The sequence below is a fragment of the Lonchura striata genome, chromosome 7 (assembly GCF_046129695.1).
Source record: "Lonchura striata isolate bLonStr1 chromosome 7, bLonStr1.mat, whole genome shotgun sequence".
In the NCBI taxonomy this organism is placed as follows: domain Eukaryota; kingdom Metazoa; phylum Chordata; class Aves; order Passeriformes; family Estrildidae; genus Lonchura; species Lonchura striata.
This window is the reverse complement of record NC_134609.1, coordinates 5,007,028-5,871,725: the sequence shown is the minus strand read 5'-3', so window position 1 is coordinate 5,871,725 and position 864,698 is coordinate 5,007,028. Positions and strand designations below refer to the sequence as shown.

The 864,698-nt window shown below is 39.4% G+C and overlaps 2 protein-coding genes and 2 long non-coding RNA genes across 7 annotated transcripts; 1 reads left to right on the top strand and 3 right to left on the bottom strand.

Annotated features, from left to right (window-relative positions):
* Nucleotides 1-58,813: 58,813 nt before the first annotated feature.
* LOC116183784 (uncharacterized) lies at nucleotides 58,814-62,223 on the bottom strand. The gene is made up of 2 exons (XR_004148477.2): nucleotides 62,120-62,223; nucleotides 58,814-59,069 (listed from the first exon to the last, which is right to left on the bottom strand). It is a non-coding gene; the product is annotated as an uncharacterized LOC116183784 (long non-coding RNA).
* Nucleotides 62,224-66,565: 4,342 nt separating this feature from the next.
* LOC110473544 (uncharacterized) lies at nucleotides 66,566-68,008 on the bottom strand. The gene is made up of 2 exons (XR_002465900.2): nucleotides 67,718-68,008; nucleotides 66,566-67,468 (listed from the first exon to the last, which is right to left on the bottom strand). It is a non-coding gene; the product is annotated as an uncharacterized LOC110473544 (long non-coding RNA).
* Nucleotides 68,009-68,107: 99 nt separating this feature from the next.
* Nucleotides 68,108-555,057, top strand: GRID1 (glutamate ionotropic receptor delta type subunit 1). 4 transcript variants are annotated; one of them, XM_077784532.1, is made up of 18 exons: nucleotides 68,108-68,502; nucleotides 70,630-70,785; nucleotides 260,463-260,747; nucleotides 333,887-334,092; nucleotides 435,131-435,184; nucleotides 447,175-447,348; nucleotides 458,082-458,243; nucleotides 459,490-459,609; nucleotides 501,008-501,109; nucleotides 502,460-502,657; nucleotides 504,547-504,871; nucleotides 506,256-506,394; nucleotides 524,073-524,268; nucleotides 531,423-531,589; nucleotides 532,928-533,168; nucleotides 533,431-533,517; nucleotides 541,912-541,947; nucleotides 549,956-555,057. In XM_077784532.1, exons 1-18 carry the CDS (start codon nucleotides 68,424-68,426, stop codon nucleotides 550,382-550,384), a joined length of 3,156 nt encoding a protein of 1,051 aa, XP_077640658.1. In that variant the 5' UTR covers nucleotides 68,108-68,423; the 3' UTR covers nucleotides 550,385-555,057. The 4 variants fall into 4 exon arrangements, with proteins under 4 accessions (XP_077640658.1, XP_077640656.1, XP_077640657.1 ...); XM_077784530.1 differs by lacking the exon at nucleotides 533,431-533,517; XM_077784531.1 differs by lacking the exon at nucleotides 541,912-541,947.
* Nucleotides 555,058-651,288: 96,231 nt separating this feature from the next.
* On the bottom strand, nucleotides 651,289-857,513 carry LOC110473331 (uncharacterized). The gene is made up of 4 exons (XM_077784499.1): nucleotides 857,447-857,513; nucleotides 774,167-774,246; nucleotides 756,155-756,340; nucleotides 651,289-651,405 (listed from the first exon to the last, which is right to left on the bottom strand). The coding sequence occupies exons 1-4, from the start codon at nucleotides 857,472-857,474 to the stop codon at nucleotides 651,289-651,291; spliced, it is 411 nt and encodes a 136-aa protein (XP_077640625.1). The 5' UTR covers nucleotides 857,475-857,513.
* Between the last annotated feature and the right edge of the window lie 7,185 nt (nucleotides 857,514-864,698).

Below are 864,698 nucleotides of genomic sequence, written 5' to 3'. Positions count from 1 at the left end.
GATTATTTCCATGGATTTTTTCTTGATTGGTACAACTAGCTATGGGTACAATATGCAATAATTTGTGAGCTGTAATGTGAGTTGAATGTGATGTCATCTCACTGCCACTTCGAACAAGCAGCAGCATAATGTAACATCTTCTGTGCTGTGAGGGAATGGTACTGGAGTTTGAAACATGGAACAGTGTGTTATTAGTGTGTAGTACTGTAAAAGCCAAATGCAGCTTTATGTAAGCAAATGCTTTTAAAAAATCTGGTAAGAGTATTTCCTCTTTTGTTGGTGGTTACGTAATGGAAGCATTGTGTGTGAATGCTTAGGCGTGACATCAGCATTTTCAGATTAACTGGATAATTGTGATGCTTCTACAGAAGATTTAGGAATCTTTCTCATAAATTATTTCCCTTTTAATCTGTTTTGAAATGCTTGATTTGCCTAGGAGGAAGTGATGTGGTCTGGTGTCTATGTTTTATCTCATATTTCCTTTCTGGGCATCACTAAGCAGAAGCCAGAGTATACTTGATTAGCTGGGGCTATAACCAGGCAAGCCTGCGTGGCATTTCTAGTAAAGTTTCTTTTCATGAATGTGGTACTTTTCTTGTTTAAAAGGCATGGGAAACTAAAAACATGAATTTGAGTTCAAAAGATGAAGAGGATTTAGGTTACTGCCATTCTTCTGCATCAATCCTGCCCTTATTGGATGGCCTGTTAATTGGGTTTTTGAAGATAATGAAATAGGAATTTACCCTGAATTCCAGTAGCCAAGTGTTTTCAAAACCAGGCTACTGTAGTTTTTGATACTGCTGCTTCTCTTCCTCTGTGTGATATATTAATTTGTCTTTGGAAAAAGGACACTATTGGGTTCTCTCAGCTGTGTGGAACAGACGTCTTTCATACATACTCTTTTTTACTTGCTCTAAAGGTCCCCTATTTAAGGGATTGTAATTTGTTAAGACATTTGCAGAATTAGTGGGCTCAGATAGTCTTACTGTAAATAAAAATGAAACCATTATAAACAATGCAACAGCTAGAATACCTTACCCAAGGGTAGATTGGTTTGCTAATGCCACAGGATCTTTATTCCAGCTGTGCAAACTGAACTGAATTTGCAGCTGTAGGTTGTGGCCCAGGTAGCCACGCTTGGTACGATACATCTGTGTGTGACAGCAGTGCTCTGGTGATGCACAGGGGGCTGTCAGGAGCCCTGGGGGCTGTAAGGAGCCCTGGGGACAGCAGCCTTGCTGGGAGTAAAGGGAGCTGCTCTGGAGGGAGCCTGACATCTGAGAGGCAGACGTGTCACATCTATCACCTGCTGTCTTCAGATTTATCTCCACATCTCCTAACCTGCAACTTGATCTGCAGTTCATCACTTCGGAGAAGCAAATGCCAAAGACTTTCTCTCCATGTGTGGAAAGTCACATTGGTAAATAATGAGGAGTTGTGCAGGTAGTCGTACCTATTTCCAGAATCCCGGTCTGTCTTTGGTGGAACAAAGTTACTTAAAGGAAGGTTCATGGAACTTCTGCAGAGTAAAATCAGGTGGTATCTAAATGGGGACTCTGCTTAGAGTAAAAGAAAGAATAACACAAATTGTGTTACATACACTGCTTAGTGTAGGAATCCTTTAAATTCCCTGTATTATAACAGAAGATTCAGTTGTGTCTCTGCATTTAGTTTTTTAAAAGTGAGGAGGAAGAGCATTAACCTGGTGTGTGAAGTGGCTGAAATGTCATTCCAGCTGACCCTATGATTATGTTCTAGAAGGACAGTTATTTTGTTTCTTGTGTTTCCAGTACACAAGGCATGAAAACCAAGATGAAAGGCATTACTGCAGAAGTTTGAAGTGAGAAAGGGAAGGAAGGCGTTGATTTTGTTAAATGATACCATTCAGGAGCCTTGCACACACCTTACCTGTGGGAATGATGTCAAAGGTGTGGAACTGTGGGGTTTTATTCATGCATGTTTTGTTGGCCTCTTACTGCAAACGTGTGTCTCTTGAAAACATTTCTGGGGCAAGAAGTTTTAAAATATCCAGGTGGAGTTGTTTTCTGATCCACTGTTAAATTTATAGTCTGAATTGAAGTACAAACCATAAGGAAGTCTTGGACTAAGATCACTTTGTGCCACAGCTCTGTGTAGAGGCATGAATTTGGGTTCAAAAGCTTGATATTCAGGTTACTGAGCCTTAAAAATGAGTTCAGTAATCTGTTATATAAAACGTGTGTAACATCTGGTGTCATTTTGCTGGCTCATATTTTAAATTTTTGTCTTCATTTGACAATTTTAAAGCAAAGCTATCTTACCCAAATTAAAAATATCTAGGCTGAAGTGCTATAATGAAATTATACTTTAGCAGCAGAAATGGAGCATTGTGAATTAATTGTTTGTAGTCTCTTCTGCCCTAACTGTTTTTAAAACCTAGCTATAAATTTTTAATAAGGAAATTATTTCTGGTAGCGGAAAAATCTGATTGTAGTTTGTGTGCTGAGTATATTAATGGATCTGAAACATCCAGTTTCAGAATGGAGCTTTGTGTTGCAAAACAGTGGTATTTTGCGATACCTTAGATTACAGTGAGAACCTTACTGAGGCTTTTGTGAGAAAAAATTTGTAGCTATTTTAGGCCAGATAATCATACAAGTTCCCTCTTATTTAATATAGGTTCTAATGGTTTTTCAAGTGTAATTTCAAATGTGAGACAAAAGCAAACACACAGGACTTCAAGTCATTTAAGTATCCCTGTAGAATATAAATTGAAACTACTGGAGAAAACCAGTAATCTAGAATGATTTTTTAGTCTATTATACATCCAATATAGGACTGTAAAAAAAAAAAAAAACCAAAACTTAAAATCATTCTGTTGAGAGAACTAAATTTTTATGCTCCTCACAAGAAGAGACAAATTACATCTGTCCAGGTGTGGTTATACAAAGATGAACTGTATGTTAATTTTATGTAATAGTTGTGATTAGCCTTCAGAAGTTCTCAGGAGAACTGGTTTTTGCTCCTTGATACATGATACAGCTTCAGCTTTTTTTAAATCTGAAAATACCATAGGATCAGTGTCCTTTGGTTTCTGAACTTTGCTACCTGAGGACCAAGCGATCAGCTCTTGAACCACAGGTGTCTGCACAATCCCATCCTTCTCTGCAGATTTTACCTGGTCACCATTTTCAAAATGCTCAGTTCAAAGCCTGCTAAGCTCAGTCAGTCCTGCGCTGTGGTGATGGTCTTTAGAGCTGAGCTCAGTTTTCTGTGAGAAAACCTCAGCAGTGCTGAGTTCTCAGCAGGACCCAAAGGGCTCCTGCGTCAGCGAGACCCAGGGAGCAGGGGCCCGGTGCCAAACCCGTGGCAAGGGGCTGGCGTGTGTGCGAGGGCTTTGCTCGGGTCACTGGAGCGCCGCCTCGGGCTCCGGCTGTTCACAAGCAGCTCGGGCTGTTCACAGGAGCCTGAACTGGAACGGGGGGAGGGCACCTGCTCAGGCTGTTTCAGCACCAGATCTTGCTGGTACCAGAACTCCCCCATGTTTCCCAGGCTGATTTCAAGACCCATGTGGGTGCTGAGCCATCGTGAGCCTCATTCCAGTGAGAGCAGCACATGGCACCGCTGCAAGTAGGTGCTTTGCAGATGCCATACACTGCTGAACCAGAGGGAACTTCTTGCAGCATTGAGAACTTGGCAGGATAAGCTGAGGTCTGTGTTCTGCTCGAGGTTTGGCAGTATACTGTGTAACATCTACAAACTTTATTTCTCGTAAAGTTGTGCAGATCAACAGTGGCATGTTGCTGCCAGGTGCCTTCCTTGGAAGCTGCTTTGCTTTCTTCATTGAATGCAAATGAAAATTGTACATACCCATGAAATTTCTTTACATCATTCTCTATTCATCTTCCCCTCTCTCATTTCAATCTCACTGCTGAAATAAGATTTTGTAAGAGGAGTTCTTTGCAGGAGTACCTGAGAGTTGTTGTTTAGCACCACAAAGAAACTGATTGTAGAATTTCTCTTCTACTCTGGGAGCTGGTGGGGAGAGAGGAAGGGATGTGACCTGTCCTGGTCTAAAATGGCTCTTAAATTGCTACTGTTTCAGAATGCTGAGGTCTGCTTCCATCAGCCTAAGGTCCAGGCTGCATCATGGCACTTGGTTTATTGCCCACCTTTGTAGTGCCAATTTCACAGAAACACTGAAGTTTGGAATCCTGAATTTTCACACCACAATAAGAATCAGCACTAACTAATGCACTATGCAGAAGTAGGAGAAAATAGATTACTTGGGAGTAAACTCACCTGCCATGATGTCCAGTTATAAGCACAGATACTAGAGTAGAACTGGTTATTTGAGATGCTGTGAAAGATGTGAAACTCACAGTCTTCTGATGTCAGTATTTCAGAACAAGCATCATAAGCATCAAACTGCAAGGAACAAAAGGAAGATTACAGGTATTTTGCTCTTTCTACTTTCATGAGGAGCGAGCCAGGAGCTACATAAACCTTAACAACACAGCTTCAAATCTGTCTTGCCAAAACAAACTCAAGATCCTGAGCTCAAGAGTGACACGTACTCCATTAGCAGGTTTCATGCTGATTCCTTCAACTTTGTAGAAACACAGTAGCTGCTGAAGGCTTGTTTTGCCCCTGCTTCTTCTGATCAGCCCTGCAGCTGGCAATAGCCTCCAGGAATTATCTTGTGGAATTTCTGTGGCTCTCAAAACACTTGAAGGGTTGTTCTGGAGTCCTGTCTCTGTGATGCTCTGCCTGTGGCAGTGGGGGAGAGCTGAGCTCTGCCTGCTGTGCATGTGTGGGCAGAGGAGGTGAGTGTGTGTCTGTGCTGGGCTCCAGAGTGCTTTGTTTATGCAAGGAGCTCTGTAAATGCACCTGGAGCCTTTCAAGGGGGATGCAGCACAGGCAGAGCAGAGTTCCCTGCCACTCTGAAGCTGCAGTATTGGTTTATGCTGTCCTGGTCACACTGGCTGGGAATTGCTTGTGTTACTGTTTAGCAGGTACCACTCTGGTCAGACTGCAAGAGTGTTCAAAGGAGATCTTCTGAACATACGGACTGGTGGTAATAAATGTGGGATTTGGGATGGCAGTGTGAGGCTCTATGAAAGGTAAGTGATAAGGTGTTAAATTGTGTCCTGCATGGGGTAAATGGATTATCAAACATGAGAAATGCCACCACACCTGCTAGAGTAAACAAGTGACTTTATAAAAGAGATGATACATGAATGTAGGATACATGTAGGATACAGCTTCCTTGCAGCTCTTCTGCTTAAACACAGGATTTACTAAGGAGACATCCCCACCAGTGTCTACCAGAAAAACAGAGCTCTGCTCTTACTGTTTGTCACTGTTTGCAGAGGATCTCAAGACAGAGAGCACACTGATTAAAAATATCCTTCTTGGAAGTTTGATGGAGGGAGAAGTGTCATGAAGGTGTCCTGTCAAAGCAAGGACTGTGTAGGTATCAAAAGAGCTATCAATCACTATCAGGGCCAACTGGTATGGACCAAAAGCCCTGAAGGAACACAGTGAGTGACTGTTTTATAACATGTCACTTGCAGTAGGAACTAGAGAAAGGACTGTGGCTTTTGAAACAGCTTCAGCAATAGTCCTAACGAGGAGGCTAGCAAGTTTAACCTCCTTCCAAAAGAAATTGCTGCAAGTTACATGCTAACAAAACATAGGCAGCTGGTGAGGTACTTGGCTAAATATTGGGGGGAACAAGAAGAAACTATAAGGATTGCTCTTAAAACTCCAGAGGAGCTTATAAGTAAGTAGGCAGGTGTGACAAAGTTAATATAAAACCATGCAAATGTTTGTTGGGAGAAACTCTGGAGATCATCTAGTCCAAACCTGTGCTTGAAGCTAGTTCAGGTCAGCCCTGGCCGTGCCCTGCAAAGTCTTGAAAACATCTAATAGTGGAGATTGCATAGCCTCTCTTGGTAATCCACACCAGGGCTATGTTTTTCTCCTAAAGAGAAAAAAAAAAAAAAAATAAATAAAAAAGTAGGATGTACTTGTCAAGAAAAGAAAATAAAAGAAAAAAGAAAAGGCCTACAAACAAATAAAAAACTAAACCCAGCAAAAGAACCAGAGTTTTCACGAAAGCTTCCTCAAGCCCCTAATCTGTGGAGACAGAAGAAAGACTTCTGTTTGACTGACACACTTCCTTCAAGGGTTTAAAAGCAAAAGAGCTGAGCAGAAATAGCAGTCTCATCCCTGCAGGATAGGAGGACTCTGCTGAGTTACCAGGGCCGTGCCGCGCTGATGCTTGGGCTCAAGACTGTCAGGACAAGAGGAGGGGCTGGATGGGAGGGGTGGGAAATGCACCCTCAGCACTCTGCGGTTTTGGGTGTTTGTGGTCAGATACAAATCTGAGTGCCCAGAGCTGCTCGGGTGTAGGCAATGACGGCCTGATTGGAAGCCGTCACAATGAACTTGTCACTGGTAAGTAATGCACGGGAGGAAAAATAACTCTAGTACAGCAGGTTAAACTGCAAATTAACTGTTGCCTGCGGGGGTGAGTTTAGCTATTCAACTCCAACAGAGGGCAGAACGACATTTGTAACATTAGGTGTAATTAGGAAACAAATAGAAAAAGAAAACAAGAACCATCTTTGTATCACAGGATGCATCCCTGATATTGCCTTGTTCAGAAATCAGCATGGATTTTAGGCAGTAGCAAGGGGCAGATACTTTATCTTCTTTTTCCCTGCTTTATACCCTGATTCATCGGTAATGTGGAATAGCCAGAAGAGGTTAAATAGTCCAAAATTCTTAAGCTTGAAGAAGTAATGACTGGAGATATATGACTGGCAACAGTAACAACAAAAAAAATCAAGATGTGGAAAACATGAATAGAAATTGACTGCTTCTCCCAGTGCTCTCCTTTGTTCTTGTAGCAGGGAGCCCAGTGCAATTACCAGGTAACAGAATTTGAAATAAGCAAAAGGAAGTACACTTCAACACTGCACAGAATTAAACTGTGGGACTTGCTGCCCCACAATCCTGGGAACAGTTCGCTTGGAATGTTCTGCTGCTGAACAGCAGCCTTTGCATGCCAGGCAGCTCAAGTGCACAGCAATGCATGAAGGAGCAGAGTCAGCTCTGGTTTCTGCAAGAGCTCGTCTCTCCTTTCAAATATTGCCCCAGGCACCCCTGGCCGTTCCTTGGTGGCAGTGCCATGTGTGTTCTGCAGTGTGCACATGCAGCACAAGCAGCTTTATTGCAGCTTAATTCCTCAGTTGCCCGGCAGTGTCCCAGACACTGCCTCAGGATTAGCTGGGTTTATAGAGTCATGTCCCTGGCTGGCAATCCTGGAGAGGCTGACTGGCCAGGCCCTGGCTCCTTCCATGGGGCAGGGAGAGAATTTCCACCCCACTGCTTGGGTGCTAGCATGGGTCTTTTCCTATTTCTTCCATACTTTTGGCATGTATTTTCCCAAGCTCACCATATGCCTGCTTATCCCTTTCCTGCTTCTTTTCTAGCTCTGATTTCCCTTCACCTGTCTGCCTTCTCCCAGCCTCCACATGCCTACTACTCCTTGTATAAATAATTTGTATTCTTTTCAAAAACAATCCAAGTCCCCTCTGAAGAATCTGGTACACTCATATTGTGTTTCCAAAAATACTAAACCAACGCCACAGCCAGACATGCCTTGGCAGCAAACCTTGCTCCCCCTTTGACCCTGGCTGGGGATGGCCTCAGTGCCGTGGTCAGGTGTATCCCCTAGAGCAGTGCAGGTGTCCCGAATGCAGGCTGGTGAGGACCGTCCTTAGCCAGCCCTATTGCTGCCCCCCGGGTGCACCACGCGTGCCTTTCGGAAGCTCAGCTCTTTCCTCGGGGCTGCCGCGGTGACAGGGGATGTGAGGTGGATGTGCAGCCCCGGGGCAGCCGCAGGAGCCGGGCTCAGGGCCCTCCGAATGCTGACAACAGCCCTTCACATCCCCAAATGTGCCACCTCTGAGCTCAACCCCTGCACTGCCACACGCCGGTGTTGATGTGGGAGGGCTCTGGCAGGGTTAGGAAAGCCAGGCTTCTTAATTGCACATGGAAGTGACCCAAATTCAAGGAGCTGCTGACAGAAATGTATACTGCTGTGCTCCACGGCCAGCTCTGGGTTAATTATTAAGGAGTGCTATTTTTAGTAAGTGTTTGCAATAGATTCTGTGTGTCTGAAACCTTGTTCCCATGGAAGATCATCACAATATCATGTATTTCATTAATTTTAACCTTTATTCTATGCAATTAGTAGAAATGTTTCTAAAAACCTCTGCTTTTTTTTTCCCTGCTCTCTTCCCACTGGGAAGGCTAAACAATGGTATGAGTCCTAGGCATGCTTTCTAACATCACAGAAATGCAAGTTTGGCTAGGATATAAATATAAATCCTTAGAAGGCAGGAGGCAGGAAGAGTTAGTTTACAACAAGATGGAGACTCTCTCAAAGTATAAATGTCTAAAGTTAAATTCAACAAATAATCTGCTATTCTGCCAATAAGAAATACACACTTTTAAAAACCAATTTAAAAAAATAATTGCAATGCTTGCAATCTTTCCTACAAAAGAGAGAAAAATCCTTAAGCAGCTCTTAGTATAATTTGCCTAAATTAATACACTGATTTACATGTAAAAATACATTGCCATGGCAACTTTTAAATCTTGCTAAATTCTAACTACTTACTAAATTCTTACTACTACTATTTTTTTTTCTTGCTCTACTTTCTACAGTGACCTGTAGCTGGGATCTCCTCCACACACAAGGACCTTAAATCCTGCATCTGGAACTCTGAGTGCATTTTGAATACTACTGTTACAACAGAGTAGTTTTAAAGCTTGTTAATCAAGAAACAGAAAACATATTGTATGTATATACACAAAGCCAAGAATTTATTGTTAGTATGGCTGAAATCTTAATTTTAAGAATCATTATTAGTCTAGACCTAATTATTACAGAAAAAAAAATACTTCTATACAGAAAGAATTGCAATAACAATAATAATAACAACAATAGAGCTAAGTCTCTTATACTCACAGTTCCAACTTCTTGCCTCTTTCCTGGTGTTGCACTCACCCTTCAACTTCTCAGGGTCCTCATGTTGCTGCCTGCAGTGTGGTGGTAGAGGTGCTAAGGCAGGTCAACAGCACACAAGGTCTTTTGGCTGGGAGGGATGTGGTGATGCCTCCATCTTTCTCACTCCAGGATCCACTTGGGGTCTTTTTATTTTTGCCAACAAACCTTCACACCTTGCTGCTTCATCACTGGTTTGCAACCCACATGATATCCAAATTTGCTGACGTATCTTGCATATGGTGGAAATTTGTTCTTTGTTCTGTTAATGCATGAAAAGGTGGTTTTGTCTAACTCTAGGTCTGTGTTTTTAATGATAAAAAATGGTTGGTTTGTTTGTAGCTATGGGGCTTCCAGGGGCAAGCCCATGCCTTATCCTTTGTCATCTTATTCCTGCACTCCTCCCCACTGCATCCTGTGCCTCCTCCTCTCAAGGCCTCTGTTACCACTCCAGGCCTGTGTTTTCTCCACGTGACATAATTTATATTGGTTGTATCTTCTTCTGCACAGAACAGTGACATGTCAGTCCTGCCTGTGCACAACTACAGCGATACCATACAAGGATAAGCAAAAGTAAAACCAAGTCATCCATGACCATGGGATCAGAGGAAAAAATGCTGTTACAGCTAAGCCAAAAGAAAACTTGCAGGTAGGTCAGCAAATGTTCTGCCAAAGCAGGCAGGGCGTGACTCTGTGCTGAGGCCTCAGGGCAAAGCACGTGGGCTGTCCCCAGCAGAGGCAGAACCTGACAGAAAGCTACAGGACACCAGCAGGCCACTGTCACATCAGCAGGATGCACCAAGTGCTGCTGCAATTCTGCTGTGTCACATTCCAGCTCCAGCTGCACCAGTGCTGAACAAAAATAAGGTACAGGTGTGGAGCAGCAACATCTGGGATCTTAATTACTGCTCCTACAATAAAAGAGCCCAGCCTGGCATTTTGGTCTTGCTCCAAGCTGTCTGGGCAGATGCTTGAGTGGAAAAATAGCTTGCTGGTGAGATCAGCCTGTTCAATCCAGGCAAGTGAGAAGAGCACACATTATTAAAATAGAAGGCAACATGAGGCAATTCCTCTGCCTGTCAAATATCTGGGTAAAACTTCTCAAAGTCTTTGCTCTATGTGCTTTTTAAGATTTGGTTATCTCTGTCCTATGAAAGTAAAATATTCTTGGCAGTGGAAATGCTGCTCTCACAAGTACCAAGTGCCAAGCTTTTAAAAATTAGTACAATGTAGAGAACATGCTTTGTTTTTTTATAAAAAAGTTGTTGAGACATCCTAAGTTTCAGACAGACTTAAAAAAAACCTTTGTCTATTTTCAGGAGCTATGCCTGTTTTTCACTGGAAGCACCATAAGGCTGGGAATGTCTCTGCAGCTACAGCTGTACTCTTTCTCTGCATCCAAGGGTGGGGAGCAGTATTCCTGGTGTGCCTCCAGCCAGGAGGGGCTGAGGCACAGCTTGGCATGCAGAGCATCATGGTTTGTGCTTGGCCAGAGGCCTCTTGAATGATTTGGACCAAGCGTCCTTTCACGTTCCCCACCCTGGGCCACTCCAGAAAATCTGTCCAAGTTAATGAAAGGCAGGCTGCACAAGCTGAATCTTCATTAAACCTGCAGCATGGCTGCTAAACCCATGCTTTAGTTTAATTCACAAATGGGATTAAGTGTTTACCAGCTCTTCCTGACCCCAATCCCCAAAGGCTTGCTGTGTTTGAGCTCTGAGCTTAAACATCTCTGCAATCCTGCTTCTAGGCCAGGCTAGAAAATGAGGACACTCATGTTTCCCTGTGGCAATGGCCAGACATCTACATGAGGTTAGAGCTCACGGCTGGCCTGTGCCCTGCTTTCAGCTGGGGTGGAGTTAATTTATTCTTTCTGGCTGTTACAGTGCTGTGTTTTGGATTTGAAATGAGAATGGTGTTGATAACACACTGATGTTTTAAGTTTTGCTAAGCTGTGTTTATCTTAAGTCGGTGAATTTTTACTTTTTTTTTATTTTATTTTATTTTTTTTTTTTTTTTTTTGGTGCCATGATCTACCAGTAAGAAGGTGCACAAAAAGCACAGGAAGGGAGCCTGGTTTGGGAAGGGGGGGTCCTAGCATTGGTCAGTGGGTGGTGAGCAGTTGAATTGTGCATCACTTGCTTGTTTCCTTTTTATTATCACAATTGCAATAATTCCTTGTCATTTCTGTATTTCAGGTTGTTCTCGACTATTAAACTGTTCTTATCACAACCTAGAGTTTTTCTTTGATTCTCCCCCTCCCAGCAGGGTGCAGGGGGGTGAGCGGCTGCCCGGTGCTTTATTTCCAGCCGGGTTTAACGCGGGGCAGCCCCTGGCCAGGAGCCCCCCTCGCTCCCCTCACACGGCGGGCAGCTCCTCGGGGAGGGATGGAGCCCAGGACCTGTCAGGGAGACACTCAAGGGAACGTGTCAAACATAGAATTTAGGCTGGTTTGTGGCTGCCCCTCCCCTGGGAGTTCGGGAGGTGTTACCCCCAGCTCTGAGCTGCTGGCCGAGCCCTGGGGGACCTCACCTGGTGATGCCACCCCTGCTCACGGAATCCATCCTGGACGGCTCCCCTGGGGTTTCTCCAGGATTCCAGGCTCCGAGCGTGGACGTGGGGCTGGGCAGCTCCTGAGGGGAGCGCAGGGCTGAGGGGGAGGCTGTGCCCGGCGGGCGGGGCCGGCCCAGCGCCAGGTGCCGCCCGCAGCCCTCAGGCTCGGGCTCGCTGCGGCGCCAGGCGGCTTCCAGAAGGTTCCGCAGGCAGGTGAGTGGGGGCTGAGCGCTTCCAGAAGGTTCTGCAGGCACCTGAGCGGGGGCTGAGCGCTTCCAGAAGGTTCCGCAGGCACCTGGGCGGGGGCTGAGCGCTTCCAGAAGGTTCCTCAAGCACCTGAGCGGGGGCTGAGCGCTTCCAGAAGGTTCCTGAGGAAGGTGAGCGGGGGCTGAGCGCTTCCAGAAGGTTCCGCAGGCACCTGGGCGGGGGCTGAGCGCTTCCAGAAGGTTCCTCAGGCTCCTGAGCGGGGGCTGAGCGCTTCCAGAAGGTTCCTCAGGCACCTGAGCGGGGGCTGAGCGCTTCCAGAAGGTTCCTCAGGCTCCTGAGCGGGGGCTGAGCGCTTCCAGAAGGTTCCGCAGGCACCTGGGCGGGGGCTGAGCGCTTCCAGAAGGTTCCGCAGGCAGGTGAGCGGGGGCTGAGCGCTTCCAGAAGGTTCCTCAGGCAGGTGAGCGGCGCCCGGGGATTTCCAGAAGGTTCCTCAGGCAGGTGTGCTGAGTCTGGTGCCTCAGGTAAGTGGGCTGGGCTCTCGCCGCCTTGTGGTGCTTACAGCCCTGGCCATTGTATTTCCCCTGGTTTTTGGGGACAGGTGGCGGCCCCGTGTTTTGGGCACAGGTGGTGGCCCCGTGTTTTGGGCACAGGTGGCGGCCCCTCGCCTGTACAAGGGAAGGAGGGCGCTGGGCACCCCTGAGGAACCTCATCCTGAGTGACCCCAAAAGGCTCAAGCACGGCCAGGTGTTTCACTGCTTATGTTTGTTTTTGGGAACCACCAGGGGGTGACATGCTGAAACTTTAATTTCTGAACTGCAGAAGTGAGGCATCACGTTCTTTAAAGGTCAGAGCTCAGTATAAAACTCTGCAGGTAGAGAAGACATTTTCTTTTGCGAGCTAAACATGAGCTCATCTGCTGCTCTTTTCAGCTGTGTTTGGGGCATACTAGATAAACCTAGTTGTGAATTTCCTGTGGAAAATTTCCTTCAACAAAAAAAACCAGTGATCTATTAGAGCTGAAACTGTGGAAAAATAGTTGTGAATTCTGGGGTTTCCTGATGTGAAGAAAAAAAATCGTTTGTATATAGTTGGAGTATCCGGTTTCACTAATATTTACAGAAATATGTTTATTTCACTATTCTGTTTGGAAATTTACATTCTCCTTGACAAAATGAGTAAAACATGTTTCTGCATGGTGACATTCACACTGTGGTTTGTTGCCTCTGTCCCAGAGTAGGACTGTGGCCCTCCATATTTCTGTAGAGATTAGGAGAGATTATTTTGGGCATTATTGGATACCCATAGTAGAGACCTAGGAAGGTTACTCAGTGTCACACGTTCCTTGGGAGCTTGCCAACAAGCAAATCCATGCCTAATTACATGGTCCATTCAGCTGCAGCTACTTCAATACCAAACACTGTTGTTCCAGTAAATGTGAATTTCATGTGAAAGGATGTAAACATCAAACTGCAAACTAAACATGGCATAGACCCTGGGCCCAGGGATGCACCAGGGCTGAGGAAGGCAAGCTCCTGACCTCTGTGAAAAAGAAACAAAAAAAATCAAGGTTGGAATATTACTTTTGAGCCTCTAAAAAGATTCTTCATTGCACATGTGCAAATAAAATGATAGAGTACTCAGAAAAACCCCAGTTAGTTGCTTTGCATAATGATCAGCAGGCTTACATCATTAAAGATCTTTGCATGAAACAGAAAATGGCCTAATTTAACACAGCAGGAAGTAAGGAGAGGGTGATGGTTGGAGCTTCAGCAATTAATAATTAAGAAGTAGGAGACAGAAGATAATACCCGTGAAGAAAGCAGGCTGTGTAATGTAGAAGTGACTGCTGTGGTGCACCCCTGGGGAAGATGGGGCTCAAACACCGTTTCTGTGCAACACTTTGTAAAAATGCAGTTGCATGGCAGATGTAAGACTCCAGTGGAAATATGTAAATTGGTAGAAAAGATCACCCTTTCCACTGTTCTCTTTACTCAGTTTTGGAAGACTAGGAGGTTTTTGACTCTCAAGGAGTTTCGCTGCTGGAAGCTCTTTGCAATTTTTGTGGTTAGGCAACAACTTAGATGGAATAAACACCTTGTTTTGTGGGGTTTTTATTCCTGTCCCTGTCCTTTACACAAGGAAAGAAAAGGGCTCCCTGCTAAAACCCAGGCATGCAGTTTCTGTTTTAAACCTCAAGTGTTTGTTTTTTGTGCTGCAATACCGCTGACTTTGCTATAGTTATACATAGTTCCTTGCCCTCTGTCCAAGACATTTTAACTCCCCTTTTCTGTTTTAAACAGAACTGAATTGGAGAAAAAACATGCTTCTAATTCAGTCTTCTATTTAACTTCAGCAGAGATGAAAATTGAAGTTGCTCTTGAGGGGAGAGTAGTAGATGGACCAGAACTACTTAATATCAGATTCATAATTCATACTGCTCATATCTCATCTTAGGAGTACAAACTGTACTGTTCTTGAAATGTCAGTGCTTTTTTTCCCCCTATTTAAAATAGGCATTCGATCTCTTCATCTTAGAAAAATAACTTGGTGTCTTCATTGATTTCACAATACAAAATATTCATGCAAAGCCTGACTTCTCAAAGTACCGTGAGGCAAACGTTAGCACCATAGCAATAATTTAAATCAGGGGTTTTATCTCTGCCTAGCCACTTCGTTTTTTATCCTGTCTGTTTTTAGATAGTAAAGGACTTTGTTACGAACTTTTTTTATGCACTTACAAGCATAGGAAACGTTGTGAGTAGGCTGCATTTGGGATATTTAGTTGCAGCTGTGCCAAGTTCCTAATAAAAACAATTTAACTGTTACAATCATGGACTCATCTCAGTTGCTGTGTGAACTTTAGATAGACCCCTCAATATCCTACTGAATTCAGCGGGAGTTTCTCTTCTAGTGAAAATTACAAAGGTTTAAAAAGGAGTTCATCCTCTTGTGGATCCATGTGTGCTAATTGTACTTCTTCCAATTGCTCGTCATTGCTCCCTGGCTATACTTTCTTGCCTTCACAACTTGTTTTCCAGCTGAGCAGTCCCTGTACAGCTCTAGTTCTGCTTCAGAAGAAAATATATTAGATTCAGTGTAAACTCAACAAGGAGTGATTTCATCAGCTCTGTCATAGCTACAATGCTGTAGCTGTGCTCTTCTCCATTTTTAACTGACATAATTGTGCTGTCAAAATGTTGTTGTGTAAATCAAGCTGCAGTGTGTTTGCAACATCAGTGCTAATGTGGCTGGTCTGACACTTCCTTCTAATTGCAATTTGCATATTTGCAACAGTTGGCTGAGCTGCAGGAGGTGGTGAGATGGGGGAGTCATGTCAGGGGGGCTGGGAAGGAGCTGGAGAGCTGCTCCAAACACAGTCTGCAGTGGACCCACAGCCTGACAGATCCAAACTTTCCTGCTGGCACACACAGGAAAGAGGGAGAGAGGGAGGAAGAGAGGCCAGTGGTGCAGGAGAATGAAAGCTTGCACCAGCAAGGACAAGGCCTGGCTCAGCTACCTAGAACATGGGATTCTGCTTGGAATCCTGGTCTCCTGGGGGCAGATGGGCTCCATCTGTCAGACGAGGGGAAGAGCATCATCAGCCAATGGCTTGCCAAGCTGGCAGGCAGGGCTTTAAAGTTTCCATGGGAAAGGACCTTCAGCCCATCCCACTTCCACCAATTGAATGCCAGGCCAGCAGGAGATGCCCAGAGCCTGGAGAGGGTCACATGTCAGCAGGAGAGCCCCTAAAGAGCAGCTCAAAGGAGATCCAGCTAGGCCCAAGTTTCAGTGAGGGCTAGATTGAAATGCAAAATGCTAGGTTTAGATGCAAATGCATGTAGCATTAGGAGTAATTAAAAGGAGTTAGAAGTGTGTAGACATCTGCAGGGCTGTGGAATCCTGGACATGTGTGGGATGGATCCTATGACCAGAGTACTGGAGTGAAAGGATTCAGGTACTTCAGCAAGGACAAGCAAGGGAGACAAGGAAGAGCTGTTACCTTCTATGTTAATGTCCAGCTGGAGTGCATGGAGCTCTGCCTGGGCACGCATGTGGAGCTGGCTGAGAGCTTTTGGGCCAGGCTGAGAGGAGGGCATAGTGCTAACCAGGAAGACTGAGTGGAAGAGGCAGCCTGGTTTTCGTGTATTCTTTCAACCACCTCAATATCTGTTGGAGGGACATCACAGCAGAGTATAGGTAGTCCAGGGGGTTCCTGGAATACACTGATGGGAACTTCTTTCTCCAAGTGACAGAGGAGCCAACGAGGAGAGGTGCCATGCTGGATCTTGTTCTCACCAGCAAGGAAGGGCTGGTGGGGAATGTGAAGCTCCAGGGCAGCCTTGGCTGGAGTGACCAGGACATGGTGGAATGTTGTGGTGTAAGGACAGTGAAAAGGGTGCACAGCAAAGTCACTGCCCCAGACTTGAGGAGGGCAGACTTTGGCCTCTTCAGGGATCTACTTGGTACAGAGCCGTGGGATAAGGTCCTGGAGGCAAGAGGGTTCCAAGAAAGATGGTCAGTATTCAAAGATCACCTCCTCCCAGCTGAGTTGACCCTATGTGGAATCCTGTGACAGAGGCAGTACAGTTTCTTAGCTGCTTTCTCACTTGGCCACAGAGATTTTGCAGAATACTAAAAAGGCCTCTAGGACAGATTATATTGATGATGGGGTTCTGAGATCTGTACTACAATGCTTCCTGAATATTTGATGTGGTACATATCAATATATGAGGCAAACACTTTATCAGGATTATAGCAGTCCTCAAAGAGATTCATTGGGAGTGGCAGGGTTGGGAAGAGGTAAATACTTGCCCGGACTTTGGAACAGTTGAAACTTGCAACAGTGTCTTTTGTCACATGTGGTACAGAGCAGAAAGAGGAACCAGACATCTGATAACTACAGATTCTGAAATGAGAAACAGCAGGCATGGAAATTCAGCCAATAAAAGATGGTATATCAGGGCTGCTGTGGAGAGCTTTTAAACCTTTCAGACCCGTGTCTTCATAACTGAAGTATTATCATGCATAGGTGTTGTTTAGCAAAAATGTAACAAAAATAATTTTTACTTTGATTACTGAGACTGATGTTTTGCTACAGAGAATGCTGGAATAGGGAGCACAGGCTGATTCCTTTCTGCTTAGCTCAAAAATCTCCAAAAACTCTACCTTTTTAAATGACTCTCTAAATGGCAAACATCTATTACTATTAGGTTCAAAACCAGACTATTTTCTCCTTTGCTAAACCCCTCTGAATCTCCAGCATACATTTTTTCTACATTCTAGGCTGAGATCTTTATCAAAGCTTAGTTGAGGAACATGGTACATGACCATTAACTGCACCCCTCAAAGCAGTTGTTCTGTTGAAATGAAATGCCTCAGTTCCTCCACTCTGCACACCTCTCAACCCCAATATCCAGCTTTTATGGTTAATATAAATTACAATGTCCTTCAGAATGAAGTTGCTGAGAAGTATCTGCAAACACACATTTCCTTTAGCATTAAATACTGTGTGGCCTACAGGTCACAGACCAGTGGCAGCTCCCTTTGGACAGCTCCTCTTGGCTCATTTTGCTTCTCCCCTTCCTTGTGTACACCTGCTCCTGGGGAATTCAGGCAGATGTTCCCTAAGGAGATCTTTTGGAATAAGAATGGGGGTGGTGCAGATTTTTTGTGTCTGTCCCTCTCCTAACTTTCACCTCCTGTGTCTGAATGGCCAGTTCCAGAGCATAAAAACAAGTGAAAAGGGGATACAGAAATGCTAAATGAGCATTTAGCAGTTCATTTATCATTGGTAACCTGTTTGTTTGGGGCAGACATTGCAAGATTAATTGGAAAAGAAGCATGAAGCAGAACTGGCTGTCAGGGAGCCCCATAGTGCCCAGCACTATGGCTCTTTCTGCCTTGCTTGGAAGAAAACATGGTAACTCACATCCACAGCCTTGAAATTAATCCTATTAGACACTCTTTTGAAAAAAAAAAAAAAACCCAAGAGGCATGCAGCTTTCCACTTGGATTAATTCAGTGTGAATCTATTGTAAAGACAGCCCCTCCCATCATGCCTTGTATTTCCACATGAGCTCGAATGAAAATGAGCTTGGGACTGTTGCAAGTTTCAACTGTTCCAAAAATCTAGGAAGACAGGGAGAGGATGTGACAGCTTGGCCTGTTTTGCTTATTCAATTAACAGACCATCCAGGGAATAGAAGATTTATGAGGAGCTGTCACTGTTCTTGATGATTCCTGATGGGTTTCAGGTTTTCATAAGAACAAATCATCCACTCCTGTGGTGAGGGAAAAATCCTTTTCCATAACTGAAACACACACAGCAACACTTTGTCCAGGCCTGTCTTCTTTCTCAGACCCACTTTAAGGCAGGTGGATATTCATGGGGATCTCTTCTCAGGTACAGATGTGTTATTACCACTCTTCAGGATGGACACCAGTCTTGCAGTGATTTACTTTTCTTCTCTGCAATAAAACAGAACAGTGAGGGGTTAAGAAAAAACTTTGGTGCCACTCAGTGGACTGGGAAGGAGAATACCACAAGTGAAACAAGCATCTTTGAAACACACTCCTAAGTTTGAATAAGTCCTGCAACAGGAAGAAAATACTAAAGAGAAAGAGAAGAATAATGAGATCAGGAGGGGAAATGTTGCTTTGGTATTACTGCACTGAATATCAGTAGTGAGGCTTGCAGAACCTAATTACAGCAAACTCAAGCACAAACTCTACATTTGCAAGCAAGTAAAAAAGGAATTATTTCAGGTCAAGGAAAAGGATCCCAGACCTTGCTATATCTGGCAGATTTACTGGCAGCAGAAAGATGGTGATTCTTTTACCTTATGTATGCACAGAAGTGTTAAGAAGTGGGTGTATCTGCTGGATGTCACTCCATCCTCATTAGCTCTGCTCCCTTTACAGTCCCAGAAATGTAGGCCTTGGGAAGAGGCAGCGTTTGTGTTTCCTAATGCCCTCTGCAGGGTCTCAGAGGTAAAACACCTGCTTAAAATACTGAAACGTGTTGTATTTAACATTATGTAACAGTGGTTTGCCCACTCTAAGGAAGAAAGCTGAAATATGTTAATAACCAATACTCTGCTGAACAATACACTGCTACCTTTCTATGGCTAAGCTGGAAAATTGCACATCTAAGTAACTTATTGATTAAAAGAGCCTTTAAATAACAACAAAACTGCACAGTGATCCCTTCTACTTTCTGTTATCAGTGGATGTGTTGCAAGCCCAGCAATAGTCTGCATTTTGTGAGGCTGAAACAGGCTCAGATTGCTATTCTGATTTTTTTTTTTTTTTTTTTTTTTTTTTTTTTTTTTTTTAACAATGCCATTTGATACTACACAGTTTTTGGAAAATCAACATATTCCTACCTGTTAAACAGTACTTTTTAAGTGTGAATTTGGCTCCACTTCTGAAGAGCCAATAACATTTGAATGCATTCCAGTTTGCATTGTAACTCATGCTTGGAAGTTTGGCCAGGCTGGAAGCTTACAGAATAGCTTGGGTTGCATGAAAACAAACATTGCAGAGCTGAACACGAGGCCCTTAAAATCAATGGGAGGCTTTTTCTCTTGACTGCCCTGGGTCTTGAGGCCGACCATGGTTTTCTCTCTCCTTGGCCAAAAGGTTTCAGTTTGCACATTCCTGTTTGTGTTGTGCTCACCGAGTCTCTGCTGGGCAGTCACAGGGACAGGGCATGGCTCAGCTCTGCCTCAGCATTCTCACAGGCTGCATCCTTTCTCTCCAGTATAGGTAGGGCTGCTATTACTCAGTATTACACCAATTTCTGTTGCAAGAGCATCTCTTTAGTGGTTTATAGCTCAAATGAAACATTTGGTCTGAATTTTTTTATACTGATATTTTTTTTCTGATATAAAAATATATATAGGTTTTCAAAATTATTATGTGTTTGGGTAGTATCCCCTTATTTTGGAACAGAAACTTATTATATAGTAAGAATGATGCTTCATATCAAGGAAAGCTTTTTTACTCTGTAGTCAAATTCAAATGAATTTTCAGTTATCAAAAAATAAATGGGACGGTCTAAGCAGTTTGATGAAATGCAATCTGTCTGTGGGCACAAAGCATTAGCACAGGATTTATTGCTAGACCCTGCTATAACATCAGAAGAGTGTTGAAAATGCACATTGGATCTGATGTCTACCTGTATGTTCTCTTACGTTTTGGGCTTGAATAATGTCTGAGCATTTTCAAAAGGAAAATTGGTTGGTTGGTGTTTTTTTTAAGGCAGATGTTTCCTTTCTCACATAGATGAGTAATTAACTTGTTTTTAAATCTCTCATAGCAACTTTATAATACTTCTGTGTTTTTGGCAAAAGCTGCTCTTGGCATATGGGCAAAAGGAATAATACCCTTCTAAGTAACTGTATCTATCGTGTTGCATCATTAAGAGAATAGGCTGAAAAAATGTGATGCTCTTAGACAGTTATGTAAATGAATTGCTTTTCCAGTAATCCATTGCTTCCAGTAATCCATCCTTCTTTTAGGAAAATGGGTAGGTGCAATTTCTCTCTCAAGAAAGATTTGATGCCACAAGAGGCAGGGAAAATATGAACATGTCTGTTGCTCTTTATTCCCTGGTCATTTTCAATTCTTTGGCCACTCTATATTGGCTTCATTATCCTTTTACTGCCAGATATTTATCATAGGATTTATTTTTCCATTGCACTCTTCATGATACTGTGATAAAGAGCTTATTTTACTATCTTAAAGTCTTTAGAACACACAAGATTAGAGCTTGCAGGTATTTAGTTTAGGATAATTTCAGAAGAACAATTAAATTTGCAACTGTACTTTGTTGTACAGGATCATTGTGTATATTTTTCTTGTACTGTAATACGTAAATGTGCCACAAACCTTCCTTTCCATGACATAACTCTCTTGAGAGTGGTATTGGAGATAGCATTTAAATCAAAGCAGGCTGTAATGCTCGAGTTTCAAAGCTTAGATGTCAGCTATGATGTCAAACTCCTACTGACTTTGAGCGAGCTGTAGATAAATTAACCTGTAGGTTGAATTCCTGAATCTGCCCCAATTTGAGTATTTTGCTATTTTTTATATGCTTCTTTTGCCTATAATGATAAAACTATCTTCTAAACCATTTTCTATGGAATAAGTGGCTCTGCAAGTTCTAGTACATTTTGCTCCTTTTATTGATACACTACTTAACTGAAGATAGCATGTAGTGAGAGCCAGATTCAGCTCCTGTCCTCATCTGCAATCAGGAAGATAATAAGATGCCTTTAAATGCTTTTCTTTCTTTACCCCTCTTCAAGATAAAAGTGTATCAACAGAGAATTCTATAGTAAGCTGAGCTGGTTTTGTAATTGTAATAGCTGCCAATTGAATCAGGTAAAATTATTTCACTCCAATTGCTTCTCTATTGTGGTTATTTTTAAAGGATTTTGCTTCACAAAATGTGTCTTCACATGAATACATTTTAAAGGAAGTATCACAAAGCATTTTGTAGTGTAAAATGGGTTTCTTTGGTGTGTGGGTGACAGCTGAATGCCACAGCAGACCACTGAATAATTGCTTATAACTGGGGGAACCCTGGTGGTCCCATTGGGGTCAGTTACAGAGCTCAGGTCATTTGCAGATGAGTGGCTGAGTAAGTGATTAATCAGGCATGGCCACTGATAATGGGGGACCTCTGTGTCTTAAAGGAGACTCAGGGCATGCAGTGGGCCCTGTCCCACTTGAATAGTTCTTCAATGAACTGACTGGACTAACAATTAGACTTCCCTAAGCTTGTTTCCCCTTACATCAATATCAGTTGTGTTTCCCTTGTCTTTCAGTGACCTTGCAATCCATGTATTCTCTGTTAGATCATGACTGGCTGGCCAGGGCCAGGGGGGCAGCTCACTGCAGTTGATAATAATTTCCTTAGATTCATTGTTACTAATGTAATGGATTGTTTCCATTCAGTATTTTATTTTGGGAGATCAGAAGCAGAGTTGAATGCCAGATTTTACCAGTAATTAGGAAAATAGATGGAAAAAAAGAAAATTCAAGTTGATCTCAGATGTAGGATGTAAGATAGAAACTGTGGCCCTAAAGTAAGAAGTGTTTGTTTTTATTAAAAAAACCCAAAACAAACTTAACAGCACAAGTTGGCATTTCAGACTTTGTATTATTTTTGGTGCTGCCAGACGAATTTTTTTCCCAGATTACTCAGAGGTGCTGAGTTCTATTTAGCCTACAAAAAATCTGGATTTTAAGAGAAAGTTACTAATCTTGTCACCCAGTCATTCACTCCAGAAGGCAGGTAATGATGGAAGTATTCACTGTGTATTTGTGGTGATTCAGTTTGTGATTATAACCTCCTTAGACTGAAATATTTTTTTTACCTGCAGCCTTTTCTCACCTTTGCTTCTTTCACCTACTCTGTATACAATTTTAACTGACATAGGGCACAATTCTTGAATAAAAACTTTTAAAAAATTTTCTCTTGAAAGATTCTAGCTTTGCATATTATTCTATTGCCTAAAACATTATGGGTGAGGGTCAATGGGAATCATTTGCAATTGCTGTGCAACTTTCTGAGTCATGATTTTCTAGGCTCAAATGACTGTTCCTTCAGCAGATCTGTTTCTGTAATCCTTTTTTTTTTTAAGATTTTAACCCTGTTGAGTTAAACTTGTGATTTCAACTCTTCATTCTATATTTTTCTAATAGGGGACTTCCAAATATTCACACATGTACAGACTGTGCTAAAGGTGTTACTTTTGGTGAAAAACTCAGCTATGTCTCAGGAGGGGAAAAATTTTAACCTTTATAGACCTAGTCATGAATCTGGATATGGCAGTCAGGCTGAGTTCAGTGAGTCTGGGCTGGGCTCTGCCAATCCGTTTTTAAAATTGAGACACAAAGAAATGAAAGGCATCTTCACGTTCTACACTGGGCATGCTGCGTGGATGATTCCATGTGAGATCTTCCAGGTTTTTCAGCCCCACACCCCAACCTGGCCACCATTTCACTCTGTGCACTGACACCACAGCTGTTCTTGGTGAGCTCTGCCATGTGGGAAACCTGACTGGTGAATGGTTTGACCTCTTCTGATCTCTTATGATTCACCTCACCTGCCTCCTCTCTATTATTAATCTGAAATGCTCAGTGCAGTTGAGGAATTCAGTAAGTTCAGCAGGGTGAATATGATCCAAAATGCTGCTCTGCTGTGTGATAGGGAGTACATTGAAGGGGGCTGATATTCTATTCCAGACAGTTCCCTCTGATTTATGTGTGGAGATTTAAAACTATCCAATGAAACATTTCTCACTCTTGGCTTCTGTTGATCTTTCAGTCAGTTTCCTAAGTTCTTCTGTCCTTACCTACATCTGAGCTGGACAGCATAAGACACATGAACATTCTGTTGTTGATGCTTATGATTATCTTGCAGAAGACAGAATTTTATGTGTATTCTCCAGGATTTCTTAAAATGTGCTGATCAGCAGATATGCATGCCTGTAAGCCAGCTCAGTAGAACAACTGTGAAATAAAAACACAGTAGTACACTAAGCAGACTTATTGTAGGTCTGAGGGTTTACAGTTTTTAAAAGCCTTCAGAGAATTCTGGGAAACAAATCCTATTGAGAGTCAAAAAGATTTACATGGTTAAATCCTTCAGCCATTTTAGAAAAACTCCCAAAGAAAGAAAACAAGTCCAGGAAAACCACAGATTTCAGATGACATCAGGCAAGACAACCTGAAAAAGCTATAGATTATATAAGAAAATAAAAGTACTCCAAATATAATTTTAAATTTATTTTACAATACATATTTTTGGTGTTTGGATTTTTTTAGCGTACTTATGCAAACCAATGCCTAAATTTGGATTGAACCTAAGTGTAACTGCTGTGACTTCAGGGGTTCAAATTTTGCTCCTGAAGTTCTAGGGAAATGGATTTGGAGCTGTCTGGAATATGTAATTCTCCACTACTCCACAGTGGATGTTGCCTTAGTCACTGCTGCCTCTCATTTGAAGCCTCTGTGTTCTATCAGCACCAGCACATAAATCGCTGCTTGGGAAGGTGATGCTGGCAGAGGCTGGCTCTTGCCTGCAGTCTGTCAAGCAGAGCCTCACTCAGCTCATCTGCAGTCTGATACCCCTGTACCCCAAATCCAAGAGCTCTTGAGTCTGATGGCAATTGCACCAGCTCTGCTTCTCAGAATTCTTTCTGTTGAGGTTCTGCTTCTGTTGCTCAGTGATGGAGAGCTGGTGTGCTCATCACTCAGTTCAGATGCTGATGGTCACCCCTCCTTTTATGTTGTTACCACAGCACTGGGTGTCCTTCCACAGCTCAGATGGCTAAACCAAGGGAACTATATGTGTATGTTCCTGGATAATTTTTAAAAGAAAACATCTGTTTTTATTGTTTGTATTCTGAAGAAAACCCAAGATTTACATATATATCTTAGCTTCTCTTCCCATGCTTTCTGAACATGTGCAATGAAGTTGCTTTGTATGTTTAAATTTTGTCTCAATTACTAGAGGTTTAATTTAATTTTAAACAAAGGTCTAGGTTTCTAATGGATAAGGATGTGAGAAGAAAACTAGAGAACAGAGAACATATCTATGGATAAGGATGCAAGAGAACAAAACCTTGGTACCTTCTCAATCCTTTACTGTTGAGGAAGCTATTCACCACCTCTTTTGAATTTTAAGACAGGATACCTGGCTGTAAAATATGAAATAAAATAGGATAACTGCTATCAGAATCCAACTGTAATAACTGAAAGAAAAGAAATCTTAGAGGAAAAAAAATGAAAGAAAAAGGGAAAGGTGCTTTTAACTCTTAAAATAGGGGAATTAATATAAGGCAGTGAAGTTCTTTAAGACAAGTTGTACTTACATCAGCCTGGAGCTGAGATGTTCTGAGGCCTGGAGTTTGTAGAGGGTCTATAGGAATTGCAGGCAACAAGAAGAATGGAGCAAAAAAGCAAAGCTGTAAATGCATCATGTTGCCTCTCTGAAGCTGAGAAAAGAATGGTTTGAATGAGACTTCTGCTAGGACTGCAGAAGGATGTTTCAGTCTCTAGCTCAAGGACTAATTTCACTCTGAGTGAGGGAGTGAAGGACCAGAGGGAGGATGTGGTGTTTGAGAGATTTGTAATGAACTTTCAGAAAGTGAGGGAACAACAGGAACAGAAATAGTCATTGGGAAAAGATAGCATCTCTTTTGAAGGTCTACATGTTTCCCTTGTGACTAGAGGAAAGAATATAGTATTTTCTGTGCTAAGTCAGAATAGATGGAATTGGCAATTTGGGAAAAATGAGAACTGGTCAGTAATTAAAGCCACAAAACGGAGCCAGTTTAGTGTCACAGTGGCTCAGAAGTGCCTCTGTTCTGTATGTGTTCCACAATCTTTGTTCTATCTGAATATTCACTATGCAAGCAAAAGTTTCTTTAGGACCTGTGCAGATATATGTCTGTAAGTCCCACTTTCCTGTACTGAGACAATTACCACAAGCAAAGACATCAAGGGAAATCAATGGTTTTTACATAGCTGGGTACAGACCTGGTTACAGAGCAGAATTCTACATATGGCTGCCTAACTCCATTGTAGGACAAATTTAGACTATAAGTTTACACTGAGTAGATGGAGAACTTTGAATTTGTGAGAGGAAGAGGCTTACAAATGTATTCTGGACAATTAATTTGGTGAATGTACCATGAAAGGAGCTGTTTATCTATGTGATAGAGACAGCAGAGGCATTTCCAGTACAAAGTACCCTGCCTGCCTACACCAGTTTGCCCTTGTATGGCTGTAGGAAGTGAGAGCCTCTCTGGAGGCATGACAGCTGAAGGTTTTCGGTTTCCTCTGCCATTGGCAGCATCTGAGGCTGACAGAATGTTCCCAGCTAATGCCAGCTGATAGTCCAGAGAGGCTCTTCAGATTAGGCACCCTACAGCCAGCATAAAGGGACTGCTTTATTTTCACAGTAGTAGGTCTCAATGTATTTTCATTCATGCAGAGGGGGTAAAATACAAAGAAAAAAGAGGCAAGGAGTTATTTATCTAAAATTCAAATGGAGGATTAGCTGCATTACCATCTGATAATGGAGGCACACAGAATTAAAGACAAAGGTACATGCCTGTGTATGTCAGACCTTTGGCTGTCTAATCCTGCCCAATTGCTGCAGTCAGGATCATAGAGATTATTTTTGTGAGCTATTGCTCAGCAAAAGCAAAACAGATAAACCGTAGTTTGTAGAATTAGATCAGCCCTGACCTGAGGCATTCAGCACAAAACACAAAGCTTCTGGCAAAAAATAGAGAGAAATATAACCAGCTTGTCCTCCTTAAAATCTAAGTGAGGAAAATGCATCTGGTGTAGCCATAAAATCAGAGGTGACTTGTTTTAGAAGGAAGGAAAGCATCAATTTGTCATTGTGTAGCTGTTTTTTGCTGAACAGAATTGCTGTAGGGATCACAGCAGTCAGTGGTAGAGAAAGACTATTAAATGAGTCCCCTCCCCTGCACTCATGGACGTAATCCCTTGATGCAAATACATAGTTTATTAAGGTTGCAGTGTACTGGCTGTGGGAGTCAGATCTCTAATAACATCATCCCTGGAGCTCTGGGGGAATAATGCTGCTTCTCTTTAGAGGTGAGCTGTGGGTGGTTGTGCACCACTGCTGGACACTGCTAAAAGGGAACTCTCCTTGCTGCTAAGAAAGGCCATTTGAAAGGAACTCTGAATGTTCAGGTTAGCTGTAGGCATTACATGCATTTCAGATACGTTCACTTGAGACAGGCTTAAATTCTCACAGCAAAATGTTGAATTTCAGATTCCATTCTAGTAAAATTCAGTCTGGAGAGGAAAGTTCCATTGGATGACGTAGGAAGGCTGAAGAAGATTTAAAAATTCTGGTGCTGTTGGAATATCCATCCATTAGCTAAATAAAAAACCAAAAGAAGAGTTCTAACAAACCAGACTGAATGCAGGGAAGATACTTAGAGAGCCAGGTAGCTTTGTATTTATTACAGATCTTATTTCAGTGAAGACTTTTGTCAAATTCTCTGTTCTCCTTGGGATGTAGTGACCAACGACCGCGTTGGAAACACAGCCATGTCCTACAGGTGTCTGTGGTTGTGTCTGGGCCAGAATTTCCTTCCTGCTCCCCCTACACCAGGCTTTTGCAGCTGCTGTGACTCCCATCCATACTAAAGGCACAATGGTAGGAGCACCAGGATCCATAAACTGCTGGGTTTGTGTGATGCAGTGCACATTGAGGGCCTAAGCTCTGAAACCTGGAGACAACACAATTGCATCAATGTCTAACTAGCATCACAGGAGTGAGCTTGCACTACACATCACATTTTCAACTGAGCTGATGTTTTTGTTATCACAAGAGACTCAGTTCATCACAATAAAAGTAACTCATCCTTCACTTGCCTGTCAGATCCTTGGGCCCGCTTCATCTTTTTTCTGTTGTAGGAGATGATGTCTTTGCAAAGGCAAATGAAATGCAGCTGAGAATGTAATTTTTTTCACTACCTGTACTTTACAAACTCGATGTAGCATAGGACAATACAGAAGAGAAGCCCTGAAATTGGGACTATTGTTTTTCCCTGTATTTTTGTTGAGTTTCTGAAAGTTGTACTTCACTCCAAGTTTTTCAGTTTGACTTGCTGCCAGGATCCATAAAGCCCCAACCCTCAGAAAACAGCTCCTGGTGAGGATGCTGAATCGGTTATTCAAAAATCAAGACAATTGCTAACTGTTTTTTAAAAAATCAGTCTTATTATAAAGCCTGTTGCTAATTGTCCACCTGTGTACATATACACAGTGTTAGAAATTTTGTCTCTGAGATAGTATCATTTAAAAGCTTTGATGTTCACCTTTTAGAAAATTAGTTACAGTAATTTTTCCCCTTCCAAAAATAAATGTGAGAGGAAACATCAAATTAATCATAGGTACAAAGGCTGCCTGTAGTGAGGTAGCTCATTAAGCTTCCTTTTCCTGAGCTCCACATTTCTTTCAGAATTTTAATCTCCATAGATTTTCTTGTGTTGGAGTGTGTGTAGTATTCTGCAACAATGAAATGTTTTGCTGGGTCATTTATCATCCTTTGAAAGGTCTATACAATTACCTTTGTGTTTGTGTTACACACTAAAGTTTTATAATCTGGGCTTCCGGAATTTGTGCAGTGGAAGATACACGTTAGAGAAGGTGCATCATTGCTTCTGAAAGCCCTTCCTTGGAAGTTATGTAATTACATCCCTTTACACAAAGTAAACTGTTTATTTTTTCTGGTGCTGTTCTCAGGCGTACAGAACTCCCTACAAGTTACTTCCAAGCTGCAGTTGCAGGCTGGTGTCCTCCCGTGTTTGTGCAACCCCTGCCATGATGTGGCTGTAGGTGGCCACCCTTCTGCAGCCCCATGACAGCTCCAAGGACTTCAGCCCTTGCAGCTGGCTGCTGGTAAGGATACTGTCTTGACTTTGTTCTGGGAGCCACTGAACTTTGCTCAGTTTCCACATCCCATTTATTCCTCAGCTCTGGATTTTAATTAATGAGGGAGGAGGAGTCATGGAAGGGAGCCTTTGTTGGCACTAGGGGTGGACCATATGCCAAAACTTGGTAAACCAGTCTGAAAGGCAGTAATCAAGTCCAAAGAGAGTCACTATGGCAAACAAAAGCAGCTTTATTGTTTCATCAGGTGGAGAATCACACCAAATCATTTGGGGTTTTTGGATAATTTTAGAATTGCTCTATCTCAATTTTACAAGTTTAATTACTCAGGTTTTGTGAGAGTGAAATCAGTCACACTCTGGCAGTAGGATAATTGAGCTGCACACGCCAAATATTATTGAATCATTGCAGTAGCTATAATGACTTTGGTGGAGTTTTTTCTTCCCTATCTCAGTGTACAATATTACTCTCATACTTTCTTGGCACTATGTGCAGTTCAGAAGATGTTTATCTGTAGCTCTCCTGTCAGTTAATCCCTCTTCTTAGTCCACCTGGTAAGTTTTACTGTGGTGGAAAATGTAATGCTACACTTTATTCTTCCATTTCTTCTAAAAAAAGTATGTTATTCATGCTCACAAAAAGAAAGGGCACTTAGCAGTATGGATACACTACAGCTCTTGGAACAGTTCACACACTGCTATTGCAATACCAAATGAAGTCTGCATTCATACGGGGTTCTTCTTGCTGTTGTTAAGCAGAAGAGGGAGATTATTATGTTCCATTTGAGGAAAATTTTGTTTAAATTGAAAAACTTTCAATATGACTTCAATGCAAAACTAGCACATTCCCTTAGTCAAAACTATGTTAATGAATTTATCTAGATTGAATTTTAGTTATGGCTTGTTTGATGTACCTTCATCTAAAGCTTCTTCCACAGTACCTTTGAGGCAATCCCATTCAATATCTCAGACATGAACACAGACAAGAACTTCCTGACAAAGTGACTGACTCCTGCCGGTAAACTTTAAAAACTATATTGTTGAGCTGCAATTCTCCAGCCAATGTTATTTTATTTTTCCTTCACTCCCTTCATTTTTTTAGTTGTCAAATAGATTTGCATGGAGATGAGATTCAGTATTTCAGAATTCAGAGGCCATGGGTATGGCACAAGAATGTGGTTTCAGGTGAGGAGAATAAGCAGCAGGAAGAGAAGAAATGTCAAGCAATTATACAGATTTTGTATTGCCTACCATAATAATACAACGAAAACCCAACATTCTGAGTCTCAGCAAAGAGTCAAAATTGTTTCTAAACTGAGAATAACTCAGGTTTTGCATAGCATGTCAGGTGCTCTCTTGGATTCTGTTAATTTGACAACCAGATTATGAACTTGTAGAAAAGAAAGATTTGTTTTAGTAGTGTGCATTGCAGGCTTTTATTGAACTTTTTTATTATATGTTGCATGTAAGAGAAACATAGATTTTTTGTAATATAGTAGCAGATGACAGGTCCAGTCCAATAATTTTAGCAAAACCTGTTACCTGAGGTAAGTGCTTTAGATGTCTGTGGGAACAGCTGTAATAATTACTTAGTTGTTTACCTTGCTGTCATGCAGAAAAGAGGGAAGGCCAGATGATAGCAGATGTGGAAGCTTTAATTACAAGGAAATCAAACAAGGGCATCAATTTTGGGTTTAAGATACTGGCAAAGCTTTCTACAGAGGCTCTGCTGAGTCAGTCACATTTCAGAGGAAGTTTTGTGCTGTCCTCTACACATTACAGTTTGAACAAAGCATGTTTTTCTGGCAAGACTCTCTTTCCCCCTGTCCTTAATGATTTCAAGGAGAGCAACGGAAGCACTGCTCTGAGGCCTCATTTGCTCACCACCTTCTCTTCTCAATTAGCAAATATCCTGTGTCACTGATTACAAGAATTAGTGTGACAATAGTTCTCTAGCTAATTGCAGCCTACTGACTCCATCTTGAAGAGTATTCATTTCCAGCTATCAGGGTATAATATATGGAAATGCTAACAAGGATTTGCTTGCATTCTGATACAACTGCTCTTTAAATGAGGATGCATTGTTGCAGATCTGCACTGTAGGTCTGCGATGTTGCAGATCTTGTCCCACTGTTCCCACCTTATCACTGACATTGATATATTCCTGTTGCTTAAACTGAATCACTGCATGTGCACCTTGAATGGGCATTGTGCTCCATTAGGGTCCTTGAGTAGGTTCCCTAGTGTGGGTTTGGGTGCATAGACATAATTAGAGCAGCTGGAAGCCTTTGTCTGCAGGTTAAGGAATTAACCTGTATCCCAACTCAAGCCACCGAGCACCTCTGTCCCCTTCAGGGGCTAATTTACTCTGGTGTCTCAGTTTTCCCTCTGCAGGACAAGGAAGAATAAATCCACCTGTAAGATGTGAGAAGTGCAAGGATAATAAATGCTTCAGCAGACAGGAGCAGTGATCCCAGTTTCACAGCCCCCATAAGTACACTGGGAGGACTCAGCCTTTTTGTTTGATGCAGCAGCATATGATGGGAAATGCCATTGATTTAGTGATCCTGTACCTGTAGTACAAGCTCTTCAGGTCTGGTGCTTTCATCCCTACCATTGCACTGACACTGGATGGTGGTCTGTGTTCAGCTGTAGCAATATAAGTTTCATAAGGTTGCAGTTAATATAAGAATTATTATCTTCCTAGAACAGATGAAATATCTTGGGTATTGGGGGCAAGAAAAGTTGTACCATAACTTAATTTTATTCCTTAATAAGGAGAAAGTGAAATAGAATGATCTCAGGGCCGAGCTCCCTTAAAGCCTATGGGATTACTGCATTTGAAACAGAGAAATTATTTTAATTTTGTTAATTCTTGATTTCTGATTTTATTCAAGCATTTGAAAAACCAGGGAGTTTTTTTAGGTATTCAGTATCTTCACTTTGCTTTACAGGAAATATATATTCCCATTTTTGGTTTTTTAGTTTTTTCCCCCCTGGTTTACACAGGTTATCTACAAAAAGTGGGATTAAAATATCTATATGAGAGTCATCTTCCTTCATGTATTGGTGCCTTTTATTTCCCTGGGATTATGGACTTTTAAATTTATTTGTGTTACCTTTTTATTCTATACCTCAGCTGCTTTAATTTCTTAACATTGCTTTAAAGTCACACCTTTAATCATATCTGAATGCATTTACCCCTCCAATGGTGAAATCACCCACTTAATTAACTCCATACAAAAACTTCAAAACTACAGATAAAAATTTCTGGCTTCAAATATATTTAAACAAACAAACCAACCTACCTATGGAGAGCTTATGAGAAGTCTCGTACTGCTTGCTTTCCTGCAGAGAGCAATGTGGCTTGAAAAGTAATGTGTGTTTTACTGTTTCTACTCTGCAGAGCACTTGTGGGATACAGGCAGAATCTGAGAATCACTGAACATATTCACAGCCCTCTGTACACAGGAAATATGCAATCAGACTGTCCATCATCATGTCATCAGGTTCTCCTTTATGCTCACAGCTGACTCCAATGGATAGGAAGTGCTGGCTTCACAGATGACTTCTCAATCACAAAAATACTGCTGTCCTTGCATCTAACTGTTCTCACACAATGCAGGCTCCCTCCTCCCAAAACTCAATTTCACTGCCACTGAACCAGTGATAAAGCACTGACAGATGAACAGCTGGCATTCTTGAAGGTAAACAAGGAACCTTATCACTTGGCTGCTGCAGATTGTGATAGGGAGATGAGTGCTGGGTAGTGACTATTCAAGATGAGAGAGTGCAACAAAGGGGGAAATAAAAGTCTCGGTACTGATAATGAAACTACTTAATAGTTCTGACTTATACAGGACTTTGAACTAGAAATCGCCCTAACAAATTGTCACGATTATTTACATTTCTTAGCTGCTCAAACAACAGAAAAACTAACACTATTTTTCATTTTTACCTTATATTAGCTTGGATATTTTTACCTAATTGATATAACTACAGAGAATTCGACAAGGATATGGAAGAATTCTAAATTATACTGTATGAAGGGCTTGTATTTAACTCTTCCAGCTGTTTCCTTTGCTCAGCAGATCACAGGTGTTAAAACTTTAGCATTTGAGTGCAAGTTACCTTGCTTTCTAATGAGGTTGGCCTATCCTTTGTCTCTCAGTTTTTGTTCATGATTTCTCCAGCCCTAGAGAATATATAATATTGTTGGTCAGATCTGAGGCACACTGGCAGTGCTAGCTATAATATTAGGTATTTTTTCTCTTTACCAATATGCTGTGGTTTAGCCTGTCCAGGTACTTCTGTTTGTGCTCTCCACAGAGTTAATTTTGTTAAGTGCAAATTCACTCCTGTGCAAATCAGTTTGTAGTTTCATATTTGACTAATATGATTCCTCATTTCCCTCAACTAAAAAATCTGCGCTTAGCTGTTGCTTAATCCTCTCCCTGTTTGTGTTTTGGTGCCATTTGCAGCTCTGAGGAAAAAAGATAAGAGTAGGTGTGAATCCCTCCCGAGTGCACTGGGAGTTCAAAATCTATTTAGCTGGCAAAGGCCCCTCAAATACTTACTGGTACAGGATTAATGTCCTGCCCAGTGACAGGGAATAGAGATCACAGCTCTCTCCTGCTAGGGCTGCCACTCCCTAGGGAACCTGCTGTGAGTAACTCCATTAAAGAAGGTTTCAGAATTGTGCCATGCCTTCTAGAATTTGCATTATGAAGCTATTTGTCATGGAGAACATTATTTCTTGGCCAAGGAAGGACCAGGTGGATAAATTATATGATGCATATCCAGAGCTTAAACATTTCTCTGTGAAATTGAAAAAAGATAGAGATACTTCTCATGAGGGAAGGGAAAGAGTGTTAATTGCATTTACAGCTATCACTTCAGGAGTGGAAGTTGTTGGTAAGATGCTGATAGTTAAGATAAACTGCATTCTCATGTTGCATTCTTGCTGCATGTCCCTGAAGCAGGATTCCATTTCTGAGCTGCTGTTTATCTGAAAAAAAGCTAAGGGACAGTACAACATTAAAGCTGTGCTGTCCATTTTAATAAAATGCCAACCTTCTGTTGGAGGACACTTGTGTCATTAGCACAGGCTGTTTCCTAAACTTGCTTTGCCATTGCTTGAACCTTCTGATGCCAGGATGAGCTGCACGGGACTCTTTAGAACAGAATTGGTGTAGTTGAGCCCATCACTGGATATACCCAAAGACTTCAGTGTTCCTTTGAAATGGATCAGTACTGTCTTTACTGCGATTGGCTGCTGCTAATTAACTTGGTTTAAACCTCCTTGTCTGGCAAATAGAGCAGTGTGAAGAGGGCTGGCTGCAGGAACTGGTAGGTAAAGCACTTCTGGTTTGTTGCTACTATTAGAGGGGAAAGGGACTTCCGACCTGTTCCCTTGAGAAAATAAATAGTTTGCTAAGCCTGGAGTTACAGAGGCTTATTTAGTGTTTGCCTTAAAGCTATGCCAGCCTCTGGCATAGAGGGGCCTGGACATTACTTAGAGAAACATTTTACCTTGTAAAGACAGTCCAGCATTAACTTCAGGTGGGTTTCAATTACAAACTTTTGTTCATTGTATTTGGTCTGTAAAGACAGGACAGTTGGCATTGCTAGCCAGGGCTGAAAATTCCTTTAATGTTTTGGGGGAAATCCCATCCTTGAATGGGACCCAATACATGTAGAAGCTGTTTGCTACTTTAATTATATTCTTAAAAATCTTGATTATATTGGTAAAGGTATTTTTGAGGTAATAGCAGGCCAATTCATGTCAGGAATATTGAGGCCTCTCTCTTTCTGTTCTTTATGTCTCCTTTATTAAAAAAAGCACTGTTCTACTAATGTGAAATGAACTTTGTGCTGTGTGGATTACAAGGTGCTAATTGGGTTGTCTAATTCTGCCCTTTTGAATGTCCTTTAGGGTAGTCCTCAGGTTCATAATTATATTATATTAAATAAGTCTTTGTTTGCTTGTTTAAAAGAATTATGCTTTTATGTAGAGAGTGGATCATCAGACCAGACAACGAAAAATAATGGACTGTTTTCATGTTCAGCTCTCTTTCTCATGGGGTATTTCTGAGCCTATGTGTACAAGCTTAATATTGCCTTAACCTAGTTTTTGCATTCACTATGAAATAAGGTTCACAGAGGCTTATGACTGTAACCTTTATTTTGAATCAAGGGGGAGGAGAAAATACACCTTGAACATACTGCTTTGAGATAGTCAGATGCTACATTCTCTTAAGTTACATGGTCAAACCCTGTCTAACTCTTGGCAGTGTGTATGACTATTCCAGCAAATTTAAGGATACAAAACAATCACTATTTCAGATGCCTGACCAGGTCAAGATACACTGTCACATTGTGAGCTGCTTGAAATGTTACCTGAGTACAGTAAGGAAAAGAGACCTGGATTACAAGCAGAATTAAAAATTCTCAGGTTGGTGTTCATTCCTGTGCTGGAGCTTTCTCAGTGAAGTGATTGCTGCAGCACTGAGTAATGGTGGTGAGTTCTGTCCCGTTGAGAATGTGCACTTGCCTCCTGGGATGATACCAGATTTTGAGGTCTTATCTCCTAGGACAGTAAATCCTATGTCTTATTTCACCTAGGATGTCTCTTCTGGGATGTTTCAGTGCAAGAAATAAAAGCCAGCTGGGAGAACTATGTATTTATGTGGACCCTAAGTGGGATTACCTGTGATTGGCCTGTCATCGTGGGGAATATTCCCAGATGATAGACAAGCAATGTTGTCCTAGGTAGCACAGAACAATCCTACTTCACTTGGCTGTTTCTAGACCATCTTTTTTGCTTTCATTCTTCCCTTTTTTGATTTGAAAATGAGATGGGGATGACGGCCAATAGGGCTTTCCTCACTTTGTTATGGGCTTCTTCTCCTCTGACTGCATTCTTAAACTACTTCTGCATCCATACCCTGAATGATAGTAAAAATTAAGTTAAAATAGCTACTTGATCTCCAGCTGTTATGAACAGAAGTGTTTGAAAAAAATTCTTTCATATGCATGGGAATTTTGTTCCACCTAAATTTCTTTCTGCCTCTCCAGAAAGGGGTAAATAAATTTGAAAAGAATCTTTTATGTTTTGCTAAATGGGAATTCAGCTTTTACACTCACTCTCCAGTTAGTTAACACCTATGCCATTCTCACTAATGGATTGTTTATTTTGAATCATTCTGGAAGACACTCTGTCATTCTTGGATAGAAATGTTCTGCATGGCAGTACATTTAGTGTGAAATACTTGACATTTTAAAATTTGTTTGAAAAGGGAAATTGATTAAAAAGTTAATTTGTTACAGTGTATCTGTTACAGAAGTTCTTGGGTTCCCATTTTCTGGTCAGGAGAGATTTTAACTTTTACAAATCAAAATAAAAGGGATAGCTACATAATGCATGAATGATGTATAATTTCAAAGGAAACTTTCCGAGAGGAAAGTTTTTGTTGTCCTTTCCTAACTTTTATTTACTGGAGGGGATGGGAGATAAAGGAATAGGCACACGGGGATGAACGAAGGATTAATAAAACAGTAGAGAGATTTCACAGCAGATCATCAGTTTGAATCCAGCAGAACCTGTCAGTACTGAGCAGCTGCTTGGTCCACTTTTGGTCATGACCAGCTCTCTTTACCAAGAGGATGATGACACTGCAGTAAACATCAACTTGAGTTTGAGAGAAATTGAATAAACTGGTCAGTTTATGAAAATTCTTCATCTGAAGGCCTAGTGAGTTTGTGATGTTATCTGGGGAGAGAAATACCTTTTTGGACTGAAGTGAGTGCTGAATTTCAGCAGCTGTAGAATACAATCCTTCCAATAAACTGGGGCTATTTTAGGTCAAGTTAGGCTGGATCTTTGACCCCTTTGCTCCTTGCAAGGCTGCTCTAGATTTCTCTAATGGCCTTCTTTCCCATCTGCTCCGGGCTGACTTCCCTGCTCTAGACCCAGGAGCATCTCTGTCCTGCAGGACAGACTTGGGATACATCACAAAAGTTTGCACACCATTTGAGTAGAGCAGTCCAGTGCCAGTAGCAAATGCTCTTGTCACTGAAAGACATTGAACAGACTCTTGATCCTCTGTGATTAAAAATAATCTATAAGTGGCTCCAATACTTGGAGTTCCCTCCTGCTTTAGAAAAGCAGAAGGAAAAAAATGCATGTGTTTTGTTTTCTTTTAAAAACATCAAGGAATTTGTTTTGAGTTGTTTGACCTCAAAATGAATTTACATTTTTAAATTTGAAATTAGAGTCTGGACATTTCTCAAAACAAAACCACCCAACAAAGAAAACCTTCAAGAAATCAGGAACCATTTAAGAAATCATTTGGTGGGTTTTAAATTTGATTTTTCTGCTTTGACAACTATTGTGTTAGGGATCATTTCAACTCTGTTTAGAAGCAGCTCAGTTCTAAAGGATAGTTGTAAGATAGCATTGTGTTTCCCAGGGGTTGGGAATCATGCATGTAATTTTTCAAATTAATGACAAGACTTGGATGGAGTGTGTACTCTTGGAACAAAACTGTCTTGTTAAAAAGCACTGTGTTTAGACAGCTTGCAGCAACAGGAGATTAAATTGCTGGATTTGTCTTTTATATAGCTTGATTGATGAGAAAACTCTGCTGCAGTATTCATTGTTTATCAAATGCCACTCAGCTAGCGGCACTAACAAAAACAAATATTTATTGGGTGCAAGATTAAAAAATGATATTGCAGAAATATGTGACTAGTTTCTGTAAAGATTTCTATACCTCTGTAGGGGGCAGAAAGTTAAGATGTGCTGAAAGGCACTGTGCAGTGTAACCAGGGAGACATTGGGCACTGCCACTGTCACAGAAAAGACGTTGGTGATCTCTTACTGAAGGACATTGCTAGAATAACCTGCATGTGTTTATAAAATCAAATGCTTTCCCGAAGTGCCCTCTCTCCCCTCCTACTCCTTTTAAAAATAAAACAACCCTGCCTTTGATGGGTGTTCTGTTACTGTCACTCTTCACATGTGGCTTGGTTTGTGAGGCGTTGCAACTGTGCATTACCATTGATACCCACCCAGATGCAGACTTTTATCCGCAAGAAGCAGTGGAAGCTTATCCATGCAATTATCTGGTTGAGGCACTTGAATGTGTTGTTTTGGTTAGGGTAGTTCTGTGGGCTGTGTTATCGTAATGAGTGGGAGCCTGAAGGTGAATTATCACAGTGGAAACCATTTGGGAAAACCAGTTCTCGTATGGTGACAAGCAAATTGTGGACATATTTGATATGCTGTCTATACCTTGTATGTATAGAAGAGGATTGGCTTTTAGAGTTTTGTGTATGTACATAAGAACAGATTTGGGATTCAATTTCCTCTGTAATTCCACACCATGAATAATTAACAGTTATTACCTGCTTATTTGCAGGGGATCTTAGGTGTGTCTGTAGTTTTCTTTTTCTTTTTTTGAACTTGCTTATCTAAATACGGTGTTTGTAAAAATGAGTTTCACCTTAGCTGTAGGTTAATGCAATGGGAAATACATGCTGAACAAACATCCCCTAGCTATTCTGGAAAGATCTGTGAAGTGTTATCTTGGCTAGTTCACATAATTTCCCAGGGAGTCAGTTTGAACTGGTTTTTTATTGGTTTATTATTTTTTGGAATGTAATTCTCTATACATTTGTATTCACGGCAATGGACAGTAAGTAATTTAACACCCACTATCTACAATCTCTGTCTGTAAATGGCCTTCTCCTGGTGGGATTTATAGTTACTTCATGGTTTCAAAGGCGGAGAATTCAAATTCTGTTTGCTGTGCTGTAAGCAGAGTTATGTTATTTATTTTCTTTCCCTCTGCCTTTCAGTCTGATCTTAAACTAACACTGCTTCTTTTATTCCAAAACAGAGAGAAAACCTGAACCTTGGAGGGGGTTACAATTATTTTATCCTGTCAAGTTGTTTTTCCTCTCTAAAATAGGAAAAGGTGGGAATGTGGGGAAGAAAACTAAGCAAACATTACCCTAGTTCCACCTTACTTACAGTGAATATTTTGTAGGTTAATTGTCTTAGTCTCTGCATTGGGTTCTCCTGTTATTTTTGAGGAGGAGTTTGTCTGGGGCAAAACTGAGGTGTGAAGATGTAATCCCCAGAGGTAAGGACTGTATATATACGTCTGCACAGCTCCTGTTGGGAAATCTGACTTAGGGTCTTTCTTTTGCATTGCATTTCTGTTCTGTTACAACTTCTACTTTTAGGTTCATTCAAAAAGTGTAAAGAAAGTATAAAAGGAGAGGGGAGAAGTAGTTGTTTTCTTGGTTTTGAGTTTTGTTTGCTTGTTTTTTTTTGGTTTTTTTTTTTTTTTTTTTTGGTGTGTTTTTATGAGATACAGGTAGATCTCTTAGAGCTTTCATTTGAAAAAGTGAATGAAGCATTTGTAACTGATTTGTTTTGTTGTTTGGGTTTTTTTCACCCTGTATTTTTGTAGTACACTCTGTAGAAAGAGAGTGTATGTTATGAGAAGCTCACAAGCTGCCTAAGGATGAGCTTGTGGACAGTGTCTGGGTGGAACACTGACCACACAGGAGGATTGCAATAAGTAGGATGTTTCACACAGGAGCTGTGGGTAACTTAGAGCCTGTGGAGGATAGCTGGTTCTGCAGGAGACAGCCTGCAGCCTCACAGAAGCAGGTGAATGGAGCAGCTGAGGTGATGGGACTGAGCTGGGGAGTCAGGTCATGCAATGTTGTCAGGCCAAGTGGAAAAGAAGAGTTTAAAAGACCTCAGAGAACTGCATTTCAGAGACACCATGCATTCCATGAGTACAATAGAAAAGCTTGGTTTGGATGATGGAGTCCCCCATCCCTTTCAACTGTGATCCTTTGGCAAGGTAGGCCATGTCAGGGAGGTAAGTGTTAGTTGTGTCCAGAGGAAGGTTGTTCCACAAACACGAAAGAACACTGATTTGGGAGCATGTCAGTCTGGCACTGCAGTGCACAAAATCACATCTCTGAAAGATAAAACCAAACCAACTCCAAACAAATTATTGGGTGGTGTATAAAATAAAGCCCCAGCTCTGCTTTACCTTTGCAGAAGCAAATACAGTTTATGGTTGCTTGAGTAGGGGCTTTCTATTACAATATGTTGAATCTTGCAATTTCTCAGCCTTCCTGCTCAGCATTTGTGAGTCTTATTAGCAGAATTGTTGCTTGGAAACGAAATTGTCTTTTTGCATTTACTGCTAGAAAAGAGTTTTCAATTCCAGTAACTTGATTATCATGACTTGTACATAGATCTGAAACATCTTAGCAAAGGCAATTTCTTTACTGGCAGGATAAATACTGAAGATACACAAGAGGGGCTTAACAGTGTTTTCAGCGGGGGTAAAGCTTTTCCAGTTTGTATTGATGTTGAGATATAAAATAAGTTGCATGGAAATTAAAGTATTGTATATGTGCCATTTCAACTTCTTTTTTTTCTTGTGGAGTAGAAAACTGCCTCTGAGAGTACAGGTTCCCATCACCTGACTACAGGCTTCTTTGAGAAGTGTATTATGTACAGTTATTCACAGCTTGGCAAGGAGTTTTTTATGGGGATTTTTGGTGTGAATGGAACACTTAATGAGTTGGGTTTCTTAGGGATTCTTAATTCTGAGGGTTTGAAGGGAGTAAGATGGAAATAGCAATCATTGCCTCATTTTCTGCATTGCTTTCCCCCCACTCCTCTGTTGCCTGAAGTAACATGAATTTCACAAACCTTGCAGGATCAATACTTAAGCTGCATACTAATGTGTTTTGGAGAACTACAGAGAAGATGGGGATCATAGAATGACTTTTTTTGTTCAGAGTGTGGTTTGAGAGAAACATAACAGCTGCAGTTGCCACTTTCAGTTGTGCTCAGGAACATCAGCATCTGAAGGTGGCTCTACCAAAATGAAGAGAGCTTACGAGGGCTTTTGATCTTATTGCCACGTTTAAATATTGGATCTTAGGCTGTGTGCTCTAAAGCCATTACAGAGTTATTTTTCACTCAGTTTCCAGGAGTTATTGCAAGGACCGAAAACTGAGGTAAATGCCAGAGTAGGCTGCATGAAGTGTTAGATCAATACTTGAAATTGGCACATGGAATAGCAGCTTTGAAACTGATGCGCATGTGAGCGGGATGGATAAGCGCATTGAGAGCCTTTTAAGAGAAGTTTGGGGATTCATTTGGTTTAAAATGGAAGGAAAACGGTGACAATACAACACTGTATACTACTCTTTATGGTAAGCGGTGCAAATGAAGGCTTCAAAGAGTATTTAAGTGCTTTATGCTATTTTTTATCCTCAAGAGTAGTATTAAAATCAGCATTCTAGGTTACAGAGCTTATGGAATATGTTTTCCCTTAGGACAGAGAGGGATGGTAGACTTTGTGGTTTGGCTGGTGCTTGGATTCTTTTTTCCCCCTATCTGTGGGTATTTTCATTAGCAATTAAATGTATCTGGACTTAAGAAACATCAGTTTAACATGACATGAACATAGGATTTCTTACATTTGTAACTTTTAAGGTCTGGGTATGCACTAGAAAGTCGCCATCAAATTTCTTGTAAAGTTTAGTGACTTTGACTTTATTCTGTGGACCATGGAGTGGTCTGAAAGTATGGGATGATATCAAGTATTTAATTATCCCAGCTGTGCCAGTGCAGTCAGCAGCCAGGCTGTTTGCACTCCTGAGGAAGTGATTTGGCAGTGAACTGGGATTGTAAACAGTAAAAGCAGAACAGTGTGCTGCTTCAGTACTTTGCCATAAAGGGCTGTTCTTTCCTTGAAGAATGTAACCACTGAAAAAGAATTACAGCTCCCCAGTTAGAGTCAGCTCCTAGTTGAGGGCTAGGTTATTGTGCTCTGGTTGTGGCTTGGATGTTTCCAGGCAAGAAGGAAGAAGAGAGCAATGTCCTTTCCTCCTTTTAAAATGTTTTCCTTTATTTTGAGGATCTGAGATCTTCAATATTGGACCCTTAGGCTCTTTTACTACCATCTGAAGTTATTTTTTATCAGGTAGGAGGGAGGACAGCAGTTCTTGCAGAATATTCTTGCTTGGCTTTTTTTTCTGAAAACTGACCGGCTGGAGAAGATTTCTTAAGGGCATGTGCTCCTGAGTTCTTTCCTATATGAAAACTGTTGCTCTAACTGGACACTTGGAAATTAATTTTTATGATTCAGGGTTATGCATGTTGCTCTTTTAATACTCACTTAAGTAGTGGGCTGAAATTTTGCTTTGGTGTTATGCAAAAATGAAGATGACCTACCCTTTTCTGATGCACTTACTGCTGAAATCATTAATCCAGGTGTGGTTTTAATGGCCCCTGTTGTTTGCATCTGCTTAGCAGGCTGACCTAATGTCTGAGCATGGAGCTATGATTAAATTTTACTTAATGAGGTTAACTGGAAAGAAGGGAGCTGTTGTTGGCATGAAAGGTAGTCTACAGAGAGGTTGAAAGTAAAACTCCAGCTTGCTGAGAAGTTCAACCATCAAACTGTGAAGTACATTAATTAAATGCTAGTAGTGAGTAGGTGGGAAGCCTATGTTTAAAACGGCTGGGACTTGTATGGCATTTTAAAGAAAATCTAAGTAAGATTTTAGGAAATAAATGACTTCTTTTTTTCTTTGAATCTTTGTTCCTTTGCCTTGTTGTAATAAAATAAAAAGAAAAATTAAAACAATATTAAGATATCTCCTCCAGCCCAGAGAGCTTTTATGCTCATCTAGAGTTTCGTCAATCTGAAGCAGTCCCAGACTCTTGTTGTTGGCATAAGATGAGGAATGACAGTGCCACTGGCCACAGCAGAAGGGATATGCTTGGAGCCCTGGCTGAGACAGTGTAAGTACAGCTGTAACTCTATGCTAGTATCTATAATGATACAAAAAGAGGCTTCTTGCAAACTTGATGATTTTCAGGATCTGTAAGTATTTCCAGTTGGGGCTGACAGATGCTGAACTTGAAACACTGTGACATTAAAGATAAACAAAAATCTTTGGATGCCAGTTGGGGAGGATTTTTTATTTTTTTCTACCTTTGTTATACTACACCTTTATGTCTAGAAATGTGCAGTTAAATCCTTTACCTTTCATGCAAAGTCTGAAAGATCCTGTGTTTACATGAGAATAATGTGACTGCTGTGAGGGGGCTGGTGTTTGGTGTTTGAATCTAAATTGACTTATTTTGTGATGCAGTTTTAAATATTCTGTAATTTTTCTGGTAGCAGAGAGTAGGATTTTTTTTTTTTTAAATTAAAAAAAAAATCTTTTTATTAATCCTTCTAGTAGATTCTGCAGTAAGAGCTCCCTATTTCCTGAAGAGTAATCTGTTGCTGCTAGCATGATACAAGTATTTTAAAGATGAAACATAGAGAGGCACATGCCATACTCACAGGATATTTTTCTCTTCCATCATGCTAGCTTTATCTTGCCATCTTTTGAAGGTGAAGCTCTCTGCCAGGAAGATTGCTTTAGCTTTGAAGGAAATCACACTCTTTGAGAAGTGGCTTGAAGTAGACCTTCTTCTACCCAGTGCAAAAATAACAGTATCTTACCCAGAACCAAGAGACTGAAAATGAATTGCCCATATAAAATTTGTATGAGTGGTTCCTTAGGAAATACTTTTCTTCACTTTTCAAATAGCAGCAATAAATATATAGCAAGGAATCTGCTGGAAGATATTCTGCATTTTACCTTTTCTGCTGGAAGATGTTCTGCATTTTACTTTCTCTTCTTAACATTTCTCCAGTTTGCTAAGGTGATGGAGTTCTTTAGAATATTTCTTTTAGTGTTGTCATATATATTAATTTTACGCCAAAAGCAACCAAAGAAGAATTTTCATTATCCTGGTTCCAAATGTCCCTTTTTTACCACCCCAGTTGTATGGGGTTCTATTCCTATGGAGTAGAAAGAAAATAAGCTTCTTTGGAAAGAGTTGTTTCTAAGAATGTTAATTGGACTGCAATAAAGTCCTTCCATGCCTTTGCTAGGGTAATTTTTTTAGGCACACCACAACTCACAATACTGAACTAAGAAAGGTTGCATCTCCATGTAGGCCTTAGTTTTATGTTGTCTTCAGTGAAGATGGTGCTTAGGCTGCTTATGGTCAGAGCTTAAAAAGACCTATAGATTGTAAGGTGTCAATAGTGGTGTCTCCTCTGTTTAATACCCACCAAGTAGGAATAGTCTATAAGCAACACCACACGAAGAGGAAAGTCTCAGAACTAACCAGGTAATTCTGTTCAACTGGTGGAAATAATTTGGTGTCGCTTAGATCCAGGACATATTTTGGGTTTAATAATGTTCTTCAGTTTTATCCTGGAGCTGGGGCTGTGTAAGTTAATTTTCCCTATGTTGATGGCAAAATCTATGTATTTTCTTAGCATAAATTAAGCAAGACTTCCTATAAATTCGGTGTAGGTGTAGAGGATGTCAGGAGCATGGCATGAGGAAATGCCTCTTGGTACTTTGGTCAAATAGTCAAATACTGACTATTTCTTCCTAGCATAACTCTGCACCTAAACAGAGAGAGAGCTTAATAATAGCACAGTATCTCTTCAAAGGCAGAACATAATTGCTTCAAAGAATAGATATAATTTCTCTAGTAAAATGTGCATTTTTAACAGCACCACCTGGTGACTCCCATAGCAATATTTCCTCATTAAGTTATAACTGACGAACTTATTTCTTTGGGATAGGTCACATAGCTAATGCTCAGCCATATCAGCTTGTCTGTAGTTGGGTTTTTTTTGCTTATGTGATACTGGTCATTGATTTATCTTTATTTGTGTAGGTTGATCTTGTCTTGTGGTCTGCGACTTTTGACTAAGCCACTTGCTGCTGTGAGCTTTCACAATAGTTAAAAAACCTAGTTGTTAGCCCCACATAGTTAAATCAAGGTAATTGCAAAATACTTCAGAAGAAAGAGATCATATCAGTTTTCAAAATCCATATGTCCAGATATGTCTAAGATGAAGTTAACTACTTTGTCTAAATGACAATCTGTTAACTTCAGAGGTTAGATTTTATTTTGTTTTCTGTGTTGTGTCCTGTGCCCCCTGATTTATTTTGTGAAGTCTATAACAAGTTCGTTTTTATTATAATAACCTGTTCACAACAAAGTGGAAGCTGACTTGCTTAGTAGAAGTTCAGATATTAGATAGCTATCAGATTCTGCTTCTAATATAGATAGGATTCTAATAAAATATTTCAGGCTTATGAAAATAAGAAATAAAATATTTCAGGCATGTGTCTGTCACTTTTATCTTATCCCCATGGAGTCACTTTATGAGCTTTGAGCTAATACTAGCTGCAGATTGGAACAGGAACATTAATAGTAAGCAGAACCTGTCCATGCAGGGTGATTATCTAGAAAATAATTTTAATACAAGAACCCATAACCACAAGGAAGAAAGCTGAGGGCTCTTGAAAATGTTCTTGGGACAGCAGTGAATAAAGGGTAAGACTTTTTTTCTTCTTTTCCTTGTAGGCTTTTCTTCTGTTGTCCTGAAAAGGCCATGTGTGACCTGGCTTGGCAGGGATGACCAGGTCCCAGTGAAGTCCTATCACTGGTTCCTAGAAGAAGGCACAATGTGGGTGTAGAAAAAAACAAGGTAGAAGGTCACTGACAATTTAATGATCCCAATGAAGCAAGGGGATCACAGGACAGCCACATAAAAACTGCAATATCTGCAGTTAGGTTGCAGTAGCAGTTTCCCAAGAGACCAATTATAAGAGGCAATACTTTGGACTTCAGTGATTTAAAAGGCTCTAATTCCCTGGACCTATTCAGTCAGAGTCACCATAATAAAGTTGATATGAGAAAGCACAACAAATCAATTTACAGCTGTTTTAAAGATGGGTTTGAACTGTGATTGAAACAGGGTAATCAGGGCAAACCTCTGATGTTCGTGATTTAACTTTTCTTTAAAGTAATCTTCTTGTAGCCTGTAGGAGAGGATCGATAGCAGGTGAGAGATAAAGGCTTCCCCCTGGTTAGAAGGAAGGCCTGCTCTTGGTCTACAGGACTGATTAAGCTCTATTCTGTAAGAAGAGATTGGAGTAGATTGAACAAATTGCTCTGGCTTTACTTGCACTTAACTGAGAGATGTTTAAGAAATTGGGACTAATGTTGCAATACATTAGTTGAGTGGCATGGGAATTTTTTGTTTGTTGGGAATTTTTTCTTAAGCCTTCAGAGAAGATCACACTTGCAGACAGGAACTTAAGTTGTTCCTAATGTTAGCAAAGAATGATTAGCTTAAATTTTTCCTGCTAAATGCAGAGAATTGGTGACTGTAACTATTGACACAGTCAGCTTGTAGCTTAATTTCAGTTTCTTCTTCTTGATCTGATACCATGGACATGATGAAAGTTAGCATCTAGAAGAGACAAAAAAAAGAAGGGTTCAGAGTAAATGTGTCTTGCACATACTTTTAGTCCCTGCAAGCCCCCACAGCCCCATAAATGAAAAATGCTAATTGGATACACAACAGCATCCAAAATTCTGTGGAGAAATATGTTTGGGCATACCTCTGCCCACTTACTCCCAGACATCTTTGGACCCCTTCTTTGTGTTGCAATATTTCATTCTAATGCAGGTTTTAAACTCTTGATGTTGAGCTGTGGGGTGTTAGAGCTGGTGTAGTGCCTGGGTAGACATTTGGTAAGACATGCTTCCACTAGAAACAGAAGTGGACATGCAACAGTGGAATAGATGAACAGGTTTTCTTTAGGGATGTCTAGAAGTGTGTGGGAATTTCCTCCTTTTTGCTTACTACAAAAAAATGCAAAATGCTTTCCCTCCCCCAGACTGCATGCTGGATAATATGAAAACTGAGTTTCAATGTATAATTTCTGGAATGCTTTGCAATTTATTTTGACACCAAGTCGATGGCACTAGCTAGAAAGAAGCCTAGCTTGTAGGGAGGAATTCCCAAGAAGCACGTGGCACTTATGCTGCTGCTCTTGGGTTCCCTTCCATGTCCGTAGCAGGCACAGGTGGAGCCTTTCCGTCCTCGGCTTTTCTGAGAGAGAGACAATGACTTTGGCTGACAGGCGATGGCACTGTTGCACTGTTGCTTCTCAGCCTTCCTTCCAAAATGTCTCTATTTATAAAAAGGGCTTGGTATTTACCAGGAAGGGAGCAGATAAACCAGATGCATTGCTGCAAGATTTTCTTGAAATAATTCTTTATAAAAGAACAGATTTGAGTTTCTGAGAAGTTTATATGTTGCTAAAACTCCCAGAAGAATGTGTTAACATGCATCTAAATTGAACGTTAGCAGCGGACACAGTTTAAGGCATTCTTATTTATTTTAGATTTAAAATGCAACTAGCAAGTATTTAGACTCATTTCTACCTTTCTTTTAATCTGGAAAATGCAAACTTCATTTGCCATAAGTCTTAATGCATTGTTGTTTTCTGCAATTCACCCAGAAATTCCTTAGGGCAACAGGCTAGTTCTGAATGATGCCTGGTCCACAGACACCTGTGGTGGTTGTGGAAGCAGTGTTCAACCTGCTTGTCTTGGCTCACCACAGTTGTAGGAACATGGCAGATGGACTAAAATAATTTCTTTGGAGTGATGGGCTTTTGCTATGTAAGGCAGCACAGATCTTGATCAGCACCTTCAACTTCAGCTGCTAGATGAGCTCAGTCAGAGCTGTCACTTGTGCACTGACATCAGCACATGGCAGTGAAGTATCTAACCCTGCTTCAGTCATGCCACGCTCCTCAGATGGAATCCCATCTGGGATGTGTTGGTAACAACCTCAGCCTCGAGGTGATGAAAGTGTAGGTAACAACGGGAAAGTCTGCATTCAAAATACAGATGGTAAGAAAAGCTGAGCAGGCTGTTGCTGAAATTAACAACTCGGTCCCTTTTCTTGGAGGAGCACAGCCACCTCTCTCTTCTAGCAGTGCTCTGTGACTCCCTTAGTTTTACCTGAAAGGTGCCTGTCTCCTGTTCACCTGCATCTTTGTTCCAGCAAGGCCTGGGCTGTAGTCTGAAGGTAAGCCATGCAGTTTGGATGAGGTATAGCTGTGAAGCTGGTATATGTCAGTACACAAGAAACACTGGCATCCATGTTTCCTCCCCAGGCCCCGTCACTGACCAGCTTCTTCAAACTGGCAGTGTGAAATCTCTAGTGGACAAAAAAAAAAGGGCCGAGTTCATGATAATCGGCAGGAACATCATCTGAAGTGAAAATATGAAACCTCTGAAAGCTAAATTGAATCAAAGTCTTTATCTTTCACTCTGTTTTTACAATTTGTTTTTGATTCTCACCCTGATCATTTAACTGAATCTGTGTGATGAGACATCATGGAGTATTTTTGAGAGGGGAGAGGGAAAAGATACAGATAAATCTAGTCAGATAATTTCACTGGCACTGCATTAAAAAAAAATTTCAACGTGACATTTGGTTTCAAAAGTAAATGCGTTTACTATGCTTAGTTTTGGACAAGAAAAATCTTATTCAGCTTGTACCCACTTCTCTTCAACCTTTCTGCCAGCTGTGGGAAGAACTGAGAGAGTGAGATGCTTTACTGGAGCTTGATTCCTCACTTGAAGGACAGGCCCTATTGCTGCCTGATGAGGTGTGTAGGTGACTCAGCTCTGAGACCTTCCTACTCTAAGGAAGTCAATTTATTTTCTGGACAAGATAAATCAGATTAGGGATAACCTGCATGCTTTTGTGAGAGTATCAAAGGCAGACAATCAACCTAATAATAGCAGCATTATTACAAGACATCTGATTCTCATCCATCACTAGAAAGAGATAATTAGCTAAAATGTCTCTTGGATTATTCTAAATCCATACCTAGAATACAACAGTCAGGTGCAGGGAAGGCATATATATGTTAAGAGCAGTTTCACCATCTGCCTTGAGAGAGGAGATGGTTGGTTAACTTGGCTGGTTATTTTGCTGTATTCTGGTGGTGGCTTGTGAAGTGTACTCTTTTCAAAACTGTATTCAGCTGGTCTTTCCTGAGGTGCTGATGGCCTCTGCTGGCCAGGAGTTTGATATTGTCCTCAGGACTCCTTTAGAAAGATACTACATAGATTCAAAGGGAAAGGTGCTAAACTTCTGGTCTTTCCCCCCTAGGTCTCCCTGAATTTTAGTGAGTCAGTAACAGGAACAGGCTCAAGGCCAGCAGAGCAGCCAGGGCACTGTCTCAGCTTTATCACCTGCCTGCTGGCCATGCAGGGCCACTACAATCGTGTTCATCATGTGTTAGCCTGGTAATAGCATGAATAGAAATGCACTAAAAGAGTTCCAACTTTGTTTCATGTTGGGGCTTTTATACAAAAAGTAGTATTCTTTCAGGTACTGTGTTGGACAGAGTCATCTTTGTTCTATTTGTTTTGGTTTGGTTTTTGAACTTTGAGGAATGTTCCTCAAAAATTATGTTGGAACAAAGTGGATTTTTTTTGTCTTTAAACTTCACCTGATCATGCAAGATGTGTCTGTGTGTGTAGTTAAGTGATGACTTCTTGGGAATAGGGAATGGAAAAAAAAGACCTTTAAAGATAGAAGCACTATTGGAAAATTATTTCAGTTGAGGCTAATGGATTGTCATCAATGATGGTGATTTAACTTGAAACAGGTAAAGCTAGCCTGGAAAAATAATTAAAATTATATTGTAAATCTAGTAACCATGAAGTAATATAGGAGTAAAGTGAAAGAATGTAAAGGAAAAATAGTTATCTGTGTTTTGAATGCAGGCAATTTTAAATAGGAATTAACATTGTTAGAACTAGAGGTATCATCATTTCCATTTCAGAAGGGGGGGAAAGAATGCACAGATGCTGAAAGACTTCAAATTCACTCACTATTGCATTAGTGTTAATGCCAGACCTCCTAAAAATATTAGAACGCAGTATTACCTAGGAGTTAAAGGAGTTAAACTTTATTACTTAAAAAAGTTACTAACTCAGCCTAGGATTTCACACTCACCATGTGTGTTAGGAAGTGTCCTATGGAATGTCAGGCAAAACTCCAAGTGTTCTGCATTAGGAACAGACCAAGGTACACGACCATAGTGTTCCTCCTGCACCTCAGTTTTTTCTTTCTCCTGACAGCACTGACGTCTCTCTGGAACGTCCTGCCTGAGCCCCTGGTGTTTCCAGTGAGGTTCTGCCTGTCATTCATGATGAGGAATCTCCATGTGAAACTAATCTAGGCTATGTGGCACTTATGCATTAAGTGCTGCTGAAATTGAGCTGAGTCAAAATGTTGATGACCTACCCTGCACTGAAATGAGGCTGATGATGCGTAGTGGTGAAATGCTTATTTCAATACTTAGCTGATGATGCGCTATTTATTTTAAGGCTATTGAACTGTGGGGTTCTGGTAAGGTTTTGAAAGGCAGCTATGAAATGTCCTGATTGTATATCTGCCACCACCAGAGATGAATCAGAACTCTGGAGGCAAACACTGCTGGATTCCAGGTGTTTAACATCTAAAGTTGTACCTTAGATATGCATGTCTCTATATGGAAACATACCTGATTATATGGAATATTAAATTTCAAAGGATCCTAGATTGGCCTTCAAGGTGTAAACTCTGTCAAGGCTCTGTTTGGATAGAGATTTTCAACATAAACCTCATAAAGTCACTGTTAAAGAATTAATTCTGCCTTATTTATTCCTTTACAGAGAAAGTACTCACACCAGCAAGATTAGGTTGAGGATTTATGGATAAATACTCAAAATTTTCCTTCCAAACATCCTAGTGTTAGTGTTGCCTCTAAATGTTGCATTTAAACTACAAGGCTGAAATACTATTTTTTTTTCTTCCTCTGGAGGTAAATTCCTTTAAATTACATAGTATTTTTATGAAAGAAAACAAAATAAGGGACAATTTATTGGAAGACACTGGGTTTCTAATATTTGGGTCTGTGACTATACAACTTTTTTCTAGTTAGTCTAGGACTCCACAGATTTCCTAGTACAGAATTAATTCCCCTGGGAATACAAGGCTTTGCTGATGGGCTTCCTTGAACATGTCCATTCTAACTTTCTGCCTAGAAGGTAGTCCAGCACATGGCACACGTGGGTAGAGTCATGCCTTTTTTTTAAAGCATGCATCTGCCACACATGCCAGAAGCCTGAAGATTTTTAAAAAAATTATATTCATTGAATAACAGAGTTTAAACTGAACTTGCTAAAGAGTTTAAAAAAGGCAAATGAAAATCTGCTGGAACTAAGTGCATAAGAAACTGAGCCATTTTTGGATATGCTACATGACTAGCAATGGTTATTTGAGAATATAATATACTTTTATCTTACTATTGGGAAACTCAGTTGCCCTTTTTTTTTACACTAGGAGAGTTTTTTGCATTTTCTTCTGAAAGTTTTTTTGCACCAGCTGTATAATATGAAATTGGGGAATTAGTTTAGAAATTCTCTGATGTGCTTTGTGCACTGTCTCACAGTGAAGCCTGGTGTGGCAATAAGCCTACTTATGGTGTCGAGATCCAAGAGCTGTATAAAAGATGCTCTCTGTTTTGTAGGATCTGTAGGACCACTGTTATGGAAATTGTGCTTCATAACCTGTTGAACAATTTGTGTTGATACCTAAAGTAACTAACAGCAGGGTGTATTTTGGTTGTTAAACTGTGTATTGCAAATAAAAGGTCTGCTTCAAGGAACTGGGTAAGTGATCCAGTTTCCCCCTCCCATTTGGTGGATTGGGTTGCTGTGCTGTCTGAAGGTATCAGTAGAAACAAATGTCTCCCAATGCAACTGTGATTTAAACTTGTGAAAATAAAGTGTGAGCGATGGCCACATTAGGACTGGTTTTCAGGATGGCATTTTTTTTTGTAAAACTCTTACAACTTTCAAATAAATAAGGGCTTTCTTTAAGCCACTTTAATATGACCACTCATAATTTGAAAATAAAATACGCTTTTTCCCTTTCTTAGGATTGGAAATAAGTGCTTAAATTACCTTTTCATCCACCTGAGAGTGTTTGATCACCAATTAATACTGCTTGCCTGAAAAGAAGGACTTGAGTTGTGTACTAAAGGTCATTGAGTTGTGGACACCCATAATGAAACTGTCTTTGGGAATGATTAAAGATGCCAAACAATAGTGGCTGTCAGCACTGCCTGGGCTGTTGGATCCCTGCATCCTTTCTCTTTAGAGCAACTGATCAAAGGCAAAATTGACAGCAAAGTCACGTTTTTTGAGACGAGAGGTCTAAGGGATGTCAGGTTCGAAAGTGTAATGTGCAGGGGCTGAGGGAAAAGGATGTGTGGGAAGGAAGTGTGTTAACCAGATGGCTCCACTTTGCTGTTTTTGGGAGCCCTTGAAGAGAGTGAGGGGGAGATCAAGGCAGCAAGTTTATGCCTGAGCAGGATTTTCAGCCAAAGGGAGCTCTGTGTGTGCTCTTCGCCTCACTGGTTCAACTTGACAAGGCTCAAGGCACACCCTCTAAATAAACTCCCTGGTACTTCACTTCTCATATTTGGAGCATGCTGCTCTTGGGTTGGACATTGTATGGTGCTAATATGCATCCTCTTTCTTTCTGGAAATGTACGAGCTCCTATTTTCTCTTTTCTTCAGATCAATTAACAAAAAATCCAACTTTCTTAGCCGTTTAATTTCAGGGCTTCTGAAAGTTGATTAGAACTTCCAGTTCCATGGGAACCACTCAGTATTGGCTAATTGATATCTGTGTGCACCTTGGTGACCTTTAGAACAATCTAATTAAAGGGATGCAGAATTCCTCTGGAGACCCATCTCTGCAGGCTCACAGTGGATATCATCATCCTTTGGGCTCCATTTAGGGGTGATCCTGTGTCTTTTTAAAGACAAAGTAAATAGGGATTCTGGGCTACTGCAAAAGAACAAAGTGATATGTAGGGATGAAAAAGTGTTGCATAGCCTGTAACATTGCTCTAACAACCTTACCAGTAGTTACTGCTAAAATACTCTATGGTAAATGATATGCAAGCAGCCTTTAACCTAACAAATGAGAGGAGGGGGGAAAAAGATATTATTAGCAAGCATAAGATGAATCATGACTATATATTCCCCAAAGTGGTGAAAACAATATCTATTTGTGTTCTACTTGAAAGAGATTTCAGCATGTGGGTACATTGGTTATTTATTTGCTGCAACTTGAGATAACCACTGTTAATTTATATGAGTGCGAACAAACTTTGAGTAGTGCCCTTTAAGTTAATTGCAGGGAATATTTTTAAATTTTCATTTTAGAATTATTTGTGCCATTTCAGTTTCACATCTCAACTATTTTTGATATTATTCATTATTCCTCATCTTGTTACTGAATTACATTTCGTGAACTAAGTGAGATTGCTGTGATTTGTGATGACATATGGTTTACTGAATTGCCATGATCTCCTGCTAAACTTGTCTGCCATTAGTTTAAGACTCTTGGACATTTATAAGAATACTTCAATGACAGCGGGTTGACTAGAAAAACTGTATATTGCCTTTATATGACACAAATAGGAACTCCTCCATGCTCAGCCCAAAATCCACAGTCTATTTGCATTTAATCTTGATCTTCTAGACAAATTCCAGTGCTTACTGTATGCTGTGTCTCTGAAAAAAAGGAGAACACCAGTTTGCTTTTTGGGTGCATCACTGAAAAGAAAGGCATAGACAGTTGTTTCAGTGACCTTTCAAACACCTTTTTTTTCGTTGTTTTTTTGTGTTTTTTTGTTTGTTGATACTTTTTGTGTGTTTGTTTTGTTGCAGTTCTTGATGGCCTTTCTTAGCCTGATGTTTTGTTGCAGTTCTTGATGGCCTTTCTTAGCCTGAATGAGTCCAGGCTATAAACAGCACATGTTGTTCTTGGTGTCTGAAAAAATCACATGCAAAATTTTTGTCAAAATTTTTCAATTTTCCTCAAATATTTATATCAACTTATCTTAAGCTTAACACAGTGACCTCATTTTTGGTAGCAAGGCAGGGATTTCTACCATTTCTCTGGCCTCTGAGGGAGAAGCAAATCCTGTGTTCTGGGATGGAAGGCATTATAATCCTGTTGGTTCAGACATCAAACTGCTTTGTCAAAGTGCTGTAGAGAAATACAAAGATGACAGTTCCTGTCCTGGGCAGCTGTTGCTCCCAGTTATCTGACAGACTCTGATGGAGAAACACAATGAGGAGCAGTGGCAAGGCAGGGGTGAAGGCAGAAGCAATAGCAGACACTGCAGAGGTGAAAACAATTGAAAGTGGGAACAGAAATTGTAGGTTGATCTCCCTAAGAAACTGCCAAGGTATAAATTGTTCCTGACAGTGCTTATCTATTTCTTCTTGTGTTTGCTTGCCCTGTGAACAGCTGAGTGTTTATAGGTTCTGTTGGAGGCAGAAGTCCTAATTATACCAGTGATATAAACCCCTCCAACTTCAGTCTGATATGAATACACAGTGACCTACTTCAAAAAAATCAATTGCTATTGCATTAATTGCATTGAAACCAGAATCTTATGCTCTAAGGGAACCTAAGATCTGGATATTGGGCCATTTGATGACTTAATTAGGAATAGAAGTCAATGACAGTCAAACTTACTAGAGCTGATACACTCTAATATTGACCTTTATTATGAATGCTTCATTTTCATGGTTAATATGTAAGAAAAATTCATCCTTTAGGTACTGACAAATTTAATGCAGATATGTCTGATTCAAATGCTCTCTGTTCTAAGAGAGACTTTTTTGTTTTTTTGCTTTTTGCCTGTGATTTTAAAACTTTTTTAGAAAAAAAATTGCTATTTTTCATGAAGTAGTTATAGATCTCTTGGAGCTTTTCTCATGAGACATCTTCTCTTGTGGAGATCAAAATCACTTCTGTCACATTTGTGGATCATTGCAATATATAATTTTGTGTGTGTTGTGCTATTTAAATGACTGATCGAAATCAATTACATGAAAGTATAAATTGTGCTTCAAGTAGATTAGAATAATAAGATAGGAGTTCCATTATTCAGGATGTATACTCAACCTGCTTCTTGATGTTTAATGGCTCAAATTCTCATAACCAAAGGCATTAGTATTATGTGTTGTAGCACTATCAACACTGCTGAACTGCAGCTCCTGGAGTCAGAAATCCTATACATTAAAAAGAAACCAACAGATGGCATTTTATAAGCCTCATGCTTCATTGTCCTATAAATAGAGGTTATCAAATGCATAATGAACATCCAGCAAGAATAATATTCCTTCTCTTTTAACTACTTTATTAATCATAAGAAAGCAACTAATACCCTTTTTGCCTCTTGCTGGTAGTTCTCTATGCAATATATCTGATGTTGCTATCATTAGACTGTGCTCATCTGTGAGTTAACATTTCAAGTGGGGCAGAGAGAACACAAGTAGCACCCACTTTTTTTTTTGGTCTTCTGCTATTCATGTTCCTGTAATGTGCATATACTGGTATTATGATGACATTGTCATTTTCATTAAGGATGGATTTCAAATGTTAAGAACCAGGATTTTCTTTTGCTAAAGGGAGGGTGGTAACTGGCAATTAGGTATAGCACAAACCTTAGTTGAAATGAAGTGAAAGAAATTGCTTTTAAAATAATAATAATGCCAGGTAGACAGAGATTGCTTATGGATAGTGTAACCAGTTTTACAGGAGAAATGTCAAAAGATGGTTATGGGAGCATTTGGAATGTAAAAAAAAATCAATCTGAAAGGGTGTTACATAAAAACTGTGCCTTCTATCATGATGGTGCCTTAAGACTATTATCCTGTATACTGTGATTATGAGGTTCTTTCTGTGGTAAAATCACTCTACCTTCTCTCATATAACTCCCTTAATGTTATTTATTGTCTTTTGTAAAAGGAAAGCAATGTGCTGCTTTTAGTAATGTAAGAAGTAATGAACTAAACCATCTTGTTAAAAGAAAATAGATCAGCAAATCAAAAATGTGCTTTAGAGCAGAAAAGGTATTACACAGGAAAAAACCCTCTTTATTTCATACATCTCCTTCCAGTGCACATTCAGAGCCCTTCCAGCTTATTTAAGGCCTGTTGGTTCTACATCTATGAAGAGGTTTTGGTTTTGCATCAGCAGTTCCTTGTGATTCCTTGGCAAAGGTTAATCTCTCCCCAGATTACAGGTCATCTGAGACTTCCTCAGCTCTCAAGAAGAGACTTGCTTCTTACCAGCATTTATTCTGGGGTTGATATGTACACATAGAGAGCCATCCTTATTTTGAATATTTCTTTATTTTATTCTAGAAAATATATGGTTTTTTGTGAGGAAATTTCTTGCAAACATAAAACCATGCAATTACTTTTCTTTCAATTAATTGTTTTGTGGTTTTTGTCAGCAGATGATGTCATGAAAGGAACAAAACTGCCTCTTTGTCTCGATGAGGAGTGAGACCAGTAGCCTGATAATAGTTTTATTAATGACTGTTCATCTGTTAGTCAAAAGGCATCAAGAATGGCCACAGAGCTGTGATTTGGACCTGTGGCCATGAATGGCTTTTTAAGGGTGGAACGTGAACTTACACTGCAGTTTTTTTGGTGCAGGCACTCTGCTGCCCTGAGAGCTGAGTTGGCTCCTCCAGGTCCCTCCTTTGAGCCAGCTGTGCTGTGGCTGTGGAGGACTGTGTAAATCCAAGCAGGGCCCTGGGGCTGGAAAGGGAGTCCAAAGCCTGGGCTACCCCCGGGATGAGCCCACGCAATCAGTTCTTGTGCAGCCAACCAGTTTGCTGCCCTTGTCTATGAGTGTGAGCATTAAATCATAAACAAAGGATTGATTTTGATATTCCTGGTGTCTTTTTAGAACAAGGAAATAAAGCTGGATTCTGTTCCAACTTATATACCCTTATCAAAGTACTAGAGGCAGCCATACTTTTTGCAAGGATGTTTTTGATAAATTTTATACTGGTGGGGAAAATGAAAAAGCACTGGCAAGGTGAAAATCTGAGCTACTTAGACTGAAGTCAGACCCATTCTTGGCCATTTGGCTTTGTTTCCTCACCTGTGCTTTATTGTCTCTTGAAATTTGAAACAGCATCCTGAGCTGCTGCTTGCCAGGATAGTTTGTGAACTGCAGAGAAGTTAGTGCTGCCTTGTGCTGAAATGGAGTTCACTCTCCCTTTAAACCCTCCTTCTCTAGCATTAATCCAAAGCAATTAATTCTTTTTCCTGTTAGCTAGAAAGCTTTTTCTTCTTGCCAACTGATTTGGTTATCAGTAACTCTATTAATTTAGTGATCTGATTCTTTGAACCTATTGCTTTAATTGTAACTGTTCATTCAATTTTTTTCATTGCATTATTCCATCTTTAATTTAGTAAAACTGTACAGTCAATAAGGTTAGAACAACTATAGTTATTTAAATGTTTTTTTCTTGTTCAGCCTTGAAATCAAATCCATAATTGCACAGTTCAGGTTTATAGCACTACATTGCAGCAAGATGAGCTCAAGGTTAGAGAAACCAACAGATGAGAAATTTGCTTGCATCTTGTTTTTGTTTCGCCACCAGTGTTCAAGAGTCCCTTTTACACTCTGTCAGTATTCTGAATTTGTTTCTCCTCTATAAGCAATATAAAGTCTGATTGTGTGCTAATGGAAAATCGTTTGAGCTGCTGTGTTGCCACCTTCATCAACAGAAGGGTGTTTTCATCCTGTGCACACAAATTCAAATGATTCACTCCTAACTGCACAGAGTGAGAACTTCCGTTCCAGCATTAAGAAGTCTAAGTAGAAGAAATCATTCACTCTTCTTTTAAAATGTATCCTCTGAGGCCGTATTAGTTAAAGCACAATCAAATACAGAGACCAAGTCTGATGGAATTGAACAGGCTGTTGCCACCAGGGGACAGAGGTGCTGCCAACCTGTGCCTGTGTACCTGGTTAGCCGGGGCATGCAGGAACCACTCTCTTAAGCTCAGTAGGGAACAGGGTGGGTTCCAGTTTCTGCCTACCTAACATGGTTAGACAAATCCAGGGGTCGTTCTCCATCTAGTGGCAGTTGGCCCTGTGGTTGGCCTACAGAGCCAGGGTCTGGAGCCTGGAAACTTCTGAACTTGTGGTTTTTGTTAGTAGCAATCTAGAGAAATATGAGTGCGTGATTGGTGACTGTGACTTGGAAGGACCTGAGAGATTCTTATCACTGCTCCTGTGGTTTTGTAATCAGGCAATGATATGGCTGGGTGGGCAAAAAGAAAAGGAATGATGTTGCTCATGGAGGGCTTTGGCTTCTGGGGCCAGAAATGCTTCTGCTGAAAACAACACTGAGCCGAGATTATATCACAAAATTCATCTCAGATTATGACACAAAATCCATGCATCGGTATCAACTTTCATTTTGAACAGAGAAAAGGAAAATTCTACATTATTAACATATATCAGGCATTGCAAAAATTTTGTTGAATTGAGTGTCTTGAGCATGTTGGACTGAAAAGAAAAACATGAGTAGGAAAAGATATCTTTTGAGTCAAGTATTGCACCTAGCAATTACATGTGCTTGTCAGGTTAGGAAAACAGAGTTATGAAGTTTGTATTCTTAAATGGAGGAGAGGATAGATAACTGTGAATGGATAAAGTGCATAAAGAAGCAGGGTTTTTCAAGGATATGTCTTGTTATAATTGTTCCTTTCTTTAATAGCTCTTCATTGTGGAATTAGAGGGAGGTAAAGTTCACTAAGTGGTGTCTGTAATGTATTTATTAAGAGACTTTTTTTATGTGTGTAAGGCAAAGGTGATCAGTAGCTAGTTTGCAGCTAGTCCAAACTTTCTAAGGAAATGAAAATAGGTGCCAAGAGTGGCAGGGGTAGAGGAGTGATCGAAGCAAAACTGTCCAGCTGCTCTCCATAGTGTAGCAGTGCTGAGAGCAGCTGCATTCTGCTGGGTGGGGTAAGGACCCTTGGCAGTGAAACAAGGAACCTGTGCAGAAGTGACAATTTTACTGTGGTGATGCCAGGCCATTCTGGTTTTCTTCTCTTGTTGCATGGAAATTTTGATTTTGGCTAATGCTGGGCGGGTGCTGGGGATGGAAGTAATTCTATTGTATGGACTGTCCTAAATCAAAAGCAAAAGATTTTTGGGGTTCATGAGGACTATTGCATTTGCTGCTGATTCTCCTGAGCCCTTTTCTGTAAGTCTGGTTAATTCAGTTGGCACAGAAGGTTGTAGAGCAGTTTGGCTTTTATTAATTTATTTTGACTGGTTTGCACTTAATTAAGGGACATCCATAAATGCAAGCTGGAAAGAGAGGTTTTGAGTAAACAATAGGATGGCAAGTACTGCTATGCCACCTGTTTCTCCTAAATTATGTGAACTATGTGAAATCATTGAATAATGGATGCATCTTCACTTAGTATTTCTACTGGATTTCTTTAGATCCTTACTGTAAATCTGCTGCTTGAGAGGGAAACCTATATCTTAAATAAGCCCAAGCAGGTGGTGAGGTCAAAGATTTCTGATCAAAACAGGGAGAAGGATAAAATATAATTTATCCATAATGGTAAGTCCATCAAAAGGTTAAATGGCTAGCAAAAATTTTGAGATAGTGTTCCAAACAAGGCTCAGAAACAGAATCTTGCTTTATTGTAACACATGACACAAAGATCACTCTGGAGCTGTGATTTTTGTATTTCGGTGCTTGTAAGTCCCGAGTGAAACAAGGAGCTTTGTGGTATGAAGAGGAAAGATGGATGACTCTTGTGTTTTCACCATGTACTGTGTGAGGAAAAGGATGTTTAGCTACTTGGGCAACAGGTTTTGTAGAGATCTGCAGGTAGACCAGCACAGGTGGTGGCATTGATGCACTTCCCAGTATTCCTGCAGGAGAAAGGCAGAAGTGGAAATGTATGGTCCTTGTGCATTGTTATGAACAACCCACTTTGCAAACTGTGATTAAGCTGGCAAAACAGCAAGATAGATAGGAGGTTTTTAACAACTTGGGTAAACAAAAGCACAATCTGCAAAGAAATTTTGGAGAGGTATTTTAAAGGTTATGTTTGGAATAGGGCAGGAACTACCCCATGGAAACTGGTCAAGCAATGATATGGTCTTGATAAATCTGGAGGGCTGCTTGGGAGCCTGAAAACTCTGTAATGATTGCATACCCTCAAGTATGTAATTTAAAATGTAGGTGTAAGGATATATTTTGGGTTTGAAGTTGGTTCTTTTCTTTTTCCTTTCCCCCCCCACCCTGCATAATTTATTTAATGTTAAGTGTTCTTCCAAGAGCATTTTGCTTACATGCTTGTGGACTATTGCATGACTCAGAGTAGTACATGAAGAATCTTTCTATATTTCCAGGGAACAGAAATCCCTACCTTACTATGCTCTGAAAGGTCAAATTCAATTTAATAAGTTTATCTCTCTGGAAAACAGGCATCTTTTTTTAGCTAGTGAAGAGAAAAAAGGAGATTTTATATTTTGAAAACAATAATATAAAGCATATTATAGTGTGTAAGTGTGAAGTACTAAAAGCTTCTACTACCGATACCATACTGGTGTAAATCCTCAGCACATGTTGAAGCCAGTAACATTATTTGTACTTCTATTATATAGTCTCTGTAAAAAAAGGAGAGCTGCTGGGAAATGCAATTCAAATTGGGTCTTAAAGTGCTTATCTAAGGGCGGTATCCTGCCAGCATTTTAAAAATAAGAGTTGTAATCAATGCCATTGCTTAAGAATCAATGTTGCCTGGTCTAGTCATGTGTGATAATACAGCACTGCAGCAAACAAAGCTATTTCCACTGCAGACTTGCATTCAGCTGGGTAGCATGTAGCTGTAGTAAAATATATTGCTGTATAGTGCAGCACAGTTTGAACTGGGAGCAAGGTAAAAGCGTATTTAGTGATATTATGAAGACATTGAGAACATGGGAACTTCAGAAATTGTTGGGCAGTAAGGTTTCATTAGGGTGCAGTGATAGGGACTGTAATTCATGCAGTGCTGGATGCTTAAAGTGGTGCCTGTTTTTTATCCTCTCTGCCCTTTTCATAAACCCTTTACTGCAATATCTCCAAGTTTTCAGAAGACTGGAAAAAATGTTTGGGCTTTTTTATAGTCTTTCTCAGAACTGTTAAGTAAACGGAGTAATAGCTTTAAGTTCACTTTGAATAAGAATCAGTAAAGAGAGGTCATTGTTTCCAGTGTTGTCAAGTGTTGGGTACTGGCAAACCAAAGTGTTCTGGACCTCTTCAACTAATCTGTACTTCTTCTGAAGCTTAAAGTTCTACACTGTGGTGATAACACCCCAATGGTTCTACGTGGAATGCTGCAAAGTCAGGTGGTCCTGGGCTGCCTATTTCCACTGGCCACACTATAGAGTCCTGCAAACAGATCTGTGATACACCTAGGTTTTCAGCCGAGGCTGTGTGAATGGCAAGGGAGAGGTGTTGAAGGGAGGAGGCGCCAATAAGATGTAGCTTATGTGACTCAAACCATTGCAAGGGTTGTGAATGCCTGGGTGTGCTCATAGAAATAGTTTCTTTTCCAGGAGCAGCATAAAATGTCAACAGAAAATCAACCTGATATAAACAAACTTCTTGACATGGGAAACCTGGGTTAGAAAGCTGTTCTTGCACACAAACACCTTCTACAGCCAAAAGTAGAAAGGAAGCAGTGTGCTTTTCGTTTTTTCTTTTCTTCTCTCCCTCCTTCTCACCAGGCCATATGGAAATATTTCAAGGTGTTTTTTACTTTTTTTTTCTTTCTCAAAAGAGGTGTATGTTCTTCTGCTGCTTCTTTTCCAACACCTAGTCATCAGGACACCCCTTTCTCATGTGGGAGACCTAGTTCAAGCGCTTACTCTAGCAGAATAGATTACTTGAATGTAACTTAGATGGGAGTATAATCAGCTTGTAGCTCTGGGTGGATTTGTCTCTAGAACTTTTCTTCTCCATTTCAATATAAGGTATTGTCCCTATTTCACGTAACCTTCCACACCATGGTTAAAAAAGTGAAAAGAAACCACTAGACATCTGAAGTCCTGTCATCTCAGGTCAGCAATGGAGCTTGGATACTGAAAATTTGCATCCAGACTCAGTTGAGTGGAATGGGTTAATCTCAAGTACCATAAAGAGCATTTTCTGTTTGAAATTATTTAAAATAAGACAATTTCCCCCCCTAATCTCTAGGATCTACAAATTTGAAGTTACTTAAAAGTACTTGTTTGACCTGCCAAAAATAAACCTGTGTTTCCCCTATACCTCCTAGAGAAGTGGACAGCTGACTGAGTGCAGGAACTGAGGAAAGGAACTTGATGTTCTTGTTCACCCTTAAATTAAGAACTGAATACAATGTTCATGCAACAGTCCACTCAATTAGTCATGAAATGAATAGGTGAATCGGCAGTGGGAATGAAGCCCAGTGTTCATGGCTCCTCTGCTCCTGTGGCTGTGCTCTGCCTTTAAAGAAGTATCCTCTTCTTTGAGTAGGAAATTGAAGATATAACATGTCACTTTGCCCTACTCTTTGGCTTGATTTTTTTCTTTCCTCTAAGGGACAAAAATTACAACAAGCAAAGGCTTTGGTAAAATATTTTTTTAAGTCAAGCATACAACAAGAAGCTGTTTCTGAAAAAGAAAAATCTTCATTTCAACCCTTCCTGGAAACATGAGTATGAATTATGAACTCCATTACAGGGAGTCTTTTCCTGAAGAGCACACAGATCCTTTGGAAAATACATTCTGTGTGTGACTGCCATTAATGACAATGAAGTCACTGAGAATGTTAATTCTGCACCTCATTTCTACTAATGGTTTCAGAAACACACCAGGAAACAAACAAATAAACAAACCCCACCCCAAACAAAAAAAAACCCAAGCCACAAACTCCATGACACAGCATTGCAAGACAAAAGAGAGGCCTTACCTGCTGGTAGAAATGGTCCATTGTGAGACAGTCACTAAACATAATATGGTTTAGAATGGACTGCTGAGAAAGACCAGGGATTTTTTTCAGGTAAAATTACTTTTCCCTTAGAGTACTTTCCATTGTGAGGCTTTCAGGGGACTCTGCACGCACAAACTGCATCAGTATTTAGTGACGGCAAAGGATTGAATTAGTGCAGTTGAAAAGGTCCCTATTCTTTGCCTGAGATGTAGAAAGGGCAGCGTTCAAGTTTCTGGCTTGTAGCAAAATATTTCTGCTTACATCACTTCTCGGTGGAGGTTGCAGTGAAGCAGGAACAAACACGAGATCAGTTACTGGGTCTTGGCTGGAGGGCAGAACTTTTTAAATGTACATTTTCAGACTTTTCTGGTTCTCTGCTTCACCATGCAGCAGCATCTGCTTTGCTGGTTTTGTTACTGTCTAGATGGGTAAAGTGCAAAGTAGCAGGAATGTGACTTCTACAGAGTCTTCACACAGCTGAGGTGAACTGCAGGTTAAATTCTAGTGGCTTCCTTTTTCCTTTGTCTGGCATAACCACTCTGCAGCTTCAATTGGCTCTAACAAAACAAGGATGTATTTTTATGGTCAGGTGTTGGGAAGTTTTATAATGGTGGAAGTACTAGGATATGTATTCACAGTGAAGTACCTGCAAAATATAAGTGTCATTCTTGGCCTATTACTACCTGTGAGATTGGTCAGTATGTATTTATGGAGGCTGCACAAGAAATGACATCTGGGGCTTTTCCTGTTGTGATTTTCCCTTTGGGATGTGTCTGTCTCTTTGGGTTGCTGTGATGGCAGAGGACAGCTGTCCTAGCAATGTCTCATTATCTGAAATAGGCAGCTCATTGAACAGCTCATGAGACTGGACTGTGTGTACTATGTGGATGGATCAGTGAGGTATGCAAGATGTTTTTGAATGGAGTTCCCCTGGAGATGGTTTTATATTGGAGAATCTTGTAAATTGTTTTTTTTCCCTCAGATGAATGCCAGTGAAGTTAGTTTGGAGATTATATTGATATGACTACTATTAAATTAAGACTAATTAATGAACACTTTTACTTGGAGAGCCTGCATTCTTACGCAACTGTACTGTAACAAAGGTGGCAGCCATACCTACCTTGCTTCCTTTTTATTTTAGAAAAAAAAGGAAGGATCTCTGCTCAGGAAAACAAACTTACAGAGTTTAGCCTTTTCCAGTTAGTGTGCAGTGGGTATAGTAACAAGGTGCTTCATTAGAAATGAAGGAGAAAGGTGTTTTCTTTTAACTATATACACTCCCATCCCTTACAAGTAATAACAAGAATTCTTCGGTCACTTGAGTGTTAGAGTTCTCGTGAAACACATATCGGTGATATTAAAATGTTGTGAATAAAGAAATTCCTTTTCTTCTGAATCAAAGTATTAACTAAATGCAAATGCCAAGATAGAGATTATTTTTACCAACATAAACATATGTTGGTATACAATACAATACATACAATTTGCCTTGCACTACATTAGGAGAGCATTTACGCAACTATAAAAATGTGGGAGGCTGGAAAGGCCTATCAAGACCCTTGTCCATTGTAAAAAGATGCCCATTAAAGAAAAATAGGGTGTGAAAAGTCACAATTGAAAGAGAGAAGCAGGGAAGTATATAGGTGTCTTATAAAGATGCAACAGATATAGCAGTGATGAAATTAACCAAACATAAGTACAAATTAAATCACATCTAGGCTGTGTGTACTCTGCTGAATTAAATCAGGTAAAAAATAAGGAAATAACAGTGCTTTGCCTTCTTTATGGCATCTTAAAAGACATGGCAATCCAGATAAAATGTTGACTGTGGCAAAATTTCAGCCTGTAGACACACAACAAGTTAATCAAGAATGTTACCTGTCCTGCAAAGAACTCTATAATTCAGCAGCCACTTCTTGTAGACTCTAGTCCATTTACTCCTGCAAGATTATCATACTATGCTATCAACCATGAAGAGAGAAAAGGTGGTTTCAATAAGCTAAAGGAAGCTTCAATAAAGCAACTGCAACCTCGGGCTGTCACCACAGGAGAATGACAAAATGCATTTTTTAACATAAGCATCCACAGACTTTGGAATTAAGTTAAGCTTGAGGTTTTGCATTGCTGTTTTTGAAGAGAAGCACAGCTGTTGAATGGCATTTTAGGGTAAGAAATGTTACTTTTTTGTGGGTGTGTTAACAGTAGAGGTCTTGGCTATTGGGGAAGGAAGGGAGATGGTTACCGTGTGTATTAGGATATTTTTTGGGTTTTTTGTTTTTATTCTTCCAACTCCATAGACTGAGCAGCTAAAAACTGGAAGTATAAGTGGCATATTTGCACCTGTTTAACTGATACAGAGGAGCAGTTCCATTTGCTTTCAGAAGGAAAAAATCATTGCTACATGTACACAGATAGATATATACAAGATTTTATGTGGGGAAGCCTAAGTTTAGCTATAGTAAATGGGTGAAACTTGGGAGAAGACTTAAAAAATGATGAATCTTAAAGCCCTCCATTTTTTTCTGAAAACAGGCTACGATAAAAGTCTCAATGTTATGATCTTGCAGAGCTCCTGCTTATGAAGCAATTCTGTAACTGTGAGGTGCTTTCCAGATCCAGGCATATCCTGCAGCCATGGTTCTGATGTCTTTCAAAATGTGCCTCTTTCTTGTTATGGCAGCATAGAGGGACAGAGCCCTGGGCACAAGGCTCTGAGTGTGGCACTGCACAAACCTTTCAGTTCACCTCTCTAGGATGTTCTAAATTTCTAACTGAAATGCAGTTTTTGGAGAATTACTCCAGCTGTCCTCTTGTCGTAGCAAAACCCATTTGGTACAGGTTTGATATTATGTTCATTCAGACAACAGAAATGAGCACAGCAATAACTTGGGATAGGTCAGCTCAAAATCACCACAGTGGTTTGCAAAGGTGGTAAGAGCTGTCTGAGACGTGCACAGAATCACATCTGTTGCCAGAGAGTAGAACTGCAACTACATGGCTGTCGCTTGAGTTGGGTTTATACCTCACATTTTGCTGTTGAGATGCCATTCTTCTGTGGGCACTGTAAATCCAGTGGCACCTTGTGGAATACAAGTGGCACCTACAAAATAATGATGGAATATCACAGCAGCTTGGACCACTCTTAATATGCAGAATATTGGCAAAGGGATTGGCCTTTTAGTGCTGATTGCTGCATCTAAACAATGTAGACAGTGCAAAGTGTTAGCGCTCCCTCAGTTGCAAATGAGGAATGGCAGGGTTGAAAGGAGTGCTCTCATTTGTACTGGGCTTAGAAATGTAGCATTGATAGCTCGTTTGGAGGGAGGGGAAATCATAGGAGAAGTAATTGTTACAAAAAACATAATCCAAGCCAGAGTTGTTGGGATCTTTTTTGTTTAGAAAAAAAAAAGGGAGAGGAGAAAGGAAGAAAAATGCAGAAATTGTGAAAGAAAAGGTAATGCAACCTGAATTAAAACCAGACGCAATAAAGTTTTCATGTGGCAACTTTTCATCTTGCAGAGATGCTACTGAAGTTGCAATTCTCTTTGCTGTGGTGGATCCATTTAGGTCTTACTGGACTTTGCATGTTACATATCAGATTTTACAGTATTTGAGATTTATTCTGTGCATTTTTCTGGTTTGTTTTTGTTTTTTGACTGTGTCCTTCTGTCTGTTTTTGGGGCCTATTTCATTTGGTCTGTTTTATTGTATTCTGGTGTCTTGTCTTTTCCCCTCTCCCTCTCTTGGCTGGGACTGGATTCTTTTCTGCACTCAGAGCATTTGCTCTTGGATTTCACAGGAAATTCTGTAACTTGTCCAATTCATTTGGTTTAGAGTTTTAGTATTTTATATTACTACTTTTCTATTACTAAAATAGTATCTAGAGGCATCCTAGCTGAGGTCAAGACCTCTCTGTACAAACTAAAGTAGGAGGCGAGCCTGCTCCCAAGTGCTTGGAATACAGCTGACTGGTGTTTGGGTGCCTGCATAAATTGTGGGATTAATAGCTGCATATTTCTATAGGTTTTAGGCTGGGATGCCAAAGCACTTCTCAAACAGAAATAAATTTAGCCTCCTTTCCTCTATGAAAGTCAGAGACTTGGTTCTGCAGTAACACTTTCCCCCTCTCTAATTCCCACACATGTACTTGTTACTGACATATATATGACTCTGGTCAATATAGGTGCTTAACTTTTTAAAGAGCCTGTGTAAGTCACTAAGTGCATATTGATTTGAAGCAAATGTAAATTAGAATTAATTTTGACTTGCTAACGTAGTCAAATAAGGAACATTTCTATTGATCTCTGTCCCAGAAGCCAATTATCTGGATTAAGTGTTTTTATTACGTGAAATGCAGAGTATAGTATATATCATTCTGCATTGATCAGTGTGAAATTGCATATTTAAGACAAGGACTGTAAGTAAGAGTAGTTAACAAGTGATTTATTTTTAAAAAGCATATATTGTTTTATTTACCCCCTGCTCTTCCCTGTTCAAATGCTGTGCTTGTAACTACCGCTGAATAGGAGGCTGTTGATGCATGTGGATCAACAGGGATTCTTGTTCATATCATTTCCATTGCAGCTTCCTTCCCTTTCACTCTGCTCCATCTATACTGTGTGTTCCCTCTCCCTTCTGCCTTCCCAGCCCCCTTATCTACTCCTTGGTGTTGATCAGTTCTTTCCGTACTGTGCTCTGCATGAAAAAAATGCTTTCTACATTGCATAAATACATTGCAGCGATCGCTCCTGCAAGCAAGCACTGCTCAGCATCAGGAGCATTTACTAGCGCACTTACAGGTGATGGTTATAAAAAGTGTGCTGAATACACTTGCCAGGGATGCTGTAGGCAGTGCCAGGGGTACGAGCGCCTCCGGCCCCTTTGCGGCCACTCTGCCGGGGCTCCGCAGGCGGCGGGGGCCGCTTCTTCCCCGCCGAGCCCCGGCTCGCCGGTGCCATCTCGGGAGCAGGATGCGGCCACGGCGCGCTGTCACCAGGCTTGCGCTTGCAAGACGGCGACCTCCAGGAATCGCTCTTCCTCCCGTTATCCAAAGACTGACATTATCTGTATGTATCGCTATAGCGGTCCGTGCCTCAGCCCCGCAGCAACTTAATAATCTTGGTAACATTCTGCTCTCAACTCATTTGCTTGGCAGTAGTTTTAATTACGTTTCGGGCTCCTGAATGAATTTGTTTTCTCTGGATCCTCGGTGTATTGAGACGCTTGTCACGTTTGGGTGACTGCAATCACTGATGCGTTTGTTTTAGGGGATGAATTAGTCTTCTGAGCCTGAGCATGTCCAATTTATGAATTAGATTTCATTGAAAGCTAGAACAAAACAAAACAAGAAAACGTTCTGCTGTACCACTTTTCTTCTCCACCACCTCTTCCCCTGCGCGGGGATAAAACCCTCACATTTCCATTTCTCTCCTCAAACACGGATCATGTCCCGAGCTCGAGCGTGTGGAAGGAGGAAGGGGCATTCCCTCCACCTCCCGCTTCGGCGCGTTGCCCCCGCGCCACCCGCCGCCGCTGAAGTTAGAGGAGCCGGCAGCGGGCGCAGCCCCGCGCCCTTACCTGCGGGGGCGTCCCGCGGTGCCGGGCCGGCCGGGAGCTGCGGGAGGCCACGCAGCGCTGGGCACTCTCCGAGCAGCGGCTGCGGCCCCGCGGAACAGCCTGCGCCCGGCAACCGGGAGCTGCCCACCCGCCTCGCATCCCTGCGCTCGGAGCATCCTTCCCCTACCCCTCTCCTCGGGGCGGCATACATTACACATAAAGATACATAGATATATAGATTCTGGCAGTATGTGAATCTGTTCCATCGCGGGCAGCGGCCCGAGCGCCCCGCCGCCCGCCCGCCGCGCCGTGCCCCGGCGGCACCGAGCGCCGAGGCTCCGCAGTCACGTGGCGCGGGGGGCGGGCGGCGGCGGCGGGGGGGCCGCTCCGCAGTTCGCGGTCTGCCGGCGCCCCGGCACACACCGAGCGCTGGAGGCTCCGCCGCGCCGCCTGCCAACCCGGGATCTACCTCCGGGATTTTCTAGCCCCGGCTTTATTTTTTGGTTTTTTTTTTTTTTTTTTTTTTTTCTTCCCCATCACCCGTTTTCCTCAATCTTGGATAATTCTTGGGGTGCTGGGTATTTTGGGATTTTTTTTCTAAGAGGGGGGTGTCTGGGCATCTCCCCCCCGCGCCCGCTGCCTTGCTCCACCTGCCCTTGCGCCTTTTTTTTCTTTCCCCCTGTCTCTCCACCAAACCCGGGCTGATGTGCTGTGCGAGAGGCTGGAAATGGAAGTGTTGATGCTCTGGCTTTTCCCCTGGATATTTCAGTGCGTTTTGGTACGGGCGGACTCCATCATCCACATTGGTAAGAGAGGGAGCGGGGTGGTGGGGGGGGCGGGAGTGTTGAAGAGGGACGCGGTAGATAATAAATATATAAGGGAAGCGTCTCTTTTAGCCGCGATAATGTCAGGGGCAGCGGTGGAACCCAACTCCGCGGAGAGACAGGAGGACAGATGGGAGGAAGGCAGCTGTATTCTGCCCCTGGTTGTAAAGTTAGGGCCGAAATGCCGCCTGTGCGCCGGGCAAGGGAGCCGCCGCTGCGGTCTCCCATGTGGCTGGGGAGTCTGTGCTTGGACCTGTTTGCGTGGAAAGGCTTTCTTCCCCCCCACCCCCCGCCTCCTCGCCACCAAAAACAAACAACCGCCCCCATCACCCGAGCAGGAGAGAGGCATAATCTGAACGTGCTCGCAGGGAAAACTTTCGGGGAGATAATCCCCTGGTTTCCATCCCCTGCCGTAGCAGGTGTCAGCCAAGCCGGAATGCGCGGGGCGGAGGGGGGAATTTGGCTGGGAAAGGGTTAGAAATGAGAGCTTTGCAGCGGCTCTGTGTGAGTGTGTGCGTGTGTGTGTCTATGCGCGCAACTGTTGTGGTTTGAATAAGATCTCATTAAAACCCCTGGGCAGCAAGAAGGCTGGATCAGTGGGAGGAAGAGAGGGATGAATAAGAGGCAAAGGAAAGGCTGATGTGAACTTTTATGGCTTCTGGGAGCAAGGCACGGTGATGTCCGCGGGAAGCCTGGCAAGAAAAAGCGAGGCTCTGCAGTCACCTTTTGGCTGGTGTTGAAAGGTACCAGCAGGAACGAAAATGAGGATGTTTAGGGGCGGAGAGGGGGGAGAGAATCACTTGTGGAGGATGATAAAAGAGGAAACGGGAGTACGTCCGGGAAATGAAAAGCCGTAATTCACACCAGCCTTTCGGGGAGGATGGGAGATCAGAAAAAGGAGGGGGCCGGCGTAGGAGCCATCCTGGCGAAGGGAGGCTCCACGGATACGGGAAGAAAGTCCCGTGTCGACCCGAGGCAGGGAAGGGGAGAAAGGGACCAACCCTATAACAAGTTTCCCGGTACGGACAGCTCCGGGGCCGTGGGAAGGAGGCTCCGGCCGTCGCCGCTCGCCTCCGGAGCCTGGGGGCGCAGCCAAGGCAGACAGCATTGCGGAGCCATTAAGGAGACGGGGTCAGCCCTGACCGCAGCGGGGGACTCCGGCCCAGGGGCAGTCCCCAGGGCAGGGCAGACCCTCGCGGCGCCGGGGCCAGCCCCGCGGGGAGGAAGGGAGGCGGCGGGGCCGCCTTGGGGAAGGGCCGGGGTAGAAGAGTGGTGAAGGAGCTTCCGCGGGTCTCGCTCTCGGCCCCGCTTCTCTTGCGCGTGGACCGTGTCACCTCGGCTTCTCCCCGCACGAACTTCAGCCCGAGCGCTGTTTGCTAAGTGCTGGCAGAAAGAGCGGTCCGCTGGCCAGGAGCGGGGAGCTGCTGTGTGCAGAGCTGTGATGCACACGGGCACTGCACGGAGGCTCAAGCCACAGGCACGCACGGTGTGAATCAGCAGGACTTTTCCAGGCTGGGGAATAGTGCTTTTTGCTTGTTTTGTTGCCAGCTCTAAAGATCTCCCAGCGCCGTGTAGAGCAGGGCAGTAAGCCTGGCGTGGGCACACACACGCTCCGCGGAGAGGGATTTTATGTAACACATATCGCCAGATGTTTTCACGTTAACTGCATAAACAGGACAGTGAATTTTAAAGCTTCCAGGTTACTGGACACAAATCCCGGCTTCACGTTCGTGTGTGCCTCTAAGCCTCAATAAAACCGCGCCCCGAAAGGCAGCATCCCAGGGAGAGGCGAGCAGCGAGCAAAAAGTTGGTGGAGTTTCCAAAGCTGCTCCCTTTCCCGTCACTGGCGAAGCAAGTCCATCACCCCGCCGTGCCTCTGGTTCAGGGCTCCGTAAGTGCGGGTGGAGCAAGAAGTGACCGGGAGGAACGCTGCGCTGCCCCGTGCCCGGGACCAGGCTGCCCACGGGCGTGGCCCGGCCCCACAGGCGCCCGTGCCCCCGGGGCTGCCCCACCGGTGCCGTGCGAACCGGCTTGAGCCCTGCACGGCCCAGAGGGGAGCGGGGGTCCTGGCCGAGCCCTCCTCACCCTCTGCCGCCTTCCTCCCCTCAGGTGCCATTTTCGAAGGCAATGCTGCCAAGGACGACGAGGTGTTCAAGCAGGCGGTGTCGGATCTGAACCTCAATGACGACATCCTCCAGAGCGAGAAAATCACTTACTCCATCAAGCTCATAGAGGCCAACAACCCCTTCCATGCGGTGCAGGAAGGTGAGCGGCACCCACGGCACGGGGGGTTGGCTACGTGGAGGGGACGGGGCTGAGGGAGGATCGTCCCGTCCCATCGGCGGGGAACGGGCGCCGGTGACAGCCCGGACCTGTCCTGGCGCTCGGCTGGAAACTTTTCTTCGGTCGGGGGTTGGCGCTGTCTTACAAGGAAAGGGGAGGGACGGCGCGGTGCGGCGGCGGCGGCGCCGTGCCCAGCGCAGCGCAGCGCAGAGCTGCCCGGGCCGGGGCGCTGCGCTGGGACCGCCGGACAGGGCAGGGCTGCGGAGGGCATGGGGGCTCCACAGCGCTCCTGGCTCCGCCGGTGCGGAGGGCAGGCCGGGCCACGCGTGGGGACAGGGCACGGGAAGGGTCCCGCCCGCAGAGGGAGGCGGTGGTGCGGCACCGAGGGCCGGGCAGAGGGGTGACTGTGGCCGGAGCGGCCGCGGAAGGTGCGGCACAAGCCGGTTCCTCTCCCCGAGCATCCGCGGAGGCAGGGCCGGGGCGGCAACGCGAGCGTGGAGTTCCCTCGGGGGGCCGGGCAGGGGGCGAGGGAGCCGGCTGAAAGCCTTCCAGAGTTTGCGAGATCTGAAAAGCAGCTACGTTGGTAAACCATTCCAATTAGATTTTTTTTTTTTTTTTTTTTTTGCAAAAGGGAAACGTTTAAATTAATCAGCTTGCCTTTACAAATAAGACTTTAAAAAGATTATTTGTGATTTAATGAAGCGAAGGTTAATTATGGCCTAGGTTATTTAAGAGGCTGTGTTTTTCAGTAGTAATTATTCTAGAAACAGAAATCTATTTATATACCCAGACTAGAATATTTAAAAAAATGATTCATCACCAGCCTTACCCTTAGTTTTACAGAGCACAGTGGATCTTTCCCGGTATGAAAATTTGCATTAATCCATATGTATTTATGTCTAAGTTGTGTACATGTAAATTAGGGCTACAAAATTATACCAAATGTTAATTTTCATGAACTCTGAACAATTTATTCTCCTCGCTCTTTTCCTCAGAATAGGTGCTAGTTAATATTATCAGGAGAAACAGCAATATAGATATTTTCAAGGGCCTCATCCCATTGACAGTAAGATTGCTTCAGCTGCTCTGAAAACTTAGCAAGGTGATATGAAAAAAAATCTTTATGAAAATGGGAAGAAGGGGACTTGAAAACAAAACTCCACCCACATATTCAGACACCAGAGGAAACCAAAGATCTCTAAATACTGATGGGTTGATTTATTGGCAAAGAATAACTGAACAATTGGATCTTCTTACATTTGCAAAAACTCAGTGTCCTATATTGGAGCTTATTCATATTCATGGAAGTGACAGTAGTTGGCTGGCTGAACAATAGCTTTCTACAGTGTCTCTTCTCAGAAGTAAAACTGCATGAAACCATTTTGAATACCCAGTGAACTGAGCTGGCAGTCCGGTGGATGGGGTCCCTTTGCTTAATTTTGTTAAAAGCAGGAAAGCATGACCTAGTGGAGGATCCTTCTTGGTCTAGTAATACCTTTTTAAAATTGAGTTATTTGCTAAAATTGAAGATTGGGGTTGCATTTATGAAAACTACTATAAAAATTCTCTCTGTTGAATTTCTATGTTGAATCCACATAAAAGAGCTTGGTCAAATTTTCAGCCCTTTTGTTACAGGAGCTTTGTGCTACCTGAATATGTGTAAATAAAGATATTTTCTACTGTCCCTTCCAAAATGCTCTTTCAGAGCTCATTGATGTTCCTTCCTTTTTCACTGCCCATTGCAGTTTGAATTGCTCTTTGATGAACTGATACCATGCTGGAGAATTAAGGAAGTGGTTGATGATTATTCACAATTCCAAAAAGAACGTGTTCTCTATCGCTGCTTCATTAAGGCACATCTAGGTGTTTTCTTTTGGGAGGACTGTGGAATTATCCTTTCTGCAAATAAAAGCTTACCATAATGGGAGGCCTAAGAAAAGTGTCTGATTTTGCTCAATTTCCTGGCTTGCTTTGTTAGTTCAGGTCAGATTTCTTTTTTAATTTAAGATTTAGGTCAGATTTTTTTAGAATTTAAGATTTAATTTCCTACATTTGAAACTGTCATCCATGTGGACAGAATAATCTGTGGGGTGTACAAATTGCTGGTCTGTTCCTACTGACCAGTGTCTCATTGCCCAATGTTACTTGATCTGTTCCGACTATTCAAAATCTCATTGTATCTCACTGTATGGATGTCCTGCTCATTTTGGTAAAATACTGCATGTAGTAGTCAGAACAACCTCGAGCAAATCCACTGCCCAGACTGCTCACAGAATCTTGCTGCCACTACATAAAACACCCTGGCATCCACATTACTCTTCTGCAGCATCTTTCCAAGCAGTAGCATGGAAATCAATGTTGCAAGCCTTAGCTTCACAGGAATGGAACTTTTTTATGAGTGAAAACCAATTTGGAATAAAAAAAATAGACCATTGTCTATCACCACCAGAATAGTTCATGCAAGGAAACCAATCAAATACTGTTTTTATTTGAAGTGTCTTTTGCACAGTCTTGTAAGATGGCATTGTAAATTATCCTTAAGTCCTTTTAAAAGAGAGCTTCAAAGAGGGACCTTTATTTCAATGATACTGTGCTGGTAGAATTACAGAAAGTCATCATTCCACGTAACAATGTCTACTACACAATGATGAAACTTTAATTACTGACAGAGGTAGTTCTAGCATGTGTTTGTCTTGGCATTTACTGCGCAGTTAGAGAACATCTGCATGGGTAGGAAGCACAGAAGAGTAGACCAGCAGGATTTTCTTGGAGGAGCAATGCATTCACAGAACTAAAGGCCAAACAAAGATACCTTGCTTTTCATTCAGAGTAGTTTTCAGTGCTGGGATGTGCTGAGAAGTATTGCTAGATTTTGGGGGGAAAATAAAAAGAACTCTAGGGACTTCATATAGTGAGATAAGGGAGCTATAGTGATAGTCTCTGGTGACTGAAATAATTAAATAAAATTCAGAGATACTTTTTCTCCAAAGATTTGGTGGACACTCATGTTAATGGTTGTGACAGGTACCAGAGAACTGCAATTAACAAAAAGTATAAATTTTGTTTCCTTCTTTGTCTTTCATTTGTCTTTCATATTGCATAAACAAGATCCTGTTGTGCCAATAAGTAATGAGATTTTTTTGTCTCATCAAACTCATTCTATAACAAAGTGCAACAAATGGGTGCAAGGACCTCCGGTAGCAAGGGATGAAACAATAAAGAATGAACAGACCCTGGCACGTGCAAAAATAGGCCTGTTTTGTCTAGCCTTGCAAGCAGTCATTGTATTTGATATAATACTGTTTTTATGTATGTGGCAATTACTTGAAGGAGAAATTGTTTTCTCACTGACTGTTATGGGAGGAAATATACATGGGGAATCATTGTTCTTTTCATATGATTTAGAGAAATAAGCTCAAATCACAAACGTGAAGTTAAACTAGATTGTTGCTTCCCAAAGAGTTATGTGCTCAGTTTCAGTTAAGTGATTGCAGTGTGAGCTTGTTTTTGTGTGGTGTGTATTTAAACTAGTACTGTAGTAACCTTTTTGTGATTCAAGCATTCAAATAATCTCAAAGCTACTTTTTAAGCTTTCAGTTCAAATTGAGATTCCTGAGCCTGTCATTGGTGCTCAGAAGGAACTGCATGCAGGAGGTATGCGTGGCAAGCAGTTTTGTGCATGGGCTTGAAAATGTGATGGCATCTTTAAACAAAAAAAAAACAAATAAAACTGACCTGTAAGTTTTTAATATGTTGCTTTCAAACGGGTCATAATTAGCTGTAGGTCAAAACTAGGACATGAGAAAGCTAATACTTGCTGTTTGTTGTGCCCTTAGGAGAAAGGATCCAAAGGAGCCTGTTACTCAGAAACTGCAAAACTTTAAACTCCTTTTTCTCAGTGGATGATGCTTACACATCAGTGAAGCTTTCCTGGAGCTGAAACTTGCTGTTCTCTCTGCATAGCAATTTCAAATGAATTGTTTCTAATTTGAGAGGCCTTGTATGTGTGCTTATTGATGTTAAAATGCTGTCAGTTCTGGAAACCAGAACAAATTTGGAAAATCAGAATGTTATTTGAGAGCAAGAATGTTGTTCCATAAATGGGTTTATTGTGAAGTCCCATACACACTGCTGTGGTTTCAGAGCAACTGGGGTGTCTGTGCTGTATACCATTGAGTGAATGTGATCTGTTATCATAGTCTGTAGCACTCGGTAATGAGATGTGCTTGACATAAAATAGAATAGACAGAATAGACTACTGGAAGTGACCTACAACAATATCTCGTCCAGCTGCCTGAATAATTCAGGGCTGACCAAAAGTTCAACCGTGTTGTTAAGAGCAATGTCCAAATGCCTCAACCATTGACAGACTTGTGGCATCAAGCACCTCTGTGGAAAGGCTGTTCCAGTGTCTGGCCACCCTTGCAGTAAGAAAATGCTTCCTCATGTCCAGTTTAAACCTCCTGTGGCACAGCTTTGAGCAATTCCCACACATCTCGCCAGTGGATCTCCGGGAGATAGATTAGCACATGCTCTTGATCTATCTTGTCTCAGCACATATATTTAATGTTACAACCACAATTTCTTTCTGCAGTTTTATTTGTTGAGAAGGTGTAAGCTGATCAAAAAAGATGAAATACAGATCTGGAGAACCAGACTCAGCAGCTCCATTGCTATTTTCATTTATTCATGCAATATTGCATGTACAAATTACTAGAGCTTTTTATTCTTCTTCTTCTTCTTAATTTTAAAATAAAAAAAAAAATTGTTAAAGAAAATAACCCCAAAAACCAAAACTTTATTGATTTGACTGCACTGGCTTGGGGAACTGGGTCCATAGATAGAACCTATATGCTGTACCTAGACTTTTTAAGTAAAGCATTAAAAAAAGTCTCATCCACCAAAATTGCAAAGGATTGGTTTATATCGATGTACTGTCAGTTTTTCTCTTGAGTCTTTCACTGTCAAATAACTTTACCTTTATCTGCTCTTCTTCCATGCTTGAACACAGATTTCACACTGTTTTCATTGAGGTGCAAGGTCTTGTTTGGAAGTTTTGACAGGTGCACTCCTAATTCTCTGGAAAGCACATAATGTTACATACTTTTTTTCCCTCAGTTTAATACCAACTTTCAACAGTTTTTAAAAGCCAACCAAAAAAAGTGTAGGTAGGGGTTCCCACCAGTGGTCAGAGACGCCTTGTTGTGCAAGGACATGTTTTTTTCTGCTGGTTCTCTGCATTTAAAAGCTGTTGCTCAGCGGGGTGAATGGGTTTAACAGTTTTACCTCCCTAGGCCCTCTGAGGTCAGAGCATGACTTGTTAAGGACTGCCACAGTGAAGACATCTGTGACACTGTCATCTCATTGTGCTTGTGTTTTTGTGCTCTACAGTTGTGTGTCTTGGTATAATATAAACAGGAGTGTTTTCAGAGCTGATAAAAAAGCAAATTAAAGTGTCCATCTCCTGATATTCTTCTGCTTTTGCTATGTTGAAAGCAGGGGTGTGCAGTAGGAAGGAAAGCAGCTGATTGCCCATGAGGGAGTCCCTTTGGTGCTGAGGTTGAAGGCAGGCTACAGTCTATGGGCCAATATCTATATCCCCTTTGTTCTGTTGGTTCATCCCTCTTGCTGTTTGTTGCTTGGTAGCCAACAGCTGTCCTGTTCTGATCACAGTTTAACTGCAGGTGCAGAATATTTGGTACTTCTGGGAGGCAGTGCCACTCCAGCACACCTGGTGTGTTTGGGTGTTTTTACAGGCTGTACCAGGGTTAGTTCCAGCCCAGCCACGTGCTTTGCCTTTGCAGAGGCTCCTGTTGGTCCAGGCTGGGGCTGGGCTGCCCGGAGCTTGGTGTGACACTGTCACACATCGGTGCTGCAGGCACGCAGGGGAGCAAGGACGTGTCGCAGCTGAGCATCCCAAGGGAGCAAGAAGCTTTCTGTGGAGATGGGACCTGATTGGAGCACCTGGTCCTGCCCCAGCTTGGTGGAATCTAGGGGTGGAGAGGAGCCATGAGAGTCACCTCAGTCCCTGCTTGCTGTAGGATGAGAGGGTATGCCTTATTATTTTCTTGCTTTGCAGTTAAAAGACTTAGTTTGAAAGGGGTTTTTTTTACTTCCTCCATATGCATAGCAGGTTAAGTGCATTTCTTCTTTCTTCTAATTGCAGATTTGCTAATACTTTTTTTTCCATGTAAGGTGTGGGTGACCCACCTACTTTGAGGGTCTCATACAGAAAATTAGCTGCAGGTTAGGCTACAGTTCTTTTTCAGTGTGTAATGGTCTTTCCCACTGATCCTGCTGCTGATATTGCTCATTTACCAAGGACTTGCAGTTGGGTTTCTTATACTAGGATTTCATTATGGACAATATGCTACTCATTAACTGGTATGCTAGAAATTATTCTGAAAGATCAGAAATAAGCAGGGTTCATAAAAATGTTAGGGAACATGTTTCAGGGTTAAAGATTTTCTTTGTGTTTCACTTATTTATTATTTTTTACAGAAAATAATTTTCTGAGCGCTTTGTTTGTCTGTGGCAGCTGTTCTCAGTCATTAATGTGGAGGAGGATCTGTAAAAGTGAAATGAGTACACAAAACCTCCTCAGCCTGATCTAGTTAAAATAATGGCTCAAGAACAAGATCCTGAGCTGTGAAATACAGTCTGGATATATGCATATACATGCTTGCCCATACATTCTGTACAAATAATTTAATTGCTAGACTTACTGTAATGTGTCCAGCAGGGAATATGCCTTGAGCCTTTCTGTGTTCAGAATCTTACAGCTACAGATGATTAGGGGATTGACTATCTAAGTATTACATTTTAAATTACATCTTTATACTTGCTGAATGAGATGAATTTAATATTTTGATGTGATTTTTCATGCTGAGCTTGAGCAGTACAGTGAAAGTAGTTAAAGCTGTACATTCTTTGAATAGAGAGGATGTCATGTTTATTAAAACTGTTTGTGGCTTACCACAGTTGTTTACTGGAAGGAAAACAAAACAAAGCCTCAAAGCCAAGTTATGCAGCTATAATAGTGCCTTACTGTAGGACTACAGCACACCAAGAGTGTAGCTGAAACAGTTACTTCAGATTTCACTTTTTGTCATTTCCAGAGCAGCCAAAGTCTTTTTTTAGGTAAAAATCAAAATGTTTCTCATACTTTTATTCATAATAAATTTCCTCTGAGGAGAATTCCTGCTGTGTCTTTATTTGTCTCTGTCATCTTGTGCTTGGAGGTGTTTTTTCAACTTGCCCCTCAGAAAAAAAAAACATTACTTAGATTGTTGAAATCATGCTGCTGTGTGAGTCTTGTAATTGCAGGAAATTTAAGTTTTATTTTTAAAACCTGCAAATGTCTGTGTTTTTCTGAAAGCGACTTGCTAGAACGAAATTGATCCACAGAGCTCTTTTTTTTTTTTTCTTGGAAGGAGATTTTTCCATAATTTTCAGTTATTTGAGTTGATGATTTTGAAAAATGCTTTACATGTTCAATTTCACATTTTTGCACTTCTTTTATTTTGATGTAATAGTACTCACCGTGATTTTTCTTACAGAAATGCTGTGGCTCATTTCCATTTGGAAACCTGTTGAAAGTGGTCAGGTTTCAGACTGAGGAATATGTTTTATGCACAGGGCACATATGAATCCTGCAGATTTCCTTACATAGAACTGTTGGCTCTGAGGTTGAAATCCTTGGTGTCATCCTGAGAATCCTTTCTATTTCACTCTTCACTGAGGAAGGGGAGCAGCTGATGCTGATCCTTAGTGCAGCTCTTTTCATATTAGGAATCTTGTCAAGTAAATAGAAGTGAGATTGTTAAGTAGTATAGAACATTTTGAGATACTCATTTTATATCATAGATAGGTCTGTAATAATTTCAAAAGCAGATAATAATGATATGCTAATATGCCAGGTTTTCTTTCATTTACATAACTTTCAGGCAATAAATATCTGAAATGAGAACTGTGTTGAAAGGCTTTCTTTTATGTTTTTCCTAATAGCTTGCATTTAATTATAATTTGGAGACTTGATTGCTGTGTTTGAAAAAGGGTTCAGGTTTGTGGGTTTGGAATGCTTTTTCTAGCCTGGAAGGTTTACCTTATTAGGAAGAGGCTATCTGCACTAGCACAGCTTTTGTGAAGTTCCTTATTCTGACCCTGTTGTGCCTGTCCATTTTCTCTCTTCTGCCTATTACATATTCATGTATGCAGTAAGAATAGTGGAAAGCACTAATAGCCAGTCCTTAAAGGTAGAAAGAACCAAGAGGCATTAATTTCAAGTGTTGTTTGGCTGCATTAAAACACACAGCAGGGTTTCTGCTGCTTGACCTTACTGAGAACTATTCCCTTAGCAACCTTTCATAGAGGGAGTAAAAGGACAGTAAGAAAACAATTTCTCCCCATATAGTCAACAGAATCATAGAAACATAGAATCATATAGTCAACAGAATCTAAGAAATTAATTTCTTGCATATAAACACATGAATCTCAAGCCAAAATCTCCCAGTGGCACCAGGGATTTATTAAGTATTCTATTCCTCTGTTTAGTCATTTTATCCTCTGCATTTTAATTTACTTATCTGAGTCGTAGAGATTTTAACTAGTAACATTGCTGATGGAATACTTTCAACATCCTCAAAATCTTATTGACAATCTGATTTGTTCATATTCAGAAATTGAATAAAAGGATTTTCCATAGAGCGGAATGTTTGTAAAGTTAATGAAAATTGTCTTTTTCAGTGGGTAAATGACCCTATTTATGCCATTAGATGATATTTAGGAAACACCAATTATTTGCTGCCTGATAATAATTTCAATAGAGAAGCTGTGTAATGATCTAGAACATTTCCATAACCCTTTGTCATCTTAACCTCCCTGCTCCTAAATAAAGGTAAAACTTGGGATGGTGGAAGGAGGAGTTTGCTTACAGGAGACAGTCTCTCAGTTTCTTGTGCATTTGCAAATCCTTTTTTTTTTTTTTTTAATAATTTGTTTAAACTTAATTTTACATTGATTTAAAAATGCTTCATAACTCCAAAGTAAACTCTGATTAAATTGAGCATTGTCTTGTGTGAAATATTAGCTGCATTCTAATTGAAATGACTGATGATTTGCCCATTTTCTATCCTACTTGAAAATATTTTTGGAATGAGAAAAGTTATCTGAAAAGTTTAGAGAAAAGGATTAGGATGTGATGTCTGCAAGGGTCAAACCGGAGAGGAGGCTAGGATGTTGAAGTGCACAAAAAATAAAAGGGGGTAACCCATTCATCTGCTTTAAGTTTGGTGGTTTTTTTTTTTTTTTTTTTTTTTTTTTTTTTTTTTTAGTGAAACTTCCTTTTTTTTCCCCTTTTCTTTCAGCTTGCTTTTGTCCTGAAGTTCATCAGTTACTGTGGAAGTAACAGTGGTTTTGACATAGGTAGGACTTAGTGACCCAAACAGAAAACGCTTGTTCCTCCTCTGGTCTGAGCAAGGTGTTTGCACAGTATGGGTCTGGTTTTTAAAGCAGCTGGAGAAGGGCAGGGATGCCACATCTTAGACCAGTAATCATTTTGCAAATAATCAGCCTGTGCAAGGCATTTCACTTTCCAAGAGGAGAAAAGGAATTTTTACTCACAGGATGAGACGGGGAACTGCTCACAGTGTAGCAGAAGTTGAGGCTGACAAACCTCAGCTTGTAGAAAGCCACTTGCCCAGGACAGCTTGACAGGAGCATGCCCATATCTGGGCTGAAGCACATGAAAAGTAATGTCATGTTTCAGCATTACCCAGCATTTTTTTTTTTTTAAATTTAAAAAACTCTTTCTAAAGTTTTAACACTTTGTTATGTGTTAAGTCCAGTTTACATTTTTGTGACCATGGTGTGTCCTCTTTGCTTTTACACTGCTGTTTTGAAATATAATGTAATGTCAGATGAAACTGAGAATCATCTGGCCAATGTAATTAGTAATATGTGATTCTTTTAGAATAAAATCTGCAAGCCTAGCTCTCAAAAGTGTTTTTCAGTAGACTTACTACTGTCTTTACAGTCTTTGAGTAGACTTTTTTTCAGTAACTCAGTGTTTTTCTCATGAAGTGTTTCTCTCTGTTGTCCATTTGGTTTGTTCTTAGTGTTTTATTGCCAAGTCAGGGACTGTAGAGTTGTAGCTGGTATCTTTATGCCTGGGGTTCTTAACTAAAACCCCAGTTTCTCAAAAGCATCTAGTTGAGGACACTTTCCTGTCTGTGGCTGTGCTTTCCAGAGCCACTTCATCATTTCTAGTCATGCCCCATTTTGTATGAACAGCAGTCCATCATTCTACCTCCTGGTGAGGCATGTAAATGTAAATCTTCTCTTCAAATTCTGATGTCTGTTTTACCTGTCTTCTGTTGTTTGGCAGCATGGTGTTCCCCCCATACTTTCCTCTTCCCTGCCACTCTTCAATGCAATAGATTTTATGAACACACTTTTCATGATTTACTGGATTATTTTATTTCCACTACATTTTAATCATGACATCTGTTGGCAGCAGTACACAGATGCTTTGTCAGGGTATATTTTAAGGTTTGTAAATGCTTACTATGCTTACATGGCAGAACTAAGGTTTTGTCTTTTTCATTTACATTACAAGAAGTGGGATTGCATTATGGAAATTAAAAGTGTCTCTGGAAGACTCACTGCCTTTCAGTGACCAACAGGTGAAACCTCTAAGTTTCATGTAGCTTTCTCTGTGTTACCTGCTGCAGTGAGCCTTGCACTACAGAATTAAGCCTCTCATCCTGCTTTCACTGATATGAAGGGTAATCTTCCTCTCTTTTTAATTTTTTTTTTATTTTGGATTTTAACCTTTAAAGCTGTCTATCACTGCCATTATAAGGAAATGGAGAACACACAGGGACAAGATGCCAGAGCTACTTCTTCAAGGCATCTCTATAGCTCTAAAGAATGGCAAAATATCAGGAACACAAAAAAGAAATTACAGCAGTTGTCAGGTGTATTTGCTATAGGACATTCTGGCAATGCTAGTACCTAAATGTAGTCAGACTAAAATGGTAATTTGGTCAAAAAGCACTTCCTAAAACTTTTGTGAACTTGAGGTATATTATTCACAGTCATAATTTCAAGGTGTTTGTGTTTTCTTTCTTGTGTTAATTATGTTCAAAGAGGTGTTGACTTTGTGCAGCTCAACATGAAAAAAGTACTTGGTGGTATGCAAGAAAGAGCTTGTTGATCAAAGATGGGAGTCCATGCCCTGCATTCATGGTGGCACTGGGGCTCTAAACTAGATTTTAGTAATGTTGATAACTGGTCTTCCTTGTTGTTGGCCTGCAGGGAGACTGTTTGTAATCTGGAGTTTTGTCTCTTGCCTTGAGAAGTAGTGGGTGGTTGTGTTGAGTCAGTAGAAGTGGTACATCTAAAGGATGCTGTAAGAGAAAGGCTTGGAGCAGGATGTGTGTCATGTTTTGGTTCTGAAATTTTCTCATAAGAATAAATGAATAACCTGTGACATGCGGTAATTAATAGGGAAGCAAATTCTCTTAGATCTCTTTGGTTTGTAAAAAGATAAAATGTGCTTTAAAATGATGCATTCTTTTGGGCTTTTAGGGGAGAAATGTTTACATTCTGTAACTCATGACAGACTTACAATGTAGAAAGTTGTGTTTCTTTATTTATTTTTTTTTTCTTCTTCCAGAAATAGCATTGCTAAATTGCTCAGGGGTGTAGTTTACCTCTGTATAAAACCTGTGCATGGAGTGTAAGTTAACTGTAAAATTCATACACTGTGAAATGCAGCAGAGGAGCCCAGAAAACTACTGAACAAGGCCCTGGAGAAAAATATGTATCTTACATACACACAACACTTTATGTGACAGCTTAAACTCTGTCACAAGAGGATCAAGGGACAGGCAGAAATAGGTGTTAGCTTGGATTGCTCAGTTCACTTTCTGGGACAGTTAGGGGAACTAATAAGGTAAAATTGCTCTGTCTGAGGTTGAAGAAGAAATAGAAGGAGTTTCTCTGAGTGCAGAGCAGCACAGCAACAGTTGGAAAGGCTCTGCTGGTTCCTGAGTGCCCCTGAGAATTCCCTTAAGGCAAATTGAAGGCTCTGATCTGTTTGCCACTTAAATCTGTACCCAGCTACTTTGTTGGTGAGGTGAACCAGACCTAGGAAATACAAATAAATATATAGATGTAGAAAGTTCTGTCATATCTTCATCTCTTCAGGGCTAGTTTGAATATATAATTTGCAAATATCTTGTCAGATTATCTGGGAAATAGTTATATATCCTAGGGCCTTTGGAAAATGCACTTTGAAGCTGAGAATTTTAAGAGGTATTTTCAAGATTTAGCGTGTTATTACAATGTTAATAAGTAGCTTGAGAACTGAAGAAAAACTTATGATAGTGTTGATAAGATGGAAACTATCTGAGGAAGGTGGGCTACAGCTCAGATAGACATGCATGAGGGAAAATGAAATTGCTCCTCAAAAAAGGTCAGTATATATGTAAACTTGGCATTTTATAAAATATTTCTGGTGATGTTACATATATTAAAAAAAGAGATTTTTTTCTAGCTTTTGGTCAGAAAGTTTTCTACCAGGTATTACAAAATCATTTTTCTTATGAAACTGTTCCAAGAGACAAATGAAGATGTGGTTTGGTCTTGGTCTCATAAATTCCAATTTTACAAAGCTCTGTGAATTTCTTGATGATAGGTTGTTAATATGAAGTGTGCCTGTGAACTTTCCAAAAGATTACTAATTACCTTTGTACCCATATTTGCAAATAATGGTTCATGTGGGAAAAGTGTGGCCATCAATGTAGTAGAGTGTTCACACTGCTTTAGAAAATTGTGCCTACAATGCAGTCATCTGACATAATACTGAGATTTAAGTTAATGGTGGGAAATATTTCCTGACAGGGCTGGCTTCAAGGCATTCTTTTTCCTTCCTAAAAGCTGATAAAATTCATTGAAATGTTCTGAAGTATATTGATGGTTGTCTCAAAATGGTTTAAAAAAGTATTGTGTCATTCTCCTCATAATTATATTCTCTTTTGATCAGATTTTACAGGAAACTAATTTTATCTCTTTTTCTATAGGAAAGTATTTCTATAGAAAGTAAACTTATTGAGACTATTGGCTGTCTTGATACAGTGAAAGGTCAATTGATTTTCTGGATGCTGATCCTGGATTAAATTTTAAATTGTGAAATTTTAACTCTAACTTTGGTTGCTGGTGTATGAAAATAATCAAGTGAGGAGAAATGGGAGTCCTAATAATTTTCCCAGGCTCTCATCTGTACAACACAGTTAGGAAGACAGAACTTTGTGTCCTCTGTGTGTGTCTTTGGGATTGGAGTTCCTCTTCCCAGTGCTCAGAAAGAGTTATCAGATACTTCATGCCTGCTCCCAACACAAGAGGGGCCCAAAAAGGATCTTCCTCCTGAAAGATAGCTTAAGGTGCTTGGTAAACTTTAGCTTCATTCCTTATTTTCTTTCCCTGCGTTCTCACTCCTTGGCATCCTTTGATCACTGAAGTACCAGAGGAAGTGATGAGATATTTGGTAAATTAGCCTGGTGCACCTCTTGTTTAATTGTGGGTTAAACAAGATGTGGACTTGTGAAGAAATTTTTCTCTTTGGTGAGAGAAGTGGGGAACAGCTACTTACTTAATTTTCACTCCCTCTGCTCTGCTGGATGTGATCCATTTCTCAGAGTTTTCTGAGCTGTTTGGCATACAGCAGTCCAAATTTCATCTGCTCTGCTCTTGAGTTGTGTTGTGGTTCTGGCCTTTGGCCTCTTACTGTAGATTTTGACCTGGCTGCAGGCCAGTTGTTTTGAAGCTTTTTCCATTTCTGTACCTCTAGAAAAGTTTCTGAGTGCATTGATCATTTAAGTCTACTGAAACTTGGTGAAGTTGTTGGTTTTTATTTTTTATTTTCTTTAATTGTCTAGATTGGTCTGTGACCCACAGGTGGAAACCAGTTGTAGAAAATTTAGGAAATAGTCCTTGGTGTTCACAGGACCCATGTGTTACTGACTCATTTACTGTATTTTCCTGGGATTGCAGAGAATTGCAATTAGTGATCCAAATGGTTTTTCCAGCTTTGTCCCCCTGGCATGGAACATAAGTACAGAATTGTAGAAGGATTTAGGTTGGAAAAGACCTTGAAGGTTATTGAGTCCTACCATAAAATGACAGTCTGCTTTATGTCACTGACTTAATGCTTGTGTTTATTTTCCTTAAAATAAATAATAATTTTTTTTTTTTTTTGGTGGTACTGAGGTTTTCTCTTATCATTAGCTGACTACAAAGACTAGAAAAATTGACTGGTGTTCTTGAATGATAAGCCTTTATCTAGGAGCTGACAAGCAGAGGAATAACCCCTCTGAGTCTGCCAGTCTTGTTTTCTATGGGGTAATACAATGTGAAGGAGGAAAACCCTCTGTCTTTGGAGGTATAAGCCTGAGATATATAAAATGAAGATAAGAATTCAGGATGTCTGACAAGCATAAGCTCAGATATTGGCCAGTTTGCCAAGCATGACTGTTCCACTGTCATAATGCAGACTAAAATTCTTTAATAGCTGCACTTCAGTGCTTGTAAACTAGTGAGTGATTATTTCATCTTCTGTTTGTATCATTCATCAAAGCAGTCTGGGCTGACAAGGCCTGGAAAACTCTCAAGGATATGCTGCTGTTAATGCAGTGTGCTACAGTGGGACCTTTCTTGTACAACAATGTTGTTGCTGAGTACTTCTAATACCACAGTCTCTATTGTCACTGACTCACTAAATCATAGGAGTTGCATGCTCCTCCCCATCTGCCTCGTTTGAACCGATTGCAGCAAATTCCCTCTGTATCTTGCATGTGAACATTTGAAGTTGATCATATTTGTTGCCATTAATAGCAAACAGTGGTTGTTTGCTGCTTTTGGAAAAACTCAGACCATTTGCTTCAAATAGAAAATAGAAAATAGAATTAGTTCTGTGAGTATTTTGATGAACTTAGCTGTTTCCAGAAGTATAAATAAATCACTGCAATTGAGAATACTTTACTGCTCTAATTTATTAAATTAGATGCTTCTTCAGCTTTCTTCAGTTCATACAAGTTTAGTCTAAGAACCACAACTTGCTTTCTTTTTGTTCACAGAGATTTGAAAGAATAACTTTATAGCCATCAATAACCATGTGAACTTTCACCTGATTTGCTCTAATAATATGGTTTGATTCTCAGCCATATTAGAGCTTAGGTTTTAGACCACACACAAGCTCATGGCAACTCTTTGTTTCTAAATAGTGCAAATCACTGTTACTTTTTACAAGCAGGCTCAGAATTTGTGCACAAAAGGGCTTTCCAGGCCCATGTGTATTTAGACCTGATCTGTGACTGAGACAGTGTGAGTACAGTGAGCATGAACCGTGTCCAGCCCTAGGGTTACTTCTACCCTGCCTGCAGCAGAGCTTGACTCAGCCATGGGAATCTCCTTTGGGATGCATTTCTTCTTTCTTTCCAGGTTAGCTTGGCTCTTCAAACAACTCAGCTGGTTTGTTGCTTATGCTTATTGCAGTCACTTGCAGTCTTTTGCAGGTATTTCAGAAAAGTTACACCCCTTTAACTCAGACCCAAGTGATCATCTCACAAGTCACAGTGTGCCCAGCTGTGCTGGCTGAAGACAGCCAGGGCTCTGTCACTGGACTAACTGCTTCCAGTTGAATCATGAGCCTCGTCAGGTTTGATTGATCTGTAAAGACTTGAAGTGCTTCATTCTAGGAGAAAGAACTGCAGTCTGATATGTGCTGTTCAATATAGGCACAAAATAAAGACTATAGTGGGGGAAGTTATTTGTTGAAAATTGCTCAGTCAGCTCTACAAGAAATAGGCAATAAATCTCCCTGTCTTCATTAAACCCCAAAACATCTGTTGCAACACTTTTTGTGGTTACTGAAGTAGGTATTATGTCTGACTGTAAAAGTTATAGATAACATATCTTTAAAAATTTATTGCCTGTTTTACTAGTCATTGACAAATAATTTCTGAAACGAGGTTTTGCAAGGCCTGATCTGTGGAGTTCAGAGATTTGGGGTTGAGAGTATCTAGGTCTTTCAAGGAGAGTCTATTTGAAGGTTTGCTATCAGATGATCTTCCAAGCTCATAGCCAACTATTGCTAAGAAATGAGGAAGAGCTAGCCAAGTATAGACAACGGGAGAAGGAAAACAGAAAAGTCCCTACAGGGATCTCCCAGGCCCTAATGTCAGCCATGCAGGTGAAACTTGGTGTCCCATCTTAAATATATCTTTAAACTGTAACAAGAGAAAGGCTCTACTTACCCCAAATCGCTACACTGCATTTAATAATTTATTGTAGCTTCAGGAAGTGAATCTGGAAACAAATCTGTCAGGAGATAGGGCAGAGCTGGAGCTGCTGTTACTCCACAGTGCAAGTCATACAGAAGAGTTCTGAGCCTACTTCTTTTTAATACGCAGAAATGTTACATGTAGCACAGAACATATTCCACAGTGGATTAGAGATCCATCATTAGTTTTTGAGCACTTTCAGGGGCAAAATGTAACAAAAGTTCTTTGAAAAGGCATGTAAGCAACTTTGCTCCTTTATCATACTTCTGAGAAAAATGTAAAACAGAAAATGCAAACAAAATTAACCCCTCGGTTTATAAATAATTCATTCAATGAGACTTGTGAAAGAGGGGTTGGAAAACTCCTTTATTTCATCTTTTGTATTTTCAAAGCTGAATAGAGTGCAGCTTTTCTGTTACAGGTGACTTACTAAAAATTATTCCTGTCTCAGAATGTATACTTTTTGGTGAGGGTGATGTTTTCTGTTACCTCTGCTTATTCTTCTGAGCAAAATCCAAGGAAGCTCTTGCTGTCAGTATTGATTCTTCTTGTGGTAAGGAATATTTTTGGTCTGAAAACTAGGTAGTTAAGAAGTCTTGGTCAGTGTCAATAGTTACACAGAACCACTGCCTTCCGTAATTTCTTTTGTTTCATATAATGACAATATTTTGGAGAAACCCCTACATTTCCAGGGAACAGTTAATTATTTTTGTGTACTTGGATATCTGGCAACAAAGCTTTAGAGTAATTTAGAAGACTTCAAAGCTAATGGAATGACTTCAACCTGAGAGCTTTGGTGCGCTTTGCCATTGCCGCTGTTGATGGTTGCTGGTGCCAGGGCTCACTGAGGCACACCCAGAGCTGTCCCAGGGCTCACTGAGGCACACCCAGAGCTGTCCCAGGGCTCACTGAGGCACACCCAGAGCTGTCCCAGGGCTCACTGAGGCACACCCAGAGCTGTCCCAGGGCTCACTGAGGCACACACCTAGAGCTGTCCCAGTGCTGCTGATCTGGCTTCTGTGCAGTCACCCTGGCAGGGAGAAGGGAAGGGAGGCAGTAGAGGAGTGGTGTGGCTGGATCTGCTGCCCATGCAGCTGCAGGGGCTGCTGAGCCTTGCACACAGAAAACCATGGGTGATATCTGCTCTGACTCTGGCCCAGTTGCAGAAGGAACCTCTGAACAAACTGTTATTGGGACTCCTTGGGCTAATGAGGGAGGAGGATATGTTGGATTGCTCACGACTGATCATCTGGTCTCTGTCAAAACTTGTTACTGAAGTCTGTGTGTGTGGGCAAAATTCCCTTTTAACTTCAGTGAGAAAGCTACAAACTGAGACAAGCTAGTCCCAACATCTGGAATTCGAACCAATTAGTTGGTCTGTATTTTCCCCACTTTTCATATATATATATGTGTGTGTATGTCTAAAATAACTGCTCACCATTAGAAAGATTATGTGCATATTTTCTATAAGATACATTTTGTTTTATGCCAAACCCAGTCCTTGTAGGAGGGAAATCCTTGCAGTTAGTCTGATTGCAGGCCCCCAGGACCTTGAACAGTAGTTTCTTGAGTGCTCTGGTATCTCTCTTGCAGGCCCAGCCTCTGCCAGTCTGGTTTTTGATAAGGCGACCCAGCCATCAGCTGCTGAGGCACAAGGTTGCTGCAGCTCTTGCTGCACTTAACCTTGTATTTGCATTGCACTGAAACTCTTCAACCAGGTACTTACATGACTGCCTCAGTGTCCTCATTTCCCACAGAACATTGAACCCTCAATTTCTACTTTCACTCTACCCAAGCTTTAACACTACTTGAATCCCAGTAAGAAGTTCTGTGATGCCTAACAACATGTGTCTGGTAACTTGCTGTAAACTTGCTGTAAACCTCCTGTATTTTGCTGTAACAGAAAGAAGGCATATTTCCATTGAAAGTACTTTTGTTATTTGCATTTGTTCTGAAGCCAAATGCCTCAGAAATAGCTCTAGTGGTTGGGTTTACCTCTGAAAATCTGAGTTTTTTGATACTGAGCAATTTCTGTTCAGGAATTACTAATTAGCTGGAGGCTCATGATAAAACAAGGAGGTGTCAAATATGGTAAGAGTCTCTAGGGAGGTTGCTGTGCACCTGCCCTGTGTGTTTGATTAGGGAACACTTCTAAAACATAGGAAAGAGAGAAGCTGTCATTCTTGCCTCTAATGGGAGGCCTCAGAGATGGAACTGTTAACTGCTCTAGAGACAGCACTGTGGATTTCCCTTTTGAAAGTGTCTTGAGAGATAATTTTCCTTCCCCAGATCCCTGGTGACATGAAGGGCTCAAAAGCATGTGTCTGACTTACAGCCCCTCAAAGTCTTCTTATCCAGAGGAAATCTTCCCTGGAGTCTCCATAAAGATACTTGAAAAGAAAAGGAGATCACTGCTTGCACAGGGCCATAAGATCTCATAAAAAGGAAAAGCCTTGCACAGTAGAGGATTTTTCTTTTTTTCATATACCCCCTAATGACTGAAATCAGTAAAAAATAACCCAACTGTAGCCCATCACACAGTGATAGAGAGGACTTGAGTTAGACAAAGTTTTTAGCTTTATATAAACCTTTGTGTTTTATATAATAGCTGTGTGTCTCTGTGAAGGACTCTAAAATGGCTTTCATCAAGAAGGATTTACATGAACACTGAAAGACAAGGTGATACTAGTACTGACTTGTTTCTCATATAATCTTTGTCATTTTAGCAGTGTCAAAATTTCTTACAGCCTAGATGTTTCAAAAAGGCAGATAGGTAGACGTAAATGGTTCTTCTTTATTAGTTTTGGGCTTATAAATTTGGGTTAGAAGTCAGTCTTTATCTGAAAAAAATTAGTCACTTTCCATTAAATCTTTATTTTTTTAAACATAAACATTTTAGCCATTCTAAATGTTTAGACTATTTTATTACCTGTCATTGTATGGATTCTGATATGGCTGCTCTCTAATAATATAATCTTTTTGCTCTCCTTACTTGTAACAAGCATTGTGAGAATTAATTAACAAGTCCCAATTAGAATATTCAGCACGCTCTTAAGCATTTTATTCCAAGAAATCTTGCCTTGAAGTGCTTTTCTTTTCCCCATATGTATTAGGATGAAAGGTCAGGAAACAAAGTTGCAGTGTGTGACACCAGAGATGTGTGTTCAGATGGTGGGGTGAGGGTTGGCTGCCACACCACTTGCAAGTCTCTGAAATTGCTGTTTTTATTGCCTTTTGATGGCTTTGCACCGAAAGTTTTCTGAGCATAGCTGTCCCTTCTCTACTGGTGTCAGACTTCGAAGCTGAAAGAGAAGTTAACAGCATGATTTGTGAAAAAACTGGCAAGGTTCTGTCAAATCTACAACCACCTGGTTGCATAGTAGTACCTGTTTTGAGAATATTTTAATCTTTGTGGTTTTCTGCAGAGCAAACAATAATACTTAATTAGTTGGTTAATTACAAAAAAATAGCAGGACATCACTTCATACTTTTATTTAAAATAACTCTTGGCTTTCATAGGAATCATCCTTGGTCTTACCATTATTTTTTTCTGGCTTTTCTTCAGTTACCAGGGATCAGCTACAGGCCCTTCTTTGGTAAACTTATAAAATGACCTAGGTGCAGGCTCTTGCATGGAAGGGATTGATATGATATTGATAAAAGGCTATTATTTTGTATGTCTTGAGAGTGCCAGTATACTGTAATTTGATGAAAACTCCCTGACCAAGTCCATCAAGCCTTTCAATTCTTTTGTGTGACCTTTCCCAGTCCTTGCTCTTGTCCTTTTGGTTTACATTTGTCCTCAGAGAGCTATGCTGAAGTAGGGTTTGGCCTTAGTATCTCTCTGTAATTTTCTAAAGGAAAATAAATGACTGCACCATTTCTGTTTACCTTTTAGACTGATCTTCATTGCTAGATATCTTTGATATCTGCCAGAATGCATTTCCAGCTTCCTCGATGGTTGAGTTTATCTCCCATCAGTTCTCATTATGTTCTGCAGCTTTACTGCCCTAGGAAGCAAATATATGTATTTCTTCATCATGTTATTGTTTCTTGCTCTTTTACAAATATAATCTCTTCTATTTTTGTCCATTTCTGAACGTGTGGGTAGCAGCAGTTTCCCAGAGCTCTTGCTTTGTATTCTGTAAATGCATCGCAAACAAATTCCCTTTTTGGCTGTACTGATGTCTCTTTTGCCCCTCATTGTCTTGTCATCACACATTTATGCATCATGAAGTGCTTTCTTTAGGCTCATCTCTTTCCTTCCCTACCACTCCAGACTTTACTGATGTTTTTTCTCATCTATCCCTTTCTTTTTTTCTTGTCTGCCTTTACTTTTGGACCTCCAATCTCTTCAATTTCTCCTACCAGGACAGCTGCAGTCATCAGATCTGTGTGATGCAGGATGTCTGTTGCCTTAGTACTTTCAGAAGGCTTATGTGAAAAGGAAAAGGACACAAACCCTCACATTGCTTAGTAATGAGGGGAGTCAATGTGCAAGGGATCCTTACACCAGAAGAAAATCCTTCTCTTCCTCACTCAGAAGAAATCTGAGGACTTCACCAGGAGGAAGACACGTTCCCCTTTGTATTTCCTTTGTATGCATGTTCCTCTCAGACTGGATGCACATGAATGTGCTTATGTGGCAAGTCAAAGCAGGAGTCATATAAATGGATTCAGACCACCCAGATCTCAAAGTCACTGCATGTGCATCTTTATTATAGCAATCATGCTTTCAGATTTTATATACCTGCTAGCCACATTTTCTCTCTATCTAGGCTGTATTTCCTACTTAAAGTGAAAGCATTGATGCATCTCATCTTTAAGATTTTTTTTTCCCCATCTGTGCATTAGCACAGCTGTAACTCTAAAGGCTACACTTCAAATGAGTGCTGAATTCTTACATTGTTTGCAGCAACAAGCACTGCAGTCATAAAAATACTTCCATCATGGGCTGTAGCTTGGCTCTTGCCTCCCACTGGGCATCCCTTTCATCTCCGCTGTTCATCTTTAAACAGCGTATCTTGTCTGCGGACAAAATGGAGAGACAAGCTCTTCAGAAATGTATGCAATAATAATCATCCTTTCTGCAGGCTTTTCAGAGTGGAGAGTACCTTGGGATCTGTCCTTCTGTAGCAAAATAGTGGCATTTCAAATGAACTTTATTTTAGAGAAGTAAGGTGAGGCAGTGTCCAGGCAGTGAGGGAAGTATTTCATATGAACTTGGCTATATGAATTTCATAGGTAAACATGAAATGCTCAATTTTTCCCTGGATCGAGGTGACAAGACTATGATGTTGAATCAGAAAGAATGATGAGTGTTACCTTTTACCCTGGGTCTGCAGTGGTGAGTAGCAAACCAGCAGAGTGTCAGTCTCCAGTTTGCTCATGAACATGGCACTTGAGCAGGGTAGAGAGAGATGGACTTTTGGATCTTCCTGATGTGAGGTTCCCTCTTAGCGAGGGTGAGGGTTTCCTGCACATTTTCAGTACATTCATCAATAAGTGAAAGGAACTTCTGTTGTAGGGAAAGGAAGAAAGCTTTAGTTTACTTTTTGTTTGCAACCTTTCTCTGTGATTATTTTGTTAATTAGGATGAGTTTCCTTAGGTGGGAAGCCAAAGTAGGCACAAATGCTCTGTTCTTAATTGTGTACTTGGTAATTGCTTGTTGATGAATTAACTCAGCAGTTTGGACATTCAGAGTAGGCTATGGTTCAACTTACTTAACCCAAATGCATTGGTTCTCTGCATGTGTGTAATAAGTGTGAAGTTTTAGGTATGTCAGTGGCTTCAAGACCGCTAATTTGGAGTGTCTGTTAGTCAGAATGCATATTTGAAAGCATCGTGCATCTGCAGACTGTTTTTAGCTTAGTTGAGGCCCTGGAGTGAGTTTGTCACCATTAAATGAGGATTATTTGCAAGGTCTGAAAAATAACAACTCCAGATCCATGCAGCCATTGTCATGTAGCTGCATTATGTGAAATTTATGCTGTGTCTTCCAGTTCTCTGAAGATTTGTGTTGTTTCTGCAGGGAACAGATTATAGAATCCAGTAGCTATAAAAGATCTATGGGAAATTAAAGTTACTGGGAAAGTATTTTCACCCTCTTTCTCTGGTTTGTTTCTCCCTAGTTTTCTATCTATGATGAAAAATGTGTACTACATTGCCATTACTCTAAAATAATTCCTGCTGCTAAGCAGTGCAAGTTTGATGTGACACAGTCAGTGTTGGGAGCATTATGATCTGTATCATACTATCCCTGAGTGTGCTTCTTTGTATGTCTGTCTTGTCTGGGTTATTTTATAAACTTTTAGTGTCTTCTGTTTCTGGTTTTTGTATTAAAAAAAGAGTAAAAAAAAATTCTTTTGCTTTTTTATGAAGGTGGAGACAGGGATATAGTGAAAGTTTATTTTCAAATACTTTTACTAGGGAGTAACCTCTAAACATTTTTTTTTATAATTTAACTAAAATTTAGGATTTTGGAAATAATATTTAAAAAAATCTTCATGACAGTAGCAGTAAGAAGGATTATCAAATAGGCATCTCCCATAATCCAGGCTAGTCTATTGAGTACCTCCTTTAGGTTTCCATCACAGGGTTAAGATTTGGGTTTTAGAGACCAAAACACAGTGACAGCTTCTGGCATTATAACTTTTGGAAATATGTGCTTTACATGTGCTTTCACTGTTTTTGTTCTGTAGGGTATGTAGAAGATCCAACCTTGAACTTACCTACTAAAGTTAATTTTCTTCCATTGTTATAATTAGAAATATGGAAATGCATACAAATTTCACGTAATGTACAAGGATATCAAAAACCATCTTGTGCTATTGACGTGAACTCTTAGATACTGGCAGATTTTACACTTGCCAAAAGCTGAGGTTTTGAGGTGGGAGGAGAAAATGGATAAATTTAGAGTGAAATGCAAGAAATTTTTCACAGAAAGGAATGGAAATAAAAATGGACTGCTACACTTCTGGCAGCATCTTCACATAAAATATTTTGACTTTTTGCTTTTGAAAGTGATGTAGTTCAGGGATGAACCCTAACAGTTGTTTATGTAAAATTGTTTCTGGGGAAGTTTTTATACCTTTGCCAACTTTCCCATATCTCCAGCAACAACCAACAATTCTACCCCAGTTTTTGGCTTGAAGAATTCTCTAAACTAAAAGGAAATATTGTTGAAAAAATAAAATATCAAATAGAATTTGACATTTGCATTAAATATTTAGTATTTAAGAAAAAAATGCTTTAAAGAAACATTCATTTTTTTCCTCAGTATTTTTGCTCCTGTAGTGGATTTTAAGTTTTTAAAATATTTTGCTAAGCCTAGCTCCAGCTATAATTCTAGGAGGTTTAACTGGTAAATAATCACAGGTAAATGAAATACCTCCACATATTTCTGTATGTGCAGACACCTGGCATTATGATATTCTCTTCAGGGAGGGAATACGTTGTGAAAAATCGAGTCTGCAAATTATCTGTCATAAAAATGCTTTACTTCTGGCAAAGCTACAAATGGGGTGTCTGTGTTGATGCATGCCCATAGTGTCATTAACCATGTTCCTTAATAACTATTAATTAGCTTCACTGGAGCTCGTGTAGTCCAGATTAATTACAGTGGAGGGCCAAGGAGAACTAAGAAGCTCCTTTATTTCACTGCTGCTGAGAGTTGAGTGCACTTAGGGAGTGGAGGCTGCCTTTGGTTATTCTGTAGCTCTCTGAGTGATGTTGGTTTCACTGGATCTTTTTACCTGTCATGCCTGAAATATCACCTATTAACGGTGTCCAAATGATGACTGGGAAGAAGGGCACGCTCCTCTTCCTTTGCATGCCAGTATGCAGCTTCCAGGGCTGCACACAGATGCAGTGCAGATACTGGTACGAGATCTTCCTTCATCTCTATTTTGACGTCCAGTGCCCTTTGTTGCAAACCTTGTAAACAAAATGAGGGCAGAAAAGCAATGAGCTATTGGGGAATGCCCTAGTAGACACAAACGGGAATTGTAACAGGACAGGTGAGAAGAGCCTCTTCACAAAGTTTGTTTTCCCACGAATCATACAGGAACCTCCCATTACACATGAATCTGCTGAAGGATGACTCTTTTAGTATATTCTGGGGTGGAATCCTCTTTATCAGTTTTAAGAACTAGAAACTTGTGAGTTTTTTAAATAGCTCTTCAATAACTATCGCAGGATCAGCTCTGTTGACCCAACTCAAAGAAATATGCCAGATGGATTAGCTGTAATTACTGTTCATATGCAGCTTTGCATGGAAAATTTCAGTATTTTCTCAACGTTCTTCTATTTCCAGTTATTATCAAACAGTTTCTCCATAAGGAATTAGCCATGTTGAAAGTTAAGTAATATTTTAAAGTTACTGCTGAAGAGCAGTTGTTTTTCTCTCATTTTGGAGTATTTTATAATTTTATCCCTTTCTGAATGGGTATTTCTGGTATCTTTGTTCTCCAAATTCCTCCTAGTAGTAGTAGTGGTAGAGAAGGCTTGCCTCTTGTTGTGCAGTCACTGATGTCTCCAGTATAAATGGTGTGAGTGGCTTGAAGAGGATATTGCAGCATCTCACCAGAAGAGAAAAACTGGCCTGTGATCCCTTGCTTGTCTACTGTATTTTCCAAATACATTTTTGATACTTATATTGGAGTTGGACTTTGGATAAAATTCAATTTTCTTTTTTGGATAAAACACAATTTCTCTTTTGCTTCTTTTCCCTGTGAACTTGCATCCTTACTCTGAATGAGCATTTCCATGACTGTTGGTTCTTCATCAGACATTCCATGGTTGATACACTGATGTGTTTTAAACAGACATTTACTGTTTAAATACAAACAGTAATTACTGCTTGTTTTCTTAATTCTCATTCTGTTTTTCTCTGATTTGTTGAGAACACAAGGGTCATCGCTTGTTTATTAATTTTGCAATGTTGGAGTTCTTGTACTATTTTTAATCCTAAATTCCACATAAACGTCACTTTATTGGAAATGTATTCTGAAGCGTGATGCTCTGTGTTGCTACAGGTTTTGGGTTTTGGTTTTGGTGTTGTTTTTTTTTTTTTTAAAGGAAAGGGATAAAGCAGAAGTGTTTGATGTGATTGTCTTGTAATTTATGCTGTAATAGTGAAACTCAGTTAATAATATAAGCCTAAAACTGGAAGGTACATTGGTTTAGATAAACAAAGCTGTTACCATTTTATCTTGGGCTACTGTAAGTAAGAAGGAAACAGTCTCATTCACACACTCTTTCTAATTAGGAGGGAGGCTAGTAGGACCTGGAGAGAATCCTGCAATTCTCATTTTATAATGTAAGACTCAGGCTTCAAACTTCATTTGTATGTGACTTTCTCTTCCTGGATTTCAGTGATGAAGAATAGAACAGTCTTTGATGTTTTGCTTTTATTATAAGGAATTTGTTTTTGCTCTTATTTCAAGTTTTATGTATTTTTTCCTTGATACTTGAAAGAGCAGCATATTAATTCTTTTAATATCAATCTAATTATGTAATAAATGCAGGATTGGTCCAGTCTTCCAGCTGGATTTTTTAAACCAGTGAGGAGCGAATGGTCTTTGTTGCAACTGCCTCCTCTCTGTCTATGTGGACCTGAATCCAACTTAAAATTTGTCTTCTGAATAGTTACTCTTAGTGATTTAAAAGTCAGCATTGAAAACAGCATTTTTTGTGAAAAAATATGAAGATATCTGTTTAATCAATGTATTCAGAGTGACTAATCCTTGTGTGACGTTAAATAAAGCAAAAAGAAAAACTTCAATTTTCCATTATTTACAAGGAAGAGTTATTGCAGTGTCTTAGTAGGAAATTCTTTACATTGTAGATTCAGCGCCATTCCACTGTACCTTTTAATTCAGATAGGATAAGACCTATTTTGTTCTCATTAGACTTATAATCCCAGAATTACTTTCAGCACAGATTGCTTAATGGAACAAAATTATGCCGACATCAGATAATAGTTGATTTTTACAAAATTGAAGATGTGAATATGACCAAACTTGAATATATATCACTTAGAGCCTTTTAAATTGTCTATTAACTCTTGGCTTCAGTAACATAAAATGGATATTAAAATGCAGTTTAGTGATTAATCCTTGAGCTTTTCCATGTTCTTATACAAGGTTTTTTAGTAAAGTTGCAGTCCTAATTCTTCGTACAAAAACATTGTACATCTGTTGCTCAGAGTAGGCATGATGTTGAGCTACCAAACAGATAAATTTCTCCAGCCTTCTGATATAAACTTAAATGTTTTTTGTTCATAAAGTGTGGGTATTATTTACCATCTTTTTAAGGAGATATTCCTTAATGCAATACAATTTTATTAAATAGATAGAAAATTGGGAACTGAAAAGGGGAACTCGGTCTTGGATGACATTTCCAACTACAACGATATTTTAGAGGACAGTTTCTACATGCAGGTTTGTGGTTCTGAGCCTGTGTCTCTGTCACTGTTTTTACTGTGGCAGATCAGTGTTAAAAAGGGGAAAGGGGCAAAGGTGAAAATTCTCTTCTACCATGGCAGTACATGAAGAAGAAGAGTGGTGGCCTTGTCTTGTTCTGTATGTTATTCTGTGCAACTATTATGAAGGCAGGTTAGTATGCTAATATGGAAGTAATATAGATTTTGCTCCAATAGCACATACTGTCTCTAGGATGTCATTTAATCCCAACTGTTCTCAGTCTGTAATTGAGTTGTAGCCATGACTGGTGCAGAAAAAGCTACTTGGCATACTGTGGTCTTACTGGGCAGCAAAAATATACAACCGATTGAAAGGACAGCTTGCAGATGTATTGCTGTAAGAAAACAGAATTGCTTCATGACAGAAAAAAAGTAGAAAAAATGTAAGTCTATTTGGGTTGTTTTTCAGTGTGGTGCATGAAACCATGTTACTTTGTCACTTGGACGCTGATTCTCAGTGAGAGAACAGATGAAATTCAATATGTGCTGGCTTTTAACCAAATTTTAAAATATGATAGGAGGTTGTAATTTTAACATTTCATTATACTTAATGTTGGAGGAAAACTGAGTCTTTGAAGTCTTGCTGGTTCACTGATGTGTGTTGAGTAGCTGTTGTGAATTTGAACATGAGGTGAGCCAATGAAATCTACAGAGGTCTTAAAACATCTAATCTGGTCCTCACAGTCATGTGTAACCTAATGCTTAACACTGGTGGTGAGGTAATGGGTTTTGTTCATAGTGATGGACTTGATATAGATTTTCTTATCCTAGGATATGAGTTTTTTATCTGACCTAGGGCACTACTGCAAGATACAGTGTGAATTTTGTGATGAGATTCATTCATAACCTGCTATTTACTATTATATTTAGGGTTGCTTATATGTTATAAGACCACTGACAGAACACCTGAGTTTTGTGATTTTGTAAATGTGTGCAAGCCCACAGGTGTAATTTCACAAACAGGTTCCTCTACACTGGGACCATGTATGCTGTGCTCAAACTGTACATGTCCTTGTTGAACCAAAGTGGTATTCATAGTGGTTTTTTTTTTTTTTTTTTCACCAAAATTATATGGTTGTAGAGATTTTTTAAATGGGAATCAACATTCTGGGATCTTTCTCATTTTGCTTTCTTTGTATGAAACATTTGACATCTTCCTTGAATTATTTTCATTGGTGAAAACTGTCACAACCTGAAGGAAGCAGCCAGATAAGGAGTGAGAGTTGCTGGCACTGTTCAGATTCTGGGAGGTCTGTGATATTACTCTTTTTAGACTTGTCATAGGCCAAACTGTTTTGTCTGGCACTGTTTAGATATGTCCAGATTCCTCTGCAGAATGCATTATCTGAAGAATATTTAACCTTTGTTCTTTCATACTGCTCATAGGAGTAAGCCTCCTGGAAGATCTCACATGAATGTAATGAAAGGCTTTATGATTGTACTTCTACTGTGATTATTTTATAAAAGAGGAATTATAAGCCTCTAAGTTCTGCTGAATTCCCTTGTTAACAGCCCCCATATAGTAGAAAACTTATTATTTCCTAAGGGAAAAACTAATATACATGATATTGTAATATGCCATTAACAAGAAGGTGACAGTTTTACTTGCACTATTAGTTTCAGGTTACTAATCATAGAGAATGAAATATTTCATATGCACTTGACTATAATTAACCCCTTATGCTTTTCCCCAGTAGTCATGTCATTTAACAAAGCTTCATTTGCAGTGTCTCAGTAACACAGCATGTGCTCCTACACATGCAAAGACCACTTCTGTGACTCCCTTCTGCTAAAGGCTGCTCATACTGCAGGGCAACTTGCAGGATTAATTAGTCCCTCTCTGATTTTCTTACTGCTAATGCAAATTTTAAACACTAGACAGTAGGCAATTCTGCATTTCCAGAGTCTGTTACTACCTTGGTCTTTTAATTCTGTTTTTCTGTTAATTGCTCTTTGCTTGGTTTGATTGCTATAACATAGGCATATATAGGACACTGTTTTTCAGGAGAAAACAGAATGCAGGTAAAATTGGATGAAACTGAGCATTAATCATGTTGTAGAGTTTGTGGCCTGCTTCTATTTTACATCTGTAGCACTTGGCTGTATCATCACACTGTGTCCTGCTGTTGTCTAAAGCTGAGAAGGAGGAAATGCCCCTTAGTCCTTTACTCAACTGCAGCACTCGTGCTGCTGATGGGCTACAAAAAGTCAACCCTGCAAGGTGGGCCTGGCAGGACCAGGGTGTAAAAGAGCCTGTGCTTGGGTGCTTTGCTGAGTTCCGCAAGGCTGAGTTTTTTGATGATGTAGAACAAAGATCCAGGCAGGACTTAACATGCCATTCACTTGTTCCTGTTAGCCAAAGAGCCTGAAGTCTAGTATTGTAACTATTCTAGAGAAAGGGAGAAGAAAGGTGCATGACTCAGCACCCCGCAGCTTATGTTGCTGGATGTGAAATTGCTTGAATGATCTTTTAACTGCAGATCAGTTGCTCAGCTCAAGTGATGCCTACCTGTCTGGTGTCTGTTTAGTATTGTCAAGTGTGTTTTAAGTGTATTGTCATGTGCAGTGGTAAAGTACTTCCCTGAATGCTCCATTTGCATATTTTCCTTGTATGCGGGGTACCATTCTCTAGGTTAGATATGTAAATAGTTCTTTACTTTATGACTGGTATTTGCTGTAAACTTGTAAATCCATATTTGCTCAATTGGATCTCTAGTAGAGTCTATTGATTAATGAACAGTAGACTTCAAAAGCAACACAGAAGCCACAATGATGTTTTGAGAAATGTGTGTTTTTTCCAGTGTTAGAGACTTGTATTTACACTGGAAAGTTTTAACTACTGCTGCATGGTCGAATTAAAAGTAAGCGAATACTAAAAATTACTTATATTTAAAAATTTTTAGATTAATTCTGTTTAAGAAACTGTATGCAGCATGAAAACTAGTTTCATCTACATGTGTTTTTTCCTATTGATTTTTATATTAATTTAGAGAAAACTTTGGTCAATTTTTAAATTACAGGAAATTGCCAAAATAAACAACTATTCACAGAATGGAGGATAACAGAGAGTTGGTAAAGTATATCTGTGCACTGGAACCGTATTCTCTTGTTAACTGTTCAGATTCTCCTGGTCAGGAGGGTCCAGATAAAAATCTAAAACTATGTTGTGACTGGTTTGTCTAGACCAAATGAGATACTAACACTCCCTTCTGCAGCAGCAGCAGTATGATGAACGTGTGTGGGATGTGCCAAGACTTGCAGTCTTTGTTCAGTCTAAAAGATTGAATCTTGTGTGGGGAATGGAGTACTTTATTTAAGGAGCAATTACTTAAGCTTCTTCCATCTACTTTAGTCAAAAGGAATAATTGATTCCTTTTCTCTTGCTGTGAATCTTGCTATTCAGAATGACATTTTGAAAATTTTCATAATGCAAATTCTGTATTTCTTCATCGTTAAGCTGAAAGGATAACTGCATCTCAGTTGTCTAAGAAAGGTCACAGCTAGCCAGATCACAGATTTCTTTTTTGTTTCTCTTCCTCAGTCATTTTACAAACCCATATCCTGCCCAACAGAGCACTGAGTAAGGCAGCAGCAGGTGCCCTTGCTGCAGTGAGAGGAATTCAGGCTTTCAGTCATTTCCACCCTGGAGGGTGATTACATCCCATAAACACTGAAGACATGTAAACACTATGCACCAATGACTTACTCAGGCCTTGTATGTCTTCTTTCCTGTGCAGTATTTATTCATGAGAATAGATTAGCCTTTTAAAAAACAATTGCTAATGCTGTGTGACCTGTGAATTGGAGTAAACATTTAAAAGCACATTAAAAATCAGGGCAAAACCAACTTGTGAAATAGAGGTTCTTTCTGTATGTATTAAAATAGTGGTTGATGATGTTGTAAGAAGATAGTGATGTGAGATGGATGTTCCTTGTTTTTCTGGTGATGTGACCTTATGCATTACATAGCTGAATTTTTATTGTGTTCATGCCCCTATTTTACTTTAAGAAGTATGATGGTCACTTTTCTCAAGTTCTATGAAAAAAAAAATTAGGCAGATGCTCTTAGAATAAATTTTAAAGATAGATACTATGAAATTAAAATTAGAATTAATATCTTGCAAGTTTGTGCAGGAAAGGAGTGATGAAAATATATTTCTCTCTTGATGGTCACTTTAAATATAGAGGAGTTTGTAATAAAACGAAACTAAATTCCTGTTAGATGAAAATTAACATTTCTGCACGTTTTCAATGACACAAGGGCTTTTTAAAAAGTTATTGAAAATCTATTTACCTTCAGAAAGGTACACAATGGGCATCACAATACCAGTAGAAATCCATAAATTCTACTGCATGGTCAAAGCTACTGACTTCGCTGAAGCCTCTGGAGCAATTTGTAGAAAACAAGCTTTTCTTGTGAAAGAAAGGATATCTATCTTATTGGGAGATGTTCTTCTGAATTTACCTGGAAATTTACACTGCCAATTTCTGGCTGCCCTCTGTCGACACAGCAGGTTAGGAAGGTTCGAACCCTGTTCATAAGTAAACTTCAATGGGAATTAAGTTCTTTCATTAAGATCTGAAAGATTATAGTAGGGAAATGCCTCTCTTTATCATAACTCAAATAGAATGCAATGGTATTTTGCAAGATAAGATTTAGGGTATAATCTATTCAGATGATGAAAGCATGAAACTGAAGGATTACTTTGGTCACCCTCCAAGATACACAGCATGTTGGAAGAATCCAAGAAGCCTGGTATGTTCATGAAACATGTAACAGGATTTTTGTACTCCTTGGCTAACGAGTGTGACAGGTGCAGTATGTTCTAATTGCTCAGAATTACACTGTTTGAGTTTCTCTTTCTTGTTTTATTACTATCAGATGCCAATCCTCTAAATGCCTTCACACTTCTAGTGACAATAAAACATGAAATTGTCAGTGTTTGTTTTTTACGTGTATCCACACGTGTGAATGAATATGTATTATGTGCATCATATTAGCTTTGACTGCAGTATAACTTCAGTCTTCTTATTGGGAACTGGCTGCATTGTGCAATGTAACAACATTACATATGTGCAAAACATTTTTTGCTGACTTTATGTTTACTGTGGAAATTTGAAACATTCCTTTCCCTTTCTTTTCCAACTTTTTTTTTTTTTATAATCTAAAATTAAATCATTGCAGGGCTTATTTTAAGTTTTACAGATTCTGAAACATTATTAAGTACATTTAAGTAACTGATTCAGATTTAATTTCTGCTAAGCTAATAGCTTTTCATTAGTAGTCTCCATTTTCTTCGGAACAGAGGGGTATCTGGATTACAGAAGAATTATTGAGCACTGCTATAAAAATGGGAAGGGCTGACTGTAACAACACCAGGTGCTCTAAAGAAAAGCAGACAGTGTTTTACTGACATCTGATTGTTTAGTTACAATAATAGCTTTCATGTCTGCAGCAGTACAGTGCCAAGTCTTGTAGAACGTTGTAGAACATATACATTGAGAGTGGTTTTATGAGAGATGAAATAAACTCAGAATCTGTACTCCATAAGGCTGGATTCCATTAAATGAAATCTGCAGTTTATTCGACTAACAACTTTCTTTGTGCTTTGGAGAGGCTGAAAACAAGAAGAAAATCTGGTAAGATTGCCAGTGTTCACTGACATGGGAGTTGAGTGAGTCCCTCCAAATGAGCCCAAAGTTCTTTGGAACAGCATGTTGTTAATGATCAAAATTATGTAAGATTATGCCTGCAAAAGATTGGCTTTATGTAATAAAAAGGTGTCAAGCCACTTAGCTGGAGCTAAGAGAATTAAATTAATGAAAGGCAGTGAAATCAGGTCTCCAGTGAGTACGGCATCCACTGATGGATGCAGCGCGTTAGTGAGTGCTGGAGAGGGACCTGTTGGGAATGCTGATGGCGAGCAGCCCTCTGCAAACAGCCACCACCAGCTGGGGAGCTGCTCCTGTGTCCTCATGTGCCCCCTGCAGCCCGGGGCCACCCAGCCAAGAGGGCTGGCTGAGCCTCTCCTGCCTGCTGCTGCCTGCGTGCAGGGAATGGCACAGAGGTGGTGATGAGAAGTGGGTTGCTGGCTCAGAGTTTGTGATTTCAGTAAGGCCCTTTTCCAAGTGGAGAATGCCTCTGTCTAAATGAGATATTGAGGATATTACTCTATGGTCTCAGCCAGATGTAAGGGGCAATTGGCTTGAGTGGTCAGCAATTGCTGCTGGCCCAAGGAACCGAGGCTTCTACCAGGACTTCTACAGTTTCACATTTAATTTGCAAAATCTTTCAGGTACAATTTACTAAAAAAAAGACTATCTGAAGCCTCATAGCCTGTGTGCCATAAGGAAATATGTATGACAGTTGAATTTTGCAGCTCAAAATTTTCTCCTGTTTTCAGACAGTGAAGTAGAATCTGATTATTAAACTGCTAATGCAAAATGCTGCTGCAACTAAGCAGTCCTATTATAGTCCTATATAGCAGTGACTATTGCAGTGACAATTGTGAAAGGATTTCCCAGTTGTGAAGAGAATCAGAGCTCTTGAAAGGGTCATGGAGTAAATGAAGGGAATGATCTTTTAGAAAGTTCATGCCTTAAAAAAGCTGTCATAGCCATGCCATGTGTCTTGCACCAAGTTTGTCAGCCATATTACAGAAGTCTAAAATTAGAGACAGCAGTGTTAACAATGAAAGTTATAGACAGCAAGAGTTAGATAGTTTTTTTACTATCTATGTAAAAAAAAAAAGGCTTAGAGGTTTCAGTATCACACAAAGCTTCAATGCCAATTAGCTGCTCAATTATATTTATTATATGTAAATTAAGAAATAAGATTACAATGGAAGTGATGATACACCTGAAAGTTCTAGCAGAAATAAGCAGAAGGAAGATCTTGTATTTGTGTAGTTTTTTGGTGTAGGAGTAACTGGAAGGTTATTTTTCATTTTTGCCCAAGGTGGGTTGGGAGGAGGAACAAGATTTTTTTGCCTGGGTGATGACAGTTCTGGTTTGTAAAGAGCCTGAGGTTCACACTGGAGCTTGTCAGTTCAATTGTTCTGAAAAATATGAATAAAAGAATTATCTGCACTATATTTTTATTGCTGTTGTAGCTAGAGATCAGTACAATAGTGTCTCTTACTTTTTGATCAGTCATCTGTATAAAATGCTGCGTGTTTTAAATTGTTCAAGTTCAGGAACTCTTCAGAAGTGTGCAGATACTAGTTATCAAACTGTTTCAACATTTTTCATTTTGTACTTTCATGTGAAGCTATTTTTAAAAAATTTGGCAATGTCTTTGCAGGGAGCAATAATAAAAATAATAGTGAAGAATTATGATTTATCATTCAAATGCAGGTCTGGGAGGCAGAAACTTGTGACATTTAATCTCAGTACTAAAAGTAATCTTTCTATGGCATTTTCTTCTCCTAAGATTCTCCTAATTTTATTAATACAAGAATTATTTTTATTGGTATTGGTCAGGCAGCAATCCATAGGTTTTAACAGTTGATCCTTGTTCCTCATTGGAGCCATTAGACAGGAAGGGTTTTAATCTTCACTCCATAAAGAACATGCTGTGATTACTGGGGCTTGGATTCTAGAAAAATCCTGAATTCTTTGGTCCATTGTGCTTCTGACTTCAGCTATACATGTGCACACACTACCTGTATCTGTGTGCATAAGTTTTGGAAGGATTATTTGGGAGCAGAATGGAAAAGATTGAATCCAACTTGGATGTCAGTGTCAACCAAATGCTAGTCCCAAGAAGTATCTTCAACAAATAGTAATCAACAGTAATCAAAAAAGACTTACCCCAGATTTATTCTTTTAAAACTATCTGTGAGGTTAAACAATTAATTGGTTCAAGAGACTGATTGCCTTTATCTGACTATTCCTTAGGAATGGACTGTTGAGATAAATGCTGTTAATTAAATACAAATCCTTTTCTTCATTGTGCAGAAACAGCCTTGCCACTGGTCCTTCTCCTAATCTTGTTGTAACAGTCCCCTGATAGGTCTCATTAGATTGTCTTGTTAGCTGATACAGAGTATTTTCTACAGCAGAACAGACATAAAAGTTAATGAGTTATAATGTGTCTCGAACACTAATGTTTTCTTTTATTTATTCACTTTTGTTCGCTGTCATCATCTACTTCCTTTTGTTCTGTTGCCCAAACAAAAGCCATGTGTGAAAACAGTAATTTATTTACTTTGATTAGTTTTTATTTAATCTGTCATGGTTTATTGGATTTAATTACTTTTAAATCATTAACTTAAACTGAACGATGTGATTGGGAGAGAAAAGCCCTGAGTGTCTTGTACGGTGGTAATGGGACATGCCATGGCCTAGTTCCTGGTTTGCTTTGATGGAGAATACCATCTATTTTGTCAGGAGAATTTATAGAAATATTGCTACCTTTAATTGCATGTGTGGCATCTTCTCAGTTTCTCTCTGTGACTTTCTCAGAAAATCAGCTTCAGAGCAGCCTTTGTTACTTGAGAGGCTCAGAAGACAAAGTCCTCTTGAAAAATGACCATTTGCAAAAAGGAACAGGTATAAGTAATTCCAGTATTTGGAGTTGTCCATGATTGTGCTAATTGAGTTCACTAGATGGCCTGTGGAAGGTGTGTTTAAGTAAAAGTAGCATGATTGGTGTGGTAGTTAACAAGAGATTTATGAATTGCTAACAATCAATAACTTAGTTAATGACTCTGGTACCTATCAAACTCTTTTGTTGCTGAACTGTTGCTTAGATAGTGCTGGTAGTGTGTGATGTTTCTTTAAAAATTTCTGGCTGGCCTCTGAGACTTTAAATTAGTGCTCAATATGTGGTGCATTATTGCTATAATTGAAGCGTTATTGCAAATGTTCACCTTCAGTTTTTGTGTAGGACATCTGGTATATTCTCTGCTTAACTGGAGACCAAGAAATTTTTGACTTTGCAGAATGATTCCAGCACCCTTCAGAAGATAAGGAACTCACATTCTCCCGTTTCTCAAAAATCACAGTAGCAGACCTACCTGACATTGCTGAGCTCTTTTTTGCCTGGTACTCACTCTCTACTTTTCCTTCTTCCAAGGTATCCTTTTGCTTTTGAGCCTTGGTTAAAAATTCTGAGGAGTCAGAGTCTGGGGATTTTCCTCTTTCTTCTTAGAAATCTTTTGATGAAATGAATGTATCCTAAGAAAGTGATGTCAGCTAAGGTGATACTTTCCACTGAAGACAGATAACAATGTTAGGTGTACAATCAAGTGCATAACTCATCCATCCTAGCCTCCAAATCATCTTCTTTTTTCAAATGTAATTTTATTCTCCTTTCTTGCTCCATATTATGCACATGATAAATCCCCAGCTAGAGTTGGCTCTCTGAGGAGGAATATGGGTAGCAAAAATGATGGCACTCTTTAGGCAACACTGCATGTTCCCATTTATTTTTCACTTTTCCATGGACATAGTTTTATTCAATTTAGAGCTGCTGCTCTGAGCTTTCTACTACAGCATTTGTAAATATGCCCATGCCACTGGCTCAGTGCTCAGAGGGAAGGGTGAGCATGTCCTCGGAGAACAGGGTTGGGAGTCTTTGCCAAAGAGCTGTAAGATTTTAGAAGCGACGGCTGGTTGCTTGGCAGATGAAAAGTGGGTGGGCTGATTCAAGTGTGGGTGCTGGCACGAAAGAAGAAATAAAGCTGAGAATAAGTATAGGAAACAAGTGTGCAGGTAGGAGGAACAGGGGAACTGTTTACTCAGCAACCTAATAGCTCTTTCAGCTCAGGCAGAGCAGAATCACAGTGGTCTTGGTGGTTTTTGCTTAACTGGTCAAGTTCTACAAGTTTACTGCCCAAGCATTTTTAAATATAAAATGTGTATGGGTTTGATTGGGTGGATTTTAGCATGAATTATTATGTATGGTTTAATTTTAAATAAGACTATTCATACAAGCTTTTTATGGGTATGACTAAGTGGTCAACTGTTCTTATTTGTATTAAATCTGAGTTCAGATCAGGCCTTAAATATCACCTGGCTTCTGGAATGTGTGGTTAGGTTTTTATCTTCTAACAATTTGGGGTTTTTTTTCTGAAAAAAGATTTTATTTTTTTATTTGTTCTGACTTTGTGCATGAGTACAAGGAATGGTAAAGTCTTCACTGAGGAAAGTACATAATCCCTTTAGTATATACAGAGATCCAAGTTCAGCATTATATTGTGCAAAAGAGCACTTGATAAAATGTGCTTGAAACACAAAGAGCTGGTAAAGCTGCTTCTTTTGTGTAGTATAATAAGAAAAAAAGCCATGATTGATTACTTATATTTTGTCCTGAAAGACAAAAAGTCTGTCAAAGACATCAAGATACACTTGAACAACAGCCATTCCAGGTTCTGCCTTCTATGATATGCTGATGGGCCTGCAGTATGAAAATGGTTCCCATTTCCTTGGTGAGCAGAGCCCTGTGGGTATTCTGTCTATGAACATATGATGAATTATTCTATGGGAAATAACAAATGTTTTCTTTCAGCCCATATTGGATTTTTAACATGCATCTGCTACTTTACAAACAGCCTCCCATATGCTGCCACAAAATCATAACTTGCACATTCTGGTCTTGGAAGCAAATGTTACCTATAGGCCTTGGCTTCTGCCTCAGAGTCCCCAAGAACAGTTATAAAATGTTTGTGTAATTAATTTTTTTTATGGCATACAGCTTTTGTTTATTTAAAAGATACGGAATGTAATAATATCCAGGTGTCTGAAACTTCTACCAATGTTAACAGCAGAGAGTTCACAAGTACTATGAGCTGAATCTTCCAGGAAAGACTGCAGGACCAGTCATCTGCAGGAATATGGTGAGCAGCCCCTGCTGCTACTGAAGATACTGCATGAAGTCTGGGCATCTGACCACCTGCAATTCCTGAGAGCTGGAGAGTATTTGGCATCTCCTGTAGATGCAGACAGGAAAAAATCCTTCATCTCACCTTGGAAAAGTTCAGCCATTAAATCAAATGGTACTTTCACAGTTAGCTAAGCCCCCATAAAATGTGAATGGCTAAGCTTTTAAAAAACAGTTCTTACAGTTTTTAAGAGCTGGAAGTTAGGAACGGAATAGAGCCATATGTTTATCGAGAGTTACTGAGAGTTACTCGAATTTCAAATGAGCAACACTTCAGAATCTATCCCCACTTTGCTTGCTTGCTTAAGTAGCGGGTTCTGCACCTCACCCTGGCAATAGAACTGACAATGTCAGTAATGAGATATAGAACCTGTTCATGCTTTCCAGTCACTGCCAAGAAGAGACATTGAAGAGCAACCCCAAATTTCTTTTGCAAGCCTCTGATTACAGTGGTAAAGCACTAAATGACCCAGTGCAGAGCCAGCACATTCCCGTGGGTTCTAGGCCAGATTCTCTGAGCCTGGCCAAACTCTATCTGGGTACAGTGGAGTGTCTCCTAATGCCCCCTAATTTTGCCAGAATTTTCTGTATGATTTACCTCAGAAGTATTATTGCCACTTACAGCCAGAACCTGAATGATTATAGTAAATATAGAAGACTGGGTGTACAAACTGCAGTGCAGTAAAAGAGGATGAAGTGCAATGGCTTAAGGAGAAGTGTGTTGGTTCTTCAGATATCAGTGATGAACAAGTCCAGGGACCTTTACTGCCTGGTTAATAAAAGTGCTTCTGTTTGGGAAAAGAGGGGGATTCATACTCTAAGTGCTTTTAATCCAAGGGCTAACAAGATGTTTGATCTGGTCCTATTCTTGCAAGCATTTTAAGAAGTAAAGTAAAAACTGATACTAAATAAAATGTAATTACAAAGAGGGGTAAAAAGAGATATTTGCATTAGTGGACAGGTTTTTTTACTTTTTCAGTTTCCTTTTTGAGTTTATTACCTCATGGATTTGTTCAATTTCTTTTTTCCTTGTGATTTTATTTTTTCTATGTCGGTTTTCAGTATATTTAATTTATAGTGTTTACATAATAAGCATAATTGCACCTAATTATGTCATCTTTCCACTGAAACCTGTAATTACAGTTATGATGTATAATGACATTCATGTTAAATTTAGTGGGGGAAAATATAAAGGAAGACCATACCAAATTAATATAAAAATGAAATTATATAATAATACAATCCCCCTCCCCCAAACAGGGGTAATTGAATTAAACCAGTTGAATTGTTACTGATCAGACAAGTCTTGTCTAAACAGTATTCACTTCCCTTTTTTTTTTTTTTTTTAACATGAAATAATCGCATTCAGTTTCTTTCTCAGATCACATTTTTGCTTTCTCAGATTCTGAGACTAAATTTTAGGGTTTTTCCCTAGCCAATAGTTATGCAAAGTTTTGTCTAAGCATTTCACTTATGATGTGCAATTAGGTTAAACCAGAGAATTAAAAATCTGTACATTGTGTGAGAAGTACAAAAATAGATACAGATTAAAGGAGATCTTTTGTATCTTAAAATCTTCTAAATTTTAAGAAGAAGGGCTTTATCAGTAGTAAATATTTAATCAACAACCCCAAACTTCACTTAAAATCCAGAAATCACTGCCTTTATTATCCAGATGGAAGAAAGCTGTAAACAAAGGCACAGACTGTAATTGTAGAAGTTGATTTTTAATGTTGCAAATTTTATAACTGAGAACCCACTTAAAGTTTAAAATTTTTCTAGTCCTGCTAAAGATGGACCAGCAGATAGGTAGACAGATGTGTAGCAGCTGTGGGCCTCAACAGACATTTTTGAATGTAATTCTTTGTTTCTGGGCACTGTGTGATTGCCTTCTCAAGAAGGTGAAGGACAGAAGTGAGCGAGTCACTGAGTTTGTGCTGCAGGCTGAATGTGTCAATGAAATGAGCATCCCTGGGCAGGTTCACAGACTCTTGGGCATCACATGGGCTGCTGAAGTACTTGTGGAGCAGCTGAGTACTTGTGTAGTAGCCTCCTCCTTCAGGAGGCCAGAGTGCAAAACTTTTCACCTCTGTCTGTGGAGTCTCCAGAAGATAAAATGCTTCAGGTCATGGTGCAAGACTTCAAATAAACTTGGGAAAGGAGCTCTGGAATTTCTGGTTAGCATCCTGTGAAGAGGAATGACATAGTGTTTCCAATTCATCTTGGGCATGCTCTGAATACTGAAAGGGTGATCCCTTAATTATTCTGATGACTCATATTTAAATTGTTCTAAGTGATTTATTCTTGGTATGAGATACAGACCTTTTTCTAATAGAAAAAAATTAGAGTGGGCTTTCCTGAGGTCTTGAGCAGAAAGTGCATAGGCAAGAGATGGGAAAATCCTGACTTTTGTCACATCAGGGTGAGACCCCCAAAAGGTTCTAACTGTCCTATATTGGTAGCTAATCCTTTCAGAAAGCAGCAGCAGTTGCTTGCAGTCTTCAAAAGGAAGCTGATCTGGCCCAGTGCCATCTTCAAACAACTTCTCTTCTATTGCCTACCGAGAGCCTCTTTTGCCTCATCGGTGCAAGTTATCTTGGGACAGATAATTCTGTTCACAGTCCCTTCTTTTTTCAATACAGCCTTGTCAATAGCCTGCTCTCTGAAAAAATGCTTCCAGCGATTCATTTTGCAATCGCCACCCCATTTATAAATAGGCTTTTTCAGGCAGATGATGGCTGAGCTAAATTCTACACAGTGAAGGCACATCACTTGTAACATAAAAGGGACTTTCCTCGATAGGCTGGATTTCTGGAATTGTTTATTAAAACACAAGAATTAAAATGCTGTACTCCAGTTCCACTCACAAGTTCCTTATGCCTGCTGCTCCTCTCCATTTCAGTCATTGTAGCAGACTCTTTTGCGTAACTGCCAGCAGCACACGTTTTCCAGCTGTACAAATGAAATGGAAACCACTGAGCACAGCTGAATCAGAGGCATGATTAAATATATTGAAAACTACCAGGAATAGGAGGAATATGCCATGAAGGCGTAGTATGTCAGGCAGTGTACGTGGGGGGGAAAGAATCTGTCAGCTTATTGTGTTAGTGCCGTGGTAAATTGGCACTTACCTACATGTGTGCATGTGTAGAGCTTTGTAAATACATGGAAGAAAAGTTAAATGCCTGTGAAGACCTCTCAAGCTATTGCTCTGAAGTTAGCAAATTAATTGGCTCAAAGTATCTTTCTTGCAAATGAAGTCTGAAAGCTGTTTATGTTTGACTGAAATACCATAATGGAGAACAAATGAATGACACACTTAATTACATCTGTGGAATTCAATAAAACATGCTGCTAGAACATATGCATAAGGGTTGCAACAGAGTTTTATTTTCTGAGAAATTGTTTTATTTTTTATTCATGAGAACACAAAAAATGGTACTTGGTGTTTCAGTTATTTTTTGTCTATAGCTTATTTTTATTTTCTCTGAAACAAGATTTCTTGAAAGGACTTTTTTCCATTGATGTTTTCAGGATATAGTTTCTGAGCAGCCCCTAGGTATTTGATATGGCTCTTAGTTTTCTACTTTTTTAGGATCTGCCACCAAGTTCCTGTACATCCAGTTAAAACATCCACTTGTCCATTATATGGAAGGGACTTGGGATTGATTTCCTTAGCTCCATCTCAAAACACTGAGCAGGAGTATGACAGGAAAGCTAAAGTAGCAAGACAGGAATTTATTATTTGTGATGTTTGGTCTCTGCAGTGAATGTGCAGCAATCCTGAGCCTAAGCAGCTTAAGTAGTTGGGTCAGTTTGGTTCTCTGGGACGCAAGTGAGTGAGGAGTGAAAGGGACATTTGGGATTTCCTCTTGCCAGCTGTTCCTTTCTGTACTCCATGTGGTGATAGACTGTTTTCCAGAACTGTCTCCATACTCTTTCTTTGCAGAGGACTTGACTCATCCCAGTGTAGGCAACAATATAAAGCTGTGTTGTTTACACTCAGTGATGAGTAGGTGGGCATCAGGCTATGCTGTTGGCACACATTACATAAATCTAGGTGGGCTGTTAATTGACAAACAGTAAATTGAACATGATGAAGTTCTAATCACAAAGTAGTTAAAGGTAAATCTCTTAAAAAGCAGGAAGAAGGACCAACATCATGGCCTCAGTGAAAGGAAGCAGGCAAGTCTCTCTGGAAAAATAGAAAGGAGGATGAAGTTGCAGCAAATTGTACTTCTGGAATGTAGCTGCATGAAGAGCTCAGGCGATGGCTGAGAGCCACAGACATCCAAGCAGACTTGGAGAAGGCTGTGAGGGATGTAGCAGAGTAGAAGAAAAGCCTTAAGGCCATTGTAAAACACTTTGCTGTCATTCTTGCCAAACCCTGGGCTCCCCAGGAGGGTGCAGTGCCGACCTTCTGCTTCCCTCTCACAGTAGGAGCTATCATAGTGAACTGTGGTCTTGGAAAGTCCCAAGGAAGGATTCGTGTTGACCGTGAGGTTACAAATAATGTTTTCTGTTCTTTTACTTCTAAAGCTGCAAATCTGAGGAAGGAGGAAAGCACCAAGGCTGATTCCTTTCTCCTGTCTTCTCTTTCTCTCTCTTCCTGTTACTCACTGTATCTTAGCAGCCAGACTGCTGGTGAAAGGGCTCCAGAGGGAGCAGTAAGATGTGACCATTTAAATACCAGGGATGTGTTCTGGTTAATTCAGTGGTAGAAACATTATAAGAAGGTAAGTTCTGTGTGATTTGGTGTTATCCATCACTGCCAGTTGCTTAATTTCTCCATATTGTCTGTTATAGGACAATGCATCTCAGCCCGTGTCTTCAAGAAGGAAAAACAAAAAAAATACTTTTCAACCTGTGCTGTCAGTTCCATTATGAACTCCCAAATAATAGTAATAAAGTTTTTATTTTATAATTCTCAGTAATAAAGTTGAATTTTCCATGTAATATTTTTACTTTATAGTAAAATAAAAGTTTTTTTACAAACTCTTATCATGATGAAGATTTCTCAGATGGCTACAGAAATATTTGACATGTTAAGCTCAAAATGGTGTTGATACTATCTAGGAGAAAATCCAAAGTACTTTGAAGGTGATGATGGAATTTTCAATATGCTCACTGACTGCTAGGACCCTGACAGATATGCTTTCTTTGAGTGAGTTTCAGAAATAGTTAATTAATGTCATTAATGCAATTTGATGTTACATGTGCTGCCTTTGAATGAAAGCTGATCTGAAATTTGACAGAAATTAAATACCTCGAGATAGCTACAGAAAGACCAGGAACCAGTACAAATTGAATGTCAGGTACGTAGTTCATGTGTTGAGTAAAAGGCAATTACCAAATCTATGGACAGCCAAGAAATTGGAAATGCAAGTTGAAATAGGAGGAGTGGACAGAAAAATCAGTGAAACCACATGGAAATTCTTCATGCTCCTCTGTGTATTTAAAGGAGGTATGAATGTTTTTGCAATAAAATCTTATGATTTCTGCTAGACTTGCACAAAATGTGACAATTTAAATCTTAAGTCTGGAGCAAGGGAATGTCTTCTTTGTCCACTATATGACCACAGCTACCTGTTGCCAGTTTTTAATGACAACTTCGTGCAAAAAGGGTAATTTTTTCCCATGGTTATTTTGTCAGAGAATGATTATTTATGTGGAAGCAAACTAGGGGACATTTTCGATTCTTGAAGTAAAAGTCACTAAGTACATATGATCCATTTAAAAAATCAATTTTATTTCATTCCAGGTTTCTTGTACTCTAGACAATTGCTTTTTTTGTCATGATAGCTCAGGGTGACTTCAGGCTGACAAATCTTTCAATGTGACAGGATGCACTTAGTGCTCTGAGGACATAAAAATGGGTTCTGTTTATCAGAGTCTTTAGAGAATTATATATATGGTGGAAGGCATGTCAGAATTTATCTCAGTCAAAGCTAATATTAAAATCACTGTCAGTTTCCAGGTGCCTCTCCTATCTTGGAAAGTGTTGCAATTGGTTAACATAGCCATGTTTATTGATGTCAACTTTTGATGGATTGTGTGAATAAAAGAAGGAAGAAAAATATTTAGTATCCATTGTACCAAACATCCATATTTCAGTGAACTATGGAAAAGTGTCTATGGGCAAAGTGTGGTATCTTTTACAGTGTTGCTTGTTACAGCACTGTATATGAAATATAAATGTTCCTTTTTACACCGTAATTCTTGAGGTGAATTTCCTTGGAGGAAAAGATAACTGTTTAGCCATAAACTAGAAAATAGTTTTCTTGATAGATGTACTGAGTTCCATTTGGTAACAAAGACAAGAGCAGATGTGAGTAGCAGCAAACTTTCCTGATTCACACATATTCCAGCATAAATTTGCTGTAGCCACAGTTGTCAGAGAAGTCACCTCATGTGTTAACTCATTTAACCTTTGTGGAATGAGGCCCCCTGAAATCAGTTCCAGTACTGACTTGTACGCTGATGGGGTTAGAGCCAAAGAAGGGAGGAAGAACTTGGGCTTGGAGGAAGTTTACAAGGGACACAGTGAGAATCAGAGGTCTGTTTCTTGAAAACACGAAGTTGCTTCTCAGCTTGTTATGGGGAGTGAACAAATTTCATATTCCAGTGTGCACAAAAAAGCAGTTTCAGCATGGGAATATCTTACACATGCACAAGCATTGGTCTGAGAGCTCACGCATCAGTGTGATTATGGGTGTAATACCTGCATTTGCATTTCTTTGTTCATGCAATTCTTGCTTATGTCAATAGGCTAAATCTGGTACATGCAGTCAAGGAAGAAACTTATTTCTATTATCATATATAGTGCATTGTTTTGAAGAGGTCCCTTTTTTGTGTACATTAAAATGAATTAAACTCATCTAGAAGTTAGAATTCATATTCACAGCAATTAAATTCTCAACATCAATTGCTTCTATCAACACTAAAGTAGGTTCAATTGGGGAAGAAATAGATTTCCAGCAATACCTGAAACCCATTTTAGGAAATACATATTGGAGAAGCATGTTGCATTTGGAAGGTGTGATTTGATTTCAGCATAGAAGACAACTGAAGGGGCAATGAGTCAGTAAGGATGTGTTTTTACTGTGAAAAGGTTTCACTGCATCCATGCCCAGAGACTTTATAGGGGTGCCCATACAGCACTGGTAGAAAGAATGTCTTAGGTTGTTGTGACTGTTGGAGAACAAACTGTTAGCTTTTCAACAAAGAGGAATCTGTGAAACTCAGTAACTACGAGAGCTGGGAATGGCACAGCAAATTCCCAGCATCCTCATAAAAAGCAGAGAACAGCATTCACTGTGGTGAAGAGAGCAAGGGAGCTGTACCAATGAGATGCTCCAAAATAGGTCTGGTCACCACACAGGAGCACAGGCCCACACCTAGGTACAGTCATACTTCAAAGATTTTGAGAAATAGCAAACAATATACAGATGAAGAATTTTTTCTGTGTTGAGATGAATTTTGAGCAAAACTGGGTAAGTGATGAGCATGTGAATAGCAGTGCTGCATTTTGTGGCAAGGATACATAAGCTTTCTGAGAGTTCCTTTCTGTGCTGAAGTTAAGTTCAATTTAACATATCTTCTATAAAAAGCTATCATAATCCAATTTGTATAATGAGTTCATTGTTAAATGCTAATAATTATTAGTATATAAAATAAAATAATCCAACAGTTACCCTGTAGTAAGAACTCTGTACATAGAGCAGAATTCCCATTCTGGTTTATATGCATCATTCACTTGTTGAACTTGGAAAAAATGGCCTTCTCTTTCAAGGGAGAAGTGTCCTCTCTTTTTCTTGGGAAGGTATGTTAGCATAATCTATCATAAAGATAGACACCTTCAGGAGACCTGTGTAGTTTTGTTGCTTTATAAACACAAGTTCTCAAATATTGAAACATATATTGCCTTAAATTGGTGGGAAATTGATCCAGTCTTAGAATGGGTAAGGAAGAAAAAAAATGAGCCCAGAAATATATCACCAGTGAACTCTGCAGTCTTAATTGGTAAACAATAGAGCTGTAACTATTTTGTTTTGATTATATTCACTAACGGAGTAATTATCATTTTAATTGATATGTATGAACAGGTGCTTACACTGAAAGCAGTTTCAAACTGGGATGCGTTATGCTTGAAAAGTAGCTTGGGTGATTGTTCTCATTAGCCAAACAGATGGCTGGACGTTTGCTTGCCATTTTATGGAGAGAGAATTATAATCTGACAATATTTTACATAGTATGAAATATTTATAAATCAATAAAAGATGAAATTTATGCTCAGTATTAGTGTAGAGTAAACGCAACTCACATGCTGGGGAATGGCATCTCCATGATAAATACCAAGCTGCTGTTCTAATTACCTCCTCTGGAGGGTTTACTTTCAAGTGCAATGAAGCTGGAGCATTGGCATGCTCATGAGTCTGTGGAAGCAGATCTTATTTTAAATGATGGATTTTACTGCCCTTCTCTGGACACCCTACATCTATCTGCTTCGTTCTCATCTGTTGCCTGGTTTTAAAAAACCTTAGGGCTTCTTAGGAGAAGTCTTGCTTTGCATCTCTGAATGTTAATTGGGTACACTCTATGCTGGCTTCTATATTTTAGCCTTGTAAATGAGGTTGTGTGGGGATTTAAACATATTTAATGTGAATTTACTTTTATATTTGAGAATCCTCTTCAATTATACTCAGTACACTTTAAGTTAGTGCTCTACTATGTGGAATAGTTGTGATGGATATATGTCTCTCTTGTCTGGATAGCAATGTGGTTTGATAGTTCACTCCAGCATAATTTGAACTTCCTCTCAATTTGTTACTGTTCTTGGCAAAAATTTTTGATTTTTAAAACTTCTATTTTACGTCAAAATGAATGTGGGAATTTTGCTTCCAAAAAATTGCGAAAGAAGACATAATCTGTAAAAAAAGTGAAGGCAGTCACTTCCAGTTTTGGAGTGACAGAACAGAAACATAAGCGTTGTTTTCCCATATTGCCTGAGATCCATAGACACTGGGCTAATAACTGTCCTTTGGTGTACATGTTTTCTAATCTTGGTTCTGAATCCAAAAGTTCTTTTCCAGTGAGACTGATTGAACTTTGTACTCTTCTGAGAAGTCTGGCTTCCAACCAAAACCAGTCAACACCTAAAATAATATATCTCAGAAATATGCATGTTAATATGCAGAGTTTGCTTGCTACTTTATAGTTTTAACATGGTATTTTAGCTACAGCTGGTTGGTGGTGGCCAAGCACCTGTTGAGGCTTTCAGGTATGATCTCCTGCTATGCAACACTGCACCAGAATGAATCTTCTTTATTTGGCACTGTAATACTTTCCAGAATGTTGATTGCAGTATCTGAAAGAGAAACAGATGACTAGCTTGAGGGATCAGCAATAGCACTTCACAAACTTCAGAGTTCTTGATGATTGCGTTGCTTTAATATAATGTTCCTGTTAATAAATGTCAAAGACAACAGAATTATGATACTGTGGCATAAATAGCAGACTAAGAAAAAGTAATTCATATTGCACAAAATATTTGGAAGTCCTGGTTAGCAATTTCTTTTAACATTCAAATGACATAAAAGCTCACATATTAAATATGCAATTATGGCTGCAAACCTAGAAACGCATTTGAGGGAGGTAGGAGGGCTTTTGCTTATCACTGGCACCCAAACAAAGCTGTAACCACCTCTCCTTTTTAACTCTTCCCCCTTTTCATACCTCCATGGCCACATGATGACCTTTTTTGCTTTAGACTTTATTTCAGGTATGGGATCCAGATGCAACTGCAGCCCCACAGAAGGCCATGGTGGCATAAAAGCTCAGAGTGTCATGGACTAGGTGGAATGTTTGGGACTAGAGGAAAGCAGGACTTCTCTTGATAACAGCAATTGCTTTTGCTGCCTTAAAATATTTAAACTCCTGCTGTTCCTGGAGTCCTTTGAGTACCAGGCTTGGTACTGTCCCAGTTGGGGGACACAGTACCCAGCAGCACACAGTACCCAGTCAGATGTACTGCAGTGTGCTGTCCCTGTGCACCAGGTGTTACTCTGTTAAGGAAGCAGCTGTAAATTTCAGATGCTGCTTAGTTGAATAAAAAATATTTTTAGCCTTCTTTGTTTTCTCCCCTGCATGGGATAATGTCCTGAGCGTAGAGCTTCCAGTTATTATCTGTAGATGAACTTGTGCACTCTGCATTCTGGCTGAACACTTGAAGCCAAGATGCAGATTCTTTACTGCAGACAGACTGTAATGCACAGTGCATCTGAAACTGCTTTCCCCTTGGTCCTGTGGGGCCAAGTGATAAGGCATTTCATGCTAACCAGTGAAGACACTTTTGGTGCTGAACAGCATTCCTCTTTGTTTGCTAGTGTCAGAGGCTTCAGAACAGTTAATAACATCAACAGATTTTTCTCATGTTTTAGCCATATTGTTCTGTAAGCCAAAGACAAGGCAAAAGGCAAAACTAAAAATGAGTTGTTTCAGTGAAAATATGATGAACAGCACACTTCTCTGAAACTAAGTTACAAATCATTCTGTCAACAAACTGAAATCAGTTGGCTTTCCAAAGGGGGTGGTCACCATGGCAACAAAGGATCCCAGACACTTCATTTTCCCCAAACCTTCATTTATGTCATAAATGGAGTGGAAGCCCATCCTTCTTTTACTGAGGGAACAGGAGAAATATTTTCGTTGGTGCTTGTTATCTGCCAAAAAATCCTCACAAAGTTTCACATCACTGGGTGGTGTTTGCTGGAACAGGTGCTCCTGCAATCCAGTAGGCAGAGACTTCACTTGACTACGAGTCAAGACCCAACTGTGTAAAGCACTGAAATGGTCCATAAAGGCTGATGAATTGCCAGGGGAAGTGAGAGGAGGAGAGAGGGAGAAGGGAAGGTTTGGTACTGCTGGCATATAAGTGCTGGAAGATAAAAGCAAACTTTCTCCAAGGCTAGTTTTCTTTATTTCCCACGGTGAATTTATCATATTTCAAGGGCCCGGAGCTCATAAACACACACCTGGCTCTTGAGTTGCAATTTGTGTATTGAAGCCTCTTGTTGTGAGGTTCCTGTTCTGGAATAAGCAAAGTTGTTTTACTATTATTGTACACACAGTCAGTTCGTTCTTAATTTAATTTTATAAGCATCACCATTAATTTTGTCTGCAGCTCTGGTTGGCCATCTGGAGCAGTCGTTTCCCTTCTTTTACCTTTATTAATTTCACACGCAATAGTAGCCTCCTCTTCATAATTCAATTATATTAGAGAATGCAATGAACCACATGAGTCAGTTCAGACTGAAAAGGGATCTTGAACAAAGTTCCACACTCAAGACCGTACCTCAGGAAAAAGAACTGGTCTGAGCACTGATGTTGATTGAAATACATCAGCAGTCTTTCACTGCAGTAGGGCACAAAGCTGGAATAAAAAATAGATTAAAAAATCAGTCGCCTCTTTTCTCCCCTTCCATTTATCCTCCATTATTGTTTTCTCTTACTGCTTTATGAAGAAGATCCTTATCTCAGGTCTGTTTTGCAGAGTTGTTCTCTGCTTGGCCCCAAGCAATGCCTGGAGACAGTTCCTGATGGCCTAACTTTATCATGCTATGTGTATGTATTTTTGGGAATCACTATTGTGATGCCAGAAGACTTTGCTTAAGAAAACAAGATTTCTCAAAGCACCCAGCTGAATTTCACTCTTGGCTTGGCCTTTCACTACCTATTGCTTTTATGGAGAGAGTCTATTGTTTAGACTCAGAAATGGGCACAAACAACTATTTTAATTCCTAGATCCAGAAATAGTTTTGAAAACCAGTATAATTTCAAAGTTCATTTTAGAACTTTTTTTTCCCTAAATCCATTCTATATACAATATTTTACTAAAACCAATTGATTTACTATGAAGATTAACTTAAGTTCCATTATTATAATGTGATCTTCATATGCATCCTGTCTTTGTTTTTCATAGTGTGATGTAATTTTTTCTTTCTGTTCTTTTTGCTCTTTTTTACATTATTCTATGATGAAACATTGATCTTGAGGTTTCTTGTTTGCAGTCCTTAATTACAATGTACACTTTAAATCGAGAGTATGGTATTTCAGCTTAAAAAGAAGCATTAAAGTGTAGATACATAATAACCTGTAAATTGTTACCTCTTTTAAGAAGAGAAACTAAACATTAACCAGGAGAACCTTCTATCCACCTGAAGGAAAACTGGCATAAGAAAGTCCATCACTTAAAATAGAAGGTTGGATAATTCCATTCCAATATCTGCCTGAATCACAAAACTCAAAAGTTTGGAGTGTATTAGAAGGGGAAATGCCACAACTCTTGTCTATAATTTCTGGGCTTTGCCATCCCTACTGATTGCTCCTTTCACTTTGGAGCTGCTCATTTGTGATGCTGCTCAGGTCATTTAGGATGCTTTCAACTCTTTGCTTTAGTCCTGTAGTCTCTTTTGCATATGCAACAAGTAGACCCTGGTGACAATATTCAGAATTGTAAAAAAGACTCAGTGTTGGCCACATACATCAGTGATAATGAGAACAGCTTTTATATCCTTAATCTTTAAACTTCTCAGAGTGCACTGGAATGGTTCCTGCATGCATGTAAATATCCATATCTAGTGAAGACACCCTTTAGAACTATCTCCTGGATTAATTTCACTCTAATTTTTTGTTTCTAGGTAGTATAAATACAGATACAGCATCCTCAAACTTATTAATTATTTGAACAATCAGGTAAACTTCCTGGAGAATGTTGTTTCCTGTCTGTATTCTTAAATGGTTCTGTCATGATTATTTTCACTTGAAAAAATGTTTTCTGCTAATGACATAATATTTCTAGTGGGATTGCTGTTCTAATTTATTAAGATCCCAACTAATTGCTTTCTTTCATATGCTATTCTAGTAGGTCGCATTTTGTGGAAAATATACAATGAAATTTGGATATGTCCAAACAGATTATTTTTTTTTCTAATATACATAAAATTACTGGCCAGATAGGCTGGGTAGGTCTATGGGTGAGAAATACTGGCACATGATATGGAGCATTTGAATAAAGAGGTTTCAGTGTTTAATATATGCTGACTGGCTTAGGGTAAAGACTTTAAATGGAGCTTAAAGGAGAACATGAGTAAAATGCCCACAACCTGAGCCTGAAAAACTGTATAAATGTCAAAAACCGTAATGGGAAAGCCAGAAGGAGAAAATTTTTGCGTTTTGGTAATTTACAAAAGATCACGAAATCAGGAGTCTGGTGAGATGTTGTTATTAAACAGATTTATATTGATGCAGAATTTGAGATCAGGTAGATTGTGAAATTTAAATAAGGAGGCAAAAATTTGTGAATGCTCAGGAAAGTCTTAAAATTCACCAGGTTTGGTAACTGACAGGTACTTGTTTATTGACGGGGACAGTGCAAAAATGAAAATAATTCAAACAGCCTTCAGTCTGATCCAAAACCATCCAATGCTGAGGAAGTTAAGTTGGGTGAGAACTGCTAGAGGAACGGAGAAACAAGGGCTTTTAAGAAGGCACACATATAAAACTTCAAAATCTCCTGGGGGGACAGTTTAGGGAAAGTAGAAAGTGAGTTGACCTGCTTTCAAACAGATGACATTAACAGCATAATTCAAAATTATCCATGTGTGGAAGAAGGATAGCAAAGGAAGATTATTAAAGACTAACTTGACTGAATCATGAACTCCCCTCTGGTTTTATGTAGAAAAGAAAATTAGTTAGTTTACTAAGAACAGCTATAAAAAAGTAACACAGATTTATAGAGAAGTACTTAGAAAACCAAGGCACAAAATTGGATGTGTTTAGCAAGAAACATTAAGGATGTCAAGAACTACTTCTATAATCACACTAGCAGCAAAAGGAAAATCTTTGGTCTTCTGTATCAACAGAAAAGGGATTTCTCAGGAGATGGTGTTAAGAAGGCCATTATTCTTAAGGTCTTTTGAAAGAGATCAAATATAAATAAGAACAAAATTACTGCTTACAGTGAAAGGAAACTATAAGTTCCAGCTTGGGAAAGAACTTTGAATTTAGCACTTTGATTTTTAAAAATGTTTTCACATGGGGCCATGTCCAAGATACTGTGTTTAAAACATCTTTGCATGAACCTCAGGGCCAGGAGGAGCTGTCCTGTAGAAGTCTGTGGAGGGTGGGTAGCACTGAAAGAAGACACAGGTTTCTTTATCTTTAAAAGAGGCCATGGAGAACAAGGGGAATAGTGTTATTAATCTGGGCAATTCAATTCCTACATACATTTCTGAAGTAAAAAAGTAAAAGTAAATTGGATGTACTGACTTCACAGATTGGGGCAGGACTGCCTATTGGGGTATTTCCTCTTAGAGTGTGAGTAATTGAGGTATAGTGGGTACTTTCATTGTGGTACCACTCCTCAAAAATGTGTAACTTGATAGGAAAACTTATGTTTTGTATCACACTTCAGATAACCTTGTTCCTTTTGCATATATTGAGGTTCTGTCTTTATCTTTTGGTCTATTGCTGGAAATAATTGGCAACAAGCAAGCAATAAAACCCCCTATTTATAAAGAAGACCCAGAAAGCCTTTTGCTCTGTTTATGTTCTTGTTTGCCATATAATGTAGGACCAGTAAAAAAATTTGTCAGCAGCCTTAAGGAATACTTCAGCTCAATAGAAGAGGTAAAAAATACTAACTCTGTCTGTGAGGTTTTGGGGGTTTCTGTTTCTTTTGGTTGGTTGGATTTTTTAAACACCTTAGCACAGAGTCCTTAAAATAGAGGTTAGTTTTCTTCTAGAAGTCAGAAGAAATCATTGGTTTGATGGAATAAAAAAGGACTGCTGACTGAAGTAAAGGTCACCGTTTTACGTTGAGAAGTTAGCAAGGGTAAAACAGCAAGAAATAGAGGTCTCAAAATGGGCCTTACAAAATCTGATGACAACTGAGAACTTGATTGGTTAAGATACTTGTGGATTGGTTAATAATATTTTTGTTTAGTTTTTGTTCTCCAGTTCCTGTGAAAATGTGGAGAAATGATCTTGAAACCCTTAAAAATTACTTTTCTGTGAAATAAGTGCAAAGTTATGTTACAGCTGTGCTTCACGTGCACAGAGAAATAAGACGTGCAATGAGAAAGGACACTAGTGAATTTTTGATAGTCAAAGTGGGTGTAACAGCTTCAATTGATAGCAAATGTCTGTTGACTGGTACTATAAGCTAGAGAAAGCCCTGGTCAGAGATCCTGTCTGGGAAAATTAGGAAGAATAAAATCTCCTGTCTTGGTAGATGTCATTTTTTAATGGTAATTTCTGTAGAATTCAGCAGTTGGAACTAAAATGCTGCCAGATTTATGGTTTGTTGACTTGCATTTAGATGGCTGTGCCAAGTAATTTTGTTAAATTTTTAAATTTCATGGTTGCACCCTAATTTTTCCATAGAACCCATATTCTGTTCTGTGTTCAATGAGATATGTAGAAAGTTGATTGACAGCAACATTTGATCTTAGATAATTCCGTTTTAGAAAATTGAAAAGTCAAGTACAAATATTTTAAACATAAGAAAGGTGTTTGTCAATGTTAACTTTTTAATAATGACAATACCTGGAGTGAACACCACTAAACTCTACTGTATAAATATGTAGAACTAGGTATTTAATATGAACTTAATAGTAACTTGCAAAAGAAATCAAATATATTCTTGATATATATTAACCATTGCATAAGACTAAATGCTTTTAGTTGTTTCATGTGTTTAATATTTATCTGTCATTAACATACTGTGATTAACATACTGTTAAATCCTGAAGGATAACAAATTGAACTAGTTAAGCTGCGCTTCCTTTCTTCCTCTTCATTACTGCAGCCCTCCACTGTAACTGGTTAGCATTCATTATTTATGCAAGAGATGGTTTTAGCCTTTTTTCCTCATATAGTGTTTCTGCTTTTTCCTCTCTGTGGCCTTGTTTTTCACTCCAGATACATGGTTAGGGTACAAAGAGCAGTTTTGCAAATGTCTGTCCAATGTTGTTCCCTTGTGCAAACTGTTCCTGCTCATTACTGATTGTATGCATCACACATTTGCAGTTTTGTGCTGGCCTTTTCTGTAAGTCAGACATAGTGACTTCCCAGGCTGGAGCAGAATTACCAGTTGAGGTATAACTTAGATGATGTGCAACTGAAAGTGTGGTGGGGGATAAAAAAGGAAAAGACAGGGGGAGATTAACCAATAAGGCTTTATTTTTTAGATCAATGGGATCTCAGAATCTTTCTATTTGAGAGGTGAGAGCCCTGTGACAGAAGCTAATTGGCTTTATCTTACTGCAGTAAAAGGTAACATTCCCTGTCCCTGTTAACTCAGGAGCTCAGGGGAGGCTGAGAGCCCAATGTGGCTATCTCAGCCAGCTCTGTCAGGGTGAGGCACAGCTACATGAGCACTGTGACCCTGCTGATGTGACAGGTAGAGCAGGACATGTGTCAGCTGCTTCTTCTCTGACACCTCCAGGTCAGTGTGGGGCCTCTGCTGCCTTGTGCTTCTCGCTTGTGCTTCCCACTAATACCCTGGCAGGGCAGTGGCAGTGGCAGTGAGTGGGGCACTCTGAGAGCAGCAGTGACAGCCACAGGGCTCTGAGGAACAGGCCATATGCTGTGCTGGGGGCTGCAGTCCCAGCTGCCTGCAGGGGCTGTGTCACTCACCCAGTGACAGCCACCCTGGAAGGGACTGCTGTACATTGTTCCAAAGTGTGAGAACACAGAGCTCAGGGAGAGCTGGGAGCATCCCCCGTGCTGCGTGGCCACTTGAAGGCAGGAGTTTGTTTGTAGGCAGAGCCCAGGTTAGGAAAAGAAGGAATTAGGAACATGTCAAGACAGTGATGACTGATGCCAGGAGAAATTGCCTGCTCCAGATGGCAACCTGGGAGCTTAGCAGAATGGAGAGGTGAAGCCTTCAGTTACATAAGGAAGGAAACGAGAGCATGAGGAGGAGGATAGTGAGACCTTTGTCTCAAGGAGGTGAGCAGAACAGAACCTGGTTACTCCTGGGTGCCCATGGCTGCTCTGTCTGTGTCCCAGGGATGAGCCCTGCACGTCGCCCCACCTGTGTTGTAATGTATAATATACCTGGAGGACATGGGGTCTTGTCCCTTCCATCATCACCATCTTTGCAGAGTGTGGATATTTGGTGTATTTTTCCTGCCTGCTATTACCCCTGCAACATCAATATATAATTTTGTTTCTCTAATGACTCAGCTGTGTGACACAGTTTTATTTCTTCTCTGCCTTTCCTTCTGTCATCATCCAGCTACAAGCAATCTATATCCTTTTCCTCTTTTTTTCTTTGCATTCTTTCATGAAAACAAATTGATCTTAGCAGATTTGCAAAATTATATACTGCACATATTTAGCTTTTCTGTGTTTAGTATCACCAGCCAATAAAATGGGCTAGTGACAATATTCTCTAGTAGTCATACTACTGTTGGAAGTGTGATTGATTTCATTATTACATTTGTAATTTTAGATCACCACATTTGTCACATCACTGAGGAAGCTACTTACCTGTTCATGGGTTATAGTAACATTAATAATAACTGCTGTGCTTTGCATTAGGCTGAAGAGAAAAGGTTCTTTCTATTCTTCTGCCATGGCCAGATAGCTTCTGACCCACTGGCTTGTCACATTAGCTTAGTTTTCATCATGTGCAGTAGCACTGCTTTTTCCTGTTTTATGGGGTACCCAAAAATGGGTATTCTAAGGGTGTGAGAAATTAATTTTTATTGTGAATACTGTAGTCTAAGAGATACAATAAGCATTTAACTTCCTGTTATGCTTTTGGCAGGTAAATCTGTTGCTGTTATTAAGGTGTTTTTCTAAGTGGTTTTGTCCAACTGAAGAAATGGTAATTTCATACCATTTTGTATTTAAAAATTGATAAAATAAGTCATGTAAAATGTAAAAGAGTAAAATGTAAAGTTTGAGCTACACTGAAAGGAAAATCAAGTGCCTTGTTTTTTAGTTTCATTTTACCAACAACAAAATTTTTATGTTCTTTTAAAATACAGAACTCTTGGCATGAAAAAACTACACAAACAGGCATTTATTAACTCAGCATAGGGTTGGCTTTGCACTTTTGTCTTTGATTTCTGAAACTGTTGGCTGTCAGTTTTTCTTATCCTAGGACATTTTTCTGTTTAACAGTAGTGAATGTTTTTGTTGTCTCAGAATCAGAAACTTGTGTATGCTGGATTAGTACCACCAACAGAATGAATGTGTTTAAGACATGGAACTTTAAATTTCTTTGGAGAGAGAGACAGAGCTCCAGCATGTTTTATAGTATATTGCAAGTTGATAGTAAAGCAGTAGCAGAAGACCTGTAGCCAGGAATGGCGTATGGCACAGTGACTCAAGTTGACTCAAATCTGGCTTAGCTCTTGCCAGAATCTTAGGTAATTCCTCTCTGTAGATAGGTGAGAGCAGTATTTACAGAGGCAGAGGAATGACATCTGTTTTAGAGATGCTGGAATAAATATGCCACAGAGGATTAAAACAGTCTTTGCCCAAGGTCATGAAATAATTTAGTGAAACAAGTTATGTGTAAATATGATATCTACTACTCATGTGTTGAAATGTGACAAACCATTCCCTATTTTCTTACATTCATTATTATTAGGCCTTTCTCCTGTCACTTCAAATTCTTTCTCTATTTTTGCACTTTTTTCCTTTAGGCAATTTCTCTTACAACAATTTTATGTCCACTTTTTTCCATATACGTTTGTTGCCATGGTGTCAACAAACATCAAAAATACAGATAAATAGAGCTAATTCAGAAAAGCACAAAAAGAAAACCTAATACTTTTTAAATTCTAGGAGTTCAGTTAAGATTAATTTTGAAAATAAAAAAGTATTAATACTCTTTAAGAAAATTAATATACTTACCAGAATTATTTGCTGTCACTTAAAAGCATGTATAATAAACTGTCAGTAAAATTATTAAAATTAACCTTCCCATTTAGACACTAGAAACTGGTTGTTTGATAAAGACTTTGGATTTTAAGAGCTCGACAGTCTCAGATGAAAAATTACTGACAAATTTGAAGAACATAATCTGTGTTTCTCCTTGCTCCTTCCTTGAGGCTTTGCTCGTTCACAGCAAAAGTGCCAAAGCAGGGGAGGGAGAGGCCTGTCCTTCAGGGGAGTAAAGGTTGTTGGACCTTTGGTGTGGAACAGATAGTAAAAGGTTCCTGTCAAGGGGGCCTCTGTTCCTGCTCTTTCTATTTTCACTTTCTTTAATAAAGCATTATCTTTGAGAGCCTGAGAGAAATAAATTTCTTTTCTTTTGTACCCTTTTATGCAGAGTTCTGTTGTATCACTTTTTCCTTCATTATGCTCTCTGCATCGCCAATCCTATTTTTGTTCTGTGACTTGTCTACCTGCATTTTTTTTTGTTGTTTACTGGGTATTTTTGGGAAATCTGTTGAAGGCATTGCATTTGTCCTTGTACTGGGATAGTTTTCTGGGACAAGAACACTGTTTGCATATGACATACAATTTTTTCTTGGCAGCATCTTTTGATGATGTGGCCATCCAGAGATTGTGTTGACTTCTGTGCTTTACAAAGGCTGTAGTTTGTTTTATTTCAAGCTAGATTTACAATGTAGAAGATAAATTTTTTGTTAATTCACTGTCTGATGTGTCCTTAGTTCTGGGGATTTTTTTATTTGTTTAGGGTTTTTGTGCGTTTTTTTGTTTGCTTTATTTATTTTTATTCAAGAGTGTGGTAGTCAAGTGTTATTTTTGTAATGAAATGCTAAAGATTTATTTTTTTAGTTTTGATGTTAGTTTTTTCCTTTTTTTATCCATGTGGAAGAAATATTTCAGACAACAATATTCATTTATTGAAAGATCGGTCTGCAAATTAGATGAGTAATTCTCTTGGGTATGATCTTAAAATTTAATTTAATGTATTTGTACTTAAAACAACATAAAAATGGAGTTTTCAATTTCTACTGCATGCCTGGACTGTATTTTGGCATATCTCAAGTGTCTGTAGATGAGATGATCCTTGTTATACCTTCAGCACTGAGATTACTAAGTTTGGGAATTTTTTTCTTGGTTTGTTTTTGTGAACTTGCTCAGAGGCTCTTTGGAAAATATGCAGCCGGGGCCAGCGTCTTAATGTTCTGTGTGTTTTTGCTCTGCAGTAATTAATTCCAAATTTATGTAACAAGTTGCTCTAGAGCTACCTAAGACTGCCAGGGAAGGCACTTCAGGTGAGCTGCCTATGAGACTGGGTGTTCATGAACAGGTCAGAACACTCCTGATACTCTGAGCAGAGCTCCATTTACCAGTGTTTTTCCTTTGGAGATTTACCAGGTGAAAAAAATTGCTTTCAAGGAAGTGGATGTTACTGAAAGGTAGCAATTAGTAGTGAGTCCTTCAAGCAACTACAACATGATGTCTGCATGGGGCTGGTTTCCCCTTTGTGCACAGATTAACTCACATTTCCATTAATGAGAATTACCTGCAGGTGTCAAGGGGAGGACAAACCCCTCTGTAAACCCTGGAATGAGCCTTCTTTTTTCTACACTGGAGTGGAAAGATTTACTCTCTGTTTTACTGGGGACTCTTGCACCAAACTGCAATTCCACGTTGGCAATACATAAGTCAGTTTTATAGCAGAATATCACATGTGCTGATAGAGGTTTAGGCATCTTCTTGCCATTAAATTCCTGGTGAAATATAAGGGAGCAGGCTGTCTCCCAGATCCTGGAAATAGGTGATCACTTCTCTTTGCAACTCTCCTTCGTATCCCTTCGGTCAGAGTTGTGGTGGCTCATTGCAGTCATTGCCTCCTGTCTCATCCTTGTACCACTGCTATGCTGAAGTGTCAGCATCCACAACAGCTCTGCTTTCTATTGGAACAGCTGTGTGACACTGACAAAATCATGGCATTGTGCTCTAAACCCATATAATCATCTGGAAAGTTGGGAGGTTTGACACAAACTCAAAAATTGTAATCCTTTTCCAGCAAAATACACTTTTTCCTTATGCACTTCAGGAAGAGTTCCAGTGATGCTAAAAAGAGTTCCAGAGGTGCTAAAACACCTGTGAGCTTTTAGGTGATAGTGAGAATACAGCAAGACAAGCAAGGATTTAGTGCTACTAAATTTGCTGGCTTCTTGTGACACTGAATGGCCTCTCACAGCTTAATAACCACAAAGCAGCAACAGGAGTCTGCAGTTTGGCAAGGGATGCCTCTCTGTCATGGTAATTTTTTTTTGAAAGTAGATGAGGAGAGAAAATGTAGTGGAGAAAATATATTTTGGTTTTATTTGCTAATAGAGCCAAGTGGATGGCAACCAAATGATGTTGATCTCTGGGTTGCAGCTCCAGTGGGTAGAAATAATGTGTGGGAGGTGAACTTATGGCCACAGATATCAGCCAAAAGGCCTGCTTGCTGCTTTATTGGTTAGAAGGACATTTCAATAGTACTGCTGCATTACAGCTGGATAAGTTGCATTCTGGTGTGCTGATTTTGGTGAACCCAAAGAACATATTTATGCTCTGAAAAGTAATTTAATATTTATGACAGATGCAGGGGTTGTGTAGTAGTTTACTTTATGGTCCTTTAGAGAAGACTTCTTTTCAGAGATGTTTATTCCTTCTATCTTCTCTTAAGTTTCTTTGTAGCTAGAAGTTCTCAAAGATGTGTGCAGGACACAAAACCTCAGACATCAGAGTAGAGTATTGAATAAACATGTCTATAAATACTGATTTGAGAAGTATTTGTAGTGAAGCCAAAACATTTATTTCTTTTATTTCCTTGTGCACTTGAAATTCTGCTTGGCATTAATTGTCTCCAAAAAGAATAAAAATTTATTTTTAATGAAATACCTGAAGAGCTAAACAGTAGCAAGGATAGTCCACCTCTTTTCCCCTTCTCAGCTGCTTGCCTTTGGCTTAAATTACAGGGATTAGTTTAACACTGTACTTAAAGCAGTATTTGAAGAGAACGTAGGAGTCCTGTAAAAAATTGTGAAATATGCTTTCAGTTTTCTCTCTCCATACCACTCCTGCCACGTTGAGTAGCCTTATGCTTTGAACTTTGCCATTGGAAAAATGTAACAAAGACATTTTGTGCCATGATATACTGCCTGTCTTTGCAGCTAATGTGAAAGCTCTCCATGGCGTGACATGAAAATTTTTATGTTGACTGATTGCTCTTTTGAAGTATTGTGTACTTCTGTAACCTGGAAAATAATGATGTGGGGATGACAGCTGTGAAGACAGGCGGGACTGCTTGTGTTGCTCACTCATGAGGGATGCATTACTAGAAGCCGGTTTTGGTAGAATTGTGTTGTGTGGTGTCTGCCACAACTGCAGGATCACTGTTTCTCAAAAAAATGAGATGTTTAGTTTCCAGCAAATCAATAAATGGTCAGGCAAATGTAGCAGGAGATGTGTCCCTGACAGACCATTGGTATTCAGGTAATAGTTTCTGGCTGTCTTGCTCTCTATCTTGGTCATTATGCAGAGCAGCTTTGCCCAGTGTTGCTGTGCTGGGCCAGTTCTGCTCTGGGATGGGAGCCCTTCAGGAGCAACCTTTGTGCTGGAGAGGAGTCTGATGATTCTGCAGCATTACCTGGACTTGTGTTGTTCCAGTTCTGCAATGCCTGTCTGGAGGTGCTCTTTTATGGGTAGTAAAAAAAGTTAGGACAGTTACTTTACAGTATTAAAAATCTCATAGCACAGAGTGAGAACTCCAGTGGTTGCCACTTACTTTTAGTGCAGTTTCCCCATTTGCAAGGCAATTCCACTGTCTTGCAGCATTTTCATTATAAGGAAAGAGTTAGAATACAATTATCCAAGGGGTTTTTTTAATGGTTATGATAGGTGTCCTCATTTCCTGTCCTAAAATTGCAGTAATTAAATAGCTTATCCTCATCTCAGAACTGGCTGAAAATCAGAGGGTGGGGATGTGCTTGCCAGTCTTTACATGTCAGCATGTGACAGCACTTTGAGGTGCCAGTGACCTTGGGCTGTCCACAGTTAAGTATAGACACTGCCTAATTCTTCTGCTGTAAAGCAGAACCTTATATTCAGCTAACAAAACTGAACCTATTAAATACTCTGCTGTTACAATTTTCTCACTGGCCTGAGAGGCAAGAAGAGTTTTAAGGTCACAAAACTACTGCTCAGTTATTTTGCAACATCAGTTCCTGCACAGGTGGTTGTACTTCAGTGTTACTTCTTTCTAAAAATGCACAGAGAAAGGAAAAGTAGAATAAAGTGATTGTTCTGTCAAGGCTAACAATCTTCATTAAAATCTAATGTTTTTAGTGGCTATTTCCCATTTTTTAAAAAACTCCTAGAAATTGGATTATCAACAATATGTTATTCAAGTTTTTCATTAATGCCATTAGCTTGACTATTTCTTCATCTTTTGACTGACTAGTGCTATTTTTCAGTGGAAAGCCATATAGTTTGCAGAAACTCCAGTTCCCTGCATTGCCTTGAAACCACTGTTTTTAGGATGATCAGTCAAGTTTCTTTATTTGGTCTGATTAATGTGTGGTTTGATGGTGAGAGTTTGGAATTCCTTTGTTCTAATGTAGATGAGTTTATTCTGAATGAAGAAACCATGCAGTCAAACTTGAGACAATGTAATATAAGATGCAATCCATGTTATGGTAATCCCAACCAAACTAATTTATTGAAACATTAATCTGATTCCTTTTGTCACACTTGACCCTCCTCGATAGGGTTAATATGCAGAAAGTCCCAGAGAAAAAGATCTTAGTAAAGCAATAGAAGCAGATGAGTTTGCAGTGTGAAAGGAACTATGAGAATGTAAAATGCTGAACAAACTCCTTGATTTCAAAGATATTGAAGAACACCACTCTCAGTAGTTGAAAAGTTCTAGTGCTGACTTGAAAACACACTTGATTTTAAGTAAAGAAGGACATATACTTTATCTACCAAAAAAATGAATCAACAAAATATTAGTGCAAAAATAATTGCTCTTCGATGTCTTTGTTGTTGCATAGTTAGCACTGTTGAGAAATCCTCCCCAGTTCTTCAGCTGTTCTGCTATTCATCCCTTTTAGCTTCCCTCCTGGAGATGAAGTGGGTAATTTCTGCAGTTTCATGTAGGTCATTTGTTGCAGTAGAGAGATGAAACAGTTTTTGGAAGTTACAGAAAATTGAGTAAACAAGCGCAACCCTTTTCTAAGGTGTATTCCTACTTAAGAATTAGCAATCCTGGTGATCCTGTGGTTTTTGTTCAAAGCCTCCTGGAAGTACAGAGGTGGTGAGGATAATCAGGGGTTTTCACTTCCAACTCCTCATTTTGGTGCATGGATGCTCCGAGTCCACCATCTCTTTTGTTGTCACCATGTCTTTGTAAAACCAAAACAATAGAGAAATAATATACAGGACTTTTCACAGGGACTTTCAGGGAAAGTTCCTATTCCAGTTTATTGCTTCTTCAGTTAATAAAAGTTGAAAAATGAGGTTTGTTTTGGAGAATGGTTAAATAGATGTTTTATTTGAACATGAAGTCCCTCCTTTAAATTCAAATAAAAATGGAATTTCAGTCTTGATCAAGTTTGGAACATCCAATAGTTTTTAACATATTATTCTACTTTCTAAATATAGAACTCTGATAATAAATTTTGGTCAGATAGATGCTCATGCTCTGCAGAGATCCTCTTACAATGCAAGGCTGTACAGATGCTTGATTAACATTTAGCATCCTTTCTGCTAAGTGTGGGTTTGTTTTTTCAGTAATTGAGGGTTTTATAATCATGTCTGCAGCTCTCTGTGTTTATCAGGCTCTCAAATTCCTTCTCAGATCCATTGCTGCTCTCTGCCATCCTCTTCCAGCTCTGGGCTCTTTCCTGACCCCTCTCTGCCTTTCTCAGTGTGCTGCAGTCCAAAGCACATAGCTGTACCTATTTCCTCAAGTGTGCAGCTCCCTCTGTCCAGGACAATCCCAGCTGAGGTGGCTGTCCTGTGCCATCTGGATAATTCTTCTCAATAATAATCTTGGCTCCAGAGATATTTTCTACACCTGGAAGATATGATAAGTGAATATACAACCTTATCTCCTAGTGCGAGAACCTGAAGTGTTAAGATATATTTACTGTTTTGTGGCCACCTGTAAATTATTTCTGTTCATTTAGGTATAATTAATGTACTTTTGACCTATTAGGGCATCCATAGCTGCAGAGCTAATTAACTAGGAAATTATTTTTGTATGCATACAGGTGCACTCATTTAAATGTCACTGATTTAATTTAATAACACGCTGTGAGTTTGGACACGCTGCCAATTTGATGGAGTTGTTTGTTTCTTCTTTAATTTATTCTTAGTAAGTTTCTTTGTCTTTTTTTTTTTTTTTTTTAGTCTCTGAAGAGTTTGGATGATAATTTTCTTTATGAATAAAGTGACGCTTTGTTTTAGTTTTGTTTTTTTTTTTTTGTTTGTTTTTAGTTAGTGATTAGATGTTTAAAATTAGTAGCTATTGTTTGGGAAAAATAAGTTTAGGAAAAAATTAGTTTCAATATTTGGACACGAAGAGAAAGAGAACTGCATCTTTCTTAGGATCAGCACTTAACAGAGAAAATGTTTGCTTTTCAGAATTCTTAATAAAGAGTGAATAGGTACTGGTGAGTTAATATTTATTAGAAGCATCTATTTAATTACTTATATATGGAAGGAATATTTTTTTCCTATTTTTTGAGAAGGAGACATCAATTGTACTGATGGGAAAATGACATTGCAGCATGTTATATATGTAGACATATCACCTAGAACCTGGTCTTGAGGCCAAGTATTCCCTGCCAGTCTTTCCCTGTCCCAGCACAGTTCCCCAAGTCAGGCATAGTCAGAAAAATTGCCTGACAAGCTGTGTAAAATAATGATGAGTAGAATGAATCCCACTGGATGTGCTGCAGGGCTCAAGGACCCGGAGGCTGTGTTTCATTCGTGTCTTAAAAGAAATCAAACCTCACTCAGGAAGGAAAGAAAAATGATGTTTTATGTGCATAAGAATAGATATTAAAAAAATATCAACCATCTCTGAGCTAAAATTTTAAGTCAAAAGTATAGCCAGTGTGCTTCATGTTTACATATTGTTATTTATCAGTATTGTTGGTAGCTTTCTTAGAAGTCGGTTCTGGAGGGTTTAGGGCTTTTAAATTGTTCAGAGGATTAATGCAATGCTCTTAACATCTGAACTAAACACAGTTCAGCTAAGCCAGTAATTTGTACAGAAAGATAAAGTGCTTTTCCTTCCAATCAAATTGCACTGAGCTGAATTTCCAGTTGTCTTTCTTAGCAAAGGATTTTTTTGCCTCCTCTCTTCACAAGAGAGCGCAATCTCTGTTTGAGCATGATCTTTGCTGTCTTAAATTTCAAAGCTTACACACTGTAAGACCTATCAGCCAGTGCAATTCATATGAGGGAACAGTCTTTGACATTATCAGGGAAGAAAATCTAGGATGTGGAGGAAAGAAAGTCTTGCCAAAGACCTTTCTCACATTGACAGAAAATGGAGCTTTTTCAAAAAACACTTTTACAATGCTGTACAAGAATCAAAGCACCTTTTTTCCCATCTTGAGAGGTATTTAAAGTGCAAATCAGCATAAAACATGTTCAGTCTTGTAGTTCAAATATGCTGTTTTTACAATGTTGTCCTGAAAGAAGTCTCTCAGTTTTTCAGTATCTGCTTGGTCAAATCTGTATCTGAAGAATCTACTGAAAACAGGCAGGAGTTATTCAGCTAAGGCACCAATCTTGTCTCTTGTACAGAGCCTGGGTGCCCAAGAGGTGCTAATGCAACTTAAAAGGGCCTGGCAGGAGGAAGGCTCCAAGTGGAAATTCCTGCCTTGCTCTGGACTGCCAATGACATTTCAGCTCCTTCCTACTGAGGGCTCAAACATCTGAACAGCACCAACTCTCATGATTCTCACCAGAAGGGAGCAGCCACCTGATGAAGTCACCAACCCAAAACTATCCCCAGATGGATGGTTTATTCCTAATTCCATTGACATTTTCTACTATCATAGTGCTTGTCAAGCTCAGAGCTGCTTTGTTTCTTCCCAGTAATCCTTAGACTCTCTCTAAGGTTTTTTTAATCCAGTCATATCAAATCTTAAGTGACAAGATCGAAAGCAAGTTCTTTTATAATACCAATGCTTTTCTCCCTAGTGCTCATTTCTTGGCATATTTTGAATTTTTTTCATCAATGTCTTTCATTAATTTTTAACAGAAATAAGAAAAGTTCCCCTCACTAAGAAGGTATTTATGTAAATGTGTAACTAAGATCAGAGTCAGGATTCTTCCTGAACAAGACCTTTTACTAAAAAGCAGAACTGTAGGAGAAAATTTGTTGAATTATGGCTGTCAAATTAGGCATATTTTTTGTTCTTTTTATCCTAGCACATATGAGATACTGCATGATCCTACTTTATGACCACCTGCTAGTCATCAATTTCAGTCTCATTGTAATCTCAGCTGAAACTTTTTATTAGTACTTGTTCTATTCTTTTAACTATAATGACAATACAGGTTACCTTTATTTCACATTCTGAACATTTACTCAACATTTTTCCTGCTTTTAAAACTTATATAATATTTTTGTCATTACTTAGACTACTAACAGGAGTCCCAAAATAATGAATTTTCTTTTATACATGCTGTAAACCCCTTAAGATATAGCCATTCAATTTATAAGCATTAATACTTTCAAAGAACTTCTTAGAAGCTGTTCATCAATGACTATTGCTAGACTGTTTGTAATAAAGCTAAATTGTCATTTTTTCATTATCTCAGGAATGTGGAAGGTTATAAAATTATATGTGTAGATACTAACTGTGAATTTTCACATAGTTTAGTATTATAAAGTTCTGATGAACTTAAGGAATGAAAAATGAGTTTGCAGAACATTTTACTAAATTATTTCATAGCTTATGATTTCTATAATTCAATATTCATAGTAATTGTAAATACTATCCATAAAACTTTTCTTTCTCACTTTTTTGCATTTTAGATTTATACATACCATGTTTATGTTAGAAATAACTAATTTAATACATGAAAGCCTTGTGTTGCTGAGCTCTGGAGGTGGGATTATATATTTGCACATACCTCTGTTGGGTTATTCAAGGCTTTAGAGGAGGTGTCTCAGCTCTTATTGATGGAAACAGTCTCTCAGGAAAACAAAGTGAAATCTACCTTCACATGAGTAATATGTGAAAGCTCAAAATCAACTCTTGTTACACTTAAACATATGTTGCCCTATCAAAAATGCTCACTGCTGAGTTTTTGGACAACTCTAAGGCAATTCTCATCTGATGTTCTCTGGAGTCCTCAGAATTCCTTTACCCTTTTCAGACTGGCTAAGGCGTCCCTCCATATGTGAAATGCTATTTAAGATTTCATGTTCTCACTGATTCCTTCTGGTTAATGAATTACTGACAGGTGTCTGTATTGATTATTTAAACCTGTTAGCAGTCTGCAATATGACTGACCATTCAGGAATATTTGGGATATTTTTAGGACCTCATAAATATTTGGGCTCATTCTTGAGTAGCTCCATCTCTTTTTTCTTTCATCAAGGAAGAATTCCTAAGTGTGGTGCTAAACAGATGTATTACTGATGGGGAGCTTTGTGGTCTCAAGTTCCACAGGCATATGCCATCACTGTTCTTGCTCAGATCCATTTGTGTTTGCCATCACCAGAGACATCCATAGAATATTTTGGGGAGCACTGACATAAGGAAGTAGATTATGTGCTCTTCCTCACTCTCTCCATGCCATGAGACCTGAAACAGACTGTTTGTCATCCAGTGTGCACTACAATGTTTGCCTAATCACAGAGTTTTACACAGAAGAAATAATTGTGATTGGTGCTATGTGCTTTGAAACTTTAAAGGGTTTGAAATGAAACTTTGTTCTATAGTGATAGTTCTAAGGCAGTGGGCTCTGGCATGTTCTTTATGTAAGAAAATGTGTTCAGAGGTAAACTGTATAAATAGCTTTTTAAAATGAGGCATTGCATGACCGAAATATTTTCTCTAAACTTTGTGTTGGTGACTTCAGTATTTGAAAGCAAAGGTCTTTCTCCCTATACCTGTCCTTTGCTGATGGTTATCCTTAACCAATTACAGTGGAACAGTATTTTTTCCTTTATGTCAGGAATTCAGTACCACAGGAGTGTAATTGAGCTGTTTCAAAAGAAGTCAGTGTCTGAGCTTACTTTCTGTAATGCTAGTGTCCAAATTCCCCCTTGGTTCAAAATGGGCCACTTGAGCTATTGGTGTTGACAGTTAGTGAAAGGGACCATGGTATATTTTCATCATGTTGGGGCTATAAAAGCTTGTTCTGTGATTTCTGAAAACCTCCAAGGCTGTGGTTGGATTCCTAGCCTTTTGTGCTTCTTGTAACACAAATTCATTGATGATGCACGCTTGAAGAAAAGGTTGTGATTCTTTAACCATTAGGTAGTATGGTAGCCACTTGCTTATCTACAAAAATCCATTGCATTTTTTGCTGAGGAATCATCAACACTGGCTCAGTTGCTGGGCACATTTCAGACGATGCTCTGTGTAACTTCCTCCAAGTTTTGCTCACACGTCTCAGGCTTGTGAACAGTGCTGGCAGCTATTCTGCATGGGACCAAGGCTGCAGCAGAAACTGCATGGTGTCACATCAGGCAATGGGATTGTGAAAGGCCATTCAGTCGTTTCAGAGGCTGGATTTATTCCCCAGGGAATAAAAATCCCTCAGTACCTCACTGCACCAACTGAGATGCTGAATGAGTCTGCACAGTTGTTACCAAACTCTGCTAGTCTGCTTCAGAAGCCATGTAGTTTATTGAAAGCTTCACCTCTGGCTAGTTGAACATGCTTTCCCCTGGAGTACTCAAAACAAATTAGAAATAACTTCAAAAGGGTAAATGCTAATAATGAGTCACTTTAATTCAATAGTCCGTGCTGTCAGAAAATTACAAAAGTGTTTTAATTCTTTGCGTAGTCAGGGTGCTTTAGTGGAGTCATGAGTTTGTATCCAAGGGCAAGCTCTGGGAACATTTTTAGAAAGATTTCTTAAGCATTTCATGCCCACCACAACTAATTTTAATTATCTTGTTTTAAAGAAATAGTTTAGCTTGCAATAAATGCTGTGCACATGTGAATACTAATGGTTTATAATTCAGGTCATAAAATGTAGTACAGAATACAGATAAGACACACAGGCTGAGGGCTTGACAAGGCCAGTTCTGTTCTAAGATTACTTACTCTTCTTTTCTGTCTTCCTCTTCTTGTCCCCTTCTCCTGCCTCAAAAATTGAACTAAAGAAACTACCTTTATTTGGAAGTGGACAACTGAGTTTATGTGCCATAGAAAGTAAAGATATTCCTCTGAAGGCCTGGGGGCACTTGGATAGAGCCAGTCCTTGTTCTATCCATGGATACACCTGTTCTGCTGTATTCTGAACAATCCTGATGTGCTGTTCTGGAAAGCCATGTACCATGCAATAAAGTTGTAGAGCTGACCACGTTCTCTGGTGTGTTTGATTTATTGAAATTTATTCACATTATATGGTACATTTTTATTTTATTTATTTAAAATAAATCCTAACCACTAATTATTGTAAGCCATTTAATATATACACCATGTGGTTAACACAAGCTGTGACTCTCCCTTTGCTTTTATGAGCTTGGTGCTAATGCAGTGCTATTTCTGACTCTGGGTGACATGCAGTTCTATAAATGGAGATAATTTGTTTTGCCTATTGAGACACTAAGTTGTCTGAGCCAGGACTGTTCCCTACTATAAACAGTACTTAAAATGAGGTGATTGTAACATCAGCTAGTGTTTCTGGGGACTGTTGCATATTAATGCATGCTATACACATCAGCTGCCAAAAATGAAGGATTTTCTTATACTTTAAGGTCCCTTGCTGTCTAATTTTCTCTCCTTTGCCTTTGTATATTCCTAAGATATTTGTCATTTCACCTCCTTTCTTCAAGTGATTTTGAAAGTTCAAGCCTAATATATTCAGTAGTAAAAAGCCCAAGGCACCAGTGTTGCTTAGGCAATCTAATATTCATACTCTTTTCAAATATTTATTTGTATAGTGCTAATAAATTAGAAGACAGGAATGTGACCTTTCCCTTCCTCCCCTCCCTGTGAGTGAGGGCAGCTATCTGAAATAGCAGCAGCTAAAACAGGTCTTAAAAATGTAATTTTATGAATCTAACACTGCTACTAATTCCTTTCTTGGTGGTCATTCTGGTAGAGGGCTCTGGTTTTCAAACCAGACTTGTGTATCAAGGTTTAGGTGTGAGGATTTTGAGAATTTGAGTTTTAGGTGAGCTTCAAACTTTAATAGACAATGCATTATGAGTTTTAAAATTCAGGAATTACATTTTTTCTTTGCATGTGCATTTTCATCTTGGATCTTGTCAAAAGATACTTTTTCATGTCTAAATCTCTCCTGTTAGAAATGCTGTTATTGCTTGCTCAATTTCTCGAGGCAACAACTGATGTGATAATTTAGGGTTGCTTGTAGTCATGGGCATATCTGCTGTGAAGTAAGGTTTGGATATGTAAAATATCTTGGCTCAAAGAGAAAAAGGAGAATTTTCTTTTGAAATCTTTGAAGTACGTATTGCCAGGTGGAGCTGTTAAGGTGACTACAGACCTCAGGGACTTTAGATGGAGATTCATTCATGAGGCGAAGGCAGGATGCTGGGGTTGGAATCTATCATGGTCGTGGAGATTTAATAAATGTATGCTTTGTGCTGAATATAAAGCACAACAAGGTTACCTCTTGTTCTCCATGGAATATTTGTATGCTGTCATAGTTCTTGCAAACAGATTATTCCAAACAGTATTGAAATTGATGGAAAGACACTGTATTACAAATGGCTTTTCCAAGGAACTTCAGTAATGCAAAAATACCTATGAACAAAATCAAGTTAGTGTAAGGAGGGCAAGCAAACATCCTCCCCTCCAAAAAACCAAATCAATTGAGCCTTCCTTGTTACCCAAAGAGTTCATTACACTCGTAATTTCAGGTACATGTAAAGTTAATGAAATGTGGCTGTAGAAATAGACTCAATTCCTGGATTCAGATGATTCAGGTTGTTTGCTTATTTCTTAAACATATTGTGCTTAGTTGTTTGTTGTATTTATGTTCCACTTCCAAATAAGAAAAGTGGGAATTTGAATTTGATTCTCTTAGGAGGTGTGGGTGTATACATGAATGTCTCCCTAAGCATACACTATAACCTTAAGGACCTTAATTTCTTTTCAAGTTATTATTTTTTATTTCATCGAGGACTTGTGTTTAATGAGCCCTTATTGATATTGCAGAAATTACAGAATTATGCAAGAATGGAGCAAGTATTCAGTTATCTTTCAGTGCTTTTTCTAAAACGAGTAAGTTTATACAGCCACAGATTGTAATCATTCTAACAATGTATTCATTACTTAGAAGCTGAGTCTAAAAACTTGCATTAATGCAAAAATAATATTTGGAGTTTTGTGAATTTTTGGAAGCACAGATTTGAAGCTAAATGGGGATTGAGTTCTGCTCTGTCTTCCTTGATGAAATCTTTTTGTCTGCAAAATTGAAACGGGCATACATGGGGCACAAAATGGGGTATACATGCAATAAACCTTTCCTTCCTCCTCTGCCCTATTGATTGAGGGGAGAATTTTGTTGTCAAGGTTTTGGAGAATGTTGTCAGATTTTGTAGAGGTGGTTTGTATGCACCAGCCCCCTGCCCAGTGAGATAGGTGGGCACTGATAGGTGCTCTTCCACTGAGTTTTGGTGTCACTGCTATTTTCCTATAAAAGGTTCTGATTCAGTTAAATTAACTTTTCATAAAAAAGTTTTCAGTTTGGTCACTTGCATCTCCTCCTGCCTTTGTTTGCCTGGCTTATTTTCTGAGCACCAGTGTATCAGGCAGGCATGTTTCCAGAGCAGCTTTTCACAATTGACTTATGCTTTCGTTTTTCATTCCAATGCCCCTTACTGTGGCTGAAACTTCAGGGTTCTGTCAAGGCTGGTTCAGAAGCACAGCAGTGTTGGTGAACAAACCTTGAGGCAACCCTGCCAAATACAATTTGCATTGCTGCAGTCTCTGTATGTTTACAAAGTGCTATTGTTTTGACACTGTCTTAGAGGATATGTTTTTGTTATAAGGATTATGACCAGGTAGCCCCAATTTACCTCCAGATGGTCATATGTCTGCCCTCCATATGACATTCCTATTTACATATGCATTTTCCTGTGTGTCTTCAGGTAAAGGATAAATGTCTGTTTGCCTAACTCATCAAAGACACTATTTGTAGAGCAATATGCAATTCACAGTAAGGTCATTAAAGTACCTCTAAATATTATTTGAGTTACATTCACCTCTTTGAATTTATCAAATGTATCTAACAAATAATTTGCCTTTAGAATGTAGATAGTATATTCATGCTGTTTGAACACAAAAAAATTATTTGGATATAATTTTTCCAGACCTCCTTGAAAAGGATTTAGTGTAACTTGATCGGAAATATTCTTGTGCATGTGGTATTGTTACTTGTATTTTTTTGTGTGTGTGTTTTTTTTAAAGCACATTTTATTGTTTCATAACAATACCATGACTTTTTTCTCTTTCTCTCAAGTGTGTCATTGATATCTTATAGAATGAAGCATTTTATGTAAACTAGAAAAATGCAAGTAATCTCAAAGCTTTAAAAACCCAAAGTAACAACAGCTTTTTTTTGAGTAGAGACAAGTTCCCATTTCTTCAGGATTACTGAGGGGTGCAATATCCATATGCTTATGGCAAAAAATCAGACTTGCTGGTTGAATGGTAAAATCCTCCTAAAAACTACACTTTGTACACAGCACATAGTCCTTTCTGTTTGCCAGCTACCAGCAGTTTCATGGGCTGTTACTCTTCATCTGTTCCTCATCCCATTCTGTGAACATTGCCTTTTTTTACCTTTATTTTTTTTTCCTTAATAAAGAAGAGACAAATGTTGAATCTCCAATAAAAGATGGATTTTCAGGTGCTGTGGTGTGTATTTTTTCTCCTGACTGGAGCAGCCATGGCTCTGTGCTGTGACCAGTGCTGCCCTGCAGAGAGCCTGGCCCGCATGGACAGAGCTGCTCTGGGGGCACAGTGCTGCAGCTCCTGGCATCTGCCATGCTTTCATACCTAAAGTCCTAACTGACCTACTTTTTTGGTTTCGATTTAAATCTATTCCTTTCCCCAACAACTCTTTTTCTTTTATCAGTAGCTACTATAAATTCATCTGGCAAATCACAGCAGATGTAATCCCAACTCTTTATCTTTCTTTGGATTGCATCTGTGTTTTACTGAATCTGGTAATTTGCACTGAAATCTAAGCTTTATTTGCAGTTATTATAACATTTTATTTCCTTTGCTTCTGAAGAAGTGTTAGAAAAGAAAAAACAACAACAAAAGAACTAAAATTGATATAATGTGTCAGAAAACAATAGAACTTTTAGAAAGAGTAAGTATAAGTATAATAAGAGTAAGTATAGTTATGCTGTTAATGTCATGCGTGCATGCTCTAAAACAAGATGCTTGGTTTTGTCTAGAATGTGCAGATTAAAAATATTTTTTAGAGAAAGTGTAGGATTCTGAAGAAAATTTCATATTCCTCTTTCAAGATGATTGTCCAAGCCCTTATTTATTTTTCCTCGGTGAAGTTTTTATGAGACAAGCTCACCCCTGATCATGCTGGCCGTCAGTAATCAGACAGCACCCTTGGAAATGGCACTCAGACCAAAAAGTGGATTTGATTTATGTGTGTGTGTGAATGTGCCCTGAGAAAATGGAGGAGGCTGCAGAGCTACCCATGACCCAGCAAAGTCCTCCAGTCATTAGGACAAAAAACATCTGTTTCTAGGCATCTCAAAAACTTTCTCAATCACCAAAATTTTTTTTCGAGACAAAGGTATTAAATGAGTTTCCCAATTTCATTTTCGGTTTTTGTTTGTTTCTTGTTTTTTTGCTTTCCTCCCAGAAGGTTATTCCAACAAACCCACAGGAGACAGATCTTCCAACCTCCTAAATTTAATATCTATCATTCACAGACATGTACATATACAAAACCGTAGTTTCAGAAAACAAGTTTCTGGTGAATAATTTATATCTACAGCATTGCAAGGATGCTATTTCCTAGTGTTTTTAAGTTGGGAAAGCTTTGTCATTGTTGTATTTGTTACTAAATTTTATGAGCAAGATGTTCAAACTTAACACGGTCAAAATGCTGTTCTGTCATAAAAAGAAAACACTGTATCTTTGTTTATATTTACTTAATTCAAATGCTGAGTCAGTTTATGCTTGAGAATCTTATATTTAAAATTAATTTTTATGCTAATATATAATTTTTTCTTTATATTTTAATATACAGTAATGAAAATAATTCAGTATCTTGTCACTACTGATCAAGTTGGTCTTAGGAATTTCATTGTCATTTCCAGTGACACTGTACCTAAACCATAGTAGCAGAAGCTTTGCTCCATTGAGTCCATGCTAATTTAGTTTTGAAAAAGCAGATTGTATGATGATGGTAGTAAGGAAAGAAACAGATCCGAGTTTGACAGATCAGCCTGGGCTGTGTTTCTGATGTTCAGTTTGCCAGGAGGGACGTGCCTCCCTTCCCGCAGGGCTCCTTTGGCCTGAGCATGTCCCGGTCCTCCCCAGAGCTGCACCGCAGAGATCCTGTCAGCTGCACACAGCAGCTCTGGGCAGGGCCTCAGCTTCACATCCTTACAGGGGATGAGACTGAGATGTTGCAAACTGCACACACACTGAAGAGACTTTGATTTATAGGCTTGTTGTTCTTGCAGAAGAGACACGAATGCTTCATTCTGAGTTCTGTTTCACATTATGCAAATTGGGAGGGAGATAGGTGGTTTAAGAGATGAGGCATTGAAGTTTTTAATCTCCAGGCTTCCATTTCAGGTTCTGCATGAGTCAGAGCAGTTGTGAAACCTTGTTGTTTGGCCAGCAGTCCAGTCTCCCCTGGGTTTTTTATCCATATTACTGGCTTGTCTCTATCAATTAATATGCAGCTTAGCAATTTCAGCAATGACAAAAGTCAGTGTCAATATGAAATCTACTTTTTCAAAAATAAGGGTACCATTCTAAGCTGACAGCAGTGCAAAACTGACACTGCATGAAGCTTGTGCTTCTGCTGCCTTTTGAGGACAAGAATTTGTTATCCAGAGCGTTTGGCTGGAATCTTCTGTTGGTTTCTTGAAATAAATAATTAGTGAAATCTGGAGTATGGGAAATTGGATGTATTTATGTTAAAGTCTCTCTGTTTCTATTTTCTTCAATACTTTAAAACCATTTGTCTTGATCCCCTGTATTTCTCAAAGGGATACATGATTGTATTCTACTTCTCAGAGCTGAAGAACATTTGAATTGACTTATAGCAAAGCCTATATAAAAAGCCCTTTCATGGCCGTGGGAACGGGCCAACTCTGAATGCTCTGGCTTCCTGTAAAGTGACCATGTTTGGTTTTGTGTGTAGAAAAGATGAAAAGAAAGATGTTTCAGAGAGTGAGATGCTTTCTTGCTAAAGATGTCCCTTTAGAAGTTTCTGTCATGGTAACATGAGGTGTGGAGACACAGCAAGTCCAGGCTGTACCAGATGGAGCACTTTGCTAATTGGTTAATTCTGCTTTAGTGCCTGGCCACCACTTGGCACTGTGGCACAGAGAATTTTACATAGATCCAGCAGGGAAGCTTCTCCTTTTTATTACTCTGAAATATGGAATTGGCTTTGATGAAATAAACTGTTTTAGTGAGATTTTCTTAAATTTTAGCATGTTCTGAGATCCCCCTCTTTAACCGTGCATATGTATCACCTTTTTGAAATTGAAATTAAAACTGGGTCTTATTTTCTTCAGTAGGCTTCAGTGTTCTTTCAGTAGTTTTAACATCATGGCTACTGATTCTGCAAGTGAAAAACTGCATTTTCAGTAAATGTGCTAATAATAGATTTTGCTTATGGCCTGTCATATCTACTGACTAATGGATCTTTGGACAGGATGAGTGCACTCAATTCTCCTAATTCAAAAGGAAGCACCCTTCTGGATAGTGGCACAAATTTATTCTTGGAATTATTCCATACACTTAAATGCACTTACAGCTGAGCTGAATTTGCACCCTAAGGTCTTATTTGAAGAAAAATGTTCATAATTTCTTCAGTTAGATTCACAAAGAAGAGAGGCATATTTTAATTTTTATTATCATATTTGATGACACTGAGAAGTTCATGGCAACGTAGTAATTTCAAGCCCTGCAGATCCTGCAATGGGAACTGGATAGTGGGAAAGAAGGGGGCATCCTCTTTCTTCAGATGCTAATTTGCAGCACACAGTTTTTGGTGCAGATGAGAGATGCTTAACTAGTTGTTTCCTTAATATGTTCGTTCCTTCTGAGCTTTGAGAACATATATTTTCATTATTTAAAATGAAGACACACGCTTCCCAAAGGCTTTATTAGTAAACATGTGGTATTGAGAATGAACAAGTTTAGAAGATAAATTTCCTGTAAGAGCAGTGTATTTGTCAGCTACTCAGCATATCAACATGTCTTCTGTGTTACACTTCAAGGAGTATTGCTAGAAAATAAAAATAATTAGGGAATGGAAAATGTAAGACTATAGTAACACAGGCCAGGTTAGCTTTGTCTGGAACATGGGTTTTTGTGATTTGGATTGTATAAATCCTCTACTTCAGTGCCATTGACAATGCTGCATTCAACAGTTACAGAACCAGAAACCAGTTTGGGCTGGGAGGGACCTCTGAACTCATCTAGCCCAACCTCCCTGCAGTGGGCAGGGACAATGGAGATGACAGATCTATCTCTCCAGCAAGTTTTACTGTCTGGAGGGCTAATGGGGGCTTAAAAAAGGATCTCAGAGAAATTTTAACATGCCCAAGTAAATAGTGTTTTGGAGGTAATTTTAAAAGGAGTAGATGCAAGCATCAAATATTCATATGCTTTTTCTAGACAAACATTTATTATATCTTGCATTAGGTGCTTGTTTTCCCTCTCAGACATGCAATTTCCATGCTAGTAGATGATTCCACTTACAGTGTGTTTATATTTTCTAAAGGCACTTACATTCTTGATCTCTTGCAAATATTTTTCTTTTTTGGTGGTGGGGGAAGGAAGAAAAGATTCTATGGTGAAGGTAGTTTAAAGATGTGACTAGCAATTTCAAAACAGAAATGAGACACTTAGAGCAACCTTTCACCAAGAATTCCTTTCTGCAGGAAGAGGTATTTGTTTATGTGTAGCCATATAGATGAACACATCTATACCTTATTTATATTACAGGGTGCATATAAAGGAAAGCATATATCAACTCTTAAGAGCTGACCTAATATTGTCTTTCCAGAAATTTTGAAGTGCTCCATACCACCATGCTAGCCTAGCCAAATTTTCTCTTTGCTTATTGTTGCCTGATCACTGGCTGAGAGTGTTATTTTTTCTCTAGCATTTGGGAGTCCTCTAGCCAAAGTGGGAACTATAATGCTCACTGGAAATAGGTCATCAAGCAGGTTATTAAGATAACATGCCTAATGCTTTTTGCCTAATACAAATCTAGTTCTAATCAGGAAGTAAACAAAATTCATTTTCCCACCTCATTGTGCCAATTTATCTAGTGGAGAGTTGTGCTCATGTTATCTAGAAATATTTATTTTTCAGTTTTGTTTTTTCAGATGGTGAAATAAAACGGGCATGTTGTCTTCTCTCCATGACACCAGCACTTTTTGAATCCAATTGCAAATAATTTGAAGGAGTTTCTTCAGAAAAGAGACAGCTGTAGAAGAATATGATAGAGATCTATAAAACCTTGACTGAGATGGATTATCTGCTCACTGTTTCTTCTAATGCAGGCACATTCACCAGCTGAAAGTAGTAGGTGATAAATTTGAAACACATGAGAGAATGTGGCTGTTCTTGCTCCAGATTGCTGTGGAGGTAAGGTTTTACATTGCTACAGGCATGTCTTGCAAAGTTAATGAGAGAAAAAAGTACTGGGAGTAATTAAATGCACAGAAACCATATCCAGGTCCTGAAAACTCTGGCTTCCTGAGCTGAGAGTAGGAGGTTGAAGCCAGGAACAAGTTCACCCTGTTCTGCTCTCTTCTGTAGCATGACCCCTGGTGTGGAGAAGCAGACAGGTGAGATAGTAAGAGTATGGGGAGCAGAAAATCTACCTGGGAGAATGATCAGCTTGTTAATGAACAAACTGGTGATTAAAAAAAAGCAGATTTATTGCCAACATTATTTGGAAGATATGTTTAGCACATCAAGAATTTAAAATATTTCTCAGATAATAGTGAATCCAAAAGTAAAAAAAAAAAAAATCAGTTGTCTGTAACTTGTAATCTCCTAATTTTTTTTTTTAAAGTTTTGCAGCTCTTGGGCATAATATACTCATATTTTTTTTCATCCAGGATACAAAGCATGCTTTTGCCAAGCAGTTACTTAATGCTTTGCTATCTATACCTTCTATAACTGTTGTCATGGGAAAAAGGAATGGTAGGTTGAATTAGCTGAAAAATGTCACAAAGCAAATGGTGTTCTAAACTGTATAGGCCAAAATATTGCCAGACTGGAGGAGGATTTTGGTTTAATGGTGTTGCTGAGACAGTGAACATCTGAGTGGTTCAGAAAAGAGCTGTAGAATGGATTGAGTGTTGGAGTATGAGTGAGGATGCATATTTGGCTCATCATTTGGATTTCCAAGCGTGTATTTCAACAGCTGAAACATATAGCAGTGTTTAAGAAAAATGCAGTAAAGAACATGGTTCTGTCTATTTTTATTGTATATCTTGGTTTCAAGTATTATCTCAATGTGAAGGAGAGCATGAATACAAGCAGAAAATTTACATTTGTATTTCACCAGCTGTAGCACTGTAGCCTTTTGAAATGATGTCCTGAGCCTCCCACCTATACAGTTACTTTTTATATTGTCACCAAATTTGCAAAAATGTGTTATCCCATTCACATATTTTTTTAAGTTTTTCTTCCCTTTGTAACTTAAGGAATCTTAAGATACATCTGGAGGGCTCTACCATACTCAAGAAGGAACAAGGAAAGGCTTTGCTGCAAGAAATTCACTTATTGGTGCAGAAAATAATTGAATACCACAAGGTGCTGTGCAGAGCCTGAAGAAGGAATATAAACCAAACATGCCCTGAATAAGATTGTGTCAAAGTGCTTGTCTCCTGTGAGGTTGTGCAAGAATTGAAATACCAGAGGGAAGAAAGCTGTGAGGAGTAGCTGTTTGTCACACATGCTTCTGCTTGCTCCTATTTAGAGCTGCTTGCAGCTAGTCTCCTCCGTTGGAGCCATCCAAGACACACAGAGAGGCAGATTGCTTACAGGCTGGGAGAATAAAGCTTTTTTTAGCACAGAGAGCACTGTATTATCTCCCTTTTAATGCTGTGCATGTCAGTACCTTGCCCAGCTAATACTGCCAACATGTTTTCCCTGGAAAGCTTTAAACAATATGAAAAAGCACTTTGGGAAAGCTTGTAAAATTCAGTCAATTTGTCACGATGTTTTATAGTTTTATCACCTTAGTCAGTGGAGACTGCGTGTTGCATAGCAAACCAAAAAGAAACAAGCTGGAACCATCCCTGCTTTTCCATGTTCTAAATAGTCTGACATTCAAGTGCCATGTTGAAGAGCTGCCTGGTATTGACTGTGATAATAGATTTATCAAAGGCTACACAGCAGATAGGCCAGTTGGGCAGCAAAATAAGTCTCTGGAGGTGATTATTCTTATTTTCCCTTGTTTTTGTCATCTGAGATAATTATTGCTTTGCTGAATCTCTCTAACTTCTTTTAACAGTGAGCAAAAGAAGCAAAGTAGAACAAAACTTGTTATGGATTCCTTTAAATGCATGCAAAATCAAGGGGAGATAATGTAACACCAGCAAACTATTTGGATAACATTAAAATTGTTTAAGATTGGTGCTTTTTGTTTTAATAGTAGCTATTGGCAGACAGATTCTTGTAAATAAGAAGGATGTGGAATATGGAGCTGTAGAGCTTCTAGGACATTTTTTAAAAGATGAGTGTAATATATAGGTATTTTAATGAAATCAGTATCACTTTGATAGCCTAACAAAGCTACAGAAATGTTTGTAGGTGCCAGATAATTCTTATCTAGAAGAAACAGTATCAAGGGATATTTTTTCCTATTCTGAAACCCACTTTTCAAGGAGTATTTGGTTTTATCTGAGTCTCAAGTGGGCTCCTCCTTGTGCTTCAGAGTCCCATAAGACCCAAGTGGGAAGTGACTTACTGAATGTCAAGAAGATAAAAAAGGTATTATTTTCTGACTTGATTTGGATGAAACAGCAATGCCCAGGGGAACCCTGAGTGTGTAGCAGACTGATCCAAGGATAAGTTTCACAAACCAGTATCTTTTTTTGAAACGATCATGCTTCTTCTGTCTTAGCTGTTCAGAAAACACCCCAAACAACTTTTCCATTCTTTTTCCCCAAGAGTGCTAATTTTAAATTAATGTATTGCATCAGATAGTCACAGGATGTTGCATTTTAATTTTGCTGCAGCTGTGGAGCAGCCAGTCTCCTACAGCTCTCTCCCTATGTTCTGCTATCCTCTTGGTGTACTTGTTCCAGCAGATCTGGGGCTTCATACCTTTCTTTCTTTGTTTTCATGCAGGCACCTGTTGCAAGATACTCTGCAGGAGTGGGATGTGCAGAGCCTCCCTGGCCCTGACACGGTGCCAGTCCCAGTGTTCAGGCAGTGCTGGGGCTGCTGCCCTGCTCTGCCATGGCTGCAGCTCCACTTGCTGCTGCAGCACTTGGTCCCCTCCCCTGTGGCTTTTCAGAGAGAGAGACACACCTCTCTATTTTCAACATCTTCTAATCCTTTGTGTTTCCACACAGAAACTCAACTTCTATCCCAAGGCATGAAATGTGTGAAAAAAGGTTGGGCAGGGTCCAGGGAAGATCATGGCCTCAGAGCAGCCCTGAGTAGCCCTGACCAGGTTCAGGGCCACAGGAGCTGTATGAAATACGACTGTCAGTCAGTTATGGATTGCCTGATTAATGCTTTTACAAATGACAGGACACGTGCTTTTGTTATTTTTGTTACAGTGTAGTTGCTAACCTTATCTAGAAGTCAAAGTGGGATTCAGCACAGAAATGAGAAATCCTGAGGGTGGGGAAGGATGGAGCAGCTACAGAAATTTAATATGAATTGCAGAGGCGGCAGGGTTTCACTTCAAACGTTGCTTGTACTTTGTGCTGAATTTATTGTCTGTGTAGCAATTGATGGAAAGAAGAAAATAGAACGGAGAGATAATGGTTATCAGGGTTTTCATAGTTTTTTTCTCTGTGTGATTATTGATGTTTACAGCACAAAAATTAACAACTCTAAAAGAAATAATTGATAGGAGCTGTCAGTATAATGATATTATTGTTGGAAGCTTGGTGTGGAATAAGTATGACTTGAAATGAATCAGGGATTAAATATGTCAGTGGAAGAAAAAAAATTATAACTGAATGCTATTCACTAAGTTAAATATTTGTTAGCACTTTATTCCACATGCAGAATAAAAATGCAAGGGTACCAAATCTGAGCACTTGCCACATTTCAGCATGTTCAAAGTAGAATGATTACTGTAGTTATTTAGCATAATGATTAAAATAGTTGCCCAAAGTACTTTATTTATAGCAACATTTCTAATTAGGTGCTTGAATATTTGTTATTTCAAATAGAAATGTCCTGTAGAGCTAAACCATGTAAAATGAATTCTCCAATTAGTGAATTTACATATCATCCTTTTTCTATAAAAACTAAAATAATTTTCTTATTTTTGGCAATTTTTGTTACTATTATTTTGGGTTTTTTTAAAGGAAACAGTATAACATAACTCCTTGTCATATTTAGTTCTTAAACTCAGCTATTGTATCCTCAGTGAACAAATATCACAATTATTTTCCAGCTGGAACTCCCCAGATGTTATTATTTCATGGGGAATTCTTGACATACTTATGATCATGAAGATTCTTTTTATTCTTGTATCTTTCCCCTTTCTTCCTCCTCCATAAAGAGGAAATCCCAATACCTAGCATAAAAAAAGGAGTGTGAAATATTTCTCAAGGTGAATCAAGTTCATTCTTTGCAAATTAAATATTACCAAGTGCTTTAGTAAGTTTCCTCTTTATTTTAAAATTATCTTCAAATTAATTTCAATGAGAGATTAAAATTAAAGATAATTGTGCCTTGTGCACAAGACACATTATGATGAAGCCTAGAGGCTGGTAAAGGTGTTCAGGGGACATAAAGGCTGTGCCTAAAACCTTGATTTAAGGAAAATTCCTTTGCCATAATTTTGAGTACCAAGCATAAGAAGTGAGTTTAATATTTAGGTACCAACAAGATTCTCATGACCTCTACTGCAGTAGTTTCTAACTCCATAGAGGGATGAAGGTTTTGTATACCAAGTTCCTCCCAGTCCAGATTTCTGCCACTATTAATGAATGAGACACTGAGATAAGGGGAGACCTGATAAAATGCAGGTTCCTCCTCCTGCTTTGGATCAGAGTGCTGAACTCGAGGTCCCTGATCCTGAGACCTGTTGTGGTCATTGATCCATTCAGTTACAAGGGAACATTTCTAGCATCCTTTCTTCTCTGCTGTGTGACCCAGCTGAGATGCTTTGTAGACTCAGTTTGTACCTGGAATCTCTAGAAGGTTCATGCTCTTGTGATTTGTATTTGTGGGTACTCAAGCTCCTCTTGCCAGCCTGAGGAGTCTGGGTGTTGATCAGGGGGCTCTCGGTTGGGGAAGGGACAAGTTTGACACTCTGGCTGTGTCCCTGGGGTAAGATTTCTCCATTCTGGTAGGAAGGCTTGGTTCACCCATGGTACAACAGGATATCTGATTTAAAAACTGTGTACTCTGATATGTGATAAATGTCTTGCTGTTTTGAATGTAGTTTACTACTTTTTTCAGATGAGGCTAACTGACAAGGAGGAACACCACTATTTCTGGCTTTCCTTTCAAGCTCCCAATATACTTCAAGAGAAATAGGGATGTTGTGAAACCAACTTCTTCCAAAAGTGAAGGAATACAGAATTTGTCATATGGGACATGAGGAGCAATTGTGATTCTGGGATGTGATCTGTTGGACTGGCTGCTGCTTTAAGCTAGTGGGACTGGTAGTGTTCTACTTTTAATAGACTAGGTTTAATAGATAGTAGATTTTTAGTAATAATGGTAACAATGCTCAGCATCCTTCATATCAGTTTTCATTCCTTTATTGAAGGATGGTGTTGACCCAAGCCAAATTAGGAAAGAAGATAGTATCTGGATAAGCTCAGGTATTAAGTATTCACAACTCTGAAAACATAATTCATGCCCCTTAGCACTGATGCTTCAGTACAAAGAGGTGTGTTTGACCTTCTGTTTTCTTAACTGTCAAATACTGTTAGGTACTAACTTATGTTCCTGTTTCCAAAGATGCTTTATTCCTTTTTAAGAAATTCTTGTCGCTCTTATTTTTTCTGAAAAAGCAGAAGAGGTGGTTTCCTACAGAAGTTCACACTTTGCTGGGAAGCACGTAAATGTATGTTTTCTGTTAAAGTAGCTCAAGTGTTTTTATAGCCCCTTAAAAACATGAGTAAAAGAATTCCTTTTGATCTGAAAAAGCCAATTTGTTGAAATGGTGCCATCAGAAATGGTACCTAGGCCCATAACAGAATTTCTTTAGAAGGAGACTGATTCTGATATTCAGCCTGATAGTTCTGTCCAACTGTCAGTGGCACTTAAGATTGCTTTGCTGTTTTACTGAATGTGGGATTTGAGGTCCGGCTGTTTAAGGCTGTATATTTATTTTCCTTTGGGCAGAGCATTTGCTGGGGTAGGAGACTCTGGTATTCAAAATTGATCCAAATAATGCTAATGTGTAGGTAGGATCAGAATCCTGTGGTCAGCAGGCTACTGGCTGATCTCTGCACGCCTCTCTCTGGCTTTCCTCCTAAGGAACCATATTGCAGAAGTGCTCGGGATGGAGGGTGCAGGTCTCTTATCCTAACTTATAAATGTGTGAAAGGATAAAGGCCTATGACTGTGTCTTCGTGATGGTCTCTCACTTTTGGATCTGTCGCTGATGCCAGATGCAGAGTCATGGTAAGGGGAATAGGAAAAGAATTTCATCTTGGCCTATATGTCCTGATGGTCCATTTAGAAGAATTTAAAGCCCTCCTTTTTAAAATATTTTTTAAAGCTATATCTTAGAAAGTTATTTTAAAGGCTGTATCTTATAGAAGCAACACTATATCCATAATGGAATGTTTTAGTAGACATTTAAAATACAAAGTGTGAATTCTGTGAAATATTCTTATATATTGCAGAATGAATTTTTTTTTTAAATGGACTATTTAAATTCAATTTCTTTTTATTTTCCATCCTTTTCCTGTGTGCTTCTAATGTACCTGAAAGTTAATCTAGAACATAGTCATATTTCTAAGAAAATACTTTTTATTAAAAATTATTTCACATTTCTCAGAAATGTCACTTTGTTTTAGAGTACAGCTTAACACAGCACGATCACTTTTGAAACATTATAACACAACACAAATGTGGTTCCAGCCACATGAGTAATTCAACACAGCCTGATGTGTAATTAATGTAGTACTTCACAATGTGAATGCTTTTTAGAAGGAATAAAAATGCAAGTGCAATTTTGCAAGATAATTGACAAGTAAAATGACCTGAAAGGGATGTGATTTGACTTAGACTGGAGCAAACACTGGCTGTTCAATGGTTGGTAATATGTACCTCAAATGCTTACAGATTATGCAGTGGGTACTTTGGGCAAAGGTAGTGAAGGAATTGATGGCAAAACTGAAAAAAAGGAATGATAGATTTCTTTAGTTTGGAAAAGACAATTGGGCATTGTTTGAAGATAACAAAAGAAAAAAAAAAAAGGTTTGCAAGAGTTGGTTATTTATAGCTAAGCAGCTCCAGTATGTTGAGATTTATTTGGAATGTCAGGTAAATAGAAACCCATTTATGCTTTTACCCTGTCCTTAGCATATGATTTTGAGAATTATTTTGTAAAAAGATATAAGAAAGCCTTGAGTTTTTTACAAGAAGAAGGAATCCATCTTCAGAATACAATGTCTTGTTATCTATTGTTAATTGGCCAGTCTTTCGTAAACGTGATTATTATATTAATTCTCAACAGTATCAGAGTTCACTTCAAAAAATCCCAAACGAAAAAAAAATCTTCTGAAATTAAACTTCTCCGAAAGGGATGAAGGTCAGAGCAGCCCAGGAGAAAAGCTGAGTTGTGAGTAGAGTCTGGGGAGAGGAGTCATGGATGGTTCTTGGGCATGGCAAAACTCCTGCTCAGATTGGATTTTCTTGGCTTTTACCTCATAGTTATGTACCATGTTAAAACACGGATGAGACCTGGGGAGACCTCTGGAAGGGAAAGTCTTTCTCAAGCCCTGCAAACCTTGCCTGGAAGGAGCTGCCCAGCTCCTTGCAGAATTGCTGATGTGGTGGACTCTTGTGTGAGGCTGCTGTGGGAAGGAACGAATCAGGGCTGAGCACCCCACTAATATAGGAATAACACTGTACACTTTAGTGCAGGCTTGAGAACTGTTTTTATGCTAAACCTTGAAACAAATGTTCTTCTCAGTAGTTTCCTAGTACCAGAAAGCAGCTACTTTCAGGGCAGGCTTTTGTTCTCGTGGATTGCTTCTTCAAATATTGGTAAACACTAGTGTCATGTGCAGCTTTGAAAAGCTGGTGTGTCACAGTATACATCAAAGAAGTGTTTAGAAGCAGAACACCTACCAAGTAAAGGTGTCTTTTGTACATCTAACAGCCTAAAAATGCACTTAAATAACTTTCCTTGTATGAGTGCCAGGAGAGTGCTTTTAAATGCTCAGGGGAATTCTCAAGGAAAGGTTATCTTGTCTGTTTGAAACACAAACATCCCAAGTGTGGGAGAACATTGGGTAATCCCTAGAATGACACAAATGCTAGCAAATTTGAAAATGGAGAGTACACAGCAGGTAATTGTGCTAATATAGTAAAGCAAGGGCTGTTCTCACCATGGCTGACTCAAAGCCTATGACCAGCTAATTAGTATTTAGTAATTTGTTATTCAGATCAAAAATGCTGGATTCCAGGGACAACGCAGGATTATAGTGGCTCTGCAAATTCATCAAAAGAGATGTAAACTAGTCAAGAAATAAATGCAAATATATTTTTATATTTCTGGTTTCAGTTCCCCTAAATGCATGCTGGGAAGTAGGGATTCTGCTTCCTTTCCCAAGGAGTCTTGTCTTGTTTCTGTTTGGCAGTCAAGCAGTCACTAGCAAACAAATTTCTCCTCTGCTTCAGGGCTGAGGTCAACAGAGCCCAGAGTTCAGCTCATTAGGAAGGCTTTAGGATAGGAAGAAGTGAAATGTTCCCCTGACTGTTTTGCTGACTATGGTGCATTTTAATCCTTTGCATTTTCTGTCTGCCACGTTCCTGGTTTATGCTCTCCACACCAGTGTGTTCTTTTGTTTGTTTCTCTGAGTGCACCTATGCCCCTGGAAGGGTTCTGCTGTGCTCATCTCACTCCTGTTGTCCTGCTGCAAGGGAGAATGGACTGGGAATATGGTGGGCTCTTGTTACAGGTGCCAAAGCTGCTTATTTTACTCTGCAGCTGGCCAAATACACAAGTGTTTGGGAAGCCAGGAGTGTGTGGCCATGTAATAGCACTTGGCTGGACAGCAGCTGCATAAATAGGAACATGAAAGGAGGGTTCATAGGCTGAGCCTCTTCAAGGCTGTGTGGTCCTGCATCTCACCAAGGGTTCTCCTTGTCATCCAGCCCCAGGTGCTTTCCAGCTGAGGAAGTGCATATGGTTGTTGTCTGCTCTTTGTTCTGTGAATAAATTAACGATCACAGTTACTTACATGCTTATTCTGGCAACTTTGATACATGAATAGGCTGAGGCTTTGTGTGTGCATATGTAGACAGAAGAAAAGTACCTCTAAAGTGAGGTTATTTTGGTGGAACATCTGCATTACTGTATTGGCATTTACTGACTAGCAAACCTTAGAAAACCACTTAACTAACTTTAACTGTATTTTCATAGTTAGCAAAGGGTATGACATCTGAATTTTGCTTTATGCTATTCATCCCTTCTGTGTAGAATTGAAATGCACCTCACTCTCAGTTATTTTCTGGAATGTCTTAATTTAATTCCCAGTTGTTCTCCCCCATGGCCTTCAACAAAAAGAAAATAGGTGTGGCTGACAAATTGGAAGGTAGGAAAATACTCTGTGTCAGCTTTTTTGATTGTGTCAGGTGCACTGCAGAAAAAATAATCTACTTCATTATCTCCTCCTTCAAGTGGAATACTAATCAATATCAAGGACTGAAAGAACGGTGTTTGACAAATGCAGGATGCTACTGAGGGTTCACTTTTTAAAGTGATCATTCTTTTTTAACAGCAACTTACAATTAACTATTCTAAATATTTTTTAAAATGTTTAAGTTTTATAAAGCATTGCATTACTACTTAAGCGCTTGAAAAGGAGATGCCATTGAGCCATCCTTTAACTGTCTTCCACTCCACCTCAAAAAATAAAGAAGATGTTATATCATCTTTTCAGGATAAACAGAGCAAGCGGAGAAAATGTATCATGTAATTTGTTAATTTAGAGAGCAGTCATAAGTTCCGTTAGTTTAACAGCTCTTCTTCCTTATGCTGCATTTTCCTTTCTGCAACACATTTTTCCTCTGTTTACATTCATTAGTACATGGGATGTAGAGAATGTGTTAGTATTAAAACAATTTACTTTGGATGGTTAGGGCAACTTTAAAACCAAAGAAGTGCAAATGTATATAGGAGTATTACCTGCCTAAGATAGTGTTTTGCCCTGTGAAGAGCATTTACTGCTCGCTCAGGCCTAGAATCAGTAGAAATCCCCATCTCTAGAAAAAAACCCATAAAAGTAACCACCTTCATTCTGTTTTAATATATTCTGAGATAAATGTGAGCTTGAGAGATCTGTCCTTCCCATTTTCTCTTCTGTTTTCAGCAGCAAGGTGATAATAGGAGTAGCCGTGGTTGGATCAGGATATTTAGGCAGGTGACAATCCACCTTCTTAAGCAGGTTCTAATTGTAAATTTGCTCTCTTACTTTCAGTACACAAAGATGAGGACTCATGACATCTCACATTCCCCTTTAAGGCACATTACTGACAATCAGCATTTTCAGAGAGCTTAGTATCAGATTATTAGCGTTGAAATTCTGTTGTTTTGTGGTTTTTTTCTGTTGTTTCTTTTTTATTACTCCAAAACTGCCTTGTTTAATACAGTATTAGGAAAGAACACTTGAACCCAATTAAAAAAATGCTGATCACATTATTTCTGTAGCTCCTCCTGTGGAGGTTGAATGGAACACCTGTAAATTTTTTGTGGGCCAGAGGCATGTAACTGAATTTTGTAGGTTAATATGCTTTCTGTGATGGACTGTGACTGTCTCTGAAGAGTTTCTCTGGCCAGCAAACAGACCAAAAGACATGCAGTTCTAGACACAGCATATCAGATGTCATCTTGCTGCTCAGAATGAAAGCATTTGTCTTTTTGTGTGGAGGTTTGCATCCCTCCCTAGCTGGCACACCTACAAAGGCCATCAGGAGGTAGCTGTAGGGTTTGGTCTTGCCCTCCCTTTATGGATCATTGCTTGGCTGTAGATGATGTGTGCTCCAGGATAACTTCAGACATGAAGATGAGGTTTGAGCAGTGCCCCTGCTGTGTCACTGTGCCTGTCTGTGCCTGCTTGAAACTTAACAGAGTGGGCAGGCAGCTGCTGATGCCCAGTCCATAATGCTCTGGTGGGGACTTAGCAGTGCCCCAGGGACCAGGCTGCAGTGTTCATTGCTCTACAGATGATGATGATGATAAGGAAGTTACTTTATTTCATAATGCCCCTGGTTTTGGGCTGAGATCCCATTCTCCCTATTATTTTAAAGTGGCCTAAACTTTATACTTCACATCTTGTCTAGTACAAGGTAGCAGCCATGAAGGTAAAACTCTCTGGGTCTCCTGAGCATTTGAAGAACTCTCTTTACAAGAACACTCTTGAAGAAACAAGTATTTCTTTCTTAAGAAATATTGTTGCCCATATCTTCCCTAGAAGAAGATTCTACATATTTGTTCTCAAAGTATACTTTGCCACGGTAAGAGGTGTTTATTTTCTCTGCTTTCTCTACTTTAATACCAGCTTCACATGGCTTAATTGTTCCTTAATGACTGCAGCTTGGCCCTGTGCCATGAATCCACCTATGTTTGTATACTTCAACCCTCCCTCCACCCACCAAAAAAAAACCCCAAACAAAATAAAAATCTGTGAAGAATATTGGAAATCTAGCCAGAAAGACCCTCTTTAACTTCCTTGGCAGAGAGCCTGGAAAGAAAGAGAGAACACAGAATCAAAATAAATTACAGGATTCAGAAGTGCATTAAATTAGCCCTAAGAAATTGCTTTCTCTTGGTATTAGTGACTAGTGGTAATTTGAAACACTTCAGCCCTGGTCACTTTGTTATTTTAAAAGAAATGAAAATAGAGATGTAAGAAAAGAAACCTTGAGTAATAAGGCCTATGGTTGCATTTTCAAGTGGTACCTTAAAGTGTAATGCTTTGGTTGAGACAACCAAGTGAAGAGTTAATTCTAACAGGTATAAAAGAAATCAGAAGATAATTTAGTCTTGAAGGAATTTCTGGAAATTCTTCTTGTCAATCCCCTTACTCAGAGCAGGGCCAGTGAAGATAAGATTGCTCAAGACCTTGTCAAATTAAATTTTGAGTATTTTAAGGGCTGCAGATTTCACAGTCTGTGGGAATTTTAGAGGGTGACATGCTCATTTTTCAGCATAGATCAGAGAGAGGAGAGATTTGAACCACACAGTTGAATCACACTTTATATTTGTCTTCCTCATAGAGTTTTGGGACAGGACTGCATTTTTGTTTTGCTTCAGTTATGTTTTGCCCAAGGTAATATATAATACAACCTGTCTCTATGAAAACAGAGAAGTTCATGTTGCAGATGTTCATTGGTTAAATCAATATTGTCTGGCCATTTTTCAAAGGGTCCTGCCATGCTATTTGTCTTCTCTAAGGGTTAGGAATCCCCCCAAAGATGCTGTGTAGGTTCAATATAATGCAATCACTAGTAGTCAGTGCATGTGGACTGACTCAGCCAGGCAAACCTGATCAGGTTATTTCGCTCCTGTGCTCATCAACTTCAAAAATAATTCCTGCCAGGAGTTTGAAGCTCCCCCAGTACAAGCATGAGAGCTGTTACAGAGCTCTTCTGGCTGCAGAGATATTTCCATCAAGTTAGGTTGCAACTTCATTTTTTTTTTTTCTAAAAATTGACCATAACTAGAGAAAAAAATTCAGAAAGGACAGTAATTGCTGTCATTTTTTCCATGCCTCAATGGGAAAAAAGACTGTATTAACAATAAAATGTCATTTATGGAGAGTGCAGCACAAAGATTATCTCCTCATTTCCTGTAGGTGAACATAATCCTATATTTATTGTGCAAATATGTAATCCCAAGGGTGAGGATTTGCTGCAGAATGGGAAATATTCACTTCAATGCAATAATAAGGAATGAAAGGATACAGAAATTAAATAATGAAAAATGACAGAACCTTCACTCCTCCCAGTTTTTATATAGTCATTAATCCTGGATTCATTCAAATATACCAGCATCAAATTCTTCCTGCTTGTGCCTTTCTTATCATTAAATACTTAAATGAAGAGCATTTCTAAGGATGTACCATAAAGGCTTTATGAATATTTATAAATATTAAGTCTTTTATCCCCCAGGTAAAGTCCAGGGGGTACAGATTTGAAAAGGACATTCTTTGGTACCATATTGAGTTTCTGAGTTACTCTTTATTTACTTGTTAATTTATTGATTGATTTATTAATTGTGCCCAGTATATATTTCACTGGCTGTGATAACAGAGGCGCCTTTCAGGATTTGTTTTCCAGTATCTATCTCTTTGATGGCTTTGTCCTCCTTGATGGCTTTATTATAAGGGCTAGAAGAGACAGCCTATTTTTCCAAAAGTTGTCTGGCTCAGCATCCTGTTGTCTTGGAATTTGGAGATGTGCTGCATAATGAATGCAGTGACACAGTGGAAGAGACACATAGTGGAGGTTATAATTTTTTGAGCAGAAAAGAATAGTGCAGACATCCCTGTGAGTACTGGGAGAGAGAAATGACTCTCCAGAGGGTAATTCAAAGGAAGTCTTTGAAAAGGAAGGGTGGCACATTCCGCTGTAGTTCATAGAAACCAGAGAGCTAATCAGTGCTCTGTCACATCAGAGAGGGCGAGTAAATGTCGAGACCTTACTTGAGGAAGGCCACAGGTTGAGGGATCTCTAGTTATTTATCAAGAGTATCACTTCAGTGCATGAATTAGTGTATGAATTAGAATAGTACTTATTACAGGACAGTTGTTCTGCTCTTTATACGAAAGGTGTTCTACTCTTTATTCTCTTTTTTATACCAAAAAAAGATTTTTTTTTCATATAAAACATCCTATAGTTTCTTTTGGTTTGCTTTTTGGGACTTGTTTTACACAGAATGTTGCTGGCAATTTTGTCAGGGTGGCTAACTTTGTAATTAGGAAGTAGTATCATATGCCAATGTAACCTACAAATACATAACTTGAGGGAAAGAAGAACTTCAAGTTTGTTTATATGAAAAATAAATGAGAGATTATTCGCAAAGAGAGATACAACATAAGTTTAATTGAATATATTTACATTTAGAATGCAGAAAATTAAAAACAGTAAATGTAAAGACTTAATGTGCAGTGGTAAGTTGTCTTTCACTGAGGAGAATGAGTTGGAGAAATTTGTGGTAAAAACAAAGTAGTATTTCTCTGGAATGCTCACAATGCTTCCTGAACTTTTATGATGTATTTCAATTTCCTTCTGAGGCAGAAAAATCCTATCCTTAGCAAATGTATCCTTATTTTAAAGCTGGGGGACTGAAACACAAGGTAGATTCTGGCTTTCCAAAGGTGCAGGAAGATTTGTGATACAGAGCAGAAAGTGGCAACTTGTTTTCCCCCGTCCCAGGCTGGAAGGCTACTCCCAGGTTTATTTGAGATTACAGTAGAACCTGCTTGGTTGGGTTTAAACAAATTGTCTGAGACATTGAAAGCAATTTCTATGGCAGAATGAATTTCAGTGCAGTCCAGACTGCTCTGCCTCTCATCTCTGTAGGTTATATTGAAGAGTACAGAGCTGTATGGGAAGGTGGTTTCATATTCCCAGTCTAACTAACATAAGGGTAGTTTTAGGGTTACCCACCGCACTTGATGGTTCAGCCAGAATCTCCCAGTTCTGCCACTGGTCAGGATTCTGATTCTCTGGGCCCAGCAGTTCTCCTGCTGTAGACTGAAGGCAATGTTTCCTTGCCCTGGACAGCACCACAATTCATGTCTGTTCAGTGCCCTGAGCCATGGGGAAGACAGTCATAAAAATACACCTCTAAGTACCCTAGAGCATTAAGGATTTGCAGCCTTGAAATAGCTCCACTGCTTTATTGCTATTGAATAGGGAATGAATATTTTGCAGTGGCTAAATCCTGTCGTATCTAGAAATGCAGCTCTGGGAGAGAGCAGGGATGGATGAAAGCTTGATACTTCCCTTGTTTATTGTTTTGAAACATAAAAATAAGTTTGTTATTATTACTTTAAAAACAATCTCAATTACTGATTTCTAGAGAAAGTGTGCATTATGCCTGTCACTGATGTGATTTTGCTGAAGTTCAGAATAGTGTTGTCAAATAAATATATTGACGAGTTTTCTACCTTTCCATTAAATACTGATTGTTAAACTTTGTTGCCTAAAATTATCTGTTTCTTCTACCACCATACCAGAAACCATAAAAGTTTTGAAAGTGTGTAATTAATAACCTTCATGTGACCCAGCTCCATGTGGGCTGGCCAGAAGGCTCCATGTGCTCAGACACAGACACACAAATTTCAAGGAGCAAAATGTTAATAAAGGGGTACTCTGGAGCCAGGAATTAAAGTTATACAACATTTAGTGCCTCTTTGACTTGATATAACTTAGAACTGGAACTTATTTTGAATCCTTCTCTCCTAAACTTGGTTTGCTAAAGGCTCCAGGAAACAGTATTTGCAGACCACCTTGTTTTAGAACAGAGTAAACAATTATTTTAAAGGATTAGAGAATGGACAAATTTTCTTCCACTTACATCTAGTTATGGATAATCTTTCTGGAGCTCAAAACCCTATAAAGTGATAGAAAAATGATCTGTGACTGTATGGCTGGCATGATTGATGAGAGTATAAGATATTTCATATTCCTGTCATTTTTTAATCCAGACCATGTAAAATGGTTAAGGTGTGACTGTTGCTCAGCAGTTTGTGCAAAATAAAGCAATGCATGTTTTACAAAACATAAAACTTTTGTGAAAAGTTTACTTATGTTTTAGAACTATTTAGCAATTTAAATACTTATTTACTTGTTACTTGGTAACACCAGTGAAAGAGAGAACTTCTTAAAAACAGACTTATAGAACCAAAAAATATTAGTCTGAAATTAGAAAGGAACTACTAGTGGATAGATTATGAAAAAAAAGACTTAGACAATCTCTAACAACAAAAACTTAATAAAATAAAGATCTTGGAGAAGAGTTAAAAATAAGACAGACCCTCTGATGTTGTATGAAGAAGTATTTTCTTGCTCTCCCAAGAGAGTGAGTTAGTTTATTCATGAAGCTTTTTCATGCTCCATCAACAGATCTGTGACATTCATTTTGTTATCAGCTTTCTGCTTTTCTGCATTCCAGTGACAATGTTACGTCTGAAAACTCCTCATCTTGTATTAGAATTTTTGTGCATTATCCTATGTAAGACATTCATTAACACATAATGCAACATGCAAGTTAAGAAAATTAGCCCATCACAGAGCAGAAAAATAACAGATCTGTCTCATAAGCCTGTTTGTCAAGTCTGCCAGCATAGGCACTTAGATCAGGCTTCTGTGCTGAGAGTTGCCATGAATTTCCAAGTAGGTGTGTAATTAAGCAGAGTCAGCAGTAAAGTTTTGATCATGCTTTGTTTGCTTTTTTATTTTTTAATGACTAAAGTCAGACTAAAAAAAAAAAAGCTTGTGAGTGAATGTGATATGCTTTGCCCTATAGCAATTCTTTAAAATTACATATTGTTTGCCTTTTTCACATGTTTCTTTCCCAACCAAGAGTATCATGGACTTAGTTTAGGATGCTTCCTCAGAAACTCACCCTGAAGTGATCTGGCTTTTTCTTGTCTCTTGACTGATATTGGGAACTTAAAATCTTGGACTGTTATTAATTGATAAAAAACATATTTTGCATTTCTACATCTCTTGCTAGATGTAAATGTTTGAAAGAAAGAAAAACTCTTTTAGATGAATCGTTTTGAGAATAAAAAATGCCACAAACCAGATCTCTGAACTGGAGTTGAAAGCCTTCTAATTACCCGGGCAAGAGCAGAAATTATGTTTCATGAATCATTCAGAACAAGCATGCTTTTAATCCTCTTCCTGATTATATTTTTTAGTTGGTATGCTGGAAACACCCTCCTTCCTCAGTTCATTTTCTTGGTGATGAGTTTCTGTCTGAGAACCAGAGCTGAGCTGCTCCTTCTTCTCTGGCTCTGAAATGTTCATATTTTTTCATTTGATTCTTTAATCATGACAAATCTGCAGTTTTTTAATGGAAAGGAAACATGTCATCTTCAATGTTAAAGAGATGCATGATTATATCACTATTGATTTTCAGCGAGAAAACCCTTTAATTTAGCATATTTATATTTGTATGAAGTGCAGTTGAACTTTTGCCGTACTTAATTTGGTGGTAGCCTAATTATACAGTTTAATGCAATCTAATAATCCAGGCTGAAGTATAGGACAGTAGAAGATTTTTCTTTGTGATTTAGCTGGCAGCAGACACTAATCTTTGTGGTTGTTATCAGAGAAAGACATCTGAATCTATAGCAGTATTTGTCTTTTCCTGGCACTCGATTCCTGCCTTCCCTGTGTGTCAGGGTTTTATCATTTCCGTTTCTCCTGGGCTCCAGACATTCATCTTCATTTCTGTGGTTTTTCCTTTCTCTCTGTGACTCACGGCAATAACTTATTTTCCTTTTAGGTTGGTAAACAACACACTGATGTGTATTCTGGATGTGATGTGGGACGTTGCTGTTAGATCAGAAGCAGTGACTCAGCTTTCTTTAGCCAGCAAGTGGCCACTTGCTGATTCACTTTGACAAATGTCTGGTTTATAGTGAACAGTGACAAATCTGACAGTATTTAAGGAACTCCTGAATTAAATCACATTTCCTTTTATAGTCTTTAAAGTCTGATACAAGCACAACTAGAGGGAGAAAAAATCTGTTTAAAGAGTGACCTTGATCATTTAAAAAAATACAAAAGAAATTTGGATGCTATTCCAGTGTGAGAAGTTACCTAATAAACTGACTTCATTCTTGGCATAGCTACTGAGTAGTTAAATCAGTAATGCAATTATCTCTCCTTGCTTTATTACTGTACTTCATATATTTATATATAAAGTTACAGAAAAATTTCTTGCTTGTTTTGTATGTGTGCATATTTTCTTGATTTGTGGTACTGAGTGCTCTTTTAGACTGCATAAAAACAGCCTTTACTAATGAACCTGGATCTCTAATTACTACAGTACAATTTCCCCCCATTCCTCCTCCTTTCTTTGTCTAATGACTAAAAGGTGATGAATCCAAGTCATCAGTCATCGCTAGCATCAGCCTGTTCCTGTAGCAGTTTATATTTCTATTCTGCTCTTTCTGCTGATATGCTTTAGATGAAAGCTTTAGTAACAGTAGAAATTAAAACAAGGGGAGTCACAGTGACTTGTAAAGACAGACAATGTTAATTTAGTCCATGATTCCCCCTCACTTGCTTTCTGAAACAGGAAGACAATAATCCTTCCTTAGCAGGATAGAATCTTGCCTGTCACTGATATCTAGAGAGGCTGGTCCTAAAGCCCTGTATGTTTGAAGATTACAAATAGGATAATGCTGTAAGCATACAACCTTAATACATGAAGATGGGCAGGACTAATCAGATAAGAAAGAATGGGGTTTTATGCTTTTAAAATTACCATTTACTGTTCGGTGCCTTTTTTTTACTGCAGGTAAATGCTACTATCAACTTAGTGTGGTTGTACTTAGACTTTCTATAAAGGAAATATGCTGCTCGTGAAAAACAAATGTAAATGGAAGAAGGACTATTTTTTCATTAAAAATAGGGTTTTTATTAAATAAGAATTGTTTGTTATGCATGGATTCAGGAAATGAGAAATGGTAGAGCGAATGCAGGCCAAAGTTGTGCCATGAGCCTTTTTCCTCATCCTTTTTTTCTTCTCTATTAAACAAAGTAACATTTCCTAAAGTCAAAATGTAAATTTATACTTGGATGTGTTTCTGAATCTCTGGCTAGATTACTTGGTTTGCTATACCAAGTCTGGCTCTTTCGTTCCTTGCAGATGGATATTGGAAAGGAAGTTTCATCACCTAATGTTGGATATTCAGTAGTCTTTATTGATACCTGCTCTTGGAGAAGCTTCTTGTTCATAGGCAAGAAGGTTATCTGAGCCCATCCTTTCAAGACTGTGTTGAAAAGCACCTTGGGAAAACTTTGGTATATCTCACCATTTCTGAAGCCTTGTAGCCTTTCTGAATTGCTATTTGTTGCTGAAAAGATTTTCACAGTTTTGCCATAGTGATGTGCTTCACAGACATTTACCTTGCTAGCTTAATAACTGTTAATTTTCATACCTCTACAATGACACCACTACTGGACAAAATTGAAAAGAAATGAAAAACTGGAAAAAAAATATGTAAAAGAAAATGTGAAGTGATGAAGCACATCTGTTTTAGTGAGTAAGTACAGCAAAGAATCACCCAGTAAACTACGGAGTACCTTCAGAGCAGTTGAACTGTCAAGGAGCATCTTTAGGATGTCCTTTTGTGAAGTATTTATCTATGGAACAACAACAATAGAAGACTATCAGAGAGTATAAGATGTATTCTGTTGCAGTGAGATTCTGCTCATTGCACTACTATAAACATAGCAGTGTCCTGGTGAATTGCAGAAATCCTAAATTTTTAGATTTGGATTTTCAGAGCTACCTCTAACTTTTCCGACTACACATTTTATTTATTCTTAATCCCCTAAAGTGAATTAATATGTAAAATAAACCAGCATTGCATGACTGAATACATGTATTTTGGGGAATTTAAAAAGCAGTGAACAATTTTGTTCAAAATAGTTTCATGGTTTGTCATTTAACTGTGGGTTTCCTGCTGGCTTCTTGTTTGTTGGTCTCCATCTTGTCTTTCTTGTATTTCATTGGCTTTTACACCTGGTGAATTATCTTTACTTGGGAAATGTAATTTGTTTTATGTCTGTACAGGACCTGGCACAAATAGGGCCTAACCTTGTCAAACCTCTGGTTGCAAACAGCAGTATTAATAATTAAAAATGGCACAGGAAAATTGGTTTGAGACTGGAGTTTATATGAAATGTAATAGTCAATGTAATAAAAGACAGTCTTTAACATATAAATGTGTTTGAGGAGATACAGCATAATCAAATTCAACTGCATATTTTAGTACTTTTCATGTCATGTCTCCCAGGGTGCTTTACAGCACAATAATCATAATTAACTCTGGATCTAATCAGTGAACTAGTGCAGTAATCCACAAAGTGGGACAGTGAGTTACAAGAGGCTGATGCTGGTGAGGACCCCAGCGACTGTGCTATAATTCATGAGGAGATGTCCGTGAAACCCATCAAGGCTGGGTGTGGCAGAGCACATGGTGAGGCAATTCCATGTTCCAGGGAAGCAGTTGGAACAAAGTCCATTTCTTTGAGAGCAAAGTAATCTGAAGATGGGAGGGTTGGGATGTGTGCTTTGTTTTAGGGTGATACTGAGAAATCATAAGAGGAATTTATATCACAATTTCTGGTTTGCTTCAGTTTTGCTTTTGTAAATGTTTCTGAGTGCAAATATCTCTCAAACATGAACTCTGTGAATTGCAAGTACTGGTTTCTTGGCAACAACATCAGGACTTTGCTATTTGCAGCTAGAAAGGAGGGTGCATTTTAAAACAGTCTTCAAATTTAGAGGTTTGATGGCATTCATGGTAACCAAGCTCTTAGGCTTGTTCTTAGTCCTCGGACCCCTAAGGGCACTATGCCTTTGATGTAGTGAGTGCCAAAGTAAACTTGAATTACCTAAGGTTCTCCTGCCTATTAGAAGACAGTGCTATTAAGGATGTTTCAGACCAGATGTGCTCAATGAACTGCTTGTATAAAGTGTTTCAGATGGATAATGATGGGCACTTTCCATGTCATCTGGAGATGATGACAGGAGCTGAGGAGTGTTCCTGTGAACACCTCTTGGGAGAGGAGAAAGAGGTTGTTCAGGTACAGAATGGATCAGCGTGGGAGGGGTAAAGGGCATTTGATGCAGTGGTATGACCCATACAATTTCAAGTGTAGTTTTCCTCTTCTTTCTACCTCCCTCCTTCATATTACTGCCTCAAATCCAGGGAATGTATTTGCTGTCTTGGATCTCTGTGGAGCACAGATACTGATGAATATCAGGCAGAGAAGGCAATATTCCAGTTGCTAGGGTCCAGATGCCAGATATGCAAGCAGTACAATTTCAAGTCTTAAATATGTTTTTCTTTGCCATTGTATGTGATTTACATAAATTGTTCTTAAAAAGTAACAGTGTCTGTGAAGAATTCATTTCAAGTATTTATTATGTGAACAATTAGAATGATTTATGTTAAGATGTTATTGCTGTCTGAGCAATGAAATTTGTGGTTATGAGAACTGTCTCTGAATTTACAAGATGCTGATTTTGCTGAAGTTCAGGTGAAGAAAAGTGAAATGTCAGTGAAAGAAGGAAAGTAAGATATTTTCATTCTCTTTTTGTGGATGCTGGTGCAGGCTCTAGAATGCATGTTCTAAATGTGTGTTGGATCAACGTTTTAGACTGTGAGCTTGTAGGATCAGAGAGAGTTTTTTTAATTATACTGTGAGGGATTTATACCCTACTTTGAATAAATGTTGAATAGTAGTAATAAAACAACATAGTTGTCATGACTGCATCAAAGATTCTAAAAAAGCTCTTTATTTGTGGCACTGCAATATAAATACCCCAGCACATTTAACAAATGTAAATTAATTGACCTTCTTGTACCTTTGGAGAACATATAATTTTCCTACAGATAAGGAACCCCCAACAGACGTTTCTAAAGGAGTCAGTCCAGTCACAGTGGGGTCACATCTGGGAACCAGGTTTCATTCTTCATTGCTGTGACTAACCTTTCCTCACTCTACCCCTCTTTGCTCCTCTTTAGCCCATGTTTTGGAGTTAAGCTCCTTTGAAGCCATGCCTTTTTTTTTTAATATTTTTCCTAGTTTAATGCAATTTTCTTTCTATGAAATGGGGAAAGCAGTGCTTACATAGCTCTTGGGTTTAGTAGTGTTGTCTGGTTCAAAGATGCAGAACTTCTTGAGCCAGAGAACTGTGACTACATACATATCTACACAGTGATGAAGAAATTACACTCCCTTCATACCTGGAACTTCTAATGTCTCCCTAGACTGCTGATGGATGCAGCAACTGCATAATTTCTTTCTCGAGCTCCCTCTGCATGAAGCAAACTTCTACCCATATATTTATTATTTATTAAATAAAACATTTATTATTTTTTCTTATTATTTTCAGAATCTCTTGACACAATTACTAAATTATGTATGCTTATGGGTATGTTAGCTTGTGCAGATAAGAAGACAGAACAGTAGACGTTTCAATTTTCAGAGTTAGAATAAAATCTAGCTACATATCTCAAATAGCATACCTAGATGAAGTATCTATTGTGCTAAAGCAAATAGTGTTACTTTTTACTACTCCCTCCTGGGAAAGGACCATGTTTTTGAGATGAAATCCAGCATTGCAAATGAATTTTTTATATAACTTGATGTAGCAGGATTCATTTTCTCCATCATCTAATGGATCATGTTTATTGAAACAGACAAACTCGAGAATCTGAGCTTTCAGATGTGGAGGGCAAAAAATTGCCTGTGTTTGTTTGGCATCATTGATTTATCAAGACTTTCATCTTGTGCAGTTACTAATAGATTGAGTTTCTATCCCTTTGTGAAAGTTCCATTATCTTAAATCTTTAAAACCTAGTATTGAGGAAAAAAATGATGTTTAGGAAAACCACTGGAAATATTTTACAGAATTTTTATAGAACTGCTATAAAGTAAATGAGTGGCTATTGTGTTTCTGTACATTATTTTGATTCAGTAACTAAGGAGAATATGACTTTTTGAAGGGAAAAATAGCTTTGATCAAGCTTTCGCAAGGTGAGTAACAAAACTTCTGCAGTTCTGCCTCTCTTAAAGATGCGGATACTCAGCTCTTTGAGCTAAAGAAAGATCTTTCTTCTGTTGAGAGATTTTTGCATTGACAGCAGTCCTGGTTTAACTGTCTGTCTGGTAGTGTGAAGACTGATTGCTCCCATCACTGTAGGACAGAACCCTGCCTATTTTCTCCTGACACTTTCCTTTGTGAGCACTGTGGAATATTGCAGCTCCCCAGCAGGAAAATTGACCTTGTTGCACTGAAATCAGCTGGGAGAGTTACCAATGACTGCAGCAGCAGCCAGGTCAAGCCCAGGGTTAAATTCTTTTTGCCCATGCCTTGAATCCAGCAGTGTTGTGTTACAGGATTTCTGGCAGCTTTGCCCGTGCCATAGGTAGTCCTGGGAGGGAGGGAATTTGGGGGCTGGCAGAGAACTCCACATGCACAGCAGGTGTGGGCTCATCAGGCAGCAACGAGAGGCAGCTGGGAGGATCCTGGGGCAGGGAATGAATGGGCAACACCTGGGGCAGGGAATGGGAAACACCTGGGGAAAGGAATTGGCAACACCTGGGGCAGGGAATTAATTTGCAACACCTGTGGGGAAGGTGCTCTTGCTGTAGCAGAACACTGAGGGTGCTGCAGGAAGGTGGTTGTCTGCTGGAGGTCTGCCTGCTTTTCTTTCTTCAAAAAACAGCTCTCAGGTCAGATTTCTGTGTTTTAGGGTTTGGTGATATAGCTTGTCTCTGTGGGTAACACATAAGGCTTACTTATTTGCCTCTATTTTGGGCCACTTTTGCTTTTTGTGAGCATACTTTTTTGTATATGTTATAAGATTTGATTTGTGTTTGTGAGTAAGGTAAGGCATAAATCCTTTCCAGGACTGCCTCAGAGTGAGAAGATCAAGTTTAGAAAGTATCTGGAGTTAAGCTGGAGTTAGAAGGCTGACGAAAACTTAATCCATGTTTCAGACCTAGAGTCCTTTGAGCAGGGGGTTGTTACTTACCTGGTATTTAAATGTGTTGGCTGTTTGTCTGGAAACTATGGACGAGAAGCTGTTGTGCCTCCAAGAAGGCAATTCTATTGCATGTCCAATAATTACATGTAATATTTTAAAGTAAAATCTACTAGCTTTCATATTGATTAATGCAGCTTGGTTTTTGCATTGGCTCTTAATTGTTAGTAAACTATACTGAGATCAAGATTTTTTTTGTGTTTTATGGAATACTAGTGGATGAGACAGATTTTGAATGATGTATACTAGAAAATCACTTTGGATTTATCTGTTTTTATGCTGGGTGACAGATATTACACCCAGTACTCTATGGATTCATTCTCTCCTGCTTGTTTAATGTATCTGTGAAAAGTGGATGTAAAAGATAGGGAGCAAAGTCTAACTCTTAATTGTGCTATGTATGTAAGAAACAAATAAAAATTGGAAGTGAGCACATTGATATTAATGGTTCTCCTTCTGCAACAATATCCCCTTTAGAAAACTAGAGCATATATAGTTAGGAAGTTGGTTGGACAAGCTTGTCTGGGCATCTGCTAGACTCTAGTATTAGGAAACTAAGACCAAATACTTTTTTTAAGCACCAGCTGAATCTTATTGTGGTTTGTAATTAGGCACAACTCTCTCACATTTTAACAGATACTTTGTTTTTATTCTGCCTCTTCTAGAGACATTTTTCATACAAATTACAAGGATTTGAAATGAAACAAGGTGTATGTTCTGGGGCTTTAATTGCTAGCTGTTAGTAAACAGAAGTTTCTTTGCATTGACCTATTGCAGAGGCTTCTTGAATAACTGTTCAGGAGTATAGTTTGCATTTTATTTGGAGGAACTATTTCACCTGTTGTGAATGCTAATGGTACGTTTTGAATTACAAGGATTTATTTTAGAGGCTGTAAAAACCGTGAGATATCTATCAGCTGAAATGCAGCTCGGTGTTCCTGAACTACCAATGTGTAAATGAACTCTTAGACTGTGTTTTCTGAGCTCTGTGAAGTGCTGTAGGGTGCACATGTCCAGCTGTGAAGGATTACTGTTGATCCCACTAGCTCATCTAGAGAGAGGTTTTTATTTTAGCTCACACTTTGAATGAGTGATTCCTCTTGATGGGGTGCACACATAATTGTAATCCATTGATTACTTTATTTCGTACTATTCACATGCAATATTGATTTATCAACCATAAGCTTTCATCACTGTCATCTTTGAAAGTTCTTATCTGGAGTGCCACTCATAATGAGAGAGTTTATACTGCTGTTACCTGTCTCTGCTGTGGTAGAAATGGTTGCTTTGCCTCCCAAAAACACATCTCTCCTGAAAGGTGGAAGGAGTGATGTGTGCAATTGTCAGGGGGGGTGGGGTACTGTAGCTGCCTGTTACGAAGTATTTTTTTCCTATTAGACAAGTTTGCTGCCATTGAAATCCAACCTTAAGTAGCTCTGGAAAAGGAAAAAAGAATAATTAAATCAATGGTGAGTGGTCTGCAGACTGCCCTTGGGAACTCTAGCCAAGCCTTCAGCTCATAATAAAAAAAAACATTTCTACTTCACACCCACAGCAGGAATTGAGGTATCTCCTCTAGCCCTAAAATAAGGAGAAACAAACTCAGCTAACTGAAATCCAGTCTGAGCTAGGGATTTTTTCTTACTGCCCTGAAGCAAGGATGTGGGGAGGATGTAATTGTTCAAACATTACAAGGTGTGTTAGAGATTTTTTCTTTCTCTCTTCAATTCTCCACTTTTCATTTTCATGAGTTAACAAATTCCCTGGTGGATTTATGCAAAATTTCAGGCATCAGGTGTCACCCAGGCATTCAACAGTATAGGGCAGTATATTAACAATAGATTTCTGGGTATGCTTCAGCAGAAGAGGTTTAAGTTACCAGAATCTGTGTCTTGTCCTGAAGCTGAGGTATAACATGCTTGAATAAACAAGTGTTGTGTTTTTCCTACATGCTGTGCCAAGTAAATTTGAAATTTATATTTTAAAATTAAAATTCAAAGTTAAATATTATTTTTTAAGTAATTTCATCAGACCTTTTCTTCTTACACTTAATGAGTCAGCCATATATATCTATGTTGATAGAGAAGGTCTTGTTAATTTTTTTTTAAGGTTTACCCGTAACAGTCTTAGTACTTTTAAGATTATATTCTCTAGTTTTAAGCTGAAGATGGAAGCTTATTGTTTTAGTCTTCTAGCAAAAAACCAATTTTTTTCTCAAATCAAGTTGAGATTGGTTATGACTTTTTGTACAGATCTTAAAAGCTGAGGCCTACATGGAAGATGATGCTTATGATGCAAAGACTGATAGCAATATACCTCCAAAGAAGTTTGAGCTCTTGACATAATAGCTTTTTGCAAGTTCATCTTGGGCTGATTTTATGCTTTGGGAGGTGAGAAATGGATCATGCAGTGGAGAGCCAGGTGCAGTGTGTGAGGGATGTGAAAGCAGCCCCTGTGTTGTAACTGGACAGCCTCTCCTTTGTACTTCTCAGCACAGGTGAAAGCTGTGTTTTATTTCTTGTACTAATGCAGGTGGACATTCTCTGCACATTTTCTTGGGGAACCTTAAAAAAAAAAAATCATGGCAGGGAGACTTAAGTGTATGAGTGTATAGATGTGAGTTTAAATCACTAGGTTAATTTTTAAATCAGTCTCTGCTCCAGTTAGTACCTTTTGGTTTGTGTCATGAAGCAATTTCAGAGTTCACAAACCAGGCTTTTTCAAATTAAATTGAACAGGAAGATGCTCTCCAGGAGCACTCCCAAAGCTGATAAGGGGCAGTTAGCCCACAGCACTGGATCAGTGCTATCCCAAGTAAAGCCCTTGTAATCCTATTCTGGGAGCACTTGGTGATCAGCACCAGCTGGTTCAGTGCTCAGAGTGCAAGATCTCCTCACTGTCTTAAATTTATTGCTGGTATAGATAAAACATGGGAATTAATTAATATTTTTTTTAAAGGATGCTGGTTTTTTTTGACTGAAGTTGAGGGATGGAGGATAAGTGTGAAGTATCTATTGAGATGAATTTAAAGGATTAGAAATGTCTCTCATTTGAATAAACTATTTATACTTTGATTTTTATTATTCTAATAAGGCTAGATGAAAATCTTGCCTTCCTCACTGTTCACAAAAGACAAGGGATGATTATGGCAGCACTACTCTATCAGACAGTAGTCAGTGAAACATGTAGGGTACTTCCCTGATATGGGAGAAAGATATTTTAATCTCTTTTTGATAAAACTTAAACATCTTTCAACTCTTTCAGGAAGAAGGTAAATGCCATCTGTATGTGATGGGAGGGGAGGTGATGGTGGTTGTTTTGCATTTGTCATTTCCCACGGAGAGCTTCTACTTTGCACACAAACATTTGTATGCTTTGTACATTGAGAAAGTGAAGGAGAATGACCCTTCCCCCTGATAATGAGCCCCCAGGCCCCAACCTGTGCTCCAGTGCAAAATGGGGCAGCTTTAGGAATTTGCATTGCACATGTCATGTTCTTAATACTGACAAGCTGAGTACCACTTCTAGGGCTGTGTCTAAAAGAATGTTTAAGAAAGTGATAGTTTGAATTCCACAAGATTAAGCAAATGCAGATGGGGGTGGGGGGAGGGTGAGGCAAGCCCTGAACTCAGTAATTAAGGTTATGTGAATGTATTGCTTTCATCTTCACTTCTGCTGTTCCAATTTTACTCTTCATCACATTCTATGGATTCTTTTTCATCTGTCTCCTGGGCGATAGTTTTTTTTTTTTTTTTTCCTGAGAGCTTGTTGTGCCATTGTGACTGTGGGGGATAGTGTGCCATTTCTCCTTTCCTGCTGTTATTTATTCAAAAAGATGAATTGACATTTTTGTGTGCTGTTTCTAGTTTGAGAGCATGCCAAAGCTTCTTAGGGTTGGACATGCCTGGTGTCCTTTTGCTCTGGGGCTGGACTATACCTTTTGCAGTAGGGGGAACAGGAATCTGGCATACAGGAGAAATCACATATACCCATGATATTAGCAGTTTTTGCAGGTCTTTTGTACCTTAAAATAGCATGAAAACTGTGAAAGGAGTACTAGATGAAAGTACTGTCAATTGAAATACAAAACTGTATCCTCACCAGAAGTTACAATCAAGTCTTGTCATAAATGATGCATTTTTTATGAAGAAGTAATTTTTTTCTGTTGTCTCATAGCATAGGATGCTATGAGTTATTAAGGAAGCAAACCAGACAGTAGTGATTCCTGGGCACCTTTATTCAATCTGAATTAATTTATTTAAAAGGGTTATTTTTGTATTTAATTTTTTTTAATGAAAACATTTTCTTTCATGAGACAACTGGATAACTCAGTGTTTTCAGGCTTATATTTTTTCAGAGGTTAAATAATGTTGAGTATCCAAAAAGGGGGAATGGTAGAACTCATTCTAGTTTTTATATGTGCATATAATCAGGGATCTTTATGTTTAAGCATACATATATAATTATATATAAAAATGTGAAGTTTAAGATGACTTTGAGAACTTTTAGCATACACAACATGGCACAATTATAAAACGGAAACACATACTGTGATTTATGCTAATTCTAGCTAACAAAAACTTTTCATATTACTTTAAAAATTGCATCTTGTTTTCCAAGGAAAATTTGTTTGTGCTTACATGTGTATTTTCTCTTCTTCTGTAGTCTAGTTTAATTTCAGCTGAACTTGACAGGAGAGCAAAATGGAAGAAGAGAGGGCTGTTTTGGGGAGATCCTAGATAGGATTCCTTGCTGTGAAGGAGGCTCTGTTCTTGGAGCAGGTGCTTCCCTGTTTTTACCACAACACAATTTCTACAGCTGGTGAAGTCTTTGCTTCTTGGCCATGGAATCCCATGCATTTCCTGAACTAGCTTACGCTTTAGATTCCATAATTGGGTTCTGTTAGGACACAAATCCATTGGATATTACTCTAGTTTTCCTACTTATAGAACTACTTGTACTCCACCCTCATTTATTCCCCCTCACCTTGCCTGTTGAAACCACCAGAGCACTGACGAGCTACTCTTGCTCTCAGAAAAAGAAATTTTGGAAAGTGTCTTTTATTAAAGTTGTGGATGGATCACAACATCTGATTCATATAGAGAGAATAACTTCAGTTAATCAAAGGTTTTGTTTGATCATCTTGCTAAATTAATTTCAGCAATACTTGAAGAAATTTGAGCAATACTTGAAGAAATAAAAGCTTTAAAAGTTTTTTCTAGGTTACTTCAAAGTTTGGTAGTGTTAGTACCAACTTTTTACAGGTCTTCTCTGTTTAAGATGTGTGTCAGCTTGCATGGAACTGGATGGAGGGGGAGAATCCTTTTGTGGCATTTGACGTTGAATGACAAGAGGAAGGAACTTCTTTATGTTAAGGGTGGTGGAGCACTGGGACAGCTGCCCAGGGGGGCGTGGAGTTCTGCAATTCTATGGTATTAGTTAAACCATGAGCAAAACAATTTTGTTCTTTGGAAGGGAAATGTAGCTGGGAAAATAGTCTGCATTTATAATAAAGATGATTTACTGCTTATTTTGTAGCAGACTGGGTTTGAGGAGAAGGAGGTTTTTAACTTTTTTGGAAGCAACTCGAGTAGTAGTGATGTATTATTCAAGGGAAAGAAAGGCTAACCTCGTAAAGCAGTGGGAGAGATATTGAGCTCTTTACTGTTTCATGGAACAATACAGGAGGCAGATTACAAATGTTTTTTTGGGGCTGGAATCTTGGATGCTGGATTGTTTGATAAAGCACTCATGAGCTGAGCAGAGCTGAATGTAAAACACCCAGCTGCTCCATGCTGTGAACTGATGTGTTCCAAGTGCTTGCAACTGTACTTAGAGTTGGTGCTTTACAGATTTTCAGCTGTGGCAGATCTCTGACAGGAATTGTGCAAGGGAGCCAACCCAGTACAAAAGTTTGCTGGTTGATCTGGGTTTCTGGGTACCACCAGAATTATGTTTATGTGGTCTGTCAGAGGTTGCTGTGGAAGACCCTGGCTTTGCAAAACATATGCACTTAGGCTAAAGTTCTGAAAAATGTTTATCATGCTTCAAACAGAACATGCTGATATCTAACTATGTGGTTATTACAATTGTACTCATGTCTTTCAATATGGCAGTGAATAACCTCTGAAATGTGATTGTCATCTTTAGTCAAGGAATGTAAACAATAGAAATTTGGCCTTTTGGTAATGATTTTACAGTTTTATGTGCTTAAATCCTACTTCATCTCCTTAAACTGAATGAGACATTTTGGTACATTAAAATCCTTATGCACAATGCCTTCCAGTATAGTCCATGTGGTATTTGTCCAGCTATTGAGCAGGCATATAAGACATGACCTTGTGTGAAATCAAGAGGAGCCACATGTCTCTGAACTTAATGTTTGTCTCTAAGAATCCTTGTGAAGCTTTCCGAGAAGAGACGGGTATAAAGAAGGGTGGGGAAATGAGCAAGTACTACTGGGCTTTTGCAGGCAGAACTGAAATTCTGAATTTTGCCAAACTCAACTCAAAAGTACTCTCTTACTCCCCCTTTTCTCCCTTGGATCTCCTGGTAACACAAATTCAAGAGGGAAGAGGCAGCTCTTCTTTTTTTTGAGCCAAAAGGTGTGAAGATTGGCTTAAGCTACCTTTGCCAGGCTACTTTGGTTGACCCATGGATTAATGAAACTGAGACACACACTTGTTTGGAAATGAACCCTTGAATTTCTAAAGGAAATTGTCACTTCATCTGTTCTATATCTGCTCTTTACTGCCTAATTTCTATGTGAGTAGAAAGCTGTGTTTGACTACCTTGTAATATTTGTGCTTTGCTCATTACTGTTTTCAGCATGCTTGTTGCTTACCCTGGGTATGTCAGGACTTCTGTGTGCTTTCTTTTTTATATGAGGTATTTTAAATTTGTTTTTAATTTTGTTTTGTTTGATGTTTTTGTAAACAGTGTTTATCAGACACTTGGCTTCTGTTCTACTTATTTTTTTTTTTTTACTTAAATATATCACTCTAAATTTGAAACAGTTTCTTCAAAATATTGTGTTATAGGAAGTGACTGCTCTTCTAGCAACATGTTTGCTTGCATGAGAAAGTTGGTTCAGCTTTGTGCTCTTGCATTTGCCACAAAACTCCATGCATGTGAATGTTAATGGCTGATCTTTGAAATTAAGAATGCAATGGAATTTATATGTAGTGTAGCATTTTTTTCAAATGCTGAGTATTTTCTCCTGTTGGGAAAATGTATCCTTTAAAACTTGATTAGGGTATATGATGTGGGTTAAGCTATTCAATTTAATTTGAATAGATACCTTCTGACAATTGTTTGCATCTTACTGAAAAATGGTTCTGATGTTCTTTTTTCTTGAAAGATAAATATAATAGTATAGTTTTTTGTAGAAAAGTGTAATAACTATACTAAGTGCTATTTCACCTATCTAAAAACAAGGTATTTTTATTTTCCTTACACTTGTTCAGCTGGTCTTTTAAAAGATAGAGATGAATGCTGTACAAAACAGAAGTGAATACCTTGTTGAAAAAAAGGTAGATAAGATTTTAAAAAACAAGGAAGTTAATATGATAAAAGCATAATTTTGAACTACAAAGATTCGTTCTTCAAGATAAGTATCTTAAAATGATCTGGAGAATACGTGTTGTTAATAGTGAAATATTTAAAATATTCTAAAGCCATCTGAGGAAAATGTATGATTAAGTCCTAGATCCTAATCTATCTGCATAGCTTAGAGCTGGTTTGATCAAAGTTGAATCTCTGTAGTTGCACTTTATGCTCAAGAAGCAGTATAAATTCTATTTATTTGATGTTCTTCATTGGTATTTGTCCTCTCTTCCCTGTAAATAACCTTATCCTCTTAGTTCAAGTATTTTAAATAAAGAAAGAGGAGAATTAGAGAGAAACCATTCTAAATATTGGAAGAAAGCAATAAAAACTCGCCACACAAACCTAGAATACCTAAGTTAAAATATTCTTCTGCATGATGGCAGAAGTGAGTAGTAATTTATGGCATTAATTTTTATGATGCTTTAGGCTTGACTTTTTTGTGAAATTTCTAATTCTTCCTAAGCTTTTTCTTACCAATTAAAACCTATTTAGAAAAAACATTTTATTTTTTAAAGTTGTTCTTTTAGTACTATATACTTAAATAAATTATAATGTTAATGTTATATTCTGTAACATAGGCTATAAATGGATTCAGAAATGTCCAAATATATCTTAAATGATTAAGCACTGTCCTGCCCAACTAGTTTATTCCCCATTCTTTTATGGAATGGAGGAGTTAAAATATTCTATGGTTTTTTTATTCTGTTTGTTTTCTAATCTGATAATTTCTTTCTTCCCTTCTACCTATAAAGCCTCTCCTCTCTAATAACTGGACTCCAAGGGAGTGGAAAATGAAAACTTATAAATTTTAAAACATCTCATAAAAGCAATGTAAACCAAAATTATGATCTATAAAAATGTTATGGACTGTAAATCATCTATCTGGGGACCTTCCAAAGACAGATGCAAGCATTGCTGCTTATTGGGCAGTCCCCATCTCTAATTGCATGGGGGTTTAGAATGCTAAAGCTGTAACCTGTAAATGGAACAATACTGGATGTGGTCTGTTTTTTTTTTTTTTTTTTTCCCCTCCCCATTGGAGCTGAGAATAGTATTTATGTTTTTTAAAATCTGGGGTTGGAGCAGTAGACTAGAATGAAGCATTGTGGTGAACAAGCCTAGTAAAAATCTGTGTATCTTTTCAGGGATTAGGGTTGTTAGGGATGTTAGGGTGAATATAGCCTCTATTGGATGTCATATATTAAAAAATATTAGCAGTATATTAACAGAATATTAAATATTTCAACTCCATCAAATTTGGGATTATTGCCTTTTGCACGCTTCTGTTGGTTTAATAGAAATTCTTGTTGTCACTTGCAGAAACAAAGTCTGATGTGTTCTTGACAATTTTTAGGTCCACTACTCCTATTTTGAGGTCCACTAGCAGCTCTATTTGCTTTTCCTTAGAACGTGTTACTTGTTAATTTTTTGCTTTGTTAGTTTTTATTGCCATGTGTAAAAAGGTCTTGATTAACTGAAGGGAAAATTGTAACCTGTGAGTCCAGCTGCAGGTTGTAATCTCCAAGTTTTGTCCATGAGCTGCCTCAGTCCTCGAGCCATTGCTGCAGGAGAGATGAGGTCACTTGCTTGCTGAGGTCTTTAGCTTCTCTGTGGAGAGGTATAAAGGTGACAGGTCTAATGAGGGTGTTTCTGTGTTTTTCTGTGGGCTTGTGCTCATGCTCAGAGCAGCTAAATGCAATCACTCCTTCCAGACACATCAGTGTAGACCCCAGAGAGTGAAGCTGGTGAGATTCAGCTGTCAGAGTTGAGATCGTTTAGCACCTCAAGGTCAGGCATCTGATAACAACCTCTATGTGGTGGTGGCTTGGACAGAATTCAAACGATTCACCTATAGAAGAAAACAAAAAAAGTGCCTTCTTTTTTTTTTTAGTAGAATTTGTGCTGCCAAGGTCCTCTTTAAAGCTTGGCAGTCTTGCTGTCACTAGCAGTCTTTGCACTGCAGGCACAGCACTGATCTTCCCCTTGTGTGTGATGCAGGAAGGGAGCGAGGCGTGTGAGATGAGTGGCTGTGCTCTCCAGGAGAGCATCATTGTCTCGTTTTGTACAGAGAAACTAAAGCTTGAGATGACTAGAGACTATGTGCAACTCAAATCAGTCAAGTCTTTGTTAGTTTGAAAAGCTCTTGTATTTTTCTGAAGTCTTTATCTGTGTAAATTGGTAGAGATTCCTGATCATTCATCAGTGGAGATTATATGGTGATGGAGAAAAAATTTTCATTTGACAGGCTTTCATATGACAGATTGAAAAAGATTGTCACTTTGGGGTGTGGTGGGGGAAGTGGGTGGGAATAAAAGAGGATGGAGTCTGGATGTATGTGAAATTCTATGGTCTTCATCACTGCACACGCTTCACAATGTCATTGTTATCTAAGATAAAAAGGATACTAAAGAAAAAAGGGTTCTTCTCTGTTGTGAACTCTGAAAACACCCATAGGAGGTTCTACTTCCCTCTCAGTACAATAGGAGTAGAGTTTAAAATAAGTTAGATAAGTGAGTTTCAGTTCTGTTAGAAAAATTTTAGTCCTTGCTTGTTAGAGGAATGGCAGGCTGTTCACAGGTGCCTCTTTGACTTTCTTTTCCAAGAAAACTGCTTCTGGGCTAGGAAGTTCTTGATCTTAGCCTACAACTTCTAATTATTCTAACCAACTTTGCTGTCTTATTTCTGTGGCTGAATGTCCAAGAGGACATTTGTCCAGCTGTGGTTGTGCCTCCCCAACCCACATACTGAAGATGACAATAACTGAAGCTGAGAATTTCTTTGGCTATTGGTATGGAGCAGGGGGGTTGTGCAGTAGATTTTGCTCTCAGAACAGTAATGTGACATGAGAAATGTGTTGCTATTCCTTCTTTCTTGTATTTTTAGTTAGAACAAGCATTGGCCTTTCTATTGAACTGAGTCTTCTGTTGATGTCATGGCAAAACAACATGCCGTGTCTCCTAACAACAAAGTTAGTAGACCAGAGGATTATATAGTAGGACTGCATCTCCATATTATGCTCAGAAAAATGCACTGTTTTGTTGGGTTTTTTTGTTTTGTTTTTCCTCATCCTTCTATGATTTAGTGAAAACTTACTTTTCATTGCAAGCCTGTTCCTGAATAAGTCTTTATTGCATTTCCACCCAAAACTCTCTTTTAGTGATCTAATCTACTCCTGCAGTCAGTCAGCCAGTTATGACTGATTTTGAGTTTAAAAAATCAGGTAGGTATTAGTGGGATAAGAAGCTGAGTTCCCCATTGCCAAACATGCTGTTACCTCATATAGAGGATATTGGTTCAGAGATGGCTATCACAGAACACTTTTCAATGATACACACCTGTACCAGTTACTGAAATGTAACAAAAAAGCTTTTCCTTTAATGGATATTTCATTTTTAGTGGTTTTTGCCTTTTGGAAATAATCTCTATTCTCACCTGCGTGCTGGTGATGGCTCAGATGGAGGAATATACCTTATTGTCATCTCATAGAGAATGCTGGGCTGATGAAAGTACCAGTACCTGGATCAGATATTTTCTCATTGATGTGACAAAACTGCATGCCAGGTTGCAAGCACAGGGAGACAGATGAGCCAGAAAGGTTAATTACTTCTCATTTTCTTACCCTTATGTTTATTTCAAATGCTCATCTCTTTCAGTGCCTGAAGGTGGCCAATTAATCTTCTGTGCTTTTGTTTCTACCCAAAAGAATGGCTGTGGTTTTTCTGGCTGTTCCTGACAAAGGTGTGAAGAGTTCTGGAGTGAGGAGGAATACCAAAAATAATAGAAAACCATTTTGCTTTCCAAGTCTTTCTGAGGGTTTGTTTAAAGCTAAAACTTGTAGTGATCGTAGCATGAAAGTTCTTCCACCAGGAAGATTGTGGGTTTTGCTTGAAGAGAACCATGGTCTCTACCTTTCTTCAAAATAGAGTAATTTCATTCCTTGCAAGCTGTATTCAGAAGGAAGGCTTTCAAATAGAGCCCGGCCCCAGGGAGCCCAGTCACCTCCCTGAGTACATTGTCGGTACTTCTCAGCTTCTCTGCTGTTAAATGATTTGCATCTCAGTGGTTTGTCACTGCGAGCTCTGACTCTCCCTAGCTCTATGGAACAGGTGATGGAGCTCTGCTTCTTTTACTATTTGTCTTCATAGCTCCATGAAAATAAGATAAATCAGTGCAAGTTTCTCCTGTGGTGCTCTTCCATCTAAACTAAGACATGTTTGTATGGTTATTTTTCTTTTATGCTTATTGCTCTCTATTTCATTTTCTATCATCGGAAAATACTTTCTTTGAGAACCTGTGCAGAGAATGACATTGTCTAACAGCAGTTCTTCATGACTTCTGCACTTGTGGTTAACTGGTTTTTCCACATCTGCTACACCAGAAACAAAAATAACTTATTAAAACTTACGTAAGAGAACTGTTTAATTTTTTTTCTTTTTAAATTTCTTGTCCTTTTTAAAAATAAATTCCATTCTGCAGAGTGGTGTATGTTGCTCAATATTCAGTTTCACTGTCAGAAAATTGCCTCTTAGCTGGCAAAGAATCAATAATTTATCAGAACATTTATGTCAAAACCATGTCAGCATGAAGTCACAATGAAGAATGTAGAATGAGAAGTCCAGGAAGTTTAATTATTAGAAATGATGTCTGGCAAATAAAGGCAAAATACTTTTTTTTTTTTTGTAAATAGATGCCCTCTTTATTCCTGTTCCATATTTTCCTTTTCAGTTAAGAAGTATAATTCAGAGCAATCAATGATAGGCCCTTTATGACATATCCATGTCCTGAAAAGCATAATTGTACTAATAGTTAACAGTGCTGTGCCAGTGGTGTGGTGTTGAAAAGAAAAAAGGAAGAGAAGCAAAATAGTAAAATTTGTTTTTGATGCAGCTACATTGTCCTTAATGGGAATTCTAAGCAGTCATCTCAATGTAGCTCATAGTTTATCTTAAATTCATTGAAGCAACTCTCCAACTAGTTGGTCACTCAGAGAAAGTGGTTTTGGTTAACCAATATGATGAGATTCTGTGAAAATGGATGTTCTGTGAAGCTCTGAATGATTCTAGTGAAGCTTCCCTGGATTGATAGACCTGTTCCTAAATCTGACAGTTTACATTGTGTTGTTTACTTTCGTACAGGGCAGAAGTGATTTCAGGTGAGGGAATGCTGAATTGCTAACATGCAAGTACCTGGAAAACTTGGCTTGCTCTTCTTTGGGTAAGATGGAAGGCTATATCTCCAAAATTGAGAAACATTACTGTATGGCTACTCACCTCATGAGATGAGGCTATGCTTTGTAGGTGTTGTCATGTTTATCCTGGAGGAAGGACACGCTGATGGAATGACTGCATTGAGCACAGGTGGTTTCAGTAGTATTCAAATGAGCAGCATGCTGGTAGGTTAGGGGCTGTGGAAAGGTTGTTGTGAGATATTTATTTTCAAGATATGACCTGCAAAAATGTGGCATTATTTCCAAGTAAAGTTTTACTTTGCCTTTGCTTCTTGCCTCACTTGTGGAAGGCATTCATTCATGTCATGCTGTGATGCAGAATATCATGCAACCAGAGAGATGGGAGAGAGGCTGTCCTCTATAGGATTTGGTTTCATATTAATTCGTTTTTGTTGCGCTCTGAAAGTTTAATCTGTTGAGGCTTTCCATTAATAAATACCATTTTATCAGAGTTACAATGTTGAGGTAGTGGGAAGTGGTTGGGTAGTTTAGCAGATAGAATGCTGGGCATGGATTAGGGAGAGTTCTTCAGCTTTGTCTCTGCTTTTTTGACTCTTTGGGGCATGAGATGTCCAGTATACTTTGTCATTATTAAGTCCCTTCTGCTTCAGAACAGGGTTATTACTGTTTTTTTACTGTTTCGAGATCTGTTTGAATGTCTCACACAAGGAGGTACAACCCCTCTTCAAGCTGCAGTTCAATGGGCCTTTCTATTGTTGCCTTGTAAAAAAAAAAAAATATTGCAATTGTCAGCACTTTTTTGATTGCTTTCCCATTCCACCCAGGTCATTTCCCTGGACTTGAATTTGATTCATAGCTGTGAAGAAACCTGAATTTTTTTACTTGTTCTCATTCTGTGGTAGAAGTTAAGGTTTGAAAAGCAAGACTTCTCATACCCTTTTACCTGCAGGCCTTTGATTGTTGAAGTACAGGGCTGTCTTTACTGGACAGGATTTAGAACGGACATAATGAAGCTCTTGGGGAGTGGTGAAAGATTTCTGTCCAAAGCAGGAAAAAGGAGTGGCAAGAGCACTGATGTGATTTAGGGTCTCATCAGCCTCACTGGTAAAGGAGACTGCTAATCAAATGAATGAAGAATAGGAGTTACTTCGGGTCTGGCAAATGAATAAAAGAGGATTGATAGTTTATTGAAGGCCTCTGAGGCTGAAAATGGACATGCTTTTATTTTCAGCCTGTTATAATCTTGCAGTTAATCGAGTTAGCATGCAGAAGTCAGTACTTATTTATTTTAATGTTCTTCAACTTCAGTGCTTTTTAGATTGCTGTTTAACACACAATAACTGTTGTATCCAGTTTTAATTAAACATACAGTCATGGACACTAGAGACATGATTTACCCATTTTTCAGTGTAATGATTCCAAAGTTATTTTTCTGGGCATTTCAAATGTTCATTGAAAGTAAGATTTAGTGTAATTGTTTGGCTTTTCATAAGAACTGCTTTAACTCTATGTGCCTATGACTTTGCTCGGTCTTCCCTACCACACACTAAGATTTTTAATCTGAAAAACTGGGGTTGAATTGTTATGTTCTACTACTTTGAAACCCTGCCAGCCTGTACTCAGTAATCTCAGAAGAATTAAGAAAATAGTGGATGGACTCTGTCACATTCATTCACATCAGCATAGCTTGTCATTTGGTCACAGTCTAAATGAATGATTGCATAACTGCTACAGCAGAGACACAGGCATTGTCACTAAGGAACTGTGAACCAAACACGCTGTTCAAATATGCTTGTGTGCAGCCCTTGGGACGATGCTAATCACTGACATCTCTGTATGCTGAAGGTCTTAAACTGAACACTGAAGTCACCATGAAGCCACATTTTTCAAATTCTACTTTAATGGAATCAGAAGGAAAATCCTTAGATATAAATATTGATGTGGAACTCTTCAGTGACACTATATATAGGTGAAAAAATTGCTTTGCAGTAAGGAGGCAGTGCTATAGTCCTGCTGGAGACACTCTTGCCATGTCTGTACATATTGTACACTTCCAAGTACACTGACCAAGACCTGAGCTTCCATCTTCATCTGGGAGAGCTCAGCAAGGTATGTAGTTGCTTTTGATGGTTAATTTGGATTTCTGTACCTTCTCTGTACCTGTCCATGCTAATGAGCAGACAAGAAGTCGCTCAGTGCAGTGTTGTGAGTTATGTGCTCAAGTAAGATAGGCTGTATGCTCCTAATGGGGTGGCTGAGCTGGAAGTTCTAGGGGAAAAAATGCTCCAAAATCTTTGGACTGCTTGTTGTCAGGGGCGACATTGCTTGTTGCATTTGTTCACGAGTTTTTGGGTGTCTGGATGAATTACAAGAAACAAAATTGTGGAGAAAGGGGAAGGATTCTCCTTGCAATCCTGAACTCTAATTATCTGCATCTATGCTACTGTGAACTTCCATATGGCATGATGCTCTGTTATTTTTCCAGTGCAGTGCACCCTTTGGGGAATTTTCCTGAGGAACAATTAAACATATTTGAATTTGCATTCTATCCTAGTACCCTGAGAATGCCTTGTAAGCAAGACTCCCTTGTCTGGCAAAAAGCATCTGTGAATTAAGAGCAACTTGGGTTAGGAGTCCACCTGCCAAATTAACTTAGTTTTGTTCAGCAGCCCCAACAGATTTTATTTAGCAGGCAGTCTGTTCCACATTTGGATGATCTGCTGACATCATGTGCTTTCTTCCTCTAAATCATCCCAGATGAAAAATGGGGTTTTATGATGCATTGAACACAGACACATTCTCTCTCTCTAACCTGCTAATGCAAGATGGATCTTGCTGATTTTAGGTAAGCCAGCTCTTATCATATGTACACATAAGTGCTCATTGTAAACACTTTCCTTGAAGAGTCTAAGACCTAGAACACACACCAGCATTCATATTTACAAATTTTCAGGCTCTTACTGCAAAATGCTATGTTATGGAACAAGTATCTGACTATTTCAAAAATTTGCACCTGTGGTTTCTTAGTTTAAAGTTCCATTCCCTCACCTTTCTTCTTGCTTTAATTTTTATTTTGATTAAGCTTTCCATATGCTTTTTGTGCTTATTTTTCCCTATAAAGACCTACTCTGTTCTATGTGATATTATAGGTGACATGGAAACTGCAGCTAACAGTGATCTTGTAAATAGAATTTTAATTTCTTTTTAATATAAAAATGAAAAACTAGAATTTTTAGTAACAAATGGAATGAGCTGCCCAGAGGTTGTGGTGTCACCATCACCATCTTTAAAGAAAGACTGGATGTGGTACTTAATGCTGCAGTCTAGTTGACATGGTGGTGTTTGGTCATAGGTTGGACTTGATCTCAGAGGTCTTTGCCAACCGAATTGCTTCTGTTATTCTGTAAAATAGCCTGTTTTCATTTGTTATACATTAAAAGTAAGGGGCAGGATGTGGGTAGTAGTGGGAGGACTTAGCAATAGGCATCTCTCCATCTTGCTTTTTGGTTTATGATTTGAAATCAGTGTCTCTAAGAATTTTCATCCCAGGAAAGCTAAACATGCAAATCTACACTCTTGTTTATCTCCAGGTTCAGCTGGTTGCTCTGCTGTGCTAGAGTTTGTTCCCCAGTCAGAGTTTTTTCTTTTGAACAAAGGCAGCTCAGATGGATATAGGTGCGCATGCTCCAACTTTCTCTGATGTGCTCTCCTCTCTGCTTTCATACTTGATTGAAAAATTGAGGGAATAATGTATTGCACACCAGCATAGCTTTGAGTTTCCTTTCCTGGAGCTGGTTCCCAGCTTCAAAAGGTCTCAGAGATCAATATGTTTATTTCATAGCAATACTTGAAGAAGAAAATTCAGTCTTTGTGAGAGAGGATTTACAGCTCATGTAGTGCCTGGGCAGTGGAATTGCAAAATTGAAACTATTGTCTGACTAGCAAAGGGATAAGCCCAATTTAAAATAGAGGATTTATGCTTGTCCAGCTGTGCATCTGCTTTAGGGCTACTAGTACCCTGTCAAGACTTCTTAATGATTTGAAAGATGTTTTTATAGTAGGAATTGCACTGTAACTGCCCTATTTTTCAATATGTACAAACAGCTTATACAAATTTTATTTCCACATTTAAAACAAATGCTCCATTACTTTTCAAAGTGAAGTTTAGTCATGATGATGCAAATCCCTCTGTTGGTGTGAAGTTACCTGGAATGGTGGTGGAATAGAATTGTAATAATATAAGAATTCTTGCTTTTACTCAAAATCCCCTTGAGCTTTTACAGGCCTACAATGTCCTTAAAAATCAGCCCAGCCCCAAGTAGTTCAGGAACTTATTTATTTTGGGTGATAGAACTTACTAAAGCAGAATCTAATGCTCATATATTATTTGAATCATGTATGCTGTAATGTAGGAACTGTAGGTGAGAGGCTGAAGATCAGATCTGTTTACAAATAAAAATGCAAGAACTTTTTCTTCATTCCTGTGGTGGTAAGGAGCAGGAAAAAAAAATAAACTGTATGGGCAGCAGGTGAGAGTGTGAAACATCCTCATTTAATGTTCAGATGGATTTAGTCTGCCAGTGGGGATGTGTAATAAAATTCCTGCATGCAGGATGCAGTACATAAAGAAAGATTAATTTTTTTTTTCTGGTAGTGTCTGTGCAGAAATATACTTGGTAGCAGGAAAAAAGATCAAATTCTGTCTCATCTTCCTCTTTTTTTATGCAGAAAATCTAAACAACCATACATTTGGTAAAGGACTAATGTTTCAAGACTTTTACTCAGTTTTAGAGGCCAGCCTGTGGGATATTTGGGAATGTGGCTTTATTTATCATACCTAGGTCTGTTCTATGGATCTGATCTCCATTAGGGAAGGAACAGTAAAGTCCTCAGTCCACTTCAGCTCAAGAAGTTGAAACTGTGTGGTAGCTGATGCTTTATACAAGAACTAGCCTTTAAAAGAAGGGACAAATGTTTTCTGTACCTGTTTCCACCACCTATTCCTTCCTTCTCCCTTGTGTCCACCCCTTACCACCTACCTTGTTTGTTTTGCTGCCAGAGGCACTTTACCTGTGGCTTGATGCCAGTGAGTAATGAAGAAAATGAAAACCCTCAAATGTGTTCGCAAATATGCATGAAAGTTGGCTAATTTTGTGCTCTCTGTGATGTTTACTGGTGCCTGTGAGATTTGATCTGGTTAGGTGCCTATTTTGAAGTGGTTTTGTGACCAACTCCGGAACATTAATTGAAAGGAAACTTTATAACTGGCAATGCAAACTAGGACTGTTTTCCAAAGGTGTAGTTGAAATAGTGAATGAATGAGTAGAATTAATATCTTCTGCCAAAAGGATTGTCTTACTGGATTGTTAAGCGCTAAATTTAGGGAAAGCCTCTTGCCCAGCCTCACTGGATTAACTGCGCAGAGTTGCTATGGGTGTGGCTGGGTGTCAGTCCTGGGTAGACACAGCAGCAGTTCCTGTCCTCACTGGGGGAGTCAGGAGCAGTGAGGGCTTCCCCTGGTTATCAGCAATCCCAGCAGAACACTGTAAAGAAGGCATTTTGTGTCTGATCCCTTCATACCTGACATCTGTGCTTTTCCCATGTGTAACTTTTGTATGAGGTCATGTGCCAGTGTTGGGGATAAACATTGCTGGTTTTGAGGTGCTCTGTGGGCATGAGTACACTGCAGTTTTCATTTGCTGTAGATGATAGGAACCAGACTTGCAGGTGTGTTTCCAGACTTCAGGAACAATGCAGCAGGTACTTCCCAGTGTCTGCATTCTATAGACTCTCTCTGTCTGCAAAGCACCAAGGGCACCTGTGGCACTGCATGCAGAACAACTGCGGCATAGAAACCGCTTTGTAAATGAGATTCCACTCCTCACACAGTTGCTTGTACTGAGGAAGAACCAAGGATAGCTAACTAGGAAAGAAAAATTGTTCCTTGTTATACTTGTATGCCCTGCCAAGCAGGGTTCTGCATATAAACAAGCATTACTGCATAATTACACGATGCGTGGAAACGTTGAAAATATATAATGCTGTTCTTTATTGCATCAAAGTATTAGCAGGTTTTTTTTACTGTTGCAATCTTTCACATAGAACATTTCAATTAATTTTTTTAAAAGTTTTATGTATAGTCCAGGGAAGAAGACTGCTTAAGAACTGGCTGCAGTTACCAATACTCACCCATTTTATTTTGCCTGTGGTGACTAATGCTTTTGCTTACTTGCCTATACAGTGCTTGAGCAAAGGCCAGGGTTTAATTAAGATTCTAAGTCTTATCTTAATATGCATAATTCAGTAATTATTAAAATTATTTCCTTCCTGCCTCATCTATTTGTTATTGTAATTCACACTTAATAATTTGAGAGGTTGAGAGCTGTTGGCAGAAATTCAGTGTTTACATGGGTTAATTTACTGGTTTAATATTGGTCTGTGAATTGCAGCTGTCAGTTTTGCCCTTTCTATCAGGAATTTATAATCAAAATATAAAAATTAATACCAAATTACAGGCGTAGATATTAAAAAAAGTCAATGAGATGATACAACATAAATAGTAGTATTAGGTTACCAAGCGACTGGATAAGCCAACTAGAATTAAATAAAAGTATTGTGGGAAAGGATGTTGAAGTAGTAAGCTAAGTCATTACAAAACACGTTATTTTGTATCGAAAGAGGTGGATATTTTTTAAGCATTATTTGTTGTTTGAGCCTGTACCTTCTGCTTTTGTTGGCCATGGGAGTGGGAGGATATAGTGGCTCAAACCTATCAAACACTACACAATCATTCCTCCCCCTTTTAATTTCCAGCTGCAGCATCCTTGTTGAGCTGTGTGGATGAGGTGGTCTTTGGGTCTTTGCCCTAGGAGGCAGGGTGATGAAATAACTGTGTGCTGAACGCCTGGATCATAAAGTATGAACAGACTGTCCCTTTGAAAATTGGGAGCAGCCTTCAGTGATCTGTAGAGCTCATGTGATGTTTTTCCATTACTGTTGCTATGCTCCAATGTGCCTGCAAAAAAAAACCATAATTGAGACCAGCAGAATGCCTTGCCTACAGGTGCAGAAAAAATAGCCCTGGGTACAACTAAAAAAAGCCAAAACACCCCCCTGGCATCTTCCCTCCTTCTCCCCTACTCTAAACCACAAGCCAACCTCCTCAGGTTTGACTTGGAAGTAATAGAGCTCCATCTGGCAGCAGAGGTCATGTGAAGAACCTGGTGTCAGAGCAGGTTGAATCCTTTAATTTGGAAACTACAACCTAAAAGTACCTAAAAAGAAAAACAAAATACAAATGATGAACTATTGTTGTCATCCTGGGTTGTAAATGGCACAACAAGCCTTTTGGACATTGTATAATCTACCCAGAATCTGTTACTGTGGTTATTATTTTGGAGGTTTCTTAAAAAACATTGGAAGGTCAAGAGTTAGAAGTCTTAGGATCCTGCTTGTGAGTCCAGAATGTAACACTTCCAGTAGTTGTGTGGATCCAAAACAGGATACAACTCTGGGATACAATGAGACTTGTGTTAAGCAGGTAGTGTGAGGAGATAATTTTTTCCAACTGTTTAGAATTATTTGATCTTAAAATCCCTGTGTTGTAGGTATTCCCCAGTCACAAGTTCCCCAGTCATTCTGATTATGAGGTGCAAATAATTTAAACCTTATCTTGTGAAAATTGTTATGGTTTTTTGCGTTTTTTTTTTTCCAATTTTGGGTCCTGATTAAGTACTTGGGCTTGGAGTTTCTAATGTACATAGTAAAAATTAGATAGCTCAAACCATTTAAGAAACCACAGATTTAGTTAAAAATTTTTGAAGAGACAAAGTGGCATTTGTAGCTTATTTTGACTAAACTTCTACTTGTTTTACAGAATAATGTAGTATAAGACAGCAATAATGATGTATATACATGGTCAGATGCTACATTAAAGAATTAGATAACTTTCATGGTATTACTCTAAGCACAACAAGGTGATAGATCTATTATAATTCAAGAGGAGAAATTGTACAAAGCCCACTAAATATCTCAAAACTTCTGGATTCAGGTGAAATTGGGAGAAACCAGAGTAGGACTATTATGGGCTTTCCAAATCTCTGAAGAAATGTTGATGGGTTGGTGAGACTTTTGTACTAGGGCAGGACACAGAACAATGTTCACTTAAAAATGGTTGAAGTTTGTCGTTTTCCAAGGGATACAACTACAGTGTAGAGATGACCTGCAGGAAGGCAGTGTGTTGACAACCTTGAATGAGCTCCATATTTCCTCAAACGATGAAACTTGTATTTGTTTGTGATAATGGCAGCCTGAAAATGCTACTTGCTGCTCTTAAAATGTGTTAGAAATTCAGTTGTGTTTTCTGAAGCCAGCCTAAAGGGTTAGAGAGAAGAAACCTATTTATGTTCTGTTAATGAGAAGCTCAAGAATAGTAGTCAATATTTCATTGAAGTCTGAATTTTAGGATTATTTATAAAAGCTATAGCGAATTAGTCAAGACTCAAGCAGGTATTCTTCCAGGCATAATATTCCCCTAGGATTTCTGTAGAATACATGAATTTGGGTTAGTTTTTCAGATTGTTGTGACTTGTTGACATTTGATTGTTGGGCTATTTTTGGAGAGTGGGCAAGGGACATGTCGTCATGCTTTTGCTGTAAGGACTTTTTTGTTGTTATTTAAGTAGCGCTAAGTAAAGCTCTTCTATTTCCAACCACATTTTCAAAACCAGACTGTGAAATGTGCTTTAAGCATCTATATTTTAAAAGGAGTCTCCTGGGTAAAAAAAAAAAAAAAAAGAATAAAAGCAGTTTGGTTGCCGTAGAGATTGTCGTGCTCAGTTTGCTCCATACCCTGAGGTGTGTGGAACTTGGGACTGAGCTACTTTTGCAGAGCAACAGGTCTTGGTTCCTTTTGTGCTTGCTGTCCTCAGAATGCAGCAGTAATCCAATTGTTCTGAGGGAGCTTTTCTACTCCTTCCTCCCATCCCTAGTGCACATCCATTATGTCCAGGGACTGTTGCTTCAGGCTAAAGAACTGAGGTGGAGTGCTGCTGTGGCAATAGGAAAGGCAGCTGGAATGTGGAGAAGGGGCTCCGTGTTGAAACAGGAGTCAGCGCGGTTAAGTGGAACCTTGGCTGGTTCTTGCAAACAAGGCACAGGAAGGGAAGAATCTTTGTGATAGAAGGAAAAGTCACGGCATGGTCTTGTCTTTCTGCCTTTGTCACGCTCTTTAACAGCCGGTGTGACGCCAGTGCCTTTACCAATGGCAATTTTAAGATCAACTCTGGGAAGGAAGTTTGCCTGAAGATGACCCTGTATGTTTCTTGTTTATTTAGAGAACAATCGTTTGCTGCTTTAGGCCTGTGACTCACTCAGAACATTATCGAGGTATGGAATGAGAAATAGGTTTCCATGAAATCTGTAATGATATGAGTCTGGTCTTTGAATTCTGCTGCTCTGTAGGAGTTAATCTAAAACACAATGAGCTGAGGAGCCTGTAAGCTTTGCTACTACCAGTCCTCCTACAGACACTGCATGATGATTTGTTCCTGTCTTGGCTCCTTTATTGCTTACTGTCTTCTTTAAAAAGCAAAACGATGACAAAAACCAGCTTGCCAAACCCCAGAGAATACGTTGGCTGGTTATGTCCATTCTTACATTAGGCAGTAGGGTCCATAGGCAAGAAGAAAGCAGTTTCAACCAGTTCAGGTGTTGATGACAGATGCTGAAGAGAGCATCAGAGAAAAACTTGAGCAAAATCTGTCACGTCACGGCAAACTTACCTGGCAAGCTTTTAGAATGACAGATTCACACTGTACTGTGTGGTATGTCTCATATCTCTCTTGAATAGACCCCTTGCACCCAAAAAATGTTCACTGAAGAGTTACCAATTTTTTTTATTTCTTTGATAGTTTACTTTAATTGCTTTTCTGTAGTTCATTCTAATTTCAGGTTAATTGTGTACAATTTGATGACAGTGTACTATCTACCAAATGCAAATTCTCCAAAGGCTTCAAGAGGCATTTCATTTTAATGAAAATGCCATTTGGAAGGGAGATATGTGGCTTTAAAGCAGAGGTCAATTTTGGCAGCTAATGAGTTGGTATAAATGAAAAGAACTATCTTCCTGAAGGACTTTTTTAGAATAGAAAACCATGAGACTTTTTTCCCCAGTCAGGCCTTGCAGTGACTTAGGAAGGCAAGATTTTTTTTCCTATAGAAAAAAGAGAGAGCCTACTTTGGCAAAGCTTCGTAAGCCTGCCCTCTTTTTGCTGCAGATGATAAATGCCCATTTTGTCATGGCCAGAGAAAAGTGTCTCATTGGCCAGAACCATGTATAGAGGGGTGGGGGCATGGAAGGAGCAGAGTAAGCAGAAAGCAAGTTTATGTGAGTACTTTGAATAATCCATGGAGACTGAGTAATTATGTATGACTTTTAATGAGATGATGATGTTGATGGTAGGTAATGGGATTTTTCTGAAGCAAGAAGAAAACTGATGCTCAAAAAATGAAGAAAATGTAATGTGCAACTGCAGTTCTATGCTAGCTTTTAAAAAAAATATAGTGTCAAGTTGAAAACATTGAAGACTTATTCACTTGTCAAGGAAAAATAGTATCAACTGAAAGGGTGATGATTTCCAATTTGTCTGTGGGAAATGACCTTGCTGCATGCTTTCTCCTCTTTAAAGGGAAGATAAATCCTTTTTATTCTACATGGTCCTTTTATCCTGTCCTGTTCATTTGTTATTTGCCAGGAAGCAGATAGGATTTGAACATTGCCTCAGCCTGGACATAGGGAAAAGTGGTTTTTAATTACCCAAATGGAGTGGAAAAGTTTGTATCCCATTAGCAATCCTCAAAGACTAAAGCACCATAAAGTGTAATCACTTAAGAATGTGTGTCTATAGTATTAAGCACATTTGAATGAATGCCAATGAATGAGATCTGAGTGGAGCCAGTTATGAAAGTCGTTGGGTGTATCTAAAGTGTTTGGTTTAAATCCCAGAAACAAACATCAAACAAAACCCAGCAAAAACTGGGTTGTTATAGCTAGTCTGTTCTCTCAGTTGGAAAGTAATTTCCTCCTTTGAAGGAAGTATTGTACCATAAGCAGTATATTTGGTGAATATCAATGACATTTAACTGGTGGGCTTGTTCAGGAAGATTTTTATTTTGGTGAAAAATTCTTCTCTAACAATATTTGGTCTCATGACTTTTCCTCTAAGTTGCAACTGTGGAATGTGAGCAACAAAATACAGATTTTTCTCTGAAAGACAACTTCTGGCAAATGATTGAGCTGTGACAGGGAGGTGCCAAATGGGAATTAGGTGCCCAGCTCTCACCGCCTTTGAGCATCTTAACTGCCATTTGTGCTTTTGTTAATCTCTCTTTTTGATCCGAAGTAATTGGCTTCTGCCTGTGTATCTTTATCTCCTTCTGTGAGGCGTGTGTGAAGGGGAATGTGTTGTAGGGAGATTCGGACTGCGTGTGGAAAAGAGCATCGGCTGGGTGCAGGCAGCGCGCTGGGTGTGCCAGCATGCTGAATGTGGCTTGTGGACCTGCGGAGTGGGAGAGCAGCAGAGCAGGAGTCTCCTTCTGGTGACCTTACTATGCCAGCAGCCAAAAGGAGTGGCTCAAATATGTGATACTCAGGTAGGGGCTGGATTCCATGGATTCAGTGCATGCTCTGTATTGGCTGCCAAGGCATGGTTGCTCTGGCTGATAACCTTGGATGCTATCGCTCTCCTGGTATCTACATGCTTCTTGACTTAGATCCAAGATAAGATATCTCAATTTTGTTGCTCTTTCAAAGCTTAAAAGAGCTCTCAGCTGCTTCAGAATAGAGAAAAAATAACACAGAAAAATCAGCTATTTCCTTCCAAAGAGGAGAAAACCCAGAAAGACAACAGAGAAAAAAAACCTTAACAAAATGACAATTGGAAAACTAAGAAACTAAAAAAACCCCGCAAACTAGAAGAAACCCAACCCTGAACAATTAACATCAAATATCTTTGAGGAGCCCTTGAATTTGAATGGGGGAATGATTTATATATTGAAGTTCCAAAAGGACAAAACTCTTTGTGAAGCCTTTTTTGTGATTTTTTAGGAAAACTCCAAAATGCTAAGCAAATTCCCTAAGCCAAACTTTCTATAGGTTGGTAACTTCATCTGACTTTGTCATGATGCCTTTTGCTTTGCAAAACTCGTGCTTATCAACAGATGTGAGAAATATGGCTGGGACCTAAGCCAGGCTATTCTTTAGGTAATACTGCGGATCCAATTCTGGGCTGATTTCACTGGTGTTAAATGTTTTTTTCAATGTTCTGTATGCTTGTATGGTCACCATCCCCTGTGCAGAACTGGTGCAATGAGTGACATAATTTTATTAAGCATGAAAACACCTAGAAAACCCAACAGCATAGAAAATTTCTGGTAAACATCTGTTTTGGAAGGTAAAACTGGAAAAGAAAAAAAAGACATAGAAAATATTTTTCTTATTTAGTTTTATTAGTGAGTTCCACTTCTCCTCAGTGCCTTGGATGGCATGGGAAGGCTTGTAGAGGGGAAGTGGGATCATAGAATTAATGATTATATAACAATGCAAGCAAGACTGAGCCAAGCCTGGTTAGGCCATCTGTGCTGTGTAAGTAAGTTTTTTTTGCAGGGGTGTTTGTGGAGATGTGTGTAAAGCAAAAACAGTAGGTAGCTTATAAACATTAATTAAACCATGTGGTGGTTTTGTAAGTGAATATTGTTCAATAACTAGGAGTCAATTACACATTTTTTCCAAAGGGCATTTAGTGCCACAAGGTAAGCTACTACATGGAGAAATTCCCTCCGTTCTTGACTCATAGCTGTAACTCCAAATAGTTACCAAGTGGTCTTCTGTTTTAGGTGATGCAGGAGATTTCCCTGCAGTTTCTAGGTAAATGTGGTTTGACTGTTGTATTTTATAGTTTTCTATAATATATTTGTGCAATAAACCTAATGCATGTATTTCAAGAGATAATATTAAACTGTACAAGTTTTGTAATACTTTATGTACTTTTAAATTTTATATTATTATATGAAGTGCTAAGCTCAAAATGCTTTGTTTTACAAGTTTAAATTTTATTTCTTGATGTCATTGATGATAACAAACAAGATAGGGTGCTCAGAGATGTGTAGGCATATCTCAGGATGTAAATGAATACATTTACCAGCTTGTTTTGTCACCTGTGATTTTGGCTTCTCTCAAGCATAGTAAAAGACTGGGAGGTATTTATGTACAAACAAAATCTCCAACCACACATTGCATTAGGAGGCTGGAAAGTCTGTGTAGAAGTCTTTTTCAGAAGCTTATTGGTACACAGAATACATTAATGTTGCACTTCTTTTAAAATTAATTTTCTAACTTCAGCAATTCTTAAAATGGAGGAAGAAAACATGCATTGGCAAAACATGAAATAATATTCATTTAATGATTTTAAACAGCAGAAAAAAGTCTTTAGGGTTGAGTGAAGGCCTTACTTGTCCAAGTAATAGTTTCGTGATATTGATGTATTAAATCTATGTCAACAGATGTAATGCATTGTAAATGGAACTTTTATTGCATTAAAATCAGTGAAATGTAGGACTTCAAATCGATAAAAGGGTTAAAAAGAATCAATGTAAAGGACTGAAAACTAATTAAAAGTTGAAATGCTTTGCTAGAAGCATCAGCAATACTTTGCCCTAAAAAATCTGCAGCCCATTTGATTTTTATGACGGCAAATCTTAAAAACTTCATTTACCACCAGGTTACCAAATCCTGCTGTTTCTCCTATGTTCTTTTTGTTTTCTGAGTTGAGAGGAAGGCCTGAACTGACAGATCTCACCCAGCCTCAACTTCGTGTCCTCTTGAAGTAGGCAGCTCTTGCGGGGGGAAGAAAAAAAGAAAGCTGTTTTGTGTCTTAAAAGTTGTGGAGAATTGACTTTTGTCTTTGATAAAAGCATTTGAGGGTTGGCTGGCCCTTGGCAGCTACATAAGTGTGCACAGCAGCCTTTCCCCTTCAGCTGCTCGTGCTCGATTTCACTGTGTGGAAGTGGAAGCTGTTTTCAGGTTGTGCCTTACCCCACTTCACAGCTCGATCCTGTTTGGCTGCCGCAGGTGTGGAGAGGCTGAGAGTGGGATAACAGAGGGAGAAGCAGGTTAGGGCTGACCTGAGGCACAGGGAAGGCAGCTCAGAGCCTGCCCAGGAGCTTGGCACAAATACCCCGCTGCTTGCTCGGGGTTTGGAACTGTCCTTTGACTGTCTCCTTCTGCAAATCAGAAAATCCTGCAGCTGCTGGTCTCCCAAGGTGCTGTATGATCTAACGAGTTATGTACTGTGCCCAAGAAGTAACTGGCTCATAAAGTGTATCTCTGTTTTTGGAAGCACTGAAAAACTGATGGTGGATAAAGTGTCCTGTATTGCCAAGAGGATAGTTGTGATTTAGGAAGAAAGTAAAACATGCACTAGAATGAAGTACCTGACTCCACGGCATAAATGAGACTTTGGAGCTTCTGAGTTTCTTGTCTACGGGCTCTGTTTGGTGTCTGAAGTGCTGCAGTGGCTGAAAGTCAACTCCTACAAAGTGGCATAAATCCTGTCAAAATGCAGCTCCCCCTGCCAAGATCTAGGACAGGAAGCTCCTGCTGCGCAGAGCTACAATGAGCAGAGCTGTTGCTGCTGATGAGAAAGGAACCCACTTAACTCAGATTGAGGAATTACCGCTCTGCTGAACTGGATCCAGGCAACAGTCTTTGTACCTATGAATTACTTAAAGGCTTTTAAATTTCTGAGGGGGAAAACCCCTTTGGTGTGGGCTTGGTATTGGGAATAGGATGTGCTTCTGTGATGCTACAGAAATAGCCTGCAAGTCTCAGTCTAAAGTATTCTGATGATTTTTTTTGTGAGTTAATGTCTTTCTTGCTCCAGAGTTGTCTGCCATTCCCCCTAGCGACCCTTACATCTGAGACAAATGCAACAGAATAGTACTCACTTGTGAAGGGCATTAGGTGTTATGAAAGATGGGATAAAAAAACTGCTTTGATGGTTTATCTTCAGCTTCAAACCTTTGGTTAATAAGTACTTCAGGGTGGGGAGGAGACAGGGAGGAAGAAATTATCTTGTAATGGGGAATAATTTAGGACTGCTGTAAAAGCTCAGTAACTCTGTGTTCTCTTGACCACTTGTAAATCAGGCACCTGATCCTAAAGCCACTGATGCTAGTGAGTAAATTTACTCTATTTCAGGAAGGGTATAGATAAAGTTTATGCAAGTAAATGTTTTCCAAGTCTAGACCCATACTGTGTGGCTCCTGCCTGCTCAAAAATTTAAACCTTTCAAACTACTTGCATATTTTATCAGTACTAAAATTGGTGAAGTAGAAATCTTGCATAGGAACTCAGTGAACTTTATATTAATTTTCCCTCTAATTTTCAAAAAGTAGTTGGGACAACGTGTAAAACATCCCTGCATCTCCCATCATCTCTCATGGGATCCTGCTGACAGACCAGGATGGTCCCCGAGTGCTCTGAGACCTGCCACAACTCTGCTCCTGTGTTCCCGAAGCCAGCTCAGTGAGCTGTGCGTGTCATCGCTGATGGGTTATTGGCTTGTGGCAAAGGGTGACTCTGTGGCCAGTTTCCCAGTGTCCCTGTCCTAATCTGAGCCTTATAATATCATATTAACAGATAAATATGACTCCTGACCTATTTATTTTCAGAACTGTTTGGGAAGTGCTGTGGGTTGCGTGATGTACAAATCTAAGATTTAGAGGATTACTGGGGAATATTAAATTGTTGTGGCTGGATCACATTTAGTCTATGAATAAAGATTTTTTTTCCTGAAAGTTGATACATAATGTAATTTTGTTTTAGTCATTGCAAGCTTATCTTTTTTGTATTTTTTTTTTTTTTAATATTTGGCTTCTTTGTAGAAGCCAATGAGCTACTGAAAATTTCAGCCTCCAAATCAAAGGTCCAAGGGTTCATTAAAATCTTAACTCCTACTGAAGACCAAAACTTTGGCTCCTGATCTGGTGAGCACTATCAGATTGTGCATCATTCAAACTGAGAGAGGTGCATAGGAATTGCCTCTTAACGTGGCTATTTCTTCCACTGTGTGGAAGAAAAATTGCTTCTTAATGTGGCTAATTCTTCCACATTAGGCCACAGGAGAAGGGGGCAAATACCCATTATTTTAATGCAAGTAGCAGCTGGAGGCCTAGTTATGCAGGAAGCTTACCTCTGAGTAACTACTGAGCTTAATCATGTTAGTAAAGTAAACATTCACCCAGCATGGAGGGCATCTGTGTCTTTTAAGTGAGGAAGGTTTGATGCATAGTGGATAACAAAGCCATCCAAAAAATTCCTCCCTTTCTAGGTCAGTGCTTTCTTCAGTGTGCACTTGTGCTTTGAGAGGCAGCGGCTGTGAAGTCTGTTGGGCTCTGCATTACGTTAGTGTCACGTTTTCACTTTTTCTGTATGTTAGAGTGTTGTGGATGATGTTGTATCTGCAAAAGCTGTGCTACCAAAGTTGTCAAGCTTCAGCTAACAAAGTGTGTACTCTTCCCTCAGGAGATATCACTCTAATTTTAGACATTTGAAAACAGGGTATAACAGAAGTGGAGATGGGGAAAGAAGGTGAGAACTGGATGTATTAGATCAGTAAACACTCTGAATTTACTCAGGAAAAGTGGAGCACATAGAAGGAAAAGTAAATCAAGGAATGAATGACCTTTGTTAGCTCATCATTACAGCTGTCAGCAGAAAAACAGATCTGGAGATGTGAATCAGGAGAGCAGAGCAGATGGGTATGTTGAGGGTAGCTGAAGAGTGAAACTGAGGACAAGTGGAGGGCTTTTTATGGGAGAAGCCGGTGCTCTGTGGAGTCTGATGTGCCAGATCCCAAGTCCCTGAATATTTGATCATGTTTAACTATGGATCTGGATGAAAGAGTGAAAAGGCACTGAAATGTACAGTGAAGTCAAGGAGGTTAAGGCTAAAAAGCTGAACATCATGTATGATGAAAAGAGAATTAGTGCAGAGACTTAGATTTGGGAAGCATAGAGTAATAGAAGTAATACAACTCTTAGTAGTTGTATTTTTCTTTTTTCCTGGGAGGGGGGTGAGAGTGTGTCTATCTGTCTTGAGTGGACAAAATGAGAAGATTTTGCTAGTCAAATATCTGTGTGATGGGGGCCTGGATAAGAGTTTAGACTCTCAGAGCTGAAAGAAAAGGTCACTCCCCAGACACTGTGGTCTTTGTCCTTTTAGTTTTGCTCTTAGGAAAAGCTCTAAATGAGGTAGCACAGGATGAATATGTGGCCCATGAAGGGTTTACAGTGAAGAAAAAACTGTATTAAATTAAAATATGCATAAAAACTAAATTAGACTAGCTTATAAAGTGAAGTTGAAGCCAATTATGGAAATTAAGCATGATGTAATAGTTAATGAAACCAGTGTAGCAAGCACAGTGAAGCTCTGCTGATTGCCAAGAACATCTTGCTTTTACAGTACTTATGTAACCATCAGGAAAGGCCTCTGAGTGTTTTTAATAACAATAAGCCTTTTTAATAACACTTCCCTGCTTCTTTTCTCCACTTTTTTTTTCCTGTGATATATTGTGCTGCAGGTAGGAGTGTATGTGTTTAAAAAAAAATTAATTTGCAATTTTCCCAAGCAGTATTCCAGGTTATATATGTATTTTTATTGTCATTGTGCACTTCTGTGAATGCATGTGTGTACTTCATTAACAAGGAAGTTCCTGGCTCCTGAGGATTTTTATTGCCCTTCGTAGCTGAATGGAAGATTTGTGTGGTTGTTTGTCTTGATTTGCTTCCGTAGTCAGCAGTCCAAATTTAATTTAATTAGAGGAATGAAATGCCCAGCAAAACCACAAAGCAATGTAAGGTTGTTCTGGTTCTGTGAGAGTAGCTTTTTTAAAAACCTTTGTGTTATTAAAAAAAGGCCTAGTGTGAATTACAGAACTTGATCTGTCAGTTCTCAGAACATCTCAGCCTTATTGCTTCAACAGAAAATCTAGATTTCTCTTCACAAATATTTGTCTGACTGAAGCAACAATAAAGTAAGTCTCATGAACAGGAATCGTCATTCTAAAATAGAGATTTAGTATAGGCTGATAATGAAGTTTACCCACTACAGATGGCCTTTTCTTCAGGTTCTAAATTTCCTCTGTGCTGTGCAGATGTATGGTAAAGAGTAAACATATGACAGACTTGATGAATTGGAAGTTGAGAGATCATTTCTACATGAGCTGCTTATAAGATCTTAGGTAATTCAGGTGACATATACCAGATAAATATTAAAATCGGAAATTAAGAGATTTAAAAATGCTTCTGAATTATCTAAGCCAGTTCCTTGTAGAAATAACAGGATTTGCCAAAATTTTAGCTGAGCAATACTAAAGTAGGACATACTCTCATGCACAGGAAGGTGAAGTGCTGGGCTCTGGTGTGCCTTATGCTCAATACTGGCATCAGCAGGGGCTTTACTGGAGAGCTGCTCTTTCCTCTGGGAATTAGAGAAACTGAGAGCCTTAACCTGAGAAGTTTGATTCAAAGCTGCTATCGGTGAACTTCCAGTGATTTTCTGAGAAATACGTGATGGATTAAGTAATTTTTTTTTTCTAAGTCCAATTTGTTAATTTGCAGAATATAATCTCTTAGTTGGAAGCTGATGTGAAATGTAGAAACGCTAATATTTTAGGAGAAACGCTAATATTTTAGGAGAAACGCTAATATTTTAGGAGAGACGCTAATATTTTAGGAGAACATGATCCTTGGAGTTGGTTATCCTGACAACTCCAGCAAGCTCCAAGTACAGATTCATTTATACTTGCATCTGTACTTGCTCAGACATGTATTACTTCATGTTGTGGAGAAGAATGTCTAAAGAGGGCTGCTAACAGTTTTGCATCGTTAACCAGGCTGTAATCTAAATTTGTGTTAATATCATGCAATAAGGAGAAACTGTTACTAAGTCCTTAGAAATTCTTGTCTCTGAGTTACTATGCACAGGATAGCAAGATACACCAACTAACTTGTATTTCTGTCGTACTTAGCTAAAAATATCTTGAACTAGAATCAAAGCCTGGTTTTGGGTTACTAGAGTTTAAGTGAAGCAGTGTAAGTGAAAAATAACCAAAAGCAGAATGGATAAGGCTATGCTCTAAAGATGTCAAAGATGCTCACTTAGAAAAGTGAATTTGTATTCAATTCTCAGTCAGAACTGGAGTTCTGTGGTAGGTTTTTGATAATGTGTCTGTGATCCTAGGCTAACTTTAATGAATTTTTAGAAATGAATTACATGATTTTCTTTGTTTTAGGCTCCCTCAGCTTAGGTTGTTGCCAAAACAAGTTTTTTTTGCAAATAATTTGTGAGAGCACTGACTCTATTGCACATGAAATAGTGGAAACAATACAACAGCTCATTTTGTTTCGTGTCTTTTTCCCTCGTCATCTATTCTGCCTCATAAAGTAAACATCCCAAACAAAGGATTAAATAAAAAAGTATAAAAGGAAAGGGGAGTAGGAAGAATATGAGAGGAAGCATAAAGCAGTTTCATATTTTTCTTTTATTTCAGAGAAAATTGATTATAAATGAGACACAAACAGGTTTCTAAAACACTCTCTTTCCTGTACTGGCTAAACACAATAGCATTTTGTATCTGTGCAGAATGATCAGAAACAAAGAACTGTTGTGTTGGATGTTTTTATAGTTAAGGTAAATATAATTACTAAAGAATATAATTTCCAGATTTCATTGTAACGTTAAGTAATGACTTTTTTTTTTGGGCTGGCTGGGACAAAAGGCTCATTTTGATTTCAACACAAGTTATTTTCCATCTTAGTTAAGTACTCTGTTGTAAGACTTCTCTTCTAAGCCTTGGGTTCTGTGAGTGTATTACAAATGTTATTGGCATTTATTTTCTGTAAGGGAGATAAAATATTGTGTGTATCTGTCAATTTTTTTCTATTTGTTGTGTACCACTGTAAATTCAGTGTGAAATCACTGCAGAGATAATTCATACCATTCTCCAATAACTTGCATTAAACCAGAGACACTCCAGAGACCACATCATCATCTCAGGGATTACAAACTATGCAAATACAGACTTGTCATGCAGGAGTAAGCTAGACCATGTAATTTTTGAAACAACAAAAGAGAAAACAGGTAAAGTGTGCTTATTTCTTGCTCATTACAGCCAGGTTTTCAGCTACTGCCTCATAATTATTCTGTGGCAGGAAGGAGACTTTTCTCTTTTAGGAAAGGTTCTTGATGAAAAGTGATAAAATGTAAAACACAATTTAGGCTGAGCAAACTTCTTAGTTGTGGAGTATGAGGTGTGTAAGGGATATACATGAAGGAGTTTTTTTCTGAACTGATGAAGGATGTGGTAGCACAACATAAATAATATAATTTATCACAGAAAAGTGAAAATTAGCCTAGAAAATTGTACAAGCATGATTGGTTTCTCAAAAGACCTCTGGTATATTTTAACAGCACTAAAATCAAGAAAGTAACTTTTGCCCTTCATGACTACACACGGGCTCAAGTTATCACCATGTCAGAGATTTCAAAATAATGGGTAAATTAACATTTTAACTTTTTGGACTGAAGCAAACACTAGACTGAGAAATGACCTGCTTTAAGGATGTCTTTTCCATTTGTCCTTACTTTAATGTCTTTGATTATACACTGTATGTCGCTTACAATTTGAATAGATCCAAAAAGTAATAAAAACTCATTGCTAGTCTATGGAAAGTTTTCTGGAACACCAAATGCTTAGAGAGGAGGAGAAACAATGAAGTAAAAAGTTTATGCAGGCTGCCATTTTGTCCCTTCAGAAGAACCACCTGATCTTAGTGAACTTGTTTTTTTGTGTCCATGAAATGCATCTCCAAATATTTGATTTATATGTATGTGTACAAAGATATATTTTTAAAAATCCCCTTTATATGTGGCTAGATGTGTTTTTGGTGTGTGCACATCTGTTTGGTTTTTCATACAGGAAATCAAATACAAATGAGTTTTAGTCTAGCATGGACTTATTGGTGACTGTCTTGAATGCATTTTCTGGTTCTGTATATTGCTTACAATTTTAATAGATACAAAAAGCAATACAAACTCATTGCTAGTTTTCAGAATGAATTTTCTGGTTCTGGTGAGTTGGTTCAAGACCGACTTCCTCTTGTGAATTAAACTGCTTACAAAGACACACAGCTTTGTCAGCTTGGTAGTTGAAATTTTAGTTTTTTATCTCCATATCAGTACTTACACTTGTCAGATATTTGCCATTTTTGTTGCAGTTGTCATTTGACAGATTTGGAAACATCATGTGTGAAATTACTGGGGCAGTATGGAGCATGGTCTGCACTATTTGAAATGAATGGAGGGACAGTGTCAGTGAATTGCATGGACTGACCACAGCCACTTTGCCATATGCTGAATTGTATTGTAGCCAATAGTCACAAGACCTGCATCCCATATGTTATGAAGCTGGAAAACAGGACATTTTGACATTCCAGGACAGTTTGACATGCAGAACATGAATGTGTTCATGTGAATGTGGCTTAGCAGTTCCCTGTCAATTTACTTTTTTTCTATAGCTGGCAGCTAGCTAACATGAGAGCAGCTATGCCAGCAAAGTTCCTGATGCTGACTTTGTGCTTTGCCCTAACATAGATAAGAGCTGCTATGTGACCATCTCATTCATGGTTGGGAAGAGCAAGAAAATTAAAGGCTTGAAGCAATCAATGACCAGTGATTTCTTGAGTTTTGTTTGCAGTTCTTGGAGCATCAAAAGGCGTATAAGCAAGCTGACAGATTGTTAATTCCTTTTCTTACACATAGCACCCGTTATAAATATAGAAAAGGAAGAAGGAGGTTTGGGCTTATTCCAGGCAGGATCCCAGTTCCCTCCATTTGGTACATGGGTGGTGTTTCCTCTTCTGGCACTTGGGGATTTGATTGTTTACACAGGTTTGCTTAGCGAGTGCACAATTTAAAAAATGATTTGACAGGAAAGCAGACTTGCCTGCGTGTGTGCACAGGAACATGGGGATTTATATGTTCTGTATGGATGCAGGGCATTGATAAGGAGCCCAGCTGCTGCACTCAAGAGGAATGTGATGGGAACCTCTTGCCCCATGCTCAGCCCTTCTCCTGCAGCTCCCTCGTGTGTGGCTCACTCCCTGCCTTCTGCTGTTTGCTGGGGTGAGCAGCATGTGGCTGCGAGATGAAGCTATTCTTCAGGACAGGCCAGAATTATTAATTCTTGCTGTAGTACTTGCTGTTTGGGGTACTGAAGGCCTGCTGGGGGTAAAAAAGGAAGACAAAGCTGAGTGGGCTTCAGTGTCTTGCTGCAGCTTGCTTAGCTCCATTATATATGTGAAATAAATCATGCATTTATTTTACACGGTAGCAATAGTGATTTGTGTATGTGGGGCATCCGTATTGGACAGCTTTACTTGCTGTGGTTTTATTGTTGATTGTGATGTAGATTGTATAGAAAACACTTACAAATATGCAATGCAGAGCTAAAATATTTGGATATCTATTGTGTGCTTAAGAGGTTATTTAATGAAGTTCATCAGGAGACTCAATATTGCCCTTACATGCTGATGAAGATCTGTCATCTCTTCAGGTTTTGTTGAATACTTAAACTATACTATTTGCCTCTTTTGCATTGTTTTAATGACAGTTCTTCTAAGTAAAATGTGAAAAGAGAGAAGCTGAATTTGTCTTATATTCATGTAGTTAATCTTATGGTTGCTTAGCTTGTGCTTCCTTCTTCACAATAAAGCACTTTAAAAGCCAGTTCAAATTTTTCATTTCAATATTGAGACATAGTGCAGGAAGAGAAGTGAGTACAGCATAAGAGTTGTAAATGGAAGAAGCCTTTTTGAAGCCTTCAAAAAGTCTAATGTCATTAATAATACCACTCAAAACCAGGTTGTAAAATCTTTGGGTGTCACCTGTGCTGGTGTTTTAAACTCCACTGGTTGTCCTGTGCAGTTCTCCTGTTGCATTACATTAGCTGTAGACCAGGTGAAAGAAAGATATTTCAGTGTTTTGTGACAGCTGCTTCAGTGATTTCAAATCAATCAGGTGAGATTAATTTCATTTGTCTTTTTCTCAATTCTCATTATGCCTTGGCAACACCAATAAAGAAGAATATAAACGGTAAATTAAAGGTGAACTGACAATAGTACAAAAAATGAGAACAACTTTTTCTTTTGGCTCCTGTGGGTGTCAATATTATGCTTATATAATTTAGTGTTAGGTGGATGTGGTAACCAGATTAAGGAAAAGTAGTGGAGGTTTTATCAGCACTGGGGAAGCAGGGATGTCTCCAGAGATGAACATTGCACCTCCTGCAATTTGAATTCTGTTTCAATAAAGCTGGGCCAGACACTTGCTCATTCTCATACCCTCTATGCTTTCTTTAACTTTGCCGGCCATGCATTTCCTACATGGGTGCTTTCCATACTTTTCTCTTGCATTTCCTGGATTTCTTTCCTTATTTGTGCCATTCTGCCCCTCACTTACTGCTAATAATTAGCGCTCTTCTGGAAGCGAGTGTTGGAATTAAATTGATCTGTGTTGATTGTGCAGCCAACAAACAATGGCAGAGCCAGGGCTGTTCCCCAGCCCCATGCCAGCATTGCCTGGCAATGTTGCGGCAGCCAAGAAATGGCTGGTTACACTGGAATGGTTTTCTCTTAATTTTTTTGAAGAACTGCAAGATACCGCTATGTAACCTGAAAAAGTATGTGGTTTTTTTTGTGTGGTTTTTTTTTTTTCTTTTGCTGTGGTTTTTTGATAAAGTTGAATCAGTAGAACTTTCTCTAAGACTAATAAGAGCAATGTAATTAGATTGCAATTACATGATCTGATGTAACTTCTGCAAAATAACCTTTCAACTGACAAAAAAGCCTTGAAATAATTCTGTTTCAGTGCATCAAATAAAAGGATACATCTTGGGCAAAGTTCTTTCAGATTCCTGAGACAGGCAAAAGACTGTTTTATACAAGGGTGTCATTTTTGTGTTGTAGGAATGACAAATGACAACCAGTGATTAGGAAATAGTTTAGAAGAGTTGGTAGAGCGACATTTAATAAGGGAATTAGTTTAAAAAATGCCAGGCTACACTGAGGGTATGGTTTTAGAAGGGATGATGGCTTTTTGTGTGACCAGTAACCAGGATAATGCTGAGAATTGACTTGAAATGCAAAGGATGGGATGGGCCAAATAACCTGGATGTAGAGTATCTGGAAAAATTTCTCACTTATTATGAATGGAAAAGTGATGATAATTGATGAGAGAAGAAAAATTATATCCTGATATTAAATTAGGTGATGCATTTCTTTTTCTGGAATAGATTTATGTCATGGAGGCAGTTTGGTCCAGCTGAGTAAGACTGGCTTCCAAATCATAGCCATTTCCTGAGTTGGCGGCTCAATAATGCTTTCACCAAGCTGTGCTCCCTGTTATTGCTGGCCCTTCTCCTGGAAGCTATGCTTCCTGTACTTAATTAGATGAGAAAAGGATGAGCTGTTCCCCTCTCCCTCACTTCAGGTTCATGTCTAGATTGTCCCAATTCCAGTGTTCAGTAGTAGAGTTCATTGAGCTGGCTGCTAACCTGAGAAGCTTTCCTTCAGTGAGAGGATCTGTTTTGCCTTCTTAGTTTGAGAAGAGAGTAAATTCCAGCTAAAATTGCTCCTGTGCTAGCATCAAACCCAGTGTGACTGTGGTTTGGGGAAAGAGAAAGTGTAGTGCTCTCAGTGCCTTGATCATGTTGGATATTTTCATAGCTTGGATTTAAAATCTTTTTTCCTCTCTGAGTTACATCAACATGCAGGAAAAGATATCATGTTCTCTAATTAACAGTGGAATGAGTCCTGGCAAATGCAGTCCTCCAAGTACCAAGCAGCCAGAAATGGTTTAAAGGTTCCAGTACCAGGCAATGTCAAGCTTGCATGGAAAAGCCAGCTCTAAGAGGAGCTAAGCTGGATTGGCTGAGTGCTTGGCTTTTCTAAAATGGTCTGCAAAGATCATTAATTAGTAGCATACCAGCAGGCTGACATTAGAGAACCTTCAGTAAAACTTCAGTGATGATTTGGTCAATAACTGTAACACCATCTTGTCATTGACGATTCAGGTAAGTGAGGGTCAGAGGACAGAGGTTGTAGAGTAGGTGGTGTTAAATGGGTCAGTTGCATTTGGTACCTTCCACCCCACACAGCTGGGAGATAGCAAGAGAAAGCAAAAACAGTTGCTATGGCCACTGCCTTTTTTTTGTTTGTTTGTGTAGTTTTTCCTTTTACATTGTAACAGAATGATCTCATATTAAAAGGGTGTCAAAATGTACACACATGAACAATTTGCAGCAGTAAATAATAATTCAACTTTGTTTAGGAAAATATATATGTAAGGGTTCCTCATCTTTCTAAGGAGGATGCATGGAACGGATCATTGCAGGCAGCCAACACAGGACCATGTATTTTTTACACATTGCTTTTCAATTTAAAATTCTAAGGGAGAGTGGGAGGGAATCAGCCTCCTTTGTTAGAGTATTTGCAACCTTTAGGTGTTCTTGGGTGGTTGCAGGCAGTCCTCGATAAGGGGACTGGGACAAGGTTCCCTCCTTCCAGTGTGGGGAAGGTTACATGGTAGAATCCAGAAACATTCACCTTGTGTGCCAAATGCAGGCTTTCTGAAAATAGCCATATGCCAGTTTGTTATGGTGATGTGCACATGCTTGAGCTAGTATGTTGCTGCTGATGCCAAGTGTCTGTCTCAATGAGATGAGTAAAGCAGAGTGGCAGTGCAGTGAGTGAAATCCATTCTAATATTAGAACGTGGGGCTGGATCCTGCTGACCCAGCTCAGGCTGCTCAGGACCTCTGTACTCTGTGCTAACAGCTTTCCCATTATTTTATTTCTTTTACTAGGAAATATAAGTAAAGGACAGCTAGCTAATCCCCTCATAAAATACAGCTGCAGTATGGTCTAGTGGACAAGTACTATGATTTTTTGTTTATCTCTATTAATGCACTTCTAGCTTGACATACAACCCTATCCATTGTCATCCTATGTGGAAGGAAGTTTGCAAGTGATGAAGATAAATACTATTAAAAACCAAAGAATACCCCACCCCCCAACCCCCCAGACTTATCTGGCGATGTCTGAATTTGAATACCAAGGTTAAGGACCTGAAGATGAAGTTGTACAAGGAAGTAGCATGAGATGTTGGGGGATAGGTGGCTATGTGAGAAGTGTTACTTCTCAGTCTCTAGCTTGCTGTGTTTTAGGAAGGGAGTTTGCCTGCATAAATTGACAGTCAGATATCTCTATCCCACCTAGAACTTTAGGAAAATCCAGCTCAGAGCACTTTGTTGACTTTGAAACAGCAAACTGGGAAGGACTGACAGAAGATCTGTTCAGAGCTGATGCTGCCACCTTTGGGCCAGCTGGAAATATCTCCCCATGGAGTCACATATGTCTTTCAAACCACCAGTTGCAAATAAAATTGCAAATTTTCCTAACCTTTAGAGATTTTGAACACCAATCTAGTCCAAAACTCCTCTTCAGTGCAGGCCTGCCTATTGGACTTGTACTTAAAACCTCAATTACACCTATGTCATAATAAGTATTGGTAATAATTTACGGCTTGATATTGTAGAGTATGAGTGCTCATTTCAGTCCATATTAAAATCTACTCTCTTGCCTATGTTTCATTTCACTTGATACTTCTAGTAAACAGATCAGTGTTGATGCTCAATTCAGTAATGTATTTGCTTAATATTCACTTGCTAGAATATTACAATAATAAAAAAATCTTTTCTTTGCAACCTCTCTCTACTCAGCACTTTGCACCTGTCAAGTCTTGTCTTTTTAAATGCTTTTTATGCTTTGGTCAGTTATAAAAGCATTAGGGCAGGACAAAGATATTTCTAAATATAATGGAAAAACAAAGATACAGTACCAAAAATGTTTGGTGCTGTCTCTGACTATGGTACTTATAGGAAACTCATCACCATAGTAACTAAGCCTCTGCTAAATAATTACTAAGAGATTTGTTCTTTTTTGTCTTCAATGTCTAGCCTTGGCTATAATTTTAAATATAAGAATGGTATATACATACATGTTAGCACACTGCATTTGGATGATAAGCCAAAGGACTTGCCATATAGGATCCTAATTCTTGACGAAGTGATTTCTAGGTGTTCATGGCTGCTGTTTTGTCACAAATGAAATAATGGTGCAGAGCAGTTTTAAAAAAGGCTATCTTAGTGCAACAGCTATCATGGAAAGCCAGACCTCAGGGAAAAAGCAAACTTTTTCTACAAAGCTAAGGCAATTTCTTAAAAGACATTAGATTTGTGTTTAATAAACAGCTATTTGAAATAGCAGAGCAAAATTCCCTGTCTTGGCTACTCCTAATACTCCTTCAGCAGCACTTGGGCATCACCTTGCTTTCAGTATATCAGTGGTGTTGCATTTAATCTTTTTTTTTGCTTTTTTTTTTTTTTTTTTTTTTCCCTGTGGTATTGTGCAAAGCAAATGTTCTAATTTGGTTTGCAGAATTTGCTGCCCTGTAGGCTGTGTAACCTGGATGAACAATGAGCAGAGGAGCCAGCTGCAGACTTAGGGGCTTTCAGCATCTCCATTTACTTTCCTGAGCTGCTGCTGCTCCTTTCTCTGAACTCTTCTCATGCAGAGTGACCTCGCATTTGCTTCAGGAGCATTTTGGAGAACACTCAAGTCTTTTACAAAACCTGTTGCTGCTTATGGGGGAAATGGCCTGCTTCTCCTTTGTTTTATTGCCTAGAAATGCTATTTCATGAGCGTATCCCATTTTTAATCCCATTCTTTTGGGAGGAATTTGCTAGCTTTTCATGCTACTCTTAGCTGTGAGATAAACTTGTCAAAATGTGCTTGGCTTGAACAGTCGGAAGAGCTCTAGTGAAGTGGACACACCTTGAATACGTTCTTGCAAGGCAGTGCATTTGGGCTGAATATTGACATATGTAGTCTTTGTGCTTCTGGCTGAGCTGAGTTTCATCCTGTTTGTTGGGAGAGCAAGTGGGGTTTTTTTCTGTAGTGGCTAATGCAGCTTGGTGCTTCAACGAGCTGGCAACCAAATGATCTCTGACTTGTAGGTTTTTTTTTTTTTCCTTTTTTTTATGGTTTAAGAGCTGTTGCTTGCATTAAACAGGCCATGAACCATTTAGGACCAGAATTCTGAGGTATGTGTTGCCTGTGCTCACAGCAACTAACTGAGGTGAGGCACAGATAAATCCAAGCTTATAAATTGATTTTTTACCTTAATTTATTTGTGTCAAAACTGATGTCTTTCTCTCCTGGTGAGGAGCAGCATCCAGATGTCTGACCAAGGTAAGCATGCACCTTTTTTATTTTTCTTTTTAAAATTTATTTTTTAATGTTTTAAAATTAGTTTTTGTCATGGGGGAAGAGTAAAAAATATGGCAGAGATTGTTCTTGACTTTTCTTGTGAAATTCTGACATGAATCCTACAGGTTGTAGAGGTTGGTTTTTTTTGTTGTGTTTAGGTTTTGGGATTTTTTTTTAAACAAAAAAACCCCAATAACTGTGAACTGGAGCTAGCCTTTAGCACATGAAATATTCATCTGTTTGAGGTCTGTCACACTAGTAGCTGCACTGTATGGTCTTGAGCAGAATGTGGGTTACCCTAGAAACAGTAACAGGAGCAAGACCCACACCACGCAGGAGCCTGTCGGGGTGTTTGAGACCACCACGTGTAACAGCAGTACCTTGGGAACTGTGCTGTGAGAGTAATTTGTTGCCATAAAACGTGCATTTAAGATTGGATTCTTCTAAATATACCCTATAATTGTTGAAATGGATGTGTGGTCTGTGTTAGGAGATGCAAAGGAATTCAGAGCAGTTTCTGTATAGATGTATAGTTTTCAAGTTGAACTGAATCAGTGAGGTGAACATTATGAAAAAAATTCAGACTGTTCTCCATGGAATCAAACTTGAAATTTTCAGCACAACCATTCCTCAGAAATCTACAAACTTAAATATGTTCTTCAGCTGGAAGTAGAACATCTCTGTAAATAAGAAGGTAGAGCCACTCAATGTGTTATGAAATTTGTTAAAATTTGGTTCAGCGGGGCATAAAATATACATGTAGATTTCATTAGCTCAACCCATGTTATTGATAAGCACTATCTCAATCCGTTATCTAACAATCTTCTAAATGGCAGTATGTTTAAATTCCAAATATCTTTGCTAGTGCAATAAGTGAAAAGAACTTTTCCTCTCTGAAGATGATTCATTTGGGAAAATGTCCTTGAAAAAATCTCCTTGTATCCTAGTGAAGGATATGCATATTAAGTCTAATCTGCAGTTTTAAATTCTGCCAAAGATGAAGATTTATGATCGAGGTTAGATTAAACCATGGCAATATTGTCTTGGTTAGTATAACAGCAAAGTAGCTAAGTGAATTTTAGGGTACAGAAAGTACAATTTCTTGTTCATAGTATCTATCTCATTTAATCTGTATTGAAGAAGTCATGGGTGTAACATCTCGATCACTATTACTCTTAGCAGACAATTACTCTTCTACTGACTCATGTCCCCTGACATATGGTTTGCTGCTTCTCAAGCCACTTTGAGACTATTAAATAGCCACATGACCCTTTTGAGCTAAGCCTGTGGACCTTCAATTGTAGCTCGTATTTATGCAGCTGACTTTTTATCCATGTCTCTCATTCCTTGTTGCCTTGCATATTCAAATTACTTTTCTTTTAAAATGTGAATGGATTTTTAATTTTAATTGTTTAAATTAAAATTGATTATTACAATCAATCAATTTGCTACTGCTTGCTGGGAAATACTGAGCTATATTTCCAAGAGGTAAATCCTGCCCAACCAGAGTTCTGCATGTTAGTAGTCACCAAATAGCAGTAAGAAGCTTCACAATTTTTTTTCCAGTTTCATCTTAAATGTTTTGGTTTTGGGTGTTTACTTGGTAATTTGATTTTATATAACATAATTTGGATAGTCTGGAACATGGATAAAATCATGTGATGTAATCCTGTCTGTGGTAACTGAGGGATTTTCATCTAGTTGTGCTTCAGTTTCCAGTATCAACACCATTCTTTCCATGTATGCTCCACCAAGAGGGAAAACAGTGCACAGTGTTTCAGCTGACTCTTTGACCTCTGCACAGTGTAAAACATGAGGTACATAAGGATTAACGGGGTCTGGCGTGCTTTGAAAATGGAATTGTGTTAAATGATTAAGAAAACCTGATCTCTCTGGATTTTATCAATAGGTTGTGTAACAATCTGTGTGAGCGGACAGCTACTGAGAAATGTACTTTTTAATAAAAATGTTGTGTTGGTTTTGTATAATATCTAACAAGGAGAGTCTGAGAATTTAGTGGGAATGAAAGCAGCAGCACAGTACAGAATTTCCTCTGAAAAGTCTCCGGAGTTAAATCAAGTGTTTGGTTTTTTCCCCCCAAAAAAATTTGGGATCCTGTATCCGGAGGAGTGACTCTCACAGATTTTCTACTTTAATGGTCCTGAGCAACCTGCAGTTGCTGATCCTCTTGAGTGTGTGTGGGTGGACTTCCAGCCTCAGCTGCTGTGTTGCTCTCAGGAATTAACTGGAATTTGCCCTAAAGGATAACTTGAGAGGATTGGATTTTGCCCATAATCTCTTTCTTTCACAGTTCAAAGAGGTGAATTGATCTGCCTTCTGTTTAGGGTGGCCATGAAATTTTGTGGAGCCAAAATTTGTCTCTTGATTAACAACATGAATTAAATAGAGGCAACTGTTTGCTTCTGTGCTTTAAATTAGCATTAGAGGAGTCTTGAGAGTAGGTACCAGGGAACTCTTAAATGAATGACATGATTTCTTTAATGCTGGATTTAATAGTGGTTAAAAAATTGTACATGAAAACAAAAATCAATGTGGTTAGCTGAATTCAGTAATCTTTTTGCATGATTTAAGGTTTGTAGAAAATGCTTTTTGAATTGTTAAAATCAGTCTGCATAATGCAAAGATTTCTAGAAGATTTTTAAAGAGAAGATTGTAGAAAAATAGCTAAAACTTTTCTCTGTAATTATTAGGATCTTTATTAAATTTTAAAAATGGAGGTGGGTTTGCCATTGAACCCTGACAGTCTTAAGGGACCTTTATGCTTTCAGATTAACAGCCCTTTATTGTAACAGCCTTTATCATTATAAGCAACTGATCAAAAGTTTTAAAAACCATCTTTTGTTTGTGAGCTTGTAGCAAATTCTAAAATTTCCCCATATTTGCATGAAAACAGTAGGATTCATTATGTCTCAAATTTTGTTACTTGCTGCCTGACTAAAATCATGTGTCTCCATCAAGGTGATCTATGTGCTTATTCTCTGTCAGCTATTCCCCACAAAACCACTGAAATGTTTTCTTGGTTTAAATTATGGAGAGGTAAATTTCATGGCAGAACACAACACCCCTTTGTTACCAGGTGAAGCTCATTCTGAATCTAGATCTAAATCTGAATTCTGACTTCCATTATATGCTTATTAAAATCATGAAGTTGTCTCATTTATCTGAAGCTCTTATTCAAAGTGTTCATTTTTCCTTCTCCCCTTCACCTTGTTTTGTATAAATCCTTTTTCCTGTATCTGTATTATTTTTATTTTCAAGAGGTACACAAAAGCAATGTGCTTTCTTGTTGAAATAGATAACATGAAAAAAGATTTTGCAACTAATGCCATGGGTATTTCCAAGGGCAGAACAGTGCTAATGTAACAATGAACAAATAATAAAATCCACCACAGAGGGATTTCAAGTCTATAAAACAAATAACTTGTATGAATATGATAATAGACCGAATGGTTTTAGAAGTGATTTGCATTGGTACGGCTACAGGTCTGTTTTGAAAAATGTAGCTGGATGTGAATTTGAATATTTTTATGATCTGAAAACATCACTGTCAACTTCTTTCTTTATTCAGAAATTCTTATGCAGGAACTGTAAGAAAGCTGTGCTTGTACAGATATATTAGAAATGAAGACAGTGTGAACCAGGCTATGTAGCTGAATATAAACATCTGGAAGGTGGAAAGTAAATTATTATTTTTCATTTTAATATTCAGAAATTTTAATAGCAGAATTTTATGCTCAATAGCAAGATGTGTCTTTCCTTCAAGACTTGTACTGGGCCCTGTGTAAGCTTAACTTTAGTAAAAGACAGATGGGTGTAAGGCTTGAGCCCTTGGAACTGTGAGGTTTAACCATGCTGTTGTGTGAAGTGGGTTTCAAAGCACGAGTGAAATTCTTCTTAGCCCTGTGAGATTGTCACTGATTTTTGGGGTGACAGCCTCCTCTCTCTCTCCCTCTGTGGCTAGATCAGCTTACCTGCCTGCAGAGTTTCTCCTTAGAGCTGAGTGCTTTTTCTGCATGTGTAGTCACCCAGTAAAGGCATGTGATGTGCAAATATATTAAATTAAACTTATTACATGATTTTTCAACTTGGTTAAAGTGAGCACAAAATAATTAAACTTGTTTTTCAGGGGTGAATTCAGACTATACTAGAACAAATACAACAAAAGCAATGGGGAAATATTAATAAGAGTAATCATTCAAAAGGGGGAAAAAAACAATTCAGGCTTTGAAGTCAGCCTGAATCATGCCTGCTTTAAAACTAATACTTGAAACAAAGAAAATAATTAGTCTTCAATTTTAATTATTTTGTAGCTTGGAAACAAATCTGTATCCTAAAGATAGAGGCTCAGTTTTTGGTTGCATACTTGTTTCTGTAGAGTCTTAAGGTAATTTCTTAATCTATAATTTACAGGTTTTATTCAGTAAAATACCTTGACAATATACTTTGCTTTTACTTTGTGTGTCGTGCTTGCTGTTAGGTACAGCTGCTTTGAAATATAGTAATTTGTACATATTTCAGGTTAACTGAATTCTTACTCCCTAAGAATTAGCCCATTATGAAATTCAATTACTTCAAAAAATAAATTTCTATCATATGGAACAATTCAGCAATGGAGTTAACACCTCATTCACACCTTAAAGAATTTAATCGCTGACTTAAGGGAATTAAATACTGAATTTAAAAGTAATCTTCAAGCACCATGTGTTTGGAAACTTGTAGATAAAAGATCAGTTAAATAGAATTGTGGTGCCTCTTGTCTCATACCTAGCAGAGCACAGATGTAGATCACAGTATCTGTTCCATGTGATTCAGCTGTGCAAAACCACAAAGGACAGACAAAGTGGAAAAAACACCTTTTGAGGGACTAGAGCAGCAGCATGTGCAAAATGAGATCTGAAAGGTAACTGAGAAGGTCACTTATTACACCATTCCAGGAGTATGATATCAATGTAAAGTATCTGGAAGGTGCCTTTATCATGAATGTTGTAGATGTGTCTGATCTGACTGATCTGTGTGTGGAGTCAGGGAGCTTCTGGCAAAAAAAAAAGATGAGAGAAGTTTAAAAACATACTAGTAAGTATTTTATTGACTTTGTGTTGCAATGTCGCTGTACTCTGACACAGGTGACTTTTACAGCACTTTTGCTTCTGATGCTAAAACTGTATTTGATGTCCAAAGTTTTACAAGTCTTCTGGGGGAAAAATAGTATAGTAGCATAAACTTAAGTCTCTGAATTTAGAAGGCAGAAGTTTACAAATTGGTAGTGACCCCAGTCTCACACCTGGGTGTTTACACAGTTGGGGTTAGTCTGCCTGGCCTGATCTAAGCATGGGACAAATCTTCTGGGTATGTGTGGTATTGTTTGCTTTTAATGAGGTATTTGATACAGAATCTGGTCACAACTGCTCATATGTAGCAGACTATAAATCGAAACCCTCTTTGCCTTGTTAAGAGTCATAGCTGGCTGCAGACCAGTGATCAAATCCCCAGGCAGGCAAAGGAGCACAGACTGCTCCTGAAGAAAGAAGACATTGCTGTCTGTGGCTGTGCAAGCCTGACAGAGCAGCTAAAGAGAGCTTGGAGCTGCAGCTGATGAAAATAAAGACAAAGTAAGCCTGGTTCTCCCAGGGCAGTTTTGGCAGTGGAGTATAGGTTGGGAATGATAAGCTGGGAAAGCAGCTCCTCTTTTTAAGAATACTGGTTGAGGAACTGAACATTTTGAGACCATTGTTGGCAGTTCAGATACTTAGAAGGATGTAAAGGAAATTTACTTTAATTAAAAGTTCATGCTGGCAAGGGAAAAGGTTGAAACAACTTCTTTTCCAAGGTATCAGAGAAAATCCTTGAAGATTGCCTCCCTGAATGTAGTCATCTGATCAGGCTTATATCAAGAGAATTCCCTAAATGCCTTGTTTTTGTGAGAGGTATGTGGACTGAGATTACTTTTTGGCCAATCAGTTGTTTAATTCCAGCTCCAGGATAGTCTGTCAGAGCAAATGACACAAGACAGTGTCTGTCCTGGGTATATTGATTGTGCCTTACCATAAACCATGGGTGAATTCTGGCACGTTCCCAGGACTTGTTCGGAAGCCTTTGAAAAAATGTCAGCTCCCACATGGTGAGTTTGTTTACTTCTAGGTATAAACAGCACAGGTGCCAGTGTTACCTGTGTGCAGGGCAGCAGAGGAAAATGACCTGCCCCATGGAATGCAGCATGGAGGGCAGGGAAGCTGTAAGGAGGAGTGCAGGTGTCACAGCTACCAGCCAGGGCTGGCAGGCTCAGCATCTTCCCTTTCTAGTTTACAGGTGCTAACCTAGTGAGCACTACATGAGGCACTGGTGGGGTTGGTTGTCTAGTTTTTGAGGTCCCCAAAGTGCCCTAAAGCTCTGTCCATAATGAAAAGCATTGCACTGCTCATGACAAATCCCAGCAGCTATTAGAGGGTTAGCAATAGCTAAAGCTATGGCTAATGGTATCATTTTATGGAAGGAGGCTGTGTTGGCTAGTACATAATGATTAACTCCTGCTATATGTTTTAAGAGTCCTAGAGTCCTTAATTTCTCTTTAAAAGTCTCTAGAGGTAAGCAAAAAAACCTTGTGAGTACTTACCTGAAAGGCAGCACTTCTAATCTGTGCAACTTCCCCATGCTGTGTAGTGCACCAGCAGGAGGACTTTAAGTGCAGGTTTTTGTCAGGATTTCCACATATTATTGCCTTCTAGTTCAGCCAGACTTCTGAATCCTCTGAGTTGATGTTGTTGATTAAGTGCTTAATACATTCTGTACCCACACTGCTGGTGCTGCTGGGTTCCTAAACTTGAAGAGCTGGGCTTGAAAGACACTCTTCCTCTGTTAAACTTCTTTCTATCACACACACGGTTTTTTGGATAATGGTACTTGCAGGCTTGGCTTACAGTCCAGTCTGCCAACTCAGTGCTCAGAATATGGCACTGAATGATGTTCAGTCTGCATTAGTGACAGCAAACCACCAAAATCTTTAAATGAGAGAAATGACAGCATACTGATGAGGTTTAAACCCTGTTGGTTTGGCACAAGGACAGTTTAAGGCAGAGGTGTGTGCTCAGAACACAAAGGGTTGAATATTGAAAGACCAAACTTTGCTTTTAAAAATGCTATGTTGGGGGGGGGTGGGGGGGTGGTGTGCCCCCACTTATTAGAGATTTGCTTTTTGTAGTAGGTTCAAGCACCTGATTTAGTAAAGCTGCACTGCTTTGAATGGAGATATGTTTTATATTACAGACAACTGCTGCCAACTTTGCATAGGCCTGACAATGACTTGGTTGCTTCTGAAAGCAAAGATTGAAAACAACTGGGCTCAGTGCTCTTGAATATCACGTTAGTAATGGTTTGATGATGTTGCTGTCTTCTGGCTTCCTAGGCCCTTCAAGGTGAAAAAATTTTCACTATTAACTCAGTGTATCACTAAATCTTCCTGAAAACTGGTTAAATGGGTGGTGTTAAAAGAAATTGGCTTGTGGTCAATAATTACTGATTACTTTATCAATTTCTTTAGTGGTTGTATGTATTTACCTGTTAGTCTCACTCTCCAATCATACTTTCCACCTTAAAGAGAACCTGGAGCCTTGTGTTAGTGTTAATATTAGAAAGAATTTTCTTCTGGCAACAGTGGGTGTCGGACCCTGATTTTAGGTGTAAATACTGGAAGAAAGATGTATCACTGAAGGTGATTTTGTGTTCAAATATTAGAGGCTTATGTTCTGAGAAGATGTGTTAGGATTCTGAAGCTCTAGTCTACTTAGGACCTGTGCTTTGCTGGATCAATATGTTCTGAGAAATAGTACCTAAGTGATTTTTCTTTTTAAAAGAAAAAAAAAATCTTTTAATGAAAAACCTTTTAGTAGCAACTCTAGCAATAAAAGCTGTTCACATATACTGTTAAACTGTCTATAAAAGAGAACTTGCAAAGCAGCAGCAAGCAGTAACCACAGAGCTCCATACTTGAACAGGAAAATGAAACTTCCGACCTACTAATGTGCTCTTTGCCCCGCTCAGTGGGTCCTTGTTAGCTCAGTGGTGCCTGAAATTTATGGTAAAGGTAGCCTTCTTTTCTTTATTGTGAGCCATGCAGTTTGTGAGCTCTCCTGAATGCGTTGCTGCCTTTCATACAGCAAAACTCAAAGGATGAAATGGTATCCTGCTATTGGCATGCTGGGCAGCTGGTAGTGGGCTTGGCAGAGTTGTGTACAATGAGCCTAAACAGGAAACAGTTGTGTAAAGTGAGAGAAAGCTGTAATTTTTAGGAGTTTAGAGAATCATGATCTTGCTAGTAACTACAGTCTGATCTCCTATATTGCAGAAACCTGCTAACTCAGTTTGGACGAGTTAGAAAGTGAATTAGAAGATTTTTATGGCTTTTCTTAAGCTGTAAACAAATGTACTCTATTTTTGAGAAAAGGAATATGCAAAGGGGTGTGGTTTTTTCAAGTCACTTTTGAGCCTTTTTGCACTGGCCAGACATGAGCACAATACAAATGTTTTTTGCCAAGAAATTTCCACATATGCAAATGCTTCTTAATGTGATGTGAAGAAAATAGTTTCATTTAACTTAATATTTAGCGTTAGACTTGTTGCTTTGCCATTGCTCATACATTTTTAGCTGCCAGTTTTCAGTCCAGGGAAAAAGCACATGGAGGATTTGGGAGGACCTGCACTAACATACTTTGCTCCAGTGACTCTTAAAGGCAAATGTTGGACTCTGCTCCCCTTGAGCTATTGTGTAAGGCAGAACCCAAATCCTGGCTTCATTTAACCTTAGGATTTTCCAAAAGGAAAAAGGTGAGATTTCAGTATCACTGAATTCTAGTGGCTGTCAAAGACAGGCAAGTCCTTGGTACTTGATTCTTCACTCTGGAAAAATCCCTATGGAAAGAAGCAGAGGATAAGAAAGGAGAATTTAAGGAGTAAGGTCTGCATGTACAAAAAAATACAAGGATGACATGTAAAACTTAGGAGGGTAGTAGGGTATTTTTTACTTTTGAGAGGAAGTGATAAGAACTTTCCAGAGCAAGTAGAGCTGTGCTGCGGTGTTCTCAATTCTCTTCTGCAGTTCTGAAAGCATAGCAATGTAACAAGATAATGTTTCAGGCCATTTCAGTAGTGGAGACAAGAAGGAATTAAAGCCTAGAAGAGGCTTCTGGAAGAAGCTGGGAGAAGGTAGAGATGAATTTTGCCGACTATTCCACGGTTGCTCTTTCAGCAGTAATGGTTATTCATGCTTGGCACCTTTTTTTTTTTTTTTTTTTTTTTTTGCTGGGAAGTACCTCCTGATGGGCTGAATGACCCTGTTCCCCTCAGAGAGTGAACATGGGTGCTGCATTTGCTGACTGGGGGACTTCTGTGACTCTGGTTTGCATTTCTCCTGGCTGGAGCAGGGGGAAGGCTCCCCTCATTATTGCACGCCAATAGTGCAATACTTTGCCAACAGAGGTCTTGTCAAACCCTTTCTTTGAAGTCTAATAAACTTGGGGTGTTGTGGAATGGGGGAATATGGCTGGTAGAAGGTCATGTCCCTGGGCCTTGACTGTACTTATATCAAAGGATACTTTTACAGTTGTTGATAATTTGTCAGGCAGCATGATGAGATGCAGAGTAAACCAGAATCTCTTTGATTTCTTCACTGGTGAGGCTATCTGTATGCATGTTGGTCTTGTTTTTCTGTTCTTAGCCTTGGGCTTTATACAGCTATTGATTTTTTTTTTTTTTTTTCCTTCTGGTTGTTACAACATTAATGCTTATTCAGGTAAAGATATTTGTTATTTTCCCAAGAGAGCCTCACCATTCATTAAGAATGTGATGGGCTTCTGTGTGTTGGTAATGACTGCTTTAATTCCAGCAGACAGAATACCTTACAAACAGCAGGTTAGATATTCACAGCTAGTTCTGTGGTCCATTACAGCAATTCCTTTTCTTCTTCACTGCAGCTAGCATTAGTATTCAAAAGCCGAAAGCATGTTGGTCGAAAGCTACCTAAATATTTATGGACTATTGCTAGGGTCAGAGTAACAAGGGCAGCAAATGAAATTAAAGATTTACACCATGAAACAAAGTGACTTATGAATCACTCTTTGCCAAGTTGCTCCTGCTTTTTAAAGAAGTTGTTTTCTTAGGAGATTGTTTCCAAAAATGAACTTCAGCATGAGATTTTGATCTGTAGTTTCACTTTAATGTCTGTATTATTTCTTTCAACAAGATGAGCTAGTGGAGAAGACCTTGCATGACCATCAGATCTGGCTGGTGCATAGCTTGATTCCCTGAGAACAGTACTCAGTGTCTTTTATCTGGGTATATCAAAGCCTCTGTTCAACTTCTGGTCATAAATACCCCTGAGTGAGCGAGGAAATAAATGAGAGGAGAAACTGAGATGCAGAAACTTAAAAAAAAAACTTCCTATGCTAAGTCAGACTTAAGAATAGAAACCAGGATTTTTGGAGGCTTTACATTTAAATTTTGCAGTCAAACCACAGGCTGGACACGGAATCTGGCTGTGCTGAGCAGTGGGCAAGCTGAGATGGTTTTATGTTTTTCTGGAGGAATGTAAGAACCTCAATGACCTGGCATGTGCTTTAAATGAGAAATGACACTTTATTGTTTTGTGAAAGCATGGCAGAACATATATTTGAAATGGAAATTGCCTTGCTTATTCAAATGAAAACCTCTGAGCACAGAAGCCCTGCTTTCATTATTTTGATTAGAAGCTAAGTATTTTGCAATAGCAAGCAAGCAGGAAAAAAGCCAAATTTGAGAGAAGAAAATACTTTCTATTCCTTCAATTTTTAATATTTTTTTTTGTGCTTTGGCATGTGTATATTTAAAAAAAACAAAGTAAACTACAAATTTTTATTTTTATTTCATTTTGAGGTAAATTTAAGTGATTATCTAGCAAGGTCTCTATGATGTGACAGCACAATGTGAACAAATAAAAGGAAAATTAACTGAACAGTAAATGGCTTTAATAAACAGCAAGCCATCTTTTTCTTTTGGATTTTAGCTAGGGATTGCATAAAACAGGGCCCCAGGACCTGACTTAACACTAATTCATTTTCTAGTTTTCTTTCAAAGTTGCGTCCAATGCTTGAAGAAAATAAGTTTGCATATTTTGTTACAATATAATAATGATAAACTAAAAAAATTACATTTATGTAAGAAGTACATAGACATGTTCAGAATATCTTTTTTCTGGGAAAATTCTAAAGTAGATCAAAACCTGTAAGAACAAGCGTATAATATTTCCAGTTAAATATTGAAATAGCATTTATTTGTCCAAATTCAGCTACATGTGTAGCGGGTGGCAGTTTGGAATCAGCATTTGTGTTTTGCAAATGCAACTGGTCTCTTTTGATGACTTACTCCAGAGAAGTTGTGTTGCTAATCACCCAAAAGGGATTTTGGATGCGCTTGGAGAAGATCCTTGTTTGTTCCTGTGGACTGCCTGAATGGTTAGCATTTGCAAATATTTTGGTTTGCAGTAATTGGTGGTTCTTTTTCTTTCCAGGGAAATAAGACCTTAATGAAGGTGAAAGAAAAAAGAAACCTGAGAAATACATAAATGCTTTTCATTCTTTGTATATCAAGCCAAAGATTCACTGAGAAGATCTGAAATTTATTGTTTCTAGATGAGGTTATTGTGTGTCCTCTCCTGTCATCCCCCTGCCCTGAGAAGCAGAATATCTGTAACTTCACTGAAATCCTCAACAGTGTTTTAGGCTCAGCATCTCACAAAAAAATCACATGCAGGAAGGTAAATTTGTGAATTTTCCAGCATTGCTAATGGCACTATGATTTAAATGGTAATATTTTGCTTAGAATAACAGCAGCTGAGATCCTGGCTGTACCAATCACAGTATGCCCTTTGGGTCATCAAAAACCCAAAGAAACAACAAAGAACTTGATATCTTTAGAAATTCAAATTTTGCTGATTCTTAGCCTGAAAAGAATTGTGGCTTGAAGACCAATTCTATGCTGAATCATTAAAGAAATCTCTGACACATGGGCACTCCAGTCTTCTTATTCTGGCTCATTAATATTGGGCTGATGTTCTGCTGTATGGCCAGTGTGGAAATTCCAAGAACTTCACCAGCTTCAGAGCATCCCCATACTTAGCATTCACAGACATGCCTGTCTAAACACAGAGTCTCTTTTGTGTTTTAACCGTATAATCTTTTCCCCAGTGGGGAGGAAGGTGCACACAGCCACAGATGCCTGAGTGAAATTCCTCTTGCTGTCCTGTGAAAAAATCCTGAAAAGTCCCTATCAGTTAAGAATTTTAGATGAAGATATTTACCACTAAGGATCATCAATAATAAATGTTCATGATTTTTTTATTAAAGACTGAACTTATGACATTTCCCCAACTTTTGAACCTTGTGCAATACCTAATTGAATATGTCTTTATTTCTCCCACTCAGGATGAAAGGCATCTAACATTTCACATCTTTTTATCTCTGTTGGAGGAATCAGTTTATTTTTCCTGTGAAATTGATGCTTCCACCAGCACTTGTCTTTCCCTCACTCTTCATTTACTGGCTGTGGTGCTGCATGTCTCTCTCAGCCAAGGTGATGCTGACAGCATCTGGGAAATATTTCAGTGCAAAGACCAAGTTAACCAACAGCTTTAACAAGGTCTGAATGGCTGCAGGGAGTCAGACACTGAATTCCCTCAGGCCTCTGGCCACCCTGAGAGATCTTAAGGCACACTGCAGAAAGTTGAGGGTTTATGCATTCAGGTATTTCATGCAGGACCCTAATTATAGAATATTGGTTTAAAAATAATTCCTGATGGTGATAGGGTAGTTAGGCATGTTGTAGCTCTACAGAAGAGGATACTGACTCTGAGTATTAATCATTCTGGTAAGACATGGGTGTGGAGTAGATTTTCCTTGCTTCATTTTTAAAATTCAAACAATAAATGCATACTAGAACACAGTGCTTTGTGTATTTTAAAGTGTATGTATACCCTGTGCTTGGCTCTTTCCCATGGTGTGGACTGTAGGATGGGCTGTACCTTTCTCAGTCTGGTCATTCAGCTTGGACACACTTGGAGAAAGACTCTTGAGCATTTTTCCTGCTACAGTACAGAGTTAAGTCTTTTATATAATGTTTGAAGTCAAAGATGAGTCCTTAACAGTGGATTCCCAGTATTGGGAATAATATTTACTTACATACTGATATTTGAGTTAGCTGTTGTTAGACACTTCCCTAAGATATACATAACAGATATTCTCTGTGTGGATGCTGTATTTATTTCTAATTTCTTTTTAAACCTGCTTTGGAAGAACTGTGGTTCGTTCCACATGTGATAGGCTAAACACAATTAGGTTTCATTTATTATGAAAACATGTCTGACTTTCCTGAGCTGGTAGATTTGAGGGCGAGAGAAAATGAACATATATGGAATGTCCTGGTATGGTACTTAGAAGCACACAGTATTTCTGTGCCAGTGTGATTCCAATTTCCATATTTTGTCTCCATTTTTCTTGGTTTCTCCATAGAGAGGCAGTCAGTGACTGGAGAGAAGGCTTTTTGATGGGAGTGCCATTCTGGCACGGTGCTGTCTCTTCAGAGGGTAGTTTTAATTAGCAGGTGCACCAAGAGCTGTCTGCTCTTTTCTCTGTGTAAAATAGCTCTCCTAACTTCCCAGCACTGGTGGGAGCTGCGATGTGGACAAGGCTTTGGAGTAGAGACTTTTTTCCTTGCAGCAGAAGGCAGTGGAACGTGTGAGATCAGCCTAGCTCGGTGTTTGCCAGCAGTGCAGCCTGTCAGGGCAGCACAGAGATGGCCAGCTTGCTGCATGCCAACAGGAGCCTGTCTGGAAGCAGTGATTCCAGGAACTCTGCAGGAGCTGCCCCTTGCAGTGGCATTTGGGCAGCTCAGCCCCAGGGGCTGCACAGTTGCCCCGCTCTCTGTGCTCTTTAGCTGCTGTAGTTGATTTCCACGCTTACTAAAAGAGAAGCAGCTAGAAGCATTATCTCCTGGGGATGTGATTTGCATTCTGTGTTTAATTAACGCATGACAGTTTATGCCAGAGGATTTTAAAATGGGAAATGGAATGCTTTTTGCCAAATACTGGGATTTTATAGAAGCTTGGAAACTCCTTAGTGGAGAATTTTATAAGTTGCAGCCTGTTTTGCAGGGCCCATTGAGTCTGGCTTTGTTTTCCTCTGGGTTTTTCCCTCACTGAGCTATTTCAGCATCACATAATATTGGTGCAAATACCCTACTCAGTGACAAAACTGTTTGAGCAACAGGGCACCGACCAAATTGTTTTTCTGGTAAGGAGCTGTGCCTGGGGACTGTTAATGAGAGTGAGAACCTCCTCTGCACTAGGTCAGAGGTTTCAATTTGATCACATCAGGCAAATTTTAACCTCCCTATAAAGCTGTTAGGTGGCTTGTAAAAAAGTGGTTTGTGTTTCATTCTGCTTGTTAGTTTTTACAGGACATCTGTAAAAACCCTGTGACCCTGACAGCTTCAGTGGTAGTCTCAGAAGAGAAGTCAAGTATTAAATAGAACAACCATGTGGATAACTGTGAGGAAATACTGTGTACAGTAGGTCAGCAATTTATAACGAGGCACAAATATTTATCACCTCACTTTGTGAATGAGGTCACAAACTTATAATTTTGAATTCAGCTGTTTGCAAATGAATTCACCCAAAATGTGTTAGTTTGGATTAAGCATAAGAAGAATATTCTATTTACAAATATAATTTGTATAATTGTGCAAATGTAAATTGTATAATTTTGTAGAATTTCAGGTGACCTGAAATTTAATCTTACTGTGTTTTTTTACAAGGGTTCACCATGAGTAAACCTGATAGAATTCACCCTTCTCTTAATTTTCAGACAAGGTTTCAAAGCTGAGGGTCACTTTGTCCTTTTTGCTGGTTTTGCTGTAAGATACAGCTCCCCACATTTCAGCAGGGCACTGCAGAGCTGCTCTTTGGAGACAGGCCCGTGAGTCATTCATGTGTAGATTTAGAGTGGTTAGAATTATTCAAAATCCTGTTCTTCCATCAAAAATGGAGCTGTAAACCATGGAAAGAAGAGATTTTCATGTGCATGAATTCAACATCTTTACAAGTTGGTTATTTGATGTTGTCAAATAATCTGCAGAAAGCCAGAGAAAGCAACAGATTCACTCTTGGGGGTGAGGAAACTGTTGATATGGATCAGAGATTGGGAAACTATTGGTGAAATGTTTGTGTGATGGACTTTTCTCAAAATTATCCCCATGTATCTAAAACTTTACTAGATTTGCAAAGGTTTGTGTTTTTTTGCAGATAACTCTCAATAGTGTTTGTAATTAATACTGCTCTCTTCTGCCTACCCAATGATGTTGAGGGTTTCCCCTGCATCCAGAGAAGGGAAACAAGTCCCCATTCTGCAGAGTGTTTGGATTAGAGCAATTTAGAGTCCATGCAATCCTGACAAGGCATGGAATGCTGGAAGTTAGAGCAGCCTGGACCATATTAAGTTCCTGTTTGGTTTCAGATAATTAGCAGTGGATTCATTGTGAGATTGAGCCTTTTGAGCTGTTGAACCAAGAAGTGTGAGTGAACAATCCCTAGTGTCCATTATGATCTTGTTTTACTCTGTGTGTACTTAGAATTAACAGTTTTCAGTCTTTTTCGGTTTAATGTTAAATTGTGCCTGTTGAGGCTTGTTTTGCTGCACCAGAAATAAGGCCTTCTAAAGATGCCCTTCAAGGTGGCATTTCTCTGGAGTGCTGGGAGAAGCTGAATTGACCCTGCTCACAGAGCAGAGGGCAAGGCCAGAGTGGGGAAGGCTGCTGATGGTAACTTGTTCCCTTGTAGCTTTTCTATAGCTGTAAATACAGAGGAATTTTACAGTAAATGATGCATTTTAAGTGGATGTTTTCAGTGGTGTCTGCCACATCTCCCTGATGCTTCAGCAGCATGTGGGTTCAGGTCTAAGTGCTGGCTGCAGTATTCATCTTCCTCTGGAGCAAGGCACTGGTTCTGCACTTCAGGAGGATTTGTAACTCTGTGCTTTGGCAACTTTTCCGTATATATGTAGCTTCTGTTTGAAGATTGTGACTTCAGGCAGCCTTGGGAAATAATAGATACAGCAAAGGGCAGGGTTTTCCTTTGTTACCACTCCTTGTTGCAAGGGCTCATTCATTGTCATAGATAGTCTCCTACAAATCTCAGCAGAGCCCAGGGGAAGCCCCTTTCCACTCCCTCTGGCTGGGCTATTCCCATCCTGCAGCACCACTGGGAGTTTGCTAAACTGAGGCAAGGACTGCAAAGCACATGGTTAAAACCTAATTCCTAGTGACTGTTTTCATGCAAAAAGGCCAAAATAGAATTTGCAGATGCTTTAACAGAAAGCTAAGATGGCCCATCATGGAGAATCATCTTAAATACAGATGATTAATATTAAATTCGTTATGGAATTGTTAATTTTTTGACCTACGGCCTGAAATGAGGACAATTATGGCTTTACCTACCGTAAGCAGCAAATACTCATGCTTTTAAGTGAATTTCAGTTTGTACCAAAGTAATTTCCCTTGTAATTAATGACGCCAATATAGTTGATTTCTTACTTCTTTCCCATACTAGAATTGTCATCCAGTAAATTATATACCTGTGATTTCCTGTTGATGCTGAAATATTGTCATTTAATGGCCTACTATGCTCATTCATGGATATACAGAAATAAATAAATCAAAGGAAACAGTCTGTTAAAATGCACTTTCAGCATAATTACTAACACTGGATATGAACTACTCTTTGTGCTGTTTCTTGTATTCAGAAGATATAAAAGATGAGGATTTTAATCAGTTTCTGTGAGAGAGGCTTATTAAAAAAGAGCTTCAGGGATTAAAGAAGCAGAGCAGAAGAGATTATAGTTGTGTTAGTGAAACATCTTTTAAGACATTTCTGTGTATTTTTGTCAAATGTATTGTAACCTATGAAACATGATGAGAGAACAAACATCAGCCAGAGAATATCTTTTGCACTACTGGAAACTGATAAGAGCTCTTTTTTCCTTTGTATCTGATTATATTTCATATTACTGTTATATCACAGCCTATTATGTAACCCAATGCCCCAACAGTGAAAAAGGGAGTGGGGGACTGAGCACAAGTGTCAGTAATGTAGCAGAAATATAACTGAAAGAATTGAGCAGCACACAAATGGTCAGAAAGCCAGGCAGATATAGCAGCCTTTGCAGCTGCAGTACTAGAAATTTTCAATGAGAGAGAAGAATTGCAAATGAGATATATAGAAATCTGTTGTATGGGCTTTTTAATAGACAATACTCATAGCATCTATTCATCCAAATTTGAATATAGAAAATAAAATTAGATTCAGAATGTCGTTAGTATTTTTCTGAAATTAGATTTTGAAACCATGGATTCTGTACTGCAGATGGTTTTTTTTTTCCAGAATCAGTGGAATTTCTAATAATAATATAAATTGTTCTAAATTGCCCTTTTAAAATAATGTAGTCTTGTACTTGTGGTTCATAATTTAAAACCTGGCTGCCATATTTAAATGGTTAGGTGAGGACAGCTTTTTTTCTGCTCACAGAAGTCCTGGGTGGTCTTATCCTGTAGATTGCCAGCACATGTACTCTGGATCTCCAGTGGAAAAGCATCACTGCCGTGAGACAGATTGCTGGGATCAGAGCTCTGACCTGGTCAAGGACAGCTTGCCATGCCAAAAATTGGTCTTTGTGGTTACAGGGTTTGTGCTTGCTGCTTTGTTGTGCCATACAGCTGACAGTAGTTCAGCATGAACTAATACTAAACAAATGGCACTTAGTGTTAATTGCTGTATTAAAAAATTATGTTTGAGTGTGGGCTGGCCATGGCCACTACCATCACTGAAATAGTTTCCATTATCAATGAGTTATAAAATAAGTTATAAAACTTTCTTTTAATCTTTTATGAAATCTCTACTCTGGTAGCACCCCATTCATGCCAGCATGTGATGTTGAATTGAAATTCAGAGAATCGGTGCTGGGGCATGCAGAGCCCTGCTGGGTGAGGTGTGTGGTGCAAAGGTCTGACTTGGCTGGGGTGAAGGACTCTTGTCTTCCATGTGCAGTGACTCTAGTGCTGTGGGTGCATTAGAGTACCCTGAAAGCTGCACAGACCCACAAAGCTTTTCAAAATGGTGCAGTGCCTTTTGGCCTGCAAGACTGGGCTGGGAGATAAATACAGCTTTACTAAAAGTCCATAGTGGGAATGTTTATATTGTGATGAAATGAATCTTTATATTTTGGTTCTGACAATAACATTATTATGATTTATGCTACATTGTATTGCTTATTTTTATTATGCTGTGTGTTTTTGAAAGTAATGTAGCTAATATTTCATGTTTGAGATCTTGTTTTACTATTTTACTTTACCATTGCGTAATGCTGTGAAATGAATATAATTTAGCAGTCTTAGACCTTTAGTCTTTTGTGCTGATTAAGAAAAAATGATCTGAAATGTCAGGATTTCATATAGAATGAAAAATATATTTTCAGTCTTCTTCTTTCCAATTTACTTGTACCTGCAAAACAGAGGAGGACTTTTTAACATAATGTGAAAGAGAAATGGAATTCCAGTGAAAGACAATCTGTCTTGAATTTTTCAAAAACTTAAGTTGAGCTTTTATTTAAATTTTGAGTGATTATTAATTGCTTTGAGCTGTGCATATCTGAGAAAAAGGAACATTTCAGATTATTCCAGGGGAAGGTGTGGAGCAAAATAACCTTTTTGAGGAGAGAAAATAGTAAGAATCCAGCCAAGAGGAGGAGAGGACAAAGTGAGAATCTGGCCAAGGGGAATGAGAAAATACTGAAGGACAGGGCAGGTGAAAAAAAGATGACCAAAACTCCAGGTTGCAGAGGTGATGACAGAGGACAGTGATGGGGAAGAGGAGTGAGAATGTCTTGGATGGGAGGATTGCCCATTGTGCTCTGGGAGGACCTGCTGCTTGGTTTTTAACCCCCTTCCCAGCTGAGCTGGTACCAGTCTCCGTGGTGAATGCCCAGTCCTGAGCAGGGCTCAGCTGTGGGTAAATCTCTGCGTGAGCTGTGCAGAGCTTTCTGCAGAGGTCAGTGCCCCCGTGTGCCCTGGGGAGATGGGCACTGCCTGCCCTGGTGCTGTCAGTGGTGAGTGTGTCACCGTGCTGTGGGACACTGGCAGTGGTGAGTGTGTCACCGTGCTGTGGGACTGTGGCAGTGGTGTGTCACCGTGCAGTGGTGATTGTGTCACCATGCTGTGTCACCGTGCAGTGGTGATTGTGTCACCATGCTGTGGGACACTGGCAGTGGTGAGTGTGTCACTGTGCAGTGGTGGTTGTGTCATCGTGCAGTGGTGAGTGTGTCACCGTGCTGTGGGACACTGGCAGTGGCGAGTGTGTCCTTGGGGTTGTTGGGAAGGTGCTGGGGGCACGGGGGCTGCGCTGGGAGCAGGGAGCTGCCTGTGGAAGAGCTCAGTGCTGTTGGGCTGTGCCTGGGCTGGAGAGGGCCATGGAATGAGCACTGAGGAGCTCTGCTGTGGGAAGCCAGGTGTGATAATTCAGATGTCTGAACAAGGTCTGGAACATTGCAGTCGGTATGAAAGGTAGTGTGCAGAGACAACTGATTGTGTCATTTCTGCTTCTGGAACAGAATACATGCCAGCTTCTTAATTTCTTGCTGTTTATTGTCTCATTAACTTTTGTCTCAAGGCTGTGTAATATTTTATTACCTGCTTTTCCGATACTTGTTATAAACACCTACTGAAGCTTCATATTAAAGTAATCTCACTCTTGGCATTCTAGGCTGGAGTTCTCAATTCAGATTTGCCATAAAATGCAGCCTGTGAGATAATGATGTTAGAGAGAACTGCAGTCTACAAAATGCTTTAAAAGCTGGAGTATAATTAATTGTAAAGTGACCTCTTAAAGAGAGTAGATTTATTTCTTTAGCATGAATTAATTTCCTGATAGAGATTTTGGATTGCCATCAAAACAGAATTGAATCTGTCAGTGTCCGTTACTATTACCCCATCTAGCAGTATTTACCAACTTTGATGTGATGGGAACTCTTCTGGGGGAAAAAGGGCTGCTTGGGGCCCAGAGCTTTCCAACCCTTAACTTCCTTTCAGAATGTCACAGTAGTGCTGATAGCTATTGATGTGTCTACTATAATTTACTAGAAACTGTAATGAGATCAACAGCTCCATTCACAGAAGTGGCCGTGTGCCAGTGAGGAGGTGTAAGGCTGGCTCAGTCCGACTTGTACCAAACTGTGATTAAGACTGAAATGATGGAGGTGTGTACTTTGCTACTGCTCTGCTGGGCACCACAGCATTGATCAGCATCCCGTTGTTTTTGTCTTTTTAACTATCTGTGCTGTATCTCTGCAGGAAATGAGAGCTTTTCAATGGATAAACCTTGTTTTTCCTTGTTTTGTTTTTTAAAATACAGCTTTTGTGTATAAGTTAGCTAGACAGCAGTTCATTTTGGATATAGCCTGTTTCTCTCTATAGCCACTGATGGTTCTGACTTAAGCTACATTCAACTTGTCCTTGATTGAATACTGAACCTTTCAAAAGTGCTTGGTGATTGCTAGCTGTTGTGGATTGCCCTATGCAGCTGCTGAGGCTAAAGCTTTTAAAAATGATTTTTTGAGTACACATTTAATAGGGGTTCTCATTGTTATTTCAATTGTATTAGTGGTAAGACCTTTAATTGTAATATTACTAATCTGGCTGAATACATCCAGTACATAATTTTAAAATGTTTTCATTTTTGTGACTGACAGTATGTTTACAAAGATGTTTTTGCTGCTAGATCAACCTCTCTAGTCAATCTGCATGCCAATGCCAAGTATGTGAAATACATTTATTTTCTTCCATAATCACCTATACTTCGAAAACATAGATGTATTGTTGATGAGTGTTTTAAAAGCAGAGAAATGGAATTTTATCCTTGAGACAGATGTCAGTGTTTGAAAAGATTAAGCTGAAGTAGCCAATGAAAGGCCCTTCTGAGTGCCAGGAACCTGATGCTGCACCCCATGAGCACTGCAGAGTTCATGTGCTGTGTTGGAGCTGTCAGAGAAAAAGGCTGGTGGTGATGTAAAGTTTAGCCTGCTGCTGGTGAGGATGAATGAAGCCAAGCATCCTGCTTTGGATCCTGGTCCCTCTGCTGAAGTGGGACAGGATCTGAGTGCAGGAATGTCTGCTGCAGCGAGTGGAGTGTGCTGCCCAGGAGGCCTCAATGGTGGAGTTGGTGGCACTTGCACGAGGCTCTGGCCCAGCCACACAGCCCAGGGTGCCCCATGGAGCTCACCTCTCTCTGTGGCAGTGTAGTAGTGGCTCTTCAGAGAGGACAAGTGACTCCCACCACGCAGCGTGGCTGGGGAAATTTCCAAAGGATTTACAGCAGTAAAGGCAAAAGAAAATGCTGTAGTAGGTCATTGTCTTGGTTTGGTTGTGTTGTGGTTGGGCAAGGCTTGTTGTTTGTGGTTTAGGAGTAACCTGTTTTAAAGGCCAGTGAGAACGTTCTTTTTACTCTTGTGCAAATCTGACTGTGCTGCAGGGGGGAGCTGACACATCACAAAGTGCTTTGCATTTCTTTGAGCATGAACTTCTCATGAGGGAATGATGTCCCACCGGTGGATCTGAGATGATTCTCTCGCCAAGGGCATCTGAATATAAAGATCAAAAACAAAGCAGCTAGGGCAGAATGAGACGGAGATCCCAGATGCTTTGGACAAGGGTTACTGTATTCTCATATAAAATGTTGCTTTTTAAATTTTTATTGGCACAAAGAGTCAGTAATGTGTACCTTGTAATCTAACTATCTAGAGATCCATTTCACTTGGAGCCCAGTTTGGTTTTCTTCTATAGAAAGCTGGTTGCTGTCAGGAAACAATTATCTCTGGCTTGTGTTCTTTATGCAGCTACTCTTTAATTTTTTAAAATAAGGTGGTCCCTACTGGTGGGATTGAGAAGGAATGTGGGGGATATACTGATGAAAGCCCTGCATAGCAGCAGCCAGCCTGTGCCTCTGCCCAGTTGCTGTTGCCTGTTGTTTGTACAGCAAAATGCATGTTGAAAAGTAATTGTATGTACTTCTATATTTGAATGGCTGCAGGAGCCTCCATGTGCAAGCTGAGTGAGGGGGATTCCCTAGCCATTGTAACATGCATTTCAGAGCCAAGAATGAGGGAAGGGAGCAGATGAGAGCAGCCATCCATAATTTGTCTCGCTTCTACAGTTTTCACAGCTTGACCTCGGAAGCAGCCATCATGCCTGGCTTTGGAAGGAAAACCCCCTAAATTCTGTGTGTTTGTTGATTTAAGGATGTGTTTGTTGTCTAGAATTAACAGGACGCAGAGCCAAGTGGGTATTGATGCTGATTGCATACAACTCTGATTTGGATTATGGAGCTATATGTAATTGCACAATTTGTATCAAAGGCAACTTAATTGCCCTACGTTTATTTGTGTTTGTGCTGAATCATAATGAGAGGTCAGTTTTCTTACACAGGAGATAAGATTTAAACAAATTCAGCCTCTGCTCACATGGTAAAGTTTGCTCCACCTCTACCACCTCTAAACCCACAAAACTATTTTTTTCAGCTTTGAGCATGTGGTGATTGTGTATTTTGCAAGTACAGTGTTAATGAATGTGTTTTAGCTAGAAAATGGGAAAGTTAAAAGTATGAAAGGCATATCAGACTTGATTACCTTTCTGATAGATTTTCGAATCTGGTGAGTGATAGGAACTCAAGAAATGTAATGGATTTGGACTTAAGTAAAGCATTAATAATACTTCATGATAATCTGCTTCATGAAATCTTACTTGAAAATATTGATTCCAATTTACTGTGATTGAGATACTGCCATATGATATAAGAGTTGGCAGGGCAAGTGTAAACGAAGAATAATCTTAAATGGATGAGGCTGGAGCTTTTGAAAAAGCCTCTGAAAAAGGCTGGGGAATAATGCTATATGTATTCTAATGTTTAATATCTTTGTTAGTAGCACAGAAAATGAAGTACATAAAGTAAATTCTATGGAGGTACTGAACCACGAATATCTCCAATATAGAGGAAAATAGTTAGATAATGCAAAAGATTATTGAGCATTATTAGAAATGAGGATGAAAAATAGGAAGATGACTGTTGAAAAACATAATCTGAGTCATAGCTGAAGGGAAGAATAATGCATAACAAAGTTCAGAACAAAACAGTCAACCTCAGGAAATAGGTTTTTCCTTTTCTAGTTAACTCAGATTAATTGAAGGCTGAAAGAGCTTTTCTTTTGGGCTTCTCTTTGTTAGGTAAAAAGGCAATTAACTCCCACAAAAAACCACACCCAGCATCACTAAAATACACTGCCTAAGAGAGGTGTAGTTAAACTCTCCATAAGGTCTGTTCAAGAGTTCTTGCAGGATTTATCACCTAGCAGACTGCTGTTTGGAAGGAAGTAATGCTATCCATTAAAGTGTGGCCTCAAAGACTAAAATGCTATTTGGAAAACTTATTTTTTAAAATTCTCTTAACCAGTTTGTCGCTATGAAGCATTTGAGTGGGAAAAAAACCAAACCAGAAGACCGTTAATAAAACAAAACATAACCCCCTTATCAATAACTCAAGTTCATTTTGAAATTTTTTGTCTGAGCAGATGCATCTTGAGATTAAAACTTTTTTTACAAGAGCTGTTTGACAAAAGTAGGTATGAATAAAATGCAACCCAGAAGTCTTCCTCTGGCAGCGTGCATGTAATCACATCAGAGGAAATGGCAAGGTCACTGTGTATTAATTCTCTGGGTGTTTTATGAAGTTGACCTTTTCCAGTGTTGTATCCTAATTAGTGCAGGCAGACCTGCTGAGCAGTGATTCGAGGAACATGTGACCTCACCTCTGAGGTTTTGGAGGTCTTTGATCATCCTGTGGATTAGAATTTCTATTCACGTCCCTTCTGAACTATGGGCAAACTGAGCTTGGCATTTCTCTCTTACATGGCTCCCCTCTAACTGATGGCTGCTGCTGTTACTGTAAGGTGAAGGAAATCAGTATTTGAAGGCTGGATATGCATAAATTGAGACACAGACTGGGAAAATGGTGACTTAGGTTCAGGCAGGTATCTGAATTATTGAAACTCTAACATCCTGCTTAGTTGTTTTGTTTCCTGAGGGTATCAACCTACTGTACTTTCTATGAACATGAATAATTTTTAATATCTCTGTAAAGAGGAGGAGGAGCAACCTTAAGGAATAACTAAATCAATTTCCAGGTAAATTGTAGACATAAATTGGTTTTCCATGTAGACATGGAAAATGTCTACAAATGTGCTAACTAAAGATTTATAATTTGAGCTGATATTTAATTATTTGCTGTTATTGCAAAGAGCATTTCTGTCTTGTAGTTATATTAAGTGCTGGGAACTCATATCTCTAAGAATGCAGTGTATGTATCATACTCACATATCACAGAGGTGTATTTTCACTTAGTAAACAATGAGTCATTATATTCTGCACCTTATGAACACAAGCTTTTAAGGATTTGTGGCAGATATGAGTGCAGAATATTGATTAATAGCAGTAGTACCACTGTTAGAGTAAGCAGTCTTAAAATACAGCTTTTCTCAGTTGTGTGGGCTTTATGGAGGATATGAGAAAGTCACTGTGCTGAGAACTGCAAGGCTGGTCTGACATCTGTGTCTGGTGCTCTAAGAACTTAAAAAAGGTTTGCCTGGTTCAGAAAAAGAAAGTTTGATGTTCTTTCTGTAATGACTTTGGGACAATGTTTCTGGTAGTAAATTGTTCCATACTCATGTAGAAAAAGCTTTTACAAAATAGAGAAACTGAAATTGGGAAAAACTGAAGCTGGAATGAATCAACACATTCTGAAACAGTTATGGTGATAAAATGTTGGATCACTGAAGCTGGGCATGTGGCGAGTTGAAGAAGCTCTAGACTTGATGTGAGGGTCGTTTGATAAAATTTCATGGCAATATGGCACAGATCCTCAGACTTAATGGCTATAATGAAATCTACCGGCCTTAAAAATATGCAACTTTATATTTATTCTTGTGATTTCTAGCTAGTGAAATGAAGATGTCAGATATTTAGAGGGTGAAGTATTAACATTCTTTTTGTATGATTGTCTCTGTTAGGTTTTTCTAAGTGATCAGTGACACATGCCATATTGACATGGTGGTAAATTTAATGTAGCTTATTTTGACATATACAGATATTATGGAGTTCAAGATTACTATTGTGGAGTCTGGAAGGCCATGCTATGATAATCTTGTAATAATATCAACAGTGTCTCACTGGCCATCTCCACTGACCAGCCAGAGATTCACACCTCCCACCCAACTGTAATTTAAAGAAAATTTCTGCTGTGTGTTTTAAAGGCTGAGCACAATAGCATGTGCCCTTTCCCCAGATCTGCTCAAACTGCTGGTGGCTGTTATCACAGCTAAAATTTACATTTTTGGTTGGAGCAGAGGTGGGCTGAAGTGTGCCATCACTGTGGAGAGCACAGAAGTGGGGCTGTGCTTGTGCCAGCTCTGCACTGCTAGCAGAATAACCCTGGGCTGGCACGTGGGGCTCTGGGACAGCTGCTGCTGTCCCCTCTGGGGACGTTTGGGAGCTGCAGTGAGCTGGGAATTCTCCAGAGGCTTTTAGTGCACCTGCCCCTTAGGCTGCTGCTTTAAGGCATTGTGTGCAAAAATCTCATTTTAAAAACATGCACATGACCTCCTGCCTGAATATCACCTGCTTTTTATAGTGGATCTAATTGCACACCTAAAGCTACAAATTTCAGGAAATGTTGCTGTAAATTTTTATTTGCACAGGTATACATTTTATGGATTTGATCATAAGATTATTTCTGCTCTTCAGTAGGCAGTGGAGTCTTGCAGTTGGAATGACTGAGAATCAAGAAGAGTGATTCCTCAAGATTATTGCATCCTCATTTCAGTTTTTTTGATCTTAAGTATGCCCAGTAACAGAAGGATAATGGATTTTCTTGGGGGGAAAAGCCTAACATCCCCAATTTTATTATATATATCTTAAAATAGTAATTTAAAGTATGCAGTATGTAAGAATTATCAAATATTGTTCATTATATGTAATCATGAAAAATTATGGGAATATATTTTAAATATTATTCATGCATGATATTATGCTTCTTTCAGATATTAAAAACTTTCAGATAATTAAATGAGATTTTTCAAGCCAAACTAATTTAATCTGGTTTTAAAAGTGTTTCTTGTAATATCATTCTAATTCATTCCATGATTTCACTCCTGTTCACTGTAGATTACTTAACGGTGCGTTCATCTGGTAATTGTTGCTGTCACTTCCATACCATTTCTGTGAATTAAGAAAAAAAATCTTGCGTGACTGATTTTTAGTCAACTGTCCCTGGAACTCTCAAGGGCTGCTCAGCCTTTTAGAGGAGGTGGAGAAAGGAGATGGGGACCTTGCTGTGCTGCCATCTGTGGAATTCCCAGACTCCCATCCTTCCACTGGAAAGCCTTCTTGCAAAGATAAAAAACCACTGACTAGGATTAACAACATCAGGATTTAAAAATGAATGATTTTATGAATAAATTTTCTAAATATTTATATGAGACAGATTGGTACATGTGTCCAAAGAGCCACAATTAGTTAAAATGTAGCTGTGTGTTTTCTCGAGCTGTGTTGTGAGGGTGTTTTATTGCACAGCATCTGGAACCTGTGTGACCCCTGCGTCCTTTGGGCATCACCAGAGCAGCCTTCATCCCTCCCTGCACAGGAGCCATAATTCAGCCTGTCTCTATTACCTGCTGCTCCTCCAGCTCCTGCTGTCCTTTCTCCTGCACTTCCTTCTGCTGTAACCCTCTGGGCAGGTGTCTCCTGTGAGCAATAGAGCAATAAACCTCAGCCTGTTGTCAATAGGGTATCTGTGACAAATGAAACCCCCTGAAAGACAAAGGCTGCTCTCATTCTGCTTGCCATCTTACCCTGATTGAAAGAGCATTGAAGTAAGTACAGGGATAGCATCAGTTTGTGATACAAATCAGGCTGACCCTGGGCAACAAGTGGGCTGAGCCAAGTGCTCTGGAGAAAGCTATTTCAATAGGGAAAAATAAGCATAAATATAGATCATGGTGCTCAGAGGGAGAGTTTAGCTTTCCTAAACTCTTTATAGTGGAGCAATTCAGGTTTCTTAAATGAAGTATTTCAGTAAGTAAAGTATTTTAAACTCCTCCAAACAAGGGTGCTATGCAAGTAAGGTTAAAATACTGGCCGGGGATAGTAAAGTGGGTAAGATGTGCCAAAGAGATATAGGCAAGTGTAGGAAATTAATGTTATGGAAAAACCCTGAATTTTTCTGTTTGTGAATTAAAGCTGCCTTTTCTATTATCTGTTTACAGCAGCAGACACAGATCTGATAGTATCTTCTTTGAGGATTAAATTAACTTCTTGGCATTTTTTTGAATTAGGGAGCATATAAAGGCTATTTAATAGGAGTGCTTCATTTGATGAGCAGAAATTGAAGACAACAAGATTACATATAGCCCATTCTGCAGATCCTGTTAGGAATTGTGCATCTTTGTGATGTTACCTATTCTTATCTGCTGTTGCAGTTTAATTTTTCACTTATTTGAAACAACATGAAGTGCTTCTATTACTATTCTTTCCTCTCCTTTAAATTAACTGTGGGTAATGGAGGATTTATGCTGCATGTACAGATCATAAAATAATTTAAGGAAATATTTTTCCAAGATGAGTAGAATTAAGATAAGCTATCTTGGTTTCCTGTGCCTTGTAAAATGAATATCACTTTTGCTACTGGGTAGTTCTCCTTGAACACTTGAGTTCAGTTGTTCTGGTTTGTGCTTGTGCCATTCTTTTCCACCATCTACTCCAGCATGACCAAATGCTTTGCTGAAGCAAGTCTGGAGCAGGGCAAAAAAGCTTTCCACTCTCCATTTGTGCAAATAGTTTGCAGTGGCAACTTGATAAAATTGAATAAAGTAGCCAAACGGGATGATATATGCTAGAAGATGGAATTACCAACTGGAAAACAAAACAGTCATTGCAGCAGATGAGCAGGCCAGAACAAAGGAGCTGGTGATGTAGCAGTGCTCAGTTGGGTGCAAATGAAAAAACACACAGACAATCAGAAAACACAAATAGAAAACTGGCAAGAAAATCCTATCTGGTGCTTCAAAATATGCTCTTTGATTTCACTGAGGCAGGTAAAGATGTTCTCAATATTTTCTGAAAAATATGAATTTACATAGCACAGAAAGACTTTTCTGAAGGAGCACAGTTATATTTATTTGCAGTTAGAGATGAGAGAATTTAACTGTTCTGTGTTTCTAGAGGATCTGTTTTTCTTTCCTAACAAATGCAGTATTCATGCCTGCTCTCTGTGGTGTATCTGTCTAGTGGTTGTTATTAGATGTGTTCATCCCTGTTGTCCTGTGTGCTGCAGTTTTCTTCCTGGTCCAGTGGATGTATGAAAGGTGCATGTGAAGATGGCAGAGCAGAATCCTGCAGGCAGGGGAGTGTGGATGTGCACACCCACACATTGCCCTGCAGGGCTGCCCAGGTCTGTGTGACAGCCCACACCCAGCTGCTCCCACCCTGCCCCAGAGCTGCCTCAAGGTCAAAATCTCTTGTGCTACACGGCCACTTCCAGTGGGCTTGGGGTAGCCTGGATCAGGCTGGGCATTATCCCTGCAGCCCCTGTGCTGGGCAGGCTTCATCAGCGGGCAGAGCACCTTCCTGCCCCGGAGCTGAGGGGCTGTGTCTGTCTGAGAGCAGTGGCAGAGTCCTGGCTGTGTGACAAGCCCCTGCAACACGAGTTGTGTGCTGGAGGAGCGTGTGATGGTGATCTGTGTGATGGTGATCTGTGTGTTAGCTGGTGAGGACATACCTGTGCTTGACTTCCGTTTGGATGCTGGCCAAATAGCAAATGTGCATCCTCCTGTTTTTCAGGCTGTCTGCTTTATAAATAATAATTTTTGGGGAAGTGGACATAGGGGTGGGAAGATGAATATAGTTCAATAATTATTTTGATCTGGTGTGACAGATTGTTGTTGTTGATTTTTTTTTTTTTTCTCTCCTGGATATTTTGTCGTCTTAGCATTTTGGGGCTGTCAAGAAACATTTTATGCTGCAATATGCTATGTGTGTGTTTCCACACAGACTATATATGTGTTCACATACACAGCAGTAAATTTGAAAACTGTTACTACCATTCAGGAAAGAGATATTTTATCTATTGTGGATATTTCTAAAAACCACTACTTGAATTCTTAGTGACAGTAAGAAATGGCAAATAAAACTTAAGGATTTTTAGGAAAGGAATGGTGAACAAATCAACCTCATTTTTCAAGTGTACTTCTTTATCTCAGTTTCTGTGTGCAGATCTGATGATCCTGTCTCTTAAAGGTCACAGTAAAACTGATAAAATCTAGAAGAAAGAGTAGAAGGATGGTTAAAGGTGTGGAGCTGCCTGTAGAGGAGGAGAAACACAATAGATTAGGATTGCTGCACGAAAAGATATGATAATAGTAGAATGCAAAAATGAGGACGGGAGACAAAGAATATAGGAAGTGAGAATTATCTGCTTGTTGTAATATGGGATCTAGGGAGTGTCTGACAAAAATAGATGTTTTAAAGCAAGTCCTTTTTCATGGAAAGCTCAATTAAATTGCAGAGCTTGCTACCACACAATATGAAGGACAACAAATTGTATGGGACTTAAAATTCAAGAATTTCATAAAAAAATAATTATTTTGTAGGCTACATCCAATCCAAAGAGTGGATTAGAAACCAGCTCTAACTCAGGTTAGTTCTGTTAAGCTGCTGAAACTGCTGTCAGTGACAGGCAGGAGGGTCACACAATACATGCTCTGCTTCATGTTGTTAATTTACTAAGGGAAGGAAAAGGGAAGGTAGTATTGGGATAGGTGCCTTCTTATTTCCTTTTTCCTTAGTGATTTCTGTATTCAGTGATTGTGGCTCTTTGGTAGTGCAGGTCTCTTTGTTTTTGGCTGTAAGCCTTAAGAGGCAGATAGTGTTTTTATTTTTATAATTTTAAAAAAGTAAAAGTGGTACCATTTAGCCATGGTATTTCCTCTGGGATTAGCAAGGTTTGTTTGAGTCACTTTAGTTTGTTTGTAATTGTTGACAGTGCCGTTTCTCTTGAATATTCATAGCTGGATTGTGGCTGAGTGCACAGCCCACAAGGTGTAAGTCAATTATTAGGGGGGTCACAGAAGAGCATTATGCAAATCAGTTGCCTTGAAAATGTACACATATGTGCAAACATACATATACATGTATTTTAATACCGAGTGCTGTTTTTATTCCAGTCTGGTGTCTCTTATTCCACCTCTGGACAGTAGACCTGTCTCCACTGCTGTAAGATAAATTGAGTTTGAATTTGTGCTCTGTGCTCTCAGAGGTTCCAAAGTGGAGAGTGCATTATGACAGTCCAGCAAAGATAATGCAAACAGAAGAGTGTGTTGTCAGGGGTAAGTGAATACTTTTGTGCAAGCTAGTATGTGGTAGATCAAACAGAGAGGAATCAGCACTGTAAACTCTGAGACTCTTCTTCAAAGCAACACTTGATGCAGTAGCAAGGCTCTCTATCCATTATTTGCTTGTTATTTTACCTGATGATGCCAGCCCAGCGATTTTAATTGATTCTTGTGGAGGCAGTAAATGAAAACTCTGACCATGATTCTGCTTTCTGCTTTTTGGTTCAGAAAAAACTTTTTTGGTTTTAATCTCCTGGAAGTTTATTCTTAAAAGTGCAGTTTAATGGGTTAGTGTTCTTCAGTAGTGTATTGGGGTAGAATACGAAGGTGTGTGACATGCAAATATGTGCACATGTTTAACTGAACTACAACAAATACTCCAAATTGAAAATTGGCTACAGTCATGATCCAAGTGACATATAAGATAAAGCTTCCTCTAAAACCAGTAACAGCACTGTAAATATTCATGGTGGTGTAATAAAGCATTCACCTTGTTAAAAGGGTTATCTGTACATCCTTAAAATTTTGTTTTCATTTAAATGTCTTAAAGGACAAAGAAATGAGTCATAAGGATTCTGCTGTCGACAATAAACAGCACATGGTAATTTCCTGCACCTCAGACATGAGAAGGAACCTTCATTTCCACTTCTAAGTAGTAAATCCTGGGCGATTTGCATAAAGAAAATTTGTACTAGAGTGAATAATATTGCCTTTCTTCTCAGCCATATCATGGGGTGAAAGCCTTGTTGAAAATTTGTGTACAGGATTTGGAAATGCTTTGGAGGAATTTTTAGTGCATGTCTTTAGCTTGTGAATTCTAGAGCAAGGGTAAGCTCAAACTAGATCCAATTCAGCGCTAAATAATTACTTTTTTTGTGGTATCATTTCCTTAGGAAATGGTGTAGGTTTCTAGGATGGGTTCTGCATCCCTGTTGAATCTTGAATTCAATCATATTTTGCAAAATTTTTTTTTGATGGAGGAAAACACTGTAGTATAACTGTGCTGAGCATGTCAGAAACACGTGGGACTAACCCAGACCGTCAGACCTTCTGCCCTGCTTTGCATTTGGGAGATGTGCCACTTATGGGCTTGTCTGCACTGCTCAGTGCACTGTAGCACAGAAAAACCTTCTGTGTGACTTCAGAATGACCTACCTCATGTACCAGTAGCTCGTGCAGCTGTGAAGTGCACAGTGTAGACAAAATGTAAAGTCCATTTGTAGGTTACATTGGTTTGGCTTTTCATGTCTTTCAGAGACAGCAAGATTTAGTACTACTAAATCTAAAAAAAAAGCAGGAGTAGCTTATAATCAGTTTGTTTATTATCCCTTCAAAGGACTGGAATGAGATGTATGAGATGTTTTGCTGCAACACTGCAAGTGCAATTTCATTAAAATAGGACAGTTACAATACCTTTGAGATCCTATGAGACAGCTTGTGGCTTTTGCTGAAGCTGCAACACGATTTCCCAAAGCAATACCCAATTATACATGGAGTTATAAGACAATGTGATCTTCACCAGAGATGGAAACACTTGCTCCAAGGTATAATTTTTTTTTTTTTTTCAAAATGTTCAGAAAAAAACTATTATAGGTCAATGGGTTATCATGTGGAAAAGTAATGCTCTGGTAAATGCTTGCAGAAGGCAGCAGAATATCTAAGCGGTTCTGGAGAGAGTGGAGTGGGGAAGCTGTTGTAGTTCAAAAGCTCTATAAGGATAGGTGAACACAAATGGTTAGAACAGGAAAAATGTACAAGTTCTATCCTAGAAATAGTGTTTAATGTTCTCATCCCTAATCTGGGTTTGAGAAGAACAATTGCACGTGGGTGACCCCCATCCAGGCTAGGGAAGGCAGTAACTCAGTGACTCCCAACAGGAGTAGGTCAGTGGGCTCTGTAATGGCAGCTGAAACTCCTGCTGAGGCTGGCAAAGGTGTGCTCGTGGGAAAATAAGGAATTTCACAGCTGTGTTGGGGTTTATGGAAGAAAGGGCAAAGTGTCACTGGAGAGAGATGAGTGGGAATATGTTAGGAATGCCATGGTTTCCCTTTTTCCTTTCTGGTGACTGTGTTTTGTGAAGATATGTGACACATGCTTAGGTATTCACAATGAATCAAAAGCTTATTAAAGATGTGGAAAAGAGCAGAGACTTGGAGCTGTTAAAAAAAAAATCATAATTGGGAAGGGGAAATGGTGATGCAAAGAGCAAGAGGGACTTTATTTCAGCTCCATAGGAGGAAGCGTCAAGGCTTAAAACCAGCAAGAACTTTGTGAACTCAGAGTTAATGTATTGAGTGCTTAGAATCTTAGGAGAATTTTTTTATTTCTCTTTTTTTTTTTTTTTTTTTTTTTTTTTGGTAAGGATTAGGCTCTATGCAGATAATTAGAAAATGCACAAGTATATTTGATAGGGTTAAGAAATTATAAAGAATTTAAATCCTCATGCTTCAGCACAAAAGCCAATGAATATGACAATATTCTGGAGAATGTTCTTTTATAGGAATTTGGTTTTGTGTATGTCTGCAAAAGATTTTAAAAGCTTTAGAGAGATTGGTGTGGTGTCAGTGACAGATATGGAAAAGACACTGGCCTAAGCAAGCCAAGCTAGCTGATATGGTAGATTCAATACTCTATTTACCTTCAGTGAATGTGTTGCTTACACAAATAAAACACTGAACTCTTGACAGAGGAACAACTGCAGGATAACAAGTCTTCACAAAATTACCCCAAAATTTTGTCTCAAAAAACCTTCACCCTTAGCCTTTCAGTGGAACTGTGACCTATAGCTGCAGATCCATATTGTACTGTGTTTTGTAACTGAAGAGAGCTAATCCTGGACTGCACAAGGGAAACATGGACAGTTATCTGCATTAAAAATGGCTTATAGGAATTAAGATTTCTGGTCTTTTGCTTTTTACAGCACCTGCCCTGTTTTGATTTTAGTAGCCAAAAATAATTTAACTTGTGATTCTGCGGTGTAGGGCCTGAAATGACATGACAAGTATGTATTTCTCTATGCTGTGTTAACCACTCCAACAGAATGCAATTGCATGCTTCACGCAAATACTTCAGGAAAAACACAAATAAAAGAAATAAGCAAATGACTGCACAAATGAAATTAGACCTTGCTATCATTAATTAATCTGTATAAATTATCCATGTGACTCCTTGCCTTCTGTCAAAAGTGCAGAGATCAGAAACTGAGTTTCCCAGCTAAATCCAATTGATCCTGAAGATAAAAGGTTACTCTCTCCTGATTTGTCTAAGTGGCATAAAGCATTGTGCTTATTGTGGCACTTGTCCACTCTAAACAAACACTGGCATTCCTGGTGAAGGAGAAACCTATTGCTCTTGGTTAGGGCTTCTGAGTGATGGAAACTGGGGACTGTGCTCGACAGATTCAGTCTCCATCTCAGCTGGCAGGCACCCAAGGTGTACAGGAGAGCTTTATGCTGGAGGCTTTGTGTGTGACTTGCCCTTGAGAGCTCAGACTTCTCACAGCAAAGAGCTGAAACAAGAAGTTGCCAGCTGGTGCTCACCCCAAGTGGAGCTTATAGAGGCCAATCAGTAGCCAAATTGTTTTGCCTTTCAGACCCTTGGGAAATGTGACTGGTTTGTGGGGTGAAGTTGCACATGGGCATAGGAGGTGTCAGGTGAGGGCACTGGTTATTTAACTGCACCTGAGAGTTGGCATCTCCTGCTCAGGGTGATGCTAAGTGTGGGTCAGAACCTGAGGGCTCAACCCGAGTCCTGCCATGAGGGAAGCGAGGAGGCAGGAATGGGAGATGGTGGTGGTGACAGGAATGCCTGGTGCATTGGACTTCAGCTGCTTTTCAATTTTTGTATTAAAAAATGCATTTTTGTTTCTTTTCCCCCACCTCCCCCAAGTGTTTAGATTGTAAAATTTAAAAAAAAGCATTCCTTCAATTGACATGTAAAGGTTTAATTGTTTAACCTTTGTTTATAAAAAGTTTAGTATGTTCTTCATATGGAACTTTTTGTGGTTGATCTTTTGCTTTGTAGAGCTTTATATTTAAATTACTTCAGCAAGGGTCAGTGGGCAAGAAACTTGTCACTTCAAAATACCTGCCCTTTTTGGATCACATTTGCTTCCTCATGTATCAGCACATTGTGGGGTGAAAGCACAAAGAGGTGCTTTAGCTGCTTGCCTCGTGGGACTCTGTGTGCACTCAGGTCCCTGATTAGGAGTCTGTCAGCTCCTGGGCCTTGGTGGAGTTCAGCTGGTTGGATGCTGAATATTAGAAAGGGTATGTTCACAAAATGTGAAAGTTGTCTTCCAGTTAATGCAAAACAGAGATAAGTGTCTTGAGAGCATTGGTAGAAACACTGCCTTTCTTTTCATTGTGCATTTCTATGTGTTCAAAAATTAGTCTACAAATTGAGCAGCATTACCTACCTTTCTATTTTTCAGTCTTTCTGACAGTTTAGCTGATGTATTTGGTCATTGCTCACAAAACCCATTTCATTCAGTTTTGACATTCAAAGACACTGAAGTCTGTGAGTTAGCTGATTAGCTATGATCAGTGCAGTTAATCAAATGTATCATTAAACTGGGGGAAAATGATAGGCACTTTTGCTATTTAGAACCCCCTTTTGCTCACATAAGCAAGTGTACTGGGCACTCTCCTGCATGCACACAGGACCAAAGAAATGGAGAAAGTCCTAAGTGAGATGTTGCCATTTGTTACACTGCACAGAAATGTCTTTTAGACTGGAAAGGGACTTGGAGTGGAAGTGAGAAAAATGTTTTTCTCTGACAGCCCAGGTTCTGTGTGGTGGGGGCCTAAATGTCCAGAGCAATGTGTCCTGCCCAGCAGGGTCTGGTCCTGCAGCTCACTTTAACACCTTGCTGTGCTTGGCTGTTGCTCAGGGAACAGAGGAAGCATTTTTTTCCTGCAGAGGATGCTGGCCGTGGTCTCCAGGGTGTCCAGCCTGTGTCTGGTACATGTAGTCACCTTGCTCTAGGAGAGGGCTGTGAGGAAGGAGCATCTGATATATGTCTTTGTTACACCTGGATCTAGTTCTGTAAAGTGTACAAGACGGAGCCAGACTTCCCCCAAACTTTAACCCTGCTTTAGTCTTGGGCTTCATTAACACCTTCTGTTGGTACTGTGGCCAAAGATAACATATTGTGCCTTGGGCTCTACATCTAAGGAAGCCTGCTATTGTAAAAAAACCCCGGCACTTTTCTCTTGTAGAACTGAGAAATGGTTGTCAGTCTAAATATATATATATGAGTGGTCTCCATGGAGTTTCTGAGACTAGTAAATGTGCAAGGTCGTTGTCTGCCAGACTGACAGCTTCAAGATGTAGATTTGGACTACATCAAAATATTCTTACCATGTGCAAATGAAGAGCCTCTGTGGCAAAAGCCCCCCTGAGAACCCAGCTGACATGTCTATCCAGGAGGTAGTTCTTCTGGTTGCACAAAGTAGTTTCAGCCTGTGAGGAAATAAATTAATTGGATTTCATAGTAGTTAGTTTACTGAGATGAATCAGGTCCTAAATACAAGTGGTTCATAGTACTGCATGCATGATTAATGCTGTAGAAAATGCTTAAGAGCTGTGTAGAACTCAGGTGATGTGGGGAAGGGCAAGGTGTTTTCTACATCTGTGGTATGTATTTAGACAAAGGTCCTTTAGTGAACAAATGTGTTCTGGCCTAATGCTCATGAAATTGGATCTTTGGGAAATAGCTGTTTGAAGTAAATTGGGAAGGTTGGATAGCTAACAGGAGCCATTGAGTCTGCAGAATCAGGCACTAGAGCTCTCGGGGGCTGTACCTCCATGGTGTGTCTAGGGATTTAACTTCAGAAGGCAATGCCTCACTTTTGGAGAGATTAGGGGAACTTTAAAAGCCCACAGTGTCAATTGTGCAGGTTATCATCAGTCAGACAAGAGGGTAATGTCCTGCCAGGCCTGGGTAGTAATTCCCTGCAGTCCTGTACCTTACAGTCTGGTTGCTCTAAGAAAACAATTCAGTGATTATGAGAAAAGAATTGATGCTGTGAAGAATGTGAGAATTCAGCTGGTGTATATAGGAAATGTTGTGGGCGAGACAGTGATTTTATAAAGATGATGTGCAGTAAAAAGAGAAGACATCAGAGTATAGCAGTCATACAATGACAACTGAAGAGAGCCCACCAGAGCCCTGCAGGGAATACCATGGTTCTTGTCAGGATGTCCAGGCTCTCAAGCTGACACTGTGCTATTTGTAGTATCTTGTTGTAACTTGAGTTTTTATCAGTTTAGGATTTGAGTGTTTCTTGCAGTAAAATTCCCTAATGCTTGGGGAACAGTGTGAGGATAGCAAGAAGGCTCTAGATGTTGTGACTTTATAAGATTTGTATTTTTTTCTACTTATGACTTGAGCATACAATCGTATCGTCTCAGAAAATCTGTATAATACAATAATAAATACCATTAGTGAGAAGCTGGTGACCTATGAACAAACAAACAAAAATCCCTCACTTGTACTGGTTTCTCTCATTAGAAATTCACTTTTCTAATAAGTCACATAATTTTTTTACCTGGTAAAAACATTGATGTTTGAAAGCAAGAACCTTCTCTGACCTACTCTTCCTTGTTTCAAGATTCGAGGTGCATCTTTTCCTTTCCTCAAACCAATCCCAGCTTGAAATTAGCTACTAGCTTCTTTGTTATGAGGTTTATCTTGTTAGCTGAAGCATTTTTCTTCCATCTGTGTTTAACTCTCTGCACGAGCACTGGTTATTGGTGTTACAAAGCCCTGTGGAAACAGACTCAGGAAGGTGTAATATTGAATTCCTTACTTGTCCCCATGTGATAATGCTTTAATAACTGTGCGTTTTGACCACAGTGCAGTGGTAACTCTCTTGGTCTTCTGTAGAATACGTTCAAATGTGCTGGTTAGAGGACAGGGACAAAATTATTTTGGTTTTAGTCTGTGACTAAAGACAGCTACCTGAAGGTGTTATATAATGGGATTATATGAGCACAAACATAAAACATAATAGCCATTTAAGCATTCTTAGTAATAAAGCCTAAGCAGCACCTTATAAGAAATTTAATTTGATATTTCTGTATAGATCATGCCACAGGGCTTGAGTTATCCTGTATTATCTATCCACTCTGACAATATATATTATGTGTATATAACATAGTTAGTAGCTACTGACATCAGATGCAGTTGAAGGAATTGTACAACAGCTGAAAGTAGAGCCTTTAAGGGAAGTAGTATATTCCTGTAGAATGTGAAGTGTTTTAAAAGCACATCTTTTCTATGTGGCTCCCTCTAGATGAGTCTGAATTTGTCTACCATAGAGTGACTTTCATGTGGAGAAAAATCTTAGGTGCAAGTTGTAATCAGGCTGATTTTTAAACAATTTCTAATAATATAATACCAAGTATTCTGCATTTCTGTTGGTTTGAGGTAAGCCTAGGGGATAATCCATTGTAATACCCGTTTATTCCCAGAGACAGAGGGTGACATAGTTTAAAAAAAATAAAAGGGTTGAAAATGGAAAAAACTTTCAAGAGGTCAGGTCTCATTTAAACATCAAAATAAAGAGGCCTGGTTTTGCAGAAGCCTCTGGTAAGGAACCATGTAAATGCTGAGACTTTTTGAAAATCTGCCCTCAGGTTCACAGTGGGAATTACCAGGTGTTAAACACATTTGAACAACTGGCTAATTTCATGTATTCAGATGAGAACTCCTGACAATTTGTGAATTTTTATGTTTTCCCCTGATTTGTCTCATGCAGAGCTGAAGGGGAGAGAGAAATTCAGAGTAATGCTCCAATAATTTTAAGTAGCTTTAGTAGGTGTTAAAAAAGTTGTGTGTGGTGTCTGAAGTTATTCAGTGGCAACTGCTAAAAGGTAAACTGGAGAATGCAGATTTGCAGTGTTTTAATGCTACCCAGTTTATAGCACTGGACAGCCATGGGAGATTTGAGATCTCCAAGCAAAGTGGTTTTTATATCACAAATAATAGTGGTGAGTGAGGACAGGAACCTTTCCTTGGTAATGAGTAAAAATAATTTTGGCATTTGTTATGTCTTTCATGAGTGAGGAAAGGAGAAAGTGTTCCTTTTAAAGTTGATTTTAGAAAATGACATAGCAGCTTTAGACTGTTGCTAGGCTTGGCATATTTGCATAATCTTTGAATGCAGTTGTAAGTATGTGATACATTGCAGAGATCTTTCAATAGATCAACCCCTAAAGCTTGTCGATAAATATAGGCTATAAATACATCCTGAGTCACAAGCAGATTCATAAACACTACGAGTCTTTCAGCAGTTGGCATAAATAAGTGAATGCTGTTTAGATAAGTGGGCTCCTTCAGCACGGCTGTGCTTCCCTGGCTATGTGAAGATTCCTGGTGTCTCCTCTGCCTTATGTAATATTGCTGTCCCCTTTGCTGGTAGAAGTAACAGCTGTGGGAGGGGAAAATCATAGATGGGACCATAAGGATAAGTTTTAGGGCTGTGCATTTCTGGAGCTGCTTGTTGGAGTATGGAACTCGCTGTCTGTGCATGAGACAATGGTGTAGCCTCATATCATTTTCCTTCTGGTAATGCAGCAGCCCTGACAGCATTGTGTGTGCCCCAGAATCTCCCTTAAAGTCTGAGGATGCAAAGTGCCACTTTGGAGCAATGTCTGGGGTTATTTGACTGCTGTTTTCAAGCAGACACTTTAGTGAGCCCAGTGGTGGATTGGGAAGTAGATCATGCGTCATTGTTTTGGTTTGCTTAAAATGTCGACGTGAGTGGGAGTGTGCAGTGCCTGGCACGTGCTCCTAATGTGCTGGGGAAACAACAGGAGAATCTTTTGTAGGTAGGGCAGAAGCAGTGTTGAGGAGGCTTAGGCTGATGCTCATCCCTCCTGATTCAGCTTAAGGTGTGATGCAAAGGGGGCGAGTTGAAGCCTCTCCCCAAAGGGAAGCTTCTCGTGGCCCTATTTGTGCATGGGTCTCTTTAGATAGGAGGTAGGGCTGACAGGTTCCTTGGCTGTCAGTGCTGCTCCATGTCCAAATGTGCCCCTCGGTACCCAAAAATGGGAGGTTTTGTCAGCTTGTCTGGAATCACCATGTTTGATAGCTTTTTGTAGATGGAAGAGGAGCGTTTTCCTTTAGTGCATGCTCCGAGCCTGAGTCACATTGACATTGAAATAATACTCAGTGTGTACAAGTAAAATAGTCCCAAAGGAGGCAACAAAGTCAGGCATCCCTGCAGAATGCTAACGAGGATGTAAAAAATACTCTTGTGTCATTGATTTGTCATGAAAGGCAGGTGAAAAAAGCAGAGGGTGAGAGTGCAGCTCATTCTGTGTTGAAGGGCAAAAGAAAACATAATTATTGAAGAACTTACAAAGAACAGAGATCAAATATGCAGTGCTCAGAAAAGCAGTTATGTTCTGTGAATAATTGAGATGGTTTGCAGTTAATTCTACCTCAGAACTAGTGCTGAAAGGGAAAAAGAAAAAAGAAAGTCAAAGCTGATTCAGTTCCACCTAGTGCCTTAAAATAGTATTTTGATGCCATTGTGATTAATGTGTAGTTCTGTAGAACCATGCACTATTCAAAATTACCAGAAACGCTTATTCACATTTTTAATCACGGCAAACTACAATTCCAGGAGCAAATCTTCAGTAATGGAGTTACATTTTGTTGAGAAAACAGAAGCGCAGTTATTCTATACTATTGAATTTCAATTTTAGCTGCTTATGGCTCTCTTTATTATTAAGAAACCTAGAAAAGGCTTAAATTCTGGGTTATTGCACATCCTTAACCACTCACAATGCTAAATTGTTTTAATACCTACATTATACAGACTTTTCTGGTGCGGTCTTCTAGATCCACCCATCTGCAAAACCAATAGCAAAAATCAACTCTAAAGCAGTTAGAAGGCTTTTGTGCTCTCAGAGACACTTACTTTCTTAGGAGGAGCTAGAGAGAAGTGTCAGAGCTGTCTTTTGGAAAAACAAGGCCATCTCTTATCTGTCACCAGTGCTCTCAATTGATGCCCTTTTATCAGTGGAGTGTGCTTTTTGCTGATTTCATGGCAGCAGCTTCTCCACACAAAATGCAGTGTATTCAATGAAGATTAACCCAAAAACCTTACTTGGAAAACAACTGGTGTATTTGTTGACCACTTGATGGCATCACTCAGTTGTGCAGAAACGAAACTGCGTTGTCAGTAGAGCAGGGTTACTTGTGCTTGGTGTTTTATATTGACCATCAAAAAATGGAGTTATTAATACACTCCCATAAATTAAATGAAAGACACAACTCTAGTTTTGATCATTGTTTTTATTCTCTGTTGTATATTACTTACCATTTTGGAGTAATTTTTTTGTCTGCATAAATGCAAACAGAAGAGTGGTCTAGACTGCTCCTCTTTGTGCTCGTGGTTCATTTTTCAAGGATGGCAGTTAGTGGTTTAGTGGGTTAGTACTGACACAAAGAATGTTGTCCTGCACAGAAATGGCTTTTTGGTTTGTCTTTCCGGTGGTAGTTCTTTAAATCTCCAGTAGCTGCAGTTATGCGAATGCCAGGGAAAGGATTTATGCAGCTGTGGTGTTCATCACAGGTCCTATGAAATGAAAGCATTTTGCAGCCTTCATACCAAAAGCTGTCTGTGTGTGTGCCAGCCAACACTGAGAATGTACTGAAAATGCTGAGCCAAGGGGCTAATGGAGCAAGCAAGGCACAGTGGCAATTATTTAGATATAAAGGACACTTCTGGTAGTGCCAGGGGAGCTCTGAGAGTTTGTACATGCTGAGAATTGGCCCCCAAGACATCAGGTTGTAAAACGTAGAGTGAAAGGAAGCTGAAGATGTAAAAACTGCTTCTCTTGAGCAGTTGTCACTGAGCAGGGACAAGGCCCCTGTTAATGCCCTGAGCCTGGAGGGATGGAGCCAGCTGCTGACCCCAGCACCTTATTCCCTTACCCATCCTCCTTGAATAATGGAAAAACAGTACAAAGACTGCCCAAGAACTGGGAGATGACCTTTAGAAGCAATTTTGCCAATTTTTTTGGTAAACATTTTAAAATCTTCATTCTTTCCTTGCTTTTGAGATGTTTTTCAGATGCTCCTTTGTCAGAGATATTGTGGCATAATGTTTATTTCATTCTTACATGCACAGCCTAATGTATGAATGTACTGGTACATCTGTCCTGCCCTTTCTCAGATAGCAAAGAGGAAGGAGGGAATATTTATTGTTCTCAAACATCTTATCCAAAAAATGGACACACCTAAGATAAGGTACTTTGGGGTTTTGGTTGGCTTGATTTTTTATTTTTTTAACTAAACCACAGAGGAGAAATCATGAATTTTCTTTCTAGTTCAAAGATGTATTTTGTTTTGATAATGGAGTAGGAAATATCCATATTCACTATATATAAGGTGATACTACAATAAAAGTGCTACCTAAAAGGTTTTTGCTGCCTACCTTTGTTGTCTTTTCTCTATATTATCAGTCATTATGTGACAAGTAACCATAGCTTCATGTAGATTTCCTAATAAAAATAATAAACTATTTGTTATTTGTAGAAAAGTAGTACAAGTATAGAACATTATGGTAAGTAAAAGTCTACAGAAATGTAACAAAAAAATAAGTTTATTGCTGAGTATCCAAAGGGAGAACAACTGCATAGCATGTCATTAAATGCAAGTTATGCAGGTTCATTATGAATTGCCATTCTCAGTTAAGGAAAGAAGCTGAAGAATAAGAAACATCATAAAATGTGAAGCATGAAACAAATTACTCTTCAGAAAACCCCATTTAGTGAAGCATGAGGTTCAGTGAGTTCTTAGATAACCAATTTTAATGTTGTTTTTCATACAACAATAATAGGAGTGAATCTTTGTATAAATCAATATTTGTAATAGAAGCATTCTCAGTGATATAGATGAGATTATTCTATAATATTTTTCTGCCTGATCAGCTAGTTTTCCACAAAAGCAATAAATTTTAAAGGCGCTTGGAGGCCTAAAGAGGAGTAAGATGTAGATAGCTAATAGTCTTTTGCCCTTTTTCTGGGTGGCTGAATTAGCTGTGGGCAGTGCTCCAACTTCACTGAAGTTTCTCATGTACTACAGCAGAAACATTCAGGTTTTGCTTAGATATGTATGAAAACCCTTCTGTGTTTTGTGTTATTTTGGCTTTTCCTGGAAGAATTGTATCATTAGCCACTTGAAATATTTCTTGGTGGATGCAGTCTTTCTCCTTGCATCGTTGTCTGTTACATTTCAGTGCTCCAAGAAACCTCCTAGAAGGACTTTTTCCATTTCATTTGAGAATATCTCTGTGGGTATGTTTCCCACAAACCTTACATCTTGATTCAAGACACAATTTTACAAGCTGATACATTTTTATCTCCTAACTCTTGGCTGTTTTAGTGCTTCACCCCAAAATTTTACATGTATCTCTGATTATCTTGAAATTGGCTAATGAACCAAATTGATATTTAGATTTTATCCCCATAATAATACAATAGTTCATTTGTATATAGCACATGACATTCTGCATCTGCTTGCTAGTTCAGTTTGGATCTGCTACCTATGCATTTTCAGCAGATATTACAGGCCTTGATATTCTCATTTAATATTAGGATTTAGGGTCCCAAAACCAGGGTTTTTCCCCAGAATCTGCTGTATTTTTCAGACTTTCAAAGATAAATAAGGTGAAAATTGAGTTTTCTGTGAGATTGACTGAGGAAGTAGTACTGAGGCAAGCATGAAGTCCCTTGTCTCAGCAGGAAGGTGGCTTTTAAAGCTAATCACAGACACTTAAGTGCCAACTTAATCACTTCATTGCGAATTAATACAGCATGTCTGAAGTTATCTTCCTTCCTTTGAAAAGCTTTCCAAGCAGAAAGGCAACAGCCTCTCAATTTTCAGTGTTTTTTTTTTTTTAAATGCAAGTTGTGATTTGGGTGACTCTTCTTTTGCAGTGCAGTAAAAACTTCCTAAGGGCTAGTCAAACTGAAAAAGAAAAATATTCAACTGAAAGCTTGAAGAGGATTTATTAAATATGAGAGGGCGTCCAGAGTGGGCAGGATAGTGATGCCCAGAAGTGAGAGACAGAGAGACATGGAAGTTTGAAGAGGCAGTGTGAAGCCAGTAGGTGGATATATATTGTTAGAGCTGAAATTACACTGGCAGCTGCTCTGTCGATAATGGAGGAAACAAAGGAAGAAGTGTCTACCCTTTTCTGATAATAGGAAATCTCTGAAGGGAGACTGAGAGATGGTCATGTTGTCACATTGCCAGGAGCAAGAGAACAGTTTCTTTTGGAGTATTTTAATCCCCATTGGTTTGGGGAGAGAGGGATTTAATTACAGAGATCTGAGATAAAGCTCTTAATGCAAATATCCCCATGAAGATAGTGTCAAATCAGGATTTTGCCATCTGCACCTGTCTTCAGAATTAGGAAGTACAGGAAGCAGTGGTGCAAGACCTGAAGGATGATTGCAGCACAGCAGAAGTCTTGCATTGTCCCATGTGCCATGAGGAGTTCCACTGATGAGAAAGGTGGTGTGGATAAGGCAAAGTCTGAAAATTAATAGCTTCCTTTTCAGGCTTAAATGTGTTCTTAATGGAGTTAGAGATGTGGTCTGGAGTTCGAGATGTGGGTAACAGAATGGGAGAGTTTTGTATATATTACTATGACGTGAGAATAAAATTAGAGGCAATAGATGGAGAAGAAAGCAGTGTTTTGTGAAACACTGTGATGGGAATAACAGATAAAAATGTTAGTGATAAAGAGATGTGTAAAAGTGGGTCTCTGAAAACAGACTTCGAAAGAATAGCTTAGGAGAGCTACTTCACCAAAAGAATGAAAAGCAAGATTAATCAATAGTTTGGGAAACTTCAATGAAATCCAAGAATAAGCTTGAGAGATGGTCTGTTGATAGAGGCCAACACTGAAAAAGCACCATGACATGATTTATTTGGCTCAAGTACATTAATGAAGATTTATTTTTTTAGGTATGATGATGATCATGTTTTCATTATGTTAGACTGCACATTTCTTACTGTATGGTTTGTATGATGTTGGTATCTTCTTAAAATGAAGTCTTATGGTTATAAGTAACTCTCAGCACACTAAACTAGTATCTATTTCTGTTTAAATAGCAGTCAAATCTGGGGCAGGATTACTAGAACATTTCTGTCCTTTCATCAGGAACAAATAAAGGCCTTGTTTTATAAAACCTATCTAAGTAAAGGTATCTGCAACATAAATAAATATGGAAGCATTTTAGTTAGAAGACTATTAAATGTATATTACCATAACTATAGTAGTTGAAGATGACTGAAGTTCTCAAGGTGTTTTGATTCCCCTTTCCCTTATGTTGGTAGTTTGATGTGGACCAAAGCATTTCAGATCAAATATATTCAGCTTGTAAGAATGTCAAGATCAGGGTTATGAATTTTTTATGCAAAAATCACAAGTTCTTTTGAATGCTCATGAAACTGCAACTGGTAGACAGAATTAGCCAGTCTCTCAGTCACAGAGTCAAGGATATTTGATTGTTGCTGCAAATACATAGCTATTGCGAAATTAAGCAGAAAACTGCATCTCTTTTCTGTGCAAGAAATTGTAGCAATGTGGGGGAAATACCAAAAAAATGAAGTGGTCCACCAGAGTTTTCTCCCAGGATTGTGTAATCCTCTAATGTTCCCTTGCTAAGGAGTTTGGAGTTACCTTAAGAGCTGCTGAGTTTTTTAATGGAGTCTGTTATGTTGTTGTTCCCCATTGTGTTACTCACGTAAAAAGTAATACTTTCCTTCTCACCCTTCAGTACAATAATTGTTGAGAAGCTGAACTTCTTGGAATCCATTGTATTTTTGTATAATGAAAGTCTTCTATTAGGAATGACATGTTCTTGTTTCACATTCTGTAATTTGACTAAAGAAAGCAATTCAGAAAACACGAAACATTTTTTTTTTTCTTTAGTCATTCCAGTTTTCATTGCCTGCTATCTCAAAACAGAGGCAACTGGAGCACGCACGTACTAAATAGCATATGCTTTCAGGCAGAACATAATCAATGGACAAAAAAATATCAGAATGTGAAGCATATTGACTAATTCTTCAGTCTAACCCATGGACACAAACTACAAAACACTGGGAAAATGCCTCAGCTGAAATGGTCTTTGAGATAATTCAGCTATGTTTGGTGGGCTGTGCTGGGAGATAAGGGGGCCCATTTGCTGTGATCTGTTGCCTCTCTGGTCTTTCTGCTGTAATAAGTAGTAGCTTTTGGTTAGTGTCAGCCACTGAATGAAGGTTTTTCTTGTTACACAACTGGTGATCAGCTCTGAATTGCACAAATAAATGACTCTCTGAATGCATCCTCCCATCAGAAAGGGCTTTGTTTTTGTCTCCTTCTGTCTGGTTTGCAAGTAAATTGTTCCTGCTACAGCCCCGTGTGGCTTGCTGCTCTCGCCCTTAGTGACAGCAAAGCTTGCTGGCTGGTGATCTCTGCAGGGGTTTATGGCTCAGCTCTGCTGTTCTCTCCCTCTGTTCTCACTTCTCTGTTCCCTCCCCTACTGTGACTAAATAAATTACCTGTATGACATGTTCGGTTTTCTCTGGCAAGAAACCTGGGAAATCAAATCTGTTCCTGAACCTGGGTCTCCCATTTGGCAAATATAATGCCTCCCTGCTGTTAAATCAGGTCAGCTCTCAGGAAAAACAAAGAACAATTTCATATAGCTATAATCAACACAGAGTAAATTTAGATAATGCAGCTGACATATGTTTATTGTAAAGACCATCAAGGAAATAATTTTAAAAGCTCTTCATCTTTGTTGCATCAGGATACATGGTGAACATTCTGTGCACAGAGAAGATTAAACATTTTCTTTTTGTTATCCCATATCAAAGTGAAATAGATCTATTTTCTGTCTGGTCTAAGAAGATTTTTGGTGGAGTGGTTCACTGGTTGTGTGAGAAACAGTTATGTATTTAATTATGGAGACTTTATGTAATTAATATTAATTGATAATTAACTATTAATTTCTATTAATTACTCATAATCTACTTCCTTTGACTTTCTGACCTCTGAAAGTGGAAATATACTTAAGTGTTTGGAGGAGGATAAATAAATACTTTTTAATATATTGTGTTCTCTTTCCTGCCTTTCCACTGGTGATGAGGCTGCAGGTCACCTGTGGCAGTGTGGCTGCAGTCCCACAGCCTGTGCAGTCTCCTTGCAGAGGGAAGCACCACCACGGGCAACCTCCTCTCTCCAGCTGGCAGCTGAATTTCCTGCTCAGCTCTCTGGGTGTCCAGGGGGCTCTGAATTGCACCCCAGAGTCTATTTATTCATACACTGTTAATGAGCTTGTGCTCCACTGCCCAGGGCTGTGGACCATCTCCAGACCCCTCCTGTCCAGCTTTGCTGTGCTGGGGCAGCAGAGCAAGGATTTCCTGTGGGCAGGCTGTGCTTGTGCTTGTTGGGCTCTGAAACAACTGCTGAACACCTGAGCTTGCCCCCAGCCCTCTTCAAAGGTGGAGCAGACATCTCCTAGTGCCACTGGGGCACCCTCAGCGCTGGTGTCAGGCTAATCTTAGAGGGTCTCCTGTGCTGAGCTCCCAGGGCCCACTTTGCTGCCATTTATTCACTAGAGTTAGCAAAAACCAGCATCCCTGGCTGCCCTATGGTCCTACACAGTCTTCTCACCACTGACTGAATAGGTGCTGAGGGCCCTGGCTGGAAATATTTTCTAACTGCAGCTGAGTATCAGGTTGCCTGATCTGGAGAAGTCCTGCAAGAACACGACACATGTGGTGCCCTGAGCAGCAGAGCAGACTGCCCAGGCCCCCACATGGTCTGTGTTTCAAACTCAGCATGAGAATAATGCTGCATTCTCAAAAATGGATGGGGTCAAATGTATATGCTGTGTTTTTAAATGATACGTGGCTTTCCAGGTCTTTTTAATGACAGCTACGGAGTTGCTGATAATTGTTTAGTCATTCATGAGTTGTCCTGGTTCTAAACAATGCCTTTGTTGTTTCTTCAGTGCTCTGAGACACACAGTGAATGCTTTATATCAATTTAAAAATTCCCTAAAATCTCTACTGCATGAGGCAAGTCCTTGGAATGGAAATTGCTCTTTATTGTCCAAAATCTTCATCCACTGTTATCCAACAAGGATTAAGAGGTTAAAGCAGTGAAATGAGTTTTAAAAAATGGGAATTCAGTTCCTGCATGCGCCAGGACTGACCTCTGAAGCAAGGGCCGTAATCTCCATCCACATCAGCTACCGTCTCAGGGACTGATAGCAGTTGTTATCTGTCCTCAACTTTGGCATACCAGGACAGATTGCAGATACCATCCCCTACTGTGAAGGTACAGGACCTCACTCTGAAAGGCTTCAGCTGATAGCATAATAGAAATAATTTCAGCTCTGTGTTGATGGCAAGGGAAAAACCTTCCTCATTCCCTTCTTAGCATGGAGGTTGGCCAAAGGAATTGCTGAGCTCGTTCAAACGCGGCTTTACCTCTTGTCTTCTCCAGCCTGCGACCTGATGACCCTGGGGATCCTGGCGCTGGTGACATCGACGGGCTGCGCGTCGGCCAGCGCGCTGCAGTCGCTGACGGATGCCATGCACATCCCGCACCTGTTCGTGCAGCGCAGCACGGGCGGCTCCCCGCGCACGGCCTGCCAGCTCAACCCCAGCCCCGACGACGAGGAGTACACGCTGGCCGCGCGCCCGCCCGTGCGCCTCAACGATGTCATGCTCAAGCTGGTCACCGAGCTGCGCTGGCAGAAGTTCATCGTCTTCTACGACAGCGACTACGGTAAGGGAAGGACAGCGCTTCGGGCGCCCTTCTGTTCGTTCCTTCTCGACTGGGAGGTGGGGAGGGAAAGGCAAAGGGAAGGGTGGAATACGGCATGCTGGGTTTTTCACTGACATAGGAGAAAGCGTTTCGAGTGGATGCAGGTCTTTGTCTTGAAGGAAAAGTTGCTGTGAAGACTAGTTCTCGGAGAAGGAGCAAAGTTGCTTAGCAACACCTACCCAGACAGACAAAGTTTGAATCTCCTCACACTTTTTCAGTGAAATATTAATCAAGTGTTGACATGGATCAGCAGGGGTCACATAGATGTGCAAGGAAGTTCAGCATGGTCTCTACCTGTTCCAGAAAATGCTTTCTATCAAAGCTGAGTACCTTTCTCTTTACAAGTAAACTTTCACAATGACTATTACTTTTTTTGCATGCTTCCACACACTATTCTGTATCTAGACTACATTCACAGTGATATTCCTGGCATTAAACTGAAAAGTACAGTTAGTGTTTTCTCTAAATCTCATGCATTTCCTTCAGCAAAATTCTTACTTTGAGCTCAAATTTGAGGAAAAGGAGTCTCTGCCCAGGTACCTTATGATAGGCATGAAGAATAATAAAACCCCAAGTCTCTCATGCTGGGCTCTCAGAGGGAAAGGCAACTGTATATATGTTTTTTATATTCCCTCCACCCCTGCTCAACTGATACGAACACTGTTCCATATGTTTAACTCATGGTACATTCAGCACCCGTGTCTTAACATATAGGATCTGTAATGGGGAAAATAATCTCCTATGGTACATTGTAAAACCCTGCTAATACTTTTGCTTTAAACTGTTGTGCGTAATCTTTTAACGTGGTGATTTACCACGAACAGAATATAAAAAAAGCAAACTTAAGGTTAAATCACAGTAGGGAAAAATAATCTTATGTATATCTATGCATATAGACATGTCTATGCATGTTTAGTTTACATTTTATACATCTTCCATCATTACAAAATAAATCTTTATTTGGATTCTCCCTATATATTATCAGATTTTCAGTGGCAAGTCAGAGAGAAATAGCATCTTTGGTTTTGAAGTTTAGTTAGTCCTGGTTTAAAAATCCCCAAAATCCAAGAAGCAAACAAAGGAACTACCAACAACTGAGTTTAAAAGGGTTCTAAAAGTCTTGGGTGCAGGTTTCTCTTCTCAGTTGCTAGATAGCTATTTGCTATTTCTTTAACAGGAACATTGAGGATGATAAGGATGGTTTTAAGTAGCAAATCAGCTAAGACTGTAACATCTTTTTAATGACATGAAATTGTTTTAGTCATGAGAAGACTTCCATGATGCTTGTAGAGCTAATCTGTAGGTTTAAAATCTAGAAACCCAGCAAATAAACTGTCCTGTAATTACTGTCCTCTGTAATGCTTGAACAGTGAATGCTTTGAAAGCAGAAGTGCTTTTGGTGGCCTTGTGGTAGTGATAAAAATGCTGCTCTTTAGCAGAGGATTGGGTTTAAAGAGTCTAAATTATTCTAAGTTATCTCAAGAATGAAAGGGGAAGAAATAACCTTATTAGGATGTCTTAAAAACACCCCAGATGTTTGATGTGCAAATTGCTATTGCCTATTTTCCCTACTAGCCCATCTGCTTACTGAACTATGGTATACCTTATTCCAGTGATGCATCTATGTTTCTTTGTCTTTTTTTCCTTTTTTTTCTTGCAAAGACTTAACACATGTCAGTAGCAAATCCTGAAACCCTTAATTCACATACCTCTAAATTCAGTTTCCATCAAATTTATCTTTTCCATTTGGCACAGACTGTTTCAGTAAGACGTTAATGTTATAGAAGATTGCCAGAGGCATTCTGCTCCTTCCAGTGGGGAGTGTGGTGTGCATTACAGCTCCTCTTTCCTTCTCCTCATGGATGTGACATCCATATTCCACTGGAAAAAATTTTTTCATAAGAATTTGGTGGGAGGGGTTTCCATAAAAAAGTCAACAGAACCTTGCCAGATCTGGGCATGGGTTGGTGAATGGAGGATAAATAACCCACTCCCCAGGATATTGCATGCTGATCTCCAAAACAGATGCCTGGCTCCTGGGGCACTGAGCTCCCACAGAGCCCTGCTCCTGCTTCTCCAGCAGCACCTCCCTGCCCAATGGGCAGGAGTTCTTGCTGGCCGTGATGAGAGGGGTGATGCATTTGTGACTACAGTGAGTTTCCAGTACTAGGCTTTGATGGTTTTCTATAAGTGGTCCTTCTCTACTTGTTCTCTGAAAGTTCCTCTGAGTAGTGTTTTAATTTAAAGGTCCTTGGTGTCCTCCTTGTGGAATCTGGCAGATTTTCTGAAGACTAAATAGCATTGCCTAATTTAAAGAACCTCCCATGCTGTGTTACGTTGAAGCTGAAAATTATTTATTAGAGTTATTACTTGTCTCTTCTTTGGCATACATTTTGAATTCTAATTTATGTGGAAAAGTAATGGACTTGGCTGTTAGAAACATGGAGTAGTTTCTCAACAGCCTAACAAGCCCCTAATATTCTTGTAGTTACAGTAAAATATTTTTTTTTTTTTCACACTGAAATGACAGATAAAAATGTACGCACAACTTCAGTGAAAGGATATAGTCCTTTATATAAAGTACCTTGAAGTCTTCAACAAGAAATCAAGAGATTCTGACTGAGTTTGTACCAACAGGGGAAAGATTGGTTGATGATTATCCATTCAGTTCCTCTGCATTTATACAAGAAAAGATAGAAGTTAATACAGATGTTGTATCTTTATGATTTAGCCCTTGTTTTTGCACTTCTCTCATTTATGGTTTGTGTGAGGTTTCAGAAGGTGCACAGAAACCTGTTCCTCATTGATCACACTTGAAGGTTGCTGTTGCTGAGACTGACATTCATTTTTTGGTGAAAAAAACCAGCTGTCCCTAAGTTTGCCAGTGGCTTTCAGATGGTGCTCTGTGGAGCCAGTTCTACTCAGCTGTAAAAGAACTTGCAGCAGAATTCTGATCTATTGTGTCATCCTAAGAAGATTCAGCTGTGCTGATGTATTTTGAATTATGCTTTCCTCTACAAGAGCATCTTCTGCGCCTCTACATATATTGCAACAATGTGTACAGGCCTGCTGGGAAGTTTAATATTTTATTCTGCTGACCTTCTGGATGTAGAAGCATCAGCAGTCAAACTTTCTGACAGAAAAATTGGTAGTGATTGGTAGAATCTTACCAAGCTGTAAAATGACTATCAGTTTAAAGCACTGGGTACCACCCACCAGAAGATGAGGTTGGGAATTAAACAGTTGAAACTGTGCTTCTAGGGTGAGCAAATAAACAGATCTGTGGTTAGAGGATGGATTTGAGAATGGTTTTGGAGCCTGGATGTGAAAATGAAAACAATGAGGCATATTAAATCATATTTCTGAAGAGAAATGTGAGTAATAGCTATGTTTTCAATAGATTAACCTTACTACTGAAAAACACTTTTTATCTCTATAGTTAGATTAGGTCTCTGCTTTCTTTCATACACGTCTGAATATCTATATTACAAAATGTAAGATAAAATAGGAGTATTTTATGAGTCCATTTTGTCAATGAAAATGGTACTAGACCTGTGAAAAGTAGCTGTAATAGTTCTTAAGTTTTGGTGTCAATAAGTGAGTGTTGTCTGCTGAAGAAAAGTCTTGTATAAAGGTTTTACAGAAGAAACTTCTGAAGAACATTTGACCTTCCAAACTGAGCCATGAAGCTTGGTTTCTACAGGAGAAAAACCCCAAGGCTACAGATTATTTGTGGAGTTGTGTTATTGCGTGTTTTATTATCATTTCACAATGTAATGGTTCGTTCCCGTGTACCCCCACATTCAGCTTGGTTTGTCCCTGTTTTCCCGCCTTACCTGGGTGTCAATCCTCCCCCGAGTGTCAGTCATTCCCTTGGCCCCTCCCAGGCTCCCTGTCCGTCACTCGGTGTCCCCGCCCACACATCCAGAACCTTCCATCCTGGCTGCCTGGTGATTGGACAGGGGCCTGGGGCCCCGCCCATATCCATCCCTCATTGGTTCCCTTATGTGTCTGTCTATACAAGAGCCACTCCCCTTGTGCTCCCATTGGCTGATCAATTCCCCCCTCTCAGTATATAAGGTGTTGCAAGCGCCCTGCTGGGCCTCTTGTTAGCTGGCGTTGTTCAGGTGTTGTTGGGCCCTGCTGGGCTACAATAACCTTTGGATTCAGCCCCTAACAAGAGACTCTCTTCTTTGCCACGCCGTGGGATTCAGCTGTGCCCGTCAGACCCACAGAGCACTCTCCAAAGCCCTGCTGGGCTCAGCGGAGGATGCTTCCATTTGCCCTTCTCGCCCCATCGGAGAGCTAGCCGGGGCAGAAAAGGGATCCAGAACTGAGACTGGGGTGGGAGCGCGGCAATTATTGATTTCTAATTTTTTTCCCCCAAGGTTGGAGGTCTATTATTTTTCATTGGTGCTGCATTAACTTTGAATGCCACTTGATCAATCTTGCTATGTGGAAGGAACTTAATTTTCAATATGACTGGTTTTGTGGGAAGTTGTGTTTCCCACAGCAATTATGTGACAGTTTCATTTCTGAGTCCTGCCTGTTAAGAGCCTCAGCCACGATTGTAAATTACAGGAATTGTGCTATTAATTTTACAACAAGATATTGGTCCTGGAATGGTCTGTCTTTTGTCAAGATCCCTTTGTGCAGGCTGCTACCCTTGCATTTATTTAATTTGCGGAGGAATATTGTAATGAAAATTGAGAAATTCATGCATTTGTACAGTCCACATGGAGCACTGCGAATCACTTGTAATGTGAAACATTGACTGTCACAACAAAAAAAGAAGCAATGCAGAGGATTTGCACATGAGTTATTTTCACCTTACCTGCTTTAAGTTTTCTTTTATCTTTGTCTGTTTATAACATAAATTATCTTCTGCTTTCTGTGTCATGATTTCAGCTGCCAGACAACCACTTCTGCATCACTGGGGCTGCCATATTTCCAGTGAGCACACCTTGATTAATGTAAATGCAGGCAATCTGACACCTGAGGTGTTGAGCCACATGCACATGTATTGGTAGGTGCCTGTTCAGCAAATCTGACATTATCAGGAAGTGTCTGACTTGTCCTGCATGAGCTGTGTTGATAAGAGTTTGCCTGTGTTATTAAAAAACCTGTTTTTTTCCCAGCTTGTTGATGCATCCCAGCTGGAACTGTTGTGGAGAAGCTTGAATTGAGATTGCTGTTTTAATAGTAAGATATGTAGATTTTAAGCAGGCAGCTGCAGAGAAATGTAACTTTTTTATGCTCATCAGTCTGAAACAGCAATCACTTAGGGAGGGAATCCTCAGCCATCTCTGCATTGATGCTGCTGTATGAGGTAGTAAAGGGGAGGGATGGACTGGGGCTAAGCACCTTTTCACCGAACGAGGAGTATTTATTCTACACAATTTCTGCAGTACCTCGTTATTCAGGCATAACTGCACACTAGATGTCTAGTTCCCAGACTAATATAAAATCTACCTGGAAAAAATGAAGACTTTCCTGTAAAAAATTTGTGACTTTTAATGTATGATCATCATTGCAGCCTCAGAGAATGCCAGGAAAGAAAGAATTAAGCCAAGTTCTCCAGGTCCAACAGGGAATTTGTGATGCCATGGGGTAAAGAAAAAAAATTGACCTTTTGACTCTTACATTGAATTTGATCTGGAAGCTATTGAAGAAATGGAATAGTGTTATCCTTGAATCACTTTTCTGACTGTAGCAGCACTTAAAGTAATTGGTCTGCTTAAATTAAGCATGGTTTTTTGTCATTTGTGATGGTATTTCTTTTTATTTAGCAATGCATCACAGTATGTAACACCAAATGTAATTAAAGGAAGTCAATTTCACTTCCAATTATTACTTATACATTACTTTTAGTACTTTGATTTTTAAGATATGTGAGTATGTGTGCTAATAGCAGCAGTGAGGTTTCCCCTTCTCTAATCCCCATAATTCCTAGCAAGGTGTGGGAGCATAGGCAGCAGTTGTTTCCCATAAAACATATTAAATGCTTCCAGGACAATGCCTGATGTGATATACAAATGATCTTGAAGTTATGGTACAGCTTTTATTCTCAGTGTTTACTATCACAGTTTACCTGTAAACTTCAGTGGTTGCAAAAACCAGTCAGAGATCTCTGGACCAAGAGTTTGGGCAGTTTCAGGCATCTCGTGTCACTCAAAAATTCAAGACAAATTCAGGAAATAATTCTGAGCTTTCAAATAGTTTGAAAAATGTTTTGCAAAGATATGATGCGAGTTCTTTTAAAAAATTCAAAACGCCCTGGACTAACACTTTCAGAACAGGTTTGCATTCTCTATTCAAAAGAGATACTTTTGAAATCACTTGGTATCTTAAAAGACTTCAGAATTCTCTATCTGAGTGTATGCTCATGAGAAAGGGAAATGAAAGCTGTTAGAAGCAGTTTTTTTGACCAGTTTATCAGGTCAGTCATCTGGTCAAAAGGGATTATTACTCTAGTCCTGAAAGCTCTCATTGATCATTCTTTACTGTCTCTTTTTTAACTTGTTTCATTTTAGTGACCAGTCTTCAGGATCAACTTTGTAGAATCTAGGGGCTATTGGTGGTGTTGTTTTCCTCCCTTTATATTCTGAAACAGAATAATACAGCACACACTGTCTAGAGAAAGGGCAACTTCAGCAGCCTGGAACCGGAGGATGCAAATAAATTCATTTTGGACAGAGAGGTCTTTGAAAAGTGTAGATGTCATCTGTAGAAGACCTAAGTTCTTGGCTTTCTTTCCCTGACTGATAGTAGATAGAATCTCTTGAGTTTAGACCTATGGTATGAAGCTAAACTGTTTGTTCAGGTGTGTGAAAAAGGGAGAAATGTAAGGATGATTTGGTGTACTTGAGCAGGGCATCTGAGGACCCCATTCCAGAAGGGAATGTTCATATTATGGGAATGTTCAATGTTCTTTAGTTCATATTTGTTAGGGACTGAATGCTTACACATCCACTTAGAAATTGTTGGATTAAAGCATAGCTGGAAATTGAACAGAAAGGCTGAAGTTAGTCCTGGAGGATGTATGCAAGGCTTCAAGCAGTGACATCATTCTGAGAAAACATATTCAGATATCTCAATTTGCAATGAGCTTTGAATAAGTTCCCAATCCCTGCTGGCTTTCATGAAAGCAGTAGGGGAGAGGATTCATCTGTGTGTATACATATATATGCAAACACACACATATGTATGGATAGATTTAGATAAAGAAATGTCTATAGTTAGATGTTTATGTAATAATTTAAAGAGAAATAGTAAAGGAGTGTGTCTATTTATATATATGGATGTGTATATAGACTTGTGTGTAAATGTGTACATGAGTCCATATACAGAATCAAACATATTTCCTCTGCTCCTTTTGTGCCTTTGCCCAGTCCCCCAGTAATCTTTCTGGTGCCACTATGGGCAGGACTTCTTTGGGTTCCTCCCTGTTTGGAGACTGTTTCTCATTTATTTTACCCAGTTAAGAGTTGATGGGACTTCCCACCACTTCTTTCTGTTTTCCTTATTGAGGCAGAAATCCTCTTTCTTCTCCTTCTCACATTTTTGTGTTTTATTTATTTTTCTTATGGCTAAACCTTTGTGTGAGTTTGCTGGCTTTCTTCAGCACCCTGTCCAAATTGTTTTTGATGTCTAGCTAGCTGTCCACAGCTGTACAAATTTCACCTCCCAGCCAGATGCATGCAAAGGGGGGGGGGGGGGTAGAGTTTTGCTCTTCATTGAATTGTGCTGTGTGTGCCTTTTATACATTCTGTATTTACCTTCTCATGTATTTAATGTTTGGATCTGGTGCTCTGGGAGTTATTTTAAGAGTGATTTCAATGATTTTAGGAGAAAAGGCATCATTAGATTGAAAAATCCTAACTTCGAAGCATTTTTTCCTCTGCTATTTAATTTTTACAGAGTCAGAGCCCATTAAAAATGTATTCTGAATGTCTGAGTTCTGTTGGAGAGTGATTTAATATTAATCATCTTATTACAGCATTTAAGTGGAAATAATGCATTGTTTTTTTGTGTACAAATTGAGTAAATAGGATTAGTCTCACTACTGGGGAACATTGAGTCTTACAGAAATTATTTTTTAATACTGGATATTTTGTTTTAGCGTCTCTTGGTTTAGTAACCAAGACTCAAATAGACTGTTTCTTACAAAGCCATATGGGAGAGTTATAGAGGACTTAAAGAAAGAGACAAAAATTGAGCTGGGACATCCCTTGCAAAAATTTAATTCATTTTTCCCTGTGATGGGAGAGCACTAAATGGCAGCAGCTACTGTCGCACTGTTTGGAGACAGTAGTTGACTTCATCAATTTGGAATGTCTTATGGGGTCAGGAATTATTGGCAGTCCCCACTTCATTGAAGCATTTAGATTAGAAGAAGACCTTTAAGATCATAAAGTCCAAATATTATCCATGTCCCTAAGTGTCATGTCTACAGGTCTTTTAAATGCCTCCAGGGATGGTGACTCCACCAACTCCACTGCATCCCTGGGCGGCCTGTTCCAGGGCTTGGCAACCCTTTCAGTGAGGAGGTTTTTCTTGATATCCAGTCTGAACCTCTCCTCATGCAACTTGAGGCCATTTCTCATTGACCTCTCACTTGTTACCTGGTGGAAGAGATGGACCCTGCCTGGCTGCAACCTCCGTTTAGGTATTTGCAGAGACAGAAGAGGTCTCCTGTGAGACTCCTTTTCTCCAGGCTAGACACAGCTCCCTCAGGTGCTCCTGTAACCCTTGGCTCCAGATGTGTCACCAGCTGTGCAGTCCTGTAAGCATTGCATGATGTCACCCTAGATCTCCTGCTCCATGGCCTTGCCTGGCACCTTCCCAGCACCCCACCTCATCCATCAGCAACAATCAAACCCTGGGGTGGATAAATCTTCAGCTGTTGCATAGCAGATGAGGAAGGGAATTCAGGACTGTGATTTAGTGTTGGTGTGTGTTATGGCTGGCTTGAACTTAATTTCCAAAGTCAGAGTGATTTCCTCTGCTCTCCTTCTGGCCACTGTTTGCTTATGCAACAGCCAAGTGTCTTCTAGCAAAGCATGCATGGGGAGTCAGGCAAATACAGAAACTGTGCAAGAGAATTGTTATGTTTATACCAAAAGACTAAGCAACATCCAATGTCTGAATTACAAAATGCCTTCCTTGCATAACGAGCCATAACCCAGTGATCTCACTTGTCCTAATGCAATTCCTAATAATTCTCAAAGTCATTTTGCTTTGGCCCACTTGCATTAATATTTGACATTGCCATTAACAGGAATTAAGACATATCTCATCTTCCAAAAGCCATATAATAATGTTGAGGGAACTTTGTTAAGAAAGGAATAATCCATTAACTAGGACCAACATTTCTCTGCAGTCACCTTTCTCCTTCAAATGACAGAATCTTTACAGGAAGGAACTGTCATTTATTTTTTCATATGGATAATAATCCCTCGTGCTGTGGAAGAATAATTAAAGGTCAAATTCTGGCATTGTATTCATGAGTCAGCACAGCCTGGGCACCAACACCTAACTAGACACCCCACCAGGCCCTTGTGGTGCAGTAGAAGTCTTGGCTGAAGGAACAGTGGTGTGCTTTTATTTTCAGTGAAAATTTTCTCTGTTGCTTTGCATTAAGGATGCTTTGTAATGATTGCCTTATGTATGGAAGCATATATGAGTGCATCAAATTATTTAAAGGTAGTTTGGACCACCCAAAGTGCGCTCTGCCTATTTAGCAAGGAGCATTTGGTGACATACTGTGGCTTTGCTGTATAAAGACCTATCTGCAGGAGTCTTTGTGGTGCTGTATATCTTTTATTCTCTCCCATCTTGTGCAGCCATATAAATTTGGACAAGCTGTAATTAAGTGAAACAATATTTTATGGTATTAAAATAGAAATAACAAGGGCAGCCTTGCAATGGGAAGGGTGGGAGGTGAGCAAAGAGGAACATTTAAAATGCTGAATTATTGGCCAATTAGTGGGTTTGATTGAGTACTCATGACAGGTGTATTTAAGTTTTCTTTCCCTCAAATCCTAATTAAGTTATTGGAAAGAAAGAAAATTCCAAATCGTGGCAGAAGAACCTGCAAACCCAGAGACAAGTGAGTTTGGCAAGTTCAGCAACACGCAGTAACCACACAGTGGCTTCAGGGAGATGTGGCATTGGTGTAATGGCAGTGATGACACTAGGGGCTGGAAGTGCTTGTGGAGGGAATCCCAGACCACCCTCTTCCTGTTCAGATTCCCATTATTTAGCCAGTTCCCTCTGGATGTAAGAGAAGTCTTGAATATTTTTTGGTTATGCCAGAGAACAGTAAAATATTTTAGGGTCTCTTCAGACAGATCCCTCAGGTGTTTGGTGGTTTATAATGTACTGTGCTTGAATAAAAAAAAAAACAACCAACCAGTTAGTAAAGTGGAAAGATAGAAAACTACAAAGTTAACAATGAAATTTGTCTGTTTCCTTTTGTGGGCTTAGCTACAACAAGGATGGTATGGTGGCTTAATTTCACTAACTCAGCACCACCACTGCACTTTATTTAAAAGAAAAAATATCAGTGTAAAAATTAGCTATAACCTTCAGTTTTGGGGGGAAGGAGCGAAGGAAATTTGTTGTTAAGACTGAGATTTTCTTGGTCAAGTTAAAGAATCTGGACTGAACCAATTTAAATAATAGATCTGAAAGATTTATTACTTTTTTTTTCTCAAATTATGTGTGAAAAGAGCTGATATGACACCAACCTGAAAAATGAGAAAGTCTTCTTGAAATCCAGATGTTTTTCTAAATTCCGTATGTTTAGGAAATAGAGGTGATCAAGGCAAGAGAGAGCTCCAAACTCCTGCTGTGCAAGAGGCTGCACTGTGAACTTGATTGCAGACTCTCAGATGGCAAAGAATCAACCCAGCAGCAGCAGGTGCTCGCTGTGGTTTGACACCAGGGCTTTCCAGAAGAAAAGGGTCTTGCAGAGTATCCAAGGGTACTAAAAGCTTTAATCAGACGTTGTTAAACATGAGGTAGTCTTAACATCAGACACAAAGTCACAGAACTAGTGAGTGCTGCTGCTCAAGAAAGGGTTTGTTCCCAGTGTTCCAGTGTTTAATACCTTTTGTAGGCTAATTAACCTGTGTTTCACCTTCCTCAGCAGATGTCAGGAAGATGGATTCGTTGTTCTTCTTTTGTATCGTGGATTGGAATGGAGTAAACCATCTCTACTAGAGTTCTAAAACCCTGAGTCTACAGTAGTTATTGTGATGGTTTAGATCTGCTAAAAATATTTGGATTTAATTATGGTTAATGCAAGATCTAACTTTCTCTTGTTCACATTTTTAAATTGCTCTGAAGACGGACTTTTCCCTTGCTTGAGACTTCATAAAATTTATTAATCACTTTATAATAAAACCAAACAAATTTAAGACCCTTCTGCTGCAGAGGGGTTGGCAGTGCCACCTGAGGGAAAGGGGCATCCTTAAAAAACTAATAATCACCTCAGGCAGGGGGGAGTATTTGAGGAGCTCTTACCCTTTGCAGGAGAGAATTGCATTTTCATACTAGATTTTTAATATTAATATATGAAGAAGGATTGCCCTTGCTGTCTAGTAAAACAACAGCTAATGAGATACTTGGTTTTTAATAATGATGAACGTTAGTGTTAGACAATCATTTGGGGATTCGGAATGATTGTTTAGAAAACAAAAAGCCTAGTTGAATTTCCTCCTAGTTGTGATCAATGCTGCTTTTCAAGTATTGCTTCAGCAGAAATCTGTAGAGACGTGTTTTTTGTCCTGGATTGATTATAAAATGAGGAGGTAAGAATACCTACGGTTTTTGCATGTGAGCGAGAGTGATTTTGGAGATGTTTAGATCAACATGCTCCTGAATATTCTTATTTGTGTTACCAATCTAACTCAGGAAAAGAAATTGATTAAAAATATTGATTTGAGTATTCTCTTTAGCTGAACACGCTAACCAAAATGTTTTTTCTCTTAATAATGGTTTAAAGACTGGAAATTGGCAAGCAAATGGAGACCTGTGGGGATATATGCAAATAGCTTTGTTTTCCCATATGTCTTGGGTGGGAGGATGGTTGCTTTCTATTTAGCTAATTCTTTATGTGCTAAAGAGCTGTGGCGCTAGGGGAAAATATCTTTATTTATTTATTTAAAGGAAAAAGAAAGACTGATAATGATCTGAAAGAAGTCTTTAAACATTTAATGTTTATTGCTGTTAATTACTGTGGTAATTGTATAGAAGTGGTAATGTGTGATAGTAATTGCTAGTTTATTTTTTTGAAACATGTTAATGCATCCACAAGTGAGTTTTCCATTAGAAAATCTTGTGTAGGATGTAGCCATGTTGTCAGACACCAGACTCTGCCCACAGCCTCTCTCATGGTGGGGAGTGTCTTACAGAACTTGACTGACTTATGTGAAATATCATATGTTTGCAATAAAGTTAAGCCCAAATAGTCATTAAACTTAAAGATCACAGAAGGTGGCAAGATGCTTCATCTCTCTGCTTTCAACTTTCAATTGCCAAGGAGAAGTAGTTGGAGTTTCAGTGTCAGGGAGATGACCAATTTTTTATTGGCTTTTAAAGCAATCTCAGAGCTTCATCTACAGATTGTTTTGCCTTTTGAATACATTTTTACCAAGACCTTTTTTAAAAATGTGACAAGACTTAATTTTACTGACATTTCAGGGACTCTTCCATGCATCAGTATGGATGACCTGTCAGTCAGGTTTACACTTGTGGCCCACAACCTTCCAGTTACCACATGGTTTGCAGCAGCAAGCAGTGCTCACATCCTTGTGGCTTTCCCACAGCTTTTCTGTTCAAAATGTTCAGGTCACATGTTGTGTGTGCAGTTTAGATTTGTATGTTTTTTTTAAAAGTGTTTTTTTTTAAAGTTTTTTAACACCTCTTTTAGCACAAATGAGGTTAATTGCTGTGGTGAGGATTGAGCTGAAGTCCCACCCCTTCATGTTTCTTACAAAAATGTCAGTAAGAGAAGCTAAGCCAAAATGTAGTTGTTCACACTTTTCATGTGACTGCTTTCAAAGAATAGGTGGTGTGCCCCACTTTGTCATCAGTTTTGAAAAGAAACTCTGAGTATTGATTCATAATAGGGGTTGTATTTGTTAGCATTCCTGTTGGAGAAGGCACTTCCTCCTCTCTTCAACACCTTGACCAGAGATTATTGACTCAATGGGGATTTTTTTCTGAACTACAAGCTTCAGGAGGGGCCTCACTGTACTCACAGGCTGTTTTGTTCTCCTTGTATTGAGGGTGAGGAAGTGAGATAGTATTTATTAAGTCTGAAGTGGCTTCTGTGTTCATTTGTGGTTCATCTGACAGCCATGCACTTTGCAGTTAGTGTTTCTATTTAAGGTACAGGCTTTGCCTCTCTCCTTGCTTCATACAGCAATGGGGAAATGGAACCATACCTATTAGAGGTAATTGGTAAAAAGCCATAACTACTGCCACACTATGCACTGAGGTTTATATCTCACTTTACTTGCTGAGGCTGCAAGTCAGAGCTTGGAAATTATTTGCCTTCCTCCCTTTGTAATCATATGCTGCTTCTGAGGCTTCACTGGAATGCAGGTTGTGAGGATTGGGTTATTATTCTGTCCTTTGCTTGTGAGCTTTCCTTCACATTGGGAAGAACTGTAGAGTCATTTGGGCATCATTAATTGGGGACTAATCAGGAGCTGGTTTCTTCCTTCCCCTGCAGCCTGCACAACAGACTGCACGGTGGCAGGGCAGTTAATAAAGCAGAGCCAGCTTTTTGGGAGAGCTCTGTTGATTTGGCATGTCTGTCCTTACAGCTGCCCACCCACTGCTGAGACTGACTGGTGATGTAAAGGGTAGGAGAAAAACACACATGAACATATGTACTGAGACTATTTCAGGGGCGATTTTTGTGCTTGCCCTCATCTTGACACAAGAGTTGTCACTGCTCTACATATGTGTGTAAATATATGTACAAATATGTATGTCTGTGTGCAAATGAGGAGCAAAGACAGTTCATGCTTGTCTTGATCATTGTCACTTACCTGGAAACTGTAAGTAGAAATTGAGCTTTAAATACAGAGGTAGCATAAATACAAAAAAAGCCCCATGTGGAAACAGTAGTTGAGTTTAGTACATTTAGACACATGAAAAAAAGGTGTTTTTTTCTAGGAAAAAATTTACAAATTTCTTGTGATTTTTTTGTGGTTTTTGTGGTGTGTGGTTTGGGTTTTTTTTGTGGTTTTTCTTTGTTTGTTTTTGGTGTTTTTTTTCCCCAATCAACATCTAGCTTTTCAGGCTCCCAGGCACATCAGTTTTATGGTTGGAGGGCAGGAACTAATGCATAGCACTCAGTCTTTGTAGGAACATACTTTAATTGAAACTGCACAATTCCTTGTGCTACTTCCCCTGTGTGCACACAGCACAAAAGTGAGGTGTGTGTACCAACATGGGACCCACTGGTAATGAGTCCTGCATGCGCTTGTTAGAGCTATAAAGGTTTTGAAGCTGCAGCTTTGTTTCCAGGTAATCCTGTTACCTTTGTTTATCATTTTACTTTTCAGATTTAATTTGTTGTGATTGGTCTGTCCTGAAGAGTGAGTGCTTTGGGTAAGGTCAGGTTTTGTAGGTAACGTGATGTTGATTTGTGAGCACCCAAGTATGTAGCAAACCCAACAGGGTTTGTGTGTTTGAGTGCTGGGAGCTGAGTGCCTCTTAGTATTTTCTTCTCTTGCTTTTCCTTCTCTTGCTCTGGTATTTGAGATGGAAAGTGTAAGATTTCCATCACACCACACAGTGTGCCAGGCAGTCTGTTGTCAGGGGCTTCCTGAGGTAATGCTGCCTTCCCCATATGCTGGATGCATGAAGTGTCTTGTCCCTGCCACCTCCCTGTTCAGTCAACACTGTTATTAATGGATGATCAAACTGGGAGGTGCAAGGAAATCCGTGTTACTTACCCGAGGTAGCATTTGTGCTTAGGCTCTGCTGAGAGCTTCTGAGAACTGAGTCTGATAGATGTGGTGCTGGGAGTTAGCTCCATTAGCTCCATGCACATTATAATTAAAGTCAGGCAAGCTGATAAATATTGGAGATGGTTGGCTGTAAATCCTGATGATAGTCAAGGTAAAATATGTTCTAACTTACATGATACTGAAGTAAAATTACCTGAAGGACTTGCCTCAAGGACAAATTCAACTTTAAGGATTAACATATCTCCTAGGTTAAATTAAAAGATAAAAATTAGATGTGATATTAAGGTGTTTGAAATTGTGAGAACATAGAATATTTTAGTATGAATTTCATTGCCTTTTGTAGGATTTCAGCCTGAATGTCCATATGTTAGAAGAATGAGAGCTCAGTAGACCATGGAAGGACATTTGCTTTGCTGCACTGGTCTTCCTGCTTGAACACTCTTGTTTACTGTTGGAAGCTTAAAATGGTTGATAATAAAGCTCTCCACAATTTTATTTCTGTCATATGTAGTGTTTGATATCGCTATTAAGGCAAGTGACAAAAGGTATACAGGCTTGAAGAGATGTAAATGTAATACAGCAGTGAGGCTTTCTATGCTAGTACCCACTCCCTGAGACATTTTGATAATTGAGAGCTTGTTTCTGCTTTCCAGTGTGTATTAAAAAGGTAATAATTGCATCATCTCGGTCCTATCATGCCATATTAATTTTGAGTTCCCATTGTATTGGTCTCTGTTTCATTGTACCCAGATGCTTATATGGCAAACATTATGACTGGGAAGTAATTCTGCCTTAGGTAATGCTCTTTTTCTCCAATGTCCTTGTATACTGATGATTGAAAGTTTAATATGTTTGCACCTAGAGGATTCCTGAATGAAAATGGTTGTTGTCTTTTGAGAGTGGGATATGTGTACATAGCAAGTGTTTAATTAATCTTCCTCTTTTCTTCTCATGATTAAAGATTTTTTGTTTTTTAGTGAAGATGTCTCTTAGTGAAAGGGAGGTATAAGGGACAGCAGGGTTCTTATTTTTATGCCCGTTGATTTTAAGAGTGTATTGGTGTTGGAATTGTTTCATAGCACTATGGAGGATGGTGTTTTGAACAGCATTATCCCTGGACAGTGGGGGATGCTTTGGTTCCCTGGGAGTGAAAGGTGGGATGCCACTGCTGACAGCACTCTGCTTCACGTGGCAGTGCTGGGGAAAGGGATTGGCACTGGCACAGGTTTGGCTTTGGGCAGTGTTGGAAGGCTCCAGAAGGAGTGCTGGGAGACCCAAATGGCAGGGACCGTGTGGAAAAATGGCTTTAGATCTTGGGTGAAAAATGGTCCCTTTCCCATAGCTCTTCTGTCCCGTGTCACGGATTGTTATGAGTAACTTGGATTCACAAGTGGGTGTGTTCAGCTCTCCAGTGTCACTGTGGTACCCTGGGCTTGGGGTTTGTACAGGACAGCTCTCCACATCCAGTAATATTTCCTACAAGCCGGGGCTGCTGAGAACACAGCTACAAAGTATTGCAGAATGATTGAGATCTGGGTCGTTTCTATCCTGCAAAATTTCTATGTTGCAAGTCTTGAAACTTGTTAATATTTTTCTTTCACAAAAGTGAGAAATAGTTTTTCATAGCAATTCCTGTCTGTGAGAAATGCAGGGACACTGGTATCTTCAGATATTAGCAAGGAGATGAAACTCCAGAAATGCTGGTTTTATTGGCACAGTATCGACCTGCTATTGACTTGGCCTAGTTGGGCCTATTTGGTCTATGAAGAAAAAAGTTTAATAACTTGATCATGAGCTCAAAATATAAAAATGCTTGTATTTTACTTAATTTTTGATTTATTTTGGGACATTTTGAGGTGTATGCAACAAAGTTTCAATAGATGCAGTTTTCATCTTTAGAGGTAAACATTATTTCTTGTGCATGCTCTCTTTCTGAAAACAGTAGGGAAAAAAGGCCAAAAAAAATAATATGCAGATGCTTTTTGCCTTTTTTTTTGGTTGTTGACCTTCCCAGAACAGCAGTAATGATTAGTGGTGTTTTGAAGGCAGACATCTCACTTTATCTCTAGAGTTTTTCTGTATTCTTGAAATGTTAAATTGAAACTTAAATGGAAAATGTTTACTTTTATCTCGGTAACTATTTCTATGTAGTTTTCTGTTTGTTGACAGGCAGCACTTTGTGTTTCAGCACTGCACAGCTCCCGTTAGCACATGGATCTTTATAGTCACTTTGTGCACACTTTACCAACATTTTGACATCATTTTCCTTCCTTGTTTCCTTTTAACCTTGCACTTTATTGAATAACCATTTCCATATATCAAACCCTTATTATCTTTACTAATAAAACGGGGATAATCTCCAGCCTTAGAAAAACAACACTGTCTGGGGACCTGGTTCAGCTAGACTTCTAGATCAGGAGCTCATTTTTTTAATGAGAACTCTATTTTTAATAAGAAAGTCATTCTTCAGATTGTTATACAGGAGTTGAATGTGAAGTATTTATGAAAGACAAGACATTAAACCTTGGCATGCTTCCCTTTCTACAGGCTTGTCAGTGTATTTCTGCCCAGTCTGGAATATTTGCTACTTCAAAAAATCAAGAAAACTAAACAAACCCAGAAGAAAATGTGGGTTTTTTTTGTACGAGTTCAAATTTTTGTTTCCAGTTTAGACATTCCAGTTTGAATTGTTTTAATTGCTAATTAGAATTGACGAAACCTAAACAGAAAGCATTGACTTCAGATGATTATTTATTTTTATGCCTTTTGTTTTCCAATTATTAAAAAGCACATAAAAATTGGTTTTGTTAAGGAATACTCCCAGTTTTTCCATACCTTTAGAGGACCACTTCCTTTGATTTTTCACTTTTTCAGTTATTTTAAATTTGGTTGAAATTAGGTAGCCACATGTAAAGTATGTTTGAGGAAGTTTTTGATAATTTATGTGAACCTGCATATACATGTGAAAGTATTTATAAGTGATATGATTTTATGTGTTTATTAATCTCTTTCTCATACTTCTATGTTTTTCAGAAACTATAAATTTTTATTAGGAAAATCTAGGGTGGCACCTGATTTTTTTTTTTTTGTAGATGTTAAGTTTGGTATGTAGAAACCAATAATTACTGTGCATAAAAGTAGATTGAAAGGTATTTGTTTATTTTCAATAGAGAATCCAAAGTTGTGGTCTGAGCCTGACTCGTGTGCTTCTGCCTGTAGCAGAGCACTTTATTGAGGCTGTTTAACACCTGCCCATCAGCCTGTGCTGTAACCTGTTGTCGATGAGGCCATTCCGTGGTGAATTCCTTGGCAGTTCTCAAATTACAGGGTAAAGAGACAAAATGTATTGTCAAACAATGAAAGATCACCTAATATTTTCTTTCTCAAGGGGGTCACTTCCAGAGGGCTGGAGCGCTCTGCCTCTTCCTTGAGAAACCTCTGTGTTTCATGTCTGTAGCTGGTGTGCCACGTCAGCTCAGAGCAGATTGGCATGGTTGTTTTTCAGCTTCTGGATTTGCTGACTTTGCCCTTGTAACCCTGAGAAGCCGATCAAGTATTGGTTACTTGTTTATTAAGATTATTAGACTTGATTAAGACTATTAAGATTTGATTATTAAGACTATTAAGATATGAGACTGCAATAGTGCCCAGTTTCTTTCATGTGATCGCCTCAGTGTTAGAAACAAGCAAAACCCCCAGACAGGGTAAACATAAAGTAGTAGGATAAGTGTGTGTTGAAAAGGGTGTCCCAAAGGGCTGCCTGTGGATGTTTTCTGCACTATGAAATGAAATTATCATTGCCATATCAATGGGGCTGTGTCCTTTAAAGAATCTAATTCCTTAAAACTGTTTGGAACTAGGTTATCTGCTAATTACTAGTTAGCAGAGGGAAGCCTTTGATAAAAAATGAAAATAGATAACACAAAAGAGAGAACTTAGTTTGTAGAATATAATGTTAGAAGAATCCTTGTAAATTGATTGCGTTTTGGCTCTGACGCCTCTTGTTTTGTCTTCTACAATTTGCCTATATTATCTGTTTCAGAGTATTAACATTCACAGTCAAAACTAGTCTGCTGATACTGTAAAAATGAGTCAAATCAGTGTTGATATTTCTAGCAATAATGCAGTACAAATACTTTTAATAGTTCTGTGAAGCTTCTGTATGTGTTGTGATTTCTGCACTGAGGCAGTGAGGTGCTTTGTGAGTCACACTGAGAGAAGCCTCAGGAAATCCCAAGATCCCACTCTATGTGTATAAATGTATTTTCAAATATTTTTAAGTCTGGACCTGAATACTGAGGTACAATGCTGAAGTGGTGGTGTGGTGGTTTTTTTTTTGGTTTTTTTTTTTTTTTTTTTTTTTTTTTCACACCTCCATACTCCATATCAGTAGATTTTGAGAGAACACATGGAGTTGCAGCATGGTTTGGGTTGGAAGAGGACCTCATAAAACACAGGTTCCAACCCACCTGCCATGGGCAGGGACGCCTTTCCTCAGAACCTCATCCAACCTGTCCTTGAACACTGCCTGGGATGGGGGGCACCCATAACTTCTCTGAGCAATTTGTTCCAGAGTCTCACATCCTCACAGTAAAGAATTATTTCCTAATATCTTCCCTAAACCTGCTCTCAGTGTGAAGCCATTTCCCCTTTCCTGTCACTATATGATCTTGTGAATACTCTGCATGCTGAAGAATTTACAGTTAGGAAACCAAGGGCAATCATTTTTTATGAAGAATATTTTCACTCATTTTCTTCTAGGAAAGATGTAATTTCTTATTTACAGTCTGAGGGAACTTGATGGTACACAAACACCTTGACCTTCCAGAGCAGAGCACGGAGAGAGGGGTAGAAAGGGGGAAAGCTCCTCATAATTAGGGTAAAGATATAGTGAAAGAAAATATAAAAACAAATTTGTCCCTCTTTTCCACTCAGAGTACAGAAAGAAATGGAGTAAGCTTGGGGTTTTATGCAAAGTTAGCTTTTGGACAGCCTATATACAAAAATTATTTCATTGGAAAAAGTATGTTTTAACAAGGTAATTACTAGTCATTTCCTGAGACTGATTGTACTGTAAAGGAGCAGTTTAAAGGCCCAAGGAGAAATAAATTACTCAGAAGGAAAAAGTTGTCATCCACCCATGCAATCACCAGAAATAGAGAAAACTTTTACACAATAACAGGTACAATTGTGGGTTAAGGAGCCAGGAGCCAAGGAGCTGTCAGCCTGGAAGAAAGCAGAGGAGAACCTGCTGTAAGGAGCTACTCCCGACAAATCCCTCTCTGCCTCCGTTCCAGAAATGAGACAGCATTAAAATCGGTTAATGCTCAGGTGATTCTAATTATTGTATATATATTTTAAGATCCAATATGCATTGTATATATATTCTAAGTCTAGATGGACTTGTTTGATGTGGTAAGTTAGTTGTAATGCATTTTTTTTTTTTTTTGAATGGCTGGGAAAGGCTCTATGTTTCTAGAAATGCTTTTTGAAGTAGGATTTTTAGTACCACAGCTTTTGAAGGCACATGAAATATTTTATGTGATTAGCTGAGATACCAAGAACAGCACAACCCTTATGAGGACTCAGTGCCCTGATTCTTTAGCATGATTTTCTCTAACTGGTTTGTCTTGATCACAGCATAATTCATATTAGAGTTTTTCACTTGGAAACTGGCTCACATATGATTGAGAGCTACAGCCACACCTGTAACTGCAATGGAAGCAAAAAAAATATGATCACTACAGATCCAGCTGGTGTCACAAGCATTCCTGTGGGGGTAAATTAGACCTGCCAGGTTTGTTCTCACCACTTTCCATCTCCCTGAATTGCTCTCTGTCACTTGCTTTACTTGTGAGAGAAAGAAGCTTCCCAACAGTGTTCTCAATGACTCACTTTAGGAGTTCCAACCAACACCCAGAAAATGCTTGAAATGTGAAAGAGGTAAGTTGGTCCCATGCAGCTTGAATATGTATTTATTTGTGAAAGCAGAGTTCAAGGCACAGAAGTTTCTCATACTAGGACATAGTTCTCAGACTTGGAATCTCAAAGCTGCTAGGTAAGATGAAGACTTCTCTAATGGACAAGTCTGGGGGGAGATGAGCGGTACCATGATCATCTCCTCAATGAATGACATTCATCTCTCCATGATTTAGAAAATGAGTGGAGCCTTAAAGGCTTCAGTAGGAAATATTATTCCCGAAGTTAATGTATAAGTTTTTCTTAATGCTTGATAGATGAATTTTGTTCCAGTTGGCACCATTGAGTAAAAGAAGCCATTTAAGTCAATTGTTGACCTGCCTCCCCTTCGACCCCAGTTCACAAATAGAATTTAAATTCCTGTGTTTGTGAGACTTAATCCCAGTGTATGTGAGAAAAGCAGCTTTTTACCTAAGTCACTTCAAGAAATGATAGGGAAAAAACCATCAGTATATGCATTAATATGTACCTATAATTCTTAAAAGTTGGTTTGAGGTTGAGTATGGCAGTTTTGAGTAGCCATCAGCTAAGACAAGTGATACAACTGACTAAATTCTACTTTCATAGATTAAATTGATTCCCAATAGCAGCAAAAGTGTCAGGATAGAATGGAAGTATTTTCTCTTTCTCAAACTCTGATTGTTAATTTTTAAAATTTTAATTCCTAAACTTGGATAGTTAAGGAGAATGGCTTTTGCTGCAGGACCTTCAGGCATTTTTGAAACAGTCAGGAATGTACAGATCCTGTGACTGGAGTAGGTAAGGGAGAAATGTCATGCACTTGGTGTGTCTACAGGGGTTAGATATGCTCCAGGACAGCAACAGGCCAGACTTGGAACCTCTGCTCTTGACTCTGTGGATTGTGTGCACTAAAAATTATTAAAAATGCTTTCACAGACAGGGAAGGGGAGGGAGTCAAAGAATCAAATGTTAAAAGGAAAACTGTTAGCTGATCCAAGGATGGTGTTCCACCAGTGTGGAAATTAATGCTCAGGAATGAACATTGGCACCCCTTTTTTCTTTTGATTAAGCTTTTCTCTCTCTGTTGAGCTGGAGGAAGAGATACTCTCTTTCCTTTTGCTCTCTGCAGGAGAAGGACAACAATATGCCTTGCTCAGCAGCCTAAGTTTGAGATATGTCTGGGCTTTGGTTCTTTGTTTCATCCTGGTTGTCCATTCAGTTTCCATGTGGGTGCTCCCTCATGTTTGAAAGTGCAGAAGTGTGAGTTTTCTTTTTGGAAGCAGAGGAGTGCAGGAGCACTTATCAGAAGAAAAATAGATTGTGATCTTGGAACATTCTGTTACAATGGTTTGAACAAGGTTGAAAGTCTGGATTGGTCTGGGTCTGTATGGTTCTTTGTTTTGTTTTGGTTTTGATTGCTTGCACAAGGCAGGAATGAGAGCCCCTTGAGCCCCTTTTAATGTAACATATGTCTGGCTGGTGAAGACTTGCAAAAAGTAGTCCTGTAATGTTTTCTGGTTTTAGTTTTCCAAAGAACTGTGAATAAAATGTATGTTTGGCCATAGCCTCTTAAGCTAAACCTTGTAATGCCATAAGCCTAATGAACCTTCAATTGTGAAGGTTAAAAAGTCTGAATTTTTACCTCAGCTATGTTCTGTGTTTTCGTATTAACTGTCACATTAAGAAAAAAGATGATTGGCTACATTTATTGCACACTTTAATCTGCAGACATTTAGGTCTGTATTTTCAACTTCAAAGGTTAGGTGTCAGGTTTTACAGTTGGGATAACTTGGACAGAATGCTAATCAGCAGCTCTAGAAGATCTCTGAAGAGTTCTTATAGTCCATGGGAGGAGTAGTGGACTGGATGTCATATTTCCCTCTGTGTTCTTTTCTCATGCAGTTCTCCCTCTTTGTTTTCCAAAACACGTTTAGCTGTAGTTTGCCCTCACTGCCTGTTTTGGTTCATGTGCTGTGTGAATGTATGTGATACTAAATATCCATGGAACATGTTATTTTACTTGCCCACTCTGTTCATGCCTTTCTGTATTCATCCAGGTGGAGCTGCTTTGCAGGTGAATCTGGAAATGTAGTGGATTAGTGTGGATGTTGCTGACCTGCAATCTCTTGAGCTACAGAGTACTTTTCTTAAAAAGAAAAAAAAGTCATTCTGATCAATCCTTTGATAATCCCTATCATTCTCTCTATGGAAGACTATTCTTATTTTCCTTTAAAAATATAGGATGCACAACAAGAGTAATTCTGATTTTAATTATTGATAACTTCTGGAGCCATTGGCAATTTAATCAAAACACAATAAGAGAGTTAAACTGTGGAGAAACTTGATGAAGTAACTTTTGGTGCAGTGCATGAAAAAAAATAATGAATGTTAACTTTGATACCTACACTAAAAGCTCTGGGGACTCCTTAATATGACTAGGATAGACACACACACGCCCAACCCCAAAAGCCTGGCTATTCCATTGTCTTCAGAATTCTCCGGGACTGTTAACCAGTTTAAAAAGAAGCTGCAAAGACTAAGTTCTCTGGTTTATTTATGTGTTTCTTAAGTGACTGGTGGTTATCTCAGATAACCACCTTGAAGTGTCCTTGGGAAGATTAACATTGACTTACCACGGAATGAATAATTATCCTACAGTAGCACCTCTGAATTCATATATAGTGGGTGGGCTTTTGGGAGTGTGTCAAAGAGCCAGTGTAACAGCTTCAGGCAGGATGCTTTGTGATGGAATGCAAGAGTTCAAATGTACTGAGGACCATTAATATGCCTCAAACTTCTCTGCTGCCTCTCCTGAGTAAGTAATGAAGTGAAAATGAAGAGAGATCATTCTGAACAGCCAATTGCTAAACTATCTTTGTTTATTGAAGATGTTTTTTCAACTGTTGCTTGTTTTCTTTTCTCTTCTGTTTGTTTAGTTTGGTTTGTTTCATATGATGGAGAATGTAATCTTCTAAGAGTGACTTCTCTCTTTGCCCATCTGTTCTTCCTTTCTTTATTTGTTGGTGACATTTGAATTTGGTTGGTTCTTTTCTTTATTTGTAGGGAGATGCTTTTGATATCAAGGGGTTTTAGGAGCCGTCTCTGACAGAAAGACTTACAAGAAGCTATGCAGGTAGAAGATGAAATCCCAATTAGATTGCTGTAAAATGGGAATGTCTTGCACAGGTGGACACATATAGCTGATGTCACACTGCTTCTGCCCACAGGGAGACAGGCACAGTGTTTTGGTCCAAGTGTACTGAGAGAAAGGGGCAGGCTGAGTGAAGCAGGACAGAATGTGCAGAGCAGCTGGCTCAATTAATTCCAAAGGTGGTGGGGAAGTTTTTCAGTGTCTTCATAATAAAAAAAATGGTTTTGTGCTGTGACTTTTAGAGCAAAGCAAGTTTTAATGCTGTTTTGCTTCTCAAGAGTGCTAGAGCGGATACTCAGATGCTTGAGAGTATTCTGGTGCTTTTAATTCCAGCTGGGAATACAGTGATGGTGTTCTAATGGGGTTTGACATCTCTGACCCTCCTCCTACAGGTGATAGTTTATGAAAAGGAGCAGTACTGGACTTGTAGGCGAAGAAAACCTGCACTGATTTGACATATAAAGAACCCCATGCCAAAAGCACGAAGAGATTTTTCTGGGCAGTTATGTCAGGTGCCTGCATTGGTGTTTTTTCTCCCACAATTTATAAATCTTATCTTCTAAACACACCTCCAGCAAAGAGTCAGGTCTGTTATCTCCTGGTGAGAGGGTATACAGCAAGCTAACAAGCTGATTCTACTCTGCCACTGTCAGGAAGCAAAACTCCTACTGACTTAATTTAAAATAAAAACAAGCCACAAACCCAGAACAACCACAAATGGTTATCTCACAATGCTCCTTTCTTTCTTTGTCTCTTAAGACCCTTTGGCACTGTTTTACTGTTTTTCTTCTGAAGAAAGTGTCTTCATCTCAGCTTTTGTTGTTACTTTCCCTTAGAAATAAAAGGAAGGAAGATAGGCAGTAAATTTCCTATTTGCTGGTGATAACCTGTTCTGCATGTATTCTGCCATAAATGTGCTGAAATGATGTCATACTGATGAACTCAGCATCTTGGTCTCTTCACCATTCAGAAGTTTTTGTCACAAGGGGTTAGGTAAAATTTCTCACTATTTATCAAAGGGCTTTTTTTTATTATGAAATTGTTTAACTTTAGCTCTGCTGGTTTTTGGTTCCATGTACAAAGCAAGTATTTTCCTTTGACAGAGATAAAGCAAGATGTACATATTTTTAGAGCTTATTAACATATTTTTAAGCTAGAATTAAAAAATTTTAGTTTAGGGACTCTTGGTCTTCAGGAAAGAATAGAACTGCTGTCTTCCAAACCCCTTAAAGCACTCTGAAAAGAAGTCTGTAGCCCTGTAAAATTTAGAAATAAATTTTAAAAAGTTTTCCTTTGCTGTTGTTTAAATATGAAGACCAATTTGAAGGAGTGCTATTGGAAGACAAATTAAGCAGCACAGCAGAGGTGTTGTGCAAAGAAAGAAAGGTCTTGTCAATAAAAGACTGTGCAGTGAATAAGTCTTTGGTTCCTTTTTGGTGCATACCTTGGCAAGTCCTAAAGGAGCATGATAGAGAAACTTGCAAATATATACTGAGATCAGCTTTCATGGGAGTGGGATTAACCTTTAAAAATTGTTTATATCTAAAGGCTTTTTTTTGTAAAAAAAATTTTATCATAAAATGAAGTAGTGCTTCAATCTTACTAGAATAAGACTTACTTATTTCTTTAGTGTTTGGGGTATTTACCTTGGAAATGAACTTTGAATTTAGGATTCTTTTTCAGAAGTTAAAACGTTAAGTTGTTTTTTTTTTTTTAGGGATATGGATGATAAATATCTATTGTCCCTGAGATTAAGGTGATGGACAAGAGCCAATAAATATCTTTCATTGATAAGTTTTGCCCTAGGATCTCAGTGCCTAAACCAGTTATTATGCCAGTTTTCTTTCTGCTTTTTACAGTGGTTAATTACCCATATTTTACTTTTTTGCAAGCTTATATGATGGGGTTGATGGGGAAGACAGACTCTCAGACTGCACAAAAACATAAAAAAGCAGTTTATGGATTAATTATTTTTTTTTTTTTTTTTTAAGCCAGTGGTTAATCTAACTATTGTCCAAAACTGAGGATATGGTGGCTCAAACAATCAGAAAATAAAGGTAAATAACTAGAGCAGGAAGGCATATCCAGGGTTGTCAGTGTCTCGTTTAAAAAACTATTTGACAATCAACTCTGGGGCCAAAAGATGGAAGCTTACCTTCTGTCTTGCAAGATATGTTGCCACAAATAGAAGAGCAGGCTTGGGTGTCATCAGCATAACTGTGATATGATTACAATTATATATTACAGAAATACAAAATCACTGAGAAATGCCAAGGAGTTTGTTTTCTTCTCTTAGTGACTGTAATTTTTTTTTCAGCCTCAGTGATTAGTAACATAAGATTACAATATAATATAATTTGAAAACTTTTGCACATTTGCAAAATGTGTTAACATTGAAACTAATGTTTATTGAAGTTAGAAACTAGTTATTGAAGTTTTTTTTTTTATCTAGAACCAGCTTATCTAATATATTAACATTAGGATTCTTTGAAGACAAGAAGCAGAGTACTTTATATACATGGAAACAGAGAACAGGTGAAACCCAGCCTGTTCCTTTCTACCTCTGATATAAGAGTTTGCATCAGTTCCTTTGAGGGTGGGGTGGCTGCAGCCTGGAGCTGCCAAAGTGATCTGGAATTTTGCTTCCAGGCAGGGCTGAGTCCCCAGTCACTGAGCTCTCCACAGCAGCTGGATCTTTCAGGCTACAGATATTCGAGGGACTGTGAATAATGAGTTGTAATCCCATGTGTTAATTATTTGAGTAGGGTAGCTAATGCCATGGGCCAGGAAACAAATACCAAACCTGCATTCTCTGTTCATTCCTGCATCCAGGAGTGAGCCCAAGCTGCTGCTGCTGCCACTCTTGCAGCTCCTCAGGCAGAGCTGTCACCAAGGCTTCCCCCTTCACCCTCTTCAGCACTTCCCTCCTCTTCCATACCTGGCTAGCAAAGGCACTTCAAGACAAACCTTGAAGGGTGGTGTGTACAAATGAATATAATGTCCTTTCATGCCTGGATTTGCAAACATGGTGCTGAAAATCTTTGTGGGATTTTTTTCCCCCCCTCTGCTCTTCCACTGTGATTAACCACAATTTAAGAAAAATCCTGCACGTCAGGCATATTTTTCTCTTTGATTAGAAAAGAAACTAGATTTAATGCTTTGTAGTACTGTGTTAATAAAAGACACCAGGTTAAAAAGATTTTGCTGGAAGTAAAAGTAATTTAGTAAAGCAATGGTTTGGGTTTTATTCTTGGGTCATCTGTTGGCTTGTTGTTAACCTTTTTGTCTTGTCGTGCTTTTACATGCCAGTATTGGGCTGAGATACTTCAAATACAAGTAGCAGTGCTAGGATGTGGAATAACAACACCCATGGCTGTCTTGGGAGTTCTGTGTGTTGAAATGAACTCAAATGATGCAGTGGTGTTTCTAAAATATATTATTTTTTCTGTCTGAAAGCTGGGACTTTATTTTTCTTTCAGGTATTCTGAGGTCTGTTGAGTAGGAGCTTTATGTCGGTGTTTGGGAAATACCAAACTTTTGTAGTCAGTTAATTTGCATTTCATGTTTGAGATCTGTGTTACTTTCATGTTATTTATTTAAAAAGAAAATTACTATACAAATTGAAAGCAGATCAAATACTTCAATATTCAGCTCCTGCCTTTTTTGTCTGGCTTGCTCATGTGAAAGAAATTCTGATTTTCAGGATGGGTGTCTTGCTTAAGTGTGGAAATAATAGCTTTTTTGTATTTAATTTGAATGCACATGATTTAGATACCTGGGCTTTAGTGGCAGTAGCAGCTTGAAATCCAGATAATTTGCCACCTATATTGAGATTGACTACAACAAAGTCTGTTGCTCCAGCAAGGCTGAATTCTGATCCAGATTGCACAATTCCTTTGTGAATATAGCGCTGCAGATGAATCACTTGTAAATTAAACAAAAGCAAAACCAAAAGCAGGCAAATAAAATCAACCTTTCCTCCAAATCTCACTGGTATTTTTATTGTTGTCAGGAAAGTGGTTGAGTAAATATAATCAGTATTTCTCTACACTGAACTGCCATCATCAGATGGTGTAGATAAAGTAGAAGTTCATTTTCTAAGGCATCATACTTCTCTTAGATGTTTATAACTTCCTTAAATAAGATTTCAGGGAACATATTACTCATAATGATAATATGAAACTATATCAATTTGAATAAAGGGTGGTTTTTTCCTACATAAACGTGAAAATACTTCTGAAGTGCTGCAGTAAACCTCTACCCCTCTCATTATTAAATTAAGGATAAAACAATTATGTGTGCTGAAGGTATAAATTTGCTCTTATGCATGCAGAAATATTGAGCAAAGGATATGTCCTTGTGGGTTCATTTTTTCAATAAACTAGCATGACAATATCAAGCCTTGCTCAGCTCAGCACAGAAAGTGTGAAGCTGGAAATTAGAGATGATTTTCAGCATACACAAATTTCAGTGTCTTCCAGTGTGCCCTTAAAACTGTTGCATGTATTAAGTGTACCACTTTAGCTTTTCATATTTTCAGCTTGATCTTGCAATTTGTGAAGGGCACTCAACATTTTGCTGACTGTGTAGATGTCTTCAGTATCTGCTATGTTTGTTGGGTGAACTTTAAAATACTATACTGTTTATTTCTGGGCCCTTGAGCTGGGTGTTGAAGAGTTTTAGAAAAGCCATATTCCTAGGTGTTTTTTTCTCTTTTTTTACTGTGTGTGAAAAAGGAGCACAGCTCCTTCAAGGACTGAGACTAAAATCTTAGGGTGAAGTTACTGTCTTGGTAGGAGTACTTGTTGGGCTTTTAATCATTTTATCAGCATTCATTTTTTGTAAGTCTACTTAGCTTCACTTCCCACAATTCCTTTGTGCATGTTTGCTTAACCTTTTTTCCTATGTGTTCAAGTAAATGATTTTTCTCTGGCAATATGAGATGAATAGTAGGTACTGATAGATTGAAAGGAGTATCTTAGCAGTGAAAAGAGGAGACAAAAGAATAGCATGCTCAGGTAGCTGTGTCTGAACACTGCATGGAGGAAATTTAAAGATTATATGCTGGCATCAAATTCCCCATGAGATTTGTTGGCAATTTATTTTGAAGATGCAAATTAAATTAATGATTTTTTTCTAGTTTGGTCGATGCAGCAGAGAGCTGAGCTACCCCAAGCAGAAAGCAAAGTGCCCTAGGTTTGAGGCTTTTGTCTCAAAGTGAGTATTTCTCAGTGAAATCTGACATGGGGATATTTTGGCATGCTCAGATGGGAACTGATCTGGTAAGCATTTCACCAAATACATTTACACCAAATAAGGCAATATATTCAGGTTTTGAATTTAATTAATTCAGTTTTTAATTCATGCGGTGCTGCTGCAATGACATGACCTTATTCAGAGCACTCACTTGCCCAGTCAGTCTCTTCAATAGTGAGGCCTTCAATAAAGTGGGAAGAACATTATTAGTTAGGTAATAATTTAAACATTCTGTGAGGGACCAAGAAAGCAGTTAGAAAATCTTAAAAGTTCTTTCCATCATCACTGCTTTCTCTGGCAATCTGCTCCCATTAACCCTTAGAGCAGTTTGGCTCCTTCCTTGCTGGTGTTGGGAAGTGCGGGCAGGCAGATTTTGGGCAGCTGTTGACACCTGGGAGGTGGCAGAAGTTGGCTGGCTGCAGCCTGCCTTGAGGCACTCGCCCATCTTCCCGGGCGCCCTATGGAAATTGCAATTCACAGCTCACAGGCCTGGAGAGCATCAAGCTGCTTTCTCAGCAGTTCTCACCTTTAGGATGGCACTGGGGAAAGGTCTGGTACAGAGCAGCGCTCTGAGAACACAGGCATGTAATTCCATGTATTCATGTAATTCCAAATGTATTATTTATCGAGCTAATGCTTTCCTTGTATGCTGCTCTTGTCATTATGGTAAATTATTTAGAAAATGATTGGATTTCAGTTTGGAGCTGCTTGCTTCACCATCATTTGTTCTGTGCCGACATAATGACTTTGAGAGGAAATGCACTTATATTGGGGTTTTGCTTTATTGGACATGCTTTCCTAGACTCCAGGTAATACTTTCCTTAAATTCTTTGCTAAGCCTTTCAACAATTTAAGTAATACATTTAAAGAATTTCTATCACACTGTGGCCATAATATTTAACAAAGAAAAGTCCTTTTTATGAATAAGGAGATTTGAACATTAAAATGTAGTTTCATTGCTTACTGCCTAATTTTCAGCATGCCAGCACTGGACTGAGATGCTTCAAATACAAGTAGCAGTGCCTAGCATGTGGAATAACAACACCCATGGCTGTCTTGGGAGTTCTGTGTGTTGGAATTAACTCAAATGATGCAGTTGTGCTTCTAAAATATAAGAATATTATTGTGTGCCAACTTCTTTATTCTAATGTTTTGATCTTTCTTATGTGTAACAGGCTGTTGCACATCTAACTAAATGTGCAGTTCTTCAAGTCTCAGTTGCAAGTTCAGTATTTGTAGGTTTCTACCAGTGCATCTTTTTTCCAGCTTTGTTTTGTTGCTTTACTTTGTTAGCAAAACATCTCACAAGGAGGTTCAGTGTATAAGAATGGTAGAAAAATTAACATTGACTCATACAGTAGCTGTAGTGTAACTTTACAAGAGCTAGCTATTCAAGCATAAATTTAAACTCACATTAACTGTGAAACATTAAATGTTCTGAGGCAACTTTCAGTGCTAGTAATAGCTACTTTATTGCTATTTTGTGTGCTTGAAGTTTCTGCCACTGGGTTATGTCTTTTTATATTAAATATAAATTTTCTGTCATGAAAATTGTAATCGTATGTGCAATGGATTTGTAGGCAAAATAGCTGTGTAATTGCAAACTTGCACTGGAAAAAATCCACTGTCCTAAAAATACCTGTTAATTTTGAAAATACGAAGGCCTGAATCTGTTTTATGAGAACTTGTGTTTGTTCAGAGTTGTTTGTCCTCTCTATAGAATAATTATCTTGAGCTTTAGGAAGTGATTAATTGTAAATAGAAAATATTTGGCAAATTTTGAAACTTTTCAGGTACTATTTAATATCTTCCTTGAAAGAAAAATTGTCAGGGTGTCATGGGAAACTGCATTTTTATTTGATTTTTTAGCTATAATAATTGAGTTATTGGTATTTGAGGTCTTGGGAAGAGAATAATATTGGAGAATACAGATATATATTAAAACTAGAAATTAAAATTCCTATTATGGTTGTGCATTTGTTTTGAAGCTTGAAAACAGTGAGAATTTATTTTTTACTCATTTTGAAATATATTACATATTTTATATTACATGTTCTGTAAGTTTTTCCTTTCCTGTTCTGTAACCTCTGCTCACTTCCTTCCTTACCTGAGCTTTTTATAAATTCACATATTTTAAGGCCAGGGAGGATTATCTGATTTGATCTATCTTGAGTATCACTTAGGTAGCAGACTGATTGAGTTTTAGCAGATTGCTTGGAGAGTTAGTCACCTTAAACAAAGGGTCTCAAATGAAGGAGAAGCTGCCTTTTGCCTCGGGGAGATGGTTCTCATGGTGTCATTAGTCTGATTCTCACTTCCTTTTCCTGCTTTTTTTTGTCTTGCCTTTTCAGGCTTTGCACTTGGTTCTCTCCTCAAACCAAACCAATGATGTCTTCTTTCTCTCCTATTTAATTCCTTCTTTCTGCCTTTTTCTGTTAACCCCTCTACACAACTCTTATCTTTACTTGAATGCATCTTTTATCTTCCTTGTTCCAGTAAGGAAGAAGAATTGATAAATATTCCTGCTTTTTGGACTTTTCCTTTCTGCTCTGCTGTTGTTCTTTGATGTTAGGTTCCATGTGTTGGCCAATGCAGGGCAGCTTCAATCCTTTTAAAGTTTCCTGGAAGGTATTGTTAAAAAATGGTGATTTCATTGAATTGTTTCGGTGTTCATCTGTTTTCATCTGAATCTGGGAGCATGGCACAAGGAGAAACAGGCTGCTGTGTGGCAGGATCTTGTAGCTTTAATGAAAGGAAAGGGACACTGGCAGAAACATTGTCATAAAATTCATCACAAAGTAAGAGGCTTCAAAGAAAGACTTTGGAAATCTTTTACAAGAGCCACTGATTGTGGTTCTTTTACTGCATGTAAAAGCAAATGAATCATGCAAAGGTCACAAAAGAACATTTTTGGTTCTTAAGTTTTTGCCAACATTATTGCTGAAAATCTGCAAAGTGGTCTTCATCCTGGTCTTTGGAATTTGTGCACTATCATGAATCATTCTGCTCAGGTGACTGTCCTATGGTCCTTTCATGGCCCTTTTACAGTGACAGAAGTTCTTTTATGAAACAAAGGAAATATCCTTTTCTGGGTTGCATGATCTATACTGAGAAGTCATCTGGTACACAAAGATTTATTAGCAGAGTCTCTTAACTGATGTTGTACCTTTGTTGTAGTCAAGAAAATTACTTTTGTGGAGAAAGAAGAACAAAAGCAATGTGTCAGGAAAGGGTGTAGGGTGGCTGAATTACTATTGATAAATGTTTAGCAAATTTTCAGTAAAGTTGCACTAGAGATCCAAGATTAAAATGTATAAAATATAATTTGTATATGTAAACAGTGTGTTAGTGTAGAACCTGTCATGCCAAAATTAAGTGACTTACTGCATGGGAAGAAAATATGGTGAGATTTTTCTCTTGTGGCTTTTTTTTTTTTTTTGTTACCTTTTTTTTGGTTGTTATTTTCTTGATTTCACTGTTTTCCTGCATCAGGTCAGGTACAGCAGCTGCTGAGGAATTGCAGCAGAAGTGACCGTTGTGTACACAAGTGCTGTACTGTAGGACTTGCTCCAGCTTGTCTGCAGCTGGCTTCCTAGAGAAAGTGCTTTTTTCTCTCAATATTGCTTCTTCTCATGCTGTACATCCTTGCTGGTCTTCCAAAGCATTGTGTGTGGAAGGCTGGTCATCAGGAGATCTGGTGCTTTTATGTGTGCTGCTGCATTGCTGTTTGAGAACAAAGCTGCAGTCAGGATACCAGAAGTTTCTTTTTCCCTAAGCACATCCTTTTTTCAAGGTGTCTTGGTCTAGACAGACCTTAAAATGCTCACTGCAATGCCAGAGTGGACTCTCATCCCAGCTGATTGCTGCATTAGATCTGCTGTGATAGAGTTTTCCTGTGGCAGCATTTCACTTGGTAGCAGTAATGCTCCTAGTGTTTGGCAAATGGTATTTTATGTTCTAGGACTGCCTCCAAATTATTTGATTTCAGCTTTGAAAGTCTTCCTAGCTTGCTACGAGCAGTACAGGTAGAGAAATGATGCTATTTCTGTCTGCATGCTGGAAAATGCAAGTGGAGTTGAGAATGTGTGGGATAAATTGTGAGCACCTCTGTGAAATATGATCATCATGTAGATGCCTGATAACTGTCAGTGTTGATCTCCTGGGCTGCTGATGTACTGATCTGGCTGAGATCAAGGTAAGTGTTGTACTTGTGAGTTATGTTGCTGTGCACTGAACTGCACAGAATGAAGGAACTGTGCTTTTGAAAGGATAAATGGCTATTACTTTTTTTCCAAGTATCTTATCACTTATATCTGCACAGAGTAAAGTATGAGTCAAGAATGGTTTGGTTGGATATTAAACATTCCCCTGCCATGTCCATATTACTGCTTTTTCAGAAAGTGTTTCTTGATTTTGCAAAATAGTGAGTATGGATTAGATTATTGTTTTTCACTTGTAGCTTTGAATACAGATTTATGCGGGTATGATTAATTGCTTGCTTAATTATTTCAGAGTAATTTCATGCAGATTTCATAACTCAGGGCAGTAGAAAAACTACATAAACACATGTTTAGAAGTAAATAATATAGAAGTTACAATAGAAGCACTGAGTTTATTCTGATAGCAGGAGGAAGGGGAGAGTGTTGTCTTCCTTATATTTTAGAATCATCCGACTTGGCAGGTGACACTTGAACACTCTAAAAACACTCTGATACTATTTGTTGAGTCTTTTGTAAAATACTATAATATCCCCTATAACATATTTCTTTAAAGCCTAATTTAATAAGCAGCATTAATAGAAAGTGTAGATTTGTTTTGAAAGCATTTTGCTACACAGCCTGATAGAAAGAAGTAAGTCTCTGATTTTTTCTCAAGGACAGCAGAGAGGAAACATTAAGTCCTGTATTTCAATCTCTTTTTATACATGATTGCATATAATCAAAGTATCAAGGAAAGAAATGAAAACTGGCTTTGACCATGTGTTGATTCAGCAAAAAACTTTTTTTGAAGTAATGCTGGAAGTGTCACTGGCAAAGTTTACTGGGAGGAAATTGAAGCCTGAGGTTTCCTGTTCAAGTGCACAAACTGAGGTGGTCCCTGTGCTGAGCATCCTTGGGCAGCCTGTAGTGCTAACTGTGTTAGTCCCTGGTGCAGGCTGCTGGTGACCAGAGTCCCAGAGGAGCAGCAGCTGCACCATCCCGAGAATAGCATCACTATTTCTGGCCTGGCCAGCTGAAGCCCAGGGCACAGATTGAACTGGTGATTGGCCCTGAGCCCAGAGCTTACACAATGTGTTCCAGTCACCAATCTCCTCCCCAAGTTTTCTCTGATCTTCCTATTTTCTTAATATAAAGAAAGACACGATCTTGTTCTCCTGGCTGTTCATATTTGTCACTTAGCCATATCAAGATCCAGCAGGTAGAAAGTTTGGATCTCTGAGGTCCACTCAAATTGAAAGACCTTAGTCACAAGCGCATGGTGTGTTTTATCCTGAGAAAGATGACATTACTTACATGTGCACTAGGACAACAAAATCTTCATATTTTCTTCAGGCAATAGTAAATATATTACGAAAGAATTAAGCAAAAAAAGAAGCTTGGACACCAAGTGAAAATAAACATAATAACTGAAGGTGTAATTCTGAGAAAGTAAAGGAGGTAATTCTCAAATGCTGCTGTACTTAACACGGAGGAAATATGAGAATTCTTTTAGGAAACAATACACACACACATTAACCTGGATGAATAATTGCTTTATAAATCTCTGTGGTGGAAGGGCAGAGGGGAGAGAGAAATAGTAATCCAGAGAAGGACAGACTTTATTAGTCTACATCAAAAAGAGTGTTAGAATTTGGAGGAGGGGGAGAGTTATTTTAAACGGTTTTACATACATTGTTACGTATGGAAAAAAAAATTGCATGAAAACAGATCACATGTCTGAAGGCAAGGTGTACTAAACTAACTTGAGATCTTTCCTTGGTAACCCCACTAATTGCTTAGGTGCAAGAAATGCAGTGGTTCTTACATGCCTGTATGTTGGCAAAGTTCTCTGTGTGATGTGGAAAATTGTGGGTTTCCAAGAGGGCTGATGTAGGAATGGCATCAGTGGCTCAAGAGCAAGGGGTAACCTGTTGTGCTGAAAGTGATATGTGTAGGTCAGAGAGCTGAGGGTTCTTTCTGGAACCAGTCAAATTTTCTTTACTCTCATGACTCTGTCATGAAGGGTAGCATGGTGTGTTTGTGTGATGCAGAATGACGTGAGTTAGTGGGTATCTGAACAGCCCTCACTGTGTGCAGTGCCCATTGCTGCCTCAAAAACCAGGCTGAAGCACCTGCCCAGCCTCTGAAACGGGCAGCTGGCCTCCCTCTAGGGCCTCCTGAGCTTCCTCCTGCTCTGAGTCACTGGTGATTTACTGTGACCTTTGCCACTGCTCTCTACAGAAGAGCTGAAAGGGAGCCAAGATGGAAAATGTGGAACTGACATATTTCTAACAAAAGTACCTGGGAAGATCCTGATGAACATTTTCCATCACCTGTTTTGTGAAATGTCTAGAAACAGACCTTCCATTTCTTCCTGTGTTAGGATATATGTATTATAGAGTAAGGGAGTAAGTACTCCAATACATTTTGAAAACAGGACTATTAATCTCTAATCTTCCTTAAAGGGATGTGTAACAGCTGGTATGCCGATGACAATGGAAAGATAAAAATAAACCAGCTTCATGACAAAAAAAAAAAAAAAAAAAAAAAAAAAAAAAAGCTGACTGATTTCTTTTGTGGGGTTGAATGTAACAACTTTTTCTTTTCCACATGGGAGAGTTGTTGCAGGTTCTGCTTGCACAAAACCTGATAGCTATTATTAGAGTAAAAGAGTACTTTCAAGTGTAGAGTTCATAAAGAATGTAGATTGATGACATCTTTCTCTCAGGAAATTTATAATCAAAAGTGTAATCCCAACCCACGGGATTTTTCCCTCTCTGTACTGCTGATAAACTCTGGTCTTGAAGATGTTATCATGGGAGATTTAGATGACTGCTCTGTGCTTTAGAAGTACAGGAATGGGCAGCAAGGCATTATTACAATAAATTTTAATGCATTTTAAAAGCAACCATTTGGGATGGAGTGTTGAGGATTCAGTAAAATTCAGGTTGTTATCATCAGAGGAATTGTTTTGGTCTTTTCAAAGTCCCCTGTCTTGTCAGCAGTGTATTGTCAAGCTCTGTGAATTCATCAAGGGTATTGTGTTATTTGGCTCCTTCTCTTCCCATTCCAACTTCAGGAGTTATAACAGAATGTGATTGCTGTAACTCTTATTTCGTTGTTTATTTAACATAAGTATGTCCTGTGAGAGATGATTTTCAGGGAGGTGAAAAACTTCAATGCTAGAAAATCTATCTGTGAGATAAGCTAAAGGTAGAAATAATTTTGCATATCTCCCACAACCATATGTGTTTTTCCAGTAAGCACTTCAGGTTTTGGAGTCCTTTTTCTTGGATGGTTGAGACTAGAAATACAGACTGCACAAAGTCATAAAGCTAAAAAGTCATAAAACAAAATACTGATATTAGGAAACACAAAAACACTTGGAGATCTCCCCTGCCAGTAAGTAACCAGAGGGTGGTGTGACTGCATCCATGGTTAAAAACAGTGAGGCAGGGTCATGCTAGAGAACCAGGGACTTCTCAGATAGCTGTGCAGTCTTTCCTTAGGTCTCTACATTTTTATTAGGTGTATGCTTGGAGGAGCATTCCTCAAAGTGAATATTGGCTGCAGCATTTCTGCTGTCAGCACCCCATCTACTCTGGCTCTGTAAAACCCATTGGGCAGCTCTGCAGCCACTTCCTTTTGAGAAGCTCTGCACCACAGGTGCTGGTGGAGGCCACATCACAAATGTGTTCATAGGTGTGTGGGAAGAGCTCACACAGCCTTCACCTGGCCATCACTTAGCCTGTTGCTGTCAGCTCCTGCTTTCCTGATGAATGTGAAAACCTCCCCGTGCTTCCTCGGGGTAACTGGTGCTCACGCTTTGTTTATGGCTCACGGTAGCCCAGCCTGTAACCTGCAGGTAAAGCCCCACTGTACTAGGCAGGTGTTCATACCTTGCTTAGGGAAGTGCACATCAGAGCCCAGGCTCCTTTCAGCAGCATCCAGGTGGGCTGGAGCTGAGATGCTGGCTGGGGGAAAGAGGCAGCAAAGCACTGAGATGCCCGTATGCCTTCGCAGATTCCTTCAAGAAAGTCAGCTGTACAGGAAGCTGCTGCTTGCTGAGGCTGACAGGTATTTTGCCTGTAATACTCAGTGGGGTTGCACGTAATTAACCCATCCCTCCCTTCCCAGTTTCTGTGGAGAGGTTCAGCAATGGTTACTCACTATTACACCAAAGTGATTTTGTCAGTTCCAGGGATTCTCAGCTATTAATTTTACGGTTCTGTTAATAATCTGAGCAATTGAAGCCATTGATTGGCACTGAAATGGAGTGATCTCTGAGATGACTGTGAGATGTGGAATAAACTTAGAAATACCTGAAATTTTTCAGGAGCACTCGGCTCTGAGGGCTGAATATGAGCTGATTGTGTGTAGACAATTTTGAAGTGGTATACTTGGGATAAATTGTTGTCAAAACAGTCTGGACCGTGACTACCTTGCTGGTGATTTTGAAGCAGATATTAAGAACTTGAAACAAGTGATGTATCTATTCTCCTGGAGGTTTATTTTTTTCTTCCCGTTTTTACAGTAGAGAAATAAATTGTAGCAATTGTGCATTAGTGAATGATGGTGATACAGGCATAGGCAGTCCAGATGTTGTCTAGAAATAACTGTAATGTGGTTTAAGTCTAAGATATATAAAAGGTTTTAAAAAGCCACAGACAGCATTTTTATGTTCTCTTGTAGAGAGGAAGATAGTCTACTTTAAAAGGTCTTTTTATGTTGAAGATACAGAAGAAAGGTCATGGCAATAATGGTGTGGTATATTTAAAAATATTTTCCTACATCAATTTACTAATAGGCTCACCCTCTTTTTTTTAATAGGAAAAGCAGCATAACCAAGCAAAAAGAAGGTTCTCTTTGCTTGGTGATGATTATTTTCCTGTATGGGAGACTAATGCTACAGCAGTTGCTCCTTTATTTCTTTTTGTGGAATGGTTGCAATGTAGGTTACAGCATAGCTGGAGTTGTTTTTTAGCTTTAGGGGACTCAGATACTAGAATGTGAGTGGACCTGAGCACCCCATCAGTATAAACAAGCCTGAGCAGTTTGTGTGGACAAGCTGTAATTGCCACCTGTATTTTCAGTTCACATGTCACAGCCCATGCTAATGTCCCAAAAAGCACACCTAAGCCACCATGACAGAGGAGGGACTGCATGCCGTGTGCGAGCCCAGATTAGGTGAGTTTGTGATGAAAATGCAGGATTTAACTCTACTCTGGTGCAACCTCAAGCAGGCATTTCCAGTGATAAGAGGCTTGTGAGTGCCCGGAGGCAGATGAGAGCCTGCTGCACCTACTGTGATCATTTGATTTCTTGCTTGCTTGGGCTCTGGGAGTCTGTAGGCATTTCATCAGTAACAGTAAAACTGCTGAATTCATTAAGAATAAGATGAGAGTTCTCCTCATGTAACAATGAAATTAAATGTAGAAAAGGGTGTTTAAAAAGTGATAATAAATTTAAACAGACCCATAATTTGGTAGAAGGCTCAGAACCATGACACTATCACACAGCAAGATCGTGGACTTTTGTTGTATGTTCAGATCATTCCTGTGCTTAGTGCAATTGGGTTTCCTTCATGCTTCATTTGCTTCAAGGAGCTGTATGTTTGTGGAAGTGAACATTAATAGTTGTGAAATTTCATGGAGCAGACATTCCTGATCACAGTGCACTATAGACTACTTTTCCCAGAAGTGTCCTTCCTTATTTCTTGACTGTTGTGCTTCTAATAAGCTTCACAGCACTCACAGGTTTCCTTTTCAAACCAGCTTAAAAAAAAAGGTAGGTGGGTATATTTTTCTTGCAAGCTCACTTTGTTTTTTCCTTCATGCCTGGCTTAAGCCCTTAGCTAGCCTGTTTCTGCACATTATGTATTTTTCGTTTTCCCCCTCTGCTTAATTAAGTATGTCTTGATTGAAAAAGCAGCTGCTCCAACTGAACACCCTGTACAACCTCTCTGCCTTCTCCAGGAAGGACTGACATCATTCATAAAGCTCCGGTTAAGCTCATAACCGAGCCAATGAAGCACATAAATAAGGTTCCAGCCTGAACTTCCAGGGGTTTTTGAATATTTTTAAAGCCTGAGTAGAAATCTCTTGATTGGATGGAGTCAACAGGGCAGAATAGCTGCTGTACCAGGAATACACACTGAAAACTCCCAATGTTTTCACCAGTTTGCCAGGCACAAAATGTTCCCCTCTAGCACATGCCCAGAATGTCCCTGTCTTCATAGAACTGGGCATTTGTGCCCATCTCAGCTTAGGTTTATTTTGGGATCCCAAGCTAGTGCTTTCTGAGAGGCACAGCCTTGCTGGCAGTGCCAGCAGTGCTGTGCCTTTGGCACTGCATTGGTCCCCATTGCCCAAAGGAGCAGGGCTCACCTGTGGCTGCAGACCTGGGGCTGGTGGCACGCCCTGGCCAAGAGGAAACCGAGCAGGCTTTGTGCTCGAAATCACTTGTCCCTTTTTTTAAACTAGAGCTTTGCCTCCTGATGGGTTAAAATGACTGTTTGTGCTTTGTCTCTTTGGATCGATGTATCCTGCCTCTTTTCACTGCAGTGGAACAGCCTTGGCAGAGGGGATGGGGAGGGGGTGGACCCAAAGCAATAAAAATGAAGCTTGACAGGGGTGCAAGCAGGCTGAGAAGTTGCTTCCCTCCTGCTGAGATGTGTAGATGTTTCAGTGACTGTACAGTGAATAGGCAAACTTATTATTTCTGTAAAACCCTTTGCAGAAAGCACACCAAGAATAGGGCTTGTGCTCAAGAATATACTTACTTAAAGGCCTAATCTGAGAGCTGTTGAGGGAAATAAGAAATTTCGAGGTCAATACATGGCAGGAGAGAGATCTCATGGCTTCATCCATGTTATGTTCTAATGATGCGGGCTACAGGAATGGAATTGCACACGTTAAATTTAGATGCATGCAGAAAATGTTAACACCTTTTAGCTTGTCTGACTGGTGGCAATGTGAGATTCAGTACCTTTTAGTGTTTGTCTCAGGAAAAATGAAATGCTGGTGCCTTCCCTTGCTGCTGCATCCTGGTGGGAATGGTGTGCTGTGTGCAGGTACCAGGGCACCAAAGAGAGGGCACTGTCTACCACGTTCATAATTTATTATTTCCATGGCAACTAGCAACCAGTGTCAGTCTCAGAGTATTTCCCCAGTATAAACTTTGTGTCTCATATAGCACCTGAATCAGACTAAGGGAGGGGAAATTGTCTGTCAAAGAAATATAGTTGGGTTCTTATTAGACTGTGATATATCATGTTGAAATCAGTCAAAGGTTTTCTCCAGACTGTGCATGGATTACTGGGTTCAGTTATTTTATCTGACAGTGACATTTATACTGCAAAGGTCAGCAAAAAAAGAAATCAATACATTTTAAAGGATAAAAATCAGTGGTAAAATAACCCCACCAACCTGAAACTCATGCTTTAAGAAGCAGATACTGCTGTTAGTGCATTTGCTGAAAGGCATCTACCAGTTTTTAAGGACAGAGTTGTTTGTTTTTTTTTAAATTATAATTAAGGGAATTTCTCTAATGAAGTATATGGAGAGAAAACTTGGTTGTATTGACTTCGGAGGCAAACAAGTGGAACAGGGTTGTAAATTTTAACATCACTAGAAAATATACTACCATTATTAATAATGCTTTAGTCTGTGTGATTTGATTTGTGATAATACATTTTTATATACTCACAATATATACATTTTGTATTGCAAATTGGCGAGGGGTTTCCTTTATGTACTCATTTCTGTTCATGATGAAATGCAGTCATAGTAATTTACCTGTTGCTGGAAAAATGAAAGACATGTGAATGGAAAGTTAACTTTCCGGTGGACAGCTGTCTGTCCAGCCATTATCATGAAAACTCCGAGTCAGGTTGTCTAGGATTTGGAAGAGATGGGTTAATGTTAATTACTCTCACTTTGCCTTTTTCAGTGTAGGTAGGGCAGTGTGTCTTCTACATCCACTAACATGTTGAGTTAAAATCTGCTGGGCTATTTACATAGTAGCTAATACCTCCCAAATCCTGGTTTAGAGAAACCCAGTATGGGGCATTAGAGGGAACTAATCTTTTGTCCCAGAAATAAGCTTATCTGACCAAACGAGACAGTTTCCATGCTGTTCCAGCTTCAGTTGCCCTGCCAGTGTCCCCTGCAGGTCTGCTGTAAAACGTTGACATCATTGTCAATCAAACATCTTTCATCTCTCCCAAACTGGCTTAAAAGTCTTCACAAATTTGCGTGAAAGTCAACCCAAGAGAATTAGGAGCCTGACATGGCAGAATTGTTGAGGTCAGAATTCGAGTGTTTTGGCAATGTTATAGTGTTATAGAACGCTTTATGCTGTAAAAGACCCTTTAGATGAGCCAGCCCAGCTGTGAGGGGCTCCCTTCAATGTGCTGCCCTTTAGACTGTTCTGACACCGCTGCACAGGGTGGCTCCGCCTTCAGCCTGGCAGCAATTTATCCCCTATTACCCACAGATTCTCTGAGCTGACACATGGCTTGTCTTGTGGAAGGAATATAGAGAATTGTGTAGTTCTTATTCTGAAAATGATTTCAGAAGACAAAGTTTAGCTAATTAGATTATAGAAGTGACCCAGCTGAAAATAGTAAAACATGAATAATGCCAAAATCTTGCTGTATTTGAATTACTTTCAAGTATCTGCTCAGACTATCAAAAAGTTTGGTGGGGAGAGTACTTCTTTTTTTTGGCGGTTATTTTGCTTTCTGATCAGCAGATTTAAACCTCCACACTCAGGGCTGGACATTTCTGCCCTCATGTTGTGCAGATGAAGAGGCTACAGTTATCTTTCTGTCAGAAGCAGGTACCTCAGAGGTACCAGAAAAAAGTAAGCAGAATGACAGTTGTTCTTTTAGAATCAGATTTGATTCATTAAGTGAGTAGTCATCATCAGATTTGATTCATTAAGTGAGTAGTTATCAAAGTATACAAATGAAAAATTACTTTGCTGGAGGGGAAACCAATTTTTGGTACAAGAGGCTTTTTCAATGAAATGAAATGATTAGCAGAGGACTGCAAATAGTGATGGATTAGGTTCTGAATGTTCACACTGTGGGGGTTCAGAAGGTGTGCATAGCTTCAAGACAATCTGGTATTTTGTTTTCTTTCTGTTAGCTGGATAACCAGCTGGTCTAGAATGCACTCCTTTCCTCTTCACTGAACAAAACTGTGCTCCTTCTTTAGAAAGAAATTAGTTCTTTAGGTCTGCTTCATATAGGGAAAAAATGAGAGGGGAGATGCATCTGTAGAGGTGGAAACCATGTATTATGTGGTAGTTACTGTACTTGGACTTGTTTTCTGATTTTTTTCTTCTTCACCTTCCAGTACATTTTCTGCTGTTAAAGAGCAATGAATCATAAAATGGCTACTTTGCTGCACATCCCTCTGTCATAAGAGAATTTTTTCTGCTTCAGAATCTGATGAAACCCTGAAAGTTTGAACATTTGACAAATTCGGTCTTTCCCAGTGAGGCAGTGAGTGGGGATTGACTCTTTGTAACTTACAAATTTTGCATAAAGTCAGTTTGTTTTGAGACTAAAATAAGTAAATTCATACATTCCAAATAATTTATTTTCTAAGTATAGAAAAATATTATGTTATTCTGAAAGTAAACTGGAGAGCATTAATTATCCTTTACTTTACATTATTAAGGACAATGTTTTTCCATCACCATCTAATTTGGATTTCTATGGACCCTTAGAGAGTGCTTGGAGTGTATGATTAATACCACTGTTTAATCAAGCTGTGACACGTAGACTAGAGTTTTGTCATATATGGCTCTGTGAACAGAGGTTCTCCTGAATTAGTTTTGTATAACCTGTGAAAATATGGGGGTAGGAACTCCATATACTTAAAAATAGCTGGTTTTAGATGTCTGGGGTGTCTACAGTGGCCACCTACACCATCTTCCCTTAGGGCCCCACAAAACAGGCAGGGGTCACTTGCAGACCCCATGTTTTATCTCAAATGTCATGAGACACCTATTTGTAGATGTTTGAATTGCTCCTAAAGGGTCTGACAATCAAAAGCTTCAGTTAAAGATTCAAAACAGATGGGGATAGTTAATTAGCCTTTGTCTTACTGTTGCCTTTTTTTTTTTGGTTGGTTGTTTTGATTTTTCTTTTGTGTGGAAATTAATTTTAGAGACTACAGAAAATACTGAATATGTTTCATAAGTAAAATTGCCAAATAATAAGAGTATTTGCTTCTTAGCTGTGATTTGACTGCATAATTTCTTTGTTCTTTGAGGTGCTCTGTATTTTTCCATAACATATGAATGAACATCCAAGTATCTTCATAATATGGTTTGAACTTTGGCCTCTGAGCAGCCCCAGGCTTTTTTGTCATTACTCCTGATAAAGTTGGTAGTAATGTCTCAAAGAAGGTGCAAGCCATGAGTGTTTCTGTGCCTCTTCTGGTGATGGCTGTGCAAGTGGAAATAGGGCAATCCTAAATAAAAAGTCCTGACATTGTGTGCAATACCATTCAACTTGGGCAGCATAATGTGGTGCTGACCTCTGTCCACAGAAGTTCTTGTGGCTCTGTGCACCCTTGGTAGGCAGGGAAGGCCATGGAGTTTGTGTAAGTCCTGCCACTGCACTGGAGCATGTGGAACAGCTGAAGGCCACAAGTGAAAGGAAATTCTTGCAGTTCTCAGAGTAACTTCCACTGGAAATTTAATTGCAACACAGAATTTAAGAAGATTCTCTCAAACAAGGGACAAATGTCAAATATTTCCAGCTTTAGAATGTTAAATAGTGAGTGGTTTATTATAGCCATTCAAGTTAGAAAATGGAAAATGTGTCACACCTAACATTAGCTTTTTTCTTTTCTTTTGTCTTGCTCTCCTGTTATTCAGGGGAATGCTACATCCTTGCTCTGATGTGTGTTCTGTTCAGAACACAGTGCACAAGGATGCTGCTTGCCTCACTACTTTGTTCCATCTCAGGGAAAGAAATACAAAGAAAACATCCTTCCAAACCTGACATGCTCATCATGCCAAAAAGGAAAGATATGTTTTGAAATAACAAGTTAAACTAGGAAGGAATACAAAAGAGGGTGTTGGCATTTGAAACTTCTCCAACTTAATCATACTGCTACAAAGTCATTTTATAGATCACTTGCACACCACAACCCATTTAAATCAAAGTGTTGTCCAGCTACTAGAAACAGAAGAATTAATCTAGATCATCAGCTGTTGTGCATTCACTTGTGTGATTTTGATGGAGGCTGAATAGGTATCTTGTAAAAATCTGGAGGGGAATAAAAGTCAGGGTAAATGCTTAGCCTCAGGCAAGGACACTTTATTGGAAGATTTTTATAATACAGTCCAATAAAATTTTATTTTTATTTGGAATTCTTATTGTAAACAACATTGTGAGGTATTAAAGGAAGAAGAGGTAACCTACTCAAACACTGTTTTCTAATAACCACAATAGAAGGAGAACCTGTGGAGGTAAGAAGGCATGCTGCTAGAGACACACTGGGGAAAAACAAACAAAAAACCCCAAGCCAACAATACTTTGATTGTCTGTTAAATTAAAAGGAGGGTGAGATGTACTCTATTGGTTTTGTGTAGAAATACATGGTTGGCATTATTCTGTGCATCTCTTAATAGTGAGGGTAGACTATGTTAGAGCTTTCTGCTGTCACCATTACATGAGTGGTAACGTGGACATGAATAAAAATAATTGCATTGAAAAGTGGCATATGCTTGCCTGCTTGGCAAGATGAGAGACACTTTTGTTCTTTGCAAGGTGTTCATTTTCTGAGGTGAGGAGATACTGGAAGCAAAGGCCTTTGGAGAGGTGTTTGCTGCACATCTGTGTCCGAGGAAGGCTGGGAGCTGCCCTGCCCGTGGTAAGGCAGGCAGGTGTGTGAGTGTGCTGTGCATTTCCTGCACTGCAGCTCAGTCTTCACTGCTTGACTTGGGGAAGAGCCTTAAGCCAAACCACACCCACTGTTTTCCCGAGTTCTGGGGTGCCTTCAGGTAACTTGGCAGTTTCTAGAGCAAGGAGTGTTGGTGTTAGGGTGAGTGAGATCTGTGTCTGTTCCCAGCCTTGGATGCTGAATGGATTATAGGCCACCCATGAATGCTTCCAAAGGCAGGTACCACATGAAGACAGTGTTTCCTGCCAGACCCTGGTCATTAGTAAAAGGTATTTTAAAAATCTTAGTGCACCTGTTAAAACAGAGGTCCAAGTCTGACACCTCTAAAGAACAGAGAAGTGGCTATTCCTCTAGCTTTTGAGTCTGACCACAATTTGCATGACTCCATCACAATTTTATCATTAGGAACTTTTGTGACTGAAAAACTGGAATTCTGAGTTACAGGGTAGGGATGTGGATGTCCTACCTCAATGAGCCACTGCCACCTTTGGAACACTGCAAGCAACTAAACTGTAGCAACTAAACAGGTAAAGTGTGTTGTGGGACAAGGTTAGTTTGTTAAAATTGCATTTAGTTTTATGTACATATCTCACTAAGGAGATCTTCACACTGTCAGTCCTGTCACTGTCTCAGTGCTTGCTGTTTCCTCAGCAGTATGAAGGCTGGTGCAGGCAGCTGTCTAGCTCTGACATCTGTCTTGTTTGCCTGAAAGGCACCGAGCACACCTGGGGTATGAGCTGAGTAATAAATAATGGTAATAACTGTGATTAGAAGCAGTTGTCACGAAATCACAAACCTACTGAATATTGCACAAACTTCCATTTAGGCATTTGCATATACATGTGCAGAAATATGTGTGAGCAAACACAAGCAATCTGGATGATGTATAATTGGTAGGGTGTGGAGAGGAACACATTGGCTTGAATAAAGCAAACCAAAATTTATGACCAGTATTGTTTCTAAAAGCTCTCTAAACACATTCAACAAAATTTGAGTTGTATGTTTTTCAAATGTGCTAAATGTTTATATACTGCTTTCCTAAGTACTGAAACATGGAGTCAGACAGACTGTGTAGAGATCTAATTTGATGTGAAATGTATGCATCTACCAAGGAAGGTGTTGTTTCATTTTATGAGGTAGTTCCAAACATAGAAGGTAATTTTATTTGGTTTTGTTCACTTCTTTACTTGTTTAGCTCTGGATTTAGCCCTCAGAGGCAAACTGAAATTTTCATCACTGGTTTGACTTTGAAGCAATTAAACTAAAAAAATCAGTAACATATAGAGATCTACTCCATGAGACAGTGCTGTGTGAGTAATGCAATAAGGCCTTATTATATTTTGTTGGTGTCTGAGAAGTTAAGATCCTTTCAATTTACTTTCAGCTCTGTTTTGGGTTTCGTATTAAAAACACTTCAGGGTCTGTAAATACATACAGTTGCCTTTGAGATTTTCCTGCTGAAGTTTTCTAAGGTTTTTTTTTCTATTTCTTTTTCTTCCTTTTCCTGTTTTCTTTGAGGTCATTCATATTCAATTTGTTGATAAATAGTGGTTTACTACCCTATGAAAACCTTGTGTTAAGCATGTATCAATCTTTGATTCATCCAAATACTATACAGGAATCTTCTGGTAATTAAGCCAGTTTGTAACAGCTCATAAAGATTTTTATAGCACTTTTTACTACTGAGGTGGATTGCTGGCTCGGCCAACTCTGAGTACTTTAAACAACTGGTATTCTTCAAATGTCTATGTGTTTGGTCTGAATAGTTCAGTTATTTTAGAAATATGACAAAAACTCTTTGATGTAGGAATGCTTTTACATTTTCATTTGCAGCACTGACCATTCTGCTATGACCTGGATAACTTCTTGTCCTTACAAGGCAGTGATAAACAATAATGTTTGATGTGACACAGGTTTAATCGTCCATGTGAGTTTTGCTTTTAGTAAAAAACTCATAGTAGAAATTAACCGGAGACGAAATATATGTTGAACCCTTAACTGAGCTGAAAAAATGAACTTAGTAAAAAAGATCCTTGTGGATCAAAACTGAGGCATGGAGCAGCTTGCATTAGAGCATTTTATGCTGTTTTTATTCAGGGAGTAAGTGGAAATTTTTAATCTTTGAATGCTATTGTTTTGGATTTTCCTAGATGAGATTTGAGGAGCGCTGATCAAAGTCATGACTTTTAAAAGAGTCACTTGAAACTCGGTAGTTTCCTCAAATCTTGGGCTGCACAATGCAACAGTTGCAGTTTGACATGGTGGGTTAATGTGAAACTCAGGCTCAAGATGGAGACTAAGTGGGTTGAAGCATTAAAATAAGTTGAAATGTGGGGAAAAAAAATTCTTCTCACCCTTTTCCAAAGTTTTGTGCTGCTGTAATGAGTGGCTGCTGTTATAAATTCCTCACCTGAAGTCGTAGCTGTCACTTAGTGGCATCATTGGCTAGAGCTAAAATAATGAGTGTGTCAAAATACAGGAATGTAACTACAGGGGAGGGAATCAGAAGCAGCAGATTGCAGCTTGCCTCTTAAATCAGATACAATTGTTTTGGAAATGTCCTTTGCAATATTAATGATTTAAGAGCCAAACTGGTTAAATGCTTGGGGAATGCTAGAACCCTTAAATGTCCTTTTTGGTGAAATTGTTTGTTATTTATGTTTCCCTTGAACTGTCAGTAGTTTCTAATATATGCGTTCTGGTTTGTATCCCAACCTGCCAAGCAGAAGAGGCATTTTGAAAAACTCAGTGAAGCTTTGGTATTTTGGAGGAGGATGCTGTATAATGAAATTAATGGATTTTGTCTTTGGAGGGGAGAGTTTTGGCTGCTTCATGCTGCAGCCTTCGGAGTGGACAGGGTAGACAGTCAAATGCCATCTCCTGTTGCACATCTGATCATTCATGGCCCACCCAGCCTCTGAGCTGGAGATCTGCTCCTGCTAACAGAGACTCCCATTTTGTGCAGTGCAAAAAGGATTTTTTTTTTTTTTTTTTTTTTTTTTTTTTTATTAAATTCAGGTGCACGTTGAAGCACACTTCGTGTGCTCTGGAAGGTGAGTGCCTTATAGGCAACATAATTTGAATCCAGCTGTGAAGATGTTTTGCAAAAGACAACATAGACACACAGTCTTGGGCAAACAGAGGAACTTCTCTGATTGCCTCAGGTGTATTATTCTTCTTCTAATGGGGGCTGCCTGCTAACTGCAAAGCAGAATTGGTCCACATGCATGAAATCAGATCAGGGCAGAGCTTATGTCTATCATTTCTAGCTGTCAAATGGTATGTGCTTGTCTTCTCCTTCTGTTTGAAGTCAGCATTGTTCTTGTGTCTGCCCTGCCCAAAATCTGAATGTTGGCAGAGAATCATAGAATATGATCTATCATGCTAACACAAGCAGTTTTTCATTGAGAAGCATGTTTTTCTTACACAGAGATAATGGTGCCAATTTTAGTTCTGTATTTTGGCTTTGGAGTCTCAGTGTGCTGTGGGCAGGGTGCTTTGGGGCCTGAATGAGAGTTAAAATACAGATAGAGCAGGACCAGGAGGTAAGGTGGGAGGCCAGGAAGCTCTGGAAGGACAGGGATCATGGTAAGGATGAGATTCAGTAAAAAGAGAGGGGCTATGCTGGTGGGGGCTGGAGAAGGCTCCAGAAACTGGAATCCATGAGGTGAAATGGTGTTTGTCTCCATTGCTCAATCTTTATCCTCAGATTTCTGTGCTGGTTCACTACTGAAAAGAAAAAACTTAACCCTTACTTTTGTAGCCAACCCCCCTGCCCCAAGACAGGAAGATATGAGCACCTGTGAGACAACTGCAAAATTGCAAGTACAGTTCTTGGTGCTTTGGTGCATCTGTTCTCTGAGAGGTCACCCTCATTGTTCTCTATTGACATTTTGATCTGTCCCAGTTTGTTCAGAAGTTGACCCCTGAGTCTCTGACCCAAACTGTTCTGTGTGGAAGGAAGAAAACAGTTCTTCCCCCTGGAACCTTTCCAGCCTGGGAAGATCCACCACAAGGTGTGTTCCTTCTAGCACTGAGGAAATGAGAAAATACAGATGGGGATTTTTTTTTGCCCCTTTCCCAGCACATTTTTCTAGCTTTTCTTCTGTGAGTTCTTTGTGCTACAAGACCCATTGGATGCTATTGAAGCTAGTGTTTAACCTTAGGAATAACTGGTTTGGATATTGGGGCACCACAGTAAACTGCATTTAAGCAAACTAGAAAACTGGAAAGGTTGTTGTGTATCTGGAGACAAGCTCCTCAAATCAAGTTTATTTCCAACAGAAAATATTATGCAAATATAATCTGTAATTTTTTTTTTTTTTTTTTTTTTTTAATTTGCATCTTGTCTCTTACCTGGAGTGGCTGGATCCTCAGCTGCAAAGTTGCATTCTGCACTTATGTGTGCATTCTCTGCTATTGTATTTGGAAGAGAATGATCTGGAAGGAAGTGTTAGGCAGACTTTAGAAGCAGAGGTCAGACTGACCTTTCCCTGTGTCTGAGCTATCCTTGCTCCAATGTACTGTTAGAGCAGTAATTTAATGGATCTCACAGTGAATAATAGGAAGTGAATCATGCTTTAAAAATTTTTTTTAAACTCTCCATCAGCCTGAAAAGAAATTAATCTTGCAGAAATTACACATATTGCTTTTTTTTCTCTTTCTCCTGAGTTCCTGCCTTCCATGATTACCATGACAGAGCATAAAAATATGAAAGAGGAAGGAATCCTTCTGAGCTCCTGTTGTGCATGCTGCACGTTGGGAGTGTGGCAGTCCCACACGGGGAAGAGGAGTGGGTGTGAGCAGTTAGGTGCACAGCCCTGCTTCCCTGCTCTTCAAATGCTATTGGCCTGTCTGAGGCACTGCATAGCTCAGGACTGTAGAGAAAAATGGGTATTTTTCTGTTAAGTCTGACCTCATTTTGGGGAAAGGGACAAGGAGAAAAGGGAGATTGATTTAGTCTCTGTATGTGCCATATGCTGAGGGAGCATTAGTCTGCACCTGTGAGGTGGCAGAGGTTGAAGGATGTGAAGCCTGAGTTGGCGGAGTGATGGGGGGAAGGGATAGAGGCTGTAAAACAATTTGTTCAGGAAGTCCATGCAACATGTTGCACTGAGGGGTTAATCTAATTTTATCTGTTACTTGTTTACTAAATCATTTGGTGTGGTCCTATTTATCTTTGGGATAATGCATTATAGAGGGTTTTTTTCTAGCACTACTGAAAAGTGGTTACACGCTCAGAGGCTGTTTCACAGCCAGTAGTAAAACCTGATGTGCTGAGACAGGTGATATTAGCCTCACATTTTCCAACCTCTGCCTTCATTTTTAAATGTACAAATCAGTGGAAACTGTAGAGCTAAGTGTTTGTGAGCTAGTGTTGAAATCTTCAGGATTATATGTTTAAGCCAGCAAAAGGAATTTTCTTCATGAATGCTGGACCAGCATGCTTGAAAATAAGCAAACGGGAAGGAATCATCAAATAAATGATTGGCATGTGCTGGATGCCATGGTGACAAGGATGGCATAAATGTTTCAGTTCAAATCACTAGTTAGTTGCAGAATTCCTGGAGTGTGCAAGGATTTTCCAAAGGAATAAGACTTTTAAGGAGAAACAGTTTAAAAAGCAACTGTTCAGGGGCCTTGTTAAAAAGGGTCCAATCAGTGATGAGCTCTGTATATTAACTCATAGATTTGTTCTTAAATGTATAAAGGTAACATGGGGCAACCTTCCTGGGCCAGGATTGCTGATTGATTAAAATCTGATGCTGAAGGAAGGGAGTTTGTTACTTGGAGAGGCTGAGGATGTGGTGGCCTGTGGCTGCCTACAGAGTAACCCAAGAAACAGCAGCTCAGTGTTGGTTATGTCACTGGGGCTGCTGCTTCTGGGGGTAATATTTCCTTCCAGGAGTTTGTCAGTGCAGGGCTATTTTTGGGAACAATCCACTAGAAATTGCACACTGAGCCAAAGTCAGTAAGGTAATAAGCAGATAATAGGTCCTTCAAGTGGTCCAGTTTACCCTTTACTTTTCCTGTTCAATCTAAAATAGAGAAAACAGTGAATGAATGATGGTATCTGATTGAGGGGAGATTAAAGGCCTTGAGAGTTTTTATCCTTAGCAGAGAGGTATCTTTTTGATTCTGTACAATGTGGTTTTCAAAATAAGGACTTTATTGCTCATATTGCTACGTTATTTTTCAAAGTGGGAGTTTATAACTTTTGAAAAGCTGGGATCTCACAAAATCCCTTCATTTGGTGAATTTAATGCAACTTTGATTAGTCAAACAAGCTTTGTGCTACCTTTCTACAAACTTCTCGGAGTTGTAGAATTGGGTGCTCTCTTGGGGGCATCTTTACTGAGTTTTCACCTTGCTGAGGACAGGTCTAAACACCATGGTGCAAAACTGTTGTGGGCTTTGCACTGCAAGAATGGCAAAAGCTGAAGGGTGTGCACTGGGCCACCTCCCAGACAGTTCAGGTGCCTTTCAGTTCAGTGCTACAGTGCCATGAAGTGGTGCCCACTGATAACAGTTGAAATCTCACTCATTCTGAAATTGGGGGTGGCAGTAGCTCTTGTTTGTCTCAAATTGCTGCTGAATTCCCCAGCATTAAATAATTGCTACCAGACTTCCTTTTGAACTTCTTAAAGTAACACAAAAATGTTGTGAGAGAATGCTTGTGTGTGTATACATGTGAATAAATGAAATACATGTGAGTGTATTAATTTTCTTGTTTCCTGTGCATCTGCATCTGTAATTAATGGTGATATTTCTCAGAGTTTTCTGGCTTTTCTGTAAGGAAGACTCATGTCAGGCAAGTGTTGTAGTCCAAGAGGATAAAATTCTAGTTCTAGAAATTTCTAATTTTAGAAGTTCCTGAAAGTGCAGCAAAAGGTACAGGTGGGTAGATACCAGGAACTTGCACACTGGCAGATGAAATAGGTGGTTTTGGTGTAGCACATTCAGGGTAGCACTGAAAAAGAGCAGAATGGAAAATGGAGAGGGAACAGCATGAGGAAGGACACTGCTCCAAGCTTGAACTAACAGACTATCACTTGTGCTGCTGAAATTTTTCCTCACAGGGGTAATACAGTCTATCAGGAAAATAACCAGCATTTTTTGTGGACTGGAAAAAGTGCAGTGGCTGTAAGAAAATCTCCAAAGGGTACATATTCAACATCAGAAGTAGGAGAATAAATCACAGTGTTGACAGGGTGCAGTAAAAATATTACCAAGAAGGGAGCAGCTACTTTTTGGCTGACCCAATGTACAGACATTAAAGTCTTCAGGAGAGAGGATGGAGAAACTCTTCTGCAGTTCAGCCAGAGAGAAGGGAATGAAAGAAATACCACAAGGGAAGAGGACTGGAAGATGAGTTAGCATTTGAGCAGGTCAGAAATGTTAAGGATTGTCTGCAAAAAAAATTTCTTCTTAGAACATGCAAATTTGCTGAAATTTATGGGCCTGTATCACTTTGGATAGCAAGTTCTCTTAAACTCTTATTCTAGTCAGAATGAAAAGCAGAATTTTCCAAGGCAGGCCTTCCAAAGATGATGGGAGTTTCATGCTCAGGTTGCTGTTTGGTTGGATTCCCTAAACTCCTATTAATATTTATGCTTATTGTGTGCAGTAATTGGAGACAGAGTTGAAATGGCATTTAGCCCTCTTATTATGTTTAAATTGTGTATTTTGTCTGTTCTCAAATGTCTCATTTTGAATTAGAAAAGGAAGAGGTAAGATGACCTTTATGCAGACAGAGGGTTTGCAGTTTCTTCCTACCTTAAAATATAGTGGTACTCCTCACTGATATTTATACTTGGAATTTGAAGAAAGAAAATGTAGAAGAACTAGGTTGGCACCATAATTATCACTGATGTATAGTTTATGAGGGAAAGCAGCAAAGCTGAAATTGGAATTTTAGAACTATTAAGGACTTTGGTGCCTTACTCTGGTGAGCTACTGCCAAATAAATATGCAATGGAATCTTATTTTTTATTCTAGATTACAAGATTTGAAGTGAAATAATCATATTTCACTCCTAACTGAATTTTAGTGCTACTTCTGAAGGGAAGGATTAATTGTAAATGCTTTCTTGGATATTCATTTCCTTTAAACTGGAAATTGCTTTAATTAAGGTGAAAACTCTTGACATTGAATTTAAATGTTTGTCTTCTGTATCCCACCATAACTTTTTTTAATAGACATATACAGTTTACTGGAGAAAAGCCATTCTAATTCCTCACAGGAAATGATAGCAATTCTTCTATTAAAAGTTCAGCCTCTGTGGTGAGTGGAGGTTAGACTACTTGGAAACAGTGCTTCATGATTTGCTTCTCACAATTTATTGCATGGAAGTGGAAGACTTCAACTAGATTGCCTGAATTATTTGAGCGCACCCTGAAGATGATTGATTCCAATTATTGAATTTAGATGTACTTTTTTAAAGTGCAAGTATAAAATCATTTATCTTGCTAGTCTTTGCATCAGGTATTTGTCTAAAGCACCTTGTCGAGGGTGGTTCTTCAACACAGCAACCAAGACTGTCAAAATGCCTTCTAGTAGCAAGATACATACATAGTTGTAGACATAAAGATGCTGGTTAAAAAGTCTCTAGAATAGCTTGGCAGATTATTTAACTTGATGTTACTTGTGGATTTTTTTGGACATAGTGAGATTTTATTTTTTTTTTTCTTTTGCTATAGGCTTACTTTATAGGTCGAACTGGGCCTGATTTTTTAAATTAAATTCTTGTTTGTAAGTATGAGTAGCCTGAAATGGACCTTTCTCAAGCTGAAAAATGGACAAATAACTTGGTTCCTGTATAAAATCCATTCCCAAAACCTTCACTTTCTGAGGCTCCTGCAAAACAGCCAACAATTATATTCTGGTAATTGGTCATTTTTTCTAGCTGAATAACTCTTTCACAGCTAGAACTTCTTCCAAGGTCATTTGCTTCCTCTGATAGAGTGGTATATAACATCTCTTTTGTGTAAGCTTTTTAAATTCCCAGTGTCTAAACCATTGTGCTCCCATACACCTTAGGCTACGCAGCTTCGCTTCAGCTGCATCTCTGTGCTGCTTTTCTGTCTTTTTCAGTTTGTTTCCTGTAATTAGTTATTGTGGAAGGTTTTATTAGTCCTGTGTGTTCTCTCTCAGCTTTTTGCTTGCCATTTACTAACACAGCCTTCATCATGAATAATCTGAAATGCATGTACTGGACATGGCAGCACCATTTGCTCCCAAAAGATTGATTGTAACCATTGAATCATAGCTTTGATTTATTGTAGGTCTGGGCAGTGACTGTGGGTGATGGATCATGATGCTCATGGTATTTCAGAAGTAAAGTTCAAATTATATTTTAAAAGAATTTTCCCCTCCTTTGAAGCATCACGTTTGTAATCTCATAGAGTTTATGGCAGCAGATGATTATAGTGATTGATTCTTCCAGGATCCTATTAGACCAGCTTTATTTTGCCAATATACCTTTTAATTAGTGGATTTTTTTATATTTTCAGCAAGAATTGATTTTTGAAAACAATCACTGGTAATATTTCTAATAAGTCACTCTAAAGCCTTCATGCTGGCAGTAAAAATGTAAGCAAATAGATTTTGTCACAGGGTGCAAATGGTTTTAATCTCTCTGTGGATGTTAAAGATTTTTATGTTCTTTACTTTTGTCTTAATAACTGAAACCTAGCTACTGTTTGATTTTAAAATTTAGTTGATGGTGGTGTTTTGATTGTCTCTTAGTACTGCAGGGTTGAAAAATCATTCTTTTGGTTAAATTGTGGGGTGTTCTAAGGCAGGACAAGGAGTGGAACAGCAACAAATGTTGCCAAAAGCAAAATGCAGTGTGTGACTTGTATAGAAGTCTGGCTGGGATGGAGTCAGCTTTCTTCAGTTCACACACTGCTCTATAGTAGCTTATGGCAACAGTTACTGATGTTTAGGGGGGATTTGAAGTAGGGAAATCGTGGTAGGAGAAAAATACTTCTTTCACCTAATTTTGAAATATCCGAGTACAGCACATTGCCCTGGTCCAGGACTAGCTGCCGAAATATTTTTGTAAAATGCATATAGTACAAAAGGAGAAGCCATATTCAGCTTTTAACTGGGCTGTACAGAGATACAGTTGGTGGACAAAGCAGAGAAGACAAAACTGGTGATGTGTAAAAACTTTCCTCTAATGTGGATGGCTTTGAATGGAATCATTAAAGTTGGAAAAGATCTCCAAGATCATCGAGTTCAACCATTAACCAAACACTGCCAGGTCCACATATGCTTGGATGCTAATGAAGATAAAATGCAAGGGACTTCTGAGCTTTTGGTTATGTTTCTTAATGGTCTATTTAAATTAAGTGAATATTGCTGCTGTTAATGTAGAATCTGGGTAATTTACTCACTTTAAAGCATTTTGTCCTTCCAATAACCATGTAAAATAATGCTCTAAATGATTTAGATGGGGAGTGGAGGCAGAGACATCCAGAATTAAATTTTAGGGTTTTGCTTAAAATAGTGTTAAAAGCATTCAGGAACATAGTTTTATTGGGGAATAGACTGGAAAGTTCTGAAATTGTCACAAGTGTCACCTCTTTACAACATCAGACCTCTAAGTATGTCAATGAATATGATCCTGAAGGACTTGCCAGAAGCCAGAGATGAATAGTTTAAGTGCAGGAAGCCTCTAAGGTCTCCTCTGGTTTACTTCTAATACAGTTCTAAAGACTAAATAATTTCACTCTAATTTTTTCTTTCCTCTCTTTTCCTTTTTGTTTGGATACGTAATTCCTCTGAGAATGAATCCTCTCTCATGAAGTGCTGACAGGACCTATCACTGGGTGGATGACATGCAAGTTAGGCTGACACAAAGAAAATTAATGATAACTTGATAATGAAAAAAAACTCAATGAGGAGCATTGGAAAGTTATTTATTCAAATGTGTGTTTGATATTATGATTTTTTTTCCAAGATAAAACTAAATGCTAGAATGTTGGAAATATTTACTTTTCTCCCAGTTGTAGTTGGGAATTACATATATAAAATCACAGTTACGGATGCCTTTGCATCATTTAGGCATTTTTAAGAGTGAAAATGGAGTCTGGAACTGTTCCCTCTTGTTTTCTGGCTCATGGCCTTCAGGATTTTTTTAAAAAAATAATAATCACATGTAATAAACATACAGAATTTAGCTATGTAATGTTAAAGTTATCAAAACTGATGAAGACTAATTACTGTCACTGGTATAAATCACATTTTAATCACAAGGTAAATTTTTGCACTTCCAGACATGCTGTTCCCAGTGGTCAGAATGCTCAGCTTTCTCTACCTATACCCTGTATGTGATGAAAAGACTGAGTGTTCTTATCACTTAAATCATAGCTCTATTCACTTGACAGCATTTTCAAATCTTTTTATTTCTTTTACTACATCTTTTTTTTATTTCTTTGACCATAGCCCAAGCACTTGGTTAAGGTTAATATCAGAATGTGACTATTTGTATGCATTATAATACAATTCCTTAGCTGAATAATAAAACCGTGTGTATTCATCCACTCTATCAGATTTAATAAGCATTATCATGATCAAAGTCTGCTAGTACCAAAAGGTTCCCTGCCATTGCTTCCCTAATATTATTGCCTGTGCAAAATAGTTGGATGATGGTTTCTGGGATGGCCACCTGCAGGGAAGGGCATGTCAGCCTGACGAGCACGGGCTGATGAACACAGTTAGCTACAGATTATTCAGGATCAAAGCAGCAGGGAGCCATGAAAAAAAAATCATCTGCTCCTGTATGGAGAGCTGGCATTTTCTCTCTGTGAGCTGGCCATCCCACCTCTATCCAAATGGACTGGCTTTGCCTGCTTCTTTCTCCATCTGGAAATGTCAGAGCAATCTGTCTTTTCTGATCTTAGCCTCTGTCAGGCAAACGGAGAGGAAGCAGAAGGGACACTGAGCTAAGAACTTGCACACACTGAGCCTCAGAGTCCACGTGAAAGGCAGGGTACCATGCCACCCAGAGTGATGGGGGATTTGGAGATGTGCTATGGAGTCTTGCCTTCCGAAATCTGCAGCAGTATATAAAAAAACAAAGTACTGCTAAACCTGGAAGAGCACCTCTTCTGAATGCACTTGTTCTTGTAGGGAATAATCCTGGCCTGATTATTGTGAGTTATTAACCTCTTGCATGAGCTGGGTGCTGCTGAAGTGGAACCCTGGGCCCTCAGGAGCTGATTGTTTGTGTTCCAAGTCCCAGCCAGGTCCCATCCTACCAGGCAGTGGTTCTCCAGTTCAGGGGATGCCTTTGCAGAATAGCCCCCCCTGCTTCCTCTCCTTCCCTGCTCCCACAGCCCTCTTTCCTTCTCCCCACCCTGCCATCCCTGCTGCAGCAGCCCTGGGAGGTGTGGGAGGGACTGCAGAGACCTTCAGGCACCCAGGGTGGGGTTCTGGCAGCACTGGGGTGATGCTGTCGAGGCAGCAGGGCCCTTCTGGGGTGAGGTCTGCAGGAGAGACCTGTGAATTAGGCAGGGCTTCAGGGGCTCTCCTGCTCCCTGCCTGGCACGGTCAGTGGCCGTCCTGGCTGGCCTGTGGTGCTCAGGACAGCTCTGCCCGCTGCTCCACTGAACCCCTAAGGGCGCCATGCTCTGCCCAGATACACCTTAAAGGGTGCAGCAGAGTCTTTTTTGGGAGGGAGGGGAGAAGGTGGTAGACCATTAACGATTCCATGGAGGGAATGACTGAATTGTGAGTGAGGAACAAGAGTGAGGGTGCTCTGGGGGTGGAGATGAGTAGATGGGGGCAGTTGAATCCAGAGAGCTGCACCAAAAGAATGATGTTAAAATTTAATAACTGCTGCTGTGAAGAAAAATAAACTCTAATTTTATTAAGTTGACATTAGTTATATGTGCCCACTGAAAACAAAATTATGAAATTACTCCTTTCCATGTAGCATAATTTTAAAAAAATTGTATCTCAACCATTTAATAAACCTACAGGATATAATAACTTTGATTTTAACATCACTTTCAGTAGAACCTAAAAGAAACAAGGCAACTTTAAGAGGAGCTTGACCCTTATGTTTGTAACGGTAATCAGATTATATGAAATCTATAATTAGAGCACTAATATGAGACATTCAAATTAGTTGAAGTGCAGGCTGTAACAAAAATAGACATCAGACATCTGATGAGTCTGAGGTATCAGACATTTGAATGTCTATGCAGACCTTTGGAAAGTCTTTAACAAGGAGAAAGCAGTAGTATCTGTCTGAAAACAGAATGATATTCAACCTGAAGTTTTAAGTCTCCTTAGTATAACCTGTTCTTTTGACTATCCAGTCATATTATTTATATAGAAAATGCAAGAAACAGCCGCTTGTGTCTTTAAAGCCTGTACTTTCAGCTTATTTTAATCTTTCCACTGACAGTGTCACACTAAAATTGTAAATACAATTAGAAATTGAAGAAAAAGAAAGTTCAAACCCTTGTTTTAAATAACTTACATTATGAAAGATGAACTTTCATTTTGTTTTTATTATTTTTTAATGTGTATATATATATATATATATATATATATATATATATATATATATATATATATATATATATATAATCCTGCTCAGTTGGCTGAGGGAAATTGAAAATCAAAGTGACTGTTTATTGCAATGGGAATAAAGAATAAGTTGGATAAAAAAAGGAAGAATAGAAATTAAGATATAAAGCATCAAAGGCAATGTCGGGTAAATATCACAAAAAATATTTTGCAGAGAAGTGAAATATAGAATCAGAAAAAATAAAAAGTTTATTTTGATTTTTCTCAAGTCCTTTTTGGTTTGTGGGTGGTTTTGGATTTTGTTTGTTCATTTGTTTTCTTTCTTCAAAACCAGGTCAAAATTGTAAATGAAGTAGCAGGTTTGAGGATACACTTCACTTTGTGTTGGTTCTTTCCTTTCTGTTCTTTATAGTTGCTGGAAGAATTTGCCTCAATATTCCCATGGCACTCTTCAGTGTCCAGTTCTTTCATTTTCACCATCAACCTTGCTATCTCTCTTCACATCTCTTTAGCCCATGGGACTATGCACTTCAGTAAATCCACAGTGAATTTCACATGATTCAGTTTCTTCTTTTCTAAGTAGGCTTTTTTACTCACTGTCTCTTCAAATTGTCATCAGCATACTGCAAAGTTCAAGAAAGCTCTTTTTTTCCTGGTATGTTTATCCTCAATTAACTAGTCTATATTCATCCTAATATTCCTCCTTTAGCTTCTGCACTTACACTGTACCATGGTTGCTCAAGGGAAATCCTTTTATTGCTTGCTATTTATTGCTATAGCAGTGGAACCCTATTACCCCCTCCTGCCACTTGTGCTACAGAGATTTAAACAGATTTTCATGGTTTTGGTCAAATTTATCTTTGTGGGGCTGGGAAAGAGTCCTTGGATATATATACACATGCATATATATACACAGACACACATATGTATATGTATGTATATATACATTAAGTGTGTATATGTATACACACACGTTCTGTTATACTTATATATGTTCTGTGTAAGTAAATCTCTCAGCCTTGTGGAATCAATAAATCTATCATAGATCACTTCATCTAGAGATAAGTGGGGTCTCTGTAAGAGGAGAATAGGGCTTATTTCACTCATTAAAAGGTCAGTTAAAACTGTGTTTCAATCATTGAACTATAAATCAGAAAAATTATTAAATGCAGAAAGCACAGGAACATGTCTGTTTGTTTTTACTTGGAAGACTCAGTGATAGAGGGTGACAGAAAGCATAAATCAGGATACTATTATAATATAACCAGAAACTGATAAGCTGATATTTTTAATATTAGACTCTTTCTACATTAAAAAAAAAAAAAAAAAAGAAAAAGAAAAAAATAGTCCTGCTGTCTAAAGAATGCAATCAGTGACCTTCTAAATCTCAAGAGCTCAACTTCCAGCTCTCTTTTTCCGGTGTTAAAGCACATTTTGCTGATCAGTCATTCCACTCTTTTGAGCAAAAGACCTCTGTTCATACAAACACTGAGCACTTGTTTTCAGGGGAAAAAAAAAAATGTTTCTTTTTCACGGGAACAGTAGCTAGTGTAGGAAAGCCTCGGAGGTGGCTGGGGCGTGTGGTTTCCAGTACTGTCACTGGATAGGCACAGCGGTGTTTCTGGGGACATGTCAAAAGAAATGAAGTGTGAAAGTGTATCTGCAACCTCTTGCTAGAAGGTTTTGAAATCAGGGTGTTTCCAGCATGGCTCTCTCAGTCCCTGAAGTTTACAGCTAGTTTGTCTCTGCTGCTGTGGAAGGCAGCGCAGTGCCGTGGCAGGAAATGCATCTAAACCAACCACAGAGTATTCAGAGCTGGAAGGGACCCACAAGCAGCTTAAGTGGATGGCCAATATGGGGATGTTTTGGGTGAGGAGGAAGACGGTGCCGATGAAATCTGTTCGTGTACTCCGTGACCAAGAACACCTCTTGATGGTGAGAAAAATGAATATATGCGTGAAGAGATCTCGACAAAGACCTGAACTGAATTAATCTCATTTTTGCTCAAAGAAGGAAATTATGAGGATAAAATTGCAAGGAAATCTAAGAAAACAACCCCAAAAACAACAAACAAACAAACAAAAAAAAAACCACCCCAAAAAAACAACCAAAAAAACCCATTAAGTGTTATTTTGCCTTCTAAAGATTTCCAGCTGGCATTCTTAAGTTGTCTTTCAGAGACCTGGGCCACATTCTCCTGATAAGAAACCTGCCTCTAACCCTGCTTCCCCCTGCCCCAAGTTATTAATTATTGTAACCAAATATATTTCAGATGCAGAAGTGCTTGAACATATTATGTAGGAACATATGATGACTGCCATGATCAATAAACTGAAACCCTAAGACAACTGCAAGAGGCCTTACCTATACTTGGAGCATAAATGAGCCAGTAGAATGAGAACTCTTAGTTCTCATCTGCTCCTTTTATTATTAATTAAAGGATGTGGAAGCTATCCTAAAGCTGTGTGCCGTGTTGTTGTGTTGCGTCCCCAGAATAAAAACCTGAGATTTATTCTGTTCTTCACTCCAGGCAGAATCAAAGATAAAAATGTTGTATGGTTCATCTAGAGTTCAAATAGACTTTCCACATCTTTATAAAACATCACATAGTTGAATTGTTCCTGTGAACTCAGCAGATTTAGATTTTTTTCCCCTCAGAAAAGGGAATGTGTGAAAGTAATGTGAATTTATTAGTTATAGTTTTAGTATTATTTGTTTTCCCTTCACTGCATTGTAGGAATTGCAATCTTTTCTTGAGGAGGGGTTTCGGTTTTCCCCTTTCCAGCTTCTCTGCGAGAATAGAAAAAAGAGAAGTCAGTAATTACATTAGTCTTGTCTGTACCTGATTTATAGACATTGAGCTGTCTGGCACATATTATTCTATCCTTTCTGGCACAACATCTTGTCCTTTTCCAAGCCATTGCTTTATTTAAAGTAACTGAAATTAGCACAGTCTCTACTTCTGTGAGCTCTGTTCAGATGTGTGGATTTGCCAGCACCCACCAAAGATAGCAGCACCTGCATTCTGTTGCTCAGCCAGAGATGTCCTTCACATCCCTTACTAATGATGACATTTCCTCTGGTGACTTTTGGAGTTGCCTGACTCCTTTCCAGTAAATTAGAAGCCATTAGCTAAGGAATGAAGTTAATTAGGGGGAAAAATGTAAGACCTCTTGAAATATTAACCTTAGGGTGTATTGGACTTCCTAAATGGCCTTCAGATTAATGGCTCTGATAAGTGGATAAAATCTTGTAAGATTTTGGGGGAGTTGCTTAATCTCTGAATCTTACAATCAAATTTAAATTTACTGAGGCAGATAGATCTCTCAATTAATTTATTCATATATACACATAAAGGAAATGCTATAGGAAGCCCCAGTTTCATAAGCACTCAGACAGACCTCCCCTGCTGCTCCCCTACTCAGAAGTAGACTGAGAACACATAATATTTTCTTGCTTTTGGATGTGAAGAGTTGACTCCTAAGGTATCTGTTCACCATTATCCTCTTCTACAGCTGAATATTTAATGAGGAGACACTGTTGTCCTAAACTTGTAAATATTTCTCTTTGCTGTTGCTCTATAGAAATAAAGATAAAAAAGAATAAAAAATTTACAGTGCCTTCACAAAGGCCACATATTCCATCATGAACATAAGCTGTTAAACTATCAGGATTGTAGCTTGGACAGAAGAGTAGCATGAGAGCAGTGATAAAAAGGGCTGAGAAGCTTTTTTTGCTTGTGTATTTTATTGCTGTTTTGGGAAAGAATGCCTTCACATCCAGAAAGGTGTGTGTGTCCTGTGCATTTAAAGTGCTTGACCTGGTAATCATCATCAAAGGAATAAATTGCAGTGTGCAGTCACTATGCACTGTATTTGTATGTTGAGAGATCTTGTATGTGGGAGGGGACTTGGCATTGAGTTTCCTCACACAGAGCAAAATACAGACTTGAATGTTTGTGAGGCTAAGGCCTGCAACATCTCATTTTTCAGTTTGTAAAAATGTGCTTATTTTGTTTGCAATCTGAGGAGTGGAGAGCCTTCTGACAGTAATCCTGCTGCAGTGTTCCACCTCAGAGTGACCAGTTGTCTTTTCAGTAATCGTTACTCTTTTTGTTCCTAAAGCATGGAGCTAAGAGAGGGATGCCTGAGGAGGTTTTAGCTGATGAACAAAACCAAGATGATCTATGTTTTTTTTTTTTCTCTAGCATGTTGGTAATGTGTTTTTTTCCCTCCACTCTGGGTTCACAGTTCTGTTGTTAGAGAATGGAGTGCTTGTATTTGCCATTGTACTACAGTAACTACAGCAGTTGTCATAATGCAAATGAATAATTGGCAATTGATTTTTTCCATTTGTTTGTTACTGGCAGATTCCTATAAGAGGGAGTAATTGGTGGTCATTATATGTGACATGAACTTAGTTTTTATTTTCAACTCCCTCTTTCTTCTGCCAAGAGATTTGTTATCTCAGTAGGGATCCTTCTCATCTTGCTTTTGTCAGAAAACTCTGGAGAAAAGAGGAGTCCACAATTGTTTTTTTTTATCCCTTTGCATTTTTCTGCAGTTTTATGGAAGCTATATTGCAAAAATGGGCTTTTTAAAAAGTAGGAAATTAAAGAAGGATGCGTATTTTTTTCTCAGTTTCCAAATTCAATGTCTGTATAAAAATGCTCTTTGTGAGTCAAACATGTATCCAAGGAAATCAAACTAACAATATTACCCTACTCAATTACAGCCTGATGGACATCATGTAAATGAAACAGAGATTGTCCAAAGGGTCCATCTTCCCTGTTTCTGAGCTAAAAATATGCCCACGGTTGTCCTTGCCTTGGCAGCACGTGAGCAAATGTTGGCCAGGTTGAGGATGGGCTTGGCAGGGCAGGGAGCTCTGTGCAGCTCCCGGTGAGCCGGTGTCCATCTGCTGCCTGTGCTGTGGTGACAGAGCCTGAGCCATAACTGCTGCCACCCAGGCAGGGAGGGCTCCTGGGGACCAGGCTCAGTGCCCCAGAGCCACCCGGTGCTGAATGCTCTGCAAAGTGAACATTGGAATCCAACTGAGGCACCTGCCCAAGAGGCAGCGCAGGAAATTTGAGATAGTACAAAATTAACAGCATTAAAGAGTTCGTTATAGCAAGTCTGAGACTGGTAGAGAAATAAAAAGCCTTACAGAGAATGTTTCTCGGACTCCATCCCTGGAGGGTGCCAACAGCATTAGAGCTGTCAGCTCTGACGGCCTCTCTGCTCTTTGTGTGCCCAAACACACAATTTTTAACTTGAACCCACAAAAATGAGACAAAGTTTCTCCAAGCACAGAATTACAGAATAAGCTGAGTTGAAAGGGACCCACAAGGATCATCAAGTCCTGGCCCTGCCCAGCATCATCTCCAAGAGTCCCATCTTGTGCCTGAGAGGATTGTCCACATGCTGCTTGAGCTCTGTCAGCCTTGGGGCTCTGACCACTGTCCTGGGGAGCTGTTCCACTGCCCAACCACACTCTGGATGAAGAACTTTTTCCTGATATCCAACCCCAACCTGCCCTGACACAGCTCCAGGCCGTTCCCTTGGCTCCTGTCAGTGCCAGCACAGAGCAGAGATCGGTGCCTGCCCCTCCTCTTCCCTCAGGAGGAAGCTGTGACTGCAGCGAGGTCTCCCCTCAGTTCCTCCTCTCCAGCTGAACTGACCAAGGCACCTCGGCCTCTCCTCACACAGCTTTTTTCCTCTCAAGGCCCTTTCCCATCCTCGTGGCCTCCCTTGGACATTCTCTAATAGCTTTATATTTTGGACAAAACTGCCAACAATATTCAAAGCAAGGCCATACCAATAAAAAGTTGAATTATTATTTGCTGACTTGGAGTTAAGTAGACAAGGGCAGCTAGCTCCTGTGACATGTATTTGTACTTTTTCATACTTCCAGGTGTTTATAGAGTACATTGGGATCATTAGCTGAGAGGTGTTGTATGAACACACACAATAATTACTGTCACACGTGTGAAAGAATAAGGTCTTCTGCCAGTAGCCTTTCCTCAAGGGACAAGTTCATTTCTTTATCTGCAGCAATTTCACTGCTGTTTCTCTTGAGATCAGAACGTGCAGTATTTAAAGCTGACTCAAACAAGAGACATACTCACCCTGCAATCCATTAAATCCAAAGGGATGGGCTTCTGACTTCTCTGCTGGACGCTTAGCTATGCACACACAGAATGAATCTCTCAGATCCTCAGGTGACTTCTGATTTTCTCCTAATGAGAAGAGAGAACCTTTGTCTCTCTGTTTCAGGTATGACCTTGGTACATTTTGTTTATTTTGGGATGCTTTTACTTGCATTTGCTTTTCCCTAGTTCAGGGTTACTGGTCTTATTTCTGAAGGGTGTTCTTCAAATGTCAAATACAATAACCAAAGTTACCATACAGTAACAGCTGCATTTTTGTGAAAGCTGACAGGCTTACATTCCTAACATCTTAAATGGGTACTATTAATTCAGGTACTCATGTAAAATGATATGGCTTCAGAAAGCTCCATCTCAGCCCTTCAAGAGAAATAAGAGGTGCTTTCTTAAGGTACTGGTAGATCAGTGTTTAGCTCTCTGGTACTCAGTCATAGCAAATATTAAACTCAGAAATTTAATGCAATGATTAAAATTAGTTTTTTTTTGAAAAATATTTCATTTCAACTGAGGCTATACATCAGCAAAAGCATACTTTCTGCCAATGCAGCTATTTTTGGTCTCACAAGAAGATACAGTAGTTGCACTGGGTAGTGTTTTGAAAGGTATTTTAAACAGTAGTAGTGATGTGAGAAGCTATTATAGCTTATTTCAGTGGTTTACCATTGGGCAAACAGTTGGCAGTTATTGCACTTGGAAGAATCAAATGTATGATTTGAATAGAAATTCTGATTCTTCAGTGAATTCCCTTTTTACATCAGTTGTAGCATATGTCCACATTTTTTCCAACAGTAATGACTTTCCTGAGGTGCTTTCCCTTGTGCTTTTGAATGCTAAGTGTTAAAATCCAGCAGGGGAGACCTGCAGGTGACCTTTCATGCTAAATGTGAAAGGGCTGTTGTAGCCTTTAAAAGGCCTTTGTGCTTCTGGGCCTCCTGAGAAACTCCAGTTATCTTCAGATTGGATCAGCTGTTTCAGGTGTGAAACATCAGTTGTGCAGAGTAAATTACATATTTTTAACCTTTTATGATGAGTCTGGAAGCATCTGTTTATGCATGCAACACATCTGGCTTTCTGGTGCATTCTATGCCTTTTCCATCTGTTTGGGAGTGAAAATAACCTGTGATTTCACTCTATTCAAAGTAGTTTTTATTTTTGAAGGTCTGAAAATAATATTGATGTGGGCAGTATCGAAAATTTCTGCAGCCATTATAGAAATTTCAACCTTTGATATTACAAGGAGTTCAGAGTAGAAGTTTGCATCTGGTTAATCCTGATGCTTGGATCAAAACATACATGGTAGGACTTTCTGTTTCTATGGAGAAGTGGTCAAATGTCAGTCTGTGATCTTGACTTAAATGGAGAATCAATATTCTATGCGTTTTTCAAAGTTTAAATTTCTGATAGCCTGCTGCGATTTTTCCCCCCTGAAATGTCTCATTTCTTGCTTTTCTCTCGTGTCTTAGAGAAGGAACTATGCAGCTTGTAGATCTGTTTGGTCAGGCAGTGCAGGTGCTAGTATGTTGCTTTTTGTTTGATCCCTGTTAGTAGGACTGTCCAGGAGAGAAAGGTAAAATTGGGAAATAGGAGATCCAGTGGGATTCTGAAATTCCCAAGTTTTTATGCTGGTTGTCAGCTGATCTGGATGCTCAGTTTGCATTTGCTTAAAGGAAGCTGAGCTGTTGTATGGAGGAGAAAGCTTTGGAGGGTTACATGGACCATTAGTGCACAGAAATACAGAGAAACCACACCTGCCTGAGGAATTCCTTGCACTGCAAACTGAATTTTTGGGAGAATATTCAAGGGAAATATCCACTCTTCCTCCTGGTTTACACTCTGTGTATCAGAGACAGGTCGCGGGGCGCAGCAGAACTTCTTGTCCGGTCTCATTTGGTCTGACTTTTCTTAGCTGAATAATAAAAAGTATCCAATCTAATTAATGGATTTATTGTACTTGATATTGTATCTACTTGCTACAATAATGACTCCTTAGTTACTGACTTCATTTCTTTATTAAAAAAAAGGCATAGAAATTTGGATATAATTGCAGAGGTGTTACTGTGAACTCTGGCATATCTAAAAGCATGTAAATAGCCAAGGAAATTTTTTTTTAGTAGAAATTCTTGAACTAAAACTTAATTAGGAGTGATGCAACTAAATTAGACACAGTTTGAAATTGTGATTTCTGATGTTTGTTGAAAAAAATTATATTAGCACCGAGTGTGGGAATATGGCAGGCAAAGACACTTAAGGAAATATGATGTAGGTGAAGTGAGAAATAAAGCTTGGGACAACATCGTATGAACAGAGAAAAAAAGTAGAAAATATATTGTATTAATATAATTTCACAATTGTACTTGGCCCCAATAAGTATTTATGTTCTAATATGCATGCAGTCATATCTATTGTAACAGACTATGTTATAGTTTCTGGTCCCATCACTCTATTTGAGTAGTTAATCTGTGAGCATTTTAGATTGAAAGTTTTGCTCACTCAAAATCTGATTTTTCTAGATTATTGGGACAAAATAATTCCCTTTCAGAAACATTTATAGTAGACTTTCTAGTATTTGGTGAAATAAAATATTTTTTATTGACTGAATAATAAAAGCTACTTTTGATGTACATCCACTTCCAGTTTTCTAAGATTCTAGAATATATTCAAATCCTTCAAGTAGGTTATTTATCTGCAGCAAGGACACAAAGATGGTATTGAAAATAATTTATTCAGAAAGCTGACAATGCAGCAGGAGACTAATCATCAGGATGTGTGTCTCTCTTTCTAACGCCAGGCATATTATCCCTTATTTCTAATGTAAACAATTGGCAGTTTTGAGAACTAGGGAGAACAGCCGGTGGAAGATAAAAAGAATGAAACCCACGAAACTGAAGTGGTTTAGGAAACACATTTTGTGTGTTAACTTTCAAATCGATGAATCCTAGAGATGTGTGTTTTATTCTGTTCCAAGAAATGAAATAATTGTCCAATTTGAAGAGAATCAAAATGACAATAAAGTGTATCTTTGAATGAGAGAAGAAGCAGTATTCTATTTTCCTCTTGGAATTTAAGTATAAAGAACAATGCCTTGAATAGCCATCCTCGATTCTTGGAAAAGGCAAAATTATTTATAAGTGTATAAATGCTAGAATAATGAAACTATCCAAGCCTCTCTGATACACTTTTCACTGCTTTAAGTATCATCAAAACAACACTCAAATAAAACTTACACTAGGGAAAAAAAAAGTGTGAAGTGTAGAGCCGACAATCTGCAAATGAGAAAACTCCAAACCTCACCATCTCCTGCCTGATCTCATTGTTTTTCACACTTATTTATTTTTCCCTTTTACAAATGCACCGGGGAAAGGATTTGCGTAGTTTATTTGAAAACAGAACTCGGTGACGACACTTGTCCTCCCCGAATCTGCTTGGATGAGAATGACAGGGTGTGAAATTATATCCTGCTGCTTCTTCAGCTGTGCTTTCAGCTCCAGCTTGGGACTTCAGTTTGCTTCCAGCTGTTTTTCACCCAAAGTAAAATGTTTCTTTGTGCAGCCATGTGCTGCCTCTGCTTCTGTCAAGTGGGGTTAGGAACTGGTGTTGAAAAGACGATATAGTGCTCTTTACCTCCTGGAAATTCTTTTCTGCAATGAGCCATCCTAAAAGGCCAGCTGTGCCCAGCCACACAGCTGTTTCACACAGAAATAATAGCTTCAAGCTCTTTTGTCAAGGCCAAGAATCAGATCCTGTAAATTCATGGAAGATGAATGCTACAGTAACCTCTAGGAACTTTTTTGTATAAAAAAAGATTATAAATAATGTAATAAAAATGAAGTGCTTTGTAGGTGACAATAGGCTTTATAGGTAGCTAATGCCATGTTTAGTACTATTCTTTTATGTTTGTGTTCAAGTTAGTCAGCACAGTACCCAACCTAACCTCCAGCAGGAAATTATATATTCCATTATTCCTTATAGTACAATAAAGCCCTTTATTTATAGCAAGCATTAGTTTTGTTGTCACAGAGACAGAATTCACATCTCAGCAGTGTATCAAAACTTTCCTTCTCTCCTTGTAATGGTTATCCCTAAAGTTGTCCTGTCCTCCTGTTGTCACACCTACACATGTGGTTTATCTGTCAGCATTGGGAAGAAGGCTTTCGGGCACAGATTCTCTTCTCTCTCTGGTCACCTCTATCAGATGAGGGACAAAGTTCATAAGAAATTTGCCTTTCTTTTTTTCTTTTTTCCTTCTTTTTTTTTTTCCTAGTTCCAGTTCCAACCTGCTGATTCCATGATAGTGATTGACACTAGAATATTGTAAATATGCCCAATTATTTTATAGTGTAATGGATCCCTTTTATGAGAAGTGCATTTTCTCTAGCACAGTTTCCTTCTAAAGTGTTTCATCCTCTTCAAGAAACTGATGTGGTCTAAGAGGAAATGTTCAAATATTGCCTCTGAAAGGCCTCATGCTGAGCATGCACAAACCAGAGAGGGGATTAGAAAATTAAAATATGTTTATGTGATTTCAAAGGCCAAGTGTAGGCCACAACCTAAGAAAAGCAAGTAATTGTAAGACTGAAGGCAGAGGTAGCTGTAGGTTGTGTACCTACAGCAAACTAGTCTGTCCTTTGTTCTAGACTGAATTGAGAATTTGGATTACTACACTTTGCCTACGAAGTGTGAAATGGATGGGCACAAGGAGTTATTTCATTAGCAATGGTCCAGGACAACTCTCTAACATTAGAATCCAAACTTTTAAATAAGAAAATCACTGTTAAAACTACAAGAGACAGGAAACAATCATATTTTAACAGAAAAAAAGTCTTTATAGAACCTTTCTTTTAATCAAATTTTATGTGAACTGTATCAAACTCATTTTAGTGTTGAAGAAAATGAATGATTAACAGTCCTAGATTGAGAAGTGGAAACAAATTCGTTACTGCACCTGTGAATATTTCAGTTTCAGCTGCTGTGGAGCAAGGCTCGGTTTTTCTTTAATGTTGCATGGACTTGTGATCTTCTAAATCAGGGAAAAAAAAAGAAAATGAGGGCACTCGCTTCCTTGTGTGATGTCAGATAAAATAAGACTGAGCCTAATTTATTATGTCTTATAAACAGATGCTCCTGCATATGGGCATGTTTGTCTATTTGTGTACTGATACATTTTAAGAAATGATTGCCCTCTTGGTAATTGTTGTGAATAATTATTTGTGAAAAGAGATTCCATTATATAGGAACCTAAAGTTGTTAGTCACCTCTTCTAACAATTCTCTTCAGTTTCCACTTCCACCTTTGAATTCCCACAAAGCCTCCTCCTTTTTCCCAGTATCAAGTAGGAGCAGGCATGTCAGCATTCAGAAAGGTATCACACAGTTCTTTCTAATTGCCAACACTGAATAAATTCACATTCACTTATATCTGTGAAAAACTCACAGATTGTGCTTGCACAGTTGAGCTTGGACAATCTCATCCATCTCAGATTTTGCTTTTTCACCTAGCTGGAAAAACTCAACCCTTTCCATTTCTCAAATTGGAAAATAGTCCATTTTCCCTGGGGAAAGGTTTGTAAGGGAATATACAATGCCCTTCCAAGTCTAGATAGTCTTGCCAAGTGCATCAAGTATTTTGCACTTGTCTACAAGAACATTTCTAACTGGTAGTTCATCAAGTCAGCTGCAAACACGAGGCATAAACCCCCCAGAGCAATATCAGCACAGTTAATCTTTTGTAAACAGCTTGCCTTTGGTGGCTTGTACAAAAAGACAAGTCATTACTAAACCATGAGAAAGGGAATTTTCTTACTGCTTGTTAAACACTGCAGTAATTTTGAAGGACTAAACAACACTGAAAGAAAAAAGTCTTTGTGTTTTGTACCACACATATCCATAGTTTGCATAGGCACAATAGTGAATGCTATCTAGTGAATGCAAATTCACAAAATCCAAACTGACTTTGACAACTTTTGTGAAATGCTTTAACCTGTAAATGATAGTTATTTTTCACTGTCATTATTTCAGACCAGCTGCAATATTTAGCAGTTATACACATGCTGAAGGTCTCTGTTGCTTTCAAGAGATGCCTGCATAACAATAAACCCCATCCTGGGGTTCAATTCCCCCCCTGACTGGGGATTTAGGATGGTGAGCAAGTCTGAGGTTTATGACACTGGGACAAAGCTGCTATAGACTTGTCTGAGCTGAGCAGCTAAAAATCAGCACAGCCTCTATGACTGCACCTTTCCTGGTGGTGTGGCTGGCTGGCTGGATGATCATGTCAACTAAACCAGGATTAAAAACTCTGTCCACTGTGATTGGCACAACCCAAGTTTAGTTTCTATTATTTCTGAGGTTTCTCTGCAATTCAGGTGATTTTTGAAGCCAAATTAATCATATTAACAAGTATTCTCATGTTTAGTTACAGGTGTGAAGCTACTCAAGGCAGCTTGTTTTTGTCTTGGATCTGACATTTGCTGGTGGACCCTAATATATTGCACTTGTACATGAGCTAAACTGGTGCATCCTCACAGGATGTTGCTTTTATTGGGTTTCATGGGCCACTTTTTAAGGGGGATGGAAAGGACTTCATGTGTGTATTTTGTGGCTATCAAAGACCATGTTTAGGGGTGGTCTAAGAGCCCACTCAGGTGTGGCAGCAGGGAGTGCTGTTGGCTTCAGCTGGACTGGCTTCCATCCTCTGACTTGAGCAGTGTCAAAACGTAGTTACTTCAGCTTTTAAAAAACCCCAAACTATCCAACAGCTGGTACAATGTAGGTTGTAGAGATTGTTAGCTACTGTGACATTTTCTGAAGAGGAGGTTTCACTTTGGGTTCAGTAAATGTGCTCTAATTTCCACCATTCAGCTTCACCCACAAGCTGAAATTTAATGACAAAAATGTGAGAAATGAATGTGAGAGGCTTTAATACTTTCTTATTCATGACAAATTAGACATTTTTTCCCATAAAATTAAGGGTTTCTAAGGACATGGTACAGCTGTGATCGAGTCACTGCTAATTTTGAGAGCAACCTGGTTCAATATAAGCTTTGACATTTTTCTTGTTCTAAATTTCACTACAAAATAAAACCTCAGACATTTATTACAGACAAATGCTGAGAGTATGAATGAAGATTGAGTACAGTTTGAACTAGAAGATTTCAGCATGATCGTATGAAATGTATTCCTTCATGTTAATGCCCAGAAATGTGGTTAATAAAAATATATTTTTTCAAATCATCCTGACTTTGAGGCATAGAGCTCAAAGGACAATGTTTTAAAAGAACTTGTTTGCATGATTTCTCTTCTTTGAACCAATTTGTTTTGGTTTTAAACACTAAAATATATTGTATTTACACTGGGGCTTTGTGCTTCTTTTATGAGTTTATGGATAAATGGTAAACCTCTGGTTAGGCAGGTTATTTCCAGGACAGGAGAGAAGGGCAAGTCAAAAGGAAGGCTGTGTGTTCTGGATCTTGTATTTTTTCCTTGGGAAAAGCAGCTGTGTGAGGTTATAGGAAGTGAGAATTTAGGTGTGAGTGATTTATCCCATATTTATTTATCTGCTCCTAGATTTCTGCATTTGACCTGTGGTGCTGCTGGGGTGGGACTTTGTTTGGGCAGTGTTAAACCCCATAGCCTTGAGCCTCTGGGGAGGCTTGCAGAGCCACCCAAATGCATGAACTGGCTCTTCCTAGGAGCTGTTCTCAGACTGCAGGGAAAGGCAGTTGATGGAGTTTCCCTGTTGGCACTCATGATGAAAAATGGCTGTGTGGAATACTCTTCTTCAGAGAGCATTACAGGAAAAAAAGTTAAAAAAAGCCTTTTCCATATAATTAGTGCTTCTTGAATAACTGGAAGGAGGTTCATGGCTTTTTTTTCTTTTCTCTTATTTATTTAACTTATTTCCCCACCCTCTCTTCCTGTGTTACAGATATACGTGGACTGCAGGGATTTCTCGATCAGGCCTCCAGGCTGGGACTTGATGTGTCATTACAAAAAGTGGACAGGAACATCAGCAGAGTGTTTTCCAACCTTTTTACCACCATGAAAACGGAAGAGCTGAACCGCTACCGGGACACGCTGCGAAGGGCCATCCTGCTCCTGAGCCCACGGGGAGCCCAGACTTTCATTAATGAGGTACGTGCACAGATTTTTTATCTTCAGCACTTCAGAAACATGATTATGACCCATGTTTTGCCCTTTTGACAGTGCTGGTTGTTTAATGTCAAATAAGATTGTCAGCCCCAAGTGCCAGGGAATTGAAATGTCTCATGCTCCATGGAATGCTTGCTTTGGGGTTAATGCAAATGAGGCAACATGGGCCAGATACTATATAATATAATATACTCCTCTGTGGGGGGGCAGTTATTTTTGTCTTCTTGTCTTCTGTATCAATACTTTTGTCCTGGATTTCAACCACTGTTAACAAGTGACCAGAAAATCTGCAATGATCTATTAGAAATTAAATATAATGTGCCTGAGGTGGCTGTCTTTGCTGTGGAGATCTCCAAATTTATATTGAAGGGGCACAACACTGATGGTTGAAAGTTGAATTACAGAGTTTTTTATGAAATATAAAGTAGGAATTATATGTTTGTCTTATTTTCTTAGTGGCTTCTTGAAATCAGCGATGCTAATTAGGACAGGGAGGCAGCTGTTGGGCAAACTTTTAATTAATGTGCTGTGGGCTAACTTTTAGCATTAATGAGTTTTATCCAGCTTTCTTAATATTAAATAATGAATTATTTTACAGTGCTTTCTATGTCAGGGTTGAGAATGAGAATTTGAGCCCCAGTTTAAGTTTGTGTATTCATTAGCTAACATTTTGGCAATAAAGTAGGGGTTTGAATTTTTTTTAACTAGCCAGGGATATGACTGAACCAAGAAATTAAAATGTGGATGGGACATGTTTCCAATTACCAGTTTTTCTCCATCAAAGCTTGTTAAATTAAAACAAATCAACTCAAATTAGCTCATAAGGGGTTTTTATACCATAACCGCCTTAGTAAATTATCCACATTTGTGTTCATCAGTGATTTTTTTTTAAACAGCAAGGTAAATTTTATCCTAAATAAATGAGGCAAGTAGGTAGTTTGGAAAAGACTAGGCACAGGGATGAATTCTCCTCAGGTTTGTGCACACACAGGTATTTGCAGTGGAAGAATGAGGGAGTTAGCTGCCCTCCGAGTGCGTGCAGCTCTCCACAGCTCAGTCAGCTGTTTTCATAGGAGGCCTCCAGCAGAAATGCAAATTGCCAGGGAGTCCTAACAAAGGATCCACACCAGGTTAAAAGAAAATAGTTTACTGAGACCCCAGCTGGATGTCCCAGGGGGGACACAGAGCTCTGGGGTTGTTTGGTGAGCCAGGTGGGTGTCCTGTCAGAAACCTGGGGTGTCTCCAGGGTAGGGGCCAGTATTAAACTGTATTAAACTCTTTCACTACTCACTTCACCTTAAAGCACTGTGTATTATAGGCATTAAGACTAATGAGCCTGATATATTTCCATCTCCCTGCAGGAGTTTAACAGTGGGCAGAAATGAAGAGTAATTTATTTAGCAATCTTCCTGTATGGAATATTGATTGATTCAGAAAAGCTTTATAAGAGAAAATTTAAATCTTGGAAAGGAATTCTCAAAAGGCTTGAAGATATGAGGTGTAGAGGAGAATCTTTCTCTGACAGAGGCTGAACTTATATTTTGTGGAGAGTTACAATGACTGCAGTTCTTCAGTATCTCAGTCAATAAGTGCAACTAATTATCTACAGCACATTTTCAGGGAGTCTAGAATAACAACCTGCAGCTTAAATGAAATATGCATTTTTATGTATTTCACTGAAATGCATCATTCACAGTGTGTGGCAGTAAATTCCTTCAATAGCTTGAAGGAACTTATTCAATTCCACAGTAGGTATTTTTTACTATAGGTACCATATTGCTCTATACTGACTGCTGTTGTTATAAATCTCCCTCTACACCTTGGAAATTGTTTAAGGCTTTTATTCAGTTTTGGGAGGAAAAAAGCCCTCTGAAAAAAATCTAAGTAGCAATGCTAGAAGAAAATGTAAGGATATTTTTAGATTTTGCACGTATTTTTTTTCTCTTTTCTTTAACTCCAGTTAGAAAAAGAAATTGGAGAACAAAGATGTTTTAAATCTGGAAATGGAAAATTTAATGTGAAAAAGAGGTTCCTTATTAAGATTTTTAGCTTTGCTGAGTTGATGTTTTGTAGTGGGGAAAAAATGTCTGACAAATTTCAACCAGATTTTTGTTAAAATGTGTTGACTAATGCTGGCTAATAATAAGCATAAAGATACGTTTATCTTCATGAAAACCAGGTGTTGAACACCAACCCTCTGGTGAAATGCAGAAGAAAAATAAAAATGGTGTTTGGGTTATGAAACCTGAAATAAACAGATTTAACAGATTTTTCTTAGCACAAGTCATAGATATCAGCCATTGGAAGCTGGTACAAGATCTATTTTGCCTTGTTTGAAACTGCAAGTGATATATTTTTCTTCCTAAAAATACAGATCTGGGTTTCAGCCTCATCATCTCTTGGGTGGGCCAGAGAGCTCTCATCTGATTTTGGATGTACAAAGTTAGGGGACTCTGCTATCTCATGTGTGAAAAAATTTTGAATTGTGAAATAATTAAATTTCACTAATTTTTATTTAGGGATGGTTCTCATTTAACTGTCTTAACATCTCAGTGCCTGGTTCTGTCATATGTCAAAATTACTGTAGTAGAAATTTTTGACCTTTCATAAGTTTTCAAGATTTAGTATTTTGCTATGAAATAGTTTTGACTGTAAGAACACAGAGGAAAAGGAAAAAATATTTTTTCAATGGTATTGCTATAAACCTGGAATCAGCCTTTGTTTAGAACAGGGATGGTAAACTAATTTATAAAATGTCAACTATCTTAGGCTATGCATTAAAAGGGCATTTAGGGACTGATGCACACCTAAAGAGTCTTCCTCCTTAAACAGTTGAGAAAAATGTTCCTTTCTCCATCTGCAGAAATCCCAGATATATTTGTCTCAATTGTAACAGGTGTATGTTTGCCAGGAAAACAATTTTATATTTTGAAAAATGTGTGATCCTATTGTAAGGAGATAAGAAAAACTAATAATTCAGAAATGGGAAGACTTAGCACTTTGACCTTTTCTGTGAGTTTCTTTGGCCCAGACACAGGAATCTGAGACTCTGAAGGCTCCCTCCTTGAGACGCTGAGGATTCACCTGCCTCTTAGCAATGGATATGTTTTTTCAATTGCAAGTAGAAGTATTATTTGTATGGATTGCTTTTATCATTAGGGCTGTACAGTGAAATGAATAAATGGAAAAAAGTTCAAAGAGGTGACAAAAATGCTGAAAGGATGGGAGAGCATGCCCTCTGAGGAGAGGCTCAGGAACTCGCTATACACAGCCTGCCTGAGGGAGCAGAGCTGCAGGGCACTCCAGAGGAAACATGAGCGGAGGAGGAGGAGGAGGAATTACTTAAGGTGATCATGGGATGTCTAACAGGAAGCAATGACCCGTAGCTAAACAGGGAATGCTTTCTAACAGGGAAGCCAGTGGGACAATGGGAGTGCTGGGCAGGAGAGTTCAGGGGGGCATCGTTCTGCAGGGCGTTCAAGAGTTCACTAGATAAAACACTCTGGTAAATCAGGCTAGCACTTTGTCCTGAACTGGTGTGCAGGATGTTCTAGGTGACCCAGGAGCCCTTCTGAAGATCTGCCAGGAAACATTTGTTGTGTGAATAAGTTCAGACTTTGTACTTTTTTATATACAGCCTATCTGAAGAGGAGAAGAAGATCTTGTAGTTCAGCACTTCTCAAGGTTCCTGTGGCAGGTGTGCCACAGTTCCTGACCTCTGTGGAGGGTTTGGCCTCTTAATTCTTTGAGAACACACGGTTTATTTGGGATATGTATTTTAATAGGATTTGTCTTTATAAATGTAGGTGATATCAATTGCTTCATAGGCTTGACTCTTCCTTTGCAGTATTTATATACAACTTTGCTTTTGAACACCAGTGAAATGGAGGATGTAACCCAGTTGCATGTAGTTATTGACTTGAATATAGAAGGCATTATCAACTTTACAAAACCTTTAACTCAGCAATACTTGTATTTTTTGGCAGCTTCACTGGAGTGAAAAATGTTTTTGTTGAGATGGATCTCTGAAGATGCTGTAGTTCTTTGTGAGCTTGCCTTGCCTGTGAGCTGGCTGCAGGAAGGTTGTATGCATATCCCTGCAGCACAGCAGCCTAAAGCAGAACTCTCTGCATGCCTAGGATAGTAAGCAAGTTTTTTTTAAAAAAGAAGACTATAATAAAAGAGAGCAGATGAATTTTTAAAAATTAATACAGAACTGCTTTATCAATGCGGCTGGGTTACGTGAATCACAGCAATTCCAATTTGAGCTGAAGCTAAAAATATCCAGTATAACACTGTGTTAAACAGCTGTAATTTATCTCTGCCCTGTTTATATCATCACCTCAGTGTCCTCATTGGAAAGCAAAGTCTTCTCTGTTTTTCTTTCACCCTAGTTCCTGCTAAGTGTTTTGACTGATTCTTTATAGCTATCCTGCTTTTTGTGTTTTTGGGGTCATTTCACAGTGATTTGTGGCCTTCCTTCAATCCTGGCCACTGAAGATGCTGATCTCCTTCTTCCCAGAGCACTCTCAGTTGGCACCTGTTAGAGAACCGTGCTCCAGCCTTCTCTTCCCTTCTGCAGCTGGTGGCATGCTATTACTTGACTGGAACTGAATGAAGTATTTATGGCATCTTGAACAATTTGCACCCACAAGCAATTGTATGAAATAGTTTTCCAGGAACATTCACTTCTCCAAATTTAACAGGAAAAAAGTTCAATATTAATTTTCTGGCACTTAGCACTTCATCTCTCTCTCTCTCTCTCTCTCTCTCTCTTTTTTCTATTTATGTTACAAACACCCAACATATTAGTCCATATCTCTGTTTTATATGCAGTATATAAACATCTAAAATATTGTTGAATAATTTTGGGAAAAAATATTACGCCTTCTCTATTTTAGAAGGCAGTTTCTATATTTAAAGAGCTGCTAGTGATTTGTGAGTGCTGGTAACGGAACTGTAGAAATAATACATTCTTCTTTCAATAGTTCAAGTTAAATTATACCCACCTTATTTCTTCTACATCCTCCCCTGGTATTCTATTTCTTCCTTAGAGCTAAAATCTTGTCTGCTATTGTTGACATTTTCGATATGCTAAGACTCTTTGTGTTTAAAGAGAATAATAATTATAATTAAAGCCCAAGCAAACCTCATTGAATTGCTAAACTTAAGTGTAAACAAAGCCCTCCCATTCTGGGATAAATTGGCTTTGAAGCAAGTTTCTTTCCACTGGGCCAAAAAACCTCCCAAAACACAAACCCTCCTACATTTTTCTTCACAATGGCTAATCCAAGGGATGGGATTATTCTCTCAGGGATCCCAATCAAATGTGTTTGGAACACTCAATTACATGGATTTGTAGACACTGTGAAGAGAGGGAAAAATTATTGAACAAATGACTTTATGAATTGCTTACATAGCTTCATTTAAATGGCATTCTTTTTACTACTGCAGGTAGAAGTGACAATTTAAATTTTTTTATTTTTTTACTCTACTAGAATATTGCATGAGAGTTTGAACCTGAATGTCGAAATCATGAGAGGCAGGAGGCTTGCATCCAGTTTTGTATATCTAACAATAACTGATAGCAGTTTTGTGAGGTCAATTGAGCAAAAAAATACGGAAATTGGATGCACTGGCTGGAAGTACAAAGCCCTTTTGAGTCTAAATACTGCTTTACTGGCAGTTTTACCAAGTTTCTCTGTGTCAGCAATGATGTCTGCTGTGAAAGAACCTGATTTCTCTGCTCATATTCTGAATCTGATGACTGGGTGCATATACATAGAGGATCATGAATTTTTAAATGTCATTAAATCTGTATGTACAGGAACCAGGCTTTCCTCCTGCTCCAAATGCTTCGTCCTCAGTGCACTTTTGGGTCCTCATTTCATTGCAGGTGTTTAGCTGCCAGAATATGAGTCATTTCAAAATTTTGCTGCTGTCCACATGTAAGGATGTCAAGTCCAAAGAAAACTGTGCCAAACATCTAGATGAAAAATTGTTAAATAAGTCTTGAATTAACATTCATTTGTGTTGTGGGCTTCACAAATTTTTTTAACAAACCATTTTTTCAACATTTTTTGTTACTTTTTTATTTGCTGATCTAGAACTCTGAAGAGCTTTAACCTCAAGATAGGGAAAATTCTATCTGTCAGAAGAGGCTGCATTTATGTTTGGGGTTTTTGGAAGGAACAGGAACTAGTAATGATTTAGAAACAGATGTGTTGTACTGGGACAGTCAACCCACTTTCTTTAGTATGTCCTCTAAAGCACTCAGTGCTGGCTTTTGTAAGAGCTGAGACAGGAAAAATCTACTGGGCACTATAAAAAAAACAAGGCTATCAAAAAATAACTCTTTCTCCAGCTACTCCTTTTAATAATTTGTTTTCCAAATTATTTCACTCCAGGATGTTTGGATGACCTCTTGAATACTGTGCAATTTAAGAATAAAGTTCCCATTTTAGTGTTTTTAGTATAATGCAAAGTGGAATTGAATGCTTTGACATATCTGTGGTCATTATAATACATAAATATATGCGAAAAGTTTCTCTGAAATACTGCAAAGCTGTACATGACTTTATTGTTCTCAGCAAGGATAATTTTCTGCAATTTAGGTATAATTTGCAAGAAAGGAGATATTACTAATTAATTATGGATGATTAATTTTAAAATAGAGTCCCGCAGTTGCATTTCATCACTATATCAGCGTTTGCCATTGTAAGGCACTGGCAGAAACAGCGCAGGTACCTGAGGAAAATGTTTGCCTTACAAAAATCAGAAAAAGTAATGGCAATAAAAAAGCTATTTACCATCTTCCAGTTTTACTTTTTCTTATAAATTTAGTGACTTGCTTAGCTGACTGTTTTGGGGAAGCTTGGCTTTGAGGATTAGAAAATACATACTGTAATATTCAGTATTAAAATTTTGAACTTACAACACCAGTGTGTACACACCATAGGTACAGGTTGACTTTTTCCAAGTTTCTAAGCACAGGGACTGACTTGGGAGTACAGGACTCTGCACAATCATCTCCCCCCTAAAATGCACTTCTAGACCTGTTGTGCTGGATTGAGAAAATCACTGATCCATTTTGTTTGCTGTCCCAGAGGTCACAGAAGAAGGTCATTATCCTTGGAAGGGATGAGTAATAATTGCTGATAATAATTTACACCTGCTTGGCATCTTTTCACAGGAGGTTTTTAGCAACTTTGAGCCCATGAAATAAAATTATATTTACCCAAGACTTATTTTTATTTTCAAACTAATTAAAAAATCAATTTAAGCCTTTACTAATTGCTGGCAGCATGCAGTTTAGTGCTCTGTAGGAGAGAAGAGCTCAGATGAGATTTGCGTGGGTTTAAGATTAATCCCAAGGAAGGCATTTTAGGACTGGTGCTGTGTTCTTCTCCAGTTCTGAGCCAGGCAGGCAGCCCCCAGTGTTGGTGTGAGGGTGCTGGGGCTCTGGCCCCTGTGTAGGAAACACCTCTGAGTGTCATGTCTGATCCTTCACAGTTCAAAGGGTTGAGTTCCTAGAAAATCCAAACTAGAGGCTCGAGGGAGCGCCCTGCAAGTGCGAGGGGAGGAATGTTTGGGAGCCTCGTTCATCAAGGACAAGCAGTTAGAGCTGATTAATAAAGGTTATAACATGAGACAGTGTGGTCACTGTGCAAGGAGATTGTCTTTTCCTGAGGCAAGGAGTGTTCTGTGCCAGAGGAACAGCGCCGAGTGTCGTCAGCTCCCAGTGCCAGGTGTCACTTCATTACCTTGGGACCTTGGAGGGTGGAAAACACCAAAAAACTAGCAAGGCTTTAAGAGCTGTTTTGGAAAGGGAGTGGAGTCTTATGCTAATAATTACATTTCCTGGTGCTATTATAACTGGTGTGCTTGTGCTTGCTGTACTTGACTGGCTTGTTATGAACAGAGGTGTTGTTTTACTGGATGCTGTATGAATTTGTGTCCCTAAAGAATTTGCAGTGTGCAAGAAATTACAGCGGTATCTGTGGAGTAAAAAGGATCTATGATAAATATTGTTATGTGACACAAATAGTGTCCTCATTCCATGATCTTAGAAATTAGCATTTTGAAAATTAAAAAAAAATTAAATTGAACTAAATTAAATGAAGAATTTTAAAATAGTTGTGGAAATGTTTTTATAAATAGGGGTAGGTGAAGGACATTGAAACTAAGGCCAGAATCTTCATGATGAGTTAGAGATAACCTGAAAGATTGGAATAAAAAGTTTGTGGTGTATTGGAAGTGAAGATTGTTAGCATATCTTTGATGTGACAGGTAACAAGGGAGCTGTTGAAGCAAAATGAAGAGTTGGGTGAAATGATCAAAGAAAGGAGTTAGAGATCCTCTTTGCAGCAGAAGTTTCATTGAGATATGAGAGGAGCTTGATTCTTAAGGTCAGGAAGATGAACTTGGAAATAATCAATACTTAATATCAGAGCTGGGAAAGGAACTTCTGCATTACAGATGGGCTAAAAAACCTGTTTATTAGAAAGATTATGTCTAGAGAATCTCTGAGATTTTGGGTTTATCCTGGATGAGAAGCAAGAGTCAAAGATGACACTTGCGTTGTAGTCCAAGTTGGCAGGTCTGATATTCTGGCTGTCCATTTTGACTGAAAAAAAAGGATTTTCTTTGCCTTTTGAAGGGAGAGTGTTGAGAAATCTCCTTATCCCCATAAAGCTTGTAGGGATATCCTGAAAGCAGTCAGTTTAGACTGACCAGAATATGAAAAATGTCTCACAGAGAAGTAGATCAAGACTCATCAGCATATGAATGACAGGGGATCTTTTTTTGCTAGTTTGCTTGCTGGATGAAGTTAATGTAAAGAAAGAAGATTACAGAGTGGATGGGTATAGGACCCTCCATGGGAACTTGGAGAATTTCACAGCAAGTATTCCCTGGAGAAACTGTGCTGGAGTGTCATAAGAGGAAAACAGGAGAGAGGTGCTGGGAAGAGAAGGTTTATCAACAAGAAATGTCATCAACTCTATTAAAAGCATCTGGCAAGTCCAGGAGGAGACAGTAACAAGTTCAGAGTGTGGCTAAAAAAGTGAATGTCCGTAGGAAGAGTTTCAGGTGAACCACGTGTTTAAGGGTCTGCGGTGGAAGGGAGAGGAGGAATGGGGTGATAGGATGGGGATTGAAGAGAGGGAGAAAGGACAGGTCTGAAACAGTTCCTGGTCTTGGGGGAGGGAAACAGGGCAAGAAGAAACTACTTTAAAGGTATGTGGTGAGAACTTCTAATTGTTATGAGGGCAGCCATGTGGAAGATGCCTGGTTCCAAAGGCTGGAAGGCATTGGACATGTGGAATGAAGGGGCAGACTGGCAGTGGGAGCACTTTGTGTGGGCTGGGGTTTACACCACCTTTTTAAATGGGCGCTGTGTGAGCTCCAGGGTGACAAATTAGGAGTGAGCTCTGTTTGTCTTTGCAGTTCTTATCAGATGTGCAGCTGCTTTGTGTGCTGTCCTCCAGTCAAAGCTGTATATTGGTAGACAGTAGAAATGACGTGCTTTTGTTGCTGGTTTTTTGGCTGTGTCTGAAATTTCTTGAGAGAGAAAAGTTTTTCAGGTCTTGGAGCTTCTCCTTTGCAGTGTAAGGGCTAAGGGAATAAAAGCAGCTCTGACAATATCCTCTGTGGGGAAGAACTTTGTGTCCTAAGGATAATGTCTGATAGTTTTCATTTTTAGTAATACCTTTTTACTGAATAAGTAATTTCTTGCTGCAATTTGCAGAGAAAGAAGTATTAATCAGGTTTCTGTACAGAGATTTTCTGTTATTGCCACTGTTTTTGTTCACTGCTTGTTCAGGGTTTTGTTAAGATACGTTTTCATAGCTTTTATTCAAAGATCAATTTCCAAGGTTGATCTCTTTCTGTTGAGACAGGTACCTAATGATTGTTGTTACAGAACGTTAAATGTAGAGGAGGTAGAGGATCATTAGTTCTTTTTTTACCAGCTGGGGCATGGGGTTGCAGAGAAAGTAGGCAATTTACTGACTTCACCTGAAACAGGGATTGAAGTTCTAAATGTCAAACAAAGAACTTGCCCAAAAGGTCATTCTTTCATTTGATGCTGCCAGGTATATCTTTGCCACCATTGACCCCAGGTTGTTTCATTTGAGAGAACTGATTGTCCTGTCAGTCGAGTGATCCTTTTTTCACACCGGCGGCCTTTAACCCTGATATGCTGTGTCAAATATTAAAACTCTTTGAATAGTTTGTGTTGGCTTTAGTTTCAGGTAAACAATGAAGCTTGCACATACAGTCCTAGAGAGCATTTAAAGGGGTGCTCAGGTAACTTTAAAAGTCTGTATTTTATTTGTTGAACGGAGTCCTTTCATTGTTATGGAGTTGCAGTTCGCTATAGACTGTGCACTGTGAAAGGGATCAATTTGTCTGGCACTGACCCATCCATTTAACTTGAAGCAATCAGATTTAAAGCTTTGCACTTTATTAATGTGTGTGCAAATAGCAACTGGGTTCCAAGGACACTCTTTAGGAAAGCACCTTGAGTGATTGGTCTTGATATATAATTCATATTTTGCTTCCAGCTTTCCAAAGGGAAAAAAATCACATTAAAATTATTTTTAGATAATACAGTAAAGGGAAAAGATTTAAGCATTGGCATATGACAATGACTTTATGTGTTTAGTGGAAGTATATTGACTTGAAAATGTTACAAGTTCCCTAACAAGTTTTTCCATAATTTTATTAAAGAGTAAAGAGATTATTTTGAGATGTACATCAACATGTTGAAAAGTCCTCCAAACAAAACTCATTGCACCACAGTGTTCCTTTCCTAAACTGTAGTAGCATTCAAGGTATTTTAAAAATCAATGTCAGTTCTGAATGCATCTTGATTGAGAGTAAGAACCACCTAGCAAATAGAACATTTCAGCCTGGGTACAGTTATGAATTCTTAAAAAAAGTGTGCAGTTCAAGACAGACTGCACAGCCCTGATGGCTCCCATAAACACCCTAACACTGGAAATGCCCCTGTGTAAATAAGGTGGTTACAGCATCCAGGGCAAATAACAGTCAAAGTGTCCAATTGGAAAAAAACCTGTGGCATGCACAAGTAATAAAAATAATACCAGGGAGACAAAATAGTAATAAAAGGAGAACCCTAAAACCCCATAAAATGAATTAATAATACTTCATAGAGCAAATTAACAGCTACTGTATTTAGTGCTGAGCATATTTGAGTAAAATATATGTGCTTATGTAATATAATTAGAAAAATATATATGTACTGAATGTAGTTTTTATATATATACACACATGTACATCTTGTAGATTATACCATTCCCAGGTTAGTCACTTAAGGAAATTGTATGTCTGAAAATACAGAAAAACAGAGAGTAAATATTTGTGTTTTGTGCAGCTGAAAAAGAGAATGAAGATATTGGAGGAGAAATGAACCTAAGAGTGCAAGCTCTTCAGGGTTTTTCTGTTTCAGCTCATTAAGATCATTCACATTTCTGATGTGCCCTACTGATAATTGCAAATATTGTTGGTGCCTTTCAGCATAAACTGAGTAAAGAACTGTGTCTTTGAAAGCCTTTTGGAACTGGGCATTATTCATGCAGGGGACTTGCAATGCTGACCAAATGGAACAGGAACAGTGTAGAAAAACTGCCTCACTGAGGCTCATCAGCCCTGAGTTTTCTGAAATGATGAAGACACAAAAAGTAAAATAAAAAAAAGGTAAAACCCTTACTATGAGTGAGCAGGGAAAAGCTGTGTCCTGGCAGAGCACAGAGATCTCTTAGGGAACATGAGGAATGGTTTAGTGTTAGTAATAACATCAGCCAGGCTTTGGTCCCAGAACTCTCTGCAGTTTAATGGTGACTTGAGCAGAAACTGCTATTTGTGATTTCCAAATGAAATTTGGAGAATGCTGCAGTCCCAGATGATAAGGAAAGCAATCCTGAATGAAATGATGCGGTGGCAGTGTTAAAGCACCAACAAATTTGTGAATAACCTGAGGCTGAATAGTCAATTTTGGCATTTGAAGGCTGGTCCTCCTGGCATCTGCAGAGGAAAGCCCTGGCTGGCTACATGGAATTAGAAGTTACTGAGAAGGTAAAAGGGAGAGTTGAGCTCTATAGTGTTTTCAATAGGAAATCTATGGATGTGTTTAAATTAACCTGGCTGTACTGGTGCTCCTGTTGCTGATAGCAGCTGCCTCATATGTCAGGGGTAGAGCAGTCACACTGATGTGGCCACAGTGTGGTGTGCATAATCCTTATCTCTGGTCTGGTTTTTGCTACTCTGAAAAATGAAATTCAACAGAAATGAAATTCAACTTTGCTAGCTAGAGAATTAATGTCTTTCTCTTGTTTCTTTTATTTCACCCTTTCCAGAGTTTCCCTTTGTGATAGATTTGACTCGTGTCTTATGGTAAATAAGAGTTTCAAAGTTCCTTACAGTAAATAATAGTGCTGCTGATGTTAAAATGATCTACATAGACATTTAATGAGCTGTGTTTGCAGTGTTGTAATTGGTAATCTAAAGTTACAAGTAAGAGTATATATAAATCTTTACAGAGAGGTAATGACCCAGTTATGCTGTGTCCAGGAGCTTTGCTTATGGAAAGCTCAAGTAAATTATTGTTATTTTAACCAAAAGTTTATTGAAAAGAAACCTCTCCAAAACCACAAAACCCCACAAGATCTTGCTAAACCACTGAAGCTTTCATGCTGGTTGCTGTAATTAAAAGTGAACACAGTGAATGTGTTTTACCACATCACTGGAGCTGTGAACACCCTCTGTGGCTGTGGGCAAACAGTTAAATCAAGAGACCAATGGTTCTAGAGCATAATGGCACCTCTCAATTTCCCACTCGGGCATTGATTTGCAAGTGACTATGACTGTTGCAATCACTATTACTTCAGCAAAGTATTCCAGCCAAGATGCAGCAACTTTCCAAGGGCTCTGGATTTTATTGTCACTGTCAGTTGTGTGTGTAAGGATCAGGAGACCTAGCAATGGAGACTTGGAGTAAGGAGAAAACGACCCACCAAAGAACAAAAATTTGTGAGCTAGAAAATTACTTTGGTACTTGAGTTCTTAAAAAGACTAAATAAATTTTAAAGAATAAGAATACAGAAATGTTTCAATTGCTTTAATAAGGACAAAGTAGTATGGGAAATCAGAGCATGTGTGCCACTACTTTTGCTAATGCTCATTATTTACTTGTCATTATTTATAAGCAGTCCTAAAACAGTTGCTAATCTTCTAGAACAAGACTTGGGATATGGAGAATCTGTTTGCAGTAGATATATAATTATGTGACTATTTCAGGGATAACTTCTGCCTATCACAGCAAAAGTATGAGGATAAAATCCAGTGATGTTCCTGAGAAATCAGAGCAAAGTAACGAGAACAAGGCAAGCTAAGTGGATGGGGTAGTTTAGATGACTGGGCAAGTCAGATGTTTGTGTCAGTGTCTTGAGCTTGAATTATCCATATAATGAGTGTTTGCAAAAACTTTGAAAACCCTTTTTGTAAATCAAGAAATTCTTCATTCGCCTAGAATAACCGGTGTCCATACAGTATGTCAATGTTAGGAAGAAATTTAGTGATTCTGACGCACTGCCCTTCTCCTGCACCTGCCTGTTTGTTGTTGTGCACATTGTCCCTCAGTCTTGTGCTGCTCTCTCTTGCTCCTCCACAAGAGTGAAGGCGAGGGAATGGGGTTTGTCTTTTAAAAAGCTGGGTAAACTACCATCATCAGCATGTGAGGCAGGAGTAAGAGAGGATGGAATAGCAGAGTGCTGCATGTGTCTTGCCCTCATTCAAGCAGGGAATTTCCACTCATCAGCTGAATCTCCTGAAGAATGTCAAAATGTTATTGAAGAAAATCCCACGCAAACTCCTTTCAGTTCTTTGTTGCTCTTGACAAAAGTACATGAAGTTCTCTAATGTGCGAGGGAACTGTGTCAAAATGGCTGGTTTGTGCATTTCCTGCTGCTGTTTGTTGGCAGTATGGCTTCTGGAAAGGTTAAAGTAGAGCCTATTCATCCAGAATTCTGGCAGCAAAGGTAGCCAGAATTTTGCTGCCAGTCCCTTCATTGGAGTTTGACCTTGCTTTCCTCTTGGTGCTCGCTGTAAAACTTCTCTCTTCCAACACTTAAAATGTTCTTGGTTTGAGAGGTTTCCAAACCTCGTGATAAACCAGACACTTCCCTTCTGCCCTGTGTCCCTGCCCAGTCACTTAAGCTCCACCAGGGCATGTCACCAGGCTGCTGATGTCAAGGACCACAGTTAAGCTGAACGAGGTGTAGAATGGCAGGGAATTTCTCAGTGGATCTGTTGAAAGTGCAAATTGCCACTTTTGCACCTGGTCTGTACTGGGCTTTTGAAGTGCTCTCCATTTCTCTCTCTTCTGAAGGCAGCCCTTTTATTTGATGCTAAAACAAGAGTTCTACCCACACAGGTGAGGACCATCTGTCTGTTCTGTCCCAAATTAGGAGTGTCTTGTCAAAGGAGACTCTTGGGTATCTATGTGAATAGCCTTCTGCTTGTGTATTTATTGCAGTTTTCTTCAAAACAAGAACGGATTTTTTCTGAGAGCAAGAAAGGAGATTTTTTTTCTCTTGATCCCTTGAAAGTCTTCTAAATCATTTGGGAAAAAATATTTGGAAAAAACTGACTGTGCATCAAAGACAAAGTTAAACATCATGGGGCAGTAGCAAAACAGAAAGCATAAAGATGAGATTTCAGAAGGTGATGCTAAGGGCTCTTGATGGTGCTTAAAAATCAAGTTCATAACAGGTTTAAGAGTATCAAGAGGGGCTGCAGAGTCACAGAATTTTGATAGAATTAGGGGAAATGTCATCTACAGATTCATAATGTTAATATTACCATGATATCTCATTTCTTGAGTAGGTCAGCAGGATTAAGTGGAGGCTGTCTAAACAAGGATGAATTTTACCTTTAAGCCCTCAGAGATCAATAGAAATCTGAAACTGCAGAGACTGAAAATTGAGGGCTACTTATTTGGTGTAGAAGACATTAACACTAATAGAGAGACATGAATATTTGGAGACACCCGTTGATGGTTGTGAACAAGGGTGTCATGGAGGGAAGGAGTTCAGAAAACATCTTGAATCTTCTGCTTCTCATTATTTGAATATTGCTGGAACTGTTTTTCTGCTATTTTATCTGTATTTCTGTTATATAACTCTACAAAATTGATAAGGCAAACTTATGATGGAAAGCAAATGATAAATTTGGAGAGAGCATGCAGAGACTTGTATTTGTATTTTGGGAGTGTTTTTGGTTTGCCTTGCAAGAATCCTGTTTGTATTTAATTTAAATATTTATAAGCAAATAGTGAATTTTAAATGTAATTCAATGAGAAGGGTTTGAGTTAGCTGCTAGTTCACCAATAAATAGTAAATTCCCTTCAAGATTAGCAAATGAAGTATGATATAAGCTATTAGAAATACTGCCAATAGAAATCTGGTTATTAGCTATGTTGATAAGGTTACAAATAAATTTCTTCAAATTGGCAAGCAAATTTTATATACATGTTTCTGTAGAACAGAACTTCTGGTTTTGTGTATTTGCTATCCCTAGATATAATAAAAGTAATGCATACTGGCTTTGATTGTAGTTAAATAGTATGAGTATGAATTTATATGCATAGACTATAAAAAAGACTGTAAGAAAATCTTTTAATTTAGAGGTTTGATAGAGAAGTCAAATGCAGCCAGTAAAGTCCTCTGTCCAATAAAATGTATGAGTTTTGGTGAGGGCAAATTCTATTTTCCTCTGAAATTTGGGTTCTGCTTTACCTTGTTTGGTCTACAATTATTCCCTCTCTGAAGTGATCCTAGTGTTAGTCCTTGTTTCCCAGACTTTGCAGTTCTCCATAGTTGGTTTGGAATAATACATTAGCAAAGTATAACAGAAACTTCCACTCTTTCTTTGTCTAACTGGATCTCAAAATTGGATGGATGATCGCTATTTATATGATCAAACCCCTTTTTAGCCATGAAAATGCTCATTTTGAGAAAATTAGATGATTGAAAAATGCTAGGAGTTCTACTTAATGGCATGCCTCTTTCAGTGAAAATTAATATGGATTTGATATTAATTTATGAATTATTTAAGTCATACTTAGGATCAGATCACAATTTCTGCCTTAAGATGTCAAATAAACCAAGCAGCCAACACAACCTTGTCAGATCTGTATTGAGCAACCTACAGAATGTGGGCACAGAGTGCCAAAGTCATTGGACAGATTTTATTTTAGTCTCTTACTTCACTGTTTTACCACAATGATTTTTCCTAATGAGAAAGTTGATACCTAGGTTATACTAAACTGAGCTAATCTCTGATTTGACCTCATGGTTTGTTATTTCAACTTGTTCCATGACCCTTTGGTTGTCCTGTCTGCCCACAGTAGCTGGGCTGGGTGGCAGGAGAAGCAGCTCAGCAGGGAATACTTGGATGCAGGGTATGTACGGGTGCAGCTGTCTCACACACGTGCAGTTTGGAACATTCTTTCAGGACTTTCTCTCACTTCATTTGTAATGGAGCTATCATTATTTCATGTTCTTTCAACAATAAACTGCAATTCAGGTGCTTTATCTCTTTGTCAGTGAATGTCACAGGCTTTGATTTGTTTGGTTTTTTTGTTGATTCTAAGAAATCAAGGAGCTGGACTGTTGACTTAAGCCAGCTTAGCAACGAGTTTGTTTTGTGATGCTGAGCCATGTGGTTATTGTGTAAGAGAAATTAGGTGAAATGGAGCCCTCTATTAATAAAGCATAACATTCTAATTTCATTGGTAAGTGTTCCTGAGCTATTTGACTGGACTGAGCCTTGTTTTCAGTTCCCAGGTTACTTTGTTGTGATCACTTGTTTTTTAGTGCATTATAGCAAAAGCTGAGGTCATATATCGATTGGAAAATTGGTTAAATCTGACTCCCTGACAATTAAAATCAACTCAGTTTGTCAATCAAAGATTAATGTAGTTGGAAAAATATCCCGAAGTAATCTTAGAGGAGGGAAAATTTAGATGAGATGATTTAGGGCCTTACATAGCAGAGCTACATCACAAAGATCTTCTTTCTGTTGTGTATAGAACAAAATTAATGGTTCTGAGACTGAATGGATGAACTCCTAGAGCAGAACATGTCCTTAGGTAATAGTCCCAATTTCTGTGAGCAGGTTTTTCCTGTACTGACAGCAATGCATCCAGGGCTGTGGGTTCTAAAAATGCATATTCAGAAAGGGCCCAGGTGAATTGTCAGTGCCACTTTACTCTTCTGTGCCGACTGCAGGCTCAGAGAAGCGCTGTTGCACCTCTTACCCATGTGTCACATACTAAAAGACTGGGGGTTTTGTCACAACTGGTAGAAATAAAAATGTACAGTAACACAGGGATGGATTCCCTTTATCCCTCAGACCCTGGACATTTAAAGACTTAGGAGTTTCTGCTTCTATCAGGCCATAGGAAATTCTGCTCCTTTGGTCTTAGGTCTGTATGTTGACATCTGCATTAGCTGTAATCTGAGATAGACTCCATACGGTTTTGCTAGGCCAGATTGTATTCATTTTCCAGGGCCAAGTTTTCATTCCTAAAAATGGAGTTCAAATTAGAGGCCTTGAAAACCCTCCTCTTAACTCTTCTTCTCATGACTGTTCCCAGGCTTCCTTGCTGGTGGTCTCAGTTCCCTCAGAAAGCAAATTCCCAGCAGTGGTGTAGTGGGGACAGTGTTCCTTCCCCAACAATGGGCAAATAAAGGAATCACTTCCTATCAGTGTCCTGTTTCTAAGCAAACACTTGCCAGACTGCAGCAAATAAGCTGGTATTGACCAAGAGTAATTACCTCCTGAGAGATATCAGTGTGGCAGGCTGCTCATACATCTGAAATTACCCCTGCATTCCCTGGAGTGCATAGAGCAATTGCTGAGGTGTAAGAAATGAATCATTGTGATCTCAGTTCTCCCCTCCTGATGGTCTCGTGTATCCTGGGATGGGTGAATTGGTGCTTGGTGCTCTCAAGTCCTTGCAGTATAGCCACAGCCTGGCCACAGCAGAACTCAGAGATGTTCCAGCTGGGAAATGAAAGGAAATCAAACTTTGATGATGCCCAGCACCACAAGGACCAATGGAAATCAGAAGTCTGGAGGTAAACCCAAGTGCCAAAGTTGTTGGTACTCTTTGAGATAGAACCTGCAACATTAGATTTGCAATCACTTCTAAAATATTTATTATAATTAATTTTTAAAATTCTGCATTTTGTCTGAGTTAGTGTCAGTTATTTTTCTTTTAAAGCTCACTAAATTCTTGATCTTGATGATTTCGGTAATAAAATTTTACCTAATGTCACGTGAGAAAAACGTTCTATTATTGTGCCATGAGGCCAAAAAAAAACAGTTTAAAGGCTGCTGTCTCTAGATTCTTTGTTGCTCAGTGTTACATCTCCTTTTATCAATCATGCTGAATACAATTCCATCATTTAAGTTCTTCTCTTTAATATTTTTCCTGGGCTTTTGAGAATTCCTCTCACTTGGAGTTGAAATTCTTTTACGTAGTGTAGAAGTCCTGTGGCTTTGTCTGTGATGTTCTGCAAACTGACCCCATTGGTGACCTCCAGAAAAGACATTTCTTTTTAAAATATACCAAGTAATTGAATAAAGGGAGGTTTATCCTTATCTAATCAAGGTGATGAAGCAAAGTGGGCAACAATGCAGAAGAGTATTATTGGATGGAAAGGACCAGAAAGAAAGTGGTGTAGCACAGAAACGACCTCAGGTAACTTACTTAAACTTTCATCTGATTTGAACTGGGAACAGCATGCATTAACCAGCCAAAGACAAATTCAACCTTTCATTAAATACTGTGACTCTGTTTTAAATAACTCTGTAAAGACTGATGGACTCATTCAGATGTACTATTTGTCTTTTGGGCTTCTATCAATAAATCAATGTCCTTTATTTGACTGGCTGACACATATTTAATTTGGTGTAATATATGATACATGGAAAATGCCTTTCAGTTTGAAACATTAATGACTGATAGTTGCCATCATTCAAGTTCTGCCTGTTACAATTTAGTTTCTTTCTATACTCATCAAGTTTACTAATAATGATTAAAGATTTTCTTAGTTACATTGTCTTTGACAACAGTGATGATTAAAGACATGGGCAACTCGTGGTATGGAACAGTTCACTTCTGTCCATCATTGATCTTCCTTTCCAAATTATCTGCCTGTTAGACCTAAACAGAAGTATGGAAGAGCAAGGTTATTCAGCACATTTGAATGAGTAATTGATGAGCAGACATCAGTTAACCCAATAAAATATATATTTTAAAATCTGTAATCAAGGGAAGGATATTTCATGCTTATGGGAATATTGGCATTGCATTGGAAATTAGATACTACAATTAAGATGAATAATGTATTACATTGTAATAGTGCAATGGTAGTACATAGGTTTCAAATATTTAAAACTGACGCTTCATTTGCAGTTTAGGACTTTTTTTTTTTGTGAATTCTCTATCTGTTTACATAGAGATCCCTCCTTTTTCTATATTTTTGAAGAGGGTGGGAAGAAATACTTCTGTTTCTGAAATATAGAGACTTGAAAATTAAATTAGTACATAAAAAAACCTACAAATTTTGAACAGGGCATACATAACCAATCTGGAGTATTATTTCAGCACTGTGTGTCTTTGGTAAGTGTTTCTGAGCTGTTTGGCACTAGACTGGACTGAGCTCTGTTTTCATTTCCCAGCTCTGTGGCTTGCCTGCTGGCTGACTCTGGACCCAGGCAGGCCACCACTGTGCCCTGTGTCTTAGTTTCCCCATTGTAAGAATCACCTGATGATACTGACTGGCTCCTTAAAATGTATTGAAATCAAACATGTTCCTATGGACAACCATAAGCAATGGCTGGTCTTTGAACCTCTGTTTAAAAGAGACCATACAATTCATCTTCACAGCAGAAGTTTTGTGGTCGGTCACTGACACAGAAACAGAGCCTTGTGTCCCAGGCTGTGGCAGGAGGTCTAACTTCAGGAAATTACTTTATCTTGCTTTTATTTCTTCTGTTCCCATCTGCCAAAATAGGGATCATCACCTGCTTTTTAAAGTGGTTTTGAACCTATTTAAAAAAATGCTCTACAAGAGATACAATTTATTTGTGCTCTGTTTTCAGCTTTGTGTCCTAAATGGCCTAAAGCTGTCAATATCTGGGGAGGCTTCACTGAGGGTTTCATTTGTGCTGGAGTAATGTACAAATATTAAGTCTTAGTGTATAAATGAGCTTCTATACCATGTTTCTCTTTTTCTTTTGCTAGTTTGTAATGGTAAGTTTCAAAATTCACCATCAATTATACTTCTAAGCCATCATTAATACTTCTGGTTGAATGGTTTCAGACTGAGAAAAGGGTAGCTGTCTGGATAATGATTTATATTCAGTTTCATGGTTTAAAACCCTATCTTATTTTTGTAAATATGCTTTTTAGCAAAATTGAAAAATAAATCAGAATAGTTTAAGGGTTGTTTATCTGAAGTAATAATGTGCTTAATGCATTTGGATGTCATTAATCATTTTCTTACAGATATTTGAGCGCTACTTTTGATATATGCACAAACTGTGATATATGTATGAAAGAATACTTTAAAATGTATTATGTTCTTAGATGTAGTGTTTTCATAATAAATAGACATCATGCATATATTAAACATTTTAGGGTACATATACTTAAATATTGTGTATTTTTCTATATATTTTTTCTGAATTAAATAAGAAAATGCATTTAGAAGAGCCTTAACCACACAGGCTTTATATTCTTGAGAAGAAAATAGGTAAAGATTAGCAAATACATCTGGATAGAACTGCTTTAGGCATACTGATATTTTTGTCTTTGTTCCTTCTCTTTATGTTGACTGCGAGTGAGCTCTTAAGTCATAACACAAAGTTGTGGGTGCATTCTGTGTATGAATGTATTTATTAGACAAGAGTTCTAGATGAGGATGTAGACATATTCCCTTTGCCTTGAGTCGATTTTCAGGCTTGAAAATCTATTTCTGACATCTTCCCAGAAGTTCACCAGACCTTCCTATATAGTCAGGTAGAGAACATGATGAAGGTTTCATTTGCTGTCATTGTTACCTGGTTCCTTGACATTGTGTATGTGGCTCAGTCACAAAAGGCTGAATTCAAACTGGTGTGTTGACAGAACATTCGTCCCTCGAGCAGTGGGGTGCTAGGCTGCTTCTTGCACTTGCCTACTTCAGCTGCAGTTCTGGCCTTGACTGTGTAGTACTTTGTGTGATATTTAGATATTTCATCTGTTTTCTTAACCCATGGAATTATGTCTGATTTAAAACTTGCTTCTTGCCATATGTTTGCAATGCAGTGTCTCCAAATCCTATATTATTCTTCCTTTAGTTTTCTTTTAGCTTCAGTCCTGCACAGTTTGTCATAGGCTGGACACTCGGGTAGAAGAGTTCTGCTTTAGCAGCAAGCATGGTCTTACAGGGAGGAGGTAAAATGGCTCATATCAGATAAGACAGAACAACAAAATGAATCTAAACTGTTTGCTATTAAAAAAAGGAAGGTATTTTGGAGACTACAACTGAGAAGGAAAGCCAGAGCTAGTGATCAAATTGGAATAAAATAGATGAGCTCAAAAATGTGTTTTCAGAGAAATAAAAATTATTATAACTTAAATTCCTTACTGGGTTATGCCAACATCTCCAGCATTCTGTCTGTGATAGTGGCAGGAGGTGTTAGGGGACAATAGGTAAGCCTCCCACCCTCCCACATCTCAGCATAAGAATACAAAGCCCCTAAGGGTAAGAAAGGTTATGTTAAAAGTGCATGGGTGTATGATCTTAGCTGTCTGATGGGCCAAATGACCCCGGGCAGAAGGACCTCAGTCTGGTTTTGAACACAAACAAAATAGAAATATTAAAGTTGGTGTCAGCCTGCAGGGTCGAAGTTGTCTGGGTTTTAGGAATAAGAGGATTCAGGAAGTGAAGAATAAAACCCCAGTACAAGTTAATGATGTGGACATAGAATGGATTTCAGCAGTTTTCTGCCAAATATTGAATAAGGGCATGTTCAGCAGAGAAAATTTAAATGAATTTGCCTATGATTTGGAATAAATTTCACTCTGTGCTTCATGAAGATTACATGCTCCTGTTCATTTGAGCTCAGCTACCACTTTTAAAAGTTTGTGACTAACTCGAGGAAAGGTAAAGAGGCTTCGCCCAGGAAAGGGCTTGGCCTTGGGGATTCTGGTATCTGTGGGAAGATTTTGAAATGCCACCTATTTTTCATGAATGAACCTACAGGTGGTTATCCCCATTTAGAACAATTAACAAAACTCTTTCAGAAAATAGTGTCCCACCTTTGATCACTAGTTATCTGGTCAACCTCAAAACAACTTTTTCATTGATTTATAGGATGCAAGTGTATTTCTCGGAATAAGTCTAAGCTTTCATTTAGCTTTGTGTGGTTTTTTAAAAGACAATTTTTAGGATGGAGAGGTTTGCAGTGTGCAGCTCTTCTGTAATAGTGCAAAGGTAAATATCCTTATATTAGAGCTCAGCCTCCTGCCAGGAGTAAACTGTAGGGCATTCCTGCTTTAATCCTTGATTTGTTTTTCCTAACCTTTTCATGGTGGTCCTTCTGTGTAGTTTAGTTCTTTGTGGTTTCTAATTTTTTTGGTTGCTGATGCTTTTGAGGCCTGTCATTCTTGTAAAATGGGACGATGCATATGAGTTAATTAGGCTAGCAAAACCTAGAGAAGAAAATATGGAGAACAACAGGAGTATACCTGGAGACTCCTTTGATTGCTATTAGCAGGCTTTGAGGAAAACAGATGTTCATTTGAAGATTTTAGAAGAAAGCTACAAATGTTCTTAATTCAGCTTTAATTTAGAAGTAATACTTGACCAAATTAATGTGAAGCAATAAAGAACAAATTTATCTTTTGAAATTAGGGCAATAATTTGATTATATTAAAATGCACCTCCCTACACTAGCAAGGCATTTAAATAATTTGTTCTAATTGCCATTCCTTCTCATATCTGAGGTCTAGAATTAAGAAATGTGGTTGTTTTGGTTTTTTTTCTAATATCATGCTTTCTCCCTCCAAATTTGGAAATGGCAAACAATGAGGCCAACAGTGGGTGATAACTTTCTCACTTTTTGCAGATAAACACATTACAGGATTGGGATCTGACTGCTCCCAGCTGTGTTTCAGCTATAGCTGCTTGTCTGCCAGTGTTTAACTCGTTGGACTGTAAAGTGTTTTTACATAACTAAAGTAAGTCTGCCTGCAAGGAAAAGAAAAAACTTCCATATGTCTATCCTCTGTCGAAATAATGGACAAAATATTTATTCTATTGGGCTATTTCTAAGTGCTGTGGGGTAGTAAAGATGAGGTAAAGAGGTACGATTATATCCTGTAGTAGTTAAATGGAATTAAGTGCTTTCTTCTATTCCCCTGGTTATTCTGTGAGACATTCTTCTGAAAATATATCACACTGATGGTATCCCCTGTCTAGAGCCCTTCCAAATGTACAAGCTTATTCCTTATTTTAGCTTTTTGTAGAATAAATGTGGTTGTAAAGGGACTGATCATTCACTGAAGTACTGCAGTGGGTTAATTTGTTGTACAGACACAACAATGGGGTGCTCTGTCAATAAGGGGCATTGTTTAGGTGTTCATCCACAGCAGCAGTGAAACAAAAAGATACATTATTTTTCAGGCCATAAATGTCCTTATTGGTATTTCTGTATTTCAGTTGCAGGCTCTGCACTACACAAAAGGACCACTTGGGCTTCTGTTGCATCCCAAGTCTCATAGAAAACTGAAAACTGCACAGTTACAGGGGAGAATGCAGTACACAAAATACAGTTGTTGTGTTTTGAGTCTTATCAAGGCATTTCAAATCTGGGTTTGTAGCACTGACATAGCAAAGCTGGGGTTCAGTTCAGCTGCTTATAGATGGGCTGCCTGGGGTGCAGCTGGTGGCCAAGTTGCCAGCACTGGTTTTAACTGGGCCTGCAAAATGCTCAGCCAAGTTTGCTTTTTTTGAGGGTGGGGGGGATAAAAGATTTTATTTACAGAATTACAGAATGCCATGTATACAGATAAAAATACATATATATAATACATATATATCTGTATGCTGATATTTTAGGCAATCATGACCAATGTTTCCTTCTTGCTTATGCCTTCTTTTGGAAGAGTGTTTGATGTCAACAGCTTCACAATGACCATGTTCTAGTTTTCAAAGCTTTTTGTTCCCTTGGTGATGTGTTTCTGCTCCAGAATGGAAGTTTTACTTTGGAAGGATGTGAGGACAAAGGCTGTTCAAAAACCACAGGAACTCACAGGCAGACACAGGCATGTTTCTCAAACTGCCACAATTGGCTTTACTCCCTTGATCCCAGCAAAAGAAGAGAGCACATGGAGTTGCCCAGGACTCTTTGCTAGACCAGTGGCAGTCCCAGAATCGGCTCTCAGCTGTTTCATCTCTGCCCAAAGCAGTAACTCCTAGATTTCCTTGCCTTCTGAAAGAAACCTTTGCTAATTATATTAGAGCTCTTGGCAGACTTCAAGGACTTGACAAAAAGGATTTGTTGACTCTTTCCTAGAAGTGGTTTCCATGGCTTTCAGTGGGTATGTTTCTTTTCCTGACAGATCATGAAAGCTGCTACTGAGATAGTATTCTGCAGGCACCAATGTGTATTCTTTTAAGTCCTGTTTTTGATGCTGATAACTGAATAATCATCTCTGTTATAACCATCCTCTGTAAAACTATCTGGTTCCCACGGCGCTCTTGTCAATGGAATTCTAAATTTTCCTGTTGCAAGGGATACGAAACATGCATGCAGGAGTTACAAATATGGAAACCTAAAAATGTTAAATACCTCTATCATTTCAGATCATTTAAAATTGAAGTTTGTATGCTAGAGGAGCACTGCCGTAGTGTAATACCATCCTTTCCTACAGGTATAGGGGCTTCTGTGATGTTTGACTGTGACAGGGCACTGTCTTACTGTGCAATGGATGTGTGGGTGTCCTCATTATGGAAACTCACTCAGTTGTTTATGTTCCCTTTTGGCTTTATTGAAAAGCTTTAACTGCCTTGGAGTTTGCTGCAAGACTGAACTGAGTAAATGTGGAAAATAATGAATAAAGTTCAGTTTTTGCAATGTAAAATTTCTCCAGGGACTCAGCTGAATGCCCTTTACTCCAACAAAATATGATGAGTCGGTCCTGGTTTTTTGCATCAATTATTTGTTTAATGCACACTGAGCTTTTGAGAGACTGTCTTTGATGTTCAGCAGTAGCTGTGTCTTGTGTGACCCTTGATGCTTCTTCATGGATGGAAAAAATTTGGTTGTTAAAAGATGGACAAAATCTCATTTAAGGTCATTATGTTTCTATTGAATTGTATGTTGTACTTCTGCATGTGGTCATTAGTCTTATAAAACAACCACACAAGAAAGCTGAACATATTTGCATTTCTTTCTTCCTTCCATGAACTCTTGACTCTTCCACCTTGCTTTAGTCTCTTCTTTACAAGTAGCAGCAGCTTTATAGGGCTTCATCAACCAACATTAATAAACTGTCTTGAAAGGTTTGGGGACATCACAGATTTTAAGAATTGATTTTTGTATCATTGAAGTGAATTTGCATTTTGTATTGACCTCAGTAGACCAATATTCCTAGCTGAAGACAGCCGTGTTTGTGACATGGCATAAAGCCCTGCAAGAGGAAATGGAAACTAGTTTCCATCCATCTGAATTGCTAATAGATTAATATTTTTAAATGAAGCCATAAATGAAACATTTACCACAATTAAAGTTTTCTGGGTAATAAATCTGTGTTCAAGCATGTTGAGCAATGCTGACAGTGGTGCTGTGTGTTGTACAAAGACAGCATTACAAATAGTTGCAATTTCAGCCACGTAATGAGGTAGCCACAAGCAGCAAAAACCCTCCCTCCTCTCCCCGCAAATACTCATTCCATTTCAATGTGTCCTTGTAAAAATTATTTTCCCATAATAAAGACCAAACTGCCAACTTTCAAAGCTCAGGATGAGTGTAATTGAAAAGGATACCTAGTTTAATAAATGTACCTGTAATTGCCTCCCGCCTTTCAGACAATACTGGGAGAAATAAAATTAGCTGCAAATAACACATCCTGAGAATTGGAATGGGAAACAAAAAGATAATAAGCAGTTTCATGGCATTTAATTTATATCATGGATTTGTAAGCAGAAAAGCAGAAACCAGTGGACAACAGGGTATGAATCCCCTGTTATATTTAAAGATTGACAGCCCTGTCTTGTAGCACTCATGAGTTGTATTTTAGAAAGTTGAAAATAGAGATAAACAACACAGCTTCAGATCTGGACATCTTTAGGAGCTCAGACAGTACCTGATTGAGTCTGTCAGGAACAAGACATTGGATGAACAGCTGTCGAGTTCGCTTAAAACCTCCCTGCAGTTGAGTTTAGTGCTATTTGCCAGCTGGTATGTGTACTGCCCATCATTGCAAAGATTGGTTTGCAGCAGAGTTTAGGTCAAGATACATTTTTTTCAGTGGCCAATTTGTTATTCTCAGTTTTTAAATTACATGTTTCTTTAAAGTGCACCTTTCATCTTAACAAATTATTTTCTTCCTGTTACGTTCAGATGAGGTTATGATGATGCAGTAAAATCGTTTTGATGCTACAGCCACATCAGTCACAAGCAGTGATGTGGAAACTGACTGGCTCCACTGCTCAAGTTGTATTTTAATGAGGAATTAGTCTGTAGACAACCCTTACACACTGAATTTGGATATTTATTTGGAAGGAACTTCACTGGGGAGAACTCAGATTCTGTCAGGTAGCTGTATTCAACTGGGACTGAAAGACCTGCTGCACTGGCATGTCTGCTAGATTATGTGAGATTTCCTAGGTGGCATTTCCTACAAATGTTAAGACTTCAAGCATAGATGCATTGGCTAAATTCCAGTCAGAAACCCTTCAGCCTTAGCACTAACACTTTTACAGAGTTAATTCAAATTTGTTTTTATCAGGCTTCTCTCTTCAGCGGTTATTCCGTTCTGTGAAGATCTCCTGGAATACAAAAGCTCCAGAGAACATGAATTCCTCTGTCAGGGGAATGATTTGTTAATCTGATCTCTGTAAATGCCCCTGTCCCAGAGAGGGGCTGTCACAGTGTCCTGTAGTGCTGCAGCAGCCAGTTGTACCTGGGCTGGCCCTTGTGTGCCCCAGAGAGGGGCAGGGGATGTAGCCTCAATATTGCATGGCCTGGCATAGCTGAGGTGCCCAAAGGGGCAAATGTCTTCATAAAGAGAGATTCATATCCAAGGTATAGCTCTCTGCTCCTGTGTCCTCAAAATTTTTTGGAATTTTTTTGGTCAATTTCAAAGTTAACACTTGAAAAATAATCAGCTTGGGGTAGTGGTCCTGTTGCTGAGCAAGCTCAGGGGATGGATATCCAGTGGATTTGGATAGATTTCCAAAGAAACACTAATTTCCTTGATTGTCTGGAATTGTTTTTATCTTCCCTTGTGAGAAACAATTGAGTGTACTGCTAAGTTTTTTTGTTTTTTTTTTTTGTAAAATCACAGAGTGCATGTGGGCTACACAGATGACATTTTTATCTTGGGATACAGCAGTAGGAATACACAAGTGGTGGCAGGAAGCAATTTTAAGTACAGTCTGAACAATGAGCTAAAACAAACACCCCACCACCCTCACAAAGCAAAACGTAAATGAAAGGTGGATGCATCTTAAACTGAGAGAAAATGTAGAGGAAGGAGAAGCCACCTGTAAAATACTTTTCCAAGAGACAAAGAAGGGGCGTATTGCAACTGTGAATTGTCAGGAGAAATTAGGCTAAACTGCCTGCTTAGTCCATGTAGTTGAACAGGAGATAGGAATCTCAACAAAGGATCTGAAAATCTGAAGGATTCAAAAACATCCTTCTTTTTTTACTGGCTCAGCTAGTTTAGATTTCTTTTCTTGGGTACAGACGAGTATCTGCACTGAGAATATGCCTGAATTTGATATCTTCCAGCACATGCACAGCTAGTTCTGGGACAGAATTATCTCTGTGTATAATAAATATCTCCACAGACGTTTTAAGGTTTTCCATCCTCATTTTGGGAATCAGGTGTAGGCTAAGATCTCGACCAGAAGACTGAAATTAGTAAGGAGAAAAAAAGACAAAAAGTGTGATGCCTTGAAAAGGCAGTAAATGCTTCCAGAGCAATGCCCTGGCATGCAGGGAGGTCCTCAGGTGGAGGGAAGTGCAGGGCTTAGTACCTGTTGGCTGTTATTAAATGTGAGTCTCTCTGAAGAACATTTCCTTACTGCTCTTTCTGAAGAGCTCATGCCATGTTTATAATAATCACAGAAGGGTGAAAAGGTTACATGGACTTTGTTATACAACTGACTTTGCATTCACTGCACTGGATTTGAATATGTGGAAAAGTGTGTGTTTATATTTGTACTTGAAGCTTACCTAGGACACAACCTTTATGGAAAACAAAACATCCCTAAAATGACATTTGTTTCCTCACATTAATTGGAGAGAAAGTTGTGTATAACACGATGGCAGATGCTTGCTACCATCACAAATCACTCTAGAAATAAAAAAATGCAGGCATAATTATCTAAGGAAATAATGAAGCTAGAAGTTTGGGGGAGTAATTTGTCAGGTAAATGAATCTCAACATGAACTGTATGAGCATGGGCTGATACCTTATTTGTCAGAAAGCTTTTACCTATTGAGGAGGACAACTGCTTCATTGCTGTTTTTCTTTACTTCTCCTCCTGGCTTTCCCTTATGCTCTTCCTTACCCAAAACACCCATCTTGAAGTAGACAGCAAAACCAAATATCCATAGTGGCAGGTGTGAAAACTGGATGCCACTTAAATAAACACTGATGGAAAAGGAAACTCAAGCCCTTCCAGCATTAAAAAGATACTGCTTATAACTGTTGAAGAGAATAACACAGCTAAAGCATGCTGCTTCTATTTTCTTATTCTTGCTGAAATATTACTCATAAGTAGATTTGTAAAAATGCCAAACTTCACCTAAACCCCAGCTGTTTACAGCTTTATTTCAAGTTCAATACACAGTTGACCATCTGACAGGGGACAGGGGAATTCTTGATCTGTAGCCTGAAAATCAGATACAGAATCACTTCAAATTGAATCAAATAATCTTATTTTAAATTTCCTTAAAAAGAAAGAAAAAACCGGCAGTCCAAATACATAATTGTGTTTTGTCCAAAATAAAATGTTTTAATCTAACATAATTCCTCACTTCTATTTATCCTTTTAAACAGTATCCCCTCCCCAGCCACACAAACACACACTTTTTAATATGCTAAACAATCAGAAGGAAACAAGACTATGTAATGAAGGCATGTGGGACTTGTCAGTCTAGAAATTTGAACTTGTTGACCTATTTTAGCCAGATTTGAGGTAGAAGCAGAAACATAAGAGTTGCTACTTTCCAACATGCCTTCTGGGAGGCACCAGGGGCACAGCAGCATTTCTAGACCTGGCCCTTCACCTCCAAAGTTAAAGCCAGAGCATGTGTATCACTTTGAAAGATAGTATTTGCCTTTTAGAAGAAATGAACAAATCAATCCAGGGTTGAGGCTACAGTAACATAATGCACTTCCCCTAAGTAGAGAATAAATACAATTAATCAAAATCTTTATCTCAGATGAATCAAATTACATTGGCTTAAAAATGTAAATTGTTCATTTGTGTCAGCCTCCTGTTTCCAGGAATTCAGACTGGGAATAGCAACAACATGTCAGTTAAGCTGCTCAGAAACAGACATATTTGAGTTTTAAGTGACTTCCTGACATTTGCCTCTTATGTAACTTATTATGTAAATAGAAAAAGGTTATTTTAATGTACTCATGGAGTACACTGTGTATGAGCCACATTTCTCAGTCCAGCTTCCTTGAATGCGTGTTTTGGCACTTATTGTGGAAGGGTGCTGCTGCTCCTAAGATCTTGCTGGGCTTTTCACACTGGTGTGCTGCAGCTTCTTAGTGTATAATGACATGTGGTATCCCAAGTAATTTCTTTTAACCAAAGCAAAGGCTGCCCTTGTTGGGCTCTTAATTGTGGATGCTGCTGCTGCTCTGCTTGTAAACAGTAGTTGCATTTTCCCCTGATTTCCTTAATAATAGAATAAATATGTGTGTGTGGACATACTTTTGCAAGGAGAAAATAAAAGCTCAAAAATGAATATTTAGAACTGTGGGTTCAAATATTTTTTAATTAAAAAGGGTAAATACACCATTTCTCACTTTCACAAACCTCAGAAGTCAATGGAGCAATTCTTAGGAAGCAGATGTAGCAGATGTGAACAAAAATGCTACAGAAATGGTGTGTGTAGAGAGGAGTACAGCACCAATTCTTTTGGAGATTGCAAAGAAAAGAAGATTTTTGCAGAATAGAAAAATGCAATTTTGAGAAATAAGAGTATAATGGAAGGTATTTTGTATTATATGGTACCCATTTCTGGAAGCAAAGTTTCCAGTTTTACATAGGCTTATTTGTTAGGATCGAGTGGCAGTATTAAACAACAACTAGAGCAAAATGATGAATGCAGTTGTATTTCTAGGGCAATATTAATCACCTGTTAAATGTAATACTGATGGTAAGTTATTCTTAGTTACTGATGTCATGACACATGATGTTATGTGTAACTTCTTTTGATGGTGTGCAGACAGTCATCATTGAGAAAAAAATGAGTCAGGGAAGAATCATAATTTGGAAAAGAGAACAAAAGTTTTTGGAATTATTTTGGTAATTAGCTCTACTAGAAATAGGATGGGGAAGGAGGACAGAATCCACTTTAAAAAAAGGATGAAGCTGTTGCAAAAAAAAGAAAAGTTGGGATGAACTCACCTGGGATCCAAATATTTTGAAACTTAAAAGGATTTCTTTTCTTTTGAGGTTCACTCAAAACAGTCTCTGGTGCATTTTAAAACCACGTTGCTAATTGTTTCTCCCACAATGCCTGACAGTCAGTCAGACTTTTAAATACTCTTTCCAATTACTGCCACAAACTCCTTTGTATTCTATCAGTACAATAAAGCAGTTTTACTGCACCTTGCTCTGATGTAGCAAATGAGCTTTCCTGCACTTCTCCTGCCCTGTGTCCTCAGTCAGTGACTGCAGGGATGTTCCAGAGAACCTGCCTGCAGGTCAGTGCAGACACAGTCCTGTGGGGGCTCTGGGACCTTAGCAGTGAAACCGATTTTTGGGATCACTTGGGAATGAGGGGGAAAAGGATTGACACATCTTTATGTACTCTCCTTCTGTTCTCCCCTCCTGTGGAGGCATGAGTATTTCAGGCACAATGTAGGTCTGACTGTAATCCATCACAGCTGCTGTCATCACACTGGCTCTCTTCAAAGCGAATCTTTGCTGTTAAAATATTTTGGGAAATGTCTGTTGTGGCATTCCTGGGGGAGCTCCCCACCATGTGGTGGGTGAATGCTGCAGGGTGCAATGAGGGGAGCAAGGGCCCACCAGGGCAAGCACAGTCAAAAGGCATAAACCAATTCCTATTTCACATCTTAATTTGGTGTTGTGACAATGTGATTAAGACCTGAAAATTGTACAAAAAAATTAATGATGGTATAGGAAAATAATTAAGCCTAATTTCTTTGTGTATTCCCAGGAGGGGATCATGAAGCTACTGGTCAACAGTGAAATCTAATCATTGCTCTCTTCAAAAATTAAGAAGTCTAATTATGTTCTTCATCCTCTGATGTGTTCAGAGAAGTTTAGGAATAAGTGTTCATGTAGAATATTGATTAGATTTTGATTCAGCTTTCTCTTTTCACTTCAGTAAAGGTTAAGGAGGACAAGAGCAGCTGTCAGTTCAAACTTCCTATCTGATTTTAACATCAGTTTGTTGCAAAGACATCTGACACTTGGCTGTATATATTTTATTGTATATTGTGAGAAATTATTCAAATACAGAATTAAGTGTGTTGCAGGGCACTTTGGACTGGAGGCTTTGGATTTTAGAGGCTCTCGTGAGTTGGTGTAAAAAAGCAGTTGGTGTATCTTTTGTGCTTACCAAGAAAGGTGTGAGGGAAAAATGACCATTCTGGGCCTAAAAATGTATGTGAATATGAAAAATATGAAATGCCCAAGATGATACAGTATGCTCTAAATAGTTCTAAAAATATCAGAAGCTGGTTCCTTGAACATACAGACCATCCTGCCTCACGTTATATTAGTAAGTACTATTTTTATCTGATAAAAATATAATCCAATCAAATAATGTGCAAAATATCAGGCAAGGGGTATCTGTTGTTGCCTAGTATGTGCTAACATCTGTTTATCCCATATGGGAAGTTTTACAGCAGTCTATATAGAAACGATTTTGGTAACTGAACATATTTTGTTTCTCCTGACTCATTATTTATTTTAAGAATTCCCGCTTGATATAGCAGCTCTTTCTTTCTCAAGATCTTCTTTCCTTATTATAATTAATATTTATCTATATTTTGGTTTCGTTTGTGAGCTATTCTCGTTCCTACAAAAGTTTTGCTGTGATGTGCTGCAGAATGGCAGCTTCAGGTGAGGAGCAGGCAATGGGGGAATAGTTGAAGGTGGGATGGTGTGAATGGCTAACAGCATGGGGCCATTCCAAGGTAGGCATTGGAGGCAGACCGTGCAGGGGATATAGAAAAGCTTTGTTTACTCTGTGTCACTTATCTCAGCACTTTGGCTGTGATGGCAATGAGGATGTTATCACACGTGTTCAGTACTGCTGGACCTTGCACAGGAGGAATTTTCACCCCTGAGAAGGCCTGTTTCCAGCAGCACAGCAGCAGAGGGATGGCAGCACAGAGCAGATCTCATTCCAAGCCTGACTGTGTTTTGTGTTAGGCACTTGCCTGAGTTAAGAGGAAACAGAAAAAAGCCTAACAAGAGACAGAGGAGGGACAAGGCTGCCAGGAGACAGGAGGGGAGTCCCTGGCAGACCTGTGGCACTCGGCTCAGGCGGGTGGCCCCAGGTTTGCTGTGTCTCAGGACGTGCTCACCGCCAGCCATGGCCATGGCAAGGGCACCCAGGGCTCCTGGCAGCCTGGCACAGCTGTGCCAGCGTGCTGCAGCTCCTGGGACTCTGTCCCAGCGGGGACCCTGCTTGTGCCACCGCTGCTGTGCTGCTGGGCAGGTGGCTCGTGAGTAGCGTCTCCTCCTTTGCTTTTTCTGCCATGTTTCTGCTCATGCATGGGCACGTGGAGCCCATCAGCCCTCTGTAGGAACCTTCCATGCACTCATCTGGCTGAAGGCTCAAATTTATCATGCGTACATGCTTTTACGAGATCTTTTTACTTGTACATTTTCATTCAGGAGCAAGCTCTGCAACAAGAAATTCTATGGCTCTGTTGAACATCTGATCAATTTATTTAAAGAAAAGTGACAATATATATCTTTTTTTGAAAAGTCAACTTTTATCCCCTGTTGCCTCTCCATTATAACATAGAGCTTCAACTTACATACAGATGATTCCCTTGTAAGCTCTGATCATTTTGCTTAAGTATTAGAAAACTGAAGCTGACCTTGAAGTGGTGAGTGCCGTATTTATAAATGGAAAATGATTGCTTTTATAAAAGTTTTGAAAATATTTTTTTGTGATGTTAGTCTTAAGAAAACAACAAAATTACCCTACCAATACTCCATAAAAATGCAAATAATGTTCTTTCAAGGCTTGTTAAAGGAATAAATTAATTTGCATTATTAAAAAACATAACTGGAACAAAATATATAAAGCATACCAGGTAAAAGGTAGGTGCTCTATAATGAATGCTTTATTACCTGTTTAGTTTATTGTTTATATTTTAATTACATTGCTTCCTAACAGACTATCCCTTTTGTATGAACAATTTAATATATCAACAATCATATCTCAAACCTTTGGCTGAGTAATTATATACCTTTTAATTTTAGCTCTGGGGAAGTTTTAGGCCTGCTCTTTGGCAAAGACTTTCTTTGTTAATTGCTGACTGGAAATGTTATTATGTCAACCCAAAAACAATAGAAGACTAAAGTAAAAAAGAAATGCCAGCTCTTCAGAAAAAGGACTTTTTAATTGAGGTGAGCCTTTATCAATTCTATGTAATATAAATGGTAATAACTTTTTTAATGAGTGGGAAGATACTGCAAAGGATGAATAGGAAAGTTGTAGTTTTGTATAACTTGAGCTGAGGAATGAACTTCAGGAGAACATTTGTAACAGAGGTGCACACTAGAGAGTCAAAGTATTTAGAATCATTTTTATTATTCTGCTTTTAGCAAATAATCAGGAGGCTCTAAAGATTTCTCTACACAGTATGGGCCCAAAATTTGAAATTTCTGCCTAGTGCTTGCTGTGTTAGTCATGGTGTATGTAGTTTACCTTTTGGACTTCATTGAAGTTTTTCAAGTCTTGTTTATCAAATGTTTGTGGCATGATTTCTTGAAGGCCCTTCTCTTTACTGGAGAGATAGACTTCAGTAGGATTTTAGTAAAATTTAGATCAGTGTCGATAATTTTAGTAGAACACTCTTTTCATTCTAATATTTGTCCCTCAGCTTGTCAGCTAAGCTTCAGTTCTAGTAAGGATTGTGCCATCTATCTGATATTGTCCCCCAATGAAAAGCATCATTTAGAAAAGCTGAGGGCTAAAATGCACTTGCCTCAATGTTATAAGTATGGAGGTAATGGCTCACTGCCCATCTCTGCATTCTTTTCTTCCATAATTTCGTCTGTGAGCTTGCTCTCTTTGTCTGAAAACCTCCTGCAGGACCTAATTTATCTGTCTATAACTGCTACCCTTGAAGGCTGCACTGATCATTTCTATAATACGAGAGGATGTTAGCACCTCTGACAGAGTATTTTGCTTTGGGAAAACACCAGAACATCAACCCAGGGAAATCAGGTATCCCACCTTAAAGCAGAGTTTGAACATACTGACATTTGTTAGGGTTTTTGTGGCCGCAAGTAATGTCTTTCAGTACTTCTGCTTTATTTCATGCCATAAGTGGGAGCCAGAAGAAGTGGAACAAATGTACAGTGCAGGTCTGCCTTCGGGGAGATGCCTGGTGCAGGTTTGGCCTGGGCATGGAGCCCTTCGTGGGGCAGCAGGGTGGGCACAGCTCTGCCTGGGCCACAGTGCATGGGGGTGGCTGTAGTGTGGCAGGGAGTGCACAGAAGAGAAAGGAAGAAGAGAAGTGATCATAGAATATTCTGGGTTGGATGGGACCCACAAGGATCACTGAGTTCAACTCCTGACCCCACACAGGACCACCCCAAGGCTCACTCCGTGTACCTGAGAGGATTGTCAAACACTTGCACTCAGCCTTGGGGATGTGCCTGCTGCCCTGGGGAGCCTGTTCCAGTGCCCAACCACCCTCTGGATGAGGAACCTTTTCCAAATACCCAGCCTTAACCTGCCCTGACACAGCTCCAGGCCATTCCCTTGGCTCCTGTCAGTGCCAGCACAGAGCAGAGATCGGTGCCTGCCCCTCCTCTTCCCTCAGGAGGAAGCTGTGACTGCAGCGAGGTCTCCCCTCAGTTCCTCCTCTCCAGCTGAACTGACCAAGGCACCTCAGCCTCTCCTCATATAGTCTTCCCTCTAGACCCTTCATCATTTTTGTTGCCCTCCTTTGGACACTCTCTAAAAAGTTTGTATCTCTTTTACATTTTGGTGCCCCAAACTCCCCCAGGACTGGAGGTGAGACCACCCCAGTGCAGAGCAGAGCAGAACCATCCCTCCCTTGCCCAGCTGGAGTGTTGGGCCCAGGACAGGGTTGGCCCTCCTGGCTGCCAGGGCACACTGAGATACGCTTCTCATCTACAAGGTTTGGGAGGGAAGGGGTGGCACAAGAAAGATATGCACACATGTAAAAACTCCTCGAAGGGAGAGCTCAGCATCATTAAATGATTTAGGAGGGAGAATCTCAAGCACGCATAGGATCCTGTACAATTGAGAGAAAGGGGCACAGTAGGTCCTGCTGAGGGATGTTTAAAGAAATATGAAAGAGGGTTGGCTGATAGCAGTGGGAAGTGAAGCATCAGTGTAGAGTCAGTGATTAAAGGGAGAATGAGAAATGGAGATCACATAACAGTCTGAACATTCACTCTACAGGATGTTGAAGGGGCATCCCTGTCAGAAAAAGGGTAGGGAGATGTTGCAGGGGTCAGTGGTGTGGGATCTCTGATTTGTAACAGATCTGGTCTGTGATGCAGCGTGTGGCTTCCTGTTTCTTTGTTGTGTTTCCCCTCTTATCTTGTTTCATGCCTCTCTCCATATTTTCTAATAATTTCTCTGTCCTGCAGGGTTCACCTTGAGCATTTGGCTGCTCGTGGCTTTCTTGTCCCTGTCCCTAGAAGATCCCTTGCTCTCATGTCTTTTTGTAAATTGTGCACACCCATCACAGGGCAGCACAGCAGAGACTGCCCCAGAAGGCCAGTGTTAAATAGTGTCTCTGAAAAAACCATAGGTAGGTGAGGTAGCTGCACTTTCTTCCTCTTTCTGTTTGGCTTCAGACACTTGCTATCTAATTACTGAGCACCTTGTGCACCAAACCATACAACTGGCCTTTTCAGTGAGCTTGTAATTCAGTCACTGAGTCATGCTGACCCTCCTTTTTATCCTCTTTCTGATGTATTTATAAACTTGCTACCTGTGCTTGAGACAGCAAAAATTATTGTATAATCTAGACTTCAAAGATGGTGAGAAAATTCAATTCTCAATGATTTTTCTTGTGTTCTCTGCAAAAGTAAAGCTCATCTCAACTTTCTTTGTTTTGCTCCATTACAATAGTATTGCATAAGAACTGAGGCCCAAACCTGTTTAATGGTCTGATTTAAAACAGAGCTGAACTTTCAAATTTGCTATTTATGTGAAGATATGAGAAAATGTACAATGCAGGGAAGTGGTGCAGCAGAGCAGCAGCTGTCAGCATTTATCTCGCAGGGGTACGTGCCAGCTCTCTGTGTCACGTGCTGGGTGAGATCCGTGAGCTCAGCGCTGCTGGTGCTGAACCCCATAAAATGCTTGGTTTAGAACACTGCCTTCAGTATAAACACGAGACATCCCATCATTGTGGGTGCTGCACAGGAGTGGTTTCTCCCTGTGTGTTAAACTTTGGGAGTGTTCATCACTGATTGCCCTTTTCTGGCTCTTTGCTGGCTGCTGAGAAACTCCATGGGCAATTGGAAAGTTCTGTGCTTTTCCAAGTGCAGGACTTGGAAATGCAAATGGAAGTCTTTTCCATCCTCTTAGAAACACAAATGTATCTATGTATGTATTATAAAAACCTCCAGTATTGTCAGCCTTAGGTTTTTAGTTACAGAGAAACAGGTTAAAACAAAGACTTGGAAGTTTTCTGGTCAATTGTGGTACATACTCTAAGTATTCCTTCTATTTCAGATCTCACAAAATATCCTTAGGGTGAGGGAGGAATCCTCTAAGAAGGCTACTTCTATTAACAAATATTTTGTAAATGCAAAATTGTATCTTTGGGAAAATGTTAACAAATGTGTAGAAATAGCTGTGAGTCCAAAATACGCCCCTGATTCATTAATTTATGATTATTATTTTCCTTCTAACAGTGGTTTTCCCCCATAATTTGTATTTCCTTCTCTATTCCTACTATTAGCCTGTGATTAAATTGATTGTATTTTTCTTTCTTGAGCTCTGAAAAAAATTATCTCAACAAAGTATTCAGCAGTGCAAATCTGGGCACTTCATTATATTGTCTGTATCAGCTGATCAGAAGGTATTGTTTGCCTTTTTTTTTAAGTAAAATGAAGAACTTCAAAGGTTTAAAAGTGCATGTACTCAAACATGAAATGCATAATGATATTGTACTAATGGCATCTGCTGTGGGATGGACCCTTCAGGAGAAAAATGAGACAAAGTCACTTGCAATCCCACATCAAGTGATGCTCTCTATCCTTTTGACAGCATCCATCCTTTCTCCTGTAGGCATCTGCTGCTCTTGTTGGGGACAGGCCCAGCAGTTTGTTCTGGCCTGGGAGATACACAGTGCTGTGTGTTCCTGCTTCAGGTGTCAGGACCTGCCTGTGCTTAGAAAACCTTCATTTTCCTTGGCTGTGTTGAGCATTCCTGCATGGCACCTTTCTCTGTATAAAGACATCCTCTAAAGATGGTGCTCAGCAGTGATCCTTCTCCCTTCCTGATTTTAATGGAATCTCATTTGTCTCCTGGTGACCTGAGAGCTTTCTGTGATACATATTCAGGCCTTTGGGGATCAATGTGTGCCTCAGTCCACACTGCCAGCACTGCTGTTTGTCATGGACTGGAGGCTGTCTGTCATGGGATGCAAGGAAAGGGTTTGTTGGTGTCAGCTATAAACTGTGAGGCCTGTAGTTTTTTCTAGCTTACAATGATAATTTGAGAATCTCTCTGGGACAGGGAGTCAGAATACTGTCATTAAGGACACCTTTTCCAGAGCAGAGAGGCATGATGATGGTATCTGTTTGCCCTTCTGATTTTTGGATATAAAGTCGGGACCCAAGATGTTACCTACTTTTTTGGTGCATTTCTAGGCTGCTGGGGGCTTCAAAGGCATGACTGGCAAGGGACACAGGTTGGGTTGGGGAGCTGCTGGGGACACAGGCTGGGTTGGGAAGCTGCTGGGGACCCAAGGCTGGGTTGGGGAGCTGCTGCAGTAGCCACTGTCAGGGCTGGGGTTTGCAGGCTGGAAAAAAGGGGTTTGCAAGGAAGCTGAGCTGCATTTTTATAAAGCAACATCTAGGTCTTCATGGCCCTCTCTGGCTTTTGCATTTGTCATTCCATTCATTCTTGTACCTCCTTTGACAGCTTTTTATGGCAGAATTGAGGGGGTTTCTGTCTCAGGTTCTGCCATTTTCCTGTGCAATATGTTGAGCCCAATACAAACACCTGGAGGCAGCTGTTTGGTAGTCAGGTGCAGCAGCAATACCCAAAGAGCAGAGGGAACAGGGGGTCCTGGCTCACATGAGGACACGACAGAGGCTGTGCTAGAGCCCACCAGAGGCTTACAGGGACGAACTGTAACTGTAAGCCTCTGCTCACCAACTGCTGGCAGCAAACGGGAGGAATTACCTAAGAGCAGGAGAGGAGCTGGGCTCTGAACACATCCACACACCTCTGGGGCTGTGTGAAGATGTTTGTGAGCATGGAGAGTCCATCATTTTAATTCCTGGTGGTCACCAGTTGCCTGCCTTGGTTTGATGGGGTGTACCAAAAGGAATGAGGTGTTTTAGCATTGCAATGAAGACTGAGTGAGGCTGGATTTGACCCGCTCTCCCTACAGTAATTTTGCTGACAGAGGTATATCAAAACTTTTCTTTATAAAATATTCTGTAAAATATAAGGGAAATAAGTAGAATGCGTTGAAGGCATAATATAGTTTTTTATTTCCAAGGTTTATGCTATGAATCACTCCCTTGATTTGCATCCCAATAATCTGATTTATACCCGTTTGTTGTTTACTTCTGTTTATGTATAATCTGTTGTCTGATCCTTGTTATCTTCTTTTAGGGCTAAGAGAGGATAATAAAGTTGGGATGCAAAACAACAAAAATGCTTAATTCTTGAAAGTCACCATTTTTCATGCCTTGCCATGGGTATTATAGATTAAAATAATGCAATAAATTATGGAAGCCAAAATGCTTGTAATTCTTCACTTTTTATTTAACTATAAAAATCACAATACTCTTAGTTTATTTAGTAGTTGTTATTAAAATAGAGATTTCCCCCATGAAGCAGTACTGGACTCTTTAGAAAGGAGCCACTAATAATCCTCTTTAAGCGATCAATTAATAATATTCACACTCTAGGATTTTAAAATCACTTATTCCTCACACTTCTGGGTGGTGTGTGGCTAGATATATTAAGTTTCGTAATTACTATAAGAGACCATTAACTGGAGCTAAATAAGTGAAAAAAAAAAAAGATTTGATTTTCTAGTAATTGTTTTAGCTTATAAAAGACAAAATTTTAAAGCATACTTTGTGTAAGGAGATTTTAAAAAATAATATATTCAACAAAACATATCCTTCAGTCCCAGCCACAGTTTTCAAACTAAATTTTAAGCAAAGCAATTATTTCAGTTTGTTTCACGCAATCAGACTTTGTACAAGGTACTGAGGATCATTTGCTTGAGAAATTACAATATCATGACTTTGACTTCTGAAAGAGCCGTCAAATTAATTAATCTTTATAATCCAATACATTTTCCATGTATGCTCACAATTTTGTTGGAATTTCTTAGTCCTGGGAATAGTATATACCAAATATTTTCCGAATTCCATCTTTCTACATGTACAGTTTCTCCCTTTTTTCTTTTTTTTTTTTTTTAAACCAGAAAAACTGATTAAGCAAATCTTCGGCACAACTTTGAAAAAAATGTTCTAATGGCCTGCATGCAATTCATGGCATGGCAATGTCTGATTTGTTGCACAGTATTACTGTTAGGGTGTGGGTTTTCTTCTGTTTCTGTGACTTCAGGATTTTTTTTAAGCTGAAACTGTTGAGAAAGGCTTGTGACAGGATGTAGAGAGGAGCTAAACCATATAAGCAGTAATTAATAGGATTACAGGAATAGGAAGGAGCCTTTGAGAACCCTTTTACCTTACAGTCACTTCAGTTCCTGCAGCAGGAGGCTTCCCGTGTAACATCAGAGCAGTAGGTGCAGCCTCAGACTCACACAGGTGAGCTGATGCTCCTCCTCTGCTCCCTGTGGTCCCTTTGCCATGGGGAGGATCCTTCCTCAGTGACAGCTTCAGCAGAAAGCCTGAGTGAGGAACTGCCCATCATCCCAAATTACCTTCACCATTGTGGAAGAAAACTGAGCAGGAAGGAAACAGGGAAGTAGGAGAGGGGAAAGTGAGAGGAGACATTTTGTATTGGTGGTATCATTTGAAGGTATTGAGGGTTCTTTCATTTACAGTGCCTTTACAAATACTAAATTCACTCTAAATTGTGTGAGTATTCCCTCACTGAGCCTTTATATGCTGAGTCTCTGCCCAGAGCAGATTTTTACGATTGTTCTAAGTCCTTAATGAAAAAGCTTCTGCAAGAAATGTCAGAGATTTAACTAGAACATCATGAATAAAGTTGAGGAGGAAAGCATGTTGAATAGAAAACTAATGGTATGAAGCTTAGATTGCATGGAGTAATTCTCCCAATATTCCTAAAGCAATAAAAAAAAAAAAATCAATGCCTCTTAAAAAAGGGGTGGGGGCTCAGGGCATGTGGTCTACTGGACAGCTGTGTTTGTGCTCCTGCTATTCTGCTCAGCACCCACATTGTTCATAAGCTTTAACAACAGCCTTGTCCTGCTTAGGATTCAGTTCCCATTCCTCTGCCACATTCTGCAGCCATCACATCACCTACAGAGGCTGGAGCCTCGAGTAGTACCAGGGTGGAGCAGCCCAGTGACTGAGGTAACATCTGCTTGCTGAAATAATTGAAAGATGCTTACAGCCCCCCAAGAGGTATTGGCAAATCTGTCCCCTTCTACAGGAAATTGTCATTGCAAATCTAGAAGAGATAAAAGTGTGGGGAGTTGGTGTATTCCTGCATTCTTTGGAATAAAGGATAAGTGAATGTGCTCCTTGTGTCCCAGAAGTGTAACAAGCAACATTTTTCTACATAAGGATGGCATAAAGGGTTTTACTCAGATTCAGCCACACAGCTGACCATTGCTAACTCTTTTTCACTATTAACACAGGATGACTACTGTGGCAATTATTAATGCTGTGTCTGATTTCCTAAGTTCCACTTTATTGATTTTATTTTGAATGGAGTAAGACTGATTGCTACCTTGGAAAACAAAGTTGTCCTTGAATTACACTATTTAAGTATTACATTCCCCTAAACATTCATTAAGACTCATGCTTTAATTAAACCTAAGTATTACCAGTAAGTGTTGGAGGTGCTAGAATTGGGGCAGCAGTAACTGCACATACCTAAGGACTCTCTCACTAGAAAATGTCTAAATTGCTGTGGAAAAAGACCAAACCACCTAGGGAGGGTTTTGAGTTTTGGGGGTTTTTTTGTTTCTTTTCTTCTTTTCTTCGCTTTTTTTTTTTTTTTTTTTTTTTTTTTTTGTGTGCAGGGTGGTATTTTTGGTTGGGCTTTTTGTTGGGTTTTTTTTTTTTTTTTTGAGAGATAGATCAGCTATAATAAAATATGGCTTTTATAACCTGCTCAGGAAACACTTTTTATCACTTACAGGGAAAAACTGTTTTATATATGTGTACATGGCTTTTGATTTTGTGTTTCTGAAAGCTAATGAGCTTTTGAGCAAAGAAGAAATGCAGTCTGGTAGGCTCTCATTCTAGATCCATAAGGTCTAGGCTCTGTTTCTCTTACTTACCTGTTACATGATGTTGGAAATATAATCTTTTCTTTCTTGCATTTCCTCTCCAATCCTAGGGCTTTTGTTTAATGGGAACCTAGCTAAGTTTGCTGAAGTCTGCTTATTATTGTTTTCTTCCTTGCTGATTTACAGGCCACTGCATTTGTTTTTCGTGACATTTGTGTTAACTTCTCTAATAGTTTTGGCATGTCCCACATACCTCTGTCAGTCACTGCAATGCCACTTCTCACTCATCAGTGAAGATCCGCTTCCCTTGGCTCTGCCACGCTGCTGTCACCCAGCATTCCACTCATGTGCAGAAAGAGCTAAAAATACCTTTTATTTTGTATAGAACTTTTTAATCTGTAGATCTAGAGTCATTTAACAGTTCCCATTTCTGTCTCAGTGTCATTACAGCAGTGCTGACTTCCCAGGGTCACACAGCCAAATTAACAGCAGAATAAAATGCTGGAAACTGTCACCTGGCTTGGTCTGCTTATGCAAATGTCTGTGTACAGGCAGGTACCTTAATGTTTGACACAGCTCGTGTTCCCTAGGATGAGCAAGACTGCTTAATAAGAATGCATTTCCTTCTATCATTGCACGTATATCATAATACTAAAGTATTTTGCTAATATTTTCTGCATGACACATCTGTGACTACTTAAGAATTTATCCATTCTGCAGCAAAATAGCTGCTGTTGAATCAGCAGTTTCCTAATACGATGTAATAATAAAGCATGTAAGAGATTTTGGCAAAAGAATTTGCTTAGTGTATGCTGTTTTATGATTAGAGGTGGCACTTGGGCTTTCAGGTGAAGTGCTTGAAGAATATATAATAAAATGCTGTATTTTGTGCACTTTTGCCTCCTAAAAAGTGACATGTACTTGTTAGAAACAAATAGAGAACTTAAACATCTACAAATTTGCTTTGGTCCAGTAAACACTGGAAAAATAGGGAGATTCTGTCTGTTGCCTTTTGTTATTTATCATTGCTCACTCAGATGAGCAGCTCAAACATTGCACTTCTGGCATTTAATTTACCAGTGATGCTATCAGTAGAAAGTGTAGCAATATCCATAATGAGACAGCCATAATCAGAATTTGATAAAGTTTATTAATGCATTATCAGGACTTTGGAAGGCTCAGCACACATGTACTCTTCCTGTGCTTTATCTCACTTAATGAAATTTGAGAGCAGCCTAAGCTAAGGTGTTCTCTGTGGCTCATTAGCTCCTCAGAGCTCTGTCAGGGAGACATTGGTCAGATAAATCAACAACATGTAATGTTAAAAAACAATGAGATTTTGTTTTAATTGTATGACTGCAGTAAAGGATGGGTGCAGAATCGGTGTCATGGCTGCAGAGGGAATCCATGTTTATTGCCCTTGATAATGACAATTACTCTAGGTAAGCTAAGGGACTTCATTTTTTCCCGTGAATTCAAGCTGTGAAAAACAAAATGCCATGTATTATTTTGCAGTAATAATTGAGACTGTATGATATCTAAACCACTGTTTAAATCTGGTTCTTAAAAGCCCTCAGCAGACATAGTCTAGTGTAACTGAAAACAGTACAGGGGTAACAGGTAAAATCTCATAGAATTGATGACAGTTTCTTTCTGGTAGAAGAATTCATATAGTACATATAGAAAAGATTAGATTAATTAAGGCTATGGAACAATATTGTCTTGTGTTACCTTTTTGAGCTCTGCTGAATGAGTGTGTTTCTAATAGGAATTCCCACTTCCCAAAAAGTGAGCATGGCCTTTGAATAGCACAGGCTGTGAAATTTCTGGGGAGAGTGTAGAGCGGAATTGGGTTTGGATCACATGGACCTCATAATTTCTAATGTTTTGTTTTCAGATTAAATCCCAGTTCAGACTGGGCCTGCTCTTTCACACTGTCACACCAGCCCTGTTGGAAAATTTATTTCTCTAGTGTATTTGAGTAATTTTAAACACATAATGTAGTTTCTCCACCTTGACCTGGGAGCAAGCTGTGACATGTTCCCACTGTGAAGTGGAAAGCACTGTAGAGAGTCCCAAGGGACATTGCAATTGCACCCTCCGGGTGGAATTATTCTCATGTTACTGAGCTTGTGTTTCCACCTGCATTAGCTTGGGTCTCCCTGCTCTGCCGTTCACCATGCAGCAGGGTCCCACCCCCGATTCCCTGTTTGCAAGGCAGGGCTCTCAGTATTAAACACATTGTTCACTCAGTGTTGAAACACATCACAGAAACTTCCCTATGGTTTTCATCTACCACGAAAAATCAATTCAGTCAATTTGCCCTAATGCAATAGTTCCTTATTTTAATTGTTTCCTCTAACGCCTGTCTTTCCTGAGCAGTCACTGGCCAGAGCTGCAGGCATTTTTAACATTACAGTGTGCCCCCTGCTCCCCCCAGCCACTGCTGGCTGCTTTGCAGTGTAAGTTCATCCTTCTTGGGAAACTGGGTTAGGCAATGCTGCCCCGAGACCAGGATCAGGCCAACGCTGGTTTTGTCAGGGCAGGTTCATTTCTCAGGGCAGTGGGATTCCACTGTGGGTGCTATGCCTGTCTGGTGCCCAGTGCTGCAGATGCCCAAGTCCCAAGCAACCAACTTGTGCTTTCTTTAAAACAGCACTCTGTCCTTCATGGCATCATTCAATATCATCTGTAGACATGGCCCCACCTGTATGTCTTTTTCTTCAAGTGCTTTTTCAGCTATTTCTTAGTCTCCTCCCCTTCCTTCTCCACCAACACTGGTGTTTATAGTTTTCTCACATATTCCCAGTTCTTTCTCCAGCTGCAATTGTGCAGTTTCTCTTCCCTTCCTAAATGAGTTATCCCAGTGGTGCCCCCACCATTGCTGGTGGGCCCAGCCTTGGCCAGTGGTGGTTCTGTGCATGAAAGCTGAAGCTAAGAACAGATATCGACCTGAATGCCCCACTGACAGCATATCTGCAGCCAGTCAAGAGGAATTTCAAGACATTATTTTGATTATTAAACCAGTAATTAATACCAATTATTTCAGTAATTCTGCAGTATTAATATTAGCTACAGCAATCAATAATCAAATCAAAATTGCTTTTTGCCTTCCTGTCTTCTACCTTTTTATTTCAAAGTACTATACTTTTCTAAAACCATATTGCAAGAGTGAAACTTGGCATTAATTTTGATCAAGTGCATTGACTTAAAGTATTATAGTGAAGTAGAATACAAAAATCATGTCTTCTTTTTTAGGTGGATAGTCTAACTTAATGAGAAAGTGTGGGCAAGGGAACCTAATAAATTTTAACTAAGCATTAAAGTTGGAACATTTCATTTTAGTGTCATCTTCTCACAGAAAATATTTTTAGTGAGGACTGACCAGTTTAACACTTGTATAATCCAACACAATGGAATTTTAAATTTTTCCTATGTGAGTTAATATTCTCTATAGTAAATAAAACTTAAGTTTTATTTAAAGAATTGCAGAATTTCATGTTTTAAAAATGTTTTTAATTATCTTTTCAAAATATTCTATCATAAAATGTTGTCATTTAAAAACATTGTTGAAGAAAAATTTACTTCTCCAGAAGCAGAGTAATCTGAACTAAGAAAATTGTATTGTTTGGATTGAATTTCATTAATCAGAACTTAAGTCTTACATACACACTTTGAATAGTCCCTCCTAGTTTGATGCCATTTGGAGAAGGTTTCTAGGATATTGGACAGGCTTGACTGAACAAGAGTAAATCAAATCAACTTAATCATTGGAATATTCTTGGGATGGATTGGCTTCCAGTTGTCAACCTCAATGTGTATTTCTTTGGGGTACCTGGAGTAGCTGCCTCTCTCTTTGAGCTCTGGATGAGCTCTCACCAGATTGGATATGTAACTTCAGCAGCATCAGAGGGAAGATGCAGATCTGCCACCAAATTCCCCAGAGCTCTGTGCACTCCATCACACCTGTGTAGTATCATGAAACTGATGTCAGCTGGACTCTTGTAGTTAGGCACGTGTTCCCTCTCACTGATGGCTTGCAACCTGGCTTGCTCATTGTTCTATCATCTTTTGGGACTTGCTGGGTTTGGGTATTTGGGGGGTTCTATTTTTTATTTTTTCCCATTATTGTTAAATTAATGATAAATCATTCTGGCAAGAATGGAAGAAAATGTGTCTCCTCCATTCTCTTTTCATCTGAAGTAAAACCAAAATTTTACATGCTTTGGTGATTGTGACAGAATGGATTTTTTGTGTACTTGTAAACAAAATTTTGCCTATAAGCAACCTAAGTAATGAAGCAAAAAGATATACAGCATAAAATTCTGTCTGGGGATTCCAGTGCTATAAGTTTTAATACATAGGCTTTTTTTTTCTGATGAAAATTACTTTTCAAGAGTTAGCCTAATACTCTGTTTAACTTTGAGGAGTTTAGTAAAATTAGAAAGTTTTAGCTGGGTTTTAAGGGTTTCCTTTAACATGGTTGGTTAATAAATACTTTTGCCTTTAATTATTTGCCTTTAATGTAGCCTTTTGCATATTAAACCACTTTTAAACATTTGTATGTATGCTTACATCTTACAAAAAAAAATCAAGGTAAAGAACATTTAGCTTGTTAATAATATAAATTCACATGCTCATCATGTGCATTTAACACCACTCAGAGAATGTCAAAAGGCTGGTGTCCTGTGGAGATAGTTCTGGAAAAAAGACAGGGAGGAAAGATTCTGTGACACTGTCAGCTTCGAGTGCTTTCCTCTGCCTTCTCCCACGCTGAGCTCAAGTGCTTTCCTTGCCTTCATCCACCCCTGTGCTGTCTTGAAAGGCACTGAGGCAGTGGTTGAATGCAGTGCTGCTGTTCACAAATAACAATTGACCCAACCTTCCTTCTTATGGGTCTGACTGGTGCAAATACACAATATTTAACATGCTACTTATAGAAGTGCTTGGTGCACAAAGCTAAGCTATAACAAGCTGATGGTTAACAGCACTGTCTGTATAGATCACCAGTGGTTATTAAATAAGTAAATATTTTATATGTGAGATGATTTTGTGCTAGTTTAGGAGACATCTCTTTTCCTTACTAGACTAGGCTTTTAGAATTATATGTATTCACATAAACTGCAGACTGTTGAATTTGAAACGCAATTTAATTTTTTTTTTGCCCTGACACTTTCTGCAGCTGTGTCTTTCGTAGATAGGAGGACAGTTCATAGGGAAAGGCTTTGAAGAGTGAGAGACAGGGGGCTGTAAAATAAAGAGTTCAGACTATTAGGTGGAAAATAAATTATGATGGTCCTGCCAGGAATGGTGGAAAAAACTGTAATGACTGTCAAAGGGAGAATTAAGAAAATTCCAGTCTTTCCTATCTAATTTTCATAATGTTTTTAAGTTTTGGATGTTTGAAGATTCAGAGGGTTGGTTTGAGGTGATTAAAAGGCTTTACATGACAATCATCTTTAATTAATGTGGGCTAGTCAGTTTATTAATTGTAATTTACTGTGTAACAATGGAAACATTGGAAAATTAGCAGGAATAAGGATGGTGTTTAGAAAAGTAATGAAAATGCTCACTAAGAGTCTTAATTAAGCACTAGACTGTGTGCACTGCTATTTAGGAGCAAGTCTTTTCAACTTCATTCTTCAAAAGAGGTAATTGCATCTTTCTCTAGGCTGCTGCAATACTGTAGCAAAGGGCCAGAACCACTAATCACAATAATGCAGCATAAGTGATTCCAGGCTTGTATTTTTATGATCTGTACTCAGCTCCCTTGATATGAACCGTCCACTTCACTTGGTCCTGTATGTTTGTACATTAACATATCTGCACATTTATTTAGATTTTGTAGCTTCCATGTGCCCAGGTCTGACTGGACCAGGGGTGTCACTGAGCTGTTCTACAGAGCTCTCTCCATATCAACCTCTTTATCTGCACCCAGGAAATTATTTAACTGTTTAAGCCTTTTTGCATGTTTCTGCTCCAGTAGAGAATGTTCCTGTGTATTCCACAAAGCAAAGATGATGCTGAAAATAAATAGCTGCAGTCAATCGCTTGCTCTGAAGTGGAAAGGTTTGGCTTTGTAATCTCAGTTAATGTTATGTTATCTGAAGAGTGGCTGGTCAAACACACAGAGCATTACTCATAGCTCCAATGTTCAGTCCAAACGTTTTGCAACATTTGTGGCTAATTTGTTTTCAGACAAATATTTGTACTGTTTTTCCAGAAACAGAAAATGAAGTTTTAAACTTAATTTTTAAACCCAAAGAGGAGCTTGTAGACTTTTTTTACAATAACTTGTTTATGATTATCCATATCTAAAAATATATTAAAAATGTTAATTAAACAGCCTGTTGAATCTGAGCACATGAGCAAATGCAATTTGAGTGTTGTACAGATTCCCTCCCTGCAATGTGTTTATGAAAGTCTGAAATGCAGTTTTTTACTGTTATGGCTTCCTCTAATGTCATCTTTTCTTCATTCACATCTGCTGCTCAACTTTCAATATTGATTAAATGGCAACACTCTTTTTGCTGTAATCAAATTATTTAGCAAGTCCTGCTAAAATGCATGAAAAATAATTAAAATAAAAGCTAGACCAATTTTTTAATAAAAATGAATAAATGAGTACTCAAATAGCTAATGGCATGGTTTGGTGTGAACACTATTTATCTGTGCATAAGTGTGGAACAGAATTGCAAAATTGCAGTCTTGTGTTTTGTATGTATTTATAAATAATTGTGAATAAGAATATTCTATTCAACTCCTCAAAGAAATGCAAATATATTATTTCTTTGTATAATTTTTATTCTCATGGATAGCTATTGAATCTAAGCAGATAGCAATCTCTCTGGTTCAGGAAGCATTGTCTCCCTTTTACAAAGCAAACTAAAGCAGAAGCTAAATCATATTTCCTGATGTTTTATATGAATTTGCTTGTGCTGTTAGAATTAAGTAAATTCATTACTGTCATTAGATGTAAAAAATGGATTTCTCTGTTCAAGACTAAGTAGAGCTTTTTTCTCTTAATATACTCGAACTTTATTGTGTTGGTGAATTTCTCTTTAATAATGCAATCTTTTTAATTCCCTCTCCCAGCCAGCTTTGTCCCATTACCTCATTTTGTTGCGTATATGAAGGTGTTTTCTGCCAGCATCTTAATGTAATATTTAAATGTAAGCACATGCAGATCTATGTTCAGAGAACTATTCAGAGAACTATTCCCATAGGACAAGAGCAAGGAAGGGAGAAATTTAACTGTATGGCAGAAAATGCTTTATGGCAGAGATATATTAGGTTGTGAAAGAGTCATCTTAGGGAAATATTATAAACCAATTCACCTGAGACTTTTATAACTGGAATTGACAAAACACTAGAAAATGGTCTGTAGAGTGAAATTTGTGCAGTGCAGAGCACTAGCTGAAATGGGAAAATAGAGCTTTTCAATCTTGAAATTCAATGATTTTGGGGTAGTGAGATGAATCACATCCGTGGTGTATATACAGCTCTGACTTCACGTGGTATCAGCACTCCCTGAAAATTGACCCATTTAGACACTGCATATCTGACTTGCTTTTCCTGTTCTCCCTCGATAGCTGGCTTGAAAGAAATAGTTTGGGCCATGGTAGCCAACTCTATTTGCAACATGTGGTGGTGCATTAATAAAAACATCCTGCAAACTGTCCTGGCATTGATGGACTGCCAGGTTTATTGTGGGGGTTTTTGTTTGCTTGGTTTGCAGTTTTTACAGTACCATTAAGCTGCCTGTTGCAGTTCTCTTTCTTGAACTCTACTTTTATGTCCAAGTATGAAAACTTGTTCATTTTTGATAGCTAGAATGACTCAGTCTTAATGTACTACAGTTGTTTGTAGTATTTCCCTTACAATTCCAAGTTACACCGTTAGCACGTAGATATTCCCTAGCAATCTTTGGCCAGCAGAATTTTCTGTATGTGTTTCATCTGCAAGAAAGAATAAAAACCCAGTTATTGTCAAAAAAGTATTTTTTTTCTAAATGAGTTTTAAAAATTACTTAAATTATTTCTGTGGTGTTAGGTGTTGGTTTTTTGTCTGGTTGGGTTTTTTCAGAAAAAGAAGAAATTGGGATTGCTCAGAAACTCCCAGTTTCAGCTCTCCATTGCCACTGCAGCAGTGATCAAAAGTCATTGCTATTGGCAGGAATTTGACAGGCTTTTCACTAAATTTGCACAAAAATTTTAGGAAGCTGTTGTAGAAGTTGTGAAGTTTCCTTAACCTAAGGTATGTGATATAAATCCTGTTAAGACATTTGAGGCAAACTGGGTGTGTAATATAAACATAATTTTGTTTAAAAGCTTTTAAAATGAGTGTCCTGAAAGGTGCTCTGGTGAGTTGTGCTTTAGTCTTTAATGAAAACCTAATTTTGAACACTTTTGTGCTGGTGCTATTTTAGTACAAAAGCCATGGAATTTTGCCTTAAGTTAAAAATTACTAAAAACAGACTCATTTGACTATTTGCTCTACTTATATTTTCTTTTGATCCCTATGGACTTTGCTTGTGCAGAACTTTCATTTGCTGCACTTGGTTTTATCTGATGAAATATGGGGTCAAGTTCTGATACTACAAATCCAGAAATAGTACTAAAGCCCAAGATAATTTTATTCTGCTGATGCTCGGATAACTTAGTAAACTTCCAACCTGAAAGTGCTTCTCAATTAAAAGTCAGTGGGATTTCAGCTGGTGGAGGTGCTGGTTGGATCAAAACTGAGCAGATGGTGGATAAATTTCCAGTGTTTCTCTGAGACATACAACTTCATCTTGGAAAAGCAGATATTCTCAGAATATATTTTATTTAATGGATTAGAAATTAAATCATGTCTGAAGTCTGGATTTACATTCCTACATGGCCATGGAAATCTCCCATGATGCTGGGAAATTTTCTTCTTAAGATCATGGGAACTGCATGTGAGTGCAACCTGGTTGTGCAGTGAAGCAGGATTGAGTCTGATATTTGGGAACACTTTTCAAAACTTGGAGAGGTTTTGAAAAAAGCTCACTTTGGCATGTTAGCATGTCTTTGAAACTTCCCAAGAGGATGTCACCAGGAATAGTCTGTTAGGTCAAGGTGGTTTTTCCTCTCCCAAATATGCCTTGGAAAATTTTCATTTTTTGTTATCTAATAGAATTTAAATGAGGACTTGAAGTTTACTGTAAAAGATCAGTAATTTGTACAAACAAAAATTCCCAAGAAGACCTAGTGGTTCAGTCAAAAGTTTCCAGAGAACCTCAATGCTGATAATTTTCAATGCTGGAAAGACAAAGCAGTGTTTTGGTAACTGAATTGTTACTTTCCTGAAACTACAATGTCTGTGCTTCCTATGAAAGGCTGGGAGCTCTTGCTACCACTGTACCAGCTTTTGTGTGCTCAAATCTCTCCTCAGGATTCTGCAGGAATTTTCATTCTTTGTGTTCTTCACAAGTTTTGTCTGAGGTGATTCTGGGCTCACAAAGTCCTGAACTGTATTGTACAGCAGTAGTTTTGTTCACTTTTTGGCTGCTTGTCCCAGGAAAACATTCTCCCAAACCAATACGTTGTATATACTGTTTCTCAAATGTCACTGCGCAACACCGTGAATTACCTCATCAATTAGTGACTAATTATAACATGTAATTTGGTACATGCATTCAGGTAGAAAAGAGTATGTCTAAAAATATTGTTTCCTTTCCTGAGTGCTGCACTGAACTAATTGTGCCTTGTGTTTAATGGGAAATGATTTGTGAAAGGGCACAAATCATTGTCAGATTAATGGTTTCCATGAAGGGGGGTGTGCACACATGCAAGTGGTGACAATTTGTAATTTCATATTGATATTTTCACCATAAGGGACTCTAAATCTTACAGTTATGATGCAAAATTGATGGCTTTGAACATTTGGCTGTCAGACACAAATGTTTCAAATATTGCCCTTGCCTCAATCACACCCAGAACATTTGTCCAGAAGATTTTGAAATGGCAAGATTTTTCTTCTGTTAAAATGTTTATACAGTGCCACAGAAGTTAAAACTACTGAAGTAGTGAAATAGATTTCTTTGTAGTTTATTGTCACTATTTGTCCTAAAGCACATTGATGAATAATGTAGTTGATATTAAAATTGTGGAAGCTGAAATCCTTCAGACTTATTTATTTGGTTACATAATGCCCTGTCAGATACCAATAACTTTTGAGAATGTGAATCCTGTTGATAAAAATTAGAATATTTGTAGATTTAGACAGCAGAACTAATACTGAACTGGCAGTGCTCTGGATTTGTTCCCAGCTTCTGAAAGCAGAAGTTTAAAATGTTCCATCTGTAATCGCCAACTGCTTAAAAAGAGGACAGAGACTGTTTGCTATCAGCTATTGACATGGATCAAGACATTTAAAAGATCCTGTAAGCCAAGCTGGGTGACATTCCCTCAAGTTATACTCTATTTATTGGGAATGTGCTGTAGGTACCAGCTGCAGCCTTCTCTTGTGCCCTATCTCTCCTACAGCATAAATTCAGTACCATATCATATTTTCTTTGTTTATGATGATATGAGACTCTGCTGAAATAATTAATTCTTGTTTTCGGGGCTCTTTTTCTGTTTCTGGTCACCTACTCCTGCTTTTCTTGCTGGTCTATTTCCTGATGGATAGAATCCTAACCAGGGCATTTCTGCTACCTGTGCTTGTTGAACCTCTTTGATTGTTGAGTAGCAATCCTGTTTTTGAACAGATCTGCTGCTCGTGGTGTTAAATTGCTGTGCTTCCTATATGGTTGGGAAACAGTCCAAAAACATTTTTCTATAATAAAAAATAAGGCTAATAATGCAAAAACAGTGTGGTGCTTAACTGGATTTTTCTCTAGAGGCTTAAATTTCTATCTTCTGTAATCAAAGAAGGTCTCTTGAGCTTTCTGGTGGCAGAGGTTTGTGAACATCAGTTTTATGAGACATCAGAGTTCAGTAGCTAAAGGTATTTTTAGGTTTCCAAGTCACCTTCGTGATTTCAGCACTAATGTTTTAATTTCTGCAGAATAAACAAATGGGAAAAATCTGCAGCTTCCCACTGGGGTATACAATAGCTTTCTCCAATAAACTGTTTTAATTTCCTGCATTTTAATGAAAGTACATTCTGTGATGGAGATTTTAAAAATTAGCAGACTGTTAAATGGTTGGTGCAGTTGCAGCAGTGGTGGGAAAATGCCATTTTGGCTTAACAGAAGGATACCTTTTAAATTCCACTACCATGTACAAAACTGTATCTTCAAAAATGTCATTTATGTGCAAGTATATTGGAAAGTGATGCATGCCTGGGCTGTGCCAAAATGTATGTGGTCTTGTGGCCAATGGTTTGGTTTTGTTTTGTTTTTTTCCTTTTCATAATATTAATTGCTGAAGGAATAAGCTTAGAGAAGAAATAAGTTGAAAGCAGAAGTAGTACATGACAGGAAGGGTAAAGTAGAAGAGATTTATTGGGAAAGACTTTAAAGAGATCAATATTTACATAGTTTCTATTATAAATCTACAAAAAATGTCTCACATGTGGGAAAATTTGACTCGCACCTGAAGATTTATATCACAGAAATAGTTGGGCTTAAAAATAAATGCATAAATATTGTTTATGTTTGAAGGCAGTATCTACTGGCATTTGGCTGATGCATGATAGCACAGTGTATCTCTGGGAGGTACCTTTTCCCATAGATTAATTCCAATTATAGAGAACACAATTGTGTACCCAAATGGATTGCCATGATTGAATTTTAAAGTGCAGCACAGTAATGCCTGCAGCATGGCAGCCAGTAATAGATGCAGTAAATATATGTAAATAAAGGTGGATTTATACACCAAGAGATAAACAAAGAGAAAGAGTTATGCTGTAAGGAAATAAAAGAAATTATAAAAATAATTTTGGAAGTAACTCCAGAGTAATATATGAAGCATTTAAATGACTGGAAGTCTGGAAAAACAGTTTTGATAGTAAATTTCCTGGACTTTTCATTGGGAGCCTGAGCAGCATAATGCAGTGCTGTGATTGCCTGTCTCTTCATTTTGTAACCCTTCATTTGGTTTAGGGTTTCTTTGGGGGACTGAGGATTATTAATAACAGAAAAGTCCTGGAGAAATTCAACCTTGTTGTAAATATCTAGTGGAGGGTGGCTTGCAGTGACTGCCAAGGGAACTTGCATCTGATGAGAAATTATGTATTAAAAATCTGGCATGTTCTACCTGGCTATTTTTAACACACTGCAGAAAATGTGGCTGATTCCCCTACCTGCTCACACTTTTCTCTTTGAGCACTGGCTGTCACAGTCCTGTCGCATGCACCACATTTTTAATAGATTGCCTCTTTTTCACTCTATGCCTCCTCTTATTAGCCCATTATGGAGATTATAAATACATGAAATTGATCTCAAAATAGAATTACCCAGTCCTATTAAGTTTCTGACTATAAGAGGTGTGTAAGGTGTCTTATTTTCATGTTGATCCCATATTGTTAAGTGTGGGGATTTTAAAGTTTGGATTGTTTGAGGTTGGCTGGCTGATTGTTTTGGGTCTGGTTGTTTTGGAGTTTGTTTTTTTTTTTTTTTTCTGTTTTGTTTTGTTTTTCTGGGTTTGTTTTTGTGTGTGTGTGTGTTTTTGTTTGTTTTTTTTTTTTTTTTGCTGTTGTTTCACATGAGACTAGTTCTGACTTGGAACCCTTTCTGGTGAAAAATACTGACAAGCACAGAAATAAACTAGTTAGACTTGCCTTTGCCTTTTCATTTTGAAGAAATACTTCCAATTTTTTAGACTTATTTGAAGACCTAGTCTTAGGTGAGAGACAACATTTGGCTTTGTTTCTGCTACTTGTCTGGGTTTTTTTTTTTCCCACAGAACTGTTTTGGCAAATCGGTTTTGCAAAAGTTTGGAAAAGTAAGAACCATAATTATAAAGGAAAGTTATGTTGATTGTGCTTATTATGGATTGTGGAAAATAGAAATTATTTACTTGTGTTAGCAGTAATAAGTTGACATGCCATTGGTTAGCTGCTTGTATTTAGACAAAAATATCTGTGATAGCTTCATTCATTACCATATGTGGAATAAAAATAATATCTGTGCTTTTTCAATTCCATCTAAATATTTATAAAGCTCAAAGCAGTTGTTTTTCTGTGGACTGACTTTTGAAATAAATGGTAGCACAAGAACTGTTTCTCCTTAGGTAGACTTGGCTCTTTTCGTTTTACTAATTAGCTGCTATTGATTAGTGCAGCATTCTGAAAATATATAATGTGTCAGAATCTGAGCAAGCCTCATTTATCTAGACAAATGTTGCTATTTCTCTAATTTTCATCTGGATTCAGTTTCACTTGAGAAACATCATCTGCCTTTAGTCATGATAGACTATATCTGCAGAAGTTTCAAAGCATGCGATACAAAACTCATTAATGGCAACAGAATGGCTTTAACAAGATTTAATGCAGGTCCAGGATATACTGAAACTACAGAAGAATATTTGTTTTACCAAGATGCTGGGCTGGGCTGTGACCTGATTGTGTTTTGAGGCTGTAGCAGGGCTGGAATGGAGCAGCAGGGAGGCTGATCCCAGGGCAGGGAGCCGTTCCTTGTCCCAGGGCTGTGGGCAGGGAAGGGCAGTGGCTCCATGCCAGCCTGCAGCAGGCAGAGCAGCCCCTTTTATGGCTATTAATATATGGGCCACTTAGAGCTACTGTTAGAAACTGGAGTTTTAAAATTAGATTTTATCTTTAAATGACCAATAATACAATAATAATAGTAACAAAATCTCTGCAGTGTTTCTTTTGCCCTCTATTTTTCTCCATTATTCACCAGTAGAGAGTTAAAAGCTTTGCTCACTAAAAAGAGCACTTGGTAACTTCTTTGTATGGGATTAATTCTTTTGCAGTCAGAAAGAATTTACGGTTGCAGTATTCTGAGTTGATTATTGACCACTGCTCTTCACTGAGGAAGGCAGGATCCATAGAAAAGATCCTGTATAATGCTTGTGATGTTATGAAATACTTTTTAAATGAGCATAATCTATAAAAAAAGTACAGAGCATCAGAATTATTGTCTGTGTCAGCAATTCTTTAAAGTTATTTAAAGGAAAAAATTATAAAGCCACCAGCTGAAGTTAGCAGGGACTCCTATTAGTTTAATGTGTATCAGCAACTCAAATATTTAGTTATTCTGAAAGGTCTGACCTGAAGTCAACCACATTCTCATGGGTAATGCTTCTTGAAACAGGGTAAGGTATTTTGTGTTTTTATTTCCTTTTAATTCCAATTTAATTAGACAATGACATTTTAAAGCAATGAAGATTGAAGTAAGCTTGCAGTGGAATTAGTATGGTTATGTTTGAGAGAAATCACTGTTCTGATTTCAGATCTATGCTAGGCTGCACGTGACAAAACTGCAAGTTCAGAACCAGTTAGCTAAGTGAAAGGAAAGGGGGAATCCTGTCAGCAAAGGGATCTCTGAGACAGGAATTCTGAGTGGGGAGAGTGATGGCCCTCCCTGACTGGATTTAGAAATGACTGGGGAAAGGAGAATCTTTCCTTTCATGGTCTCATGTGCTTCCAGGTCAGTAAAGCTGTGATTGCAGTACTTGTGTTCAGGGCACAGTGACCTGAACAAATGAGAAAACCCAAATGAAAACAATCATTTGAGGTGTGTCACTGTCCCCTCACACATGTCTTAACACCTTTTGTGGATGTAATTCCCACCTACACCCCAATTCCATTGGAGGGATCCTCTTTGTGTAGGCACTCTCCAGGAAAACACTGTGGGCAGTAGACTTAGGAGCTGTCCTCTGTGGAACCATGTTCTCCAGACATGGTGGAGCTGAAGGCTGAGGATGAAGATAACTGTGGCATTTTAAGATCCCTTGAGCAGCCTCATGGGGTTTCTGGATGAAAATATCATAACCTCCCCTGTCTTTGTCTTTTCCTAAACGTTTAAGGCTAAGAGACAATCTATAAGATAACAGATTCTGATGATAGTCTGGAGATTCTTAGGATAACAGTGGCTCTTAAAACACATTATTTCTCCTACAACTGCATATATTCTAGCAGTCAACCTGCTGACTGGAGAGACATACCTATCATCACATATTTGTGTAAGAAGCTGAAAGAGAAGTATCTTTTGGCAAAGTTATATATGAAAAGCAATTATGAAATCCTTGTTTTCCAGGGATGCAAAACCAGAGAGTTAATCATTCCGTATGTGTGGCAGGCAAATTAAAAATATTCATATCTTGAATTCAAGTACTCATCAGAAAGAAAAACCTTTTTAGTTGCTCAGTTAGTTCTTGTTATAAATGTTTCAGAATATTGATACATTCCAACAAATGCTTTAGTTATATCTATGTTTCCCCACTGTGCAGTATGTGTTGTTGTTAATTGAATATTGCCTCAACATCTTGATTGATTCTCCTTACTGTTTAAACCCATTTTAACAATTCTTTGATAACATTTTGAATTTTCTGGAAATAGCTAAGTGCAACATAACTCCATTATGCAGCAGGGGGAAAAAATTGATCTTATTTATTGCATGGTAGGAAAAAGGGAAATGTTGTCTGGGACTAGAGGAAGACACAAATCTAGGGTGCATTTCTCTTATAGAAACTCCTGAGGCCACTTGGTTTCTGTGAAGAATAGAAATCCATATGCTCAAGTTAATTTGTTGTATAAAATTCCCTTAGCAGCTCTGTATTGGGCAACTTGTATTGGGATTATCATGTGAGGTTCAGCTTTTAGGAGAGAACCTGATTTATCCATTTTCTTTTAGAAATCCTATAGTTCAATGGCAATGTTAACTTTGCATTTTGCGTGTTGTTTGCTGGTACATCTTTGTTCTTAGCTCTGGGAGAATGAATGCATAAATAAAAATCCACTGTTCCTCTGCTGCTCTGCTGCCATTTTAATCCCTATTTATCTTACTCTAAGATGCCAGAGAGGAAATTTAATGTTGAGTATTGGTTCAATAAATGTCAGGGAGGGTAGACAGTTTATATCCTCTTTTGCAATAAACATTTAGTTCCCCTGACAAAGACAGTATTAGAATATCAGGAGGGGAAACTGGTCTAGTGGCCTCTGCTGCTTTCATCAGCTGAAAATGTGGGGTGGTACTGGTGACCAAGCACACAAATCTGAGTCTCCAGAAGTGCTAGATATGCTGGGATTCTGCAGCTTTCCTGGTGAAAGCAAATTTTGTTTAAAAAGTTGAACTACATGAGACTTGGACTTGGAAAATATCTGCAGTTTGCATCTCATCTGTAAATACTTTCAGGCATAAACTTTTAGTGGGCATGGTCTCTTTGCACGTGCTATTTGCACATGCTATTTTTTATATACTTTATTTACATTAAAATAAAAGACAATTGCATCTCTTACCACTCAGTTAATGAATGGCATGAGACTTATTAAGCTAAACTTGCCTGTATTAAAATGCAAGGTGGGTGGTATTTAGGAAAAGGCAGAAATACACAGTTAGAATATAACATCATGCAAATTATCTAAGATTGTTACCATGTCAGCTGAGTTAAGGTGACAGGTTAAAGAATGCAGTTATACTATGCAATTATTTGTTTTATGTATTGTTAATATGTGTCCTGTGGATTTTACAATGAGGAAAATAAGGCAAAATGGAAATGAAGGAAATTTTTCTAAAATAAATGTTTATAATTTAGAAGTAGTGGACTTAAATCGCTTGAGTATGAGATAATTAAATACCATACTTGTTGTATTAGTCCTTTCCTTCTGCATCCACCAGGGGAATTTGGAGTAACCAAGCCTAATTTCTAAGGGAGCTTTGTTAAGGTGATGAAGTGGTATCAGAACAGAATTGATAGTTGGAAAATTTAAAAAAAATAGGTTTATTTTTTAGAATCAACTATCATATCACATACATAATAAATATAAAATTCATGATGCATGCCATAAGTCTTTCATATTCATTGTCTGTACATAGTTTCCTATACATGTGTATAATGTACATTGGTTTGCGTTCTTTGCCAATACCTGAGATCCATACTAGTGAGCTTTTGAAATACAAGTAATTAAACATTCTTCTCAGTCTTGAAACCTAGGATTTCTTATCTTCATATATCCCCATGGCTGATATATTTAAAAGCCTTTCAGAGCTTTTCTTATTACTTTCTTGCTTCTGCTTTAAGCTTATGTTTAAAAGTAGGAGAAAAACTCCAGTGAAGCCTGCAATTTGAATTAAAGATAGAATTAGAAGTACACACTTAGAGAGAGACTAGAGACAGACTTTCATTGCTAAGTGTGGTGAGTCTTTCATGCTAAAGTTCTTCTGAGCACCTGAATGTCTCCTGCAGAGAAAGGTGTGAGAGAAGAGGAGAGGAATGATGTGACCAGGCATTGACACACAGTCAAGTATGGTCATGGCACTGGCTGGAGGGTCCTTCTTGGGCTCTGTTGAGCAGGGTCTGGCAGATTTATGCAGCCAGACTCTTGCCAGGACCTGGATTTAGCTGGGGCAGGGATGGTGTATCAAAATTGTGCTGAGCAGATGGAAAATTTCAAAGTGAGGAGAAGCGTGAAGGCTGCGGAGCGCGGCTGCTGAGTGGGCTGCCCCATGGCCAGGTCAGGCTGAACTGGGGTCTCTCTTCCATCTCTGGGCTGTTCTGTCTTCAGGGGGTGTTCTTGGATCCCTCCCCAAGCTTCCAGCCACCAGCAGCCACATCCTGGAAGTAATGATCCTGTTAAACAACTATCATGTAAGCACGTCATTCAGGCTGTCAAGAACACAGAGGCCAAGCATGAACATTTCTTTTCCCCTTCCTCTGTCCCAATTAAAGAGCTTGTTGCATCTTTTTGATAGTTTAATCATTGAAAATTGTGGCCATGAATGTTGACAAGATGCAAATGAGGGCTGCCATCTGTTGATGGAGCTTGTGCTCAGTGGAGAGCTGATGAGGGGTGTGCTCTGTTTTCCCTGCACATGGGAATTCTCACACAGGGAATCTGTGTCAGAGCTTTGCCATGGGTACTTCTCTCTTCACCTCTTTCCTGTCTTTTACGAGTTTATTTCAAGCAGCAGCAGGACAGGTTTCCTTACAGTCACAACAGGACAACCAGGGAATGGGACCAGCCAGAAGGGGTTTAGCAAAGGCAGGTCCTGGCTGGCCAACCTGACCTCCTGCCATGAAACTTTGTTTATGGGGGAGAGGCTGTTGATGTTGTCTTCCTGGACATTAGTAAAGTTGTTGAGACGGTTTCCTGCAACATTCTCCTGGGGAAGCTGGCTGCTCATGGCTTAAACAGGCGACTCTGCTGGGTAGAAAGCTGTCTGCATGGTGGAGGTATCACTGGTGTGAACGTGCCTGCTCCAGACTTGCAGGCAGATCTTTTTATCTCTACTCATTCTTTGGGGGCGAGTTACACACTTGAACATGCTTTGTGTGGAGAAGTGGTTTGGGTTTTTTTCAAACTACAGGCTGATAACATCATTTGGCTCTGTCTGGTTTGTGAATTGTGAATAATCATTTCCTATCACCTTTTCCAGGCTGCTTAAAATTTTAGAGCGGTTATCCTACATTGCCTCAGTCATATATTTTCCAGCTGAAAAGTTACATTCTATTTAGCCTCTTCTTATGTGGAGGAGTCAATTGACATGGCTGACTTTTTCAGCATTCTACACTGAGAAGTTATCATACTGGAACTATTTTAGGTCATTAGAAATTTAGAAAGTATCATGTTGAATTTGAAATTACTTAAAAGATTGCATTCCATCAACAAAAAAGGCTGCATAAATTGTGTACAATCCTAAACTGCTGCTTTCCCCATGTCTCTCTCCCCTAAGAAATCCCCAAATCCGAAGACATCTCCATGTACAGTAATTTAAAAGGAAATCTTATATATAGTAACTCACTGTGAGAACATCTATTCTATCAGGTCTGCTCCTTCCTTCTGACAGATTCATCTCACACTCACTGACATTTAGCAGGAGTTCTTGCTGCAGGTTGAAGTGGAATAGAACCCCCAATTTCATAGTAAAATTTTATGGTTGAAGCAAAATTAATGTTTCTTATAATCCACCAGAAAAGAACCACAAAGACATCAATTGTCTATTATGAGATTATAGGATAATTGATGTTTTAGTGGTTCTATTCTGGTCCAATCCCAGTCCCAATCTGGTTTGATTTAGAAGCCAGCTCTGCACTTGAAAGATGGCTCAGCTTTCATGACACTGGCACACTGGTGTAAATACTTTTATTTTGGTTGTGTTTACTTTTTTTTTTTCTGATTTTGATCCTTTAAAAAGAAAGCTGTCTTTTCTTGCTTGAATAATGTTTTTACAGACTGTGGGTTTTGAATTGCATTTATAAACATCAGTGCACAATGAGCTACTTTAGATTTAATTGTTAACTGTTTTTAAACTTTAATGTATACTTCTTATTTTAATACTTGGACAACTCAGCACCATTAGTTTAAATCTTGAGAGCAGCAACACAGTTGTCATATATCTGAGCTTATAGATGCTCTCAGGATCTCTTTTATGGCTCTTCTCAGCAATGACCTTTCAGGTAGGTTAACTTCTGCTCTGCTTTTACTGTCTTCCTTGAGAGAATTTCTGGACAACTTTTAAGGCATAGTAGCAACATAGCTCCTGTTTTTTGCATTTTCTTCTGGTAATAAAGTAAGGTAAGGGAAACCCAGGTGTAATGTTTTTCCTGAGTGAAAGACCCAGAAGGTCTTATGCTCCTTTTCTGTTAGTGGGATGGATCAAGGTCTTTTGCCATGCTCTGTTAGGGCTGATCAGCCCTGCAGAAGCTGATTCCTTGTTTCTCCAGCAGAACTGGCTTTGAAGTTTTCAGAGGGACAAGCCTGCTATGTCTGCTACCATGTATTTTGGATTTGGTGTGTCGCTGTGCGACCCCCCTCCTACAATTTGGGGTGGTTTTTTTTTGTTTGGTTTTTTTTTTGACAGTGGTAGGATACCCAGTCAAGTTCTTTCCTGTTTGGGCTGGGAACAAAGAAGGAATTACCTTCATTATTATTACCTTTTGATTTTATAGAAGCTGGATTTTCACAGCATCTCATGTGGGAGAAGTCTCTGGACCCACATTTCCTAAGTAGACACAGGGTCCAAATTGCAGATTCTACTGATGAAAGATTAATTCTCTGAGGACCAAGTTGTCCTTTGCTACTGCTCTTCAGTTCAAATAAGTACAATTCTGTTACAGTGTGGAATATGACCAACTGTAATACAATCTAAATTGCTCATTAGAAAAACATCAAATTGAACATGGTTTCTGATTAATAATTTTTATGGTCTGGTCTCACATAGCTCCTAAGTGTCTTGCTTGTAAAACAGGATTTCTATGCAGAATGGCTGTTATTGGTGTTCATTTGGAAGCTGGAGTTCTACTAAATACTAAAATGCACATGATTAATAATGGTTTATAAAGATGCCAGTACCCTGGTATCAAAAGGACCAGCTGTATTTGAAACACTTGGTCTAAATGCTACTTAGGAGCTTATATAACCTACTTTTTTTTTCTTTTTCTCCTATTTTGATAAATTGGCTTTGCTGTCAGTTAAGTGGTGAAAACTTGGACAACAGTTTTTTGAATTCTTTAACCTAAAAACCAGTATTTTTAAGAGAATGGAAGTTAGTTTATAGAACAGAAGTCTCCTGCAAAACAACAGATGCAAATGACAAAGCATCAGAGATTTTAGTGTGGGTTTTTTTTTTTCCCCATATGTACTGGGGTAATGAATCTCTCTAATATGTGTCTGGACTGATGAGACAGACATTACAGTTATTTTGCCCTGGAGTTTGATACTGGAGAGGTTATTTCCCCCTTAGCATACAATAAATAAACAGTAAATTTATGATAGTGGACTTAAGGTGATATAAAAGTTGAACTTAATAAACACATTGACATTTGACTGTTTATTTAGATCTCTTTGGGTTGTTTTCCTTGGAGGAATATCAATATTTTCCTTTGACTAAAATATAGTGTTCATGTCCATCATTCTGGCATTGTTCCTCTTTTAGTCTTGTACCTAAACTTATCTGTTTACCTAAAAATGTTGTTTTGCTTTACCTAAGATAGTTTTGTTCTGCATGCATCACATCTAATCTTTAATCAATTGGCTTTTTCTCTCCTAGTTTGTGCCACGAATGGTGATGGGCTGGTGCTTTTCTGATACTGCAGAGACAGTTGGTTGTTCAGTATTAAAGTCTGTAGCACAAAATTGACAGTCCAGAGATTTTGATTATGCAACATTTACACAAAGTACTCAGCCAAGCGTGCTGCCAGTTATTTGAATGTTATTTTTAATGATACAGAGGTAGGATATGACCTGCCACCACTGCAGTGCTGTAGAATAAACAGGCTTCTTTTCGTTCAATATGATGTTATTGTCTAGGCAGTGGTTTTCTGTAAATGCAGGATATACTTTTTGACTAATAAACCTGGAAACAATCATAAAAACTAATAATGTGTCAACATGTGACTGACAATGTGTGCTTTGAATTGCTCAAACTTTTTGCAAAAAAAAACCCACTATGAAAAGAAATCTTTCGTGCTCTTTTTCTTTCTTTTTAATTTTAAATTGAACAATTTGTTTTAAAACAAATCAATATCTCTGAATTCTATGCAATCTAGCACAGCATTAGAGAAAACCAAACAGAACATAAACATGCCTAATATGATTCATTTTGTTTGCCAGATACAAGAACAAGTTACAAGTTAAACTAACAGTAGTTCATAGAATTGCATTTGTTTCTTCACAGTGTGACTTTTAAATGTCACCATTCTTTTAAATTCAGTTGAAATCAAAGAATCAAATTTACTTTTTCATTATTATTTTTTGCATTAGACTGTGAGAATTTACAGCTTGTTTATTCTCTTGTTCCCCTCAATTCTTCAGTCTCTGAATTACATTAGAGCTCTTGAGATTGTGTAATGTTCCAGGCAGACACATTTTCTTTGCTTGCCACAAACAATGCATTTTCTGTATTTCTCCTTGTTCTTGCTTTAATTACCAGGACAATTTCCATGAAATGGGATTTTATTTCCTAAGAATTTAACCTACTTGTGTTATTAAATCCCATTATAGTAAAAGCACAAATGTCAGTGGGATTAAGTATCAGGAAGAGATGAAATCTTATGGAGAAAGCACTCAATTTAAAATAAACCTAAATATATGTTCTGAAGATGTGTAAATTATCTGGATAGATGAAATATTGCACCCTCACATCTAAAAAGATTTTGTTTCTCTTCAGGAGTGTTCACAACATAGAGTTTTTGTTCTCTTTTGTTGGCACACTTTATGAGAAAACAGAATGTTCAGAAAATAGTTCTTGCAATATTATAAAGAACCATTAATTCTTATATTTAAATTTGTTCAGAATGTAATTTCCATAGAAAATAATTTTTATTAAAATTGATTTGAGCTCTGAGCATATTTATACCTTCCATTGCTTCAAAGGTTGCAAGTCAAGTCACCATTGTATTTTGACTCTATAGGATAAAAATAGAAAAAAGGAAATTCTCTGGCTAATGATCATGTGAAAATGTGGGAACTTTTTATGTCCCTGTGTGATTTACATAACTTTTTGTGTCCCTTTGTGATTTACATATTTGTCTTTTAACATAGTCCATGAGAAACTTTAAATTCTGTCTGCCATGTATTTTTTATACTGGGCTACTTGTGTGAGGATATTCTTACTGCAGTTTAACCCTGGCAGTTTTGGTTGATGGGCAAATATCTTGTGATTGACTTGAAACCACATTTCTGGATAATGGCTGTAAAGTCAGTGGATAAAGAACTGTTTATGCAAAGTCTCAGAAGGACTTTACATGTTTTTTTAGAAAACTTGTTGTCAGGAGTTGAGAGAAAAATTATATAAAATTTATATAACATGAGCACTTGCTTGGGCTTTGAGCATAATACAGAGTTATAAAAGACTTAGATAGTAGTGATGGGGATATGCTGCTGAAACCTTGTAACTTGTTAGAAATCAACAATAAGGATATTTTACTGAGCCAGAGTGTTCCTTAGGTTTTTTATTTTGGGTTGTTGTTGTTTGTTTTTAATGATATTTTTCACTGTATTCTATTTTTCCCTTTGTAAACCCAACTTGTAAGAATCCGAAGTGCTTGGAAGTTTTTCCCAGAAAACTCTAAAGCAGGACATATAAACAAATGCTAGGGTCAGAGATTTTCCTCTTTGAAGTGTTGTCTGTGTTACAGTGAAGGTTGGCAATCGGGGGTTCAGTGTTCCAGCCAAGACCTCTCGTTGCCATGGCTCTCCCATCGCCCTGATCCTCTGCCATCCCTCTGTGTCTCTCAGCAGCCTCATGAGATCACTCTGCCCATTGCTCTGCATGACTTAAAAGCTGTCCTGGGCTGGTGATGCCATTGAGGTATGAAAGAATTCCAGATCAGAAGGCTGAGAGTAGAACTTTTGATTTATTTCAAATACATCACTCTTTTATAGAGAGTATCGTCCAGCCCAATTCTATTGGTCCTAAAGTAAAAACATCTCACACCATTGGTGTGCAGTGAATGATGCACAGTGGCAGAACTTAACTCTAAACAATATGAAAAACAAGATAGATAAAGAATTATTTGCATTCTTTATGAACTGTTTTCCCAGGCTTCTGCCTGGTTAGAAACCTTCGTTTTCTCTCTGACTGAACTGAGAATATCTACAGGCTGGTGTTTTGCAATAATCAAAATTGCTTAAACAGCACAGGGAAACTGACATTTATCTCTTTAAAACAGGAGATTTGACACAGTGGAAGAGGCCTAGAAGCAAGCAGCACAGAATGGAGAATTACTGAAGAATTCTGTGTTCTCTGGTCAAATCACCTGCTCATAAAGATAATTCTGTGCATACACTCCTCACACCCCACCTCCCCTGAGAGATCCAAATGACTTTTAATGTCCTAAAGTTCACTGCCTGACAGAGATTCCTGCCTCTTCAGGGGAAGTAGAGGACAGAGAAATCAAAAGACTCTGGTGAAATGAATCATGTAGAGCACAGCTGTAGTTTATGGATTCAGGATGCCTTTTCAATCCCAAACCAGTGTCTGTTTCCAGCACAAAGAGGCTTGCGGTCACTATAAACAGGATTTTTTACGAACTGCCATATGCTGTGGAGGTCTTCCTGCACTGAAGCGCTCAGCATCTTCAGCACTGAGGGCATTTATAAAATCGTTAATGTGTGCAGAGACTCTTGTGCTACTTATGTTCCCTCTGCAAAGTGGTAGACAGAAATATTGCTGTTTCTATTTTCAGAGTACTTTTGGTGAACTTACAATAAAAAGGTCACCTACATATTCCTGTGGTGCCTTGTGCCAGGGAACAGGGTCTCTAGGCACTACCATGAAAACAAATAGTATTTCATAATTATAATAAGAACCAAGGCTTGTTGGAGGTGGAGTATGAGTCACAAGTCCCCAAAGTACAGTAGGTGTTATTTAACATTTCCTTTGCAAAAGTACTTAGAAACATTTATAAGATTGTGCTCTTCATTATAATAGACATTTTGCAGAATTTGAGTGAATGACTGTCCTATTTCACTTCAATAACCCTCAATTAAAAAAAAAAAAACGAAAGCAGTCTACACCCTCTGCACAATAAAGGTCCATTATATTTCTATTTATCAAGGACATATTTACATCCTATTTGTAGCCATTTTCTTTCCTGAGTGTGTCCTAACAGTATTAGGGTGTTTTCCTGTGGTAGCTGTGAGGGTATGGTGTAGCTGACAGGTTTGTCCATGTTTCAGATACTGTGCTAGCAGGGGCATCAGCCAGGCAGCTATTTAGTAAAAAGATTTTATGTGGAGCTGCAATATTAGCAAATAGCATTGAAGAATGATTTCCTCTCTAGCAGGAACTACCTTCTTCAATTTAATCCTAAAACTGCTAGATCCCTGCCTTGCCATTTTTTTTCTGTGTTTTTTAACTTGCTACATTTATGTTCAATGTGTTTGTAAAATGAAGGAGCTCAATCTTGACTTGTTTTACTGAAATTACTCTGAGTTGTTTAATCATGAATGGATCTCAGATTAGTGTGGATTGGGGTAGGCAAGGCATTAATAGGTGGTGATGATTTTTATTCTCTGGACATCCAATTCATGCCAATTTTTTGCATGATGCTGCTCCTGACAGTGTGGATTTCTCCATTTCAAATGTTTTTCCCAAGAGTCAAGTGAAAACATGTTCTCAGACATGCATTTTATTGTTGTGTTGCTCTTGCAGTCCAGGAAGGTGTGTGTAAGAAGAAACATCCCAGACTACAGGTACACCTATAGGTGATGTGCAGACTAAATAATTCCCTTTCATAAAAAGCTGCTTTTAATTTTTTTTCCTATTTTCAGAAATCACTGTACTGTGACATGTACCTGTTGTTAGGCTGAGCTTAGGAGATGATTTGTCTTTTTATTTGGGGATGTGTAGTAGTATTTCACTACACTAAGTGATAAGCAAGAAATGAAAGCTCCTCTGACAGTACAGGAAATGCCTCTTCATCAGAAGCTTTATTACTACTGATAATGCAGTGCTTTAATTTCTTCAGCTTTAATAAGAATATATATCCTTTATTTTTGTTCTTCTGTTTTTGTGGGAGATGGTTGGTATGACTTTTGCGATCAGTGCAATCACGCCCTCGCTGTGTAGTGAAGTTGAATTGTATCTAGTGAGGACAGCATGCAGTGAAATGACCCCCACCCATCTAATAGTGCCTGTCTAGTTCCAAAAGCCTTATCTAATTTGGACTGTGTCTGGACAAACATTTGGATGGCTGGAGTTAAAAGTCTTCTGAAGAAGTGGTACAATGAAAATTCTGGAGCTTCAGACGTTTTCTTAGCAGAGGATTGGCTTCTGGCTGCTGAGAGCGCACAGAAGTGTTTGGCACAAGCCGAGTGTCTCTGTCCTTGTCACCGATAGAGCCTTAGAGACGTGGATGAATGCTCTGCCTGGGCCAGAGCTCTCTTGGTGTGCGAGTCCTGGGCACAGGGGCTCCCTGCCTTGCAGCTCTGTGTCTGTGGGATTGCTGAGCTCATCACACACCGTGTTCAGAAGAACGCGCTCGCACTTACACCGAGGTTGTCAACAAAACATCTCAAGGCATTACAAAACTTAAATGAGCAAACTCCTAGGGATTGACAGCACTGTGCAGCACTAGAGATGTAGGGCAATATGCTGATGTTAACTTTTTCATCAAGCTGTGTCATTAAGTTAAAGCTTAAAATCTTTGTCAGGGTCTTTTTAAAAAAAAAATCAAACAAGTTAGTTTAACATTTGCTAAATCAAGCCTCTAGTTTATATAAAATATAACTAGTTGTTATATTTTTAGAAAAATAATATTTTTACAAACATCAGAAAGGAGGGAGAAGAAAGTTAACATTAAATTTTCATGTGAGATAATAATGTAACTTAATCAAGGCTCTAAAATATGCACAGCACCAAGAAAGTTAAGTAAGACTATATGGGGTAGGAATACAATGCACTCCCAACAAAAGCTTTGCTTCCAACATGTGTAACTTCTATTTATTACTTTAATCTTTCAGTAGCCCTCTCATAATTAAAATTATTATTCATTTGTATATCATTCATGGATTTGGAAAAGAGTTAATTCCTTGTGAATTCAAAGTAATGTCTGGAATATGTATTTTGCAAACAGAAATGTTTTATTTGTTGCTTTATAGTAAAAAAGAGTTGTCATTTTCTAAGCCCCTGGTTAAGCAGAAACTACAAATTCAAGCCTATGCAGTTTGATGCGTGTGATGCACAGTAAAAGTCCTCTTAAAAATTACTCAGTGAATAATGATGAATCCCTTCATTTATTTCATATTTGCTGCAGTAAAGTAGTAAAGCATTAAGATCTATCATTCAAGTATATGAAGGATAATTTTAGATAAATATAACTTTTTGAGCATTTGGTGGGAAATATGGATAGTAAAATTTTGTTGGCAGTTATATATCAGTAGGAATCTTTGCAAGGATTTGCTCAATATCATGACTACTAATAGAGACCCTTCAGTAGTAAAAGCAGTAAATTTGAACTTCCAGCATAGGTGGGAAAGCTTAGCTTGAAGGTAAAGAGCACCTCTCCTATCTCTGCTGGTGCTCTGTGTGACCTCTATAGGACAAGCTATGCTTTTTAAATATTGCTGATTTTTATAAGGGTGGGAGCATCCTAAGACTCAATAAAGTGAAAAAAATATTTTTTTTTTTTTTTATTTTTTTTTTTTTTGTATCCTCATGTTTTCATTCTGCTTGCTTTCTCTTACTTTTCCCAGATCTTGTTTTGGTTATTAAATCTTTGAGCAAAGAAATCTGAAATACATTAAGAACCTTCTAAATAGTTGTGATCATTGTTTTTTTGTAACGTGGATGCTTTTGGTCCACAGACACAAAATGTAGCTCTGCCTGTTCTGGAATTACAAAGCCTTGGCAGGAAAGGAAAACTTCCAATGTTGGAATTTCCCCTGTTGTTGGAATGAAGCCACTAGTCCATCACAGTAAATATCAAAGTAAATAATTTTTGTAACATACATTAAAAAGTCATAGCTTCAACTTTAGTCGTGAAGCTGTGTAAATTTTTGTGAATTTCATGTGTCAGATGCAATAAAAGTGCTAAACATTAATTCTAAATCTGTATATGCTAATAGATACAACAAAATCTTTCTTCCTGTCACTGACAGACAAGGGATTTTGTTTATTGGTTGGCAAAATATGACATTTTTTTCTTTAGAAGATTTACATTTTGAAAGGTTTGGTTTTGTTTCCTGCATGCTTGAGGCAGAATTTGTGCTAGCCCTTGGGAAGGAAATGTTTCACAGCAGTTTAAAGCCTCATTTGAAGAAACAAATGAAGAGGTCTGGTACTTTTTTGTAGTGTGAAGCTTCTTGAAGTTCTAAGTTTACAAAGTCATATTGAACAGCAAAATTTTATCCTTGGAAGTTATTAAAGCATATAAAAAAATAAGAGAAAACTGTCAAGAGCTAACACTTACTTGCCTATCTACAGTTACTTGAGGCTTCCTAATTGAAACCCAACAGGTGAGAACAACTTAAGAGGAGTTTAAAAATTGTGCATTATGTTGTACTTTCATTAAGGAGTTGTATAGGAGTAATGATCTAGAGTAATACAGAGGAAATTCTGGTAATCTTTATCCCAAAAGAAACATTGACTTTTACTATAGAGCCAACAGTAGGGCTCTTTATTCAGAATCATGGATGATACACTATTGCAATTTTCAGTCATAAATATGGGTCAAAAAATGGTAATTTTTTAAATCTTGCGATTCTTTTTTTCTCCTTCAAGTCCTTACTGCCTAATGAGGTATCAGCACTGAAAATTCAAATCGGGCAAAAGATACTAAATAAATAAATACACAAGTGACAATGAGAAAATAAAAATGAGGACATTTAAAATGGATAAATTTTGGCTTAACTGTTTTGAGGCCTTTAGTAAAATCTTTTTGTTGTAAAGAAAAGAAAATCAATAATATTTGGTGCAAAAGTGAATGACTGGAATATCACTGCAAAAAGAACAAGGCTATAGGGGTGATATACTGACCCATTTCAAGTTTTCTACAGAGCTTTTACTGCCACTCTTTAAAATGCCGTGGCCTGGCCCAGTCTTACCATCTGGTTGTGATGTTTTTAGTTACCAGATTTTTATTTCTCAGCCTTTTGAATTAATACTGGTACGATTTTGCGATTTATATCAAGTCCAAAAGTTTGTCATAGAGGGCTTCTCTTGATTTGTCATTGCATCAATTCATCAATAGATGAAACTCATTGCAAGGTATTTTTTAAAAGCTTTTCTCACAGTATCTAATGGATACTGTCCTGGGGCATCAGGCATGGCAGCCGGGCAAGGGAGGGATTGTCCTGGGCGGCCTCTCCTCAAGTGCTGGGGGCAGCTTGGGGCACCACAATGAAAAAAGGGTATAAAGCTGTTGGAGAGTGTCCAGAGGAGGCCACGGGGATGGGGAAGGGCTTGAGAGGAAAAAAGCTGTGTGAGGAGAGGCCGAGGTGCCTTGGTCAGTTCAGCTGGAGAGGAGAAGGGCCAACCCTGTCCTGGGCCCAACACTCCAGCTGGGCAAGGGAGGGATGGTTCTGCTCTGCTCTGCACTGGGGTGGTCTCACCTCCAGTCCTGGGGACAGTTTGGGGCACCAAAATGTAAAAGAGATACAAACTTTTTAGAGAGTGTCCAAAGGAGGGCAACAAAAATGATGAAGCATCTAGAGGGAAGACTGTATGAGGAGAGGCTGAGGTGCCTTGGTCAGTTCAGCTGGAGAGGAGGAACTGAGGGGAGACCTCGCTGCAGTCACAGCTTCCTCCTGAGGGAAGAGGAGGGGCAGGCACCGATCTCTGCTCTGTGGTAGCACTGACAGGAGCCAAGGGAATGGCCTGGAGCTGTGTCAGGGCAGGTTGAGGTTGGATATCAGGAAAAAGTCCTTCATCCAGAGGGTGGTTGAGCAGTGGAACAGCTCCCCAGGGCAGTGGTCAGAGCTCCAAGACTGGCTGAGTTCAGGAAGCATTTGGACAATGCCCTTGGGCACATGGTGTGACTCCTGGGGCTGTCCTCTGCAGGGCCAGGAGCTGGATTTAAAATCCTGTGAATCCCTTCCAACTCAGGATATTCCATGATTGTCAGATAATTACTCTGATGTCTCTCCTCTTGTCTGGTGCAGTACAAATGCCAGTATTACACCATGGCTAAGCTCAGCACACATAGAGATGGGAAAGAAATAGAAGGGAATAGAAATAGAAGAAATAAATAGAAATTTCACTTTCCAAAGCCCTGTTGTAAGCTGCTTGGTGGACTCATATTGTTATTTGAATTTATGCATTTTTGTAGCTAAGTCAAAGTAAGAACAGTACTAAAGCACCACCTCCAACTGTTTTATAGTCAATCCCTCTGCATAAAATGCAGGCATTATTGGTCATTTCAGAATAAAAGAGTATTTCAGAGAAAAGAAAATGCTTTGATGTTTTTTAAATGCAATGTTTTGACTTCTCTCTCATTTCAATAGAACGTTTTGTCAAAAGGAGAAAAGTAGCAACATTTTAGGACACAAACAAATCTCTTAGTTTGAACAACTTCTGTCAGTTGACCTAAAATTGAATTTCTCATTATTTTTAAAAAGTTTTTTTCAGAAAAACTTTTTTAAGACCATAACATTACAATTAAATTGAAACAGTTTTATTAGTTTTAAAATTGTCTGCCAGGAAACTAAACAAAACCCACAACGTTATTGAGTTCTAAGCTAAGCTATTTAACCATAGAAATTATAGTAGCATATAACTTTCCTTGCAGTTAAGGCATATCTGTTCAGCTATAATCTGTATAAAAGCCAGATTTCACAAAAAGGTGTATTTTCATGAAAGAACAAAGCATTTTTAAGTGTCAGGTAAGTAAAATATTTGATGTCCTAATCAAGTATATCATAACCCCCTCTCTGTCTTCCTCAGCAATATATTTTCTGAAAAGTCATCTCTAATTACTACGAAGAAAGAATCCTACTATTAAATTATACAAGGGATAAATGGAGGTGCTTTTCTTTCTTTTGCAATTACTCTTGAAATAAAATAGTTTTGAATGCAAATAAAGAAACAAAACCTGAGTTTTTATATATATGATTAATTTCTCATTAAAATTTCTGCTGTAACAGTCTCCTGGAGTGGAAACATCAATATATTTAATTGTTGTATTGGGCAATTTTGTGGACCTATTGCATGAGAAAACACTTGTGTTAAAAAAAACAATTGTATTAAAAAAACTATTGTGACTTGATCCAAGTTGCTCTCAAAATTTTAGCATAGATGTTATGAAATCCTCAAATATTTGCTTTTTGTGCTGGCAGAAGGAGATACTGCACAAGCTGTTAATGGTATTAGAGAAATTGTGCTGTCATAGAGCATCTCAAATCCAGTTTTGCAAGATGATATTTTCTTTTGAGGCTTACATGGCATTGTATTACCTGGTAGACTTTAAATGTTAATAGCACCATTTTCTATGTATATGATTCACTTTTATTTGTTCCATAATAGGATTTAAAAAAATGGCACTCGAATTAGAGTGGAGCTTTGTGGAGGCGTCTGTTTGAAAATCCTTCTGCCTTTATAGATATGGCCAATACAAGGAGAGAAACTCCAGAAAGGCTACTAAGTGGAAGGGGGGGACATGTCTTGAGGGACACAAAAAAGAAAGTTTTACAGCTTTCTTCATAAATCTTCTTGTGTTGCCCTTTTTAGTGGAATTTTAGTGTTGAAGCCTTTTTTAAGGCTCCTTAGTTTTAGCCTTTTAACTCTAAAACTTTTGTTTCTTAGTTTGGATTAGTATGTATTTTGCATGATTTACAACACTGTGATTATTTATTTTCCACAAGACTGTTGCATTTTTAATACCTGTTTACTGTTACATTCTTAAGCGGATGTATTTTAAGTTAGCAAATATAGAGCTGTTGAATTGTATAATATGGCATTTTTAAATTTAAATCAGTATTTAATATGGAGTTTTTGTTTTAAAATATTTTTGATTCAAGTTTTCATATTATATGTTTTTTTACATTTTCTAGCACATAAAAATGTAAACCCAGGAATTTTAGTTAAAAAGCAGATTCTTGTTCGGGAAAGTACCAAAGTGTGCATTTAGCTGAAAAAAAAAAAACAGAGAGGTATCTTCAGAAACAGGATTGAGAGATAACTAACTCAGTGTTATTCATTATTAATTTCTGGATCAAGGGCATGGCTGGTAGTTGTGGTGTGGTTCAGGCAGGAATACATTTCTTCTGTATCCTTTGTAGTGCAGGCAGTCACAAGAAATGAGTTAGTGAGTTTTCCATTGTATGACTCATACCACAGTTGTTCCTTAACAGTGTGATTCACACCCATGAAAACATTGTGTAATGAAAAGCTGTCCACTTTGTGAAATACAAATTGGACAGCTTTTTTTTCTTTGGTTTATTTTTTCCTTTTTTAATCGTATCTTAATTTCAACATGCAGCTCAGTGTTTGAAAACTGCTCACAGATTTCTCTACTGTGCATTGCATAAATACGCAAATATCTGTTCTAAATATTCTTCACTTTTTGTGCTAAATTTGAGGGACCTTTTGGCCCCTGCAATACAAGTCCCTCTAGAAGTCTCTGGTGGTTGGTTTCTTCTTGCCTTCTGTTAGCACTGCTCCCTTGGTCTTCACTGGGTCTGCACCTTGGGGGCTGCAATGCAGAGGCAGAGTTTCTGTCATTGAAAGTGGAAAAAGAGAAGAGCCATAATGGAAAAGAGTTTGGGAGAATTATACCGATTGCTTCTACTGGTCATGCAGTGCTGATTGACAGCCTTCGTTGGAGCTATAAAAAACAAGGGTGGACAAACTAGGGAAATGTAGTCTGGTCTTCTCTAAACTTATCAGCCAGGTTTCTTTTGTAATCAACAGAGAGACTTCTTCAAAGGATGATTCATTAGGCCTGTCTTTAATAGGATAAGTCACTCTGGAGCTATTGGTTAGTGTGCTGCTTGGGTGAGGAACCTAATTTTACTTACCTGGTGTTAACAGAGATAAGTCTCAGAAGAGCACAGGAAGGAAAGACTAACATTTCTAATGCTGGGAAAATTTGTTGGAAATATTTATTGCTGGAAGTAAAATGTTGCTCATTATACCATTTAGCTTTCTTACCTAAATTAAAAGTCATTAGGTGGTGCTGGATGCTGTACAGATCTCTGTGAGGGACTGGGGCTTAGACATCTAGTGGCACTGAATATTCAGGCTTACAGTAATGATAATTTCATGGAAATTGCTTACAAAAAGCAAAGTAGTGGAGCCATAGTATTGTAGACACTAAATAGGACTGCATGAAACATACAAAAAACCTAATTGCACATCAAGGAAATATCCTTGGCTTTAAAAGGGGTTTAATATAATGAGGTTTAATATAATGAGTCATTTGTGATATTTTCCTGAGCAGTCTTTTGAAAACTTCCCCCTTTCTGTTTATGTGAAAGGACATTATTTTCCTGTGAACTAAAGAACTGGACAGTCAAGACCAAAAGGCATTTACAGTGTCATTCAAACTGAATGTCATTTGTTATTTTAAACCAATGTTTATGGGTCAGAAATTGTCGCTTTAGTGTAACTACTTTTAGGGCCTTTTGGACGGACTAGTGAAACCATAGAAATAAGGAAAAGACACAAAAACCCAAACCAAAGCTAAACAAATGGAAAGAAACGACAGAAAACATAAACCACTCCATTAGTAGCTAGACCTGCCATTCTTCATGTCCAACACTGACTATCTCTGGCCTTGGAAAAACTCTCCATCTTCCTGTCTTTGCCCGTGCCCTTGGCTCCACTGTTACTATTTTGAATTTCCACAATGCGCTGTGCAAGTGTGGAACTATTTGGGATCCCCACAAAACTCTGTATATATGGTCTACCAGGAAGATGGTGGCATTACCTCATAAAGGGACAGCACAGGAGTTTGGAAGCTGTGCAGCCCAACAGCAGAAATGTCTGTCCTTTGTCAAAGGCTTCAGCTTGCTTCCCTGAATCCTGTGCCAACAGCAGGAGAGGTTGGTGCTCCCAAGTGTGATGGCATTACTAGGAGAGGGCATTCAGCAGCTCTGTGGCAGTGGAAATAGAAGGTTCCTCAGTTTTGGACATTGTCTTTACAGCCTCAGCAACAACTGAGCAGAGTGGAATAACTGGGATAGTATTTGAATGATTTTAAATATACCATGTGCCTTTTGGAATCAATGAGCTTTCTCCAGCTCTATTTGTGTTGTAAATATCCTGAGTACCAGAGCACTGTCATACAGTGCTAGGGGGTCACAGGAAATACTGGACAAAGATGATTATTGAATGAATTTCATTTTTCTATGTAAGAGAATCTACAGGTGCTACCAAGAGACCATCATACCCAGACTCCACTTAGTTTCTCCTTATATGATTTAAAAATATGTTAAAATTAAGATACTTATTCACAGCAACTGACTTGATGTAACTTCAGCTGGCAAAGATCTTAATATTACTAGACACATGCTCAGTGATCAGTATTGACTAAGACTGATTTTGGTCAGTTAGATGTGAAGAGGTCAGTGCTGTTTTTCTGTTCACAAGTGGAATGAAATGACATTTGTTAAAATATTGAAGTAATAAAATTGTTTTAGTTAATGATAAATATGGAGATTTGGAGAAAGGCAAGAATTCATAATTAGACAAATATTTTTATATAAAAATCAATAATACATATATATATAATTTCTATATTCACTTATACTTCTGAGTAATCAAGCTCTAAATTTGCCATGGTCGTGCAATTGCTACAATGCATCAGTTTCTGAGTAGGAAGCTGGTAAGTAGATCTTTACTATCTCATAATGTATCAACATTCCTAGACCTATTCAATAGCTGTAGACCAACAAGTCTGAGTGGTTACTTTATCCAAGAAAATGTCATGCAGTTTTTTCCACTTCCAGACGATTAATTCAAGAAAAAAAAAAAAATGCAGGTAGTCTTTTTTAATCTTTTCCAAAATTAAGCTCCTAGTGATCCTAATAAATTCTGCCATTATATCCTGTATCAACAGGTCTTGCCCATCCTGTCACTTTTAGATATCAGACATTACCTTTGTGTATTTACTTAATTATGGGATACTCAGCTTTTCTTTAGAGCACATTGGAAGTGCTGGAGGGACTGTGAGCTTCAGATCAGCTCTGGAGTCATTCAAGTGTGAATTGGCTGTGAGTCTGCTGCCAAGTCTGCAGGAGAACACAAAAGGTCTGTTTTCATTTCCTGACATGAATAAATTCTCAGGGAATTTGTGCATTCCTTTTGGCAAAGAAAGACTTGTTCAGCTTGTGTTTAAATATGTAAAAGTCCACTTCCAGATGATTTTCAGGTCTTCTCGATTTTTCTCTGAAGCCTTTATTTTCAGTAATCCTTATGAGCAACCTTTTCATGAGAACAATATTCTAGCTCTGGATTTGAGTACACATATATTGAATGTATTTGTTTTTGAAATATCCTTTATTACACATTCTTCTGATTATCTCTTTGCAGATGTATAGTTTTAGATGAATGCTCTTGGGGGAGCTGCTGTTGGAACACCTAGAGCAGAAAACACCCAAACCCCACTGAAAAAGAGACTGCAAATTCATGTCTGAATACAAACTTCGTAATAGAAGAAGAATTGTTCATTCCAAAAAATCTGCTCTGTAATTTGTCCCTTTTAAAAACAAGTATTTAGACTGGATGATCTTAAAGGTCTTTTCCAACCTTAACCTTTCTATAGCAGCTGAGTAAATGCTGAGGAGAGGGAGGGAGAAGATAAAGAAACAATAATTCCATCCCTTAATAGGGTTTTTCACCTGTTGCTACCAATTGTTGCACATGTCATGGGATTGAATTAGTTGCCTGTTAAAAGCAAGATATTTTATGTAAATGTATTAACTCCCAGCCTGCATGTATCCAAGGCAGTAGACTTCAGGAACAGACCTTGCCTACACTTGCTGCTTAGAGGTTCACCCCTGGCACACTTGCTTTGCTTGTGCGGGAACTGAGTTAACATTTCTCTGTACTGTCACTGTCTCAGGTATTACTAAGGTTCAGACTCACTGGTATTCAGGCAGTGCTGAATTTTGCAGGAGAATTTAAACCTTTAAACCCCCCCCAAATTACAGATGGATTTCTAAATACATTACAGTCTACCCATTAGAAATCATGTGCAACTGCCTGCAGGGGAGCTGTGTCCATAAGAAGTTGAGTTTCATGTACTTTCATGATTTGGGATCCTCTTTTCTTCAGTCCAGTCTTGCTTTTTGAATGCTGCTCAGAAAAGACCTTGGCTTTTCTGAGGCTTTCCAGTCTTCTGTGTCTCAGGATTCTTCTGATCACCCTTCAGATGGTGAGATACAATTATATGGTAAATTTATAAGGCAAATAATAACAGGAAATAGATATTTTGACTTCTATGCATACAAATTTCCAGACTGCTTCAGTTGCTAAAGCTGAATTTTTTTTTTAATGCTGAATTTGATTTCAGAGTTTTATATTTATATTTGAAATGGGAACTTAGTAGCATGCATCTATGTCTTGAGTACTTTTTGATGTTTTGCACTTACAGGTTCTGAGCCCTTTGAAAAAATAAATTTTACTCATACAGCACCTTATGATCTAAGTAAGCATTTCTATGCTCTTTTACTCTGACCAACAACGTATTTAGATATTGAATCATCTGTTGAAGGTTGCAAATGAAATCTGGGAAGGTCAAGGGTTTTAAAGTAGTCTGTATTAATCTCAGAACACTTACGTATTTTTATATGGTTATATTTTGCTCAAATAGACAAACATTTACAGTAAAACTACTCCAAGCTACTGCCTCTACAGTCATGTTTTTTTTTGGATTTTTTTTTTTGTAGGAGAGATAGATTCTTTTTGATATACTAAATGTAGAAGGTAAATTGAAGACTACCACTTTGGATTTAATTTTTTTCCCTGATGAATGCACTGTACTTTGGAATGCATCTTCAATTTGCAGTTAGTATTTTTAGGCATATTTATGAATGTGTAAATTTACTTGTTCCCCAAAATTTAGTAATTCAACTGAATTTCCTCCCTGTAACGTGTAGTCTTCATGTGTCAGAAATTTGGAGTGTTTGTTGAACAAACCACATGTTTTTTTTTTTAAGTACAAGTGTCAAGAAGTACCTTTGCAAATGCTGCTTTAAGTATTTCCTGAAGCTGCTGGTGACACCTTCATGCTGGATAGGCAGATGGTGAGGGATGTATGGGTTAAAGCATTTCCATCTCTGAGTTTGCCTCAATACTTTATAACTTCACAGCATATAATGCTAGAGGGTAGAAAAAAATAATCTAGCCTTTGTGGTTATTGGAGAGTGTCTCAATTATTCCACACTTTTAATCAGAATTAGCACAGTGGTAGGGCAAGGGGAGTCAACCAGCTGCTAATCCTTCCACTGTTTGTTCTCCTAAATCTATATAAAATCTCTCTTAAAAGAATAAATATTGTATATGGTTGAAGAACTTGTATCAGTAATTTATTTTTCTGAATCTTACCAGTAACCCCGTTAAAAGAAAATTTTAAAAAGCCTCTCTATAGAGACTCTTAAATATCTAATTATGGGTTGACCAATCATTGATAAATTATTTTGTTGCCTGACATGAACATCAGGATTGATCCATGGTACATAATTCTCTACACCCCTTAATTATTTTTTATTTGCTTGTTTTAGAGCTGTTAATACTTTGAGGTTTTCTGGACTTTTTGAATTTGGTAAAAATTGAAAATATTGGCTTAAGCTGCCCATCAGTTAACTCCTTCAAGATTGTTTTGTGTCTTTTCATTTATTTGTAATACTGAAATATTTTTCATTGCATATATTTCTGAGCTTCCGTTGTCTAGCAGTTGAAGATTCTTCATTTTTATCTATTAAGATTCCTGAGGAAAGATTTTTTGAACACATTGCCAAACTAATGCATGCCCATTCAGCTTTAGTAAGGTAATGTGTGTATGCTGTGTTTGGGTTACAGAAGATTTACATGCACTGCCAGAAAAGAAATTGAAAAGCAGTTTTTGAAAGGATGAATTTGCAATATCAAGGAGACGGAGGAGCTTTTCAGTTTATTTGAACAAGTAAATGAATAGAAGGGGAGAAAGAGAAATCTTTGAATTATCGTTAGATATGAATAGTTTTCTATCTTGTAAAGCCTTTTATTCATGTACCTCTCTCTCTCTCTGTGGCTTTCTATCAATCAGACTCAGTTTAGTTAAGAAGCTGAAAGAGGCTGGAGTTTGCATTGTGCTTGCCAAGGAGTACGATTGCCCTTCCACTTACTGATGTAGGCTGGACACTAACAGAAGCGTGCTCCTACGGATAAATACAGGAGAAAGCTTGGACCTGTGACATCTGCTGATAACACCTTGGGTGGCAGCCTAAGGTTGCATAAAGACCTCCAGGTCTGGTAGGAAGTAAGCCTGGTTTCCATGAGATGGCTGTATAAATTAATAGTTGCTCGGGGAAAAAAGAGATCCATCCAGGGTTAGCAACTGGCACAGGTTTTTGCTAACAGTGGTAAAAAGCTTGTTTTCCAACCTTGGCAATTGTCAAGCCAAGACTTGTGCAGTAATAGGTTAATTTCAACTGGAGATAACCTGAAAATAGAAAACTATTGAAGCATAAGTGTCACCACAGCATCTTATTGCCACTTTAGGATTTCAAAGTGAAAAAAATTATCCTGTTCTCCCAAGCTCTGGGATGAGGGAAAATCAAAACAGAAAGGGGAGGAGATGAAGCTTGTGACAACACTCCAGAGATCAGATGGTCTCAGTCAGCTTGGGGAAGAGGGTGATGAGAAATGTCAAAGGATGTTCTCAGTGTGTTGCTCGAGCATCCCCACCATCTGTGTTCAGTGAGAGCATGTGAACACATGAGCACTCTGGTGGCTTTTGTCCCACAGCCCCAGCCACACCGAAGGACCATTGTATTAACTGCTGCATTGAAAACCATTCTTTCCCACAGGGGACCCAAGAAGGCTTGACAAATTAGTATAAGAATACAGAGTATATGAGGGATAACAAAACAAATATTAGATCTAGTTAGCAAACGATCTGAAATGTTTAATGCCTCAAATAAAGGAATTTATTTTGAAGAAAAACCACAGCGCCAGCTGCTGTGGTTCTTGCACACCTCTTCCTCTCTGCTTCCACACCCTCTTGTTTTCTCAGGGCAGCGGTGGGGAAAGAATGTTAAAACAAAATTTAGAAAAGTGATGCTTTCCTACATGAAAGGAAATAAAACAATGTGAGAGATTTGAGTTAAAGTTTCACGCTTTTGTAGAATTTTGTAGATAAACAATATCTTTGGACAAAAATGGGAGCTTTACTTTGCCATTTAAGATAAACCCATATTTATTTCAGTGCTAATGCGCACCAATACATACATTTGTGAAGGACGAGTAAGCAAAATAAACGTCAACCTTCTTGTTACTGCTTTGCTGTTGGGAGTTTGTCATTGGTATTACGATAGAAGAGTTAAATGAGATTTGAAGGATAAGATCTTGCTTTTACCTTTATAGAATATATGTGTGTCATGCATTTATATGCAAATGAGAAAATTCTGCTGTGTGACAAAAGGAGAAAATTGTGTTGGTGCTTTCTGATTTGAAGAGGTGCTTGATTTATCATATTTACTGCAGTATATTGTTCCAGCTAATACCATACCTATTTAAAAAGGTATAAAGTCCTTTCAAATTTCTTTACAATGCTTGTGGTCAGCCTTGCATGAAATAGCCATTTGTTCTTCTCATATTAAAGCTTGTGCTTTCATGTAGTTCTGAGAATTTCCTATTACTGTAAATTAATTTCACTTCATTAAGTGGCTGGGTCACAGGCAAGGGAATAATAGCAGCCAGAGACACAGGAGATTACTGGTTTGAATAACCATAAATTGGCACCCACCACTTTCTCTCTAATATTGGAAAGAAGCTTCGGGCTGTCAGAACCATTTGATTAATCAAAAAAGCCTATGAATGTGAACTTTAAAGTTAGGCAAGACGAAACTATTATCTGCACAAATAACATTTTACAGTGTGGAACAATGGATTCTGGTCGCTGTGGGAGACAGTGGTAAAGATTCAGTTCTCTCTGTTACTTTGCTGTTATTTCAGGTCACTTGTGATTATTCAAAGTCATTGACTCAGCAGTCTTACATTATGCATAGAGGTTTCTGTTGTGAAAAGATGACTCCAGAGCATGGAGGGTTTATTATTTAGATATTAATTTGTCCTCTCATGTAAATTATTACTTCTTCTGCCAAGATGATTATGATATGGCCTAATAAAAAAAAAAAAAAAGATAACTCTTGCTTTTTTCATATTTTTTTTCCAAGTCTGGCCCCATGTTTGTTGAAAACAACTGAAGAGAGACCCACTAATTTCAGTAGACTTCTGATGAAAGCACTAATTCTATAGAAACCTGAAGGGAGTAATTTTTCCAGTATCTAAATCCCCTTATACTGAATAGAAAGGACAAAGATGCATTGAAAAGCATCCTTGGTGCGGGTGTAAAACTGCCCTGAGGAGCAAACTGGAAATGATGTGGTCAGAGAGGCCGAGCTTAGGGTTCAGCAGCTGCAGGGAGGTGCAAACAAGTTAGCAGGGCCCCAGAGCTGTTGGAAATATGGTGGATATTCCTGCAGCATTTCTTCTGAAACCTTACACAGTGCATGGAAGGGAATTCCTGCTGCTCTCTTCTCAGCCATCCCCACTGCTTTCTGTTTAAACAAGGGTGAAAATTTCAATTATTGCTCTTTCTGCATCAAACACGGCTCCTGATATCGAGTCTGTCTCCTCAGCCTGGAGTTGAATGTGGCACAAAGGCTTTTCAATGTTGCAGTCCTGTCTGGGAGAGAGAGAGGGAAGATGATGGCTCTTCTGAAAGCACTTTGGTGGTGGCAACACATTGTCAGCTCTGTCAGAGGGTGGAGGCTGAGGAAAAGCTGACAGGTCTTGCCTTGCTCTGAAAATACCACATGGTATTTATTCACTCTCTGCCTTTGACACACTCAGATGGAAGGAGTGGTGGTGCTTTTTTCTGATTTTTCTTCTTGCACCCATGCTTGTTGTAGGATTACTCAAAAAGGAAATAGTTTTCTAAAGATTGATCACTAATTTATCAATGTTTCTATCTTATCCAGACTGTATATGATATATATCAGGTAGCTAAGGGTGGCATAATTACTTGGATAATTCTGCAAACATTTACATATGAAAATTCAAGAGTGGGATTTGTATAATTTGTATCAGCCCAATTAGTTATGCATTATAAATCCTATTGGTTTTAAAAGTATGGTACTGAAAATTCATAGCCATTTTTGAGTTGCTGTCACTTTACTTAAAACATTGAAGGAACTTTGATTTTTGCATCAGACAGATGCTTCTAACTTTTTCTTTTTCCCCAAGGCTCCTCATTTTCTGCGGTAGTAATTCAAGCAGTGATAAAAACAAGACATTTCAGTTTATTTCAGTTATTACTACAATTATTCATCTGAGACAGGTTTTGAGCCTTGCTTGGCAAATAGGATGGAATAGGAAAGCTCAAGATTTCATGTAGTAGTTTCCCAAGCTGCACAGGCATGGAGTTCAAAAGCAGAACTTGAGAAGCATCAGTAGATTGAGCAATTCATAGCCACGAAATGGAAGTTCAAGTTTTGTTAATTGGCAATGCTCAGCAGTCAGAAGGATTCAGGCCTATGTGAAGGTTGTGAAAGCCATATAATGTCCCAGTTGTCTTTAAGTTACAGGAATCAAACCTTTAAAAATCCATTTTGAGACTGTTTTTTGGTTGTTCTTAGTCTATCACAGGTTCTAGCAATGGAATTTCAAATGAGACTTGTATAACAGTGCCATGCAGTAGTTTTGGTTGTTACTGTTTTGGGTTTTTTTGAAGAAGTAGAGTTTTTCTAGTAAATTCTGGCACTTGGCTGAAAGGTAGACCCTGTTATAGAGGGTATTTGGCTGAGTATATACCCATATTGGCATACCTTTTCCTCAACTCAGTCTAATAATCTGTAGTTATGCTAAATGAGAATTGCAAACTGCAGTGGCTATTTGCTGTTTACTGAACCCAAGGAAAGAAATGTCCTCCCCAGTTTTTAACTAGGTAGGTTGGTAGAGTAGAAAATAATTTTGGTTCTTGGAGGTGAAGACTTGTTCTGCTTGTTCATTTCTTACAGTGCAGTTTCAGGTGGTGTAAGGTCTTGTCTCTAAATAAAAGAATGTGAGAACTGGGGAATCCTGTCATTGACTCCATCCCAAGAACAGAGACAGAAGTCTCTGGGCAAGAAGGCTTGAGTACAAGGAGAACAGGTGTTCGAGTAACCACAATGGAGTAAATGAAAGTTGGTTACAAATCCATCTTTTTGGGTACACCTTAGTGTGCCTAGTATACCTTATTTAGGCAAGACCCAGAAAGCAAGAGACACGTGGCTCAAAATTCCAGGTGGCCTTTCATTTTCAAAAGAGCAGGAGAACCTGGAGGCTAGAGTTTTCACACAGCTGCAGCAGACTCTTCAATCTGTCTGGGAACACATGGGGCCAGAGATGCTGTAGAGGGGGAGGAAGAGTTTTATGTTTGTAGAGGTTTATCTACAGCTGGGGGCAAACAGCTCCATCTGTCTCTGGGTTTGGAACGGAGTAAATAGCTGGTGAGAGTTTTAGAATGAAGACAGGCTGTGTACTTTTAATTAATTTGGGAAATAAATCTTCCTGTGGAATCGGAGTACAGAGTAGCTAAGGGAAAGCAAAATAATGGTATAGGAACGTGATGCAGTCTTCTGACTTGACTGATAGTTTTTCTGTTTCAGCTGTGCAGCACAGACAGGTGAGTAATGTCTTGAGCTTGTTGAGAGGGACAGGAAGGAATCAGCTGACAGAGAGACAGCCAAGACACAGATTTTAGAGAGAATTGCTGAATAGACTTAATGAAAAGAAACAGGGAACAATGGGAGGTGAAGGAGGGTGATGTTTGAGCGTGGTACGAGGCTGATGTGAGAGGCAATTTGCACAGAGCTCAGCCATGTGCTATCTCATCTGACACAGGCAACTGAGGTGCTGAAATGTGCTCTCAGAGGCAAGGCACGAGCAAATCTAGTGGGGGAAAGAGCTCCTTGCCACTTTCCCAGGAGTGTCCCCTGGATGGGAGAGGCATCTCTCTCCCAGAAGCCAAAAAATGGCGGCATAAAAATGTACTTATCCAAATAATTTCAAAAGGACTGCCCTCCTTTGTTTTCAGTTTCCTTAAGCCACAGAAGGGAGTGAATGCATGACACATAAGTAGAACAGAAACAAACTGTGTGCCCTAATAATTTACATTTGATTTTCAGGTGAGTGCACACTTTGACCAATAAATCCTACTTAGATACAGCCAAATTTTAAAGCAGCGGCCAAGACATGTGCAAACATTTTTTACTTGTTAGCATACCTATTAGCAGAATCTTGCTGTTCTGTATGATTCCTGAAAAGTTGCAACAGTGGTTTTCCTACCCATGTCAGTCCTAGATTTGCAACATTTTATGCATGGATATATGTGCATGTATCTATCAAAATGCACATGTAACCTATCAAGTTACATCAAACTTGAGAAAATTTGCTCATATTTTGCCAGGAATTATGTGATTAATCTGGGAGTAAATTTTTGAGTTTCCATTCAGTGTGGTGAGAACACAATGTTGTTTAAAATACCCTTTATGTTTTGGATGTCACTGCTGACCCAATTATTTTCCTTCCATTTTACTTTCTTCTGTTTTAAGTGCCTGTCCCCAGACAGATGTGTGTGGATGTATATGTATTTCTGGAAGCATAGCCAGAAAAATGTGGCCAAACACAAATGTGTATATTTACCCAGGGAAGGGGCAGATATGGATTATGGATTGACAGTTGTGGCTATAAGCTTCAGACTCATAAAAGAAACAATCCTTCTGCAACCTTCCAGTGTTCAATTAACAATCAAGCCCCAGACATAGGAGCAGCTGCAGGAGTGATACAGAAGGGTAGAATTTGCAAGTGCAAACTTGCAGTGATGTAAGCTAAGCTTTAGTTTTCAATTTGAGTGCTTTAATGGAGAAAGTGGTAAAAGGCACAGATAAATGTGCATAGCCAGGAGAACCCATCTCTAAAGCACTTTTCAAGCAGAGATACTGAATGAGCCAACAGTAATGATGTGTTTCTGGTCAGGGCCTGTGGAACACTGACTATATCTCCAGGAGTGTGCTCTCTTTTGCTTCTTCTGGGGCAGAAAGCAGACGGTTCAGCACATCCTTTGCTGTGACACACTCATCTACAGAAGGCAAGAAAGATTCCAGAGTTTTAAAGCAAGGATACTGTTGAAGGTCTTGAACAAGGATGAGTGACTTGAGCTCCTTGTTCTGTAACAAGTGAGTGATGTTTATGATGCACTTTATCTCTCTGCCCTAATTTCCAACTGCAAGAAAAGGTCTTATCATACTGTATTTAGGTTTTTTTTTTCCTACTCTATTCTATTGAATATTGGTTTTCTCCACTGGGAGTGGTATCAGCCTGATTTGAACATCGTGGTGATAGGTTTTCCCCCTCACCAGAGCTCTGCCATACTTACTCTCATCAAGAAAGCAATCACAGATGTCTTTATTTAGCCTTGGTGTGGTTTTCTTCATGGTTTTTTTTTTTTTTTTTTTTTTTTTTTTTTTTGGGGGGGGGGGTTGTTTTTTGTTGGGGTTTTTTTTTTGTGATAGTCTTTTATAAGGACCTATTAACTGATTTACTTTACTAACATGCCTAGGCAAACTGGGTCTTAATAGTCTTCTAAATCCATCAGTTCTCTAGGAATGGAAGCAATATTTGAGAGACAAAAGACTCCTGGGGATGAAATCTTGTCCCCTTTGACTTGAATGGAGTTAATATTCATCCCATAATATTTTATTAATTCTTGAATCATATTTATTTCTGTGCAAGATCTTCAGAACTGAAGTAATCATTATTTTTTTCTCAGCCCCAAATTCAGAATATAACAATTCAGCTACATTAAAAAATGGACTTTGAAAAATGAGGTCCTTTTCTTTTGCAATCAAGCTTTAGTAAATAATAAACATTATGGTAGACAATCCTTATCACAATGGTAAAGGATTACTGCATTTGTACTTAATGCTTTAAAAAATTAGAACACCTTAATCTTTTAAAAACAATTTGGGTTTGGAAAAACAAATTACATTGAAGCTGACAAGACACTTGCCAAGTTCCAGGAGATGCAATTTACAACATCTGAGGTATTAAACCTTGAATGCCTGAGTTCCTAATAGAAACAGGGCCTCAGTTATTAACTCTTTCATCTCTGCTGTTGTCTATAACACCTAAAGTTCATATTTTCGTGTCTTCCTCATAAAACCCAGGAGGCTGCTGCTGTATTTCTGTACTGTCTCAGTGGCACAAGATAAGAAGTTAACTCTTGGCCTGCATGCTTCTTTCTGCTGAGAAGAGAGGCCATAAATACATAAATTTGTATTCTGTAATCACTTTATTGAACTGATTATGCTCCTGAAATGAAACTGTGTTCTGGCCTGCCACTGCCATTGTGAGGTGAATATAGAATCTCCACATAAGACTTAGAAGAAACCTTTTTATTCTTGGCCAGAATATATCTATAATAATACTTGTATCCATATATCTTTCTGCTAGTATGGCCATGTGAGTTCAGCAGGTGGGATTCTTTCTTTTTATCCTCTTGGGGTTCTTAATATAGTACTTGAAATACAAGAAACATACTGTGTTATGATTATGCTACACAACTGTCCAAACTTAAACTCTACTCTCAACCTACCAGTGATGTCAGGAGTCTCTCTTTGTTAGTATACATCCTTTCTTACTCTACTTATGACATTCCATCTGTTAAACATCTATATCTCTCTATACCTATCTATCCCATCTATATTTATATATATAGCTTAAGGTCTGGTTGTTAATGGGTGTACAGATTGCTACACCACAGATAATGAACCTGTAATAACACCCCTGGTGTTTTTCAAATTAAATTGATGAAGTTTCAAATAATAGACTTTTCTTTGTTATCTTGAGTGCATGACCTCTTTTTTGGTAGTAGTGAATTTCAGCATAATTATATTATGTGGCTTCAGAAATCATAGCTTTTTAAATGCTCTCTAAATACCTGTGTATTTATCATACTTCCTAGTTTCATATTGTAGTTAATTCCTTTGATAGTATTTGTCAGATTCATTGCTGATAATATAAAATAAGCAAATAAAGCTCTCAGGTTCCAAAAGACTACCTGCTGAGTAAATTGGATAGGTGAAAATTTCAAAATCTAAGGATGGCAGAGGAAATTTGTAATTTCTTAAGGACTCTGTTGTGAAGCTAAGGAACCTTGACTGTACTTAGCTTCATTTAACTAATGATTGCACTTTTTTACAAGTATTATTATTATTATTATTATTATTATTATTATTATTATTAATTATGCTCTGACTTCAAGAATATAAGTTTTATTAAATGCACACCACCCCTGCGGAACATTTTAATAGGTAAGGATTGTCTTTCTGTGTTCAGCTTTTACTGTAGGGCTGCTATCCCAAGACATCTTTCTTTACTCCCCTCACATAGATTCCATTGTATCCCTGTTTATTTTTTGTTGTCTCTTATCTTACTAGGTAAGTATCTCTCCCTTTCTGAATAAAATGTCACCAGACTTGTATTCTTCTTATTGCTGTTTTTACATCTTGAACTGCCCTTTTTGGAAATGACTGTAAGTATATCCTCATTAAAAATTTTTATAGCCTTACAAATTAAAGGAGTTTTAAAGACTGCAAGCCCTGTATTTAATATTTAATTTTCATCTATTAGTTTCAGACCTAGTCCCTCAAGCCCAACACTGAAGTATTATCTAAAAGAATCAGCTAAGAAATGTTCACTTAATGAAAATACTTTTCAGTTGTTGCATTTACAGTTTCTTTCTATCACAAGTCTTATCTGTTCCTCTTCATTCGCTGCATCCTGCTTCAGTTTGCACTGTACACCTATCTCACCTACATGTAACTCTTACTTTATACAGAAGTAACTTTACAGTGACACCTGACCTAAGAGAAGAAAGACTTTTTTTCTCTTTCTTTATTATTTCTTTTCTATCTCAAGGCTGTATTTCTTGTCCTAGCTAGCTGACCTCTTCCCCTCTGTGCTCTCTGATGGCAGGCCAGTCAATTTGTCCCTCATGCAATTCAACAGTTCCTGGGATTGTGTGAATCTCCAATCCTCACAACTTTATTTTTCCTTCATGTGGTTTGTGGTTACTTCCTACCTCCCCTGTTCTCTTTTCCCTCTTCTTCATTTATGTTTTTTAATCTTCTGTGTGTTGTCCTCACCACCCATAGGTCTCAGCCCTTGGATTTTATCTTTCTCTGTGCTTGCTGAGTTCTTCTAGCTCTCTTTATTTGCTTGTCTCTTTGCTCCCTGCAGCATCTCTGTTTCTCTTTGCAAAGAGTGTCAGTCACAGCTGAAGGTACCTGTAATGTGTGGTCAAATGCACGGCTTTGCTAAAAGGCTCGGTGTGTCTAAGTAGATTCTGCAGAGAAAAATGGTCACAGCACAAACCTTATGAATAGAGCTAATAGGCTTGGTCCTTGTTTCCATCTCCCATGGATTTTCCCTCAAGGAGGATGGATTTCATGCCAAATTCCTTGTTCAGCACTGTTTGTTGTATTGTTACACAACAGGTTGCTGTCACTTCACCTTCAGAAAAAGAAATTAACACTTCATAGATGCTTCCATACATTAGTCTGAAATTTGAATCCATTTTAATGGGATATACACTGAAACAATTTTGTGTTTTCTAGTCATAACTTGTCACAAGCATAATTGTTAAATTAAAACTCTGTACATTCTGTAATATTTGGGGACTGGTTTTCTCCTCTCTAAGCAGATCATTAGAGGTTTAAAACATAGACTGGTAGTCTTCTACATAAATTATCCTGCATAAATGATGTACCATATAGTGGACATTATTTTCTTCTCAGTGAGGTGTAGGCTACTTTAATTAAACTTAACAGAAATTTCCCTTGTGAATCCTTTCACACCTGCATGGATGGAATTATAGAAATCAGTGCTAAGGGTACTATATCACAAGTCAAACCAGCTCATATTTTAAAATTAGAAACTTACTAGTTTCCCAGTTTTCCTGCTCTGGATTTGTAGAGAAACTTGGACACATGAAAATTGTAACAAAAATCTGTTTTGTCTAAATTATGCCTCAGAAGCAACAGGGGGAAAATATCACTACTTAAAGCGCTAAAAATTACTTAGTTTCAAGAGAAGAATCAAGGCATAGTCTGTAATGTATGCAGATGTCCCTTGAGTCAGAAGATAAGCTGTTGCCCCAGACAGTGTGGAAAGGTTCAGTCTCAAAACTCCATTTGTCTATAACTTTGCAAACACTGTGTGAGCTGCTTGTGTCAGTTAGATGAAACAGATTTTTTTTCCAATGATGAAATATATATTTTTTTTTAAATTAGTAACTTTGCTGTATGCTTATGAATAACTGTGTGCAAGCCTTTAGGAGAAGTAATTATGTTTTCCAGTCAAATCTGCTCAAGCCCCATTACTGTAATGTATATTTTTAATACCATTCTTGCTGCCAAAGATAAAGCTGATGCAGACTGGCAGTAATGAGATCACTGTGGGGCTTCCAGTGTATCTCTGCAAGCTTTGGGAAAGTATAGGTGCAAAACATCGTGGGATTGGACCCAAGTGGTGAATATTTGAACATCTGCTTGAAAGAAATATCTGTTAACAAAAAGTGAATCTCTTTGTGTCTGGTTCCCGTTGGCATGAGCTGTACATGCACACCATGCTGGGTGACTGCTGCCTTTGTGTGCCCTTCATAAGCTCATAAGGCTTTGCATAAAATCTTTAAGACTGTGGACATAGGGAGGAAGAGGGAGCCCTTCCACACCACCATTGCTTCTGCTCCCCAAGGTTTTCCCTCCTCCTCCAGCATCCTGAGAGTTCTCACTTGGCAAATGCACAGCAGGCCTGTATCCTCAGGCAGTGTAAAGAGCAGCAGATATTCATGCCTCTTGGCAGGGCTGGTCAGCAAAAGTCTTGTGGTCTGAGAGGGTTAAGGTAATCTTTCAGGTGTCCCTTAATGCTCACACAGCCTGTGGCTCTGTTTGTGCATGTAAAGTACCCTGTGACTGACAATAAGGTCTTCAGATCTGGAAGGACTTTGCTTTATTTATGTATTTGTTTTGCAATTTAAAGCAGAAGAGTGCTGTAGGCAGGAAAAGCCTGATTTGAAACGTATTATGTTTCAGGCTGACTATTGCCATCTTTCCTTTAAAACCAGACAGATTTTTAAAAAAATGTAAGGGAAGAGATTGATTGTATGTGAATGGATGAAAACATGGATATTGGACAGGGTAACCTTTGATATTGATAAACCTTTCCAAGTATCTAGAGTTTAAAATCCCATAACCTACATTAAATAACAGCTTTGCAGTGTGATTGGCAACTTTGTGGTAGAGGCAGTAAATCAGTATTAAACCGTAAGTTCCTGAAAATCAATGTGGTCTCTTCAAGCAATAGCCGGTTCTTTCATTTCAAAGTTTGTAGTACATGACTCTAAGAGCTTCAGCTATCATGCTATCAGAACAATGTATGAGGCTTTTGAAGGGGGGAATTAGGAATGTGTAAGTTGTGTTTCTACTGTTTGATGTTAGGTGTACATCAGGTAAGAAATTTGCATCTTTAATGGAAGAGTTACCGTGTGCTGTTTATACCTGCAAAATGATCAGACTCTGGGAACCTCTTTGCAAAGTCTACATAGCTGAACTCGCAGTGCAGGCTGGAGCTGGAGTTTAAGCTGCTGCTCTGAGCAGAGCTGAGAAAGCACAGTGAATGGGGTGGTGGTATGCACTGAGAGTCTTGTCCCCTGACTGTGGAACAGCCCATTACAAGGACCCAGAGCAATCCTCCATGCTGAAAATGGGGATTCTTTGTCCAGTGTCTGTGCCTGAAAAAACATTTTCAACCTTCAGACCAACGTCCAGTCAATCCCCTGTAGGCATTCCAAACAGAAGACTTTAACTACTATATTGTTTCAATGAAAATTTCTTCTGTTTTTGGAAGATAGGTAGAGAATTAAATCAAACCTCCCACCCCCCCGCCCCCCCCCAAAAAAAAACCCAAAAAAACAACAACAAAGCCAACCTCCCTGTGCTGGGAAGTTCTGATGAATTATGGTTTATTCTTTGGAGTGTGACTAAGGTGTACAGTTCTCAGCAAAACATGACAAAATCTTTGTCTCTAAAAAGCAGAGGCTTTTAAATCAAATATAGATGTACAAACCTGTTATTTAAAAAAAAAAAAAAAAAAAGCCAAGTCAAAGTGAGCAAAAATTAGTTATTCTTTTAAAAGGATTCATTGGGTCTTCAAATTTAACTTGGCATGTGGCTGTGGTAAAATTTTAAGTGCCATATTTCTGGGAGGTTTTGTTCCTTAGTTACCATTAGATTCATGTCATTATGAAAATGTTGCTTTCTGACAGCTGTGCAATTATCCGGTGTCACTACTGTGCCATGTAGTTAAATGGTCAGCAGTTACCATGTTTATAAACACTGTGTGACATTTGAGCTTTGAAGAGTACATTCTTACTGAATGCTCTTGGAAGAGTTCCATGTGCAGTATTTTTATGCATTGTTCAGTGGAATGTGCACTAAATGGAATGGCAGTGGAGATTGACTGTAATAAGCATTACGTATGAAATGGGAATCAGATTAAACAGAAATCCCAGTGCATTACATTGAAATGATTAAGGCTAAAATGATAGGCAGTGTCACGTATATTACAGCAGTTACTCAAGAACAGTACAGCTGTGTAGCTCGAGGAAGTTTCAGCAGTCTTCTCACAATCTTCCTGTAGTTTTCTTCGTCTCCAGTATTTCTCTTGATTAACATTTACCCTTTTATGTAGGTTTCCTTCAGTGTATTTTTTTCAATCAACTATGACCTAAGTAACAGGCAACTGTTGCAGTACAAATTTTAAATTGTACATTGTTGTCTGTTATCAAATTATATTGATACATGCAAAATATCAGGTACACCTTCTAATCAGCATTCATCAACTCCAGGGGTCTGTGCTAAAAGCGGGTGAAGATTTGGGTCAAATTTACTCCTCTTTGTATGACATCTCTTTTTAACAACCAAATATGGGGTTCAGTTGTGAATGGTATTTGGGAGTTTGCTCAGGGATGTATTTTATTTTCTTCCTCTTTTTTTTCCCCCTTTTTTTTTTTCCTTCCCACCCTTCTCTTACTTTTCTTCCCCACACCATTAGGCTGAATTGTTTATCTTGTGAAGGAACTGAGACAAGAGGTCAAGACAGGACCATCACATAATGGTTGGACAGAACAGAAATTAAATATTCCAGAGTTTGTGGGGAGCAAGAATCCTGGGGAGCTGATTCAGACTAATGAGAGTATAGAGATCTTCATTACTGATTTAGACTCTCTTTTGTGGGAATTTCAGGCTGAACATGCCATGTTTGTAGTCTTGTGTTAATGGAGGAGCCTGGAATGGTTAAAATGCCACCAGATCTCGTGATAGCCTCTCAGTTATTACTTGAGCTTCATCAGGACCACAGAGGGAAGAACAGCTTTTCTCAGTAGTGCAGTTCTGCAGAAGTATCAGGCTTTATGTTTTAATGTAATAGTGCATAACTTGAAAAAAGGTCCCTGCTGAGAGAGGGCCATCAGTAATGTGTTTATAGAGTGTAGACCAAGAATGAAGTCATGCACATGGAAAAAATATAAAAAAATGTGGATGCTAAAGGCATGCTATGCTTGTGGCTCATTAATGGCTTGTAGGGAGCTCCTGTGTACCAGGAACTGGTACAGAACTGGCAGCTTCTGGTGTAAGTGTGGTAAAATGAATTCCATCACTGGCACAAAGTGTGGTGATCAGGGAAACACAGGTGAGCCTGATCAGTTCTTTGGAAAAAATATGTACATAGTTCTGGGAATAAGTTCAGAAAGAAGGAAGAATATGGAATTTTTGGCAACATCTTTTTATTAAAATTCACATTGATGGAAAATGAAGTTCAGTTAGAAAGGGACAGTTTCAGTGAATTTTCTATCTGCAAAAATACATAATGGAAACACTTTAAATTCCCCTATTACTGCTTAGAGAAGAAAAAATTCATATTTATTTTTGAAATTATATTTAGAAATTTTATTTAATCTGTATTAAATAATAAAAATAAACCTACAGACTTGATCCAGTTTACTGAACTATCTTAGTTTTATTAAGTTTTATCTAGAGTCGGGATGTTGTACTGGAAATTTTTGTTTTAACATCTGTTCTAATGGTACCGTTAACAATTAAACTGTAGAAAAAGTATCAGTTTGGAGTGCTCTTTAGTATGCTATAAAAATGATATTATTTATATATTAATGTATTTATTGTGGCTAGTAATGCTTACTTCATTTTTAGTCTAATAATGCTTTTCTGGAGATACTGAGCCAAGAGGTATTTATTTAAAATACAAAGGTTAGAAGGTTCTAGGGAAGTACAAAAATCTCAGTCACTGAGTCACTTTCTGTGAAGTGCTGTTACCCATTCAAGTCACACCTGGACAAGGTCTGCACTATTTTAATTGAAGAGGTTTCTAAATATAACTTTGGTATCTAGGGGATATAGAATGAACCCATCTGTTCTACCAAAATTGACTTTTCATATCTGCTATCTTAACTTATTTGTATCCAAGACATACACAAAGCTTCTCAGATAAACAGGTGCACTTTGATATTGTCCAATTAATTACTGTCAGTTGCATTGCAGTGGAAACTTGGTCTGTAGCCCTTCTTTGGGATCAAAACTAGTTTCCTGATTTTTACGATGTTTTCCTGGACATTTAAATCAAGAACAAAGCTATTTTTTAAAATCTAAATCTATCTCCTGCAATGAAACCTGGCAGCTGCTCCTAAGTTTGACTCGGGTGACAAAATGATATACAGAAGATAGTGACTTTTTTTTCTTCTTTGCTGCAGTTTCACTACAGGAGATTTCAAATGGTTCTAAATTTTTTTTTCTTATTTTTTTGTGGATGGGAGAAAGAAAACACAGTAGGCAAATCATTTCTCTAAAGATGTGAAGGGAAATGGAAAAAAGGAACTCCTTTTGGAAGCAAACTTGCTTGGGATAAGAGCTAGAAAAAAATTTCTTTTGAAACCTATTCAGGGGCAAATTTAAATTGAGCAGGTGATGAATTAAAGGGACTGATCCCTTATGAAAGATTTGCGAAGAGCTGAGACTTAGACATGACTACTTCCCCAAGTCCTCCTTTGCTCACACCTTCTTTATGAATAATAATTAAAAATAAGTTTAAAAGAGTAAAGGATGAGTTTACCTGTCGTTGTCGTGCTGTTCTCTAGGAAGAACTCGGCTCTTCTGCAGGCTGTTTGCTCAGATGCTCCAGGGGCAGCAGTTCTGTGCCTGGGTTTGCTCTCAGTGCTGAGGGAGGTATTTGGGAGCCTGAGCCTGAAGTGGCAGCCCTTGGCACGACAAGGGGCCCGGGGGCTTGTGGCCGGCCAGCTGAGGGACACTGAGGGACATGGCAGAAGATAATGACCCGACTGCCTCTTCTTACACTGGGAGGGGATAAAACCCAGGGGTTCCTTCGTCTGTGGTCGCCTGAGATGCACAAGCTCGAGCTGTTATTTTGTTATTGTACCAAGATGAAATAATTAAAAGGTTTGGGATGCTCGAGACACTACCGTGTGTCCTGGGATTGAGGCAGTAAGGAAACCTGCTCTGCGTGGGGCGGTGTGAAGGGGCATCTGTCCCTCAGCGGTCACTCGGGTGCTGCTGGCAGCCTCGGGGGTCCTGGATGCTCAGACAGGGAAGTTTCCCTCACACAGCAGCCTGGGGCTGCCATGATCTGTCTGCATGGCGGGGGTCTGCAGCTGTGGAGGAGGAGGAGCTTTGTAAGAGATGAGGCCCGGAGCTGTGGTGGAGGGACGATGGGTGACACGGAGCACTCACTGCAGTGCAGGTGCATCTGCTCCCTGGTGACAGCTGTAATTAGTCATGGCTTCGTGCCTTGTTTTCAGCTGGCATAGAGTTAATTTTTCTTCCTAGTTGCTGTTCAGTGCTGTGTTTTGTATTCACTGTGAGAGCAGCACTGCTAACACGCTGATGTTGTAGCTGCTAAGGGGCTCTCACTCCAAATCAAGGGCTTTGCAGTTCCCTTGCTCTGCCCGTGAGGAGGTGCACGAGGAGCCAGGAGGGACCATGGTGAGGACATGGGCCCAAAGTAGCCAAAGGCACATTCCACAGCACAGAGCATTGTGCCCAGTATAGAACTGTGGAGAGTTGGCTGGGAGCACTGGTGGCTGCTCAGGAATGGGCTGGGCATTGGTTAGCAGGTGGGGAGCAGCTGTATTGTACATCATTGTCTTTCTAGGGCTTATTTTTCTATGTCTTTTTTTTCTGTCCTTTTTCATGACAGTTATTTTTCCAAGATTTTTGTTTTTGTTGTTGTTATTAAGCTGTTCTTATCTCAACCCACAGGTTTTACCTTTTTTTTTTTTTTTTTTTTTTTTTTTTTTTTTTTTTTTCCTGATTCTATTCCCTATTCCACTGGGAGAGGTGAGGGAGGTGAGCAACTTGCTGCATGGTACTTAGTTGCTGGCTGGGGTTAAACTGTTGAAGTTTGCAAGAGATTTGGTTTTGAGTTCTTGCAGTGACTCTTAAGACACCATTTTCAAATTATTTTCTGTGAACTCCCCAGTTTTCCCTCTGCTTTGTTTTTTTTGTTGTAGAAAGCTTTGATGCTCTTTATCCTCACCATTAAGTTACAGGATGTGCAAGTAATAACTTTTGCTACTTTGGTATCCCTCCTAGCAAAACAGTTAGGTGTTTTTTTATATCATGGATTTCAGGGTGGCAACCTTTGTTTCCAAAAATTGAGACACAACAGGAACATCTGTGTTTGCCATCTGCAAGACATTTCTTTCTAGGATCCCAGGGCTGCTTACAGGGCTTCCAGACATTCCTACTGCCTGTTCCCCTGGGTGCACAGGGAGGAGACAACAGGTTTGTAACTATAACGCTGCTGCATGTAATTCTGAACTCCTCAGCACATCCTGCTGTCACTGAACACAGCCTGCCCAGGTCTGTTTGAACTCCCAGCATCTCCTCTCAGTTGTGTCCAGCCACTCATCCCTGCATCCCTTTTTATGCAGCCTGCTTTTTGCTGTTAACAGCAAGGTGCTGACCCTGGCAAAGCAGCCAGGTATTGTGGAAAAGAGCCTTCCCTATTACTGGCCAGCCATTATATGCTTGGAGAGGTTTTCAGTTTTAGATTTTTTGAGAAGGTCAAGAAAGGATTGTTTCTTTTTTCCCCACCACTCTGTGGAATTATTTTGGAACATAGCAGTATTACTGCTTACTTTCCTAACTTCTTTTAATCCTGCAACTGCCATTAGATCAGCTAATGAGCTGAGTTACTTTTTTCATAAGGGCAATGTAGATATTTGTTTTACACTGTATTACAATAAAAATTGTCATGGATTATTGGCAGTAAATTATTTTAAGTTATATATTTAAAAATAAACAAAACTACATTTGTGAAACTATCTTTGGATTATTTTTCATGAAGCCTTTTACTCTTTTATCAGTGTTGCTATGAGATCTGAAATCTTAACGCTTGTATTTTGATTTTCAGTTTCTTCCTTTTTCATTTCTATTGCAAATGCTTACTATTGAGAAATTAAACAGTTTCCTGCATTCACTGCTCCCCTGCCTGATTCTGACAGCATTGTTTATATGTTGTCACTTGTAGTGGTCCACTGAGTGAATTACAATTCTCTTGTTTGGGTTCTGCATTTTACATTTGGCTCTTGAAAGGTAGCTGGGGAGGAAGAAAGGCACAGTCTCAAATCTAATTTTTTTCCAAATTTTTAGAATTTATTTGCTACTCTGAGATAAAACAAATGAAAGATGGATGCTCCTTAATTTCCATTGTGCTGTTTATCTCAAAAGCAGATTTTCTATTTGATAGAAACATTTTGAAGCGCTACTCCCAAGTGCCACGTAGACCCCATCTACATAGAAAGTATAAAAAGAACTAGGACATTTTACTCCTATAGTCATAATTTTTCCATACAAAACTACAGCATACTTTAACCTGTAAATCCTTCCCTATCTTTCCCTAATAGATGGCAATACTTTTACTCAGGCACAGTGATCTCACAAATTCATAGCCAACTTTCTTTTTATAGGGTCCATTTATCAAGTAGGATGGAATAAGTCCTTCAAGGATGTTTCATAGACAGTTTGTTTTCCTTTTGAATGGATGGACACAATCTCAAGCAATTGGCAAGATCCTGAACAGCTTGAATAATTAAAAATGGGTGACCATAATTTCCCAAGTATCTTTTTCCTTTTTAAAGTAAAAAAACCTCACTAAGTTATGAACATTAAATTCTTTCTTATTTGAGAATTCTCAAAACATTTCCTTATGATAACACAGGTCTCCAGGACCTTGCTTTTCACACTACTTAACTTTATGAGCCTCTGGCAATAGACTGGTGATATCAGAAAGTTGAAACCTAAGAGCAGTTTGTCAATAGGGCTTTTTAAAAGATTTTTTTGGGTTGCAAGCCTGTAAATATGGTACAAAATGCAGGAAGTTTCAACTCCCTCCCAGCACGTTTTCATTTCGAGTAGCAGTTCAGGCTATTCTGAACAGAAGATATTTAGAGCCATTTAGACTTGACTACCTACGGTGATGTTTCTAAATACATTTCAAGCTATTAGAATGCAGAGCCATTGGCTCTGTAGGAGGAGCGCTGAGTGGTCTGGCACTCTGATGACTAAAGATAAACTCTTTAACAGCCTAAATTTAGGCACCTCATTTTAAAAACTTTGGCCCAGATATGTGAACCCAGAAGAATGAGATTCGATCATTCATTTCAAATTCCCTGGCTCTTGCGTCTCCCCAGACTGAGCATTTATTCATACAAATTGCTCACTGTTGCAGATGAATCACTAAATGTAGCCAGTGCAATAACTCTGCACCTGAGCATTATTTAATTCTGCTTTGCTAATGCTAGCAGCACTTTGCTCTTTCTCTGTATGTTACAGCACCTGGCTGCTTTGGCTTTGTCTGGATATATCTGGGAGGTGAATAGGGAGAAAATGTACACATTTTTGCCCTCCTGTTCATCACTACTATCTTTCCTAAGAGCTGCTGCTCCTCAGGTGGTCAGCCTCATGATCTTCTCAGTGTAAAAGAAACGCAAGGGAGGCAATTACCAAGGGGATAATGCTCTTCAGGATGAAAAGAATTACTGTGGTCTGTGTTGATTTTCCTCTTTTGATGAGTTTGCAGTTTCTCTTGGGATTTTTGTCTCTTTAAAGGAGTATTTCAGCTTTGGAACATGAGAAATAGGTGGAGGTATGTGTGTTGCTCACAATTTTCTCTTGTGTGGGCTACACAAATGAGCAAAATTTTAAAACACAGTTCCTTAGGCAAGCAATTGGTACCTTTTTTAAGGACATGGTGTAAGCTAAGATTAATGTTAAAGATGCTGGTGTTGGCTCCTTAGTGAAGCTTTACTTCATATTTTTGAAGGAATCAGATATCCCTTAGCCTATATTAAGGATGGATCTCTTTGTCATTCCGCTGCAGCCTTAGAAGTCGTGGGCGTTTATTCTAAGCCAGTCATCTGTAGTCAGTGTCATAAGAGAAGGTGATTCATCCCATCTGACACTAAATATCTGAGAGGCTTATTATGCAAATGTGTTCTGAAGAGGAAGGTGGTTGATGATGTTTCTGCTCAGCCCAGTGCTACAGTCCATAGAGCCTCTGAATACCACTGCAGTCTTTTTTGACATGCTGTGGAAATTATCCAGGTTAAAAACTAGTAACTGGAAGTATTTTGTTCATTTGTATTTGTTTGCGTTTTTTTTAAACTGGGCTCATTTCAATGATTCATAGGGCCATTTATAACAGAGAGATAAGAATATCTGTTCAATAAATGGGGTCATACTAGCACAGAAGAAAGAAGTGGTTGAAGGCAGGAACATTCAAAACTGTGTAATGAACTGCCTCCTGAAATACATGTTCACCGTTTTATTAGGAGAGATGCACACACTGCAGTAATTGTTTAACCATGTATTAAGTAGGACATTAACAATATCACTGGCAGTGTAGTTACATCTCTCCATGCTTGCTATCACTTTATTAGACTATTAAATATCTTGAAGTGAGCTTATCTATGTCAAACAAGGGGACACTTAGGAACTTCTATGTTTATTGTGAGAGCCTTCAATTGAGGTTCTCTCTCAGTACTAGTAGCACAGTTTTCCCCAGTTTTAGCTTCCCAGTGGGTTATATATGTATGGATAAATATGCAAACTGCTGAGATGAGATGTTTCTTTATAATATGTAGTGATTATCCAGCTTCATACCATGAAGACAGTAACATAACCATACAAATCATAACTTTGTCTTGAGCCTTATGTAAATATGAGAAGATGAACTCTTATATAAATATGTGAGCTTCACTTGAGCATCTCACTGTGCTGTTTTTAATTACCTAGGTTAGCTAACAGATAAACTATCAGAGGTGTAATGAGCCAGAGACAATATATTTTGGGAGGCATATTGAAAATAAACCCAGCTGAGTAGGATGCATTAGATATATCAAGGAGAAGTTAGATCTCCTGAACTGCATGTTCTGTGCAGTTATTCATCACAGGATCCCTTGTGCTGATGTACCACCCTGCCCCAGTGTGCTTTTGTGGCACATGGCCACGGTCAGGGTACTTTGGTTTAGGAACTGAAGTCAGGGAAAGGTGGCTGCCACCAATTAGTTACTGTTCCATGAAGCAGCAGAGGAAGAGATGAAAAGAATTATACTGAAACAATGTCAGTAGCAATGAAAACAATAAAAACGAGCTTTATAGTACATTTTTAATATAAGTTCTTTCTGGAATATATTTTCCATGTTTTATTTATTTTTATTATTATGTTTCTTTTTATTTTTGTAGGCTGTGGAAACCAACCTTGCATCAAAGGATAGTCACTGGGTCTATGTAAATGAGGTAAGAAAGTCAAAAGAGAAAACACAGCTTGCTACATTCCCTCATCACCATCTTTTGTTTCATATATTTTGACACACCAAACAGCATACATGTAGCATTTTTGCTTTCTGAATGGCACAAGGTTCAAACTCTGTGGTGTCATTGCTTGTCTGTCTTAGTTGAATTGGCAGAGGTTGAACACCAGAGGTCAAGATAAAGCTACCAATATACCTCAGAGCAGCTGGGAGACTTGCTTTTACCTTCCTGCTTGCACTATTTGATTAGCTGTCTAGGATACAGAGAATATCTCAAAAGAAATCTCAAAACACAGGCATGTCTCTGGCAGAAGCTCACCCTCCAGTGCTGTGAATGCCTGCACACAGATGCCAGGAAAGAGTCAGAGTCCTTGTGAGCTCAGACCATTCAAATCTGTATTTACATGACACACAGGCTTTCTCTAGTGCAGAACTGTGTTGGTGTATTGGCCAACAGCCAAAATAACTTAAATTTAAAGTGTAATGTTTCTGTCTGCAGCAAATGGGATCCTGTCCTGCTACAATGATTATTTATTTTACCTTAGTGCCATGATGCCCTAATGGGAATCTATTCAGATTCTTATTTCAAAAGCAATGAAATGTTGTACCATATATAGTAACTTAAAAATCACAGATAAATGGCAGTAGTTTATAAATTCCTTGTTTTAATAATGATTTATTTAAAGATAGCAAAATATATAATTTAAAAAGAACAGTGTTCACTGTCTTATTTTTATATTATAAATACATAGCCTTTAATTTAGTAGCCAATTTCTTTGTTAATTTCTTCCTCCTTTCTTTGCACCTAGCTAATAATTTTGGATAGGCAGCTTTTAATAGTAACTATAAAAAATTGTATTGTATGATATTAGACAGGCTCTGTAATTAAATAGGGGTTAGGGAAAGTGAGTGAAATCCCTGCTTGTAAAGGCTTTATAAATTCTTTCTAGCCCTTTTTACATTTAAGTACCTCCTGGTTTGTCAGCTGCTGTAATGACCCACTACAAAACATCAGCAAGATGCCCAGAGAGTCAGTGTTTATATTCACATAAAGATAATACAGTGCATATTTTCTTAAACATTTATAGAGAGGGAGTGTTTGTGAATTTTTTACTGCTTCTATTATTGTTCAGATGTTAAAATTCACTTCATGAAGCCTGAATCTGTAACATCGTGATAAAAGCCTTCAGCACTCATGCACTAATGTGTGCACACTCGTACGCACACAAATCAAACAGGGTGTCAGTTCTGCTTCTCTTTTGGAAGCTTTTGGTTTTTTCTCCTTTGTGGTTAAAGACTGGGTAGGGAAACTATGAGAGCAGCATGTGGATTTAGAGTATAAATTTGTAGTGAAAAATATCAGTGCACATAATTTATAAATATCTCAAAATGTAATTCAGTCCAAACAAACAGAGAAGCTTTTCAGATTTATAAAACTTTGGAGAATTCTTTGCAGGCAAAAGGAAGAGGAAATGTCATGGCTGTCCTTTCTTTAACAGAAGTGTTGGGGTTTGTGTGTGTGCTTAAAGCTACTGTCAGAAGGTGCATTGAGCATCTCCATGGGTACATCTGTAGAAATTATAGAGGTTCCTCCCCTCATGCTAGCAAGAGGACAGACTGATTAAGCTTTCCATGTTCATGTTGCCAATTAGTGTTAGTGAGGACTGCATGAATATTTGATGGGAAAAATGATGCTGATTCTTATTATGATTTGTGGAATGCAATTAACTTTTAATTCCCAGGAGTCAAATCAGCTCTTTCTGATGTGTTTCCATGAGAGCAGGAGTGGACCAAAACCTTAGCCAGTCCTTTTTTTTGTCCTGGGCAGACTGAGGACCTTACACTTCCCAGTTCATCTTCTGATCTAATGACCCCATTGCAAGGAAAGAGAGATGTAGGTCTGACTGATTAAAGGGGCAGCAGCAGTATGAGAACACAGGGTTATTTTTTTCCATGGAAGTTCCTTGTATAAAGAACACTGGATTGTAAACAGGCTTTTCAGTTCTTTTGGTCTTCAGGGAACCGTTGAAGGGCTTTGGACAGCTTGGGCTACTGAAATCTGCTGACCCAGAGCACCTTACAGTGTGCTCTGTCTCCCACCTCTCATCAAGCCAATGAGACCTGAAATTTGGACTTACCTTGCCATAGGAAGCATGACTATATAGCATGGCATGATTTTAATAAGAGATTTTATTATCTTCTTACTTTAATTAAATCTACTTTACTCTTTCTGCACTTACAATCTGATAAAAATTCTGGTTTTGGTTGTTTTTTTTTTGTTTGTTTGGTTTTTGTTTTGTTTTTTTTTTTGTGTTTTTTGTTTTTTTTTTCCCTTGTGTGTCTTCCCTTGTGGTAGAATAGGAGTTAAGTTTTTGAGGTGGAACAAATTTTATCACTTAAATTTTGTTAGATAAGAAAGATCACCAAGCTTTGGATGAGCTAACTTTAAATCTATATGGCTGGTAATTACACAGCAAATGAACACACAGCTGGACTGATAAAATCCTGTTTGCTAGTTTTCAATAACCCAGGTCTGTGCTGAAATATCTGTTCAGTTTGGATGTCATTGCTGGTGAGAAAGGACTTGGTCATCTTTAGAAAAAGGCTGGTTAATTGGGAGTTAAATTTATTGCATGGGGTTGGAAGGCTGAAACATTACCTGGCAGGTTTTCTAGGTTAAGAGAATACACAGGGATGGGTCTTTTCAGGCAGTATCATGCCCTCATATGTCCTCTTTGAAGCCAAAGCCATAAAAAACTTACTGCTTAAAATATATATGTATATTTGTGTGTCCACTTTTCTGGTTTCAAAAAGGTTATGTTTCAATCCTGCTGTCAAAAACTGTCAAAAGTAGTGGAAATTAGAAGGGGAAAAAAATAAAAGTACTCCTTAATACCCACCCTTTTTTTGAGTTCTATTTCATCATCTGCACTTTTTGTTTTTATTAATCTAGAAAGGCTAAATCATCTCCTGCTTTCATTTAGGTAGTGATTCTACCTAAATTCTGGGTTAAACATGCCAGGTAGCTTTTTAAAAGCAAGAACACTTTTGATTCTTTTATAAATCTGTGTAAAAGCAAGCTCTTCCAAATGATGACTACTGCATGCTTAGCTGTGTCTCCAGAATAGTCCAAAACACTTCATTATGATTGACTGTGTGGGGAGTTGTAAATGACTTGCAGTTTTGGAAGATCTGTTAGAACCTATCTGGTGTGCTGCTTGAACCTTTGCTGTTTATACCTTTGATGGTTGAAGTGACCCACCAGCTTTGATAGACATGTGCTGCTTCTTCTTTTGGCAAGACTGGCACAGTTACAGATGGCCCTTGTTTTTTTGATGTTTATTTCCCCCTTTTTTTCCTAGTTTTCTTTATTATTTTTATTTTTCTCACTTTTCTTTCTCTTTCATACCTGGCATTAAGCATCTCTGTTGGCTCCTCATGACATTTTTCATTCTTCCCTTCTCCTTTTCTACCTTTTCTGATAAAATGCTGTGCCTTGCCCAGGGCATGTGTCTTTGGGAGAGGTACAAGAGAAATACTTGAAACTGAATTTGGAAGTTGTTGTACCAGGAACAGTGCTCCAGGAGCTTGTGTCTGCTTCTTTATTAGCAGCAGCAGTAGGTCTGGGAATAGAAAAAGAGATAGAAACCATATTTCCCTTTTTATGGGATGTTGCATGGTTTTAAAATTGTCTCCATTCCAATGGTAAAGAAAAGATAAATTATTCTGGAAAATGGAATATTGAACAAAAATATAATAAAATTAAACACAGTATTTTATTCCCTCATATCAGTATATTTAATTCTAATTCCAAGTTTCTAAACATTCACTATTTTTACAAGTAAATCAGTACAAAAAGCAATGAACTGCTCTTCCTGGTAGTGGAATGGTACAGAATTTGTCAGATAATTCAAATTAGTTTTTTCACTATTAAGACATAATTTCTTTAATTTCTTTCTTAACTTCTTTTTTATTCAGTAGTTTAATCAAAAACTGTAACACATGGTCAGGCAAAGCACAAGACTACTCATTGATATAGGGGAACACTTTTTGTGAAGGGCAGGTAGGGATGAAAAAAAGGCAATGTACTGTTAAATGTCAAAAAACATCTGTACCCGCTCTGAAGCTGAGGAGAGGTGAGGGACAAACTTTTACCTGGAAATATGCAGAAGACACTGAGAAAGACTGTTTTTGAAAGTGGTTTTTTTTTTTTTTTTTGACAGAAATGCCTCAAAGACAAGAAATTAAAATAACGGAAGATTTTAATTTCCTTGTCAGTGGAGAAAATAGGATTGGGATACAGACAGAGCTTCACAAATTTCCTTTGATTGACGTTATCTGTACATGTTTAAAATGTTAAGGCAGCCTTCAGTTCAGATTTCATTATGGCTGAGGAAGAATGGGCTAAGGAAGACAGAAGATAATTGGTATGAAAGTGATCATGACATGGTAACATGAACTTTTTGGAGAAGAGGGAGAGGTGGGAGAAGGACCATGGGGACAATGGACATCAAAAGATTTTCCAACTTCACGGCTTTGGGAAACTAGTAATGCTTTTGGAAAGATAACACAATAAGTAAAGGGTGGCTAAAGAACTGTGGGATTGTCTGAAGATGAAGGCATAGCAAGGTTTCTTTAAGGTGACAGTGGGTTATCTTCACAAAACTTGAAATCAGAGATGAATTCTAAAGAAAAAGTAATTTTAGAAAAGGGCTAGGGAAGAGTGTAAAGGAGCAACAAAGTAAGGGATTATAAAATAAGGCTGTGTTGCAAAATGACTCATACCAGGGATCATGAAAAGTAATAAAAAAAGTTTATATATAGCAGAAGATAAAGTGAGATGTGATTACTTGAAAAATGGGGGTTTAATGTTTTTACTTAGTTTCCCAATTCTGACTTTATTGAGACTATTAATTATGACCAGACTGTTAAAAACACCTTGTTGTAGTTCCAGTTGTTTTAGATGAATTTGAAGCACTCCACTAGGTTAGATTTAATATAGAGAAGTGCTTTTGCTTGTGGCTACAAAATGAGGTATAGGTGGTGAGCATCTTCAGGAGCAGCTTAGAATCCTTGTGCATAAAAGCCAGAATGTGAATCAGTGCTGTTGTGGTCCTGCTGAGTTAGCAAATGTAGTCCTCAGATATGATACCAGAAACATCCATTGTAAGATAAGGGAGGCAATTATTTTGCTCTGTTTGACATCAGCTTGACTTTGTTGGAACAGTATTGCAAATTTTGGGCAAAACACTTTAAAACAGAACAAGGCATGCAGAACAATGTTGAAAATGTAGAGGAAAGCACTTAGTGTGATAAAAGCTTGGTAAAAAATAAGCTATGTATAAAGGCTGAAAAACTTGGGTACAAACATAACAAGAATATGATTACATCTTCAATCTGGAAATATAAGGGAAATACAATTTAATCTTCTGCAGTGGAAATTAGATCTAGTATTGGAAAATGGTTTATGATCCAAGTATCAGAGTGTATAGGAAAAACTTCCTAGGTTACCTTTTTCCATCCCATCATCTGTCTCTTTTCACACCTAGTTCTGCTCTTCTTTTTTATTCTTCATTTTCCAGCATCCTACTCACATTATATAAATTGGCTAAATAATTTCAGTGTCAGTATGGAAAGTCAAATACAACAGTGTTTTGATTGCCACTGGGTATTTTCTGATCTGTACCTTCTGCTCTAAGTCTATCCATGTAATTTTTTTCAATGTGGTTATGATAGTGACAGTTTATGCAAAGAGTCACTGCATGTATTTCTTACTGAACCATTTATTCAGTACTTTTGGTGGTAAACATGAATGTATGGGATCTGTGACTCATGGTTGATTTCCAGCCATCACAGAGCTCCATCCTTCTTTGTCTAGTGAATAAGCTGGAATGACTGTGTTTGATTAAATTCTGTCAGCCAAATCCACCCTTGGGGCCACCTCGGTGATTTGACTTAGCCAGGGATGAACTGAGCATCATGTTTCCTGGTATCAGTCATTTGTAATGGAGGATTATGTTGTAATTGTGTCTGGTTAGAAGAATGGATAGATTCTTCTATTGGATAGAAGAATGCTTAGTAATAAATTACTTGTACTATGAATGTTTTAAAAATAGATGTAATTGTAAGGTGTAAAAAGTAAGTCTGAAAGCTAAAGATTAGAGCTCCCTCTTGACTACAGTTTTCCTTTGTTGCTTTTACATTACATTGATTTCATTGATTCGGATCAATCCACATCAGAGCAGATACAAAGGAGCATTTGTCATTAACACAAATTAACGTCTTTTTTGGTTTTAGAATCACCACATTCTGTGCCATATGGACTAACAAATGCTGAAATTCAATATTCACTTCTAAGTTCTCAAACTGCGACCATGGCAATAGTGGGGAGAACTGGTAGAAATTTCATTTTATTAGTTTTTAACTGTCTAAAAGATCAGATAGTCTCTAGAAAAGAATGAACTATGGGGTAAAGAAGTCCTTGTAGGTTAAGTGCCAGCCCCTGTGGGTATTTCCCATTGCATAATGGTTTAAGAAGTGAGGAGGTGTTCACAGGGTCTGCTCAGTGGGTGACTGAATTTCTGTATTCCTGTGTTTCAACATACAGTTTAATGCTCTGCAGAGTAACTTGAATCTCTGGTTTAAAATGGGCTCATTTCTTTATATCTTAGAAAAAGTTGTGCTGTTATTTTTCCCATTTAAAAGCAAATAAACAAAAACCAACAGCTTACACTGCAACATTGTGAGGTGCATAGCAGAAAGGTAAGTTGTATGACCCGTGCAAAAAGATGGCTTTTTTTGTATATAGCATGTGGAAAACCAGTTGATACTCATGTACTAACCTGGGGCTAGTAAGGAATAACTGGGGCTTTTAAAAAATCATCAGTAGCTTTTACAGTACTAAGTAAAACCATGCTTAAAAAAAAAAGTCAGCGACCAGTTTTTTATTGGTGGAAATCTGTTTTCAATAAGAAATCTGAAACAAATAGCTGTAGAAATAGAATATTAAACAAATTCCAAGTCCATAGGAAAGCAAAGTATTCAGTAGTAAAAAAACTCCTGAAATTCTTGTGAGCTTTAATTAAAAGAATAAAACTAAACTCTGATTAACACCCAGAAAAAGTTGCTTTTGAACATTTTTGCTTTTCAATCCTCAATAAAGATCCTCATTTGAAGAAAATTTGAGTCAGTAAGCACAGAGAAACTACTAAAGCAAATGTAGCTCTAATGTATTTGGCTGAATTCTTCCCAACTGTGATGATATTTGTCAGAAAAGCCCTCCTAGCTGAGAAAAAGAAGGGAAAAGTGATGTGGGAAGAAAAGTTCTTGGAATTTTTTTTTGCTGGAAAAGAAATAAAAAATTTTGGAAATATAGCAAGAGTAGACAATTCATCAGAGAAGCCTTAGACAAGAAGTTAGAGTGCTAAGGGACTTGGGGAACTCTGGGCCATGTGGAGATGACATTGTCCTCATCACTTGAATACCAGTCAAAAATTTTAGACAGCAGTTGACCTTATTCTTCCTTTTTGGACAGATGATGCTTTCCAAATGATGCTGGTGGTGCTGCCAGTAGATGAATTTATAGATCTTCAGTGGACAGATAAAACTTGCCCAAGCTCAGCCCCGGTGATCTGTCAGAGCATAGTGCAGAAAAATGGCTATTGATGCTTTTCCTTTCCCCTCTCAGAACATTCACTCAGAACATCTTTCTGCTAATCCTTCTCTGGAGTCAAGCTCAATTCTTTTTTCTGCTGTTTTCGTAGGTCCCTCTTCACCACTGTTTCATTGTCTATAGGGGGCAGTTTTCTATATGAGGGACAAGATAGTGTCTCATCAACCCCCTGGTGTGATGTATTTCTTACTTTCCATTTCCATCCTGCACTTTGGTTGCTTCTGCCAAGATTTGTTTTCTTTCCTTTCACCACATCAGACATGCCCAGTATGTCTGTAGGTACTGCTGGTCCTCTTGATTTGAGAATCAAATGGCTTCTCAGCTGTCATCTGGGCACTTCTTTATTATTTTCCTTTATAAAATATTTTCTGAAAGCTGAGAAAAATGAGCAGAAAATAGAATAGTAATTATCAGATAAAGTCTAGCTCAGCAAGATACTTTTTTTCCCCAAGGGTAACATGTAGGAAGGTGTAAGATAATGAATATTGAGCAGAGTTTTCTTAACACATGGCTGTAGAGCAATGTTGGGAAGGCTTACTTTGGGAGAAACAAAAACCTTATGAATGCAGTGGTTTTTCTTCACTTTTTTTGGAGAATATTTTTCCAGAAATGCCTATGTTATATTCATTTTGGGCGGCCCACACTTAGTCCCCATGCAAATTGTTGTGGCCTATTTTTGCATGAGTAGAGCCAGGACTGGGGTCCTGCTCACTTTTTCTCTTCATATTGAAATGCCTAATCTTATTTTCTTTGTTTCATTTTAAAGCACTAGTCTGTGTAATGATATCTGTGTTTACTTTGATAACAAGAAGTTAGTAGGTTCTTAACACTTCCCTATATCTTACTTTTTCTTGGAAAAGTTCAGACCTTTTAATAATCATTTATGAATGCAAGTGGGGCAAACATTCTAAGATATTCTTAAATTGTACAAAAATACAGAGTATAAAAGTTTAAAAATAGAATAAAATACAAAGAACACAATGTAGAAATTTTGGAAGATTTAGGAAATGACACATTTCAATGCAAAATGTAGCAATTTGCAATTACAATTTATTCTAATTGTATTCCAGGTACTCTATATTTATTACTTGCCTAAGGAAATCTGATGTCTCTCTTTTTGGCTGCAATCTTTAACACTGCAGCATTTATATTTATTTATTTATTTATTTATTTATTCCCACAAAAATCAGTGGGTTTTCTTTTTCTGACAACTGCTTGAAAGTTATACATAGACTTGAAACAGTACTGGATATGTAGTTGCATCATGTCCAAAGAAATTTGTAGTGTTTAGAACTGGCCTGATTCTAATGCTGTGGAATTACACAGAAAGAGTCTCAGTCAGCTAGGAACAAGGTCATAGATGAGCTTTGATGAGTTGATTTATCAGTGAATAATAATAATAATAATTTTTTTCCACACTAATGTCAATGGTTTGATATATATAATATCAATGGGTTTTTTGTTTGCTTTGTCCAGCTTTTACTATCATTTTGTGTGTATTCCACCCTTCCCCCCAAGAGACTTTTTTAGTATGGAATAATATTTTGTTAAATCAGGTCTTTTACTGTATAGGCACTCACTATGATCTGAGAAAGACATCTGGACAATCAGTGCAGAGTCCTTATATCTGGAAATAGAGCTAATTAAATTAAATTAGGATTACATCCCTGTAGAGACTTTTAGGAGCATTGGGTAAAAAGAAGTGAGGTGTAGTACTGGATGTGTGGGAGGACAGTGAGGATGGGAACTGGACAGGTGATTGTGCACAGATCATTAGAATTCATTCATTGTATTACAATGTCTGTTCATTGTATTAGAACATTTTCTGTGGTAAGATAAGTGGATGGTGTTTTCTCTTTAAAGGATTAATCTTTTTATTTATGTATATGTGTGTGTATATATGTGTGTGTTTCTTCATGTGGGATGCAGAGAGGCCAGCAATATTTAAATATTGAATAAATCTACCTACAGTGTAAGCTGTGGTGAATCTTCTCGAAAAATAGCTAATTGAATGATATTTTCAGGATTTTCAACAAGTGTTAATTTATAGATGTAAACAGTGCATTGAGGGGAGTTAGAATAACCCATCAAACAGTATTGATACTACTGAAAAAATCCAAATAAATCTCTAGCTTGTCTCCACAAGCATCCTTGTTTTCACTGCTTTTCTGTTTAATCCTCCAGTTTTCTCGGGGATACATTTTCTGGAAATATGTTTCAGTTCTTTAAATTATTAATGTCATTAAAAATTATAATTTTCTGTCATTACCTCTAGGAAAATAGAGATTGTAATGTGAAACATAATTGTCTCATTTTGCGATTTGTGTTACGATAGTTGAGCACAACTAAAGCAGATTTAAGTATTCCCCTGAGCAATATGACGTGGTAGTGCAAACTAACTGAAGTTCTGTGTGTGCAGATAAATAAACAGATAAACTAATTCCACAATTTGACCAATATTTGTGTTTCTGAGACATCTTTGAAAGGCTGTGCATCGCTTAGAGGGGACACAAAGTGTTTGTGGTGAGAGCTGAACTGAAGGTTTGGATGATGTACGATTATTTTATTTTTGGTTTTCAGCCATTTGGTCTGAGTGTGCCTGCCAAGGGATGCAGCCTAGCAGGTTATAAGTTAAAGCTATGCCATCAAATTGTCACTCCCTCAGATTTCAGCCTAGAGGTGTGTTTTAACACCCCTCAGATCCACAGAGGAGAAATCTTGGGGAGTCTGTAGAGCTTGAGGGTCTGCTACATTGTCTCCTTGTAAGGCTAGAAAATGCTGCCCAGCATTTTTTATTAAGCCTCAAAATCTTTGTCTTCCATAAGAATATTTTCTTTTCTGGTTTACAGTTTTCATGCCACACCAGTTGGTCTGTCATTAATGCAATGAATTTCACCTTCTGCAAAGTTAAAAATCCATGTTCCTACGATAAAAAGGGAAATTGGCAAAGAAGAGCTAAATTGAGCCAAGGTACAATACTAGTCAACCATAGCAAGTAATTATTATAACCCCATGGTCATTTCACTCACAGCTTGACAGAGAAAATGGCAAGAAAACAAAATAATTTTTTGTTGAATGTTAAATGTCCAAGGCCAGGCTCACTTCTGCTGATGATGCATCACAAGGTGTGGGCCCTGTTGACCAAGTACCTGCAGCAACACGAGGAATTTGCAGCCCCCTGAGCTGCCAGGGGCTGAGAGAGCCCTGTGCAGGCTGGGCACTGGGCTGGCCCAGCTGTGCAGCCAGGGCAGTGCAGCTGTGCTGGGGACCAGCTGATGTGATCTGCAGGTGCTGCTGGTGGCCCTGGTGAGGAGCTGGGATGTACAGCAGGTGCCTGGGGGGTGAGTGCAGGCAGCAGTTAGATCTGTGATTCTCTGTGCCTTTCCTCCCAGTGAGCTCCTGCCAGGACAAAAACATCAAAAGCTGCCCCTTTGTTATGATTTCAGGAGTAGCTAAGCATGTGATTTTCAAACTGGGGTAAAAAGCGAGGTTTTGCTTTTGTTTCTTTCTTTAAACACAAAATGTGTAAAGCATGGAGTGGAGCTGGCTTCAGCCTCCCTATAAGATGCAGGCCCAGGATGGATTAGGAGACGGGGGTATGTGAAGGTCTGCAGAGAAGCTTTAGAAATTGTGAAGCCTGGAAAGAAAAGCAGTCTGTCCTTGAGATCTCCTTATGTCTTCTCCCAAATTATTCTTGTGCACAAAGTGATGTTCCTAAATATGTCAGACCCCTCCATAAAGTTTCTTCTATTTTTTTATTACCTAATACAGACAACCTCAAAAGACTTCCTTGAGTCATTATCAGGATTAGTCTGCAGAAATGATCTACTGTACTTATGGGAAAAGTGCTTTCTTGTAATGTTGTTCACAGGTGAAAGAGCCATATTTCCTAAAGACTGTTATGTTTTTCGATTGTTATTTTGTCCTGAGGATATAGTGAGGTTCTAGTCTGTCAAACAAAAGGTCTTTCTATATAAATTTCATTTCAAGGCTTTTTGGTTTTTTTAAGAAATCTATTGAGTCCATTTTGCTGCTTTCCTTTGAGGAGATATATCTGTAAAATTCTAGTATTGCCAAGATGGATAGTACTGTGTTAGGCTATTTTCTTTTGTTTAAGATGTTGTATAAAAAAATAGCATTATTGTTATTAAATACAAAATAACATTTGGTGTAGACTAAGCATGTGAATCTGTAAAATATTTCTCCTATTGCCTTTTAAAAAAATCTTTTAGCTAATAATGAAAGAAATACATACAATATCAGGACAAACATATGTTTTTAAATGACTGTGTCTTCATTCACAGGAAATCACTGATAATGAAATACTAGAGTTGGTGCATAGTGCTCTGGGGAGGATGACAGTTATCCGGCAGATTTTCCCTCTGGCAAGGGACAACAACCAGAGGTGCATGAGGAACAACCACCGAATATCATCCCTGCTGTGTGATCCACAGGAAGGCTATCTTCAGATGCTGCAGGTCAGTAACTGTGCACAGCAGAAAAAAATCCATCTTAAGAATTTTCCATGGGACAGTTTTCTGTGGCTGTATTAACTCAGAGGAGGAAGGAAATGAGCACAGATAAATGTGATCTGGTCAATGTTTCTTGACGTTATTAATTTATTTTATTTCCCAATGCTGAGTGATTTAGGTGTGATGTTATGTCCATGAAGTACCAGCAAGTGGTTGCATAACTCAGAGCTGATTTCTCTTAAGAGTCTTTTTATATTTGAGAAGATTGTGCCATTATAGGCCTGTGGTATTACTGCTTGCTTATTTTATTTATGCTTATTAGACATCTGTTGTGAAAGAGTTAATCTGGGAGGATAATAGAACTCTGATAGGTATTGGGCTGCAGAGCATTTAATATTTATGTAATGGACTGAATCAAGCTGATGTATTCAGTCTGTCCCTTTTCAATAGTCTCAGAAATCTCCAGGAGCTGCTAATTGTCTGAATGTGTAAAATATGCACTGCTAGCTCAAGTTTCAGGTTTTGGTAACACATCTGACTCTGGTGTTAGCAACATCTTGACATTTCTTGGCAATTTCTCCCAGATATCAGATTTTTTCTTCCAGTAACATAAATATTATTTAATAGGTGCTATTTCCATTGATAGTGCAATAATTCAGAAACAAAGGCCTTGGACTTTCAATGGGACTTGTGTATTTTGGTTTATTTTAGACACAGTTAAAAATCTCATTTGTATCACTATTGAAGGTGTTGGATATAGCTATAAACTGCAATGAGACATAGAATATAAACTCACTTAAAACCATTTAATTGCAAACTTAGTTTTAAACTAAGATGGGTTGAGTGAGGTGGGCTGTCAGTGGTTGAGCCTGTGGGCTGTCTAGTGTGGGTGTGAGTGGTGGAGTGATGGTGAAGGGGCTTGGTTAGTCCTGGGGAGGAGCTGTCACCAGCCAAGGCTGGTCAGGAGGATATGTGGGGTCAGGACTCCTGCAAGATGGAATCCTGTCCTGGCTTGGAAGAGTTTCAGTCGAGGCAAGACAGGGAGAGTGTCAGGAAGGGAAGTGGATTAAGATTTCCCAAGGTGTAGGGGTGTTAATTTTACTTATTTGCACCCTACTAAAAGGTTGTAGCTGCAGAGAGTGAAATCCTTTAAGGGGCAGATATGAACAGTTCCTCCTTGAAGAGAAGCTCTGCTGTCTCAGGTTCTGCCTAGCCATAGCAAAGTTTGGGAAAAGCCAAACACACCCCTTGTAGCTCTGAGCGTGGCTGTATTCTTTCTGCACAGGGGAAAGTCAGTGTCTGTCTTGGCTGAGAAAGAAAAGACACTTTTGATCTTTATTAGTAACTGAGGTATGCTGTAATGAGAACAAAGGCTGCTCATTTCAGAGGATCAAAGCAATTTCCAGTATGATGAAAAATTATCTATGCTGCACCAACAAATCACTCATTGGGGAATAATCTTCCATTACAGCAGGATTTTGAGTATTGCTGCCTATGCTGGTTTATGCATAATCTAATTCAGAGACTCATCTGAAGGACTATGACAGGCCAGTGAGCAAGCTCTAATTTGCAAATTTGCAAACTGGTAACTGGGAGCTGGTTTGCTAACACCAGCAGCCTCATGTCCTGTTACTACATTTCATTGATAAGGATCTTTTGATAAGGATCATCTTCCTGCTGGTTTCCAGATGTGGATTTTGGGAAATAAAAAATTCTCACTTTCTATCTTCCAGAAATATTATACCACCTTAGAAACTGTCTTTGAGAGAATGGTATGGTAATGTTATGCTTTGCCCATTAGTTCCTTCTCTGTGAACTTAAAAACAAGAAAGATAAAGAAATGCAGAGGTAAAATATTTTTGGCAGCTGATTCCGTAACTTTCATGTCCAATTGCATTGGCATGAAAGAGGGCACATGTGAGAGCTCTCCAAATTAACTGTCCCCAGTATATTTTTAAGTGTCTGTAGATTGAATACAGGATGATTTTGTCATGTGCAATTATACCTGAAGTGTTCCATAGCTGCATTTATTTTTCATAGGTTTTGCCAAAATATCTTATGTAACACCTTGTGGACATACAGCTCACATTAATTTAAGTGTGACTGACATATTATTAATGGTCCTGTAATTCAGGTACTTGCAATTTTCTTCTTCCTTTTCCCTGCTTAAAAAAAATAGTGGTGACCTTTTGCTGTACAGAAGTACATAACTGAATTACCCCTGCTGCCAGAGGCTAGAGGAGCTCCAAGCTCCATGTCAGGCTGCATGAATCCACCAGAGGCACTGACCGCCTGCCAGCACTGAGTCTTTGTGTTCCTTTGAAGTACTTTGATTAACACCACAGTTTGGAAATCCCTGCCTCATTCTCCCTTGGGCAGGCTCATATTAATAATTGTTTGTTGTCAAGGTAACTTACCAGCTATTGTTGGTTAATTATTTATTTCATGACTTTGAAGAAGAATAAGCTAATCTCTGTCAACGTCTAGCTGTAGTATTTTTCTAGGGGAGAATTTAGCACTTTTAGCAAGCTAGTGAAGAAAGAAACATTTACGTCATGGATTATTAACTTTGTTCTGGTGAAATTAATGAAAATCTTTTTGGAACAATTTTGTTCTCTGTGTCTTTAGTACTATATCCTGGAAGGTTGTTTTTCAGTGGGTGATCATCCCGGTTTGGCATTCTGACAAGCCTTTTAAAGATCAGGCTGTTCTGCAAGCTCATCCAAAAACTCATCTGTTCTGAATGCTTTGTGGAAATCCAATCTTATTCTATCAACCCACTTGTCAAAATTTTGCTCACACCCTTATTTCTTGCACGTATAATATACTCCTCTGGGTTTCTGCTTCAAGTGGAAAAAAAGCTTTATAAAGTTTCCTGTCTTGACCATTTTATTTGACATCAGAGGAGTGCATTTCTCTCTGTCTATTCTTCAGGTAGGATTTTTTTGTGTCCATCTCATTTACTTTTTCTAAAGGGAAAAGACACAACTTAGAACTTGCTTTCTTCCATTTGTCATTGGTATCCTGTGGTTTGGGCCATCATTGTTGTCAGTGTTGCCTCATCTGGAGAGAAAGCACTGAAACACTTCAGGATTTGTAGTCCTAACCAGACCTAGTATGTATCCTCACATGGCATTTGAATGGTATTTAGTCATATAATTGCTATTAAACTTGTTAGATTATTTCAGAATTTTTCTTACAGAATCAATTTGAAAAACTTCTGCTGCATAATTTGCTTCTTTCCGAAATATTTCTCTTGAAGTATTAGTTTTGATGGCACTCTAAAAACTTGATTTTTGATGAAGGTATTTTTTTCATTGATGAGGTTATTCACAATGCATTCATAAATTCAAAATCTGATTTTTTTTATTTATGTTTTTTTTAAGAAAGATTTCTCTTTAGAAATGTAATTACCATTAGTTTATTTTTGCCTTTGCTTAACATTTATGTAGTTGATGAGTTCAATCCATGTAAGATTCTAAAGATATTAAAATATATTACAGGGACACAGTGTATCTGAAATCATTTAACAAGACCCAAAATACATAGTAGAATTGAAAAGGCAAAAAGAAAAAAATCACAAAATTCATGAGGTTATTCCTGATTGAGAGTCCAATCTCTCTTCTGAGGAACTATTCCAGGCATTGCTTGGACATATTTGAGGAGATGTTGAGAAGTGTGGGAGGGAATTCATTGAAAGAGCTGATCTTCTCCTTGAGTAAAAATTCTGTTCTTCAGTGATATGTCCATTGGATATCTACATAGGCATCTCTTAGCAATTGCTCCTACAAAGCTGGGTTTTTATTTCTGGTCTATTTTCTGTTCAGGACTCACTGCAATTTAACTACTGTAAGTGAAGTTATTTTTTAGGATGTTTGGGTGCCTAAACTTAAGGGCCTGATCCTGCAGTTTTGTCCAACTAAATGGCCTTATTCTCATTTGGCTTGTTAACACTGCTGTAATTACACAACTGTAGCGTGCTACTGAGGAGCAGTAAATATTGATTAAACCCTATTGAAGCATTCACTTTCCCCCATAAAGGACTGATGAGCCACATTTTTCCTTTTCTTTCAATGCAAACCTGTATTTGCTAGTCTCTTTAGCAAAGTTTAATTTGGATTTTTGGCCAGATGTTCAGTCACAGTGAAATTGTTTCTGAGTACAATGTGAATGTAAAGTATCCTTGAACTGACTTTACTGCCCATTGCACAGCACAAATCTCTCCCTGAAGCCCAATGACGTGTATTTTCTACAAGGTGTGTTAGCAGAGGAATTCATTAAAAACCCCAAAGCACTGCAGGTGTCTCATGGCCATGGGGGATTTTGTGATCACACTGGAGACTAAAACCCCAGGTAGGCTCTGCAATTATCTTTTCCTCTCTGCCTTTTTTGACTGCTGGATTTCTCTATTTGTATAATTATTTCATTGAATTTTTGTTCACTGCTCAATCAGGAAGCAGACAATAGTGACTCAAAGAAAGCATCAGTACCTCCATCTTTCATTTGTTATTGCCTCTCAAACCTAATTTGTACCTATATTTATTTATAAATGAGGTAGGAAAAAAATTGCAGGCTGTTTTGCAATTCCAGCATTTACCTCGTCCTTCTGTTTGACTCTTGGTTGTGTTCAGTTTTCTTTATCAAGGCACTCCTACTAGACTTTCCTTGCATAGTTAGAGTTAGCTGTGCCAAATTCCTGAGATGTTTAGTGAGTGAAGCCAATGCCTCCAGCTAAGGAACTTAAGCATGACAGGGTAATCCAGGCCTTGTGTTGTTGCTGACACGTTGTTTCAAAACATACTGGCAAAGAAAACACTCATAATGATAAATGCCCACAATAAATTGCTGAAGGACAGTGAGCATTCCAAGAACAGAACCTGTAAGAAGGGAAGAGTGTTGTGATATGTGTAACTCAGTAAAAACAGGGGAAAATGAAAAATGAAAGAAGAGCTGCTCATCCATTAAAAGAGATTCTGAGAATGCAGTCTTACAAATAATTCTTTGGGAAGCTCACTGAGATACTTAAAACTAGAATGGGCAAAACACTAAATAATACAGTATTTAGATTCCTTACTGTCAGAAGGCTCGAATAAATATACAGTTGAGGTCTGGTTTTTGGTGTTTGTAGGAGAATTTTAGTAATTTTACTTCATTTGCCTTAGGGGTAATAAATAAATAGCCCTTTGAAAGTTTGAAGCTGACATTTGAGTCTTTAATGAACGTTTGTTTTTTGACTGTGTTTCCATGAATGCCAGAGTGCCTGCTGTGATCCCTCTCTCCCTGAGCAGCAAGTGTGTATTTACAACCCAGGCACTGTTGCGCTGTCTCACAGGGCTCTGCCCACGAGGGAGGCGGATGGCTGTGGGCAGGACCAGGACAAGCAGCAGGCGGCCCTGGGGACAGCGGTGGCCGGGACGGAAGGTGGTGTGGCACTCTGTGTGCCTCCCCCAGCTGGGGCTGCCGAAGGGAGAGGCTGCAATGGCTGGGCCCCAGTTCCTGGTGCCCCTGCCTGTGACAGATGTGCCCAGGCACAGAACCTCCAGGCACACCTGCCTGAGCTGCAGGAGCCCGTGGAAAGGGGAGCACCAGGGAGCCTGGGAAGGAGCTGGAGAGCTGCTCCAAGCACAGTCTGCAGTGGACCCACAGCCTGACACATCCAAACTTTCCTGCTGGCACACCCAGAAGGGAGGGAGGTGATGAAGAGAGTGAAAACTTGCAAAACCTGCAGGGGGAAAAGACATTCCCCAATGCCTGACATGCCTTTGCAGAGCCACTTCACCACTTGCAGGCTGAAAAGACCCTTCACATCGGGGGAGAGGCTGGGGCTGAGTAAGGCAGCCTCATCTGCTCCTCGTGTAGCAACCAGCTCAGCTAAGAAGACAGCAGGTGAGAGCAGCAGGTGACTTTCTTCTCAGAGACACAGAGGCACGTGGTCTCTGATATGACATTGTACCAGGGGTGTGACTGAGGACTACCAAGCCTCCTACAGCCCACTGACCATGATGTGCTGCTGTTGATCCATGTGGGCTGCAGTGCTACAGCCTGGAATGGTCTGAGGAGCATCCAGAAGGAAGAGAAGTCAGTCAGAAATGCCAGCAGGCCTGCATGAATGAACAAGTAGTTCCTGGATAAACTCAAAACACTAAAAGGCAGTCTACAGAGACTGGAATCTGGGACAGGAAGCTGGTAAGAAATACAGAGAAATTGTCTAAGCAGTCAGGGACCAGGTTTGGAAAACTGAGCTCGGATAGAATTTAGTCTGACCATGAATGTCAAGGGAAAACCCAAAATCTTCTATACATACAGTTGGTGATAAAAGGATGATAAAAGGAAAACTAGCAAAAAATATGAACCCTCTCTGAATGGAAATAGACTTGGTTACTCAGGATAAGGAGGAGGCTGAGGTACTCAATGATTTATTTGCTTCATTCCTCACTGGCAAGTGCTCCAGTCAAGTTGTGAATGCCCCATCCCTGGCTGTGTCCAAGGTCTTTGATGCTCCTGGTAAGATGCACTCTGTCAGTAGAGAGACAGATGTGCAACTGCACCGGGCAGCACTTGAACTGTGGAAGCTGCCACACAGGTTTAGGGCATGCTGGAGTGTGCATAGCAGTCACCATGATCTCTCTCCTCAGGCAGCAGGCATTTCTGGCAGGCTGCACTTGCTCTGAACTCCTCTTCCATCTGCTTCATCCTTGGAGCTGACTGCTGTGGCCACTCACAGAGCAGATTTGGCAGCAGCAGGGTACAGATGCCCAGCCTGGGAATGAGTTTTTGAAGTAGTGGCATCTCAGTGTCAGCTTGCCTTCCAGCTGATCTCTTCAGCATTCTCTGGATGAACTCCTGGCTCTGCTGGCCACTCGGGAGTTGGGGTCAGTCTTTGTGGCTTGCTGGCCTTCTCAGAAGAGCACTTATCTGTGTTTAGTCCCTCTGAAGGAGCTTTCTTCATACGTAACTTTAAAATCATTCTGGAAAATCTCATTAGATTCACATAGAAACTTCTATGAAATGACATTTAATACTATGATAGATTTCCATTCTTGAAAATTTCTGCTGTGCTCTACTAGTATATGGTGGATTTATTTCTTCAGTGCAAAAAAGAGCTTCATAAAGTCTGGAATAATTTCCAGAAGATAAACCAGAACATGCCTAAAATTACTCATGTACAAGGTGTATTCTTTAACATATTGGTGAAGCAGTCACTATCATTCTTATACCAGATAGATCAAGAACCATTTTAGTACCTCCAGCTCTTACACTGTCAGCAATGGAGAGAAAGAAGAGCTAAAAATTACTGTCACTTCCTCCAAACATGACCAAAATCCAGTACTTTGTTCTAGTCTAGGAATTTTTATTCTGTTAAGGGAAATCACTTCAGAAAGGTATGTCCTTTCTTCCTCTGTTCTCCTATGAATATCCAAATAGGGGAATTAAAAAAATGCTCCAGAGCTTCGAAGACCCAAATTAGCCAAGTATGTTACCTTGTTTCACTTCTCTTTTGCTTTGCTACCAATTCTGAATGCTACCTGAACATGAATTTTTAAAATTAACTATTTTCTCATGCCTCTTATAGTACTGGTAGAATCAGAGTACAGCTGAACCCTGTACTGTAGAATCAGAGTACAGCTGAACCCTTGGGTATCTCAAAAATTCCCTTTCAGTGGTCATGTCCATACTCATAGGGAACTTGACAGTTCACTGAAAATTAAAATATGTGTGCAGATGCAGTAAAAAAGGCATACAGGCCATGTCTGCTGAATCCTTTTTCTTTTCACAGTATCACTATTCTGGAGGTTACAGCAAACTCATGTTGCAAATATAATTATGACATATGGAGAGATTTTGGTGTCTTGGAATGTTATAAAGAATATTATTATAGCTCTGAATTTACTGTGAAATCAGGCCAGAATATTTGTGTCTTATTTTTTTGTCTTACTATTAAAAATCCAGCCTTAGTTGTGGAAGTTTTTATGCTGTTTTTTTTTCCTAGCTTGCATATTTCTGTTCTAAAATAGAAGTGTTGATTGTGTGAGTAAAATGCAACTTGCTCTTCCATAGATATTGACTCTTCAGTGAGTAATGAGTAAAATGTAGTTATGCATGCATGTCATTTTTACTGGAGTAAATAGAGTATGATTATATGATGGAAGGAATTTTGCTGATTAAAAAGCACCATTTACTCACATTTGGGATGAGGCTTTCAGCAGAAGAGAACCAGAGTGGCAAAGTACCAGTGGATAATACAACAGAACATGCAGAATATTCTTTCCATGGCAAAAAAATAAACTGGTATATTCTCTGCAACATTTTCTTCTGCCTTGGTACAGATCTGCAGATGTAGAATAAGGACAAATGTGGTGGAGACTCCTCACCCCATCTTGCTATCTCTCAGTTTATAGCATTCTTTCACAAGTAATTAATAGAACAGTAGTGATACAAAGTCCACTGAAAGTCGACCTGAATGGTGAGGATTAGGTTGGTAAACACAGGATTGTTTTGTTTTGCTCTGCAGCAGGAGGTAATTTGAGTTGGGTGCAAGGCTGTGCAGGCTGAGATCCTCCCAACTCTTGTCAGTCACATCTGCAGAACTGTGGTGTCTTCTCCAAGCACATGAAAAGCAAAAAAACAGTGTACCCAAGTGCATCTTATATTTTGCCTTAGAGCTCTCTGCTAGCAAACCAAGCACTGTTTTTGGGAATGAGGCTGCAGTTTTCCAGAGCTGAGAAAGAACAGTGCCAAAGGGAGAAAACACAAGGCATTTCTGATCTGTGGGAGTTCCAAGGCAACAGACGATTAGTTGTCAGTTAAAAGTGAGTGTGTAAAAACAAATTCAGTTGGGAGCAAAGAGGATCATGAAGGCTTATAAGAAATGGCATTTTTCCTTATATACTTAAAAACTAGTTCTAAGAAAGTGGATTTTGTAGTGTGTGGTTTGGGGTGGTGTATCTTTTGGGATCTGAGCTTTGGATTTTTTTTCTCTGTGAAGAGTTGTTTAGCCCAGAAGAAAAGTGCCCTCTTGAATAATAAGGATCTGCTTGGTTGCTTTATTTGAAATATCTACAGAATAGGGAAACAAATGCAATTGAGCAGAAGAATTTTGGTTGATGGGACTCCTGTTAACTCTTTAATTATTTTTGTTAAAACCAGAGGAAGTATGGCATATAACTACTTTGGAAAATATTCTAAAAGAAAATATTTAACTAGATAAAATAGCAAATAATGGCAATATGGAGTGCTTGTTCAGCAAGGCTGGAAAGAAAAGAAGGGAAAAAAGATGGCAATGCCAGATGAGAGAGAGATTCTCCCTGATGGTATCTCATAGGTTTGCACTGTTTTCATGTGGAGATCCCTTTTTATGCTTAGTCACTTACTTAAGTGTGTATTTGCAATATCCTTTTTTCTTTGTATTTTGATTCTTTCAAAATTAATTTTTGCTTATATATCTTTCACTCAGATTTATTTCTACTAGAAGATATTTCAAAGTGCCTAAGTTTTCAATTTATGTCAAACTCCAGATTGTGGAACATGAAACATTTTGTTTCTGAAGATTAGCATCTTACAGACATCAGAAGTTTACTTGCAGCCAGTGATTCAACAGCAATATATGTTAAAACTTTCTCAGAGTGACACTTTTATTGGGACAGCTAGAGAGTCACATTTATAGGAAGTATGCAGCTGAATTAACTTCTACCTGCAACCTGGTGTCTAGGCATTACTTTCTAAGGTGGACTAGAAAAATCCAGGAGATAAATGGCAAAGTCAGGGATGATCATGATTAAAGCCTACAGCTAGAAGAAATATTATTAGTATTAGTGTTGTTGTTGCTGCTGTATTAACAGAAAAAGCTGTATCTGGCCAATGATGTAAAGTGAAGATTTGAGTTTAGCAAAGACTGAATCTAACCCCTTGTGCATATGTTTGAAGCAGAGTGCATGTGAACCATGGGAACAGGTAAAGTGTATCTAATTACTTTTTTTTAAATGACTTGTGTCAGCCAACTTCCTCTACTAAAGTTTTACCACTTGAGGTGGATACCACTTCCTGTCAAAGATCTAATCTTGTATTGCTAAACATGTCTTGGTTTGAAAAATTAAATACATAGCTCAGCATTACTAATGTGGTGTTCTGTTCTTACTGGAGTCTTTGTCATAAATTGTTTATTTCTGTATCTCTCATGTAAATTGAAGACTAAGAAGGCTAAATTCTGTAGCTCCAGAGAAAGTAGCACTAAACCAGTCTCATGTATATTTGGTGAAAAGAGATGCTAAGACCAAAATAATACTGTAATTTCTCCTCCTTTTGTTCTAAAGACTTGCATGTGTACTGGATTTTGCTGTGCCAGAAATTACCAGCTGATCAAATGAATAAAACCCTAAGAACTTAATTCCATTCTGTCTTTCCCTCCTTGCTGAAAGGGCTGACAAAGTAGCAATCCTTGTCTTTCATTGATAGATAGCTGTACTGCCTCTGTAGTTTGAGTTTATATGTGGAGTGTGATCTCTCTTTACAGCACTGCATTGCAGTAATGCTCAGGCAGTGCCTGTGTGCCAGAATCCCTTGGACAGAGGGACCCAGGAGCACAGGCATTTGTGTCAAATGCTTTGACTGTTGAGCATGTCAAACATACCCAGCTTTTAGTTCTTACTTAAGCCTTCTTTTGTTTTTTCTTCTGGTTTTTATAGCTTCTTTGGAAGGTGCTCACATAAAAAAAAGAGGCTCATTCTTATTATTGTTTGCAGGTTTCCAACCTGTACCTGTATGACAGTGTGCTCATGCTGGCCAATGCTTTCCACAGAAAACTGGAGGACAGAAAATGGCACAGCATGGCAAGTCTGAACTGCATGAGGAAATCCACCAAACCTTGGAATGGAGGAAGATCCATGCTAGAGACTATTAAGAAGGTGAGAAAACACAAACCACCATTTTGTGAACAATTGGAAGGGTTGCTTCATGTGTGCTTGGGCATTTGAAGAAGGTTTTAACTTATATTCAACTTTTCTTTGATGTATTACAAACAAGTGATCTACAACGACCAAGGACAATCTGCAGCTATTAAACAAGCCACTGATTTATGATAAACAATTACACACAGTGCAGTGTAGGTCCAGTGTGTTCTATTTCTGTTGTTTTTGTGGCTGCCTTCTGTGGAGGAAGTAGGATCTGGAGTAGTCATGGGAATTGATTAATGCACTTTTGCAAGAGGATAACTTAAGGAGCTTAGAGGGCAGGAGGGTAAAGCAGTGATGAGGTTTAAGACTTATGCTCCATTTTTGACAGCTCAGATAGCTTTGTAAGTTAACTGAGCATTGGTAAGGATCTGCTTGTGTACTGCAGCCCAGAGCAGAGCAAAAAGGATCTGATTTGGCTGTCATTAACAGTTACACTACCTTGCACCATGCTGAAATACTCAAATATAGACAGACTTGTGGCTTTGCAGACAGATGGCAACTTCTTGTATAAAAGTTATTTGATCACAAGTAATAGTAGAAAAAACCCTATTTTTTTACTATACTAACTTTTGCAATTGTTCAGAAGCCCTATGTTACCAAATATTTATTAATGAAATAGTTTTCCCCTAGTAAAATGATGCAATTTGATCATTCTGACAAGTCCTAATAATGCCATCCTTTGTTGCTAAATTAATTCAAACTTTGGTGTCCCTTCAAGCTTCTTTGCTACAAACCCAGAATCAAACTCCCTTATACTTTCACAGAGTTGCAGTTTTGTTTTTCTTTGATGCCTCTCTTGGGAGCACAACAGGCATCCCCTTTGTTTTGGGCTGGGAGTTCATGCCTTGGTACTCAAACTGAGAACTGAGCCCGCTGCCTTGTTACCCTGGGAGGGCTGTTGTCTCAAAGTCCACTAAGGCCCTTCTCTTTTTCTTTGGGATCTGTTCCTGTGGACAGTAATGACCTGATGGCCATGAACACTGGGTGTGTTAGTGCTAAAGCAATTTTCTGAAAAAAAGTGAAAAAAATGGAAGTCTTTTGTCTAGTGCTGGGCTTGAGCTACTGAAGAACATGCAATGGCCACATTTAAGTTCACTATAAACATGATTTAAGCATATTTGGCACATATTTTATGAAGAGAATTGTTTATGAAGGCAAATTATTTCTGTTCTGAAATTTCTCAAACTTACTTCCTTAGGGCCATATAACTGGGCTAACTGGTGTTATGGAGTTCAGAGAAGATGGAGCCAACCCCTATGTCCAATTTGAAATACTGGGCACCAGCTACAGCGAAACATTCGGCAAAGACGTGCGGCGGGTAAAGATGTGCTGCTTCCTTCTCTCTTTTGTTTTCCTCTAAATAATATACATCCTGCCTCACAGGAGAAAACATTATTCTTCAAGAATGAATTAGTGCTATGCTGCAGAAGACATTTACTCTATGAGAAATATTTTCTAATTTATTACACACTTAAATCTTGAAAGCAGGTTTTATATTGGTAGGCAGGAATCCTGCAAGTTATTTCTCGTGTGCAGTAATGATGCAATGCCATAAGCATGCTGTGAATATAATAGTGAAGACTGCACAATTTAGCTTATGTATTTTATTGTTAATTAAGATAGGATTGCTATAATAGAAATATGAAAGATACAACACAATTGGCACGTGTCTTACTAAGAAAGATAGCTGAGTGTATAAATTACATAAACACACTAGGATGTTTCAAGTGTAGCTGCTGCAAGAATTTGAGATAAATAAAAGATAATTTCCAAAATGAAAGATGTTCTCTCATGAAAAGTAAAGATTGACCTATCGGTGGTAGTTGATGGAAAGAGGACTGCCAAGGACTAGAAGGCAGTTAAATCCATGGGATTATTGACATAAATTGTTGTGTTTTGTGAAGGCTACCTTGAACAATCTGAGGCAGAGGGGATGCTCCAAAAATATATGAAACTTGCAGTTGAACAGTGAGGTTCTGATTGGAACCCATGCTGTAAGTAGTTTCTAAATGGCTCAGATGGTTGAAATACAGACATTACCATGGTGTGATCAATGGGTCCTACATTGAACAGAGCTGAACAAAGAGGATTTCACAAATAATTAAAATATATGTGACTTCTTATTTTCATTTGGCCATTGGTTTCTGTGATTTGCTTTGATTTGTCTGAATTACAGAAGTGTAAGTGGAAAAACAAGCAATTTTTGTTTACATAATCATCTTTATCAGCTAAACATGAGTTTCCTTCAGAGTCTAATTTGGCATAAGGATTTGGCACAAGGATTCTGGATCTACAGCTATTAAACATCAACATGGAGCCAAAGTTGTGCAATATCTATTAGAAATTCAACAGAAGGGAGACAAGTATTTGAAATGTATAAAGTTCCAGGAGATATAATTGAAAATTTTCTGTTGCCAAAGATTTGCCTCTGAACATTTCAGTTTGGCTCTTACATTGTTGTTACCAGAAATGGCTATTTCTCAGTCCACTTTCATTTCTAGATGATTGAAAACGAGGAAATCTAAAGTTTCAAACACTGTGTAAATTATAAAATATTACCTTGTCTTAATTTTGGAAAAAGTGTTGCCTATTTAATGAAACAAGGTTGGTTTAGAAGGTGTAGGAATCAATCCAGGTTCTCAGACAGAATTATGCTCTTCACTTTATGCACAAGTATGCAAACCAGAAGTATCTGGTGCCATGCGAGATGCTGTGGACTGCCCCACTGTTTGCAGCTGCCAGTCCAGAAAAGCCTGAGTGTCCTGTCAGTGCTGTGCTGTCCCTAGCACATGGATACCATGGTACATTTAGGTTTGGTCCCATTTTTTTACAGAATTCCCAAGAGGCTTTGCTTAAGTCACATAATTACTTGATGCTTCAATATTTACCTTGCAGTAAAACTGGCATAAACACCACAGAGCACAGGTTTGAGCTTTACAGGCAAACTGGGATGTGTGAGTATCCATTACTAAGTGTTTTCTAATGTGCATTTCAAATATGGTACCACAGATAAAAATGCTCTCACTTTGGTATGTGCAGCACGCTGACCAAATTCACACATAATCTGACACATAATCCAAAGGTATGAGGTGGAGATAACTAAGATATCTCTCAAAAGCAACTTCAAGGCAAAGAAATAGGTAAAATGATTAAATGGGAAAATTACTACAATGGCTGACCTGGTATACTACTCATTACTTTTGATCTCTAGTGTGCTACTTTGAGGTTGTGCTGCTAGGTGGTTAATATAGGAAGGCTTAACTCTTTGGGTGTTAAATTCAGAACACTGTAGAGTTCCCGAAAATTGAAAGGGAGGATAATTCTAAATGGGTAAAAAGCTAATGGCTGTGGAATACTGCTCTGAGCTAAAATAAAGTTCTGGAAATTATCCTTTCAGTCTAATATATAGAGAGAATAAAAGTCAGCAATATGCTACAGAGGTTTGGAGAAGAACTTGGAAGAGATGATACCTCTTAGAGCAAAATTGCCATGGAACTACTGGAGTTCAATTATTTAGACAGCCTGACTTTTTATTATTGCAGCAAAAATATGTTACAGCTTAGAAGTACTTTTAAAGGCTCAGAAAGTCATACTTATTTATATTACTTGGGTGGGTAACCAGTTCTGATTTATTGTCAGCTGCTTCCGTTTCAGCCTTTGGTCAGGTTTAGCTGTGTGTATTTTGGGTAGAAAACAGAGGGTTCTTTCTGCATGGTTTTGTGTAAACAGATGGAAAGCATCTGTAGTTATTCATCCCTGTCCAGACCCTACAAGAAATCTTTGCACTTAGGATCAATGACAGGGTAGGGCAAAAGACTGTAATGTTGAGTGTTGAGCCTTAGAAGAAATCCAGTCAAAAGCTTTAAATTGGACTTTTAACACTCAGCATCCCTTACAAAGTTTCTTGGGGATTGTTTCCACCAGAAAGATTCCTGGGAGGATGTCCAAGTCAGTAACTCAAATCTGCAAGAATTTTCAGAGCTATTTTGCAGAGGCATTTTGTCTCTTTTGTTGTCCTGAGATCTGGTCTTTCTGCAGACCATCTTTCCTTCCGCTAGCTGTGATTTAGTTATGATTGCACCTAAGTATATATATTCCATTGCTTAGTATAGCTTCTTTATTCCACAACTCACTTTGTCTTCTCCTTTCTTACTCAAGTCTAAAACCATGTGGTTTTGGTAAAGGCTCACAGAGGCTTTTGTGTATTTTGTATGTTACCATTTATTTTTCATTTGGGTATACTTAAGTGAAAGGGAGACTTCAGAAAATGCTCTAATTTCTGTGGTTTAAACATAAAAGAACAGGGTATGTCCCTTAAGGTATATCATCTTCTTTTACAAAAGGCTCAGGTAATTTCCTTCTATTCACTGTGTGGAAGTTTAGAAAGTGTCGTGTATTCATGCATAAAATAGAGATTTGTGTGGTGGCTTATTGGGGCATTTAAAAGTTGAAGATTGCTAGAGAAACTGAAAAGGCTTAAACGTCTACTGCTTGATGATTGCCACTCTGATTTATGTTCCTAAAGTCTATAAACACCTTCAGAAATAGCAACCAGAATACCTGTATATTAAAAAAAAAAAAAAAAAAAAGAAAAATAAGTGGATGTAAATTAATAAGGGAACAGAATAGATCAAAAAGGAAAAAGCAAAAATAAATCTGATGTCCTACTTTCACAGTCCAATGGTCATAGAAGGGGAAAGAAAGGCAGGACTATATTAACTCACTCCTTAGATACTATCTGTATCATTAGCTCTTATTAATGAAAGACTTGATGGAATTTTTAGAAATCTGGGATGCTTAATACTTCTTATGTTCCTGCACTTGGGTAGATTCTACTCTTCCAAGAGCTGGACAATCCAGCTGTGGTGGCGGAACTAAGGGAGTTGGAACTCCAGGTGGCTTTCCTAGCAAGTCACCACATCACTGTGAGCTCTTGAGGTGTAAACCTATTTATTCTCATTTGACCATGTATGCAGGGAACACCATAACAGCTAACACACCTTGCAGGGATGTGATTAGGCTAAGTTAGAAGATGCTTGTAAGGAGCTTTATGATAATCTTCATCTTCATCTTTGGCAGGAAGATGTTCTGTAAGTGTGAAATGATGTGAGTATTCAGTTTACTTTACGACAGGGAACATATTTTTTCTACAGCAATCTGTATTTTATTCCCAAGCTGGCTGTAATGAAAGCAGAATTAATGGTTTGCACACATTTTGTATTTCATAAGAAGCATTCTGTTCAAAATTATAATGTTTATGAGTTATTATTCATTTCTGTCAGTTGGTATGTTTTATTTTTTTTAAAATTAGATTTTCTTGAAATATCATCAGCTTTGTAAACAGTTACAGTTGTTTCCTACAGCACTTCTGAGGCAGACTGAAGAAGTCGCTGTAAGTAGTTTTTGTGATATGTTTCACAGTTGTTGAAACCACATTTTTGAATTCTGGTGCCATGATTTCGTTGGGATTGTTACTTTTAGACAAAATCTCATTATTATCATGATGACAAATCCTATGCTTCTTATTCATTGCAAAAACAAATGGTATTTTTAGACATCTGCAGTATCAAGTGCTTTCACCTACAAGAATATTGCCAAATCCCATCATATGCTGCTAAAAGATATATTTACACCAAAAGAATTATGTGGTTCCTAGCATACTTGAATCAGCTTTACTTACAAGGAAAAATACATAACTTAATTGCCTGGGTATAGCTGTAAAACAGATTCCTGCCTCCTGTTTGAGCACTTCATAGACAGACACTTGGGTGCAGCATTTTCGTTTGATTGTTTGGCCAAGCTATCTTTCAGCAGAAGTGTAAGGCTGAACTTGTGGCTACTTTTGATCACTAAAATCTCTCTGTTACTTTGCAAAGGGAAGGGTGAATAGTCTTATCCCTCTTGGTAGAAAGCAATTTCCACATATTTGCATTTGGTTAAACTTTCTCTTTCTGCTTGAGGTGATTGAATGTTGTGGTGCAATAATTTGGAAAAAGAGCATTGTGATTCATCCTATAACCACATTGTGTCAAACTGAAGAAATAAGTGAAGTATTTTACTCAATATAATGAACCCCTTAAATTTTTATTTCTGGTTTTCTGTGCATGTGCATAATGAGGAATAAACATAAATGCATTCATTGCATATTCCATAAGTTGAATTATTCATGGTGAAAAATACAGCTTAACATATAGGAAATGGCTATGATCAATTTTTAAATAATAGAAGAAAACTAAAGAAGAACCATAATAACCTTGAGCATTTTGGTTTGTTTTTTCTTGGAAATAAAATGGGGTCGCTGCTTGCCCAAGTTCTGCAAATTGGGCTTTTTTTTCTAATTTAAATACACTTAATGTTGTGTATGCATTCATTGTAAAATTCTAGCTGAATTATTTCACTGAAGAGTGGGTAAGCAGTTTTTAAAATTTATTTTCTGTTGCAAATATGTGCTACATAGTTCTTCTAAAGTTTTTCTAAAATTCTAAATTATGGTTTTGGAAAGCATTACCAATTGGAACTATGCTTGTGTATAAACTGCTACTTCTATTTGTAAATTGTGCCAGTGTCAACACCAAGCAAAAGGGATGGCTTGCAAATTTGAGTTGGAATTTCTCCAAGCATAAGATCGTGCTGGTCTTCCCCTTTGGAAGACTGTTGAGATGACATTTTCAAGTGTGAAGCTTGAGGGTAGATTTTAAAAAGCAGCCATACCTGAGGTAAGCGTGGGGCCAGGACAATTAGGGTGCTGCAGATGTTTCTACAGCCATGTGCACCACTACCTGTATGTTTAGTATTTTTAATTTCTAAGTCACATATGTTATATTATGCCTACCAGGTTATAATGAATTGTGGGTATAACATTCTCGTTTTTTTCACACATATGCAGTAGTGCATAAAATTGGGATAATAGGAGTGCTAAAATCAGCCTTGTAAAAACAGTTGCATCTTTAATTATGGAGTTTTCATCAAAGCTCCTGTAATTTATTGATGAATCCTAGGAAGGTATTCAGAGTGGGATAACAAGCAAAGCCCCTTTCTGTAGCTCAGCTGATGAAGGATCTGTGCTAAAATATGGACACTATGAAAAAACATGTATTTCCATACAGCAACAGGTCAGGATTTACTGAGCTTAAGGAAGAAAAAGAAAATAAATTTTTGAACGAAAAATACAAAAATTATTTTTACTTTTTTGGAAATCCAAAAATGGAGATTATTTACAGTTTTTCTTTTTCGCAGTATCAATCTTGAATTAAAACAATAAGCTCGCTACTCCAGAAAGGAGGAACAATCTGTCTTTTTAAATTTTCTTCCCTGAGAAATATCTTTGATCCATGATTGTTGTTTAAAATTCACACCTATTCCAGAACTTTCCGTTGAATGTCAGAACAACTTTTTTAGTATAATGTTTAGCAAAACTGCTTTGAAACAAAAGTATAATATTGATAATAATAATAATGCTGAAATACTATTATCTCAGCTGTCAGATGGAATAGATGTCATCTTGGCTTTTATAAATACATAAGGAGATCTAACATTTCTTCATTTACAGCATGATCTCAGTGTCAGGGACAATTGCAAGGACTGTATATTGAGGGAGACCATGCACAGTGTCTTTTCTGCAGTATTTGAAAAATGTTTTTAATTCTTCTAATGGTTGCTGCCTTGTATAATTTGATAAACTGCAAATAAATGTAGGCCAAGCATAATTTATGAAGTAATTTATTTCAGCAATAATATTGAAATCCAGGGTAACTCTGGTGCCTGTGTAGATTGCTCTGATATATTCAATATGCCTGTGTATATTGCCCTGATATATTCAACATGTCCAAAAGTGGATCTTTAAATATATGTAGTTAATCTATTTGGTCATGCTTCCATTGTAGTTAAGAAAAATGAAAGAACTTTATGGTTTCTCTTTAGGCTTATTAAAATAAACAGCATAAATAGAAGTTCTCTAAATTTCCCCTTCTATTTGTATTTTTATTTCTGCCATTTCTTGCCAGATTAGTGTATATGAGTAACTACTTTCTTATGCAAGTTTTCAAGACAGGTTTAATGACAAGATTTCTTTGTTATCAGCCCAAATGTGGGACTTGAGGAACTTCTGTGTCACCAAGTGGCAAAAACTATCTGGCTTGCTTTGACCTGGTTCCTTAATTTCATTATGCTTAAAAAAAAGAATAATCCTAATTCCCAAATTTATCTTTATGGAAAGATACTTTCAAAAGGTCATCAGCATTCTAATTAAACTTCTTTGTCTTTATTAGCTAATTCACTGCAATTACAGTATTTGGCAGAGATTGCCTGCTGCTGATCCAGTTCCTTACAGAACTGCCTTTAAATTGAAGACTTCCTGTTTCCAAACTACACAGGAAACACTGAGTCTTACTTTAAAACAGGTACAATCTATAATCAGTGTGAGCCTGTGTCAATGAAAGAATTCCAAAATATGCCTGGTCTAGTACCACAGTATGTCTTGCAGTGGGAGTGGATGAGTTTATGTATTTGGGTAAAGTACGCAGATGATGTGTAATAAAACTTGGTTTTCATTTTGAAAAATATTTTACTGGAATGAAGATAGGCTTACATAACAACTAAAATGGAATATTCTTTCTGAACATGCCATAATATGTCAATATTTTTAATATGTTGATGAGTGTGATGCACAAACATCTACTTAACTCACTACAGTATCTTTCCTATAAAAGGTAAATTGCAGGCTCAAACAGACTTTACTGATGAGGCCTGAAGAACTTAAGAATACTGGGCTTTGTTGAATGAGGAGTAAAGGAAAAACAACAAAGAATCCAGGGATTCTCTGTTACAGTGAAGGAGTTAGGGAAATATCCTGCTGATCAGTATTAACCAAAGCAGGTAGCCAGATAAAGGTTTTCTTTTAGGAGAAGAAACAGCATAAAAATAGTTAAATCTGACACCAGTTATTCACTTTTAATTTACTTGCCAAGATCAGTTTCCGAGTATGAGCAGAATGAGAAGAAAGAGAGCTTGCTTGCCTGTGGCAGTAAATTCCTCTCAGTTGGAATACCACCAAAAGGTCCCAAAAGTATGTTTTACTTAGGACAACACTTGTACTTGTTCTCACTGTGCCTGAAATACTTGTGCTTGTCTTCTGGTCCTGCCTTTTCTCCCACCACCACAGGACTTTGGGAAAATAAAAGAAGGGAAATCTGATTCTTTCTCCGGGTTGCCCTGTGTTCTGGGATACTGTGTCAGGGGTGAAAGTGGCAGTGACATTTTGTGGTAGGTGGCTAAGGGACTGGTGGTTCCACCAGCCTGTCAAGGGAATTGCTGCTTTCAGCAGTTTGACCACCATATCTCCCTGTTCATTGTAAAGTCTTACATTTTTCAACTTGCATGCATTGGTAATATTTCATTACAATGCTCTGAGAGAAGTGGGAACGTTTTAAAGTAGGTGAAATAGCAAAATCTAGGGATGGTATCTGGGTGATACCCGTTATTGGGCATTTGTCTGGGTTGTTTTTATGTAAGGATTGTCATCTAAATATACATGAGGTTGGTAGAATTCAAAACCAGGTGTACTTTTGCAAAGCAGTCTAAAGTTTTCCAAATACTGTGGTTGGCTAGGGAGGTGACTAAAGGTACTGATGCTTCTAGTTCCTGGAGCCTTACTAGAAAGTAGTCCAAACAAGTACAAAAAAATAAGAAGTTAATTTTTAGCAACTAGGAGCGTGGGTGATATTTAATTGTATAAGAACATTTTAGTTTGAATAGTTCTGGCATCATCTATAATTTTCTTAATGCTTTATGTGCAATTTATTCTGCCATAAGATACAGTAAGGCACAAGTTTGCTTTGCAAGACTGCTGTCTGAGCTGTATTGAATCTAAACTGAGCTCATGCTCTCAAGATGCTGTTCAATATCAAACTACAAGGCCACTGTAGCTGTTTGCATTTCAGTAGCACGTGGAGGCTGTGGTTTTGTTATACTGAGAGATGTCCAGGTAATTAAATGTATTATTATTGTGTAATATGTAAACCATGTGGTTGTGTGTTCAGAAATCTGCTACTGCTGTTCTGCCATTCTGACAGGAAAATGCTGTTGTAATCTGAGTTTGGAGAACATTCAGTGTTGAGACTTCTCCAGGGTGTGTGCCAAGCTAGGAATGAATATCCCTTACACCTGTGGATAAGGGTAGGTATAGCCAACAGTGCTGGTCACAGCTCAAACTTGTAGAGAAAGCAGCTCCCTTCTGGAACAGAATCTGAAGCTGTTTCTGCTTTTTTCATTCTTTTCTCCTAAATTTTAAAATAATAGAGAGTGAAGTATTTTATGTGATAGGCTTTCCAAACTTTCTCAGTAATACTACAAGGTGATTGCACTAAAGAAACAAGTGTTATCACTTTATCACTCCATGGCTTTTGGGTTTTCTTTCTAGGGCAAGAGAGGGCAAAAGATAACACAAAGCATTTCCTTTATGAGCATGAGGGACGTGCACTAGGGTTTTGTTGTTATTTTTCATTAACTCTGATTGGTTTCTGAGTGTTCAGTGGAGGACTGTTCCTCGATAGACTCGCTGAAAGACCATTCAGTGTTCAGGGCTTTCTTCTTTTTTTGAACACAAATAGGAACACAGTAACCAGTGAAGCGAAAAACACAGATTTGCTGGCTGAGCTGGCTTCAAATGAAAAAACTAATCTGGATCTAGGGTACAGCCCACAGACTCTGCTACACTAGTGTGGCTCTTATTACAGCACATTTCAGTTCCTTTCTTAATTAAAACAAAATGTCTAGTCTTGTTGGGATCTCAAGAAGAGTCTCTTATGGCAGAGGCTTGTTCTCTGGGTTTCCTTCTATTCTTCTCATGCATCCCCCAGTTTCAGACCCAGCTAATGGACCTTACTTGTGTTTTGTGTTCTGTGCCCCATAAACTTCTCTCTGTTCAGGAGGGAAGCCACAATGTCCCCCATTTTGGCAAGAAATCCAGGGTGACTCTGTGTGCAGACTGGCTCTGAAAGACTTTTGGTGCCTTCCTCTGCTGCCCAATCACAACATTTTAATAGAACTCAGCATATTGTCATACTTGAACTGAGAGATTAAATAGATTCTATCCATTCTCCAAATCTATATTTATTTCCTTCCTGTTTCTGTTTTGAATGACTGCTCAAAGATCTATAGCTAACTATGATTTGACTTACTAGAAAAGTAAGGAAGAAAATGTAAAATGTAAAATGATTGGATGGCCTTTTTTTTTTTTTTTTTTTTTCTTGGTGAGATTTCATAAGGAAAGGATACCAGATTGTACTAGAAGGGCATTTTTTGGAACTAATCAAAATTATAAGGTAGTAAGTAGTTTAGAACCATTATTACAATTACATTAGTTTTTTTAGCATAATTAATTATGAATTTTCAAGTTCACAAGAGAGAGCTATGACTTTTAAACAAGCCCACTGCAGGCAAAACACAGAATACCTTGGATTGGAAGGGACAGTTCCTCTTTGAGCAATCACTCCATGAGGGTAAAAAGTCCCTCTTCAGCTTTCTTGTTGCCACCTTTGAGTAGTGGAAGGTGTATAAGGTCTCCCTGGAGTCTCCTCTTGTCCAGGCTGCATAACCTCAGCTCTCTCTGCCTGTCTTCCTAGCAGAGGTGCTCCAGCCCTCTGATCATCTTCTTGGCCTCCTCAGGACTTGCGGCAGCAGGTCCACATCCTTGTTTTAAGCTGGGGACCCCAGAGCTGGGTCCTGATATTATCAGAAAAAACATTTTCTTGCTTAAAATACATGTTGACAAGAACAGATACACTACAGCTTGTTCCTTCATAATAAACAGCACTTCAGAGAGGATCTTCACCTGCCTGCTGCTCCTGCTGCCTGCCAGATTATCTTTCTCTAGTCTAACAGATTTTGAGCAAAATTTTCTTTAAGAACCTGTGCTCATTTTGCTTGTGTCTCTGTACACGAGGATTTATGGTAGGTATTTTGAGTATTGATACTGGATTTTGAAGATAAGCTGCCCTTTTTTTTTGGGAAAGAAATAGAGTTAGCCAGATCCCCTAGAAGGATGAGAAGAATTGGAGCAGCAAGGATCTCTACAGCTTCCTTCCCTCCTGTGTCTCCCAATTTAGCCTGCCCACATTAATAATCTCCATTGCTCCACGGCAGTTAGTCAGGCTGCAGCAAAGATTAAATATCCTTTCCTGTAGCTGAATTAACTTTCTAGATGTAGGTGGTATAAAATAGGTACATCGATGTACCTACTGCCTCTCTGGCTTTAATTATTTCAGAAATGCTATCTGTTCTGAATTCATAATAACTGTGGGTATTTCCTGAGTTCAAAGTTTAGCATCAGACTAGCAGCAAGGCTCTCTAGAGCCTGACTTTCTAGTTGAAGTGAGCTGTTTTAATTCTGATTTTGAAACAACACTCTAGGATATCTCCCTTCTGTAGCTCTGGATTTCTTCAGTAGGTATTTCACAATCCAGTCCAGAAAGACACTGTGTGGATTAATAGTGCTCCAGATCAGTGAGCAAAGGAAGGGATTTTTTTTTCTCTTCCTTTTCAAACAGAAGTAAAGACTCCTTAAACCCAAAGCCATTTGTGTACAGCCACAATCCTGCCCCATCATTGCTTCAAATCCTTCCCTGTTCCCTATGCTTCCTGTCACCAAAAATAAGCTTTAACCATGTCTTCCAGCACAGAAATTGGGATGGCTTCTAGTTTGATCTATTTTAGTTCCAGAATTTCTTTTCCTTTCTGTTGGCATCTCAAAATCACAGAATCTCAGAATGAGCTGAGTTGGAAGGGGCTTAACAGGATCATGAAGTCGAGCTGCTGGCCCTGCACAGGATCACACCATGGGCCTGAGTGCGTTGCCCAAAGGCTTCTTGGTGCTGTGACCACTGCCCTGGGGAGCCTGTTCAGTGCCCAGCCACTCTCTGGGTGAAGAACCTTCTTCTAGTATACAACCTAAGCCTTCCCCAGCACAACTTGAGGCCATTCCCTGGGCTCCTGTCACTGTCACCACAGAGGTCAGCTGGGCAGCAGCACGCTGCTCTTGGGAAGTGCCCCAGGAGCACAGGCTGGTAATCTGAGCAATCCCAGAACCTGGCGATGCAGTGATTCACGAGGAGGGGACCTCCAGCTGGCCTGCAACCTAAGCAGGCTGAGAAAGTCTGTTGATTTAAATACTAGGTTGAGTGACAGCATCTCTGCAGAAATCCACTTCAGGACTAGTTCTGTTGCCTTCCTGATGCATTTGTCTGAATATCTGGTCTTGGCTGTCTTAGACTTTTTTAATATCACAATGTGCTCGATTATAAATCCAAATGGTCTCCCTATTTTTGTTGCTGTTAACCATTTGCAGAACATAATGCATCTTTAAATTTCGGGCAAGACTATAAAGCATGCAAACTCTTACAGATATATACTGCATCTATAGATTTCACTGTCTCTTGATTTTCTCTGTGGCTTATTAGAATCTGATTTTTATGTCAGTCACTTAAAAAATACAAATCAAGAAAAAGCAATTCTTCTGAAAACATTTTAAAGTCTTTATATGGGGACATTTTTAGGATGGAAAAAGCACAGCAGTAGGATTCATTACTTTGGTGTGCTGACTAATGCTGTCAAAAATTCAATGTTGAGAAACAAGACATGCCCAGTGGAAATACAAGGATATGAGAAAACCAGAAAGAATTTATGGATACTAGTCATCAATAAACCTGACAGACAATATCAGTGCTTCCTTTAGCTGATTACAAGCTAGAAATACAGCTATGCTTTCCAGACTGTACATTATATTACAGAACTTAATATTGCTGTGAGGAAGAGACTTTCTGTATTATCTCTGCATTACATTTTGCAGACAGTCCTGCAATGTCCCTCACAGTTCTCTGGGGTGGCCCAGCTGCCTGGCTGCAGCACAGGGAGGGCTCAGCTCTCTCCCATCAGAGGATCTGAGCTCCCATCAGGATAACACACCTGGGCACTCCTGGTCTAGTTATTGCACAGGGAGAGTGCTTCATGTCTGCTCAGGGAGTGCAGAAAACCAGAAAGCTGGGATATTTGGGGTGTTTCAGTTGCCTCCAGTACAGGAAATTGTTACATTCCTATATCACATATCAGCTGATAAGGATTTGATAGATAGTTTTGGGCAATCCCCCCTAAAAATGGCAACAGGTTGTCTAGTAATAGTTTACAAAGAAAAATAGGGAAAATATGGATATGAAAAAATGCAGGTTAGCTTAGCACATGTGCAAATATTTATTTAAATAAGATTGCACTTTAAAAATAAAATATTTTTTTTCATAGACTTAATAAATAGCTCATCTTCTAGGTCAACTTTTTTCTTCATTTTCAGAAAGCTAGGAAATGTTTTGGCTGTCATTTTTATCTAGATTTTCAGTTTCAGGAATTCATTCCATATAGGGATTTTTTTTCTATGTGTATATATACATACATTAGTTTCTTTCATGTAAAGATAAGGCTTTTATGTAAAAACCTAACTAAATTTTACCCCAGTTTCATCAATAAAATCAATAATTCCTTGCAATGTAACTGGCAGGCAGTGAGTACAACCAGTGCAAGTGGGGGTTCTGTTTTCAGAAAGGCAGCATATTGTAAGGTCATCCAGATAAACACACCAAACATACAGCAGTCCTTTAGCTTCTTTTTCTCTGCCTGTTGCTTCTCTTTGCAGCCACTCCAGATCCCTTTGATTGCCTCTGCATCATTAGCAGGCATCTACAGACCTCAGCTGAGAGTTTATTAAAACCAGGTATTTCTTAATCATGAATGTGTTTCTGATTCTAATTTATAAAGTCTCCTTTATTAAAGCTTACTCTCACTTGGCATTTCTTTTAATTATCTGTGAGAAAAAAGTACAAACTTTTTTTTTCCTTTTAATTTTTATTTTGCAAAGACTACAATATTGAATTCTAGCTAGCTGAACTTTGATGACTTTCTTCCTACTGCTGCCTTTTGTCTTCTTAGAAATTTGGTCTCCCTAAGGTTACCTTCATATGAAGACCTTTGCACTTCTGCAAGTCTTTATTTTTCCTTAGTAGAAAATGAGGCTGCCTCAGAAATGGCTTTTGAATGGATTTTTAAGTTCCCTCTTCCTCCCTATGTGGCGTTGCTTCACTCTGTATCATGTAATAGCTCTTTACAAATATTTTATCTTACTGTTTTGTAGTAATATGCTTAAAAGAACCCAAGCCTGTTTATTTGCCATGACAGATAATGTGCTCTGTCTTCTTGGTCATCTCCCAGCTAGATAATTTCTAATTCTCTTAATTGATGTGTTTGGAAGATAGTGATTTATATTGAATCATAGGCTATCTATGTAAGGGACCCACTTATATAATCTAAATGATTAATTAAATATAGGGGACCAGGATACAGATATATAGAACCACCTAATTTACAAAAATTCTTCAGTAGTATAGGGTGGTTTTTTATGCATGTTTTAAGGGTTTTACCTGGAGAATATGGGGTGGGGGAGAAAGGACATCTGGGAAGAGCAGCTGCCTGGCTTCTTGTGAAAATTAGGTGCCTTTAAGGTGGCCAAAATCCAGTAATGAAGTGCAAATTGATTTGGATCTGATCACAGGCTGGCTTTGTCCCTTTCCCAGCCTAGCTCGTGTTTCCTTTGGGTGTATAATATTGGCCATAATCTCTTGTTTAACTTTCTTGCTTCTATTACAGTGCAAATTAGCCCATTTGTGCCTAGCTAGTTTCTTCTTGAAGTTTATTCTCAGTTGTGTTGTTTCTATGAGTTTGAAGCAGACTTTTAGCTCTATTAGTTAATTTGTGATGCAAATTTACGTCTATTGAGATAAATATAAGCTGCTAGTTCCTATCCTCCTAAAAACTCCCTTGATTTTCCCCTTCTCCAGCTATTGTGTACTTTGAAATTATTTACCTGTCATGTCTCAAACTGTTGACATGGTGACTTTCCACTGCAAAAATTACTGAATACATGTGCAAAAACATGAAGGGCCCTTAGGATGAAAATCTCTATACTACAGTGATTATGCCAACTAATGAAACTTTCAACTGCATGTGGTTCTTTTTTCTTCAAAACAAGAAAAAAAATAAAAACATCAAAGCTTTTAGATGTATTATAAACCTCTGATATTGTTTTTTGAAAGAAAATGGTAGACATCTACCTCAATAAGGTTTTAAACAATCTTTCAATTTCAGTACTTTGTTAGATTATGCCCTCAGGAATCTATTCTTTTTATAATTATGACCCAGAGGAGATATTCTTGAACAGAAAGATTTTTCCATGCTAATAGCACAGTAGATGTAATACTGAATTCATGATTGTTTAAAAGCTTTCTGCCAGTATGAGGTAAAATGAACCAACATCTTTGAAACAAGATACTAACTTTGGGTTGAATCGAGAACTGTAATAAAAGCAAAATAAATTCTTAGGAAACATGTTGAAAATTAGTAGGTTGAAGATGAAAAGAGTGAAATTATTAATAAGAGAGTTTCTTTCATTACTCAACAATAGGTGCCATTTGTGCTGTTGGGAGATTTGTGGTTAAAATCAAAGGATCTGTGTTCTCTCACTGCTGTTCTCTTGTCACCTTTTACTTCAATGGCAGTGAAAAGATGTCATGGGGTCAGTTTCATTTTCAGCCAGGAAATGCAGTGTTTTGTTAATAATGCTCAGGGTAGTTTGGTCAGTGTTATCAACACCACAGTCATAATAATTGTTCTGTATTCTAGAATTCATATTGGACAAAGACTGCAGAGCAGTGGCACTTCCAAATTTGTGTGTGTCTTTTTCTCTATTTTTAATATGGAGAAAAGTGCATGAATTTCCGCTTCTGTTTTTCTACATGAGGAAAATAAATGGCAGAATAACCTATTTACAGACATGAATTTTCCGTGAGTTCATTTATCAGCTCAAAGTTTTCATAGAGACTACAGGCCTAAGTGTTTATCTTCAGACCTTGTAGCAGAGGAATCCAAAATGGAGACATTATAGTGACCTCTTCTGGTTTTAAAATCAAGTTTAACATCTCCAAATCTGGTAATGGAACTGTCTTTCACAGCTAGTCTCCATCATGGGAAAAAATCCCAAAGTTTTGGGTTTCAGCTGCCTCTGATTTACCTTTTTTGGGATTTTTCTTTTTCAGCTCAGAATCAAGTACAAATCTTGGCATACACAGAAATACCCCTTAATATCCAAATGTATTTACTTTTCTGATATTTTTTGTCTTACAAAATAGAAAATTTGTTTCAAAAATAGGTATTCTTTGTCCTAATGTGAGACTGGAGTTTGCTTTTAGTAGAAATGTGTATACATTTTTGTTTTTAATTCTGAATTTTGGAATCTATCCAGTTCACTTTTTCCCTTTCCATTATGACAGAAAAATCTGAAACACAATAGTGACAGTGCCTAATATCTGTACATAAATAGTGGAAACAAAATATGGGCTTGCTGCCTTTTTCCCTCAGACTTGATCTATGTGTGTTAATTTCATGTTGCAGAACATATTTAATATCAAAATGCAGGAAGTGAAAAGCTGGTGCATTACCTTGGTGGTGTTTTAGATCCTCTTCAAAATTTTTGATTGTTTTATGTGTTTTGAGCTACAGCTATTTTTCTGTGTGTTATATCTGTCCTGAATATCTTGCTTTGTAATACATGTAAAAGTCAGGTGGTGATATACTATTTATATGTGACTGTTCAGAAAGTCAGAAACAACTTATTTCAGTACAGCAGCAGTTGATGTCCCTGTTGAAACTTAATTCTGTCAGCTGTCCTAGCCTGATCCTGGCTGCTCAGACAATTTCTCTGTATCCCTCCCAGGCTTCCTGTCCTTGTTTCTACACCTCTGAAGGCATCCTTTTAGTGTTTGAGTTTGTCCAGGAGCTCATCCATGCTGGCCTGCTGGTGTTTTTGCCTGGCTTCTTTTTGGATGGATCACTCCTGAGCCTGAAGGAGGTGATCCCTGAATACTGACCATCTTTCTTGGAACCCTCTTCCCTCCAGGACCTTATCCCACAGCTCTGTACCAAGCAGATCCCTGAAGAGACCAAAGTCTGCCCTCCTCAAGTCTGGGGCAGTGACTTTGCTGTGCACCCTTTTCACTGTCCTTACACCACAACATTCCACCATGTCCTGGTCACTCCAGCCAAGGCTGCCCTGGAGCTTCACATTCCCCACCAGCCCTTCCTTGCTGGTAACAAGGTCCCCATAAATTGAAGAATAAGTAGAGAGCAATGCGGGGCAAGATACAGAAGTGACTTAAAAGGGGAGAACAGTGATGGAAAAAATTAAAGTTAGAAAAGAGAGGATAAGTGGCAGATAATTTTATTTCTCACCAAAATATAATTTAATCTCATTGTTTGTAACCATAATTACAGTTAATTGAAGCAGTAGCTTAAAAAATAAATCTGGAAAAGCAAAAAATAAAAAAAAGATGCCAAGCATAGTGGCAGTAATTATGGGAATAGCCCTTTGATAGACAAGTCTAAAATTAAAGTTTGTCTTATTTATTTAGGTTGTAATAGAATGTTTGTCCCATGTCTGTTATTAGAGATTAGAAGACATTATTGACTGTTCTTCCACAAGAAAACTGATTGCAGCAATCTTGTGCAAGGGGAAATCAGACTTCTTTAAACTAGATGATTAACCTTGTCATATTTCTGCTGGTGTAGTGGGTAACACTGTCAGATGTTTGGATGCTTTTTCTATATTCAACATCTTTTAATGAATTGAGGGGAGGAGAAGTGAGGAGATCAGCACAGAATAGAATAGAATAAAGACCACTAATATTCTTATTTTCCTGTGAGCCTAGGGTATGTCTTGAGTAATATACTGAGCTGGGTAAACATTACATTTAAAACTATATTTGTAAAAATTATTTTTCCTTTCATATAGAAACCTTTGGAAAAGTCTCTAGATTCATAAAGTTAAAGTCAGTTTTATTTTGTGCTATAGTTCCAAACTGTCCTTTTCCTATAAATGGAATGTCATATTGGAAACTTTCATTACATTAAAACAGTTTAAGGCTCCTACTGTACTTTAGGAGGTGTAGAGAGATTGGTTTGTGGTTCACTTGTATTACTGCTAATTTAAGGATGACCAAATGAGGCTAATAAAATGCTTTTAAAAAAAGAAAGCTGTAAATAAGATAATTAATCTCTCAGCTTCACAGAGATTTCACTATGATACTTTGGTAATGTATGACATGGATGTCCAGAATATTGCAGCAATCATTTAAAAACCGGTTCCTGAAATGTTCCTGTTAACACATACATAAATTCACTGGGGGCACTTAGCAAAGATATCAGTGGCAAAGAGTGAGCTGGAACCTCAGTTTTCATACAGTCGTGGAAGAGCAGTCAAGTCAAGGGATATTGATCAGATTTTGCCAATTAAAGATCATGCCTGGAATATTTTCCCAGTAGAATTACAGCTTCTATTTGCTCTGCAAGCTGTGTAATAACAGTTCACTTAACCATATCTAATCTAGCTTTAAATTAGCTTAGGCATTGCTAGTTTATTTCCACAACACCATGAAATTCATACAAAGACTGCAAAACCCACTTATGCTCCTGCAAAAGACCTTGCTAGTACAGTTATGTGGATGCAGTAAATACAATGCAATTATTTGAAACAGGACTGCTATATTAATTGCTCATGTTCATGAAATTTTATGTTCCTTTTGGCATTATGCTAATAAATGGGGGTTAAATAGGAGAATATCAGTGATCTACTAAAATATTTCATTGTCTTAAGCACTTTATGTTCTCTCTGAAAAACCTGGAGCTGTGGGATTTGTCTGTCTTACATCTCTTGTGGTGAACTCAAGACTTTGGGGGCTTTGAATACTAGAATTCTGATCTGGCTTTAAGACCTCTTGTGTTCACATTTTACCTCAGTCATGCTCACAGTCAGTAAGCATAGAAACCAGTAGCATACTAAATTCAAAGTGAAGGCTGGGGTTTTTTTATCCAATTGATTTTATACTGCTTACAAGATTATAACTACCCCCAAACCAAGGTTTATTTTGTGGGTTTTGTTCTTGTCAGATTTATCTGAACACCAGAGGACTTATCTAGGCAGCTTATGAAAAATGCTAATAATAATATTTATTTTTTATGATGTTTAACACTTGATGGAAAGGGTTCTGATTCAGCAAGGCCTTTAACACAAGTCTAACCTAAAAATTCAGAGTGACTGTTGGAATGTTTAATTTCTTTCTTGAGTTGGGACTGAAACTTTGCCCATTTTTAGCATCCGTAGTTCTTTCTGACTCCAGTGAGAGCCTCGTGCTCGTCTCCTAGGGTAGACAGCTGGTAATGTCTAAATTCCAGTCCACAGAGAAAATCTGGAGTGAATGTGATGATTGTGTCAATCTACAATGTAATTACCTTGCAAGCTCTCTTCACCAGCTATTAGCATTTCTTGATATAAAAAGATAATATTGTTGGTTTATGAACATGGGAGAATTTACTGAACTTGTTTATTGTACTATGGATGAAATTATAATGTCAGTGTTATAGTATATAAGATAGACATTTTCAAAACTGTTGAATATCTCCAATTCCTAAAAAAAGAAAAGGAAAAAATGGAAGAAGTAGTGTGATTGTGAAGTGTCTGCAGTTTTCCTTTGAATATTTATTCTGCAGTAGTAAACTGATATTGTCCAATACAAATCAGAGACATACTTGCAGATCTTAATGCTTGATATTTTATATTTTGGAGCTCTGCTTACTCTGTTGTAGAGAAATTTTATTGTTAAGATACGGCATCTTTACCAAGTAATTTGAAATTTGTGACATAATGGTGGAAAGGAAGACCCTGAAGATGTCTTTATTAGATAACTCATCAGAGACAAAACTAATAATATTTTGCCGTGACATCCAGAGGGTGTTCTGGAAGGAGTAAACAAACAATCCTCTCTTTCTGAAGGATGCTATTTTGGTTACTAAGCTGGTCAGCCAGTCAGGTGCAGCAGCAGTAAGTGATGCTTCTGCTGGCTGCCATCAAGGAAAATAAGCTGCATGTCCCTGCTTGCCTGCCATCTCTCCTGTGCTGTGGAATTCTGTCTATTTGGCCCTTAGTGCCTCTCCTTTTGTCTCCCTCTGTGCATCTGCCTTCTACCTTCTGGCCTTCTTGCTCAGTTTTTCCTGGGCATCCCTTCCTCTTCTCAACCCTCTGTGCCACTGCTCTGTGGGATTTAAACTGTATCCCTACAAATATTCATGTTTGCTCTTTTATACCTATCCACTACATACTATCATCAGGTCTGTCAGGTCCTCACAAAGCTCCTGGCACCTTTTCTTTTAAAAGCTATGTCATTTTCAGTGGCATTTCTATAGTAAATGAATACTAAGTTTGTCAGTGTACTTTTCAAAGGAAGTGGTGTGTTTGCTGGTCGTGGTTTTGTTTGGGATTTTTTAGAATATATATTTATGTTACTTCTCACCTGGGAAACTTGTCTTACAGCTCCATTTTCTTGATGAAGAAGACTGGATCCCCACTTCTGGGAAGTGACCCAAGTCTAGTGAACTGCATGCACTCTTACAAGAATGCCTCTGCTGTTATTTCATATATGAAAATGTACTTGAAATTTGAAACTATTTGATTGTAAAGAATATTAAAAATTAATATTTTAATATGGAAATTTAAAATTATTATGGAGAGTTGACAGGGAACATGCAGGAGGAAGGCACATGATGTGCAACTGACATTTAACCTGCAGAGTTGATGGCTTTTTTTCCAGCTGAAGGTTCCACATTTTTTCATTCTCTGAGTTTATTCTTGTGTATTAGAGCATTTTCTGATGTATGGATAGCAGTGGCCAGATCTTTATGGAGGGGTAAGTTGATAAACCTAATTGTATTACTCTTGAGGTTCAGCAAGAAGTCAGATAGGACCTGCAGATGTTGCCACCTCCACTTCTATTTCCTCCTCTAATTTTGCTTATCACAGAATCACAAGGTTGGAAGAGACCTTCAAGATCATTGAGTCCAACCCTTTCCCTGACACCTCAACTAAACCATGGCACTGAGTGCCACATCCAGTCTTTTTTTAAACACATCCAGGGATGGTGACTCCACCACCTCCCTGGGCAGACCATTCCAGTACTTTATCATTCTTTCATGAAAAAATCTTTTCCCTAATATCTAACCTGTATTTCCCTTGATGCAGCTTGAGACTGTGTCCTCTCATTCTGTCAGTTGCTGCCTGGAGAAAGAGACCAAGCCCACCTGGGCACAGCCACCCTTCAGGGAGTTGTAGAGAGCGACAAGGTCACCCCTGAGTCTCCTTTTCTCCAGGCTGAGCACCCCCAGCTCCCTCAGCCTTTCCTCACAGGGTTTGTGTTCCCAGCCCCTCTCCAGCCTCGGTGCCTCCTCTGTGCTCATGTGTCCCAAAATCCTTCCCAAACTGAGAACCCAGAACTGGACACAGCACTCGAGGTGTGCCCTCACCTGTGCTAAGTGCAGGGGCAGAATGAGCTCCCTGCTCCTGCTGGCCACACCATTCCTGATCCAGGCCAGGAGCCACTGGCCTTCCTGGCCACCAGGGCACACTGCTGGCTCGTGTTCAGCTGGCTGTCACTGTACCCCCAGGTCCCTTTCCGCCTGGGCACTGTCCAGCCACACCATCCCCAGTCTATAACACTGCAGGGGTTATTGTGGCCAAAATGCAGGACTTGGTCCTTGGACTTATTAAATTTCATCTTACTAGAGTCTGCCCATCCAAACATTCCACGTCTCTCTGCAGAGCCATCCTACATTCCAGCAGATTGTCACACGCTCCCAGCTTAGTGTAGTCTGCAGATTTATCAATGGAAGACTCAATCCCCTCATCCATGTCGTTAATGAAAACATGGAACAGAGCTGGCCCAGCACAAAGCCCTGGGTGACACCACTGGTGACTGTCCCCAGCTGGATGAAGCACTGCTCACCAGCACTCTGGGCCAGGCATACAGCCAGCTCCTAACACAGCAGAGTGCTCTCTCTTGAGTTCCTCTCTTCGTTATCAAACACTTTGCCACAGGGAAGAGGGTAAAAGCTGGACTCTGAACAATCATGTTTGGAGTGTTAGCCCCTAAAACCTTCTATTCCTCACAGAAAATGCATTTGATACCTCTTATGTTTTCCAACAAATATTTCCCTTCATAGCTACAAGCAGAAATAAAGACAGGAAGATAATTTTAAGATATTTTTGATTTGTCTCTTTAAAATTTGAGATATGATGGCCTTGTAATCATCTTACTCTGGCATCTAGAGATTCCAAAGCTCTCACTTGCTGGTGACATTGCAGTTGGGGTTCACAAACTAACTCATGAGCCAGCTAACCTCATGCATGAGGCAGGAGCAGAGCGACTGCCAATGATTCTCTCTTATTTTGCTAAATTACTTCAGCCAATGAAAAAAGAATTTATATACTTTCTGAGAAAATTTTTGTTCTATCTGTTAGGTGGCAGAAGTGTGAAATTCACAGATTTTGTCAGGCTTTGCCCAGAATGTGCTCTGCCATGTCTTTTGATGCAGTTTCAATACCACATATTATTAACTGCTGATCATCCTAACAGTGACGTTTTCCTGGAATGTCACCTCAAGAAGATCTGTGCCCAGCATCTTTGATTGCACAAACAAATCTCGCTGACAGTAAAAAGGACTGAGCCTTGATAGCTGAGAATTCTTAATTAGTCAAGTAGACTTAAATAGAGCTTTTTAACATGGTATTTAGAAAAAAATCACATCAAGAAATTCAGCTGTAGTGATAGCTACAGTTGGCAGTTGGCAATTTTTCATTGAAATTATGTTCTGGTGGATGAAGTTGCACAAGAAAAGCTTTTATTTTGGTCAAAAGATATTAAATTGAAATTTAGAATTTTTAAACTGGCCTGAAGGATTTAATTTTGACAAGATAATTAAAAAAAACCATCACAATATTGACCTGTTTTAATATCTTCTGCCTTATATTGTGGATCAGGTTCTCTCATATATTTCCTGTGCATGGTGATCCTGAGGGACTGGAGTGCAACTGGAGGAATTTTTTGGGATATGCAATATTCTTTCTCTGGTCCAGAGAAAGAATTTGAGAACTAGAATTGCATTGGATACAAAATAGGGAAATAGGTTTCAATACTGGAATGGAGGAGATCTGCAAAGGATTTTTCCAAGGATTCCACTTTGTCAAAACATTTTACTTGAATTAAAAATGTCTAAACAAAATATTTTGACACAGCCCAACTTAGATTCCTCTCCATGGAAAAGCATCTCATTTCAGGAGGAAATCAAACTTCCTGGTTTCTCGTATGGTAGCAGTTCCAGCTTTTCCTCAAGTCCAATAATCACACCTTCTTTAAATATGTTTGTGAATTAGTGGTGTTTCAGATGGGAGGATTTCTTGGGCTGCTTCTATTCTAGAATCTATTCTATTCTAGAAGGATTCTATTTTACATGTGGATTTGGTTCTGAAACGCTTCTAGAGCACTCATGTTTCGGGAAGGAGGAAGCAAGAGAAGGCATCAAGGTACCAGGGAAGCATTCCTGCTTGTTTTCCTCCCTGTTTGAGTGGTCCTGTGCAGTGAAAGTAAATCAGTACATCAGGAGTGCTCTAACTGAGAAACATTTTACTAGTGAGCTGCTGTAACAAAGGAAGGCTATATCAAAGTATACATTGGGGATTTTGGTTATTATAAATTACATTCTTTGAAATCTCATTTAGAACCAGGAACTAAAATGATGTTGGAAGGCTCAAAGGATTAATTCTTCCTGAACAATAGACTGTCACTGATCACTCTGTAAAGTAATTATACTAAATTTAATTATAATACAAGTGCATTGTATGATAGTCATAGTGTGCCCAAAAGAGGGTTTGAAAAGGTGCCTCACAAGCATACGGACTAGCTCTGGGAGCACAGTGGCAAATTACAGATGTTGTAATTGAGTACAACTTAATATCAGGCTTTCTTAATTAAAGGTTTGGGGTTGTGTGGGGTTGATTCTGGCTGGCACACTTTGCTTTTCAACATCATCAGCATAATGGAACATATGAAATGTTCCCATTTTATAGGTTCTGCCAAAAACCCTTATGACTTCCGTGTCATTAATGCACTTAAATCAATTCCAGTATCACTGTCATGTTGAAACCAGGAGAAATCAAATTGTTACAGTAGTGGAAGAACAACTGTTGCTCATTCTGATAGGAATGCAGGCACTGCACATATCATATCAATATATCATATGCTGATGATATTTCATAATAATCCTCTCATGAAAAATGAAAGCTCTGACTTCCTCGTTTCAGTCTCCTCACTTCTGCATCCATCTTCATGTTGGATTTGGACTAGTTATGAAATATCGTGGCCCCTTGAACTGTAAAATTAAGCACTGCTCCTGTTTCCAATTCCACCCTAGTGACAGGCAGGGTGGAATTGGAAACAGGAGCCTAAGGTACTCCCTAAACTGAGGGAGCCACTTGGATCACAGCCTTAACAGAACTGATCCAAATTTAGTGATGTTCAGATGCTTAGCCAGAATCTTTCCTTGGCCATGACAAAAGTTGTGTAAGTCATACATAAATGAAATGAGTAGCAATGCTTGGGGAGCTGTTCCACAGCTGGAATGGCATGGTGTGCAGTAAGCCCGAGAAATTTCCTGCTCATGTCATGTTAGGGCAAGTATCCTGGGAGAAAGATAACAAGATCTAGAGCGTAGATATCAGGAATTATGACACAGGAATGGTGGCAGTGAGAGGTAGATGCCTTTGGTTTGTGTTGCAACATATAAGGTGTTTATTATAAAGCAACAAAAAGTGCTAGGACCACAGGTCAGCACAAACAAAATGAGTGCAGATCTGTTGAAGTTCCTGAATGTATTCATGGCAGGCTTCAATTTAGTTTTGCACTTCAGTGGAAAAAGTTAAAAATACAAAATCTGTGAAGAGCAAGAAACCCAGTATAATATGTCTTCTTTTCCTTTTTACCTTATTTCTTTCATATGCACCTGCTTTGTTAAACAGGAAATCTGGTCAAAGTATGAGTCTGGTGTTAGTCTTTTTGCATCTATTTGGCTTAGTGTGATAGCCTGGAACACGTTAATAGTGAGTCTGCTGTGGTAATTTACACCATCATTGAAATGATTATCAGATCCTAAACTGTATCTGCCAGAGATGGGAAGAGTGTCAGTTTATTTTATTGAGGAATATTGAATGTGAAATCTTGCATGAGCTGTGGTGTCAGCACTTCGTCCAGCATCCACGAGGTGACCTTTAAAGTGCCTGTGAGGAATCTGTGTTGATATGGTGGGCTGTTAGGGGGCTAGGGGTGATGTGCTGGTGACTGTCACTTGTTTGATGTGATTGCTGGTCTTTTAGTCTTGTGAGACTCCTTAACCAAAAGCTTCTGACATATTGCTATGCAGCCCTTTATACAATTAAGTCTTGGTTCTCTTTGATTTTCTGTGTGCACATGCAGCCTCTGTAATTTTTCCAGACTAACACAGACTGAAGTCGTGATGAAAGTCATTAACATGAGATTTATTCACACTTACAGCCAGCTTTTGAGACATCTGATATTCTTTCTCCTAACTGCTGTGGTATCAATTCAAGACCAGGAGAATAGGCATAAGGAAATAGAAGCATCCCAAAAGAACAAGTAACTAGGTTAAAAAACCTATGAAAACTAGTTAGGAGTATTGAAAAAAATCTTTTCAGTCCTATAAGTTTTTTTGAATTGTAGCTCTCTATAATGACTGTGACATTTAGTACTGAAAGGCAATTTAAACTCAGATTCTTATGAGGGATAACTGCACAGGCTTCTTTATGCATACATATATACATATATATCTGTCTACATACTTAATGTATATCATATATATATATATATTTAATGACAGCTGTGTGTTTCCTAAAGGAGACATGAAGAAGTGCCATTTTTATGACAGCCCTAGGTGAATGTGGGAAGGGGTGTATTTTTACAGGAGTACATTTTAGCTAATTCATTTATGATCTTAGATTTAGCCTGTGTTGCTCAGCAGGGTGAAGGAAAAGTCACCCACTGGGGGAGCTGTCTCTAATCTGCCTTTTGAAGGACCTCCTGAAGAATTGCATTTTGTCACTTGGGATGTAGGGTCTGTGACCTGGGTACCCATCTTTCTAGCCTTCAGGCTTTTCAATATATTTTGGATGAGAAACATTCAAATCTTTTTCCCTTCCTGGAATTCTAAAAATGATTGTGTACTTTTGCTGGTACAAGGCTGACAGCCCTGAGTGTAGGAGGCCTTCTTCTGCTTCTGAGAAATGAAAAGATGTAGTTATGTATGGTCTGAGCTGCCAGTTCTGTAAGGACCTCAGCTATTGGAGTTTCTTCCCAATCCTGGACTGTGTCAATTTTGTAGGTCCATCAGAGCACAGATTCTCTAACTGTCACCTTGGCAGTGCTAATAAGCAGCATTTTAGTAGCATCTCCTGGGCTGATGTGATGATTGCATTTGTCACCCATTCATTCATCCTTCCCTGCAGCTGCTGCAGTTTGAAGTCTGGAGTGAAACTCCTTGTCAGTCTCTAATGCAAGCCCTGAGAGTTCAGCAATGGCCAAGTTTTCACTCACGTATCACAAGGCACTAAGTTAAAAGGCAGCCAGCAGATTGTAGGGCCTTTCAGCACCAGGGCTTGTCCCAAGCATGCCCTAAGGCAGCTGGGAATTTTTTGCCATGGAGATGTGGAAAAACCCACATAATTATTAACACACTGTTAATTTCCTTTAATTAATTTGATTTGTGAACAATGTCTGTAGCCTTCAAACATTCTGGGATCTATAAGGTCTGTGAGTTACAAAAAAAAGCTCCACATTAGCTGGACCACTTGTACTTGCCTGATGTACTTTATCAAAAAGAAATACTGAAAATTCAGCAGTTGCTGAAAACTCCCCTTAACTTTATGAAAACTTGTGGGCAGTAATTGCTAACAAATTATTTTTCTGTAGACCTACTGAGAAGAGGGGGATAAGAAAATTATTTTGTTGTAGACTGATTAAGAGGAGCCTTAAAAAGCAGGCTCATTGCTTTCTACTTTGTATGCACCAACTTCTGCTTATGCCAGGGAAGGAATTTCAGAAGAGTTCCCAACAAATACAAGGGACGGCGTTACCATTTTTTTTCTGATAAATGAAAGTGTTTTTTCAAGAAACATTAAATAATTTTACTGTGCATATAGTAGGTAAGAATTTCTTTTCCATTTCCTAAGTATATATTATCTAAATATATGCAATTTCTACTGGTGACCTTTGCTTTCTATTTTCCTTATTCAGCTGTTTCTGCATTTTAATGCTGAAATACAGTGTTGAATATTTCTAAAGCAACTCTTCTAAGATAATTTTAATCTATAGTCTTAATAATACACTCAAAAGTTATCTTTCCTAAGTCAGTTTTCCAATTTTCCATGGGCTGATTTTTGGCCAGTCTCTATAATTTGGATTGAGTTGGGGAGTTTTTTTGGAGATTTTTATTTCTTTTCCCCTTTCAAAAAAATATATGGAAGAACTAGAAAAGATGTATGAGGGAGAAGGGTGACTAGAGATATCAAATTGCTTCTATATGAAGAGACATACAGGCCACAATTTTTCGGCTCACTAAGCAGACAAAAGGAGGGAGTGTGTCTAGGTGCTCAGGAAATAAAGAGATTAAAAGACGAAATGGGAGGAATTATTCATTTTTTCTTGTAATGGAAACCTAGATGATACTTAATAAAATGAACTGGTAGGCAGCTTACAACCTATAAGAGGAAGCACATTTTCAGATACTGCCTGCTTATATTTTGAAATTCATTGCCACACAATGTGTGGAAGTGAGAAGTTTAAATGGACTCAGAAGACCTTAGGAAAATGAATGCCTGATGGGTCCACTGAGGAAATAGTCTTTATATTGCATTAAGGAGATATTTCTCACACTTTGAATTTCATGAGAGGGAATACTGATTTTTTTCTTTAAATGTATAAATGGCTGGATAACAATCACCATAGCAACAGAAAGAATATCAGGTTAAGGCAGTAAGAAAGGGATTTAATGAATGTAACGTGTGTGGTTTTTTCCTCTTCAGATATGTTTGTGGTAATTCTTTGCTATATTTCTGCATCCATATTCTCTGAGGGCATTGCCCATTTTAGCCTTAATTCTGTGTGCAAATGCTCTGCTGTTCATTGTTGAAAAACCACCTGCCCTGCAGTGACCAGGAGCCATTTAGAGTGTAGAAATAAATCTTGTAATGTTTTAAGGTAGGGTGCTCTTCAAATGAGGTCTGACCACTGGGTCATTCCCAGAGGTTCTGCTGCTTATCTGTGGCCCTTCATGGGCCCAAAGTGTTTCTCCCCCTCCACTGAGAAGTTTGGACCACACATAAATCATGTCTTGTTTTCTAATTTGATCAGCTTTGACCTTTCTAAAAGCTTTTCTCAAGACTTGGAAAACAACAACGCGTCAGGTGCAATATTAAATAAGCTCTGTACTAATTACATAATCCTACTAAATTATTGAATCCTCCTAAACAAATGATGTAGAGAACTCTAATAAAGCTTCCTGGAGATCAGTGTTTATTTTTAAAGCTGCAGGAAGGAATCTGAAAGGAGAGCTTTAAGCATTACGCATAGTACATGCTGTATTTCTTACCTGCTTTTATTTCTTACCTTTGACTACTTTGCTGAAATTACCACATCCTTTCTAGTGATGGAGTTTTGCTGGTATGTGGCAGTTTGTGGAGCTGGGAGAAGGTATTTATTACTGTAATATTTCTTATATACCCTGTGTGCGCTGTCTGTCAGTGTGCAAAATTTCTAAGTTCTCATTGTCCAGTATTTTTTTAAAAGCTAAAAATTCTCCTAAATGTTGATTTGAAGCAGGGCAGTAGGCTGTAAGCAAAAGGTTTGTAAACAGTAACATGGAAAAGTATTTTTCATGCTTACCACAGTTTCTATATGAAGACTATGCAAAGATTAGCTAAGTGTATTGTTATGTTCCTTGTGAATACTTAGCAACTGGTACATATTTTGTATAAACTATAATATCTGTGGATCTGGTGTTTGTATATTCTCTGTTAATTGGCTTTGTGAACAAGCTGATTTTATTTGCCTTACAAAACCTGTTCTATGTATGTAAAAAAGCCCAAGGGATAAATATATTTTTGAAAGCTGTCTCAATATAGCTTGTTGTTAATTAAAACCATTAAATGCCTATCATTACAGAGAAGAAAATTCATGTTTTGCTTAATACTATCCACAGTTCTTCTGTTTCTTGGAGAGGCAATTATCCATTACCAACCACTAAGCTATGGGGTTTTTTAATCGCTGGCTTTTGTTTTAGAGGAAAAAATATCTACAAATTGTTTAAGCCATTTTGTGTCACTTGCTGTGAGTAGTGAGGATAAAGGTGAAGTCATATTGTAAAGATCAAAATAAGGGAAAGTTCAGTAAAAATGGGCCTTTCAAATTTATTACAAGAACTTTCAGTGTTCCATAGACATGGATGTAAATTCCAGTGCCAATAACCACAGCTGGTCAAAATTCACTTAAAATCTTTAGCAGGGAAGCTTTGGTACTTAGGATTTTCACTGATGTCAAGACAGAGTGTTGTCGTAATAACAATTCTGATAAAATAATATTGGAGTTTTTTAATTTTAAAGTATCAACATTTTATCTCAGACTTAGACCTTCTTGTTTTTAAGCTTTCAATTTGGTTTATAAATTACATTTATGAATCCACACCTTTTGAACTAAAATACAAAGTGGCTATGTTTTTTCTCTAGAACATTGTCCTTGTTATATCAAGGCCAATAAAATATCATGTAGTAATTAGATAATGCCAATACTTATTTTTTAAATAAGTTTCTACAGAAAATTACTCTTGATGTTGTGGAGCTTTTCATAAGTGTCTGGAGTTTGAGAGAAGAGCAGTTTTCAATACAGGAATTGAGAAGTGGCTTGATAGGTGATACCAGAGAGTGGGCTGAATTTTGCTTTCATTCTAAGATGGCTCAGCGTCTTTAACTAGAATCAGTAAGCAATTCGTGGTGGCCAGGCTTCAGAAGGTGAACATCACAGCTGGTGAAATCACACAGTGGTCTGTACCTCAGGGGCCAGGTTAGGAAAAGTTCTGTTGTTAGAACTGCAGAAATATGGGTGGGTTTCTTAAATGTGAGACATCAAAGCATTCAGCTCAGATAATGGCCAAGAAACACAGTAAGGAATTGCAAAAAAAAAAGAGCAGTTTTGACATAGCCCATTGTAACATGCTGGTTAATTCCTACGTGCAGAGCTCTCATGTAGAAGGACTGGAAAGCAGGTCCTGACAACTGTCCAGTTGTGCAAGCTCCTTTACTCTCCCTCCCCAGTAAAATTCTTAGAACAGCACAACAGAGCATTATTTGGTTACTAGACTCCATAGAGCAGGACAAGAACCTTTAGGAAATCAGCATGAGTTTGTATTTGTTGTTAGAGCTAACTTTTAGATGATGCGGGTTTTTTGTTTACAAACAGTCTGCTGAGGTCACTATTGCATAAATAACAAGGATAGTTCTGTTCCCAAAAGCTAATAATTTGCTACCAAAAAGCATTTTGGAGCTTTGAACACAATCTGTGAAATGGATTTGTTTCCACTTTACCTACACGTAATGAGTAGTGGTAAAGGGGATTGGTTCAGTTTTGTCCACAAGCAGCTATTCCTGAGCTACCTGATGTTCAGTAATTGGCCATAGCATTCAAAGCATCCTTGGAGTCCAGGACATGCTGGATTTCACTGGACAACGACTTTGTCTTTTAAACTGCAGGAGAAAGAAGAGGGGCTTGTTTGCCTTTCACATAGGTAACCCAGTGGAAATGTGTTTTCAGCCAGTAATTTGTGACAGCTGTTGAGGACTTTATATCTGGATTGGTCTCACTTTCATGATTACTTATCAGTTTTGATTTTATGCTTAGAGACCTGGTTGTTCATATCAAAGGATAATTTACAATGCCTCTGGGAATTGCCTGATTCATCAGTATCTTGGGTCCTCACAATTAATTTATTTGACCTTTAAAGGAGTTGTGGTGCTGCACACCACATCTTTTTCTATGGCAATGCTGCCATCTGATTCAACAACAGCATTTTTACACTGTGGCACATTATTTGTATCTTCAAGCCTTGAAAAGTGGCAAAACAGCAGGAGGACAGAGGTGGAAGTTCTTTGCCTGCTTTTCCAGATACAAGCATGTGAGAGTCTCATAGAAAACACCTCCAATTTATTTTCAACACCTTCACCACATTTTGATTTTATGTCAGGGAAATGAAATACAAAAATTTTGGGATAGAGTAATACTTCCCTGCACTTCATAAAGAAGCCATCAGAGGATAAGATTCTTGTTCATATTGTTTTCATCACTCTCATGATTGCTTCATTTAGTACTACATCTTTCTCAGTGCCTGTGTTGCTGCACTAATAACATCAGCATGTTGCAGTCACTGCTCCTTCAAAGAGTAGTATTAATTGAAGCAATTTATTCTAGCAGAGCTGAAGATGGCCTATTTATACTTTTATATAATGAATTGCAGAATACATTTATCTTGTCATGTCCTTTCAGCTCCTTTTTCTGCCGAGTATGGATTTGCTGGCCCAGACAAGCGTTGCCCAGGCTCAGCACAGTAGAACACAGGTGTTTTTCTCTGTTGTGTAGAAGCCCAGAGATGCTCACCAGCTATTACAATATGGAAAGAGGAGCAACCCTGAGTTGGTATCAGTGCTGCTTCATTACCTGCTAGGAAAATAATACCTCAATCTGCCACATAATGGACCAGTATCTTTTTCACCAAAAAGATAATTCTCATAATTGATGCACTTCAACATAATATTCAATTTGCTGTATATGCAATATAAAGTGTATGGTGCTGATCTGTTCCCAAGAAGTCTGACACTGTGTTAATAAAACCTTTAGGGTTTAAAAAAAAACATTTATTCAATTCTGCATGAAACTCCTCGGTCACAATTCTGTAGAAAGCAGTAGAGTACCCTGGCTTCCTTAATGTTAGTAGTATAAGGCATCACTAATGTCTAATCTTCATTTATGTTGTAGGGCTCTATTATATGTAAAGTATTTGACTTTTAATGGTATGGTCATTACATTTAATTGAATTAATCTTTAGCTAACAAAGAACGTAAGGGAAAACATTTAATCTCACGTCAAAATATTTGATAGTCTCTGCAATGAAAGACCATAAAAAAATGGAGCAAGATACTGCTGAGTTATGATAGGTAGGGTCAAAATTATTAGCTGCAGTGAATGATAGAATTTGAAGAGCAGCACCTGAATAAATACACAGCCCTCTAGAGAATAAGAATATTAATGCTGAAATACCTCTGCCAAAGCCTCTGTTGGTAGTCCTTGTGGAGTTGGTTATTGCATGCTTTGTTATCATTTTACAATGTAATGGTTTGTTCCCGTGTACCCCCACATTCAGCTTGGTTTGTCCCTGTTTTCCCGCCTTACCTGGGTGTCAATCCTCCCCCGAGTGTCAGTCATTCCCTTGGCCCCTCCCAGGCCCCCTGTCCGTCACTCGGTGTCCCCGCCCATACATCCAGAACCTTCCATCCTGGCTGCCCGGTGATTGGACAGGGGCCTGGGGCCCCGCCCATATCCATCCCTCATTGGTTCCCATATGTGTCTGTCTATACAAGAGCCACTCCCCTTGTGCTCCCATTGGCTGATCAATTCCCTCCTCTCAGTATATAAGGTGTTGCAAGCGCCCTGCTGGGGCTCTTGTTAGCTGGCATTGTTCAGGTGTTGTTGGGCCCTGCTGGGCTACAATAACCTTTGGATTCAGCCCCTAACAAGAGACCCTCTTCTTGCCACGCCGTGGGATTCAGCTGTGCCCGTCAGACCCACAGAGCACTCTCCAGAGCACTCTTCCATTTGCCCTTCTCGCCCCATGGGAGAGCTAGCCGGGGCAGAAAGAGACTGAGAACTGAGAGTGGGGGTGAGAGCACGGCAAGACCTCTGTCCTAAACTGTCCTTACAGTTTTGGGTTAACTAGTGTCATTTTTCCCCTCTAGGTTTTCCTTATCTATTATGTAGGAATTATTGTAAATGACATGGAAAGAGAGACTCCATATCCATATGCTATCTAGTTACTCTCTAGATAATAGCAGTTAAGTACCGTCACTGATCTTACATGGCAAAATATGCTTCTGATACTAATTTGCACTTTGTTTCAATGCAGTGTAATTTCTTAGCATTTTGCATTGGTTTTGAGCTGTTTGAGTTAATTTGAAATTTTTATTCCACTTTGTGTAAATTCTCTGCTTGTTACTATGCAGCTTCTTGCCAAAGTACATTTTGTTGGCACAATTGGAGATATAAATTCTAAATCAGAGTTTTGTGGGACTATCTACATGGTGGTGACCCCATTAGTGCTGTTTTTCTCTTTTAATTGTGACCCCATTCCCTCAGATATTTGAAGGGCATTGTGCTGCTTCAAGGGCAGACTTCATGTGGCATCTCAGTCCCAGACATTTGCCATTTGTCTTGCTGGCTGCTCAGGCAAGCAGTGGTGTATATCTGTTTCCTTAGATATGTCAGTTCAAGTCAATTGCTTTTTCCTACTCAAATCCCTCCTTCAGCGTTCTTGAACTTTCTCTATTTTCTATTCTAGGTCTATGGTCAATTAACTTTATATAAGTGTGGCTCTCGGGACTCAGTGGCGTTACGTAGGCTTGAGAAGTTAATGGTCATAGGCTGGAACCTCAAATTGCTCCTGTGCACTTCTGACAGAATTTCTCCCTGGCAGAATTCTTGGAATGGCTTTGTTTCAGCAGTTGGGAATGCTTTTTTCTTTTGGAGATGAAAGTAGCTGAGGCTTTTAAGTATTTGTATTATGACATTCTTTGAAAAAAACTATGCTTGTACATTTTAATTTTGTGGCTATTATGCCTCTATACCAGCTTTAAAGATGGCAATCAATTCACTCACGTGGGAAATGGCAAACTGAGGGGATCACAGGTTAAACCTTGCACTCTGGGACTTGAACAAAATTGTTCCATGTGGAACAAAACCATCCTAATCACCTTTGGCTGGGACCCAGCATTATGTGAAACAGTTGTTTGGATCTTGTATCTCTGGTGAATTCAAGAACAACCAGAGAGTTCTTTGATTTCCTTTATCTATATACCTCCTATCCTGGATGTGCCAAACCCTTCCCATGAAAAATAGTTTTGCTTAGAAATACTAAAAAAATCCCTGCCCTTTTATCTATCTCTCATTTAGCAGTCTTCACTAAGAATGAATAAATGTTTCTAGGAAACAATTTATATGTCCTGTGAAAGGGTCTCTGTAGATTGCAATACATTTGTAGCAGTAGTTCTGTTGCCTTAGATCTAGTTTTGTGTCTAATTTTCCCTTTTGTTGGTCATCATTATCTTCAATATTCACAGTTGCATCCTGTGAATCCTTCATCCTTTCTGATTTTCATTCTTTCTGTATGAACTGAATCCTCCATCACAGTAGCAGTTGTCTTGTTCTCCCTGGATATTCTTCCAGCATGCCTAACTCTTGTTCAGGGAGATGCTAACCACGGTGTTCACACAGTACATTCTTCTCAGCTGTGTTGAGGCTGTGCTGTCCAGCCCATGCCATGAGATGTGGAGTCCAGGACCACACTGGTACTTGTGCAGCAGTGCTGTTTTACAAGCTCATCATCATTTGCATCTCGTTGTCACCCTGCATAGCTTGTTTTTGTTCCTTCGGTTGAAATATGCCTATTTCCTATTTTACTGTTCAATAACTATTCACTTCTGCTTATGCAAGATGAATATTATTGTTTTATATTGGAGTTCTAACCACTCCTATTTATTTTTCTCACTGCTTGATATAGTTTGATACATTTTCAGTACTCCCTAGTTGTGAGATATCTTTGCATCTCAGACATTGTAATATTAGTAATTTCCTATTTCCTGTTCCAAAACAGTAACAAAGCTATTAAGTCAAGAAGATCTTAATATTGACTTGCTCTGAGCTATTCAGAATTTTTCTTCTCATCTTTATACATCATTCTCCACTGTTCCATAGAGGCTAATCTGTAAATCATGTGATATTGTCTTTTTTCAGGAGACGAATTACCCTAGGTGAGGGTTCACAAGACCTTGTATGAAATAAACCTAAAATTCAGATACAAGCATAATGTCCTCTTCATTTCAGCTACCTATTAATTCTGCAGTATTATTGAAAAAGCAGTCACGTTTCTCCAGAATGACTTGGTAATTTTTCAGTCTTGCTGCCTCATGTTCATTTTCCTGTGATTCTCTGGAGAAATTTTATTATCATCCATATAGCACCATAAATTTGCAAAAAAAATTGCACTAAAATTGGAATAAATTGAATTCTTCTCATTGAAGGTGTTGCATTCCTAAAGACTCATTAAAGCATCAACAGCCACATCTGTGTCCTTTGCTGTCCTGGACACGAAACCAGGGTCTCCTTGTAGAAGCAGCAGTGTCAAAGCAACCCCAGGGGAGGCAGCCTTTCCCTCTGCTCCTTTTTTCTAACTTTATGCAGCTTTCCATGGTCGTCCTGCCTCTCTCTGAACTTTTATCAAGGAGAGGCAATCCTTATGATGCCCCTTAATGGCAAACTGAGCCTCTTGAGCATTGAGCAGGATGGCACAACATTTTCACCCAAAAACTGGGAGTTTATGTACCATTTGAGACTGGGTTCTCAATCCTCTGCTTCACAGTTTTAATATGTTTTGGAGTTCTCTGAGGTTGTGGGTGCACAGGTATTCCAGTCACCCTGCAAATGTTTGGGAGCAAGATATGTTTTTAACACAAACAAATGCAAAATATCAGACTAGAATATCTGGATGTAGATGACTTGCTGGTATTTCACTGCAAACAGGGATGAGTTATGCTGGACCACAGAATGTATCTTAAATCAGTTCATGTGGTGATTTTACCCAGTATCTTATCCCTGTATTGACTATAAGCTTATATTTTAGAGTAGAAATGTTGAAATATTCTTAGTATGTAGTTCTGATGGATTTTTTTGTATCAGTGTTTGTATTTGCTTGCAAGTAAAAGTTTTGATACCTTTTCATTTTCTGAATCCTCTTTTATATTATTGTGGATTAAACAAATATGAAAGAGTTTTTAACTACTACTACTGCTACTACTAATTCAAACTGTAAGCCCTACTGCTACCTTGTTGTGAATGGCAGAAAATTCTGTAGATTACTGTTATACTGCATTTGAAAGGGAGTTGTGGACTTAAATATTTTAAGTGGACTTAAATTTGTTTTAGGATTTAGGTGAAACTTTTATTCCTTAGAACTGTAACAGAAGTGTCCAATTTACTTTATTTAATGGAGTAAATAGTTCATATTATTTTCATATTATTTAAATTTTAATAATTTATTTTATAATTTATAATATATTTTATATTTATTTCATAATTTTCATATTAGTCTTATTTCAGATTTGTCTCCTGTAAACATTACTTTTCTTGTTTATTTGTTGTTTTATTATCAGGTTCACCTAAAATCTGCTTTTAACTGTATTGCAAGGCTTGCAAAGGGAATGAGGCAGCAATGTGTAAAATACACATATATGGTAGAAGAACATCATACTTGACATAAACTCTGTTGACTTCAAGGTTAAGAAATAAGTTATCATTGAAATCTGTTTGAGTCTAACTTTAATCTAAAGGAATTTTATAGACTGTGAGTGGCATAGATTAATTTATTTAACTCCATGGACTGAATAGCTTTTGTGTTCAGAGAAAATGTGCTCTGGTTGGTATGGGTGTCTCAGTCTCATGGTGTGAGAAATGCCTGCCTTGCACTCTTCACTTTCCTCTCTCTTAGAACTTTTTCAGATTTTAAGTAATTGGTTCCCAAATTTACTTTCTTTGGACTGTGTAACCTTAGCTCCAACAAATTGCTCAAAGTTTTTGGGTTTTGGTAAATGTCGTGGTTTGACACGGAAAGATAATTTTTCCCGGAAGGAAGAGGTCAATTTAGATATTGACCAATTGAAAGTAGACACGCCTCTGAGAACACAGAGGGGTTGAAAGCAGAATTCCCAGGGGAACTCGCTCTCTTTGGTTCCGGTCAGCGTGCAGTGCAAACCTCCCCTGCCCAGCCACGAGCTGGGTGGGGAGGGGAAGGCCCATGGCCTGACAAAGGTAGGGCCAAGGGTGGAGGGACTGGAACCAGGCTGGCCCCTGCAGATGGAAGGGTGGAAGAAATCTGGGATGTCTCCATTTCCCCCCCCAGAGTTCCTCTCCCAAGAGGGAGAGAGAAAGAGACAGCGGCAGTTCTGTCAGCAATTCCACCGCAAGGAAGGAGGAGCGGGGGGAGCTGCTGCAAGGTGCCCAGTGCATGGGAGTTGCTGGATGTCCGGGCATCGAGCCATCCTGGGAGTTCGGACTTTTAACCCTTCCTTGAGAAATGAAAGCTTTGTGAATTTTCCTTCCCCCTCCTCGGTTTGAAAGAGAGGAAGAGGGACACCTTGGACCCTGGGATGGGATGCTGGAAGGAGGAATTCTGGATGGGAGGGGGACAAGGAGTGGCTTTTGGCTGGACTTTTCCATGTTAGCCACAACCTGAAACAAATCTCCTTCAAGAGGGACTGTGTTTTGGGAGGATGCCAGTGAGTCAAGAGACCTGCTTCAGCTGGGAAAAGACAAAAGTGGAGTGAACGGAGAAAAGGTTAGAGGGTTTGTGGTGGCACCCCCTGTCCTGGAAAGGAAAGAGAAGAGAAGAAGATCTCTGTTCTTGAGCCCTCGGCCCCAGGGGAAAATGGGGGGGACTGTGGTCCCAAACAATGAAAAACTGAACTGTTGTTTTCTCCCCTCTTGGCAGGGCATCCTTGAAAGGAAAAAATCCTAAAGGCAGTCTGACCATCCATGCATTGGTGGTGAGAGCACTGTGCATGGAAAGGAGAAGGGTCACCATGGCAAACTTTTCTCTGGGCGGTGCCATGTGTGACATGGAAACACAGGATGTGGAGCTGTGTTTCTTGGGGGGTCTGTGGCACAGGAGAGACTCTGTTCCCTCGATGGACTGAGTGTCGATTGTTTGGAGGGTGGAAACCTGATTGGGGTCCAGATTGTGTCTCACTGTGGTTTGTTGGAGTTGGGTGGTGGGGGGGAGGAATGGTTTGCAAGGTTTTCATTTGGATCTTTGTGTGGTTTTTTTCCCTTCTTTAGTTTTCTCTTTTCTTTTGTAGTGGTAGTTTAATAAAGTTTTTTTTTCCTGTTATTAAGCTTGGGCCTGCTTTGCTCTGTTCTAGATTCCACTTCACAGCATTCAAGGGAGGGATCACATTTTCATGAGGGCACTGGCATTGTGCCAGTGTCAAACCATGACAGTAAAATAGAAAATGTATACTCTGCATGGATTGTAACAATTTCAAACATTAATATACATCTGCTGAGAATTATCTTCTTAATTTCTTATGTGAATCATGTTTTTCCTGAAAAGTAGACTATGTTTAGGATGGTGTCATACTTAAAATTGTGGTAGATATCAATGTCTTGCCTTATTTGGACAGTAACTGCTGCATTGTAAACTAAAATAGGGTAGATAATCAGGTTCAATACTGTGATAAAAACACTGACTACTTTATTTGCTAATGTCTGTTTTCAACTGAATTTACTAGTAGTTTGGGATAATTTGCATCTCCATTTGGTTGGCTCTGTAACAGACATTTGTTTTGATGGTGTTTTGAGTAAGTATCTTTGTTTCAGCCTGTGTTGCTTGTGGAGGGTGAAAACAATCTTAAAATTGTTATTTTCTGTCTCCAAACCTTTCCTTGCAGTTCTAGCTGAAAATGCAGCAAATATTGACTAAAATTGGAAGCATGTTTTGAGTTAGAATTTTCCAACAAATTCCTTCATGTCTGAATTCTACATTTGTTTCCTCTGGGTAGCTTTTGCTGGATGGTTTAGCTTCTGCTGTATGGCTAGAACTAGAGGATTCTCAGTGACAGGGCTGTTTCAGAAAGAAAAGCTAGGATGTTTTAAGTAGCTAATTTCAAAGCTTGAACTCACATAACCAGGTAATTTGAGAATCAAAAAATCCCACTCAGACTGCCATTAAATGTGTGTTCCAGAGACCACTGATTTTTTTTTTTTTTTAACGCATCCTACAAGTGCTGATTCTGCAAGAAGTTGTTTCTCATAATCAGATCTAAAAGCCCTTTATCTCCTATCAGCTGATGGCTGTGCTATAACCTTTGGCTCCAGACTTCTGGTAGGAAATTTGTACATATTTCTACAAAGAATGAAACTCCAATGGCCTTAACAGCAGTACTCATGGTGTGTAACCGTGCTGGAAATTAGTTTCTCAGGCACTGATCTTGACAGGTCAGCTGTGACAAATTGATATACATATCTGTAAATACATCAGTACTCTTAAACAACATTCTGTCTCCAAGAAGTGGAAGATTAAATTGGCATAGTTCTTAAATGAAGTGTTCCAAAGCACAAGGATACACAGTGAAAATCCCTTCTGGAAATGGTTTTCCTTATGTTCCATTTATGATTTTTATTTCTATAGTTTGCTTTGAAGAGGCTGAAAAGTTTGTACTCTGGAGTACTCTTCTGAAGCAAAATATGATCCTTCCCCTTACACTTACCCCTGCTTTATAGAAGAAGAATCTTTGCTCCTCTTGAGAAAAAAAGAAGTCATGGGTTTACACTGTCTTGTCTCCACTAGTTTTTGGAACTCTTCAAGGTAGTGCAGAATATGAAACAGAGTATTTGAGAAGTATAGGGCCCTTGTATGAACTCAGATTTTGAAAGGTGCATGTGTAGCAGAAAAAATTGGTTTGTCAGTCCACCAGTGATGAAGTAATAACTTGAATGTGTTATATTTTCCGTATTTAATGACTATTTAATAATCACCTGTAGATTTTGCAAGCCATTTTGGCAAAAATCTTGATCATATGCATAGAATAAGCAAAGAATGTTTAAACAGCAAGCTTTCTTTACAGATTTGAGACACAGTAGATGCTATACACACCTACACTGATCTTTGAAGTCTGTTGAACCATGTTGATTTATGTCAAAGGAAAAATCTGTCCATGTGGTTTAGCGGTAGCAAGGGCTGAGGAACATCTGGGAATATCTCAGAGCAAGCATCTAAATTCAAATTCACAAGATACCATGGCTACAGTTATTTATCTGCCTGTGTTGCTGCAGACACTTGATGTGCAGACACTCCTCTGTCACTCCAAACTGCCATCACAGGAGGAGATTGTTTAATCTGAGGTATTTTAGCTTCCAGGAGTTTCATTAGAAAGCTGAAAATTATTCATACATTCTCTTCCTCCATCCTCCAGGTCATCTGGATAAAAGTAGGTTTACCTTAAGTCTTTCCTCTCCTGCATCTCAGCTTTCAAGATTTAGTGAGTGTGGAATAATTTTCATCAGTTGTGATAGTTGCTGAATATTCACTGAATATTGTGAATATTGTCCTCTTGTTCTTTTCTAGTTCCCTGTTTATCAGTTTAATGCAACAAACCAGAAATAAAACTATACAGATCTCTTCCATCACATTTTATTTGTTGATTTGATTTGTGAGGCTTTAGGATAAAACTGAAGTCATAGAAATAAATCATGTAAGACATCTAGCCATAGGCATTTGCAGTGAAATAAGTTCTTTCCAAGAAGATTTTGACTTGTTACATGAAAATTAGCTTCTGGCAGGAGAAATCCATATTTCACAGATCTTGGACTGTGTTTAATTTCTACAGGGCATGCCTTCAGCTAACAGCACTGCTTCCAAATATGTGAGCATAATATTGGTGTTTAAGAGTACAACTGAAAAGAAAAAAAAAAAAAGAAGAAAACAGTTTCTATTTGATACTATTTATGTCTCTTCTGAACAAAATGACACTGTGGATTCTGTTTGAAGGGAAAAGGAGTCTGATTACTGCTGCTGCTCAGGAGCATATTTAGTTTGAATAATCCAAAGGTCACTAAAAATTGAGTTTTCCATTGAACCTGTTCTATTGAATTGGACTGTATTTCTCTTCAGAAAATACAGTAAAATTAATTTTTAAAATGATACGTTTAATTGAAAAATAAAATATTTAGATGTAATGTTCCAGGGAGATATCCTGAAAACATGCATGTGATACATCTGGTAGAGATGAGATACCTGTTCTTCAGGAGCTCAAGAGGCTGCAATTGTTTTAGAGATCAGGTAGAAGTAGGACAAGAACAGAGAAAACAAGACCTGAGAGAGGAGCTGAAGAAAATGTGAGTTGAGACAGTTTGACACCATAGAACCTGTGTCAAGAATTTATGACTGTAGGTGAGATAAAACACTGTGGAAAAAAAGGTTGGTCTTTGATAAACATGGGGTATTTGAATAGGGATTGGAGCAGAGGGGGAAATCTGGGATAGTGCAACCACGGGTAATCCTGAGGACCCTCAGGCAATATAGATTTACTGAGAAGTATAATGTCAGAGTGAATTAAGTGAAATGATATGATAAATACTACAGATAATAGAGCATTTATATTGCTCCCATCAATGAACATACATTCAGGCAAGGTATGCGTTTATGTCTGTCTTCTGAATCACACTCATTCTGGTGCTGCATTAAAGAAAACCACACACCTCTCAACCTCCCTCTATCAGTTCTGGATTTGGTCAAGCTGCTTGTTAAACATTTTGTAAATGCTGAAGGATTCCTGCCTGGCAGTGCTTCAGACTCAGTGCTTTGTGTTCCAGTTGGCGACGTGGGACTCTGAGAAAGGACTGAACGGCAGCCTCCAAGAGCGGCGTCTGGGCAACGACTTACAGGGAGTGACGCTCAAAGTGGTGACTGTCTTGGTATGATCCTTTCTGAGTTCAGGAAACAAAATGCTCAAAATAGAAAGGATCTGACTGAATATTTTGGGCACTTCCCATAGTGTTTTCCCCTATCATTTTCAGTTCTGTATTTTTGGATGATCAATTACATAACAAGGAAGATAGATGATGGCCCTTTATTATTTTATGTGAAGCTGTACACTGTCTGTGATACAGAGCATTTGTTTGTTTGCTTATGCTATTTTTCTGCATTGTAATTCCTACCAGGCATAAAAACAGCACAGGGCTTGAGTGCACAGGGGTGCATTCCAGATACCATCCTCAAGCTTGGATAGGCAGTTTTCAGCATTTCATGGATTTTAAGATCAGATGGGCCAATTATGATAATCTAATCTTGGCTCTTGTACACTGCAGGCTGTAAAATTTAATCAAGTGTTTCCTGCATCAAGCTCATAAATTCCCATTGAGATAAAATATATCTTTTAGAAAGGTGTCATCTTTCCAAAAAAATCATTATGCTTTTGGGACTACTGTCTGTTAAACTCTGGAGTGGTAAAGAGCTCCTGTCAGCCAAGTGCTACATTAGGGGCAAATTAGGGCTTGAATGCATTCCTGGCTAAGATATTGTAATCTACAGATTGCAGAATATGATGTCTTTTTTTGTTGTTTTCAATTCTATTTTTCTGAATTGTGGTAGAAATAGACAGTACCTAAGAGTACATATGTACATGAAGGCATTCCCTCCAGCCCCCAGTTTTCATTCCTCAATTTATGCTGTAGCTGGTGTGAGAGGTGAGCAGAGCTCTTCTGTGACAGTACCACAGCAGCCAGCTACAGTGGCTGTGCCACCAAAATCCCTGGGATATGTGGGAGAGCAGGACACCATCCCCAGCAGAAACCGTTCCACAAAATTCTACATTTCCTTGATTCCAAAACAGACTTAAATTAAAATACTCCAGAAACCAGTAGACATGAAAGTAATTATTTGAATTTTCAAAATTTTAAATGTTCACAAAATTTCAGTGGTTTTAGCTCATGTTTTAGTATGTGTCCTAGATAAAAGATGAGTCCTTGTTATGTAAAAGATGGCTTTCTAAATCTGAGGTTGAATTTCTTCTGGAGTCTCTGCTTCTTCTCAAGAGCTATGGAAAAACCAAGGCTATGCCTCAAGTGCTGAGGCAGTGGTGTCTGGTAGGGAAGCTCCACAATATCCCATATGACCTACAATTTTTGCTTTGCCTCAGAAGGGTACAGGTATCTCAAAATTTGTGCCAAATTGTCAAGAATTAACTCAGAAAACACCCTTTTGCTCAGAGAAGTAAACTAAAAATCTTGTTTCAAGTGTCAGTTAAGATATTGTTTTGTTCTCAGGAAGAGCCTTTTGTGATGGTGGCAGAGAACATCCTTGGGCAGCCAAAACGATATAAAGGATTTTCCATTGATGTCCTGGATGCACTGGCCAAGAACCTAGGTTTCAAGTATGAGATATATCAAGCTCCTGATGGCAAGTATGGACACCAGCTCCAAAACAGCTCCTGGAATGGCATGATTGGGGAACTCATTAACAAGGTACACAGAGAAGCAGCTGCATTTTAAAAAATTACAGGAGGATGAATTAGGATGAAGGCATTAGTGCAGAATGCTTCTGAGCTATGGAGGGTTTGAATATTATATAAACTTGAATTTAAGACTGTGTATGCAGAATAGGAATTAGAGAGTCTCTTGTTTTACTTGCTTCCAGCTGCTCTCAACATAAATTATATTGGTGTAAATCTGTGTGTTTACCTTGCTATAAGAATAGAGGTCATGTTTGCATGAGAGGGAATGGCTGTAGAAAATACGGGAAAAACTAAGGTATTCCTAAAATAATAAATACTAGTGTTTTTTTTTTTTTTGTCATTTTGTCTTTGAAAGTTGTTTGTAGATGGAACTTTCTGTCATTCAGTGACAATATGTTTAACAAAGAGTAATAACAAGTTTGCCTCCCAAACAGGAAAAGAAGCCCCAGTAACAGGGGATCAGAATTTAAGCTGGTCTCAAGATTATTCATTCATTTAAAACTGAGAGGACCAAATTCCTTAATTACAGTATTGCAAATCCAGGACTAAGTTAGTTGAACTCCATTTAAGTAAATGGATAGAGTTTAGAGGTTGTTAGAGAATTAAATGAGTGTATTTGGTTCATGTTCTTGCAACCTGACATGGGACAAGCTTCTTCTTAATCAAGAAGAATCAAAGGAATTCATATTCCATGTTGCTGCTTTTTGTAGAAAAGGTTGCTCTTCTTCAGTGGAGGTTATTACTGAAAGTGAAAGCTTTCTCATTATCTTGTAAATAGGTGGCTCAGTATCTGTAAGGAGATGTTTAGGAAGAAATAGAAGCAATTAAAGCTATTGCAAACATGTGTGTGATAATGGGATGTTCTTGGCTGGTGCTAGGGAGCATAAAGAATTTTTAGCTTATTTTGCATTGACATAAACTATTTTAATTTAATGGATTTAAAAATAAGGTAAGAACTCCTGTTAAATTTCTTTGGAAATTGCTTTCTTTGAAGCAATAAAATATCTATTATGCTATTTTTAAATGGCTTTTCTGTTACCATTTGTTCCACAGACTCCAAAGGGTTTCAAAGCAAACCTCCCTTATCTAATATTTGCTTTACATTCCCAACACAATTAGAGATAGGAAACCAAATGTATATTCTGGTTTTTTTTGGTTTTTTTTTTGAGGAGACCTCTTTTTATTAAGACAGAAAATATTGAAAATCTAATTGAAGCTCTTCAAAAGCTTTGGGGATCTTATTTATTAACTCCTATCTTACCCTTCATCAAGTGTGCATACTCTTTAAGGATTACCTACATGCAAAACCTACTTGTTTAAAAATATTGAAGTCAAAGCAGTTTCAGGAACAAAGTTACCTTTGTGCATTCTTCCCGTTATGAGCTTTTTCTATCACTTTATTCATTTTAAAAAACAAACAAAATCTTCTCCCCAGTTGTCCTATGAAATCTCTTCATGAATATGGAAAGTTGGCAATTCTACAGGGAGAAAAACAAACATTAGCTCTACCCACCCTGCTATGAAATACACAAGCTAAATAAATGGGATTCTTTATTGCTTGTAGTGCTCTGGGTTAATATGCTTTTAGGCCTTCTTTGGAATACAAGTGAGGGATAAAGGTTAAATAAACTACCCTTCTTTCAGAGAGGAGTGGGGGCCACGCTTTCCGTTCAAGAGAACCTTGACAAGTTATGTTTCATTACCCTTTGAACCAGTGAAATTGGTGAAAGTGATTCTGGTTCTATTATTAGAGAATTTATATAAATGCATCTAAATGTTTTGTGTTATAGAAGGAAAGGCATGGAATCACTTGGTTTTTAAAAAGCTTCTCCTTAAGGCTCCTGCCGGCCAAACTCCCGGTGGCAGGTAGCGATGTGACGTGCTGCGTTTCTCTTGCAGAGAGCAGACCTGGCCATCTCAGCCATCACCATAACACCCGAGCGGGAGAGCGTGGTGGACTTCAGCAAGCGCTACATGGACTATTCCGTGGGGATCTTAATCAAAAAGCCCGAGGAGAAGATCAACATCTTCTCTCTCTTCGCTCCTTTCGACTTCGCGGTGTGGGCCTGCATTGCCGCGGCCATCCCGATCGTGGGGGTGCTGATCTTCGTGCTGAGCCGCATCCAGGCGGTGCGGGCGCAGGGCGCGGCGCAGCCGGGCCCCTCGGTGTCCTCCACCCTGCACAGTGCCATCTGGGTCGTGTACGGAGCCTTCGTGCAGCAAGGTACTGACCCGGCAGCGCCGGGGGCGGCCAGCGCTGCGCGGGGCTGCCCACACTGGGCTAACGGTGCAACAGAGGGCCTCTGTGGGCACCTGTTTTGGTTCATTAGCCCAGCTGAGCACAAGAGGCAAGTTTGGGGATTTATGCCTTGTTTTTATGCCTTCTCCGTCTCTCAGTAAGTCCAGAAAAAGCACTAGCAGGACTTTACCCTTTGGGAAAATTGTTACACTGGAAATAAACAACACAGCTGCTTGGGTGCAGAACTGCAACACTTCTTCAGCTCTGAAACTAGCAACTTTTTAATTGTTTAATGTATAAATAGAAATAGAGCCTCCTGTGTCCACCAGAGCAGTGAAGTGCATTTTGATTAAAAAAATGCGTGACTCAGAAACGGATATGTTTTTGAACTCATGTAAGATAGTTTGTCTCTTGGTTGTTTGAACTGAGTATGTAACTAACTTTACACTCAGGAATGTCTAGGCATAGGACCAATCCTACTGAATTCAGTAGTACTGCTGCCATTAATAAAGTCAGTTTTTGTAACTAATTGTTTACAAAATCTGCCCACACAGGTTATCTAGAATGCTAGTTGTATTCTTGGAAGGCAGGTTTTATTGAATGCTGACATATGGATAAAGTTGTTAACTTTCTTCTACATTTTTTTTCATTGTGATTGCAAGCTTCTAAAGCTTCAGCTGGAAAATCCATCCTATTGCTATGAAACTTGGTCCCTCATCTCATTAAGGAGGCAGCCTTAATGGGTTTAAGTGCAGTAAAATATAATCAGCACAAACATATGCTGAAGTAAGTAGAACCAACTCTGTGGTAAGGTTTAGTCTCCAATGATACTCAAGCATAGCTGTGCTTGAAGAATACTGGAAAGAAATCACATGATTTGAAATCTTGTAAAGGGTAACAAGTAGTGACACTAATGCTTCAGTTTTGCAGATTTAATACAACAAAGATAGCACACAAATCATTAGGCAGTTCTGTGGGGCTTTTTTTCCAAATCTGAGAGGGTAATTGAAAACAGAGTATTACTATTTTCTGAACATTGTAAGGATTTAATTCCTGCATATTAGTTGTGTTTCACCATTCAACTTTATTTAGAATATTTTTCATGTTCTTTAGATTTGATCCTCAATAATTCTCAAGGGAAATATTTTGAAAGATAATTTTCTAGAGCACTGTCTAGGGCAAGAGGTAGATTGGAGAAAATACTTAAGAATTATCAGCCTTAACAGGAGCAGTGCTTTTCTCACAGTGAAAGGGCAGACTGGAGGGGAAGCAGAGAGGAACTTAACGAAGTTTAACATACATGGGCACACAGAGGGTGATTGCAAATGGAAGCTGCTGACAGACCCTCCATTTCTCTGTTTGTTTGTAGGGGGTGAATCCACTGTCAATTCTGTGGCCATGCGCATTGTAATGGGAAGCTGGTGGCTCTTCACCCTCATTGTGTGTTCTTCCTACACAGCGAATTTAGCAGCATTTCTCACAGTATCAAGGATGGATAATCCCATAAGGTAAGAGCCTCTTCTTAACTCGAAGCTGGAAACCTGGATTTCACAGGAAGGTATTATCCATTTCAGTGCTCATTCTTGCAAGAAGGAGATAACTCTCTAATAAAATACTCTGCTTATTTGCAGTGGCTGTTTTTCTCTCCTCTCCTCCTCTTCACCTTCACTCCAACAGCCCTCAAGCAGTTCTGATGGAGGGGACAATGGCACTTTAGCTCTGTATTTTTCCAGAAGAGATGTCTCTCATGTCCTGCTGGTTGTTTGGTTGCAATCTGTGTGTGTATGCAACTTGGAGTTTTTTCTGCGAGTTTAAAGTCTGAAGCTTTTAATCTCTTTTCTCACAAAATGTGGACAAAATTTCCACCTTCACACTGGTGTGGAGTACTGGGAGGGCCACTGAAGTGTCACACTCAGTGTTGACAAGGTTAGAGCTTGATATCTCGTGTTTGATGTGCTACTGATGGAGTGGAGCAGTAGCAGTGCAGCACAGGCTCTTCTTCTAGGAAGTGTTGAGCCAAGGATTTCGGGTGTTAGAGTGGCACAGTTCAGCTGCTTCTCTCATTTGGGATTGCATTGGAAAAAACTGGCACGGAATGTTTGTGTTCTCTTCCTGAAACAGGAGAATTGTCATTGAGGTGAGGCTGGCATTTGTAGTTTCTGCACAGAAGGACATAAGTCCATTTTTCTAAACATGAGTTCAACAGAATTTCCAATTTTTAGCTTGCCAATGTTCATTTGCAGATAATGTAATGCTTTGTGTGGATATATCATCATCATCATTATACCAGGCTTATTAACAGGCTTTGGTTTTAAATTCACTTTCTGTTAGTTTGGCCATAACAAATGGATCTTAACAGTAACACAAATAAGTACTCCATGTAATTTCTGGAAATAACATGAAAAACTATGTAGAATAAAACTATCCATGTATGATGCCTGGATGTATTGGGAATAAAGTTAAACTCAGTGAATAAATTGCTCTTGAAAAGCATGACACAAATAGCTATCCAGAAAGCTTGACTAATGATATTCTTAAAAATTTCTGAAGGTTCTATTTCTTTCACTGCAGAAGAAATTTTCTGTTTGGTCTAATCAGCACTTTCCAAAGCTCAGCAAAGTTCAGAGGAGGACAAAAGTTGGAGTGTAATTACATGAAGAATCTCCAAAAAAAGAGGTTTAAGAGCAGTACTATGGATTTTTAGAGGAGGCCTTTGAGTATGAGCTGTTACAACATTTACAAGGGATTTTAAATCCCCTTCTTATTAAAATGAAAGGACATTGCTAAGAATCTTGAAGAGATAAGTTATTTGGGTAAAAGAACTGCTCAGAATCGTTTCACAAGTATTGAACTAAGGCACCCCTCTACTGCTAGAGATGTCAGCTGGAGAATAGTAATTAAATGCCTTTCTATACCTAATGGTAGCTGCCACTTCCCACGTCCCTTTATCACATCCCCTTTTACAAGTTGAGGATGTAGAAGTAAGAAAACATCATCAGAGTAGTTCAGGTGCCAGAACGTAAACACCAAAAGAAATTTAAGTTGTCACAAGTTCCACTGCCTCTGTTCCACCTACTTGGCTGTAGGGACAGGGGTCTCTAGTGGGTGTTGTCAGCCATAGTCTGGATAGTTCATACTACCTGAGGTGTCAGGCAGTCCTGTGGCCGTGGTTGAGGCTCCCAAATCATTCCTGAAGTGCCTTGGTGAGAGGAGGTGGGGTAAAGAAATAGTCTCTCTGGAAACTCTTGTTGAACCTTCATCCATTGCTGAGCTACAATTTTCATGTCCCCACTCTTTAGGTGAAACAGCTTATAAAATAATTTGTCAGATTTAGAACAAGTATTTTTGTTCCAAGAAAGTAAATTACTGCCTTTCATTAATTAATCGTGGCCTTGTGCCTCAGCTTCCCATTCTAACTGGCTTCAGATCATATGATGTGCACTGGATGTTTTTGCCTAACTCTGCTACTCAGCTTGCCTGCATTCTGTCTTTCATGAACCCAGAAAGGAGTATTTATGTGAAATCAATTTTTCCCACCCAAAGAGCCACAATGAGCTAGAGCTGAATATTTGCTCACCAGCTGAGAACTACCAAATCTATCTGTGTACACTTCCATTGTTAAGAGAAAACAACCCCCATCCTTTCAGTAAATGTCTGTTGTTATCTCTCCCTCCATAGAGAAGTCCTCTGGTGTTCAGTGCTGCTGACTCCAAATTGCCAGCAGGAGAGAAATAAGTATTATGATGCTGCAGTAGCTGCAGCATAGTTAAGATTTTCATTACAAGACTGATTTTCTTCCCAAGCCTTCTCTAAAATGCCTAATAGAAATTGTTTCAGTATCAAATTTGGCATATGTGGTCTGTGACTAGTAAAATAGAAGTATGTTTGATTGAATAACTAGGTGTCAATCAACCCAGTGATCACTGCCTCCACAATTTCACTGCAAAACAAGTGTGCCATAGAAATCATAAACAGTATTTATTGGAAGGGGCTTGGTGAGATGTTCACTGAAGTGAAGTCTAACTGTTGGAAGGCAGATTTTTAGAATTGTCGTGTCAGATGAAAGCCTGCTGATAGGGGAATACTGTTTTTTGGTTTTTATATCTGGCATTGGCAATCTCACAAGGCTGTTCCACCCTGCTGTGAGTTTCAGAGGCTTCCTGTGGCTCATAGAAAGGTGAAATACCCACTGTAGGAGGGATGGCAGAAAGAAGCTTTGATCTGCCACCTCTGTTTGTTTCCTGACAGTAACTTTGTAAATCCTGGATAGGATTTTTTGTCCAGGTGTTTATATCCCAAGTAAGGGATGTGTTCAACTTGGAAAGAAAAACTATTCTTCTCCTTGGATTTTCTCAAAATGTCAAGGGCTTCATCTCAAGTGTGCTAACAAGAAGAGGCACTGGTTTTCTGGTCTGGCGTGACAGCACGTGCCTCCTTGCTCCTTATGTGTCCTGTGTGACCATCATTCATCCTGGTGTCACGTGGTGGTGGGATGGGTCCAAACGTGGAGTTTGAGACCCACATGAAAACCTCTCTCCCCTCAGATCAAAGCTGACAGGAAATATGGTGTGCCTTCCTTGGCTGCCCTCAATTTTTCGGTTGCCAGTAGTTGGTGCTTCTGCTCTCTGTTGATCTTTTAATTCTGCTTCCTAATCCCTTTATCCAAATTACCTCCTGCACTTTCCATCTTCCCTGTGCCCCACCTCCCAACCAGGGCACTCCCAACTCAGTACTGTGTGCAGCTGAGGAGTCTTCTAATGGGTCAGTCTGCCAAGTAGTGCAGAATTATTACATGCGAGCTTATTCTTTCTTTTGTCTTATTACATTTTCAAACAGCTCTTGGATCTGCTGTCTGACCTTCCATTTGTAATTATGAGTTTAATTAGCAGTGACTTACATTCCAGCTTCATTTCTTGTTAACAAGCAGACTACATGCAGTTCAATAGCTGCACAGATATTCTGGAATTCAGGTTTAGGAGAGCTTGTCTGACAAGAAGCTAAGAATCATGCAAGAAAAATAGGACATTAAAAATGTATTTTATTTTCAAATTCAGAAGAGTTTAAATTTTTTATCAAATTGATCCTTAAATTTGTAAATGCTATGGATGCCTTGAGAGACACCTGTACTATATGCATTTATGAACTGCATACAAATTGATAATTTATCTGCTTTAAGATCTCAGCTGTTTTTTTCACAATTTCAGATTTACTTATTTGTATTTTAATCCCCCTATTTCTTGTGTTTAGAGCAGCTTAGTTGGGGTGATAGGCCAGCACTTGGAAGACGTGGGTGCAAATTCTTTTTCTACCACAAGCTTTGTTTGATCTTGTCAAGCTTTGCTTCCTCCCTGTCTTTGTTCTCTTTCTGTATAACACAGTAGTCATGTTTTCTTATATGGCATATTGTCAGTTTAGCTGTTTTAAAGATGATGGCCATAAATGACCATATTATAGCAGCACTGCAGGTATCAAAAGAAGATGTATTTTCTGGGTTGCATAGAAAACAGAAGCAATCTCAAAATAGTTTATGATAAAATGAGAAAAGTACTTGGAAGATGCCAGCCAGAGGGAAATGAACAAACATTTCATCCGCTGTAGTTAAGTGGATTTGATAGGGTTGGTGGCAAGAACCTCGCCAGAATCCCTCTGTATTCACAGCAATTTTATCTTGAAATTCCTCATGTTTGAAAACAGACTTTCTCTTGTTAATATCAGATGTGACTTTTTAAATATTTCTTTGGATTTTCTTTTGTTATGTTTAATTTGTACTATGTTTTGCAATGTCTGTGCAGCACCTCAGGCATGTTGGCAGGAGGCACGTATGAATGAGCATGATAAAAAACAATTATTGTGATTATCATTAAAGGCCTGTGAGCAAAAGCTTCAATCGTTAAATAACTATATTAAGTCCCTCCATAAAAACAAAGGCTAAAAAAGAGTATAAGAAAGATGCAAGGAGTCAAAACTTCCTTTCCAGAACATTCCCTCTCAGGAGCACAGGGGTGGATTTCCCTGGGAACAGCTCTGTGCAGCAGGGCAGCAGTGCTCAGGGGCAGACCTTGCCAGCATTTGCCTTCAGGCTCTGCTCATGACAAGGCTCTGGGCTGCTGCCAGTGCTCCAACTCCCATTGTTTGTATTTTCCTCTCACTCCTATTGATGGTGCTGCCCAATGGGTGCTGCCTGGAAAGCCACAGACTCTGGAGCCTTTTGAAAAGCTTTCTGAATGTTGGCATATGTCGTTCAAGCACGGTTTAAAATGGATCCTAATTACTCCTCTAATTGAACAAGCGGGCAAGCATCTAAGTGCAAATATTTCCCAGGGACATTTTTCTGAGAAAAATGAGAATGCACAGCTGAAAATCAATGCATTCCATCTCTCCAGTTGCCATTAAAAAATGTGGTGTAGATTGGAGATCAATGGTAAACCAAGAGACTTGTGATTCCACACCTCTCCAACTTGACTTTTGAGAGATCTATATCATAGCATCTCTTCATTTGTTCTGGTTACTGAGAAGTTCTGTGGCTGGGGTGGGTTGAGGAATTAAAATTCAGATGCATGCACAGTTTAGAGAAGAAAATGGTTTGGTTATAACATTAGCAAAATCTACCATCTGTGCAGGTAATAAAATCTTTATTATTTTTTTTTTCTTTTGCTTTGAAAGGAGAAAAATCTAGCAAGAGTAGCAGCCCTCAGGACGGCCCATCAAAATGTACAAGGATTGGTTTAAATCTGATATTTGGTACGCAGACTTTCCTCAGCTCGGACAGAGTCACCTTTTGAGTCAGATTGTCTCCCATTAATATAGGTTATTCCCCTGCTGTCCACAGAGGAGCTGTATGCTTTCTGCATGCATTCAATCCCGCTGGCCCCTGACTTACACCTTCCTTGTTGTAGGATGAGGGGTTTCTTTATTACATGGATAGCACCTATGACTTATTTTGTCAGGTTGTATTTTCTATTTGACTCCTAAGGGATAAACAATACACAACACGGTAATAGAAGATTTTTGCTCAATAGGAAACTTAGATTTGTATTATTTTTTCTCTAAAGAAGCTGATTTAATGTCTTATATGAACTGATAATAGCATCTAATATAGCAGGATATTAAAAAAGCAAAATAATTATTACTATAGCAAATCAAACAGAAAGGGCCTTAAAGCTTCAGACATCTCCTAACAGCTCAATCCATCATCTCTAAAGACAAAAACAGAAGGAAGAAGAAAAACTCCATAGAGAATTCTCTTTTGGAAATAATCCTCTGTCTGAACCATTAAAGAAGTTGGCCAGTGGGGTTTTTTTTACCACATTTTCAGGCAGATATCTTAATGACATTGTGAAGTGAAGCAGCTGCCTGCAAACCAATCCAAACCAAAACCCCTGTAAAATAATGTGTATTTTATATAATTTATCTGTACTGGTCAGAGCCATTAGTGTAACAGTGGGCCCTATTAAATAAGTCATGCAGGTTCTCTTACAGGGTAATATAGTGAATATTACTGCATAGGTTTACAAACTGCCAGAAAATCTCTCTGAGAGCATTCCTGAAGCCAGAACAAATAAATTGTATTCACAAGACTACCAATAATAAACACTTAATCACATAAGTTCATTCTTGCAAAACCAGGAGATGAAAGTCACTTATAAGAAGTTGTACCTGTTTTTTTAATTACTGTCACTTCAGACAGGGCATACATAGGCTTCCAACCCTGCTAATCTCTTGAAATATTTTGGGAACCACTTCATTTGTTCATGTAAGAAGACTGTCTTCTCACCTTGCACAATTCCTCACCAACTCTCTCACATGAGCAGTGACTCTGTCATGTCTGTGCCATGATTGTTCAGTGTTAGATTTTCTCACCCACCTAACAGCAAAGGTCATTTTCCCATCTTCTGCTCTGGACACTGGAGCTTCAGTCAAGGAGTGACACAAGTAGCTTTCTGCAGTGACAAATCATGCAAACTAAATTTATTGGTGTTGGGAGGAGGATTTATGTTTGCTTCTTGATTCTTTTTATCTCATGCATTTGCACAATTCCCATACATTTATAGTATGTATGGTTAGCTAGTCCAATGGCTGCACTACTCTTTACAATTTAAAGAGAATGATTTTGGTTTTCTAGGTCCTGAAAGAGCTCTTGCAGAAGCTCTTGCAGCTTCTTATAATTTCTTTAGTAGTTCCTCATGTTAAGATAGTTTGCATCTGTGTCTTTGATATGGTATCTTTCAGGAATTGCCAGCCCTTCTGTATCCTTTATCCTTTAAAGCAACACCCCAAGAGATTTTCTTCTCTAGTTCTTGATGTTTGTTGAGGCTGGTCTTTTGAAATGTAGTATTCTTATGTTGTTAATCTTGTTTGGGTTTTTATTCTGCCTCAGGATATTAAACTCCAACATCTTGCAAACACTTTTAATCTGGATGCTTTTCTCTTTGACATTTCCATTTAAATCTATCAGATCTAAAATAGCCACTCCCCTCATAAATGTCTCCACGATAGAAGAGCATTCATTCTCACACCAGAAACTCTTAACATCTTAACTGATATACAGGATGATATTTCATCTACTGAAAAAAAAGTTGTTCCAATACATTCTAAAATATTTATCTTGCCATGAGGTGGAAATCTGTAAACTTGCCATTTAAAGAAAGGCTTTAAAAATTGAATATCTTTTTGATAAAGAGATTTAGAAACTATTCCTGATGATGTAAAATCAAACTCAAACCAAAGAAACCCACAAACAACACGCACACACAAAAAAAAAAGCCCAGCAAAAGATTTTTAATCAATGCAGGTTATGGATGTTTGGGGGAGAAAGGAATTTCTTTTCCTTGGTAAGTAAGCCACTACTGTTTATTACCATGGGTGCTATCCTCTCAGTTTTTACTTTGCAAAAGATTTTCTGTTGAGAAAGAAAACTTTTCTGGAATAGTACTGTGTTGCTAAGAGAAGGGTTGCAAGTTTTCTTTCCATTTCCTGGGCTCATCTGCCTTACTGAGCAATGTTCTCTTCTTCTGCACGTGTGCTCCTTTCTAATATAATACAGGAATGTTTGCAGACTCATCTGGAAATGAGGGAGAGAGGGGCATTGCCTCAGAAAAGCTGTTTTGTTTTGATACAGCTGACCAAGTTTGTTGCATTACAAGAAATGTAATCACAGGCATTGAAGTTGTTTGCCTTCTAAACCACTAAAACCAGCCTGAAAGCATGTGCCACTGATTTAATTTAATTGATTTATGAATAGTCATGTCTATCTAGAAAAGAATAGAAAACCATCAGTCAGAATGGGATGGATGTTAAATACTGTGTTTCTTACATATGGCAATAATGCAATTTCCAAGCTCATATTTCAAGGTATATAATTAGGCTGCCCAATAAACTAATTAATCTCAATATAAGGATCAGCCAGTTGTTTTTTATATACGTTTTTTGGTGCTTTCTAGTATGAGGTTCAGTATTTAGAGAGACTTGTGTTCAGGCTGAGGAGAAGGAAAGGACAAAGGGGTAAGGTCTCTCTTCCTGGTTACTTTCCTGTATATCAGGATGAGATGGGAAGTGCACCATACACTGTGTGCTCAGTCTGGGTCCTCTGAGAAACAGGCACGTGGGCCTCCAGATTTGAAATATGCACATGTAGTGCATGCACTTTATACATCAATAATAACTGATGAATGCTATATGTGTTTTCAGTATTAATGAAGAGCCCTATATTTTGATTTCCCAGGAGTATGCAGCACATGCTCTAGCAATCAAGGTGCCTCTTCAGAGTCCCTATTTTCTTTTCTTCTTTCTGTAAACAGAAAGCTTCTGCTTTGCTCCCTGTGGTAGGGGAAGGGTGTGAAGTTGTTTTCCAGCATCACATTGTACCTTTGACAGGTCTGAATTCATCCAGCCGCTCCACCCCAGCTGTGCTACTGCTGATATGCAGGACTCCTGATAAATCAAAACTTAATAAAGAGTTGTGTAGGACCTTGTTCCACACTGAGATTTCATGATCTTTAATGATATCCTAACAGCTATTGTAAAAAAGTGCCACTAACCCCAAGTAAAGGCTTTGTAAGCCAGCACCAAGAAGCCAAGCTTATCTACTCTTTGTCATCTGATCACAAAACAGGACAGCAGCGTTATCAGTTCTTAGAACAGCAGTGGAAAAGGAAGAAAGCAATTTCTTCCCTCTCGATCTTAATCATTAATCTTCAATAGGATTTTTAGCTTCTGAATGTGAGTGGTAGAAGACATCAGCGTAACAAACAATTTGAAGTGCATCTGCATGTGTAATAGGTAGTTTGTTATTTTCATTATAGGTAAAAGCATGTGTCAGTTGCCAGATGTGTTTGATTCAGACAATATGATTTTCATGCCAACTTTATATGTTTGATTTAGGTGAAGTGACTAAAACCTGCTGTTGGGACTGAGGTGCTGTTAAACACCAGATGCATTTTTTATTTTAATTAATAATTTAAGGAGTAGAATACCTTGCTTTAATTAACATGTTAACCATTTGAGCTACTCAGAGAAAGGCCACAATGGCAAGTGGTTTAAAAGTAAAGCAAGAAAATACTCAAAGGGAGTCCAAACAAGAGTAATTTTTCCTCCAAATGTGCTCTTGACATGTTTTTGCCTTTTCTTTGCATTGTAATTTCCTTCTTGCTGTTGAATGGAATGTGGAGTATGGATGAAGGATCTAGAATTACCCAGATTTTTTAGCAGGACTGATTATTCTGGATTTGCAGGGTGAACAGCAACTGTTCATAGATACTCTGAATCCCTTTTCAGACTTCTAACTGAATCTGCCAATGCTGTACAGATGTGCTGTTGTGCCCAATCTTTCCTTGATCTGTTCTGAAAATCTGCCCAGTCATGTAGCAGTTTAAATGTGGGTCTGAGCATACAAATTAAAGCTCCAGATTTTGAAATCCTGGGCCTGCATCTTAAAAGAAACTGTAATGTGTTTGATGCTCTGAGTGTCTCTTTGTCCGTCTGATAATTTTCATTGTTAAACTGCAAACATGATGGACAAACTGGGGAGTATCTCAAGGTTATTAAGTTTTTAAAAATATGGAAAAATGGTGTGGTGAAGAGGGTTCTGTAAAAAGCCCTTGTAAATGTAAAGGAAAGACTGGTCTTTGACTTTGCTCCCTTAGTTAGACATCAGATGAATTCATATGCAATCATAAATGCTCAGCCATGAGAAACTTCATCCAGGGATAACAAACTGTGGGGCCACAGTGGATCCAGCTTTGAGATGCAAGTGCTCAGAAACTAGTTTCCATTGTTATCATTATTAATGGAATAGTTCATTACACAATTTTTTGGTTTTGAAAACATTTCAAGCAAAACAATCATAACTTCTACTGTAAGTGCCATCACAGTTTCTTTACACTGTGCTAACAATTCAGAAAACATGGGACATCCAGAATGAAAAAATAAATTGTAAATAAGTTAATGAAAAAAAATCAGCAATCTAAGTGACTTATTCTTTCACTGCCTGGAGGAGGTTTGGAGAGGAGAAGAAGGGTTGGAAGTATAGTTAGAAACACTTTTGGAAGTATAGTTAGAAACACTGGACTGGCAACCAGGAGATGTTTAGCTTATTTCTATCTGTTTAACAGATTTGTTTATGTGCCGTGCTGGAGCAGGGCCAGAGTCAGCTCTAGGCAAAATGAACTTTTAGGATCCAGTGACAAGTCAAGTCACACTCACACAGATCACTGCAGATGATTGGAATAGTTGAGGTGCTCCTGAGGGCATAATTTAGAAATAGCAATGGATAGGAATACCCAGAGGTTTAATTTTGTTTACAGAAGAACCTGTTTTACTGATTATGATGAGAATCTAGCTTGATTTTTGGATCCAAATTTGAGTCTTGTATCAAGAAAAAATGTTAAAATTTTGAAAATGGGCATATTTCCTTCTTAAACTGCTGGAAGATGCTGAGAACTTCTGTGAGAAATGAGACTCATCCTACTTGTAGGGGTTTTGTCCTACATCCTCTACATTTTGACTTAAGCAAAAGTGCTGCAGATTGTTCTGAGATCTGTAAAGCAAAAGTGGAACTGAAGTGCTGGTAATAGAATGCATTTCTGCTGCATCTCTTAGAAAGTACACAAATCCTCCAAATGTTTTGCCAATACAATGTGTGTAGCTAGTAATTAATTACTACTAAAATCATAAACATGACAGTGTGTCATTTATTAGTGGCTTCACTGTCTTGCATTTCAATGGGTTTGCATTCTGTTTGTTCCCTTCTTTTAAAACTTAATCATGCAATAGCTCTGCAGGAACAGAGCCCCAGTGAAAGCACTCAGTCTGCAGGGAAGCCAGTGCTATATCAGGATTTAAGAAAACAGTTCTCTTTAGTTTATTTGTCTTTCCCTTTGCATGTAGGAACAGAGGCTACTGGAAGTCATTTGAAATAAATGAAATCAGTTTGGAGACTGTACAAGTTCAGTGCTTCTAGTGCTCTGTGTATGTATTGTTTGACTATTTTGTTTTTCACTTTTTTTACTCTTTGTATTTTTGTCTCCAATCTTAGAAACCTTGAGCATGTGCTTTTTTGTGCATGACTAGTTTCACTGATCTCAGCAGTACTGCTCTATCGAGTTTGCTAGGTAGCTTACAAAAGAAGTTTCTTAAAGGGCAGTAGAAGATCTCCTGATGGTGCGCTGGGTGGGTGACAGAACTGTTGCCATCACACATGGCATGAAGAATGTGTAGCAAGCCCCTTCCTCCTGGGGCAGAAATAAAGCTGGCTCTTTATTTATATCTCCGCTAGGGAGAGGATAAACATCCTCTCCCTAGAACCAAATGTTACATTTTACTTTTGGTTGCACCTAATTTAGGGCAGTAAGTCCCAATCCAATCAGAGTCTCAGAGATACCACCACACTGGCAGCAGTGACCATTATAACCATGAAATAAGCTGCTGCAGTGCCATTGCCTGCTGAGGAGTTCAATCACTATTTGTTTTAACTATAGGAAGAGTAGGTGGTTGACATGGCAACGAGTTCTGTGACACATGTCAATTGATTGGTTTTGCCACTGGAGGAAAGTCCCTGCTTCTTTGAAATGCTGTGTAGCAGCTGTTCCTGCCCCACTGGTGAGGACAAGAGCAGACACAGCCCTGACTGTCTGCCCCGTTTGTCTCCTGCTGTGGTTTGGAAAGGTTCAGTCCTGGGGTGAAGGGCTGCAGCTCCACTCATTCTGTGTAGTTTCATATGTCAATACTTATGGCTCCCCTTGTAGAAACTCCCATGAGGCTTTTTGTGTTAAGGCTTTTTAAAGTGAATGGTATTTTTCCTGGAGGTCAGATAAAATGAGTTTTATATGAATTATAATGCAGTATATATTTGCTGGTGAAGGACTTGACCCAGAAAAGTATATCCTAAGCATGCAAGTACTGCTGCTGATCTCTACTGGACCACCTCTGTTGCTAAAGTTAAAACATTTGAGTATTTGATAAAGAAGCCTGTAGGTCTGCACATCACTGCACTGAGACAGAATTAAGACCATTTACAGTGATTTGTAGTGAAATGGAACAATGCAGAATTTGATCACATCACTATAGAGAAGTTGACAATTTAAGGATTGATTTAAGAGCTCCTTTTAATTGTTCAAAATTTCCAAGAAAATCTGAGATGCCCAAATGAAAATCATGGACCCAGTTCTTTTGAAGTCTAAGGTTATAAGAAGTGGGGATAAACTTGTTTGCATTTTAATTCTCTGTACTAAGGCTATGGCCATTCTAAGAATACCTTTATTTGCCCCACTAAGAATAATCTTTAAAGCAGCCCATCTTTTAATTTTTGTATGTCCAGTTTAACACACACTAACACCATTCCAATATTTACCTGGAACAAACATTGAAAATCTAACAAATTATGTAATAATTTTTTTAAGTATATTTACTTTTTAGACTTGTAGGTGCTAAAGATAGGTTAATTCTAATGTTGCCTCATTGTTCAGCCCCTTCTTGTACAGCTGAAGGCTCATGAAATATTAGTTGCACTAGTGTTTAGAAACACTAACTGCTATTATCTTCCATTTTTAAGTGGGGTTGTGCTTTTTTATCGTGCATTTAGCAACACAGTGAAACTCTTCATGCAAGTCTCTGAGTCAATGAGACTATCATCCTCTAGTGGTACTTTATATCCATAACAGAGGGAATTTTTTTTTTAGCTCTTCAACCAGGTAAACTGTTCAACTTGGGTAGACCAGCTCTAGAGAATGTCTTTTTGTGAAAGTTTGAACTCAGTTCCTGATGTCTGAAGTTCCAAAGATTATTCATTTTTGAATAATGGAGTGAGGCTCAAATTCTTTGCCTTCCAGATTCATAAATGAATACAAAAATTAATCAGGACTCAGATCAGGACAAAGGTTCTGAATGGTGAGATCTGCTCATGTAGACATTGTACCACCTCAGTACCACTTCAACCTTGATTCAGCTTAGCAGACTCTTTTCTCTTGGGGGTCATCTACATGGCAGTGCTTGGCTTCCAAGTTCATCTCTCCACGGGTAGATTGATGTGGTCAGCAACAAATAACACCATTTTCTTATTTGTTCTCATTGTCATTGAAAATTCTTCCTTGGAGGGAGGAGGCGTCAGCAATTTTAGAGCTCAAAATTCTGCAATTTTCTGCAGCTCACAGTAGGCAGAATTCTCTTTCAACTCATTGCTTTCCACTGGGTATAACTTTATCCAATAAATCTCCTTTCAGATAGGATTTTATGTTCTAGGTTGTGGCTCTTAGGTGTTTCTTAGGCTTACAGTGGTGGTATAAGCTTGTCAAAATAGTTCCGATTCATCTGGTTTTACTTTGAAGTTTACTGGGTTTACTGTTTTCCCACTGCATAAAATACGTATTTCCCTCTCACATAATTGTGTGGAGAAAACAGTTCTTAGTGACTGCACTTATATTTAATTTTGCAGATGTAACGAATTCTTACCTTTCGGGAAAAAAAAGTTTTAAAGAAAATAAATTAGCCTCAAGGCATTTAAAAATAGAAATGTAGGACTCGTACTATATATTTCATGTATGCATTTTTAAGACTTCATTTAGGCAGAGCAGCTTAAAAAGTCTCATCATCTCTGGTACACTTTATGGCAACCATCACCTAGAATATTATGCTGCATTGAGCAAAAATCTCAGGGTCACTACAAAAAAAAAACTTATTTTATTTTTATCTTTTTTGCAATGACTGGAACATGTTTTTCTTTTAAAAAAGACTTTGATCACATCTGATGATCCAGTTCCCTCCAGCTCAGTTAATTGATCAGCAGTTACCTCAAAGCACCTGGTGTCAAGTTTAGTCTGTCACTTACTATTCATCCAGAAGTCTTGGGCACATAGCAGCAACAGAGTAAATTAAACCCATACTGGCAGCATATTTTTAGTCTGTGTATCTACAGCTCCACGAGGCTTTTACAAGTAAGAAAACATCTCCTAAAAGTGTACCTTAACCAGTATTTTTATTCTGGAAATTAGTTCTAGTGGTCTAATCATAAGTGCTAATACAATTATTGCCTGTCTTCTGCAGCATTTTTTTAATGCCAATAAGTTTCTAACAAACAAAACAAGCAGAGAACCCAGTCTTCAGTTGACTCTGCATGAAGTAACTGTAATTCCACTGGGAATGCATATGAGTTGTTGTGTTCATCTAGCAGGCATAAATATGGGCATTAAATATTTTGGCTGGCAACACAGGTTTTAAAGACAACATTTTTCTTTAGATTGAGTGCAGATGCATTTACTTGAATCAATTGGTTTACATATACTTGTCAATTATAGCAATCACACCGTGGATATATTTATCTACGAATTGAAGTTGTGTTCCTGTAAGTGAGGGACATTGGCTTTTTCTGCTTTACTGGCTTTATCTTTAATCACACTTACAAAGAGCCTTTAATGGCTTGTGAGATCCAATAACTGAGGTGGTAAGGTTAATGGGGCATCTTGTTATGCTACACATTTTTGTTGCAAATAATTTTGTATATTAAATGCATTAAATCTTTGCCATAGGAAAGTGAGACCAGAATTTGAGTGGCTAAAGGAGCTGGGTCCAGCTGACAGCTGATTGCACAAATAAAGCTTAAGAACAGTGACAGCAGCTGCCTTTAGAGAATGACACAACTGCAAGATACAGCCAATATCTCAAAAGTAGCAGTGAGTGATTTTGTCTGGCAAAGACAAATTTGAGGAAGTTAAAATAACAGTAAAACCTACTCTTGTGATTATCTTACTTCACCCTGTAAAAAGTAGGAGATAATTCATATCCATCCAGTATGGTTCATGTATGTGCCCATGCCCACCATGCCTAAATTTTTTTACCACTTCTCTAGCCATGGATGTGCTGAGCATAATCTCCACTTTCAGTGCAGAAATACAGCAGAGATTTTTTTTTTTTTTACAAAGAACTGTGGCTGAGACCTCTCCCTGTTAGGATAATTTCTGAGAGAGATTTTTTTGGATAAGTGGTCCTAACCATCAAACATTGCACTGCAAGAAATCCTTAGAACACACAATACTCCACATTTTCCATTCCAAGGAAATGCTACCAGCTAAAGGGGTTACCTTACTCCCACACCCAGGCCAACACTGTGCTTCCCTCCCTGCCACCTCTATGCTTGTCTGGTTATTGCAAGCACTTGATTTAAAGCCCAGATTTGCTCCCTCTGCCCTGTGATGCTTAGAGAATTGAAGAAACTGTGCTGCTCGTAAAGTAACATGTACTGTGCTTTTGTGCAGTACTGATTGTCAATAAAATGTAAGTTAGCTAAAATAAAAATACTGATTGTCAATAAAGTTCAATTTAGCTAAAGCAAAATTCACATTTCTAAGTAAAAGCTTTCATGGCAATAAAGGAAAACAGAAAATACTGATAATATTAAAATTGCCAGTTTAATTATTTTTTTTAACTATCCAAACCCTCATGTTCAAACTTTCAAACAGAATAGTGATATCAGCAGTAGGCATTTGTAAAGCTGTTACCAGCTAAAACCTGTGTTAAAGTATATTAGTTAAACATACTTCTGCTACTATCCTTCTACCCGTGCTTTCCTGCACACACCAAAATCTCGACACTAAACCTGGTGGGAAAGGCTGCCACAGAAGAACCTCTTGTGTATGCTGAGTACCTTTCTTTTCCCTATAGGCAGAAATGTAGCTTTTAACAGTCAAATAATTCATTCCTGGGGCTTAAGCAAATTACCTGGATATGATGAAACTTACTTTAAAAAATAAAGACAGAACTAAATGCAGCATGTAATCATGTAGATCAAGACTGGAGGAAAAACAGTTCCTTGGAATGTACAGGAAATATTTAGGGAAGCAGAATAGACCTTTCAGGATTGTTACAGAAAGAAAGAAAATATGAACAAATTCCCCCATTTTTCATTAGCATTTTGAATTTCCAACAACCTCCAGGGTGTTTATTTTGTACTTTATCAATTGCCATATATAGAGCTAGGGAAGTAACAGGAGGTTTGGGGTTTGATGGAACTCCTAGAGTTTGCCCAAATCCACAAGTGTGCAATGTATATAGAGAGAAACTGTTCACACAGCCTTAAAGCTGCTTAACAGCTTAAAATGATAAAAAGTCCTTAACACAATTTAAGAACTTAAACCACTTAAACTGTTTGAAGCAGCTTGTGAGTTTGAGGAGTTTGGGGCAGGGAGTGTGCTGAGAGGCAGCCCTTGGGGATGGTCTCCCACTCCAGGAGTCCCAGAGAAAGGCACTTTTTGCAGCTAAACCTGGGAGGCCTGGGGGTGATGTTAGGGAGAAGAGGGAAGAGCTCTCTATGTATTTTTATGGGGCATTGTGTATATGCCCAGATTGCTTTGCTTTAAATAGTGTAGCAGGGAATGTTACAGGCATGTGAGATGTCAGCAGTGGCATCTCCCCAGTGAAACAGGGAAGAGGGTGGCAGAAAAATATTGTCTGTGACAAGTCTTCAGCTGTGGAAAACAGCTTTGGCTCATGGGCCAAGGGAAGGCTCCTCAGGAGCATTAGGAAGAAATCTGCACAAGCTGCAAGCCAAAATGTTCTGCTTTTGTGGCTCCTTGAGCTGGATGTTTGGGGGAGGTGGCCTTTCAGATTTATTCATCAGGAAGTTTTTGTTTCTGGAAGATTGTTTTTGGGGAAAAAAATGGGGTGAGGCAGGCAGGGTTGCTTTAGTTTAACTGATGTCAAGTAATGTTAGTTGGCTATATCAGAAGCATGTTGTTAATATGTGAAGTCAGACATTTATAAAGCGTTTTAAAGAAAATAAGCCATTATTCATGAGATTCAGTTTGGTCCCTGCTGCTGTGGGGTCATCAGTGTGTTGTGTATGTGTGCTCTGGCACAGCACAGAGGTGATACTTGAGGACAAAGGAAGAAGGCACAGGAATGGGAATGAACCTCTCAGAGAGGGAAAAGCCCAGCCAGGATGCTGCTTCTGATGGCAGTGATGCCACCTTAAATGTTTTGAAGCTTGGGCTGGTTTTCATTGATGCAGGCAGTGATTTACACCTTTCAGTGCAGAGAAGGCTGTAAAACATGAGTGAATTACATTCTGTGCAATTTGAAAATAAATTGTGCATTCACAGCCACTCCGGGTGAGGCCCATTTACACTTCCAGAGTTGTATATGATGAGTAAATGAAAGTTAGGCCTCTGTGTGAATGAAAAAATGTCTATTTTACCAGAGGCTGTGAAAAGAGAGAGAAAGGGAGACTTAGTGGAAATTGGAAGCAAGATTTTATTTGTTTGTTTAAAACACTCATATTGATTTGGAGTCAGATGGAACATTGATATAACTGCAAACTAATTTCACTGATTTCCACGAGGTATTTCTGATTAAGTTGATGGGGCTGGAAGTTTAGATTTATAATCTGAGTTTTTCCTGTGTTCAGGTAAGTCTTTATCACATTATATTCTTGTGCAATCTCGGTGGCATATTTGACATGAATGTTATTGCTAAAAAAAAAATCTTCACCTGGGTGAAAAAGAGCTTGGGTGTAGTTAAAATCATATGATCTCAGTACAATTAACTATTTTGTGTTCCTTTTTGATGAGGAATGAAATATGGAAATGTTATTTGGTGAGGGTGCTTTCTGATGAGTGACAGACATAGAAAGAAACCATTTAATTAATGAAATCTTGCTAATGTACTACATAATACTAATTTCTCAATATCGCTTGAATTTCAGAACATTTCAGGATCTGTCCAAACAAATGGATATATCTTATGGTACAGTCAGGGACTCAGCAGTGTATGAATACTTTAAAGCAAAAGGGACCAACCCTTTGGAGCAGGATAACACATTTGCTGAACTGTGGAGGACTATCAGTAAGAATAATGGGGCAGATAATTGCGTATCAAACCCTTCTGAAGGCATCAGGAAGGTAAGACTGGATCACAGGGGTTTTCGTTTAATTTCTGTATCAATGTTGTTTCTATGCAGTTAATGTTAAGTCACAGGAAAGAAATTACAGTCATTTTAAACACCCCTAAGTTCCTATATAAAATTCCTTTTAGTACCTTAATGGCAGATAAGAATCATATTTTGGTGTCATTGTTCTGAATTTAAAAGCACGTTAGGTCTGCCTAAGTCTTCAGGATGTAAGTTCTTTGGATCTGGTCATAAAATTTCTTAGTTTTGTGGGAGCTTTGATAATGCCTTTTTGGATGTAATTCTTTACATTATGCAGTACTGACTCCTGTCCTTTGCTCATTTGAGTTTGTTTTCTTTTTTCTGAGTTCATGATTGGAAACATGAGTAAGAATTAAGGGATCCACAGAACACATACTCATTTCTCTTGAAACAGAATTTTAATGCAAGATTTTTCTTTGTTTATCCCAGACTTTGAAAAATGCATTCACTTGACACTGTTTTAACAAAATGTTATTTCTCTGAGATAAAACTACACATTTTTTTGTGGAACAGAGAATTAATGTGGTATTCAAGGACTGATGTATAACAGCTTAGGATGCTGCATCTTTGTTCTAAGTCCTGTGATAATGAGTATTGGCCATTACAAATGCCCACTCACTCACAGCCTGCCTCTCCCCTCTGCTCCCCATCCTGAATCTCAACAAAAGCAGGCAGTAGCTTACATCAAACACGTCCAGTACATTGCACAGAAGGGATGCATGCTGAAAGCCTTGATGTGCTGCTCCTTTAATGAAAAGCATCCTCTTCATCTCTCTATCGATTTTTTCCCTAAAACAAGTTAACAGTTTTTATTACCATAGTGAATGTTTGATCAGAGATACTCTTGTCAGTGAAACACTGATTTACTAGTTCTTTATGCTTTTGTATGTTGGATATAATAAAATGGTTTGGGCTTGCATTTACTTTTTCTTTTTTGAATTTTTGAAACCTTTTCTGAACAGCCAGAAGGACAGTTTCCAAATTCTACTGGTTTTACAGTGCCATGAAGAGGGTGAACACAAGTAATGCAAGCCATCTCATTTCCAAATTCAAACTCCTTTAGCAAAAGATTCCCAACTCTTTGCTTGACTTTTGGACAAAATCTTTATATGGACACTCCCTTGTCTTAGCATTCAAGTATTCAGTCAAAATTTGGGTTCACCCTGCCCATCCCTCAGTTGAGCTTCCCCAAAGCCTTCTACTCCAAAATCCTCTCTTTCTTGGGCACGAGGTAGAGCTCTGGCAATAGCAAAGTCTGCAGTGGTTGTTGGCTTCTTTTTTTTCTTAATCTGCTCAGCATTTTATGAAAATGAGGCCACTTTTGGTAGCATTTAGAGGAGAAATAGAGACATTAAATACTTTTCTATGTATCCTAGCATTTAAGCCAATAATAAAACAGTTCAGCTAAGAAAAATATTCAGTATTTTACTTTTCTTTTTTCTAACATTCTTATGGCAATGCTCTTTATCCATGGAATTGTAAATACTCTTATTCTGTAAGCCTAGTGCATGCTGCCATTTATGATAGCTACATTTGCTAAGCCAGAAATGTAACTGCAGATTGGCAGGCAGTTGAGAATACCAATTATATTGTCTGTATGGAGCTGGCAGCTCCATCCTATCTATGTGATAATAACTTTTCATACTAAGTTTGATTTCAGTGTTGTAGGGTGATTTTTATATGACTAGATCAGCTCATTCAATTAATGTCAACAGCTAAATTTTACTTCAGTCCCCAAAGATGACCGAGACCACTATTTGATTAGACACCTACATAAATTGGCTTTAATATTTAATAACATTGTCAACTAAACTATTGTGTTTATAGTTTAAGTGTCACTCTTCCTAGCTCATTGAACTCTCTGAATAAACAGACAAGTTTTTTATGTCGAGTATTATGGCTAGAAATTCTGGGGTTTTTTTTTAAAGGAGAAATTATGTCAGCCAAGGAAATGAGAGTTTCTATCCACAAACACATACTGCTGCATGAAAGAAATGTAAATGTGCCTTACAAATGTGTTTCATAGGAAATGGGAACTCTAAATCTCTCTAGCATAAAAAGATTCATAAAGTATTTTTCTGAATGAGGACTTGCCTGGCACAATGCAAAAGAGAAAAAAAATCACTACTGTTCTTTCTTCCCTCCTTCTCCTTTCCATTTTCTTCAGACAGTATCACAGTTCAGCTGCAGTTACAAACAAAGCTATGCCACTTCAGTGCAAAACAGGGAGTGCTGGTTATTTGTGCCCCAGACAGGTATTTCAGGTGTTTGTCCCTATCCCATTTATATTTCTCCACTTCACGGCCCTTTGACTGTCTGAAAACAAAGGGATGGCAGTGGAAGAAAGTCATGTGAGCTTTCATGGTGCTTGGTTGCCATGGCAGAGATGTCTCTTCAGACACAGCAGGGTCCCTGCAGCCGCAGTGACCATCTCCCATGGGCAAGGCACAGCTTGTGCAGCACTGGGAGAGCCACGGAAAAGGCAGGAATGCACTTCAGTGCCACATAAGTGACAGGAGGACTCCTGAGAGCCAAGGGTGTGGGGAAGAGGTTGCTTTTGCTGTATTCCCAAGGTAGTTGAAAGTGGACATTGAAGATGGAAAACCTCCTCCTATTTAGCAGTACCTCTGCACAGCACAGGCAGAAACCACACAAACCACCAGCCCATAGAAAATGCTCTTTTGCCACTTTGAGCTGTCTGGGACTATCACAGATGAGCATTGACTAATGCTGTCACTGGAAAGTTTCTAGAGCCAGGATCTCAGGGAACTGTTTGCTTTACATACACTGGCAATCAGGGTAATTATTGATTGCACCAACATACATAATAACTTGTGGTTTTTATTTTCTTTGGGAGCACCCATTTTTGCTTTGAAAGAATGAAGTAATATGATCCCCATGTGATACTGCATCTGCTGTAAATACAGATAGGAGAATTAAACTCATTATTGCATTTTATAATGCCCTGCTTTGGTTGAGGTTGTTTGTTCCCCTGTCCAATTAATTTGGTGCCAGAATGTCTCTGAATTGTTTCTTTTCTTCCTGTGTATCACTTTTGATGAAAAGCGATCAAAACCAAGTAGACCACAAAATGAGAATGCATCATTGATTTAGGCAATAGCACAGTAAGAATTTTCTCATTCTCTTTTTAGCTTCCTTAATGATCACTGAGCATTAAATCAGAGTGATCTTCTCTCTTCATTCTAATTTTGAGAATAGAAGTAGTTTAAAAGTTCATTTAGTACAATTTTTAAGAAACTACTTTGTCCACAATGAATTTGATATTGTAAATTGTGATTACTCTCATAGAGCTTCATAAATTTCTTCATTTCTTGACCGATCAGCCTTTGAAGCAAAAGCAAATGCTTCCTTAAACCTGAATCTATTGCATCCTGTAGTGGTTCCTTAATTATTTTAATGTTTGAAACATTTCAACAGGATCAAATGGCATGTTCTTCTTTTTATTTGAACTATGTGTCTTCTCTTAAAGCACTTTTTTATAGATAATAAATGTTATCCAACAGTCGTTTTGAACTACTCCACTACTGCCAATGTAAAGGTCACTTTTTGATATTTCTGTGGTGCCAGCCATATAATGGGATCAGTTACACTGACACTCTGTACTGACAGTAAATTAATGATGAATTTTGCATTATCTGGCATTTCTGTCTTAAGTATGATAGCTTGTTCAAAAATTTCAGTTAAATCACAGATATATCAGTGATTACTCTGGAATCAATATTTTTTTATGTTATTATTATTTATTATCATGCTTTCTTTGAAGCAACATTGTTTAACCATCAGTAAGGCAGGACCCTTTGAACAATATTCCTCTATCTCCATCTGTGCTGAAGAGTGACATTATGGGGTTGCTTACTGCTTTGATGGAGTATTATTTTCTTTGTGTCCCTTGTCTTTTCAAGAAGCCATCTTCTTTGGCCTTTTAATTATTTTAGGATTGCAAAGAATAAATATTTTTAATAAAAGGTTTGCCCAGAGGCTCTTTTTCTTAAATCTGTTTTCTTAAATATCTTATCTTTCTGATAAAGAGGTTTCTGAAAATTAAACCAAGTGATTTTTAGTTTGTTGTGCGGCATGCCTGTATGCTGAGAGTCACAGTAAGGCCATAGCAAAGAAGCAAAATATGAAATACAATGAGAAGAATGAAGTATAAATTTGAGCTCATTATTCTATGTTTATTTCAGTCTTTTTTTTTTTTTACTCAAGCTATCTCACCTGTTCTCAGCTGGCATGTGCACAGGCCCTTTCACCAGTCATCCTATATTCATGGCCTGGAAATTAAGGGGCAGGCATGCCCCTTAAAGACTCTATGAAGACAAGGAGTCTTTCATTAAAAAAAAAAAAAAAGAAAAATGCTTAAACCACATTTAAAATTTGAGGTAGATTTTTTCACTGAAAATAAATGTCAGTTTTATTTTATTTGGCTTTTACTGCTTGCCTAGTGAAGGTATATAAAAAGTCAGCCTACTTCAAACACACATGCATGTGTGCACTTATGTATCTTGTACATATGTTTTTCAAAGTTTGACAGCTTTTCCTTAAATTGAACAAATGATACTGCTTAGCTGTCACAACAGATATTAACAGGGAAGTGAAGGATGCTGAATTTAGACAGCAACTAAACATTTGTTACAAGAAAACTTTCCACACAACGAACACACTAATAGTATGAGGTCTTCACTCTTCAGGGAGGAAAATTTCACAAGTGGAAGAAGTTTGGAAAGAACTAAATCTTCCCTTAGGAAAAAGGGATCTTTGCAGATCCTGGATTTTGAAGGAGGGGACACAGCCTTGCACCCAGGATTTCTGGGAGCTGAGACACATGCACAACCAAGAGTTTAAAAGTCAGGTTCCTGATTGTGCTAAAATGATCAGGCTGTCAGAGAAATAATGCTCTGCAGATGTGATGACATTGGATAGGCTATTTATGTCATTAAAAATATATAAAATAGATGTGAAGAGATCTGGCAGACTTGGTTTATTGACCATTTGCAGTTGCAGAATGTGATTTAGGATAGCAGCACTGCAAACACAAGAGAAGTAGACCTTTACAAAAGATCTGCTGAACAGTATTGAAAGTCAGTGTACAAAGCCCTTGTATATAAGATAACATACAGAAAACTGAGGATTGAAAAGTAGACTCAATAATTGCTTTTCTTCTTTAGCCAGTGCATTGTAATAGAAATCAAATATTTGAGGAACATCGTGTTCTTCAAGTATTACTAAGAGATAGATAAGGAATGTATTGTGTTGTCAGTGTTCTTTTCTAAATTGTAAATGTGAAAATATTATTTGCTGGCCAGTTTTGAAAGAACAGAAAATAAATACAGCCCTTTAAAATGAACAAACCACCAAAAGACGCCCAAAAAACAACCACAACAACAACAACAAAAACCCACCAAAATCCCAAACTAAGAAAATACAAATCCAAATGAAACAAGATAACAAAAAGAAAAAAAAAAAAAAAAAAGAGAAATCTAAAATTCAACCAACTAGCTTAAAAATAACCAGACAAATGTAAAACACATTTTACCATAGTGAATTAGGCCAAGTCTTTCTGGGGTGTCCGATTTCAGTATATCCATCAGGCAGGATTTTTGTTCTCAAATATTATGGATTTTGAATAAATTCTGTGTACAGTAACAAGTGCTGCTGCTTTTGATACCCTGAGGACTTATTTTTAATGCTGACAGTTTCCTATAACAGGTAGCAAAATCCTATGTATTATTATTTACCATGGAACAGGGTGTGGCTGAGTAATAAAAATAATTTTTTCCAAGGGTTCAGTGTACAGACTCCTTCACATCTGACCAAAAAGAAAGGCTATAACATTTCTACTCTGTTTTAACCTAGAAACAAATGAATTTGTGGATCTTTGCCTCGATGTAGATAAAAGGGAATCAGGGTGGATTACAGCAAGTACCTTACAGAAAGTCTAGGCAATATTATTTTAATCTTTGTTTCCCTGAATTCTGCCTCCTGGAAGATACCTCACCCATTTGATTTACTGTCATGTGTAAGCAACTGTAAGGGACTTCAGAAAGGTATGGTTTATTTCAAACTACGATGAAGTAACTTATTTCTCAACTGAGGAATCCATTGTAATGAAATAACTGATGGAGTCTTACAAACTTACAGGTGAATTCAAAACTAAGCCTAGAAAATACCTGGAAGGATGAACTAATTCTGTGCCAGAGCTACAGCCATTTGCTAGGGGAGCTTTGTGAACCAGTTCCCATAATGTATAAAGAAATATATACAGGACTTCAGCTACTTAAATATATTAGGCAACCAATGGTTACTTTAACCAACAAAATTACATTTTATTTTACTATACTGAATCCCTATCCAAATGTGTTTCTTATGTCTTATGTTAAGTAAGGTGATTTACATGCATTATCTACACTGTGTGCAGGCCTTGGTTTCAGTCCCAATTAAAGCTGATATTTAAAGATATCTGCATGGATGTGTGTTAAAAGAATATTTATCCCAAAATTGAAATAGTAGTACATGCTTGTGAATCTTCTTACCTATAAAGAAAAGAGGGAACTCTTTCAGCTCAGTGTGTGCCTTTTGTTACAGGACTAACAGCTCTCAGTAGAGCTGTGTTTACTTGTAAGGGAAATTTGTTTATTTACATGTTTATATGAGCAAAGCTGAAAAATTACAGTTTTGGTGCCCTTGATACTCATCATTTAATGCTTATACTATGCCAGTCTTGTCACTAAAATGTATGGAACCAGTCACATTCCATGTCTCCTACAAAACATGCATCAAATGTCACCATCCAAAGCAATAGCTTTCATTTATAATTAATAGCCTTTTACATAAGCCTCACCTACACTTCTAGATGGCTGTGCTATCCTATGTGCATACTGAAAAAAGGAAGATATTTTAGCAAGGTTTGAAGTAAGCGATGTCCTGCTGGGAGAGAAAACTGATAGAAATTTATTAAGATGTTGAAGGTCTACATATAAACTGTGACCTAATGAAATACCACCAAGCAATTGTGGCAAGATTTGGATTTGTTTGCTAGCTTAGGTTTTGTCTTACCTAGAAATGCAGTTTAGTTTAGACTGTGTCGTATTCATGCTGTATTTACAGGCAAAGAAAGGAAATTATGCTTTCCTGTGGGATGTGACAGTAGTGGAATATGCTGCACTGACAGATGATGAATGCTCTGTGACAGTCATTGGAAACAGCATCAGCAGCAAAGGATATGGGATAGCACTCCAGCATGGAAGTCCCTACAGAGATCTTTTCTCCCAGAGGTAAACTGAAACAAAGCTCATTTTATAGGATTTCTGTCTATAGCCAACAACTGTTCACGTTAATTTTGGCACTTAATTATTAAGGAACAATGAATACATGACAGCAGAGAGGTTAGAGTCCAAGCTCCAACAAAGCTGCTGCTGCTCCACGTGCATCTGGTTTGGGAGGAGGGGACTGGAGGTGACATGTGGCCTCACACCTTCAGACAGCACTGCCTCTGGCAGAGGACTGATGTCCTCAGAGCTCGGTGAGAGTGGAGGAGAGACTGAGGAGACATCTTGAGCTCATGCCACGTTCTGCAGGCTCTGAAGCCGTGTGCTGCTCCCTGCAGTAAGCAAGCAGCAGTGGCCTGTGTTATGCTTTGGGGTGGAGGGACAGCTCGAAGACTCATGATGGTGCAGGGAAACAAGAATTGCATGGGATTGACAAGACCAGAAGACTATAAAACAATGCTGTGTAGTGATCTCTGAGCTACCAGCTGGGTATCTCTTGTCCATGTGAATGTGCACCCTGAAATGAAGACACACAGCTGTGCAGGGATGTGTGCCCTTAGCAGAAGGTGAGCGCATGGCTCAGCTCCTGGCAGGGATCTGAAGCAGGGTTGCCTCATCTTGCTTCTCATTTATAAAAAGGAGCAAAATTCCAGCTGCATAACTAGAGACAAAGCTGCCTCAAGAGAAAAGATTGTTAGTAAACAGCTAAAACTCTTATCAAACCAAATCCAAAATGAATCATTCATGCAGAGATGGGACACTTCACAAGAGACAAAACAATGATTAATTAGCAACTGTTAACACAGTAATTCAGGCATTAAGTAACAGCATTGAATAAAATCCTTTTGAATAAACTACATTTACTAAAATAAATGAGTTGGTCGCTGCTTAAACAGATTTATACTAAATGGTGCACAAACAGTAGCATGTTTAGCCTCATATATTTTTGGAATTATTGTAGGAGAGCAGCAGTGGAGTGGGTTGAACATTTCACTAGTGGGACCAGCTGCTGCAGCTGAATGTAGCCAGATCAGGCATAACTGACTGGAATCTGGAATGTGGTGATTTCCCCTGGAAATGCTGTTTGCATTGCAGTGGAATTTTGACAGTCTTTTTTTTTTCCTAAAGTTACCCAGTGGAGTTTACCTGTTGCTGTGAGTAGAAAGAAATCTTGGTATAAGGGAGTTTCAGATGAAAATTACAACACTCTGGTGGTGGAGGGGGGTGGAATTTTGAATTCTGGGATAGTAGATTTAAGAGCTGTGAAGCGTAAGGAAAAGACAAAAAAAAAAAACCTGTAAAAATATCATTGCAAATAATACTTGTCTCTTGAAATTTCTGCAGGATCCTAGAGTTGCAAGAAAGTGGAGATTTGGATGTTCTTAAACAGAAGTGGTGGCCACGGATGGGACGTTGTGACCTGAATAGCCACACCAATGCACAGACAGATGGGAAGGCACTCAAGCTGCACAGTTTTGCAGGAGTTTTCTGCATTTTAGCAATAGGCCTTCTTCTTGCTTGCTTGGTGGCAGCATTGGAGTTGTGGTGGAACAGCAACCGTTGTCATCAAGAAACACCGAAAGAGGTCCATAACTTTTATTCTTATCACAATTAAAAGTAGAAAACCCAAAAGAAAGAGAAAGCAAGTGGAAGTTGTGGGATTTTAGGTGCTCTCACGCAATAAATTTGATTTATTTTGATTTGCCATACTAAGCTTTGCATATAACTTTTTGGGTGGTTGTTTCTAAGAAAATAAAAGCAAACAAACAAAAGTGTCTTTTGTGCACATGGAAGGTGCCAAACTGACAGCCCTGGAGACTAAAGTCCTCTATTTATTTGTAGAGCAGATACAGCATGGGCAGCAGCAGTGCAAACTTCCCCTCATTGCCCCACCAATGTGCCTCATCCCTGACCTGGAGAGACCACCTTTAGGGGTAAGAGAGTGGTTCAGAAACACGCCCTCAGCCACTCTGCTGTGAGTGGCAGGGAGGCCAGTCACGGGCACCCAGCTGTGCCATCTGTGCTGATGTTTTCTCTGATCTGAGCCCCCATCCATTGGCTGGGAGATCCGTGTCCACCCTGTGCAGGCTCTGCAGCTGCCAGACGTCTGGTAGCTGCTCTCTTTCATGGCTGACCTGGGCTGAGTTTGAAGAGGTACACGAGCAATTAAAAATAAATCAGCTAGTTAATAATTGAATAAGCCATATTGCCATGACACTGTTTAAATGCTTCCTTTCTTTTGAAGTCAGTTTTATTTCTAAAAGTAGGAGCCTCTGAGGAAGCTGACCTTCATATAATGTGTGTTATCTAGGAAATTACACCTGAGAAGTTCTTGGGTTTGAAGTTTCCATGCACAGCAGCCAGAAGAAGTTAGCAATTCTAAGATAGAATAATCAGTCTATTCTCAGATCTGTCTTGCATGAAGCCTGTATTTTTTTTAATGTAGTTTAAATGTTTAACAAACTAACCTCTTGCAATTTTGGAGACACTGAGGCATTTGTAGGTGATTTCATCTTGGAACAGATGTTTGTTACAAGCTAATAAGAGCAGTGAGCTACACTGCAGCTGGAAAAATAGTACATAGCCCACCAATTCTAATCTCTTTTTCTCAAGTTGCAGGAGCAGCAGACTAATCGACATACCTATCACCAATTTTGGCAACCTGGTCTAGCGGATGGAGTCCCTGCCTTCGGCAGAGGGTTGGAATTGGGGATCTTCAAGGTCTCTTCCAACCCAAACATTTGCTATGATTTTGCTGTGCTGTCTTGTAGAAGCTGCTCCTGCTGGAACTCCAAAGGTGGCCCCACGCTAGTGTTGCAAAGGCCTAAAGCCCAGCAGTGTTTCCCTGCACACTGAAATCCTGCAGGGCAAGGGCAGGGGTGCTTCCCAAAGTGTCCTCATGCTGTGTGCACGAGCACTTATCTGGCCATACTATGTGGTATTCCCCTCTCTGCGCTCAGGGAATTGCCTTTGTGTATCTTTGGAGAGTGAGATAGAATATGACTGAAGGGCAGTTTCATATAGCTAAGGTGAAATAATTTGCTCTTTTATTGCAAGGAGTTTAGAATACTCAGTTTCCATTTCTGGAAAAGGATCTGTCTTCCTGAGTTAAATATGTTCTTTTTTTCACCCATCCTCTTCCTTTCTTTTTTAATATCTGCATATCTATGTCTACCCCATCCCAGCTTTTCTCCCTTTCCCATCCTTCTCCTTCTCTTTCCCTCCAATGTTGTTCTTGATGAAGGCTGTTCTTGTACATCTGTAGTGTTCTTTGGCAGTTTCTTTGTCAAACATAGAATACTTTTAACTCTCTGTGTTTTAAAGTAAACTGAAGTTACTCCCATGGTAGAGCTGTGCTTGGGGAGATCGCTGTCAGTGGGGTTAGACCTGCCCTTGGAGCACAACTAGGCTGTGTTAGAGGCAAATTAAACTTAAACAGAGCATGGACAGGTTCCAAAAAGATCAGTGATGGGGAGGCTGCCAGGAGAGAGGGAGCAGAGCCAGCAGGAGCCCTGGCACAGCAGGTGTGGAGGCTGAAGGAGGAGGTGAGAGAGCACAGGGCCAGGCTGAGCCGGCTGGAGGAAGGCAGGGAGGGTATGCCAGGCAGGGTGGGGTGCAGTGAGGGGTCCCATGAAAGGGACAGCTGGCTGCAGTGACAGGCAGGCAGCTGGAGGCACCTTTGGGTCGATCACAGCAGCCAGAGGCAAGGGTGACAGCTGCCCAGAGGCAGGGACAGGCAGGATCCTCAGGAACCCTCTGCCAACGGCCACACGTGCCACATGGCCACACTGCTCCAGCCCTGCTGCACACCAGGGCTTGGGGCTCTTGTCACAGTGACCACAGCATCCACTCAACTCAATTAGCAAATGAATGTAGCCGTATTTCCTGGCACATTAGTGGCCTGACATATTTTATTTATGTATTACCAGTGAGGAGGGATTGAAGTGGGACATCTGATGGCTACTGCAGTTAAGGTAGGAAACCAGGTTTCAAAAGAGGTGGCGAATATAGATTGAAGGTTTTTGATGTGTTTAAAAGAACTAAGTTTCAAAACTATGGTAAGGACAGGCTCCAGGGCTGAGTAAGGTGTGGAATCCTGAGTGCTCCTCTGCTTGAGGCAGGAGCAGTGGCTGAGCCTGGCACAGGGGACCAAAAGCACAAGGAGAGTTTGATCTCCAGGAGGAATGTGTTCAGAATAGCCCATTTCTAGCACTGTGTGTTAACCAGCATTTATACAGAAAGAGCTATAGTGACAGAGCTACAGCACTAGTAGCATACACAGAACATTAAAATCTGCCTCTTAGCTGCATCTGGTACTCCAGCCAAGTCGTTAGTTCAGTAAGAGCTGCAAACACAAGTCATACTGCTGATTTTCTTCTGCTTTTGGGAAGGCTTTGGCAAAACACAAGTGTTGTGATATCACATAGAAATTGTGGGAACTGGGATGTCTCCCAGCCACTTTCTTCTGTGAAGCAGAGATTGAGGAGGGTCACAGAAAAGGCTGATTTTGTTGCAGTCTGAGATTAGACTTTGATGTTTCCTATGAGGCAAAGAGAAGGTGGCAACATTTGGCTTCTGTGACCCTCACTCTGTTAGGAGCTTTATAAATCCCTTGGAAAAAATTAAAGTGGAAGTGGAATTGAACGAGGAGTTGTCTTGGCTTGTGAAGCCCTTGTGCAGCATTCTCACTTTGGCATGACCCACCTGGTTGGTTGTAGCATGTCAATTGCCAACTCCAAAAAAAAAATAAATGTTGGGACGATGAATGTACAACTACTATGGCAGATTTATGGAAGGGTTGGGTGGCATGCAGCTTGCTGGAGAGAGAGAAAAAGCATTTTTTAGAGACTCTTTTTTTTATATTGTGAAGTCTGTGGCTAGAAAAATGTGCATTGCCTTCATTGGCATTGGAGGAACATTTTCAGCTGACATTAAGGTGGTGTTTTTTGCCAGTTTATTGTCTTCTCTTTTTCCACTTTGTATTCCTTAGGCTTTTGTGGAGGTAAGGCTGAGCCAATACATTGATGTCCAAGGACTCAGATGTCTGCATGGTATAAATCACAGCTCTTAATTACCCTGAGTGTGAGGAATGTGGTATTAACTATGAGACAAACAGAAGCCTGTCTTTTGAAACTTAACAACATAACTTGGACGTTAATATTAACCTGATGTACATTTGCAGACTTCATAGGAAGAGTTGTGTCAAGGGGACACTGCTTCCAATCACAATATTTTTTTACATTTTTCACAGATGAAGAAACTCAACCCCACAAAAATGTAAAAAAAATAGTATTGTGCCTGTGCACTATATCAATTCATTAAGACAAAGCTCCAGGAAAGATGAATTACCTTTATTTTTCCATGTTGCCATTGGTTCACAGTTGTATCTTTCAAGGAATAGTGAAATTTCTTGCTAGAAGAGCAAAGGCTGGGTTGATGTTTTTTCAGAATGCTGCTACAAGATTTTTTTATTCTATTTGAAGGAGATTTGTAAAAATGTTTCTAATGAGTTCTGCTGTACAAATCTTAATGTTATCCCTATTAATCCTTATAAGACCAGGTTAACAAAAGAAAGATTAGCTCCAATATCAGGAAAAAATGTATTGCTGCAACACCATACCACATTCTTTTATTAGGGCTCAAGTTTGCAATCTCTTCAAGCTGGGAATTATCTGTTAATGTTAAAATTGCCTTATTACTTTCTAACTCAGAAAAGATTTGCACTAGATCATCTTTTTCCAAAAAGATATTCTGGAATTTATAATCGCCCTCTACTCATTGTTGGTACCCAGCCGTCCAATACCCACAGTGAAATGTAGCCAGCTCATACATCTATCTCTGTGTGTTAAAATCTTGAATTTACACAGCTGCAACTCAGCCTGAAATACTGACACCTAATCTTTTGACTTTGATAAGCTTCAGAAAATTAGGGAGTTGTGAAAAATTAATATTTATTCTGGAGTCTTTGTTCAGTCCTTTTATGTCCCTTTTAAATGACTGAGCAATCAGATAAAGTTATTAAAACTGGTACCATATAAATGTTGAGATTTTGACAATTGCCTCTGGATTTCTTTTTGTGAGTCCTATGCATTTATTTCACAATGTCAGTAATCCATAATGTAATTTGGATCATTTAACAGCCAAGGGCTTTGCTGCATCATCAGATTGTTGGTATCTTTTATCCCCTTTGAAGGAAGGAAAGGCAGTTTTCACATCTTTGTTGTCATTATGACCCAGCGTGGCTGCTTCCTGCAGTGGGCTCCCCAGCATCCTCTGTGCTTTATCAGCTGTGTCTTTGTGTGATGTGCTATCCTCTGAAGATTATTATTTCTGAGATCTTGTCAGAGTTATGAAGAAAGCATTCCTTGTTCATCCATATACTAGAAAACAATGGAAACTTAAATGCAAAGATAAAATATCCTGCTATTCATGGAAAAAATGTTAAATTCTCATATTTTTCACTCTTTGTGAGATTATTCACTAAAAATTTAACAGGCAACTGCGTGTTAAACAAAATTAGTGACTTGTACAGGATGATTTTTTGTTTTCTGGGATCTGACACTTGTTGCATCTCTCATAAGAGGTGATATTGATTCACTTATATTTGATATAGCTCTTGAAAAATGATGTTGGAATCACCCCAATAAATTCTTAGTTTGATTCTTTCTTTTCACATATAATATATTATTAATCAAAAATCTGTTTTTCCAAACCAGGTGTGCTATTCCTAGAAATTTGAATGTTTCAGAAACTGGACCCAGTGTATTTAGGAATCTCTAGTGCAAGCAGAGTTGGGGGTTTTATTGTTTAAGGCATAACATAGTTTTCCACCTCCTGAGCTGCTTCTAGTCATTGTCTCATAACTTGTGTCAAATTTATAATTCATTAACAATCACAGCTTAGTTTCTTACATTTCTTTCCTTTCTCATGCTTCTGCAAAATCATTTTTTTCAATAGATTCTTTTCACTTTTCTATCCTTTTTATTTTTAAATTATTAGAAAGGAGTAGCATCTCAGGTACTGATCAGAGTGGAAATAGTCTTGTGTACTAGTAACAGCACTTTATAATTCCTATTTCCTGCTACTCCAAGCTTAATAATGTCTTGAATCTCAAAAAGTCTAGACTCTGGGAGCTCTATGAGATAGTGGGAGGTAGCAAAATTATTCTAAAAATTGTCACAAGTGTTTTGGCAGTACACAGGGTGAAAGATAAAAACCCTGTATATCTGGCCAGGGCAGCCTCTTGTGCCCTGCCTTAAACTCCCTTGCTTCCACATTCACTGATGTGCAAATCCCAGCCTACCTCAGAAGTCCATTCTTCCAGCTTTAGCAGTCATGAAAGTTACCCACTAAGACTTTCTTCTGGTATTAGAAGAGCAGGAATCCCAGTGTACCTTACGAAAGGAAAGAGGAGCTGGCAGCCACGAGTCCAATGGATCCAAATTTGTCACTGCTAAGAACTGTGATTTGTACTGTGTTCATCTCACTTTAGTTCTCCAGCCACATACTATTCCATGGCAATTGAAGCTTCTGTATCTTCAGCATGGTGTCAGCGGTGTTGGTTTTGATTATTAAAGAGTCTCTTGCTTTCACCATTATTTTCACTTTCCTTGTCTTTTTCCTTGTCGCTTCATTTACCTGTCTCCTTTGTGGTGTTATCTTTTTATGTGATATTTTGATTTGCCCCAGGATGGTTCCTTTTGAGAGTGAAAGGAAACATGAGACCATCAACCCAATATTTTATTTTCCCTTCATTGCATGTTCTCTATATTTTATCTTGGTTTTATTTTAAATTATTTTTTCTGTATTTTAATGACATCTGAAATCTTTGTACATTTTTTGCTCAGTTGCATATAAATTATCATTTGTTTGTACTACTGTATTGTATTCTACTTTTCTAAGAATAAATAAAGGTTTGTTTGGGGAAAATAAATCATGCAAACATTGGCAAAATAATGCATTTTAATGCTATCTAGAAATTCAGTTTCAAACAAGCTTTGAATGTAATAAGCTGAGGAACTTCATTTGCCTGGCATTTTTAAATCAGCAAAGCGGTGTTAGGAACCAGTCAACCCAGAATGCAAAGTTTACTGTTGTTTGATGATAAAGTATAAGCTGAAAGAACCCGTTTAAAAAAAAAAAAAAAAAAGGCCTATATAATATATAAATTACCTTGTACAGAACCTGGTAATAGCTGGAAGGGCATCTTAACTAGCTGCATGCTGGCTTTTTATGTGAGTGAAGAAACAAGATTTTCTCTTTGGAGGTGCCTGTAGTGAAGCAGATACTCTGTAATTCCTGGTCCCAGGCAGGGTGTACATCCAGATCCCAATGAAATCACTCAACTCCTGCTATTGATAACCATAGATTTTGGTCAAGGCTGTAATGGATTTAACAGTGACATATCATCCCCCTGATTTATGGCACTGAGCCCAGGCTTCTGCTACCCAAAGCAGTGGTGAAGCAATTAAGTTTTGTACCAGCATATTTCCCTAACTGCAAGGAGGGGATTTTTGTGTTTGGTTTAATTTTTCTCTGTCATGAAGGAAAATTCTGCTAATGGGATCCTTAGAGATATAATCTGGATTTACCTGGCATGAACCTTAGGGGGGGAAGAAAATTATTCAACAGAAATAAGCTTTAAAAATGAGTGTTGCCATGCAGGGAAATAAAAAAGAAATAACCTGTTTAAAGTTTCAGTTTGGTGATGAGTGTAAGTACTTGTTTAATTTGCATTACATTGCCTACCCAGAGAACTTCAGTGGCTACTCATGAGCTTGGCATGAGCTTATGTATTTTACTGAATTGGAGCCTTAATGTGTCAGATTCTTTTAGATTCTTCACACAATGTTTACACAGCTAATTTTTGTATGTCTTATCTCAGCCTATGGCAGTATTTTAAAGTTGAATTTTTGAAGGGGGTGTAAAATAACAAAATCAGTGAAAGTTTAAAATAAAAAACAAAAGCATAAAATGTGACTTTTTCTCAAATTTCTTTTGAATTTTTGTGGTTTGTAAAATGCCTTAAGTGTTAATCTAAATATTTAAGCATGTACATAAAATTAAATAAGAGGTGTATTCTAATCTCACCCAGAGCACCAAAACATTTCAGTTGCTTTCAGTGGCATAGGATCAAACTTCAGTTGCTTTGAAGCACCATGTATGAACCAGAGACTGGGAGATAGATGTGCATTGAGATTATTTGGTGAAGATTGACCTTACCATGCAGTGATATTAACATGCAATTTATACGCCTATTTATCAATTGAATTCAAATATTTTTATAGTACTTGAAATAATCTGTGGTCAATATTACCAAAATATTAAGGTATCAGAAATACCAATACTGTGGAAAATATTTTTTTTTTATTAATAAATGGCTTGGTTATGATTTTCAATAAGTCTAGACCCATGTTTATAGGCACATATATAAAAAAGAGCTACACAAACTCACTCAACAAGTACTATTTTTCAGAATTTTTCAGTATGCAAAAGTTATCTTTTGGGAAACTGGTGACTGGATTTTTATTATGCTGGGCTATTTTAATGATTTGACTGGTCATGTCTTGTCTTATGTCAAAATAAGAGCTTTGGCAGTTTCCAAAATACAGCCCTGAATGGAGGCACAGAAACCTTTTCAAAATTTGGTTTTTAATTGCAAAAATTGTGGCTAATAGTCAGGAGTAAGGATTTTGTAAGGTTTTCATATAGCTGAAGTGGAAATGAGAGGCTTTGTAAATCAGCTAACACTGGGCATCAAACAGGTTGTAGAAGCAATTCTTTGTCTCCTGTGCCAACTCTTTCTTCTCCTCCTGGCATAATAGGCAAAAAATGGGAACTTTTGAGATTTGGATGTGACTCGACAGGAATGGTGAAGAAGGAGGGTGTGGAGCAATCTGTTATGCCTGATGCTCCAGTAGAGTACTTTAGATTGTTAAAGGATAGCGTTGCTTTGATTTGGACTCACTAGAGTGAGAAATTGCTTATGGACTAGATTATAATTTAGGATTTAAAAAATGTGTAAAGCAATGTAAAGAAACCATTAAGTTTCAGTGAATTTTGGAATAGAATCTTTCTGAATTTAACTTTTCTTTCATAAAAGAGTAATCTGTCACCTCACAGTGTAATTTTAGATGATGTCAAATTCAGAAAACACCACCCTCTTGAGGGCCATCCTCTTTTGTTGCAATGCTGTTTCAGACCAGTGTAAGAAATGACGAGAATATGTTTGCTGAAAAGAGTGAAATATTAATTACATTATTAGCCTCACTATCTTGATCCTTCTTTCTTTTTTCTCCCCACATCTTCCTTTCCCTTTCCATCTGGAGATGGCCAATGATGTGAGGCTGGGCCTCAGAAGCATGGTGAGAATTTCTAATAAACATACAGATGATTGGTTTCTTGTTGAAAATGCCTGCACAGATGAATCCCTGTTAGTTTCCTCCTCATCTTTACCTTCCCCTGGAACTCCCCTTGACCCTGACCTCTGTGTTGGAAATGCCTGTAAGTGCAGTCTGTAGTGTGTACACGGTAGAGGGTTCTCCAGTTGCAAGCTCTCCTTTCTCCCAAGTTCCTTTGCAGAGACATTGGCATGCTCATCAACCAGCACTCATTCTGTACTGCATTTTGCTGCTTGTGTTGAGAAATGTTTCTTTGCATTCTCTTATTGTCCTGTTAATTTTTAATGTCATGAAAACTGTGGAAGCATCTGTACCATGTAAACCACCCACTCATTCTCTTTGTCATTGGGTTACCAGCTGGTGAACCAAGGTTGGTAAGGATTTTAAAGCTTGAATATCTCAGCATGAGGCTGGATGTCCCCTTTCATATTGAGTAACAAATGAAAATGCTATCACAGCATCTTCCCTGGCAGGTTTAGGTCTATAGTGAGTTGCGAGGTCTAGACTGTTCTCTCTGTGATTGCACTTAATGGATGGTGGTGATTTGGGAGCAGATCACTACAGGATGCTGTGGGGCAACCTGCTGTTCCCCCATCAGGACTGTGTCCTGTGTGTTTATTCATAGAGACAGAGATGCACTTGAAGAGGATAAATAAGACAAAGGAAGAGGTTTAGCTATTTCAAAGCAATGTGCATTGTGGGCTTCACTGGCCTGCAGGGGAGATCTCTGTCTGGGCTATTCCTGGCAAGGCTCACAGGCAGGACCTGTGGGACACATCAGAATTGGACCCTGCTTAGACGTGCTTACTGCTTAGATAAATCCAACCTGGCTAAGGTGTGCAGCAGGACTGTGGGAAGATGTGAACTGCTTCATGAAAGTTCTTGCTGCCAGTTCTGTAGCCAGTCACTGTTACTTGTTTGGTGTCTAGGCTTTTGTTAATAATTTATTTGCGCCTATTTTCTGGCTGGGGGTAGCTGGAAATAAACTTTGGCAATGTATTCAAAACAATTTTCTATCACATTAGCGTTGACTTTGCAGGATTCTGTAATATCTCACTTTTTTCAGGTTTACTTAGAAGGAGAAAGTGTGCTAATGTCCCTTCATAAAGGAATTTCTGCTCTCTGGTGAAGGAGAGCATCACCTTGTGAATAAGGTGGCCTCTTGTACATAATTTTTATGAAGTTTTGTTTCTTTGCAGATGATTCCACATTGAATGAAATTAACATACTGCAAAACTTTCATTTCTTTTATTCTTTCATTAGGTAACAGCCAACTGGACCTCACCTGATGTCAGTCTCAGTGCCTTCTTCTAACAGCTGGTTTATGGACGATAATTTAGCTAATTGCTAATTTAGAATACATGGTAGAGCTTCCACTTCTAAGAGCAGAAGCTTGATTGCAGGATTGGGTCTGTTTCTAAAAGCAGGTTTTCAAGTAGACTCTTGAGGTGTATCCCTGCATATTTCCAATAAGATTCTGTTATGGTCAAACCAGCTTTGGGCAGAGCACACTCAGAAACCACTCAGCAAAGTTTATGTAACATTAAGTGCCATTTGACTGGGTCAGCTGCCTGTGTTAAGTGAATGACAGCAGGCACACATCACCACTGCATCTGTGTACACGTCTCTCTGCATTTCACTGCATTGTCGGCTGCGGACTCTCCGGAATAATGAGTGTCACACAGTGAGTCATGTCAAAAAGGGGTTATTGGTATTAATGTAACACCATACTGTATTGTCATTGTTTTGCAGCACATCTATTGCATGTATCATCACTGCTTTTTCTTCTTGAGCAAGCCAATTATGCCTGGTTTTTCCAATCTGTCAGTCTCCTGGAATAAATTAAAATTACAGCTTCACATATGCAGGAACTGTAACTGAAAATAATGATAACGACCCTGAGTGAATACAGGATTTCAAAATAATCCTAAGTAATTGTACACATGCAGAGCTGCTGCTGCTTTATTTCTCTTGAAGAAGCTAAATATTTGGGTCTATGATGTCTGAAACCCCACAGACTGAAGCTGGTTGCTGGGTGGAGCTGTGGGATTTGATGCTGAGTAAGAAGAGAATAGTTTGTGGGTACCTGAGCATGGAAACTTTGCTGTTTCAGTTTTTTTCTCTGCCTCCTTTTTTCAGTTTTGCAGTATGGCTGTTTGTGCCCGAAAGTGCCTCAGAGTGTTCCTTTCTAACTGGGTACAGGTGTGCCTTCCAGCACCTGTGTCTCATGGCCTCTGACACATGTCATTATGAACACACATGTATGAGTCAGGAGGACTTTTATATGGGTGGGAGAGAGACCAGCATGTTTCCTGGTCAAGGGCAGAAGAGGAAGTGTCTGTCTGACACTGGAATTTGTCTCAAATTTTGAAACCTAGTCCTAATCATAAAATTACCTGATTTTTTAAAATAGCTATTGCATAGAATGAAAACCTAATATTACCATTTGTGTCTTCGTTTCTTTCTCTCGTCGAAAGTTAATCCTTCATGTTGTCACCATGACAGGAAACAAAAAAAAACCCAAAAAAACCCAAACCATAAATTTTCCCTGGATTGATGATTAAGGCTACATTACCTTAAAGGCTTTGTTTTCTGCATATCTCCTGGTTCTTATTAAGTGATTTAACAGGCTTTTAATTCTTGGCACAGTTACCAGCACCTGACTGGGAGGTATTGACATATGCAAGATATTCCCTCCCTGCATGAGCCTGTCTGCCCATATTGGCTATGCTTCTGAAATTTTAGTCCTTCTGGGGTCAGGGCCATCAATCTTTTTCTTCTCCAGTCTACTGTGCTTTTATTTGCATGTGTTGGATGTCGATGCAACTTATCACAGTTTTGGCGTAGTTTTAGCATCACATTTCTGCAGATATTAGACTTTCCTATTTGGGCATTTGTCTTCCTTTTTTTGCCTTGCTGGAACTGCTTCATCATCTTGTAGCATTTTTGTCTTTAAGTGGTTTTTCTTGAACTCTGTGATAAGCTCACAGAAATCACAACTAAAAAACCAGACACCACAATAGTGTCTTTAATTAAAATATTCTTCTAGAAAAATTTTTCCTTGAAAGGTCACACGTGTTGCAAGCCAATAAACACAGGAGTATTAGCTTTTAATTAATTGTATTTAGAGAGATGTAGGCAATTTCTTAAAAACATCAGCTTTCAAACACCCTTGAATTTGATCACATTAACTTACTCCAAACCTCCCAATTAGTAGCATATTCTTTCAGTATGACTGCCCACAGTCCTTATTAGAACCCACTGTCAAGAGTCACAGAAAATAATCTAGGAAAAAAATATATTGATTACTCTGTAAATCATGGTGTCTGCATTTATATCTTGTCATAATTTTGCTCTGTGTGAAAAGGGCAGACTTAGTCCTGAAAGGGAGTTATTTTCTTGCAGGTGGGACCATGCAGGTTCAGTCATTCCCAGATAATCTGGTGAGCATCCTCCAGATCTGCTGCAAGCCAGGGTGTGCTCCTGCTGTCACTCACAGGCCACTGCACCTGATCATGGCCAAGTGCTTGGCACACATCAGAACCCTGCCCTTCAAAGGCCCTTCCAGAACTCACACTCACTGGGGGGCATTGACATTTCACTTGGTATTTGTGCATAAAAGAATTTCCTGACCAGGAGCAATGTTTGGTTTGCTGTTAAACCTGTAGAGGATAAGCCTGGGTATATAATTAATTTTCCTTATACGTTTCTTTCCTTCACTGATTAATTTCTTCAACTGATCTATTTGGAGTACAACATTAATATTGAAAATAGAATTATGAAGCCAGCAAAGGAAAAATATTTTATCTTCTCCTGGCAACACAAGCATGTACTTGTGTCCAACACAGCCATAGATTAGAAGTGAAGTTGAATTGGCATGAAATCTCTGACGTGACATATTCATAATATTAACTGAATTTTATATATTAAGTGCAGAGAAGAAATTTTTTACAAATTACTGATATTTAATGAGAAGCACAGAACGAAAAATAAAGGAGAACATGGAGCTGACAATAGATAAAACATAATAACTTTTTAGATATCTTTTTCTGGTTTTATTGCCATTTAAACCTTTCTCCATTTAGTTTGTTAGTTTTTAGTAACATATGCTATGTTACTGAATTTCCCAGAAGAACAATAAAGGAAAAAAAAATATTAGGTTTACAGAATTTACAGATTCTGAAAGGTTGAGTTGTGACATAATACTATCCCAAAACTTCTGCTTCTGGAAATCTTGGGGTTCAAATAGTTTTATGGTGTGCAATGACAAACTAATATTTTCAAGGATTTCTGGATTTTATCTTAGGGTTTTTTTTAAAGTATTTGAAGAATCATTCATTCACCATTAAGATAGTCCCATACAAACCTTGACATTTAGTTATTTAGCTGCTCTTTTCTAATAAGACAAAGAAAAAGAGAAGAACCTTTAAAAATGTGATTTTATAATTCCTCAGAGACAAGTTGTTTTCCATAACCTTTGCAAACATTTTATTTTGACAATGAAAAGAAGGAATTATGTGAATTCCTGGTCTGTTGAATGCCTATAAAAAGTTTTCTCTGATCTTAATAAGGCCAGCAAGTTGTCCTTAATGCTGAAGAAAGAGAAGCAGGCAAGTGCAATCATCACCCTTATCTCTTAAAGAGATCTCAAGCGTTCTCTTCTTTATGTACTTCATAAAGTGCTTTGATGTAGATAGAATGTAATGTCTGTGTACAGGAATGGGTTTTAATCCTTAGTGAGAATAAAACATGAGTTTGTATTGTGAAACGTAAGCAGCTGCAAATCCACCATTTCCTGAGGCTGCTGTCCCAGAGTGGACTGTGCATAGCACTGTCAGGGCAGGAGAGGGGAACATTGCAGAGGATACGGAATGTTCCTTAACGCTCCTTAATAATCCCTATAGTCTGGACTCAGAGATGTGCATTAAGAGCATCCCAGCTGTGGCTCTTCATGTTTATAACTTAAAAGGACTCAGCTAAATATGTAACTAGGATTAATTCATGCTTTAAATTTTATGACCTTCTGTGCCCAGATGCTCCAAATGAAGATGCTGCTTCATTCACAAATTTATTTTTGCTCTGCAAACAATCAATGGCTGCTTGTTGCAATTATTGAAACCTTACCTTTCCCTCTGGGTTGGCTTTATCCAAATCACATTTTACTTGTTCCCTTGTTCCACTAGCAAAGCAGGCTGAATACACTTACAATGTACTTGCAATCAAAAAAAAAAATTAAATATAAATAAAACATTGGTGTATATGTTCACTTGAAATGATCTGAAGAAGGCATTAGTATTTGGCAAAAGCTCAGAAAAATGGAAATGAGTCACGAGCATTGTGCCAAAGCCTCATTTAGGGATATTTGCTCAGTTCTGAGTTGTCTTTTGTTTTCTTATTTTGCAGTGGAGGCTTGACAAGAATATGAGTCCCAGATACCCAAAATGCCAGCTAGAAATCTAAATCCCAGCTAGCAGCATCATTTAGAAAAGAACTAGTACAGGGTACCTAAAGAGGCGTTGCATAATGGCCTTCTGGGAGTTAGCTCCTTAGACACAGCATCATCGTACGTGGTGCTAGCTGCAGTTTGTGCACAAGCAGAGCTTTGCAGCAAGCTTTTATTGGCAAACAGGTGAGCAAAATGCAGCAGTCAGTGGTTGGACATCTGTTCCAAAGGAACCCAGTCAGAGAGGTCGAGCTCTTACTCCTGTTGGGGAACAATATAAGAAATTTTTTCACATTTGCCCCAGGTCTACAATTTTACTTCAAGAAAGAGGGACTGAGGAAAATATGAATTAGATCCATGTAATCTTCTGGCCACTGTACCATAAATCCTTATGTTTACTAGCTACAGAATTTAGGAGAGAGTGTCTGAATTATCATCAGCTTAGTGCATTGTGTAATGTATTGAATGAAGGGCCTGACAGGTCAGGTGTATTTGTTGTCAGAAAGGACTTTACACAACTGCAGGGGTTATCTGATCAAGTGTTGTGTGATCCCTTCATGTCAAAAAAGTTTATGTTTTATTTTACTATCCATTGATTTTCTCTAACTCAGAATTATCTGACTAGAGTATTTGGCTGAAAAAGCAAGATTTTTAAAAAGTTATTTGTTTCTTTGGTGAGGAAGATGATATCCCAGGTTTGTGAGAGCTTCATTGGGATTTTGGTGAATTTAGGACCTAAATTGAATAAGAATTCATTTTTCACTGATTAGCAAAGAATTTGCAACATGCAGCTCAGCCCTGTAATTGTGGAGCAATTGTATTCCAGTTGAAATCAATATGGATTTAGCCTAGGCTAAGGACACAGGTTTGGACTGTACATCATGTAACACTAATTCATTTCCAAACCCATGCAGGGATCAGCAAATTCAACGGTTCTTGAGTAATGCAGAAGGGGTGTTAAATCACAAGGTTACAATTGAATCTGTAGTTGACATTGACTGGAATCAAGGACTTTGGCGTGAGCTTGTCAATTTACAGCGGAAATCAAAGTTGCATAGCAGAGGATACCACTGGAATAAGATTGTAATTCTCTGTGCTCCACCTGAACACCAGTGATGAAAGATTAGGAGGAGTGGCAGTGACACTTTGTACTTCATTCCCTGAGCCTAGATCTTGGTATGAATCAGTAAAGCTGCTGGTGTTGTGTTAAACCAACATTTAAGCACAGGTTAACCTTGGGCAGTCAGGGATTGCTGGAACACAAATGTTTGGGATAGTCCTGCTCCCTAGGTTTCAGTTGTGTTGAGTAATGTAATTCCAGGTTTGTGTTGGACCAGGGAATTTCTCCAGTTCCAGGGTTGTTGGGCTGTTATACTTTGCTGCTATTCTGCTGTGTGTTACACTTGCATCAAATAACTACAACTGCAATCATAGCTGTGCTTTATGAAATGTAGAGAAATTATATAATGTAATACCTTTTTATTGACAATACAATGCTAGCTGTTAAAATTCAGTCAGACAGCATCCCAGGTGCTTGACTTCACCCTGCCAGTTTTGTTGCTTCCCAGATTGAGCATCTTGAATACCGTGCTGAGGTGATAAACAGTAGGGTTTTGCTACTTTAGGATTCAAAGACAACTCCTTTTGCTGTGTTTCCTCATGGAAGCTAAAGTGTATTGAGTGAGTGGTTCTGACAGACAGATGAAAAGACCACTCTGTGAACCTCAGGAAACTCATTCTCAGAAAATGGTGATGCATTTTCTAAAGACCAGCGTTGCTTTCCTGAGCTCTGACCAGACAGACTTTTCCAGATGACATGTCAAGATGACAGACAGCTTATGGTCTGCCATGCAACTGTTCCAAACACAAATGCAGGTCCCCTCACCAGGGCTCCCAGAATAGGCTTCTCTCAGTGCTGCTCCAGGGGGTTTCTCTTCCATGCCACACAGGTGACCTCGGGTTTCCAGACAGGAGGGCAAGAATTCATCATCACCGCATCCCCTGGCCAGTAGATTTCAATGAAACAACTACCCCGAAGCCAGGGGCCTTTTACTGATGTGTCCTTTAGAAAATGCTCTGCAGATACATGAGATAGTGGTGAGCTGTCATGTGGTGACAAGGGGCTGAGCTGTCTAGTAGGATTTGGAGTCCCAGGTCATTTGTTTGCCTGCTATTGGCTTTTTTCTGAGCTTGTGCAAGGTGAGCCAAGGGCACGAGGGATGTGCTGGTCCCTGATGCCAGCCCCTCTTAGCTTAAACACAGCCATCAGTTTGGCTCCCAGGAGGATGGGATTGACAACATCAGGAGCTCCAGCAGGCTGAGGTTGAGCTGGTGTTTTCTTCAGCATTTTCTTCAGCAGGTTTTTCATCTGGATATGTCGCCAGACCTTGAGGTTTTGCACAGGCACAGTTTGAAATCCAAGTGATGTAATGAGTGATCAGCAACTCTGGTCACACAGAGGAAAGGAAGAGGGCCGGATGGGGTAGGAGACTGTGTTTGGACTGATTGTTCTGGTTTCTTCCCCACTAGGACAAAGAAGTGAATCTGGAGCAGGTCCACAGACGCATGAACAGTTTAATTGATGAAGACATAGCCCACAAGCAGATCTCTCCAGCGTCCATCGAGATCTCGGCGCTGGAGATCGGCGGCATGCAGCCCGCTCAGACCCTGGAGCCGGTGCGCGAGTACCAGAACACGCAACTTTCTGTCAGCACCTTTTTACCAGAACAGACAGCTCATGGTGCCAGCAGGACACTGACAGCTGCCTCGGGCAGCAACCTGCCGCTGCCCCTGAGCAGCTCAGCCACCATGCCCTCCATACAGTGCAAACACAGGTCACCCAACGGAGGACTATTCCGGCAGAGCCCCGTCAAAACCCCGATCCCAATGTCATTCCAGTCCGTGCCGGGGGGAGTCATTCCAGAAGCAATGGAGCCCTCACATGGAACATCCATATGACGAGAACAAACAGTAAAAACAACCAGCAGAGATTTTTAATACAAAATTTAAAAGAAAGAAAAAAAAAAAAAAGAAAAAGAAAATGAACTCTTGCATTTTTCTTGTATATACTTGTAAATAATGAAAGAATGAAGTGGGGTAAAAGTGTATTTTGAATATTCCCAATTTTCGAAGTAAGTAAAAAACAAAAAACAAACAAAAATGTATGAATGACTTTGTAAATTTTGTTCTATATGAATAAAAAGGCAAACTACTTGTGGTCGTTCTCAAGTGCCAAAGAAGACCTGTTACTGGGACTGAGGGCCATACTTTTCTTTTTTTCCCATGGATTTCAACACTTATTCCCTTCCAGGTATGGTTTTTTTTAAGAGCAAAAAATTTATCTCTTTCTTGCTGGAAAAATTCACCATGCTCAGATTTCTCCTTTCCCCAGAACCCTGTTTTATAGCCAAGATGACAATTCACTCGGAGAACTTAGCAGCTGGTATTAGCATAGCAGTAAAAAATGTTTTAAAGGTGAATTATGACTCAAATCCAACAAACAATAAACAGAGAACGCTTTCCTTCTAATAAGGATTTAAACTTCCACACAGTTTCTAAATTTAGGCACAGGATTATTGGATTGTGTTTTTACATGTCTGCTGTGCTGTGTGGCTCTTTTTATTTAACTTTCTGTGTTTTGTTATACATATATATATATAATATATATTATATATATTTTGACATATATATTATATATATAAATGCTTTGATGCACAACAGGTTTTAGGTTAAGGGGAAAGCTTTTAAGAAAAACTGCGCAGCTCCTTTTTGTTTCTTGTGTACATGACTGAAAATGGGGAGGAACCAATGGAGTGAGGCAAGGAGGAACTGTAAAGGCAGGAGATAATGGCACTGCAGTGACTGTGCCCTCTGGTGCCATCTCTTTCTTTAAGATTTCATTGAATTTGTTGCATAATGGATGCAGTGTTCCCTGTTGAAATCATATCCCTGAATGACAAGACTATAAGCACAGCTCTGCTTTTTTTCCATTGATTTTGCAAAGAGAAATATTTTAATGGCCATGCCTATAATCATGGTAGGGATGGCTAGACAAAACCTATTTTTTTTTGTCTGTAAAACACAGAGGACAAAGATAGAACAACACATACAACTTATTTAATGTCTTGTCATGCAAATATTATCAGTGCAATGTCGTATGACAAGAAAAAAACCAAACCAAAATCTAACACATTGTTTCCTTCCCAAATTGAAGTTTGAATGCCAAATATAATTGATCATTGTCCCCCTTCCTACTCATCATGGACCATCACTCTTTCGAAATTGGGATAATTGAGTGTCTTCTCAAATGTATCCCTGATACTGGGTGGTAATTTCCCTTTGTAGCTGGATTTCTTCACTTTATTAGAACACTGATATTTGGAAAAGGCTGTAGATCCTGGTGCAGCACAATCACCATCTACACTAGGGTGAAAAATTCTGTTTAAACAGAGGTAAAAATGCATTCACATCCCAGGAAAGTCAGCAGGCAATCTGGGGCAGGTTTTTGGATAAATAAACATTCCATTCGCTGCTCCTAATTTGATTTGCATAATTACACAACACATATATTTATGGGGTGATTAAAGTCCCCACATTTTTACATTTCTACTTTAAGCAGTAGGGAGGAAAAGTCAAACTGTGACATAAAACCAGCCTTATGGAAGAGTATAGTCAGCCTAAGAGTTTTTAAATGAGGAATATTGATGATGGGCTTACAGGAGAAGTACTCTTAGAGGTATTAATTTGTCTTTGTTCTCAAGCTGGTTCCTCATGAAGATGGTGCACTTTTGTATGTAGCTTGGCACAAATTGCACTATTTGCTGACTGGATTTATGCTATTTGGAAGTTTGGCCAACAAAAACTTTGGTTTTTTTTTTTTTTTTTTTTTAATTTCTTTTTGTTGTCTTGACAAACCTATGGCCACAGGAAAAAAAAAAATCTTCCATAAATACATTAATTAGTTTTGGCAGAAATAGCTGCACTAAAATCCTATGTACACACAGAAATCTGTAAAGATGCTTTGGAGAAAGAGTGCAAGGATTTGCATTGGAAAAATCTCTCATTTCATGACCAATTTAAGATTTTAGCAGTAGCAGAGGAGCGTGCTGCAGAAAAGGTGCAAGGAGGTGCTATGAGGGTGTGATCTCTTGTGGCACACAAACCTGCTGGAGGTTTCCTGAGCTGCTGCTGTGCTGTTATTCACAAACCACACTGATGACTTGCTGCAGCAATGCCCAGAGCAGGGGCTTGAAACCCTCTTTTACTGAGGCATCTTTGCTTTCATGTTAGATCTTTTTTCATATTATAGACTAAAACACTGTAATTTTAACTGGCCTGCATTTGTGGAATAAATTGTGAATACAATATATTTTGGGGATTAACTTTAGCTTTCTTCATGTTTGGTGTTCTCCTCTTGGCTTACTCTTGCTATGTGCTGTAAAGTTTGGAAATGTGGTCTAACCTATAAGTGATGTTAGAGCTCCTTTATTCTCACGCACAGAATATAACTCACTGTTTGAATGCTTTGCAGGACTACATTTATGAGGAGCAGGATCTTGAAGAACCAAACCACACAGCCCTCTTTCAGAAAAGTATTTAAGCACGTGTGAGCCCTGTAGGGAGCACCTGCTTTAAGCACAGGTGAATTGCATTGCTGATTGATGGTGGAGTTAAAACACAGGTCTCAAATTAAAGATGTGCCTAATTTTAAGCAGGTGAGTGAGCTGGCCAAACTCCCTGGGACTACTCAGCTGCTTTAAGTTAACCTTAAATTTTGAGTGCTTTGCTGCACCAGGGTCTACACTGCAAAACTAGGACTCTGCAATGGATCTCTCACTGTCTAGTGATTATTTCTTTATATAAAAGTTAGCAAGTCATAGCTTGAGCCTGTCAGCCCTGACAGGAAGCTGTTGAATCCTTCATGTGCTAGTGGTTTGGTTTTAGCTTATTTAAGCAAATCACCAGGTTCTCCTTGAACATAAACAATGTTTCTTTCCCCATAACTTTCACTTTTCAAAGTAAATGCAGAATGTATGATTTTCATATCCTGTCTCCTGTTTTATATTTGTATCTTCCTTTTGACAGATCAAAGCATTCACTTTCTATATAATATGTATTCACCACACACATGCGTATATATATACATGTGCAATTACTCACAGAAGAAGTGAGAAATATAATTTCCATGTGATGCAAATGAGCATAAGGTGAAAGCTCTCACAGAGCTTATTTACACCACCTGCAGGTTTGACCCTTCACCTTTAATATCTGGCAAGCTGAAGTAGAAAAACTGCAGAAGTTTCTGAAAACTTTGAAGACCAAATTGTGCTCTGGTTTTTCAACTGGAACTTCCCCGAGTGTACTTAAAATAGGGAATAATGTGTAATCCCAAATATTCCAACTCTTCTGGAATGTTTACATTGCTAAGGTGATTGAACATGAGATGTACCTTCCTTTTATTGTGCTCTTTTGATTATGAGCTTTCACAAAAGTGACATCTGTGGCACAGCACTTCTAGTGTATCTTGTTCTACCAACCCATTAGTTTAGAAATTACTTTTTTGCAAAAATGTGACTCAATTTCTTCTATTTGCTTGCAATCCATTGGCAATCTGCTTTCAATCTGAAGAATGCATTGCTCTTATTTCTTAGTATGTCATGTTTTCCTGTTGCAAGGGGAAAAAAAAGAGTAATTGTGCTTTTTAATTTCATAATTGATAGAATGTTTTTATGCTGAGTTACAACTACATGTGTGCAATACTTGTCTTGCAAAGTGAAGTTCCCAATATCTGCCTTGCTTTGATAACCATTGCTGCATTGTAGGTGAAGTCTCAGCAAAAACAACTCACTCCTTCTCAGTCTGCTGATAGAATAAACCACTTAAACCTGGGTTCTCACCTGTGTAAATCAGCTTCCCTCCAGGGAATGGGTCAAGCATACTGAGTTTCAGCAGGTGAAGGTTTAGCTCTTAATATTGGGCTCAAGAGCACTCCTTTCTATAAATTGGGGTAGCTCTGAAAAGGAAAATGTCTCAAAAATTAACCTGAAAGAGGAACTTTATTAGAATTTTCAGCATGTAACACGGATTACAGTTTAAACTTTATGCTGGGATTGCTTAAAGAAAGAAAATTCTTCCTCAAATCTGTTTAAATTTTGGAATAACTCTCTTCTGAGCTTAAAGCTGTTGGGTTGGTGACAAGTAGAGCATTCAGAGGAAATCATGTTAGTGGGGTGGTACAGAAACCACTATTCAGACTGTGTTATTTTATTTTATTTTGCTTTACTGATTTGAACTTACATTGTGAGCAGCTAAAGAGTGGCATAAATCTAAACACAACACATTTGGGAGACCCGGTTGGAAATTTCTCAGAGAAACCACATCCTTTGGCATCATCCTGAGAAAGGCAAGGAGAAAGTCAGAAGAAAGCTCTGAAGAAAGGCAAAATTAAAGGTAAAATCTGAAATGCGGCGAAGGGGGAGGGAGAGAAAAGGATGGGTACAACTCATGTTTAGTAAAGCTGTATTACTTGTATGAGAAGCCTCAATTCCATCATACAAGCAGTTGCCTCAGCTAATTATTATTTTCCTTAATTTTTAGGAAACAAATAAAAACAGCATTTGTTCTACCAGAAACAGTTGTTATATTATTTAAGAGTTGAAATGATTTGTTTGGCGGTGCCTGTTTTTTGGCTTGATTGTTGCTCAGCTGGGGAGAATGAGCTTTAATCAGTGATTTCACCCACAGCAGCTGTGGGCTGTTTGCTGGGAGACACTCCCAAGGCTGCAGCTGGGACAAATCACCTCAATCAGCTCCAATCAATCAGCTCCCCAGAAAGCTCTCACTTCTCGGGCTGTGGGGCAGAGTTTGGGCTTTGTGCTCTGAGCTGTAACATCTCTGCCTTCCTGGAGATGGATGCTGCTTTCTTTTGGTGTTGGAGGGGAGCAGAACAGCAACGTGTGTTCTCCAAGATTGCAAGGTAGAAGTACAAGAGAAGCAAGTAGTGCATAAAGCTTTAGCTTTTTACTGAGTTTTGATTTATCCCAAGTTTACTGTTAACCTTAGAAGGGACTTTTTTTTTTTTCCCCCTTCTTTTTCCGTTGTACACTTTCAGGTGTCCTACCTCAAGTGTTTTCTTTTGTCCCTACTGAAATTGATAGCTTTCTTTGCAACCAATTAATGCTGGTAGAAACTTCACATCGTGTTGTAGAAGAGGACAATTATGAGAGAGTTGCTTTGTCTTTTTAAAATTTATTTGTGATAGGTTTCTTTCAAATATGTGTTATCTTTCAGTTACTAGTTCTGTTGTTGCAGTTATAAAGTTTTGTAGTTTCTGTAGGAGGTTTGTTTAGCCCCTATATCACATAAGGAGGAGGAGAAATCCTCGGAATCATAAATGTGCACAGTAAGGTAAGCAAAAAGCTTGAACAAAGAATTCAAAAAATACATTTCTGCTCACTTTGCCAAAGTTTTAATTGCTTGGATGAGCGGCTTGGACAGAATCTGATTTCTGAACAATGTGCCATGTGTGACTGCAGTGTAGATACCCTCTGAAACACTACTAGGTGAAAACCCCACAACATTGTGCCCCCAAGTTGTTTTCAAGATAAAGTATTTTGTTTAAATTTTTAACTGTTTTGTTATAGTGCTGTAATGAAATTATATGGATGGGGAGATGGAACCTGAGGGTTTATTGCCTACAGCTGTAGGTAATTAACAGTCTGCTTTTAGACTCTGATTCTAAAAAGTCACTCAGTCATGAAAGGAAGCATCTTGGAAGTCTTTCTACATTTCAATATTTTTCTAAAATTCTTTTCATCGATAAAATGTGTGTATTTGTTTTCTGATTTAATTATTTCCACAGTGGTTAAGTACAACACAACAGAGCCCTAGCTTTAGGTGAGAATTGCTAAAAGAACAAAAGGGATTGATGGTGGAGTTAAAATGCACATTTCAAATGAAATATGTGCCTAATTTTAAGCAGGTGAGTGAAGTTCTTAAACTCCCTGGGACTACTCAGCTGCTTTAAGTTAACCTTGAGTGCTCTGCTGTAGTTCAGTGTAGACCTACAAGTCTACACACCATGACAACTGTCGAGATCCCAGATTTATATAGCACTTTCTATGTATCAGCAGAAAAGAAATTGAATTTTGTTTAATATGTTTTTATATGATTTATATTGAAGTAATTCTGTCAAATTAAATACTTACCAGAAGAAAAATATGCCAGCCCACCAAAGTGCTGAAATGCATAATTGCAAGTAAATCCAAGCAGACACTGAGAAGTTTCTGTGTTCAGTCTGCTGTAGTGGCTGTAGTTTCAGGTTGCAGACCCTTTTTCATCTTGGGGCACTACTGGGGACTCCATGGGCTGGGTCCTGCTTGCTGCCCTCTGCCCCGGAGGAAGGGACAGCAGTGTCCTGCTGGGGCTGAGGCAGTGGGATGTGCCCATGTCTGGGGTTTGCCTCTGCAGGGGGATGCTGCTTTGCAATGTTGGCTCTCTTGCTGCTGCTGGGCAGATAATGGGACAGGAGAAACTCCTGGCAAGTGCTGGGTGTGGGCAGGTAGAGCATTTACAGGCTGTTGAAATTTAGTAGTTCTGCATTTCAGCTGTTGTTTAAGAGCTAATATATTGTGGAAAATATATTCCGATGTTTTGCTTGATTCTAAAGCCAGCTTGGATGACGGTGAGAAATTTTTGGGAGGGAGCTTTGGTCATGAAAGCTTTCAGCTTCCAGTCCAGCAGACACTAATGTGGCAGTAGAGCCCCCAGCTCTACTCTCAGTGCAGTGGGGTGGCATTTCAAGGCAGGGTTTGCTGCAAGCATCCCAGGGAGCTCCTGCCTGCTGCTGGGGCAGCACTGGGATGGGGAGCTGCTGGGGAAAGGGAATTGGAGGCAAGCCTGGGGAGGAGCTGGGGGGCTGCACGTCCCCAGAGAGGAATGCTGAGGGTGCAGGCCCATCGACAAGGGTTGATGTGGCCTGGAAATTAAATGGCAAAAATGCTATATTTGGAGTATGAATGTGCCCTGGCCCATGGACTGGGGAGCACTTGAGTTGCTAGATGCTGCTGTCATTGTTCACAAAAAGGTTTCCTGAAATTCATGTGATTCTACACAGTGGAACTTGCTGTTAGACAGGCACTGCACAGGGAGAGAACAAGCAGTGATTGTATTGGGCTGTGCAGATCCTGTCAGGCTGTTTTAAGTCCGTGCTGTTGGATTTCCTCTCCTGTTCTGTGCCTGCAGGTCAGCTCACACATCTTTCTGGGCTGTGATTAGTTGTGCAACATTTACCAGCTTTTTGGCAGGGGGCATGTGCTTTTACAACGCAAGAACACTTCTTCTTGTGCATTTGCATTCCTAGCTTTGTCTTGTCATTCGTGTCAAAATGTCGAGCAGTGAAACATATGCTTTCAAATGGAGTTTCTGCAAACCATTTGGATCAATAAGGGCTGTCTGTCTGCGTTTTTGTAACATCTACCACAGAGGAATTTGAAGCTCTATCAAGTCAGTGGTTCAGTAAACCATATTTTACTCCAGACTGTAGCTTGTTCATGTTCAGTGACAGAAAAATATCGCTGCTCTGGGCAATGCAGAGGTCTATTGTAAAGCAAATCCTGCTTTTTGGAAAGTAGGTGTTTCATCTTCTGCACACAGCAAATACATGCCATCCTGACAGGCTGGGCCATTAATCCACAGACATGTCATTTTTGGCTCCTGACAGCTCAATGCAGCTGCTGATCATCCCTGGGCTGCTCTGATGGCTGGTGCAGTCAGTGACTTCAGTTATTGGGAGACAATACCTGAACAGCTTCCAGGGTTTTGGAGAGAAACCACCTGCCTGAGGACAGAAAGAGGGGTTTGGATTGCAGGGAGTGTCTGGCCACATTCTGTAGGAGCACAGAAGGTGAAGGCTCCTCTGTGCCCTGCCTGGTGACATTTGGATGTTGAGGACTGGAATATCACATCTGGAAAATGGTGGTGGAAGGCAGGACAGGAGAAAGATCTCAAAGCTAGGGAAAGCTGGTACAGGTAAACAGCTGGCTCGACCCCAGAGCAAAACTTCCACCAGGGCATAGGTATTTTGCCATGAAAAGCCATGAGGTTGCAAAAGAAGAATCCTGAAGTCTCAGCCTGGGTATTAAGAAGCTGGGCAAGTCCCAGACCTTTAGCTGTGAAGCTGCTTAGTTCCACAGTATTAAGTACCATGAAAATGTATTAAAGCTTTTATTAAGGACTCAAACAGCACACAGTTAAAAGCACAAAAAATGCAAAGTGTTAAATTAGACTGTCAATTTAATTACTCTTTATCACATAATCCCTTTACCTTGTGGATTGTCAAAGGCAAGCCCTTCTCTGCTTTTCAGGGAAGAATTGCAGAGGTCCTGTGGGGGAGAGGGGAGGAGGGGAATTGGGGAATGTCACACAGGCGTGGAGGCAGAGCTGAGCAGGGGCTGAGAGATGTGGCTGTGGTGGGGCAGACAAGCCTGGCCAGCAGTGAGCCTGGCTCCCCCTTCCCCTTTGGGAGAGCAAGACGTGGCACATTCCAGCTGGGAATTACACCTCCCATGGGCTGGGATCTTGGGCAGTGGGTTCATTTCAGTGGCTGGGACTTTAGGCTTTTTGCCTTGACCTCAAACTGTTATAAGAGCAGGCATTAAGACAATTTAAAAAAATTAATGAAGTTTAAAGGATAATTATTTTCCTCACTAATGAAGTGCTTATATTCTCAAAGACAAAAGCCTCTGTATATGTGGAATTCGATGAAAAGATAACAATAAAAAAATACCAGAAAAAAATTTCCTCCTCTGCAGCTTCTATGCTTCTAGATTTTTTTATTGGGATATATTATTTGAAATTTTCTAAAGTTGAGATTTGATCAAAGCTGACAATGGAACTGAAGGTCCTTAATTAATCTAATTAGGAATTGTATATGAGTTTGGTTTTAAAATAGCTGGTCAATATTATATAAGCACCAGTAAAAGTCAAAATGATTGCTTTATGAGTTGCAAATTAGAAGTATTCATAGTTGATAAAGAAACATTAAAATTTCACTTTGCTTTTGTTTTTAAAAGAAGCAGTTAATTGGAAATAATTAGTATTAAATTACTCACCTGGCTTTAGTTATGATGGGTTTATTAAGTCATTATTGAGAGATTGAATGCTGGCACATGTTGATTATATTTAGATGTCACTTGCCTTTGTTTTTTCAAGCACTAGAAAGAAATAACTCAAGTCTTCTGACAGCCAAGAAATAAAAAGGTAAAAGTTAGTGCTATGATGGAGTCAAAGACATTTGAAATCTCCCAACTATTAAATTTCGATGGGACTTATAAGCCAAACTCTACAGAGCCCCTTTGATAGTCTCTGATCAAAGCAGAAGTCGGGTCAACATTATCTTGTGCTGTCACGTCAGATGCATGGATTGAGATTTCCATGGTGTTCCACTCTTTTGGATGAATAATTCAAAACCCCCACCCTAATATTTATGGAATTTAATTGTAATTTGTCTTGGGTTTTAATTTTGTTTTGGTTTTTTTGTATGGGTGTGGTGTTTGTTTTTTTTTTTTACTTTGATAAGTTTCATTATTTTGAATACATTTTCATCTTAATAATTGGAAAACTTCAGACAAGTTTTGCATCTACCTGCAAGGAGAGAATATGGAAAAAGAAGGCTTTAAATCACAATTATAACCCCAAACAATCTAAGTACTTTCAGCCTTATTCTGTCTCTGGGCAGAGGGTCCTACCATGGGGCCTTTTGTCTCTGTTGTGGTACAATACATAACGTAGAAAGAGATGTGCATTTGTGAATTCTGATAATGTAAAATATTTCAGATTGATTGAATCTTCAGATGCTGAATGTTTGCTTATGTCTTCTATTAGATATACTTTGTGAGCCATAGAGACCTTAAATCCCATAGAAAAACCCAACTGTTCAAAAATAAAAGCAGTACAGGAGCCTTTCAGCACTGTAAACAGCTATTACTTCGCTCCTAATTCTGTCTATATACAGAGAAAGGACTATTAATGCTGAAGCCATTAAATAAACTCCAGTAAATATTGCTTATATTCTATTAACGTTAATGTTGTTTGTACATCTCAGTCCTCTTTAGTAAATTTAGTTCAATAATTTCTGCAGCTTCTGATGGGATAGTTTTTTAAAATATTAGTATATATACACAAAGGTGATGTTACCTCTTTTAATGGAATAAGGAAGGAGTATTTATTTTTACCTGTTTGTTCTAGTGTGGCTGTTGTTCCAAGTGCACTATTTAAGGATACAAATAATTGTCTTGTGTAAGTGAATCAATCTGACTGAAAAAGAAAAAGCACTTTTGAGTAATGGGGCACGTAATAGGGTCCTTCTGCCTTTCGGAAAACCTTGAAAATTAAAATGAAATTAAATTGTTATTTAATTGAAATTGAAATGTGTTGTTATTTAGGTAGATTTTCAGTTTTCCTGTCAAGTGTTTGTGTTTTATTTTTGTTTTGTTTTAATCTTGGATGGGAAGAGACAAAATGTGCAATGTTTCTCTGGCTTTCCTTCATATGTTTGTTTTAAGGTTGCTGCAATACATGTGGTATATGAAGATTTTTGGGGATTATCAGGTGGGGAGTTTTGTTGTTTGTGGGTTGTGCAAGTGTTCCTGTTATAGTGAAGAAAATGGCCACCAGGTCTCAGCCTGAAGAGCAGGGAATTATTTTGTGTCTGGCAGGATCTGTCCTCTCTGTGACTCAGTCATAATCAGCTCTTACTCAGCTTCCCGGAGAACTGAAAGCTTTGATGTATTGCTGTGGCTGATGTAAATGAGGATCATTTTCTGTGGGCTGTGATCTATCACACAGCGCCTAATTATGGCACCTTCAGGCTTGACCCCTCTGCACTGTCACAGGCACAGCTGGCAATTTGCTCAGATGTTCCAAGCAGAATAAAACCCACCTGGTTATAATGGCACGAAAAGCAAAGCAGTGGCAAAGAGAAGCATCCCCCTCCTTGCTGCTGCTGTGCTGTGTGCCTGCACCTCAGCTGTGCCTCCTCGCTGGGGCTGCTGCTGGCCAGTGGCTGATTTGCAGCTGGAGGTCTGCCTTGTTACCCAGGAAGATGAGATTCTAACTGGGCTTTTGCTTTTGCACTTCAGCAACACCACCTATGGTCATCCAGCAGAGCATATCCATGCTTTCCAGCTGCTCTTTGCTTCTCTGTTTGGGATTTTCCTGCATGAAAATCTTTTTCCTTCCAGAAGGGGTGATCTGCTGTGTATTTGACATGGCTCCCATCAACAATATTTCTTCCACTGGAGTCACTTTTTTTTTTTTTTCAGAGTTATTTGGGGATTTAGGACTATCTATATTCTTGTTGGCTGACATACTTGTGCAGCTGATGGAGTGGAAAAATGAGGGATGTGTGTGCGGCAATTCAGCAAAAAATGAATAGCAAAATAATTTCAAAATCTAAATTTCACTGTCTGGGTAGAATTCTGTTTAGCCAATAAAGATTTGCAGTTTTGTCCCTTTAGTATAGTATATTAGCATTAAAATAATTGTCATTGTAAGCAAGAGGGTTTCTCAGCCTGCCCCGTGCTTGTCCTTGAGGTCGGTTTTGTACAAAGCAGCTGTACCAGAGCATGGCCTCACCCACGGGGTTGGTGCTGGATGAAGTGGTAAACCAAGAAAATTGTCATGCTCTGCCACATGGCAATTGCTGCCTTCTTTTCTCTTGTTTTTTCTTTTTCCCCCTCTCAGTGAGTTACCTTCTCAGCCATCCCACGGTCCCCTCTGTCCTGCTGGGAAGTTGGGGTGAGGCTTGGTCCTCGCTGGGCTCTGCAGGACTGGCTGGGACCTGGTGCTGGTGTCCCCCTGCTCCAGACCAGAGCTCTCCCCCCCACCCTGGGGCAGGAGCAGCTGGGGGCTGATCTCTACCCAGCCTTGGTGTCTGGAGCTCCTTGGAGCACCTCTGGGTGCTCTGGAGCTGCCTGTGTCCCTGCAGAGCCCGAGGGCTCCCAGGGGAGCTGGGCCACCAGGACTGTGTCACCAGCCGTGGCTGCTTCAGTGGCAATCCCACAAGGGGCTGGCATCTTCATCTACTCTTCATAACCCCAATCTTATACAGTTGTTTTTTTTTATTTTATTTTTAGCTTTTACTACAGACATTGATGAAGTCACAGTCTGGGTGTGTGCCTCTGGCTCTTTCCTGAACTTACACGTGCAGAGTAACTCATTCCTGTTTGCCTGTGTGGATTTGTTTTCTGCTGGGTAGTTCAATTTGCATGTGTGAAATGCCGAAGTTTTAGTTGTGTGACCTTTTTAATTGTTTGGCTTTTACGTGTAAATTGGTTCTATGTCGGCCAAATACTACCTTAATTAGAAAACAAAATATGCAGCCTGACACCTAATGTTTCCATTAGCTTGTTTAAATACTCTGGAGGTTTGGATTTGGGCCAGACTGTTTATTCAGAGTGCATTTTTAATTGGATTATTGGTATGTAATAATTGATATCTCACTGATACATTATTAAAATATGGATGTGTTTGGAATTGTTCTGACACATCCCAATGGAGTTTAATTGAAATATTTACTCTTATATAGCAGTACAGGCATCCCAATGGAGTTTAATTGAAATATTTACTCATATTTAGCAGTATAGTTCTTTCTTCTTTCCATGTTAAATAATAAAGAAAAAAAAAAGATTTTGTGGTATATTAAAAAAAAAAACCTCCCTTTGCTAAAAACTGATTAATCTTTTACTGCTATTTGAGCTGTATTTTTCAGCTTTTTTTATATATATAAAGAAAGCTATATAGTTTCCCTCTAGACCTTCAAAATTGATGTTCATGTTTTTGAAATATGAAGTTGGAATGAGGATTATTTTTGGTCCGAAACCTAGGAAATATCTTTTCTTGGAATGTGCTTCCTTTGAAAACTGACAGCTTGCTTGTGCTCATTTATTTTTTAGTCGTGTAAAGAGATGAGTTCCTAAAAGATTAATCCATTCTTAATCCTGGAAAAGATCTTTTCCTATCTTTTAACAACCTAGTTTTACACTAAGAAGCACTTTTAAGAAACAGCTTCAAATGCTTTTTTTGAAAATACACCTTTGCTATGTCAACTGGCTCATCCTGTGTGACCCTTCCAAAAGGACAGGAGCTTTAAGAAGTTTAAGGAATGTGGCTTTTTCCTCCTGAAAAGCCAGTGTGGTGCGTGCCGGGTTTTTGTCGTGCCCAACAGGCTTGTTCTGCACTGACCCTGCTGCTTGGGCTGGGCTGGGACTTCCAGAGGATGGGACTAGAAAAAGCCAGACAGGATGGTTTCCCCTCTGCCGTGGTGCTCTGCTCCCCAGGCTGTCTGGGTCACTAAAACACAATTTCTGCATCCAACTTCAAGTGCACCATTTTTCTGGTGAGGGGTAAATATGTAGCAAACAGTAATTGATGGGATCCTCATTACTTGATCCTGCTGTACATGACTTCAACTTCTGCTTTTCCTGGCTGTAGACATCTCCCACCCCATAAAGCTTCTGCCCACGGTGAGTTCCCATCCTCTGAACCTATTTAGTGTTTCCTTTAGAGATTTCTGGTCCAAAACACTTCTTGGCTTGAAGCTGAGCCAGTGCCTGTGTGAGAAGATATTTCATAAAGAAACTGCCTGTCTTTGTGTTCTTGTCTGGTAGGATGTAATAATTCCCTGTCACTCAGAGCTGCTCTGTATTTTGGAGAGAGTAATGATATTTCACCACACTTCTTGAGTGATGCACAGAATATTATTTTTTAAGTAAAGTTCATGATAAAGCTAAAACTTTTTTAAGCAGACATTGGCTTCCAGTAAGTGTTATTTGTCCAGCCAGAATCGGATGGGTTTGTGGTGGTGTCGGTGTTTTTATTTCAAACACCCATATAAAAGTGCCAGCACAGTTAAAAACCCCTACAGGCAGGCTTTGGAAGCTCTTCTCCCCAGGGGAACAATATGTGTTCAGGATAGAGCCCAAGGGATCCCCAGAGCTGTGTGCTCTCCCCAGTGCCCTGTTTAAAGCCCAAAGCCTGGGTTGCACAATTTTCAGCTATGACCAGCCTATACAGCTGGGGTGAAGTTGGATTTTTTTTCACGTGACTTCAGTGCCTGTTATGTTGGTGGGTATCTGTGTGCCTTCAAACAGAAAGTGGGGTGCAGTGGTGAGGAACTTGCTGTCTTGCTGCCAGGTGGAGGTTCCCCAGGAGTGTGCAGGGTAATGATCTCATGTTTCCAGCTGGAAGCTGACCCACAGCTCACTTGGTGCTCCTGAGTCAGGAGTGACCAAGGGCACTGAGGCACAGAAAATAGCAAAAAGCTCATCTGTCCCTCGCTGGTCATCTTGTGCAAAGCTTCTGTGTCAGATGCTGCTTAAAATCTGAGCAAGATAGAAAGTGGTTTTGTTGTCCTTTTAGTCTGCTTGGATTCAAAGCTTCTTCCCCTTCCCACCTTGCATACCTTGCTCTCTTTTTAGCTATTGCCACCAACTGTATGTCTACATCCTTTCAATGCTTTCTTTGGTAAACTGAAATTTGTGGGTTAGGGTAAATAATTTGTGGATTTAGGGTAAATCTTCTATTTCCAGTTCCTTGGCGATATATTTTTATTTGTACCAGTAGCTAATTAGGGGAATGAAGCCACTTTAATGGCATGTATTGGTGAGGACTCTCTGCTTCTGTCTGAGAAACAGAGATTCTGATGGATGGAAGATGAAATATCTTTAGTCCAATGTAATGACAAATCCATTCTAGAATATCAGTTTATCCTCTGCAGGATTGCCTTTCTTGCCTGCCAAATTCACCAGATTATTTTAGTCTGAGGCATGTCTAAAAGGCCTGCCCTGCTATAAAGTTAATTATGGAGGAGCTGGGCCTGGGGACCACCTACTCCTCAGGATGAAAAACCAAAATGCTATTTCTGTAGCTTGTTAACTGCTCTAATCTGCCTGTTCTGGCCAGGAGAAAGAATCATTGCCTCATCTGTCACTTGGTTTAGCTCAGGTTTCCTTCAGCTAGAAACAGTTTGTAGCTGCTGCCTTCTCTATCCCAGGGCAGCTCTCTGAAAGCTGAGGCTGTGTGTGCTGAGCACCCGTGGGCACAAACCACTTGGCTGCATCTCAGAGCAGGAAACCCTTTTGCTTTTTGAGATGAGAGGTCAGTTACTGTCACTGTGGTTTTTGCTATCCCAATAATTGTTATGGGTGTCGTAATTAGAGGACAGCAAAGGTGACCCTCCTGGTCACTGCTAAGTCACTGTGGGAGCTGTCAATGGACAGAAATATGCTAATATAAATATATTTTCAGAGTGATTTTGCTGAAAGGATTTCTGTGTTGCCTATAAAATCTGAGCTTTTATAGGATTCAAAGCCCCAGTCAGGGTACTTCTACAGGCTGGGAATGGTAAGAATGTACAGCCATTCCCGGCATACAGAGAGCCAGCATTGGGTAGTACCATGGTTCTTAAACATGAAAAAAACCCCAAGAATTTCTGTGTAGAATGAGGAAATATGCCTTGGAGGATTACACAAAGAGAGGTTTCAGCTCTTGCCTCGGAAGGTGAAAGAGTGAAAACATATCAGAGGCACCTTCTGTTTACATATGGCACAGATTCATTTATTCTTCTGTCTGTAGTAAGGCCAATGGTCAATTGAATCTGAGGTCTTAAGAGAGAGAGCTTTGGCACCAACATCTCTAATTCAGCCTGGTATTTCTGGAAGGCAAAGGCACTAGCCCTTTGCAAGAAACATTTTTACCTGGAGAAAGAGGCAGTTAATACCTAATAATCTGTTTATATGCCCAGGTACTATTGTTATTATTAATTTTGGATTAAAAAAGATGGGATTGAGCTGGTGAGGAAAGCTGGTCTGGCAGTGAGTGTGGGATGTGCAGGAGTCAGGCAGGACCTGTCAGGTCACTGGAGCAGCCCAAATTGAAGGCCACTTCAGCCCCAGCAGTGCAAATCTTGAAGTTGGGAGTGTGGCTGCCAGGGAGTCCCAGAAATGGTCACACTGAGAAGTTTCTTTAAGATTTTGGTGGCCAGGTGGGACATTAGGCCACCACCTTTGGGACCTCCCTTCTCTGAACAACCAACTGCTGGCACTGTGTGAGTTCACCCAGTATCTTTGGGTTAAAATTCCCTGAGAAACTCTGGATTCCAGTCTCCGTTGGTGTAATGTTTTCTGTCTGCATTTATCAATCACTTATTGCCTCTGGAAGACTCCCAACGATCTCTCTGGAAGTCCCTGTGCCTGTTCTTCAGCCAGGATTTACAATCCTTGCTGGGCTCCCAGCACCAGTGTGCTGTTCCTTAAATGAATCTTAAAGGGCTCATTTCCTTAGTTATATTCCCAATTTTATTTAATTACACTTCCTGAAGAGAAGCCATTCTATTTTATGTTTAATACTGCTGTCTGTATGGGAAGTGAGAGGTAGATGGAGCTGGGAAAAGTCTATAGCAATTAAGCTTTTATTTGACAGAAATGAAGCTGTGACCATGCCACCATGATATCTGGAAAATAAATTTCTCTAGTGTTTTATTTGGTTTTGTTCTTTGAACGCTTTTTATATGAAGTATTTATTTAAATATTTTTAGAAAGCAATGCTTTTTTATTTTTCCCAAGGTTTTACTTGCTGAAAAATTTCCTTTGGTTATAATTCCTTTGTCTGAAAAGCTTGAAATTGCTTAGTTGAAATAAGTCTTTCTGTGAATTCAAGGGGGAATTTAGTGTTTGCTCTAAGAGAGGCTGTGTTTAACCCTTTATTGAGAGTAAGAAGGCAGGTTAGTTTATTCCTGTACTGAGAGTTAGCTGTAGAACTGAAATAAACAAAACTTTGCTCGAATATTTTCTGCAGCAAAATCTTTGCTTTCAATGAATCTTCCTTCTGAATGACAAAAGTTCTTCATCACTGGATGCAGCTGAACCACGTGGCAAAAGACAGTGCCATTTTTGCATTTTTGGCTGCAATAGATTCAATAGCTGCTTCCTAGGAAATGGAACAGATGATTGAATAATGATAGCAAATACCTCAGAATTTAGTTAGTACAGCTTATGGTTTGGGAATCACCTAAGCATTTGGGATGCTGTAAAACTTGGAGCTTAAACTTTTTTCTGGTTACCCTGGAAACCCCCAGGGTTTGCACAGAAAAGCTTCTGAAGTGAGTCCAAGCTTTTTTAGGTTATCTTCTGTTGGGTGAGATGAATACATATTGAACATTTCAGGTTAATTATTAAAAAGGAAAAGAACCAGAGTCACCTGTTGGACAGCATTTGTTGTGAACTGACTGCTTCACTTTGCAGCGAGAGACTGACTTCCCAAAAAATGGCCAGGAGGTCCTTCAGTGTTAACCATATTATTTTTGCTGGAAAAAGATGACAAAAAGTGAAGTCGTACCAAGCTTAATCTCATTCAGAAACAATCTCATTAGGCCTTAATGCAAAAATTGCATGTTAAAACTTTTGTCAGCCCTAACTCTGAACAGTAATCTGCTGTCTGGGGCATGCTAGTGCAGCTTCAATGATGCTGTAATTTGTATTCACCTGTGCTGGGTATTAGTGTCTGCAGCAGCAAATGGAGTTCTTGTGGCCTCCTTGGCATCCTCAAACCAACTTATCTTCCCTCTGAATGCCTGCTCTGTGATCAGGGCTAGAGCTGGCAGGCTGGAGTGGTTTTTTAAGCACGCCTCCACTCAGGTGTGACGGAAAATCAGCTGACGCATAATCAATTTATTTCTCTGGTGTGAAGAAATAATAGGTTGCAACTGGTTACCATTTCCTAATGATCTCTGTGCACTGAAAGAGTCATCAGCTTTGTTCCATGTAATTGCATTCTCTAAATGTGGCTATTTGTGGTAGATTACAGCTTGCAACTACAAGCCCATTTGAGTAGGGAGCTGATGAAGTCCATTGGTTCTCCTTTTAGCCTTACTCAAGCAGCTTTCTTGGTTTTAGTCTGGTGACTGCTGGCTTAACTCCATGAGAGTTGAGAAATGAGAGAGGAAAACTGCCTGAAGTGCTCTTCAATTCCACAAAATCTATCCCATTATCTTGGCTAGTGCTTCTACTCCTGGAGCTATAGAACTACAAAAACTTCAGTTTCCACTGCTGTGAAGTACGCCTTAGAAAACTGCAGAATTAGCAAGGAACTCTATGCAAAATCTCCTAGCACCCTTTCATTATGCACTGCATGTTTTATGCAACACTTAAAATACAGAAAAAAAACTCGGAGCTCCTGTATTAGTGTAGTTGGGAAAGGTCTTCCCTGTCTTTGCTGTAGGCTGTAAATGTGTTAAAGTCAACACTGATCCTATTTTCAGTGCATCAGGTAACTTACAAACCCAAAGAGAAGAATTTGCCTTTTTTAACCTTTAGTTTATGCAGTAATGTAGGCTAGTTAGTTATTTTTTCCAATTTATTATAAGACTTGAGTGGTAATTCAGTCTTCAGGCTAGCTTAATCTTTAGCTCAGTGACTGCCAATTACTGACAGAAACACGGTGATGCTGCTTTAGCAATTATGATCTCAAGGTTAAACTGACCAAGAACGCTGCCCTTCAGACTTTCCCAAAATCTTCAAGGCTATGCACCTCTTCTGCTCTGCTTTTCCAGTGCTTAATAATATTATGTGGGTGTCTCTGGATGGAAAACGTGGGACTGTTTCATATTGAGTTGATGGGGGACCTCTTCCCCTCAGTACCCTGCAAGCAGGGTCTGTCTTTCCCCTGTGCATGTGGCTGCCTGAGTGCACACACACAGAATTTGTTTAAAACATGGGGGAACAGTGTAAGGGCTGGGCAGGGCAATGCTTCCCCCAGAGCCTGGGGTTAAGCAGCAGTCACATTTCCTGTGTGGGAATGTGCTGGGGAAATGTGATCTCCAGAATTCATCCCCAGCTGCATCCCTGTGCAGCAAGACACCTCACCTTGAACTGTCTTGCACAGAGGTAAAAGGTGTTGGGCATCTATTGCCTCTTACAGAAAAAGGTTCCCTTTTTCTCCTCACTGAAAAGTGGAGATGTCAAATAAAATCCTGATTTGTTTATTTCTACGTGCCAAGAGGTGTTGACTCCCTCAAAAGTAGGCCCCTCTCCAAAAGTTTTGTGTCTTGTTCTTTGATTAGCAATGACCCTGGTTTCCAGCCAGGAGACTTGTCTTTCCTCTAAAAGAAAGGCTAATTGTCTACAGCTCTAATACTTGTCTGGAAAATCATCCCTATTTTTTTTTTTTTTTTGTGCAGGAGCACTTGTCTCTGAAGGGCAAGCTGTTTGAGAATCCAGAGGAAACTGTACTATTCTCCTTAAAAAGGAGGGACTCAAGGACTGTGCCTTATCCAGGCAGGGGGAAAAGCCAGAGAATGTGCTCCATGCAGGCCATGCTGAGCAGCACACCAGGCACAGACCTAGCTCTGTGTACCACAAATCCTGCCTCTTAAATCCACAAGCCCTGGCTTCATATCTTAGCTTCAGTTTGCTGCCAGCACATGCAAACTTAGATAGCAAGTGCAGTTTGGTTTTTAAGAGATTGTGCTAATAAGTTGCATGGGAAAAAATACCATTTGCAGCACTTAGATGCAATTTAGGAGCTCTTACACTGAAATTCCTGTAGCAGGTGGCAGTGGAGTATTAGGAGATGCACAAAGTCCAGGTTAGTAGCTAAGCAATGCCTTCCCCTTTGGAGAGGGGACTCATGCTGGGGGAAGACCAACAGCTTGCATTAGTGTCAAAGCAACTTTGACTTCCCCATCCAGCTCCTTCCCTTCTTTTGCACTGTTGCAGGTACCTTTGTTTTACCTTTTCCGGGTTCTCATGGCTGCTCAGAGGTGCTCCCTCCACAGCAGATGCTGTTTGGGGGATGCCTGGTGGTGCTGGCTGGAGCTGTGCAGCCCTGTGAGCAGCAGTGCCCTGTCCTGTCCCTGTCCTTGTGCAGTGACATCTGTATTTGTCCAAGGGAACTTGTCTCAGAGTTCCCATTCTCTAACATCTGGTCTTGGCTGAAGTTACAGCATGAAAAAAACAAGTGAAATAATTTCTCTTTCTGCCTCTTGCTTTCTTAATCCACCCTAAACCCCGGTGTGCTGAAATGCCTGGATTTTGTACTTCAAGTTTGCTCAGAGGGACTTGGGTGCTTTTGAGGAACTTTAGCCAGTTGTTAACAAGCATTCAGTGACAAGTGACACTGAGAGCCCTGTCTGTGCCCTGGCCACTGGCCAAGCCTGCCACCACAGGTGCTGCTGTCTTTCTCTGGTTATTGTGGTTTGCCTTGGGCTTTGCTCCTTTAGTTCAAGGTGGTTTGCTGGGCAGGATCAAAAGCTTTGATATCAGAGTGGGTGGCACCAGTTGCACAGCAGGTGCACTAGAAATCATCTATTAGATGGAATATCTACTCCAGAAGCTTCCCAAAACACCATGTCCCCTGCTGCTTTTGGATGGGCTGCTGTGTCAGGAGCTCTGTGTATGTGACTACACAGATAGTCCTTGGGGATTATTTTTGGCTATAGTCTTGCAGCTGTGAAGTGTGGTAGAGGTTTGTTTCTTTAGAGGAATGTAGAGCCTTTTTGTGTTTTTCATAGAAAAAAAGGCAAAAGAGGTTTTTTATCATTTCCTTGAGAAAGCAAAACATATATAGGTACCCAACACCTTGGAAAATACACAGCAAACCCCATTGAGGGAATCTAATAAAGTCTTTTCTTAGCAAATATCCTTGGTGAATCATGTTACATGTCTATAAAATTAGTTATTCATTTAAAGGAAGATGGATGAAGACATAAAATTAACCTAGATTGTAAAATCCAAAATTATTAGGAGAAAAAACCCTCAAAAATTTGACCCCAAGAGGTACCTACAGCAGATCTAAATTTCAAAAATTAAGACATATGTTTTCATGCAAGTTATCCTGTGGTTTTACAGTAGAAAACCCTTGATGAAAACCTTTTGCTCATCCTTAGTGTAGGAAACAGACTGGCAGTATTTCTAGTTCATGTTAAGCAATGCTATTTCTTTACTTAGTGTTAAATGCTGACAATAAATACTTCATTTTAGTTCTAATTATTCATCTTTCAGGTCAGTTCAAAATCAGTGAAACTGTTCTCATATATAATTAAAGAAGAAGGGCTTCAGTGTCCTAGGAAGGTACCTCCCACTGCCTGCCTTGTCAAGCAAAAGCATGAATGAGGCAGCAGCCCCTGACAGACAGGAGTGTATCAAGATGGATTACCAAACATTTACCAAATAGATCAAGCAGAACAAGAACTTTGTTTGAGAAATGTTATATTAATGCTTCACTAGACAAGCCTAACTACTGTAGAGTATTAATAAATTAGGTATTATTTGTTAAATATGTGGTGGGTGGTATGGATGTGTGTGTCCATATTATATATTATAGAAGAGTATTTATTTTATTTTATGGAAGATAAACCCCTCTAATTTTCAAGAACAGGGGCCTCTTTCTAATTGGCCACAGCCACTTGTTACAGAAATACCCAAAATCACCCCAAATACTACGAGATGCTTACTGGAGTTATGTATTCACATTGTAATGGATTGAAGCAAAACTTGGGAAGTTCTCCAAGTTAAAAAATCCCCCCCCCCCAAAAAAAGCCCCAAAAAACCCCACACACCCCTCACCAAAAACCTAGGCAAAAAATAAAATTAAAAAAAAAAAAAACAAAACCAAAAAAACCCAAAAAAAACCCCCACCAAACTAAAATCTGTTTGAAGTTAACATCCAGTGCTGGTGGCAGCAGAGGTGTTTCCTCTCCATCCTAGTGGAATGCTCCAGTGGTTTGGGGTGTGAAATACCAACTGCCAAGTGGTGGCACAGGTGTCTCCAACCCTCAGTGTCCTCCAGACAGCAGAAACTAGATGTAATAACTAGATGCTTCTGGTGTTTTGGAGGAATAACTTAACATGTTGAAGGCTTCACTTGAAAGAGATTCACATGCTGGAATTGGTTTGTCAGCTCCAGCACAGAGCTGGATCCAGCAGTGGCTGACCTGGTGATGCCGTTCATAAGCATGCACTGTTTCAAATATTTTTCTTTTGGCAAAGAGCAGATATCAAAACTTTTTCTTGCAAATATCTTCGACATTTCAGTGAGTGCATTGATTCATCAAGTGGCTGTGGTTTATAGGTACTGTGCATTTGTGATGTGCTGCCCTCACTGGGTACGAGGGACTGCCTGAAACGTTGGCAGCAGCAGAGGAGACTGTGGCTAATCCTGGTAATCCCTCTGGCTTGTTTGTGCTGAGCATATTTATCTATTGTAAATGTATGTTTGATGGGCCAGGGGTTCAGTAAAAGAGAGTTTGTGTCTGACCCCGTAATACCACAGCTGCTGCCAAATCAGTTCTGGGGCACAGAGGTCTCTGCAGGCTGAAATGCTGCTGGGAGTGAAATGCTGCTCCCCAGCCCTGCTAACATCCAGATGAGCCCCCTCCTTGCAAACAGCATCTCTGTGCTGAGCTCAGGGGGATTATTTGTGGTTACATGTTGACAGTAAAGCTTAGGGGACTATGTGCACCTTGGGATGGTGGCTTGGTGTTCATGTCCAGCTTCAGCTCAGCCTGCCCCAGGCTGCCAGCAAACTCTGTTATCTGAGTTGGCTCAGGCCACCCTTATACCTTTACAGAGGTTTGCAGCAAGCCTGTGCCTCACAGAATGAAGCAGGGTTTTATCAGAGACTTTGGGTTCCTGCTCCCTGCAATAAGGGCCCTGTTGCTGCCAGTCCCAGATGAATTCCTAAGCTGTCCTTCCCCAGACTGCAGCTGCACATGGACAGGGCTGCTGGAGGAACCTGAAAGCCTCTGAGGAAAACAGAAATGTCAGAATTATAGAGCTGGGCTTGGCTTGGAAACCAACTCCCAGTAAATCAAAAGAAATATACGGACTTTTCACCTCTTGTTTGTTTGAATTCTCTGAAATTGAGATTAAACATGTGAATGTTCGAAGTTCTGAGGGTGGTCTCCAGAAATAGTGCTGGAGTTTAGAGCATCCCAGGGATAGAGATGCCACATTACTGGCAGGTGCCTTTTTGGCAAACAGGCTGGGGTTTATCATGGCCTTCTCAGCTCTAAGTCCTGACTCTTTTAGAATGCTGGCCTGAGAAATACTTTGTTCTCCAGCTGATATTTTCTCACAGAAAGCTTCTACTTGAATGAATCCTCAGCTTGAAAAGGAAAAGAACAGCAACTTTTTTTTTATTATTTTTTTGTGGAAGGTTTTTGACCTGCTGTATTTCAGAGGATGTGCTGCTATGATGGCTTGGATAGCACAGAAGTAGAGCTCCTGCTCGTACTTCTCAGTGGAGATCCTAAATCCTTTTAACACTTGAGAGGTGAATCAAAGCTCAGTTGAAGTGAGAGTCTGAGGCTTTTGCTGCTGTGGGGTGTGATGTTTCCAAGGCACCTCTCTGGATGTAGGGGAGCCACATGTGAGCTGTGTTGGTTGGAGTTAAAGGCCTTCTCCAAAGCCCAGTGACTTCAATAGCTCCTGATTAGCCCTTAGGTCATGCTTTTCTCTTGGTGGGGAGTTGGAGAGGAGGTCATAAATAACTTGGCTTGGCTTTAGGAAGCTGCTTTGGATTTGGTTCATGTGTGGATGAGTGCTCCTGCTCAATGCTTTGTCCTCTCACAATGCACTGAGGATGATGAAAATCTGAGTGTCACCTGTATGAAAGGGTGGTGTCAGATCCCCTGATCTGACAGGGATGAGCAATGCAGAAAGGTGCTGAGCATCTAAAATCTCCTCTTGGCCTGGAGCTGCTCAGCACCTCCAGGGTTTGATTGCAACACTTGCTTGGTTTATCTGCACGATCAGCACCACACTGAGAGCTGCTTTGTTATTTATCTGTGAAGTGCAGTAATGCAGCATCAACTTTAAGGTTCCCTAAATTCCCTGTGCTCCCGCTGGAGGTACAACGATTGTAAAGGTGCAGTTTTTCTATCTATCTGCTATCTGGGAAAAACAAAAAAAAAAAAACAAATGCAGAAATAAGTGCCACAAAGATATTTGGGGTTTAAGCCTTTGGCTAATGCTTCTTTAGTGTTCAGTAATAACAGAAAAATGGTACATTGGGGCTGGAGTAGGTGTCTTTTGGGGGGAAAATAAAAATAAAATCCCCATGCATTGGTAACTGTTTCAGGTGAGGAAATAGTCAACATGGCACTAATTTGCCCAGGAGCAGAAATATCAGGAAGGCTTGTGAAAAAACACTTATGGTAGCAATTATATTGGTAATCTATGATTCTCAGAAGTACAGAAATCAGTCTTGCACTGCCAGGATTCTGACAAATTCCTATGAAAATCAGAAAGCAATCAATATTAATTGTGGAATAGAAATAGTGCTGAGGACTTTGTTGTTTTGCATGGCTTCCCCCTTCCTTTATTCTTTTTCATCTTTCTCCAACTAGTATGGTTGAAAACACTGTAAATGAGAGAAGTAAGAGAAATATCAAAAAACAAGTGTCATTAGATTAATGGAGTGGCCACCTGACTAACCTGGCTTTCTTTATACTTTGCTTTACATAGAATTTTAATAGCTTTGACATTTAGAGTGCTCTTTGAGGGTCCCTCATTCTGTGCTGAGGAGTATGGGGGGCCACATTACCAACATTGAGTTTTACACCTTTTTTCCCTTCTGACAGCTCTATATCAGAGGATTAGAAACAATTCACCTTAGTTAATGTGTTCACTGCTCTGTTAAAGGAATAGCTTCCTACAGCTTCATCTGATCCTTTACTCACAGCTGTGTGCCAGGTAATAATTTTATTTGGTAGTAAATGAAAAGTTTTGATGCTCCACAAAGTTTTGATGCCTCCCCGTTTCAGCACTGCTAAAAAACTTTTCAAATGCTGGTTTCCAGTCCTTTGGTGTGTCACCAGCCATACACTTTGCACTGCATTTCATTTTCCTTTTCACACTGTAGTGGATTTTATTTTAGTTCTAACACATATGGAAAGGAAGCTTTTGGACCTCAAGAGAGCTTTCCAGTTTGAAATATAAGTGAATTTGTGATTGGGAAGCTGAAATAAAAACAAATTGTTTTGAACACACTGAATGTGTATGTTTTTTTCTTCAGATTTTCAGTTGGCTCCTCTGAGAGTTTTCTTTTTTAACCCAGTTTGTAGTGGCAAGAAGTGCAGAATTGTTCTGTAGGCCTCTGAGCTGAAGTGGGTCATGCAGGCTTAGCGATGGAAATGAGGGAATGAAGCTCCCTGTCCTGTCTGCATTCTGCTGCTCCCTTGCTGTTCACTGTGCTGAGAACAAAGCAGACTTGGCAAAAATAGGCAAAGTGAACAGGAAGCCAGCCATCTGAATCCTGCCAGATTAGAAATGAGTGCAGAAGATATGAAGGACAGGTTAAAAGTCCAGGAGCTGAAACCAAATCACATATTATTAACTAAGAACCTGCCACTTTTCAGCACTGTGGGCAAGAAAACCAGAGGCTTTGGTGTATATTAGATTGGGAGCATTAAGTTTAGCTAGAAATTGCAAAATGAAGTGTTTTAATAAAGTCTCAGAGAAGAAGGAACACTTTATTCCTCAAAGCTGTATCTCCTAGGAACTCCACGTGCACTCAGCTGTCTGGGCAGAGCACTGACTCTGTATTGCAGATTTTTGTGATGGAGATATGTGACTTTGAACTGCTGGAGAGGTCCAGGAAAGACCAATTTATTATTGCCATGAGTAATAACCCAAGGACCAGGAGGAATTCTGTGGCTGGGTCTAGAGCAGGAGGATGTGGGTGGGAGACAAATATTTTGTCATCCCAGGAGCATCTGGGGTTCAGGGGTGCCTGTAACGGGTACAGTAGCCTGATGCATAGTTGCAAGAATGCTTTTTCCAGGAGCAGGGTTAATTAAACTAACCCTGGTATTCAATATCTGATGCCCTCTTCAGGTCCTCCTCTTTTGTCTGTCTAATGGTTGGAATTTTAAAATAATCCTGACATGGGGAAGCAGTAGCATACTGCTCTGAGTGTAGTGCCAAGAAACACAGATCGCAAACCCCACTTTGTTCTACAGTAAATGGATTTAAAGGACGTGTAGCTGCTGTAATTAGAATATTGCAACAGCCTTTGGAAGCCTTAATTAGCATCACCAGATTAGCAACTCAAAGAAAACTGTAATGCTAGCACCTAACAAGCTTCTTGAGTCAAAGGAAGTTAATCCGGAGTTACTCACAAGTGACTGCATCATGAACACAGAGCAGGGAAAGTGACTCCTAAAAAACTCAAGTGATTGTTCCAATAGAAGTGAGATGAAATGAGTTTAGTTTGCCATGCAGAATCCTGTGCATGAGAATTGCTCCTCAGGTTTGGTTCTGTTTTCAACAGAAATGGTTGCTGAAATGAATCTGTAATGCAAAATAATATTTTAAATGAGAAAGTTTTAGTTCTGGATCTCAGATTAGCACGAAGAGCTTGTCTTGGAAATTTTCAGGAGTTCAAGGTGCCCAACAGCTACATAAATTAATTTACAACACTAGTTTCTAGTTTCTTTAATTTAACCTATTTTCTGAGAAAAAAAAAAAATGTTCTCCATCAAAAGAGGCTGTGTTTAGTAGGGTCATAATTTTCCACTCTTTCAGCTTAAATATTTTTAAAAAACTAGCAAACAAAACTTGCTGTAAGTGACTCTTTCCACAAGTAGCTGAGCTTTAACCAAGTGTTGTTTCCTGGTGAAGAAATGTCTCTGTAAAAGCAGCAGATGATGCTCCAGAGGAACTGGTGTGTTTTGTTTTGGCATCCCAGTGCATTTTTAATACTCTCAGTGAAGCAAAATGTGTGTTGAACTGGTCATGCCTGGAATATTCCATGTCATGTGAGTGTTTCTGTTGCATAAATGCATCATGCTTGTGTTTTTCTTCTTGTAGTATTTTAACGTGCTTTGGCACTCTTTCTTTCTTGTTGAGTGCATGACAAACATAATTCTTTTTATCTTGGAGCTCAGAAGTGGAGGTTTTTCTGCCTTCCAGGGTGGGTCAGTGTTGCTGTCTATAGCTGTGAAGATTATCTGGTGGCTGATGGTGACTGGGTGTGGCACTGGAAGCACAAGAGCAGCAGGGTTTATTTGTCAGAAAAGGCATCAGCAGCTGGGCTCTGAACTTAAGGACGACTGACTGGCCAAGCAGGTTGCAAACCCTGTTTATAGGAGTCTTTCTATGTGGCAGAAAAAAGGACAAATATGTTTTCAGTGTCCCCATGAAATGTGATGTAAGTACATGGAATATTTTTATGTGGAGAAATGGGGCTCTGATATTCCCTAAACAGAGAGACTCTTTGCATTGTTTCATGCTTTGTTCTTCTGTGCACTTCTCTAGTCTGGATATTATTGCCCCTCTTTATTTAACCAGGGCTGTTTAAATTTTGGGATAGTTGCCCTTCTATTTGGCAGCACCAACTCCTGCCACAGGCAGTCAGCTGAGTGCAGTATATCTGAAGAACATCTTTTATGTCCGTGTAAAAACCTAGCACTGAATCTTTTTTGAGACCAATGACTTATTCTACTAATAAAAAACAATCACTGAAGCCCATGCTCATGAAATTGTTAAGGGAGTTTGTTCATTCAATATACTGAATTTATTTTCAAACACTGATGTTGCATTTTACTATTTAAGTCCATTACACTCTCTCTTTAAGGCAAGTATGGCCTTCCTTGACTTCCAAAGCAAAGAGAAGTAACCAAAATAGTGCTGAAAAAACAAATGGGTTTTCCTTTGTTTTCTTTTTTTCTTAATCTTGGCTTGTGTACCTTGTTCTTGTGCACAGAAGCTCTGACATTCTTGACTAATGCTAGAAGATTGTCAAATACAGAGGTATTGCTCAGGTTTGAGGCTGAGGATATGCAATCTTTTATCTTCCTCTGCTAACTCTTTTGTTATTTGGTAAAAATAATGTTTGGCTTCAGTTAAATTTCTGTCAATTATACTTTTTTGGTTTGTACTTTTGCCAAAGCACTGTCTTAGCATTTTATAGACAGCATTTGATCTCTGGTAAAGAAAAATAAAAAGTGAAAATTCAGAACCCACTATCTAATTCAACCTCCTACAGATTCAAATCTGAGTTATAAACTTCCTTCAATTCAAACTGAAATTTCTCCCAGCTTTTGTGTTAGACCTTTGGGACCCTCTTAAATTAAGAACATTCTCTGTTTCTGCTAGGCCATCTCTATTTAGCTTTTGGAGCAGGGGTATGAAAGCCACTTGACAAGCACTTGCCCACCTGTTGACACTGACCTTTCAGTACTTTTAGCAGTATGTGTGGAGTGGTAGCATCCTCTGAGAAACACAGCACAGGGTCTCTCAAGTGCTAATTTTCCACATTTTGTGCATTTTTGCATAGCCTCATGATGAAATCTTCCTGCCCAGATCTGGACTAAAGGTTCTTAAATACCTCTTGTTTCCATTTCAAGGAATGGTCATTTACTTTTCTTTCTGAAATGGCCTTTGGAAAAGTCAACCATATGCCTCATTGCTTATAAGAATAATAAATACCTTTGGGCTTTGGCAAATCCTTAGCTAAATGACTCCAAGGTTAATTTTCTCTAATAGACTTAGTCACTTGGTGCATGCTAATTTCTGAGGGAAAAAGAACAAAGGAAATTTCTGAAGGAAAAACCATGTTGAAGAGTGATTCTATAATGGTTTCCATGAGTGTGAAAGATTTCACTGTAAATGCAGAGAAGGGCTCTGGGCCCTATTTGACCTGCCTTGACATGGCCCTTCTCAGAACCCATTCCTGGGCACAGCAGAGGATGGTGAATTCAATGGAAGTGGTCAATGACTGTATTTCTCTGTTTGAGTGCACAGGAGCCAAGTGCTCAGCAGAGGCTGTCACTGATTCCGCCAGGTTTTAAACCTGGCTGTTATAAATTAATCACTCAATAATTAAAGGAATTTGTTAAAACAAATCAAAGTAAAATTGTAAAAGCCACAAGCAAATCAGCACTGAGCCAGGTGATTGCTGGGGGAAGTGGGTCGGGGGCACTGATTTCACAGGATCTTCTTTATACTGTTTCCAAACTTAGCAGGATTCTGGGGGGGGGGGGGGCGGGGGGGGGGTCCTCCTGTTTCCTTTTGTTCTTTTTCACATTTTAATGCATGCTCTTTTCTTGCAGTGCATCTAAACAGAGGTTTTCCCAGAATACTCTGATTGCTGAAATCCTGTTAGGCAGTAATCCCCTCAAATATCTTGTTCTTGCAACAAATATTCATTTTATAGTTCACTGCATATCTTCTAGACAGAACAATCCTTCAGAATAACCATCTTTTGAGACAGGAATTCATCCTGGGTGTATTGGTCTTTCCTGTCACTTGGTTCCATTTAAAAGGATACTGTATTTTTTAGTCCTGAGCACAAATTTATTCTAAATCATATATTGCATGGCCATGGAGGCAAATCAGACCAAGCTCGCCACAGGTGCATCAGCTGTACCTGAGACCAGGGTCTGAGCTCAGTGTTACCCTTCCCTGTCCCCCTTCTGCCTTAGGGGGTCACTGAGCCCTGCTCTTGCCTTTTGGCCAATAAACATGCCATTTCTGCTCTCTCATGGTTGTTCCTGCTTTTCTTGACCTGATTAACCCAGTTAAGCCTCTCACTTTTACTTTTGCTCACAACTTCTCTTTGAAGGGGAAGAGCAAAAGCAGAAGGCTTGCTGCTTTGGCTGATTGCTGGTTGGAGGGAGAGCAGGGACAAATGGCTGTGTTTACTGGCAAAGCTTACATAAGTCACATTGGATGGTGCTGTCAGGTTTTGTCAAGAACAGCTTGGAGTTTCAGAGGTGCTGTGGCACTGCTGGTCAGCAGTTGTCAAATGAAATGGGAAGGCAGCAAGGGAGGCAGCGCTTCAGAGGGGTCTGTCCTGGGCACGGGGAGATGAGACTCCAGGTGCGCTGCTCCAGAGCTCCTTCCACTCTGACCTCGTGAGATAATTAGTGAGAAAGATTCAGGAGCTTTCCTTTGTGTTCAAAGTTTTGTTTCTCTACCCAAAGTGATCCTGAGAGTGAAGCCTAAACCAAGCAGAAGCGCTGGCACTGGAAGGAAGGTTTTTGAATGCTTGTGCAGGGACTGGAAATATTTCCTTGATGTTTTTTCTGTTTGAAGAAGCACTCTGGAGGTAGCAGCTTCTGCAGAAACCAGAGACAGTGGGTCAGTGCTTTTGATACCTGAGTGTCATTAGACCCAGTACAAAATCCCCTGTGCAGCAGAGGTTTATCAGTTCATACAGATTCTTTGGGCTATAATTGTCCCTGGGGACTGTTTTGATTTTTGAGAGACTGGCTGAGTTCTCTCTGGTCCCTTACCAGTTTACTTTGCTGTGTAAGACCCTGAGATTTTCATCTCCTTGAAGACAGCAGGTCCATGACTTCCAGGTCAGCTGTCTGTCTGGGTCCTCTCACTCCATCAATGTGTTGAGGGGGAGACAGAAATAAAAAACTCTTAAAAAGTGTGTCTGGTGCTCGGGGGTCCTGAAGCATTGAAAGTTCCCAATATCTCCAAACTGGAATAAAGCAAAATACTGAACTCCCCAGCTCTCTGGGAATTATCATTCTCTGCACAGCTCCCAGATATATTTAGAAAATTAATTTCAGGCTCTTTGGTTTTAGTTTTTTCCTCTTTCTTCTTTAGAAGCCCCCAGAGCTAAATTAACTTCCAGCATCTTCAGTGTGAATTCAGCTCCTGCTGCTGCTGTAGCCTGTGTGAAATGAACCCCTGGTCTCACAAGGGTCTTCTCCTGGCTGTAGTCATTGTCTCAGCTGATGTAGATTGGCTGTTTCAGCTGGAGTCTTATTAGAGATTTATGAATAATGAATGAGCCCAGGAGATGAATTGTCCTTTCCTCCCTGTTCCGGGATAAGGCCAGGTAGGAACTGAATGTTTTCAACAGGGCAGAAAGAGCTGCTCTCTAGATAAATAAATTATTTCAGCTTGGAGAGTTGTCAAACCAGAACTTAGGACCAGTGCAGAATTGAAAAAGCTCCTTGGCACAGGTGCAGGTGTAAAATAAACTGAGAGGGAATGGTGCCCTGCAGAAGCTGCCAAGTGCTGGTGCTGTGGTCTGTGCTGGGCAGGGCACAGCTTCCTCTTCCTCCCATCCCTGAGCCTGGCCCACAGTGCTGTACCTTACAGTGGTGCTGCATACAGGGACTTGCTCAGTTGTGGAATTACACGGGAGAATTCCATGTATAAGAAATTTTAACAGCAGGTGTGACATCTGGGAACTTCTTTGTTTTAATAAAGAACAGTCTCTTACTTCCATGGTGCTTCTGGCAGGGCCAGCTGCATTAGAAGCAGGAGGGCATGTTCCACTGCTTTGCAGTAACATGTCCCATGTAACTGAAGAGCATTCTCTTGAGGGCTTTTCAGAGGGCAGACAGTGACATGACAACTTTAGATAGCTTAAAAAAATGTGTGGGTTTATTTAGTTGGCATTGAACTGTGGTGCCCTGAATATTCTCTGTGTTTCCTACGTACCTCCCCTGGCTACACAGGAAATTTAGGCACCTGTTTTTAAAACTGTGCAATGAATGTTGGCTCTGACAGAGTGAAGAAGCCCTGAACTGCACTTCAGCACTATTGGTGTGATGCATGATGGACTGATTCTGGTCACTCTCTTTTCTATTAAGGTCCTGCTTTCAAAGTCAAGAGTGGAGTTGTGATTATTTGCTCTTATTAATGATAGATAATGTGTCACTTTATTTGTATCTCAGCTGTTCTTAATGGGAGATGCAAAGAATTTCAGTGCCTGGGGAGAGAGCCCAAATTATACATATTACATACATTTTCTTCTCTCTGATTACTTCCTTTTTTTGTTTGTTTGTTTGTTTTATGATACTCTTGTGGAGTCTGAATTTTGAGTTATAAGTCCTTCACTGATCTTAAAAGTTATGGAGAAGGCCGAGGAGATAAGGAAAATGTTTAAATAGTGCTTTGAACTGCAAGTGGAAGTTTTGGGGGGGTGGGTTAAGACAAAATGGAGGAAAATACCCAACAGCAGCTACACAGTCTGTATAGAAATATCCTAAATCTAAATAAAAGTATAGAAATAATAATATATTTCTTCAACTATTTTAACAGATGTGGAGAAACCAGTAAAATTCAAAGATAAAAGCTAAACCACAAATATTTCTCAAATTGAAGGTTGAGTCTTTTATAGTCAAGAACAGAGTATACTCAAGACATGCTCATAAAAGGATGCAAAATAAACACTAAAGCATCACTGACTGTAGCAAGAATTGGAGCAGAGTGGTTCAAAGGAAGCAAAAATCTGGGGAAGTCAAAGCTTAGCTGAAACTACCAAAATAAAGGGAAGAAATCAATGTACAATAAAGTACAATGCAAAACAAGGACAATTACCTTTGCTGAACTTGTCAAAATGCCTGATTGCCCTGGTGCCATGTGATGCCATGGCAGAGCTCCTGAGGAACCCACACCCTGGCACTGACCAGTGCAGGGAGCAGAGCTCAGGGCTGGGCAGTGGTGCCAGGGCAAAGCAGAGTCCCTCCTCATGGGCTGCATTCAGCACAGACACGGCTCAATAGCTTAAAAATTACCTAAATAGATAATATAAACAGGAGAATGGCAGCTGGCAAGTTTCATCCCAGGGTAGATAGAATTTTGTGATTGTGAGATGTGTGGAAAATGCATCAATTGACCCAGAAAGCTGCGTGCATTCATTGAGTGTGGCCCAATTCTTCCACCCTTGACTGAGGTGAGATCGGTTGAAGTTACCAATTATTCAACATCTAGGCAAAAAAATAAATATTTGCCTTGAGATTTGAAAAAATCTGCTCTTTCTTCCTGCCTCTGCTTCAAAATTAATTGGTGCAAATGGCTCCAGATGTTGTCTGCTCTGAAAGGAGCTTTGATGTTCCTCAATCTATTTTGGGAAGCAAGGCCTCACACTGGCAGGTAATATCAGCAATAAAGTTTCTCAGCCTCTTAGGCTATGTCTTGTGGATGTTGCTCATGTCTTGGCTAATAGATGAGTTTCTCAGACACCACAATGCTGGGGGACATCTGCAGCAGGGGAGCAAAACTTTTCCTCATTACTGTGCAGATGGCAAGGCACAGGTAGTAGGGTGGCCTGTGCAGAGGTGTAAAGGGAGATTTCTTCCTTTCTTGTTTGGCTGGTGTTTCCTGATTGCATTTAATTTTTATGAGGTGTTCAGACTCATTGCAGGCTGTATTTCCTTTTCCTTGACAAGCAGCCCAGGGCTATGTTATTCCTTGTGACAAGCACATTCTCACCACGGCTGGAATGATTTTGTTCTGCTGTCATCCCGTGCACAAGCATCAGGGAGAACCGTGGTATGGGAGCTCCTGCTCACCACGGGCATCCAGGGATCTTCCACACCTGCTTGGAGGGAGAAAAGTCCACGGGGGTGTGAGGAACGTGGAGAGCTGGATTCTGATTCTGGCTTAACTTTTACTGGACATCATTTCAGTGAGGAGGAGAGGGCAGCCAAGACATTTGCTTCAGAGGTGACAGCAGAGCTTGGTAGGGTCCAAAGTGCACTGCACTGTGCCCAGTAATTCAGAGTGTTATTGAGCAAATAAAACCATGTAATGAATCTGCCTGAAAAGCAGGTGGGAGAACAGCTGGTTAAGGTTTTAGTAGTTTTTTCTCTCTTCTATGATCCACCGTTCTCCGAGTTGTATGTGTGTCAGAAGTTAACAATTTCAGCATCTCCTTTTCTGCAAAGCTCAACAAAAGATGTTTATAATCCTATACACTTGATATTTTCAGCCAACTCAGGCTTGTGGTAAATAACATGCATTACTAAAAGCAGTCACTCTTTCCAGATGCCCAAAAAGTTTATTTGGATCTAAATGTGATTACGTATCTATGACAATGCTCAGTAGTGCTCAACTGCTAGAAATGCAGAGTACAGTGGGAATGAGAGATGAAAGCAGAGACATGCCAAGCAATAATACCAAGCAGAACAATGTGCAAAGAAATCAATATTTCCCACTTGTGCAGCTCCCACAAAGGGAATGGATGGCAGTGATTTTCTCAGTTATTGTGAAAAGCATAAAAAATAATTGTTGCTATAGTAAGAAAATGTATTTAAAAGAAATCATGGGGAAATTTATAGTGATGGGGAAAAAAACCCACCAAAACAGGCTCCAGATTGCCATTTCAACCCTGTAGGTGTTCTGTAGTTGGAATACATTGGAAAAGAGGTTGCCATGCTACTTGTTTGTCTTGCAGGTCCCCAGCCTGGTCCCCAGCTGAGTCCAAGCTCATTTTTTCAAGCACAAACCCCTTCAGAAAGTTTAATGTAGTGATAAGAGAATATTTACCACAACACAGAGTAGCTGTGCTGCATTCCCAGCCAATGCCAAAGGTATTTGTTGGTGTTGGTGTCAAGGACTACCCAAAAGGTAAAAATCAAGGGAATTTGGGGCTTTTCTAAATTAGATGTTTCCTTCTGGATTTTGGTCATAAATTAGTAGACTATAGAGTCTGTATAGTTAAGAACTTATAGGAAAGCACCCAGCACATAAAGTAATCCTGTGAAAGGACTAATAAAGCAGCTTTGCAGAAATCACTGCAGTACAAGGTGGTCAAAGACAGCAGAAAAGCAGCAGTCAAAAGATGGCAAATAATCCAGTGATCCTGGCAAGTAAGTGCATCTCAGAACACGCATAAAGGACAAATGGTAATATGCATTTCCATGATGTCTGGCTTAGATCCTTTGCATGATGGAAAGCTGAAAGAAGTAGGGGCATTTAGCACTGTGGGTTGCCTTTGCAAATCTCTGCTTTTCTTAAAGTACAGCAGGGGGGTAAGCAGGCAGAACAAGTCACCTCATTCATAGCTTGTTGATCACACAGTGAGAATATTTGATGATAGATATGTGAGTGCAACAGGGGGCAAAGGAAGAATTGCCTAGAGAAATGCTGCAAGTATTAAACTTCCATAGCTTGTTCTCTTTTGCATTTCTGTCTGAGACACATGTTCAAATAGTTTGAAACTTGTCTAGTCAGACCTTTAATTCCATGAGTTCTGGAAGATGTTCACTCGGTCACATAAATTATGTAAGGGGAAAAAATGCCCAGGTGAAGATTTCCTAAAGTTTGCTCAGAGAATGAAAGGAGACATGAGAGTTGTAGAAGGCATTTGCTGCTTCTGGCTTTTTCAGGCTTCAGAGAATACAGGGAGTATCTACAAGGAATGCAATAAGCCTTCCTTAGTCACTTTTGCAGCATGGAAGGCATTTTTAACATTTTACTTTCTCAGAAGAACTGCATGAACTATTTAGGCTGCATTTTGAGTTTAAAAATTTAAAAATGGAAAGCAGTTGTAGTGGAATTAGTTTATTTTCTTTCCCTCTGGTTCAGGAAGGGCTTTTTGAAGGCACAGAAATCTTGCACCAGTGTTCTTAACAGAGACAAGGATGGTTAAAGAAATATTTTTCATGTGTCCCTATTATAGAAGTAGAACTTTATCTAAGTTCTCCTAAAAGTCCTATCAATAAAAAAGAGTGAAAAATTGCTTAACTGTGTTTGCATAAGACCTCATTGCTTTTAGGTCTAATAAAAGTGTGGGGAGAGGGCTGCTCAGGGCAGGACAAAGGAGAGCAGGAATCCTATTGCACTAAAGGACAGCTGTCTGCCTTTCCCTTGCAGGCATCCCTTGCCACGTGCTTCCAAAGGCCCTGGCTGGGAGCAGAGCTGCTGCACACAGCACTGCCATCTGCTCTTCAAACAACCACAGAACTGGTGGGGAGGATAAAAGGTGCCATTAATTTTCCTTTATACAGGGCTGTGTCTTTCTGTGTGTGCCTTCTGCAAGACGTGAAGGATGTGCTCCTACTGCCTTTGTAGAGTGCAGAAGTGCAGCATAGGTCTCAGGCTCTTGCCCAGGGCTGTTTATGCACAGTGGCAGCTCCAGCATTCCCAGCATTGGGCTAATTTCTGCCAAAATTAAGGCAGCCTGATCATGCACAAAATGAAGCCAAATTAGGTCCACTGTGCTTTTCTGCATGCAGTTTTGGATGTAACTCAGAGCAATAGTTTTGATGTTGTCACTGGGTTGTTTTTTTTTTTTTTTTTTTGTGGGGAGGGGGTTGTCAGCCATGTACAAATTTCTGGAAAAGAGCAATTAGTATAAAACCAGCCACATTCATATAATTGCAGAAGATGCACAGGTTACTGTGTACCCTCCACAGAAATAAATGGGATAATTAAAAAGTGCAACCACGGGAAGATGAAGGGAAGGACTTGTCTTTGGGAATTTGTCTCTGAGGTGATTTTCAAGCTTGGAAGACTTTTCCTGGCAGTCATTTCCTCTCTCCTGCTCTTTGGTTAGGAGCTGATACCACCCAAGAGCATGTTTCTGCAAAGCATGGGTTCTTCAGGCACGGGGAAGGGCTTGTGCTGAGACCTGGCCCCAGCCAGAGCAGCTCTGGTGAGAGCTCCTGGCAGATGCAGCCTTGCCTGGGTCTTGCTCCCAACACTGCAGTGTCACAGTGTGTTTATTTGACATCATCTAGAGATTCAAGATGAGTTGTGCCAAGACTTGCAAAAATATGTGGTGAGAAAAGGCCTCCTGAAGAACTTGTTCCTAAATAAGAAAAACTTGTGAAGAGTCAGAGAGGACATAGGGAAGCAAAGCCTTGCAAAAGGTCTCACAGCAGGCTCGGTGGCAGAGCTGGCAGTACAAGCTGGTCAGAAAAGTCAATCTCTTTCCCACTGAATGTTCTTCTTGAAAGCAAATGAGATTTCAAGAGCTTTCAAGGAGCCTGTTGGAAGCTAAGCAGCCTGACCCTTTGCTTCCTCAGCTCTCTGTGGCCTCTCAGCTATTGGAGAGGCATCCAAGCCTTGTTTAGGAGTGAAGCATCCCAGTCTGCTGCTTAAAATCATATTGGAAAGCACACGACAGAAACAAGAGTTTCTGTGCATCACGATCAGCAAATCTCTTCACAGCTGTGAGGAGCCCTGCCTGCTGCTGTGCTCCAGTGGGGTTAGGAGTCACCTGAAACCCCCATTGCAGAGAGAAGAGAAGGTGCTCCTGGAGATGGAGCCTGTTGCTCCTGCTCGGTTCTCCCAAGCTGCTGCACAGAGCCCCTTCTGCGCAGGGACTCCACCCTTTGTCTTTTCAGGATGTGCTGTTCCCTGCATGTCACCAGCGACTTAGCCAGGCTGGTCTGGGCAAACATCTGCCTATGTTACATTGCTTTCACTTCATATTTTTCTTAGGCACACAAAAACATAACCCTGTAAAACAACAACAACAACAACAAAAAAAAAAAAGCACAGTGCTTCTATCATAAGCGTGTTTTAGCTTTTTTTCCTTCCTCTTTCATCTTTTTGTCTTTTGAGAAGATGACTCAAAATCAATAGTTCTCTTTGAGTTTAATCTTGTAAATGCATCTAGTTTTGTTAATACAATGTTTGATAAAAGATATTTCTGCTAAGGAAGGCAGTGAAAATATTCTTCAGGGTGATGTTTCAGGCACATCTTTCAAGGTTTATGCCACCTTGCACTGGACTATAAGCCAGTTTTGAATTGCAATCATATTCTGAGTGGAGTAAAAGTAGTAGTTTTGAATTACCTTTTTTTGTTCGCATTTTCTCTTGAACACACTTTTGAAAATCTGGTGACTATTTTTATAGCTTTGTAACACTGACCACTTTTCAGGGATTTTCTGTGGGAGGGCGGAGGAGCTTGCCTGCTATCTGGTTCTTGGCAGATCAAGCAGTAACTCACCCTTTTGCTGAGGAAGAAGTCCCTGGGAATCTCTATTTTCCTTCTGGTGCTCGTTCGTGTTTCTCAGAGTGTTTCACGGCCAGCTGTTCCCAGCCATCTGCTGCACAGGCTGGGATGCTGCTCGGGCACATATGGACCAGGACGTGGTGGCTGGGCTTCAGGGCTGCGAGTGCCAGCCCGGGGCTGGGCTGGGAGCCATCCCTGGGGCTGTGGGGTCAGTGGGTGCAGCTGGGGATGCAGCAGGCCCGTGTCTGCTCTCCACAAGCTGCCAGAGAATAACGTGCCTTCTCTGGAATAGCTGGCTGGCCTTTCCAGACTCGAGGCAAAGCCTTGACTTAGCTGAGATTAGGTTCTGCTGTGCTGTGTGCTCTGTCACAAGGGAACTGCCTCGGGGGGCCGTGGCCGAGCGTGGCTCGGTCTGGTTTTCTGGGGGGAGATCTGCATTCAGTTGGGAGGAATGAACAAAGTGCCCCAGATTTGGAGCAGAAGCAAGCACAGGCTGGTTGCTTGTCTGAAGAGACGTCAGGCAGAGCTCCTGCCTACCATGCCTGCCTCAGCCCCAGGGGCTGGAAAAACCTTTGTGGAGTCTAAAACTGCTGCCCTACATAGCGGGTGTATCATGGGTATTTTCAGTACTGCCTCCTTTTAGGCTCCTGGGAGAATATTTGTGTTTTTCTGATTTTTTTATGTTTTGAGAAGGAATGCAGAGATCATTTAAGGACTGTTCCCAAAAAGTATTGCTTTAGACTGGCCACAGACTGATCACAAGCTGGATCAGGTTCATCTGTCTGATATTGATTCTCCTTTATTGTTACAACTTTTCCTTTTGTTACTTAAATCCTGACCCCTCAGTACCTTTTCCTTTCATGCAAAGTAGTGGCTACCCCTGCTGTGACTGGCAGGACTTCCTTGGATTTCAGGAAAGTTCAGGGAAGTGTTAAACATACGAATAATTACCTTAAAATCAGTGAGTCAGTCAGAATTATTGGTATAAATATAGCCACTGTTTACAGCCACATCTATATGTGGAAGTTATTTTGGGTCACCATGGTGTAAATAAAAATGGCATAAGTAAAATGTTAACATTCTTTCTGCATCCTCCAACTCATTTTCCATCTTTATGGCTGCACGTCAGATCAGTGCAAGTAAAACTGGGAGGGAAAAACTGAAAAGAGCGTTTTAGGACTGCAAAACACAATGGCAATGCATGGGGCACATGTTATGGTGTAGCTTGGCTTTGAACTTTGAGTCCAGGGAGAGTTAATTGGTGCTGAGCTTCCTGCTTGGGGGTCTGGATTGCTGCTCAGCTTTGCACTGGATCTGCTGGGGCAGGCTGGGCTTTGCTAAACAATGTTGCAGGTATGACCACACCTGAACAGAGAAAAACAAACAGCAGGCACGGATGAGGCTGCAGAACAAAGCACATAAAATAAGAAAGTTGTCTGCCTTGCATGTATTTTTTTATTGTGTTATTGAAGTGAGTGGGTTCACGACTTAGAGAGCAAGAAGACATCATCCCAAATATCAGTCAGGTTTTGGAGAAAATTCCTAATATTTAGGATGTCCAGATATTCTTAAGTCACATCATATAGTTCTATACACTATTTTCTCAAGTGTAGTTTGTTGTTTTATTGCTTTTTGGGGAGTGCTTTGTTTTGTGGGGTTTTTTGGGGAGTTTTTATTGCTGTTGTTTTTGTTTTGTTTGTGGGGTTTTTTTTAAATTTTAGAAGGTGCATTTTAGAAACAAGCTTTTTTGATTTGTTTCCCAGCTAGTGTAAATGTTCTTTTCCACAGTTCTCCAATTCCCTACTGCTTTCCCACTAACAATTTTTGTACCTCCTCCTTTAAGTTCTGCAAAAGCTCTGTAACTCAGATGTTTCATGTTGCTTTCCTTCCCCTCCTTTGCCAAGTTTAGATGCAAGTACCTAAGTCACAGATGATAAGAGCTTGCTGTGACAGATGCTTGAAGGAGCCCTCTTCCCAAGTGCTTCCAGCTTTTGCAGTTCAGCACCATCAGCGCTCTGCTCTGTTCCCTTGTTGTGCAGTTCCCTGTCATTTCACTTTATCTGGAAATAAAAGGAAATCCTTAAAGCAGTCAACCTGCTTACTTGTGGGGTGAAGTGAGGCCATCTCTTCTCTGACACATGATGGAGATCAAGAGGCAAAAGCACAGAATAGAAGATGGCAGGTTGGAAAAAAAAAAAAATCAGGATTAGTGATCACATTTTCAGAAGAGTCTGGTGGGAACAGCTATTATGGAAATAATCTTAATTGCTCCAGTTGCCCACAGCTTGGATGCTGTGTTGCCTGGCCTGTGAATCCCAAACTGCCTCCTACTGCAAACATAAAGGACGGACATTGAATTTACATGAGAGTCACTCAAGATCCATCAAAGTGTCCTCATGACTGTCCAGCAGGTTTCAGTCCATGCCAGTAAGGCACAGAGCACAGCCCCATTAGTTCTTCATAGCAGACTAAACCCTAAAATGTCCCCTCCCCACGTGTCCCTGCTGTGCTGTGCTGTGAAGAGAGCATTTCCCATCGGTTTGAGGGAGGATGTCACTGTTGGCTCTTTAGGCAGAGCCCATTTTTTCTAGGGTTGAATTGCCTTGGCTGCCTGGGCACAGGGAGTGCTTTAGCAGGGCTTTTATTCATTTAGCTGTTGGATGCATTGTGCCTTTCCTTTATTTCCTGTCACGTCTTCCCTGTCTGGCTTGCTGAGGAGCCCCCTTGTGCAGCAGGACCCTGGGATCTCTGGCAGGAGGATGGAGGTTTTGCTCCATGCAGAACAGTAGGAGCATGGCACACCTCTGGCACTTCTTTGCTTTCCCCCACTGGCTGTGTATAATACATCTTGAAAGTCCCTGGGCAAGAGCACAAGAGTCCAGCTGACATCTCAGAGTTTGAAAGGCAGTAAGACAAAACATGAGTACCAATAGCTTAAGTAAATTTTGCCTGTAAACTTGTTGGGAAAGGATTACACTGGGGACACAGAACCAGCAATCAGCAAGGACTGCTGATGTCTACACTATTGCTCTTTGATATGTTGGTATTTTGACAGCAGTGGCAAATCACTTCAGAAATCAACATAGTAGAGCAAAGGGTGTTACAGAACTGCAACTGATAACTGGGAAAAGGTCACCAGGGAATATCTTTACATAACTAGCAAATATGCCAAAATGTGCTCCACACTGCAGATCCAGCTCAGCAGAAGCCCTGTCATTGACTGAGTGCTACTCTTGCTAGAAAGAAAATCCCAGACAAATTAAATGCTGATGTGAGTCCTGCAGTCACAGACCTGGCAGGATCTGAGTTAATAAAGTAACTGACTTTAAGAGGTCTTTGGTGCCTAATTTTACATGTGTGTAAATGGAGGTGTGTGGAGCAAACTGGTAGAGAAGTTGGCAGCCAGGATTAGAGTCTGTGGGCTGGATTCACCTCTGTCTGCCTGCAAATGCCAAAAAGGTGGTGGAGCACTGTGGAGAGAGAGCCTCTACTGCTGAGGGAAAGAAAGCACTTTCAGAGCTCAAATTGTTTACTTCAGACTGGTCTATCTTGGGTGCTTAGTTCAATTCCTTACTGATGAAAAAAAAAAAAAATGTAGATAACCCACTCAGATGGAAAAACCTCTATTTGTCTATATTTATATTTAATTGTACCCTGTGTGCCCATGGCTTCCCTGAGAACAATGCCAATTACCAACTCCTGGGGATTTGAGCCTTTGTGTGACATTTCAGCAAGGAAAAAAATACCTGCAAGCATTTAACTCTGAGAAGAATGCTGAACAGCTTCATGCTCACAAAGCATCTTTTCTATTACAAATTTGTTGAATAAAAGTAGACTGGTTTGTAAATCCTGGGGGGAAAGCAGGTACCTGTACACACTCATCCTGCTTGCCCTTCTTCTCCTCTTGTTGTCCTGTAGTTCTGGGGTAAATGAAAATGGAACAGGATAATATCCTCATTAACACTCTCCTGACTCATCTTCTCAGGATTTATTAAGTGTCATCAGAAAATTGGTAATTTTCTGATAAAATTAGTTTAACCTAACATGTCTCTCTCTTCCTTTTGGAATTTCTCCTCCATTAGAAAACTGTAATGATTAATGTTCAGAATATACCATGTTTGTTCCTGGATTTTTGATAAACATAAAGTTTCTAACTAGATGACTATCCAGCATTGTATCCAGAAGTTTTTCACCTATAGAAAAATGAAAACTGTGATTTTGCAGGATGACAACACTTCCTTCAGATTCTGGTGGGTTGTGAGTTCTGAGAAAGTAAAAGCCGACAGCAGTGAGTTTGAGAGATGTTTTAAATTTTCTGTATCTCTGAGCACAGTACAGCATGGCTTATTTTAATTAAAGCCTGGTTTGCTTTTGCAAGGGTAGAAGAAATGATCCCCATAAAATTTTTTAAGACTCTCTAAAAAGTGTCTTATACAGAGTTTTGCCTGTCCTGTAAAATAAGTTGCATATGTAGAATATACAGCAATCCCATATAAAAAAGGTTTTATTGGCACTTGTAGTAATGACTTTCATAACTTATTCATGAGTTCACTGCTCATGAGTAATTTGGTCAGCCAAAATACAGGCCAATAAAACTTTTATACCATGCTGTCATGTCTTGTGCTCTTGGAGTGGAGAGATAAACAGGGCATAGCAGAAAACACTTTGTAGGTCCTCTAAGAAAAGAATTAAAATGGAGACTAAATTCAGCTGGGATTGAAAGAAAAGTGATTAGCTGAAGGGGGGCTGATAAAAAACACCCAGACCAAAGCAAGTGTGTTCTGTTTTTGTCCTGATAGAATTGATAGCACTTTTTGAAATGTCTGGGGTTATGTGCAGTTCTGGATCAGAAAGTGGTGCTTGTGACATTTGCTGCATATTTTTACAGATTTGCCCTCATTCTCCCTTTAGGTATTGTATTTAGGATGTTTTAGTTTTTTCTTTGTTAGGTGGTTTCTTTTTTTTAAATCCTAGTGGGTGGCAGTGGGACAGTTCTATCACTACAGTTGTATTACACTGGACGTTTTTATGGCCTCTGAAGGTGTTCAGGAGAGAACACTTCTATGCAGTTGAAGCAAATAAATAGATCCAGAATCTGGCTGTCTGCACATAGGGAAAGTGATGTCTTATAAATCTAGTTTGACACAATTCCCTATTTTTAGCTCTGTGGAGCAGTATCACATGACAGAGTGCCCCGAGGGCATCTGCTGCTCCCTCAAAAGAGGAAGGCTCCCACCCCCAGAAGGCAGGCTCATATTTGCTGTGCTGCTCAAGAAATAAAATTAACTCCTGAATAACCCAAAAAAGCTTTTCAAGTACTTGAACTTGGTAGTAACAAATTGATTACCACTTATTTCATTTCTATACCACTTAAACCAGATATTTATCATGCTTAAGTTGTTTCTCTAATTTTTTTTAAAGCATCTCCTGTGCATATTCTCCAAGCTAGAGCAAGGTGTGTGTTTCTCCTGCTCGCCACTCCCAGACATTTCTTAGGCAGAGTCTCTTCCTCTGACATGGAGAGGACAATCACAAACCAGGTGTATTTGTAATGAGAATATTGTTCCTTTAGCTGACTCCTTGCATAAAACTGGAAAAGGATGTGGAGGGGAAGGGGCCTTTGGCAGAACTGGCATAAAGAGACCTGGCTGCACATGTATTTTGCAAAACACAAAAGGTCTTCCTTGCCCAGTAAATACAGGAAATTTTCAGCCTGGGTAAGGGGATAAGGATTTTTGCTAAAGGAGCTGAATGGCATTGCCTCTTTTTATTTGCTATTGAGCAAAACCTGACCTTGAGGCTGTTCTCTTGGAGTGCCTGGTATTCACCATCCTGGGATGCTGGATGCAAGGCCAGACAGTAGAGGAGATAAAAAGGGGTGGGATAAGGGGATGAAAATGTGCAGCTGTAAGGAATTCACAGAATTCTGTTTGTAGAATTCCTGGTAATTTTGTGGGTTCACTTGACAAGACTGCAGATTCTGACTAAAGACAAACCTTGTGGTGAATATGCCCTCCATTAACAAAATCCCTAAGGATATTTGCTAAGTGAAATGCTGTAACCCAGGAGGCTCACCAAAAATGCCTGGATCAATAAAACAGAAGTCTAAGCCTTTGTAAGGCTCTCCCACTCTTCAGAGTGGCAGTTCTAACTCATAAGTGTTGTCCATAGAGCCCTGAGTGCACTTGTGATGAGAGTTGGAGAGGTTTCTAAGTTTAATGCTGTTTTCTGGGTATTCTAGGTGTTGAAATTGGTGCCTGGTATTTACGATCTTGTTAAAGTGGGCTCATTTTATTCAAACAATTTTTCAGCACAGGAGACCTTGTCCCCTGTGGTTCCTTGAATTATTATACAAATATACACACACATCTACTGTTCCTAGTCTTTTTTTTTTTTTTTTCCCCTCACAGAACTATCATTAACCTTTGCAATTTACACTGTTTCTAGCAGAAACTCTGTACATCATGTCCCAATTTTACTGCAATCTGAAGCAGATAAAATTGTGCCCCAGACAGTTTGTGTATGTCCACACCACCACATCCTAAAAACACAGAGATGCAAGTATTATGTTAAATCTTCTTTAAGGCAGTATTTTAAAAGGCTGTTTAATTTATTTTCTTTTGATACTCACTGCCAAGGAAATGTGTATATCCCTCATGCCTTGTGTGGAGTTATAGTTACTGCACTTAACAAGGTAGGAGGTCCCATCAATTATATTTTTCAATGCATGCACATGAATGCTGCAACACTCAGACTTCTGCACCCTGCTGCCAGCCTGGGAAGTTGATTGTCAGTCCTCCAACTGCACAAGTGTCATTTGCAGGTTAAAATGACTGTAAGTTTATTATGTCTTTCTGGAAGATGGGGGGAGTGGATAAAAATTCCTAGGTTGCATAACCCGTGTCAGCTCTCTGCTGTCTGCAAGAAGGGTTATTAATTTTCACCTCCTTGCCTTTCCCCCCATCCTCTCCTGAAGGTCAGTAATAAGGGTACTACTTGTAGCAGCCAAGTGGCTGTCCTGTTAGTTTTGAGTGGATTTTTAAAATTTGCTCCTCTGAATATTTAAATCTTCTATAAATGGTTGAGGGAAATATCTTTTGAATGACAGCTTTGTAATTTGTGGCTTTCTGAGAATGAAGAATGGGGGAAGTGAGTTTTCCTGGAATCTTCTGCTGGTGTCCTGGGCAGAGATCATGCACAGATTTGCCTCCAAGCAAACCTCATTCTTTATATTCCACTGCTTTTGCCTCCTTATTGGCAACAAAACGCTTCTCTAAATAATGCAAATATTAGATCCACGGGGAGAAAATGTCTTGTCTCTCACAGCTTTCTATATGATAGAGCCCAAGACGTAAAGGAACCGTGGACTATATTAATTATGTTACTGATTGTGGTTCTCTAGGCAAAATTCCCTTATTATACAGTTTTTCTTCAAAGTATACCTCAAAAAACCTATGGACTAGGCAGCTGAAGCCTAAGGGCTATCGGGACCTGCAAACCCCACAAAAGTCCTTACTTCTCCTTCAGTTCCTGCTCTGAGAAATCCCAGGCTGTGTTCACAGGGCCAGATCCTGTATGAAATGAGGAATCTCTGTGCAGGGAGAGCTCTTGGAGAGCCCTCCCTCCTCTGTTGGGGGCAGTCTGGGCAGCTGCCCCTCTGTGAACTCTCCTGCTGATCAGCTCTGTAACACCCTCTGTGCTGGAACCTGCCCAAATTTGTCTGCTGGAGCTCTTCTATTTTGTGTGATGGTAGTGTGCATCACGTGTAAGAACATTCAGTGAGTGTTCTTCTGCTTGCAGGAAGTGCAGGGTAAGACATTTCCACATCCACAAACAATAATGTTCAGTGAAATTAGGTATTATTCCATTATTTTTTTTTTTTTAAATGTCCCAATTCACTAAAGGATGCCTGTTTCTTTCTTAAAATCAGGCCTAGCTCACTAAGTCATTGCTGACAAGGAGTACTTGCTTTTAAAACACAACTTCATGAAAGAAATGCCCTGAGGCAAACATCAAGCTACTGGAAAATATAACAAGATCATTTTTATTGTCACTCTCAGTAAGTTGTTAAGGAGACACTTGCACACTCAGTGGTGCAAGGAGACCAGTTCTTTCAGTGTTTGATGTAAAGCATGTTCATTTATTAGCAATCACCTCTGTGACAGGAACTCTCCTCTCCCCTTACCTGCATAGCTCTGTTGGGCTGTGGTCTGCATACCATGAATCACAGATGGGGTAATAATAAAGCTTTTGATTAATGACTTCTTCTGGAATTAAAGTTTCTTCTCCAGATATACTGCAAGTTTCTGCATATCCTTCAGCTGTTACAAATACTTCTCGGCTGGTGTTTATATCATCAATAGAAGTGACTACTGGAAAATGTGGAACTTTCAGTAAAACTTTCAGCTGAAAATATTTTTTGTTTCCAGCTGCAAATCAAAACCTGATATATTCCAGTAGAAAATGAAAAAAAAATTAATTCTGAATTACCACTGTGTTTCCTCTGGGGAGATGATTTAAGTACCTTGCGTTTGTCTGTGCCATCCTCAGATTCTATATTCAATAACACATCATGATTTTTCTCTTGTGATGGGACTTAGTGGAGTGTGGTGCTATAAGTGTGAATGTAATTTAATGGTAGATAAAAAAGAGAAAGGAGGGAAAGACACATTCATTTTCTGTGAAGAATTGGTGTTTTTTTTAACATGGGGATACTTTAATGTTTGTAATTTTGATGAGAAAGTGAACTTACTAAAGCAAATTATATCTATTTTTTTTTTAAGTGCTCAGTTTCTCAATATGAAAAAATGTTGACCTATCACAGCACCCAAGAACACCGAGCTGTGTTACTACTGTCAGTATGCAGAATACATCTTTTGGTCTTAATGCATATGCATGAGAAAATTATCCAGTGAGAAGCATGCAGTGAAGGAATCTTGATTGCTTTCTAGTGTTATTTATATATTTAAATCAGAATTTTAAAATTAGTCTATGCAGAAAACAAAGGGGTTACTTAGGACTTGCCAAAACGTTATGATAATACTCTTATTACTAGTAATTAGTGTGCTGCAAATCTGATACAACTTGATAAAAGTCAGTTTAAGCCAGTATGAAAAAGCACAGTAACAGACATTTAAATGAATTTTTTAACACTTTTGGTTAAAACCTCTCTTGAGTTACATTGGCTTGGACAGAAATGCTGTTACAAGTAGGCTGAACAAAAGAGGTTTGATCCAGTGTCAGTCTGTATCTGTTTTGGATATGTTGTACAGAAGAAGCTGTTCCATGCTCACAGCCTTTGTCATTAATGGCAAGAAAACCTATGAGTGCCATGGGATTTAGATGGGGATCCAAAATGTGCCCTGTGACTCCAGAGCAGGGGTCCTGCTCTGAAAAGCAAGTTGTGCAAAAGTGGATATGGATGGAGAGAACATCTGCTCTGTCACACTCCAGCAGGAAATCCTTGATTGTCCCTGTTTATTACAGGGCAGTAGCTGTGCTAAGAACTTCTTTGCTGCTACTTTAACTCTTCCACTGCCCTTTCTCCTCTCACTTACATGGATTTAGTCACTTCAGAAGGGTTTATTTCGAAACCTTTAATCATAATTAAGTGCATTGATTTATACGTAGCACTTGCAATCATATTCAAGTGGCTGCAAGAAGGGCTTGGAAAGGACATTCCAAAGTGCCAGTTAACTGCAGGCGCTGGCTGATGACTTATGCACAGCTGAATAAATCAGTCTCTGACACTGGAAAATCAATTTTGCTTCATGTTGTTCATCAAACAATTATGATAAAGAATCTGATTTCAAAACTCTAAAATCAGTTTTGGATCATGTTGCTTCATAAGGCAATTGAGAAAAATGATGTGAATTCAAATGTCACACCAGCCACTGCATCTGATGATGCAGCCTTAAAAACACCAACAAGGCTCTGGTGGCCTGAGCTCAGCTGCCAGGTGAGGTGGCAGATATTGGTGTTTTAAATATTGGTGAGGCTGAAGAAAGGATGTAGCAAAAATGAGGGTGGTGATCCAAGTGAGCTTCATTGCTTCTATTACCTTCTGTGAGGAAATTTTGCCCAACAGATTCTGCCGTGGGCTCCTTAGCTCCAGGCCCTCCTTGGAGACTTAGCTCATAATTTCTTTTTTTCTGTACAACCTAGACACTGTTCAGATAGTTTCTTTAGGATGTGTTAGCAGAGGTAATATTTGAGGAAAGACAGTATCCTTGGTGTAGGAGAGTGAAATGGATACAAATCAGGAAAAGCAATACAGAAGAGTTTGTAGATGCAGAAATGCTTACAAAAGGCTGATGGAGGTAAATAAAAAGAATGAAATATTTAATTTTGAGACAGATCTAATTTTGTCTTTCTCATCTGTAGCAGTGACCCATTAATAGACACTTTCTGTGGGAGGGTAGCATGAAGGATATACATCTAGCAAACTGTAAAGTGAAAATTTATGAAGGCAGAGGGCTGAGTGAAGCTTTTTACATGAAACTTTTCCACAAAATATGCAACCTTGACAACAATATAATGTTTTGCTAGTACTTTCTGACATCAGTAATTTTGTTTGTCTATTTTTGAAAGATTCAAAACTCTAGTCTCAGCATTTAAAATAATGCCTTGCCTTACAGGGTTTATATAACTTTAAATTAGAATACGTTTTTAGTAATATTTTAAAATATGTGAAGTAAAAGACTAATACAATTGAAAAAACTTAGTATGATAGAATGTTAATTTTTGCAATGATAAATTTTGGCATGGATACAAAGACCATTTTCTTTCACTGTGGTAGAGTTGGTTTCAGGTTTTACCAGGTTTTGTTGGTGCCTTTCACTCTGCCAAAATATTTTTTTTGCTCTATCATATAGTAACCAATACCATAGTAATTATATATATTATACATAGTATAATAGTATCATATATATAAATGATATATAGTATAATAGTAACCAATATAACAGTAATAAGCAAAATAAAAAATGAAAAATGAAGTCTCCATGGAAAATGCTGAAAGGAGAGCACTGCCATGCCTAAGGCTGTGTAGTGCATGTGGATAACACATCACAAAAACCTCAGCAGATGTTGGTAGGCAGGTGTGTGTCCCGATTGTGTCCTGGAGTGCTGCAGGTGCCACGGCTGGTTCTGAGTGCAGCAGGGCACTGGGGATGGCACAGGGTGGCAGGAGCAATTAGAAGTGTTTGGGCTGCTGACATTGCCCACAGAAATCACATTAATGTTGGTTTTCAAAGCCTTTTGCTTTGTCAGTAAGTCTGTGCTCCCTGCCTCGCAGCTGATTGGGGGTGCCCAGGAGCTGCTGTCCTTCTAAAGAGTCTTCATTCCTTTACTTCCCCTAGAGAGAAAGAAAAAGAAAAAATGATAAAGCAGATCTGCCACTGAAAGCATGGAGCACACTCCCAAAGCTTTTTAGGCACGAGGACAGATGTGGCAAAGTGTTCTCACAGCTTGTGGGAAATCCTCGGACGCTGCTGGGGGCTGAGGCTCCTTTCATAGCTCGTGGGGAGGACACCAGCTGGAAAGCAGGGATAAAGGAGAAAGGAAAAAAGCTCCCCAAATGAGAGAATGCTATGCCAGGTGGAGCTGACACAATGGGCAGGTCAGAGCTGCTCTTGCCAAAGGACTGGACGTTAAAGCAGAAGTTTAGTGCAATATGTCCTGGGGGGCATCAGACACAGCATCCCCAGCTGGGCAAGGGAGGGGATTGTCCTGCTCTGCTCTGAGCTGGGCAGCCTCTCCTCGAGGGCTGGGGGCAGTTTTGGCTGCCACAATTTGAGAATGTAAAGCTGTTAGAGTGTCCAAAGGAGGACAACAAAGATGGTGAGGGGAAGCCATGTGAGGAGAGGCTGAGGTTCCTTGGTCAGTTCAGCTGGAGAGGAGGAGGCTGAGGGGAGACCTCGCTGCAGTCACAGCTTCCTCCTGAGGGAAGAGGAGGGGCAGGCACCGATCTCTGCTCTGTGGTGGCACTGACAGGAGCCAAGGGAATGGCCTGGAGCTGTGTCAGGGCAGGTTGGGGTTGGATGTCAGGAAAAGTCCTTCATCCAGAGGGTGGCTGGGCAGTGGAACAGCTCCCCAGGGCAGTGGTCAGAGCTGAGTTCAGGAAGCATTTGGGAGATGCCCTTGGGCACATGCTGTGACTCTTGAGGATGGTGCTGTGCAGAGCCAGGAGCTGGACTCAATAATCCTCATGGGTTCCTTCCAACTCAGCTGATTCTGTGTTTCTCCAGCAGCTGTTGGGAGCCTGTGCAGATGCAGATGCAGATGGAATAAGTGATTTCGGGCTGTGTTCAGCAGAGCTGGGAGCAGGGCTGCTGGCACTGTGGCTGGGGGTGGGTGTGGATCCCTGAGAGCTGGGGAGCTCTGTCCTGCACCAGCCCCATGTCCCCTGCCTCGGCAGGAGCCCTGCACACACAGCTCAGTGTTCTGCAGATGCAGGTCTGTGTTGGCCCACCAAAACTATAGGCAATGCAGATTTGCTGCTCTGCTGTAATTAGAAATGCAGGTACTTCTGCTTACATTAGCTGATCTGGTTTGGTGATTCATAGCATGATCTCCCATTGACTGCTGTTCTGGATATATTTATAGTAAAAAATTCCCAGTAAAATATAAATTAATTATCATTTATATTGCAGTATTATCCTTGATCCCCCAAGGCTGCTAGTTCTGCACAAACTTAGACTGTAAAAAGTGCTTCATTCTCAAAGAAGCTACTCTTATTATATGTAATTCTGTAAGACAAAGAATGTCTAAAGAGGCATTATCTCTATTATTTTCTCACTCTTGTTTCAGGTGGGAAACCTGAAATAGAATAATTATTTTTTTTCCACGGGTCTGAAATAATTTCGTTCAGGAGACTGGGCATTCAGCCAAAAATACCTCCGATATCCATTAACAATCAGTTATTTTAACAGTCCACATAGGTATTGATACTGAGTATCTGTAAATATATACATAAGTAGCAATAAAACCGTGTAGTAGCTGGAGTAAAGAGATTACAGTGTTTTAATCTGCGAGTCTAGAATTTAAAATGTTCTTTCTGACATTTCACAATTATTAAAGTTCAAACTAAAAGTTGAAGTTATCTTTCCTGGGTAGAAATCTATACTCATGAATATGTCCTACCTGAAGCTAAAACCTGAGCCCTGCAGAAATAGATTGCATTTCTTAATTTAACAGTCTTTCAAACTCCTGAGATATATGCACAGTACATAGACTCTCCTGAGTGCATTTGGAAAGGTAACACTGGTGATATGGAAAATTTTGGTTTGAGATGCTGCTGTCATTTTTACTAATTACCATTGAATGCATTAGAGATCCTGGCTTCAGGATAGCATCCTGTTTTGGTGAGGGGCTGCAGGGAGCAGGAGAGTCCCTGTCCTGAGCATTTCACCCCATTCAGCAGTGGGAGGGCTCCCAGGGGGTTGTTCCCTGCTTCCAGCAGGCTTTGGGCTCTGGCATCCCTGCACCACTTGGGTCATGGCTGGTCTAGAGAGCTGCACAGCACGGGGATGGGAAGCTCTGCTTGTCTGAGCGTTTCAGTTAAGGACAAATAAAACTTTTCCTACCTACTTCCAGTAGCCACAGGAAAGCCTAAAGCCCTGGGATTCAGCCTAACCATAGCAACATCTGTAATGAGGAATGGGACAGCCTGTGCTGCAGAAAACTTGGATCTCAGTCTATTTTGTACACCACAGGTCAGTGTCTTATTGCTGAGCTGATGGAACAATACCCATCCATTTAAATAGATCCTCAGTAAGAGTTTCAGTGAAATAGAATGAGTAATAAATTCTAGGTATGACTCAGGTGGAGATGTGCGTGTTTCTGTGGGAAGAGGCAAGCCAACTTCTGGCTTGAACATTTTCTTCAAGGGATTTCAAATGTGGACTGTTTATTTTGTTGGCAGGGCAAGGCTGTTAAAGACCTGCTCCAGGTTTCAGTTAATGAATTCCTAATTGAAGAGAATCTTGGCATGATGCAAAACGAGAGTTTCATTAAAGCCCTCTGCTGAAGTCTCTAGCATCCTGGCAATCCCTAATTTCAAATAATACAAACTATTTCATGCTTATACAATAATCTTTTTACTTTGGGGTTTTCCCGGACTAACAGATTAAGGAAATTATTATTACAATTGAGATATCTGCTAAGGGAAGTTAGAATATGCAGGGAAAGAAACGGTATCAATTTTCACATTTCTAGTCTGGAAGAAAACTCTCAAGTCCCTTAAACCAGGTAGAAAATAGCTGAGGTCATATCTCCTACTGTTGCTGCTGAACAGAAACTCTTGTTTCAGCTAATTTTCCCAAATAAAGCTCTAAATCTGGAGGGTTTTAACATAATCCATTGGAGTAGTGAGCTGGTTTCTAACTTTGAAAAATTGTTAATGAGACAAAGGGAACCACCAGGAATGCATTTGATGGTGTTTAAAATTACAGGTATTGAAAACTGAGTACCTGAAGGCCTCGGAGCCTCCCTGACTCCCACCTGCCAGGGAATCAGTGTCCTGGATGTGCTGGAACTCAGGCCAGCCCTCTCCAGCAGCAGCTGCTGGACAGGAGGGCTCTTGTGCCTTCCAGCCTTCAGGAAGAGCTGCCATCCTCAGTGTTAGAGACTTGGTTAGGGCTAATTTTAGGAGTTTGATGAACCATGGTTTTCCTTTCATTTGCTCGTAGGAGTTGTAAATTGCTAATGATCTGCAGCAGAAATTAATTATTGCTAATTATTCCCTTTCAGCCAGAGCTCAAATCTCCTTTTAGCAGAGTGTGTGGATGCAGGTTAAATGAAGTCCAAATCCCATTCCCTTTTATGTCCTTGAAATTAAGCAGCAATTCCTGCCTGTTCTTCACAATCAGGTTGGCTCATGCAGGAATGTACAGGAAGGATGTTCCTCATGTTTTCTGAGGCAAAGAGGATGTCTGCAAAAAAAAAAAATCCCATTTTTAAGCCTAAAATGGGACTGTTATCACAGGTTTACTCTTTCTTCTAGGGCTTTGAGCAGATCAGGGTGACACTGATATCTCTTCCAAATACAAATTCTGAGGGAGATTCTATTTCTGAGGAGAACAGTGCATCTGACTTGATGTCAGTGAAGGTCAAGATAATGCTCCGTGTGTCCTATGCAAAATTATGGCATTTTCTATGCAGTCTGTGTGGAAACAGTTGAAAAATGGAACTCTCAAAATTTAAAAGATGGAAATTATTTCTATAAGGTGACTCCAGGATTGCTGGTGTTGAAGTAGCGAGGCCAACTAAATGAAATGTCAGCCGGTCCGTGGCTGCCTTGCCTAAACATGTGGCTGTAACCACACAGAGGGTGCACTGCAGCCTTGCATTGCCTCTGCCTCTCCCATCTGGGGATGGATTGGGAAGTACAAACACAACCCCCAGCAAACCACAGAATTTTCAGGAGACAAAGAGCAGGCAGAGCATGGGAGGTTTTTCTGCACCCTGCCAAAAGCTGCTGCCACTTGGTGCTGCACTGAAGGCCTTCAGTGGCACACTGCTGGCAGTGGCCCAGCTGCACACGGCTGCTCCGAAGGCACTTGGGAGTTTGCTGGCAGGACAGGCAGTGCCTCCATCTCTGCTTCATCACACACAGCTGCCCGAGTCCTGAGCTCCACTGGGGCACAGCTGTCTCAGCAGTGAGCGTGGCATTTTCTGGGGCAGGCCAGCCCAGCCCAGCATGCTCTGTCACACAGAGCCCTGCTCTCCTTCCACTTAATAGTCCAGAGCTTAAAGGGATCTGCAAAGGGGATTTGAATCTCATCTCGTCTCTGACTCAGAGCTGTTATTTCAGCTAAAATAAGGCAATGATCTTTGAGACAGGAAGAGTTCAGGTGGTTTGCTTAGTTTGTGGTAGAAGCAGCCTGTGATTCAGTGAGTATTTCTGCAGAGGAAAGCTAGGGACAGCAAAACCCCAATTTTTTAGGTGCTGTTATTTTAAAACAGTCTCCCCCTGTTGAATGTAGCCTCCTGTCGACTTTAAACCATCAGATGAGAAGCTGCTTCTGCTCCTTTCACCTGTACCTGACCCGTCCTCACACAACTCCTGTGATGTCATTCATTCACTAGTGGGAACTGTTATAATTTTGTCTGCATTTCATTTGAAGCTGCAGGTTAAATATAATTTCTCCAGCAAATTTCATCCTTTTGACACAAACTACATAGAGTACTCATTTACAGAAAGGGACAGCATTATTATCTGAACAGTGACAGAGAGTGCTGTTAATTCCCACATGCTGCTTGATGACACAAATCTGTTCTAAAGAATGGTTGTTTCTGAGGAGCCAACTTTTCTTCACCTCACCATATATCTCTATTATAAACCACACAGAAAATGGAGCATGAACTGGCCCTCGGCTTCATCTCTTGTAGTGTGGGAAGCACAAGAACTAATCTCTTTATCAGAGGGTTGCTGGGGAGAGTAGTGGGCTTTCCCCTGCCTGGTATCACAGGAGGGAGGGTGGCTTTGGCTGGTGACAATGCTGGACATCTCCAATCCCTCCAGCATCTGCCACTCCTCTAGAAGTACCTCTGTGATGTCCCTCCTCTGAGCTGAGCTGAACAGAGACACTGCACCATGTACCTTGAGAGCTCATCTGCAGGCTTTAGCCCAACAATTACTAAGGATCATTTGACTGTAAACGCTGGTTCCCTCTTGCTATGAATCAATGTCATTAACCTTAGCAGTATTGACTTGTTCTCCCTATGCATTTCAAGCAGTTTAATAAACAGGTGAAGAGTTAAGAGCCTGTTCTGCATGCTGTGATATATTCCTGCTTTACTTGTTCTGGATAAACACAGTGACACTTCATTGTATGCTGAGATTTATGATGGAACTACAGTGTGGGAGAGAAGGGGAAAGAGAGGCTTTTGCTGAGGTGTGTGGATAAAAAAGCAGGGCTTGACAAAGAAATGGGAGTAACACGTGCTCAGCTGAAGATCAGGTAGCAGACAGTGACCTGACATGTGCTAGGTAGGAATCACTTTCAATCCCTTCTGTCATGTCTCTGGGATTCTCAATGACTGAATAATTCTGAGAACTGACATCAGTACACTCAAGGGAAAAGAAGAAAACAAAGAAGGAAAAAAAAGAGATTAATAAAAGTTATTTTTGTTATTTATGTATTTTTATGTTATCATAGTTAAGAGCACATGCTTCAATCATGCCAAAGTTTAGTTCTGTGTGTTATGAGGTCCTTGACTATGTTATTACACATTTAAGGATTAAAAAGACTCAAAACAAATGGAAAAAAAAAACCCAGAGGAAAGGATGGAGTCGTCCAGAAATCCAGTGTATAAAATGACTTAGAGGTCTCTTTTCCTCCCCTTTCCAAGACCCTTAAACATCCTTTGTTTTAATTATTTCTTGGCCAGCAGCCCCCATCCAAAGGTAGAAGCCAAGGAGATTCCTATGAGGCTCTTAGAACATTTCCTGGAACAGTTTCCCTGTGAACAGCCCGGGCTGAGGAAATGATGCTACAAGCAGAGCTGTCACTGGCCAAGGTTTGTGCTTGGAACAGGCAGGGTTGGACATCCCAGCCTGGGGGCATTGCAGCCCAGCTGGCAGCTGTGGGGAGGGTGGCGTGCAGCCCCGGGAGCAGGGACATTGTGGGTCAGTGCCACTCGCCAGCTGACTCTCACAGCAGTGCCAGGACCTCTGCCAGGCAGCAAAGTCCTGTGATGTCAGCCAGGAATGTGTGAGCAGTGAGAACAACCTGCTCCTCATTACCTGCTGACTCCTGGGCACATGAGGAAACAGATGTGACAGGCACAGCACACTGGGCTCCTCCAGCCTGCAGCTGGCCAGAGGTGCAGCCAAACATCCCAGCTCCAATCAGCAGAGAGCAGGCAGCAGCTCTGAAGCTGTCTGAAACAGGGGTGGGAGAAAATGTCCTTCCTGGGGAACGTGAAGCACTTCACTGAGCCTCTGAGCAGTGGGATCTGAGTCTGCAGGTCCCCAGGGGGAGCAGCCTTTGTGGATGGAGTCCCTGCACTGAGCAGCCACAAGGAGGGTGCCCAGATGCCATCTGGAACACCTGCCTGCTCCAGTGCCTGTGCACCAACCTGGGGCTTGACAAGCCACCAAAGGGCTTGGCAGCCTCGTGTGTCCTAATTCCTAACATATGTAGAACTTCAGCTACGACACAAGCAGTTTAAGCCATTAGTGGGAGCTGGATCTGGGCCTTTGCAGGGCTGAATAGAATATATTTTGTGTTTTAGGAATGCATCATGTTCTGCTGCTTCTGAGCAGAGGCTGCAAGGGTGCCTTTGGGTGCACCTCCCCAGCCAGCATTAAGCAAACCTGTCATGACTCTGAGTGTATGTAGGAACGCCCAGGAGTCAGAACTGTGCAGGCACAAGCCCCCTGAAATATTTCACATAGGGAGGTATTTCCAAGCAGACTGGGCTGAAACACATTCCTTGCTCCCCTTCATCTTTTTTCCCCTTTTTAAGCATGTTCGTTCAGGTCCCACAAAGACCTTTTAAACGACCTCCTGTTAACTTGTCTTTCATGAATGTGAATGTATTTGCATCAAGTTTTCCATGTGCATCTTCACAAAATCAGGGCTGTAAAAATCAGCAATTGGAGCTTTAAACAATCCCCATTTATGCTAAAGAATTTCAGTTCAATTTATGTTTCTGAATAATATTTTATATTCCAAATCAACAGATTTAAATAATTTTGAAGCATATTGTCCTGAGTTTTAGACCTTTTAGCCAGTTTTATTTTGCTATCTTAGTCTATGGAAATATATATAGATGTATATGTATATGGATATTAGATGTATTTATAGAATAAGTAGGTACACTGGAGTAATTTATAGATTTTCTACTTTAGGCTTCATTATAAAATCATAATTTTCTTTACCAGGTCTGTGTCTTATACTACTTTTATGTAACTCTACAGATTGAGTTGAAAGATGAAATAAAAGACCAACAAAACCCCTCTCTGAGTATCTCAATTTTTATTCAATCTATACTGATTAGTTGTGTTTGGTCAGATGTGTAATATGACATTGTTCTTCTGCTGTGACTGGATTAATGCACAGATAATCATGATATGAATCATTACATTTGCAAAGCAAAATCCATTTTCTACCATAATGCTCCCTTGAGCATATTTTATAGAGATGAATTGCTGAAATATACTATTTTTGAGTATGTTGGCCAATTTTAGGTGTCTCCCTTGAACAGCTTTAGAAATTATTGCACTTGGTTTCCAATGGAGCAAAGGAGCTGGGGCTGGAATAGGAGTTTCTTGTCTGAGTTGAAGGAATGGAAGGTGGGAGGAGAGGATCCACCTGCCCCATCCCATCCCCTCCTACAGCCTGGGCACTGACCCACTCCAGAGGGGCTCCCAAATTGTGTGGGGAAGGCTGTTGTGACAATGCTTATTCTTCTGTAAGTGGAAACATAGCATAGGCAGTGATTTCCTACTGCCTTCCTCATGGAGGGGGATGCTGGGACTGAATATTCCTATTTCATCAGTGCTTTCTGCCTGAATTAGAGTTTAGAGGCTTTCTGTCATAATTCTGGGGATAAGTTTCCCCTGAGCAGACGAGCTGATGGCCTGAGCAAGCCAGACTTGAACAAGTTTGCACATGGATGAGAAGATGCAGGAATCGTAAGGGCAGATGGACTTGTGGTTGCTGGAGCTCACAAGGATGTGTCCTGTTTCAGATGCTGTCTCTGGTTTCTTGTGTTCCACCAGGCATGCTGGGGATTAGAGCTTTCCTCCTCTCAGCCTGCCTTGTACGTCTGTCTGTCCACCTGCATGGTCAGACGGGCTCTGTAACAGGAATTACTGAGCTAGAGCATTGGGCTCAATATCACAAGGTGTCATTAGTCCCCACAGCTGTGCATGAATGTCCAAAACAAAGCACACAAAGAGTTAATGCAGGGACAGGGACACACACAGAATTATGGTGCTGATAGGGATTAAGATCTCATAGACCTCCTCGAAAGCAGAGAGAAATTCTAGCTCTCTTAAATTATTTGTAATTGCAATAGCATCTTATTGCTGTATTTAAAGGGAAAAAAGAGAAATGATAATTGGTTGCTATATAATGTTATACATAATAGATTATAAGTTTGAGGTTTTATGGTGCCTGAAGGCACCATGTGAAAGAATTTGTCTGTGATTACACACAGTCATCACCTCATGGTCTAGTCCAAAGAACAACATCAGGAAACCAAGCACTTGAATTAATACCACAGAAGTGGATTAAGGCTTTTGGAGATCTTAAAGAGAGTAAGATGCCTTAACCACACTTGTGTGTTTGAAAAAGACTCCTCTTCTGATTGGAGAACTGAAGAGAGAATGCGCAGTGAGAATTCTCAGCACCCCAAGCTCTGCACAGCAGGAGAGTTTCTCTGGGTGGAAAATGTCCTGGCTGAGACCAGACCAGTACAATGGTGCTCAAGGCACTGATTAGAAGGCTCTTCCTCTGTCTTTCATGAAGAACAGCAAAAGGAAAAAATAATTTAAAAACCTCTAGTTCTTGAGGCAGCAAATTGAATTACTTTTGGAAAAGAATAGTTGCTGGTGGAAGTGTGAAAGTGTTGATCTTACGTATTTTTTGCACACTGTAGAGATCCTTAAAGGCTGTCAGCATTTTAATTAAATGTGACAGCTTGACAAAAGGAGCAGCTAGGTGTGAAATGCATATACTGCTGGAGGGGATCTTTCTGTGCAACAGTGACCTGGAATTGGGAAGTCGCTGACTGTGACCTTCCCTGTGCTTTGAGGAGCAGCCAGAGCTGCAGGCAGGGTTGTCAACTGTGCAGTCCCCAAAAGTGACACACCACATCCATTACTGCATGAGCCAAGCGTGGTGAGAGCACTGCCACTGCTGCTTGCTGCTGCTCCTGCTTGCTGGCTCCAGCAGAGACAAGAGCTGACCCTTCCCCTTGACATGCAAGCTTGCTTTCCTCTTGGTGTAGTGGGCCAGCCTGGAAAAGTGATGAGAAGCTGCATTTTTCTACCTTCTTTCTTTTGTGGGGGAAAAAAACACAATCTTAGTCATAAATTGTAGGATTCTGACACTTAACCTTATTATTTTCAACTGTGACTGTAGCCTGTAACTAAGTTCTTTCTACCACTACATGGCTTTTCCATTAGCTGCTCCCTCCAGTGAAAGGCTGCCCCTCTCAGTAACAATTTGCTGCATTTCAGGCATCTCTATTATTAATTAATTATTTTCTGTAATAAATCCCATCACAATTAATTTATTTACCACAATATGGGTGCTTCATGTCTTCTCATTATGCGTCCTTGATCGTCTTAAGGATTCCCCTGCTGTTGGGACACAGCACCATCTGACACCCTGATGCAGCAGATCCTGTCCTGTAGCTGCTGAGCTCTAAAGGCCCCTTCCAATGGAACCTATTCTATGATGTTTTGTGACTCTTTGAGCTTCCCAGCTGCCAAAACCACAGCCAGGCAGACCTTGTTAGAGCTGAGCATTCTCTGCCTCATAAAACCCATGTTCCAGTGTGCAGCCACTGCTATAACTTTCTTGAGCAGTACATTAAATCTACTTTCATGATATGTTATGCTGTAGAAATGTTATCTTTCATGTAGTTTATGAAGTAAAATTGGTTTTAAATTGAGAGAAAAATCTGGATTGTTCAAGAATAGTAGGTTGTACATTAACTTGTAGCTCAGCTTGGTCACTACTGTGAAAACTATTTTAGGTAAGAACTTCTATTCAGAGAGGAGTGCACATTCATTTACATCCTGAAAAGGAAGGAAAGGGAGATTCTGTACAGGAAAATTTAAGTCAGTGTACTTAGGTGAATGTAAATTGAGGTCTGCAATATGGTGCATGCCTCAGAGTATTTGAAGAGTTCAACAAATTCTTCACAACCACGTAATAATTGATCATTCATTATTATCCCAGTGGATTTCTAGCACTCATTCTGCCATAATTTGTCACTTTCATATCCTTAAGCATAAACAGTCATTGATGCACAAAGACTTAAACAAACAGCCTTTGAAAGGAGCGAATTAAACATTAGGTATCAGTAACATTATGATTCAGTGATGCTTATTACTGAGCAATAAATATGTTGTTTTGTTCCCCCACATCAACATATAAACAGGGTGATTAATAACAAAATCAAATGTTTCCACTCTGTTCATGCACTAATAGTCATACCTACAGAAGCTTATGATTTGCTGCTAAAACTCCAAAAGCTGTGCAACAGAGACAACTCCTGCTGTGGTGTTGGTGCCGTGGAGATGGGGTGGATGGGGATGGGAAAGGCACTGGGAGCTTTGCCAGTGGAGCTAGAGGTAAGCTGTGAACTCCCCTGGTTGTGGAGACCCTGGGGAGGCTGGGCCAGTGCCACTGAAATCAGCAGGAAATGTTGATTTGCCCATAGAGCCCCACAGCTAGTTCAGAAACTTGTACAGGAGTGAGTAACACTGTAAACCCAGCATGGGCAGAATCGAAACAAAATGTGTGTGCAGCAGGCTGATCCATGAATGTGCTGCAACAGGGCTTGACAACTTCACTGGTCATTTTCTGGCTTCCTACTTTTGAGAATTTTTTGGGGAAAAAACTCACAAATACCCTCTTTCCCAAACAGAAAGTAGATTCAATCTTCTAGTAAAAAAATGTGCTATTTCAACCATGTCAGCTTTCAAACAGCTTCAGGTTATGAATTTACCAGGTTCATTGCACTGCACTGCAAAATCATCTGTGGATGGTTTTGTTGTGTACTTGGTGCTAAAGCATTTGTTTAATGTGGCTGTGCAATTGAACAGCCAGCCATTATCCAGTGGGGCTAGGGTATGTAAAATAAATACTATTGAACAGCTAACCATTATCCAGTGGTGCTAGGGTATGTAAAATAAATACTATTGAACAGCCAACCATTATCCAGTGGTGCTAGGGTATGTAAAATAAATACTATTTATTGCCAGTTGTCATGAGCACAGGTATGGTGTGAGTTACAATTGCTGCCCTCAGAATCAATCACAGGCTGTCATTAGCCTGACATGAACTCCAGAAGCCATAAACCAACCCCCATTTGTGTTTTACTCTCTTGCATCCTCTATTTACCAGGGTTAAACACACTTCACCATGCTTTGTAGGCTGGGACTTCCTCTCAGTGGGGAGAGAGGAGAAATGGGACTGATTATATCCTCAGACTGAAATTTGACACATTCCCTTCAACTTTCAACTTCTAAAGGTCATTTCGGTTCATTCCTGACATGAAAGCAAAAAATTGAGTCTTTTAGAAACGCTGAATACTTGAAAATAAAATCTATCCACTTTATCAGAAATCAAAAGAACTTCTGAAATATGGACATGTGTGTGTAGACATCTGAAAATACCGTGCTTCTCTTTTCTTCTGTCTTCTTAGATAAAACTAAATGGTGGAAAGGAACCCAATATGCTGTTTACAAAAGGAGAAGAATTATATTTTTCTGTTATAATTAAAAGCTACTGTGATGATGGCTTTTTTTGACTGCTGCTTCTGATCCAGAAAACAGCATATAAAACATATGGGAGAGCTGCAACACCTGCCAGTCTTTACCCCAAGATTATTTGCAATAATCCCTCTTTCATTTCCCAAATTTCTCCCATACAGGTTTTCATTTAAACAAAAATACTGAAGCATTAGAATTAACCAGAATTTGCATAACTTTTTTTGCATATCTTTTTTTTTAAAAACCCTTTAATAACTGCTCAATATGGCATTTTTCTATCTATTTTTTTATTGAATGGTTTTCTGTCAAATTATTTTCCCAAAAGATTCAATGAGGGGAATGCAATTAATTCAATCAACTTTGGTTTTTTTTTGGTTATTTTAAATTTTTGGTTTCCCATTTTACGAAGTCTAAACTGGCTTATACCATACATTTATTGATCTAATTAATTTGAGTGTTTGCTTCTTTTCCTGTGTCTTTCTGAGCCACAGTTTACCTTCCCAAGCTACCTATCTTCCATTACTCTGAGGTTAAATCATTAAATAAAGATCATAAAGAATAAAAGGACCTCCCTTGATTCCCTCAAATTCCCCAAATAATTCAGTGAGGTGAGAGTGAGCCAGCACTGGAGCTCAGGCTTTCCCCAAGCCCTGGGGAAGTGCATGGGGAAGGAATCCCATTCCTGTGTGGAATCCCATTCCTGTATGGAATCCCATTCCTGTATGGAATCCCATTCCATACAAGCTGTGGTTTGAACCTTCCCCTCTTAGCTCAGCAGAAAGGATGGACACACATGTAAAAAATCCAAAATGTGTTTAGCAGCAGCCCAGGGGTGATGATCACTGTCCCCTGCACGGTGAGTCCTTGGGGAACACAGCAGCAACCTAATTATTGCTGCTGCTGTGGGCCCTGGGGTTGAACAGGAAAACCTCCCTGCAAACCTGGTGAAGCTTAGAGAGAAGCTGCTGGCTTCAATCCTATCTGCATGAAGCCTCTCTCTGTAGCACCGTGTGTGAGCAAGGTATTTTCAGGGCAGACTCAGATTAATTGTCAAGGCCAAAGAGGGAAAAAATTCAGATCTGCATGCTCTTGATGGGTGAACTTAACTCTGTGTGGTTTGAATTTAAGCTCTCTCTTGGTGAGGCCAGAAGTCATTTTCTTTTAGAATACGACACGAAAATGGGAATGCTGGGTTAGAGCCCCCCTGCATCCTTGGCCCCTGAGCTCTGAGGAGGGTCCCTGTGGTGCAGCACATCTCCTGCTGAGCTGGGCTGCAAGCCCTGAACTCCCTTCCTTAGGGAAATGCCAGAGGGAACAACTTCTGCTTTGTCCCTTGGTGACAGGCTAGGAAACCTGGGGTGATGAACTTGTGCACCCCTGCAAATGTGCTCCCCAGCAGCTTCTCCCTGCACAGAGGAGAGTTGCAGGATTTATCTGTGTGGTTTCTGTGTCCCATTGTTCTTCCCACGTACAACAGAATAATTACAACCTCGCAGAAAAATTGAAAAGACCAGAGCTTTTGTCCTTATCTCTTCCTGCCTCCCTGTTGTTTTTCTTCTAATTTAGTTCTTTGAAAAAGGGTCTTCCTTTAAACATTTCAAAAGCTTCCCCATCTTCTCTCATTTTTAATCTTTTTTTTGTTACATATTATTTTATGAGAATCACCACATATTAATTTTTTTTTTTTTTTTTTTTTTTTTTTTTTTTTTTTTTTTACTCCCAGAAAGACATTCCATTTAAAAAAGAGAGGTCCATTCTAAAAAATGGAAAAAAGTGTTTGAAATGCTTTTGATGCCTGTAGTTCTCTCCTAAGTCAGGACAATTGCTACCCCTGAGGCAGCAATTAAAGATGGAAACCTTAAGTGGATTAAACTTAGGTTCCAGGGAAAGTCTGACTCTCTTTGAGTAATTCCCCATACTATGGGACAAGTGATTTCACAAGCATCATTAGTCTGGATTGTTTTTCACAGTGACTGTATGGCTTTTTGCCATACAGTCTTTTCTCTCATCCTCCCACCAGAAGTGTCATCAGGTGCTGGGCACTGCACACTGCAGGGCAGAAGCATCCTGCACACCCAGTGTGCACTTACTTGTTTGGCTTGGAAAAAAGCCTAAGGTGTTTGAGATTTAATGTCCACAGATGTCAGAGGGAAGCAAAAAAAAGGAAAATTCCTCTCCCATAGATGGGAGGTCCTGCCAAGGACTTTGTGGCAGCACTAACTCAGTGTGTGCATTCCCACACAGCCAAGCAGGGGCTGCTGTGGAAGGGATGCAGAACTCAGCATCTGCACAGTGCTTTGTACATGGATCCAGGCAGCTCCCTTTTCATTTATTTCAGCCTCTGTCCAGGCAATGACACTGATTTCCTCCCCCCAGACTTCAGAATAATTTATGGTCCATCATTCCTCCTCATCCCTTAATGTATTCCTTCTTAAAGCTTAGTCTAAAATTATAAGGACAGAGTTTTTACAAAGAACACTGCAGTTCTGAGTTTTGTTCCTTTTCATCACTGCACTTCTTTAAACTGTGTATGAACTAAATAGAAATGTCATCTTCTATGCTTCAAGCAGAGATGCAGCTTAGTGCAGAATATTTGGGCTTGCTTTCAGTTGAGTGGGCTAAATAAAAAGCAATCAGCATCTATATCTGACTACTGCTCCTAACCAAAAGCAAGCCTTTCAGGGGCTTCAGAGTTGTTAGGTAAAAGTCAAGAGGTGTTCTGTGTTCTCTGGTTCTGCACACATATATGTTTTCTGAAAAAGAAATATCAAAATTCTTTACATGAATTCTCACCTGTGTAAAATCAGCAGCCTGAGGTTCAGCTGCTGGACAGACTGTGACAAAATTTGTCTGCACACACACAGCTCTTTGCTTTCCAGAGAAAAGGAGGCTGTATGAGCTCAATAACTATCCAGAGTTTTAGATGTTTATTCAGAAAATTTGAAATTCATCAGCTGCTATTTAGGATATGAGAGAGACTCCTGCTCTGTAAATTATGATGCCATGCAGTCAGACTTAAAAGCTTTCTTAAAAATCAAATGCCAGAAACATAGAAACTCCATGAGGGAAAAAGGAAACCTAGGTGGAAGTATTTTTTACATCTTTAATTGCATTCACTGCAAGAATTTGTTCCCATAATTAAAGGGCACATGATAATTAGCATGAAGAGGCAAACTACAAATGAAAAGTCAATGGAGTTGTGTTAAAGGGGCATATAAGGTTTTTTCAGATGCAGTTGGCAAGTCGTTTTTTGAAGTACTTATTACAGAGTTGTAAAAAATTATCCATAAAAGAAAGCAATTTTCCAGGAAAATTATGTCTTAAAAACTGTTTTGCATTTTACAGTCCAATGCTTTTCTTTTGTCATGATAAAAATGCCCAGCATCTTTTGGGGTCCATATTTATTTATCCCTTCCAGTAGTTAGGAAATGTCAGTAGAACTCAGAAGGAGATAGAAATGTGAGCATTGCCATTCTCAGCAGTGATTACACATTTGAGTAAGTAATAATTTTTGATACCTCATCATAGAGACAGAGTGGAATGTTAGCCCCTGCAAATAACATGGGGGAGATTTTTACAGTCACCAATACTGAGATTCACATATGCATAAAATGTCTCAATTTTTGACCATTAATATAATTAAAGTCAGCCTTTTCCTTTTTTCCAAACAGATGGGGAATATACCAAAATATTAAGTACCTTCATCTTCACCATAGGGTTCTTTCAAAGGCATTAAACTTCTGGATGGCAGCCAGATTTTCAGCTGGGCTTTTCTCCTTGTGTTCAGGCCTTGCAGCTCTGAAGGCACGAGAAAGGAGTTACATGCAGCTCCCCTTAGCTTGCCCTGCTTGCCATCCCTGCTGCTTGCTTAGCAAACTTTGCTCAAAGTAGGTTAATGTTCCCATGCACAGCAGGCTCAAAAACCAAAGCTTGATTCTGACTTTTTTTTTTTTTTTTGAAGGCTGTCAGCACTCATTCATCCAAGGACCTATTCCACTTATCTGTTTACAGACCACAGGACATTTTAAAATCAAAGTCCCAGCCACTATTTTTAGAATTCAGAGGAGTTACTTCAATCACCCATTTTGTTTTCCTGCAGTGACAATTGGGTTTTATCTAATTGCTAAATAAGGCTCTGCTCGTGCGAATTTGCATGGGGAGTCATCCAAGAAAAACAGGAGGCAGTGGGACTGGCATCAGAAGGCAGGTGTATTTTTGGGTAGCTCTCCTTTAGCATCTCGCCCTCACCACTACACTTGTGTAAACCCTTCAGGCTCTGAAGACTCTGGACTGGGCCCTGGATCAGCCTCCTGTGATGGAAGTGAAGGAAGGCAGGGGTCTGTTTGGGGCAAAGACAGAGGGGAACAGTGTGGAGGAGGCTGTTGGTGAGTGTATATAGGATGGAGATATATATATATGCATATATGCTTGTGTATGCGTGTGTATATAAGGGTGTTTATGCACCCTTTCTTTGCCTCAGAAGTCAGAGATATTTAACATCCTCTTTCCATATGTAAACGTGATTCAATGCCAGCAGGTTCCCTGGTGGAATCACAGAATGGAATCCTGGAATCATTGAATAGCTTGGGTTGGAAGGGACCTTAAAGATCATCTAATCCCACCCCTCAAATCTGTGTAGCTTTTGTTGCATGGGCTTTCTGTTATTTGCTAAAGCCACCTGTGTCCCCAGTAAGTATTTGTTTTGTTTAGTAGTCCCTGAGAAGTATGGATAGATACTAATAACTGGATTTTGGGAAGACAGGACTGTGTCTCACACTTATCTTTAAGGGGTGGGCTCATCTGTCAAGAAAGGGAGGAAATAACCAGTGCAAAGTGCTCTCCACAGTGTGCCAGGAGTCAAAAATGGAAAGCTATTAATGCAAGTGTGTGGCCTGGAGGAATAAATATATTATATGAGCTGCTAAAGTATGATTTAAACTTTAACTTCTAACTTGGAAGGGGGAGAAGGAAGTTTATATTGCTTATGTTGCTTCAAGGTATTCGTCTGATAATGATAAATATTTCTCTTTCTATGTCATTGTAGTGAAGAATCACAGGAAGTTTCTTCACCTGGGATAAGAAAGGACTTGATACTTCACATTTTAATATCTCTGCTCTTATGAAATATGTTACAACTTGGGATGCTGCTCCTGAGAAGCACTAGAAAGCAGCAGGATTGGTTTCAAAGGCAGGACGAGAGTCAAAAGTACCAGTGTTAAAATAGCAATCTGTGTAAGCTGTTTTACAACTCCAGAGTTATGCAAAGCTGTAACTTTGCCTGGCCTCATAGCCCAGACTGCCTGTCCATAAACACTGCAGCCATGCCTTGGCACATTTTATGGGACACTTCAGCGTGCAGGGGAATCAGTGAGTTGTTAAAATGCTCCTGCAATCCTGTGGTCCATCCTGTGGACAGGAGAGGGGTGGGCTGTCCTGGGAGTGCACAGTGAGGAGTCCTGAGGGCTGCTGTGCTTGCTGGGGCTGTTCCATGAGTGAGGGGCACTCAGTATTAGGCTGGATATCAGGAAAAAGTTTTTAATGGAAACAGTGATAAAATTCTGGAATGGCCTGCCTGGGAAGGTGGTGGAGTCACCATCCCTGGATGTGTTTAATAAAAGACTGGATGTGGCTCTGGGTGTCAGGGTTTAGTTGAGGTGATGGGGCTGGGTTGGACTCGATGATCTTTAAGGGGTCTTCCAACCCAGTGATTCTGTGAGTTCAGTTGTGGTGATGAGCAGGGTACAGTGACCATGTGTTCTCTCTGCCTGTGATGTAGCTGCCCAGGTCATTGCATGGTATTACACATCTTTCTGGAACTGCTGCACTGCCTGGCACATTTTTTAATCACAACTAGCAATAATTGTATCATAACAATGGTACCTTCAGCTTGGAAGGGGTGCTCATAATCAGTTTTGGAAGGCAAAAATGGGATTTAAATCCTAACTCCTGTGAATAACAATGAATAGCTGATGCTCCACATGCTGTGCAGTTTGCAGTATCTTAATTTTGAGTCTAAACCAGGACTCATTCACACACCTGTAATTTTATGTGTACAAAAACCTCCCAGGAGAACCCATGGGTGCAGAACCCCAAGCTGTGCAGGAGAGCCATGCTGGGTGTGATCATGTGCAGGCACTTCCCTGGAGCTCCCTGGGGACACCTTGTCCTGCCCGCTGTCCTCAGGGGTCTGCAGGTGGGAACCTCCCACAGCCCTTCTGCACTTTTATGTGTGATCCCAGATGGATCCCACATTACACGAGGAGGAGGGAAAATGGAAAATTGATGAGCAGAGGAATCTCAAAAGCAAACTGCTTTTTATCTCTAAAGGGCTTGATCCACATTGCACTGACATGTTTCTTGCAATGCAAAGGAGGAGCTGATGTGTGGATTAGAGCAATTTATGCACATTTGAAGAACTTTATGATGCTGTAATTAGATGGGCATCTCTACAAAAAGTACATGTCAGCAGCTTAAATAGAAGAGATGAGAAAACTGTTGTATTTTATTTTGTTCTCACTGTGTCCCTTTTAGGTCGAGTGTGCTGTCCAGCTAAATCCTTCTTTAGATTTTCTTCCTCTAAGACATTCTTCATCCCATTAAGATACCATTTTTATTTTGAGGTGTTTGTGTGCACTGGAATAATGCCACTCTATATATAGAATGCTTTTTGTTTTGATTTAAAAATAATTTCATGCTTTTAATGAAATAGTTTTAAAATAGTTTCTTGCTTTCAAAAGAGCAAAATACAGCTGCTACTAGAATCTGATTAATGCTTGTTATTCCATGATAACTGTAATTAAATTCAGCTAATTACTGCAATATTTATGGAAAACAAGGAACAAAAGCTGTAGTTCAACACTTACGCTGCAGAGTATTGGGGCACAGGAGTGATCTAAGAAAAGCTGTAGGGCAGAGTGGTGACTCTGGGGAGACCTCAGGGAGCCCAGACCTTCCCTCTGCATCCCACCAGGTGATGTGGAGCCAGCACATGCACATAACATCTTCTTCTTGCAGTTCTCTTTGCTATGAAGGATGTGTCAGCAGAGCAGATCAGTCTCGGGGCTGGGGCACAGGAAGGATTGCCCTGAGCTGTGCCTCAGCTCTGTGGAGATGTCCCTCTGCCTGGGCAGCACCAGGGGATTTACAGCCACCTTCGTGTGCCTTCAGTTTAAGATTTAAGGGAAGAGCAGAGAAACATCATTTCCCTGGAAACTCTTCTCTGGTGACAGCTTCTGAGGCGCCGGGCTCTGGCAGATGGATGTGATGGCAGTTCGTGGAGATGTTGGTGGTTACGGCAGGGCCACTGCTCTCAGCTCATCCCACAGACCCAAAGCAATGACAGAAATGCCTCCAAAACTGATTGAGCATCCATTTTTTTTGTTTGGTTGGTTTTTTGTTTGTTTGTTTGTTTGTTTTTTTCAGTGTAGCTGTGCCTGTCCATATGGATCACAGGAATTGCTGCAACCAGCTTTCCAAATCATTGCCTAAACCCACCTACCTGTCCTCATGGACCACTGCTCCCAGCCGAGTTTTATATGCCCCCCAAATGGTGGCATGGTCTGCACAGTGGCAGAGAGCCCACAGCTGACGTGGCTGGAGGGGCACAGCCTGGGAGGCTGACTGCAGGCAGAGGGACAGAAGTGCTTGGACATCACACCTGACTCACCCTGGTTCTGCTCCCTGTTTGTTGGACTGAACACCAAGCACAAAACTGCCTATCCTGAGCAACAAGTGTGCTGCTCAGAGAACTAATGCTGCAGCAGACTGATCAGGAAAACAGAGCACTAACTTTGCAATGTGGATCAATCAGTGCCCTCTGTCCCACTGTAAGCAGATGTGCCTAAACAGCTCTGATGCATTTCCCAAGCTCAGAGCTCCAGGGTGTGATTTGTGAGCAAGCCTTTGACCTGGTCTCACCCAAAATACAATTTTTGTCTGTTCTATGAATGCCTGTGTTTGAAGTGGGGAAGCACATGCAGCTTGAGGCAAAGGCAGAGAGCTGCTTATCCAAAGATCAGGGGTGTGCTCACAGGCACACAGAGGATCAGCACACCCTGCTGGGTACCTGCTGGGGGAATACCTTGTCCTGCAGCAGCAGAGATGCCAGGGGGTGTGGTACCTGTGTTTCAGTGAGAGGGGACAGAGGACACAAAGTGTGAAGAGATGCTGAAGTAGCTTGGAGTGTTGACATCTACCAGCCAGCAGTTCTTTCTCAGTGGTCCAGTGGAGATGGTTCAGTGGTTCAAATGCAGCTTCAGCCTTGGAACATCTTGGATAACTTTCAGTCTTATAGTAGATTGTGGTACCAGCTGTCCTGGTTGGTGTAGCATTTGGTGTAGTGTGGGGATTAATTATTAATAACATTTCACTAGGCTATTCCCTCATTGACAGAAACATCCTTTCTAGAGGAGAAAAAAATAACCCTACCACCAAATATTTTTGATAAATGTGACAGGATTAGAATAGAATATTTCAATTTTTAGTTTCAGTACAAGATGCTTTTTTTCAGTGCCCTACTTTCTTAGCCTTTTTTTCTAATGTTATTTTGTGTGGCTAAGAGACAAGAGCTTTCTTGTCTTCCTCAAGTTATTTAGAGCTTTTCATTGACTAATGCCTTTTGTCACAAGTGACAGTGAAGGACCTGTTTGGTAATAGAGATCAATGGAGATGAAGGTGACATTTCAGAGCAGAGTTTTAAAACTAATGCATTGCTATTTACCAGGGCACCTAGGAACACTGGCTCTCAGTCTAAGAGCACGACAGCACCCACTGCAACTTCAGTCCCCGCCCTCCTCCTAAAAATGCACATTTCCTGTATCTGTCACTTTTCTCCAACCCAGTGCTTTTTGTATTTCTTGCCTATTTTAGAAAACTCTTTGTCAGTCTCTGGCCCCATGAAATTTTTATCAGCAGACTTCTCACTCTCTTGGTACCTGTTGGCTGAAGTGGGGCTTTGTCAGCAAGTGATGGGTGACCTGTTTCCCCTGGGAATGCACCCGTGCTTTTTGCAGGGACAGAGCCTTTAGTGCTGGGGAGGTCCAAGGGCATGAAGGGTGTTACTTCCTTCTTATTCCCTACTGAGGAAAGTGTGGTGTTGGCAGTAAGTTAAGGAAGGGTGATTTCATGCTTCAGCTCTCTCTCCAATTCCAAATGCACTAAAGATACTTGTGAGAAGTGCTAAAGTGATAGACAGCAAGGAACTTAAAGCTGCTTTTTGCTTGGAGAAGAGGTACAGTAGGAGCTAATGGTCATCCTATATTATCTACTGGAGCAATCAGCTCTGTATGTCCAGTTCAATTCCCAAACACATTTAGGATTTAATTCAGACCTTCTTTTCTACGAAATGCAGGAAGGGTGGCAGCTTTCAATCCTGCAGTGATCTGAGGCCACCATGCACTCAAAGTTTCAAAGCAGTGGCCACATTAAAGCCCTACCAATGCTGGCTGACTTGGAGTAAATAATTACTACTTTGATCCCAGCTACTTCTCTCTCCCTACATGCAAGCTCTGCCATCTGTAGCCAGAAGTACTGCCTTTGGTGGCCTGTTTGCTTGACATCCTCCCCACTTAAGTCTAGAATGAGAAGGTCAATTTAGATAAAGCCTAATGCAATTATGTCTTAAACACAATCTCAGTAACTTCTGTACATAAATGAAATGAAAACACATTAATAACCTCACGTACATCCTGCCTGGCTGTCTCACCCAGTGTCATGGCAATGCATTTAGTACAGACCAAGCAAGAGAAAGACAGATTGCTTTCCCAGAATTTGCTCAGTTAATGGAGAAAAATCCACCCTGATCTAAGCTGGCTTCAGTACTTTCTAAGAAATATTAATGTCTCAAGCTCTCACAACCTTAATAAAGTAAAATCTAACATATTTCAATGGAAAACAAATTCCCTGTTTCTTTTCTCCTGGCACTTGGTGCAGCTGATAGCAACAGTGTTGGTTTCAAGCCGAGCTTGCTGAGCTAATTATATTTCTTCTAAACATTGTTGATTTCTTGATTGCTAATGTGGTATTTGAGAGTCAGTGATTCTTAAATGTCAGCTTAAGAATCCATCTTTACCAGTCTGAAACCCCTAAATGCAGATCTTGTTTTACCAATATTCCCAGTAAAGAATTACTTGACTGCTTGTCTGGCAAGTGAGACAAATAAAAATTTCCAAAGGCTGTATGCTTTTTTTCTGCACCACATTTAATTGGTGGGAGTATGGAGACACAGAAACATTTTCATTAATGCTTCATTATTAATCAGTAAAAGATGGATTCAACACTTGAGGGAAGCACTGAATGGTGAATTCCCTAATCAATTTACTGTAGCTTCCTTTGCCCTATTAGTGTGAATGTTGCAACAGCACACTGTGAGTGTGCTCCTCCCTTAATGTGCTCTTTATGAGAAAGGAAAAAAATGCGGGTAACTGGATAAATCTAAACTGTTTGGTAAACAAACACAAATGATATTATTTTTCTTGATTTTTCTAGGGTTCTGGTGGGCACAGTTTTGGGATGATAAGTCGCATAAATATGCCTCTATATTTTTGGTAAGTTTTTCTTTTTCTTTATTTTGCTTGTATAATATTTTCTATGTTATTTCTTTTTACATATTACACTATTGCAACGTAACAGTAACTGAGCCTGGGTATTGACTGGGGTACAGCTATATTAATATGTCCTGCAGTGAGGCTTTCCCATCATGAATCCTCCTGGGAGGAGAGCTTTCCTCCCTGCTCTTCAGCAAAGCAGTGCCTCTATTCCCAAACTTGCACCAGGCAGGCAGCTGAGCAGAGTGCGAGGTCTCGGGCACAGGAGCTGGGACTGGGAGGTGCAAAGCTGTATTTCTGTGGGAAGAGGGGAGGGAGTGGAAACCAGCCCCTAATAGCTGGCATCTAAGTACTTTAAAAAAGGTTTGAAATCTGGCTATGTAAATTCTTATCCAGTCCTTGCTAGAAATCTGCCTAAATGGGAGTCTCTAAATATTGGCCTTGGGAACAATATGTGAGTTCAGTTGCTCCTGTATGTAGAGCTCTTGATTTTTTTGGAACTTTTCAGAAAATACCCTAATAATGTAAAGAAATCCTTTCCTACCAGCAGTAATACAACGACTAAGGAACCATGGCTTTCTTCTTTACTGCTTTTATTGAATCAAGACCTCTAGGCAATAACAGACGGATGGGATGTGATGGATGGAGCTGTCATCAGACAGTGAACCATGGGGGTGTTACTCCTTGGATCCTGATGTGTCCCAAATGCTGCTGCTCCTCTCTGTTGCCCAGCAGCAGTGTAGCTCTGCAGTCTGGGATCAGCCAGGCTGAGCTCTGCCTTGTCAGGAGGCCATGGCAGAGTTAGGGCTCTCCTGGAGTCACCAGGGACCAAAGCAGCTCTCCAGCATCTGGCACTCATTGCTGGATGCTGAGCACTCTTGTCTCAGCTGATGTCCATCCAGTGTCCTGAGACCTTTGACTTGTCAGCTGCTTGAGCTAAATCTCTCAAACCCTGCTGTCCTCCTGATGTGTTTGGTGCTGCACATCTTCCTCCTGTGCATCCCTGCCTGGGTGCTGTCCAACTTGCTCCATTTTTTCTCAGCTGATGCTTGGTGTCTTCTAAGCTAATTGGTTTCCTCTTTATTCCAAGACATGGGGGAAGTATCCCATTATCCTGTTGCTCAGTCAAGTAATATTCAGGCATGACATAGCAGACTTTTAACCACTTTTAGGAACCTGGATGAAAAAATATGGGAGCAGAGAAACTGAGGAAGGCAGTTAAATTGAAGATATGGCACAGTATAATCTCATCCAACATGGAATAACATTGACTGAAAGAAAAGAAAGTAGCACATCTTTTTTGCTTAGCTTTCTCTCTCCTAGGATTTACTTTCTCAGCAATGCAAATCAAATCAGATACATCCATGAGACTATTTACTGCTTCCAACCAAAATGGGAAGGGTGGGCAGCAGGTAAGAACTGGAATATTTATTTTCTGTTTAACACTTAGGAGCACATTTCAAACCCGGAACCTATCATGATTGAAAAAGCAAGTCATTAGATAATGATACAGACCCATTTTATTAAAACTTGTGATAAAATGTGCATGCTAACCAGAATTCTAATAGACCGTGAGTCTAACTCCCTACACTTTAATTTGGTCACACAGAAACCTCAAGCATTTTCAGCATTATTTCAAAAATACTTTAAACAGATCCCATTATAGGGCAAGAGCTTTTGGAGAGAGATGATATTTTGCTTTGGCATAAGAGGAAACGTTTAATAAAACACTGTGATGTAACACATAAGCACAGTTCCAAGCTACAATGTCTGAGTTCTTTTTTGTTTCAGCCTTCCTCTTCACCGTTGTGCCAGGTCACCAGTCCTTTTATTTCACTCCAGTTCCTCTACTACATCTTATTCTTTTCCACTGGCTGAAGAGGCATCAAGCCTTTGTGTTGTTATTTTGATGCTTCACCAGACATTACCCTTCCAGGTTTCTTAGTCAGCAAAGTCCCAGGCTGCTGACCTTGAGCATCCTCCCATTCCTGTATCCCGGGAAGTGCTGGTCTCTGGGACTCTGCTGATGTTAGCAAAGGAGTGCAGCCCAAAGGGGCAGCTCTGAAGATGGCAGGAGCAGGCAGGCAGGCAGGTTGAAATCCACCCTGTGCACATTGTAGGAGATTTTGCTTTGGGCAGCTTTTAGGCTGATCCTGTGGGGAGCAAGCAGAGCACACCTTTCAGTTTAACTTCACAGAAAGGGGCCCAGTTTGTGTGTCCTGCTCGCTGCTGGAAACCAAAACACAGGGATTTGCAGGGGTACATTATCCCTCTGTCTGGTCAAGGAACACTTTCTGTATCTCCCAGGACTCATTTGAACTTAATGAGTGTCTCCCCTCCAGACATGAACTTTCCTGTCTTACCCTTCTCTCTTCTCACTGCTCAAATTCCAGCAGGAGGAGCAGAACAGAAGATGCTCTCCCAGCTTGGCACTAGCCAGGAAAGTCCCACAGACCCAGCTCTGGAGCACTTGCCAGCATATAGGTAATATTTGCCCAGGCACAAGTCTAGGCACAGGACTGTATTGCTATTCCTTTTTCAAAATCATGAAGAGTATAAAATCCCTTGATAAAGCAATTCTTAAAAAAAAAAAAAAAAAATACAGTTAAAAGGAATAAATTTCTTTCCTTAATCTTAAAGTTAGCCTGATTTTTAAATATTTTTTTTCAATTTAGCCCAAGTAAGGGAAAGTTCATCTTTGTTCAGCCATAGAATGAGCCCTGGATGTACAATCTTGTGATAGGCAATAACAAATGTCCCCACAATTAAGTATCACTGCTCTTTTCCTTGTGCTATTGCACCCTAGGAACTCTTCAAGTGTCAGAGCTTTAGAACTGAACGTATTTTTGTGAACATTTATTCAGCAATATAAATACATGTGTTTGTTTGGGGTCCGAGTCTTGTCTCAGCTGTAAATCTGCCAAAAGTGATCAGGAGGCCTGGACTCGAGGCTCTGAATCAAAGATGCTTACAGTAAAAACTTCTTCATGGACAGAACTCGAGTGACCTGCTCTACTGCTCTACTGATGTCTGTGAAATTACATGTACAAAGGAGAATACTGGAATGGTTTCACACACTGACAATCACTGTGGGCCTCTGTGAAGCACCTTTCCTATTAGCTTCCTTTTCCTGCAGGCCTTCCTGTGAGAGCATTCTTCTAGCTCCAAATAGATCCTTTACATTTATAAAATCTCAGGTACCCATTTGAGATGTAAACAGAAAGAGATTAAGGCTGTCTTAGCTACATGAAAATACGGAAAAAGGCATAAAACATTTACATGAGACAAAAAGAGTAAAGGATTTTTGGGAACTGTATTTTATGTGGAAGTTACAGCATCATGATCCTTTGTGGGTGATAGTCATATTCAGTTATTTTTCTTTTTAGAATAGCTGTTGACATATTTTGATGTATGCCATGAAACAATTCTCTTTTATATTCCTTTTCCAGTCTCATATTTTGACTTTTGTTTCCTAGCCACATACTGTTCATGTGTACTGTACTGTGAAACAAAGCTTTCAAACCTTGAAAAGAAATATCCTTTACTTTCAGTTCTTTCTTTCAATTGTGTGAATGGAAGATTTGTCTGCATTGCACATTGTCTGAACAGCCATTGAATAAAATTCACCAAATGGTGAATGTAAAACCTGTAAGTATTCTGTTCAATTAAATTGGCTTGCCCACATCCAAAGAAAATGAAGGGACAAATAAAAGGCAAAAACTTTAGCTGGGATCTGCTATCTAAATAATGACTTTGTCATGAAAAAGAATTTTCTGAATCATCACTGTTCAGCAGAGCTGCAGCCATGAGACAGGGGTGCAAACATCTGAATTAGTCTCTAACTCTCTGTGTAAACCAGAAACCAATTAGAAATATTACAATAATCAAACAAAGCCTGAAAAAACACCAAAATAATTTGTTGCTCTATACACTTCTCCATTATAAATGCTGTCTCTTGGCAATTCTCCAAAACCTGTGCCTCTCTACTTTAGTGAAAAATTATTAAGAATATGTGAATGAATATGGAAAGTTACAGGTGTCCAAAATGCCCATTCCCTTGGTATCCCTATTAGGCCCAGCTCTCTGCCTCTCTGCTGATATTTTCCTCTGCACACTCATATTGAAAATCAAGCAGAACCTGGGTCTAAAGTAGCTTTATTAGTGTTAAATTGGATTATTTAAACTGTTAGCCTAACATACTTAATTTGGCATTTGTGTTTTCCTAAGAGCATGGGTTTGGTTTAATTTGTCTCATTTCCTGTTGTACCCAGCTGTCTGTAATTTTACTATCCATTTCTATACTTTTATGGTGACTTAGATAAATATTGCTAAATTATGGAGATTTTATAAAAGCCAAACAGGTAATGCCATTAACCTCAACAGTCAAAAATAATCCTATTAAATTTCCAGTCAAATTGCCTCGTAATGAATGTGCAGTGAAACTCACAAAAATTAACCATTTCACTGCAGATCAGTAAACCACGTACCAAATATTTTTCGTCACCCATTGCTGTAACAGCCTTTCACCACAAATCTGTCAGCAGCCAGAGGATGGTGATACAGGGATCTTCTGGTCTGAGGGCCAGCTTGAGCACACTGGTGTTTTTTAACACCAGAACCTGTGTAAATACACAGCCACATTCTCACTGCTTCTCTCTGGCCACAGGAATGGCTTTTCCAAAAGCCTTGAAGGTCAATGAACACTAATAATTTTTCATATCTATTATTAGCCTGAATGCACAAATGTCTTACTACATTTTGCATCTTTTCTGTTCTGAAAAATGCGAGATTTTGATCAAGATATACCTGCTTTTCTCAAGGCTCTTTAAAGCTATAGGATTAGGAAATGGAATCAGCACAAATAATTTCCACGTGGAGACTTCTATTAATAGCTTTGCATTTTTATTAAAACAGGATAACTCTTAAAGCCTCAGGGATGGGCTGAAGGAGAAGTTGGTTGGCAATTTCTGTTTGCAGGGGTTTTCTAGGGGCTGAGCTTTGGCCGATTAATCCTGCCTGATGGCTGATCCAACTGATGCCTGTCAGAGCCTCTCAATGGTACAATCCCCTACAATCTGCCAAGTTTTGTTCTTCAGGTCTCTCTTAGGGCTTAACATCCCTTAGCATAATTGGGAAGAAGCACAGCTGATGTTCATAATGGACAATTGTCACTCCAAAGCCCCCAGGCCCCTTGATGATAGCTCAGTGCATCAAATGACCTTCGTCTCTGGATGAAAATTGTGAAATAATTAGCCTGAAGAGCAGCATGTCTGAAAAAATGTTCCAAGGGCTCCAAATTCCCAAACCTGGCAACCACTGCCTCCTTTTACCAGGAGACCACTCCTGGATAGTTCAGAGTTTATGTCTGTGAAAAGCTTTGGGATCTGGTCAGGGTTTCAGTGTGAGCTTCTCACATCCTTCCCCCTCCTCACCCCAGGCACTCTCCTGCAGAACCAGGAGCAGGTCAGAGGCTCACAATCCAGGCAGCTGCTCCTGCTCTCTTTTTTTCACCCTGTTCCTAGCAAGGAGCAGCTCAGCCCAGAGGTTTGCAGCACTGTCTGCATCTCCAGCACCTCTGGGAAAAAAAAAAAAAAAAAACAGGGGAGAGGAAAATACCTGGAAAAATAAATATGCTCAGAATGCGAGTGAAAGAACTGCCAACAAGAGAATAAATGTAAAAGAGAGGAGATGGAGAAAGAGGAATGAATGAAAGCATGAGAGAAGATAAAAACAGATATAAAGAAGAAAGAAAAAATTAGAGGAGGGAAAAACCTGCAAGTCATCACAAACAACAAAAAAGAAGGAGAAATGGAACACATGCTGAGGAGAGGTATGAGGCACCTAGGAATGTTCTATTACACTGCTAAGGGAATTCAGCAGAGAGATAAACATTGGAAATCCTGACTCAGGACTCTCTCCTTCTCTAAGCTGTTTGTGCCACAGGTAATCAATGCCCAGATTTTTCTTAGAATCTTTTCTAGGCAATACATTTTTCTTTTGCCTGAATTATACCTCAATTTAACACACCTTCTATTATTCTTGTGGTACGTACTGTTAGTTGAAGACAGTGCTGTGCTCTCCTGGAATGTGGTTTTTGTCCCTGATTCCTAATCAATGTGCCAAACTGTAGCTGCTATTACTGGTGGAGAAATGTGGCTTTTGGTCAGTTGTTGGAAGTAAAGCAGCAAAATCTGCCTGACATCTGTGTGTGCAGAACACACAAGGCCTCTAAAACATCTCTGGGCTGGCAGCTGCAAAGGAGAGAGGATGATTTCAGACTATTTAAGTAGATAGTACTTTCAAGGTACATTTAAAGAATACCCTCCAGCCTATTAAATAAATCTTTTTTTTTTTTTTTTAGTACACAGGGCAAAATGTACAAAACTCCACAGAACTCTTTTTTCACAACCTAAAAATCATGTGTAGTATCTCTGCATTCTACAGCTTCCATCATGCCCATACTACATATACAGCCTCTGCGTAATCATTATCCAGCATCCACCTTGTCTTCACCATGCTGGAAAAAATAAATCCAGAATTTATTTTATCCACAGAAGAATGAGCAGCTCCATGAAATGTCACTCTTCCTAGAAATCTTCATGTACTTAACACACACAGTTCTTCAGTTTTTTGAGCTATATAAACATGACAGAATAAGGAAGTGATGAACCAATCTCTGCACCTAAGAAATACATTTGTTCATAACATGCAAATATAATGGAGCGGAGACACAAAGTACTAAATGGTCAGCTGGCAAAAAACCCCATCTTTTCACTGCCTTCTTGTTTTCATAAAAATTTATATTAAGTTTTATAAAGGTTCAGAGGTTTCATAAAAGAATCTTACCTGTGGGTTTACAAGAATGATAAAAGCGTTTTGGTTTAATGATTTTTCTGTTTCAGTTTATTTGGCCTTAACAAACTCATTGGCCATTGCATTCCTCATTGCATGCACAGAATATGTACACTTACTTCTCACAGATTTATGAGTATTTTGAAACTCACACTTTTAAACAAGAATATAAAACCTGTCTGTTATATGTCTAATGCCCTAGGAACTGTCAGTGCCTTAATTAAATCTTAGTTCTGATACAACTCTGAGATAAGATAAGGGCCTGGTTTCTTGCAGGAGCTCTCTGCAGGTGAGATCTGACCCAGGGAAGTGCTCAGCACCAGAAAGGGACATCCCAACACTGGAGCTGACCTCGGCCCAGGTACTGCCTGCCTTTTGTGCTGCTGGTTTTGCTTTCACTGCAGCTGCCAGGGTCCCTGCCTGACTTGAGGCTTCCCCTTGCTCCAAGCAAACCTCCAGGCGTACGTGCCTAATCTAAAGAGACAAGCTTGGGAAGAATTGCTAGTGCACACTTGAAAATACAAGGCAGGGGAAAGTAAATCTGCTGTTTAAGGTATTATTTGACTCCTAGTTTTACCCGAGGTGATATATGAAGTCTAGGGCAGAGGAGAGAGATGAACCTTAACCTTCCATCCAAGTGCACTTAACCATAAAACTGTCATTTGTCATGGCATGCATGATGAATGAACAAACACAACTGCTTTCCACATTGTTCCTCGTGGAGGATTTTACAGCCATGACACTGCACAGGAATCAAGTGGCTTGATTTAGCTCCCTACATCTGCTGTACAGCCTCGTCAGGGCTGTGAGGAACCAGCCCTGGAGGCTGACATGCCTCTTCTGAGACACCATTGAAATGCACACGTTTGTGTTTGGAAAGCTTTGTGGTGGAAGGATGCCAGCTCTACTGAGACAGATAAAGACCTTTAAACAGCTTTCTGAAGGCTGCTTCTGCAAAGTCTTGCTTTGCAATATTCAAAAGCTCTCTTTAGAGAGCATCAACACTGGCTGAAATTAAGAAATTAAATTAAAGTGTGTGCAATAGGAAAAAAGGAAAACCCCAAAATGAAACAGATGCCCCTTAAGGGAGCTGTGCCTCTAAGCACAGAGTTTTAGACAGATTGGATATAACCCATACCAAAGGTCTCAAAATACTTGGTGCCTCAAGGGATTAGTAGACTTTTGTCAGCAAATGTGTCATATAATTCCTGTGGCACCTACAACTTCCTGCTTTTATCCCAATATTGATGTGAACTTCTGAAATTCCTGGGGACAAAGAACTTTCACTCGCTTCACTGGGTCAGTGGCTGGGTTCCTGATGCCTATCCTTACTTGTCTTCCATGTCTAATGTTTAGAGGGAGGATGCTCCAGAGCAGGTTTGCTGGAAGGGTTTGCTTTGTTGGTTTTTTTTTGGAGTTTTTTTTGTTTGTTTGTTTGTTTTGGTTTGGTTTTTTCCTAGCACATAGATAGGGACCAGGAGCGCTGTATTAAAATGTTAGAACTTTCCAAGAAACCATAATTAAAGGAGAAAACATCAGTCTACTCTTCCCTTTAGACTGGTACCACGTGGTCATTTTGGATTTAATTCTGCTGGTCTATTTTGCTCTAGTGTCCTATCTCTTTTATACCCAACAGTATTTTCTTTCAGATGCTGTAGTTTAACACCTTACCACTTCACATTATGTGGTATTCAAAGCTTTTTATATTATCTTATTGCAACTTCAAAAAAGCAAGTTATTCAGTACGTCAAAGGAAATAGCTTCCATCCACTGCTGGGGCTGAAGGCAAAGGTTTGTAATCTGTCCTCAACTTTATTAAAAAACATAAGGCATCAGCCTTCATGCAGCTCAAATACATTTCCTTGTGTGGTGACAAACCATGTCTGATACCGTAGAATGAACTTGATATGAATTTCTATTCAGTGCACTCAGCCTCCTGAATACTATTTAATTCTCCAGTGCTGTGTGATTGAATACACTGATCATGGAATCAGAATGCTTGCTCAGCCTTGCACTGCTTTGCTTTGCTCTCTCTTGGGGTGTTTTGTCGTGATGTTTTTCCCTTCCCATGCCTGGGGGTTGAACCTTACCTTCCATGAGCGAGAAGAATTTCCCTCTCGGACCTGCCCTTGGTCCCAGGGTTGCACAGCCTGCCTTGAAAAGAGCTCAGTGGATGTCTCAGCAGCCATCCCATGCTCTCATAAACAAATGCAGAAAACCTGGAAGTCTCAATGCAGCCGAGATCTCTGTTTTGGACTGTCTCCAGGGGCCGTCTGTGGCAGTGGCATGAGGTCGCTGCTGAATCCAGGGTCTCAGTGACACCCGTGACTCAGTGACACCCAAGTCACCCCTTGGCTCTCAGGGATATTTGACTTGCTAGCCTTAATATCATTAAGTTTTGACTTGGACACGTGCCTCAAGATTTAGAGCAGATACTATAAAAACAAGAAAATTGGATTGTTTTATGTAATTGGGGCAGAAGTATGGAGGTTAATAAAGGAAAGAGGTTTTCTGTTCAAGCACAAGGCTCTTATTTTCACGTGAATCCAAGCCATCAGCTTTTCTACAGCAAATCTCCAGCTGTTTACATCTATTTCTGAGATACCTGTGCCTGGTGGGTTTGGTTTTAGCAGTTAGAGCTGGCCTAGGGGAATGTGGGACATGGGCAATTTACAGGGCATCAGTGTCTCTTTCAGGTGCTGGGACTGGGGAAGCATTTTATGTCACAGAGGATACAATTCCTGCATTCTCTGCCATGCCTTGTGCAGATTAAAGGAAAGATAACCTGCCCAATCATCATCATGTGCTCAAAAGCACAACTGGAAAAATCCGTCAGGCTCAAGGAGATCTGCAGGGGAAACAAATGACCCACAGTAAAAATGGATAATACTTCACAAAATTGGTACCTGGGAGCCATGTGGCTAAACCAGCAGTAAAAATGACCCATTCCTTTCAACATGAAATTACTTCTCTCTGGAAGTATGGAAAAGAGATTTTTATGCTGTTTTACCACCTGCTCCTCATCCCTGGGATCTGTGTATTCAGTTTTGATTTATGAGGGAAAGTGGGGGGAATCAGATGAATTTTAACTGGCATATATCAAGATCATAGTGATTTGGAGTTTTTTTCTCCAAAGCTATATATTTTTTTAATCTATTTTTGTAAAATAGCACCAATTTTTCCTTCTTGTAAAGCCAGAGAATTTTTGGTTACTTCTCTTCTAATATTTTATCCACTGCTCTTCTGTCAAGCATCACTTTTGCTAAGGAATAAAAACAAGTTATTTGATATATGGTGGGACTTGCCAGCAGATAATTCAATCATAAGTCAGCTCAACTGTTTCAATAATTTCTTTTTTATTTATGTTAATAACCTGTATGAATGTGTACAGCTGTACCCATGGGTGTATTTAATATTTCCAAAAAATATTAATTTAACTGCTCTGGCATCAGACATGCTGGGAAGCAGTGGAGTAATTTTGCCATTGCTCTTCAGCATGTCAAACAGAGTATGCTGACCCCATTATAAGGTCATTAAAAATAGAAATAATATTCTGGCTGGTTAACAAAAAAAAAAAAAAAAAAAAGCAGTCTCACCCTCATGGAAAGCCAGGAAGCTTAGTGTGCAATTTGCCCTCAAAAAGTAACAACTAACTAACAGGTCAATGAACTGCACACTTCAGTCACCTTGGAACAATGGCATAAAAGTCTATTTGTTAATGCCTACCAGGAGGAAAAGGTAGGAGGGTTTTGGAGTCAAAGTATTGCAAATGGGGCCCAAACTCCCCATACAGGGCAAAAAAAATGCAGCGATGTGTACTGTGAGTATATTTTCCTGTTTAGAGCTGAGAAATTACTTGTAGAGTTTTTAGAGAGAGTCCTTACCCTTTCTGGACCCAAACTGCTGGTTAAGAGGGATAAAAATGGAGATTAAAAAGGCAGAAGAAATAAATAGAAAACCCTGTTTCTGTAGGTGTAATCAGATTACCTGACATCGAGTTTAATGACTGATGTTTTTAGGCAATCTGGGAAATTTGGATATAATTGATATAAAGACTCAATAGTGATTAATGCTATTGGTCATTGGAGATAAAATTTGGTGAAGGTTCTTTACAGAAAATGTTGTGAAAAAATACTATTGAAAATTCTCCTGAAATGTTTTGCTTTTTCTACAACTTTTATTGCAAAGACTTTTTTTTTTATAAACTCTCTGTTTACTACTGAAGCTTTCCTGTACTGTAGTCTTAATTTAAAGCTTATATCTTCAATTTTCAACTCAAATTATATGTCAGGGGTAATTATAATTTTTTAGGTCTTGTGAATAGAGATGTCTAATGAATTAGAAGAACAGAATCTTTATAAAGACAGTTTAAAATGCAATATAACTATGTGTATTTTGAAAAACCCCAATTTTTCTCACAATAATGATGTTTTTAATATTTCTCATTAAAAACATCCTGATGGATAGAAATTACTCTCCCAATCAAGAGGTCAAGAAACTGAGACAGAAAGAATGAAGAGCTCCTACCCTGGAGATGCTTCTGTAGATATTAAAAATATAGCAATCCTCTGAGGTATTTTGTGACTAATATCTTATTTTGAACCCTGTTGTAGAAAGACCTGTCTGACTCCAAACTAATTTGATTTGAAACTGTAACAGAGAAAATAGTTCTAAGAAATGTTTTTTTTTCCTTCCGTTCTTCCATATTAAGAGAATGTGGACTGCATGACAGAAATAGAAGTCCAGGATGGAAAATACATAAAATATATAGAAGTGTTTTTTCAGGAGAATCGTGCCTTTTGTGTTGTTCTTTTTTTTTTTTTTTTTTTTTTTTTTTTTTTTTTTTTTGTGAAAATTCTGATATAGGTAACATATTTAAACAAGTACCTCAGCTTGAGAGTATTAATATAATAGATTTTTGTCTTTAAAAAGAGAAACGCTTTAAAATGATCCAATTTCAAAATTCTATCTTTGAGCAAGTTTATAATTCTACCCTAATCTTCCATCTTTTTACTTTTCTTTTAGATATATATGACACCTATAGATATGCTCTTCTTTGAAACTCTCTACAGTAAAGGTATGATATTTTTCATATTAATCACAAATCAAATAATTCTGGACCCAGAACTTTGCACTGTTCTTCATATACACTTGGAATTATTCTTATTTAATTACTGTAGAGAGAGATATTTTACTTGAAAAATGTCTAAATACAAGATCATTAAACTATACTAAAAAATAATAAATTCCATTTAGCCTGTTTGTTTAGACAGCTATGCTTCTGAGTGGTTTCTTAGCATTGATAGGAGACTTCCCAAGGCATGATTTACTGCTCAAGAGGTGTGGATTTTGTTCCATAGTTCTGGATGTGCTCCAAATTTTACTGTTTGATCAGAGGAACGAGCTATTATTTATAAGGGGGACCTGAATGTAGAGAAGTTTCAGGATGAATCAAATATACTAATTTATTTCAGGGGTGTATAGTTCCTGTTTAACATCTGAAAGAAGAAAAAAAGAGTTTATACAATAAAGCAGAGTAAATTGGATTTTCACAGTTATAGCAAAGGACTCTTCCACAGTCTTTGAACAAGCAGTTGGGTTTGTTGGCTTGCAAAGATCTTGTCCTTGGGGAGATCATTGCACACTTCAGCATCCCTTCCAGCTGGTTCTGGTCCCACAGTCCCTGTGGTTCATCTGAATTTTGCTTTTCCAGGAGATCCAATGCACATTTTTTTCCTGTGTACTGGTTCTGTGGCTAAGAAACAGGGCAAGACATGCAGCTGGTGTCCTTGGTTTGACTCGGAGATTCTTGTTCACACAAACCTCTCTCTATTCTGACTTCCTCAGGCTGGATGGAATTAGCTAAATAAGGCCAAAGTCCCACAGATTCATTGCAGGACCTAATTCAAGTCTAATTTTCTTCTTTATTGATCTGTATTTGGTGTCGTTATCTTTAAAAGTCAGGTTCCTATTTTGGATAGAAAACCCTCATCTTTCATAGTTTTTCTATCTTTGCTCCTGATTCTTTATCACCATTTATCTTTATCAGTTTCTGTAGCGTTATGGCCAGAACAGAGCACAACAGAGGAACAAATCCAGTCTGTGATGAGAAAGTGAATTCCACCACACAAGGATGCGAAAATTTACAAAATAATTTGTCCACTCTCAGCTTTTCTCACTTTTAATGCTTTATTTCTAAAGATATTTTGTTAAATCTTTATTCTAGCTTTCAGAAACAGTGTTTTATCTATTTTTTCTCTTTTTTAATACAATATACAATGTACAAGATCCATACTGTACTCAGGAGTAGAATAGTAATGCACACAGAAAGAGTTATTCTAAAAGCAGGATTTTTTTTGTTTGCTCTGTCCAATTACCATTAACATTACGCTGTTTCAAGTGCTAATGAACGAGAACTGAAATTTCTAATTGTGATGAGACTTTCTGTAAGAGGATAGGCAAATAGTGAATATTAAAGGGAAATACAGCTAAGAGGCAATGTTATGTTGTACCTGAAGACTCCTAAAGGGACTGGTTACTATTATAATTGGGCATGTTATTAGACATCATCATTTATCCAGCCACATGTTCTCTTTTTTGCAAATGAAAGTAAACTACCTCCTTGAATATATGAAGAAAAGACCTGTAGGGCACCAATTCCTCTCCTAATACACTTGCTGTGAGTTAAAACCAGTTAAATGTAGCTTCTGTACTGCCCTTCAGGGCCTCAACCAGCTGTGGCTGATGACCAGGGTAGAGCAAAACTCATCTGACAAGGCTGGAGATTAATTGCTGGATGGTTAATTGCAGTCCTTAAAGGAAAATTGTGACTCCTAAGTGTCCAGTACTGGAGTTCTGCAAAAGATCCAAGACTTCTTACTTTTAAATCTTTCCTGCTTTTTTTTTAATCTCAGGAGATTTTTGTGGGGTTTGGTGATTTTATTTTGGTGGAGTGACATTTTCCTCAATCCTTTTGGATCTTGCATCAGTCATGAGGACAGTCTGCTGCAGAATCCAGATTATCCATTGAACAAATAAACACCAAACTTGATAACATCAGGATAAAGAAACACAGCTTAGCAGAAATTTATGCACGATAATTTCCATAGAAATCCAGGACAGTCAGACTTGAAATTGAATTTTAGAGTAGCCAGAAATGAGGTGCCTTGACTCTTTACTATTAATAGATCTATCAGACTTTGAAACATTCAGAGGAAGCACCAGCTCTAATTGATAGCTATGTGCTGAAAGAGTGAGTATTTATTCCAGCTCCTCCACTAGAGACATGGGCAGCCTTTGAGGGAAAAAGGAAAAGTTCTGTTGTTAAGGGTAGGATTGTGATGGAAGGTGGTGCATATCCAGCACAGAGGGACCAGGGCTGTGTATGGCTGATGGCAAGCTGGGAAAGGTTCAAGCAAGAACCAGGGGACAGCTCAGGCTGCATTTTGGGGATTAAGAGGGGAGCTGGTGTTGTGGATTAGGCAGCAAACAGCCAGGTTAAGTACCAGGGCAAGACAATAGGCTTGGTGCTAGGACTGGAAGGGGGAGATGCTCACAGAGGCCAGGCACAGCAGCAGCACCCTTCACAGCAGTGTGTGCTGGCAGAGCCCAGCTGCTGCTCGGGAGCACAGGGACAAACCCAGGCACAGCACAGCCAGCCCTTCTGCCCCCCTCGTTACTCTTGCAACTTCAAATCAACAGCCAAAGGTCCCAAAAGACAAATAACATCACTGTAATGTGCATCAGCTGACAGGTTCCCCAATAACCTCCTTCACCACAGCTGAGAGGACAGAAGAATGGATTTCAAGCATGTTTATTGGGCCTATTCATGCTTTCTTTTCCTAGGGTAGTCAACACATTTAGAAAAAAAACAGTATTTACACACTGGAAAGGCTTTTTGATGCAAAGCAGCTGTGGTAGTATGAACTAAGCATTCACCTTTTTACCTTTTTTTTTTTTTTTTTTTTTTTTTTTTTTTTTTTTTTTTTTTCCTGGTAGTTTAAGCTAAAAGTCAAATATTTAAGTCACAGAAAGTTGTGTTTGTAATTGTGCAGCCCAGCTGGATGTTTCCAGCATAGTACACTGGCTACCAAAACATCATTTACAGAGACATCCAGACATCAGAATGAATTACCACCTGTGTTCACCGAGCTGATACCTGCCAGAAATGCTGCTGCCTGTAAAGGTACACCTTATCATTTTGGGGAAATTGAGTCTCAAGAGCAGGAGCTCAAAGCTCCTCTGGTGTTAGTACCTCCCCTTTGAAGGGTATTGAAAAAAATCTAAAAGGGAAAAAAAATCTCCTCTTATTCATGAGGGATCCAAGAAATTGAAAGAGTTAATGGCTGGATCTGCTGTCCTTGAAATTGCTGGAACATCTCATTGTTGGTCTCACTGAGCAGGAGTCAGGTCCTGTGTGACTCATGCAAGATAATGAATGGGCCCAGGGTTGCCTAAAATTGATTCCTGCACTACTTCTTCCCTTTGCTCTTGGGGTAAAGGGATGGTTCATTTCTGACGAAATTGTCCTACTTCACAGCCTGCTCCCAACCATCCCTGGAAGCCCTGCTTCCCTTAGTTTGCTGCCATGAGCTGCAAATCTAATGATTTACAGCACTAAAATTACAGCCTCCATGATTCACACTGCTGGTGCTCTTATATTAGTCTAATCACCGATACACATTTTACAAAAAGTTGACAAATATGTCAGGTTATTGAGGTTCATTTTAGCTTTGGCTATGGATGATTTAATACAGAAGGAAATCAGGTTAGGGAAAGCTCTGAATATGTATTTTCCAGAGGGAACAAAATAAAAAAGTTTTTCTCGCCTCCTCTCACTGCTTCTCAGTCATCGAGAGAGAAAGAAATGATGAAAATGACACATGAGCTGCTGCAAAGCCTAAAAATAAGACAGCTTTTATTTTATATTTGGAAAGGGAGATTAGTTTGTTCTGTGGCTATTTTTCTTTTTTATTTTTTTAATCTTTAAACAAGGTGGCATTTAATGTAGACACTCACCACATCAAAAGAGGCAAACAAATTGATTGCATTTTATTGCCAGTGAGGTGGATAATGGGAAAAGATGTGAAAAGTGAGGGAGAGCGTGGGAAGTGGGGGCACTTACAGGGAAATGCATTTGTGTGGGTTGGGTTTAGCAGTTTGAGACAGAGAAGTACTTAGACAAATTGGTTTGCATTTACGCTCAGAAATGAAGAATAGCCTTTCTCTTAAAAGGAATTACATATGAGCCATTCTTGAAGCTGGTATTAGGTAGGCAGGACTGAGGATGCTGCTGGCAGGAGACTTAATGTGCAAGTGCTAATTAAGGCCAGACCAAATGGGTAACCTTCCAGGTCAGTAATAGTAAAGGTCCTGATGTTAAAAAAAAGAAGACAACTGACTTCTAAGAGAATATTTTTTTTCCTAAACTAAAAAAAATAAGTTCCGGTCCTTACAAAGAGTTTTGACATTGGCCTCAGACACAAACTGCAGAAATAAAAAAATAAAAGCCATGGAGTTCATGCTTTGAAGTTCACTAGGATTAGCCACACAAGAGCAAATTCCAGGAAGAGAAGGTAATCAAAATGCAGGCAAGCAATTAGATCTGCATATTAAGTATGAAAATACACAGTGCTGGATTGCATATTAAGTAAGTGCAATAACCTTGTGCTTCTGGAGCTGCTCAATGAGGTTACTGTGCAAAGGAGCTCAGAGGACTCACCTCCTGAGGGGAAAATTGCTTTTCTTTGGCTGTAACCATGGATATGGTGCTGAAAATGCATTTTGTGCCCGATCTTATCACAGGGGGGCTGGGGGCAGTGGGCAGCAGTGAGCCTGCCCAGCCTGGGGAAAGCCAGCCAGGAGTGGTGGGCACCTGGTGGGCATGGGCAGGACTGTGAGAGGCACAGGGGCTGCAGGAGAGTCCCTGAGCCAGGGCCTTGGAGAGGTTTGCAGGGCAGAAGCTCACACCATGCTTGACTCACACTGCTCTGAAGAGACAGGGAATTGTCAAATTTCTATTATTGTAGAGGGCTTTTGCTGGAGTAGAAGGAGCCTATTCTAGTTTTGGAAGCCATCCCTTCCTGAACAAACTTCATTTTATCTGTAATTATTATTAAGTTTTTCCCCTTCTCTCTAAAACTGAGAACTGAGATTTTCAAGAGTCTGTGCATTGCATTGGGCCCTCCCTGCTCCCTGCTGCTTCTTGCTGGCAGTGACCACAGGGCTGGGAAAAGATCTGACCTCCCAGGCACCACCCAGGTGTTTGCTGCTCAGCACTGCCAGCACAATTCACCGTGTCCAAGGCTGCAGTTACCTCAGTCACAAGGTTTCAGCATGGAGCTGCTGCCCTGTGCCCATCTCCTGTCCCTGGAGGTCTGTCTGTGCCCACTCAGTAAAAGCCAGAGGTGGGTAACCCCATATTAGAGGCTTAGATTGTCTAAGGTGTCTAAATGCTTCTGTTATCTAGGGCTCAAAGGCAAGCCATGAACTCCTGGCTTGTCGGCTCAGCAATTGCTTTCTAAAATCCTGTGGCTTCCAAGGGAGATTTTTCCTCACCTTCTCAAGGAAAATCATTGGTCTGTAGTGAGAAATATGAGCACAACACTAGTTTGAGATCACCTGACGGTTTATGTGACATGGCACGTACAGAATAAAATAAATGCCTGTCTTCCTTTCCCTCCTGTCCTTAATTTCTCTGTATACCTCTAATCCTTTCATTTATAAAAGTCTCTTGAAGATGAGGCAACTCATTCAAAGTGGTGAGTTTTGTTTGTTTGGTTTTTTTTCAAGGAGCTTCATATTGTGGGAGGGAAAGAAAGCAATAAGCAAAGGATGGGGGAGAATGATCACCTCCAAGGCAAGCAGCTTTAATATTTCAGGAGCCAGGCAAAATAATTTTGGATGAGCATCAAACATACAACACAACCAAGAAATTTTATTGTTCTCTTTCTCCCCCCTCTAAAAGATCATGTTTGAGAAACTGTCCCTTTAAATCTACTCTTTAGTGTCCCACTTCACCAAGCTGGAATTTGCAGTGTTTATCAGCCCTGTGTGTTGGCGTGGGTGTCAGAAATCTGCAGGTGATGTCATTTTTCATTCCCTCACCCAGGGTTTAATTGACAATATCATTCCACACCCCTCCTCCCACCCTTCTTCCACCTCTTCAGTTTAAACCTTGTTCTCCCAGGCCTTTTGGGCCAACACTCGTCAAAAATGTGTTACCTTCATCATCTGAAGTTTTTCTAAGGCAGGGAATTTTCATGACTTCATTTTTTACATTGTTCTTGGTATGGAGATGAAAGAAATGTCCACATTTTATTTCTGTGGACCTGAATTTACTGTAGTAAGCCTATCTAGCAATAATTTCTTTGGCATACAAAATGAAGAGAGAGCTCACTACTGAGCATAGAATCTGGCCATTAGTATAGTTTGAATTATGAAAATTTGTTGTCTTCATATTATTATCTTTTTAAATAACAAAGCATATGCCTTCTGAATTATCTCTTCTGCACAGAATTTGCTGTTGCAGTATCTATTTTTATATAGCCATATTAAATAAATCATAGCACGAGGTCCTTGGGTAAAGTGTTTTATCATACCTTTAATCAATTCAGCAAAGGTAAACAGTAGAAGTTTTCCCTTTTTTCCCCCCAGTGGGATACATCATTACTAGAAGTGCAAGTTTAGAAAAGAAGTGAAAGATATAGGAAAAAAAAAAAAAAAAGGCAAGAATTTAATTGCATTGAGAGAGAAAAATGTCTCAGTGGTCTGGTTCCTCTCTTTTCAAAGGATCTTCCTGCTCCTCACATCCAAGGAGCTCTTTGGGTCAAAAGCCCTGAGAGCAGCAATGATCCATGGACTCCACATAGACAAGTGTCCTTGGGACTGTCCTGGGAACCAAAAGTTAGGCTGTGAGGCCAAGCTCTTCCTCTGCCTTCTCTTCACCCACATGAAAGGTAACATTGATGTATTCAGCTCTTGTTTCTTGTCCCCAGCTTCCTCTGACTCATAAATGGGGATGCAAACAAAACCACCTCCACATTCCAGTGGAGCTGTGCCTGGGAGGGAACAGGTAATACCTAAGGCACTGGAGTAACTCAGGACCATAAGCCTGCCTTTTCCAAAGCCAGGCTTTCAGGCTCCTGAAGCTGCCAGGCAAAGCCACAGCCTGGCCTGGGTGTACATCTTAGTACCTCCCTCATTCTGGTTACAGATAGTTGTCTGGGATTCCTTACTGAGTCAATTAATGAGATATAGCAAAAGTGTGAGCGAGAGTGTATTGAGGAATTCAGGGGTTGAAAGGCTATATTGAAACACATCTGGTGATAATTAAGTTTAACTGTACAATTTTATCTGGCCAAACATAATTACTTACGAGAAAATGTATGTCAGTGCAGCTGATTGACACATACACTGTATTACCATGGCATGCAGAGGACAAGGCTTAGGTCAATTGCAGGAAAAAGTAAAAAAGCATCCTTACAGGGATGGAGTGGGACCAAAAATAAAAAATATTGGCAATTAACTTCATGGAGTTTAAGACCCAGTTTTTAGAAAAAGGTATGTCCCAACTTAGGGCTAGGTTTTCTTTTGTTTTCTTCTGGATTGTCTCTTCTGTCAGGTTAAATACAGGTGTAACACATAGTTATAGTGATTGCAGTATAGTCCTTTATTGTGGTTAATGCTATGAGTGGAAATAGTTACTGAAAGGAGACAGAAAAATGGTGGTTTTAGTGTGGGCATGACAGGAATCAATAGAAGTGTCTGATGGAATCCACAGGAGCTGGTGATTTGCCAGTGTTAAACAAATGCTGAAGCTGACTAGATTTTGTCTAGAAGTGCTACCTATACATCCTGCTTCACAAGACAAGTCTCCAAACAACCAAAAAAAAAAAAAATCTCCTTGAAATGTTGTTTGTCACTGAGATAAGCTCAGTTGGTTCAAGCCTGGTGCTAATAATGCCAAGGTTGTAGATTCAATCTCTCTATGGGCCACTCACTTTAGAGCTGGACTTGAAGGTCCTTATGGGTCCCTTGCAACTCAGAATATTCTGCGACTCTGTGAATAACGTTTGTACCCACTGCTACTTTAATGGTCTTATCTCTCCTGTATGTACTGCTGCACTGACCTATTACTCCAGGAAGGGCTGCAGCTGTGCAGCCCTTTGTTTGTGGGTGTCTGGCACAAAGAAACTTGAAGATTTGCTCCAGAATCTATCAGGTATTGAAGAAAAGAAATTCTTAACTGAAAATTGCTTTTCACTTCATTTTTCCTTGCCAGGAAAGGCTGTACTTCCCATAGGTGCCGTAATTCACCACAGGCCCTACAAGGATGCCAGTTTTACTGAAAATTCAATCTCTTTACTACAATAGAAGGCCAGCTGAGCTGCCATCCGCAGCAGCACTCAGCTAACCCAGTGCCAATAGTGTGTGATTCATTGATTATTATCAAATGAACTTTCACTTCCAACTTCAGAAAAGAATTAGACAGAGATGAAACTCACTGTAAGGGCAGCTGAGCAGACTTAGTTGTAATGATGAAAAGGAATGACTACAACTCTCAGCTGTACCAAGAAACACTTGGGCCTATGCTGCTTTTACTTAAATATTATTTAGACTTCTGCAATTTTGTTTACAGCATATCTCACCATAAGGTGCCATATGGCAGTAGAGGAGTGGGTGCTAATAAGAGCACATGTGAGACAACTGTGTCTCTGTGTACCCCCTCCCCAGCCATACCAGGAGCACTCAGAGTTGAGATTTTAGCCTGGAGGCAGCTGAAGTTTGCTCAAGACTTTTCCTGGTTTCCACTCAGGTGTTTGTGTGGCCATCTGACACATTAATAAATTAATGAACATCAAGATTATTCCCAGCCTGTGTTTTTCAGGAGGATGCAGCACCAGGATGCTTCGTGGTACCGTTGATGACTGCAGAGCACCTGGAGGCTTTGGATTTTGGATTGTCACTGCAGGTAGGGATGTCTCCTGCCATGAGACTGGGCTGCAGGAGCTGCACCCTGGCAGGGCAGCTGAGCATGGGGAAGGCTGGGACTCTGTCCTGTCCTTAATTTCCCATTCCAATCAGCGTGGTGGCTGTGCCCATGCTTTGCTTTCTGCTCCTCAGAGCCTGCCAGGTATTGCACACGTTTGTGCACCTGAGACACTCCACACATCAGCCTAAGGTGAGCTTTGTGACCCCTGTGTGTGCCACGCCACCTGTTAATAATGTTAATCCTGTTGGAGGCTTAACTGGGTGTCTTCCACACAAACACACAAATGATGAAAATATTTTATCATTTTTTAAGGAAGGAAGAGCTCAAAACGGAGATAAATCAACATCCAATGGAAGGGATATTGATTAATTTCCTCACCATTGGACTGAATACCTCCCCCCCAGCAAAAAGCTATGAAAGGGAAGCCATTGCTCATCTGAAACAAACAAGGCTCAATAAATCTTAGTCCTGCTGAAAGATAGTTCTGAGAGGAGACCAAAAGGATATGGCTTAGCAGTCCTGCAACCAAACACAACATTATCTTTTTCTTTTATCCCAAGTACTTTTCTCTGGTACTTGGGCTGTGTTTTTAATGAAAAATTAATTAAATGTGGAACAAAATTCTCATTTTAATAGCAAAACTGTATTCATATTCTTCCATTTGTTCCATTTAAACAGGGGAGTTCCACATTAGTCTCATTGAATATCTTACCTATGGCAGTAGCAGAAATGAAAGAATGCTTTAAGAGCTTCCAGCAGATATCTCTGCTCCAAGGAATCTGGTAGGGCTGTAATCCACAAAGTACTGAGCTATGGCTACGTGTTCTGCTGAAGACCAAGGCCTGTCTCAGGTGCTTAGTGCTGAGGAAATGTGTCAGTAACTCCCAGATTTGGGCCTCTAGTACATGCAGGACATATTTCCTCTGAATATTTTATGCAACCCTTTTAAAATGTATTCATTTTGCACAAATTCCTCTTGTATTTGCTTCCTATGAATATTTATGGGGGTGGCAGCGCTGCTGTGCAAGATGTGCATGGAAGGTATTTTAAATCACTCTCAGGGCAGTCACACTGGCACTACGCTGTCCCTCAGTGCCCACGGGGCCAGGGCAGGAGGGGCTCTGTGGAAGCACCACAGCTCACGGGGGAGCTGGGAGCCTCCTTGGGCAGCAGAAGCTTCTTGTCAAATGCACATAAATGTTCTCAACAACTCCACGGACCCTGGCAGAGAGCACCAAGCCTGCCCTTCTGGCTGCAGCATCAGCAGGAAGGACAGAACCACTGCTCTCAGACACGAGCTGGGGCTGGGTGTGTTGGGAGCTGCCCCAAAACGAGCCTTAGAAGCTTTCTTCTGAAACTGCTTCAAGACACTGGCAATGTAAAACTGTCTCAAGTGGGTCTCAGGTTGACACACAGAAAAAGTTGTGTTTGGTAATCCACAGTAATTATTTTCTTGCTGCTACTCAGTCCTTGTTATTCAGGAAACCTCCTTCCTTATGAGCAATTAGGCATGTGTGGGAAAAATTGCTGTTTTATATCAAGCCATATAATGCTTGATTATAATAATTATATCTGTATAACATATATATAATTATAATAATGCTTATATAGAGCATGATGGCATCACTTCTTATATATATGTCATATATAAAAATATGTGCATGAGTATAGGATTTACATATTTTATAAATACCAAAACAATTAATAACTTGCTTTATCTGTACATATATTTTTGAAATATGCATTTCAGACATACAGTTCGACATCTGCACTCCATAAAAACACACATACTCACGTAATCTAAAATAATATAGAAATTACATAATCATATCTAATGTACCTGTGGGGTTTCTTCTCATTTTCATCTCAAATACCTTTCTTTTATTTATCTCCTATAGCTTTGTTACCTGTGACCAGAAAGAAATTTGGTGTTAATTTATTAAATCATCATTTGATTACATTTAAAATTTTGTTTTATATATACACGTACCTATAACATTATATGTCATACATTGTACATATCATACATACTGTAATATGGATATTTCAATAATGTAATATTTCAATATTTCAATGTAATATTTCAAGAAATTAATCTGGTCCATTATCATGCATCAGAATATTCTATGCCATATGCCACATAACATATATTATAGATAGCATTCTGTAAATTGTTGTTATAGTATGTAACATGTGACCTATAACATGCCTCATGCAATATGATGTTTATCATGTATGATCAGTGCAAGCTTCACAACTGCTGTTATCTTCCATAATTAATATTTATTAAAATATTGTTACAGAAGACCTTTCTGAGAACACGTATGCCATTAATTACTTCGTCTAACAGGAGCTTGTTCTGTCTGATTTATCTCATCCATGATAAACAGGTACTATCATTTCACATTCTCTCCTTATGAAAGTTTTCCTACAGAACCAATAATTTTATTTCTGTGGACCTGTTTCTGCTCTTCATATTTTTGAGATGCAGCCAGCAGAACACACTATTGAGGGTGAAGGAGCACTGATTTCTGAAATGACATTCTGAACTTTTTCTATGAATCTGTATTCCCTTTTTAGCTGCATTATTGCTCTGGCTGCCATCCCACCATCCTTGTGCACTGAGTAAAATTGTTTATGACTCCAGGTCCACTTCCTCAGTGATCACAGTTAACTGAGATACAAACAGGAGATGGCCACAGAAGTATTTCCTGCCTGGCATTGCTCAGGATGAAGCACAGAATATCTGATTGCCCAACACACTGGGGTCATACTTTTTTACTCTTCATTTCAGTCTGCTTAAGTGGAGATTGATTTGAAGTACTTTTTTTTTGTGTGTGCTACATATTTCACGGGCTTTTGTGGGATATGCTGTTTTCAAATTTGATCAGTTACCAGTAGCCTCAATAAAAACTGCTGTCCCTCTCTCTGTGGATTCCCCATCAGGGTTAGGGTGAAAATTCCATCTTATTCCTCCTGTATGGGAGATGCCAAGAGCACCAAGGCCTCTGAGGTGGGAGGGACAGACCCTGTGTGTCCCTGGCACAGAGGCACTGAGAAGTTTCTCTCCCCAGCTCCCAAGCAGAGCCCAAGGGACCTGACAGCACTTGAATTTCCTGCACACTGAGGGAGAAGGAAAATGAAACCACTGCTTATCAGTGAGGTTAGTGCTGCAGTAATAATATTCAAGAAATGGACCTCAGTGTTTACCTTCCCAGCAACTGATGCCAAAAACCTTTAGCAGTGCCAGGGGCAGGTTTTACCCATCCTGTTCATAAACTAAAGGACTTACAGAGTGTTTTCATGAAAGAAAGCAGCTCATTTGGTTAAGTGGCCCACTTCAGTCTCACAGCACCTCACTTTGGCTGCATGACTCAAGGATCCATCCCTCTGTGTTGTGGGGGTTATTTATCTGCAAATGGGGTGTGTTGTGTATATCTAAACCTATATGATGCAAAGGGATAAAAAAATCAAGTAATGGTTAAAAGGCAAAAAGTAAGAAAAAAGATCCCTCAGTCAATCAAGTTCTACACTCATTTACATACCTCAGTGATGCATAGCAGGGAAGTTGTCTGTGGTTTGAAGCTAAGAGATCTTTCAAAAAGTCACAGGCACATTGTAAGCCCTTGATTCTAACCCCATTCTTAGCTTCCATGGTTTTAGGCACAGCAAGTGTTTTGACAGTCAGTGCTGAAGAGAAGCTAAGGTTCCCCTTCCAGTCAGGGCAAGTAATCTAAATGGCCCATTGCTTCTTCACACAGCTCCATCCCAGGCTCAGCTCACCTGCTGGGGGAACACGGGTGGCAAAAACCAAACTTCCATTTTCTGCACTTCAGGCTGGCAGACTTCTTGTTATTGTTCATTTTACAGAGGCCTTTTTTTATTGTGGGTATGGAGTTTTTTTTGTTTGGTGTTAGTTTTTCTCAATTTTTTTTTTTTTGTTGAGTTTATATTACTGTCAGTTGGAATACTAATGGACATCAACATAAACATCACCTCCAGGGCTGTTCAATGAAACTAAGGCAGATTGTCTTGAAATTAGCTTGAGTCATATCTGAAAATTGCCAGTGATTAGCTGATTATGGTTTGAAATGAAGTCAGATTGCTACAAAAAGCCACAAAAAGTCATCCCCAGATATATTCTAGAAAATGAGGCCTCGGCTGCCTCAGTTGTTGCCAGTTCTTGCATTAGGGATGAAGGTCTATTACTACATCACATTTATGGTAGTCATTTTAAAATATGGATTCTGCCTGAGGAGAATCAGTCTCCTGGGGAAAATTCTGTTTTTTTACTTTTTAACCTACTCACTAAGAAAAAAAAAAAAAAAAAACCACAACCAAAGAAAAAGGAGACGTCACAAACAGCAGAACAAATTAAAATAGTTTCTCTATGAGAGAAGCTTGTTCCCCTGTAAATACAATTATTATAATTACAGAGTGATTCAATCTTGATGGCTTACTAGAAATCATTCCTTCTGTACTGAGAGTATGTGACATTTAAAATAATTTTCAATAAATCAAAGGCCTAGTGTTAACAATGCTGATAGATGCCAGGTTTATTAAGGACAAAAGAAGGTATTATTTTGTCATAATTATAAAGTTCAGTGAGAACTTTTGGTTTGATTAAATTCTCCAGATTTTAGGACTTTGATGCAAAAAAGATAGGACCTTGTCAGTTTCCCTGTCCAAAACTACTAAGATATTAATTTGTCACATGTGTGTCCATATTCCTCGGATTTGAAATAAATACAATTCCTTTTCATGAAAATAAGCAAGTCCTTTATTTCAAAACTGGTTACTTTTGAGCTGTGTTTCTGCAAGGTTTATATGTTGCTCTGCTATTCAGCGCTTCATATTTTTTCTCTTCCCAGAGAAAATTCCCTTACAATCTTTACCTGTGAAAATGTATTTGAGCTCCAGTCCTTGTTGCATTACCAAGCATATGGCACAGGGAAATATTCTAATAGTATCTATAAGCCAGGAGTCATATTTAATTCCCATAAAAGTGGGCAACAGGATGTCCATGCCATGCTATTTCTAGCAGGTTTTTGATTTAAAATACTCACAATTGGTTCTCATTTCTTTTTAGGGCATATTTGACTTCCCACCAGAAAAATAAATTCTTACTTGGTATCTCTGATGATGTGGGAGAATGTTAATGAGGTCCTGTGCTGGAAGCACTTACCTGGGATGGGGATTAGGGAAATAACCAAGACACTGGCACAGCTCTGGAAGCCTCATGGGCCCAGCAGCTGGACACCAGCTGCTGTCACAGCTGGAGGGACACAGGGCAGCCAGCCCTGCCCCAAACCCTGCTCTGTGCCAGGCAGCAGCAGGACAGAGCAGGGGCTCAGGGCTGTCACCCAGCACAACACACCTGGCTGCACATGCACAGCTCTAACACTGCCCAGGAAAGAGAAACTGGAAAATGCCAGGCTCCATGTCAGGCTGAATTTTCACCAGTTCCAGACCAGAACAGGCTCAAGGGGCTTAACAGGGAGGGGGTGACAACTGCTCATGACAGTAAATCCTGTTCTCAAAGGACAGCAACACATGTTCAGGATCACAGAAAGAACCTCAGGCTTGGTGACACCTAACTGATGAAAAGATGATTATTTTTCAGATATAAAAAATAATGTCTGAGGAAATTCAGTGACAGAAATGAACATGGAAAACATTTATCCTCAGCCCCCAGACAGATTTTTATAAGCAAAGGCTGCCTCTGTAATGACCAGGAAAAGCCATACCTCCAAGCCAGCTTTAGAGCAGCTTCAGCATAGTGCAAACAAACAACAACAGAATAAAGGAAAACTGATATGAGCAATCCTGTGCTGGGCACAGAGCACAAAGACAAGCCATCATTAGGCCATACATAAACTTCTGCTTCACTTACATCAAGGTTGCTGCTTGCTGTGCTGCTTTCCTTCCCTCTTTACCATCTCATAAAAGGGTGTAGAGAAACAAAAGGAGGTTCAAAGGATGGTCAGATATCAACTAGCTTCTCCTTGATGGACCAAGTGAACAGGACTTGGAAGAGGATAATAAAATCAGCCTTGGGCAAGGTGTGTGTCAGGATCAGTCATTCCAATCTCTAAAGCAGTGGTTAAAAACATAGAAGAATATAAGCAAATGCTTGCTAGTTTCAAACCAAAAGTAAGTATTTCTTTTCCTGGTGTGGTGAATTTACAATGAGAAAACATCTGCTTTCCAATGGCAGTTGAAAGGCTACAGAGTCAAAAGCAAACAAGACACAGCCATGGAGAAAAACAAAAACCACTGAGGACATAGAAGCCAAAAGATGGCAACTAGGGCTCAGACATTAGTTGCCATAAATTCTTAATGGATGGTAGGGCACTCTGGGGACATCAGTCTGTCCTTGCCTTGTTCCTGAGCTCATACTCAGGTGTCTGCTGGAGATCTGATGAGGTACATGGGCTAAGGCAGCCTGGCCAGCAAATGAAAGGGTTTCAAAATATTCAGGTTGCTCTTACAATTAAAGTCTGCTAGCATGGAATCTGTGCTTGATGATACAAGATTTGAGAAGAAATATATGATGTCTGTGCTGTTAAAAGCACCAGGTGGTGCTTTTTTTTTTAAAGACTTCTTTAAAAAACATTTTATAAATGTGTTCATGCTATTTAATACCTAAAACAGAATTCTAACCTTAGTTATGCAGTATGTATTGCCTCTCTGTCTGCTTGCAAACAAGAGTGACTAATTATTTAGGCTTTATGAATAACTAAAATTATTAGAATCTCTCATGTTATAGTCAAGAAAATGTGACTGTCCTCCAGTCTTCATTTTTAAGAAATTATTTTTTAAATTATTGCTTTTATTTTCTACATGCTCTCAAAAGTTTCAAGATGCATGCAAAAGACAGCCCAAAAACCCAAAATAAGAAAACCTGTATTTAGAATGTAAGCATTTGTCTTTTAAAAAGCTAAAGGCTTGCACAAAGATGAATCTGACATTCTCAGCCCTTTCAGCACCACAGTGGCAATAAGCTGGTACTCAATTTTTTTAGTTCCTCATTTAAAATTTAAGTTTTTGCATGCAGGGTACCCTTAGTGCCTTAGGACTCTGAAATTACCTACACAACCCCCTGTATAATTAGAACAGATGCATAAAATTCACACCTAGCTCCATGCAAATCAGAGAAAGGATGTATTACTTTGGTAGACTCTCTTCCCCTAGTGAGTTTCCTTCATTATCTCATTAAACATTAGAGAAGTAAAAGACACAGTCTGAGAAATCTCAGGTCATGTAGAAAGCACATCCATTTTTGTGGTACTTCCAGAAGTGGTGGCCAGCTCCAGAAACTCCCCTGCCCAGCCAGGACACTGCAAACAAATCCTCATGGAAATCCCTTCCCTGTGCTGGGCTCACAGTGGTGGCAGCACTAAAACTGAGGAGTTGAGAACCCCCAACACCAGCATCCAGCTCAGTTCTTCTGTCAGTACCAATCACCTTTACCTTGACAACTAAACCAGGATGGCAGTCATTTGGAAAGCTTAAATATTTAATTTAGGAACAATAGTAGGTGATTTAAATAATTCAATTCAAAGGAACACTGAGACAAGCCCACAATACCAGAAGGGTTTCTTTCTGTCTGACATCATTGTGCACATTCACTACAGGAGCACCTGCAGTTGTTAGCTCAAGTCACTTCTCTCCACACTTACACACACAAAAATACACTGACTCAAATAATTAGCAGTCAACAAATGTGTTTGATTTGAACATTGTTGATGTCTGCTTAAAAGTATGATTTTAACATAAAATACTTATATATCTAAACTACTTCAATGTGCCTAATTATTATTCCTTAAATAACTACTACCAAGTAGGTAATTCATATTTAGGGTCATGATCACTTAGCTTTTGTGAAGCAAAACACCCCAGGTTACATTGGCTGTGTGGAATTTTGGACCTTTGCTGTGACATGGCCACAGAGCTGTCAGTTTAGCTGTCTGCAGGCCTGAAGGAGAACTTTTGTTAAAGAGAGCCCCCATTTGAAATATTGGCTTTCAGATCAAATGTCACAACAAAAGCACAACAGTGAGGTAAAGCCCTGACCTCCAAAGATAAGTTGTCTAATGCATTAAGAGATACTGCACCTTTGATAAAAATCCTACAGTAATCTAACATTCTTGCATAAACTTGATTTTATATGCTAAGCATATTAACTCTCAATAGTCAAAGCGGTGTCCTTGGCAGTCTCAATCTCGTTTACTTCATTTAGATCTCTTTGATTAGGGAAATAGACCTCTAGCATCCATGCTGGTTCTTATATTTCTCACCTTGCTGTAAAGCTGTCAGATTTCCCAGGAGGCATCTCTGAGACCCCACGTTGCTCAGATGTCCACCAAGCTTGTGAGCTCTGTTCCAGCCAGTGCAATCCCACGTCCTGCCCCTGGAAAAGTGTAGACTGCAGGTCCATGGAAAGGGGAAGGAGACTGCTTCTTTCCCTGCTGCTCATCAACACTGCACCCCAAGCAGTAGCCCTGTCCCCAGACACTTGGCAAAGCTGCCTCAAGAATTATTTCTGTTCTCTTCCCCCTAGGAAACAGCCCTTTGTCCTATCAACTTATTAGCAATTGGGTATTTGACGTTATATTCACTTAAGTTCTCTGAGAAAGAACAAGTGATGAAAGTGCCTTTTGGAGGAACATCAAATGCATTTCTTGATGAATTGCAAACTGGTAAACTACTATGAAGCTTTTGAAATGTGAAATCTATTATACCTTTCCATAAAATAATTCTGTAACATACTGTACTTTTTTCCCCCCTTGAAAGATGGCAAATACAAAAACTCACCTGTTACTGACTGGAGCTTGTGTTTCTCAGTGGGTGTTTGTGTTTTCAATTCTGTTTCATGTAGAAACTCAAGCCACCGATTAAACACAACGCACCAAACTCATCAGTGCACATCCAAATAACTGCTAATAAACAATTTTCTCTCTGAGATGAATACATGAACCCCTTTTCCTGGGATCAAGGGCTCACTCATCCTGCACTCCATTCCTTAATGCAGATGAGTTCACATCTTCCAGGAATTAGCCACAGCCCTGGTGGCAACTGCAGTGCAGACCCTGGACTATAGTTTTTTGTTAAAATTAAAATATTATTTGTTATCACCCTTAAATACAAATAAATAAATATGTCTAAGCCTAGCTTAGCTGGAAGATGTGACCTTATCATGACTAAATGGCTATAAAAAAAATTATGAGCAATTTTCTGCAGTAGATGGAGAAATTTATCACTTTTTAGCTTCTCTTGTGAATAAAATTCAGCCTGATATAGAGACAAACCAGGTAAGAGATTCAGCTCCAACAACTTCTTCCTAAAGGATACTGACAAATGTTCTTAACCTTACAGTCAACAAGGTCTTTACACACAAGTAGAAGATTTTTTCCAAAGCACCTACAAAATTAACCACATCCTAATGTCGGCTTCTCCAGCATGAAATGAAACCCCCCCCAAACATAATTTCTGAGCTTCCCTGCAGTGTCTGTGACTTTACTGAAAAATGGGAAAAGATGTCCAACTCCTTGAACTGTAATTCAGAAACTGTTTAAAAAAAAAGGTCTTTTAGGAAATCATGCAAGAAGCACACTTGAAATCTATTTTCTCATTTACTATGCCCTGAGATGGCTTAGGAAGGGGTGTTTTAAAACTTCTTTTTATTTCTTTTTAAATGCCATTGACTTAAAACTGAACAAACACAGGAACTGATAAACTGTTCCTGATAGGGGCATTACCACTGAGTTGTAGAGCTTCCCTATGTTCTCCATGAATTATTGAGGTTAGTTCTGCTCTTCAGAGAAACTTGAATCAAGACAAATTTCAGTCATAATCTCTCCCAGATTTGGCTGCTTTCAGAGTTGTGTGCCAAGGATTAATCTTCCCAGGTAGCATTCCCATTTTCCCCAAACATATGGCTAGACTGCATACTAGCAGAAAAGAACACTTCAAGTGTGTCCCTAAAATTGCTGTTTTTGAAGGTGAGGTTTCCATGTGCATTGGAACCAATAGCAATAAACATCCTTGTGCACAGGGAACTGTGTGAGGAATTTGCTGTACAGTCAATAAAAGCTTTCTTCTGACTAGGTCAAATACTTCCACATTTGAAACCCCCTGTCCAGATGTTCCAAACTGCAATGGCCATAGGTTGCAAAAAAATGTATAATGCAGGCAAGACTTATAGGTCTCTGGAGAAGCTGCCCCAACACATTATGGCACAAAGGAAAAAAAAAATTACATACATTTGGGTAAGCCTCAAACAATAAAAGAGAAAAGTCATAACAAAATCAAACCATTTTACAAATAATTATGAGAATATTGCCCAGAAGAATGGTGTTCTGAAAGCAGTTGCTTTGTGGTCAATGTTAATGTCATCTAACAGCATTTTAATTTTATTCTGCTTGCACACCCAAACAGTCAAGTAAAAATGGTAAAAAAATCAAAGCACCTGTAATATTGTTGTTTTTTTTTGTGTGTGTGTGTGTATGCAGATTTATATATTTTTCTCCTCAAAGTACTGTAAATTATTTGCCATGAGCCAGAGAAGACACACGTACATCTACAGATCCTAAGCAGAATTCAGAGATTAAATCACTACAAGATCGTCTCTTAGAAGTGGCTGGGTTGTGATCCCCTGGAGACTCCAAATAGAAGGTTTTCAGCTCAAACAAAGAGTCACAGAATATCACAACGTCATTTTTGTAACCTTTTGTCCAAAGTGTCCTAGATCAACCAGACAATTATGGGAGGATTGGGCAAACAACTAAACAAAACCTGTAAAAATAGTACAAGTCATATGCTAAGTTAGGACAAAACAATTAAGACCATTTGAAAGCAATTTCAGTTTACACCAATAAAACTGGCAAAGTCCACAAAATCACAGACCACAAAGAATATTTAGAAGTGGACTCAGTTTTTTTTTTTTTTTTGTTTTGTTTTTTTTTTTTGATTACCAGGGAGCAAAACGGGGAGAATATTGTGCCAAGGTGCACTAGGAAAGAGATGAAATACATGTTCATTTATATGAACTTTCTACACAGTCTTAGTCTAAATTGCCTGCAGAACTCCATGTCTAAAGTAATATTTTAAAAAAGGGGAAGATCCATGAAAACATGCAACTGCAAAGCAAGAGACACCTTTTCACCTGTTTGCTGTTTACTTAGTTTCTTCAAAAGGAATATTTTTATAAAGAAGAATCTTAGTGAAATGCTGCTATTTACTGAAACCTCAAAACAACAAAGAGCTAGTACAAATAAACTCTGGAGAGAATTTCCTCCTTAACATGTAAGAAGCAGAGATCAATACACTGGGCTAGGCAGCAGAGCCTCTGAATCTCTCTGTCAAGTGGGAAGGAAAAGCCTTTCTGACTACATTTCTTGTATTACTGTCTTTTTGTGTCCATTAATAAAAACAGTGTATAACCCCACATGTGGTGTGGGAGACGGCAAAGAGGGAAGCTGCAGATAGAAAAACCTTCTAAGAAGTTTATAGAAGTGCATAGAGAACTGGCAGTAAAAGCTATTTCATTGCTACAGTACCTTCTATTATCTATAATTATTGATTTTTTTGTTCCTGTATATAGTGATGCTCTGTTCTCTCATGCACTGTTTTCTCCTGCTTTCACTAGGAAGAAATACACACAAATGATCACACCCTGATTAGGTTTTGCTAACCATCTGAAACAGATCTTCAGCTGAGTTCATTAGAAATTAAGTAGAGCCACACCCACCAGGGCATGCTTGTGCTTTCAGCTTTTCCATAAAGGCTTGTTCATGAGGTCTCTGCTAATTATGTTCAAACTCAAGACATAATTTAATTCTGAGTTAAAATAAATACCCAGGAATACAATCACATCTATGACTCTGTATGATTGAAATAGTTATTTATATATTATATAATAATATTTTAGTTATTTAGTAATTGATGGAATTATATAGCTGATACTAACTAGAGTGGGCATAAGCTCATATGCACAATGTGTGCAACAAAATATCTTGAAAAGCAACAGAAAGTGACAGTTTTCTTCCTGAAAAAAGAGAAAAGAGACCAGAATGAAGATTCAACAGAGACCCCATGTACGACATCGTAACACACAGAGACATTTTACTGTGAAAAACCATTTTCTGCTTAAAGCTATTTTGAAATACTGCATTTTTTAAAGGTATTGATCACTTTGTGTAAAAAGGTTGAATTAGATGTTTTGTGGGAGCACCCAGCATATCCTCCAAGTTAACATCTTCTGCAGGCATACTCAAAAACACTGGTTTAAATCAAGCATCACAATTTTTGGATGCAAACTCAGATTGTCAATGTTGAAGCTTAAATCAATATGAGTAATAATCATTATTATCATAACACTGAAGGAGTGATGTGGAAGTTTTGTGCAAGAATTTTACATCAGCTCTTAATTACCAGTTTTGTCAATATAGACATGAACTTCTCTTACAGTTTAGTGTTTTTGAGAAGTGTGCGTAAAACACTAAAAAATACAAAATAGCTGTTGCCAGCTAGCTCTAGCTGTACTGTAAGAGTACTTCACAGAATACTTTAAGGGATTTTATAGAAAGAGAAAATTAAAAAAAAAAAAAAGAAGAAAAAAAAAGAAAAAAAGAGTATGTTCTCCTCATTTTATCTCTTGCCTCTTGATGAACAAATTTGCAAAGAGCAGGAGGAAGAAACATTGGTGTCTGGAGTCACAGATCACACCAGGACTCGGGGAGCCTCCTCCACTGTGGGTGATACCACCTGAAAAACACTTAAAAGGAGGAGAGGAGCTTGCCAGCACAGGGATTACAAAGCCAGCTTCAGAGGCATGGTGGAAAAGCAGAAACTTTTTAAAAGGCATTGGACTCAGTGTATGCTGGAAAGTCCTCCAAATGTGCTGGAAGAAGAGCTCTTGACTCAGCAGTTAGAATTCTCCACATGGTGGTCAGAAGAAAACTGGTTTTCAGGCATTCTATTTGGTTCATCTTAGCCATGAACCCAATTTAGAGAGTGATGTTTTTCTAATTTGTTCTCTGATCTTACCAAAACCATAGCTCTAAAGAAAGTGCTTGATAAGGGGCCCATTTCAGTCCTACTCTTCAAATGAGCTTGAATTTCTGTAGTGTGGAGCGCTGACAATTATGAATTATTTTATAGGAACTGATCATTAAAAGAGAACACTTAAAAAACCTCAATTTATTTTAGAGGTTAAAGTGTGACTGGTTGTTTTAATTTGATTGGTAATCTTCAAAGAGGCAACATTTAATTTAAGGGTCAACTTATTCTGAGAGGCTAACCAATCATGTAATCTAGATAAGTCTCAGTCTGAAGAGGGTAAAGATAGCTATGCATGATTAAAGTATTCAAAGGCACCTTTGTCAGTTCACTGCAAGCTTTTGGAATGCCTTGAACCATACTACAGGAACATTCATTGAAGCAAGCACTTTGAGAGATCTATCATATTAGTACGGGTAGTGAATCCTGCTTCATACCAAGAAGTAATTTTAATATAATCACCCTTACGTGATGAGAATTTGTAAAATATATTAGCAAGGTCTGATTATCTCTACTTCAGAAAACTTGCAATGTTCCATATTAAATTTGCAAGTAACTATTAGCTTCTTACAACTTTTTTGCTTGTACTTCCCATAGTTCCTTTTCTACTAATGTCACTTAATAAAGCATAACCATTCATATAGTTCTGCCTTTAACTAAACACCACAAAATCTCATATGCTACTGAAGAATGTTTTGTAAGTTATCTTTCATTTGCTTTTCATTACAAAGTCTTCTTAGGTACTTTTCATGTAAGCACCCTACTGTAATGTACTTTAAGCCTTTCTCCTTGTTATTTTTTACTTAAAAAGCAAGAATTGTCTCGGGAAAAAAAAGTCATAGAAATTACAGGGTCTCAAAAATAGAACTTAATTTACATCTGCACACCCGTAAGACATCACTGGCAACACAACAATCAACCAATCCCTAAGTGAGCACATATTTTGTCCTTCAACTATAAGCAGCTTTTGTGCCCAATGCCCTGTTTCATATGCAGTGTGCCTCATTTCTGTAGGAAGTGATGGAACAACATTTTCTTCCTATTTTCAGAAACTAATTAAGAAACTTGATCTCAGCCCTCTGGCTGAAAGTGGGAAAGAATAAAAACATGTGGTGGACACTTGCTGGCTTGCACAATCACAGCAGCTCTAATCAGACCTCTTGACCAATTAATCTAAGTCCTGGAGCCTCAAAAACTAATTCCAAATCTGCCTCTCTCTTGTGAACACAGCAGCAAAAGTGCTTGCCAGCCCTGGAACCAATGCCTGCTGTGACACCCAGAGCAGGATCTGTCTGATGCATGAAAGAGGCTGGTGACAGGAGGGAAGGAAGGCTTATCTCTGAACAGGAAACACAAGTAAAACACCAGAACAAGGTCACAGCTAGCAAGGCAATAACCTGGAGATTACCTGAAATCTTCCCTGTAATCCCCTGCTTTTTGTTTTCAGGAAAAGAAGAGATGGAGACATGCTTTATATTTGTGGCTAGTTCCACAGCAAGCTCATTTTGGAGGCCTGCTAAGACAAAACACCACCACTCAAACCCTGATCCCCCAGCATGGTTCTCAGTTTCCCTCCACGAAAGCAGAAAACTTTCAGCTCTTTCACAAGACAGTGTGCACAAAAAGCAAGCTTTCCATAAATCAGAGTATCATTCTGTATTTGTACATTATGCTGACAAAAAACAGAATTCCAGAGCCACTTAAATTCAACCTAAACATTGACCACCTCATCTTTTTTCATCTCTCTTCCTCATAGTCTGGCTCTACGGCTTCAGAGGGAGAGAAGGTCATCTTTGATTGGAAAACTATAGTAGTGTAGTAGTGCAGGGAAAATAAGCATGACCCCCATGAAGGGCTGACCAGAGAGGTGCTCAAGCCTAATTTTATGCTTAATTAAAGAATTTAACTAGAATGGGCATGATATATGGAAGCCAGGTTCACAGTGGGAGCTCTCATTAGGCCAACTCATATCTGAAAGCACAGAAAAAACCTACAGAGGTCCTTCTTCAGGTCCAAAACCTCTTTTTGAGGTCAGCTGAAGTCCAAACCAGGCTGTGACTCCAAACTGATTGTGCTTTACATGGCTCCTTGCCAATGTTGGGTTTGATGCTCAACCTAATTACTGATCCACCTGATATGGCTCACTGTAAATTAAAGGAACACAGATTATAAGGTATCAGATACAAAGTAAATACTGCAAAAATACAGACTCCTTTCCCTAGTGGTCATTTTGGGGACCTCCATGCTCAGTTGATAGAGCAAAATCTGGTACAGTGAACAGTTCATATTAATTAATTCATATTACATTCATTGATGTAAAAATAACTACATTTGTATCACTGAGCTCTTTATGTTAGCATGATTTATTGTGAGAATTATTAACTCTAACAGGTATTTTATCTAAAGCAATGTCCATGAAATAAGATGACCTTTTATCTATTACCTGTTGGGTTTGCAGCACCTATGAGTTCCAGATTGATGAGTTTCCTACTCAGACTGATTTCATTACACATTCTATTTATATCACCTTTTTATTTTTCCCCCTCGACTGATAGGAGAGAAAAAAACTACACCAAAAAATGCCACCCAAACCTGACATGTTCATGGCATGCAAATTTGATCAGCTAACTACAGTGATTAGTGCCTCTGGGCTTTTGGACAGATGAGACAAACCTCCCAACCCAGCAGGTTCACAGTGCTAAATATTGCCTTATTTGTCATAACACATTCATTTAATCCATGAGGAGCAAAGGCTCCAGTGGTCAAAAGTAAAGACATACCAGGGATGCTTGTGGTTTGAAAAGACTGATATTAATAGAAATCTTTAGTTTACAAGACTACAGCCAGGGAAAATGGCCTAAGCAAGCACTGAAGCTTTCAAAATGCTTCCTGACTTGCAAGGATATCCCAGTTTGGGAGTGGCACGTGGCAGCCTTCATCAAAACGAAGACCACCTCTTTTTTTGGGCCCTCAAGGAACAGCTGGACTTTCAAAACGCTCAGCACCAGGTAGATCCAAAGGGTACCACAGTCCCATGGTAATCAGTCTGAGCCAGATAAAAGGCAAATAATGAGAAAGGGTTACTTTAAATTACATGACGACTGCTAAATTCCCCTGCTGCTGCTAGAGCAGAGCAGAAACTGTATCTACTTTGCCATATTCTGTCCTCAGAATATTGCTCAAGGGCTTTCAGACCTGGGCTCACAACACCTCTCAAAGTCCAAGTAAATTATAGAATACAGCAGTCATACTGTGGTGGAATTGTTTTAAATAAAATCGACCATTAAAATTATCTGGTCTCCTAGAATATCTTTATTTCCCCTCTGAGCTTTACAAATCACCTCTCTCTGCTTTCCTCTCAGGCTTTTTACTGAAGTACAAAAATCTTTTAACTGGATTATTCTTTGATCCTATACAGCCCCAAAATTAACTTTTGTTGATTGGCCTCTTAAAAGGCTTCAAATCACAGAAACATTTCTAGACATCTCTATGAAATAACTAATAGTGCTGAAATTTTCACCACCATCATTAAACCTCAGGGTTAACAGCTGCCTGAAATAACTAATTTTTGTAATTTCTGTAGATTAATGATTTAAGACTTTCTATAGTGGAGGACATAGGCTGAATCCCTCTGCAGGTGAAGAAGCAGCCTCATGATAAACACAAATTTATTTTCCTTCTTCATAATGTTTTGCTAAACAATGAAAAATTATGAAAAAAGCCCACCCAACTAAACATAGAGAAAAGACCAAGAAAACAAAAACAGTCAAGTATTTGTAGAGAATCAGAGCAGCACACATACATTGTCACATAGGGGGAGCACATTGAGAGGCACTCAATGACTTTTCTACCTGAGTTTTCACCAGAAGGTGCTCCAGCCACAGAGAAGTCATGGATGCCCCATCCCTGGAAATGTTCAAGGCCAGATGGAACTCTGAGCATCCCAGTCTAGAGAGAGGCATCCCTGCCCATGGCAAGGCATTGGATCTAGATGGTCTTTAAGGTCCCTTCCAACCCCAGCCATTCTAAGACTCTCTGAAGCAATTTGGGAATTTCTAACTCACCCCTGTTTGGCCACCTGCTCTGACAAAATCACCTTCTGACAGTTTCTCTTCTTTGCTATAAGACTGCTGTCAAGGAAACTGTTCCTTATCTAATCTGCAACAAAAGCCTCTGGCAATTCTAGCCCCAACAACTGGCATTAATCTTAGCATTATTTTCAGGTACAACACCCCAGTGTGGATAGAGCCTGTTGTTTCAAACACACACCCTTGTATTTAGTCAGCTGTGTCTTTATTTAAGTGCTTAAATTAATGGCTTTATATTCAGAAGTTCTGAATACCTAGCAGTAGCTCATGCTGGCTTTTAACTCGCTTCTAACTTTGTGAAGGCCTTTATTTCCACACTATTTCTTTTCTTTCTAAGCAGCAAATACTAATTTTTACCATCCACACTAGCAGTTAACGTTTTATGCATTGATGAGAGCCTGCTTTGTTTTAAACCATACCACTGCTCTGTGAGTATAAAACCATAGAACTTTTGGGATAACTGATTACTTCTCCTGAAGGGCATCACAGCTTCAGAGATTTCTCTCTTCCTAGGAGATGAGTAGAATCTGCATAATTTGTACTTCATGACAAAACAACAGCTCACACTCTGAATTAGCAGTGTTATACTCTGATGCATGTCAGCAATAGCAGCAAAGTGCTGGCTGGTTATTTAACACAGATAAATTAATTTGTAGCTGTCAGTCATGTTTTCCAGATTTGCTTAGATTCTGAAATTTATTGACAAGCTATAATAACTGACATTTAAATTGTCTGTTCTTGTAGAAGCAAACATGGAGCATTGACCTAAAATATGACATTTAGTTCTAATCCCCGTTGTAAATGGAGAAGAGAGATCATTTGCTACTTCTGTAATTCTTCTATTTAAAATGAGTATTCTCAAATGGTCTAGCATCCTTTTAAAGCAGCATTTGAAGATCTTAAATTTACTTCTTCCTGAAATATTTATATCTTTCTCAAATTCCTTGAATGCAGTTGATTTTATTCTGTCAGACAAGTGCAAAGGGGTACGTTCATCCCTCTGTGTTCCTATACCAATGGTTCCTTCAAATCCTAATCAGCAGGCAGTGTTGTGGTGATGGAGGGGAATCCTGTTGGTTGCTGCCTCATGGGAACAGGGCTTCCAGCTTTCTGTGTGTCACTTTCCTTCTCTGCAAGACTGCCCAGGTGCTCACACTCACAGTGATGGGCAAAAAGGGGACAAAAACCTCCAGCTTCCTCCACTCCTCCAGCTATGTGCTGGAGGGCAGGGAGGGACACTTAATTCCATGGGAGTGGATCATAACTCAGCCCTGAGGTGACATAGGGGGCATCTGCACTGTTAAACAGCTGCAGAGATGCTGTAAGGATATTCTACCACACAGCCTTAACAGGGGGAAAAGAAAGAAAAAAACTGCCAAAAACCACGCGCCAGACCAAACCCCACAAATTACAAACATTTTTACTTCCTCTTGATGCCAGTCAATCCCCTTAAGAGGAACAGCTTGATGAGCTGTCCACTGTCTTGTGTGTCCACCTCAGGCCATTGCCTGCTTTCAGAAATGTTACAACCAAAAGGGAAAAGTATGTTTCTTTGCTATTTTAAAGGAAATTATTCTCTAACTAGACCAATAATCCTCATTAGAAGTCCATCCTTCCTCACTGAATCAGCTACAAATCAGACATATCCAACATATCCAACCAGTCTGAAGGGTTGGGCATTGAGTTTGGCCTGGACAGGCTCAGAAGTTCCTTTGCACAACAGGACTTCAACCCCAGACAAAATACTCTGACAAGGCTGTGAAAGCAAATGAAAATGACCACAGGAATGGAATGTTCTTCCTGGATTTTGAACACTGGGATTTTATCACAACCTCAGACTGCACACACAAAACAAAGGGAGAAAAGTCAGACTAAATTGCCCAGGAAAAAGAAAAAAAACAGCCCTGAAATTAGAACTGGGAGATAGGGGAAGGCTGATTCCTGACCTGCACAATGCCTCCCCTCCACCTTTCTGAAAAGCCTTTTTGATGGCTCACCCTTTCAATCCCTCTGATTGCAACTGCCAGCACGTAAAATCAGCCACTTGTGCAAATCACTTTTAGCTGATTATTTTAAAGAGGCTCCACTTCAAATAAGGGGTTAAATCCTCTTTCTGTTACATGATGTTTTTCTTCAAGGGGTTTGATTGGCCTGGTGCTCACACATTCACTCTGTGGAGAAGGACTAGGGCAGTGATTGCAAAAATGACACCCAGCACAGCCCCAGTAAATCTGCTATTGTGTGAGAACACAAAGAACAAAACTAGCTCCTGGTTGCCTTAAAACCTCAAAGTAATATTTTCTTTCTTCTATTAGTGGACACATTTTTGAAAAGCAACAGCAGCTGATGCTTTAAGTCCTTCACTGGTCCCCTAATGATGACCAACCAGAAAAGTAGAGCATCCTTGGCTTCCCTTCAGGCCTCTTAACTGCTCCAGCTGGCCACTGACTGCTCTCTGAAAGGGCCTCAGTGTGACACATTTGTACACAATATGGATCCTGCAGGTTTCCCAGCCCCACAGTACCAGTTAGGCAAGTGTTCCCTTCATGTACTGGCTGTGTCCTGCCTTACAGGCATGTATCTAGATGTTTTTCCCTTTTTGCCAGCTTCCCCGAATTCTATTTTTAATATTCAGTTAACTTTGTAGAAAGTAATTATATTCTGCTCATTCTACACCAGCTGGTATTTACTTCATCCTCCATCAGGCATCAACAGAGCATGGGGCTGCAAGACAGAAACATTACTCTGGCAAGCATAAATATTTCATTTTTCACACCACAAATGCGTTGATGATTTATTAATTAGCCTAAAGGCCTGCTGCTTCTGCATAGCTGAGTAGCAAAATAACTCAGCTATGACGACTGAGAAAGTCTGTACCTCACATCCCATTGGAAAGCCTTGACCAGCAGCATGCCTGAAGGCTAAAAAACACTTCCAATGGGCCAAGACTAAAATTACTAAGATAAGTCCTGGACATCACAACCTTTGGAGAGATGCCTTGTCCAATTCCAAGCAGTGGCAGCTCTGACGCCGGCCTCGTGCCAGTTCTGCAGAGGGAACCTGTCTGGCTGCTGTCAAACACATTCTCAGCAGAACTGATACTCTACAGCAGCTATAACACTCAAGCAAGCCAATAAAAACCAGGAAACTGAGCAACAGTATTATTCTTTGGTGTTCATAATTTCAGATCCAGGCTGAAAACTATATCTGTCTTTTTCTTGAATTAAAAAATATATTTTATATATATATATGTATCTTAAAATTCTCCTTTAAAAATTCAAATAATCACTCCTATTTCTTAATTTTACTTTCAGAACAGCCAGGACAGCGCCTGCTTAATTTTGTTTAAAAATTCAATAATTTAGAAGTTGATTCTAGCAATCTCTGAATTTTAAATGAAAAGCAGAGAAAGAAAAGATGACTATATCAAAACAATTTACACCAGGTTTAAAGCACACTGAAACACCATTTCAGTTCTGGAAAACATGCCAGTGTTCCCATTTCCATTCTGTTCGCCTCCACTTTTAGTTAAATTAGAAAGAATAATTCTTATATTCATCGTAATGACTGTCTTTGGGCATGAGTACAATCTGAGTGGGGCTGAAGTGTTTTGGTGGCCAGTGGTTCAAACCAGTGCCATCCTTAGGAGTCAATACAGGGGTGCCTCCAGCAGGGACCAAATAACTGGGAAAAAAACCCAGGGAAGCCTCAAGGAGCTGAGCAAGGGCAAATGCAAGCCCTGCACCCTCATCCTGGGCAGCTTTAGCAAGGGAGCAGCCAGCAGGCTGAAAAATAATAATTTCCTACACTGGGCACCAGGAAGGCTCAATCACATGTGCAGTGCCCAAATTCCTGTCCCTCCCTAGGAAAGGAGTGTTGATCCCCCAGGGAGGAGGATGGAGCACACAGCCCAGGAGGGGCCCGGGGAGCTGGGCTTGCTCAGCCTCCAGGCAAGGAGAAAGGGGGACCTGCCACACTGCAACCACCTGGGGAGCGACCCAGAGAAGATGGATCCTGACCTTTCCCAGCAGTGGTCAGAAAAAGATTGAATAAACATTAATAAATCACAGCTGGGTATAAGGTGAGAAGGGGAAAAAAGCCAAACAGAGCAGCACTACAGAGGTTGTCCAAAATGTCTGTGGAGTCTCCATCACAAAGGTGGGAAGGGCTGCGTGAGCCCCTCAGCAAACTGACTGTTCAACCCTCCCAGTGGCCCCTTCTAACCTAAATTATTAAATGATTTAATGAGTGAAAGAACTTAGTGGTAGTTGCTCTTTATACAGACTGCTTAATAATGAATGTTATTTGATGTTTATATCATAGAGTCTTCACCCTATTCCAAAAAGATTTCTGTTTTGTTTCCCTGCAAGGAATTATCTTGTATACTCTGAAAAATGATCTGACATACCAAAGACTAGAAACATTTCAGTTCTAAGGTTCTCAAAATGCAGCCTTTGTCCATGTTGGGGTGAAAACAAATTTTAAAAGCTCAGAAATTTCCATGGAGTTAAGTTCTGCCTGGCAACTCCTGTGCATGCACACATATCACTTTGACTCTTGCTAAAATAAAGCCTGTGCTTTTCACTGTCTACCCATCTTGCCTCTTACTAAAGCTTTTCGGTAGGATATTTTGAAAAACAAAATAGAGATTAGTCCAATTAGCAATTTCTCTTTAGTTTTCTTATTTATCTTTTGCATGTAACCAGAAGACCCCAGCAGGGACTTGGCAGGTGGTGTAAAATTGTGCAGCAACGAACAGAGAATTGATGCCCAAGAGGAGTGGTGTATGACAAGCCAGATACACGGAGGAAGGTTTGGAAAGGGATAAAGAAAGGTACCAAAAACATCAGAGCTGGGAATACAGTCTGTGTCTCCGAGCCTCAGTACACTGCTATCTGCTAGGAAAAAAGCTGCTATGAGGGGGAAAAAAATAATTTCAAAGTCTCTTGCTGACACAGTCTGCCTGAGGTTAAAGGCACAACAAAGGCAGAGTTAGACTCCTTCCCAAGAGTTATTTTTAAGGTTACTCCTGCTCACCAGATAAACATCAGGAGCTGACAGAGGGGAAAAAGCAGGGCAGACAGGGATGCCTGCTTCCTTCTGTGCTGCAGCAAGGACTGCTGCTGGCCGGGATGGTGCAGCAGCACTGTCACCCTGGGGCGCCCGGTGCCACCAGCTGGGTGCCCTCCCTGCCAGGCAGCGGTGCCAGGCCAGCAGCACCCGCCTGGCACCACGAGAGCCAGCTCAGCACACGTCCAGGCAGCCAGCAGGGATGGGCAATCCAACCTCCAGGGCCAGGGAGGAGAGGACTTAGCCAGCAGGGATGGGCAATCCAACCTCCAGGGCCAGGGAGGAGAGGACTTAGCCAGCAGGGATGGGCAATCCAACCTCCAGGGCCAGGGAGGAGAGGACTTAGCCAGCAGGGATGGGCAATCCAACCTCCAGGGCCAGGGAGGAGAGGACTTAGCCAGCAGGGATGGGCAATCCAACCTCCAGGGCCAGGGAGGAGAGGACTTAGCCAGCAGGGATGGGCAATCCAACCTCCAGGGCCAGGGAGGAGAGGACTTAGCCAGCAGGGATGGGCAATCCAACCTCCAGGGCCAGGGAGGAGAGGACTTAGCCAGCAGGGATGGGCAATCCAACCTCCAGGGCCAGGGAGGAGAGGACTTAGCCAGCGTGACAAAAGCAGACACAAGCCCCTCCTCCTTCTGGAAGATACCCCCAGTGGGTTGTGCCCTCCAGGGGAGTCACCACCACCAGAAATTGCCATGTCCACCAAGACTGGGCACTGCACACTCCTCTAAAGCGTGCCCAGGGCAGCTCTAGCCCAGTGTCCTCATTCAGGCTGCCAGCACAGAGCAGGCCCAGCCCAGCATCTGGAGAGCTGCTGGCTGTGCTTCAGTTCCATCATTTGTGAGAAATGCACCTTTAAGATCATGCTTATCTCCCAATTTTATAGTCTATATTTCGAAGTTTAAAAAAAAAAAAAAATTGAGCAACACCCTTTGCTTCAGCATGGTGTTAGCATTAATACTCATCTAGAAAGACTTCTCACAGCTGTGTTTTAACATAGAAAGAATTGATTTACACCTGGACCCATTTCTTTTTGACGCCTTCTAGCAGCTCCTGTCAAATACTGCTTTATGTTTATATTTTTCACTTTATTCTGAATTAATAATGCATGCTTTGTTATTAACAACCTTCATATTCACTGAATAAATGCAGCTTTACTAAATTTTTCATTAGCAGTACACTGAATGTGCATGTTCCTATAACTGCAATAGAAGATGTTTTTTAGATGGACAGCTGTCCTAATGGACAGCAGCCTATGCTTCTGAAACAAGGATAGCACCATCTCAAAAACTTACCCAGAACAACACTAAAGATCCAATTCCCAAGACAGCAATTTTGCTTTCTTTTTTCCCCCCCTTCTTTTTAAAATAATCCTGGGTGTTCTATGCAAAATAAGGTGCAGAATGTCAGTTGTTATGGTAAGGAAAGAGGTAATGAAAAAATTCTTGGCATTTTTCCCTATTTGAAAAATTCCAGATTTTTTCATTTCAAATTGCTACACAAAAACATCTGAGAGCTCACACACATTAAAGATATCATCACTCTTCCTGCCAATATTTACTCAGAAGACAGAAGGAAACCAGCATAGGAAATAGGTTTGTTTATTTGCTTTTAACTAAAACCATCAATAAAATATGATAATCTATATCTGAGAAAACTGTGTTTCTACTCACTTTTAGGCAAATCCCTCCTCCCATAATGCATTCTCAAGAGGAAGGTGGCAGAAAAATAATTATCTCCTGAGCACTTTTGCCAGTACTGTCAACCCTTTGGTTGCCTAACACCCTCAAATTTTTTTGCTTGAGTAAAGGACTCAAAGTTATCAATTGCCAGTGTGCTGACTTTTTTGGGCTGCCTTGAGCATATGTCACTTATTACAATATATAAGTGAAATGGAGTATAAGGCACTGCAGCTGTGAAATGGAGCACCATAGCAACAAGGGCATGTAGGAGAGGGCTGTTAAAGCAGAGGAGTAGGTGTGACAGAAGGCCTGGGGTTTGTCAATAATTCACACTTTATGGCAAGAGGAAATTGATAAAAGGCATTTAAAAAGAGTTAAATCTATTCTATTTCTGTGATCACATAATACATCCTTCATCAAGATGTGAACTAACACCTCTAATGAAAGGTAAAGGACAATTCAGTAGCTGATCCCTTCAATCCCATTTCCATGCTGTGCCACACAAATCAAAATTAAATGCTCTCCTTGAAGGAAAGGCACTGTAAGTATCTTCCCAGGAAAAGAAGGGACAACAGCCAGGTCAAAAAGGAAAACAACATTCAGCACTCCTGGTCTGACCCTGTCCGACTGTCACAATGCCACTCTCACAATTCATGCAAGTGTTTGGGCTCTCAGAACAGGGGCTGAGGGCTGGGAGTGCAGCAGCCACGTCAACAGTGACTAAATCCTGCAAACCTCCACCTCTGACATGGCAGGACCTTAAGTCACATTGCTCTGCAGTCAGATGAGGGAGAATTGTAAAAAAAACTTTACAGAGGAAGGAAAGGTCACATCCAAATACAAGACTTGCAATATAAAACCAAGAATACGAACAACTGGTGTAAAGCAAAGGATTTTTATTCAAATGTAACACTAATTCTATTAGCTAGAACTCCCTTTTGGCTTTGATATTTGTTCTATTTTAAAGTCTTTGGTGCATCCTCTGAATATTTTTACAAGTAATAAAAGCCAATCCTTTATAATAAATTACTATGAAAACATTGTTCTAATCTACTGTTCCAATCTGGAATAAAAATAATTTTTGTCTTTATTATGAGCTGCATTTTCAAACAGCTCAGAATTTTTCAATCTGAGCACTATCTCCTGAATTACACTGGAGCAGCACAGCTACTACAACTGCTAAGGACCAAACCCACTCTGAAATGCAAGCAGATAGAATAAATACTTTTCCTTCAGATTAGATTGTGACAGCTTTCACCCTCCAAGATTAATACTACTGCAGTAAAAACCCCTAAATTGAGCCTGGTTTGTCTCCTTACACAGGGGTTAAATACAGAGGTGTATTTCCAAGAGTCATGAAAGCTTCTAGCAAGCAGCTCCTAAAGCACCCTATAACTCCCAGTTATTAATGATTTCAAAGTTGAAAAATAGTCACTTTAAGGTCCACAAGAGACAAAGGCTTGTGCTTTTGCAAAGTGCTGGCCTGGGACTGACAAGGTACAGGGACTCTGCACAGCTTCCCTGAGTTTATTTATTATTATTTATCACCTGGCATACAGGACAGATACACCCAAAACTGCAAGTCCTCAAATTGCTGCTGAGTTCATCCATGCAGGAGCAGGAAAAAAGCAAGGGATTTTGTTGGTACAGGAACCACATAACACTACTGCATGAATCACGCCCATATTTCCTGCCTCTCAAAGATCAGGAGTTCACTTTTTAGAGAAATAGTGAGTTAAAGAACAAAGGCTAGCACTTCACAAACCCCAGATGATGGAAAACAGCTGCATCTGTTTTTTGCAGGTGAATCCTGCCACTCAGTGTGGGGAAAAGGGGAAAGGCTCCATCTAGAACTGAGTTTAAGAATGGGTTGACCCAAGTGGCACAAGTCAAGAAGAAAGCAGTTTCATTAGTTGTGCTTGCTCAGTTGTTCCCTCTGGGAGCAGGGAGAGCAGTTCCTCTGGAATTACCTGGGGTCTCCAGCACGTGAAGGTGAGCAGACACCTGCAGCACCATCCAGCCCCTCTCAGCACAGCAAAGGACACAGCTTTAACACACTGATTTTGTGGGCTCATTTTCAAAGCTCTGAATGAAATTACACATTGTCCTAGTTCTAGTCTGCACACCAGCCATGCAGACTTTTAGAAGGAGCATGCTAGAACACTGCTGAAAAGCTACCTGTCATTTCAAGTATCTTAGTGCCTTGCTTTGCTCTTCTGATCTTAATGGAAAATACACTTTTTTTGTTCCTAACATAATGGCCAAGAAGTTCTTCTGACAAGGGTTTTGAGAAAGCTTAAAGTTGCAGACATTCCTGAGAGGAGTCATCCATGTATCATTCTTAGTGTTTTATTGTTTACTGTTTTAAAAGCTACAGAAAATTACCTTGAAAGTCTTCCCTGAAGAATCAAGAGAGCTTATTATAATATGTTCTGTCAGAATGGAGTACAATTGTCTTCTTCTTTGCAATTTTTTCCAAAATAAATGTATTTTCTTCCATTTCTTCTTCTGTGTGCATTTACAATATTTTTCCATACTATTTCATGTTCAGCGAGACTGATAAATTTCTTGCTATTTTTTGTGGCCTGCTTTTATTCACTGACAAATTTACATTTAGATTATGTATTTTTACCTTTTTATTGGAACAAATAGCAATAAAAGCATATTTGATATAGTGTTTACATCCAAATATAAATAAGCATCAGTAACTGGTCATGAATTTCTCAAGCCCTACAGCACGACATGAAAATGCTGCATTGTTTCACCTAGCTGGCTCAGTCTGCAGGGGGAGCAGATGGAGACACAGGTACAAACCTGTGTGCTGGGATGTAAAAATCCTTACAAAAAATACTTGTTATGAGCTTGACTTCATTCCACAAAACTGCCCTGCCTTTGGAGGAGCAAACCTTAGCAACCTCACCAGCTCCTCCAAAGCCAAACATCACCAGTTTCAGCAGGCGCACAGGTCTTCCTTGTCACAGAGAGGACAGGGCTCTTGGGAGAGCTGAAATCCTCTTTTCCTCCGTGGGTAATGTGTGGTGGACACATTTGGCTCAGACATTCAGCTACTGAATGACTCAGCAAACAAAAAAGTGTCTCCTAGCCAACAACATGAGAAATTAATGCCTGCCCAAGGTAAAAAGCCAGCTCTGGAAAGCAAGAATCCCAGTCTGCTGCTTGTTCCTGATTCTTGGTAACCTCTGACCTAAAGCTACACTCATGCAATCTGTGGAAGGAGTAGGAATAGAGTTTAATAACTTCCAGAAGCAGCTATAAGCCAAATTCTGCCTGATCACCTTTATAGTATTCACAAGAATACTGTTTCCTTGCTGATCATCCTAATGCTGGTGCTGGGGAGCACTGAATTCTCAGTTTTATCTTTAACAGCTCATTTCTTCAATAGTTTTTTTTTTAATACACTCCCCTCCCACTCCCCCCACCAGAAAATACCACAGCAGAGAGCTTAAAAACCTACACTTTCAAGTTTTCTCTGCATGTAATAGAATCATTCATGCTTTTTTTCTTACCTTTAGTAATATCACTTTTGAAAAGGATAAGCAAAAAATGTAAACTTCCCAAAAGCTGAAAAAGATCTCTTCATTTGAATGTCCTTTTTTGCTACAGAAAGCAGAAGGGTTAGGAAAGCTGCAATGTAGCAACAGAGGATGAAAATGGGTAAGTGGATAAAAATAAGCAATGAGGAAGCATAGATATCACTTACTGCACACAACATCAAAATAGAAAATGTGTATATTTGTGCCTATGCCTTGCAAAGGTTTCCTGCAAGGAAAGCATTCAATATTGAAGCACCCCAAGATATAATTTCAAATATCATGTTGAGAAAGCCACACCAAAGGGAAAAAAAAAAAAAAAAAAAAGGAGGGAAGAAAACACACAGAAGAATAAACACAAGAATAATCTAATTCAAATTCCTTAAAATGGTAACAGCCTCAAGCCCCTGGGAGGAAGATGAGTGGGGCAGAGAAGTGTCACCACTCGTGGAAGGAACTTGGGGTGGGTCCCTGATTGCCATCTATTGGAGGTGTGGCAGTTATCTTCTCTTAATTGGGCAGGTTTTTTTGTCTCTTCCACAGCAATCCTCCCCTCGGGGAGACATCTGCTGTTAATGGGCTATTGAATGTCACTGCAGGACTGTGAAAAGTTGCAGCATCCCATTGGGAGATGCTCCACCCGGAGGGAGGAGCCAAGCATCCCTACCTGGATATAATCTTGAGTTTCTGAAATACCAACACAGTTTTTCCTGCACTGGATTTCCCAGAGGAACAGCTGCCTTTTCCACTGCAGGAAGATTACACCCTTTTCTACAGGATCACTGCTCCCACAGAGCCACACCTGACACTCCAGGAGGACTGCAGCCACAATTCCCAATTGGACTGCTGCCAACAGCCTGACTAACAGGGCGTCGGGTCATATTCTGACTCTGTCAGTGTTGTTTTGGTTCACTGCATTGTTTATTTTACTTTTTATTTTCTCCCCTGATAAAGAACTGTTATTCCTGCTCCCATATTTTTGCCTGAGAGCCCCCCTTAATTTCAAATTTATAACAATTTGGAGGGAGGGGGTGTACAAATTTTTTTTCCCCCCATTTCAGGGGAGGCTCCTGCCTTCCTTAGCAGACACCTGTCTTTCTAAACCGAGACAATGTGCCACCTGGCAAATAACCACACCCTCTGCTCCATGTGCCACCTGGCAAATAACCACACCCTCTGCTCCATGTGCCACCTGGCAAATAACCACACCCTCTGCTCCATGTGCCACCTGGCAAATAACCACACCCTCTGCTCCATGTGCCACCTGGCAAATAACCACACCCTCTGCTCCATGTGCCACCTGGCAAATAACCACACCCTCTGCTCCATGTGCCACCTGGCAAATAACCACACCCTCTGCTCCATGTGCCACCTGGCAAATAAGAAGGTATCAGCCCCACGGGCTCTTGGCTGGCAGTCCAGGGCTGTGCAAGCACAGCATTCAGCCCCTGGCAGGTACAAGGTGAGGGCCCAGGCTGCCAGGCCATGTCACACCCAGCAGCCACAGCTGGTGCCAGGCACTGCCAGCCCCTGCTGACCTCATCAGGAGCACAGGGAAGCAGCCACCACAGAGGCAATGCCACTCCCCAAGGATATCCAGAGGGAGCAAGCACAGAACAAGAAACTGGCCTTATAGCCAACCTTTATGGCAGCAGCTCGTTTTGAGGTTTAGCTCTTGCTGTTGAGTGCAGAGCTACCAGAAAGAGCAAATGATACTGAATCATCTGAGCTCTGGACTGTGCCCTGCATGGGCTCTGCCAACAGCTGGCTGGAGCACAGCTCAGTGCTGCTGGGAGTTCAGCACCAAGAAGTGAGCAAATCCTAATTCTGACAACCTTTAAGGTGCACTATTCTGTACTTCCCCAGCTCTCACTGCTCTGGGCGGAAAGGATTTAAAGCCATTAATTCAAAAAGAGAAAAGAATAACATTTTTCTAGCAATAGCAGAGTGAAGAAACCACCTTTTTACTGAAGTTGATCGTGCACAGGTCTATTAACTTTATAAAGAGAGACACAGCTGTTTAAAATAACAACACAGCAGCTTTTCTATCTGTAGTGCTCCAACAGCAGGAGGAATTCCCCTCCACGCCTCACCTTGCAGAGCTCTGGTTGCTAGATGCTCCCATGTGCTGTGGCTTGGGAATTTGGAAATACTATTCTACTCTTTGAAGGTTGGGAGAAAAAAAATAGGAAACCACAAGGAGAGAGAAAAATAATGGCAGGGAATGGGCCATTTTCACAAAGTTTATCTGCAGCAGATAATTTTCAAATGTAAACTCCAATTTGTGAGAGAGGAAATCTAACAGAAATACACCACAGAATATATTCCCTAGTCTCTTCTTAAGACAAGGAAAAAGTATATTAAATCCAGTTGAAAAATGTGTAAAAAATATCATGGTTCACATACCATACCTGCACTCTGTATGTGTGGCCAATGTACATGGGGTCTTTCAACTGTTTGTTCATAATTCAGAACACATTTTCCAAACCACTTGTGTGCATATCCAGCTCTCAAATAGCAAACATACCCTCGGCACAACTGCATGCTTACAATTTAGGAAAAATACTTGGGCAATGCAGGTATTTTTCCTAGCATGCATAGGTTGCTCAAAGCAAAGCTCGTAGAGAAAATTACCATGGTTTGTCCCAAGCTGCCATTCAGTGAATAAGGTGGCTGAGACCTGCCTGCTGAGAAGGGAAAATAAAGCAGGACAGTTTGGAGGGAGCCTGGCACCAGCCAGCCAGGCCCTGAGCTCTCAGGCCTCAAGCCCCTGCTCTTGGATGCAGGGTGGCTTCACACAGCTTTGCACTTAACCTCACAGTCAAAAAAAAATCAAAAAATGACTGGCTTGATCTCAACTCACCCACAGCTCTGCAGGGCTTTTCTCTAAGAGTATCAGATAAAGCACTTCCTATAGCCACCACTCTGCTATTTTTCACTATTTGCTACCCCTTCCTGACCTTCAGTGAGTAAATTAGAGTTATTTTTCTCCCCACTATTGCATTTCAAGTCCAAGCATGCTAGAGAGCTAACACATTTATGGACACTTTCTGAGCTGGAAGCTCTCCATTCCTATATTGAGTTCAGTGGGGCTGTGAATAATTCACAGCACACATCACACCAGAGCCCAGACCCCACTGGACTGGGCATCACCTCCATTGCTACAGGCAAGGCAGATAAAGGGGGTTATCTGCAGGGGGACCCACTTCAAGGACTCTGGGATGTGGCTGCAGTGGATGAGAAGAAATACAACCCAGGAAGGCTGGATTTTCTACCATGAATAAGTACCTTCTCCAAGAAACTGCAATTTAGTCTCCGACCATCAGATTTTTGTCATTTTGTTCAATCACTTGATCAGGTTGCTCAAAGCCCCATCCAGCCTGGCCCTGAACACTTCCAGGGATGGGGCATCCACAGTTTTTTGTGGGGAAAGGGTAGCACAAAGGTGTCACAACAGCAGAGGAGGACTTCTTTATCCAAAGGCTCCCTGTCCAAGCCTGCATCAAGCTGCATGGACGTATAATAAACTGCTTTTTTAATAGACCTATCTAGCTGGATTTGCTAGAGAAAAATCTTGAAGTTGAGTGATTTATTCAGTTTGTAAAAAAAAAGAAAAAAAAGTAGAAGGCAAAGCTTTGTTGGATGAAAGATGCCAAACTGTTTTAGTAAAGCTGCTGGGATGCACGGGAAAATTGGCTCAAATGCACATTTCATTCAGTCTCTGATATATTGCTGTTTGTTTACATTTCTTCAGCAACTAAAAATGTACTTAAGTAGGAAAAACGTTTAAGAAGATTTACGCTACTCTCCTAGAGCAGGCTTTCACAAGACATGGGCATTACTCTAAGTCAATTATTTTTTGCTTCATTGTCTTTGACTGGGTTGGACTTCTCTGCTCAGTCAGTGAGAGCTGTTACAGAGCTGACAAGAAATTTCCCAGCTGAAAAACACACTGAGTGCCAGTGGGAACTCCCTGAGTGAGTTTATATCATCAGGAAGCCACTGTGCCTCTTCACAGTGGAGATGACAGGCTGAGGCATGAGGTCTCAAACAGGCCCATGTGTGCCTTGGCCACAAACCACATTTGCCTATTTTTAAGGCATCTTGCCCTAAGTACCAACCATAATTCAAGAGGATTTTCAAATGAGCTGTCTTTTCTGGGCTGTTGAAATGTGCTCTCATTTTCCTGTGTGTGTAAAATGAGAGCACCTGGCTTGTTTACTACAGGAAGAAAGCACAAGTCATCACCAGCAATGCTGCTGTAACCTGGGAGATTTGAAGCAGGAAGCACACAAAGGTGACCCCCTTCAAGGTACATGTCAAGGAACAGAAGAGCTGGACATCCACCCACCCCAAGGAAGTGAAATACCTCAGAGCTCTTTGCTTTCCAAAATTTTCTTGGGTATATAACCTGTCAAGTAATTTGCAGAGTAGAGCCACCCTTATGAGTCTTCATCATGCAGAAATTATTTACATTAAATATATGCAACTTCCCACTGAAGGTTCCAGGCATCCAAACAGATCAAAGCTGGATATGAATCAGGATTATTATCAGTAGTCAGAGTCCCCTTTTCTGTCTGCTCATTCCTGTGGCCTCAATCCTTGACATGTAAATGCCACCTGTGCCCTGCTGATTGAAATGGATATATCCATAAATTCCTTCCAGCTTTATGGCTGATCTGTAGACTTTACTGAACTATGCCACTTGCACATCTGATGGGTTTTGCCTACACATTTCCCAGTCTCCATTTGTCCAAATTTGGCTTGGACAGAATCACTTCCCTGTAAAAGTTAAAAAAGTGGAGTTCTTATGCCCTAAGGTCAGAATTTTGTCAAAGCACAGATATTTGACATAACTTTTTAAGGCTATAAAACATTCAGGAGACTGACAGCTCCAGACTGTCATTTGTTTCAGGAGGATAACTCAGAAAAGTTACTAAGGTTGCTTTTAGGCATCTAGTTTATATTCTGAATTTGATTTACCCCTGAATGGTCCTTTGTAAGCCATTTATGTTTCCCATTTAAAATAGAGCAGCTACAAATTCTTCTGTTATCTAAGCATGTCAGAAATGAAAATTAGATTGTTTTTTGCATTCCTTTTATCACACCAGCTCAATTGCACGCCACACATGAAAGCTTGGTCTCTGCTTTCTTCTAGCCAGAAGCACTTAATCCTCTTAATGGGTGACTCACCCAATTTACTTAGTCTGGTCAGATAGGAAATCATCTGCACAGCCAAAGAATTACAAGCATGGAACAACACTGCATGAAATTACCTCATGGATTTCCATATGGATCTTGCTGTCTACAAGACTATCCTACCTAATAAGCCCAGGGGATTCAGATAATATATTTACAAACCCTACTTTCATTGATTTTTTTTATTTTTTTTTTTTTACTCTTTCCTCTCCTCATTAAACAAGACAGATACCCAATTTGAAGGCACTGGTTAACAGCTAAAAGCAACTTTTGTAGGCTTTGTAGCAAGTAGGAGTGACAAAAACACCTCTTCTCTCACTTCCTGTAGGTCAATAAAATATAACATGATGAACCATCTGCTGCTGCTTGTATAATGGGTAAAGGCTGGAATAACACATCAGAACTAATCTAGTCTTTTCAGGGTTATCTCCATGAGTTTTAAATGTAACCTCCCACTGGCTACATGAAAGAGCTGACTTAGCTGTGGAATAGCTGAAGTCACTCTGCCAACAATTTTATCTGCTTCCATTCTTACCATAACCAACCAATGAGGCAGTGAAAATATCAATTAAATTACCAGAATTACCTTTAGACATTTTCACAAGCCCCCAAAACAGGCTAGCATTTTAACAACATGAACAATAAAGTAAAAACAGGGAAGATTTAGCATGAAGGGTCACATCTTGCACTTGGGATTGCTGACATCTGGAGAACCTCTGGGAAGGACAAAGGGAATTTATCTGCACAGAGGCAGATGGGGGGTGGATGGGGGTGGGCTGAAGAGCCCTGGGCTGTGCTGCAGGAAGGTAAGGGACATCCCAGGCTCCCATATCGCTCCTGGAGGGCCAGTTGGACATGGGGGCAACACAGATGCTAACACCCACCCCAGACATCACTTAACCCCGTAAATCTGGGAGCAGCCCAGCACCCTGCTGTGACAGCAATCACCTTTTGAGAACCTGTCCCTGCCCAGCTGGGGGAAGCACCCACCAGCTGCTAGATAAGATTATTCCTTGCCTCTCCTCAGGCCATGAGGCTCTGCAGAGAATGCAAAGTCTGTAGGGAGGACTGATGGGATTCTCCACGAGGCTTTGTAACAGTGGTCTGTGCCTTTCAGCTGGTGCAAAAGCAGAAACACAGCAGATTAAACTCCCACTGTTCAAATTGTATGAAGGATAAGGGAGAGGGTTTAAAAAACAGGGCTGTGATGCAAAGGGATGTATTCAGATGTTCTAGCTTACTCAGTAGTAGAAATTACATTTAACTAACAGTAAGCATATTCAAATAGAATTAACTTTAAACCAGCTAAATCCATAAAATATCTTCAGCCTAATTTCTAAATACTATTATTTAATTACTGTATCTCTTCTGATATCAATTTAAGCAGAAAATTTAATCTCTTGAGGCATGTTGAACAAAGGCTCAAACATTAGCATCAGTATCTCCTTGTTGTTTCCACAATTATCTTTCTTAATACTAATCACAAAATACAATTTGAAGGAGTATTTTCTTTAACTCTTAACTTGATTTGAGTTTTTAACTTCAGCTGAAATTTAAAAATATATACAAGTAGTATTAGTCCAATGAAACAAAACTAACACAATTTGCAATCTCCCGTCCATTTGCAAATTAACAAACTAACCATGCTGAAAAGAAAGTGAAAATCCTACACATGTAAATGTTGTAAGTCAGATTTGTTGTTGTGGATATTTTTCTTTCTTTCTATTTTTCATCCCCTGTACAACAGCAGTGGCACAATTCAGCTGAAGGCAGCCTGGCAAACACTCAAACAGTGGCTTGCTAAAAGGAGAAATTCTCAGACTGTTGTTTCAGGGACTTTCCTTCATCTGCTTCCTCATATTGGTAGCTAAACCTACAGTAAGAATATTTTAAATATTATGTGTGTTTGTGGTTTTAGCATAAAACAAAGGGATTACTTAATTTCTCAGCATTTTCATTAAAAGCTATTTTCTAAGGTCTTCTAGGGCTGCTTGGAACTGAAGCTGAGGACAATTTTTAGATATTTCAGAGCTTTATGAAGTGTCAAAAATGCTAAGTGATAAATGCAGCTTTTTTAACTCTTCCTTTTTCAGAGCTCACACATCCCAGAAGACAAACATTAACAGGAAAGTTTGTACAATAAATCATGGCTGAGATTGATAAATACAAAATCATTCAAAACCTATCAGTGAGCTCTTCAGAACACCGATGCCAGTATAATACAGTTCAGTTGCTGGATGAAATTTGCCTAAGCTCAGATGGGGTTATCTCATGTGCACACAGATTAACAAACCCATTGCAGTGACATTAGAACTTTGCAGCTCTAAATGTAAAGTGCCACAGACATCTGGCAGCAGTCCCACTGCAGGGAAAAAAAAATTTAAAAATACATTATTTCCACCTTATAAAAAGCAAACTTGGCCTATCAAAAAGAATCAAGACAATACAAAAGTCCAAAGCACTGGCAAGCTGGTGTCACCTTGCTGCAGCCAGGTGGCTGCTGCTACTAGAGCTGACATAATCCTGTGCTTGGAGCACACTCTGAACATGGTTGTGACTTTGGACTAAACTCTGTATACCAAGGGAAGGATGTCTTCTTCCTCACTGTCCCTTTCATGCTAGACCCTATCTTTAAGATACTTAACCCACCCAGCTAAGGGGCATTGATCTGGTGTCTCATGCTGACCTCCACATTTTCTCAGTATGGCCTGCACCTAGATATTTCCCATCCCATTGAAATACAGAACATCCCTAATTGGGATTAACTGCCTTAAGTGGGACTGTCATGCATTTCTCATGAGCCTGCTTTGCCCTAAGGCAATACCCTACCTTCCCATCCCAGGGAGCTGGAGGGTGTCAGGAGGGTTCTGCCCTCCAAGTATGGACAAATTTTTCAGCAAGACCAGTCCCTCACTATTCCTGTCACTAAAAACATGTAAATATTCTTCAAGAGAGTGATTTGTTGTCCACCAATCATTGTATGTTTTCCCTCGGAGAATACAGAAAAAGGGGTTCAAAGAACACTAAAATGCAGTTGTGTACTAAAGCTTAAAAATACCCCAATCCCCAGCCTTTTCCTAACTACCACACTGACATTAGAAGCTTCTTCCCAGTTCACAGACTGGGGTTTTAGATAAGCATTGTGACTCATTATTGATGAATATTATGTATTCTCACAATGGAGGTACGTGGCTATAAATCAGGAACAATGTGTAATCCAAAGATGTCTGTCACTGGAGTGACATGTCACACAATTGACACCTCAGGGCCTCCCAGGCTCCACACATGTATCAGCCTCAGCAGTGTCTGAAGTTTGCCACAGCTCAATCCTCCACACATGAAAACGTGCACCTACCCCGTCTACAAAAACAGGGCTGAGATCATATGCCCAGCATCCCATCCTCACTCAGACAGTGCAGGAACTGAAAGTATTTGTTTCACAGTTGAAAGAAACAGGGAAGACCACCATCAAATGGTATTTCTTTCCATGTGTATTGTTAATGCATGCAAACCCAATGGGAAGAAATCACAATGTCTGACTCAGTTCAGAAGGCTGAATTATTTCTTTATTATAACTATGCTAAAATACATTGATATGCTATATAAAGGGAGGATACTAAAACTACATACTACTTTCTCTGACTAACTCAACTCGTGACCCTCTCCCTATAGTCCACACCTGGATGGATTGGCCATCAGGCTCAAACAGTCCTCACCAGAATCCAATCAAGCAATCACTCCAGGTAAATAATTCTCCAAACACATTCCACATAGGAAAAACAACAAGCAGAAATAGAAATTGTTTTCTCTTTCTCTGTGCACCTCTATGAAAAATCCCAAGAGGCAGAGAAATGTGCTTGCCACACATGTGTAAGCTCTTTCTTTTACCAGTTGGTTTTGCAGAATCCTCTTCTGCTCTTACGTTTGTTTCCAAAGCTGCTTTACCCCACTTGGCCAAAATATTCTCTCACTGTACAAACTACTGTTTCTCCTGGGCAGTTCACACTAGCTTAGCTTTTCTCCTCTCCCTCAGCTGCAACATTACTCATGAATATCCATGCCTAAGCTGCATAATTCAGGATTAATCATTCCACTCTGATAAATGTCAGTGACTTTTGCTCATCTCTTCAACATATTTTTACTCAAGGGCCAAGTAAATGGTAATAGCCAAGGATAGCTTTATCTGGCAGATAAAGGGCACTCTGGAACTCTAAGGATAGTTCACAAAAGCGCCAACTGAATTGAAGAAAACAAACACAAACCAATTACCATACATTTATGACTTCAGTAGTTACTTCCCATCCTCCATTAATTATTTTTATTTTTACAACCTCATAAAGAAAAATAATACAACTTGTCTTTCTAAACACAGCAAACACCTGAACACAACAAATCACCTGAAACATTCCCTGGGTGCAATTTGTGCTTTCCAGAACTGGCAGGTGCAGGCAGTGAAGGTGACACAAAGCACAGGTTTTGGAACCTGCTGGAGAGCAAGGCCTGCCAGCCAAAACTGCCTGCACCCTCAGCATCACCACACTCCTGCACTGCCCTGACCCCTCTGCAGTTTGCATTTTGCTCACCTGCCCTACCTGTGCACTAAAGGCACAGCAACAAGCAGCACAGCCTGGCTTTGCAAACATCAGCACATCAGGAGATGCAAGCCACTGCTTTAAAGTGAGTTGTTTCAGGCTCAATGCTGCCCTTTCTCAGGAAATTTCAGCAGAATTTAACCTGGCTTTGCTGGCTGCAGCCTTGGTGCTGAGACAGGCCAGGGAATAGCAGCAGCAGCTGAGAGGTGAAGGAATTGGGTGAGCTGTGCTGAGGGAAAGGAGCTGCCCTGAAAACAGCCAGCCTGAGGGACAGGGGATGGCTGAGCTGTGCTCAGCCCTAGGGGAAATTGTGTGATAGTCCTCCTGGCTTTCTGTCACATATAAAATAAATTAAACAGGAGCCTCCTCTTTCTAGCAAAGTCTGAATAACCACATCTCAAAAGAGGGACAAATTTTCCTAGGAAAAGCTTGGGTGAGGACAGAACATCACCACTCACAAAAAGCCAGATTTCTGACTGAGAGGGACGCCTTTACAGCATCTTTGAGAAATAAAGCTTAAATATTCTCACCATTTTCCCTAACTCCAGCTACAAAGATATCTACTAGGAAAAGAAGCATTGCCTACAGATATTGCCATATAAAACCAGACAATTTGCTCACAGACATGGGAACAGCACATTCTTGAGTGGGACAGACATTTCAGAGCCACACAGTTATGGAAGCAGCTAAAACACATACATGGGTTTCAGCAGGAGCTGGTAACATAACACTGGGAAATGCTCTCAGAATATTTCAATGGAAAGTGGACACTCAGACCTCTTCAGAGCCCCTTATCCAGTCAAAGATCAAACTGAGAATTTTTTTATATATGCTTTGAAGAAGAAACAGGAATATATTATGGAAGACTACTTTCTTTGCATTTAAGAAGACCTCTCACACACATTTGCCTGAATCAACACGTGACTCTAAAATAACTGGTCAAGCAGTTTCAACAGATCAAAAACAGCAAGGAAACAAGACAACTGCTTAAAAATAAAGTCTCTTTTTCTCTTGGGGAAGTAACATTTTTTGCTATGGAACTCACACAAGCTTACTTTTTAACACAATCTCCTGCCCCCCACAAAAAAATAAAGAGCTTATATTAAACTGGCTAGTTACTTACAGTGGTTGTCTCTTTCCTCTCCATCCCCCCAAAAAATAAAACAAAGAGAAACTTTACTCTTATTTAACCTGAACTATATTTCTATTCCAAGCAAACTAACAAAAAACAACCCAACCCCACCACTCTGCAATGCCTATTTACAGGCATTTCATAAACCAAGTAAGACAATACCTTTTCTAGCTCACTCTGGGGAGAAATAATCTTCCTTGCAGCAAAGAGAGGAGTCCCAGCACAGCTGGAGGCTCAGGGATTTATGTCCCTCCTGCCCTCACCCCTTGTTACTCATTAGGGTTGATTGGTGCTCTGCAGCTGAGCCTAATTAAGGCTCACAAGGCTCAGGTGTGAGCAGCTCCTGTGCTGGCAGGTGTGATCCCATACTGGCTGCCAGGTTATGGGTGGTGCCCTCTCAGAGCAAGTTTTGAGCCTTTCCTTACACCAAGACATGGGTGTCTTGCTGAAAATGAGGCAGAACGTCATAAAAATGTAGATCTGATTTAGCACTTACAGCAATATGGAATTATAGGCAGGCCTTAGATTTCAAAAGCAATACAATTACCTTTTCTTGGGTAGTAGAAAGCCTAGAGACAACCAGGTCTCTTAAAAAATTCATGTGGTTTTCATGCCTTTTTCCTTTCTCCATAATTAGTAATTATCTTAACATGTGGTTCTGTTTAGAGTGACACTCCTGTAAAGTTGATGGGTGTGCATTGAAAACACCTAAAGAAAAGCAACAAGAAAGGAAAATGAAGAAACCTCATATTACTTGGCTTTCCCACCTACAGTGCAGTGTGCCTATGAATACACTGGTATTTTACTTGTTTCTATTCAATATGCAAATTCTACATTGTAGATAACACACCAAAAAAGAATAAAAAATAAGTAATTTATTTTGTTTGGATTTTTTTTTTAAATGCTTCTGATTTTTTTTTAACTGGAGAATGTGACTTATATTTCTGAACATATGAAGACTGGAAATGCCTCAGCATTAAAACACAAAGGGAATTATTTCAAAGCTTATAAATTCCATAAAACATTTAGATACATTTCAAATCTAAATGAGCTGCTGATGAGAGTTGTATTTTGTGTCGTGTGACAGCAGAATCCCGAGATCCTTGTTCAACCATGACTCTCAGTGAAATTTAGCAAAAGATTATCTGAGCCAAGACAGCACAATTCAGTCCCAGAGATTTCTCTGCAAGGCCCTAGGGCCAAATTCATTCTTGATTTAAATCAGACCAGCAGAACTGAAGTCGATAAAATGCCACTGATTTATATCAGCTCATATTTATTGCTATAGCACCCATGCTTACTTCCATGCCCCCACTGTAATCATTCTCCACTGTTCATTAGGTGCATATATAAAAGCTGACAGAAAGCACAAGCCAACTGACTGCTCTTTGCAGAGCTCCAAATGTCAGATTTCCCTCATTTGCAAACAAGGTCTGGATCTTACTAATGATGGTGGAAATAAAGATTCCTACAACCCAGCCCCATGCTGCTCCATTGGGATAAATGAGATAAAAATCAAGAACTGGAACACAGAGCTACTGCGAGCATTACTGTTTGCATTGCTTTGAGGTGTGACATGCAGGGAATTTTAGGGCTGGTTCTTTCTGTGTTATCTCACTGGTAATCCAGTTCTATTTAATAATGTGAAACCTCTTAGTGACACTTCTAGACAGATTCCCTGTTATTTCCCACTAAATTGCTTTATTTCTTTTCCTTTTATCATTGTTCTGCAGAGATGCTCAAAACTAATTTGCATCAAAATGCCCTATTATGCCATTATTTATGGAAAATTACAAATCCCTACAGTGTCCAAAGACAGATTGGGGGATGCCTGGCTGTGTTCAAACAAGTGGTTTGCTGAAAACCAGTGGGGCAGCTGTGAAGTGAAACCCCTGGCAGGCCTTTGGTTCAGTTCTTGGAGTGCCTTGATGCTCCCAAGGCAGATTCCTTGGGAAGGATCCCACGTGGTGGCTCCATGCCCCAGGAGGCCCTGTCCCCTCACCAAGGCTCTCTCAGTACATCCCTAATGCTTCTTTCTTCACAAAGCTTCATACCACAAACCCTACAGGCATTTATGCTCCAGGACCAGATTGTCTCTCAGTTGGTGTAACCCCCCAAGAAATGCAAAATACCAGTAGATAGTAACTCTGCATAAGTTATTTAGGTCTACCAACCCTCTCCTCTGAAACTGAATTCCTGCTGACATAGTTGTAACCACAACCTCTTCTAGGTTGCTTCTCCAAAATCTCCACTGAAACTCTGACTATTTCATTATGTCCCTGGTAATGTCATAAACAACAGCAAAAAAAAAAACAAAAAACAAAAAACAAAAAAAAAAAACCAAACAAAAAACCCAAACAAACAAACAAACAAACAAACAAACACTTTCAATCTACAAAGCCAGTGTGGCAATATCTACCCAAATAAGCTGTCCCATTATCCAAGTGGGTTGTAACAGTTCAAAGATATAATTGTAACATGATCATTTGTCTTTTACTCTGGCTGCTTCTAATTTTGAAGGAACAAGCAATTGTACAAGTATATTGTTATGATTCTAATCTTTCTTACCTCTTTTTTGTTTTCTTTGTTTTCCTTTCAGAGATATTGCTGGAGCTTCAATTAAAACAGGCAGATCTGTTCTTGAATCCCACTGCTGCACAAAGAAGTGCTCTCAACTATGCACTATACACTGTGCTGTTTAATTTCTTTGCTACTTTAAATAATAACTAGAACAAAATTCCAAAATGAAATCTGCAACACTTGCAACCTGAAAGAAATCTTACCTGATTGAGTTATCTTTCACATGGGCTGAAGCACAGAAACTTTGGTTGAAATTCATGAAGTATAATTAATCTTCTGAAAATGTTTTTTCTCCATGCTAGACAGTTTTTACATGAGCATACCCCACTGAAAGATGGACAGATTGTTTGTAAATGAGTGAGTCAATATGACTGTGAGAGAGATGATTATTCTGGTGACTAAGTATGGTCAAGGGATGCATGAGTTTTGAAAAGTCTTTCCCCCCTTTCAGTCTAAGCAACAGATTGAATCAAAACTACAGCCCCCTAGGTGCATTTCAGTATGTGGGGCTTGATTCTGATGAAGCAAATCAGTATAAGGATGACATAAACCAGCAGTTTGTACAGCAAATTACCTACCAGAATTTTGGACCTGACTGAATTTCCACTGCAGCTATGTTGACTTTATCATTGATTTCAACTTGACTTGAATCAAGGCATTCATTACTGCCTTGAGATATTATTAAGATGCTGTGTAAGTTTCTTAAAACTTCAGAAACTTAAAGAGTATCATCTGAGCACAACAGAGCCAGGCTGCTCTTTTTTTCTTATTCAGATACGTATCTAATGGTCTTAAAAAAACTTCACTGCTTGCCTTTTTAATATCTTCAGGGAAGGAATATAATGCAGTAAGATGGGTTGAGTTTAATTTGTTGATTTGTTTGAATGTCCGTATCAGTACCGCACTAGAGTAAAAAACCCATACATACAGCTGTGTGCTCCAGCATCTATATTAAATCACAGTTTCTTATTATTAGTCAGTACTTCTTGTAACTGTACCTCTCAAAACTTTACAGCTGTACAGTCAACTTACATGCAGAAACTTCTGGCTGAAATTTTGTAGTTCAGTATTGTTTGCCTGAAATCAAAAGTAATATATATATATATATAATCTTAATTTAAATATAAAATGCCTGAATGCCCTCTGTTTTGTAGGTTGTGAGACAGCTTCTATCAATGTTTTTCCTCCGTAAGTGTTCTTGACAAAGACAGTAAGATTAAAATGCAGAAGCTTAAATGAGAACACTCATCCAGCTGTCCAAATATGCATCATATTTTCAATAGTAATAAATCCATGTTTACCAACATATACAACTGTTTTCTAAAACACTTCACATGCATAGTTCTCACTAAAGCAAACAGAACTTGTTCTGAGACACTTCAAATGAATTTGTCCCTCCACGTTCCTGTACTAATCCAGTAATCATTCCTCAAGGCTTGCTAGCTCTGCTGCCATATGGCTTTCTGTGGGGAGGACATTAGAGTTGAATTTGTTCTGTTCACAGCAGCATCCTTCACTGGAACAGACAAGCATATATTGTCAATAATCATGATGGTTCAGCTCCATTCCCCTCCGTGCACAGAGCTGACACCTTTGCTGAGTCACTCACTGTGACAGGGCTCCCTTCACATTACTCATTTCTTTACACTTTCTGTTGCCTTTTCATTCTTCTCAATTGACATCTGCATCATCACCTCCTCTAATCACCTTAGCTCTGTGACATCCCCCTTGAATTCCTTAAAACTCTTCTCAGCATTCATAAAGCAAATCAGTATGTATGACTGGGAGATGACTCTGCCACCCTGCAGCACATGGCAGCAATTATGTCATTCTAAGCAGCCAGTGTCATCTTGAATACTTAATGTACCAAGTCCTGAAAAGGCATGTGGACAAGGGCTTACACTTGAGCAGAAGGAATTAAAAGGAGCAAAACTATTGCAGAAGGGAGTGAGTCCACAGGAGAGGAGACAGATGTATCAAAGCAAGGGATGCATCAATGTATTTATGAGCATTTGTCTGGGATGAGGAAATTCAGCTGAGAAAAAAGGGACTGCTCCTGAAAAGCAGCAACAGGTGGGCTGCCTGCACAGATCAAACTCATGGAAAGTCACTGGATGTCATTTCTCCTCTGCAGAAATCCAGCTGAGGGACTACACTGCTCCATCTGGCAGAGAAGGAGTCAGAGCTACAGAGGGGAAATTTTAACTGCGGCCAAGGCATACATCTAAACATAAAAAGCCTTTCATGAGAAAGATGAAATTTAATTTCTCCCTTCTCTTTTCACTTTCCCATTTATTTTTTCCTTATGTTTTCTCATGGGAGTGATTTTCTTCATCATTACTAGCTGGTGAAAACAGTGAAATATCTAGACCATTTAGACTTTATCCCTTAGGGTCATGCCATCACAAAAGGCATTTTACTACTGTGATGTGTAACTTTATCATTTGTTCAGCTCTAATTGTGATATGGATCATATTTAATTTTTAAAATTTTCTCTTTTTAAATTTCTTTGTATATGCTTTAGGTGAACGAAATGGTCCCCATTTGTCATTTCATTATTTCTGCTCTGCAGCAGAATAAGAATTGGAAGACATCACATCCTCTCTAAGATGTCTTGATCATGCTTTTTTTTCTTTGATGTATTCTGAGTGTGCCCTTTCTTTTGTCATATGCAATGCTTTCTTGCAACAACTTTTAACAATTGTGATTGATTTCTTGGCTTTCCTTTTAACCGCAGTCTGAAACTTCTTTCGTTTTCCAACTGCCACCATACTTCAGCTTCTGTATCTTGAAATTTCCTCTAGAGATTTTTCAAATGATTCTCAAGAATCCATGGTTTGATAATTTTTCTAAATGTACCTTTATATACTGCACTTTAGCTGTATGTAATAATAAAGCATTGAAAAAGATAGACAAAACTTAATTCAGGCTTCTTCAAAATATTACTTTTGCCTTTCATATTGCCAGAGACAATTGCAATTGCCATAAGCACAGAAAGCACATGCTTGGCTTCACGTGAAATAATACTGCCATGTTTCTCATGGCTTCATTCAGCTCCTTTTCCTTGAGGAAAACCTAGGGAAGATGGAGGCACTGATCACCAAATTTATGGTCACACTGAGGACACATTAGCACTGTAAAACACCTTTCTGTGCTCAGCATAATATCAGCATGAGGATTTGAGGCATCTGCATTCATGGAAGCCATGTGCAAACACCTGGGTGTGAGCAGGTAGCACTGCTGGGTGTGCCCCTTGCCTAGGGGACACATGAGGAGCCCCACCTCAGCAAGGCCCACTGCCTCTGAGTTTCTCAGGAATTAAATTACCAGCATCCCTTTGCAATACAGTCTTCTGTGTGGAGACTCCTCAATTTACAGCACAGGTCCAACATCAGAGGAAACCAGAAATAAAAACTCTGCCCAAGACAATTCTGTGCCCAGCCAGCATTTCATTTCAGTGGTCAAGACCAAGTGAATTGTTCCTTGTCCTTCTGTTTTTGGTAGGATAAAGAAGCCATTTTTTTCCACCATCAAGGATAGTTTTTAAAAAACTAGAGGTATTACATGAAAATCAGGAGGCAGTTGAGAAGCTGGTGGCAAAGGACAGAAGCCACACAACTTTCTCAGTAGAAATTTATGTGCCTGAGAGGAACAATCTCAGGGAAATTCTCACAGACAAGTCAAGTGCAAGTTTCCCCACAACCTCAGGAAAGTTCATAATTTTTTCCTTTTTTTCTTTTCTTTTTAAAAGGGAATGTGATAAAAATACAATGTTGTTATAACCTGCAGGTTTCTGTCACCTTAATTCTCCTCCTGAATCCTTTCCTTGCAGTTTATTTGCATTTTGTGATAGTTCCCATGAAACAGGATATTGATTTATTTTAATGCACAACTTAAAAAGGCACGACAATGAGATGGAGGCAAAGAGAAGAAATTAAATATGTGAGGTAACCCAACCATGCTTTGCAGATGTATAATGTTCAATGCACAAGTGCTGGTGACATGCTGGATTATAAACCACCAGAGTTCAATGTAGATTTTGTATAACAAAGCACATATTGCTTCCTGACAGTAGCAAGAATGGACTAAGGGAGCAGAGTATCTTCAGTGAGGAGATCAGTTCCAGAAGAGGGAATGGAATGTGGTGTTAGTTGGCTGAAGGAATGAGCTTTGCCTGCTGCTCAGTTTGACTGAAATCCATAGAGGTGGGTGCATTTAACAGGTGAGAACTGCCATGAATGAGGTTAAGGCTGTAAAAACAGAGTGAAGGAGTTAACTGCAGTCAGCAGGGGTGTCTGATGCATGTAGAAATGGATCAATGTTCTTTCCTGTCTCTCTCCAATACCATATAAATCTCAATAGCTATTGGATGAATCAGCAGAAGAGAAGAACTGAAAAATCAGTTTCTCATTGACTCTCCAGGACTTAGTTCTTCTTTTTGCCTTTAGTGTTATTCAATACAGACTATTTTAAAATTAACTGGCAGTAAAATTCAATCCTTTTGGAAGTCTGAGCTTGGTTTCAAAGAAAAAAGGCTCATTTAAAACAATCTTTTCACATTCACTTTTCAGCAATCGGTTTTGAGACTGATCTGTCCTTGATACCCAGGTTGGGCAAACCCACTGGCAGACAGGTGAAAACAAAGTTTATTAAACATTCCTTTCCCATAGAAGTGTGAGCAATTAAAACATATATGCCTGTTGAAGCCTATAGTGAGGTTTTCTAACTATATAAAAGCTATTACTCATCAGCCTTCTCTATGTTATGAACTTAGATGTGATTTTAAAATAGTTTCTTAGAATATTTTGGTTTGAATACACTTCAACTGATGAAATTTACACTCCTAAGTTATTTAAAGTTCTGGAGAAGCCCCTCCACAATCTACCTCTTTCCTATTTTCCAAGAGAAGCAGTAAGATGGGCTTTTCTCTCTTCTTTCTGCCACGCAGCACCTCTGATCTCTGTCAGCAGAGGCAGAATTGCAGCCCCTCTTAAAAAAAAAGGTGACCACTGCACCCTTGTCCACCCCCTGCTGCTCCAGCCCTGGGAAGAGGAAAGTGTTCTCTTCTCTGCTGATGAAATTGTCTGATCCTTCCTCTGCTCAGGAAAAAGACATGAGATCTTTCTGGAGAGGAAAAAGAAAACTAATTCTGCTGTGGAGAAGCTGCAAAAAATGTGAGCCCTAAACATGAATCCCTAGAAAAAGGCTAGAATCCAGATTTGGTTCTCTAATTGTAGGCATCATTGGACAAATCTGGATTTAAGGCAACCAGGGGAAATAAGGGGCTCCAGGTGACTGTGTCAACAGAGCTGTTAATAAATGATGACTTTGTGAGCCACAGGACACAGAGATGAGGAGCTGCCTGCTGCTCATCTGTGCTCTGCTGAGAGCAAAGAGTATTTGCACAGACCTTCTCTGGCACTTAGGAAGGAGAAAATTTGGGTTTCTGCTGAAAAATGAAATGCTTTCTTTCCAGATCAGCTGCTGCTAGCACTCTGTTCCTAGCAATAAGAAAAAGAGGGTTTAAATATTGACAGTATTTCTTATGTTCTGAACGAGGAGTAAAGGGACACATTCTTTATTCTCCCTTTATCCTTTCCTACCTGAATTTTGCTTTTCTTCACTGTGCTTCTGTCCATTTAAGAAGCAAGGAAAATTAATAGTTCCTCAGTTGAAGCAATATGCTGTCCCTGATTTAGTACACATTTGCAAATTGTCTATTTAGTTTTATCTCCTTGCTTTCCTAATTCTCCATTTTGTTTGATCTGCAGGACACAGGAGGCTGGTAGGATTATAGGAAGAAAATGAGCTGTGTAATGCAACCTGTGGAGGGTGTGGCTGGCAAATAGACCCAAAGGGATTATTTTAAAGTCATCTTTTCTAAAGCTCTATTTTAATGGGATTAGAGAGATGTCTGATACATATTTGATTTCAGCAACCTTTTAGAGACCCTTGCCTGCCTATGATAACTCTGTGCTCCAAAGTATGCTGCAGCTATGACATTTGTTTTATATCAGGGTAAATTCCATAGGAAAGTAGGATATTTTAGAGCTGTGAAAAGATGTCAAGAAATCAGAAAATACTGTTCATAAGGCTTTATAAATATCCCCTTTCTTTTATTTTTTTCTTTTTACTCATCATTGCAGCCTACAGTTGCAATATCTAAGGAAGTGCTGAACTTCTCTTACACATGAGGCTCACATATTTTACCAGAATTTATGTTTCTTTTAAATCTACGGTGATCTCATCAGCATAATTTATGTTTTAATAAAACTATTTTAATTCACTATAGACTCTAGTTATATTTAAGTTGACTTAGCTATCTTGGTTGAGATCCTGACTCTGGTGAAGACAGAGAAAATTACAATCCCTTAATTTCCCGTCTCTCTCAGTAATGCTTTAATAGTCTCAGCACTGACTAAGGCATTTTTTCTCAGCTTTCCTCATGCTCTGCATACAGCTAAAAGATGAAATGTGGTGTCCCACTGGACAGCTCTGCATGAAGGGCTTGTGCTGCTGGATAGGTCCTCATGATTGCAGTTTGTGGGGACACACAAGGCAAAGCTTCTGACAAGGCACTTGGCAAAGCCCTGAAATTGCTGCTGCCTTTGTTAACTCTGTCACTTCTTTGGATTCAGATGTTTGTTTCTGCAACATGAGAGTTTTCCTAAAGTTGCCATTGATTTACTTTAAGATTCAAGGAAAACTGTTTTAAGAGTATTGGAAGGTGACCTAACTCCAGCCATTCCAACAGGAAGACAACACATTCCTGCCAATCCAGCCAAGCCCAGCCCTGGTGCCTTTTTAGACAGCAGGCTGGCCCAGGTAAGGGATTTCCAAAGAATTTCCCACTAAGAATGTCTGTGGGAACACCAAACAAGAACTCAAACTGACTGCAATTAGTTCTGTGTTAACGAAGGAGCAGGAGGTGGAGCTTCTTTGTTCCTGAGAGACTCGTTCTAAAAGGCCTCCGGGGAGTGCGGTGAGCCGGAGCACGGCGAAGAGCGGCAGGCAAACACGGTCACAGCAGTTTGTGCAGGCAGGGCCGCAGGTTCTTGCACGTTTGGTAAGGTGTTTTCATTGTTTGCTTGATCTTGGGCTTGCTCCTAAGCATGGTTTTAACCTGGTTGAAATCTGTAGTTGGTACAAGTATGTGACCAAATGGAGCCCTCCAAAAAGGATGTGTCTGTGCAGACCCATTCCTGCCCAGTGTTTGAGCTTATCAGTGGTATCAGGGGGTGTTGTGGAGGTGGCCTGCCTACGGTGTGAACAAGTGAATGACCTCCCCTTGCTGATGGCTGAGCTTAGGGAGGAAGTTGAAAGATTAAGGAGTATCAGGGATAGTGAAAGGGAAAGAGACTGGTGGAGTTCAGCCATTACATCTTTAAGGGAGGCCCACCAGGATTCAGTCTCACTCTCAGGCAATAGAGGGGCACCTGGTAGATGAAGGGGAGTGGAAATGGGTCCCTGCTTGGGGAGGTAATAACAAAAATCCCTGCTGCCCCCCATCCCCTAGCCAAGTGCCACTTCAGAATAGGTATGAGGCCCTGGATCTAGAGGGCCAGACAGATAATTTAGAAGAAAATTATCTGCCCAGTGAGCCTCTCAATTATGACTCATCTAAAAAATGGATTACTATCTCTAAAGTCAATAAAAAAAGAAGGGTAATTGTAGTGAGTGATTCCCTTCTGAGGGGGACTGAGGGTGCCGTATGTCGACCAGACCCATCCCACAGAGAGGTCTGCTGCCTCCATGGGGTCCAGGTGCAAAACATCACTGAAGGACTTCCTAGCCTGATTCGGTCCTCTGATTATTACCCACTGCTGATACTCCAGGCTGGCAGTGATGAAATTGATAAGAGGAGTGTCAAGGCAATTAAAAGGGAGTTTAGGGCACTGGGTCAAGTGGTTGATAGGACAGGTGCACAGGTAGTGTTTTGTTCAGCCCCTTTGGTGGCAGAGAAAAATGATTAAAGGAATAGGAGAACTCACGTCATTAACAAATGGCTCAAGGGTTGGTGTCATTGGCAAAATTTTGGATTATTTGATCATGGAGCAACCTTTATGGCACCTGTTCTACTGGGATCAGATGGGATACATCTCTCTGTTAAGGGTAGGAGGTTTTTAGCTCATGAACTGGCAGACCTTATTGAGAGGGCTTTAAACTAGGTCTGAAGGGGAAGGGGATGCAGCTGGGCTGTGTGGAAGCAGGCCCAAGAATGGTAAGATTGTTAGGGAGGCCCAGCTGAGGTGCATGTATACCAATGCACACAGCATGGGTAACAAACAGGATGAGCTGGAAGCCATGGTGCAGCAGCAGAGCCATGATGTAATTGCCATCACAGAAACAGGGTGGGATGACTCACATAGTTGGAGCACTGTGCTGGATGGCTGCAAGCTCTTCAGGAGAGACAGGAAAGGGAGAAGAGGTGGAGGGGTGGCCCTTTATATTAGGGAGGCTTTGGATGTCATAGGTATTGAAACTAATGATGATGAAGCTGAATCCCTATGGGTAAAAATTAAGGGGAGGTCCAACAAGCCTGACATCCTACTGGGAGTCTGCTATTGTCCACCCAACAAGGATGAAGAGGTGGACAACTTATTCTATAAGCAACTAAACAATGTTTCAGGATCATCAGCCCTTGTTCTTGTAGGTGACTTCAACCTACCAGACATCTGCTGGGAACTTAATACAGCAGAAAAACAGCAATCTAGAAAATTTTTAGAGTGTGTGGAGGATCATTTTTTGTCACAACTGGTGGGCAAGCCCACCAGGGGAGGGACTATGTTAGACTTGTTGTTCACAAATAGAGATGGATTGGTGGGTGATGTGGAGGTTGGAGGCCACTTGGGGCACAGTGATAATGAAATTATAGAATTCTCGATAATTGGTGAATTAAGGAGGAATATCAATAAGGTCTCTACACTGGACTTCCGGAGGGCAGACTTTGGCCTCTTTAGGAGACTTACTCAGAGAGTTCCTTGGGAAAGAGCCCTTGAAAACAAAGGAGTCCAGGAGAGATGGGTGTGCTTCAAAGCAGAGATCTTGAGGGCACAAGAACAGACTGTTCCTGTGTGCCGAAAGATGAATTGAAGAGGCAAACATCCAGTCTGGATGAGAAATGACGTTTTGAAGGAATTTAGAAATAAAAAAAAAAGTATCATCTCTTTAAGGAGGGACTGATTTCTCAGGAAGTATTTAAGGGAGCTGCTGGGGCATGTAGGAAAAAATTAGGGAGGCCAAAGCTCAGTTTGGACTTAACTTGGCAACTTCTGTTAAAAATAATAAAAAAAGTTTTTACAAATATATTAACGGTAAAAGAAAGGGTATAACCAACCTCGGTTCCTTATTGGATGAGGCAGGCGACCTAGTAACTAAAGATGAGGAAAAGGCGAAAATGCTTAATGCCTTCTTTGCCTCAGTCTTTAGTGGTAAGGCAGCTTGTCCTCAAGCCAGCTGTCCTCAGGGGTTGGTAGGTGGTGTCAGGGAGTAGAATGGTCCTATTGTTATCCAAGAGGAGGTAGTTAGAGAACTACTGGGACACTTGGATATTTATAAATCAATGGGACCAGATGGTATCCACCCTAGGGTGATGAGCAAGCTGGCAGATGTGCTTGCAAAGCTGCTCTCCATCATTTATCAGGTATCATGGCTGATAATGGACTGGTGAGATCCCAGACGATTGTAAACTGGCCAATGTGACACCCATTTACAAAAAAGGCAGGAAGGAGGATCCTGGTAATTACAGGCCAGTTAGCCTGACCTCAGTACCAGGTAAGATAATGGAACAGTTCATACTTAGTGCTATCACACAGCACTTACAGGAAGGCCAGGGTATCAGACCCAGTGAGCATGGGTTTACAAAGGGTAGGTCATGTCTGACCAACCTGGTCTCCTTCTATGACCAGGTGACTCATCTGATAGATGCAGGAAAGGCTGTGGATGTTGTCTATTTAGACTTCAGCAAGGCCTTTGATACAGTCTCCCATAGCATACTCCTGGAGAAGCTGCAGCCCATGGCTTGGACAGGAGCACTCTTTGCTGGGTTAGGAACGGGCTGGATGGCCAGGCCCAGAGAGTGGTGGTGAGCGGTGCTGCATCCAGCTGGGGACAGGCACCAGTGGTGTCCCTCAGGGGTCTGGGCTGGGACCAGTTCTATTTAATATTTTTATAGATGACATGGATGAGGGCATTGAATCCTTCATTAGTAAATTTGCAGTTGACACTAGGCTGGGAGCTTGTGTTGATCTATTGGAAGGAAGGAGGGCTCTGCAGAGAGATTTGGATTGGACAGATGGGCAGAGTCCAACAGCATAAAGTTTAATAAATCTAAGTGCCGAGTTCTGCATTTTGGACACAAAAATCCCCTACAGTGTTACAGGCTGGGGACAGTATGGCTGGAAAGGGACCGGGGGGTGCTGGTTGACAGCCGGTTGGATATGAGCCAGCAATGTGCCTCGGTGGCCAAGAAAGCCAATGGCATCCTGGCCTGCATTAGGAATTGTGTGACCAGCAGGAGTAGGGAGGTCAGGGAAGGTTTAGGTTGGATATTAGGAAAAAAAAATTTCACTGAAAGAATAATAAAATACTGGAATTGTCTTCCTAGGGAGGTGGTAGAATCACCATCTGTGGATATGTTTAAAAAAAGACTGGACATGGCACTTGGTGCTATAGTCTAGTTGTGGTGTTAGGGCATAGGTTGCATTTGATTATCTTAGAGGTCTCTTCCAACCTCATTATTCTGTGATTCTGTGATTCTGTTAATTGATGGATTTGGCAACCAGATAAGGGTCTTGCACCTATTTTACACAAAGAAAATGATCCAGGTAACTCAGAGGAATACTTTTGTTTCTCTCCCTTCTCTTTATACTGTTCAGCTAAAAAATATGAGACTGTAAGGAAAGGAGAATAAGTGTTTCACAGAGAATTACAATATTATTGTGCAAAACCAGAGACAAAACAATCCCATTTATTTATTTAAATGTTAGTCTTCTGTGTTTTTACACAAGACTAACTCAAGAGGTGAAACAAGTGGTCTCAGAACAATGGCCTTAATTTACTTCACAAATGAGACATAAGAGCCCCAGCAGCAGAGTCAAAACAGGAGATAGGCTGAGGGGGGGTTTCACTGTAATTAGTTATGCTTAATGTATTTCCAAATTTAGTGTGAGGTTCAGCTCTTCCAGTTCACCTTAAAAAGGTAATGGGGACCTTCTAAGCTGCCAGAAAACATTTGGCTCTGGCACTGAGGAACCCCCAGTACAGATTTACTCCTATCATTAAAAAAGCCATTTCCTTTTACGTGTGAGCCTAATGAAAGTACACTTAATTTGTAATTTTGTATAATTATAGATCTTGATGAGACAGATGAATGTGAATTCAGTATCAGCTTGTGAGTTCATCATTCTTTGTATCATCCATTTCTCAATTATCTCTAATGGTTGTCTTCAAGAGATTTATATCTCGTCATTTCCCTCCTAACGCACGTAACATAACCTTGCAGATCTGTACCAGTGATTTTTCCCAAGGAGACCAATTTGTGACCCACATCAAGTTTCTGAAAGTTAGGCTTCTAAAATACTTCCAGACTATCTCAAATGGATAGAGGTGAGCCATCCTTCCAGCTCATGGTATTCCCACTGTTTGTTTTCCACTTCCAGAGCAACAGCCAGGTACTCCAAGACTGATGTCTTCTCATCTCCCATTTCCATGTTTCCATCCCCTTCCCTTCCCTTCTTTGAAACCTTGCTCAACACCAAATTAAACCTCAATAATATACATAACTGTTTCTTCACACTTCTTTAAATATATATATATATATATATATATACAATTTCCTAAATGTCCTGAGGTATTTTCCAGGTCTCAGCTTTCTTTTTTTAACATTCCTGTTTTCTCCTCATAGTTCAATGGCAAAGTGACCTCCACCCTGGTTTCTGGGCTGTATATCACAGCAGCCTTTTGGGTCTCTCCTTGCTCCTCTTATTCATGGTAATTTTTTTTTTTTAAAACCATCTGATCTACTCCCAGAGGTGATGCTTATAAGAGAACTATAAGGCCAAGCAGTAAAAGCAAGCATGAGGCATCATGGGGAGGGGCTCCGTGCATTTCAGAATTTGTTGCTGAATTTGTTCAGAATTTGTTCTTCATGAAACTACACATATCTGAGAAAAAACTTGTTCTGGACAAAGACTGCAGTTAGTCTTCCACAACTCTCCTATTATGAAAGCAGCTATCTGAATAATTCATATATAAATACAATTTTAAAAAATCCCACATTTCTAACCTCTCTTTCACCCTTTATGTGGTCATGTCCCAATATTTAGGGCAGGGATTAATTTCAATTTTGCAGTATGGAAAAAGTAAGCCCACATATTAGGTGGTTTTTCTGTGCTCATTCATCTTGCTGACTTTCATCTTGAAAGACTTCAGGATTAACTGAGAACATTTCTTTTTATTTTTCTCCTATTGAGGTGATGGAAGCAACAGCCTTAGTAGAAACAAATTCTTTTCCATCAGAGGGAGAAGGGTTCATAACACAGCTGTTTATCATCCTCCAAAATAAGAAATACTGCAGCTGCTTGGTCTGCCACTTTGAAATGTTCAGAACCAGTCATGCTTTGTCATTACAGACACCCACCATTATCTGCTAGACCAGGAAAGTATTTCAGTGCTCTCATGATAAATATTTTGGTTATGAGTATTGTTCATTTTGTCCTGTATGATGCAATTGAGTTCCCTTAAACATCCATAAATTGTCAGGTACTACAGGTATTTATCAGTTGTTGATAGAAATGTTTGGGGAATTGTACCCCTAAATTTAATAAACAGTTTTATTAAACACCTGGGTGAGTACTGTTTAGAGATGTGCACATTTAAACAGGTGAAAAGGCAGAAAATAAATGTAAGGCAGATTCTGTCTTAAGTGCAAGAAAAGGTAGAGGTGACTTTCCATCACCCACTGATCAATCCTTACAGTATTGCAAATGCTGAAGTAGTTTTGTTCAGTTTTATGAGCAATGAGCTGGTTACTCAACTTTACAAAAGGCTGAGCAAACCTAAGGAGGGAACAGGCAGAGCTTTTTCACAGGACTGGCCTTGCCTTGTCTCATAGAAATGCTGATTGATGTAAGAATAGCCCCACACAAAAACCCAGAGCATCACTCCACACTTCCAGCAGCTCCTGGGAAATAAGGTTTCCCATTCTACTTAAGAAAGAGGCAGAAATGATGGTTCTCAGGCTCATAGGCCAAAAGGATTCCCCCAAGAAGTCTCATAACTTTCCTTTATTGCTAAATGTGTTCATGTTTGGATGGTATTTAGAGAAAGTTCTCATGAGAAGAAATTGTGAGCCATTCAGTACTGGATTATCACACATTAACCTGGGTGGGATCTTGCTCTTGACAATGAATGTAAACTTGCAAGTGGGCAAAGACCTGGCATCACACCCTCACCTGAAACAGAAGCCTGGTGTAGGTCATTTCTAGCTTCAGATGTCTTAACTGAAAAATGCTTCGTTGAGAAATGAGGCATAGTTCAGAGAGATACAAGTACTGATTATAAGTATGGATACATAAATTAAAAATTACCAGAACAGAAAAAAAAAAAAAAATAAAGGAAAACAATATGAATTTTGAATGAAGTTTTCATTACAAGGTAGAACATAAATATCAATATAGCTTTTGTAAAAAGGTATTTACTGCAGCGTTTCTTAGCTTAGTAGTAATTTTTGAATATACCTGTCTGAAAACCTATCACAGAAAACATTTTGGAAGAGAAAAAACTTGATCTTGCATTCATCATTATTAATTTCCATGATTCTTCTTGAGACAATCCAATCCAACCCCCTCCCTCCAGCACATTATCTGCTCCTCTTCTCCACTACAACCCTGATGATTAAATAGCAGAAGAAGGGAAAAAAAATCTTAAATAATTGTCAAAAGAGGTGGTGTAGTTCTTGAGAGTTGCTCAGACACTAACAGCAGTACACAAGTCTAGATCTGGGAGCTGGAAAAATCACCAGTTTCCAAGTGATGTCTCACTCCTGCAGTAAAATAGCTGCATACTTGAAGAAACAGAATGAGAAGTGATTTTTCCCTTGAACTGAGAGAAGAACTACTCAAGGAATAAGATCAGCAGAATAAAGGCATTCCATGAATCACAATTTCCTCTGCTTTATTTTTCTTTTTCCATGTATAGAGTGAAATTATCAAGCATGCAGATAGCTTACCTATGTAATGTTTCATTTCATAGGGTTTTTGAGAGAAGGCAATAGAGGAAAAATACTATAATCATACCTTGCCTGTCATATCATAAGTACATTTTAACCTGGAAGATTTAGAATGGGGAGCAAAAACTGAAATGTTTAGAAGATTACAATGCATGGATGTGTATGTACAAAAGAAACTGTTGGCTAAGAAGTGATCTTGTTCACTTTTCTTTGTTAAAATGGTGGAGACAAGGGGACTTATAAGAAAAGCAGCAGCAATAATCCTCACACCTCCCCCAGCAGCCACAAGCTTTTCCAGCTATTTGCACAGCAGTAATTTCTTCTGGATTTTGTGACCTCCCCACAGAGCTTATCATATGGATTTGCCTCGTTTTACATAGCTGTGTTCCATTGGCACACAGTAGCAGTTTAGACTATAATAAGGTGTTCATTTCTGCTTGTTTCCATCCCTGCCATAGTCATTGGTGGGGATAATTACTGTGTTCCTTTCTCTGTGTCCCTTTCCTTTTGAAGCCCGTTGTTCCAACGTCTGCAAGGAAGCAAACACTCTGGATTGCCAACATCACCTCCATTTCCCTGTTGCACTGCTCTGACTCTGTTTCCAAGAGCTGCTTATTCCATCTCTCAGCTGCCCAGGGAAGATGTTGGAGAGCAGAAGGAGGGATTTGGGAACCACAGGAACTCTTTCTGGAGAGGCAGAACTTGGTGGGTCATTTGGCCCCATTTTGTGGTAAGTCTCATTGCTTCCAGTGACTTGGGTTTCACAGTGTTCTGTAAGTTTATACTTCAAACTTTAAAACTTCCTCAGGAAAAGTCTGGGGAGATAGTTGGGTTGTCTTTACTTAAGTTCTTTAGTCAAGGATTTAGGAAGGAAGAGAAAACTACCAAGGGTTATTTGCATTAGCTAACTTGGTTAATAAATCCCGTTTGGACATGATACCCCTCTTTTCTTCAAATCACACTCCTACTCCTTACTTTTTCCCTGCCTTACTTATATAGTGCTTGGGTTTTTCTCTTTCAGTATGGTACCAGAAAGTTGGGGAAAAAAACCAAACCCAAACAAAACCTTTTAAAAGCACAGTATAAAAAGGATCAGATACAAAAGTCACATCTGACATGAGGTATGACATCACCACTATCCTGCCTTTCTCGTGAAACAGTGGGGTCTGGAAAAAGCCCTCAAGCCCCATATTACTTTAAACTTTTTTAATCCCCACTTGCTTTAGCACTGATCTGACAAAATGTTCTGCTAGTGCTGAACTCAGTATTATTGAATGATTGATTGGCAGATTTCTGCTGTCTGAGATAGAGTGGCTGCTGCTCAGCCTGTGCACCTTCGCCTGAAGAGGGACCAATGAATTTAAAGATGTTTTTCTCTCCAAAGAGCCTCTTTATTATCCTGCAGCTCTTCTGACACTTCAGAAATACAAAGTCGAATTTCCCCTCTGCCTTTTCAGTGTTTGGGATGAATGTTTTGTTGCATTTTGGCTGCACAAAGGATTGTAGTTCAAAAGCAGCACCAACTCTGTTGAATGTCAGACAGCTGTTAATCCACAGCCTTGGGCACTGGTGGCCCAGAGCTCAAAAATAGGGAAGGTTGGGATGGCAATGGGAACGAAGCTGGATTGAAGATAGATGTTTCACACCTCAAATCCTCAATGATCTGGCTGTGGAACTGTCGGAATATGTGATTTATCCCAACCTCAAAAAAGGCTTCATTTATGACAACTGAATCTGAAGTGAACCTTGCTATGGGCTTGGGTTAAAATCTTGCTCTTCTTTCGTCTCTTTTCTTCCACATAAACTACAATGACCCCAAAGACATGATATACAAAGATCACCTATGGCACTTCAGAAGATCTACTTCCTTTCTTCAGGAGGAGCCATTGAAATGGATGCTGAGATCCACAGAGACTTTCTTCAAGTCCATTTCCCAAATCACAGCTGCTGCATTTGTGCCAGAGTGGTTACTAGATTTAGCAGTGAAGCACATATGAAGAGGTGGAAACTGAGCTTTTCTGGATTCAGTCTAATGCAGGCTCTTCTTTATGAATTGGACCATTTAGCTTCTGTGTACCCCCTCCAGAAGCAAAGTATGCCAAAAGAAGTTTTTCAGTGCTGAGATTATTAATTTATGACTAGTAACTCTCATTTCAGAAGCTATCAGCTACTATTTAAATGTACTTTAAGTAAATATATAATTCACTCATAGTTATTCAAATTTTGCTAACACAGAGCTACTGTCACAGTGGTTAGTTCATCCATTATTTACATTATTAACAATAAAAATATTATTCTTCAGCTTCAGCATAGCCTGTATTTAAGTATTTTTAAAAGTCTGACAAACATTAACCCTTACACAACTCGAAGCCTGGAAAATTATATCATACCTGTGAAGAATGTGAATGCCAAAAATAATTTCTTCACAAATTTCTCACTGAGATATCAGATATTTTCTAGTTTATGGTCCTTCCTGATAACCATTATCTTTTCTTGACTTTCAAGAAGCAGTGAAAAATTGGAGGTAGAAAATACTAACCGATCTTGTTTATGTGTGGGAGAATAAAACGAAAATCTAAGTGAGGCAAACTACTGCTGAACTGGAGCTTGGCAAGCAAAAGAGGATTGTTGCTCTTCTGTCCCATGACAATAGTTTTATTTTCAAATGTCTTTATCAGATCCAGCAATGAGGAAAAACACAGTGTGTGTAGGCAGGCTAATTAGTTCATTAGTGAGACTCGTCATTACATCAGTACAGTACCCAAGTCTCTGCTGTTATCCACCCAAGAAACTCAGTTACCTGGGGATTTTTTTAAATTAAGATACAGCTTTCACCTTTGACCTCATACTTGATAAGTCACATTTTAGAGACCATTGGTGAAGACAGAAAAAGAATACACAGTGTTGACTCATGTATTTAGTAATGCTAATGGTCTTTCCAGGAATTGGGAAGAGAGATCAGAAACAAAAGAAAATTTACAAATAATGGTTTATGCTGCCATGTTTTCATAATTGAAAAAACTCAATAATTTTTTAATTAAATTTTTCCTTGAAACAACATGGCTGGATATCTTGTTTTGCACCAACTCCAGCTGCAGTTTTTGCTCTCTGCTTACTGTCTGATAGTATTTTTGGTTGCAGGCTGTCAAGTTAGGCATTTTTTACTTATTTTCTCATATTTAATGGAAATATACAATTCTTTGCTGATTTATTCTCCTCTGGCTTTAGTTCTGTGCCACCTTTGCACAGGTATTTCACCCCCTGGCACCCCAGACAGACTTATGACAGGCTGGAAGAACTGCAGCACCCTGCAATGCAAACCATCAGCGGTATCAGACTTATATCTACTTTTTCTTTACTTTTTCTTTTATTTTGTTAAAAAATATTTTTCAATGGCATGACTGTATTCCCACCTAGCCCATTTCAATGGTGAGGCCCTATACTCCTTTACAGCCTGCTCAGAAAAAAAACCACACAAGGCCAAGAAACATGATTAGAATGTTCAACCACACAAAAGATTTTGATATAAATATTTGCAAAAGACCAGAGCCAGAAAACTGAAAGAGAACAGGATCTAAAAGAAAAGCCTTAACTTTAAAACTATGTTTCAAGAAAATAAAACTCTGGTTGAACACCGTGTTGGAATGCTGAGGTACTGTGATAAATGGAGGACTCAGTTCTGTTTCACCTGCAGGAAAGGGAAACAAATTCCTTCTAATGCTCTTCATTAAAGTGCTGATTTTGACTTTTTGCCTATGACGGGGCAATCTGTAAGAGAAAGTAATAAGGGAGTGAAGCTTTGAATTTTAATCTCTCTCTTCCTCTTCTTTTCCCTTCGTGTTTTTCTCCCCTCCCTTGGCTAACATAGAATTGGATGACTGTGACTCGAGCACATACAAAATTAAAAGGCTTGTACAAAATCAAAAGGCTTAGCCTCGCCTGCTTCTTTCTTTACCCATGTAACTCTATGCATAAAAGCCTCACTAGAACCAAGAACAGGTTGTCTGAGAGTACCAATGGTATGGCTCCAGAAAACTGACTTGAATTGATGATCTTCAGTCATCGTATAGGAAAACCAATTTGAAATAGATTTCAAATTAAACTCATTACACTTGGTGTAATTTCCTGATGTCTATTTCTTAGTGGCTCATGCTTTGTATTACAGGTATAATGTCCCACAGAAGTGGTCTCTACTGGATTCAGAAGAAAATGAAGTGAGAAATTTCTTCCAAATTGTGTGTTCAGCAGGATATTCAATTGAAATAATTGATTTTTTCTCATTCAAGTGTCGAGCTAAAAACAAATATAGGCAGACTGTTTCTATAAAACAACCTACCAAATAAACCAACAAAAAACAACCCTGATGACTCTGGATAGAAAAAAACTTCATTGACATCAATAATATTCAATTCTAAGATCACTGTCTTGGGACTTCAGCACAGCAGTGGAGTGTTGTGGCAGAAGTAAAGAAAACAAAAGTGTGTGAAAGGGGAGCATTCCAAGATCTCACAGTCAACAAGCTGATGTACAACCTTGGATAAATCACTTGTCTGATTACACCTCAGGAAATCAGCTGGAAAACAAGCATAAAAGCCTGGCCACTCTGACAAGCTGCTTGGAACAAACTGAGACGTGCTCCTGAGACAGGACAGGCATTTCTTTAGATGGAGGTTTGCCTAATGGGTACCTTGTGGGGGAAGGGGGAGGATAACCCAACATGACAGATGTAAAAACACCGGTAACATTTACTGCATAAAAGGTTGAAGTTCCTGCACATTTAAATTAAACAGTATGAGGATAAGACAGCAAAAGATGATTTTCTAACTTATTTTTTTCAAATCTTACAAAACAATAATTAGATTTAAGCAGTTGGTAAAAAAGTTCAAAATTAATTTGAATTTATCCCAATGTGTTCCTCCATGCTAAATGTCATAGTCTGTATGTGGATCAAAATGTGCATGTGATGGACACAAGGAAGTGAATATGAATCACCTGGCACATGAAGCCTTGCCTCCTGTTTTACCCAATTCACACTTCACTGACCTTGCAGGCTTGATCACTCTTCTTATGAATGAAATATTAGTTTTTGAAAAGACCTGGGGAGCTGAAAGAAGAGGAAAGGACAAAATTGATGCTATGGCTGACTAGCTGCTAAGAGGTTTGGGAGGTGGTGGAGGTTTTTTATTGTTTTTATTTCAAGTTTTGGAAAACTCAAAATAAAAGAACGTACTCATCTACTCATCTACGTAGGTGAGTATATAAGAGAGTTAAACACAATAAACACTGTTCCTGATGACTCTTTAAACACTGATACTTTACTTTGTTAAGCTCTGCTTCTCGGAGCAAGCTTGTGTATGCAACTTGGCAGTTGCTAAGGTAACAATCATTTGGGGGAAACAGGAGAGTTAAAGAGACTTATAAAACCTACATAAAATTGACATGAAATGGCAATGGCTTCTCTAGGCTTACAGTAACTGCCTAGGTGTTCATGAACACACATAGCTAACACAAATGTTTCCATTTCTGAGGAATTACCTGGTTATGTTTTTGTTTAAAAGATGAATGGCAGTGCCACTTGTACTTGTTTAAGAAAGAAAAAATGTGGCTAGTGAAAGAAATGTACTTTTGACTCAAATCACCACCAATTAACACACAGGATATTTACACCCATTCCCTGCCACTGTTTCTTCTCCAAAGGGATGTGCCCAGCACAGCTTCAGGGGCTGCTGAGGGACCTGTCTGCCCACCCCTGAGCCTGCCTGTGCTCCAGGGCACAGGATGCACTAAGAGCCAGGGCAGCCTCCTCTGTAATCCTTTTTGGGTAATGGTTTTTCTCTAGACCAGGGCAATTGGAGTGTAGTGGATGCCAAGGTCCATATCTGAGACAAGGCACATGGACTCACACTGCACCCCTATTGCCTTCCCATGAAAAAAATACAGGCTGCTTTAACTAACAAAGATGTTCTGCAGCTGCTTCAGTTAGCAATAGGTTAGAAGGGTTGCTCCTTCTATTTCAAGTAAAATTGTAACTGGAGGATGCTTCCCTGATGTCAAGAAATCATCCCTTCACCTCAGAAATATTTTCTTTATATAGGACACCTGCATCACTTTTTTGGCACGTGTGAGACATGTGGTGTTGTAGATGATGATAATTTGGAGCCGAGTAAAACATCAAATGTTTCTTTTTTTAAAAAAAGAGAGGAAACTCCACTGCAGGACTTGGTATCACTTTCTAATAGGAAAGAACTCATCACAGTGAGAGCATTTGGGGTGGCTGCTCAGCACAGACTTCTCAAAGGCTCAGTCATCATTTTCTGATAGGAAAGCAGAAAACAAGGATGGTCACAGCCACATAAAAAACACAAATCAAATAGAAGCACAGATGTTGGCAGTATATAAACTAGGAAAACAACAAAACACTCCAAAATGGCACAAATCTCTGTCCACCATTTAAAAATAAACATGTAAAAAGGTCTAGATTTCTTTAAGAAGAGTCACTTAAGCATTCAGTTCTGTGACAAGAGTGAAGGAAAAGGTAGGACTAGAAACCAAGGTGATTCTTCCAGCAAAAACCCACCACCCAGAGAAGGCATTCAAGGTATTGAGACAGCTCAACAAGATGGCTTAAAAGAGGCATGAAAAATTCCAGGAACAAGGTTAACTGTGTGCTTTCAGCAGCTCTCAGACTTTAAGCTGAAATGGAGTCAGACTTTTCACAGTGGTGAAAGATATCTTGCATTGCTGTATGTGTTTCAATTTCAGGAATAGCAGAAGGAAAATGCAAGTCCTTTAGGCTAAACACTTTCCAGATGTAAGACTGTACTTGTCCATAATAATAAGCATTATACTAGTTCAGATCTATTTTGTAAATGACTTTGAACCTGTGTCTATCTGCAGGGTAGGGAAAAAAAAAAAAGAAATAAAGAAGAATTAGGCAACTTTCAGCATAGAAAGATGGTCATAGCTAAAAAAAGCCTCTGTGAATCCAACTTGTACCCTGAATATCCTAGGGGAATCAAGTTGTGTCTAGTGTTGTCTATCTTGATTCCCTGCCTGCCTGTCTGTGCTCTCAAACAGTGATTTCCAGGATGTGATTCCCACTGGCAGGCTCTGGCTGGGGCTGCCAAGGAGCCAAGTGAGCAGCTCTGCTGCTGGCAGCAGGGACTGTGCCCTGTGGCCAGCACAGGGAGGAGGGCACGGCAGCTGGGACAGAAGGGAAGGGTGCTGCCCACTCTGCCCAGGGAAGGAGGAACCAAAACCCCATTTTCTTTAGTGTTCCCTCCCTCTGGCACTCAGAGCACCAGCCATGTGCTTTCTGGAGAGAGGCTTCAGCAGTGCCAGCTTTCAGGCACTCAGCAGGATGCCAGAGGGAAGTGGTTTGGAGATGCAGCTGGAAAGATCTGCCCTGCTCTTTTTTATCCAAGTTCAGGTTTTTAACCTTACAAACTAGAAAGGCTGGGTTTTTCCTTGTGTTTATGTGAATGTGAATGAGGCATTTGCCTCGTGAAAACATAAGCACCATTGGCACAAAGAAACCTATCTTCTCCCACTGGCATTTCCTGCACTAGAGAGTTGGTCTTTAGTAGGTACCGTGTCAGTGTCTCTTGCAAGGTTTTTCCTGTTTAGGAGAGAAGCCCAGGGTACTGCATTAAACATCTGATTTCATTCCTCATAGGATCTCTCTCTCCTTGGGAATTTACAGCCACTCATGAGAGGCACCAGGCAAAAAAAAAAAAAAAAAAAAAAAGTGAGCCCCAGTGTGTGCACATGGGGCAAAATACTCACCTGTGATACACTGTACACTGATGAGTTTATAACCACACGGCAAATCTGAGCAGACAAAAGCTGTCATTTATTACTCCTGCTTTGTCAATCATTTCCTGCATTACATTTTAGTACCATTCTTGTCCACAAAAAGAAAAATTATGGGGATCATTCATACTTTCTTAACATCAGGAAAGAGAAAATTAACATCAGGAGAGGGGGAAATCTAGGACACAAGCCAGTGCTCCAAAGGGATTTCACTGTATGAATTTACTGGTCTGCAAAAGAATAAAATACACCTAGTTAAAAGAGTTAAAAGTCAGTGATATTAAACTTAAATCAGCTGACTAAAATCTGCAAGACAGATCACTATTAGAAGACTAATTTAGCAGTACAAGAAAACTGATGGCAGCAGACAGACATCACAACAAGCCTGGGACACAGAGTCCTCATGATATCTTAGTTTTGGTCCAGGATATGGCCTGGCAGTTCCTCGCCCTCTTAATGATCCCTTAGTCACCATAATCCAGTCCAAGCAGCTCATTAAAACAGCACTTGGAGAAGGCCAGTGTGGCCCAGACCACCTGCAAATGGGAATTTTTTTAGGCTAAATCAATGTCATTCAGCGAAGTGAGTGCTGGCAGTCTGAGGAAGGACTTTCAAAACTTGCCTACCTCAGATAACTTTTTCAAACCTAGAGCTACTTCTCTGGCATGAGCAATAAATAGTTGAGAGTGGTTTCACTGTAATCTAAACATGTGCCAAATTTTATTTTTGGGACAAATGGGTGAATGGCAATAAGAAAGAGTCACATAATACAACAGTAATTTAACATTATTTACATAACTAACAAAGCTTTTTTTAAAGTTTCGCAGTGGTACCTTACGAGAAAAGTCTGTATTCTGTTAAATTTGAAATCTCTCTGTTGACTTAAATGGAATTTCTCTTCCATGAGACAAGCAGAAAGTGTCCTTCTGAAGGAAAAAATGCATTTGTCTCCTAGCCAGGAACAAGTAAATCAATGTTCAAACATCCAGAGTGCCAGGGGAAACAAAGGGTTAGTTAGGCTGAAGGGCCTCAGGGTTGCTGAGCATCATTTCAGCAGGAGTGGTTTTTACACCAACATTTGGCAGCTTGCACTCTATTTTACGGTGAAAAAATGAACCCTTATGATACCTCTGGTAGGAGCACAATGCATGGAAAGAAATGAATCCTGTGCTAAATTCAACCTGAGCCTCTGGCAAGTGAGCCTGACCCTCTTGGAATTATTGAATTCACTAATGGGATCCCTCTCTGAGCGGAAGGAGATAAATATCCAGACCATTTATCCCAATCAGATTATTAAACATTTAAAAATGACATTAAAGGGGACGATACACAGACTAATGTCACTATCAGAACTGGCAGCCCCAAAGGGTGTTAGAAGCCCGAATTGCTAGAGCCTGGGTCTGGAGGTGCTAATCACAGAGCTGGGCTGGTGTCTGGTGGAAATGAGCATCCCTTGCCTCAGGCTCTGGGGCTGCAGTCTGACTGCTCAACACCACAGTAAAACAGTCAAACAGGAAAAGCAAACCAATATTCAGGAGAGCTCTGCACAAAAGCTCGGATCCTTGAAACAACCACTTTGTTATGCTGCCATCCTTATTTTTAGCATATTTTGATAGGATATACTTTTCCTTTTTGTCTCAGCCTGGTGACAGTTAATTAAATAAACATTTCACTGGAACCCGATTCATATTTTATATGATGAACTGATTCAAAGGCAAAACCTGTTTGAACTGCAGTGGGTAGATAGGTGTGGGGGGTGGAAGCCCTTAGATAAATAATCACATCATTTTGTGTACCATCACTTAGTGTTTTTCATCTTCTCTTCAGCTGCCTCTGATATTTCTTCTCTAGTTGTCCATTTCTTTGTCTTGTTAAGGTGACACATGAACAAATCAATCTGTCTACTACTCTCAGCAACTAAGCCCTATGCATCTGTGTTCCTGAAAGCTGAGGAAAAAAGAAGGGTACAGAAAATAAATTCCTTGTAGAGTGCAGGAAGAAGACATGTTCCTTTTTTCTGGCAATTCAGTTAAACCCCGAAGGGCCATTCATTAGGTTTTGATATTGGATTTTGGACCAGAAAGGCTACTAATTGGAAGCACCAAATGCTGTATGATCACTTATGTGCCTTGACCTCTAAAGGGAAATCAAATATATCCTTAGAAACAAATACAAGAAGACACATTCATTTCACCTCTGAGGATAACCACCCACGTATTCTGTGGAGCTCTGCTGAGTAACTTAAAGGCCACCGGAGGCTGAGGGAGAACTGGAGCTTTTCTCAAGCCTTTATGACCCAAACCCTAAAGAAAGGAGTGAATGTGACTGCCTGTGTAGCAGGAGTGGGTAGGAAGGAGTTCTCACTAATTGTCTTCCCCTCTTCACGAAGAGCCAGAACAGACCCTGCCTAATTGGCTGTCTCTAACCCTGTGGCTACTGGGTAAAAAAAGCAGGAAAGAAAACATTATTCCAAGTAATGGCTCAATTGCAGTAATGTGACTTTTATCCCACACCCCAGAGAAACCTGAGTTTTGATATCTGATGTGGCTGGAAATAGGGAAAGCAGCAGGGAACCCCTGATGAGGACAGCAGCTAGCGAGAGTGGCTTAGCATTCCCTGGACACCAGTGGGTTTTTTTTCCTGTGCAGAAAACTTTGATTCTTGTTTGTCATTATAAATAATTTTAAATAATAATAATTACTGTATATTAATTAGCAATAATGTGGCAGGTAGCAGAGAAAAATCTGTGCGAAGAAAATGGCAAAAAATATATTGGATTTCAATGATGAGGTAAATGATACTTTCAAAGCACAGGATAAACTTTAGTCAGTTTGTTCTAGAAAATTTAGGCCAGCAAACTTTATACAGTAGTTTCTGTAATGAGCTTAATAACTTAAAGATAAACTAAAGCATTTATTTTACAGAAAGGCCAATCTTACAGCTGAGAGAAAATTTACTGCATCACTTGGAAAGTTCTGCAATTACAATTATCCTCATTATAAAAATGTGTTCCTCCTCATTATTTAGGTGCTGTTGTTGAAAGCTTAATGGTTCACACTCATTTATATGGGAAAAAAATAAACAGTTTATTATGAAGTATGGAACTACAGCATAATGTTCTCAAAAATTAGTTCAATTTTAATGAGGCTGCAGAAAAAGTAAGTTATGTGTTCATTTTTGTTCTGGCTAGGTGCTGAAATGCAGCTGTAAAGGCTGTTCCAACCCAAGCAGACAGGCTGAATTCTCACACAAAACTCTGCTCTCTCAGGAGACAATGATCAAATTTTCATTAAGACCTTTGAATCTTTCTGTTGAAATCCTTGGGCTATAGGCAGATCCAAAACAACCTACTTTTAAACCAAGTATTTCACCTTGGGGGACTTATTTGATCTGAAACACAGCTGCTTTTCAATTTCTAAGTTGACCAAAAACTATGCATTTGAAATATACCTTGGGCTTTTGAGTTCACATACAGAAGCACTTGAAAATGCAAGTGTAGCTCCATATTATTTTCTAAGAGGACTGCAGCAGGAAAAGTTTAAAAATTAAGGACAGCCCAAATTTCCACATAATTTCCATTCACTTTTCACATGAACCTTTTTAAATTGTTAGAATTTACCTGGCAAGAGCAATTTTCCACAATGCCAAAAATGAAAATGGAAACATAACTTTTAATTGCAGCAAAACAAAATGGTTTTCATGACACTGAATTGAAAAAAACAAAAAACAAAAAACAAAAAAAAACCAACCAGATTGAGGCTAAGCCAACATTTTGTTTCAGTGCTTCACTTTATATAAATAAATCTGTGCCAGAGGAATAAGATTGCTTACCATCACTGGAAGCTGAACAGATGCTCATTTCTTTGTGATTCTCTGTCCATCTCTGTGGAACCTAAATTTCATGCTGAAACTAAAACATACTACTGATAAGTCCTTCTTGCCACTATCCACTTCCCAAGGCTGTTTTGCACTTGGAGTAAAGTGTCTTTGATTAATGCATGGAAATAAAGACTTCTGGGTTTCTCAGATTATTTTCTGTTTCTGCTTTGTGGCTTTACTCCCAGCTGAAGTTGTCGCAGGGACAGTTAAACTTCAGCAGCATCCCTCTGGTTTTAAGTTGCTGAAATAACCATCTATTCAAGATTTGCAGTGAAAACAAAATGCCAAGAACACTTTTGAGCTCAGAGATGCCCTTCTGTGCTCCTGGACCTTTCTAAGCAGTTCCTTGTAGTCTGGGAAGAAAAGTGGGACAGATGTTTGTGAATAGCAGAGAACCTGCAACTCCTGCAATTCATGCTTTAAAAAAAACACGTCATGTGCAAGGTTTAATCTGAATGAAGTCTTGCAGCTGACCTAGGTATGGTTTCCTTACACCCCCCAATAATAAAAGGGACTGATCAAGGTAAGTCAAGAGTCAACATGAAGTCAGATTCCAAACCAAAAACCAAAAAGGGCAAAGCAACAAATTGCCATTGAACAGGTGGTTACTGGAACACATTGCATGCTGCCCTGAGTATTGTAATGACTAGAAAAATATCCCAAATCTAAAACCCTGACAAGGTTGTATCAAATTTGGCTTTTCTTTCATTTCCATCAGTATTTTTTCCCATTTTCCTTTGCTATATAAAATACAATCCAACACTGTGAGCTTGCAGAAACCATGGATGTCAGTTAGAGATTTTTTTTTCCCTTTCCCTATTCTGGGACACACAGAGATTCCTCTCAGCTTTCCCTTTCCTCCCAAAATAAAATCAAGAAGTAAGATCATACTCAGGATTAATTCTTCATAGACAGAGGTGAAAATTATTTGCTTCAAATTAAAATCTACTGCATATTATATCAATCATATAAGATGAAAAAACAGGTTCACTGATTTTTTTTTTTTGTTACAGTGGAAACTGAGGCTCTATTTAAAGGCTGTTTGAAGATGAAAAGAAAAATATTAGGGTTATTTTGTTTTGACAAAAGTTAAGTTCCTAATTGAGAGACAGCAGCTCACTCACAGAACCATCTGTAAATTCTAAAGATTTCCTTAAAGCTTTAGGCGTAAGTTATACCTCAGCAAAGGTCAGCTCTCCCTTTTAGACTATTGAGAAGGTTAATTTGACCAGATGAATCCAGACTTCACCCTGAAACTCAGCTGACATTTTTAGATGAAAAGTGAGTGATGGTTGTGAGAAATCAGTCTCAGCTCTTCTGTTCTATCACCAGGGAGAGCAGAGCTGCAAGCATGAAAACCCCAAACTCCTCAATTACTATGCCCATATGAGAGTTGGATCCTGGGGCTCAACAGCTTCAAAGGGTTTGTTTTTCACACTGTTTTCAGTATAGATTTCAGTAGCCAGTTGGGAGAAAGAGGGAAGGGAGAGAGGTGTCTTTCCCAGTTAAACTGGGAGCCTGGCTAACTGTGGAATGGAGCAGTCCTCACTCTCTGCACTGAGTTACATGTGAAAGGCAGAGAAACAGGAATCTAAATTTTTTAGGAGATAAATGTTGGAAATATTCTCTCCTTGGAAGAAATAAAAGACATATATCTCTGTATGCACACACGCACACAAATACATATGTGCAACATAAATATATATATATATATATATACCCACATACAGACATGTAAAGGAATTCAGCTGAAAATCCCTGAGAAAAACTGTTTGTCACAAGACAAATAGGAATGTTTAAGTTGCCATTTTCACCTACAGTGCACAATGCACTTTTGCAGAGCTGAGTAATTTTTAAGCAGGCACTCTGCCACTTCAGCAGATGGGTAAGAGCATAGCCATGCCAGCCAACCAGCCTGTCCCTGAAGTTTGGGACTCCCTTGCCAGCTCCCCATCCCAAAATGCTTGAGCAGCACGAGTTGTTTCACCTCTGGCTAGTGGGGATGTGTTGCTGCCTGAATATGGAGCATTTAACTTTTAAAATTCCTCAATCAGCAAAATAAAGTATCTATTCTGGGAGGTAAATCCACCAGGGTTTGGAGAATAAGATACATGCAGTATTGTCTGCTACCTGTGATCTGCCAGAGGGTTCACACCATTGCTAGGCAGCAGCAGGAGTTTTGGAGTTAGGGAGAGGGGCACAAAGTGAGACTGACACAACTGCTGCTTCTCCAGCCATGCTGGGAAGCTCAGCCAAGGTGTCCTGAAGCCTTTGGATCTCATCCAGGATTCAGCAACCTTGGGAGCAGCAGGGTGAGGACAGGATTTTCTATCTCTGCCATGATGTGGCTCAGCCACCACGGCCCATCAGTGTGTCTCTGGCCACAGACATTTATCCCTGGGAAACTCCTGAAGATTTCCTGGCTTTTTCTACAGAGAAGCAATAGCAATTTTCACTCTATACAGTTTTCTCATCACTGCCCTACTATCAGACCATTTATATAAGTTCTGCTTCATGTAAAAAACAAGTCAGAAAACATGTCTTTAAATTCATTACTACTTAATGCTTTCCAAACAGCCACAAGCCATACCAAAAGCTGCAGGTGCAAAGACTGAAATCCTAGATATCACACACCACACAAGAGAGGGTTTTTGTGTCTTTCTGATGATGCTGTATCAAAGCACAATAGTTAAAAGGATCTCTTATAAATTAGTCAGGCTCTTTTCACTTCTGTTTAGGGCAGTTTTCTTTTGGGTAAATCCTCTCCTGCAAAGAGCCACAGGCAACCTGTGGGAACTGAACACCAGAGGTATTTGCAAAGTGCTGATGTAGATGGCTTTGGAAATGTTTACCTTAAAAAGAGTGAAAAGAAAATAGAACAGTTTTTCACTGTCAAAGATGCATATGCTGCAAAACGTTCAGATAAACATGTATGCATCCATAGCCGAATATACACAAAAAATATACATGTATTTTCATTATTGTATTAATATGATAACTAATCTAGAAGAATGATCTGGAAATGTCATAATTTACCCATTAGTGTGCATGTTGTACAAGAGCAGCTAACAACTTTCCTTCAATCATGGTTGTAATTAAATAGGAGGAAAACTGCAGTGGCTGAAGGTTTGTGCTAGAAGACTGACATGATGTCAGCTTCCATAAGTAGTAAGACATGGAAAATGTCAAATTATTGTTGAGGGAGAAAATGTCAATGATACACTTAGAATTAGATTTCCCATGCAAGAGTCCCAGTGAATGAGAGGGTGCAGAAGGATGATTATGACCAATGTCCAGATGCTGGCCTTCAGGACAGTGATGTCTAGGACTCAGGAGCCCAGATCTATTGCAGCTCTTCACTGACACCTGGAACTGTCCTTACTGACAGCACAACAGTAGGATATCACTTCTTCAAAATACTTTCCTGCAGCTTTTCAGCTGTGTTGCTTTAGTCTGAATTAGCATAGGTCTAATTTCTGCCTTTTGTATTTTTTTTTTCATTTCTTTTTTCTTAGCACTTTTGAATATGAAGGTGCATCATTTACTAAACCAACACATTCTGAAATTACACATCATGCCAAGAAACACTTAATGGCTCACAGAACTGGCATGCCCCAGTTTAGAGAAGTCTTCAGTGAGGCAGGACATACTGCAGTGAAGTCCCTCAATTCTCTGTGATCAAAGTACTTGAAAGTGAGTAGGCAGCTTTTATCAGTAAATGCTTGGGTTTAAATCATAACAGCTATTCAGGTTTCCTTGTCCTTGTTTGTAAATTGCCTACTTTGTTTTTTTTTTTCCCCACATGTTCCAGACATCTACCAAGGGAAAAACTCTAAAACTTTATGGTGCATCTGAGTGGATGATTAATCAATCTTTGAACTTCTAACTCGAGTGCTGCACAGCCACAGAAGGTAACTGCTAAGCAGCATTAAAAGTGTGCAGCTTCCTGTCATTCAGCACACATTTCTTCTCTCCCCCTTCCCCAGTCCCTTTTAGAACTTCTGTTGCCATATTGCTAGTAAATTCTTTACATAAAATAATGCTAGTTTTATAGTTTAGGGCTATATAATCTATTGAAGAGTCTTTAAAAAAAAAACATAGACACTTGTTTTCAAAACTACGTTTTTTCAGGTTTTTTACAATGCTGTAGCTAGATTAATTTCAAAAGGGGAAACCACAATTTTCTGACAAAAGGCTAACACCAGTAATTAGAGAAGCAGAATTTCCCTGAGCTGCAGTGGGACAGTCACTAGACAAGGCAGAGTAAAATACCAAGTGTGTATTATGTTTGTGCCACTGTTACTGCACACTTTTGCAATGGAGTAAAAGTGAAGGGAAGACTTCAGTGATGTCCCAGAAACGCCACAAGAGGAGAGACAGAGGTGTCTCATGCCTGGAAATCTCTGCACTTATACTGTGTGTACTCTGAATTTCACAAACCACAAACCAACTCTTTCATTTTAATTTTGTGATGTTTTTAGACTGGAGGTATTGCACTCCATCTGAACATGAAGTGACACTGGTGATATCATAGAATTATAGAAATGTTTGGGTTGGAAAGGACATTAAAGATCCTTTATTTCAAACCCCCTGCCATGGGGACACCTTCCCCTATCCCAGGTTGCTCAGAGCCCCATCCAGCCTGGCCTTGAACACCGCCAGGGATGGGGCATCCACAGCTTCTCTGGGAACCTTTATGAATGTTGTTTGAAGAATTTGGAATTATATTTTTGGGTGGCTTTATAAGAGAAAGAACAAAAAGAATAACTGGGTTAGAGAAAGAGCTATATAATGAAAACCAAGGCACTCCTCATTATTTTGTTGCAAGTAAAATGTGTCTGTGTTACAGTTAAATCTTCAGTGTCCCTAAAGAGTGGAAAAATACCTTCGATTCTGCTTGTGTAATCTCTGAATATTCCATTTTAGACAATATTAACACCAGTTGGGAATTAAATATTAATATTTCTGAATTGAAATTTGTATTTGCACTTAAAATCTAAGTTTTATTATGATTTCAATTGTCTATATAATTTTCTTCATGTAGATTTCAGTGTTTCAAGTTTCAGTGCAGCCTCATCTATTTTTCATTTGGGATACGAGTTTATAACTACACTTTCCTCTTTCCTACCTATTATAATTTGAAAAAGATAGTTATCAGTAGCTGAAAATATTATTTCATTTTTTAGCTCAAGTCAAGATAGAATTATCTATATTAATGTAAATTTTCCCAGACAAAGCAGGTGTACTCGTGTGATACCCAGTAGGAGATAATTTGGTTTTTATTAGAAAATGTCTGGCTAATAGGGGGTCACTTTTACTTAATTGACTTTCTAAAGGTATAGTAAAGAAAAAGATATAGGAAAAAAACCACAACTTGTTACATGGTAAAAATTATATATACAATGTAATTATTTTTTCTCTAGCATAAAAAATAGAGGATTCTGCTGCTGCCTGGGGCATACACCTTCTCTGTGTGTAGCTGAACTGTCTCTGACCTTTTTTTTTAGGCCTTTAGGTAACAAATTGAGCAAGCAATGTTTTGCAGCTTATGCTTTGACCTTCCAGTCAGATGATTTTGGTTAGAAAGTCATCTTACTGCAGTCTTCAACTTATGTGAAGAATACCTCATCATATGAGATATCCATTGCATTCCCAAAAAAGCTGAAAAAATTCAGGTGCATCAGAGGAAGCGATATGTTTAGCTGGACACCTTGGTGTCATGGGTGAAACAGCAGATCATGGGCTGTAGGCTCACTTTGCCTTACTTTATCTTTAGTGCATTATTTTGTGTCTGTTTATGATCCACAGAGTCAAAATAATGAGTTTTGTAAGACAAAGTAGGAAGGCTGCTTTTTTTAAACAGAATTCTGATATTTTTTTTTGCACAAAAAGCCTAAAAGTGTAGACATCCCAGTCAACACACATGATTTGGCTCCAGATATTTTAATCTTTAAACTGGCTGTTAGCATTCTATTTATAAGAATGCAATTAATCTATTTATCTATCTTTTGACTTATTAATCTTAGATTGTCTCTTTGTTTTGCTGCAGTCAATTCTTTGCTGCTTTGGAACATATGACTGATATGTGTGGGATTGTTTTCCTGTCTCTGGAATTACTGGCTTCATTTATCCCTACCATGTCCACTGCCTCTCTTGTATGAGGTCTGACATTAGGAGATCAGAGTAGCTGATAAAAAATACAGCAGGAAGGCAAAGAGAAAAAGAAAGGAAGAAAGGAAGAGAGAGAAAGGAAAGAGGGGAAAGGAAAGGAAGAAAGGGAGAAAGGGAAGGGAAGGGAAGGGAAGGGAAGGGAAGGGAAGGGAAGGGAAGGGAAGGGAAGGGAAGGGAAGGGAAGGGAAGGGAAGGGAAGGGAAGGGAAGGGAAGGGAAGGGAAGGGAAGGGAAGGGAAGGGAAGGGAAGGGAAGGGAAGGGAAGGGAAGGGAAGGGAAGGGAAGGGAAGAAGGATTCTGCCTTCACTGCAGTTTCACTCAGAATTTTCACTGAAATTTCAGATATTTCTATGTGTAACCAGCAACCCTTGTGCTGCAAGTGTTAAAGTGACAATCTGTGGATAGTCAGGAACTGCTGCTGTTTTCCTCTCATGTTTCTGTGCCTTTAATGGGCCTAATCCACATTAAGATGATGAAACACTAATCCAAGTAGATACACCAAAAGCCAAGGAGCACCTTCTTACCACTCTGCAGACCACTAACAGCTTCTTCCTTATCTGATCACAGATTCTCTCTGATTATCAGTCTCAGCTCTCCACCTTTCAGGTGCTTGTAGTGCTATGGATTCTAAGGAAATTACATGATCCCTCAATTTACTGGTGAAATTATTTACATGCCAATGATGCCAGCCGAACTGCTGGAGAGAGCACCACTTAATGTCTGCTCAACCCTGTTGAGAGGATGTGAGAAAAGTACAGGTTATGAATAGAGCTTTGCTGGAGTTCTTTGTGAGGATTAATTTCACTAGGAAAAGATTACAGCAGCTGTTAGCTCTGCTTTCTAACATGAGTCTGAGTCCCTTCTGCTGTAGGATTTAAGGATGTTATGTCTCCCCTCGCTCAGATGAAAATACTCAGGAAAATATTCTTAGGCTGTGTGCCAGCCCTTGCATATCTGAAGAAGGGCTAATCTCACCTTTTGGAAAGCTAAATATCTGTCCAAAGTAAGTGCCTGCTGTCACACTCACTCCCTGGGGATATGAAACTCGCTTCTGGGCACCTCCCTTCTGCCACTGACCACAGGAATATCTGAGGAAAAGGGTAGCACTTGTTTTGGGTGAGGTGACTTAGACTTACAGCTAAAGATGGACATGCATTTCCCCACTGCTGACCACCACTGGTACATGTAAAACCTGACAATAGTGCCCACAATTGGTATTCTTGGTGTTTAAATACAAAATAAATAACTAATATTCAAAATAAAAAAAATATGGCCAAAGCACAGCAACAGCATAGAAAATAGAGCACAGGATATCCTTGGAAAAATTCAGCCTTATTGATACAACCAACAATTGGGATTATACTCTGATCCTTCTATTGTACTTTCAGAACACTTTTCTGGGCTCTCTTTGGAAATTCATTGTCATGTATTTTTTCCTTTTTTTATTATTTTTTTTTAATTTTTTTTATTTCCAAAATGTTCCAGTTGGAGAGAGCAGAGTGCAGAACATGAGCTGCAGCATCGCTGGTCAAAAATAAGCCAAAATACCTTAGATCAGAATTTGATCCACAGGTAGAGGTAGGCAAAATATGGAGTAATGTCACCAACTTTAAAGGAATGTTAATTAGAAAGTTAATTGAACCTTCAGGTAGCAATAAGAGGTGTTTACTTATTTATTTTCAGCATGGCACTTTTGCCTAAGAAGAAAGAGTTACGAGGCCCAATCTCTGGAGAGAGAAATGCGATTGTCAAGGTAAGAAAAGAAGAGTAGCACAAATCTTTTGATAACAGGGTATTAAAAAAACCCACTTTGATTTCAACTTTTCATTGTGTTTCATAAGTATCACAGAAATAGAACTCACTGAGATGTAAGGCCCTGAAATTATAAATCCATCTTTATCCAAGACGTTGACTGAGATTCACTCAGGCTTTTCCCAAGACATTGTTTTCATCTCCAGAGCTCCCTGATTGATGTGCATGTTAGAGTCCACCTCTACTCAAACAGCTTCCCAGTAATTGCACCCTCCTGATTTGCTACAGACTCTTCCCTGCCAGATGCTCCCACTCCAACCCTTCATGGATCTGTTACAGGGAGGTGGAATTGTTGCCTATGCTAATCTTACATTATTGTCAACAACAAATCCATCATGAGTTGAGCTGGTAGAACATTATTCAGAAAATATGTTTCCTGATTAACTTCTCTATTTTGCATTTCACTAACGCAAATTCTCTTCTGCTATGCTTAAACAAAGAACTCTTAAACAGGTCCAGGACTGGATCAACCCTTAGCATGTTCATCTCCTTCAGATTTCAGTACAGTTCCTTATTTTGAACTCTGAATATACTTTACTATTCAGTAAATATTTATTAAATTGACTTCTTGGATGCAACAGTGAAATTCAGCAAGTAATAAAATACTTGTAAAAACTTTTTTCTCCTAAATGATTACCTCATATTTCCCAAATGTGCCATGCAGAAAAACAGCCACCTAACGAATAGCAGAGATTTTTTTTTCTGTTCTCTGTGAGCCACAAATGTTCTTCCACATCCTAGACCATGGAAAGAACACTGCATAATGATTTTTATGGATATGAAATATCTAACAGGAGTGAAACATAAACAGACCCCATTAAAATTTTCCTAAGATTTTCTCCCACTATATGAAATCTACCTCATATTGTGAGAATTAAGTTTAATAGAAGCAAAAGTCTTATGTAGATATAACTATTTAGTTCTAGGTTATGTGTACTGGTCCAGTGGCTCTTAGTTCCTGCTACCTTAAAATTCAGTGGAGCCCCAATTTACAACAGTGCCTTAACCTGAATGACCATCATTTCCAGTGAGAAAGTGCTAAAGGGATTATTTTCATTTGTTCACAGAAAACTAGTTTTCATCCAGAAATAATTTAGCTTGGCTTGCCACCTTTCTGCTCAGCTTTCCTCCCTGTATTGCCCAGGTCCAGTCATATGAAAAAAAGAGATTCAGATACATTGATTTTCCTCCTGATGGCTGCCTGTCATCAGGCAGGTGTGAGAATCTCCTACAGAGGCAAATGAATGACTTTGCACACAACTTCATGCTGTAGTTTTATTTTCTGCTTTTACTTTTCTTATATTTTTTTCACCAGCCATGCCAGCTTAACCTGAAGGTGAGCAGAAAAGCTGGTGAAATGTGAAATACGAAGGTAATTAATTTGGCCTCTGACCAGCCACATAACCTTTGCCATCTCTATGCTAATTTGTGTTGCACTATGTATTTGTTCCTTTCACTCCCAGAATTCCTCTTGAAACTGAAAGGGACACCTGTATAAAAAAGCCACTCTCCAGCATGAGGAAGAGAACAACTTGTCTTTACAGAAGAAAAGGCTTATTAACAGTGTTGGGTTGCTATTCTATCTGCATCCTTTTGGAAGAGGTAGAAAGGAAATTATACATTCAACACACATCTAACCCAGGGACATACTGCCAGTAGCGTCTCCAAAAAGTGTTACTGCTCAAATAAAGCTGATCTATGAGCCTCACAGCCCAGAGAGTTTTACAATGCAGTCAGCATTTTCTCCTTTGTTCCCTTGATTGAGCAGTCAGATTTAAAACTGAGAGATTTACCAGGCAGCATAAGAAGGAACACAAACCATGTGATTTAGGTATCCAGAGCAGAGCCATCCATCCCACCACAAACCACGGGTGCCAAAAGGCAAAGACCTTCAGGGTCACACCCCAGGTAACCCTCAAGGAGACAACGATGGCTGGCAATGGGTGTTCAGGGGAAAGGGCTGGGGGGCACCACCAAAGGTTGCCCACAGCAGGATCAAATCCCACAATCAAATCCCACAGTCAAATCCTGCCCACGGCAGCAGCACCCCGAGAGCCACAGAGACCCCAGGAGATGATAACTGGGCAAATATTGACACAGCCATTAACCACAGTGCAAAATGCATCAACCTAACCCTGCTGTAAGTCAGCTATGACCTGAGGTGGAGTAAATTTGTGGCACTGATGGTCAGTGTTGGCCCAGAGGTTTGAGAGTGGTAACTCCATACCTGAGTGGTGCTCAGAGAGCCAAGTTCTGACACAGATGCTAACATTAAACAGCAATTTCTTTTCTCCTTAGTAGAAATTAACCTAATTTCAACTGTGTATGGTTGTAGTCTCTTCCGAAAACTGACAGATTAGAATGGATTGAAACCAGCCAAGGAGGTTCTTTGTAATTTATAAAGGCAGACACGGTGATGTGGATTTAAAAATAAAAATCAATCTGAACCCTTGCTTGGAAATTAAAGGGAAACCATTCTGAGTAGTGAATCAATTGCTGACAGCTTTGAACTGCCAGATTTTAAAGATTTAAATTGAATATTCCAACTTGAGTCACAAGTGAAAATTAGTGCAGTCGCTTTAATCACTAAATGTACTCCTCACCAAAATTATGATCAATGGAAGGGAGGACCCAGGATTTCAGTCTCCTTTGGCATTTCATATCAGCACTGGAGTGTTCTGGTGGACACCTGAGGAGCCATGAAGGAGAAGTTCAAGGCAAGGTGATGGAATATGGACAGCATATCTCAATGCACTGCCTCCACTGCTAGGCTGATATAAATTCTTCCTATTTTCTATTTTTTTTTTTAAATGAAATCTGAACAAACAGTTTCATGTTTGTCTTGTTTGATTGATGTTTGTTTTTTTGTTGGTTTGCTTTTATTTTTCTCTTTAGCTTTTATTTTGATGAGAACTCAATCCCTTAAACTAAAATAAAAATATGTTCTACAAAGATATTGGAGAGACTCCTTCTGTGACTCAGATCAATAGAGAAAGCTAACCAAGGTTTGCTTTATCAGTTTCTGTTTATGCACTTGCAAGCTGCCATATGTGACACCCTGTGTGTGACTTTCTGCCTTTCCCTGCCACGCTGCTCACCCCTGCCCCTCTCTGCTCCAGAATGTCCTTAGGTGCCAGGCACAGGAAGGGTGGATCACTGGCAATTTCCTCCAGAAGCACAAACCAGGGAGCACCAAGTGCTTTAACAGCTTGGTGCCAGTGTGTCCAACATCTGGAAATATGTAACAGCTGGGGAAAAGCTCCTGTCCATGGGAGCAATGTTGCTGAGAGGATGCCCAGCCCAAGAGCTCCATGCTGGAGAGGATTGCTCTGCACCTTCCTGTACAGCCATGGCTTTGGTGTCATCTTTGCTTTCACAAAGTGTATTCCTGAGGTGGAATCTGAAGATTTACAAAAGTTCTGCCACGTAGTGACTGCCTAGAAAGCTGGTGCAACCCTGCTGCTGCCAGTAGATGGATCCCCACACGGGTGTGTGAGTTTGGGTTCAAAACCCACAATTATTGTCCCATGTTTATGGTGGGCTACAAGTGTGAGGAATGCTGTTGTGTGTTAGTATCACACCTTTCTTTGGAACAGATATTAAAACCTCTGAAAAAGCAAAGTTTGCATTTTAGAAGGTGTGTAGACCTCATTTAAAGACAGTGTGGCTCAAAAGAACCAGATAAATTTCTGGAGACCTATGGAGAGGATGAACATCTAAGAAGCTGCCCTGAGGAGACCAAGCACAGCTGAAGGATCTGCTGGCCGGGGAGGCTGGAAAAGAGGATGAACACCAGAAACCATGAATCAGATTTTGCTGCTCATGAGGCAGTTCCCTCTGCTGTTATTAAGAAATAGTGGGCTTTAATAATGAAGTAATTGATATTCTTGTCATTTAGCTAATTAGCTACAATGCTTCTTCCACATCCTCTGCCTTCCATGGAAGTCTCCTGCCTGAGGACTGTGATAGCTGATGAGATCTATGGATTAATAGAGAGAGCAATAGGCACTAAGCTATACCTTCAATCAATTCAGGATCCTGGGGCTGAAAAATATTTATGCAACAGTTGGAGACTAGGAGCACTACTTCCCCTCACTGTGAAAAAAATTAAGAGGCGTTGATTACTAAAAAATCTTTGAAGACAAATATTTATCACAGAGCTGTTATGTCTTGTATAACTTTTCAGCTAGCACAGAAAAAAAAATTAAATCTTTCAATGGTTTAGACTTACTGTAATGCCTATTTTTACATAACTAGCTGAGATGGTGATCTTACCAGGGTAAAGAACAGCTCTTTTATATGAGAAAGGGCTAAGCAGATTAAGACTTCAATTTGGAGTACAGATAAGTGAGGAAGAAATGACAGAGATCTATAAAATCAATGGAGCAATGCAAAAGTGCACAGAAGACAATTATTCACTTTTCTTCTAATGCAAGGATTAAGGGGAGTTAAATTAACAGATCACAGATTTTAGAAAGCATATAAAAAAGTTCACAGAAAATGCAATTAAAACTGTGAAGCTCATTAGCACAGGATGCTGGAGATGCTAAAAGTTTATGTGAGTTCTGGGAGTAACATACTGGGAAAAAAAAACCACTGAGATTCTTCTCCATGCAGGCACCCTACACATCCCAAGGTTTAAGCTGCGACTCAGAGGAGTTTTGGAGAACATACCTTGGAAATATGACTCGTAGATATCTACTGCTTTCTTCTGCAGGAGGTAAAATTTCTTGCCTTGACATATTTTCAAGCTGGCCTGATGCAATCATCTCATGCCATTATTAATAGATTTGCAGCCACAGAGAGCTGCAAAGCTGACACACAGCCGTGGATATTTTGCTGTAACAGAACCCACTGTGACTGTGGGATTAAAGCCACTCTACAAAACACACACTTCTAGGTAAGAGCCACAGCAATGCCCCTCATTTGCCCATCTGCAAAGAACTAAAGGAACTCATTTTATTTTAGCTTTTATAATTATTCAACGAAGTGATTTGAAGGTACAAAATAAACCCCAGTGACCTGAATAGTAGAAAAGGAAGTAGAAAACGGCTCATGACTCTGACTTGGGTGAGACAGAAAGCTATGAAGGACTAAAGGAATTGGCCTGCCAGGGTTAAAGCTGCTACACATCTCAGTGAAATCCTCAGGGCAGGCTGCAAGTGCTGGGTGCCAGGAAAGCTCTCGTGGATGCCATGCAGAAACCTGATTCGTGTCACTTGTCCTCTCACATGACTGAATCAAAAGTTTCATGTCCCATACACAAACCATTGGGACACTTGTAATTTATGTCTTTTACCAAGTAAAATTCTGACAACATGTCATTTTTTCAGTTACAAATAGTATTTTTCCCCTCATTTTTTTGACTTATTTTTCTTTCTTTTAACATAGGAGGCAAAGAGAGGCAAAACTGCAGTAAGACTGCAGAGAGAGTGCTTATCCATGTGTTTGATGTGATCTCCAGAGTGGCTGTGGCAGCATGTACAGCAGCATGGCAATCTTCCTGCCACCTCTGTTAAACAGAAACCTGGTGCCAGGCTTAACTAGATTGCCCAGAGTCTTTTGGTAAGCAGCAGAAGATATTCAACTGCTCATTTTATTTTGATTGACAAAATATTTAAAAAAGTTCACATAAAAAAATTAATGGCAGCAATTGTAGCCATCTGTTTGGTATCTGGTAATCAATTTAAATGAAAAAAAAAAGGAAAAAAAAAAAGATGAAGTGAGGGTGGATAAGCACCTGGATTATTAATGAATAATGAAATGTAGATTCAAGATATAGTAACCTAGAGTCCAGTCATGGAAATGTAACCGTCAGATGATGTGGAAGCTGGCTGTTTTGAGGGAATCTGATGAATGCAGGCTCATGGGAAGCTGTCACAATGATGAAACAAGTCCAGTCTGGGCTAATAGATTTATCTATTTCTACCTGGCAGATTATAATAGGATTTGGAGCCATCCTGCTGATCAGTGGGCATCTGCAGAAAGCTCATCACACAAGAAGTGTCATTTGAAGTGGATCGAAAGGGAGTATTTTTTAGAGCTAGATATCTGGAGACATCATCACTCAAAGAAAAGCAGAGAAGGAAGGCTGCATTTTGGGGTATAACTTGCAACAGATTGTCAAAATGTCTGCAAAGAAGCAGCTAAAATAGCTGATATGCTGTTGTCTGTTCATGAAGAATTCCCACATGAGATTCCTTCCCATTTCTCTGGAGATCTAACAGTGCTGTAGATCCCAGTGCTGCATATTTTTTGACTGAATGTAGAGATATTTTGATAAAGCTGAGGCTGAAATAATCAGTACTTCCAAAGCCTCAAAGCCTACAGCTGAAATGCAGGAAGAGCCAGTAAGCTTTACCAATTTGCTAAAGATAGGTGCTAAGAGAACACTATTGGAAAGCTGGACAAAGTATTATTAAGCAGATTTTGCATATGTGAAAGGGAAAAGTAATGAAAATATTTGTTCTTCTAAAAAATAAAAATGTTTTTTAATCAATGCTTTAGTGTAGAAAATGAACAACACTATTAGGACAAAGGCACCTGAAAAAGCAATTCCCTTTTCCAAGAAATTTAAAACATGAAAAAGCAAAACATGAAATATACAATGAAATAATATCAACCTTAGTTTCAAACCATAAAGGTCAAAGTCAAGTACAGCTGAAGCGAGATTGTTATGTACACATCATACTGAAGAAATCCATGACAAAACAAATTTCATGCATAATCCCTAAACAAGGCTCACATTTCCTTCCTGCAGTACACCTATGGTCATGCTGTCCCATCAAGATATAAAATGTGCAAACAGTAAAAGGAAGGCCTTTGATTCAGATAGCAACAGCTCCAGGGGTCAAGGACAAGATTTTCAGAAGGTGCTGCAAACAGACCTGACATATCCAATGGCCAAAAGGATGTCCAAGTAATTCATTAACTCCAGTTCACCTGCAGTGGCCACTGGATTTGCTTTAAGATTAGAAGGCAGAGTTGTGCTCTATGAGCCTTTCATTCAGTGAAAAAGGTAAAAGAGTTTAAAAAAACCCAAGCTGGAGCCCTGGGATGTAAAGATGTGCAGCTGCTGCCTTCCATGGGAAAAGGTGTTTGAAAAAAAGAAAGGCAAAAACTAAAATGAATTGTGGTGTCAAGAATAACTTCTCATTAAACACTTGATCTCTGTCAAGGGAGGGTCTGCAAAGACAGTGGGACTACAGATACTCTGAAAGTACTTCAAGCAAGTACCTGGGCAGATCAACTTCTTGTCCTCAAATCTGCCTCTCAGAGTGCAAAGTGACAAACAATAAATCATTTTAGAAACAATACTCTGTTTTTCTCTTCTGAACACATAATCACACATGTTCTTCCACATGCTTTTCTGTACCTGCAACACAACTTCACTTATAAAATTTAATGTAGTGGATGGGACATTTAATGAAATCTCCTTTGCTAGTGTCCTTCAGAGAAAAAATTAGGATCATATTGCTCACATGGGACCCAAGCCAAAACCTCTTATTAAATTCTGTGGTTGTTGGATCACAAGGCTCTAAAAAGTAATAGGAATAAATGGGTTCTCCTGGCTAACCATTCATTTTTCTTTAAAATAGCACTTCATATGCTTTGCCATTTTATGTACACAGCTTTGGCTTTGGACCAAATCCTAACTAGTGTAAATCAGTCTCACACCACAGGTAGTGGAGGTACACAAGCTAAAAACAAGCCTGAAACTGGCCGACTGCAAATAAGTTATAGATTTACCTGCTTCTGTATCACACTACTAGTTCCTGTTATTGCTTTGTAAAGTGCTTTGGGAAATTAAGAGAGTAGTAGGAGCTACATTAAATTAGATCCCAGTCTAATACAATCTGACCTGTATTTCACAAGGAAAGAACTTGCACTTTTGAAATGCTGAGCAATGATTTTTAGTAAGTATTAAAAGTAAGGTAGTTCAGATGGCTCTATGCTACCATGTTCAGAATCATATGGGCAAATCCATTACTGGCAATTTTTTTTCTCTCCTCCTAATTACCATTAGTGCTAATTAGTAAGTATATGTTAGCTCAATCTCATTGTTGCTCCATAATGTTTAGCTGAAAACTACAATAATGAATTCCAGCTTCTTCAGGCAAATGTAATAAAATCGTGATTATTATTCCCCAGGGCTATGCTAAAATATAATTCAGGGTGATCTAACAAGATTGTAAGTGAAAAGTTTGAAATCCATCAGGTACTGAAGCTGGCACAGTAAATATAAGGAATAATTAGCAATGTGATGAAACAAGGAGGTCACTGCCCTCTACTCAAATCCAGGTGCTGTGGCCACCATGGCATGGTCAAAATTGCTTGGATGAGTCTGGGCTGGTGGTGTCCTTACCTTCCCCTGGTTCACTTCTTGTGCCTCTATTACCCTGGAACACTGCCCAGATATTGGAATCCACCCACATCTACTTCTGTATGGAATGAAAAAAAACAACAAACTCCCACTTTGCTAAATAAAAAAAATCTTTTTTTCCATGGGTTTATGTGGGCTGTGCATAGTTAAAAAAATAGAATAAAAATCTAGCATAATTCAGGGACATCCGCTGTCCCGTCAATGCACTTACAACCAATAATTTTGGGTCCTATCCCAGATGTGAGTGCCTGTCCAAAGTGCCATCCCCTCTCCTGTGGCAGTGTCACAGCAAAAGTTTCTTTGGAATGACCTATGGAATGACCCTGGTGAGGAGCCAGCAGGCAGGTGTCCACGAGAGGCTGTGACAGTCACTTATCCTGAGGAACTGTGACAAATGGGTCAGGACCACACTGCTGAGCCCTCTTCCAGCAACAACAGACTTTCCAGAACAAATCTGGAATAAATCTGTTTGCCAGGGCCATGCAACAGGCTGAACCCACAAGCATGAAAAGCACTTTTATAAAAATAAACATTTTCTGTTATCCTATATATCCAGTACTGCCAAAATTACATTTTCTATAAGAACAGAGGGAGGTACAAGAGTGGGAGTTTTTGATCTCACTCTGGCAATAATCCATACAAATTCATGCCCCAGAATTCTTACTTTACATAATCCAATTTATACAAACATGTTCCTCTAGTCACATGCTGCCATGAGTGCTGCAATCAAAGGGGTTACATAGATGAAGAAAGATATAAACCCAGAATGAATTCCACCCTGACCAGGTATCCCCTCACACTGCATTGCTCATCTCCACCTCCCTTCAGGTTCCATAAACTGAGAAACTAAATTTTAGAAAGGAGTAACACAAATGCACTGAAACCCAACTTTCATTGCCGAATTAGTTTGTCAGATGCAGATAGATCTTTAAAGTGAAAATGTAAATGGAGTTTAATCTCTCAATTTCAAACTCTGAAAATTAAATTCCTTTCTATGATTTAAAAAAAATGCCAAACAAAAAAAGTCAATATCCACCTCCCACTTTAAACCCAAGAAATTGCTGCTAAAAACAAAGTACATGAAAAGAGGGCGACACAATTGTCTTAATACTATAGGAGATCTGTGGCCCTCAGTCTTTCCATCCTCATTTCCCCAGATGAATGAAAAATCTCTTTAACAAGTTTACTGTAATAAAAAAAATATTTTATAGGCGTTCAGGTGATGCAGGGTTGTGTCACAAAGTGTAAAGTATGGAATATCTTCTGCACGTACATGTCTGTGTGTATATCTGCAAATCTCACCAAGCTGAGAAACACTGCCCTATGCATTTTTTTTTCTTTGAAAACAAAATTTTCCTTTACTCTCTCTCTCCATACCTGTATGTACAAAGTGAAAAAAACCCTCCAGCTCTCTTTTGTTAAACGGTGCTGCACATCTGGAAAATAAAGAGGTAAAATTAGTGAGTGGGCAGCTCCTAAACCCTCACTTTTGGTATTTTGCTGCACCCCCTGAACCTGCTGAGCAAAGGCAGTGCAGATTTCACCCCCTGTCCCATTGCAATGCAGAGGGAAACTGTGGGAAACAGACACAAGGCTCCATTCCAAGAGAGTGCCATGTATTCTCTCTTTTTCTTCTCAGCCCTAACCACTGAACATTAACAGAATTTCTTCATTTACGAGTCACTCAGAAGCAGCACACAAAAAGTGTTGGCGTGCTGCAGCACACAAACATTGACTTTGCTGGGGGAATTGCATTGCTCTCCAACCAGGCTACCTGAGATCTTTTTTTATATGGATTTCACTCCTGTGTCACCTTACTCCAACCTGTGCCACCTCCTAGACTTCATCTAGAAAGGAGCAACAAAGGAACATGCCAGCTTGCTGCCCAAAGCCCACGTGCTCTGAGGTCAACCAAGGGGCAAACAAACCCAAATGTCTTTCTGGCCACTGGCAGGGCAGGGGAAAGGTGTCACCACCCTCTGACCTGGGGGAAGAGGCCACTGCTTTAGTATCACCCACTTTCTGGAAGAAGCAAACAAATGACAAATGAAAAGCAGGTTGTTGTTGTTTCTAACTGGCAGGGTTATATACAGGATATATACATAGAGCTCTCAGCTTGACGTAAAAGCAAACAAACCAAGACCCCTGCGCTCTCATTTTTGCAGTGGTGGGTATTTGCAGTGAACTGGAAAGCTGTTGGAGGAGAGGTGTTACTTATTTGAATTCTAGAGCACTGTATTTGCTAACTAAGTAAAAAAGTAGGAGAAGTTTCACATGTTATCTCAGAACATGTGAAAATAAATCGATGCAAATACAGGCAAGAGGGCTATCACTTTGTGCAATCATAAGGCAAACTCCACAATGACAGCTGAAGGGACAAGTGTATAAAAAAATCATAGTTTTCTAGCACAGAATTTATGATTTATTTATAATAAAAAACTGCAGAGCGTAGATATTTGGGCTTCTTTCCCTTTTTTTTTTCCTTTAAAAAAATAAAAATTGTTATATTGTTTTGACAAATTCCCTTCTGCTGATTTTAAAAACTGTATAGAATGTATTTTTCCCCCTTGCAGAAAAATTTCCTTCCTATTAATTGTGTCTGGTTTGTCAAAGGAATGGAAAACCTAGAAGGGTGAGAAGTGTTTATCCAAAGTACTTATTTCAAAAAGCAAACCACTGAACTTTTGAATTGTATTAACAGAAGACCTATAATGCTCTATAAAAATATGTAACCACACAGAATGGGTGGCTTTCCTGCCTTAGCCCTTTCAGAAACTAAAAAAGCACTGAAGTCACCTATGTGAGCAGTCATCCTCTCAAAAAAGCTGTCACTCCATGACACCACGAAGAGGGAGAGGAAACCACCTATTAAGATATGTGTATATATATATATATATTTGTAAAAGAAAGGCAGAGGAGTTTTGTTTGTTTTCAAAGAATTTATCAGTAGAGTTTAACACAATGCAATCTAAGAGTGTGAAAGAAAACTAAAATGTGATTAGAAAGAAATCCCAGAAATAATATCCACAGTGTACCCTGCAGCCAAGGGGAGTCTGCTTTATCACTCAAATAGCACAGGGACAACAGAGATTTTATCTGTGTTAGAATGATTGCAGAGAGTGATCAACAAAAGGTCAGGAGAAATTTCAACAATAAATATTTGTAAGCACTCACTATGTTTTCCTAAGGTGTCCAGTAAGGAAGTCTGTATTATTTTATCTGGTGATCTGGCTCAAACTTGGCTTCTTGAGCATAGGAACAGTGAGAAGATGCAATCCAGAGTTGGGAACCCAGTTACTCAAGAGGAGTAGCTGGGAAGACATTTTGCAAGAGAAAGCCCCAGTTTTGCTAACACTGATCTTCTACCACAAAAAATTGACCATAGAAGTTAACTACCATGTGTTAATTATATTTAGGAGGCAATGATTAAGTAACCTACTCAAATAATTTACCTCCTGCCTTCAAGGCTTAATTCTTCATAACATAAATAGAAAAGCTCTGAGCTGCATTTTCACTTGAATATTTTGACTTGCACTTTGATGTGTGGGAAGATTTTAACCAAGCAGTTGCTAATATAGTAAATAATGAAATCAGAAGCAAAATGATAAATATGGCTTGGCAACTAAAGAAATACAATATTAAAAAAAAAAAAAAAAGAAAGAAAAGAAAAGGAAATGGATAAGCAGGGAAAGGCTTTCAAGAGGAAAGAATTATCTTAAAAACACACAAAAGATACTAGAAATCTGTGTCACAATACAGGTCCAAAGCCTTAAAGTTTGCCCAGGTCTGAAAGACAGGACTGTGTACGCAGGGGTTGGGTGCTGCTCAATAGAATATGTCTGTTTATCAGTTTTATACCAGACACATTTCTATGCTTCTTATAAGATGCACTTACCTAATTAGCAAATTAATGGTTAAAAAAGAGAAATTAATGTACTATAAAACAATACAGTTGGATATATAGTCAAAGATATTTTAAAGCAAAGAATTTGAGAAGCTGAGGACAAAAAGGAAACCATTAGAAAACAGTAATGATCTAAAGTAATAAACTATTTTGCTAATCTTTGAATCCTTTCTCATCTTGTGGGAACTATGGACATATTAAACACTTTTCCCCTCAAAATAACTTTCAGCAAAGCTTCAGTTCAATGTGATAGATAACTGAGAAGGTGGAAAAAGGGAAAAATACAGAATTTGACAGAGTATAAGTTTTATTCATCACAGCTTCAGCAGAAGGTAATGAAGGAAAGGACCAGCTTCAATAGAGGTTCTGCAATTATTTCAGATAGATTTCCCCTTATTGCATATCCTTGAGCTTTGCTTATTGTGGAAGAAAGAGAAACAGCAAGTTCCTTAAACAAAAGCTTACTGGTGGGGAAGGGGCAGAAGCTGGTGGCACTGCTGAAATATCTGTGCATTCCATGTACAGCTGAGTGTGTGTAAGCTCACTCTGATTTACTGATGTGCTCCAAGTCATAGCCAAGAGTTTTTATTGAGTTTTCCAACAGAAGATGGGCAGACAGGCAGCACCCACATGGGTATAGACATTCCTTCTGAGGTTTGTCTGCACAGGGGTGAAAAGCACTGTTGGCTGCCCAGGTACCCATGCTACATTGCACTATTCACCTCTTATTCCTCAGAAATATAAATCTGAGGAAAATGAGAGGCTGTTCCTGTGCTGAAGCCTGCAGGAAGGTGGTGAAGAGTTCATTGAAAGTCCTCCTGGGAAGCAGGTGGGATGTAAGGCAGCGCCACTGGGTAGGAAGCAATTGAAATCCATGCTCTGTGCCAGGCCAACAGAGCTTTGAATGAGAGTTTTGGCTGTGCTGTGCCACAGGCTTGATGCAGCAGCTTGATGGCTACAGCTGCAGTAAGGCAATCAGGGGAAGGTGTTTTGAGAAGCGTTTTTAATGAATCTAGTTTGCAGAGAAATATTTAAACTAATTGCCTCCCTGTCTTGTTGGCCGTGCTCCCAGCATAGCAGAGGCAAGGTGGCAAAGGCTCTGCACTCAGCTCCAGAGGAAGCACATTGCAGTTTTTGGAGCTATGTTTCAAGCACAGCACTGTTGGAAAAATTCTTGAGAGAATTTGGACTCTGCTCAGTCAATGAAAGCTCTCTTGACAAACGAGAGTTCCCTGGCCCTGCACACTTCAGCACTGGTTGGTAAATTCTTTGTGCATTCCTTTCCTCCCTTGGCACTGAAGTTTGTGGAATGTCCCCTGCCCATGGCAGCAGGGCTGAAATCAGATATCTTTAAGATCCCTTCCAACCCAAACCACTCTATTTTACATGATTCAGCAGCAAGAATTCTTGTACAGATAAAAGGTATAGACTTGAGATTAGACTGGGTCACTGTCCTTGCAACCAAACATCAGTCTGAGGCAGCACACTTTCCTCCCACAGTGAGCAGAATAGTTTCTAATCAGCTAAAGCATTTCTTCCTCTCTTGTTCAGAAACCTTTAAGAGAGAGCATTGCTGCCTCCTCCTTTGTGCAGTGACTCCCCAAAAAAACGCCCCTTCGATTGAAATTGCTTCTACTTTGAATTTCATTTCAGCTCACAGGACCTGAAGTTTAAAACACTGGTTTTACTACCCAATGTGCATTAGTAAGTTTAAATGTAATTACAGTTCTTGGTAATAAAAAAATCTATTATTTATTGACATTATGAGAGTTCATAATGTCAATAAAGAACGCCAACCATACTGAGCTGTCATTGGACTTCTGGGATTTCCATTGGTGCAAACTAAGTCCTGAAGAAGTTCCTGTAGTGTGTGTATAGGAACCTTTAATCCACCTTCTCTATTTCTATCTCCCTTGTGCTGGCAGGGGGCTTGGTGCCCTATGGGAAAAGCAAGGAAACAAATATCTAATTGAAGCTTTCATATCCTTTCCACACTAAAGGCAGCATCTGGTTCAGGGACGGACACGCCACACCTTCACTATTGAGTTTTCTCAAAGTCTGCTGAACAGCAAAGCAGTTTTATTATAGCTCATAGTGGTGTCTCACAAAAGGCACTGAAGGTTTGGGAATGAGAGGGAAGGCTTAGGGTAACAGCTTCAAGGCTGAAAAGTTGTTCAGCAAACTGTACCACATCTGTCTAGAGACCTCTGGCAACAAAACATAGATGGATATCAAGCTTCAGAATGTAAAAGATTTGAAGAGTGCCTTAAAGACAACATCTCCACAGCCCAGTGCTGTAGAGACTTGGCAAAACTTTCACAGAGCCTGGTAATTTCCAGGAATGCCCCAAGGAAACTTGCCCACCTTTCCAGTTCTGTGGAACTCAAGTGAAACTGTAATGTGCTCAGCTCATCCTGACACTCGCACAGGCACACTGCTGCAGACTTTTTTGTTACTGATTTAATTTATTGCTCACATGCATAAGGTGGTGAGCCACAGTGGATCAATCTTTTTTCCAACACTCAAAACCAATTTCTGTACAAGCCTAGCCATCCCCTTTCTGAAAAGCACACCAAGTAGCATCACAGGAGTCTGCTGTCAGGTTTTTTCTGGTTTAATGGGATCATGGTGTGCAAACATTAAATGTTGGCCAACAGCAAGTGGAATGACTGCAGGCCTGAAGTGTAATCACACCCAGTAATTTCCAGGGATGGCAAATTATTAATTTGTTACTATTCATTCTTTTCAATTACAGGGTACTTTTCCTGGGAAGCTGTTTTCTCACTGAACTTTCAGCTGCAATGTGCCCTCCATTGCCCTGACACATTCAGATACTCTAATAAGCTGGACTTTGTGAAAATCATAATTACTGTGTGTTGGGGCTGAAGAAAGCCTCAGAGATGAGAAGAGATGTGATCTTCCAGAGCAGTAAACATTTACTTAATATACTATATCAGCTATCATCTGTCTATCATGTGACCTTTAAAGATCATAATTTACAGTAATGTACTATGAAAGATAGCTTCTAATTTGTATTATCATACTGTTGCTGAATTACTGCTTTCTTTCAATGATGCATACATTTATGCCAGCTTGTTAGAAAAGATCTTTTTTTAGAGTTTACTGAAACTCAAAAAAATAAAAAAGGTATTCCACTTCTGAAGAGTTTTGTGATAATTCCAATTTTATACACTTGTTCCTTGAATAATTTATATACCTGCTCAGTACTAGGATCTGAAATGGAAATATTTTAATATAGAGAGCAGGATACGGGCAGAGTCTGAACTCAAAAGACAACAAAGGGATCTGATCCTGAGGTGATCACATTGGCTTTTTGTCTGAGGTGGGCAGAGACTGGATGGACAAATAGAAACAGATCAGTGGCCGAGTTCTGCCAGGCCGGGGCTCTACTAAAGCTGCACAGCACATCAAGTCAGGATTTCTTGCAGATTTAATTTTAGACTGCTATCAAGCATGATAATCACATTGTAACTTAATTCTGAGGGAAGCAGATATGCCCTGAGCTGTGTTACTTTAAAAGGAACAATCATCAAGCCCTATTCTTTTCATGGTCATGGTAGGACAGATAGACAGCACTTGAATATCAGGGTAACTTTTGAAGTTCTGCTCATTTTCCATAGCCCTCTGTTTGCTAGAATATAACTATAAGGGGAATAAGGGGTAAGGAAACAATGAGGGCTGCTGTTAAGTAAGCATATCTGAACCCCTTGTGCAAACCAGAGAAAAAGGACCCTGGATTTTGAGATGGGCACCATAACCACATCAAAAAGTGCAACTCCAACAGTGCCGAGAGAAATGTGCAAAACAGATTATTCTTCCTCAAAGTCACAAGAAAGGGAGGCCTAGGCAGCCTCCCAGAATGCCTCTTGGATGCCATCATGCAGCACGTTGGACTGGATTATAAAACTGCCATGTGACTCCCAGAGATTTGATAAAGCTAAAACTCACTCTGCATTGACTGATGAGCAGCTCACTTCCCTTGTGAGCTTGGACTGTGTTCACAAATCTCAGAGGCAAGGAGTTGTCACAGCACTTGCATAAATTATGACTGAATCATGATATTATTAATCACTCTACTGTGTGATAAATTTATTCTTTTTCACTGCTCCCCCATATCTACCACAGGAAGCTGTAAGCCTTTCCTAGTCATTTTCATGTTTGGGGGTTTTAACTATTTTTTGCCAAGTACCAGATGCTACAAACAAAACCAAAAGCCATCCCACAGTATTTGTTACAGCTGCGAGTTGGTTATCAGGGTGCTGGGACACTTTAAGAAACTTTAGGTTTTAGGAATTACCTAAGACAATATTTATCTTGTCATCAGGAAATGAAGACTAAATCCTCTTAAGCAGCCTTATAAACTGTGTTCTCCTTCCTCCTCTCACTCTTATCCTCCCCAAGTGTCACAACTGGGCTCTTGGCAGAGCTGGAGCATACTGATGTACAGAAGGAAATTATGTGCCTGGATTTCTCTTGGGCAGTACAGATGCTGTCTGTTCAGCATGGAGACCCCTTTCATAATGGCTAGAAAACAAGTTTTCCTTACAGTTTTCCCTCTTATTTATTTGACAAATATCACCACCATTCCAGATCTGGTCATTTTTGGATTGAGAACAGGTTTCTTCCCGAGTGTTATTTAATCCTCACAACTGTGGATCAATTTTATGAGTCAGTTAGAAATCCCATAGGATCTAAAACCTGCTAAAGGTTATAGAGACATAGAAAGCTGGGCTGCAAAGTGATCTCCAAGAACCTATTTTATTGCTTCCAAGGGGCTTGTCAGCTTCCTATTGAAACACAGTTCAGTAATTGCAGAGTGAATAAAAACGAGAATATAGCTTTTTATTAGCACTAAATGATCAGGTTGATTGGCATTAGGGAACTTTATACAATTTCATTGACACAAGCATATGCTGAAAGGCATGTCTATTTTACAATAACACGTTACTACATGTAGTAAAACAACTCACTACCCAATATTAAACTATAACGTTACTGATCATTTGGAATATGCCTCTATTATATCTCATTTCTACTACCTCCATCAAAAAGTATTTACCTACTTTTTAAATTTTACTTAAACTTAGTAAGAGCAAAAATTACATTTAATTATTTAATCTATGGTTCTAAGACTCTCTGAAAGAAACATTTCACAGTAGAGCAGTACTGAGGGGAAGTTCCACGGTATTTCAGACAAATTTTACTAATTCCCATTAGATGCTTTCCCATTGCTTATGGAATCCACAGTAATCCCTCCCCCTCTCATAATGATGAGTCCTATTTCACCACAGCTCTGAGACCAAGCACAGCCCAGGCAGAGATACAGCACCTGACACAAGGACAAAAGAAAAGAAATTGCTATCATGGGGTAAAGAGTACATAACACACTGAAGTGTAAGATTGTAATTTCAAAACCTTGTTAGGTGCTACTAACCCTCCCTAAAAGGATTTTCAGTGATGACATTTCTACCATTTCCTTCAGACAATCCTCACAATATAACTCTTTCCTCCATAGATTATTTTCTCCATATAGATAGGCCTTTTATATACTTGTAAACTTATGTCTTCCCCACTCCTTCAGCCTTCTTCACTGTCTATTCTTACCCTTCACTACCTCATTTTCATTCTCTTCCCTTGTTTGAGTCTTGTTTTCTAAATCCTGACATTTTCCATTGGTGCCCTGGATATCTGTGTAATGTTTATTTCCTCTGTATCAAGTATCATCACATATGACTGAAAGGACTGAGTTCAGAGAGAATAGATGTTTTGCAATGCACTTCTTTGTAAGCTTTAACAAAGTTTGAACTTCTAGAAATGTTTGCCTGAGGCTTTCTGGGACAATATTCAAAAAAGGAAAGCCAGGAGTCATCTGACCACTCATTGAGAAACTAAATTAAGGAAAACATGCCTTTAAAGATTGGTCTAAATTTTCATGATGTTCATTATTCTCTCGTAGTTCAAATTTCAGCTGTCCTGGTCAGTCATACAGCCAGGTGGCCAGTCAAAAGGAATGTCTGCAATTCCCAAGATCAGAATGAAAGAAAAGCATAGATAGGAGCACCCTACAAAAACTCCAAGTACCAAATCCTTCAGTGGAACCTCATTTACAGCACACTGCAGTAACTTAGTGTGGAACTACCTCCTTCCTTGCCTGTGGCCAGAGAATAACCATAAGAGAAACCAATACAAGATAGCCCACTGAAAGGAAAAATAATGTCCTGCTTTGCATAAAGTGACATTATATCATGGGAACCACCAGAGAGTTAATAAGGGTTGCACAAAGGCAAAAGATTTATTTAAGCAAAAAAGGCTGGAGTCAGAAATAGTCCAGAGGTCACAGAACTTTTTTCATGTTCCCCCACAGATTAACTACTTGGATTAGAAGCCCACAGTATCAGTAGCTGAAATGTACATCAATTGCAAATTAATTTCCAAGATATGTCTTTTTAATTAACTAAGTTTAGTTTCCAGGATTAAAAAAAGAAAAAAAAAAAAAAAAAAGAAGATTAAGGAGCAGTTTTTCTTCTCACAATATACCTTTTCTGACAAAAAAATAAAAAAAATAACACCACAAAACCCCCCCCTACAACCAAAAAAAAAGCCCCAACCAAAGCTAGTGCTAAGGAGCGCATGAAGAGTAATGGGATTTTGGGATTTTAAATCTCTGAAAACAGAGAGGTCATGTGAAGTGCAACTGAGATGCATCGTATTTGGATTTTATGAAGAATGCAATATATTTGCATGAAAATTACTCTAGAAACTATTACATACAATTTTTTATAAAATGTGTGGGAGTTGGAAATGAACAGTGCTATTGCATTTAAAACCTCCCTTCAGGATTTCTTTGACTGCATCTCTTCCCAACACAACAGTCTGAAAAGATATGAGTAACTTGTAGGAATATTAGCACTTCAGGAAGACAACCTTGCCAAAGCCGAATTTAGACTAAGGTTTTGACTTAAAAGTAAAACTGTCTCTTGCTCACCTCGTGTTTAAATGCAACACTACACACAGGGGACAGATGAGCGTCTAAGGCTCTTTGCTGATTTGCAAAGTGGACAAGTGCAATCATGTACAGCCTAAACCAAGACACTTTTCTTCATCCCAGAGTAGTAGTTCCATTCATCAAAGAGTTACCTCTATCTTTTTCTTTGCTACTGAGCCCTTCCGACCCCCAGAGCTGGACATGCAACCTCTGAGCAGCCTGCCAGCCAAGTGTTCTGGCAAAACCAGAAGAAGGGAGCAAAATCTCCAACCTGCTACTCCTGACTGTGTTACTGATTGCTCCCTGAGTGGGTGATAATCCCTCAGCAAGCTGCTGGGTGGGAAAAAAAACAAACCAAACCAAAAGCCCCAGCACACAAGCACAAAAATCCTGATTAGGAGACTGATTTTTTCTGGACAGAGAATTATCTGACAGGTCTCTAGTTTCCAGGAGAAAACAAAAGACTGGGTTTAGTGGAATGTTGCCTTTTTTGTTTTAATTGATTCTGTCAGATGAGATGCTTTTTATATCATGTAATTTTGTGTGTTCACAAAAAACTGAGTTGTAGTTGTTATGTTCTTTAGAGTTACAGAGTGACGCATTTATGTGAGAACTCTAAAACTCAGAGAAATAATTGAAGTTAAAATAATGCAAAAAAAAAATCTCAGAAATAGTTTTCAAATTGCTCAAAAAGTAGCAGAATTACAGGAAAACGTGAAATATAGAGACTGAGACACAAGCAACTGCTACAGGATTTCTTCCAGTTCTATCACTTGGTGGTATGATTGCTTCCCTTTTGACTTGTAAAAATCAAGAGGGAAAAAATGGAGAGTAAAGCAGAAAAAATATGTAAAAGCAAGAAAAATAACAAAAAAAATGTAAAACTGGAGAAAGCAAACATTGGTAGGGATAAAAGTGATGCCTAAGATTATTATTTGATACTCTTCTGGGGAAAGAAGACTTACTTAAACTTTATGAAAGCTTGACTCTCTGCTATATAATTTCTTGTGCAGTGCAACTATGGTAATTATAAATGCTGTAGTCAAAGATAAAAGACATTTACCGGAAGCCCCTTTGATTTCTAATCACTCTTTTTCACTTTCAAGTAAATCTTGAGTTGTTAATGGAAACATTTCTGGAGAAAATCCCATTTTGCCCTTTTTCCCAAAGGTTACTGTAGGAATTACCATAGGTTTACACAAAGGAGCCTCAACTCACAGTCACTTACAGAAATAAAACCCATCAGTACAAAAAGTCTAGAAGGGATAGGTAAGGACAGCTGGACTCAAAATCACAAGTGTGAATTTTCTAACACACTGGAAAATGACTTCTTTTTGTTCCTCCTCCTGTCCTGGCAAAGCCTAACTGATCCACAATTTCTATCCCTTACACAGCAAATGCATCATTTTCACTCATGCACTTATGAATATGTTATAAATTGTGACTAAATGTAATTATGTAAATGATAGTCATTTGTTTGCTGTACAGATTAATGTTCTGCTTCACTGGGGTCCCAATATGGAGCAGCAGAAGTTTGAGCTTTGCAGCTGTGCCTCTGTGTGGTGCTGCCTCTCGTGTAAAAATTAAAATGAAGATGGAATTTATCTTTAGCTTAGGGGGAACAAAACAAACCATCCCTGTGTTACTTAATACATTATCTATTACTTCCTCCAGGTAGCAGAATCAATCACCTTTCCCAGTGGTGATAAACTCCCAGGGAATAATTTCATACACCTCCAGTTCTATAACACAATGTCAACGTGTTAATTGGAATCCCAAAAAATGAATTTGCTTTTTTTAGTGAAGCTAAGCTTCCTTTGTCAAACTGGGAGCTGTCAAGAGACATGAAAAGTAAAGTTCTGCTACACTGAGAAGATATGGCTAATAAGGATTTATGTAAAATGAGTTTTCCATCCTGTGAAGGGGATTTTTGATAATTAATAGGTTGTGCTATTTTGCATCAGGATTAATCTGAGAGCTTTAAAAGGTGGGGAGAATCTCTAACAAGAAAACCTCTTCCAAAAAGCAGATACCTGTGTGTTTCATTAACTTACACACACATGCTTCCTTTTAAGAAAGTCACGGTAGCAATTCTGTGTATTTTGACTTTTTCTCCTCCCTCTTTAGAAAGTTGCCTGGAAATGTCTGCCAGAAGTAGGCTGCAACACTGCTTTCAGGCTGATGCCACATGAAGTCCCAGACTTGACTAGATTTTAAAGTTAGGCAGCCCATTTCTCTTATTTAAACCACCAACATGGTAAAGCAGACTGAATGCAGCTGCATGTAGTTACAGTAACAGTTCCAGCATTCATAATGCAGTTATCACAAAGTGTTTATATTCAATTTTATAATTATGTCTTTTGAATTATATATGTCTCTACCTAATAAAGAGGGTGCAACTAAAGTAACTCTAGGGAGGAAGGGTAAAAACATCTGCCAGACTTAAAAGATTTATAAAGGTAGCAACTATTTTGTTAAAAGTGTGACCAAAAGATACACAGTTGTCTCATAACAGTTCCTTTCACCAACAACATCAGCCCTGAGACTTGCTGTATTATCAGCACAGCATAACAATGGAGACAGGAATAGGCTGCCTACACACTCTAATGCTTTATTAGTAAAAATTCAATCTTTGGGAAAAGGACAATTGCATTTGAGGGCTCTTGCATCTAGTAAAATGAAAGAGCCTCTGCTGTTCTGCATTTCAAGTTCATGGTGCCATCCAAGCCCCTCTGCACAGAGCTTTAGCCCTTCATTACTTAATCAATCTTCTATTAATTACCCTTGTATCCCTTGACACTGACTTCTTACACTTATTTTCTCAGGTCATCTCTCTCATTCTAAACCCAAAAATTTCTGTCTACACAATAGGAAACAGAACTAAAAAACAGATAGTGAGCAGTGTCCAGTGTGCTTTGCTGGTTCCTCATATAGGTGATGTAGTAACACTTTCACACCTTAGGAATAGGCTGCTTATAAATTACTCAGAGATTCTTACATGAAATACAGTGTTGAGTTCACAGCTATTACACTTTCAAGTCTTACTTGGAAGGAGCATGTCCAGGCTATTTGGAATCTTTACAAATGCCACCCACAAGTGGAAGAAATGAGTTAAGCTTTTTTAACATCTGCCTGCTTGATTCATGAGGATTAACATGCATTATCTCATTACATACATATACAATGAAAACGACAGGAAAGCAATTCATACAGCATGTTCTTCTTTTATAATTTAATAGAAAATATCCTTTATCCTGATTTTAATCTTCCCCTACATCAAGCTCAGATGTTAATCAGTGTACAAAGAGCCTGCCTCCAGTCAGCCTGGATCCATTCCTCACAGTACTTGCACACCACAGAGGAGCACATTTGTGCAGCCACAGCAGAGCTGACCCACTAGGATGCTCCAGGAGTGCAACCAACTCAAATATTCATAAAGCTGCTAATTTATGGCAAGTGCTTGTCTCCCCTCACGGTTTTCCCTCTGACTGCATGCAGATTCCAAGTGTAATGTGTCTTCTTGCAAAGAACTGAAATAATTTAGTAATTCAGGAAGTAAAAATAGGAAGAGGAAACAATGCAGCAGCTTTCCATAGCTTTCTGAAGAAAAATATTTTTCTATGTTATTATTAATACTATGTGCATCCAATGATGCTTGAATGCTTATTTGGTGAAATAACTATATATTCCTGTTTGATTTTTCATCAAACACGCACAAGTAATTATGCTCTTCAAAAATATGTAGTTGATAATATTATTCTTTGTAAACATTGTTAAATGTCAAATATTTTAAGACGTTATACAACAATATAATTTTTTCATTTTTGTCACTTCTCACTTCCTAACAAAGAAAACATGAATTTCCTTTTTCCCCATTAGAGTGAAACAAAACACTGCAAAGAGACAGAATAAAACTTTCAGCACTAAGGGCAATAAAAGCATTTTTTTTGTCTGAAGGGTCCAGTTAAAGCTCTGTTGCAAAAGTTGAACTCTAAAGGTTGCCCTGAGGGCACGGGTTCCAATCCTTTCCAGGTTGTGAGCTAGGAAAGGTACAATAGATACCATCAACAAGAGGCAATCTGTAGTGTGATCAATTGATGTTCGGGCTACAGATTGGAATATATAAACTGAGAGCAGCTTTACAAGAAAAATATTAAAGAAAAAAATCCAATAGCAGCATTTGGCAGATGAAAGAATGCTAAATGTGAAGTGGGCATGTACTTCAAGCAGTGCACAAGCCAAGCTGTGAGACTGCAAGCCAGGTCTCTGCACTCTTGCCAATATGCCTCAGCCCTTCTCTGGAAGGCAAATCATACTGATGGTAATTCAATCCTTTGGCTTAAGGCCCTGACATTTTTTTCTTCCCATCATAAAACAAGTTGTTTTCAGTAGTTTAAGACCTGTACTCAAGATCAAAAGACAAGAGTGCCTTTAGAGGAGACACCTAAGAAGTTGTGGTCACCTGAGATATAAATGACTGCTTTGGCTTCATGCCAGCCTTGAGATCCTGGTTCTCAGGAACTCAGGAGTCTGTTTGGAGAACAAGGCCTTCCTGACAGGGTAGGAAAGGTGTCTTTTAAAATTCTGCTAGGCTGCAAGTGTCAAGATATTTGTGACAGTGACATTGGCTAACTTTAGTTATCAAGCTAAATCACTGTCAGCCTAAAAAGCTGCAAAGAAATTCTAAGATGATAAATAACTTAAGGTCACCAAAAATAGTGATGAGTCTCTATGGCCACTGACTGCTGCAGGGCCCACAAGAGTTTTCCAAGCAAAACTGCTGCTTCTCTGTGTAAAAGCTCCCAGTTCCCCTAACTCCCTTAAAGCTTGGCTTTGCCTCTTTACCAAACTCTCCAAGCCATAGAGAGCTGTGCTTTAAACAGCTCTGGCAAAAGGCAGCTGGGAATGTTGGTGTTTTACTGTGACAGTCACATTCTCTGGACAGAGAGACATCATTCTGTCTCTCAGGAGAAGCACAGAGAGAAGAGAAAACAATCTTTATCTCTGCTCCTTTGTTTTCTCCATGTGGAATGTGGTGTGGGGATCATTTACCTGCAGCCATTGCTGGGTTGGATTCTGGTGAAGGTTGTTTTGGTTCAGTGACCAATGGGATCCAGCTGTGTCTGGGACTCTCAGCAGAGAGTCAGGAGTTTGTAGTTAGGTGAGTAAGAAGTAAGTAGAATAGTATAGTACCTCTTTAAGTAGTATATCAATGTAATATAGTATAGTTTTAATAAAGCTATCCTCCAGCCTTCTGATCTGGAGCCAGACATCATAATTTCTTCCTGCATTCAGGGTTCACCACTTTTTACTATATTTTACTGCAGGGATGTTCATGTCCGGCATTGCTGAGCAGGCACTGGGTCAAGCAGAACCAGTGGGCACCTTGGCTCTAGTACTGGGAGTGTGACAGGGGAAAGAATTCCAAAATGGAAATAAACATGAAAAACCCCTCAGAACAGTCAACAGCTTGGGCAAAACTGGGAAAAAAGAGAAAAGGGGAGTGGGAGGGGCAGGGCTGGGGAAGAAACAAAAAAAATAAAAAAAATGAAAGACAAAAAGAGACAAGATTTTCATTGGTGAGAGCCATGAGTAGAGAAGGTTAAAGCCCTCTAACAAGGCTTGAAGTGCAGACTTCATGACAAAGAAAAGGAACATCATGCACCTTAAAGGATTTGACCTTTTAGAGCATTTAGGAACTTAACACATTGTGCTACCACATCTGGGGACTACTGACTGTGCATACAAAAGGGACAAGGAGGGGGTGGTTTGTGTTTTGCAGGACAAGAGGAGAAATGTTTGCCTATTTTAGGGTTTTTCAAACATATAGTTGATTTAGAGTTCAGAAAACCAACTTAGGAATTTGGGAACCTACACAAATCCCTAATAAGAAACTTATCTGCACTGTTAGAATGAGACAAGTTTCTTCTCAGCCAACAGCACAGGACTCAACTGAGTCTTTCCAAAGAGACTGCAAGAAGTCACCTACAAAGCTCAAAGCAAAGATATGCACAAATGGCAGTAGACTGTGCAGTGAACAACACCACCAGCCCAGGGACTCAATGAAAAGGATTCCATGGTGGATGCTAAGGAGGAAAAATGGTTGAAAGCACTTTTAACATCAGATGAGACTTCTGCTGTTGCTATCTCATTTCAAAAGGGATATATGTGCAGGTAATGAGCTGGAAAAAACTTAGCTAGGAAGAAAAACCAAACAAAACCAAACAAACAAAAAAAGAGAAAGGAAAAAAAATCAAACAAACCAACCACAAAACTAAGATAACTGAGCCCTGAGAAAAGACAGAATTGAAACCAAGACAATCACTTTCTAACAATAACATTGTGCCCAAAGGCTCCCCTGTCCTGGTCTCAGAACACAAGTACCAGGACACTGCTAAAACTCTTCTTAATAGGGTGCTTATTTGAAACTACAGGCATTATCTGCAGGCTGACTGCCTCCAATATCATATTCAGTTTGTGTATAAAGTATTAGAGCTTAAATAAAGTGACACAAAGCAGCTCAGCTTCTGTGTAATTCAATAGCTCAGATACACAACATGGGCTGGATAGAAGCAGGCATTGAAGGAAGAAAACTTACTTGGCTTTGAGGAATTACAGAACTGCAACTGAGACAACAAATTATTTTCTAGCAGAAAAATTAAGAGGGTGAAATAAGTATGAATATTCAATAAGTACATTAGGTACAGAGAAAAGACAAAATCAAATTATAACACTCCAAGTCAGAATTGCAATCCACTCCTGTGTATAACAGAGATTGCTTAATTTCCATGCCCAAATCACCTTGCTGTTTACAGAGCACACAGTATGGAAAATTTTGTAGGCACTACCTTGGAAATAGGGATGTTTCTCTGTCCAGAGGTATTTTAGTAGGTGATGAGGGTTTTCTTCAAAGGCAGGCAAGGGAAAGGACAGCAGGAGTCTGACATGTCTCAGCAGGGCAGCTCATCAGGAGCAGAGGGAAGCACTTGATCGCAGCAAGAGAGACCCAAAATCTGCAGGCCAAACAGCTGGGGCTGAGCGCTCTCCTGTGGGTCCAGCTGCCACCCCTCAGCCACTCCAAGCCAATTCCCCACCAACTTCTCAGCATCTCCCTTCTCCTTTCAACTTTGTTTTTGAACTTATCAGCACGAGCTGGCCGAACACACGGTCAGGAGCACTTGCAAGACCTCTCTCCCTGCACTCAGACTTGGAGAAGGTGGCTTTTGTCTCTGAAGTGTCCTTCTACCTTTGCACACAGGTACTTCTGCCAACACCCCCCTATGTTTATGTGGAAAACCTTGTTATCTACTTGCTTATTTATGGGATGGGGAAGTTGCTTTCAGTACATGTAAAAGAATGCCTGCAGGAGAGAAGGAATAGAATCTTTCAAATTAAATTTCCCATAGCATAGCAGCTAAATGTTGATTTTATCTATTAGGTTATGAACAAATATTCATAAACCAATTAATTTAATCTCTGATATCTTAAAAAATTCTAAATTTTCATAATTCAATATCTGTATCTACTCTCCACCTTTTACTTCTTAAAACTATCCATAATGACAGCATTTGCTTTCCTGGCCATCACTACTGAAAAACTATATTAAGTGTTCTGTGAAATATCAGACTAACATTAATATATGCAACCATCTTTTGAATGAAATTTCTTCAACTTTAAAAAAAATATTCTTATTCTTTTCAATAGTAGCATTTTTGCTATTCAGATTGCTATGCTCTCTTCATCATTATTTCCATTTTCTTCCTATTTTACCACATTTGCTCTGCAATTTTTTACTACCTTGAAAGCATTGCAGAAATGCTTTCCAGGAATTTACAAGGGACTGGGAAGGACACTCAATGCACAGAGCCTGTCAGCAGTGATGTGCAGCTGTTTTGATCTATTCCTGAGCCATGGGTTGCCTTCCTCCCATGGAATCAAACATTGCCATCTGCACGTAAGAATTAGTTTTGAATAAAAAAAAAAAATGTGTGTGAACTCACAGGATTCTTAAGCATTGTTAGTGAACTGACGTCAGAGTACTGAATGTAGTAAGGCTGATCTAAAGCAGGGACAGAAAAACAAGGACTTGATTACATTCATTTGGGCACTGTGGGCATAAGTAGAGTATATCCACTTCAGGCACGCAGGCAGGGAGGAGGTGTCATCACTCACAAAGCTGCATGTAAATCTTATGTTAGCAGCATCATGAGCCTTTCTCTCCTTGATCAGGACTGTGCAGGCAGCACACGGCCATTAGTAGCACCTAAGGACTGTGTGTCCTCTGTAATTACAATGTCCTCTCTGCCCAGTGGGTGCTGGTTTCTCAGGATCCCAGTGAGGGCTGTCCTCACCAGCACCTCAGGTCAGTATTTTCATCATCAGCTGTGGCTGCACTAATAGGAGCAACCTTCAGGTATCTGACCTGTCACTTGGATGCTTATTCCCTAAATTGACATGGACTTTGCTACTAAACTCTAGATATATCAGCTTCCTATTCCTGCTCTGAAGTTCCTTTTCAGAGGTTCCCAGCCTATGGCATTTTATTATAACAGGACTTTACTTCCTCCACACAAGCATATTTCTTTCTGCTATGACTGGTAATTCTGGGGATCAGGAGAGATGTTACTGACCATGGCATCATGCTCAGGATGTCAAATTGCATGGGTGAAACTCCAGCCACAAAGGTGACGTTTAAATGCTCTGCAAAACCAAAATGTTTTGAGCCGCTCCTCCAGCCTTGCTCAGTTGCTTTACTGGGCCACGGGATTTTTCTGCCTGCCTATAAAAAATGAACTGAAAACCACTGAAATTTTTCAGGAGCACATGCAGATGCACTAATCACAGTGAAGATGGCACAGCATCAGGTGGATATTACCTTGCCCTGAATTCATTAGGAAATCTTTCAGGACAATTCCATAAACATTCACCCCTTTTCTTTTAAATTTCTGACATCTTTATACAGAAGAGTTACTATATTTCATTCACTTGTTCCTTTGAGTCTTTCACATTTTATATTTTGTTCTTGTTGGTTTTATTTCAATCTCTCTGAAACAGTGCAGGAACTGATTGGTCACTGGAAATTCTTTCCAGAACAATATTGCCCCATAGGATTCACCTTTGTGGGCTCAGGATCAAACACAGCAACCTCAGCAGTGCAAAAGCTGCTGCTATACTGAGAACACCTTTTTTTTGTATTTTGTTATAGACTTTAACCATGCAGCTCCCCAATACACACTCCTCCTGCAGCACCCTAATATGTTTATTACAGTGAAGAGCTAAGGACAGCAAAGCTCACCTCTCCACTAATGAGCCAAATCCCACCAGAGGGGTTTTTCTGCAACAGTAACTTCTCCAGCTACAACACCTGAATTTTAGCATTCTGTTTTCTCAGCTTAGTAATCTTCAGAAAATCTTCTTTGTGTCTCAGTTGCTCCTTAGCACACCCAATGTGTCCCTAATGTGTTACAGGAGTGCTTTGTTTTCTACTGAGCTGGAGTGACATCAGTGCTGCCTAATCACTCCTAGCCTGATTTCCAAAGGTCAGAAAGAAGAGGTAGAAAGAACTCTTGTTCTAATCCCTTTCAACATTTGAGTTCCCTTCCTTTGTAGCCATGCAAGTAGTTTTATCCTTTGCTTCTCTCAGATCCTGCCATATGCAAAATCTACATGGCATCATCTCTGGAATCTCTCTTTTGCAGAACAGACAGCCCTTGAAATGTCATCTACCAAATGGGGAGTTTTGAAAGCACTACATTTTTTTTTTTTTTTTTTTTTTTTTTTTTTGCCCAGGTGAACCAAATGAAATAGTAGACTAATCAAGTCTGGAATAAACATATTTTTCTGTGGCACCTTCTCAGCAGCCACTGGGAATCAGAGCGCCAGCTAGCAGTTCCCCGGAGTGACAGTCAAGTGGTGGGAACACTTATAAAGGGTGTGGGTGGGAAGGGGTGTCACCCTGGGACATCCAATGGCAAAGGATTACATTAGGGTTACAACACAATGGGGAAAAGCCGGGGAGGGGAGAAGCCTCCGGGGACCAAGTGACAACAAGAACAGGGATGATTGACAAAGAACTTTTGAGAAGAAAATGGGGGTGGTTACACTGACTGACAGGGGAGGGGAGGTGGGCAGCACAACTTGGATTGGCATATCTATTTTGGGGTAAAAGGGGAGGAACAGAGAGAGTGACAGTCAAGTGGTGGGAAAACTTAGGGGTAAACAACTTGGGAGAAACCACTGTGAGGGGAAGAAATAGCAGGTACAAGGAACACACCAAACAGAACTCTCTAACAATAACTTTCTAACTCATATAATAAAACACTGCAAAATCCCACAGAACACGCACCACCACATCTCCCCCATTTTTATTTTATAAATTTGCTGGAGCTTTGGGGAAGGATAAAGTCAGGGGTATTAAACTTCAGTGCCTGCTTTGTTGATTGCCTTCCCACCATATATTTTCAGTAGTGACAGCAGCGCTACCATTTTTGAAGCTGCAGACTTGGTGGTGGTGGTGGAGATGACGCGCTTTAAAATCCCAAAAGACTAGGAAACAACACTAGGAAAATAACGATGAGATATGCAATATCTTTTATGATGGCTACCATCCATCCTGAAAGATTCCAGTTCTTAAACACGTCCCTAAAACAGTCCTCGTTCTCTTGTTTCACACTGCCAATCAGGCTCTTCATCTCTGATGGACGCTCTGGCTCTTTGATGACAAATTAAAGCATCACAACCCCTCAAATTCCTGACAGCCATGCCCATGTGCCAGCAGCAGAAAATCAATGGCTGCTGGATTTTGTAGGGTAGCCTACGTGGTTATTTCCTCATCTTCGAGGAGGTTACTTAAGGCTGTTACTGTCAAATTCGCCTGCTTCGTTACCCAACACTCTAAGTTGCCCAATTCACTTAATGCTTTGGCTGCCACCACCCACGGCAGGAACACTGAGACAGCAACCCTTTTGGATTTGGCCCAGTGATAAATTTTGGCATCGCAATGTTCATCAAATTGGCTTGCACTCTGTTTGGTAATTTTTGGTCTATTTTTAGACTGCTGAATTGGAATTTGGGTCATGTTGGGGGAAGTGAGGGAAAGACACCCCAGAGTGCATGAACCTCCGAGAAGGCGAGAGGGGATTCCTGGGTATATCTGATATATCAACACTGTTTCCAGCACAAATCCAAACCACAGTTTTGGACTGGCTACAGTGAGGGAAAAACTCCATCCCATCCAAAGCCAACACAAAAGAGTTTCTATTTGTTTGGATAAGTTGGGTAAATTTCTGTATCTTCCTTTTGGTGATTTTCATATCTCTTGGTCACATCCATCATTTTTTAAAATATCCACACATCACCTAGCAAAAATTCCTTAATTTCATTATCGTCCATCACTTTTGGCATTACTCCTAATGAGTCAGCTTTGTTCTTGAAGCTTTTGCAGTGGGCAAGCAGACTACCTTAAATAAACACACACTTAGAAAAATCACGGGGTTTTTATCCCCCACTGCCTTTTTTTGGGGTGCGTGTGCCACACAGCACCTAGCTGGTAACATTTCTCTTGTGCATATCAGTGCTGTTCCCTGCTGTGAAGAGGAAACAGCTTCTCTACCACATCTCAAACAGATATTAAAGCTGAATTTTCCCTCTCTTTCACCTCTGCCATGCAGTTTACTTTTGCCTTGACATTAGCTGAGGATTTTATAGACCAGTAAGATTTTTTTTTTTTTAGCTCTTTGAGGTTGCCTGAACAACACCTGGCTTTCCCTGCACCCAGCAGCAGTGGGGTGCACTGAGGTTGGGTGGTTTGCTATTTGCAGGTTTTTGGGATTACCATTATTTTGTCCAAACTGCTTTTTATAGAACTTATTTATATCTGCTTTCTTCACGCATTTTCTTCTGCTATTCTGATGGGTTTTTTCTAATGTTAAATTTCCCATTAAGATCCCATCCCCCAGTGTACTAATTCTACCTGCAAAACACATTTTTTATGGCTGTACACTGATTTGTTGTCTTGGATATCCCTTGGCGGCTTCCTTGGGAAAATTGATTTTCTGTGAAGCTATTATTCTTTAGAAAGAAAAAAATAAGCTCAAGTAATCAACAACTTACCTGTTTTTCTCCTGTTCACATGAGACTGCCACAAAGCACCCATGTTCTGTATCTTCCCTTTTCCTCCCTTTCAATTAGTTCACAAACTGAGCAGATTTCTTCAGGAGCCTACCCAGCTGCCTCAGGATGGGCTCCTTCTGCATAGCTCTGTTCTCTGCAGTGCTTTTGGTTAAATATCCACAGCCTGCCCTTCTTTGCCTCATTTACATGAATGCCAGAGTCTCCTTTTCCTCCTCATACCTCACTTCTGATTTAGATACCTGCTAACACTAGAAATTAACAGAGGCTAAATTAACACATGCTAGAAATTAACAGAGGCTAGGATGATCTAAGCTGACTTTTTAAAGAATTCTGTGTCATCCATACTGCTCACTGCCCACCTAGAGAGTGCCCAAGCTGTGAAGCCTTTTTATCTGTTAAAGAAGAAAAATACCAGTGCAGGGGCTGACACACACCTGAGTAATGTGATGTTGAATTTATGTCACTGAGATGGCTCACTGGATTGCCTGCAGTCCCCACCCTTGGGCACCTTCAGGTGGGAACTGCTGAAGAGAAATCAGCTTGGGGACTCAGAGGGATGGGCTTTGCTGAGTTACAGAGTTAGACTATTGCTCTGTTTGAGAAGTAGGTGTGCTTACACATGCAAATGAAAGAGAGACATGAGCAGTGATCCTGAGCAACTGCTTTACACTGCTCAGGGATCGCAGGAGCTGAGGATTCCCACCTGTGATAATTGCTCTCGGAGTTTAATGGGGGCACAAGGTCAAAACACAATGCCTTGACAAAAGATTAAAGGATTAAAAATGAAAAGGATGAGACATGTCATTTGGAAAAAGAATGTGAATTTATGGGGAACAATCGCACACAATATTAATAAAGTTAGAAATATCTCTCAAAATTGATGAGCACCTACTGGGATATTTCTGTGACCGAACAAGTAACTTTACCTAAAGAATATCCTACATAAAACCATCCAAAAATTTTATTGCTGAAAAAACTCGAAGAGCATTTGCTGAGCTGTTGCTGTTTAACTTGTGCACCTAAACCATCAGTCTACACTCTGTGCTCTCAGGGATGTTTGCCAAGTGGGCATTCAGAACACCTCAGATAAAAGCTGAGTATTTTTCAACAACTAACCAGAAATTTTGAGTTTTACCCTGTAAAAGTTCATCATTAACCACATTCATGATGACTAATACTATTATTTTTTCTGGTAGATTTGCCACTGATATGTGTAACAAAATTTCTCACCTTTTTCCTCCTCCAAGAGATCACAGCAGCTTATAAAAACCAGTTGCCAGTTATATTAAGATATTTTGTTTTCAGCATCTTAATAAAAGTTCCAAAACAAAAATATTATCTCAGTTTAAGACTCTGAACTTAAGATTTGGCTAGTTTAATGGGATATTTTAAAAAGTTTGAAATCTCCTTGTTCCTCCTTCTTGGTACTTGATAGATTTTTTTAGAGTCCCCCTCCTACCTGGGCCAACTAAGAATTTTCCTTATAAATCATAGGCCATGACTGAGCTTTCAGTGTGATGAGAAAGCAGCTAGATTGTTTGCTACCAAAGAAGAGTTGTGCTCATTGGGAGGTAGATTGTTTTTTAAAGCTAGATGATCAAATGAAATATTAAACCTTCAATATCTACAGATCTGACCAGAAAAATACAATTCAACTCCCTAAAGTGACATTGCCAGAACTCCAGGAATTATCTAAAAGTTCAATTACCACATGTTTCATCCAGTTCTGTTACTAGCAAAGACAGCTTCGTCTTGCTCCTTCCAAATCAACTCCAGGCTACTCATTTATTGTCATAAAACCAAGCAGTTTTAGTTCTACTAAGTCAGGGCACAGAAGCTAGTGCAGCAATTCTATTTTGCTTAAAGGACAGCTTGAGCAAAATATTTGCCATGATCCTGCTGCCCAAATTTTCTATTGTCATCTTGTTATGCTGGAGAGGGAAAAGATAAGATAGAAATCTAATCCTAGTATCACATCACCAATAAATTCTTTGCTCTCAAGAGTGATTTCTTCATCTCATGGACCAATCTGCTGGATGAGATGTTCCTAGGAGTCTTCTTGGAGAAGCAATGGGGACACTGACTCCTCAGAGAAAGAAAAGGCAGACAGATCCAAAATTTGTCTTTCCAGATCTGATCAGCTGCCTAGCAGTTTTTTATATCTGGTGGTATTAACATCATAGCAACACAGAGACAGCTCAGAAGCAAAATTTCTCATTACAGTTGACTTCAAAGCTTTTTCAGTGAAATTACAGTTTTTGTGAAGTGCAAGTTGGTGTGGCATGCTGAATGAAGACACTTTCAGTGCCCAGCATTGCTGACCATGGCCTGGCCCTGCCTGCTTGCAGAAAGAGAAGAGGCTGCCCTGCTGTGCCTTGGGGGCTCCTGGTGCTCAGCTGTCGTTCCTCCCAGTGTCATCTGCACCAGCCAAGCATGCAGTGCCACAGCCCCAAGTGCAGGTGAGGGAAAGCATTTTGTGCTGTACAAGTGGTTCACATGGAGCTGCCCTCTGGGTGGGCTGGGCTGCCATCAGCCCCATCCTCCTGGGAGCACAGCCTGGCCTCTCAGTCACATTCCAGCTCAGCCTGCCACCAGAGCCTTCCAGCCAGCCAAAGGGAGCTCAGGAAAAGCTGGAACAGCTCTTTAAATACTAAAGAGATGCTGCCTAACATGAAGGGGGGTGGGGATAGGCACTGCTAAGTCCATCTCCCTGCCCACCCCGCAAGCAGCCAGGTGTAAGGGAAGCCAATCCATCCCTGCTATGCTAGGCACAAAAAGTGTCTAGGAGGAAGAAAGAACAGGTGTACATGCAGTATTTTTAGTTTTACATCAAAACATGCCTTAATTAGTTTCTTTAAAAAGTGATTGCTCGACAAAAACTCTGATCTTTCTACAAAATTTCACTTTGACATCGATAGGGAATTGCATGCTCGCTTACCTGCATTTGCATATTGCCCCTCCCAGCCCCAGCACACAATTCCCTTAAAGCTTGATAATTAGGCATTTTAGCAACCAATCTTTACACCAAAACACACGAGCCCACCCGTGCTTTTTATTGCCATAGGAATCTTCATTTTTTAAAACATAAAATATTGAGCAACAGGCCATATTCAGCCTTATAATGGATGGAAAAACTCAAAATAGAAGGAGCACAGCCTAGCCAGTTAACCAAAAATGTGTTTGCTTCCAGGATTGTGCTTAAGGAGAGCCAAGATCCAGAACAGGAGAACATTATAATTAAGAGAATGAAAGAACTTTCACTTGTAGTCAGCTATTTTATATCTAGCAATATATAGCATGTTACTATTGCCATATGTAAAATACTGCATTAAACATTTATTTATTTCTCTGTATATTGTGTGAGGAACCAGTCTGAGTGCCTTGAAAGAGTGCACAAGAAAACAGTTAACAATCTCATTTTTTAGAACCGAGTAAAAACTGGGAAAATACTGTCCCCATGAATTACTGCATCACTATCAGCTAGAAAAGCCAGGGGCAAAACCAGATGGAATTTGCTTAATTAGGTCCAGATCCAGTGAAGTATATACATATCTCTAAGCCAGCAAGAGAGCCTATGGACAGCAAACAAGTTAAAATAACCATGTTGAAAGGAAGCAGAAAGCTAAATATGGCATGGATTTCAGTTTTTACAAATGGTATCTCATAGGTTCAGGATTATCTGCAAGATCAAGCATTTTGCACAATCAGTGTTTTGCCTCTTGTCAGAGAGTTGCCTAGTTAAAAGTTTTAGAAAACTGTCTTGAAACTGATTAACACCCCGTTTAATTCCTCCTCATTTCTCTCTTACTTTTATAGAAAAAAAGTTTCCCTGTAAAGGAATAAAACAGCTATTGGCACTGCAGACTTTAGGAAACCACATGCATAAAATTATAAATTTAGGACTAAATTATGATTCAAAACCAATGGACAAGGAAAAAACTACTTGCCACTAGGCAAAGCAGAAACAATGCTATCAAGTTGTGGATGACACATGGGGTTCACAGATATTCCCTATCTGCACAGCAAGACATTCCTTTCTCCATCTTTTCTTGAGATAAGACACCCATCTGTCAGATCATTACAGCAATGATAGAGAAGATCTCTGCCAGAGCCTATTATTTGACATATTGTACATAAAAAGCAATTGGCCAGAGGGAATTCCCCAAATGTGGTAAGCCAGGATCCAGCTCAGCTAAGGGCCAAAGTGCCCTGAGCTGTGAGGAAACCGAAATGAAGCTCCAGAAATGAGTCGTGCACAGGGGCAGGGCCACCCGAGAGGCAAAGGGTGCAGCAGCTGACTCAGACAGGTGACACAAATTATACCTGACCTGCCAGAAAATATTCATTGACTCCCAACTTCCAGTCAAATCTAAAGACCACAGTTTTGCCTAAGCAAAATGCTTCATCTTACTTATTCAATAATGGGATGTAAAAACTAATTCTAGAGTAAAAGATTGATACAAAATGAGCAGTATAAATAAAGAGCTAAGTAATATCATATATCTGCCACAGCTTAAGCCAAATTTAAAATGGTAATGTTTTCAGATATCCCTAAACCTTGGGTACCTCCTGTGTCCAGAAATAAAAATGTTATTTTGTTCCTAGAAGCCAAAAGTTTGAGGCCATAATAATATATTTAGATAACCTATCTTAGCAAGTAAGACCAAGGGGACACAGCCATGCTGAATTTTGACCCTCTTGAAGTTTGCAACTGTTTTGCTCTATAGAATACTTTAATATTCATTGAACTGTTTTCTGGCTTTGTGGCCTGAGGAACAAAAGGCTCCTATCTGATAAAGGCTGAACATCCCTGATCCAAATAATAAATCACAATAAAATTATGGTTGCGCAAAGGACAACTTTGATTTTTTTTCTCTCCAGGTATTTGCTTAGTTACTTCAATTATCTTAAAAAGGTGAACATATCTTTAAAGAAAATGTGAACAAACTAAGCTAGCCTTATGCTGCAGTAGCTATGACAACAGACTTTGAAATAAGTGGTGAAAAAGCTAGACCTGAATCTTAATTTCATTTAATTATTTTTTCAGTCTACTCTTCACTTTACTCTGAAATTGTACAGAAACTGGAATCTCTTACTAACACCAGATGTACAGTATCTTCCATAGGCAATTCTACAGATTTTATTTAGGTTAGAAATGAGATTACTCAGAGAATGAGTAGACAACTCCTAATACCTTCAGATGAAGCCAGACTGTTTTCTGGGTAATGCTGTTCCCAAAGTTGCTGTGTTCAGTGCAGACTGGCATGTGAGATATCTGACTATGTGAAGGAGTAATCCCATTGGATCAACCATTTCCAAACTGTATCAAATCTTCTATTAAAGGTGAGATTTTCAAAATAAAGACACAGTAGAGAAGGTAAAGTTAAAAGTCAGATTTTCAGAGAATTCACTCACTGGGCTGAAGTGAGAAAGATGATACTTCAGTTCTAACACCTCTTCCTTTTTTCTTTCAGTCCTTCCTATCATCCTTGGGCAGTCTTTTATTGATGAAATCCACAATCATGCACACTACCACCTTCACTAGACAGATTTGGATTCCTGCTCCTATCTCCTTTCCCATTCCTCTGAAATCTTTCTAGCAGAAGGAGCAGGAAGCAAATTCTTCCCCTCCCTCCATCAAGCACAGCAGTTTAGCAATCAAGAACACTAAAAAAAAAAAAGGAGAAAAACCCAGACCATTACCACTAACATCTCTTTTTACCCTGTAAATGTTCCATTGCCCTCTCTATTTTATTTGAACAAGTCCAGGACTGCACAGGGAAGCCAAATCACTGTACAGTTGTGACTACACAGAAGAGGAGTCACTTGAACCTCTGGTGAAGGGAGACACGTGTGCTCCCAAAGCCAGTTATGGAACTGCAGCCACCTACAAGCTGACCAGGCCAGGGACATTACTAGCACCTTCCCCCACTAACCCCACTTCTCCAGGGCCAGCAACCCCAAATTCACTGTTGTGGATCACAGGGCACCACCGCAGAGGTCTGCCTGTGTCATGCAAGCATCAAATACAGAAACAGATGGGCATCATGCTACAAATTACTTATTAATTCCCTTAAGAACTGATTGTGAGTAATAGAGCTTCATGATTCTCCCAGAAAGACAAAAATGCATAAAAAGCGAATAAAATATCAGCCATTCTTTTTCATCTTCATTCTTAAAGGAGAATATAATTTTTTTGATACCCCCAAATTTTTTTCACTTAAATTTTTCAGCTTTTTCAGTATGGTGCCTCCTGCTGCAACAAATGAAATAAGGCTGGTGGAACAAGGACTGGAAGAAAGCAGCCTTAGTCTCCATTATCCTTTTTACCAGTTTTTGAGACTTTGAGATTGATACAGGGACCATCTAATGTGTGAGCAACTACAAATATATTCACAAGCAGAGCTAGAGGCACTGGTCATCAGACACCTCCCCCTGCTGAGGAGTATGGGCTGCTCCACAGACAAACACATGGCACATTCCCTGATTTGTCCTCTTTTCAAGCTGCAGCACTCTCCCACTCTCTTGTAGATGTGCCCCACATTTCCAGTACCTGGGTTGCAAATGAGTCCTCCGTCTATGGCTTGCAGAGTCATGAACACTTAGGAGGTACTTACAGAATTCACCTGCAGCTCCCGAGCAGCTGAAGACCATCATCACAGGTGAGAAATGAAGCCCACTCCTCAGCTGATTTTCTAGAAATTTAAGAACGGACAACAGGGGACAAATCAATAAAATAGAATTCACAGCGCTGGGTGTGTAGCTGTAGCCAGAGGCACCCCAGCTAACAACAGCAGCCCTTCTTTCTATTGCACCAGTCAAAAGCACATTCACAAACCATTATACATATTCAAACTTGTTTTAAACTCTTTTACCTGTTTTAGGAACTTCTTAGCCCAGCCGCTGCTCTGATCTGCCTTTTTAGAGCCTGTGCAGCAATCTTGGTTGTGGTTTTGAGGGTCTTGTGTCACCTCCTCAGAGGAGCCCCTGTTCCATGGTTTCAGCAGGTGACAGTCCAAGTGGCAGTAGCAGGGGTCCTTGCCACATTCCTCAGGTGTGCCCTGACCATGCAGACAGTTTAGTTACTTCAGTTACTGCAAGTTAACCTCAAGTACTCTAAATCAACATCACCTACTTCACATGGAAGCATAGGCATACTTCATATGTCTGATATATTTTAATTATTGCCAGTTAGCTACCAAAATAAAAGCATTTGTTATTTCACAACTATAGCTACTTCTGCAAAAGTTAACATTATATTACAATGCACAACACATAGAATCCACTTTAATATTTGCAAAAGCCAAAGCTATAATATGTGTTTATCACATCACAACAAGTCCTTAGTCAGGAGCAGAGACCCAGGTTTTATTGACTGCAACAAACAAAAAACATATTTGTATAACCCCCAAGGACAAAGAGCTGTACAAGCACTAACCAAAGCACAAGCCCAGCTTACAAAGACACCATTTGCATTTCCTCTAGGACTGGAGGTGGTTAAAAAGGGCCTACAGCTGCAACCTTTTATTCTAATTACCCACCTTGGGAGGGGAGAAGCAGCATTAACTCTTCAATGGCTATCTCAGGGAGTATAGGGAAGGGTGTGGTGCCCAGAGCATTCCTTGTTTGTGAGAACTTTTTACCATTACATTTGGAAATGCTCCCACAGTATTATGCAATCTGCACTCTCCTTGCAGCAATGATCTTCCTCTTCCACCCTCAACAGAATCGAGGTGAAAGAGTCCTGCCATACATTCTGGCCTTTATGTATTCAAAAAAACACTTCTTAACAACAGCTTTGTTTCTGCATCCACTACACTCAATGCAGAAAGAGTTCATTTGTTTTCTGATGGTGAGCTTTGTGAAGTGCATGCACAGCTACTTTTAAATCCCTCCTCTTTAAATCAGATATAATTTTTGAAGCCTTTTTCCACTGGCTGCAGTGGGCTCTGCATGCTAGGGAAGTAAAACAGAGCCATGTTTTGTACTAGAGTTGATATGGTCTTTCCATTTTTCCTCTCTCCAGAATGCAACAGCATTGAGGACTTTGTTTCAGTCTCTCATGTAGCAAATTTGAAAGTTATTCTGCTTTTTGTAATCATGGAATAAGTCATGGGCACTTGAAGTTCAATAAATCCCCCAAGGCAGCCAGCTTGGTTTATTTTCAGCTCCAATGACCCACAGAAGGAATTTTTTTTTTGCAACATAGGAGTTGGTTTTTTTTCCCCCTTATTATATATAAACAATTTTCTTAATATTAGAGGGAAAATGTTCATATTAAAAGGCAGTGTTTATTAAAATATCAGCTTCTGCCTGCTGCAGGAGGATTATTAGCATCACTGACTTCCTTCTCTGTTCCAACAATCTATTGCCAAATTTCTCAGGGAAGGACTTGTGTGGTTGTTGCTCCTTGACAGGGAGTGTCTGGGAAGTTTGTCCTTTATGTAAACACAGTGCTGCAGAGAGGGAAAAAAAGAGGTGCTGAGTTTCCTGATGAGATGGGTGACAGCAGAGCCCCCTTTTCTACACTGGGTCACTGAGGTCTTCAGTAGAACATGAGATTAATTATTTCCTTCCTAAGAATCAGATTGGTACAGCCTGGAGAAATATCTTCTCAGAAAGAAAGGCATATTTACTGCTGCATTTCATACACTGAGCTACTGTGTACAAACAGACAGGGGCACAGCGCTGTTAAAGGGGAAAAGTGAGGATGATGTGATGCTCATATACAGTGACATCTAGCAATGAACTGACCCAGAAATGACACACTCAAATGGTGAAGAATGAGTATAAATTGGCAAGTATTATGTCGTAAATATCACAAATGGCTCCATATAATGTATCGCTGGAAAAGGTATTTAGTTTATTTAAGTCTTAATGTAATACTTTTTTTCTTTACTTATTTCTTGAATTCATAAAACCCAAAACAAATCTGGATTTTCAGTGCAGAGATTTAGAATTCAGGCTACAGAAACGAATTTATCACTTAAGATGTAAAAATAGTACTGTCTAAAAAGGGAGACTTTCTTATTTAAGAAGGAGAATCTGAAAAAGAGTACCTAATTAAAGTGTTTTCTTTGGATTTTTTTGAGAGAAAAATGTATGAGAGATGACATGTATCTAAATCTTTAAAAACCTAATCTCTTCTATGGGTTTCATTTGATTTCTGTAGTATGAAAACATATCCTCCTCTTCTTTCTCCTGGTTTGTTCTAGGGCAGACAAATAAAAATGCCTTTTTATAAAACTCTCTATTTGCTCAACCTATTTTTTAAACTGTGTTTCTTTACAATGTTTGATAAAAAACTACTGACTGTTTCCCTGAGACAAAATTGTTCAGTCAAAGTTCTGTTTTTGGTTGCTGAATATCAGCAGCACTTCTGTGCACTCTGGCTATTAAGGATGGCTGCCATATTTTCTTTCTGCTTCTACCCATTATCGTTCTGGTTGCCATACAAGTGTGACTTTAATCCTCCTGGTGTGACAGAAACAAAGACAATTAAAGATCTGGTGACCATCTAAGAGTAATTTAAAGATATAAAGGTACTTTGAACAATCACAGACTTCCTTTCCAGGAATGTCTGCTTTCCTTGGACACTCCCTTGCATGATCAGTTTGTGAAAGCAAGGTTTCACACACAGATCCACATTCCCCCCACCAGTCATCAGATGACTGCCATTTTCTGGGGATTTTAATTTGGGGGGAATTAGTTTTGTTTTGTTTGCTTTTTTTTTTTTTTTTTTTTTTTTAATAGAATCCCTTGACTACTACTAACATGTAATTTTCTTTCCCTGTTTCTTAGTCATTTAGGAGGAGGGTCAAAACCCCTTCTGTATAGAATACAGTTTACAGGGATATCCTTTTCTTTCCCTGACTGTTTACAAAACACATAGCATGAAGCTTTTTTGGTCTGATACTTTAAATTGTATGAACTATGGAAAAATGTTGAGGTTATGAAGGAAATTGTGATTTATGCTACTACAACTTAGGCTTCAGACCCACTTGTACTCTTCTGTGAAGAGCAGAAAACACCTAACGTGGGATGGTCAAAGCTTTCTCATCTCAGAAATGTTTTATTTTCTAAAAACCAGTACAGTAACCATTCTAAATGGCCACAGGGACCTCCACCAGCCCTGCCCTGCACTTTTCAGAGTGCCTCAGGTGATTTACAGCCAACAAAGAAGCTGCATACACAGGGAAGGGAAAGAAGGGTGTCTTTGAGAGCACCCAGCTGCTTTGTGCTCCTTTCCACTTCACTGTATATCCAAGGAGTGCTAAACACAGCAGCAACATTTAAAGTCTTGGCAAGCAAAGCTGCAAAGTCTTGCTAAGAGCAGTCGGGCCATTAGTGGCCGTTCAGTCAGAAAGAGCACGACTGTCTCAGAGCTGTTAGGGAGAGGGGAGAGGCTGGTAGTGAGAAAATGTTGTACTGGAGGATGGCAATGAGCACTTGCTTGGCTCAAGGGCTGATGGACAGGGGGGAGCCAAAAGGGAAATCAGCACTTCATAAAAGTTAATGACCAAGGATAAACTTTGTGAGTCCTGACCAAAGCAGGATTCAAGTGGAAAGCACTGGACTATTTCCTCTTCCATTGTTCCCTCTTGTTTTGGACCAATATCCCTTTCTTTTTTTGTTATTATTACTGTTACTTTTTAATATATGCCTTTGTGAGAAAGCCATGAATAAAGACACCCTCCATTATTTTCTTCCATGTCTCTATCAGATCTGACTCAGCTGAGCCATCCCTTTTCTTTTCTGCTTTCCCAAAGGTAATATCTCAAGTGAGATTAAAGATATCCTCTTCCAGATAGCCCATTTTTGCTAAATTTGTTCATTCATGAAGGCAAACATTGGCAGACCTTAAGTCATCACAGAGAGGGGCACTGGTGTTCTCAGTTCTAGGCATGAAGTATGTATAGGTACCTATGCTGGCCAAGACTAACTGTGACACAATAAATAGCACTCTAACAATAACAAATGTAAATAAAACACCTGAATTTCTTTCCAAAAAATAACCTTCTCCTAACCATTTAATTTTCTTTCCTTTTTACCCCCATATTTATCCCTCTATTTTGCCTAGCATATTTTAATGCTTGTGTAATCTGTAGCCAGCTCTGCAATTATTTTTCATAGTGTAAGCATTTTTGTGTAAAATTCATACTAGTGGGCAAGGCATGGGAGATGAGTTACAGTGTTTGTTATCCAATACTGGGTCAAGCACAGGGATTGTGGATTAGGGAGGAGGTCTAATGCTGATGAAAGCCTGCCCTGCCAGAAGTGCCCACACCAGCCCCAGCACAGTGGTTGCCTGCACAACACAGCCCTGAAGTCATTAAGTTTTCTTGCTGGTTTGAAAAATTAGAGTTTTATTCCAAACCTTATCATTCACTCTGTGACCACAGGTTTAATAGTTCCTCTTTGTTTTCTGTTTTCCCAGTTGTAAATGACTTATAAAGATTCTACTCAATTTTAAGGCATTTTGAGCCATATGGGATGGGGTGGGGGGACTCATAGTCATTCATGCTCAATTTTGATGACAGTGGTGAGTGGCATAAAGCAGAAAGAATCCCAAGGAAAAAGTCACTTCTAAGTTTGGTGCCATAAAGAAAGCTCTGGGATACTTGAGCAAGAGCCAAATCTAAAACCAAAATAATTCCAATAGAGCCTGTAAGATATAGAATAAATATGAATACACTTTCAGTATTCTGCCTTATCAAAACTGCATTTATGATGGAATAAAAAATTATTGCATTGCTAAAGGAACAGTCATAACTGTGAAGAAAAATGTTGAATTATTATGGCAGACTACACAGCAACACGGCATTTATGGCTCCACTCAGGGCAGATTGCTCAGTCAGGATTTTTCTTACATATATTACCATATAAACCTCCTGTGCCACTTGCAGTTTTGCAGAGTTCAGGTGATGAAAGAGTAAGAGGGGAATAACTTCACTTATTGCTGTGGAAACCTGTTTATCATCCATGTCTAGAATTACTATATTTTTACTTGAATTGGAAAAATATTCATTAACTCTCTGACATCTTCTCTTCACCCCAAAGTTTCCTTCTTCATACATGCATGCACTCCATTACTTTAGGAAGATGTGCTGTTACAAATTGTGCTACTAAGGTTGCTACTCCCTATTTGCCATCATCGTGTAGCACTGACTACATATAATTTATTTATAAAATAAATTATAATGGCACAGAACTGTCCCAATATTCAAACTCGTGAATAGTAACCTCTTTGTCCAACTATTTCTGGGATAATGAATAAGCTCTGTGGACTGCAAGTTAAATATTTCATGACAGTTATATGATTAACTCATGAGGTTTTTGAGATTTGATGGGCAGTATGATCAGGTCTGTCTTTGTCCTTGTCAAGGACATACATCCTTTTGGTCTCCATCTAAGGTTTCTTTTGCTACAGGTTCAGCAGCAGGAGAACAAATTCCAGTTCTTTACTAGGAAAGAGTAAGAAGGAGAAGGGAAAAGACTATCCAAGTTTGCTGAGATTTTGAGCTGCTACTCTGCCTCCAAACATATCCATTTCCATGGCAATACCAAGGGAAAGTACAGCATCTGTGCTGCAAAGCTTGCAGACAGCTTTTGAAATATCAGAAATTTTTGTGGGTACAGATGATATTGAACATATGGTGTTTGAAAGAGTGGCCAACATTGCAAAAGCCTTTGGAATCATCTGATATTTTATTTTGTGTTTCCCCACCCTCAGCTTTTAAGTCTGTCATATTTTCCTAGTAGAAATATAGTGACCCATTTATGGCAACAGCTGCACATTCAACTTGTTACTAGTGGTGTTATTTATCACAGTGAAAAGGAAAGATTCAATAATACAACAATGACCCTAAATGTGAGAGGGAAAAAAAAACCCAAAAAAAAAAAAGAAAAAAAGCAATGCTTATACTTCAGTGTATGGCCTGGATTAGTTTTCCATAGCATATAAATGTTACTTGGTAGGCACAAGTTGACTCTACATGCTCATGCTACGTGTGTGGCTGAAGCAAAAGTCCTTCCTCATCTATGAGGACAGTCTTCTAGATTTTTTCAGGCAGACAGTGCAGCAGCTTCTGTCAGTGATGTGAAATGTCAGTCTGAGCTGGGAAATGCCATGAAGCATGAAGTGATGAATTGCCATCATTTTTGCCAGGTTTCATAATGCACAGTGGCTTCTTGTTACACCGTCTTTACTTGTGTCTGTATATTAATTTGGTTAGGAAATATGTAAAAAGTAAAGGCTTAAAAAACAGCTTTGGCTTGTTTCATTATCTCGTAAATTTTGTGCAGTTTTTCTCAACCTTACATTTAAGCAAAAACTATTCTTTCTCAACTCATGCATTATGCAGTTCCCAACTCTCTCCATGCATGATCTGTCTCACACTGAGGGATTCTAGTTGAGACAATTGCATCATACCACAAATGTGATTTTCTGCTATTAATTCTTTGGAAAATGTACTCTGGAATAGTTTAATTTCCTGGCATTTTCTGGGTATATCATTATCTGTGAATTCAGGCTTCCCAAGCCTGTCTTGTATAAAACAAACTTCCCGATCCCAAGGTACCAAATTTCAGTTTTGAAAAGTCTAGAAACTTCTGCCTCAGGCTGTATTGAAATCCTGAACATCAGTACTTTGGGGCATCAGACTTTCAGTTTTGACCTAACATGTCATGAGACACTAATCCAAAACTGCATCAAACCAATCATTCAGATGAGTAACTAATAATTTATTCAGAAGTTGGCTAAGAGACATCCTTCATATTTCATATGTGTCTGTCAGTGCTCTGTAACTCAGCAAAGCAGGATGTTAAGCCTGGGTATCTTTTTCTAATTGCTTGCATCTGCATTTCAGCCAGACCAGTTCACAGCAAATATGGGACACATCCCAGTTGCTACTCACATCTCTGCAGTTTCCAGTCACCTAAATGAGTTTCCAGTTGGGATTGTCTGTAATAGGTGGTAAGAGAGTAAAACTTCTGCACACTGAGAGTCTCACAGGCTGCACACAGACAGAATTAAAGGAAATGCCAGGGAGATTAAAAGTATAGCATTCAGAATTCCATCTCTGGAAAAGGATGTCAAGTCTAGTGAAGGGTGATGAGATCATTCATTGAAAGCTCCTTTCCAGTCGGCTCAAGGGAAGTCCATACACTGCAGAGGGGAGGTTATAGTTTATAGTCAGTTATGGCCTTCAAGTGCTTTTTGGCTTACAGTGCTTCTGAAGGGTTTCAGAAACAATGGGAAAAAAAAAAAAAAGCAAAAAAAAAAAAAGCTAAACAAATATATGAAAATGGAGGCTTTAAAAAAAAAAAAAGTTTTCAAATCCTTAAGGAGAGAATAATATTTATATTTGTTAGGCATGTACATGAAAACATCAAGAACTCAACCCCATGGCAAGAGTCTTCAAAATCTGCTGCAAAGAAGAAACTCTTCAGTTCCCTGAAATCTGAAGGATGGTTTCTGTACTTCATGCAATCAGGTCAATAAGTGGAGATGAGAAGTCAGTAAGTGGGAACATAGGGCTGTTTCATATTTAGCCAACCTTTGTATCTTATTTAACATTTCCTTGAGATAATTGATTTGTGAGTGATCTTTCAAGCTGGTTTGCATTGCCTGTTTGACAGCAAGAAGTCCTGAGCATGAGCTGCACAGGGCATGGTGGTGAAGTCTCCACTGCAACCAAGGAAACTTCTTGTAGAGGCAGCAGAGGTTGAAAACTTAGTTCAGAAATGGTGGAGGAACTAGTGAGTGCCACAGTTCCACGTGTATGGTTCTACCTTCATTCCTTGCCTTTTGGACTGAGACTTCCACTAAGGATGGCAAGAACAAAAATGTTTTCTCTCTTGTATCATGAACATCTGCTTATTGGGACCTGTTTTGATGCCTTAAAATCCTCTTTAACAAGGAGAAAAGGAACTATAAAAATTAAACTGTAAAAACACCCTCTTGTTTATTACATATTTCAGCTTGGTTATATGATAACATCAATTCTTCATTTGTAGCCAGCAGCTGAAATAGTGTTTGATTGGGTTTGGGGTTTTTTTTGGCAACACAGGAATCCACCACTAACAAGATTTAGATAAGTAATTGCTTGAGATCCCAAGGCTGAAATGCTCAGGATGACACTTTAAACTTGAAAATGGTTTCCATAATATTAATTTCTTAAATATGGGGCCTAGGGATGGGTGGGGCTGAACAACTTCTCTTGTGTATTACAGCTCTAGTTGCAGAGATGGCCACAGAAAGAGATGTACTGAGTGTGTCTGTGGAATAGAGCAATCAGATATACAGGATGAGCTTTACAACACTTTACATTATTGTTCTGTAATGTTTGGGTTTTTTCTAGAGAACTAATCTTTTAAAGTCAAGGATGGAAAAAAAAATAAAAGAAATAATAGGATTATTGCAGCTTTCCCATGCAACACTTTTGCAGCCAAAATGATACTAAAGGGATTGAAATAACCTTCACATTGCTCCATAGCAACATCCAATCTTCCCTCCTCCTTTCTGCCAGCCAGGCACTGAGGCTGTCTTGGGCATTGTCTATTCAATGACACAGCTGGAGAATAAAAAGGGTGAGAAAAGCCCTCCAAAAGCAGAGTAGGAAAGATGGAAAACGTTACCAATGGGAACAGAAGCATTTGGGGAAGGCAGGGAAGTGAGCAGAGCCTGAGAGTACAGCCTGCCTACCTTTGCTCATGACAGCTCACAAAGCTGTGCAGCACCACCCTTTCTTTCTGAGTTAGCCACCTGGGGAACTTACTCCTTAACATTTATACATTTCATGTCCAAGCCATCATTTACAGATGTGGATTCTTCTCCAATCCAATTCATTTCCTATTTCCTGTTTTGTTCAAGTTACAGTTTAATATGGTAATTTGTTTCAGTGCAATGGCTTTTGAGCTGAGAAAATAGATGAGTAGAAGATGATACAGAGCTCCTCAATATGAATAAATGGGATATGGCTGCAAACAGGGCAGGGGATCATCAAATCCTCTCTCCTGAACTCACACAAAATGGAAGGTAGTGAGAAAAAAGCTTCATAACTTCATAGCTACAATATGGAGGCACTTGTTTGCCATGTTGCTGTGAAGCAACAGCAAAAGAAAACAAATGAACATTTCATCTATTCACTTTAAGCATCCCTAACTATGCCTTTGTGGAAACTGCAGCTTGAGTTTCATTGTGCTACTGAAATGAGCCCAAGATCTTGTGTGACATTTCAAAAAACGAGAGCAATATATTTCTCCATTACTTTATTTACTTTAAGCACATGTGTTTTGTAGTTAATGTAGTTCCTGGTGTTGTGAGAGAGCAGTAAAAATGAAATCCATGCTTAATGCAGTGAACTTTGACAACAGCAGCTGCAACTTAAAATTAAAATCCATTGCTTTGCTTTGCTCTCAGGGTCTGAACCAGATTTGAGGAAGTGCTGCAGAGCGCTGTGAATGAGGATATCTGAAATGAAAAAATGCCTGAATGGCTGCCCAAAGGACAGATCAAATCACCAAAAGCAAACAGTGATGTGCCAAGCTGTTTGCTGAATACTCAGGTGAAATCAGACAAAACCCATAAGCCTTGGAAATTTCAAGACAAAAGAGAGAGACTGAATTTTTATCATCTGCTGCAAGGCACTAATCATGGAGATAAAAGACTCATTTAGACTGGCTGACTTGACCCAAAAGCCAGAGGAGGCATTGAAAGCAATGAAGTTTCTGTCACCAGTCTCAGAGCACTTTAGATCTGGCCAGAAAACATAGACACTACAAATTTGGATTAAGTTGTCTTGAGGGGGAGGTAGTGTATTTTGGTTTGGGCTCTTTTGGAGGGATGAGGCAAGAGCTGTTGTGGTTTGGTTTTTGTCCAGACAGCAGCAGCAAACTGCTGAAAATTATTTATTTTTGTCAGTGATCTGATGATGTCCTTTAGGTGTTTAACTGCATTTTATAATGACCCAATATATCCAGTTTTTTTCATTTGCTTTTCCTTTATGTCATCAAGGACCTGCATTGGGTTTGTGGCTGAAGTAGGGATTAAGCAGACCCCAGGCTGCCTCTAAAGGAGACATCCTTAGGACAATCTCTGCTGAGTGCCTGGCAGGCATCAGCCTCAGCTGTGCCCTGCCTGAGGCAGGTGGAATTCTCTCCTCTGATTTTCGGTAAGTATCTACTGTAGTGACAGTGGGAGAAAAATCCAAGGGAGGAAAGGTGTGCAGACTCTGTGGTCTTAAAAAGATTGTGAACGAGGACTGCCAGAAAGAGTCACTAGTGCCACACTTGCCTGCTCACAGGGGATTGTACCTGTGTCAGCCAGAAATCACCAATTAAAACTTCAGTCTTCTTGCTGCCTGTCCTCCACAGAAGAAGCAGTTTGTAATCATACAGGGTTCATGGCAAAAAAGTCCCTCCTAGAGGGGTAAGTGTCAGGTAGGAAAATAACATGGCCTTACTGAGCCTGAAATTTGACATGTAAAGTTAGTTAAAATGAAAGAAAGTGACAAGGTTTACAGCTGAATTAGGTTCCTATGATGTAAAAGATCATAGATTCTGTTTAATAATAAAGTCACATTACTGAATGTGCTTCTTGTTATAGGTTAATGGCAATAATGTAAATATCTTGCAGACCTTTATGTGCCATTCCCCACTCATATTCACTGAGGAATAGAAGTAGCAGGAGTCAATAGGTCTGACTCTGCCAGCTTGCTTTCTTTTTGCAGTTAACTTTCCATGTATTGAAATGCTCTGAATACAGACTGAGCTGCTTTGTTCGATATTTACTATTGTTCCACCTGTGTTAAAATGGGAACAGCTATGGCTTTGATAAATAGATTCAAAGGCAGTCAAAATTCATTGTGCCTCTTCTAAATGCTTTTGTGTCCTCTGATGGAGCTCTTTTTGATTAACTCTTCCAGGAAGACTTCTCTTGAATCAAAACAGGTCTATTCCTTGCCTTCACAGAACACCAGTGCAAACCCTTTCTTTGAACCAGACTGTCCCATGTCATGTATTTGTCCAATTTTTAGAACAGCCAAAGCTTGTTCCTCTTTTCCATGTTAGGAGACATGGTATTCCTTAAATCATGGAGGCCACGTGCATGACTACTGCTACATAATTAAAAAGAAAGGTGTCAGAATCTGGCAGTAGAACTTCATTAGAGTTCCAAAGCATACAAAGAACATTCATTATCACAGTATGAAGTATCATAAATAATTAGCACTAAATCCAGACATGCCAAGGGAATGATCAGTATGTCTTCATACTGTGATCAGCTTGCCTGTTTATTTCATTACTCTGTTCATTTGAAAGCTCAATATTTTGCCAATTCTGCAATTCACACTCATTCCCCCAGCATTTGTGGAAAGAATACTAGGATTGTCTTCCTATTTTCTTAAGTCATGACACCAACTAATTATAAATATTTCACCAAACACTAATAGCACTATCTTGATTTAACTTATCCTCAAGATACTTTGTTTTTGAAGGTAGGATAATATTACAAATTGCAGTTGTAAATTAAGGCAATATTAAGCATAAGGCTGATGCAAACCTTCCAAAAACACAAGAATCTGAGCTTAAAGATGTATATTATGTGTATAAAGTTCTTCTCCAAGAATTCCTGTTTGTGCCTGTTTTCTCTTCCTTTTATTTATATCCTCACTGAATGAGGATTTTTTTTTTCTCCTAAGAGGAGAACTGAGTACACAGAAGAGCACTGAAATTACTAACTTACATACACACACAGTGTGGATTTAATGTAAATGTGCATTTAAACTTACTTTCAAGATCACCCTTGTCAGCAGCCCAGAATGTAACTCACTGAATAATGAAAGAGGGGCAGCATTAGTTTAAAGTGATTGCTGTGTTTGTTCCATTATTAAGTTTTGTTGCCTGGTGCTACAGGGCAAGGAAGCACAGCAGGGCTAAGTAGGGAGAGGAGTACCAAGAAAATTTAACTGGAGGCATGCACCAAGAACCTGCAAATAGCAGAACACAGACACTCTTAAGGCATCAAAGAAATGAACAAAATAATCCATTCCTCCTATTATGCTTACTGTCCTTTCTTCCTCTGTAAATCTCTTACACCTGTGCCTGAAAGGCACCTCCTGCTTTTACCTTGGCTTCAGGTTTAATCCACACTGTCTTGAACTACCCTGTTTATTAAAACTTGCTGTTGAATATACCATTACAGACAGTTCAGCTACCTGGAGTGCCTTGATGTGGCCCCAGGACAGGAGAGCAGAGCTGCAGCATGTTCAGGGCACAGAAAAGGCTCTCTAGCCTCTCCCCAGGACCCTGGCACCAAGGGCTCCTCTGTGAGCTTCAGCTGCTGCCAATTTGACTAAGTGGCTAAGAGCAGTCCACCTTCCTGTTGAGCTCGTTAATAAATAATCCATAAGCGTAATAGTAACACATTCACCTCAGGCATGGTTATCACTAAGAAATAATCTCACTCATTTTTGTTTATTTTTTTGAAAAAGAGATGTAAATTCACCCAACACAAGTGGGAAATATCAATTATAATACAATTCCTGGTACAGGAGGGAGAAAAACAGTGAAAGCATTTTAAAAGTGTTGAAAGATTCCAATTAATTTTCCATTAAAGAATTGCTCATTGTTTGGAAATTGTACAGAATGAGAATAGAAGGTTACAAAATTGTCACAGCAGCATAATTCAATTTACAAAGGTTTTAATTTTTTTTTTTTAACCTTCCTAGAACTTGTGGATGAGGAAGAAACATGCATAGTCTAAAATCTTTTCAGAGGCTCCATAGTTGAGCAGCTGGCAAGAGGCTGCCTGGTTGTATTTCCCAAGAAAGGACTGAAGTGGCAGAACCACACTGATCCCAAGTTTTCACTAGACTGAGTGAAAGACAAGGCTGTTAACAACTGTGCTGAATCAAAGGGAAGAGAGGCACAACCACATTTCTGCCACTGGGCAGCATTGCCCAGCCGAGGGCAAACTGGGGCTACCCCTCCTAGAACAAAGTCCTGCCAGAGCCTGGCACAGCTGCACGTGGAAGGCTGCAGCTTTCCTCCCCCAGGAGAAGCAGGAAAATGAGGGGAAGGAGCTGGTCCCAGTCCTGCTGCCTGGGTCTGGACCCCCCAGCCCCAGTCTGCCTGAGAGAGCATCATGGACCTTGCAACCAGCTTGGGACTGAGACACCCCACGCTTAGAGGGGGAGATGCTGGTCACACCCTGAAAGCCAGGTGCCTTGAAGCAGACAGAAAGAGTCCTGGTAGAGTTTCTGAGTCAGCTAATATAACTCACCAGATTCCAGAGAAAGCTAAATAACAGGTTTTTGTGTCATAGCGACTGCAGGGAGCTTGGCTGTTGCCTATGGAAATTCACAGGAGAGACTGAGTTCCTGTTCAGTAGTTCATTTCCAGAAGGTGATTTAGCCACTTGTTTTACTCAATTTAAAACCATCAGCCTGTTATTCATAAGAGAGAATAGATTACAGAGCCTGAGAAGCTGTATTTCTTTCATTCACAATGGCTTCAAGCAGGTCCTCCGATACTTAACTGGGCTGGGCAGTTTCTCTCAGCTCTCCTTTGTCCATCTCCATGGGGAGGTATATCATAGTGAGAAATCAAATCAAAATTTACTGCAGGATTAAAGGCACTGGAGATCAGAGCAAGTTGCAAGAAACCACTGTGCTCAGATTAATGCTCAGACCAATGCTCTTTGAATTTCACTCCAGTTTCACAGATTATCAGGGAACAATATTCAAGTTAAAACAAGGCCATTCCTTCTTAGGAGCAATCACGCTTGGCTGGAACTTGCTCTGTCACTGTCTGCACTAATCAGTCACTTTAAAGTTTGCCTGGCACTCTCTGGGGCTGCCCCCCACATATTTCCTCTCCTTACCTTCTCATTTCAGCTTCTTCACAGCTCCTGAGAGAGGTGGGAGAGAGCTTAGAGGGAAAACTCACCAGATGCAGAGCAGGAGCTGCAGAAGCACAAGGCTGAACCCAAGCACAAAGGAAGATTTACTTTGTGAACTTGGTAGCTTGCTACTCTACACTGTCTCCCAAGGTAGATTTGTCTCTGCCTTTGCATCAGCAGAGGCAATAACCTTCAGCTCTGCTCCCTACCTTTTTTCTCCTGCTGTACAAAAACTGACTCAAGGTTAGTGGTAAGAGAGACCATAGTCTTTAACCATCACAGTTCTCATGCAGCATTTTGATAACTCCTAACAGAGCTGATAGAGAGGAGAATGACAGAGGGGAGGACATTCCCTTCTTGCTCCTTTTCTTTGCTACTTAAAAAGTTTTGACTATTTTCCCATAACTACAGACCTAACAAGAATGAGAAGTAAAATGGCTTTTGAAACTTGAAAATTCAATATTAGAAATGTGATGAGAAGACACAAATGTAGCTGTTTGAAAAGGTTTGCTGAACAGAGAACACAGGGCTGTTGTACAGCTCCTGCACAGGAAAAATGAAGAGAGCAAAAGGAGCAGGCTGTGGGGGGACAGAGCAGAGATAGGCTGAGATTCTTTTAACTAAAAATTCAATACAGCTTCATTCATTATATATATTTTATGAAACAGTGAAATTAAAAAGAAAAGGCTTCAATGAAACATGGGGCTTCCAGCTTGCTCAAGAATATTGCAAAAGCCCTTATTCAGTTTCCCTTGAAGCCAAGAGAAACATGTCTTTTCTGGTCCAATTTTCAGCTCTTTGAAGCAGAAACTCAGTCTTTTATGTGTCCCTACAGTGCCCAGTGCAATAGGTCTCCTGTCTCAGCAGGGACTTCTAAGTGCTATTGTAATAAAATTGATTAATCATAATTTCTAATAACTCCTTAATATTTCCAGTATAATCCTTGCCTAAAAAATGTATGCAGGGTGAAAAGGCATGAAAGTTTAATTTAGAACATAGTAAAGATAAGTTTTTGCTATGAAAAAATCTAACACGAAAGGTAGTAAAAATGTTTTTCATATTAAGCAGATGCAGAAATAATATTAACAGTGTAACAAAACAGAAACCTGGGCTTCGCATCTATTTGTAGCCTAAAAATTAAGTGCAAGATGAGTGGGATATGCACTCGCATGCAGGGATGCTATTTATGGCTCCAAGAAGAGGGAGATGTACTGTTACCCAGCTCCATCTGCATGGCAATGAAGGGCCACTCAGAGATAGATGTGTAAATCTTCCTGATGTGATTCCTCCCCACTCTTTTGCAAAGTAGCACTTAATATTGACTCCTGTACTGCTGTCATGTAACCCCCACAATAAGTGTGGAAATGGAAGGGCCAGCTCACATCTCTCACGGCCTCTGGCTCAGGTTGCAAATGTGGGCGGACACTGCTGCATCGCCCTGCACTTCAATAAATGTTTTTAAGGCTTATTTTTCACAGCAGGAGCATGAATGAAAAATAAGATTCAATTGTACATGTTGACAGGCTGGGAGAAGTGCCAGTGTGCCATAACCCCAAGTACCAGCCCAGCCCTTCCACTCTGTAAATTAGAATTATTGTAAATGCGTTCAGAGCCTGGCAAACACCAGAGGCACATGTGTGCCTCTCTGCAAATATGCATATACAGGACTCATAAATGATCCTGGGGTTTCCTTTTTCTCCCTGGTGGAAGGAATGTGAACTATCTTTTTCCCTCAGCTAGGGCAGATTTGGGCCATTCCCATCTCTCTCCTAGGCAGCTGAGACTTACACATCTTACACTTGGCTGGATTAAATGCTTGCTGTTTAGATGCCTAATGTCATTTGAGTTGAAGTTTTGTATGACTTCACAACAAAGAACCACAAAGGTATCTAAACATGCTAGTTTTATAGAGAGAGAACTGCCAATTTTAAAGTCTATTTTCTGTGGTAATTTGGAGCAAGAAGAAAGCATTAGGTCCATTGAACTAAAAAATAAAAAGCCTTTTGTAATTTAGAGTTATAAAATACAATAAAAGTTAAAGTGTAGAAATAGATAAGCTTTTACTCCAGAATTTAATCTTCTGTATCCATGACATTAAGCAAAACATAGCATAGAACTGTAGAATACCAGGCTGGCTATTCATGTGGCTTTCCATCTCTGGTACCCCCCTCTCATGGTATTGAGCACACTCAGACCCCTCCAGTTCAGCAATTCTGCTGAACAGAAATCCCATATGTGGGTGAACATGAGAAAAACATTTTCCTGCAAATTATTTCTGAAGAATATCAGATGTGTGATAAAGCTGTGGGATTAATTAATTTAGTATGCATCTCTAATTGCCTTATTTCAATCCTTCTCTCCCAGGACTAACGCTAATGCTCCGTATCTTGAAGTATCTTCAAATTTCAGGGCTTTTTCCTGATCATGGCAAGCCATAAAATTATTCTCTTCCCTTCAACACATAAGGAATTTTGGTACCTACTAGATACAGGTACTGCACAGACCCCCTGCAAGTCTGCATAGATACTGCCACTCCCTATAACAGAAACATTTTAAAATGCAGCTACTTTTTCTCCCTTAATGCTGAAGTACCATTGTGAAGTTAAATGCAAGACGCAGCTCAGACACACAGGTGTATGTCATTCCTGTGCCACAGCTATATCAAGAAATTTTAAATAAAGAGATGCCACTGGATCAGCTAATGATCTGACTTAATTTAGTCAAGTTAATCTTTTAGAGAGCCTAGTACCTCGTATTTAGCTTAGCAATATCTCCCCCAAACCATCCAGTTCTTGATTTGACTATTTTAACATTAATTTACATCCTAATAGTTGCCAATAGCAGTCAGATTTTAGTCAGATTTCTACCGTGTGTGTTTAGTTCTCCTGTGTGAACTTGTGTATTTTTTCTTAGTGAATTAAATTCACAAGCTCAAAGACATAGGTATTTGAACTTTTTCCTGGATTAACCAGAAGGATCATTTGAAGAATTTAGCTGGACAGAGAACTCTTAGTTGTCAGACAGTTACCTGGTCTGTTTGAATTTCACAAAAGAAACAAACCCTAACCCAAGAATTATTCATGAAAGCGACTCAACCTATGGCTAGAATAATTATATTACATTCACTTCAAAGTAATTATACATGATTGGCAACAAAAAAGACATAAATTATAAATTTGATTTAAAAAAATTATTTATGAAAGGATATATTTTTCATTGGCAGTAAAATGAGTATCATGATTTTATTTAAAATATAGGCCTTGGATCATGTCAGATCATCATGATAATATGAACAAGCATAGCAGGTGATCACAAAGCTCTCCCTGCAACCAAACCCAGCTCAGCCTGCTCTAAACCCCAACTCACGTGGAAGCTCAGCACTCCCAGCCATGTAGGCCAGGAAAAAGCAGTGATCACATGCATTATTTAAGGAGAGGGACAGCCAAACGACGAGCACATCCTGCAGCAGGTACCTGCAGCCTTTTGGGAGGCAGCAGCGTGTCCTGCAGCCCGGTGGCAGCGGGGCTCGGCGCCCCCGGAGCCGCTCCGCTCTGTCGCACCGAGAGCGCGGAAATCTGCTGGGGAGCCCCCTGCGCGTCCTCCTGCTGGCCTGGAGCCTTCAATATTTCATCTCAATCCCTAACTAGAACAGATATGTGATGAGCAAGATAAAGCAAACTCTTTAACAACCTGTCTCTCTTTTTTGGACAAGCAAGCCCTGACTTGCAACACATGGGAAAAGACAGCAGCTCCCAAGATGACCCTTCTTTGAAGTGATATCTTTTTTACGTCGTTTGCATTCTGGTTTACAGCTAAACCAGGACTTGCACTGTCGGCCTACGTGTGTCTGTTCCAGTCCATTCACTAACAATTTCTGGCAACTGGGCAATTTCAAATTCAAATTCAACAGAGGCATCTTTCAAATATATATAGTTCATAAAAATATTAGTTAGCAACTGTGTCAAAACAGAAAAAAATTACTTACTTTCTGCAGGAAAATGAGTGTAGATTTATCCAAGCCAAGAAGTCTCACAATATTCCTTGAGTAGCCAATGGGGATGTTAGCTAAAAAAGCAAAGGGAGACTACAAATTAGGATTAGAAGTGCAATAGGCATGAGCACACAGGAAACCAAATGCCACTAGATTATAGAATGTCTTCTATCAGCCAAAAAAACAAGGCTTGGGTAATTTTAGCCAATGCATCAGACTTAGATACCACATGTTTAACTCATTCAAGCCCTGAAAAGCCATTTTCAACTTGTTTGGTCAGTTTGCCAGTAGACACTTGGCCAACACTGAAAACCATTCCTCCACATCTTTCATGATTTGTTATAAATGCCTCTGATGTTTTTTTTTTCCTCTTTAAGGCATGGTTGTTTAAAATGTTGTATAAAAGTTTTCTTATAAATTTTTTAAAATAATTTTTAAGTGTTATATAATTTCTTTTCCCTGTGCTTCTGGAGTGCTGTCTGCATAAGCACCCACTGAAACTTCTGCAGCACTGTAAACACACTTCTTATGATTTATGGCAGCCATATAGCAGCCTTCAGTCTTCAACAATGAAACCATGGAAATTTCACCAGATGAAGGCTGGTGGATGGAGGAAGAAAGAAAGAGCACCAGTAAACAAATGGCTGGCCAGATTTTGGCTCTGACTGTATCTTTGGGAGCACTGAAGAGCAGGAGGAGTGCTCCCACGTTCCAGCTCCTACATCAGACTGCTGGGCTAGTCACTCACTGTCCAGACATGCTGGAATCATGACATGGTCTTCAACACCTTTCTATAACCTGAGGGTTAGTTTTCCTGTTATTCCTTTAACCACTAACATATTTTACCTCCAAAGACGAACATATCTAATTAAAAAATGAAATTAAATTACTCAATCTTCCCTTCTTGCTTTAATTTTATCCATATCTTGACTTCACTTAGAGCTATTCCCCAGTCAGAGCTAGACGGAAGCAAAAATCCCCAATCGGAATGCAAGCTTGTCTTACTTAGTCTTTCTTTTTCTAATTTAATTTTTATTTTTGTAATTCTCACATTTCCTCGGGTTATTTAAGATGACAGCAGCCTCTTGCCTTGTGTGATACAGGACTTGAACTATTTCCAGAAGCAGTAAACTCAAAGAGTAAGAAATAACTATTAAACTTGTCCAGTGGGTTGACTTGATCTAAAACTTCAAGACACCTATTATTCCACATTTACTGGACTTCCTCTGTCCCCTTCAACACTGTACACTTGCTATCTCTTTTCTTGATAAAGAAACCAACACAATAACACTAACAGCAGTTTCCCTTTCACCCCTGAGATGTGTACCCTTGTAGGTTGTACACAGTGATCCTCTTGATTCATAAGTGTTCCCTGAGTAAATGCTATTGAGCCTGGCATCTACAGTAATACTCCCCTGCCATATGCATTTTCTATACAGATCACGGCCCTTTCCCCACCTCTTGCTTAAAAGCGTGCTGAGAATGTGTGGAAGCTCCACAACATCTCTCTTGGTGGCTATTATGTTCTTTTTCCTGTAGCCCGTGAAAGGCCACAACCACAGCTGATAAAGGACAGAGAGAAAATGAGTTACAGAATAAAGTGACAATGCAACAAATACAGCTCATGGGAGAGAAAGGATATTGTGGGAAGGCAAGAGCTTTGTGGGATTCCTGAGGTCAGGCTGCATGGTCAGAAAGGTGATTCCTGCCTTTCTGGCCCATGCCAGAGACTCTGCAGAGGAGAGGAGAGAGCAGAGGAACCTCATTGTGTCTGGTTTCAGCATATCAGCGCCCTGGTGTGAGAAACCGAGTTTCAGGGCTGCAGGAGCCTACCCATTCTAAATGCACACTTCTGTGAGTCCCATCAGAGGAAAAATCACTCGGAGACAGAATGCATATAAATCTCCTGAATTACTTAACAGAAAATAAATCAGAAAGCAAAAGGGATCTATCTCAGTTCAGCATGCCCAAAACTAATTTGCTTGTATTAGTATTTTCATTCAAATAAGCCTCCTCTCAAGAAATAAATCACAGTGCTTGGAAAAATCATTGATCCTGCAGCTGTGATCAGGAATGAATGAGACATGACAGTGCTCTTGTAGATGTTCAGACAACCTGAGCTTGCTTCAGTCATATTTTCCTGCGGTGGCAACATCCTGTGTGATGCAGTTTTGTGCAATTTCTGACATTGTCATTTCAGATGTTGTAAAATCCTGGAAGTGAGAGAAGAGACCAGGGCAAGAGGGGAGAAAATAGAACAGAAAATAGCATCTGACAACACATATCCAGTCCCTTGTGTCATTGCTAGGTTTGCATGGCTTGCCAGGATAGCCACCAATCTGATCAAAATGTGCCTATAGCTGGCATGGCAAACGTGCCAAGCCTTGGAAACCTCTTGATGCCATAACCTAAATAGCAGAGAGGTCAGTTGATTTAGATTTTCCTTCCCACTTTCTTAGCAAAACACCCAAGTGCGAGATGAATGCATTTCTACTAATCAATGATAGCAAACTGGACAAGGAAAAGGCAGGTTTAGCACAATTAGCAGCATTTACAGAGGCTACTTTTCCACAGGTTTCTCAAGAGCTGGTTCTTTGAAATCTCCCAGCAGGGTTGAACTGACATTGCACTTCCCTTCACACTACACTATTAGAGTGTTAAATTATTTGGGACATTATTTGGGCATGTGTTTTTGTGTATGTTGACAGTAAAAGAGTTTTCTGAGGTCTGTCCCACTCTCAGGCTGATCAGATTCACACAGAAGTTGTCAGGCAGATGAATGGACCTCTAGTATAACTAGAGATGCCAGATTTCTTTAGCAAATCTGTATAAAACCAGTTAACAATGGATATAAAATGTTTATTTCTGAACTATATGGGCCACATGAATACTTAGAGCTAACCGGCTAAATTGTCATGACGTTCATATATAGTTTCTCTGCCACTATGACACTCAGGCAGCTTTAAATTCAAAGCCTTCCCATTATCAGATTGATTCCTCAACATTTGGTGGCCTCTCCTTCTGCCTAATTAGATGGTCAAAAACATTCCTATTATTCTCTGTTTAATCAAGAAAAATATTTTCATTAAAAACAATACTCTTCCAGCAATTTCAACAAACATAAAATGGGATTTTTTTAATGGGAATCAGTATGGCTATCAACAAAATTCCATCTCTCTTCCTGTCTTCCCTCCCTCATCAGGATACTTGGTGTGCTTCAGGTCCTGGATTCAGAGCATTTCAATGCTGAGATATGGAGAGCAGCATTTTTATGACACAAATTAAGGAGGATACTGCAGAACCAAGAAAGAGATTCTAGACATTCCCTGGTGTCAGAACTGCTCAGGGGGAGCCAATTTGAACCCTCCCACAAGGAGGGTTCACTGTTTTCATCAGTGAAACCAGTTTTCAGTTATGGTGACCCTGCAAGAGACTATCACATATGCATAGTGTTTCTAAATTTGTGGACAAATTAAACATGGACTTGCCAGGGCAAAAGGTTTAAAGCAGCTGAATGGATTCTGAGCTGTGGAAAAGGAACTCTTGATTTAGGTAGCCTTCAGTTTTGGGTTCCCATTTCTCAGAGGGTACCTATTTTCAGGTGTCAAGGTTTCAGATCCTTTGTAGGTATTTTTCAGGTCCCCAAAGTATTGAGCAGCTGCAGAGTGAAAGAAAAAACCCCCAGGGTTCTCCAAGGCTCAGAAGCCCAAAGTCAAAGTAACCAGAAATCTCCTGCCACTCTGTGATGGCAGCTGGTTCTGCTTTGTGGTTCTGGATGTAAGAGAATTTAAAGGAGTTCACTGCTCCTTGAGAGATTAAGAAGAACAAATATAAATTTTCATCACCCTCAGATAAAAAAAAAATAGGTCATTCAGTTCTGTTGTTTTTTTTTTTTTCTTGTGATGCTCTCCTAAGAAAGGGGAGAGTAGCTTACAGGGAAAATCAGAATGATTTTAAGTAAGCAGATATTATGGTGTTTGATGTATGAATTAGGAGGTAATAGTGGTTACTAAAAAATGCACTACAGAAATAAGGAATTACTTACTATGCATACCACAGACAGAATAAAAACAAAGAGCCACATTATGACCTCATAAGAGCTAATAAAATTTTTGTTCTCTTGCTTTTAGACTAATTGTACCTGAATGGCTTTATTACAACACCATTATTTGGTCCACTTTAAAAAGCATTTCTATTTTTTTCTAAGATGATTTTGGGTGCAAAACTGAAAAGAATTCCAGGCAGAGAGCTTGTCTGCCACCAATGGAAAAAAATAGTCTAGCCTTACACTGAATGTGTTACACTTATAAATGTAAATAGCAACAATTCATGAACAATATTATTAGTAAAGCATGAAATCACAGTATTAAAAAGTGATTGTAGTCCAAAGTCTTTTAATTCTTTAGTTTATTACCTGTTGAATTATTAGAATTGGTTTACAAGTTCTTTCCTTAAGCAAGCTGAAAACTTGCTTGGAAAATGAAACAAAACAAACCGAACAAAAAACAACAAACAAATAAAAACACCAAAACAAAAACAAACCCTGAAAGAAAGCCAAACAGGTGTTCTGGATGAATTCTGAATTTACGAAGAAATAGCAGGTATGGAAAACTCAGAAGAAAATTGTACACTGTGCCATCATTGCACCCTTGCACTCTTGTAATATAGAGAAAAACTAAATTAAGATGAGTTTTATTTCAATAGCAATAAATTAGGAATTAAATATTACTTAGTAACAATTTCTGCCTATGTTTGTCCAAAACAACATCCCTTTCTTAAACATTTTTATGTTGTTTCAGTTCTTGTTTACAGCTTAGTATGGTTATTTCTACAGTACCGTGAAAGGCATCGAGGAAAAACTTTACAAGTGTCATTGAACACTATTGAATTTCTCCACAATGCCAGAAGTACAAATAAAGCTTAGTTTAGTGTGTTTAGGTGATCATTAGAGATCTCAAAGAGACTGGCAGCATAAATACATTCTAGTGTCTTTAAAACAGAAACTTTTCTTTTGACTTTACAGTATTTTACATATCAAAAAATTTTATATGTGACAAAGAAGTAATTTTAAATAGGATTCAGCTGTTCAACAGTTCTGTTTGTAAGTATTTATCTAGTAGAGAATGTGAAAGAATGAAATACAGTTTAATTAGCACTGTCAAAAAGGTACCAAATTTAACTTGGCAGGAGGGATAAAGTTAACAAATCTTAGCCTTTTGTCTCTCTGTATGATCAGTACTTGTATACCACAGTCCTTTGACCTGCTAAGAGATGCATAAAGTAAAGCCACACTGAGAGGCTGCCCTGTGCCCTGCTGGCCCTGCCCTCAGCACGGGCAGCCCAGGGGGTGGCAGGGCACTGTCCCTGGAACCTGTGACAGTCACATTCTCTGGACAGAGAGACATCATTCTGTCTCTCAGGAGAAGCACAGAGAGAAGAAGAGAAAACAATCTTTATCTCTGCTCCTTTGTTTTCCCCATGTGGAATGTGGTGTGGGGATTGTTTACCTGCAGCCATTGCTGGGTTGGATTCTGGTGAAGGTTGTTTGGGTTCAGTGACCAATGGGATCCAGCTGTGTCTGGGACTCTCAGCAGAGAGTCACAAGTTTGTAGTTAGGTAATAAGTAAGTGTGTAGAATAGTATAGTATCGCTTTAAATAGTATATTCATGTAATATAGTATAATTTTAATAAACTATCCTTCAGCCTTCTGATCTGGAGCCAGCCATCATTGTTGCTTCCCTAATCCACTGCATTTTTCACTCCAGGCACCCTCCCAGCTGCCCCATGGCAGAACACCTGTCCAGCACTGGTTCAAAGCCCTGCTGGTCGGATCCAAGGACAGCTGCCTTGGCAGGGTGAACACCCAACTGCAGGGACATGACCTCAACCTGACGTACACTGCTCACCTTCACCCTGTGAGGTGAGACTGGAAGCAAGCACAGCGAGTGATCCTGTTAAACAGCTCTATGGACTACCTTCAGAGATTACACTAGTGATGTCATTTTCCAAAACACTGAAAGCAATATCATCATCGTGTCAAAGATAAAAGTGTGTGCTATTTTTGTTTTTATTTTAGGGGGTGGTTTGGTGGTTTTGTTTGGTTGGTTTTGTTTTGTTTTTTTGCTAGAATATATAACAGCTCGTTCTCTTCTAAACTCAGGTCAGATATGAGGATGTTTCCCAATGAAGGGAGCAAGGGCAGTGATGAGGGAATGTTTGCATCTCATCCGAACATCCCATTTTTTTCCTTCTGATCTTGCCTCTTCCCCCTCCCTGTTATAAATATTTCATTTTTATCCCATTTTAAATTATATTTGAGGTAGTTTGTTTTGCAATGCTAAAGTGTAATATTTTGTCTTACAGGAATGTTGCTTTTTTTCTCAATGAATTTCTGAGGAAATCAACCTGTAGTCATGATATATTTCATGTGGTCAGAAGACATTTTCCATCAAAATACCTTGGAACAGTAATATTCAGTATGTTCAAAAAATCCTTTTATTTAACTGTTCCATTATGGCTATAAAAGACTTGCATTGGGACTTCTGTCTCATACAGTCCCACATTGGCATGGTAACAACAGCAAATGTAATAATGATCATCCTCCTGTGGCCACAGTGCTCTGCCAAAGCCATGGCTTTGAAATGACCACATGCATTCCACACCAGCAGCTTTGTAAAACACAGAATAATAGCTGTTGTGGGGTTTCTGACCGTGCCCAGCTGCCTCAGTGTGTTTACAAAAGGAACACGAGCTCTGCAAAATAAAATGCCACTCTGATGTGTTTAATTCGGAAAGTTCACTTTGCTCCTCTGCCACCTTCACCTCCTGCACTGCTCACACTGCTCCCCCTCAGGGCATTGCCTCTGTCTGCCCCGTGAGGACATTTACCCACTGCTGCATTAGAAATATTCCTGCATTTACCATCAGGCTCTTGGCAGGCAACATCAACCACAAAAAATGCAGCACGACTGCCTCCTACCATCCCTGATGCACACAGGTTGGACTTGGTGTACCCAGTGCCATCCGAACACGTCACACCAATATTCAACCACGAGCCCCAATTAATTAGGTTTTGTTTTGCACTCTCTTACACTCTCATTCTATGTGTAGATTTTCCTTTACAGTAATTTATGTGGTATTTTACAAGAAGCTGCGAAATCTCCTACAGAAAATGTTCTGTGCAATTACTCAACCCCAAAAGGGTTGTCTTTCCCACTTATTTTTCTTCAGGGCAAGAAAGATGCACTTAGCATACTACATATAATTTAGCCTGAGCCAAATATAGCATGCACTATGATGTGAGCATTGATTTGTTTTTCTTTGCCCATCTATTACCTCAGTGAACACATCTGGAGAAGGTATAAGACTAAATCAAGCTGTGAAAATTATCTTAGAATTAAGCTGAGAGAGAAGAGAATTCACAGCACTGTCACCTGGGCACATATAAGAAACTGAGTTATTATGTTCACCTTCTCTAATAAAACAATGCATTTGAAAGGTCTGGCTTCTTTTAAGTAATTTAATAAATGCATTATAGTCGACAAAAAATTAAAAAAAATCAAAAACATGACTATCCACATTATCTAGACATCAGCTGGATTCTGGAGGGTAACAAGAATGGATGAGAGACATCTTACATCCAAGGAATTAAAAGCAGTACCTGATAGTGAATGTGTATCTTATAGCTATTTTCTGATCTGCTCCAGAGGGTGCTACTGCTTGAATTAACAGTGTAAGAAAAAAACCCAGATTTTACAACCTACCTTGTGATGGGCATGTGATAGCTTTTATAGTCCATATCTGACTCCTATTATCTGTCAGCTACATCACTGCAGTTTTGTGCACTCCATTCAGAACACCTACCAAAATAACCTACAAATAACTTCACTTTTTGAGGAGGAATAAAAAACTTCCACTTTGCCTTACTATGGCTTGTCACTGAAGCCATTAAGACATTGGGTTGTTCTGCTGTATCTCTGCTGGATACAATTTGAAACACCAATTTTTCCAGCCTGGCGCCTTATTTCATATATATGTTCACGGGCACAGAGTTAAACTCAGGCTTAATGCAATTTGACTAGAAAATCCACTTAAATTGTCCACAGAATAAAAGATTATTTCAGAACAAGGTGTCTAGACAGCACTTCTATTTAATTTTCATTGAGATTATTCTAAGTCCACTTCCAGCACTCATCCAGGGGATTTCCACCACAAGATTTTGCTGCTTTAAAGGCAGTCTCTACTGGGGTATTATTCTGATTCTTGATGGCAGAGCCCAGCACTGCCTCCCTAATCTGAGCCCTGCCATGTCATGCTGGAGATTATTCCAGCCTGGAAGCAGGTGGGTGGCACAGGGGCCCCATTGCTGCCAGCTGGGGGGTGACCAGCAGAGAGGAGAAACAGCACCTGAATTCCTGCATGTTATTGGTGAGCACACCTCGATGATATGTAACACACCAGGAGGCCCCACATGAGTTGATCTTTGACAGAAATAAGTGGGATGTGAAGCAGCTCAGCACTCTTGCTGTGATGGCCACAGCTGACAGCTCACCCCTGCCAGGGGGCAGGCACTAGAAAGGTACCAGGCTCTGGTTGGTGTTCCCAGTCTGTAAGGAAAGGGATAAACAGAGGACTGCTGCAGCCACTCTCACTCTGCCAAGGTCCCCGTTACCCCAAGGATGATGTGTGTGTATCCCTGGAAACAGCACCGCATCCTGGGCACGCAGTCCTCTGCACACTGGTGCCTGCACACAGGACAGTCCAAGATTTTACTCTTGCACAGCAAGTGAATTCAAACAGGAGAGGTCATTAACATATACACAGGAGTGCATTTTCTAAATGAAACATAAGAATACAGCAGAAGTAAGGGACCTAGGAAAGTTTTCTTCAATTTCTGAATCTGTCAAGACACATCACAGAGGAATTGTGAGTATTGTTTTAGCAATCATTTAAGGGCACTATAATTACAATGCAAAACCATCTGCTCTTGGGGAGTGACTAATTACTCTGTGTCAAAATGAGATTAAGCTTGAATTCTAACCTTAGTATGAATTGATCATTAAAGAGAAGCACTAGCCAATCGTATAAGAAATATCTTGCTTCATTTGTACTCCTTGAACTGAGTTGCTGTTTCCTAGGGGTTATCATGGAGTCATCTCTACTAAATCACTAATTACTCTGTGCTTGGTTCTTTACCAAACATCTCATGTGGGCAGTGAACCCTGCACCAGCCTGGCCCAGGAGCCAGCAGCACTGCTGCCATTCATCTGCCTGGATGGGAAAGACAGATTTCACTGCTGAGGGGGATGTTTGAGCATTTCTTTCTGAAAATTATTATGAAAAGGGAAATTTTAAAAGCAATCCTCTTCATTAAACCTCCAGTTGGCTAAATGTGTGATCAGGCTTTAGGTAAACCTTGTGTTTTGACACACTCCTCTAACAACCTTCCTGTAGATTCAGAAAGTTTCTCTTTATCTGCCAATAAGAAATTAGTTTTATTAAATCTCACCACACCCATAACTGATGGCTTTCAATACATTGCAAAATTTTATGCTGAAATGGACAACTACAACACATGAATTACTGAGAGGAAAATAAGAAATTCAGTTCCATTCCTCTCACCTTCTACCTTTCTCTTTTGCCTCCACTGTCTCCTTTTCTTCAGCACTCTACATTTAGGTTGTTCTTCCGCCAGTACAAAAAAAAAAAAAAAAAACAACAATTATTTGGCTATTTCTTTGCTATGCATAGTTAGTTGGTTTCACCAAGAGAGAAGCACTAAATGGTTAAGAAAGGTTTGCTTGTTTTAAATAACATCTCTGGAAAAGTTTCTCTTTGCCTGAATGAGGATGTGAGTACCAGAGAATGCAATCATTTCTCGTTTCTCAGGCAAATTGGAATCATGACCTGACAAACTCTTCATGCTACTTGCAAGGTTGAGGGTGCTTAGGGTGGCAAATTCAGCCCAGTCTTCAGCAGTCTTAATCTTTAAAGAAAGCATGTGACAAGTACTTTTTTAAAATATGCAGTCTAACCTTGCATAAAAGCAAAGGTTAGAGAGGTAAAATGCAATCATTTTAAAGATTTTTTCTTCTCAAGGGCTGTATGGTCTCTCATAAATCTGTATATACTAATAAGACTCATATATCACTCCCAGTGCAATGTACAGGATAGAATTAACTGTAATTCTTGCCTTTTCTTTTAAAAGAGAAATATTCTTTTAAAAGGTGCCAGATTCACAGCAGTAGCCAGTGATAACCTCTGCTTACCCACAGTAAGAATTTACATAGCACATAGTATGTTTTTCATTATAACATTTCAATAAAATCCTTTAGCTTTGACCTGTAAGAAACAGCTCTGAAAGTGGAAAAGTTTTATCTCCACATTCGTTCTTTGCAAGAGTGACCCAGCAGGAAGGTGCAGCAAGGATGACAACTGTGGGAGGAACACAGCTCCAAGGAAAGGGATTATTTTTGATATGCAACACCCATGAGCTGGATTAGCCTACCAAGGCATTTCAAAATCTTTATAAAAGTGTTTGCCCTCAAAATCACCTTGAAATATCATGGCCTTCACAATATCCACATAAGGAGTTTAAAACTTTCTTGTTCTAAATTACTGGCTCTGGCTGCTATAAACATGTAACTTTTCTCTGTTGTTTGCTTTAGGTGCCACTGAGATGAATTTACAGGCCTAATAAAACAGCAAAATATATTTGCAACGTAAAACCATCACAACGGTTTATTTCATCAAACTATTTTTTTTCCTAAAGTAAGCCTTTCTAACTAATTAAAATATAACATTCACATTGTGATATAGAATGTATTTTGATTTTATATACCAAGCAAGAGACATTTGAAATAAACACAAATAGTTTTCACAGATTAGTCTATGGGTTATTCCAGATTAAATTAATAATGTGCTGCTCCCCAGAGTTTTAGGAAGATGTTTTGCTACTGTCCTTACACACAGAATTCTGCATAAATTAGTGCATTCACACAATTATGTTTTCCTGCTAAAGAAAACATCAAAATAGTGATGTTTTTTTCTATCACTCTAGCAATTTCCATCCTTGCTGTCAAATGGAAGGCAGGGTTATGCTTCCTACAAGAAACAAGATGAGCTATTAGCCAGAAGTGGTAGGACCAGCGTTCGCATCTGCTGAGAGGAACGTGCACATACTGAAACCTGACATTCCTGTCTGCCTCGCACAGCGACCACTAACAGCTTTATCCAATTAACCTTTGCTTTATCTGCCTTTGTGCTGCTGGTACATGTGCAGCTTGCACATTTCCAGAGCCCTGATAATGATAATGGCATTCCCAAACCAAGGGGCTGGCTGGTAGAGCGGTGCACGGCCGCGCCTGGCAGCACAGGGTGTCAGAATCCAGCACAGGGCTCACTGGGAGGGCTGGGGCTCTCCTTGGGTGGCCAGGCTTCACTCCAGCCCATGGTGGCTGCAAATGCCAGCAGCAGCCACTGCCTGTTCCCAGGAAAGGAGCACACCTGGCTGTTAACACTGACACAGGGGTGATGTGCTGCCTGCACCGTCCCTTGGCTGTGTCCCTGGGCTGCTCCCTGCCTGAGCTCTGTGCTCTGGTGACCAAAGAGAAGGCAGAAAAGCCATTTACATATTCCCATCCCCACTGCCACAAATACAGGCTGAGGGGAGAGCCTGTGAGCGTCTCCTCGGAATCAGAACGTTTGCGCCGTTCACGGGCAAAGTCAGAAGTGTGTGGAAATGTTAAGTGAATTTATGAGCTGTAAATGGGATTGAATCGATGTGAAATTCCTCTACAACATTTGCCTATTCACTGTGTCGAACTATTTTGTCATTTTATAATGTATCTGTGCTAGGCATAAAGGCTGTGCATGAAGTACATCAGAAACATGTACCAGCCCATAGATTGTTTTGCAATCCAAGGGGCTCCTTGACTTCATAGTGCTACTAAGCTAAAATAATGAGGCTGTTCTGAACTTTCAGACAGCAGCAACATCTATTTCTCTTTCTCTTCTCATTGCATTAAGGCTCTGAGCTGACATTGTGGAATCAGCCTGGGAGCAACAATGCACAAGGTAGAGAAACCCATGTCCCATGCTGACAGCGAGGGAGGGCACAGGGACAGAGCTGGGCTGCACTGCCAGACAGAACCTTGCCACTCTGTGTGCTCTGGGACACTCACAGACACACAGCTTTGTCCCAGAGCACTGCCAAGCCTGAGGGGCATGAGAAAAATAAATGCCAGCTAACATAGACTAGGTACTGGGTTTATGATTTTAATTGTGAGTGATTATTAGTCACACTAATATGGAGGTGATCACCACAGCAAACTGGGAAGACTTTTTAGTTCAGTAAATGAAGCAGCACAATTCTATTTATTCAACCAATTTAGTTAGATTAACTACCATAAATCCAAAACAGGACTTCAAAAAAATCTTTCATAATACCAAGAGCTAAAAGCAGAAATTAGCTCAGAATTGCCTCTCTACCTGACCCAGTGTATCCCCATATCATCCCGGCTGGGGACAATATCTCTCTTTTCTTCTCATTCTTTTTATGCTGAGGATGTTCTCTGTCAGGTGCTTAGTGTCAACTTTAGTCCCCTGAATCTGTCCCTAGACCTTCACAGTACAAATCTTCAGCTTTTGTCTAGATAAAGCCTCTGGAGCTTTCCTCAGAGGAAGGAGAAGCTGTAGCATGATGCAGTTCCACTGTTAAACACAATTCAAAAACGATACAAAGGAAAAAGGACTCAAGAACATGAAAGAAAAAAGTGTATTTCTGCTGCTTGCTTTGCTGTCTTGTCAAAAGAGGTCCTGGATTCTGGTCAGAGCCAAAAATTCTTTTGCACAGAATTTTTTTTTTTTTAATTGAGCACTGTGAACTAATTCTGTGCATTTATGGATGCACACAGCTATCACAATGAACCTGAGCAGAACAGAGCGGGTGGGAAGGTTTGCTGGGAGACATCCTTGACACAGGAGGCATCCCAAGCAGGCCAGAAAAACAAAGTGGGTACCTACCCTGTCATGGGAACATCCATCTCATCTTCAGTGAATTCATTGTGAGCATCACACTCGCACTCACAAGGGTGTCTGCCTGGAACCCCAACAAATTCAGACTGAGTGCAAGCTCCTGTCTGAAAGCACTCAGGCTGGAATAGTGAATGGAATCTCCAGGCTTCAAACTGAGGCTGTGCTAATATCAAGGGATGATGTTAAATGGAGGAAATGTTCCTGAGAGTGCTGGTGGCTTTTCTTTGCTTCTCAGAACCCTTCACTTGCTCTGAAAGAAGCTTGAATTTGAGTACTGAAAGCACACAGGACCTGACCTCTCCTCAAATAAAAGGATCTCCATATCTTAAATCAAGTTTGGCTGTAGGAGTTTTTAAATATGCTTATTTTATTACTTTTTAAAGTTAACTAATGGTCTGGATGGAACCTAGGACAAACAAAAGATTGTCATTGGAAGAAAATCTCAAAAAGTTCTAATAGGTACATTTTTTCTACAGTTTTTTTCAAGATTAATTTTCCCTGAAAAATTCATCCTAATTTACTCTTGGATCTCTTCATAAATCTGATTTATTACAAAGTCATCCTAAATTATTTTCAGTGGTTCATCATCCCTCTCCTGAACAATATAGTGAAACTATTTTAAAAAGAGAGAAAAGTCAAAATTCTGCAGTAAGAGTAGGAGAGCTGTTGGCCAGATGCCCCTTTATTTCTTTTCCTATTCACGTTTGTCTTGCTACATATTGAAAATACTTCTCTGTTATATTTCTTTCTTTTTGATAGAAGGAAATGCTGAGAAAGAGGCAGAAGCCAGGACCCCTCATTACAAAAAGGTGCACTTTGAGAATAAAACACTGCAAAAACTTCAGGTTTCTTTTTCCCCCCTTGTAGCCACTGCTACATTTTCCTCCTGGGAAATGTTGCTGTCACAAACATCAGCAGATGGCAGAGCCTCATTCCAGCTGACCCTGCACCTCAAACCCTGGTGTCCAACATGCCCTCCTGGGCCTCCTCCTGGCCTTTACTTAGGTAGGCTGATGAAGGCAATGAAAATCTGGGCTTAGCTAATGAGATTTTGCAAGGATTTCATCAGAGAGAAGGAGAAATGAGTGAGTGAGATTTGTTACCTCTGTTCTGCTTCATGTTACCCAGCTATCCTGTCACAGATTTTTGACCTAAGGAGGAAGCCCTGCAGTCTTCTTTTATTTTCTCCACTCATTGTATCAATCATATCTCAGAGGATTAAAATTTAATAAAGATCAGTGCCTAAAAAAGAAAACCCTGAATAACAGAGCAAGTAGAGCAAATGACGGAGCTGCCTTTATTCAGGAATATGATAGAATATGATAGAGATTTCTGACTACAAGGCACACTGAAGGAACAGAGGCCAGCAACCAGATGTGCTATCACCTGAAATCTGGAGATAAAAAACTTCATGCCTTGGAAGTCAATGAAAGATTTCCATGGGAAGAGTAAAAACATGATAATATCTATTTCTGTTTACATATACTTGCTTTTTTCCACATTTTCATTTCTTTTCCCCTTTTGCAGTATCTCTCTGCTTCAAAGGCCACTTCTACATTCTCTCTGGTAGATGATCAGTTAATCAATATACCTTCAGCAATTTGTGAGGAATTTCCAAAGCAAAGGAAATTTTGTCATGAATTTGATGGACATTTATCCCATTCATCTTTTCCTTAGCCTTCAGAAACCCCTGGCTCTTGACACATGAATAAAATCCTAAATCCATGTAAGTCACACTGTCTCCTGGGTGGGTGGGGAAGAGGAGGGAAGTTCCTCCAGTCACCTCTGCAGGTCCCAGGCATTCTGGAGTGTGGGATTTGATTGCCCTCATTATGGTGTAGCTGCCTCTGATTACAGCCACATCTCCACAAAGGCTTTTGTGAAACCCTGAGTTTATTCCTAGGATCTCCTGTGGTGGTAAATTATAGCATGAATACACAATGTGGCAGAAAGTAATAATCTTGAGTAATGTAGCTGATCTTACTACTCTTTTATTTCATTAAGTGTATTCCTGCCAGGAGAGGGATGGCCTTTCAGCTCCTGGCGCAGATGCTCCCATCCTAAAGCTAGACCTGAAATAGTTATCAGGGACACAGAGGGCATGTCCACAGTCTGGACCCAAACGAGGAGAGATGTTGGCATTTCTGGTTCAGAAGCATTTTTCCTCCAGAATAGATATGTGAAAGACCAGTGGTGGTTTATGTTCTGGGATTTTTATTTTTTATTGAGGATGACTCAAACAGAGGGTCAATTATAAAACTATATAGATAAATTTAGTGTGTATCCAGTTTCAGTTGTTTTTTTTTTTCTTTACCGTGTTCAGAGACTTGAGGATATACTGGATAAATTATTAAAGTTTGATCATCCATTCTTTCCTTGAAAGACTCCGGACTAAAAACTGATTATGGACAGGTATTAAGATATAAGTTGTTTTCTTTCAGAAATTGAGTCACCCTGTACATTTTTATATACATATATATATATTTATGTATGTGCATATATATACACGTAACATATGTACATTTATCATAAATATTACATCAGGGAAAAATTTGGACTGAATTTGATAAAGGAGATGGCAAAATACGAGTTGAAGGAGATCTTGAAGCACTAATGTAATATGTACATGCATTGCAATTTAGTGACTCCTTTGCAGTAATCTAATCCAAATTGAATTCTGAAAATAATATTAGTTTATAGAAAATACGGAGTGTATATAAATTCATCATAGAAGTAGAAAGCTTTATTCAACTAGATGATTAAAGGATTTTTTCTTTAATCTAATTTTTATGTGTTACATCCCATTAGTGGGCTCTTAGTGAATAAATCATTTCAAATATGTAATACCAAATAAGCCAGCTTCAGGTTTGACAAGCCATTGACTACACACAAGATAAGAAGCAAGTATTGAGAAGAATGAAAAAATTAGCAAAGCTTAAACCCCTTTATGTATAGCTTAGTTATTACAACAGTACCAAGAAGGAAAACAATAATTATAGTGGCTAATTCCCCTTAGACTAATAGAGTTTAGTGAACTAATTTCTCATGTGTGTGCAATATTGCTCTCTACTGGCTGCTGGCTGGATAGGGAGAGGCGAAGTTTTAACCTAAGGAAACTTCAAGTGGCCTATGGAACCCTGAGTCTCCCTGTCAGCTGAGAAACTCACTCCTGAGACGTTTGGTCACAGCAGCAGCCAGCTGACTTTCAAGGCAGTGCTGCATACCCAGCTCCTTTATTGAAAGCCTTTTGGAATATGGGCTACACCAGCTGGGTTTTGTAGTGTCTGAGGGTTCAATGGAAACAGGAAACATCCCAGAGCAAGGCAAGGTGACAGAAGTGTCCCTCCCTCATGGTGACCTCCTCTGTTCAGCCAGCCTCCTGCAGGGAGGACAAGGCACCCCTGACTGATAGGCTGGAGTGGCAGGGAAAAAAAAAAAATAAAATCTTTGCTAGGGTTTTAAAAGAGTACCAAATGCAGTATTTCCTACTGGTGGGAAGCAGTTTAAAGAACAGTCAAAATCTGACCCTCAAGGTTTATCTAACCTGCCCCACAGAGGACTCTCAGAGTTCATCCATTGATACAACTTAAGATTTCTGCCAAGATGTGAGGGAAGGGAGTGAAAGGAGCTTGCAAGCCCACATGAAATTTCATAACATTTTCTTGGTGTCTCCCAGATAATTTTCTTGGTCATTTAGAGCATTTTGATGTCAAAACCAAAATGAACTCTGATAGCAGTGAGGCTCAGCCAAGCTTCACACTTCTTTTTTCAATTTATTTTCATTGGCCAAAAATACCTGTTGATTAAAGCCATTCACTTCCTACTGACTGTGTGCTCCAGATACATACAGCATTCTAAGCTGAACCTGCTACAAAACCTGGCTTCCTCAACTTAAAGAGCAGAAATTAAAGATTTTAAAAGTTAGTGGGAAAAAAAATCCAACAACTCTCATTGAACATCTCAGAGGGCCTTGGTCATGACTGAGCTGGTGACTGAGGTGACCCCTTTTGCTGTTTGCTATTTGACTGTAAAACTCTAAAGCTAGGTCAAGAAGGGAAGCAGGTGGGCTCCTCCAAATGCCAAGTGGCTGAGATGGCCTTTCTGAAAACCCAAAGTTGTGTGTGAAGAAAGGAGACAGAGATGAGACCAAAAGTGAATGTCTTGTCCCAGGAGACAGAAGGAAAAGGTGGCTGTGGAAGGGGGGGAGCCAGCTCGAGAGAGGACACTGAGGGTATGAGACAAAAAAATCCTGTCAGCTGTCTCAGGAGCTTGCACCTCACAGCCTTGAAATGATGGGCTGGGACTTGTGGGAACTGAGAAAATGGAAGGGCTGGTAGGGATGAAGGTAACCTTAAAAGAAAAAAATAGATCATTACAGATAAAGAAAGGCAGAAACTTCAGGTCTGGAAGTCTACAAACTGTCCCAGATGAATACAAATTTTGTCCCAGATGAATACAAACTTTCTTAGTAGAAACTAAGAAGGTCCAGGGACAGCGAGGGGAAATTGAAAAACGTTATACATTTTTAATGGTTTTAAGAATAATTTAATTCTGCTCATCCTGTAGAGAGCCAGTTCACTTACCTAAATGTTCATGATGTACCGACTAAAAAAGTTGGGTTAGAAACTACTATTTAATTTACCTAATTTCAGACTTTTTCAAGGGAATCTACAGAAATTACAAAAAATTCCAAACTTGCCTAAAACACATTATACTTCTGGGGAATTTTACAATATATTCTGCATTTAGCTTAAAATTGGACAGATTCTGTTAGGATATCTTCCATCATGATTGAAATGAATTATGAAAGAGTTCAAGATGCACTTAGGAACCCAGAAATCCTGACACAGTCCCCTCCTTTTTCTTTCTTATCTCAGAAAAACTTCCCCCTAATGAACTCATCTCAAAATGCCGTTCTAGGAATCTGAGGGTTTGATATCCTTTGTGATCATTAAATTACAAAAGTTTTGTCAAATAAAGCTCTATCCATTACATACTCTGTTGGACAGGATCCACCCCCACTTCAGCCCATGGTTTTCCAACCCCTGGCAGGAGTCCTCTGGTACCAAAACTAAACAACTGAGGTTAATATGTCAGCATTTGTCTCAGCACTGCCAGTCTCTGGTGAGCATAAGTTAAGACTTTTAACATCAATTTTTTCCACACAGTTTTTGCATTTAATTATAGAATAAGGTCACTGTGTGTTCCAAGAGCAATTATCTTACTGACATGTTATTCTGAAGCCAGACTTCATCCAGTATGACACATGCTGGTTATGCACTGGGAAATGGAGCTATAATGATGTGAGGCTGGGGAAAAATACACTGGAATCTGAAGTAATGCCAGCTGAGAAAGAGCTTATGTCTACTCTATTATTATTATTGTTCAATTTAATAAGCAAACTTTTATGCCTGCAGAAGAAAGAAACAAATGAGAGCTTTATAGGATAGATAAAAAAGCTTTGCATAAAAGTGTGTTTACTGAGTTACAATTACCTTCCTTTTTGTGTTAAAATAATAAAAGAAAAGCAGGATGAAACAAGTGGAGATGCTCATTATTAGGATGTGAAGAAGAACAAAACTCTCTTAAGGTAGAAGACAAGGGTATATTCCAGGTAGTGCCTTATGAGCAGCTTTGGTCAGAATCCAGAATTTTGTATAAAGTGCATTACAAGTTCTGGTTAAATGTAGGACCAATTTAGAGATCCATTGAAGGAGCTGGCAAAACTGTAAAATATTGCTGATAAACAGTTTTGGACTTGGACTATTTCTGACATCATCTCATCAGCTTTCTTAAAAAGATTCCTCAGCCATCACCTTTGAAGGTGATGCTGCAGAGGTGGTGAGGATCCCCATCCTGCTGGGATGAGCATGGCAGAGTTGGTATTTGTTAAACAAGTTGTGGGCTGGGACTGGGCACTCCTCACTGAACTCCTCATTTCACTTCTGCTGTGTCCTGGCAGCTGCACCATGTTCACTCCTCTTGCCTAACAACCACATCCTGACTTGAGATGGCACAGTAAGGGGTGGAAATCACCACGATTTCTGAAGCATGATTACATGAAGACCTGTTACAGCATAGGACTATTTTCCTTATTTTCCTAGAGTATCATCAAAATTGCTGCAAAAAGTGATCAAAGTTTCACATGTTGAAACATGAGCTCTGAAGATCTCAAAGCTGATTGCTATGCTGGATATATTTTCAGGGTCCTTGCTGCTCTGTTTCAAGACAAAACCTGTCACTGAGGAATGCACTGCTTTTTCAGTATAAACAAATAATCAGAGCTTCATTTTTCAGTTTCCAAATTACATAAAAATTATCTTGGAAGTAGAGACGATCTCATTGCTATTTTCTAGGCTTTCACCCTCTCTGACTCACCATGAGCTAATACCAACAGTGCATTAAGAGCTCTTTTGTACCTAGGTCTGTCTTTCCTCATTTCTTGTGCCCACCTAGTAAGAGTGCATGGATTCTATAGGTGAATCCATCCCTGAGTAATTTACATTGTTTTATAAGGAACTGATTCTGGGAAAAGTATCAGGAAAAATCCCTGTTCAAAATTTGGACAGGGTCAAAGCTTTGTGAGACCTATATAATGTACATTTTTTGGGTTTCAATGTGTGTTTCTATTTTGTTTCTTGATATAAAAAGACATTGCATATATTACTTTGTACATTCTTGCTGCACTCATAGAGATGCATTCTTTAGTATTTTCCATAGTACACTTCACATCTGGAGGATATTATTTGCATAACAAGTTTCTGCCAAAACCAGCGTCTTAAACTAAATCCCAAGAATATTAACTCCCAGCGGAATTTTACAGCAAGCTCCTTGTGACAACTACTCAAAAATAAAATCATTTCCTAAGCAAATATGCTGACTTCTGGGCTGTACCTGGAAACAAAGCTTCTGGGGGCAGAAGCAATCTGTTTGGAAGTTGACTGTGTTCCTGTGAGAATTCCAGCTCACTGCCAACCCAGTTATATCCTTAATTAATTTCCAGACTGTATCAGCCAGCCCAGTGAAACAGCAGCATCCGAGAGGTTTAAGCTCCCCAGGTTCCAGTAACAGAGAGCCCCACAGCCAGATCTGTGAAATCTGTAAGAGCCTGGCAGACAATCACATGGACTCTGATCCCTTCACCAACTTTAATTCTGACCCGCCCTTCAAATTATTACAAATCATTTTGGCCCTTCTTCAGCAAAAGAACAAGACAAAGCCAATCTTCTATTATCAAAGCACTTTTCCATCATGGTTTTGACACAAATTCTTCTTAACTTTTAGCAAGGCCTGGTGCAGCAAGAAAGTCTTCTGACAAAAACATTGCTCTGAGGAAAGCTTTAAAATTTGTTTACTTCATGCATGTCTTTGTATCTTTTCTTTACTAACTTCAGTTTTACATGATTATTTACGTTCTCAAGCACTTCCAAGCTTGTATGTGATCTGCATATTAATGTTTCCAATTCTAGAAATACAAATCCTTTCTTTATATCCGTGGCAAACTACTATCAGCACTTATTACCACTGTAAAGTAATTATCACAAATTTATCTTACACTTCATTACAAAATCAACAGAAACTCAAAAAAGTAAAAATAAAAACACAAACACAAAAACCTCATGGAAGCAATCTGAACAATTAAAAAAATAGGAAACTTTTAAAATTTCTAAATTATCAGGGTCATTACAATCTTTTAGTTATAGAGTTGCTTCAGAATGTTAACATATAATCTATTATAAGCCAATTCCTATGTCTAAGCTTTCCTTACTTGTATTTTTATGAGAAATTCTCTTGAAGATGTCAAAGACCTCAATAAATTGACACTACAATATTTTCTGGGAAAGTAATAGTAGGAAGAAAATTATTTTAAATATTGTTACTAAAACTCCAGAGATTAATTTCATTTTATTCAGGTCTTCAGACTAAAATAAATCCAGTACCCCATATTGTTTTAGTAAGAATAGGTAGACTATCACTTTCTCATAGTCTTGTTGTCCAAATAAAGAAATCCTTTCAGACAAAATTAATAATTTAGAAAGAAATTGCATCTGTGAGAAACAGAAAAAAAATCTCATTGTCATGAGAAGATTTTTTCCTTAACTAACAATTTCAGAGTCCTAAAAAATCCTGAAAAAATCTTGCTGATATTCTGTTGCTAAAAAGTTGCCATGGTGCTTGGGTTTTACTGCTGGCTTTTGTCTCCTGCATGAATGTGCAGCATATTAGATTCTCCATATGGGCTATGTTCATTAAACTAGTCAAAGATGATGATAGTATTCCAACAAATTGTTGTAGAATTTTAAAGAATCAGAAGCAACATTTAGAAGCATCCTAAAAGCACAGACCTGAGCAATTAAAGCTGATTAGCAATGGTTTCAAATATGCATATGCATGCCAGATTTATGTGCATATGCATTTTGAAAGGTGTTCAGTATTATTCTGCAATAACCAAAATGATTATTGCTTATAAGTAACAGTTTTCCCATATTTCTAAGCACTGCAGACTTTAATAGAGCAACAGTTTGACCTTTTTATGCTAGAGGTGATCAAAAGTAGGAAGATATGGAGAGCTGAAAGATCAAGGCTGTGTTAGCAGCAGTCTGACATCAGACACCCACTCTTCAACTCCAAATAATATTTGTCTTTCCTGTCCTAGCCTTCCCTCTGTACAAAGCATCTTTATCCTCATCAGTCTGACTTAATCATAGTCCAACATTTTCTGAAGCTTGATTTTACACTATCTGCAAGCAGTATTTTTGGATTTTTAAATAATATCTCCTTACAATGCTGTAATCTTGTTTTATGCTGCTAATCAAGGCTTTGGTCTCCAGGGGCTACAGACTCACAGAGCACCCCTGAGCCTGGCTGCAGGTAGGCAGATGGTCTGTCCTAGGGCACTTCAGTGAGCTAAGGCTTCTCCCAGCACTACCTGAGATCAGTGTCCAACCCAGTCCAATCCTCGGTAAGGCTTCCAGTGACAACCTGGCTGTGTTTAGTGTGTGCTTGTTAAGTGCTTACAGTTACCATAAAAGACAGTGTGAGCTCAAATTTGTCCTAATTTGTCCTCAGAGTCATTCAGGACACGATGTCACCCACTGTGGAGCACCATGGAATACATTCTGCTCCTACTTGCAGCTTAATTAAGCTTTTCCTCTTGGTGGAAAGCCCATCTAGATATCACAGTGCCCATGCCCAATTAATTCCTGCAGAGGTTGAAAGAATGGAAACTGCACCAAGAACACAAATTTTAACCAGTCAGCACAAACAACCACAATTTTGTTTTCTTGGCTCACTTGCTTGGTTAAACATGAGCGGCAGCTGCAAATTGAGTTGTTGCTAACTGACACATCTGAAGAAACAAACTGAAGCATTTTTACTAATTTCAATAACTTTAAACGCTTCTACATGAGAGAAAGTAAACATGATGGAAGGAAATTTTTCTATCAGCAGCCAAATTGCATAGCCTTGATAGTTTCCAGAACAGACACAGCTTCATGACACCATGAACCAAGGAAATAAACACGAGTCCTTGCTGGAAATTACACGTTCGTGCCGTCTGAATTCATTAAGTTCTCCATGGTAAATTGAGATAATTCTCAATTTTGCTGTTGCGGGTACAAAAGAGGCAGAACCCCTTCCCAGACAAAACAATACACATCAACCCCCCTCTGCCAGCTGACAATAAAGGAAATCATAATCAAGCATCACCAAAAAAGCATGTTTTTCTTTCCTAAAAGCAATTTACTTTATTGAGTAGAAGGCTTCAGCTCTGAGAGATTTATATTCTGTTCTTTTTTCCTTCCGCCAAATGTCAGTCACTTCAGTTATTCTAAATTCCTACACAGAAAAGATGCCTCTGACCTCCACATTATATTGAAATGATTAATTTCTATAGGAGTAACAAAAAAATGCAACCATACAAAATAACCATCTATATTGCTTTCCATGTATCCAGAGCTTTATCTTTTGGTATATAGATTCCCAGTGGGATATTTCTTTTTGTGAAGCAGAAAAGGGTTCAGAATTAGTGGTGGAAGACTCTGTGTGTGTGAGTGAAAAGAGAGAGGTCTTTCATGAAGGTCTCTTGTATTCCTATCAGGACAACAATTTAAAATGACATTTTTTTATTCAACTTGAGGCATTTGTAGATATTTCCTTTTTCTCCTCACACCTTTTGAGAAATTACCAAGATTAAACCACAGCTATTTCCAGAAAAACTCAGTTGGCAATTCCTTCATTATCAATTGCTGGAAAATTATGGTTACATCTTAAAATGTAGCCCAAGAAATGGGAAAACTTTGGTTAACCACAAATCATAGAAAGGTAGGTCTGTCAATGTCCTCTGTAATTCAACTACTTTAGGTATCTCCCACAGGATATCTGCTATTTCATTCCAGATTTTTTTCTAAACATCTCTTGAAGATCTGGAGTGATGAGACTCCAGCTCCTCAACTTGCTTTTACAAGCTCGGATTTAAAAGTCTGCTCCAACATGCTTAGGTATTTACTTTTCTCCATTATTTGTAATCTCAGGGTCTAAAACTCAGTAAACAAGAGAAATTTCCTGTGGGAGATGGGAGGCTTGCTAATGAGTTAGCTGAAGGCAGGGGTCTTTACAGCCTTCTAGACCTGACATGTTTCATAATTCAACTTGGATTATGGACTTTGTTATTACTATTTTTCTTGTGATATTTTCTACCTGAGAACAGGTAATTGCTTTTACCTTCCTTTTGCAGGAATTCTTAATGCTGACCCCAGCTGTGACCAGCTGGCCATCTTTCCATATTTTTCTCCTAGAGATGGCCTTTACTTGAGGAAAAGCAGCATTTGCAGATGGAATTTTACAAATAAAGGCAGAAACAAGTAATAGCACCATTCTTGCATCTTTCTTCCACACCACAGGAAAACCTACTCTTCTAACACTTCTAGCCCAGCTGGAGGCAAGAAAAATTAGAAGTCTCACAGGAGAAGCTGAGATCAAGATCTTCAAATGGTTGGGTATTTGAAATAAACATCTTATCTCTTGAGTTACCGAGCAGTGGACATTTTTTGAGCTTTTCCCTTTCATAAGTTCTGACACCTCTTAGCAGCAGCAAAAGCCATCACTGTTCATACTGCTAACACAAAAATCCAAATAAGGGGAAGAGATTTGATCTGCAGTTCCTTGACAACTAAAGTCCAATTAAGAAGACCACTATCTGTGGAACTACATCAGGTTCATTGCTTTTTCTCTTGGCAAATCCAAGTTTAGGTGCACTGCAATTTCCTTCAGATGGAGCTTGTAACATTTTGGGGAAGGAAACCCCTGCATCTACCCCACTCATATTCTTGGCAGTTTTGGGAGTAATATTTAAGATTTGCCATGAGTCTCAGGGCATGGACTGAATCCAGCTGGAAGTCTCCTGACTTCTGATAAGTCCAGTGCTGCTCCAGTGTCAGCTCTGCCTGCTTATTAGCAAATTCTTGGTCTTCAGGCTATCAGCTCTGACATGGAGGTGATTCCTCCACATAAATCATAATAAATGGTGCCCATGCACGCAAATACACTTGACTCACTTGTGATAAGTATGTTTCAGAACCAATTATTTATCTTCTTCTAACTTATAGTTCGATTTAGCTGAGGAACAAAATGCTTTAGGGGATGAGCAGTCTTGAAAGTCTCACTTTATAAATTGCTGTATTATAATTACAGCCCAATTAAAATTCAGTGTTACTGTCTTCATTAATTATCCTCTCCAGCCTTACAAATAAGTTGGGAGAGACCGCTGTTCTGTAGAACATGAAGCTATCCCCTGCCTGCTTTGAGAAAACCATGGCTGAGTTGTGTGCTGCAGAAACAGGGATCACAGCAGGGAGAACCCATGGTCTGCACTCTCAGCCTCACAACCACTCCATTCCATGGTTCACAAACACTCAACACTCCAGCTTTAGTAAGAGTTCTTGCTGCAGAGGGTATCAAGAGCTCTATGTCCTGTGAACAGCAGTGTTAGTAGAAGAGCTAAGCCCACAGCAAACATCAAGGCTGCACAGCTGTGTTCAGCCACTGCCTGAACTCAGCCTACTCCTTATAAAACAGTAACATCTCACTACTTTAACTTTAATTTGTGGTGATGTTTCCCCTTCTTTCTGGGGCATACAATAAAGGTACAATAAAATCTGCATGGAACTCACCCTGGATCAGGCCAGTGCTGGCAGGTGATGAGAAGTTCACAAGCCCGGCCTGAAAGGGGCAAGAACTCCTAACTTCAGGCTTTGCTTACAAAGCAACACAGGAACTCATTGCAATTTAACAATTTAGAAATTCTTAAATTCCTAAGGAAGTCTATGTAATAATTTATCATATATTAGTCTACACAAAGAATTGCTTGCTTCAAATGCTGCAATGCTTGTTCTTGCTCAGGCTATTAATGCCAAGTCTCTCGGAGTGCCATGCAGGAATTGTCAGGAATCAGACCAACAGGAATACATTTGCCAGTTATGGCCACTGTAATTTTTCCTAGTCCAAAGCAAATACCTCTACAGATTTCTGCCATGTGCCACACATATGTTATTGGCCCAACCAAAGCTCAATCATCCTTCCTTCCACCAAAAAAATATGGTCACAAACTGAGCAAAAATACCATTTCTCTTATAACCTTCTCATTCCACAATTAACTCAAAGATATGATTTTGTTTGGCAGGCTCCCCATTTAGAGTGATCATATATTGTGTTACACTGGTGCTTGTGCCATCCAGAGCACCTGTTTCACTAATTCAGACTTTATAGATTTTATTTGGTCCAATGCACTATTCCATCTCTAATTAAATGAGTAAAATCATAGTACATTGGCTCTGTGATATCTTTTTCCTGCGAGTAAAAACCATGAAAGTACCAAGGGCTGTTTCTTTCTGTAAAACCACAACACGGATCTAACCTCAAGTGAGATGTTTTCCAGCAGCTTGACTCTTATTCCAAATTAGTAACCACATCCTTTGCACAGGTGCTGAAAACCCAAAAGGATTCTATTATCATTAGAAGAAATGCCTAAGCTATAATAAGAGAACAATGTGTTACAAAAGGGACTGTAGTAAAAGAACTACTAAACAGACGTGTAATTTAAAAGCTGTTCCTGTCTTAATAACATCTGCCAATTCCTCTGTTGTGTTTGGAAACTAAAGATCAAAGTGTCTCTGGCTTGGGCAGGCTGGGAAGGGGGATCATGACAACAGGAGAGGAATGAGCTGCTCCAGGCTCAGGCTTACAGGGAAGCATGGTAGGAGCCCAGTGCTGATTTCCACACCATGAAATGAGCAGAGGATGGCTCTGAGAATGGGTTTGGACAAGACCCTGTGATAGCCCACACTTCCCTGAAGGGATTCCTGTGAGTTTCCTCTTTTCCTTCATGCTGGCCAATAACTCAGTGCAGTATTTAATGCTTTCAGACAGTTTTTGAACATGAGAACATGGATGTGTATGGGATATGCTGAGCACATTTATTGCATTTCTTTTCCCCCCCTTCTTAGTTTGCTTGCTGCTCTGTTTTAAATATGTTTCAAATATGCTTTCTATCCATCAAAGGGATAATAGTTATTCTGAATTATACATGATTCCCAGGGACTGGCAGACTTTTCTTCTTCAATATTCATATACAAAACAAAAATAAAGCTCAAAAGAAATGTCAGGAATAATTAGACAAAACAGTGTCATATATATGGACAAAAAAGAGACCCATCAGGTAGCATATGTAAAGTGATATCCCCAGTTATCAAAGTATTCCTTTCTAGTCACAAACTGATTTTCATTTCTTCCTCTCTGGCACTGGAGCAGCAGGGTTTGGTATCTCGCTGCTTTTTCTTTTAACTTTACATTGGTTATATATTTGGGCAACATAAAGGTTGATTTTACATTTCTTTCAGCATACAGTCAATCAACAAAATCAGCATGTCTTCCAAAAGCAGAGTTAGCTTTCTATCTTTCCTCAGAAGGTCTGTAAAATGTAATTAATGTTTGCAAAGCACTAGAATATTCTTGCATAGAAAGTGCTAACTTGCTGCCAAGTATTTAATACAGGCAGTGCTGCCTCTGCTCAAGTCCCCAGATGTGACTCAGGGATTCAAAAAGGCGTACTGACACACAAATAAATAACAGCTGAGGACTTCCAATGCACAAGCCAAAAAGAGACCCCAACATGTCTACCCCAGGACTACACAACTCTGTAAGAACAAAACTCACTAAGCCATTTCTTCTGACCTCAGACATGATGAACTGGGTTGCTGAACTTCCTCTGAGCTGATTAGCTCAGGCCTGAAGAGCTGCACAACCAGCTCCCAGACACCAAAAAATTTAGTGTTCACATACTGTGTGGCTGAACATACTCTGACTAAACGCAAATGTAAAAAGGAGCATCACAGAGACAAGACAGGCGTGGACTGAACAACTGAGGGGTTTGCCCTCTGCTTCCATTTCTTTTTCAGAAATTATTTCACATAACACAAAGGAATTATTTTCTGCAGAGATTTGGCTCTTCTCAACTAACTATCTGTCTCCAGCTAGGAGGACTGAGAGTAGCACTGACTTGGTTTGCAGGTGTTTTTCAGTAAGGCAGAGGGAGGTTTCTCAGTCCATGTGGTACCTGCTCCACAGGTCATGAGCTCTGCAGCCAAGAGACTCAGTACAAAAGTACCATCACTCATGGTGATGGCTCCAAGAGCTACATATGACCACCTGAGGCATCCTGAATCTTCAAGATTTAAATTACATTATTTACATCACAGTAGTTCTGTTTCCAATCCCAGATTGAATTAAAAATCACAGAGGACACGAAAATCATTAACTGTTTTAAAAAAAAAAAAAAAAAAAAAAGTATGCACATTAACCAAGCATGCTTGGACCCTAGACAAACTAAATTCCATAATTCCATTTGGGATCTGTAGCAGAAACACTTTCATGGTAAAGTCTCAGGATTGTCGTGACTCTTTAGTTAACAGGTAACATGTCTTGGGTAGTTTTCTGTAAGTGCAGTATGTGATCTTTGCAGTAACTGAGTCAAGTAGGGGGAAAAGTAGCACAAACTATCTACTAGGGGTCACACTTTTAATGAAAAATATTGATGGTATCTGCCCTAAAGCTATCAAGCCTTTTAACTAAAACAAAACGTGACAAAGTGAAAATACAAAGAAGCACTCCCACTGGAGTAGTGTTTTAAATGTCTTTAAATGTCTTAAAAACATTAGAGAATAATGAAAATGCACAGAACTGAATTTATAGGCAGAGTGACAGAATTTTTAGCAGCCTGGGGGCAGGAAGTTTGTTGGAAAGATGGAGGTCTTCATAAACACTTTGTTAGTGATGGACTTAAAGAGTACTGGATCTAAGTAAGAAACCTTCAGATAAATGTTTCCATCAGCCATGTGAGAAGAAAGCCAGCAGCATATCCCCTGCTCATCGAGTTATTGCTTGGCCTTGGCCAAAAGGGAAGCAGAGAAGCAAATGGAAGGTGAGAGGGGTTTGCTTTATTTGTAGAGTGAGGCACTGCACGGGGCACTCAGCGCCAGAGGCTCCAGCTGCTGCCAGTACAGGGATGGAGCTGCTTGGAAAGGAACCCAGAGGAGCCAGCACAGGGATGGAGCTGCTTGGAAAGGCACTCAGAGGAACCAACACAGGGATGGAGCTGCTTGGAAAGGAACCCAGAGGAGCCAGCACAGGGATGGAGCTGCTTGGAAAGGCACTCAGAGGAACGAACACAGGGATGGAGCTGCTTGGAAAGGCACTCAGAGGAACGAACACAGGGATGGAGCTGCTTGGAAAGGCACTCAGAGGAACCAACACAGGGATGGAGCTGCTTGGAAAGGAACCCAGAGGAGCCAGCACAGGGATGGAGCCACTTGGAAAGGCACTCAGAGGAGCTGGAGCTCTGAGCACAGGCCCTGGGATGCTCTTGGGAGGGGCTGTTTCCTCTCAGGACCCTGAGATCAGTTCCCAAAGCAGGGGTTGAGGCTGCTCTGCTCCAGCCCTGTGGTCATGCAGAGCTCCCCAGGAGACAGCCAGAGCCTGCAGCTACAGCTCCTGGAGTTAAAACCCACGGTGCTGATTCCTGCAGGCTAAGCTGCAGAAACTCTTTATTTCCGCTCAGGATTTGCAAGGAGACGTGAATAGGGATGTTGCCATTGTTCTCAAGATTCGACAAATTTAACTGACACACACTGCAGAGTGTAATCATACCCCAGAGACTGAGAAATCCTTCCTGAGAAGGGAGCAAGGACAATGTTTATACATGCTTGTGCTTGAAGTACAGATATGTAAACACCATGTTGTTACATTTAGATTTAAATTACATAAAAACACGGAAGATGGAAGGAGAAGAATTAAGAGGAGTACCAATAGATTTACTGTGTCATAAATATGAGCCAATATAAAAACATTTTAATGGTCTTGTAGCATTGCATAAAATCACTTGCCATTTTTCTTTGTTCAACTAATGCAAGATTTCCTACGAATTTGTGCTATAAAGAAGAGCAGTGACTATCAAGACCTATTTATTGAGTTTTATATGCAGTACCTCAGCAGTTTGACTGCATAGTGCTTTCAGATATTTCTTGAGAAGACAAGTTGCTGACTTGTAGGTCAAGAAAGGTACAGAAGAAAAGGGGAATTTAATTTTTTTAATGCAATATCCTCTCACTTTCTTATTGCATCATTAAATATGTACTTTTGCCCCCCTGGAAAAGTTCCAACAAAGCTTTTTGAGGACTCGTTATATAAACTGTATTTCTTCAAAAGTGGATAGCTTCTCTGGTACTTAAATATTTTCCAAAAACTGATGAAATTTATACCCTTTTTTTTTTTAATTTGCCTACATATAATTGAGTGTAAGGCATTAATTGTATACATCATTGTGAAAGAAATTACAATCTGACAAGTTTTAGCATTTAAAGGGAATCTGATTTTGACTATCATTTCCCTTTTATTAAGATTACTAAGATAAAAGAGACCATTATAAACAATGACCTATCTAGGAAATCACTTGCATTTTATCCCAAGTTATGCATGCCCCCCAACCTTGCACAAATGGAGAACTTTAAGGATGTCACAGAGCACAAGGGGTACTTACTAATGTTACCTTCTAGATTAAAGGAAAAGCACACAACACCCTTCACCTTCCAGTCAAGAGCGGGGTACACAAACAGATGCAAAACATCTTTATTACCAAGACAGAAATAACATTGTTCCTTCATGCCTAATGATAGCAGAGATGGATTAATGGGAAATCTTACAGAATATATGTACCTGCCTCACACAAAAGCTAGTGAAGTTTCACTGCTCTGTGCTGCAAATAGATAAATTACATATGTAAGGGTACATAAGCAGGAGATGGCAGCTGAAAACAGCTCTTAAGGTACAGAAGATTATAATAGATGTTTGTTAACTAACTCCAAACAAATTGGAGGCTTGTTCTAGTGGACACAACTGAGCAGTCACTGACAGGCTCCCTGTGCCAGGTGACCAGTTCTTGGGGAATGCTTCTCCACAGGGAAGCATAATTACATTCTGCTGTGTGTGCCCTCTATCCACACTGGCTCTGCAGGAAACATGCATGATTTATCTACTGCATGATTATCAGTAGAGAGCAAATTCCAAAATTATTGATGGAAGCATTTTCAGAAAGTCAGTTGTAAATGAAACATCAAGCATGACAAAAAGAGACAGAGCTTTGCTTTTCAGAGCTGGATGATGCGTGGGCGAGCAGTTATATATATCACCACTTGGGTTATTTCTTTATGCCTTTCTAAATACCCATCCACTTGGGCAAACACAGCAACACTCTGATAAAGATGTTTTGGAGTGCTGGTAGATTCATAATATTGTTAGAGTGCTTAATGATTACAGCTATTTCAGAGCAATGAAAGTGAAGGTGCATTTGACACTGATGCCAGTTTAATTTTAAAAGGATTTTTTTACTAAACTTTGTGTTAAATTCTTGAACAATAAATCATTAAAGCAATCAAAAACGTAATGAATCAAGGACAATACAAATACATATGTATACAATGGTATACAATATTGGCAGTATTGGTACAAGTCAGTGTTTTGCAAGATCCATGAGGATAGGAATAAAAAGAAGGCATTTTATGAGATCAAGAATCTGTTATTTTGTTTGGCTATAAATCTCTGAAAAAGCTTTGGTAGCTTCTAACAGACCTCATGGCTAGACAAGCTATGCACAGTCAATGACTCCTTCATAATGAGGCCAAAGGAAATGGAAAAATATATTAGCGAAAATTGCCAAGTAAATTTTAGTAATGAGAAAATGATGTGTATATATTCTATATGATAGGTAGCAATGTAAGAACTTAATCAGACAGTGATCTGCAGATGGACATTCCATTCAATTCCAAGATGAAGAGGCCACATTAATTACATCCATTATCTATTTTTCCAATAGATGTACTCAGTTCAAATAATTCTCACATCTTCATACAGGTCATGTAGCTGCTGCCTCAGTAGCAATCTAGCAGAGTGTGCTATGGTGAATGAAATGTCTGATTTTAGGGAAATCTTGGAGACAGTAGGGACAGGCATTACAAGATACAGACCTGTACTGCTCCTCAGCACCTTGTACCCCCCAGCACTACTGCACTGACTGCCTTGCCTGGGAAGCTGCTGCATATTCCAAAGCTGCATTTCAGTCATCTGCAAGCTCAGGCAGCTGCTTTCCACTGTGCCTGGCTGATATTTCTAAGCCTTTCTTTAAACTTGCCAAAGTTAAAAGAATATGTATGGGGGATCAAGGGGTGTTACTTAAATAAAAATAAACAGATGCAGAGTTCATGATAATCACCCGATTTCAAAAGCTTAGGCTGCAAGAAAGGGAAGCTGTGCCAGCTGGGATATATTTATGTATAGACTAGAAGGGATGAAATCATTCATTCCTGACTTTCTGATCCAATTCTCAAAAAAACCAAAAAATCTAAGTAAGGATCATGAGGTTATTATAATGTGTTTGAGAGACAACCTTATTTCCTATGATATCAGATTTGTTTTAAGATTATTCTCTTGCAAGAAGGAAAAAAAACTGTTTTACATTTTTGTTCCTCTTACCCAGCTGAAGAAAAATGCCTATAATCTGTCCAGGTAAAGAATATTTGCTTTTAAAGGAGATTAATTTGTTATGCAATGAACACTGTAGCATTTATGCCTGTGGTATCCCAACTCACAAGTTAACTTTTTCCAAATAAAAAATGAAAAGAACAATCTGTCCAGTGCCATGATTCCTTAACTGCATAAACCAAGCAGTTCTTCACAAAGCTCTCAGGCACTGAAATGCACAAATTTCAGCATGACACCACCCTGGCACTCATCATGTGATTCAAGAAGTGAAACAGAAATTAGATTTTAAGAACAATTCATGGCCTGCTTTTTCTTATCCTAAGACTGAAGGAAATTACCAGCTTTAAGTAGCACAGGGCAGGATTCAAAGCAGGGACACATCCATAAGGGTGGATGTGTGCTTCTGAGAAAAGGTGACACCTCCAGAGCAAAGAGCAGATGCTGAAGCTCTCTGTATAGAATGAGCTACATTACACCTTGGAAATGTTGATTTTCATTAGCTCTAAATAAAAGCCTAGATGGGTAGCTGAGATACATAGTAGGTGTATGGAGTTATGGTAGCACATAATAAACAGTAAATAATATAGTGGCCCTTGCTTTCTGCAGACAATACCCCTGGGAACTACTGAGTATTCCAAGGGGGGGAAAAAATAAAAGCAAAAAATCCCATGCAGGGAATTTTGGAATGGTTTTCCTGTGGGTTGATCCATTGTAAATGAAGCCTGATTTCACTGGCCTCGCAAATTCATTAACACTAGATGTCCTTATTCAGGAAGATTTCTGAGATCCATTCACAATATTAATGCAAGCCCTTGCTCTGCTCTCTCTTGCTGAGACAGCTGCCTCAGAGGGTATTGTCCAAACTGTTTTCCTGACAGGCCCAGTTCAAGGAGGAACATTGATGCTGAGCATCACTCAGGAGGAATAAAGGTTCCTTTGAACTGACTACCTCACTTCATGGGTGCGAGAACATGAGAAGTTATTTCTGTTCAAAGAAGGGTCAAGAAAGAGAAAATCTCAGACAAAAACTGAAAATCTGTGATAGTCAAAATGAGTTTAGCATCATGCTTGTGATATGGGAAGTGCACAGACTTCTTACCTTAAATAAGATTTCCTGTTTCAGTTCTATATTAGATGACATGAACTGCCCTCAGCAAAACAAATTTTTATGGATAGTTGCCATAGGGAAATGTCTAGGAGAATTAAACAGCTCACTGTACTGTGGTAGCCTTAAATCAGGCTCTGCTGGCGGCTGCAACACTGTGCCTTGAGGGACAAAAAGGGGTAAGAAGACAAGAAGAAAAGTGAAAGAAGAAAACTGGTAGAGAAAAGGCAGACAATACAAAACCCAGAAAAAGTGCAGCTGGGGACACAGGGGAAGGTCTTAAAGCATTGTAGTGGGAACATGGAGTGCAGGTTACTGGTGCAGAGACACCAGGCAAACCACAAACTCCCTGGATTCTGTTTCTACAAACTCTGGGGTTTGCAAACTCCTGTACAACTTGAACTGTGGTTTTACACACTCTTCCTAAGGGATGAGAGACAGTCCTAGCCATGTTTAACTGGGGTCAAGTTCTTCCATCTCAAAAAAAAAGGATGTCTGAACATAAGGGATGCTAAAGTAAGCTCTTACCTAGGCATAGTATCTAACAGCGCTAGTTTAGGAAAAGATGAATGCTAACAATTTTCAAAAATGCTTCCTCTTTCTATTTAAAATCAAATAATTACAAGTTTAGGAGAATGCTTTTATTAAGATCAGATTTCTCAGGCTGTTTTAGAGAGATTTTTTGCTCAGTTGTTTACAAAAGTACTTGGACTTGGTCATCTGGATACTTTATACTTAAGCATTTGTAAAAAAAAAAAAAAAATTGTTATGGTCTGAATTTAATGTTGACCATAGCTCAAGCAAGAAAACAACAAGATGCCCTTCTGAAATCCTATTAAATCTAAATTATTCAATTATTCTGTCAGCCATTGAATTGTTCCGTTCAATGACATTTAACAGGCATCATCCTTAACTTGGTCATTTAAACCTTCACAGAAGATCAGGACCATGTCTGTGTACAGACAGGGTAATACCATCTTTGCAATGATTACTTGGATGATTAAACTCTAAATATATCTAGCAATTCTTCTTTTAGTGGTAGCTCCTGGACTAGTCAGTCTCAGCTATATAGTTTGATGTTTTGGGAGAAATGAGCACACTTGGCAATTTCAGGATTCAGGCACATTTGTTTGTGAACTTGGGCACAGAGGTCTGAGCTGCTGCACTACTTCACAAAACAAACACTCCCAGAATATGTTTGAAAAACAAAGCATCACTGCATCTTACTGCTTTACCAGACAAAGGAACCAGACATCACACCTTTAACTCTTCTTTGCCTGAGTGTCTGATAGCTTGTCCTACAATTGTTCTACATTAAAGATTTTTCCAATGTTATTGCTCTGGATTAAACACTTTTCCAATCATTAAATGTGTTGGAGACTTCCAGTAATTCCACTTAGGGCCTGCTGACTTCTTACTTTGAGAAGATCTTGTCCTGTTTGACGAACAACTTTATTCTACTAATTTCCCTTAATTAGACATGTTCACATCTTTCTGGCATAAATTTATGTTTTCATCCCTTAGCCTTTCACATGTAATTCAACTACAAATCCAGGGGCTTCTGTTAGCCTTTTATTTGCAGACTGTCTGAGCAATACACTTCTCCTGATCTGATGCCTGATCTCTTTAGGGCTGTCTGTTTTTCCCTTTGGGAGTGCATGCATTGTTGGAACACAGTGGATTATTCTAGGTACTGCCACCCCTAGAGCTAGAGAAAGAGGAGTAAGCATGTCACAGCTGTGTGTTGAGAAGCCTACATTGGAAGCATAAAATCCTGCTGGGCTTTTTTCTCCCCAACATATCATCTAACAAAATCAGATGTAATTTACTGCTGGTTATTTCCAGCTCTCCTTTTCTGTATTACTGATTTCCATGCTGCTCCTTCCCACTGAATGTCAGTGCCTCACACTGCATCCCTTGGAAACAGTGGTGTCTCCTCGGGAAGAGCAGCTGCTCAGCACTGAGCCCCACACGCCCAGCTCTCTGAATTTAACAGGTACATCCACACCTGCAGAAAAATTGCAAAGATGAGACCCACAAATCAATACCAGCGAGTTCTCAGCTACAGACGAAGTAAAAATTTTAAGAATGTTCAGGCGGTTGCTGTGTGAACTTTGCCAGGCATCATGGCACGTAGCACAGTAAGATCTGCACATGGGAAAAAGAACTTTCTAAATGTCTGGAAAACTGCTGTTCCTCACATATCTGAAGAAGTTCTGGGATGTGGGGGGTCTGGGTGTAGAAGTAACATCATGCCTTCCTTATTTATAAGGAGAGAATGTCCTGTGAAGCTGTTATATTTCTCCTAGTGAGGGAATTAGATTTCTTTGGGAGACACAGAACAACCTCCCACACACCCCACAGATCAAAGTCCCTGGCCAGTACCAAAGCCAGGCTGGAGACTGTGGGATGAGAACAGTGGCTTGTGCAGAGGAGTGGCAGAAAAAAGAGATGGGAAGAGATGAGAGCTGAGGCACAGCCCATGTGAAAACTAGAACTGTCAGCTGGAGAATAAAACCAGGGTGGGAATTCAATGCCAAGCACTGAGAAGAGATGAAGACCTCAGGAAAGGTCTGTGCCATTTCCAGGCTTTGTGTGTGGTTTAGCACCAAACAGCTCTGTGCAGAGCACATCCCATCCCAAGGATTTACCTGGCCTGTGTGACCAAGTCTCTGACATCTGGGCTGTGGTTGCTGACATCCATGCCTGCAGAGAGCTCACTGAGAAAAGTCTGGTACCTAATATTCAGTGCTATTGATCTACTGCACTAAACCCACTCCTGATACAATAAACTAGAGCCAGCTGGCCAGCAGACAGTGCTGCTGGAATTTCAGGAGAATGTTACATTTTTTGCTGTGTAATCTCTTCCATGTTATTCAACACAGAAACCCAGTCACACATTCATGGAAGTTGTTTGTTTTGCCTGTACCTACTGGGATAACATGCAATTTTTCCATTACTTAAAGTGTTGTTATTGATAGAGACCAAACTGCATTCCCAGAGACTGATCTATCCATCAGCAGTGGTTTGAACTGTGCTGATCTCTCATCCTTTAAGGTTTTAATCTCTGACTCACTAACAACTTCACTGAGGTGTAGAATAACCTCCAGAGGAGAGTATTTTTCAATCAATAGCATTTTAGTAGAAAAGCAGGACAAGCATGAGTACACTAATTGCAGAACATGTTTCCTTAGTCTCAGCTCTGTTATCGTATTCTAATTTCCCACTGTCTTTACAATTTAACATTTCTGGTTGATCAAAAGTTCATCATGATATAGAGGATTTATTTAACATATATGAGAATTTACTTGTAATTTTGGAGGCAATTTGAACTGTTTGAGATGAAATTGGTACAATTAACATGTTTGCAATTGCTCTGATAGGGAAGAGACCTTGACATCCACAAACCACTTGACACAAAAGAAGCCTTAAAATCTTTACCAAACTGAATTGAACTTTTTTGTAATCTAATATTTCTGTTTGAGAGAAGTTCTAAGAAGGTCCTAACTGTATTTAAGTTACTTTTCTTTATTCTAATTTTTAGTCTACTTGTCTAATTTTCTTCCTACATGTCCCTTTTCCCAGATCATCTTCTAGGACTAGGTGAGCATTGTGGAAAGGTATACTAAAAGTATTATTTTAATAATTTTTTAAAATTTGCAGAAGAAAAAAACAAAACAAGCAAAACCCCAAAAAACAAAACAGCAATGACTAAAAAGATTAAGAAAAAAAAAATAACAAAAAAGGTTAAGAAAAAAATAAACTAAGATAAGAAAATAACATTGTTACAATTTTTTCTCATATATTATGAATAATAGTGCATCCTTTCCAGGAAGAGAATGAGTGAGATGCCATATTTTTGATACTCTTTGGGGAAAACCACTGTGTAACAGGAAAGAGGAGACTTTAAAAAAGTGGGGGGAAAAGAAAGACTGAATAGCTGTACCAAGGGGATTGTCTGTCTCCTCCTTCCTGCCACTGTGACCTAGACAGGATGATCACTTCTCACCAAACATCCCTCCTTCTTCTTGATATTCTTTGCATATCATGTTTAACACAACAAGACACAAATCCCAACAGGTTCCTGCATGAATGACTGTAATAAACTTATAAAGCTAAATTATCCTATACTTCCCCACATAGATAACAACTTTTTTCCCCCTCTTAGTGCTTATCTAGGCTACAACAGTGTTTACCCCACTATATTAAAATATAAGCATGAGATCTCAAGCAGGCATGAGATCTGTCAGGAACAATTCCTGTTTCTTTGCACTGGAGAAGCTCAGAATGTATTATGGCTTTATGGCTGGCTTTCATTAAAATCTAAAAAATTATATATACACTACCACTGGGAGCTAATGAACTAAGTGCTATCCTAGCTGAACAGATCCAGAAAATGAGATGTCAAGTGTGGGGAAGTACACCTGTAATTGCCTCTAGTGAGAGAGACAGCTGGAGCTCATCACTGCTGCTTCTCCACACACAGGCTCAGGGAAAAGATAACTCTGGCTCTCCTGAAATCTCCCAAAGGGTCAACTTTCACTTCAGCTGGTGTAACATCTCACACTGCTTTACTCTACGTATTAATTTCTTCACAGCCCAACCTTTCTTAACCATTTTGCAGCTAAAATAAAATCTCACAAACACCCTGCGAGCACTGCCTTTGGAAAAATGATTCCAAAAGGTACTCCAGGTTTCTGGGCTGGGTATATGCATATATATATATATATATATATATATATGTGTGTGTGTGTATATATGCGTATCAAATCAATCCAAGGTCACATTAAAAATCAAGTTCTAAAAGCAGTGGGATGGAAAGGAATTAGGTTGTTCAAGACCTATTGATAAACTCAGAAGTCTCTTGTCAAGACATACTTTTCCCAATAGTACAATTTTTTTCCCAACATTACAATCATATTTTTTCCCAACTATACAATCATATTTCTTTTCTTCAGAGGAAGAAAATAAATATATTCTATTTCTAAAAGAAAAAAAAAAGTGTGTGTGCTGTCAAATTTATTCAGGAGGAGAATTTAAAATAAACAGCTAAAGTTAACTGGAACACTGACCTTCCACAAAATATTTTAAAGGGATAATATTAGATTTTAACCAGTGTAGCCAGAAACTGGCAAGTGGCAGTTTTCATTCCAATTATTAAATATGTTAATGCAATTAACTACCTTCATGAGATATTGGAAAGTTCTGCTGCTTTACTAGCTTTTTTTATTATTATTATTTTCTTTTTCTGTGTGACTACTGCCTGAGCATGGGGTCCTCACATCAGTGATGGAGAAGCTCAGTCCCCACCACCTCATGTTGTATTGTAGGGTTAGAGACACCTCATGGATTAGTGGAGGCTTTTCCATTTGTACTCATCAGCTTTGAGAACCCCCTGTTTTCTTGTCTGAAGTCTGGACCAAGGTATTTTCAGTGTTTTGTTTTGCCTACCTACAAGCTTAGGCTTGCCCTAGGTTGGTCAGGATTATTTTTTACTCTCCTGTCTGAAAGCAAGAGCTTTGTCATAGCCCTGCAGCAGGTGAGAGCACAGCAGCAGCCCACGGGCTCCACACCACGTAGGAGCAAGTGTCCTTCCAGCTCTGGGCAGGTGAGTTCCCTCCATTCATTGTCCCTGTGAGGCTCAGTTTTCACAAATGAAAAATTCTTCAGAGCAAGAAGAATAAATCACTTTTCCCTTGGTGCTGCCACCCCTTGGTGCTGCCTTCCCTCAGCCCAGGCTGAACTCAGGGGCACCTGCAAGGGCAGAAATGACAGCTATCCATCTGCCTCCTACTCAGAGTGCTCTCTACCTTCAGCTAGTTTTTCTGGCGTGGTGGTGATAGATTTTTATCATTTAATTAAATCAGTCACTGTCTATTTCTGTTTTCACTGCCAGTAGGCTCAGCAAACACTTCTGAGAACCCAGGTTCCTTCTAGAAATTAATGACACACAGGGATAGAGTATTCCCTCTCTTACACTGCACAAGTGACTATTCACATGCATTCTGCTCAGGTTTCTTACTTAATGATAATCTCCAAATCTCCTAAATGTATCTGGAAACTTTTTATATCCTTGAACCACTTTAATTCAGGAAGGCACTTTTTGAATCATTTGCCAAGCTGAAAGAGGGTTTAATGTATGCCTAAAAACTGAACTCAAACTCTGAAACTAAAAGTAGAAAACATGAATTTTTGTAACTAGTTCCCCAGTTCTGGCCCTCATTGTAGCATAAGTACTTGGTGCTAACTAGTAATTAATAAAGTATCTTCTGTCCTTTTAAACCAGAATGCCAGGTTTTACAACTGCAGAGTGGAGTGGGCTAGGGAAGACAGCTATCCTTGTTATCCTATCCAACAGCAATCTTGGGGCAGCAATGGTAAAGCTACTTAAGAAGGACTAAGCACATTTTCATTTCAGAATGAGTACATGCTCATAGTTTATATCCTACCACCTAAAAAATGGAAGCCCACACCTGAGGATAGTGGTTTTCAACCAGTGTCTGCTTTTAAGGATCAACACTTCAGTGAAAACAAAACAAACAGAACAGAACATTGGGGGATGGAGAAGGATGTTGCAAGGTAGGAGGAAAAAACCAAAAGCAGTAGAAAGACCAACCCCAAAAACTCACACATTTCTGAGTCAGAAACACACCCCTCAGTAAGGGTTGGTTCTTCCCTCTAACTCTGACACTACTGATTCAACTCACTCTTCCTTGGAGAGACAAAGTACCTCAGCAAGGGCTGGCTTACAGCAGACAAAGATGATCCACCCGTTCCACAAATTGCTGATAAATGGCATTGCAGTTTCTTTCACTTCTAAATAACAATGTTTTCTCCAAATATTTTGCTGGAGTGCCTCCAGTCTATCACCTCTAAGGCTTCAATTGTCATCCTTTCGCTTTCACTGAGAATAAGTGTTCACTTCTCTTTATTTGTAGATAGATTACCCATATATTTACCTGGTCTTTTTGGTTTTCCTCTCTCATCTCTTAAGTCTTCCCTTACAGCCCTGACCACGAATAAAACTGCTAGAAGTTCTCCCTTACCTTAACAGAGAATGTCAAGTAAACTTATTAAATCACATTTTTCTCTGCAGTATCAGAGGTTTCTATCTGCCTTTCAGAAAGCATAAAACAAGAAATTTGTTTCACAATTCAAAAACTATCCCCCAAAAAGGAGAGCTCTCACTCATTTCCCCATTTTGCTAGCAGCCACAAAACTAGTCCATTAAAACCAGCTTCCAGTCAAACTGATGTTTGCCTAACATATGTTCCTCAAAGCTGTGCCAGCTGTGGCGCTCTCTACAGCCAATCACTGTGTTAATTGAGGTGAGCAGTGAAAACATAAATACCTAAGTTGCAGCACTTCCTGAGATATTTAAAGCTGACTTGGATAAGCCATGCTAAACTACTGAAATTGTGTGTCCTTTCATTTTGAAGGTAAATGGTGGTTTTGTTTGCTTGTCACAGCGTGTGGCTGACAGCAATAACAGAGACACCAAATGCAGCTTTGCTTTCTAAACTCAGAATGGCCTTAGCCGTGTTTATCACAAGACCCAGCTTGAGACAGGAAGTATATGAATCTTTATAAGCATCTTCTTTGGGCCAAACTGGTTTTGCCATTAATAATTTTAAGCTAAATAGGCATTAACAAACTCCACAGTCTCACTCAGGACAAGTTTTCTCTCCAGCATTCAGTTTTGTTTATGGGATTTTACATGCTGTTGAAAGAAAATCCAGATTTGTCTCATAATTTCATCTAATCAATCAGGTTCTGGCAAATTTTTATGCATCTGGGCCCAAGGGTGTAAACAATAAAATAATACATATTTTTTAAAAATCCCTATAATCCTGTGTCGTGCATCTCAGAGAAGAGCTGTAGGAGAACTACCCAATTCTGCTGAAAATAACAAAGCACAAAGAATTCTTTACTAAGGTACCTTAAAATGCACAAGAGCAGCACATCTCCAACCAGTGAGGTGGCCGAAACCCACCACATGGAAATCTTTGAGGAGGTGCCAGTACAGAAAGGCCAAGAACTGATGCAGAGTAAGCACAGGGGGAAAATCTGATTCTCTGTACCACTGTTCTGCCTTGCAGAAAGCACTGGTCTCATAAACAACAGCACCAAGGAAGATGAAATGAAACAGAAGTGTTCAGTCCTGTCAGGATGTGCATGTGACTTGGGTTTTAGGCAGTTTTGAGGAAAAAGCTTCCATTCTGCTTAAACCCTTATCTTTTTCTGGCAGTGAACTGACCCTCCGGTGTGTTAGCAGCATGGAAATTGATATAAGCTGGAGTTCCTGTCCTCCCGACTCTTTTTGTGTTTGCATTTTATTCTGTCACCAGTTCCTAGATGACAAGCCCAAAGGCAGGCTGTATTTTTAGAGCAAGCATAAGTTGATTAAAAGAACTAAATCACTTAATGATAATTTTGTTCATGCAAAATACGTTTCTAACAAAAGCACAGATCCTCCTCTCTTCTTACATTTTATTTTCAAATGGGGACATCGCCTGTGCTTCTTCAAGAGTGCGGGGAAGTCCTACAAATCTGAAAAAAAATATCTTCTAGAGCCTGCTAAACGTGAACTATTGAATTATAGGGTGTAGCCCTTTCCCTTGTAGTTAGCTATTTAAATCCTTATTAGCTATGATCCTGGAGATGCCATCTCATTTTGAACTACAAGAATGAGTTATTAACTTGATGAGAGAAGCACGTGGTCATAATTACTTTCTCTTAGTCTGGGTATTTTGGTGGTGGTGGTTGGGTTTTTGTCACTTTTTTTTTTTTTTAACAGCTTCTCCAGGTCCTAAAGAACGTGGTTTTAAATTAAGTCTTTGACAGCAATAGCAGAGCACATTTTATAACTCCCAGAGCTACAAGAAACAGCTGTATAGAAGCATAACAGCAGACAGTTTCTGTCTGAGTGTGCTCCAGGTCACTGCTGGCCCCGTTCTCAGCTGTGCAGAGCCCTCCAGCAGTGGGTCAAGCGCTGGGCAGCACAAAGCAAAGCCAGCAGAGCTGCCCAGCGCTGTGTCCTCACTGCTCCAGGCCAGGGGGAATGCTCTTGGAAAACTTCATCTGCATGCTGCGAAAAACTGGGTTTTTTCACCCTGCAAGGGATTCTAAGTGTTGTAAGGAGAAAAGGATTGGGCTAAGAGATACAAATATTTTAATTTTTTTTTTTTTTTCACATGGTCTTCTCTTGGAGAACTGTCCCCATGCCAGCAACTTTACTGGCACAAGAGCTTGGCACAGTGCTTTTGTCCCTAGGCTGCTGTACTAATTTGTGCTAATTATAAGGTTAAGGTGGGTTTTCTTTTCCCTCTCCCCTAGTGGATTGCATATTCCACAATCAGATGTTCAACCTAGTTTAAAAAATAAATAGATATATAACCTTCAGGCATGTTATTTCCCTGAGATTGCACAGAAGGAACTACACAAATATTTTCTGTTGTTTCACAGATCACACACATGGGGCAGGAATTAAGTTTGAGTCATTCTGGCTTTTGGATGGATGCTGTTGAAGCAATTGTGGCTACTTTTCAAGAAGCATACAGAATGCCTGGTGATTACTGAAATTCTGGGGTCCTCAATACCAGAGCTGAAAATTAACAATATTTAGTAGAGGATGTCCATGACACATAAAAAGCTTGTGTAACTTCTTCTGTAAATTTTCCAAGAAGGGTGTCTGAAATCTGAAATATTTTAGGTGAAACACAAATTATGCCAAATTTTTCCATTTTTAATTCATGGGGGGAAAATGTTGAAAGAACTCTTTTGTTATGAGGAAAAAAAATGCAAACAAACCCCCCTCACATTTTCTAGTACAAGGTGGTTTCGATAGGAAATTTCTCAGAAGATTTCTTTAGTTCAATGGAAAGTTTTTCCTCAGATTTTCTTAATGTCTCTGACCAAGTCATGGCATTTTTCCATCTCAGCAGCATATTTGAAAGTAGATAGGAAAATTATTTTTCATCCATTTTTCTTTTGAGTGTTTGCTATAGAGACAAGATTTTTTGGAGGGGCATTCTCTAGCAACTTTCTGCAGGACACATTGAGTTACCACCTATCCTCCACAGTTTCTAGGGATTGTCCTATTACTATCTATGATAAGTTAGAGTAATTCACATTAACTGAACATTTTCCCTCAAGTATACTCGTGACTCTCTGAAACTATAAGTACATAATTATAGAAGCACAGCCCTATAAGGATTAGCTGCTTGCTCTTTAAATTGAAACAGTGTGTTTCCATAGTACCCTTGATCATGTTCTGATACTTTTATTCGAAAATTTACAAGGAGAATAAGTGAATAAATTGTATTGCAAAGTGCATAAAACCCAGTAACTTGGAATTTTAAACATCAGTCAGCCTTAAGGGACAGAAGTAATAATTCAGTTTCTTAGTTACATCACCAAGGCTCTGTGCCTTATGTATAAACATATTTGTTCAGCTTGCTGGCTGCCAGATGATCTCCATGATGGATGGTTTCTCATGGCTGACTGAGCAAAGCAGACTTGCACATATGCTAAAAGGTAACCCTTCTGACAGCATCTTTACTTCCTATGAAGACTAATAAGTTTTTAATGCACCTTATCATTCTGAAACAGGACATGTTATTTGTGCCATGTCTGTGGAATCAGAGTGGTTACCAAGGTGGCCCATGAAATGAGCTTCTCCCAGGAATGTCACGTCTCTGGCAAAGGTCTCTTGTCTCATATTGCAGCTCAAGAACTGCAGCTTTCAGTCTAAACTGCATTTTTGCTTCTCTGGGTGGACAGGACAGGGTCACTCTGTGAATGGCACAGCAGCAGTGGTGCGCTCAGAGCTTTGAGCTTTAAAGCACTCTAGGATTGCTTAAAGGGACTTTGAGTACCAGGCTGGACATAATGCAACCCAAAACCTTTTCGTTTTAAATATCATGTCAACAGTTTGTTCAAAATCCCTCTGTTCTTGCCAGCACCAAGGGAGTCAGTAAAATGAGCTTTGTCATGGGGAGATCCTTGTCAGTGTGCTCAGTGACCCTTGGAGTCGAAGCTGTTCACTCTCACCCTGAGCAGACATGAGCCTGAATGTTCAGCTGCAACTGAAATTTGTTCCTCTTTTGGTGAGGGAACATATTTCACTCTCTTGAAGGCTAAAGAGGCTGGCAGGAAGGACATTTGGCTGTCATGCCAGATAGCCACAGAAATAATCTAACTCGGGTATTACCAAGTCTCACTGCAGGACGGACTGGGAAAGGGTTGACAAATAAAGCAGAATGCCTTTGAAATCTGCATACCTGGAGCTGCACATCAAGGGTTTCTGCAGGAAATGGGGGACACAATGTAGCAGGTGCTTGATTTGGATGAAAAGCTGAAAAGTGTTTCATAAGCATAAAAGAAGGCATGTTTGGCTTCTCTGATAGCTGGGCATTCTCAACTTCCTGTTAGCAAAAAGTAAAAACTAAAGATACAGTGTGGAAAATGCTGCTGCAGTCACAATACTCTAAGAACATTAGTGATGGAAGGTTCATAAGTGGAGGCAATGTTTGGCATTATGGAGATTTATAAATGCTTACAGTGCCAGCAAACTGCAGTTAGATAAAAATGAGATGGGTCTGCAGAGCATCCAGAAAGCTTTTGTTCAGCCAGAATTTCCCTGGGGTGGTGAGTCCATTACAGGCTGCAGAGGGGAAGCAGTGCACATTCCAGGCTGGGTGATGTGGTCACTGATGGGAGAGGGATGCTCTGCTCCTCTCTCTCCTCCTTCCTTGGTAGCTGCAGTCATGGTCCCTACACCCCTTAAACTTTCCCTGCATGCAGCCTAAGCAGGTTTGTCAAATGACAGCTTATCTATGTCATCCTTGTGATTTCTTTCAGCCTGGTTTTAAAAATAGTTTCTGAGCAATTATGTGTCACATAAGAATAAACCTGCATGCTGGTGCATCTTTCCTGTCACCACAAAATAATAGCACTACAGTTTCCACATTTCGGTCTTGTCTGTTTTTTTTAATTTTCTTTTTTTCTGCAAAGATCAACAGCTTCTGCAGCAAAAGGACACAGTATAATCAGGAAATCATCAGCCTGAAGTAAGTATAAAACTTGCAGAATTATGCACTCTGTGAAGAAACCTGCTGCTTTTTTTAGCATCCAAGAACACATACTGCAAAACCAAATCCTCCTATAAAATACATCAACACAATCCTTTTCATACCACCAGGGCTCCACTCACTAATGAGAACAATATATTTTTTTTTTCTTTTCCCCTGAAATGAAATACTTTGCATATTTCTGATGATCTGGCATAGGTGGGGCTGCTTTTGGAGTGTCTTTATTTCACCAGGTTCACAGAACCCTTACTAAGCCTATTTCTAGGCATTTGCACCAACAAGGTGAGCACCTGAGATGTTCTGCCTTCCTGGTTCATACTTCAAAGCTGAGGAATTATCATTTGTATAGAAGTCAGCATCTCCTGCACACTGCCTGGTCACACCAAATAAAGCCAGAGAAACTCACTCCCATCTTTCTTCATCCATAGAAATGCTAAAAAAATAGCTGTTGGTTTTTCTGAGGATGTTTCAAGGCAATTGTTTTCTAAATTAGGAGCCCTGCCTGTTCCTCATGCCTTGAAATGCTATTGTACATTGCCTCTCCCAGAGAAGTGATTTGCCACTGCCTGCAGCTACCTCGGAATGTTCCACAGCTTGCTGAAAAGGTTTTTCCTTCTGAAACTCGAAGCCCTCCATTTACAGTGGGTTTGATAGCCCAACTTCATGGTTCAAAAACATGTGAGACGTCCACTGATGGCAGCTTTGGCCACACAAGGAACTGCAGCATCTCACTAAACTGCTACCCAGTAGTGACCACTGGATTTGCTCCAGGAAAGGAAAACTCAAAACCTGAACCTCAAAACCTCTCTGCCATGGCAGTATTTTCCCAGAGTAATCACTGGAGCCATGTTTAGGTTGATGAGATTTCTGTGTGCTACTGAAACATCTCTCAGCCAGTGAGTGTGAACTGATTGAACCACTGTGTCCAAAGTCTGAACAGGCAACTGCAGACAGATCTGACAAGAAAGCTGACAGAATTTTTGACAGATACTTTTGCATGGCTCACTATGCATGGTGAAAAAGTCCAAAGGGAATGACTTGAAATGACCCCTGAAAGACAGCGGGACAGTGGCCAAACAACAGCAGCAAAACAAAGCTTCAGTGCCAGTGACAAAGGTATCATTAATATGAAGGGGATTTGACAGGCTTTATAGGATACTGATTCATCATTAGCAGGAATTTTTCCTGGTTTCCTTTAGAGTGATGACTCCAATAAAACCACTGAATGACCAGGGATAACAATGAAAAATAACACTAAGGAAAATCCTTTTGGGGTGTAAGAGCACAAAGTCCTTTTTTTTTTGTAGTTTTTTTCAAAGCCTTGCAACACTAAAAATAATAATAAAATCCTTTTGATTCCTCAATTACATAAATAGACAAAGCTACTGTAGCCTATGAGCTCACCACTGCTGAGTGTGTGCTGCTTGAGCAGAAGGGGTGGTGGTGTTGGTGAAAGCAACAAGAACAATAATGTATGCAAAGTGGTTCAAGAAGACATGCAATTATAAACACTTCCTGCAGAGCACATTAGGTCTGAAGGCTCATAAATACTTTTTAGATTCCATATTTTAATCACTCATCTTGAAACAGTCTGGGGAGAAAAAAAAACCAAAAAAACCAACAAAACCCACCAAAAGCACATATCCGAGGTCAGGAGAATATTTTTTCTTGAATGAGAGGGACAATTTCGTGACCTTGCACTTCTCAGAACCATTGTCTGTTCTTGTGCACTGCTGCTGGTCATGTTGGCCTGACATCAGGAGAGAGATGCCAGGCAGACAGATGCATCAGGAGGTTTGTAAGGCCAGACCCCGAGCTGGTATAAGCAGAGACCTGACACGTGGCTTGAGGACTTGACGTGGCATGAGAAGAGCTGCTCTCACCAGCTGGTTGGCATCAAGCTACTATTTTGTAAACTCAAGCTGCTCCCAAAGAGTTGTTTACAGAACAACAGTGCATTGCTCACTGATTTCTCAGACACTGAGGAAGCAAAAGGAAAAAGGAAGAAAACCAACTTCCAACTGTCCCAAACAGCCAGAACAGAAACAATCCCCCTCATCTCTGCAACATCTGGGACAGCTGATTGTTATTACAATTACTATGACAACAACAGAGCAATATAGATAGTTCTTTAAAAACAAACTAAGATGGAGTGCTATTGATCACTGTTTTTAGCAGATAGGGTCAGCATAATTTAAACCTTTCCATTAAGGCACAAAGATGGGTTTTCAAGATAGGACATTGGTGCAATTATTGAGCTGAGTAGGAGGTAGAAATGTAATTATGTAAACTAACTGAATTAAGAGGATTTCACAGTTCATTAGGGTCCATTTTTTTTGGTCAACATTTTGGATCACTAGCTGCTATAGAATTTAATTTCCATTAAAAAGCATTAATTGCACCTCTTGTGTGAAAGCAGAGCAGCTGTGTTCGTTGAGCAGCTCCATCCTTGCTACTCTAATGCAAGTGTGGAAACAGCCTTCTGCTCCTCATCAGAGCCCCAGCAGCCAGTCCTAACTCCCTCATCACATCTTTGGTGGGACAGGATTCCTCTGCCAACTCTGCCTACAGTCACACTGGTTGGCAGGAATTTGGATAGCTGCTGTTGTTAAGAACTGAAAGCAGCATTTATTCAGCAAAAATGACTGAAGAGAGCATCACATTTTGCTAAGTAATTTCAAGGGCCTTCCCAAAGGAGTTTCTCTGTGGCCAGAAAGAAGTGAGGAAATAAAGAGCCCAGAAGAGACTTGGAAATCTATGGATGAATTTGCACACAGCCAGTCCTCAATTTCACATATTTCTTGTCTCTGGCTTTAATGTCCTTCATGTAATTGTGGGGTAATAAGAAGGCAAATATTGCTCTACATCCTATCAAATAAAAGTGATCTACACCTTTGGACCTCAGCAACTGAAAAGTTTCCCATCTGTAAGAGGCCAATCTGCAGATGAAATAACCTTCTAAACTGGAGACTTTTTTACTTGTGTGCTGTATGTGACTCTTGCTTCCTCACAGGGACACCTCTTTGTCACTGACCATTTCCTACAGATGCTGCTGGCTACTGGAGCCCAGGGCCATCAGTTACCAGCTGCTCCTCTGCCTCCAGACAGAGCATTCAGCCTACAACAGGCAAATCTCATGCTGCTCCATGCCTGCCAGGCTGTTTCTTGGTGTTTTGTTAAGCTTAGAGGTTTTCTTTATTGTTTGAAGGTTTTCCCTAAGTACAAAGGATGATTTTGCTATAAATGTTCTAACACATTTTGACTCACAGACTGGCCACTCAAGGTCTTTACATATGAGGGTTAATGCTGAAAAGCTTGATAAAGACAGATTTCTGGTATGTAAATGGATATAGAACTGTAAGAAAATAATTTGAAAATCCCTAGTTCTCCTCTCCTCCAACAGAGAAGTATATTTATGTAATATTTTTCTATATGCAGAAGAAAAAAAAAAAGGATCCATATATCTATGTAAAAAGATGGCTGCTTTTGCTGTGTGAGGCTGCTGTAGATGTATATTTGATTTTTGTAGCTAACAGCTTCTGAACAGGCTTTACCTGCAGTAATCATCAGGTTCTGTATTTGTTCCTTTCAAAATTAGCATCTTGCGGGTGACTAAGCAAAAGGAACCTGTGGAAACCTCCTCTCACAGCATGTAAATCATCAGCACCACAACATTTGCTTTTCCCTTGCTGAAAGCATGAAAGTGCTGCCTCCATGGATAAATCAGGGGCTTGGAGCAGCTCTGGGAGCAGCCCTCGGTGCCCCCTCCCACGGCTGCCCTGCTTTGGTGCAGGGACTGCTCTGCACACAGCAGACTTTACTGCGGTGACTCATTTCTAAAATATGGATGTGATCCCACAGAAACCAACCTGCTGCAGTCTCCAGCACCAGCATCGATGCCACACCCAAGGGCTGCCTTCCTTACCCCCAGGAAATCCAACAAAGTCCCACAAACTGGGCACTGCTGTGCCAGGCTCAGCCCGCAGGACAGGTCTGCACTTCTACTCAGACAAAACACTTCCCCTCTGAAGCCCTGTTTATTTTCACAGAATGTCTCAGGCTTTCCTGAGGAGTGAGCTGGACTGCACTGTTCTTTTCCAAAGCAGAAGCTAAGTTTGGCTAGGGAATGGCAGCAGGAGGGGCGAGCTGCTGTCTCTCCAAAAGACCCAAACCTGCCAATCACCCTCTTGTCTCTGTGCCAGGCTGGAACTCATGAGCCCCAGGCCCGGAGCAGAGGAGGAACACACATTTCTGCTCAAAGACCCACAGCCCCAGGGAGCAGCAAAGCCAGATTTAGGAGCCAGGAGCCACGTGCCACCCTCAGCACGTGAAGGGTCAGGTACCTCAGCCTGGAACAGCAGCAAAGTGGCAGAACCTGGTTTTGTGTGCACCAGCTGCTGCCACACAGAGAGGACCAGAGAGGCTGTGAAAGAATGACCTAAGCACCTGCTCTAAAAGCTCTGTGTGATCTGCCTCAAGGAGAAAAACTCCTATTACTTACCAGGATGGGTCATTCACAGTTGTCCAAATTCACATAAAGATACACCAATAGAGAACCACTATGAGACCCACAGACTAAAATAAGAGTACAGAAGGAGAAAAGACAGAAAAGTTTAATCACGCAAGAGAAAACATAACAAGAGAAAATAATAGAATAAGACAGTGAAACTAAAGACAAATATATTTTCTGTACAGATCAGAATATAAATAACTCTGCATTCTATATACTTTTCTGTATCTTACAGACCTAACACTCTACATATAATGCCAATATATGGGGTCAAGCCTTGGATGGCATTGCTTCAGCCAGCCCCCTGACAGTGCCTGTGGTACCTGGTCACCCTTTTGTGTGCCTGGCTCTGAGAGGAAGCCAAGCAGAGCAACACCTTTGGTCAGTGCCATAGGTTGTGCAGAGCAACATGGTCTCTCAGCACTTTCTGAAAGACTGGGTTTGAGAAAGGACATTATTTTTTCAGACAAGTTTCACAACAAACCCCAGGCCAGCTGAGGAAAGACTTGACAAAACTCAAACCTGGCTTCTCATGTTTATTATTGATATCTATATTATGATGCTTATAATACACTATCTTTCTGGCTCAAAAGAACACAAGTTACCAATACATCATAATTTTGGCCTCAGAACAGTCACAAGAGTCCCCTTGCATGTAAAGAAAAATTTTACTTTTACCACAGGAAGTTTTTCTTCTTTTTTTCTGGTGCTGTGATAAAAATTTCTGGGAAAGCATACTTCATTTAAACTTGCAGAGCAATTTTTAAAAAATAGTTTTGCATTTACCTTTATTACTAATTCAATCCTTAAAAAAGTATTCAGAGTCCTTGGGGGTTTTTTCTACACAAGCAATTATTTATCCAGTTTGCCTGCTTAGCGTATATATATTTTTTACCAGCAGCATTATTCTTCTTTAGTTAGCTCTTCATATAAAGCTTCTCAAATGACTGATGCTAATGCAGCTGTCAAAAGGTTTGAAAATATTTGACTTTCATTTTCACAAGCCCAGATCCATAGTTTTACACATTCTGGATCTATATTTTCATCTCAAATGGCACAATGGATAATATTTTTACTGGGTTAATCAATACATGCCTCACCTCTAGCTATAGACATCTACACTGCAGTTAATAAATTAATTTATAGGACTAAAATTAAACAGAGTATTTATGAAGATTTTGACCATTTCTTGACAGTTTTCCATGTTTTAGATACAAGAGGAAAAAGCAGGCTGGCCTAGAAACAACATTATTGATATTGTACTTAAACCTTAATATTGCAAACCTGTCCAATATATCCAATTTTAATTTGGGGAGGAAGATTTTTCCTGAATTTTAAGTTCACACAAAACACAGTCTTGACTGCCTCCATACATGTATAGACTTTGAATATCTAGTTATTACTTGCTTTCACCGCTGAAAATAATATTTAGATTCTCAGACCAGCTAGCCACACTTCACTGTCCTTACTTGCCTCCTAAATTTGACTGATTCAAAGTTTATAGCACGCTTTGCCTTAATTTTCCACATTGTTTTATTTAACAGTATTTTTCTTCTTAACTTGAAGTTGTTCAAATAACAAGATCAGAAGCAAATGTCAAGCCAGTGATCTTGCCTTATTCACCAACTGCAGAAACTTTGAATTTCCTCAGTTTCCAGTGATTTGATAACAGTTCATCTTATACCAAAACCATAAACTTTTTGAATCTGGCTATAATATTGGGGTAAAATTGCCATTTCCTTTCTAAACTTCATCTCTTTTCAGCTATTTTATTTAAAAAAAAAAAAATCCTGCATTTCCTGTTCCTTAAAATGTATAAAACTTGTTCATTTTCTTTTTGTGTTTTCTTTTGGTAAAGTTACCATAATAAACTTCAAATTTCCTTTTCATCAATCAAGTCCTGTCTTTTTATATTTCTAATTGCAACTTTTTGCTCAAGCCTCCATTAAAATGATCCCTAAGAATCATAGAGGAGACCTGAGGGGACAGAGATGCAATCCTTGTGCTGACATACACATGCATCATGTCCCACATTTTCATGTTCTTCACTTGTTAAAAAAGATCACCTTTCTATTAACAGATTTTGCCAGAAATATATTTTGGGGTCAGCCTGTTGAATTCCCCAATTCATCACACTGCACAGACTGATTAGAATGTCACCTCTAAAATTACCTTTAATTAGCTTCACTTGTCTGTCATGACTGTTTTGTTTGATGGTCCCATGTAAAACTTAGGAATTTATCAAGTTGTTAATATTCCTTTGATCCTGCTATTCCCAGCCTGTTGTTACCTGATGACCAATAACTTATATGTGTTCCTCTACCTGAATGTATCATACCCAGCAACCTCAGACACTTTCAGTTTTTATGGGCCACCTCTGTTGCAAAATTTAATTTCCTATTAAAATCAGTCTAGTATATTATCCACATTCATTCTTGTTACCTTTCTTTGCATTCTGGGAAATACAATACAATTTTATGTCTACTTTTATTGGCTGAACACACATAAAGAACATCAAAGAAAATATTTTTGTATAAAATGTAATCTATCCAGAGCCCAGAACTGAGATGATGGCTGCGCTGAGCCCACTGGATGGGATGCACTTGCATTTGGAAGGATCATCATAAAAAAGGCAAGGCTGGACAGATATTATTCATTATTAATCTCCAGTTGCTCTAAAATTCTTTACAATACCATCAAGCCAAAGGAAAGCACTATCAGCTAACAACTCTGGATTTGCTTTTGAAAACACCTCATCTCTATTCTGCTATACTGTACCACCAGGACATCACTGGAAATGCCAAACCATAACAATTCTGTAAAAATACAATGGCAAGATCCATGGTTCTATCACATTTATGTCGGAGGAATGACAACTAACCTTGGCACTGGGCACTAAATTACTGATATGTTCTATTGGGAAGCTTCCCTTTCAAGTGCTGCTGAGTGGCTGCCAGGTGTTGAGTGGAAAGTAAAGACATCAGAACTCAGGAAAACAAACTGCCAGGGCTGAACCAAGACTCAGAGCAGACACAGCCCCAGGCAGAGCCACAAGCTCACGTGTGTGATGGGGCTCTGGCTCCATGGCCATTGTGGCTGCTCTTGCAGCTCCCCCTCCCCAAGATCTGTCTGTAGGGATGGAGATGAAAGAGCCTCACGTCATTCTATTCTGAATTTCTGGCAGTAACAAACTACACTTCCTCTTCTCAGCTCCCCACCATACACATATTAAAATAAAACCTGTGATTAGCTTCCAGATAAATATATCTTTTTGATAAAAATCTCATGTATGAAGAGCAAGTTGCAGGCTCATAGAGGCAAGGCTGGTGCACTCAGAAGCAATCAGGACAAGCTACAGCCTTTGTGTGTTTGACTGACATGCTCTCAGCCCTCAAAACTGCTGCTGAAAAGAAGCTTTCAAAACTGCTTTTGAAAGTCAAGGCCATAGCCTGCACAGCACATAAACAAACAATTTTTAGATCTTACATTGCCTTAAAATCCCAGGGAAAAATGGAACTCTGAAAGTGAATGTACACTGGTATTGTTCTTGACTGTACTACATTCTATACCTAAAAATGTCTGAATACCTCTAAAATGTTTTAAAAGGTAAAATGGCATTGTGCTACATGCAAGAGTAAGACAAATATCAACTCCAAATATGCAAAATAAAGCCAAAGCCTTCAACTAGGATCTTGAACTAAATCAAACCGGCTTTGAGGTTCAGAATTCAGCTAGCAATGCTTTTCTATTTTTCTCCTCTTTCCACCTCCTATTACGTGTATTTCAGATGTGCTATCCACCACAAACTCTGCAGCAAGATTATTTTATTATTGTCTTTTTATATCAGCAATTTAGAATGAGGCAGGGACAGTCACACACACACACAAAAAAAAAAACCCAACAAAAAAAAAAAAAAAAAAAAAAAAAAAACAAAAACAAAAAAAAAAAAACAAAAAAAAAAAAAACAAACAAAAAAAACCACCAAAACACCAAGCAGTTGCAGAAAAGAAAGAAATCTGCTGTCCTGCTTTCAGCCATGGGTTATAAGAAGCACCAAGAGAAAAGCTAAGAATCTGAGATTCCCAGTACACATCCAAAGGAAAAACAAGTTCCACTATTCTGGTATTACCCTGCTATACTTCAGCCAAAGGCTCCATTTATGCTTTAGAGGTGATTAGGTGTACTTCAGAGAGGAGCCCCCCCCAGAATTCTTTATCTTGCCCTGGTGGGCTCCCTCCACACCAGGGGCTCTGCAGGAGCCTGTTGCTAATTTTGTGGCAAATCATCTTCTGCCCGTGCACAGTATGAGCTGTTCAAACATTGACTAGGCAACATCTGAGAGACATTTTTTTCAGCTGAGTCAAAGCCACTCTTCCTCTGCTAAGGAGCAAGCTCATGGCAAGACAGAAGTTCTGAGAGAATCTATTTCTGATTTATCTGAGTGCATACATAGCTCCTGAAGAATTTTTTTTTTTTTAAAGAATGGAAAAAAAAAAACTTCCTAAAAGAAATAAAAAAAAAGATTTTTATGCTTTGGATCAATGAAAACCGGAGAAACAGAATTTCACAGAATGTAGCAAAAACAAAAAAAAAATAGAACAAGACCTTTCTTTGAAGAAAAAGCAATAGAATTCAGATAAAGTACTTTAGAAATGGTTAGTGGGCTACTAAACTAATGCATTTGAAAGTAAACTTCCTACTCAAACTCCAGCACTAGAAATTATTGTAGGATTTCTCTTTTTCACTAAAAAGGCTGGGTTTTGACATAGGAAGCTTGGTCTGTACTTTCACTAGACTTATCAGCAAGGAAAATCCTCCACTGATCAAGGCTCTGGACTTGCTTAAGGAGCTCAGATTCAAGGGCCACCTTTATATCACAACAATTTCTGCAAGTTTTTTCATGCCTGGAAACTGAAGCTACACTATAAAATATCAATAAATATCCAGTCACTTTGGTATTTATGCTTACATACAGTGTATTTCTGGTGACAAAGATAGCTCATACTGAATAAGGAAACATTATCCAGTTGCAGTCTATCACTGGAAGTCTGTATTTTGTTTTCATGTGATGCTCAAAGTACCTTGAACAGAAAAACAAAATGCTAGAAAGAATCTTTATTCCAGATACACAACAAAGCCCTCAGACAGGATCCTCTGTGTGTTTTTCTCCAGTCACTCTTATCAAGAAGCATCCTCAAAAGTTATTTGGAGCTGTTTTGAAGAGGGCACAGTAGCAGCAAGTCATAACAAGGGCAACACCTGTGCTTCCCTGGCTATCTGGAATCTCAAATCCAGTCTGTATCTTTTTGTGGTTTAGGAGTGAGACCAAGGATTTCAGTTGTCACTTGACAATGAAACATGACAGGATATGATTATCTGAATATTGAATCAGATTTCTTAGGAAGCTGCCTGTCTGAAATCATTGCATTTTTATTAAATTTGACACTACATGTAGAGATAAAATAGTCAGTGACTCCATTTCATTACTGTGGTAAAAAAAGACTGCTTTAATATAAAGCCTCCAGACTGTCTAAAGGTTCAGGCTGCATTAACAAAACTCCCTACACTGCTTTGTTCCTTGGATGAGCCTCCTGGAATGAATTCATGTGGGCAAAGGGATACCACTCAGCACAGGCTGTAGCAGCACTGTTTGTCAAAGAACAATTCAGCAAACTCAGGCTTTATTTGGAGTGAATAGAAAAAGCAGAGTTTAGTCTGAGTCTGTCATGGGAATGGTGCATGATCAGGCTATGGAAGACACACATTGGTGGGGTTTGTGTCACATATCCTGTGGCATCCAACCTTGAGGGGAGATAGCTACACACCAATTTTCAGTATTAGCCATCGAAGGAATTGTAGTTCACTGGCCCTACCAGGTATAACATGCACAGACAGGCTGCATATATCACAAAACACACAACACTTCAATTCCTATAGTCCCAGCAGCAGAGTTCCAGCAAACCATGCCAGACAGTTCTTGTCTGGAGAGGCAGTTCAGGTAGTTATTTATTTCTAGCAGTATTGCTAGCTTATAGTTTCCAGGCATTATTAAATTCCTACTCCCTAACAACCAATTCCCTATTATTAACATGCATTGACAGCCACTCACTACCTGTAAATGTACAATGTATTTGGCACAAATCAAGCTTCATTTGCTGCCTGGGAGTATGGATTCAGTTTGATGGACACTATCAAAAACAAACCACAGAACTGCTTGGGGCCAGACAACACAGATAAGCTAGAGCAAGTGAAATTTCATCTAACAGCTGGGGAAGTCAACTGGATGCCATCACTCAGTGCTGCACAGTATAAAAGTAATTCTCTGCATTTCTAGCAAATTAGAGTGCATTTTACAGGCTCACAGAAATTTTCCACTTCATTATCAAACAAATAAAAACCATGATAGTGAAAATTGAGAAGCATGTCTCTTATTTTTAAGAATATTACAAATATACCCATTAAGTTGATTATTAATGCATTGACTGTTAATGCACTGAAGCATTAAACTGAGAGGTCTTTTCAGCTACCCAGGAATACATATGTCAATTTGTTTATCTAGCTACCAAATTTCAAAGCAGACTCTTCTGACAGTCCCCCTCACTCCCCCTGAAACCATTTTGCTCCCATGGGAGGCTAGAAGTGCCCTGCTTTGTAATATCAAAGACCTTCCTCTTCCACTCTGGAAAAAGAGGTTTTGAGCACTTATAGAGAGAGGTGCAGTCATGAGAACAGAGAGACCAAAATGTCTGCAAAAAAGTTTATCCTAACTTAGTCATTGAGGAGTTAAGTCTAAACCAGAGAAGAGTAAAGATACCCTAAGTTCTGAGGAAAAACACAGAACTCATAAACTCTGTATTGCACTAATGGTTTTCTCTCTCCTTGATGGAGCCCTGCTGGAGAGAATGAGCCTTCTCTTATTCTCTTTCCCATATTATTTGCCATCCATGAAGGGAGTTTATATCAGGCAGCAAAACTGGCTAGTGATGATTAGGCAGAAAAAATAATTAGCAGGAGACAGTCTGATCAGGGAGCTTGAACTGAAAACTCAGGGAACTGTCAAGTTCCTTGGTCAAGAGAAGCATGGATAATAAACCTTACACTTCGACATGATTGCGTTTGAAGGGGAAATGTTTTGGAATGGAGGAACTGAGAGAGAAAACTTAATATTGGTACTGGGATTACTATAATAATAAAGGGAGTGGTTGCAAATGGAGCTCTTAAACCCTCATAAGAAAAATCCATTATTCTTTATTTTTAATTTTGTTTGTAGAATAGAGAAAATTGTCCTAACTTTTCAGCCATGGAAAAAGCCCAAAACGTTTTGCTCAAATTTCCAGTAATGTGAACAATCAGTAAGTGACCAGCTTTAATGAGACTTCCAAGAGTCATTAGAAAGCTAATGGTTTCTCAGATTATTTCACTTTGTCAGTTGATTACCTTGCTTTGTGTGATTACTGCCTTGCAGGGATCAGCAGCAGCACCTCTTATACCCAAAACCAATGGGAAGTGCTGAAAAGTTGGACTTTTCCTGCTTGGCCTGGGCTTTGCCCTCAGCTCCATTCCAGGCAGGCAGAAGGGCTGGTGCCCAGCTTGGCTCTGCATCCCATCTCTGCCTCACACTTGTCCTAACTCACTGCCCAACCCAAGCAATAAAGCCTTGGGTGGCTGCTGGGTCTGGCTCAGACCTCATTTCACAGAGCACTTGAGCCCCAAGAGGAGAATAAACACAGCATTAAAGCTGAAATTCTTTCCAGTAATACATTTGCATGTGCTGATCATCACCTCCTGTGTTGTTTAACCTATGCAATACAGCACTGGAATGTATTTGGTATGAGAATTAATTATTCAGAGTATGTACAACCAATTCTTCTCCCTGAAATGCCACTCATAAAAATTCTAAAAAAGAGAAATCCAGAAGTCAGACTCACACCATCTCCAGGGGAGGATTCCTGGATATGGCTGTCCCTAGGCAATGCCACTTATTGTTCAAAAGGTGAAGATGGACCTTTGCCAAAGGCAAAACAAGATTATTTTGAAGATTATTATAATCCAGTTACATCAAATCCCTCTGGATATAGCTCCATTGTCATGAAGGCTTTTCCAGGTTAAATGTTGTCACATTTATCATGACAAATGCAGAGTGTCATCAAGAGATGTGTTTGCAGATCTTGGCTAATACCTAAAAACTGAATCAGCTCTATTATTGCCTTTATTGCTGACATCTGTTTCTCCCTAAAGATGTGTAAATAACTGTAGCCAACACAGCTGACAGGGAGGGAAGAGATACAAATCAAAATGGAAAAGCACCTCTGGGACATTTTTAAGACCCCCTGAAAATAAATTTCAAAGGCTTCTGCTTTCTTATGGCATGCAGTTAGACCCTAGGCTGTACTAGACCCACTGCTGTAGGATGAATCCCTCTGTGACACAATTCTCATTTTTATATTACAGTAGGGTTGCATTCCCAGTGTTCCCCCATAGTAAGGAAGTGAAAGAGTACATGTTTATCCACAAGAGCTGTAATGATGCCATATAAAAGGTAAGAAGGTTAAGATCATGAGACACTGAAAAAGAAATACCCTTCCAAGCACTGGTAAGAGAAGGAAAGCCTCAAATTGAGGGTTATACTACTTGAAACAGTCCCACTGAAGCCTCCTCTAAACATAGTTTATTGTGTACATTTAGAATATCCCATCGGGCTCTTTTTTTTTTTACAGAGAAGGATTTAAAGGTAGTAAAGAACACATTCTTCACTCAGATATATCTTCATGTGCTACGAATGGAGAAGTGACAGTGAAAAAGGAAGTTCAGCCAAGTGGAAGAAAGTGGGTAAGTTATTTTGTTTATTGTATCTATTACAGTTATGCCCAGGGATACAACGAGTCTAGGGCCCTGTTATGCAAAAATCACTGTGCAGCACAGAGTCAGAGCTGGGGTGAGCTCTGAAGAGCTCACAGCCAAACAGACAAGACAAAAGCCAGTGCAGACACCAAGCACACAAAAGGGTTGAGAACACAGCTGTCCTGGAGAACACCTACTCAGGGCCATAGGAATAGCTTTAATATTTTCTTATTGTCAAGACTGATTTGAGCTGGGTGAAGGCATGAGTTACTGCTGGGAAAGAATGGGCAGAGTGGAAAACCAGAGTGGCAAGACAGTGAGGAGAAGAAGGAGGAGAAAGCAGGAGCAGCAGAAGGCAGTGAACCACACAAGGTCCTGCAAGGGAGCAAAATATTGCCAAGATATTTACAAAAACTGCAAAGGAACAAATTTCATATTCCAGATATTGCTATTGCAGCAATGTCATACACTGATTAAAATGATGGATTCCACATTGAAACTAGATGCTAACAAAAGGCACAGCTGCATTGTCCTCTCTTTTACCATAATTTTCCTGTTCACTACTACACACAAGAGATGCAAATTCAAAAAATTCCCAGCTCTAGGTTAAGAATTTCATTCCTGAAAGAGTTTGGAGTTTTCCTGCAGTTTCATCCTATGCTAGTATAGAGCACAAACAGGTGCTTTTAAAAGAAAACCATCAGGTCTTACAGGTGAACTACAAAACATCAGTTATCAACAAAATTCTAAGACTGTATTTTGATCATTGATCTAGACACTTTTGATATTACTGAATATTACTGAAAAATCTTTAGACAACACTAAATAGCCTCATTAAACACACTAAACACAAGTTGATATCATTACATTATAAAAATTGATCAGATACATTTGCCAGACCTGTAGGAGCAGAAGAGAGACTCCCAGTCATTGAGGCTGAAGGTGGAACTGCCGCAGCCTGTGGCTTTCTGCAGTGGGGACAAAATGACTGTTTAAATGGTTTCAGAGCTGTCTTAAAACTGTGCACAGGAATGATTCTAGAACAATTGGCAATAAAATGATGATCCTTTAATCGTTTAGGTCTTGTGGGGGGGAAACAAGAATCTGTTTTGTACACAAGCTTCTGGTAGCTTTCCAATTCTTAGAGACAAATTACAATATCTTAGCAGCAAACAAATAAGTATTCTTTTCTTGTTTGTACTAAAACTAAAAATAACAGAAAGATACATGTACAGAAAATAGCCTTCACTGCCAAACCACTGCCAAACTTCCCAGAGCTGCAGCTTCAGCAAGGAGAGCATTTAAGGCTTCCTGCCTTGTCTCACCCTGGATGCCAAGGCTGACTTCTGTGTCTGCCCACATCTGCTCTGGGAGCAGAGCAGCTGCCTGTGCCCTCAGCAGCACCACCAGGACCAGCTCCTCCATTACTCCCATCTCAGTGCAGCACTGCCCGAGACCCAACTGAGACCATAGTCTGCTCTCCAAAATAATCTCAGTGAGGTTGCATTCATTTTTGTACTTAGCTTTTTAATATAATTTCACCTTTTAAAGTCTGAAGTTCTGCTAATTCCTTCTTTTTCATTAATGTGTATTTGAACTTGACTAAAGTCAAAACTTCTAAGGAGAGTCTAGAAGCTGTAAAGAGAATAAAAAGTGATTTCAAGTTTGGAAATTTCCTAATATATCACCCTTTAAAAATTACAGATAATTACTATATTGCTAAATGTATTTTTGTTTTCTCAGAAAGCCCTTTTTTAATTGTGGAAAAAAATAACATAAGTGAGAGAAAAGAAATTTTGGTTACTTCCCCTCCTGTCAGCACAGTAATGAAGACAACTGAAGCAAAACCCAATGTTCTGCATTATCAGGAGCAAAACAGTTTCTTTTTTTTTTTTTTTTTTTTCAGCCATAAATCTTGGTGTCAGTGTTCCTGGAGGTTTCATCATTCTTCTCTTTATCCAGAAATATTTACCTTAGCTTTCAAAGTGTTTGAATTTGGGAAGAAAAGAGCTCATCATTCTGTTTGTATTTTCAGCTGAAACTAATTCCAAGAAGCTCTGATGATACACACTGAGCATTGCAGCTGTACAGTACAGGAAAGCCTCTCAAATTTCTGCTCTAGGTACTGACAGAAGTTGGTTGCTCTGCAGAGGTAGTTTGTCAATAGGAGTGACTCAGACCCAGACTCAGTGAGGTGCTTTGGGGAATACCTAAAGAGGAGTCTGATAACCTGAAGCAGCTTGTTATTGTGGTCTTATATAAGCTTTAGTATTTGTATCATATAAAATATTCCTTTATCCCTAAAGAGGCAACAAGAATTAACTAATTTTGCTAGATTTTACCAGATAAGACTTCAAGGTATTAAACTGTTACTTCCAAAAGACAGAAAATCTATATAAGAGTGTCTTTCAGGTGAAGTTAATTAAAGCAAATTTTTCCCACCAGGGAAAATACAGTCACTGTGTTCCCAAATCCACAGGGGATGGGCAATCCTGATTTAGTTTTAATTCTGCTTAGAATTTTTTTTTCTGCCACTCAAACATGAAGTTCAAACTAATAAAAAAAATATTTACACTGCAGAAAGCCATGTTGGCTTTCTCCTGCCTTTCCATAGCCTGAAGCGGGCTCTGGCTGCTCAAATGTCTCTTGAGCTGCCTACGATGCTGGCAAAACATAGTGACAGAGTAAGAGGAGCAGAAGCTAAAGGATTTTCACTCCTAAAATAGTGGAAGATAGTATTGTTGGATCAAAATATCAATAGGGAAGAGAAGGAGCTGCAGACGTGCCTCTGCTTCGGCACTGGTATCAGCACGGAGACCTGCCCACAGAAAATTGAATGAATACAAAGCAGTGCTGGCAGTGGCCATCGACCAGCTGCACAAAGTCCTTCCCCTCGTGGTGGCCTGGCTGCTGGGAACCTCTGACCACACACCCACTTGCTGTCTGTAGAACGACCCAGGCATGCCTAACCCTGCAGGCAGCAGCCAGAGTTTAGGCTGGGAAGCACAGAGCAGCGAGGAGGGGTGAGCAGAGCATCGGGCAGTGGGAAGGGCCTTGCTGATGCTGTGTTTGACTTGCACAAAAAAGCTCTGTGTAGTTCCCTGAGACAGGACACCCGCCTGGCTCAGAGCACACAGCTCCAGAGGAGGAAGAGGATGAAGCTGAGAAAAAAACAGCCAGAATATCAGGCTTTGTGAATATTTCCATTTTCTCCAAGAGAGGCGGCAGCCCACAGCAGCACACTCTTCCCTCTCCCCAGCCTGTCCCACTGCTCTGCCCATCTGTCCTGCTGTGGCATGGAAATCACTCCCTAAAGCAGCAGATGGGGACATGAATCTTTAGAGATGGGCTAATTCAGCGGGGTGCTCTGAGCACATCATCCCACCACTGAGAGTATCCTCCCTGTGCCGGGCGCATCCTCCCCTGAACTCAGCGCATCCCTCCCTGCGCTGGCTGCGCCCCGTGGGCTGCAGAGCATCGAGCTCATCCTGTTCCAGAGAGCACAGCCTCACTTTTGTTACTGCCCATGAATGTTAATCACCACCACCTTGCTTCCAGCATGGTCGGCCGCATGAGTCACCCGTAAGACAGTTGTAATTCAAGACACACCGCTGCAAACCAGCATAACATAACCTCAATTGTCTCGCTTTCGTGGATTTCTTTCAGGTTATAATATGTCTAATTTCACTTCCCCAAAGTTGCAGAGATAGAAGCAGCGTTCCTCCCTGCAGCAGCCAGTAACTATGGTGACCAATGGCAGCACGATGAACGCACCTTCTGCTCCAGCAGGAGCTCAGAAGCACCGGAGTTAAGAAATTATGTAAATAAAAATGGGAAAACCAAAGCGCTAGGAAAACTTTTTCTGGGTTTTAGATGCAACACTACAGGGTATGTTATTCATTAATGCCTGTGTATGTGTATCTCAGAGTCTTGAGACCCTTCACCAGTTAAAAACCAGCAAAGTGTATTTTTTTTATGTTTAGATGGGAAGAACAGAACAGATTTATCACTGCCCCAGTCACACAAATGAACACATTTTGGAGTAGCTAGTGGCCAATTCCTCCCTTACAGGGTATTCTTATAAAAAGTTGTAGATCCAGGCATGTCTGGTCTGTGGCACAAATGTGACAACAGCCAGATGCAGGCCTGCAGGACTCAACAAATCCACTGCAAAGTCAAAGTTGAGTAAGGAATGCCCTGACCTGCACGAGGCATGCTCTGCCAGGGAAGGGAACACAAGGCCTGCAGAATGGGCAAAGTGCTGCCCCAGCCCTACTCCTAAGTGTGCTTTCAGCTGCTCCTTTCTGCCAAGAGGCTGGGACCTTCTGCTGCCAGCAAAAGCAGCAGCTTGAAGTCAGAGGGGCCAGGCCTGAGCATCTCACTGGCACTTGGAGGTGACTTTGCTACCTGGGAGAGCAATGTGTGTCAGGTGTTGCCTCATCTCCTCATTGAGCAGCCTAAGCTGGAAGGCAACTGGAAGATCAGCTCATTCCAACCTCCCTGCCAAGGCTGGGGCTTCATCTGAATTCTGTCTTTTCTGCTCCCCATTGACACCAAAGGGTAAACTGAAAGGGAGTGATTTACCAAAAGCCTGCTTAATAAAAGCTTTGCCAGAATTAAAAGCCAAGTTTCTTTGTCTCTAGTTAAGCAATGAGCTATCATACATAATTCAAAAGCTTTTTTCAGAATATTTCACACATTAATTAGTAGCAGTACTATGAATATTCTTCTAATTTTATCACTGATAGTTTTTTGCTGCTTCCCAACTGTAAAATAACTTCTTTAATCTCTGGAATTTATACAATACATTACATTACTTCTGCCTTTTCCTTTATTCACTCATTTAAAAAATGTATTCTGTTTACCCTAAGTCTGCAAGAAAGTAATTTGCTATGTAGCTGGCAGCTGGTTTGGTGGACCAGAGAGTTTCACTGGTTGTATTCCAGCCAGAAACAGGGGCAAAGGACAAAGGAGGGCTGATTACAGTGATAATTCAAAGAACAGTGTGCTGCTTTATTCCCAATTAAACAGTGGCAAGGAAAAGCTATGGGTTTCAAGAGCTAAACAGGGAAGAAATCTTAATTTTTCTAAATGTCTTTGCTCACAGTCAGCAGGCTTCAGGGCACTTGTGCATCCAAACTAATCAAATGGTGGTTTCTGTGTGTCTCTCCACCCGACTTCACACCCCTCAAGGCTGTTTTCAAATAGCTGAAAGCATTCAGACACAAAGTCTGGAGATCCTGAGCCAGACATGAATTTTTGTTGGTGAGGATGTAGAGCAAACCCTAGGGCACATGTTCCTCTTCATGTATTATCTCAAAACCTCCTCTTCTCCCTGCCCCACCTCCCCCCAGTGCTATCCCCTTCTGAGTAAACACAAAAACAAAACAAAGAGCCCTTCTTTCTTCTCTGGAAAAAAAAAAAAAAAAAAGACTAAAAAACCACGGTAACTTTACCTGAACAGCCCCTGTACTTCTGAGTACTCAACTCTGCCAACATCTGTTTCCCCTGTCTGTAGTTAAAATGCAAATGCCATCTTCTTTTCTCTCCCTTCTCCTTTCCCTAGACAACTGTGAGACCTGTTACCCGTTTCTGGGCAAAGTAAAAGAGTTTTTCTTGTTGGCTCTCTCCAAGAACAGCAGGGAACAAAGCAGTTGTTATTTTTAGATCCCATGGTTCCACTCAGTGCAGGAGGCTCTCTGCCCTGCAAAGATGAATATTCTCATCTGAAGCTTGAAAAGTATTTATTGCACTGGTGGTTTAACCACTTGTTTTCAGATTGAATTGAAAAACTGCTAATGGAAGAAGCCAAAAGCTATTAGAAATTTCTGCTTGTCCAAGCCCTCAAAGCTGAAATGTATATCCAGGTCTTCTCTGTCACATCAGGCTCATCTTTTCTCATCCTGTAACCCCGTTATTTCCAGCCTGACAGCTTTCCCCTCTGTGCCCTGGAGCCTTCTCCCATTCCCTCATCCACACTACATAAGTTGCCCCAGGTTAAATCTTTTTTCTTTTGTGTTATCTCTACAGGATCCCACATCAGGACTGCACAGCTCTCTGTGATTCTCACTCCCCCACATGCTCTGTGAGGGCGATTTCCACATCCTAGTCACCATGTGATAAGCAAGGAGGTGACATCCAATGTCACCTCCTAGTGAAGGTGAGCAACATCCAGCAACAGCTTGGAAAACACAAGGTCCCGGGCCAGCTTAGCTCCTTTGAGAGGGCTGAGGAACCCAGAGAGATGCAGACTGAAAGTCTGGAGGGGAGAATGCAGAGCTTAACACCTTTGAGGAGAAGGGGAGGCTGAGGAACACTGTGGTCACCTGTGTGTGTGCCACTCCTGAGCACACACAGCACTAAGGACCTCTCAGGAGTGCTCGGGGGAAATGATGCTCACAGGACCACACAACCATCACTGAGGACCTTTTCTCCCTCACAATGACTTGATGTGTCTCAAAGAGAACAAAAATTACTTGGAGATTTACTAACTGGGGACTAGATTGGAGAGAGAGACCCAAAATAGTGGTTGCTGGAAGATATTTTTGGAGTAGGCCCTAGAACAAGAAACCTAAAATGAATATTTGAGATAAGTTACGCTTGTGAGTAGGGGTTCACTTGTGGGCTGAAAACATGAGCAAAAAACTGCACTGTTGGACCAAAGCCATCCTCTCTGCAATGTGGGGCCCCTTCCAAAAGAGCACTGAGCACGTTTAATTCCCTGTGTGGGCAGTTTGTAGTTGAAACCAATTATATTACATATGGGATCATCTACATGACATGAGGTTTGTCAAGCAGTTGGCACTGGAGATCACAGGCACATGTAAATACATTATTCAAGTAATTAAGATCTGTATTTTCACGAACTTTTACCTTTTTTCAGATATTGTGAAATCTGCTTACATATGCTTCCACCCCAGAAAGTGTCTTACTTTTTAAAGAATCTGACTTTATAGCCCAGTTATAGTACTATGAGCTATAAAGCAATATACACACATTAGAGAAAAATATAATTTTTGGGTTTTTATGTATAATTTTCCAATGATACTTCTCCCTCCTAAGAGCAGTAGTCATCATTAGTAGAAAATTGACTATTTAAGCAATAAGCCCTCAGCTCTCTCCCACAATAGTTAGAGAACGACTCAGTGATCTCTGGTTAATAAACTAATATTTTAACAATCTACTTAATTTTGTAGAGAAAATCTGTATTATTTATATTCTGTTGGACTCCAAGCACAATTAAGTTACTCTTTTATGATCTATTTCACCATTAGCATTTTCAAACACCAATAAAATGAAGACATATAACAAAGGAACTTTTTTGTAATTATTCTTAGATATCAAAACATATTTAGTTTGAGTTGAGAGTATATGCTAGAGGCAAGTGCAGCCTGTTCAGAATTGTTTCTGTGCCCAAAAATAATTAGCTGTATTCTTTTGATACTAACCCAGAAATAAGGAGGAACAACATTGAATCGATGAGGCTACACCAGCATGGCATGAAGTAGAACACTGGTGCATTTTTAAAGAGATTTTCTCTGAAGTCATAATTTGAAGGGGAAATAGGAAAAAACAATTGCAACAAAAAATACTAGCAATCTCAGTTCCTGGATGGCATTTCTGTCACATCTAAAACTCAAACTGGTTTGACCAAGAAATGAACACCAGAATTTGAGGATGCTAAATAGCAGCTTTGTCAGGATGGCTAAGGGAGAGGCTTGGAACATCCTTGCTTGACTCGATGTGTTGTCACAGCAATTTGAACTGATGGCAGTTCTGAAATCTGAACAAAACTTTGTAACTTGACACTACCTGGAAAATCAACATGCAGTCAGAACAGCTTCATCCAACACTCACAACTGCTCAGATTAAATTGATTCCCATCCATTACCTTCTATCCTCTAGCCTATCCTCTGACATTATGTTCAAAAAAGGTCAGTGGTGAGGTGGGGTACTTCTTAAAGGGAGGTGATGCCCAGAACAGCTCTCAAATGGCACCACTGAGACAGTGTAACTGATCTAGCACAGCTAGGCAGGATGCTGTGCATCCATTAATCTCATGGACTGCAGGCTTGTATGCCTTCAGATCTGTCTCATCCTTTCCTTTCTCTCCCTCCTTCTGTTTTTTGTTTTTATGTATCTCCAGGTACTGAAAATAAACATATGCTCAGGAAAAAAAAAATAAAAAACCCAAAAAGAATGAAAAACTAACAAAGAAATCAACAAAAATCCCCAAGGAACACCCTGAAGGGCTTTGCTTTTGAGAAGGGAGTGAAATATCTACTGAATGATCACCACATCCTAAAGATTCATATATGTCACCCTAAATTTTACATAGCATATTATTCCAAAGTATGAAGCTATGAAAAAAAACTTAACCCAAAGAATAATCTAATTTTCAGGAGTTCACAAGATGACAAATTCAATCTCCATGACAGGCCTGAGAATCTCTTTTCCTTTTTGAGGGAGAATGGAGGAGCAGAAAAGGAAATGGTGCCATAGTTAAATATACCAGACTAGCTACTATATCCAAAAGAATGCATATTATGATTAAATTCAATGTTTGATCCTCAATTGCACAAAGCAGACCGCAGAAAGAGAAGAAAACGCCATTTCCTACGAGCTGAAACAGCCATTACAATGAAGAACTCCCCTGAAGGTAAGAAGCAGCATCGCCCAGTACTGACAAGATCATTTCCAGTGGCAGAGGGAGGATGCACCTGATGGGAGCTGGGCATGGCTCTCCTGGAATGACACAGAGCTGTTTCCAGAGGAGTGCAGACACAGGACAGACATCCCTTTCAGACTGGGATTGCATTGACTGCCTGAGAAAAAAGCACAAATTCCCTTTTTTTCTTTTGATTTTGAGCGTTCTGGTTTTGCTCTGTTCTAGACTTTGCTCATTGCAGCCCCTTGGAGCTTTTGACTCTGTGGCACCAGTTCATTGTCTCTCCTGCCCTGCTGGGTTGGAAGAGGCTCACCAGATCTCCTCAGCACACACCTCAGCAATGACACACGCAGATGAGGCTGCGTGTTTTGACAACTGTGCTGGTTGCAGCCACAGCTTCCCATCACAGACATGCACAGCTTCATTTCTGTAAGACAGCTGCAGCTTCTGGATCCTTACATCACACTGGGATTTTTGTTTTGTTTTATCTATTTCTCTGCATGTCTACAAGCACCCACTGACACTGACATACACTCCTAGAGGCCCAGACCACTGATTTCAGTTTTCAATTCAACAGGATGTCAGCAGATGACAACCCACGCTCCATTGATGTCATTTGGTAATTTAACAATATTAAATATGGGTCAGAGTCTGACCTCCATCTCCATTTTAGTAGACACTTTATTATTTTGTTTTCAATCAACGAGTTAGACTGAGGATAATGGGGATATGCTGTGCCGTAATTCATTGCAATGGCTTAGGCATATGCCCATAAAACAGCAGCTTGTTGTCTGACACAATTATGTCAGACTTGGCATGGCTAGCAAAAGCAGATTTAGTACAAACTATCAGCTGCTGAACCCTACAATTCTCTGCTGTGGTGCTGGATGTCTTCAGCCTGACTAGCTCCTGACGCTGTCGGTGAGAGTGGCAATACACAGAGCGCTGTCGAGTCCGGGGAGTGGCTGTAGGGCACATCTGCTCTGCAGCACGGGTGGGCTGCACTGGGTAGGGACAAGGAACAGGGAGAGAGAGGTCTTCTCTATGTTCCCCAAAGCTGTTTATTCCCCAGAGGACCAGGGACAGAAAGACACGGAACAACGGGACACAATTTATAAATGGGGGAGGTCCCAGGGGAGGATGCAATCTTTAACCAATTGGGAGAAACTGGGTGTGAACACAGGCAGGGAATACAATGTTTAAGCCAATAGGGGAGTACAGGGGGGGAGAACAATTTAAACCAATGGGGCTTTGAAGGATACAAAATTGATAGGGAAGCTTCTAGAGAAAGGGGCAGGCATGGGGAGGGATTGACATTCCATGGGAGGAGGAACAGGGAACAAAAGGGCAGGTCTACCAACAACACAGAGGAAAAGGAACAATCCATTGGTGATAAAATATGCTACAACAATACAAAAGGGGGGGGGGGTATAAAACAGACTACTAGGACATAATTACAATCAAAAACATGCACCACAACAATCTTCTAATACCACTTTTCTAAGAGATGTAGTCACATACTAGCTGATGATAAATTAGCTGATGGGATTTGCTCCCCCATGTCTGTGTGAATAAATCTGTATTATTTTGTCCAGTATACGAGAGCTCCCCTGTCTCTGACAGTCTCCAACTTGGCAAATTCATCCTTTTTTTTTAACTGGGCTATATGACAAAACTTAATCTTTTTCTGAAGGTGACTCTTTAGGGGAGGCCAGCACAAAATTTATACAGTCCCTGCAAAAGTTCCCACTCATTTACTGACCTCCCTGCCCAATTTATAGAAACACTTGCTTGTAATACCTTTAGAACAACCACTCTTGTGCCAGCACAGAGCTTCCTCTGGAGCAGGTTAAAGGAGCTATAAATGCTCCTTTGTAAGGGGCCAGCTGCCCATAGCTACTGTAGATTTAATCTGCCAATTGCTATTAAAAAGCAGGGTTATCGTCCTCTTATTTTATGGATTCTTGTGGGTCCTTTCCAACTCGGGATATTCTGTGACCTTGTGAAAGTCTCTGAAGCATCACGGAAGATATTTCACCTTAGAGATTCAACCTGGGAAGGCCCAATACCTGCTTCCTACTGAGTTCAAGATGAAAAATTTGCTGTGTAAATTCTCAGGACAGTGGTGAGGGGCAGCCTCAGACTACACTGGAGTAACTGAAGTGAGCAGCGTAAAGATTGCTCTCTGAGAGAGACGGAAACTCAGGACTGGTAAGGGAGACCATAATAGATCCATTCATTGGTTAATTTGTAATGGATCTCCTTGTAATTATCTCATTTCTTCTATGTGGAAAAAACCTGACATTTGCTGCCACCAGTGTCCTCCTTCCCTTGCCAATCCTGTGACCTACAGTGACGCCAGCAATATCAATAATTATTTACCTGTGATACAGAAACAAACACTTAACTGCCTTAGATTCTCCGCACCACATTTTTAGAAGGCTGTGAAAAAAACCTTTAGTCTCGAAAGATAAAGAACAGAGGAATGTGACAATTTGGAAGCTGGCAGCAGCATGTGGGAGCTGGTGGAGCCACCCACCATGCCAGAGCTGCTGGATCGTGCTGGGTCTCACATTCCAGCAGCAGTGGCAGAGAGTGTTGCAGATGCTGCCATGCTGATGTTGTGCCCATAATCTGCTCTCATTTCATGTCTTATTTCCTTCGAGTTAACAGTGGAGTGGTGTGTGAGATGCCATCCTTCAGGAGTCTTTCTGCAGTCTCCAAGGACTCCTCCTCAGCTGAGTACTTCAGAGGCTGTAAATACAGCTGTTAATTTCCCTGATAAATAACAGAAGGACAAGCAACAGAGAAGAATTTGCACTGCTGTGCCAGTTTCATTACTTAGGAAAATTGTCCTTTTACTCTTCAGAACACAGATTAGAGGTTTGTATCCTAAATGCTGCAGGTTTAATTTGTAGCCTCTCTTCCTGCCCTGACTCTGACCTGGAGCTACAAAACCACTAACAAACAAAAAATTTGGAAAAAGCAGTGTTGTTTTTGTTTTTTTTTTTACCGTTCAGTTTTTGTCTGCTACTTTGTGTATGAAGAAATATGTTATGAATTTACACTTTATTATCATGAGCCTTGCTTGAGATCCTGTATTAAATGGTTCACACACAAAAGCAAAGATCTGTAGATGCATTTCTGTCCTTATGTCAGCCCTTTATCTACAAGAGCATTCTCCAATATCTTATTTTCCTTCAACTTCCTATGTAACTTCACTTTAGTATCTCTCAATTAGCACTCTTCACTTTTAAAGCTGCAGAAGCATTCTTCTGATTTTATCCATTTGAAAAACATCAACTTATATCTTCAGTTAATGAAGAACCCCTCTTTTCTCATCTGGCAACACCTTTATTGCACGTACTCTGTAGCTAAAAACCTGTTTATTTGTATGGCAAAAAGAAATTATACTGGCACCAGAGCTGCAAGATTTTTTTTACTGTAGCAATTGAGGAGCTCTTTGAGACAATAATTCTCTGTTCTTTAACAATAGCATTGCAAGTCTGTCTGTGTATTATTCTACTCTGAAAAAAAATCAGTGAGAAATGGTTTATTTTTCCAACAAGATATTGGAAGAGAAAAAGAGGGGTTTTTTTGACAATATTTTTTAAAAATACTTGTTTTAGTGTTTCAGTTACAATTAAATTTTACTTCTTTGAGGATAACATAAACTGTGATACACCATAAACCCAGAGCACCAAATTAAATTCTACCAGGGTTTCTTTAATATAATATCACACAAATCAAGTAACTGGCAGCACAATTGTTTTTTCTACCATACTTGGAAGGTTTTGTAGAACGGAATATATTTAAGTTCTACTTCTTAAATATAATTTGCATTAATGACTAGATCACCCAGTGTGAACTACCAAAGGCTGCAAATTAACAAAAATCAGAAGATATCCAATTATTTTTAAAGGGCTAATGGATTCTAAAATGTACTGGTTCTGTATTTTAGAGATGAAGTGTTGTTTTAATCATTCACAATAGCACTGCAGTAGCAGAATACACCTCAGCATATCTGTACAGGTAATGGTCACCCCCAGAGCCATGGCTGTGCTGCTGATCTGGCACAGGAAGGATGGGACAGGGAGGGGCCTCTGGAGTGTCACCTGCCACAATAATAAATGAGCAGAAGGCAGAAAAAGTCATTTCCATTTCATGACAAGGACAGTGGAAAGGGACTGAAAAAAAGAGACTTCCTACTGCTTAGGAAATGCCTGTGCTGGAGACAAAGAAACCATCGTTTCCAGAGCTGTCATTCACTCCTCCTGCTGTTGCTGAGATTTGTGTAGTACCAGACACTCTCTGCGTAGGGAAGGTGTACTAATACTCCACGGTGCACTCCCAGCACATCTCCAAGACACGAGCTCATCTCTGTAACCACCAAAATGTGATTTTCTGCCAGATATTAGTCCAATAATTCACAGACAAACATCAACCAAGTCCCAGCCCTTTGCTGCCATTGACTCGCCAGGGTTGTCCCACAAGCACCACTGCAAACAACATTTACTTAAACATGGAATGACAGAGCTGGATGGAAAGGGCAAAGATACACATATGAGTTGACATGAATGAATCTATGAAGTCATTTATTAAAAATTAATGCTTAGAAGGGACAAATGCAACACTATCCTGAAGTCTCCTTGCTCAGACAACGCTCAAAGTTTGCTGGTCCTGGTGTGCTCAAGCTCCTTCAGCACTCATTTTTAGCTTGGCTACTGCTACTGCCAGCCCTCCTCATTTTCAATAAAGTCAGACACCAACACCTTTAAGGCATTTCCAGCCTTGTTGGAGTGTGTTCCTAAAACTACTCCAGTTTCTCAAATTGCTCCCATTAAGGTAAAAACTGCCCTTTTTTTATTCCTTTTGGCAAGCACTGCATCTTTTTGGGAGAATAACTCTTTTTACTAGCAGAGAAAAAAATGCTTGATATTCGTGGGTGCCAGCAGCTCCGGGTCTCTTTCAGATCACACACTTCTATTAGCAGCAGTTGAGAAGTGGCAATTGTCTCCTTACAAAACATGAGCCCCAAGCTGAAACCTCTCCAGGAAGGCTTGTGCTGGCCTCACACTCTCAGCCATGCAGGACAACACTGCTTGAGACTTGTAAAACCTCACAGAACACTGTATAAAGCCATTGCTTTGGCACAAACAAGGAATTGCAGGTTGCCTACAGGTTTTAGAAGTCATGCTGATTTTACTAAAGTGCTGCAACCTATTCAGCCCAAGAGTTGGTTTGCATATTTGCATTTTTACTTAACTTATTTTTGCTGGACAAGTCTCTTGGGCTGTCAGCAAAACCCACAAACAGGGGTTTATTGAAGATTTTCCCACAGTTCAATTGAAGATACCCAGGAAACACATCATTGCTGATCTAGATATTGTTTTGATGAAATAAAAGAGTGAAGGCTTCTCAACAAGTCATTTCTCCAGTGTGAAGAAATTAAATTATTTTTTCGTGCATTTTTTTACAACTAAGATTTATAATTTCCCTGATTCTTTTTTTATCCTAAATATACAATGCTTATGCAAAACAGCTGGCAGAAACTCAGCCCCCAAACCTGGAAACCAATTTAGATCATCTTTGAAAGAAAATCAGATCTCTCAAGCATTTTACTGTTGTGAAAAATGGTGTTTGGCTGGAAGAGAGGGCCCAAGGCAGGGAGAACTTGGCTGCTGCCCACAGGCTGCTTGGTGCACCCAGTGAGCCAGACTGAGCCTCCAGGCCAGCAAGGGCACAGACTTGCTCCTTTCAGTGGGGACCTTGGACTACAGCAAGGGGCAACCAGGAATCCTTCCTCAGTCTGATGAAAATCCTTATGCCCTGTCACTTCAATCCTACAGGTTCTTCATCTCAGTCAGGAATCTGCTGTTCCTGCACCGAGATCTCCTCTGTGAGGTCTACTCAGCTTTTGTGTTCTGGTAATTAATTTCGAGCTTCAAGCTTCAGTTTTTCCAGCTTTCTTTCAGCATACCCATGCCAATTACCCTTAACCTTATGTCTCATTTAGACTTAATTTTTACTTTGTTTATTCTTTGCCATCATTGTCCAGTTTTTTTCCTAAACTCCTGATGGAGCCATAGTACTTCTTACTATTGTTCAGTTTCCCTTTGCTCAGAGAAGTCACGGATTTTCTTCCTGCCCAATCCCTCAGAACAACTTCTAGTATTTTTTGGTTTGGTTTAGCATTTTGTGCACTTGAATCCCCAAAATTACCTCAGAAACCCAAGTTATTAACCACTTCCTAATATTTTCTTTGTGAGAACTTTTACATCTAGTCCTCCTGTTCTCACTCCTTTTCCTACTCATCTTGCAGTCATTGGCACCCAAATGATTCCTCACCAGTGAAACTAATCAATCAGTGATGTCCTGCTGATGAGATGGGAACCCAAAATGAGTTCCTGGTTTGGAATCCCATCTCCTGACATGCAGAGCTGTCTCTGACACAATACAAGATCACGGTAAGCCATCAGTAACCTGTCATATTCTATTTCTAACTTCTACCCTGTTAATTAACCTCATTATCTGGGATTAATTAACCCTGGAATTCCATTAGCATCATATTCTGCCTTTAGGAAGCTTCTATCAGCTGCTCAGCCTGGTTTCCTCCAAGGCAGTGTCACCTCAGCAGCATCACTTAGCCAGAGCTGAGTTAAACCCTGGCACGTGTCCCCAAGCTTTGCATCACAGCCACTTGTACAAGGTGGTTGTGGTTCTGCTTGGGAAGGCCAGAGGAGAGATTTAAAAGCTTTTCTTCAAGAGTAGGGTGTAACTGTCTGGCAGCTGGGGAGATGGATGGAGGATGGCAGCAAAACAAGGCAAAAGGAACCAATAAGGGAGAGCAAATTAATCTATTCTTTCCAACGATCTGTTTGTGCTGGGGGGTGTATCCCTTCCTTACATCCACCTGCTTCACCATTTCCATTTCAGCCATCCTAACTCCTGCATTTCTGGAGACAAAGCCAGCCTGAAGAATTTCAAAGCACACAAACAAAAATATACAGTAGGTACATTTTTTTGCAGAAATTAAAAGTGATGTGTCATATCACAATCCCATTTCTGCAATCCTCTTCTTTAATGAGTACAAAATCGTTCTATATTTTCATTTAACAGCAATTTTGTTGTCTTCCCTTTTATGATATGGACAACAATTTAATGACATAATTTTATGTGAGAAGTACTTTTTTGAAAATAATTGTAGGAAGCTTAAAATTCATTGGCAATGTTATTTCAAATTGACCTCAGTAGTGTTTTTAAAAACTCCTGTAGAGAATGCTGATTGAAATTTATACCTGCAACTTATTTGAAAAAATCTTAGCAGGAAAGGCAGGTTGGGTATTAAAACACAGCAATGCTGATACTTGAGAGTGAGCTGACACTCAGGGGGATTTTGAGCAAAGTGAACTGGAAATATTTCCATAAATCATATCCCCAGCCTAACTCAATTTATGATACTGACTTTTTTTTATTGTTTGTTTGCATTTCAAATGCTAAGAAATTAAATATTCCCATATTTCTTAGCAATTTTTAGTAATCTTTTAAGCCAAATGGAATCCTTTAAAATTGACAATCTGAAATACTAGCGGTTTTTGGCAGGAAATCTAATTGCCCTCACCACACTAATCCTGCCACCCTGCTTCTGCCCATTTTCTAATGCTCTTTATGCTGGGTGTTCTTTGGGGGATGGACTGAGGGATCATTATCTCACTGAGTCAGAACACAAACCTTCCCAACCTCCTGAAGCCCCCCTGGCAGCAGCAGCTTTTGGCACATTTTTGGTGCAGCGACACTAATGGGAGCTGTGATTTGACTTCACCTGGCACAGGGGCAGCCCCTACATGAGGCCAGATCCCAGCAACAGCAGCTTAGGGCAAAACATGTAATCCTGTGCTGTTTCACTGTAATTAATGAGCACAGCTCAGAGACAATGTAGCAGAAGATTAACTAAATCTGTTATGGATTTCTCATGCTATTAGAGAATTATGCCTCTTAGCACATTCATACAGAAATTTCTGCAGCCATAGTAAAATTACAGTCTATTGTTGGGAGAAAAATTATTACCTGGAATAGATTCAGAAAGAAAGTAAAGAATAATGAGGCTTCTAAGTTTTCTTCTTAAAAATCTCTCTAAAAGATTACAAAAATGAATGTTTGTGTTGCAAATATTATGACATGTTTAATGATAATTTTATTAGAATTCTGTCTCAGCATGTGAAAAAGTTGTTAGTGTCACTGCACAGGAGTTTTCCCTTCATGCAGAATTCTTAGCTCAGTTACACAGGGGTAAAGCAAAGCTTTTGCACTGGACACTCTGCTGCTTCACTGCTTTACAAAGAACAACAAAATTATGATATACTTGAATTTCCATTTTAGTGCAATCCAAATTTAGCAGTGACCCACTGATAACCCTTTTTGACTGAATTTATCTCTGTGCATCTTGTCCAAGATTAGCCTGTGTAGTTAGTCCTAGAGCATGTTCCAAGATGATACAAGGGAAAAATAAAAGTAGATCTAATGATGTTTTGAAAACATCCAGATGTAAGATTTCATCTATTTTGCTAAAAAAAAAAAAAAAGCCCCAAAAACCATATTGTTGGTTGAATGATCAAAAGTGAATTATTCTCTATGGTATTTAAGAATGAATTGCTGATTCAACCAAATACCTTCACCTAATCCTCATGAAAAGGTTTTATGTTACCTCCTACCTACAAAAACTGTTCTATGCTATTAAGAACATGATTTTATCAGAGTTATACAGTAAAATAAAAACAGTCTCTTATAAATATTCTATAAGACTTTTTGCTGCCTTTGCAGATGGCAATAATTTCTTCCCAGAAGAGTGACAAACCCAAAACCGAACCACTCTTGAGAGCTGCCCCCATAGGCAAAGATTAAAATCTGTCCAGAAATGCAACATGGGCAGTTTTCTGTTCAACAACAGTTTCTTCCCAATTTTAATGCCAGTTTTTCCTGCCCTGGAAGAGTCTGTGTGTATGTCTTTACAGGACAGACAGAAGGTTTTCACATACAGAGACCAAAGAGAAGTAGTTAGCATTTTTTTCCCTGATTTTGTGACTAGATTAAGTTTCATGTTTGGTTTTATTCTAGTAGCACAGACCACTCCATTGCCTTTTGTGGAGGTACCAGACTATGAAATCACACATGATCTCAATGAAATACCCTCACATATTTATTAAAGGACTGCTTTCACTGATAATTCAACACCAGCATCTACACACACAGAGAAGCTTATTGCCAAACACTTATCTGTTGTTTCTTAGTCATAAATAATATTTTCAGCACCACATCCACGCAGCATTACTTACTGAAGAAAGGTTGCATGTATTTAGTAAAGCTAAATATATATTAGGCAACACACCCTGTGAGCCCAGGAATGGCTCTCCCACATAACATCTCCAGATTGTGCACTTAACCTTGAAATGACAACACTTTCTGGATCAGTGGCCTCAGTTCTGGTAGCAGGTGAGGTCTGCACTGCTGGGATGCCCTTGCCAGCTGCTGCTGAGCAGCTCCCTCCTGCTCCTGCCAGCAGCAGAGCTGGTGTGCTGCCACAGAAACCTGTCTGGGCTGCAGAGGGCAGAGCCCACAGCTGTCCAGGTGGGAGAGATGGTACCTGTAGCTGCAGTGAAGCCTCCCAGGGGATGATTTGCTAAAGCCTCCCAAGGGAATTTCTCTGCCATGAGGAAAACATTTCCTCTAACAAGTACAGTCTGCACCTCATCATTAGCTGATCACCAGCCAGTGCTACCCAGCATTTTAAAGCCTGGCATTGCAGGGATTTCCTGCAGCTCTTCCTGTGCTGAGTCCCAATACCACTGAAGTTAATTGTCAACCACCTCTGCTCCTCACAGACTCACAGTAACAACAACCTCAAGGATGTTGTTTTTATTCTGAGTGGAACAGAGCCATATCAGACATCCAGGAGGTGATCAGTGAGGGACGCAGTGCTGCCTAATAAATAGATGAATAAATGCTGAGGTAATTTATCTTCTTCTGTTATACATGCTGAACCCAAGTTTAACCATAAAGTGCAATCTATTATATAATTAATACCCAGGATTTTATATAATTACTACCCAGGGTTTTGCAGTCTGGGTGATATCTCATTGGATCCTTGCCCTGACTTACACAGCATCTTCTTTTCAGTGGGTGCCTGGGGGTTTCATGGTGCCAAGGGCAGCTCTTTGCAATTTTACAGTGGGCTTCTGGTAACAGTGTCCTTGAACACTTGCTCTTCAGAGAGACACATACACAATTTTCTTTACCATACCAAGGAAAAGACAAACAGAGACAACCTATACTACACTCATTTTTTCTTTGCATTTTCAACAGATTGGGGGAATGTGATTATTTTTGTACCACATGCCTTGGGGTAGCAATACTGGTCTTCACACTAACATGAAAAAAAGTCATCAAAAGTAAATGTCTCCATTTCTCAGTCATTTGCCAATAAAACCACACTTTGTGAGATGTACAACCAATGGCCCAACTGTGATTTTATTCATCATATGGGCCTAGAAATGCCCAGCTTTGTCTCATTGTTCTTTCACCCATCGTCCTCACAATGTTTTGTGCTGTGATGAAATTTACAGGGTTTTTTTTGTGTAAATTTTACAATTTACACCAGTTTGAAGCATGGGAGACAATACCAGAATGGAAAATTTCCCTGCTCACTACTACAGCTAAGGGGCCCAAATCCTGAAGTTCTTCTAAGGGATCAAACAAATTCTTCACTGCTGCAGCTTGGAGCAGACTAGATATTAACAAAGGAAACAATACCTAAAAGTTTATCATCTGTGGCTTAGTCAATCACAAAAAATCTGATCAGACCTCAAGAGTCTGAGTTCATGTTCAGTCATTAAGTGTAAATATCAGGCCAGAAATCTGGAGAAATATGCAGATACCAATAAAGGCTAGGAGCAGCACATTCTTTGAAATGTCAAAGTTCTTACAGATTAATTATGCAACTATGGAAAACAGGAAAGCTTTGTTTTCTTGAACCTAAGAATAGCTGCTTAAATGACTGAAATAATAAAGAAGTAGACAGAAGTGGTTACAGGTTATTTTTCTGCATCCCAAAACCTTTAGTAAAAAAGGAATTTAAAGATATCTGATCTCTTAAATAGCTTTCTCTGAGATAAAAAAATCGTAGAGTGGGGGAACCTAAACCCTAATCTGAACCCAGATCAAGGAAAATTTCCCACTGTAACCATCTGTGAAAGTTGGGTGAGCATTAGGCAGGCCCAGGAATCTGTGTGGTTTCATTAATTGAAATGTGTTGCATTGTTACACAGATTCCATCAGGATTTTAATTTTTATTTGCTTGGTTTGTCAAGGGTTATGTTTGCATACCTGGATACTTGGTGAGAAAAGCAGAGTCACTTCCATTCACTGTAGGATAGGCATTAGTAAATGAGAATAAATACTAATGTCTGCCCTGCATTCTGCCAACCCTCCTGATTCCTAGAGCAAGAACAGGCCGGTGTCACCCTGGCACTCTGCCATATATTCACCAGGTTTATCATCACTTATAGTCAACAAATACCATCCTTAACACAGAGATTAGGCCTCATGCACAGCCAATTTTTGCTTTTAGAAAGTAAGAGCTGCTGCTTCAGGACCAGGGATTAACTGGGGTTGATTTCGTCTCTCCTTGCAGTTAACCTGCTCCTGGCATAAATTCAGACATACAACTGCTGTTTACAGTGCCAGACAGCCCCAGGGAGTGGAGCATGGAATATTCCACATTCTGATGCGAGATGCACCCAGAGTACATTTTACTTGGGACTCATATCATCTCACTTTCAGGAGCTCTGAAATTAAACATATTTAAGTAAGTGCAAAGGAATACAATGCACAAGTCCAGGCCACCAGGCACCATCCTTTCCCAGTTCCAGCCTGTTAGATCAGTTTCTGCCAGCTGACTCAAAAGGAAGATTACATTTGATAGTTAAATTTTCAGTTTAATATGAGATAGGCAAGTTGAACAAAGGGCTTTGAGCTTTTGATCAGCAGTGGAAACATGATACTGAATTAGCACTAAATACTGATCTCAGAGGAAAAAGTGGTGGCAGACTGTTCTGGTCCAAGGGAGAATTCCAAGCTTAGAAGAAGGCCTTGAAAATGAGGTGAGAAGGATGAATAATTGCAAGGATTGGACAGAAAAGCACATTGCTTAGAAAGCAAAAATGAAAGGCAAGAGACAAACAGGAGCAAAGGTGTCAGGGAAGGTTTAGGTTATTTTTTAACTGAAAGAATAATAAAATACTGGAATTGTCTTCCTAGGGAGGTGGTGGAATCACCAACTCTGTGTAAGTTTAAAAAAATGACTGGATTTGGCATTTGGTGCTATAGTTGTGGTGTTACGGCATAGGTTGGACTTGATGATCTTAGAGGTCTCTTCCAACCTCATTATTCTGTGTGTGATTCTGTGTGTGTTCAGTTTTTGAGGAGAGCACCTATTCCTATGTGTGTTTTTTAAGCATCAGTTTTACAGGTATTTCACCTGCAGAAGGAGTATGTAAACAGCAAATTGTTGAAATAGCAATTTGGACAGCAGCACAAGTATTTAAAGATTACATCATTTAGGCAGCAAGTAAAGTGGATTATTTAATCTGTATTGTAGATTGCAGAGGATCATGGTAAACATCAAAGAAGTCACAAAGAGGAAAGATTAGAGTCTTCCAGACACAAGGAGCACACAATCTGGCTAAAAAGGAAAGGGACAATGTCTGCCTTCTATCACACTGATTTATACCTGGAGTGACTCAGCTGGTGAGTTTTCTCAATAGAAATTGAACAAGGGATATGAGGCCAAAAAACTGTGTAGCTAGTATTTAATGGCCAGCTGACCTGAAAATTTGATCTCCAACAATAGAAACACTTAAGGGAAAATACTTAAAATAAAATTGGTACAGAGAATAGTAGCTGTGTGAAGATGACAGATCCCCAAACACACACAAACCTGACACCTAAGGCTCAGCTCGGAGTCTCTGGGGACAGTGCTCTGTGCAATGGTGAATGAGTTACACACAGGCCCAAAAGTAAAATCACTTGTTCTCAGTGCAAGGAAAAGAAAAATACAAAACTATTATGCAAGACAGCAGTATGTCAGAAACAACAGCATTGCATACTCAGCAGCTGAGTTGGAAGCAACCAATGTATTCAACACTTGCTGTTTTCCTTGCTACTCTTACACTTATTCACATGCCAGGAATTTCTGAAAAGTCAACATTTCAGCACACTAACTCAGGAAGAAGCAGGAGCTCCACCACAGAGGCATAAAGTGATGGCAGTGATCCTGGAAGCAAGCCCTGTCTCATGTGCAGGCTCCGTTGGCAGTGCTGCAAAGCAGTGACAGATGCAGGATGTGGCACCCACAGCACCTAAAATGAGCTTGGGAATGGCTCATAATGGGCAGACCTGGAGCTCTGCTCTGTCCCGAGGCAAATGACACCTCCTGACTCCACACTCAACTATTATTTAAAATATTACACATCTTGTCAGGACATTAATTCACAGGTTTATGCATAATGACAAAGAAACTTTCATCACTATGAAAGATTAATTATATATACATATATATTTCATTATTTTACTATTTGAGGACTATTTGAGACAGAAGGAAAAAATGAAAAAAAATCCAAGGAAATAGAAACCCCCAAAATTCCCTACCTCAATTGAACAGTCTGAACATACCACATTGATACATTGATTAGTACCTTTGCAGTGAATTTAATGCCAAGTGGAGAAAACAGACTGCCCAGAGACCACAGGGCAAGAAGAGTTTAACTCCTTTGGTACTTCATACCTCCTAATTGTCTGTGCTGAATGAATTACATAGCAAAACCAGCAGGGAAACTGTCTTATTTCATGGTCTACTTAAATCTTCTAAGAGGCACATTTTCTGAAATCCAAACAAAATGCTTAGATCTACCAAACATCTGAGTGTGTTTTTGATTTAAATGGCAGCTGTGGTGTTATGCAAATGTAGCTCTACATGTAATTAATGTATATTGTGATAAAGCTGCCAGTTATTAATAAAGTCCTAAATAGAATCAGAAAACTTTCTTTTTAATGTGCTGTGATTTTCTATATATGATCAGGCCTTGCATGTATATTCTTAGCTGAAACTATAAATAGCATTTAATAAATGGGACAGGAAGCATTGTCTTAGTCTGTGTTCTATTCTTTGGCTGTCATGTCCTTCTTTTTAATGTCTTTCCCCAACTTTGAGGTTTTCACATTAGTTCTAGAACAATCAGCTTCAACACAGGGGAAATATTACCTCCCTACCAGTTCATACTTAGAAAACAAAAGAAGGTCATGTTTCTGAAGGACTGAACCTCAGTGACCCTCTTTATCACTCATATTGCATGTTTTCCATTACAAGTGCTTCCTGCTTTTCCAAAGAACACTACAGCAACAGAAACATTTCTACTGTGTGTACTGCTTCCAGTGAATCCAGATTAATGGTGAAGGCAGGGATTTCTGCTGCTGCACTGAGGGGACAGACCAAGCCAGGCACAGGATACCTCTATTGCAAATTATACTGCACACAAATCCAGTCTCCTTCTCAAAGCAGCAGTGCATAGGAATCCTCAGACTGGCCTACTCCATTTCAGAGGATATTCCCTTTCCTTTTATTTGGCTTTTTCTGTTTTACCCTTTCTTTCCTTTACATCATATTTTCCCTCTATTTTTTACTCTATTAAAACCAGACATTCCTCCCACAAACATCCTTCTATTAACTGCCTGTCATATAAACCCTTAATCTCCTAATGTTGGCCTTGATTCTGTAATAAGGAGAATTTCTCTAGAGTCCAGGGAAGCTCATTAATGTCAACTAGCATGAAATGTCACCTTTTGTGTTTTCTATCAAAACTCTTCCTGGTTCTATCAGGAAGAAAACTCAGATTTCAAACAAACCATCCACAATTATTACAGCAGATTTGTTTAAATCCCACTTGTAAATGCCACTGATTCACTGATAATAGGCATCCCATTTTGTTGTTGTTGTTATTGTTTCAGACAGACATACTGTGAACTTTATGCTGAATGAAGGAAAGTGGAAGAATTAAGAAAGCCTGGGACAATAATGAAAATAATATAAACAGACAAAGTTTTCTTTTTGTAACAGAATGTATGTGTTTGTTGTGACATGCTGCATCAGGGATCATTTTGCAATTAGAGATTTCCATTTAAATCAAGAAGCATTTGTTAAATAAAAAGATAGAACTGCAGACAATTAAATGAACTCCCACATATATTGAGCTCTACCACTGCATCTCAGTTAATCATGGTGAAATGTGTAAGCTCCCTTAATTAGCATAGTCAAAGTGAACTAAATTTTATTTCACATCGACTTTTTTTGGGTCTCACTTTTTCTGCAGTTCTTTTTATCAAAGCTCTGCAGTATACTGGCAGTCAGTCTGTTCCACAGAGAATGCAACTTGATTATTCATTTGCAAGTGTATTTCTAAATAGATAATAGTAATGGATAAAATCTAAGTATGCATCAGAGCTGTTAACACCTGCCTTTATCAGTTTGGCTCTGTGGACAGCAGCAGGCTGCACTGGTCCATGGCTAAACAGCACACTACATTGCCACACCATTTGCTTCTCCAGCTGTTCAGTGTGGCCATGCTAACCAAACTCAGGGCTAAAAGACCAGTGCTGTTACTAAATATTGCTTTATTTACTGTACAAAATCCCAAGCTCCCTCTCACAGACCATCATATGCTTGATGCACACAGGGCATGGTACACCCAGTGCACCTTTCCAACCTTCCTCACAGCTCCCAGAGCAGAAAAATCACAGAAAACTGAAAGAATACTCATTGAAAAACAAAGCAGCTGATGTGTGTTCACCTTTCCACATAAACCTCTGCTTTAATTAAAATGTACTTACAGTAGAAGGTCTCGGCCTCACTCAGCATATCCCCGATATCCACAGTTCATCCAGCACCTCCAGACAGACACAAACTCCAACAGAGCAAAGAAAATGGTTCTCCAGCTTCTGGAAGAGTACGCCATATTTTTGCCATCTGAGAAAAAAAAGCAGACTTTTTTTCAGAAACAAGAGGGAAACTGTTGGAGGTCAGGCTATTCCCAACTCTTGGAGCTGCCTAAGGAATGGAGAGGAAAGGAGAGCACACATTGGTGTCTCTGCTCCCCAAAGCCTTATGGGTTTGTTTCTCAGGATGAGGCTCATGAAGGGCAGAACATTTGCTAGCAAATATCCCAGTCCCAGAGAATGGCAGACAGCATGACACACACACGTCACAGCAGTGTGGTGACACCCTCTCACTGAACACATCAGTGTCATACTCCCTTAGAGTGAAAATAAACCCATCAGGGCTTACATCTGCTGTTGCCACATTATAGTCACTATATTATAGCATCACAAAATGCATATTTATGTTTGCAACAGGCTTTCTCTGAATAAACAAGAGCATTTCCTATCATGCACCTTGTAGAGCAGGTAAATTTGCTTTTTGCAGCACCTCACATACCAGATTCCTGTGGGGACTCCAGTGGAGGCACGGCTGACACCAAAGAAGCTTCAACCATCTGCAGGCCTTTCTTGCCCTTTGGCCCAGCCTTTTATAACCCTGATTGTTAATGCACTGCACCTGTGTGCCTCTGCTCCCCTTTTGGTCAGTCACAGCTGTGCCCATGGGGATGAGGATGGGCCAGCCCCACCGCAGTCACCACAAACTGTGTGCCTGCAGCAGAGCACAAACACACTTGGCCTCTGTGCCTGTGGTAAGCAATGCTTGTTTGCTGCTAGGGTTTTTCACTAGGCTTGGGAACTCTGTGTGTTCTTGCAATGCTCCTCTGGAAGTTCTCAAGTGAGAGCACTCAGTCAAATGACACCCCCCTTGCACAGGTTTCAGGTTTGGGAGACTGGCTGTTGGAGGAATCCATTATCCTTCAGGACTCTGCCCAGCAGCCCCGCTGCAGTGCCTGGCATGTACAGTAATCTCCACATCCTCTGGTGTGCCCTTGCTCTGGTGAGCCCTGAAAACTTCAGGTTTAGTCCCTCTCTACCCCATTCTCAGTCCTGTTTCTTGGGGGTTGAGGAGGAGAGAGGATCTGACATTCCCTGTGGCTTTTTGCCTTTTGAACAGTTCATCCAGCCAGCAACCAGCAGCCTACAGATGAGACTGAGGCAGAACATCCTGCTGGCCATTTATTTGAAAGTCCCTAAAATATGGACTGTATTTCAAATTGTTTATGCTCTGTCATCAGCAAGATCTCTCCATGCACCTCCAGCCCTTTCCCTCTCCTCAGGCAGCCGGTGTGGAAGCTCCCAGCCCAAACAGGAACCACAGTCACTGCTGCAAGATCAAGCAAGCAACACAGCCCTGCGCAGAAAGCAGTTCCACTGCACAAATTCATATTTTACATCACATCAGAAGAACAAAAAAAGAGAGAAAAAAGGAAATGGAGAGGACTGCAGTTAGAGCCATTAATGTTTCATGAAGCCTCTCACATCCTTGCTACAACTGACAGGATAAAAAAGATACAGTCATTAAAATTCAGATAACAGGATACTGCCTTGGTGTTCTTTATATTAAAATTCTGGGCTGAATTACTGCTTTGCAGAAATATGTGTCTCTCTATTCTCTTGCATCAGTGTCTCAGGAAAGACCTAATACATCAGCAACAAGGGTCTATACTGCTCATGTAGTGCTCTTTGTTGCCTTATGGGGAAATGTTTTTGTTATATTACAGGAAGGTGTCTGTGGAGCAAGATGTATATGTACATTCCAAGGTCATTTTTTTCCTTTTGTTAACAAGAAATGTTAACAAATGTAAACACCAAAGTTGGAGAAAAAGACTGAAATACTAATAGATAAAGTTTCCCTCTACATCTGCAAGTTCTGGGAGATGTTTTGCAGAGGAGAAATTTAAGAACTGCAATTGGGACCCACATTTCCACAGTGCTATTCTGCACAGAATAGTGTTTCCAAGGTGACAAAGAGGCAATGTAAATAAAAATCAGAATTTCTGAGGAGAACTCAAAACTTTTGAAGCTTTAATTTAATCTAGCCTTTATGAAAATATAAAGGTTTGATTTGGGTTTGTTTTTACACTATTCCCTTATGAAGTCTAGGAGAAAAAATAAATGCTTTCTCATCATATTAAAAAAGCTTTACATGGCATTCATATTTAGAAGTGAAAAAGATCATGAACCAAGAAAGGGATTTTACAAAACCTGGTGAAAATAGTTTTTAGACTTTGTTGAAAGCAAAGCAACATTAAATTTTCCCATCCTTACTTTTTGAAGATTATGAACATCTCTTTCTTTCTTAAGCACAGGGTTTTGGTAGAATGCTATAAGACAGAACAACACCACACTATTTACATGCAGCTGGAGCCCCTGATTTATCCCACAGATGGAAAGCCCAAGCTGATTCATTACCCTCCTGCTAATCATCACACAACCCAGGCTCACACACCTGCCAGCAGTGGCTTTTCCAGTCAAGCATGAGCGCTAATGAAAAAAGGAAAATTTGTTTCATGAAGAATCAAGTGCACTTTGCCAAAAGATATAAAAGGAAATAATGGGGGACGACCCCCAGATTTTCCAGAAATTTGCCTTCCTTGATAAAAACTACAATTATTTGTTAGCCTGTGCAGCCTGCTTTGTTTTAGACATGGGATAGATATAATTTCAACTTAGCACCAGTGGAAATCCTGAACAGACATCAAAAGGAAAAGATCTTCAGTTAGGTTTCCATATGCAACTCTTTAATTGTATGCTGTCAGCACTTAAGAAGGGCACATACAACTTTTAAGTTCACTCTGTAGCAAAAAGCATTTGGAACTAAGTGTGCACCTTTGAGTTGTCTGCATTTCCTCCACTGGTAGCTCAAACAATACAGCTTATTTGTAGTGCAAGCAACAAATCCTATAAATAAACTCCAAAATAACAACAAAACCAAAACACTTGCGTGGCTTCTGGCTGTTTCCTGATGTCACTGGTTCAGAAAGTTTATGAAAAACACTGCCAACCCCACAGAGTGTGAAGTTCAGGCAGGAGTGATGAGGAAAATCTCCCTGCTGATGGCCATTTCCCACCCTCAGAAAACACCAAACACCTTCCTCCCAGCTCCCAGCTGGGACCCAGCCCTCATTTAAGTGGGCAGGCAACTGTTTTGTTCTCAATCCTTATTCAGAGGCTTATTAGAAATTTATTTCCTTCTTTTAAGTATGGTGCAATCTAGCATTAGGACCATCCTAAAAAAAGCTGGACTGAAAAATGTGGCCTCAGCTTCATGACAGCCAATAGGAACACTAATACTTGGTCTGATTTAAGGTTCAATACTAAGCACAGCATTTTCTCTGTGTACCTTCCCCTCCCTTTAAGGGTTTAGATGAGTTCTGAGTCGTAATCAGGGAAATTTATATTCTGTGCAATTCATATTTCCCTGAAAAGAGTACTTGAAAACATTTTAAAGTGTGTCTTGGAATATATGAGAGTAAAAAATATTTCCCTCATACCATGCATGTTACGTAGTTTATACTATTAAAAAGGAAACTAAAATTTGACATGACATTAAATGTTTGAATTATTGAGAATGAAAAGCCTATCATTAAAATATAAACTTATTGGTTTCTAAAAGAAGTATGGCATAAATACACATTGAAAATTAACTTCTTGTCTACAGTAATCTGACATTTCTAGGTGACTGTCCTTACTCCATAGCCAGGCTCATGCACCAATGCACACTTGGAGGAAGTTTGTATTAGCTTGAAAAAAACTTTCTGAGACTAACAGTCTTCCCTTATCTTTGGAAAACATTGTGTTAAGTACCTTTATATTAACTTCTGTAAGATGTATGAAGAGACAGAAAAACACACTTTGTCTCTCAAGATCGCACTCATCTTCTGGATTTTTCTTCAAATCTCAGTTTACCCTCTGTTTTTGTCAATGCAATCTTCCAAGAATAAATAATAAATCTTACTGCTGTGAACCTTTAAACACCAGAAACTAAAAATGTTATATCTGAAGATTCCAGCAACTTCAAAATTGACCTATGTTAAAATGATAAATTTAAGTCTACACATAGGGACCAAAGAGAGTTTGAATTATCATTTCCCTGGAAGTTGAACAGAAATAATATTTTAATTTCTTGTGCCAAAACCAAAGATGTGGCAAGGTCTTCAGGAGTGCCAGGGCAGCACAGCTGCACACTGGCCCCAGGGACAGCACTGGAATTGTCAGCAGGACACAACATTCCAATTACTAGCAAGGGGCTGAGACAACTGCTACTCACAAAAGCATGTTTTATCAGTGAAATGAAGTCAATAAATCCATATGTACTAATTTATCTTTTGGATGTTTGACAGGCACAAGTCTTTGCTATCCTTTTAGTCTTAGAAGCATAACCAAACTCTAAAGGGTAGCAAAGTGATTTTGAAGAGATAACCCTTTAAAATTATCTTACTTTTAGAACATGAAAAATTTTTAACAAGCTGTGCATATGCAGCTGATACTGAAGTAATGCTTAACTAATAATAAAAAAACAAATTTCTCTCTGATCATGGGCTACAGATCCCTGGCAGGACTCATTGTGTTCTGTGTTTTAGAAACAACAAATGATACTTATTAAATATATTTATATGGATCTCAACCTGCACAGAGATTACACATCCTGCACAGGGGGCCACATCCCTCAAGAGATGGCAAGGAGACTGCATGTCCATGTCCAAACTTCCTAGGCATTTCTTCTGCTCAGGCCAAAGTCTGACCAAACTCCAAAGCAGACATAAAATTAGGAATACATTTTAGCCTTACATGTCTACCTCTTTCTTTCAGTTCAGTTTCTATTGATTTCTCCTTTTTATCCATTTAAGGGTTTAATTATGTGGTAGGGAAACATATCAAATAAATCCAACTCTCTGCCTATTATTGTGGAAGACAAACAAAGCGCCAACACTTACTGTGAGACTCAGAAACAGGAGTGGACACTTCACTGAGTTAAACTTTTCCCCTTGTTTTTCTGTGCCCTAAGAAAGTCACTAAGAAATCTTTCAGGATTTGACACAGCTTAAGAAATACAAAGTGCTTTTTTTTAATAGGCATGTGCCTGTCAATACTGCAGGCAAGGAGACAGGACAGAAAAGTCCAACTCTTGTGTATAGCCATGGATCATGCTGCTGTTGGGGGAAACTGGGAACTTCAAAGCAAAGAAACTGGAGCTGAACAGGAAGGGACGGAAATGCAGTTCAGCCCACAAAATATGTTCACAGTGGAAGACTTGAGATTATACAAATTATATTTTAAAACTTCAGAAGAAAAATCTTCCTGCTTTGTATTTTTTTTTTAAATTGAAACATCACAGAAGACCATCATGTGGGAAACAAGCAAGGATTAACATAATGATGCATAGTCCAAGTAGGTATTTTATGAGTTCCCTCATTTTATAACAATGCTGCAGAAAAGACACAGCTCTGTTTAAAGTATTCCCATCATATTCCCTTGTATTGCCATGACTTATTCATGGAAAAGAGAAACTAATATCTGTACAAGAGATTTCCAGTACTCTATTTTCCTAAAAGAAGGTTATAAAACTGCTTGATTACAACAACTACCAAGGAATATATATGATGTTTCTGAAAGTGGCAGTTTGTAAGGGACATATAAAACACTGTTAAAGAACAGAGACATATCCTCGTGTGCTCTGAAAACATGAAGTTTTTCATGTTGGCTGTTCTGCAAAGCTTGAGGGTAAATTACTTAATTTCTTTCTTGGATGTCAACTCTTTCCTGTTCAATAATATACACAAAATCCTCAGCTTTAGTAAAAATAACATTTCCTGAGCCCTGCCACTAGGCATTGGTGGGAAGCAGAATTAAAAGAACCAGACCAGCAAATTGGTCTCCTGCTTATCTGCAGGCTTTCCTGGGAGGCCAGTGTCAGCAAGGCTCTGTCTGGGGGTGTGTCACTGTGTTTGTGGGACAGACACACCTCAGCCCGAGCCACAGCTCTCACTGGGCTCTGCTGCTGACACTGAGGAGCAAGGGAAATGTGGGTCTCAGATTCAGTCAAAGAGAGAAACGGAGAGTTTCTAGCCAGGCAGAAGCCTGGGAAAGAGTTGGAAAAGAATGTAAATAATTCTTTATCTCTCTTGTTGTTCACATTGTTTATAGTTATGTTCTATCACTGTGCGTCAAGCACTTTGCTCCAATGGTGGTGGATTGTTTTCACTTCAGGACCAATGGAGTTGGTCCTCACGAAGCTCTGTATAAAAGAGCAGTATATTTTGAATAATCCAGAGTTTTACTCTCAGCAGCCTTCTGATCAGAGTCTTCTCTTTCCCGTCCTGCCTGAACAGTGACAGGGAAAGGTAAAGGACTCCCACCTCTAGCCCTGGGATAACTAACCCTTCTTCTCATTTTCCTATCAAGTCAAAAGGACAGCAAGTGTTGACATTTAAATGTCATTCTGCCTGGTTATAGGATGTTCTTCTTGCACACAAGGAGGAAGAAAACATAAATGTGAACAGGCAGGAACTGACAGAGTGTGTTTGAAAGCAGGATGTCTCGAAGTCCCCTGTTCCCTGGTGCTTTCAGATCCCTTGGCAGGGGTGTGAGCACAGCAGCTTTGCTCCAGTGGGCCAGCCTGCTCTGTGCCACCCCACAGCAGTGACTCAGGCAGCCGAGTCCATCTCTCCATTCACCCAAAAGCATCATTTGATCCCTCCTCTCCTCAGACACCTAGCAGTGTGTGTTTACTTCAGAGACCCCCTAATCGACTCTCCCCAGTAACCCAGCAGTCTGAAAGAGATTTATCTTCCTGTCTCAAGTCCCCATCTGCCAACTCTAAAGTGCAGCCTGTCCATCTGTGGCTCTCACTATTAGCTCGTTCAGACAGCCACTTATTTGGAAAATACATCAAGACACTAGAGACAGGGAAAGAGAAATGTATCTTAAAAGAAACAAAATAACCAAGCAATGTATAAATATGACTCAGGTCAACAGCAGAGTGAGCGAAAATGCAAGCTTCACATTTGTTTCCTCAGAGAAAACTGGAAGAAGGAAAAAGAAGCATAATCTATTATAGCAAATATCTGATATTCTCACCTCCTTCAGTGGTAGGAAGGATTCAGTTTTATCTTTCATGAGGAAAAAAATGAAATAAGACTAG

Bases quoted from the DNA above. Each gene is read 5' to 3' on its own strand.
- LOC110473331 (XM_077784499.1), bottom strand. From the start codon at position 857,474: ATGCTGAGTGAGGCCGAGACCTTCTACT. The intron at 774,247-857,446 runs GTAAGTACATTT...TTGCTTTTTTAG, and splicing joins TGAGGCCGAGACCTTCTACT to CTAACATCCCCATTGGCTAC. The intron at 756,341-774,166 runs GTAAGTAATTTT...CTGCATGGTCAG, and splicing joins CACTCATTTTCCTGCAGAAA to GGCACACCTGAGGAATGTGG.
- GRID1 (XM_077784532.1), top strand. From the start codon at position 68,424: ATGGAAGTGTTGATGCTCTGGCTTTTCCCCTGGATATTTCAGTGCGTT. The intron at 435,185-447,174 runs GTAAGAAAGTCA...CTTCATTCACAG, and splicing joins ACTGGGTCTATGTAAATGAG to GAAATCACTGATAATGAAAT. The intron at 533,518-541,911 runs GTAAGAGAGTGG...TTCCATCTGGAG, and splicing joins TGGAGAGACCACCTTTAGGG to ATGGCCAATGATGTGAGGCT.